Source organism: Lathamus discolor, chromosome 15 (assembly GCF_037157495.1).
Source record: "Lathamus discolor isolate bLatDis1 chromosome 15, bLatDis1.hap1, whole genome shotgun sequence".
Classification (NCBI taxonomy): domain Eukaryota; kingdom Metazoa; phylum Chordata; class Aves; order Psittaciformes; family Psittacidae; genus Lathamus; species Lathamus discolor.
Genome location: NC_088898.1, coordinates 3,846,427 through 4,952,747, shown reverse-complemented (window position 1 = coordinate 4,952,747; position 1,106,321 = coordinate 3,846,427). Strand labels below are relative to the sequence as shown.

Here is a 1,106,321-nt window from a genome sequence, read left to right as displayed (position 1 = left end):
ACACTGCTTTCTGCAGCACCCAGGATGGCCCCATTAGCCACAAACTCCTTTCTGGGGCTCAAAAGTTTCGCCCCAGTTAGGGACAATCATCTGCATGATTTTTAGTTAAGTATTTTTATTAAAGTGTTAATTAATATTGTCATTTCCAAGCTAGAAATTTAATACATTACGCAAAGCCTAAAGAAACAGGATGGTTCCTCCCTTTCACACCCGTGTACTGTGGAGGGTGCTGTCAGAGCAGGTGATGCTGCAGATGAAAGATGCGTGAACACAGCTGAAGCCTCTTATGTGTGTTTGGTCATCTGAAATAGAGACATAACCCGTTCCTGCCTTGGCATGGGGGGCTCCAGGCACAGGCATAGACACATCGGCTGCAGGGTAGGAGCAAGTGATGGTGTCACCCCAAAAGTCCCTGACTGATGTGCCTGTATCTGAGTACAGGGCTTGGTTTAAGGTGGTGCAGTGGACTCAGCATCCCCCCCCAGGCAGGCAGGGATGGGGTTACTTCATTCCCTGCTTCACTGGGACTCAGATCTCCATGTTCGTTCCCCAGGACACAAGAGTCAAAGCGGATTAAGGGTCTCTCGGCTGATCACAGTTATTTCATTATTTGAGTGAAATCCCTTGTAAATACCACCTCCCCCCTTTTCTCTTTATAAAAATAGAAGGCAAGGAAGAATTGGAGATTTAGGAAAAGTCAATCGCAGGAGTCACTTGAAAGCCATTAACCTCCTGCAGCCTGAGCAGGGCTGAGCAGCGCCTGAGCCGTGCTGTAGTGGGGACATGCTGAATGACCCAGTGCCAGTGGTTTCCCTAGCCTCCCAAAGCAGGGTTTTCCATGGAAAATCTTAGCAGGGGAGGCATCTCCGGCAGCATGGTGTTACAGCCACTTTGTTCACAGCTTGGCCATGATGAACTGCTAATTGTGGTGTTGGAACAAATTGGCTCAAGCATCCAGCAGAGTCCAGCAGAGTCCAGCACAGTCACGTCTCTGCAGCCGGGAAGCCCTGCGGCAAATGAGCGGGCTCAGGGCCATTGGAAATGCTGATGCTCTTCCCTTTACTGTATGGTTCCTCTGAGCCCCTCTGGAGGATGGGAACCTCGGCACTGCACAGGGATCTTTCCCAGTTTTCCTAACATTTCAGGCAAGTGGAGCTGGTTTCCACTCCCCAAAACCTGCTCTGTCCCCATCCCCATCCCCCCCATACACCCTTGCCACAAGACCCTCTCTGACTTTATCACTTCTCCCACAACCAGCAGCCTTGTGCAAGTCCATCGGTGCTGGAAAGTCAAGACCTGCAGCAAGTCATTAAAGTAAGAGCAATGGGAAGAGAAAAGCTGAGAGCTACAATGATGGATGTTCGCAAAACACTTGCCCAGAGACCAAAGTGCTCTGGGCATTGGGTGATGTTTGCTTCCAGCCAAGGAATAAACACGGTCAATGCGGTGGTGATTAAGGAAGCAGCCTCTGATATCTGGATGCACCCAGTGCAAGGATGCACACAGCACTGATGCTCTCTCCCCACCGGGATTTGCACCTTGGAGCTGCCAGTACTGGTTTGTCACGGTTTGCTTGCCCTGGCTGCAAGGGAAGGGGAGGGTTTATTTGCTTTAAATCCTAAACCTAAAGTTGTGTATTAATAGCATGGTAATGTGTGGCTTTTGTGTCCAGTGCAAGCCAGGGGTTATATAAAACACAGATTAATGGGAATCAGCAGAATAGAGGAGCACGTGGAGGGATGCAGTGAGGAAGTCTTGGGAGGGGAGGCAGGGGAGAGCTGGCAAGTCCAGAGAGGAGAGAAGGTGCCTGAGCAGATTCAGAGTGCTTCCTGGCAGGATTTGCTCTGGTTATTGTTCTGCAGTCCCCGATTCAGGACATTTCCTGAGCCAATGTTGCTGCGATTGGGGTCTTTTGACCCTGGGTGATCACAAGAAGGCAGAAATAGGGTCTGTGAATTTGACTAGAAATGGTTCATGGTTTTTTAGATGCCATACATCATTTCTGCACCTGCAAACCAGCAAACAAAGCACGGGCCAGAAGGTAAAGTAACAAGCCAAAGGCAAGGCACTTTTTTCACTAGGTTGTAAATAAACCCCCATCACCACCCAATGCAGCTTGTTTCTCCTCTCCTACCCCAAAAAGCATGGCTTAAGAAAGATGGGGGATTGCCAGAAACTCCTTCTCACTCTTGCTCCTCAGTGATCAATGGTTTCTAGGCCTCCATGCACAACCCACAACAGCATCGCTCCAGTTCTGGGCAGAAAAGTTCCCTCTTGCAAACACTCAGTATGTGCTGAAGGGGCAGTGGGGACACTAAACCAACCCCCTGGCCTTTGCAGAGCAGGGGAGATGAGCAAGAGAGGGAAAGCAACAGGTTTTTGGGCACTTGCCTCTGATGGTGACCTTCCCTGGGAGAGCACGACCAACTCAACCACACAGGAAGATGCTTCCCACCCCGGAGGAAGGCACAGCAGGATTCCAACCATCAATCACATCCCGCCGGGAGAGGCTTGTAAGGGTTGTGGGATTCCTGGTGGGATAGCTTTTTTTCAAAGCCTCCTGCAATAACAGCAACCATTGCTCAGCTTCCTTTCTAGATAACCTTCTTCCTGCTGCCCAGCATGCTTATCTGCTGCAGACAGACTGGCAAGATGAACCGGAAAGCTGATACCTTATCTCTCCCTCTCAAGGAGCTTATTTAAGTGTTGGAATGTGTTGCGATGGTAAATGATTGTTAAAAGCTAAGTGAGGTACATGGACCTAAGGACAGGTCCTGCTGGGAGGGAGCACCTAGTGAAAAAGGAGACTCGCAGCACTACAGCTTTTCCAGGCTTTTCCATCTTTTATCTGCCCAAAGATGCAGTGCCTAAACTGTGAACTGTTTGCTTAAAACCAAAAGGCATGGACTGGGTTTCTCATTAATCTATGGGCTAATGCTGCAGGCTGCCCGCAGCTCTGCAAGGTTCACTCTGTCCCCCCAGTATTGCTTTATCTGTGTTCAGTTTACTCATTGCAGGAAATATACTGCTGTGGGTGGGAAATATACTTGCGAGGGGTGCAGTGAGGGTTAACGGCGTGTGATATCACATAGCACATATTCCTCACTCACCCTTTAATCTGTACTGCTGCAGGAGGCAGTAAGATGCTAACACATCCATAAAGGTAAATAGGATTTGAGAGCTATTGGGCTAATTGAAATGAAAGGGGCTCACCTGCTCAGACAGCCTGATACAACGAAATGAGACCTCTCTGGGGACACAGGAGTTGAGCAGAGCTTCAGCACTTCACTGATTTCAGCCACTGCAAGTGGCAGCCACAGCAATAGCAATTGCAGACGCCAGTTTGAGCACTGTGGCAGCAGAGGAGCTAGGGAAAACCGGCATGGATGGGGTGATGTCCCTAACAGCTGCTGAGGAGGGGCAAGACAGGCTTATTTCGTCCTGTCCTGGGTGGAAAATAGATGTCGGAGCCAGTGCCAGCCTGGAGCATGCTGCCAGAAAAAGCAGGGGAGTTATCCCTTCCAATGGGCAACTGTGTTCCAGTGCATGGGGGATAGGATGAGGAAAAGGGGAGCAGGGAGCAGCCCCATGCCAGTGTGGCCCTAAAGAGCTCTAGTTGCAAGTGTCCAGATCCCAGTGAGTGATGGGAGCGAGGAGTCCCTGTCCTAACAGCACCACTGAGGGCCGGGCTCAGGCTTAGGGATGGCTCTTGCTGCTCCAGCTGCTGTTGCATGGTAGTTGCTAGAGAAACTGTACGTTGGCAACGCATGCTGCTACCACAGGCTGCTGCCCCTGAAAGTTAATCTGTTCCACATCACTGACTACTTTTCCATAGTGATGTATAAGGAATCACCATTCCAGAGCAGACCTCAGCCTGTGTGACGATGCCGAGTGCTTCAACGGAAATACATGTGGCAGCCAGGATGGGACAACATGCTTTCTGGGAGGTCTGATCCCATCCCACACTAGCTACAGCTGACCCATCCCTTGAGGCTTCTCATTCCCTACAGACCCCTTGGAATGATTTGATTATGCTGATGGGGAACAGGGCTAATGTAACTGCTATGTGCTGATCAATGCTGTATGTCCCTGCCCCAGCCCTTCTTGCTATATTCCTTTATGGCAGCTCTCGTATTCTGGGGATGTCACAGCTCCAGTCCTCGCCCTGCATGCCTGCTGGGTGCAGTGACCATCAGGTTGGGGCCATGCTGTCCTGCAGACAGAGCGATGTCCGAAGGCTCCCAGCTCTGGCTGCAGCCCCCACATAGCTTAGCAGTTGTCGCTGTCAATGTAAAAAGCAGGAATGGGGACATCCATCTGAGCTTCTTGGTGCCTGTGTCTTGTGATCCTGAAACCCAAGAGCCCCCCCTGACTCAGCAGGTTATTAATAACGCCCTGGCTGTGCTCCTGTCGCAGCTCCTGCCAGCCCTGGCATTGCTTGTGTCTCCTCCACGGCCAGGCGAGACACACACACACCCCAGGCAAGGACAGGGGCTCCTTCCCGATGGCCCCTGCTCCCCATCACCACTGATGGGGCTGGACAGAGGTGGCATGAGGCACATGGAGAGGTCTGAAGAGAGTCCTGAGGCCCACACACACAGGAGAGGTTCCTGGTGGTGCTGGATTGAGCTTCATCGCACCCTGGTCCCAGGTCCTCTTTCTTCTTGGGCCTAAAATTAGCCCTGGTGCAGGCTGCAGTGCAGGTGAGTTGGGTTTGCTGGGCTGTAGCATCAGCACTGCTGCCTGCCCATTCCCTGGGCTGGGACACACCGGGTGTCCCCAGTGCTGCAGACCCTGGCTTGGCTCCCCTGTGCATTTGGACAGCCGCTGGGTTTCCACCTCTGCTGAATCTACTCTTTCAGTTACAGCCTTTGCCCTTGCCCATACTGCTTCTCCCAGGACTGTGAGGTCAAAGCAGAGGAGACACAGATCCCTTGGAGACTCTTTAGGTACACATGGGACCTGCAGGGAGTGAACAGCACATTCAGCAAAACTCTGGCCATGATGCAGTCTGGGTTTGGGCTATTCCAGAGGGAGAACACAGGCTGCAGGCAGCCTTCTGGGGGTCTCTGAGCACTGGGGGTCACTGCAAGTCTGGGGCACACAGACCAGAGCTGCCCAGGTCTCCTCCTGCCTGGGGTGGGCTATAGCACACCCACACCCCTGTCACATCAGGCAAACCAGCCCATCCCCAGGGGGTTCAGCAAAGCTGCAGGTTGGTTTGGTGCGAGGGTGAGTCAGGCTGTGTTCACCACGGCTGGTGCTCGTTAGCCAGGTTCGTTAGCACTCCCTGGGCAGGTTTTAAATAGCAAAGTGGGAGCTGCCCCCCAGGTCTGGGGTAGCTCTGGCTGCAGGTTGGAGCACTGATTCCTTCCCCTTCTCAGTCCTCCCCTGCTCCCCCACCTCTTCTCACAGGCCTCCACATGCTGCACCACAGGGAGGTGAAGGCTTCACTCTCACCATTGTAAGCCTTCTGGCACAAGGAGTTGTGCCCCAAACCCACCTGACCTCCCCGTCTCTCCCGAAGGAGTCTGTGTCCTCTCCAGACCTGAGGTTCATGGGTAGAGCTGGAGCTCTTAGCTGAGCCCTGGGTAAACTCCCAGAGTCCTGACAGCTCCATCCGTGGTTTATTCCATTCCCAGCAATCCTGCTGAACCCAGCACACAGGTTTGTTCCTCTTGTGGTGGGGACCAGGGCTCTAGAAGGGGACTGGAGTCAGGGAAGGGGGCAGCATTAGTTTCCCCACCTGTACCCTTGGCTGCCCCAGCATCATGTTTCCACTTTATGTCCCAGGATGGAGCACTTGGGCTTCCCACCACTCATGTGGTTGTTTCCATCCCACAGTGCCCCATCACAGTGCCATGAGGATAGAAAAGGGAACTTCTTTGCAACATGGATTTATTTCATTAGTGTGACCCTTGCCTGTTCTCCTCACTGCCCTTTCATCCCTTTTTCCTTCCTCATTTCCTTTCCAGGGCTCTCCCCCTCTTTTCCCATCCCCTCCAACTTTCTCACCATGCGCTCATGCCCTCCCATATCTTGGCCTTGCAGCAGGTGAAGGGTTTCAGCCCACATCACCAACCAAAAACCCTCTCTCCCCTTGACGCCTTTGCCTCTTCTTTGCGCACCAGCGGTAGGTGTGGGACGACCATGCAGCGGTAAGCGGCGCTCCTACCGCAGCGCTCTCGCTGCGGGGAGGGATGCAGGGGATGCGGGATGCAGCCCCCGGGGCACCGAGCTCGCTGCGCTGGCTCCGGCCGCAGCGCGCCCGCCGCCGCTCCCAGGCTGGATTTGTCGCTCCCTCTAGTGGGAACCGGCGGGATGTCGCTGCTGCCCGGGATGCCGGCCCCGGGGGCCGCGGACAGCAGAGGGGAGTGGAAGTCCCGTGGGGAGTCACACCCCGCTCCTTGCACCTATTCCCCAAGGGCCTGTACGGACAGGACAAGGGGAATGGCTTTAACCTGCCCGAGGGGAGACTGAGATGAGCTCTTAGGCACAAGCTCTTCCCTGTGAGGGTGCTGAGGCGCTGGCACAGGGTGCCCAGAGAAGCTGTGGCTGCCCCATCCCTGGCAGTGCTCAAGGCCAGGTTGGACACAGGGGCTTGGAGCAAGCTGCTCCAGTGGAAGGGGTCCCTGCCCATGGCAGGGGTTGGAACAAGGTGATCTTAAATGTTCCTTCCACCCCTAATAGTTCTATGATCCCTACAGCAGGGCACAGTGAACACAGGGACTGCCTTCAGTGGCTGATCTTTTTGGGCTGAGGTGTTGTTCAGTTAGCACCCACTGAAATGGTCAGGAATTGTGTTAATAATTAAAGAAGAGACTGAGTTCAAGAGGGGCTTTGTGTGATCTCATGAGACAGAAGGGACAAACCCAGTCACCAGAAAAAAATCTCTCTAAAGCATAGCATTGTTTCATAAAGTCCCTAAGAAAAAGGCAATGCTGCAACTCTGGAGTTGTTCCAAACAATGGCCTTTGCTGGAAGTGAATCCAGCTGCAGCCGCTGTTCGTTGAAAGTTAACATTTCTGTCTCTGCATGTATGCACGATTCGCATGCTGGCCAGGCTGTGATCAACCCACTGCAGATCAAAGTCCTGCTTGTCAGGGACAGCGAGAGCCTGCTTGCTTATGGCAGGGATTGCAGCTCCACCAAAATCACTTACTCGCATCAGCTTCATCATGTTCAGAAGCAGCTGATGGCTCCCTTTGGCGGGGTGAAGCGAGATATTTTTGAGCTGTGAAACAACAGCTGCCTCGCAACACATGGAGCAGAGGAATGGGATGGTTGTGATTGAAGGTTGGAATTATGAACCCAAATGTGTCCATGAACTTATATTCCTGCTACATCTGTAGTTGTTAGGGGGGTTTCAAGGTAGGAAATAAAACTGTGTTGGTTTAGACTTAATTGTAAAATCAATTAATTTACCTTAAAACTCTTTTAATAAATTTGGGGTAAGTATGGCTTCACCTATCCTTGTTTTTTTGGGACGGTTTCCCCCTCCTTGTCAGTGCAGGTCTTGTGGCTAACTCCAGCAGCAAGTAATTTGTCTGAGTTTGTCTCTAGGCTGCATTTCCCATGACTGGATGTACTAGAGCGAATGCAATGGCATTTCAAGAGTGTGGGGTTTGTTGCTAAAATACCTGGATCAGCTCTGCTGAAGTTTGTCTCTAGTGTTTTGGACAAATGCACATCTCCAGATTTAGCATGAAATAAGACTGATGGATATTTGTGTAATCCAGTGATGTGCCTATGACTTGTAAAAAAAGTGGGATAGGTTGATCTAAGAAAGGCGTGTTGCCCTTCTCAGCAATACTTCTTGTTTTGAGATATGCCTTCTAGGACACCACATCAAATAACTGGATTCCCTTATTTATCTTTATTTCTTTTTCCTAAGCCCTTCAAAAGAGGGCCTTTAACAGAGCAAAGGTGCTAACTGCAAAAAGCAGATGCTCCTAGCAGTGTTTTTCTGTGTGTTCTGGAAGCAAGTGTTGCACTGAAAAAACAGATCTTTGCCTGGCAAAGGTTTGCTTCTTGCATCTCTATCCTTCTGTTTTCTCCTCTTTTCTGACTGTTCTAAATACTCAGCATTTCAACAGCAGTCTCCAGAGTCTTCTGAAGGACACAGACTGTCATGTTTCAGACAGACGGATGGTGCTGCTTAAGATTTTCTTGAACCTCTTGCTATTTAGGCAACCAAGGCTGTGTAAGGGCTTCCAAGTGGATGCAGTAAGAAAGAGTCTGGGCTTTAAAAGCTGCCTCACTAGCTTCTGAACAGCACAGCCAAAGGAAAAATCACCAAGCCAGGATGAGCAGAAGCCTTGGTTTGCAGTTATACACAAGGAAAAACTGAAGTCATGGCTAATGAAGTGTCTCCAAAATACTTGCAATATCAGGCAACTGGTATTTGGTTCTCATTGCAAGTAAAGCTCAGAGCTAAAGCCAGCTGAAAGCAATTCACTTCTCATTGGAAGAATAGTTTCTTCCTTTTAATCAGCTCTGTTTAAAATGATTTCCTTTTTTAGTGCCTTAAATAGTCATTTTGGTTTGTCCTTCAGGCAGCCAACATTTGCTCACGAAGAATGGTTTGGGTCTGCAGACTTTAAAAGGACAAACAATAGTCTGGCAAACAGAAATGCTTCAACGGCATTGCGTCTCTATATGGAGCCTACAACTCCCATGGGCTGCAAGGGAATAAAGAAAAGAAACAGCCTCCACCTGATCTAGCAGCTACAAGGAGCAATCCCTACGATACTAACTCCTTGAATCTGCTCTCATCTGGGAAATTGGGAGGAAGGGACAGAAATAGAAAGTAAGATCACAGCTGAGGGCACCTGGTGTCCTCTGAAGTAGGAAGGAACTGAAGTTGTTGGCTTCATCCTGCCTCAATGGTGAGATTTTGTGGAAACTGAGAGTAGGGACATCTTAACTCAAGCATGCTTTTTTGTACCCACCTGTAAAGTAAAACTTGGTACATATGATGGCTCAGCAATCCCAAGGCCAGAGATGGATTTGATACCCTGTGAACTGGTCAGCTATTCAATGAATGCTGGGGGGGGAGAAAAACTCTAAGAGACCCTAGAAACCAGCTCTGAAAGCAGAGCTATCATAACTGCATTGCAAGACACCAGATACTTAAAGCAGATGCACAGAGGGGACCATGACACAAGTTAGTGTGAGTTTGAGTGTAGTGTTGCAGACTTTGCTTTCCCTGATCACTTTCAACCTAGTTTGGAGCAAAGGCCAAGATTCCTGGGGTTTTACATTCTTTTTTCATTCCCAGCATTTCATACTCTATTTCAGTTTAGAGAGGTGAGAGGCTGCAGCTTCGTCTCCCATCAGAGCACTTCTTTGTTCTTCTTATAAACAAGTTTATGAAAGCATCTCTATTGATATTGGGCCTCCTAAGAAGGGGAGGGAAATAAACCTTTTATATTTGAGACCCAGTGTCCCTTTGTTCTGCTTGAGGTCTGTCTTTTCAAAGCATTTCCTCATATTTGGATAACACAGCATCATACATGGGATTACAGAGAACTGCCATTGCTCCCTATGTCTTCTCTCCCACCTCTCATATATGACAGCTCAACTCTACTGATGTTCTTGCTGACTGAGTTTTGGGTCCTAAGGCCCTGTTCACTTAGTTGCAGGCTTGAGTTTCCCGGTAGCTGTTTTGGATGAGCTAATGAAGTCAGTGCAGGCATGAGGCATTCTTGATTGACACAACTGAATTTGAAATGCGTTTTCATGCTGCAGGGCATAAACCATCTCCTACCTCATGGGATTAGAAAGCGTATCCTCCTATGGAAAGGTTACCCCACAACTGTCCACTGCCCATTTCCTCTGCAGCAGCTGGTGTTGGCTGCTGTCTGAGATGGATAGAAAAGCAGGACTGTGACCTGACCTGGTAAGGGTAAATGCATACTTAGTTTGTACTAAGGACCAGAGCAGGATCACTTTGTTTTTTCCACAGGGATTGTGGAGTTTTGTGAATGCAAGGGCAGTAAGGCCCTGTCTTATGCTCCACACTGCTATTTAGAGCTGAGCAAAGTGATACCAAAATGACACAGGAGCTTTCAGCCTTCAGTTAGCTCTGCTAGAAATTACCAAATCCCCCTACATGATGCAAGCCATGGTCAGGGATTTATAGATTCAGAGAAAATTTTTGTAGTAGCTGTAGAATATATAGGAATTGTTTCTAGGAAGCCTTAGACCACAAGACACTTCCGTAGACCCAAATTCTATACTAGGACTGTAAGCCTTCTGTAATGGTTATTTTCTAATTGACAGGATTCTTCATTAGCAGAAGGATGAAGCACACAGCAGGGTTTCTGCTCTCACTTATAATTAAACCTGGGAAGAGGGAGAAGGACTTTTCTTGCTGCAAGAGTGTTTGTCTCTCTCTGTCCAGGGGATAATTCGCGAAGTTCTTTGGAACAGGTCAAAAATCAGTGTGGGGGAGCAGTCCTTCCAGAATGGATCCTGCATAGAGCTGTGCAACGAACTTCATCTAAGCGAAACCTGCTCATCAGGCTCTGCCCAAATCTCTTCTCGCTATCAACACTCTGCCCTCACAGTTTATTGTGGGTCTAATCCCACCAGTTCTCTGCTTACATCAGTTGTTTTGGTTTATACACAGGCAGGTGAAAGATAAAGCAGGTCCTTTGAAGAGCAGTACAGGAACTTGTCACCTTGTGCCAAGGTCTGATGGTATCCCCATGGACCAGGAGGTAGTCGAGTCATGCTTTGCCCTGTGGTGGTAGGGACAGATGATGCCCTTTCACTATTCAGATCATGCCTAGCTGTGAGCAGCGAAGGGAAGAGAAGCTCAGCCCCGATGCAGCCCTGAGCCATAAGACTTGCAAAGATCCATGGAGTCGGCCTTGGCACACCACTGGGTGCAGGTGGAAAAGCCATTTGTTTCTCGGGGCTGCAGTGTACACACCTGGTAATGAACATAGAATGGTCTTTCATTTGTTTACTTTTGCCTTTTGAGCTCCACAACAGGTTGCATTAGTTTTTGCTTTAATTGCTGCATCTATTCCCTTGGCCTTGGGTTGTTGCCTTGGAGATGCACAAGAGCCCTTTGGAGAAGTGCTTATTTCAGCAGCATGTGTGCTTAATGCTGACCTGGGCAGGCCTCTGAGTCACCTCATGGTGCAGTGGTTGTAGGTGGCTGCATGAGTCACTGGAAGAGAGAGGATCCCACACTGCCCCATCTCCCCAAGGGAGATTAATGCCTTCGGTGTGCTTGTTGTTATTGTGCACATAGTACAAGATGGTTCACTCTCCTCTCCCTCCTCAGCTGATGCGGGGTGCGAAATAGCACGGTGCTGCAAAGTAGGGTGGCTGAATGTGGAAGGCAGCAGCCCAAACAAGAGGCACTCTGAAAGTGTGGCTGATTTCTCACGTGTAGCTCCTCTCACGGAGGACTGAGGTTTGTACGGGCAGGAAGTGAGTTAGAAGAGCTATTTGTGTGTGTGCGCATGTGTGTACTTGTCTGACTGATGGAGAAAGCAAAACTAAACACAGCAGACTAATGTCCCGGCCGCCTGGTGAGCGGGAGTGTGTTACTGTCAGGAAGGAGGGTGGGCTCCTCCATGCGAGAAGCTATAAGGAGAGAAGTGAAGGGCATTGGCCTGCTGTCTCTAGACAGGAAAAACAGGCTTCAGGAAAGATGAGACAAGACACCAAAGGGGCAGGAGTACACCGTGACACTTTGATATCCAGAAAAGGAAGGGGTCTGACAACCAGATGATGCTTTTCAGCAGTGCTGGTGTGTCTCTTGGTAGCTCAGTGCCTGGCAACTTCGATAGTGGTGCAGATCAACTGTAGGAACATCACATATGGTTCAGAAAGCTGTTCATGCATTTCTTCCCCTGCATTATTCTTGATGTCTGTCTGAGATCAGACACATCTCATGAGCAGCGATCAGGTGCCAGGCCCTGCACTGTTCCTGTAATGTGGGGAGAGGCAGGAGGCATTGCCTGCACGAGTGAAATGTGCTGTAAAATCCCTCTAAAGCCACCTTCTCTTCATGGGCAAGGACATGCAGGGTGACCGCACATGATGCTGACCCCTGAATGAGCTCATGGGCATGTCTGCAAGAGGCCAGCAACGGCCCAGGTGCTTGTCCCATATATATATGACACACACACATACATTCACATGCGTATACATGTGTGTGCATGCACCATTTCTGCATACAGCTGGACAGTCCCTAAGACATAAATGCAGGCACACCTGCAGTCTGGCCTTTCATCGCAACATGATATACCGATAGACACCCATGTGAGTTTGTGACAGGACAGGAAAGGAGAATTAAAGGGAAACCACATCTCCCGAGCCTTAAAATATCCCCTGGGCAGAGGAATCGCACTTCATAGCGACTTCTACATCATCTCCAGTGCCCATCGCTCCCCAGGAGCGCTGCTCTCACCGCGCTCTTTTGGCCTGATCAGGGACTGCGTCTGCCTCATGAGGCTACTCGCATTTTACAGCTTGGTAGACTCTTTTTGGGGGGTCAGGAGTGACCGTCTTACTCTACACCATCCATTTACATCGTCATTAACGAGAGAACAGATTCAAAGGTATTTCTGAAGTCTTCCAAGGGGCAGTTCCTCCGGGTTGCCTTTGAACCCGCTGCCCATGGAGCCAGGCAGGAGCACAGAGCGGCCTCCACTACCCCTGCTGCTGCCAGACATGAATCCCTAGGGCAGGCATCACCCCTCATCCCTCACCAGGGTCACCGCAGCCAGGAGGGATAAAAACCGCCCCTGTGGCCCCTCGCTTGCCCTGCCCCGGGTGCGTGGTTCGAGCCGGGGTGGCCGTCGGGGATGAACCGCACAGCCCGGTGCCTCAGGGCCTCACTGGAGTCGGGGTGTCCCCCCTCCTGCTGCCTTCCCGAGGGGCCGCGCACCCTGTAACGCCCGGCTCCATCCGCCCTGCTGGCTCTGAGGTGATATCTCCATTAGTGCCGGCCGGGCGCCTGACTCTGGGGAGAGGATACGGAGTGAGGGCCGGAGGCGGCCGCCGCAGCCGCGGCTCTGCCCCTTTCCCCTGCCCTCTCCCCTCAGCACCCCGCCTCCATGTTGGGCCGCCCCTGCGGTGCCGGCGGGGCCCTGCAGACGGCGCTGTGCGCAGGGCGGCGGCGCCCTCCCGCGCGGGATTGACAGGCCGGGCCGGGGGAGGAGGAGGAGGAGGAGGAGGAGGAGGAGGAGGGAGCGGCAGCGGAGAGCCCGTATCGCCCCGCAGCCCGCCGCCGCCGCCGCGCAATCCGCCGACATCCGCCGCGCCCGTCGCCCATCGCCCCTCCGCACCCGGCTCCCCAGGCGCTCCCGGCTCCCCACCACCACCACAGGTGGGTATCGGGGGCCGGCGGCGGCGGCGGCCGCGGATATTTGGGGCGGTGAGTGGGGCCGGGGAGGGGGGGAAGGAGGAGGAAGGGGAGGGAGAGGGAAGGTGGGACGAGGCAGCCCTAAAATGGAGCCGGAGCCAGCGGCTGCGGCACCCCGCGGCCTCCTGGCGCGGCCCGGTGGCGGCGGGGGGGAAGCGGCCGTACGGCCCAAGCGGGTTCCCCAGGCTGGGGTCTGGCTGTGGGGTTGCCCCCCTCCATCCTCGGGCTGTCGCAGCCGCCTGTGTTTGTTACGCGAACCCCCCCCCCCACCGCGGGGATGGCGGCGCCGGGGGCAGCCGCGGGGCCTGCCCCGGCCGCATCCCCGGTGAAGGGCCGCGGTGAGGCCCGGGGAGGCTGGCGGGCCCGTTGGCCGGGCTCCTGCACCCGCGGCGGGTGCCGGGGCCACCCCTGTGGGAGGCAGCCCGTGTTGGGGGTGAAGGAGGGCCGGGGTTGGGGGGGTCCCCGCTGCAGGGGCAGGTTGTTTTTCTTCATCGTCTGGAGTGTGACACAAAGATATTTTTGTCGCGCCGTGTGTGTGTGTGTGTCTCAGCAAAACAAGGGGGGGGGGTGGCATCCAGAAGGCTCGGTCGGTTTGTTATTGTGCCGGAGCCTACAAAAGGGTTGCTGAGGCCGAAAGCTGAAATGCGGTGTGGGGCGGGGGGCAGCTGCTCGGGGAGCGGGGATGGAGTTTGTGTGCGCTGGTGCTGAGTGAGCTCCGTAGGTAGGGCTGGAAAGATGGGGTTTGTCTGGTTTAAGAAGGAGTTTTTCATCTCCGTGGGGGAACAGATGTGGTGCAAGAGGGGGGAACCCCTATTGCAGGTCCTGGGACACATGTGCATCCTCACCCGGGGAGGTGGTTTGTTTAGTAGTGCTGGTTGTGAACTAGGAGGGTTTTTTCATTAAACAGGTGGTTACAAAACTGCCCTGGTCCCCATATTCAAAGCTGGCAAAAGAGGGTTGAATGAGCTGGGAGTTGTGGGGTTTGCTAGGAAAGTTGTTTTGTTTCTGTCTTCTGAACCTGCAGAGGATGGGATACTCTTCTAAGTATCAACTCCTCAAGTACTTGTATGTTGATGTACTGGTGTTTAGGGTGATAACATATAATAAACATAAATATGTAGGACTTTGGTAATTATGTTTCTTTCTAGGAGCTAAGTATAAGCACAGTGTCTGCATTATCAGCTGTAGCCTGCTTAGGGGAAGGCATCCTACCCCTTCCAGGACTGAATCAAGGTGTACGGTGGAAGGTTGGTTTGTGTTAAGCCTTGTCTTGCAGATGCACATGATGCCTCCACTGGAAGGGGCCCTTTCATGGTGGAAAAGTAGCTGATCTCTTTCATGGAGAGTCCAGATTTGGAGACTGGGTTCCTGAGGAGTAGATTACTCAAGATATAAACTGGCAGGGTTGTTACTTTTGGATATGGCTTTTCCACGTGCATTGTGGGATTTAGCTCAGGTGTCCTAAAAGCTAGTGGTGTGGGCCAGGGATTGGGAAGTAAAGTCACCTGGAAGAGAGGCGGAGGCTGAGGCCATATTCTGAAAGTAGAATTTGAAGAGAGGATGGAAAATGATGGTTTTGGGTTAATTTCTCTGAAAAGTTGAAGTAGCTCCCTGCATTTTTCACTCCAAATGAAGTATTGTGAATGGGGCTGGGTTTTATCCAGAGCACATCTGGGGTCATTGTGGGTTCATCATGGGCAGTGTTACTTCATTCAGGACTGTGGCCTAAGAGGTTCTTCCTAGGCAGCAAAGTCTATTTTGGGGCTATGGTAAACAAGACCTCTCCTTTATAACCTCTCTGAAAGGATCTACTCTTTTTACGGATAAAAAGTTCAGCTTAAAAATCCTATTCAGACAAATCACAAATTCTGTTTGAGATTGCAGGTGGAGGTTTGCTTGGTTATCATTAAAGAAGTCACACATTTTAGGACACTTTTAGCAGTCTTCACTGATAAGCAAATACGTTTCTACATGACTCGAATAGATACCTTTCCTTTAAAAAAAAAAAAGTAGCAAACCATGAGTTTTATATAGATTTCCCAAGTTGTCATTATATAATGTCTTGGTGACTTGTTCCTTCTAAATTCTGAGAATTTTAATTTGCTCTTACAGTGCATTTTTGGATGAACTGTGGGCTTTTTCTTCGTTTTCTGTGAATGCATGAGAGCTTATAAGTGAAACTCAGCCAACTGGCTGAAGCTGGAAAAGTAAGCAAATAGTCCATATGAATGCTGGAAAGGAGATGCAGGGTTTGAAAGTCTTTTAGTTTTAATAAATATGAATAATGTTCCTAAAGAATTTTGATTAAAATGCTTTAAGTTTATGGCCATATTTCAGTGAAGTCTTTTATTAAAGCTTTGTGTAAAACCAACCTTCAAAGGCCAATTTACTTGAACAACCTCTTCCTGAAAGCAGGGGTGGCATTAGAGTCTGCATTTGGCTTAGGCCTGACACAGCCGGCCTCGGTATCCGAGGGATGATACAAAGACGGGCAGCCCTCAGCCCGCATGTGTGTGGCACTGATGCTTCTGCATCCTCCTCCTCTTGCAGGGTATCCCATCTGAGGTGTAACTGGGAAAAAACAGGACTGTGGTTTCGGCATGTCTGGTAGTGCCTCCAGAGCCTGTTAGATTATCCATTACAGAATTATCTGCCTATTTAAGATTCAGAAGTGTTGGTTGCTCAAGGCCTTCATTGTGCTTACCTGAGCAATTGAAAGCATTTGAGGGTGAGCCTGGATAACTTTAAGTGCTGCTTTGTTGAAAATAATAGCAAGCCATTTTAGTTTTTCTTTTATGATGTTAGTCTGTACAAAGAGGTTTTGCTGTAGTGGTATTTCCACTTGTAATTGGGTGTTTTCTTGTAGAAGCAGTATGAACAGGAGAAACTGGATACATCATGGTAACTTCAGGGAGGGAAGAAGAGGATTTATTCCAAGGTCTAGACCTCTGTGGACATCCCTGCGCCTCTTTACTAGATTTCTCATTTATTCTGCAACTTGGCAATGAATAGGTTGTCTCAGTGTCAGGCCTTGCTTGCTCTTCAGCTGATCATGCCTTGTAAGTGGGTTTTGTTTTTCATGTGGCAGTGACTCATTCTCCTAATAGGTCGATAATTTCACAGCTCCTTATCACTAATTTGTCATTGGGAACAGAAGAAATACAACTGTGAGTCTGTCAGGTATCAGACAAGGTGGCGAAAACACACTGAGCAGGTAAGGGTTGGGGAGGTGCAGCTCTCTCCTTTGCAGAATATCTTTTTCTAACTGTTGAAATGAAGTGGCTTTGTTACAAGAATCATGTAACAAAGCACCTAGAAAGCACCTTCTGAAGGGGCTTTTGCAGATGTGTGCAAAACCCATGTGGTTTAGTTAACGGGTTGTTCTTTCTCACAGGAGAATATGGAACTAAAGCGGGAGATTGTGTTGTAATGTGAAGCCTCATTAAATGTAGCTTGGGCTCGTTTTTAGTGAGTAACTTTTGATATTTAGGATGTTGTCTGCGTGCATGTGTGCTTCCTGCATGGAAGTAACTGAGAAGTTGGAGCTTATGAGCTGTCTGTTTTGGAGCAAAGCTGCTGAGATGTGTATAGCCATAAATCCTGATCTCTTTTTGGTCTGGGAGCATTGAGACCATAATCAGAATGGATTGGAGGCTGATCTAGTAGCTGTGTATTTACCTGTGGCATTGGTAGGTTATGAAGCTGCTTGACTTGCAGTACTGTGGGGTCTGTGAGGACAGAAGGTGGTTTTGAGGTGTTAAAAGGTGTATGTGCAGTTCTGCAGGGGGCCATTGTATTTGCAGCCAAAATACCGTGTCTGTATTGGGGTTCTGAGCACTTAAATTTTCAGGAAGGTGCTGGTAGACTGGAAGGGACTTAAAAATACTACAGGTATTACTTTGTGGAGGACTGGTGAAAACAATCATACCTTGAATGAAAGGGATGAGGTAATGACCAGGTTTGAAGCATGAAAAAGTGAAAGAGGAGGTGAAGGTGAGCCAGGCCTAAGTGCAAAGAAATACAGGGAAAATATGAGGAGGAAGGCGAGGACTTGCTAAGAGCACCCTGGGATCTGGCCAAGAGGGCTACTCTGTTGGACTGTAGTACTTCAGATGTCCATAGAGCTTAAGTTAGTTGTTGGAAGCGTCCACAATAGCTTTTGAGCTATTTCAGGTGTGTAGCACTTAAGAGGAATAAACCATATAGTATTTGCAGAGTTAGCACTGGTGGAAGAGAGTTGGTGGAGGAATCCTTCCTGGGTAGCCACTGAGACAGTTAAGATGGGAATTGCAGTGGTGGCGCTGCAAGGAATGAGTACAGACAAGCTTGGAGAGCTTGCGCTGGGACTTTGCCTCCTCCCCCTTGTGTGGGAATATAGTGATTTTTTTGGAAGAGATCGGCCGTGGGGTAGGTTCTTCAGCTCTTCCTACCTGCATGTGGGCTGGGAGCCCGTACAAAAGCATTGAGTGCTCTTCTTCGGAGTTTGGAGTGGGTTGTGAAGCAGGCAGGGGGAGTAGGGACATGCTCAAGAAACACTTCTTCATTGCTGGAATAGTATGAAGTATGGTTTTTATCTTTTATTGAAATAACCAAAGAATCAAGCTCCCACCTAGAGATTGAAACTTCACGAGTCGTCACTCGGGAGCAGGTTCACAAGATCTGAGTACAACAGTCTCAGTGTTCTGTGCTGGAGCAAAATGTTGCCTTAAGTGATGCCTGTGGTCCTTTTGTAGTGAAAGCAGTGTATGGGGTGGTTTATTTAAGAGTTGTTCACAGCATTCCCCATGCCAGCATGCAGACCTGCTCCTCCAGAGCTCCTCTGGAGAAGGGCTTCATGCTGCAGCTGGCTGCACAGTGTTATGAAGGCAGTGTGATTCAGAGGGTGGTTTCCAGCCCCAGAAAGTGGGAGATGAAGGGTCTTCTTCGTGCTCTGGCACTCAGCATAGCTGCAGAGTTCCGTGGTGTCATTTTCCTATCTGGAAAATGAAGTGATGATGCTTACACACCTTGTCAGTTATGCATTGCAAATATCTGTGTAAATTAAAGCATCTGTGAAATGTTTTTACTTCCTGTCTGGCTTGGCATAGTTCAGATGCCCCGTGCATAGTGTTGAGTTGCTTAGCTCTCCAGAAAAGCTAAAGTTATCTAAAGATCCTTTCTCCAGAGTACTGCATCACACTGCATGTAACATGTTTTCTTACCACTTTGCAGCTGTGTCAGATTCCTGTCAGCATCCTTGGCAGTCATTTGTAGTGCAAATGGCTCCTATGAACAGGCTTCCTGTAAGAAGAATTGCTGTGCAATGCTGCATTGCCCTAGTGTCAGTAAAATCGGGGAACCTGGAGGAATACTTCCTTGGAAGCTTCAGCATCTGCAGTGGTTATGAACTGCAGGCTGCTCTGAACTGTTTGTGATCCTGTTAATGGTTTGAACTGGCTGCATCAGTCTTGATGGCTGTGGGAAACATAAAACAATCTGATAGAGAAATCTATTCAGCTCTTGCCAGGGTGGCTTTGTACCTTGCAGTTCTGGTACTGGCCCTGCTGGATGTGAAGGTGTCTGCCAGAGGAGCTCCCATGAGTGCCTCTGGGAGGAACAGGACTTGAGGGATCTGCTCAGCAGGGATGTACAGGAACCTCTGCCTTGTGTGTACAGTGAGGGATTGGTGCTTACTTCCTGCTGGTTGGTATCATTGGGTTTTATCTCTAGTCTTCATAAAGGTAACCTTTTGTACATAACCTGAGTGGGAGCTGAGGCCCTGAAGTTAGCAGACAGCCTGAGAGTGTGGAGAGGTGCAACCAAAGCTCAGGTCTGGTAGTGAGGCTCATCAGCACAAGGTAAACACCCGCCTCCCCATTCCAGTGTGATCCTTCCTGAGACTGCAGAGAAAACAGAGCTGTTTACTCAACAGCTGATGGCATTTCTTGTGTAAAGAGCTGTATCTGTTGCTGAAAAAATAACTGTTAACCCTAAGGACTGCCAGCTTTGCTCTGATTTCATCTCTTGGAGCCGTGACATCTCTGATTTTCTCTCTGCTTGTTTGCTTTAAAACCTGTGTTCACTGCCAAGAGATGGAGTAAGCTCCTGAGCTTGGGAGCAGGTGAAGGATTTGTGAGATGTTTGTGATTTCACTGGAAGAATTTCTCTGGTCACCCATCAGAATGCATCTCTTCCCTGGCAGCAGGTGATCCCAGTATTTCTGCTTGCCTTGGCTGTGGAGGGCGCTCTGAGGTGAGCTACATCTAAGGATTCCAAGAGGCTCTTGGGTTCTGGAGCTGGTAGCAGAGGTGTTTCACTGGTGCTGCTCTTGCTGTATCTTACCTGAGCTACATGGGTATCATCGCTGTGATGATTTTTAAAATTCTATGTGGCACAAGTGTCAGGACTAAGAGAATTTAACCACCTTGAAATGCAGTGCCAGGGGACAGTCCCTTCCACTTGGAAGGGGTTGCAGACATGGTAGATGCTGCTGCAGTGCTTTCCCTCCTTGTTTGACTCTTCTTAACAACTTGCTTGTAATCAAGAGCTGTGGGGTCTTGGCAGTGCAGGTTTAGGTGGCTGAGGCAGAAACCTGAGCTCTGGGATATTTAACACTGCCTATGGTCTTAGCTGTGCAAACTCTTTCTTTGCCTTGGTTACCCAGCCTGTAAAATAGGACTGATAACACCAGCTCTGTTACCCATCAGCAGATCCATACCAGCTGCTTGCAGTCTGTTGTTGCTCAGATACCTATATGCCCAGTTTACCTTACAATTCAGCTGAATGTTGCCAGGAGCTTTCTGAACAGGTTTGGCCAACAGAGCATTATGTCAGGGATTTGTTCTGTCTTTGGATTTAAATGGCTTGTTCTTGATCAGCTGCTTTGTTTTGGCATCGAGGGAACAGGATGTTGTATCTTATGTGTTCTCCCTGGATGTTGAGATCTCAGAGGAACCTGAGCAGGATGGAGTGGAAGGTGGAATCACTCTGGAGGCTGTAGGTAGTGTGCTTCAGCTCTGGGCCTTGGTTGTGAAGGAGCCAGAGTGTAAGTACAACTCAAAGGGTAAAGATTTTCGTTTAAATATGAGCCCTCCTTTGGGCGGGCAGCTCATGGAGCTTACTAGGTTGCTTCCCTTTCCTCTCATACTACAGTGGTTGAGGTCTGGATACGTAGAGGCTACAGGTGGTTCTTGCTGAACTGAGCTGCTCTGTCTTCTGTGGGGTTTGCCTCTTGAAATGTGAAACAGCAGAGAAATATGCTCCTCTATTTCTATTGTGTCTGGCTGCTGAAGTGCCTACAGGAGCTCACGGCTCCTAAGCCTGATGAGATTTATGGAGAGGTGCATCAGAGTCAGTTTGTGCTGGGTCTTGTCTCATTAAAAACATTTATGGCCTGGATGAGAGGGCAAGTGTGATGTTGGTAGTCGGTTCTTCCAGGTTGCTCCATGTGAGATACCTTGCTGCCTCCCTGCAGTAATTAGTTCTTGATTCTGAGGGGTATGAAAGCCCTGAAGTGCTTCCTCTGGGGTTCGAGATACAATTACTCTTTCCTTATAAGCTGGCACCAACAGGTGAGTTCCTTTTTCATGGTGTGGTGGGGCAGGTGGGCAGAAAACTGGCTCTGTTTCCCTGGAGGACTGTTGTAGACAAATGCTCCTTTTAAGGAAAGAATTAACTGCACACCTTGGGCTTGCTGCTGCTTGAAAAGGAGAGGGAGTTTTATGAGCACAGGATCTCACAAGCACTTTGTGGGCTGTGGCCCAGCTTTTTGACTGATTTTTTTATTTTTTCTTGCTCTGTGCCATAGTCTTGCATCCTCAGGATGAAGTATTCCTTATCCCTGTCTGCATCCTCAATTACCAGAGGTCAGGACTCCTTTCCAGGGTGTGGCATTGTCCAGCCCTTGCAGAAGGGACCACAGAACTTGTTAATGTTTTTGTGTAAACATAGTTGAGCTGTTCTTCAGAATCCAGTCTGCTTTATCTGTTTCACAGTAAGTTACAGATCCACCCTTTCTGGCTGCCTTTGCCTGTCTGCCTTCCTTCCCAGCACTGGGGAAAATTGTTTTGCAGAGATGTGAAGCTTCTGTATTTTACAGGCCAAAGCTGAGATTAGGAAGATCTATTTTCTTGAGAACTGTGCAGTGGCTCAGGAGCAGGAGCTGTGATTCCCAGCCTGATGGCTCATTTATAAGAGGGAACAGCAGGTGAGCTTGGTGAAGACAGAACTGAGAAAACGAGGTCGGGTCATCTTACAGGGCATGCCCTTTCTGCCCACTGTCATCATGTTTTATCTCAAGCCTGTAGAGCTCCACGCCGCACAGCTAATGATAGATGAGCTGTCCAGAAGGCTTCATGGTCCTGCTGCATGTCTCAAATCCAGGATGGTTTGGCTTAGAGAGTCCTGATGATGGGGCTGGCCAGTGGGCAGGTTTGGCAAACAGCCTCCAAGAGTATTACTCAGCTAACACCATACCTCTGCAATATATCATTGGAGATGTGATCTTGGTCTCCTATTCCCTGTTTTCACAGGGAGGCAAGATGCAGAACAAAGCTGGAATCGTGCAGAATTAAAAGAACTGGTACTGCCAAGTACACCTATTGAGCTAAGCAAGGAGGGTCTCCCCTTGTGAATCAGAAGCTTGGTTACAGGGTGTCCGTCTTTTCTCTGTACTGCAGACTGCTGACTTGCTTCTCCCTGTCTCAGGATCTGGTGCCACATTCAGGATCTAGATAGGCCCTTTTTTAGGTGTACCAGCAATTTTTGGCAGCTCCATCTGGAAACAATGCAATAGAGTGGCAGCAAGTGGTTTCCTGTGACCTAGACTCTTGATATCCTAACCCTCTGCCTGCTGCACTACTCTTCTGCATTGAACCTGTTGACTTTGTACTCAGATGCTGATGTTCTCCTGTTGCTCCCCTTACTAAACAGTCTCGGAATGCTTATCTGGTCCCTTTCCCACTAGACTAATGATGTCTGCCTTGCCCAAAGAGGGCTTCTACAGGATCTAAGTGGATCTGGCACGAAGCCCCTAGGGCAGTTGGTCATGCTGTTTCACCAAAGCTCTTCCGATGGCAACCAGTGGTGTCCTTCATCACTGAGGCAGGTGACTGTTTCACAAAAAGGTGATTCTGGGTGAGACATGGTCCAAAAGAAGTAGTGGTTATCTCCCTGCTGACAGGTAAATGTTTAGCTATGAAAAGAACCAGCAAAACTGACCATGTGTATTTTTAAAGAGAAGACAACATCCATAATCTTCTGTAAAACTATATTGTGCTTTTTAAAAGGTTTCACGTTACCAGTAGCGTGATAGAGCACAAAAGATTTTAGTTTAACATCACCTCCAAACACTTCTCTGAAAGTATAGTTCAGCTTCTGCAGCCTTTTCTGAACAATTTATAAAATTTCAGGTCAAATCTTCTGCTTCTGGAGAAAAGCCTTTTCACTGTGAATTTCCATCCTATTATGTTGGTTTGTGTTTGTGACTGCTGCTGTGCGTGAAGGAGTGAAGGTCTGCAGTGGTCTCTGGTCCTTTCCCTGGGTGATTGTGCTCAGGGTAGAGCCCAGTGGTGCATGAGTAGTTGAAGCGATTCCTTCTAGTGTGTGTGTGTGTGTTACCTTTCATACATCTGCTTGCCCTGTGTAATTAATGCTGGCTACCTTCCAGGTGTTCAAGCTCCATCGAAGTCTTGTGAATAAAACAGCAGCCCAGCCTACTTCATACATAGATTTACAAAGAGCTTTGCAGACAATCCTGTTTGTCAGGAGTCTCTCCCTTTGGCTGTATTTTCAGCTTGGGGGTTTCCAGTTGTTACCAGAGCCAGTACCTCAAGGTTTTCACATGGCTCTTTCTGCAGGATGGGCTCCCCATGCTCAGTAGATCCCTGCTGCAGCTCCAAGGCTTGCATGCTCTGGCACTTAAAATGTCATATTTGATCTCTGGATTAGAACATACCCCTTTAAAAAGCAGTTGGACAGGGTCAATACCCAAACATCAAATCCAGGGCAACATCATGTGGACATAAAGACTTATGGGTAACAGAGCTCTCTGCCCAGGAATTGACTCTGGTGCAGGTATTTGTACTCTGGAGTCTCTAATGTAACTGATCACACTGCAGTATTTTCTGATTCCTCTGAGACACTCTGTATTTTGCACTCCGGTGCTATCCCTGGATGTTACAGGAGGCATTGCTGGCCCTCCAACGGGAACAGCTAAACTCCATGCTAAAACTGATAGCGAGCCTTCCCCCAGGGAGCGTAATAAACCCAGAGAGAAACCTTGTGGGAATGCTGGTGATAGATATTTTTGATTTCTCTGTAACAGGGGATAATGCTTTCTTCAGGGTCAGCTCTTGGACACAGTGACCCTGAGCACCGTTCAGAAGCCTTGCCGAGACTGTCAGTTGTCAGCATTGACATGTGCCTTCTGGTTCTAGCTCTCCTAATAAGAAGCTTGCAGGCTGGCAGGTCAGTTCTTAATGAACTTGATGTTATCAGAAATGGCCTTCATTCTGGAAGGCCTTGATGATCCCTGCCAGGATTCCCTCCTTGACTCTGTGATGGGAAGATAGCCCAGTGTTGTGACAGCTGTGGCCAGTAATGCCCGTGAATAGCTCAGATCCTCTGTCAGGAGGGACAAGCGACAGCAAGGTCCTTCCTGCCTGCAGGATGGCTCCAACTGGGCTCAGCATCACTGCAGCCTCTTTGCACAGTGACCCCATGGAAATTGCCTTACCTCTCTATGGACTCATTTTCCCCTTTAGAGTGCACGCATAACACAGAAAGCTGTTTTCACCTTTTCAGTTTCAAAGCATTAGAGAAGTTCAAAGTAAATGTCACTTATCCAGACAGCAGTTGTGGCTGTCCCAGAAAGCTTGACAGGGGGCTTTAACCCAAAGTGTCCTCAGCCCCTCTTTTCTGAAGTGTTTGTTTATTCCTCCTGCATCCTTTTAATGATATAAGATGTAATCAAGAGGTAGCTGAGACCCAGTTACATAAGTGGTTGTCAGGGTTTCTCTTTGGCAGCATTCTGCTCCATGCTTTTCACGTGCTGGCTTTCTGGAACTTGGGGATTTTCTATGACCCTAAGTCCTGAACCTGATGTGGTAGCTCCTTTCATTTTTCCTGATGTTGACTTACTTTGTCTGGTTTGGGTTTTGTAAACCTCACGGTGAATTTTGTTGCTCAGGATTGTGCGAGACAGGTACAGGACTCACGTGGTGTGGAGAGACCCTGAGCGAGGCTCCCTCTGTGAACCTGTAGGAGCTGGTGGCTGTGCTCCTGCCAGCGCAGCTGCAGGCTGGCATGCAGCACCCACTGCTACTTGCTCTGATCCGGGGCTCCCCACAACTCTGCCAGCTCAAACAGGTCATTGTTCTCAGCCCAGCTTCTGTTTTCCTGCCAAGTCCATGCTAATCACTGGGTTTTTCTCCCTTTCTCTTTTATGTCTGTCCTACTAATAACATACAGTGGAAATGGGCAAGCGTGGGAGGAGCTGTTGTTTTCTTTGGCACGCAGTGACCATCTGAGCAAAGAGTGAAACAGATTGGAGCCAAGATCTGTTTGTTACTCTGCAGGAAAAGGTGCCTCAAGAACGCTGGCCAGCCCCGTTGCCTCTGCAAGCCTTTGTGCTATGGCCCTGCGTGGAGGTCCAACAAAGGTGGCTGTGAGAGGCTTCTTGTGGAGCCCGGTGTTTTTCCCCAAGCATCTTGTCGATGCTGTTATTGAGTGACAGAAAATGCTTTTCTTCCCTTATCCTTGACCACGCTGCTTAGTGTAGCACACAGAACCCACAGCTTCTTGCTCCTGCCAGGCCTGATATAAATCCTGCAATGCAAGAATGAACACTACATGGTGCCAGGTTTATTGGTCAGAAACTTGCCCCCTGGCAACAGTCTTTAGATAAGCTTTATTTGCCTATTTCCAGATAGCAGCACATTGTCAAAACTGGCTGTATCCAGCATGCTTGTGGTCTGTGCTTTATTTTGTACATAATGTGTGATGGGCTAATTCTCTTACCTGGAAATCAGTTTTGAGAAGGCATTGCTGGTAGAACTTGTAGCCTCTGGTCAGATACGCTTTCTTTCAGAGGGTGATTCTGACTGCATTTAAAACATGCTTTCAGCTGGATGAGTTTTAGAGAGGGTGAAGGGTGGGAAGGTCTGATACACATTGATATACATATATATAATTGTGTTACTCTAGCTGAAGTTGCAGCCTGAAGATGGGATCTAGCAGATGGTCTCTGACCTAACGTAATAGAACTGCCAGCAGTTCTAGGCTCAAAGTGGAAACATTGCAACAAGAAATCTGGAAGTCTAAATGATGTGTGAAAAGGTTAGATTGAGCCTCTAGATTTGAGAAAAACGAGAACGGAGAATCATGCTTGAGGAAAAATGAAAGATCCGTTGAGAGTAAGCAAAGTTTATTTTCTGACATAAAAGCTGACCTAGGGGGTGTGTGTTCCCAGTGTTTCAGCTTTGTCTCAGTCTAGGAGCCAAAAGCTGAAAGTAAAGATGCTGACAGCGTGAAGGGTGTTAATCACAGCATGTTGTGCCAGCAGAAAGATCAGAGTGAAAAATTAACAAACCACATCAATTGTGAAAAGTGTGTTTATAGCTAAAAAAGGTGTTGAAGGTGCCAGCAACAGAGATGTAATCTCTTTTTATCAAGTGTGTTCAGGATTCATTGTAGATCTGCTGAACCCACAGGTTCAAGAGGCTGAACCTGTTGAATTTGACAAGGGCTTTTGGACTCCTTCACTCTGTCTGATGGCCACCAGATGGGAAAAGGGAATTCGAAGAAATAATTCTGTTGCCTTCAGGTGGTGCTTTCAAAGCATTAATTGCTGGTATGAGTCACTAACTGTGGCCAGTGTGGAACCGTAATCCTGAATATTACAGACCTGGCTACCAGTGCTTTACTGGGAAACCCAATGATGAATTCCAGTATGGTGTAAGATCCAGTGCTTTCCTGTCACTTGTGTTTAGGAATCCTTGTGTGTAGCTGCTTATTGTCAGACTTCTTCTAAAGCAAGGACTATGTTGACCACCCTCTCTTGTATTCTCGTACTTCAGGAAGCTTACCTCTTTCAGCACTGGAGTGTCAGGGAAAAGAAGAGATGCTGTGAGAAGTGTGTTCCTGCAGTTCTTTTCAATGTAGGAATCTTAAATCCCACAAGCTTCTTGTGACTAAAGAGGGTTAAAACCTTGTACCTAAGTGTGTCTGCTCACTGGATATCTGCAGTTCTAGCAGTTATGTGTGTTTTACTTTTTACTTGCCTGAAGCTAAATAACCCATTTGGTGTTTCCCTGATTCTGTTTCATTAAAAGGCAGATCGGGAGCGGCGCAGAGCAATTTTCTTACTAGATGACATTTCATCGCAATGTCCGATCGTTTGGGGCAAATAACCAAGGGAAAGGATGGGAAAAGCAAGTACTCAACTCTCAGCCTGTTTGATAAGTATAAAGGAAAGTCAATAGAAGCTATCAGAACTACAGGTAAGAAATACCTTCAGAAAGCTCCTGTTCGTGGCTTCCAAGAGGGTTGTTGCAGAGCTAGTTCAGGCCCTGTGGGTAGGATGCCCAGTGGGAAGCAGCCGAGTTGCAGAGCTGTTTGCACTGGTGTTTGAGCCTGTGTTTCATTAGGGCGTCAGGGAAAACGTCTCTGGTTCTTTGTGCTGCTCCTATTGTAGAGGCATGGAGGAGGAATTACAGCAAAAGAGCTGGGGGACTGTAGGTCCTTTCGTTTAGCCTGTGTCTTTGCTGCAAAGTGATCAGGTTGCAAACTTGATTCAAAGCCTTACCAAGACAAGGCAGTTAAGCTGACTGAAGGGCCTTAAGTTGCCAGGCCTTTTGTGAGGTGAGAGTGGATGACTGAAGAGATCTGGGGAAGAATGTGAGTTAGATTTGTAGTGGAGACATGACCAAAAGTAGATCGTCAGGTCAAAATATGTAAACACTGTCTGGACTGGCTCTGGATTTAGTGTGGGAGTAGAAAACCAAAGAACATAAAATGCCATCTTAATAAATGTGATCTGGTGGCTAGAGTTAGAAAATGAAGACCTCAGAATTCCTGGGTTGGATTACCAGAGTCTGCCTGCCAAGAGGTGGACTTGGGTGGGTGTTACCCCAGGCTGTGAAAGGAAACTGCCACTTCTTGTTGGTGAAATGAAAGAGGAGTATTTTCGCAGGTAGCTGAAAGACTCTGGGAGCATTTTCTGTTTGGGAGAATTACTTCTCTCTCCCTCATGACTGTTCAGAGGCTGCCCGCTACTCAGCTGCTATGGCAGATGCTGCTTCGCCATGGTCCTGTGGGAGATGACCTGTATGTTCACGTGGCAGCAGTGGTGCTGTTTGCCATACAGTTCTGTTGGGACAACACCCAGCCACAGTGTCCTAATTAATGTTACTTATCTAGCAAGATATAGCCCTCTCTGAGCTGCCGTTGTTCCTTTCTCACTAGTTATTCCTAGACATGGCTTACAGAGTCTCGGGAAAGTTGCTGCTGCCCGGCGCATGCCACCTCCTGCAAACCTGCCTAGCTTGAAGTCAGAGAACAAAGGAAACGACCCCAACATCATTATAGTACCCAAGGACGGTACAGGATGGGCAAACAAGCAGGATCAGCCAGACCAAAAGAGGTGGGTAGAGCTATGTTTTGTCAGGCAAGCAGCAGCAGCTGTGCACTGATGTGCTATGTGTTGGACCTTAGAGTGATCAGTTCTCTGTTGTCTGTGCCAGTGTAGAGCCAAGGTTACCTTGATCTTTTAGCAGGTGCCATATTGCCAGAGTTGTCTGTCTGTCTTCTTGCCTTCCTTCCCCTTTGATCTCCTCTCTGCTGTCTCTCTGCAGTTCCAGTGTGACGGCTGCACAGCTGCAGGAGTCGCTGCCGCAGCAGGGTTTGCAGAAATCTGTCTCCAATTTACAGAAGCCGACACAGTCAATCAGTCAGGAGGTAGGTGCAGGCATTGTGACTGCCACTCTGCCTCCCCTGTCCCCACACAGCTTGAGGGTTGTCTTTAATTGTCTGTGTAAGAATCATCAGGCTGCAATTTGCACAGCAGCTTCTATATAATCAGTTCTTGTAGAATTGACTGTCTTGACTCCAAGTCATTGTGCCCCAGGAATGCTGTGCTGCAGTTAAAAGTATAATTCTGTGCAGGTTACTTCTGTACCTTTTCAAGCGTGTGCAGGAAGTCTAGCTTTAGTCTCGAAAGAATGGCTGGAATGTGGGATGGCTGGTTAGCACTTCTAAGCTATTTTACTTTGGGTCTAATTCCAGTGTTGCTTGGTGACAACAGATACAGCTCTTGTTCCCAGCCTGATGAGACTTGATAAGAAGAGATCTGGTCATATGAAAGAAGTAGCCAGTGTCAGGACCTGAAAAGGCTACTGGCAAGGGAAGAAGCTTCCCCAGAGAGTGCAGGGACTTGGCCCCTCTGTGCTGCAGATTTCGCACTTACAGTCTGAAAAAGTTCCCAGACCTCAAGGTTCAGGTAAATCAGGACAGGAGTTACATTTTGAAGAGGAGGAGAGTGGTTAATGCATGAGAAGGTAGAGTAGCCTTCAAGCTGAAGTGTAGCATGGAACAAATCTAGAATATTAAGAGGAACCATATGGCAAAATGCAAAAGAGCAGAGGGAAAGCTTGATTAAAGGGAAGAAATCAAGAAGAATGGTTTGAGGAAATAGTTGATGAAGATGTGAGAGGAAATGAGAAACAGTCATGAGACGTCACTGATCTGTGGATGTTGGGGTTTGTTTGTGTTTTGTTTTCAGAGTACAAATTCAGTGCCAGGTGGACCAAAGTCATGGGCACAGCTGAATGGAAAGCCAGCAGGACAAGAAGGTGGTGAGTATGATAAACAGAAATGGAGCTGGGTATTCCTTGCATCTCCCAGATAAGCATGAGATGGAGTGGACTCCATTTCTTTCTGCCTTCTCTGCCTGGACCAGTGTGGAATGATGACACAGCTGTTTTGGTTACAGTGCAGTGAGGCCTTGAGTCTTGTTTTCAATCTGTGTGGTGCACTGGCTGGAATGATGCAGCTACATCTGTTCAGGTCTGTCACTGCAAGGCATAGTTTGAACAGAGTGTGTTTATTCACCACTTTGAACCAGCATTATTCATGCACTTGGGAAGCAGCAGGGAGTTCTGGGAGGTGAAGGTTTTGGAGGAGAAGGGAAACACTTGCCCCTTCTTGAGCATCTTCCATCAGCCCAGAGCAGCATGTAGTAAAGGTGCAGAAAGCAGAGTGGAAGAGTGGAGGGGTTGGTTTAGAAGAAAAGGGGAGGACATTGCAGACTGGAAATACAGGCATCTCTGTGGTTAGCAGCACAGGGAGCTTCACCTAATTAGGTGGTTAAAGGTGAGGCTATAATGATAATGCTCAGGAAGGCTGCTCACAGCATCCCTGGTCCAGTGTCAGTGGGTGGAGGTGGTATTGGAGCTGTTGCAGTATTTACTTGCCTATGCCTTGGCTGAGACCTTTCTGTTAAATCTCCCTGGGTAACTGTGCTGCTAATGGGTTCTGTTTGACTCAGGATCCTAAAGCACTGTTAGCAGAAATTGAGAGTTTACTTGTCTTCACATGCATCCATTTCCACACAGGAGGTGATTTCCAGCTGCACTGAGTACTGCCATTAAAACTGTAGTGAGAATAACATCTCAGTTCCACTGGTTTAATGTGAACAGACCTGGCACCATTCAGTTGTTGAATGAAACTGCAGAGATTTGAAAGAATTGAGAGAGCTGCAGATTGCAGAATTGAAGGGGACAAGCTTCTCCTTAATGAGGGATAATGAAGAGACAAGTCCCTTAATGAGAAGGTGTTTCTGAAAGGCTAAATGTTAAAGCAGAGGCCTGTGCTTGCCTGAGGTTGGTGGCCAGTGCAAAGACTGTCTTGTTTGGTTAATTGGTACTTCTGAGACACTTGGCTGTGTCTGTACCTCCTACGGTTGTTTTGAAATCCCACCATGTAACAATGTTCTTAAAAGATTTTTTGAAAACTCATTCTAGGTCACACACATCAATATAGAGTTCTCAACCCAAGGAAAGAGTTGCATATGTGGCTAAGAGCAGCTTAATTGGAAGGTAATTGAATCACAGAAGCATCAGAAATCTGACTGAAAGGACTCTCTAGGCCATCCCATCTCCTCACACCTCGTCTCCAGTGGCATTGAAGAATTGCTTTTACCTTCTAAGCTAATATAGCAGTTTCTAATATTATTGACAAAGAGGAAAGTCCTTTGCTTTTTGCTCTCTTTTAGGTATTACTGCTGTAAAGTCTTTCTTGGAGGGTATATCCTGAAGAAGTGTGGTCTTGTAGATTAATCATGAACTGCTGCATGCCAGTGTTTTCTGTATAGGGGCATTTGGAGAAAAAGAAAGATGCACCAAAGTTTTACCAGTGTGATGCTACCATGGGTTAGAGTGCAAATTGTTAATGCCTGTGCATTAACAGTTGTTATATTGTGCGGCCTTACTTGTGGGTGGAAGCCTCACCTGAAGGGCACATTGTCAGTACTCTCATTGCTGTTCTATTTCTCTAGAATAATACAGTAGATATCAGAACTCCTGGCACATCTCAGATGTTTTGTGGTGTGTTTGAGAAATGTCATCTTTGTGTATGCTCATCTCTCTGAAATATTTGAAGATGTTACAGGCAGCAGTTCCAGTGTCTTCCCTGGAAATACTGAGATGGGAGCTCTTGTGCAGTGGGCAAGTTCCAGAAAGTGAAATGACTTCAAGAAGCCTTGATGTTTTAGGGCAAGAAGGGACAAAGGAATGAGCCTCTTCTGTCAGGTCTTCAGTACTCATTGCTGGTACTTCTAACCTGGCAATTCTGAAATGCCTTTTTTAGAAAGAGAATTAGCCAAGCAACACCAAGAAACAGTTCTCAGAAAAGGAGTTTTTTAAACCCTTAGTAGTGCAATAGTGATGACAATTTCCTTTTATTCGGTGTTACCTTGCCAACAGCTTTAGGAGAATTGCTGTGGTTTGTTTTCCAGGCACTGGCAGATCTTTAGCATTGACAGAAAGCTGTCATTCTGGGGTGGCTGATGACTCAGCAAGACACTTCGCCAGTGACTAGAAATGAAGCTGGTCTGATCTGGCCAGTGATCTGCATCTTAAAAATGCTGCAGCAGGGAAGAGTGGGATAGAGCACATAGCTGTCAGGCCTTATCTGTGGTCTTTCACTGAGTATGTCGCCAGAAATCTTAATAATAGCCTTCCCCTTAGAGTGAGATCAGAGCAGAAAGAGTCTGAAATGTCAAATACTTGGTAAGAGGTATCAGCTATAATGGATCTTGCAGAATTTATACCTCTGCCTCAGTCTGAATTTTGTACTTTAAAAGAACAATTGGACACTGAGAAAGTTCACTCTGACGTTGCTGAACGTGCGAATTTAAATGAAGCTCCCAAGTGAAAGAGTGTGGGAGTACTGGGTGAAGGCATGTGTTGTTGTGTTGGTGACAGTGTCTCAGAGTGTTTTGGATGTGAGCTGAGGTGCTGGTTTGATAGTAATTGGGGTTTAAAAATGATGGAGATTCACATTCTCTGGAAACAAGTTTCCAAGCTGATCTCGTAAGGGAATTGAAAAAGTGGAAGGATCTGCTCTGAGTCCCGCACTTACTTGTCTGACAGGTTCAAGGGCCTCAAGCCGACTGTTATCCTTCTCTCCCGAGGAATTTCCGACGCTGAAAGCAGCTGGCGAGCAGGACAAGGTTGGCAAAGAAAAGGGCGCCTTAGATCCGTCGTATGGGCCAGGACCAAGCCTCCGCCCCCAGAGTAAGTCAATGCTTGTGTCTTTCTGCCTTATCCTGGCTCATAACCCCAGAGACTGTTCTGGGCCGTGGGATGGCAGGTCAGGATAATATCAGATATTCACCTTTATCTTTTTATGAGCTCACATGTGTCCAGCTGCTTAGCAAATGACCCCAGATTCACTTGCAGTGCTGATGTTCTCTGCCTGAGTTCTGTGGTCCAGGCAGCGGCGTATGGAGTGTCATCTACTGCATTGTTTAATAAAAGTTGCTGAGTGTTGTTGCAAAGCAGGCCCTTTCCCCCTGGGCTGGGGGAGTCACAAGTGAAATGGGTGGGTGGTGTAATGTGGCTTCTCTTGGAGTGTTTGTGCATGATCTCATTGGCCTTCTGCAGGGTTAGGGATGGGGAGCAGGGTTGGTTGGAGTTCCGTCTTATTGACAAATAAGGACACCACTGGTGCAGCAGTTACTTGGTAACAGCTGATGCTGCTACACTTTGGAAAATTAACACTTTGAGACATTTTCCTTGGTCCCTGTTGTTCTTCTGCATTAGGGCTTGACCCAGAGTTTTTGAGCTTCCAAGACTTTCTGCTGGAGGAGTAACTCTCTGCGTTTACAAATGCTAACATAATTACCACCTCCCTTCCAGATGTCACCAGTTGGAGGGAGGGCGGTGGGAGGAATATAACCTCTGCCACATCTCTGACCGCCTCCCCTGCTGAGCTGGGCAGCAAGACCCCCAGCACCGGAGACGGAGCCCCCTCCTCAGTGAGTGCCAGCGATCCGAAGGAGCCGTCTCTCCGCCCAGCTCAGCCTGTCCGCAAAGGGGCTTCGCAGTTCATGGGGAATGTCTACCAGCCACCTACATACCATGATATGCTACCTGCTTTTGTAAGTTGTTCTTTCCCCACAGCTGCAATGTCCTTATTGAAATGTGTGTGTGGGTTGAGGAAGTTGCGATGTTCAGTTAGTTCAGTGGCTTGCTCAGGGATTCCCCTTGATCTGTTTTTAGCTTCCCCTGTTGCATACTTGTGCTTTCAAGCTGGAGTAGTGTAACACAGCCTTGCTCAGCCCAAGGAAAAGTTGCTGCTTTCCCTCCAGAGCTGGTGAGGGTAACCATTAGCATGTGGCATGTTAGGCAGCCAGATGTGAAATGTTTGGTTTCCTTTTGTGTGGATGCAGCTACCATGCTCAGGTTGTAACCTAATCTGGGAAAGCCTTCGTGTGACAAGGAGAAAAAACAGGCTAATCTGCTTTGCCTTGTTCCAGATGTGTCCGCAACAGCCGTCTGAGACCCCTGCATCGCTGGACCGAGGGTCTTTCCCTGTTCCTCAGCTTCGCCTTGAGCCCCGGGTACCTTTCAGACAGTACCAGATGAATGACCAGGATGGGTAAGGCTTCTGTGACCATCCCACTTCAGGGGCAGGTTCAGGGTGGTGACCTGAACCTTAAACTATGCAAGCGTTTGGGCCAAGGATTCAGTTGCGTAGGTGGAGAAGCAGACAGCCACAGATGAAGCCTGATTTTTTTGACTTAAAGAAGTAGTGCTTTGCTTCATCTGCTGTAGCACCTGAAATGTTGCAGTACTGTAGTTACTATGTGTCTGAAGAGCAGTGGACAAGAGAAGCAGTTGTGTATGATTCTGGACTGGAAGGGTGGCAGGTCTCACCTATCAGCCCTAGACTGTGGGTACCAGGTAGACAAGGGGAAAAAAACTTTGGACAGGGAGAGAAGGTTGGAGGTTGTTGTAAGTGTGTGGTAGAAAAGGACTGACTCACTGCTACAAACTTGACTCTACATTCTTTTCTTTACTGTTTCCTGTTTCTAACCATGTTCTTGCATTTCCCTGTAGAAAAGAGAATAGGCCCAGCCTGTCCCGCCCAACACGTCCGGTTCGGCAGCAAATGGAGAGAGCACCTCGGCCCACCATTATCAATGCAGAGAACCTAAAGGGGCTGGATGAACTAGACAATGATGCAGATGATGGATGGGCAGGTAAAGTGCTTCCGTTCTCCAGCTTCAGGCAACAACTTAGGAGGTGACGTAGTTACTCTTCCCTGAAGCATGAAATAACCAGGATGTGTATTTGGTGGCTGTTTCACTGCCACAGAAGGAGGGCAAGCAAAGAGTGGTATGTGTAGTTGTGAATTTGCTGTTGGTGTAAATGATGACACAATGGATCCTTCCGATCCTTTCCATCACACTGTGCTCAAGGAACTGGATCTGAAGACTCCTAAAAACTGAAAACACCAAACAGGAGGATAGCAGTATGGCTACATGGAAGAATAGTTAGTCCTACTTTTTCAGTCTGGCCGTTAAGTATCCATTTACTAGCAGTCTTGCTTGGTGACTGTCTCGTTTCCAGCCCCATTCCCAGACTGTTTGCTGCTCCTCTTCTGGGACCAGCTCAGCTCTTGAGCAGTGTGGGTCCACACTACTTGCATGATTTCCAGTGGTGGACGTTTGGCTTTCCAAGTAGCTTATGTCAAGCCTATGCCAGAGGGGGCATAAGCTTTATCAGGACAAAGAACCTGTTCCTTTTCTCTCATATATCCTTTCACCAATCCTGCTTTTGTAGGCATTCATGAAGAAGTGGATTACTCTGAGAAACTGAAGTTTAGTGAAGATGAGGAAGAGGAAGAACCTCTTGCTAAAGATGGACGACAGAAGTGGTAAGAAGAGGCTGTATTTGCATCTGTGGTTGTTTCAGTAAAAGTAAACAATACCAGGATCTTCTTAAATCTTGTTGTAAATGTTGAGGGTTGATCCTGTCTGATTCATACTGTAACTTCGTTGATTCCACTGGCCATCGTCATGAATGGGCTCCAAGGATGTGCATAGGTTTTGATGCTGAGTGTCAGGATGCCAGGTTTTTTTTCTCCTCCCAATAGTGGTATTACTCCTTATGCTCCTTAGGAGGAAAACCATATTGCTTGTTCTGGTGGCTTTTTGATCTTTCCTTTCTGCTACAGTCAGATGTCTTTGCCACTTTATAACAGTGGAAGTGCTTTTTGAGGCAAGTAACGAGTGTAACAGCAAAGCTGTTTATTACAGGAACAGCTGGGATCCCAGAAGGCAGCGACAGTTGTCCCTGAGCTCTGCAGACAGTGCAGATGTCAAACACACCTTGGAGGAAGGAAAGAATTGGAGTGACTCGGTTGGCTTGTCCCGGTCAGTCCGGAAAGGGCAGGATTTACAGCAGCCTCTGAGGAAGCTGAATGGCTGGAGCTCTTCATCTGAATACCAGGTAGCTTGAACTCCTGTGAGTGGATTTGTGCCACTGAATGTGACACATTGCTGCAGGGAGAATATGGAGCTATTAAGTAGAAATAACTCCCCCCACCAAAAGGGGGATTTGCATGCCTGAGAATAGGAGGGGAGTTCCTCGATGTGATGCAAAGCTGAAGGTACAGGAGAAGTTTGGGTCGTATTTACTGAGGAATGTTTTTCCTTTGGCAGAAACCCACAGTGGGAAATGTTCTCAGACAGCAGTCCCTCGAGGATAATAAAGAAGAAAAGGTGCCACTGAGACAAAAGTTTGTGCACTCTGAGATCTCTGAGGCTGTTGAGAGAGCCAGGAGGCGGCGGGAGGAGGAGGAGCGACGAGCCAGGGAAGAGCGTCTGGCAGCCTGTGCTGCGAAGCTGAAGCAACTTGATCAGAAGTGCAAACTGGCTCAGAAGAGTGGGGAGACCCAGAAACACCCAGAGAATGAAGACGTGAGACCAGCAAGCACAGAGAAAAATGCTGTGCAAGAGAACGGTCCTGCTTTCCGTAGAGGTACAGAAACATTGCTTGCCTCAACTTGTGAGACCCGCATTTTTTTGTTGTGCCAGTCTCTCACCTGAAGTGTCAGGGAGGTCCTGGGCGGGAGTGTTTGGAAGGTACCTCGTCAGCACTTGAGATCAGCTGCTTCATGTACTCTGCAGAGTATTTTGGATTGATGAAGGTTTATTTAAAAAGTCCAGTTAAAACAAGTGCAGGCTTCTTTGGTTGCCTCTATGTATGCTCTGTCAGCTGTGCTAGCAGAGATGTGGTCCTCTTGATCTTCTTGTGATTGGATGATGATATTGAGAACGTGCTTTTGGGCCCCAGGGCAGAAAATCTTTTATCAGTAAGTGCTTGCACGTTTACGGAATAAGAGGGGAAAGAGACTTGGTTTACCCCCCAACCCCACTACTTAAGCAGAAGGCTGATAAATCCTATTTATCACTAAAACAAGATGGACAAAGCCTTCAAGAGCTGTCAAAGCAAGTCAGAGAGATTGTGTGTAATGTGCTATATATGGTTGTAATAAAGTTCAACCAAATAATGCAGTTAGGACATGCCCTCACCCATGTATGTTGTGATGTGGTGCACTTGCAAGCCCTGGCATGAGCAGGGATCTTCAAGGTTTATTTTGTTCTCTGCAGCAACCCCTGAGTTTCACACGCAAGAGGCCCCTGTTGGCTATGTGGAAGAGGAGGCGCCTGCCCCAGCAGCAGCAGCAGCCCAAAGCAGCAGTGAGGAGGAGCTCAGAGAAGCTCCCTCTCCAGCACAGGAGTTCAGCAAATACCAGAAGTCTCTTCCCCCACGGTTCCAGAGGCAGCAGCAGCAGCAACAGCAGCAGGTAATAGATGTGACACTACCACCCCTCTTCCTTTGGACTCCCACCAAACCGTTGCATTTGTTTGATTCTCAGCACCATCAGGCCCAATTAACCAACTGTCTTTGGGCTGAGAGGTGATAAATGGGGTTCTTCTTCGGTACTTGAGATTACAGGTGCATCCTGTCTGATGGGTAAAAGGACTTTACATGGGTTATGTGAATTCTTCATGCACCCTTTCATGCTGGAGCTGTTGTAGTTATGGCTTTCTGTGGCTGGTGAGAGGCATGGGCAGGCCAGGTTTGTCACAGATTTGCCTGGGAGGAAAATAGTTGCTGCTGTCAGAAACGTTGACTTGTCTTACATGGTTGTCTGGGTGTCTCCTGACAGCATGAGATCTTAGGGACTAGGTGATTCGTAGCAGAGCTCTGGTTTGCAAATGTGTGTCTGCAGGAGAAGCTGGGGATATGGTCCCCTTCCCATATGGCTGTCTTGGATCTTGCTGTAGGCCTAATCCAGTGAAGTCTCGTGTCTTTGGTTGGTGGTGAACCTGGGGAGCATCTGTTCTTACTCCCCTGGCACAAGATGAGAGCCACTGTTCTTGACTGCTGCAGTGAGGAGGAGCTGAACATACAAATTCAGGGAAAGGAAGACCTTCGGGGATGAGCTGCTTCCGTTTCACTTTGCTCTTGCTGTGCCCTAACCCTGTTAGATATGAGGAGCCATTTGCTTGCCAGGGGCAAACTGTGCTCGGGTTGGCAGGAGTTTGGGCTGCTTGGGGACAGAATGTGAGCACAGTGAAGCAGCACATTCCCATTTTACCTCCTGCCTTGGCAGAGAGCTGGTAGTTTACATCTGCTCTCATTTTCCACCTACCCAAGTTTTATCTGTGAGGCTTTTTCAGATCTTTATTTTTGTTGCACCATGAATATGTTTGGTCTTGGCTGTTTCTTTTTTATTTCATTGAAAACTCCCTTCTGGGGCTCTGAGAGATCAGCCAGAACTGCTGTATATCTTGCATCTTACCTGGTCTTACAGTGCTGTATGGGCCATATGTGCTCTTCAGCTCTTTTTCCAGAGGCAGTGAGCCTCCTTAGTCAGACTAAGGGACAGAATATTCAGGCTTGAGATAGTGCATAGTTAATTGCCAGTCTTCATAGAATAACCACTTGAAATGTGATATAATCAATGCTGCTGCAAACCATAATGAGGAGCTCACATTTGGCTTTTGCTTGGGAGCTCAGTAATTGCTCTTTTATGGATGTTCCCCTGTGCTTGTTACTCGGCAGTTGACATTTTCATGATTCAAATGCACAGCAGCAAACGCTGCCGATGTTACTCTTTGAGATGCTTTTAAACTAAAAAGAATTGGATGTCTCTGCTGCCATGCTGGTAATTCCTCAGGTCATTGCTACTGGAAGAACATGAAATTTTCATTTTTATGTTCTCTTACTCTCTGTGGCATTAGTATGTATGAGGCAGTTTGTATTTTGGCTGGTTTGTATTGCTGCTTTGGTAGCAATGGTTCCATGATAAGAACAAAATAAATACTAGTATTGGTGTCATTAATGAAATATTTTCTCTAAGGTACTAGAGCACTGGATAACTCAGATATAATCTTTGCATTTATCTGAGTTTCCTGCTGTAATGATGTGTCAGGTTCAGATTTAAGGATGTCTCTCTGGCTCTGCAGTAGGGGATTGTCTTTCTTGAGCAGTTACAGTGTCTGACACTGCTGTAAGCTCAGTAAGAATTGATGGTGGAAAGTTCGACAGGTAAATAGATGTATTTCATGTTAATGGGAACCCTTTACCTTTCAAAAACTTTTGGACGCAAACCTCCCTTAAAATATAGGTGATTCTTGGACCTTTAGCAGTAGTTAAATGTCAAATCAGATTATGATCATGACAGTTGTCAGCCATGCAGGAGATGGGAAACAACCTTAAAAGTGTCAGCTTGTCTCTGGAGGATGCAGGGGAAATACTATAAATTATTAATAGCTCTTGATTGACTTGAGGTTGTTCTTATCTAATCTGTTTGGCTAACATGAGTAGCACTAACTAATACATGTGCACACTAAATAACTTACAATTGCATTTCCTCTAAAAAGGAGCATGTTCTGAAGTATTTGGTTCCAATTAGGAAGTTGTTTGACAGGAACCTGTCCTGTATGTCATAGAAACATTAATAAAGTGCAAACTCTGGGCTTGAAGCTGATCCCTTGCATTTGGCCACATTTTCTGGCCTATGGAGGTGTGATATTCTGGCTGCAACATATTTTGGCTGTTCTGGGTATTCAGAAAATAACAACTACTGCCACGTTCCCAGCTGGTAGAGTTGCCCTTTATCTTCTCTACCCTCCCATCTGATCTGTTTTTGAGACTCTAGTACATGGAATGTGTTTTTCTTTGCCTGGCTGTTTTTTAAATGCGATTCCTAGCACTGTGACCATTCTTGTCAAACAGCTCATCCTCTTCCCTGCAGGAGCAGCTGTACAAGATGCAGCACTGGCAGCAGCAGCAAATCTATCCTCCCCCATCCCATTCCCATCCCCAACGAACCTTCTATCCGCCGCACCCCCAGATGCTTGGCTTTGATCCTCGCTGGATGATGATGCCCTCTTACATGGACCCTCGCATGGCCCAGAGTCGCACCCCTGTGGATTTCTACCCTTCAGCCCTTCACCCATCAGGTGAGGTGTTTTCAGTGTTTTCCTTCATCGTGCTGTTGAGTTGATCCATGTCTGGAAGGTTGCTCTACTTCAGCCACCTTACCTTCATCCAGACTTTAAATTCTGGCTGGCTGTGGTTGACCTTCTATAGGGATGAGAAAGAGTTGGTTGCAGTGAGAGCTGGTTAAGGGGATGGAGGAGGTTGGGAGGGAGGACGCCTGCCTGTCCATCCTCTGCAGTGCAGTGGGAGATCTTCCCTAACAGCTATGGAGCCTTGGAGGTGTAAAAGCACATCTTACCCTTAGAGAAGGATCAGATAGGGAGTTACTGTAAACATGTGGAATCTTAATAGACCCTTTTTTGGGAACTGGGATCCTGTAGTTCCTGAGCTGTGTGCTTCTAGCACCTTCCTATGTTGTTATTGATCTTCAGAGGTGTGACTGTAAACATAAGGATGTATAAGCCATTTCCTTGAGTTTATGGTTTGTGTCCATACACCTGCTTGCTTCCAAGCCAGTGATGGTGTGTAGTGTTCTGAAAGCTATGTCACCTTTATCACTCCAGGTGTGTTTCCCAGCTGCGTATTTCCCAAGCACAGTCTCCCCTGTGTGAGAAAGGTTTCCATGGCTGCAGTCACCTGCTGGTGACCCTTCTGGAAGGGGAGTCAGGCTAGCTATGGATTGTTAATTCTTCTTGGCTTTGAGATCCTAGTGTTAATGGTGTGAATTCTGTCTTGACAGGAATTATGAAGCCCATGATTCAGCAGGACTCCATTGGTGGGAGCAGCTGTCGGTCTGAAGATCAGAACTGCCAGGCAGGGACAGCAGAAAGGAAAACTGCTCCCTTGGACCCTGTGCCAGTGTGGGGCCAGGAATGTTACGCATCCCTGCAGAGTAAAGGGTACTCCCTGTCACATCAAAAACAGGCTGACAGCATCACCATGGAGGGGCTGCATGTCAGGTGAGTGCAGAACACCCTTCTCCTTATGCATGCTGTGATGGGAGGTGATGCCGTAAGTCATCCCTTCTGAAAGGGGAGTGTAGAGTGGACCCAAAAGGTATTTCTGAGTAGGCCAAGGTACTCACCTGGTAGCATCCTTACACTCTTGAGTGTGTTATGTCGTGGAGGTGCTTTAAACTGAGCTGTTCAGAGTTTTTCTATCTAATGTCAGTCTAGGCTGACCAGCTTGGGAGTCTGTTCAGTAGGAAAAAGACTCGTCACCCACGTGGGTAATTACAGAAAACTGAGTTAAAAATTCTGATATTTGCTCGTTTGTCTCCAAATTCTCTGGGACTTTCTTGTTTTTGGATCTCCACATATGTTGGAGGCTGAATCTCCATTTATTTCTTAAGTTTGCCCATGCTAGGAACTGCTTTTTTCATCATCCATTGATTAGACAAACCAGGCAGTACAGCCTGGGGCCATAGCACATCTGCCCAGCATTCAGGTATTTATAGGCTTATTGCCTCATGATTTAGAACAAACACCAACTGATTTATTTGTTTCCACTTCTTGTGCCCAGCGTAGGCCCTTGGAGACATGTTGTGCTTTGCATTAGCTGACTCTTTTGTTTGCTGTTTGTTTCCTTCTCAGGAACGACAGCTACTCTGCTGCTCCTGGAAGGCAGGAGAGTCTAAGTACCCAGCGAGATCTCTTTGAGGACAGAGGGGAGGAGTACTTGAATGCTTTTGACAAGAAGGCCCAAGCAGACTTTGACGCCTGTCTGCCTTCTCAGAGAATAGGCCAAGATTTGTTGTTCCAGCATCAGGAGACAGCGCAGGAAACCTGTCCTGCTGGGAACCGCCATACAAACTTGAGGTGTTCACCCCTAGAGCCTGATTTCATCCAAGCAGAGAAGAAGCCTGAGTACAATGGCTGGGATATCAGCCACCATCAGAAACCTGCAGAGACTGCAGCAGAAGCTGCTGAAGAAGTGCCCAGGGATGAGCAGTCATTCAGTGCTGACCCATGGAAGAAAGAAGGAGCTAATATCAAACAGCCCGCAGAAGAGACAACAGAGTGGGCTCCTGAGAACCGCACCACCAGTGGTCAGCACCAGGAGCAAATGGGGAGGACGCGGCGATCGGGCCCAATTAAAAAACCAGTCCTGAAAGCCCTCAAGGTGGAGGAGAAGGAGAAGGAGATGGAGAAGGTTAAGCTTGAAGGAGAGGACACTTCACGCCCACTGAAGGAGAAGGCAGCTGTTCAGAAAGCAGAAAATGAGGCAGATGATTCTGCAGCCTTAGTGAACTCCACACGTTACGTGCTGGATGACAAAGTTTCTTCCCAAGCTACCCTTGCCCGAGAGGCTGAGAAATCCCAAGAGGAAGAGGAGGAAGAAGAAGAGGAAGAGAAGCCAGAAAGAACGTGGGAGAATAAAATATCCAGAGAATCCGGTGATCTCCCTCCGACCAAAAGAAACAACTGGATCTTCATTGATGAGGAACAAGCCTTTGGTGGGAGAGGTCAAGGACGTGGACGAGGGAGAGGCTTCAGAGAGTTCACTTTCCGAGGCCGAGGCACTGTAGTGGGCAGCCGGGGGGTCTATAACAACCAGCGGAGCAGCCGAGGGCGAGGGCTGCGGGAGTTCAACCAGGCAGAGGACTTCCCCAGGGGCAAGCCAAGGCGCCGCATTGCGAGCGAGACGCACAGCGAAGGGTCAGAGTATGAGGAGCTCCCCAAGCGTCGCCGGCAAAGGGGCTCAGAAAACAGCAATGAAGGCTCCGTGCTGGACCGGGAGGACAGTGATTTAAAAAAGGGAGACTTCAAAGAGTCGTGGAGGTCCAACAAAATCTATTCAGATGATCACAATAGTCTGGATCCGAAGATGAGGGCACCGAGAGCTTTTGGGAGATCACTGCCGCCAAGACTGAGTAACTCTGGCTATGGGAGAAGGGGGTTCATGGGTAAGGAGCCCACCCAGTGGCAAGGCAGGAGTGGGGGCGCGGGGTGGCAGGAGTACTGCCACACCTCTCCATCGGACACTTTTGGGAGCAGGCAGCAGGCTGACAGGGACTACATTCAGGATTCTTACAAACACGTGGATTCCTTCTCCAGCCGGGTTTTTGATGAGAGTCATCTGGATGACAAAAGGCACTTTTTCCAGGAGGATTACTCAGCAGATCAGGAGAACATAGAGAACAGGCCATTCAGGAGGCGGCGTCCCCCCCGCCAAGACAAGCCCCCGCGATTCAGGCGCCTCAGGCAAGAGAGGGAATCAGTTGGCCAGTGGAACCCTGAGGAAGGAGGCCCCAGCCTACTGCCCAGCCAGTGGCCTGGAAGACCCAAGCTGACCAGTGCAGAGAAGAGCAGCATTTCGGGCAGACGGTCTCCTGAGCTGTCCTACCAGAACTCATCAGACCATGCCAATGAGGAATGGGAGACAGCATCTGAAAGCAGTGACTTCAGTGAGCGGCGGGAGAGGCGAGAGGGAGTTTCAGAGAGTGAAGGCCAGCTGGAGGGTGGCCTCTGCAGTGGGAGCTTGGGAGAGAAGAGGGAGCTGGCAAAGAGGAGCTTCTCGAGCCAAAGGCCACTTGTGGACAGGCAGAGCCGCAAGGCCGAGCCGGCAGGGTTTGCAGAGCAGTCTGTCAGGACTGGTGTGGGAGCAGCTTCCAGATACGAGAGTCAGCAGAATGGGACGCTGATAAAAAGCAAAAGGTGAGGTTGCATTCTGATGTGCAGAGATCTGCCACCTGATACGTGGGTATCAGGGTTGGAGAAGGGCTGGACTTTGGGTGAGGAGCTATGGGCTGTGTTTCTTTCCATCTAGTGCAGGTGACTTCCACAAGTGTTTGTCCGACTTTGACATCCAAGGATTTCATCACTGTCTGTTTCACTATCAATCAGTGCCTTTGCTTCCATGCTGGGAATCCAGGTTTATGGAAGTTGCTGAGACACTGTGGTCATGTCTTGTGCTGCTGCTCTTCACCTTAGTTTCTGACCAAGGCAGCTCTCTGCTGTCTGGACTGCCTCTCACTAGATGACAAATAACAAAGGAAATCTTGGTCCTTAATTCCAGTTGTATTGCGTCTTTCCTCTCCTATCATGGATCCCCAGTGGAGTGTAGCGGAGAACAGGAGGGCTGGGTTTTCCTGGGACAGGTTACTCGTTAGTGAGTTGAACACTTGGGAATGATGTGTAGACGGTGGTCAAATAGGCACCAAAAAACATGGGAGAAATGGGAAAATTACGTGGGTTTTTTTTTTCCTTTCAATGTCATCAGCCTCTCCCCATCTCCCTTTCCTTCATGTTGATCCTTACCAAGAAAGGTGCGTTAATTGCAAAGGGGAGCTGTTAGAGCAGTGTCATAGGAGGGTGGGAGACCACAGAAGCACAGGGCCCTCCTCATAGAGGCAAGTGAGGGTATTTAGCTTTGTTGCAGGTGCAGCAAGTTTGACTCATGACTACAGGTATTCTGCTTCCATCCCACATCTCCAGTAACATCTTTGTAATGGGCTGCATGCTCAGAATTTTAACATCTGCCTCAGTTGGGCAAAGGCTGGGAAAGGATGAGGTGTGATTAGAAAACTGGTAAAGAAAATACAGCCCATGTGTTTTCCTCTTGGTACATTTGCTCATCTTGTAGGGACAAATCTAATTCCTTTCCCTTCTTTCCTTGTAGGTCACCAGAAGAAGGAGGGGGCCTTGGCAACACCAGTGGTGGGAGCAGTCACTCCATTTACAGCTTGGATAGGGCCTCCCATGCCAACTCAGAGTGTGCTGAGGGGCCAGGTAAAAAGCCAGAGAAGGAGCCCAAATCCACTGCGCAAAGAGCAAGTGAGAAGGGGGAGGCCTTGTCACAGTTTGAACTGAGTTATGGAAGTGAGTGTCTCTACTGATTTGTTTCTTTAAAGGGATACCACATTATGGCTGACTTCAAGACAGACTCATTCAATCCAGTGTAATTTCAAATATCAGGCTAGATTTTTTTCCACTTACTTACACTGACAGGAAAACTCCAGTGTATCTAAATAAGGAAAACATGGAAGACAAAAGATGGCTTTAAATTTTAAACCAAAACTTTTCAGCCCTGACAGTCTCTTTAATGTTTATTCTATAGAAAAGCAGGTTTTAGGGAGTATATTTCCATATTTCTATCCAAGATGTTAAATTGCAAGCTCAAAATACCTTTTGTAGTGCAAAGGAAATGAGCATCCAGAGTGGGGAATTTGAGCTCTGCAGTGCTGCTGGCTGAACTTGCTTACCTATAGCATGGATTCTATTTGAAATACACTCTTCAGTTTTAAAGCTTTATGTGCATGTACAAATGCACTGTTTTTTCCCTGTATGTGCTCTGTTCAGGTACCATCATTGATAGTCGGGTATCGAACACAGCAGAAGAGAATGAAGTAGGTTCTATGGCAGGTGAAGGCTTCATTGAGGTTCTTACTAAGAAGCAGCGTCGCTTGCTGGAAGAAGAGCGAAGGAAGAAGGAACAGGCTGCTCAGGTGAGGAGTTGGGGGCAGAAAAAGCTTAACCTGATACGTTGTTGGACTGCAGTCGGAGGAACAGGGCTCACAAAGTGTTTTGCTTTGTATCCCATTCCCCTACCTCCTCTCCCCCCAAAATCTCATGCTGCTGAAGGCAGCTTTTTTCACTGTCCTGTTATACTGGGAGAACCTCCCAGTAGCCACAGGGTCCATTTAAAAGAAAGAGGTTTGCATATCAGAATTACTTTGTGTATGGTTCTATTAGATGAGTTGGGGGCTTTTTGCATTGTAGCATTTAGAAATGCATGGTTTGAACTTCCCAGGAGCAAGCTGTGTTAGCTCAGTGCAGGAACAGGTCTTGCAGGCTGTGCCTTTTCTGTTTCAGGCACCAGCTAAGGCCCGTGTCCTTCAGTCTCGCATTCCTCCTCGGTTTGCCAAGAAGCAGAACAGCTTGTGCTTGGAGCAAGGTGATGTAGCAGTGTCTGGAAACAGCCTGGGCACAGAGATCTGGGAGAGCAACAGCCCAGGTAAGTTTAGGAAATGGAGTACTTCTGAAGTGTTCAAAAAGCTGGGTAATCCTTTGGTGTGTACAGGAAGGACAGGGTGTCTGTGCTTAAGAGAATGATGCTAGTGGGAGGGGAGGTAGCAGACATCGAGAGTAGCATCTGTTCATACTGTGCTATTCAGCCATCCACCTCCTGTTGTTGACCATGTCAGTCTCAATCTATTTCTTGAGTCATCATGTAACATTAAGAACATTAAGAGCATTTCCTAGCCTGTTGGGCTGCATCTTCTTCACCCATTTTCTTATTTTGTCTTTGTCTGTTTTCTCATTCTGTAACACTGAACAGCTGTTGCCTTCCTTGTTTCTGTCCCTGCCCTTTCTTCCTCTACTGTTTCCATGTTCCCTAAGAAATCTCTTCGCTCTCCATACCCTGTATTTGTGCTCCTTCATCTCAGCTGATCAGGCAACACTGGCATTCTGAGGCGGTGAAAGTATCTCGTGTCTAGAAATGGAACATTCATAGTCTAGCAGGCACAGTGTACGAGGTGTGCTCATAGTTGTGTTACAAACAGCTGAACCCTGCCCTCTCTTTTCTTCCAGCGCTTTCTGTTCAGTCTCCTGGCAGTGATTCCTGGAACAAACCTGTAAATACCTTTAATGGTACTGAGTCTAGCACCACTGAGGTAAGTAAGTGGCACCTGATGTGCCATTCAGGTATTTTGTGTGTAAAGTTAACGTAGGTGGCTTATGCTTCTCATTGCTCCATCTGTGCTTAGCAACTCTCAGCTCTGCTTTTGCAATTTTAAGCTGTCCCTTTGCAGTTCTAATTTGAGCTTGATGCTGCTCAAATCTTGACGTAGAGGTGTTTTGTGCGGGTGTAAATCTAGAGTAACCATCTGGTAAAGCTTTTCCAAGGTTATGCTCCTAGCTGGACAGAGTGTGGTGGAGTTTTGTAGATCATATCTGCGTGCCTCTGCCCGTGAGCAGTGTGTAGCTGTAACCTTAATGTAAGGAGGGTGGAGGAGGTTCCTTAATTCTTCACCTCTGGAGACCAGAGTTCAAATCTGGTTTGGGTCACAAGTGAAATGAGCTTGGCAATCTCAGCCTAGTTTCTATGTGGATCACTTCTTGCTTATTCTAAAGCCACAATCCATTTGGTGCATTGGTTTACCCTGTCTCAGGGTTGCGTAGAGCTGAAGCAGCAGCCAAGGGATGCCCAAATCCTTTGCAGTTAACTAAGAATGCGATTTGAAAAGGAACATGGTCTTGCTGTTTTCTGGGATTGTTTTTTTTCCCTCCTTTGTGGAGCTGGGTTGGAGTCTGGGGCTTTAACACATTTCGTGCTTTGCATAGCAGGGTTTTAAAGGCAGCCAGGGGGATAGTGGCATTGACTTGAGCGCAGAGTCTCGGGAATCCTCCGCTACCTCCTCTCAGCGCAGTTCTCCATATGGCACCCTCAAACCAGAGGAGATGAATGGGGCTGGCCTGGTGGACGCAAAGCCTGACTGCCAGAAGGAGCAAGTGCAGAAGCAATCTGATAAAAAGGTAATCTGGATTTGCAGCCAAGCCAGAGCTCATAGTGGGAGACCCTGTGAAGTGGTTTTGTTGTTCTTGATAGCATTTTTAAGGCTTGAGATTGGCTTATTCAGTCTTTGTGTCTCAGCCTCTCTGCTTTCCTGTTAAGGATTCAGATCAAGGCTCAGGACAGAACAAGGAACACAAGCCTGGACCAATCGGCAACGAACGCTCCCTGAAAAACAGAAAGGGTTCGGAGGGAACGGAACGGCTGGAAGGGAATATTCCCCCTGTTAACGGGGTAGAAATTCACGTGGATTCTGTACTTCCTGTGCCACCCATTGAATTTGGAGTAAATCCTAAAGTGAGGATTGAATTTAATTGTATCTTTTTGGTGATTTGAGCTCGTTGAAATAGGAAAGGCGGTTTGGGGCAGAAGGATGATTTGAAGGAAGCTTCCAGCTGTAGATTTGCCTTAGATTTCATTACTGACACAAACCAGGTACTCAAGATGTCTCGGCAGACATGTAATATCCACTTGGAAATACTGTCCCAAGGACCAGCTGGGGTGGTAACAGAGGTGAGGGACAAAATTACGGCCATCTAAGCCTTTGTGTGTGTCTGGGGGTTGCCTGCTGCTCAGTGTTGAGAAATGTCGTCTTGTTCTCTTCCAGCAAGGCTTACTGGAGAACAGTCTTTAGTGTCTAGTGTCGTGATTTAGGCTAGAGTCATTAACCATGAGAAGCAGATGGGTGGCCCTTGAACCTGGATTTGAATTTTGTATGTTTTGCTCTTTCAGGATTCTGATTTCAGCTTGCCACCTGGTTCTGCCTCTGGCACTGCAGCTAACCCTGTCACCAAATTGCAGGATGCCTTGGCCAGTAATGTAAGTATTTCTTTTGGCACTGGTTCACTGGAGATACTCCTTGGTTAAACCTTGCTCCAAAGAGAGCAGGTGTGTTTCTTTGCAGTTGATTTCCCACTTAATGCTTAGGCTGCACATGTGACTAAAATCCATAATGGAAATCTGTGCCCTCGAGGTACATTGGTAAGAGGAGCATTGCTCACTCAGAAGGGGTATGGGGAGCAACCGCATTATCACTGTGACTTGTGTAAAGCCAGAGGTATGTCTGAGGTCACCAGCTTCGTCCACTGAGACACAAGAGTGTTGGTAATGGAAATTATACAGATAGTGGTGTTTTTAGGTCTGGATTGCCCGCTTCCTCAGAAGGTCTCATCTACCACAGCAAGGCAGAGAAGTGTAACTTTAGTTAGGCCCTTTTGGAGGTTTCCCAGCTTATTCCAGACATCTGGGTATGTTATTATTATATATGAAAGAGTGAGCACACTGAAAGTCCAGCTTGTAGCTCAGCTGTGCACAGCAGTATGAGAAACTTGCAAAGCTTCTTTGGAAATGTCTTCGAGTTTGTTGTCTCTTTGATTTTGGAGATTTGTCTAAAAGGGTGTTTTTTCAGAAGTGCTTTTTCGAAAAGAGGTTTTGTCCAAAATTTAGGTGGATTCCAAATACAGGACAGGTGGAGGAACTCTTGTGCAAAATGAAGTTTACTGAGTCAGATGGATGCTTAAGTGGAAGCTGGTGTAACTTGACAGAGAGGGTGTCACTGCACATAACCAAAGCTTCATTTATTCCAACAGCAAAATGGATCACAGTTGATTGTGGTACTTAACTCCTGCAGTACCACTGAGGATTAAAGCCTTTGAGGTGTGCTTGAGTTGCTAGCTGGTAGATTATGACTTTCTCATGAGAGTTACAGAGTAGTCACCATTGACCCATCTCCCCTCAGGCAGGGTTAACGCAGTCCATTCCCATTCTGCGAAGAGATCATCACCTTCAGCGATGCATTGGCCTCAACCCAATGTCCTTCCCCACTGCAGATCTCACTCTTAAGGTAAGCAAGCTGGCATGTGTGGTTGTCCTGGGTGTGGATACCATGTTTCCATGGCCAGGGTATGTAGGATGGGAGAGATCTTTCCCAGAGTGTTTTATTAGGTACTGCTAAATCTTTAATTAGCTCCAGTAAAAGTGTGCATATGCTACTCAGTGTGGGTGGAAGCACATGTGTTTCAACAGTCCTGGATGCTGAAGTCCTTGCCACTTGTAGAAAAGTGCAACAGAGCTTTCCTGCTATTTCAGTAGCTGGGGAAGATGGTTGGTCAGGAATCCTAGGTGCCTGATGGCCTAAAGAAGGAAAAAAAACACCCAAACCCAAACAAAACAAACCACCCATCCCAAAAAACCTCAAACACAAACAGCATTAACAAAAAACCCTCAAAATAGACAAGAAACACCACTCTAAACCCAAAAAGCTCAGCAGATACCAAGTAGGGGTTGAGTGTTTGTGAAGAATGCTTTCCCATTGGAAATTGCTGTGAAGCCCCATGAACTGAGACCTGCCAGCTTTCCACTATGACTAGACTGAATTTGAGCTAACAGGTTGTAGATGAGGAACTCATGGCTTCGGTATTGTCCTCCCCATTTGAATTGTCTGTAGTTACTGTCCTTCGTTTCTGTAGATGGAGTCTGCTCGTAAAGCTTGGGAAAACTCTCCGAGTTTACCAGAACAGAACTCGCCAGGAGGTGCAGGCTCAGGCATCCAGCCTCCTTCCAGTGTTGGCGCTTCCAACGGTGTCAGCTACAGCTCTTTTGGTGGAGTTTCCATGCCTCCTATGCCTGTGGCATCTGTCGCACCTTCTGCATCTATTCCAGGTACCTGCAAACTGTGGCAGCAGTATTTGCATTGTCTGTTTGGTATTTAGGAATCATCTGATTCTAGTAGATGAGAGGCATGGTGAGAAGAGCTTGTGTATAAAGGTAACTGACTGGCTGGTATTTAATAGATTCTTAACAACAGTTCAGTCAAGACAGAAAGAGGGAAGTCTCCCCACTTCAAAGAATGTCACTTGAGTGTAACTGGTATAAATTTAGCACAAGGATGACATTCCTTGTGTAGGAGCATGTCTGATGTCTCAAGGTCTAGCTTACCCTTCACTGTGTGTTCAATAGAACAGGAGGGAAGTGAAGAAATGTGTGGCTGAAAGATTTCAACAGTCCCAATATCAACCATTCATTCCTCTGCTTATTTTGCTATTTAAGGCAGAGGTTCTGAGCACCTTGTGCTCTTTGTGTGTGATAACAACTTGCTTATAGTTTGCAGAGCTCTGGGAGGTGGGAGGGTGTTGCTGTCTTTGAGTTAGAAGCAAAGCTTAGGCTCAGTTGTGTTACATACTGTGTGTAATTAGGGAGAGCATCTAGGAAAAGGAAATGTACTTTGTTTCTCTGACTTCTGGGTCCCAACGGGCCTCTCATGCATGCACTATCCTCTTCATTCCTCTGCTCAAGAATAGAGGGGAATATGCTAAGCAGAAGTGATAGCGAGTGGACCACTCTAATGAGTCTGTTACTAGCTTCCGCTTGGAAAACAGATTGTTCCAAGTCAGGTTATTTCCTTCTCTGCTCACCCTAATTTTGCTTGTAAATCCTGTGGCTCAGATCCATACAGAGCCACAAGAGTGGCACCACACTTTCTAACTGGTGCCATCTTTGGGGTGAATAAGGCTTTAGATCTCTTGTGTGAAGGTCTCAACACCATATTGCTCTTTCTGTCCCTTCTAGCTGCAAAGATGAGATGATTGCAGAGCAGGTTTCTGGCATTTAGAAAGAGTTTGGAGTACAGTTCAACAATTCCTGGACTGTTACTGTTTCTGACTCTTTTGTGGAGGTGGGAAACCTGGGTTTACATTTAGCCTCTTACAGAAAGGTATGATTAATTCACAGCAAGAGAACTGCTGTAAGCAGGCTGCTGGCTTTGGTATGTGGATTTATGATCTTTATAGGCTCTTCTGAATGGGCACTATGTTTGTGTTGTCTTGCTGAGCTGGTTGCTGAGGGGTAGGAAATAATCTCGACCTGCAAGTCTCTGCAGTGCACTGTGTCTGTATCTGTACCTTGAATTTACACCCAGCCTTCTCATGTTTAGGTAACCATATTCCACCCTTGTATCTGGACGGCCATGTGTTTGCAAGTCAGCCCCGCTTGGTCCCTCAGACGATACCTCAGCAGCAAAGCTACCAACAGGTGAGGCAGAAATAACAAGGTAGTGGTTTCTCAAGGAGTCTTCAGGGTAGCATTTAAGAAACTAGGAGTCATTTATCTCTGATAGCCCAGAGGAGCTTAGATGTGGCTCGTTTAATATTCCTTGGATGCTGCTTCCCAGTGGATGTCACGGGTTAATGACACTGAAGGGAGGTAATTGAAGGGTTTTCCCTGTTTGTACCAGTGCCTTTTGGTTGTGTTTAACTGAAGCAGATGCCGAGGTGCCTGTGTGAAGTAAATTCCACAACCAATCAATACTGATGAGCAATTTCACTAGCGTTAGTAAATGAGAACCGGGATTGTCAGTGCGTGTTCCGTGTGTGAAGCACGTTGGTCCCTGTATGTGTCCATCAAATGCCTCTTGCAGGCATCAGTCTTCCCTCTTGGGTGCTCCTGCCAGTGTGCTGCTGTTCTGTAGAATGATGCAGGGGCTGGGTAAAGGCATAGTGTCATGGCAGATTGATTCATGGAGGAAACTGGTGGATTTTTTTAACAGCCTGGGAGGGTTTTTGGCTCCTCTTGTACCTCTCAATCATCTTAATCTCTTCTGCAGGCTGCTGCTGCTCAACAGATTCCCATTTCCCTCCACACATCCTTACAGGCCCAAGCTCAGCTTGGGCTGAGGGGTGGTCTGCCGGTTTCCCAGTCCCAGGAGATGTACAGTTCCATTCAGCCCTTCAGGTAACTGCTTCCAGTTTTTATTTCCTCATGGTTTGATTTCCTCTGTTCCTGATGCCAACGCACACTGATCAATAGTCTATACTCATCTTCTCTTCCCCCTTTGTTGATGTGCTCCTAGTAACACTGCCAGTGGGCATATGTTGCTTTGCAGGACATTGGGAAAGACTGTCCTTGGAAAGTTACTCAGTTGTACTGTCTACCCTCTTAAAGCGGGAGGCAAATCTTGGAAAAGATGCAGAAAGAGAAGTTTTGAGGGGTAGCAAGCAGGCTTGCTTAGTGAAGAACACAGAGCTTACAGCTTACTGTATTTGGTTTACAAGACAAAGAGTTTAATCAGATCTGAGTACCAGGATAATGAAATTAAATTACTTTCTTTATTAGGTACAAACTGACAAGAACAGGATAAGTGCCTGCACTTTGGACTAAAAATTGCTAGAGCTGTTTGAATCTTTAATTTCTGATTCTTTCCTGCTTTGTAAAACTGCTGTAGACTTCCAGTAACCTGAATCCTCCCTTAACTACTCATCCAGAGCTTATTGTGCAGGATATCAAACCATAAACCTTGTCATTCTGTTGAATATATCTGCAGCAAGAGGACATGGTTGTAAAGGCTTAAAAGTGGAAGTAAAAAAAGAAAAAACACCCTGTTACTAAAATGGAAGGTGGCATCACAGCTTATTTCTAAGCTGTCAGTTTAGGAGAATCTGAGAACTGATTGCAGGCCAGATACAGTTTGGCAGGAGGTGTGTGTGTGTACAGTCTCCAAAGGTTTTCTATGTAATGACTTGAGCATGTTTTTCTTCTCCAGGTCTCAGGTGTATATGCACCCCAGTCTGTCTCAACCCAGCACCATGGTCCTGACAGGAGGCACAGCTCTGAAGCCTCCGTATTCCGCCTTCCCAGGCATGCAGCCCTTAGAGGTGGTGAAAACCCAGTCTGGGTCCCCCTACCAGCCCATGAATGGAAGCCAGACACTGGTTTATGAAGGCCAGATAAACCAGGCGGCTGGCATGGGAGCCTCCCAGATGATGGACTCTCAGCTTACGCAGGTTAGGAGCAGGGCTCATGAGCCACTCCCAATGTACAGGCTTTTTCACAGCCACTTGTTTCTGAGGCTGGGTTAAACCTCCTATTTGTGCTGAGTTACGTGTTTGTGTGAACTAAGCTCTTTGTAAAGAGGCAAAAGGTTTTCCCAAGAGACTTTGTTCTGTTGAGCCATTGTTTCAAACATGCAGCACCTTATTTAATGAGATGCTTGCTAATTGTCTATCCCTGCTGAGATGTCATTTTCTAACTCTGAAGTCCTCGCCCTCAATATAGACACTTAATGCAGATCAAACCTTGCAGTGCTTCATGCGTAGGAAGCCATAAAGCAGTGGTTGTACTAAAAGTACCTCCTTCTGAGAGCCAAATCCCAACCGCCTCCAGATTTAACTCTGCTTCCAGGGTAACTAAAACCTTTTATTAAATGCTCATCTATCTTCTCAATTCATTTCTTATCCAGGTCTTATTTACAACTTCTGCTGATCTGTTTGGCAGCATCTTAACAAGAATTTCACTGTGTGAGAAAGCTTTTGTAAAGCGTGGTTCAGATAAAGACATTGAATCCTCCTGTGAGCATAGCTGTACTTGTGGACACATGTGTGATTCTCTGGAGAAGTTTGATACTTTTATTAAACTCATTTATTTTGTGCAACGTGTTAAGGTTTATTTGTTCTGTTTAACGAGGGATTTTTATGTTGTAACTGGTGTAGAGTTAATCCTGAAAGTAATCTAGCTGAGGAAAATGCGGAGAATACTGGCAAACCAAATATCTGAAGAAATGTTCTATCCATCATAAGCCAGCAGCTTGGTCTCTTGCCAGCCTTAGATTATTTATTAGTTGCTTTATTTATTTATTACAAAGTGTTGTCATAGAACCTCCCAATTCCAGCATTTGTGAGGACTGCCAGATGAATAAGAGGGAACATGAGTCCTGAGCTGTATGTTTTAAGATTTCTCTTAATTATTGCCATCACCAGTTTGAAGCTCAGTGCAGAACAGAGAGCTGAGGTTGCTGTCACTTTCTCTAGAGGTTCAGTCCTTGAAATGCTTTGGCTTGGAAGTGTAGCAGACTTCCTGGTCTGGGCATCAAAACTGCAAACAAAACGCTGAACACTGAACTGTCTGATGCTGCCATCATACCAAGAGAAAATAACCTCATGCAGCGACCATGAGGAAGACTGAAAAACTGGGAGAAGGCTTTAGGCAAGGAGGAAAGCCCTGTGTCTGAGTGCAGTTCTCTTAAATCAGTGCCGTGTTAAAAGCCCAGCTGAGAGGGTGTTGTCAGCACTGCCAGAACATGCATTTCAATGTGGAAGTCCCTCTGTTACGTTGATTTGCATTTATTCTGTGCCAGATTGCACGGTTTGTGAGCTTCCTTTTAGCAATGCTGTGTGTTCAGGGTATTAGGAGACAGAGTCTCAAACAGCAGCCTGTTAACACCATGAAGTTAACTACATGTCCTTATCACTCAGCTAACGATGCCTGTGCCTGGCTCTCAGCTTCCTCTGCCCCGCTATGGCTCTGGCCAGCAGCCCCTGATTCTACCACAGTCCATCCAGCTTCCTCAGGGGCAAAACCTGCCTGTAGGAGCTCCCCGAAGAATCCTCCCTCCTGGATCCCAGCCTTCTGTTCTTGCTACCAGCAGGGAGGTAAGGATCAACTCCTGCGTGCTCACCTTGGCATTGGTTACCCCATCCTGCATTGAAGTCTCACTCCTTGATACTGGTTGTTAAAGGGGAGACCGGCTTATTTGGATCCTTAAATAACAAAGCCAAGGATTGGTGTTCAAATGAAGGAACACTTTTGCCCTCATCTCCAAAGCGCAGGCCAGCAGTTTGTCAGGTTTTTCTGCTGGTCATCATTCTGTTTCCAGGGAGCCGCATCCTGCTTTGATCCAGTTTGGAGTCTCCAGTTTTATTACATGTTTACACAGGTTTCCCCAGAGTGCTTGAGGGGTGGTGAGCTCCAGACACAGTTGGAATACTGCCCAGATAATTCACACTGTTGTGAAGCTTGTCCATTTGAGTAGGTATATTCATGTCGTGTCTGCTTTGATGGATTCATATCATAAGTTTGTCTATTATAGGGGAGAGAAAGCACAGGTCCTGTGTTTTCTTGTGCTGCTGGCTTGTTGCTTTAATACAAGCAGATTATGTCACTTACAAGCCTTACTCTCTTCGCCTGAAAAATGTTTCTTCTTTTAATGGGCACAATGGGTAGAAGGGCAGAGATTTGCCTTAAGTGTTTATCTGAAGTAGTAAGTGATTTGTGGATGCAAAGATGATACTCTTGCTCATTTTCCTTTGTAGTCCTCCCAAATGGAAATGAAAGGGTTTCATTTCTCTGATGGTAAACAGAGTATGTCCTCTGGAGGGTCTGTACCATCACCACATACGTACAGGTAACACGTCTATGGAACTTAAACTCTCTGTAGTCTGAATGGGGAAGAAGTAGTGTTCCCCATTCAGTGACATGGTGCATGCATCATCCCTGTACAGGATACACTTGGGTTTTCATGTGTAGAATGTGCTCGCTATAGTCCAAATACGTGTATCAAAATGCATGATCATGGCTTTCAGTTTTGGGTGTGGACCAGTGTGTATCTGTCTTGGCCCTTTATGCCTGTGGGATGTGCATGAAGTTACTTGTTAACTGAGTCTTAAAGACAGCTTAGAACTGGTGTGTGCTTTTGTGTGTTCCTTGTTAAGGTGGAAAATTTGAGGCTCATTGAGTAGGCATTTTAATTTCCAGCATGGTGCTCTCAAGATGAGTGGTGCTCATGTCTAGACATACCAGACCTTCACGTCATTAAGCCTTTTTTCTCCTAACCAATCCATGTGCTGTCTTTTGGGCTGGGGAGCTCGCTGATGTGCACAGCAGACTCATTCCCTGTCAATTGCTGCTTTCTGCTGTCTGTTTTTTCTTTCACACATGAATAAGGTTCTCATTCCATTGTAGAATTTACTCCATGAATATTGTCGACTCTTCGATTTCCAGGCCTAGCTCTGCCAGCCCAAGTGGGAAGCCATCTGGACCAGCAGTTAGTATGGGCTCTGTGCAAGGACACTATGTACAGCAGGTAGCGTACATCAGTACTTTGACCCAACAGTGTCTGCTCTTATACACTGTCATGCTTATGCTTTGGACTTTCAAGAGTGTCAGAAAGGCTGGTGTAATTCGAGAGCTCTTAACTTTGCCTGAAGGGAGAGTGAGTGGGTAGGCAGCATTATAATGAGTCCGAGAGTAATGCTTGTGTGAGTTGAAAGTCAGGGGAGATTAGAGGATTACCTGTTTTACAGCGTCTGTGTTGTTTGTTGTTGAGGTTTTGTGGGTTATTTGCGTTGCGAGACGTGAAACACTTTGAGATCCTTATGTGGGATGTTTTAGGACAGCGGAGTGTGCCGGAAGAGAAGAAATACCTGGATTTTTGGAACAAATACGATGTCTTGCATGAATGATGGTCACAATTTGGTTTTTACATCCACCTAGAAGTGTCTGTGGTAGCTAATGCTTTGTTGTTGTATGTCAAAAGGCAAAGCAGCGGGTGGATGAGAATAAAGCCAACTTGGGAGCAGTAAAGCTGCAAGAAACAGCCTCCACAAACCAGATGAAGCCAGTGCGCACAGGAGCGATAAAACCTCAGGCAGTCAAAGTGGAGGAAAGCAAGGCCTAGGAGCACCTCTGATACCCGCCTGGTCCTGCTGCCTGAGAGGCCCTGCAGCTTAGACTGGACCCCACTGGATCTCCTGAAAATTGCCAGATCTACTCCCTGGCCCACATAGACTGACTACAGCAACATCATCCAAGCCTGTCTCCCAACAAAGCAGTTTGAAACAGTGGATATGACATTGACCTGCTTGCTTTAAAACCAACCTTGTGACTTTTAAGTGGCTCGAGCCATTTGTTTCTTATTTTTATTCCTCCCCTCCCCATGCCCCATCCACAGGTAGCTGTGATCGCTCACTTGGCAAATCCCATCCTTCTCCTTCCCTACTTCTGTCTCAGCAGAGTGGCAACTGGGGGAGAGGGGTTAGTTTGAGGTTTTTCATTTTAAAGGCAGCTGAGGTTTTTACAGAAATGCTGTATCTTTGTTTATAGCAGAACTTTTATATGTTCTCTCATTTCCCCTTCTTTCTGTTTTCCTCATTCCTTTCCAAAAAGAATTCCCTCCCACTCAAATTATGTTCCGACAAAACTCTGCTTCGTTTTATATATGGTTCTGTGCTATGTTGAGAATCATGACTCTTCTAAATTGAGTTTGCTTGGGTATATTTCCCCAGATGATTTAGCCTTTCAGGTTATTTGATTTTAAAAATACAGGACAGTTATGGCATTCAGTAATTTTTCAGTATCTTTGTTTTAAGCTAGAAGCAGTGCTTGCATTAAAAGTAAATGTGTACTAAAGGTATATAGTAGATCAGTGCATTAATATTGAGACTTGCACCATGTTAATTGTAGCTTTGGGGTGCTCGTGCACAACAAAAATGTGGCATTTTCATTTTAAGGAAAAAAAACTCCGAATTTCTGTTGCAAACTCATCTGGATCTAGGGGGATTTGGTTGGTTGGTGGTTTTGTGGGTTTGGGATTTTTTAGTGACTGCCAAACACACAACAAAATGTAAATCATAGATTTATGAAATGTAAAATCTCCTCACCACGCATCCGTTAGAAGAGTTGGCCAGAGCCAACGGGTCTGTATAGACTACTTTTTGTAGTTGTGATGCTCTCTTATGCTCCCTACCTTGGCCGCTCTAATTCTTCCTGTCTCCCAAGACTTGTTCTATCTTGTGTTCATCCCTTGGGGCTGCTCTCCTAAGCTTTGCTCTTCTCCTTTTTCCTTAAGTCTTGCTTTGTGTCCCTCTAACTCAACAGCCTTTTGTAAAATCAATGTAGAAACACATCGTGAAGGGAGCCCCTCTGCAAGGCAGCCTTTTTAGCACACTTGGAACCTCCTTTTTTTGTGTTGGAAATGCATGTTACAAAGGCAGTTTGGAATCATCCTTTTACTCGTCCTTCCCCAGATGAACAGCAAAGCATCAGTGCAGTTGCTTATAGTGCGTGTACAGTTACCGTCACCTCACACTTCCCCACCAGTGTTTGATCTATGGAAGGAAGGTCCCAGTGGGAAGGGGTTGGCTTTTATTTCTGTGGTTGTTTGGTTTTGATTTGTGTGTGTGTGTGTGCGTGTGTATGTAGATTTTTAGAATGGACTTCCAGGTTCTTGGAAGTGCATGGAGTCCTTTAGCTGACGGTAGTCTTAAGTAAACTCACTACTTTCAGCTACCTTGGTTTGTCTTGTTTAGCTCTTTCAAAATGTAAAGTGGGCTGGTCACTCTGAAGTGAGGGAAAGAAACCATTTCTGCAGGAGATGACAGCTTGCTAACTGGCTGTGCTGTCTGCCTCTGCTGGGTGGCAGCAGGTCATTTGGTGGTGGTTCCAAAGAAGATGCTTTGAACAAAGAATGTATTTGGGAAGGGATCTGAAAGGTGTTCTTGTTTCTCTGTTTGCTTTATTCCTCCCCTCCCTCCCCCCCCCCCCCCCCCCCCGTTTTGGGCAAGATCCTTCATAACTTTCTAGGGATGCATTTGAAGTTTTAAGCTAAGTATAAATGTTTTATACAGTAGCTTTAAAGAGCTTAGAAATGTAAACTAACTTAGGCATAGTAATGTCCCCTCTCCACAGGTGTCCCCATTGACTGTGTCAGAGAGAACCCAAAGGGAAAGGGATAGGATGGTACTTTAAGAAAAACAAAAGCCCTCTTTTCCCCTCATGTTTTGTGAATTTTTGACTTCAGAGCAGAGTGTGCCAGCATCTCTCTAGTACCCTCATCCAAGTATAGGGTTGGAGATGTAGCGAGAAATGCTTCCCCAGCCTTCAGCCGTCTCCCAGACCTGCATCCTCATCTGCTCATCCTGCTCCCAGTGTTTTCCAAAGATTGCTCCACCAGTAGGACGTCCCAGCCTCCTTTCTATTCTTCCTTGGAATTCATGAACAAGAGGATTGTCTGGGTTTCCTTTGTTTTTTTCATTATCATCCTTCTGCCCAGCTGGCCCTACCTAATATCAGCTCAGAATCTAACTGTAATGGCTAAAGAGACTTATCCAAGCCCCCCTTCACATCTCTTTCCTACCCTAGACACACTACGTAAGCTTTACAAAGACACTAACCTCTTTCCTCCTACCTGTATGACTTTAAAATGGTCAAATATGTTGGAGAAACTGGGTTATTGCTAGATACAAGTTCTTGCAGTCCCTCAGGTGTAAATGCCATCAGAACTACAATACTTCCTGTTGAAAAAGATCACCCTTCTCTTTTAACCCCTCCATTCCTTCCCCCAACAGAATAAAACACTAGAATTTATTTATACGTATTTGATGTTGTAGGTCTAGGTGAAAAAGTAATTGTTTCACTGCTCTATTTATATATTATGTCTGAATTATTCTGTGCAGGAAAGGCCAAGAAATGCATGTGAGCTTCGTTCCATTCCTCACCATTGCGTGACTGTCAGCTGCAGTTGGCAAGACTCTATTTCACTTAATGGAGTTTTGTGTGATGGAAAGCAGTTTTAGAGCCCAGATTTCTACAGTGCAATATCCTTCCTTTCTGGCATAGATTTTTTGTTTGTTTGTTTAAAGCTAGTGCAAGGTTAGTGCAATTTGTGGTGCTCTTGAGTCAAAAGGAAAGCCTCTGATCCTCGATGCAGAAATGCCAAGGGTGCTGGTATGCTGATAGGAATTCAGCTTGGGAAAGTGAAGAATGGAGATGCAGAGAGCGTGGATATGGTTTCTGAGGGGATATTTTGCTTGCTGTCTCCATTGCTGCAGGGTTGGGCCTTAATGATTTATTCCTTTGTGAGTTGCTTTTGCTTTGACTGGAAATCAGCTACCAAATTGCAGGCTCCTTCTGCTAGGAAAGGTGCAGTGGGAGGGAGAGGTGGAATCCATGCTTCCAGCAGCAGTGGGTGAAGCAGAACTATTCAGAGGCTGACTTCGGTGCTTTTTGTTCAGCTGAAGGTCTGAAGCACGTGTATAATTGGTTCTCATACGCAGTGATTCATGGCCAGCAGCTGCATTCAGTGCTGCTTTCCTCTCCAGCCCTCTTTTAGCTCTTAATTTAGAAAAAAATATACTAAAAAATAAAGGAGAAAAGGAAGTAAAAAAGAAAAAAAAAAAAGCTACTTTGTGTATTTCTAAGTAAGTGGAAGCAGCACAGTCACCAGTGAAACAGGTATGCTTGTTGATCTTCCATCCTGGCTCTGCCATGTGCCACTGTGCAGTCGTCAGTGACTCTGAATGTGTTTGCAGCCCATTGGACTCCCATGCGTGTTTGTGTTCATGCAGAGGCACTCCGTTTAACAGTCTCCTTGCAAGAATGCTGCAAAGCTACAAGCTGCCCTGTGGTTCCTGTGTATTTATAGGTATATATTAAAAACCCCAAGTCTAGCGTTTGAGCTCACCTTTTGGCAGGCAGCTCTTCGCTTCCAAGCACCACTGCATGCCAGGATCTCGTTCTGTTGCGTTTTAACCTTCTGTTTTGCTTCTGGCTGGTTCAGCACGGGTTAATCCCTTGTAGCACGGGTTATTTTTGACGTACAGCAGCCCAGTTTTCCTCGTCAGAAAGATGCATTTGTGAATGAGAGTTTACAACAGGCATCAGGATACACTTAGTTGTGGCCCATCAACGGAAAAGGTGCGTTTTGCCCAAGCAGTGGAACTGCTGACAAGAAACAGCAGCAATCCAACCCCTTTGTTCTTTATTTTAACCCAAAGACCACCAGCTATTCTTCGTGGCCACAGCCATTCCATTGGGGCAAATGCTTGTCCCCGGCTCCTCGGGATGTCTGCAGCCGCAACGCAGCCCCTTCCTTAGGGACTAGCAGCAGTGAGGCGCTCCCCCTTAGCATGTCTCGAGGCATTGTCCTTAGCTGGAATCCCTCTGGTTCTCTGTAAATCGTTGTTTTCTCAAGGGGATATTGTACTCCTTAAAGCTTTTAACCTCATGACCTGTATAGGACATTTTTTTTTTTTTGGCCTTTCCTCTCTTTGTCTATTCATGTAGACCAGATATTTGAAAGGGCAGACGATGGATAATTGTGTAACGTGCAACCTGTTTATATATATTTTTTGGGAACTTTTCCTTGGACCGGAACTCGAATCACGGCATCACCAGGCCAGTTGCGGCACACTCTTTATCGCCCCTTTTCTCCTCGTTTCAGTACCTATTGTTTCTCCTTTCAAATATGTGATTGTATTAGCTCTTTCCATATGAAAGAATTCTCCTTATTTAAATAAAAAAAAATAAAAAAAATAAAGCAGATTATGCTTTTCTCAAATTCCCATGTGCCTCGTCTGGTTCTTTTGGTAAATTGCTTGTGCGTGTATTCTTTTCTTTGACTTACTTTACTCTATTTGAGTGGAGGGCTGCACTGATCAGAGGTTGCAGCTCCTTCCCCACCGCCGCCATGGCGGGCAGGCCGCGGCTTTATCCCACACGGCCGTCGCCATAGCAACAGTGGATGCTCCGCCCTTTCCTACGCTGACGGCGCTGCGTGCGTCTGACGCCACATCCGGAGGCTTGGCGGGGAGCGGTGCTCCCCCCGCTGTCTCCTCAGGGCCGGGGTCCCGGGCCCGCCGCCTCCCCTCACGTCCGTAAGGCTCAAGGGGCGGTGGGGAGGCCTCATGGCGAGGTTAGTGGCGCTGTTGACCCCTGTCCTGAGCCTCAAGGTGGGGTGCGATGCCCGGGGGGTACTTCCTGAGGGGAGAACGGGAGGCTTGGTGTGGGTTAGGCGTCCTGAGCCGCCTCACAAAGCCGTCGAGGAGGGTCCAGGACTGGAGACGGGGTGGCTGTGGGGTCCTGCTCACCCCGTGAGCCTCAAGGGTGAGGCCGGGGTGTGAAGTGCTGCTGCTGCCCCCCATAGAGCCCAAAAGGGGATCCAGGGCCTGGTGGGGGTTAGTAGCCCTATCACCGCCTCGTAAGGCTCATGAAGGGGATGCAAAGCCCGACAGAGGATTGATGGTTCTTGAGGAGCCATGGGCAGGTTGTCCTGCGCTCCTGCCCCGGGGTTGAAGGCCTGCCTGTACTGTAGGGAGAAGCAGGATCCTCTCCATCAGGGGGTCCTTGGGGATCCCAGGGCCTGCGAGGCGATGGCGGAGCACAGGCAATGGGTGACCAGCCCTTGGGACAGTGTTGTGCTGTCCGCAGTGCTGGTGGAGGGCACGGCTTTGTGAGGGGCTTCTCAAAAACTCTGTTCCACACAGCACTTGTGTCTCGTAGGTAGTGATAAAGAAGGACGGTGGCACTGTGCTTAAAGGTGGTGATGTGCCGGCAGCTTGCTTTGTTCTCATCCGATCAAAGCCATGCAGATGGATTTATTCTGATAACTTTCAGTTGTGTTGAGGTGAGGAGATACAACACTGATTCCTTATTTTCTGACCTAACTTTTAGCAGTTCTGTGTGCAGTAGAGTTCAATCCTGCTTTCTGCAGTGCTCCCCCCTAGGCTGCGCTAGAGCCCTACAGCACCTACCCCTGCGCTCCAGGAGCGGCCTTTTAACACAGAGGATGTTTGTGGGTTCTGCCCCTGCCTCATCAACTCCAGAAGTAAACCAAGTTTGCAAGGAAATAACCTTTCTTGTTTGTTTTTAAAGCTACCTGAGCAGCCTGGTGCCTCAGCACGTGGTTTCCCTATCACTAGTGTCAGAATTTGGGCTGGGTGGTTTGCTTTGCGCAGAGCGGAATATAGGCTTGAATTAAGCTCTTCTGTTTCTGCAGAACCAGTGTAAGAATAAGCAAAGTTTTTAGCTTAGAATTTACAACAGCATAACACACGTAGAAGCATGATATACGTGTAGGGCAGATAAAATCTTCATTTTTCATTTTACTCCTGTAGGTACAGCAGAAAACACATAAATGTGGAAAGCGAGAGCACTTGGGAAGATTAGCTATCATTAGTTGCTAGAAGCAGAAAGTGGTGGATGCTTTCTGTTGTGTGACCTTCAGCAAGCTTTGAGCAAAAGGGTGACTGCTGCTCTTCTCTGTTTACTCCTGGAGGCTTGGACAGACCTTTGACAGGATGTTGGGATTTCTGAAGGAGCCGGTTGTCGTTACTGTGGAGATAAATATGAACGTCATGGTGTTGACTCTGATGGGATTAATAAGCCGACTCTGGGGGCTTTCCTACCCACGGGCTGTAGTGTGAGTAGAATAGTTTATTTTCTACTTGAATGACACAGACTTCTGGTTTTTAAACATTTGTGAGTGAGACTGCAGGAGCGGAAGAGCAGAGCTTGCCTGATGTCAGCCTCTGTAAATACAGAGATTGTGTTTCTCTCATAGAAACTCCTGAGGGGAAGGTAACGGGGCAAAGCTGCTGCACTTAGCTTCCTGCCTACAAATCAAGTGTTTTCTTTCTTAGTATCCCTGTAGCCTCCAGGATATTTCCAGTTAGATTTGATACATTTCTGCCTCTTGTGTTGCAGTTTTGATGAAGTTTATTATGGCCAGTTCGTTTCGCTCTACATGAAGAGGATCTTCTTTGTGGATGACAGTGGCCCACCTTTTGGCCATATGCTGCTAGCCTTGGGAGGTAGGGCTCTCCTGAAATTGAGAAGTGGCTGTTGCCTCTTACTGTGGAATAGAGAAGTGCTCATTAGAAATGAGTTGTCAGGTCCTATTACTGAGGAAAAGCACAAGGCAGATGAGAGATTCTGGTGTAGAAACAATTAGGATTTCCTTTAGTATCATTAGGGGGCTTTTGCATGAGTAGTGGGGAGGTGATGGAGCTGTGTTACCCAGTGCTTTGTAGGAAGAGAAAGGTAAATGAGAATTGCTAATGACTAGAAATAGTAGGCAACAAGCAGATTTTGTGAGTTCCTTTCTGAAGCTGCGATGTGCACAACATAGAAGTGTCTGTACGGGAAGGAGAGATTAAATATACATTTAACATTGTCACTGAGAAGCTGCTGTTCCCCATTTATATTCTTTGTGCCTCTGCACATTATCAAGCACTACTGTAGGCATGACAGTACAAAGGAGGACCTTTTGGGGAAAGAGGGCTTTCATGCATGGAAATGCTATGTGTATGGGAAATGGTTCCCGATTTAGCACTGGGTTTTATACTTGTTTTGAGGCTGGAAGTTCTGAATTGTTGCTTATGTTGTAGGTTACTTAGGAGGATTTGATGGCAACTTCTTATGGAACAGGATTGGAGCTGGTAAGAGCTGATTGTAACTGTCTCATTCTGTGAAAATAAGCAGTATTTCAGCAGTTGACAGATTTCCTTTTGACTAGTGGAAACAATGCTTTATCTGGCACCTTCACTTCTCCTCTTAAATAAGACTTCTGCACATCTGTAACAGAAGTTTAAGGTACTACGTTTCCATATCACTGATCTTTTAAGTCAGTTAGAACAGTTTAAGCAGACAAGACACAATAAATCGGTAAGAGTAGGAATTAGATTCAGCAACTTGCTGTAGTCATAAGGAGTTCTGCACTGATCTGTCTTCTCTGCAATTAAGTTTCCAAATTGGTACATCACTGTTGTCTCCTCCTTCAGAATACAGCATGAACGTTCCCGTTTGGTCCTTGCGACTCCTGCCAGCACTAGCTGGTGCTCTCTGTGTGCCTTTAGCTTACCAGATTCTGGTAGAACTGCAGTTCTCCCACTGTGCTGCACTCGGAGCTGCTCTTCTAATTCTCTTAGGTAAGATTATTCCCCTGGGCCTCATTCTTCATACGGGGGAGAAGGGTCCCTTTTCCCCTTGTGAATTTTTAGGGTGCCTAAGAGGCATCATCTCCCCACAGAATGCTATCAATACAGAATGCCCACTTGCAGGCCTGGCCTGTATCAGTTTCTGCTGGTTCCCTTGATCTTTACAGCTTTTCAGCAGGTTGCTGTTCAAGGCTGAAGCTTTATAAAGTTCATTATTAAGTGAAGTGGGCACTGCCTTGCAAAAAAAACATTTCTTGCATCCAAGGAGACTTGTACTCTCGCTGAGTTTTGCAGGATGAGTTATAACATACAGGACAACCCTACTTAGAGTCAGAGCTCATCAAATTTCTTCATCACCAAACTGCAGCAGACCAGCCTGTGTCCTTTAGCACCATGGTTTGACATTGTTCTGGTGTGTGTAACTCAATTGCTTGGTTTTTTTCTCTTGAGGGTCTGCTGGCAGCTGCCTGAAAGGGAAAGAGCCTCTCAACAGCCCTTTAACAGTCTGATAAGAGAAACTCTCCTAGCTACTGGCTGCTTTGATTCTGGCTCAGGGAATCCCGCACAAAGCAGCTCCTTGCAGCATCCTTTCTTTAAGATTTGTCATCATGCACTTGGCCTGCTGGGGTCACTGCCTGAACTCTCTTTGCCTTGAGAAACACCTCTCTGGATTTCCCAGCATTGATTTTCTTTGCCTTTGTAGGCAAGCACAGCACCTTCATTTGCCTCCTGCCAGACTTTATGACTTGCTCACCTCTTTGTCCTCGGAGACAGTTATGGCTATGTACTTTGCTCCTGCTGGGAGGTTTTTGTCCGTTTAAACCCAACACCTCCCTGTTGCAGCCAGTAAAATTGCAAATGAATTATCTGTCCTTAAAGGAACAGGTCCTTCTCTTGGGTAATGATGTGATTGTCTGAGGTATCACTTGCCTATAGATAAATTTCTCTAATTTTGTGTCTGTTTCTCTTTTTCAACAGAGAACTCTTTGATTACTCAGTCAAGGTTCATGCTCCTGGAATCAATATTGATTTTTTTTATCCTACTTGCAGTTTTGGCCTATCTGAAGTTCTACAATTTGCAAAAGCATAGGTAAAGCTGGATTGCCTCCCATCCTTTTGGATATTCTCGTGATCTATTTTTGTACAGCCTGTGTGGGTTTTTCTGTAAGTCACTTCACCATTCTGCAGCTCACTTCATCTGTCCGTAGAATCCTATGCTTTGACCTCTCATATGGCTGGCCCAGAAGCTTTCTCTTCTGAGCAATGTCAAAGATTGTTTTAAGTAGTAGCAAGGTTGTTTTTTGTATTTTACAATCAAAAGAACTCCCTTGGGTGTACTTCTTTGACCACACAACTATTTATTAGAAGGTTTCCTTCTGTGCACAGAAACACTGATGATAACAGGTCACTGAATGCTCCCTTGTTACTGTTTACAGGTACTGAGTATAGAGATCCATGTCTCTCTTCTTGTAACTTCACATGTTCTCTGATCCTTGCAGAGAATAAAGTAATCTTCATTAAAGTAAAATTATCTTTAAACTGAGCCCAGCAAGTGATGTAGTACATCTCTTTTATCTCTAGTATAAGAAAGCAGGTAGTGTTCAGTTCTGCTTCTTAGGATACAGAGAAATACATTTAAGAACACACTGTAGGTCAGGGCTGAGAGTTGGTAGCAAGGGATGTTCAGAATGAGAATAAGGAGTAGAATAAAGAATAGTGGAGTCCTGCAAGGTTGTTTTCAAGTTAAATTACCGGAATTCTAAGGATCCTAAGAAGGTGGCCAGGTCTCACCATAACATCCTTTTCTTTGTCCTTTTATTTAAGTTCCTTTTCTGGAAGCTGGTGGTTTTGGCTCCTGTTGACTGGAGTAGCTTGTTCTTGTGCAGTTGGGTAAGTGATGACATATACTTTGTTTTAGAAAGCTGACTGTCCCGCCTGCCATCGGAGTTATCAGTGGGCCTTTAGATTTTGAAGATTGATTCTTGGTGCCATTCTAGACAGACATCTCCATGACTTTTTGATTAGTTAGCTTGTTTCTATAGTGAGGATGTCAGTTCATCAATTCACAGTGGGCAAGAACAGGCATTAGAGGGTACTGTCCTGGGAAGAACAAAACATTTTTCTCAGAGACGGTTTTGTGTTACAAATCAGCATCTGCATTTCACCTCTCCCTCCTAGTTGCTTCAAGCTTCAGTAAGTCTGGATTTAGGGGCTCTGTGCTTTGTGATTTGCCACCTTGTCATCAGGAAGGTTCTCTGTCGCTGTGGTTATTTAATGTAATTGGCAAACAAACTATATTTTCTGCTGTCAAAGCCTTGAGGCTTATTTATGTTGTATGAAACTTGTCATGGATCTAAGTCCTTGGACTTTAATGCATCCTGCTCAAGAGAAAGTTTGAATGTTTATGTCTTACATTAGGTAATTATTAACTGTGTTCTTTTTTTATGCACTTTCTTGTCAGAGTGAAATATATGGGCCTCTTTACCTATATACTGCTGTTGACCATCGCAGGACTCCACTTCTGGCATGTGATAGGAGACCAGAACTTGTCAAATGTACGTAGTGCAATATGCGGAATATATTATGTGTATCTTTTCAGGCCAGGAGCCAGCCAGGAGCCTTGCAAACCCCCAGAAAACAGTGCTGTGTGTAGCTGGGTTTTGTACTGATATTCCTTGCCATAGTCTGCAAACCCTCTTGTCATAGAACAGTTTCCCAGCAGTTGCTGGGGAAGATAGAATGAAGTTTAAGAAAAACGTGTGTGTGACTGGCTTTTCTGCTCTTACCCATGTCTTGGTGATCTGCGGCTTGGCAGCTGTGCTGTTTCACATGCGTTCTGCTAGCTCCGGTTCAGATCTTTGGTGGAAGTTACCAAGCTGTCCATGAAATTACAGCTGAGTAAGGGTGGTTGGGGAAACTTAAACGCACCAAGTGCACTGGTATTTTAATATTTTTCATATCTGGAGCATGAAACCAGTGAGTTCTCTGTGTTGTTCTAGGTTTCCTTGATGTGCCATTTTCTAGCTAGGGTACTGGCCCTTGTCATCATCCCAGTGGCAATGTATGTGTCCTTCTTCTATGTTCACTTGACTTTGCTGTATCGCTCTGGGCCTCACGACCAGATTATGACAAGTGCTTTCCAAGCCAGCTTGGAGGTAAAGAAAATGTGGTCATGAAACTCATGCATTAGGGAAGAAGAGGGGAAATCTGTCTTATGTTCACTATTAGAAGGTGTGCAGTCTTGTTCCTTTGACCTGTGTATTGTCATCTTTTATGTCATTTAACTACTTTGCTGCTGTAGATGAAGCAATAATGACTGAAATCCTAATAACAGATGAAGAGCTTTTTCACAGTGAACCACAAACAGTATATTAACTCTTCTGCTAAAGATTTGTCTCCTCGTATAGGAAACTCCACAGCAGTAGATACAGTACTGAACTCTTGGGTGATGATGTATACTACAGGATGATAGTATGATTTTCTGTAGTAGAGTGCTTAGCCTGTCTTTTAGAACAGCATGGCTTTAGGGATATTCCCTAAGACTATGTAGTCTTCCAGGCATGGGTGTATTTGCTGTCTGCTGAGTATGGTGCTGCAAGACTTGATTTTTTATAGATACAGCCAAATGAGAAAGCATTGTGCTAAGATACTGCTAAGTTAAAGTGACAAGTGACTCTCTATAGAATTTAAACAGCCTCTGGGTTGTTTCTTTCCACTTACCCTGTCATTATACTTCCCAGGGTGGGCTGGCTCGAATCACTCAGGGTCAGCCCTTAGAGGTGGCCTACGGCTCTCAGATTACTCTGCGGAACGTGTTGGGCAAGCCCATGCAGTGTTGGCTCCATTCTCACACAAATACCTATCCCATCAGGTGAGGAATCAGGTTAGGTCTGCATTAGGGTGAAAGTTCTGATTTTTCACCTGCCAGTCCAACTGTCTCAGTTTGGGTCCTAGCAATCTCTTCCTTAATCCTTCAGAGCACACTGCAGATGCACAGATTCTCTGTGCTCTGTAGGAGTGGAGCCAGTGATCTGGTCCTGATTTGTATTGCTGTGGCTCGAGCACAGAAATGTTCCATAACACATCTGTGGGGTGTTTTTAACCTTCTGTACAGGTATGAGAATGGCCGAGGTAGTTCCCATCAACAGCAGGTGACCTGCTATCCCTTCAAGGATGTGAACAACTGGTGGATCGTCAAAGATCCTGGAATGTGAGTATGCAAGAGATTTAAATGCCAAGCTGCTGTCAGCATAGCTTCTCTATGCTTCCAAAACCTAATGAGGGCATAGCTTGGATTGGACATAACTATCCTATGAGGCCATGTGTGATCCTAAGCAAGTGATTTGAGCTGCAGAGTTGGTAAGGGAGGCTCTTTGCACATTCCTCCTCAGTATGCTAAAAGCATTATCGAGGACTCTGAAATTCTGTCTGAACTGCTTCTGCCAGAACATGGGCTGTGCTTTGCACAAGGGGAACTTTAAAGACTCACAAGACCAGTGGGAACTCTTCAGGTGCTTTCATGAAAGGGAAGTTCTGCCTTTTGAAGTGTGTGAGCCAGACATTAGAGTGCCTTGATGAGTTTTATCAAACTCGAATGGGTCTCAGTAGAGAGTAGAAATCACTTTTGCAGAATGAGTATTTCTTTGTATTTAAAGTGTGGGATGAGCTGTAGAATCTGCCATGTTGGGAGGGATTCCAAGTGGGTGCCTGTGCCTAAGAGGCCTGGTTTGTGCTGAAGTGTTTTGCCATTAGAACTGTCAGTGAAGAGCAGGACTCTTTGCCAATAAAAGCCCTTGTGTGCTATCATTTCATACTGATCAAAAAGTTGCTTTTGATGTTTTTTTATGTTGCTCTGGAAACTGTATAAAGAGTCCTATCAGAAGGACTGTGAGCTATTATAAATCACACCCACACTGGGAAAGTTTGTCCATAGTGCAAACCTTTCAGGCAGGAACTTTACCAAAACCACAGAAACACAGTACATCTTAGAATTCTTCAAACTCAAGACTCTTACAAGCCCTGGAGGATGTGGATTCCTTCTGTAGAATAGAGTACAGTAAAATACAGGCAGCAGTTAGCATTCTCACTTGCCAAAGGAAGCTTTAGACCTCCCCAGAAGCAAACAGAGAGTTTGGTCTTCACGGTGGAGATAGCCATTAATCTCTCTTACAGTTCTGCCAAAAGTAACATCAGTTGTAGTACAAACCTGTCAGACCTCACTGAAGCACTTACTCATTTCACAGAAGCCACCAAACAGCTGCTTAGTGGGAACAATCTGAACTTGCTTCTGACTGACCTGTATTCGGACCACTGACCTAATGGCTGGGGTGTTGGTATCCCATTACTGATCCTGAGGCATTCTTCCCTTAACTCACCTTTGCCTTGATGAGCTTTGGTTCCACCTGTAGATGGCTTTAAATTCTCATCTTACCACCCAAACATCTATCCCTGCCTGCAGCTTCTTAACCTAACAGTTTGGTCATGACAAGGTTGCCTTATATCTAAGGAAGTATGTAACCACTTCCTCTTGGGTGTCACTCCACACAGGCAGCAGCTGGTGGTGAGTAACCCACCCCGTCCCGTCAGGCACGGACACATCGTGCAGCTGGTCCATGGCATCACAACTCGGTACCTCAACACGTAAGTCCTTCCCTCACCCTCTGCTGAGTCTGCTGGCTAATTCTGCTGCTTGTCTCTCAGAATAACTGTTCGGGGCTTGAAACACTCTTGCATTCAGGTATATATAAACTGCCTGTTATTCATGGATTATATATGCATTTTATGTATTTATATATGCATTTTTTTATATATTTATATCTGCATTTTATATATTTATATATTTTATACACATATATTTTATACACATATATATAGAAAGAGGATAGGAGGGACCTCATGGTTAGTTGCATAAGCCATCCCTGTAACCCAGAGAAAGGATGCTGTATGCTTATTTATTTTTTGTAGTTAACTAGGCAGTGAGATTTGATACCAATCACGATACTGTTCAGTGGCTGCTAGCTGCTTCTGCTCTGTTCTGCTAATAGCCTTAGAGGGACTAGTGGTGGTTTCAGCTATGTTCACATCTCATGGTGGTTCTGCAGGTTCCTGAATACACAGGCCCCTTGGTGAGTCTTCATCCCTGCCCCTTCACTGCCTCTACTCCAAGCAGGTGCAGATATTTAGTATTTTGTGTGACTGTTAACCCAAAGTCAGCTCCACTTACTTTGATGGAGGAGCCTTTTATGTGAGAGATGTGCTCTGGAATTGAGGAAGATATGTTGAAGGATCCGGTGTGCTGTGGCTGATTGCCATGGCTTCTTGCCTGTTTTTTGGAGACTGCAGTATGAATTTGCCTCCTGACTGCTTCCTGAAGGGCGTCTGCATATACTCAAATATCAGATTAGGAAGGGGGTTGGGTTCTGAGCTTGGGTTTTTAAGAAGTCACTTCCAAACTTAATTTGTTCATTACTGGAAACCTCAGTGAACAGCATCTCTGTTTGCCACAATCAGTGCTTGTTTTTCAGCCTGGCATAGCAAGCATCTGTATTGGCTTCCTCTGGGGCTGTTGCTGGCAGCTCTTGTTAGTGGGGAGGGTTTTCCTTCAGAGAAAACAGTGCAATCTCTATAAATGTGTTACTTTCTGCTTTATTACTGAGTCTGGTCTAAGCCAATTCAATACCTTTATGAGTTTGCTTTCTATATGAATTTGGGAAATGGTGTTGGAGGATCATGCTTTGCTTGTCCTCTAGGCATGATGTTGCTGCCCCTCTTAGCCCCCACTCCCAAGAAGTTTCCTGCTATATTGATTATAACATCTCCATGCCAGCACAGAACCTCTGGAGAGTGGTGAGTGGTCAAAGGGAAGGGAGGAGCTCATTGTGTTGCAGCAGAAGTAGCTGATGCAACATGACAACCAAAAGACATCTTTCTGTTGTAGGAAATTGTAAATCGGGAGTCTGACACAGACGTGTGGAAGACAATTCTGTCAGAAGTGAGGTTTGTTCACGTGAACACCTCTGCAGTGCTAAAGGCAAGTGGATTTGTGTTTATTTGTCTGCTCCATGCAGTTCTTGTAATCTCATAAACTACTCATCTCTCTGCTCCAAAATGCCCAAACCACTAAAACAAACAAGTAAATAAACAAGAAACTTCCTCAGTGTGTTTGGCAGGGCTGTAAATTTACAGTCTTCTTTCACTTTCAGCTCAGTGGAGCATCTTTACCTGAGTGGGGATACCGGCAGCTGGAGGTGGTTGGTGAGAAGCTATCCAAAGGCTACCACCAGAGCATGGTGTGGAATGTGGAAGAGCACAGATATGGGAAAAGTACGTCTGAGCCATGTTCTCGAAGCAGATCTCTGTGAGTGAGGGATGCTTCATGTTGATGGGATGGGGGTATCATATGATAGAGCTCTGGCTCTATCATGGTGTCAAGATCCCCTTAAGAGGTCTGCATTTGGACTATGTATTGGAGACAGGCTGCAGGGACTGTGAGGAGCCAGGGATATATCCTGTGTACTTGCTCCCCTTTATAGCTTTCTGTCTGTTAGTGGTTATTTCTGAGCTATGCTATTTTCTTCCAGGCCTAGAGCAAAAAGAGAGGGAGGTGGAACTCCACTCTCCCACACAGATGGACATAAGTAAAAACCTCAGCTTCATGGCAAAGTTCACGGAATTGCAGGTGAGTGCCTTGTTACTCCCTTCATCTTGCCTTCTACTGCAGGGCAGGAACCTGAGCATTTTTGCAGGCTCTGAGCCTGAGGATTCATTGTTTATTCCTTGCTGATAGTTTGGCTTCCTCACTGGAAAAAAATCTTTCAGACTGCACTTAGAAGGGCATTAGAGATTTATGCTATTCAGTAATGAATACCCAAGTGATTGTGTAAAAAAAGAAGGGGAGGAAGGGCAGTTGGGCACCCAGAAGCTGTCTGAAACTGAACTGTAATGTGCTATATATGCAGTCAGTTCTGTTGATGCCCTTACTAACACTGTAGAAGTGCATTATATAAAAACAAAATAAACCCCCCATATTGGTTAGTATCCAGTATGAGATATGCAAAATTCCACTCCCAGGTTAGGAACTTCATATCTTACATCTGGAGCTGTTTACCCATGCCTGCTATCCCACTCATCGTTGCAATTCTAAAACCCTTCTGTTTTTTTTCCTAGTGGAAAATACTGACATTAAAAAATGAAGAAACAGAGCATAAGTACAGTTCCTCTGCTCTTGACTGGATCACAATGGACACAAATATTGCCTACTGGCTCCACCCAACTTCTAGTGTAAGTGTGAGAGGTAGAAGTAAATGGGTAAATAAGAGCCTGGTGAAGAAATCAGCCTTGGGTTCAGGTGTGAGCTCTGGGAGTGTGAGTGGGAGCAGGGCTGCAGTTCCAGCCAAGGAGTTGTGCCAGGATTAACTTGTCCTGTATTAAGAATATATTTTCCCTGAGGGCTGGGGTTGGTTTTGGCATGAGATCCAGCTTTGACAGTAGTTGCTTTTAATTAAATCATGTCATCTTGTTTTTGGTAAAGGAAAACTGCAGTTTAATAGTTTCCATTATTGATTCCATTTAGGAGATGAGTTCATTTCCAATAGCATCTTTTAAATGCCTTACATTACAAAAGAGTCTTAAAGCAGTGAAGTTTATCAGCCAGCTTTGTTCCAGGAAAGATCTGGTTCCCAGCCATGCACATCCTGACATTTAATTTAGCAAGTAGATGTAGGTAATATTTAAAGTTACCTAAAAGAACTGCAGCATGTTCCTACTTCTGGCTTTTATCCTTAAGGCCCAGATACACCTCCTTGGGAATGTTGTTACCTGGGCTTCAGCTAATGTTGCTGCTCTGGTCTACATGTGTCTGTCCCTGTGGTACTTGATACGACGCAGGAGAAAGATCTACGACATTCCTGAAGGTCTGATTCCATTGTGTATGTATGTGTCAAGGTTGGTCGGGGAGGGAGGATTGTTGCTTGTTCTGCTACACTCTAGTGGCCCCCAGAGCCATTTACAGCCACGTGCTTGGCTATCCCAGCACTCTTTCCTGCCTCCAAACCTGATACTTGTACTAGGAATACACAGACAGCTAGCGTAGCCCATGAAGAGGCTGATTATGGTTGTCCCATGAAGACCATCACCTCGTAAGACAATATAGTAGGCATCACAGTATTTGAGTCACTCCCTGGATCTAAGAAACATCCAGGCCTTTGCTTTGGATTCTACTGAGCCCTTTCATGATGATTTAAAATGGGTAGATACTGGCTGTGTGAGGAGGGGTTTATTCTAGATGTGTTTGTTCCTGCTGAGGTACCATCTCCTCTGTATGGCCATGCAGTTTAATGCTCATCTTTCCGACAGCATGTTTTGTTGTCACGCTGTGAAGCTGCTCCATGTGGGCACTAATCTGTCTTGATGGGTACTTACAATCTTGAGTGACAAAACATAATCATTTCCCTCAGCTGTATGTGGTTAAGTTAAAGGTTGTATTAGCACAAACTATAGAGAGTGGGAGGAAAACAAACCATGACAACAGGCAACCTCTTAGAGACTTTATGTTTCCATGGACTGTGCTTTGAGTTATCTCTCTCCTGCAGATGCATGGCAGCTCTGGGTATCAGCTGGGGGGATCTGTGTTGGAGGCTGGGCTGTGAATTACTTGCCTTTCTTTGGGATGGAGAAAACACTTTTCCTGTACCACTACCTGCCTGCCCTCACATTCCAGATTCTCCTGATTCCCATCATCTTACAGCACATCAGTGATCATCTCTGCAGGTATTTTATTTTAATGGATAGGTGGACAAGAGAAGAGACACTGTTCTCTTCTCCCAGGTTGGCACCTTGGCAGGCTGCTGCAGGGAAAGCAGGGCTTTTTTCCAGCAGTGGCCGTTCTGCATTTGAAGAAGACAGGCCATATGAAATCTTCCTTCTGGATGAAGTGTTTGACCAGCCTTGGTGTAACTGCTTTTTTCCCCTCCTCTCTCATGCCAGATCTGTGCTGCTCAAGAGCATGTTCACTGCATTGATCATAGCCTGGTTCTCTTCAGTTTACTTTGTCTATTGCACATTCAGCCCTGTGACCTATGGGGAGCCCTCCCTGTCTGTTACTGAACTGAAGGACTTGCGCTGGAAGGACAGCTGGAACATCCTGATCCGAAAACAGTGACAATTACCACCTCATTACAGGCAAAAAGAAACACCTTTTATGCAAAGCCAAGAATTTATTGTTAGTGTAACTGAAATCTTAACAGACTGATCAAATAACTGACAGTAGTCCAGCTCTAACTATTACAGGAAAAGAAAATAAAAGAACACTGTTACAGAAAAGTCTCAACAGTAATACAGTTTGTTATGAGCATAATTCCCAGTTTCTGCCCCCATTACGTTCGCCCTTCCACTGCTCCTCAGGGTTGCTGAATTCAGTCAACAGCATCCCAGCTACTTAGCAGGGAAGAGCGTGCTGCAAGGGTTTCTTGTTCTTGCCCTGGGAGTATGATGGTGATGGTTCATTACTTCTTGCACTACATTGCACTTAAGGCTATTTTACATGTTTCCTAGCACCTTGCTCTGCAATTCCATGTTACCAGTTACTATAAATGGCTTCTACTCTCCAACATATCAGATACTTTCCTCTGTTTTCTTTTTATTCCTAAAAACCGGGGTTTTCCAGCTCTAAAGCTTACATGTTTTTAACCTTCAGTAGTTGGCCCTGCAGCCTCCAGCATCATCCCATGACGGTATTCCTCAACAATGCATTCTTTGCCCCCACTTCCAATGCTCTGCTATCATCCCTATTTCATTACATTACAGCACTAAGCCAAGTTTATAAATAGTTCATTCTGCAGAGAGTAGACTTGATACTATTATCTATGTATAATCATTTGGCATAACCATATTTTTTTATGAAGCTAAGCAAAAATAAAACAGACGTTACAAAAATTGCTGTTACAGCTAAACAAGCTAAAACAAAGCTTCAGGCAGGCCAGGAAGTCAGCCAAAACCAGAAGAATCCTTTGGCCTTGTGGCATTCACATGAAGCCTGTGGCCCATTACTATCAATGGCAGGATCACAGTTACTGGGCTGCAGGTTTACACCTCAATCTCATAGGAAGAGGAACTCAAGTGAGAACTGATCATGCTGACAAGGAAACCTGCTCTAACTTGTACACGAGTTCAGGGTAAACCCATTTTAACTCAGCCTATGCCCTGGCCTGCACCAGCAGAGGAATTTAGAGTAGGATGTGCACGTGAAGGACTGGGATTGCTCAGTGGGGACACTGTAATAGTTCTGTACAGGTATTCAAAAAGGGTTACAGTACCTACACCACATCCGATTCATTGTCTTCATGTAGCTGCCACAGCAGGATCTGACAGTAGAGCTCAGAGCTGACCAAGAACAGGACTCCTAGCCTGACCAGGGTGCTCTTTATAGCATTCCTCACTGCTCTAACAAATGCTATTCAAGGCTGCTTTGGGCTCCCCCCGCCTCCAGAGGAAGGTATGATCAAACACCACAGTCATTCAGAGTAGGTTTTAGTGACTGTTTTGCTCCTACTTCAGTCAACCCCGATAGCTAATGCTTCAGTACAGTAGCTCATACTCTAAGTCTGTCACCCTGAGCTAAACAGCACCCAGCAGCAGTTAGGAGAAGAGCTTTCTCCTCAGCATTACAGAAGTGTACCTCTGAGCTGTGGGGATCACAGACAACAGACCTTTACTGATTTCCAGTGTTGAAAAGACTGTAAAGGATGAAAGTGCAGAGTGCACTTTATTTATTTTCCTCCAAAGCTTCAGCCATTACAGAACTAACACGAACAATTCTGACTTAAGGGGAAAGAGAACTGTCAAGTTTAAGAGCATCTCCAGACGTGTCCCTTCCTGTACCTTTGTGCTGCTGTAGTGCAAGAAGCACAGATACCTTTTATATAAAATGGTCATTTCTCATCACTGTTCATCTGCTCATCAGCCCAAGTCACACACCCCCCATCGAACACAGACAGACCCTGGGTTTAGAAAACTAACCAATATGACAAAGGTCCTCTCAATAATCTCCCTCCCCCTTACTCCTTAAAATGACACCGTAAATCCAGACTCAAGAAGCATATCACAAGGACACTTTCAAAGGCCAGCTTGTGCTTCATTTCATGTTGCTGCAGGGTCACTTATCTGGGGTAAACAATAGGAACTGGGATGTCACTGTTTACTTCCAGCCTCTTGTCTGCTCTATTTAGCAAACCAGACATTCTCGAGTTTAAACTGAGTGCAAGGGAAAGGCTCTGACCCTGCCAGAGGGTAGAAGCATGTCCAGGCAGCTCTTTGTGCCATCAGAAGGAGGTTCCTGCAATTGCTTTCAGCCTTGCTGATCTTACCACCCAGCTCAGAAGCTGATGGATTCCACCCAGCAGAATCTGCAACCAGCAGTACACAAATGCCCTAAAAGACACTAATAATGACAAGATCAGGTCTCTGTTTCCATGAGCAACTCAATCCAGTTGGAGCTCACACATTCACTAACTGGTAAAGACAACTTTTTGGGTACAAAAAATAATCATACAGTGTAGCAAAGTTTGGGGGCTTAGAAAGGAATAAATTAGGAACCAGAATCACCCAGCTTGGGCCTGTCCACTTGATGAACTGCAAGTTCCCATTTGTCCCAGACACTCCCTGTTTCTCTCTATCTCAGGGGAGAGATTCCTCTATAGATCAATCCTTCCATCCCCATGGGGTAAAAGGGAAGCTGGCCAGCAGGAAAGCAATGCCACAACCCAAGGTGGAGAAGTGAAGGCCTACACCTGCTTGTTAAAAATTAACAGGGTGTGAGCTAGTCCTGGCCAAGAGGCTGCTTTTTCTTTTGAGAAAACCAGGCAGATAAGATGATTGATAGATAATTTTCCTCTAAGGAAGATCACCATTAGGGAAATGGGGTCTCTTGCTAACCCCCAGGAGCACTTAATTTTCAGGGGAGCCTTCAGCATTAGATCTCATTTTGAAAACTCGGAAAAGGCAATGGCACCACCTCCAACCAGGTCATCAAGTAACAGCAGTGATCCAGGCATGGCAAGGAGAAGAGGGAGAGGTTTTGGAGGGGAGGGAGGCTGCAGGCCAACCCTTTTCTCTCCCCTCTGTGAGGCCTTTCACACCAGTACCCCTGCCACTGCCAGGATGATTTAAAGGGCACTTCACCAACCATTCTGTTGAAGTCCTTTCCCAAAGTTGTCTTCATCATTGGTCTGGCAAACCCTTCAGACACTGAGGGGTTAGTGTGGACGGCTGCTGGATTCCAGGTGGGAGCGCTTCCCGGCCGCGAGCACACTGCTGCTCTCTGTTTGCTCTGGGAATGGGCGCTTGTAGGTCCGACCGTGTCCGTTCATCGCCCCTCGCTGCCACTTGCAGATGTCTCCATTGAGGATGTCTTGAATGTGCTGCACTATGAGGTTTATAGCAACTGCAGAGAGGAATGGGAAACAGCACACGTAGGCTTTCTTGGCTGAGCTATCTAGAAACTGTGGAGCATCCAGCCCTGTTCCACTCAAGTTTTAGCAAGCCCTTAAATAAAACACTATCAGCCCTCTGCAGCAAGTCAGACCTCAACAGAAACAACTGCAAGACCAGTTTTAACACTGGTGTCCTGCTCTGCATCTGATAGCACACTGCTTTTTCCAGCCCTCAGCAGAGGCGCTCGAGCAGCTCCCTCCCCTACAGCCCTCCAGCAAAACACCTTTCCTTAGAAGCCTGCAAACAAGGCAGCTCTCCTCCCAACCCCAAAGGTGGGCTCCCCAAAGAAATCAGAGAACCCAACCCCCTTTTACCCATGTTGTCAACTCCTCGGGGGATGATCACGTCTGCATACTTCTTTGTCTGCAAAACACAAACAGAGACTTTTAATGGGAAAAAGTCAGGTTTAGTCTAGGAAGAAGCTGCTACCCAATACCAGAAAGCTGGGGGGCAAAGATGGGGAGGGTTCCATGCTCTGGGACTGCAAGGTTATGCTCTTGGTCATGGTAAACACCTGAATGAATTGAGAAGTCATTCTGGATTTAAGATCAGGGATTGTTCTTACTGCCCCTCTGCAGTGAAGCAGCAGGGAGAAGCAGTAGCTCAAGCCAGGAGCTTGTACACTCCTGAAGACTATGCTGCCTTCCAGCAGGTCATCCGCTTGAGGCCAAGGTCTGTTTGCTAAGAGCTGGTTCTCATCAGGATTTCACAGGGCACTGCTAAATCTCTGCCAAGCACCCAGGTATTCAACACGTATGTGAAATTCTTTCCTGCCTCTGATGACACTTTATTGATCTCCACCAGCACTCTCAAACAGGCTGGCAAACTCAGCGTTCCTAATGAGTGCTTTTACAGTCCCTGAATTACTTTGATCCAGAGCAAGAGCTGCCTGAGATTTCCATCGAGAGCTGCCTTTTCCATCTTCCTTAATTCACAAACAGGATTTTGTTCTCAAAAGGCTTTGTTACAAATTAATTTGATTACGTGAGCACTTAAACTGGCCCCACATTATATAGCATAGCAAGCAGATGCTATAAGGGTCTGCCCCAGGTATTCACCAGTGCTCCCTCTTGAGAGGGAGCCTGTAGGAAACCAAGACTTCCTGCAAGAGTAAAGAATAAATGCGGAGCGGGAGTGTTCCAGTCAGGGGGACCCATGTGCTAAAACTGCCTCCTGGGATTCCCATGGTGCTTTGCAAGCAGAATGGACCGACCACTTCAGCTCCTTAAACGAGCAGCTTGGAATGGTCAAACAGATGAGGAAGAGGGGAGAGTGTGAGAAGGGTGAAGTCTGAACACCAACAGCCACCACTGCTGCGTGTACAGCGCAGCTCATCCCCAGCTGACCCTGCTCCTTCTCTCCCCTCCCCAGAACCCCCACACATCAAAGGAGTGAAGCACTCAGTACCGGTAGGCAGAACTCCTCAAAGGCAGGCTTGACAAAGGTGGTGTACTGAGTGAGGATCTGCTCCAGGTCCCTCCCACGTTTCATGTCCCGCAGAACTGGGGTGGAAAGGTAAAACCATCGGTCTCATCACAACGAATAAGGCACATGAGGTACCGCTGCCTGTGCCGGCAGAGCATTACCTCTGCGGGACAGCCGGACATCAGAATCCGTGTCAACAAAGAGCCGGAGGTGGAACATGTCCCGAATGTCTTGATTGTAGAAAACCAGGATCCCCTCAAAGAGCACGACGTCGGCGGGATAGACGACTGTTGTCTCTGCCTGCCTGCAGGGAGAAACAGCCAGTGCAGGCTGTCGTCGGGCTTCACCCTCACAAACACCACCCCTTCACAACCCTCAAACCTACCTCGAATGCGTCACGAAGTCGTACGTTGGCACCTCAACTGTTTTGCCCTCAACAATGTTTTTCAGGGTTGTATGCATCAAGTCGTTGTCAAAAGCATCTGCAAGAGGAACGTTTAAAGAGGAACAACCGTAGATGCTGCTGCATCAGATGTTCTGCTCAGGTTGCCTAGACCTGAAGGAAAAACTCTGCCCAGTGATCCAGCAGGAAAAGAGAAACTTACAGCCTATTCTTTCCTACCAGCAGCAATCTAACGCTCCCTGCCCAAGTGGTAACTGCTGTGCTTGGTTACAGAGATAAGGAAGCCAGAACTTGCTGTTGATGAGCAACTACAACACAGTGAAATGAAGAGCCCAGACGCAAAGCTGCTAATTCATTGTGTAATTTCCCCAAACCGCTTGGTAATGGTGTGATTTGCACACAACGGTGGGTGTGCGACGCTTCTAACCTGTCGGCTAAGAGTAATTTAGAAAACCTCAGGCGTCTTCCACGCTTTCCATCATCCACCCTGGTGAGCCTATAGCAGGCACCAGGGCGGGCCGTGCTCCTGTTTGCAGTCCATAACGCCACCCTGAGCAAGGGGAGCAGCTGTTTATAGGGACAGGACCGGGGGTTTATTGGTGCCTCTCGGGAGCCGGGAATGAGAAGCCAGCGCCGGTACGAGCCGGGATGCTCCCCAGCATCGCGCCCTGCCTTACAACAGCAGCCGGCAGCAGCAGCAGGGCTGGTTCAGCGGGCACAGCGCGCCCACGGGGCGCGGGGGAAGCGGCGCTTCTGCCGCCCAGCACCGCCCGTCCGCTGCGGCCCCGCCGGTCTCAGCGCAGGCGGGGGGCTCGGCTCACCCGGGTGGTCGAAGTTGTACTGGCCCTTGAGCGCCTTGGCCTGCTGCTCGGCCGTCAGCACCTTGTAGAAGCTGTCCTGGCTCAGGATCAGCACCTTGCGCTGCCGCTGGTCCACCTCCTTCTGCCCCAGCAGCTCCATGATCTTCTCGCACACTGTGGACTGAGCGCAGCGGGGTCAGGCGCGGCCCGGCCGCGGGGCGCCCTCCCTCGCAGCGGGGCCCTGCAGCCGGTCCCGGCGGGCTCGCTGCCGGCTCTCACCTTGCCGCTGGCGGTGCCGCCGCTGACGCCGATGAGGAAGGGCCTGGGCCGCGGCCGGTCCGGGTCGGGGCCGCCGGCGGACGCCATAGCGAGGCTGCGGGGGTGCCGCGGGGCATCATGGGATTTGTAGTCCGGGCGGGGGGGGGGGGCGGGGCCACCGAGGGGGCGGGGCTACGGGCGCGGGGTGCGTTCGCTGTCAGCCCCGCGGACCCTGGGCGCCGTGCGCGTGCGGGCACGGCCCCGGGGCACCCTCCCAGGAGGGGCTTGTGCCTTGCGTCCAACGTGAACCTGCCCCGCTTCAGGTCGAGCCCGGCACCCCCTGCCCTGCCGCTGCAGGCCCTGGCGAAGGGTCCATCCACAGCAGCCCTATGGGCCCTTCAGGCACCGGGAGCCGCTCTGAGCTCCCCGCGCAGCCTCCTCCTCTCCCGGCGGAGCAGCCCCGTGTGTAACCGCCCCGGGCTGTCGAGGCTCCCCCGTCCCCCCCCTCGGTGCCAGCGCGGGCGCGGCCCCGGCGAGCAGCGCTCAATGATTAACCCGGCCTCTGCGGGGCCCTGCGGGGCGCGGGGACCGCGGCGGGGCCGGGGCCGAGCGGCCGCAGGTGGGACCCGAGGCGCGGGGCCGGGACCGGGGATCACAAAGGGAGGGAGTGGGGGGGGCTCCGCTCCTGCAGCCCGACCCTGCCCCGGGCCGGGGGGGACACGTCCGGACGCGCAGGGCCGGGGCTGAGCCCGTCTCACCCCCCCCCGTCCCCGCAGGCTTTCCCGTGCCATGGAGACCGCGGCGCCCGTCGGGTCCCGGGGAGCGGAGCGGGGCGGCGGCAGCGCCGGTCCCTGCGGGGAGCCCCCCGGGGCCGGGCCCGTGGTGGCGGCGGCGGCGGCAGCGACCAACGCGGCCTTCGCGGAGGACCCCCCCCCCTACAGCCCCCCGGACCCCAGGAGCGCGCATCTCCTGTGCCCGCCGCTCCCGGCGCTGCCAGGGCCGGGTCTGTCCCCGCCGGGGCCGTTCCTACCGCAGGGCCTCCCGCCCCGCACCTCCGTACGTCCCCCCCCGGCCCGCTGCCAGCCCTTGCCCCCCCTCCGGGGCCTGTGGGGTCTCAGGCTTTGGGGGGGGGCACACGGGGGTCGGGCGGCTCGAACACCCTGCCCTGTGTCACAGCGGGCACCGAGCACCGCGGCGCCCTCGGCCGCCGGCCACCGGCAGCCGCAGCCCAAGGACTACCTGGTGGAGTCGGTGCTGGTGACCGCGTTCTGCTGCCTCCTGACCGGGCTCGGCGCCCTCAGCTACTCGCAGGAGGTAAGGATGGTGCGGGCCCCGCGAGCACCAAACCCCGCTCCTGGCGCTGGGGGCCTCTGCTCACCTCCCGCTTTCCTCCCCCTGTGCCAGACCCGGGCTGCGCTCGGCCGCGGGGACATGGCCCAGGCGTACGCGGCATCCAGGAAGGCCCAGTGCCTCGTCCTCTTCAGCCTCCTCTTCGGGTTGTTCGCCTCCATCAGCTGGGTCATCTACGTCCTGGTGGCCCTGTACCTATAGCGGGGAGCCCAGGGCCCAGGGACGTGGCCCGGCCTTGGGGCACGCTGTGCAGCATCGCCAGCGCTGCCATGGGATAGGGCTGACCAGGAGGCGTTGCTGTGGCCGAGCAGCTGCTCCGGAGCCACGCGTGCCTTTGCCTGCCCGCTCTCAGCCCCGCACACCGTGGCGTGGGCAGGAGGAACCGGAGCGGTGCCGGTGCCTGCGGGAGCCGGCACTGAGCAAGCGGCCGTGTCGGAACGGCAGCACCGGCTGCGGGATGAGGCTCTGCTGCAGGATGTGGGACCCCTTCACCGCAGAGCATCCTGGAGGTGCCGACCAGGACCTGGTGCAGAGGCAGCATCCGGTAGGACTGGGGCTGGAGATGGAGCCAACGGCCAAAGGGTGACAGCGAAGCCAAAGCGCGTGTGTGCGAACCCTCCCCGGTAACGAACGGTGTGAGGAGAGGCCGAATCCCGTCTTTCAGCTGCTGCGGCGACTGCACGAGTAACTCGCACACAAACCGATCCCACGCGCAGAGGCTGCATCGCCACCTTCCTGCTGCTTCCTGCCTGAAATAAACCACGGCTGCAGCCAAAGCTGTTTCCTCCGCAAGGACCTTCCCCTCCATCCCGTGGCTTTTGCCCACCACCAAACCCGGGTGAATTCCCCTGCGATGGGTTAAATCCGGGTTTCCTCCAGACGCAGGACCCGGGCATGGGGAGCCCACACGGGGCTGCAGCAGCCCCAGGCCTGAGGGGGCTTGCAGGGAAGGGCAAGGGGAGGATGAGCTTCCAAAGGCCGCTCCGATGAGCTGAGCTGAGCTGAGCAGGACGTGCGTGTGTCCTGCACCCGGGATGTGACAGGCCCCATGGTCCCATCCAGCTCTGCCTCCCTGGTGGAACACAGCACCATGGTCCAGCCCTGGTGATGGGGGGCACATGCACGGGGTCAGTGTCTGCGCATCCTCCTGACGATGATTTCCAGAGGGATCCCGAACCCTGTCCAGGGCTGGAATAGCGCTGGAGCGCGTCCGGACCCCGCAGCGGTTATTTATAGCCCCTGGTGCCAGCACACGGCTGCTGCATGGGCCGGGCACGCACTCACCCACGTGTCCTGGGGAGCTGAACCCAGGGCACACCAGCGCCTGCAGGAAGGTGACAGGAGCGGAGATTCCCCTCCCAAGGGTGAGGCACGCACTGGGGCAAGGCCGCCCCTTTGGAGGTAGGGACGAGGTTTATGGGGAAAGAGAAAAGGGCCAAATGCGGAGGAAAAGCCCGAGGGGCACATGAGAAAACAGGAGGCCACACCAGCGCCAGGAGTGGATTCGATTGTCACTTTAATCCACAGACTGCTGCATGCACTGTAAACAGGACCGTGAGGCGGGTTCGTCACCGGTGTTTATTTGTCTGTAATATAAAAGTTACAGGTCTGAAATGTTCGCAGGAAGATGCCACCATCAGGACTGGGGTAGTGGTAAATACACAACACAACCGATGGGCTGCGGGGGGGAGCGGGGCAGGGGGCTGCTGATGGGGGCGTCGCTCCCCCTGCTCCCTGCCCAGTGCGGGGAGGGGATGGAGACCCCCTTTTCCCCCCCAAAAAGAGAGACGATGCCCTTGAGGATGCTGCTTCCAAGACACAAACACGCTCATGGCCAAGCAAAGGGCTCTGCTCTGCGCTCCCCGGGTGCTGCTCCTACAGAGGGGGGCTCTGAGTGAGCAAACCCTTCCTTAGGGTCCCTGTGAGCCTGAGGCTGGGGGGACAGCGGCAAAGGGGACAAAGGTGATGGAAAGCTGGGGGGAAGGGGCTCAGCCCCATGGTGCAGCTGAGCTGGTGGAGGGCAGGGAGCGAGACCCCCCCCACTGGTGGTATGAGAGCGATGGGGCTGTGGCTTTAGTGCCACCACCACACACGACACCCCTAGAAACAGGCTCTGTCACAGCACAGGGGCCCCGAGGAGGTGCTCGGTGCCGGCTGGGGCTCTGTTTGCTGTGTGGGGCTTGCTGTAAAACCTGATTGACAAAGGCAAGCACCGGCATCGCCTCCTGCGTGCGAGGCCGGGAAGCCTCTGGGGACTGCAAAGCCTCGGCTGGACACAAACGGCTCCGGTGCCCTCAGTGCCACGGAAGGAACCGTTCGGATGTGCGCTGGCTCAGAAGTCGCGTTTCAGCGCAGGAACATCCCCGCTCCTCCCGTCCTGGCCATGCACAGCAGGAGCTGGAGCTGGGCCCCACGCTCTCCTCACCTAGAAGATGCCCCCACAGGCAAACGGGGGTCTCCCTGTGCCTTGGCATTCGGCTGCTGGAAAATGATGGAGCTGGTGCAATCCCACGGACAGGGCAATGCTGCTGTCGGTCCAGGCAGAGCTGCCGTCCAGCTGAGACTTTGCAATCTGCAGAAGGAAGTGCTTGGGCCTCTGATTCACCCAGAGTAAACAAGAAACTTCAGCAAACACAGAGCTGCTGTTGAGAAGTAAGTTAAGGATGCTCTGAGAAGCACCCATCCGATGCTCTGAGAAGCACCCATCCGATGCTCTGAGAAGCACCCATCCGATGCTCTGTGAAACACCCCATCGATGCTCTGTGAAACACCCCATCGATGCTCTGTGAAGCACCCCACTGCCAGCTGCTGCCCTGAAGCCACAGGATTTTAAGACAGAACTCTAAAAACCAGACCACACGATGCTAAGAAAGGCTTCACAAGGCTGCTAAAACCTCCAGGGTACAGTTAAATCCACCATCCACGCTGTGAACCATGGGGTGAGGAGAGAGGAGGGGCGCGAAATGGCCTGACTGGAGAGGATAACCTGGGCGGGGGGACACAGAGAGGGGACAGAGGGGCTGAATAAGGCACACCAAACAGATTGGGGCTAACGCTGCGTGTGTGGGAAATGAGACCCCCCCCTTTGCTCTTCCATGCTGGGCTGGGGGTGATGGGGACCTGCTGGGGCTCCTGCCAAAGCGCTGAGAACAAAGCAGAGCACAAAGGGCAGACACACGTTTGGCAACAGTGAGAGGAGAGGAGCGGGGTGCAGGGGACGGGGCTCAGCCAGGCACAGGGCTCCTTCCCGCTTCCATTCCCAACCCCGGAACCATCCCGCTTGCCCCGATGCCTGGCTCCTGCACCCGCCCCGAGCCTCCTTTCTTCCAGCACTTGGAACAACGTTGTCACTGGTGGGGAGTTCTGTACATACTGGTTCGCACTTCTTTTTCCTATAAACTCGTCGGTATTCAGACATGCATCAAAAAGAAAAATCCCCAAAGGATTCTAAACACTAATATTTACAGTCTCGTATTCTACAGCGTTTACTGTGCAAAAGCTAGTACCATCGCTAGAAGGTACGGGTCCACGGGGGAGTGAACCGCAGTACCTCGGTAGTCCGTGTTTCCAGGGTTCGGAGGGGTCACCGTTGCTTAAATAACGAGATCTGAGAGGAGGAGGGGGATACGATGGCTGGAGATGGCCCATTTTCAGTGCCTCTTCCCTATCTACGACCGGTGCCTTCCTCCGATGAAGAAGGCGCCAGAGACCTGGGGTAAACCATAGACCCCTGTAAACACAAGCAGCTCTCTGAAAGCAGAGCTCCTCTGGCAGGCAGCGGGAGCCTCTTCCATCCTCATCTCCTATGGACGAACACCTTTCAAGGTGGTGGTGGTGCAGGGGAGACTCAAACCCTCAGCTTCCACCGCTGCTGACCCCACTCGGGAGACAAGTCTGTGGGTGCTGAGCTCTTGCCAACCCTCCTTTGTGGATGAAAACAAAAGCCTGGGTATTCCCGGATGCAATCAGCCAGCAAACCAGTAACACACCTGCATGGGACCCTCCTTCCACAAAGCTCTCTCCCCGGGTTTAAAGCTGATTCATGGCACAGAGGGACGGGAGGAGGAGGAGGAGGAGGGTGAGTGCAGCGAGCACCGGCTGATCCCTGCCCTGCGCGGCCCACGGCGCGCCCCGGTCACCTCTTGCCTGCTGCGAGCGCCCGACGTTCACCCCCCCAGCGGGGAGGGAGGGTGCATCATCCAGTAACAGGTACAAACATTGAACTCCAGTCTCGTAGCTGCCCTCGGGGCGCCTGCGGAGCAATTCTCCTCGCTCGCACAACCCCTCCTCCTAGGTTTTCTCTTCCCGGTCTGTTTTCCGCCTCGTGATGTTCCGAGGTTTGATTTTGAGGGACAGCTCCCACAGGGCCTCCTCAGCCAAGTGGTCGCTGAAGTCGTTGAAGAAGGACACGATGTCGTCGTTTCTTTTGATGTCGTAATGGCTGGAAAACCACAGAGGAGGGATGCAGTTAAACACGGGGCTGCCCAGGGGCCGCTCCCAGCTTCAGGCTCCCCTCACCCTGCCTTAGGGGCATCCAGCGCTGTGTGCTCAGTGCACAGCACTCCAAAGGGACACCAAACAAGGGAAGAGCCATCATGCCCATTGCTGAACTGGGGGAAAATCAGACCCCATCACACTGAAATGAGCAGTTAGATCTGCTGCCTCTGCTGCAAGACAGCACTGGGGAAAACCCTCCGTGGCCTAGAGAACATAGGAATCGTCAACCCGGAGGAAAAACTGGTGTCTGAAAGAGTAGTGGGAAAACTGCACTGGATCTCAGAACTAATACAGGAACAACGTCTTCATAGCCTTTAGTCATATTCAACACAGAGAGGGAAGATGAAAAAGAGAGAAAGATGGAAAACCCAGGTAAGGCATCAGAGCTACAGTGTTTGTACTGAGTCTTGTTGCTCTTTCCTACAAGCAGAACTGACTGAAATTCCTCCTCTTCCCAGCTCTTCCAGAGATTCCCCTTTTACTGGTTATTTTAAAACTGATCCATTTAGAACACACCGAGAACCTGCTCTTCCAACAAGAGGGTTCAGCACTAGAAGTGTCTCACTGGTCAGGGTAGGGGATTTCAGCTGCCATTAGATGAAGTTTAAAACCACATTTTCATAACTGCCAGATGTCCTTGTCGGTACTGAGGCTGTGACCAGAGCCCGGTCTTTCCCAGGTCTCCTTACACCTCCATCACAATGCTTTGGTTTCAGACTCCCTTCCCCTTGCACAGTGGCTCCCATGCCCCCGCCCCAGTCCCCACCATGGTGCTTTCAAAGCCAGTTCTGACCCCCACTGCTGCGGCACTTACACTTGTTGGAAGCACCTCATGCTGTCCAGGATGTTAAACTGCTGCCAGCGCTTGGAAAAGTTCACTTTGCTGTCAATGTAATCAGGGTTTCCCAGATGAACAAAGGTCAGGTCCTGCAGAATCAGGCCTCTGAAAGAGAGAAAGGGGCAGCAGGCCAGGGAGTAGGCAAACAAGTGGAGAGGTTAGTCACACAGGGGCAGGACGCCAGGCTAAGGGCAGCCAGATGCAATCTAACAGCCTCCTGCTGCTGCCACCGGCAGCACAGCAACTCTGAACCAGAGGGAAATGTTCCCCAGCAGCAGATCCAAAGGTGTTCAGGTGCAAGGTGCCCACCACACACAGCTGAGGGACCCCCAAGGCACCCATGGTCACGCTAAGGGTGCTGAGGTTGTTCTTTCACTCCCAGTGGAGAGAAGACCCAGCTGGAAGAAGGTTGCAATGGGAAGTTCCTGCCAGGGGCTAAACCTTCCCTCCAGTTTTAAGCAAGAGGGTTTCCCTGGCAAGGGGGTCTGTGCTCCCTTCCTCCTCCCGCCTCCCCTACTCTGCTAAGTCTCTGCAGGGTCCTGCTGTGGTCCCAGCCAGATGAGATGCTGTGTTCCTGTGCAGCCTCTCCCCACAGAACTCTTTCCATGGAAGAAAGCAAGACCAGGAGAAGTTTTACTGGTGCAAACCCAGAGCAAATCTGTTATCTAGATCAGAAGGCTCTTACAAAGAAGTGCAATGGCTTTAACCTTTCATCTAGAAACACCACAAAGTAGCATGTTTGACAAGGCAGACTCCTCATTTACCAGCTCTTGCAGTCAGCAGAACCAGAGCTGTTGCAGAACCTGGTATCTGCTGTGGGATCCATTGCAACTCCTGATAAAAATCTATCTTTCTGCACAAAGATCTCAAAGAAAATACATTTAAAAAGCATCACCTAAAGACCCAGGCACTTGATCCTGCCTTTGCCACAGTCAATTCACAAAAAGATAGCTGCCAGCCTGCCTTCCTATGCTACAGGACAAATTGCTCCAGAGAGGGCATGTGGGTTGATACGGCCCACTGCCATCTTATTGTAGGTGCAGGGCAAAAGGCAAGTGCCAAGCTGAGCAGAAGCTGCTGAGAAATCCTTGAAGGAACTCATTTAACAGGCAGATGTAATAGCAAAGGGAAGAAGAAACTCCCAACTCACAGGTAAGGTATGCAGGGAGGCTCCACATCAGCCAGAGCTGCTCGGTAGGCGCGGAAGGACGAGGAGCTGTCAATCAGCGTGCAGTACTCAGCCAGGCCCTGCAGGACACAAAGCCCACAGTGACACCACTACTGTAAGCCCATTTTCCTTGTAACCCCTCCCCAGGGCACCAGGGAGCTCATGCCATCCCTCAAACACCTCCAACTGATTTACTCAGCCTGACCCCAAGTATGTATGGACAGAGCCTCACTGCCTTCAACCTCGCCAAGCCTTCAATTTGCAGGGCGGAGGAGGCTGTTCTCACTCAGTCACACTTCAGGCTCCCAGCACATAGCATTATACCCACTGGAGAGCGGTTATCCACCATCCCTCCACCCCTTGTTGATGCTGAGCTGTTAAACCCACCCAGCTGTCATGCACTGTAAGTTCCCTCCTGGAGATAACAGCCCTCACTGCTGCTCACCTCTGAGGTTTGCTTCTGCCACTCCAGCCTTCGGATAGGTGCAGAATCCAGTGCAGAAAGAATGGCCAGATAGGAATTAAAATTATTCAGCTTTCGTAAGTGCTGTGAAGAAGGAGAATATTCCAGTTACTCTAGAGATCTGAAAACCCTTCTAGCATCAAGCAGCTCTACCAGCCCCAAGGTCCCACTCCCCTGCTCCTTTAAGAAGCAATGTGTGCGATTCACAGCAAGAACCAAGCCGATACCTTCATAATCTTTATAAATTTAAGGAGCAGCCTCTCTCGGTCTTGGGCTTTCTCTTGTAGCATAATTATTGACCGGACCCTGGAAGAACAGACAGAAAAGAACAGATAAACCCACATAAGCAGATCTCAGATTCCATCTTGTTTCATTTCATAAAACCTGGTAACTGATAAGCATGGGCCAACCACACAAAAAAGTTCATGGCACCTCCGAATTAAATGGAGCACTCTACTCACAACAAAGAGAAGAACTTTTAGGATGACCACAATAACCCTCTGCTGAGCACACTTACTTGCAAGGGCAATGTTTGTTTGAAGGGCTCAGTGGTACTGACAATAATGCCCCTGTGTTACACTGCCCTCCACAATCCTCCCGATTTTCTTTCTTGTGTGCTCTTGGGTCTTTGATGAGTGCCCTGAACTTATTTCTCTGCCAAAAATATATCTTATCCCAGCGGTAATAAGGGAACCCAGCTCTTCAAGGAATATTTTGAGTATTTATAGGGCCCTGGGGGTTAAGCACAGTTCAGTGCCACAGTTGTTCTGAGCTCCTTACCAGTAGGACATGTTATTAAAGTGCTCTGTGAACTGTGTGAGGTTGGGGCTCTTCTCTTCATTTTGCTCCTTCGCCCAAAGCAAAACTTCTGGGATCTGCCAAGGAAGAAGACAAGGGTGGGAAAATACCACACATTAAAATGGGATTTCTGCCTCAAGATTCCCAGTTGCAGTCTGTGTTCAGAGCCACTTGCTGACACAAGTCCAGCTGTCTCCTACAACCCAACAAGTGTGCTTGGGGAACAGGCAGAGAATACCAGAGATGGCAGAGGGTACATGTCTGGATCCCTCCCACCACCCTTACCCCATCCTCAGCTCTGTACCTCGATTTTATAGAAAAGTTCAGCATCTAGGAGGGTCAGCTGCTCAGCTATCTCATGACTGTGGAAATCATGCAGGGTCCCAGGCCTGTAGGAAACAAGGATGCAGTATAAAGGCTCAGCAAATGTGACCCGTTTTCTTCTCTTTCTTGTAGTTTCGACTGTGAAAACTTCTGTGTCTGCAGGAAAAGGGATACCCTGTCTCTCAAAGAACCAAGGTACGGTCACGTGCATCTTCCCTCACCTGGCTGCCACCCCACGGGCTGCAAGAGGTTTGATGGAATTGGTGTAGCTCAGCATTTTCTTCTGATCCACTTTATCCAGGATGTTTTTGCGCAGCACTCTGGCGAGGCTCAGCTCCCCATTGCACACCAGCCTGAAGACCAGGTCCATCAGCAGCTTGAGGATTTCTTCTGTCAACTCCACTAAGCTGAGAGAAAGATGGAAAACCCAGGTAAGGCATCAGAGCTACAGTGTTTGTACTGAGTCTTGTTGCTCTTTCCTACAAGCAGAACTGACTGAAATTCCTTCTCTTCCCAGCTCTTCCAGAGATTCCCCTTTTACTGGTTATTTTAAAACTGATCCATTTAGAACACACCGAGAACCTGCTCTTCCAACAAGAGGGTTCAGCACTAGAAGTGTCTCACTGGTCAGGGTAGGGGATTTCAGCTGCCATTAGATGAAGTTTAAAACCACATTTTCGTAACTGCCAGACGTCCTTGTCGGTACTGACCCCACATCTCCCACCCCGAAACAAAGAAGGCAACTCACCACAGCTCATCCACCACTCGCACCAGCACGAAGAAGGTGTTCTTACTGACTCGCTTCTTAAACGTGTCTGGGAAGTGGCAAAACTTCTCATATGTTGGTTGCAAATTAAAGAATCAACTTAATGTGGTGAAACCAGCATCAGTGCAGGTAACAGCTGCCTTGAGGAACATCAGAATAGCACTGTTCTGTCTCGACTGAAACTGGTGCTCACTTTCCAGAAGATAAGGGACACTGATGAGGCTATAATGAAGATGGCATTAAGCTGCCTCCAGCTGCAGGTAGCAGCTGTGTGAGGAGGTACCTACACCTCACAGAACCGATGCTAGAAGAGCAGATGTTCTCTGAAACTGTTCTCTCTAAGGTGGAATGTAATGAGCAGCACTCCTCTACTGAGATCTCCCCCACTGGTCTGTGACATCTGGTCCCAACAGAACTCAGATGTCACCTCTACCTTCCTTACTGCCCAATTTGCTGCAAGGAGAATGATGGCAGGGGAGACAGCACAGGTTGAAAAAGCTTCTGCCAGATGGACAAAGGGAAAAAGGTTATCAGTAAGTCAAGTATTGACAAGGGTCTGCAGGAATGCCCCAGACAGTATTTTCAGTGACAATTGCTCTGCAGTAAGGTTTGCTGTGTCCTTGGCCGTGCTGATCTGAGCAGGAGCACAGGGAGCAGCAGCTCTGCTGCAGATGGCAGTGATGAGCTGCAACACAGGACAGGGTGACGTCAGGCTCCCTTCGAGGTGTGACAGGACCAAAGCCCACGAGGCTCTTACACAGCATGAACCAGACACTGACCTGCTCAGCTGACAGTGAAGGGAGCCAAGGGAACAGAGCCGAGGTGAAGGAACTGCAGACAGGGTGCTCCACAAGAAGCTTTCTCCATACTCAGCCTGAAATGCTAATGCTCACCCTGCCACGTAGGAGCCTTTGCCTTGTTAGCAGTTACAAGCTCAGTTCAGAACTGGGAGGCCAAGAGGACATTCTCTTCTGTGCTGCATTTCTTGTAATAAGAGAGGGAACAGGTCTTGATCGTTCAGTCATCTCTACTATTGAACTACACCTGCCCAAGCGCACAATCCCCATGGCCCCTCTGGAAGGCAGAAAGCACCGTGATCCCCATCCAGAAAAAGATGTCCCAAACAAATGACCAAATTCCCAGTAATTACAGAAAATCTGACCTGCTCTTCTCCCCTGCCAGGGCCCTCAGGAGACTACTCTCAGGAACCCTGTCTGGACCTGCCCAGCAGCACCTCCCATTGAAGGAAGTCCTGCCTGGGATACCTCCAGAGCAAGCATATTACTGACCACATTCTCAGCAGGCTTTTGACCGAAAAGCCTGCCACTATCTCCCTCCACAATGACTTCAGCTTTGATGCCTGGTGCGGGTGAACTGCCACTCATTTAAAAGGATATCTGTACTGCAGCTTCTTGATGAGCTCTTCAGGGGTAATAAATGTCCTGTATGTAGTCAGGAAAGCTTCACAGTACAGCACCAGATCTACAGAGAAAGACAAGAAAGCCTCAGTCAAACCTGCTTTCAGGAAAAGGGAGCTTCTTTTAGGGTTGAATCCAATCTTACAGGAAGGAGACACGGACGCATTTTGACACAAATGGGCTTTGCAGAAATGTTGTGCTGTTGTTTCTTACCAGCAGATGGACCCTAAGGCACAACAGCCACAGTGAAGCTGTCCTGATCCCACCAGCCTGGCTCCCATTTACAGCACTCTGGGCTTGCTGCTTCGCTTATGTGACCACCAAAGGGGTCAGTGAAGGGCAGCTGCTTGTGGGACAGGCACGTTCAATAACGGTTCAAGGAAAAATGTGATTTAGACCTTGGGGATACTTTAAGGAGAAGATCTGATGGGGAGAGGTGGGGGCTTGTTCTCTGTCTTTACTGCTTACAAGGCCCTGCAGAAGGACATGGTCTCTCTTTCCTCCTGACCAGGAATGCACATGTTCAACACGATGATACAGTGCTGCAGACCCTCTGCTTTGCTATGTTACAGAAAATTATTGGCTGGGTTTAAACCATGACACTGCCCCAGGACAGTCTAATATGACATTAATTTCAGCCAAAAGAAGACTAAATTACGCTGCAAAAACTGATGTTACCGGGACCACAACCCTGCCACAACACAGACACTGACACAGTGCATGCAGTCAACTTCTGTTTATCAATCTGCAGCAGTGGGTGCTCCAGGCCCCTGAATCACAAAGGTTTTGGCCATTGTCACAGGCACAAAGGATGTGATTTGAAAAAGCAGGAACTGCAAATGGGAAAGAAGACTACAGATCAAGACTGCAGTACACGCTGTCCTGAGCAAGGCCTGGTCACTGTGTACAGCAGTAGTCAAAGTGGAAACTTATCATCCCCAGTATAAAACCCAGCAGCCCTGCAGGCAGCATGTGCAGAGGGATGGCACTGCCTCAGTGCACTGCAACCCTGGCAGAGCACTGTTAGTGCAGACAGGGAGAAAAGGCTTCTGCTGTGCCTGCCCAGGCTAGGCTGTGCAGGTAAAGCTTGTTTCAGCCAGGACAGGGATCACTCCACACCCACATGCTGTAACATCCATCCATTGCGCATGGAGGGTGGGAAAGAGCAGGGCATGGTGTGACGGTTGTGCCTCTCTACCTGCAGTGTTTCTCTTGGCAGGAGCCTCATGGAGACGTTGCTTCCTCCTGCTCTTAAATCAGAAAGCTCTGCTGCCTTTTGGTGAGAGACAATCAGACATAAGCTCTAAAGCCCGAGGCTGGGTGGTCATGGGAGGGGTGAGTCCCCAGCCTCATCCAGCTGTAATCCTGCATTCACAGCAAGCACGCGTGGCTGCGAGCACTTCAGTGACCATGGATTTTATTCCTAAAGACCACAAGTCTCTCTTTATCCCTTATTGCATTTAGCTTTTTTAGAAAATTCGAATGGACAAGAAGCATCATGCAACAGGGCGTGGAGTTACATTTATTCTGGGTTCCCATCTGCCCAAAAGGCAACGTGAGGTAATACAGCTGGTCTGCTCTGGCACTTGAAGCTGCCAAGAAATTCATCCTTAAAGGAAAGCCTCTTAACTATACCCCTCTGTGCCGTTTGGCTGATTGATTTACAAGCCCTGAATTCCTCTCATTGTAAGCTTAATTCATTAACCCTCTCAGTCACCCAAACACTGGGTTAGCATAGCACGAATTCCTTCATGCTCCATTCAGCTCAGCGGCTTGGCAGAGCCTGTGGGGCCAAGCTCTGTGACTATTCTGAGCTCCCTCCACCCAGCCACTCTCCCTGTCCTTGTTCTCCTTGTTCTGGAGAACAAGCAAGAATAAATCAAAGCTTCTCTATTCCAGTTTCAGCACTTTTATAAGGGGTATTCCCACCATCTCATTTAGACTGCTTTTAAAAAGACACCTATCTACCCTTCATGCAGTCAATTGCCTCCTCCTCTCTCGTATGTTCCTAACTTTGGTCCTTTCTGCTTGGATTCAATGCCTGATGTAAATAGGGAAAAATTACTGTCAGGGGAAGGATTTTCTTCCTAGCTGAATGGTGCTGGTAAGTAATTGCAAGCACCTTATGCTACAGTAAAAACCCTGCCATTTAAAAATGCACATGAAAGATATCTCCCCTTTGGCTATCAAACCTCTGAAATACGAGCGCTGAGTGGTTCAGTGGGTTCCTTGCATCCCAGGAGATAAGGAGATCAATTCTGGTTAAGGCCTCAGCACAAATGTGTTTGGCAGGGTCAAAATCACTCTCTGGAAAGACTGCAAAGGCTGCATTTGCCACAGGTCTTGGAAAGGAGCTGCTTTATGAGGGTGGTGACTGGGTTTGGAGAGATAAAGTGGGTTTTTTATCAATCTAGAGATAAGGGTTGCTAAACTCCCTTTTCTTCCCCCACATCTCCTTCCCTGTACTATGGATCCCCTCTCTGAACTGCTCTGGGTGGCTATCAGCATGCAAGTGGTAGAGAGTTGGACTAGGACATGTTAAGTTGAAAATAAGGGGTGTCAGAAGACCAGCACCTGAACAGCTTGCCCAGTGCCCATGGGTATTGAATTAAACCCAAACCAACATCTTCCTTTCCTACTTTGATACAACAGTTACTCCAGCACCTCCTACACCACCACTGCCCTGAAGTTCAAAGGGTAAGGAGCACTCTGAAAGCAGGATCCATACCACAACAGGCTGGTCACATTTGCTGTTGGAGAAGACAGTGGCCTACCTTGGCAGCTACAGAGACACCAACACAACACTGTCACCAGCTCCACTGGTGCGCCTCGCCTTTGTGGATCTGGGCAAGGGCTATGAGGAGTTAATACCATCCCTGCTGCTAAATGGAACAGGCGCTTATCCAGCTTACCTCCATTTCACCAGAGATAAGCACATCCCTCCCTTCCCTAGCTCACAAACCCAGTCCTCTCCACCCTGGCCCAGCCATAGCATGACTGCACATGCTGCAGAAGACAAGCAGCATAAGGCCACACCAGGCTGTGCTCCTCAGCCCTTTGGTGCACCCACTGTACCTTTCCTGTCGGTCTCTGTTGCATGCACCAACAAAATGTCTCCAGATCCACCACGAACATCTGGCCCATCATCTCCCTGCAATGAGAACAGGAACACGTTAGGCATGGCCCAAGCTCTGGTTTACCATCTCTGGGGTTCAAGCTCAGCAAAAACTGGCAGAGCATACAATGTTCCTGGCACTGCCTGCAGTGCAAGCTGGGGCATGGTCTTCAATGCTGGGCTAATCCTGGAATTTGAATAAAGCATATGGTGTCCCTATATGAGGATCTGGGCTGATCCTCACTCAAGTCTCTCAAGGCCAGGCTGTGAAGCTCAGTGAAAGCTGAACCTTCTGTCCACAGAAGAGTGAACAGAAATGTCCCAGACTCCCAAACGCTCCCAAAAGACCATTAACGGAGCAGTAACACCGTGTGAACTGTCTCAAAGTGCAGGATCACGTACCCCAGAGGCTGTGGGGTGAGGGGTCATGCATTCAACTTTCATGCTCCTGGAACATCAAAACCTAGCTAGTTAATTCCCTAATTTGGAACTATTTGGCTGGAGGTCACCTGAAGTGATCCAATAACCAGGAGCAGAAAACAGCCCTGATAATGGCTTGACCCCTGCCTTTCTGCTCTCTAAAAGCATCTTTCTTCTAGCTACTGTAATTCACAACTAAAATACGCGAAACTGATCTATCACTCAGCCAGCAGCTCCCACGCTGCAGGAAGCAGCTCGTGGTGGCAGTTCTATAGTGTTTCAAACATACAGACCATAAGGGAGAGAAAAAAAGAAGGGCTGACAGATCTGCTAGCCCAAATGTTCAGAAATCACTAATTTTTAATTGTTTTTTTTTTTAAAGGAAATATTTCTGCAGAGGAGATTGGAGTCGAGCCTGGCTTCCCTGAGCAATGTCTGTCATTTTAATAGGCAAAATACAAACCCCCTTGGATTACAGCCAAAGAGCAGCTACGTCTAAGATGTGATTTTTTCAGGTGACCCTCTGGCAAGATTCATGAAATACTACTTAAAGAATGAGTAATAGCTTCTCGCTCTCTCCTGCACACCTTGGCTGACCAAAGAACACTCCTAAAGTGCCAGTAAATGATACATTCTCTCTGTTTTTCAGCATAGCCCCTTGACAATCTGAAAGCTTCAAAAGCCTGCATATTCCCCTCGAGCTGCACGTCAAAGAGAGCTTGGTTCAAGAGCACAGTGAGCAAAGCTGCCGAGGAGTGCACCCAAGGCTAAACAAAGCCATTTCTCAAATACAGGAACAGTCACTTCAGCTGCTCTTCCACACCAGTAATATAACATCCTGCTCAGGAAATGTGCTAAACTTGCTTTCTTTCTGAAAGGCCAACACCATAAACCTGCACCTGGATTTATTGTGCTCAGCCTCCCAGGTGCTTCATTTCAGGCTGGCACAGGCTGAAGAGGTGGGAAAGAGCAGACTGGGAAAAGGGCACGAGATGCATTGGTTTTTAGAGAGACATCTCACATTTTGTTAAACCCCCATTCATTGCCGATGCTCCCTGCCTGCACCAGCATCTTATACTTTCACAACAGCTGCACACATAAAGCTGCATACCACTTCTGCTGTAACCTAGTTTTTCCTATCAAATAAAAGCTGATGCCTTGCTTGTGCTCACAGAGAATCAGGTTTCAATATAGCATAAACCAAAGAGTATGAACTCAAACCCTGAATGCACCTACCTCTTGCTTCAACGTTAACCTAGCCATAATTTCACTGTGGTCGATAAGGGATAGCTCATCTACCTCCTCCTCCAACTGTGATGATTCCAAAGCATCTGGTGACTGCTGCTGCCTGTAAAAAAGAGGGGGGAAGAGATGCTGGGTCCATTCGAGCTCTCAGTGTATAATCCTTCATTAAACGACAGTAAGTACACAGACAACCTGGAGGTAAACCTTCTGCAAACAAGCCCAAATTCCTAGCTCTAATACTGCTGCTTTGTGCATCTCTTGAAAAAGAGGAAGATGAACCTTTAGGACCTGAACACTTGTCTGCCTGTGCACTTCTGGAAGGCAAGATTTTACTATGCCCTGCATAAGTATACACTTCCATGTCTCCTTAATCGACCAGCTTTTTAGCGCACACAAATCTAAGCTCTTCCTCAAATGTATAGAGACTGAGCATACCCTGTACATATGTATCCTGGTCAGCTCATGATCCACTCACTGTGCTGCTATAAGGGGGGTGACAGGCTCTCTTTTTGCAGGAGAATACAGCAGAAAAGTCTGACCACTTTTTTGGGTACATCCACGACACTAATATTCCTACTTCCAAAGGCTGGTTCTTGTGCTGGTATTCCTAAACAACACAAAAGCATGCATACTCTTTATAGCTTTCCCCAGGCACAGGCTAAAATCCTGTGCACCAGTCTGTACTTTGAAGCAGATAGTGAGCTTTGCAGAGCACTCTTGTATTGTCTCCTTCACTGCAGGGATTAAAACCCCCAAACCAACTGCAGGAAAATGGGGGAGGGAAGTTGACTGTCACACACAAAACAATGCCATCCTCTATTTTTGCTTTAGAAATGCAATTGAAGAGCAATCTCAAGCAGCAGGGAAGCACTCCACTCCTCCTGAAGCCCATCTGTTACAGCCTGCACCTCTTCATTTACATAGACAAATGATAGCTAAGAGCATTAGAAGGGATATAAAGCCTCCTGCTTCGAGGCCCCAGCCAGCCTCTAACTAGCAGGGTTAGGAGGAAATTCCCCTCTGGAAGACTATTTCCCAGCAGTGAGATAGATAGACTTTTTTTCGCACGTTTCCCTGGAAGCAGAAGGGAGCAGCCAGTGTCAACGACAGCACTGCCAATTAGGTGGGCTTAGGAGGGCTAACACAGGCTGCATTAACCCCCACCGGCTCCCTGAGTTAAGTAACAATGTCTTGCCAGGATCCTCGTTCTTCAGCAGGATCCCACTGCTCACCACTGTGCGAAGACCCACGTGTGCTTAAGGTTTAGAGACAATTGAGGAGGTTGAGGGTGGAACAGGCAGCCCCAAAGACAGTTTGGTAAAGGGCAGGGCTAATGGGACATTGATAACTCTGCACCTTTTGAGGCTGGGGAGCAAGAGTACCAGGAGAGTCAGGCTCACCTTTCAGCACCATCTTTGCCTTCCTTCCCCATGGTACTGCTGTTCAAAGTGGAGTCTTTGGAGTGGCTGTCTTTGACAGAGGGAGATTCCTGCAAAGAGAAAGGAGGTTTTCGTTATTACAGGGGGTCCTACACCCCAGCTAGCCTTGCATTTACAGTCTGCCTGCCTCTAAATGGCCCTTTACTGGAAACTCCTACAGAGCAGTTAAAGACCGAGGCAAGTTAATGCCAAATGCCAGGAAAACACAGAAGTTAATCAGACAGGAAATTTGGGAGCATCTCTGGAGACTAGTGTAATTAGTACTGTTTGCTTTTAACATTGTGAAATGATGCTGAAAGTTACAACACAAGTCAGCTGTTGTCTTGGATTTTAACCCTCTCACAACTATTTCTCCCCTCCAGTCTTTACTGTTAAAATACACTTGCTTTCTGCTTTGATCAGAATGGCTACAGCCAGCTCTAAGCTCTCCAGTTTCAGTTCCCCTCTTGATCTCAGCCCCCAAAACACCAACTGGCCTTAGGGGGTGGATGCACACTGCTGATCCCACCTCCCTTCTCTTCCACCAGGAGAGCTTACACAATGATGCAACGTTTCCACTTCACAATTCATGGCTGTGGAAATGAGACTAATGGAAAAAAGCAGAACCAGCTGAACCTGCGGCACAGAACAGCAGGTAGAGAGCTCAAAGCAAAGATACAGCATTTTAAATTAGCCATTTATTAAGGAGACAAATAGCCATGAACGACAAATGGGAATATTAATCTAACAGTGCTGGAGCTCAGAATTATTTAATATCATGCAGACTGAGACTTGGAAATTCAACCTGTTGAACAGACAGGACTGAAACCATCTGCACACTATCCAATCAGCCTGGAAAACAGCACTGGTGAGCTTCAGGTTCTTGGTGTCTGCAGAGGTTTTCCAGACTCTATCTGTAAAGCCCTTTGCTTCAAAGCTGAGAACCAGATCACAGCTGCCCAAAAGGATGGGCCTGCCTGGATGTGTCTCTTGAAGGGAAATGATGGGAGCGCTATCTCTTGGCACATTTAACATCAGCATGGATAAAGGTCTTGGAGACATCCTGTAGATGTGCCTTCCAAGATGAGGGCAGGCAAAAGGATCGCCACAGATCTCTGCTGCTGTTTCCTATGACCCAACAGGAAGAGGGTACCTCCCTGCAGTGGAAAACGCCCTGTCTCCTCTAGGAAATAGCTCAGATACGAGGCTTGAGCAAAGGAAGAAACAGCGTGACATTACAACGCTAAATCAACCACTTATTTTGTATTCAAACGGTGAAGGAAAAAAGAAACGATTTAGAGCTCAAGGCTTTCTGTATTAAAATAGGGAAGCCAAAGCAGTTAGAAGAACAGAAACGGCCCCAGGGTGGTGCTGGTCAGGGTGCAGCTTTCTGGAAGGGAACCTCAAGCAAGCAGCTCCGAACAGCCAGCAAAGTGCAAACCAAACAGCGTGGCAGGAGAAGCTGTCCCTATCTCCTGCCAGGGCTCACCGTGACCCCAAAAGCATTGCCTGCTCTGCACCGGGCGCAGGAGGCCATCCAAGCCAGGAGTGGGCAAGCAGAGGGACCACCAGCAAGGGAGCCAGGGCAGCAGGATGGACACAGGAGCTCCACAGTGTGCAGAAGAGGCCGGTGCCAAGCGCGTCAGCCCCAGCGTGAACTCAGCATGCACCAGGCAGCCCCTTCCCGGTGTCCTCTCCAGGTTACTTACTCCTTCAGAGCGAGGGAGTTCCCCGTTGCTCTGGCCAGAGGAATACAGATTGACGTATTCACCCTCACCAGCCTCCTCACTGGCGTTTTCACTCTAAGGGAGACAGGATGAAAGGAAATACGTGATGGTGCTCCCCGCCAGCACAATGTTAGTGAGAGAACGTGCCCACGGGCTGGGAGGAGAAGCACTCTTGGCAGCTGCTGTCACCTAACTGGGAGCCCTTCCTTTGGCTCAATGGCCAACAAAGTACAGCCAAGGCTGTAGTTTACCAGGGGTTTTAAAGTACTATCCTGAAGGCTGCAGCAGGACAGCAGCAGGCACTGCTTTGCAAGAGCTGCCGTGGACTCCATGCGAGACTGCGAAGGTGTAATACGCACGTGCAGATGTCAAGATTACAGAAGCTGAACATCCAGAGCTTGACACCCAAGTGCCCGTCCTACCCGCGCTGTGGTCCTGCTCCTAACTGCAGATCAGCCCTGCAGCCCTGAGGGCATCAAATATACCTCTCAAACTGTGAAACAAGCACAAACTAAGGCCATCACACCAAGTTAAACCAAACTTGAGGGTTTCTGGGCTGTTACAAGGACCCAACACAAGGAAGATCAACTGCAAGGTCAGGTTCAAAGTGTAAAACCTGATCATTTACTCTGCAACCAGTGTTCCTCTTCCACACATTGTGAAGAGGCAGCACTACCATGCACTGTGCTGGCAGGAATCAACTCAAGGCTTTGCAGCAAACAAAAGAGGAGCTGCCTTGAGAACTGGGTGTTTAGAAGAGTAGCTGTAATAGACAAACCTGCTCACTGATCTGCAAGACTGATCTGGGACCTCAAACCAGTAGTGCTGCATCAGTGTGGGAACAGCGTTAGCTTAACTTCATCAACATGTGATGCTTTGCATCAATGTGCACTGCCACCAAGCACACAGATAAGGCTGCTGGGAACTGGGAAGAGCGGGAGCCTGGAGAGAGCAACAGGTTTATGCCCAGGAGGGACAGAGCTGGACTGGACCCGCTGCTCCTGGGGCTCACCACTGACTTAGGAGGGAGCAGCAATCACCCTGCAGAAACTGCAGGATGTGAACCACCTTTAGGAGCCCATGTTTAGAAACAACCAACCTCACAAAACACTCCATTGCCTTCCTCGGCTTTGTATTACAATTGCAGGAAGCTACAGCAACTTCTCCTCTCCCCTTCACCAGCATTTGACATTTTGTGTTTCCTACACATGTGCTAACGTTTTCTCAGACCTGCTGACGCTGTTCATTTGTTCCAGCCACCGTTTTTATATGAAATTACCTCTCTACAATTCACACACACATTTGCAAACCGGACTAGATCACATTTAGCATGTATTAATACAAGAGACATTTTCTTTTAACAAACAAATAAACGCAGCCTTGCGTTAAGATGCATTATCTCTATGGATAGTCTCACCGAAGGCGTCTGGAGAGAATCAGTGAAAGAGGTTTCAGAAGGAAGGCAGACAGGAGCATTCCCGTTAAAGCTGCTCTCCTGAGAAGAGGAGTTTGGCACATCCACAGTGCTGGGAGACTGGCTGGCTGCGGCGGGCACCGCTAGGTCAGAGCTCTGAGATGGATGGACGGGAGGAAAAGGTGGGGTGGAGCAGGAGGAGGAGGTAGAAGAGAGGAAAGGAGGTATGGAGACTTGGTTGTGAGGCACAAAGTCCTGGGAGTAGGACCTAAACACAGATTTGTACTATGGGATGCAGAGACGTACAACACAAAAACAAGGAAGATGGGGAAAGGAAAGAGACAGACAAAAGAAAAAGTAATTAGATTGGCAGCAGCGTAGCAGTGACAGCACAAGGCACAACCCCAACAGAGGCAGCTCTATTTTATCACCCACACACTACAGCAGGAATTGCTACCTGGGACACATCAGCCAGTTTTTTTCCAGAGACTTGCTCCTGCACAAACAGCAGCTCGGCTGCTCACCTCACAGAGAGGAAAGGGGCACCAGGGTGTTTACCTGCAGGTATCCAGCCTTCACTAGGCAGGGTTTGAAAGCCCAGGTATCTCAGTCCTTTAATGACAGTGACCCTGAAAATCACTTGAGTGGATGACAGGATGCGAAGGCAGGCAGAAACCACGGCTGTGAGCATGCTGGAAATATCTAGATAGAGAAAAGTACTCCGAGTGCTTACTGCTTCTCTGGGATTTTCCACAGCATCCAAATTTAAGATGCCTTTTGCTCCAGCCCTGCAATTTAACAGCTACTGTGTCAAGTCTGTTCCAGAATACACAGCTCCCAGAGAGGAGTGGCTGGATGCCGTCTTTCAACTTACGCTGAAGGATAAAGGAGCTTATGCTGTTACTCCTTCCCATTTGAGCAACACAGGGAGCAGAAATGGTAATTGCCCTCAGGAGCGATGAATTCCTTATCAAACTGATCCTTTAACGCAGTGCCTCGAAAAGTCAGCTGAAGAGATGAAAAGAGATCATCTGCGTAAAGCTTTATTTCACTATCTCTCCTAATCATCAGATTACTGCTCAGATAATATTAAACAGGGTGCAGTGGGAATATACTGTGCCAAGAAAAACAAGAGCAACCCTCTGTCTTTTAACATCTGGTGCTAGTAAGATTTACCATCAGGGTTAAGTCCAAAACAAAGCTGAAACCCAGCAAAAACCAAAAGAGACAATAATGCTAAACCTGCTGGTGAGGAGTTTATTTAGAAACCTGAAGAGCTCAGCCACTGGTGAGACCTGTGTTGTAGCCAAGTGGACCAAAGGAAGAATCACATCATCCAAAACAAAACCCACGGTGTAACTGAGCTGTGACACAGTTGCTCCTTCGTGTGATCTGCAGCAGAAGGATGGTGCATTACAGAGCTCTCCAGAAGCACAGACACAACTCACTCAAACCAGGCTGAAAAGTGACACTGTTGTGATGTAAAAAGGAGAAGGGACAACAAAGACAGGAGTCAGAGAATCCAGGCTACACTTTCCCAGGAGAGTTGAGCGTGCGACAAAAACCAAAGCTTAGTCTGTCACCTGAGCCCAGGCAGCAGCATCCAGTCCAGCAGTGGTATTTTTGTTTCTACCTAGGAAAGACATGAGCTTAAAAATCTAAACTGAGAACAGCCTCGGGCCAAAAACCTGGCCAAAAAAGGCTTCTCCACTACAAAGGAAAGGAAACATAAAGGTCAATGGCTACACTTTACCTTCCACCACCTTAATCCTCAGTGGTTGCCCTCCGCTGTGTGTGGAATCCTGCAGTGCTCTGGGTGTATTCTGCGGACCCCAAACAAATTGCAGGCCATAATACAGAGAAACAGAGGGAGATGCTTTGGAAAGAGAGCTTAAAAGACCACTGGAAAATAATTAAAATGCAAATCCCTACCACATGCCTGTGGGTAAAAGGAGACTGGCTCTAGGACAGGCTCCTCTCTCTTCCTGCCTGTTTCTTTCCGGATGAGCAGCCCTGGCTCCAGGGACACCGTCAGCTTTTGGTGCTGCCTCAGTAACAATGACAAGTCTAATCTCTGTATTTACTTTCTGCCCAGATAAATGCTCTACATTTATTCATTTTCACTTGCATGGCACAAAACACTAAATCCCTCGTAAGAAGCCAGGCTCATGACATCACCTTGGCTCAGCAGATCCATTGTGCCTGCCCATCTCCCTGGTATTTCATGATCTCACTGGCTCTAATATGCCAACTATTGCCCCAAGTCCCAGGCTAGACCCGCCCCCCCCCCAAAAAAAGAACAGGGGCAAAGTTGATGGAGAATGTACCCCACCAACCACTGCTGCAACGGTTCAAGAAGGCACTCAACAAAGTGCTGTCCTGATAACGAGATCCTCTGATCCAGTAAAGCAAATAATTTGTTCAAACAGAACCTATGTGCCAGCTCCCCTGGAGCTGGGCTTCCTGCACCCACATGAGACAGATGGCACATGCTGTCCTTCACTTTGTAGTTGATGGACATCTCTCATCAAGAAGTCCCAAGGTTTTTTGTCTCTGACCTGTTGAACCCAGGAGAAGAAGCCAAGCTTTTGGAAAGCAGTGGTAGAGCTCAAGCAGGGCAGGAGAGAAAGGAAATCACTGTCCTCAGTCAAGTCACTCTGGGACAGGCAGCACCCTGCAAAGCTGTCACGCTATGTGATGGAGCTGGCAGGGTTAGCTCAGGCCAAACACTGGCCGTGAGGCTCAGCAGCTCAGCTGCTGCCTGGTACACTGCCTGCAGGCTGAGCTAGCTGCTCAGGGACAGGAATTGCTGCTGCTGGAGCAGGAAAAAAATCACACAGCTTCTGCCTTGAACAGTTTCAGGGACATTAATCCCAATTTAAAGGCAATTCAGAGCTAAATATAACATAACATTGCATAAATCTTAAAAGTGTGATTGTGGATACGTTATTCCTGACAATCACTATACATTGATTTCTCCTTGGTCTCATCAATACACCTTTTGAAACAGTCTCTTGGCATAAGAAGTGTTGAAAATGCTGCTTTAAGGCCCAGGTGCCCAGGAAAACACATTCATCTTCATTATGTGATCCGTGAACAATCATTTAAGGATGCAGACATGCTCTCAGCGTGCTGTTAACAAAGGGAACAGTGCAGAGAAGCCTTTGGTGCACTGGCATTAATTAGCCAGGCTGCTCTCCGACTTCCAATCCTGTTGTAAAGTTGCATCTTGTGGAAAGCGAGCCAGGGAGCCCCCGCCTTCCTTTGGAGCCTGCAAGCAGCTCTGGAATTCCAGCTATGCAGCCGTGCTGGGACAAGAGCCAAGAATGAAGCATACTTTTAGAGGAAGAAAAAAAACACCCTGCGGTGGAGATGATGTCCATATGGCACCCATTCCTGCTGCTCCCCAGTCAGGCCCTGCCCAGCCCAGCCAGCAGCTGCAGCAGGAATTGTGGCAACAGCATCCATGGAGTTTGGGTGTTGTACATCTCTTGGAAGCCCTGTCATCCTTTCAAAGACATACCTTTTTGGGGAGAGGACAGTCCATTCAACAGAAATGTCACAAGCAAACCAGTCATCCTCTAGTCTGACCCCTAAGAAATCACAGCAATAGTTTATCCTGGAAACAGATCAGTGCTCGTTTTAATCTGCTTCTTAAGATGTTCCTTTCAGGGTCAGTAAGACCTCGGTTACGGCTGTGCTGACACAACCTCCTACCCCTTGGCTTTACTTTAAATGAAGTACTTCAAGATAATCTCTGGGAAAGCTAGAAAGAAGGATGCATCCGGATCCTGTGAGAAAGGATGCTTCCTCTATCCAAAGTCTGTCCATGCTGCCAGGCTCCCACCACAGGACCAGAAGATGGTCTGCCAGCATGAGTGATCCTGCAAACAGCCAACACAAGGAGAAGAGTTCCCTCTCCTCTCACCAGTAAAGTGGATCTTAGAAACACCTATGTGCCACTTGGGAAGTACTTCCACAAAGCATGGAAGCAACCTCGTCTCCTGGGAACAGCAGGAAGCCAACATGGCCAGCCTGAATGTTTTACCGCACACCGTGACATGCAGAGGTCTTCCAGAGATGGCCTCTTTCAATTTGCTGCCTTTGATTTTTTGCAATGGTCAATATTTTAGAAGAGCTTTCCATCATTAGCAGCAGTGTTACAGGATGTCCCTAAGGTCAACGACATTATGACCGTTTATTTGGATTAGATGGCAGGAGATAAGCACTCTAATAGAAAACTTATTTCAAGAGTGACACTGCTCTACATCCACTAGGCAGGGCTGACCACAAGTAACAGCGTGTTTCTATAAAGGGAGCCACTGATCCTGTGTTACAGCAGTCTCCATCCTAAATTCAAAGTTGAATTCAATTACATGGCTGACAGAGCATCCGCAGCATCAGCAGACACAGTCTTTACCTTTTAGGCACAACCTTCTCAATTACCCTATGGAATTCTTCTGCCAAATTAATCTGTGATCCTGTCAGGCACTCCCAGATCAAGTAAAGCACCAGAATTCCAAAACATGAAGCTATCAGAGGAAAGGATCAATCTTTTAGATCTCCCCTGCTAATGCTGTTGAAAGAATGACGTGGGCAACATGCCAGAACTGGATGCCCAGATTCTAACAGTACAGAACTATGTTCACAGACTACTGAGTGTTGCACAAAGCCGTTACACCCTGAGAACAGAACTGCATAGACAACTATTGGAAAAGACTTCCTATCTCATGACACAATGCTGGACTTCCAGGTACTTTTGCTAATGAGGAAGGAAATGCTCCTGCAATGAATGGCTGGAAACACAAGCTGCCAACAGAATGGCTTCAAGCACTGCCACAGGAAAGGCAGCAACTCCTCACACTTGAATGTTTCTCGGCAAAGCCTCTGACCCCGCTGCACAGCTGACCTCCCTGTTTTTAAGCAATGGTTAGCATAGCAGATGGATGGATGGGGCTTACTGTTCCCTTGGGAAAGGGTCTCCTGGCTTCCGCACAAGAAAACACAAAATCCAAACTTCTCCTGAAGTGGGAGGGATTTTGGAACATCTTTTCAACAAATCAAACAAGAGGGCAGCAGGGGAAGAAAACATTTGTAAGATATATTAACATATGTAGGAGCTATTATTAACCATGCTATCACACATCTCTCTTTTGGAACTATCAGGAGAATTCCATCTGATCACACCTACAGCGTCAACTCTTATTCAGCCTGTAGACAATACCACCATATCTAGCAAGCAGATCTTTAAAAGGCAGAGCCTGGAGACAAAGACAAGACTCCTAAAAACTCAGTCACATAAAAAACATGGGGTGTGTGTCCTATGGAGTCAATAGAGGGCTGGTTAAAGACCTACACAGAGCCATAGTGCTCCAACTGCAAGAAAAACATAAACCACTGCAGGAAGTGGTTTTCAGAAGCAGGAATTGGTGATCCAGCACACAACAGCACTATTAATGCCATTGTGCAGCCCTGCCGTGGGCAGTGGAAGTGAACACAGAAGGAACACTAAACAGGAAAGGCAAAACAATATCTAGGACTCAGAGGATAGTTAAATGGATGCAAATCTCTCCCTCCTCCTCAAATTAAGAAGCCAAAAACCTACTTATGAGAGAAATGAATTAACTCTCTATGATTTCCCAGTATTGGTTTGACCAAGGCTCCTACCATCAGACCACCATATGAATCAAACCAGCTCAGTCTCTGGTGAGGGCCAGAACTGTGGTATGTGCTGCAGGCTGGAAGTGAGCTACAGGAACAGGGACAAGGCGGGGAAAACATGTGAAGCACATGTCTGCATCGTGTGCATCTTTAAACACTTATCTGATCCTCCTTTTCCTGAACATACATTAGCACACAGACAAGAAAGAGAAACAGTTGCTGTGAATTTTCTGTGAGCTTACTCAATTTGCTCAGGAATGGTGGGAACAAGCGAGAACAGAAGCGCTGAACTGGAGCTTTCATAAGGAAATTGCTTGCGCCTTCTGCTGGAATCCTGACAGCCAATTTGGTTTCTGGAAAATTACTGGAAATGTTTCTTAATTAAAAAGAAAACATAAGAAAAACCAACATTTTGAGAAAGTTATTTCTCCATAGTGAAGGATGCAGCCAGATTTCCACTAATGGCATGTACATGCCTTGGAGAAACAAGTGTGGTTCTTGTTTCAGAGAGGAAAAGCTTCCTAGCTGTAACTGAATGCAAGGCCTTCTGCAGACTTTGGTGGAAAATATGTGGATGGATAGCAACTGAGCTTGTAACAGGCCTGATTTCCTCTGTCAGTGCAGAGCTCCCCAGCTGCCAGAGAGTAATGAGATTCCAAGATCTGCCATTCAGATACCTGCCCACCCATTCCCAGTCAAACAGCACATGGAGCTAATGAACCAAAGGACGGTATCTCTGTCTTCTGAGAAGGAGGGAGGGAGGTGATCAGCTAGAGAAAAACTACTGCCAGCAATCAATCACCGAGGAGGATGGTTTCTCACTGCATACCTCCTTTCCCATTGTTTAGCAACTCAAAGTACTTTCAAGAGATGGGAACCCCTAGACTTGTTCCTGACAGTACAATCCAGTTGTCCCCCTGACATTGGATTTAACATCTTATCTGTGCATGGGATGGGGAATGATGCTGCAGCTTCTTAAATATCAGCCCACACTACAAACAGGACCCTTGCTGGCACCGAGGCCAGACACGAATCAGACTCGGTTAAAAGCAAGCTCAACTTGCCAAACCTATGAGGTTTGATCCAGTTGCTCAAGCTCTGCCTCTCTCCAGTAAAAGCTATTACCTCTGACACAATTTCCTGCAAAGAAGGGAAAAGCGCGATTAGTGGGTTGAGAGAGCAGTGGTGGCTTCTGGATTGCAGCAGTGCCTGCAGTGCTGATGGCAAAGAAAAGAGTCAGGGTTCTAGAAAAGAAATTCATACATTAAAAGAGTAAAGATGCTCTGAGCAACTTAACCTCTTTTCTGCTTCAAAACACCATCTAAAAATAGTCTTTCTAAGCCCCGAAAAGCAGTAATAAGGCATTAGTCCTTCACCTGGCGTATTGAGCTAATGGGCTAACATGCAAAATATGGTGTAGTTTCAGCTTTGCTGCTGCTTGCACATGAACAGATGGGGACAGGGACAGGTTTTCCCCTGGGATTGACTCCTGCTGTCCACGTCACTCTCCAGGGAAGGAAAAAAGCACAGGGCACTTCCTGAAAACTGGCTATGCTTGGCAAACCTGCAATGCTCTGCTTGCCTTGGGTCAATGGACAGCCATTCCATTTACCAGTTCTGACTTCCTGGTATTGATCTAAGGAGGTTTTTGCTTCCTGTATAGAACGGATAACTATTTATGTAGGAGACATACAATTTTAAGAGATTCAGTAATCACCACTGATACCTGGGTGTGCAAGAGGCCAGCCCTCAGCTGGGTGGTATCTGAAAAGTGTGCTCTCCCCAGTATTAGCTCCCTTGCTGCAGTTGGTGCAAAGCTGATGCTTAACTTTAAGCAGGTTTATTGTTCCCCACAGTGCTCACTTGAGCGGCCTTTCTCTGGTGACATGAGAATAAGAGGACCAGAGCAATTTGCTTAAAGTGTTACTGGTGCAGCTTGTGGCATCCCTCACTTGAAACCACACACTCCCTTCCAGTCAATGCTCAGGAGCAGATTGCAAGAGGGGCTCTGGCCCTTCTTAGTGCTGAAATGCAGGGTGTTGCCCTGGGAATGATCCAAACCTTGACAGCTGTTTCATATCTCTGTCTTATTAGGGATAAGGAAATGGGATAAACCATGGTTATGGTATTACATGGGTCAGCTATGATGCATGTAAGGACATTGGTATTTTGCATCTCGGAGACAAAGAGACACTGTCATAGTGAAAAATCTCATTTTTCCCTGTGAAAAAAGAGACCAGCTACAGTCATGAGCAACTATGAGATTATCATAATTTAAAGGCATTAATGGAAAAATCACCATTTTAAATTCAGCTTATGTCCTTTATGCATTTGACGGCGCACTGTGTAATTGTTCCCCATTCTTCAGCCACTTATTTTCCCCTCACCAAATCCTTGTAAAAACAAGTCAGGATTTTTTAAATGAAGTTTTATCATTTCATAGAATAATATATTCACAAAAATGTAGCCCAAAGCAAGATGAGAACAGGTCAGAACAATTAAAAAGATAAGTAACCATTTAATCCAACCAGGACACTTTTTAAATGGAAGTGCCTGCATATTTTGAGAACATTATAGTATCATATTCATAGCCTCTCAATCAAAACAAAAATAGTCTATAGTGTTTTTACTTAAGTCTTACAGTTCTGTGCGTCGCTTGCAAGGATCACTATCAAACGAGAGCTGTACAAGTCAGAACTTTTGCATTACTTTGAATTTAGAACTGTTTACCACAGATTTCTGCAAGCTCTAGCCTTTCCACGCCTCAGCCTTCTCATCTGTGCAGCAAAACGATGATACTGTTCTCTCTCACACAAATGGAAGCCAAAAGCTTTAATTCCTTGCTTGTGAAGTAGCACTACTTGTGAAGTACTTGAATACTTTCTTCTTTGGACCAAAGATTACGGCTAATTTTTAGAGAATGAGTAAGTGTTGAAATGGGGAGACAGCAGTGGCACAGTGGGAGGATACCATTTTCAAACATTTAACATTAAACTAACTGAACACTTTCTGAATATTCTCAAATCTTGTCTGATAATTTCTGTTCCAGAAGAAGTCTAATTTAACTAAACATCGAGGCCACTGTTAAAAAATAGTCTATTCTCAGTTGTCATCACACAGCAATCAGAGCATAACCACATAGTTTTACATGCAAACGAGCCCCATACTGATGAGCTGGTGGAATCCCATGGTTAGATTTAATTTCATTATCTTAACACTTTGTTATTACTACCATTTAATTTAAGCAGCTAATCACAGATTTAAGCAGTGCTTGAAGATTAGTCTTATTTTGATTTGAATCATTCTCGGCTCCTCCTGCCTTTTTCTCTTCAGACTGCTCACAGTGCTGTAGGAGAGAAAGCCCTGCTCATCCATCAGCAAATCATACAAGGTTACTGAACTCGTCTGGGACCACGGAGACGTGAAGGGAAGCAGACAAGCAAATATTAGATAAAAGATCTGGTAGAGGCCATTTTCTAGGAAAAAAATTAAGGAGCTGCAGCCACTGTTCCGTAAGTTTGACTAGATCCATGTATTTTGGGGACAGCATCTTGTTATTTCTCTGAAGGCCAGACTCACACAGCAGCCTTTAATCAACTCATCCACATCGCTGACATTATGCAACTGAACAGAAAGACTTTGCAGCTCTGATGTGCAGCCTGGGGAACATGTAGGTCAAGGCAGTGTGCATGGCACACAGGCCAGCTCTCCTTCGTCAGTCCCTCACCACAAATGTCAATACTGCTGCTTATATAAAGCAAGCCACACCTCCCCTGTGCTTCATTCAGTAGGATTTACACAGTTTTTCTCACCTGGCTGACTGCTACATGAATTCAAAACCCCCCAAAAGAACCTTCAGCTTTACCTGCAACCGTGAGCATAAGCAGAGCTTGCACAGAAGAGTTTCATCAACACAAAAACCACACACGTGTTAAAGTGCAGAGAGCAACTCACCGAATGCACAGGAAAGGAGCTGTGCCGGTTGAGAAAGGAGTTAGAGACTGACATAGTGAGGCCCTGAGTGGCACCGCTGTCCTCGGGGGTGAAGGGCACTTTAGTTTGCTGGACACAGTAGGAGACAGGAGAGAGAGAAGAGGCAGCATAGGAGGCCTGCTGAAGAGGGAGAAGAAAGCAAGAGACAGAAGACACAAAGAAAGAGAGCACAGAAAAGGCTATGAATAAAAGGATAAGAAATGCTAACTGCAAAACAATGCATATAATGGCGTGCTAAACAAACAACTATTCATACGGTTCATCAGTCAGACACACCAATATGCCTTTCTTGAGCTCAAGAGGCACAGCAAAAATCACAGTTCAAATCTCCTTTGTTTCACAAATCCCTTAAAAATAAACTCCAGCCTCCCCCTTACAGTCCACCCATGGTCAACTGCTGCAGGAAGAGGCAACCTGCTCCTCGCTGCCCTATTTATCCCATGGCTTGTGGGGCAGATGCCCATAGGAGGAACTGGCTTTTGCTTCTGCTAAGCAGTCAGTTCTTGCAGACTCCTACTTTTTGTGGCAACCTGCACACTGGGAACTTGGTCTCTCCAGTGTGAGCTATGGGCCCTCACTGCCCCTGCTGAGCTACTGCTGAGAACAGTGATGTCCTGCCATTTTTCAGTCCAATCCAAAATCATATCTCATTTGCACAAGGGGAGATATTACACTGTAAGTAACAAATACTATTAAGGGATTTCTCCTGAATTCCACTATAGTAAGGAGTCTCAGGGAGGGTAAGGTGTATCTTGGCTTTCTCAGCTCTGACTTGTTGAATATAACCTGCAGTGCTTCATAAATAAGATGTGAAGCTCACACGACAGGACTCCCTAATTCTTATTTTATAAAGGAGTCCATCCAGCAAAACTTGCCTGCTGCTGGAGCAGCTGATGCCCATGTGACTTGTTATTTCAGAAACTCTCACGGAGCAGGAGCAGAGGAACAAGAGTCTGGTGGCTTTTACAGTGACTGCTGAATAAGCCATCATTTGCTTGCACCACTTTCCCAACAGAGAGAGGAAGGGAAGGGTGGGAGGCTGTGCTTGAAGGAACCTTTGCTTCAGGGAACTGCAAGCAACACCTTGATAGTAACAGCTTGCAAAACTACAGGAATGCGTAGCAGGCAAACCAGTGACATCTCGGCTACCCAGGTAACAAAGGGCAGCAAAGAAATGCTTTGCTTCAGCTGACAAATTCAGGAAAGGAGTAGAATTTTCCTTCAGCACAATGGCTACAGTAAATCTGTGTTGACAAACCCTCCCTCGTGACCATGTAGCCCCAATCACAACTGAAAACTATCACTAGAGTGTAGCCACTACTGGGAGAGAAGGTAGGGCAAGGGACTGCAAAGTGCAAGTGACAGTGCAAGGATCACTCCGATAAGGGAATCACAGACTCTGGAGAACTGCCTGATCCTTTAGAGAGGAGTTCTGTAGACACTGTAATGTCCCCGCAAAGCAGATGGGACACGGGCATTCCAGGTCTCACCCCCCCCCAAACAATAATGCATAATACTCAGTTTAGCTTAGCTGGAAATGTTAATTTATCTTCTTGGGACTCCTGCCCGCATCACAGGAATGCAGTTATGCAAATCCTAAACTTAGAGTTCTCCGTTGATTTCCCACTTGATTAAAAAGTATCACCCTGGGACAGTCAAACTTTAACATAGATAGCATGAAGAGATATTGCAACAGTCGCCCTCATGATGGTAAGACCATGGCTCTGTTCCCACATTTCCTCCTGTTTTGTTAAAGCCATGGCCAACTTAAGTCAGCTACATCAGCACCAAAAATGCCTTCATTTTGATAAAAAATAGAGCAAATCAAATAATTTATTTAATAAACCCCTCAGGGTTGGTATTAAAAATAGAGACAGGAAGACCCTGAAAAAGAAATAGGACAAAATCCCAGTTCCACTGAGGTTGGAAACAAAACTGCTGCTGCCATCACTGAGGCCAGGATTTCATCCCCCACATGGAAAATGGCACTTGCTGTACTGTTAAACCCACCACCAAAACACAAACACATGTGGATGTGCCTTTCTGTGTTGGCAGTCGGAGTAACAGGTAAAATGCTGAATCACACAAGGGGATTCATGAGAGGAAAACAAGCATGAGTTAAAGAATAGCTATACCAAAGTTCTGTGGCTCTGGCAAAGACTGAGCCATAAAAACAGTTATTAAGTTTAACCGTTATTATTAGTGGCATCCTTGACAACAGTTTCAAAACAGCATTGGGAACAACAGTGCACCAATCTCTTGAAAATCACATTGCTCAGCGTGTCAAAATCTTCAAAGCAGTTGTCGTTACACAAGCCTGCAGCCTGGCACAGATTCAGCCATGCCATGTGGAAGACTAATGTTTCATTTCAGGGCATTTCAGGACTTTCAAAGCCTTATGGGGAACGGTCTGAACATGGGGTTAGAAAGGAGCTCAAAGTAGATCATGCAAAATGCTTAAGAATGTGTTAACAAGATGACAATGAGCATGATGGGGTAACTCTAATAAGACATCCTCCCACCACTACAGCCCGTCAGAAGCAGAAGTATTAAGAACAGATCTGTCTCAGGGAGGCCGTGGAGGGCACAACGGATGTCACTCACCAGCTGCCTCTGCTTGGGTGGGAGAGCAGGAGGAGGTGCCAGATCTTGAGAGGGGTCTAAGCTGATAAAGGAGTCATTGAACCCATAGACTTCCATGAGATGCTTGTTCTTCTGCTGGTAGATGTGCTCATTCTGAGGGGTCTGGTAGAACATGGACGGCTGTGGCTCGGAGTAGTCTTCCACAAACTGCATGTATGCCATCACTGCAATGCAAAGAAAGGTCACACTCACTGCTCCTGGTCCACATGCTGCAGCTGCAACTGCAACAGCAGGCAGGATGCTTATTCTCAAAATGAAGTCAGAGTAAGGCCATGCTACTGTGAGCCGGGCTTTGCTGCAGGCTGGGAGCAGCAAGGCATCCGTGCTGTGTTCACAGCTCACACAGTCAGTTGCCATCTACATTGCAGGAAAGGATCTGAATACCTCATCCTGCAAGCCAGTGCAGAGCAAACATAATCACAGGCTACAAACACATCTGACAACAGTTTAAGGAAACCATGAGGTCTCCAAACAGCTACTTGAGAAGTTTGATTCACTAATGCTTAGCCCAAATTCCTTCCTCATGTAACTGAAGGCAATTTTGACAACAGTCCTCAACAGCTTATGCCCAAGGTCATAAAAAAATCAGAATAACTTCAGTCTGCTTTCTAGGAGGCAGAAATCATCTTGTACAAAGATGTAATCTTGACAATAAATCTATACTAATTCTTGTACATATAAGGACTCTCATATCTGTAGTCAGCAAAATTTCTAGAGCGAGGAGCCTTACGGCCTTTCTCCATTCCAGCAAGCTGATAAAACTGTTACTGGAGAACACCTACCTGTGAAACTGAGTGTACCTCCTCCTCAGCCATTGATATGCCACTGTTGATACAGGATACTTACCTTCTAAAAGCGCCACTGACCATGCCTTTGTGTCCTCTTTGCTCCAATCCAACACCTTTTCCCCCCATCCCTTTATAAAGCATCTTTATTTTAATGTTGAAGGGGGGGAATGACACTCAGTGTCATAGAAAGATCCCCCCTGAATTATTAAGGATCACAAATGTACTTAATAATATAAAATAAATACAGAACTCTCTTCTGCATACCTGAAAACACGAGCAACAGATGCATTTAAGTGCCATAAAAAGGACTAATAAAGGCCTTTTTGTAAATACGCTGTTGTGCACAAGATACGCTGTGATCATTCTTCCCTTCCTCCTGATAAACCAAGAGTTGCCAGGTTTTGAAAATCGGGTCATTAGGTGGCAATTATTAAGTTTCTGCTGGCATTTCAGCTGTACAGCTGAAATGAATGGGTGGCTTCAGTGAAAGCTATAAATACAATGCAGTACTTGCGCATCACGAAGCTGCTTCCCACACTAGCTGCAAGGCAAAGCCCTCTGTTCACCTGCCAATGCACATGGACGGGCCAGCCTATTTCAAACAGGATGCACTGTGCTAATGTGTCACTGTGCACCTGCCTTTTGCATCCTTTTTTTTCAGATTTCCTCTAATATTTAAAATTCCAGAGCTATCACAGCTGCCCCTTCCCACAGAATGGAATCCTTCTCTAAAACAGAATAAAGAAAGAAGGCCGAGGAGGAAACCTCAGCTGATGGATTTCAATCCCGACCGGCAACACCTGCTGTCCCCATCCTGTGACCCTACATGGACCTGCCAATGGACAACCTATTTGTGTCCAGCAGCACTGCCAGCTCCTGCAGAGCTCTGCCAAGGGTGCTGGAATTCTGACCCCCAGCATCCTCTGCTACCTCGGCCTTGCTCCTTTTCCTCCCCCAGCCACCCTCCTTCACAGGTATAAGTCACCACCCTTGCTGGTTCACACCTCTCCTCTTGAAGGAAGTGTGCCAGAGGTTTCAAACCGCACACACGTGAGTGTTGGTGTGTGCTTGTGCCTGCTCATCTGCTGGTTTTGGCACTCCTGTTAAAGCCAAGATCAAATTTGCTCATGCATGTGAATTGCAGCCCAACAGTGAAAAGAAGCATGCCCTGGCGATATTCTGTTATTTGAAATCAAGGTAAAGGAGTCTTGGTGCAGAAAATACAGAATTACTAAAATACTACTTTCGAATATCAGTGATTCAGTTGACTAAGGCACTTCTATTAATACCCGTGTCCTGAAAAATGCCTTGGTATCATACAACAGCTTTAGAGGGTAAGATCTAAAGAAGGCTTATGAAAGATATTTCTCTGGCAGCAAAAGTGAATTAAGGTTCACGACTCCTTGGAGAAGTGTAGAGGACAAAAGCTTGAGGGAAAAGACCACATTTTGAGAGCTCATCAACTGGGTGGGATAAAAGCCAAGAAGTCAGGCTTGGCAGTCCTGGTATAATGCAGCAGACATTGCTAAATTCAGACTAACCCTTCAAAAGCAATCCTTCACTTAACATCCAGATCTGAAGACAGCACTCAGGATTGACAGCTGGGTTCAGATGTTTGCATGACACTACAGCTCGGGAAGTGCTGGTGAAAAGGGTATCACATTAGACACTTGGGTAAAATTAAATTACTGTACCTCAAGGTAGCAAGCCTGAATGCTATTGAGAGCTTTAACTCAATCTGCAAGGGACTAATGAAGAGCTCTTTTATCTCGGCTCTTTATGAGGCTAATGCATCCCATCCTCACGGCAGCTCCCTGCCTTGCTTGTTACAACTAGTCCAGGGCAGGTGAGCATGTCTCTGCTTCTACTTTGCCTTCTTCTCTGTTTTTAGGTGAAGTGAAAAACAGTTGGGATGGTGAAATACAAACCTGGCTCAGCAGCAGAGACTGCAGAGCACAAATTAAAATGGCATCATTAAAATGCTGCCAATCTTGAACAGGAGAGCCAGGGAGCAGGGACACTCCTGAGACTGCTGTTTGCAAAGGTTCTTCTGCCCCCCTTCTTCCTCCATTTCTTCCCCTCTCTGCTGTGGTTTTGAACAAGGCAGAAATGTAAAACGCAGATGGGGAATTACATCACCAGCTCAGATCAGGCTGCACACCCTGCAGTGACTGTGCAGAGGGAGGGATGGAGGCTGTAACCTCCGCTGCAAGAAGCCGGGGTGGAGTGACACACTCTCAAGGCAGCACCCCAGGAGAGAAGGGAGGTGTAAGAGAGAAACCTCTCCCACCACATGCCCAGCTTATGTCAGCTCTGAACCCAGACAGAAAACCCTTGAAATAAAACCCCCATAAAATCTCGGACTGAGGCTAGGAACACCTTCCCAGCAATCTGCTTGCAGTGCCTTGGCTGTCATTCATGAAGGAGCTAAAGCTGCTCAGGGATTTCTAGCACACATCAGTTCTGCCCACATGGTAGAAGTCACAGGTATGGCTCGGAATGCACCAGCAGTGCCCCAGCCAGCTCGCTGTGCAGCCAGTGCTCTGCAGAAACGGAGAGCAAACGCTGGTCCTGGAAGCAGCACCCACATGCAGGAGAGGAGAGAAAGCAGCAAGTGACCTCCTGTCAGGAAAACACCCTTGGTGCAGTGGTTGTTGGGGGATTATCAGCAATAAGGCACATCTGCAGTATAGGTATGGCACAGTAGTATCCAATGCAAAGGACTCACTGAAGGCCTAGCCCAGCTCCTGGTGCAGTGCCAGCAGCCTGTGCTACAACTGGCCCTGCACAAGCACAAGAGATTTGTGTGCATAGGCAAGAGCCAAAATAATGGAAATTCTTAAGCTATACAGCACATCAACTCAGTGGAGAAGTCAAGGTCAAATAAGCCAGTCTGTGCTGTCGCCTCTGGGAGGAGAGCTGTTTTTCAGAGTTGGCATTATCCGCTGGCTAAGCCCAGACTGCCCTCAGCATGGTTCCTGCAGTTAAATACCAGCTGCTTACAGGGCATCAGGCTGCATTTTGTTCCCACTGACAGGGAGGGAAACATGAATAAGTGCCTCACTGCTAGTTTCCAAGCTGTTTGGGGGGAGGATCTTGCTATTTCTGACTCTGGACTCCTCACTGCAGCTCTCCATATCTGTGTCTTGTACATCAGGAGCATGATGCTGGTGCTCAAGCAGAAGTCTAGAGTAATTTGCCTTTAGCACAATAACGCAATAATTTATGTGAAGCTAAAAGGCTTACCAGTCCTCTGTTTAAATTATACAGAAGTCAACTCTTGGAGGTCCCTCTGAGCACAGCTCACAGCAATACACATGGTTAACTCAAGCAGGTTTTGCTGTATATTACCAATAAAAAGAACATCAAAGTATCCACTGCAACATTTCCTGCCAACTACCAAAAGATGACCCACAACAAAGGGACTACAACCAAGTCCCATCTGTGTGAGCTCTAGATCTTGTTAATAAATTCACACATCTCCTCTGGATCCCAGGAGTTTGCTGGTGTTGTGGAAGCAGCACTGCCTCACCTATGTGATTACACAAGAATATCTACATCCATCAACCTCCAGGCAAAAGAATCCTGGGTGCTACTATACAGCCTGAGTAATGTTTTACTGTCCTTTTAATGTTGAAAATAAAAGTAAAACTAACAACCACAGATCTGTAGTGTGATATACCGTGGAGTAAAGACAATCTAAAACAAGTTCTTGATGGCACGTGAGTGCAATTAAAAATCCACAGCAGTCAGGTATCAGCCCAAATACTACTACAAGCTTTGCAGCAAGGGTGCCTTATCAAACCATCAGAGCTGACAACACGTTAGGTAACAGCTTCTACCTTCCCTAACAGTCCAATCTGATCAATACTCCAAGAGCTTCTCATAATGCCAGATGACAGATGACAATAAACTCTTTTCTAACATCAAAGAAAATTCACATACAAGGCTGTGGTGTTGAGGTTAAAAGTGTGCACGGGAAATAATGGAGAAGATAGTTAAAAACAATTTTAAAAGCTAACTCCTTAAGATCTTATATGATAACAGAAAACAAAGACATGGGGCCTGAAGAGGAAAGCAAACAGCCCAGATCTCTCTTTCAACTGTCAAATTGCCTCTTACCCAAGATTTACCCAGGCATCTCCCCCTACTAAAGCTGCCTACGTGCACAGAGGTGCATCTCCTTGCATCCATCACAGTCTGCACGGTGTAAAACCACCTGGACCAGCCCTTGTTGTTAACACCCAGAGCCCAGAAGGACTTGTTCCTGCAGTAAGGAGGCTCTGCATCACATCCCTTTGCAGCTGGTACTGCAGGTGAGTATTCTGAACAGCGTGAGCCATAACAACCAGCCTTGGCTATGGCCTGCGCCAGTTCTTATATCCTTTCTGTTGCCTACAAACAAACACCTCAGCTCATTTTCAGTTGCCTTCAGTATAATTTTAATGTTTGCATCCCAAAGAGGGCAAAAGTGATTTCCTGTATACAGGGACACTAGCATAGGAACGGACAGAATACTGACCCCGCTGCACCACACGCTGATCTTGCCTCCACCTTCGTCTCAGTGAAGAGACTTATGAACTGCAGAAATGAGTCAGAAAGCCAACCCAGCACTTTCAGATCAGCTCTTCACTTGGGCTGCCAGCCACATAACATAACACTGTTGATCCAGATCTTGTATACACCACCTCGTCATGCAACATACAGTTGCAAAGCAAGCCAGTGACTAGTGAACTAACATCTGCTGGATCTCACTACATAGTCCACAGCCTTCCTTGGCAGATCAGTATGGCTGCTTGTCTGGCAAGAGGTTTCACATGTTTTCAACCATGAACATTAAGGAAGTCAGAATAAGGTTGTGAGCTGGAGTCACAGTCAGTACTGGTGTGCCAGGAGCCTGGCTGGGGCCAGCGAGCCTTTGCTTTAGAGACTGCTCATTTTAATGATGTGGGAAATTCTTAGGCATCCAAAGGAAATGAGATCCCATAGCAAAGCAGTATGACTGGACACTAGGTTAATAGTCTTGTCTTGCCCAGCTATGTGGGTGACTATGTTCCTATTCCCAAATAACTGCTCTGGCAATGCTTGGTTTTGGACAGAAAAGCAGCCCTTTCGCTGAGCTCTTGGAGAGTATCCAATTCTTTTCTGCAGTGGGAAAACATTCATAAAATGGGGACACCGGAACAGCAATGGACATAAACTGGGAGGATATACTTAGAAGATCTGCAGTCCAGAGTGCCTCAGAGACTCACACTCAGGTAAACAGAGAAGTAAAATGGTATCCCTATAGTAACGTCGATGCCATGTGGTGATCGCTTCCCTTGGGCCTGGATCATTCCTGGCTCCAAGTCACTCCCTGCCCACCATAGGAGTGACACATCCCTTCCATGTCTTTGACATGACTAACTGATTTTGACACAGCCTCACGTAAGCAAGAGCATTACCTTGGGGGTCGCCACTACTTAGTGGTCATCAGAAACACAACAACTGCAGGGAAGGAGAAACTCAAGTAAAGTACAACCCAAATACAAGAACTTGCTTACTGTGTTTGTTTTTCTTCTCTGGCAGAGGAGGTGGCTTCTCAGGGTCACTGTTAGAATCTGGAGCAGCAAAATCAGCAATGAATTCAACTGGTGCTGAAGAGTTTCCTTGCTGGAAAGGCAAAACAGCAGCAAACGGTGTGAAGGGAATTGATGGGACAGACACTGCATTCTGCATGTCATCCTCTGAGATGTTATCGTATTGGGAAGGGTGCCTTTCATAGGACACCCTGCAGCCTGAGTTATCTGAAGTCTGAGAGGTTGCACTCCTCCTCTTCTTTTCTGGTAAAGCTGGAGGAGTCTCTGTTGGCTGTGCTGCTCCTGAGAGGCTGCAGAATTCCAGTGGAGGAGAGCTGCCCTGCGGGAGCTGGAAAGCATGTCCATGGAAAGGGGAGCCAGACTCACCCAAAGACTCTGGCAATGGGCTGAGGATACCTGGAGCCTGCTGAGGTATCTGATCAGCATTGGAGAGGTCTTGCTGCAGGAATTCATAGTCGGGATCATAGTGATCTGATTGATCTGGTTAAACAGAGGTGACAGGAGAATGATGAATTAGTTTCTCTCTTCTACTGTTCAGCCCTTCTTAATTCTGCTCCTCCCATTCCATCAGTTAATTAATCAGTTCATTTAATCAGAGTGCTATTTCCTTGCAGCAGGGACCATCTTGCTACACCTTCTTAATAAAACTCTTCCCATTATTTCTTTACACTAGCAAACAAGTAACAAAAATTCAGCAGGTAGATCATTGCAGAGATTATTTATGTTTCACACCTATATTTTTATTTTCTTTCCTAGTATGTAGAAACAACATTGCTTTAGTCTACCAGGACTGTCATTTCTGCAGACAAGTCTGAAATCAACAAAACATTCCACTTGAGAGACAGCTGAATTGAGTTTGAACACAATCATCTATAGCTAGGGAAACACATTCCCCTGGGCTTTTTCCTATCCCACAGACTATAACTCTGCACAGAACCGCCTGCAGCAGCTACAAGATGACAGTTGCAAGCGCAATCCATTTACTTCTGCATCACAGCTATGACAGCTCCCAGACAAGAGTGAAGGGGGCTCCTCCAGCAACAGGAGGACAACCCTGGCCAGCTCTCTGCTTACCTAACGTTTCACAGCTTGTGTTGCGGGAGCACTGACCGCTGTCGCGGTCCAGAGAAGAGAGTTGCTCGTCAGACTTGCTGAGTTTGCCGATGCTACTGCATGGCGAGAGGCGAGGAGATTCCCCTCCATAGGAGTGGCTTCCACCTGACAACCTTCTCTGGGCATAGCAGTCCACATCAAAATCCTTAAGCAAAATAAACATCAAATTACTGTCATTCTTGGCAGCTCACTAATAAGGAAGATGCAGCTAGAGGAGCAAACACCTCACAGTTGTGTTAAGAAAACCAGGAGGGAAGGATCAGTGCTGCTAGCCCCCTCTAGTTAGACAAGCTGTGTGTGTGACCCACACTGAACTTCACAGAGGCTGAGAAGAGTCCCTCACTGCTTCACACATCTGATAACTGCTTGTCTGGACACTGATAGTAGGGAATTAGCCTGCAAGATTTCTCATTAAATAGCCTTTAGCAATTGGCTAGCTGAAGTGCATGCAGAGGAAAAATAAGCAATAGTGAGATATAACTTCCTGTGCCTGTATTTTCCATGTTACACATTTCTATTTTGGAAATTCCTCAAGCCCATCAACCTGCAAGTGAACTGCTCAAGCAATCCCATTTCAGCAAAACAACCTAAGTGTGACTGTACTAGGAACTGAAGAACTTCCACAGTTTCATCTGGGTCAGCCAAACGACTAAGCCAGAACTGAGGTTTTGGGGATGAGGACAAGATTTGATTTTGGTGCAATTTAATACAATTCAGATCCTCACTGCTGAGTTAGTAAGTTCCTAAATGTGTAGAGCAACTCAGCCACTTACCTCATAAACCCCAGTCTAGTACAAGCAATGGGGTAGGACCACCACACACAGTTCCCAGTATGTTCCCAAAGCACCAGCAGTGGTCAGAGCAGTTGTTCAAACTACTGCTTGTGTTAAAAGAGGTTTTAAATTGTGACTGGGTGGAGATATACTTAGCCTCTAAGTAAACCTTGGTGAGATCTTGGTAAGCTCAGTTCTGCACCTGATCTCCTCTACACAGCAACACTCAACCACTCACATCGTCACACTTTGCTACAGCTCAAGGCAACAAAGTTTGTAGCAATTTGTCAATTAAATCCAAACAACACTGTAAAAAAAATTAAGCTGTTCACATTATTTATTATCCTGATGTTCCTGCCACTAAAACTCCCTCTCCCGAGTTCAGGGCTGTTTGGGACAAGCAGAGGCGTGCAGGGAACTGCGTGGCTGCAGCTCACGGCATTTCTCTGAGCTTTTGCTGCAGTTCACAGCACGTTTCTTTGGCTTTCACAAAGGGATTACGCCATTACCTGTCTGTTGATTCCAACAGGTAAACTGGACCCACTGGTGGCTCGACTCATGGGGGCCACAACTGCCACTCTGGTCGGGGAAGGTGCCGACTGCCGCTTTTTAGGAGGTAATGCTGGTGGAGGGCTGCAAGACACAACAGGCATTGATGCTTCCATTACTATTCCAGCAAAAAGACTTTCAGAGGCTTCACGAGCTTGTTTTTCCAGAAAGTCTTTGACTTGCCAGGCTCAAAGCTCACAGGTACTTGTCCAAAGCTGGCCAGGAGCTATTCAGCAAAGTGTATGCACTAACAAATATCAGTTTAAGAATGCTCTCACAGGTAGGGTCCTGTGCAGTGATTTATTTTTAAGGTTGGAAAAGAGTTGGCATTTCTCAAACAGAAACAATTGCTGTTTTAAGAATTATTTTTAATGGAGCAAATTAGCAAGGCAATTATTTCTTAATAAACGTGGTGAAAATCCAAATTAAATGTATTGTTTGACCTCTTCCTCCCACCTTCCAGGTTTGAAAAATGTTCAGAGTTTCAGAAATCTACAGGACAGGACAATTCTTTTTCTGCCCTTTCACTCTCCTGATAAGCTTCAGGGTAACAAGATGGTCAGTGCTGCTCTCAACATGTGAGGGATCCATGCTCTGGCATGAATGTGTTTCAGATACACATATTAGCAGTAACTAGTGAGATTTCAACCACTGCACTTTTAGTATTTGCTTCTAATGGCGCCTAAATCTGGTAACCATCGAGCCTGTGAGATACCCAAGAGCATGTTCTGTTCCTGGAACATACCAGCAAATAGTTGTAACACCCATTAGAATTCATAAAATAGACAGAAATGTGATTCTTTTTGCCAACCACAGCCCTTGATGACACATTTTCATATTAGTACAACATGCATTTTTCACACCATCCATGAGCACCAGCGCTAGAGAAGAAAAACATCACACACAGAGACCAAAAACCTGTAAACTGGGGTTTTTCTCTTCCTTCTCAAAATAGGACATAGAAACTTTCATGTGGTTACTCGTAGATCAGGGTAAGAACTAGAGTAAAGATTTTTTTCACACACTAGTGGCTCCTTTCACTCTTAAGCAAATGCAGAACAACTTGGATATGCAGGACAGGCTGGTAACTGCCTGCTGACGTTAACAGAACATTTCCCACTGGATACAGAAGCCAGATGCTGTTGTACAGTGTGGTGTTCATATAGTTTTAAATAAGGTTCTTATGCCTTTACGTGATGCCTCTCATGTAGGGATGTCAGGGCATGGCATTACCCTCACATAAAAAGGAAAGGAAAACACAGATAATGAAGGGTATCGCTCAAAACAAGGCAGAGAGATCACAAAGTCACAAACAGAATCCAGGAGCAGGGAAGAATTACTCTGGAGGACTGGAAATTCAGAGTCATCACTAACCCTCCTTCCTTGTGACATTTCGTGTGCATATTTTGCAAGGTTGTTGAAAAACCAAGGAGCTGGTAAGAGCCACTGGTATTCTCTAGCCAGCTGGTTGCCAGTGTTACCTGTTTTCTGCCACACGAATGCTAGGCAGAGGAGGTTTGGGAGGTGCAACTTCTTCATCCATGGAGTCAGTCAGTAGCTCATTGGATTGAGTCATATTAGTTGTTTTGTTGAGGATCTCCATTTCTCGGTCTGTAAGGGGAAGTTCTGATGGGCTGCAAGAAGCACAATACTGATTATATACCATAGAACACAGCAGGAATGTGGCATGCTGGCAGGTTAATACATATGTTAAATCACACACAATATGAGACACTTACAGCATACCTATAGGTATCTTCCCTATCCTATCATAGCATATTCTTTTTAAGTGGTCCCACTGTAATGGATGAGGCTACATAAAGAACACTGTGCTACCCTCTGTGAAGAATAACTAAATGCTTTAATTCAACTACCAGTAACCAGAAATTATCCCTTCTATATTAGTCCTGCACACAGGAGAAAACCTGTCAGTGACCCACCTGTCAGATTTACATGCTGGTAAACTGGGTTTAACTGGGCTTGTGGGAGAGGGATGCTCCTGCTTTTCAATTGTGAGTCTGACCAGCTCCTGATGGATGGAGAGAAGAAAAAGAGAATCATCATTATTTGCTGAATGCTGCACTCAAACATCCTAGGTCAGAAAGGGATGTTGGCACAGTAAGCTCCCGGTTACCCACGTTATGGATTAATGATGGCATGGACACAGAGCTGAGGCGGGTGTTAAGTGTGGAACAGAGATATACAAATGATGCAGCACTGTTTCTAAAGAGCAGCCTGCACCTTTGGCTATATTTGAGTTAAGTTTATAAACCCTGGCCCTAAGGGGATTCTGCACAAACCCACATGTGTGTCTTTTTGCCATGCTTCCTCTTTCCTCTATTGTCACAAATGTGTTCCAGTCCCCACAGCACCCTAGGTAATGGCAAATTGCCTTTACATACATAAAATGTAAGTACAGAAGAGTCTTACACAGTGGAATACTTCATCTAGCTAGTGAAAAAATACAAATAACTGCTTTATATTTTATAAACAAGGATATATTTCTCTCAAAAAGCAAGTTTTGTGTAAGATGCTCAACAAGAAATTAAATCAAGAACACCTTTATTAACAGGCCTGCTTGCCCTGAAGCCATCTTTTAACATGTTAGCAACGGAAGTCTTAATCATTCAAGGAACTACTCTGGGTGTATCTGCTATAGGAAGATAAGGCTCTGGATAAAGAGCTAAGGGCATGATAATCCTGAAATATAAGTCTGCTGGCAGTCAGAACAACAATCAGTCGTGCTAGAAAGATGGAGAGAACATTTTATGGATGTCTGAGGCCAACAAATAGATCTACTGTTAACAGATACAAACACATGCCCTCTTAAGGGCAGGCTGGAAAACTGGCAGTGTTTCCTGACAGTATTGGCTTCCCAGCATATTATGCAAAGGAAACTATATGGGATCAATTTTTAATTTTAAAGCACCCTGTAGTACAATGTCATCATTTCAGTATCATCTTCATGTCCATGTCTGTTGAGCTTGGAAACAACTGTCATTGCTCTCTCAATGCAATAACTGCAACTGGAACGTTGTCATCATCCGCTTTCCAAGGAAAGGAAATATTCTAGTTCTCATGTTTTTATACAAGGCTCTGTTTAAAGCTGAGCATCCATGGGTCAACAGACACACAAGAGGAATAAAGTACTGCACTGGATGTGCAATGGACAATGAGAACAGTCCAAGTGTCCACCACAGCTGATTTTGGTTTCAATGCTCTACTTGCATTCTTGGTGTGACCTTGTGCTTAATAATGTACGCTGTGTCAACCAAAAGCACAGCAAAACACTCAGCTGGAAATGGAAATTCCCACAAGTGTGGATGGAAGAGCACAAACATAGCGTATACAGATGTCCATGTGGGTTAATGCTATGAAGATGTTCCTGTCTGAGACAGACAGACAAGAGCCCTTGTGAGGAACAGCATGTTCTAAGTGCCTTGATGAGGAAAAGCACAGCACCAAGCTGACCACAGCCAGCCAGCCTGGCTAGCTCCCACCTACGAGGGCCATGTCCCCAGTGGGGAAGTACTCTGCTACAAGGAGCAACAGGGCTTTTGACAATCTGATCAGGTCCACTGTGATAATGTACATTACATTGTATATAGAAAAGTAATATAAGTAAGCCTCTTCCATCACAGAAAACAGGATCACTTTTTCCTCTAAACTTTGACCAGTATCACTGGATTCCATGGACCCTGATTTTTAGTCTTCTCTACTAACCCCAAAATGAGAACTAGCATTTGAAAATCAAGCCAAGATCTTTAGTGTACACACAGAGGTAATCAGCACGCAATCGAGCCAGATGCGCATTATGCTATTCCTTATCAGCAAGTAAAGAGATTCCTGCAGCAGTAATTACAGATAATTAAAGCCTCTCTATAAACTTTTGCTACTTCAGCAAGCTGGAAATTCCAAAATGAGATGGATTTTTAAGAAGTTACGCAATCTAAACAAGGATATTTTTTTCCCTTCTATATACGGCTAGCAAGGCATCAAAACCTGAGATCAAAACACAAGTGACAGAAGCACACAAGTGACTCCGTTTTGTTTAACTCTGAAAACACAGGGGGAAGTAAGCACTGAAATGTGGAAGTGGATCTGATGTGATCTGCCAGAAAAACAAAAAGGGCTCTCCACAGCAGAGAAGTGTCCAACGTCTTAGTTCTGCTTCCAGACCTGAAAGCTGGCTTGGCCCTTCTAAAATAAACCTTGTTCCTCGCTATGCAGGAGAAGAGTACACGCTGCTTCCAAATGCTGACCTGGTGATGGGCAGACACATTCGCATCTACCCAGACGGCCGCACATCTGCTCGCTGACCAGACATACGCCAGCTCCAACTGGAAGGCCAAAATAACTTTTAGTCTAACAACAAAGAAGAGACTGATATAGCCATGCCACGCAGTGGGGCTTAACAGCTCAGGCTTAGCACTGTATGGACATGCCTGCATTGATTCCAGCAGCTCACAGCATGGGCAGAGCAGACATTCAAGACCTACCACCCATCCACACAAGCACACAACTTTGGCTGGAAGGCAACAGGTACTGGGGTTTAAATACTGAAGTGAATGGACAGTGGGTCTCCAAGTCTCCTGTGATGAGACTACACAACTCTATCCCTATTCCTATCTCTATTCCTGTTAGGGTGGTGAGACACTGGAATTGGTTGCCCAGGGAGGTTGTGAGTGCTCCATCACTGGCAGTGTTCAAGGCCAGGTTGGATGAAGCCTTGTGTTGGATGGTTTAGTGAGAGGTGTCCCTGTCCATGGCAGGGGGGTTGGAACTAGATGATCTTGAGGTCCTTTCCAACCCTGTTCTATGATTGTTCTATGATTGATCCCGGATATGTTGGAAACACAGCTCTCCATGGGATCGTGCAGCTCCATTAAGTGAAAACAGAGTGAACCCTCCCCCACTACTTGCTCGGATATTACAGCTCAGATACCACAGCACAGATTTTCACGTACTGCAAATTGCTACTAAATTCCAGCACCAACAGCAGATGAGGCTTCAGGCTAAACTCTTTGCCTATATCCTGCTGTGCAAATTTAAGATCGGCTTTTCTTTCCAAATCTGGACCTTAAATGGCATATTGTGGAAAATAATCCAGGAAAATCTGTCTTCTTTTAGTGATGGGAATGTTTTGTTTCAAAGATACTTATTTAAAAGGCTTGACAACAAAAAAATTTTACTATCTGTGTTTGAGTAACACGAAAGAGATATTCAGACTCCTAAAAACATGACAGCCAAAGCTTGGGAGATCCACATCATTTCTGCATTCAGCTCCAGTTTATAAAAACTAAGCTGAGTTTCAGCACAGTGAAAGATGTTTGTTCCTGATACACTAACCCAGGTGAAACACCTACTGCAGGTCTTAAAACTCCATCCCAACTTTCCCTCCGTACGTGATCTAAACATCCCCATTTAGATTCAGATCTGCTGTTGGAAGAGGCTCAACTTCCTCTACAGCTTTCAAAATTAGACTGCCAGGAGATACAACAGGCTCGCCACTGCTGCCCTAAGCCCAGGTCAAGCCAACTTTTAACTGCAGTGCTAGGACAGCTGAATGAACAGCCTCGGCAGCCATGGGCCCAGAGACAAGCCTAGGAAATAGAAACAGGGGGTACTAAAAGGCTTACCAGGAGAAAGAAGGAAAGCAAACAGCTTTCCCTAGGTGGGGTAGGGAGGGAATGCTGTAAGTAGGACCTCACAAAGGATACAAAGGTTTCTGTTTAACATTCCCATTAGTCATGTAAAATTAATCTCCAGAAAACTGAGCTGAGCTCATCACCTGTCCCACATCCTAATCCCACTGCTGAAAGTGGTGATGGATCACGGACAAATCCCTTAAAATTTATGTTAAAACACAGAGCTGGAGTCTGAGTCTCTGTGGGCATTGACAGGAAGCATTTCCATTATATTCCATTGTATTTTGCCTAGACAGAAAATATGCAAACTCTGTAATCTGCATGGGAGACTGGGAATGACTTGCTGAAATTTAATATGATGCTGAATAAAGATTTCAACCTCTTTCAACCAGATCTCTTCTAAAATCCATTATTATATACTTTATATAATGTACAAGATTTGTCTTATGTACCTTGACTCCATCCAGAACTGCTTTTATGACACCCTTCACTGTTGTCACCATCTCCTTGTCTTCTGAATTTATGCCTTCCAGCATCACTTGATCAGACCAGCGGATTAGATTGGCCAGACTCTGGTACACACGGCTATAGCAGGACGAGATGGCAGAGCTGGACAGTTGAGAAAGAACAAAATGAAGTTATGGAGATACTATCAAACGTAACGAGAGTGCTTGATTTAAAGCTCATTTCACACTGTTGAAGACGTCATTGTTCTTATTTTCTCTCTGACATCCACAATTTGTGTTGAGCAGGTGACAAAAGCCTGGGTTTCTCCTTTGATGCAGTTGCCCTCTTGTTCTCCAGCACCAAAGAGGATGACAGTAGGAAGGTACAAACAATCAGCAGTTCATTCTCAGTTAACAGAAAGAATTATCTGGGCTGCAGATTAACACAGCAGTGCTAAAAAGAATGTCCTTTCCATTTTAATTTACAGCTCCATCCCATGCCTTAACTTCAAAGGTAAATATTTAAGTGCTATATTTAAGTCTAAGTTACATTATTTCACTATTATCTTTGCTTTACTTCTTCCTTATTAACTCTCCCCAAAAGTGTCTTGGATAATTGAGAGCTGCCTGTATTCATTCCTTTACAAACCATTGCCTCAACTGTTTATAATGCCTGAAAACATGTAATTAAAACCTGCTTCTTTACAGAAATTGAACTGAATGAATCTCAGGTTTGGAAGAGGAAGGGTGTTGCTTTGTTTTGTTTTTAATGAGAAACAGAATTGAAGCTATTGTTCTGAAGGGGAAAAAAAAAAGAAGTTTGGAAGGATGACAACTCTAAATAAAAGTTAACTGTAACAACAGTGCTCACAGGCATTTCCCTGGCCATTCTGAAAACACTTCATTATTAAACAAGGTGTGTAACAGTACTGCTGATGGCAATGCTTCAACAATTCTTTGTAAAGCTAAACCAACTCCAAACTGCATCGAAACCATAAATAGATAAGAGAAGGCGTAATCTTGCAATCATTACTGATACAAGTCTTCCAAATCGCCCCATTTTTCTTCAGGATCCATTTTACACTGGCTTAATTCCAGTAATTTCATTATCTGTGAGAAGAGAATCGAGCCCACAAGCTTCAAGGAGATTATTTAGGTGAATGAGGTTTGCAGGACTGGAGAAAGAGCTATTGTCAAGTTACAACCAGGGAGATACAAACAAGGGGGAGTACTTTTTGTTTAGCTGTTTGTTTTTCTTTAAAGTATGCTGCTTGCCATTTGTTCTAATTTCAAATGAAATTAGCTTGGTAGGAGATATTTCCTAAATAGGGCCCACCCCCATCTCTTTCTAAGGCCTTGATTTCTTTGCCATTAATCTTCAGTGTGCTTCCTTCTAAGGAGGCAGTAATTGAAAGCCCATTTTGTGCTAGATTTAATTACTTTTTTCCTTGATGCAAATGCTTCCCCTAAAGCCAAAAGAAGTCCAGCAATGATTGTAGGCCTTTCTTCCACACTGACACAAGTCTGGCTCACTTTTCTTGAGGGGGATTTGCTATCAAAATCACCCCTTTGTCACTACTGGAAAGAAATGAAGTACATCGGTAGGCACGAAAGGACACAGCTTGTTGAGAAAGCCAGATCCCTTTTTTTTTACTGTGAGGCTAAACAAGGTACAACATATATCTGTGCCTTAATACATACTGTTTCCAGAAAGAGAGACTTATGTAGAGGACTCCACTACCTATTGACTATGAAAATTCTGCTTATATGGGTAAATACAGATATCCAACTGTCAAGGCTGCATTAGCTCATTACTAAGAGAAAGGCTAGAACTGTCTCAAACACTGCTGCTGCTGCTGCAGACCACTTAGTTGATATTTATTTCCAAATATATTCTCGAAAGGAAAGATCACCCAGCAAACACGCCCTGGATACAGAAATCAAAGCAAGCGGCTATAAAGATAATATGTGCTATCCTAAAAATATTTGCTGACATTTTACATGTTCTCCTGGTGTAAGGGGGAAGTTCCCTGTTTCTTTTATTAAGTGAGAGCAGGTGCTTGTCAGGAATTTAATGGCTGTGCGAAACCTGATAGCAACAGAAGAAACTTCCGCGCCACAACCCAGAAGCCTGATAATTGTTCCCATTCTAACAGCTATTGCTCTTTGTAGTTCTACAGATCCAACCTAAATTGGATCCCTCCTGTCCCAGCCACAGGTCTGATTCTCACCTATTGCTTCTTTCAATTCATACTGTAAGATACAATCCTGGTCTACGCATCAGGGCCAAACACAGCTAAGCATCTCTGCAAACTATTTGGCACCCTTGACCATACTATAAGCTTTTCTTGCACCAGAATGGAAATCAGCATCTTGAAACAAAAAAATCGAGGTATTTAATCAGAAAACAAATAGGAACAGTACAGAAACAGGCAGGATTTCAGGAACCAAACACCCGCATTTTTTTGCCTAGTTTTGTGCTTTTCTCTGTCTGTGCTAATCTTGCTCCTTCTACATTATCCAAGAATGTTTGCTTGTTTTGTGTAAATCAGCTCCAGCATCTATGGGATGAGCAGCAGCTATATCTCTATGGCTTGACAACTCCACAAATTCCTATAATCCATGTGGAGCTTCGCTTTGGCAAATTTCTATTACTTTCCTGGCTCCAAACTGGCTAAGATAATACACAGATAATAATAAAAGATAATACACATAATCTGTTAAAAGATAAATAATCTGTTGAGAGTACACAGGAATAAACTTGGATTGGTTAATCTACTGAAGTACATCTATTGACTTCTGTTCTGTGTCTGATCCAGTAAAATCCAAAAAAGCAGTTAAGACTGGAGGCTCAGGCTTCCCTAATATCAGGGTGGATAAACTGAATACAAAAAGGTATTACTCTGAAGATAACCTCTTTTTCAGGTAAAAGCTATGGGATTTGCTAGCTTTTAGGATACCACCACGGACTGCAGAAGCATTGTAGCACCTGAGGGGCATCTCCCGCTAGTAAATGATGCATTTCCAAATTTATGCTAAGAATCATCCCTTCTTCCTCTCTGAAACCATTCTGATTTGCTTTATCTTCCCACAGCATGGGCTTCCCCCCAGCAGGGAACTCGCTTTTAAGTTACGTTTGAAAACTGCCACATAATTAGTAAAAAAATAGCCATCACTTCATTAGCCACTGCAGCATTGCCTGTCTTCTGTGCAATGTGATTCTTTACATGCAAAGAGAGAAGCTGGGCGCCTGCTGCTCTGTCATAGTCCCAAAACTCAAGGACACTTACCTTTGCTGGATGCGTGGATCGGTTTGCACCAAGGGCAGGATGGCTTCCAGCACTTTACTTGCTGAGCCTGGCAGCATCTCTAACACCTTGTTATCAATTGCCATTTTGTCCACAATAGTCTTAAAGTAGCGCAGTGCACTGACGACCTCCTTCTCCTTTTCCTCTAGCCATGATACATTCTGAAGAGGAGGAAACAAAGGAGAGAGATGTTAAAACCTCAGCCTCCCTGATGTTACACAGTCTTCTCACCTCCTCTACCTAGGCACACCTTCTGCAGGCAGATTTGCTGCCTGTCCCTGCCCCTAAGTGCAGATAGTAACGATAATGCAAGAAACAAAGCAACAACTACTGGTTTTAATTGAGTTGCTCCTTTGATGCAAAGTCCTTAAGCACATCTCACTACCAAAAGGTGCTTTCAACCAGTAAATGCAGCAGATGAGCCAAAGGGAAAAAGAAAAGAGGACACCCCCCTGCCCTGAATCAGAAAAACTTACTTATGCCTCCATTTCTGTATCCATCCTCATAGTTTCAACAAAATATGTGCTGTTCACTCTTATAATTCTGATTAATTCTCCTGTCTCCAATATGCCTACTTGTTCGAAAGTGGGCTACAGTCTCGTTCCTCCATTCACAGATAAAAACGTCCATCCTGATCAGCTTCCAACCCAAATCATTTTGTGATGCTGCTGGAACAAGGGAACTCCCATGCTTTCCAGAGGGACAAACTGTGGAAGTTAAGTTTTGGCATCGGTGAATGAATGTTGCAGAAGGGAACAATTCATTGGAATAAAGCTGAGTTGCGGTCACCAACTTCCTTGCCATCACCAACGCTAGCAGAGGAAACTCACAAGTGATACATGATGCCTTATAGGCATTCTGGACAGGGATATTTTTAAGAAGTTTACCAGAGTATGCCTGGAGGACTTCTAATGCCACAAGCAGCTCCTAAGTGAGATTTAAATGAACTACTGAACACTGCTAGAAAAGGAGCAGAGAGCTTAGCAGAGTCAGGTTTCATCCATTATCTCCTCAGTAAATTCAGCTTCAAGAATTAATGACCTATGGGCATTGTGTGCTCCCCATACTCTTGTCAGCTGTTAAACTGCTGCTTTTCTGTGAAATCAGGCCAGCAGCCCAAAAGGTTTTAGGAAGAACAACTTATAGGCAACACTGGTTAGTAATTTGGGGCCAGTTGCATAAAAGGATTAGATTCCCAAGTCCCACAGAGCTCCAAGTGTAACATCCAATCTAGGACCTGCAAACTACCCTGTCATTTTCCATTTCATCTGGGAAGTGCCCAAACTCTACTGCTGCTTCCACTTTATGACCATACTGCTTGCACCTCAAGTTCTGACCGGCAGCCTACAGCACCCAAATTCCCTTGCTGAGGAGCATCCTGGCAACTCACTGATACAAAAAATGACATTTCTCATTTTTCAGGCATTTCACCACCACAGAATTTACTCCAGGAGATACGGAGAAGCTCAAACTCAGAAGGTTTGGCATATCATATAAAATGATCACACATTTCAGGGATGAAGAGCCCCTGTACACCCCCAAGCAAGTATGACCATGGCCCTCTGGTCAGAGCTCTCAAACAGAAGTGAAAAATTGTGGACTGCAGTTCCTGCTCTGATGGCTGTTTATGTATTTCACTCAACAACTGTTTCCTGCAGAAAGGCTTGTGACTTAATAGCTTAAACACTCTCCTGGAGCTTAGGAGGGATGGGCTTGATTCTGAGAGTTCAGGGCTGAGAATGACAAGTGGAAACACATATCCTTCCGTTCAGCACACCAAGGCAGGCAAATCCAGCCACCGGACACTATATGGGACACAGCCCTTCTTTTGCAACTTCCCTGCCAGCTCTTTGGGTGACATTCCCTAAGAGCACTTTTACTGAATCCCATTCTGAGGTCCAGAGGTACTGCATGTGTGTGTGTGTATACGTGTGCAAACATACACAGAGCAAGCCTGTACATCCTACATAGGATCACAGGTGCTGCTCAGAGCTCCCATACATCAATGTCAGCTGTTGCTCCGAGGCTGAAGTTTCTCGTGCTTAGTGCTTTACTCACTGTGGCCTGAGAACAACAGCAATAAATCTGGAGAAAGGAGCAATAATCTGGTGGGATGGATGGATATTAATATATCCCCGTGCCTGTATCTCACAAGACTAATGATACTAAGTTTTTCCACCAAACATCTCAGTGTGTTTCTAACGCCCAAGTAGGACTCTTCCCTTAAATAATCGTTCCAAATGCATCATGTATGAGACACAACTGATCCAGAAAGGGTTACAGCGAGCTGTACAGAACACACCCAATTACAAAAGCTGAACAGACCCTTTTTGCCTGCATTTTGGCAATGAAAAACCTATTGTAACTTTGCATATGTTGCTGAGGGACACTACTGTTCCTACGATACGCCCTATGGTAAGACCCAAAGAGAGGGTACAGGGGACAAAAGGAAGCTCAGAAAAACCTCCCTGTATGCTGCCAAATTTCTAAGTACAAAAGGGAAGAGGAGAGGTCTGCATGGGTGGAGCATAACCTTCAGGTTACTCATAGTGATTTCACGTAAATTTTTTGGTATTGCTGTTTCTGCTCTACAGTGATTATCTACTTAAGATGCTATTTTTATACTCTTGAAGTACTTAAGAGGGAGGAAAGGACGATATTTGGTTTATCAAGTGTGTCTTCTGTCAGAAAATCTCCTGTTTGTCAACTGATGTCTATATTCCAGTGAGAGAACCTGGCAACAGTCCAGGCATATCCTCTTCCCCACTCCCTCCACACAAAGCTAATGAGCTCACTACATCCAACTAATTGATTAGTTGGACAGGAGCTATTAAAATGCACAAGGAATGAGCCAGAAATCAACAATGTATCACAATATAAAACTGCATACAGCTTAAATAATCATGTATGGTAATAAAAACTCCTGCAAGTGTTTTGTTTTCCAATTAAAAAATCCCAATCTGCACATAAAGAAAAGTTTTACGTGTTCAGCATGCCTTATCAGTAAATCTTCTTGAATTGTTTCTAAGAGGAAAGAAAGAAAAGCAAAACCTTCACCGGTTATTAACATGCTAAGATATATTTGCTGTAGGACAGTATTTTGAAAAGGATTCTTCATTTCCAATTTATTTAATTTGTGGTCAATTTAAAGGAAGGCCTCTAAATTATTTCAACATCTTGAAACATCATTGGAATTAAAAGCCTTCAAGGAGTACTCTCAGATTATTCTTTCATTTTTCAATAGCAGTCAGCAACACAAGGTGCTCAGCTCAAGAAAGCACATCCATAGCCTCCTGGGGGAAAAAAAACCCTACAGCCTGGGAAATAAAAGCCTCATCATCTTCCACCTGATGGTGCAGAATAGGGCCAGGAACCCCTGCAGCGACTTCTCTGGGCGTTAAGCACATCACACAGTGTAAAGTAACTATCTTGCTGACTGCTTCCAATACCACTACAACAACCCTCAGCAGAGATAACCTAAAGAAGTTTGCACTCCTGGCACTGCACATTGGATGAGACTTTCAACAACAACTGGTAAAGACTGTGAATTATCATAAATAACCTCGATTGCTCTTAACTATTCGCTTAGATTTATACCTGAAAACTGACTGCAACAGTATTGTTACAGAGACAGTCTCCAGCCTACAAAATGAGGTCACAACAGCAGAGGAGATAACACTGTGATGGGTTTGTGCTGGGAAAGAGGGGTGACCTCAGCTCTTAGAGGACTTGGAGTATGTTGGGGCTGAGGAGCAGTGTGCTGGGATCAGCAGCTGCTTGAACACATCTGTTTGACTCTCCCTGCTGATGTCAGAGATTGAGCACATCTTTGGACCAACTTCATGGATTTGCTGGCCTGGGTTTTGGGGTTTCTGAAAGGATCCATCCCAAAACCAGGCAGTTATCTGGAAATTGTAAGCACAGCCATAGGGTGTGGAACATTGTGGAGAGGGATGTGTCATGCCATACACTACATTCCATAATGCGATAGTTAAATGCTTATGGAAGGAGGTCTCATCAGGCTCTCCGAAGGGAAGTACATGCCTTGGTTGCTCTTACTTTACACTACATAGTACAATTTATAACTGACCATAAAGCAACCCTGAGGATCCCTGGAAAATATGCAGAATTCTGCAGAGGACAAAGCCACACTGGATTTTGATAAAGTGAGTACCAGCAAGCAAAACAACAGCAAGACTAACAGAACAGGTCCTTCAACTGCTTACTTTGTTCACTGACTTCTCTGGTGTTTTCACTGTCAGTTCAACTTGCTTTCCTTTCTTTGAAGGGGTTCTCTTTATTTTTGGTGAATGAAACTTGCCCTTCAACTTCATAGTGAACGAGGAGAGATGGGAACGCTCAGAATCTGGAAAAACAAAGAAATACATTACTGGATTAGCGTAAAATTGTTGAAACCAGGGATATTGTGTTACAGCATTATCTGGAATATAATTGCACCATGTAAATTTATTGCAACCTTGTAAATTTGTTGAGTGGAACAGGATAAAAATACAATTGTGGCTCTCTATTAGGTTTCCAACTGCAGTATCACCATCATTTCCTGCTTCCCCTCGGAGGCAGCAACACTGTAGTGCAAAGGCAGGAACAGTGCCTAGCAGAGAAAAGGAAGAACACCTCTCTTAAAAGCACTTATCCCCAGCAGATCCCAAAGTACTTTACAAAGGAGGTAATCAACATTGCTCTTTTGCAGATGAGTCAAGGGGATGAAGTGACTTGTTCACAGACCTCTGGCAGAGCAGAGCTCCTGCCTGTGTCTTTGCTGGGGGTCAGGAGCCACCATGGGTGTGCAGGCAGGGTTCTGCCTGGTACCCAGGACTGGTGGCTGCACCAGATCCTTTCCAATGTTATGCCCTTCCCAGGCTGCTGATCTCTGCTCACTTGGTAGCATCACCTTCGGATGTAGCTCCATGGATAATGCAAACAAAAATGCCAGCCCTTGTCAATTACAATGGACGTCACTTCAAATGTACCAGAGAAATCAACAACCAGAGGAACCACTTCAATACCAGGGCATCCTTGAAGGGGCTTAAATACAAACAGCTCAATCCTTTTAACAATTGTATTTTCATAGTTTTTTGAGTATCTAAAAGCAGAAGTCTCAAAGGTTTGCAATCATGCCATATGCAGACTTACCGTTGAAATATATTTTTATCTGTTTAGCCACAAAGCTAAATAAAACTAACCTTCCTTGTAGAAAGCAATTCAGAATGTATTTCAAGCAAAGAGCACTTTAATAAATGAAGGTCTGAATTGCTCTCTAGTGACTCAGATAATTCAGCAGAAGTTACCCAACTTGTCTTTATATTAACAAGAAAAGTAAGCAGTTTTGCTGTATGTTCCATTTTTCTTTTAGATTACTTGGGAATTGACTGCCCTGGCTGTAATGAGCCCAAACAACACAGCCCCACGCATGCAGCACTGCACCACCTTGTTAGCATGCAGCCTGCAAACAGAAAAGGCTGCTGAGTCAAATCTAGCACCCAGAAGCTAAATACCACACTGCAGCACAAACACGGCTCCTCGTACTCAGAAATTACCTAACCACAACTCAAGGGAAGGAACCTGCGCTTGCCTCCCCAAAGGGCTGTCTCCGTTTAAACTCAGTTTCCTGAACTATGTTAAGACCCTGCTATTAACACCTTTACCAGAGCTAAACTTCTGGTTAGTTGTGTCCTCTAGAGCACAGTCTTGCAGGCATCCTATTAATGGAAGCTGCACCAGCACCAATTGTAATCTAGTGTGGCTGCAGACCTCCATTTACAGGAGTAAATGTATTTTCAAGTTTTCTTTGTATCATAAAATCCTGTTTAATGCTCTGAGCAGGGAGGAACTAAAGACCTTGGTCATTGCAGATAAATCCAGACATATCAGTTGGCCTCTGAAGAATCGCTTACAGCAGCTGGCACCTTAACTTAGCAACGATTTACGTCATTGCTTTACATCTACAAGGGGATCTCCAAACCTTTAAAACCCCTCCGGCTCCACAGGGTGCTGAAGGTCACCACTGAAAACAGTTCCTGGCTGCTGTGATAATGCTCTTGCACCAACCCCTCCAACAGTTCATAGTTATTTCATACACCATATGAGTATTTCTATACATGCATGTGTATGCACATATGCTTGCCAAGAAAAGTCATGGCTCTGAATTTATTTGTCAAGGACTGGCAAACGATTACAATAATTAATCTGCAGGGAAATAATAGTAGCAGCAACAAATTGTATCTGGCTCCTCCACGGGCTCCAGTGAGATCCAAACTGCTGGTCTGAGTAAGAGAATGTTCAATACCTACAGAACCCTCCATTGCCTATGGTGATAATTTTGCCTTCTGGGGAATAAGACATTTGGAAGGGAAAGATTTCAGAAGACTGCCATTTCCTTTTCTCCTTCCACCAGACATCTCTACCCACCTTTATGGGCAAGCACATGAACAGATAAATTAACGTGTGTGTATGGTGAGGAAGCTCCAAAATGAGATGTTCTGTCAGCAGACAAAGTTTCTCTTCTGCTAACAGCAGATCCCCATCACTACCACCACCCTAACCACTGCCCTTTGCTCTCTTTACCCTTCCATCACATCAAACACTGCATCATTTGCATGCCACACTCCAAGGGGACACAGACCAACAGAGTGAGGACAGAAGCGAGTGTCTGGAGCAGAATAGGAACTTCTTAAAATAGTACTAATGAAGTAAAGCAGCTGGCATTTGCAATAATAATAAACGTTACTGTTTGAACAGCCCTGCTAAGTCCTGCTTTGAAGATCACAAATTGATGCAGCTTTTTACTGCCATGTCTTTCCATCTACAACAAGCGTTTTCCAGATCTCATCTGCTCATAAGTCTCTGATGCATTTGCAGTTAAACAAATGAGTCACAAACCAATATTCTCCAACACTCAATTACGTGTAGCACTTAAAAATAGCACTTTTATTCTTCCAAGCACATTACAAACATCTTTTCCTCATCCTTAAACAGTTAGGTCTTAACCTTACTCTGCAGATGGGAAGCAGGCACAAAGGTGAAGCAACTTGCCTAAATAGAGCAGAGGGTGAGTCAGTGACTCCAGTAGAGCATCTCCATTCAACTGCAGGCCCCCATCCCTATCCCCATATTCACGAATCAAGCAATGAAGCTACTGTGATTATATTTAGTGAATGCCAACAGACATTATTCAGCATGATGGGCTTTACGCTTTTCAAGCATATACATCATTCAAGCATGATAAACAGAATTTGCATTTTAATGAATCAGGATGAAGTGGTACAAAGGAGAAGTCAGGAAGGTGTCCTGGTTCAAAGGCAGCAGTTACCTAAGCTTTTACAGACGAGGACTGAAACCCTCCTGCAAAAAGCAAAGCTGAGTGACTTCATAGAATGGTTACATAGCACTGGTCTGCTTTGAGAAAGTCACTTTCTTTACACTATATCCTAGTTTAAATATCTAACATGTCCTGTATCTGTCCAGTTAAAACATTCAACCAGCACAGCATGCCTTTACAGATCAATTAATTTGATAACGTACAGAGCGAAGCAGAAAACAGAGTCATGGCAGTGCTTAAACCACCTTCCTGCCTGTCTACAGTAACCAAACCCCTTAATGCAGCATTGAGGTTGTTCCTGAGCTTGGTAGCCTGCCCGCTGGAAACTGTTCTATCATATTACCCTCGACTCCTATTGATGAATAACCGGCAGTGTTTAACTGGAATCTCGGCACTGGCTTTCTCAACTTCTCTTTCTGCTTTTTGGCGTGCAGGAGGAGGGTACCCTGCACTTCTATGCAGTGTCCAAGTACTAATAAGATGAATGGGAAAAGACAAGGTCATAAACTTGATGGAGTTATATCAACTGAAAGGGGAAAAAATTAAGGCAGTGTTGTGTTGAAGCGCTTCTGTCTCAAAGGAACCACTTTCCATCCCCTTGTATTTCACCTGCCCAGATGCTCTGCTGTGAAAAAAACCCAATCCCTTCAAAACTACTTTACTCTGGATCCGAGTTTCTTGATTTCTGACTGGAAGGTTTAATACGTCACTCGTCTCACTGTTAATTCCATCCCCTGTTAATGAGGCTCCTGCTCCGTTGTGCTTGAACGCGCTCCAGCTGTTGAGTCACGGCCCCGCTCAGCTCTCGGGCTCCTCTCCCCCCGAATAGCGCGTGTCTGGGGTGCGACCACACACACAACAGGAGAAAGCTCACGTTATGCGCCTGCTCCAAGCAGCCCCGCTGCCAAGGGTGGCCAAGAGGGAAGCTTTGGTACCCCTTGAGCCCTACCGGGCTGTGGAGGCCACAGTCACCTCGTTCCCTGGCAGCTCCACCAGCCCCAGCAAAGCAGTGCTGCCTGCCAGTTTGCTGACAGAAAGCTAAATCTGGTGAGGAAAGAACTGCAGATTTTAAGCAACAGCAGATTAAGAAGCACAGGGGAAGGCAGATAAATCAGCTTACGTGCTTGCGGGTGAAGAAATTAGGCTGCTTAGGGAGAAAGCCAGCAAGTCAAAGCCCAGTGTCCACCGAAGCCATAGTCAAATGGTCACTTTCCACTTGGTTCAAATGAACTCCAGAAATTAAGTCAAAACCCACACATGCTGGTGAATTCCACCAACCTAACCCAACAGCACACTATTTACTTTAAAGTCAAAGTTCAGGGTTTTACAGAGCTCAGTCACAGCAGACTTTCCAGTTGTGGGGTAACCAGTACATGGGAGGCTTTGGAGATGGGAAATAACCCCTGTGTGCTTCTGGACCTCCTGGTGATGTTTTTGTCACTACAGCACAGCTCAACAGCAGGCAGGCTCCAGCAGCAGGGATGGGCAATTCCACTGTTCAACTTGTTTAGTGATCATATCAAACAGACTGAAAACAGGCTTGAAAAAAACTAAACCCAAAACTTTACAGTACCTTTTCTTTCCTTCACGTGAAAACCTAAACCTTCCATCTTCTCTCACTCTGGTCGTGTTCACACACCAAACGCCTGCAGCTTTAGAGGTGTCAAAGCCTTAAAAAGGGTTACAGTTCATTTTCCAGCTTGAACTGACTCTCGTGGCTTGTTGGAAAGAACAAAGTGGAGTCTAAAAATCTTATCCCACAAATGGTTCGCTTTTCAAAGGCCATTTGGGTCTCTGCTGGATGCACATATTTAAAAGCTATCAGATTAAAAATAACAGCAGACATCTCTCCCCATGTCATAATGAAGCTATTGTGCACATTTTTAATCAACCGCTCCTGCCATTTCTGCCACGAGCCCTTTGAAGGCAGAGGTGACTTATGTAATGAGTTACACAACGATGCCCATTAAAATGGCATTTGTTCCCTTGGGCTCAGCTCCATCATTTTCGGAAGACAAAAGGCAAGTTGCAAGGCTTCAGCTAAACCTTCGCTGACAGTGACTTTAAGAGTGCAGAAGCAAAAGGGAAAAAAAATAATGAGCTATAGCTCAAAATGATCTTTCTGTTGAGGGTGTCTGCCTGGTGTACTGCAATGCAGTACCCAGCGAGAGGCTACAGGGCTGGGACTGTGGATCTGGCTCCTCAAGCCCCAATTCTGCTGTCGAACACAGCAGAACAGGCGATTCAGGATGGGCAGATGGGCATATGAGAGCTTCCCACATGCCACAAAGAACAGATCCTTAAAGATTTTATATGACTATTGCTAGAATTCCCAACTGTCTTCCTTCCACCCTGAAGGCAAGGGCTGTATCTACTGCATACCTGTAAGCATGCACACACAGCTGTGGGGCCTCTGCCCTGGCTAAAGCTTTTGGGCTCTCCTGTAATGCAAACATTAAAATAATAGTGATTAACAGAAAATCGAGGCCTTTGAGCTTTGCAGAAAAGTTGCTCTAACCTAAAGCTCAAACAGCCTCCCCCAGCAGCTGAGAACCTCTACAGAAGCACTGGCAAAGCTGACACATTAAGGCACAATGTGAAGCTCACCAGTGAGCTGTGAGAGAAAACTACCAGGAAACTGAAAGCTGCCACAGAAACAGAAAGCTACCACTGGTAAAAGTAATGGTTAATAATTCTGTGGTGCAGGGCATCTCTTTCCTTGCAACAAAACAGTCAAGCCTGCCAGCGGGTAGCTATAAGGATGGAGAGGAAGAACTAGGCTTTCAAGGAGGGTTGAAGAAACAGATGAGGAGAACCCCAGATATGTTCTCAGCCCTTTCACACCTGCAATGTATAACTCTGCTCAACAGCCTCCTGCTACATTTCACGCCCTCTTTCTCCAGAAGTCCCGGGGATGTTTAGAAGTCTAAAAATGCTGATACGCAGTGCTTGTGCGGTGCTGGGTGTTCTCAAAGGGATGAACTGGGATCCTGAATATGGAAAAGGCAGAATGTGACAGAACAGAATTAAAATACCCCTCTTAAATGTATAAGCGTAGTACTGCTGCATGTTGGACACGGTACAGAAGCCTCAGGCCTACCACTTCCATCTCCATTAGTTTACTTTTCTCAACTTTGCCATTACCCCCAGAGACTGAAGCAAAAAGAATTTATTCAGAAACAAAAAAAGGACCTGGTTGAGGATCCAGAAAGGAAAAAAAAGGGAGGCTCCAGTGTCAATGAGGAAGTTTGCCCACCCTAACCTTTGTACCTTAGGTGGAGCTGTTTGTAAGCTGCTCCAAGTCCCTCTCCAGGGAAGCCGACTGCCAGGACAGCGGCCAGGTTTGAGAGGAAAACAGTGGAGGAAGGGCTGCTTGGGAATCAAACAATCGCTCTTGAGCACTAAAGAAACTTTTCCTTTAACATCACGTCACCTTCGAAGCAGCCTGCTTTGGGGAGCGGAAAGCCCGACTGCCCTTTTTCTCTTTTGGCAACATTACAGTGAATGAGCATAACCCAGCGAGCATTAATGATGCGCAATGACAGCACACAAACTCCTATGGAAAAGGGAGGCTCAGTTCCCTCTCAGCTGGCCAGGCAATGCTCACTGACTCACAGGCTTCATTATTTTTTACGCCACCCTCTGGGGCCTCCAGAGGAAGCAAAACATTTTGATTTGTCAGAGAGCGCATTTCTATTTTGATTTTTTTCTTCCTTGCAGCCATGAATGAGGCATCTCCAGCTGCAGCAACCTCGACTGGAAAGAGCTCACAGTGTTTGCAAGGGAAAGGGGAGGCACAGAGGGCAACTTATCAATTCAGCCACGTCTCCTGACTGCAGTGAAAAGGATGGGGGTCAGTTAACCCCATTCATTTTCCAGTGCACTAGTACTGCAGCTCCTCTTCCTTCCCGTTTCGTATTTAGAAGCAAATCTTCAGGTTGTGGGAAAGGAAGATGCACCAGACCAAGCAGCAAGTTCAAAGCAGCTGGCCAGGTTCCCTCCAAGTCCTCTTTTAGCCTTAAGGGCTTCAAAAAGAGAGAAATCTCCTTGCATGCAGACACATAAACCAGGAATCCTTCAGCTGCTGAAAACTGCGGTAATGCCACCCAACCGATTTACTGGGGGGAAGGAAAAAGGTACAACTAAATTGAACAAAAGGGCATTTAAGGGAGCAGAACTTTGCTGCCCAAACTCAGTTTCCTCCAGCACACCAAAGCTGGCTTTGACACTCCTTTCTGAAACAGATGCTGTAATGTATTGATAAGCAGCAGACAGGACTTCAGTTCTGTTGCATCTGAAAGAAAAACCACTGCTGCAGACTGGTCCTGTATCAACTCACAAGCAGAAAGGTTGCCATTTACCAAATCACTAGCAAACCTCTGTGCAGCATCTGGTGAGTCTCTGGTAATTTCCCATTTAAGTACTGATTTTGCACAGCCCTGCAAGCCCGAAAGAACTGATGAGATTACAACACTGGTAACATGACTCGTAACTCCCTCTGTGCCAGCACCAGTAAAACAACAAGAGAGTCAAGTAGCCTCCAACATCAACAGGACTGCTGTAGTCCATGCTCTTTGTTTACACATAAAACCCACCAAGGTTTTTAACATTTAATTTTAAAGGGAGAAAAATAATCCAGCTACAAGGCATAACCTCTGCATTACTGCAGCAAACTGCTTTGACATAGAAATTGCAGTGGTTGGGAGACAATCTACTGAATTTCTCTCTTCACCAAACACGACTTAATATGGGGTCCATGGGTATCCCCACTTGTCTAGTGGCTTTATGAGGATATGGTCCTGACAGTGATTCAGACATCTAAAAATAAAGCCCTGCAGGCACAAGTATGCATGCACACTACCTGAGTCACCCTGGGCTGTAGGGAGCATATGAGCCAAAGCCTATTTGTTTCATTCACACTACTGCCATGGCCAAGCAAAAAGCCTTGTCACTGAGCTCCACGTAAACTCCTTCTCCCCTCCTCTCATTTTACTCGAGCACATTTGGACTCCTTCCATGTTGAAAACCCTTTGTAGGCTTGGGTTTCAGTCATACGGCTGTCAGCTTTGAAAGTCAGACCTGAAAGATTATAACCTAATGTTGCTGAAGCTGTTTATCCATCTCCAAGGTGACAGAATGTCGTCACTGGCACTCTACAGGACTGCAAGCAGAAACACATTATTTCAGATGCTTTAGGGAAAAGCCTAATTGCTTGCAACCTGCCCACAGGTTCAACAGCTGAAAAACAAGGTTGTAAATGAGAGCCTTGCCTTTGCATCTGCCCCACTGCACCAGTTCTGAATGGGAAAAACTCAGCCCTCTTTCATCCTTGGAGAGTAACCTCAGCTCTCATTCATTAGGTGATGGAAAAAAAGAAGAGAAGCTGGCTCGGATCTGCCTGACACAATTTCCAGTTGCTTTGGACATTACTAATTATAGCCATCTTTATTTTTGACCTCTGATTACAGACTCTTTGCACATTCAGTCTGACTTGCAAAGCTAACATCTCTTTTCCAGCGGGCTTGGGAGGAACCTTATACCCTGCCCAAAAGCCACCACCCACACTCATATGAGCTGAGCACAAGAAATAAGATCAAAACATGGAAAGCATTTGCTTAAACATGCTCAATTCTATTTCCTTCTTTAGCAAGTGGCATAGATTAAGGGCAACAGTCCAGGTGAGAGTGTGATGTAAGCTCTTTTCCATGCATGTTAAGAGATGAGCTAACTGTTCTGTAAGGAAGCCTCATTTCTCACTGTTCTGACTAGCACTGTATCCTCAGGGTTCAGATGCTGAAAAGCAGATATTCGGTTCAGTAAGATTAAACATGTCTGCACAACTCCAGTGCACCGTGCTGGGGGCTCACATCTCTGCAAGAGAAAGGAAAATGAATTTGAGGAACCAGGCCAGCTCTATCTCCTAGAGGCACTGCAACAGCAGTGTAAACTTCCCTGATACTGCTTACTCAATAAAACAAGGCATCACAGGAGGGCTATGCAAATCTCTGAACTTTGAAGTACCACTGTGCTGTTGCCCCAAAGGGCCAGCTCTCTATCTCCACATACACAGGCAAGCATGTGTGCAAAGAGATACAGCAGCACTGCAGGTGTGAAATTTCTGATGTAATCAGGTCAGAAGCTGCTGTTACATGATTGTCGTGCTGCTTGCACAAAGGGTTAATGAGCTGTAGGCCATATCCTCAATTCCATACCCTATTCTGTACCTGATAGGATCTGCAACCAAACCACCAGTTTTATTGCCTGCCTACAGGCAGGAGGAAATTTTAGTCTCCTATAAGCACAATTTGAAACATCAGCGCCTCCAGCAAGGGGAAACCGAGATGTTAATTGAACTGAGCAGCCCAGGAGGGAGCTCCCTCTTTGTTAGCGGTAGGATTAGCACATCCCTAGACCATCATGGCAGGAAACATGAGGGAGCTTACAGAGTCTAAGTGGGATGTCTGCCTTTCATTCTACTGCATGTAAACATTAAAGGTTACTTTAGCAGTAAACAATTATTTGTGACGACTCTCTGTTTTATCCGGTCTTCTCACGCCTGAATGAAAATCTCCCGGTTACATTGCTCCTACACGCAACAGGTTCAAGGAGAAGGCAACTGCTACGAACACCCGCAGTTCTCCCCAGTCTTCTCAGCAAATCCTGACTTTAAAACAAATCTTTTAAAATCATATAGAAAAAAGAACTGCTACGGAAGAAAAACCCAGCAGATCTGTACAAGCATCAGCAGGAACACAGGGGGATTCTGAAGGAATGCAACAGCATCAGTAACACAACTGAGCCTAGCATGGAAACAGGCCCTAGAATTTGACTTGTTAATTTAATGCTGAAGAAAAAACAGCTATTCCTTGGCTATTTTGGAATATGATGTAGCCTAATGCAGTGGTAAGTTTGGAAACCCACTTACCAAGGGGATAGTGAAGCCTTCTTTCTTTGGAGCTTAATTCTTTGCCGCCATGCAATGTCATCTCTTGTATCACCAAGGCTGTCTGTATTTAAACAGGTAGCTATCTTTAATGGAAATTAACAAATGGGGGCCCTACTAACAATCAGTTCCTATTTTTAATGAGCTTCCACTCTGTTGAAGCTGGACTTCATTTCAAGAAGAAACACCTTCAACACTGACAAACAACAGTGGGGCAACAGCTAAAGGGAACTAAGCTGAGACTGTATTTTACCAGAAACAAAGTCAAACCTTATCTCAGCATCTCTTTACAGTCCTGCTGAAACAATTCTTTCATCACTGAATAAATCTTGGTGAATTAACAGCTACTTGAGTGTGGTTTTTACTTACGGTCCATTCCCTTATCATATCCCCTCCCATGCAGAGCATGCCATCAGGTTTCGGAAGTGAGATTCTGTCCAAGAGCCATATCTGCCAGAGAGGCACTGGGTGCCACATGAATCCATGAAAAAAAGCGTGTTTTAAAACCCAGTGCCCGGAGAAGCTGTGGCTGCCCCATCCCTGGCAGTATTCAAGGCCAGGTTGGACACAGGGGCTTGGAGCAACCTGCTCTAGTGGAAGGTGTCCACAAACTGGATGAGCTTTATGGCCCCTTCCAACCCAAACCATTCTATGATTCTGTAATTCTGTGGCAAAGAGACCTCAAGTTTCTATAAATAAGAAATCATTTTGTACAGCATTTATATTTAATTTGGTTTTGACAAAGCAGCAAAACCACAACCACCAAAGCTATTTAAGCCTCTGCAACACAATACACGATTGCACAGCGATCCTGCCATCCAGCTCTGAAAGGTGAATCAATACTCATTCCAGCTCATGGTGCACCGAGCAATACTTCGGGAGCTCAAGGGGTCCATGTGGAAAACAGCAGCTAGTCTGTAACGAGAAACTTCAGCTCCACAAGGCCTCAAGCTGCATGGTGCTGGTCTGGCAGCCCCAAGAGGGCTGAGGGTCAGGTCAGGGTATGCTCCATCACGTCCAGGGAGTGCTGCCTCCTCGCTCAGGCTAAGCCTGGTGCTTTGTCAAAGCTTCAGTGTGATTAACTTTATGCTCTGTGGAAAAACATTCAATAACCTACTGATTCGTGCAGCACATTCAGTATGTCACAGCAGTTGGGTTCAGGAAGATGTAAAGAGATGTTTATAAAAATACCTCTGGTACCATTATTAGGAGCGTAAACACCTCCCAGACCTTCTGTGCTTCGTATTAACAACTGGTAATGCACAACCACCCTGCACAACCTTCATCCCTGTCGGATTTTGAAGCATCAGCTGGGTGCAGCCAATGAGGCAAAAAATGACACCATAGTAAAGCAACGAGAAACACTATAAATCATCTTTCAACTAATCAAGAACCACCTATAATGTTGCAAACATAAAACTTTGTACGTATGATCTGCATTTATTATTTTGCAGTATAAGCTAGTACTAAGCTTTGTGTCAGCCTAGTTAAAAACTATAGCTTTGTAACTGCTAATATCGCAAGAGATTGTGTGTCTAAGACTTGGGAATAAGAAAAAAGTGGGGGCAGAGAGTAGTGCCAAAAATAGAAAAGCAGACTTTTCTATTTTATCTGCTCTTATCTGAAAACTCATGGGGGAGAGAAGGAAGGAGGAAATACAAGGAGGAAGAAGAGGAGCTGGGGTGCTGCTTGGCAAGAAATACCCTTGTGTGTTGTGGGAGGGGGTTGAGAGGAGTTGAACACTGCAGCCATTGACTGCTGGACCTGAGCAAACATCTGCTTCCCACAAGGAGCACAGCTCCCTGCACGACTTCACAACGAGATTTCCAAATTGAGCTTGGACTTCATTTATTTGAGCAGTGTTTTAGGGAAGCTTCATTTTCCTTTCTACCCTGTTTACAGATTTAATCAGCAACCTCACTTTGCCTCCCTCCCCAAACAAACAAATACTTTCTGCCTTTTTGATCCTCTGTGTGCTCATGGACTCGACTCTGAGCTCAGCAAATAAACTCTCCGCTACACCTACTTCTAAAGTGCTGATTCCTGTGGAAGAATGACAGATGGAAGATCTCTCTCCTGCTTCATTTTTGGCAACTCTGCAGTCAGGAAAGCACTCTAAATGCGCCCTCATTCTTCATTAACCTGAAAACCAGTTGTGTATCTATTGCTAAGAGTGCAAAACTAAAGATGTCTCAAACAAATCATGGAAAAGGCATTTGATTTGGGAAAACCTGCTTCATTAAATGTGTTGAGAGTCTCCAGTTCCTCTGCAGAAGGCTCGTACAGTCTGTACGACTTTAAACAATACCATTTCCATGTCTATCCTGATACTACACACAAGCCATAGGTACAAAACACCCGTAACGGTCTGAGTGCTGTTATTTGATAAAAAACCAACACTATATATAGCAGTCACAATGTTAAATTATGAAACTGAACCCATTCATATGGAAACTTTGACAGAGGCCTCTCAGAAGAAATTTTCAACAGGGATTCAAATCACTTATAAAAGAGAATTAAAAATATATAGAAAATACTTCAAGTACAATCAAGTTAATGTGATATTTGTTGGCTGAGAACAGACCAGGTAAAGAGCTGAGCTGGTTTTCTGGCAGCTGTACGAATCTATATAAGGGAGACTGCCTGAAACTATAATAAACTGGTATTTATCATGATAAAATGTACCAACATGCAAAGCCACAAGAACCCTACAGCTCAGAATTTACAATGAGGGCTGTTCCATCCATAAAAGTGAATTCAAATCAAGGTGAAGGCTGGAAACTCACACCCATTATTCCCAAAGAACTCCCTACACAGTTTTGCTTCGGGAATAAGACTGGCCAATTGCGAAGTGGACTCGGCAAATTAAAAGACAAATTGGAAATAAAGGACAATATTTAGGGATAATGTTAATACAGATGGGAAGCTGCTTCTCAAAGACAGAAGATGACAAACTCCTCAAAGGAGGTGACAAATCATCTTTTTCTCGTAGGAACTCTCCCTACAATCCAGTGGCCTGTTCTCAAAATGGTTTATGTCTTTCTTTTTTCCCAGTTGGTAGGAGTGATTTTATTTAGTCATTTTTGTTTATTTAAAGGACACTCCAAATGGAACCAGGACACTCACAATAGGGAACCAGGAAAACAGAGGAACTAAACCTGTTCCTCCAACATCTTTCATTGTAAAGCAGAAATTCCTGATTTGTGCTCTCCTGTTAAGAATTGGGTCTGCATTTGCAAAACAACTCAACAAAGAAGTGCCAGCTCCACTGAACTACTTTGTCATTCACAACCCTGTGGAAGGAAAGTCAACTGTAGGCCTAACGGCAAAGCTCTAGGCTTACATTCAGACAATAGTCTAAACAAAGGCTAACCTAGCACCAAACAGGCATCTAGTTTTTACAGGGGAATTTGCAGATGTTAATTTTGCCCCTTTAATATCAAAACTGCCATCTCTGTGGCTCTGAAATGACTGTGTAATGGGCTTTCCTTTTACACAGCCAGACATTCATGGCACAAATGGGTAAGAGGCGGGGATCCAGAGCAAGTGACACTTGCCATCAGTCACATGAAAATCTAATGCAGAACAGATGCAAAACCACGCCAATATTGGCAGAGGACCTACCTGGATGACAGCAGCACAATTCTTAATGTCACCGTGAGTGGCATTAAAGGACAAATGGACTAACTGTGATCCTGAAGCCACATAATATTCCTATAATCGGCTTAAAGCACACTGCCAGTCAACAGCCAGCAGATAGTAAACAGTTTGGCAAAGCTGTTCAAGCAATAATCAGGTTACTGGGAAAGAAATGACCAATATTCACAGCAAATGACCCGGCATAACCCATCTCACGATCCCTAACAAGCTCTCCAGATTTAACAGTACGGATGCTTACAGTTGCTTTCAGCATTTCAGACCAAAGAAACCACTGCCTCATAGTCTTAATTGCCTCCCTCAGCAAGGCAGAAGGCGATTTGGAGTCTCCATAAATTCTTACTAGTAAAGAAATCAGGCCATTAATTTTCTAACATTCAGGCTACCGGGCTTATTTTACACCATTACTAGCCAAACCAGAGTCCAATAATGAGATGATCTATTTGGAAATAATATTTTGCTTGGAGGAAAAAAAGAAACATCATTTTCATCTATAATACCCATAAATCACTTTATTTACGGACTACAGCCTGGGGACTCAGGGCCAGTCTAGTGATAGGATTTCTCTTCTATTTGCACCACGTCAGCATCTGCTCTCTTCATGAGAAAACAAAAAGCTGCCCAAAGACATTATAGCACTTTCACACCCTGAACCACCCATATCCCAAAGAGTCTGCCTAGTTCAGTTAGTTATAATCACACCACATTTTGCATATCCTAGCATTTTAGTATTGAAAGAGTTTAGGTAAATACATGACAACACTGACTGGCAGAGCAGCTCTTGTCCAACTTCAAACAAATATTACACACTTCTTTATTTGAAATGCTGAAATCAAACGCTCCAAGGCTTCGTTCACAGAGTGATCATGCAGCAAAATGATGGGTATACAAGGTGAGCACCAGTAAATACAGTCAAAAGTATCCTCCTCTCCCTAAACATGTTCTTCTCTTCAACTATACTATGGTAGATATGGTTTGTTACAGGATTTTCACACGCCTGAGGAGCCAAGTCTGGTAGGGATTTTTGTATTTTAAAGAAACATTTTACTCCTATATATTCATAGTGCTTTTAAAGAGAAGCTCTGATTGTGCTGAATTACTGTATCAAGAAACAACCCTCTCCAAGGTAAAAGGTAACAGAAAAATCACAACAGGAAGAAGAGAAATTATATTTCAGCTATGAGGGCAAACAACACTGCTTTTAAAGCCTGCTGGGGGCTATACAGAGCCCACTTACTGCAGATAAGAATTCAGATTGGATTTTGGAGGTCTAATCTGAAATAAAGTCATAATATTCCTGGGGGTAAACAGCTCCAGAGAGCATCAGTGTTATAGAAAGAGGCTGCTTTGACCAAATTACCATCACTCTTACTTGAAGTCACATCTTCTGGTTCTGTATTAACCCAATAATCTTGTATGATCTTCACCTCAGTCATTTTCCCTCCACAGCAGCACAGGCCAGAAAGGGGATTCCAGAGTTCAAGCCCATTCTCTTGCTGGATTATAAAAATCACAGCGTAACCATATCACACAAAAGCTCACCCATTGGGACCTGATGCAAAACAAGGAGAACCAACACAAGGAAAGCAAACAAGGAAAGCAAACAAACAAGGAAAATCCTTAAACAAAGAAGGAAAATCTTTGAAATCATCAGTCCATTCACTTTAGTGCTGTTAACTCACAATGATATTGATTCTTAGAGCACGTTCTAAATTTTCAACAAAATAAGTGTCATTTTATATGAAAAATACGACCTGCATTTGAATTTCTGAAGAGGAGCACAGATGTACACAACACTTTGCATATTAAATATGTGCTTTGAGAGTGGCTTCAATTTCACACGTGCCCATCTTTTCAATGGCAAATCTGTTCTGACATTGCTTATTGTACCAGGATCTAAAAAATTCGGAGCCACAGCGTTTTGATAGCAAACAGGCTGTCTACAGAGAGGCTCAACAGTGAGAGAAGGAAAAAAGAAGCTGCTGGGTCGTCAGTCAGACTCTTTTTAATCAGGTTGAAATGCTTAGCTGCAGAAAGGGGGGTTCAGTCTCTCCAATCCACATTGCCATCCCTCATGCTGCTTTCTTAATTAGCAGCAAGTGGACAACAGCTGTCAGTAGCCTGGAGGCCAGAAAGTTATCAGCAAAAGGGGCATGTGTAAAGGAGAGAGACACGGGGGCAGCCACAGAACAGGTCTGTTAAATGCATGAGTGGTCAATGCATGCAGGAGATTCGGCCCCAGCCGAAATGGCATAGTAGCACATGGCCTCGTACACTGACACGGAGAGGATGCTCTTCCTGCTGGCTTTAGTCTGGTTGTTTTAACATGCGACTAATAACAGGAAAATTTAAACTGAGAATAGAAGGAAATGGGAAGGCCACCCTAATGTCTCGATGGAAAAACATGGGGGTCAATTCAAAAGGCACAGCGTAATAAAGTCTTCAAGACTGTTCCTGAGGTTTTAAGCATAAAAGTTGAAGCATGAGAGAGAGGGGGGAGAAAAGATGTTTTACTTAAAACAGCAGAGAAACTCTGGCAGAAGGTATGAACTTAACCAGAGGCAACTAGAAGCCATAACCTCAAACAGTACAAAAGAAAACTACTCAGCCATCATTTCTGTATTAAATCCCACAAGCCCACGTCATTGGTTATGACCTTATTGCACCTCATATTAGACTAATATGGATCAAAAAGAAATGTCTGCCCTAAAAAGATGATACCCTCTGGTCAAGCCATGTGCTTATCTGGCAACACAACTCCCTGACCCCAGATGATCAAGGAATAAAGTAATTGCTTCCCTGCTGGATGCAGTGACTACTGTCATTTGTGGCAATGGGGAACTCAGTGCAAGTGTCAGCAATAAAATGCATTATTAAAATTTCCCACTACCTATTTGTTAATGAAAAATTGCCACAATCCTAACTTCAGCTCCTTCAGAAAAGCCAGGCTTTTGGATTTGCCTTTAACCTTCTCAGAAAGCAGAGATTTGGAGCAATTTTCTGAGGTCTGTCTGGCAGGCTGCAGTTCTGCCAGTTCTAAATATATACCAGCTTTCTGAGCATGAACCTCCACAAGGGAAGCTGGGCTGAAGATGGAAGCATTTCCCCGAGCTGCCAGTAGTCTAGCAACACATCTACAAACCCTCATCAAATTAAGTGCTTAATTACAACTCAGACTTTGAGACTCTGGAAATTAGGATAATCTTCTGGGAAATTTATTAGTCTCCCACAAAAGAAATTGCAACATACAAGCCAAAAAAAGCACAGAGCTTGGAGAGTGTTAGCCCATCAAATCACACCTTGTACTAGATTCCTCACCCTAATGCCCGGAGAATATGAGGCGAGATCCGCAACTCCATTTCACATTCTTGAGCCTCTGTGAAGGATTAGTATCAACATAACCAAGAGGTTAAACCATGAACAGCAGTCTCTTGTAAACAGTTGAGAAATGTTTGAGAAGAGGTGATGGAAAGCTAACTGTGCACAGACCTTCTCACACATTACTTGGGGAGTGTAATAGAGGCAGGGCTGCAAAGGGCACTGCTTGGAGAAGGTCTCAACACAGCCACTCATCACACACCACCTAAATTTTGCCAGCAAATCACGGCTACAGCCCTGCTCTGTTCCTCTAGGTGGCATGCTCTGTGCACACAATATAACCTGCATCTTCTCACAAATGGAGATGCCACCACTACACAGCACATCTTCCCTTCCTACTACCTAATGAGATCCGAAATGCCTTAAAAACATGAACAAACAACCCACTCACAGCATATACAGCTCCAGTGATAAACTGAAAAGCCCACAGAAGCTTATGGAGAAGTGGACATCATCTGACCAAAGTTCTATCACACCAGTAAATGAAACACAGGCAGAAGTTGTACTCACTATTCTCACCTCACTACAGACAGCACTCTCCATCACCACCCATCATGAAGTTACATGAACAGAATAAATGCTTGCACAATGCTCTTAAAAATGTAAACTCCAGATAAACACTAAGCATTACACATCTCCCTCTCTGATTCATGAAATCACTGCATCAAAGGAAATTCAATCTTGTTCTCAAAATAAGCCAGAACATCCCACATTTCCCATTGCTACCACTCTCGTAAGACATGACCTGAGGAGCACATTCAGCAGCAGGAGAAGCTCTACTGCATGGGCAAGATGTGTGTGTATGTTTCTTTGCTGTGACACATGCACCACTGTTGCTGGCACACCCCTATACATCTCCAGGACAACCCCACTGAATCAAAACCTTGTGACACAGGCTTAGACACGTGCATAACCATCAACACGAGTGCATGCGTCAAAAACCTGTAAACTAAGAGAAACAAAGGGCAGTGGAAGGTGACAAAGAAGAAATCACATTCTGGTATCAAGGACAACAAGGAACAATAGAAAATGAAAAGCGGTTCAAATACAGAGCTCAAATGCAGAGTGAAGGAAGGAACTGAACTTGGGCTGGAAGTATCTCAGAAGCTCAGCTAGGAAGCGATTACACTGGGTTTACTTGTACATCAACTACAGATGAAAGGGTTTCCCCTTCAGCAGCTCATCTCTGCCTACCCAGCTTCCAAGCAGGTTCACATTTGGAGCACAGTACTTCTCATTTACTCTTTTTCTTGAAGCTATGGAAATCTACATATGGGTTTTGACAGAAGTCAGCTCTGTGACTTAAAACAGAGGATACAACAAAAAGGTCCAAATTTTTACTGATGAGGACATGACTCCATTTCAGCTGTGTCCCCTGTCTAATACAGGGCTTGGCAGAAATCCAGCCTAAGTAACACTGGTGCTACAAGGCTAGGAAATGCTAAAAGCCATGAGAAGCCTACTTTCAGAGACACAAACTGCTACATTAACTCAACATGCGATAAATCAAATAAATTTGTATCCTGAAGCAAGAGTCTGGGGAGTGTCCAGACAAGCCCTTACAAATAGTACCTAGCCTGAAGTTAAATACTTCTCTGTAAACTATCCTACAGACTGTGATACCATAAGAACTAGAGACTTTTTCCAATATAGAATTCCATGCGAGTGAAACTCTGAAAGCAGTTCTTGACACAGCTTAACCACGCGTTGGTGCTGATCATTTAAGCCCGCACTGTTTCCTACTGATATTAAGGCTTTCACAGGATTTTTCATATGGCTTACTCATAATGAACAGCTGCTCTGGCAACTGCTGCAGTCAGCATGTACTTCCTGCCTTGAAAAAGAAGTCATCAATACATCTCCGTACAGAAAATTGTACTCTCTTTAAAACAATTCATGATAGGCTTTAGATATCAACTGGCTACATGCCACCGACACTCCCTTCAACAATGGTTACACCCTCTATACAGCTAAAAATGAAATAGTTGAAAAGGAAGACGTTTTATACAAGTTCCCAGGGTAAAACACATCTGAGAGGCACTGGTCTGGGACTCACATTGTTCTACTGAAAGAATAAATATCTGAGTCCAAATTGTACTTCCTTCACCACCTTCCCAGACTTGCACAAGAAGAAAATCCAGCTGAGCTTTCCTTTTACTTCTGGTGCTCTCCAATAGAACGAAATCCCAGCATTTTATAGAACTGTTAAATGAATAAGAAATGCTGCAGATTATGATTTACCCTTTTGTTAGCATTGCTTGTAGCACCAGTGATACTGCAGAGCTCTGAAACTCTTTCAGTGTTGACTTTATACTGAATACAAATGTTGAGTGATCTGCCCGTACAGTGAGTCCCCAACCACAGAGATCAACTCCCAGCAATGTTGCTTACAATGCCGCCAGTGAGACAGGGTGTCAAGACAAACATCATTGTATTAATTGCATCTGTTGATTAACCAGGCCAAGAACAGCCTTGCTTCAATCACAGGCTTTATAAGCCAGTACTGAAACGTTACTGTAAGTGTTGAGACGGATGAGTCAACAGATAAAATACAAAAGCCTTTGTAAAGAGACTCTTGCTGGAGTAATTTGATAAGCTGCACAGCTACACAAAATGATGGTCTTTATTGACATAGCTTGCTCATATAGTCCTTAACTTGGTTTTACGTTTCAGTCTTGTTTTTTGCAAGATTTCCAGTCAAAGCTAGGCAAACACACACATAGGTGAAAGAGTGCAAAGGTGAAAGATGGGTGAAGATGTATAACCCATATGAAAATAGTTTAAAAAGTTGTATTAGATACTAACCCTGCACACTTGGGGAGCTCACAATGGCTCTCGTCTCTACTTTGGATGCTTTCCTTGACCTTGTGGAGTGAAAGACCTTTCAAACCACCAGACATATATAATGCTGGAGGCTCAAGGGTCAAACCAAGGCAGGAAGCACTGGCCACACATCACGGACAAGCCTCTCCTTCCATTCTTACTCATCTGACATGATCCCTGCAATGCCACTTAAGGTCACCAGATTCAGGTTACTGAAAGCATGACATTTTAAACCTGACCCCTCTCTCATCCAAACCCATCTGCAATTCATCTTTTAAGGCTGAGATTATTCATTCTGGGGGAATTATCCACTAATCAGCTTTTATCTCCCAACTAGCTCCTCATGCTTGCAGCTAGCCAAGAGCTCAGTCTGGCAGGGGTTCTTGTTCCCTCTGCTCTTACTAGAGGCCACGGTAACACAAAATAGTCTCCCACAGGACATGCTTTCAAATACATTTGATGGCAACTCCATGGTAAGGAAACTGGCACCAATTTAGCAGCCAACACTTCATGTAGCCAGGGTACAGAGGCACAAGCAAAGCTTCAAGTTACGAATTGCTTTTCCTGGGCTGAGCACTAGTTCTTCACATCTTCTTGCAAAGGGAACTGCTCTGTGTGGTTTTGCCCCACCATGATTTTTTGAAGCAGGATGAAAATGAGGGAAAACCAGAATGCCCCACAGGAAAAGGAGGTAAGGACTCCAGTACATCCCCCAAAGTACACATGCACAGAAAGAGGTCAGCACTGCTTTTCGGCTCTTATGCACACTTGCTCACTAGCCTGGCTGCTATTCTGTGTTCAGTATTTGTCAGTCAAGTGTGAAACTCAAGAGAAGTATGTGGTCAAGTGAGTCAATACACTGGGTTCCTCAAGTTCTTCTCTCCTACTTATTATAGCTCATCCTTTGCGACAGCCCTGCCCCGTTCCAGGAAAGCATTTTGTATTGACTGCTCATTTGCTATGAAAATGGTTTGTTCCACTCACTCACACATAGTATGCACCAGCACAACATTCATTTACATCTCTATCTCCCACAGCAGATATCCCTATTCTGCAGGGGCATCACAGTAAGATGTGTCCTTCATTTGCAAGTATCATGCAAAAAAAAAACCCCAAATCCAGGCAGATAAATTCCCTCCTGTATCTCACCCAGAAGCCAAGGCAACTACTGCACAACTTCCAGTTTGCATCAGGAAACACAGCAAGGTAATGATTTTGGTTTATGCAATTTTCAACTCTGAGGACTGGGTAAAAACAAAACCAAACAGAACTCACCTGGATTCCTCCTGAGAAGCAAACTGCTGAACTGGCCAAAAATCCTATTTTACCCACTGCAAAAGAGAAATTCTGGAGATTCTTCAGCTGGTATAATTGAGGATAAAGGGCATTTTATGGATATACAGTGAGAGTATTTTGGGAAAGAGAGATGCTTTTAATTCCCTCTGGTTCATTTAATAAAATTTAAACATCATAGCTTAAAATAATCCTGGCAGGCAGAACAGGCCAGACCTTCAGATCCAATATCCAATCCATCAAAACTGTTCTCTACCCTCTCCTTGGGTAAAATAGCAGGGATGGAGAAAAAGAATCCATTTACGCAGAAGAGCAGAAACCTCTCTACCCAGACCCATTTGTTTTACTCTGCAAATATTGACAGATGAGTAATGCAAACTGCTGCAGACACCGGCTCCTCTTCAAGGCAGCATCAGTTACTAAACCACAACCACAGCTGCAAAAATATTAAGGAATTTAACTAAACGACTCCTTCAAGGGCACAGGATTGTAGGAGGAGCCAGTTTCTGTGCTTTGTTATCACCCCAAAGGTTAAGATTAACACAAAGCAGTGTTACTTTTCTGGATTGAAGAGCTTTAAATAACCATTACATGTGTCCAACCAAGCATTAATATTTCTAGCATGACTTTTTTCTCCAGTATAATAACATTTGAACCTTAGTGTCCTATCTTGCCAAAGCTTTTACACGTGAAGTACCTCATCTGAGAAGTATTACATGATAAAAGCAAATGAAAAGAATAGTAACAATTAAACCCACATCCTGTTAGCTCTCCCCACAGGACAAGCCACAGCACTGATAGCATTGCCAAGAATGGTGTTTTGCATGAGTTAGGAACTTTGGATGACAGACTCAGATCAGGACCTCGATCAACTGACATGTTAACAGCACGTGTGTGCTGGGAGTGACTTCGGAATCAGTTCTGCTTTCATTTGATGCGGGATATTTATTTTGGATATTGTATATTTGGAGCTCCAACAGACCAGATGGCCAATGGCTGTAACCTCAGATGCTATTATTTTTACCAGCCCTAAGTACTTACAGAACTTGAGAAGTATCGAAACAACGACATAAGCTAACAACAACCTTCCAGCATCCTTTTTGTTGTTACTAACACTCTTACACACCTTGTTGCCAGAGACTCACAGGATTTATAGATCAACTTATCTGCCCAGCTGCCAGAAATTATCCCTCAGATGTTTCCTTTGTTTTCCCTTCTCTATCATGTTAACAGAACACAAAGCATAAAATACACACTGAGGTGGTAACCCCGAGTGCAGACAACTGTGGTCAACATCCAGGTAAGCATTTTTAACTTATGCACATAGTAAAAAGCTGCAATAATCCCAACAACCCCAGGCAAAGACATGGGTTTCACCAAAGTCTGGTCCAAATGATGGTTTAGATCCCTTGGACCTTGGCACTCCCCAGGCTGCCAGCCAAATGGAAGCTCAAGAGTTCTCCTGTGTATCACTTGTGGTATTCCTGATGTCTCCAGGGAGCCCTAGAAGTGAAATGTACACCTCAGATTTGAGGTCTAATGAACAAGGCTGTAATTCAGGATAAAACCAAACAGTAAAAGCTGCCAATGCAGAATTTATACAAGTGTTTTCACCCAAGACAGACGTGAGCGAACCCATCTTTATTTAAAGACTACTTGGAAATGTACACAGACATAGTGAGAGCCAAATTCCCTCTTCGCATGGTTTTAAAGGGTTCATTTGCCCTGCCATTTTACCAGGATACTCTGGCTTTTAACAGCAACCCGCCCCTCCACTGGCTCCTCTCAGGTGTCCCCAAAAGGCACACATACTTGCTTGTTTTCCAAAGGATTTTGCTTTTCCTTGGCATTCCCCGTTCCTGGCCTAACCAGCTCACAATTCAAGGAGTCTTTGTTCTAGCAGCAAAGGAAAACATTATTTTTTTACCAGTGCTTTTACCTTTCAGCCTGATGCCAGATCATGGGCTGACGGAATGCAATACATCGCGTCTCCCTGGGCTGAGCAGCACAAGGGGAAGCAACATTAAAAGGTCTAGTATCTATTTCATCCCTGGGAACCAACAGCGAATTAGATAAAACATTACCAGCTCACAGACCCACCACCAGCATCAGGGTTAATATGAAGTGAGCTCCTGCAGGCATCCCCTTTGTGATACATAAGGTTCTTCCATTAATTCTCCCAGCAGTGACCGGCATGTGAGATGGGATTCTTCTGGAGGGAAGGGGTCTTCTTCTAACCCCAGTTTCCTCCCTCAAGAGTCATGTTGTCTGAGGGGTGCACACCATCGCCTAACAGCACGTTTGCTTTAGGGCTATGAGAAACAGGCATGCCAAAGTGAGGATGACAGTGAAGAAAAGCCTTCTGAGCTCTGCCTCAACCAAAGATGCAGTGAGCCCTTTGCTAAATCAATTCATTCCACTTCACGTAACTATAGTTTCAAGCAACATCTAAAATCTCAGTGAACAGCTTCCCAATAGGACAGAAAATTGCTCAAGGTTGCGATTCATCTCCCCAAACGTAGCTGGCTAAATGCAAGGTGTTAGGGCCCATGCTAGTCATAGCACAGGCTTTTCCTACAGTCTCTGGTGAAAGGTGAGCACTTCTAACCCAATATAACCAGTACTAAATCTGCCGGAACTAGGAATTATTAGAACGAAAATCACACATAAAAAAAATATCTCAAACTTGGTATACCCCAAATAGTACCTATTTCAGTATAGGTGCAATTTTGAGCCAGCTTCACAAAACTAATTCTGAGCAATTCTCAAATCACCATAAATCTCTCTTTCCTGAACTTATCTTACCTTCAGCACTACAACAGAGCAGACTGACAGAGCAGGAGACAGAAGTACCACTGTTTCCAATGCCAAAGAGCTAACAGCTATTCACGGAGGAAACAGAAAAACTAAGCTGAAAACAGAGAAAATCCCCACCTGTTTCTGTCAGTTAGGCTCTCCGAGGTATTGCTCATAAAGAGACAAGATGTGACTTTCAGATGCATAATGGTTTTGGTACAGCAGCCCTGGAGAAGCAATTCCAAGCAGCAGCAGAGTGAACTCAACCCCTGTACCACTCATACCATGCTCCATGAAAAATCTGGCATCAGACCTGACATATCATTTCATGTGACCTTTGTAGGGATATTTATACAGAGAAACCACCTCCTGCACAAACCAGTGCTCTGCATTTTCCTTTAAGTCCCTGTAAATTCATAGATGAGCTCTAACTAAATCTGTTGTAGTCTTCCATAGCTCCTTAAACTTATTATTTTTGTATATAATCCAGTTTAAAGCTTCTTCTAGTAAGAAAAGCAGAAAACATACGCTTCAAAAACATTAAGATGGAAACATACATGTAACCAGGGATATCTAATTTCGCTGTACACAAAAGCTGCAGCACACATCACTCCCAATAAAGAAATGCAAGGTTGCATTGTTAATCAGAAAGTGGATGCGAACCACCTGCACTTTATCCCCCATGTTCAAATTTACTAACTTAAGTTAATAGAGCACAAAATGAAAGGCCAATATATCACCCAAGGAAAAGTGTGTTTCAAACAGTATTGTCCTGCTAACTGAACCCCACTGCTGGATGGATTCACTGAGTGCTGCTATCTAGAATTGATTGGAATGTACTATACAACCAGAACAAAACCATTGATTTCCCTGGGTGCCCTTTACTGACGTTGGGTTTGTAAAGGAAACTTTCTAAATATGGAATTAATTCCTGAGGCAATTTTAGCACCTTGTTCAGTATGGACAGGACAGACTGGTGAACTGAGAAACACAACAAAAACATCAAAAGGAGGGGATAAAACAATGTATGCTGGACACTGTGAACATGCTCCTTTTGCTCCCATTTTAATTGTTAAAGACTACTTGCAAGCTACAGTGTAACAGCCACAGAACCACATATTCAGTCTCTTGGTAAAATTCTATCACGGTTTAACCAACCAACCAAGTTGCCGCATCTGCTTACTCCAACTTTACCAGCTATGAGTACCTATTATTTGATTTTAACCTCTACTGATTTTTATTTTCTTTCCAGAAGCCTAAAAAGAAAATTCTCATCTGTTTTCTTTCAAAACCCAAGATTTTTGTACATGTGAGGGATGAAATTAAAGATCTTGTTTAGAATATAAATAGGACTGGTTCAGTGAATGTTATATATGCATCAAAATGCATCCCCACGTGAAAGCTTGAGAGAGAAAGAATGAGAGCATGAGAATGCTCTCCCTCAGCAGAATGAATTACTATTTCCTTAGAGGCACTGATGGCCACACCGAGATGTATCACAAAATGCACAGTATTTTCATGACACCCGAAAAGCTCTACACAAAGCAGCAGAGACCATCACCCAGGTAACGTAACTAATGCAACACATGCATTTGCTTATTTCAAAGAACCTCAGCCCCATAATTGAGAAATTTCCTTCTTTGGGTGCCACCCAAATAACTCTATCAATGGTGTAAAAGGGGAACCAAGAAAAAAAAAAAAAAGAGAGAAATGTAAACCCAAAATGCTATCCAAGGCTTAGAATTGCCATACAGCTCTTGTCAATTCTCAAATCTCTTAGATTACTTTCCTAAATATGGTAAAATAGAAAGCAAGTACAGGAGAACCCATTTTTCCAAATCTTCACAACACTAAGTAAATGCTCTGATACAGATTGTCTTTTTCTTGTACTTGTTTCTATTGACTTTTTCCTTGCTCTCAACATGAAAACATCATCTTACAGACTCCAGAGAAAGTAAGCTACGATAGAAGCTAGAATAGCAAACAGATTTACCATCAAGAGACTGTTTCAAAGCTGAAGAGCTTTAACTGGAATATGCAACACAAATACCAATAATCTGACCCATCAGCTTTCTCAGGCTGCTTCACAGAATATGTGGGGACATCGTTTCTCTCCCACACAGACGAAATTGTTTGCTCTATCATGGTCACACACCATAAGAAGAGACTGGAAATGTATTTTTAAGAGTGGATGCTATGGGTCAGGTAATATAAATATAGCTGTGAATTTGTCAGGCTGCAGTAACGTGGATAGCAGAACTGCAGAACATTCCTTTGGCAGCACGTCCCAACCTGCAGGATTCCTGCAGCTTTTCCGGATTGCTGAAATTTATCTTCTGTCTCTTTGCCTTGGAACAGACCCTGTGAAAGCTGCCGGGAGCCTCCTCCTTGCCCACTTTCCCTTTCTGTTATCCGTCTGTCTTTTCCTCTCTGTCCTACTTGCCCACCATTCCCTTCTCTTCTAACATCTGTGGGCTGCACATCCTCTCATCTCCTTTCTGCCCTACCCAATCATTCCACCAACAGCTCCACTTGTGATGCCCCTTTTTCCTACTCTAGCCACCTTTTCATAGACCTTGGAATTCTGGGGCTGCAAGTTCACCCTTATGAAGGTAAATAAACCTAGCTTTCCTCCAACCAGCTCTCCCTTTTCCTTTAATCCCTACTAAAGCACTGAGAATAACACACGGTTCTCCATTACCATACCTCATCCCATTTTGTTTTGTTTGTTTTAGACAAAACTGACAAATAGTAAAGCTAATACTCTTGCAAAAGCTGTATGATTTTGATACTCCTTTCATATTGCTTTCATGACGATGGCTGAATCCTATAGTTTGCTAATGTTAATAAAGAAAAAAAGACAGATGTAACACCAAAGCAAAAATTCACAAAATATTGAGGCACTTACAGCACAATAAATTGCTTTCAGAGAGAAAAGCCTATTCTGTCACAAATTTGAGAAGCTGAAGGATCCTCCTCCATGCACATGTTGTTCTCCAGATATGTAAAGTCTCCACAGTATGAATATAGGCTGAAATGATTCATTTCACTGCCAAGCAAGAGTTCACAGAAGTCAATAGCCTTGCAAACTGGCAAAAGACCCCAAAACTCCAGGTCTCTAATTTCAGCAGAAAAATGCTGGGATGATTTGCCTTGGAAAATGGAACCAGTTATATCTTCTACATATACCCAAACCATGCAAAATGATGGGTGCAGTAAGAAGGAGAGAGGAAGGCAGCTATTATATTACCATACCTGCAGCTCTGACATGTAATTTGTTGGTTTTAATATACTACATAGCTTCTGGAGTTTTATCTGGCCCAAAGACAGGAGATGCTTTCTATCACCTTGTCTTTGCTGGGGTTCAAGAATCTTTCAAAACTGATGCTATGGTAACAAACAATTACAGCTATCAGCTCTCAGTAGCCCATCTGACAGCTACCTAGACATCTCCTGCAATACACATAATGATTGAGTGCTCAAATTGAATCTGATTAGCCATCAACACCCCTGCCAAGGAGGCAAGAGTTTCTTTAAAATAAGGTCTAGAAAGTTAACACTTCATGTTCCTCCACATGCAGTTAAGATGCTGTAAGCTTATGAACTGAATGCTCTCCTTTTGAAGGATTTCTAAGTCAACAGCAAGGCTCATTTTGTCAATTCCACTCAAAGGTTCCAACTTTGGAATAAATAAGGTGTTAATGTCTATATTTGTAAAAGACCCACACCTTTGCATCAGAGTCTACCTGAAAGCAGTTACAGATTGACTACCTTCCCTAGAAACAAACACCCAGGTTTCTTCTACTCATGCAACACAGGGCAACAGGTAAAAGCCATGCTGACAGCCTGCAGGTCCCTTACATATAAGAAATGTTCTCTGCAAGTGAAGCAGCAGACCTTTTTGAGGGACATCTGTGTATGATCTTGACTGACAGTGAACTTCCACTCATCTCTGCTTGCCAGGAGGTCAGCAAGAGCCAGTAAGAGTTACCACCACATAAAAATCCCACCAATAGATATATTTAGTCATTGCGGTTCAAGGAAAACGACTGCTTGCACTGAAAATAAATTTAGCAATTGTTTCCAGTTTCTGCTTCTTCACTGACTAAGGCACAGCCCAGCTGCTTCACATTCCAGAGGACTTCAGCTGTCTTTTTTCTCCACTCCTCATCCACTTCCTTCTTACAACTGCTCAGACCATCTCAATCTTGCAGCAGTTATCCTGCAGGCTACATTTCTGAACACTCCAATCCTGAAGCTGTGCAACAGAACACCTGCCAAGCCTACGATAACATACTAAAAATGCAAAATTCTGCTCTTTGTGCCATTTAGTGATCATCTTGTACCTGCATTTTGCCACTACACAAAATGAGACTGAACTGCTGATGCTTTTTAAACAGGTTAAAACAAAACACACATGCTGAGCGACATATACATGCAGTAGGTGCTAAAATCCCAAGGAAGACTTGGAACCGAACTGCCTTTACAGTTGTGAAGTGAGTCTTTAGAAGAGTTTAATTTTCATATTCCAAGACACTTCACCGACAATTTTTACTTCCCTTGAAAACCACCAGTAAAGCAGCACTTACACTAGTCAACTGCAAAACTTAACTGGAAAGCCCTCGCTTGTACTGGAGAACACAGTACAGTGGTGAATGAACAACTGAACTGAGAAAGAGCTCTGCCCAGTAACTCAGCTGAGCATAACTGACACAAAGGGAAACTGCAGAAAACTGTACAGGTGTAAAAAAAACTATGCAGGATAATTACCTTCCATAGAATGATCCAAGAGAGGATGACAGTTCAAAATATATCCTTTCCAAAAATGAGAACCCTGGGAAACTTGATGTTAATACAGACACATTCACAGATACATAATTCAAAATCATGTAAATTGATGCAGAGGGCTCTGGACAAACATAAAGTTCCTATAAAGATGGGAATAATCAGGCCTCCTGAATGATTTCTTCTATTTTTCCATTTTCCTTCAGAACAGAGCTCTCCTGGGATTAGATGCTTATACTACAGAATGAGACTTCAGAGGTGAATTTGCTTATCAGGCAAATGCTTATGAGTAAAAGGTGAAAACAACAGCATTTTGTGTCTGTTGGGAATAAATACATCCAGTTGAGTCCTGAGCAGAATAGAGATGACTGACTGCGTGCTAGGTAGCTAGCACTTACAACAGTTATCTCAAACAACCTTTAGCAGACAGCTATTGAAAAAGTGAGCTTACAAGACACATGAACACCCTGCAAGAAATTACAAGATTAAGATTGAAAACATCAAGTAGAATGAATCTTCAAAGTATGGCACAATATGTTCCTTGGTTTTAATAAAGGGTATTTTTGACTGGACCTGCTTCATGGAAGAGCTTGTTTTAGACCTGATGGTATCTAACTGCTCCCTTATTCTCCCTGAATGATGCAGAATAGTTCAATTCCCTGGAGCACGTAATCCATCAGGTAAATAAATAGAGGAATTCATGTATTGCCATGGCAACAGGAAACCCAAGCACCATATGTGACCTTCTCCACTCTTTCTTGGCATCCTTATTTGGGATTTTAGATCAAAACTATAAGACTAACTAGGGTGAGAACAAATATTTTCTGACAGTGAAGATGAAACATCACAGTTCTACAGTAAAGAAGAACCAGCACTGGATGCCATTCCCTCTCCCCAAGTCAGTAAGGGTTTTGCTTTGAAAAAGTGTTTAGAACTCTACTGGCTGGAGCCTAACATAGCAGGAGGCCCAATACTAGTGAAAACAAAATATACCATCTTATTCTACATGACCAGATGACTCCCCTGCACTCCAAAGCAGTGCTGTGAATTGCTGCTCTATGGTGACCTTTCTGTTGGTGAAACAGCAGTACTGAAAGGCTCCAGAGGGAGTCTTGTCTCCTCCTCCTTGGTGGACAGGATGGTAGCTGTTATCATTTATTCTTGTGTTTTATTAAATGCCAACAAGGTGTTTCATTTAAGGACTCAGGGAGCAGATGTATGTAAGATCTCAAGGGATCTAGCCCTACAGGGTAGCACTAGCAGCCTGACTGGCTAGATATGAGAGTCAAACCAAATCCAAGCCCATTCTGAAGTTTGTCAGAGTAGCTTGTTATCAGGCAAGAACCTATTTTATTTACCACATGATGGGGTTTGCCTGTATTTCCCTTCCCATAAGAAAAAGCCAAATTCAAATGTACAGAAATACACAGACCTTAGACCTCATCACATTTGTTTCATGACTCTGTATCCTTTGTTCTGCTACTGTACGCATTTTGACAACTATCCCAGAATTACTGTGGTATTACAGCCTGTGTTTATTTGGTGACACTATTAACCAAACTGTTTGTGTCAATCAGAAGTTCAAATACTCAGAACCAGTGATCAACACTGTACTGCACTGAAACTGCTGGCTTCCAGCCCTCCTTCCCTCTCCTTCCCAGTCTCCTCCAGTTTATATTTAGACTGGATTTTATTATTTTACTTTAAATGCCCTTCTAAAGAAACCAAAGCACAAGCAGTTGAAAGAGGACAATTTCCCAGACTTACAGTTTCTCTCGTTCAGCAAATTGTCACTGCAAGACACAAGTACTAGAAAGAATGCCTCCGCACGAAGGCTTCACCCACTGCATCCTCAACACTATGGTTACAGCACTGACCTGGGGATGGATCTTGCATGATGTCTTGAGTTCTTCAACGGGAGGTCAGTGTGTTGCAAGGTTGGGTCTCTAGGCTGCACAGTGTACGATTTTTGTATGGTATCTTTTGGCCTTTCTACTCTATTGTTTATGGAACCGTGCTGCGTTTGTGTGTGTCTACAGTCATTGTCCTGCTTTTGAACTCTTCACACTGTGTCTCTGGTTTGGAGTTATATTTACTCTTCTCACAGGGTTATTTACTGCACATGAATAAACAAAACCTGATCACTTACTTATACATCTGTAATTACTGTATACAGCACTATCAGCATTGACTAGAACTCCAAGCCAAATTCACCTCTAGCATAAACAAGTGGCAATTACTTTAGAGCTGGCCCCAGGTCTATATATGCTGCTGACACCTTCCTGACTCAGTTCTCTATTTCCCAAACAGTTGCAGCGATATACCAGTAAGCATTGAAAAGACATAGCCAGAATCCCAAAGCAAAGTGCTGTGTTGCGATCCTATGTAAGGGATCGTGCACCAGATTAACCTATGATATTTCTGGAATAACATTTGTCCCATGATGTGATGCACACTTGTGAGACAGTAACTTAGCACTAAGAACTGGAAACATGCCTATGTATTGCACTTAAAAACCGGCTGCTAGGCAGCCAGTCTGCTCATCCCTGGAGGCCGCTCCAGAACCTGTATCATGGGAGAACATATTTGTATACAGCACAGCACAGCACAGAAGCCAGAACAAACCAGGAATGAATGATCAAAACCACAGAGCACTGCTACCAACTTTACTCCTTTGAAACAGGAATCTTTCCTAAATCAGTGGCTGCTGTCCCGGAAAGCCTGAACGCTGCACTCACACATCCCAATTCAGGCTGCTACCCTACGTTTCCCAGTAGGAAACTGCCAAGCTATTCCTTACAATAAAAAATACAAACCAGCATTGATTTTTCTCTGCTAATTAAATGCAGCATAATTAAACTAAGTAACTCCGCGGCTTGATTCGCAAAACGCTAATTGAATCTTTAAAAATACTACTCCCGCTACACGGAAAAACGGGGGCATTCAACCGTCTAAAGTGACAACTGAGAACCAGGCACGACTCCAGCAGCACAGAGAGACAATACGAGCCGTGCTTGAGCGTTTCCTTGTGAGAGCAGCAGCAATCTCAGCAGCCTTTCCCCATCCCTGGCACCTCGAGCAGAGGGGAGAGCTTTGAAGGAGGGAGGAAAAAATGAGCAAGTTCCCTCCTGACATTTGCCCACGGACTCATCCCTCCTCATCCTGCACAAACAGCAGAAGAGGAAAGTTGGAGAAGTTGCTATTAATCATTGCGTGTAGGCCCCGAAGCGTTGCAGCGCCCCGGCTTTACTGATGCTTTGCTCCATGGAAAGGACCGCAGAGGTGCGGGGAAACCAGAGAGGAGGAATAAAGGGGTGAGGGAAACAAAAAGGACAAGGCGGAGGAGAAGACACAAAGCCTGACCCACACGGCACTCGGAGCCGCGCCGGCAGGAGCCGCCGGGCAGAGCATTCCCGGCCGCCCCGGGCCCAGCCGCGGCCCCGGGCCCTGACAGGCACCTCCGGCCAGCCCGGGGCCGCCGGTACCCCCCCAGAGCCCCACCGGGCCGCGCCAGGCCCACAGCCGGCAGCTCCGGCGGGCCGCGGCGGGGCGGCGCTGAGGGGAGGGCGGCGAGCGCGGCCGGCCCCGGCGGGCTCCCCGCGGCCCTCCCGGCCCCGCTCACCTGCTTTCTCGATCTTGCCGGACATGTCGGAGCCGGGCTCGGCGCTCAGGCCCTGCCGCGCAGGTAGCCGGCTGAGCGGCCCGCGGGGCTTTGCCAGCCGCCGCCGCCTCCCGCCTGCTACCGGCCGCGATCCGGGGCTCGGCGCTGCGGCGGCGGCGGGCTGCGGGGCTCGGCGGGGCTGTGGGGCTCCGGCGGCGGCAGCGCCCGCCCCCCGCCCGCTGCGCCGGGCCGCGAGGGGAAGAGGCGGCCCGGGGGCTCCCGCCGCACACGCGCCGCCCCGGGCCGCAGCGCCCCCTGCCGCCCGCCGCCACAGCGCGCCGGGCGGGGCCAGCAGCGGGCAGGGGCCGGGGCCGGGAGCGGCGGCGCCGGGCGCGCTGGCAGGGGCCGGGCAGCGCTCAGCGGGCAGCGCTCGGGACACGGGAGGCCGTGGAGCCCCGGGCCCCGAGGGCTGCTGCGGGCCCCGCTCCGCTCGCCGGGCCTCCGCTGAGGGGGTGGGGGAAACCTGAAGGAAGGAGGCGGCCCTGGGGGCGGTTTCCCCCTCAAAACGCGATGCCCTCAGCGGGGGCTTGGTCAGGGCAGGGAGCCGCCGGGCTGCGCGGCCCTTCGGGCACTCTCCAGGCCTCCAAGGCGCGCTGCGTTTATCCAAATAGGCTGTAACGGCAGAATGCTTCCCTTGGAACTAACCAAACACTAACCAAAGGGAAATGAAGGTGGGATTGCGCAAACCCTGACACAGTTATTGCCTCCAACGGGCACAGAGCATCCTCACAGCGTCCTGTCAAGCACCCCACACCCAGCAGCATTGGCCAATGTGATCCCAGGCTGCCCAGCTCCGCTGCTGGAATTCCCACAGGAGAGCATTGGGATTCAGCTTCCACACACCAACAGCTCCGTCCGGGCCCCCCTGACCTCGGCGGTCGGTTTAGTTTGAGCCTAGGAAGCAGTGGCAGCTCCCTGCGGAGAAGCGAGGGCCCTCCAGCAGGATGACGGCAGAGCCAGCGGGATGACCCTGGGCGACAGTAAATGGATTATGGGCCTATTAGAGAACTGACTCATTCCTATGACTTAATGAAGGACAAACTTCACAGTAATACCTTGACTTGCAGGTAATGCCCTGTGCTGTGGACCAATAAAACTCTGAAGCCTGGTGAGCCCTCAGCGGCTGTTTACTTCCTCCTGAACCAAATAAATCATTCACAAGGCTGCTATTTTTTGCAAGCTTTACACACAACTTTTAAACAAGCTGACTTGTTTAAACATCTCACACACCTGGGGCTGGGCACAAGCTGTAGGAGGAAGTCTCCAACAGGGAGAAGTATGCTCTCATTAATGGTGCTTTTCGAGAGGCTTGTGGAGAGCTCCTGAGTGTATTTTCTTAATAAATCTAAACCAAAAAAAAAAGAAGATTTCGGGGCAGATTTTCCTCTTGCTGACACAGATGTAAAGGGTGGCTGTCCCGAAGCCACGCTGAGCTGTGCTGACTCACTCGTATTAGGGAGTGATAGTAACTAGGAACCGTAGTGGGTGATGCTAATGCAAGCAGACCCGACTGCGAGTACACACAGGAAGCAGACAGATGAAGTAAGAAGCTGCTATTCTTACACCCTCCGCTTTCAGTCTTGGGCAAGGAAGAAGGAGCATGTGTGCAATAACGTGCGATATGAGCAGAACAGCTACTAAATTGGAAGGGCTTTTCATAGTCTCTGATATAAAAAGCCCCGTTCTGCCCATGCTGTATTATTGCCTCCGGGGGATGCTGGAGTTTCTCTTGCATTTTCTGCATTAACATATAACTCACACCGCCGGGAAAACCTGATGCTTCTAAATGTCCCATTGAGTTGACTGAGGAAAAACACCCCAGAGCTGACTATGTTGGCGTGAGTGTGCTGTTATGGACAGAGTTGGGACCAGGAGAGCTGTGTATGTCTTTCTATTGCCATTACAGAGCAGCACAAGGTGCTACGGAGACGTTGGAACTGGATGAACTTCAGGTCCTTTCCAACCCAAACTGTTCTATTATTCTATGATATTTCTTGCTGCAGGCTGGGGAGAGAGGGAAGAGGAGGACTGTAACTGTTACCTTCGAATGGGAGCAATACTGAAGCATCCTGCAATGAGCCAATTTTTCAGGTGCCGATGCTACATCAGCGGATTATGTTGTGTCTTTGTACCAGTGTGGACACCTGCTTTGATGAGAGTGCAGTGCTAAAGGTCATCTTGCAGCAAGAGGCAAGCAAGAGGGGTCCAACAAGTGGAGCCTCCTTCACTGGGAGAAACTACCTGCCCACAAACCTCTGCAGATGGTCGGTCTCCACATGCAAACCCCTCCGATGTAGTCTGCTTCATGCTTGTTCACCTATGCCGCCAGCAGCTAGGGAAAGGCCAACAGACAGAAACTGCAGCCCCTCAGGGTGATCTCCTGCACTGAGTCACTGGACTTTACAACTGACCCACTGAACGGGGAAATCGGGCAAGAAATGCCAACAGAGACGTGCGATTAGAGAAGAGCTCTCCTGCCCTCTAGTGCTCTTCCCCTCTCCGGGCAGCTTCTTCCCACCCCAGACCCTACTCTCCGGCTTATGGGGCCAGGGCTGCGGTGGGGCGGTGTCTGTCCCTGTAGAAATGCGAGGAGATAGCGGCTGTTCACCCCAAACACAGCTGTCCAAGTGCGTTTCAGTAGCAGGGAATACTGGGAGTACATGGGGAGATGCAATTTAGCCAACTGCCTTCTTGCACGGTGGCTTCTGAACCAGCGCTGGCCTTGATAACATTGCTGCTCAGTGTGGTTAAGACACAGCCAGCTCTCTGTGAAGACCTTATTCAATACTCACAAGGATCCTCAAGCAACAAATACACCACAGCGACCCAATGTGCTCCTGCTACCGCACACGCTCAGCCCTCAGGGTGGAAAGCTTTGCAACTGGGAAGAGGTGGGAAAGGAAAAAGATGGTGTGGAAGCAACTAAAGCAAAAGGGCAAGATTCTCACCTCCTATTAACGGATGCAACTCCTCCGAGGTCTTCAGTGGAGGCAAAAATAGTAGTGAGGTGCCAGTATGTGGAGGAGGAGAGGAATTGTTCAGGGAAGGAGATGTCATGGCTGCAGGGAACAGGCTCTGGGTGAGAGACTCAGAGGAGCAATGCAGAAGGGGACAGAGCTGGGAGCTGAAGTAGGTGAGGGCAGAGCTTCTGTATCAGTCCCCTGGGTAAAAAAAAAAATATATATATATATATATACGCACAATATGGGCTGCATCAAACTTCATATAAGCAAAAGAGCACAAATGGGAGACCTTGATCTTGGGTACATCCCCGCTTTTAACCTCCCCGAGGCAGCCCCCGCGTTTTGCAGGGTTTCTCATACCTGGCTGGTGGTCCCACTGTGGGCAGACCCCGTGTTCTTTGATTGGGCCGCGCTGACACATGATTGACAGGGCTTTATACCAGCTTTTTCCTTTAAAACAAGGAAGTTTGGGTGCTGACTCTAGAGGGCAGCATATGCCGGCACATGGGGCTGGGTGGGGGGGGCCGCCGAGCTGAACCCCCTCTCTGCGCCCAAGCAAAGTCTCCGGTGCAAGGAGAAAGTGAAAAATCCCGGCACTGGTTATCCAGAGGAAGCAGCCCTGAGGATGCTCCCTAAAGGCCACGCTGTTCTCTGAGCATCCGGGCACAGAAAAGGGGGATCAGGACACAGGGAGAGTGGATTTATCCCTGTCTGCAGGTGGGACATCCCAATCAGGAAAAACCTTGGAACCTCGGTCACCTCCCTGCTTGGCCAAAACTGAACATGGAAAAAGCAAATCCCCTCACACTGCTTAGCCCTATGAGCTAAGCCCCATGAGTCCCTGCCCCGGACTCATCTCTGGCCTCAAAGGCCAACAGATCCTTTGGCTGCTTGAAATGTGTCACTCATCGTTTCAGGGCTCCCCATCTGTAAAACATAGCAAGTCCCACAGGCAGGAGGGCAGAGACCCAAACAATGGCCAGGTCACTGGGGCCGGGTGGTTTAACAAAAGATAAAGTTGTACTTTCAGATGTGTTCAAGTTTTTTAGTGTCCTTCTCTTAGTCTTTTATGAAAGGAAGTAAATAGGAAAACATTTTTTGGCCTCACACTACTACAGGAGGATGAGATGGATGGAGAGGAAGGCTGAGAAGAACTCCAGGCCCTGGGATTATTAAAAAGAAAAACAGAGAGAGAGAGATTAACAGCTTTTGACAACTCCCTGTACATTTAAAGTAATTAGGAAGGCAAGTGTGGAAGGAGAAAAGGCTATTAAGGTTCTTTCTCTGGCCTAACCTTATCCCTCTACTGGGGGCTATATTTCACAGTGGAAAAATAAAGCATGTGAATCACCACAAAAATACACATTGGCTAACACCGAAGGGAGAGGCTAACAAGCTGTGGGGTGTGCCGAGGTGTTTCTGTCAGCACTTCCCCGCTGGCCTGACGTCCTCTCACCTCACCATGTGGAGTTTCACATCAATAGCTCACGAAGATCAGAGGAGCTTCACATCTAGACCTGCTTCGTTGCAGTGCAGCTCACATCCACCTCCGTGAAGAACCTCCTGGAAAGGGAGACAAGCCACCACGTAGCCTGAGGGGGTTCAGGAAAGATAGGATGGAGGCCCCCATTCAGAGCGCCAGAAGCAAACTCAGGCCATACAAAGTGCTCTTTAAAACCTTGCTTTTCTTCCAGGTTGTTTTCCATGGATAAGTGACCCTTCCTGCTTCACACTACAGAGCAAACAGGAGCTGAAGGTGACCCAAGTCACTCCCTACAGAAAAGAGTGAAACCAAAATGAACCCAAAAAGGAAATCAAAATCAATATTCCAAAGTCAAACAATAAAAATTGTGTTATGGAAACAGAGGTCACTCGGAGAATAACGTAATTGGATGTGACGTCCCAGATTTCCTCTCTCTGCTAATCCCAAGCGGGGAGACCTTGTGCCCAAGCCAGAGTGTCACCTGCCCATTTAACTAAAGGATCATACAGTTCATACAGCTCACAGCAGGCGCACATAACTGGAAGGATGTGGAAAGAGAAACCTGAGGGAGCTGGATGAAATGCAGAGGGTCATGGTTTGAAACAGTGAAGGCACAGAGAACATGCATGGGAGAGAGAAAACATGTTTTCTTGTGGAAAAGCATCACCTCCAGTGTAGAAAGCTATCGTGGGGTGGTCAGGCCTCTCTGTGCCTCAGTTTCCCCGTTTGTAGAAGGGCGCTTTCACCTTTGCAATTAGACAAGACAGACACAGACTCCTTTAGACCTCATTACAAGAACAGCAGCCAGCGTGAAGATGAAACAGTGATTCTCACCCAGCCCTTCTGAGGTCCCTGTGTGGGCTGATGAGCTGCAATGTCTCGTGCAAGTATCTAGTTTGGCTCTTCCATCCCTGAAGGAGGGACTGTCCCACCCCCATTCTGCTTCCATTACTCCTCTTGCATACACTGCAGACAGCATTGTAAATGTGGGGCACGTAGCTCTGATAATGAAGCGAACTTCAAACCATTATTTCTCAGCCCAGAGCGCTTCTCCTCGCTGTCAAGCCACTGCTGATGGGTTGTTTAGTGTAGTTTTTTCCTCCTACCTTTTTTCCTCTTTTTTTTCAAACTTGACCTCTTGATTCTGCCTGGGAATTTAGGTTGGATTCTTTTTATTATTGCTTTTTATTATTATTCTATTTTTGCACAAAGTTAGCAGCAGGGAGATAAAGCTTCCCATGAAGTCAATTTGCCAGCAACGCTTTCTTTAGCAGAACAGACAATAGAAAAGCAAAACTAATGCTCTGGCTGGACACACATTTCCAGCGCCATGGTGACCGTGGTGACCCCCCACTGCTGGCCCAAGGGTGACCTTGAGCTCCATGGAACACTGATTTCCTTGTCAGCTGTGTGCCTGCCTACCTGGGCTGAGGGGTCCCATGGCAGGAGCTGGAGCTTCTCCATTCTTTGGAAGCCCCATCTCAGCAATTGCCTCCTCAATGGCTGTTACCAGCTCGTTGTTTTGCTGCTTTTTGGTGCTTTTTTTGCTGCTGAGGTTCCCTGCAGGCTGGGGTGTTTGGGGGATGTCTCCTGTGTATTTAAATGTGGCTGGATTTAATGAAAGAATAAGGAGTGAAAGTAGGAAGTGTGGTGTGATGGAAGAGTCAGAGTCCTGCCTCCATTAACCAGGACACTCAGGAGAAGGCACAAAGCTCACAAAACTCAATTCTCTCCCCATCTGTCTCTGCACATCTAACTGGAGTGCCTCAAAGCAGCACAAGGAGCTGTGATCAGCCCCAGCCCCTGGGCTGGCCTGTGTCCCCTGGGCTGGCCTGTGTCCCGTGGGCTGGGGTATTGAGTGGTGGCGTGGTCCATCAGGGAGTTAATGGGTGGGTACAGCCAGCCTGGGTGCTCCTGCATCTCTTGCCTAGAAGAAGAGGCACAGATGAGCTCATCTGCTAGAACAGCCGCTGCACTACTGCAGGTCATTCAACCTCCGTTACTATTACCATGGGACCAAAGCCTATTTTCTCCCCAGCTAAAAGGTGGGCAGAGTTTAGCTCCATTTCTGATAAAACCCAGCTGTGGTCTGGATGGCATAAAACCCAGTTTGCAGCACATTTCAGGTGGACATTAAGACTCATTTCCTCGTGGCTGTGATAGGAAGAAAATAAACCTCTCATTAGCAGCCCCCCTCGGCAAGCTGGAAAAGCAGTAAAAGCCAAACTCCAACTTGAAGGAGACCCAAGGGATAAAATCAAGGAATCAGTCACCTTTCAATAACAAAACAAATTAATTGATTCAACTAAAAAAGAATCAGGGTGAGGAGGACAAGAGGGGACATCCTCTTGCCCTCCTAAGACACCCCAACAGCAGGACACACAGTGCAGGCAGTGGGGAGTGCTGCCTGTCACCCCCGGGGCTTGAAAGATCTCACAATGACCCAAAAATTGGGGTACCGAACCAGTTAAATGGGAGCCTATGCCCTGCCTTCATCCCTCCTTGTGGGTCCGGATTTTGCTGCTGAGGCTGTGGATGTGTTGGGAGAGAGCTGGAGCTCAGTGGAGATTGGGTGGGAGTAAGATGAGGAAGGGGAATATGATTGCTCCCTGTTATGCGGGGATGCTTCTAAGATACCATGCGGAGGAGCAGCATCACTTCAGTGTCCAGAGGGTCCAGTGAGGCTCTGGACTGCACAGCAGCAAAATCAGGGGGGGGAACACTTCAAAAATAGCTATCTGAGTGCCAGTGATGGCTGAGCAATGCAAAGGAGAACTCAAAAATAGAGCAGGGCAGCACGACTGCGGATCTCAACTACTGTGACAACTCCAATGCAAACACAAAGAGAAAAACACAGGTCTGGCTGGTGCATGGGGTTTGCTGTCAGGCAAGCAGGCTGGGTATCCCTGCAGGCAGATCCATGAGCATGCAATGCAGCAGGCAAAAGCAGCCCCTTCCCACAAACCAGCGGGTTTGGGCAATGCAGAGAGAGGTGGCAAACCTGCAGACATTGTTGTGACTTTATAAACTTCACCTTGAGCAGCAGTCCGCCCTCGTCACCCCATCATCTCAGCAAAGACAGAGCAGAAGTGGAAAAGATCCAAAGAAGTGCAACAAATAGTATCAATAATCCATGAGAAGAGATTAAAAAGATTTAGGGCTGTTTAATTTAAGAAGAGGAGGCATGGGATAGAGGTGAAGATAAAGAGGGCATGGCAGAGGCATGCAGAGCAATAGCTGATGTAGAGGAGGTGTCTGGCAGCACAAATTTGCCCCTGCAGCACCCGAACAGGAGATACTCAATGTGATTAGAGAACGATACCTTACAAACGAAGAAGAGGCAGAACTGCAGGACTCCCTGCCACGGGGTTTTGTGGGAATGTGATGTTCAGCAGGACCCACAATGCCAGTGGGCATAAACCACACTAACACTGGTGTTTGCCAGGATTCAATTGAATAAGAGAGAAACTGTTCTGTCCAGGATTTTGTTCCTTCAAGGTTTCCTGCACAGTCTCTACTGAAGGCAGGACAGTGAGGTGGGGAAATAAACTTGCAGGGGTAATTCCTACCCCTCCAAGAGCTTCATGTTAAATAGCCTGAGGACAGGCCCCAAGCTGCTGACTGGGAAACAGAAGCTGGATTTCAGCATCTGCCTGGAATAGATCCCATAAGCATCCTTGGAGGACTTGGCCGTGAGATGAGAGAAATACATTTGAGGACCTATATAAAAAGCAACAGTGAATAATAGTACTTGGCATCTACGGCGTGTGCCCTTCATCGCTGGATCTCAAAATGAGTGTCTGTGCCTTGAGAAACTGAGGCACGATGAAACACAGGCACATGAACAGCACGTCACCCAAGAGCCCACGGCTCCTGCACACGTGCAATGCACTGACAGCTTTGCCTCCCTAGAGCTGTACATCTACTTGGCAGCAAGGTATGTGAATGTGAGTGCTACAGAAAAAGGAAAACAGGTTATAAGTTGAGGGCCAGGATGGCTGCTCAAGGAGGGCTCAGGGATGGAGGAAAGGGTGCTGGCATGCTGGGGGCTCCCGCAGCATCAGCTGCATTGGCCTGCCCCGCTGCACTGCAGCCAACTGCATCCCCAGGGCAATGCTGGCAGTGGGGTCTGCAGCCAAAGCAGCTCAGACGCCTCCTGCATCAGAGGTGGAAGGTGGTACCAGTGGGAGAAGGAATAGGTCATGCCTGGATCGGGATGATGCGATAACAGCAGTGAGGACCACCTGCTCCACCTGGTCTATGCAGAGGGTTTTGCAGTAAGAGGCCAAGTAAAAGGATTAGACAGGAGCCTGTCAGGAGGCCAATGACATTTAGAAAGTATTAATCCCTGCAGCGTGCCTCTCACTAGTGTGTTTGATAGTGGCTCTGTGCTGGCTGCTGTGGTCTCTCACTTCTCTGCTGCTCAGGAGTGGTTTTGCTTCAGGGACTTGCTGCATATTGTTTTCCCCTAGTCTCTTTTTCTGTAGGAATTCCCCTCCTGTCCCACAGCCTGTCTCTCCTCCTGGATTCACCGTGTGGCTTGCTTTGATCATCTGCTCTCTCCCTCCTACCCCAGGTCCCCAACCTCTTTCCTCCCCAGCCACAATCCCCAGTGCCAACTCAGCCCTATTTCATCCTTAAACGAGGCTTAAAAGACTCTTTATGCGGGTAACGGGGGAGAAACAAACATTCTTCCTCCATACGGAGGCTGTCACCCTGTGCCAATTCCCCAACAGCCCAGCCCGGAGGCACACGGCTGTGCTAGGGCTCAGGGAGCATCACACAATGTGACACCCCTGTGACAACTTCTATTGCTCGGCCACCCTCAGGGAAGAGAAAATGAGCAACTGTAGCTTTAAACCAAAGATTAGATGCATTTTTCCCCCCCCTCCTCTCTCCCTCCCTTTCTCTCTCCTCTTTTAAAGGGAACTTGTCAAGGTTTCCATCAATAATAGATAATGGTGCATCACTCTGGCAGGTTACACCCTCCGGCTGTTTTGATATTTTCCAGAGAATTTGTCAGCAATCTTACAGCAAAGGAGGGCTGGGGGGGGGGGGGGGGGGGGAGAGGCCTCATTAATTTTTTGTCATTTGCATTCCCACTGTTAAATAATGTATTGATTGCTCTTTCTCTCCCTCTTTAATTCTCTCTCTCCTGCAGCATCTCGCAGCCGATGGCCCTCACTCTGTGACAGATGAGTTTGTCAGAGGCACCAGACAGCTCGAGCTCCCCAGGACAGGGCTGGGACAGCTCAATGTGACCCCGCTGCTGGCTCCAGCATCATCACCCAAGTCACAGCTACAGTGGCACCACCTCCTCATAGGGAGACACTAAGGTCTCCCTCAAACCAGTTGCTAAGACGTCCCAATCAGTGACTTAGTGATTCACCTCCATACCCAGCTCCTGCAGTCTGGGAGGTCAAGAGCAGTGCATATCATCATGGGTGTCATCAAAGGAGGAATTGCCAAGTTGGAGGAATGATAGTGATGCACAGCAAGAAGGAGCCACTACAAAAACCAACATGGGCAGCTCTTACCTTGGAAGGGCATGATTATGAAAATGCTGAAGGGATTTTGCTCCTTCTAACTTCATCAGGAATGTCCTTTCCTATCCTTTTGAGAGACCTGAGCCGAAGACCCTGAGAAACCAGATACCAGGTCTGTTGAATTGCAGCCGAGCTAAACAAGAATTTCACATGGTTAGGGCTTTGCTCAGCTTAATGCAGCTTGGCTTCCTTTTTAATTAATAAATACTTAATTATATAGTTAATATTTTAATATTTCCTTTTAAAAACATCTGATTTAATGGAGTTACTGCCAGCTATTTGTTTTGTATGACTTTTATGTTGATCTTCCTCTTTCATTTCTCCTTTTGCCCTCCACCCACTGCTCTAATCCCCGAAGCTCCCAGCTGATCTTTGCTAGCGGATACTGGCAGCCAGGCTTTCAGCTGAAATGGCATCTGGTCTTTGGTGCTGACATCCATCAGCCAGAGGTGCTAATGTGATTTACTAACACTTGGGTACTTCACTGCAAATATACCAATCCCTTGAGAGGTGAGATGATAGCACTGGAGGTGGGGAGGTGATGAGCAGGTACAGTGCTGGGGCTATCCCCAATGCCATCCCCAAAGATGTGGAGAGCCCTGAGCCTGTGTTTGCCTTCCAGCCAAACCCTACCCACATGCGCAGCCTGTCTCAGGAGCAGCACACCTGCAACAAGATGGAGATGGAGAAGGACCCCAAGCAGTGAGGGTGAAGAGAAGATGGATGTGACCTCTTAGAAGCTCCATACCTCCTCTCCTAAGCCTTTGGCTGTTGTTCCAGGGTGGTGCCCACCCTGCACACAGGTATGGGAATGCACTGAGCAAGGCACTGAATTTAAGCAGCTATGGCTTCCTATACCCATCTGCTTCCCAGGCAGCTTCAAAGCATCATTCCTATGGTGGGTGTGTGCTTCACCTGGGTGAGATATCTCCTCCAGCCTCTCCAGGGACTCATACAATGTTTTCACGGTAATCTCTATGAGCAGCCTGTTGGGATAATAAAACAAATAAACAGAAGAGTTATAGCCGAGGCACTCGGGGCACCATAAAACAGGCTAAAAGCAAATACAGCGTCGTTAATCCATCATAAAATAACAGCCTCTTACGATCCCGAATGCATCAAAATGAACAGGAGAGCATCAGGGTCGCAATTCAACCAGGGATGTGTTGAATGTGAAGTAGGGCTGTAAGCAGCGGGGTGGAAACAAACACCAACCTGCCGGGTACCAGGTAAATCAGGACTCCAGGAGCACAGACCTTCCTGCCCACTGGGGTTTAAACCCAGTAACACCAGCTTAGGCCAGGAAGAGAGGTGTGCTACATGCACCTTGGCGTCCCTGTTGTCTGAGAATTGGGAGATTCCCAGCAGGGATAGCGCTAACAGAGGCTGGACAACTCAGTACACATTTGCTGATGAGAAACATGAACACAGGCCTAACTGTAGGGCTGTAGACATCATTGGGGTCCCTTTGGTTAAGCAGAGGGTGACCCAAGTCACCAGCAGGACACGAGCACTGTGGTGCTGTGGGGATGCTGGGTCCTACATCCCTATGGCTGTGGCAGGGCCTCACTCTCTCTGCCAGCGAAGCCAGAGGAGACAGGGCAGCATGTCAGGAAAGGAGATGAAACAAGTCGGGATGGAAACTTAACAGGACTCTATAAAGTGCTCCGTCTTCGCCACTAATGAGGGCTTTGCATGTGCGAGGGCAGGAGAAGACAAGACGCCCTGTGCTAATAAAGCCCTGTGACTGGAGGCACCGGTACTAATGAATTCACCAGAGAGTTGGGATTCTTTTGGCAGGTCTAAGGAAACAACAATGAAAACATCAAATCCAGGCACCAGTGTGACATTCCTGGGTGCAGCCGATCCCTTTGGTTTGCCCATTGCTTAAAGGGCCTAGCTGGGCAATGCGAATGGGGATGGAAAGAGCTATTTGAGGGACAGGATGCTGAGGTGCCCCAAGGCCAGGCCCTCACTAGCGAAAACCTGAGCCCTGGGGCCACGAGAGATCAAATGCATGGAGAAGAGAGCAGCGACAGACAGACGGACAGACAACACGTTTGGTTTCAAAGCATTTCATATATGCCATATGCAGCTGACGCAGAGCCATCTTTGGAGAAAACACCCAGCAAGGGCTGGTTGATAACCCTGCAGGTTGAAGATTGTTTTCTGGAAGCAAACATATACAGACATATATTCAGCTATACACCTTAAATATATTAATATACTAGTATGCTTATATTTAACACATTAATATTTAAATAATAACCCTAAATATATCCCCCCCATCTATAATACAATCTATGGGGCTTAGTCTGGCACCGACAGCAGTGGCTTTGGCAGACGCTATTTTTGGAAGCCTCACAAATGCTCACTGGGCCCCCATTTCTCACTGCAGCATCTTTTATTTGAGCAGAGACATTAAGAAGGAGCTGCTTTGCTGCCTGGGAGCCGCTGGTGCCCACCTGTCCTCACTGTCACCTCGCTGGGCATTGAGGAGCGGATGGATGCCCCTCAGGGTCCTTTGGTGCCTCTTCTTAATTAGAAACCTCATCTCTAAGTCTTAGATGCCCTTCTGCAGCGTTAGTGGCTCTCACCTGCTTGATCCTGGGAGATTATTTTCTGGTCTCTTAAAAAATAACCTCACCACCTCAAACCCTTCAAGTCCTCTTTCAATTCTTTTCATTTCACCTCCTGTAATTCCTCACCAGCTTAATGACTTGGTAGTAATGAAGAAGATGAAAATTAGGGCTTAATAAGTGTTAAGGAAAAGACAGTTTTTCTTGCTGATGAATAAAATGCACTGGTGGGAAAGCAGAGGCTGGGGAGAGCACAGAGATAACCCCAAAGCTCTTCCCGACCTTGTGAAGGGTGATACCAACACGGGGTTGTAAGTGGTGAGTGACAGTGACAGGCTGCAGCAGGCACCAAAGACACATCAGTCCCAAGACAAGGATGCTGGAGGGAAGTGGAAGGGGATGAACATGAGGAGGGGCTGGCACAGGGGGCTGCTGGACGGGAGGTGACAGTGCCCAGCTCAGCACCCCAAACACCCCATTGCTTTCTGGCCAGGGCAGGGGCTGAGCCCAGCAAGACAGCACTAAATCCATCCCCATTTTACTGCTGTAACATCACCATGCAAGACACCGACCTGCCATCGAGTTTGCCTGCGTGAGGTAAAGCCTTGACTGGTCACCTCTGTGCTGGTGTTATGCTGGGATCAGAGTCTGGCCATAGACAGCATCAAACTGGTAGAAACACAATATTGCACCCACTGCTTCCTTTGCCAGGGAGGTGCCTGTGGGTGCTCCCTCTCTGATGCAGCACCCGTCTTCCCTAGGGCACAGCATGGTACCAGTGGGATGGTGCTGACTCAGCTGGAGTGAAGAACCTGCTGACTCAGCAGAGGCAGTGCTGACAGGAGCTGCTGCTGTATAACACTAGCAGGACCTGGAGCAGCCGATGGTTGCTGGTACCCGAGCCCAACATGCATGAGTGCAGTCAGTGGTGTGGGCTGTGCTGGCGAGGATGCCAGGATATGTCATCAGGTCAACCCTGGCCTCTACCACAAGCACAGCTAATGACAAGCCTGCCAGCCATTCACTCTACCTTAGCTGGCTCTGGATGTAGGCTCTAATTAATGATAATATTGGGACTGACAGATAGATCCAGGGAAAAAAGGTGCAGAACTAATTGACCTGCCAGGAAACGTGACCAACAAGATTCACAGCACCCTGCTGCACACCCAGCCCCGAAGATGAGGCAAACACCATTGGTGAGCCTGAGCACCAAGCACTGGCATGGCCACACCATGGGCTTCCTAATGGGCCCTGAGAGCTCCCCATCCCTGCTGCTGGGTGTGTTATTCGAGCCAGCAGCTCCTCAATCATCCCATTTGTGGGACCCCTCATCTGTGCCCTGCTCCCAATCTCTTTGGTGCCACCAGCACTTTTTCCTACCAGAGACTGGCGGCTTGCTCCTTCTGCTCCCAAGCACTGCCACTTCAGAGATGTTGGTCATTTTTGAAGTGCATTTCTTCTTCTTTCCATCCTTATTTTACTTCCCTTGGAGTAACTGGACATGAGTGAGAATACTGGGTCCAAGCCCCTGTTTACTCATCTGGACGGATCTGCAGAGAGCTCCGAGTGCAGCCTGGGTCCATCTGGGGCTGCTCCGGAGAGAGGATTTACAGCCCAAAGCAAAAGCTTCAATCTCAATACCTCTAATGAGCCCAAGGAGCCTGCTATGTGGCAATGCCGGCAATGGGGCTGAGGAATGAGTCCAGGTGGGCTGAGTGGGACTGTGCCAAGAAGGGTGCACCACCATGAGCCCATGGAGAAGCAGTTTTGGTTCAGTGCAGGAGCATTTCCCATGAAAGGACCAGGCTGGATGCACATCTGTACACCCACACTGGGACCAGGTGACATTGCACACATGCAACTTTAATTCCAGACATTCCAGATGCAACGAGACACTGCAAGCAGCGACTTCAAAGCATGAGCAGGGTTTGCAGGCAGCAGAGCTGCCCTCCCATCACCTCCTCCAGGTACAGAGGGGATGCTTCAGGCAACACAGTGGGATTTTAATTCCCTTTTCCCAGTACAAGAGCTAGGCATGGGTTTTCCCACTGGGGTCACCTGAGCAGCTGAAATCCTCAGCCAAGGGTGATGCAGGTGATAAGAAACCTCATGTAGGCTGAAGAGGAGAGTGGATGAGCAGCTCAAAATGATGGGGGCAAACTACACCAGGCTCAGGAAATTCCCTAAGCCAAAGCCAGTTGACTAAAAAAGCTATTGGAGGATTCAAACACACAGTATTATGGAGGATCAACCACCGTGGCCCATTCCTGCTCTCTCTTGTACATCTGTTTATAGCTTCAAGGGGAGACAGGAGACCTAAAAATCACTGAAAAAGCCACTGTTTTGTAGCAGGCACCTCCAGCAAATCTCACTGTGGATGAGCACTAGAGGGTAGGAAACTACACTATAGAAGAGGCCTTGCTACTCGACTTCGTGTCTGTGTAGCAGAGCCCATCCTGGAGCTCTTCCCACTGCTTGACACGCAGTGATGCAGACAGTGGTGGTGTGAAAGCTTCTGAAAGCTCCATGCTGGCGAAGGTACCCCTGTGGCAGGGAGAGCTGTGGCCTTGTTAATGGCTCAAAGAGGAGCAGGGAGGAGCTTTCCTCCTCTCCTGGGGTCTGGGTGCTGCAGCATCCTCATCCCCTCCACCTGGACCAGACCCAACCAACCCACTGCTGCCAGTGAGCTTTTATTTATGACCAGAAAGCAGCACTGGGACTCAAAAGGATGCTCCAAGCCCCAAACCCTCTTTGTCAATTTATATTTTAAATGTATTTTTTTTTAATTATAAGCCTTATAAATCTCCTCCAAGTCCAGCAAGTGGCTTCAAAGGGCCCCTCCACATTGAAATCAGATGCTGCTCCTGCAGAGCCCAAGATCAGGAAGACCTGCAGTGGGAATCAATTGCCCGATTAGGGAGAATTGATTGCCCTGGCCTCATTAGTATATCGTTAGTGCTGACCCCATGGCTGGCCCTGCTCAAGCAGGCTGTGACCTGGATGGATTAAAAGGTTCCATGCACCAAAGAGGGATGGGAAATCACTAAACAGGAGAGGGAGAGGCAAAACCCCTGTCAATAGCATCCACCTCATTACCCCTCTGAGGCTTCAAGTGCTCAACACCCTGGGAGCATCCCAGGGGATGCAGCTCCTGGGGCATGTGGCAGGATGCTCCCTGGGGACCCTGGAGGGTTTCTTCGGGAGCTCCAGCCCTTGTGAATGTTGACTAATGGGGTTTTTTTTAGTGCTGTGAGTCAGGAGCCCCATATAGGGCTTCCATCTGCGCTGCGTGAGGCCTCGCCAGACTGTGTTTTAGGCCCCCGTCCAAATAAAGCTGAAGAAGTGGTTGGGTTTGATTTGTTGGGGTTGTTTTTATCTTTCTCAGTTTTGCACACAAAAGAAGGGGAGAGGAGCCCGGGCTGTTCCCAAGGCCCCATGCAGCCTCAATCTGCCCAGGTCCCACTTTGGGAATGACTTACCCTAGGTCAGGAGGCAACCTTCAGCAGCGAGCCTGGTCCAGCCTGGTGCAAACAGCAGTGGGTCACACCGAGGGGATGGAAAGCTCCCAGAACCTGGCCTTGCAGAATCACCTTTGTCCTGAAGACTTAGGCTGCAGCACATCATGGCTTTGCTATCAGCATCTGCAGGGACACAGAAATCATTTCAGTGGGATCAAAGGACCAAACTCAGCCTCTGGGAGTGAATGGAGGAAGCGGCTTCATTCAGAGACCTGGGCTAGCTGCTGCCCAATGCCCCAGGGTGACATTCATCCCAAGGCAAACTCCAGCCCCATCCCTGGAAGCACCTTGGTCTCTTCTGGCACTTCCAGGCTCCTCCCTGGACCAATTGGCACAGGAGCCCCTGAGCATCCTCTGCTTTCAGGAAGAGGAGTGATTCCCAGCCCCAGGAAGGGCAGGAGCACCAGAAACACAAAGAAGCATGCAGCCTCGGCCCTAACATTTGACTGCAAGCTAATGAAATCCTGGCGTTGGGCAGGAGCAGACCAGGCATTTTTCCAAAGCCCCATTAAGCACCCAGGGCCATTCAGGAGGAATCGGTGCCAGCAGCAGGAGCCCCAGAGAGGTCGTGGACATGGAGCAGGGTTATAGGGAAAGTCTGTTCTCAGACTCCCTTTGAGCACCCAGGAGCAGTTCTCTCCTTTGTTTTGCTTTAAAAATCGGATGTGCAGTGAGAGTAATGAGGGAGCAAATGGGGTCCCCCTGCCCGTGCTGTGCTGGGGGCACGTGGGGATCCCACCTTAACCACCACGTCTTTCCAGGATGGAGATGCCCGTGTCTGACTGACAGCAGCACCATGGCCGTTGTTCAGATTTATGATGCCTTTGCAGAGTAAAACATGCGACCAGAAATTAAATCCTGGTTTTCCAAATAATCAGCACAGATTTGGCAAAAAAAAAAAAAAAACAGATTTCTTTGTTTCCTCACTGCTGTTTGGGACATTGCTGCAGCAAAGCTGCCGGCGCTCGCCTTGGATGCAGCGGTATTCCCGTATGGGATGCAGTCCTTCACATCGATGCTGTCCATCAGCTCTCATTACAGTTCATTTTCTATGCTGGGTGAATTATTGCAGGAGGCTCCTTGCGGGCAACCCGTGTTCAGCCCCTTGCCAGGTAGTGTAACACAGCCAATTAATTAGCAGCGATGTGATAACTACCCGCGAATCTCATAACTGGAATTGCACCGCAGCCAGGAGCATTTGATCTCCTATCGATTAATGGAACAGGCTTCCCCCTGTCACAAGTTGTCTCATTTCCCCCTGGATTTCGTGCCACCAATTCTGAAGAGGGATAACTTGAGCAAGGACAAGCACAGGAATAGCAGCTGCCTGTGGTATGGATGCAGCAGCTGGTGGTCATAGAACCACAGAATGGTTTGGGTTGGAAAGGACTTTAAGATCATCCAGCTCCAACCCCCCTGCCATGGGCAGAGACACCACACACTAAACTATGGCACCCAAAACTCCATCCAGCTTGGCCTTGAACACTGCCAGGGATGCATCACCCTGCTCGCAGCAGTGCTGGGCAGAATGATCCAGGGACCGCAGCATCCCACAGCATCTCCCATCTCCTACAGGAGCCCCAGGAAACACGGGACAGAGCCCTGCTCCCTCCTGGTTTTGGCTATGGAGGGGGCACCTCCAAGGCATCCTGGTCACGCAGCTGGCATGGAGGTAGTGCAGAGTGATTCTGTAGATACATCTCCAAGATGAGGTGCTTGCTTCAGTCCCTGCTCTGCTTCAACCCCTGCAGTTGCTCTGCTTCAACCCCTGCAGGTGCTCTGTTCTTCACCTGATCGACAAGGACCATGTTTCAAGCAGCTTTTCCTAAGAAAAAAGCCTTCTGGATCTTTCCCTGTTTTTCCAACTGGAAGAAAGGCAGATGCCACCGCTCCCTTCCAGCACTGGAGGAGCCTCGTCCCACTTGGCACTGGGCTCCGTCACCCCTGAAATGGAAATGAGTGAGCAGGATTCATCTGAATTACAGTGACCCTCCCAACCCCAGCGCTTTACAGGAATGATTACACATGGCGTGATGAATAAGTAATGTCTCACCACACACTTCCACCTCTTCTGAGCATCTCCCTGTGATCTCTGTGGCTTTCAGAAAGGGACCTGGAAACAGGCATCTATTTGCAGGCAGCAGAGATGTTTGAAGCCTCCTTCATGCTTTGTTTCAAGTGTTTATCTCCTCTCAGTGCAGCTGTGCCTCCTCCATGGCAGGCGGGTGCGAGGAGCAGATCAGGTTTGTGCTGCTGCGGGTCCAGCTCCTGGGCCAAAGGAAAAGTTGTCATGAGCATCATTAGAGCATCATTAAGAGAGATGCGAAACCCAGCGAAATTGGGCTGGCAGCTGGATCCCGGAGTCTGATTCATTTAGTAGCTGATTAACATCCATGTGTCCAACGTGGGTGGCTTCGGCATCGCTTTGCTCACTGGCAAGGGAAACCTGGGGTCTGCAGGAAGAGGATGCAGGCAGGGGATGCGGGACGGAGAAGCAGGACGGGGTGGCAGATGTGATCCCTGCACTGCAGAGGGCAAGGCAGAAAAACCCTCGTGCTCAGCATGGTGGAGATAACTTTGGTGTTGCTTAAAACATCTTCCTTCTCTATGCAACAGTCCATGATTTACATAGCAAATACTGACTTACTGTCCCTTACACCCACCTGGGCAAAGGCAGGGTTATACAAACTGCCCTGGCCTTTAGAAACAAACCAACCCATCACCCACCCCCCAGGCTCCCCCTTCCCTTGCCAAATAAGCAAATGAAAACAGTGAGGATGTTTCAGCACCAAGCCTAACGTCTCACGCTGCTGAGCTCTTCCCCCTCTTCATGACATTAGTGTTGGCTAAATTTAGTTATTTTCACATCATTTCAAAACAAAGAGTCAAGATACTCCGTTCTCTAAGCATTATGAAGAAACATTTTGACACGAAACCCAGCCCCCCATTCATCAACTCCTCGTCTAATTCAGCACAAGCTCATGAATAATTTCCATCAGCCTGAAACTGTTTTAGCATGGGTGAGACTTAGCCCAAAGTGATGTGGGCATCCTCTCCCCTTGCCCACCTGCAAACCCAGCTCCCCAGGAAGGGATCACACCGCAGGGCTTGGGGGTGACTTGAGGGGCAGGAAGGCAGAAAGCTCCCATCTCACCTCTCCTCTCCTCTCCATAGCAGGCTCCATAGGTGCCCGCTGCCCTCATGGGCTTTCAGATGGCTTCACATGCACCTCAGCAGTGCCGGGGCTGCCTCTTGTTCTCATTTGCCTGAATGAACCCTGTACAGAAAAGCCTTCTCTGCACCAGGTCCCATTACCATTAGTAGGTCCCCCTCATGTTCCTCCCTGCATTGCCTGCCTCTGCTATGGACCGGGCTGTAAACCGGTGCAGGAGTCTGAGCCCACAACTTCTGCCCGACTTGCAACAGGATATTTTGACCATTAATTTTGCCTTATATTATCTCTTGAACCACCTCTTCCCTTCCTGGGGTCTCCTGGAGCCAGCACGTGAAGATTCAGTGCGGTTTAACAGCATCCAGCTTCACAATGAGTGGGGTTAAGCTGGAAGCTCTTCTCCTTATGACACTGGCAGCTTTGCACAGTAGAATTGAGGCTGAGGGTTAAGGTCTAGCTGAGGTCCCAGCTAAGAGATGCTACCAGGTAACCTGGCAAACATTAAATGCTGGTTAAAGCTCCCATATGCTGCCGCAGGGGCAGCTTTGGCAGCCCAGGCTGGCCCATTGAGCAGAAACCAGAAGTTCCGGGGTCCAGCTCTCCAAGCATCACATCCCTGCCCCATTCCCAAGCACCACCAAGGACCGTTCCTCAGCCTCTTCTGAGCCTCCCCAGGCGTTTCTTGCCCACAGCCCCAACTACCCCCTCTCCCACCCTGGTTTTCCAAGGGGATCCGTGTGTTGCCCACTGGGAGCACATGGCAGCAGAGGAGCTGTGGTGAGGCAGAAACCAAGGGGTTATTCGGCCTCCCCTGAACTTCAGGGCTTGGAGCAGCTCAGGCTCTGCAGATGCCAGCAATCAGAGGGGGATCTGAAGTGTTCCATGGGTACCCATGAGCCAGGGATGGATGCCCTTGGGCAGAGGTTATACTTTTACCTAGCACTAAGACATCAGACCGTGCCCTGACTCAGACTGTGGAGCATCCAGTTGTGGTGGGACACTGCCTCTGCCATAGCCACCCACTGAGAGCTGCAGGAACAGAACAGGCCCATGAGGGGGAAGGAATTAGAAGAAAACAAAGGAAAAGAACAAGAAGATTAGAAATTATAAACAGGAACAACACCAAGATGCAGCTTTCCCCTCAAACTGTTCCTTTAGTCCCAACAGCGTCTGCTCCGCAGCGCTCGTGTCTCAGAATCCACAGCTGCTCAGAGAGCTCAGAAAGGCTCATGCATTATTTATCCCTGCTCAGATCAATCCTTCAGCGTGCTGTCAGCGAGGAATCAAAGCCCCAACAAGGCAGGCAGGGGAGGGAGCAGCTTCCACCCTCCCCAATGGCCGGTGGGTCCGCTGGTTTGCGTGAGGCACTTCGCCTGTTTCCCTCCCCATCCTGTCCCCATCCCGTCTCCATCCCTATCCCTCTTCCCATTCTCATCCCTGTCCCCGTGCAGCCGCAGTGTCCCCACACACGCCCCACTTGTGAGCTCCTTCCAAGATCCTGCCTATTAATAATTGATGGCAAAAGCTTATTTTAAGGCACGAAGTCACCTTGTTCCCAGAGAGGCTTCTTCCCCACGCCCCCAAATCCAGCCTCTTTCCACCAGCTCGGCAGTGCTCTATTCCCTTGCCCACAGTGACTCCATCTCCTGCCTGTAGCTCTTAAACTCCTGGACCTCCGGCTGCAGCCAGAACCTGCCCCCCCACGGCCTCTTTCCCCCTGCAAAGTGCCAGGGAAGTTAACGCAGAGGGATTGCAGCAGCCAAGGGAAGGACCAGCCCCAGCCCCCCCTGTTTCTTGAGTGCTCTGCAGGTGTCTTTCATGGAGCTGCAGATATGGAGGAGAGCAGAGGGCAGAGGCACTGCCTGTCCCCCCTGCCGGCTGTGGAACAGGCTTGGAGGTGGGATGAGAGGGAGGAAATGTTTCAGCTTATTCTTCTCTTTGCTTTTCAGAGCGAAAATCCAGCCCCGCACAGGGAAGGGAGATGTCCCTGCACGCAGGGATGCTCCAGGCTCTGAATCATGCCCAGGAGAGCTGCCAGGCTCTTCCCCCATCACACCACTGGGACGTTTCAGATCCCTACTGGGAGCAGCAGAGCTCAGCACAGGATCTGCCCCCGAACTGCTCCCTTTCCCACGAGCTCCCCAAACCAGCCTGACTTACTTGGGGGTCCCCAAGATGCTGCCCTATTCCCAGAGTGAGGTCCTCTCCTGAAAGCGCTGGGATCGGGCTCCGTCTTCCCCACCCCACCGTTGTGGTGACAGAGCTCTGCTTCAGCCTCCTCCCTACAGCATCTCTCCTCCCGGACCCTCTCCATTTCCCCAGGTGGGCGAGATGCTGCTTACTCAGTCCCTGCAAAGCGCTGGGTCCATCATTAACCACCTCCTGCTCTCAGTCCCCAGTGATGCTCCTGCAGCTCCGCTCTGCAAAGCCCATCCACAGCCGCGCACTCAGAGGGAAAGGCAGGCAAATGGAGGAGGTGGCTGCACCCAGCCCATACCATCCCTGGGGTCCTGCGTGAGTTTGTCACTGCCAAAACCCAGACAAACCCCGTATCCCACTGCCTCGGCCCACTGAGTGAGGGGCAGCGGGTGCACAGGGCTCTTCTCTTCTGCTGGTGCTGTCCCCAACATAGAATCACAGAATGGTTTGGGTTGGAAAGGACCTTAAGATCATCCAGTTCCATGGGCAGGGACACCTCACACTAAACCATGTCACCCAAGCCCCGTCCAACCTGGCCTTGAACACCGCCAGGGATGGAGCGTTTACTTCTCTAAGCAACCTATTCCAGTGCCTCCCCACCGCGGGATGCTCTGGGAAAGCCTCCAAGCGCAGCCCTGAATTCCAGCAGCACCTTCCCCGGTGCAAAGCCATTCATCACCACAGGAACAGCTCCCTCGCTAAAGGCCACGCCGTGACAAAATGCCAATAGGTGTATTTCCATTCAATATGTCCCGCTAACCTGGCCTTCAGAAAGCATCTGCTGAATCTGTCCCTTCGCGGGCATCACCCCCTTAATCAGCCTCTCGTTACTGATCGCAGATTGATTTCAGCTCCAGCAGACAATAGGTTTTCCTTCGGATTTTCAGCATCACGTTTAATTAAAGCGAGGTGGGGCCGACCCCGTCAAATCCGATCAGAGGCTGCCGGAACCTGCGTGAGTGAAAACACCGGCCGTAAATTGTTGATTAATCTCTGTTCGGATTCATCAATCACCGCCTCTCCCTGGGCAGCGCAAGGACGGAGCTCGCGAGGTGTTTGCCTTGTGGCCGCTGGTCTGGGGCTGCTCAGGGCACTGCGATGTCCCCAGGAGGGAGGCAGAGCAGCATCGCATCCCTCATCCCCTTCTCCAACAAATCCCAGCCCAGGGATGCGGCGCATGCAGGCTTAACCCTGTGGGGTGTTGCTGAGCTTCCAGACTTGCTTTCCGCTGGGGGAAGGATGCAAACCACAGTGAGAAGTGGGAGGAAATAATCCGTCTCTGCACAAAGCCCAGATAAAGGCCCTTGGGCTGGAAGAACAAGTGGGTTTTCCCATATGGGAGGCCCTGGAGCTGAAGGGTCGGTGGGAGCGATGCTCGCGGCAGGGAAACCCTGCTCAGCCACTGCCACAGGTTTCCAGGGACCACTGGGAAGCACCACACAGCTCGTGCCTGGGGGGGGTTTTGTGTCAGGAGGTGAGGACCAGCAAGAGGCGGCTGTGATGGGAGAGAGCACCCAGCAATGAAGGGAAGCGCTCAGCCACCAGCGCTGATGGGGTTTGCCCTGGGTGAGCAGCACCAGCCCCGAGCCGGGTGGGATTTGGGTTTGGGCATGAGCTGGAGCTCAGGAATGATGCAGGGATGCTGGAAAGCAGCAGAGCCTCAGAGCGCCCACAGCTCCTCCAGCACTGCAGCAACCCCAGTCCGGAGAGCAAACACGGGTTCAGATAATGAATAAAGATGGATCTGAGGTGCTCCCGCCGGCAGCCGGCATTCCAGCTGGAATACCAATGGCGGAGACCACTCAACAGCACATTTGGAGCCAGGTCTGGAAGTGGCAATGGGGCATTTGCACCATTCGGGGAGAGGGGAAAACAAGGGGGGTTGTTGGATCCAGGAAACTTCTGTTCTTGGAATAAACTTTGGATGCTGCCAAAGGCTGCGGGGGGTGAAGGGCTGGATAGAAATAGCTGGAGCCGACAGCATCGCAGCAGCTCGTGAGTCAGCAGCAGCAGCTCTCACCTCAACAAGCAACTGCAAATGGTGCAAATCTGCTCCTCACAGCTCCCCGAACCCGCTGAACGGCCTCGGCTTCGCGGCTCGGGTGCTCAGGCTCAGAAATGACCGAGTCAATGAGGAAGCGGAAGGGAGGGGGGGAATGAACACAAACAGTTGGGGTTTCGTGGGAAGGGATGGATGCAGCCGTCCTGCGTGGGGTTAACGCCATGGGGTGCTCAGGTGAGCTCCTCGCAATCACATCCCCACAAGCACACCTGGGACCAGCCCCGAGCTGGGCCTCCCTTTTACCTCCCTGTTTTCCCCCTGCTTGCTGCAGTTGCGGCCCCTCTCTGAAGCCTCTGCCGTGCAGGGGTGGGTGTCCTTTGATCAGGTAAAGATTTCCAATCCCCCTGCATTAAAACCCTCCCATCATCAAACGCCAGCAGGACAAGGGGATCAGAACAGGCGAGGAGGAGATGAAAGGGGCTGCGTGTTCCCCTCCCCTTGTAAAGGGGCGAGATCAATGCCATGTTTCCACCGGGATGAAAGAGCCGGCTCGGCTGTGGGGGAATTGCCTGGGAAGGAGGAGCAGGAGAGGGGGGAGCTGCTGGAAGGAGGCAGCCCAGGGTTTACCTTTAAAGCATTTTTAGCACCGAGATCAGGAGCAAAAGCTGCGACCGAACGGTTCAGAGCAGGGCAAGGAGAGGACGCGCGTGGTGGAGTTACCGTTAGGCTGCAGCGAGCTCGGCTGCTGCTTGTGCTGAGCTCCTCCAGAGCGTGTGAGAGGCTGAAAGCATCTCTTGGGGTCTCACCCTTTGGCTTCTAGATCCTGAAGAGGGAACCCCTCAGCTCTTCACGTGGGGCTGCGCGTGCGAAGGGACCTGTTGGCCCCGCGTGTTGAGATCTCGGTGCTCGCGCACCCAGGGGTGATGCTGTTGATGCTCTCCAGCATCTCGCGGTGCTGTGCCACCGTTTGTCCCTCCAATGCCATCCTCACCCCGACACTGAGCCCCCATCTCTCTCTGCTGGTTAATGCCAATTTATGCACCAGGGGCTTTTCCACAGGAGCAGGCAGTGTTTTCCCACAGGAAGTGGGAATGTCAAACCCATTACAACCCTTCATTCAAATGCTATTTGCTCTCTTTCCAGATAATGTCATCGTAATGTTCTCCAACTGCCTACTATTAATCTTGCACCATGGATGGACAGATCATTATGGATGGGGGAGAGGGGGATCTGTAGCAGAGCTTGATCAAGCACGTTGCAGAAAAGGGCTGTGATTTGTGTCTGTATCACACCACGTCTTCGGATGGGTCTATAAGCTGGTCCCTGAGCAAATACGAGTACATGCCCCCCCCCCCCCAGTGGCATTATGTGTTTAACCAGGTGTGTAAACCCAACGTGGAGGCTTTTAACGGGGTATTATTGAATCCTGGTGGGAGAAACAGCTTCATACAAACATAGCTGGAAAAGAGGCCAGCCCAGTACCCCCCTACCCTGTTCTGGGGAGCCGGCACCTCCCCAGCCCAGTGCTATCTATGGGGCAACGCAAGGTCTACTGCTCCCCCCAGTCCCTCCTCTCGAGGTCTGTACCCCCCCCCTTTCTCTTCTTCTACCCCGTCAATACCAGGCTTCGTTTCCTCTTCCCACACAATGCAGCTCTGGGAGGAGCATCAAACAGTTCATCCCTTCACATCCAGCATCCCCAGAGCCCATGGTCACCCCTTGGAGCACATCACCCCTCCAGCGTCCCCCAGGTCCCATGCGCTCCCCTTATGCCAGGTCACTGTCATGCAGCACATCCTGCACTCCTGCGGACAACATCCTTGGAGGAGTTATTGAATCCCCAGTGGGATCCAGGATCTTTGCCCAGACCCTTCTGCAACCTCTTACTGCTGCGGGGGCTCACAGATGCCAACCCAAAAGCTACCTCTGTTTTATTCAGCCTCATGAAGCATCCCAGGGCATCACCTCATGGGCTTTAACAGCTGCTGCGTTCCCTCGCTGAGATCGTTGCATTGCTGCACCCTGGGACCAGTCCGAGCTCTATGGAAGCCGATGGAAAACTCCCATTGACATCCGTCAATCCGAGATCGAAGGAGGGTTTGTGGAGCCCGTGGCACCTCGGGGATGCAAGGTGAAACCAGAGCTAGGTTTCAGAACTCACGTTTTAAAGAAAGCTGATTTTCTGTGCCCACTGAACCACCCCCAGCACCGCCTGTTGGGATGGAACCAGGAAACGGTCCCTGTCCTGCGGACACCGAGCGCAGGGCGAGGGCTGCTGAGATCTCAGCACAACCTTGGAGGATGGAGAGCAGCCAAAACCCAGCCCTGAGCTCACACCCAGCAGCGCCACGAGCCAGGATTCAGCCCCGATGGCCTTTGAGTGCAATAAGAAAGAACAGAAAATAAACTGAAATAAGAAGTAATGGAGGAAAAGGACAAACCACCAGGTACCCGGGTGCGGAAGTTACCTCTTTGGAATAAGGGCCTAAAAAGGAGCTCTATCCAAAGCCAAACAGGATGTAAATGGCATTAAAGCAGACCAAGAGCACGTGGCCCTGCGCTAACAGCCGGACAGGAGGAAGTCTTGGTTGGCAGCGCCAGTTTCAGGAGCAGTTTACAAATCAGTGACTTGGAGGTGGGGTTTTGCTTCTGGTTTTGTTTTATTTCAGTACTTTGCTTCCTGAGTGCCCTTTAAAAGCTTCGCCTTTGCCGTGCTTGCCTAGTGAGCAATATCCCCACAGTGCGCATGCAGAGCTCTGGAAGCGCCGTAACTGGGGAAGAAGGGAGTGACTCCAGGGCTGAAGGTGATGCTTTTTATCCATACCACCACTATTTAGTGACAAATACCCCCAGCGCTTCTGGTAACCTGGGTGAGGGTGCATCTATTCCCTACCTTGTGCTTTTGGCTTGCATTAAGGAAGAGACAACTCCGCTCCTTTCTAGTTTGGAGCCTGCTAGGAAAGGGCCCGTGCTTGGCGGCTGCTTAAGTCGTGGTGGAGCACTCCCATTGCCAAGAAAACCCTTTTAAAAGGCTCCGAGGTGAAAAAGAAATCCTGACTTTTCCGTTAGGTCGCTAACGCTGAAGAATTCAGAGCGAATAGGTTTGGGAACGTTTGCAAGTGGACAGGTTTGGATAACGAGGTGCCAAACGTGGGACTGGCCCCAAGCATCGGAGCTACGTGCGCGAACAGACCGAGCGGTTTGAAAGCCTTAGCGCAAGCGTGGGCATTTCTTCCTTGCAGAGGGCAATATCCGCCTGCAGACTGCAGGTACCAGGGGTAGTATCCAGGAGCTCGCCTCTCACTTCCCAACAGAGCCCACAGGCACCAGCAGGGATTGAGCGGGATTCTTCTTCCTTACGGATCACCCACTGCTCCACTGAGGGTGGGAAAACCTCATCTCACAATAGCTTTAAATGTTTCCTGGCGCAGCTCCTCTGCTCTCACACCAGCAGCTTTAACTCCATGGGTGTCTGTGGCTACGTGAGGACAGCAAAGGTGCAATGTGGAAACAGACAGGAAATGGGAAGAGCCGAGCAGCTGCGCCTTTTGTTGAACGCTCTCGGTTTAATTTCCTCATGGCTTTCAATGGAGAAAAGTAATACAAAGGATCCAATTCAACTGTAATCTTCCATGGCTGATGCCCCAAAACCACGTGCAGTGGTGGGGATGGGATTGAGCAGGAGGGCAAGATCCTGAGCGCATCCTACATCAGCATCAATCACTTCCCTCTGTAGCTATAGCGCTCCAGTGCCTGAGCAGAACAGATCTTTATGTGAAGGACTGGGATGGTTTCTCTCCCTCCTCTCACCTGGGGGCACATCTGAGGCAGAAAAGCGGGTCTGGGGGCATTTGGGAGGAGCGTTTTGGATGCTCATGTGCAGAGTCACCTCCTCAGGAGGAATCTGTCACAAGAGCAGGGTTTGTATGAGAGCTGGGTGCCAACTCAGGGAAAGACAAACATAACCAAGCCTCCTGTTAAGGTCCTGTTTTAGTGATCCAGCATTTGGGAGCTCAGCTCACCTGACGGCAGGGGCTGGGCTGCTCCTTCAGCCCCTGGGACCGTCTTTCCTCCTGCAGCAGGATGCGGGCAGCATCCAGCCCCTGGGCAGAGCATCCCCGAGCTGCCGCTCTCATCTGGACATTTCGCTTTCCTTCAGCTTCCCTGGGGGGTTCCAGCCCCTTCAGCCATAGGAACCGATGACCTTTCTCATCGGGAAGCAGGCAAGCAGTGTCCACCTCTCCCCATAGCTGCCCTATAGATTGCTGTGAGCCAAAGGGAAGCCACAGCCCTGTTGTCATCCCTGAGCTGGCGGGACATCAGGGCCTGTAACAACGAAAGGCTCCTGCTTTCTTAGCATTTTAAGGAGGGGTCATCAAGAGAAGTGAGGCTATAACGAAGAGGGCTAAAAATACCTTAATAAAACCCAAACGCATGCAGGAGGTGCAGATGGCGAGAGGCAAGGGCACAGCAGCGCTGCACGAGCACAGCCTGCTTCTCCCTGCTACCCACGTTATGTTTATACCAAGGCTGGGGGGAAACTTCCTGCCTGTACATCCTCACCTGGGGATGCCGAAGGAGCAGCTTCTTGTGAGAACTCCAGAGCTGAAGCGCTGATACCAGGGGTTAATTGTCCCCGGGCTCAGCAACGCCAGCCCGCGCTCCTGCTCCGGGTAACCCTCCCCATCACGCTCCGGATGCGGATATTCGCTCCCATGCATCCGAAGTGATTTCACCACCAAGGTTTTTCCACGTATTTGTTGTTTTCCAGAAATATTCCTCAGCTGATTCGCAGGAACTCCCTGGGGGCGCTGAGCAAGGACAGAGCAGGGTGCGGCGCTGCTTTAAACCCCAAATGCCAAATCTCAGCACCTGAATAACCAAGCGCCTCCATCCTTGAACCCAGCCCCTGGTTTTCAGAGCACCTCTCATCAGCACAGACCCTTCCAATACCAACTACAAGGACTCCCGTTTTGAACCAGCCTCCTTATCAAGATAAAGGCATAATTAAATGAGAAGCGCTCGGCTCTCCCTGGGTTATCACAATACAATAAAAGACCATTTCCATTCCTATGCGCTTTTTAATCCCCTTTCATTTTCACGACCCAAACCCGGTAATCAGGCATTAGTGCCCCTGTTGAACCTTACAGATGATGAAAACCCCCTCGTTGTTCCAGAGGCTCATGCTCTGACCTCCCGGAGGGTTCATGGCCCTCCTGGTGCTAACAAGGAGCACACGAGGAGTTGTCTCCTACTTTGATCACTTGGTTTTAAATGGGAAATAAAAGGGGTGACCGCAAAAGTTCTAACAAGCCCGTGACTCATCTTTTCCTGCACTCGGTCTTCATAGCAATTAATTGTCTGCTGTTGAAATCAGGGTCCCTCAGAGACCTCAAAGAGAGGCGACACAGACCCCAGTGACTTCAAGACAGCTTCGTTTCGGGGTTGTTGCTCACAGAACAGCCAATTCCACCTCCATCCCCCTGATCTGACCAAGAAATGTCCATGGGCAAAGCAGCCAACTTCTAATGGGAAGAAACCCCCCTGAAGCTGGCACTTCCCCCTTTTACTTGTCCTTCCGAGGGACACCAGGTGAGGTCAGAACAAACCCTGCCCGGCCACGCTGTGCTCATGATAAACCGAGGCACTCGGAGGCTTCGCCATGGGCTGTAAGGTTCAAACCTAATGGAGAAGCTGGTTCCAGTGGGTTAAGCTGCTGAACTCGGTGATGAAACCTGCATGAAGAGCCGGCTGGGAGGCTGCTCTGTCCCCTCTCACATGTACCTGCACTGAACCCATCACGTGAGCCTGCGCCCAGGTCACACTGGCAGAGGTGCGGGCGGCAATAGGAGTGTTTGAGGTTTCCATGCAGCGGTGGGTACAAGCTATTGAGTCACAGCCAAGCCTCTTGCTTACCCACCCTGCTGGGAGCGACATCTCCCACCTCCAGGCTCACTGGGACAGAGCAAGAAGCGACTGATTCCCAGCTAAACACTGGTAGAAACACAATGACAGGGCAGTCACAGAGGTGTAAAGACGCCTGGTCCTGGCTCTGCCTTTATGCAAACCCTCCATCGGCAGTGGCCCAGCTCCTTTGGGAGATTTTGCTTATCTTTGGCACTCACATGCCTTGGATCAGGCCAAGCATTGAAGCCAATGCTCAGAATTCAGCTACAATTCACCATTTGGGCTCTCACAGCTCAGTGCTACCTAAAGGACCAGCACCCAAGTCAGGAGTGCAGCGTCACTGCACAGTGCAGAGCTCTAAGGCTACCAATGAGAGACAAACATCCTGGTATTTAACCTGCATTTTTACCCTGAAAAGCCATTTGCAAACCCACAGAGCGGTGCTGACGAGCCTCACTGAGACCACATGCACTGAGTTTGCATGAAAGATGCTTTCACTCACCTGCCAGTCCTGGGATGCAGGTCAGATGAATTTCCTTTCACTGACCATCATGGCTTAAAGACGTCCTACAGGACAACCTGGGTCTCAGCTCTGCCTGCAGCAACACTTCAGGTTTCCAGAGCGCACAGGCAGTGGTGTGCAGGAGACCTGGTGAGGCTTTGATGGGTTCAGCTGAGAACACTCATTTGTGGTCCAAGAGCTTGCATAAGCACAGGCTGGTACCCAGAGCGCAAGGGCTGTAAGGTACGACCAGGGATGCTGTCCTGCTGTGGGGGCTGCTTCTCGGTAAAACTCAAGGATATTGGGAGAGACCAAAGGGAAAAGGCAAGCACCCCAAGTCCTCTTAAAGCCCTTCTCCAAAAGCTGGGGCAGGAACGACTGTGGCTTGAACCAGCACTTTCCCCTCTCTCCCCTTACATTTCCTGGGTTCGTATTTTACTGTGGATTGCGCTCGGTGGTGCAGAGCTCCCAATTAACCCAGGGACTAATTCCAAATATGTATTTGTTTCCAAGCAGGCATTAAAACCTTCTCGGGAAGGTAAATATACAAGAGAGGGAAGCAAACGGGAAGGCTTTGGTTAGAAAATTAAAGTTGTTTGCCATGGCTTGATGGCTTAATCAGTCGATCAATATTGCTCACAGGGCAGGCAGGGAGGGAGCCACGAGCCGTGATGAAAAATGCATGAGGGGACAACAGAGACCTGGGAGCAGAAAATTAAAAAGTCAGCCTGTTACATTTGTCCAATATTGGCAGAGAAATTAAAGTGGTTTTGGAGGGGGGGTGCTGGGAGCTGGCTGCAGCCTGCACTGCGTAGCTGCTGCCGGTTCCCTTCACCAGAGAAACTTTCACATTAATTAAGTTGCTTTCTTAGCAAAAAGATGGATTTTGTAACCTTTAGCACTCGCCGGCACCAGGAGCACAGGCGGTGGGGCTGGCACATGGGGGAATAAAACCAGCTCTCTTCACACCAGGGGTGCGACAGCAGAGCGCGCGCTGGGAGCGGGGCAAGTGATACCAAGGGGATGCTGAGCGGGGTGAGGCAATGCGCTTTTCCTGCACTGTTAGGTGAGATTAATGCATCATTGTAGTATAAAACAACAACGATGCTGCTCTGACATACAGAGCCTGAGCCGCTGGAAGCAGCACCATTGTTCCTGTGTGTAGGTTGGTTTCCTTTTCTCTCTCTTGTTAGATTTGGCTGCTACTGCTTTGGCAGCAGCTCTTGCCTTGCAGAGACAAGCATCAAGAGAAATGCAGTCTAGAATCATAGAATGGTTTGGGTTGGAAGGGACCTTAAAGATCATCCAGTTCCAACCCCCAGTAGGGGTTAGAAGATGCTCTAGAAGAGGTGAGAGACAAACACTCTTTATGGACCACAGCCCTCGCTGGCTGCCTCGAAGAGCAGAGCTGTTCTAAAAGCTGCAACAAACTCTGACGATTAAAAGCAGCAAGATTGCTCATCCTGCAACTGAACTGCTCTTTGTCACCCATCCCTGTTAACTAAGGGTGAAATAATAATGCCCGCTTCCCAAGCTACAAAGTGCAGGGAGAACACCACAATGCTGTGTGGTGGGAATGGCTTTTTTTGTTAGGAGCAATCTCCCACCTTCTATTCCTCACATTCTAAACTCAAAATGAGCCTCTGCTCAATTGGAAATCCCCATCTCAGCAATAACCCAGCACTGGCCACTGATCACTTGGACCTCAGGGCAGTGAGCAGAGCCAAGCACACGCTGCAGTTCATAAGCTTTAGATGAGTTCAGGGTTGAATTCTGCTCTCCAAGACAGAAATATCTCAACCTGTTGCACTCAAAGGCTTGCAGGGATGGAGATCAGTGTTTCTTCCAGGGCCTCTATGAGAGAGGTGATTCCCTCCTACTGCAGTTCCTGGGGGAAGGAAGGTGACCAACAGGTTTGCACGTCTCCAATTCAATTACTTTTGTGCTGAGGTACCAACAGTGGATTTTATGCCTTTCCATCAGGCTCGCCAATTACAGGTTTAAAATACCAGGCTCAATTAACACAGACCGGCTGATGCAGTTTCCTGCAGCTAATTAAAAGCACCAAGACATGATGCCACACACAATACTTTAGTGAATGTCAGGATTTGCTTTCTGCACCATTATTTCAGTATAAACAGGATGGAGCAGTGCCTAAAGCAGGCTGGATACCATATTATGACCTTTATATTAACAAGAAAAAGGCTTACACTATCAGAAGCCCAAAGCTTCTAATTAGCGCAGTAATGGGTCAGAGAGCAGGGATGCCTATCTACAAGGCACTCCCTCATCTAAGATGCACACGTTGCTCTGTCTTGGGTGATCTTTGTACCAAGAAAGCTACTTGGGTCAAACAATAGCAGGAAAAGCTGCCATTAGGTAATGCAACTGCAAGTGGATTTGAAATGCCCTTTATCCCATATGGCAATGGTTGTGTTTGGTGATTGGGAATAATTAAAAGTAAGAAGTTAAAAGGCATGAGATCTCACTTACCAACATCCTCAAACATGTATACGCTCACTCTTCTTCACTTGTGCCTCTGAAGGAAGTCACAAACATGCTTTTTCCTCTCTTTTATAGAGCCAGCCTTGCACAGATTCGTGTAACTAGAAAGCTGAAATTCCCACATCGCACAGTCCTTGCAGGAAGGAGATGCTGTCTTTGGGAGCTCAGTCTTTCATGTTACCAGCAACTACAGTTAATTTAGTACCGCACACGTACCGGGTGATACTGAAGTTACTTCATTTTTCAGTTTTCACAGCTATAAACCAGGATGTTTCACACATGCTGTAGGTTCAAATGATATTAAACAAGTGCTTTAAAGTCTCTGAGCATCTTATTTCAATTGGCTTCTTCCCGTTCCTGCCATGTTTTTGTGTCCTCTTCATCCCCTTCTTTTTCTTAAATGCGATAAACTTCACTCCGCACTCCTTGCTGAGAACCAAACCCAACTTTGCTACCACCAAACCCCCTGAGAAGGACATCTTTCTTTCTGCAGCAGCTTTTGTAAGCAGAAGAAACCTTATAACTCAGTCTGTAGCATAATACCTTAATGTCAATTTATCTGGAAATTAACAGAGTGACAAAGCTTCAGACCTCCCTTACCAGCTCCCAAAAGGAAGCTTATTACCAAAGCCTGTGTGGCTTGTAAAGGAAACAAGAGTGCACTAGTGGGAATCACAATGGAATTAATCAAAGTGGCTATCAGAAAACGACAGATGAAATGACTCCTGAGGAAAATCCCAGAGAAGACACAATCTGCTACAGTCCCAGTCACGACCAAGCACCTTCCCCATCTTTGGGTGAAGGAAAAATGGCTGAGGCTGGTCAGAGCTGAGCAGTCCAAACACAGTGATTACAGGGAGGGATCATACTCTTCCCTGGCATGTTGCAGGTAAATTTTAGATCCCATAGGAAACACGCTGTATGTGTCTGCACTGCAGAAGCTGTGCTTTAGGGATGAATTCTTTCACTACTTCCAGTCCTAAACCATGACAAACTGTCATTGCCCATCACACATATTACAACCACTTAATACATGCAAATTATGCTGATGTTTTTCATTACAGTCTTAGCAAAGGGAAACATCTGTTGCCCCCACCTTAGACAGTACATTGCATCTTCCAAGCTGCCACATGCCTTCGAAATTCCACGTTTGATCAACACCATAATCTCTTCCACAACCCCCCCTGCCCAGTATCAGCATTCAGATAAGCAGCCTTGCAACAACCACCCCCCATCCTATCTGCAGTATCTTTAAATGTTTCCAGTTTTTATAAAGAAAAGCGCAGCACTGAAAATTCCCCACCAAACCCAAGGATTCTGTTGATCAAATAAAAAAAAAATACACATCACAAATTCTGGAATATAAAATTTATTTCAAACTTGTAAAAGTCTTCAACATTGCAAATTCTGTCACAAAACACAAACTGTACACAGGTATTTTCACTAAGGTTTAGAGTAATGACTTATGACTGTCAGAGCCCCCCAGACATGTCATTTCACCTCAGAAGTATCAAGTGATCACACACAGCTTCTTACCATCTTATTCAGAAGCCTTTAGTCTCGCATGTGCCTTGCAGAGTGTTGGCTTTTAGAGTCAAATGTATTAGTGCAACCTGACTACTGAGTACAGGGTGAAAGGCTCAGAAACGCAATCACCTATCAAACCATCAGCTCTCTTCCAAGCCCCGCAGACTGTCCACTCCTCATGTTATCAGGGTCTGCGCTTCTACTGCCTGCAAGTGTCATGAAAAGCTTCAAGTGTTCGGAAATCCCTCCATGTGGGTGGCAGGCCATCCTGCAGAAACTTTCCGCAGCGCTGGCATGGAGCCTGGAACAGCTTTATGTAACTTCTTAACCAGGTCTGAAAGGAAAAGGGAGAGAAATTAAGAAAACTGGATAGATGTTCCCCTTTGTCATCATTCTTGTCAAGCAGCGATAGCAAGGACAGAGAATGTACTTTGGCGAGGCCCCAGCGAGGTATACAGTGATTTTATAAACAGAAACATGCCCAAGATTACAAGGTCACTGTATAGCTGAATTCCCACTTTATTAATCATGTTGTGCTTTTTTAGTCACTTAAGCAAATTTGTTAATAGAAATTCTTGCACTCTGAGCAGGAGGTATTTGTAGCTAGAGAAACTACATTGATGGAAGGCAAGTATTGTAATGTCCCTCGTATTTTTACTGGGATGTAATTGTTCCTGATGGGCACCTTCTTCAACCGAATATTGGTTTGTCTCTTCTTATGATCATCTATCACACCCCTGCTGCAATCATACTGCAGCAGTCTCAACTCTTCATAGCTGAAGATATAAGGACTTTCACAACAAGGTAGCTTCCTCTCTAATATGATTTTAAGATCAATATTCATCAGTCATAAAAATACTGTACCATTCTAAATCTGATTACACTGATAAATATATATATATAAAAGGCTAGTGCAGAACAACACAGTAAGTTTAGGTGTTCCTAGGTACAGTTCCTGCCTCTAGAACGGATTGTTTCCATCATCATACATAGCAATGAGCATTATGTAACTCAATTCTCAACTCAAGGAGGTACACAACTAAAAAGCAGCTAGGCCAGCAGATTTATACTGTGAAGAATGCACATGAATCTTGTCATTTAAAGTCCTACTGAATAGCATCGATAAGAGAAAACTGTTCTCTGAAGAAGAGGTCAGCTGAGTTTATTGAAACAAATCCTTCCATCTTCATCAGAGCCTTCTCTATAGCAACCAAACCATTGGACGTCAATAACTGTCCTCCAAGAGAACTAGATCTTCTCTGGGTTTAGCAGCGAATACAAGGACAAGGGCAACAGAACACTACAAGTAAATTGCTGTTATTTACTTGAGTTTGGATGGGCTTTGCTTGCAATACAGAGAAATCAAATTTTCTGAACCATAATACAAAAAATACATAAATGAAGTTAAATTGTGCACTTGAGACATCTGTTGACAGCAAGGAGAAAAAAAAAGGGTTCTTCATTCCCATCAGAAAATAAGGACATCATTTTATCCTGTCATGTGGATTGCACAACTGATGTGAAAGGACCAGCACTTCTGGTGTACATCTAGTTTTGCTGTCTTAAAAGTTTCAAGAGTTTTATCAAATTGAGAAGGCAGCTCCATGGCTTAACCAAAGGTGCTACTCATCCTATCAAATACTAGTTTTCAGAAGTGTGTTAAACATGAATTTGACCAGTAAGAGCTGCTTTGAAAAGCATTTCAAAATTAGATCAAGATGTACTTCAAGAGAAAAGACCTTTGCAAACCTCTCATCTTAGTGGCTGTTTTATGAAATAAAGAAACCAGCACAGCAGGTAAGGGAGCCTGACTGTTCTGAAATTACACAGCTGAAATTAAAGATGCAAAGATATAATAGAACCAATGCTACTGTAAACACCTAAGGATTGTGAACGGCAAAATAAGATGGTACCAACTGGGAATCTCCTCTTACCACAGAACTTCCAGCAGAGCAGACTTAACTACATTTAGAGCTCAACTTCTTGCACAGTATGAATAGCATGAAAGGGCTGGGCCATAACAAAGCATTTAGTTGAGTTTTTCCTAGTGTCTTTCTAGCTGGTCCTATCCAGACCAACTCCACAAACAGGAATCATCAAGCTAATATTGAGACCTGTGACAGAAGGACCATATACAGCTCAGTCTCCCAACACCAATTATAGCAGGGTAGTGAGAATGAGCTCTTCATTCAGGTATGAGAAACAAGAATTGCAATCTCTACTGTCTAACTTGTTTAAACAGGTGAAATTACAACTGTAACAGAACTGTTTCATGTCAATCACTGTAAGGGCGTTGAAGTCAGTCTGTATGAAAAATGTATTTTCCAATACACTTACCATGAAAGATCTGACTACCACATCTGGCATTTGAGGCAGCTGGTAGTGCAATAGAGCAGTGGTCGCATGATCTGTCACCTGTAACAGGCAAAAGGAAAACATACCCTTATTCATCTGTATTTTAGACAAAGCAGTGTCAATCTGCAGGAAAACAGTATAAATTCCATAAGGAAGTAGCAAACCAAGGACTCCAAGACATTCTCAAGGTAATTCTGGGTAGCTTTCGCCAGCGGCCTTCCATTCCCTTTGTCAGCTTCACACAGGCATCAGTTGAAGCAATCATGATAAATAACTGTATGCATGCAGTAAAATCAAGCACACCTTTGGAAGTTCATAAACATGATAAAACCTAACAGCATTGGTAAAAGAATCTGAACTGGTGGCTAATGTGAGCCAAGGGATGAGGAAGGCAACCAGCTCTGTGCCACATGGAACAACACTAAACTAACATGCTTTGGACTACCAGCCCAGCCATAAAAAGCTAAAAAAGCCCCAACAACCCTTTTGTACCAAATAAAAGCATCCATAGCAAAGAATCTGCCTACCTTTCACATACCTACAGCATAAGAGCAAAATCTATGCTCCTGTGACTGTCTTCTGTGAAATCATAAACAAGCAAAGTCACTAAACAAACCATGCCAGAAGAAAGCACTCTGGTTTCCTATTTGTATGTTTCCTTTGGTGAGTTTTTTTTACAGACAATATATTCTCTTAACCTGGACTGATTTGCTCAACAAACACACAAACCATTGTCAATGATGTAGCTAAATTCAATACTTCTGAAGACCAATTTATTAGAGGTTATGACTTCCAAAAAAAAACAACGCCCCAAGCTTTGGTATTGGCCTGTTTTACTAAAGAAAAACAAACAACAAAACACCAGGATAAAAGACCTCAATATTAAAATGCATTTTAACAGAAAAGATTGAGTATGCGCCTCTCCATTTTCTAATGGGGAAGAACTAAAATATTTAACTCTTGCAGTCTTGTTTCAGGTTGCTTACATTGAGCAAGCAGGAATCAAGCTCTCAGTTTCATTTCCTTTGAAACCAGGAATCAATTAATATGCTTATGGTTTATAAATACTTGCATTACTAAAGGATTTCTAATAGAAAGGTTTTTCATTTCCCAGACAGAGCCATAACAAGATCTTACATCTGGGAATTACAGCTAGGCACAGTACATTTAAATGTGCATGATTCTGTGTATAATAACAAAAATGATTACAGAAAAATCAAGAAAACCAATGCTTTGATAGGATTTAATTACCTTTTTAAATCACTGCCAATTTCTGCTTTTTCTGGAAGGAGGCAGTTTGACAGCTCTGATACAATTCACCCAAAGTAAACTCAGCCTGTCAGCTTCTGAAGTTATTAGCACAGCCAACAACTTGCTTATTCCCAGAAGTTCAAGGCTGAATGCAGAAAATATTGGCAAAATTCTTTAGGCTGGACTATTAAAGAACTCAACACAACCATGAGAGCTCTTTCACATCTTGTAACTTCTTCTAAATCTATTAATGGTCCCCACCAGTAATATCAAAGCATCCAACAAATGACACAATTGTTCAGTTAATGATTAAACTGTATTTTCTACTTCCAACATAGAGAAGTAGTGCTCTTCTCAAGGCTTGTCTATGTATTTCCCATGGTGCGTCTATATCCTATAGCAAATTTTGAGTAAGATGAAGAGTGAATAGAAAATACAACTGCTGTTCCAATCTAAACTCTATTTGTTCCCAATCTGCAGTTAGTCAAACTTTCTCTAAAGAAAGCTTGAAGCTATTCAGTAAAAGACATATTCCTGAATAAATCCATGTACAGACAAGCTCTAATTCACACCATACAAAACTTCCTCCACAAAACACTACATCAAATCAGTCTGTCCTATACCAGATCTAGTTTTAAGCTGTACTACAATTTTAGAAACAGATTCTGCTCCCCATCAGTCGTGCACAACTCGCTCCAAAAGCGGCTCCATTCAGCATGAATAGGGACATATGATTCTGACATTTAGAAGGGAAAACTTTGGGGATTGTGCACATTGCTGTTAGATCACAAAAACAAGTCACAAAATGGACCTCAACCTGCTTAAACCATTTGTATGTCACCATATTAAAGATAGTATTAGAAATCAGGTGATTAACAGTGCATAAATAGCACAGCAGAACTCCAATCAGTGCTTTCTTTTAAACACATCTCTGCGGTGTTCAAAAATGCCTGCAATTCAAGCCCTACTCGCTATATGAATTCTTTTAAGATGGTTCTTTTATAAGATAGTACCAGACATGTCAAAGAATAGAAAGTTCTGAAGGTATTTATGAGCAACCGCCCTCCTTCTGCTGTATTTCTACTTCTAACAAACTGCCTTTTCCTTTTTTTCCCTGAACAACAAAGTTGCTTTCTCTTGGCAGAAGAAAGTTGCTTAAAAAACATGCTGCTATTAACAAATTTAAATTGACTGGCCACTTTGGCACAGTCGCACATATGCTGTTCCTATTGTAATGTAAAGCTAATGAGATTCCACAGGGAGATAAAAGCCATCCCGGCATTGCTAGAACACTAATAATGTTTTCTGAGCAAAACAGAGCTGATTTCTACCATAGGCAAATGCTGATAAAATGCTTCTAAAAAAGACCAAAGTGGGTGTGAAAAGTGAGGAAGAGGAGTACAGGAATGACCCCCTCAACCCACCCAGCAAAGAATGATATCAAACAGAAAAGGGCTGGGCAAATGATACAATAGCCAGTGCATGGGAGGAAGAATTAAAGCCCTCCCAAGATAACAGAGATGATGACAGAAAGCACCCACTGACCAAGAGTAAAAAAAAAAAGATGGGGAAAAAGAAAAGGGGGGATAGAGGGGGAGTGAAGATCAATACCAGGCTTACTAATGGCAATACGATTTCACACCAGAGCAGAGCAAAGCAGAGCAAAATGCACAGGCACCAGCTCACTTAAGGGACATGCTTTTGCTTCCAGCTAAGGTTGAATCACAGACTAATTTGTTCTGGGTGCAGGATGACATTTTGTACATTTCAAGGTTTTATCTTATTAACTTCACTTTTACCTTACCTACTGCTATCTAAGTTATCAGTCACTTTCTAATTTCTCTACCTCTTTTTATATGGGCACATATTCAGATATGTGCATTGATTGGGATAGATGTTACTGTGGACCTTGGAATAGATTTTCAAGAGATCTTGCAGAAAAGCTCAGTATTTCACAAATCATATATTGAAAAGCGCCTGGAATTTTTGTCCGCAAAAAGGCAAGACAGGGCAATCTCCAGAAGCACAATTCTGCTAAATAAAATACCTATTGTTTAAATAAACGCTTGAGACAGAGCAAAACAGACTTCAGTTACATGGAGAAATGAAATTGGCACAGACTCAATCTGAACAAGAAAACTTCCCTTCTTGTTGTTAATTATATGGCCTGAAATTTTATTTCCTCTTCTCCTTTTTGCTTCCAAATTCAAGTTGACTATAACCATGTACTTCCTAAATGTATCTCTGCTCCCTTGTCTCGGGCACTGTGTACAGCAGGAATACAAAACAGACTGATACTGGATCAAATCTCATCTTCACTACGACTTTGTGCTAATTAAATCCCATGTACTTGTCACTTGGTGAACAGCCAAATCCCAGCAAATGAGCATGGGTGGTTGGGTGGCTGCAAGAAACAACCTGTGGAGTGGGGAGACGTGAACTCCTGGCTCCCCTTGTGCAGCCCCTGCTCAGTAAAGCAAGAAACAGCTCATGAGACTCGCACCAGCAATGAGCACAAAACAAAATCCCCATTACTTGTCCCTACCAAACCAACGGGAGTCATTTCTAGAGCATTTCTACCCACTGCTCTGCTGAAATGTGGTGACACATTCAAAAAATGGCATTATTGGGCCTTCATGACACTTGTTAGTCATACAGCACTCCCAAAGCTGAAATTCATTAAAACCCCAAAACATTGTGCAATTCACAGGTTGAGAAAGCTGAACAAGTACTTCCTCTAACTGGACTAAACAGTACAAAAGCAAAGACCTATGTTACAGCTTTGCTATACCTGGCATAAAACCTAAAGCATGACAGTACAAACATCACAGACTAAATTACTGAAGCTGTCTCTCTCACTGCCACTCAATGCGCTTTTCAAAAGGAGGCACAAAACTTCCTTTAAGATTCATAACTTTCCTTGCCACTCACTTATTGGTTTATTCCCTCAAGTACAGCACTGACAACTCCATCTAATATAAAGGGATTCTCTAACTCCCCTGAAAGGCTTTTTAATTTTTTTCTAAACCCTGCTAAGTTCACGGCCTTAACAGTAGCCTGTAACAATGAGTTCTGGAGGACGATCACAGCACTACAAGGGAAGAAAAAAAGGAAGTTATTTTATTAATGTTTAGACCTTTTATAGTGTGGAAAACCACACGAGTGCCTTTCTTCATTTCCAAGGATTCCCATTACTCAATCTGCTCTCCAGGAACACATTTGAGTCTCTCTAGAGGGAATCTGGTGCACAGAACCCAGTGCCTGAGAGGCGCTTGGAACGATGATAGATGGTGCCCCTATGAGCAGGCACAAATGCACTCCACACAAATCCCTTTATACACCCTTCCTCACTCCCAGTTCAGTAAAACACTACCAAACCTTTCTGAAGAGTAGGATTTATCACCTGTTTTCAGAGCTCACAGAGTGTTTAAGTTTTTATTTCATACGTTCTGCTTGTTTGGACTGGGTCATGGGGATTTTATTTTGCTCAAGGAGGTCTTTGAACAGAGCAAGTACTGATCACGCACCAGAGCAGTCACACAGGTGACCCTGGAACAGTCCATCTCCTCTCCTTGAACAGGCATCATCAATAGCCCAATATTTGCCTCATGCATGCATTCATCCTGCATGTGATTTTGTTCTGAGATTATTGACAAGAATACATCTTCATACATTACAATACTTATGTGCCCTTGTAGTGGTGAAAATTGTGCTCCCGAGTTCCATCACTTTGGGATCACGCAGCTGACAAACAGCTGGATAGGCACAATCAGCTTCTCATAGGTGAGGTGAAAACATGCTTGAGAAGAAAGTTTAATGTTTGGCATATCAAGCCAAAACAAAACCAGTTTGTGGCATGCTAAAACCGAGAGACCATCTAGGTGAAAATAAGAATGGGACTCTAAAATCAGAATGAAATATATGGAATGAAATACCTATGTATCAGAATTAAACAGCCACAATTATTACATTACACAGCAAAACAAGCTAGGCTGCTTTTAACTGAGCAGCTTGGTAAATGAAACAGTTAATGTTTGACACCATTTCCCATTGTGATCTACTCACAGCAGTTCACTATTCTGCATTTTCACCTATTTTTTGAATGTAAAGTTATGAATACTGCACCACTCTCTACAGTATGTATTTTTTTAATCCTCTAGAATTCTCCAGCCCTCATGTACACTCTTCTTCCCACCAAGATTTAAGCCCCCAAATATTTCTTTATTTCCTGTTTTGTTCCTCTAGCACTAGTGGATCATGAGATGCAGGGAAGTTTAAGATAAAATAAGGAGGTTTAAGATCAAAACAGCTGCAACTCCTGTGGAGTTTAAATGTCAGACCAACATGGAAGTCTGAAAAACCTTTTCTTAGCTCCTTGTGCTTTTGCCCTTTCAGCCTTCCCTCTCTTATTTCCCAGCTCCATTCTCTGAATCCAACCCTGCTGGTAGATTCAATGCCTATAAAGCTTATTCACCCCAGGACCAGATTCAAGGAATCTCCAGGGAACTTCGAAAATGACTGTACACTTTAACAGTAATGGCCCTCCAGGAGCCGTCCCCCATCAAATTACACACACTTGGGTATCCTGCCTAATAATAAGGAGAGAGAAAAAGCTTGCTGACACAGCCAACGTTTGCAAACAAAGAGTCAGGACAAATTTAGCATCGTTTGACAGGGTTGGATTGAAGATCAGAGGTCTCTGGTCCTTAACCTAGAAAGTCATGCAGCAACCCTGTGAGGGTTTTGACAGGCCTGCAGCTACCACAGACAGGTATCTTGTGAGCTCCAGATGTTGTTATATTGTCATTGAAGACAGAGTTTGAGAACTTGGTCCAGCTTTTAAAGAGAAACAGCCCTGCCCTTCAGAGGGATGACTGATTTTACAGTGTTGGAGGCAGCAGAGCTGAAAGGGCTGCCCAGCCTCCTCGGTGCAAGCAGTTAACCATCCATATTTTTCCTCCTCAGCACAGCCTTTCCACATTGTGTTACTGGTGACTGCCATGAGAAACACATTTCAAGAACTTTCGGATGTGCTCTGACACATTTACTGATGACTTTTTTAACAGCATGAAAACATTTGTTCTGAAGATCCTGCAGTATGGATCCTACACTAGCAACTGAGTAAAATAAAATAGTGCTAAAGAAACTATTAATTCCCTTCATTTTGCTCCTGCTAAATCACTAGTCCTGGGTATTCTAAATGGCTACAAGTTCAGAGAATGAAGAAAAAAAAAAATCAAACCAAGCACAGCACCAGAGAGAGAAAATTTACTAAGCTGAACCACGGCATTTTCTATCATCTGTTTGAAAACTTGACCTAGGTCCTAGCTTTAATTTCTTCAACTACTAGCTCAATAGTACAGAATCTATTGATTAGAAATACCATCACCTTGCATTTTTATCACATTTTTCATGCGAGAGTCAGAGAGCACTATGCAACCAATTCAGCAATAGCTCCTGTGAAGTCAGCAAGTATTACCCCAGCCTAAGGGAAGCAGAAAACTGATCCAAAGACAGGTTAAGGTGCCCAAGGTAACACAGTGACAGAGAGTGGAGCAAAATGCATAAAATCACTGTAAAAAAAAGCAGGGAGCAGTTCATCTGGCTTAGAGGCAACCCTTTCTCCTGCAGTATTTTCAAAACCTCACAGTTTATTATCATTTTGCACAAATTACGGCCATATGACTTAACCCTTGTCAGTTATTCTAAATCAAAACATCCAGGATCTTATGCCCAAATGAGTTTGCAACCACACACATGGGGAAATTGAAATGATGCACTTAATTATAGAACTTTACATTTATTGCATTGCAAAAATTACTTTAGAGCACACTGATAAACAGGTTACTGAGATGCGCACTGTTTTACTTCTTGCTGTATCACCCTACTTGACACTAAATATAATATTTTTGAGGAGCAAGGAAAAAAGGAAGAATATTTAATCCACTGATCTCTGGGGTAAAGAATCAACTGCAGCAAAATTCTGCTTTAATGCTAGGCAGAGAGGGAGAGCAACCAACCTCCCTACAAGCTGTCCTTTGATCTCTAGCAGGTTAATATCATAGGTCAAACGTCTTCCCTTCTGACTGCATCTGAAATCTTGGAAGGAAGATGCACAAATACAGCCAGTACGCCATTCTTTTGACCCCTGATTTTATGCCCTTTCAGGTCCCTAACCCCCATTTGTTATACAAACTACAGAAGCAGATGAAAGGAAGCTAGCACACTAGCTGGAGACTCAAGCTCCTTGAACTCTAGCTTGAAGGTAAGGAAACTGGAATTTAAAGCTGGATCAATCTGAACTTACAGCATTTTGACAAGAGGCCTTCAAAGAACTCTTCCCTGCCTGGAAAATAGCGAGATACAGATATTTCCAAAACACTTTAACCTTCTTAAGAGTTTTATACTTACTGCGCCCATTCTCTCATTGGTGTTTCCTTACTTTCTGGAACGGCATTCATTCCAGTAACTTACTCCTTTCGCTTACACCATCATGGGCAGAGAAGCAAGCAAAATATCATAATGGAAAAAATATCAGAACTCATTTTGAAAGGGACTTCTGTTAATCTATTAAACCCAAGCCCTCAGGAGAGGGGGAACAACCAAAATCAATGAAAACAACAAAACAAAATGAACCTGAAACAGTCCTTCCTCCCTCAAAAGATTCAAGCTCAAAACCAAGAGTGCCTGAAGATTCCTTGAGAAATTTCAACACAAGAGTAGTATAATCTCCGATTTCCTATTCCAAACCATAGACTGGATTTGTGATGGGAAATAAATCCGAATTAAATAGCAGTAGAAGTGATCTCCTTTTCCAGTCACAGTTTTTCACTATTACAGATTATTGTTTGTTATTTGCAAGTTATGATGACAATGGAATAACTCCTGAAATCTTTTACGTAAGGGCCTACATATTTAAAATAAACTCTGCATATCTCTCATATGCATTATGTAGAGAAATTATGTGCCTTACCTTCTGAAAAACTTGATAGTTGGATTTAGACCATATGTCAAGCTACAGCAGGAAAGAAAAAAAAGAAGAGTTATATATTACCACACATAAAGAAGAAGCTTTATGGAGAAAAAGAAGCTAAGCAGCTATTGAAATTAAAAGAGCAGGTAAAAGATTTATGGAGACATATTTTTTAGTTCACTATTTTGGCCCACTGCCTTTACCTGTTGCAATCCAAGAAAGGGAATTAATGATACAAGATTTGCTTTGTATTGCAATGAAGAATGAACATGGTTCATCCCAGTTTCAATTAAAATGATCTATACAAGACCTGTTGAATAAATGCGCTCTCTTTAAAACCAGCAAAATCTTCATTTGTACGGGGCTGTGGCTGATCTATGCAAATATTCATCAGCTTCAGTCTGTTTCTAAAATGAGGGCATTTTTACTCAGTTTATGCTTGTCTTGTGTCTGAATAAGTGATTCAGTTACAAACGACACAAAGAATGTTTAGCTGAATTAAGCCAAAGCACTGGTCTACTGGGGCTAAATAAAACATCCCTTAGGAAACATCATTTACATTTGCAGACAAAAATCACAATAAAACAGATTTAAGGTTGTAGATAATTACACACATCCATGACTTAAATGTGTTCCACTATCTACAAACTAAAAGGACTAAAACTGAAGTAAGTTTTATTAGCCCTGGAAAGCGAAAGGTAAGGCTGTCCTTGTTAAACAACTAAACGGCTCACAAGTCCACAAGCAGTGGTTCAGCCTGGCTTTGGACCCGAGCTTAAGTTACACCGTAATAATAGAGCTGTGCCTGTTGGGATGGAAGCACTGCATTTCCATATTAGAAAAATCTACATTTGCAAATAAAAATAATTAATGCATGTTTTTTTAAAAACTGTTTCATGTAATTTAAAGCTTTCTTTGACTGCAGACAGATTTGCTATAATTGGGATGTATATATGGTTTTGCTAATCTCTAGTGATCAAACCAAGTATGTGATCCTCTCTAGTTAAGACTCAGAAAAAGTCTGCTTCAGATGCTGCATTAAGATGAGTCCAGCAGGTTCTGCATGTTCATTATTTAGCAAAGATTGAAAAGCTGAAAAAATAATGAATGTCTGTCTCACAGACATGATGTTATCCAAGTTAAAGAAGAAAAAGCAACCAACCCCTCCAGCCACATGCATATATCCTAAATGACTGCCCACCTTTCCCTCTGCAACCGAGGATTAAGGCAGAGGCAGATTAAAGAATGCATCGTTATAGGTCTATTATTCTTCAACTTTTCACTTTCAATCAAGACACACATTTGTAACTAAAAAACTGCTGAAAGCACAATTTCAGGGCATCCTCTGCATGTGAATTAAACTGGGGCTTTTTTTCCCAGTGCCCCACTCTCCCAACCCACCCCCAGCATAAGTAACAAGAGGCCATTTTCTGAAGGTCGTCTGAACGATTTCAAAGGCGATAACAAATCAGAATGTTCCCTGCATCTAATATCAAACAGGTCCAGTGCCAACACTTATTAGAGAAATCGGATTCAACCCCCCCTTCACCCAAACACACACACATCCAGCTTTGAAGTGGAAAGAATGCAGGGATCAGAAATTACCCAAGAGACAGCTCTGCCTGTCTTTGAAGCTTTCCTTTGATACTACTATTTCTTTTCCTCTCTTACGCTAGGAGGCTAAAAGCTGCCTTTTCTTATTGATATGGGGTAATTAATGAAGCCATAGCATTAACATAACCTAAGTTCCTTAACATGATAATTCAACAGAGACACTTATGTTTCTTCAGTTAAGCCTCATGGATGCAGAAGTAGGAATCTGGCTAGGCACCGACGTTAAGTACCCACTCTAAATACGCCCTGCCAAGGTGGTTCTTGGTCTCTTCATCCAAAGAAAAGCAGGGTATTATTATGCCAAAAAATCCTGATATGTTTTTATTGGCAGACCAGAGCTACTAATGGCTCAGCTGACGATAAGCTTGCCTTGCAAAGGTGAGCTGCATGGCTTCATTTATTCAGGAATCGGGACAACACTAGTAATTAATTACTATCCATTGTTAAATTCCAGTGCAAAATGAGCACGTCAAAGATTGAGATGAAGGGTGGCACGGTGCCATCACTAGAACCATGAGGCTAATTAAAATGCATCAGTGTGTGGTGGACACAATGGGTTAGTACAGTAAGCAAGAGACTGCAGAGCAATCAGTGTAGAGAACCTACAATGTGTCACAGGCTGCCAGGTCTCACCTATTGTTTTTGCAAAGTGTCACCAAAAATGTCTAAGTTCTGCAGCTGGCAACTTGGCAAAGACATATTCTGCAGGGTTTATGAATAATTCAGGAGAGAAGTACACGGTGCACTTAAGAAATGCAACAATTCTTCGTCTGGATAAGCAAAGCTTGAAAATAAACCCCAGAATGTAGCGTCTTATTTTATTCACTGAAAGCTTAAGACTTCTATTTTTTTCACCCTGATTTTGAAAGTATCTAAATCTGTAAGAGGGAGTACCCAATTTAACTAGACTTCAGTAAAGCAGAAACCATGTGAAGCTTTCACAGAAGTACCTGTCAACCTACATAGCACAATGTACAAGCACACAGCAAGCTACAGCAACCTGGATAGTGCAATGTCAGCTTTCCTGTATAACTACTAGTTACACAGCTCCACAACTACAAGAAACACCCATATTTGTTTCTTTTTCTAGACTTGCCTGACTAATGGACCAGAAATTTATCAACACCTGTGCTGTTGGCATTCCTTTCTTCCCTTTTTCTTCCCAAAATCTGCTCGAAGAGTTGTACTTTCAGAGATAAATGATGACTCCCCTGATCTGCAAGCAAATTGTTGGCCTCTTCTGTGCGCAGTCCATTTTTCACTTACTATCAGAGTGATCATTCAGTCTCCTGATGACAGCCACCTCTTCTTTCACTGAATACTGCTGAATACATTTTGCTGCCCCTAACCCCAGCTCTACTTAAAGAACACTCCCCTATTGAATTTTACTTTCGTTACTTAAGGTACCTTCTGCCTGGTGCAGTTTGAAGGATGACTCAACAGACCTGCATTCAGCTATTTAAGTTAAAAGAAGCACAACGCCTTACTCAGTGTCCCTTCTTCAGCATGGCTTACAGAAAAGACAGGACCTTCAAGATTGCTGTATTGTATGATACCACCCCTACTTCATCTTCTTGCTGCTGTTTACAAATATTAAATGCTTCCTAGGAATACATAAGCTAACCCCCAAATCATTGCTGATTTGCTGTGTGAACTGCTCACTGGAAAAATGATCATCTCCTACTGTGATTCTGAGGGTTCTCTGTATTTTTGTTATTTAATAAAGATGACAGTGGCGATCTCTTTTTTTCATACCCTTCTGTGTCTCTTCTGAATGCTAGTGCATTTTTCCCCTCTATCAGGCTAGAAACTGTGAAAAGTGAAAAGCTCACTGGAGCACTTTCCCAGCAGCATCTGTTGTGACAAGAGAAAGAATTGGAATGGACTATGTTTGCAATTGACTGTAATCGCTCATTCCCGGCAGGCACAATAAGGAAAGCGGATCATTGCAAGAGCACAATCTTATTCTTAATTCTCCAATTACCAGTACAGTTAATTAGTGAAAAAAGAGGGAGATCACTGTTTGTCAATATGCGCTCCTGTTGGCAAAACTAGCAAGCTATGCAATTATTCAATCTCCCAAGCCAAATTTACTCATGATTTAAGCAGTTGCAACTCCAATTCTACTGAAGTCAAAGGAAATGTTCCTATTTATACCTGAAATGCAGACCTTCAGGTTTGCAAAAGCCCTGGGACGGCCCAAAGGAATAGCAAAGTGCCACGTAAAGGTCACAGGTTCATGCATCCTTGTGGGAGCAGTCACATAGCCAAGACTTTGGACACACAAAGCTAAATTGGTAGAAAACAGACTCCCCAACAGACTGGCTTAAAGCAAGAAAATAAGACAGGTGTTAGCAGTGATGCTCTGGAGAAGGTGAACTGCTCCCCACTGGCAGCAGACAAAGGTTAGTGCCCTGTGCCCAAAGCTGGCCTTGGCAAGTCCTATTTCCCTCTCGCAGCAAGTGATGACAGAGAAAAGGTACATGGTTCTCAGGAGAGTTAACCTTGAGCTAAACATAAGCCCAATGCCAGATGCTGAGTTTCAGAAAGGGATTCTTTTACTTAGCTTTTCAGCATATAGAGCATTATTGTATTTCAAGGGAGCTTCAAAGGAAGCTGGATTCATCAGAGAAAATGAGCACACCCAGATGAAGTGTGACACAGGAATCCATCAAGCACTCTCAGTGCTCTTTCGGCAGACTATCATTTCACTTCCGAGCAGAACTTGTGGTGAAGAGGGGCTGGTGCTGTAAGTCTGCATTTATATGCTAATATACAGGGAGTATAGTGCAGCTGCTTCTGCGGCAAAGTGATATTTAAACCTGCACATCTGAATAATGCAAATTAAAATGAGGCAATTTTTGTTTTACTGCTTCTTAGGCCAATCCCCAGCCCTTCGAGTGAGAATGTCTCACCTGGGAGACGCAGCTGTACTATCTCCTTCCGCGGATCAGCTCCTCGCCTTTTCTAGAGAACAGAGGTTCAAACTCAGAGCTGCTGAACTCTGGGTCAGTACACAACTTGCCTCTGTGCGCTAAAACACAGTTACCACTTTTGAAAGGAAAAAAAGTCTCACCTCATTATAACATGGCCTATGGGTGCCAAATACTCATCCTGATATAATGAACTTTTTATTTTAATAGGCTTCATAATCGGAAGAGAAAGCTCCAGAGAGAAAATGTGAAACATGGAGGTATTTAGTACTGTATAGGAGAGTCCTGGCGGATGTCTCTGTAAGAGAGACCATTCCACCCTGAAAACAGAAAGAGGCTAAGCTGAAGGCCGTCAGGTCCCGTTAACATAACCTTATGCACTAAAGAGAGCCATATGGAGTGTGTGCAGTCAGAAGAAATTTGAGGGTTCAAGCAGGGTGAATTGCTCATAAAACAAATCACTCATGGAAACAGGTAACACTTGCTCTAATAGCTGCTGTTCAGAAAGTGCTCATACCGACAAGCAAATTACTGAGGACTACCTACCCCTGATGCTCACAGCTGTGTCTATGAAGTTGAACATAAAACTAGCCCAAGGTTTCCCAAAGGCTCTCAGAAAAGAGAAATCGGAACCTTGGGCTACTGATGTGCTGGTACACTGAAAAAATGTTTTCTCAGCAGACACTATTAACGAGGCAACTGGGGTCTGAGGTGATAAATTAGAAATTCAAGCAAGGGCTTCAGAGCCTAGAAAGAAATCAGACATTTGGGTATGAAAAATCCAAGCAAAGCATGATAAATTTAAACCAGAGCATTCTGCAAAGCATCCGCAGATTCTTTTGACATTTTTATCTTTCTAGCGAGTTTGTGATAGGATTCCTGCTCTCTGTCATTTAAATACCAGGTCAAAATGGAATTGAGCATTGCTGGATATACAATAACCTACCTTGCCATCTTCGGTATAGACATTTTCATTGTACCCTTTTACTATGGTCCGGTCAATGAAGAGACTCCGCATCACCACTATCACTTTTAGCACTTTTCCTAAGGTAACCTGTCAAGAACAGAAGGACAAAACCAAGTTGAAGGACAGCTGATGGTGTCTGAAGACCATCAAGTTAACAGCTTAAGTTGGCACAATTTCAGTTTTCAGTATTTTATAGACAGACCAAAATAAAAGACTTAAACCCAGTGCATGTTATGAGGAAGAGACAGACTATAAAGTGCAGTACAAGCATTCATTTGCAACTAAAACTGTATCAATTCACAGTATTCCCTTGTGTAGACATGACACTGTCAAGTAACACTCTCGATTTTATTAACACAACTCAATAACTTGTCAAAAACAATGAGCAAATGTGATTATTTTTGATGCATTTGATATTCTCCAATATAAGCCCTCTTAGAGAAAAAGGATTTGAAAGAACTGGACTCTTCTAGTGCCAGCTTTTAAAAGCATGTCATGAGTTTAATGGAAAACATTTTAGGTCCAACAAAAACGTAAAATTATTTAAAAGGAAACTACTGCTAAAAAGTAAAAATGTTACATTTTCAAAGGTTTCATTTTCTTCTGTGCAAGTGGTAAAGTGTAAAGAATAAAACCAGTGTCATGGAAAATATATAGGGTCAGTCAGAGTATAACAACAGAAATAAGACTAAATTTCATTACTGACAAAAATGCAGTAACGAAGGCATTTTAACCTAAAAATCGATTTAAATTTCAAAGACGAACTTGCACTTCAATATTGTTGTGATGTCTAACAATAATTCTGTCTTTGTGTTTGGTTACACAGAGATTATTACAAAGCTTTTCCTCACCCATAAAAGCACAAAAGAGGTAAAAAAGGAAACAATTGGTTCATTTTAGTAATTCCCAACCAGCAGCAGATCGTTTTCTATGTCTGTGTTCCAACATTTCATTCAGTATAGATGAACACCCGCTACAACAATTGTGTTTTCATTGCTAGCCTCAGCAGACAAATCCAAACCTAAAACAATCAGTCAATACACATCTTTATTGATTTGTTACATGTTTTTCCTTTTCAACTTCTGCTAATGACTCTTATCTACCACCTTGTTTCAACACGAGTAGCCTCAACCGAATGCCGACTAACAGACTAAAGGGCAAATCAACTCTGAATAATGAGATGCTTTCCTCCCCTTGAAGGAAAAACTGGCACCAGTACTTCATCTCCAAGCTGATGCAAGGACCATGCTGGAGGAGAGGAGGAAGGGAAATGGTGGTAGGAATGGGGTGACAATACAGAACTTAGCAGAACAGTTACCTGAGCTACTGTAAAAATACCGATGTTTCATGGCCTGTATCATGGCCTGTATCATGCACATATCATGAATAGCTTTTTCTGATTCCTGCCTTCTTAAAATAGGTTGGGATTTTCTGAACAGGCATGCAACACCATAGCAGGTGCTGTGAATTTGGGTTTAAATGTCATATCTTGCTAGGATACACTGTAGTAAGACCCAGTTAGTCTGCACATAAAAGAAACTGGCAGTTATTTCAGCACCAACCACTGCATCAAGCAAGTTAAAAATAGACCCAGAGGTGCCTGATCTATGATGCTGGTCATCCACTGGAATCAGAAAGTTCTGTCATAACTGCTAAGATGCTGCTCTACCAACACCCAGATCCAGCTTTACGTATAATATTTTCCATCACCATTGCTTTCACACACTTCCCTGGATGCTCACTTCTTTCCTCTTCCCTTACATTCTGCATTCAAGTTACCTCACATTGCTGCCAGGTAGAAAAAAATAAACCACTGGATGAAGTTGATCTGAAGCCTGTGTGGGATGTTCCTGATTTTTCAAAGTGAACAGTGCAACATAACAAGCTGAAAAATCCCATGTTTGGCACTCCAGCTTGCTTGCATATACTTATTGTTGGCCTCAAATCTCCCCACAAGATTTACCTGCACAAATGTTTCAAAATGCTTCTGCATTAGCTCATTGCTTTTTCCCAGGTCATCTGTTTTCACACCCTTCCAATGATTCACTCTGCGCTTTCAGAATCCATCACAGCTACCCAGTTCCCAGCTAACATCCATCACGCAATACCAAAGGTCAAATTCTGCAGACTGGTCCAGGACAGTAGCCTAAATCACGCTCTTGCTTGAATGTCAAAACCAGCAGGGTTATGCTGTCTCCACATGCGTAAGGAGCTATATAAACCCATCCTCAGATGGGTGCCTAAGGCTATGAGCTGCCTGAGTAAGGCACTGTCGTTGCAATCTCACCTTGCCCAAGGGTTAGTGCAAGGGGGTCCTCTCCGGGAGTAGGGGCACCCATGTGTTGTGGTAATATGAATAAACCACTGAATACATTGCAACATTGCTGGGTTACTGCTAGGTTGTCTGAATTAGCTCTTACAGTGCTCTGCCACCAAAATAGAAAGCTTTCCTATCTTGTGCCGCTGTTTTGACATGGGATTCCTGCAGATTTTACACTGTCTGGAAGAGAGACAGGGACTTCGATGATTTTTGTAGGACTGTATCATTAGTTAAGTCTGACAGAAGCAGTAATTTTGTAAAACTAAGCATAGCTCAGAGAAATTATAGTTCATCATTTTAACAGCATTGAAAGAATGAGGCTAGTAGTACAAAGAATGAACAGCCTGTCACTAGACTAGAGGATGCTGTGTGATTTGGAAGCCAGAAGTATGCTCCATAGCTATTTTAAGGTTAAAGCACATTCGGTATTGTACACCATAAATGGGATACACTTTATTTTCTCCTCTACTAATCAGGTTTTCAGGACTTAACATTTTTGTTCACCTCAAATCATGTTCTCCAGCAAACCATTTTCTTCCAATGCCTGCTCAACTTAGCTAACTGGAGTCAATGGGCAGGAAAGATCTATGTATGGAATATAATTTACACCTATAATCATGCAACTGTGTCCCTGCAGATCACCTGAAAGAAGGTAATAAACTAATGGCTCTGGTATAAAAGCAATTTGGTGGTTCTTCTCTGAGCTCCAGTAGTGCGGGTCTCTCTGACAGTCAGGACTCACCCAGACGATCCCTACTAACAGGGCACTGAAATGTCCCTGCATTTCCACGGGTACCAACTGAAAGAAACTTCCTTCATTAGACAGCAAAGATACCTTTCAGTTGTGACAAAAAAGCAACAATTTCCTTTCTAAGCCAACTTTTCCTATTAAATCTCAACTTCTTCTGTCGATATCCTGTTAAGACAGCACTTGGCTTTATAATATTTTGCCTGAAGGATATATGCCAACTCGTCCTTGATGTAGAAAATTTTAATTCAAATCAATACATGTACAAGGTCACTTTAAAATTCAATTAATATGAATGAAAAAATATGCCCCACAGTTCTGTGAGCTGAAAATGGAACAGCTGCCAGTTAAATACTTCTGTAGCTTCTGTTTTGGTCTGTGTAATAACAACGGTCTTCTATCTTCCTCTTAACTAAAGTATACTAAATTCAGCCAGTTAAGTTATTCATAAACCCCCTGCTTCTTAAAATGGCAAGCTCCAGAAGAAGGTAGGCCAGGCAGCTGACTGAAAGCTGCAATATTATGCAGCTTTTCTGACAAAGATATATAAAATAAAAATCTTCTTGAAATATCCCAGTTTTAAAAATATTTTGTCTACCACCAAGCTAATTCTCAAGGAGCAGATGACAGCCAGAGCATGCCAAGGAAGGGGGAGGGGGAAACAGAATAATCACTGAGAATGGCTTTGATAATTTCTCCTAAGACTGCTAAAAAAGTTCCCATTTAACAACACTTACGATTGGAAAAGAAGAAAATCCCTCTCCAAATAAGTCAGAATCAGGGTGAAAATGAGTTTACAAAGTGAAAAGGATTAAAATTCATTTACCATAGCAGAATTCTGCCTGGAGGAAAGAGCTTGAAACCCCCCCCCCCTTTAATTCTGCCTCCTCGCTGAAACTAATACCAAGTGAAAAGCCCTTTTATAAACAATTTCAAACATGCATTAACTAAAGTTCTCTCTCAAAATGCATTTAAAAGTTTGCTATTAGGGAAACGTGGGCTGAAAACACCAAGTTCCAACTTTGCAAAGAACTCCCAAAGCTGCAGATTTCCTCTCAGCATTCCAGGGAATTTGCTGCTGATTTGAGCTGCAGATGCTCTGCAATGCAGAGCTAAAAGACAGACAACATTATTTTCAGTTAACATGGGGACCTCCCTGCTTGGATTGAAAGGAGCACAAGTTTGTACGTGTTCTTTATCCACCTTAGAAAAAAAAAGCACATTAGACTAGAGATGTAACCAGGCTGTACATCAGCGAAAGGCCAGGTGCCTGCTCCTTGCCATATAGCCAGCCACAAGCTTGTGCATCTATTTTATTACTCCCTACAATGCCTGGAAATTATATTTATTTATACTGAAAAATAAGGCTTCTTTATTAAAGAAAAAAAAAAAAAAAAAAAAAGAGAGAGAAAAGCAGCCCCAGACTTTCAACTCTATTTTTTCCCTGTGTCTCATCTGCTGCTGGTATGAATTCTGTGCTTTCCCTCACATGCTCATTATTCTTTAATGATGCCTATTTGTAAATAGCAAGATAAGATGCAATTAAGCCATTAGAGTCTAAATAAACAAACATACTAATTGGGTTCTTTACAAGGATTTCTTTTTTTCATGCCAGGGCTGGAATTTACCTTTCATTAATCCAACCTAATTGCAATAGTGCACGATAAAAACTCAACATAAATGAAGGGCTTTAAATGATTTTGCCATATTAAGGATGAGCTGGTGATCCTCTCCCTCAGTAACATGCCATATCCCCATAGTAAGGTGAATAAGCTGGCACAGGATATTGCTGAAAGGTTAAAAGAACAGATTTTGCCAGTGGCCAGTCGCACTTTCGGAAGGGTCACACTAGTCCAGCATCGCTACAGATGATCAAATGGATTCTGTATCTTTTTCCATTCTTAATTGTAGCAGACCAGGAATTTTACAGGGATGATACTGATGTCCAATTTTACACAATACAAATCTACAGGTAGACTCTTCCTCATCTTTTCCATTCTGGTATTAGACAAGCAGAGAATAATTCACAATGTACATGGCATCCCCTACTTTCAAAGTTTGGTGGCTCAACACATTCTTCTGCGTATATAACCTCAAACGCTGGCTTAATGCTTTTCAAATGCTGGTTCTCAAGAGAGTAACTGCGAAGCCTCCGCAGGCCCAACAGTCCCATTACAAGCTCAGAAGTGATTCCTCCTCATCCACCACACACAATGGGATCTTGAAACATCCCATTAGTTCCATTGAACACCAAAACCTAGCAAGTGTCTCCAAGAGAGTAAATCCCTAAATGAACTTCCATCCTATGTGCCGAAAATTAGATGCCTAAGCCACCAAAGGTGATCATCAGATCTATGTCCCCATCATGAACCCGCCTACCTGTACCCACACCTACTGTGCACTAGATTCCCAATGAACCACCAGGCTGGTGAGGAGGAATGCCTACACTGCTAAGCGTTTGGGAAAAAGAGGTGACTTTGAAAATAACAAATTAAATTGTTTCCAATCAAGTACAACATCAATAGCAGTTTCAAATCACTTCATAGATGTCTCCCTCTCCTCCCAGTTCTTCAACATCAGAGGCTCTTGAACACGCATCAGTTTGCTGGCCATTCTGAATGGATGAATAATACATTTCAGAATCCATTTTTACAACGAAAAATAATAATTTTATGCAAAACACTGAGAAACAAAAACAAGACACAAGAAATTACTCAGTTTTAGTGAACAGATGTCTAGCCTATTTGCAATTAATACAGCCCACTTCCATACAATCAGACTGTTTAAAACGCTTGGAACAAGATTTGAAAGTTCAAACGCAAATGTGCCTGATTTTCTGGAGAATGGATAAAACTGTATAAAAACATATTCCAAACTTTTATATGAGACCCATTTATACAGTTTATAAATTTATAAAATTAATTTACCATCAAAAAGTTATAGATAATATGAAAGGAAATTCTTTCTGCCATGAGCTTTGGTCGGGCAGAAACAATTCAATTTTTCGGATTGGCAGCTAGTTATATATGTCATTATGCTTTAGAAACAGCTCAAATTACAGATTATTATTCATTCATCTCTAAAAAACATTTACCCAGTTTTTATAACTTGCTGTAGCAGTGCTTTTTTATAGTTTTACAAACACTGGGGATACAGACAACTTTAAAGACAAGTCCCAGATGAAGACAAGAAAGTAAGTTTCTATACCACGACTAAGTAGGTGCATGACCCTGAGGAAGTCGTATTTATCACTGGAAAAGTGAGGCTAATTGCTACCATTTCCTAAATACTTTGTGATATTAATAAATTAATTGTACACAGCTATTGTTTCACATATACAAAACTACTCTGAATTTTGGTAAGAGAAACAAGGTGTGTGAAGTAATCATATAATGATCACAGCATCAAATTATGTTATTAGAAAAATAATGTATGCAGCTAATCATTTAAAAAAAGTAAAAATTTAGGCATTTTTCATTAATTAAAAATCAGATTATGTTTTCTTAACATACAAGATGAGGTTTATCCATTTACAATTCCTGGCATTTGACCAACAGAATCTCACAGAAACCTTAAGGACTCTGCAGTTCCCTCTGCTGCTGCTGGAAATTAATTCTACATAACACGGTTATTAAAGCAGAAATAATTCTATGTTTAGTCTTTTTTTATGCATAGTACGATTAAAAGACTAATTGAAAAATCACTAGTGAAGATTGGGATTAAACAGCACCTTGAAACGGCATAATAAACTGCTTTTAAAATCACCTGAGGATTTCACACGGCTCAGAAAGGTTTCAATTATTTATGTGTTTGGTCTGTGTAGCATAAATCTAGACTAATGAGGTACAATTGCTATGTATAAATCTAAAGCATGAAAAAACTCCTTATTGTCTGGAGAAAGCAGGAACCTCAGAGGACCAGGAGGTAGGAGCCTTTCAAGACACAGCATTCACACTCTCAGGAATAGTCTATTTTCCTTTTTGTTTACGTGAAAGCTGCACCCTGGTTAGGGAGAACCCAGCTTAACACAAAGGTTACTTGCCAGAAGTGTCTGACATAGCTGCTAATTATTCCTCTTGAAACACTGTATGAATGTTAGACTGTGAAAGACTCACCTCTACAGCTAAGGACATAAATTGATTTCCATGTGCACATGAAGTTGTAGGCTCCAGGGATGAAACATTCTTTATTAGGTCTTTTTTTCTAAAGATGATTTCTTTGGTGAAGTCTCCAGCTATTCTGAAGTTTCAAAGAACCTCAACAGCGCTCCTTTCCTCTCCTTCCCCATCTCCTTCCATTTGCACGTTCTTAAAATATGTATAAATGCTTACCAGTGCCTTTGAAGATAAAGGCTCTTTTTCTCTGGTAAATGGAATGATTGTGTTTAAAGATGTTTTAATGTAACAACAAGACCTCTGCGTCAAAGACCTTCGTAACAGCAGGTATGACATGAACAGTCCAAGGATGCAAATGGTTGAGATGATACAGTGAGTTAATTAACTCTGAGCAAACAGCACAGTTTGAAATATTTTTAAACTAAATAAGCATTATCCGTATTCTTTGGTATTGTGACAAACCAGGCTGCTGCAAGGGAGCAACTCCAGATCTAACTTGGGATAAGTTCAGAGTGAGAAATCACAAGTACTTAAGAAAGCTCCCTTCTTCTGGGGGAGGTGCTCTTCACACTGCCCATCCTGCAGCACCTTTCACTGAATGATTTGTGGCTGAAAACAGCAAAAGCTTTTGTAGCAGTCAGGGCCAGATGGAAAGTGCCATATTGGCAACATCAACTGAGACAGATGGGAAAGAGGGAAAACCTGCCTAAAAGAAAAAATTATAAACCCATCACACAATCACATACAAAAATACTTTAAAAACAATCTTTTTGATCTCTGATCCAAGGAAAATATGCATACCACTGGTTCAATATGGGCCTGCTAGCTTGTAGCAACATAATGTCCTTGATTCAGAGAACAACTGCAACATGGAATTCACTAAATTACTACTGCTTGTAAAAAGGGCTTCTTTTACAGTTACTACCCTTCCACCCTACCTTACTACTTATCAGTCAACATCCAAGATAACTAACCTTATTTCCTAATGGTGCCTGAATCTTGAAAAACATAATCTATTTTTGCCATCAACAAGTGGGAGGTACTTAATATATGCAAAGAGGAGCTGCTCTAAGAGAATGGAAAGGGTTTCAAGGTAAAGAAGTAAACCCAGACATTCTTCTATGGCAAAATAGTTAAATACAAAGTCAGCTTAAGAGGAAACACATAAGCTTCCAAGACTTATAGCTTCTTAAGACTGCACTGATGAATTTAATTCTTTTCTGGAATACATTGTTCCACTTGGAAAATTCACCAATTGCAGATTAAATTTTTAATGCCAGCTGTTTATTTTAACCTCTGACTGGGTTAATCTCTTGCAAATTTGGGGCTATTCAAAGAAAGTTAATAATGGGATGCCAGACAGTTGATTAACTAAAACTAACTATAATCACAGCTGTAGTTACAATAGAGAAATTAACAGAACCTTTGAAAAATACAGGCAAAGTTGTAACCATGACAGGATTTTAAAGTCAACAAACTCTAAAGCCAATATGAAAAGGAGCAATTCTACCGATGACTTATATTGAGGCAACAATTTTGTTTTGACAAAATACCCGATTTTCAGATTCGTTTTACTGTTTGCTTGGAAGCAAGAAATATACTCACATGTACGCTACACTCAAGCTTTTTGTAACAGCCTTTGAGAGAAACAAAAAAATAAGAGGAAGTACCATGAGAAACCTGAGGTGGAAAAGACTGATCTGGTCTCAGTTCTTCACCTGTGTATAGAATGTATTTTCTAGTTTTATTAAAGATGTGGCAAAAGCTGCGACTTCTGCCTTTCACCCTGTTCGAGGAAAAGCAGCATTCACCCACCATGCTGCAGACTCCACTTCCACGTTGCTGTTTTTAAAGATTTCTCTTGCTATAAGCACAACAGCTGCTTGTGAAAATTGATGTGAACAATAGGTTCTTCTGGAATGAAATCTTGCTTGGTCAGGCAGAAATGTAAGTTGAATGTATTGGGACTTGTTAATCTCTAATCCAGCCTTTACCGCTCATTTACTTCAAAGGCAAATTCTTGACTTCATCATGTAACAGAGATCCACTGATCCAAGACCAATTTGAACAAATTTAAATCATATTGGTTTCCTCCTTCTTTGCTTCCTCCCACCACCCTTTTCCTTCTTAATTATCATGATTAAGACTCACTCATTGCCAAGACTGCTGAAGATCACAGGGAATAGTTGAGCTTGCACTCGTATTTCTACAAACAGATTTAAAAGTGAAAACTAACAGTTCTTTCATTTAAAGGTGAAATTTATTCTATCACTCACCTGCCCAAGAGTAAGAAAGATCCCACATTGTTGTGGCGAATGAAGAACAGTATGTTTCTGAAAAAGTCTGGCTGTAATAACATGCATTTTAGGAACAGTAATTCAATCTGTCAAGAAATCCATCTTGAGGCATTAATGGTCCAACTTACCAGAAGCATTGCAGAGGTTCCGTTTGGCCGGGATAGCTGGATAGACATTTCGGGAAACATCCTATCAATCCGATTGATCACATCATCAACGTATCTACCAAATAATCCAAAACAACAGAATTATCACGCATGCTCCTTACCATCACTCCTTTTCAGCAACATCCACAGGACTCTCTGAATTAGTTTCTCTTTGATACCTGCATATTCCTCAAAAATGCATGCAAGTATAATTAAAAAGTTATTGATAAGAGGAAGCAAACCAAAGCCCTGTGTAAACTGTTGTAAAAATTAATTACTCTGCTCTTAAGAACTTATACTCTTCTAATTTTCGCCATAGTTTTTCTATACTCTTCCCTCAGGGGGTAAAAAGATACACTATCAGAATTACTCTTCCAGTGTAGGCATTCATAGGATGTCACCTCCTCACTCTTTCTTTGAGAAACTAAACAGATAGAGGTTTTATCAAAGTCTTCACACTATTTCTAGTTTGTTTGGAGGTTTTTTCCTGAATCTTTGCAATGTATTTCATGCATGGTGACTCTAAAATTGGCTTCTGCATTCCAGAAGTATCTCTGGAGTGATCAAACACAGGTAAAATAATACCCTTTCTGCTGGGTATAATCCCTCTACTTAGGCAGGCCAAAGCAAGGCAGTGTAGGGTCGTTTTGGTTCCCTGGTGCCTTATTAAGAGCTGACATCCACTAGCATTTAAAACTTCTTTCATAGACCTTTCTTTACAGAACACACCGCCCCATCCCATGGGCATGACATCCTTCAGCCATTCTTCTGGACATGTTAAAACACACAGTACTTGCTTTAGCAGAGTCTACATCATCTGCTCACTTATCTGTCCCCTGGTACCACTGTTGGGTCTCCTGAAGTACACAGAAGATAAGAGGAGCACTTCAGCCTTGTTACCATACACATCTACAAACTCTGCAACTTGGTCAGATCCATGAATGCATTTATTGATGAAACTGCTTTCATGCTGGTCCACAGATGCGCTCCGGAAAAAAAGATTTTGGAAAAAATCAGTTGCCCTGGTTAGATTTAGCATTAAAACTGAAAACCTAAATATTTCCTTTTAGCCTACTTAAATAAGGCCAAAAATGCTGAATTCTTGCTCTTCAAAGTTAAGTTCTAATGTTAGTTGCTAAACCTCTCCCCCTCAAAAAATAATGAGGTGCTATGCTCCAGTTGCTATTTTTACAAGGGATTAAAAATGAGAAAAAATAAAATAAAATCAAGAAAGCTACACTTCAATGGCTGGTGAAGTCAGCCCGCTTTGAAAAGTAACAAAAGAATGGAATTACTTATGACAACTCTGCACAAAAATCTTAATCCACACTTCTCCTTGCGTTGAAAAGTTTCCCATTCACTCAAACATTCATTAGCAGCTTCCTGATAAGCAAAGTCAAACATTCACAAGCCAAGAACTTCCTTAGGAGGGTGAAAGAGAAGACACTTAAGACACTGCTTCAGGGCGAGTAAGTTACACATTGACGCTACGTACCTAACTAATTTTAAACATTACCAAATCCCATGCTTTTGAGGGTTTATACAGGCTCTGAAAATAGCTATTACTTAGGTGTGATAATAGAGATGACCAATTGTGAAGCAGGAAAAGAGAGATTCTGGGTTGCTTGATGAGCACATGGTTAGGGACAGATATGACAGCCTTGCACACTAGGATGCATAACTTTTCTAGTTTTCCAGGTTCTGGGCAATAAGAAACTAGAACAAAACACAAAGTTGTATAAAACAAGGCACTGATACCGTCTATGTGCACTAAGGAAGGAAAATTCAACTAATTTAAAATCATACAAACAGTAGTTGGACTTGTACATTTAGTCTGGTCAGGTCCTTCTGAAAAACCCCAGCAGACACATACATTTATCCTTTGAAAATGCGATCCAGCTGGCTGGAGGGAATCAATTCCTCAACTCTTTCTTAGACATAACTGTTTTTTAAGTGTAAAACTTGTCTTGACCTAGTGCCTTAAAACTTGACTCAATCCCAACTGCCACCTTATACCTGACAGTAGAAGGCAGAACAGAGAACACAAAGAGAGCTAGTGAAGAGTCTTCCCTTTATACAATATAGAGCAAAACAGAAATCTTCCCCAATTTGTATTAACCAGCTTCTGAAAGAAGTTAACCAGTTACTGGGGTACTTCTGGCTTAGAAGCCTGTTAATTTTGTAGCACTCTTCACAGGTCAGCTGACAAAAAAAGAACATTAAATCACACACTTCAGAAAATATACCGTTTTACTTTGGCAAGGCTCAGCAACCCCATCAGGCCCATCCACACACATAACCTGCTCCCTCTCTTCTCAGTCAAGGGGATGTCAGAGAAAATCCAAAGACCAGGATGATAAAAGAGCATTGATGTATGTATGATCATTTTGCCCCTTCGCCTTTTTTCAAGAAGACATCAGGGTTTCCTGAGGACTCATCAGAACAGAAGGATTCTTCAAAGATGCATGTATAATTACTGAATTAGCCTGTCTATATGGCAGCCTCAAATATAAAATGACAAACAACCTAATCTAAGGCAAAATTCTTCTATAGATATGCCCTTCAGAGAGGACATCTAGTAAAACATCTTGCAAAGGGATGGATATGATAAATCAGATGCAGCAAAGTAATGCAAAAGTGTAACTGGTGACGACTCAGAGAACATATGATAAAGACAAGATAAAGTGCACTCCTGAGGCTGTCTGGAAAGAAGGTCAGAAAAAAAGCTGCTGTCTGGAATTCACTTTGTGGAATTGAAATACACTAATGCCAAAATAAGAAGAATCGTAATTTACACATCTCTGTCCAGTTTTAGGAGTTATGATATTTTTGAGCTATTTATGTTACAGAACTTCTTACGCAGCCAGAGAGAAGCGTAGCACTTAAGGATGGAAAAGTCTAATTTTACTCTGCCAATGAGCACTTCTAACATACTTACCACATCCCAGTTTTCTCCTACTTACAAAAGATGCTGGTTGGAACAAGCATTTACAAACCCAGAAGAAATAATGCAAAGCAGGGAAAAGCAAATGGAAATAGATCTGCTCAAACATTTACCATATCTTAATCTTAAGGAAGAAAAAAATCATGGAATTCTCAGAATTAAATACAAGCTGAAGTTATTTGATAGTAGCTTTCCTTATCCTAGAACAGCCATTGTTCCACGACTGACGAGCTGAACAGAGAGTCTAGACAAATTCCCTCCCCACAGCTTCTCTACCATGCAAACCATGTTCAAAAAGGTCTGAAAACAGACCACAAATGACTGCAAAAGATCATACCTAGTAACCCCCATATCCAATTATGCACAGTATTTAAACTCTGTTTAGACAGAATTTCATCCTAATTACTCTTCTAGGCCTCCAAAGACAATATACCAACACCTTGTAACTGCAACACCCTAAGTTAGCCCCATTCTAGTCAAAAAAGCTTCAAGTCACTTCACACGCTCTCCAAAGCTGCCAACACTCTGAATGGTTATTTTCATTTTAATGTAGTAGAATGTTTTTTCTACAGACATGCTCTATTGATACTGCTGTGTTTTGACTCCTGCAATCTACTTCACTAACATTAACAAAAACTGAAACTCATTCAAAATATTACACTCCAAATGAAGTCTTTTTCGAACATGCAGAAAAATCAACACTAGACTAAAGCAACAGATATTCCTTGAAGCACCTCTCTGACGTTTTGCCAATGAGCGTGTATATAAATCCTTTAGTCCGTATTAGAGGAACAATGCCTGAGACAGACCAAAGACAGTTTTGAAGCCTTTTAAGGGATAATTAGTTATGCAAAATATTAAACAAGAACTGCCTTATTGAAACATCAGGTTGAGAAAGCAGAAATAATTCAGGAACCATCTTTATAGATGCAGTCTCGTACCATCTCTTTGATTCACATTAAGTCCCTCCCCCAAAAGATAGTAATATAGAAAAGTAATTCATTAAGAATGCCTTTCAATTCCACACTGGACAGATGGCTTAGTTCTCTAACGTGACCTCTCTTTTTTTATTTATTTATTTTTACTGGATTAGATCCAGCAAGCCAATGTTAGTGTGATGTTTAACAGTTTCGACAAGATTTTAATAGCATTTATCCCACACAGTGTTTAACTTGCATGCTGTTCATTTTTTTTTCCACTCAATACAACAATTTAAAGATTAGAAATATAGGTGTTAATGCTAATTTTCGGAGAAGGTCTTTTGGAAGAAAGAAAACGTTGCTAAATGATCCTGGGGAGAGAGAGAGAAAAAGAGAGACAGAAAAAAAATACACATATAAGGGAGCATAATCTTCCATATGTACCCCAATGGAAAATACCACATATAAGATGAACAGAAACTCTGTAACTTTGTTCAGTCTGGATTCATGATACCCTGGACAGCAAGAGGGCAAACTCTCCACATGTTCTCTCACTAGCACAGTATTTACTTGCTCCAGAAATATTTTTGTTTGGCTTTCAATTACTATTTTCAACACAGCTAATAATTTCTTTTCACATGTCTGATATTTCAGCCACATGGGCCCTGCAGACTCCTGCAGCATATGTAGTGTTTGCTAATGACTGATCGGTGCAAAGAGCTTGCCTGCACTCTACCAAGACCTATGAACAGCTATTTTTTGCAGAACCAGACTCAAGGTATAACTTAAAGCTTTTAGTAATGACAGGATTTTAAATATTATGGGTTTTCTGAAGAGCCTAAACAGCTTTCAGGCAAGCTGATTAGAGAAATATTATATTTTAAAACATACGAGGCAGCCACAGTTCTCGTGTGATTTATTCATCAATGAATTAAAGTTTTAATTTGATTCCACTACCTGCTGAGCAAGTCTCTGCAGGTAGCAAATTCAAGCTGATAGAAGGCTTTTCAGAAGCATCAATTAACAATAGTTATTAAAACAGTGACCTCTGCCAGCTTTTGTGAGATGACACTTCCTGCTTAGATAGGCAGTGAAGAGTGTGAAAAGAAATTCAACAACTCTCATGCTGAGGAAGCTACTTCAAGTCTCAAGGCTAAATTAGACAGCTGGCACAATCTGTGACATCTGTACAGCAATCCTGCAAGGTTCTGCCTCTTTCGCCAAATTCCACAGGTTTTGTTGGTTTGGGGGGGGGGGGGGGGGGGGGGGGTGTTCTTAATTCAGGCTCTTGCTCTTTTCTTTTGTAGAATCTCTATAGAATTTCTCATGTTTCCCCGCTCCAGCACTAAAAACACTTGCTTGTTTTGACCAAGTTCTCCTCCAGTGCTAAGCTTCCTTGCCAGGCTGTCTTCTCTTACAGCTGTTAATGCTGTTGTCTTGTTCCTTCTGAACAAACTGCTTCAGTGACTTCCTCTCCTCCCTTAATTTCCAAGTTTCTGTTAGTGGAAGACTCCATACAGTCTCTTCCTGGCTTGTCTTGTTTCCTTCTCTTCCCATCTGCACCCTAATTCGGTCTCTGCTACTCCTGCAGAGTTGTGACTGACAAATTATAAAGGAAAAATGTTATCCCTTTCAAGTAATTGATTTTGAACGACAAGGAAGTAAGCTGAGGGCAGAAGGAGCAAACCTGAGTCTCTCCAGTTATGCATAATTCTTCAGTTTTGCGGCTACAACATATGATCAGCATTAGGGCGTTTCAGCACTGTGTCTTAGCAATATGAATCCACAAGCGTGGAAAGAAGCAAGCCAGAATGTGTGGCCTGTAAGGTACAAATGTGCTTAGAGACCTTGGACAAAGGTCCTAAGGAACAAATCTGCTGAGATGCATGACTCATCCCACTCTGCCCTGCAGGGGAGCAGTGGCACAACACATAGCTGAAAGTGCTGAAAGATTCAGCTCCAAACCTGAAAGAAGGCAGATTTCCATTCATTCTTGCAAGTCAGCTTGTTCTCAACTTTGCTATGGATGTTATTTCGGTCATAGAGGAATTACGTTTTATTATTGAGTGGATGTAAAAGATTAAGTTATGTGCCTAAATAGTCTAGAAATGTTTACATATAAACACAGGGTGGTCTGCCTCAAAAGCATATGCACATGTAGCTGTACCAAACACTTCACCATCTGCACTTCTCACTCCCAAAAGGCCAAACCTGGTATAGCACTTAAGGATGCATGTGAAGTCGTTTGGACAGTTCTCTAGAAGGCAAGACAGAGTGTTTAAGGGTTGGATCTACAAAGGCATTTAGAAACCCGAGGCTGTGATTCAACAATTTTCAGTCTTCAGCACCAATAGTGACATAAGGCACTGACACATCCCCTCCCGCATGCTGCAGCACACAGCCCCCTCAACTGTGCTGTGCTGAAAGAGCTGGATCACACAACTGAGCTGGCTTTAAAAGAAAATGAAAAAGAAGAAAAATGTATTAGATAAAATCTAAACTGGTTTCATGATTCAGCTCCCTCTGTGGCTGCACACATTGTGTGCCAGCACAATTCCTGCTGGGATCATGCATCATGGGGCTATGAATACTGTACACTGGGGTCATTCTATTACAACGATAAAATATTGTTTTATGGTAAAATGTGCTACTTACAGTGTTGTTTATACAACAAACACAATTCTGAATTCTTCAGTGCTACTGTGACTCCACTGATAAATTACACTGTGTAAACCTGCAAGGGATGTCCTCAAGGTACAAGCTGACAGTGATGCTACAAACACATGCAGGTTCTCATGCTGAATGCTTATGAAATGCAAACCTGCCCCTGCACCAGTCTGTAGACATCTGCACACTTACATTAAATATGAACACCTCTTTCATGCACTCTGAACACACATGTTGTCAGTGTATCATTTGGTTTTGTAAGACAGAGCAAAAGACATCTGTTCACAATACTGAATTCTAGTGCATCACCTTAAAAAGTGTAACTTTAATAAGGAAAACTTTAAGGTACAAATAGAGACCTTGCAGTCAAACCCCCGTAGATATTTTCTTATACTGTTGAAATTGCTTTCTTTGTATTTATTAGAATGCTCTTCAAAATGCCTTTAATTCACAGCAGTAATCAAGAGAGGAATATGGGTATTAGAATGTGTGAAAGCTGGTTAACAAAACAACCTGGCATCTACTTTACAGTCATCACCAGGATCCTGTCTGAGCCTGTTACTAGTTTGTGCTTTATGGAAAACATTAACTCCCTTATACATACCTCGAGAGGAAAAACAGCCCCCCCCTAACTATACACCATCAGTAGTAATAGAATTTCAGAAGCAATACTCCACATCCCACATGTATTGTTTATATTTCCACTTCTTCATGAAACTACATGTTGCTCCACAGCCCAACGACAAACGCTAACAGTAATTTTTAGGGGCCTGATTGAGAATCGAAATTACTACATCAGTGTTCAGCTACAAAAATGGTTCTTGAATTACTCCTAACTTGTCAAGCAATTTCTGCCCCACCTGTTAGCCTAAATTTGCACATGCACATACGTGTTCTCCACAGAGCAAAGATGTGCCAAAAGCCCTCAGGAGAAACTCAAGCCAAGAGCTCCAGACAGCCTTTTAAAACACAACAAAACAAGTTAAATGAGTGCACAAACTATGACAGTTCTATCCCAGGGGGTTTCGGAGATGGACAATTCTCACCCTACCCACCACCTACAGTTCAGCAGAGTTCATCTGAGGTTGCTTGGCTCTGCACCGTAAGGTGAATCCACCTCTCCTGCACTCACTAGTCAACCATGCAGCGAGGGAGAGGGGATTAAACTGTGACATGCTGATTGTGCTGATGTTCAGTAAACACCAGACGGTGCTTTGACAAAGGCCTCGAAATAATGCACCAAGTTCAGTCCTGCTTCTCAAAAAGACAATGGGCTGGGCTGGTTTTCAGCCCACCTGCCCAGCCAGGTCCCAGACAAAGGAAACCAGGCTCCTTGAAAATGGGAAGGTCCCATTGTACACACTGTCTGCCTGATGGGATCCCGATACTGCACATTATTCCATGCTGTCATCCTTGACTTCAGCCTTCTAAAGCTAGAATTCAGTATTTCATAACATGTTATTTTCAGCTCTGCTATTGAAGAATTACATCAATAGCAAGGTCTTCTCACTTTCTTTGTGCTTTATTTCTCCCTCGATAGAGCAGAAATTACAGTACTTACCTCCTTTTATGAAAGGAAACAGGTGATGCATGATGCCTATTATGTATTCTATACCTATGAAAAACAGTGAGATTCTACCTTTGGATGGAGAGTCTAATGAATAGGAAACACAGGATGTCATGCACAGTTAGATCTCTTCATACACTACACATGACCATATGACAAGCACTGTTGGAAGGAAGAGATCTTAGTGATCATTATATTAGGCACATTAAGTCCCAGAACTTACTGAAAGCAATGCAAATTCCAGGGGATGGGAGGAAGGGAGAATTAAGGATATAACCCTCTGGAGACAGGCTAATATCAAAACAGGTGAGCAGAGCACTTCATGAGACAGGTTTAGTTTGTGCCTATTAAGTTAACAAAGCCTTGGCATTTTCTGCTTTTAAAAATGTGTCCCCTACTTAAATCATGCTTTGATGCTTTGCAGGCAGTATCATGTTGGTTTAAAACATTCTTTAAATTTGCAATGGCTCAGTACTCTGAAAACCTGTCTTGCTGGAATTTCTCATCCTCACCATACATTTAACTTCAGCTAAAACCATTCAGCTTATTGTCTCTGCCATATCCACACTTACTGCAAGGAGTTAGACTAGATGACCTTTAAAGGTCCTTCCAAGCAAATCATTCTATGATTCTATAATGCAGGCACCAGCATGCACATGAGAGCTTCAGCCTTTCTTATTTAATGTATGTAGGGTGTGGTGTTTTGCTCAGTTACTGACTCTTTCACATCTAATGATTCATGCCCTGTTAGAAGGTACTGAGATGAAGGTACTCAGCTTTAATGCAAAACGGTTTCAGTGCTGTAGATTTGAGCTAAACTAGTGCTATTACCTTAGAATCTGCACGGGACTCTTGTTGTGTTTTGCAAGTAGACTTTTTGTAAGCATGCTAACATCTAACATACTTAGATAACAAGAGAAGTGTCTGAAGGAGCAAATTAGGCAAGGGAAAAAGCACAACCAAAAAGAGCCATCAAAGCCACGATGGCACATAAAATATGGCCTCCTTCATTTCATTCAAGTCCTCACAGTGATGTATCGTTACATTTCTAATTTCTTCCTTTAGAATTATGTTATTCTTCTAGAACAAGATGTTGGAATACACAGAACTAGGAAGCAAAGACTCAGATTTTATGCCTCATCAATAGATTTCAAGCAGCCACTCAAAAAGAGCATCCACTTCAAGACCTAGCGCTCTATTACAATTACAAACCATGGTAAAAATGGACAAGCCTTAATAGCACTAGTTCTAAGGGTACTTAGGATACTTGATATCGGCTTTTAAGGACACTTAAAATCAATGTGTTCTGTAATTAAGGGGGAAGTAAAGGTGAAGAAGAAAAAGAAAGAGAAGATAAGATGCTGTAATAAATGATCCCTTGCACAGCCCAACACAATTTATTACACAAGCTTCACCAAATACCCACCAACCGTTGTGATCACTGACTTTCAGTTTTCTTGGGAGCATTTCATAATTAGTCCTGCTTTATTCTCTTCAGAACTGTGCACTGACCAAGCATTTTGATCTGTCTGTGATACTGGAGAGACAAAAATCTCCCTTAAAACCCACAGGTTTATGAAAGGACTCCTTCAAGGTCAGCTTTACACTCCAGTACAAAACCCACATATAACAAGTACAATTAGGCACTTATAAACTCCAGATTCTTGCCAGTACAAACACTTGGGAGAGAAGCCCTTCAGAATATTGTTTTCTAGAAACTACACTTTATTCACTTCATCCTCCCAACATGACAAGCTGTTTCTTAGGTTGGGATTTTTTAATAGGGCTCATGGAAATTAACTGCGTGGCTTCAAGTGAAAGCCAACCAGGGGGAGGAGGGTTAATTCTTCTAAAGAAATTCTCCGGAAAAAAAACCTCTCTTTAAAACAACAGAGTTGGTTAAAGGAAAGGGCTTATCACGGCAGCTACTCTTGGGCTTGCCAAACACCACCCAGACACCTCAGCAAAGCAATGGCAGAAATTTACTGCACCTTTCCGGCCACTCGCCCACTCTCGTAAACAGGCTCTCCCCTCACACACGAGGATCAGAGATCGACTGAGCAGAGATCCCCCAAGCTTTATGTTCACTGGGGCTTTTGAAACACTGCAGGCTGCTTTGCCTGTGGTCCTCTACCATGTAGAACAGGCAGAGCAGAGCTTCAAGTACTTCACCAGGCTGAAACCTGGACTGAAGCTAAAAGAAGTACCACGGTAAGCAAACACAGTTCTGTTTGTAAGTATGTTCTTGTACCTGCATCACTTGACATTACCTGCAGAGCTTCCCTAAAAAATAAAACAGAAACCAGCTTTTATGCCAAATATATCTAAAGCAGAATAACCCCTTTAGAACTACTGTGTTTGGTTCTATCAGGGAGAAATGTTCAGCTTATTAAAAAATAATATATTTCTGTTTATGGAAGTAAGTATACTAACAGAGAAAACTGCCTATGTGAAAAACAAGGAATGAAGATCTCCTTCGGAAAATGCAAACAGGATTAACAACACTGCCTAGCTTTGTTTCTTGATGCATTTCTCCAACTCTGCGCATCTGCTTCATAAACATTGAGCTCAAAACTTATAAAAATCAAATTCCTTTAAGGTATGTCAATCATACCCAAATCAAAGAAATTCCAAATTGTCAGAAAATTTCCAATACTAAATAGGTACAAATTAAAAGACTCTATGCATTCAGAGCTCTCAATGAAAAACAGAAAGAAGACTGCTCACTGTAATGTGAATGAGGGGGATGAAATAACCCACCACCAGATGAGACTGTACATGGTCACAAGTGAGAACCTGGACTCAGCCAAATGGCATCTGAAAAGTTCTGATACAGAAGGGACAAGAAAAGATTCCTTACAGACTCTGAAGACAACTCCAGCCTGATCAACCTTTCCTCATCAGCTGCCAAATGTCTCGCCTATCTGTCCATGACAGTGTCTCTCAGCAGGGAGTGGTTTAGTAGCCCAAGAAGATGCTCTGATAAAGAGAGGGTCAGGTATAAATCACTAGCACAAGAAGATTTAATTAGATTTTCACACTGACTAAAGACATTCCGTACACATGGACAAAAATTTAAACACGGAGATAAATGACTGGTTTTTAAGGCAAGGTTGCTTTTGGGTCTTTTTTGTTTTAAACTTACTGTTCCTTTTGAGATGGCTGTTTAGAGTGACACTGTCCAAGCTTAAAAGTTGTTTATGAAAAGAGGGTTCAGTAATTTTTTGATTAAAAACTCTCTAGGCAAATCTTCTGAAGTATTCCACAAGACAGACATCAGTATTTTCATAGGAAAAGGTATGATGGCAGCATAAACATATATCCAATTAAAAAGAGAATAAAATCTCTGCTTCACAGAGCGAAAGCTACAGAATAGTTTGATGTTGAACACATGCAGAATATTAACAAATGTACTACTGCAGTATGGTGTTTTCATTTAAAATACACTGTAAAAATAAGAGAATGGGACTCACTATATTGACACATGCAGCTGTAAATTGTCTGTATTAGCAGACAGAACTTTCATCAAGAGATTCTTATATCAAACATCTCTCTAAAAGCAATCAGAGGAAAGTTGAAGACCACATGCAGGCCAGGGCTATTACAGCTATTGCGATGGTCAGGAAACCACTACCTCAAATTCATGCTGCGACCAGAATACAGGCTCACCTAGTAACATGACAGCAAATCATAGGATTAATTAGCTAACATGTAGCTACCCAGAGCAAACCAGTTGAAGCTGATGCCCTACAGAAACAGATAAAATATTACCAAATAGCATCTATCACCCTCAAAAGATCATCCTGCAGGTGTATTTCCAAACATCAGTGAATCTGCAGGTGTTTCAAGGGAGCTCTCCGTTCGTGCTCACTTTGCATTCACTACTCTGCACCGACACACATTTCTGTATTTGATTTTTGGTTAATCCTTGAATTATTCTTCACTTTTTGCCTAATTGTAATCATCACGTTTTTCCATTGATTCAAAACACAAACAATACACACTGTGCATTGATCTAATGTCAGACACATTCTTAAAAAAGGAGACAAAAATATTAGCTGTTGACTGTATTGGACAACTCTGGCAAAAGACACAAGACAAACATTGCACAACACCTCTGGAAAGGAAGCATGAAGATGGGAAAACAGAAAGAAAAATGTTCACTGAAAACAAAGCAAAAGGAGTTATAATTACATCCTCAGCTGCACTGCTGAGAGGTTCGCTGCTTTGACTGTCTTCGTGCAAGCCACACCATTATACTGAGAATAGACTTCTTCAGAAGATGCAACCAGTGAGAAGTCAGTAACAGCAAAAGTTACAAAATATGGACAAACAAAACAAAGGGCTCACTTACTCTGTAAAACAAAAATATCCCCAAACCCTAAACAATGAGCTTAAATACGTGTGTGTGCATGCATTTTCCAGTATCACAGGGCAGTCAAGGAGCACTTTCCTTTCCCACACATCGCACCACATCACATCCGTGCTGACACATCTGGAGAGGCTCTATGCTCAAATCAGAGCTGAACTTCTCTCAATATATTCTATCATACACCCTCAGGAGATGGAAATGAGCTACTTATTTAGGCTTTGAAAGCAAAGGGATTCAACTATTTGAACAGACTTCATGTGAGAGAGAAATCCTCTTTCTTGAAGTTCTCTGAAACAACCAACCAGAACAAGTTAACAGGTAAGGGAATATTTGAAACCACCTGAAAACTAAGGATTATCCAACAACCAGTTCTGTGTTGTTTGTTTGCACTCTCATTTTAGGATGTGTTTAGGACGTACAGAGGTGACAACCACCTGTTCCAACAGAAGGTGTCCCTGCCCATGACAGGGGAGTTGGAACTACATGATCTTTAAGGTCCCTTCCAACCAAAATCATTCCATGATTCTGCGGTTTCTGTTCAAGAAGATACCCAACAGATTTGCAAAACAGATATTTTTCAGATCCAGTATATACTGACACTTTGACAAAGCAATTAATAGCAACAGCAAACAGAGGTTTGCTTGCATAAGAGCTTGCTGCTGAAGGATGATGCCTAAGACACAACAAAAACAAAGTGGCTTAAATACATATGCATAGAAACAGACAATCCAATCATGGTACTGCAGACAGATGCAGGAGTACACAGCAGGAGAGGCAGAAAAATATTACAACACTTAGGCTTCAATATCAGAATTTCTATCGCCATTGATGACTTAATAAAAACCAGAGGGAAGACAGCAAGTGTGGAACAACCAAAACAAATTAGTAGCAGCAGATACTATTTTAGCTGTACTGTTAAAAATTATAATTGATTTTCTGTCTGCGGTGTTGAAGTTGCTCTCTTTGCACTGAAATGTTCATTTTAAAAGCATAATCACATGTTAAAATAGCTCTACCTGGTATCTTCTGCCAACGAGCTCATTTTACAAGTGGTATACAAGAGCCACCATCACTCTATCACAGCAAGAAATGCGTCTCACTTCCTCAGAAATACCTATGACAGCATTACACTTGCTCATCATCTATTATATTGTAAAATCACTGTTAAAGAAGTAACTCTATGTGTAAATGCAGAGCAACTTTCAAAGCAGAAAGGATCATGGAAGCATCAACATATGAACTGCTTTTAACCCATATTTCAGATTAAAAAAATTATACAAGTATTATTTTAAATCCCAAGCACTCCTCCTTGCAGTGCTCTTTTTTTAGTTAACTCATCAGCTTCTTACTGTGTTTTTTTTTTAAAGCAGGCTACTATAACCTGCATCTATAGCTATATACATATATAACCTGTACAACTACTCAGCTTCTCCAAAAATATCTGCTTTGCTCCCTCCATCAGCCACACAACCCCCCCTCAACCCCTCCCTAGAATGGGGTTATTTTCAAGATGTTTCAACAGGAACAGCACTAAGGGGACCTCTAGAAGCAGGTGAACTGCTTCAGTGATAACTACAAGTGTAGTTTTCCAACCCTGGAGGTTTTCAGCATTCAGTTAAGGCAACATCACAACTAATCTGATCCACTTGAGAAAAGAGACCATCTTTGAACAGGAGGGTGGAGTAGATGACCTCCCGAGGTCCCTTCCAGCTACAAATGAAAGAGGATTCAGATTTGAGACTGTGAAGCACCCACTGCCACAGCAGACTTTTCCATTGATGTCTTCTTGACTAGAAAACACAAAAAGCTGCAGCACACAGAGGGTTAGCAGAGGTGGTGGTACCTGAGGGATAAGCACACAAACACACAGTTGGAAGAATTACAACTACAGAATCTATTCAGCCTGCTCAGTGGGCACGTCGTGCTTCGGTAACTGAAACACCTAAGCCCATGATTATCAGCCAGGATTCATTTCCTAAACTTTCAAATCTATGTGTTACTTGCTAACAACACACCTCAGTCACATGTGGCTCATCAGCCTAGCACCCTCTTTTCTTAACTTACATTTAAAATTGAACCATAAAGTTAAAAAGCAATAAATGTTTAAACTTAGGTATTATTTGTTATAACAGTCAAGTACTGTTAGAGATGACTATGATTCTGCAAACTGCCATGTAGCTGATGAGACCCAAATTTAGATGCAAGTTTGATTTGCCTTTCAGTCCTTCACAAAAGGCTCTTTTCTAAGACCTGTCTACAAGGCGCATACAAATTTGTCATGAGCAAAAGCATCATCCCTGCTGAGCAGCTGTCAAAATGCAAAAGCCAAAATGAAAGAAGGTTCTGCATGTAAAATAGGGAAGTCTAAAAGTCTGGGTTTTGGCTTGAGGGGAGCTCGGGTTTATAGTGCTATTTTGGACATATATTAAATTCCAAGTTAAAATACATCAAAACAGTAGGGTGGTTTTTTGCCACTTCTAGAGCACATTTGATTTTAACACCAAACACTAAATGCAACAATCAGCAAGAGCTCAACAATTTAAAGATTCGAGAAGTCTAAGGGAGCTTGACACAGACTGACAGGCTCCAGCCAAGCTTGCTGTGTAATTATTTCATGTGTCTGCACTTTGTCTTCTAACACTGAAATGAACACCTAAAGGCGAGAACACAAAGGAGGCAGAATAATGCATCACCCCTCATTTATCAGGATGAACGCTGACAGTGGATAGCTAGAGCTTCCTATTAGGTCTCATAAGTAGGAATTATACGGTCATTCATTCCTCACAATGGGTCACTCCTGGACTTTGAATTCTGTAAAAACTTCACTGGTTTTGAAGAACTGATGAAAATCCAGACCCTTCCCTGGATGAAAGCATCTGCCTTACAGTTAATGCCTTCTCTTATCCCAGCTTTGTACAAATACTACTCGAGTTGCTCTCAGCACTCCTGTGCAGTTCCCAGATGATACAGTTCATAGTTCACATGAGGAAACCAAGGCATAGAACAACTTCACAAAACAGTGATTTGCCCTGCAATAACTTATTCAGGAATCTCTGTGTTGCCTTCAAACATACATGGCACAGAATGAAAAGGCCAAATACTACTCCACAATCAAGGATGGAAACAAAGTATTACAGCCAACAAGAGAGCGCAATGATCATACAAAGAATATTATCTTTGTTTCATTCCCAGGACAGTGTCCGGGTAAGCTCAGCAAAGGTTAAATAAGTGATTAACTACTCTACCACAATCTCTGTGCCAAACACTTTCCCAAACTAGAATTTGGAAGAACAATCCTGAGCAACACAAAAAGAAAAATTTAATTTCAATGCAAATACTGCTGCATGGAATTCTGGTTGCTAAAATTAGAAGATTTACTATACAATTCACTATAGGATTCCCCCAGCCATGACTCAGAGATAATAAAGAGACTGCCTGCAGTCAAAGAGAAAAATCAAAACTAGGTCTGCCAATGTTAACAAGGTCTTCCCTTGTCCAGACTGTTTTACTCCCTGTATTACCCATGCAAAGGTGAGAAACAGGAAAATAAACTAATAATGAGCCAAATGTATCTATGGCCAATTAGAAATGTGCGTTACACCATTAAAACACTTGTTTTCAAAATCACATACGCATACTACTGAGTAACATAACTGAAATTATAAAGACACTGTGACTCTTCATTAGTAAAACCTGCACAGCAAAGAGGAAGTACCTTGCAAAATCTAACCACTAGGAATGAAAATAATAGCATCTATAAAGAGATGCAAATCAAATCACCCAGTGAAGCTACCAATGGTTGCATTTTATTTATGTTTTCCATTGGCAATTGAGAAAACAGGACTAGCAAAATGATTGTACCAAAAGAGTTCAAATCATTACAAATGATGATAATGTTTAGAGGAAAACTCTATGAAGTCATCAGCTGGAATTTGCTACCCAAGCTTTTTTTTGTTTAACCCATCCATAGGGTACATCATAAATACACGAATAACCAGAGAATGCCCTAAAGTGAAATTAAAAAGTAATAACAGTTATTTTTAACATCAAGTAAAGAAAGCAGAGCAAAGCAGTTCTCAAACTCTGTGTCCTTTCTAGTTCTAAAGGGCATTTACCCGCCTTCCTCAAACTCAGAAGCCTGGTTGGCTGATGGGTGCTGAACGCAGCCGCTCGAGGCAGTGCTGCAGCATGGGCAGCCCACCACCACCCACCACAGTCCCCAGGGAAGGGAATGGCCCCATTAATCTCCAGGTAAATCCCCATCTGCAGTTCATTACCTTTTTGTTGAAACTACAGGGGACTTTAATTGCCTGCATTTTCAGGGTACAACTTCCAGATTTCACAGCTGTTTTTACAGTGATATACAGCTTCCTTCTCCTTAACACTACAGGTTTCACATTTCAAAGTGCTTTTATCCCCCTCATAGTACAGCTGTTTAGTTTTCCTCTCAAATGCGTAAAGGTTAATAAATATATTCTCAATACGTTCCAATTGCCATTCTTGCTACACCACCAAAATATAAAGACCTTCTCCCACCCAACTTATCATGGCTCAGCTCTTTCTGCTCGTCATCTTTGACAAGGGAATATACAGCCAGTGCAGATGGGAACACTTCCTGTAATGGGCTTCTTAATTTGGCAAGCCGCAGTTTTATTCTTTTCAGATTGTCTGCTGCAGTAATGCTGCCTCTAATCACCCTTCCCAAATAGTAAAGCTAAAAAAGAAAGGGGTTAAAGCAATCATATGATAAAAATCACAGCGTTAGAGAAAGCTTTGATATCATTAACTTCATACAAATTTCCTCTCTTATCTAACTTGTTCTTCACTGTCTAATTAGTTCAACCACTGGTAGTTTGTGTTCCTTTTTTTTGACACAGAAACAAGCAGTTAAATGAGTGTTTGAGTCTTTAATTACACATTAACATCTTCATCCTTAACTTTCTTTTTTACTGAAAGTACAGGGATTCCCTACAGTGCACTATTAGTGTTCTGCTCTAAATGCTGCAAGGGCATCTTCTAATGGTTGGGACTATGGAACAACTTTTAATTAATTGCCACCTTTTAATGGCACAGTTCTCACACAAACATTACCTCTAAGGCAAACATACATCAAAGAGCCTGAAATTTGCTCTTTTACAATAGAGCTGCAACCCCCAGTAACACTAATGTTCACTGAGGGCTACACACTGCTCTGAATCTGTGCCTATCGCAGAAAATGAACATGCAGATCAAGGCTGGTACACACCCCAAAGTTCCCAGAAAGAGACAGCTTTTTCACTTCCCAACAATGGAGTGTTACAGCTGATCTTCAGCAAAGTAGATGGGAATTATTTCAAATCACTGCTCAGTCACACAGGGCTGCACATCAGACTCTGTCAGTCCTATTTGTGGGATTAGTTTGAGGAATATGACACCAAAATATCAACAGGGATCAGCCCCAGGCCTCTTCCGGCTCATGTCTTCAAGACAGTACCGCTCATGCAGGTGTTCACAACAAGAACATTTGAGCTCAGGCTATCAATCCATAAAAGCTCACAGCACACTAGGAAGTGAAGCTCTATACACTGTAAAGAAACGCTGGTATCTTAATTACAGGCGGTCTCTTTCCATAGCAGTTGGTTAGAATATTTGTTGAAAAGTTAATTAATAGAACAGATTTTTCCTCTGTGTTAAAATACACTTGTTAAGTTTTACAACACAACTATTGCACATTTCAGTCATTTACTAGGGATAAAGCAGTATCCAAAATCCTTGTCTCTTGTACTTTTATGGACAGAAATCATTATCCTGCTAATGAATATCGTAAGGAACATTTAGTTTTGAGTTAAAATCTCTTCTTTCGACAATCTGTGTTGATCAATGAGTGTTGGATTTTTGTAGTTACTTTGTAAGAAGATATGCACCTGTACGGGACTCAATGAAATGAAATGAAATTCAGCATATAGCTGTAGCTAAAAACCCCACTGATCTAGCATAACAAAACAAAGGTTATTACAGAACCCCCTTTTGCCAGATATAGCAACACAGCAAGAGATTAGATCAGGATTAAAACTTCCACAGTTCCACAGTTCACATGGTAGATGACCCAAGCGAACAGAAGTGAAAACAAAGCTCTTCTCTTGATAAAACTCAGTTCACGAAAGTTTAATGAGACGTTATCACCTAAGAATTTTTCCCTCAAAATTTGCAACATATTATGGGTTCAACCATGGCAGATGCTTTTCCACGTTTGGGATCTAAGGGTCCTGGCTACCAAATCTGAAAAGAACCAGAGCAGCTCCAAGCCATCTATTAAACATTACCATTGAGGGTTAACTTAAATCAGAATTTCTAATACTGTGGTGGCAATGTACTTTGTAGTAAATCAGAGAACCAGATCCCTTAGTTTGCAGTGCTGGGGAAACACTGTTGGGAAGAAAATGAATACGCTGGGATAATTTAATTACAACTTTCCCTCCCATGTCCTAGAATCCAACTTTAATACTCACTGTATTTAAGGAAACCAGAAATACCCAAAGATCTCACTAAAACTAAAATGAAAGGTCGACTTTTTCTGTCACGAGGCCCAGTGCTGCTTCCATAAAACAACTTGTCTTAAAGCAACTGTTGTCATCCCTGCTTAGTAGGCAGACAGGAAACCTGAAGAAAAATCCCAAACAAATAACAACACTGCTGTATCTTAAAATAACTCAAAACTATCGTATTTTCAATAGCTGCTGAAATTCAATATGATCTGAATTCTTAGCACTTATTTTCCTGGAACAAAGCTGTCAAAACAGCGGTTTCCTGTTTGCTCATTGTTCTCTATTATATTCTACATGGTTTGAAAAATTCACTTGAGGATGTGCTATTCTCTGAAGCAGTGTTGTAGTCTGAACAGGTTCATGTTATTCTGTAGCTCTCCTTGAAAGAAACTAAACACTACACACATTTTGTGTATTCCCTTGAAAAATTCTAGAGGAATGGGCACCATTAAACTGCTATCATTACATCAAACCCCTCCACCACCACCACCACTGGAATACTAACCCCCAAAATGGATTTTATACATCCACAGCATGGATTTTATAATTGAAATAGATTTTCCTCTAGGGAATCGACAAACATGCACAAAACCACCTGTGTAATAAGCAAATCATTTTTACTAGAAGTTAGAAAGAACTTGCACTCTATACAGCTAGATTAGCTTTGGGAGTTAAAATGCCAGTATTGGGGGGGAAACCAGTATTTTGGACCTTCTGTGCAAAATTATGGAGCTTATTTAAAGGCAAAACAAAGAACTGACCACAGAACAGAGGGGTGGGGAAAAACATAAGAGGAAACAAACTGACCATGATTTTCTAAGGAAAAGTAAGAGCTTTTTCTTAAACTCTTAAAAGAGTAAGATGAAATACAAGTTAGGAACTTTTAAAGAGACTTTCTATTTAGTTGAACCAGCTGAAATATTAACAGACTTGAGTTATCAAAAGATGCTGCACCATATGCACATAGACTCTCAACGCTAAAATCAATATAGCAGATAGGGATAAATGCAATACCCTGCAACTTACACTAAAACAGCTTCCCAAAACATCTGCCACACAGGTGCTCATCGATTTGCTCCAAATCAAAAGAAAACACTACAACGGTACGATTCAAACTGTGCACATGATACCAAATACTAAAACTAATGTGCAATCTACCTGGTACATGGCTGCAAAGTAATTAAACCTATTCTTGTAAATATTGTCTTACAATATAAAGAACTAATTTTTAATCTTTTCTTTTCCATAGAAAAAGGGATTAATTTGTGGAGCAAAAGAGTCACATATTTCAGCAACATGTTCTTTTACAGTTCCTGTTGCACTGTCTTGCTGAAGTCAAGCTAACGGAATACCGAGAGAAACTTAGACATGAACAGGGATATTAAATGAGCTCCTAGTATTGAGAGTTATTGGAAACTGATCTCTTCCTTATTAATACAATTCCCCATCATGTACAAAAAGATATCTTCATGTTCCAGAATGCAAACAGAGTTTTAATCTTTAATTATATTCTCAACCCCAGCTCTTCTGGAAAGAAATATGGATGTGGGCCTGAGGATTACTGCTTTATTACATTATCATCTCTGTGGTATTTAATGAATATTGATACTTAATGCAGCTTTGCCAGGAGGGGGAAAGGAGAATTTCAGATCTGCACCAAGAACTTCTGACAACTTCTCTCAAAATGGAAGGCAGAGCCACACTCTTCCCTCTTCCGCTCCTGACTGCTTCTAAGAAGAGGCCCAATGCTAGAGGACAGCTTGTAACACAGAACAGGATTACTGCACCAACAACACTCCCGTGGTAAATACCCGCATTCCTCGCAGCCTCTAGACCAGGTGTCACAATTCACTGGGACATCGGAGTCCTGGTGCTGGAGCAGGAAACCCTACCTGGTATTTCAGACCTCTAAAACACAGTGAGGTTATACCAGCTGAGCAGAATTTAAACATGTGGTCTTCAAAAATCTAAAACCTACGAACATTTATTGGCTTAAGCATGCTTTGCCATTACCTTCAGAATAATCTGCCTCTTCCTTTCACAATGAAAATCCCTGAACTTGGGAAGCAATTAGATGCTGTTTATAAAATGGAATGCTGAGAAAACCCTTCCCTCCAAAATCTCTTGGCAAAGGGCTCATCAGGATTTTTCTTAATGTAAAACTGATAAATTACACAAGTGAAGTTCCAAATCATTTCTTCTGGCACATCTGATGACTGGGTGTACAGTTTATTTAAATATATATATATATACACACACCCCTTTCAGTTAGTTCATTGTTAAAAATATCAACTTTGTTTTGAATATTAAATCACTATTTTAAATCGAGTTCCTTCCTTGAAAGTCAGACTGTGTGTCCTGAAGAAAGTTCTTGAACAAATGCAACAGAATCTTACAGTATTACTTACATGACAGACCCATTAAAACTGATAGGGCATTAATACTATGAAAGAACAACACTTTGACTATGCTGGTACTCAATCAAGCTACAGTAAACACCAAATTTGAGAGAGCTATAAATTTTCCAAATCCAGATGATCAGATACCTGCTGAACCAGTAAATTAACTTTTAAAGGAGACCACTCACCAAAGAGCATCTTTTGCTAATGTAGCTCCAAAGGATGGAGCAAGTCTGGACTTCTTTTAAGCACATACATCTTCTCTAGAAGATCCAGATGGATTCTGAGTGTATAGGGCAGAATAGAGACCTCCTCCATCTCACCCAAAACAAGTGCCAGAAACAATCTGTCCCTCCTGAGACTCTGCCCAGCACTCTGTGCTCAAGCCCTTCTTATCTCATAAAAGTTATCTTCACAGTTTATTACTGCTCATTTATCTAGAGCAATATCATGGGCAGCACTTTGTTTTTTCAATAATGGAGAAGTAATTTTGCTGCTCTGTTTCTAGCAATAGAGTACAAATTCACAGAGATTTTTACTCAATCTATTACAATGCTTTCACTGTCAGGTTAGGGTATACATCAAGCCACAAGAGATTTACAAGACAAACTGAAGAGCCCTAAAACAAAAAAATTGGACTCTTTTACTCAAGCCTCTATGCCCATTGAGCCTGAAGTTGTCAAACAAGAAGCAGACTTCAGCTTGTTTATTGTTTATAGCCTGTTTATTTCCCCAAAACCACAAGTGTCACAACAAATGACCCTAAAAGGCACCACAAAGGGCAAGAGCCTTAGTACCTTTTGCGGTGAGCAAGTTCTTGTTCTCGCAATTTCCTGCCAGACAGAGAAGACAGATGATTAATCTGGGAGCACTGAGAAAGCCCTATACAACAGAGCTATCAAGTCACAAGGTTGTCAGACGAGACCCCTAAAATTTCCCATTAAAACTAACTGACCCTCTTGTGTGTGCCAATGAACACAACTGCAAGAGCCTGTCAACTTCCTGCACTTCCTCTTTGCTTTCTTCTGCCCCATCTCACAGCAACTCACTGCTGTCATTTTCCAGCTAGACAAGTGACATACCACAGTCTGCCGGGCTCACAGCAGAGTAGTCCACCAGCAGGGACTGCTTCCACGGGCTCACTGCTCCCAGCCACCCCAGACTCTTTGAGGCGCAGCATTCTGGTCCCACAGAGTCATAGAGACAGCTTTGGAACTAGGAATTTGCTTTTGAGATGTGGTGCCAAGCAAAATAGTACAAGATTAACTGTGTGAACCACTAAATTTCAAGAGAAGAGAAGAAAACCTAAGAGCTATGCTTTCTTATTGACTTCATTTCTCTCAAACCAGAAGATGACACTCTGGTTTTCAGAAGGATTGCATGTATCTGCTTTTCTAGTCACTTGGAAGGAGCTGACAGCTTTCAGCACTTCAGCAAACAGAAGGAAGGAACCAGCAGCCAGATGAGAAGCATGTGAGGGAACGCATCTATTAGCAAGTACAGGGAGATGTCTTGTTAATAGAAGACAGAAGGAGGGACAAAGCAGGGGGAGAAAGAAGCCAGCAGTTAGTCATTTTCTCATACAGATACATTTGACTAGAAAGGAGATGTATGCCAATCCAGTATTCCTTCCTGCACTTTCAGAGAACGTGAAAACCAACACAGAAAAGCCAAACTGAACACCAAAAGGCCTCTCTTCAAAAATGTTCAGAGCACTTGGAAGCTCTCAGATAAGGAAAACAGTGAGAAAATGGAAATTTTCCTGGTAATGGTTACAGGACTGAGACCTTCCATGTGTAAAAATACCTTTTTGATTCAAAATTGCTGCTGGTGGTTTGGTATCTACAGTGAAAAGCTAAGGCTTTTGGCCTCCAAACCAGAGGACATCTAAAGATGGCCTAGGGGTGGCAAGGGACCAATGAGTGGGCCCACCAAGAATAAGCTTTGCCATTTACAAAACCCTTTCTCTGGCTCCTTCTGTGAGCGTGCAGTTTCAAGAGATGTCCGAGCCTCCAAAACAGGCTGAGAAGGTTTTGGGTTTGTTTTTTAAAAAAGCCATTTTGGAGAGGAAAAGAAAAGAAAAAGCAGAGCAGGGAAAGAGAGGAAGGGCTCAAGTGAACAATGAGTTGACACAACAACCAAGTTTCGTATCACCACCTCTATGAGAAGAAACACCATTTGTCTCTGTTCAGCCTGCAGAATAAAACTGAAGTCTCACCATAGCAATAAAGATCAAAGATACAGATTAATAAGGTAATTCCTCATCTTGTGTCACTGCCACTAACATAATGTGCAATAGCAAAAGTGGCCCATGCAGTGTTTTTAAGGAACAGGAACATAAATAAATCCATCACGCTCTCTAATACTATCTTTAACTCAGATTAAGACACATAATATCAAACTATCCCTTATACAAAATCTGCATAAAAACAAAAGAGTTTTTAGAAGATTCGTTGTCCTGTCATCACCTATGGTACCTCCTGAACAACAGCATTCCTCGCATTCTTTTGCGGGCTGAAAAGGATTACTGCAGCATTGCTATTTGCTCCAATCTGCCATTCCAAAATGACATGTTGGCATATAGCCTGTTTGTACCACTTCTGTTTAGGAAAAGCTCTACATAATATAGCTGCTCTGAACAACATTTAATATATATTTGACTCACAGCACACAGGTACTCAGCCCAAATACTTCTCATTTAACTTAACAGCATACATCAAAGAAAAAAAAAAAAAAGAGAAATAAATAGTTTCCCCTTTCTTGACTAATCAATAAAGCCAAAAAACCCTGAACTCCCATGGGAAAAATCAGTATGCAGTATGCCATATATATATCAAGGAGATATGAAGTTCTGTACCTGATGCTTTCTTTTTTTGGATTTTATAAAGAACGAAGGGGAGGAAAAACCAAACTCACAGCATGATTCATCATTATTTGCATGAAACTCCAGCAAAATCAAGATATTAAAATCCACTTGCCACACTTTTTTTAATACTTTTCATAAGCCTATTTTCATAAGTCTTTTCATAATCCACTTCTGCTCTGTGTTGGGGACAAGATATTGAGCCCAACAAGTATTGGATTTGACTTAATATAACTATTATTCTCTTCTTAAAGACATACCAAGATAGCAAATAAGGACAAATAAGGAAAGGTCAAAGAGAAGCCAGAGAGAAGAAAATCAGTGACAGATGAAGGACCAGCTCAGCATAAACATATTTTCCTTGCGAATAATGCTGGAAGTGGTAACAAGATACTGAAACATAATTCAACTACTAGATCAAGCTTAATTACCACACTAAAATTATATTCTATCTGCAAATTCCAGGTAAATGCAAAATTGAATGAAAAACTCACCTGGAGATAGAGACATACTTTTTAATGTGTGTATTATATATCCGGTATTAAGATACCCTTTGATTCCTTCATCAACTAAGGCCTGACTCTGGTGACAATAGGGACTTTTGTTATTACAACTATGAAGTTTTTATAAGCAAAATGTTAATACACCAGTGATTTGTTCTGTGAAAAAAAAAAAGGCAGTTTCCACAAACCACAAGGATGCTCAGCACAATGAATAATTGCTCAGCACTTCATTTTCTCCATAATAATCATTTTCTTATATGTAACTAAATATTTTAAGCAGTTTATTAATTTATAAGCTTAGCTGTGGACATCTCTCTGTTTTTGGCATCAGTACACAGACTGCCTGAAGTGTTGATACTCTATGTCCTCAAACAGTTCCTAAGTGTCCTCATAATTGCTTGTCACCTGTAAAAGACATTTAGATCCAATGCAAAACTAACATATGGTGAACAGATGGACTCAGACAGATGTCTGTCGAGAAAGTACTCACACCAAAGACTTTTTGGCTTCAGCCTTTTAGGACCTTCAGAAAAGTCCTACTTGAAGCTTCAAGTCATACTACTCAGGGGAACATCATCCCTCAACGACAATCTCATGCTGCAAAAACTTTTATGACCTGCTACAAAGAAGAATCTTTTTAACTCCTCTGTTATCAAGTACCTCCACAAGCAGAAGAAACAAATTACTGTTTCTATAGGGTACCCCACCCCACCAACTAGAATAATTCATCTTGGAGTACTGTGTGCAGTTTTGGTGTCCTCAACATAAGAAGGACATGGAACTCTGGAACAAGTCCAGAGGAGGCCAGGAGGATGATCAGGGGACTGGAGCACCTCCTGTATGAAGATAGGCTGAGAAAGTTGGGCCTCATAGTGGCCTTCCAGTATCTGAAGGGGGCCTATAGGGATGCTGGGGAGGGACTCTTCATTAGGGACTGTAGCGATAGGACAAGGGGTAACGGGTTCAAGCTTAAACAGGGGAGGCTTAGATTGGCTATAAGGAAGAAATTCTTTCCTGTTAGGGTGGTGAGGTACTGGAATGGGTTGCCCAGGAAGGCTGTGAATGCTCCATCCCTGGCAGAGCTCAAGGCCAGGTTGGACGAAGCCTTAGGTGGCATGGTTTAGTGTGAGGTGTCCCTGCCCATGGTGGGGGGGTTGGAACTGGATGATCTTAAGGTCCTTTCCAATCCTAAATATTCTATGATTCTATCTTGTATGAAACAAAAATGCAAGCACAAGGCTGATATTTTAAGAATCTACCATTACAATTAAAAGTTTTAAGAAACTCTGCTTCCCACCATGCAAGCTCTTCAAAATACTCTATTACTTACTGAGGAGGTAGCACAAGAGTTGTTGGCTGGGCTTTTGGTCTGCGTTTTGCAGATACTCCCATCTGGTTGGCTGAACGTTTCAGAGATTGCTGATTCAAAAGGCCAGACGCCAGCCCGGCATGGTACTGCAACTGGATAATAAAACACATATATATTAAAATACATACCACTGCAGTATGCTGTCTATGTCAGACCTTTACTATCTGTACCACCTGATTCAAATTACAGCCAGTCAGTAAGTTAATGTATGGTATTTCATATACATATTGCTTGGATGGAAAATGATGCAAACAAAAGCATATTTATAGTCTACTGTGAAGTAAGTATCACAAGGAAGTTATGCTATAGGGCAAGTAAGATGATGAATCCAAGAGATCTTCTCAAGTCCTAACTCTCATGAAACTTGAGCTTGCTTTTAAATGTGAAGACTGTTTCTCCCCTCAAGGATCTCAAGGGATCAAGCATTCTTACTTTTTGGAAGAAAAGAGGAAGAAAGATGCATAAACCGGCTTTTTAGAAATAACACATCTTTTGTTCTTAAACATAAAACCACCAGTATTCACAAAGAAGCTTCTACCACTGTAAAGAAAAATCTACCTGCCAGCATCTCTCCATAGCATTTCAAGAAGATTCACATTCAGTAGCTTTCTCCTAAACTTTTATTTTACTTGCCAGTGAAAGACAAATTTAGGAAGGACACAACATGAATCTGCAAGATTTTGAGCACAATCCCAATGTTCAAAGATGTAGGAACAGCCACAGTGCTGTATCTGTCCTGAAACCAGTTTCAAGTGCAACAAGTTGCAAGCTTACCTCTAAAATCTCCCAGTTTACATTTAGTTCTTCACTTTTGGGAACGGAATTTAGTGTCAAACAAATGTAATTTCCTTCATCATTCTAGTCGCCACATCAATGTGTTCTTTAAACTGTCTAAAGATGTGATTTGAAAAGGTGAACTGCTTAACAACTCCAACCCCAATGGTGTGAATCTAAAAAAGGGTACAGTTAGGAAAATACAATTTATGTATGTTCAGAAAATAAAGTGGGCTTAGGCAAAGCTACTCTGCAGGGGACTGACTGAAAATGAACAAAACAAAGCTCGGTAAAGTGATCTACTTGAAAATGGCTATTAAAACGAGTGAAGCTATCCAGTGAGGCAATTTGACTCAAATGTCAATGCTCAGAGCATCCATAAGGCTTTTTAACAGGCTCCTGATATACTTGGCTGCTTTGCCACATGGTCTTGGCCGTGGCACAACATGAAGACACATTGCATTCCTAATGGGAAGAGAACCGTGCTCTGCAAGGGGAGGGGGGATTGTAGTGCCCCAACAGCTCAGCTTAGACCAATGAATTTTGCTCAAATTTGTTTTTCTCCGACAGATTTCTGAAATGAAAAAAAATCAATGAGAGCAATGGACAGCACGCATTTGAAAGGCAATGTTTCAAAGTGTCAGGGGCTTAGTTTTCAATCTTCACTCCCAGAATTTGCAGCGAATGCAATATGCAGGGAATTAAAGGAAAAGACAGCTCTGGCAGAAGACCCCTCCAATTCCAGGAACACGCTTTTCCCTTTTCTTCTTGCATCTTACTAACAGCAGCCCTCCTGTAGCCATTTTGTGTTGGTGACACCAGTCACTGTGCAGAAGGACACTGGCAGCTATTTCATGGATGTATCAATTGGACACTTGCTCAGAGATGGAGGCAACCAGCATAAAATAATGCTAAGCATAGATGCATTTTAAATGCAACCTTTTAAAGACATTTCATAGCCTCCCAGTCTGACATTTAGTGGTCAGGCGTTAAAAAATTCAAAATAAATATATTTTAACAATTTTATACATGAAGGCTGACCCCCAGTGATTAAACTATTTTTATTAATTATAGGTATTTCTTTATAATCTACCTTTGCTCCTAGGAATGCAGATCCAGCTGTCAAAATCTATAAGGGCCATTAAATATTTACCAACCATCCTTATAATGGGAGAAAAGGTCAAAGTTAATAAAACTGACAGGCAGCTTCTTTCCAACTTGATTTATACATTATTAAAGTATCACATACTGTATTCCACAGAATGCACTGCTTTTTGGGGCAAAGAGATGTTAACCGAAGAGACTGGGAAATTGTTTCTTAATCGCTTGTTCTGAGGAGCAGAAACAAGACAGAAAATAATACCAAAACAGTAACGCTAACATCAAAACTATAGCCTGAAGATTCAACTATCCTGATGGAAAATGTCCTTTTTCCCCTTGTAAAATAAACTCCTTTGTCTGCCAGCAGACATGACAGCAAATCTCAGCTAGAAACATACCAATGCCCTCAAAATTTGTAATTTCCAACAAGAGAATGCTATTTCCAAACATACTCTCTTCACCTTAGGGAACCCAATGGAATGTACTGTCAGAGGGTATGATGGGTGTTAAAAGGCTCACACAGGAAAACGAAGATGAGCTCAAGGGACACAAACCCACTGAGGGCTAATAAACACACAGAATACCTGAAGTCCCCGAGTTAGAGACTGCTGATGGCTGGAATAACACTGCAGAGAACAGCGTCTACCAGCTACTGCAGGAGATGAGATACAGAGCAACAGAAGCCTTTGGCTGGACCGGCAGAGCTGCTCTGCCAGTCAGTGTCTCCAAAGAGTGATCCGTGCAGGTCTAAGGGACCTTGTTACCCAACACAGCCAAAGTTAGGCACTTCTGTATGGTCACAACTGCCTTCTGTATTGTATTCCAAACAACCTTCCATCTCCTTTTGACAACCATGCTCATTTAAACCAGCAGAGTGGTAAACAGCAATAGCTTGATCCATGGAATACTCCAAACACCCACTGAGCTTGAGCGCTGGTGCAGCACTAGGTAGTACTGCAAAGCATTTCTTTGATCACCTGCTGAGGAATGTCCCATCATTCAGAGGCTTTATTACAGCAAGCATCCATGTCTTCCAGCTTTGGGGAATTCCAAATGGTTATGTAAAGTTAAGCTCTTTACTTCCTAATTAAATTCCTCCTTAAAATTTGAACAAGACTGATCTTTTTTTCTCCCAATACATGCAGATGAAACATAAAATCTATTTCACAAAACTAGCAAATAAAACCACCACCAACAAAATCAACTGATAACACTTCGCAGCAAGGACATACACCAGTGCCAACTTCCACCGTTTTAGGATGAGTCTCATGATACCTGATATTTTTCTTAGAAACTGTGTTTCCAAGTAGATGTGTGAATTCCACATTTAAAAATCAAGAGACTCTAGTTTTCAAGGATGTAAGAAAAGTACTTAAACTAATGCTTAGAGCTTTACCTGAAGGTAAACCAGAATTTGGATTGGTTTTAATTTTTATTATTTTTGAGATTCATCATTTCTCTATGTTAATGGCAACACAGCCTAGATTTTTTACAAGAAAAGATTATCACTAATGTTCTAGGCATAGTGCACTATGGCACTAGGTGCCATAACTCATATTTTCAGTGTTCTTGAGTATATGAAAGCTACATTCATGTACCGACAGCTCTTAACCTTCCCCACAAAGTGAAACATATCACAGAGATAGCACTTTGGAGCCACTTCCCCGACAGCTGTAATTGTAAAGAGAGCAATTTCTTCATTCATGTAAGATGTCTTTGGCTTTCACATGAACTATTAAAAAAGAGAAGGTGTATTAGAGAAATGCAGACTGGATTTCATTCCAAAAGCACTCATATTCTTTAAAAGTGAATCCCATAGTATTTGTTTATTCTGCCTCAGTGACTCTCTTCTTACCAGAAAGATAACGCACCCCCTAAAAAAGTCAAAACATACAAAGAAGAACCCATCTAACCCCCCCTGGAGATATCTGCTGCAGATGATGTTTAAGGTTTGAAGCAGACAGAGAACTTCTGCTACAGCCAAAGGGCTTAAATCAGAACAATGCAGTATGGCCCCTTTGTTCAACAGAAATGTCCTGACTGTATCATGACAGTTTATCTTTTGGCCTCCAGGCCTACACTACACTGTGTGTTACGAAACTACAAACATGGTCACAGTGCTAATTTAAAACTTTTAAAATTAAAGCTTCATCATTAGAATTGTGCTGGGTCTAAAGGTCTGTAGTTTACATAATTCATGGGCTGGGGATTTTGCATGTGCTGACTGCTGACCAAACAAGTCATTACACTCCACTTACTGACAAGGCCATTGAACTAGTCGGGTAGAAAGAAGGTAAGGGTGGGGGGGGAATCACTTGGAACCTTTACAACTGATCGTGTCAAATCACAGTTGCACATTAAATTTACATTTTACCATTATTTAAAGCTTCTTAAGCACCAATAGATGCTTTTTCTTTAAAGACTGCAATCAGAAGAATGACTTTTCTTTGTAATCACATTACCCTGTTGTGATATTTTTTTCCATTCTCATGTAAATACTTCCTGAGCCCAGACGTAAACTGAAAAGCACTTTCGCAGAAATAATAATAATTAAAAAAAGTTCATGCCCATTCCTCCAAGAAAGTGAGTTTTACAGAAGAGCCTGGCAGATACTGACCCATCAGGGACCGTTCACTGTAATACTGCTGAATACATGCACATTTTGCCTTCTTTTAAGATAGCCAGTATTTTGCCCCTCATCATTAAACTATTTCTCCCTTGCAGCTAACAAGGGATTTGTCTATTATGATAGAACTCTAGTCCTTCCTTTGAAAAGAGCAATGAGCAGGCAAGCAGGACACTCCCCCAGTTTCATCTCTGCAGACTAAACTAGGCAAGAGAGAAATTACACTACCTTAATTGAGATTTTTAAGCTTCTCTCAGATAATGAGGCTGGTTTGGAAATTCTCTTTTTCTCCAAACAACGTTTGATCATTTCAGGACAGCTGAATTCTTAACGTGGCCAAAACAGCATCAATAAACCAAAAGAGCCGTCTCAGATTTCTTTACTCATTGGTTTTCCTCTTGCGGAACTGGGCTGCAGGCTTTTCAATTAGTAAGAAAGCAAGACATTGTGTGTTTGCTCCAGTTTACAATTTAATTACAATGCTTTGTTCTGGGTTTTTTAAAAGCATTTTTCACCCCAAAACACATTCCAGTTGACAAGAATATTTAAGCAACAAATACCTATCCATGATGGGAACAAAGGCTACCCCTATTCTATACTTTTAAATCCCTTTTCCTAAACACCCTGATGTGACTAAACCGTGAAACTAATGAGCTCACACTTCTGTTACAAGCCTTTTGCACAGCACAGCTCTTATTTGCATTGCACTGAGACACACAGTGCCTGTGCCTCCCCCTGGTCAATAAACCAGGGGATATAGAACACTGAGAGGACATCTATCTGCACATGCCACCTTGCTTTTCTCTGAGGTCTCTCCTCCTTCCTCTCAAGACCAGGGAGCTGAAAAACAACCATAGACATTTTATATGTATATTCCTACAGTGGTACATATCTCTGTTTCTTCTAACATCTTGTCTTCACTACATTTTGTTATTCCATTGTCTTTGAATCCCTGTTTTTGCCGAGAGTGCCGTTTTAATTAGCGTCAGATTTCAGCCTTAAAGTGTGCTCTTCCCATACCTTTCTTTTGAAGACATTGAAGTTCTGCTGATGAACGACTGCAATGTTTCCTCACTGCAATACTGCTTGCAAGCCTTTGGCTTTTTACCATGCAGATAGCAAACCTGGCAGCACTTTCTTCAAGGAATTGGTCAAACCTTCAGCCTCTGCATCCTTGCTGCCAATAAAATTATACTGCGCTGTTCCAAGTGTCTGCAAAAGCCACTCCTCCTCCTCCTCCAGGTTTTGTTTTTTAAGTATTCTGGAATCCACTTAATAGTTACATTAATGAAATATTCTTGCTTTTTGAATAATGTCAGCACAAAGGGACACTACACAGACAACAGGCTCTGAGGTTTAAAGACATCAGGTATTGGAAATGGATAAAGAAGCAGAGTAATCATAATCTTGGGCTACTCACTATTTACCTCTTCAAAAGAGGAATAACTGTATTTTATACTTAGATGTTCATGAATACCTCGAGGTGCTCTGAAGGCCTTGAGTGTGTTTCCTGAAAGATAACTAAATGAACTGGCATTTCATTGGATACACAGCTACAACCTAGACACATAAAAGAATCACAAAAGCAGATTAAAATTATTACATTGTGTTCTGCATCTATGTCAAAAATAAAACCATGTGCAGTAACAAACAGTAGTATTTTCAAGTAATCCTGAGCTCAAGGGTAGTAGTTGGTACAAAGGTGATCCACTTACAGTCAAATGATCTCTATGAAATATATTCACAGTTGTGTGTTCACTTAATGGATTTCATTAAAGTCTAAAGACCCAAGAAGTGCATTTGACCAATAACTGATAGAAAATCCAAATTCCTTCTTTTGCCAAAAGTATTATCATTGCATAGGACAACTAATTTGCAGCAGGGACAAGTCATCGTTAAAACTCAAGACTGACTAAGGACACAATTAGTATCCTCCCCCAGTGCTGCTGTGCTCCCTTAAACAGCCACAGGATCTTTGAACTGAAGACATTGCTCTCCTACTAAGATTAATATTTTCTAAATCCCTAGACTAAATCTTTGGTGTCAGGGGCTCAGGTGGCAGCTATATCAGCATAAAGAATGGCCTGCTGCATCCGTGACTGGGGATGCTCAGGTGCTTAAAGCAGAAATGTGAAGATACTTTAAAACTGAGTGGTAGAATAAAGGAAACACTCCTCAGATTGTCTAACAGCATGCCATGATTTGCAGCACTGTGGTTGGGCTTTACCTCTACAGCCAGAGTACTTTTCAAACAAATAAAGAAATTAATACTCTTCTTCAACAAAATGCTTGTGTAAACCCAACTAGCCCAGTTGCAGCAGCAAAGAAGAAAAAGACAGTGGAAGAACAGATGAGAAAGAAGTCCATTAGCAGACAAACAATGTAACGGGAATGACCTTGGCTGCTGCTTGTGCTGTTCATTTCTTTTTTCCCCTAACTCATTAAATTTAATTATTTTAACTTCTGTTAAATGTCTTTCCTGAGCTTTGCTCACTCGCACAATAATTAAAGTGCACAAAATACTCAGACTAGCAAATCCCCATAACTGAGTATCAGACACCAGCTATTAGTCAAGGCACAGGTCTTTCTGCCAGCAAAGGGAACCCTGGTTTTACTGATCTCCCATGGCCTTCCTGAGGCCAAAAGCTGTACTCAAAGATAAGAACTTCAGCACACAGTTCATCCTGCCACACATATGCCATGGGCAGATGGATATGCTCTGCCAGGCTATACCAGATATCACCACTCTCTTCTATTACAGGTGATCACAGTCCCACGCCAGCAGGAGCTGCATGAATAGGGTTTAAACCGAGCTGAACTTGCCAAATTAGGAGAGAATTCTTCCTTAAATGGTTACTTTTCTAATAACCTAGCAGATGTCCCAAAGCAATGCTCTTGGGAATGCTAATCTGCAGCCTGCTAGCAAGGACAAACAATTTAAAGCCTGAAGCAGAACAGGCAGATCTGGAACATAATGTATGTGGCCTATTTCTCTATATGAACATCACTACTATAGCTTTAGAACATTCATGGATGGAAAAATTTATACTTCTGCCAATATAGTGTAGAAGTAACCCACAGAAAGCATTCCCACATTAAGTAACAGTAACTGATTAAGGTCACTTATGGAGCGGTGAAAGGGGTTTAAACTCTCACCCTTCCCTGTAACAACACCCATTTTTACACAGATAAACCCTAGACTCACCATAGGTGAAAGTTAAAAGATCAGCTACATTCTGGAGGATGACAAAAAGAAACACATCATTTTCCCCCTTGGAAACATATCACATTGAACTCTGAATGGACATGTCCACACTACTTCTTGGGAAAAAACATCACAACCACTGTACTTCCAAGCAGAATGCTGAAATATGATGGTCAAGAGAATCTGAAACTTCCCCCTCCTCCAATGCAATTAAAAAAAAAAAAAAAAAAAAAAAAAGAGCATTTCTGCCTCTACTCAAGTTTTCTGTATTCAAAAATTAATTACATATATCTGAATCCTGCCTGCAACCTGACACGGGCTCCAGGGAGACACAGCAATCCTGCTGATCACTCGCAGTCGGGCAAGCTCTTCCTTCTCCAAGAAGTGTTACTGAAGATCTTCTCCAACTAAACAATACTACATACTAACCAAGAACTCTACATTAAAACTCAACTACATTTTCCCAACCCCATCAGATCCGAAACAGAACACAAGAATTAAAAAACCAGCTCTGCATTTCATTAGGACACTGTATGAGCAGCTGGATAATCATAAATCTAAGATCCTTGTCATTTGTATACAAGGTAGAGAGATCCTCTTACTCCATACTGGTAGAGACCAAAATGTCTGTTCATACATCAGCCTGTGCAATGCACTATTGATAAGAGCAACATATGGCCGAGCTTTGTTTTAAAAGAAAAAATCTCTACCCTTAAGGATTTTTGAATATTTCTAATTTCAGATGACCAAAGCGTAATGCATGAAAAACCAGTTTAAAAGATATCTGCAGTTAGACATACAAAAAGAAGTAGACATTTAGTCAGATTATTTCTGTAGACTTCAAGGAGTTAAGTTATGAATGTTTTTAGGAATGTAAAAAGAATCCATCAGATTTGATTGATAAAAGTGTAACTTTTAACTAAGACTGAAAAAACTGAAGACTGGCAACATTTTTTTCCCAGAATAATATGCTTCCTTGGCTTTTTTTCAGCACTGTGCACATAAATCAAAGAAATGTTAAAGTAGCCCATACATCACATGTTGGCATTTCTAAACTATTTACAAAATCTGTAATAGTCAAGAGGATGGAAAACACAGAAGTGTGACCAGCAAAGTTACTGCAAGAAAATAAGGCAGTTCTACCATCCCAGCAGGTTAATTAAGGTTGGAAACAACTATTGATTGTAGAACTTAAAAACACTAAACCAAAACAATCCTCATAATGCAGGGTTACAAAAACCAAACAAGACATTGTATCAGCCAAAACAGAGAGAAGGTGGGTTTGAGGAACATGCTTGTTCCACAATTAAGGTGCATGGTTCTGAAAATACATTAAACAAATGCTCTAATACTTTTACAAGGGCGTGTAAGGCGAATGGCTTTAACCTGCCAGAGGGAGATTGAGATGAGTTCTTAGGCAGAAGTTCTTCCCTGTGAAGGTGCTGAGGCGCTGGCACAGGGTGCTCAGAGAAGCTGTGGCTGCCCCATTCCTGGCAGTGTTCAAGGCCAGGATGGACACAGGGGCTTGGAGCAACCTGCTGTAGTAGAAGGTGTCCCTGCCCATGGCAGGGGTCTGGAACAGGATGAGCTTTAAGCTCCCTTCCAACACAAATCATTCTGTGATTCTATGATAGTAAGTCTTGAAGTACATACAGAAGCAGGACTGACCTTACATCTGCAAAAAGACAGACCCAAAGTTATCAGTAACTCCAGTGCTTAGCTAGCTTCATCAAATTTTCACACTCCAACATCTAAGCATGCAACAGACTTATACAGCTCAGGTTTTCCCTCAACAACTTTTACAAACGAGAATCTCATCTCTTCTTCTGAAAGGAAAGACATGGATTATGGAAAGCTTATCTGTCCATCTGTTGAAGATGTCACACTCTTGACTAGAGAGTGCAAAAAGCAGAGAGATGTTTTACAACCAAATCCAAAACTTACTGTAGTCTGAACTGGTGTAAAAGCCATATGCTTTGCAAAAACACCTCTTATGCTACACATTTTTTTACCACAGCACAAAGAGTAACAGTTCGAAAGCTGCTGTAATCTTTATTTCTGAAAATAGATCACATATTCTTACTCTCATCTGCCACGCTCAGGGAAGCTAACTGATCAGAAACTGGAAAAAACAAGGAAATGCTATGGTGTGCAACGGAAGCTAAAAGAAGACATGCTCTGTTGCAAGAAGTTACCTGCAGTTTACAGGTAACACAGCAGCCTGGAGAGCCCGGGATCAGGACCAGCATAATGCACTGAGCAGAAGGGTTCAGTGGGATGGCACATAAAGCAGTTTTACAGTTTTCTCTGTCAGTGTTGAAGACTTGCAGTAGGAGTATTTCAGATGAAGCCAGGGGATTGGCTTTAGGAGCAAAACAAATGGAATACACTTCATACTATTTTCATGGGAGCTTATAATGGTATTATAATTAACTCAATTACACCACAAGATTAATAGCCTTTAAAATGCTCCCAGCCATTCATTACAGGCCTAATTAAAACTTTCTTTTGGTGCTGAGCCAGCAAGAAATATGAAACTACTTGTTAACTAACAATATAGAAGTATATATGGTATTATCTTTATCACGCTGTTCGTTTCCATGGTCACAATTCAGTGAGCAGTTTGCTTTGGGTTTAAAAAAAAATAATACGCAAGACAAGGGAAAAAGGACAAGATGCCACTAGAGAGGCTTCAACACCTGCAACAGCTCACTATAGCTAACCAGTTCATTCCTAGTTTTGCTGCTTCAGTTAAGGGCTTCTACAATAGCAGATGCCTTTCCTCCTACACATCAATTAATTTGCAAATGCACTCAGGTTGTAGAAATAATGAAGTGCTGAATGCTTTTCTATTGACAAGTTTTGCTGTCAGGAGGTGGGTGCTGTAGGCGAGCTGCTAAAATGCGCTGCTGCTATATGCATGCCAAAGGAGAGACATGCAACGAGAAACTTGGTCGACAGCTGACAGGGCACATCTATTATTTTATTTACCCCTCTGTCACTGGAACCAAAAGGAAGAAATCCTCTCCAAAAGTTTTTTGTTGTATCTATAACACTGTTTGCAGTGAGATTTGAACTCTTGTCTCGACCCCAGAAACATTTCATATTCAAGGAGAGCAACAGTGGCTTTCCATATATTGTTATATATGCTAAAAAAGTGACATTAAGGTTACAAATGAAGAATTCAATAACTAGGAACTGCTTGAATTCTTATTGTCTATGCAATCTAAATCCATCTGCTTATGCTAAGGATTCCAACTTTGATTATGTGCTTCTTTCCAAAAGACCTCAAATTACCAGTCTGCAGGATCCCATGGATGAAGAGGCAGTTATTCAGCACCATTTTCATGCACAGAATGTTATTTACAGTATTTCACACAATGCCCACACTTATCTTCTCAGATGTCTTCCATGATATTTTTCCTGCTTTATCTTGCTTCTTTACAAATACTGTTAAATTTACCTTCACAATTTTTATTCCACTCATGCTGGGTGTGGATCTGGGGAAACTCAGATTTTTTACTAAATGTTTTTACTACTTACTATAGTTGTAGTAGAGTTTCTATAGATACTAAGTGCAGTCAGGTGCTCAGCAAGTTTCAAAGCCACCAGAAAATGCTTTAAGCCAGGTCATGGCAAGGTTGGAATTCTCTACCCCTGCTTCTATCACTTGAAATAAAGGATTAGTTGGTAGCAGTTCAACATCACTTTCTGCCTTGATCAGCTACTAATTGGAAGTGAAGCACATGTTGCCAGCTGTTCTCTGAAAGTAAGATAAAAACTGAGATTCTGAACTTTCAAATTCAAATCTATTCTCTGGAGGACAGCACATTCACATGGATACAGATCCTTCTCATCCCGAGTCCTCAAGTTAGAATGCGTATAGCTAGTGACCACAAAACAGAGCACCCAGCTCTTGAGAGTCTGGATGACTGAAGTTGATCCTTTCCACAAGCTTCTTAAGAACTATTAAGTCAATCTGAAAAAACCGTGGTGAACATTCAGTCTTGCCTCTCACCTAATTCAAGTTACTTCTGTGTTTATAATTTAGCAAACATACTCAGAAAAAAACAGAATATGCATGTGCTTACTTTTTTGATGGAGAGGAATAGTCCCATACTATTCTCCAATTCTTTGTGTTTAATTACCACAAGTGTTTAAACTACGTACCTTAGCTGTAGTAGCTGTTAAATTTCTATTTTCATTACTAAATTTGTTTTGTCTTTGCTATTATGAAGAACCCTCTTATCCACTTTTTCCTCTTCAATAAAGATGGTGGTACAGAGTGAGTCATCCTCTTTTCTGAGTGAAATAAATGGAACTTTTTTGATCATACAGAAGCAGTACAGGAACCAAAATGCTTTTGATCAGTTGTCATGTCTCTCAACTAGAAAAATCACAAATTAACAGGCACCTAGGCAAATTGTAACTAAGTAGTTTTACAATTAAAATAATGCTTAAAACCATTTTAAAGTGTTAGTAACTGAAAATGTTATCAGTACAGGTACTAAGAGGTAAAGAAATTTGTTGTTAAAAAATAGATGATTTTCTGCTTCTTAAAATATGCAATTTTCAGGCTGACCTTGTCCCTTTTAAAGTTTTATAGCATCTTCAGTTCCAATTTGAGATTTTCATATGGGGTAGGCAAACCTTCTTATGTTCTATATTAAATGCAAGACACCTTCTTGGCATGATCTGCAACATTAATAATATAACAGTACCAATTTCAGGAGCAGCAGTGTGGCATCAACACACATACCTACATGAATAGAAATTTAACCGTGTATATCACAGAAATCTTTAATGTGTCTCGGGAAAAAAAAAGCAGGTTTAAGACAGCTCAAACAATTTGAGAATTCCTCTTTTGCCACATAAACACATGCCCTTGTCATGCTTCACAAAGTAACCCTGATGCAAGAAAACGTATGTTTCTCTTTACTGGACTCAAAATAGGAATAGAGGGGAAAGAGAACGATACTCAGGGCCGAACACAGGCTTCTGAAGACCAGACTTGCAGCTGTCACTGTATTTGGCATGAAATGTCCCTACCCACACAAGCCCTACAGTACTCCTATCACTAACTGCCATGCTTTTTGGAAGTGATAAACACTACAGAATCCTTATTTAGCTTATTAGGAATCTGTACTGATATTATCAGAGGAGTTTAAAGACTCTGAGACTGAGACACTTCTAAGTTGCTGTGGGACCCACCTAAAGCCACAAGAAAACCTAAATGATTAATTTTTATGGATTTCAAAGGAGACTGACGTACATTTAATTTTCCATGCATCATCCACCTTCCAGGCACTCTGCAATAACCCGATTACTACTTACATGTCTATTACCCAACTCAGACATTTCAGCTCCTCACCTAAATATGGACGTACCTTATTTCTGTACCTTGATAATCACAAAGACACTTACTGGATCAAAAACCAGCAGTTTCTCACTACCACAGTTTAAGGCACCAACTAAACAGACATTTCTCTCACTGCTTTGTGGACTTTATTATTAATGAAGTAAAAATTGCAGACATCAATCTATTGCTTGAGATGGTCACCATAAGGAAAATAAATAGCAAGGTAATGTGGCTGGCTACTGTGGCTTAGCAGGCATATTTACGGGAAGGAAAATTAAGAGCACTAACAACCACAGAGCTAGAAGCAAGGTAGCACTGGACTGGTAGAGAAAATTCTTCTATACAGCTTCATCTCGCCAAGAGCTGCGTTTCCTCCCTCAAATCGTAAGGCAAACTTCTATGATTGTTTCAACTATTTCACTCTTCTCTCTGAAGACCGCAACGCTTAGAAGCCCTATAGATATACTGGTCAGAACAAATGGACACTATTGACCTTCTCCTCTTTCTCCAGTGCTTCCCATTGCCAGCACCACCCTACTGTGAACAGGTATCCACCTCATTTTATCAACTGAATCCCACTGAATCACAACGCGTCTGATACACATGGTCTGTCACCCTCCGTAACTTGCCACTCCTGAACAGCCACAAAACGCTGTACCCTGTATCCTCACTTATTCATTCCTACCTTTCTCACCTCAAAACCCAAAGCAACCCCTTCTCCTCCAACAGTTTTTCACCTGCCCAGAAACACATACTTTGTGGAACTAAGCACACCACAATACCCAGCTCTGCAGCTGCAGTGGGTGCAGAACATCAGAGAACTGTTGGAAGTAACTAGTTTAGTCTGAACAGCAAATTGAGAATGTAAAAATATATTATACATAAAAGAAAAAAATCCCACAAACCTGCATCTTTTTGGTCTTAAAGACAGACAAGGAAATTGCATTAGAGAAAGTACACAATCATTACAATTAGGTTTCAAAACAGACAAAAGCTGATAAATTCAGTATTAAGTTTTCCAAAAGCATCCATAACTCTTCAGCAGCGCATGTACTTATACAGCCAAAAAGGATCTCTCTGTATGAGATCATACCACCAGCTACATGACAAACTGGTGTGTGTTTAAGGAAACTGGGGCAGCGGAGGAGCAAAACACAGCTTTTAGCAAACCATGACATTTTATCTTGTTTCTAGAGCTTCTCTAGCTAGGAAATCTTCTGTAAATGAGGACACTACCTACCTCCCGAAGTTTATCTTACCAGGCCAATAATTCAGCAACATATATGACCAACAACTCAACTATAGTTTTGCCTGAGGCATTAAGACATAAAAGAGCAAGGGAAAACTTACAAATGGTGCTGAAGAGCTGAAGACCTGCTGGCGGCACACTAAACAAACAAGAACAATTGAACCACAGAGCACTTAGTAATTTATACTACTGAGTCTAATGCTTGGACAGTAAGGAAAACAGATGGCTCTGCAATATGGAGATGGCTCAATCGGCACAGGGATGCTGCACTAACATAGTGGCAATAGTGTGCCTGGTTGCTGCAACAGCCACAGCAAACTGAACATTTCAGGCTATAAGACAAAACAAAAGTAAATGAGAGTAAAACAAAATAGAACTACTTATTCCAGTTAGCTTATACTCCTTGATAAAGCATGATCTGGAGTTTTTTGGACAGTCCCACACTGTTCTGAGCAAACCCACCTGGCACTAGCAACATTCCTCTTCCTGTCCTGTCCCCTTCCCAGTAATTCTGCATCCTACTGAACAGCTCTGAATGTCAGCTATTTAGTTCTACTTTTAGATCTGCTTTAAATAAAAGTGTGCTGAGTAAAAGCTGCATAACGAAGGCTCAAAACCATGGAGATGGCACAGACTGCCATTGGGCAGCACTACCAAGCTGGTGGGGGGGTGTTCATTTTCTGGTTTTCTTTCTAGCAGACTCATTCCATTTGTGGAACAAAACCAAGGGAATTTTCCAGTTACATGCTGAAGCAGATGAGCAGCTGGCTGGGCTCAAGTGAAGTCCTGTTTTGGACCTTGAGGACATACTCAGAGGCAATGGACTCACTGTACACATGCACATATAAACACATGAAGAACTGCTGAAGGACTTCGTGTCAAATGCATAAGTAGCTCCAACTAACTTGCTTTAAGTATTACATTTCAAGGCCATCATGACTAAAAAATAGCGCGGTCATGCAAAGACTTCTAATAATCTAAAAATCTAACCTGCAACTTTTCCTAAAAGCCAAATTATTATAAACTCTGACCACAGGAACTTTTTTTATATATATATATATATATATGTATGTATGTATGTATGTATGTATGTATGTATGTATGTATGTATGTACTCTCTTTAGGGAATCAGAGCACAAGTGAAAACCTAACTTTAAATCCAAGCACAAGATTCTTCTTCCTATGAAACTTTCCTATGATAAAGCAGGTTGTTTAAAGGGGAAAGTTGCCTTCTTTGCTCAAATACTTCTGATAATAAAGGGGTTTTCTTCCCCTCTAATGAGTATTTTACACTGGCAGCTGAAAAATCACTGTTTCCGTAAGTAGACTTTGACAACAGACATCATCATGGGTTAAAATAATAAAATAGATTTAAGTAACTTGCAAGAACAGATAAACCAAATTGGTCAGTAAATGCACTGTTTGACTTCAGCAGCCACTGGGAAAATCGCTAAGGATTTGCTGCTGCTCCCATTTGATCACGCGAGCCTCTGAAAACTTTGCCTGGGCCATTATTTATTTAAAGAAATATTCTTTCCATATTTACCATAAGTGTAGTGAACATGAGACATTAGTTTTCCAGACTTCACATTGCGGCTGACAAAGCAAAACGCATACTGACCTTAGGGGGCCATCAGAGCAAGACTCTCTAAAAGGCCACCTTAAATAAATGCATAAGAAATGTCTCCTCAGTCCACTCAAGCAGAGACTCCAGCCACTGCTGTATGTCAGTGTCTATTTTAAAAGCAGGTCATGGATGCTTACAGCAAAGCCACAGACCCTTCATTTCTATCCAGCTGGGAATTACTACATTTTGCAAGTTAGCACATATGAAAATGTACTCTGAGTTAATTTAGACTCCAGAAGTTCTACTACAAATGTCCTTTGAAAAGCATTCCTTACCACAGCTTTTTTGGGGGGAAAGTGACTCAAAGAATCATTTTGGTTCTTCCAAAAAATTAACAAGGACTTTATTCACCTCCGTACGCAAATATGGTTGTAACATGGAAACATGATTTTGAAACACAGCATTTACAAGACATAATAGTCCAGAGCTGCTTTGTTTCTATGGACATCTGTATTGTACCAAGCTGCTGCATAAAGCACTACTAATGAGATGCTCTTTCCATTTCTCACAAGCACCTGCCTCCACACATTAAGAGAGTTATGCCAACTCTTTCCCATCTGTGCTGCACTTTGAATAGACAACATCATCCCTTGGATGAAGCAACTCTAGCAACTGAATGGATCATCTAACAAGACAGCTAGACTGCAGCCTTCCTCACAGCCTTCCCCTGAAAGAGATTTGTTTCTTCCGTATCTGTAGAGTGTAGTGGACGACTGCTCCACCTCAGGCCTTCCAGAGAGAAGGTGTTGGCTTGCAGGAAATACAACTAACTACCTCCCTCATCGACAGCAGAAAGCAAGCACATTGACTTGTGCCCTTTATGTATTGATGCTCTAGCTGAGTAAATTAAGATGTACAAGGGAAAAGCAAAGAGCACCAGAAGTGGGTGTACAAACAAGAAAAGCATAGCAGCAATTTTATATCTTCTTCAATGTTCCTGAAATGTGATTACAGTTGACCTTTAAATCTAGTAGATCAACCAATCAATTCTGCTGGAACAACCCTGTGTATGTGATCTAAGGGCATACACATACTTAAAAATCTTCCAGAGGCTGCCTGGCACAGTCGTTTTATTTTGCTGTAAAAGTTACCAAGATTTGTCTCAATCGATTTTACTTGCAAGAAAAGCACAACACACAAACTGCAGCATCAGCAGACACTAAAGGTCTTAGCTTCTTGCAGGATGAATGCAATATCAATAGTTATTAGGATGTATTCATACGAGGTACGCAAGAGGGATGGAAAGAAGATGTTAGTAATCTCACTTAATCCTAACACAGCCCCAAGTCAGGTTCTTTAGACTGTGGGAAAAAATGATTACAAGGAGAACTATAAACACTCTGAAGTATTTGCCAGGCAAAACATTGACTGTGAAACTGAAAACATATTTAACAACACTTCAAGTAGTAAAGCTACTAAATCATGCTTTAACAAAATAACCCAAAAGGGGTTATTTTGGATGGCATTTGTCTATAGCAGGCTCAGAAGCAAGATCAGCAACCATTAGTGATCCTACTCGTATGCAGCATCGCTCTTAGGTTTCTGATTCTGTAGCACAATCTTCGTCATGGACAGGAAAACAAAGACATGACTTGTGAAACCCCTTCAAGCAAGCTATGGACAGAGGAAAGAAGAGGATGTGCAATTCCAGAGTCCCCCCAGTCCCATTATATACTTGGCAACACTGCCACTTCCCCATCCCCATCAGAAGTGTTCACACATGGTATCATACACTAGGTTCACACAGTCAACTTGACAGCAAGTTCTTTTATGCACAAAGTTATTAGCTTCACTCCATGTTATATACAAGGGTGTGCAGAAGAATCAGAAAACTGGAAATTAATTCTTTGCCTTATCAGGCACAAGAGAAATTACAGAATTTATCAGCTCCATGATTTACAAAATCTTCACAAACAGCTCTGGATGAAGCACGAAGCAGCCAATCCCTCCCTCCCTCCTCCCAACCCCCCCCCCCCAAAAAAAAAAAAAAAAAGATGGCAACGAGCAAACTGAAAATGCTACATTGAAAATTCTCAAAATACAAGATTTGACTCCAGAGTAAAACTGAACCATAAGGCAAGCCAGAGAACTTGTGAAGTCTGAGTGCAGAGACAACTGCAGAGAAAACTCTAAATAGAACCCATCTGAAAGCATATGGGTAGGGCAGGAACATCAGAATAAAAATCTAACTAATGGTAAAACACACAGTGATGCTTTTTTCTTAAAAGTCATGTAGGAAGAGAAACATATACCCAACCTCACTGAGAGATAACCTGGGGGGAGGAGGAAGTTATTATCCTTTTAACTGCAGCTTATTTGATACAAAAGTGACATTTTCTCTGAATGAAGAATTCCTTTAACATAAAGAAAAGCCAACTTCTGAAATGAGATAGAGCCCAGTAACACTGCAGTAGTTGAGAATGTCATGATTTCCATCAAAAAACTGTTTTGCAGAGATTAGGAACAGCTGTTTCAAACTGAATTAGACTAAAACTGGAAACAAGCTGTCAAGACCCAAAAAATATATATTTTATACATAAAAGGATTTGATTCAGCTGTTCTCTTGTGGTGGTCAGCCAAAAGAGAGAAATAAAGTAACATCCTGAGATTCCAGACGTTGTCGCAAAGATTCTCTCATTTTGAACACTCTTTATGTAGATTTATTCCTTTGAGCATTTGGAACAGGAAAAATGTCAAACAGCTCATATCACAGATTCTTGAATATTTTCAAACCACAGGCAGCTTAAAACAGTTTAAAGACACTTCAGGACTCTTTCTGCTCTAGTCCCCATTTTCTGCAACTTCTGTAGCGGTAACAGGATGTTGCAATAAGGAAAATACACCCAATCGCTGTTGACATGAGAAGATTAAAATAATACACTTTAACCCACCGCTTGAGTAACAGTACATGCACACAGCTCCTTTTTGTCATGCTTGCAGATCCTGGGAGGCTTTTAGTGGGTATTTTCAATATCGATTTCCACAGGAACTGCAGTTTCAGATAATGAGAAGTAAATACATCTATTTTTGAATATACTGTAAAATGTCACATTTAGATACAATTCTTTTGTGTCTAATGGCCCATGCAGTACACAGAGCACCTCCTATACTATGTGTAACTGCCAGTTACAGAAGCATAGAGAATCCAAATACAACCACCAAATTAATAGAGCCTGGTATCTGTTTTGAATAGAACTATTTGTTCCAAAGCACAGTTCTGAACATCAAAGACCCCTGTGATTTTATTACATTCTGTAAGATGTGGCCATTATACCCTGCTTTCCAACCAAATCTCAAGTAGTCTTGAAAATATCCTTAGCATTTCAATATGGTCATTACTTTTCATAATAATGATATATATTAATTCTACCCCATAAGTATCTTAGTTATTACTGTCAGCTTGTCTGTCAGTATATGCCCTTCTAAAGAAGTCCTATCTGGGAACAAGTCAATCTAACTTCAGATATTCTATGATTCTATATAAAAAAACCCACACATTCCAAATGCACATTTTTAACTAAGGCACCAAGAAAGCACACAACTGCAGTCATGTGCCATTTCACCTTTCAGATTACTCACACCATCCAGCAATAGGCATTTAACTCAAGTACTTAAGCTCTCAGGAAACTCAGTGGAGCACCACAGCATGACAGAACCCTTCACACTAACCCAGGAATATTACAAAAGAGCACAAGAAAACTGATGCTCAAGATACATAAACTCTTGATCTTTCTGTGAAAAGATCAAAAACGTGTTAGATTAGCACCTGGTAGAATCAATCACCTTTCATTATATCTTTTATTAATTCAGAGGACATCTTTTTCTAGGCATAGTGTACTGAACAAATGTCAGTGGATAAAAGATTTTATTGATGTTTTTGTTTCTTGTGCAAGTGGAAGCCTTGTACTCAGGCATTTAAAATTAGATAAAATGAACTACTGTACATGCTTGGGTTAATCTTGTATAGCAGAAAAAGTGATAACATGTACTGATACGTCACCTTTATCTCCAGGACTTCAGGATTTTACAACTCAAATAGATTTAAATGCTAGCTCACACCAAAGATGATATACCAACAAAAAATAGAGTTTGGAGTGAAGCAGCTCCAAGTGCAATGTTCATATTCTAGTCTCTATTCTCTCATCAACCCCAAACCTGCTCTACTATGCCACTCCTTAAACTTCTAGGAGAACTACATTATGCTTGTGCAACTACCAAACAATCCTGACAGCCATAATGTTACAAGAGCTACAATTCTAGTACCACATTTAGAATACTGCTTTTCCCCATTTCTACTCCCAGCTGACCCAAAGCAGAAGAATAAAATTACAGCAGGAAAGGGGTGAAGAAAAAAACCAAACCCAAGCCCATTTCTCAAGAGGCAGCACTTTACAACTATAGAAGAGTCATTCATCAGAACTCCTGCAGAAAGCAGAACACCAAATGCAAGTATCCCTAAAAGCTGGGTCCAATACCCAGCCAGACCTGAACCAAAGTCCACCTCCAAAACAAACGTTTTCAGAAGAACGCAAAATGAGCACATCTGCTGGAAAGATCTGACTTCCTTAATGGCCTTCTTGATGTTATTAGTGAAGTCTTACAACTTCAGGGGGGAACAGACAACTTGTTTCAAATTAGCAAGCAAAAATCTACTTTATTATCAGGAATATTTTGGAAAGAGCAAATTCACTCTGAAAGCTCATCTGAGATCAACCCCACATCTTTTTCAATACACCTCTATCTATATTAAAACCAAAACACAAGCACAGGTATCAACAGTAACGGTACTGGTGTTGCGGTATGCAATTTCTATTTCACATTCTTCAACTGTCACAGCCATCAGAGCCTCAAAACAACAACACTCCAGCAGGGCAGGATTATTCTTTCCTCCCAGAAAAATAAAACCCAGTATGCACTGACCTCAAGAGGGAAGAGATTTCAAGAATCGCCATAGACCTTTGGGTTACATGTCTTCAACATCAGCATCTAAGTATTAACTACTGCTGGATACAAAAGTGCTACCACATTTTTGCCAGATGTACCTTTCCATGCAGCTGTAACCAAGCCAGCAGTCTGAAGTGCACTTTTAATGACACCCAGCTCCTTACAGACTATTTTCAATTTTAGTAGCTTTTAGGTGATTTCCATGGTTCGTAGCCCAGTTAGACAGTATCTCATTAAGACAAAATGCAGAAGAATTGCTTATATGCAATTCAAACAATTACATCACTCTGTGAACTGTCTGTGGGAGGCAGCTTTAGTAACTCTGAAAGAGAACTCCAAGAAAGATTAAAGATGAGCGTACTTCTGCATTGAAAAAACACAAATAACAGTCACACAAAAAGACCTGACAACAACAATAGCAGAGAGCAACGCGGTGACATCATTAAATTTTCCTTTTTATTTGATTTCCTCTAGAAGCTGTAAAAAAAACCCAACCAAATCTTTTCTGTATAAAGAATATCAATGGAATGATTATCACCTGTATCAGTTATTTTATATTAGTGCTCATATTCCTTGAATGCCCTTCATATAAAGGTCCCCAAATGCTTTACAAACATCTTTAATGCGCCTCAAAGAAAGCGAGACACAACTTTGAATCTCTGAAAACGTCCTCTGTGCTTTCATGGTGGTCACCATCCGCTAGATGATAAATCAGTCAGTTGTGCCACCGAGAGCTGAGACAGTAGGCAAACACAAATTTCAAAGTAATGCTGGGTCCAAGGGTTTCTTACGATGCTCCTCTTGTTCTGCAGTCCTACATATTCTTCAATTAATCCCCAGACAATAGGGATTTCCAGTTATACTTCGTTGTATTTCTCAACTTTGTCCTTTTCTGACAATCTGATGTTTGTAGCATTACTTACTCATCTACATACTGCATTTCTGTGTCTGTGCATGGTTTAGTTTGCTTCAGTCTGTTACTAATACAAAGCAATGCAGTTTCAATCAATCTGTTTAGAAAAGGAAAGTGTTTGCTGACTTGCAAATCAGGTAATTCAGCCGTCCAGCATGAACACATGAAGAGTTCTTCCAGAGTTAAAAAAGGAGTTTAGGGGAGGAAGAACCAGGACCGGCCAGAAGTGTTTTGGTTAAAAGAGAGCAACATCAATCATTTCCATCCCAAAACAGGCTAACAGCTAGAACATTAATACTTATCAAAGAAACAGGGGGAAAAAAAAAAACATTCATTAGCAAACAAAGGTGTTGCAAAGCATTAAATAATTCCCACCAGCTGACAAGGGGGCTGTGATTTATAACAGTGTGTATTGATAGATCACTTCCCATAATTTGGAAAAGTGAGACTGGTACTGCTTACAGCATTATTTTGATCACAGCCTTGCAAAAATACTGTGAATAACAACAAACACCAGGAACAGCAATATACCAGATCATGCTCTGGGGCTGATTCAGATTTGAAATATTTTAATAAAATCCAGTAAGAAAGGAATAACGTGTTTGGACACATACAACCTTATTTCACAATAGCATCCTAATGTGAATTATTACTATTAAAAGTCTGGGAAGATCACAGATGTAAAACATTCAAACTACATAACAAATAAGCCAGAATCAAAGATCAATTATTTCTCAACAAAAATGAAGCAACAAGTTACTCATCAACACTGTTTTCTTTCTGAAGTAACAAACTAACCTCAGTCTACCAAAACGCCAAACTAGCCTGCACACTGGCACAAGGTGGCATATGTGGCAAATTCTCACTGCCACAGCATCTTTCCAGGAGTGCAAAGAAAAAAAAAAAAAAAGAAATGAGTAATTTTCATTTCCTTCTGTTCCAATTATTAGGTGTCAAGAACACTTTCATAGTTATACATGGTAACAGCAAAATAGTTAAGAAAGCCCTGGGTTGGATTTTTGTTAAAAACCAGCACAGGAATCAAAGGCAAAGAAACAAGTCCCGGAGCTGAAGATTCCAGGGATTCCCAACTGAGGAAAGAAGATGCATCCTTCAAAAAGAAGACTGATTTTATCCACAGCTGATTTTACCCATCCCAACACCCCAGATGCTACTTTAGGCAGGATCTCTCAAGAGAATAAAACCAATTCAACACACCACAGCCGCTGATTCTGCCTCTACTTTTACTGTTGCTATTATTATAACTTCCCATTTTCATTATGGTTTTCTCTATTTTCACTATTCTTCCATCTTCCATATTCACTGTTTTAAACTATCAATGCATAGCCCATAAATATTTAACATCCCATCATTTTCCTTCTCCAGTAAACTCTGCTTAGACTATTGTCACTCCTGCCCACCCACCCCGTTGTACATTCTGGGGCAAACACTTGTTTCTTTATCAAAGCTTTTCCAGTGCTTTACCCCCTCATCACTGTAATATCAAGGATAATTTTGTGACCACCCCTGCCATTGCTGGTCACTAAAATCAACCCTGCAAGAATAAAAGTCAATATTCTCCAGGCAGACAACTGAGGAATAATTAATAACTAGAGCAGCTGGAAGCAAAAAGGAAAACACCTGTTTTTCTAGTCGTATTAAAAAGAAAAGAGGTGGAAAAAAAGGAACATTAATGTAACTCTTAACAGCAAGGGCATTTCACCAGAACATTTGCCTAAATTCACACAAAATTAAAAGCCCATAAAGGGCATTCTTCCCAACTGCCAAGCAAACAACATTAGTCACTTGCTGTATGATACTTGGCATCTACGAAGCATTGCTGTCCAAAGAACCCAATGCATTTGAGACACATTTAGACTAGAAACTCTCCGGAGAAGTAGGCTAAGTATTATTGCCCTATTTTATCCCTAAGAAAAATGAGGCACAGAAAAAAAGTCATGCATCCTGTTCAAGGTTACAACAAAAATTAATAAGAAAAGCAAGAACAGAATGCAAGCCCAGCTCCTGTTTTGTGCCTGTGTACAAGAAAACACCAGTTCATGTATCATTCATTTCTCCAGTGACAGGAATATAAATTCCCATGACTTATCTGCACAGGAAACAACTCCACAGCCAGTAATCCCTAAGAGCCTTTCCACTCCACCTTCCTCTACAAAATACTGATTCTGCTGTTACAAAGCAGATTAAATGTGCTCTTCAGACTGCAACAGAGATATCCTTGTAGGGACTCATCACTTTGCTTCAATTCAAACCTTCTTTTACTTTTTTTTTTTTCATTTGTTCCCTTCTGTAAGCAAACCAAGGGATTTTAGTAATTTCAGATCTTTAAGTAACTTCTTCAGGGCTCCTGCTCACTAAGGATACCACTGTCTCAACTAGGATCACCAACCTTACCACTCTCACCCCTGCAAGCATACATGATCTTCAAAAGCCACCTCCAGAAGCACTGGGCAAACATGATCCACTTACCATGATAGAGTTTTCTTCAATACCACACATCTGTTACTGACTGATACTGCAGTACACCTGGGAAGAAAATGTTTCCCAATTTGATGGGATGAAATCTCAGCAGAATAAGCTGGATCTCCCTGACACAGCATGTCACAACATTATAATACTGCGTCTCTATAGAAAAAAAGTCCTGAAAGGACAAAATCTTGGCCTGAACTTCCAAAGAACTGCCAACATAATAATTCAGTTACATTGTCCATGCCACTGTAAAACTACATTAAATTCAAAATGTTTGAGCGCATCCAAAATCTAAAATTAATGTTCCTTGGAATGAACACTTTGTTTTACAATCCAGATGAACAACAACAAAAATCCCTTATTCCACAGTGGTTCTCTACTATTACAGTTAATATTTAATATCATTTATTGTCATTAAACTCAATATTTGTGTCTAATCAATACTAAGCTACCAAGGGCAGTCATAACAAGTCTGGACTTTCTCTACAGGCTCTATTGATTTCTTTTTTTGAGGCCTGCAACAAACACAATTTATACAAATAATTTATCAGGGAATACATCAAAATAATTTAATAAACAAAACCTATAAATTCCTTTTCTCTTCTGTCATATGACAGAAAATAATTTTAAATTAATTAATGGTAGTCTCAACAGTTCGATTTTAAATTTGTGTAAAACCAAGAGGAAGCTATGAAGTAACAAATAATTTAAATCCAAACACTTTGTAGTGTATTTCACCATGCAGATGAACAGTATTATTTTTTTCCATTTTGTATTTGCCAGTGTATTACTTTTAAATTAATTTATGACGAGTCCTGTCCAGCTTTGTTGCTGGAACATTTACAATGCACACGCAAGCTGCCATAACCTTCTTCTCATAGATGATGCAAATCCCACTTACACAAAGAGTCACAAAGTTGATTTTTTTACTTCCTGCTTGAGGTGGTGGGTAACAGCCTTCCCAAACACATGGTTATGATGATTTTTAAGTATCATCTCACAAAGATAAAACAATATAACCACCACCACCACTACTCACATACACCTACATGTATATAGGCTCAAACTATAGAAGTGTTGGAATTGGAGCAAATAGACACAGTTCTGAAACCAACAGAGTATACAACACTGCACTTCAGTCAAGTTACAATCATGTGTTCATGGTTACAACTGTTCTAAATTTTTCCACCTTCTACTGCTCTTAATGATATTGTTTGAAAGTCTGAGAAGAAACTCCTTGCTACAAAGGAAAAAAAAAGGGGACTTACAGAAGACAGCATTTTCACTTGGGCAAATAAACTCTGCTAGTACTGCTATCATTCTGCACCTCAGGGTATACTAAGACTTAGTTTGCTTCTATCCAACACCTCAAATGTTTCTTTAAGCCTGGTAGAAAGAGTAAATTCTATAGCATTGTCTTGGTAGTTGATCCATTTTGCATATCGCTTCACATACATAAAAGTAAATAATCAGAGTCTCTAGCAGTGACTAAAGCTCAAATGCTGAGCATGAACTACTTGACAACACCCCATTAAGAGAGAGAAACTTGCCCTATAAAAGCATTTGCCTTGCTCAGTGCACATAAAATATGCTGTATATTTTCTGCTTCACCGGAATCAATGGAAACACCTTAACAGACACTGCCTCGGGCATGCACAGGGCGAGGGTATACAAATGCTTTGCCAAGGGCAAAGAGGATTAACAGATACACACTACAGGCAATAACTAACCTCACTAAAGCAGCAGATGAAAAACAAAAGTTTATACCACTCAAAGAATGCATTCAAACTCCTGAACTCCCAAAACCTGCATCTGCTCTGACCACCAGCATTAACCTAACTGGATAAGGCAACGACACAAGCTTTACTAAACATTTTCTATATGGGTAAGTGTATAATATTGTCTTGATCACATTATCAGCAAGTATTTTCTCCCCCACAGAACACCTTTGTCACCCAGTACTGAGAAGAAATATCAAGAAACACCCAGTTGCTCTTATTCATCTAATGATGCTCTTATTCATGAGATCATGGTCTCATCTCCAGCAGAAAACAAGCAGCACCCAGGAACAAGGAAACACAGTATACAAGGTCTTGTTTTAGAATTGACCCAAAGATTTTAATCAGTATTTCAGTCTAGTAAGTGCCTTTAAAATTCCTTTCATCTAAACTTAGCACTGATGCATTCTCCCTACGGCAGTTTCCCTTGAAATCCAGAATAATGCAAGAAGCAAGCACCTGGTAACAAAAACCAAAACAGCAAAACTCAGCTCATCTAGTCCTGACTGTTCCAGGCCACACACACACAAAACAGAAAGCCTCTGACTGCTACTGTCATCTTAGATTTCATCTGCTCAGGCACAACAATCATTTTACAAAAAAATTCAACAGACAAGACGTAGATAGCTACTAGAACCAGAATTCAACTAGAGTTACTAAACACAGACAGTCCACAGGAAAAAAAAAACAACACAAAAACACAAAAAACTACAAACTTCCTAACTTACCAATAATACTTTATCTGCATTACCCACACAGAACGATAGCTCATTTTTATCTTATCTAATATTGTATCTTCAGTATTACATTAGAGGTCACATACACATCCTCTCAGGAAACAGCACTTCAACTGTAATGAAGAAAACCTCTTTTCTTAAATTCGAAAAGGAGGGGAGAAAAAATACCAAGTAGGCCTAAATATTGTTGCACAGCTGCTACATGCCTCCACACAGCAATCTACTTACATGACTTCTACTGATACATGAAGAAGCTAAAGCAAAGAAGAAAAAGCATTGTGCGCTTACTTGCAATAAGCTCAACTTAAACTTCCTGTGTTTTTCAGCTGTCCTTTGTGAGCTCTGTTAAACACCTGGAAAAGTAAAGTTCCTTTACAGCTGCATGTGTATGTAATTAATGCATTTGACAAGCTGTTGTGTTCCCAAACAGCTGCTTCCATTATACCAACAACTATACCATCTGCAAAACTATTTGGTAAACTACTGTAAGTAAATATCAGGATGGCAGGTGCTAATAAATAACAAGCACTGCCAAGATGACACACTTCTGTAGGGAAAGTTTTGAGTTTTCCCACCATACTTTTCTGCATTCCTGGAGCAGGCAAACTTAAGATACTCAACGACCTACTATTGTGATTCACAGCAAAAGTAAAATAAGGTTCTTGGCAAATATCTCTGAAATCACAATTGAGTGCAACTCATCTCTACTGCAGTAAGCCAAAGAGTTAGGTCAGTAAAGCTGCACCTAAAAGTGGGTCTTCTCGCAATATGTAATCAGCCACAGCTACAAGTATTAATTGTGGGAAGTAAAACAAGTTGAAAAGTGTCAGGTAAGTCTAATCTCCTATGTTAACATTTGTATCTTAGGGAATTTTCTGTTAAAGTCTGTATGACCTTCACTACGCTTTGCATCCAGAATAGCCATTTAACTGAAAAAGATTGTCCATGCATCCAAGACCAGATCAAAATTGGGCTTTTGCTTGACCCAGCATCAAAACAAAGCTGCAAGTATAAAGAAATAACCATTCTAATGTCCAGTATCTCATGAACCACAAAGAACGATGATTAATGCAACCTCATCTGAAATCTAAGAAAACTAAACTAAACAAGCTGTGCAACCAATTATGCAAGTAAGAGTCATATAGGTAGGTATGATCCGCCTCCAATTTACAAACCTGCTTAGGTTTTAGGTACAGTCATATATTGAAAAAAAAAACCACCCAACAAAATATATGCTGAGTAAGTACCATGGAAAGTACTATTCTGCTTGGAACTTAACACCCCCTTTGAAAAACAAGGGCATACCTCAGTATTGCAGAAAAGTCTCCTCTTTAATACACTATTTTTACCCTTGAAAATACATTTAGGTACGTATTATGCTCATCATAAAAAACTTGGTGTTTTTAACAGTCTCACACACTCAGAAGTCTACTGTATCACAAACCAAACATTCTGTAGAAATACACAACTAAAATACATGATGTATTCTCTTACCTTATTTGACCATTTATAGGCTTGAAGAAGTTGGCTGTAAAGAGGCGTTTTGTCCTGAACAGGATCTAGGCTCAGGAGCCCACTATTGTGCAGGGGGTGGTTCTCAGACGGTTTACCCACTAGGTTGCTCAGACGCTCCAGTTCACTGAAAGAAAACAGAATGGCATTTTTAAGTCAGATCTGCAGATACAGATATTTGAGATGTATACTCCTTAGTGCTAAGCCTGGACATGGTCCTGCAGTGTTTGCGATTACTCTAAGCAAGTATATGCATTCCAAGTTCTTAAGGCAAGGAAGCATCTTCTGATTTCCATGAGCAATTTATACATTTGTAGACGTGTAAAATACTCAACTAAAGCACAACAAGCACCAGTTTCCGATGGGGAAAAAAAAAAACCACACCTCATTGTGAATTTTTTGCTTAATTTCTCATTTGTCAAAAGACTACATTTAGTAATAACAAAATGTTAAAACAATTTTTAAAACTTGAATTCATCAACTGTAGAAGAAAGCCTGGCTACTTTGCACGGATATAAGATGTAGCTTTTCAAGTGACATGACTAGTCAGGTGCCTTTCCTTTTGACTTCTGAATGTTACACCCTACTCTGAACTGTAGACCTTCCGCTAAATTAAAAGCGGGATTCAAACCTTTCAAGAGGTGATTTCTGAAAAGCCTCTGTAAAGAAAAACCCCAACTACCTCAATTTGCATTTAGTAAAGGTTATGAAAATAAACACCAACAATCAGGGAACTGACAGTGACTTCCACACTTCACTACCACAAGATTCTCCTTCATTAATCATCTTTCCTCCCAGTTTCCATGGCCTACTTCTTTCTAAGCTTCTGGCATGGTGAAGACTCATGGATGTGCTTATTATTTCTTGATAAATTACAATAAACCAAATGTGAATGGACATAATAGCTAAGGCTTTGTTGAGCTGGGATACCCATCCATACTTCCATGATGTGAGCCAAAGTCCACTGATAACATTAACTTCAATACACCTTGGAGTATTCCCTTGCTACTTGAAATCTATGCTTCCCAAACATGTTAAGAGAATATGTAACACATATAAATTGCAATATTTGGGGGCAGCTGTGTTTCAAAAAAGAAATATCGAATATACTCCAAAATATTTTAAAGAGTTATCTTGCAAGGAATCAGGAAAGAAATGGTCATCAAAGCATTGATAAGCATCCACTAGTGAGGTGGGAGAGATGGTGAAACAGGAACTGGTGGACTTTGATGATGAAGACGCTACCAGGTATGGTAGTAAGGATTGCACAAGAACTTGACAGCACTGAAATCCTGGTTGATAAACTGCAAAGCAGCAGTAGGCAAACATGAAGCCTCCTCAACTTGAAAGCAATTAAAACCAAAGTGATACAACAGAAGACTGTAAATCTGTGTACAAGATCATTATTATCTACCACCTTTCCCAACAGAAGGAAACGAACAGGCAACAAATTACATTAACATTATTAGAACTGAAAATTGGCATAGTTAAAAGAAACAAATTCTTGTACACCAGATCCTGGAGACCCAGTCTCTGGAGGCCAGAATATGTGCTGGGAAGGGTGATTCCGTGCGCACCCTGCCCTTGGACACCTCATGGGCAGCACTGATGGCTCCCAGAAGGATATGAGGGAACCCAGAGGGAACCCAGCAGTCTCCAGCAGACCCACATGGAGCATCAGCCTCAACAGTTTGCCTCTGTCTGCACAAACACACCTCCTGGTACTAGACAGCAATACTTACATGTAGTGACTTTCCAGCATTACGAGTTTTGGTAATAAAATGGTCATTCTTGAACCACTTGGATACTACTACATATAGTCAGAGCCTAAAATGAGTGAGATGTTTGTTGGCTGTGGTTTTTTAATGTTAACACCTCAAAAAAACAGAGACGTATCTCCCTGCAACTAAAAGCATTCACCTCACCAGTGCAACCGCACTGACAGCTCCTTTGTTAAAACAAAACAAGGACCACAAACAAGTAAACAGGAGCAGTTTCATCCCTGTGGAGACTCCGGAACAAAACACCACAAAGGGGTAACACGCATGATGTTGGAAGGAATAAAACGGACCGTTTTCACATTTATTTGCCTAAAACTTTCCCAGGGACTGCGAACGGCACCACCGGGCACTTCCTAAGGGCCAGGCCCGGGGCTGGCGGGGAGGGACCCAGGGACCCCTCTCCCTCCCCAGGGCCCGGGGCCCTGCTACACCCCGAGGAGGAGGGAAGCCCCCTCGGGGCCGGCTGCTCACCCCAGGTCGCGGCTGACGGAGTGCAGGCTCTCCTGGAAGGCGGCCACGAAGCCTTTCTCTCGGCCCTCCAGGGTCTCCTTGTTCCGCATCCCATCCTTGAGGCAGTCGAAGACCCGCGTTACACTGGAGCGCAACGCCTGGATAGCGGCGATGGCTTGAGAGAAGGCCTCCAGGTTCACGCCGGGGCTCAGCACCCCATCCGCCATCTTACCCGGCGGGACCCGGCCTCTCCGCGTCGGGCCCTGAGGTGCGCGGCGAGGCCGCGGCTTCGCGGGGCACGCTGGGAAATGTAGTGCGGGGGCCGGACGGGAAGCGGCGCTCCCCTCAGGCGCTGCCCCGGGCGGGAGGGCAGGGCGGTCGGCACCGGGAGCCGCTTTTCAGCCTTTTATCCTCTTTTTTATTACATAAAGGATTTCTCCATCAAAAGCGGGGTTTCCCCGTGCGCCCGCCGCCTGTGACAGGAGCGGCCTGCCCACCTCAGACCCTAGGGCAGAAGGAATGAGCTGGGGCAGTGTTTCTCCTTCCTCAGAAATACGCTTTTTCCAGTCAAATATCCTCCTTTCTATTTCCCTGTGCTGTGCATCATTCTCTGCTTGCAATATAAGGGATATTCCCTCCTCTGTGGAAGCTGGAGGGTGTTTTCCAGGCATAGAGCCAGAAGTAACTGCATTTAAAATAGGGAGCAGTGGCCTGCGTCCTGCTGCAACAGCTGTGCTTAGCTTGAAGAAGGCAAAGTGCTTCTATAGGCCTTGAGCTCGTGGACAGACTGAAGCTTTGATGGTGTTACAGTTCACATCTCAGTCGTGATTACAGCTGAAATAACAAGGACCTTCATCATTGAGTATTTGAGGAGCAATGCGGAGTTCGAGAGGGCTATCAAAGCACCAAGCAGTAGTCGTTTGATTGTGTAGGAGCTGCTTATGCCTCCAATGCCACCACCAGCAAGTTTCACCCTTAGAGCGCAGCTAAAATAAATAGAGTTAAAACAAATGCAGCACTGCGCCATCCAACAGTCGCTCCGCACAGGCTGAATTGCAGCACAGGGCTGGGTTCTTTGGTTTCTCAACTTCTAAAGTAAATAACAACCTCTTTCATAAAGCTATTAATTAAATTCAGTGAGCGCCATCCACACAGCCTGATCCTTTAGTCAGGATGTGAAATGGAAATGAATGCGACAAGGAACAGCAGATGTGTCAGTGGCCAAGCGAAGCGAGGCTTTGCCTTCCACTCGGTGACACTTTTCTGTCTATCATACATCGGAGACTGAAAATCGCATCTAATCAATTAAACATTCTCAGACAATATTGATAAGTGAAACCCTATTACTTAGCATAAAGAATGAGAAAATGAAAAGGTTGCGGTTCTACCCCTTTGAGCATAGTAATGCTGCTGTATCTGAGCACTGGTGTAAAGCAAACCTGGAAGCAATGTAGGCTGAAGCAATGTAGTTCAGCCTACATAAATGGTGAAATATATAACGGTGTACTTCGACGAATCAGCAATGGACCGAGCACACTTACTAAGGCAAATGTGAACAAGTCAGGAACAGTTCTTTTTGTAAAAAAGCACTGAATCAAAGTATAGCAGCCCCAGGCAGAAAAGGACAGGACTATCTCAGCCAGACTGGCAACTTAAACTGGTTATGGAGCTGTAATATTAGTTATGTTAGACATAAAATACCTTTCTTTGAACTATAATAGATTGGCAAAGAAGGCAGTTTGTTATCATAAGGGAACACTTGGAGGCTGAAAGATCATTCCTGCATGGCTTTATTCTTTATTCCTCTCACTGCAAAGTTCTGGGTGCACATTGCAGATGTCTGTAACTTATTTTGTATGTTATTCCTTGGAAATGGGTGATTCTTTTCCATTTATTCCCCTCTGATGTAAGGTTTATTTTTAAATAGATATTTTCAGCTGTTAGCATCACATTTATTTTAACTATCTCTAAGATTCCCGTCATTATGGTGCCCACGTTCAAGGATTTATGATTTTACATCCTACCTGGAACAGTAAAAGGCCTTGACAGTTGTTTTAATATTTGTAACAAAACAGTGGCCTGACAACAAATCTATAAATGTATAAGGAACTATTTGGAACTTGCCCCTAAGGGACAAAAAACAAAGCATAGCTTTGGCTTAGAAACTCAAAGGCGGGCATTCACATTTCTTGCTCCAGGGATCTGTTTTTCCTTGCATAAATGAGGAACCAATCTCTCCTGAGCAGACAACAGGCAATGCAGAGCATTTTGAACTCCACTGGCTCTGTGGGGAGTTAAGGCAGAATTAGCTTCAATGCCTAAAGATAATGGCTTAAGAAGAGAACAGGAGGTCCCATTCCTCTAATTACTCCTCCTCCTGTTTTGCCACATCTGGAAGGAAAAGACTGCAGAATTTGATGTGCTCGTCTGTAGGGCATTGCCTTACCTAAGTTGCTCACTGCGTTTTTTTAAGCAATATTCCTTAAGTGGCAGCTTCCCCAGACCAAAGCAGTATGCTAATTTCATTTTCATTACAGGTATATTGTAAGTGGGCATAACAGATATAAAATACATGAAACCAGGATTTCTCCAAGGTACCGATAAAGATCTTTTTGCCCTAAAATCACTGGTGAAACATAAAAACAAGAATCCAGCTGATGTTCAAAACATCTAAAAATCTTGCTGTCTGACAGCTGTTGAGTGGGCTCCTGCAGAATTATTTGGGTAGCCCAGTATGGACACATATGCACGTCTCTGCAAGCATCAGAACTGACATCTTTTATCCTCTCCCCCAGAAGTTCAAGGACCTAATGTGCTCCCTACAAAAAAAAGGATCACATTTAAAGCATATGGATTATATCCACGTCACACAACACAGTGTCCTGTAGAGATGCAAACAGCAGCTGCAGTCCTGGAAGCAGCCTGCTCTGTTAGTTCAGCATTCTGACCAGACTAATAAACCCTGCCTCTCAGCATTGCTGATGAGCTCCGGCAGAGCACCGTGCTAACACGGTGACACTACAGCTAGCCCACTTATCTCCACACATTGCTGCACTGTGCCACGTAGATAGATGAAGAGATGGAATAGAGAAGACTGCAGTGAACTGCCAGTTCTGTATCTGTTCTGTGGCTAAAGAGAGAATTTCATTTTGGGTGCTGTCAGCCTCATAACATACATAAGCTCTGAATTCACTTGGAGAGGAAAGGTGGGGGGGGAAAGTAACAATCCAACCTGGCATCACGTGCAGCTTGACAAGAGAAGTACAGTTCTCTTCTCAAGCAGAAGCTTGGCTGGGGAGCCTGTAATTAACATGAACCTTTCACAGCAAAGTATGTTATGGCAATATTACTCAAATTGCAGCTACTGAGAACCAAGTGGGCTATAATTAATCAGCATCATCAAAGAAAAGGGATGATTTCAGAATCCTTGCAGAGGTACTGTAAACAATTTGTTAGGGAAGAGAGTGCCCAATTAGAAATGCATTCTCATTTAGGAGAAATTAATTTTGTTGTCAAGAGAGACAACTAATGGTGACTATTGGGTTTCATACCAAGTGCAGATAATCTCTCATGAAATGTCTGGACAGGACTCAACGTTTGGAATAACTCACGTCATAAGGAACTATCTTTATCTTCCTCTGAGATAGATAAATGCTGATATTTAGTCTGTGGCAAGCTGGACTGATATTCATCACCAGGGCCTCTTCATTTCTTCATACTTCATTGCTCCATTCTTGACAGCACTTCAGATAAATATAATAAAGAGATTAATTTTTGTTCTTGTTGTTCAAATAATTGTGACACTCAATGGTGTAATTGATAAGATATTCTTGCTATTTTTACTTTCCTTTTAATTTCTTCCAGGTATTCAGTCTTCAGTTAGCCGCAGAGCTTACTACATGATGCATTATTAAAACAGAAGAGAAGCTGGGGGGTTATCGACTCATGTTTGAAGTTTCTGCCAAGAGAAAGGAATGAGTCCTGCCTCTTAGACAAGGGGAATGGCAAGACATTTCAGATGTGGGGGAGCCTTGATCTTCAGTGCTGTTTCTTTCCTATTGTTGCCTGAATCAGAATCTCCCACTACATCCAACAATAGTGCATGAAAATCTTATCTCAACATTCATGCCAGTGAGATAATGAACTGAGCTGACAATGATGTAGTCCTCATCAGATTTCCTGTGGGATGAACAGAGTTAGCTTCATATTGTTTCAGGCTCTCAGGCGACCAGGCTCACATTCAAAAGCGTCTTCCCCCATATCACGGTATATGGAAAACAGACCTGGAGGCCTCCCGTTCCCCTTAGAGGGTCACTCTAACTGTAGGAACTACACTGCTTGGGTGGCTATTCAGGTCCTTGTCCAAAGTGTTTCAGTTCACAGTTATAAAGCATCCACATCACACCCAGAAAATCCAGTGTGTAACAGATTTGTCTGCAGAACCACTAACTGGATGGATTATGGCTCTTCAATTCCCTCTTGTCTGATGCAACTGCCACCCTTGATATCAATTTAAAGATAATTCAAAAAGATTTGCTGTTATGCTGGGCTGCTCCTGGAGTTTTGGTCCCTGGGGATGTCAACTCAACACCTTATCCCAGCCCTGAATTTACATCAGAAGTATAAAGCAAAATACAAAAAGTAAACCCTACCCAGTAAAACTCATGGTGTTATTTTATGCATGCAGAATTCTGTCCCAAAATATGTCAAATTTTACTTGCAAAAATAAAAGGCTGCTGTTTGATTCTGTATGTGTGCAATCTGCAGTGAAGTATACTCAGCCACTTCTTTCCTTTAAACATTCAGTGATCAAGTGTGGTATCCGATGTAAAACCAAATGGGGAGAAAGTATCATTATTTAAAGGCTACATAACTGCTTAAAATTAGAGCTGTGAAGGCATCAAAAAATACCAGAAATCACAGATGGTTTGCAGATAAATTCACATTGCATTTAGTCCACTCAACATCTAAAAAAAACCCCTATGCTTTTGCCTTGCTTTTCAGTCTATCTGTTGATGCCTGCTCACAACATACTTTCTTTAAATTGGGCTGAGTCGTGTTCTGTTGCCCTATACATTCAGTTCCTCATCACTTTGAAAGATCTGCACAAATACACATATTTTTAAATTATGTAGTTAAAATTTAATATATTTTGCACTTCTTAAACATGACAACTATCCTGAGCAGGTTAAATAAGGCATTAGCAGAGATGAAATAGTGAGAACAGACAAGCAGTTGTGCAATATGTAAGTGGCTGAGACAGTATGACCTGATTGCTTCTTCTTGACTATACTGATGATTCTGCAGTATTGGAGTCGGTTAAACGCATTGTTTTCCCTCTCCAAAGACTGCAGGATCAGGCTTTTACATAATTCTGGGATATTTGTATTATATTCTGCATATTTTGTTTCCTGATAGTCTGCAATTTAACTAGCTAAAGCCTATTTGCCTTTTTTAATGCCTGGGCTGTATTTTCAAATGTTCTGTTTTGTCTCTTGGGTTTTCTCTCCGACACTGGTTTGCTCTGGGGAAAATTCCACTTCCATTAGCATGAAAGACCAGGATTTGGCACAATCATTCCAGCCTCCCTGCCTAGCAGCAGTCAGCAGAATTTGTTGAATATATAATGCTTGAATTCTACTCCTTACCAGCTTCTTGCGGAGGTAGGATTTTGCAGCAGGCAAGAGGAAGCTTGAAACATAATGGTTATTCAATACATGGTTGAGCACATCCCCTAGCTATTGCTCTTCATTGAACAGGCGCATGAAAGTTTTAGATGGCAGTGTATCCACTGTTATGACAGTAAATATGATGGAGTTCATGGTACGATATATGGTATCTCTTCTTGCCAGGAGCAAACTCTAAACTGCAGCTTGGAAAAGCAGAGGTTGCTTTTCCCCAGGCTCTTTGAAAAACCTGGCAGAGTAACAATCACTGAGACAAGATCACGGAGTTCTGAAGTTCCTGATTAGTAAATATTATTTGAGACAAGTGTAACCTCAGGACAAGAATGCCTGACATGAACCAGATTCAGGCATGATTTTGGCAGTCTTTATTCCTTCTGCATGTAAATGCAGCATGCCAAGCAACCATCCTGCCTAAGTCCTGAGCTTAGCTTTCCACATTCCACCAGCCACTTGCCAAGAGTCATTTGTTCTAGTACTTCTTACAAAAGCCAAGCTACTTCTCATAACTCTCCATCCTAATTAAGCTACTCGCTGGCTTTTATAATCACCTCTCCATAAACCAGTCAATCTCAGCAGGATTTTTAACAGCTGAAACTGGGCTAATATCCCCTTAAAGCACCAGCCATCCTGAAACAGCAAGGTCTTATTCTTTACTCTTTAGCTTTTCTTGAGTGCCTTCTTTCATTTCTTTTCCAGCTGTAAAAGAGAAGGGCCAACAACAAAAATAAATATATGCTGAAGGCTGAATGAGGGCATGGAAACACGCAGTTTTCCAGACAGCTCAAGCACTTCTAGCAACTGCATAGATCGCTATTTTCTTTCAAGCTGTTTCACACTCAGTATTGTTCATCAATCCATTAAGGAGGAGAGACAACCATGCTTTTTAACAGAAACCTAGACAAAATGGGCAGAATAAATCAAAGTTCTGGGATATTCAGAACTTCAGCATCTCAGAAATCCAATACTTCATCTTGACCTTTATTCAGGAAAGCATCTGAACCAAACTTAGAGTACATACAAAGGGACTTTTAAATCAATAAACCTTTTTATACCACTGCTCCCTGCTTCAAGAGCCTATTTCTGGAAGTTTTCGGGCAGCTAAACTGAATTCATTTCAGAGTCCACAACCAGAAGAGCATTTCCTCTGGAGCAGGCTCAATGTGGAAAGCTAAAACTAAACAGAGCATCCTAGCACCCTGCACCACGCAGGTGGCATTGCTCAAATTGCCACCAGACTGGATTTACCTGGAAGCTTCTACTCCCACATACATTGCTATGGAAAATATCCTGTGTGAGTTAAAAAAAGTTAATCATTTGGTGTTGCCAAAGGCATTCTGGTGTGTTTCTTACTGTCTAATAATGTGGAATAAAAGGGACGTCAATACTTGGGGGTAGTGGAGGCATCATATAACACGGAAGTAAGATGGCTTCAAATAAATCCTACCTTCATTTCATCAGGACAGAAACAGGAGCACATGTACAGGCAGAGGGGCTGCATTGCTACCAGCATCCCCAGCTACAGTCTGCTTGGGTGTTGCTCCGCCAAGACCAGCAGACCCAAAAGTCACATGAAGGAGAATGCAGGCTAACAGCATCCATGGGATAGGGAGGAACCAGAGAGAGCCATGTGTGGCATGGTCTGCAGATGCTGAACAGATTGGATTGTTTCCAAAGGCTGTTATATGAAAAAGACTTTGCCTTATACTTGGGCCAATATGGTAAACTCTGTCCACTTAGCTCAGGGAAAGGTCAGAGATATTTTGAAGTAAAGAAAGGCCATCTGTGGCAGCTGTATCCAATTCAGAGAGATAAATTGTCCCCAGAGGAACATGAGGAAAAAAATCCTTATTTATTTTATTTCTGCACATTCGACTTACAGCTATCCTGGTGCATCCCTGATACGGAGTTGAGCGATGTTTTCAAGCAGAATCCAGCCAGTCTTTCCTAAAATGAGACAGAGATTGTCTAAACAGACGATCACTTCCCGGAATGTGCACATCTAATTCCATACTCCAGTATTTAAGCTCTCCAACAAAAGTGACATCCATCTTCCCTGCAAAAAAAAAGTAAAAGGAAAAGAAAGATTTTCCTTTTATCTAGAGATTATTTAGTGCTTTGTTATTGACACTGCTTCTGTTGAAAGATTTAAACATAAAAATGCAGTGTATTCAAGTAGTGATCATTTCTCATCGTCACTTAGTGACACTACAGCCTGTAGTTAGTTGCAGCAGATTTATCTTTTCTGCTATTGATCGTGTGCGGGGCCAAGCTCTTTGCAGGTACCTGGCTGTATTGCTTCTGAACTGCGGGAAGAAATGCACACGGAGTGCACAAAGGTAATGCCAAGCAGTCTTGATTTCATTCTAAAGCTGTGTAATTATTTCCTGATAAAGGGTGAGATAAGCTCCTAGAGGATAATTTGTTTGTGGACACAAGGCATTTCCTGCTCGATGAAAGGAATAGTGTGGAAATGCCATTTCCCTGTGTAGCTCAGCCTACATGGTGTCACAGAGAGCTGGGTTTAAGGCACTAGATGCAAACGAAAACTTAAGGTATTGAAGGATGGATGTTTTGTGAAAAGTAGGGGCTGCGAGTCAGGTCCGTAAAGCAAACCTCCCATGACCTCCTGTGGTGAAGATGCTCTCTCATGAGGTTTCTCATCACATCATGGAAAGAGTCCTTCTACTTCTTGAAGCCCACAGAGAATGGAAAACATTACCCCAAGGGTTTGGAGCCCTCCAGCTTCCAAAGCTCCATCAACAAGTTTTATACTTAAGACACAGGGATTAACTCCGGTCACCTTCTGAGTTTAGAGTGAAGCTGAAGGGAAAACAAAACAGAACATTTAGATGTGAGGTAGAACCTGCTTGTTCTCAAACAGTACAATATTGGATCCCACACTTTTGTCTCAAACACATCTACTATATTAAACAGAGGCAGACATCTATATATGCTCTTCTTCACTGAAGCCAAATACATCAGTAAGTGCTGATACAGAGGCTGTGAATTCGATGGCTGAATAATGCTTGTGGGAATCCTTAAGAGACCAAGAAAGCTTTCTCTTGAAGCTGTCATGCACCTCCCTGATGGATCACAGCTCACAATCCATAAATGCACTTAATGTGGGGGGCAGTCAGGACCAGATCTCCAGCTTCCCACAGCAGTTGCTCTGTTACAGAGCTAAAAGGTGCATTTGTGCTTGTTTCTCTTAGCAAGTACTAGCTGAAATGTGACCCAGACACCTTTAAAGTTTCTATATATCAGGTGTAAGCTTAAATGTTAGCTGGAAAAGAGGCATACAAAGATCTTCAATGAATGAACAGACTATGGCACCTCAGTGCTGTTTGCAGCTTTCTCATCCAAGTGAAGCCATTTATCCACAGCCCTCATTGTGACTTTGAGTCACTCCCTTTTTGGATATTGCATATTTGGATTAGAAAAGGGAAAGGCAGGCACTATCTGGACAAGGAGACGTGTTCTGTTTCTTCTGCCCCCTGCTTCTTCTCTCCACTCCTGATGGGGAGACTCTGGATTCAAAGAACAGCAAAAAGCCCACAACGTTGTAACTGCCTCTAGATGAAAAACACAGACTTTATTCTAAAGGCAGTGACTTAACCAAAACCAAGCAAGCTATACAAATAGAACACAGGTATGTAGGTTCACCCCAAGTATTAACTTTACAATGTTCTAGCTCTTACGTCCTTCCTTCTCAATCATGTGTTTGCGTTCATTTTCTGATCACTTTTACCAAATATATTCTTCTCCTACAGAGACCTAATCTTTTTTGCACTCCTCTGCAGCTCACTTTGACTCACTTGTCAATTCCTGATTCAAACCCTTTTGATTAATCATCTCTGAACAGGTTTGTCAATCTGTTCTGAAGCCTGAACACAGAAACATACATGTTCAGCAGATATTGCCTCTCTGAATTTCTCTGCTACACTATTTTGGAGAAGAGTTCCAAACTGTGCCAACTAACTCTTGCTATTTGCAGACTTGGGAGATGGGGTTCTAAACCGTGAGAATTTGCCAAGGTAGCTATACTAGCAAAAGCGTATTTCTCCTGCTGTAAAGCTCATTCCTGTTCTTCAAATAAACTGTACTAGTAGAAGGACTTCCACTGCCTCAGCAGAAAGCTTTTGTTGATAGGAATTCAGTTTCACCTCTTGCAAACCAATATAGCAATGGTAACACAGCTTTGGACCAGGACGGGTTGTTTTCTCCTCAGTATTCACAGCTGCCAAAAAAAGGAATATGATCACTGTCTCACAGAATAAAAAGTGGCTTAATTCTGTCCCCCAAAATAACCTGCACTTTTGATCCACTCTGAATTCTTTTTCCCGCAAGGCTTTCCTGCACAGATAACAATGTTAAGCAAATTAGAGAATTACTCTCGCTGCAAGAGCCAGGTCATATTTCACCATTAGAGAAGGAGTCTGATTTTCACTTGGGTGGAAACAGATCCACAATAACAGTATTTTCAATCATTCATGTCTCAACATTGCCCCTCAAAATAGTTTCATTTTGTTATATTTAATGCTTCGCCATTACATCTTATAAGTATGTCAATAATTACAAATCTCACTGCTTTATTTTAGGCGCTGTTCTCCCAGAGTGACAGAAGCACATGGGTTGAAAATGCTGCTGAAAAGATTGTTGGAAGATAGGGAAAACACATCTAAGCTTTGCCTAAGTGGCAAAAAGGAAAGAGGTGCTCTTTGGGCACAGTAGCAAGAACATAGGAAAGTTTCTAATGTTCATCGTTTGCTTAAAGCCCGAACAGGATTCTGTTATGGTAAACTAAAGCACTGCAGTATAGTGAGTTTAAGGTATAATATTTTGGCCACTGTGGTATGTTACACTGCAATATTGAAATGAAGGATCATACTCTGAAGTCTGCAATCTGATGCCCCTCTCTGGCTGTCATACCTGATTCTAGACGGAAAAAAAACCCATAAAACATATTGAGCAAACTCCATCTGATGTGTCAGGTAACAAGTAGCCCTTTGTATGCAAATAAACAATTATGCACACCAAAAAATTGCCCAAAACTTCCCCTCCTTCAAGGTATTAAAGCTCTTCCTGTTGCTATACGATGAGAATATTTTATAAGCTTTATAAGCTCTATCACTGACCTATTCATTTTCTAATACATGAAAAATTACTAATCTTCTCTTGCCCACCGAATAAAAAGCAAAGCCCTTTGCAAGCCTATTAAGACAACTATATTTACAACAAAGCACCAAGGAAAATATTCCCATTAAATTTTACAGCAATTTCCTTGGAAGACTCCTTTCCACTGAGAACAGCTGGACTTAATTGCAAATGAGCTGACTGAAGGAAGTACATCTGATTGCAGATATAATAAAATTCATGCTTGACACCTTAATTTTTTTAATATATATTGGCCACCATAAAATCACTGCATTTGCTGGTTTGCAGGCTAAATCTATCAAAATTCTGGCAGGAGAATAGACAGGGAACGGAAAAGCTTGTGGAGTCCTTCAAAGCTTGGTGCTTAAGACACAGCTTTTTAATGCTATTGATTCTGAACAATCAATATTTTCTTCAATAAGAAAGTCTCATATTACCCCCCTTCCCAACCACCCTTCACAATGAACTTAGTTAGGATGAAAAAGCGCTTAATGGCTTTCTTTTGAGTTCCTTTTTTTTCCTATGTTCATTGCAGTCTCTCTTCCTTACAAAGTTCACCTCCCTCAGCCCTGTTGGCTGATGCTACATGGCTGTGGAGTGGTTGGGCAGCCTTTCTCCAGTGTGACAACCTGCCATCAGGTTACCAGTTGACTCAGGAAAGATAATTTATTTGAAATTAATTAAATTGCAAACAAATCAACCTATTGCTTCTAAGGTTATTTACTTAGAATCTACCATAAAAAGCAAACACTTGTGCTTCCTCCTCATTCCTGTTGTATTTCTGTGAATAACTTAGCTCATTATAAGCTTCATGGGCAAGATTTTAAAGTACCTTTTTACTAGTAAATCTGAACCAAAGTAGTCATTTCTGGTGGGAGTCTTAAATCATGACTTTTCAAACAGTAGGGCTGGTCATCTCCTGTGGTAAATGCAGTCCTTTTGCATTGTGAGAAGATGAAAGTTTGCTTAGAACAGGGAGAGTAAGAACGGTGATTGCTGCCACCTAAGATTGCCTAAGAACTGGGTGTCATTGCTGACTAATTGCAGGCAAATTGCTTCTGCTGGAACGTATATTGAATGAACAGTAGCAACAGTGTTTGCCTGTAGAGCAATTAAGTTTAACAAGGATGAAATAAACAGTAAAGGCTGCCTGAATCTTCTTGCCGTGGAGGTATAAAATCCGCTGTCGTCTTCAGTCTGTGATATGGGTGAGCATTACTGCCTTCCTGTTCTCTATGTTACTCCATTTCCTGATGGAGAAAACATCGGAATAATCTCCCCGTGCTCTCCTGTCTCCTAGGATTATTCCTGGACAGATACACACATTTCTATGAAAGGAAAAGAGTTCTCTTTCATCAACATGTTGTGAGCAGAAACTAATGATCAGGGCTCGTTACAGAGGCTGCTTTTCCTTTCTTTATCTTTTTTTTTTTTTTTTGCAGAGTAACACTGCATGTGGCACCCCAACACTTTAAAAATAACCTGCTGCTCCACTGGCACCTAGCATGATGCTAATAAGAGCTTCGTCTAAGGGCTGTTGCAGAATCTGTAACAAGCAGCTTCATTTCTTTTAAAGGAATAGCATTGACTGCTTTCTTCTGTAAGTGGCTCTTTAACCAGGCCTACCAAACATTGCAGATGTACACACAAATGCATTTTAATCAACCACAAAAACACTCTGTAGCACAAATAGTTACGCAGCTACGCCCACAACAGCACAGGTAAGTAGGCTAGTAAATATTTAATAAACTATTGTTGCATGGGATAGTAAACATAAATATTTAGTATAATATTTATTTACATTTATATCCTATGTTTAGAATAATATGATGTCTAAAGACAAGTATAGATTCAAATGTTTGGTGTAGTAAAACTACTTAGAGTATTATTTAGAGACATTTAATACAGTGTCATGATGCAGGCAAGAGAATGAAAGGTTTAGTTTATAAGATACAGATACACACAACTATATACATATTTAGTTTTCTCTGTAGACCAATTGCACTATAAGAAAGAAATGCAATATAAATATCAGAGTCTCTTTGCAAGGTGGTATATGTTGGGCTTTTAGCATCCTACTGTCAGGTGGTAGGGAATGACCTTGGGGGGTTGCATTACAAAATGCTGGGCTGGCAGGAGGGCAGATTTTCTATGAACATAGGATGAAGTGCAAATATCACTCCCCCAAGGCATAGCCCCAAGCACAGACAGATTTCATGCCTTTCTTATAGAGTAAAATGGAGGGTTTGGTGATTCTTTAGAGAAATGCAGGATACAATCACTGCAAAGATAAAAATTCCTTACCCAAAGCCCTGGGAATGTACTTGCTCCTAGCAGGGCTGCAACTCATCTCTGCAGGACTGTTGCCTCCTTCCTGAAATAGAGGTGGTGTAGAGTTTGACACATTAATATTTATTACAGCTTGCAGTGCAGCAGTAGTCCTATATGAGGGCAGACTCTATTATAGAAAAGACCTGCATTATAGCAAGAGGTGGCCCTTTACAGGGATTTGGGTTTTCTGCCTGATAACACATTTTGGACTATCGAGTCTCTACATACATTGAAAATTTCCTTCTCCAGCTATGTTGCATTTATGGTGACAGACAGCCTTCATCTCCAGTTGAGGATCTTTCCAAAGAGTTCATTGAGTTCTAATTAATTTTTTTAGATTAATTAAATTACATTTCTTGCAAAATATGTATCTGTATGTATATGTGCAGGCTTGGCTACTGTTTAGCATCATTTATTTTGGACCCCTAACCAAAGTCACAATGTCAGTTTTGACTGCAGCTTGACTGCTGCTCCACTGGCACCTAGCATGATGCTGTTAAGAGCTTCATCATTTGGTGCCAAAGTAGAGAATTCATCTTTGGAGGACCAATAAAGCAGTAAAAAGCATTTAATCGCTAATTCATGGGTTTACACTGTTTTCACAACTGCTCCACAATGACCTCCATGTAGATGCAGCATGGCAGTGCGTCTGGTCTTAGAGGATGTAAGTTGTGTGTTGTACAAACAACACTGTCACTGCTGATATCTCTGCCAAAGATCTGTGTGCCGTGTTGGGGCTTTGTTGCTTTTTTTTCATGGCATGCACTGTCTTTTTAGCAATATGCCTGCTGAATATTAACCACCCTAATGATCCCAGCACAGCTCCATTGCACCACTGCTGCCTTTAGTCCTAGCAAAGTGATTTTCTGCCTTTATAGCAGCTTCAGTAGAGGGGCCAAGGACTGGTCTACAGGTGCTGAGCAGCCTTCCTCTTCTTCACAGACAGCTCACAGCCAGGCACTAGTGCTGATGTACAGGGTGGGAAGCTTTGGTTGCCATTTGACTTATCAATACTAACTCTGTAGTGCCTATTCATTTAGATCTAGGCTATGCTCTGTCATGCACCACACACAGGGCAAAGAGATACTCAGTCCTCTTAGAGTTCTCTCTGAGAATTAAGGACTTACTGGCATGATATCCTCTGGATGCAGTTGGGCTGGCTGATGTGGTGGCTATGTTTGTATACCCATCCCTGCAGGAGGCTGATGCTTTCCTTTCTGTCCATCAGCTTGCCTGGACTGTGAGGAGTGAGGGAAGGATGTTCTGGGTCATAGGGGCAGCATTTGCCGAGTAGGGATAGAATGAGAGGCAGAGGGTGGTGCTGCGTGAAGGATTAGCTCCAGTTGGAGTGTGGGAGAGAGGGAGTGCAGCACAAAGTAGAGAGGATATGAGGCATGATGGGCAGGAGCAGGAGAGAAAATGAGCAAGTAGAAGGGATTTGAAAGAGCATGAGGTGGTTTCTCAAACATCCATGGAGGAATTCTCCCATGAGGATATACTGGGAAGTCAGAGAAAGGGTGCAAAGGCAGGAAAACACTTCTACCAGCAGCTTCTATAAGAACACAGGAGGACAAGGCTTGCATCAGTCATAGCCAGGAGAAAGGATGTTGGTCTTACCAACACACAAGAATGCCAAACACAAGATTAAGTCTAACTTTCAATGACATGAAAGGGACCTTGTACAGGAAATGTACCAAAGAACCTAACCTAGAGCAAGAATGGGTTAGGAAAGTTGTCAAAGAATTTTAGAAGCCAAACCAAAAAAATACAGTCAAATTAATAGGCCATTTGAAGTGTCCTTTCCATGACCAGGAAACACTCAATCCATAACGGTCCTTGTGGAGATGAGCAATGAGAAGGAACCACTTTAGTCTGCGAGTTTTGGGGGCGAATTAGTTATTGCCAGGTAAGGAATGAAATCACAATACCTTCTGTCTTGAAAAGCAGCCAGATCTGGGAATATAAGAGGACGGCTGAGCACAGATGCGTTAACATAGGGTGTGTAAAGCTGCTGCTCAAATCCCAGCTGCACCTGGAAGAGTTAAGGAAAAGGAGAGGCAGGAGGTGCTAACCAACTTCCATGTGCTGTCAGCATTTTACCCTTTCAAGAGCTGCTGTTCCTTCCACCTTTGCTACCTGCAGCCAGGACATGCTGTACAATCCAGAGAACTAACTCATTGGAGTACCTCCTAAACAAAGTTCTCCTCATTCTGTCTGACTTGCCCCCAGCCTTCCCCCCACCAGGCACACTCCATGTTTTATTGACCGACCGGTAAGATTGTGCCTGACTTCATTGAGAGGCTTTTAAAATCTTAGTCTTTGCTATTAGTATTGATTAGCTTTGTCCTCTTAATGGGCTGGTTTTTTGTCTCCTGGCTTGTTGCATCATCAGGTTATATATTACTCTTCAGGATTCGTTAGATGGATTCATATATGTGAATACAGTTGGGGACCAGCTCTGAGGAGAGATGCTAATCTTTGTAACAACCCCCTGCCAAACCATCTTTCGGTGTTTAGGAGACCATTCACAATGAGAAAAGAGATGAACAATCTGGTCACTCCATTTTTCAATGGGGGAGAAAAAGAAAAGAGGAAAGAGGGAGAGCAAATTGCTCTTCCACAGGAGAAGTATGAGTACAGAGTAACTCAGTGAGCCAATGCACCAACTTCATCCCTGCAGCCATGGGTTCTCAGCTTAAAAATATGAAAGTAGTAATTAATCATTTACATTTATGTAGCTTTTTTTTTCCCGGATTAACCTCTCCACTGTAAGTTCACCTAAATCTAAATGCAGCCATTTCTAGAGTGGAAAATGGGGGTTTAATAATGCACAGCAACACCATGCAAGAGCTCAAATCAGGAATATCTTACAGAAATAAAAATGCAGGAGCAGGGTTCATAGAGAACTCAGCTGCTCTGGCTGGAATTGCTTCACACAGTCCAGCTAATAGCCTGCCTTACAAAGTTGTTGCTGAATTGTTAAAATATTACAAGCAGGCATTACAAGTACACTTCAGTTCCATATCTCATCTTACAGCTAGCGTCTCCTAGAGCGCGGTGCCTCCAACCCAATACCACTGCATTAATCCAATATTGATTCTAAGGAAAACAGAGCTTCTTAGCCACCCAAACAATGTTTTGCAGCACAGAAGATTTCCGTTGGGATCTGTCCTCAAGCCACTGACCCAGCAACCCTGGTAGTTTGTGAGAGTAGCAAATATCATGTTGCAAGGTGGTGCACATGCAGCCCACTTGATGGGCTCATCCTCTGGGAATGCATCTATTGCACAGTTTAGCTTGGATGTCAGAAATATTGCAGCAAGAGCACTGCCTCAGAAACAGATGATGGTTTTCCTGGTTTTTCTATTGCTAGAAAATGCCATTTGCCATTCCTGCTCCTCATTCAAAGTCCCCAGCCCTCAGCATTGTTTGGCACCGGTTGGTTGCCACAGAATGAGGACCAGGTGTCACTTTCAGCCCTCTTCCTCATGTGCTTGTGCCTGGGGTTTGACATTCAGTTGCCTCAATCAGATCAGCTCTGTGATACTCCCTGTGGGGTTTGAACAGTGGTGCCTGTTACTGCAGGCCATGAGCCTCCTGCAACACACACCTTGGTCCTTTTATTGTGGTGAAGATGTCCTGTGATGTCTGGAGCTGGAGATGTTGTTCACATACAGTGAGTTCAGCTCACAGAAGAGGAAGAAGATACTATTGAGGGGATGTGCACACTTTAGCTGATGCCAGGTATTCCTTGATTGAACTCTGCTTCCCTCCAAATTCTCTCTTGAAGGCTGAGCTCTAATCAAATGAATTTATCCATTGGCCAGTGAGGAGTAACAGTAAATCTGAAGTCCTGAAAGCTCATGGAAATTTGCCCACCTGAAGCATAAAATTTTTGAATATAAAGGAGAAAATGGATTTGCAAACTGGAAAAACAGGCTGAGCACAACAAAAGGGAGAAAAGAGTCCGGAGGATACTGCAACGCAGCCCCAATACAAGGGGTTGTCTGAGAAAAGCAGTTTCTTCTAATATTACTGGAAAAGCATTTTACTCTGAAACCGAAATCCAGACAGGATGTTACTGATGGTACACATCTTATTTTCACTAAATGATGAACCTTCATGTCCCACAAAATACAAAAGTAGAGAGCTGCATTCTATTATATTCAGCAAAGGTGTTTTTTCCCCCTTTTGTTTAAATACATTCATTATCAAAGGTATAGTGCCCTTGAGAAGCTGAGGCGGTTGCGTGTATTGCTGTGCAAGGAATTGAAGATACTTACTGAAGTTTTTATGAACAATGATGCAGAGATGTGTAGCAAGTCTTTCAAGACCCCCGATCCATCTATTCAGAGCTGACACTTCAGCTGTAAAGAGACATCCTTGTCAAACTACTTACATATTGCATATACAATGAGGTAGCTCTTCATTTCTAGCACAGTGGTTGCAGGAGATAGAATTTAAAGCAGAAGGGCTCTAGACTTCTTATTTCTGCCTCTTGTGGCTCCATGTGCAGAAATCACATTGGCGATAATGAAAGTTCAGCGTTTACATCGAATGCACGGTACGTGAGAGGGAGTGAAAATGTTGTGATGAAAAAGAGCCTGGCTAGACATCCTGTGCTTCAGAAATTGTTAGTGTGCTGTGAGTCGAGGGGGGGGTGAAGGGATGATACTTGTCTCAGATGCAGGTTGCCCCCATGCATCCTTTGTTCTTTGTCCTGCTGTTCAGCAGTGACACGAAGGGAAATACGTTTGTATGTACCATACAGATCTACAATACAAAAGAGGCTATTTCAGTGGCTGCTTTCTGAAAGTCCGTAAGAATAATAAGGTTCAGTTCAGCCTTTAGCTACGTAACCAATGTTTTCATCTTATGATGCCTTTTAACCTTGTAGACCTCCTACTTTTACTATGATTTTATTTTACTAACACTTTTCCTAACTTCTCCCCATCCTTTACACACACTGATTACTGTTCCATAGACTATTTTCATTTTAATGTATGTGACACCCTCACACATAGTTTACAAGCAGGAAGAATTATTTATCTTCTCAAAAAATAACAATGGTTGCTACTAACCAGATTTAGGTCTCTGATGCACAGTCAGGAAAGGGTGGCTCAGGTGTCTTCTATAGTTTATAACCCAGGAACTGAAGTAACTGGAAGTCGATGCCTAAGTTGACAGGAAGCTTTCTTCTATGAGTATGTATTTCAAAGGAAAGCGCAGGCACCAATCATGCTGGGTACTAGAAGAGCTCCATCTTCATGGCAGCTGTTGTCTATGACCATCTCGTCGTCAGCTGTATAAAATGATGTGAAAAACCTGAAAATGGATGTTCACAATTCATTGTTTAAGTTTGCTTGGTTAATATAACTTAAGGTTCACTAGTTAAGTAGTTCCTCCCTACAAGAAAAATCTCTGGGTAACATGAACATCACCTAAACCAACTCATTCCCTGCCAGGAACAGGCAAGATTTCTTAGAACAACAACAATCTAGGCAGCTTTTTTACAAATCAGCATAAAAAAGGGTTTTCTGAAGAAGAGCTCCCAGGTATAGCACAGCTGTTTTAGAGGCAAGCAGGAGTTTAAGATCTCCTTCTGCCTGCATGGGAGCAGTGCTGTTCCCCCAGCACCATTCAGAGCAGCAATAACACTGCACATCAGCTCACTCTTACACAGGCAGCCTCCAACAGCTACTTCAGCAGCTGGAAACCTTTAGAGGTGCTTTATAAATATGCCCACTCTTACAGCAGGTGCCTCGTCCTATTCCACCAGGGAATTTTCCTGCATCTGCTCCACAGAGCAATCCATGTGAGGCTGAAGGTCACAGCTCTGAGGAGTCCTTGCGTTAGGTGACCTCAGCTAGGATGTGGTCCCGGGTAATGTCTAATGGGTTTCACATGACTCAGGTTTTCCTCCTTTGTCCTTCACTCTCCTTCACCAGTATGCATTTTGCTAGTTAGTGGTTATACAGCAACAGCTGCAAAGTACCATTTTTAAGGCAAATTATTATTAATATCCCTTTGCCAAATTGCCGCAAACTATTGAACATCATTCTCCCAAGCAGCCTGGGCTCTGCAACGCTCTAAGGAGAGCAAGCATTTTAATCTTTCCATGCATTCTTATCCTAAAACAGCAGTGTATAAGGACAGAAGCAAGGAGCCGTGCCTGCCTGCTTGCCAACAGAGGCAAGAGCTGCTCCAAGCTCAGCCCAGGCTCCTGCTCACACACCGGGTGCAATTACGCTGCAAAAGTACAGAAGGCAAATTCTGCTGTAGTGAGCAATGCTTCTGCGATGTGGCAGTTCAGTAGGTGGCACAGGGAAGCTAATGCTCCGCTGCGATACTAGAGGGCACTCTGATCCTGGCAGTTTTGGCTTCCAAGAGGGCCGAAATGAAAACTGAAGGGTTTGCTATCTGCGGCCATTAAAGCTCTCCTGGCACTTAGTGCAAAAATTAGTGCTCACCCCTGGGTCTTGAACAAATTAATTGGTGGAATTACATTCTGCTGGTGTAGATCCCCCCCGCACCCTTAGGCTTAAAGTCCAGGATGCTTCTCAGTTGCCAAGCCCTGAGCTGCTGCATCCTGCTCTTGGAGGGGCTCTGCTTCCAGTAAAGGAGCAATTACAATGCTCGGAGGGAAGGGGAGCAAGAACCATTATGACAACTCGGGAACTGTTTTTTAAAGCTATCACTTAACAGTAATGTGTTCATTAATTGCCAGCCAGACCACTGCCTGGCTTCATTTAAATAACCCAATGGCTTCCTTTTATTGCGGCAGCATAAGGATTCATCCTGCCTTTCGGATACGCCAACATCAACTTTTTCTGTGTGCCTGCTGAAGGATACACACCTATCCAAGGGTAGAAGAATTCCTGCAGGTGCTAAAACAAAGCTGTTTTTAACAGAGTCTTTTCAAACATATTCAAAAATAGGAATATGCTGTTCTAATTTAAAACACTCTGATCGATGTGACCTATAGATTAAGAGGTTTCAGCGTCTGTCTCCTTAGATACTCCTCTGACACCCGTCACTGTAATTTATAATTCAGTATTCAACTTAAATTAGTAAGATGTAAACTGAAACAGCAACAGCCTGACAAGTAAACAAGACTTCCCGATTCAAATGTAAAATGTTTACCCTCTATGCAGAATCAAGCTTTCTGCTCTCACAATATCACCACCACATGAAATACACATAGAATGACAGCGAATAAGTGGAGAAGGGATCTTGAGAGGTCACCTAGTCCATCTCCTTCCCCCGGGGTAGGATCAACCCTACCTAAATCGGTCGTGACAGGAGTTGCTCTAACCTGTTCATCCCTGGAGGTTTTTAAGGAGATTCCGCAAGCTCCCATATGGTCTGTCAGCTATTCTTACAGATGGAACATTGCCCCCAAACTCTAACCCAAATTGCTGCTGTTTATCCCATTACTCTGTCCTACTCTGGTGAATGCAGGCAACAGTTTACTACTATCGTAGCATCTTTTACATTTGGGAGATTATTGCTGTGTTTTCATTAGCCTTGAGTAATCGATGGCAGTTCTTTCCTCTTTCCTTCTCGATAGGTTTGCTTCCTAGAATTCTGACCTTTCTTTCATTTTTCTGTATTTTTCTAGCAGAAACCTGACCAAATTTGCTCCTCCCCAACACTCCGTACAGATGGGAGCAGGTACCACGTTCTCTTTACACACAGTGACACCAGCTTTGATTTTCTCACACTAGGGTACCACAGTTGGTTCAGAGTTAATGCCTTCCCTGAGATATTACCCCTTTTGCTTAGAAATGCTTCCTGCACAAGCCATTTTCCAACACACATTTCAGTAGTTCTTGTACATTCTGCTTTGCTCTTGTGCTTTTCGAATGTCAATCTATTCTTTCCAGCCTGTTCCTTCAGTTTATTAAGATTTTTGAGTCTTTCTCCTCTTCTCTGAGAGCACTTGCAGCACCTCTCAGCTCAGTATTGTCAGCAGATGCAATAAGTCTGCTCCATATTCCATTACCCAAGTCACTAATGAAAACATTGAGCAACACCAGACCCTGCACAGACCCCTGCAGCACTGTCCTCAAGCCATCCTTTCAATTCGACAGTAAACAGCTGATAGCTTTTCAGTATGCTATCCCAGCTGGTTTGGTACCTTAGAGCATTTCTCCTCAACCATATTCCCCCATCTTGCTCCTGGGAACGCCATATGAAAGAGTCTCAAAAGTCTTAGTGCAGTCAAGACATATTCACATCTCCAGCTTCTCCCTCTCTGAGACTTGCTGCCCTGTCACAGGAAAATTAGATGGGTTTGACATGATTTATTCTTGACAAAACCACAGCTTGTGGGGCTACTGTATACCTTATGCCTTGCATTTGATCTAGTGAGTAAGGGACAAACTCCCAGCATCCAAGAAGGACTTTATCATGTCCACATCCCACCCAACACTCAGAAACAGTGGAAATCTAGTTGCATTAGTGCTCACTTGGGTCAGCAGTGGTTTATTTCCACTGGGAGCTGCAGCTGCAGAGCACAGAACAGAGTACAGGGATATCACACATGAGTTTGAGCTTCACACGCCCCAAGTACCACCACATTGTGTACACACAGCCCTCTTCCTCTCTGAAACTGCATTATCTGGTGCTACATCATTTCATTAGTATCCTTGGTGCAATGGGTCAGATTCAATATTGGTGGAAACAGGTATAATTTACACACTGAAGGGAGCTGGAAGGAGGTGTAAATTACTCAAGCACAGACTACCTCAGATTCACTTAAAATTCACTCAGAATTTGGCACCAGATATATAGGAGATAATCAAGTTTTCCTCTTTGAGAGCTTGTATATTTAAACCTGCTGTGTTTAATTTTTGCAGTCACAATAATGCTCATTCATAAATATTTCCTAATGTTTGATCCTATTAGTATGTGCAGTGCAGTGTTTGATTAATGGGCTAGAACAATGGGATCAAATATATTTTTACCTCCAGAATACCACTTTGTAATGCCTAATATTTGATATTACAGATAGGTTTGTCATCCAACTAGATGTGATTGCACTTGAATTCTGAGAACTCAGATACAGTCTTGGATAAGATGTGAATTTTGAGACCTAATTACACAATATACTGGACCAAACCTTGAGGTTTGCACATTTCCAGCACTGAGTTCCTCACAGCTCAGATGCAGATGCTGTTTCTTAGCCCTCTCTCTCAGGAATTCATAACATATTCATCAACTTGTCGTACTTAAGAGCCCTGTCCGACTGTATTTGGAAGACCTTAATTTGACTCCGGGAGGAGTTTAACAATATTAATAACTAATATTGAACTGGATTCCTGATGGGAATGCTAGGACAATACCCTTTGATCACAGCATTAATCTGGTGCAATTGTGTTTATATCAGCCTTGTTCATCCCATGTGTGCTTAGTGCCATCTTGGCATGAATATGAAATATGCAAATCTGGGGGATACACGTTAATAGTGGGTCCATCTGCTAGGATCTTTTATTAAAGAGAAGTGTGAATGCAGTTGCCATGCAATACACTTTTACACACAAAGACCATGAGTTACGAAAACAAGAGAAAACATCTCATGCTTTTTGCCTTATTGGTATTTCACATTCATCGTTTCTGCAGCCCATTTTCACTTTAATTTAGGAATTTTCACAAAAACGAAATTTGGGTGGAAAAGCTCAACAGTTAGCACTGACTGTGCGCATACACGCACGCACATCTCTTCCTCTCTAGTGACAGACAGGATATTACTTTTCCACTGCATATGAAATTAATACCAGAAGCACAAGAATGTAAATTCCAACCCTTAAATCCTGATCTGGATCTCGCTTCTACTACTAAAGACAGCTATAACCTAGAGGAAAGCTAGGTTCAAGTTAGGAAGAAGATAATCCAGAGCTGCTGAACAGAGTCAAGCGCAGGCTTCAGCTCAGCCTTGAACATGAAGTCATGGCTCAGCACCTGCACAGGATATGGATGAACTGCTGTGTGCTGCTGTTTCACTTTTACTGTCATAAACAACTCTTTAACTCTATCCAAATGAAAAGCTCCTATGGTTCATTGTTCCTGTTATCTGCTGTGTCCTTAGCTTGTCTCTCCCGTGAATGTGTGCCCTTCCATGCTAATAGTTTGGGGGGAGTATGCTATAATTTATTTAACAGTTGGCAGGTCAAACCTCTCTGCCCTAGGTATGCAAGTGCTGATTCGGATGTGGAATGGATGACGTATGTCCTGATGACATAAAGGCAAAGTATCCATCTTGATGAGCCTTCTTGTCCAGGAACTACCTTTTGCTCACCAGCCTAAAGGTATGGGGAGCTTTCAACAGCATAGCTAGTTCAGAGTCTCACACTGATCCAAGAAGGCTGGATGGAGCAATTGCTCCTTGGTTCAAGGGCACTGAGAGCTGAAGGGCAAAGAGGGCCCATATTATCCTCCTTGTTTCACAGATATTCGAGTAGGCAGCAGAGTAAGCAAGAAGAGGGTTTTTTTTTTTCTGTGTCTTCAATATGCAAATAGATTAGTGAGCTCAGCTCTCTATTCATTCCTTCCAACATACATGACACAGATGATGCTGTTCCCATTGTCAGACTAAAACTGGGGGCTTGAAAATTCACTGAGTTTCCATCTGCGTAAAGCTGAGATGGTGGCTGGGTAAGGAAAGTCACTGCGCTGGGATGTGTCAGCTCCACTGCCTACATCCACAGTTTATTAGCTGTGTTTGGGATCTGAAAAGCCAGTTACTCCTTGCACAACTGACTCCTAGTGCTACCTGGTGTGGGCTCATTTGTATCTACCCAGGGACTGGCACCTTTCTACCCTGTGTAGTCACAGCTACTGTCATTGGGCTAGAGCCAGGGAAGCTGCTGAAGTCATGATGCTGAGACCAGCACATGACTTAATAAAAAGTTAAGAGTTGAGATTGATTATTTAGGTATTTATGAAGTTCCGGTGATGGAAATAGCCTATCAGCATAACTGGGTCAATTATCTGGCAATCAGCACATGTGTGCCTGGGAGGGGAGCATGGGCATGTGCCTGCCGGTTTTGTGCTGCTGAACACATCACCTGCTTGGAAGAGAATAAACTGTTTATCCCAGTGCTAAGGGAAGAGAGAGGGAGAAAAAGGCACAAGTCAACCTTCCACAGCTCGCTGATTATGCATTTTCTGCATCAAATTGTCAGCATTTATTCAATTACTTCGCTCATTACGAGTGTGTTCTTCAACCAGTAACCTAAAAACCCTCCCTGCTGCTGTCAGCTCCAGTGCAAGTGACACGTTCCTTCCTCCGGTTAAAAAGCAGTTGTGGAAGGCATCTCCTCCCAGTGTGAGACTTAGGGCTGCCAAGGAGGCTCCGCTCCACATCACCCTGAGGGAGGCCATGGGGACAGCACTGGGGCTTCCCACAGGAATCGATCCATGGGTTGGGGTGAGCCCTCCGTGGGGTGTCAGGAGCTGGTTTTAAAGCACAGACGTGCTCTGAGGCAGGGATTAGAGGCATTCGCAGGGGTCTGTCAAGGATACGGAGGAAATCCCCAGAGCCAAAACCGTATACTCAGACACTTCCATTTTAATAGTAAGTTAAAAGGAAAGTTCCCCTTCTGAGGGGTTGTTAATTATAGATCCCTCCCTTTAAGCACTCCTCCTGTTTTTATCCATGCTTACTCCCCCACAGTTGGTAACGATAAGGAAAGCTCTACCTTCCCCAAAATCAAATCAATCTTAAATGCTTCCTGAGCTGATTCACTTGGCTAAGCTCTGATTTGATATATGAAACAAGAGACAAGGCAGAAGACAAGGCAACAGAAGGCAACATATTTTGCCTGTGTCAAGGTGAAGTACTACCCATCACCCAGCCCATCCCTGCTGGGGTTAACGTGCATCAATAATATTTAAATGATCAAAGTTTTCTCAGCAAAAACAGTAATAGGTTTCTTTTCTGACTTGTCATGCTTGTTTTCCTTAAGGAGGCAATGACCTGCCGTAGTTCAGGCTTGCAGCTTGGCACGCAGGAGCGTTCTGAGAGGCGTTATCTCCCTAACAGAACAGCAGCTTCATGTTTCCCTGCACAACAACCTTTCTTAGCCTAAAATGCTTTGCATCCCATTTCCTTGATCTGGCTAAGTGCTTGCATGCTGAAGATCCCACCCTCCCTCCAGCTGTCCTTCTGGCAGGAAAGAGACAGCATCTTCTCTCCGGAGAGTACAGTCACTGCTCCTTTGGTTATCTAATCAGGGAGGGCAAAATCCACCCAGGGCCCTCTAAAACCATCTGAGCTGCAGAAAATGCATCCGAGGGCTTGTGCAGAGGGTGCGAGGCAGGGAGCCGGGGGAAGCCTCCCCTCCCAGAGCAGATGCTCTCTGCCATCTCCACAGTAGCTTTCACAAAGGAAAAAAGGCTGTAGAGTACTCCAGGGACTGAAGCATCCAGCTCTTCCCTCTCCTGCTCGCAGCGGTGTGTATGTGTGTGCCTAACAGCAGGAGACCTGCGAGTCTGGTCCCTTGTGCAAGGGACGGCATGGAAATAAATAGCCCCCACCCACCCTGTGGACTGCGTGTACCATCGCTGGCTGTTGCTCCGTTTCTCAGGCTTTGTGTGGGTTTCCCAGCATTTCTGCTAACTACAAAATATTACTTCTCCCTTCCTTTTAGAACTCAGTGATTTGGTCTTTGCACCAAGCACAAGGAACTGGGAAGCACAGACCTGCCCATTCTGATCAAGCTTTCTTCACATTCAGCTTGCTAAGAACAAAAGGGCAGTGCAAGGGTGGTGAGATGAGACAAATCCCCTACCTGCTAACTGCAGGGTTCAAGCAGCTTTCCCTCCCATCATCCCAAACAAAGCACCTTTAGTCATTTCTTCCCTTTTCCCTGCAAACTTCATCCCTGAGGTCACGGCAGGCTGGAAAAAGCCCCTGCCAGAACAAGGGGTCCACGCTTGTCAAATACAACCCTTTGCAAAGGGGTCTCTCACCTGCTCCTGGGCTCGGAGCACAATTACGAGCTGTGTGTTTCCACCTAGTAAAATGCTTACTCACTTGCAGTCGGCACTTTGACATCCTTGGCCGCACATTGCTAGATAAGGACTATAAAAAGAACGCATTGCTATTATAGGTGATACAGCAACATGCATCCCCAAATGAAAGATCCTTTATAAGCCTGGTTATTATTCTGGCAGTAATCTTGGATCTCTCTCCACGGACTCAACTCAGCTCAAGTGTTAGCAAGCGCATCGCCACCGCGAACGGGGACTGCGAGGTGTCACGTTTACCTTCTGTTCTTTCAGTACATCCTCTATCATCCCAAGTCGGGAAAACACTTCCCTCTTCTTCTGCGCATGTCAAAAGCACCATTTGCCATTTAGATTTCGGGAGCTGAATACAGCCATCGTATAAACAGGTGCGAGCCCGCATATGTCAATAGAATTACACCTGCTTATAATGGGTTTACATTTGGCCCTGGAGCCCCGGGGATCCCTCTGGGAGTAGAGGCTGTATTAAATATTAAGGGCCTTATTCTCCACCCCTGCCTACGCTGTAGTAATTAAATCTCGGTGCAGACCCATTGATTTTCAACCACGCTCTCCTTGTGTGAGAAGGGAGCGCTCAGCACAAGCGAGGGGGCAGAGGTGTCCCCTCAAGGTAAAGCACATCCATCTCACTCCTCACAGCAGTTTCACCCAGATGGGAATGACACCCAGCAGTAAGCATTTGCAGAATGCACTGGGCAAAACAATGCAAATGGTCTAAAATTAAACATACGCTGCAACTCTTCCCCATCCCTTCCCACCCATGACAGCAGCACTGCCGGCTGCTTTGGATCACTTCCTTTGGGCTGTGAGTGCCACAGACCATCTCTCTCTAAAGACCCTGGGAGGCAAAGCTGTGGGTTCACCCCAAGAACAGGAGCAGGTTTCCCATCCTTGGAGCTTGTTCCTGGATCTCCTGAATCACTGCATAACCTTGGACAAGCCCTGCAGCTGCTGCCAGCCTCTCCGGGGTGTTACTCTTGATTAGTTAATTCTGGTGATTTGCCTGGAGCTAGCGCCTTTTACCTGTGTCTATTCAAGTCTTATTCCCAGCTTCTGATCTTTTGAGCTTGCAAGGCTGAGAAAAAACGACTTGGCTTTTGCTTTAAATGCCATGTAGTTTAGAAGTGTGACGACTCACACTGTGCTGTTATTCTTTCCAATTGAAACCTAATGATGCGTGCGTATCACTTAACTCTGATGTCAATAATCAGCACACCACTTGGTCTTTGCCGTGGCTATTAGAGGGAATGAAAATGAAATACCAACTCCTTTTTATCCCGTTACTTTGCCATAATAACTAATAAAGGAGTAATAAGTGAGACGTGGGGAATTTCCGGGGGGATCATTACTACGGAGAAGACCTAAAGGCACGAAGTGAAATCCAGGAATATTAGCCAGCCTTGAATTCCCAGCCACTGCTTCCCACTCAAGTAATACTACTGCCATAAAATAAGCGTTTACAGGGAAAGTTACCATGTAGAAAGTAACAGTCCATGCCCTGATCAGAGGAATGGAGATGGAGCCAGGATCAAAGACAGCCTTGCAGTAAAGACCACCCTGATCATCAGCGGAGCATTGAGGCTGGGCCACAGTCAAGATCTACACCAGCATTTCATAAATCTCACTTATGCTCCAATATATGGGGAACGTTTCCCAGAACAACTCTGAATTACCTCTGCCCTGTCACAGGATGGATTGTGCGTTTTCCAAGGCCTTGTCTATGGGAGAAGCCACACTGAGACCTCAGAGCAATGAGGAAAAGGAAATCATCTACCAAAATACTGAGCTGATGAGGTTGCAAAGCACACGCAGGTCGGGCAATGCACTTTCTGCCTGGAAGTCATTGAATTCTTGGTTAGGAAGGAACAGCCATTTTTTGGTGGTTGTGTACATAGGTGGCTATGGGGATTCTCTGGTTTCCCTCCCCATAAATGGACTGTCATTTATCCGTGTGCGTGAACACCGAAGAGTTGACTTAAGCAACACCTATAGCTTCTGCATCCCTGCTCTGGAAAGTGTTATCACACCTTACATCCCCTGCATTACCAAAGTAAAACCTGGTTTGGTTAAATCCCAAAGCACATTCCCACAGCATTTCCCAGCCATCTGATTTCCCCATCTCCGAATTCCTGCTTTGTTTATCCTATTAATTCCAACCACCCCCTCTTCCCCCAACACACAGGCACGCAGCCTCATTTACAGCATCTTCGCCAGCAGAAGCCTCCCCAAAATATTCAGGGCACACCAAGCAGGAACTTACACGTGTGGGGAAACCCTCGTGACTGGAGCTTTTCCCCCCCCTCGCGCAAACATGATCTCATGATTTTTATTTTTATGGTTTTTTTAAGCTTTTATAGGAAGAATTTTTAAACAAGACCCTTTCAGGAGCGGCATTCCCAGCCCTGCCATTCCCCAACACGAGGTAACCGGGACAGCACGGATGCTCCTGCCCCACCGGTACCCCCGGAGCCGGCGGTGCTGAAGGCTCCCACTCGCAGCCTCCTCTTCCTCGGGTGGTTTTTCCCCCTCCCCCTTTCCTCTTCCCCCCCCCCCCCCCGCCCCTTCCCCGCTCGCATTTCCTCCCTGCACCTTTAAGAAGCACATTGCTCGCCGGTGGGATGGTGTGTGCTAAAGCTGCACAGAGGAAGTTACGCAGCCGGGATCAGGCACGGAGATAAAAGCTCCGATTGTGATTGAAAGTGAGAGCGAGAGGGATTTCAGCCTCGGCATTAACTTGCGAGGGGAGCCGGGGATTGCACAAAGCTCCCCCGGCCATCTGCCCTTGGGGGCCGGCGGCGCAGCGGCAGCCCGCCGGGCTGGGGGGGGTCCGTGGGGTGTAAAGGGGGGGTCCCCCCAGCCCCGAAGTTCTCAGCTCCGCCGGGAGCCCCGCGCCGCAGAGCTCCCTCCGGTAAGGACCTGCAGCGCCGAGCACCGGGAAAAGGGGAGGAAAAGAGGGAGGGAAGGGGGGAACGGGGTGGGGGCAGCCCCATCTCCCAAACCCAGCGTGACCCCCGCGCCTCCAAAGTTGCTCCGAGGCTCTCCCGCTGTGCGTGCGATCCCGCGGGATCCCCACAACGGGATGGGGTTTATTTCCCCGTCTCCGGAGGGGACCGGGAGGCGAGGGATGGAGGCGGCGGGGCCGCGGTTGGGATGGGGGGGGGGGGGGGGGGGCAGACGGGGACTCGGCCCCTCCCGGAGCTCCCGGTGAGTCCTTCGGGATGAACCAACCGGGGGATGGAGCGGTTCGCCCGGAGCCGCGATCGCGCAGTGTGGAGAGGCTGAACGGGAGCGAAGCCCCACGGGGGTTCCGCGGGGAGCACTGTGCCCCCCAGGGCTATGCCGCGTTGTTTGTAGGGCACAGTCCCCCCTGGAACGCAGGGTGGTCCCCAGCTTTGGCTCAGTGCGAGGGGAAGGGATGCTCGGAATGGGAAAAAGAGGCAAACTCGCGCTCGGGCAGCGGGGGCTTGAGCGCGGTTGGCGTTCGTTTGGATGGCGACACTTGTGAAAGCAAATGGAAAACTCCTCCGTGGAGTTTACTTTCTCATCTTCATTCCAGAGCAGCTCAGTTGTTGCTCAGCTTCGTCCCTTTACTTCAATAGGGTGTTAATCCAATAATAATAACAATAAAAGAGGAGGAACCAGCTAAGCCAAGATGCAATCTAATTTCGTGGCTTTAATACTCTGGCTCTCAGTCCCCAGTGATTGCTGAGTACTCTTCAAAGAAAACAAAGAACATTGATTCTATTTGTTCCCGTGAACTGCCGGTTCTTAATAATACTGGGTGAAGATTTCTTAAGACCCAAACCAGATCAAGCAGGGCAAAACCTGGAACTGAGGGAGCCTCTCCTTCCCCCCCACCCCCGCCGTTTGCACTGTGCTGGCTTATTTCAGAGCAACTCTTTCTGCAAAGGGACAATGCTGGGGAGTGTTGCACCACAGACTTCGCAGGGGACCCGCACGCTTGGCAGCTTGACTGACAGTAAATACATTTTCCAGCGCATTTTTATTTCCCTGGGAATCTGTGACGTTTAGACAGCATAACAAGGCACTAATAGATATTATAGATCCTTTCTTCCCGGGTTTTTCCCTAACAGCCATTCAAGTGCAAAATATAATTGTTTAGGCTATGAAAATAGATCCATAAACTTAACACTGGGGTCCTCATTAAAACCACCCTGCCTGTTTCCTATACGATACCAGTCTCGCGCTCTCCGCTGTTATTAGGCACTTGGCTGTGCCCAATTTGATGTAATAATCAGGAACTGACTCGTTATAACTGAGAAGACAGCTCTGGTGTCAGTGGGACTTACAAACACTGTCACACCGGTTTATTGTTTTTACTACATCTACTCAGAATGTAAAAATAGCAGCCAGTCTATTCTTTCTTTGGGAGTTTATTCAGGTCCAACGCCACTGTAATAGGCTCTTCTTCGAGAGCTGGCGATGAAGCATGAGAGATAGCTTTCTGTTTTCTGAACTCATTCATCTCAATCAGCAATCTTTCAATCAAAAAGGGGGGGGAAAGGGAGGAGGTAGCACAGTGACACGAAGCGCCCCCCCCCCAGCATGAATCAATGCATCTATTAACCTGGAGCTGCTGAGTTTTAGTAACTGAGCTTTATGAGAAAGCAAATGCGAGAGGTGCTGTTGAAGCAGACGTCCCTATATTGTGGAAGAAAGTTGGGGAATTGACTAGAGAGGGAATTATCCAGGGCTGAATTTCTGTTCTGGACCCGTGCCTCCCACCTTCTTGTATGAGAGCTCCCCCCTGGCTCTGACACTGAGGCAGGGTTTGACTGGTTTTATTACTGCTTTTTTTTTCCCAGTTCTTTGTCATTTTGTTTTGCAATTACTGAAGATTTTTATAGCTCTGCTGGAAAGACAACAAAATTGCAGAAATGTTGCTCTGACCTGAAATGAACACTGGGAAGGTCGTTGCTCTTTGTATTAGGTGAACCTTCACAATGTTATTAGGACTTTAAATTGTTTTTTATTAAATGGTATTGTTCAGATAAATCTTGTGTGAGGATGCTGGACAATGTATCTGTCTCCCCAGCTGTCTTACTTATTTGCTTATCTTTTTAAGACCAGCCATTTGTCTGTCTGTCCCTGCTCTGTGTCTGCATATTCCCCATCTTCTAATGACCTAAAGCTGCTTCTGGATATTATTTGAAGACCCATTAGAGCTCATGTTGTCCAGCCGCTGTTACAAAGCAGATACCTCAAATGGGGCAGTGCTCCTTCCCATCTCCCACACAGCAGAAAAACCATAAGCATCGTATTATGGATTTCTTTTTATTAAAGTTGTATATCTCCCTCTTACAAACTCCTGGCTTGTGGCTTGGGAAGCCCAGCTGAGGGCTGCATCTCCTGGGGGACCCCTGTTCTTACGAGTCTTGTTGCTTCAAGTGTCCCCTTTTGCTCCCAGCTAATTTGTCTTCCAATTTGTTGCAGGTGCAGCCAGATAATGAACTCTCCCTTTGCCCTGACCATGAGAGAGAGGAAAGACCTCATGTAGCAGTGTGGCTTGCAGCTGAAGGCTTTGGGGAACTCGATGCTCAGTTGCCAAAAGGCAGAGTCAAACAAATCCCTGCCTGTGAGTGCCTCCCCACCACTGCAAGAGGCAGAGGGAGAAGCAGCACAACCAGCACTGCTCTTATGAACCCACTGAGCACCCAGACCCCTCGGACATCATCACCCAACGTGTTCATGTTGACACGGACACCCCTGGGAGAAAGGGATTTTAACTCCAAAGGGTCTCTCTTGTCACAGTTGTACTGATGACCAGATGCTATAGCTATGTATTAATCTTCAACCCCCCCCCCCCCAATAATACTTTAAGGCAGACCACAGTTTAAGGCAGACCACAGTTTAAGGCACTTTACACAGCGACGCATTTGTGGCAGACAAGAAGGCTGAGGAAAACCTGATCCAGCACCATCTCACGGCCTCTGCAATTTAATCCTATCAAATTTCATCAGCAACTCAGAACTTGATCTTTCTATTGATTGACTGGAGTCACCTCTAGATATTTTCATGCTGATTTGGAAGCCCTTTTGTACAATAAAAGGAGGAAAAAATGAGGCTAAGGGAGACTTTTGACCACTGATCAGCAACTCCAGCCAAAACTTTCCCAATCAAGTGAATTGCAAAGTTGGCTTCTGTGCCGAGAGGAAACTTTCCACATCCCAATACATCGTGCTGAGTGGGATCGTTCCTGTTATCATCTGGATCTCCCTTCGGCTGGATCATATTTAGATGAGCGGTTTCCATGCTGATCCCGAGAGCAACTCCTAGCTCAGTCGCTGCCTTCCTTGGGGCTCTCGGCGCTGCCCTCAACCAGGGATCCCGCACTTGGTTGCAGCTGCCATGCTCTACCTGGTTGCTCTCCTCTCGCACTGTCTCCCCTTGGCCATGGGACAGTATGACATTTGCAAGTCCTGGGTGACTACAGATGATGGACCGTCATGGGAGTTTTATGCTTGTCAACCCAAGGCCATGCGGATGAAGGATTATGTGACCGTACGGGTGGATCCAGCAGGAATCACTTGCGGGGACCCACCGGAGAGGTTCTGCACCCATGTAAGTGTTCTCTTTGTTTGGTGTGTTCTAACAGGCTTGGCTTGCAGGTGGCTAAAGGCAGTGCCCTGCTGAGATGCCATTATGAGGACATTTCAGTTCAGGGTGGCAAGGGGAGCTCTCAACCTGGGGTCTGCAAAGGCGAGAAGGCATCCTGCCCATCCCAGTGTTGTGATGATGAGGCCAGCCCTACAGCAGGGATGGTGCTGGCATGCAGGAGGGCAAGGAGGAGCCGGGAAGAGCTCAGCAAGTCATGGTCTGGGGTTTGGAAAAGCTCTGTCCCCAGAGAGCACACAACTTGAGCCACCCTTCTGCTTGCAAAAGTAAGCAGATGTGGGATGCGTGCACCAGTCCCATCCCAAAAGGCTGCACTGGCACCAGGGTTTTATCAAGATGGGTACAGCACGAGTGAGATCAAGGGGCAGGGTGGTAGAGGCCAGTGTGGCCCCCATGCACCGGCACCTCGGGCAGCTGGTGACAGGCACAGATTTCACTGAAGTCCCTGCAAATGTGTTCCTCCCTCTCTTCCAGCCTCCACATGAGAAACCTGTGGACAGACACTTGCCCTTGTAGTTAAAATCTTTAGCTTATTTTCTTTTAAATATTAATCATTGCATTTCATTCCGTGCACCACAAAGCTCAGCAGGAGCATTTGATTTATAATTCACAAGGCTTTACATTGTTAAAAAGAGTTCAGGGGTCAAAGCAAAGAGCAAAACACTATGGCTATGATGTCCCCTCCCAGATGTCCTCCAGCAGCGGTGCAAGCACATGTTTAAGGCACAGGGACCGAGCCAGCCCATGCAGACAGGGCTTCCACTGATTAAGGAGTGCCTTCTAAAAGTAGTATATTATTCTTTTACTGCCTATAATGAGAAGGGGAGTTCTATCTCTCAATAAGTGGACCCAGTCCCACTTTCTATTGCCAGCATTATCCAAACTTACATACCCCATGCCTCAGTTTGCCACCTAGAAAATGCACCAATACCTAGAAAATACCCCGATTCCAGCAAGCTCAGGGCATCTATTGAAATCCCAAGAGAAAAATGCTGCTTTGATACCAAGAGATGCCAAATGTTTACAACCATCAGAACATGCTGCCAGTTCCCTCCAGCCTAAGGGGTCTCATTAAGCACCAAGGAAGACATTTCCACTAATTCCAGATAAGTAGCAGCCTTTCCTTTTAAAAGACCATTAGAAAAGAAAGACTAAGTCAAAGGTTGCAAATAAAACTGATAACTATTGATGGGTCAGTCTGTATTTCCATTTATCTGACTGGCTGCAGAAGGATTACAAGGTGAACTCCGGATTGCGTTCCGCTACATTCACTGCAGGTATTCGCAAACTCTTTGTGTCTAAGGATGCTCCAGGCTTCAGCTCCGCTGACCTCCCAGGAAGCAAGAGACACAAACTGCAATCAGCTCTCTACATCTCTTGATTCAGTCAATACTGAGCTAAAATCCTTCTATTCTGGGCACCAGCAGCGTCTCCTTGTAGCGTACGCCTGCCATGTGCTCTAACACTTGCAAACACCGTGTACAGCCGCGAATGGGAGTTACACAAATGCAAAACATGGATTTGCCTCTTCCTGTCCCTGCCTCACCCCGGGTGCGTGCCTGGCCCAGCTCTTATCTCCCAAACCAGAAACCAGCACTCACAGCAGCATCCCCAAGTATCTCCCTGATGAAGACTCAAGCTAAAAACAGGAGCAATATATTGCATGTTGATTTTTGGGATAGGCTTATGAATCCCCACTGTATCCATGGCCCTTTCTGCCCCATCTTCTACCATCACTGTCCTCTCCAGAGGATTAGAGAGTTTTAAAACTGAAGCAGATGAAGAGCAGCCCTGCTGAGGTGAGCCCTTGGTACCCAGAGTAGGAGATGGCTGCAGGAGGGATCCAGGCTCCAGTTCATCCTGAAGACTGGAGTGGGGAGTGCTGGGAGGCCCTCAAGGTCCATTTTCACAGCCTCTGTCACAAAGACATGTGGCCATTTACTGCTGAGCATCCCCTTATGGTCGGTAGAAAGTGGAGTCAGCAAGAAACTGCCCTTCCATCGCCAGCCTTGGGTGGTGGCTTGACACCTATTGACATGCGGAGGGAGGCGAGCAGAGCCCGCAGAGGATGTGAGCAGAGCTTTGCTACCCCAGTGCAAGGAAGTGCTGGACAAAAATCAATGTCACTGCCCAGCCTTCATTCCATTCTCCAAGCCTCAGCCCTTGCTGTGAGAGGAGGGCAAGCAGCTCGCACAGACCCTGCGCAGCTCCTGCTCAGGTGCCTTTTGGTGTCTTGTTATCCTTTCTCTTCAGGTTTTAATTACTTCCCTGTAACAGGTGGGTTCTCGTAGGAGCCTGGCTCTCCAGCAGAGAGGTTCTCGTGGTCACTGTATTGCTTTCTTAGGTGTCTTTCAAACCAGCGGGGTACTGCCCGCGCAGTTAAACTGACGTTACTCGGGATTAAGCACAGCCTGGCAGGACGCCTGCGCTGCTCAGACAGCTGAAATCAAAGTCAAAGACACACACAAACATCCCTCTGTGCTTGAGGCAGCCACACAAGAGGGAGGAGGATGACATCCGCATGCAGGGCATCGCTGCGGGCAGGTAGAGGAGGAGAGTCCTGCTTCAAGTCAGGACCCTGTAACATAGCGAGTGTTTCCTTGAGGCTGTACCGGTCCTGAGCAGGCACTGCACAGCCTGCAGGATCACGCACTGTGATGGTTGTTAACAAGTTGGAGCAGCGCTGACAGCGAGTTCTGCAACAGGAAGCGCCTGGAGGACTGCAGGAGTTGTTTGGAGGATTGTCCTTTCTGTTTTACAGCAGTTCTAGTCACATCTGCCTGCTCCCTTCTGGTTGGGAAGAGTTTTGCTGCTTATTAAAGTCAGGGGTTTTGCCTTTTCCACAGTTTCTGAACCTTCTCCTATTCATGTCAAAGGCTTTCTAGCGGAGTCACCTGAAAAATGACTTGTACTCTCCCCCCTGGCAGGGCAGGGGGGAGTGGTGGGAGCAGGAGGACAAACTGATGAGTAGATAAAAGCCTGAATGAATCTAAACGTGTGACTGAAGACTAATAGCGAACAAACAGATCCTTTTAACCAGGGATGCTGAGGGCAGGGCGAGACTTCTATGAGAGCGAGAGTTCTGTGGTCAAAGATCTCACCCAGGGCATGGCACAGAGCAGCTAAAAGCAGATTTCGGATGAGTTCCTGTGAGCCAACAGTCGCCATGGAATGGTGTTGCTGCTCCCCGAGAGCTCCTGCACCCAACCAGTGGCACAGGAAGCCCAGCTTCCCACTGGGATCGGGGCCCTTTTTACCCCTCCCCGAGGTGTTGAGACAGTATTTCTTGTTCAGACAACACTCTTTGATGCAGGGCCGAGCTCTTAGCCTGTATTGATGGGTCAGGGGTATTTTTATTTGGCGTCAGCATTGTTTCATCAGCTAATAGAGCTTGTTGATTTTGGCACGGGTACATAAAAGGAAAAGGCTTTATTTATTCATTACACATGCAGCCAAATTTGATGTTTAGTTTAATTCTTAGCTAAACTTTCCTGAATGACATGTGGTTATAAGGCTCGTACTAAAGAGCTATTTCTCTTCGTAGACCGAGGGCTAAGATTGGGAAAAGCAGACAAACTTTTGGGCACAGAAACCCTTTTCCCTGCGTTCTTAGCCCATCTCATACATATCTACCCTACCATATCTTCATACCCCTCACAAAGCATTGTGAGTTTGGGAGGATTAGAACTAACGTCAAAGTTCTTAAAGTAAGAAAGAAAATGGATTTGTTTCAGGGATGCTCTCCCAAAAGTAAGACCTATTTAAAGGTCTCTATTATATAGACCTTTTTACAGACCTGTATGGTATTACGGACAATTACTTTGCTTTTATGCCAAAATTCAACAGCACAAGAAATCCACTCTCTGCTGTCAGATTGCCCATGGCATCTCAGTCAGGGTTGTAGGAATGGAAAGCCGCACCTTTTCCCATTTGCAAAGTGCTAACAGCCCTCTTTTCCCCTTGAATCCCCCAGTACATTAAATTAACACCTGGAAAATTCTCCCATTTCCTTTGAGAAGAGCCTGGAAAAGGCAACTGCTGCCATTTCCATTGGGATGAAGGCTTCCCTAATCCACCTTTTGCTCCCATCCTGGCATTGCTTTCGAGTGTGAGACAAAGGGCTGGGGCCTTTTGGTTTTTGTTCCCACCCTTAATCACTTCTCAGCACCAGGGTTGCTGCAGAGAGCACTGTTTGAAGTCAAGATCAACGGCTCCTTGCCCTTGGGGCCAGACCCTTGGATTGCACGTTATTAGCTGCTCAGCAAATTACACACCACTGCTCTCCCACCGCAGAGGCTACTCCGGAGTGCGGCAAGATCTTGGTATTACGGAAGCAGAGGCTTTACAGAAAATGAAAGAACACAATTCAGCTTTGAATTAGAGAGTGCTGAGCAAACAGGATTCCCCCCCAAAGTCTGTAGCAATTTCCTTAAATGCCCAGTTCGGGATTCATCTTGTTGTAAAGTGGGATGCTGCTCCCCTAACAAGGATCATTTCCAGCTGCTGATGGAAAAAGGCATGGCGATAAAAATCAAGCTGTCAAGTAGATTTAATTGGTACAGTGAGCAGAAAGTTTACCCCCACCTTGAGCGAGATGGGGAGGAATAAACTGCTTCTAAGAAAAGCTTTGCTTTTCAAAGGGAACAGCATCCAGATGGGAAAAGCTGGAGAGACCTGACTCCAAAGACTTGCTGGGGAGTGCAGCCAGAGCCAGGAGAGCAGCTCTTACACTCACTTGCACATCAGCTCCAGGTATCAGGTTTTTCCGTAAGCAACTTTTGAAGGTGAAGGGATTCAGGGGAGTCCTTCCTATTTATTCGTTTTAAGATCTGTATTGGATTCTACAGCACAGATAGGATTTCCCATTAAACTTTAAAAGGAATTCTCCCCTCCAGAAGAGATTGCCTGAGCAGGAAGGAGCTCTGCTCCTTCCACGCTCCGGTTTCCCTAAGTGAAAGTCCAGTTTTAACCTCAGTTGAGCCTGATCCCACACTGCAAACAACCTTTCCACCTTCAGGATGTTGAGGCTTTGGCTGACCCAACCCCACAACGCTGCCCGTCGTCCCACATGAGTGACAGCACATCCCTGCTCTTCCCACTGTAACAGCACTACAAGCTGCAGAGCCACAGTCAGAGCATACCATTGATCCATCTGAAAATCACCTCTGCAAAACCACCCAGACCACTTTGCTTTCTGCTTCTGCAGCTTGGCTGCAGCACTGCATGCCGAGTGCTTGGCTGCAATGCTGCATGCAGCAACAGCTGGGTCATCCGCAGCAGTGACAGGCAGCAAACTGCAGAAGTGGGGTTGTAAATCACATATGGCACTGGACGGGTGCTTCTCCTCCCATGGTTACTCTCTGGGACAGTGCAGTGATGAGCAAGCAACCCTGATGCCCTCAGGGCCTGATTCACCACATGGTTTTGGGAAGCCAAAATGGAAATGAGCCCAAGCAGTGACAAAACCCTTGTGAAGCACTGCTTCCATCTCCACCAGAGCCACAGGCTTCTGCAGCTTCACTGTTTCCTGCTGAGCTCAGCCTCACTTGCAAGACCCTGCATCCCTTCAGTGAGGGACACAGAGTGGTGGGGAGCCAGCGATTGCTCCATGCCCACCTCGTGCTGTCCCCTCTCAACCAGGCACAGAGCTTACAGCAATGCAGCAACAACCAGGGGGTCCCAAGGTGAATGAATGCCTCCTGACCTAGATGCTGAGCTCCATCAGGCAATGCTTGGCTAGCAGAGCCCGAATTCCTGACCTGCTGGAGCTCCTATGCACATGGGCTGTTGCTGACCTGCTTAGCGGGAGCTCTCCACCAACATGGTGTGAGCACCACTGCCATCGCCCTCTCCAAGGCATCCACCTCCCCAGGCACCCAGCCTGCAGTGCCAAGTACGCCCCGGGCGTTACTCCAGCAGTTCAATGCAGTACACATGTTCTTGTGCTGGAAGACACCAAAGAGGTTTTTCCCTCCATGGACCACGCAGCACTGCTCAGTGACCATGCAGGAGACGTCTCTGGGGAGAAGCCAATGCTTGCAAAGCCCTCGCTAAGACCCACTGGCAAACAGCAGTAAAGGCTTCCAGCCTTCACCCCAGGCACATGAGCCACCCACTGCAGCCTCAGATGTGTCCCATGAGGCTCCCAAAGTCCCCCAGTGTGCCAGGGCACATTTCAGGCTGACCGCAGCACAGTCCCAGCCTCCAACAGGCACCTACTGAATTGTTCCCCTAAAACAAAGCACAAAGCATCCAAACACTAAAGCAGAGTGCTTGGTGCGGCAGACACAGGAGCCCTGGTTGGAGGCAGGGGTATTCACCACCCAACCATGCTACCCCTGCAACGGCTTTGGGGGAGATCTACACCTCCATGTGAGGACCACAGCAAAGCCCCCTCTCCCTCCCCTTTCCCACCCTCAGCCTCCACATCCCAGCAAACTATCAGGGCCTCTCTTACAGGATAAAATATTAATAGCAGCGTAGCGAACCTCTCTGCAAAGGCTGCGTGTATTGAGCTTACACGGCACACAGGCTTTTAGAGAGCAGGACACTTTTCCTACTTCCTAAGCATTTTCTTAGTCCTGAATCAATAATGCACTCCGAGCCCGCACGCAGGTCGCTGCTGCTGCTGCTGGTAGGGGCTGCGGACAGGGGTCCATCTCCGTAGCAAGATGCAAGGGCTTAATAACCTGGCAGAGAAGGGATAGGGCAGGATCCAAGCAGCTTAATTTGTAGACAAGATTTAGGGAAGTGCCCTGGGAAGAGCAAAGCTTGCAGCTCCCGGGTACTCAAAGCCTAGGTCTGGACACGAGCTAAAAAGCAGTGAATGGGATTAAACGCCTGCATCTTTGAACGCGCGCCCGAGGCTGTGAGCTGAGGGGTGTCTGGTGCATCAGCTTCTGATCCCAGGCTCCAGGTCGCCCTGTAACCCAAACACCTGCCAAGGGAGCGGGTACAGCCTTGGCAGGGGGTGATCCCAGGGCAGCAGGAGGACGGGGTTAGAGCCGCTCACCAGGGGATTAGCAGCTGACAAAGAGCTGCTCAAACACGATTCCATGGGAGGCCGGGCTGCGGGCGATGTGCGTGTGTGCCCTGCGCAGATGAGATTATCTGCTTAGGAGTGGAATTTTACGGGCAGGGTTAACCCTTCAGTCACACACAGATCAGATGCAGAGCATCCTTCAGGGCAAGGTGCTGGGCACTGGGTCCAGCATGGTGCTGCCCGGCCATTCCGGAGCTTTGGGAATGGAAGCGCTGCCCCAAAGTCACTCGGTTAATGGAACACTCGAGGCCCTTCATGGAGAGGTCACCTGTGGATTGGGCTGATTTCAGTCTGGGGGTTAAAATTCATCAGGTAACCAGATTTTGTGACCGTTTCAGGCTGAGCCCGAGTGGGCGTGAAGGGATTTGTGTCTGTGCACGAGCACTTGGGTCATCCCTGTGCGTGAGTATCTCCCCTCAAATCCTCCCTTAGCAGAGGTGATGCTTCCTGCCTGGATGTCAGCCTCCTGCAGAGGTTGTATCACCGAAGGTGCGCAGATCAGGTCAGACCCTTTTCATGGAGGTACTAAGCAGATCATGGGGAGAGCTTCCAAGACAGCACAGGGTGAAGAGCAGAGGCTTCCTTGACCCTCGTGGTTTGCCTTGATTCTCACATCAAGCCTGAGTGAAGGAGCCACCACTTTGCTCAGCTGCAGGTGCCTGAGTGAGCTCATTCCCCAGAAAGATGAAGCCCCAACGCTCCTGGTGAAGCCTTAACCCGCTCCTGAAATCCCTCCCTGCCTCAGTTTCCGCACATGGAGATATGACATTGCACTGCCCCTGTCCGGCAGTGTGATGTCTCCCCATGGGTGGTGGAGAGAAGGGCATGGTGCTGGGTTAGGATGAAGTAGGAATGTGATGCTTCTCGAATGCAGAAGCAGGCTGGAGGGGGAAGGGGAAGAACAGCCGTGAGCAGGGGTTGAATCTCTTCTCCAGCGGAGAGACGGGCCCAAGGGAGCCCGAGAGCCTTGAGCGAGTGGCACATGGCTCAGTGAATGAGAACCTGCTCCAGGCCAAAGGGAAGAGGCAAAAAGCAAAGGGAAATGTCTCGCTGAGCGCATGTGCTCGCTCTGAGCCACACCGGGGCTGCTTTCTGCTGACTCACGCTCTCCCGAATCCCGCACACAGGCAAAGTGTGTCCTAACGCCCGTGCCAAGGGGTGACCTTGCGCTCGGACAACCTCGGATCCAGGAGGAAGGGGAAGGAAGCGGAGGAGCAATCAATCCCCCAAACCACAGCCGGGGGGGAGGCGGAGGGAGTGACATTCAGCTGAGCCAGAATTAGCAGCAGATCTGTGGAGGGACCCCATTTCCACCCTATTAATAATTCATCCCAGCTCTGCCTTTACCTGCTCACAAACAGCAAACAGCTTGTTAGCAAGGATGGTTTTCTCCCCTTTTGCTGTCTCTGCCCTAATAAGAGCCCTGTGCAAATGACTGGAGAGAGGAAAGAGGCAAGAGAAGGACGCACAAGCAAGCAAACCACCTCACCAGCTCACCCTGACCTTCTCCATCCCATTGCCACAAGGCTCCCTGCCCTGGACCCTGCTGCCCCCCATCCAGAGCTGCCCTTCCACTGCAGAGGTGAAACTGCAGAATAACCACAGATGCCTTCCCAGAACCTGCCAATGGGCCATTTGAAAGCATCTTTTTGGAGGGGTACCATGAAGAGGAGAGCGGTGCCTGCAGGGTGTGTGGACAAGGGGTTTGCTGGAGCATTCCCAAGCACCTGCACAGGCAGCCTCTGGGAAAACTGCATCTTCTACCATATGAGACTGCTTCAGGACTATCTAAAATATATAGAGCTTGACCAAAGTGCTATTTAAAAAGATAAACAAATAGAAGAAAACGTTGCATCTTGCAGAAAGCTATTAAGACATGGTTGTGAATAGGTGCATTTTGCACTGCCTCACTGGGGACCCCTCTCTGCACACCAACAGGCATCCCAAAGCGGCGCAGGCAAAGCTGTTCCTGATACGTTTGGCAGGTTTGAGACACATCCATGCTGCAGGGAAAGCCTGCTTGGGCATGGGAGGATGTGGCCTGCCCATATTCCCTGGAGCATCGAGCCAGGAAGGCACAGACCTTTACCCAGGCTCACAGGGAAGGGGCAGTGTGGGGCTGTTTGGCTCAAGAGGAGCCTTGTGTTTCTCCTGTTATTCCCCTGCTCCCAGCCATCCCTGCCAGTGAATTCTGCCACTTGCCAGCTGTTGGAAATAATCACTGTAAATTAATTACCATTGCTTCACCCCCTGATCCCTCCCAGCCCACAAATAGAGTGAAAATTAATTGCCAGAGAGTACTTGCAGTTCTCTCTGGGAGTCCCATCCCGGCCACCGGCAGGGTATGGTTTATGCCCTGAAGCATGAGATTTAATTACCCACAAATGTTGGTTTTGATCATAAAATCAACTTGTCTTTTCCTAAATCCGGATAGAGCGGTTGAACCCTCAGGTCAGAAGCAGCAAGAGTGAAAATACCCCCCCTAATGATGTCAGGATGAGCCTGTGTTTTCTCCCTGGTAAATGCAGTTGTTTAGGAAAGAGCATCCTGTGTGTCCTGGAGCAGTTATTGGATGGAAAACCAAGGAAGTTTCCCAAAATATGCATTGATCAGGGTGGCCCTTGTCAAAACCTTGTGCTGGAGAAAACAGTTATAACCCTATCAGTGGGGAGGCTGAAGGTGATGGAGCCAGGGATGGCATCTTCCCTGCTTAGTGGGTTATTTCCCAGTGCTGAATCATGGTGCTGACAGGAACCCACAGCCCAGCCAGGATAAGGACAGGGACAGAGATCCCTGAAAATCCCCAGCAGAGCCAGGGAAGCTCATGCCTGTCATGAACAGCAGCTGGGCATAAGGATGCAGGAAAGCAAACACACCGAGACAATTGGTTTGGCTTTATCCTGCAGCCTGATGAGCAAAGGGATGCAGTTTGGTACTGGACAGGGAAGAAATACAGCTTTCGGTTGTCCCCTGCTCCTGTCCACAAGATAGGGACCCTCGTATCTCCCATGGCCATCAGCCCTCCCCATGACAGATGGGTTGATCAGGGAAGGCGCAGCTGCAGGACACCCATGGTGGCACTGGTCCACATCGGGTACATGAGCAGGGCAAGAGGGATCAGGTGCACACAAGGATTTTGCTGATGAAGTTGTTTTGCAGGACCTGGAGGAAATCCGATACCAGTTTACGGGCTTTGTTGCTGTGTGAGGCAATGCAGACTTTGTGAGCCTCGTGAGATAACCTTTAACAGAAAAGGCAGCATCGTAGGTGCCCGGAGAGAAGCCGAAGGGCCTTGGGATGCAGCCGAGAGCTCCTTGAGCATCGTGGCTGGATGGGACAGATGCTAAGGAGGGAACTGTCCCCTCCTATTTGGTTCAGACCAGGGCTTTCTTGGCCATAAGCATTGCCAAGGAGTGAAGGTGGTTCCTGTGCCATAGCCTGCCCCACTGAAATTGCTCCAGCAAGCACCCGACTCACAGGCCAGCAAAACGCTGCTTCCCTGGAATTACTGCTGCTGCTTCCCCTGGGATCACTTGTGCCACTCAGCAAAACTGCATGAAAACCTACAAATGAGAGGGGCAGCACCAAGCAAACCCTTCTCAGCCACAGCCCCTCCGATTCCCCCGGCCAAGGCACCATTAAACAAATCACACTGGGTTAACAAGAGCCGTGACGAGCATCCTTAGCCGAGAAGCACAGACTTTCACACCATCTATTTATTTTTCCTTGCTCAAAACCTGTTTTTTTTCTCCTATTATTATTACTACTACTACTATTATTATTATTATTCATTGTGGAGCTAGTGGTTGCAATGCTTTCCAGCTTGCCTTTGGCATGGAGATCTCCTAAAGCTGCAGTTTTATTTCCATGCAGCTTTCACCATTCACAACAGATGTCTGGTTTGTTTAAAATATTCAACAGCCTAATGATTAATCAAGTAATTTCACCTACAAAAAATATAATTTTATGCTATGAAGCTTCGAAATGGCATTATCTGCTTGGGAGAAGAAAAGGAAACCGACTTTGTGTGCTCATTAAGAGCTCTAGAAACCAGCTGGGCTTCTATTGTGGCTGTTTCCCCCCATTTCCTCCCTTCCCAGCAAGGTGAGGAGCAGCTTTGCTGCAGCATCCTGGATTCCTATCATCATGCCTTGTCAGACCAATATCTTGTTTCTTAAATCTTCCTCAAGGAGCAAGTCCCTGCTGTCACCTTCAGAAAGTCTCTTTTGCAGCATTTCTGCCCAGCACCAACCCCAAGCACCAAGAGGAGGCATTTGCTACAATGAGAATAGTGGCACACTGGAATAGGTTGCCTGGAGAGGTTGTAGATGCCCTATCCCTGCAGACATTCAAGGTCAGGCTGGACAGGGCTTTGAGCAATCTAATCTGGTTGAAGATGTCCTCCTCACCGGAGGGGCGGATGCAGTAGAGGCCTTTTAAAGGTCTCTTCCAAGCCAAACCATTCTATGATCTGCCCCATGGAGGCACAATGTTGCTGTGATGCCCTTTGTTAGGACACCTTATCCTCAACAAGGCTCTTGCAGTTTGCCCCTTTGGGCTGAGCTGATGCTAAGGAACTTGCGGTGCTTTTTTGTACGCCCTCAAGAAATGAGCAACCAGAAGAACATGCCAGAGAGCTGGAAACCTGGGGTATCTAGTTACTGTGAGGACACTCACGACTGATTTAATGGCATACGACTCAAAGCGAACTGGTTTATTTTAAGCTCACTGAGACCAAGTTTGCCTGGCTAATGCATTCTGACTTTTAGATTGAAGACTTAAATATCTTGAGACTTTGGGCACATTCTTTGGAGGACACACGGTTTGGAGGAGGAAACCAGAGTCAAAAATAACACCTGGAATTGTTTCAGCAGTACTATAACTGATCTTACTAGGACCAACGGAGCAGCCAAAGCATGGCCATCTGCTTCCGCTCCCCCCTGCCCTCCCGGCTGACTTCAAACCACCCCACCAGCAGAAAATGCATTGAGCATCCTGCAGAGGAAGGACAATTCAATAAACCTGAAACCAAAAAGGAACACTTCATTTTAGCAGAGGAAGCTGTAGTGGTGTGACTCACTCCATGGCTTTGAGGCTCCCCCACACACACACCTTTCAGCACTGCCACTTAAAGGTTATTTTTGTGCTTGCCCTGTTACAACCACGCAGCTCTCAAGCCATGTACTGCTCCAGAGCATTGGGGTGGTTAAAGACAGCTTCGGTGCCTGCTGAGCTGTGCACACTTAAGGATTGGGATGTACAGGAGCCATCAGGGGTTGTGCATCCATTCCCTGGGACGAGCATATGGGAGACAGGCCGAGTTTTGGCTCCACTTCTTCCTGCTCTTGACCTGCCAAGTTCCCTGCCAGGGACATGCCTGGCCAGGCCTGTCCCTCCAGACGGGACACTGGGATTGGGATCATGCTTGTCAGACTCTGTTGCTCCTGGGAAACCAGTCCCACCCTGTACACCCTTTACTTGTCAGAGTAATGCTTTCTTGTTGTGGTCTGTCCTTCTCTGTGTAGTTTGGGCACTGCTTAAGGGAGCCTTTAAAGAAACCCTGACAGGAGCATCATCCATAGTCCTGAAGGTGAAGCTGGCCACTGCAGCCAGCTCAAGACGCAAATACTCAGTGGAGACTCATCTTACACCAGCCCAAGTGCTTTGGTAGCCCTAATGGCTGCCACACGCAAGGAAAGGAATCCACATGGCCAGGACATCTCTGTGCACAGACTCCTGCTCATACAGAGCCACTCTGAGAGGCAGAGCAGGTTTATCAGGGAGATTCCTGCTACCATCCCAATCCCATTCCCCTCCTGAGCCCACCGAGCCACTGCTCTACTGCACCCTCCTTGAGACAAGAGGTGGAAATGGACTTCCAGGATGGTCTTTTCAAGACCGTCCTATTAAGCCATCTGTATGACCACATTGGCAGTAGGACCATACTGCCACACAATATGTTGCCTCATATACACAGGAAACATACTCAGAGCCCCCGGTGCTTCAGCTGATGGGGATTTTTCTTCCTTCTCCATCAGCCACTGCTGTAAAGCTGTGCTAAGAGGCAGCTACATCCCCCAGCAGGAAGCTGTGTCTCATTAGCAGAGGTAAACAATTCCCCTGAACGTGACAAGTCAGGATTGCACATTAAATATGCCACAATCTTAGGGGTTTTTTAATCCCTGCTCCGGAGCAGGGTGTTGTGACAGGAGAGGACCCCCCCAGCGTGGCACAGAGCCCCACTGCACCCCAGCTGGCGTCTCCCCTTGCTTGGGGCATCCCCCCCTGTTCAGGAGGCAGGTGAGGTGCCCTCAGCCTCACTCACCTGAGCAAGCTTCAGCGCTCCCCGCTGATTTCCCTTGCTCAGTTGGCTCAGTTTCACACAAGGTAATAAGAACTATCCACCCATGTGCTTCTGAAACATCAGCCAAAGCACCCGTTCAGTCACCTCCCCACACCAGAGCTCAGCAGCTCCAGCTGCAGCCCTTCCAGCACACATGGAGATGGCAAAAGCCACAAGCTGCTCAAGTTAAGGCAGTAACAGGCGGAGCAAATCCCTGCACGGCACTTGCGGCTTTACCATTGGGTAGGTGCATGTGAGAGCAAGACAGTGCTGCAAACAGTATGAGTTCTGCCCTGTTTTATCAACTGGCTTCTGTTTTCCCTGGCAGCCTCATGCACACACACAACAGCACATACTTTATTTACAGGAGTCCCCTTTTCTCCCCAAGGCTGCCACCACATCCCCTGCAAAGGAGCCTGGTGCTCACGTACGGATCAGCTGCTCGCTGTTCGGTGTTATCCCCGCTGCTGGCGGAGCAGCCTCCTGCCTTATTTACAGCGTGCTACTCACACGCTGCTCAGAAGACAGAATTATTTATGTCCTCGCAAGCTTTTCCAGGCTCCTCGATGCTGCGGCCTCCACTCACTGTGCAAGCAGTTGCTCACATTCAGTGGGTGTCTCCGAGCTGCAGAGGGGCACCGAAGGCCCCTTTTACAGACACAGAGTGGAGAAGCTCTGAGTAGTTCCCAAGGAGGCAAAGCCCAGATTCTCCAAAGCACCTCATGTTACACAGCAGTTTCCATGTTCAAAGCAAAGCCCCACTTTGCACCTGAGAGCACCCATTTGTACAAGCCAGACCCCCTCCTTTGTTTTGCCTGGGGTATACGCAGGGCACCCTAAAAGCAGATCAGGAGCACTGAGACTCCAACTGTTTCCCAGGTCAAAGCAAGCCCATGGTGCAGGATCAGTCCCCAGTGCCATGGACACAGAAGCAGCCTCTTCCCATGCTTGCAGTAGGGCTCTCCCAGCCCTGGGACTCAACCAGCCTTCACAGACCACAGCTCTGCACCTCATTTCATTGAGCCCCAGGTACCAGCTTCACCCCCATGGCCCCAGTACACTGCTCCCTGTACACAGCTTCTCTCCATAGGATGCTGACCACACACAAAGCATTCACAAACCACAGCGCAAAACCCAGCTCAGTCTTACCTTGCAGGTCCATTGTGCTCAGGAGGGTCAGACCTCACACCCCAGCAAGCTCCTCACCTCCAGCCATCAGCTCTGAGCATCTCCAGCTGCTTTATCACCTCCTCCTCCTCCTCTGCCAGGTGGCACTGCCTCCCTGCCGAGGGTCCCACTGCAGCTGAGCCTGATGGTGAACCAATCCCTCCCTGATCCTCGGGACTTTGAGCCTGAGAGGGAGGTAAAGTGACTGCAAAGAGATGCTTCACATGCAGAAAAGATTTGCCTTGTGTTGCAGAGATTATTTTGCAGATAGTACCCACATTACAGCCCCGCATCATCCCCATCTGACCCACACTCCTGGAGGCAGGGGCTGTAGGGCAAGTGATAATGGGCTTTAACACACACACATGGGTAAGCAACAAACCCATTGGCACAGCTAACCCTGATGGCTGCCTCCAAAACGTCAACGTTTGGGGTGTGACCTTGACAATACGTTCAGCACATGTGGATTTGTATGTGTGTGTCTGCAAAACGTGCGAGCTCAGCCGTGCACTGTCACTTGTGGGCAGAGTAGGATGGCGGGACCTTCCCTCCCATTGCCCAGGCCTGCCTGATCCTTGCGCTGGAGCAGGGATGAACACAGCTTTCCATACACTTGTAACGCAGCCAAGTTTAAGTGAAGGTTCTCAGAGGCTGTCTCAGGGAAGGCGCTTTCTATGAAATTTGCCCCCGTGCCAAATTGAAAGGCCTTTTTCCAAAGGGCCTTTCAAAGGGAACAGTTCAGCCGTTCTTATAGCAAAGGCAAAGCCGCATCTGTCTTAAATTCATGCTCAGAAACAGCATCATCCAGGGCCAGACCCCCGGCATGCTCCGGTTCAGCCCTGCAATGCACATTTGACACAAGCAGCTAAAACCAGGGCGCGGTAACGGTGTGAGCTCAGCTGTGCGCACGCGATGCCCATGCGATGCGCAGGCGTTGCCTTGTCTCTGTGACCATTATTGTTGTTCCAGGAGAACCCATACCTGTGCAGTGACGAGTGCGACGCCTCCAACCCGGACCTGGCCCACCCGCCAAAACTCATGTTTGACAGCGAGGATGAAGGGCTGGCCACGTACTGGCAGAGCGTGACGTGGCGCCGGTACCCGGAGCCGCTGCTGGCCAACATCACGTTGTCCTGGAACAAGAGCATCGAGCTGACGGACGACATCGTGATAACCTTCGAGTACGGCCGCCCCACCATCATGATGCTGGAGAAGTCGCTGGACAACGGGAGGACTTGGCACCCGTACCAGTATTACGCAGATGACTGCATGGAGGCCTTCAGCATGCCAGCACGGAGGGTCCGGGACCTCTCCACCACCAGTGCCAACAGGGTCCTCTGCACAGAGGAGTATTCCCGCTGGGCGGGCTCCAAAAAGGAGAAGACCGTGCGGTTCGAGGTGCGGGACCGCTTTGCCATCTTCGCTGGCCCCGACCTCAAGAACATGGACAACTTGTACACCCGGCTGGAGAGCGCCAAAGGGCTCAAGGACTTCTTTACCGTGACCGACCTGCGGATGAGATTGCTGAGACCGGCCCTGGGAGGCACCTACGTGCAGAGGGAGAACTTGTACAAGTACTTCTATGCCGTCTCCAACATTGAAGTCACCGGCAGGTAACGGCTGCTGTGTTTCTTTGGGTGTCTCTTCTCCAAAGAGGGGTGAGAAGAGGGTTACTGCTATAAAACTGAGCCGTCAGTGCTCCTGTTGACTGATACGATTATCAGTGTTTCCCCCTCTAATATCCCTTCTCCCCAAGCAGGGCAGGATCAGTAATAAAACAGATTTGTCCTTGCAGGCAGCATCTGGGGCACCTCCAAGGCTGTGTCTGAGAGAAGGGCTGTGACCTCCCAGAGCTGGGACATGACTTGGATGGATGGATGGATGGATGGATGGGGTTCGATTCCCTCTGATATCCCATCCCCAGCTCTGCAAATATGGCCAGCCTCTGCCCAAGAATCCCAGGGGTGATGCTAGTGGATTTGAGAATGTGAGTGAGGAATGGGGCTCACGCCACTGAACCCCAGCTCACTGCCAGTACAAGCGGGATGGGTCACTGCGAGTCATTCCTACACCCCTGGAGCAGCCCCAGGCACCCCCTCTTTCTGTAGCACACCCCAACATACCCAGGGCAGGGGAAGGCAGAAGAGGGTTTGTTTCTCCTGGCTTTTGTTTTTCATTCCTCTGTACGGTGCCATATGTTACGTTATGACATCAACCAAAAAAGCAAAGTAAGGTGGAAAAATGCCGAGATGGCTGATTTCCCACCCAGCCTGTGCATTCAGCGTGTGTGAGACTTACAGGCAAGAGGGGGAAAAATCTCCCCATCACCCACCCCGTGCTAACAAGAATCACCACAGCGACAGAGGAGCCGTTTGTATCGGTTCCAAACCATCCCCTTCTGAGGCTTGCAAGCAAAACAGAACTGTTTTGTAGGTGCCACCGAGGCTGGCTTTGAATGGGCTCCAAGGGAAGGAAGCGAGGGATGGGAGAGCCCTTTCCTCCCACAGGGGCAGGCAGGAGGCAGTGGTGAGGGGATAGGCCTCGCTTGAGCATCCTATGGGATGAGCAGCCGTGGTTCTCGGCTGGGCTGGATGCCTGCCGTTGGGATTGCTTGGGGAGGAGCACTGGGGAGCTCAGGCACAGAGGAGGAGAGCATCTCTGCATGCATCAGCAAGTGCCCAGGTTTCCGTGCAATGTGCTTGTGTATAAATATGGGGTATTTTACACCTGCCCATAAGCATTGCTGGGGGTACTAAATAGCCACAGTCCTCAAACAGCTAGGGACAGGGCAAAATAGCAAAGTAAAGAGGGTAAAAGGGAGGGAAAGCAGGCAAAAGTGAGAGAAATAAGTGTGTTGTCTTCCCCTCCACCCTGACCACAGCCAGTCCTGTCCCTGCTCCATCTGCTATGGCTCCATTCCCCAGGCTGCCCACAGGGAAGCTTGATGTTACTGACAGCAGTGGCAAAGCCATAGGGATCAATTCCCAGTCAAAGGCCATGCTGACAGGGGTGGCTGGCAGGAAGGGTTGGAGCTGGTGTATTGATTTATCCAGGCTGGTTAGCCTCTGTATCAGGGACACGGAGTTTTCAGCTCAGAAAGTAGTAAATTAGGATTAAATGTTTGATGTCAGTGCAAATGGCCTTTGGCTTCCAAGCATGGAGATAACTGTGCAGATAACCAAGGACTTGTTACTGCGTTTGCAGCAGCGACAGGGTACTTGATGCTTTAAGGTACATGTTAAAATGCTCCTGGCGTCCTCAGAGCCCTTCACCTGTCTGCCTGCTGGTGAGAAGGCATCAGGCTGCGAACACCCAGTGGAAGCTGCAGTGCTGCTCTTTTGCTGGGGCCAGGATGAGATGGGTTGGGGTTTGTTGGCTGATTCCTGGTGGCCTCGGCCCTGGCGCTGGCACACTGCCTATGTGGATGGCTGCCTGCATGGACGGCTGCCCATGGCTGCTGCAGAGCAGCGGCTCCTGCTCGCTTCCCTCTTGGCTCCTGACTGCAGCTCCTCCAATGCAGCAGGGCCTTTGGGAGGAGAAGGCTTTTCCTTAGCCAGGGACAAAGAAAACTCTGAAATCTGCTTTTTCCAGCCCAAAGTCATGAGCTACAGCAATACCCAGCTTTGCGCTGCTCCAGCTCTCACTGTCTGTCCCCATTTGCTGGGTCACTCCCCAGGAGAGGGAGATGCTCGTGCTGATAGGGAAGAAGTCAATGTCTGTCCTGCGCTGACTCTTCCAGCTCTGATGGGCACAGGGCAGGGAAGGGTGTTTGGTTGAGGAGCTGTGGGTAAGTGCTGTATAAGGTGGAGAAGCTTCATGTGAATCAGCTCTGCTCCTGTGATTATTCCAGTCCCAGCAAGCAGGTTTTTGCACTGGAAAGCAATCTAATTCCAGCTGTAAGCAAAACCAGTTACAGTGCAGGGACTAAAACCAAATTAAATCTTGTGTATGGCTCAACAAGGGGTAGGTTATTGAGAGGAAGAGAGGAGAAATCAATGTGAGCCTGACAGGAGCACTGTGCAGTGAAGGGGGGAGGCAGGGCAGGCAGGGAGGGGGATGGATGCATGCTGCCTCTTCCAGGATGAGGGAATGACTGTGTTTGAGGAGGAAAGAGCGTGGATGAAATGGACTGATCCCCTCAGTCCTTGTGCTCCGGGGCCCCCATCCACGCACAGCAGAAAGAAGCAAAACAAAGGACACATGGGGAAGTAAGGGGAAGGGGTTTGCTGCCTTCTCTCCTTCTGCAGGCCAGATGGACCAGGGTGGTCAAGAGTTTGCCAGGATCTTTGGAGTATCTGATGGATCCTGAGAGTCACTGCTCCCTTCCTGGGTGCTGGTGCAACGGACTGGTACCGCACAGCCTCCTCTGCCCACCCCATCCGCATCTCCTCCTCCCACAACCTCAGCCAGGTCCATTTCTCTGTTCACGGCTGACAGTTTATTTTTACTTTCTTTCTTCTTGATATCTATTTCTCTTGTTTCTTTTATTTTCCCCTCTTCTGCCATCCGGTCCCTATTGATCTGCAGAGTAACTGGAGATGCAGAGGAGTCAAGACAGGAATAGACATGAGCAAGCCCTTGGCCTGTGTGCTCGGGTGTGTGCCAGGCAGGGTGGGGAAGGGAAGCGGAAAGACTTTTCCCCACAGATCTCTGTTCGCTGCTTGGTTTTCTCCTCGGTGCAGCAATGAGTTCAGTCATCTCAGGAATGGGTGAATGAGCTTTTCCCGGCTGCCGGCGCGATGAAAGCCGCCACTTCTCTTTCCATTACACACCGTGTCTCTTTGGAGTAATTCTTTCCCCTTCATAACGTCAGTCACCACAGTGCTCACGAGGGCGCGCTCCATCATGGAGACATTAATAAGCCATAATTGAAGTTAATGTGCCATGGCCAGGACATGTGGATCCAGTTAGGAGAAATCAGATTGAGCAGAAGTGAATCAATTTTAGGCTGATTATTCAGATTTTTCTCCTTTGTCCTCCCTTGCCCCGGTGCATGCTGTCTGTCTGTCTGTCCGTCCTGCCAGTGATGAGCAGTCCCCAGAGGAAGGCAGCAGGAGGGAGCACTACTCATCACCAAGCAGCCCCATTTAACGCTGCTTTGACCTGGGCTTCGCTTGGGCCAAACAGGCACTAACAAAAAGACGAGGTTTCCAGTTTTGTAACAGCACTTTCTTTCCTCTCTTCTCCAGTTGGCTTTTCTGAGGGTTTCCTTGGCTTCTCTTTTGCCTACGCAAAAGAACTGAAGGGAATGGACCTCTATGCTTCTCTGCTTCTGTCCCTGCCTTCCCCTTGTGCAGTTCTCAATGCCATGTGCTCAATGCTGTACTGCTGTTAAAGACAAAGCAGCTCCTGCCCAGCATGGTGGCTGCCTCCTGCTTCTATCCTCCAGGCCAGCACAATGGTAGCAGCTCAACACACGTCCCTAATGGCTGTAGCTCAGCCCAAGCCAGGGGTGCCAGTGCAAGTGCGTTCCAGGCTGCTGTGCACTGCTTGGACATTCCTCCTTCTGGCTCTGCTGGTGAAGTTGTTGGAGAGCCTCCAGCTGATCTTGACTTCTTCAACAAAGCTGTCTCTAACAGGGAGGAAAGAAGCAGGCTTGGTTGGCAGAACAGTCTCTTGTCAGGGGTTTTTGGTTTTGTGTAATGACTGGTGCCCCTCTGAGCATCTTTCTACGGGGAGCAAGGAGGGACCGGCCGGCTGCATCACCACAGCTTTGCAGAAGGGACCTGGGATAAAGGATCTGTGAGAGCATGGGGGTCCCAGCTGAGCTTGCCCAGCCCCAGTGCCAGAGCATCACCCACGAAGTAGCCATGGGCTCACCCAAACACCCCCCAAGAACCAGCCTGACAGCCCCGCAGCCCACAGCCAGCTTCTGCCTGGGCTCTGCAGCCTTGGGAGGACCACAAAAAACAGGGCAAGCACTGCCTGTGCCTGTTCCCACTTCTTCCCCTGCAGCTCCTGGCTGCCAGACTTTGGGTCCCAGGAGGTAACAGCATCCTCGTGTCAAGGACAGCCAAGTCTGCGCCAACATTGCACTGCGTTCCTCGGCCCGTCCTCCCCTCCGTGCTGGGCAGCCCCTGAGAGCTGGATAGCTGAATTTCCCTGGCATTCCTCCAGGCTGGAATGAGTTTGAGTTCAAGCAAAATCTTGCTCTTGGTCATACAGTTAATGCTCAGCAACTGTTTGCTTGGCTTTCCTTGAGTCTCTTAAAGGATTTTACTCCCACTGCAGCAAGATGGAGGGGAACATGCAGAGGGGGAGGGAGAAAACCAGAGAGCTCCTCCTTCTCCAAACACTCCTGACACTTTGTCAATAGCCAGAGACAGATGCCCAAGGTCCTATTACCTGCTCCTGGCTTTGGTTTGTGAAGGTTTTTATTTCCCCTCCGATTTTGTTGCCGAGTTGCGTCCGGCCCTGAGGAGATAATAGAATTTCATCGATAGACTGAGAAGGTGATGTATGTTAAAGCACTTAATATAAAGAGACTTCTACAGGAGCCCAAATTCAATTTGGCCAATGAACTCAATTGCAGGCATTATTGCATTCCAGGAGAAAGAACAGGAGCATTTATACACATTACTCTGCAAATATTTATGTTCACGTATCCGTGTGATGTCCTCTTCACCCATCCTCCCTTCTGTTGCCTGACCCCCTAATGGGGAAGTTTGGTTTTGTGTTTGCTTTTTAAGACAGCTTTGAATGTAAATAACGTTCCACCAGTCAGCAGGATCTTGACAGCTGGTGAGTGTCAACTCACTCACAATAAATAGGCTGTCGGATGGGAACAGCCAGCTATAGCCTGCTCTCCACTTTGGCATCTTTCAGATTGTCTCCTCTCTGTAACCCAAACCTCAAATCATTTCGAAGGGCAGCGAGGAGGGTTCTCCCTGCCGGGAGGACTCATCTCTCCCTACCACACAGCCAGAAGTGAAAACCCACACGGAAGACAAACACTCACAGCATGTCCCTCTGACCTAACCCAGAGGGGTTTATTCAGCTTTTTGGCTCTATGGAAAGCAGTGGAACCCAGAAGCCTCTCTCCATGGTTTGAGTGGAAAGAAACAATGCGTTTAAATGACTTTTTCTTCCTCTTCAGCCCCTGTACTGCAGGCTCAGTTATGCTCGCAGCCCTGCTCCTGGGATGAATGAGCTGCCATCACCTTCTTCATCCCTGCTTCAGTCTCTGGCAATAGCAAACCTCTGCCAAGCGATCTCCCAGCAAGGCAAATCCTAATATAACAGCTCCCCACAAAGGGACAGTGCTTCTTCCATGGCCCAGCCATTAGAAGCTATTTTTACCTGCTTCCACACGCACAGATGGGCCAGAAACAATCCAAACTCAGCACCCGTTATGCTTTGCCCAAAAGATTTGCTCCCTGGTTTTGCTGAGCTGCCAAAACAGTTGCAAAGGAGCAGGTAGAAAGGGGGCAAGCCATGGCCAGGCAGCTGCCGGAGCGTGCTGCGAGCAACGCTGGGGATGACAGTAGAGATGGAGAAGAGTTATTCATGTTTCCCTGAGAGCTGAGATCAGTTGAAACATCGTTTTCCTTGGGGATGGAGAGGAAAGAGCTCCCTTCAAACACATTGTCCCATGAGACTCATTAAAGGCTCATCAATTACAGTGAGAGCAAACAATTCAGGGGAAAGCTATCATAAGCCTTCCTTTGGATGGCAGTCATTAGCAGCTCTCTGCTGTGCTGCCTCTCCCCAACACCAGAAAGGGAGCAGGGGGAAAAGACAAGACAGTGGTGGTGGGGAAGCAGGAGCTGGATGGCCCAGGAGCAGGCTGGATGGGACCAGGTCACCACAGCATCCTTGGCCTTGCAGTAGCATCCTCATAGGAAGCACAGGGTGGAGATGAGTGTGCACACTGGACTGGAAGGAGACTTGGAGGGGAGGTGCTCCAGGACTGGCTGAGCCTTGCAGGAAGGACGAGGGATAAAGGGATACCCTTTGCCTTTCTCTGCCTTATTTCCTTGCTCTGAAGATGGGCTCATGGACAGAAAATTAGTTGTAAACCACAGAAGAATCCTTGGAAGGAAAGCAAAGGGCTGGGGTGGCTTTTAAAGATTGTTTCAAAGTCATTCTTAATGAAAGCTCAGGGACAGGGGCTGCTTTCCCACTCCCAGCATTGCTTCTGTAAGTTTGCAGCACTCACCTCTGTGCACGGGCATCTCGTGGCATCAGACGCCTCTCCAACCACTCGCTCCAGGATGCTGACCTGGAGAAACGCAGGGATGGCAAACTGCTCTTCATGGCTCTGAGAGAAGAAAAAGGAAAACAGAAAAAGAAAAGGACACTTTCCTGTAACTTCCCTTGGCGCTCCAAGCTCAGTGGCATTCCCTGATGGAGGCATTGGCAGCACCAGACCAGACAGCACCACCCTGAGGGAAGGCAGCAGCTCAACAACCTGCACTAAAATAAACTCATAGATACCCCGTCGAGCAAACTGTAATGGCTGGGGCCACACGTTGCTGCAGCCACTTCTGCTGGAAAGGGTGTGAGACAGCTTCTGTCTAATGCATAATGCAGTTGTGTTACCTATGAACAGCTCGGTGCAGGACCTGGGTGTCCCCGCGCCATGGAGGGTGCCAGTAGCTCCTGCTGCGTGTGTGCTGGGGCTGCTCCTCTCCAAGCCATGCACCTCCATGGCTGCATCCCGCATGCTCACTGAGAAACAGCACTGTCACCAATAGCTTTGAGCCATGAGATAAAGAAAAACGCTCCCAGCTCTTCAGATCTCTCCGGAGCCAAAGAGACCATATTGCCACCAGCACTTGGCTGGAGCAGCCCTGAGGCTGGAGCCGGGCCATCGCTGCCTTCTGTAGAGCACAGCGCAGGTGTCTGCCCCACTGGTGCTGTTTAAGCCTCATCACTAAGTAGCTCCTAACCTTTTCCTTCATCCTCTCTTTCCTGCGATGGCTGGCCGCCCGAGGAAGATGAGTGGAGGCAAGCACAACTAGCAGCATCTTCCCAGGGGAACAGGCTAATGCCATTTACTCCATTCTCTACCAGCTGGGTCTTGGCTGGGGAAAAAGACCATCAGTGAGCACACGTCCTTGGGCTGCAGACCCAAAGGAGGAGGCAGAGAAGCCTGAAGAAGGGATTGAAGCTGAGCCACTGAGCTCTAGCAGCAGGGAGGCCTGGATGCAGGAACCTGTGCACAAATGGGGTTGGCAGTCAGGGCTGGCTGGAGGCACTCGGCTGTTGGCCATTAAATAATGCAGCCTGATTGATTGGGCTGCAAAGTGCTGTGTTGCGGGGTCAGCTTGCTGGGGTTACAGTTCTCTGCTTAGATTGATGATCCTCAAAGGTCAAATTCAGAAAGCAATTCCTCGGTAAAATTGATCCTTTGGACAACAAAACTTCAGTACATTAGTGAATGGCCGAGCAGTGAGAAATAGAAGTGACCTGGGCACAGCAAGCAGGGTGACCAGCTGCCTCTGCTTTCTCTTTAATTTTCCTTGTTTACCCCAGTTAGGAAGTGAGAGCAGTGCTCCATCATCCTGCACTGATGCAGGATGGGGGACGCAGGGGCTCCGGATATCCATGAGCACCCATCCCATCCCCATCCCACTGGCAGGGGAGCATGGGTGCCTTCACAGGGCAGGAGATGGCTGGGGAATGTCCTGGGAGCTGGTGCTTGGCTCCACAGCAGCGAGTGGCATTTGTGTACCAGCAGGCACATCTGACTGCCTCCTGCACACAGCCGCGCATCACATTCCTGGTAGTGAGAAGATTGGGTCCCACAGCTTGGGGCGGGGGGGAGTTGTAGCTGGAGCCAAGTTAACGGTGAATGGGTTTCACCCCAAAACAGCTGCTTTGCCCTCAACAGGGGATGCCAGGAGCAAGGATGTGCTGCAGGCAGAGGAGGTGATTGAGGCTGCCCCAGGCTACCATGGGGGACCAGTCAGTGGTCACCCGCTGCTTACATTCCGCCTGTGAGACCAGCAGGGTCCAGGACAGGAACCAAGTGCTACCTGCCGCATCATCAGAGAAACCAGGGGGGATGCCAGGCCCTACCTTCCTTGCACCCCCTCCCCTGCAGCTCTTAAACACCCCCTCAGCTGGATTTTAGGAGCACACTATTACTGGCTCCCATCCTATTGCTCCCACCAAAGGTAGGAGGGAGAAGAGCTGCAGCTCTCAGAAGCTGTTGCTCTGATTCAGGCTGGGCCCAGAGCAGCAGTGGTGAAGCATTGACCTGCTTTAACCTGCTATCTCGCCTGCTTCCTTCTCGTCTGACTGTTCTGAAGTGAGAGAAGGAGGCCGTGCTGTGTGGATGCTGAATAATTCAGAGTCTGGCTCCGCAGCATCCCAGGGCTGGGCACCACCTCTGCCAAAAGGCTGGGATGGTTCGGCTCCTTATCAGAGGCAGAGGGGACACAGTGATACACAGCATCCCTCCTATGCAGGTATTGGCCAAAGGTGCTTTCTTCCCCTGGGTGCTCAGATCCATGGCTTGCTCCCAGAGCACTGAAGCTCAGAGGCTGTTAATGCTTTCAGACATGACGTGGCATCTCCAGCTCTTGCTAACACACAGATTCAAGTGGAGCATGCTGAGAGTGCCTGCCTCTGCTCCACGGACCACACTTTCTTCCTTCCTCCCTTTTAGAGACTGCAGCTCCTCTGCTTGATCAGAGACAGGGCAGGGTTGTAAGACAGGGAGAGACACTGCTCATCCAGCTTATGCTGAGCCTCTGAGCGGGGTTTGGTAGAATTAAGGACAGGGAGGGGAGGGAGAGGTAAAACAAATCATACATGAGGTCACTCATCCAGCCATGCGTGAGGAGCAGCAAAGGCGGCCTTGGCAGAGCAGGCAGGCGGCTGAGGAGCATCTTTAGGATTGCCAAGGAAGAGGAGAGAGACATCAGGAGCTGGTGGGCATGCATGGTGCTGGGAGGGACCTGACTTCCAGCTCCCAGCCTAATCCAGGTTGCTTATCCCAGTGCAGATTGAGCACAGGAACCAGCAGGCCATGTTTCCTTTGTCTTCTCTGCAAGCAGTTCATTCCCCTCAGCATTGCATCTCTTGTGCAATTAGCCCTCTAAAATGAAGCACTGCCTGGTCAGACTTCTCCACCCGTTCACATAAGGCACTATGGTTTTCTAATGGTTCTGCTTCTGAGAGTGTAAATTACTGCATGAAGCAGTAAAACCCCATTGGGCTGTGCTAAGGATCCAGAGCCTGGAATGAAATGAGAGGTTTTGGTCCCCAAAGTCTCTGTCTGATGGCCTGAGCTTGGGCCCAGGAGTCACCAGAGCCAAGCGTGAGTTATGGGCTCAGCCTCTGTGCTCTGCACAAGTCACCTCCGGAGCCTGAGCAACAGGAATGATTGTGCACAGAGATAATTATTCCCTGCATACTGCACTACAGCTCATTAAAAGTTTGTTAATGTTTGCAAATTGCTGAATAGTGCTTTTCGTTGTTGCCTTCTGTGATGAGGCGGGGACTAAAAGGCAGATTCTGGTGGTGACTTGCTCCCTGTGTTATTTTGGTCACAGCAGGCTGGGGCTGCGCTGCGTGTAAGGAGAAGGGTTTGCGTTGGGCAGCTTCACACCATGGGAGAAAACGCTCTTGACTTTAGCACACTGCATGGGGGCAAGGGGCTGAGTCCCGCCAGCGTGAGCCATGCTCCTCCATCTAAAGCACGAGGCTGTCCGCTCTGCCTCCAAGTAAAAGCCTCCATCTGAGCTCCCCACCCAGCTTTCTGTGACAGCCTGAAATGTGTGTGACTCCTTCCTGGAGGCTCAGCTGGAGGCGTTGACTCACCAGTAAATGGTCTGCGCAGTCAGATGGTGGGAGTAGAGAATCTCTCATCTTGGAACAGAGATTGCAGATCCATCTTGGGTGAGGAAGTGGACATTGGAACCCCAGCACCAGATACCTGGGCAAACCAGCTGAGTTCAGTGAGAAAGTCCTGCAGAAGGAATGGGGAAGGGGCAACCAGCACAGCTTCACCACTACGTTTGCACACACGCAGGCAGCACTACGCTAGGGGCAAGGAAGAGTGGCAGTAACACCCGACAGCTCTTCTCCTGCCTTCTTCTTCCAGGTGTAAATGCAACCTCCACGCTAACCTGTGCACCTTCAAAGAGGGCAGCCTTCAGTGCGAGTGCGAGCACAACACCACGGGGCAGGACTGCGGCAAGTGCAAGAAGAACTTTCGCTCCAGGTCCTGGCGAGCAGGATCCTACCTGCCTCTCCCCAATGGGTCCCCCAATGCATGTAAGTAACCTGCAGCGAGCCAGCCCTGCCTGCACTCCCACCCTCAGCTGCACAACACCCACAGATGCAAGGTGATTCTCATCTTGTCCTCCTCCATCTCAAATCAGTGCAGGATGTTTAGCTTTCAAAAGGGAAGTGGGTGTTTACCTGTGTCTTAATATGCAGAGAAACGACAGAGGATCTGCGTGGATGCAGAGGTGACTTGTTGATTACTGGTAGATGAGCGATGAGTTCAAATGATGGCCAAGAATAGGAAGGATGGCCTTGAGCCAAGATACGGGTCCATGGCTTTGTGGCAGTGCAAATCACTGTCCTTTGACGACATTATTTAGCCACAGCAAAGCACTGGCTGTCAAGTAGTCCACGGGCTGAGCGCTGGCACTGCTCAGCTGCGGGAGGGCAGGCTGCTTTCTGGATTGCTTTCTGGATCCTGTTCTGTGTTGGTATTTCAGGCAAGCTCCGCAAGCTGCGGTCCCTCTGCGCAGCTCCAGTCTCATCCAATTGCCTGCTGGAGCAAGGCAGTGACAGAAGCAAAGGCACGCAGATGAGATGAAGGCTGAATATCCACCATCATTCTTGAAGGGGAATTGGGGCAGGAAACATCACAGATGGGCCAGTTTCTCCTGGGTTTCTGTCCAGTCCACATTAGCAGACTCGTTTATATGTCACGGAGCCACAGTAGCCACTCCAGCCTTTCAAGCAGCAGCTTTGAGCATCACCAAAGAGAATCTTTTCCCTTCCTCCCCCCCAGATTTTTTGAAAGATTTATGTGCTTTAAGATGATCAAAGCTGAAACTCGAGCTCCGAAGGCTGTGACGGGAATGTTTTGTGTGTGCCAGGGCTGGTAGATGAGCAGGTTCTTTGAAAGGGAACGAGCTTGTCAGCTCCCACCAAGCGGCTGCATTGCTTCAAAGGAGCTTGGGAGAGTTTCTGGTGTTGACAGGCACAGACATGCTGTTCTCTCCCTTTCCCTCCCCTCCGTTCCTTGTGTCTCTTCCTATTTCTCTTTCTCCCCTGCTCTTTCTTCTCCCATTCATCTCTCTTCCCATCTGTCACTCAGTCTTCTCCCACCCTCCCAACTCTTATTGCTTCATCCTCCCCCTATCCTCTTCCTCTGCAACAGAGGCAGTTCTCTGAAGCCCTCTCCTCCTGGTGGTCTTACCTCTTCCATCACCAGTCCTGTGCTTTATGTTCATGCAAAGCTGAGACTTTCCATGATTCTTCCACTTGTTACAATGGGGAAGACCACAGCCATCAGTTTCCTGGGGGCTGAAAGCCAGAAGCTGGTCCTTGGGTGGCCCTCAACTGGTCGGTTCGAAGCCAGTGACTTTGCAGTGTCCTGTTGAGTGAGTGCTGCAGTGGGAATGGTGTTCAACCTTTCTTGCTCACCAAGAGCTGCCCCGGGTGCCACAGCACCTGGTTCAGCCCTTACAGCTTGTACTTAGCCCAGCGAACCTCAGAAGACGTGCTTGGCCTATAACATCAAGGAAATGGTGAACGGAAAAACCCATCATCAAGGACCATGCTGGTTTTTCTCCCCCAGGTGAAAGGCTTGAGATGCCAAGACCTCAGACAGCACTGTCTGGTTGCCTCTGTGGTTTGACAAAAGCAGCTTTTAAGCTGTTGCAGCAAACAGATATGCCTATGAGCAAGACCCCCGCTAATTCATTGATGTTCGGTCCCACGTCGTGACTCTGTGATCTTCTGCTGGTATCAGAGCCAATGGTGTCCTGCTTCCAGTAACTGGGCTTCTTCTTGTGTTTTCCAGGTGCAGCTGCAGGCTCAGCCTTTGGCAGTAAGTACAAACATAACTGAAATGCTGGCATTTAACACCTCGGTGCATGGGCCTTGTGGATGTCACTAGGAAAAAAAATGGTTGTTTTCTGTCCATTATCATTTTCCAGGCAATAATTCTTCCCTAATTGTGCTTCATTTTCCATCCTGTCAAAGAGTCTTGCATTTTCTTGCTTTGACTTCAGAAGCCTCATTTTGCCTCTTCCTCTGGCACGGTTTCCCCCCCTGAGGTTCGTTAGTATGGCAGCCGGAAAGGAAATAAAAAAGCCTCTTCAAACCCATCAGTGCCCGCTGTGAACTCCCCCCCCCCCCCCCCCCCCCGGCTCCAGTATTGCTGAATTCTGCTCTGAGAAGGAGCTGGGTTTGAATTATTTGGCATAGCATCCAGTCTGGGTTACCCTGGGCTGTCGTATCTAGAGCGTGTACATCCATATGTACATGTGTATGTATATAAACATACATCTATGAAGTGTTGGCAGCAAAGATAGAGCTCCGCTGGGATTGCTGCTGGAAGACTGATGGTCTGATAGGACTCCTTATTTAACAAAGCTGGAGGCCGTTTGATACCAAAGAGCCTTGAGGTTGGGGTAAGCAGAAACCTGGGTTTCTACTTTGTGGCTCAGAATTACCCTCAAGAAGAAACAAATCAGGGAGCTGAATGAATAATGACTTCTTTGGTCTGCAGGCGAGTGGAAAGAATCGGAGGAGAAACAGTTCCAGAGAGATGCAAATGCAGTTAGGAAAAAACGCACCTATTTGAAAAGCAGAGGATGGGTTTTCTGGGTAAATGAACCATATTTAGGTTTCAGGCAGTTAAATTGAAAGGGTTAAAAATTTCAAATAGAATTGAAAGCCTCCCTTAAGTAATTTAGGATTAAAAAACCCCAGTGTTTTAACAGTCAAAAACATTGTTTTTCTGATGAATATCATATTGATGGATCTTTTTCCCCCCTTAACAGAGCTTGGCAGCCTCGGTGCTACCTTTGTGTCACTGGAAAATGTTTCCCATCAAAATGTCCTGCTAGGAAAAAGCCGTGGGGATGCTGGGAGCGATGTGCAGGAGGTGGACAGGAGGGATTTGTGTCCAAGGCCAGTTAAGGAGAGATTATTTAGCCTGCATAGGAGACTAGAAGTGACCTAAATTAAGTATTTAAACTAGCTCAGGGCTATTATGAAATTAAGCATGATAATCTGCATGAAGCAGTGGGACAAGCAAGGACAGGAGGGCAGCAGGTGTAAGTTAAGTAGGAATTTGTGTTCCAGTGTTATTTTGGTTGAGGCTCTTGTATTGAGCGCGCTGGTGCAGGCGCTGCACCCGGGACTGCTCCTGCTCAGCTCCACGGGGGCTTGTGATGTTAAGCCATTAATTAATTTGCCAGTGGATATTAATACAGTGCCAATTGTACGGGTTGGTTTTGATGGTGCTGGGTAGTTTGGGTGGCGGAAGGAGATGGTGCTGTTCACGGAGCCAGGGCTCCATGAACATAGACATCAGGCAGCATAAGCACAGCACTGAAGCACAGCTCCTAGCAGGGTGGGCTGGGGGGGCTCCTCTGCTCCCCCCCCCCATGCTCATCACCCCATCTGTGCCACAGTGTGCTTCATTTCCCCTTTTCAGCTTAATTGGCAATTAGTTTATGATAGAGCTGTAAGTATTTAAGCCAATATCTGCACGAGCAGGGTAAGCTGATGCTGATACAGTCACAGCCTCCTGCATGCACACACACGCTCACTGCACCCAGCGTCATCGAGCCTTAATCCCCCCAGTGCCCCAGTTGTAACCACGCTGGGATATCGGTCACCAGTGCCGCAGCCTCATGGGCTGGCAAGGAAACCCTCCATCCCCCCCAGTAAGTGCTTCCACCTCTTCTCTTTGCTTGCTAGCGTATGAGCGACCGCAGCGGGTTACCACCCCAAAAACCACCACTGCAAAAACGACCACCACAACAGCGCCCACCACTACCACAACCTCAACAACCACCACCACCACCACAACCACCACCACCACCACCCTGCCTGCCACCACCACCCAGCCAGGTTGGTGCCACGCTCCCTGCCTCGCTCCAAGGGCCAGGACTTCACTGCTGGGCTCCTCTTTATAGCTGCTTCCCATCCCAGTGTCGGTGGCCCTGGCTATCCGCTCTGTAGGGTGATAAAGTGACATGGATAAAAATCACCCTGGGCAGACCTGCGCTGCTGTTCTCTCCATTCAGTCCAAGGGCACTTTGACGTGTAACATGAACTAGAAGCCTTTTCGTCCCTATAAGCAAGGAGCCAGCCACAACGGGTCCACCTCAAAGCCAACAACGGCACCATGGGTTGACATCCCCCCCTCACTGGGTGATCTCACTCTGCTGTCACTCTGTTATCATCAAAGCAGCAAGAAGTGAAGCCAGGACTGGATGCGGGGGAAGCAACACTTTTCCCTTTTTTTTTTTCTCAATTTTGATGGGGTTTTTTTCTAAAGAGAAAGGTTTTCAAACCCATCCCTCCTCGAGCCACTTGGCACCGTTGTTCTGCACAGGGCTGGCACGGCTGCAGGAGATGCTCTCTTACAGCTCCAGCACTAGCATGGCAGGAAGGCAATCAAGGCTTTACTGTCCCACTGTAAACTAAACCACGTACCCGGTCTTGCGTGGCTGGAAGGAGAGAGGAATCATACCCCATCCTGCTCCATCCCGACCTCCATCAACATTCCCCAGGCTGCTGTACAAGCATCCATGGAGCGCGCCGGGCTGGAGCTCACACACACGCCACCAACACCCTTTCTAACTACTTAAACCACCCCATGGAGGAAAACCTTTGTCCTTTTTCTGGGGGTTCCTCCTTCCCTCCGCCCCTGAACAAGGGGACAACGTTTTCGCTTTGTCGTTTGGAAACGGGCAGAGAGGACTTAACAGCAGGACCCTTTTTTAAGCTTCTCATGGGGGAATTAGACACGCATTCCTCCCCTCGCCACGCTTTCTGGGCCTGATATTTCCCAGGAGGACGTTTTACACCCACAGTGTGTTAGTAACAGTCTGTCTGGGGGAGCTGCCAGAAGCCAGTCAAAGGGATGAGGAAACTTGATTGCATGTTTATGCAAATATAGATATATTCGTGGAAGTGCCCCGCTTGAGTACTTCATCAGGAAGCAGAGAGTTTAGCTCCAACTTCCTTGGAGATGGAGGGACCCCAGGCAAAAGAATGCGGGTCTCTGGCCTGTTAAGAAGTGCTCCTTACCCAGGACCTCATTGGTATCCACCAGCCCTGCCTAGAGCTCACATGGCCCCACCAGTACCAGGGGATCACATCTATGTCTGCACCATGCGCTTAGGATCATTGATCTTTATCCATGCTCACCTGTAGCAATGCTTTTAGGTCTATTTCTTTTACAAGTGCTGTGTACGTGAGGGTGTGTGTTTAGTGTCTATACTGTTTGTGACTTGCAGTGCTCTGCTTCAGCTGGGGCGGGCAGGATAGCATCTGCGTGGGGTTGGGGGTGATGGGGATAGTCTCTCCTGCCAAATTTCTCCAAGGGAGATGCGATGCACCTTGGGGTTTATTCCTTCTCCGAAACTGATCCTGAGCAGGAAAATGTGTTCAGAATGCTTTCATTAACTGGTGGCAAGGGACAAAGCAAATGAGTAAATCACAGTCCAGCCACCACATCTCTGACTTGATAACGCCAGGCCTGAGCTTTGAGCTCCCCATCCAGACCCCCAGAATGCTGTGCCTGGGGATGCAGGCAGTCCCTGAAGGTGCTGGTTCAAATAAGAAGGTAGTCAGGGCCACCCAGCAGTTCAGGGATCTGCTCATGGGCTGCATGCTGGGTTTGAGGCCAAAGGTCCATTGTATGCCTTTGACGAGCAAGAGGGAATCAAGGCACAGCCTAATTCTGACCTGCTTTTGACCAGAGACATCCCTCCCCCTGCAAAATATAAAATAAAATAATACAAAATAAGATCACATAAAATAAAATAATATAAAATGTAAATAATATAAAATATAAATGCTTTCTTAAATACATGACATCCCCAAAGGGCTGTGGATCCAACTCGCCTGGACCTCAAGGGAAGCACCTTGTTAAAGAGATGTCCCTTGGAGCTCTCGGTAAGGAGATGCAATAAAACCCAAGCTGGGTCAGAGTCCCAGCGAGAGATATTCTGTTGTTATCTGCCTTAAGAATTTTAGAGCATTACACAAATCCCTCCTTGCTTTAGGACTCCTCAACCTGCCAGCTTTGAAAGTCCTTTCAGAGCCCTGCCCCATCCTCTGCTGTTTCACCCTCTAATTTACACACTGTCTTCTGCCCCTGAATTTCTGCTTCCCACCATAAGCAAGCATCCTCAGACCAGCCTCTGAGTTCGCTGCCTCTGTGCCCATGAGAGAAACAGAGAAAAAAACAGGTATTTAAAGCCAAATCGACGTGTTTTTCCCTTCTCCTTCATGCCTCCGCACAGTAGTGGGTAGCGGCAAGGCAGAAAGCAATGTAGCACGTAGGCTAGAGGAGTAGATTAGATTTGGGTTGTCTCTGGGTTGCATGGATCTGCTAGACATCTGCTTCCTTTGGCTGCTCGTGGTGTTTTCCGTGGTCAAGGTGGAGCTGTGGTCATGTTCGTAGGATGCTTTTGTGCCCGGTCGCCTGGCATGCGGTAAGAAGGGAGAGAAGAATGAGCTTTTGGGCACGGTCTGTGGTCTGAAGGCAGTCAAGGCTGCCAAAATGGGTAGAAGGAAGGGAAATTGCAGAGCTGCCCTAAGGAGGATGCATTAAGTGCTATTCCCATTTGCCTTCTGCGATTCTGTTATTTTGAAATCTTCCTTGAAGCCTGTCAGATTCCTCCTTGCCATTTGTTACAGTTCTCCCATGCTCAAAATAAGCAAAAAAAAAAAAAAAAACCTTTTTTTTTTTTATTTATTCGTTTCCATTTCCCCCCCTTCTGGTTCGCAGCGGTTTCCTCAGAGCCAGCTCACCTCCGAGACAAACAAACCCAACCTGCACCCTGCTTGGTGGTTAAGAGCTCCGACAGAAAGAGAGCACCCAAAGCCCTTTGCGCAGCTCCTGCAGAAAGGGAACCCTGTGTTTGTGCTTTGAGACGGACCTTCTCTGGGTCCTTCCCCACCGTTCCCGTGCTGTTTGCCCCAGTGTTTTGTGCTACAAAGTGTGATTTCCTGGTTCAAGCTATTCTACTTCCCTAGAAATCCACCAGGAACACCGATTTCCATCAGGGCTGATGCCAGCCCCTGGGACAGGAGCTGCCCGGAGTTTCCCGTTTGTATGAGCTGGGTCTGGGGGTGAGACGTGTCTCTCCCCCTCCCGGCGTGTAAAACTGTCCATTAATGTCCCAGAGCTACAAGGGAAAGGTTCTCGGGATAATGAGCATTAATAATTTCCCTGGCTCTGTAAATGCGATTGAGTGGAGGTGTATGCGAATGACTAAAAAGCAGAATGCCTCGAGGGCTGTTTTTTATTGTGACTCTAATTAAACCCTTGCCAATTTGCACGGGGCTTTTTTCGTATTCTCTTTAACACCGTATTAATATCAATTGGTTTCCACTTTCCAGCTGAAAAGGACAATGTCTATCACCTTCTCCTAGAAAAAGAGATGATTTTTTAATGACAAGCTCTATTTTATTCTGCATTGTTTATCATCCCCTTGTTTGAGGCTGGGAAATCACATTTCTCTCCTACTCGGGTTTGTCCTTTGAAACTTGGCAAGGATCAAGAGATGGGGTTTTTTTTCTCTCCTCCTCCTTATGTTACCCAACTGGAGCTTCAAATTAATAATATGGCTTTTAAATTTTTTATTCCTTAGTTTGTTTTCTAGCAAACCTGAGGATTGTTACCAGTACTGAGGGGACGGGACCGGGTATGGAGCAGGGAAATCAAACAAGTGATCTATAGATTTCCTGATGGCTTAACTGCGAATTCTTTAACTGGTATTTCGGAGGGATGAGGAGAGCCTGGAAGTTTGGGTTAGAAACCAGGACTTCGTGCCTCCACCCGTAGACACCCATGCTATCCCTCAGTTCCATTATTTCAAAGCAGAGGGGTGCAGATCCGTGGATGAGGTCCTTAAGCAGAGATGGGCAGAACACCTTGTGTTCAGCTGGGCTGAGATCAGGCAGCTCATCCCTGCCCGTGGCAGGGGATTGGAACTGGATGATCTTAAGGTCCCTTCCAACCCAAACCATTCTGTGATTCGATGATCACACCACTGCCATGCTGCTGTGTGCATCAGGGCAGGTCACCAGCTGGTTACCAGCTCCCCCAGCACACCCAATGACACTGCTTTCCCTTTGATCCCTACAAGACTACACCAGCTTGTCAGAGGCTGCCCCGCTGCAAGTGAGCTCTCCCCTGGCCAAGGATGGCCCCGGAGCAGAAGGTAGGAGACACGTGGCTGAGCTGGGTCCTGCCAGCGAGTACCAGCTCCCAGTGCTCAGCAAACGCTTTAGTTTCTAGATCCGTGTCTCTGTTTTCCATGCATCTCTCTCCTCCTCTCACCTGGGAGAAAGCTCAGGTCTTTGTCTGTGCCCTACACGCAGCTGGGAATCTGGTGAGGCTGGATTGAGCCTCGGGGTTTAGTCATATACATGAAAGATGAGGATGGAAAGTGGTAGAGGAGATTGTTCACGGCTTGCTGCTGGGGTGAACGGAGAGGATCATGGAAATCCTGTCGTCTCCCGAGGCTGGAGTCTGTTTGTAGAGCCGAGTACCTTTGTAAATAGATAGGCCTGTGTTCATAGCAGAGATGCCTTCTTGTGTATTTCCTTGCTTCAGGTCTCCTGCGTGACTGCCTAAGGTGAGATGCTCCTGGTGGGAGCCCTGGGAGGCTTCACGCTGGCTGTTCAGGCTGAAGCTTCTCCTCCGCAGCATTCCCACCAGCACACACGCTTCGGCAGTTGCCTGTTGGTGCTCAGCTCCCGTTTCCCATGTGAGATGCCTGTAGCTTGCTCCAGCTGCAGACATTAGCATCCCTTCCAGTGCAGGGCACAGTAACTGTTGAAGCTTGGTCCAGGACACAACCCAGTGCTTGGAAATACTCAACTGGGGAGGCTGGAAGTGCTGAAATTGAGGTTCTTTGGAATTGTTGTCGTTTTGGGTCTGCGTGTGGTCTCACAAACCATACTGGCCTACACAATGGGCATCAGTGCCAAGTGATGCTGACAGTCTGTGCTGAAAAAGAAGGGTTTCTGAGCCTTGACAGTGGTCTGCAGATGTAGCTTCTCTGCATGCTAGGGCAATGTAATGACCACGTGCCAACACTCATCCATCCAGCAGCTCCCACACTCTCCCCTTAGGAGTGCTTTTTGTCTCTCTTCACACTTGAGGACTCTAGTTTCCAGGAGACATTGTCTCCCATTCCTGCTTCAACCCTTCTGCAGTAAGATACAACTCCACCAACCCACCCTAGATACCTGCCTAGAGCTTCCAGTGTCCCTTTGCCACCTTTTTAAGCAAACAGGAGGAGGATGTGTATTAAATCTGATGTTCTCTCTAACTGATGCCACTGTAAGCTGTTCAGCTCCCACCAAACACAGCGGCACGTGGACCGAAGCCACCAGACCCTCCCAAGAACATGCGAGGTAAGGTCATGCCTGTCCAAGGCTAGAGATGCCACGTTAGTGGAGGAGGGTCTGGACACTGTGCCAGCCCACCATGGGATCAAGGGAAGCAATGGGGATCCAAGGAGGCCCCAGTGTCACAGCAGCCTCACAAATGGCATCAGAGGCAGGATCCCTGTGGGATCCCAGCATGGCTCAACCTTGCCCTCTATGGGGGTTACCAAGCACCAAACCCCATCAGCTTGAGTTGCAAGTGACGGCCTTTACCCCCAGCACCCCAATCGTTCAGTGTGGGAGGGGGTCTGGCTGGCAGCACAGCCCCAAGGAAGTTCCATCCTGGTCAGGGCAGCCCCTTACCCAGAGGGAATATCCCAGCCCAACCATGCTGGGCTGACCCTGGGAGCCCTGACCCCACCACAGCACTCAGATGTGTTTCATTGTCTGGTGCAGCAGCTCCGAAGAGCAAAGCAGGGCGCACAGCACACTCTGCAGGCAAGAGGCACGGCAAGAAGCCAGGTACGTGAGCAGCGCCTGCTCTGCAGGACCCTACAGCAAGCCCTGCCAGATACCACCTCCATAGCCTTTGCCCTCTTAGCAGCTTCTTGGTGCTAGTTGGCGTGAGCTCCATGAAACCGATGCCGTGACCAGTAGATGAGTTTTAAGCTTTTCAGACCTGTAGATCCTTACCCTGAACAGCCCAATTCCCACCACTGAACGTGCATGAAGGGGGGACGCGCGAGTAGCTCCTCCTGGCTCTGCACGTTGCAATAGTGCTGTGCATCGAGTTTTTCATGCGTCAAACTTTAAGAAGGGGAGAAAAGAAGGAGAAATTGGGCAGCTGCCAGCTGTCTGGTGCGGAAATAGCTGCCAGTTCTTGGCTCGGGTCAGCATTGTTCTCGTGGCAGAGCGGCTTGCAGTAGGGTAGGATGCGGAGCGGTGCTAAGCAGTGAGAAAACGTGTCTGGTTTCCCTTAAGCATCCTCAAAGAGCTCAAAACTCATCCGGCTCAAACAGGACTCTGGCTCAGTGGCGCCTATTGAAACGTATAAAGGTAAGAGGAGGGAGCGCGGTGCTCCAGGGCTCTCAGTCTTCGCCCAAGTGACGCGGTCCAGCAGCATCAGGCATGGAGAAGATGGGGAGGGTTTGCATATCCGAGCTGTGGTTAGCTGTATGTAGGAGCGCATCCCTAGGGTGAAACAATGCTTGGGCATTGTAGCAGCCAGAAGTGTCCGAGCTGAAATTCTTTAGACGCTGGTCAAAGAGGCAGAAGCTGTTTCACAGATCAAGATTACAACAGAATCTCAGCTCCTCCTCAGGCAGTTACGAACCACGGGGAAACCTCTGCCCTGCTCCATCTTCCCTGGCCATCATTTCATTGAGACGAGTCTCCTCCTGCAGTTGCATGTGCATGCCAACCCATACCGTTCCCTCCCATCCCTTCATCACTGAGTGGTTAATGTCAGAGCCTGGAACAAAACCCCAGCTCCCAGCCTCCTTTCCAAAGGCTGAGGAAGCTCAGACCTGGCTCACGCTGTTTCTGCTCACGTTATCGCCTGCCCGTGCTGGCTGGGACACCAGACCAGGACAGCAGGGCCACAAGGCAGCCAGGGTACCTCCTCTCCCTGTGTTATAAACTCCCAGCACCCGAACACTGCAAGGCAATCACCACCCCAAGTCATGGTAATGAAAGCAAACACAAGAAGCAGATAATCAGATCCCTCTGGCTATAAATTAAACCCGGCTGGTGGTTTCCTAGCATGTGCCCACAGCTGAAAGATGTAAGCCCTGGGGTGCTTGGACAAGCGATGGTGGCATCTCCCATCCCACCAGCAGCCTTTGCAGGCACCCCTGTGCTGTGCCAGGCAGCCCTGGTCCAAACCTTCATGCACTTGTCCACTGTTTCAAGGGACCCCACACAAGCCACACTTCCCTGAATAGACTCATTTTAAGCACTTAACCTGAGAGTCACCACACTTCACACCCAGCATTGCTTTGGGGTTACAACAGAAGGGACAGAGGGGAAGAAGCCATGAAGCAGTGAGGTTTTACCTGGACATCAGCAGCTCCAGCTCCACTTCAGCCTTGCCCAGGCCCTTCCCATCCCTGGAGGCACCGTTGCTGCACCCTCTGCGAGCCCCATCCATGGACCAATCCCCTCCCTGCCCCAGGGAGGCAGAGCACAGCCTTCACTGGGGCTCTGCCCCCCAGCCCAGCTCCCCCACAGGTCCTGCAGCTCCACCAGAGCCAATCCCAAGCACCAAGCTGAGCTCTGCTCATTAACAAGGCAGCTCTTTAATTAACACCTGATCCACTGCCTGCTGCCATCATTGTGCCTTTCCTTAAAGAGACCATGTCCTGGGACAGCCAGGGGCTGGCTCCTGCCTGACCTCACCCCAAGGGGACAGAGTCTCCCTCTCTGAGCAGTGACTTCCAGCCCAATCTCTCCATGGCAGCCCCTGTGTGCACTCATCCTGCCTAGCCCTGTGTCAGCAGTGGTCATGGCTCCCCTCCTGTACCCAGCATAAGGAAGGATGCTCCCAGCCCATCTCCCCAGCTCTCTCCTGCTCTCCGCAGACTGTGAGTGCTATGGGCACTCCAACCGCTGCAGCTACATCGACTTCCTGAACGTGGTGACCTGTGTGAGCTGCAAGCACAACACGAGGGGCCAGCACTGCCAGCACTGCCGCCTTGGCTTCTACCGCAACAGCTCGGCGGAGCTGGATGATGAGAATGTATGCATAGGTGAGCACTGCGGTGGCCTCGGGCAGCACTAGGACATGGGATGGCTCTTGTAGAACCTTCTCCTATGGGGTGGGCTTCAGTTCAGCCCCTCTCTGGAAAGAGGGGGGACCTGCATGCCCCCAGTCGTTGCAGTGTCTGCAGCCTGCCAAGGCATCTCTCTGCTGGGAACAAAGCCCAAATACTGTCTTTCCAACCTGATTCAGACGCATTGCTCTACCAGAAGGTGCTCAGCTCCAAAGAGCGGTGGTCTTGCACTCATGGCTGTTTGCACTCATGGGAACTTCTCAAGCAGCCACGCTCTCCCAGCCCCTTGGTGTCTAAGGTCCCTCCTGTAGCACGTAGCCAGGCTTTTCCCAAGTCACGGCATCTCCCTCGGGGCAATAACAGGGGCAAGGCAGGCACTGACAGCCCTGTCTTTGGCCAGAATGTAACTGCAACCAGATCGGCTCCATGCACGACCGCTGCAACGAGACCGGCTACTGTGAATGCAAGGAAGGTGCCACGGGGCCCAAGTGTGACGACTGCCTGCCCAACTACTACTGGAGACAGGGCTGCTTCCGTGAGTACCTGAGGCACAATGATGGGCTGGGGGTGAGATGGGTCCAAACTAGAGGGGGATGCTCAGCACTGCCTGCTCGGGTCCCCTGTGATGCTCAGAGTGAGCAAATTCCAGCCATTTCTCCCAAATCTGAAAATGACTTGATAGCTTTGCTCCTGGAGTTTGCAGTCCCCACTATGTTCCTCTGGCCGTGGGACTGCTCTAAGCGGTTGAATAATTCAAACCCTAGGAGCTAAAGAAGAAAGCCAAAAGCTTCTAATTTGTGCTGCAGTCAAAGGGTTTAAGATACCCTGGGTTAACGCTCAAATCCTTTCCTCCCTCTCACTTTATAGCCAACGTCTGCGATGACGAGCTCCTGCTCTGCCAGAATGGCGGCACGTGCTACCAGAACCAGCGCTGCATCTGCCCTGTGGGCTTCAAGGGGGTCCTGTGCCAGCAATCCAGGTGTGAAGCCGACAAAAAGGACTGCGATGGTGCCTCCAGCGCGCGCGGCAGCCTCGGCGCCGTCCTCCTTGGGGTGCTCGTCCTCCAGCTGCGCGGATGGGGGGACCTCTGAACCTGCAGGGGAAGGAGCTCAGCCCAGGCACATCACCCGAGGGGCTGGGGGAGACCAAGGTACCGGGTGGCTCTCCCCATCGTCTCCTCCGCCTTCCTTCACGCTAGGACTTGCACAACGTCTTTCAGTCCACTTCCCGAGCAGAGGGGTGCACAGAACACGAGGGGCTGACTCCTGCCCATGAACCCATCCTGGCAGCAGCCGGGATGGCCGCAGCATGGAGCCGGCTGCTGAGCAGCAGCACGGGGACTGCACCAGCCTGTGCCGGGCCGTGGTCCAGCAGCCCAGAGGGGACACAGACCCATCCTTTCCTCTGCACAGTGACTCTCCTTCCCTGCTCCACACAGGGCAATCTGGGGCCGGGGCCATGGGGCCCTGGTGAAATAGTGCCGCGATCCAAGGGGTATTTTTTTTATTATTACTTTCTTTACTTTGGTATAGGCTGGGGTGTTCTTTTTATTTTAACTCTTCTTAGTGTCCTGTATTGAAGGAGCCTGTCATGGCAACTCAACTCCAGAGACCCATAACACAACAGGCAGGGGAAAGGGGAGGGAGGGAAGGGGGGGGACTCTGGTCAATCATTGCTGCGTAGTCCCACGTCCCACCGCATACCGTTGCCTACAACTCTAGTTGCTGCATTGATTTTTGTATTTTCACTGCTGGGTTTTGTTTTCCTGCACTTACAGAGAAGGCAGGGCCATCAGGCACATGGTACGTGAGGAGTGCAGTGTCTTATCCACACACATCCGTAGAGTGTACGGTTCGAATACGTTTTTTGGGTAGAGACTTATTTTTTGTTTGGATTAAATGTGATACAAGAACCACAACTAAAGGGACGTTTTGCCATGAGCATTTGATTCTGGTGTATCCTCCTCCAGTAAAGCAACTATTAATGGCTGCTTGATCACTTTTCTTCTTGTGTGCACAGTTAATTACAGGTAAAGACTTATTTTTTTATTCATAATGTCCTCTTGTGTTTTCTAAGTCATTACCATGGTGCACCATATGGGGAGGGAGAGGGGAGGGAGAGAGGTATCCTCATTACTGAGCGCTGTTAATTATTTCTCCTAATTACTTTGCTGAACCTAGGTTAGAATACTAACTGTAGACAATGAACAGAGCCTGAGTGATGTATTAAGCACTGGTCTACTGTGGAAGGGCCATTTCCAATGAGGTTGCAGCAGAAGGCTGGGCAGTGCAAGGATGCTTCTCCAGGGGGACCTCTGCTCTCCAACCCCTCTGCAGCCCCCCCAGAGCTGCTGCCATGATGCAGCTTTGCAGAACAAGCTGTTTGAGTATTCTTAAGTGTGGGGCACATTCAGAGCAGCGTTTAACAACACAGGTCACAGGGCTTAGTTAACCCACCATAAAATAAATGGGGATTAAACTCACCCTTCTGAGATCTGATCTCCAAGAGTGGGCTGGTACAAGCATTGTCTCCCTTTCTTTAATGCAGTCGGTTGCTGTCTGTTGGTACTGACACTCGCTCTTTCTTTGTACTTTCTGACTGCAATAGATTTAAAATCCTCATATGTTACTGTTCGTACAAGTAATAGCATTGAAAATACTGTAACAAGATCAAGATCTTTAATGGCACTTCTGGAAGGTGAAGCAACGTTCCCCTTTCCCTGTGTTAGTGTTTTTCTCTAGAATATTAGATTGAGCAACAGAAAATTTACTACTTCATAAAGCTGTGTCCCAGACAAACTCTGCACCCAGCAGATTCCCTGCTAACACACTTTTATTGCGATGCAAGCAGGAATGTGCCAAGCAGCAGCACTGAATTCCTACAGAGAATAACCTCAGAAGGGCAAAACAAAGCTCAGAATGACCCAGGTATGAAAATGCTGAAGGGGGTAGACCACTGCACTGGACCTTTTTGGTTTGGGGGATTCTCTTTTGGTTGACTGGGTGCTGGTTGGTTGATTTGGGGGTTTTGTTCATCTCTTTTTAAGATAAAACATCACTGGCTTTCCAACTCAGCTCCAGAGATTGGACCAGCTCCCTGTGAACCCAGAATACCCATCATGTTCATTCCTGGACCTTCTTTAAAGCCACCTTTGAGCCTTCCTAGTTGTGCAAACCCCCTGTGTAATAGTAACTGCAAATGACAAACATGACACGCTTCATCTTGTGCAAGAAATGAAACCCTTTAGGCTGTGAGCAAGGGCAGGGCCCAAAGAGAGTTTCAAGACTTGCCTCCTGTGGCTCTGCCTGCAAACAGAGCACTACAGCTCATCTTTAGGCTCAGTGCAAAGCTAACCCTGTGTGCTGGAGAGCAGAGGATGGCGTTTTACCTGTCCAGCAGCGCTACAGAACTTGCAACCACACAGCACAAACCACTGCAAGACAGAAAAACAAACTCTCAAAAACTTAATCTTGGTATTTAAGAAAATAATTTAAAACTTCTGAAAGCTTCAGCACTGAAGATCCATTAACCTCAGACTTCCATCAGCACACAGCTGCCTCCACAAAGAGCGTCACTGAAATAACAGAGAGAAACCATCACAGCCAGTACCCACAGACCCAAAAGCTCATCTTCCTTAAGAGAGAGACATTTGTACATTGGTTAATGCATCCAAACGGGAGAAGTTGTCCAATGAGCTTGGTACTTTACTTGTGGAAAGGTTAACCAAAAGGTACTTCTTTATCTGAGAAAAGCCACTTGCGCTCTTTCAAGAGGTTTTCATGGGTATCCTGTCTCTGGCATTTGATTTGAGAAAGTTTCTAAATGATACTTGTCTGCAAAAAAGTGACCTCTTCAAACAGTACAAGTAGAGCTTCTGTTTTCCCTTGTTTACCTCAAAGCCTACTCTGGTTTTAACTATTTAGAGTAATAACTAAATAACCAAACGCCCCAAAGCAACACAAATCTGCCTGATGTGACAGACCACTACGGCCAGGCTGAGTCTACAGGAGTCAACAGCAGCCTGGTTTTATCCATGTTTGCTCACTCACCAGATAAAACATCAAGCTGATAGTCCCTGGTGCTGGAGACAGAAGGAGGGGGAAAAAATTCCCTTGGCACTTACCAGGTATGTCATGTGGCATTTTAAAGATGAGGGAGCAGAAATCTCATCTGCAGGAGTGATTCATAAGAAGCCTTGTGAGGGCTGGAGTAGTGAGAGAACCAACACTTCAGTGGTAATAAAATTAATGGTCTCACCACTCAACTCTGTTCAACAATTGGCTTTCACGGAAAGTCCTAAATGTAAATAAAACAAAGCTCCCTGAAAAGGAGATGAGCATTCCTGCTCAGAAATAAGAGCAGAGCTGGTGTTTGAAAAGCTTTGTATTGCCATCTCAGCCCTTCCAGCAGGGAGTCAGAGAGTTTGGCCGCTATCGCACAGAAACTGGCTAAAAATCACACTGATTTGAGATGCAGAGAAGAGCTTCAGTGTGTCCTAAAGGCTCCTTTACCATTTTCATTCTGCAGGTGTCATAACAAGTTTCACTGCAGGGTGAAACGTGGGAGGAAAGCCTAAAACCACCCATTTTTATCACATAACCACCTTCTCTCCTGGACAGCAATAATACTGGCTTCCAAACGCTCCATCCCAACCACGCTCTGCTATTTCAGAGATTAAAACAGAGGAGAAACCAATGGGATTTTTTGTAGCAAAGGGATTTCTTGCTTGATGCCACAGTGGAATCAGTGACAGAACTGGACAGCCACACCAGTGTAGGCTGTCAAGCTACAAAACAAGGTTTTCTACATCTTCACAATACCAAATGTAACATGCATTGAAACCACCTTCATTCTCATTTCTATCACTGGGAGTTGGTGGCAAATTAGTCAAGGCCTTAGAAGACAGATACGCATAGCTGGAAGGTCTCATGTGTCAGCGATATTCGATGTACAAAGCTGCTTAGCTTACATTTATTTGCACTAAAGAATAAGGCAGTGGGCTCCTTTCCAAACATCTTAAAAAGACAAGAAAGGAGACCTTATATATGGCTTGGGAATGGATCCGTTGTGGCAAGAGACTGCATTGTATCATTAACATTATAAATTCCATTTACAATACAGCAGCTATTTCATCCATCATTTATTCATGCAGACCAGAGAGAATGTCTGGCATTTTTAGGACCACGGTTCTGCTTATTCTTGGTATTGCTACAGTTGCTGGGCTGTGAATGAACAGCTCAGCTCCAGCTATTGGCTGCTCAGGTCTCCGTCTTCTACATTCAAAAGTAAACCCCAGCATCTCACCACACCTCAGTTAACTGCACGAATCCCAAAAGTCTCAACTCTGACATGACCAGGGTTCCATGTTACATGGGAACAGTTTACCCTCAATCAGTACATTTGGTCACTACAAGTCTTTTCTCACTCTAGAAGCATGTGCTGCTCCATATTTCCCTTGCACCAGTACTGCAGGGGCTACTTCCACTTTATGGACTGGCATGAGGAAGGGGTGAAAAGCCTTGCCAGTCTGCACACCTTGTACCACCTAGACTCCCAGCTCCTGTTAGACCCCTATTAGCTGCTCATTAATTACAGCACTCAGCTCACCTAGGAGGCAGTACTGTAAAAACTCATTGCCCCGCCAGTACTGCCAGCACTGGAAGCCTGAATGTAGATGAGACTGGGAGTAGAGGGTGAGTGTGGCCCAGCTCTTGTGATTACTACCCATAACCCAGATGCCTCACCAGCTCAGCACTCCTCAGCCCATCCAGATGGATGGCTGCATAAAGACCTGAATACAGCTTCTTCCAAAGTTTTGTGGCAAAACCTCCAATTAAACTCTTTTGCCTAACGTTGAGTGTTTTACTGATTTTTCACTTTAACACTCAGCAGAACAGAACAATCACTGAACAACCTCCTCCGGCTGTCACCGGTTCCAAGATGACACTAAATGAATAAAGCAAGTCTGCAGTCACAGCTTACCAACACTGACTGCCTGCCACTACTCAACATCTTGTTACATGGAATGTAAACAGCAGAGAAGTTATGAAAATTGTTTGTTCCCTAATGCAGGTTTTATTTGAAGCAATAAGAAGCAAGCTTTGGATTGGAGTTAGCTTGGTTTTCCATGTTATGGGTATAAAAGAGAAGGGAAGAGAAAGTTACTTAAAACTACAAACATACTCTGAGTGATATGAGAAAAGTGTTCTAAGAGCAATTAAAGCATACACCATTAATGATACAGTAGCAGTAAGCTACCACTGACAGAATAACTTAGGTCAGATAAACCTAGTATTAAATAACCAAAGTCTGAGCCGCTGACCATGCCTCAGAGATGATTTATGGAAAAACATAGGCATTACAGAGGACATGGCCTATTGCAGTGTACAAAACACAATAGAATTTAAATGGTAAAACAAAACTTCTTCCAGCATTGCAAGCATAGCTCTCAGAAGACCATGTTCTGAAATGTAGACTGAGGAAGAAAACTAGAAGTTAGAGAGAAACATTCTTCTGACAAAATTGCACTTAATGACCAGAAAAGCACTTCCTCATTCACACTGCTGCCAGCTTCACTTTATTTACATTGAAACAGTCTAAATGGCTTACACCCAATAGAGCCAAGAGGTTTCAAAGATAATAGAAAAGATCATAGAATATGACCATTTTTTAATATTCCTATGAACATAAAAGGAGACAACACATTGGGCATGGATTCTGGGATGTGGGGGTGACCAAGATGTCCAGTTCACAACAGTCTGATTCATTCCAGCAGCCTTCCTGCATGCAGAAGGTACATAACATCAAGGCAGAGTCACCGCAGTTTTAGAAGAGCATACACTGTTGACAAGAGGGGATCAGGGTTCATTAAAGCAATTATGATTGCAACAGAATGAATAAAGCTAAAGAATGCACATATACCCATTTCACTTCATAGGCATCTCAAAGATTCTCCCCTGGTATCTTAAAATGCTCTGTACCATGCAGCACAATGAGATGGATAGCCACAGACAGCAACTAAATGCCTGTCAACACACTTACAACACATGTTACCAGTAAAGCACGTTTGTTCTGGGCTTGGATGCATTAAGCTTTACTGGCAGCTACAGTCTGAATTGACGTTTTGTACAGTAAGGCACCTGTATTTCACTGGACCGGCTCACATGTACCTCTCAGGCAGTGGTTTAAAGGACAAAGCTAATACTAATCACTCCAATGAAAGTGTCAGGACAGAAAACATAACTAAGATGATGGCTAAATCCTGGCTAGAGGAATCCGGCAGCTCAGAAAGCCACTGCTGTGATGTTGGCTAAGTGTAAGTCAATTGTGGGGGGACAGAAGGTTCGTGCTTGCCTCAGAGCAGGCTGTACTTCACCACAGATGCATGGAGACAGCAACCCAGCCCACTCGCAGTACACCCGGCTTGTGCTAACACAGCGTGGAGCTGCATTCCCAGGCAGAAGCATGCTAAGGTACTACCATGCAAAACTGTGCACATGAAATGCTGCTCTTCACCTCCTTCACACACATTCTCCAGATGAAGTGATAATTCAGTCACCTCAAAGAATTATTAAGTAATTCCACTTTTATTGTGAAATGTTATAACAAGAGGAAGGTTTTCTTAAAAATCAAGTTCATTTTCCTGCACCACCCCATTTTACTGGCTATATATTCTTCATCAACACGGTGGAATGAATGCAGTAATAACACCCAGAATTAACTGCTTGCCCGTTTTAGCCCTCTAGATCTCCAAAATCTCTGTATAAAGAAAACTCAAGTGTCATTACCAAGAAGTGATACCTAGGTCTTTGACTAAGGTTCCACAGTGCTGTTGATTATTCCTCACATGGACTCACTGGGACCAAACAGACCTCATAGGCTTTAATCTGCAGTTTGTGTTGCCTCTGCAATAAGAAAAGAATTATAACTGATGAAGCAGCAGCAAGAGCAAAACTCAAGGCACGTGTGTATAAATGGAAGCTCCTCTGTTCTTATAAAAACAGGCCATAAAATATACAAATTAAGTAGAATTCTCTCCATTCGACCAATATACATCTGCCTTCAGTGTTTCCAGAGGCACTAGTGGAGCATGAGGAAGAATCGCTGCTACCACATTATAAGCATTCACTCTGCCATCAAATAAATTAGACTTATTAGTGCAAAAGGGAAACAAAGTATGGCTGTTTTCTGGACTTGGGGGGATTTTTGTTTGTTTTTTCTTTCTTTTCTTTCTGCTTTGCTCTGGTTCTTCATAAAAAAATACCTAAGAAATTAGCATTTGCACAAGGAAACAAGAAGCTACATATTTGCCAAATTAAATCTTAAAATAATTTTGTAGACTGTACAAATATACATCATTAAACATTTACAACCTTAACTTCCTAGAGGACTGCTCTTCCAAGCAATGCAGCTACCCAGCTTTTCTTTACAAACGCTCAAATCTATCAACTGTCAGGTATAAAGTCCCCTTCACAATTAGGGACGGTATGGGAAAAAGATGAACCTACTGATAGCAGTGGTACCAATACAAGGGAGTTCCAAGTATACTAAATAATTTAAAATACAGTCCTTGCTAGACAGAAATCTGGGAACAGATTTTCAGCAATGAGCCAATACTCAAGTCAGTGAAACGTCTTTCTTCGCTTGACACCATTTGATTCTGTGTTCACTGGTGACTCTTCTGATGTTCTTGTTAATGCATAATAGTCTTTGTTCTGCTTATTGATGCAACTTTCACCTCCTTCACTGTGGGATTTTGAACCACTTTTCAATGGAGGAGCTCTCTGGTCACCCTCGTGATGAGCCGTGGAAGGCAAATCACATTGTCCCAATGTTTGCTGGGGCTTCTTAAAAGTTTCTGTTCTGGTAATCTGATCCCTGGCAGCTGAGGACGCATCGAAGCCTTGCTGTGATGTTGATCCTGGATTGCTCTGGTCTGGCTGACTGCAGTCTTTTGAGGCCTGTTCCTTCCCTTTGGCTTCAGTTCTACTAGCCATACTTGCCAGCCTTGGATCCCGTGGTTTCTCCTGATCAGCAGGAAGCATCGCAGCCACCATGCGTGCAGGGGCACTGCCTCTCCTGGAGTCCACAGCCTGAGCACACTGTGGCTGCTGGGGCCCTTCACTTCCTTGTGGCACTGCACAGCCAGTGCCAGGAGGTAGCTCCTGAGGGCTGCTGGCCTCCCGTGGATTTGCAAGTGGTTTCTTGCCACTGGAAGACGACTGTGTTGGAGGAGGTTGCTTTGCTCCTGCACTGGCTGGCGGCTGTACTGGTGGCTTGAGCTTCAAGATCTTACCAGCATCTTTCCTGTAGCTTTTTCCTGATGTCTTGATAATGGCACCTCTTTTCTGAGCGTCCTGAATCAACTCATTCCAGTCTTTGTTTTCCTTTTAGAAAAAGGCAAAAGGACACAACCCAGAAAGAAAGGTTATTGGAAAGAAAGCCACACAAATGGACAGAGGTGTCAGAGGATACACAACTCCTTTAATTAAGGTACCTGACACAACTGTCATGGAAACCACTGTTACGTTCCTTCTGGAATGGAAGAATCTTATGTTTCACTTGCAGACCAGCAATAGGCACTCTGGCTGCTGTAACACAGGGAAGGTACTTTCAGCCATCAGTGAGCTACCACTTCAAATGACAATTTCTGTATTTATGAAGGCCAGGAAGAGTTTTCTTGCACAGACAGTGAAACAGGAACAAGGCTTTAATGCCCTCTTGTGGTATAGCTGTAGAACCCCACCCTTGGAAAAAATCAAGATCCAGTACTGTAAGACATCAAGCCTTTTCAAGAGCACTCCCTATACATTCATTGGGCCTTTGCAGTCCCTCAAATACGTAGTTTTGTTTAAGAAATACCTGTTTCAAAGAGTACAAGCAAAGCCTATGCTTAGAAATCACATGACTACATAAAGTACTATCAAACCCAATAATCTGAAGATCATGGGAATGTTTGGGGGTTGTCAGGCTTTTTACAATCATTTTCTTTGCTCAAGTATCCAGTGACAAATACAATAGCTGAAGGAACGGGAAGGATCAAGCAAGGAAGCATTTCTGCCATCACCCTATCTTACCAATAGAGAGAAGATTTTTCACAACCCCCACACTTGAATTGCAAAGCACTGTGTTACAATTTAGTTACTAAAAATATTGTGAGAGTAATTTCTAAATTTCCTTCTTGGAAGCAAGGAAAAGAGATTTTTAATTGTTCTGTTTTTTTAAAGAGCTTTGGCAGCTGACACAGCCAAAGCTTTCAAAGAGAACCTTTCAGAGGCCTGGATTGTACTGATTTATCAGAACACCACAGAAGGGTCCCCTTTTATAGACTGGAGCAGTCTAAGGATGGTTTTCACTTTCCCAACCCTGACTTGACCTAAAAGGGTGGATCACGGAAGTTCGTTTGATTAACACTGTACCTACCATGAGAGTTTTCAGTCTTCCAAGGATAAAGAGGCTGAATCTGGCTCGCGTAATGGTAACGTTCAGACGCTGGAGACTTGCCAGAAACCTAGGTGACAAGACAAAGCTTCGCTCCTAAACTACTCTTCCACAAGGTTTAAGTGTTAAAACAAAAAGTGGTAATACTCAACTTCAGTGAAATGGAGATAACAGAGGCAGTTATAACAGCAGCAGTAGCTCATGACCCACTCCCAGATCCCACTGATACAGCCCTGCCTTACATGAAGGGCTTTGCATTAATCGTGTTTTCTTTCTTTCACCACTCTAACTCCTTGCAGGGAATTCCAGTTCTTTCCAGTTCTTGCTGTTGATGTTTCCTTTCTTAGAGTAAATCCCCTCTTAATGCCAACCACTGCTTCCTTAAGTGTTCCTCAAAGTACAGAGGACATCAACCTCACTTCACCTATGAAGACTTTAAGCTTCTTTTTGACTTGAACTGAAATGGATTAATAATATTTGGCATGATTAATGGGAAAATATTCTACTGAAATACTGAATACTGGACACAAGTAGTTTACTTTAAAGGTGACCTGCACTGGAAGCACATGAAAAAAGACTTTTGCTTTGTCATGCTTCAAGAGTGAAATGTATATTCTTACAGAAGAAAGCCAGTATTTGCACTATGGAAATTGGTTATGCGGTATCACAAACGAAGGTACTGAAACCTAAACAAATGCTTAATGTACTCTTAAAGGTTGATTTCTATTAGAGTTTATTTACCAGCTCTCAAAAAAAGGTTTGTGAAAGTAATATAAATTATTTCTTCTCTAATGAAAAAGCTCAAAAAATGCACAGCTTATTCTATACTAAGAAAGTTTGCAAAACAAAGCCAAATCCCTGTAAAACTTAGCTTGAGCAGGTTCAACATCAACACCTGATACTGTGTGGTCACAGTGCTGAGACCTGCTCTTCAGCAAATTCCAAACTGCACAAGTTCCAGCACCGCCTCAGGAAATCTGGGCAGTACAGAAAACAAGAGACAGGCAGGAAGCAGACATGGGAAACAGATCCAGCACTACAGATTTTATAGTTCTTTAGGACTTAAGGAGAGCATCTTGAAAGACTACTAAATATTCCTAAAAGCTTTTAAAACTGATAAGCAACAAGACCATTTTCTCAGAGGGAGGCAGGGGGAAACAACAAACCAAACCAAAAACACTCTTTCCTTGGAGTTTTCTCCACCATTTGAAAGTTACTTTCAGAGTACATTTAATGCTGGATTAGCTACCTTGAAGACCAAATACTTTGCTCAGCTACAAGATCATAAAGGTGCCTCAAACTTTCCCATCACCCCTTGCCAATGACACCTGCCCCTGAAGCAGATGTCCAGCTCATCAGCATGTACTGCTTATACAGCATTGCACTGCCAAAGCTTCACCACAGTAAGCTGGAAAGTTCTCTTCCAAAAGAGCAGACAGAGGTTAAGTCCCATGTCAGCCAAAAGAACTGGCAGGTTCTAGCTGTCTTCAGTTTCCAAACTTAATCAACCAGATTAAGAGATGTCCAAAAATCACACTGTTGTTTTCTAGAAGATTTGGATTCTTTCTCTTCCCAAAGTAATGTTCAGCACAGTTAAAAGTCCTTTATCTAGCAATTAGAAAATTGGTATCAGTAAGTATGCAGAAACAAAGATTTTTGTTTATGCAGACAGAATTCCCACAGTTTAACTTCAAAGCCAACTTAAGGCAACATAATTCTATTACCATTTTTTAAACTAAGATGACCCATAAGTTACAGAAAGTTGATGACCCATAAGTTAGTTCCTTCTGCCTCAAACAGGAAACACCCATGTAAAATTACCAAACCTGCTATCTTGAATTGAGACTTCCTGCAAATCTCCTCACAACTCAGAAGATAAGCATATCCACCTAGAAGTCAAAGATCTAGCTCGTCTGCATCACATTCCTAGTGACATATGTAATTAGTTAACAATACTTCTACAGAGAGAATTTTATATTAATAGGATAATGAGTTTCAGAAACTGGATTTCATTTAAAGAAAGCAGCATTCAGAAAGTTACAATATAGATCAAAAGCTGCAAGAAAAATAACTGCTGCACTACTAATGCAAAGAGGCAAGTTCCCAAGACCAATCGTGCCAAACCAAGAAGGTGACAGGCTAAGGGAGGATGCAAATTCATCAGCACGAAACACAGAACGCAATACTTACTATTTCCATGTCCCTTTTGGTCAAACCAGTAACATTAACTCATGCATTAAGATACCCTTTAATTTGCTGGCTGTAGTGACTTGTTCTGGTCTTACATAACTGTCTGTCATATTGAAAAATATGACTATATCTATGACTATATCTAGTGTCCCTGGAAAGGGGACTTGCCAATCACTGAAGAGAAACATACCCAATTGACCCTTTCGTGCTGTTTGCCCGGACACACGTCACTATGATGCAATCTTTCTCTCGTCCCTGGAATGCATCTACTGTGTCCACTTCTGGGCTGTTAAAGAAAGAATTAGCAAGCTGTTCAGTACGTTAGTTGAATTTTTAAGCAACACACTAATGCAAATTGCTTAAATACTATCCTTATCCATCATCTGTCAAAATAACCCTAGGTAAACTTCTGCTTCAGTATAAGAATCTAAAGCTAAATTTACTTTTGAGGACAGCATCATTATTGAAAAGCTGTTCAGGTCCATATAGCTTGGAATTTTAGTTTTTCTTTTAAGTACACTTTATTCAGAACAGCAACAAAATCAGAGCACGTAGAAAAGTAATAACTAAGAAATGGTACAAAGAGGTCATGCCTGGTCTAAACAAAAGGCTTGCATGTCCCCTTTAAAGGCACGACTAAGTACAGATTTTAGTAGTACAGAAAAAGGTTTGAGAGTTTTTGCTATTATTTTAAGAGGAGAAACATGCAAGAGGCACACCCCATGCGAAAACTCATGGTTTCTTTACCTGTTATTCCTAAACACTCTGTCCAGCTGTTCTTGAATTTTTTTTTTCTGTGCACTGTAAGGCGTAATTATTCCAATGCGTCGAAGACCCGGATCCTTCTTTTTTTCTTTTATTATTCTAATTAATTCCATCACCAGCTTCACTTCCTGAGGGTTACTAAAAGAGCTGAACAAGACAGAACAGAAAAATTACAAAACCATGTTTGACAGTGCTTTCAAATTCAGCACTTCAGCCCAGTTTGCAAGGGGATTATGAGTCAAAGTTCCTGTCCTGAACTTTTGCAGTCTCCTTCACACAGACACTCAAAGAACTGTACAAGCAGGCCCTGATGAAGGGGTAACAACTAGAAGTATTAACAGCAAGAGGCTTATACTTCAGGTTCCTTACAACTATATAGGTTTGCTTTCTTTACAGAATAGGCAAAGGGGAGGACTGAGCCTGCCACCTTCTGGTACTATCACAGCATGCAGCTGTGAAAGGAAACTCGATAAATCAGGAACTCAAATTGTTACTACAGTTAAGAGATTGTAGGTATTCATGAGCAGCTAACACACAGCCAAATCAATATTAAAACCAGTTTCAGATATAAAAAAACAAATAAAAAAAAAGCCCTGAACATTTTATACCTGCTTTTTTGTGAAACTAAATCAAACAAAGTTGCAAATGCAGCCCTGGCTACTTTATGCATACTGGGAACAACAAAGGAGAGAAGGTAATTAATTCTCAGCAAATCTAAAGTTTGGCTGAGTAGGATGCAGGACTTACTCATTGTTTCGCTCCTCATGGCCATCTCCTACATCAAATATAAGGTAGGGCTGGAATGGCCACTCTGAAGAACATCTGTTCTCTTCTGTTGCTCTGTAAATAACATTTTTATCACTAGGTAACCATACAGGATTCTAAGAACTGATACTTCATTTATTTACACCATGGTTATCAAACACAAGCAACTTTCAGCTTTCCCCCCCTCAAAGTCCTTAAATTTCACTGTTACGTGCAGATACTGAGGTCTGAAAAGGAACTCTAAACAGTAACTATGCTCAGTTTTAAGTGATCTAGTTAACCTATGTATCACAGCCAGCACTAAAAAGGCGGAATGAGAGTTTTCTCTCATTAAGCATCTTCCCACACACAACCTCAGGAATTTTTAGACACAAAAGATTATCCTGGTATGATAAGATTTCTTTGAAATACCTCCTGCTTAGAAAGGAGAACAGTGTCACCCACCTATCAGTCTTTAGAGTCCTGCCATAAACATAATTGGATGGGAAGAGGCAGATGTCAGGGTGCATCCGGTATTGCACAGTCAGCTGCACAACTGGCAGGCTTGGTAAAATATTCTTGTGCACTTGCTCCTCCAGGTGCCTGTGCAGACGTGCCATCAAGGACTGATCGTAGCCATATTCCTGAGCTTTCTGCCAGGGGAGAAACATGGGACTGACTTCTGCGGAATGGGGTCCCAAATTAACGTCAGGAACTTGCGTTTTCAACTTAAAACTACTTGGTGTTTTCTTTTAAATTTCAAAATCACTGACAAAATGACAACGGCTTGCACTTCAATTTTCTATTTGTGTTAGTCTGTTTCAAGAAAGATCACCTGCATAAATCTCAATTTTTGTCAGTGTTGTCTTTAGCAAGACAGCTTTTCTTTGTGAGTCACAACACTGGGAAATTTTAACAACATCAACAATAATGAAAAGAAAGATCTTCCAGGTGGCATCTCCTTAAGCAAGCACACAGCCTCCGCACGATTTACCCTTCTAGAGAAGGCAGTCTGGTTTTCCTCCCTTTTTGCCAGACCTTACTGTCAGATACAGGAGCAATCCTGTATGTTTCGTCCTTGGAACACATCTACAGGGTCATGAAGTCCCCAGACAAACAGATAGTCTTCATCCCCCATTCCCTAAGGAAAGTGACACTGACTGAAGCTCACATAATGAAATAACAGAGCCTGCCACAACACAGTGCCCATCACAGACCAAGTGCAGAGCTGCACTGAAACTCCTATTGCCATAGCTATTATTAACAGTGCATGAAATCAAAATCAGTTCCAACCTACACCAGGAAAGGCTATAGAGGTTGTACTCTCCCATTTCCATCAGCTTTATCCACACATTCAAAGGCAGTATTGATACAGTCTCCACATAACAAGAGACTAAACTTGCAGGGCAAAAGTCATCATCATACACATGCTGATCTGACATTGCAGTGTCTTTTTTTCCTTTTACACATTCTCTAAATACTGTTCTTTACCTTGTATCCACTACACAGCACAAAAAAAAAATACAGTTTGAATACTTACCACTGATTTTACTGTAGGAGGGAGCTGTCTGGGATCTCCAACAAGGACAAGTTTATTACAGCGATGGATCAGTGGAATCAGTGTTTCAACCTCACAGGACTGCCCTGCCTTTTGTATATGCAAACAGGACAGAAAGTAGAAGTTGTAAGCAAAGGAGTGGAGGGAAGGATGTTCAGTTTCCTGTAACAGAGCCAGGATAACTCAAATGCCTTCTAAGCCTTCTAAAAAAAATTAAAAAATATAAAAAAATAAAAAGAAAAAAATCACCACAAACTCAAGAGAGGAAAAAAATAAGGATTTCTCCCTAATAAAAGACTACAAACAGATTTTTCTTTTATTATGAAATATGCAGAGCACTCTAAACAGATACAAATATAACCCAACCATCTGGACATCTCTGAAGAGATTTCAGAGCAGCAAGAACCACATTTCAGCCATGATTTTTAAGTAAAAGCCGTTTCCCATTAAAGCACCAAATAACTCAGAAAAAGCAGCAATTAAAAGGTACTCTTCTCAAGGCTCTACACAGCAGGACAGACCGGCTACCAGTTAAAAAGCAAAAATGAGGCACTTGACCCACAATACATCACACCAACAGCCAGTCAACCCACAGTGTATCACACCAGCAGCCAACCAACCACAATCCACCTAAGCAGAGAACAAGGCAGACCTTAGACATGGAACATGCTGTAGTTCCAGCAGCTTTACTGACCTCATCCACAATGACACAGCTGAAAGGATCAAGTCCTTGCCGAAAAAACACAGATTCCAGCAGGCATCCTCCACTTGTGCTCAGTGTGCAGCAGATGATGTCGGACTCCAAGATGATATCTGCCTGTACTTTCTGAGAGTGGCCCCGAACCTTCAAGTACAACAGGACACCATGTCTCCTTTCCTGTTTAGGCTTTCTTAGAACCATCCTAGAGCAACTTCTAACTGCCTCGACAATACTAACTGCCAAAGAGATCATGTATAATGCAACACCCCAGTGAAGTTATCTCCATTATTACAAATGAAAGGCATAAGTTGACTTTGCTAAGTGTTACTTCCACTTTAAATTACAGATCGATACCAATGAGGTGGCAAGCTGGATAGAAGTATCCTTTTATCTCTCAGCTATGCAATCTAGACACACTAACTGCGAGCAAAGCTTTGTTTGCCATCACGTTTGTTAAAACTAAGCCTCCAGGACCATTAAAGGGCAGCATATATTCATTAAAGATGAACCTTTTTTCATCACAAGGTTCATATTACTCAGCCTTAATTACTGGTTTTGCTGTCAGTGCCTATTTCCACTTTCTATCTCCACACACACAAAAAAAATTCTTCCAGTTGTTGTTTTACTTCAAAATATTTGTAAGTATCTCAGTTCCAGCAGGACTGTAAAGGAGCATGAAAGTGGTAATGAAGATACACCCTAGAACATAAGGACATGCACGCTTCTTTGCCAAATATGGCACACGTGTTTCAATTCCCCCTTAATTGTAAGGGTGAGTATTTCCATCCAGTTCTGAGGGGATAGCATCGGGGATTTCTGTTCGCTTTGGTGGTTTGTCTGAGGGTTTTTGCAATATGCAGCCAGAGTACACCTGTATTTCACACCAGGCAGTCCATATAACTATAACTTACACTTGGCTTATGACCTTTATTTACCTACTACTCTACAAACTCTTCCAGCCACAACAAAACCAAATCTCTATCCCAAAGAACATTAAGTATAGAAATATATTTGCTGAGGTTTATTAAAGAGGTGCCTCAAAGATAAATTCCTACCTCCTTTAGTTGAGAAGCAAGCTGTTGTCTCTCCTTTGAAAGTCTGCCAATTTCATCATCTAACATTTGACTCTAGATGGGAGAAAAAAAATAAAGAGAAACCACATATTCCATATACCTTTTTTCTTCCCTTACCCTAATTCATTTCTTAAACATTTAGATTTGTTCAGACTTTTAATATTAAATATGTCCGAAGAAACTCACCAGTTTCAGGAAGTTGTCAACATACTTAGACTTTGCAACACACAATGATACATTTTGCACTTCTATGCAGCTGAGAAAAAGGTTTACCATCAAAAATCTGTAATCTCAGCACAAATGCCAAATACATAGACAAAAAAAAATGGACAACTTCAAGCACAACACATATCCCAGAATCTCAGACCACTAGGTATATTACTATTTCCAGTATACATATATATTGAAGTATACAATCAAATTAAATCATCAAGATTTATAAATATGGTGACGGAACCAAATGAAGATTAGTGAGCACCAGAGCAAGAAGTGGCATGATCAACCAGTTGAAAATAAACCCTGACGGAAAGTTCTTCATACCCTTTTGCAGTGCTAACCAAATTTTCCATTAGTTGAAAAAGCAGGTGAAGAGACAGTTACTGCTCAGAGGTGGCATTAAACAGTAGAGTTCTTTACTCTCAAAAAATACAAGCAGGATTCAAAACACGACTATCTTACCACTTCCTTCTTCTCACATCTGTGCATGGCACGCTGACGAGACAGCATGTCCAGCTTTTGATCCAGAGCAGCTTTCTTCTTCTGAATATCCTGGTCACAGTCAGCTGGCTTTCGTTCTATAATAAAACAAAGGAAAACATATGTGAGAAACAGAAAGAACAAATTCCAATCACACTTGCTCTCACTCAAATGGACAAACTTCTTTGCTGCACTTTTCTGTTTTCTACTGAGTTCTTGTAAAGAAAAGATAATGAGACTTGGTTCCTACTGTAGCTCTCAAATGCTGCATAGCTGCATTGCTTAAAAATCATGGCTTTTACATATATGTACTGCAGTTTCTTCTAAAAAAAAAAAAAAAACCATAAAACCCAGTCTTGCTTATTTCTTTGTTTTGCTTAGATTTTAGGCCTTATGATAGCTGACACTTTCCCACCAAGACTGAACAACAATACTTCATGAAGCACAGTTGCAGAAAAATCTCTTACCAGCTCTTCCTTCTTAAAGAACACATAGCACTAAGTGCAAAACATCATCAAAGCTCAACAAAGACTGAAGAAAAGTCTGATTTGAATGTTACTTACTCATCCTATGTTCAACTTGCTTATCCAGACTAAATCCCCGGACTTCACTGTTGATTGCTTTTTCAGCACCAAGTCGCACTAATTTGATATCACCACAATTTCCTGTTTACAAAATCAGGGTTAAAATACTTTTAGATTGCTCTAATCATCTCTGCACGTTGGTATGAGAAAAACAAAAAAGTAAACATCACAGATATCAAACAAGGCTTTTCCTTTTCTGCTTTTCAGGGGGTTACAATAATTTATCTAAGCACAGCTACAAAAAATTCAGGAATTCCAAACTCTAAACAAACAAACACACACAAACAACAAAGATGATGTTGCCAATGTTTTAGTGCTGGCTAGCAGTTAAGAATATTCTTCTAAATTAACAGAACAACCTATTATTCTCAGGCTTATCGAAAACTTACAGAATTCCTAATTTAGAACTATGACCAAGTACCATCAGAAACACAGCTGGTAAGCCAAAAACAAACTAACATTTGGTTACTATAGAGGGTTGGGTTTTTTTTCCCCACCATACACCAGAGGCCTTGCTCAGACTTTATCTACTTTGTATTAGTTACAAACCAGGAGGAGAAAACAAAGCACAAGTGAGAGGCTCTGATGTAAAAATTTTCAGTCTGTTCAGCATGACCTAAGTCCAATTTCATTCAAAATCAAGGTAATAGTCTTGTGTTCAAATCTCTAAGGAGTAAAAACCAGTGAACTGAAACTAACACTATGAGGAAAGGGTCAGTGTCTATATAAAGACAAAGTGCCATCCATTAAAAAAACACCTTGTGGAAAAGCACACTGAAATTAGTAACAGTATAAGGATGTACGAATCTTGCTCTGCAAGATAAAAAAAGCTGCTTAAAGTAGCGTATACGTACTATATCTAATCAACTGCTCTAGCTTTTACTTCAGGTTTTGCCAACTTAACAGAATTTTAAGCAGAATTTTAAAGTAAACCATACCCAAAGGCTCCTGTCTGTTTTGGCATTTTTCCTTAAACGCAATGATGATCTTTTTCATGAGCTCATCAACAGCAGCATTTGATGGCGCACAAACAAGAAAACGGTTTGGCTTGATCTTGGAATTTGTTTTTTGAGTTTTCTCATTCCTGGTGTTCTGTGATTAATTAACAATAAACCAAAACATGCTCTTTAGATTGTTTTCATTTGTGATTTAAAAGCCAGACTGTATGCTCATCTTAACCAGCAGGCAGACTATGGGGACTCTCACACTTAAGTATCTCTTAAGGTATGTCTTACATTGACTAACAAGTCAAATGTATTAATACTACTTGCATAAATTCCCTTCAACAGTGATGTACTTGATGAATCTACTGGATGCTGTCAGGAAAATCATTAAATAGGACAGACAAATAATATTCTTTCATACATCAAAATGTTAAGTTTTTTAAAAAAACAAGTGGTTTTATGGCCAACTGTGCACATTTCCTTGATTTTACTCAAGTTTTGTAAAATAAATGTTTTTTCCAAGATGCCCAAAAGGTATTATTTCCACTTTCACACCCTATACTATATAGATGTAATAAAGTCAGCTTAATGAATTACACCCCCAGTAATTACTAATACTGTGCTCCCATTTAGCTTAAGTTCTTCCATTGACACCACCCTTGTGTCCATTCCATGCGTCACCAGCACCTGACAATCACATCGGGTTCACTTACTTCTCTCAAAACACGAGACAGAAGTCCAACAATAGTTTTTGATTTCCCTGTTCCAGGTGGTCCATGGATAAGGCAGATATTTGGAAGCTCCGGGTGCTGCTTTACCATGGCATAAGCTGTCTCAATGGCTCTCTTTTGGTCTTCATTGTACTCATTCACATTCCATGCCTGAATGAACAGACACGAGGAAAAATAATCTATTAATGTTGATCGACCTTTCCATGTTCATTTTCTGTATTTTCAGAATGTCTCCCACCCCTCTAACTACAACTCAAGAACTTGAAGGGCATGGAAGCTCTGAATTCTAGGTTTGCTCTAGATGCACATCCAATCCTGAGGCAAGCTGTAATGAAGGTTTCATTTACTCCACACACCCCCTTATTTTGCATTACCTTTTCCATACTATGCCTTATTTCCTGAACAGACACCTGTCTAGTGTGGAAAAACACCTGAAAACTGCTTGAAGTGCACTACTTGTATCTACATCAATGCACTATTCACACAGTCAGCCAACTTTGAAATGCAGTGACTCAGTGCTTCTGGAACTTATCTCAAGAAGCAGCATGCAAAACCAGCTTCACAAAACCACACATCCAAATGCCCGCTTTGTCATCCCTAATCACATTCAGCTGCATGACTTACAGTGCTTTCTGAAGCTACAGGCAAATCTCTGGGACAGAAATAATTGTAACTTGGATTTATGATGGGTTTAGCCAGGGGACTCCTGCTCAGTAGCAGCAGACCTTTGAATGTTCGGTGTGTGGTCACCAGGGAGCCAACCACCATACACTTCACTTGCTTATTTACGAAGAATGACAAATTGCCTCGAGTTCGCACAGAAAGATGACAGATGGTATGCTGTTCCTTTTGTCCTATTAAAAGAGGGGAGAAAAAAATCAAAACAAAACCACAAGCTGTTAATTCAAAGACTATCCAAACTGTTAAGTAGAACATATTCTAACAGGTCACTCGAAAGAATTCATCAGAACCATGCCTTCTATTAGGAAGCCAACAACTCATTCTTGCAAAAAACCCAAATGCCAAAACAAAAACCCCACACAAAACATATACAACAATGCTCTCTAACCCAACTCAGATTACCATTTTAATGAGGTGGCATTAATCCTGATAGTTGGTAATTCACAACTTCAGTTCCAGAAGATAGTGAAAATTTTAGTCAGTGAGACCACTGAAGTTCATGGCACTTCATATCTAACAGCAATGAACTCCTCAAGATGTATGCAGGGCATGGCACTTCATATCTCACAGCAATGAACTCCTCAAGATGTATGCAGGGCATGGCACTTCATATCTCACAGCAATGAGCTCCTCAAGATGTATGCAGAGCATTTAGTCATCATTAGTTTCTGTTCTTATGCAAAGTATTAACCTCTGTATTGTAGGAAGTGCCTACAAAAATGCATGGAAAGCACGTCTGCACATACAGTTCCTGGCTTTTTAAGAAGTTTCTTGCATGGAACAGACATGCTGCAGTGGAAAAACAATCCGATTTCCTCTGAGATAAGTTGTATAGTACAACTACCAGCAACCAGTGATGAAATAGCATTTTATGGTACCCAGAAGAATCCCATTTTTATTTCAACCCTATTAACTTACTAGTTGCACGGCCAGATGCACGAGAAAATCGTGTCACGAGACCAACTTCATTCACTATTTGGTCCTCCATCTCACTGTCTTCCCTAAAGGCATCTTTTTTCTTTTGGACCACCAAAAAGATTAAGTCATCTTCTTTTGGATGAAGCTGCTTTGCCAAATCACTTTCTCGCAGATGAGCTACCCAAAATACATTTTAAAATAATTAGAACATTAAAAGGAAAACAGTTACAATTACTCTCTGACTACAGAAGTACTACAATTAACATACTGAATACACTCACCTGTTAATTTTTAAAGCAATTAAAAGCTATAGCAAAAGACTATGAAGAGTTTTAACACCATCCTGCATCCTTAAGCCTGAACATAGCACTATAAAAATAAAGCAAGTCAAGGACTATTTTATTTACCAAAAGAAGCTAAAATAAAATCACGAATGAAATGGGAAGTTGAACAGATTTCAGCAGTAATCAAATAACTTTTTGTACTAACACATAAGCCACAGATTCCCTGCAAAATATGTATTCTTGTTATGTGCATTACGTAAAGCAGCAAATTCACATCTTTTCTGTAAAGCACAAATTCTATCTGTAAGTACTAGCTCATTATAACATATTGCTTACTTGAAAATGAGAAGACAGGTTTATTAAAACAAAAATGTAACAAAACCAAAAAACCCCCACAAAACAACCCCTTACCTGTAAAATCTGCTGTGTTCAAGTCAGCAGAAAAGCTCTGTAAGTTAAAGTAGTAACTCTTCTCTCTTACTCTCTGGTTTTCTATCCACTCTTGTGCCAGCTACATGTTGGAAAGTAATAGCTAAATAAAAATACTTTGAAGGGTTTAGTGTTTCAGAAAAATAGTGTATCATGACTCAAAGGGCAAACACTAAGCAGAAATACAAGCAAGCTAACAGACTGTCAGGTGCAGGTCAACAGTCCTACCTATTTCTCTAATGTATCTGGGCACATTACATAAACAGAGCAAATGAAAAGTGCTTCCTTCCCAACATGCTCTCATTTCTTACAAAGCTCTTCAAAACAAATGTGTGCTCCCCCCCCGACCACATTTGCACCTTAAAATACCACTATTATCCTGGTGCTGACTTCATTTTCTACCTTGTTTCTATGGAAGAAATGATGCAATGACTGAATTTGCAAGCACGCAACTTCCAATTGAAGGAATGTTGCATTTTCTCACTATTAAACTATAAACTATTAAAGTCCAGCTGCTTGGAAAAAAAATACTTTTCAGATTAACCCACCCTCTCACATAAGCTCTCAATATGAATCAAAACATTAAATCTTTTTAAACTGTCATTAGAAGATTTCCATGTTAAGCTTTATGTGCTATAAAGAAACAGGAACCACTTCCCTTTCCCCTCCTTTTGCATGCTATTGTGGATGCACACCCAATAAAATAGTGGTACTGAGGTAACACTGACAGTCCCCATCTTTAGCTTAACTCTCGTGGTATTTCCCCCTCATCATTCCTGCATTCAGACCTGTATCTGAACATTTTCAGAAGGCAAATATAAGGCATATAACAATTTTTAATCTCTTGGTAAAATCTACTAGGGATGATGAAAACAAACCAAGAGGCAGACAGCTACTTACTGTTTCAAAGGCATTTAGCATCATCAAAGGGAAAAAAGTATTGAAATAGTCATTGTATCCTTGAAAGTGGACAGGAACAGCAGCTGCTAAAGACTGTGTCAGATTACTTGGAGGTCCAAAGAGGCTGGAGTTTACAAACATTTCGTAAGTCCACCTTAGGACTTCAGTAATAAAAATACTGTAATCATGCTGCTTAACATAAAAAGGTGAAGAACATGCTTCTCGGACAGGCCTCCTGGAAATGTTTGAAGCATTGTCATTCTGTCTATTTTGTGACTGAAGAACATTATTAGGAATATTGGATTGAGGTACATTAATGAAACTTGGAGACTTGCACGTCTGATTTCTTATCGGTATAGACTTTGCATTTGGAGGCCTGACCACCACTGATTTTGCTGCATTCACTTTGGTTTTTGAAGCTGGTGGTAGCTTTTTAACATCTTCGAGATCCTTGCTGAAGGCTGCATTCCGTGAAGAACTTGCTGAGCTGAAAATTTTGGTAGTGGAAGGCTTTCTTGGTTTAGGTGGCAGGAGAGAAGGCTTAGCAAACAAGTGATCTGCTTCTGAGCTGGTAGCTGAATGCTTACTACAGTACTCTCCTGGTTTTTCTACTTTTTCATTACAGTCTTTGTACTTGCATTTCACTATAGTCAAGGATTCACTCTGCTGAAGGCTTTCAGGAGTATCCATTCCCTCTGGGTTTTTACTAGCTGTAGTGGTACCTTGAACACTTTCCTCCTCAGAACATAATTCCATATCCACTGGATCTAACTGAGTTAAAAACAGATCATCATCATCACTATTTTCATTTGATTTACAGCCATTTTCTTTTGTCTTCTCACACTCAGGCTGGACAATGCAATCATTTCCTGAAGGTTCATTTTTACCATCTCCAACCAATGCAGAGGAAGAGGGACTTGAATACACAGGTACAGGAGGAACCATTGTACCACTATCCTCTGATTTTATGTTACTGTCTGAAAAACTAGGCATTTCAGAGACACCAGGCTCCTCCTCCACAAAAAGGCTTTCAAATTCTCTCTCACCCGCAGAGGAAAAACCAGTACACACCCTTTTTCTCTCTCCCTGCTTTTCAACAGACGCCACTTCAAACCTTCCAGGCTTTTGTTTCATAAGTTTTGCATCCAGTTTGCTAGCTTTTTTGTTTCTACTCCCAGAACTTCCTGAAGGATTTCCCACTCCGACCCTTCTTTTGGGCCTTGTCTGCCTTAAATACTGAAGGTCTTGGCAGGCCAGCAATTTTTTATTATGTTTTACAGACAAACTCTGAGGAGCAATTAGTTTAATCTTCTGTTTCTGCGCAACCCCAATTCTCCCTGCAGCTTTACCATAGCTGCGCAGTTGAGCCAGACTCTCTAAAGAGCGCTGGGATAACTCAAATGCTCTGCGAGGCGCCTTCTTCAGACCAAGTTTTTCTACAGTTGATGCTGGCGCCGGACACTGCCGAACTTTCCTTGGAGGAACCACAGCAGGCATTGAACTGCCAGGATGGGAAGTTTTTGATGTACTTTGAAGTAGTTTTTTGTTTTGTGCTGATTTAAGGACAGGTTTTTTAGGGCTTTTTTGAACAGTTCTTGCTGCCTTAGAGTTTGCTATACTCTTCTGTGGGCTTGCACTATTTTTCTTAAGGGCCAGTTTTGAAGCTAATGAGATCTTAGATGTAGATACTCTTGGTTCAGTCAATTTTGAGTGCAGGGTGAAGTCTTCGACTGTGCCTTTGCCTGCAGAATTCTCCAGTTGATCTTTTGCATTTTCCTCACCAGCAGATTCTTGCAACGTTGAATCAGTTACTACTTTTGTATTATCAGCTTCTGTCTGATGAGAAAGATTTTCTGTCTTTCCTGTCAAGTTTGCTTCTTCCATGTTATCATCATTTACGTAATCCATATCATAACCCCATTCATTTGTGTGATCATCCAGTGATTCATCTGAATCACTACTCCCAACTGATGTTGAAACGTGACCTTGTTTATACTCTTGAGTTACTTCCATGCTGTAGTCTTGAGTATCTTGCCAAACCGAAAAGACATCAAGCTCTGTTTCAAATTCAAAGTACTGAGACTCACAGTCTTCCAGTGACAAGAGAGAGCTTGATACCTTTGATTCGGTTTTGATATCACTACCAGAAGCGCAGCTAGAAGTTGAAGGCTGCTCTGTTTCATTTTCATTTTTTTTTGTTTCTTTCTTGTCAGCCACAGAGATTTCTTCATCCGAAGAGTCTGAAATTATAATGACTTTATTGTTAAGGCAATCTGAACCACAGGGAGCGGTGGTACGCTGACCATCACTGGAAGATCTTACCACACCTTTCACTTTCCTTTTAATATCACACACATTATCATCTAGTGAACTCTCTTGGCTTGAATCAAAAGGAAAATTGACACCTTTGGCATAAGCAACTAAAGATAATTTACTGAGTTCTCTATCAACCTGGGAGTCTGTTAAAGTATTATCTTCAGAAACCGTCTTCATAAAACCCTCCTCTTTCTTCCCCACTGAATTGTTTTCTCTCTTGAAATACTTTGAAAATTCTAACAACCTGTCACTTGATCCACACTTCACTGACAGTGGCCTGATGCAAGAAGCAGGGCTGGATATATTGTTCTTGTTTTCAGAGCTAGACGGAACACGACCATTTGCTGAAGTTTTATCCGTAAAACAGGACTTTGAAAATTGATCTTCACAGTTATATTTAGCCAAGTCATTTAAATCAAGCTGTTTCGAGTCTGAAGCTTGCATGTCAGGTGCTTTCTTAATCTCAGATTTCAACAATGAACTTGATTTTAGTCCAGTCAATACTTTTTTCAGTAAGGTGCCACTGAACCCTGAACGCATAATCCCATCATCTTCATTCTCCTGCATACCAGGTTCACTTCTAAAGAAGCTAGAGCAATCTCTCCCTTCCTTTGATGAGACACCACACAGTGAACGGTCATCTCTGCTGTATACACTCATCTCGCATCCACCACCGTGGGCACTCTTCTCTTGCCTTACAGAAACAGCAGGTAAAGTTGTAGAGTTTGCATCGTTTCCTGCAGCCACAGAGGCATCCAATGCTCTGTTCTTTATACCTCTTATAACTTGCCTTAAACACACTTGTAATTCCTGAGTTTCTTGGGTGTTCAGCTGCCAACCTAAAGATAGATTTCCTCGTAGAAGAAGATTGAGTTTGTCTAGGTATTGCTTGCAAAGTGCATGCTGCCCAATTTGATAGCCTTCTCTAAGAAGGCTGCGTATCAATTGCACACAGGCATGCTGCACAGAGTTAGAAGCTTGTAAAGATACTGTCGATGAACCTCTCACACATTGTCCAGGTAGTTTTTCAGTGCACTGTGTAAATGCAATAGCTGGAAGCTTAGTACATTTCACTACTGCTTCCACCCATTCCTGGGAGCTAATCCATAACAAATGCAGGCACTTCTTCTTTCTGTGTAGTTCAATGATGGAGACCAAGATCAGGAGAAAAAATTCAGAGACTTTGTCACATTGCTGGATTCTTTCATTGAGAATACCTTTGATTTCTGAGCAGAGGTAGTGAATTACCTCTACTATATATGCTACACCCAAGTCTTTTAAATCCATAAGCGACTGAACAAAAGGGATGAACCACAAAAATGTGCTTTGATGGATACGTGTATCTCTACCAATAGCAGACTGAAGCATGTTAGCCAGTGCTTGCATATCTTCATACATGTTGGGGCAGTAGTCTGGACAAATGGCAGTCTTCCATCCAGTATCCTGAAAAATAATTTCACCACAAATCATCCTCATCATATACATCTGCAGAGTTTCATCTCCCAGGTGTTTTTCTTCTAGCCATAAAAGTTATTTTCTTTCAAATATATGTTCATTAAATGGTAACATCTCTTATATCCTAACGCAAGCCAAAAACTAAATTTTAAAAATGCAAAAAATAATCAAACGCACACGTGTATAAGTAACTCATTTCCTGAAATGCAACCTACGAAATAAGTGTGAAGTAGCATTTCCTTTAAAAATCATTGTGAACTTTCCAAAAGATATTATGCTGACATAATTTAACCTCAGATAATCAAATACACATTTAAAGCCTTCAAAGACATTTCTTAAATACAATGCATCAACATCAAGAGAACACATTCATAAATATTTATTCTGAATGTACCAACTGAGCAAGAAGTGATCAGACTGGCTATTATTTAAGGCACACAATAGTGACATACATCATTTAGTATTTTTTCTTTACATCCCTAGTAGAAACTGAGTAACTTCCCCTCATGTATTTTATAGATGGTTTAAACTGACAGTTTCATTCTGTGATCAGAGTTCAAAGAACAGGGAAATAAAATATTGGTTTAATACCTTTTGAGGCTTTTCTGTGTTATAACTATACACAATCTGACTGCAAGTAACCATGTCATCATCGTAGTCTGACTCCGGTTCAGTTTTTGTCCTGAAACGAAACAGAAACAGTTACAGACTCCACACAACTAACTTACACTATAAGAAAGCCAACTGACCAAGACACTGATTCCATTTTTCAGATACTGACCAGGTGACTATTAGAATTTGTACCTGTGAAAACACATCTTATTTAAAATTGCAGAGCTTGTTCTACCCTGCTGATAAGAGGCAGGAGAAGTGGCTGCCTCAGGAAAAAGCTTTCTACTAAACCACAGATTTGACTGTCTAGAACAAGCACCCAGAAGAACTCCATTTTCTTTGAATTTTCTGTGCATAAACACAGTTCACTGATGGCTACGCACTCCTCAACTTTGTATATAACTATCTGAACACAACACTCAAATAGCTTGTTTAACTGAGGAAAATCTCCTTAAATATGCCTTCCTCTTATGTATAACATTCCAGGTATCTATATCTGCAGCTATCTGTAAGATTATAAACTGTGCATGGATAAAAAATACTGAACATTTAAAACACTGTCACTCAAAATTGATTCAAACTTAACCACACAAAGTAAATGATTGGTACGGTTAGCCTATTTTACACCAGGTTTTTAAAATTAGGCACAATTTCAGTTTTCCAAAATAAGTGTTCCTGAAGTCTTTGGACCTGGATTCTTATAAATACCCTTACAAGGGACGGTGTGCCAAAAGATGGAGCTCAAGTTTAAGCAACAAAATTCTGCTCCCACAGAAGTTATTTCCAGGCTTCCTAGCACTGTGCTAATCAGCTACTTCTGTGCCAAAAATACACTTCACCTCATTAACTTTTTGCTTAATACTGACAATATTGTCCCTCAGAAATTAAAAAAATCCATTTTATCTTAGGATATAAGTATATGAAGACAAAACCTTTCAAAAGATTATCTGGTGCCTCCTATAAGTTTTAATGTGTTTCCTTTCAGCAGCTCACTATGTTATTATCCAAGCTACTGAAGAACTGTTCCATGATTCTCACTTTATTACCTTCCCTGAAAGGAATACATTTAGAAAAAGAATAAAAGTTTTAAAACTATACAGTACCATTAAGTAAATCGAATCTTGAGAAACAGTTAAAGCTTAACACGAGCTGAAAGTAAACTCAAATCAGTTGTCATCTGGAACTACAATCAAATCTAAAACTATGTAATGCATTGAAAATTCAGGAATCCCCACAGCTTTACAAAGAGTGTCAGGCATGGCAATCTCCATTAAACTTATGTGCCAGTTGGTTATAGCAGTAAGCATTCAACAGTTAGCAGCCTTCCTGATTCAGGAAAAAAACCTGAGCAGCATAACAGACATTTTAACAGTCAGAAAGAAATAAGTATGTATTTTTTAAGAACCTTACAATTTTATGGGACCTACTTATCTTTTCATTGCTTTTAGTTGCCAATATGTTTTGTTTATTTGTCATCTCCCTCCCCCAACACAAATTAAAGCAGCACTGACAAGAAAATCAAGACCAAAGTTACTACACCACCTGGTATTTAAATCATAAAACTGATCTAGTCTCCGAATAAAACTGACCTCTTAAAGCTACTGCGTATATTTTTTATCTCACTGTTGTAGCTCACACTGTTGATAATGGTTTGAAAGGCTTGGACTGGATCAATAAGCTGACCCCATACTTTAGATCCGAGCTGATCCAAAATAACCATGAAACAATGCAGCGCTGGCCAGAAGGGGTCAGTAGACTCATCTGAAACATAACAGTAACATTGGGGAGAGTTGAAATGCAAGAGGCCCGAACATCTTTAGACTAAGCTGAAGTTGAAAGCAGTTGTTTTTCATTGATTTTTCTTAAATACTAATATAAAGATACGCATTCTAGCGAGTTGTAACTATACTCTTTAACCTGGAAAAAGGATTAAAAACATCAACCTCACTTATCTGTACAGGCAAGACACTGCTTTCTTATGCAGTAACTTGGTAACAGTAACTAACATTTCCTACCTCAATGAATCCAATTCTCCCACACTGATTTTTGCAGTGGCGTTCTAAGAAGTGGGTGCAACTTACACAGCTATGACAATTTATACTTCAAATTCAAGCTAGAAGCAATTGGCTTTCCTTCAAGTATATTCTTTCCCCTTCATACAAGGTAACATCATACCCTCAATAAATATATTAAGCTCATAAAGACCTAGTAATTTGAGACACAGCCCTGATCTTGAGCTCATGTACCATTCCCAGGCTATGCCATGGCACGTGGCCTACAAGAATGGCCCAAGGGCTGCTAGCCTAAATTCCCAGCTGCAAAAGGGGTTCCCTCAAACAAATGGGTGGAAGAGTCAAGTATTAGGTAAGTTGCAGTAATTCAGAAGGTGTTTCTGCATTTTAGGACTGAAAAGTCAAACCATACCACAGTGAAATGCACATTCCCATACAACCTGTACATTAAATGCAAACAATATGGTAGAAGTTACAGATTGTCCTCTCAAAACCTCTAAGGCAGCCGTATGCAAGGCACTGCCATTCCTTTTCTATTTAAGAGTTTAAATGTAATTTTTCAATGTTTGTCAGTATTGCTCAAGTATTACACAATACTGACCATCTTCCAGAAGATAAATAAGCCTCAGCTGAAATCACCTGAGATACACTACTAAGAATTCACTAAGAACTTCAATAAGGAAGTTTGATAAAGATGAAAAATAGGCTATGAACTGCCTTAATCTCAGTATAAAAATTAATTACCAGCAGCTTCTTTCTCCATGGTGTGAAGTATAGACTGCATGAAGTCATTTTGTTTGTCTGGACCCAGTAACAAGGAATCCAAAGCTTGTTCTTCCAGCACTGTAAGCAACATACAAATCCCTAAAAGAAAAAAGAAAGATGCAATTTGACCACACATTTGCAGATGTTTGTTCTAATTTTCACCAAATCAAGGATGGTTCCAACACCATTATCAGTGTAACACCTGACCAAAGAGATCAGCAGCAACACGAAACACACTACTGTTGTGCAACATTCAATTTTCCCATTTGACGTGCCCCAAAATAAACAGCACCTATGAAACAGGAGAGCTCTGACTTGAAGCAAATGTTTACGAGAGACTACATGTACAAATTCATTCCAGATCATACTCACCTAGCCAATAGTTTTTGTAGTTGGCAGTATCATATAAGTGAGATGGCAGAAGGATGAGTTTGCCTTTTTCAACCACTAAAGATCTGTAAATATCCTGACTCTCAAAAAGCCCCAACTCAATAACTTTGAACAAGCAAGTCAGCACTTCCTGTAAGTCATAGTAATCATCTCTGTCAACCTTGCCTAAATTCCTTGCTGTTAGAATGGCCCATCGACGAATCTAAGGATTGAAACAAAAAAGTTTTATATTAAGAAAAAAGAACAAATAAAATCACAATGCTGTAAGACTAGGAAACATTGCTACTACAAACAGGACAAAAGTGTGTTTTTACTAAAGGAAGGTCTCATAACTGCAAGAGTGGGCAGCTGTATGAGGGAAAGGCTGAGAGCTGGGTTTGTTCAGCCTAGAGAAAAGGTAGCTCAGGGGAGACCTTATTTAAAAGGTGGCTACGGAGAAGACAAAGACTCCCTTTTTACAAGAAGTTGCACGGGAAAGATATGGGGTAATGGCCACAATTCCCGGAGAGATTCCAACTGAACACAAGAGGAAAAACTTTCACAATGAGAACAATCAGCCACTGGAATAATCTCCCCAGGAAGCAGTGGATTCCCCAGTGTTGTACACTTTTAAGATTCTGCCATTCTACTCTAGGTCATGCTTTGCCAAGAAAGGTGGGACTAGGAGATCCTTGAGGTCCCTTCCAACCTACTCCGTGAGTCTATGAAACAAAACTCTCTGGGATTTATGTGACAAAAAAGCAGCATCTGGTTTTGTACTTGCTTATATTACCTAAACATTGTTTTCCCAATTAGATAATTGTATACTGTAACAACAGGTGTTAAATTGTGCTGTCAGCGCAGGACACTTGTCCACTCTTACCTTGGTGGAATTATTCTCTGACCTACTGAGAAAACTTCAGAGTTTGAGCTAGTGTAGAGTAAAATACTATTAAATCTCTTACTGTTTCTTAGGACGTGAAATTCTGAACTCCATACTGGTGTTTAAATAAGCCAGCTGAACATCTGTAACTTCCACTGACTAAACGCAAACAGCGAAGTGATTCTAGAACACTTTCTTCAGCAAGAAAAACTATATTCCTACTGAAATCTCATTTTTCTATATATTGTGAAATACAGAAATCAAACACTTAAAATTCTGAATGCTACTATTTTCATGCTCTTGCCATTAAAAATAACAATCTATCCTGATGCCATTTAAAACTAAATTTTAGTGGAAAAGAAGGAACTTACCACTTCATTTGGGTGTACCAAAAAGAGATAAATTCCTGGATATTTCTCAAAGACCTGAAAGGAGCTGTGACTTCTTTCCATTCTATACAGCACTTCTACACACAGCTCACCTACAAGGATAAAAGACTTACATGCTCGCAAAGAAACCCAAGCGACAAAATAAATACAAAATACATATACACACACGTACACACTAGAACTTAAGTTTAACTACTACTTGTTATTTTCACCTCCTTCAGTAGAAATAATACCATTCCCCTCCAACTGTCCATGGTAAGATACATACTGACTCTCTCATGCAGCAGCAGATATGGATATTTCAGTACTTCTAGAAGGGGCACTCGCAGGTTATTCTCAAAGTCCGGGCCCACGTAACCAGATAGCTGTGTCTGTCCATTCTCATCAACCACAAACAACTCATCATCTTCACCAGCTTCTTCTTGCATGGATTTCTCAATGTGGGCAACAAGACGGGAGGTTTCCAACTCCCACAAGACCTATTCAGAAGGGAAAAACAATTACCCAAAGTGCATATGTGAAGAAAGCACTTAAGGACATTTATTATCACATGCAGAAACCTTAACTAGACTTTCAAAACTTAAAATTTCATTTAAAAAGTTTCTTTCCAAGCATGGTGTAAAATGATGAAGTCTTGAGGTAGAATTCAGATTGTGCGAATCACAAAACTCTCACTTCAGAGCTGGGATTATGAAGTATGGTGGGTTTATATTTTTGTCAAATATGCATCAACGATCTCAGTTGTTATTTCAGGCCAGAGATTAGTCACAAAACTTTGCTTCACTGGCCAATATAAAGAAGTACACAATACAGAAAACAGTCATATGTGGGAAGATGGAAAAAGCATTTTCTAAATCCTGCCTTCTCACATATTTTGTGATGTATTGGTGAATGAAGTTAATGTAAAGAATGCAAACAGACTGACTGACTTGCTAAGCATTTGCAGCAGATTCGACTCACTTAACATTACTCATCTAAAGTAAATTTCTCTCAGCTTCAATTAGAAACCAAGGTTATTTCCTACAGCTAATAGAACTTTCAGCAGTCCAATGACTCCACGTATTTCCAATCTATACTCAGATGAGATTGACCTGCAGAGAAATCTAATTTAAAGAGCAACCTTTTAGACATTTGTATTGTGAACAACTGGCTACAAATACTCATTTTACACATATCTATGTGAAAACAAGCTTTCCAAAATGTAAAACTGAGATACTAGTGAGGAAGAATTACAAAAGGCTTAAGATAACAATTTTTAAACTTTGACTGGTTTTAATTGCACAAGATTAGATCAGATCTTAAACTGAAGCACAGCAGAAAACTATGAATGAAAAGTGAAAGCTAACAAAGGGAGGAAGAAACGGAAGTGGAATAGATGCCTGAGGAACAAAAACACACTGAAGAGGGTGAGCTGTTAGTCTGTGTTCCAGAGTTCAGGGATTCCAGGCTGAGAGAAACAAAACACAATAGAAAAATCTCAGCTAGTTTACTAATAAAGGGAAAATATAGAGATAATAAAAGATACAGTAAAGGATATTTCTGATGTTTGGTTATCTTACCAACCCCAAAGACCACGTAATGATGATCAGGAAACCAGCTCCAAGAAACATCATCGCAGTGTGAGGTGACAGACTCAACCTTAGCGGGCGTCCCCATGCAGGCAATGTTGACCTAGGTGCTATGAGGTTCTGCCTCCCCGCATCGCATGAGGCTCAGGCTTTTATACTACCAAAAATGCACACTCATTCTGATGCAGGGGGCCAGCCTACATCAGAAGAAGTGGCCAGCTATACCTAGGAAAGTCTCCTAGGATCGGGACTTTTCTGAAGACCAGCCAAAGCGAGGCCTTCTGGGGAGGAGCCAAAGCAGGACTTTTCAGGGAGGAGCCACCACAAACAGTATGTTTGTATGTGTGTTTCACTACAGACCATTACCTACTCTCACTGACACAGCCTGGCAGGTGTTCTTTTTTTCAGATGGCAAACCACCATAGCATGAATAAAGTACAAACTATAACGTCTAGTCAGCAACTTTCCACAACTGCTTTAGTTCTTGCTAATTTAAATATATGCAAAACAAGATGGTGTTCTGGCTTTAGCTTTTTGCAACATAATATATAAAAAGCAGAACAGTTAAAAACCACATGACCTATTCCCCAACACCGATAAACACAACCCCTGCACAAAACTTCCCCCTACACTGAGGCTGGACCACAGAAACCTCGTTTGAATGAAACTTGCAGTCCAAGTCCTCCCTCTCTGGTTGGAGCCAAATCTCTTAATTACCTCATGTAACCCTGGCAGTTTTTCCTTGGCTTTGTGGTATTCAAGCACACACTCCAAGCAGTAACAGAGATCTTCATTGGATCCTTCAAGATCTTCCGGGGACAACCGTTTAGAAGCATAGCTCTTCAGGAACTCAGTGGCGTCGGGACCACTGGGTGTACACCATCGACACGTGCTCATTCTTTGCATGGAAAGAAGGAGGAATTAATGGAAGCTCAAAGGCTGAAAGCAGCAAAATATGCCCTTTTGGCCACAACAGTACCTAGCTTTCAATGTGATGAGTTTCAGGATTTACGCAACTCACTGACAGCATACATGCATATGTTCTTTGGTGACCTTATATTATACGGATACACAAAATTAAATAAAGCAATGCAGATTAAACCATTAAATTAAAATTACAGAAAAATGCCTCCTCAATGGCAAGCGTTAGAAGCACTCAAAATAAGTCAAATTACATCATTTGCAAACCATGACACAACATGTGAAAAGTGACTTTACATTGCAGAAGTAATCCCTCATCCACACTTAATTCACACTTTCCAGGACTGCAACGCTAGAGTTCATTATATTGCTTTACTGGTATCTGTGGAATTGAGGACTAATGCGTACAAAACGTAATTAGCTTTTTTTCTTAATCTCCTGCTAAAATTTAGGTCAACAAATCCCTGTTGCCAAAAGCAAAATATATCTGTGGAGAACTTTCCTGTCACAGCTCTTACTACAGCTAGAAAACATCATCAAATTCTCACCACAGATTGCTTCCCCTAAAAAGATCCTAACTAAGCAGCAATACAGCCATCTCAGATGATGACAGTATGAACAATTCAACTGAAGACTGGGAAAGCATGACGACTTGAGGAAAGTATATAAAAGGGAAGACAGTAATTACTGTGCTATTTAGCATAAGAAAGAATGAAAAAGGGAAATCTAGATAAAGCAAAACCATCGCTCCCTCATACACAGGTACAGGTGGTATTTACCTTTGGAAAAGGAAGCTATTTGCTGTGAGGGTGTGCTAGGTAACATGAAGACAAGTGTGCTACCCTGCAGCTGGGAAAGGGGGCTGACCCCTCCAGCCACACATGCCCTCGAGTATCTTCAGTAATCCATGCCCTGGAAACCGAGCCTTGGTGGCATTTCAGAGACCTAGGGGAAAAAAAGTAAGCATCAGAAATGGGTTACATTCACGCGTTATAGACTAAGAATGGCTCTGGCACTCAGATTAACGTGCTTTAAAGTAAACAGCCATCCACTGAAGAGCCAAGTGACTTGCACCTGAATCCCCTCCGGACGCCGAAGGCGGGCAGCAGATCACGCCCCCGCCTTTTCCTAACAAAAGGTGCGGAAACTTCATCCGCGCACGTTAAGCGAAGAAACCGCTCCCGTACCGCGGGCCGAGCCTGCCTAGCGGCGAGCAGCAACCTCCGCCCAGCACCGGCTCCTGCCCGAGGAGGCAGCGAAGCGGCGCTTTCGGTTTCCCGGTTCCCCCGCCCCAGCGCTCACGCACCGCTCCTCCGCCGGAGCCCCGGCTGCAGCCGGGAAACCCGAGGCGGCGGGAGGGGAGCGCGGCCTCCCCCGCGGCAGCGGCAGCGCGGTCACGGCGGGAGGCGCCGCCCGCTCCTCACCTCACCTCACGCACTCCCGCGCCTCTCGGCCCCGCCCGCCTGCTTCCGGCCGCGGCGGCCCGGGCCACCGCAGGAAGTGAGCTCCACCGGCGGGCGGGACCGCGAGCAAAGCCCGCCCCGCGGCGGGGCCTTAAAGGGGCAGTGAGGAGGGGAGGGTCTGTGAGGGGAAACTGAGGCACGGGCTGGGGAGAGGGGGGCTGGTAGCGCCTCAAGGAGGGGGTTATTGAGGTCCCACTCTAGCTCCACAATCGAGCCAAGCAGGGGGCTTCCCCCAACACTCTGAAGTGATAACCCCCCCCGGGGACGCCTCCTCAAAGCCTCTGAGGCAATAGAAGCCACGCCAAGCGCAGCTCTGCCTGCCACCCGGAACAGAAACAGGCAGGAAGGGCCATGAAGGCTCTTGGCTCAAGGGGCTGTGTCTCTGCCCCATTAGCGACTGCCCTTCCAGCCCCGGTGCGATGCTGTTCCTGAGGTGCTACAGACATACAGAGTGGCTGCCTTCCCTCAACTTCTTGTTCCAGGCTTTCTAGAAGAAATGGGTGAAGGCACCATTAACACTCCGTGACTTTGAAGGGCTTCGCTGCTGCAACCACAGCTCGTGGAACCTGGCTGGCTCTGGCTTTGATAATTCCACACAGCTGGGGCTTTTTTTGACTCCGTAACACCATTCAGGCCAAGGAAATGCTTGAAGCAACACATCTGCTTGCAGCACCTGAGTGTTAGGCGACATGCAGTGCTTTTTAGACTTGAAGGATCTGTCATGCTCTCATTGGTAATGCAGCCTGGTGTGTTACTGCCCTTGTCATTTTGGGGCCCGTTTATGTTTGTTTTTTTTTAAAACCCCTGCATGGCGTTTGCTCCGTTTTCACTAAAATTCAAATATTCACATTCAACAACAGCCTCCCTCTCGCTTTCTAAGATGATGGCAAAGGGAGACGCCCCTGACTCCCATACCAGGACTTGAAGGTGCCTCAGGTGGTTCTGAAGCCCAAAACTACAAGATAACGAAAGTACAGACCAAGATACCAGAGCTAAAATAGACATTGAACTTGATACTTCTGACTAGCAGATAGCTACTTTACCATAGAAATATCATCATCAGGATAAGCCCTATTCAAGCGCTTCCTGAATTAGAGCTGGACTGCATGCCTTACTAAGAGATCATGCCTTGCCTAAAATAGACAGATCCCTTACTCACATCAGATCCTAAGTGACTGAGAGCATGCTGAATGAATATTAATGAAAGGTTAATAATCCATATCACAATATTATTAAATTTGTATAGATAATTCTATTAAGCTGTTGGCCAAGTCCAAGACTAATATTGGGCGCAGCCACACATAATAAGCACCATCAGTTTAGAAAGCAAGTGGGTCCACTCTGAACCTCATGAAGTGGAAAGGTCTTCCTTACCCTTTGTATCTCGTGTCTCTCTCTTAATCATTCTAAATTGACTGTATTTTCCTTTATATGTTTCTTCCATGAAGTAATAAAGTAAACCTTGCCGTCAAACTGACTGATCCGGTTAAACTGTGTAAAATTCCATCAGATTTATTGAACTCTTGTCAAATTACTATTTTACCTCAATAAAACATATTGCTGCTTCTCTCTTTTGAGTGAGGTGCATTCCACTCACCCACAAGTTTCCCTTTAAAGCAAAGGATAAATCTTGTTATGCAGCTAGAAGTTTATTTCCATGAGATCTACTCTACAACTCTGTAACCACGGAAGAAGATTCAGAGGATCTCCATCTTCCAAGAAAAGAAGCATCTCGAAAAATACAAATTCTTACAAGGTTCTTCAGCTTTTAACCTTCAAACCTGTAAGGCAACTGACGCAAGTCAAAGACCTAAATTCAAGGGAGCTGGTATATGTTTCCTTCCTCCCACCCTGCCAGCCCCATTTCATTTCCTGTCTGGAAAACTTACCCTTCCACCAGTGGCTGATCTCCTGGGATGTCCTGCCTGTCTCACAAGAATCACACTGGTTTGTATCTTCAGAGAGACTAAAGGCAGGCACAGTTAAACATGGGAAGTTCTCAACATCCTTTGCTACAAGTCAATGATAATTATTAAAGAAGGAAATTCTCCCTTATCCAAATGACCATCAAAAAGCAGTATGCCAGAGACCAAGTTCTCCTGCCTTACTTTTTAATACAGCATACAGAAAATATAAACAAACTGTACAAATACTTTACAGGAAGACTTCTGGGTTGTGTGTTTTTTTTTTACATTCACTCAGTCAATGTACATATGATGATTCTAGGCAGACAGTTAAGACGTATCATACAAAGCCATGAATACAACCTTACCTTAACCCTCAATTTTCTTATTAAAATGTAGAAACTCTCCTTGGCACAATAAAAGTATAAAGTCTATATACACACACACTATTTTGTCTCTGTATTCCAAGTATTAACAAAAACATTTTAAATGCATTGTTCTGCTTTGCCTGAAATGAGATTATCTCTTATGAATAGTAATGGACAAAAATCCCTTCTCTCTACACGGCTGATAATAGCGTCAGTCTACATCGAAAATAAAAATCAGTTGCTTTTAAGAACAAGATACCTGTTAAAAAACAACCCCAAAACAACTCAAAGTCGTGCTGTTTCCATTAAAACAGACGATTAAGATTTGTTTATTACAGAGATTTAACAGCAAACTAAAAGTCCTTTCCCAAGTCACTGATATTTTAAAAAATTACTTAAAACGTATTAAAGTTCTGAAAACCAAGCTTATGCATAAAGGCTAAAGAACAGCTCCAACTCCACAGAAAAAGTAGTGGAAAAATACTGGTTTTGAGACATTCAGAAAGTTGAATGCTTAAACTGTATTTACCTGCCTTCAATATGAAACAAGGGAATCAGATATATGTATCTTTACTTTCTCCATTGCTAGATATCCTGTGTACCTGTAGTTGTTAGTCTGTGCCCACTTACAACCACATCCATTTTACAGTTCAATGTGCACACCAGGGACTGTCTTTAGGGCAGTCAATTAATCGCTGTCATCACTGGTGTCAAAAATCTCGCTGAGTAGGAAAGCATTCTTCCGTTGCTCAGGTTCTGAGTTGTCAGGACTAGGGTTTTTCCCCTTCTCTTTTTCAAGCTTTTCTTCAAATTCTGGAAGTTTCTTTTCATAAAGGTAATCAATAATTTCTTGGGGGGAGAAAAATAGAGAGAAAAGTAAATAAACTAAGTTCTACCTATAGGAGAAATGGATGCTATCAGGAAGAAGGATCCCACAGAAATTATTTTGTCAGTGTTAAATGCAAACAACAACAACAACAAAAAAAATACACTGCTCCAACACACACACACACACACAGACACACAAGAAACTAGAAAAGCAGTCACAAAACATTTAAAGCCAAGGGACAAAAAAAAAAAAAAAAAGGTTCATAATCATTGCATGAAGATATCACTGAAAGTAAACTTATTAAAAAAAAGGCATTCAGTAAAATAACTACAAAGCCTGAGATATCAGCTAATTTACTTGGGGGAAAGCTAACTAAGACACAGTTCAGATAGAATATGTATCCTCTTAGATTCAAGCGAAAACATTAAGGAGTATATACAAACAACTGGGATACTGACCAGAAAAAGTCTTTCTTCGCCATAAAGGGACATAGGAGACTTTTAGCTTATAAAATTTTGCTTGAATGTAGGCTTTAGGGACATCTCTGAAAAAATAAGAGTTGAAAGAATTAGTGCTGCAAGGAATTATTATGAAGTTTTGTTTTTACTGAGTTACCCATTCATGAGAGTGATGCCAGTCAAACAGTATCTTAGCTTTGAGTAGAAAGGACAGATTTCAAATCCTAATTAAAACAGTTTTTCAAGACAGCAATTCCCCTTGAAGGTAAAAAACCTAAAACATGCCATCATACATACGTATTACGTGTTTAGTGAAAAGAGAGAGTAAACGAAACAAAGTATGTGGAAAATGTCAAAAGCACTGTATAGCAACTACAGCATTCACAGCATTGGTAGCATTGGTAGTTTCATATTCAACACTTACTTTGTTTGGAAGAAAACCATTATATTGTATTACACATTCCTATAATTATCCCTTTTTCCAATATGTGGGGATGAACACCTGGAAAAATCTTTTATCAAAGACTTTAGCATAAACTATGTAACAGTTTTAAGCACAAATATGCTGGGAACACACTAAGGGTTACCTGAAGTGGTTACAAGTGGTTTCAGATCTTATAGGTATGCCATGCTACGCAAGGATGTATGTATATTGTATGTTACCAAGCTAAATGATGTTTTCTATAGTTGCAGAGGTCTAAAAAGTTTGATTCCTTTGGGGAACTTTTAAAACAGTCTGCTTCAACAACCCTTTGTATCCACAAAAAGTGGATAAACAAAAAAATAAAAGAAGGTTTACCCAATAATATCACTAAGGTCTCCCCAGTTTACTTCATTAGGATCCTCCACATTCAGTTGACGCAACCTGGGAATATAATACAGAAGCAGTCTGTAGGCAGAATTCAAGAAATAATTCAATAACACTCGCAACTCCCCCAGTCAGAAGTCACAGGACATTTTGTTCTAAATAAGAGCAGTTGTGAAACCTGTATGAAACTGCAGACACCCCATTCTCACCCTGCAAGCCTTCATAAACACAAACCAGAACAGTAAGAAACACAAAAATATTCCAGTACTTCTGAACGATACCTTTTAATAAGATTGATATTGACTTGTAATCCTTTGGTCCCCCTACATAAATGCTGTCCTTTGTTCAACTTGTTTGTCAAAATTGTACTCCTATGAAAACATAGAAAAAAAAAGTTCTTATCATTTCAAGAAATTCCAAGCACCAAAAGGAAGTGTCTTCAAGATGATACTGCTGCCACAAAGTGGCAGAAATCAGGCTTCACTGTCACAGCAAGAACAAAACTCAGCACAGCTAATGAAGTTACCTGTCTCAGGCATATTTATGATGCCTCTTCTGTAACCTACCACTTATTTCCTATCTTACCAAACAATCGTCATGGTACAAACAGTTTGGCAGAAGAGTTAAATACTCTCCAGAACACATTTTACTATCTCAATTCAGTATAGAAACTTACCATTTCTGTTTACATTGTCTCCAATATCGAGTTCCCACTTTAGTTTCAATCTCAGACCATGGTAATTTCTGGTACAGTTTCTCACGGTCAATTAAGATCTCTCTATTTGAATTTCCATCTTCCACTTCTATTCTTCTCCTAATCACCTCCTCCACTGCACGCATTAACTTCTGGATCTCTTCCTTTGACCAAGGGCCATAATTAATAGCTAAAATTGAAAAATAAGGTTAAGGCATAATTTATCATAAATGATTAGTGAAAAAAGGCAAAAGAGCACTTTTATAGAATCCTAGAATGATTTGGGTTGGAAAGGACCGTAAGATCATCTACTTCCAAACCCCTTGCCATGGGCAGGGACACCTCACATTAGACCATGTCTGTTCTTATTTACAGGACCAGCTTCTTAACATACTTCCTAGAAATCTCTACACACCAAATCTGAAAGCTCAGCCTAATCACCAAATCCAGTTGCCGAATTCTTCCCACCCTGGCCCCAAAAGCATCTGTTTAGACATCAGTTCCATTTAATAGAGTTGCATTTGTTGCATTTCTTTTCTCTTTTCCACCAGACTGTTCTTATCCCTTCCATATGCAAATGCAATAAGTGGTTTAGAAAAAAAGAACTACCACCACAGATTAATTTTAAAAAGAAAAAAAAAAATCCATTCCAGCGATTTTTTCCTAAAGTTTAGTGCACATACAACCTACAGTTAAAATAACTTCTGAAGTTGCAATACACATAATGAATTGCTTTCCTTAAAATTACACACCTGACCTGAGTTCAGAGTATTTCATAGCAACTGAGAGGGTAGAACGGGACATCATCTCAGAAATCTTCTTCCAATTATTGCCATACAGAGCATAATACTTCTTCAATTTTTCTTTTTCTTCATTAGTGTACCTGGTTGAGGAAATTGGCAAAGCTTCAGCTGCAAATTTAAACTATTCCAATATCTTAAAAGAGCTGTAATCGTTACAGATGTTTCATCACTACCATCTCATGTCACACTTTAGAACAGAAGAATTGATAAGGACTAGTCAGAAAAATGAACTGTCAATTAAGATGCAGCAACTGGCACAAATCAGAGATGATTTTCATTTGTATCCATTTTCTGTGGTCAAATAAACCTCAGAGACTGATATTAGTGTTCAGAAATGCTTTCAAGTTACTCACCTCCCTTTATAATTATTTGGGTCAAAGATCTTCCTTGCTCTATAATATACGAGCCTCCAGGGTCGTGGTATGCCCTCAGCTAGAACATAAAATGATTCATTTAAGTAACATTACTCACAGAGGTGAGGCCACTTTCAAAAAAAGCCAAAACTAAACAAAACAAAACTCCAACAACATGCATTTTTGTGACCATGCTATCAACGACAGATCCACTCCGGTCAAAAGAATGTACTGTACAACACTCCAGTAACTGCACAGGGAAGGAATGGTCTGAACAGAATCTCCTGAGGAGTTTCAAAGATGTAATTGTTATGACCGTGGCAAGATTGTGAATGCTGAGTGCTGGTAAATAATTGTGTACATGCCTGTGCACCTGTATGTCAATATTGAAAACTGAACTTTTAAACTCTCAAGCACAAACCTAGGTACAAATTGTATGGACTGGCTGTACATTTGATCCAAATGCAATTAAAATTTAGCTAACTCCCATTAATAGAGAGACATAATTTCTTTCTGTTTCTGCCATCACTTACTCCATCCTAAACCTGCCATCTATTTACGTGCTCTAAGAACAGTCAAGAATCAAAACACAGCACTCGATCAAACCTGCCATTAGTAAATCACTATGCTGAATTACAGCCTAGCAAATAATGCACTTTAAGCCACAAAGCCCAAAGGCAAATTTGGAAGTCTGTAAGTGCTGCTGGTCATGATGATATTTTAATCTCTAAACTCTGCAAACTCAAGAAAAGATAGCAAGAACAGTATGTGTAGTTGATAATCTACACAGCAATCTCAGCAGCACGCTGCTTTTTTGCCTAGTTTAGCAACATTAGTGCTTTGCTATATAGAAAATACACTGTGCTACCACCAGGTTGTGAAATGTAACATTCAGCCATTTGTACAAGGAACTTAAGTACTTACAAAGTTTTTCACAAAATAGATATTTTGCTTTTAAGCGATTGATGTTTTTTCTCTCTTCTGGATACCTCAAGGTAAACAGGACTTTCTCAGCACTATCTATCCCAGTCATTTCTAAGAACTCTTCAATATTTTTCCGGATTTGATTATTCTCCTTCTCGGAAAATCTGCCAAACTTGACAGCAATACCTAAAACATACAGAAAGTTTAATTAAATAAAAAAGAAATCTTCAAGTAACATCTCTTGTACATTTCAGGGTTTAACAAATACAACAAAAGATCAATTAACTCAAAAGGTGAAAGAAAAAAAACGAAAGACACCAAACAAGAGCTGGAAGCAGGGAATTTACACATATACTTCAGACTGTAATTCAGTAATGAATTGATGCTACCAAGCAGAGAAACAGAAAAGGTGTCTATTACAGTGAAGTGAACCAGACTCCATGGATGTGACAGACACGGTACAAAAACTATGTTCCCTCTGTCAAAGCATTAGCACAGCTGCACAGTCCTTCCTCACCGCTACAATATTTTGGAGAGCTCACCTTGTTTTTTAAACTGTTTAAACCTCACTAGGTCTCTTCCAGCCATCATCCTAACTGAATGGTCCGATATATTCCTCACATGAGGAACAAACTCTTCCAGTTCCTGTTTTGCAGTATCCAAATCCTTGAATAAACACATGGTAGAGTTCAGGTACTCTTCATCATCATCCTCCAGACTGCTGTCATCTGTGGTTACTGTTCTAGTAAAGGAACTATTCTGGTCCTCCCTTCTATTTGGTGCCAATGGTTCTGGTGTCCTGATATAAAGAAAAAAGAAAATAAAATACACCACCAGACCTCAAAACCATTAAAAGAATGAACATATTCCTTAAAGAATACTTCACACATCAACCACTTTGTATTCCCATCTTTCAACACAGATGTAATCTATTATCAGATTTCTAGTTACAATACTCAAAGAGCTTGAAGCTTTGAAAATTGCACCTTTCCCACGAAACTCTCACACATGGACATACAGATGAAACAGTCTCTCTTGCTACCACTGGCAACACAGAACTTTTTTATCTGTCTCTTACTAGTGGTCTAACTGTGGGTTCTACACACTGCAAAAGCACCAAGAGCTTGTTTGCTGTTTGGGTTGGAAGGGACTTTAAAGCTCATCCAACTACGACCCCCTGCCACAGGCAGGGACACCTTCCACTAGGGCAGGTTGATCCAAGCCCTGTCCAACCTGGCCTTGAAACTGACAGGGATGGGGCAGCCACAGCTTCTCTGGGCAACCTGTTTTAATGCCTCACCACCCTCACAGGGAAGATCATCTTCCATATAGCTAATCTAAATCTACCATCGCAGTTATAACAAAGCTCTTAATTAGGTCTCTGTAACGTCACAATATACTGTTAAGGGTTTTGGAGCCATTTTTAAAAACTCATACAGAATAGACTGAAGAAAAATCTGGGACCCAAATAATGTGACAGAAACATGGGGGAGAAGGGCTGTAAAAAAAAAAAAAAAAAAAAAAAACAAACACAAAGCCTACATACATTACATCAGAATCTGAAGAGCTTTCCTCTGTGATAAAAGCTCTGCTTTTTATCTTCTTAGAGCGCACTGGAGGATTTTGAGGAGGCCGATCATCTGCTTTAGTCGGCTTAGACAAATTAGCAGGTACAACCATAGAATCTTCTCTCCTGGCAGTAGAAGCATCACAGTCACCATCTTCATGCCATTGCTGGGACGATGCCACACCATCCGCTTCTGTAGCTAATGGAAGCTCTGTGCCTTCCCCTTGCCTGTTTTGCTCTACAGGTGACAACAGTGACTGGTCAACAGCTACATCTGCTTCTTCTTGTATATCTAGGGTACTGCTGCATGTTTTCTTCTTGCTTTTTGATCTTTTGCTGCCATTTTTGTCATGTGTTTCTGAGGTAGGCAGCTCGTGTACATCATCCTCTTCAGATAATTTCTCTTTTATTTCCTTCTTTACAGATGGTTCTAAATAAATGCATTCAGGCAGCTCACCTACTGCATCCTCTTTAGGTAATTTCTCTTTTCTTTTTTTCTTCTTTACAGGTAGTTCCAAATAAACAGATTCAGGCAACTCGCCCACCTCATCCTCTTCAGGTAATTTCTCTTTTCTTTCCTTCTTCTCTAAAGGTGGTTCTAAATAAATGCATTCAGGTATCTCGCATAACTCATCCTCTTCAGGTAATTTCTCTTTTCTTCCCTTCGTCTTTAAAGGTGGTTCTAAATAAGTGGATTCAGGCAGGTCACCTACCTCATCCTCTTCAGCTAATTTCTCTTTTCTTCCCTTCGTCTTTAAAGGTGGTTCTAAAGAAGAGGATTCAGGTAGGTCACCTACCTCATCCTCTTCAGCTAATTTCTCTTTTCTTCCCTTCGTCTCTAAAGGTGGTTCTAAAGAAGAGGATTCAGGTAGGTCACCTACCTCATCCTCTTCAGGTAATTTCTCTTCTCCTTCCTTCTTCTCTAAAGGTGGTTCTAAATAAGAGGATTCAGGCAGGTCACCTACCTCACCCTCTTCAGCTAATTTCTCTTTTCTTCCCTTCGTCTCTAAAGGTGGTTCCAAATAAGTGGATTCAGGCAGGTCACCCACCTCATCCTCTTTAGGCAATTTCTCTTTTCTTTTCTTCTTCTTTACAGGGGGTTCTAAATACGTGGATCCAGGCAGGTCACCTACCTCATCCTCTTTAGGTAATTTCTCTTTTCTTTCCTTCTTCTCTAAAGGTGGCTCTAAATAAGTGGACTCAGGCAGGTCACCCACCTCATCCTCTTTTGCTAATTTCTCTTTTCTTTTCTTCTTCTTTACAGGTGGTTCTAAAGAAGTGGATTCAGGTAGGTCACCTACCTCATCCTCTTTAGCTAATTTCTCTTTTCTTTCCTTGTTCTCTAAAGGTGGTTCTAAAGAAGTGGATTCAGGCAGGTCACCTACCACATCCTCTTTAGCTAATTTCTCTTTTCGTCTTTTCTTCTTCTCTAAATGTGGCTCTAAGTAAGTGGATTCAGGCAGGTCATCCACCTCATCCTCTTTAGGTAATTTCTCTTTTCTTTTCTTCTTCTTTACAGGTGGTTCTAAAGAAGTGGACTCAGGCAGGTCACCCACCTCATCCTCTTCAGCTAATTTCTCTTTTCTTTCATTCTTCTCTAAAGGTGGTTCTAAATAAGTGGATTCAGGCAGGTCACCCACCTCATCCTCTTTAGGTAATTTCTCTTTTCTTTTCTTCTTCTTTACAGGTGGTTGTAAAGAAGTGGATTCAGGTAGGTCACCTACCTCATCCTCTTTAGCTAATTTCTCTTTTCTTTCCTTCTTCTCTAAAGGTGGTTCTAAATAAGTGGATTCAGGCAGGTCACCTACCGCATCCTCTTTAGCTAATTTCTCTTTTCTTCTTTTCTTCTTCTCTAAATGTGGCTCTAAGTAAGTGAATTCAGGCAGGTCACCTACCTCATCCTCTTTAAGTAATTTCTCTTTTCTTTTCTTCTTCTTTACAGGTGGTTCTAAAGAAGTGGACTCAGGCAGGTCACCCACCTCATCCTCTTCGGCTAATTTCTCTTTTCTTTCATTCTTCTCTAAAGGTGGTTCTAAATAAGTGGATTCAGGTAGGTCACCCACCTCATTCTCTTTAGGTAATTTCTCTGTTCTTTTTTTCTTCTTTACAGGTAGTTCTAAAGAAGTGGATTCAGGCAGGTCACCTACCTCATCCTCTTTAGGTAATTTCTCTTTTCTTTTCTTCTTCTCTAAACGTGGCTCTAAGTAAGTGGATTCAGGTAGGTCACCTATCCCATCCTCTTCAGCTAATTTCTCTTTCCTTTTCTTCTTCTTTACAGGTGCTTCTAAAGAAGTGGACTCAGGCAGGTCACCTACCGCATCCTCTTTAGCTAATTTCTCTTTTCTTTTCTTCTTCTTTACAGGTGGTTCTAAAGAAGAGGATTCAGGTAGGTCACCTACCTCATCCTCTTTAGGCAATTTCTCTTTTCTTTGCTTCTTCTCTAAACGCGGCTCTAAGTAAGTGGATTCAGGCAGGTCACCTACCTCATCCTCTTTAGGTAATTTCTCCTTCCTTTTCTTCTTCTCTAAAGGTGATTCTAAAGAAGTGGATTCAGGCAGGTCACCCACCTCATGCTCTTTAGGTAATTTCTCTTTCCTTTTCTTCTTCTCTAAAGTTGGTTGTAAAGAAGTGGATTCAGGCAGGTCACCTACCGCATCCTCTTTAGGTAATTTCTCTTTCCTTTTCTTCTTCTCTAAAATTGGTTGTAAAGAAGTGGATTCAGGCAGGTCACCTACCTCATCCTCTTTAGGTAATTTCTCTTTTCTTTTCTTCTTCTCTAAAGGTGGCTCTAAATAAGTGGACTGAGGCAGGTCACCTACCGCATCCTCTTTAGGTAATTTCTCTTTCCTTTTCTTCTTCTCTAAAATTGGTTCTAAAGAAGTGGATTCAGGCAGGTCACCTACCTCATCCTCTTTAGGTAATTCCTCTTTTCTTTTCTTCTTCTCTAAAGGTGGTTCCAAATAAGTGGATTCAGGCAGGTCACCAACCTCATCCTCTTTAGGTAATTTGTCTTTTCTTTTCTTCGTCTTTACAGGCGGCTCTAAATAAATGGATTCAGGCAGCTCACCTATTTCATCCTCTTCAGGTAATTTTTGTTTTCTTTTTTTCTTCACAGGTAACTTTAAATAAATGTAATCAGCGTCAATCTCCTGACAAATATCAGAGCAACTCTGATTTACTGCGATACAAGATACAGCATTACTTTCCTCATCCGTATTATCATTATGCTTCCACTTCTTTTTCTTCTTTTTCTTTTGGGAAGCATCCACTCCAGTTTCATTACTAATGTCACTTTCCAGTTCTACACAAGAATTACCTAACAAAGACTGCTGCTTCTCCTGCTTCTTTTTTCTTTTCTTCTTTTTAAAGCCTTCACCACTCTGCGCTGCTTGATCTTCAAGCACAGGTGGAGAAGCAGAGCAAAGCTCTGCATCCTGTACGCTTTCTCTTTCGTCATTTTCATGTTCCTTATATTCTTTGCATTTTCTCTTTTTCTTCTTCTTCTTCTTCAGAAAATCCTGAACTTGAAAATCATCTGCACTTGCTTTTTCTGTCATCTTTTTTCTTACCTTAAATAAAAGATACAGGGTTTACTCAAGTATTATAATTAATGCATTGTTACACAGGTAAAAACAAACAGGAAAAAACAATACGTGAAGACAATAGGGCCCCTGCCCCCCAATATTAAAATACTATGGAACAATTCAACATTATCTTAGAAACATACAGTGAAGATACTTACTTTTCAATACAGCTAATTTTGCAGTGGGACTATGAAAATGTGATGTCTTCTTCATCAACAAATCTGCATCACAGCTGTATTCTGCTTTAAAATTGCCTTCCTATAACAAGGATACATTTCAATAACTTTACGTTGATTCTGAATACCTAAGCAACAACAGACTACTATATTCATAGCATCAACTAAATTGGAAAACTCTTGTAAGATCAGCAAGTCCAACCTTTACCCCACCACTAACCCATGGCACTGAGGGCATCTTCTACACCGTTTGTGAACGCTTCTAGGGACAGGACTGCACCACTGCCCTGGACAGCCTGTTCCAATGCTTGAGATTAGGCACTGTTCCTCATCTCCATCTAAACTTCCCCTGGCGTAGCTTAAGGACGTTTTCTCTTGTCCTATCACTCTGCTCCCAGCACCAAAACAACAGACTAAAACCAAACAACAAATATTAAGCTAATCAGCATTAAAACCAACTGCCCTAGTTAGAACCGTCTGACTGGCTTCATCCACGTGCCGACAGGCCCAAACCCAACCGGGACCGGCCAGCTCCCCCAGCACCTGTAACCAGCACCAACATGCACACACCGAGGCCGCGGCAGGCCTCACGGCGAGCTGTGGGGCACCCCCAGCGCACGGGCCGCTCCCCTCCGCCTCTTACCGGGAACTACCGAGGGCGAGGGCGGCACCCTGAACAACCACCACCGGCCTCCGCGGGGCACCGGGGTGAACCGGAGCGGGGGAACCGCAGCCCCCAAGCGCCCTAACAGGCTCCGCCCGCCAAATACCGATAACGAGATACCTCAGGGCCGCCAGCGCTCCCGGTAATCCCACCTTAACACTGCTCCCACTGCACCCTGCTGCCCGCCTCTCCGTTCCACCCTCCCCGCCTTCCCGCCTCAATAGAGGAAACGTTCCCAGCCGGACCTAGCAAAGTGACGGACCAGCAGCGTCGGACGGTGGTTGCTAGGAGACGGGGCACCGCCATTGCCCCCCCCCCCGTCAGCGCCGTCGGGCTGGAGCTGCAGATCCGCGGCTGAGCTCTCCCGGCTCCGCTGCCACAGCCACGGCCCTGACCAGTGCCACGGCCACGGCCACGCCGCCTGCATCAGCCCCGGCTCCCCCCACCACGGTGCGGGGCGACCCGGGCAGCGACATGTCGGGCGGCAAGGGGGCGGCCCCGCGGAGGCCGCTGACCCTGGCTGAGGTGAAGTCCGGCAGCGAGAACGAGCGGCTGGGGGTGGCCCGGGACAGCATGTTGTGCAACCCGCTCATCATCAAGGTGAGACACACGGTCCCTCCCCGCCGGCCCCGCTCTCTGCCCGGGTACTACACACACCTCGCCGGTAACGGCGGACGGGACCCAGGAGAATGGGGAGGGGTCACGGTCCCGCGGGCAGCCCCTTGCACCGCAGGCGAACAGCGCAAAAATTGCCTGCTAAAGCACGTGGGGAGTGACAGCAGCTGAAAACAGAGGTTTGCACCCTATTAATTTATATGGCAAGGAAGGAAAAACACGCTTCCTCGCGGCTCCTCCTCGAGCAGCTCCGTGGTTGATCACCGTTAAGCACCCGGCAGGCCCCGGCTGGAGACCGGCGGCAGCGTGGGGCGGGTTTTCAAACCCCGCTGTCACCCCCCTCCAGCGGAGGGGTTCCGGGGTGGGACACAAACCCTGACCCCTATATTGGGATTTACAGACCGGCTGCGGAGGTTACGGTCCGTTCATAAACCCCTGACACTTCTCACCTTACCAATCCCGCTGTACCCCGGTCCCGTGGATAGCCTGAGCTCTGGGCGGGACTTGGAAAGCTTCAGACATGTATTTCACTCCAAACCAACAACCACGGAAGGACCCGCTCTACCCCCGCCCGCTCTGGAGTCCCGCATCCCCTCCAGCCGCAGCTGAAGTACAGCTCCCGTCCCCTGGATGGCACTCGCAGAATGGCTTCGTGCCCCGACCGCTGCTTTCCCATCCCAGTCTCTCCCCCCGCGGCCACGCCGCCGGCCCGGTGAGGAGCCTCCCCCGCGATGCTCGGGGTTGTGATCGCGGCTCTGGGGCGGTGCTGCTCGAGAGGGACGACGGCTGCAGCCCCGCAGCTGGCACCGAGCGGTTCCACCGGCTGCGCTTTCCCTGTTGTCCGGGGGAGGGCAGCCAGCCTCGCTCAGAGCGCTGGTTTCCCATCGCTGCCAGCGGTGACGTTTAGACGCGGCTGTACAGTGGTACTTTTAACTCCAGTTCCCTTGCTAGCCCGGCAGCGGCAGGCTTGGAATTCAGCCGTAAGATTTCGGAATATCACAGAAAATTTGAGCCTTGCAATACTGATTTTTTTATTTTTATTTTTAGCTTGTGAAACTCTAAAATTTGAAATTTTATTGGGAAGGCAAAGAAAAAAGTAGGGCTTGCATCATAACCCAAAAGCAGCTTCACTTTTCAAATCCACAACTTGTACTTTCTTTTCCCTGGATGCTCTGATAGGAAATGGCAGGATCTTTGCTTGGAAGTGGGATCAGGGTGAGATTTCTTCACCTAACTGTGCAGTGTCCCCTGTTCCGCCAAAGAGCTGCTGCGGGCAGATGTGGTCAAACCTCCTCAGGTTGGATGAGGCAGCCCCACGTCTTCTCCAGCCCTCCAAACTGCTTCTTAGAAAAGTGTGCTAGTAAATACATCTTTAGGTGAGGCGTGAATATGAATCAGAAGAGTATACCAGTATATGGCATTTCAGGTATGTGAAGGCATAATTGCAGGAGTTGGGTTGATCCTGCTTATTTTCACCATGCATTTACATTCTCTAAGTTGAAATAGGCATAAACCACCCATCAGTGTGGTAAATCCCAGGTCTACAGATACAACACTGAGGTAATCCTACGAAGGGCAGCTCCTCTCCTGTAGTGTCTGTGTTGCAGGTAGATTATTTGTGGTCATTAAGATTGCATTGATTGATGTGGAAATTCTGCCCATCTGGATGGGAGCATTTGGTCTAGCACTCTCTGCCCCCAGCACTCAGCTGATGTCTTCTCCCCTCAGCTTGAGTTTTTTCTCAGTGTAACTCTTGCAGAGCATCCTGGTAGTAGGAATTCTGAGCAGTTATGTATCACAGGATGTTTTATTAAGACCCAATCTGGATTTCTATCTGGCCAAGTGACACTAAAGGTTGAGCAAGTTTTGAGAAAAAGTAGTGTTAAATTTTAGCATTCTGGACAACTTGTGTTCTCTCAGGGCTTCCTTGCAGGAGGTATCCTTCACTGTAAGCTAGCCTGGAGGGATGTAGAGAGATCTGTATCCACCTGGTGCAATACTTCAGCACAAAGTAACAGAGCTAATAACAGATGCTTTCACTCTTCAAACCAGGGGTAATTTCACCATATTGTAACTTAGGCTATAAAGTTTGTGGAGCAAACTCCACATCTCCTGCCAGCTGCCTTCCCCCAGTGCATTGTGCCCCACTGAATGTATCAGTGTGTCTTTCACTGCCAGGAGGTGACAGTGACAGGATGGCAGTTTACTGGATAAGCACTGACCCTCAGCCAGACCTACTCACTGGGACCCATAGTGGCATGCACACAGCATCAGCCCTCTGCCACATCTCCTCTTCATGCTTCCAGCTGCAGTCTGGGACCTCTTACCCACCCCAGGAGAGTCCTGGGGACCAGACATTTTTGGACAGAGTTGCCAAAGAAGATGGCCAGCAGGACCCAACCCTCACACTGTGCAATGCCACCTGAAAACCAGGGACACAAAGATGGTTTAGAAGAAACGGACAAAAGGTTTTGAGACAACTGCTGCTTGGACAAGTGCTTCTGGCAGCCATGGACAGGCACTGAGGAATGCACAGCTCCACCAGCTGTTGTGAAGGTTCACCAGACAGCAAATACACAAGAACCTGAGGCCCAGTAGTGATGGATGGGACACTTAGTCCCTGATCTTCCTTCCAACTGGCATTCAGTCCCCAAAACCCTAATGCAAGCATGACAGAGCTCCTACTTTGCAGCAGATAACGACAGGATCCCCTAAGTTCTCTCCCAGTTCTCTCACATATCTTCTAAATGAGGCATCACATGCAAACAGAGACCACTGCACAGACGACTGCCTGCATTTCTGGCTGACCCTCTTGCCTCAGCTCTGCCCAGCCCCATCATTCCACCAGGATGCGTTCGCACATGCCAGCTATCTTTTTCACATAAAGATTTCTAGGGACAAAAGCTCTGTTTTTCACTGGTAGAATGTGATATGATTAATCAAGGAATTAATTTAGTTTATCAATATATATTTGCTTGAAGGAAATACTGAAGAAATAAACTGGGGAAACTACTTTATCTACTGATGCCAGTAGAAATCTGAGCAAAGCATTTTTGGGTAGTTTGTTTTTACCAGTAAAGCCTTAGCCAAGCACTTTTCTCAGTACAAAGTTAAAACTGCTGCTTTACAAAACTAAGCCAGCTCTGCACAGGAAAATTCACCGCCCTTAGCCCCCAGCATGCCTGACAAACACTCCAGAAAAAGTGGCCAACACCAGTTTGATTTAATTTATATTAGCATTTTTTGGATAATGTGCCTTTATTAAGTTCAACATATCACTGCCAAAGTCATTGTGTCACCAGCCTGGAGCTGGACATAGCCCTGGTGTGTGAAGGTAACAATGCCAGACCCATGTGTCAAAGCATCCACTTACTGCCAAAGAGCAGCCAGGGGACATGCAGAACATAGGGAACTGCTCTCCATGTATCCCCTTCAAAGCCAAGGCACCAACTTGCCTGCAGAGCTCCAGCCACAGAACTCAACATTAAAAAGTTGTTTCAGAACTGGCAGTTCTGAGGAGGAGGAGGATGGTGATGGTGCTTTGCGGGCTATGAAAGGCTGCCACCAAGTCTCAATCCCAGTCACCCACGCTGCAGGAGAAACAGGTTTAACAAACCGAAGTTTACAGCACTACTGGAACATGTAATATCTGTTTTAGAAGCTTATTATTTACATGACAATTGATGCCAGGCTCTTTTTATTGGCCTGAATGCTAGGTCATTTAGTATTCATTTTTCCTAAGTTTTTCTCTCCAGCCCTGAGGGCTGGATGTTTTTCTTTTTTTCCCGAACAAGATTGGAAATAATAAAGCTACAGGACTGAGGCAATAAAAATTCAGCAGTTACAGTCTCCTGAAGAAGAATATACGATGAAAAACCTCAGAAAACCCAAAGGAATGGGCACACTGGTAGCCTCAGTTTTGGCAATCACAGCAAAGGAAGAATTAGCTAGGCCAGGGAGGATGAACTGCCCTTGTCAGTGGAGGAAGAGGACATACAGGAGAGCCTGCTCCATGCCCAGGGAGGGCAGCTCAGTGTGGGAGACCACAGGGCACCAGCTGGGTGGCCAGGCGACTCCACTAAGTACACAGGTATCAAGTGAATGCAGAAATCACTCATCAATTCCTCCTTTTTCCTTTCATGCCTATTGAACCTTATCATGAAGTGTTTCTGAGCTGTCAGACTTACCACTGAGCAAGGAGCTGCTTGGAGTTGTTGCAAAATCATTTTGGTTTCTGGAACGATCTGTAGGAAGGACAGTTAAGAAAAGCAAGTAGAGCCATTTTACCAAACTAAAATTGTGTCACATCATGAGAAAGCCCCGAAGCTCTATACAAGATAAACACGGGCAAATGTACTGTGTGAACAAAAATATTATAGCTCCTTTTGCAACAGTAATTACTGAAAGGGCAGGTTTTCCATCAGTGGACTTGGAGCTGTTATTAATAGACCTGCATTGTGGCTCTAATAAGGCTTTTACATTGAATGTTGTACCCAGTGTTTGAGCCTTTAACCCTCACCTTTCTTTATTTTCTTAAACCTTCCCTCCAAATTCATTCATCTTCTTTAGCACACCAAAAAGCCAAGGTAAACCTGGACTCATCCTCTCACCTCACCAAGCCCTCTCTCAGGGCAAAGCCAAGAGACACCACTCACCTTTGTAATCCTCATCCATCTTTCTGCAAGGACTGCTAACCTGCACAGGAAGGGAAGATGATAAAATAAAGGCTTCCTTATATACATACCCATCACTGAATGCTCAGACAGTGACTAGATATGAGCTATTGGAACCTCACAGGTGCAGTGTCTCTGTGACAGCTGGGACTGACAGAGAGCAAAATCATTCCTTCTGCATAGAGCACCTATGCTCTGAGTGTGCAGGTCCCTACAGTCTTCATTGTTGCTGCAGCACACCTCTGCTCCCCACGAGAGCTTTGTGGGTTCAGGCACAGCCTGAGATCCCACAGTCACTTTCATGTTGACCAAGAGCCCCGGTGTAGCAAGCTCCACTGACAGCATCACAGCCCTACAAGCAGCTTCTAAAGCATTGGGATAACTTCCTTCAGTTGTTAGCTTGTTGATTTAAATAACTCCACTCCCTCTCCTGATACCTGCTCTCAACTGTTTATAATCAATGCATCTACTAAAAACTTGACTGGGGACTAGATTTTAGACTGTCTGGCTCTAGTGAATAACCCGTGTAAGACAGAGCAGCATAGCCACAAGTACTGCGAGCTGTATTTGGAATAGGTTGTCTCTATTTGATATTAATTACACTGTTTACCTCAAATCACTCCATGCACTGAGCATCCTGCCTCCTGTGCTTGCTGCTTGGGGATGCTGAAGATTAATTAGTGTTTATGCAGCATTTTGGGTGCTTATTACTATTATTATTATATCACTACTACTATTATATTTTTGCAATCTAGGGCCAGTGTTGTGCTTTTAAAAACGTATTCTGAAATGTCTATACAGTACAACTCAATAATTCATTAGAGAAATAAGCTAATGAAGGGCTGGTTAGTCAAATAATCATTAGGCTTGGTTCTGAGCTTTGTTTTTCCAATGCTCTGACTTCTAAGGGTTTTCTTCTCAGCGTGAACTCATTTAAGATTTTAAATGAATTATTTGGTACACTAAAAATTAAACTCCTTATGAGCTTTAGTGCCCTCCCATATTTTGCACAGACACCACTAAATAAATAAGGCATTTCCAAGAGGCAAATAAACATTCTGCATGAATGAAAGTGTGTGTGTGTGTGGGGGGGGGTCTTCTGGTTATTTGAAGACAGGACTTAGGCTACGAGCTGCCAGCCGTGATTCAGCAGGCAGAGGAACAGCCCCAGCAGCACCGGGCATTGGAAGCTGCTCACCCCAATGATCAGCAGGCAGTACGTAAAAGCAAGCAAAAGGACATTTTGATCCTTTATGTGAACAAAACAATGCAAATTGGTGAGACTAATAAGCCCTGAAACATTACAAGGTGAATGCCTTTTATGTTGGAGAAAATCTTCTATGTTTATTTGTCTAATACAATGGAAATAAAGCTTCAAAGGCCCTTTGATTTAAAAGTGCATTATTGAAGTCAGCCAGCACAATGATAACCGTTAGACCAAATTGTTGCATTATGACCCTAATAGCAGCATTGTCATAGCAGAGAATCTGTACAGCCTCTTGCTTGAGTTGTTGGAGATGTAAAAGCAGAAATTCAGCCAAAGCACAAGAGAATGTAGACTGAAAAGGGAAAAAAAATAAAATGAATAAATGGGTCCATGCACTCACAGTGCATCCAGAGCTGCAGCAGGCTATAAATTTTTATGATGAACCTAAAACTCAGGCTTTATTGTCTAAAAGATTTAAGAAACTTTGGGAGAGAGCCAATACCAGTTTATGGCATTGGCCCCAAACCACGTTAATCCTAGAGATGATTTTCAGACTAATTCAAATCAAAGACACCATGCAGAAAGTCAGGGATATTCCAAATGCTGATACCTTTTGCCCTTATCCACAAACCCTTCTCTAGGGACACTGAATCCTGAGAGCACCAAAGACCCAGCTAAAACTTGTGAGAGCACAGGAATACCTCTGCCTTATTTCCTCTCTGTCCTTGTTTCTCACTCTACCAACAATAAACATCCTTTCTCCTCTGGAAAAGGCACAAGAAAATGTCCTGGCATAGAGGGAAAGCTGGTGGAGGCTCAGTAAGGGCTGTCCTGGACAGGAGGGCATTGGGCAGGCAACCAGTGGGCAGCTGCCCAAAGAAAAGGCAAAACGCTCTTTATTTTTAAACCTTTACCACAATATTTCCCTTCTTTCTGAGGGCTGTCCAGCAGAATATGAAGCAAATGAAGCACATTCACAGCAATCACAAGGACCAGTGTTTCCAGTTCCACAATTCTGCAAGTTTTCAGCCAGACTTTCTCCAAGGGCAGGTTGCTTTCCGTGCAAATTCTTAGAGATACTCTTATGCTTAATTATTGAATTTGTGAAGCCTTTGTCATCTTGCAGGGATTGCTTTGCTCTTGCTTGGCTGCTCACATTGTACAGATTAGACAGAACCTGCAATTCCGAGGATGTTTACTTTTTTAGCCATTATAAAATAAATTAACACTGACTTTTCTACTCACATTTATTTGAAGTAGCATGGATAAGGAGCCTATCACCAGATTTCCAAAACAGCCTTTAAGAAAAACTTCAATATCAAGGGAAATATCTCTAGTTTGTTTTTTTTTTTTAAGCAAATCAACGTGGGGATTGTGCCTAAATATCTTACAAGTGAAACCTGATTTCAAATAATAGTGTAACTCCCAGGCTGGAAGGTGGGCGGGGGGGCTGCAGAATCAGAAAAGCAAACACAGTGAACCTCATATTGCTTAGTGAAGAGTAAACTAGCCTGAAAAATGAAGATGGTTTTAATCACAAGCTTCGGGCTGCTCGCCAGGTAGAAGAGCCCCTTTGTTTGCTGCATGCTTTTCAACTTCCCAATGTCCCTTTACATTCCCTCTCTCTACCACCCTCCTGCTCACTGCCTGGGCGCTTCTGTAGTTCCCAGGAGATCCCAATCAGGAGGCGACTGTAACTACACTAATCACCATGTATTACAGTGTGTTAAAGCCCTGATACACGCCGAAACGTGGCTGCGTCCATCCCCACACTCTGCCCCTCTCCTCCCTCGCCGCGGTGCCACAGTGAGAGGCTCCCGCGCTACCTCTGCCACCATAAGCAGGGAGCTAAAATTGTTATCAGATTAGCCCCAGCAATGAAAAGCACAGTCCCAGATCACACTCGCAGTTAGTTAGCATTTAGATAGGCTGGGACAGGGGTCTATACAATAGGCATCAAAGCTGAACTCTTGGTGCAGCGAGAGGGATTAATTTCTTTAACCAACATGCCTGATCTGGCCTCTCTCATTACCCTGCCTTGTCAGTGTCGATGTTAGATTTGATTGAAGATTATACCATTTAGGCCTTTCCCCTGTTTTCCACAGAAATCAGGCCTATTGAATTGCACATTCTTCCATGGGCCCCTGTCAATACTCAGTGGCCTGAGCCTCTAATTCTGCTTCATTTAAACTTCATCAACTTTTCCAATCAAGTGGAAGGATCTGAAATAGGCTCCGTAAGCAGAAAGGCCCTTTTTCCTTTTGTCAGATAATTTATTCTGTTTTCTCTTTCTCTCCCCCTCGCTTCCCCACCTCTTTCTCTTTTTCTTCTTTTCGCTCCCTTTCCCTGATGCTGAAAATGAGATTACAGTATTTAAATGACTATGATAATCAATCGGGGGACCTTGAGCCGAGATTGAGGTTAATTTTTCTTAGCAGAACAAAGAAGCGTGATGCCATTGGGGATTTGAAGGTGCAATCTGTGTTTCATGCTTGTATTCCTCCCCCCCCAAATCCAAAAGTGCAGTTTTTAGGAGTCTTTTCTTGTTCCTAACTCTGCAGTTGTTGTGATTTTTAAGAGGCAACCCCTAGGAGAGAAGAAATGCAATTTTGGGCTGATAAACAGCTTAACAGCCTGCAATCAACAATTTTAAGGGGGGGGGAGGGAATAACTTACATGGTGTGACTGCAGATCTAATGAAAGTGCTATCATTACCTTATTTATTTTTAACTATACTCAGAATAATTTCCAGCAGTGCTATGAGTAGCTATGAGCAGTCCTTCCAACCTGCACAGCAGAGTTGTGAACTTTTAACTGAAAACCCCTTTCATCCAGCCACTCCGCTTCTACTTAGCGACTTTCTTGTTTGCCTGGAAAAAGTCAAGATTTTTGTCATGATTTTACTAATCACAAAAGGAATTGCTTACATTCATCGTAAAACCTGCATTGAAATGGCTTGTTAAGTCTTTAGAAGATGTATTTTTGGTTGTAACACGCCAGCATTCACTCACCTGGATGTTTCCTCTACTCTTCTCGGGAAGAGAGAAAGAGAAAAATATGCATTTCTTTGCTTCCATCCTAGCTGTCTTGTCAGTGCTGTTTTACATGCTGCCACCCAATGTTATCTTTTATTTGTGTCAGGAGAGAGGATTTGACAAGTTCAGTATACAATGTTCATTTGGCAAGGCAAATTTTTCATACCAATTTTGAGTAGAAAATGAAACCGTCTTTCAACACAACGAGCAACATCATTTTTGGACAGACTTATTATGAGAAGAAGAATTGAAAGAACTTTATTTCCCTGCATGAAAAAAAGAAAAAAACCCAAACGTGGAAATGAGACATTTAAACAAAAAAATAAATACATGTATGGATGTTTGAGGCCAGCAGTTTGTTTTGGAAATAAAAAATAACCGCCGGCTGCTGTCAGGTAGCTGTGGCCTCCTTTTTGTTAATCAGATGCTGCTGAATTTGGTTGCATCATAATGTAGCTTTGTTTCAAATCTTTTAAGCTGTCAGCAGATAGGGAAAGGCAGCCCGACTTCAGAAGTTTTGTCACTGTTCACCAAGCAAAGCAGTCATTAGTTAACAGCATATAGGCTGAGGCTTGCAAAGATGCCCAGAGCCCAAACAAGGGAGAGACTAGGGCATTTGAAAGGGCTCTGGATGCTTTGCCTCCATCCAGAATCCCAAATGTAACTTCTGCTGGTGCTAAATACTCTGAACAATGCAATTAATGGAAAAAATCTAGTTGTAAATTCTGACATCCCATGTGTATCAGGAGTTACACGGGGACAAGCAGGCTCCTTGGAGATAAGACTTTAGTTTTTGAGAGCCCACTACCACAATGGTCTTCTAGTCCTTGACAAGGACTAGTTAGTGCAACTGCGGTGTGAGGTCCCAGGCCAGGTAAATAAGTATCCTCTAAGGAAGACCATGCATTGAAAAAGGGCTGTCAAACCTTCACTGGGTGACAAGTCCATTTCAGCACTCCAGATTCCTGCAAGGTTGGGAGGTGAAACCTGAGGGCCATGTAGGGCTGTATGTCCTCCGTGTTCTGCACATTCACAGGAAACCTCAACCTGCGGTGGGAATCGGGATGCTCTCCAATACCCCAGCTACTTCCCTCTGTGAATTTTACCCCCAAGAAAAGAAGTAGCAGCCCAAAGATGCCAGTTCAACTCCTCAGGCTTGGTAGAAGCTGTGTTTCAGACAGTGGTTTGCTCTAACAGTCTTCTCTCCTTAAGCAAATGTTGACTCACTACAGGGAAATTAAAACTCCATTAGACATTGCCACATCGTAGAGCAGACCCCATTACAGCGGTCGAGTTACAATTAATTGGTTTCCTCAGATATTACTTAATTCTGGGAAAGCACAGAGAAATGGGAAGGACAAGGCTGATCTAAACAATAATTTCCTAAAATAACAATCTAAATAAACTAATGAAGTGATTACATAGTTATTAATCTAAATATAAAGAAGAGTCAAAAGAAAATATTGGGTACATAACAATTTAGAAATATCAGTAGAGTTAATACCATTCTGGTTAGACTCATCATGAGGCAATCAGCATTTGTGCTAAGGGGTGGATGCTGGTTTAGCAGATTAATTATATTTCATAATATATATATATCTTTTTTTTCATGCACCATTTCAAAGAGTCCCATCTTCTGCTTTTGTTTGGTCTGCTGTTCATGCTACTTAACTTTTCAGCACACAGATTGAAGGGGCCACTGCCTATGTTTTGGGGGTTGTTTTTTAACTAAGGTTGATTTTGGATTAGGAAATGTAGAGCAAAGTAACCATAAAAAGAAATTCTCTTGTATGAAGATGGAATAATTACTACTTTAGAAATATTCTGGCCCAGGCAGGGCCCTCTATGGGCAGTCCTCTGCAGAGAGGCAGCAGGGAGCTGCATCAGTGGCATGGAATGCCATGGGGCTCCCAAGAGCCAAGCAGCAGGCTAGGAGCATGCACACCCTGTCGCACCCCATACCCCCCGCCTGCTGCCAGTGCAGGGAGCAGATCCAGCCATCTCACATGTAGCTTTACTGTGCAAAGCTTATTTGCTTGCATTATCAGGGTGAGAAAGTATTTGGCTTCAGGAGAATAAATAACTAAGCTTTATAAGTCATTAAAAATGTATTACAAGAAAAATACAGTACGACTATAAATAGAAAACAAAGCAATTCTTCTATAAGCTTTCACAATGGCTGTTACTCAGACTATTTGTCACTGTCTGTTTTTTAAGTGAGTTTAGCAACCCTGATCTCCAGAGACCAACAACCCTTGAAGCTTTGGTTCTCCTGCTCAGGTCCTGGCAGGTCACTGGCATCTGTAAACCTCCCCCAGGTCTGGTGATGAGCATTTAGGGAGAGTAGCTCAGGTCTGTGACCTGCTCTGTCTATCTTTGTTTTACTTCCATAAAAGATATCACCTCTCTGTGTAAACTTCGACACAGATTTTGACTTCATATGAAATGAACTTTATGTAGCAATACATTAATCATTCAGTGATACATCATTACTGCCTTCCTTTTTGTTATTACTTTAACAGTAGTTCATGTAGATGAAATCAAGCTCATGGCATCATTTTTAAACCTTTTCTGAGAGAATATGCTCTTTTGCTTCTTAAGAAGCTAGTATTATTCTCCACATTCTGCTCAGTGCTCTCAACTGAAGCAAGCACAAGCCTGCTTTGAGGGAGAGGTGAACTGGACTTTGTGGACTTCAGTGCTAGCAGTTCTTGTCCTCTGGTCTGATCTTCTATATCTCATGTCAAGCAACAAAAGGGTAGATTTAGGTGTCTAATATACATTAGTGCAACTTGGCAGCCAGCAGCAAAGAAGTTATCTCAAACTTTCAGCTAGCTTCAGCTGTATATTAGAACTTTAAAAGATCAGATCCTGAGATGAAAACCCCATTGTAAAGTACTTGCAGCTCCTAAACTCCTGTGTGTATCTAACGGGTTGCTCCAAGGGAACGACTGGGTTGGCTTGGCTGGACAGTGATAAACAATTAGAGATCGCAGCACCCAGGTGTACTGAAGAGACCGTAGTTACATATTCAGGTCAGGAAAAGTAGGCCACAGATCTAAATGGGGAGTCCTAATAGTCTGAGTTGTGGTTTCTTGGTAAGGAGGACATTTTGTACCACTTACATCTTAATAAATGTGATGTTTTCATCACTATTCTGCTGGTTGCAAAAGAGGAAGCTGCTGCAGTGTGTTCCAGAATGAAAGTGTTCTGTTTGTTTGCATGACAACAGAATAGTCAGGAGCTGGAAGGCAACATTCAGATCTTCCCAAGCCCTGGGCTGCTTAGGATCCAGAGTCACACTGTCCTGTTTGTTTCCATTAATGTATCTGACTCAGGACCCTGCAAGAGGATGAGAGATCTTGGTCTTCATCTAATTCCTCATCGAAATGTAGTGACTTAGACTAGTTTCAGAACAAGCCTGTGCACTGCAGTGGGGCTGATTCACACATTACATGGGTGTGATGGAAAGCAAATCTGTTCTTCCGCACAGACACGCACTCTGGACTGCGCTCCCAGGTATATGGAGACTGCTGGCTAGAAACACTGGCTGACTGTTTCTTAACAGAACAGACCCATTAGGCTCATTTCTGTAAGAAATGTGAAACTCAGCAAGCAATGGGTGGAAAAAGCAATTTCCTTTTCATGAAGTGTGGGTGCCTGCTTTGTTTTCATCTTAAACTCACAAGAACCTCTTTCTAAAATGCTCCACACCAGCCTCCCCTGGTTGTGGTCTCATTGCTCACCCCCCTCTTGCAAGGCTGTTAGAGTGCAGCAGTGCCTTTAATTTGGGAATTTAACAAGTAATTCTAAATTGGGATGTTGGAAAACCTGTGATCCCATCTACCATGTCTATCCTATCAGATGCGATTCTGTGCGTTCACTGCCTTGAAAACAAAGGGGAAGAAAGTTGAACACATGGTATCCTCAACTAGAAAGGGCTTTGCTGTAAGAGGATATTGAGTTGTTTTGTAAAGCCCAATATTACGCTTGAATTATGCCTGAATAAGGAAAAAGCACATTGTTAAAGAGCCCTAAACATGAACCATAGTGGATCTTCTTTCTTGCAAACCCTTCAGCGGTGTTGTTTTTGGCTGCTAATGATTTGGTATTGTATTTATAAGCCGGCAGGGTAATCCACAGAGCAGCAGGAGGGGCAGTTGCCTTAAATAAAGCTTTACAATGCTGCTAATTAAAATGATCCTTCCTCTCCCTGTGATGACTAATGAGACAGAAAGAAGAACTGGGGAGGGTTAATGAAAATGTTGCCATGAGATTCCCTATTTTTAATTGGTCTTTTTAATGTTTTAATCTTCTTTATGGTGTGGGGGTGGAAATGGAGAACTTTTCTTTCAGCCTTTCTTGTACCATGCCCAATAGGTTGTAATGAGTGGCATGCAGAACACACATTTTTAGCTATATATTAAGAATCTGTAATCGAAAGTCTGAGACTGAGCATAGCCTTGAGATGGAAGAAGCAATTTTGGACTTAATCGAGAGCAGAATCAAGAAATGTGAAACCTGGTTTTACACTCAAGCTTCTAAAACTCCAAGGGAGCATTCGTACCCCGAGGACTGAGGCTAAGATCTATTGTGAAGGACTGGCGCTGATGCTCAATAGTATTTAGAGCTTTAGGTCATGATGCTCTGTTAAATGCAATATTTATCCCATGAGCATGTCACAGTTCACCTCAGATGTCAAGAATTCAATTAATATTCTATTTAATAGAACACACCATGACCTAACCTTTTAATACTCTTAGTGCGTCTGAGCGCTCCTTATTAGTGTCACTCTCTAACTTTCCTTCTCAGCTGACACATCTAACAACAACTGGGATGGGGAAATTGGGAGCAAGAAGATAAGGGAAGAGATTTAAATTACTTTTGGACCTCACTGTGAGGATTCAGCAGCTTTATCCCTTGTAAAACTCAGTTCACAGGGGGTTGGCACATCCCTTTTTTCCCATTTTTACAGGGTTGATATATTGCAAGTTTCAACTTTCTATGGATTCAAACCCACAAAAGGCATTGGCAAAATTTTCATGGTCAGTACCAGTCTAGTTTTCCTTTGGCACAGCATTGCCTCTGCCTCAAACTTCATTAGCAAACTTAGGTCCAGAGGAAACCATTCATATAACACCTGCAGGATTAAACCTTTGGCTTGAAATTTTGTCTGTGTACTTTGACGGTGGGTTAGAAATGCTCAGAGGTTTTGAAATGAGCGTTGCAGGAATTTCCCTGCTCTGCATCTGAAAAGTGTCTCCGAGATCCCCTGAAAGCATCCTGATTTTTCAGATAGGAGAATTACAGGATTCCTTCTGGCTTTAAGTCCATGAATAAGCAGTGCTGCCTTCTTCCCCCTCCCACTTAGCAGTAGTGGCACTTTACTGCTGAAATCAGAGGTGCAGAAGCAGCTTTTGCCATCCTTGCATCACCTCCAGTAGGCTACTAGGAGAAAGGCATAAAAACGCCAGTAAATTGTGTTTTTCAGATCATATGAAATAGGAGACAGGCTTAGTAACCTGATGGGAATTATATCTACCATTTTAAAAGAATAGAATTAATTTTTAAAGCTCCTAATTGGGATCTGTTTCAGCCCAGTACCTTTTCTGTGCAAGATCTGTGAAACAGATTAGAAATGGAAAGACACTGAAAGCAAATAACTGGTTTAAATTATTCTGTACTAAATAGCAAAAGCTTTCTTTAAGGCAGCATTCCCCTGACTTCAGGCAGGCGGGTAGGATGGGGTTAGCACTGCAGAGAACACCTACCTGCAGCTGGGAGGGGGAACGCACTATTACCACACCTGTGATTTCAGTAAGATTTGTTGGGAAGATCAACCAATAAATACAGAGTCTGTACCGCAGCTCCTTAGAGTGGGAGGAAGAACAGATATTGTGCCAGATATTTTCATGCAACTATATTCATTATTTATGCAGAAGAAGAGATATTTCAGGCAAACAGAGCTGAACCGTGAGTGACAAGGTATCTTTCCAGCACATAGGGTGCAGGAAAATTGCACTGAGGTTGACAGCTTTTTAATGTAGAGTCTCTATTTCACTGAATTACTGCATGTTGGCATTTCAAAAGTACCAGATGACCTATTTATTAGCTGTGAATCAAACAGAAATTACATGCTAGGAAATAAAAAAGTTGTATGTTTTCTTCCAGCTGGTAAGATGCTTATCCTACAGAAGTAATATTTACATAAAAGAAAACCTGCAAACAAAGGATCATCAATCACAGGGCACTAAATTTAATGTCATAGGACCTATATTCATTCTTGTGATATTGCAATCATATGTGCTTGTTCCCTTACATGTGATGTAATATTAAACGTATGTGTGTCATAATGCTCTAAAATTTCACTATCCTTGCTCTGCTTAAGCTCATATCATCCTCTTCCTTCCTGAAGGGGAAATACTGGGTTGGAAACTTAGCTTCAGCAGTAACATTTACCCCAAAGGAACACAAAATGGCTCACTGAGATCAAGCTTTGCATATTCCTAGCTGACCTCTTCAGGCATGTGCCCTCTCCATGTACAGAACGGGATCAGAGGTGCCCTCAATTTGGGGATGCCAGGCTATCGTGTCCTGCCTTCCAGTGCATACAACACTTTTTACCTGTCAAAAATCCTAGCTAAGCTTGAACAAAAGCAGCCCAACATCACCTGTAGTGCAGAATGCTAGGAAGTGAGAATATAATTGCTGTGACCAGCAGCAACAGACTGTTTTAAGCAGTGTGAAGGATTCATCTTGCTATACCAAATCCAGGCATCTTGGAAAACCCAGCCACAATTCAGTTATATAGAGGGTTTCCTACAACACATGGGAAGGGAAGGTGAACATCACTCAACCAGTGTCTCTCAGTCACACATGCATATGCTTCCATTGTCCATGTAATCAATGCACAACCCCCTGGAAATGCTATGTTCTTTTTCATTTGATAATGAAGCTGGATTTCATTAGTTCATAAGAGGTGGCACCACCCTATGGCTTTCAGGCAATACTTGCAGGCAGCAATAGCTATGAATCTCAGAGCTGCTGTCTTTCACAGTCCACCATTAGAAAGGCAGCTGTTGCTCAGAGGAAAGCATGCTGTTTATTGCTGCTTTAAAAACATAACAAGATAGAGCCAGCCCTGGGGCTTGTCTATGGTGTTGAAAATAGTAAGGGTTTACCCACTGATTCTAATACAAGGAAACCACAGGTTTCTGTTATGAAAAAGCTAAATATCAATATATCACAGAAACTAAGTACCACATATTAGGTACACATCTAAGCCTGGAAGGAAGTGTCCTCTCCTGGCCCCTCTTCACCTTCCTGCTTGTAAACAGGCAGTACCAGAACATCAGGAAGAAGGTAACCGGCTACCATACTAAATGCTAGGAACTGGTGGGCCATGCCAATGGAGCATTTCCCTGGGGAAAAGGCAAAAGTGGGAGGAAAAGCTGCCAAAAGAGCCCACGCAGTAGCCCTGCACTTTGCCAGAGCAGCAAATGCCACATCTGAAGGAAACACCCTTACAAAGCACAGCTTGTCATTTGAAGAAGAGACATTCAGCCTTCCTTGAGAACTTTGATACCTAGGATGTGAAAAAAAGCTCAGAAAGAAAAAGCTAAGATTGTTGGATTTGGCAACTGGCATTCAAATGAAGGTAGAACAAGTTCCTGCCTTCTCTTCCCTCACATTCTTACATAAACCATTTAAGTTGCAGAAGCAAATATCAAAGCCCAAACCTGGAGCAATGTTAAACATAGCTTTATAAATTTATTTCCATATACCTTTCAGCTCAGGAAGAATTTTATTTACTTTCCATTTTTCATTCCAAGTACCACAATCATCAATAAGAGTAATCCTCCCACAAAAAACCAAAAACCAGCCAATGCATGGAATACAAAAGGGTACAGAGAATCATTCAACATAGACACACACACACACAGTTGCTACAAGTATGCAAGAGTGTAGAAACAATAATCTGATGTACAGATTGATGCAAGCCACCAGCAGTCTGTAAGTACAAAAATCTGCAGTATCACAGCAAGCATGTGGCCTCATTTCCTTCCTTCATCAATCCCTCCCGTTCCTCCTCCCTCTGTAGCAAGAGCACAAAGTCTCGGTGTCTTACTGCGTGGCCTGGATGTTGTTTTCCTGATCAGAGCAGCAGGCTTTGTAGGGAAGATGAAATGATTGCTGACTCTTTTCTTCTCATTAAGTTTGTTTACACTGTGGACCATCGAGGTTTCACTGGCTTTGTCTCTCATGTACTCTGCTTTGAGAATCCGCAGCATTCATTAAAGTGAAGCCAGCTAAACCTGCACAGCTCTTACATTACTTTGCGAAGTCCAGTATGAACTTATCGCATATGTATCATTTTTCTTTTTAAAAAAATAAGCCCGAAAGCCACAAAATTGGCTGTATAGAAATAAAATTGCTGCCAGGTTTATCCTTAGATTTGGTGGTTGTACCTAACCACATTCTGGAACAGCAGCCCCCAGGATCAGAGCTCCATTATACCCCAGTGACTGTGGCCAAAAGCACTGAACTCATCCTGACTTTGCAATAACCTAACAGACATTTGACCCATCTCCTGAAGAGGGCAATGAGCAATAACCTCCCAGGACAATTATCATCTCTGTTAATCCATCCATGTGGTAGGGAAGGACAACACTAAAAACCGCTGGTCCAGCTGACTACCTCAGAAGGAAATGAAGAGAAGGAAAAGTATTACAAAATTCTTGGTGACTTATCTGAAACCCATTAACAGAGTCATGTGCCGAACTTTACAACTGTAATTTTTGCTCTGCCACTTTGCCATTTTGGGACTGCTAAGCAATGCCTTTCACCAGCCTTAAATTCTAATCTGCTTTCTAATTAATCAGCACCACTTGGATATATACGTTCTATCAATATCATTTTCAGACTCATCAGTATATTGTCTACTTCCTCACAACAGTTGGATAAAGCATATTTTTAAATATATATGCTGATCCAAGTGCATTTGCAATAGAAGCAGGGCAGTTATTTCAGCATTGCACATTCATTCCAAGTTAACACATAGGATTTTGGGGAGAAAAAAAAAAATCTATACATTAGAAATATTTAATTGACCACTTGATATTATTCCAATCCTTCAGTGTTGAATCCTGAATGGTAAAACTTAACACAACTCTTTTTTTGCTTGAATTATCCTCCTGCTCTTGCATATATGTAAGCTACGTGCTGCAATGCAAGACTCAAACATTCATCTTAGTAATTTATCTCATTTCCTTTGGAATGGTGTCCCTCAGTGGCTCAGAGAAAGTGGAGCGGTTGTTTTAATAGATTTGAGTTTTATCTGCCTCTCTATTTGCAGCAGGGCATAATAATAATAAATTATGATACTAATAAGTAGGTTGTGCAGAATGGACTACAGTGGTACCACTTCCCTCCCCCTCCAAAAAAGTAATTTATGGATACATTCTTGTGAGTTTAGGGGTGTAATAAATTATCAGGGTTCGTTTTTCCATCCAATTTGAGGCAGTGCAGCTGTGTTTTGCAAGCAATAAACTCTCTTGTTGTATTTCTTAGCTAAGCACTGAAAAACACAGTGTGATTTTTTTCCCCTCCCTTCCCAATTATTGTTGCAACGCCTGGTAGCTTCTCTGTAGTTAAGGGCTTGCCAGTGCTTGTATTATAAACCTGAATTTTCAGGGGCCTATAACTTTGCTCTTTTAAATCATAGAAGGCTAGAAACTGGTGTACATCTCTGTCAATCTACATGCTTTTTTAACTGAGGGGAAAAAAAGCAAATTTTTAAAGGAGTCCAGAACTGCCAATTTGGAGCCATGTGTGGAAGTCAGACACACATGGATTCATGTAGCTGGTAATGCCTGGATATCTCTTCAGCTCCTGAAAAGCCTTTGAGTGCCTCTTATTTTGGACACGTCTTGGGGCAGTATTTGGACTTCAATTGTATTTTTAACACAGTGGATGGGAAGGGTAGCACATTGTGTCAATTTGCTTCTGGAAGTTCGGGGATCAAGGATGAGGCTGCCATTTACAGAACCTCCCTCCTTGACGTGATGTCCTGCCACTGAGTGCTGACCCAGTGGCTCAGCGTGCTGAAGATACAGAAGGTGTAAAAGGAGCTGCAGCAGTTCACCCTCCCCAGGCATGCAGTCTTAGCCAGCCATATTGACCAAAACACTGCCACAGGGTCTCCAAGTTCAAGAAGAAGTTAAGAGTCTTTTGTGGACCTGGTTCCTATTTCCAATACCTGTCCTCTTTGAATTCAGCCAGACACAAACAAGTGTCAAAGAAGGAAGGAAGAAAATGAGATACATCACCACCACTAGAACTGCACAATCTCTCTACAGCAACCTCAGAGACCTGGGGCTGGGAAGTACAGTACAGATTCAGTTCTGCCAAGAATGGTGCAACCCTTCCTGTCTGCAAAATCTTACTGAATGGGGGAAAAAATCCCACCTGATTTTCTCATACCACTTGGTACAGGTACAATTACATCCTACTTGTATTCCTCAGGCACTGCTCTGCAATAGGGCACCAAATGCCTTGTAGCCCATGGGAGTAAACTAAGAGTGGAGTAAAAATTACTCTAAGTTCCCAGAGTGCTTTTAGGGGGAGCATCACAGAAGAGAAGGAGCAGCTCACAGCCCCTTTGTGCAGGCTGGTATTCCAGCTGCTCTCATATTGGGCCATACAGCACTGCCAGACTAGTGCTTAAAGCAACCTTCTACGTGATCAGCAATTAAGCTGTGAAGTCAGCCCCTTAATATTATGTTAACACAGTTCAGTATATTAAATGTAAAACAAGTCATAATTTTTAAAGGTACCTCAGCTTACTGAGTGTAAATGAAGGCAGCAGTAGGACTATCACAGCCACATGCAAATCACCTGCATTTTAAAGCTAACAATAGATTTTGCTTTATTGTTTTGGCATTTAACGAGTGGGAAAATAATAAATTAAGCCACATGGGGAATCCCTGGTGCTTTTACAAACTGAAGCAGTGCCCATTTGGAGAGAGAACATTCCCCATTTTTCTCCCTAGCTGCATTTCTCTTAACCCACCACCTTATTAAAGCTTATAGGGCAAAATTCTCTTCTCCTATTCCTCTGGCAGCTCTTAGTCCACATTCAGCTCTCCTTGCCTTCCTAGCTGTCTTTTATCCTGCGAGTGCTCTCTCTACAGACAGGAAACAGAAGAAGAGGAAAGACTGGTTGGGCCACAGGGAGTCAGAAGAAAGATGTTTTCATAGTTTTAAGAGGGTTACAATAGCTATTAGTGCACGGACAGCTTTTTCTGCCCGTTATAATAGGGGATGTAGTCAGCAGCTACCAGTGCAAGGTCTATGGAAGTGGCAGCTGTGTTAGGCTCTGGTCAGCAGTAAGCAGGATCCATGCAGTAAAAATAACAGGGCCTCTGCAGCTGCCTGGTGTGCCACCATGCCAGGTACCAGCTATGACACCAACACCAGACTTGTAACTCACTCAGCTCTTACAGATCAAAGCCCTGAGCCAGGTCAGGCTCAGCTGTGAAGATCACAGACTATCTTGAGGTGAAAAAACCCCGTAAGTATGATAAAGATCTTTGTCATCTCAGACTGATTGAACATGCAGGTGTTGATCTTGCAAATGATAATGTTTAGCTCTCTTTAGCTAAATATATTCAGTAGGCATGGATGTAACTGAAAAATAAATCACATCATGGCTGTTAAGTCATGGAAGCCATCCTAGATGTGCTGTCTCTAGGCCATGTTTTTACAAGTCACCAGAAGGAAAATACACTGCTTCATTGCCTACACTGCTTGTCTGTGTGAACAAGCACAGGCATTCCCTGAGCAGAGCAGGTACACAAGTGCATTCAACACATGCTTGCTTCCTGTCTTATCTGCAAGAAGTATCAATTATACATGTCCATGAACATATCCCTGCCACCTGCGCTCCCCCAGGAACACTTTAACCAACACCAAAGGATGTAACAGAAATCAGGAACCAAGGTAAACCAGCCAGCCTAAAGTTAACACAATGCTGCAGCATTAACTGGCAAATGAAAATTGCCAGGGAGACTGAAAATTTAAACAAGGCAAACTACAGGAATGTAGAGAAAATACTTTGAATGGAAAGCTGCAAACCTCAGACAAGTCTGGAACTTGCCTAGGGATAATTCTTCATCTTCCATCTCATGGCTGTGTACAGTCTCTCAGAAAAGCCCCTGTAGTCTTGCCACACGTCTCTTCCGTCAAATCTGCTGTTTGTCCTATTCAGTGCATTTCATCTGTTGTGTGTAACGTTTCCACTTACATGAGGAAACTGTAGATAGAAGGTTCATACAGCCCCTGAATATATGAAGTGCTCACAAGGATTATGGTTATTTTCATAGTAATTCTCCACCACTGCCTATGTTTGAAGTCAGAAATATCTGGTGGCGGAACCAGACAAGCAGAACACATGCAAAAGCCCAGTTAGTTTCTTATCACCAAAGCTCTTACAAACACTGATGTAATCATTGTAAAATGAAGAGAAGAGCATTGGTCTGTACCCTGGCTCAGTTCAGCCAGGATGTAACTTGACTGATGTGGAGAATTACATGATGAACCTTGTCCATTCATCCCCACTGTTCAGGAGGGGAAACAGAAAGGCAGAGCACCTCACTGGCTACCCTGATCTCAGCCTGCAATGTCCCTTTGTAAAACCTGACCAAGTCTCAGCTCAGGAATTAGGACATCCTAGGCTCAGGTCCAGCTGAACTTCAATCCTCCATGTGATGCTTTCTGTTACCCTGTTAGAAGATCTAGATGCTGCTTAAAATGTGGCAAGTCTAAAAATGACATGAGAATAGACAGGGAAGGACTAAACGGCAAAATAAGTGTTTGGCTCCGCAAGAGATGCACAAACACACAAAAACAAGCTGGCTCGAGGAAGAGCTTTTCAGATTACTTGAATGTCTAAAAAAAATGGATTAAAATACCAATTTCCCCCTATTATTTTTCAGTAATGTAGGTGCAGCACAGAACACCTCACTAGTGCCACAAACTACTTTTTCATTTCTGTTTTTGTTTCATGCTTCAATATCTTCTTCCAGCTGCTCATGTCTCCTTTTCCTTCTCCTCACTTTGATCTATTAGTTTTCCCCAGAAATGGGGTTTATAAATCATTGTAATGCAGCCTTGGGAAAGACGGTGCTTAGTGCAGGGAGAAATACATTGCAGCTAACAGCCACGGCAGGGAGGAAAACTCTCACCTCGTAGTGGGGCTTTGGCGACAGGTTACTGATGGCACTGGGTTATTTTATGTCTGCATTCGTACCATCAGGGGCAAGGCCACAGGGAGTGCTGCCCGTACCCCCTCCTTGCAATATTTCAAGCTTCCTTCTGCAGGCAAAAACAAACTGCTTGGGGGCTCGCAGGGGAAAGGGGCAAGGAAAAATTGCTAGAAGGAAAAAGGGAGGCAGGACAGGTGGGGATGGATCACTTAGTTTCTGCTTTTGCACGACAGCATCTTTTAAAAAGGGACTTTTGTCTCTAAAGCACCCTGAAAAGATGCAAATTTCATGCAAGTCCTATCTATTGGCAGCAGTGGCAGCATCCAGCTCGCCCATGGACATTTCCACCCCTTTGTGCCAAAGCTTTCATGTTCCCATTTTGCACCTGGGAAACTTCCCTGCTGGAGGCCTGTGGTCAAGGCTGAGCCTAGTGTCACTCCACATTGAAGCCACTGTGTACAGCAGGAGGAACCCCCTCAAGCGCTGCCCCATTTTGGCCCCCATAAAAGCAGATGCAGATGCATCTGCTTATGGTGTTCAAACCTCAATTTGATTTGAAGCCTAAGCTTTGGACTTCTTTATCTAGTCAGGTACTTGAAAGTTGGCTACTGCTACTAAAGTAATAATCTAAAAGACAAAGCTGGGAGCAGTGCAAGTTTGAGTACCAGGTCACTGAGCAATCTCAAAACAGCCATCCCAGGTCAAGTTGGTGCAATAGCTGCTGTAGTGTTTGTGGCATGACACTACAGCCAGTCTGGAGTGAAGGCTGAATGACCCCTCAGCAAGAAGAGGTCCCCTGAGTGCCCTCCTGGGAACAAGGGTTAGTCCTAAATGCAGAAACCCCAACATAGTCACAGAGCCAGAGAGACAAACCTCTGTCAGCAGAGGTTTAGGTACTTACCTCCTGCCCTAGAGTGCAGCATAAATTAGGGGAACCTATTGCCAGCCCTATTTAATTAGGGAGGAAATCTTCATATCCTCCTAAGAGCATCACAATCACACACAAGCTACAGGCTCTTAGAAGCACTTTCTATGTTTTTAGGATCACCAGCTCCCAATAAGACCACCCCAGGCAGACACACCATCCTTTAGTTTCAAAGCACACAAAAGAGACACCATGCTGGAATCTTACCTCTATCTTTAACAAAGCATTACCCCCTCCTCACCCTCTTCCTCATAATTGCCTTGTTATTGTCATTGGTGCCATTGTTCATTGGCTCGGCTGTAGAGAGGCCCGAGGGAGCAGTTCTGCCTTAGCTAAACCAATATCTCCTGCAATAACCCCCTGCAGTTTCCCCTTTGCTATCCCATGTTGAATAAATCCTCCATCTCTGTTTGCTGAATGATCATAAAGATATGATTGAAGTTTCAGATTTATGGTTTCCTTCGAATCAAGGAGCAACTCCAATAATGCCAGAGCCTGTTTGCTGACTGCTTTTGACAAGATACAAGTAAAGGGAGATTTGTAAGAGCAGCAACAGGAATGCGAAGATTAAAGCAAGGTATTTTCTAGACATGCAGCACACACATATGCAATCGTGTAGGGGTTGAATTCACACCCGCATTTCCAGAGCATCCTCCGTGCAAGGACCTCACAGCGATTCCCAAGCACGCTGGAAGGCAGCATGTGCACACAATATTTTACTCTAACAGCAAATCTGTCTCGAGTAACCACACAAGGGACCCACAAGAACTGGTTGCCTAGTAAAGGAGGATCCTAACTAAAGATCTCACAGAACTGTACTGGAAACTACTCTAAAGTGGTTGCTGAAGGCTGGGAGAGAGCTGTATATTAAAGTGGTCCTTACTGTCAGCTTCACTCTCCATATCCCATGAGTTGCCTCTGAACTGTGTTAATGCAATCCTCTAGGTGCCTAGGATGCTTTTTGGGGAGCTCAGAGAAACCCTCTTGCTCTTACAGGATAACATCCCAGCCATTTCCTCTGATCAAAGCACCAACACCCAAAAAAACAAACAAAGCAGCATCAGGCTTCCAGGCAAAAGCAGCTGCCTCCTGAAAGCACCCAGCTTGCTCCTTCCCTATTGAGACAACAGCTTCCAAAAGCAAACCCAGGGGATCTGGTGAATGACTGAGCTTCAGGCAGGGGATGTTTGTCACCTTCCCTGGTGCTTCTGTCTTGGCCTGAGCATCAAAACCTTCCTTTCCTCATCAGCCCAGCCCAGCAGCATTTAGTGAGCCATTTCCATCATAAAATCTGTATCCCAGGAATTGCATATCATGGAGCACATTGCTGTTCCGATTCAGGTCAATATTAATCTTTATGAACAAACCCCTACAAAGCTGCAGTGAAATCAAAGTTTGGGACTTTGGTGCCAAAATCTGAACAGAACCAAAAAAACATCCCCTCCAGCCTTGTGGCGGCAGCACATTTGCTATTCCCTGGTTCACAGCCATTTATGCTCATTCTCATTTCAACAAAAACCTATAAAACTCCTACAGCACGATGCAGTCCGAAATTAAATGCACTTTAACATCCCTATCCAACAAGGGAGTCTTTGCTCTTTTAAATTAATGCGTGTAGCCGAGAAGGGGACCTTTCCTGGAAAATTTATTCCACTTTATTTGGAGACAGAAAACCCCACCTTGTTCCACCTTCTCTGAGAGCAAAGATTATTTTGTGTGTTATAATGAAGAATTTGTAATAGCGAGGAGCATCGTGTGTTAGACTAACTACGAAGCGTACAACAGAAGACTTCTGTGAGCAGCACCGTTTGTGTGATGTATGGTAATATTTTTCCTCAGTGCATTACAAAAGAAAAAAGCAAGATAAAAATATCTTCCATTTTCTCCCTAATTTGTAGTTTTCTGGTGTTAGCAAGGCTTATAAGACACATGCTCCCAATTAGCTGCTCCTCTTAATTTAAATGCTTCATAAATTATCTCCTGCGCTTGTGGATTATCACTTCATAATGCGAGTTAGCATTTAAATAAATAGCTGCGATGTAGGAAATTAGAGAGGTTTACAGTCTGAGGCAGCAGCATAATGAAGGAAAATACCACAGCAGCTGAACAGGGGTTAGGAGAGATGTGATGAGGCAGAGAATTTTTTTCCCCTTTACCTTTTAGCAACCAAATTTGGACTGCTGCAGGGAAAATATGGGTCAGAACTCCAGCAGAGCAGGAGCCTTTTGTAATGGCTGAGCAGAAAATGGAACATTGAGAATTCTTAAGTGCCTAAAACGTCCGATTTAGCAAATATGATGCAATTATAAAGTGACTTCTTTGGGCCAACTCTTGGTTGCCTCACAAGGTAGCCTTTTTGCAAGAAATTGAGCTACTCTTGTATATTACCTTAGCAGAATCTGACCCCTCATGTTCTATCCTTTCAAAAAAATATAGGACTGGAGAGGAAAACAATAGAACAAAGCAGAGCTGAAATCGCATTGAGAAAATTTGGTGCGGAAAGCGATGAGGAGTCAGTAAGGTAGGATTATGGTGAATTTCAGAAAGAGTATCTTTTTTAAAGAGAACAAGCATTAATTTGTAAGCCAGGCAACTTCTGCCACATTTTTAGCACCATTAGTAAGATCAACCATGATAGTTTTTAACCATTGGCAGCAACTTCCCAGTGCTATTTCAGCCCAGTTTCACAATTATTGTCATAAATGTAGACCATTAGGAAGGCAGGGCAGGGAAAAACCTCACAGCTCCTTGGGGGACTAAGGCTCTCTCCGGTGCTTGCTGGTCTCGCCTTTGGTGTCACTGCTTCTTTTTCTGCCACAGGAAAAGTCTCTGGGCAAGATCCTGCCAGGAGTCAATCACACTTGACTGCTACTGACTTCTTTTGGAGCTGAAGACAGAGGCACTAGCAGGCTCAGGACCCTTTGGTGTTTGTCTTGCAGAGTGCCCAAGGTTGAGCACTGCAGCTCTCGGGGAAGTTCAGCTATTACAGCTCTCTGCTTGCTCACACAGAAGTCCCAACATGTCAAAATCATGGATGTATTTTCAAAACCACATGAAAATCATAGAAGCCTTGACAGCCTTGACCAAAGTCCAGCCTTAGGCAGGAATAAAGTTATTAGTTACCTTATTTCCCAAAGAAAGTCTGACACATTAGGATTTCACAGTAACTGGCTGTAACTGTAATGGGCAGGGTGTGATTTTGCTCGCTAGGTTTTGCGGTTAAATTTCAGCATATTGAATGAATTTTGCTGTAGGACAGAGGAAATTATTCGGGCAGATTCCTGATTTAGCACAAGACCCTCTGTGCTTAATGGGAGTTCTGTTTAACTGACAGCACAATTTGGATCTTCACTGTGTTTTATATGCTTCAAAAGCAAGGGTCAGATTGTCTCGTCTCATCATTTACATCCATACAACCATGTTAATCCCAGGAGAACTACAGGGTGGAAGCTCAGGACAACCTATAACTGACTCAAATTTTCTCTGCTTAGCATCATCCAGCTAATTTTTCTAGCAATGTGCCCAAAATGCTTGTGAATACAATTCCAGTTCTTCTCAAGTCAACAGGACATGGGCAACGACTGAAATCTGTTGGAAGAAGGTTTCTGCTGGACACCTCAGGACACACTGGTGGAGGTTCTAGCTATTGCTTGGGTAAGATGCATTTTACCCTGCGGTGAGTTAAAGTCAGCACAGCAGGAAACCTGTTCCATCCTATAATCTTCTATTCCAACACATAGTATTTAGAAAGTGAAAAAGGGACCCTTCTGACTCAAACCAACACCTGAAAGGTTACAAATGGCCACAAGTGCTACTGCCTTCTTCTGTGCTTAGAGCCTGAAATGCCTCTAATTTCCTGGAGTATGAGGACACAAACCAACTCTTCTGTCCCAAACGCAAGAGCTTTTAAGGTCTAAGAAAAACCTGGCAGAGGCGTTGGGTGCTGAATACAGGAGATAGGACTGGAAACCCTGGGACTCCATGCCTTCAGGGAGGTGGTGCCACTTTTTACAGAATCACTTTTTCTTCTAAATGGGTATTTTAAGTAATAAAATTGGAAGCTGCTGCATATATCTTCCCAACTGATCTACTAATCATATTTCTTCAAGTTTTATATCCCTGACCCTTGTAAAGGGATTGCAAGAAGGCATTTTTTAAGCTGCATTTTAATAAGTCAATATGAAAGCTCAAAATTATTTAAAGCTTCTTAAATAGGATTATATTTGATTTCTTGTGGGAATAGTGGGGGATAGTCTAGTAAAGATGTTCTGTCCTGCTGAGGTTTTATTACATTAAAGAAACAGCATCCTTTTTTAACAGCAAAAACTTTATCTATTCTCTAATGAAAACAGAGATTACTCTGTACATGAGGTGACTGAAGTTGATAAGTTCCTGCATCTGTGATCAGTTTCTCCTTGAGTGAAATCTGAGACATTCCTGAACCAGAGGTTTACCTAAATTTAACAAGTTGTCTATTAGCCTGAAATACTTGAATATTTTGTTCTAGGAGGTACCACAAGTGTATTGACTTCAGGAAAACTCTGCTGTGAAATAACAGGTAGCTCTCAAAGCAGCCAGTATCTGATTTGCAGTCAGGGATTCAATTTGGCCCGCAGAACCAGAAGTCTGGGCAACTGGAGAACTATTTTGCTATACAGGGAATGTGTCCATATTCAGTTTGTTCAAAAAGACCCACAGTTGAATTCTTACTTGCATTCAACTCCTTCAATATCATTGTGGCTCACATGGAGGCTATGCTGGCAACATTTCGCCTAACATGTTCTATAGTGCTCAAATAAATGCAGAAGGAAGAAATTAAAGCTACCTGCCTGGAGTTGAAGGAGCCAGCAGGAAGTTATACGCTGTAAAGAGCAGCTTCACTAAGTTAGGTTGTGCTAGATGTAATCTGGGACAGCATCTGGCTTTAAGATCATAAGGGGATTTTTCTTGAAGTAGCAGATGGGGAGGTTTGTAGAACAGATATTAGTAAGGATGAAACACAAAGTAAAGGTCATAACTGCTGGAAGGGGAAACTTTTTTTTTCAAGGAAGACATTGTGCAAACCCTTTAACATTTAGAGAATGTTCTCATCCTCAAATAACCCCCTTCCTGCTATCAGCTAAGCCTCAGTTCTCCCACTGAAGCCAACAGACACTGAGCAAAAGCATTCCCTGGCAGAATTTGACTGAAGGGTTTGCAACACAATGTGTGTCCCCAAAGGCTGCGATTCTCTGGGAAATGACAGCCCCACTACACCCTTTGCATCTACTTTCTAGAGGCCCTACATGTCCCTGGGGAGTCAAATGCAAAGATAGTAAAATGGCTTCTTTTTTGTCAAGGTGCTATGCACTATTCTGCCCACATTCTCCCCAAATCTCCCAGAACTGCTGCAACAACTGAATTATTCTGCTGATTTGCCACCCTGATCTGTCCATACACACTTCTATTTTTCCCCGATGTTACCTAGAGGAAGAGCAAAGAGACATCTCTCCGCGTTCAGCTGATCCACAGCCACCCGATGCTGTACCAAACCTCTCTACCATTGTGTCCCTATGCACCCTCAAATCTCTTCCAGGCTCATTCTGCCTCAGAGAGAAATGGTTGTTGTAGCTTAAGAAAGATCAGGAATAGTTAAGACTTCAGTCTAGCAGTAGCTGTAAAATGCACCCATCTTCATTTAGCCCAAAAAACACATTCTTCCTGCCAGCAGCTTTGTCTTAGAACCTTCTGTGCTGGCATGAAACCTTAACACAGGCACAAATTCATCTTAAAGTTAGGAGAAGATTTAATAGAGCAGGAGAAGGTCGTTTTCAATATTTCCATCTCAATTATAGTCAAACATACCAGTGAGCCTCAGCCTTTGGGGCTGTACTTGGGCTGCCTGCTCCCACTGTTGAGACTGTTGGCAGAATCAGCAGAAATAGCACAACTAGGGAAGGTTTTGGTGATTTATCAGTGCTGAAGTAATTCATACAGACACAGAGGCACTGAGGAGCTCAGGGTCCAGCAGGTGCCCCCAAAGACCCAAGAGTTATACAGTACCACATACTAACAGCAACAGACTTGGGAACTGGCTCCCTAGCAAAAAACATCCTTGTTTCTCCAAAACCACTTTCAAAGAGCAGAAACAGGAAGCCCTGTTATAGAGAAAGGTGATTTTAACAGTTGTGATACCTTATTGCTTAAATTGTCCCTTTAACAGCATATTATCTTCTAACTCAATAATGAGTGACCAGTATCCAGAGTCCAGATTTCTGGGCAAACACTATTTTTTTAATAGAAAGCTAGAAGGTGAATGTATTCATAAAGACAAATGGAAGTATTGTGCACGCAAATACTTTCATATCTGCCTGGCCCTTTAAAACCAAAATGATAGAGTTCATTTGCATTTAGATCTCTTTGGCTCCCTCTTTTCATCTAAAGACAAATCCTCACAAAGGCTGCTTAATTAGACCAAATTAGATTTCCACCTAGTGGCTTGTCATTCATTAGAAAACGCTGTTCTTTTTTTCTGTTTTGGTAATTATAGGCTGGTCTCGCAGTGTTCACTTCAGGCTCAAAGTATGACTTGCATTCATGATTTTGTGCAGATGAGAGGAAAATTATTCAGTTACATCAAGTCTGCCCATTTTACAAGTTGGATAAAGATCATCGATGGAGTCTTTTATGTAATGGGGTATACTCTTTCCTAAGTCTTTAATGATTAATTGTAATAGCATATCTCATGGCAATTTTCAAGACTAAAAGCTAAGTACAAACAGTTCGCACATGAAGCTACTGCATCAGATAGCGGGCGTCTTTCTGTGGACGTGGGTTTCTGTGCCAGGGACCTGTGTGCATGGCCCTCACTTCTTGGTGTTACAGCCCTGCTGTGAGCAGAGAAGATGGGACGGAGCAAGTTGGTGTCTGGGATTGGATAAGTAGAACCCTGGGCAGGAAGCACCGTTTGCCTTATCTAACCCAGTGAGGGGGACACCTGTGTCCCACCATTCTTGCAGTCCTCTGCTATTGGCATTACACAAAGAGTAGCTTCTAGAGGGAAGAATCTTCCAGGTTTAGACCCGACACTCAAAGGTTTGTATCTAAGTAAGGTTACAGCTCCCAGTGCAGGTCAGTCAGGAGAACAGGTTGGTGCAGACTGCATGTGTAGACATACTGTTAGCTGTGTCTCTAGCCTACCTGGAGTATTTGTAATGAAATGAGTTAAACTCACAGTAATATCCTTGCTCCTTGATATTCCTGGCTCTGAGATCACCAGTTTGCCCAGCCATCACTCTTTCTCTGGAAGATTCTCACACCGCTGCGGAACACTGTAATAATTTGTGAACACATTCTGAACACAGAGCGCTGGGAACAGTCCACTTCTCTCCATAATCCAAGCTCCATCCCTTTGCTGTCCTGCATGAACGCACTGATTCCCTGCCTCAGTTTCCCCACTAGTACTGTAGGATTAATGCTCAGTGGTGTGTTTTGATGCTTAATAAAGCAGGGACAGATTTTGTAGTCCTTCAGCAAGGAGAACTTCCTTTGACTTTGACCTTTACTGTTTATGAAAACATGAAAGATAACTGCCAACTTATTATTTATAATCTTCTTGGGAGTGGAAGTTACAAGCAGTTAGCAGCAGGCAGCCCAGCAGCTGCCAGCCCCTGCTAGGATCTCTTCAGCACTAACAAATCCAGATTTTCAGGTGTGGTTTTATCACATTCTTGTTTTCCCAACCATTTTCTGTGAGAGAGAAAGTTTTTTCCCTCCACCTTTAAAAAAAAAAAAAATCTCATCAAATTTGCCTTTCTCAAAACACTGAACATTCCCTTTCTCATCTACCTAAACCTGATGTTGAGTTACTGTCCCCCAGAGGCTTTCAGTAGCTCAGTTCTGATGTATCCCTGCACTTTGTAGCTCACTGCCTTCTTAGAGTGTAATCAAACATCAAGCTAAGTAGCAAATAAATCTCCCGATCTCATAAGCTGCACAGCAAGATCATGTAAATGCAAATGAAGGGCTTGATTTCAAGCTGTCGCGGGGGGAAGGAGGGAAAAATGCTGGGCCTTGTCACCGCAATCACTTCACTCTGAAAGTGCAGTAAATCTGCAATAATAATAGTAATGGCAACGTGACGGGAGGCTTTACTGTACAAGGGGGTGTAATGAAAAGTGGAACAGAAGGTAGGGAAGGAAGCAGAGCCTGGCAGGCTGGAAATGCACCGGCAGAGGGTTTGCAGGCATCCGCAGAGCAGAGCCATCCAGGAGGGGACAGGGCAGCCCCAGCTGGGTGGATTTGCCCAGCATCCCCTCCCAGTAAAGGGCTGCCTCAAATACAGGGATTAAATACCCATGCCTCCATCTCTCACTGTACCTCTCTCTGCACAGACACATCTCCTACCCCCTCTTGCAGTCTCAGTCCTCTCTAGAGCATTGGGCCATAAATACCAGCAGATGAAACATACAAGTCTTGCAACAATGCAACAAAACCTAGAATCCTTCAAGGTTTTGTACTTCTTACACCTTTGCAATGCATCCACCTCTCCGAGAACCATGTGCAAGACTTCCTCTTCCTTCACATCATTTTCCAGCACCATTAGACACTCAAATGCAAATCCAGGGCTCAAATTCAGGGCTGTAAAAGTCAGAAGCTACCTGGCAAAGGCCAGGGAGCTCTCCATGTACTCAATGCTGCTTGCTTCTCAGCCAACCAGGGTATTCCCACTGTTCAAACATCACCACCACTGCACTGCAGTCAGTCTGAGCATGGCATCCTCCAGACCCAGTTCAGGTACACCTGGATCAACCATGAAAATTATTGTGTCCAGGGGGAAAGAATTCATTAGCTGAGTCCTTAAAGACAGTTTGAGAGAGCAAACAAAGCCTCAGCACACGTCTCTCAGCTCTGGGAGGAGGTGATGATCTCTGCAGGATGCTCAGGGAATGCTTCAGGAAGAAGTCTAGAGTTGTCTTTTCCGAACAGGCAGGATAAACAGTATTTAAGATGCTGGATTTTCCACGCTGAGGTCATAAAGGGAGAAAACTTGCAGAAGGAACCCAGAGAAAATTAGGACCGCCTGGGATGCAGAGAGAGACGGTTTTAATTAGAGCCAAGAGGTGGGAAATAAGGCAGAGAAATGACATCTTAATGAGGTTTAATGAAGTTGTCTGCTGATGGGCACAGCTGTCAGACAGATCTGTATTCCAGCCAAGCAGCTTTGTGACAGGCTAAACCTGAACACAGGGAACAGTGCTGGAACTGGGGAAGAAAAAAAAGGACCTTCTGCATCAACTTTGGCTCACTCTCCTCACTACTCTACAACACAGCTCTCCTACAATGCCCCAGGACAAACAAATGAAATCAGCCCATGAGGCTGCAACAGCTTTTTGCTAATTTATGAATGAGAAAGTCCGTAATCTTGGATTACACTGAGCAAGAATCATTCCTGCTTCCTCCTTCTCCCCTTCTTTGCCTTTATGGGGAAAAGATGTTGGCAGGCAACCAGAGCCCTCTGAGTCTGTTGATTCTCTTCAGGCACAGGTTCTCTCCATGTTCAATTTATCAGACCAGATTCCTTTTCTTTAATTGTTACCTACCCAGCACCTTCAACTTTCTTTATTCAGTGCAAAGAGACTGTAAATGCCATCCAATCATAAAAGGAAACAGCATGCACTCATTTGGCAATGGACTAAACACCCAACTGTGCAATCTTTAAATTCCCTTATTTATTCTATTCTACAGAGCTCTGCATTCAAAGGTCTGGAAGCAGTTTTACCACAGGTTACAAGCCTCTCTCCTTACCTGCAGTTTCCTCCCATTTGCCACACCTTTCCCATCATAGCAGATTTCTGACCTCACGTATCTGATCCAGTATCAGAACATGATCCCTGAAAACAGCCTTTTCACAGGCATCTGAAGACCATAATACCATTTCCCTTGTATACTCACGACAAATAATCTACAAGCAAGCTGGCATACAAATGCCTGTAAATACCGAAGAAATAGATCAGCAATGAAAGCTACTTTATCATCCCTGACACCAGTTTCTATGCTTTGCACGAGCTCCCTAACTCACACACAGCATGCACATATGGTTTAGCACTGTCGTGTGGTATTTCAGTTATGGTAGCACTAAAAGCCTGCTCACTCTTATCATGCTCAGTGCTGGACACATTTGCAAGGGACTGTCTCTTCCTCTGCTAGAGGTTCACAGGAGGCAGCTAAGGGAATGCAACCATGTTATGCACAGATAGCCAAGCTGATTGCTTTCAAAAAGCTGTTTGCAACAAGGGATCCTTGCACAGGACAAGGAGCCTGGTGGGGGGGTTGAGCCTATCGAAGGATCTTAGCAAGTCCAGAAAACTCATTTTCTGGTGAACTTGTGCTCCTGAAAGTCATGAAAATACCACGCTGGCTTTATGGTGTAACAAGTGCACGGATTAAACAGGCTAAGGTGAGCCACCTCCCTGCCAGATCTGAGAAGCAAGACCTTGGGTTTACCTGAAAGCATCTCTGAACAAGTTTGCAGGGCCAATAATCCCAAACTGGCAAAGCTGACAGCCAGCTTGCCAGGATTTGCAAAGGGGCAGAGCTGTTGTCACAACACAGACAAGTCACTCAGGCAACCGGGCACGATCTCACCCCTGAGCACACCAGTGGGGAGTCAGTGACACAGCCCCTGTGTGCTTTTTATAGAGACAGGAGCTGAGAAACTCCAAACTGAATGCACAAAAAAAAATGGCTTCAGGCAAAAAAGTTTGAGGAATTACAAGCAAATTCTAGAGCCCTCAACAGAGAGCCCTCTGGGAAGGCACCTAGTTTGGGCAGGGGTTATTAACCTTTGCTCTCCAGGCAAAATTGGCTCAGCCTGCACCGAGGGTGACACGGAACAGCTCAAGCTGCTCAGCAGCATCATGCACACTTGGTGAGTACCCTTTTACAGCATGTTGGAAAGGGACGACCAGGCTGGCAGCATACAGCAATGAGGCCCTGGCCAGGGTTTGCACATTGCTGGCTGGAGCAGAATATAAATGTGGGTTTGGACGATGTTCCTATACAAGCAGCTACAGTAAGCTGTGTTCCTTGTCAGTCACTGTACAGCCTCAAACCGCCATAGTGGCAAGTTGGAGATGGCTCATTTTCAGTCTTACTCTTTCACTCGGTCCTTGCAGAAAGGGCTGCATTTGATTCAGCTTCTCCTGATCCAGAGAGTGTTCACTCTGGAGTGTAATAACAGCCATCTCAATGTTAATGTTCAATGATTCACCATAAGCAGCACAAAGTAGGATTTCAGCACTCCCAACGAGACCTGCAAACACCTACAACACCCTTCCCATGGAAAACAACCTGTCCCAAAGCACCCACACCATGCCTCAGGGTTCCAGAGGACCCTGCTCCAGCTTCCCCTAGCCAGAGCTCACAGACCCAGGCTGCCAGGCTCTCGCCCCTTCCCTCCTCCACCACCTCCCTTTCAAGAAGCAATAAGGTTTCAAGACACACACATCCTGCAGTGACTTCACCATGGAGATGGGAGGATAGAGACAAAGGGGTGAAGGGAGGTCAGTTAATCCCACAGACACCACCAGGCTGGGACACACATGGGCTGGGGAAGAGTTCATTTAAAAACTAAATAAAAATGAGGTCATTGAGCTCAAGTTCTCTTTTCTGTGCTATAAACCTCAGGCTCTGCTCCCCCTTCTTCATTCCCCTTATCCTCCCCCTGCAACATGCCTTGCGTCTTGATTATTCACAGGCAGGAGTGGCAATATGATTGTGCTTGGGGAAATTTACATTAGTTTTCTAGAAAGATGCACAACTTAGGAATAACTCAAAAGGAAAGCTAAGACTTGGTACGGTCTCCCCAGCAAAGACTACAGTGGGGCATCCCAGCCAGAGAGAGATTAGCCAGACAAGGAGACTTCAAGTCTGTGTATGTTGAGTCAGGATCCCTGTTTTCAGCAAAGCTAGGTACAAACTTGTGTGAATTCAGCTCTAGTGAAGCCTCATGTCTGCCATTTCTTTTGCACTGTGACGCTTGTGCAATGGGATTCAAATCCTGGTGCTTGTGGCCATGTTCGGTTACAAATTTATGTTTTCAGGGACTTAAGCTAATCAGGAAAAGTCTTTACATTTCTCCTTTAACTTCGCTCTTCCACAGGCAGAACTGGGGAAGCCCCAGAGAAACTGCTACACCCTGCCAGGCACAGATTTTGCATACGGGTTGTACACCAAGAGGACAGATGGAGGAGTCCCTGAAGGTACGACACCACCACTAAAATACAGACCTGCAACAAAATCCTAATGCTGGCAGGGAACCTCATCTCCTTCCCAGTGCTCTTTAATACTTCTCATCAAGCTGGGGGAGAAGAAATCCAACATTCCCCACTTTAATTAGCATCACCTGAAATTAACTATTTCACTCTGAAATCAGTCTTGCTGAGCAAGCCATTGTAAAGGGTGCAAAGACAAATGATTCAGATGGAAGATATCCCCATATGAAATGCAGTGGGATAAGATATGAAGTTCACTCCATGGTGAAGCCATGCAAAAGACATGCACACCATGCAAGGCCCTTGGACATGATGCACAAACATCAGCCTGGCTTCCCCAATAGAAGCTACCCAAGGTACCTGATCTTCTTCTCCTTGTCTCTCATGTTTCCTTCCATCTGCAGCAATAGGCCACTGGAACACCGTAAAACCCAGGACTCATTTAGTTCGGGAGATGCCCCGAGACTACATTGCCATGAACCGCAGTGCCCTGAAGGCCGGTTATACCACAGCCCGTGAATATAATTTGTACTACAAGGCAAAGGACATTCGGCGCAAGGATGATGAAAACAGTCGCTTCAATAAGTGTCCTCCTGAACTACCTGCAGACGTGACTTATGGCATCAAAACACAGTAAGGGGGAAGGCTTGGGTCCCTTCTCAGAATGAGACTATCCCTTCCTACCCTCACATGTACATCTCCAACACATCTCAGCTATCACAGTCCCCATAAAAGAGGTGTCCTGAACCTGGACATGCTGCAACTGAGTCACAGCATCACTTCCATGTCTGATTGCACCAGTGTGCCAGATAATCAACTACCTAAATCTAATCTAGATGCCACAATACATCAGCATTTCACCTGTGGCACTAAGAGCTTGGAGCCTTTTAAAAATACCTTCAGTGCAAATCCTTCAACTTAAAGGAACATGAAAAGTTGTAAGCCAGAATGATGGCTTCCCAGGGTCAGAAAACCAGAGCAACAGCATTTCTACTTGTTTGTATTGGTATTTCCACTGGTGCAGTTGAGGATGAATTGAAGTTCTTTATCCTTCCCTCTCCCACTGGGTAGTTCGCCTCCCTCATTGAGCAGAACGGAGGCAAATAAGCCCTTTCTTGCTTTCTTGGGCTCCCTCCCAAGAGCTGGCGCAGAGAGCCAGTACATGCGGCTCTCCCAGCAACCCTCTAGAAGGGCATAACCCTTGCAATGCAGCAGGTTGGTTAAAGCTTCACACTGAGTTAGGTCTTCTGCATCGCAGTATCTTCTGAAAGACTTTTACAAAGCATCCTGCATACACGAGTCCTACCTGAGTTTCAGATACAGCACTTAGAAGTGACCCATTTCACATCTCCCTTGCATACCAGCTCTCAGCTGCCTGCTGTGCTGCTTTCTCTTAGAGAAACTGGGAGTCTCCAGGGAGAACACTGGCACCTTAGACTCCCTTCTAGGTCCCTCCACCGCCTGTCCTCCACAGAAGCGTGAGGGAGGCTGGACAGCACAGCAGTGTGGAAGAGCCAGTGTGAGTCCAGCACAAACAAGTGCTCAATGCCCCTGAAAGGGGCTCCGAAGCAGCCTTGCTGCTGCTAGAGCAGTGTGTTTTCTTGCTCTGTGGAGGTCTGGATCAGACATTAGGTTTCATTTTAAGAGCTGGATAATAATCACTACAGAAAAATAACAGCAACAAATTCTAGAGAAGAGACATGATGAATGGCATTGTGTATTTTACATGATAGTAAATGGGCTTTGCATATGCAAATTGAATGGATTTTAAAATGGTATTTAATGACAATTTTCGTAGCAGACATTAACATTAATTGCATCAAAATGAAAATGTAGCATTAGCTTGCTGTTAGCTGCAAATGCCCCAGCTATAAAGCTTTATCTTTATCAGTATCAGCCCTCACCAATGTGACAGGGCTGCTCTGCAAATTGCAGGCAAAAGGGCTTTTATGTTGCAAAAGTATCCCCCAATGTAGACCAAAATCAACATCAATTTTGCTTTATTTCTTCATAAACGGAGGTTAAATGGCTGCCTCTAAGAAGTCTAGGCACGTTTCAAAAGTTTGAAGGAAAATCTGCAGACCCTACAATAGCAGAAGTAGTGGGAAAGGGCTTTTAATTTAAAGTTATTATTGTACAACTTGCCTGCTTCTTAATAGCTACCTTTTATGCCGACTGATTGTATTTATCCCTTTACTTTAAAAGCACGTTACAGACAAAATCAAATTACTGGGATTACCAAAGAGCTGTTACAGCCATTTCAGTAAAAGTGGGAATTTAACATACTTTTCCATGACTAGCAAGTTAAAGATACCAGCTTTGTTGAGCACTACCCAGCCCAAGCCTGTCCCTAATCACAGCCAACCAGGTTCCCCAAGACCTCCTCTGTTAAAAGTTATTTGGTTATCAGTGGATTTAAGTTGATTCTGCTTTCAGACTCTGAGTTCTGTACGGTTGCATTCTTAGTGCTAATTGGGAAGGCAATCACAACATGCTTGTCTAGGGCAGAAGAGAACAATGGCACACAGTCTTTTTCCCTGACTTCAAGCAGACTTCCTTGCCTTTAGAAATGCCCACCTTGATAAATGCACCAGGTGCAGTGATGTTTTTCAGCAAGAAAAGAGCCTGTGTGTCATTCCCCAATGTATACAGACAGTACAGCTGAGAAGGCCAGAGAGCAAAGGTTTCTTCCCATTGCATTTGAAGCGGCTGCAGCCACTCTGCCTGATGATGGCAATACTATGGGACAATCCCCAGAACACCAACACAAACGCTCCTAATCTGCACCCATAGCCCCATTGCAGCTGCTCTGCACAGCTGGAATTGCAGTTACTGCCAGCATGCAGCCCCAGGGCTGGGCTGCCTCCCCAGGAACAGCAGCACAGGGGGTTATAAAGGCCAAGCAACTCGGCAGCTGTCACAAGAATGGGTTTGTGGTCATGCAGCTGTCAGCAGATAATGTGCAGGCGCTTCTCAAGCCCTGACAACATATCCCCAGCCCCTGGCCTGCGCTGCTAAAGGCTTCTGTCTCCTAAAGACACCCAGGTCAGGGGTTCTCTGTAGGCTTAAGTACAAGAGCTCTCCTGGATCATCCCAAATAGTAATGAACACAAATGCTGTGGTTGCTATTAGTGCCTTATTAATCACACCCTGGCCCTGCTGCTCCTTCTAGCATGGAGGATTGCTTACGTCTCTGCTTTCCGTTCATAGCGGATGTGTGCCGCATGGAGCATTTCACAGGCAGTGTCAGACACTGGAGCGGGCTTTCTGAAGCTCCAAGGCTTCTTTCTTTTCCTGGGATATTTACCTTCAAAGGTCACCCATATCCCTCTATTAATTCCCCGTGGACATCTTCCAGGGGAGAGGAGCAGCTCTGCTTTTTTGCTGATTCCCCGCCATTCTCTCCCTCCCTTTTCCCAGAGAAATGTTTGCTACGAATCATGAGGCCAGCTTTGTTGTGAGAGTCATAAAAAGGACATTTTTCATCTCTCCTTTTTCCTGCTCTCGCTCCCTTCTCTCTTTCAGTATCAGACAGAGATTTATTCCCTCCCTGATGCCTGTGGCATTCAGAGCTGGGAGGGGTCAGGGGAGGCACTGATGGGACGATAATAGATAATACAGTGGTTCCCCAGGGTCTTGTCCAGCTCCGTAGCCGATCCATCAGCAGGCAGTGCTCGTGCCAAGGTCAGCAGTAACGAGGATGTGGTAGGGTCCCAGCCTCCCCCATGGGGCATCCTCCAGTCAGGCTCCCCCAGTTCATGCCTTGGCTTCTGATCTCTACAAGAGCTGCCTTGTGTAAGCTACAATTGCAAGAGAGCACATGTCCATTGAGCGTAACACTGGGGTAACAATCATGTTACAGTGCATGCATGCTCAGCTTCACTTGCCCCAGCTCTCATCCCCACTGCAAATAGGTCTACAGGTTTTCTTTCACAGAAAGTGCTCATCATAGGCAATACCCCTCCTCTAGGAGCTAAAACCATTCCCCATCCACGTGCTTTGTGAGTGCCGCATTACATAGCCATAAGATGTATGCAGATTTGGGTTGCTGTCACCCTGGACCCAAATCCCAGCTCCTTTCCTTTAAAAATAACCCCATGACAGTTCTACTAGCAGGTGTATTCACCCCTATACTCTTTGTGTAATTACCTTGTTTTATAAGAGGGAGGATGCAGGGCACTGAGTAGGCTGGGTGTTTTGATGATATTGGAGATCTAAAGACACAGAGTCTGAAGACCTCCGGAATTTTCACCAATGTTAACACAGCTTGTTACTCAAGGTGCATTTTGAAACTCCAATAGATGTCCAGACCCACATTTATCCCCCTAAACACCTTCTCTGATTGAAGTTCAACGTGCACTGAAATTAGCAGACACTAGTCATTTTTGGAACTAGAAGTAAGCACAGAGACGTGGATGCTGTCTACAGCTGGATTTCAGATCACATTGATTTGCACAAGGTCACACAAGGAGTTTGAAGCCAAGACACACCAGCACACAGTTGGTACCCCAAACACAAGTTTTCTCCCCAGGAGCTAGCAGTGCAGTGTGTATCCTCAGCACGAGCACACTCTCCAGCATTTCCAGGGCTGCTTTTAGAGAAAAGCTTTCATTTGCTTCTTAGTAGTGCAAGTTTCCTAATCCTGCATACTATGTCCCAGAACATATTCCTGGACTCAGGGACTGCACAGACATGTCATTCTCTGCCATTCTACACCTGAACCTCCTTCAAACCCTGCATGGCCATAACCCTGCCTCCAACATGCTGCCATCCACTTGGCAGTTGGCCTGTAGGTTGGGCTGACCTTGGGTGTGCTGGCAGGATTTCCCTGGCACTCTGTCATCCCTGTGTCTCCTGCCGGGTCCCCCCCTACTGTCTGCCTTCGCTTCAACCGTCCCTTTCCTGAATTTCACATCCCATTTTCCCTCTAACCATCCCCTCCTGCCATTCCACCTCCTATTCTCCAAAGCTGGTTTTAATCCTTTGGCAGCTGCTTTTACCATGTTCCTGCAGCAAACTCACCTCTCCAAAGCATTTGGTCATTGCAATCTTTCTTCTTCAAACTGTTACAATTGGCCAAGAGCATCAGTTATCCAGTACCTCCTCTTTTCTTTGTATCATGTGCAATTGTCCTATCGCTCTGTTGACAATTGTTTCACTGGCCTTTAGCAGCTCAGCTGTTACTTTGGCTATCCCTGCAGCTTCCTGGCATAACTGACTGCTCTGTCCTTATCTTTCACCTTCCCCGAGAAGGGAGGTTTCAATGCTCTTGCTTCTGCATTGCAAGTGGCCTTTCTACCCAAAGTGTCCATGTGTCTGCACAGCACCAAAGTTTAGAAAGCTGCCCAAAAGGTACAGAGATATTTCCAGCGTCCCTTTGGCACACACAGTGCCCTGGTGTGCTTATTTTGGGGACACTTAGAGAACATCTCAGGTCATTAATATATGGCCCTGGAAAGAAAAGCTAATCTAGCTATAGACCAGCTGCAAAGATATGCCAAAGAAACAATACTGAAGAGCAGAGGGTGTTCCTGGAAAGAACCCACCAGGAAGAGCTGGACAGGCACGAAGGATGAATATTCGAGCAAGCCCACATCTGAGCCATGATCACTAGAAACCAAACAAAAAAAGATACAGTAAAACCACAAAAAAAAACCCAAGATTGGAGCAAACAAATTCTAGAAAAGTAGTATCTGAGCTCTGACAAAACAACTTGTAAAAATGTAACACAGTGATTGGAATCGCTGTCAGGCTGAGGCACCAAAAAATGCAACCAAGTTAAAAAATATAGGACTCCCATCAGTTCAGATAATTGCATATCCTACTCAGTTCCACAGCAAAGGCACTTTGTGTTTCTGCCACCATTCTCACATTGCTAAGATAAGAATTTCTATTTCAGGAATAATTTCCTTCTACGGGAGATGCTCCAGGCTGGGTATGTGCTCCCATCGCTGTGTGTACATCAGCTACCGCAGAGCTCCCAGCCACATCTGCCTGGATCATGCTGCCTTGTGCCCGGGTGGCTGCATCTCATTGGGCAGAACTCTTTCCAAAAAGCACCCTGAGTGCACCATGGTACTGGGTCTCCTTCAGCGTAGTTACTGCAGTTTTAACAGGTTTTGACTGCTTCGGGCTTTCATCTTTAAAGAAAACAAGCAGCCAAGTCATGCTTTAGCATAAGGCTCGGGTCCTGCACATCAGCCACAGAGCTGGGAAAAAAAGAGATCTAAAGGAAGAGATTTAGATCCCTTATTACCAACGGCATTACACTGAATAGGAATGTAATTTACTCCCTCAGCTGGCTGTTGTTCATGGGTTTATCTCCATTGATTACAACTGGCTGAAGAATTTCTTCCAAGCTTTTACCATCTAAAACTTCTTCATGCCACAAGTGGACATTTTTTCCCCTGGAAAACTTCTTCTGCAGTCTGCACAATGAAAACCTGCATCAGGGTGAAATAACCACAGAATCTCTTTTGTGAAAGCAAAGCTTTCCAGCCCTCATTGTCATCTTTTCCTTTCAAATGAAGTAATGCTCCCACCCAGCCAGGGAGATTCAAGCATGGGATGGAGGTCAAGGGGAAGACCTTGCTCTTCGATTTGTTTTGCTCAGCATCGTGGGCTTTTTTTCCCCCTTGTTTTTTTTACTCATCAGGATGTTTTGCATTTGTTGATGGCTGCAGCCTGAGCACTGTTCACTCAGCCATGGATTGAGACCTCCAGGCAGAATAGCTGTCCTGTAATCACCTCCCACCTGACTTTCGGAGGGTAACAGAAGACAAATGTGTTGAAGACAAACTAAATCATCTTCAATTAAGTCAGCCAAAGGCTATCTGCAACCCAAAAATCAATGCTAATACACAAATTCCATCTTGTGAACCCAGTTATTTAATGGGCAAGAGCTTGCTTGGTATCTTCACTGCAAGATGTGTTCCGTGTGTGCATTTAGGACCGTTACAAGTATACATCTCACTCTTGGCCTGGGAGGGAATAGTAAAGCAAATTGGTGCTCTTGTAACCATGTGTACTCCTAAGTACAGCTATGAGTATCTGATAAATCTTTTAAAGTGCATGTTTACAATGGATTTTATTCTTTTTACTGTTCTATACGTATGAGCCCTCTGAGCAAAATAACACATCCTCTGACACTTACAAGAAGCCACTGCCTCATTGGCTGCCCACAGTGAAATACTTTATATTGTTATTTCCTCATCCAAATTACAAGGATTGTAAAGAAGCTTCAGAAAAATCAGAGTAATCAGTGCTTTGATGGCACAGATCCTGCAGCTGCCGTGTGGATTGAGGACCCACTATTTCAAGTGAGAGTTTTGCCAGCCCAAAAACTGCAAAAAAAATTGGTCCCCAAGTGTTTTCTACCAATTTTTCTCTTGTTATTTTCTTCAGTGGTTAATGGAAAGTGAGGACAAGTGGAGATCATTTAAAAATGATCTTTCAGGCCTCTCCATGGGTTTATTGCCAGGACCTATTTAGAGAACCATAAAGCTGTAACTTTACTGTATAGTCCACAAGCTTCTTAGGAAAATGGAGAGCTTTTACATTCATAGCCTGCTTGTTTTGCCATCTCTCCCTCTCCTCACAAACACACCCAATACACATATGTGCAGGGGCTGCCAGAGCTGCTAATTGAATTCACTGTTGTGAAAGCGTTAACAAATTGTAAGTGACCTTTTATACAAATTTCAAAGTCAAGAATTCACCACTAACTGCACATCCCTCTTCTGCCATTCACTGTTATGCAAAACCCACAAACAATTAAAAGAAATAATGAAGAGCCCAGCGGCCTCTTTCCTAATGAGCTGCAGGAGGCAATGCTTGGGAGTGTGGCTAAGTGCTTCAATTACCTCGGCCCTCCTCACTGCCCTTGTTAGACGAGACGGGTCCAACCGGCCAAAGGGGAACAATTAAGGCAAGGCAGAGCCAGGCAGTTTGCAGGGGGATACCAGGGCTGTGCCGGCTCTCACACAAGGGCCAGAGCTGTAATCATACCCAGATTCCTGCTGGAGACAAATTAATGGTAGATGGATTGCTAGCTCCAGTCCATTAGTAATGAGGAAGGAAGGGAGACAATATAGCACTACAAGGAAACTGTAATCAGAATTTTCCTGTGCTATCAGCCCCCTTTCAGGGCAGAAGGACCTGAGCATTAATGCCATACTGCCGCCTGCATTGGTGCCAAGCACCCAAGGCCCCAAGCAGAATCACAGACCCCAGCTTGTGCTTTACGTGCTAAAGATAAGCTGCACCAAGAAGCCACACACCCCAAAGATGCTGGAGACCAAACTGGTTCTGGATAAGAAACCAAATGGAATGGATTTGTCTGACCTGGCTTTGAGCGGGGAAAGATCTCTTTATGGACACTACTACCACAGGACAAACTCTTCCCATCCTGAAGTACACAAGAAAAGAACACAAAGGTGGTGCCCCCTATAGCTGTCTCCCCTCTGGACTGACAACCCCACAGACAGGTCCTTGCTGTGCAACAGAAGCATATCATTTCAGATGGAAGGACATCAACAAGGACTAAACCCCCCTGAAACCTCATTAATCTTTCAAGAAAGGGTTCAGCTTTCAGGATAGGCAGTGGTTTTGCAACACAGCTTTAATACCACAACTGTAAAATATTCTATTATATGATTATCTGTTGCATAAGCATCCACACAGGGACAGATCCTGCTGCCACTGAAATCAGAGCAGCAGTTTTGGTGCTGCCCAAACATCTGCACAGCCACCAGGGAGCCAGCACCTGTGCACATCCTCTGCTCCCTTACTCTGCTTCCCACTGGAGCCTGTCCTGACCAGCAGCAGGAACAGTGCAGCAGGAGCTGTGCAGCTCTCTGCCCTGGCTGGAGAGCTACCTGGAAAATCCAAGGGCTGAAGTTTGCACTCAAATATTTACAAACCCCTATGCTTTTGAATTATACAAGAAAAAGGCTATCGCAAGTCAAGTTTCATCATTTTACAGCACAACTTAGCAATTAAATTGATTGCACCTTTTAAGCTGGTATAAACCCCCTTCCTGAGCAAAGTCCTTTGTATCCACTTTTACCAAGTACCTTTCTTTTTTTCCTCCAGTTGATATATAAGCCTCTGAAAATAAGTTTGAGAGGAGACTGACAACCTTGAAACCTCAAGAGCAGCATGGCATTGACGGGTGCTGCTCCCAGAGCCGAGTATTATAGCTAGATTTTAATTTCATTTTAACAAAATAGCTGTCTCCAGTGGAAGAAGCATCAAGAGCTAAATGAGGACCCGTCTTGAGCTGAATCACGTTGAACAGACCTCGGCACTGTCATTGATTTTCTGGGAAGAAAAAAAACTGCCTCTGGCTACTAAACCAAATTAGTAGTCACTGATGACCAATTATTTTGCCCCACTGTGAACGGAGAGACGTACTAAAATTCCAGTTTGTCAGACCCAAGGCTCTCTTCTCAAACACCTTTCAACAAGCATGTACCAGAAGCCTCTCAGATGGTTCTGACGCCTTCCTGTTTTCGGCAACTTCTTCTCCAAAGTTTTAATGAGCTGCTGCTCTGAGGATGGCCTGCCAGAAAGTGAGCCCTTCCCAGCTCAATAGAACACTATTTGGCATGGCACAAATCACAGCTGTCAGAATTCATACACACATACACAAAAAAAATGTCAGCCTAATGTTTGCAAATTATAATTACCGTTTCTCTTGCATGTCCCTGGTGCCTTCATTTTAGATAAATCCCAGCTCTGAGGTATCAGCTGCAAAGCACTGAAGGCTCATATTGAATGGAATAGATTTAACTAGTTTGTAGCTCATTTAAGGCCTACACTGTTTTATTTTAATATTGTTAATACTTTATTATACTTTTTAGCATTGTTTTCACAGTAAAATAGCCTATTAGGAGGCTGCAGCTTCTTTTCTAGGAGATTTCTGGCAGACTTGCATACCACATTGCATAACCAAGCTCGCAGGTGCTTGTCATTTCAGTTGAAAATAGGTCTGTACCCTGACTCTTGAAAGTAAATTAGACAGAGAGTCTATTAAAGAGACAGGAACTGTTTCAGGGATAATAGTTTTGAAAATGTGCACAGATAAATCTTAAAATATTTAGGAAATGTCAGCATTAGAAGTGGCTCCAACTATTTGACTATAAAAGGAAGCATCTGATTATTTTTTTCCACAATTATAAATAATTTGTTACATCCTATCAGAACTTCTTTCCCTTTCCCGTCTGCGGCAGGGTGGTTGTGCCAAAACAAGGAGATCTGAGCTACTCTGAACAAGATGGATTTTAACCCACAATAATTGTTTTCAGTGGATGCTTCTCCTGCTCTCCCCTCAGCATCCACGGATGACAGCAAAATCCTCCCAGTTCAGAGGAGTGACATCTGGGCAGGGTGACAAAAGGTAACAGAACACACAAGCCATTTACTCCTGTCCTTAAGTAACACTAGGCAAGAGGACGTTTTCCCAAAGGCCAGCTACAAATGAGAAATCCTGTCACACTTCCAAGTGGCACTGATATCAAGGCCAAAATTCCCCATCCACTCCGATGAGATCAGTGTTTGACCTACAAAGAAAAAGCCATCTCGCTGAAATTTCTCCAGTAACTTCAGTCAAAGTGTGTTACCTGATATCCCCTGTTCTTCCCCGCTTCATCAGTATTTCTCTCACAAGAGTCAGGAAAAGACAGATGAAGCTTCATGTCCTACAGCCCCACCAGAGCTTACGTGCATAACTAAGCACACAAGTCATTCCCACCGATTTCAAAGAGGCAGTTCATGCGTGTATCATTCCAGGCATGATTCTATACTTTGCTGGATCAGGACTTAAATGCGATTAATCACACAGCAGGGAAGGATCTCTGAAGAGCATCAACCCAAATGTGTCCTTTCAAGCATTTACTTACAAGCCAGCTGTGGACTAATCAGTCACCAACTGGCTGGTCCAGTGGAGATGGTAAAAGTCACCTCCATAGAGATGTGAAAACACATTCAGCTACCACAAAAATCAATAATCAAACACTACACACAAAGGCTCAATGTTTTCCTATGTCCCTCCCCGCTACTTCTGCACACCAGGCAAGCTCCTGCCTTGGAGAGCAAAAGGACAGGCCAAGGAAACAAGCCCATGTGCAAAGCTCACCATATGCTTGTGCCAGAAATCCCAAGATTTACTCCATGCAATAATACTGGAGACCTACCCAGAAAACAAGACACTTGACCACAGGTTTGCCGTATCTTTCATCCTTTGCAAATATTTCGCCCTGCTCTGATCAGTAGGAAATGCCAAACTGGAAGGGAAGGAGAAGGGACAACAAAGGGTAAATGTTGGGTGTCACCTTTGGCACTGGGTGTCTCCAGATAACAATCTGGAGCAGCACAGCTGATTTGTAAGCAAAGCCTTGAAAAGCCCTGCAGCATGTGATGTATGAAACAGGAGGTCTGCAGAAGGATGTCTCCTCTGATATGAATGCCCCCTCGGGATGTATATTGCTGGATTGCACATCTAGTATCATTAGAAAACACGACCATAGATTAGGCTCTTTTGAAGCATGTGGTGTGCAATAATTAAGTAATAAAAGTCACCACAGGGGTGAAGGAACAAGAAACGGAAGAGTTACTATTTGCATATGCGCTGCTGGTGCCCTCTGTGATAGACAAAGATTCTCGAGACTGCTAAAAGCTGGCTGCTACTGATTTTTGACCTACTCCTGCCAAAAGCCATGAAGCACCAGCTCACCCTGTGGCACATGGGCTCTCTAAAGAAAATGACCTTCTGGTGGAGATGGTGGCTCAGAAGCAGCCCAGCAGTTAGTCCTATCCCTCAGTGTCTTCCAGTTGGTCTGAACAGGCAGGGAAAGCACTGCCTTTCTGTCACAGGAACTGCAGCTGAAGGAGCTGCAGGCTACAGGTGAGAGCAGAACTGGTGCTCCACAGTCCCCGGTTGCTGCTGAGATGGAAGAATCCCTCCCCAGCAAGGTGTGCAAGGACAAGGACCAACAAAACTTGAGGTTGGGGCCCTCCATCACCTTCAAGCATTTGCTTCTGGGGGAAAAGAATAGCAGCAGGACCACAGCAATAACTGATATGCTGTCCTCAAGGCAAGAACCCTGCTGCTGCCACTGCCAGTTCTGCCTCCCATGCTGATGAAGTATCCTCACTTGCAAGGACCAGGACTCAACCATTTCAGGCTGCAGCTCTGCCACAAGCTGGTCAGGTTAACACTGGCTCAGAGCAGCTGAACAGGACACTGGCCAGCAAGCAACTGCCTTTTACTTTTACTGAATCATGGTCATCTGTAGCACCTCTCTGCTGCTGTCTTATCCTGGCCAGGATGCTCCTTGGTATGCTGCTTCAAGGGGCAAATATATCTGTGCAGCTGAGGTACTAGATCAGGGCTTAGCATTCCAGCTCCCCTTTCTGCTGCTTTGAGTCAATTTTTATCTCTATTCAGACTGCTTAGGACAGCACTTACTCCTCTCACCCAATCAGTCATTCCATGTGTTTGTGGAGTTCGGCATACCACAGTAGTGAGATTTCAATAGCAAACCCAGTGTCACTTTAGCAAAACCTACTTTGCACCCAGTGGTTCTTCCACACAGCTGCTATGGCTGCATCAGCCTGGAGGGGACCCAGCCAGAGCTGCTCCTATGATCCCCAGGGTAGCAATGCGAAAGCCCAGTTCTCTGCCTCCAAACATTGCTCCATTCAGTGCTTTCATTACCCACCATCAGGTATCAGCTGGGAAATGTTCTCCTGGAGCCATAGCAGGGCCCAAAGTTGAGCCATAGTTGTGGTGCTTTGTGCATCCAGCACACTGGGGCTTGAGCAGAGGTGACAATATGGGCCCTGTAGAGGGTTGTGCAAAGACAGAAATTGTGCCAATTCTGGGAAACGCTCTAGCACAGTCATTCTACAGGTTATAACAAGGGCATGCAGGCTGTGGAATAGGAACTGAAAAAGCATCTGCATTCAAGGCTTTCTTGAGTAAGAGAAAGCCTTTTCCAACGTGAGTATAGCTGATTCTCACCAGTCACACTTTCCAAGAGCAGAGATATGAATCAGCATGGGGAGGTAAAGAGATATTAACACTGGGGATTATACTGTTGTGTTTTCAATGTTTTGCAGGTCTTGCACTCCCTTTTTTGACCTCCTCCACCACAGATACCAGCAGCTGTGGATGGAGCAGCAGAGAGCCCTGACAACAGCCGAGCGAGCAGAAAAGAAAAAGGTGATAATGCTCCAGCAGTGCTTACCCTTGCTGTGCATAGCACTGCTACCCCACAATGGATGGGCTTCCCTCAGCTGAGAAATCATCCTCACTGACTATTAAAAGGCTGGTGAAGCCTAACAAAGATGAGCTGCTTCCCAGATAAGATGGGCCTGGCTTCAGCCAGAGCATCCCCTGTAAGGGCAAACACCAGTTATGCAAGTCACAATGTGTGTGCTCAAGAGACAAAAGAGAAGGTGGTGTTTGTGGGGTGTGGGGTTAAGTATTTTTGTATCTGAAGCCATCCATGGGACCTGAGCAAGTTCTCCAGGGCAACAGTGCTTTGGCTAATGCCTTTCAACATCTTAGACACCTATCCCACAGAGATACTTTTCTACCTATCATCAAGCATCTGTCTGCATCAGTATGCCTCTAGGTACAGGTTGCCCAGCTAAATTCCCCATATCAATTAAAACAGAGGCTCTGGTTCTTTTTGCATTGCTACAATAGTAAAACACCCTGCTGTAACAAAGAATTAAGTTTCAAATTAGCTTTGGTGTTTATGTCATACTCATGCCAGAAGCTTTGCAGGCTATCCTTTGGACAGCATCAGCTCTGCTCAGGTTACCTGTGACAGTGGACAAAGCAATGGAATAATCAACAAATGGACCAACATCAGCTCTGATCCTGGCATGGTGTGGTTGATGCCAGCACCCAGAGCAGTTGTTAGAGTGCAATGCTGTGCTGTTAAACAAGCCAATACTGTAAGAACATTTAAAAGCAGCCAATGACTGTTTTATTAGTTAATGGCTCAAAGAAGAGTCGAGCTAATATGGTAATGACCAATTTCAATGGGTTTACTGCCACCACAAACTATGCTTTATAGTTGAAGTGCAAGAATAGTGTTCTTAATTAGCAGCTACTTTATGGATACACAAGCCTAGGGTGCTCAAAAGTGCATCCCTACCTTATCTATTAATGATAGATGATCAAGTTCCCAAAGACTGCAGCCACCAATTACTCAGTTAAAAAACCACATCCTAGACCAAATAGCAGACAGATTCACTAAGGTTTCACAGTGGCTAAAACATTCACCAGGTACCTGCACTGGCTCATGCGGGGACTATGAAGCACTGCAAGCTGCAATTAATCAGGAAAGCAACACACAGGACAGCCAGGAAACCCTCCTGTAGTGGGAGTGGCGGAAGTGACTTCCTCAGCTAGCGATGAGCCATTGCTCTAGCTCAGAGCACAGGCAGCAGTCATCTCACTGGGATGCCATTTAAAGCAGACACAGAGCTGGAAGCTGCTCATGTTTGGCTCATCAGTATGTTTTAGATATCAGTATTGGCTGTGTAGACATGAAAAACCACCCAGACCAGGCACTTGTGATCACCCATCCAAAGAGACTTTTAGTCTTGTTCATCTCTGTGTCATTACACTGCCTATATACCTTCTACATCATGACACTATCCTGATGTATATAGATCTGCAGCCATTTCAGCCCATTCTTGTTTACCTTTGGTTGCAGAAAGAGAAAGTACGTGAAACTCGCACCACATTCCTGCGAAAAAAGCCACTACCTCCAAAGGAGGAGTCCTTCTGGCACCTGCCCAGCTTGGAGAAGGTATGGAGCACTTGCCTGAACTCAGGGACACCTTCTAACCTAGCCCACATGCCCTGATAACACAGGGTCTGGATAGGAAACACCTTAGTATACAACGAAGGTAGACACAAGGCTCTTCCTCAGAGCTCCCAGAGATTCAGACCCTAAATGGTCCTGCACTGAATACCTTCAAACATCAGCCAGTTTTGGACTTCAGGGTGGGGTACATTTTTGCAGCCATAAGACCTGGAAGAGAGGCAGCAGACGCCCAGGTAAGGGTTTAATGACTTATTTTCTGACTTGCATGCACTTTCATGCCTTTTCACAAGATGAAAAGCATATTTTTATGTCCTACAGTTAGTACTGGGTTGGCCTTTGTTTTCTACTGGTATTCCCACAGCTATCCTACACAAGCAGAACAGCCAAACATATATTTTGGTAGCCTGCCATTTAACCACCTCCACGATAACCAATTTAAACCACATCAGAAGTTTCAAGGAGAATTTTTCACCCTAAGAAATAGCTTTCCAGAAAGCCTGCACTTTTGAAACCTCTCTAAACTACCTGATCGACAATATTCACCCTGAGACTGAGCAGAGGGTCTAGCCAGGTTACAGATGTGCGTGACACTTCCTTTAATTGATCCAAATAAGAGCCAAGGTGAAGATTTCTTGTTCTAGCAATGGGATCTAAACACCTCCCTGAATTCTTCTGTGCATCCTGCTATGCTCTGGGGTAGTTGTTTGTATTCTGTTAGCTATGTTTGTGGCGTAAATTACAGGGAAGCTTCAAGTGAAGAGCTACGGGGTATTTCAGGAAGGAAGGAAAAGAGCTGGACAAGCAGAATGGAAAGGAGACTCCAGGAAGTCTGAAAACACTGAAACCCTGCAGGGAGTTTACGTGGCCAAAATCATATCTGGCATTGATAGATACCACTGCAAAGAGCCTTTCAGCCCTCTGCCTCAGCCCTTGTTCAGATGGGGTAATTTTTTCTTGCCATTGCTGTTGATTTTTAACTGCAGCTTAAAACAACAAAGAAGGCTTGTGACTTCCTGAAGCTAATTTACTTGTGCAAGTTGGAGAGTTTCAACCAAGAAATGTGTTTTGCACCACCTTGATGTATTCCTCTTACGTCCTGTCTAAGACTGTCCGATTAGCATATGTCAGTAATCACTTATTCCCCACTGCCTGTCAGCACAGAGCTGCTGCTGCAGCTAGTGTCAGGGAAAGAACATGACCGATCGCTGTTAAACAGATTGTGTAAGTCACACGAGATACTGGGGCAAGCCTCCTCTTTAGAGCTCCTCTCACCCCAGACCTTTCCATCACTATTCATTTTTCAGCCTGTGTTTTTCTTCATGCTTTCCCTTTTGTTTCATCCATGACTGTGGTTGGGTTTCTCCCCCCAGACACAGCTCTCAAACCCCTGAGTCTTTGCTTCTCCTCTCTGCTTTTCTCCTTCCTCTCCTCTTCCCTTCCTTCCCAGAAGCAGCATCTGGGGAGGAGGGACAGCTCACTTTGCACAGCCCCTGCAGATTTCCTGTACTCCTCCTCTCTCATTATGTTAACCTAGAAGGTTTGCCTTTCCCCAGCTGCAGATCTAACAGGCACAGCCCATGTTAAATCTTGGATCAGGAAACTCATTATTCACTTGAGGTTCAGTGCATGGTTTCCTCCATAAAAAAATAACTTATCTTGAACATCCATAAATGTTTACTCAATTAGAAGCAATAACAACCCTCAAAAAGTTAATGATTCCAAAGACACTTGGTAGCCTCCAAACTGTGCTTTAACTACCTCTGTAAAGCTGGTGGTAGAACAGTCTTGAAAGACAAACTGGACCAACCTATCAACCAAACTCAGGGTCTTCAGGTGTTGCTATCAATTCTGCCTTTATGAGGGTGACAATAGAGAGCACTGCTCCAAAGAAGTGAAGGACCTTGTTCTTACAGTGTTTCTGTCCTCATGAAACCTTTTTCTCAAGCTTTTCTGTGGTTATGGATAACTACTTTATGGCTTTATTTCTTTTAAGAGCCAGTGCCCTGTGAAGGCCAGCAGTTGGCACTAACCACTGTAGGCAGTTTACCAAAATACTGTCTTTAATCCATATAACACCCTTGTCCTACTGCTCAAAAAGAGGTAGGAAGAGCAACCACAAAAATATCACTTCACAGAAAGCTTGTTAGCAGACTCCCACCTATTATTTGCAGCCTTCAATGACACTGACCTGCTCTGGCTATTACAGAAGGTGCTCATTACCTGAGAACAACTTCAAACTCTGGGCACATACATTCAGAGATTGCACATCCCTGACCAGAGCCCCACTTTAGACTATTTTTCCATGTGACCCGAGGCTGGTGCAAGGATGTGATATGTCCTCAAGCTACTCGCCCTTCTTGTCACTCAGTTACCCCTGTCATCTGGCATGATGCCTTTCAGCCTGGCCTGCTCTGGGCCTGGGGAAAGCACTGCAGAGCACCCAGCTGCTGAGATCATTGTAGCCCAAAGCAGGGGGTGGCAGGAAGATGAGGTTTTGCTCCTTTAGACCCATAAAAATCACCAATGAGGGTTTTTCTATTCCCATCCTGACCCCTTACAGAGAACTGCAGAAACTGGGCATGGATGTTAATACTGGCTGTTAATCTGGATTTTCCATTCAGTCCCTGCAGGACTATCTCCTGGCCCCATGCTAGAGCATGCAGAGGAAGTGGAAGACAAGAAAACAAAGGAGCTTTGCCATCCCACTAATTGCCTCTGCTTGCTCCCTGCATTGCCAGGGCTGCATGCCATTACATAGTCATTCGGTCAGTAAAGTATAGACAAATTGACTATATTTTCATTTGGATTTAGGTTTCAGCCCCACTGCTTTAGAATAATGACCCACACTGTTAAGCTAACCGGGTGATTTACAGGTTCTCCCACACTGGGTGATCACTCCTGCTCCACGTCTCGCTCTGGAGGACTGACCTGGCTTGTGGTCTCCTGGGCCCTCTGGCTCACTGAGACAAACAGGTCACAGGGAGACAGTCATGTCCTGATGGGCAGTTCATTAGGGAAAGTTGCTGAATTGGAGATTTCTTACACAAACCAAACGGAAGTTAACTCCTTGCTCACCTCAGCAAGATTCTCCACTGCCCTCCTCTTCCTCAAGTCGGCCCTCCCCAAGACAAACAGCCTCTGCCTTGCTCTGCCTGCAGTGACGTGATTCCTGAGCTCAGATTTCGCCAACATAGCTGGGACTATGGACCAAGACTTCATTTATTTGTAGATGTAGGACTACATTCCATGGTGTCTGTACCTCAGGCATGGACATAAGTATACCCCTGCGCCCGGTGTTCACGGGATGTACCCTATCCCTGTTATCACTCATCACTACTCACCATGCATCCAAGCAGAATGACATCAACCAGACTCTGGAGAGGATGTTGTTGCCTAAAATACAGCATCCCCACAGCCTTGCCTCTGCCAGTCCAGGGTGAGGCTCCAGCTACCTCCATCGGAATATCTGATAGTCACAATCCAAACCAGTGAGTCAGCACTAGCCATTCTGCAGTCGATTGCCAGCTTTCTGTCAAGTCAACCAGAAGGATTCAGGACACAACACCTCACGCAGCAGCAATGTAGGACACAATTCACCTGTGTGTCAAAATAGCTCCATGCATTGCATGTCACTGACACACACCAAGGTTTTTCCTTTGCTCATTAGAGGATTCCAGCTTGCACAGGGTGGCTTTTCAGGGAGAATAGTCTTGTTTACTTGACCAAACAGGGGAAGGAAAGAAAACGCAACAACTTTGGACAACATTTTTGTCAACACACACTGCCTTCCCCAGCAGATGAAACAGGCTGCACTCGATGCGCGATATGAATAAGCGATAAGCAATTGACGAGCAAACGTTCGGGTACCTTGGCAAAAGACTTAATTTGCAACCTGGCACTAAATCAAAGGCTCTGTCAACGGCTGAGCGGCTCTCCCGCATATGCCTTGCGTTACCTGGGAAAGCTCTGTCAGGTAAATTTCCACTGAAAGTAATTAGAAGAATCCCCACTGTATAAACTTTGCAGCAAAATTCTGGGCTCCAGAATTTGATTCTCACCAGGGATCCGATATCTGCTCACAGCCTGATCCTTCATCAGAATTAACAGTTGAAGTTTAACACATACACACAAAAATGTTCCACATTTCTTTTTAATGCCTTACCTCTATTTTTGTCTGAAGAGCTGAACTGACAAGCACAGCTCACGTAATCTTGCAACTGTTGTCTTGTAAGAAAAGCCATAGACTCTGTTTAAATAACCTGGGCTTAATGCACACAGTGGGTTGACTTTCTAGATATGGCATTTATCCTCCCCAGGTTTGAGGGCAACAAAATTTCATGGAGTTAAAGTGTTCCAAAACTTGTCTCCAGGGGCCTAAATAGTAGTTGAATAATACAGCAATGAGTTCAAGAGCTTTCTGTCACCATGGTGCAGATCAAACCTCCCTTCAGATGGGATTCTGGCTGACCAAGAAAAAAAGGAAATAATCAGAAAATCAGTGTCACCTGGCGGCTGTTCAATGGTCCAGCCTTTCTGGTATTCCTTTTGCACACATCCTGGACACTCAACTTCTTCATCACACCCTAATGCCATGCTCAGCACTTCTTTGTGCCTCCCTGAAAGACATAGTAACCCATCATTCCTCTGCCATTTTCATTGCTCTCAAACATCTCCCAGTTGACACAGGAAAACAACACCCCTGCACCATCTCCAGGCCAGGCTCCATCTACATCTAAGCCTGGGTGCCCAAAGACAGCACAAGCAACTATCAGCAACCAATGCCCATTGCTGTTACAGAGCATTCACACATGAAGGAACAGATCTGGAGTGCCTGCAGTAGGGTAAAACTACACACAGAGTGTTGAGTAACAGGTGAGCACCAGCCATCGCTTTCAGTGCTACCTACTGTTTCATACACAAATCTGCAGAAGTTTTTTAAATGGACTTGGGATTTCATTCATGGACCTATTCTGCCTTCTGTCAAGATGCTGTTTACCAACAGACAACTTAGTCTGAAGTAAAGCTTCTGCCTGGCATGAAAAAGCTCAGGACTCAAATCTCGAACACATGAGGTCAGTATGAAAACTGCCACTCTGGTCTGATACCAGGACATCTACCAAGAGGGGTACACATTAGGTTACAGCTCCAGTGGGTTAACTCTCCTTTACTCATCCTATTGTACATACCAAGTGACCGTGGAACTTCAGCAAACATCTGTGACCCTTATTTTCAGGCAGCAAAAAAACCTCCCAAATCTCTGTGGGGCATTAAATACAGCAGCCAAAAGAGCTATTTGGAACATTCCTGCATTTGAAGCAGATAAGGATCATTTAGCCCAGACTCCCTTGTCCTGCCTTTCCCTATGTTCTTAGAATTAGAAAGGTGGAGAGAGAAAAAACTAACCCCATTCATTAAACCAGTAAAGAGCACTACTGCCAGGAAAAGCCACAGTATTTGTAACCTTAATAATCCAACACACACCTCCAAGCACAGCTCATCTTGGACAAAATAACGTCTGTTTTAAAAGTACCTGCCTCTCTCTAACTTGTCATGGCATTTGTTGACAACCCTATTGAAAGCCTCTCTCAATGCAGCTGTGAAGGATCTTTCAGCACCTCTTTCTCTTTCCTAGACAGTTTTTGAAAGGAAAGGGAGGAAAAAAAAAAAAAGCCATCAATACAGGGGGAAAAAGGCATCAGCAGCCAACATCAGCTGATGAAGCGTCTCACCTGGGCCCCCAGCACACCGCCTCCAATTAAATCAAAATGGTTTGTTTTTAATGGTCTTTTACACTGACAAGTGGGCTATCATTCCAGGCCTAGAGAGCTGTCAGGGAGCCGAGGCAAATCCTCCGTTGATAATGCCCAATGCTTCCAATTAGGAGCCGAGGCCGCTCCTGGCGCACTAACGATTCCCCAGCCTCCCCCAAGGCCCCTTCGGCGCTGGCTGTTTCGTCTTCCCTCTTCCTCCACCACAAATTACTGACACAAAACGGAGGCGCCCCGGTGCCTCCTCACCACACCGGGCCCCGGCCCTGTTGGATTTAATGAGGCGATGGAAGTTTTTGCGGATCTTTCGCTAAATTCTTTTCTTGTTTGACAGCTGCTTGAGTGTTGACCTTATAAAAGATTTAGTGTTTCTCATTATTTTCTGTCAAGCTTTACAAGTGATAGCTTCACGGAAATCATTTGCATCTCGATGTGCGCGCACGTGGGGTTTTTGTCTGTACGGGGATGCTCGGCGCGGCGTGCGTCAGTGTGTACACCCTACCCCTCTTCACATTGTATTTTATTCCCCCCCACCACCCCCCCCCCCCCCCCGAAAAAATATCTACAAACATGGAACTGTTGGGTTTGGGAAGAAAGAGAAAAAGGAACACAAACAGGAAAGGACTTAAAAGGCCAAGGATTTGTTAGACTCCTGTAAATGAGGGAGGTTTTGAAAAAGGAGTAGAGATTGGTTTCCCATAAAGAGAGCTCAAGAAAGTGTTTTGTCACCCTGTAAAAGGATTCAGTCGAATGGATGATGGAAAAACAAGGCTGAGGCTAGGTGCTGCTTTGCTGTTAAAGTGAAAAATGGCACAAGGCTGGGAGGCTACCTCTGAGGAGCAGGCAGAGCCAGGCAGGTACTGGAAGAGGAATAGGTACAGCCACATCTCCCTGAAGCCAAGCATGGGTCCTACAAGGGCAGGAGGAGAGCCTGGTGCTGCTTGTTGCTTGCTTCAGCCCTTTTTACGGGCTCTTTCTCAACACCTCCCACAAATCATTACAAACCATTTAATCCAGGTACATTAATTAGCACTTCCACCCAGTAGCTAAGCTTACTGAGCACCCAAGGGTGCTCACAGTGCCCAGCACCTCCCGCACCAAGCCCACCATCAACAGCACCCACAAAGCTGTGGTTGGTCTCTGGAGTATGTGTTCTGCTGCTGTCAGGAGAGCTCTGCCTTCCCTGTACCAGCTTAGCTTTTCTGTCTCCCACATGCTATTTATTAGTCCTCCATTAGCATACGTGCTACTGCTTGCAACACATATGTGGTTGTACTAATGCTTGACAAGTGATCATTTACAGTCCTCAGATTCAAAACACTATCATAACTGAGAAACCCAAAAGAAAATAACAGCCAAATATATATTAAAGTTTTAGGAATGCTAAGGTGTTTTGGTATTGCCCCTTTAATTCTTTGAAGCAAGCACTGACATTACAACACCCCAGCTGCAAGGGTCCTGCAGGTTTTAATCTGTCAATGACAAATACAATGAACAACAGCAGAACATTGCATCTAATCAGCAGCTGAAAACCATTGCAGTTCCATCATCCTGCGAGGAAAACCACCAAGCTGCTGCCTACAAACTGTGTTCCTGTCCTGCTACAGCCAGTGCTCTAAATCCATGGTTTGGACAAAATCCTGGTGTAACAGCCCATGTCCACACCAGAGCAATGGTGAAGATCATCAGCTGTGTCTAGAGGAAGTGTCTTTGGGTTCATCATTTAGAATATGAATTAGAAGTATCAGAGATAAGGATCCATCACTGGCATTGACTTCTCAACACCAGTCTCTGTCATAGTAAGACCTTTGACCCAAGAACATCCTTATCTTGACTCTAATTTCTAGCCCTTGTTAGGAGAGGGTCTGTCATTTTTTAAGCTAGCACTTGTCCCCTGTCCCACACCTGGTGCTTCCCACTTACTCATGCTGAGGGCAGAAGCTGGCATCCCTCACAACTTTGTCAAGGCTCTGCTAACTTTAATTACTGACAGTTGTGGCTCAGTGTGACATTGTTCACCTGGGAGCTCTCCACCAAGACTGGAGTGAATGAACTGCTGTCTCCTCCCTGCAGCTTCAACCCAGTCCCATGCGGAAGTTCCCCTCTGCCCAGCTCCCAGCACTGGTGGGCAGGGAGCACAATGGGAAAGACAGAGGCACATTCCAGAGAAGCAGCTCAGCTGTCCCTACCTGCAGGCACTGGGTTTTAATAACAATCCCAGCTCCGAAGGAAGAACTCCTGCATCTTTAATAGGAGGCTGGAGCTGTCCCAGCTGGGGACTGTCCCAGATCCCAGGGACTACCCACCTATGTCAGCAGCCCTGGGTTCTGCCTCTCCCACCTTTCCTTCCTGGGGAGCGGTTATGTCACTGCTGCTACTTGTGAGAAAGCAAAAACATCCAGAAACAACTGTCTGAAGTTAGGCACTGAAATGCATATGTAAGTACCTGAGCGCCTTCCTCCAGAGAGGGGGAATAGCTAACTACGCTTTGTTTGTCTTGATTAATGAGATCACTAGCAAGCTTTCCAGGGCAAAGACGGCTGTGTATTTTTACATATGCAAAACCTGACATCCAGCCAGCCTGAGCAGGGTGGGGGAGGCAGGAGGCAGCTCCACACATCCACACAAGGCAGATGTACGGCACAAGGAATTGCGCTGGAGCAGACAAACCCGTTCCACCCCGTGGTAAAACCACTCCAGGCGCATCTCTGTAACGTTGCATTTACTGTTTAAGTCTGCTGCATGCAGTTGCGTGCAAGCAGCACCCCGAAGGGTGTTCACCCCAAAGGGCCCAGGGACCTTTCTCTTCCAGATGATTTCCCCTTTCTTTGTCTTGGGATTTGTTCACCCATTACCACCACACCAAAGGTGATCCCTGGGGAAAGGCTGCTTCTGTGTTTGTTGTCCAAGTCATGCAAGAGTCCCTGATAGGCTCTGGGCCCATCCTGGCCCCCCACTGAAGCACACAAGTTCCCTGTTGTAGAAAACCAGCCATATTTATTTCAGCGTTCACCTTAAGGTATGAGAGCATTTGGAAACATCACACAACCAACACAGCACAGTGAGACTGCAGTATCTTGTTACTAGGGCAGAATAAGCATCTCCTGAAGACAATCAGAAAACTAGCCCTCATTTCAAACAGGTTGTGTTTAACTTCAGCTGGAGCAGCACCTCCCAAACAGGCAAAACCCTTGTGCTAATCCAGTCTTTTCCCTGCTTGTGCCACAACCTCTTTTCTCTGGCTGCCTGCTCACTGTAACCAATTGTGTATCTGCTCCTTCTCTTACAGGTCAAGCCTCATCTCAGTACTCTTCCAGACCGTGAGGCTCGTCAAAAGGCATTCAGTGCCACCCATTGAGGGGTGTCTGTGGGACATGGGCCGCAGAAGAGCCGCACAACACTGTGCTGGACATCACAGCCCTTGGACCCTGTGACAGCCGTAGGCAATAGGCTTTCTGTCTTTGAAAGTATGCTAATGTAGATATAGCCAAATAAATCATCCATTTGAAAGGGAATGATTCTGTCTCAGCCTCTTCAATGCTTTGTATCAGTTGCACAACACCTTTACTCAGTCTGATCAGCACAATTCCCATCATGCTCAAAGTCACAGCACTCACACCAGCACAGCCTCAGAGGGAAAGCTGTTCATTCTGCACAATTATATTAAATGCAACCATATCCCAGTTGATATCAAGTCCATAATATCTCATAATCCATCAGTTCTTCCCATTTCTATGCCAAATAAGCTTCCCATCACTGCCTAATTCAGCAAAGCCTGTGTGAAGGCATCTAAACATCTGCTTTAAGCACTCTGCCAAAGGGAGGCCTCACCACAGAGCCATGCCTCCTCTTGAAGATGCCTCCAGCCTGTTCCACACCTGACCTCAAATAGCTGCTGGTGTCCCTCAGGGCTGAGCCACTTCAAGCAGTTGCTGCACAAACAGAAACTCCTCCAACACGAACTCACCAGCACTGCACCCAAACCCCAGCTCCAACCGACAGGGCATTTCACCTTCAGAAAAGGTCACTTGGTAACAACTGTGATTAACTGTGCACCTCCAAGACTGCTCAAGGAATAATTAGTTACTCTTATGTAATGTGCTTCTCGCATCTATTGCTATAGCTCAGGTTGTACCAGATAATATTTAAGTCAAATGGTAGCTTTGGGGTTTCACATTCGACAGCCTGTTAGCACTTGGAGCCAAACTTTTAAACCCAAACCTCAAAAAGCAGAGTCCTTCATAGCATTAAACTTCATTGCTCAAGGCACAATAACAAACCGAGCTGCAAGGGCAGCTTTCCTTACCTCTTTCAGGACAAGGAAGACTCCACAGCCACTTCTCTGGCATTTCCCATGCCCCCTTAGGGGCAGCTCGTGCCTCAATCTGCTCTTTATACAAGGAAGCAGTTGTAGCAAACTCTACCCTGCCCACACCTGAGCTGAGGGAGAAAGGAATCACCTGCTCCACACAGGGGAAACCCTGGTACCTGGGTCCTTCTATATAGTACAGGCCTCTAAATAGAACCCGTCTAACACAGCCAGGAGGATGACAGCACGGTTTGCTGGGCTGGCACGGCTGGGTTATAACTGGACACGTTTCCCACTCCCCGGGGAAGGGGAGCGGGGCCTTAAATGACTTGTCCTGCCAAAACTGACACAGTTAACGCGTGTGTGAGAAACGCGATCTGAGCATTGCCCCACTGCCCACCAGGAGCCACCTCCAGCCCTTGCTCCAGCCACAGCATCCGTGCCCGCCTGTACAAACTGCTCAGGTCGCTGGGGCTCACAGAGGGATGCAAACACCCCCGGGGAGTCCTGCACCCCTGGAAAAGGGCTGCCCACGGAGCCTGGTGCGAACCAACCCATGGAGACCTCCTGGCCTGGGGCAGCTCCAAGCCAGCAAAGACGCCGGAACGCGAAAAGCAGCGGCCGAGCCAAACAAAGCGCGCTCAGGAGGAGACGCGGCTCTGTGGGGCTTGGAGCTGACAGAGCCGCCCCGAACGGGCCCTCCCTCACCCTGCCCCAGCCGTGCCCGGTCCCGAGCCCCGGCCGGCACCAGCCGCTCCTTGTCCTGCAGTGACACCCACCGGCAAAGGGGGTTTCAGCGCTGCTGCGGGCTCCCCATCGCCAGGCCCTGCTCCTCCCTGCCACTGAGACCCCCGCTGTTCCCCCCCCCCCCCCCCCATTTCTATCGTCCCCCCACACCCCGAGCCGCTCTGCCCTCCGCTCTCTCACGAAGGTGCCTTCGCTTCCTCACCGGCGCACCCCAGCGAAGCCCGTCCCCTCTGAGCACCCCTCCCTGCGCCCGCCTGGGCACGGCCTCTGCGAGCACCCAGCTCGGCTCCCGGCTGAGATTCAGTAGAGCAGAGCCCCCGGGGAGTTTCCTCCCTCAGCCAGACCCTTTCGGATGCCGCTCTGGCACCACCACCAGATGCTTCTGGACTAACTCTTGCTGCGGTCATGGCCACAGCTCAGCAGCCCATTGCCCTCCAGACCATGGTCCAGCTCTGGGGGTGTCCCCCCAGCCCCATCAGAGCTCCCCCCGCGCCGCAGACCTCCGGGAACACTCGGGGTCAGCGCTGTTCTGTAGCCCCAGGACCAAACCTGCACTGGCGACTGGTGCCAGGAGAGCCTGACCGTGTCCATCCGCAGCACCCAGTGGGATGCTGTGCATCCTGGCAAAGCTGCCGGAGTGCTAAAGCCAACCTGGGGTGCGACTGGGGCTTGTGAGGAACTGGAAACCCAACTGACACCAGGGATCCCCTCTTGTCTGTTCCATGCCTGTGTATTTGGGAACTGGAACAGTCTAGAAAATGGGGTTTAAAGGCAGACACACACAGGGAAGGCAGGGGAAGCAGTGTACACCGTTCAGTGGTCTGTACACGGGATCTCCTATCTGTGCTGGGAGGCACAGACAAATCGTTGGAAGCCGGCTTATCCAGTGATGCAGGGGACACACCGCATATGGGCAGGATGAGGCGCGTCTCTGCCTTGGGGAATCAAGTTTTGAAAGAAAAAAAGAGAAGCAAAAACAAAAGCCACCTTAATAATAATAATAACAATAATAATTCATATTAATTCTTGTCAGTCCCGCTGACATTAGAACATGAGAAAAAAGTGCATCTGTAGCTCCAAGTATGGCCTAGGAGTGACAGTCTCTGTCCCCAGGGTCTTGGCCAAGGGTGGCACAATGTAGTGTCCACTCAGGGATGAGGACTGGACCCCACACACACCCCAAAACCTTGCCCAGTACCAGAGAGTGGGCCTGATCTGGAAACTTTCTTGTGGCTGTTTGAAGGCAGGTGCTTTATTCAAGGGAAGCAAATACAGCAGCAGACCCACCAGCCCAGCCCTGTCTCTGCATGGCTGATCCAAATCCTGATTGCAAACCCACTCCCAGCGCTGCTGCTGCCTTTGGTCCCATTCCTAACACAGACTCAGTGCTGGTCCTGATCCCATGCCAATCTCCATCCCAAATGGGTCTACTGGTTGCATAGGGAGGCAGCCAGTGCCAACACAGTCGCACTGCAAAGAGGTGGGAAACCCCTTTGGGGTCTCTTCTCATTCTCACTGGGAGCAGTTCCTGCACACCCATTGCTTTGGTCCTGCCCAGCGGATGCTGTAAAACCGCTCCCCGGCAGCTCAGAACCCTTCAGCCCGGTCCCTGGCACCGCCGTGAGAGGGGGAGAAAGACGGGGCCGAGCAGCAGCGGGGTCCCGGACAGGGGGCATAGACGGGCACCGGGCGGTGCCGATCTTGTCCCGGGGCTTATCCTCCTGCAAGGCTCTTTTGTTCCGCTGCCCCGATCCCAGCCGGCCCCGAGCCTGCAGGGCCGAGGGCAAGGAGGTGCTGGGGCCCTGCCTGCGCCGCTGCCCGACAGCTGGCAGCCGGGCTTCCCGGGGGGGGGGGGGGGTGGCTCTCCCCTTCTTGATCGCCTCCAAGCTGCCGCCCAAGGGCGGCTTTGGAAGAGGGACAAGATGCATCTGCCTGGCCGGGAAGGTGGGGAGCAGAGGAAACCGAGTCTTTGAGAAATAACCGGGGACGCCGCTTTCGAGTGGCGCAGCTTCACGCGCCCGGGCGTGGACATTTTGCTCGTCTCCACGGGAAGGGTCTACCCGCAGGAAAAGCCCCTAAATGAACCCGCGAGGAAGCAGGAGCCGCTGTGACCGGGAGAAGGTGGGAGTCCACACGGGGGAAACCAACAGCAGCAAAACCCCGCGACGTGGCGGGAGGGAGGAAACTTGGTGCCTCCGGGAGAAGAGGGAACGGGCGGGGAACGGGCAGGGAACGGGCAGGGAACGGGCAGGGAACGGGCAGGGCGGGCCGGGGCCACCGGGGGTTATTTCAAACGCGATGGACGTCAGGAGAAATCCGCCCTGAGCGCGGGCCCTTCCCAGCTGCACCGGTTGGCACCGCCGCTGGGCGCTGGGAGGGCGGGAGGAGCGGCCCCGGCTCCGGGAGGCGATGCCCGGTCCCCGGCTGCCCGCGCTCGAGGAGCATCCCGGTTCCTCGCAACGGGTTTTGAGGGGATTCAACGAAATTCGCAGCTCCGAGGCTCACCGCGGGCTGGGAGCTGCCGCCTCTGCGCTGGGGCTTTGAGGGGGCTTCGGTGCTTTCCCTTTTCTTTATTTCTTTTAGGGTTTTTATTTAATTTTTAGATTATATTTTAACGCCCAGAAAAACTTTCCCTGCTCGGGAGGGACCCTCAGACCGGTTAATTGCGGGGGGCGGCGAGCAGAGCGCAGCAACCCTTTGACAACCTCCCCTCTCTACCCCACATCTCCCCCCCGGAATCCCCCCGCAGCTAATCATCCCATTACGAGCCCCATCAGCGGAATAATGACAGCAAAAGAGGGCGGAAACCGCCCGGAAAGCGCCGGGACCAGGGCAGCAATTAATTCCCGTTAATGAACCTGCGAGGTGTCGCCGCCGGGGAGTGACACCCCCAAACACCCGGCGGCCAATGGGCGCGTTCTCCCGGGGGGGCCGGGGTCCCCCCTCTAACGGGGCAAAGCGCTTGGGGGTTCCTCCCCCTGGGCGCCCCCCCCGGGAGCGGTTCCTGCCGCTGTCCCAGGTGCTGAAGGCTCCGCCGGCCCCGCGGTGACTCCGGTTCCCCCCCACCTCGGGTGCTGTCCGAGGTGCTGGCGGGAAGGGGGGGCTCCGCGGCTGCCCGACGGCTGGCCACCCCCTCCGCCCTCCCCTCGCCCTTCCCCATCGATTTCTGGATCATTAAGCGGTTAAGGCGCTGCGAAGCATCACTATCGATCGCTGCCTCCCCACCTCCGGCTGGGAGCCCCCAGGCTGCCCCCCAGCCCCGCGCCTCCGCGGCCCCGGGCGAGGGTGGGGTGGCCGGGTAAGGGGCCGGGGCCCCGGGTGAGGTTGGGGTCCGTCCCCTCTCACCCCACCCCCTTCGCGGCCAAAGTTTGACGCTGCCTTCCTCTCCCCCCTTCTTCTGTCTGTCTGTCTGTGAGTGCAGCTGGGCGCGATGCTGAAGACGGAGCAGCCCTGGATCTAACGCGCGGCGCCTCGGAGAGCCTTGCAGCAATTGTGGCCCGGATCCCCGGCTGAACTTTGCGCTTTCATTTTCTTTTTACCCTTTTTTTAAATTATTTTTTTCCTTTTTTTTTATTAATTTTTTCAATTTTTCATTTTCCCTCCTGTTATTGTTAACTATCGTTACCAAACCGCTTCCGCCGCACCCTCCCTGCCAATGCCCGTGTGAGCGCCGGCACCTCGCGGGGGCCATGGAGGGCTCCACCGGGTTTGCGATCGATTCCATCCTCTCCCACCGAGCCGGCAGCCCGGCCGTGCCCAAGGGGGACCCGCTGGTGGGCGACGGCCGGTCCCCGCTAGAGCTGAGCCCCCGCTCGGAGGGCAGCAGCGGGTGCCCCTCGCCCCGCTCGCCGGGCCGCGAGTGCCTGGAGGCGGCGGTGCCGCGGCAGGGCCTGGATGCGCTCCTCCAGCCGGGGCAGGTCTCGGCCCCCTCCCAGTCCCGGACCGTCACCTCCTCCTTCCTCATCCGAGACATCCTGGCCGACTGCAAGCCCCTGGCCGCCTGCGCGCCTTACTCCAGCACCAATGGACCTCACGGCGGGCAGGAGCCGGCGGGCAGGGTCCCCACCAAGCCCGGCGAGGACTTTCGGGAGAAAATGGAGAAAAACACCAGCAGCTCCTCCTCGGACTCCGAGTACAAAGGTAAGAGCCGCGCACCCCGCCGGGCTCTGCACGGCGGCCTCCACCCGAAGCCTCCGGCGGCACCCGAGCTTCCCGGTGCGCCGGGAGCTCACTGCGGAGCCGGCTCGGCGAGCCCCGGTGATGGGGAACGGCGGCTCCGGTCGCCTCCGAAACGACCGCGGTGTCGGCACCAACTTGGGAAAACTTGGGGGGCTCGGTGGGGCTTGAGCCGGTGGAAGCGGCTGGGGCGATCGACACTTGGGTAAACGCGCCCGGAGGATGCGCCGGGAGGCTTTCCGCCGGGCAGATCCGGCTGTTCCGTTCCTTGTCGCGGGGAGAGAGGAGAAGCGGGGACGGAATTCTGATGGGAAAGGTGAAAAAAGGAAAAGAAAACAACAATAAAATAATCGCGGGGTTTCCGGGTATTTCCCCCTTCGAGGAGAAACGAAGAAGAAAGTCGGCGGGGTTTGATTCGATTTGTGTTGTTTACATTATTATCCCGAGATGGTTTAAAACCGAGCACGACAGACAGGGAGCCCCGGGCCGCATCCGCCGCGGACAGCACGGGGTGGGTTGGGGTCGGTCCTCGCTCCCCTCGAGCCCCCAGCACCCCTGCAGAAACTTTCACCCTGGAAAAGAGTTTCCTGAGTGCTTGGGAGGGGAAGGAGCGGGTCCCCACCGGGGGCAGACGGGGAGGTGATGGCCCCTTGCGGGACCGCTGGGTTTGAGGAGTGCTGATAGGAAATTGGCAGGATAGGCCGAGCCCCGTCCCGGCTGCAGACGCACCCGGGAGAAGGCTGGGATGGGCCCCGGCGCTTTACAGGGCCAGGGTTGAGAACAGCCGCGGCTCCGGTGATTTCGCCTCCTACGTCCCCTCCCCGACTTCCTTCAGCTTTTCCGTCCTTGCCCCAAATCGCAGAGAGGAGAAGGAAGAGAGGGAGGAGAAGAACCGCGGGGTCCTCGCGTCCCCCCGAGCCGGCAGAGCCCGGGCTGGGGGGATTCAGTTCGAGATGGGGACCGTTACCTCTCTGCTCCTCTCCTGCCCCTGTGACGGGGCAGCCACGGCCCCGGTGAAAAGACGGCTTAAATGGGGAAAAAACATCGCTTAAATAGGGGGGAAAAACACCCCTTAAGTGGGGGGAAAACACAGTTAAAATGGGGGGAAATGCCCCTTAAATGGGGAGAAACACCGCTTAAAACAAGGGGAAAACATCCCTTATATGGTGGGGAAAAAAACACACCTTTAAATGGGGGGTAGACAACACACTTTAAATTGGGCAAAACAACATCTTAAATGGGGAGGAAACCAGAGTTTAAATGAGGGCAAAACCACCTCGTAGACGAGGGTAAAGCCACCCTTTAGTGGGGCAGCCGGTGAAGGTCCCCGCTCCCGCACGATCCTTTTCTTGCTGCTTTGGAAATCGCTGTTCCTCGGGCAAATCGCCCCCGATTTACTCTGCAAAGGGGCTGCGGGGCTGGGCCTAACCCGCGGCGGCAGCGGCAGGATTTGACCCGTGCCAAAACGCAAAACCATAAAGCAATGTCTATGTGATTATACATAAAAGCATGATCCTAGCCAGGACCAGCGGAGGAAGATGCGGGGCCGCCACAGAGCTCAGCCCTTCGGCAGGCAGGGAGGTTTCGGAGCCGAGGGGTAGCCCCGGGGGCCGGGGCCGGGCCCCGCTTTCCTCCGCGGCAAACTCCGCACAAACTTGCGGGCCTTTCCCGTGGGGAGCGGGACCGGGACCCCCGGCCCGGCTCGGTCCGGATGCCCCTTTCCTCGGGAACCGGAGCCGGTCTCCGCGCTCCTCCCGAGCTGTGCCCGCTCGGCAGTTCTGGTTGAAGGGTTCCGCTCCCCGGCGGCTCAATTAACCGGATTATTGTCTTCCTACAGAGAGAAATCAGCCCGGCCCCGCCACCAGCGAATTTAACGTAAACCCCGTAAAAACCCCAACCGCTGCCGATTTGTACGACCCGAGCCCGTTCGCTCCATCCTCTCCTCCAGGAGCGTGGGCAAGGCGAGCACAAACGGGGCTTTATTTTTGCCCCTTCTTTTTGCTCCTGCTCGGAAATTTCCCCTTCCCCTGCTAACGTTTCCCGGCGTAAATTCCCTCCCCGCTCCGCCGGTGCCCATGCACCGACCGCGGTAACGAACCGCACCCGGCCCGCCTCAATCCGTGCTTTTAAAGGTAACTGACAGCCCGGGCGCAGGCTTGCGGAGCCTCTGCCCCCGTATTTCGTTGTGCGCCAGGGAGAAGGGAGGTTTGCTCCGGGCCCCGGCAGCATCCCCCGGGGTTCCTCCGCAGAGGGGAAGGAGCTGCACCACCAGGCAGCTTCCCCTCCAAAAATGGGGGCTCCTGATTCTCATTTTGGGGTGGGTTTGTTTGGGTTTGAAAAAATAATAAAAGGGAAAAAAATGAGGAAAAAAAAAAAAGAAGAAGAAACAAAAACGAGAGAAAAGGGAAAGGACAACAAAATACAACAATAACGCCCAAGCATCGAGAAAGCCGTTGGGTTTGGGGATACACCCCGAGGGTGTTGACCCGTGGAAACGCGGGGCGCAGGGTCCCGGGTAGGAGCGCGGCCGGGCCGGGGCTCCCCGCATCACCCGGGACCCTGGGACGGGGAAAGGCCGGGCCCGGCTCGGGAACCCCGCGGGCAGCCGGGGTTAACATCTATAAACGTGCCCTGAGCTCGGCTCCTCCGCCTCAGGGCTGCAGCGGGGACCCCCTCTTTTGAGGGTATTTCTCTTCCCTTCCTGCCCTGACCTGGCCTCTCTTCCTCCCCCTCGGCTCAGTGAAAGAAGAAGGGGACCGAGAGATCTCCAGCTCCCGGGACAGCCCCCCGGTGCGGCTGAAAAAGCCGCGCAAAGCCCGCACCGCCTTCACCGACCATCAGCTGGCCCAGCTGGAGCGCAGCTTCGAGCGGCAGAAGTACCTGAGCGTGCAGGACAGGATGGAGCTGGCCGCCTCCCTCAACCTCACCGACACGCAGGTGAAAACCTGGTACCAGAACAGAAGGTAAAAAAGCGCCGTTCCCTCCTGCTCACAGCGATGGGGTCACATCCTGCTCCCCTTTCCCGGCCCCACACCCCCAAACCAGGCAGGGCAACCCGCAAGCACCCCGCGGGACGTCCCTCCTGGCACCCGCAGGGGTGCGGTGTGTTGTCCTCCCCCCGGGGGCCTTTTATCCCAAAACAAGGAGGGAACCGAGGCCGAGGAGGGGCAGGTTTGGGGGTACAATCCGTGCCCCCAGCCCCGACAAGGCAGGGAGGCAGAACCGGGCTTTCCTGCTAAACACAACAGCATAACACATCGGCCCATTAATTATAGATACCAATTACTGCTTTGGGCATCAATAATTAACACCCTTTACAGTAATTACACAATTATTATTATGATGAACAATTTACTGGTGGAAATAGGTTTAGCGCTTCAGCGCCAAATCTGTGGAAGGGCTGGAGGTGAGGGATGGCTTCGCTGGATTTATCCGGACATCCCCAGCCCCATCGCTGCCACCTCCGCGAAAGGAGGGACCCCCGGCTGCACCACTCCCCCCCCCGGACCCTCCCTCACCCCGGGTTTTAGCACACCCCAAACCTCTCCCCCCCATTTCCAGCCCCTCTTCGCCACTGGCAAAGATCCGCGACTTATCAACACGCTGGGGGTTCGTGTACATGTACCTACAGACACATATACTTATATATGGCACAAACGAATACCCCCGCCACACTGCCCGACGCGTGTCCCCCGCCGGCCTCCCGCAGCCTCCAGGCCCGGCCCCGGTAGCCCCGTCCCGGATCGGCGGTCCCGGAGCCCCGGGCGGCGGAGCGGAGCTGCCGGGGCCTCCGGCCGGAGCATCGCGGCGGCGGCAGCAGCATCACCCGCGCCCGGCGGCGGGGGTACCGCGGGGGGATCCCGCGGGCCACACGCGGTCCGTAATTTGTAATCTGGAATTCACAGCCCCGGAAGGGACTCAAAAGCTGCTCGCGATTTGTACCGCGGGGGGGTACACCCCGACATCGCCTCCCCAGCGGGCTGTGGCTCCGGTGCCTCCGGAGGCCCTGTGGGCGCTCACGCCGGGCTGGCGCGGCGGGGACAGCAGCGAGAGGAGCCCCTCGCTCCGTTAGTGGGGGCTATGTCCCCCTGCAATGAACCGGTTCCACACATCGCATCCAATTGCATCCCATCTCATCCCTGCTGTCCGGGGGGGACTGGCCCCGGGAACCACCGGCGGGGAGAGGGAGGCGCAAGGAAAGTGGGTCTGCAAAGGGTAAAAAGAGCAGCTTTTGGAGCATCCTTCTTGACCCCTTCTCTCGACTTGTTCCCCCCCAGGACCAAGTGGAAAAGGCAGACGGCGGTGGGCCTGGAGCTGCTGGCCGAGGCTGGCAACTACTCTGCTCTCCAGAGGATGTTCCCCTCGCCCTACTTCTACCCGCAGAGTCTGGTCTCCAACCTGGACCCCGGCGCCGCTCTCTACCTGTACCGCGGACCCAGCGCGCCGCCCCCCGCCCTACAGAGACCCTTGGTGCCCCGCATCCTCATCCACGGACTGCAGGGCGGCAGCGAGCCCCCGCCGCCCCTGCCCCCGCTGCCCGGCGTCCTGCCCCGGGCCGCGCAGCCCCGGTGAGCCCCGGCCGCCCGGGCGGCCCCATCGGCACCCAGCCGGGCTGGAGGGACTCCCGCTCACCCCCCAGTATACACACACATATATATATATATATATATAAATGAGACCTCTCCCCCCTCCTTTTTTTAAGTATATATGTAAAGAACGCAAGAAGCAAGGACAGGTCCGGCAGGACGGAGAGCCGCAGACCTGCCCCCGTGTGCCCCCCGCCCGGAGCTCGGGCAGGGACCGGCTGCCCCGGGGGGGCTTTGCCTCTCCGCCTCTCCCCAGGGACCGCAGTGGGGACCGAGCTACCGGACGGCTCCGCCTCCCGCGGCTCCCCGATACCGAGGCACCGGTCCCGCCGCAGGGAAGGGCCGGGGAAGGGAGAGGGGAACCGGTGGCCGCACAGAGACTTTGGGACGTCCGTAACTGAAAAGAAAGACAAAAAGAAAGGGGGGGGGGGGGGGGGAAGCGGCAAAATGTAAATAAATTGCGCAAAATGTATATGAATTATTTATTTGTGAACCCTGCGGGCGTATTTGTGTAAGTGATCCTTGTCAGTCTGTATCCCGGGGCCGGGGCGGGGGGTCCCGGGGCGCCGCTCCCGCTCCCCCCTTTTTTAAATGTGGAAATAAAACTTCTTTACAAACAAACGGGTTTCGGCTCCGCGGCCCTTTCTTCCCCTCCCGTTTGTTTGCTCCGGCGGAGCAGCGGCCGCCGGGGGAAAGGGGAAAGCAAAGAGGAGTTTTCCCACTCCCGTCCCGGGGAGCATCCCCTCCCCGGGGCCCGGCCCCAGTGCCGGCATGCGGAGCTGGGGGGCAGCGGGGAGAAGGAGAAGGACGGGGTTGATGCTGCCTGGCGCGGTGGTAGCCGCTGCGCCGGTGCATTAATAACGCTAATCTTCAGTGTATAATTGCCTAAGTGCTTTAAATGATCGCTTTGGAAAATGGATTGTTTCCACCCTTTAAAAGTGTCGCTCATGCGGCCGCGGCCAGCGGGCCCGGCAGCTGGTCCCCGGGACAGCCGGGCAGCGGCTCGCGTCCCGGGGCGCCGGCAGATGGGCGGCGGGGTCCCCCCGGCCCTCTGCAGCCGGCGGCCCGGCTGTCTGCGGCCCCCCCGACCCCAACGATCCCCCTCCCCGGGGCCGGGTGCCAGCCCGAAGGCCCCGTCCCGAGAGCTCTGCCCCGGTTTCCCCCCACCCCGGTAGCCCCGGTCCCGCCGGGAGGGTCATTGTCGGCTCGGCCAAATGCACAGCCACGCCTGGAGGGGAGAGCCCCCGGCCTTTGTGGACCGCGCTGATCCTTTGCATGTGAATGGGGGAGTTTGGTAAATCCCCGGGCCTCGGCTGGGGCGAGGAGGAGGAGGATGAAGGGGGGGGGGTGTTGCTCCCAGCTCGGGGTTAATGAAGTGGGAAAGGAGTCTTTCAGAGAGGCCTGCAAACAACCCCCCTCCCCGGGCAACAACCCCCGTCCCAAATCCTACATGGATTGACTTAAACCCAGGGGATAAGTGCTTTAAATTAATCTCATTGAATAAGAATGAGGCCAAACAAAACTCTTTAAAATCATATTAAAAATCTATCAAAGGACAACTTGCAGTGGGTGTGCTTTTCATTTTGTGAGCGCAAAGGCAAGGAGCATACAGCAACCTTCCTCCCATTTACACAGCAGGAATGTGAATCAAAGACATTCTCTAATATTTAATTGTCCTTGTAGCCGCAGCAGATTCCTCCTCTGACATTAATGAAGTACAAGGCTTCGTTACACGTTTGTAATTGCAATATTTAAATTTGCCATTTCACATCTGGAAACTCCCCTGGAACGGCGGGGCTGAGCCTGTGCTACAGCACAGTGACAGGGTCCAGTTTGTGCCATGAGGATGGTGGGAGAGAGTGGGGCAGAGCCAGAAGAGAGGGGCTTCCCAAACCTCCCCTCCAGGAAGGGGGAACAGCCATGCCGAGCCTGGCTGAGGAGGAAGGATTGCAGAGGGGAGGCAACGGCTGGAGCCATCTCCTCCAGGTAGATCTCGAAGCAGAGTCAAGCAAGGCAAGCTCAAAATGAATCAGTTTAGGGAAGACACCACAGGCTTTAGGCTCTCATTAGAGAGCACTGCACTTGCCACATGAACAGCATCTTCTGCAGGAGGATCTCAGCAGCCTCAAAAGCTGCTGAAGGCCCAGCCTCACCTCCAGCTTGTGTGCAGGGACTGAGATGGGACCCCACTGTCCAACATCAGAACCCACCTGCATCTACAGCAGTTCCCGACCAGGCTGGAAACCCTACTCCGGATTTGTAGAGGTTGGTGCCAAGCAGGCGTTATCCTGGCAAGTCCTTGGGGTGGGACAGGCTGTGCTGAAATCAGGTGAAGCAGTGTAAATGGCAGAGCTGAGAAGGAGCACCGATCCCATTAAGGAAACCTTTGGAGTATTGCACCAGCTCCGACCCACCAATTTCTCTCGGGGCTCAGAGACTCCAACAGACAGGCTACGGGTGGCTGGTTTCAGCCCTGGGCTCTGGATCCAAGACACAAAGAGGTCAGTGCAGTGGGTTTGTCAGGACCAAGCACAGTCCTGGCTCTCAACCCCTTCTGGGCTTTTACCCAGCTTGAGGGCCATCTTCCTCTCCTGACACAGCTTTAACCAGGACCACCACCCTCAGACCAGAGAGAGAACAGAAGCTGTTCCATTGAACCACACACACAAATTCAGTGACATCAGCATGACTGTTCCTAACAGAGATATTTCATGGTTTCATCTGAACATCAAGCAAAATTAACCCAGGATGGAAAGGCCTGAACAGTCGGAGCTTCCCCTGCCCTCTCACCAGGCTTATGGAGAAAATAAGTTGCTGTGGACAGGGAGCTCTGTTGCTTTCTATCCTGCTTAGTTATAAGTGCTTCTCCACAGTGAGTACCAGCACTAAGGTTTACTGCGCTTGACCTAGACACTGAAAGTGGGTGTTCAAGTGTGACCTTTGTTCCAAGGGGACCTCCTTTTTGCTATCCCAAAACCCTGAAGAGTAAACTCAAGATGTTCCAGCTGCAGAGCAGGGGAGGACACGGGCTCCCATTGCTGGCAAAGGACAGCTGAGGAAAGGAGCAAGAGCATCTCCTGGGAGCAGCAGGACTCCAGGTGTGAGAGCAGGGAGTGGAGGAGCAGTGGGAAGGCAAACCCAGACTGAGTCCAGGTCTGACTCACAGGCAGCTTTACATAAAGCTCCACAGTGCCATCATTTCCAGACTGAACACAGAAAATTCAAGCTGCAGGGCAGCAGGGCCCCTGCCACTCGCTACAATCAAGACAAAAACAAGCCTGACCACAGCCAACAGAGGTGCACTGCCAAGAGCCCATCTCCACACCCATACAAGCCATGCAGGCAGCTCCCACCCAGCCATGACCCCTGCAACATACACCACATACCTCAGAGCAAGAGGGAATAAACTCAAGGGTGGTTCAGGGTGACATCCACCTGCTCCATGCCAGGGCTGTGCCAGGGGAGCCCACCGTGACTCCCAGCAGCTTGTCCAGCATTCAGATGCTTGGAAGACCTGGCTCCTACAGCGGCCAGTGGAGCTCTGCAGCTTGGCCACCCCTTCTCCAGGGCAGGTACCACCCCATGCCCTGCCGTGCTGATAAGGTGCTTTGAGTTGAGTACAAATTAACTTCAGACCTACCAGGTTCTACCTGAATTGAGTGATGCACTAGGACAGAGCCAGCACAGAGCCAAGCTAGAGCTACCAAAGTGTAAACAAGGGCAGACCTTGGTTCCTGCTGACTCAGCTACAATTCAAACACATTTTGCTTATTGGCCTTCAAGCTTATTAAGAGCAAACTCGGCTTAGCTTCAGGTGCCTGTGCATTCCTTCTAACACCTTCTCCTTCTTGTTTAACAATCCCCTCCTCTTCCTTTCCCTAATCCCACAAGTAATCCAGCACTACTTGCTAGAAGATGGTGAAGCTGGAAGAAAAAGGCATTCTATTTTTTTAATCACATTATTTATCACAACTATTTGTAATGTTACATTCCCAGTTTATACAGATGGCAACAAGATTTCCTGACATCTCTCACTCATCTGCTGTTGGCCTTTATTCCTACTATTATGAATTTGCCAACAGTCCCTATTAATTCATATGTGGCAGTCAGGAGAAGGTCATGTATTTTCTTCTCATGCACAAGCTCAGTTCTTCCCAAACTTATACTCTCTGCGTCACTCTCTCTGAGTCATTTTCATCCTCACAAGGTTTCTGTTAAAGCTGACATTTGCCTTAAGCCCAATTGCTCTTCCAAACAGTACTCAACAACAGAATCAGGTGGGCTTTGTTGTTATTTTCTCTTAATCTAGTAAATGCTGGTAACTTCATTATCTCTGCAAAAACATGGTTAATTTTATCCTAGTCTCCTTATAACATCTTCCTGAAGTGTTAAGTAAAAGCAGTGTGTTTGGTAACTGCCTGGGAGAAAAAAAAAATCATTTTGGTTCTCAAAAGTTACATTCATTTCAGAAATTAAATACTTTTGGGAAATTGCTTCCCTCCTACAATGCTTACTATGACTCATTACAGCCCTGAGCAAGTGCCCTCAATTCCGTAGTCATAAAGTGAGCATCATTTTCATCTGGTTATACTCCTTTTTCAGTACTTTTTTCCTTCTTGCATTTGAAATTGCTACTGGATTTTAGCGCTTTCTGGTCCTGCACTAAACAATGTGCCTGGCTTGGGTCATGGATGGGCTGCTCTTCCTCATGGCTTTCCTCGAGGAAGATGCACACAGGTATCAGGAAGTTTTGCACTGCTTACAAGTGTGTACTGCTTGGAGCTTGTGTTAGAGGAGGCCCTGGAAGAAGCACAGTGAGGCAGACAGGGAGAGGGAGGTGGGTGCTCACCTGCCAGTCCTGGGGGAGGTTGTAATTCACTCTCCTCCATCCCCCAACTCAAGGGGAGTTTGTCACTGACTCCACTAGAGCTCTGGTTCCATTTTGCACGCTGGGCAATGGTGCATGAGTGCTGGTCTCAACACCTTTAGGCCATATTGCATCTCTTTTTTTCAGTAATCCCAATTCTCCGATAAGCAAGAACAAGAAAAAAGGCAGATGTGAAAAGCAAGGAGTGAAATCCATAGCTTGGGGTGTACTCAATATCAGCCTAGCCAAAGCACATAGAACTCGGAAAGTTGGAGTTACTACTGGCAAGTGTTAGCAAGAGCCTGTAAAGGCTTTAATGTTCAAAGGCAAGACATTTCATATGTGCTCTGTGTTATACAATTAGGTGAGACCACATGCTGCAGGCAAAGAGGAGTCTGGAGATCATCTGATACCACACTGGCTCCTTCCCACATGATGTTCGCTCCCAAACTGAGGAGTTTTGACATGAAGTTTTGTGCCCATGAGCTCTGCCCCAAAGGGACCTTGTGTCACTACACTGAAGAGAGATCTCCACAATCCTACCACTTGCACTGAAATTGGGGATACTCTTTACAGGTGCCAAGATCTGACTAATGATCAGTGTCCAGGGACAGACAGCACACAAAGGGCAGGAGAGAAGGTAGCACCAACATGGCTATGTGATCCAAGACAGAAACAGAAGTGATGCCATGTATAATGACAGGGGAAAGGACAGCCTCCTCTTAAACATGGTCCTGGAACCTCCTCTGCCACCACTGTTTATCTGGTTAAAAATGAGCAAGCAAACAGATTGTGGAGTACTTCTACAGCTCTTTTAAACAGGAAAGTGCCTCCTATCTGAGTATACGTCTCACTTTCACGTTATAGACACATGACATTTTTCTGAAAAACATATTTAACCATTTTTATTTTTCTTGCAAAAAACCCCCCTTAGAAACGTGGTGCACCTCTATGAAGCCACATTCAACTGCAGCAGCGCAACAGGACACGCCTGGATTCGATTCCATTTGGACCTATGGAATGAAAGGGAGGAGGCCAAGAATACCAAGATCCCTCCCATATTTGCCTGATAAATTGAAACACTCGTGTGTTGATTTGGCAGGTCACTCTGACCCCCAGCAGAGGCACTCAAGCAGGTTCTGCATCCAACCACTAGAAGGTCCCGACTTATGCTGGAATCTGCTGGTTGCCAGGTTTTCTCTGTTTTTTCTTCTTCTTGACCTTGGATACACCCGTGTCCATCCCACTGGAATATTCAGATCGCAAGATCTCAGCAAGGCAATGTTTGCCACGGGTCTTCTTGAGAAGGTCAGGCCTGGGCAGAGGGAAGATAAGAGGAATTAGATTTCCTTCTCTCTGAAATGCTGCTAGGTGGGTTACTTATTTTACCGCCCTGGAAAGTGACATTTGCGCATTAGCAGAAGAGCAGCTTCCTTTTCTTAAGACTTGATTTGAAATTCTGTCTCATGCAAAATTAGATATTGTTGTGACAGGTTTTCACAAAGGTGGCAAAATATCATGCCGTTTTTAAAAGCAAGCCTTTGTTCTGTACAAATGCTCTTGCAGGGGTGGCGGGGAGCAGGAGGAAGGTTGTGTGCTGAAGGCTGATGAATTAGGTGACACAGCAGTTTGAAAATTAGAATAATAATAATAAAAAAAAAAACCCTAACAGCCTTAAGACACTGAGCAATGGAAACGTTTTATAAACAAAAGTGATTCCCAGAGCTTGAAAACACAAAACCTCCACACAAACAAGCATAAAAAAGTCTGGAGTCCAAACCCAACAGACTTTTCTTGCAGTGTCCTGCAGACATCACATGCACCTTACAGCCTCCCTCCCCAGAGACCAGCTTTCGCAGAGGTAGCTGCATTCTGCCCAGCCACTAAACTCCAGCGTGGATCTCCCTGTAGCCCTAAACTGCCAGCTATAAATATAAAAACCCGCTCAGCATTTTTCCACCACAAGTTCTGCCCCTGCTCTATAACCTTGGCCAAATCTCATCCTCAGTGCTGCTATCACCCTCACTCATTTTAGCTGCAGGACCTATCATTCCCTACCACGTTCCCATAGTCCTGGGCAGAAGAAGTATCCACAGCTCTTGGTGTCTGCACATCCCACTCTCCTCTTTATAATACAGACCAGTAACAGAACTCAAAACTTCCAAGAGTGAAAAGAAATCTATCTGTCCCTCTAAATATGAGGAAACAGAAGAGAAGCCCCCCATTCATGCCAGTGCGCATTTACAACAACACACGGACCGCAGCAGTCCTGGAGATTGACACCATATAGTACTGTCTTGCATAGCTCTTCTAGGTGTCCAGAACCATGCTGTGGATCACAGGAGAAGGAAGCATATTGACTGCAGCAACAGATCAACCCATTCATTAGGCCAAACACACAAAGAAGACAAGGGAAACAAACTTGGCTATCCGGGGTATTTGCTTGCCCCTTTCCCACAGCTTGTTTTCCATCTCTGTGTAGGTTTGATGACTGGAGTGGGTTTGGAAGAATGGATCAGAATGATAAAAAGGATGGTGTGATGATTACCACTGACAGTTTTCCCTAGAAGAGAAAGCCTGGAATACACAGGCAAGAAGACTCTGCTACCTTCAGTGTAGCTTCCATTCTCTCACTAATTAAATGTTCAAGCAGAAGGACCAGAGACCAGACATACCAGAGAAGTAAGACACACAGCTATCACCCAGCCTGAACCCACAGAAATGAGACAAAAAGACAGAATGAACTCAAAAGCAACCATAGAGCTAACGAAGCAAATGTGCTGCTGGTAGAGCTGTACCTGCAGCACCTCCACAACAGATGTGCCTTGTCCAACTGCCTTCCTGAATGCACAAACCCCAGCAGCACAGAGGGGTGTCTGTGGGTGGCAGGCCAAGGTGTGCCCTCAACCAGCCCAGCTCTGCTGCAAGAACTTCATAATGCAGCTGTATCCTCTGCTCAGCCCCCTCCATCACTTGATAAAGTTTCTGTTTGACACTTTCATTGTGTCTCCAAGCATTTACTACAGTAATTTGAGGGTTACCAAGCAACAGATCAGTTTACTTAACAACAGGGAACTATCTGCTGCAAAGGGCAAGTAATCCACCAGTAGCTGCCAGGCTGAGTTTCAGCTCAGCAGGGAGGATGTCCAACACTTTATTATCAATCAGGTGAAATCACTGCCCAATTAGTAAATCAATACCCCCTGCTGTGGTGATCAGCTGTACACAGAAAAGCCAGGATGCAGGGAAAAGGGAGGTTTCTCCCTCTAACCAGGGCCACAAAAATCAATGGAGCTGTGCTGTGGAACCTGTGCTGATTGCTGAGGGAAGAAAAGCAGCTGTCAAGGCCCTGCATAACCATGAGATGGAAGAGCCACCAGCAATAGCAAGAGTCTGCAGTGACAGTACATCAGGAAAAATGCCCCAGGTCAGGATCCTTGGCTGGATTCTGATTCCTGTTGTAAACCTGTAAATTCCTCTCTCTGCTCAATTGGTGAAAGTCTCTGGGGCTCTGCCAAAGCAGCCAAGATAACATCAGTGAGGAAAGGTGCCCTGTGGTTATGAGACAAAGCCCAAGAGAACAGAGCAAGACCTTGACACTCACCCCCTGAGCATCCTTGTGCAAAGTATTTAATCTCTTTGGCCTTTATGTCCATCCTCCCATCCCATAACCTGGGACAGCTGCATTTTCCCTGTTGCCAAAGGCTTGTGTGATGTTGATTTAAGAGAGTTATGTGGTGATACTATGGCAAAAAGCTTCACAGAAAGGCTGTGAATTTAAGATGCAATTGCAACACAGACAGAATCCATGTTCCCATCACTGGATAAACACCTGGATTGTCAGCATCTCTTTCTGTGATCTCATGTCTAGATATCACACTATATTGAGCCCTAATGAGAACACATCACGTTGATAACGGACAGAGAAATCCCCAGCCCTTTAAGTTCCTCCCTCCAAACCCAGTCAGTATTAGGTGGGAAATACAAAACAGTGCAGCTAAAAGGAACTTGCAGGGGAAAAAAAAAAATAAAAAATATCACTAATGACTGACCTATCCCAATGTGCTACAGTGCCAAGACTTCAGCAAGGCTTAAAGGAGAAAGGAATGATCAAACAGATGAGAAAATAGCTACTTTTATTAGCTGGGGGGAAATGAGATAGGAAGAGAGAAGTCACAACTCAGAAAAGAAAGCAGCCCCAACATATGAGTTAGGAAGAACCGGTCCCTGAACACAAGTGATCTGACTTCCCTGTGTTACTGTCCAGCACACTGGGTGTTGAGTGCTGTGACATATTGGATGACAGGCAGAAACACCACTGGACTACTACTCTTTTATGCCAGAGCCAGGATATCAGGACTCCCATCAAAGACAGATAGGAATTGGTAAGTAGTCAAGAGCAGCCAGCAGAGATGAGTAAGCACCACCTTCTAACTTCAAGTGGGGGACACATCGCCCCTTCATCTGCAAGGCTTAACCCCAGACCAACCACTGCTTTGGGCTTTATGTTTGAGGTACAGGGCAAAAGCCATGTCACTCTAAGATCTACCTGCCTCATTATCAAGGGGAGAGAAAGGTGCTTTGCACAGTGAGGAATGGAAGGCAGAAAGCCTAGTAATTGCTTGGGATGGTCTAAGAAACCTCCTCTCCTCCTAATGGAGACAGCAGAAGGAATAAAAGACCTGGGTTTACAGCTATCTGTGCACATCTGTAATTAAGCTGCAACCTCACAGAAACTGGTACTCAGAGCCTCAGCAGAGAGACAATAAGGAAACAGAGAAACTGTCCCCAAATGACTTTGTTATATCCTTAAAGTCTGGGAAAGACCAGGCCAGAAAGAAACTTTCAAAGACATTAAAGCTCTGTCCTCCTTCAGAAAACTGGAATAATTGTACTCACTCATTAAACATGAGAAACTTGTGAATCTTACTAAATGCATCCCTGAATGATGAAAAGGCAGGAGAGGAGCATCTGGAAGAAAGAAGAGCCAAAAAGTGTCCAGGGGAGGAAAGAGAATAAAATCTTTTCCCTCTGCTTCAGTTTCCTTCTACCTCCACCTACAGAGCCACTTCCAGCACACTGCTCCCTTTCCCCACCTCACTCAGGAGCCACAGTGCTGCCCAACTCAGTGAACTCAAGTGAGGCTGGTGCTGCACAACCTCAGAGGAAACCTCAATGACTTGGACCGGTCTCCTTTTCTCGCCACTTGACTCCCAACTCTTTGCTTTGCTCAGGAGTATCAGAAAAGATTCAAGGCAATACTCGCAGCACAGGTGATTAGCCTGAAATCCTCTCTGTTGTTTCCAGCTTTGTCTTCTGCTCTCACCACAGAAGTTTCACCTAGCTTACATAAAACACACTTTCAACGCACCCAGTTTGTGACTTCCACACACCCTGGGTGACAGATAGCTTTGCGAGCTCTGAAGACACCATCCACTGAATTCCACAATCACTAGCAACAAGATGGTAGAGTAACTAGGACTATAATACTATGGCAAAAAACACCCCCAAGACAAGGACACTGAACTAAGCTTTGAGGATCCCATGGACAGCTCCAAGTCACAAACAGAAGAAAAGCATACACAAGCTGTTATGTTTCTATGTAACATCCCACACATTATTGGTAAGACTGCAAGAACTATTTAGTTTCACCAGCTGATTTCATCAGACTGAATTCATTACAATATGCAAACCATCATCCTGGATTTGAGACTCTCAAACACTGGGGTGTGAAAGGACCAACTGGCAGCAGTAAAACAATGAAAGAGTATGACACCATTTTGCATTTTCAAAATTCTGTTTTTCATTGACACACCTGCTTTGTCAAGAGACCTGAATCACAAACTGATCTCCAAGCCAAAAAATCCTACATGCCAGAATAGTGGTCCACATATATGTGTGGTTTCTTTGGTATCTTTCGATGGCTTAGAAGATGCCTCTGCTAGCCTTATTACCCAAATGGTGGGCAAGGTTGTTCTCAGAGATGTCTCCTTCAACTTGGTTGGCATTACTGTCTGTTCCTTTGTCTTGAGCTGTGTGAAATGCTGGTGCAACACAGAGCAGCAAATACAGTGATCTTTAACCAACACGCAGCATCTGCAGCAACCAAAGGTTCCCAAATTTCTCCAGCTGAAGAAGGAGGAGTATTAAGTTCTGACACATAGTCCCAGAACTCATGGTGTGTCTTTGGAGCAGACAAGAGTAGGCTGTTTCATTTATCAGAAAACATTTCAACATGGATCGCACTATCAATCTGCCTGACAGCATTTCCAACAGCTCTTTGAAGTTGTGCCAGCAGCAGAGCTGGGTTACCTCTGGTCCAAGGCTGCTGCAACACCTGCTTTTTCTACTTATAGCATTGGATGAACCATCTGCAGCCAATGCAACCCTGTTTGGGTTTGGATTTTCTGCTGCTGTTTTTTTTGTGGGGTGGGGGCAAGAAATTTATCAGCAATCCTACACTGCTCTCGACAAGTCAACAGATGGCCTAGGTACTCTGTATCAGCTCATGCAAACCCTAGCTTGAGAAGTTCAAGGAAAATTATTACCTAGTCAGAATTGAGCATCAAGTGCTGTTCCAGAACCATCAAAGCAGACTTCATACTAAGATGTGCTAAACAGTAAAGCCCACCTTACCCCTACTGAACTGTACTTCAGCTACACATAAGGCGACAAAACCCCCTCGCTTCATTACCATCCCCTGGTCTTCACCCTGCAGGGAAAGGACAAAAGCACCTCTGGAAGGCTGGGAACCTCACAGGATTCTTGCTTCTGTCAGGCTCTCTCCTGTGCTAAAGGACAGTATATATTTCAATTAGAGAGAGCTGATCATTTTTTGGCGTGTACCAAACAGCACAGAAGTTTTCCAGCTCCATGCGCAAGCCCTACTATTTCGCTCAAAGATGGAGCAAAGGCTCTGTGCTGAAGGCATGGTGAAAAGGACACTAATAAAAGGTATTGCTGTACGCAGGTATCAATCAGATGGATTTTACAATTACAAACCCTCATGATAGGTTTTTTTTTATAACATCATGATGTGGTAAGCAGGACTCATCTGTTTCCCTGAACTGCCTTAACGAAGTCTGATGGTGGTGTTTCCTTTCACAACAGCCATGGCTCTTACTCTAATTTTTGGGTCCATTTGCACTCCAGTCCATGAATACACGCTCTTACCTGAGCTCCAGTCTGGCTTTCTAGAGCAGACTGCCCAAACCAAGGGAAATTCCCAGTAGGCAGAATTCCAAACTTGCATTTTGACTAATTAAATGATATTAGGAAAGCTATAAATGGCACACAAAAACTGGCAGGGAAACTGCTTCTAATGATTATACAATTGCTGTGCAGGGAGACCCAGCTGCAGCCTTGATTCGCACGCCTTGTCAATAGAAGCATTAGTCTTTCCAAAATTGTCAGTGCCAAGGTGTTCAAAAGTGGAATCAAATATACGAGGTAAGACAGAAGGTAAGAGGCTACTAGCTTTCACCCAAAGGAGACTGCTGCCCTACCATACAAAGGAGGACACACAGGGTTACAAGATACATTTCCCAGCAGGAGTCTAATTCTATCTGACCACTAAATGCTGAAGAAAGAATTAGTACAATAATCTTGCAGCCAAAACCTCTGGGGCATGATGATATCCATATTCAGAGCAATAGCAGTGTATTAATGATGTAAATAAATTCCTTCAAATGGAAGCATCCTGGACACCTTTTCTTGATCCCATTTTAATTAAGGGTTGGACTTAAATTCTGAAGCATGAGGGGATTTTCCCCTTAATTTTTATACTCTCTTTTTGCACATGCTATAGCAACTATGAATATACGTGATACTCACATGTATATTCAATCTTTCTGAGCATTTCTGGCATCAGAGAAATCCTGTAGCAATGAGTTCAACAGAATCTATTGAACTTAAAGATTTATTTCTTTCTTTGTAAGGGCCTGAATTCACAAACAGAGCAAATTAAGTTGCAACTCCTCACCACAACAAAACCCTTTGGGGACATACACCAGCCTTCCAGAGTTCAAAAGGAGAAAAGAGACCATCAGTCACCACAGAATTTCATAAAACCCCACTGACCCAAAATGCAAAAGACTGAGTAGCACAGGGATGCTTGGTGGAATGGCAATAGGTCTTTGGCATCTGCATTGTGAATGAGTCAAAACCCATGTCTATCTGGCATGTCAGCTACTTCCTGTGCATGCTGCTTCTCTGCAGTGAACGAAAGACAGTTAATCCCTCAATGGAAGTGGGATCAGCTTCCTTACGTCTACCCCTCAGTATAAGCATGAGCGCAGACACTTACTAAGCTGATGTACCACTGTAACTTAATACACAGTATCTGGTTCATGCGCTCACCTCTTACAATGCAGCATTTTGACTTTCAAAAAAAAATCGTGAGCAATTATTTACTATCTTCAGATGGGGTTTTGCAAGAACCACCACAGCTGAGGGGACAGTTGGCTTGCACAAAGAGATCTAAAAAAATACATGAAAATTGTACATGCTCATTCAGAAGGAGAGGGCTGCTTCCACATTTCAGCACTGAACCATCACACACCTGGCTCTCTGTCTTCCTGCCTCACCTTCCCCAAGCAGGCTCTCTAAGGAGGCGCTAAGCACAAAAGGAGACTTCAAAAGAAATGAAGAGTTTTCTTTGTCCTCTTAAGGAAACATTTAATGATTGCCTTTACCCCACTTTCAACCTGGACTGCCTTTTCTTTATTCTCTGGGCAGGTGCTGAGAGATGAGGCTTTAGTGAGCAGACTGATTAAAAACAAGTATCGGATGTCTGGAGACAATGTGTAATACGACAACCATCACTCACAGTATCACATAGGAAATATAATTAAAAAGATTGCTCTCTGACTATGCTATTATAATTTCGAGCCTTGCATTTTACAATTAAACGCCATTTGGCTTCTAAATGGCAGGCTAAATTCTGAGTGTAAAATCAAAAGCATTCCTCTGTAAGTTAACAGAACTATCTTGAATTTATGCTAGTGGAGACCGAATTTGAATCTACATTCACTTTTTCTAAACTATCCTATAAATACTAATGTATCTTCTCTCCATTTTGGGGTGTTTTTTTTTTAAGCACACACAGAGAAAGTTGATTAGAAACAAGGTTCACAGGCAAGAACAATTGTTGCACGTCACAAGTTTGGCTATTCCTGCAGGGTCTTAACTTTCCAGATGCTCCTGGATTGGAAGTCTGGTGCTTGAGCCGTGACAAACCTGTGCAAAGTCTGCCCACTTTCCCTGAGCTGCAATTATTTGATCCACGTGCAAATGAGCTTTCAAATCACTCTGACCATTTGTTCTAACACCTCCACATCCCCCAACCCTACACGTCCTGTGCATAAACTACCTACTGTATATTGAGCTTGTCTGTACTATAATAGGATGAAGACTTGGGGAGGAGGAACTCTGTCTAAAAGAGGTTCATAACAAGGGAAAAAGTAGCTCTAACAGAGTAGCAACATCATAGGAACAGAGAGAGGCATTGTAGTAGGCCAAGTAATCCTATGACACGCTACTGTCAGTCATAGCTTGACACCCTGCTGGGCCAGCAAGACATCAAAGCCCACCCCATACCATCTTACATGCTCTTTATCGGCTAATCAGGCTATTCTTCCTGAAATAAAGCTCCGTTAAATCCCCTGCTCACAGGGGCATTCCCATCCTGTTGCCCATCTGCTGGTGAGGGTCAGCTGAAGCAGGAGGCAGATCAGTGGCCTGTCCCTGGTGGCTTCTCAAAGCAGGACAATGTGGTCTCCAACTTTTTATTTTAAAATCCCTTCTCCTTCTCTTCCCCCCCCCCCCAAGATATGTACATGTGCGAGAGATGTCACCAGCCCAGGAACAATTATGTGGATTAGTGCGTTAATAGCTAACGGTTGCTAACGGAGTTTGCAGCAACAATTACACATAAGGAGTCACAACTGGTACTGATAAAAGGATTTTCCTCCTTTGAATTATTGCAGTGATTCTCCTGGCAAGCCAGAGGTTTGTATCCTGCCGCTGTGCTAAGGAAGGCAGCAAGCCCTTAATGTTGTAATCTCAAAAGGGAGGATTATCCATCCTGTGGAACCAACTCAAAGTAACACGGATCGGATGTACTGAGCACCTTTAGCTCCGTTTCAAGTGGAGAAGAGGATTCAGGACTCTGCTCCTCCAGAAGCATCAGGGAGCCTCAAATTCCTAACACAAGAAAGGAGTACTCCGAACAGCCCTGTCCACACACCAAAGAGGACAGAGCTGTAACTCTAGGTTTGCTACAGACTCTTCTTGGAGAGATCCCACAGGATTTTGCAAAAATGCTTTTGGCAGACCTACTTAAATCCACAGGCAGCAGTGACCAAGTTTGTAGGAGGATCATTTCTACCAACAGATATGCCTTCTGATTTGGGCTTGTACTTACAGAACTAGTCACTCATACAATTAATAACAAAATAAAATACACTGCAGTCTTCCCCTTTCTCTCAGGCACTAAGCTAATGTCTTCATAGGGAGAAGAACAAGCAGTCCAACTTGCAGCTGAACATTGTGAGAGGAGGGACACATTTGTCCCATTGCAAATCTGACAGCCAGGAAACCTTTGGTGAAAGTGCAGGAGAAAAGCTACAAAAGACTGGCTGTCTAGTGTAAGAAAAGGTGATAAAAAAAGCCATAGGAGGCCACAGAAGGCCTTTAAAGACAGTAAAACACACATTTTGCTTCTGATGCAGTGGTATTTGTCAAGGCTGGGAAGGAAGAAACCATCTTGTGAGATAAATCAGCTCTTACACAGCCTTGCTCATCATGTGCAGGACAGTCAACTTCAAATTAGAGAAGTGAAAATACTAATTTTTCTGCTATTTCCTTGATGCTTTCGTCATCCCATGCCCTACACCAACAGCAAGTACTTAGAAGCACAACTGTATCTGTGAGAGCCTTTCCCTAGAGAGGGATGAGGACAAAGAGTTGCTGTGCAGTTGATCCTGAGCCAGGGATCATAGCTCTCCATAGGAGCATGCGACTGGCAGTGGGCATATGAATGGAAAAAAATCTGGCAGTTCCTACTATGGAGGTGCTTGGCCTTGACAACAGAACTGCTGCTGGAGCTCTAGCTACCATGACCTGTGCAAGAAAGAGAATCAATATACAGGAAGTCTCATTCTTTGCTCTGGAATATTGCCTGTACCCTTCCTCATCCTTCAAGGCAGCTCTTCAGTGAAGTATAAATAAATAAAAACTAGGCTGTTCCTGCTCGTAAGACTCACAGGAGATGTTACTTTTCAAGTGATCAGACAATAGAAAAGCTACAGCAAAACCCAGGGTAGTTTGTGTAGGGGCACCTCCACACCTAGCAGCTTCCTCCAAAAAAAAGCATCTGAATTCCCACTCAAATATTCAACCAAGTTGGTTTAATAAATGTCAATTTTAGGCTCTCTAAAGCTATTAGAAAAAGGGGAATGAAACAATAACTTAGAGAGCAATGCAACCTAAACCAACAGGTCAACATCATTTAGCCTCTCTGGAACAGTCAGACATGACCTGCTCATGACAGCAGCATTGGATTAAATGGTCTTGAAAGGTCACTTCCAACTCTAACCACTCTGGGATTCCTGCAGCAAGCACAATCACCTTGAGGAGCAAAGCACACCACAGTTTGTCATGTGGTGTTCCTCAGCTCAGAAACATCAATGTGGCCTACCTTTTTGGTCTTGGTTTGGCTTTCTTCTTTGAGCCTGCAGCTGGAAAAGCAGTCAAGTTCTGGGGGGCATCTCTCAGGCCAAAGCTCTTGGCCAAATGACCCAGGTGGAGAGATCTGATGTGGAAGATGTGCTTGAGGTTCCTGGGATAGGTGGTATAGGCACAAAGGAAAGACTGCAGTGCTGAGGGGAGGAAAATAAAAAAAAAAAAAGAGTGAATTCTGTTTGCTACTGCATTTTTATATATATACATATATATATACTTAAAGATTCAGCTGTTCCAGCTGAAATGACATTGGTCTTGTCCTTTGGGACACCTTCTGGTCAGCAGCTGGTAGAAAAGGTTGGTATGTTAAAAATGTGTGAAGGTTGTACAGTACTCATACAATCCTGAAAGGAGAAGGTAGGTGGTGGAGAAGTGTTAGGAACTGAAACAAAGCTACATTAAGTTGCATTAGGTTTGCCTCTTGCAAGGATGCCTCTTCTGCCAGAAAGGGTGATATCTGCAGTACATCTCACAGGAACAGTCATTGACATCAGTGGTAGCAGATAAGGGGAGAGAAGGAATGGAGAGACAGGGATGAAGAGAGGGAAAAAGAAGCATGGAGATGGCACAGGAAGAGTCCTCTGATATTACAGTCCCAGTAGTCCACACATTTTTCACCAGTTACTAGCTAGTCCCTTATAATATCTGAGAGCCAGCTGGATTTCCTGACTCATCATCACGCTGAGAACAGAGCTCACCTTCTCAAAAGGAAAAAAAAGAGTAATAGAATTGTATGCAAATTTTGCTTCACATCCTTATATTCCTGTAATGCCCTTCCCTCAGGACTCATTGCTCTAAAGTCGATCATCCACTAATATGAACACTACCACCGCTCTTCACATACCCAGAACATTAACTACACCCAGGCTGTCCTCTCTGCTATGGGGAATAGAGGGACTTTTAGCAGGGAAACTCTACAGCTCAGAAAATACCTCCCCCTTCAATCCTCTACTGCCCTTCTGCTTGCTAAACCTCCTGTGTCCCCCCCAGCACTCACTCCATCCACCACCTACATCATTCTCTCCCTCTCAACCCCTGACAGCAGCGAGCTCTAAACTCTAACCTCTCCTGCCCTTGCCTGTTGAGCCACTGGACCAGCAAGTTTGCCCACAGCTTATGTCTAATCTCTTGGCAGCAGCCAGAGATTGGAGTTTATGAACAGTAATAAAAATGTCATTTTAGCAGATCAGCTCCTGGAAGGACCCAGGGAATCCATCAAAGCTCTGTTTACTGAGTAAAGTGAACTCCTTTTCCCAATCGATGAGAAGAAAAGATTGAGTTTTTTGCACCTTCTTACCAATTTCACAATGTTACTCTTAGAGGCACCTCAGCAGCAAGAGACCCATGTTTTCCCAAAAAGAGAATGCTAAATTCCAGATACTTCATCTCCGTGCCTAATCTAAAGGTCATGCTTCTGAGGGCTTATAAACCAGCTCAAATGCTCTCAAAAACTCTATTCTGCTGCTGCTTTTTTTTTTTTTCATAAAGTTATTGGTCCAATTCACCTGCTATGAGAAGGTGTAACTCTTCAAAAGAAACAATACGAACTTGCTCCCGCTCTGACTCTGGTCCCGTTGGAGCCAATATAGCTGTCTTTCTCACAGCATTCGAAATGGTTGATACCAAAGATCCTGTTATTATGAAGGCTGAGCTCACCTCCACAGTTCTTTGGGCAGGAAAGGCTGCTGGTACTAACTCCCCTGATCAGAGTTAGAGAATCAAAGTGTCAAAGGCCCCACTCTTCCCAAAGTCCTGACAGACAACAGTCAGATCCAGTCCTGAGTCAGAGCATGTAAAGCCAGAGCAAGCTGCAGGACACTAACCCAAAGCTGAGCTAACACCCCTGCCATACCTGCAGGTCAAAACCTCAGCTCCTGCAACTGTCTGACCTCTGAGGAGCTCAGAGCTGCTAATGTTCACCACAGCACCATGAGATTCAAATGAAGATCTCTGTAGGTGTGATTCTTTTTTTAAATCTTTACTATTAGGTCTTCAGACCCCTCAGTGTTGCCAGAGTCATGTTTTACAGCTTTTATGTGCAATTTTAGCTTTTTTAAGTTGAAATTCTTTCATAATTTTACAATCAGGGAGATAGAGCTTTATGAAAACTAACTCAGAAAGACTGGAAACAGTGTTGGTCACACCATAACTCACATAAAGGGTACCTCATCTTAATGCCACAGAAGCAAACTGCCTGAGCTGTTACTGGTTTTGCCATGCCAATATGAGTCTAAGGCAATGTATACTGGCCTGTGGTGGGATTCAGACTTGCATGCACGTAAGCGAGTGGATTTAGGTTGGTCCTTTCTACCCATGCATCCCCACCTTCCTATAGGAAATCTAAGTGTGGAAAGTCAAAGTTAAAATAAAAGCACACTACATCTAATGGAGGTTAGATAGGTTGGAGTGTTGTTTTAAACAGGGGACAAGAGGGTAATGAGATATGAAAGTGAGACAGGTGACATAACCTGTTCACCATGCTCTCAGCTGGCAGCCAGTTCCCAGCACTGGCCCTGGAGTGCAGCCTCAGCCACGCAGCTGGATAAACTGGTGGAGGCATTTTGCCAGTGCACAAGTGTCCTGGGTTGAGCAGCAGCGGTCATTTTTCTCCTTCTTAGGAGCTAGTACAGTGCTGTGTTTTGATCTTTTGGCCTTGGAACAGTGCTGATAACGCCGATGTTTTCAGTTGCTGCTCGAATGTTTGGTCTGGCCAAGGACTTTCTGAGCCTCATGCTCTGCCAGGGAGGAGGGGAAGCTGGGAGGAAGCAGAGACAGGACACCTGACCCAAACTAGCCAAAGAGGTATTCCATACCACAGCACGTCATGCCCAGGATGTAACTTGGAGTTACCCGGAAGGGTTGGGACTGCAGGGTTGGAGGAGGTATCGGTCGGTGCTTGGCTGGGGGGAGTGGGGTGAGTTATTGGTCGGCTGGTGTTGAGGTGTTGTATTCTTTCCTCTTGTTATTTCCTTTAGCACTATTATTATTGGTGGTAGCAGTAGTGATTTGTGTTATACCTTAGTTACTGGGCTGTTCTTATCTCAACCCGTGGAAGTTGCATTCTTTTTGATTCTCCTCTCCGTCCCTCCAGGAGCAGGGGGGGGGAGTGAGTGGATGAGGTTTGTGGTTGGGTTTAAACCACGACAACAAGGCATGTGGGAACAGGGAGGAAGCATGCACCAAAACTGCTATGGATTCAAGCATTGTGCCACAGTAGTGCGCTCCTGTAACTCTGCCGTCCCTGTAAACACACAGGGGCTGAGACCTGAAAAAATGAGGCAGAATACTCAACTAGTGGCTATAAAATGGGGAAACATGCAGGAGACAAGCAATCACAGAATGGTTTGGGTTGGAAAGGACCTTAAAGCTCATCCAGTTCCAACCTCCCTGTCACCTTCCACTAGACCAGGTTGCTCCAAGCCTCATTCAACCTGGCCTTGAACACTAAATGATAAGGCATCCACAGCTCCTCTGGACAACCTGTTCTAGTGTCTCACTACCCTTACAGTGAAGAACTTCTAATACTTAATCTAAATCTACCATCTTCCCGTTTAAAACCATTCCCCCTTCTCCTGTCACTTACTGTAACTCCAGTGGCATGAAGGATCAGAGTCTCCTGAGCTCTACCTGTCCCTCGACTCCAAAATGGAGTACCTGTCACCATGCAACTCCTCAAATAGTCCTCTATTTCCCAAAAGGGGCTCCACGCTTCATGAGATTTGTCCTTCAGGTAGCAAGGCCCAGCCATACCCCTCCTCCCACCCATCTCACTGCTGATCGTCAATCAAGTTTGAAGGGCAGCACCTTCAGTGAACCATTTGATTTGAGTTTGGAAAATATGGGGCTGAGAGGCAGAAGGGGTGAGCAGGCAGGGAGCCACTCGCCTTTTGAAAGCAGGCTGCAGTGAAAACACTGCTTATTAACATTGACTAGGTCAGAAAACAGGGAAAAAGAGAAAAAGAGAGAGAAACAAATGCATCTCTGGCACAGCTTCCAATTGATTGTCTGCCATGAAAGCAAAAGCCAGCTGCCATGTTAATTATTCATGATGCCTGGCGCAGAGGGGAGGAAGAGGGGGCTTATGGAAGCCACTCAGCAGTGTAAAATTTGCATATGTAGATAGAAGAGTAGGAAAAAGAGGTGGAGTGCTCTTGTACAAGATAAATGGGATGCACAACATTTCAGCATTTCCTGATCTGTTTTCTGCACTTCTTGTCCACGGCTAAAGAAGTCTTAGCACTGAGGTCAGCAACAAGTGTGTGTGGATGTGTGTGCACAGTGACATAGGCTCTACAGAGAAACCACAGAGGTTTTCCAAGGGTGAGCAGAGCCATTTGGTTGTTCTACACCAGCCAGTTTAGGTTAGAAGCTTGCATGGGGTATAAGGATCCCAGGGGAGAAACAAGAAGCACATCCATGCAGAATCAAGGATTATGATCATATTAGTCACATGCTTTGAGACTGAGGACTTAAAAGTGCAGCTGTAAAAGTAATTACACCAGTCAAGTAGCACAACACAACCTGAAAATGGGTGCAAGCCACTCGTGTTGCAGCTTCTAACACTTTCACTGTAGGAGAAAGGTACTACAAAGCTCTGAGGAAAAAATATCAGCTCTGCAACTATCGGAGTGTGTGTGTATGCAAGAATCAGTACAGTGACATGCAGTGGCAGGGGGTAGAGCAGAGCGAAACAGTAGGATTTCAAGTATATCAGTACAACCATGCTCCATTAAAAGCATGCAGAATAGTCTGGGGTAAGCAGGTAGAATGAGCATTAGTCCTTCTGCTGTGTTATCACCTAACAAGTTAGTACAACCTTCAGAAAAAACCCAGCACCTTTGACCTCTTGAACGATCACTTCTCAGGATTCCAAACAGTTTTAATATTTACCTTCACTTCTATCTTGAGAACAGCCTTCCCTTATCCAGTTTCTATAATGACACTGCGCATCTTCTCAAAGGCCAATTTCCCCATTTGGTTTTGGACCCCTTAGTATGCAATTTATGCAGTTTAGCACATATGGGACACTTGTGCGCACACACATACAGCAGGGTAAACAAAAATGATGTAGACCATTAAAATTCATCACAACAGGACCCCTCTCACCCAAACCTAAGTGGAAATGCTGCAGAAGAGAAAACAACAGGAGCTGTATACAAGCACAGCAGGATTTGACACGGATCAATGTGATCTTCATGTACCTGGAACATTAACTACACCTAGGTTAGCCTTACTGGGCAACAGAACAGTACACAGAAGAGGGGTGCTTAAGCTGCACCACTTTTTTGGCTCCTCTCAGGAGAGTGCTTAGTGTTTGTTTTCCTACAACATTCCCAGCAAGTTTGTCATCTTTCCCCCAAATCTGCTTTCCTCTAGATTGTCCAAATTGAGAAGCAGAAGAGAAGTTCCTTGTACTGCTAAGTGACAAGTGCTTGCCAAAGGTGGGAAATCAAATCCCAGAACCCCAGATTTGCACCTGGCTAGTTATTAAATCCATCCCCGTTTTTCTCCTTCCTGCCTTTCTGAGTAGTTCCCCATTCTGATTTTTCTCCCATTCCACACAAAAAACTCCAGTTTAAGATCTATGCCTGTTAAGAGCTGCTCCCAAGGCATCCTGTCTTACAGGCTTCAAATTCATCCCTGGTGTAAACTGAAAGCATCTAAGGAGTATTGGACCAGGATATGGTTAAGCAAGTCACCCATGACCTCCTCAGCATAACACAATCTATTCGCTCGTGCAATCAGGTCAGAGCCCTTGGATGTGAATCCTACTGAAAACCAAGATTAAACCTCATTTGCACGTAAAATGGGAATGCAAGAAATTTACATTTAATATCATCACAAAGCCTTCTGGGCTCATCTCAACCCCCTACAGAGCCCAATGGCCCCAAAATGTTTCTTCCAGGCCTTTCCCCTGAAGCTCTCCCCCAGAAGAAAACCTTGGCAGCTCTTGTAAGCCCTTCTGGATTAAGCTGAACAGAAACACACTGACCTTTCTTTGCCCACCGGACAGTCCCCTCGCTGGAGTGAACGTGGTCTTCAAATTTAGTCTGCAAGACCGTGGCCCGCTCCCGGACTTCCTGAGGGTCTGTGCTACAGGATTGCTGCAAGGGCGGTGGGAGGATTAGAGGAAAGAGAGAATTTGAGTCGGGAATAATGAAGCAGTTTACAATAGATTTAATAACAGTAAAATCACACAGTAACCACCGAGGGGCCAACAAAGGTAATCCTCTCAATATTACTAGAGGAAAAAAACTGATAAAGATGTTAAAGTCAAAGCAGCCTGCGCGGAGAGGAGAGCAAATCAGTTTTAATTTTGTGTTTTCTAACATCTATCATGTATCTTTTTCCCCCACTCCCACCCCCTTCCCGATTCAACAGGCCAGATACCACTGCTAGTTTCCATTGCAGTTACGTTGAATAACTCCCCGCAGACTCTAAATTAACAGTTTCAGACTGATGTTGCAAGTTCTTCCTTGGGCAGAACATGTATGTCCACCCTCAGGCTCCAGAGAATGGACCAAATTCCGTACCTGTGAACAAAGCCATAGTATGAACTGCTCACTATCAATGCCCACAGGAGGTTTTCTCACTGTCAACAAGTCATACTTCACTGTAACTGCCATCAGGTGGTTCTTCTAGAGTAAGAGAAGCCCCTTGCACCAACGGCAGGACAGAATAAGCTTCCTCAAACCAAAAGGGCAATTTTGCATGTGCCCAAGCTTTGCCAGGCTCAGACTGTAGGATGCAGTTCAGGAAATGGAAAACAAACATTCCTGAGAACAAGCTGTTACTGGGAGGAGAGAAGAGGCTGTATCTCTTTCTCTCAATTACCCAGGCAGAGAAAGGAAATGTGGACAAGGAACAGGGGAATTTTTGATGGGAAGCTGACAGCAAAGTGCAAAACCAAGCATCCATGGATGTGAACCTCCCCCAAGAAATGGCCACAGTTCTTAAAAGCTACTCAGACACAAACCAGCACCCAGGACTAACAGTGCTGGGTCCAAGGCAGCAACTTCATACTAGTCAATCCCCTATTCTGACAAGGGCTGACTGAAAACAAACATCCACCTCCCACACTTCTGTACTAGGCCTGTGCCAAGGCAACAATCCTGTTGTTCCTTCCGGGCAGATATGCATGCTAATGCTGCAAACCCCTCCTTCCCTCACAGCTGTGAGCTCACCTCTGCACTGCTGCTAGCCCAGAACTGTATCACACTGACACTGCGAACCTCAGCGATTGTGGAAGCCAGGTAATGCTGCTGGCATCCTACACAAAACGTTTTGCTGACCCAGATCTAGCACTCTACAGCCGAACAGCAAACCTGCCCAGAGACAGACCTCAAATGTAGCCTAAAACCTCCTGCGCAGTGCCCTCCTTTGAACTCAAGATCCCACAGCTTCCACCACTGGGTTCAATGAAACAAACACGTGGGGACTAGAGTTCCTGCTCACTCACTACCTGGACTAACTGTCCATCAGCATGTCCAAAGACAACCGTGGGTACATTAAGGCTACATTAAGTTTCCCAGGTTCCTGGCCTCTGCTATCTGTCTCCCAAACCACTTGAGAAAGACTCACCACACAGCTTGTTTCACAGACACCTTTTAGTTTGACTTCATGTGTGCCTATTAATCGGTTGAGACAGCCTCCAGCCGAGGGGCCTCCGTAAAGGTTTAATAAACTCCAAGTGGTGCTGCCTCCCGAAGTGGACACTCACTGTTGTGACTAAGAAGTTTCCATTGATGTGAAACATAAAACTTTCTCGCCCCGCCTGCTCCTCCTAGCCCCCATCACTTTTCTTTTGTTAAGCCTCTTGGCAGCACAAAGTGTCACCTTCCCAGCGTTTTTTAATATGAATGTGAAATTAGTGAGGTTTGCCCTTTCCCCTGGCGGACAGAATCCTCTGTTATTAAAAAGTAAAGCACTTTAATAATGAAAACTTTTTCTCTTTTTCCTGTGTTTTAACTGTTTAAAATTAATGAGAAGGGCATAACGGTTGTCAAAGCGATATTGAAAGCCGGGTAGCCAGGACCGAATAAGCACGAAAATCCCTCCAGAGTGTTAAATAAACAGTGCTTCAGCCCCCTCTGAATCCCTCTGTTGGTTATTGTATACATTCTGTAACAGCACTCAGAATAGATCTGAGCACCGGGGAGGCAGAAAGGTTTCAGAATTCCAATAAAGGCCTCAAATTAAAGACAGCCTGGTGCGAATTCCAGGAGAAAATTAAAGAGACCTCAAGCTTAAGTGACAGGTGACTTGCTTCTGTGTCACAACTGTCAGGGGATTTAGTGATAATATGGCAATATATTACAAAGGACTTTTCTTATTCCCCCCTTTAGGTTTCAAAATGAGGCATCTCTTCTTCCTGGTGCTGGGGGGAGAAAAAAAAAAAGTAAGACAAAAATGAGGGATAAAAAACTAGGTGCATAATTTCCAAAGTGTGAGGTCAGTCCAAGAGAAATAAATGAAAAAAAAGCAAACGGCAGGAAACATAATGTACTCGGAAAACAGCTTCTCCCCTCCTCCCATCTCCACCTTGTCTTTTATCCCCCTTCAGCCCCTTGAGACAGATCTCATTTTAAAATTGCCCCCTAATGGGAATGAACCCCCCGTGTTTGATTCCTGCCTTCCAGGGAGGTTCATCTAAAAAAATAAAAAACGAGCCAACAATAATAAAAACCCATAAATCTAAATTTAAAACTGACTCGGACCCAAACTGGGAAAATAAAACCTGACACCGTGTCTGGGCAGATCAAATAAAACAGTGCTACTGGAAGTACACTGGAAGCCATCCTGGATGCTTTGCTCACACAGGCAAGCTTTAATCCTGCTTATATCCTGGTCTGGATGAACAGGACAATTAATTTGAGACCTTACACGTTTCTCCAAGACCCAAAAGATAAAAGCCTACCCCAGAGGTTTGTGTGATCTACTCTCCATCTAGATGAATTTGTTGCATCTGTTAAGTAAGAAGTGTTATTGCCATTATGGAGAAATAGTGGCATAGGAGAACTTTTTCCACCTTGTGTTTGCTTAAAAGCCTGTTCTGACAGATCCCTAACCACCAGTACGATAACTGCGGTCAATACCAGTATCTGTGAGCTAAAAGAAGAAATGGACCTGGATGCAAAGTTATTTAACTGGTTCAAGATATCTGGGGGACTCCCCCAGATGCCAACTGCACTAGGAAAAGACACTTCTTTTAGAAGAAGGAAACTTCTTATTATAAAGACTGCAGCTTTTAGGTTTGAGAAGTTGGGACAAGTACTGAAAGCTTCTGATTTCATTAAGAGAGTATGTTAATGGGAGAAAGAACTGAAATATAATACAACTACACTAAGGCAGAAAAGTTCTTTTTTAAAACAGCAAAAAAAAAAAGGGGGGGGGGGGTGGGGAAAAAAGCACCAAAATGCCAGGCTGTAACATCTCCTGCTTCCATTATCCTTCAAAACAAAATGAAGGATTTTGTTTTAATAACAACTTTTTACTAACCTCTGCACACCTTCCCTAGAACTCACCAAGTCCCCCTGCCCCCTCCATAAAAGTTGAAAGATCAAATTTATTCTCTTTGTAGGCAGGTGAACATTCACACACCCAGACATAGCCACATATATATTTTATATACCTAAATATAAAATATACATTTTACAGGCACTTCAGCTTGCTCCCTGGCTGCACACAGAAGTCCAAAATATACACGTTCCAACGTGGTACTTGTAATGGACTTTAGTTGAGGCAATGAGAACCGAGGAGCATTATAATGAGGTTCCTGTGTGCACGACTATAATATATACATGACTCAATGCACAGAGAGCTGGTAAGCAAAGCTAACGCTCTCTTGAATGGCAACATCGCAAACAGATCAGGTTCAGCTCCTCATAACAAGTCCTCAATCACTCTCTGTCCTGTGCAAAGTCCCACTACATTCCCAGCTCACTGCATTGTCTTTACTGCAAATGTACAGAATTTAAGAGAGATTAACCCTCCTGAAAACTTGGAAACGTGCCCCTGCAGCTTCTGAGAAAGCACTGCAGACCACTCACAGAGCCTCTGATAGCAATAAAATACAACGCTAACAAACAGAACGAAGCTTTGACTGCATTTAATACATTTTTTCAAGTAATTCCTGAAGAAGTCTATTTGATCTTGACAGAACTATTGTAATTTCATCCCCGTTAAATGATACACTTTTTTTTTTTCCATAAGAAGAAACTCTGTTTCTCAGTACTGATCCTTTCAGTCTGAGCCACACAAAAATAGGTTATTCTGGTTTTGTAAATCCCTGCAGCAGAGTCAGACCACCCTAAGCCCAGGGTGGATATATCTCAGCTCCAGTGAAGTCAACAGCAAAATCCCATTCCCTTTGATGGCAGAGGGAAGAGGAATTCAATCCCACCTTTGACTGCCAGTGAAAGGAACCAGCTCCTTCTGTATGTAGGCTCATGTGCCTGGCATGGCAGCGCATGCCCAGGCAGCACTGCTGAGCAAAAACCAGAGCAACTGCTGCTTTCAAACATGGTTTGATTTGATATTTTTGTGAATTAAAGGGAGAAAAACAAGAGAAGAGTATTTAGAATATTCTGTGCTTAGATGTCTAGAGGATTTTACAATTTAAAAGCATGGGAGAAATACCTATTTGATGAGTCCTGATAGTAAAAAGTCTTGTTAGCTTTTTATTGCTGTTCCTTTGGAACAAGGAACATAAAGGCACTGACATGTTTCGGTGCATTTCTGCAATGATTCAACAATTCTGAACCTCTGCATGTACTGGGCTCTGACATTCAGCAGGTTTTTTCTCTTGCCACTTTTCAAAAGCCACATCGTAATTTCCTAGAAAAAAACATGTTCTCTTCTTTTGCCCAGTTTCCAAGAAATAACATTTGTCCTCAAGCCCAGAACAAATAATATTCTGTCCCACGTCAGCAACGGATTTAAAGTGCAGTTTCTGCATAAATGTATCTGTGGAAAAACTCTCCAAAAGAAGCCCAAAGTTACCTGCCTATAAGCACATTTGGGAGCAAAGTATTTCTACACAGAATTACTTCAAATAATTTTTGAATTAACAAAGCACAACTAAACTTTTACGTATTTGTTCAATGAGTTAAGAGGTCATATCCTAGGCCTGATCCAGACATTCGAAATACAGGTATTACAGACTGCTTTCAGGGCAAAAACATGCAGTGATGAGAAACAGCTTTAAACAGAGCTGTATCTCAGAGGAGCCACAGATCTGGCTTTCTGTGAAATATAAGGTGTGTAGGAAAACTGAACATCTTTCAAAAGCATGTTTACCCAGAACACCACAGTTCATAACAGTCATCTGCAGGAAACAAGGCGGCTCATACATGGTGTAACAGAAAGAACGAGCAGGCAAAACAGCAACAAGAGAAAAAAGAGCATGCTGCATCACGCTTGACACATTCTTGACTTCCATTCAAAATGAGGGTTCTTGGAGGATTTAATTTGCCAGAATGCAGGAACGCCTGAGACGTCAATTGCAAATGACTGAATTCTGTGAATTAGCAACTTGCAGGCAGACCCAAACCTTGCTGAAGTCAATAAAAAGATGCCTGTCAACCCAGTGTGCTTTAGTTTAGGTTCCAAGTAAATATACATAATAAAACCCCGTATGTGACACATCACCAAATCTTATTTCTTAGAGAAGTTTTGTGTCTTTTGTGATCTCCAGCAGCACTTTAGTGCCAAAAATCCAAGAACAGAAACACAACGGGGAAAATACCCTAAGCTTTTGCAGCCAGAAACCTTTACTGTTACAAAAATACTTGCTGAAGAGTTAAAAACGATGCTTTTTGGGGACAACACTTTAATGATTGGACAGTTGTGATATAAGGCAGTTGTATAATTATTTGCATTGCCCAACACCGTGGATATGTCAACCCTCGCATGGTAAAGACAGAAGCTAAGGGAAGAATACTCATGATGTTTAACTGGTAAATGAAAACTGGAACAATTCCAAATCAGCAGAATAACTCACCTTTCTTCTTGGTCTGTGCAACTTAAAGCGATCATCTTTCATCAGGCTGGATAATACTTTCTCCATCTTTATCTCTGAAACACTGAAGCAACAAAGCCAAAAAAATTACCATTTCTCCAAATTTTCAGATATAGCACATAATGAACCACAGGCTGACAATGGAAAGCAAAAAGATCGAGATTTACATGTTCAACTTGAGAATTTATCCCTGGAATGTCAGGTCTTGCTCCAGACACTTACTCAGAAACCCTAAAAGAGTAACTATCATAAAATCTTGGCCCCAGCTAAACTGGTGCTTTCACTGGAAGAGACACAATTTTACCCACAATCTTGTTGCTCTTACAAGTCACCAACACACACTCCAATTCTAACGGAGCATCATAACTGAGGGTGGACTTTCAGTTCTCTGGGATTCTCCTTGGTTCTTAACCAGAGTAAATAATTCAAGAAAAAAGTTAGGTCTTGAATTATATTTTCGTTGTTTTAATGATATTTCTTTTCTTGAATTGGGAAGCACCAAGACAAGTGGGAACCATCTGATTACATTTTCTACTAAGAGAAACTCAAACCAGAGTTGAAGCAGCTCAGAACATTAAACGCTTCTTGCAGATTTACTTTATAACAGTAAGATTTGTAACCTCCACTTTGAACCCAGAGCATGTCAAACATTTTATCGTGCATTAGATGCCATGGAAAGGGAGCAGTTCTCTTACATCTTGTCTCCCCCAGTTTACTTTCCAGATTCCCTGGAATCAGAGACAGTGCTCAATCCTCAAAGGAACAAACTGCTTTGATGTTTACACACGTTTGTTTCCATCCGTGCTAGCGACCATGCTCCTAAAACTAAAGCTGTGTAAAGACAAAGCTCATGCCTGTCATAGGGACTCAAGCTCAGAGGGTAAAAACAGGATCCCAAGGAACATTTCCTACCAAACCAACTCTTCTGAAGCTTCCTTCCCTCTGGTCACGTTATTATTCTTTCCCACAAGATCTTACATGATTTGAACTTCTTGCTACATCGCCTGGGTCTTCCTGATGGACACACACCCCCTCCAACTCACTTATAGCTTCAAAAGCCACCTCTGACACCAAATACACCGTTTGATTTCCTTCCCTATTCTTAGAACTCACCTTCCCTCTCATTTGAAGTGCAAAGCCAAAGCCCAGCACAGTAGGGACCCTACAGCATCTTTTTTAAATACAGGAGACTCAGTCAGCTGTCCTAGCCAGGCTTCACACTGGGCATTTATTTTCATTCTGTCGACTCACATTCCTCCTGTAGAGTCAACCAGATGATTTATTCTCCAGTCCTGCTTGCAAGACACTGCTGGGTACTCTTATGGCTCAGATACTGGAAAGGCTTACAAACCTGCTTCATTTTGAAGTGCGTGGTCCTACTTAGAGGTGCATTTACAGGAGACGAGAAATTCTTCATCGTCTTTAACACTGTCTTGTGGGGCACACATACACCAGGTGATAATACAGGAACAGCTGTGCAGCTCCAGGCCATTAATATTACAGCTGCATCCAAACTGGGTCCCATTTCCAAGGGAATTACCCAGATGATAAAAGCTGGAGTTTGTGGGCCCAAATTTTCAGCAACGGGCAAAGGTCATCTCTAGAAAACAGATGCTTTTCCTTTTTATACCAGAATAGATCATAAATACTGCATGGAAGCCAAGGAGTTCATTTGGGGTTACATCAGTCTAAAGAAGAAAGAAATCTTGGGGGTCCACCAGTTCTCTGAGGCTCCTGAATGTCAGATGAATAGAAAGATGTATGCGGTTTCCAAAAGGAAGCATTGCTGATACTCTTTGATTTGTAAATTACAGAAAGACATACTAACAACAAGGATATTCCCCTTCTTTCACTCAAAGATCTCTAAACACCTGGCTAGGAAGAATGGATGAATCACTGCCATACTGTGTAAAAGGATACCACAATCCTTGCCTGTTCCCCAGTCCTTCCCAGTTAAAGTGACAAATACCTTTTACTTTTGCAATCTGCCTTTTCAGCCTCAGTCAGCTCACCACCACAATACAAAGAAAGGAAAAAAGGTGGTCCAGAGAAACAGCCATCCAGCCTGGAAGGTACAGGGTAGCCCCAAGATATCCTATATGGAAGACAAGCAGCTGGGACTCACGATGTAGCAGATTCCTCTGCATAGGATGCAGAGAAAGGCGGGGGAATGATGGGGGAGAAAGGGAAATGGAGCATAAAAAGACAACTGAGGGTTTCTCTGTTTGGTTTTGAGAGTATAACAGCAAATTAAAACATAAATGGCAATCACTTAAGCAAGAGAAAAGCATCCCCCATCGCCCCCCCCAACCCCAAAGGTTGCTTTGACACCGCCTTGAATGAAAACGTCAAACCTTTGACATTGATTTGTGTGGGATGTCACCCCCTCTCCGATCCTCCTCTTGCCTGGCGCGCCGCCAGCTCGCAGCCTAACAGCTATGTGAACCGGGTTCACAGCGGGGAGCGCCGTGTGAGGGGGGCGAGCACAGCCCTCCAGAAGGGAGAGAAATGACTCGTGCCTTCACGGCGAGGCGCTTCCCTTTATAAATTAGTTAGGCCGCTGTTAGGAGATAAAGAAATTATCTGATAGCTGTCGAGGCAGGCGCTGCTAGATTGCAGTTGAAGGAGGTAAAAGAGACATAAGGGAACAAAACCCGAAGTGAACCTCACTGACTTTCTTCTGCTTCTTGCCTCTTTCCTTTGAAGGAAAATCTGTTAGTTACACTGAGAGCTGAGACAGAACATTTTGGAGTCTAACCTTTAAAATAAAAGAAGAAAGAAAGAAAGAGGAAATGTAAACATGAGTGTGCATGTGCATGCACGCAGCTACAGTTAGGTAGAGGAACCACAACTTCAAGCCACACAAAGACTGAAAGGAAAGTTGCAGAGAGATGCATGCAGCTTTCTTGAGCCCCATCGGGAATTACTGATCTCAGCAGAGCCAAAGTGAGATCGTTTTGGCAAAGGCTAATGCTGCTTTTCCACAGTGGAAGCCAAGGAGAGGCTTCAGGTACCGATGAAAATTAATTGCAAGCGATTTCCAATTTCAAAGGCAGTCATCCCTAATTCCGAAGTGGATTTTCATCCAGGAACAAAGCCACGTCTGCTCTCATTACTTCCGACTCTCAACATTTCTGGACTTAGTCCCATGCATGCTGGGGTGGGTGGAGGGGCTTAAGAAGAACTCTGGGTCAGATCCTCATCTACTGCAAAGCAGCACGGCACGTCTCATTTACACCAGCTGAAGGCTGCGGGGACCCATCTCATGCTTTGTCTTCGCAGAAATACATATTTTATGAAGTATTTACATTTCAATAAACCCAGCAGGAATTTCATTTAAAAAAAGAAAAAAACAAATTAAAAAAGAAATTCACAACACACGCTCGCCCTCCACAAACCCCAAAGATTGAAAAATTAAGCAAAGAATAAAAAAATGCAAACTCCAGAAACTTGTGCAGTCCAAGTCAAAAGCCACGAGGACTTAGGGTAAAGAAACAAAAACTACCAGTGCTTAACAGGATCAGTGACAGTCCAACACATGCTGTCTTTCGCCCTTGCACTGAATTAAATTGTCAGGATTATCACCATAATGCTCTGTTTATGAAGGGTAACGGCAATTTGTGCTGATGGCACTTGCTGCCTCTTGCTTCAAGCTGCCTTCCTGCATCTTCTCTGTAATTCATCAGCTCTTTTCTATCCCGTTGCCCCTTCTCACACCATGCGCTACTGTATAGGAAGAGCGGAGGACACAAGACTGCAAAGAGGCCGACTCGCCCACCCATGCCAATTAGACACTCATCTTCTTCCATCTGAAGACGGGGGTCAAGGAAGGCAAATTGCACTCCTTTTTGGCAAGCTCCTCACCTGCAGAGCAGCACATTTTATGAAGAACATAAAACAAACAAACAAGAAAAGACAATTCCCACAGTTGTTTGGCTCTGCTGATTTGAGAAGTGGAGCAAAAAACGAGCATTCAAAGAAACCTCCCTCTGCTCATTCAGCACAGCCTTCTACAGATCTGTGAAGAACATGGTAAGCTCAACAACAGGTCTCCTTAGCAGATATAATTACCAACGTGAGTGACATTGCTCCTTAAACTTGTTAAGAATCGACAAAATGGGATAAAAACATTAACATTTAAAACAAAAAAGGAGGGAAATTTCCCCCTCCTGCTTCCAACACCTCCAAAATATTATAAAATAGAAAACTAGAACTTTCCACTTGGAGTTAAAAATTCACAATTATGTGGGATTTCACCTTTACATGTCAGTGCTGTTTGTTACATGAAAAAAAATCCTGTCAGCTTAGCCCTCCATGTCTTGCTGGTGTCTGCTTAATAGATAGTTATCTGGGATGATGGATGGCTCTTTGTTAGACCACTAAATGGCTCACAGCCTAGAATAAGCCTGTATTTACTGCCAATATTTGTTTGTTTCAAGGATGCAAACCCAAATACGACTCCAAGCAGCTCCACCCGACATAAACACAAGAAATAAGAGAGAACTAATTTGTGCATGGGTTTACAGGGCTCCATCAACAATAGTACAGGAGTGAAGAGACTATACTCAGCTGATGTTCTGAAACACTGAGAGACAGCAGAGCAGGGAGCAAGGGGAGTCACACACACCCAGCTAACTGCTGAGGAGGCTTGAGACCTAATGGCACTCCCGACTAGCAATGCTGAGCAGAGACTTGTGGGGTTTCTCCACAAAAGGACCATTGCACGAGCAAGCTAGGCTAAAATCTCATCACGGGTTGGCCATCAGGTAGCTGACTGCACACTGGGCTGGTTCCTTACCCACCCTTCCATGCTCCCCTTACTGCCTACTCCCAAGTCTCAGCTAGAGATGGTGAAGGAGAAGCTTTCTCAGCTAGCTTGGAAGCACACCCCACTTTTGGTCTGCAGAGTCCATCCTCCTTATTACCTTTCAGGACCACACTAGGCACTCACTACTTGCAAAAGGCCCTACTATTCCTGTTACAAGCCATTTGCACAACTCATCTTAGCCAATTACCTGCCAGGTATGACCCACAGCTCCCTTGCTATTTCCCTGCCGGATCTCTCCTGAAGAGAAATCACAGTCTCTGACAATATGGTGCTATGCAGGCAGATGGCCAGTTAGCATTTGACAGGCTCATTTGACTTGTGATCTCCACATAACCACAATTTGAACCCAGGGCCAGAGAGATAACAATGAAGTGCAAAGGATCTCCGACTATCATCTCCTCTCTGCCCCTTACCACACACACTCACTCACACACAATCTGCCAGGCTGATGATTTTCACACACTTTCCTTTCTCCTTTTGCTAGTCTGGGGCCGGTCCTGGATCACAAGAATTAATAAATTCTTATTAAAACCTGCACGAGACACAGTCCCGCTGCAAGTGCCATGGAAGGTTAATTAGCAAGGATGAGCTGAAACTTTTGTTCGCGTTTCTGACTCACTTAATCTTGTGAGAAGCCAGCAAGCTGACATATTCTGCCTCCGAAGGCGCCAGGACAAGCAGGCTGTTCCCGTGACAGCCAATGCGAGCCGTCCTCCCGATCCGGTGGATGTATTCCGCAGGTGAAGCCGGAGCATTATACTTCAAAAAGGGAACATGAGAAGGGAAAAGAGGAATTAACAGAACACGGCGTGTTAATTATAAATGAGACAGCCCGCTCATCTGAAACAAAAGGGATCTCAGCAAACCCCACATGCTGCACCTCCCTTGGAATTGGCCTGTTTATAAAGAGCCCGTCGGGCTCATCCCTGTACCCATCACTCAGCCCCCTCATCCCCCATCATGACATGTGAATGTGACACATTGGCCAACTTTCAGATAATAGGACAGTTTCCCTATCTCAGTGTCTCTCTTTGCCTTTTACATTTTATTTCTATACAGGCACATCAGGAACCTGTTTGCTTCCCTTAAAAAATAAAATAAAATAATCTCAGAGAGACCTCAAACCAAACAGCCCCCAGGAGTACCCCTATGGCACAGGAAGCTGCCTGCTCTGTGTCATCAAATAGAAGATGACAGATTCAAATTTGGACTTGGGCTAAATTGCTTTGTTTTGATTAAAGCAAATCATAGCTGGTTACTGGAGAGAAGAAATCTAAGAGAGACGAGGGAGTAAGTGCTTTCAGCAGCATAAAATGCAGGTAACAACTCTCTTCCCATGTGCAACTATCAGGCAGTACGAAAATGTTGCTTAAAGTCACTCCTAATATAGTGGTGCCTCTCATTTACTTCACTGAGAATCAAAACTGCCCAGCTATTTGCAAGATCTGATAAAGGGTGACATATTTCCCTCCCTATAACCTCCCCTTATTTTTTCCCCCTCCTCTCTTTCCCGGAAAAATGAACATGCACAGAGATACTGCTCAGAAATGAGCCCTCAGCAGTTTAACTGGAAAAAACCCAACCACCAAAGCCCACTATAGTGTTTATACCTGTGCCCTCTGGCAAAGTTTCTACTGGCTAGAGGTGTGAGTAAGATGCTGTGAGCAATCTAATTGCTCCCTGCAGGTCCTTGCTCTTGGACACAGCTCTCAGGACAGCTGAGATTTCGCCTTCTGGACACACAGAAGTCTCCCAGGGCTTTAGGTAATTTGCACTGCGTTCTAACACTGGCAACTATATCTTTGGTTAAATTATATTAATATACAGATCTGGGAATTACAGACTTCACTTCCCCAGCCTTCTCCAGCTAGCTACCTGCTGCAAAACCTTTCTTTTTTAAAAACATAAAATTAAAATTAAATTTGTTACCTGAAGGGATGAGGCAGAAATTAAAAAGCTTTGTTGAGGCTCTGTGCCCTGTTCTTTTTACCCAGGTGTCGTTTGATTCTTGAGAATCTCTGGATCAGTTTTTCCTCAATTCAACTAACCTTTTCTTAATTATTAATCTTCTATAAAACTGAAATCTACTTCATGCTCTCAAGCTTCCTCTTTGATATCACAGGCTGCTATTTTTAAGGTTCAATCCAGCTCCCCTAGTTTCCCTTTTTTCTTCCAAGACAATATTTCTGTCAACAGCAATGCAGCAGTGGGGTTTTTTTGTTGTTTGGTTGTTGTTTTTTCCCAGGGAAAATCTGTACTATGCAGTTCTACTGAAAGCTGAACGCTTACAGTTCCAACCCAACACAGCCTCACTGGCAACATTCAGGTCACTGCACAGACACTATTGGGCTACTCAATGTTTAACATTAGGATCACACTTAAACTCCTAACAGAACTGTCTCCCCAGCAAGCTGAGAAACATAGAAACACAAAACTGCAATAGAGATGGTCAGTACTTCACAAGATTTGGCTTCCTGTAGGGGGAAATGAAGGGCATTTCCTCCCAGCCTGTGGAATATTTTCATACAGCTGGTAACACTGGAGTCATTGAAGAGGAAAACAGACTATCAAAACCAAAGGTATGATAACAGTGCTGTATCCTAGCAAAATTCTTAGTCCCTATCCTGCAGTCAGGAACATGTCAGCCTTTCACACCTGTACGCATCAGCACAAAGACTAGCAAACTGCAGAAAGAGGGACTGGACAAGAAAGGGATTTCATCTGAGCAACACTGTACTTCATATACAAGTACACACATACACACACTGCAAGCCTACCTGCACGATCCATGTCACTTGAGGCAGGTCTAGTCCACGTGCTGCAACATCCTTTAAAATTAATAAGGAAATTACTTTAGTAAAAATGCTTTCAAGATATCAGCAAAGAATGAGCTCTTCCAGGAGGGCAATTATGCCAGGAAACAACTAGCTATGCAAGTAGGAATTTTATGTGCCTTGTTTGGGGAGAGATGTACCAAAGGTCAGAAATAATGTTGAAGGTTTAAAGCACAAGGAGTATTATTAACATGCTAATACAACAGAAATAATCCACTACTGTGGCCCAAAGCCTGGACGATATTAAACCACTTGTTGGAGAGTGGTGTTGAGTTACAGCAGTCTGTTACAGTCCCTTTATATTATATCTGAGAGAATCAATTGTCTTAACGGTAGTGATACCTTTGGTTCTTCAGTTTGTTTCATTGATGAAAACAGATCTGCTCATCAGCTCAGTGAGAGAGGCAGAAGGAAATCTCTGGAAGGCAACACTATGTCTGAGAACACCTTTCTTCACAGAAAGCCTAAGAATTAAAACATGGCTGTTTATGATGAAGAGGAAAATGGACATACAGCCAATGGTCAAGGATACTAGGCCTTGAGTGGAATGTCCAAGGATGCCCTGATCTCCACCTACAAATCATTAGCTGTTTCCTAGGTGATGGGCTGAAGTTGAGGAGCAGGTGACTTGCAGATCACTTGGCCCTATAATAAAAGGTCCACAAACAATTTAGCAGAACCTGCAGAAAGCTGGAGTACAGCTCGAGGAGGGAGGACTTCAGCTACCCCTGAGATTTTCACCAGTCTTGTTTTGATTTGGAGAAGCAGAACTCAACCCTGAAGAAACAAGTCTGAAGCTGCTGTCAGGACTGCTATTTGATATGCCAGCTGGTGAGAAAACCCATCAACTTGGAGAAGAACTTGAATGAGACCCTTTAGTTATCCACAGCCATTACAGCTCAAAAAAACATACCCTTTCAAAGAGAAAAGTGAGTATAAATACTGTTCAAAATGGAGAGAGTAAACATGTTTCAATCTCCCTTCTTGATTTTCTGTTCATTAGTAATGTCCTCACATACTCCTTGGATTTTGCATTCACCACGCACAATAGCAGAGCAGGTGTGCAGATTTAACTCTGTTAGGAAATGTTTTGGAACACATGTATCTTTTAGCTGGTTGCAAAATAGAATATATTAAGAACGTAAGCAGGAGCTTAATGTACTAAAAATGTGTCAGCCACCCACTGAAGTGTTTTCATGCAACTCCCACACACGTTAAAAGACTCAGAAGCTGATGTTTTGGCAGCAAAGGCCTTCCCATAAGCACTAGCCAGGTTGTTTTGTGGCTCCAAATGCAGTAAAAGAGGAGACACTTTCCACAGCGCCCACTCTGAAATAACACACACTTTCGCTCCAACATGCTCATTAAGCAGTGGCTTGTTCCCAGAGACAGAATGAACAGATGTACAAAAAGCCATTTAAAGGAGGTTGGAGGAAATAAATCAAGAGAAGTTGGGGAACGTGTACAGCAGTTACCAGGATAACAAGATTATAAAGTCTACAGCACAATCAGACAGGAGTGCTGACGCCTGATTCCGCTCAGGTTGGCCCTCATATATTTCCATGCTGACGTGCCTTTGGTCTTTTCCTATACTGTGCTCCTTCTCATACCCAGTAGTCTAGGAAAGGCTGTGTTCGACAGGAGGGCTCTGACCTTGGGGCAGGGTCAGCTCACCCAAAATAAAGATAGCCAAGCTGCCCCTGTGGTCAGGAGCAGGCACCTCCAACAGGGGGAAGAGAAGGAGACAGCAGAGGCAGGAGCCATCGCTCTCATCCATCAGGATTTTTCTCTCCTCTTCTAAGATACCTTTTCTCAACACCTCTGGCTGGAAAACTACTACTGCAGATAGTCTTGTTCTTGTGTACATTAGCTAAAGCATGCAGAGAAGTTGAACAGTTAACCAAAAGCCTAATAAATAGCCAGAGACAACATTTTAGGAGGCTTTCTCCCATCATCAGCCTTGAATTCACTACTGCTTTCACAATCACACCAACTCCACTCAGCTGTTACTGACACATATCAGCAGCTATCCTCCCGGGGTTTAACTTGGCTTTCTTTCAGAAGTGTCTTGGGATTTACTGGTAATTGGAGTGTTTTGCAAACTCTCAAAGATTCCTCAGTATCAGTCCACCTGCGTCTCCTGTAGCTCCTTTTCCTCAAAGACCTTAGCAGACAGCAGCAAGGTAGAATTAGGATAAAAAGTTTTGAGTTGATTTGCTTTCCTCTGCTAGCAGAGCCCATGAGCTTCCTGCTTCTCAGATCTTTAGAAAGTATTTGTGGGTCACCATACAAGGAAAGAATACAACTCAAACAATAGTTCTCCAGTTTTGCTAGCACTACATTTATTCCACACACAGAATCACTAACCTGCTGCCAGTGGTCTTTCAAGAAGCACAATATATTTCTAATGTACTACTTTTCCACTGCCCCAGAGAGTATTGCCCTTTCCATGCATGACCTCACACCACTATTTCTTAATAACAAGGAAATCTAGAATATGAACTGATTCTTTTCAATGGACAACTGAAGGGAGAATTAAGTGACCACCTCATAGGAGAAAGGAGAAACAACCTACATCAATGCAATTTTAAAGAAAACCCAGATACCAAGCAAACATGATGACCTGAACCCTCAACCATATCACTGCCCTGATCCCAACTGCAAGACACAGAATGGCACAGTATCAAGGTACAATCCACCTGAGAACCCCCAGAAATGCTGAAATTTCTGCTTCTAACAATTCATGTTACCAGCCTAAGCTTGTGGTGGTGGGGTACACAGGGGTGGGTGCAAGGGAACAGAGGGCAGAAAGGTCACACGTAAAGCAAGGCACTGACGAAGATCCAACAGATACAGTCACAGAAGTTTTGCAAGGGCCTTGGTTTGCTCAGTCCCTCTCACACAATCTAATTAGGGCAAAGGAAATTGCTAAAGTTGCTTTTGAAAGACACTCAATGGTGAGGTCTTGAAGGCCCTGAGCTTGACAATTGGCTGCCTACATGAGGCCTAGAAGTACAGATGGAAGGCAGCTTGCTCAGGTGCCAGGCTGTCAGTTGGATTAAAATGACTCATTTATTTACCAAAGAACCTCACAAAGTGCTTTAGCTAACAGGCAGAAAGGGCCTAACGGCTCTCCAAGCTGGGGAAGAAGCTCTCTCGCCTTCCCGGCCTGCCAAAAGTCATTACTGCCGAGTGTGGAAAGCCATCAGCAGGGTAGAGACCCCCGTCGGCAGGGTGACAGATTGGGCTGCGTAATCAGAGGAGGAAGGGGAGAGCACAGAAGCTGTCAGAGGCGAAAGCTCTTGGCTGGGGCCGCCAGAAAACTGGCAAGATGAGTTAGCGTGACTGAGTAAACAGCAAACAATCTCCAAATGATCTTTCCTCTCTCCCTGGAAGAGATGAACTTGTTTAAAAGGCACATCCCAAAGGAAGCTGCAAAGAACTTCAGTGAAGGAGAGAGAAATAAATCTGGATGAGACCCTCTGAGATACACGGCCCTTCTTTATTTTCTTGTCTGCCAGCTTATATTGTCTGGCAAAAATATTTTATGGAATATATTAATATACATATGACATACAGCAAATTAATAAAAGGAACAGCAGGTCCCATTGCTTACTAGAGCGGAAAGATGGGTGGAGAACATGGCATAAGGGACAAGGGAAGGACGGCAACATTATTTGTGTTGCTCTTTTGTGAGCCAGGTTTCAAGACTTCATGAGCACAAAACACGATTTTTGCAGTTAAAAAGAACAGAACCTTCTTTCCGCAAAACGTTTTTGCTGATATGAGAAAAGTGTCAGAAAAGGCAATGCCCTCAGAGGCAGGAGGTGGTCACAGTGCCTGGCTGCCCTTTGGACATCTGCGTTGGGGAGGCACCTGTAATGTGGGACTAGTGCAAAGTGTATCTCTATATTAAGGTGTCCATATGGTCCCCATTACTGTGGTAACAGGCCACCTCCTGGTTTCAATGCATTTGTCCTCCCAACATCTCTGTAAGATAGAAAAGTGCTACTATCCCCATTTTACAGATGGGGAGCTGAAGCACAGAGAGATTTTGGACTCAGACACAACTTACTGTGCTTAACGTGCTAACCATGTGCCAGCTGAGCCACAGTAACCATAACTGTCAGGATTTGCATCCCTGCCTTGCAGTAAATGCAAAGTAGCTTAGATGGAAACGAAGGAGGGTTATGATAAATGCGTTACTTTACACTACCTTCTTCATGGCAATCTAGGTTAATTCATATTACCTCCCATTCATGACAGGTCAGGAGCAAACACACAACTATTGCTGCTCAGATGACATGTGGCTACTTGCCTTGTCATCACAATTCCATATTCACTTGCACAGAGTCTGTGGCATGGTAGGAAATCAAACCACATCTCCAGCGTCTCAAGATGGGGATCCCACCCACTCTATTTCTTTATCCAACTTATTCTTCCTCCTACCTTGTCAACAGCTGTACATTTCCTGGCAGATTCTTCCTGTCACAGGCTGCATTTCCCTTTTGAACAGTCTCACCCAGGAACTGATATCCCAGTGACTGAAATGATTCCATTTTCTCTTTGTCTAAAATTGAGCATTCACTGTCTTTCCAAACGCGTAAATGAAATTTCAGTTTAACAAGACATGTCCCTGAAATTTCTCAGTTATAGACCGCATGTACATGAAGCATAACAAAGTATTATTTAGAATTTACCAAACACTTTTTATCTTCAAAACACTTAAGCTACACCACTGAGTGATTTAACCTTTGCTATCCTCCTCAGCTAAGACACTACATATTACCTCTGTACACAAGTAAACCAAGCTATAGATACACATTGCAAAGACGCATTTTGACCTTGATCACATCACTGAAAGGCTGCACACACAAGCAGGGCAAAGACTAGCACGTAACAAACACAATTTTACAGGTGATACAGCACATAATTTGGCAACACTAAATCGAACACTCCTACACACATGGCAGCCCTAGTTTGAACTTGGCTATTAAGCAGATGAAATTCAGCCCCCACTCTCTGAAAAAAAAAAATGCCAACTAGTTTCCTTTAAGAATAATCTGCTGCAAGAAGAGGAGTCATTTCAGAGCTGGAGAGGGTTTCTCAGCTCTAATTACTCCCGATCGCTGTAATTTACAAGTTTGCGGTGGGCAGAAATCGCCAAGATTCACACATTTTCAGATCAACAGCTGCCACTATTAGAGAGCAAATCGTGCAGCCTTCTGCACCACTGCAGCAGGCTAGCTGTGGCACCGACAGGTCAGAAACGAGAAGAGGAAGGTGCCACCACAGCACAAGGGTGCCAGCAAACTTCAGTAGAGGACAAGAATTTCTCCCTCAGCACCCTTGAAGGAAGCTTGAAGGGCAAAGCATGGAGAGCAGTGGAGCATGTGCATTTCTAGCGACACCATTCTCAGGTTGGGCTTCCCTTTCATCCCTGCAGGTTTTTGTTTTTAACCTTGGGGTAGTCATTAAGATGGGAAATATCACATTACATCCAATTTACCTGGCAGTTCTGGGGCATACTACAAATTAGGATTGCATTCTACTGACTCTATGTAGAGGGCAAGGTTCCAGCTCCAAATGATCAGATTTTTCCAGACATAAGACCATGCAAAATACTTAGAGGCCCCTTGTAACAGACATACACTTTTTCTGTATGTGGTACCTTGCAGCAAAAGATCATGTAAATGTCTGCAAAGAGGGCACCGGTCCTTATTTAACATGTGAGATGCAGAAAAAGGAGATGACTTTCCTCAAGGTCAGACAGCGAGCTGGAATTAGAGCTCAGTGCCAAATCCTCTGCTCTACCATTAGGTATCAGACAGGCCCATTAGCGTGGAGCTGCAAAGGGACTCCGAGTTACTTACAGTGCAAAGCAAGATGCCGGTCTTGGATTTTAGGAACTCCTGGAAGACCTCTGTTCTTTCCTAGAGAATTGATACAGAAAAATGAAAGACTGTTTATGCACATTACAATCAAACATAAAGCAAATTAGTTAATGTAACAATTTAACAACTATGCCTTGTTCACTAGATCATGTACAGCTTCAAAAGCAATTGACTACACTAGTTCCAGTCAGACTATTTCTGCAAATGGAAAAAAAATATATCTATGGCATAGAGGTGTGCTCCTGCATAGGAAGGCAAAGCATCTGGGGCAAGCCTGAATGCCTTTATTCAAATCAAAGCAGCCAACACCTCCAGGGTTTGCACAGAAGCATGGCCTATGTATGTTAGAAAGCAGTAACTGTTTTACATGGAGAGGGGATCCACAAAAGATTAGGCAGCAGCAACAGAAGCACTGGCATACTTTATGGGCAGCACATGCTTTTGTGAATGCAAGAAAAAGCTGGACATCTTGTCTGTCCAGTCACAAGATGGGCAGGATAAACCCATTTGGTTGACACAGTGATATAATCACATCATAAGAGATCAGCTTCATCATGTGCCCAATGAGGCATGCAGACAGTCACTGGACTGACTGAGTAATTATTAAGTATCGGGGATGCTCAGCTGCACAGTTCCTCACATGAAGGACTTCCCTGTTGTGGGATAAGTCTTCAAAGTAACAGGGCAGGAGGGAGGAGATCTTGGCTAGAAACCCCTGCCCAACGGGGCAGGGAAGCAGGACTCCTGGGCCCTGCAGGCAGCTGCCACAGAGCTCCCAGGACACGCTACCATGGCCTTCCCACAGGAAATGACCTCATGCTGGCTGGGGCCACCAGTGGTGCTGCTGACACGGGGATGAAGGCTGTTCCTTACATCACATTACATCACGATATTTGCTATCGGACAAGACAATCTCTGAGCACTAATAACTCAGTGGCATGTAGTCTTTATCTGGCAGTACCACCTATCCACCTACACTCCCTCTCCTTAGCTATGAGAGATAACAACACACACACACACACACACACACATTCCTTTGATCCAATCCCATTTACTCTTTTCCTTTTCAGAGCTCAAGCTGTCTCTGGCCTCAGAAACACCATACCCATTTCCTTCCTATGCCTTTTGCTTCCTCCTTCTAAAGTATCCTTGTTCCCAAGCTTCAAAAGCCTTCCACCTCAGAGTTCTAGAGATCAAGTGAATGTCCTGTTATGTTGATGATATAGAACGAACCTTACATATTTGACTCCCAGCTAGGGGTACTGTTCCAGGAAGGAAGAGAAACTTGGGCCTTGCTGACACACTGAATCCTCTGCTGACAAAAATTAAAGAAGAGAGCACGCTGTATCTTGTTGACAATGACAGCAGCCGTGCTCAGCAGTACCATATGGGATCCACAATTTAGCTCCATTAATGCTCTTAATTTGAAGACATCGAGCACTAATTACACACTGGGTACTAAAAAGGCAAAACCCTTCCCCTGGTGCCAGCTACTTAGTGGTGTTCTGTTGGCTTAACAGCTGGTCAGGGTAGAGTTGGGCCAGACCAGGCCTGCTCACTTGCTCAGGCAGGCAGGTTGAGGAAAGGCCAGACTGCAGGGACAGCAAAGCACATGTTTCTGGTCTCCACAGGATGGGAATGAGTGAGAAAAAACAATGGCTCTTCACCTCTTGCTTCATCAGAATTGCTCTATTCATTTGTGATCTCTGCTGTGCAGCTCATAGTAGAGCAGTAAGTCTCTCCATCACAGATCAAGGACAGGATTAGGGCCTGAACTTTCACGGGAGGTCCCTCAGCTACTGAAATGCTGCAGCACCAGTTCATTTGATACTCTTCCTGGCCTTTCAGCTGTCTGTAGCAAGCTCGAATCTCATCACACAAGTCTATCCAGCCGAAACCTAGACTTATTTTGGGGTAATTGCTGTTAATTGCTATTATTTCATCACAGTGAAGAGCAGTGTGTCAAGCACATCAAAATGAAGGCCAAACTGCTCCATCCTCATCTAATGGGGCAACTTATTCAGTAGTAATGTTTCAGAGCTTGGATGAGGTTTTCCTTTGGCATTAAAAGCCTGTCTTGACTGCACAAGAGAGAACCATGGATACATAAACGGTTTAGTGCACCCACTGGGAATACAGAATGGCTGTCTCAGCCTGCTGAAATAACACCTCTTGCCTCTTCAGCTGTGTTTTTCAGATATAGCTACCAAGCTACTTTCCGGAAGCGGGACAATATTCTTATTAGCAGATGGAAGAGTGAGGCCCCTAGAGGTGAAATGACTCTCTGTCCTCTCTTCTGCCCTCCTCCACAAAATAATAAATCAAAGGGAATAAGGAATAAAACAGTGTATCCTGACATTCTGAAAATGCTTACTTCCTGTTCCATATTGCCATGCAGTCGCAGAAACCGTAAGTGTGCAGAAGAGAGAGATGAATGTTCAGGTTGTTCTGACTCCAGCCCTCCTGAAAGGACCTTTAAGAGGAGCTCATAGTAGAATTCCACTTGTTCACAGCTGGAGAAAAAGATGATCATCTTGTGGTGTTTTTCAAACTGTGAGAAAAACAAGAAAATTGCACATAACCATTTCTATAGGTCTCTCTCAATTCCACGATCACTGTAAGATCTAGGCGACTTCCACTTCCAGAGATACGATTATCCATGAAAGGATAACAGAGGTTGACACCAAATACTGAGCCCACAAAAGGAGTACGAGTACATGCTGCACAAGTATCTCACTTGGCAGCATGAAAGACACAACAGCACCTCAGCTCTCTCGTGGCTGCCTGTACACTGGATGTACTTCAAAGCCCTAGATCTATCCTTGACAGAGTAACAGATAAAGGAGTTGGAAAGGGCAAAGGGCTACTTAGTAATATAAATGCAAACAGAGACTCACCTTGCATTTCTCAAGGATAAAAGCTGCTAACGTGACAAGCCTCAATTTGCTGGGGACCACCATGACATACTGCTTGAGCTTCTCTGGAACAGCAAAGTTTTCCTGTTCCACGCGGTTTGATGAACTACTGGCTTGTCCATCCATTTGTGATGCTGGTCTGATCTGGGTTTCATCTGCTATGGAAATGCTGATGGGATCATTCAAACTGATATCAGCCAGTCGTGTTACTCCTAAATCATAGAAGATGAAAACCACATGAGGGCCAGTCTGGGGTGCTGCTGGGAAGGGTGATGAAACAGTCACATAAAAAAACAGCCAACACAATTTCAAGCGAAAAGCAGCAAAGACCAAGAAGCTAATGAGCCTCAGACACTGACAGAACACCCCTGCAAACTTCAGACTTTCCAGGACTTAGCCAGGCTTAGCTGCTGTGGACTCCACCAAAAGCACCGCGAGCTGCAACTTCTGCCAACTGGGCTATTTTACATTATGTAAAGGTCTTGACCAGATAGAGAGTGTTTGGCAGTCCTGTTTTCTAACACTGTGTGTGGAAAAAAAAAACAAAACACATTCACACTATCAGAAGTACAGGAGCCAGGAGGCCTGGCTCATTTCCTGCCTCAGCAACTGACTTCTTGTATGACACTGAGCAAATCACACTTGGCTGTCCTGTCGTCAGCTTTTTGCCTTAATTCTATCTTTGTAAAGCAAACAAACAAACCAGTGCTTCCCAGGTTCATGGTGAATTTGATCCGGAATTTCAGACATGTATGAGGACCATGTAAGTATATATACATTGACAAAAATTCCACTAACAAAGGACAAGTGTCATAAGCCCAAAGAAATCAGTAGCCATTATTCCAGTTCTGCAAAGCGCATCAGACTGGGCTGTAATATCATCAGACTGAATCAACTGTTTTGTAGTTTCCTCTGCATTATTGAGCTAAAAGAGACACCATCTACCTATACCCTACCTTCCGTGAGGGTGGCTGAGAGCAGAACATTCTGACGTGTCTCCCTCTCGGCATTTAAAGCATTGAGTATCACAGTTACATCCTTCTCAAAGCCCAGGTCCAGGATCCTACAAAACCAGCAGAGGTGATGAAAGATGTTGTTGGAAGGAATGAGGGGAAAGTCTTCATACTACATGTGCCGATTAGGAAGACAGGAAGTACTAGAACCGATCAGATCCTTGGCCCATCTAGTTTCCTGTTCCATCTTCAACTTTTGCCAGGGTCAGAAGACACTGAATCTCTGCAATGAATAACTGTACAATAATCTCTCCAAAGGGGACATTTCTTCATAATCCCAGCCATCTGGTGCTTGGCTGAGGCCACTGAGCATGAACGGTTTAAGATCTCTCATTATTATTTTTTGTTTATATTTAGTGAGTTATGATGCAGAGGGTACCACAGTTATCTTCCACACCTAAACCCTTGGAAGTTTACCTGTCTGCTTCATCAATAATCAGCCACTGAGTGCAACGGAAATGAATACATTCTGTGGACTTGATGTGATCAACCAGGCGACCAGGAGTTGAAATGAGGATATTTATTCCTTTCCGTAATCTGTTTAGATTAAAAAAAAATTAAAAATAAAACCGACACACACAAAACCCCAAACAAAACACCAAAACAAAACAGAAAACACCCCAAAAAATAAAAAGAAACAAGAAACAAGAAAAAAGAAAGGAAAACATACAGGTTAGCAGTAATTCTGGAACAGGAACCTAGAGTGAGGAACTGGAACCTACAGAGGAAAACGTTACGGCCATAGCATCAAATTAGCAGGGATGGTACATTCTCACTGATTAAAACTGAAATTCATTGCACAGCTAAATCCTATCCTTGATCATCATCAATACTCAGAGGCATACTGAGGACAGGGTAGAAAGAAATACTAATACTACTAAAAAATCCAAACCACCCAAGCTAGGTTTTCTTTTCTAATTGAGTACTGTTCTTACTGTCAAGAGTAAACTTCTTTTAATGTCAAGAGTAAACTTCTTTTTGTGTATGGTTATACACAGAGAAATTAAAATTCCATTTTGGATTACCAGCTTACACTTCAATTCTTTAAAAGGGAAAAAAGAGAGATTTTTAACACCAGGAAATCTCTTTTCCAGAAAGCAATTTCCCCCATAACAAATACTGTAGACAGCACTCGGTGGTAAGCAAATACAGGTGTTTGTCAGAACAGGAAAAAAAATACTGTCACAAGAGATCATCTTCTCAGAAGGCTCATCAACATTTTAGAAATAGATCTAACTGTGGGAAGTGAATACTTCCTGCTGACCCAGTCACTGTGTCTGTGTAAGATCCAGGGGGATCACAGCTTGATCCAAACTCACAATCCTCTCTCCCAGTAAGACAAGCACTCTAAAGAAGAGCATCAGATAAAACACTGTAGAGCAGAAGAACTCAAAAAACAATTTAAGAACTTGGCTTCCTACCTGGCTTTTTCCGATTTTCTCTTTTCTCCCCCCATTAGCACTCCAGGCACAATCCAGGCAAATGGCTACAAAAAAGAAAACCCAAGACCAATATAGATTCTTCTTAATAAAGGGACAGAGCCTAATCCAAAAAAATGATGTTTCTCAGCAAAAAGAGAAAGGACTAGGGCTGACTGCAGTGTGCGCCTCGTTTGATCTAACACAGCCCACATGCACTCTCTCACCCACAGCTACATATCAATGGCACCTTTAGTTCTAGCCATGTAACTTGCTTCCCACATCGTCTAGGATGACAGAAATGCAATCACTTTTGCACCACTTCCAATCACATAATAAATTTCTTTTCCTTCTCCCCATGTTGTCTAAATGTTCAAAGACAAGCTACAAGGCTATTTCTTCATCTTGCCTTTAAGCAGTATCTTCCTGTGGCCAAGAAAAATCTCAGGAAAACACAGGACATATGAAGTTTACATACGCACACACACCTACCCGCACACAGTCACCATGTCTGTGGACATTAAATATCAGTCTTATTGATATTGGCAGGAGTTTTTGCCACTTATTTTAATGAGGTCCAATCCTTCATTGAATCCAATATCGCCCAATATTTACAGGGGAGATAATCAAAGCACAGTACTGCCACTGCCACACTCGAGAAGAAGCGTAGGACAGAAGCAGAGCACAGCTTGTAAAGATCACACAAATGCATGACTGGTAAATAGGCTTAAGTTTGCACAGGTCACTGCTTGCCAGAAATGCTCCAACAAAACAGTTACTATAAAAAGAGTTTCTTTTAAGGCTTAAAATAAGGAAGATGTCTACGCAAGATCCAGGCAGTTGGCATTAAACTAATAGTGCCAGCAGCAGCCCAATCGATCTTTTTCTCTCTCAGTAATTACATGATCATACTAAACCCTCCAGTCATCCAGCCCTTCCAAGGTCCAGTCAGACCACAGTCTAAATCTTCTGCTTTGGGTCACTATGGCAGTTTACACTGGACTCAATGGTCACTACACGTTATATGTAACAAAGAAAAATCAAACGGGGTCAGTCCAGACTTCATGCTTTGAAAGACATCATAACAACTTCTAATTACTATGGAAGACGACTGAAATACTTTAAACTTTAGCATGATACAACAAAATCATACTTGGTAATTCCAGCACTAGAAAAACGCTTTGGAAACTGCCTTATTATTTCAAGGAAAAAAAAGGAGAGAGACTGGGAATATGGATCAGATAAACGATCTGGATACCTTCTAACTTCATGGTAAGACACTCTGCCTCAATTAAAAGGAAAGCACTATCATTTAATAGCCTTCTAATTTCTCTAGCCATTCAACTGGCAAAGCTGTTCACCAAGTTCTCCCCATCTGAAACCCATCTGTCTAGTACTAGTTTCAGTAAAACAGTGCATGTCATTGTGAAAGTTTCATTCATAACTCAGACTGAAACAATGATGGGTACTTCTAAAAACAAAACGCCATGAAAATCAACTACACGTTTATGGAAACATGTGCAACAAAGGTGCTATAATTAAGCACTTAATTCTTCATGTAACAGTTTCATACACGCCACAGGGAAATCACACACTAACAAACAGATTTATCTTTAAGGACCACATTATCTTGCCAGATGCTGAATTTCCTTATCCATTCAGTTGAATTCACAGGAACCGAAGTTGCTTTGCAACTCACGGTAAGACGCTCAAGAAGAAGAAAACAGAGCACTGAGTTCTTACCTTAAGTAGCTTCTGCATTGTGTCAAAACTCTGGAGTGCAAGCTATGGAAATCAAGAAGAGAAAGAGAGCTCTGAAAAAGTTTCTGGACTACAGACCCTTTTGGCTCAGAATTCTGTAAACTCTATGTATATCATCAGAATTCTAAAGATGTCCTTAATTTTTCCTTTAGAAGCTCCTTATTATTTTATTCTCTTGCACAATCCTTCTCGTATCATATTTGGACTTGTTCAAAAACCTTGCTGTTGGTTCAGCTCCAAAAGCCTGCTCTCAGGACAAGAGAGACTTCTGCGGGCTCTGTGAATGCCCCAGGGAGAAAATAAGCTGAAGCCACACAAGATTTTGCCCCACAGGAAGAGTAAAAGGGAAAATGGCACTATTTCTGGAAGAAAACCACTATGAAAAGGAAATGCACCTGACCCACACAGTGATCACCTCTGTATCTTCCTATCTCTCAGTTTCCCAGTCAGCAGAACAGAGAGGCTGTGCAAAAAACTTGCACATCTAATGTCCGGTCACTAGGACGCATTTAGCTTGGGTTTCATGTGCTGTCTGACAACCATTTCTGCTGTGGCAGTGAAGACTGAGAAAGACAATAATGCCTCCCCGCCTCATTCACAGACTTGAGTATGTGATCAGGGCTTAGTTATGGAAGTAAAACTATTTTAAATATGTAAAATATTTTAAATATATAAAACTTTTAAAATAAATAAATGCTCTGACTACACATGCTACATATTATATTGGCCAAGCTCTCAAGAAAGGCCATTGCTTTCAATAAAAAAATAACGTAATACCAACTGTAATTACAAATTATCTTCATTAAGTACTCTCCAGCACCCCTTTAAACAAGCTCAGGAACAGTTTCCCCACGCTTAGCATTCACACAGCATCCTAGAGAGGCAGTAAGTTTGCCGCTGTAAAAATTTAAATAGCTTCAGAGCTTTCTCCTTTCACAGAACTGAGCTGAGATATTGCACTGCAGGCTGCATAAAATATTGTGCCCCAAACCAGACAACTGCAATCAATCCTCCGCATGGAAGTTATTATCATCTGACATACCAAAAAAAATAAATAAAAGGTTGATACCCTCCACTGAAATTGCCTTTGTGATTGCAAATAATATAAATCAAACAGAAGAGTTCAGTGGAGAAACCAACTCTGGGAAGCCTCATCTTCAGCATTCACTTATGGATTTGAAAAGGGCTTTAAAAATGAAACCTTTGTATAAACCTACACATTCACAAAGCTGACTTAATTGGTTTTGCTTGCTCCCCTTGCGTGAGCCAGGCAAGCTTCTCCCTGCCTTGCACTGAGCTAGAATGTTTCTCCAGGACTCAATATTATTTCCAGCTGCATAAGGAAAACTCGGAGATTCCTTCTTTCTTTGGTACATCACTGAACAAAAATGACAATATGCATGCAGAGAGCAAGTGCTCTTTCTGTGAGGGCAAGACCTGTGCAAAAGGACAGACAACATTTCCTAAGAAAGCCGCTGGTGGGCCCACATCTACACACTAAATATCAGTGTTCAAACACTCTGATACAGACAAAATCAGAAAGAAAGGTCACATACCTCTCTGGTTGGGACTAATATGAGTGCGTAAGGCCCATCACTGCGCTGCAAACAGAGAATATGAGGTCCACTAAGAAGAATGTAGCACTGAAAAACAGAGCGCTTCCACACCTAACTGCTGTTAGCCAACAAAATGACTTTTGAAGGGGTTTAGTACAAGTCTGTACACAGCAGTTTCGGGTACTCCCCCCTCCCAGCTTTTAAAGAAATCAACAGTCTTTCAAACACTGATACTGCACAGCCTTCTCTTCCCTGCTTGGAAACATGCTCACGGTCATACCCAACATTTTATTACATACACATATTGTTTCACTCTTATATTTCTGAGTTGCATAAGTACTCCCATGTTTGATGCACAGCAATAATCTGTAGGTTGAAGCTGTAGAAAGCAACAGTCCAGGATGGGTTGGAAACTTTTTATTCCGTGAGGAAACTCAGAATCTCTTTCCATAAAATGTACAGGAGATGGCATATCTGCAGCAGCCTTTTCTGGTCAACCAGATGATCCAAATTGGAAGCAATTATTCTGTTTCACCTACCTGTATTTTGGATTCCATTCCTTGCAGAGACTGTACAAGTGGAATTCCATAGGCAAGAGTTTTACCTTTTTAAAAGGGAGAAATGTGGAAGATTTTTCTTCAATAGAACTTGTGTAAACTACAGCAAATTAAAGTACCATTCACCCTACTATTCTTAAACCGAGGTCAGAGTCTGGAAGAACTGTAATTAAGTATAAAATTCCCAGAAGATTAACAGGCAGCTCACCAAAGGGTCAAATTAAAAAACAGAGAGGTGGTAGTACCCCACTAAGATTTATCTAAATAAAACCCCCCACCCACCCAAGCAAATGAGACATCCAGGCATAGCTTGCTGCACAGCAAGCACCTAAGCCTGCATGGTGAGAGTGTGCACTGTTTAGCTCTGCTGTTTCCTGGCTCTGTGTCTCCAGCATGAGCCTTGGAACAGGCGCCTGTACAATGGATGGCAGCTGCACAACAACAGTCAGTCCCAGCACTGTGCTGATACAGAAGTTTGCACAGCATCTGTCTGTGTCCCAGCAGTCCCACACCAGGCTGCCCAGCCTGTCACTTATATGAACTGTACTGGGAATGTGAGGGTTTGGTTCTGTATTTGGGATCCAGTTTAATATGCCTTATGGGAGGAGACTGACAATTAAATACTGACCTGAACCAGTCTGAGATCTCACTAGAGCATCTTTGCCTTGCAGGAGAACAGGAATTGTTTGCTTCTGAACACTGCATCAAACAAAACAGGTTAGGAAATGTGAATGCAACACAAGTCTATTTCAAAACTGTTTACCCCAAATTCCATGCATTCATCTCTGCTGTGTAGCTACATCAGTAGAGGTAATTTCTAAGGAAAGCCACTAGGTAGGCATCAGGTATGACAAACTGAAAAAAGATGATTTTATGATTCAAGTGCCAAATTCAAAGGCAGGACTCAAAGCTTCCATCTTCAGCTGTGACAACTCACTTGCTGTGTAACTTACAAGTTATTTCTCATCCCAGATTTTAAAAGCAACAAACCCTATGGTAAGTGGCACAGCACAGCTACTTCACAAACCAGTGACAAATAACAAAACAATCACAAATGACTGGCTTTATGGAGCAGTGAAGTGCAAAGTTTTTATATGAATTTGCTTACCTGGTCATGCTACTTATCTTTAGGACAGTGTTTATTGTGGAGATCTAGAGAGATAATAAAGAGCAGTAAACAGTTTTCATTGTCAAACTATTCCTTTTGTTACTTTCTGTACTACAAGACAGATCAGAAGACTGATGCTGATTCTCAATATACTGGTCCAAGGGCAACTGGATGAAAAAGTTCCCATGATCTCCAAATACTGCTTAGTTAATCAGAATTACGCCATTGCTGGTACATCATGAAATATCAGACTTGTTAAAATACTGCACTCCCAGATAGTTTTCTGTAGGTTTTTTGGTATTATAACTGCAGAAAGTGAAGGGTGGGACAGTGTCTTTGGGGATGGGTCAGGACACTGGGGAGCATAATGACCTAAGAGAACACAATGAAATCAGGCAAAGTTCTGGCAAGCCTGTCCAAGCCACCATGAATAAAGGTGCATCTCCCAGCTCTCTAACCTGCTCCCCACCCAAAAAAGGATGTTTCAAGACACACAGCTTTGCTGTCACTCACCAGATGTGGATGGAGGTCCAACTGGCTGAAAGAATCTGTAGTGAAAACATTTTCTTGCACCTGCTGCACTGCTTTTCTGTGTTACGGGACACAAACAAAAACAAAACAAAGCACATCACGTGGTTAAAAACTATACAACAGTAGTCTGTGTAGTAATTTGCCCAAGTAAGGGCAAGAATTCAAGACACTGAAAAGGGTTTTTTCCTCCTATTTATCTAAATATAACTAAAATACCTGTGAATTTTTGGGATATCAGGGTTGTTTCTAAATAGGCTGGATGTCTTAATGAAAGGTTTGCTTTTCTGGCTTTCGTTTTGGTTGTCAGTCAAGTGCTTCTTAGGAATAGATTTCTGTGATGAACTTCCCTTCTGCCTGATGTCAGCCTCTATAGCAGGTTTCTTGAAGGTGTTTATTGATGGCTTACGCTTACGTTTCAAAGGTGGGTTTCCATTTGGTGACTGGAGCTTTCTCTTCAGAGCGCCAGACTGCTTTAATGTTAACAAGCCAGATAGAAAGAATTCATTAACGACTGAGAATTAACAATGTGGTATCAAGATGAACACAAACATTAGCCCACAGGTAGATCCCGGCCCCATAACTGAAGAAAGTAAGATTGATTTTTGCAGCTAGACAGTTCCTACTCTACCAGATTCACCAGCATGCCTGAGACTTCTGAACATCATTGAAATACAAAGACAAATCTTAAGTCATATATAGTGCTCATCTCCATAAAGGATTTTATCTAGCTTCTCCAAAACACACTTGAAAAATCTCTCTCAAAAGTTCTGCAAATCTCCTGATTACATTAAAGCCATGCTGCAAACTTCCTTCACTCTGTGGCCAGGAGGGATGGCCTGTGCTCCACTCCAACTTATGCTTCTGCCAACTCCCAGCACTTCTGAGCACTTGAATTCTTCTTCTGCAGCAATGAGTTTATTTTGCTGATCTGCCAATCATATTAAAAACAACTTTTGCTCTCCCTATATCCCTCCAGGAACAATAAAGAAGAAAATAAACTTCCTTTGGTCCCCAATGCTGTTCAATGTCCTCAAGCCCTTCTTCAATGAACTTCCCCCCCCCCCCGACACTATTGCAGAACTCCTGAAATGTGTGAAATATCAGCACAATCCTGCCCTACATTTTTCTCTCGTCTCCGCTCCTAGTTGCACACGCTGATTTTCTCCTATACTGTTTCACTTGTTTCTTCGCATTTTTGGCAACCAACCAAACCCCAACCTCCTTCCTCCAACATTCACCATCACAAAAATGATGGTGGTGGTGCCCTACCTCCAAGTGCCTAATATAACCAGGGTAAGTCCTGGTAATCACTTAACTCTTACATACTTTTGTGCAGTGTTTTAAGAACGATTTAAAAACTCAGAATAACAACCAAAACCAACCCAGAATCACTGTAACAATAACTTTAAAATGGAAATACCTACATAACCCATTCTTGCTCATCTTTCTCCAAACTGATGAGAGTAAAGCACCTATTCCTGCAGTTCACAGCATTCCCACAATTAGGAGTTTACTCTGAAATACGATTTCCCCTCCCCGGCAGCATTTCAAAAAGCGTTACCCACAGCTTCAGCAGCCACCATACGAGTTCGAAGCCCCTGGCAAGGCAAGGGAACGGCAGGGCAGCGCCGCTGAAGGGATCAGAGAAGCTCGTACCTCGTGTTTCCCACCACCACTACCCAGGGCCGGCCCGTCTCCGTGCCCAGCAAACCGGCCCCTCTGCAGACACCAACCCCGCCTCTGACGGGAAAGCCAAAACCCCGATTTAACAACTTCTTAGACTCCTTCCCCCCTGCCCCACTGACCGCGGCTCCCCGGGCCAGCCCCCGCCGGGGCCCCCAGCTCCACTCCTGACGAGAGCCACGGCCTCGGCCGGCAGCAGCCCCCCCGGACCCGGTAAAGGGATGGCCGTGAGAGTGCGCCCGTCCCGGGCCGGGTCCCCGACCTGCCCTGCCAGCACCTACCCGGCTGCGGCCCCGCGGCGCCGGGCCGAGGTTGAGGAGCAGCGTCCCGCCCGCCGCCATGGCCGGGCCCTGCCCACGGGCGGAGGGTCCCCAGCGGGAGCGGAACTGGCGCTGGGCGCCCCTGCCTCAGCCGCCCGCCTGCCGGGGCCCAGCGGTGCACGGCCCGTCTCTGCCGCCCGCGAAGCGGTGCAGGCGACGGTGGGGCAGCCCCAGCCGGGCCGGCCGGGGGCTTCGGCAGCGGCGGTGGCGCATGCGCCCAGCAGGCCGAGCGGCGGCGGTAAGATGGCGGCGGCAGAGCGTGGGGGCAGCCCCTCGCTGTCGGCCGGGGAGGAGGAGCCGCCGCTGGGGCTCGACTCGCTGGTCGAGGAGGCGGCGGCGGCGGCTCCGAGCGCCGGGTTCCGGCTGACGGCGGTGCGGCGGGAGCCCGCGGTGCGGCTGCAGCATGGCGTCAGCGGGCTGGAGCCGCTGGCCTGGTCGGAGGACCACCGTGTGTCGGTGAGCACGGCCCGCAGCATCGCCGTGCTGGAGCAGCTCAGCGACGTCCACAGCGGCGGGCAGGAGATGGTCATCCACCGCACGGCCGTGCCCGCGCCCTCCGCCGCCTGTCTGCTCAAGGTGAGCCGCCGCGGCGGGCACCGGCCGCCTCCCGGGGATGCTCCTGCCCCGCGCGCAACTCGCAGCGGTACACGCAGCATCTCATGCGCTTGTGCGATTTAAAAGCATAGGGGCATAAAACCGCCACATATAAACTGGGAACGTGAAGGTGAAATGGAGCCGGTACCAAGTGGATTTCAGGGATTCTTTTCTAACTTGAGCTCCAGCACTTTGCTGACAAGCACAATTTTAAGTAGAAATCTTCCTCGGTTTGCTAAGCTGAAAGACTTCTGCAGCAGAGCTTCAAGGGGGACTTCAGACACTCCGTAGCACAGAGAGGTAGCAAGTCTGGGTGCATTATCTTATTACAGAATAAGTCTGTTGTCTTGGATCTTTAAATACACACTTAAGAAATATAAAGCAGGCTCTTTGATTCAGCAGACAAAGATTCAATAGTTGAGAGTCAGAGCTATACAAATTCAGGCCAAAAAATGAAGCTTAAGTCTTTAAAACTGACATTAATTAACCGTTGGAACAGTGTAGTGTATGTTGTGACAGAGGATGCTCTGTTTCAAGTGGGTATTAATTCCAGGAAAGTCTGCCTTCTGCAACCGTTCTTAGAAGTTCTTTTTGTTATCTTCTAGGTTGGTCCAAAAAAGGAGGTAGCCGAATGCAAGGACAAGTTTGCAAATTCCATTGATCCAACGGTTAGTCAAACTTTTATGCTGGATCGAGTATTCAATCCCGAGGGGAAGTCTTTGCCACCCATGCGAGGATTCAAGTATTCCAGCTGGTCGCCACTGGGCTGTGACGCCAACGGGAGGTGCCTGCTTGCAGCTTTAACCATGGACAATCGATTGACCATCCACGCAAACCTCAACAGGCTGCAGTGGGTACAGCTGGTGGATCTGACAGAAATCTATGGGGAGCGTTTGTATGAAGCCACTTACAAACTTTGCAAGGCTGACACTCCCAGGGGGGAGTTAGGAGACTTCCCTGAATTTCAGCGCCGGCACAGCATGCAGACTCCAGTGCGCATGGAGTGGTCGGGCATCTGCACCACTCAGCAGGTCAAGCACAACAACGAATGCCGGGATGTCGGCAGTGTGCTTTTAGCAGTACTCTTTGAAAATGGTAACATTGCAGTTTGGCAATTTCAGCTTCCATTTCTGGGTAAGGAATCAATTACTTCTTGCAATACGATAGAGTCTGGAATATGTTCCCCAAGTGTGTTGTCTTGGTGGGAATATGAACATAACAACCGAAAGATGAGCGGACTTATTGTAGGGAGTGCTTTTGGACCGGTTAAGATCCTTCCTGTCAATCTAAAAGCAGTCAAAGGCTACTTTACACTGAGACAACCTGTAGTCTTATGGCAAGAAATGGACCAGTTACCAGTGCATAGTATCAAATGTATTCCTCTCTACCACCCATACCAGAAATGTAGTTGTAGCTTGGTGGTGGCCGCAAGAGGAGCTTATGTGTTTTGGTGTCTCCTGCTGATATCCAAAGCAGGTCTGAATGTCCATAATTCCCATGTGACAGGGCTTCATTCTTTGCCAATTGTATCCATGACCGCAGACAAACAGAATGGCACGGTGTATACATGCTCCAGTGATGGAAAGGTAAGGCAGCTCATTCCGATATTCACAGATGTTGCTTTAAAGTTTGAGCACCAGCTGATTAAACTCTCGGAAGTGTTTGGCTCTGTCAGGACTCATGGAATAGCTGTTAGCCCGTGTGGGGCATACTTGGCAGTTATTACAACAGAGGGCATGACTAACGGTCTGCACCCAGTTAACAAAAATTACCGAGTCCAGTTTGTCACCCTTAAGACTTTTGAGGAGGCAGCTGCGCAGCTCTTGGAATCTTCTGTTCAGAACCTTTTCCGGCAAGTGGACTTGACAGACCTCGTACGCTGGAAAATCTTGAAGGATAAGCATATTCCTCAATTCTTACAGGAAGCACTGGATAAAAAGATTGAGAGCTGTGGTTCCACCTACTTCTGGCGGCTTAAGCTATTTCTCCTAAGGATTTTGTACCAGTCAATGCAGAAAGCTCCCTCAGAGGTCATGTGGAGACCTTCACATGAGGACACAAAAATCTTGATATCTGATTCCCCTGGGATGGGCAGCACTGAAGATGATCAGGAGGAAGGAACTTCCAAACAAGCCAGCAGGCAGAGCCTATGTGACACTGGCAAAGGTATGGACATAGATGACACTGCAGATGATTCTCTTCCTCAGTCAAGTGACATAGGAGGCCGTGAGCCAATGGAAGAAAAGCTTCTTGAAATACAGGCACAGATTGAGGCAGTAGAAATGCACTTGACACGAGAACACATGAAACGGGTGTTGGGAGAAGTGTATCTACACACATGGATTACAGAAAACACCAGTATTCCCACCAGAGGAGTCTGTGACTTCTTAATGTCCGATGCTGGCTATGATGACAGAACAGCACGAGTAAGTGCACCTCTATGCTCTGGGGGTTTGGTTTTAAAAGTTACTTCTTTCTCCCCCCTCCATATCCTTAATTTAAATTACAACTTTGAGGTGGGAAAGAGAACTGTAATCACGTCATCCTTGCCAGTCAGCGTAAGTTGTCATTCCCTGAAATTGTGGAGTATGAGGGAATGTAAATACAGATGGTGGAATTTGGATCAGGTACAGTAAAGAATAAGCATGCCTGAGTTTTTGCGGAGTGAAGAGGGCTGTGGTTATTGTGCTCCTGTTGGTGTGTTACAAACATGTACTGATTGAGAAGGATATTGTTTTCATGGCTAAGCTTATTTAATCACTCATATATCAAAACTAAACTTGGGAGCTATTTCTTCCTGCCAGTTACATCTGCAGTTCTAATTTGAAGAGTTGCAGTAATGCTTTATAATTGAAAATACTGTGATTGTTCAGGTGGTACTTCAGGTCTTGTCGTTGCTCCATGAGCCTTCAGTGAAAAGATCAGTTAAAGGGGTTCAGAAAGTGATTGTGTTCTGTGAGTTAAACCCATTGATTCAGAACTTTGTGCAGGACTTCCAGTTAACCAAACTGACTGAAGGTCTTTGTTACAGCAGACATGGCCTGAACCTTCAGGCATCCTTGCATTTATTGGAACTACAATAAATGAGCATAACTGAATGCTTGGACATGATAGGAAGTCCTCCCAAACTTGCAATACTCCCTGCCAAAATAGAAGCATAACTGCAGGGACAGTATCCTGACTATTGCAGTGTGTAGAGTAAGCATTTGTGGCAGAAAATAAGTGATGAGTGAACCTTGCACCGGGCAATGAAGTTTTCTGAATATAGGCATTAGACAAAGGAAGCTTCAGTGGGAACACTGCCATCAGCCTCCTGGCTCTTGAGACTTGATGACAGGAATGTCTCAGATATCTCTGTACCTCTTCTAATGAGGAGAGAACATTTCAGTACTTAAGTCCTTAAATCACTTGAAGTCTAAATATCAACCCTTACATTGCGTCCAGAAAGACAGAGGAAGTGAGCACATTCCCACTACTGATGTGGCGTGGTGGTCTTTCTGCTGGACCTAAAAGCAAGCAGGCCACAGTGTGGCTCTCAGTAATTCACTAGGAAAGTATCCTGGCAGAACTGTGCTTTTCTAGCATCCAGTTACTGTGAACTGAAGGTTTGAGAGGTTGCTTTTCTTATCCCATAAACAAGATTTTTCTTTTTTATAGTGATTAAAAAGCTGACTTACAAATTTTATTTTAGCTATTCAGTTTGCTGTCACATTTTAAAGGTCCTTGGAACACTGTTTGTAGCTATTGAAATGTCAGAGACAAATTCCATCACATACATGTACTACTATAAATTACTTATACTCTAAGATGACTACTGAAGATATGCATCCAGGTAATTTTTGAACAGGATCTTTTTAGTACATCCATTGTGATAATCATGAGAAAAAGCATTGCTGTAATGATCAGTGGCATCCCCTAAAGTGGTGCCAGTACTTGTAAAATTTGCAAGTAGGTTAACGTAACACTATTGCTCTTAAATATTCGTTTACTGTGGGACAGAGATCTTTAGGAGATAACAATAAAATGAGAATAAATTGATACTTACCAATGCGTTCTATTTCTAGTGCTTTTATTCCCTTGAATACAGTGAAGTGCATAGATCTTTGCATCCTGTACCATATTCTAAAATGACAGTATCCTGAGAGATATTTCCACCTTTCAGTAGACAGCTTTGCTGTATACAATGCTGACTGCTCTCTATTCCAGGTGCTGATTGGGCATATCTTAAAGAAAATGAACAAACAGACTTTTCCAGAGCACTGCAGCTTGTGTAAAGAGATCCTGCCATTCACCGATCGCAAACAGGCAGTCTGCTCCAATGGACATATTTGGCTCAGGTAATTGGTTCTTAAAGAGTTTTTGCCCTCCTCTGCATAATTTAAGCATACTTAAATAGCTAACCTGAAGTACTTCTTAGTGCTGGAGTAAAAAGTCATGAAGCTTGTTATCCATGCTGCAGTTAATTGCAGTTTTTGCTGGCTGTTATCTGTCGTCTCCTGAGAGAAGGGAGGGCATTGTAGACTGGATTTAGTTCTTTTATCAGTGTACCATATTTAAAACAAATGCTTTTGATCATGAACTTCTTAATTCAAGCAGAGGGAGGATGGGGGCAGGGAGACAGTAGGAGAGGGAAACTGAAGCACAAGTCATCCTTTGGAACAGCACATGAAGGAGGGTTTGTTCCAGCTACTTCAGCATTTGAAAACAAAATTACTTAACAAAAAGAAAAAGATTGGAAACAGCCACATTGAAAAGTCAGACAAGTTCTGGAACATACAGGAAAGAAAACCTTCCAATATAGATGTATCAGGTACATAGTGCTTGTCCGTGGAGACTTGGCAAGTTAGTAGTCTGTCACAAAGGAAGACATTTGTCTAACAGATTTTATGTGTTAATTTGGCTAAATAGTCATTGCCTTAAAGACACCATGGGTCCTCCCCTGTGCAGTAACCCTCAAGCTTTTTACCTTTTCTACTGCATTGCTAAAATTTTTTGGCCAGTGATGAAACTTTTTTCAATGGCATATTGATTTTTGGCCTTTTTCACGTTGGTGGCCACATGTAATTGGGTACAGTTGTGAAGTTTCATGTATCGGAATTGATAAATCATTAATTTTTGTGTTTAATGGGGCTCCCTTACTCTGAGAAAGCAAGGTCTATTCGGAACAGAACCCAGCTTAAAGGGTTAAAGGAGCAGGTCACAAAAACATAATAAACCCCCAAACCTCTTGATAAAACTCCTTCTCCTTTCACAGGTGCTTTCTAACTTACCAGTCCTGCCAGAGTTTGGTGTACAGGAGGTGTTTACTTCACGACAGCATTGCACGGCATCCAACCCCAGAAGGTAAACCCTTTCTGTGGCCCAAAGGGGCAAGATTACATATTCCTAAATTCTTACCTGCAAAACAACCTGAATTAGTTTCACTGGTTTTTCTCTTTGAGGCAGTTACTATGTGAAGTATTAGGACTCTGCATTTCATAGTATCCCATTGTTGCCCATGCATTAGCAGCATATGTTAATTACAAAATAGTGTCTGCAGAAGTCGATTCATAAATACTACATTTTAATGAGAGCTGGGCAAACACATAATCTGTGCTGGAGCGCTACAACAGTTAGTTTATATTCAAGTTGAATATATTAGCATCTAGTTCTGCAAGAGTAGAGGGTCTTTGACATTCTACATCAGTGCAAGCTGTGTTGGTCCAGCACAGGTTAAGAAATAGTTAGCACCTTTTGGCTTAGGTCCCAAACCTGCCATAAGTGAAGCATTCAGAGACAATAATGAGCCAGTCAGCCTTTTGGCTTGGCATTTTCAGAGTCTGAGCAAGGACAGACTGTGCAAGAAAACGGTTTTCTTCCCGACTAAAAATATTAAAATTAAAAATATTAAAATGAAAAAATAATAAATAAAAAAATTAAATAAATCATGGTGTACTCTAACAGGTTGTCTTAAAGTGTAGGCGATACTTTTCTCTGCCTGTAATAGGTGGGTATTCCAGTCAGCACTAAGGATCAACTACAGAAAAACTTCTATAGAGAGGCTGTAAAGTTAATTACCCTATGTCTGAGAGGGATCAGGAACCAGGGACTGCATTATATGAAGGATCTAATTTCATTTAAGAAACTGAGAACACTACATTAGTATGTAGTATGCAATGATATAGCATGGAATTTCACCTTGATTTTTTTTCCTCTACTAAAGAGGAATTGAAACTGGCATTACATGAAATTTCAAGACAGAAATGGAGTTGGATTCCCCTTAACTCTCAGTCCTGCATGGTAACTATATACTAACTGTTTCAGGATTACTACTTAGTTTGTTCAACTCGGGCATCATTCCTGCGTTCATCTCCACCTCCAGCTTTAAACAACTTGTGTTCTTACTTGCAGATCCTGAATGGATCAAGAGGTTATTGCAAGGACCTTGCACATTCTGCGATTCTCCTGTTTTCTAGAGAAAAGCTATGTAAAGATTGAAAGTACTTTCTCTACTGCATAAGCTCCCTTCAGTCTCAAAGGATATAGAGCACAGGAATCAGATCTTACTGAAGGGGAAAGACATTGTCCATATCCCTGTAAATAGAACATCATTAGTTCTAGAAACACCTTGAGTCCAGAGCCCATTCCATGCTCCAGAAACAGGAATACATCTGGAAGAGCGAGTTTATGAAGTGGTTTGGAAATGCACTCCCCCACTGAAACATCAGCATTTGGACACGCTTCTTTTTGCTGAAAAGGAACCAAAGTCAAGCACGCAGCATGAACTGTCCTTTCTGCCTGACAAGTGTGACTTCCCAAAAGCCAGGACGGGAACAGTGGAGCTGCCTCTTGAATGCTCTTGGTGGGTAGAGAAGGCTTCAGCTTGTAGTGCTCTCACGTGCTTTTTAGCAAGCACTAGCACTTGCTGCAGAATATTAAACTATCAAAATAATTTGTGGTTCTAATTTCTTGCAGAGTGAAGTGTATGCCGTTACAGCCATATGAAATAAATTGGCCGTTACATTAGTTTTACTTACAGTCTAGAAGAGTAACTGCCTCTTAACTGTTATAACAGTATTACAGTCAGAAGGATAACACTGGCTGGCTGGGTCAAATATGGATGAGCAAGAATAATTTTTAAATGTAATAATTATTAAACTAATTGCAATTAGATTAAACACTAATATATATATACACATTATTTCCAATGCTTCTAAGTTTCTTGCCCCGCTTTCTTTTCCTGGACTAAATTCTAACTACTTCCTAACTTTTTGCCAACATATATGCCTTTTGTTTCACTTAACCCTCAACCAACAGGAATGATCTTTTCCAGTGTAACTCAGTTACTAAAACCATTACCAATTTATGTTAGTTTTAGTTAAATTGAGAGTCTCCCTCACACAGTAATAGAGTTTTACGGAAGTATGACACACAAGTAATCACTCTCAGTTGACGGTCTCTCTTTTCCTAATAAAGCAGTAAAAAACCCACAAACCAACAAAACACCCCAAACCCACCCCCCACCACTGCGGCTGACACATAATAGGTAAGGTTTCAGTGGGTGGTCATGGAATCTGTTGAAGCTATTCTTGTATAATCCTGACCTTCTCATCAAGAGCTTCATAAATAACACCAGTGATGTAGCATGGCTGAGCCCAGAAACTTACTCTGCTTCTTAACTGTCCTATCAGAAAAAAAACCCATCTTTCTCTTTTTATATCTCATTCCTGTGGGGGGCAGGAGAATAATTTTCAACTTCCTATGCAGCGTTAAGAGGAAGAATACCTCAAAAATGTGTACAGTGATTTGGTACAGTTTACCTTGTTAACTCCATATTGTCAAATATTCTAAAGTTTATGTATTGCATTCTTTAGAGTACCAGCCTGGACGCTCGGATGTGTTGTCCTGTCTGTGGTTCTCATGACACTTCTAATTGTGTGTGAAGTGCTCTGTAGCTATTTGAGAAATCAAGGAACTGTCTGACAGTATCAGACTCCAGCAGTGCATGTGTGGATAGGTACTTAGATTTCCTTGAGTCAGTGACTATGCATATCTTCTTAATGTTCCTTCACCTTCAGTAGGAGCAAATCTTTTTCAGCTAACATTAACCCAGGTCCTTACTATTCTGTGTTTCATGCATTAAGCATGATAGTGCTTTGACTGCAAATAATTAATATAGTAGCCTAGAACAGCAGAAGCACATTCATCTGTAAAATAGCCTTGTTTGTAAATATCCTTGGAGGTGATACCATAACTGTATTAAAGAAATGTTTAGTTTTTTATTGCTGTGCATTGAAAATTGAAATTACTTCAGTGTGTCTGCAAAGAAGGAAAATGTAGATTGTGATAGCACCTAGTAAAACGAAGAGTAACTTCAATACCCAGCGTGTGCGCAGTTTTGGGGCTAGGTGCTGTACCTGGCACAGTGTGTACCTCTTCCCAGCACTGATGGGGTTTGGGGGGAACAGAACATCAGTTGCCAATATAAGCTGAGCAGAGGGTTGATTCACGGTGGCAGAGAAAACATTTTAGATGGAAGTGGCAAGTCCTTGTCCAGGCAGTCTTGGCCAGTTCATCAGTGAGTACTGTTCCAATTCAGAAATTCACCTGACTGTGGAAGACGTGAGAGAACTCTCCAGAACCTTGTATATCAAAGACCATTTCTTTGATACTGGCTTAGAAACCATAATAATATTCTGATCTGCTGAAGTGTTTATGTCTGGCTGACCAATAGGTTCAGCATGATACTATTAGGTTAATTCCTGGTGGTTACTTACAGCAGTTCTCTTGACTTTCCTGGACTGAGTTTTTGATGCTTTAGACACGTAGAAACTCTAGTACACGAAGCATTAATGTTGCAGCTTTAATGTTTATTTTCCTTGTCTTTCAAGGCAGTAGATACTCAGTATACCATTGCCAGTTTATTTAGCCTAGGATTCTATGATTGCTGGAAGAATGGAATTTTAAAGCCAATGATGTCAAGCTTTGTCTGCATGCCAGTGGAGATCCTTTAGCACAAAGCTTTCACTCCTCATCCTGACCCATTCACCAGAGGTGAATGAAATGGGTCTCCATGGAGGTACCTGCTAGTTTACATTTCTGCTGGGAAACACCAGGTTAGGAAGCTCCTTTTTCCCCCAGCCATGTAAGTAAACAAGGATAACTTGAGCTTGGCTGTAGTTGTCTGGAGCCCTGTCCCATCTGCCAAAGGTGCCAGGGATCTTAACAAGACGGAGCTGAGCCTTGAAAGTCTCAGTCCAAGGTAGTTTTTCACAGCTTGAAGAGGTTGGTGTTTGTGCATAGCAATGTCCACAGAGCTCAAATTCACACTTCTAATGGAGGAGGGCCTTCCATACATACTCTCACTTAAATTTCTGTCTGTGCTAATCTTTGGCTGTACTCAGTTCTAACTCATACCTTACACTGGAGATGTTCCCAGATGCTTGGTGTCAGGTGGAATATTCTCATTCTGTCACTATTTTTTAATGCTAACTCAGTTTTTAGCACTCGAAAGACCTGGAGCTCTTGCTGCTCTGTCATGATTCGGGTGGTGACCTCAGAAATGTCACAGTGGCTGGTGGATGATTGCTGTCACTGTTGCAATGCTGCCAGAACATGGGGCACTTGGTAGCATTAGCTATGCTACACTGGGGGGCTGAAAGTGGAATAATTCCCTGTGCTGTCCTAGGCCATGGCTGAATCAACCCAAATGCGAATCCTTGGAGCACTTTATCACGGGAGGATTCATGTGCTGCTGAGAGCCTGCGGCAGGAGTCACAGGACTGCACCAGCCCCACAGCGTTCTTACTGAACACGAAACCAGGAGACCAGGCTTGCGATGGAAAAACCCAAGAGCCATCCACATGGAACTGTTCAGAGGAGAGCTTAATTTAATTACTCTGCTAATCTAGTTGATCTCTTCATGCTACTTTAATTCCATTCTGGGGTGCGAGTTTGTGGCTGCCAGACCATGCGGTCACCAGGCTGACCAAAATGCAAAGTTGAGTTTTAATCCTCAGTTTCTGTATTTTTCCTTTGAAGTTCAAGTTCACAGGAGGGTGTGACAAGGTTGCTATGAATATCAATGCTGTGTATATAGCACACTTCGTAAACGTGAAGCAAACCTGAATGAATGTTTTGTATACCACCACAGTACCACTGTAATCCTGCTCCTTTTTTTTACTCTAAATAAATAAATAAAGAGCTTGTTTGTAATGCCTGTCTTTTAAGGGACTGAATTACTGCAAGGGACATGGGGTGCTAAGAGCTGAGACTGGCAAGACAGAGCAGTGTAGCTGAACACTCAGACCTTCAGCACAAAGCTTCACACTTACTTAAAAAAGGTGTAATAAAAAGCTCACTGTGGCCACTGTCACAGAACAGAGGTGGTAAAACCTGGAGGAGGACCCAGATCAGACACTGCCCCTCAGCCACACAGTAAGTCCCTTCCTATCGTCAGCACAGGGTCAGCCCCTCTTTTCCCTGGTTTCCCAAACTGCCACCTGCAGTGCTCCAAGTCTGAAGAACAATGCTGCTAATGAACCAACCTTCTTTGATGAAAGGAGCCTGACACCACATTGTGTTTTCTTTCATAGAATCAAACAATTCTTGTTGCAGAGAAAGGAGAAAGACCCCAGAGAGGCTTCTCATAGAGGGGAAAGACAATTTTCTGTATGAAGCATGTGTGACAAGGGAAAATTCACCTGTCAGGTTCAGTTCTGACAACGACACAGTTACAGGTCAGTCGCTCCTACTGCAGATCTGCTCTGCTACAGCTGCCCCTTTGGGAAACAGAGCTGAGGCACAGGGAGGTACCGAGCCTGTCCTTGTTCTACCCCAGCCCTTGGGGACCAGTATGAAGGCCTGGCTGGCCCATCCCTCACTGCAGTCCCACAGCTTCTACAGCACCTTGTAAATGGGTGGTGGCAAAACCAGTAACACTGGAAGTTTTTGTCCTAGCATCATCACACTAGCAGCACCTGAGCCTTAGAGAAAGGTGAGAAACCAAAGGAGGAGGAAATCCTTCATGGGCTCACAGGAGCCCTGCAGAGACGTGCTGGAGGATCTGGCCTCTGCCTGGGGGTGTTCAAGAGTCCTTTTACCATGGTACACTGAGGGAACTATTGTTTGGAACAGGTGGACACTAAAGTTTGTGGAACACTTGGACGCTGAACTGTGTAATTAACAGCATAACATATAGGGTATGGCACAACCTCTGAGCAGCCCTCTCCACAAAGCATCTTCGGGAGGCAGAATAATAAACAACGTCCATTTCAGGACCAGGCAAGCTGTGCTATAAGTAACGTCTGATCCCTGCTGTGTTCTTACCGCCTCCTCTTTACCTTGTTTTTCTCATTGCTCAACATTTGTTTTGCCAGAATAAGATGCTAATAAAATCAAGTGTAGTTACCAAATTGGTTTTCAAGTGTTGCATTCCAATTATAAAAGCCTAATTCCTCCTTCCACTCACTGAACCTTTTTGGTATTAACAGGCTTTACTATGCAAAGTCATGCAGGGGCTGTTTCGTTTACAGTAATTAAATGAATGTCAATTGTTTTAGTTGTTTCCGAGGGAGAGTTCTACATGAGTATTAGCATGTTCTGCTAACCCTTACGTTCTGCACTTCAGGCCTGCTGCAAGCCCTTGGGGGTTGACCATTGACCTGAGACTCCGTACCCAGACATGCCAAGCGCATCTCAATGAGACGAGCTCTTTTTCTCAGTTTCTGTGGAACCAGCAGAGCGGAACTAATATAGCATCCGCATATAGATGAAAGAATGAAGAGGAAAAAGGGCTTTACAGCTAAATTAATTAAGCAGATGTACCTGTCTAATTAAAGATGCTCTGTCCCTTTTGTACCCTAGCTGCAGTACAAACAGTATTTAAATACACTCTCTATCCATTTCATCTATCAAAATATTTAGTTGGAACACTCAGATGAAGGTAATATTAGCAAGATGAGCTTCCCATGTATTATTAATAGAAGGGCTCCCAATTATGCATGAACGCTACAGCATATCTTTATAGCAACAGCATAAAAAACAGCTGCCCAAGTAGGTTATCGACCAGCACATTTGTAACAGGTAGGACTGTTATCAATGCCCTTGTCCAGCTTTACACAAGGGTTTGCGGTTGGGCCCTGTGCTGTGGGAGCAGCCTCTGCCTCAGCCTCATGCTATGAGCTGGAGTTTCTCAGTGCAAGAGGCACAGAGAAATCAGCTTGCATTGCTGGTGCCGAAGGATTTGGGTTTCTTTGATTTCAAAGATATTTATGCTAAGATTCTTAAAGCTGCCCTCAGGGCTGTAAAGTTTAATTCCCATTCACCAACTCCCCCCACCAAAGGTATTGAAAATTCTGACCTGAAGCTCTCCCAGCACAATGCAATATCCCCATAGCCATCTGGATAACCAGGGTCTTTCCATCTGAATTTACAGGCGCGAGAAGGAAATTTGGCACATACATCTCTACAGCACTCTGCACAGACCAAGGCAAACAAAATCAGAGACAGCAACAAAGACCCAAACTTATTCACAGCAAAAGGACCAGAGAAGTCATCTAAAACCAAAAGGCTTCTCCAAGAGCGGGAGATGAGTGCCTCTTGCACCTTTCTAGGTACAGAGGTTTCCAGGAGAAAGTTAAGGCTGCTCCTCATCCCCTGCTCAAGGGAATTCACATGCATATGCAAAGAGAAATAGAGGGAGACATAATAGAGGCATCAAACTCAGTGCTCCTCTGAATCACAACAAACCATTTCCACAGCCAGAGCCTGAGCTAGCCAACAGAGGGCTGTGCTTTTCATCAAGGATCTTCCAGTTCAAAAAAAGGCTTACCTGAACATTTACTGCAGCCAGATTCAGTCAGAGCAAAAAATCCTGGGCACCAACCTGCCCCAGCCACAGCTCAGTCAGGGAAACCACAGGCTGGGAGCCTTGCTTCCTGAGGAACAATTTAGTAACCTACCTGCTCCTGCAGCTCGTTATGTCCTTAACTGGGTTCTGAAAGGGATGAACCTGCAACCAGTTTTCTATGGCTCTGAATACTTTCTCCAGTTCCAAGCCTTTCTGCTCAGCCACAGGATTGGAATGCAGAACAGGGTGAAGGCGACAGCCAGGGCTGCAGCAGAGTGTTGTGTCAGAACTTTGAAGTGATCTGAATTAGCAAGGGAATAAAAACCTCTGCACCCTGGTCTCAAACCACTTCAGAGCTGTAAACTTCATTTTCCATCTGCTTTCATGTTTGCTTGCAGCAGAGTGTGACAGTGAGGTAGCCAAGTACTGCCTGTGTAGTTTTGGGGGAGAGCAGTGAGTGAATTAAGACACAAAACGCATCTAATAGCTTTCACACTCCAGTTGGCTTTGTGTATATTACACAATTAAAACAAAACTACTATTCACTGAATTACAGAACTGGAAAAATATATTTGACTTAAACACAGGAACTTCCCTCCCCACAGTGCTTCATACCTTGGATCACAAAGTAGAAGCCAAAAAAGTTTCCCCTAAAGCACAATTTCTTACTTTCTGTACTTAACTCAGCCTTGGTGAGCTTCATATTCAACATGGCTTGGCTGCCTTCCTCTCTTGCTTGTGATAATGCGCCACTTCAGTGACCAGACTGCAAACGTTACAGGGAAAAGTTTAAAATCAACAGTTCAAGCCATCATCCATGTTAATTATGAGCTTTTAAATTTTTTGCATGGAAGGGGCTTAATGATACAGCTTTCTACAAACTCAAAGACAGCAAAAGGGTCTTGGTCAGCATTGACATAAAAGGTATCTTCATAAAAATCTTCCAGTTCTTTGATATTCCTGTAATAGCTTTCCACGCACATCTCAATATTTTCTTCCTTGTCTCGAGGGTTCTGCCTGAGGCGGGCTTGGATCTCTGGTGTGGGTGCTGGTCTGAATGTAGTGTGGTATCTGGAGATGAGATACAAATATCACTTCAGAGCTCAGGCTGAGGACAGAGCAGCCATTTCCTAAAATACTCCATGTTTTTGCTTATCACAATTCCTTGGAAGCGACTCTACATACTCTAGGTTGGGGGTTTAAAGCAAGTAGTCTGTTGCTCCTGCTCTAAAGAATCCTGGGTACTCAAAAGCTGAGAGTTTTTCTTTAGGTGACACAGAGATAGTGCTGCTGGTGTTTATATACTTCACACAAGGTGCAAAGTTGCATGCCCAATGCTCTGTGTTCCAGATCTAATCCCAAGGTAACATGTTTTACTTGTAATCTTTGATTCCTATCCTAAAAAAGGCACCTAAACCTTAGCATTAGTTAAAAACCTTTGCTGTGGTTTACTGTCTTCTGTGCCCTAACACAAAACCATTTTATCCTTCTTCCTGTACAGCCAACTTTTCTGAAACTATTGGAATAGATGCAAAAACCGAGGAGAGAAGCAGAGTCTCTGTGATTGCACAGAACTGTGTTACAGCTCCTGTTGGTACAATGATGTGGACACAGAGCACATCATTATTATTTAGAGCACAGCTGAAGTCCACCCTCTTCACTGCACTGAAGCCAGCAGTGCAGATTTAACATAATGCCAAGGATTAGATATAGTATCTAAAACAATTCAATTCACAATGAATTCGGAAGGAATAAAACCCAGAGTTTGGAAGAAGGAAGCGTGTTAACTGGAGCAGACATTGAACAGGCTAATCCTAATGATAAGAAATGCAAAGATGTGTGAATGATTTGCTTCATAGTGTTCATTTCTTCGGAACAACTGCATCACTTATTACTAAGCCAAAGAGAACAGTTACAGCAAATCACTGTTGCTGTCATAAGTTAATGTTGCACCTCAAGTGAGATGTCTGAATAATCATGTATCACTCTGGGACAAATCCAGTACTTATGGCCTTAATCTCTGAGGGTTTGGTATTTGTCTTTGATGCAATAGGATGCATTTAACCATTAGAAAAGTAAAATAGTGATTTAAAATTTAAGTGTTGGGAATCATAAAACCAGCACAAGTGAAGTTGCAAATCCATAGCAATTCCAGCAGGATATTTCATTGTTACTTGTTTCTCCCGAAAAAAAGGGTGGAGAAGACCTGAAGGTCATTGGTGAAGTGAGATGATGTAACCGCCCGAGAGAGGAACAGCCACCTCTGAGAATCCAATCTTACAGTGACTCAGTGACTCAAGATTGCTTGCTTTACTGAGCAGGAAACATATTAATATCTCACAGCAGACAGAACCATCACAGCAGCTGGGGGAAGTAAAATGCAGCAAGTTTTCAATTTTTCCCCAGCTGGGAAGCCTTCAAAATTCCCATGGGAATGTCTGAAAACCACCTGCATTTAGGCTAGGTTTCAGACATCTTCCCTCAGCATTATTTTACCAACCAATTTAGTTACCATCAAAATATCAGACCTGAGCTACTTGCTACGGCAGATTTCAGGCTCCACGGTTTTAAAATGTCCTCTTCTGAGAACAGAAGCAGGCAGGTGGGTTGGTTCTGGAGTAGCTATGAAAGTTTAAACTTTTCTTTTAAGGAATCCCTTAGCAAGAGTACAACATTCCTGAGCTTCCTTAGATTTCTATGAAGTCTATCTGGTGCTTTCATCTCACTGGCAGTCTTGCAAAATGTTAAACATCAGACAGGAGTGCTAACCTTTCCCCAGTGACAGGATCAATCCTCCGCTGAGACAGTCGTTCCACAATGGATTCATAGGGGAGATTAAAGAAAAATACCCTATGGAGAACATAACAATTAAGTGCATTAACATCCTGAGAACATCACTTGTGACCTTCAGAGTATGAGTTAATCCTTACCCAAATAAACGGCACACACACAGGTGTGGAAGTGACAGTACCACTCAAAACCGCAGCATCAGAAAAGATTAGCATATGCACAGGGCCTCTCTCCTCTGGTTCTTCTCCTCACATCTGTTTAGTCTCCAAACCTCATCAGGGCAGAAGCTCTTTGACACACAGTCTGTGTGTTGATGTGTGCATTGACAGGCTTTAATTGACAATATCATGTGGACACTAGTGACTGAATTACAGCTGTAATATACAGTGTACACAGCTGATGATCCCAGTCACATTACACTGTGGCATATAAACTGTTGTGCCCCTCTCACACTGACTCCTTGGCGTTTTGATTCATTATCATGGTCCTGTTAATTTCATGTTGTAGTTTAAAACTCTTCAGCAGAAAATTCTTGACAAACTGCTGAGAATGAGCCCCTGTCCCCCAGCTACTGAAGACTAAAGCAGATCTGGATGAAGATCACATTCAATGGTTAATTCAGAGCAAAATGAAAAATAAAGCTTCTTATGAAAATAAACTTTTACCAACTGAGCACGGCCTGAAGGCTGTAAAAACATCTCTCTTTATATTACACCTTCTCCTGCTGCTGCCTTCAAGGCTAGGCTTCCTATTTTCGTTTCTGTCTGCCTCTCACGAGCGATACTGTATGCTTTAGACGTTCACCAAAGGAGCATTTTACACTGACAGGGTGGGATCAGACCAGATGAAAGGCTGAGCTTTACCTTGGCATGCACATAGCAGATTACTAGAATCCTTTGTAGGATTTAAAGTTATGAAAATCATCTCTCTCTTCAAATGTTTACAGATAATGACTTCTATTCACACTGTGGTAACAAAATAACAGCTGGGAATAAAACATTCAAGATCTTGGAGATTCCAAAGACAGGAAAAGAACAACAGTTTCAACACTCTTTTATCCCTTACACTCTTAACATTTTGTTTTTCTTTTTTTCTGTTGCCCAACAATGGCACAAAAATGTGATTGTCAGAACAGGTAACATCTGATGATATGTCTCAAGATGAATATTCTAGTAGAGAGGAACAACATTTATACAGTCATGATAATTGATACGGCTTCCTATTATATTCTGAAATAAACAAACCCACTAAAGGATTATAACCTGGCATATCAAGAAAGCTTGTCGTAACTCATAGTTACTAACACAAAAAAGTATTATGGTATTTGAAACAGAAGAGCCGAAAAAAACTCCACTTAAAAAGCTGCCAACAAAATGAACTCTGAAAGCCTTGTCTGAGCTTCCCTTCTTTTTTATACAAGATGCTTCTTATTATCTAGTCTGGTGTCACCATTAAAGAAGAGTGTAGGGAGAAGATGTGGGAGAGTATAGACATCCCTGCTAATACAGATATTTATTCTTTTTCCCCACATGCATTGTATAATGGCACACAGAATATACTACACAACAGCACCAACTCCTAATCCAATGGTCCTCTTCCAGTGAAGGTGGGATGCCTCACCTTGCCGTACTACAGGGTATGGCAGGGTACAGATAAGAGAAAACAACACTCCTCAGGACTGTCAGTTTAAAGTTGTTCAGAAACAGGGAAAAAAGATGAAGGGGAAAAACACTGACAGAACTACTGTCTAGACTTCAAATACTTCCAATTAGAAAGCTTTATTATCATTTTGAAGGAGAAACATACCACACACAGTCTATTATGCAGCCCCAGGAGGCTTACTCACATGAGTAAAGCCTATTTACATGCATGCACTTTCAGCAAAGTGGTAGTCTTGGGTATATGATACATTTGCTTCAGCTTCTCTCAAGGTATTTCTGAGCAAAGTTTTGCCTGTGTCCCTGTCTCAGGCTACTATGACTCTGATCACATAACAAACTTGACCCTCAAAATGTCCAGATAGCATTTACAGCAATAGCTGGAAGAATGCCCTGCAAGTACTGGATTCACGTCCAAGCAGAGCTTGGCCCCTTTCATATACCAACTGTAATTCTTTTTTCACATAAATGCATCCTCTGTAAAGCTTGCTTTAGGAATCAGCCAGGCTTTGTATGTTGTAATGTGTCACAACTTCTATCAAGGGGAAATATGAAACAGATGTCATCAGAATTGGTAGACAGGAAGGCAAGGAAACACAGCCTCGTATCAAAGTATACTACATTATACTGCTAGATTAGCATCCAGCACAGCTTCCCTTTCAGAGCTGGCAAGCTGTTCGTTCAGCTCTGCAACAGGTGAGTAATGTCAATCAGTAGCAACATGAGGTGTGCATAGGGAGGGCTGGGCAGAGATGCACCAAGAAACCTCACTCCTGCATCACAGGCTCAGCATCTACCTAAAATCATTGGCAGTCAGTTACAAACTGGTGCTCTGTGGGGTACAGCTCAGTAGAGCCTCCCAGCACAGGACTCTGAGGACAAACTAACTACCACTGAGTGGCAACACTGCTGTTAGATGCAGGACTGAAGCCAAATGGTTTGTAAGTAAAGCTGTGTCCTCTCTCCTTTGCTCTCCTCTCCCAGGAGAAGCGTGTGAGAGAAGGTCCACTCCTGTCAGCAAGCTTTCATGGATAACAAAACCATGAACACAAATGTTAAAAGGGAAAAAAAATATGTTAGAATCCTGCCTCTTCCTCACTGTACTTGACATCACTTACCTGACCTGTCACTGCTTTCGGATATATTAGAGAAATTAAACTCCAGCAGATTCATAATGTTGATGACACCTTCACTGTGTACCTAGTCAAATGAGAACTAGTGGCCTTTGGATGGCAATGAAATATATAAGGCCTCTACCAGCTGGAATATAATGTTGTTTTACTACCAGCCATCTGGCATTCCAAAAGGGTATTCCAATTGCTTTTGGCTTCTGAGTATTCAGACAGTGTTGTCTAAGATCCTAGAAGTCACCAGGGCATCCTGATGGCTTCCCTTCGCAGACAGAGGAGAAAGTAAAAGTATGGGTGGCAGAAGTTTTGTTTCATGCCTGATCATGAGACAGCATTTCTGGAAAAATGTGTCACAACCATCCAATGAGTGAAGAAAGGTTTTTTGACCTACAGAAAGGCATTCAACTAATTGTGAACTGCATTTGTTCCAGATGGCAACCAACCTAGTTAATCCAAGTGATTAACAATTGACAGCACACAGAGTTGTCCTCAGGAGAATTTTTTTGGTGGTAGTTTTCCTGTTTTGTGGACATAGTCACCAAATTAAAACACCTATAATGGAAAAATTATGAATGTTTCTATAAGACAAGCAAGTGCTGCATGCCTGAATTCTTCTATCCCTGAGCTAGGGATTAAGGCAAGCTCCTCCTGTGCACTGACATTCCCTGTCCAGGATGGCTCCACTGCCTTGCCAGCTGCCTTCACATCTCCAGAGAACTAAAGCTCTGCCTGTAAGCCACGGCCTTCCACCACTTTTGATCCTGTAATTTAAACATAGCTGTTTGATGAAGCTGACCTACATAGATGAGATGTTGACTGCTCTAGACCTGAGCTATTTACTTAGGTCAGATCCCCATCCTTGTCATTTCCCACTTCCAGGAGTTGCTCTGGACGGACACTGGGGGACAGGAGCCCAAAGCCAAGCTCTTTCTGTAAAATTATCATCTGAAAAATTTGACCTATACTGTTAAATCCAATTGAATTCATACCTTGCTTTCATTTAAGGATGAAAAGACAGTGCAACATGATATCTAAGACAGAATCCTGACTCTCTTGCTGGCTTTTAATAGAAGAGACTACTGACTTGCTTGTGGCTCTACCAGGGCCAGATCAAGCCTTGCAGTCAAGTTATGATGCTTGAATTAAAAAAAATACAGCATGAAACAACACTAGGCCACTTCTAATGTAGCATTTAAACTTTTGAGTTGAAACTGCAACCTTAAAAATAGCAAGCTATTAATCTTTCTCTTACATTCTTAACTCCTACAGATCTTCTCCCTCACAGGCAGGTACCAGCTGCCATATTTCCATTCTTCACGCTCTGCACTCTGCAAAAAAAAAAGAGGCCCCTGCTGGCCAATTCTTGTTTAAAATTGTGCATAATTGATAGTGGCAAATCTACCCCAGCTGTGTCTAAAGCCTCTCCAGGGGCAAGAAAAACACTCTCTGTGACTGTCATTAACTACTAAATTAGCAAGTGCTCCTGGCAGTTTACAACGTACCACATCAGTCTGCTTAAAAAAAAAAAAGGAGGATGTAAAGATCAGATGCCTGTGTGGTCTCAAAGTTACAGCAAACTTCGCTGGCAGAACTCTGACAGAACCTCAGCTAAAGAGAAGGGGAAAGAGAGAGCAAGAGAGAGGGAGAGTGAAAGAACGAGGAAGGAGGGAATGAGAGGAAGGGACACAAAGTTACACTCTTTTTTCAGGCAGACAAATAGAAAATGTCAAATTCAAGGGTAGAAAATTGAGCCTTTCAAAGGCACAGTACATCCTACTCAATATGGAGAAATCAATGCAGTGGTATGTGATTCTATGGCACAATTCCCCATGGAAAGTAACTCTCCTTGAGGACTTGGTTCTGGCAATGCAATAGTTACAATTTTTGTAATAGAGTTATAAAGCTGAAAAAGAGATGAGGCTGTTGAAGTGCATGGATGCAGTAGGTCTCTAAAACGCTAGCACAGGTAAAAATGCTTATGTGATCACTGGTACAAATGCAAGCTCCTCCCCTTGGTTCATAAAACAGCCAAAGCAGGCGGAGAAGGAAATAACATAGCTCTTGCAAAAGGACAGAAAAGCCTTGGGGGGCACCATGGAATCAACTGGCAGAGAGACAAGGAACATCTCCAGCAACTGCCCTAAATTTGGCTAAACTCTAAAGCCCATTATTAAAATTCACCACAATTTTGTTTTAAAAGTTTCCAAAAAATGCATACAACTGTACAGACTTCTGGATCATACAGGCACCACAAGCCAGAGAGGAACGGGATGACAGGCTTGGCCAAGATACAAGAAAAATCTGCATTGCAGAAAGGTTTTTTTCTTGGGTAGCGCCATTGAATTATCACAGTAATACAGCAAATCAAGTTAGTGGTTCAAGCTGACAGGTACAAGGAAATTCAGGTTTCAATCCAAGTGACTAACCCCAGCTAAAACCCAGGTAATTTTGTCTTTATAGACTTCCTAGCCAGAGATACCTGACTTGGATCAATCAGGTCCCCTAAAGAATGTTCCCTTTCCTTCAATATAAAGACACCTTGAACCTGAAACCTTGGTCAAGCCTCTTGTCAAACACTAGGGGCCCAGCCACAGGATCCTGAGCACGTTACATTTCCATAATTACATTCTGCAGCCCCATATCCTCTCTTAAAAGTTAAAGAGGTTACATAGATCCCATCTACCTTTTCCTCATTCTTGCTCAGATTTCTCTCAATGCTCAGTTTCTCTTTTTTTCTCAATAAACCAGGCATTTTGCCCATGGGTAACCAGACTACAAAGGATCTTCTGAAGCTGTACTATAGACTGGACATGGATCTTAGTTTACATCTTACTCTACTCCTTCTGCATGTCTCTGCAATGGATGAAATGATCCTTATCTCTTATTTATAGAAGGAGCTGTTGGGAGGTTTTATTCAATGATGTCTTTCAAATTCTGGGATATGTTCGGATGAATGATGCTTGATTCTATTTTGGGAAGTAATTTCACCCTCTAGATTTGACCATAAGGGAAAACACATTGCATAAATACTAAAACACAGGTTAATCGGCACAAGTGTTTTGCTCATTGAGTTCCTATACGGATTCACGTGATGACAAGCTGCTCCCAGACACTGGATCTTTCTTTTCAAATGGATGCGTTTCTGTCCAATAACCACAACAGGCAGCTAAGTGGGGCACTATTCCCAGGACATGGCTTCTGGCCAGGGGAGCGAGATGAACAGCATCCTTCGTAGCTGCAGATGTTCCTTGCTTCACCAGCAGTGCAGAGTAGTGACTATTAGATGTTTTCCACCCACCAGTTAGATATGCCCAGCCCCCAACAGTCCAGACAGCTGAGGTGGCAGGGTCCCTGCTGCATCCCACCCCACCAGCCTGGTATCTCAACAGCATCTCAGTGGGTGCCACACCAGCTTAAGCAGGGGGAAAAGGCACAGCCCTGCTAGGTAGCACTGTCTTTCTGCTTTACAGAACAATGGGCTGGAGCTTGAGCTGGGATAAAGCAAAGTCACTCCACTGGCATTACACAGACTTACACCAGTGAAAAACCCCAGGCCTTCTGGCAGTTAAGAGCCATTTCATGTGGAAGAACTCCCACCTCCATAAACGTTCCATCAGCACAGCAAAAGGCACGCATACACAGAGCAAGTGTTTTCATACTAGAGGCTTTACCAGAATCTTCAAGCTTCTTTTGTGAAGGCAGTATTAACTCTTGCCGTATGTAATAAATGGTTTGGATGCATTGGTACCTCCATTCAAAACTGGATTACATTTCTATCCTCATTTTTATTCTTTGCCTCCTTCTTACTTTCAGCTGTTATTCCAGCATCTCTGCATTCCCCCTGGAGTTCATTCCAGTGGGGCTTTGTGAATGACAGAGTAAGATGGCAGCCAGCACTGCTTAGAGTAACGTGGCTGGCACGATTTCCACTCTCTACAAGGTTAATCAAATTCAGTCTCAGATAATCGAAAGCCTCTGCAGCCCCAGAGACCTGAGGTCAGGAACCTGAACCCACTTCCCCAGATGCAGTCCTGTTTCCTCAGATGCTTGCAACCCTCCCCTGCAATAATTAGATTCTGCAAAGCAAGTCTTGAGTGAAGCAAGAACTCCAGAGTTAAGGACTAGCAAACTCTTATCAGAACTGATGCCTTTCCTACCTGTCTGCAGCCTTTCTGTACACCTCCTGGTCCTAACAAGGATCCCATACTTTTCTTATTAAATAAATGGAATCAAATTTATAGTGAATGACACATTAACCTCCCCACACACACACACACACACACTCATCACTTAAACACTAACTTTTGTTGTTGGTAGGATATTTGGGACATAAAATAAAATAAATAAAAGAATTTACACCGAAAAATTGTATGATTCAGGGGCAAGGGGAGGGAATAAAAGAATGGATTATAATGTGTCATTTTATATATGTGTCAAAGGAAACCAATTTCATAATAGGGAATAAAAATTCCCTGTTTAAATACTGTCAAATAAATCCTCAAATGTAATAGGGTTCACTTCTGGGGAAAAGAAAACTAAATCTGATTAAATATTAATGTGCCGTAGTATTAATTAAGAGAGAAAAAAGTCCATCAAGAGAACCCCAATATGTTTACTGTGTCCCCAGGAAGCTGGAAAATTTCACAATCAAGTGTGTAAATGTTCTAAAAAAGGGTCCTGAATATTTTATGAATATTTGTCATAAAACAGAAATAATAACCACTGTGCAGAGCTATTAGAATTAATATTTATGCTGCCTGCCATGAAATATTCATGGGGACGGAGAAAGGGGGGCCCGTAAGACAAGAATTAATTTACATTGGGCTTGGTTTACCCGCTGGCTTGATGTTTAAAGACGGGTTGACAAGCCTCCATATGAATCCGTCAGTCACTTGCAGCAGTAGGTGGGGTGAAGGCAGGGGGAGGCGGGGGGAAACGGGTCCAAGCTGCTGACAGCACACAGATTGAGTTTCTGACAGCCCTTAAAAAATCTAAACGGCCCCCCACCTTTTTTTCCTTCTTCCATTGCCCAAGGCGCTCTGTACTGCCACCGTTCATCCGATCTCCCCTTCCATCTGCTGAAATTAAGGAATTAATGAGCGCTATACACTTTACAGCGGGCCCCAGGAATGTTTACTGGTGATTAAATTATAATGCAGCCAAGCTGTATAATTCATGAACCAATTAAAGGAAGTGTTAGTTGATTTGATGGGATGAGGACGTACAAAAAGCATTTAACTAATAGGGAACCGTGGGCTGCCGGTCGCTTTGGCTTTCTCGGATTACGCGGCTAATTGCTCTGCTTTATAGGGCTGTCACAGATAGCCATACATATTTCATTGTTCTCAAATACTTCAATTGTTTGCTTTCGTGTTGCTGCTGTAATATGTAGAAGCTCAGCCAAACTTCAGTGTAGTTAAAGCACTACTCTGCAAAAGCAGGTTGCTTTGGGAGGAGGGAGGAATGAGAGGGGCAGGAGGAGAAGGCTGGCTGACAAAGGAGTAACTTAAAGCCTCAGAGTTAAATGTCACTCAGCAATTACATGATTAAAAGGTGCAACATATGATAGTCTTTTGTTTTACAACTTTTTGGACACTAATATTCTATGCTGACTTCACTGAAGAGAAAATATTGGCATGCTAAGCTGCATTTCTTTTTTAATACTGTGGAGCAAAAGAAGGTGGAGAGCGAAGTAGATTTCAAAAACTCCAGCAGGGAGGAGCTAGATTGCTGCAGTTATCAAGAATAACACATCATGGTTTAACTTCCATGGATCAATATTCTAAAATACATGAGAGATGAAGGAGGTTGATTTCCCATTGGGAGAATGCTTAGTGTCTAATTCTGTGAGCTGCTGAGCTGTGCTAGCTAGTCATGCCAACAACTTCAGTTTATTACACAAGGAATGGGGGAATTTACCATTTCTGCTGTTTTCAAAAGTACTCCCCCACAGCTGACAGGCCACAGGATTTTATGAAATGGATTCTCTTGCTTTGAACTGGCTTATCAGTCAAGTTACTTCTGTCCTCACATTCTAGCAATGAAATCCCCAATCCATACACAGAAGTACACGTACTGCTGAAGGAATTAGGTGTTATCAGATAAACATCACAAACATGTGCACTAATTTGTGGTTAGACCCTGAAATCTATTGAATAAAGAACAAGCTGGGTAACTACACTGTTTCTGCAGCTCAGTGATGGAGACTGCAAACTTCTGTGGGTCTCTAATGAGGTGTACTGCCACCCACCTGAGGAACACCATGGTAAATCTTCACCTCCTGTCTAATTTAGAGCTTTACATTTCAAAGTGTTGTACAAACACCAACTGAATAACTTTCAAGATATCCTATTATGTAAAGCTCATAATCTGGTTCATCCTTTTCCTTACACCCACTCCCTCCAGGACTTGGCTTTGGAAAGCAGTCCCTGTGGAGTGTCCCCACTGACGCTCCAGTGGGCTTCTGCTCTACAGCACAGAGCACGAAATCCCCTCGCCAAATCTGCCCACACCAGTGAAGCCAAGAGGGGATGCTGGCCTGCCAGAAGCAAAACTCTGTGCAAAACCACACCCGTTTTAAGAAAGATTGTGTTAGGCAGGGACAGCCAACAGCTGGGCCTCAGAAAAGCTCTTCAAAACATGCCAGGTTCACTTTGACATTCCAGTTATGAACCATCTCCCAGCCAAGCGCCACAACACTAAGCTAAGAAAATCCATCCCCGCTCTCCTGTCTGAATTGTTCTGTTTTGTATAAAGAATTACATCAAACCAGAAAAGCAGAAGATCTCTGCAGTTCAATGCAGGTGCTCACCAGGGAAGCAAGACACATTCAGTGAATACTTGTTTTCTTTTACAAAGCAGAGCAAGCTTAAGAAGCCTCAGAAGGGAGGTAAACATCCCATCTCCTATGACAGCGCTCAGATTAGCAGGCTAGGGGTTGTTCAGGTGGAGAGATAGGTGGGAAATAAAAATCTTGGGATATTAAAGGAAAAACCATTTCTCATATAGGTTGACCCTGATGTTAAAAAATAGTATGCAAATAGTATGCAAAAAAAAAAAAAAAAATTCCCTTTATTCATAAGTACTATATATTGTTAGTTTGTACCTAGCTTCTGGGTTAAGTAATACAAAACTTTGGCTTAAGACATTAGTTTAATAGGTAGTCTCTAAAATATGGGATAATGACACCGGCAGGAAAACTTGTCATTAACCCACAGTGTGGTTGAGTAAAATGGAAATTGGATTGCCTGTTCTAGAAAATAGAAAGGTTAAGCTGTCTGGGAGATAAAGTTGATCCTCAACCCACCTAAGTGGGCAGTGCCTGGGATCTGAAATATCACTAGCCAGATAATCATCTGGTCACTTACACACACAGTTGAAAGCCAACATGTGACCTTGGTAGGCTTTGAACTATACCATTCTTGGATTAAAGACATCTGAAATTTGGTAAAAACCATTGAATATGCCTGGGATAACAACAAAAAGTGCGTATGATTGTGTAGACAAACTAAATAATCTCACACACTGGTCCCAGAATCAGTGAGCTGCACCAATGTGGGCCTTACATGGGGAAAAAGCAGAGGTGGGACTCAGACCCAGGAACCACTTTCTGACAATGACTGCTAACAGGAAACATTAGAACTTTCCAATGTCAAGAAATCAAAGGCACTGCAGAAAGTATTTTCTTTGTTGCCTTTTAAGTGCCCTGGATATAATCAATCACACAAAAAAACCCACTCCTATATTTTGGTTCAATGTGGAAAGGGCTATTTGCATTTCAATATGTTCAACTTATACTGCCAATAAAAACATGGAATCATGAAGAAGAGATCAGGCCACTGGAGTGAAAAACAAGAGATGACACGCTGCAGACCTTTCAGATAAAACAACTCCTTGTAACATTTCTGTTGACGTCCCAGTATTTCTGAATGATTGGGTTTTCAAATGAGATCAGTCAGCATGCAAATGAGGAAACAGGATCAAGACATCGCCCATAGCTGATTGGATAGAGAAATTATCAAAAGACCCTTTTTTCATATCAAATTTCCATCACAAAAGGTCAAACTTTCAACTCCCATTACTTTTGCTAACTGCATTTCACTGTGCCTGCCAGCTCATTGCTGCTGCTGTTTCCAGAGGAAAAAAGAGAGAAGTAACAAATGATTACATCTTCCCCCACATCTGTCACACAGGATGGACAAACATTTTCTAATCTTATACTATTTTTTTCTCTACAGCCCTCAAAATCCTTGCAGCCAAAACATCACTTCTAACCTAATTGGCTATTCCCAGGTTGTTTTTATTTTTCTTGCAGGTTTCTTTCTTATTTTCTAGCCTACAGACAGACAAGAGCATCAGCTCTGTTGCCAGAATGTTTTGTTCTACAGTTTGGCTATTTAAAATACTTTTTCGATGTGTGCTTTTATATATTTCCTTGTGTTGTCTGGCTGGAGTGATGCCTAAATACTCACACAATGGATGTTCCAGAAAAACAAGAGACAAAGAAAGAGCATCATTTCCCCTGAAATCCTCACATAGTTGTATTTTCTCCTGCAGTCCATCCCTGACAACAAACATTGCTTGGCCTTCTGTAGATTTTGATCCATTCCTCTGGTGAACATCTGATCATGGCCTGAGACTCCAAGGCTTTGCCCTGCCTCCTCAAAACATTGAGCTCGTGCAAATTCAGAGGACTTACTTACACCCTTGTGTCCAAGCAGAGGAGCAGCACAGCACCCCAAGGTCTCATTCACTGCTTTCCCAGGTTTAAAGCTGAATTTTGGAGCAGCAGAGATAGCAAGTGGGGCAAGCACAAGAAGATGAAGACATTAGTTAAAAGTACAGGACTCAATGTATTTGTTGCTACTCCACCCATAAAAATTCTCTCTCAACATTCTTATCATTGCAACATATATAACCCATCAGATTAGTACCTAGAGATTTCTGCTCTTCTGATTTTCTTTCTGTTGTTCTTATTACTCAACAGCTAAATGTTTCACAAAGCCATTTCCTACAGAAATATTTATGTTCCCAAATGTTTATTGCCCCCTCTATCATGATCAAGCTTTTATGAGCACTCTATACAGAACTCTGAATTAAATACATAATTTCTGATCTATCAGATCTTGGCTTGATGCTGTGTTTGTCTGTTTTATGTGGCAAGGCATTGTAGTGAACTACAGAATACCTTACAGAAAAACTAATTTATACAGTAAAGATATTTCCATCCAACATTGTGTGCGTTGGTGATTACAGAAAGTTAATGAGGACCAGGAGGATGTAGGGTTTAGATTCCAGCAAAGGCATTTATTCATTGTGCTAGATTTTCTGAACAACCTTTTTAGGTAATTCCTACACAGCTGCGGACATTAGGCTTTGTACCAAGCCAGATAAGCCTAGGTACAGAGCCAACAGAACTAGAAGGAGATGGAGGATGATCCTTGTAAGTGCTACACAAATGCATCTCCCTCGCTTGCTCCACATCACACAGGTATCCACAGCTGCACAGAGTAATTCACTCTGCAGTGGACTCTATTTCTGCTGGTGGCTGTGAGCCATAACCAGTAAACAGACCACACTGTTAGCTGGCTCCAGGATTACTCCTTCATCTTTGATTTTTCCTTTCTCTTCTCCTTCTAACCAAAAGTGCCTGTGGCAACTTGTGAATGTCTGTATGCACTCAGTAAACTAAACTTTTGGCCTCTTTATCATATCAGATCAAGGCAAAGTTGAGCTCCTTTGTACTCAACAAGTGCTAGTCATAGAACGCAGGAAGACTGTGCATATAAGTTCTCCAGTGGCAAAATAATGGTGATTGTATTTTATCTATAGGTCTTTACTCTTCACAAATTCATTACTATTGAAACACTAATCTTCAGGCCACCTAAATGGATAAAAAGACATTCTCTGAGAGGTTAACATTTGTAGTATTCTCTTTTTTTCCTGGGACAGGTTTGGTCAAAGGCTGTCCAAGATAAACTGGGGATCTCAATCACTAGATAATGTCTGGAGTTCCCATGATTTAATAATGGGCTCTTCAATGTAGCTGAAAAAAATCTAGGAAGATCTATGAACTGGAAGCTGTATTTGATGTTCAGAACTGAGGAGTGGGCTTCCAACGAGTAACTGTGTAGCAAGTTAGTCTTGGATTGACTGCACAGGCAACTTTTAAACAGAGTGAGGGTTTTGTTTCATCTAAAAGGTACTATAGTTCAAACAAGACTCTGAATCTGTTGTGAATTACAATGTGTTTGGAATTAACCAAACAGAACCTGGCATCTAATAAAAAATAAAAAGATGGATTTTTATTCTTAGAACTGTTTCAGATAAAAAAGATTCCTGTTCCTTAAAATGCCTAACAACTTTGCATGACTATTTGTATTCAGAAATAAATTGAAGGTAGGGGCACTCACCTTCACTTGCAGTTTGTACACACAAGGAAATGTGAAAAGCTGACTGTTTATAGTAATTTTCTCCCATATACAACATAGAATCCTCCCTAAGATCTGAATGGGAAAAGCCTGTTTACAAAATCAAGTCCTCTGGCTCTTCCAAGGGCAAAACTTCCAGGTTACATAACAATGCAGGATTTTCAGACCATGCTGTTCATACAGCCACACAAATCCACTGGCACAGAGCTGCTTCATGCACCATGTGAGAATCGGGCATATTCACAAATATCAGACCTTCACAGCATGTTTTTACAAGGGCAGGGAGGAACCAGAACAGGTTTTTGTGTAGGCTTCCAATAAAGAGCTTACACCGCCATTAACATCAATCAGCCCCAAATATCAGCAGTGATATAGCATCTTTCATTAAAACAATACTGCCACTTCTTTCAGAAGAGCTGCCACTTGCCATTTCTTTTAGGTAATCAGATAGCTGTTAATTAATAAACCTGTCAGGTGAATCGTCCTGCTCCGGTCATCATTATCCATTCTGTAACAGAATCCTGCTATCATCACTGCTATCCACCCCATAGCTTCCAGCTCAATTAACTTAATGCTATGCAAATGAGAGGCTCTCCTCATCATTAGCTTATAGACCACAAATGTTAATAACATAATTGGGCCTTCAACAGGGTAATTAGACACGATTTCTTCCATTAGTCTTACAAGGCTAATTATTGTTGATAGGAGAGAGGGGATGAGTCCCAGTGCTGCATGCAAAGAGGGGCAGCTGGTTAAAGCAAATATAGACAAAACATCAACAAGGTAAAACAACAGTTGAGATCTATAGCAGGGTCAGGTAAGGGTAAGGGAAGGACTGTGGCATGACGAGAAACTTAGGAACCACCTGAGAAATTCTGTACAAGTCAGGAACTAAAACCAAATATTCAGCCTGAATATGGAACCCCCCTTCACTTTGCAGTAAATCAACATGATGCTTAAGAAATCAGAGGAAGCCACTCAAGATTTTGCAAACAGGACAATGTGGAAACTACTGAACAAACTTCCTAGGTTTGCAATGCAAATACACAGCTATGGAAGAGACCTTAAGAATTGCATCTGATCCCACATCTCCCCCTGTCATTACATCCAAGCTTCTCTCCTGCCATCAGTGGTTTTGCTGCATTTTGTTGGATTTTTCTGAGTAACAGCTACTTGCTTTAATAATTACAGAATTGGAATATAAGGAATTCTTTAATAATCACAATGCAAAATGCATTTCAGCAGTTTAGTCACAGTTAATAAAAGCCTGGATTCAGTACAATGGAGTGGCTGTAACAGTTTTAGCAAAAGAAAAAAAATGGCAGCAAATTTCCAAGCTAAGATTATAATTTGAATGGTGCAATGAAAGGTAAGGGCTTGCTGCTGCACCAGTTAATCCTATGCAGTCTCCTCCATGGAGGTTAGAAATGTACAACTGGAGAGAGACTTCTGTGAAGGAACTGTACTTTTAAAAAGAGAAAGTGAACTTTACAGAAATATGGCAAGTTCACCACATCCTTTGCTTTGACAGTTCAGTGTTTTACTGCAAACACTGCTAAGAAAAATACGGCAATCTGAAGAGCCCACAAGACTCAAGGGGTTGAGAAACCAGATGATTATTTTATTTCTATTTTCTTTAACATTGAGGCACATTCAGAGCCAGTACAAATCCTTCGATTTCACTAGAAGTATCTGAGGATGAACTGCTCTTTCTGTATACTTAGCCTGAAAATCAGCATAAATTATGCTCACAAAGTAGCAGCATTTTCTAGAAGGTTAAATAAAACAATCACTTTGTAAGTGGCTGCACCTTGATCTTGGGTCAGTTATATGAAAAGAGCAATAGAATTAGAAACCGTGCATCTGTCAGACATAAGGGATCATTCCTACATCTTTCCCACAGAATAAGCTATGACAGTTTTCAGTTCTGCTCTTTAAATTGCCCTGTACTTGCTAAATTTACTTGCTAGAAAATTCTGAGCAAATATCTTGTTCCAAGGCAAACAGCAGTAAATCCACTGACGCTTTAATGAAGATTACACTTTCTAATCCTCATGGTAATGACAAACTAGTCTCCATTCAATATGCAATATTACTTGACAATTTTAATCACCCAAGCCGTATTATATTTGCTACAGACTGATGCACTTGTCTTCCCAGATCTTCAGCTTGGAGAATCTAAGCAAAAGAAGCATAATGCCTGTTCTGCCTGTGGTTTTCAGTATGGGCCAATTTTGCCAGACACACTAGCTCTGAGTAATGGCTTACTCTGGGATTAGTCTCAGGCCTAAAGAGACTACTAAATCAGAGCATGGCTGGCACAATCTTAAGTTTTAACTCCAGAATTCCTGAATTTTAGTAATCATGGAGTTCAAAGGTAATGTGCATTTGTAATACAGTTTCTCAGTATCAGACAGCAATTACAGTAACAGACTTTCACAAATTCAGTTTTAACCTGTACAGATGTAATGGTGATGCTTTCCACTACACCAGGTTGCTCCAATCACCACCCAGCCTGGCTTTGAACACTACCAGGGATGGGGCAGCCATAGCTTCCCTGGGCAACCTGCGCCAGTACCTCACCACCCTCACAGGGAAGAGCTCCTGCCTAAGAGCTCATCTCAATCTCCCCTCTTTCAGTTTAAAGCCATTCCCCTTGTCCTATCTCTACATGCCCTTGTAAAAAGTCCCTCTCCAGATTCCTTGTAGGCCTCCTTAAGGTATCAGAAGGCTGCTATAAGGTCTCCCCAGAGCCTTCTATTCTCCAGGCTGAACCACCCCAACTCTCTCAGCCTGGATGTTATCTACTGTTTTTACAGTTTTCCCTCTCTCTCCAGTTAGGTACTGAGTTCAGGCAGTCTTGATACCAGTGGCATCTTCTGAGAAAAATGGTTTCAATCTATAGGCGACAGCAGTCTTCAGGTCTCCTAATGTCTCCTCATTTGTTTGAGAGAGCTACTGCAGAAAAATAACCCTCCTTTCAGCAGCAAAAAGAATGGCAGGATTTTGCATGTGGCTTTGGGTGCTTAAAATACAAAAATAAAAATATTGACGTAGAAGTAGAAGCTTTTCTCCTTTCTCTTCCTGGAGACTTAGGAAGCTTGTTGAAATCAGAGATCTCCTTAATTGCTGTATCCAGGATTTCACCCCACAAACTCCATCAAAAGGATCTTGTATGAGGTAACTTCTAAAAATAATACCTGCCTCCCACAGCTGATGCCAAATATACTTTCTATTCTTGTTGGATCAGAATAAACTTCTGAGAGCAAATGCAGCATCCTACTGAAAGCCAAAGGAAGAATTTTAAAACTGCATTTGAGGTTTTGCTATTGTTGGCTCAAGATACATGTTAAGCCCTTTCCCCAGGACAGAAAGGCTCCTCTGGTACTAATACAGGACAGGTAGAATGTGCAGAAATGATAATTTTTTACTGTAATCATCCAATCTGCTTAAGGAGCTGCTTCCATTAGTTTTGTGTAGGGCAAGAGCCTGTGTGCGCGCAGCTTTTGCACTACCTGTGGAGAATTAGTTGTCACTATTTAGTAGCCCATGGGTGTGACTGCTTAACAGAGCCTTCATGCCAGAGCAATTACACCTTTCTATGCACAGCTGTTACACATAAGGTAACTGGAGCTTCCCTGATATATTTTGCCCATTACAGAGTGCTCAGTGATGCCTTTTGCAATAGAGGCAGACCAGGAAACAAAGGTAATGGACTTAATTAAAATCTTGTCAATGAACAGGGTAAGTCTCAAAACACTTGCATCAGGAGATAACACAATGGCTGAAATGTTGTAGCTTGGAAAAGGCTACAAGGGTAGCAATTATGGTTTAAACTGGTTCTACTCAGTGAAGCTGGTGGATCATTCACCAATCCAGGTGAGAAGAAGATTCATTAAATTTGCCCAGTAAGCACAATCTGTAATGGATTTTGTTTGGGAAGAAAAACTTTGTGATGAAGAATTCATCACCTAAAACACACTTTCCAAACTACATTTCTATTTCATAAACACAGCACTGACCTCAAGAAGATCCTGCCCCTTTAGTTTCCAGTGTCTCGCCCCTTAGTTTTTACCAAACCAGTCACTCTGCCTTTGAACATGCCAGAGAGAAGGAAGAGACTATTTGAGATGGGAGAACTGATATCCAAAGTGATAATAAAAAGGCAACCAATTAGCATGAGTGAAGACAATAGTCAGTAAACCAGCAACTATATATTGGCTCTGGTAAGAGTGAGCTGCTTTCTAATCAGAAGAGACAAAAAGTGAGAATGACTGCAACAGAATTCATCTGGCTATTATTTTTACTACACTTTCTGTAAATGAAGCAAAATCCTACATAAGGCACTTGGACTTTTCCTATTGTTTCTCTCCCTCCCTGGTGCAGGCACATTTACTTCTACTGATTTAGTACCTTGATTACCACATTATTTTTCTGGTTGTTTTTTTTTCCTCCCTGAAAATGAGGAGAAAATAAGATATAATTATAGTATTTCTTCTTTGTTCTTCATCAGATTTTTGTATGCCATCAATTAAAAACACATCTATTATAAATACACAATATCCATCATTTAAATTAGGCCAAAGTTTTAGAAATGCCCTGTAAGATTTTTCCATGTCAGAATAATTCAATCACTATTATGTTTCCTTGATGCAACTATTTTGGGACTTAGCTTGTTCCTTGATAGGATTTTAATTGAGTTATTTACATTTAATTTCCAAATATGTAGCTGTTACAGGAAGCAGCAAGGAAATGAAAAGCCAAAAAGAAACCTGAAGAGAGCCAATCTTTAACAAAAATATTTCTGATATAAAAATGAATCTGAGGAATACATATTCAGTGATAAGTATTCCAGTCCATGTCTGGTAAACTCTCATATAATGGCAGCATGGTAGGGTCACGGGGGTTCTATTAGCTCAATTAATGAGGAGTAAGATAAGGCTAACACCTAGCTCTTCAAACGGCTAAAAAATAGAGCTGATAGTAATGGAGTTATTAACCTTCGCCAGCCATTGAATTTTGCTGCTGATTCAAACTCCATTTCCTAGTTCAGGCCTCCATTAATAGGCTGTTTATTATCCCTAATCCACATTGGGATCAGCTGCAGAAATATGAAAGCCCCATGTAAAGACCAACTAGTTAAAATAAAAATATTCTTTTCCATTCTGATTTTTCCCTTTTCAACGTATTCACAGATTCTGCCTTAGAAATTAGGAGCTTCGTTATCCTGTACTGTTTGAATACAGATTCTTAGTAGTGTGATAAAAAAGAAGCTTTAAATATATTATGTAAAAAGATGACATAATCAGGGATACAGCCACACCATTTTGAAGACCAAATAAAACACTGCTGGAAAACTTGCACCAGAGAAGCAAGTGCTGTTTATTTTCTCTATGGGGAAAGAGAAAACTATGATATTGGAAAAATGGATATTTGAGATATTATATATGTATTGTTTGATCAATCCTCAAGTTCATCCCTCCCCTGACCAGCTTTGTCCTTCCACTTGTACTGTTTGTAGATTCAACTATAATATAATTAGGCAATAATACTGAAATGTAAAACAGTTGACCCTGGATTCAGATCAGATGGAAAAAAACAAAGGAAATGATGGAATAGGGGAACTGAGAATCCCAGGACACACTTAGCAGCAGAGCCCATCAGCCCAGATGCTTTATCAGCTTGAGGAGAACTCTAACATGAACCAGGCTACAACTTTAACTACAGAGATCTTGAGTTAAAGGGTTTTTAGGCTCCTCACAGAGTCTGTACACACTCAGTTGAGATTTGTGACACTTTGTGATTTACCAGTATGTTTTCAATGAAAGCAACACTGTATTCTTCAATAGTCTACACACACGAGATATTCCAACAAATATCACAATATCGTCCAGCAGAGTATCAGCAATTAGGAGTAATGGAGTTAAGATCAAACTAAAAAAAGATTATTCTAACATATATACATCCAGTGTTACCCTCCAAACTGAATGAAGTTCTCACTGTCCCATCAAATCAAAAGAATTTAGAAAAGGTAGAGAACAGGGAGACAGGATGACCAGAATAGTGAAATGACTTTTAGGAAAATAAAGGATAAACAGACCCAAGTTCTTTGCCTGGGAAAGAGATGACTGAACAGTCATACACAAGCAGCTTATAAAATCAGGAGTGTTAGGAGACACAAACAGGGAATGCTTATACCTGTTTCTCAGTAGAAGAAAGGAACCCAGAAAAAACATTGTGAAGTTTTTTCATATGACAGTGAAAAAGTGAAACTCCTTTCCATATGATATATGGTGAAGGCCAAAAGGACAGTGTTGAAAAAGAGACTGTAAAGTCAAGCAAAATGGGCTATTAGACAGTTGTCCAGATGACCCTCTAGCTCAGGGAGTTCTTAAACTACTGATTGCCTTCAACTGGCCTGGAACCAGCACACAGCTGGTCAAAAACTAGCTGAAGGTAATGACAAGAGATATTGAACAGATGATACTGCCGCTGCTGAGTCTTATTTTAACTGTAAGTTTGGGAGAGAGCAGAAGGGGTAAGAAATATTTTGGTAGATACCAAATAGAGCTTTTCAGTATATTAGAACTATCTATGGTTTTACTATATATTTCTTATTGTCGCTCAAGCATCGACAATTAAAAAAGCTAAAATACCTATTCACATGCATTTGTATGTGGAACTGAATTCAGTCCTTTGCAATAGTAGTTCTGAGCTTCAGATGCCAACCTGTAATTGGATTTGGATTCCCACTTACCGTAGGCACTAAGTGGTTAATGGTGTTCTTTTACCAGATAGCTGAGAGTCCACTAATAGATTCAGCTTCTTATTTGCCCTAAAGGCTGCCACAGTTCAATGCGATTAGGATCCTGTCCACTTAAGCAGTAACTGCTTCATAGGGAGGAACGCAGAAAGCAATACATGTCTTCTCTGAGTACAGAAAGAGCAGTCTTTTAGTAGACAGGTTTTGTCTGATAAGGCAGGTTTTCCTGCATCAGGGTCTAAGCAAACCTTTGCTCTACTGCAAGTCCTAATTTAAAGAAACCCCTGTACCTTACTTTTTCAGTGGAAAAATGAATTATTTTCCTTTTTGTTCCAGGGTAGTTCTTTGGGTGCAGTGGCTGATGCTGTGTGAGTTTTTTTATTATTACATTTTAACAAACTTTATAGCCCATTTTGTTTGTTTTCAAATAACTTTATTTTCCTTCTTTTCTACCATCAATTACTAGGTTTGTTTTTCTTTCCATAAGATGGAGGAGTCAGGAGACTGATCCTGCTCAGTGCTGTATAATTTAGTATTATGTGTACTAGCTTTATGAGGTGGAAGTCAGATAAAACATAGTATTTGAACACTAACCATTTATTAGCTCTAAGGAATAGATTTGTGACTTGACAAGCAGACAATAACTCTGGGTTCTGATCAGCCAAAGAGGTCTACTTTGAGTTCAAAACATGGAGTAACATACTTTTTCACAAATAATTTTGTTTACTGATGTGACTAGATTTTAATAATAAACTTGATATATATGTAAATTTATTTTAATCTAATTTCATCAACAGAGCCCTCCTAAAAATGAGACTTTGTAGATTGCTGTGTCTGATTTATAGATTTCTGCATCCTATTCCCAGATTGATTTCAAGGCTATAATTCTATCAGGTTTTTCTCCTGATGTCAGAAACACCACCTCTGCAGATAGTGTTTTATAACTAGCATCACAACTGAAACTGAATTACTGCCCTGCTATCCTACGCTGCAATATGTCCTTTTGTTTATAATCACCCTCTCTCCCTTACATACCTACTACTTCAGTTGCCTGGAAAATACCAGCTCCAAAATCAATCAGATAGCATGATGTCTATTTTTGTCCCTTACTTCAACCCCTGTATAAAATTGGAGAGGCCAAATTCTTAACTCATATGGGTATGCAGAGCTCTTTAAAGAAAACAGAAGCTGAGCAACCGGTTCAGTGCCTAATTTCTACACACACAATTTTATGAGTTGTTCTTCCTCACTTGATGAAGTCTTGATCCTGTAAAAGAGCACCTGGCACTCATTTGAGTATTCACAGTGCTCTCAGATACTCTGATACATGTTCAGGACCTACCTTCTGAATGCACATGAGGAATAATCCATGGGAAATGTTACTTAACTGTTAAGTAACATTTCAAGATTCCTTTTTCCTTTTTTCATTAAATGGATTCTTGCTTAAGATATGTACAGTCTTACTTTTAATAAAGCAAGCCACTGCTGTTTTCACATACTTTCATTTCGAAAACTTGATACCATGACTGCTGCTAACTCCCTCCCTTTTCACTCCCTTCTCCCTCCAACTCAGTCTTACCCTTTTACATCTTTCGACTATGCCCTGTACAGGGGAGGGGACTGAGGGCACCCAAACAAAAGACACAGGGAGAGTAACTTTGCCAATTTAAACATCTATGTAGGTAATACACCTTTTCCACTATGAATTTTTAAATAAGAATAACTTTCTGGAAGCATAAAAGACTACAGATTTCCAATGTATGCCCTTGGAATGGCCACTGTGTCAGCCAGTGGTATAGACTGAACCAGGAACCATTGGGAGGGGAATGGAAAAGCCTGTCAGCTTTGATGAGTACACCAGCATCTCAAAACCTCACCACCTTTGGACCAGTTGTAAAAAGTAACCCTATTTTATTTGCCTGACAGTCACATAACAGTTCTCTTTTGATGCTCATTTCTCTTGTATTACATTTCTGAACACTTCATTATAGCTCAAATAAAATATAATTCTCATGTTGTTTTTAATTATTTCACAAAACCCAAATGTCTCATAATGAGCTCCTTACAATACTAATATATTTCTATGACATTATGCCAACGCTAAAGAAAGAAGATGTAGATCCCCCTCCTTCTGCAAATAAAATACACCTTCTGATATAATCCAAACTTTAATCCATTTCTTATGCTTTGCCTTTAGAGGCAACTCAAACAAATAACCAGAATAACAAACCTCTTCTCTCTCCCACAGTTTGGCCATCTGGAGGATTTGTAAGGCCAGTGCTCCATTTCCTACTCTCCAGGAGCAAGACCCCTTTTCTAGCTAAGGAAGTAATAAATAAGATGCAACAGCTTATACAATGCCAGTAAAGATCAGTATCTTTCTCATAAACAAATTTTTCATATACGTAATGTCGTGATTACTAAATGTACATCTTACCTGTTTGGAACAAAATGAGATTCTTGCAGTTGCTCTCCCTGTTCCACATCTCTTGGGAAGCCATAAAGCACCCATCCATTGGTCATGCAGTCTAGCGCACTTAGGCGTTCTGTCAGGATCTTCATCACAAGCTTGTCTGGGACTGCAAAGAATTCAAAAGATGATGTTTATTTTGTATGCTGAGTCTGCAGTTAAGGAAGATACATGCAACTTTTTCTGGTTAGACTGCTACAGGAACTAAACCACAAAGAGTTATTCCCATTTATGATTGATAGATTTTGGAGAGAGGAGTTACCGTTGACTTTTGCATCTTTACAGTGCTCCCATGGAACCCCCAAACTCGTAAAGAACTGCAGGACTAAAGCAAAGTATTTGGTAAAAACTGATGCCTACAAAATTCTGCAATGTAGTTTTTCCTCTCAGCCCTACTGGGTTGATGTCATAGTGAAGTATGTGACACAGTCTTATCAAAATGCAAAAATAACGACCTGACTTGTGAAAAAGAAACCCTAAGACAGGAAAGAAATTTCTGTAGCATTCTGTATTTAACTTCACAGATGACAATGGCTCTGCCACGGCAGCCTGGGTGCAATACTTCTTCCATTTGCCCAAAGGCTTGAAGCTTTTACAACTGAAAATAGATTTCTGAAATGTATTTCAAGTAGTTTAATTACTGCATTGATGGCTCCTAATTTTAGAGATAAAAGTTTTCTTTCCTCTATTATTATTTTTCTTTAGGGCAGGAGAGATCATCCGCAAGATGCTGACTGGGGTTACAATTACTATGCAGCTTTTAAAACACTGTTTAATGGGACATAATGGTAAGGAGGCATCCTGCATATTTGCACTGAAATATTTCAATCAGACACTTAAACTTATGTATCTTGTAATCTAATTTTATTTTTTTACAGAAGAATTAAATGTTCCAGTTCACCAAGAGTGACTGTAAAATTTCCAAGGACTCTTGCAATGTGCTGGGCTTAGTGTTAAATAACCCCAAAGAAAGGTCAGCAAAATCACCTCAAGCTACTTCCCAAAGAAGCAGACTAAACAATTTTCAAGCAGCAACAAGAGTCCCTTCTCTTTATTTGTACAGTATGTCTTATACACTGTTGCCTCTACTGGAAACAAGTGATAAAAAATGCTACATAAATCCACATCATGGAATGTTGATGTTTTGATACTCACTCTGCCATCACATCTGCATACAAAAATACAACAACAATTGCTTGTAGGGAGTAAAAGTGTCAGATTTCTAACAATGCAATTCGCTTTAGGACTAGCTGACAGGATGTGCCTGTATTTTAGTAGAGTATATTATTAGCAGTGCACATTTATACCCTGAGTACAAGCAGGTTTTAAACCACAATGATAGAATCCACTTGCTTCCTGAAATTTAACATTTCCTAATGACTTACACCTCTAGCATGAAATTCATTACTTCTCCTTTAAATAATCGAATTACTGAGTTTACAGAATTGTGCTCAGGATTCAATGTACCAGCAAAAAGGGAGGAAAACCGCAGGGAATTAATTAGAAAACAGATTAGTGTATTAATTGAGGATATCTACTTCACATGATAAAAAAAAAAAACAGGTTAAGGGGATGAATATTCGCCATCTGCTTAAAGAAAAAAGGGATGGAATAAAACCAGACACTTGGCAGAAAGCAAAATGACAATGCAAAACTAGGCATTCCATTAAAAATAGGATTCATAAAATTAACTATACAATAGCGCAGCAGCAGGCAGAAACGTTATTAGACAGATGATACTTATCTAAGACCTGAGCTGCAGGCAGGCATAGAGGGGGTAACAGGAGAATTTCAGTGCTCTTTACAGGGCAGTTGTTCTCCCCCCACCCTCCAGGTTACAAGAACTAATTCAAATCCAAGACATCCCAGTAGGAAAAAATAAAATCCCACCTTCTCTTTCCCCAAGATGTATTCCATACGAAGACCAGCGCAATATTCCTGTACTCCTGAATCTCTGGCTGCAGCACTAAACTTTCTGTATTGCTGCATGCTATTTTATCATGATTCCTACTGGAATCATTAACGTGGATTTACAAGGATGCCAAATTACACGTTTGTTTTGGGTTGTTTGGGTTTTTTTTTTTTTTCTGGAAACATTTTCAGAATGCTTAAAACAGTTTTGCAATGGATTGGGATAAACCCTACAAACCCCTGAGTGAAACTGCACTAAAGTGGTATTCTGCCAGAGCCGACATCCTTCTGAGCTGAACAGAGAATCAGAGGCAGAGGCTGAAAGCCCCAGGAATGGCACAGAGAAATATGGGGGTAGGCTGGGCTGTTGAGCTTCCAGCAGATCATAGGAGATTCTCCAGTTCCAGGGGCCAAATTGCTTCAATCCTGCACATGGGAAGTAGAAACATTACAGCCTACAAGAAAATTAAAAAGGAATTGTGATGGAAACCAGGCAGCATCCTCTCTATGTGATCACTTCCCACAGGCCTTCTGTGACTCCTTATGATCAAAATCCTCCAATTTGGTCACTGTTTTTGAGCAAAACTGAAGCAATCACAAGAGGGGAAGAAAACAATCAAGATGAAGTGGCAATGAATTAGTAGTTTATCTAATGATATGTCAGGTCTGGGGTATCTTGAGTAACACTGGGTACGTGTTCTAACCCTGACACCCTGCTAATTTCAGTGATGACTGACTAGAAGATACCAGCAATACACTTTAGATTGTTTGTATGCTCATGTACGTATATACATCACTGAATAATATAGATGCTTACATATTTTCTGTGCCTCCCTCTAAAGCTTGATGGTGAGAAATAAAACATAAACAAGTCAGACAGCAAGCTCTGCTCTCCTCTTGATTAGCAAACATACCTATCACTTCAACACAATAGGGGAACATAGCTTGTTGGCTGTTCAATGGCATTACAAAGTACATCAGCTGCCCTTGAACAGGAATAGTCACACTTAAAACAGCTGCATTAAAACTGTAAAACATCTTCCACAGACCAGAGGGGGATAAAAAAAGGAAGCAAAAAGGAAGAAAGAAATCAGTATTATTCTTATTTTGCTGCAGTACAGAGTAGGTAATGAAGAACTCTGCAGTATGGTATTCCTTTTCACTCATGTGGAACTGTCTCTTGAATGTAAGGCAAATTAATAACCTGTAATTGGAGGGGCACACGGTCTGTAAGTAACTAGCCAGAGGTCTCCTGGCCTTAAGCACATGACCCAGTGGGCTATATAGCAAAGTAAAATTTAGAGCTTTTCTGATGAGACAGTCAATCTACATGTTTTAAGTAGATTATGAAGCACAAGAGCTTTGAATAATCAATTCCTTTTCAACATAAGCTTGTGTGAGTTTCCAACTCTGGAAGTTGGGGGAATGAGACTCTAGAGAGATTTTACTTTATCATTAGAGAAGTCCAGAGATAAGTTTCCTGTAAAAAATACAATGTGCTGCAAAGAGATATCCAGATTAGGTAATGTGGAAGCACATCTCTATTAAGGCGAGAAATGAAGGTGCAGGAGTGAAATTCACCCCTCAGACATAATGCTGCAGAGCTACTGAGCTGCAGCGATGCCCTGTGCTGACAGCACCATACAGAACCGTGGACGGTTATGGTGAACCTCAGAAATGGTGTATGTGGCAGAATGAGGGCAGCTCCATATAGAAATGCGATTCATTCATGCATACATCCTTGCCTAACACAGATACCACATACCAAACCTCCTTTATCTCCTGGTCTGTCTCAACCATGTTAATGGTCTAGACTACACAGCTGAATTAGCAGCTGTGGACCTAAGAAGTGATCTAATCAATTCATGGCTATGATCAGGCAGGGGACAGGCAACAGAGGCTTAAAGTGCTGCTGTTCATGCTGGAACTGCTGTGTGGACACACAGAGATTTTCTATCCCCAGGGCTGTCAATCATCAGACCATTTAAAAAATAAATTTACTTTCCAGAGCTTCAAAGGTTTTCAGAGGTAGAAGGTACTCCTTAGGAAAAGCAATTCCTCATGAAACTCATAGGAGTGTGGCCCATTAGCTGTTACCCAACCGATAGATCTGCAGGACTAATAGAAAACTGAATCAGGCAATCAGTTACAAAATCATGCCATCTGCTCCAGACAAAAGTAACAGAACGTTAAAGGCACATACTTGGGAGATTACAGGGCACTATTCTCCAATAGCTTCAGTGCTGTCAGTGCTCCAAGCTATACGATTATCATATTTAAATTGATTCCTCCTCCATATATTATCCCTTAAAACAGACTTCTGAAGGGCACTGACTCACTTCTCCAAACCTATAAAAGCTCAATTTTAAGTCCAGCATAAATGCATCTGCATTTCCAGCTTTGTGCTGCAAAAAGTTTCAGGTCCTTTAGACAATATTGCCCATTTATCCTTTACCCTTCTCTTGAAGAATTTTTTTAGGCTCGGTCTGCAGACTTTCACACTTAATTCAGATGCCTGAGGCTTGATTCCAGAACTTGACAGTTAACATCTTGCCCTGAGTATACACTACCGCCAAAGGCTACTTCCCTGGATTGTCCTGTCAATCCTAAATTTAGCAAAGCATGAGATTTGCTTATTTTATTGCTCTATAAACTCTGGGTTACCCACAACAGGTCATTTTATTTAGGTCTTTTAGAGAAGTATTCTATTTTCTCACCCACATTAAGGTCCTGAGAGACGGTAACAACTATCAATTGGGTTTTAATGTGTTGGAAAATGATTCAGCAGTGATCTACCATCCCATAGGTCAACTGGTATTTGAATTTAACCCTGCCAACACGAGAGATTCGTGACAACAGGCTGCTGGCCCGTTCCACAGCGCACAGCCTGCTGTAGGCAATAAACCCTCACGCCGGTATCTCTCGCTTTGGGTGGGCACAGGCCGGTTTATACCTCCAAGCACCGAGGCGCGGGGGGAGCCCCGCCCGGCCGGCCCAGCTCCCTTGTTCTCTACCGCCACCTCCCGGGGGCGGCGGGCAACGCGGGGCGGCGGCACCCGGTACCGGGGCTGTGAACGGCCGAAGCCTCGGCATGATTCATTCACGGACATGATTTCAGCTCTCTGTAACTACCGTAAGTAAGACCCCGCGCCCCTCGCTGCTGCTCTGGGTCCCGAAGCCAGCTCGGAGCCGGCAGTTGAAGAGGCGGCGTGGAAAACCCCTCCAGTAACGCGGCGTTTGCAAGGAACAGTAAAACCCGGTCGGTCACCTCATCAAAGTGCAAATTTACACTGAGATGTAATGCCACTAATTTTACATCTACAGCACTGCCGAGAATGGGTCCCTGCAGGAACTGGAATGATTATTTTAACACACTAAAATAAATAGTATGGTAAAATATTTTGTTTCTACATTTTATATTTTTTGTCTTCAACTATACCAGAACCTCTTATTTTATGGAGTTTTTTAGTAATTTAAAATAGGAATTAGCTGCATTAAAGAGGAAGTGATAACATTTTTGCAACAGGTACCATTCAAATCATAGATCAGATGATAGGTGATAAATGAAGACCTTCAGAAACGCCCATGAAAGGAGCACATTTTGCTTTCTCCCCCAGTTATTAAGTCAGAAATCCAGGAATCTACACCTGATCCCATTCAGTGACTAGGTAAGATTCCAGCCCCTTACGCCTGTTAGTAGCATCTTTAGATTTAGCAATGGAAATTCAGCCCAAATTGGTTAGTCAGCATACAAACACAAAAAGCATTTTTCCCCCCACTAAAAGTCCTCTGGGATGTTTTCAGTGTCTGTGGATAGTCGCCTAATGCTCAGGTACCAGTGACACAGGAATGGTGCAGGGATTAACACCAGGGTCAGGCTCCACACACCCAGGTTCCTGTCCACCCTCACTCACCTATCACGATGCAGCTCAAGTTCAACTGGGTTTCTGCCTCAGTTTACCCACCCGCAAGACAACAGCTACTCTGAATTACCTCACAGGGATGCTTCCAACCTGGAAGTTTCTAAAAGTAGTAACAAAACCTGTATGTGCACTACTTCTTTTTACTACTCCAGCTTCTGCAGGGAAAATACCACTAGACACAAGATAGCAACCACGGTTCTAACCCATGTAACACATCATCTCCATTATCAACCATGTTTCCCATTTTCCTCCTTATTTCTAACCCAGTTCAGCCCTACTGAAGAACACAGGCCTTCTGACAGGCAGAATTTGGCCTACAAACCCCCTTTTAACAGTGATAAGTTTACAAAAAAGAATAAATTTGGTCTGGTAACATGGTGAAACCCATCTTGGCATTCCCCATATGGTGAGAAGGGAGGGTGAGGAGGGATTTGTTGTCCTCAGTAGCAAGGCCTGGGGGCAGGACGTGCTCTGGATCCCCAGTACTGGGAGTCTCCCCTTGCTCTTCCTCCTGACACCTACCAGCCACATTAATAGGACATTCAAATATGTAAAGTGACACCCAAGAGTTACTAAATGTTTTGCTTGTCATTAAAAAAGTCTGTTTCTTGCAAGAGCCTGATTCTGTGCATATGATACCCAAAGTAGAGCCAAAGCCACGGTGAGCATTCAAGACCTTTTAACTTACAACCTGTTATACCCACTTCCTTACACAAACCCCATATCTCAGCAGCATTGTATAGTACAATGGATGCCTAATATTGGACTAATGATACTCCAGTAAAGAAACAGTAAATAGAGCTGCAAAACCAGAAGACTGGCAAAATCTATATAAGGAGGACAATACCCACTGGCTGAATTCTTGTCACAGTTGCTCCAGGAAACAATTGCACTAGACTCTTAAATAAAATCACATTGATTTTGTCTGCTCTGGCTTCCAGGGTTGGCTTTTTGGGGTGTGAGGTTTTTTTGCTGTTTCGTTTTTACTCTTAAATGAGATGGCCCATTTAAGGCTCTAAAAAAGCTTTGTAGACTGAGCCCCCCAAGACTTGCTTCAGCCTTGAATATCTGCCAGCCAGACATGCCAATCTTGATTGTTGTATGGTGTGTAAAGAAAAATGTATTCTAGATTTTCAAATAAAGGAAAAGGGAATCTAATTTATTATATTTAGTGATTCAACATACACAGAAAAGTAAAATTCAGGAAAGAAGATGACAACTTACTCCCTCTCTGCCTTCATGTAAAACTTCCTATTCTACAACCTTGCATCTTTTATTAAAACAGGAAAAAAAAATTAAATTTTATTTTGTTCTCTTGACCACCAATTTTCTCCTAGTAGGAAAAAAGACTGCTACCTATTTTCCATAAGAAAACCTTTGTAGCAGTCCCAGAGGAAAAGTCAAAAGTTTGACTTGAAAAACGGAGCTACTTCAAAAGCATTGTCAAACAGAGGTGAAGGTTTCTTAAAAATCATATATTATAGTGCATTCATAAATATCTCCATTACTTTACACAGTATATTCGTGATTGAGGTGTACATATAGCTGAACATATAGCATCGTTATAAGACTAAAATAAAGTAGAAAATCAATTTGTTTATTAGCTACTGTTTGGGCTCTGTGTGTGTGTGTGTGCATGTGTGTGAAAAATGAAAGAAAAATGGAGAGTTTTTTTCAATAATAAAAAGGGAGTTGCACTGCAGGGCCCCTAAAGCTTGTGAAAAATTAAACTCGACGGATTCAAACTGTCCTATTTCCACTTCAAAAGAGAAGAGGCACTGAGCTCTTCCCAACTTATCTTCAAACGCCCAGCACCCTAGAAAGTTTCTTTAAAAAAAATAAAGTCTCTAGTTCCCCCAAGCACTGTACCCGTTACTGGAGCTGCTGTCTCTCCCTCTTCTAATTATACCCATGTGAGTCTATTAATCAACTTGTAAATTATTTAGAGAGCCATGCGCTGTCTTCAGCTAGTACAAACACACTGCATGCAAAGACTTGCTGAAAACCAATGGAGCTCCCAAAGGGTCTCTCTCCAATGTTCAGACAGCTTGCAGCTCGCCAGTACAGCGCTGTTAAAAACAAGAAATAACACTAAGCTTACCTCCTCAGATATAAAGATTTACTCAGCCTTTCAACTCTGAAACTCTTTGCAAGTTTTTAACAAAGACAAAGCTGCTCTATTGTCAAATCTGTACTTCACACTGAGTGACGAGAATATTAATTTGATGTAAAAAAACCCAACAACCCCAAGTGCTTTCAGTGAGACTGTGATCACAATCACCAGGGGACCCCAACTTTCAGAGGCTCCACCAAAAAGCACCCCTTTAAAACCATTCCAATTTAAAATAATGGGGAAAAATAATCTACATTTGTACAGTAATAGTTTTCATTAGAAAATAGGAGAAATTAGGGAATTCCAGATTTTACCCCCTACATACAAGCTGCCATTGGGGACCACTTCAGATATTACTACTTTAAAAATAGAAAAAGAAAGGGGAAAAAACAACACAGATTGTTTATGTTCAGCTCTAACAGGCTGCAAGCAGTGCAATGTTCTCTGTCTTCCACGAATCAGCTCTCTTTACCACCTGAATCTTCATTTTGGTGGAAAAAACAGTTACCCAAACTAATAGCAGTTCTCCCAGCTGAAAAGCAGAATCTTACTGGTTTGGAAGTGGGGTTGTTTCCTCTCACCCCACTCTTCATGCTGTTTTCCTGTCGTCTCATTTTTCTTGGCTCCATTTATTGCAGCCTTGCAAACAGATATATTAATTAGTGATCATTCCATGCTATTGCAGCATGGGAACACAGCAAATTGAACAGTGGCATACAAATTCCTTTTCAACTAACTGATGACCATTCCTATTTTTGTGATGCCCCCAACACCAAAAAGCTTCTGCTTCTATTTTCATTAATCAAATGCAAACATCTCAAGGGGCAAACACCAGGGATATTTAGGGGGATATGCTTTCTGCATTTTTTTTCCTCTCTCAGGGTATCAAATTCTGACAGACACCTTTAAAATGGTGAACAGAGATCCTGCAGATGGAACCTTGAATTAATGCGTGCCCATGTTTTCAAGGAGACAGGTAGAGAAGGCCATCTAGCCCTCCTCAGAACTACAGCAACCTGGGGACATGAATACTGCATCAAGGTCTTCATCATGACCGTGAGGTCTATGACAGGTTATCTACATATTCATCATTTGTCCATAGCCTGAATTACTAGAAGGGGAGGATCAGGCTCTTCACAACATTTCAGAAGGAGTCAAACTGAATGGATTCAAGTTATTTTGCTGCCTATGGAAGTGTTCTGGCCACTACACTCACCTCTTACTCCAGATGGAACTCTTCCTTGGCTGACCAAATGGCCCATGCTAAATTTCTGATCAAGGTTTAAACAAACTGAAGTTAGTGACCAGTAGACTGGTCTCAGACTGTGTAATTTTCTGCCCAGAGTATAGTTAGGAATAATTGCCCAGCATTCAGTGCAAACCACAATACCCTAAAGAAAAAGGATGTGCATTTCAGACTGGTTGTCCAAAGAACAGCTCTATGTTTATGACAGACAGAAAGCAGTCAGGTTGCTGAACTTCCCACTGAAAAAAGACTTTTCAGTATTCAGTGTGCACCAACTGTAGACTAGAATGTACTGGCAATTACAAAATTAATGGGCTCAAATATAACTCTGCTACCTTCATTAAGCAAAGTAAATCACCATATACAAAACTGAAAGTTTGATAAAGCAGGAGATAAGGTCTTTATGAGATAGCAAACACTAGAAAATACAGAAAATAGGAATGCACTGAGTAGTCTTCTGGGGTAAATAATATAATTGTCTGGGCTCTTGAATTACATGTTGTACACATGAATAGCCATACAGGAAAAACAACACAAAGAATGTCTGTGAATCCTAAACCCAAGAAGAGATCTGAGTTAGTCAACCAGAACTAGAATAGAATAGACAGTGGGCAGCCTCAATAATTCAATAATGAGTTAGCTTTGAATAAGCTGGGTTTTGAGTCTTTTTATGACACCACAACATACCCTGCTGGCATATCTTAAATGACTAATTGTATGCAATCAATTGTGTCCACAAGAAGGAAAACCACACTGAAATCAGTCCCTAGGGCAAGCATTTTAAGAACATGAGGCATGCCCTCAAGATTTTATGGCACTAGTTTCATTTTGACTACTAATGATTTGAATACAGCATTGCTCCCGGTCTGCCTTTGGTTCCAGGATATTCCGTGATAATGCCACTTGCATGATTGCTTGTCCAAAGAACAACTAAGTTTACTTAATACCTAACTAGAAATGCAATGAAAATGTTGAAGTTCTAAATGCTATTCCAGCTATAACACTGTCTGCTACTGATTAAACAAACTCTTCTTAAATGTGAATGTCTTGAAACTGAATGTAGTCAATCACAGTGTGAGAATCCTTCCTCTGCATTAACCTGTTTGTACCTCTGTAGCAAGACTGCAAGAATCCTTTGCCCATCTTTCCTCTTCAATACACTATGTTACTTCATTTTCTCCAAACCTCTTGCGAGGGTAGTAATGAATTCTTGTTAGTGTTTACTAATGTAAATTCATTCTTTGTTATCCCTGGGAGAGGAGGATTATCAAAACGACAGAACTTATTATTTCTGGTATTGCTATATAATATTTATTTTTATTCAGCCCTTAATTAATTTATTTAATTTTGAAATAAAATATATGTGCACACAAGCAAAGAGGGATTGTTTTTAGCAGAATGCACAGAAATACAGTTATTATTCCCATTAACATTCAGAAGCATTGTACAGCTTTATCCTTACCTCCTACATTAAAAAAAATAAATCTGAAACTGAAATAATTTCAAATTTGGAGGGAGAAAGGAATTACAAATTAAATTTAATTTTCCTGAAACAGCTCCCTTGCACTAAGAACGTGTGTATTTTAAGGAGTGGCTAAAAATTATAACCTGTGCTGTTATTTTACACTACTGGGAATGTTTTTGGTATCTCCTTTAATGCACCTTAATGGTTAAGATGAAGTTTCTAAAATACACAAAAAGCATTTTAGTAAAGAAAGCTCTTAAAGGACCTATCTTTGAATAAATAGATCATCCAAACTCCCATCTCAGCTACAACTGAAATTAAAGGAGTGAGGTATTTAGAGTGACTGTCCTGTGCTTCACAAAGACATGAAATTACAGTATACGCTTAAGATTCTGAAATTAAGGGATATCATGAAAAAACATGAGCCCAGAGCTTAAGATGATCTCCACATGTGAGTTAAACTGCACAAGCAGCCACTTTCATATCAATCACACTATACACATAAAGTTATTTCCATACATGAAGACCTAGGATAGATTGCAATTAGTATACACTAAGATCTCTTGCTTTTGAGTTAAATGGCCATCCTGATTAGCAGCGTCTCTAAATCAGAAAATCCTCTACTGGATCTCTGAGCCCATGTTCCAGAGGACTCAGCTTCCCTTTCAGGCTGTAGAGATTCATGCTTTCCATTCCCATGGTTCCCACGTAAGCTCCTAGTCCCAGTGATATGGTGACTGACACAGAAAATTAATGCACTGAACTCGCAGAGTTACAAATAAATGCAATCCGTTCACTAGAGATGAAGTTTAGAGTTAAAATGTATTACCTCATGGCTTGATAAAGTGCGTGACAGAGGGATAGAATACCCAAAGCTGCAGGCTGCCAAAGGTCTTTTTGAAATGCTTAGAAAAGTACTGAATCTCTTGCTATGGTATCAAGGGAACCTCAGTTAATTTTATAGGCTCATGTTTCAGATCTGAGTAATTCAGTCTCAGAATTAAGCTATTGTGCAAAAAAAGGGGACTTTCAAGCTTTCCACCTCACCAAATGACTTTCCTTGCTAAAACTAAAAGACAATGAAGATTTTTCTTTGCTCAGGGGGGTTTGCTCAAAATTCCATTAATACTGAAGCTTAACCAAGATTTCTCAATCTTAAACAAGATTGTCTCCTTTTAGTTGTATCGTTGGCAACCCTTTGGCCTGTTGCCAGAAACGGGACTGAAAGTTCCTCTTCCAGGCCATTGTAATTTGGAAAAACAAAACATTTTCACATGCTACTGAAATACAACTTATCCTTTAGAACTACAGCTCTTGTCTGATTTTTAATACCCACCACATCGAGACAGCTATCCTTGTGCAAGACAACTAACAAATGCCTAAGTTTAATCTGCTGCCCTAAGGAGCTTACAGTATTCATCACTTATCTGAAATCACCACAGAGCCTTGCTTAGATATTCTTTGTGGTAGCCCCTTCCTATGACCAAAAATGCTGATAGAAATGAAATGCAAATAAACTTTAAAATATTTTCATTAAAGTAATCTACTGTAGCATACTAAAAGTCATTAAAAAAAAAAGCATAGTCTTTATTACAGCCCACTTGAAATAAAAATGAAACACAATACTGTGCTTTAAGTGATAGTTTAAACATTTTAAAATTATATATCTAGATCAGAACTCTGATTTTGATTTAGAGATAAAAACATGGAATTCAAATTTTGGAATGCGTAGAAGAAACCTGAATTTCATTGGAACAGTGAACTATTTGGTTTGAAGATATCAAAGAGCTCAGAAATCTAACTTCTGTTATGCAGTGTTACAAATCACATGTAAGGAATGGAATTAGTCAACTTCCAGATTACTCTGGTGTAACTTGGGTTAGAATCTAACCAAGAAAAATTCACTCACAATTTATTTTTTTTGTCACAAATTTTTAACTACAGTGTAATGAGACAACAATGTGCCCTACCTGGGTATCCACTGTCAATGTAAGTCTTAACGAGTTCCCCAAGTTTTGTCTTGCCTGCAACAATTTCCTTTAGCAGTTGCCCACAGCAAACTAACAGGAAGGCAGAACAAAAAAGACACAAGGTTAAATTTTAAAAAGGAAGCAACAAAGAAGAGAAATAAAACCCAGAAGCTGCATACTGGAATAAGGTCACTGAATAAAATAAAAGTTGTAGGGTTTGGGGGCTGGTTGTTAGGATCTGTTTTTTTTCTGGCCAAGCAGACCTAAAAGCAAAGAGACTGAGCAAGGGAGAATACTGAATAAAAAGGAATACATTTGGCAAAGAACATATTAAAAATAGACATAAAGATATTAATCAAATATGTTTCTGAAATAACAAGTCAAGGATTGCTCGTGGTTTTCACTTTTTATAAACTTGTAAATACTGAATAAAGTTACACCTGCTGAACAGCATCTCAGTGGCTCAGCTGGAGGTACGGGAAAATCTGCAGTTCAAGGGAGTGACTCCCTGGATCATTTAATGATCATGTAAGAATTATATTTAAAAAACTGTGCTAATGCAGTATTATATTTGACTTCTAATACACAGAACACCAGAAGGTGCGGATTTAAAATTTTAGTCAGGACACTGGTACGTGAAATACTGCCTTTCTGACCGGAGTTACTGAGTCTCACTGCCACACAGAAGCTCAATGCAACATTCCTGACTTATTTCACAGGGAGGGAATCAAGGCATGGAGAGGTTATACAACATCCCAAGTCCTAGTTTCAACTCCGTTTTGGTTAGTATTAGATAAAAATCACTCTGTACATTATTGCATGACCTTTCAATTAATAACTAGAAGTTAATTCTACCTTTTCTGAAATCAAGAGCACCAACATCTACAGCTGCACTGACTTTAATGGCAAGAGCAGCAAGCCCTTTCATCTGCTTTATTGCCATTAATGAGCCTGTTTGGCAAACAAGAGGAAAAATACTCCACAGCAACATCTCTTGGATAAAGCTGATGGAATTTAATGTTTAAGCAACAAGGGATGAGCACAGATTTTAACAGTTACTAGTTGTCTTGAAGAAGAAAATTTGTGTCAACACATGGTGTGAATAAATGGTGTGAAAACGTAACAGAAACTCAATTCATAGACCCCGGTTTAAGAGAACTAATATATATATATATATATATATATATATATAAACTTAAACTCAATCCAATTCATGAGACTATGGTCTATTAATTAAATACTTAATTCTTCTAATATTTGGTTTACAGTATACTAAAATTCAGGTAAAGCAGTGGCAATGGTATTTAGTAAGAGCAGCTGCAGCAGTCTCATCCAGTAGTTACTTTAGAAATAGATGCAAATTTTGACCTAGATGAAAACACTATCAAATTTGCAGTTTTAAAAATAAAGTCAAAAAACATTAAATACATTCAGAAACATGAGGACAAGTTTTTTTTAACACATTTAAACATGGTTTATTTTTCATTAAGCCAATGACACCATTATTAAAAATACAGCTTTAAATAAAGCTACATTTACTTTTAATATGAAATTATAATCCACAGCAATATTAAAATAACTGATAGCACAGTCTATCAGTTTTATCTGTACTTTTCAGTATTGTAATATAGATTTTTAAATAATTTAAATTTACCCTTTTCAAGTTCACCAGGTATCATTTTAGTTACAGTTATGTATGGTTTTTAAAACACTAAAATAATAGTAAAGATTGCAAATAGAAAAATGCTAAACCTAGGACCCTGAACTGACAGGTAGACAGTTCATAGCTGTTTCTGTGCCTGTAATGGAACTGCACAAACCTATGATCTAGGCATTAGCACGCTAACCATGAACGAGCACCACCTACAATTTTCTGGGCCTCCTGTACCAAAGAAAGAGAATGCACTTTTAAATAATCACTTATTTTCTACTACATTACTTCAGATGCACAGAACCTGAGTCTTCATTAAAGTTCAGAGTAAACTCTCTTTTAAAAGAGCCCCAGTTTTGGTCAGACAGCTGAAACTACAAGGACATTATTCATGATCCACTGATCCACAGAAGAATTCAGAGCACTACAGGAACTAACACATGGAAAAATACTGATGTAATGGGTACAAAAAATCATGTCTAAATAATGTTATAGCTGGTTTGGCACAATATATGCTCTACTGGTTTATACTACTTCACTTCCTTCAAAAACTTGACATCCATAGCAATGGACAAACAGAAATTTTATGAGCAAGTAGGAAAGACAGACAGCAAAAGATAAATGATCAGAAACAGAGAAAAGGGGAACTGAGCAAAGTACATATTTACTGAGAACTTACTGTTGACAACACCATATTTCTGAGCTAATAGCGCTGCCTGAAGGCTCTTCCCACTGCCTGGGGGTCCAAAAAAGACAATCCGTGGTGTAAAGGGGGCAGCTGATCGGTGCCGTGTTTGGACATAGGTAAGGACTAGAACATGAAGCAAGAAAGAGAGTTTACATCCTATTTCTTTTTTTTTTTTAAATAATATAAATATTAGCTTCTCTCAAAATAAAATTAAATTATGTTGATGATCATTTATTTTAACACTGAAACTTTCAGATACTCCAACCAAAAACGGGACACTGGTATGTCATGTCAGCAACTTACACCAGGAGGCACTTCAGAAATTTTACCATCATCACATTCCCTATACTTCCTTTCATCAGTAAATGTCAAACCATTTTAAGGAGTAGATTCAATTAACAGCTGCTCTTTTACCATGCTGTTTTTAGCATAAGTAATTTTTGCTTGATAGGTACAATTTTACCATGCAAAATATAGAGGGATATAATAATTACATTTAATACTTTCTGCAGTTTCTGAACAAATATTTAAGTGTAAAAACTCAGGATGTTAAATTAATATGACATTTAACCAGCTCTTTGTGTGTGGTTAACAGACTCCTAATAACAGTATTATAAACTTGTAGCATAGGATGTCATGACACAACATGGCACTGACAACGCACAACCCAGTATGGTTTTATTCTCATGTCCATCATTTTTGCCTTGAGTTTCTCTGTCCCATTCTACTGTTTGCTGGACATTACTCTTCCACATTTCGTATTGTGTAGGAAATACTACATTCAGGTCGATCTACAGATAAGAGCTTTGGAAAGACCACAGGACATATGAAGCGTCATCATGTAATGTATTATAGAGATCTGAACTCTATTACAATTTCAAAAGAGAACCTGATAGATAACCAAGAAGCTAAAAGAAAATATGGCTTGGCAGTGAAGACAAATTAGGATTGTATTTGGACGCAGCCAAAGACTCTTACTCCCTGTGCCCTTTTTATGACTAATAAACAGGACAAGCTTAGACATTAACGTTTGTAAGAATCATAAGCCCATCCTAAAAACCCCAAAACAAACAGAACAAACAAAACCACAAAAGGATAAAAGAATGGAGGGCACCATGAGGATCAGTATTTTAACTACCATTGTCAACACACTGCTGAATACTAACAAATTTTCTTAGGACTCTCTGTTAGACACTTTGGTTTCATTCTAAAGTACATTTGTAAGCCGGAAGCATCTCCAGCAAACTCCAGCCCTGGTATTTCTAGGCAGTGAACCTACAGAACTGAGAAACTAACTCAAACTGCAACCACACAGGATTGTGTACATCTCCTCTCCAGTGCCACAAGCTGTACTGGGACACTACACCATACAAACTGAATTTGATGTCACGCATCCCAGCATATGTGAGCAATAATTGCATTACGGTTTAAAAATTTACAGAATTTTGTAACTGTATGAAACAATCCATAATAATACTAATATTGATAGAGATCTCCTCTTTCTTTTTTTACACTGTACCTATAGCAATAAAGAAGCTTAACAAAAACCCTGGAAAATCCTAACAGCAAATGTGTGTTTTGCTGCAGAACTTTCTAAACCCCAAGTATCAGCTACCCAAGGAGTGCTCCAGTTATTCTGAACATTTGCCATAACCCAGTGTATTGAAAAGCACAAACATTACAGGCAAAGCACCCTGCTTACAAATGATGCTTAATTTGCAGTAAATAACCAAGTTAATTAGGAGTAATGATCCCCCAGACAGTCTCCACAGCTAATTATTCTTTAAAAAAAGCCTCTGACTGCTTGAGATGCTGCAGAAAAAAAGATCTAGAGAGGATTTTTTCATTCCAGTTTTCAATTTATCTCACTACATTATTAATTAATAATAATTAATATTCAGGCACTCACATTTTTATTTACAATTCAAGGCATGAATTCTTTATGAATGATGATATGAACTTTTAAATTTAATTAAGTAATTTAGAGGTAATTAATCTGTAAATTCAGAATATAAACTTCCTCCTTGTTTATCTTAAAAGTGCAGCACTTGTTATTAAAAAAAAGACCTTTTTGAGATGCAAAATTACTGGGATATAACAGATCATCTACAGACTGACAGCTACAAAGTACATTATCAATTGGTCTTTTCTGGCAGTTTCCTTGTTCTCTTCTTGAAGAATCAACATTAAAAGTCAAATTGCATTACAGTCAAGCAAAGGCAAACAAGAACTGTTGAACAGAAAAGCTACCAGCAAGAACAGCTTTTAAATAATGAAATGTTACTGGCTTTGAACTACTCCTACTTCTTGTTACCAGACTTGTGGAAGGTACCAGCCCTTTGGGAGATTAACAACTGAGCCACAATGCAGCCTTTTAGAAGAGACTCTTGCAGAAATAACCATGACATTTGCTCTGACTCAGCTGCTCCTTGGCAGGACTGCGGTGCTAAGACTTTCCAGTTACCTGCACTTTAGTCCTGTAAAATAATTACCAGGAAGAGCCCAAATGTTGTACTAGAAGGAACATAACTCATCTGGGAGCTATCTGTGTTGACTAATCCTAATCCTACAAACTGTCTCTAACAGCTAGGAACTACCTTTCAAACGTATATATAAAGCATTTTATCAACTATCAGATTTGCCATAAAGATGCATATTTACCCTGTGAGAGGACATCCATAGAAGGCTGGTCTGCATTGATTGATTTCAGAACTTTTTGGTAGATCTGGAAAATCCCAGGGAAGTTTCTGTGATATTCCAGCAGTTTCTTTGACATCTCCTGTTCAGATAGATCTTCTGGTTTCACCAAACGTTCCTGTATCAGCATATCGCGTGGCCAGTCAAAGGTCGTATGGTACACCTCTGGAAGTTAGACACTGATTAGGAACTAAGAGGGTTATTTAATAGGTCTTGCTCAGCTCCAAAAGGTTTCCTAACAAACAAAATCATGATCTTTAAGCTTTAGACTTTGAGGCGAGCAATAACCTATGCACTTCCCTTCCTACCTGTACTGAAAGCTATTACTCCACACATGCACAGACAGGAAGTAGCCAGGTTGGGGATACCTCTCCAGATTCTTAGAATGAGCCTTAAGCAAGTCCTTTGATAAGCAAATCTCCCTTACAACAAATAAAAGCCGTTTTTTAGTTAAGAACATCCCTCCTAATTGCACTCTTCCAGCATTCAGTATGATTTTTTTATTGATCACTGTCAGGATTTTATGTAATGGATGACTGGTACACAACAAACAATACAGAAGTAAGTCTATTTGACAGTCATTTAAAAGAAGATACCGAAAGGCATACCTGCACATCAGGAAAAAAAAAATAATCCCAGACTCTAGCAAAGATGCACAGCAAAATGTAAGCTCATATAGGCAGACATAACCTTCAGACATTCTCTGCTATAGCCGTAGTCTACTGTTTGCAGTCTCAATACTGAGCTTTGCATTTTCCATATTTTATTGGCACAGAAAATAATGCAACATCAACAAATACTTTTTCCAAACAGATGAATTTATAATTATAAATTCCTACTAGTTCTTAAAGGGATACCATTTAAGTTTGAATCCTATTGGTTTTAGAATGGTTCTGAGCAACTCTCCAGTTTCTAAGGGAGATCAGGAGCAAACACGTACTGCACCTTCTGTGTTGGGATCAATCCTTTTCCCACTGTTCCTCTCAATCAGCACAGCATCTGGAGCATAAAGCACAACTAGGCACGAAAAAAACAAAACAAAATAAAATGAAGGAAAAAAGTGTAGCTCTTGTTAGTTAATTGCTTTATTTCCTTTAACTGTTCAAATGTGTCCTAATACTAAAAATGGATTAATGCATTTTAAGCACATCTGCCTCAATCTCCTTTTCCAGTATTCTACCTGCAAATACTCACTTTCAATCAGAATTTTGCTCCACCTCCAAAACAGTATAGTAGGACAAAACACACATTAACATATATGTATCCAGTCCAATAACCATGAGTACACAGGCTGTCCCCATCATCCAACTCCCGTTAACAAGTTTACCCAGGTACTTTGGTAGTGAGACCAGTGAAACTTATTTTCTGATAACCTCACAGAAAAGTGTTCAAACTTGATTAGAAAGCATCAAAAGATGAAGAATCTGTCAGGTCCCTAGGTCGCTTTTGGCTCATCATCCTCACAGTTAAACATTGGAATTTAATTACTACTTTCAGTGCATATGATTACAGATTTAAAAAAAGTTCTTCTTATTACTCTCTCCTCCATATCAAATGGCTCTTCCAGATACCTTTTCTCCCTATTAAGGTACTCACATACCATAAATCTCTTCTCACTCTTCTTTTTGATTAGCTAGACAGACTGAGCTTTAAGATTCTCATTCAGGTCTTGGTGGCACAGATATAATTGTGAGCAAAACTCCACTTCAGATGTTATTAGGTATATTAAAAATACATGCAAGTACTAGACATTAAACATTTTTTCCTAATTCTATTGCAGTGATTTCTGAATTCTTCATTCACAGTTAAATCTCCTGCAAATCAAATCCAAAGTGACAATTCATCAAGTTCACTAACGTTCTTTTCACTATCCACCACCAAGCTCTACACTTTGCATTTACACTGTATTCCACACAACCACAACAATTCTTTACATTCTAAGAAGGTGCTCTAGCCATACTAATTTGGGACAACTGGATTCTTCTAGATGGCAAGGGCAACTGTCAACGTCTTGGATATCAGCACTTCGCCAGTAAACAGATTCCTCTCAAATGAAGTAAGAATCCACCCATAATCTGAAAGGTCAAGCTTAAAACCGTGATGTTTCCACTTCACTTGGTGGAGTAAAGTTTGCATTCTTTAATTCAACAGAAGGATGAGTTTGTATTTAGGACACAAGGAATTGTTTTGGTCTGAGGATAAAGTTTAATTTCTAGAGATGGAAGGCAGAGACAACTGAGACCCACCCCTAGAACAGAAGCACAGCTGCATCTACCTGCTCAGACATACTTGCTGGGATTTTCCTGAATATACAGAAATCTAATGTGCAAGAAGAAAAGGGTTCATGTGTGAAAGACAGGGTTTAAAGTCTCACAGGTTACCTCAAATTCTTGAATGAATCTAAGCCATATTGACGAATTTTGCTGTGTGGTGACTCTGGTGTCGTCAGTATCAAATTTATTGAGGATTTTTGGGGAGAAACACTTCTAGTCTTTCCTACTGGATGCAATCACATAAACCTTGTACTGCTTACCAACATGCCTAGGAATGATGCCAGATGACTGCAGTATCCATGCCTGTTCCTGATTTTCAGGGAAGCCTTCCAAAATCCATCCCTATTGAACAAAAACATGAAACAGTTATTGATCCTGGAAGAGAAAAAACAAAAAAACAGGACTAAATATCAGTGCTGCCTGAACAAAAACTACCTTACTCTGATCCCCCAACAGTACAGTGTTTGTTATAGATGTTTGTGAGAGAAGAAAACAAACGTGGAACACTGCTATTTTTGTGAAATGGCATGCACTAATACACACACAGTGCCACAGAGCAATGGGAACTTATGTATTGTAGCAATGACTGGTTGTTTTTTTTCATGTTTCAATCTTAAACCCAAAATTTCTACCTTGAATAAAAACAACCCAAAACAATTTCTACAGTTTTGAAATATTCAAAAGTATAACAGCCCACACTGTGTATAAAAAAGAAGCTAAACAAATCTAAAGGCAGATTTAATGCCAAGAACACTGAGGAAAATATGCATGCTTTCATTATTTTCTTAAATTATACAGGAAAACTCACAGTAATGGAACCAGCGTTCCCAAAGCTAATGAAGCAACAGAGCAAAAGTAAGAGAAAAGAAAAAAGAGCCTTTTGCTCCCTAAAGTCCTTGTTATAGCCAGCTAAGTGTTGGATTGAGCATCTTTAAAAAAACATTTACAGATCTGTGAAATACCATAGGAGAGCTGCTGCCTCGGTTTGTGTGATGCAGTTTCTGAAATCTAATCCACTTCCCAGTCTCAAGTCTGAATCTCCTGTACTTTCTCTGATTTATCTGTTAGTTGCTCAACCACACGTGTCCTTAGCACTATTTCTTATGCTTCAGAATAACTTTGTGATACCACCATAAATCTGGAAACCATATTTGCACTGAATTGAAGATATTTTAATATTGCATTAGCTGGCAATCATTCTCATCACCCACATAAATTTGAAGATCCGTCAGTTTGGGGTCCAAAGGTTTTAGAAGTATTTCAGGGAAACGTATCTCCATGACTTCTGTAGGAGGAAATGGGACATTCCAATTATACAAGAAAACAGACTATTTAAAATTCCTTAATTAGCCTGGTTTCAGGAACATGTCATCCTGCTGATAGCTGAAGGAAATAAGAGACTCAAGGAACTGAAAAAGCCTTTTTTGCCACTCCCAGTGTTTGCTCTGTCGAATTAGAATGAACCACTGTCTAAGGTCACCCAGGTGCTGAGAAATCAATTTATCCCTTGGGACCTGGAGTAGGCAAAGCTGCACAATATTTTTAGTGATATGCTAGGAACTTCAGCACTAGCTCTGAATATATTGTGCCTCTAGAACAAACATATAGGCCCAGATCCTCTTCTAGGAAGGGATGGCATCAGAGGTCTGAAGCCAAAAAATCTCTGTCAATTTACGCAGGCTACAAATCTGGTTCATTTATTCCACTCCAAGTGCAACACTTGTGGAAACTAAAACGAAATGAATGGGAAACAACCCCAACACAAACCTATGGCTTCTGGTGTCACTACAGCTTATTGCTCAAAAACACACCCTGAGCAACAGGCAGCAAAACACAACATCGTATTTTTAACAAACTTCAAGAGGTTTATATACAAACTTCAAAAGTCCTTAAAATGGACAATAAACAATTTTATAGCTAAAAGTTTTTTCAATGTAAGAAAATATAGCTCAATAAATAGCTTCTTGCAACAAATAGGTTTTAAGGCATTAAACAAATGCAAAATAAACACACACTACAAAAATAGTTAACATTTTGGATCTGATTTCCAAAGGTCTCCAAGTTGCGGGGTATCAGTCAGTCCCTAATTAGAATACATTATCCATCTACTTGACACTTCAGTGAAATGTCTATTCCACCACAGAGCTGCAGCTTTGTTCAGAACAGGTTTATTGATATTCTGCTGCATTCCCTCTCCATACCCCCAGTGGCTTGGTTCTGTTTTATCACACATCAAAAAGGCCTTATGCTCAGGGCACCCCATGCACGGCTCAGAGCTGGAGGTCTGAACAGCTGCAAGTGGTATGGGATCACAGGAGGGACAAGCTCCAAGCAGATGTCACAGATAAAAAAAAATAGGGAAAAAAAGAAAGAGGAGTAAAAAGCGATTGTGGCTTGGGAACGAAGCGAGAGGAAGCGAGACACAGCAGAGCAAGACCTGACTTAAAAATATGCCTATCATGCTTTATGCAAACACTGGTCTTTTTTGCCCTCCTGACTATCATGAAAGTGTAATTAGTAACGTCACATGGCAAATTTGTTTTTTTAAGAAATCATGTATTTTTTGTTCTTGATAGCAGTAACCTTACATCCATGCATGGATCGCACCTTATCACATCAAGGGTGGAACAAAGGCTAAAAGTGAGTAATTCCATAGTGCCTTTACTCTGTGGTCACTGTTCCTCTATTTCAGCTGGAAACCTCAATGCTTCCCCAGAAGAAGACTGCTGTAAATACAGCATTCTGCTGTTGCTTTAATGCCAGGTGAAGTGCTCCTTGGAGACCCATGCCATGCTGAAAATCAGCAACAAGGAAGTACTTTCAAAGCCATCACTTTTCTCTCTGGACTTAAGGAACCTGGAAATGCTCAAGGTCATTCCCAAATGTAAATCTCAGTCCTTTGCTGCACTACTCTCAACTATAACACCAAGCCTACACACTTTCACACTTTCCACCCCAATAATAATGACTTGGGTATTCAACATCTCTCTGGTTATTTAACCTGTACATCCTCAATAATTATTTTTTTAATTACAAAATCCAGAATTGACACTGCTTTAGAACAATGAAAAGGAACAGCATAGAGAAATTACGCTGAATTATTTGGCACATCTGAAACTTCGGTCGCAAGCACAGACAAAGGTCATGAACATGCTGCCTTTAGGAAAACAAGGCAGCTTCTCCATATCATCACTCAGTAGTTTTGAAAAGGTATCACGTGCTTTTTAGTCCCACCTGTGAAAGGCGAGAGAAAATAATGCCAAAAAATAGTATCGGTAATACATTTGCCAGTATGGATCTAAAATTCCTGAGATTTTCAGAAAGCAGCAGACTTAGCAGTAGGAATAGTCAACTCTGCACTCCATCAACACCAGTAATATGGAAAACTTTTATAATTTGCCATTAGAAAGAAACCTTTCATTCCCCGCATTATTTCTGTAGGTTGAATAAGCTGCAAAGCTTTTTTAAAAAGCCACATTCTTCTTGGGGAAAAAACCCCATGGTGAATAGGCACACACTCGCCCCAGATAAATCACTATTCTCACATGGATTTTCAGAGACAACATGATGCTCTTGATCTGCTAAGGTAAACCCAAAAAGAACCAGTAACCACTGATATGTTTGCCTCCCCTTTCAAGGATAGCCACTACCATTTGGAATTGTTTCATAGCAATCAAAAGGAATTCTGCCACTCATGAATCACTGCCCTAAGCTTAGCTTCTAAATAGTCCTAAGCCATCAGTAAATTTTTCAGCTGACTCCCTCACAAATTCATTATATAGCAGTCTCTTCACCAGCCTTCTCCAGTTCTATATATTCATTCCCTCCACAGCACCAGCAGTCAGAGGTGCCACAGACAACATGTACTAACCCTGTAAGATGAAAAGTCTTTGTTTCAGCTGCACAAGCACCAGGTTCTAACATAATACCTGCAATAAGTTTTCTGCCTATGCTGAAAGACCTACCCATCTGATCCCTTGCAGTCCTAACTACATTTGTGTTAGAAGAACACATAACACAGAGCCTCAGCAGAGCTGTTGATCAATAAAAATGTTCTCCTTAGAGAATGCCTGTGACATCTATAAACCTGTGAGTGTCAAAACAATGGCACAAAAATTCTGTGTTCCTACTGTCGGTGGGATGAAAGCTGTACAATTAATGCCAAGCCAATGACACCACAAGGAGAAATAAAACAAAGAGCTGTGGTACTATGGTCCAACACACTGCTCCTCATCTATTAACATTTTCAGTAAAAACATGCTGACTCATGTTTTGAAAGGAATAGCATAAATCTGTTCAACCATGTAAAAAAATCCACAGTATTAATTCTATTTCCAATCACACAAGGAAAATGCTGCAATTAAAATGCATAGATCCCTTTCCATATAGAAGACGTGTAATGTGACCATAAATTACTGTCTAGTAATTAAAAGATTTTTAATAACCATCACAACTTTGCAAAGTCAATTATGTGCTTTTTTCCTAAAACCAGCTGAATCTTTACCTAGATCACTAACACCCTCTCCATTCTTGACGAATTTCAGGGAAGCATTATAAAGGTGTTTTTTTCCCCCATAGCTCTGCAAGACATCCAGCACTGATTCAGGGTTGCAGGTGCTAACAACAGGAACATAAAATGCAGGCAGGACACCATACAGCTGTTGGCATTTTAACCATCTTGTCACCTTACTCAGAGTTTAGATGACCTAATACTTAAAATAACAGTCACTTAGAGATCCTTCCCTCGCTGTTAAAAGGAGAACTAGAATCATGCCAACAATTATAGAAAGCCTGGGACAAAAATAGCATAGGGTGGATGCAGCCTTTGGAGAGCAATGGATTTTCCTTATACAGTGATGGTTGGTAAAACTCACCTTTTCACAACAAACACTGGAAAAATCAGGTGTTGAAAACAAACATACCTTTTTTTCATCAGGCAAATACTAGTAGCACAACCAGAGAAGCTGTTAGTGTTAAGCTGAAAAGGACTATGTTTGGGGTCTGAAACCAGCCTAAAGACCAGCAGCCAGCAGCCAGAAGAGCAGCTTCTCTCTTGAGTTTATCATCCTTCTAATTCACTTCCACTTCTACAGGTTTAAATATATTTTAAACATACTAGAGAAGTTTCACTTGAGACAGATGTTCCACATCTTGCCACAAAGACAAGGTAGTAAATCATATAGTCACCTGACTTGCCGTATATCCATGATACATCCTTGCACTGCTTACATAAAAAATGTTGACATTCAGAGCCTTTTTTTTGCTGCTCGTTTGCTCATATATCTAGAACTGACAATTTTGGTTTCTCAAGTGCTCCTCAGCTACACTCTTTAATTCAAAATGCCACAAAAATTAACAAGATGATACCCCACATGTGTGTTTTGAAACAGGTTCTCCTGCCAGTTGAAAAGCCCAAGAAATCCATTTGAGAAAGAAAGGGCAGGGTGTGTGTCATACCCTTACACATAATAAACTAGAAAATTCTTCAACAGTGTTCCCAAGCCTCGATCACACCAGTGTACAAAGCAAATGCAGAGAGAAACAATAGCTAGGTTTAGGAAGAAAGTAAGAGCTTGAACTAACAGTAGTGTGCATTTTGCCTAAACACGTCTTACCTGCATGGCAAAGTAGATTTTATTAATTGACATAAAGTGGAAAGAAGGCAGGAGTGGGGGAATCAAAAAAATCCGCACTTTGCAGTTTAGAACTGCCAGTACATTTTAAAATCCTAACATCTTGGCAATTCCCCACACAAGGAAATACTAGTGCAGTTTAAAAGTCCTGTAGTGTCATTTGTAAATAGGTACGGGAGCCAACAATGCATCCCAATGTTCTGCTAAAGTAAGCCTCTTGTTAAAGCTGGATTTAGCTACAAATGCAATGAAATGTTCAAAAATCACCCACATAAAAATTATGATAACAGGATAGGTTGAAGTTCAGCTATTGCTAGTTCCAAGCTACTGCTTCAAGACCAGCTTACTGCCTATTTTGCTACAGTTATGTACTCACAACAGAAACATGACACAGACAGATGTCCTCTAGCAAACCCCTCAGGCAGGAACATTTTAAGAGATTGTGTCTCAAGCTATTCATTACTATCCTGATCAAGTTATCCTTTCCACAGCTCATACATGTAATTGATGATCTGATCTAGATTACACAAGGCAGGTCCATTGAAAGCCGCTTCTTTGGCAATCATTCACATTATCCGAGTTCTAAAAGCTGAAACCTTCAATCAGGGGCAGAATATTTTTTTCAGTTGTTCTTGCTAGCTTTGTTGATGCTTCTCTGCACCTATAGACACCTCTGCATTAAGGAATTACCATCTTAAAAACTATGAGGCAGTAGCACAGCCCCCATGATGATTTTGTTTTACATGGAGGAAAGGATCTGGTCTGCAGACTGCACCAAAAGTCAGACAGAGAAAGAAGTACAAGACATAAGGTTTTCAGTGCCTAATGCCAAGAAGCTTTAGGAAGCAATTTTTATACCTGAACGAAATGTTGATTACCAGCCCTGGTAATTCGACCAACAAGGTAGAGGATGATGGTGTTGAGAAGCAACAGATTTGAACAAAGCTATGAGCCTCTGTGAGGCCACGAAGTTCTAGTTATCCCCTGACCCAAAGCGTGAGAGAGACCGTGATTGCTCTGAAAACACATACCATTTATCTGAAAAAAGCTGTTTAGCCCTTCATGAACATAACACCTACTTTGGACCAGACTTTTCCCTCTCAAGATATGCATCAAATAATGGGGAGTTCAGATTGTGGCACTGTTTAGAAACAGGGTTTTATCCATTAGATTAGTATGTCTCTTACAAATAATTCCTCATAATTGGTTGATTATGGACTCAATAAACCATCACAATATCTGAGATTTTAAAGGAATCACATAAAAAAAGATTTCGCTTTCATTGATTCCAGACCAATATATAATCTACTTAAGTTCTCTTTTGGTGTTATGTTAAAAGTCTCTACTTACATTAAGGCTAAGTACACAGAGAAAAAAAAGAAAAGCCACATATGTGTGAATAGAGCTAAACCTATTCAGTTGCCTATTTGTGTAAACTAACAGTGAACATTATTATTATTACCCAGAATATATTCAAAGGCAGTTTTTCCCAACACAGGAATTAAAAAAAAAAATAAATAAACCAACAATGAGAAATAAAGAAAAATGAAATTATTAATATTAAACTCTTCCCTCCCTCCTTTCCTCAATAAGAGTTAAAAATCTTAACATATTGATTTTTATATATTTCCTGTTTATCTGTTTTGTCCACTATATCTCTGCCAGTTGCCCCAGGCAATCAACAAAGCTATGCTTGTTCAGCCTTTGATCATCTCTGTGCTAGAAGATTAGCATATGCATACTCTCATCCTCCCCTTTATCCTGTTAATAAAGCTCCAAACTCCCTCTGCTGATGTTCAAGAAAGCAATCGGCTCCACAGCCCCCAATGATTTGCCCCCATTCCCTTCTCTACTCAGGACTCAGAATGCTAACTACTATGCACGAGTTGTGTAAGTGCTTATCCACCGGCCCTCTGAGGAGCAATTCTTACTTGTTTGATGCAGTCCACGTTTGACAGACGTTCCTGGATCAGATTGGCCCAAAGCGCGTTGGGAATTTTCTAAAGAAAGAACAAAAAAAGGCTGAATATTCACAATTGAGTTCAAAAGGAATTTTACCATGCAGGCACAGCCCGGTTAAAGGTGAAGTGAGATGTCTTCTTAAAAATAAATAAATAAATCTCTGCAAGTTCCAAGCCATTAACATAATATATCAGACAGTTAATAAGGGCACAAAAATCAGTGCTAAAGGTAAGCTGAACACAAAGCCTACATCCATGTATTTTGCACAGTAACATGGAAGCAATGCCAAGTTTTGCACACTAACACACACACTGGACAACAAACCTGCAAAGGGATCCATAAGATCACCACAAGCACAAGCAGTTTTTTCTACCACAAGTATCTGACCCAGTACTGCCCCATGTGCCAGTGGACTCAGCATTAGTGATCTTAACAGTTATAATGTGAGAGAAGCAGCAACTCAAACACAGAGCAAAGAACAGAGTCTGACTTTCAGGAGCTTTGTTTCATAATTTCAGGCAACTCTGTCTCTTGCATCATCCAAAAAGTTTATTTAAAATACATTTTATGGTTCAAGTTAATTTTAATGTTAAAGTTAGCTTATTTTTAAACTCAGGACTGTGAAACAGGATTGAAGCTGCGTGTGCCAATCTTTTCAGGAGCACTGTTTCTTTCCGTCACTATTACTTTGTCCATACTTAGTGATGGTTTGTAAGACAGCATTTGCTATCTGAGAGAAGAGCAAATTTCTTCTACAGATTTAGCATCTTTCTAATACTCTTTGTTATTGTATTAGATTTCCTGAATAGAAATTAACAATCCTTTCTTTCCTTCTTGTAAGAATTTTCTTGACTATCTTGTTAATTTATGCCTTCATTCTATGCTGAACATGGTTAAACAAATTCTACATTAGCCAGTTTAATCTGATGAAGTCTAAACTTTTGGCCATGCCAGCCATTAAGCATGTGACTAAATGCCTTGTATCAGTCTCATTCATTTAGTCATTACTGGTAAAATGAACACTCAGAGAATATCCTGCAGGTTAGACTCTCTACTTCCCAACTCAAAAAAAAACATCTTTCACCTAATGATGTGAGCTAAAAGACTAAAAAAAGACTATTTCTGCAGGCATATGTTATACTAAATGACGTAGATTGATATAATGAAAATGTGACTATGTGTAAAGATTTCATCACAATCTTCTTCATTAGATCATGAAACAACTTCACCAGGAGTGGAGGAAGTGCTACCGCACAAGTCACTTTTATAGTAGAGTGGACCAAGCACTCCAGGATACACAAAAGCAACCAGTCTTCATCTGGCTGTGGAACAAGTTGGCCCAGTCAGGCAGTGGGTTTTGTTCTGTTTCTCTGCTGTCCTCAGTTCTCAGTGCCTTTCCTAGTATCAGCCATTCATAAGGCAGCATTCAAGCTGGTAAAAGAGAATAACGGAAAGAAATTGCCATGTCTCTTGAAAATCAGCAGGTCCCACAGGGTGGTGTGTCAAAGCCTCCTGCAGCCTGGTGCTGCTGGAGCCTGGGTCTGAGGCTTTGAGTCTGTCACCTTCCAAAGGTGCATCATGCTGCTATCAGAAACAGCTAGTGTCTCGCTTACTTCTTTGATGTGTCACGTCAAGACAGGCTAGTGACTGCTGGGGGTCCACTCTGCTAAGCCTTGCCAAACCCATTTAAACCAAAATTACACTAACTTCTTCCAGTGCAGTGGTATTCTCAGTCTTCTCCTTTGAGCAGGGTTTATTGCACAAAAACAAGGACACACATGCTGTATTTCACTGGTTTGGTTCCTTCTGCTCTCTGTGGCTCAATTCCAGTCTCATTTCCTGGTCAGTTTTCCTCCTACTGAGCAGTAGCCTATGAAATCATTTTCAATAGGTTGCTTGCAGAATGCCTAATTATTCAACTAGAAATCATTAAATCTGATACATAGCAGAGAGCATATTTACAGCTTCTCTCTCATAAATACTCACAATAAATATATCATAAGCCTGGTAGATGGGGCTGCACCTCCCAGACATCTGCAATAATGGACAAGGAAACACATACATTTCGGTTACTGCAGAACCATAACCTACCTAAGGCACTCTGAGCCTGTCCAACATTCAATTTAGCTACTGAGTAAGACCTGCTGCTACAGTATTTTTCTTATGTTCAGACTTTTCTATATACACTGGTTTAATCACTATTTCTATACCGCTGTAAAGCTGTACTCATTCATGATTCATTTTAAATATTCCATGTTATTCCAGGGATATCAGCCATCAAGTTACATGCCTATCTAATCTATGCACAGGTATATTTTAATGATGTTTTCAGAAAACTGCTACACTTTTTTTTTTTTTTTTTTTTTTTGCAGGGAGCACTCTCCAGATATTTTTATTGGAAGTTTTGGATAAATTTGTTCTGAAAACAGCAACAGATAAGAACTTCTGACTTCTCCAGGTTTGCAGCTTCCAGACAAGAAGCACTAAATTTTGAAGAAATTTGGTTCAGTTTGGTTACATTGAGCTTGTTCAGATAACACACATGAAAGGCCAGTCCTTTTTATGTACACGCAAGACTGGAACCATTCCTACTTGTTCTTTCATAGTGACCTGGAATAGATTAGAATGCTGACCATGATAAGGACACCTCAGGTTTTTCTTTCTTCTACTGTATTTCTTCTTCAAAAGCACAGGGATATGACGCATCTCTAGAGCGGTTTTAAGCCATTAAGTCGTATACAAACACCTTAACTGCAATTTAGTACAGTGTTAAGAGTACACCCATCCCACCAGCCCACAGTTACCACAGTTGGCTCAACTTCTTATTTTATCCAGTTAACAGGAAAAGTGAAATATGCAATAGCTCATCATTAGACTTCACTATAGGAAAAACCTGAAGATGCTTACTGTTAACATTATAAAACTAGAGATGAGGGAATAATTTGCAATGATTTTTCCAAAACTGTAGCCTCTTTTTCTGTTTGCGGAATATTTATTGCTAGCTTGTGGTTCTGCAAATTTATTGAATATTCAAAAATATCTGACTTGATTTTTACATGCCGAATGATAATTTTGCTTTGAACAGTCACTATTTAAAGTTCAGTACCTAAGCTGTGCTCATTAGAGAATGGCCAGGTGTGTGTCATTGAATGACTGCATGTCCAACTTGAAAAATGGAGCTTCGAAGAATCATCACGTATTTTAAATATGCCTTGAATTCCACAAATTCTTGCGCCAGGAAAACTCAAGTGCTTTAATGTTCACTGGGAACAAACACAAAAGAGATGAAAGCTTGGCTAAAGGTAAGTAAAATATCTGAACAAACATTTGTGGACCTTTTTGTAGCATTTGCTCAGATCTAGTAACATTGGCCCACTGACCTAAAAATGAACGACCTTTGGCACTGGGGTTAATTTAGCCACAGTAACTTTATCTGCATGAAATGTTCGTCTAACAACATTAATTTGTGTTATATGATCTTCACACCAGACTTTCAAAACAACAATCAATTCCTGCTTTGTCTCTTTCCATTTATTAAATTGCTTTGGCCACAACTATACCTTTCTAATGCCCTGGTTGTATCAAAGATAGTATAAACAGCTATTGTTCTGTTCCTGAACAGACATTCAAACCCTATTAGTGCTAATGGATGTTGTGTGTGCTACAGGAGTCAAGTTTATCACTTGCTTCCGCAGAACCAGGGGTCAGTTACAGCACCAGTAGATTTAGCCAGCAGACAGGAATCAGTAAGGGAAAACACAGCTCTTGGCTATATTGTTATAGCTATATTCTTTTAGAGCTATACTGTCATCTCATAGAGATGATTTAGCTACGTTTTAAGTCATTGTAAATCTTGCATTGATTTAGGGGAAGCAAGAAGTTCCCCCCTAGTTTTAGAGTTACATTTGAAGATCAAACTCATAAAAACCCAAGAGAAATGATTGAGCAAAAACGTTTTTCTAGGCTCTAACATCTCAAAACCAAAGGCAAGCTGCACAGTACTAAACCACCACTAGCTTTTGCTCTTTGGGCACTCCTTACTACCTGATTAGCCTTGACATTTTTGACTTTCATCTTCCACACTACCCATCTTTTTTAATCAAATAAGCCCAAAAGGACACCCTTGAAAGTGCATCTGTATAGTCTGAAATATGTTAATAATTACAGTAATTAAACCAAAGGGAATTTTTGTTTTAAATTCTTCCCCTCCAAGTCGAAATTTATGAACCCAGCAAAACAATCTTTAATAATTAGAAGGAAGATTTCAAAGTACATATTCTTGATAAGAATTATTTTATATCATCCCAGCCAAAAGCAAATCTTTTTACCAGTAAGTTCAGTGAGTTCAATGTGCTCTTTCCTCTCAGATCTTTATTACTCAAGTTAACTCCAAGCTTCATTCAGTAATTCAGTATAATAAACTCTACCCTATTTTCAGTCTTATTTTGTAAGGAAAAAAAAAGTTAATCTGTGTGTCACAACATCTACCATCTCAGCAAATTATGAATCTGTGGGCCTATTCCAATCCAATTTAGCAGGGGTATAGAATTGTCATGGATATGAAATTACTTCAGTTTTTTATGCAAATAAGTGATGAGGGAAAAAAAGATAAACTCAAGCTAGTGGACTTGCTAGAGTCACAGAAAACTGGACTTCTTCCATTCTGTTACTCACAGAATACTTTGACATATGGAGAAAGGAATCAGCTGAAAAGATCAGGAATGAGAAGCAGAGATGCTTCTCTGGCTTCAGGATATTCTTTCAACATATTTTTCTGATCTACTGGTCACTATCCTTTAATAACAAGACAGTTACATTGCTGACCAAATGATCCTGGGAGTCAGGACATCGGGAAAAAATGTTCTCTGGACCAGCTTTTTTGAACATTTGTTAGGAAGCTCACAATGAAGCAGGAATAGATTTAAAAACCTGTCTGGAGCAAAGCAGATACTCAGAATTGGGTAGAGCACATCACCCCAAGAACTGAACTATCTTCTGAATATAAGGTTAATGTTTTCAAGAACTTCATCACTTTACACTGTCTTCCTCTCCTGTCCCTATCCTATGTCTTGACACCTTTTATCTTTGTCATACCTTCTTATCTAGCAGAGGTGTTCCTTCTTCTCTGAAAGGCCCTGTATCCACATATCCATATATACAAACCAATGTACAAACCACCATAGATACAATAATATTTACTCTGACCTGCTCAACTCATAGCAGTTGAAATCATGGGAATGCCATATAATTCTTCTTCTGTGACGTGAGAACTACCACTGCTCTATCCACTTACACACCTCTTTCCTTTCTTTATATGCCCTTGCTTCCTCTGTCAGCGCTAATGCTTCTTTGAATAACAAAGTCTCCTGAGAGATACGTATGGCATCCAAACGTTTACAAAGCCACAGTGCCTGAGGGAAGAAGAAACAAAAAAACACAGGTTGAAATATTTGGAAAGAAAATGAAGCATGTTTTTTAGAAGGCTACAGAAAGACAGAGTGTGTTTTCCAGCCTTCCATTTAAGTAATACAGACTATATGTGTAAATTTAAGCAGTTTCTTATAAAGTTGTTCAAGAGTGTACAGCTTTGAGTAAAGTCTTTTTCATCTACTGTACTACAGCAGAGACTTTAAAGAAGAAAGCATCCTTCCTGGCATGCACACCCCACCATCATCTGTAGTTTCTGCGGTCAGCTTTCTCTGTGGTTCAAACACAACTTTGATGTTTTCAATTAAGTGGTACCACTGGGCATGCCAGACAATAAGCCATGTAAATGGAGCAATCCGTAATATGGGAATACCAAAAACGTGTAACTATGGTTCTCTCCCAGGCTAGTCAGTCCTGCTAAAAAGCTGGAAAAACAAGGCAGGAGAAGTTATGTTGCAATGCATCAGTATCACTACCACTAGTGATAGCGAGTTCTCGCAGAGCTCACTTGAATATTTCCATATAACCTGTAGTGTAATATAGAGGTGTACCCTTTAAGAATTCCACCCTTCAAGTTGCTTTGTGCTCTCCATCACTTACATTAGTCTGAAAATTATTTAATCACATTAAAATTTTCACAAGTGCTCAGCTCAGGAGAAAGCAAAAAAGTGAACAGCATTATCTGACTGAAGGTAGGACACTTACTACTGTCGTTTTCCCAGAAGCAGGTGGACCAAGTACACAAATTCTTGGAGCTATCAAACAAGAACAGATGAATGTTAAGCTGCAGAACAGCAAAAATACCAACCAATTTCCCACTATGGCATTGCAGAACATAAATGTAGTCACAGCAAAACAATTATTTCAGTTGGAAACCTGCCTGAACAGAGACTTCACAATTGGGCTCCACTTGAGGGGAAAAAGTCGAAAAGTCAGTGCTTGCTGGGTCCTCCTTTAATCTTCATGGTCAATGAGATTAATACTCTGATTGAGCATTCAACTTCGTGATATACGTATATAAATTTAAACACATGGATAGGTCAATAGATAAACCAGAGTATGAAACAAACATGTTCTTATCCAAATTTAACTTTTGTTCTGAACACATTGATCTAGACCTAACACATTTTGTGATGAAAAAGTAGTTTAACTTGTACACGCAGGACAGGACTATCTCAAAGTGACTATTATCATAAACATAAAATGGTTGAGATTGAATGGGACTTCTTAAGATTGTTTTTTATTTCCCTTACACAGTATGGTGGTAAATACACTTCTTATTTCAGCAGAGCTTTTGGCTCTCATCCAAAAATGCAATTTCACTTTTTAGTTTCATCTAAATAGGTTGTGTCAGGGTTCAGAGAAGATTTAGATATTGCAAAATTAAGTATGTTTTCTCTACCCTTTTTGACAGGTCCTTCAATTTTTCTAGTCATCAGTAAAAGTAATATTCTTCATCTCTATATCTTGAGTTTCTCTACTGCATGTCCCTCTCCTTTCCCTGAGGAGGGCAAGGTGGGAAAAATGCATCCCAGTTCTGAGGAATCCTTCACCTAATGCTTACAGACAATACAATAGGCATTACCATTGTAAGCTTCATTAGGAATGAATTACAGGCAAGACAAACATGGGCAAATGGAGTAGCCCTTAGGAAAGTATTTGGGACTTTTTCCACAAACACACCTTAAGCTGCAATCCCTTGAGCTGTCATTTTATATTAATATCTTTGAAGATTTTCTCCTATACCTTGGGAGGAATAAAAGCCAAACCAAACCAGACTATACACAGAAGGGACCAATGAGTATTTCTGGGAGTAACACAGGTCAAAACAGGGGCGGGATCTACTCACCCAAAACCCTCTTCAGCTCTTGATAACCAAAGGAGATAACAGTGCCTGATGCCAGCAGACAGGGAAGGATGTGAAATGTATTTTTATGAGGCCTTCCATGCACTTAACAGTTATTGGGCAGGTGCAATTTTTAAACAGACATGAAACCCAAATTACAGATTCATCTTTACAAAGTTATCTGACTTGGAAGGTTTAAGAAAAACTCCCCCCTTATTGGTTCTTGCAAGTGCAACAGAACTAGTACACAATGTAGAAAAATACTTTAAAAGGATACATCAGCTGTTTTTATCACCTAATTTCTTTCAAATGTAATGTGATTAAATCCTAGGGTTTTTTTTTTTTTCTAAATCTAACACCTTGAAACTCCAGCCTGGTACTTAGGAATTATTTATAAACAGCGTCATAAAAGAGTGCTCGGGTGCCAACACTAATCAACTTCTTCAAACCACTTCAAAGAAAATCAAAAAACCTTTCCATCCCCAGATCCTTTTGAGGTTTAACTAGGAGCATGATTTAAAATTCACAAGAAAGCCCTTAGGTATTGAAGCTTTAATACACAGCTTTCTTGGACAAACGTTTGATAAAAAACGAAACATACCATTATATACACCACATCATGCTTTAATATTGCCCAGGGCTACTGTAAATGCTCACTTTGTACTAAATCTGCTTTTCTCTCTGCTTAGTGGCTGGCAGCAGATGGGGCAGTGTAATTCACTGATTTACTCATTTGCACACTTGTAAGACTCCTCTAAAGCATTCTCCCTAAACATATGACACAAGGGCACAACCAGGACACTGCTGGATATAATGCTTAATCCCCTCCAATCAGCAAATAGTCAGTATTTAATGCTGGAGGTCAGAACCACCAGCTAAATGAAGACAGAGAAATCTAGAAAATGCCTTTTGCTTCAGTAACAAATCATATTTTATTCCATGTTTACTCTTCCAAGTAAAATCAGTTTTAACATTCACCTATTATTTTAGTAATAAAATTAATCCTGGAATAACACACACACACACAAAAGCTGGACTCACTGAGTTCCATTTAAGTCTGAGAGATTCCATGATTAATATTAATGTGGCAAAATTTGCTTAACTTGTAAGAGAAATCCTTTGTCAAACAGGAAAAGCACATAGCACACGATGAACATTCTTGCAGAACTTTTTTACATCTCTTCAGAGGTTTGACTGTAAAGGAAGAACTCACAGAAATGCCACTTGGATCCCAAAAGCTTTTTTCATGAGTACAAACCAAGACACAGTGTAGAAAATGAGCATCTTGTATATGAAAGAACTCTCAGGCTTCATCTGGTTCTTTAAGCCTTTTAGAAGGAACACATGAAAGAACAATAGTACAGAGCCTCAAGCACAAACACTTAGCCACACATTTGACCTAGGAGATTTTCAAGACAGTTGTAAGCTATAATGATCATTAGACTTGTTTATATTTTTAAGAGTACTTTAGATGTTATTATTAATTAAAAAGGTTTCCTAACTTCACACCTGGGATAGACTCAATGCTGCTTTTCCACACATCTCTGTTTGAAATTTTCTCTAGGGCTAAAACTGTCTAGCAAGGCAAGATCATGAAAATTCATCACTTTCCTGATGGCTTTAATAAGGTTTTTTCTTCTAAATAGTCAGCACCTTCCGCCATGATCAAAAAGTAAAAGCAACTCTGCTACAGATTCCTGTTACATTATTTTCCATATAATTTATTCTTAAAACAACATTTAGGCTTTAATTTTAATTGGAGTTCCTTTCCTTTCTTAATAGCTTTCCTTTTTTTCCAGACCAAAAGCAGACAGCATTTTTCCTTTGACAAACAACTGCTGTAGTTCTATCTTTAGCCTTCAAGTACTGAAGTAATGAAATGGAAAGCTGCCTAATTCTGTTCAAATAATACTGTGGGGCTTGAGGACAAATGTTAGCTCAATGTGCAGAAATTTTACCAGCATTCTATCAAGCCACATGAAATTCTTCCACATTTTTTCCACAGGTCTATAAAGCAGATTGATTACTCATGCTGCCTGCATCAGAAAAGGATGGACACAATTTGCAGGATTTGATTTTTATTTTTAGTATATATTTAGCAGCATTTCAATCAACATCCATCTGATCCCCACCACTAAGAGCTCCTGGCACCTCTAGTGAGAATGATTTCATTGATGCTGCAGCAGAACTTTCATAATGGTTTACTCTGGTTTTAAAGAAACATCGAAGCAACATGACACCAGCTACCCCTGACAGCTCATGCAGAACAAAAATTATAGTTCAGTTGTGCATATCCAAATATAATCTGCCTAAGGGTGAACAGTTTGTAAATCAAATAATTTGATTGAGAGAACATGCTTTTATTGTGCAGAATACAGATCTCCTATTCAATTTACCAGGTTTTGTTACACATAGAAGTAGGCATGCTCACTGTTCCTTCAGCTGAGATGCCACTGAGCAGTGGAACTCATTAACAGCAGCTAGTAACTAACTAATCAAAACCACAAAGAATCTGCCAGCCCAGGTAGAATAGGAACCCAAATTTACACCTGACAAAAGGAGTAATTAGTGAGCTTAAAGACAACAGGAAATATTAGATGGGGCACAGAACACATTAATAATTGATACACTAGAACTCTTTGTTATTTCCTTAGAGGGTTTCATTGTTGTAACTGTTAAAGTGCATTTTTTATTAGATTACCCACTAAAAAGAGATATTAAAAGCATCTTACCTATAACTATTCCAAAATGCTCACCTCCCCCCCCCCCCCCGCCCCAGACACAGCCTGAAAAGTTTTATCCATCATCTGCCAACTGAAGCACAGCTTTCTAACAGCTGTTTACAAACAAGGAGTTGAACTATTTATGGTGTCTCAATTTTCACTTACCATCATCATTGTTTAGCTTTAAATGGTTTATCATAAACTGAATGGGATCATCTGGCTGATGAATTATTAGTTCTTCAAGCATGTTCTGCAAATAAATAGGGCAAAGTCAGAGGAAAATTTACCATATCTAGGCAGTCACAATGTATTGCATTTTTACAGCAATATTACAATAGGGATCTTAAAGAGTTTATAAATGCTTCTTTATTTTCTTAAGGCCCCTTTCACAGACAAAATTGAAACTATGAAACCATGAAGCATAGTGAGATAATTGAAACAAAAATAACTCCATTGCTTTGGCTTATTTATGATACATATGGGCACCAGGCACTGCTTGAGCCTGGTGTCGATAACAGTTGAATCAGCATTGACATAAAAACCATACAAGGAGTTTCAAAACCAGAGTCAACTTAAATCAGTATATCTGCAGGGCAAGTTAAACCTCCTTCTCAAGCACATTCCTGCAAGCTTCTCACTAGCCTAGAGGACTGCAGAAAAAATACAAGCTGCAGAAAACCCAAAACCAACAGCCAAAGCCTCAAAAGCAGCACATCTCTTTTTCTTAATCATACTAGTTTTTCTCCTACATGAAAAGTAAGGGGGGGGGGGGGGGGCGGGGGGGAGGAAGTCGTAGAGCATTTCCTTGAATGTCTACTTTGGAGCTCATTTTCATCTTAAATGCTTAAAGTTACACAGGGCTTTGCTTCAGCTCCCACTGACAGCAGTGGGGATGTTCCACTAATTTCAGTGAGGATTGCAGCTTTCCAGGCAGAGAAAAAGTAACATCGACAAACACAAACTCTGTAGATCTCCTTATAAGACATTTCAGCACAGCCAAGAATTCTGTAATTAACACTCAACATCAACCAGCAGCTAACTGTCTGACTTTCATTACCTACTGCAATGCCCATACCGGAATAGAACATCTTTTACTAAAAATCAGTCATAACATTTTAATATTCACAAGTAAATACCATAAAGTCTGTGTATTCCATAAAATGTTTTATTTTAATGATTGTCTTTTATTGGAGTGACCCATTTTCCTTTTCGACTTCATCCACTTAATTAGAATAATTAAAACACTCTATTTCATTTACAAACTCTTTCACATGCAAGATCTGATGCTTCAAGGTCTGGGCAGCAGAGAGCACACAGTATAAAATATGTATTTTTATTGGAAGTTCGTTTAAAATCATTACTTTCCAGCAACATTCATTTAAACCAAGAAATCTGAATCTGGCACCACCATTATCAGCAGCTATCAAAATAAAAGAACTAAGAAAATCTGACCTTACTACAATTCAAACCTATTCAGACTGAAAATGATTCATCCTTCCACTGTGTGACCATCCTTCCACATTTGTGACCAATTCCTACGTGCACTTACATGCATGCTTCATTTTATTCACTTGTATTAATCCCAGTTTAATTTTACATGAGTTCTGTGAATCTCAGGGGGGTTTCATGTTTTGGGACTCCTGTTTTAGGTTCGATAATTTGGGTTTTGTAAATGTTTAACGTTTAAAGTCTAGGACAATAATCTCAAGCTGTGTTTGTTTGTACCATTACTTTGCTACAATACAATTGAAGCACAAAAAGAAAACAAATCCCGCAATTGTTTGATTTAATGCAAGGTCCTGCAGCTGCATTCAATACCTCATGGCATGCAAAACAGAGTATTTCTATTAAAAACCCCACAAATGTTGTGCTAAACTGGTCATAGTAATTAGACTTAGGTTACATGACTAAAAAAGAAAAGAAAAAAGAAAAATAAGCATTTGTGTGTTTTCCATGGAGATATTAATAAAAAGGCCTTAAAACAGAGCTGTGAGGGGAGCCTCTCTTACCAAGTTCTGGCCTCAGAGCCGCAGCACACAAACCTCCCCACGCACGACAGAAGGGCTTTTCCCGGACTTACAAAACAAGACATACCTTTCTGTAAGGCAGGGAAAGCTCTCTCGCTATTTAGTGAAACCACAACGATGCTAGAAGTTCACTTCTTTTTATTTTTGACACACATCTCCACAGAAAAGCCGCGACAGCCGCAGCAACGCGCCGAGAAACACATTGGGCCGGGCGGTGGTGAAGGGCAGGCGGCCGCGGGTTACCTCAGCACCTCTGGGGTTACCTCAGCACCTCTGGGGCTACCTCAGCACCTCTGGGGTTACCTCAGCACCTCTGGGGCTACCTCAGCACCTCTGCGGGGCAAACCCCCTCACCCCGGCTTTTCCCGCACTTTGTTGCCGCCTCCCCTCTCGTTTCCTCCATAGACAACCATTTTCTTCCTCAAAACATGACGTGTACGATCCCCCGCAATTACGAGTATTAAGTCAATTAATTAATTTAGTTAATTAATTAATTAATTGAGCCCTCGGCCGATGCACCTGCCCCCCACAGCGGGCCACCGACTGCGAGCTCCCTCCGGAGTCCGGTACCGACGGCTGGGGACAATGGCCGCGGCGCTGCGCCCCAGACGGACTGCCTCAGCGGCCCCACCAGGCAGCACCACCGGTAGAGACGGTGAGGAAGCCGGGCCCCCCGCCCCGCGTCAGGCCGGCGCTGGCGTGTGCCCCTCACCATCCCCCGGGCCCTCCGGGCCGCCCCTAAGCTCCGGAGGGGACGGTGTGGAGCCCCCGCGGTGCCCCAGCGCAGACGCGGCCCGTTCACCTGCAGGAGCCGGAACAGCTCCCGCTCCTCCGCGTAGGCGCCCACCGGCGGCGGCCACGGCCCAGCCAGTTCGGCCATGGCCGCCCCTAGCAACCCGCCCTGCCGCGCTGCTGCGTTGCTAAGGAGTGCGTCATCACCCCGCGACGCACAAAAGCCGCTCCCTGCTTCGGGTAACAGCGACAGGGCAGAACGTCATCCATCCCCGACGCGCCCCGCCCCGGGTGAGGTGATGCGCGACGTCGGCGCGGTTGCCAGGGAGACAGCGGCGCGTTGCCGGGGCGACGGCAGCGCCGCGGGAGATGCCGGAGAGCCCCGCGGAGCCCGGTTCGCCGCTATCGCTGCAGGCGGGGTCGCCGCTGGCCGGTGGGGACCCGCAGGGCCCGTAGGGACCCGCAGGGCCCGCTGAGCTGCCCCGGGGCACGGGAGGCCAGGGCAGCGCGGTCCGGAGGGCGGTGGGGGGCTGCAGGGAGGAAACAGCCCCCTCGGGGCGGACAGGGCGGTGCGGGCCGGGGCGTTCCAGCCTCCTTCGGCTTCATGTAACGCCAGAGCGTTTGAGGCGCTCGGGCTGCAGCTGTGCCGAGTGAGAGAAGCCGCCACCCTGCGTTCGGCGCTCCGCAGCCGTGTCTTTGGCACATCACCACGTTAGCTTATGATAGACCCACTGGGGTTTATGGTGTCTGGCTGTCGGGGTCCCCTCTGGGTTCTCTGCCTCTGTTTGCAGCATCATTATGAACTCACTGACTTCCCGTGTGCGGCTGTGGGAATGCAGAGCTGTGACACATCTCCTCTTTCATGCTTCTTTTTTTAAAAAGTTTTCCATTAGCCTACACAATTCAGGTGAAAGATAAAACTACACGTATAGAATTGCATCATGGCTAAAAAGGAGCTTCCTCTCTCTCCTTCTCTCCTCAAATCCAGGAAGGAGAAAACATGAATGAGGTAAAGGACGCCCTCAGAAGCATAGAGCAGAACTACAAGCTCTTCCTTCAGCAGCAGTTCACGTTTATCGGAGCACTGCAACACACCCGAGAGAACGCTCATGACATGATCAGACCTGTGGCAAGCATCAGCCAGGTACAAAGGATGCAGCACAAAGTTCTCTGACGATGAGAACGGGGACCAGCACGGTGCTGTCACACACTTGGGTCTAGTTCAGGGATAAATAAATGTTTTTACTAAGGGAAGATGCACAAAACCTCTCAGCAACATTTCTGTACAACTCTGCAATCCAATAGCAAAAGTAGGTGAGAGAAATACCTGTGTTAGATCTTCCCATTTACAGAGAAGGAATTTTACTGGTGAGCATCACTTTATGATTTAGTTTAACGCTCTCATTTCACTGCTGAGGCATGGCCAGAAATCCAGGGTACAAGAAAACAAACCAATGCTCTTTCCCCAGCCACACATGGAATGTGTAATCCTTAACTCGCAGTAACCAGCACGCCTGCCTCTTCCCCCTGGTATTGGTGCTGCTGTAGCTTTCTATAGCCCTTATTAAAAATAATGGCTGTGTTACAGAGGTAGGATGATGGATTGAGGGCTGGAAGTCCCAAGCGGGCTACAGGTTTTCTGGGCTGGTAAGTGAATTGTCTTGGAATTTTTATAACATGGGATGTTTTAAGTAGTGGAAAGAACTTAGACCACCTGCAGACAGAGGGGGAAGAAAAGTCTAAATCAAATTAGAATTGTGGGATTTGACACAGCAGAACCCAGGCACAAAACCCAGATGGATGCCAAAGCCAGAGTGAAAGCCAAGCTGTTATTAGGATTGGGACACGGGAGTCAGCTGGCTGTCCTTTCTAAGGGCTGACTCTCTCTATTATAAGGGTTTTGCTCGTAATACTGAAGAGGATAATGACAATCATTCCACTCCATTCTTTCCAAAAGTAGGGATTGAGATTTTGTGTAACATTATGCTGTATTTAAAAGTGCCAACGTTTCAGTGGTTTTAAGCCAGCTTGGACTCTGCTTCTTAGCAGAAGTGGAAGGGCTGTTTGTTGTAGGGAAGAAATCTTACAGGCAACGACTTCAGCAATTACACTGATCCATGGCACTGTGCTACAGTAACATGTGAACTTAGTGGTGGCAAACTCTACTGCCCAGACAGCTCTGAGGGTACAACCCAGGGTGAGGATGAGAAAGGGAAAAGAGCAAATTACCAGGAAGAACAGGGAGCAAGGGCTGAGCACAGATTGGTGATGCACTGGGCAGGAACTGAACCACCACCAAAGCTCAGTGTGGCAAAACCAGACATTAAGTTTATTTCCCTACCATTCTTCTGCATCAGCCCAAGCTCATCTTTAATTTTGCCTGGGATGGCACAAGAAGATAAGCAACAAATGCAGAAACATGTGTGGTCTCAGCATACAGCTGACTTGACTGCCAGCTTTCTTTGCATGTAAGCACAGACACTACATTAAAAAAAAATTATGATAGTGTACTTGAATACAGCTGCATTTCTAATCCCTGAAAGCTGTATGTGGGAGCATTTTTGGTGTTGAGTGATGATGTTTTTCTGACAGAGCACAGTGAAGTGGAAAGGTCAAAGAACACACCACTGCTAGGCAATGGCAAGAACTCCTTAAAGACTTCTACATAGAGTAGTATATAAAGTCAAATCCCAAGCTGTTCTGTGAGACAAGCTCCTCAGTCATTGCTTCAGACCACCCAGTGACCCCAGCAGAGCCTGGCTGTGGTCATGACATCAGCCCAGTGTAGAGGCCATCCATGATCTTCCCTTGCTGCATCTCAGCAGCAGATGGCTAATGCAAAGCTTGGTAGTTCCTGTAGTCCTGGTCCCCATCCTGGTTACTCAGGTGCATTACCTCTGTTATTGATGTGGACAAAAGGAAGTCCAGTTATCCCATCGGTGAACATCCAGGCTAAAATGCTATTCTCTTTAGGAGAGAATACAGCAGCAATAAAATCTGCTCACAGCAAGCAATAAAAAATCCTGCCACTCACAAGGACAGGATGCTCAGTGAGCAAGGAGGAATCTGGAGTGGAAATGGACACTTAGGGCCCATTTTTTATTTTTCTTACAAACCCACTGAGAATTTTCCTGAGCACATAATGGCTTTTCTGTATGCAGGAACTGTGCCAGTGTTGGAGCAGCTACTTGGATCTTGTCTTGAAATGCTACAGAAAGCTCTGAAGGTGTCAGAGCCCAGCTATGACTGCCAACCAGCCACTCAGTCTTTTATATTCTGACCACTCATGTCTAAAGTATCTGTAATTTCTTTGGAGGAAATACTTAAATCTCTTGGCATAATGTTTCATCATGCTATGCCATTCTCTCCGATTAACAAAAATGCTCAAGGCAAATAGGGAATATCATTGCTGTGACAGTTTAGTAAGGACAATTTAGGTTAAGTGAGTTTAGTTTGCAGTCACATCTAGTGGTGACAAAGAACAAAGTGAAGAATGCACATGACTCCAAACCATTCCCAGCTTGGTCACAGCCCTCACCTCACACCTAGCTCTGCTCAGGCAGTTGTTGCAGTGCCTGAGGATGCCCTGCTTGAAGCAGAGAGAGAACTCTGCTCATGCTCAGCCTGTTTATGCAGGGCTTGCAGTAGAGCTGTGGTTTGGCCACAGTTCTCCTATACTGCTTCAAAGACGGAGGAAGGCTCACTGGTGTGCCGAGGAGCAGATCTGTTACCCCATTCTTTAGTCATGATGAAGGACAAGCAAACATCTTGGACATGCTCTAGAAATCTCACTGCCTGCCACAGTGCTGTGCTTTCCCTAGTGGCTCACGCCTGCAGTCACAAAAGAAAGCAGCTTCCCCTCACTAACTTCAGCACCTTTACAGCATTAAGTCACATGTAATTTAACATGCACAACTCTGTCTTTCCCTCATACAGGTACAGTCCTACATGGACCATCACTGTAATAATTCCACTGACAGGCATATCCTCAACATGTTCCTAAACATCTGCAATGACCTAAGCAAGCTCTGCCAGAAGCTGGAAAGCGTGCAGCCTCGTAACAGCACAACCAATGACATTCTGGGGAGGTGCAAGGTGCTCCTCAGCCACAGCAATGACCTGAGCAGCATCCGAGCCAAGTAGGTATCTCCACCAGCTTTGTTTCTTTGAGGCGACTGTCAATGCTGGGGAACTGTCACAGGAATTCATATTCCCACCTGACTTTTCTATCAGTTCTGCTACAACACCCTTCTTGCTTTAATGAGGGTACAAGATAATACCCAGTTTACCATTCCAGCTGGTGGGAAAAGCAGCCTTTGATCACAAAAAGGGAGTTGGTTTCTTTATTCATTCTTTTTACTGGTACTTGGAAGGCAGGTTAGCACCCTGAAATCCCATGCAACACTCAGGCAGTTTACCTCCTCCCTCCTCCTAGTCCTGCTCTGCAGGAATAATTTCCATGGGGCAAGTGTTCGTACACACTCTTCAAGTCTTCCAGCTCCAGTCCAACAGCCGAGATGGTGTGTTTGACAGGCCTCATTTCTCAGGATGCAGTCCTATCTGTGCCTTTTTGTTCTGGGGAGATGAATGGCTGCATTTCTGCTCTTCCCAGGGTGTCTCAGGGACGCACTGTGGGCTCACTGTGGTTACACTGCTGAGACTAGCCTGCCACTTACTTCCTTCTGTCCCACAGATACCCCCATGATGTTGTGAATCACCTGAGCTGTCATGAAGCAAAGAATCATTTTGGAGGGGTGGTGAGCCTCATCCCCATTGTTCTAGACTGCATAAAAGAGTGGATAACCCACACTGAGAAGCTGTCACGGGAGGTGCTGCAAAATGTGAGTGGTGGAAATGCCATCTCTGAGAAGTCAGCACCCCAAGGTGCACCAGACAGGGCAATCATTTCCCAGACAGCACCTTCTGTGCACCTTGAAGTTCAGACCTCAGCTAATAAGAAAGACAATGTACAAATGCAGGGGAATAAGCATGTCTGGAAGAAGCACCTCAATGACACAAAAAGTCACAGTGGGAAACGTAAAAGTCCCTGGAAGCCTCCAGGTAGACATGCCTTTTAAAGAATTAAAGTTCACCCATCTCATACTTACCACTTTTCATGAGGTGGTTGAAGACAGTGAAATGATTACTAGAGATCCTGCCTTCCAAGTCCACTTTCTGAATAGTTAGCCCTCTAACCCAGCCTTGGGCAGGTACACACTCTCACCCTTGCTGGTATTTCTAGCTGTATCCTTACCAGCAGTAGGTGTAGCATTAGAGCTTATACCTTTGACCAGCACTGCTGTGAGAGCAGGGAACAGTCAGGAGTAATCAGGTTCTAACCTTTCAGCCACGAATCTTGGGCATGTTTCTTGAAAATGGGATTTTACACTTTCTCAGGCTTCTGAGGAACACCCACTCAGTCACCAAAGACAGAGGTGTGAAGAACCTGCATGTCTGAAGAACGTGATGCAGAGCAGCAAAGCTGGATTCAGACACTTGTCTGGGATTCAGGCATGTCCCTGAAGTTCCCTCACCCCCACTGACATTTTTTTGGTTATTTAGAGCACAGAATCAATGTTTATTTACAGGACACTAATGATGTTTCCCTTACGTGCCACTGGCTACCAAAAAGGTCAGTGTGTTTTAGCTGCACTGACTGTGCTCTGCTGCATCCTTCCTGCAGGCTCTCACACCATGGCCAGCACACACCCCTTCAAGTATCTTCCCTTACACCTTTTTAACTCCTTGCTGTCAGAGCTAGAGATGGAAAAGAGAACAAATGTCATTTGCACTTAGTTTGGTGTACTGATAATATCCAAACTTGGATAAAACCCTAACACATGTCATCCCCAGAGCTCTGCAAAACTAACAAAGTCATTCCCAATGTGATTCGTGAGAATCTGGTGGGAGCAGAGAGAGTGAGAAAGCTGTGGCCATTTTCAGATGGTTCCTTTTCAAATTGTAAGTTAAAATGCCTGTGCTTTCCCTTTTTCGAGATGAGAATCCAGCTTGCCTAGCTTTCAAAGATGTTGTGAGGCTTAATATTCATTAAAATTGCAAGGCATTTGAAATAGTCTCATGCTGCTTTTATACCAACACTTTACAATTCCAGCACAGTGACTTCATACCAGTGCTGGAAACAACTTTCATTCCAGCCTGCTCAGGGAGGGTCAGCAGAGCCACAGGCTCTCCCCATTCTCTGGAGCTGATACACATTCCTGGTGATGCTTTTACTCAAGCACAGTTAACTACAAACTTAAGATCTCATTAATATGGTGCATTCCCTGTATGTGACTGCTCTTTTCCCCTCCCACAGGGAAGTTAGCTCCTGTTCTTTGCTTCGTGCTAGAAGACACTCCTGAATAAACAATTTCCCCTTGCATTCCTGGCTCAGTTTGCTAAAGTTGTGAGAAAACTTTTAGTTTAATGTGACCAGATTTTGGCAACCAGAAGCCAAAACAGGGAGAAGAATTAATGCAGAGGAGGGAGCATAGGAAGGAATGATAGCTCAGATGAAATGGCAAGTATTTTCAGGAATATTTTGATTCCTCACATAACCCCACCTTCTTTTGCACTTTTCCCCCCTTCCCCTATCCACTTATTCTGCAACACAATATATCTGTCCACACTGGAGTAGAAGCCTATTTTTAGGAGACGACATGATCCAACTGCATTGAATCTTGGTGAACTCAAGTGAGTAATAAAGCTTGCCAGGGTCCCAGAAAGGCTCCCAGGCACTGCTGGGGATGCAGCCAGCAGGATAAGCCTGTTACACTCTCAGCCTCTACTTGAGATCCCTTTTGCAGAGGCAGCTTCAGGCAGAAAAATCAGTGTTGCTCACAGCTGCCCTATTGTGTTTCACATGGCAAAGACAAGTGTCCGATGACAGTTGCTGTCTTGGAAAGTTTTTCAGTACAAGCACACGCTACATGGACTAAAAGAAGACAAGTGTTGGGGACACAAGAGATGCTGCTTCCAGATCTTGTTTCCAACCTTCCTCACCCTGTCACATAGTTTAAATTTGAACAGTCAGGCTCTGATGAGCCCCACTCTGGCCCCACTGTTCACAATGCCAATGCAGTTGTCCACTTGTGCTTGACCAAGGTCACCATACACACCAGAAAATCTCTAAACAAATTCCTAAACCTTACCAATAATTTCTAGCCTAGCGCTATCCTTTCAGTCTTATGCAGCCAAATTGTATGACACAAGCAGAAAAATGAGTGCATAAAACCTGCAGTCTGAGGCTTGGTAATGACATGACCAGGATCTGCTGGAAGACTGCAAAGTTAAGACTCACAAAAACATCTAGACAAATTACTTAATTTCCATACAAGTTCTCCTCTTCCAGGGTGGATGGACACTTCAAAAGACAAAAAGATACAGCAAGAATTGTTTTTCTCTACTACAAATCAAGCTGTTTGAAGAATCTGCATAAACAGGATGTAAATGCCAAACACAGAAGTGCAATAAAGTTTAACTTTAGCCTCTGTGAGCATAAAATTGCAATTTACACACTGAGAAACCCTGCAGGGTCCCAGAGTGACTTACCCAGAGATCTGTCACTTAGTCCAGGAAATAAATGCTGCTTTTTCATTCAAATACTGTGTAAGAGCTATGGGCTGGTAGAGGTTGATCTCAACAGAATCCTGGCCTCTGCAGACTATAAATATCCTCTGTGCTCCCCTCAATTCAGCCATGGGTCAAACAAGGCTTTTCTCAACCTGTAATTGGGTCAAAACATCCTGTAAGTGAAACACCCAGTCCCAGCACCTCACCTGCAGAGGGGATGGGGTCAGGCCCCATGAGGTAAGGACCAAGCACTGGGGTGGGCTTCTGAAGGCAGGAGAGGGGTGATTCGAAGGAGAGGGGGAACTCAGCATTTCCGAAACAGTATCAGAGCTGGCAGCGCGAAGTGACAAGCTTGGCAGGGCCTCTAGTGGCTGCAGCTGGGAGGGTGTGCTTGCACTGAAAGGGACGTCAAGAAAATCAGGTTTAGCCAAAGTAGAGCTGAGGGACACAGGATTCTTGCAGCCACCCGCCAAAATAAAGTTCTGTCTGAAAAGAAAAGCCTGGGTGAACAGTAACTAAACTTTTCTTGTGAAGTTCCTGTGTGTATGAATGTATGAAGAAACTTAACTCCTGCTGATTCTCTAAATTCTTTTGTAACCTCTTTTAAAAATCTACCACTGCTCCAGCAGCTAAGCAGTTCCAATAAATCAAGATCAATCAGCAAAGAATCTTCAGATTCTTTCTTTCCCTAATGTCTACTCCATGTTTATTACCTTTGTTGTAAACCACCAAACACACTACTTAACACTAATGAGAAAGGAAGGTACTTTAGTTTTCTCTTTTTGTTCCCCAGTGGATGTACTTCTGTGGGTAATATATATCTAATTCTTTTTTTTTATTTAAACTGGCAAGTACAGCTTTCCAAGGCTAAGCTTGTTAAGGAATATGCAAATGGTTTAAAATAAGGTAAAAGCAAGTTAAATTCACTTTCTGGTTTGTATTCATTTCACTTACCCCACGCTGCAGAACTCATGGAACCCCACTCAAAAGGGGCAGAACCACTTACCAGCTCTGCTCTGTGCTATGCAGCTCCTGGAAGATGTTTCAATACTGAACTTGTTTCTGCATGTTTTGTCTCAGCATGGCTTGGTCCCAAAGAAGTCAGCTTGGAGGGAATTTAACACAGAGTAGTGCAAAACAATACATTTTATTTGTTCACAGTTAAACACAAGCAACTGCCTTGACATTTTAGAACATTCTAATAAGGACAGCAAAACCTCCTTTTGGTTTAAGTTCTCTTTAGCTTACGATTGTACCATTTCCTCGTATTTCATATTTATGGCATTTAATGTGGATTGTTTAACATGCTTACAAAGAGCGAGGCAGGGAACAGATTAACTTGACAAAGACAGCAATTTTAGATTTAACTAAAAGCAGTCAGTTAAAAAAATCTGTTTCCACTTCACTGATGGGACCCCTTCAAACAAACTGCAAGTTAACTACATACAGCAGATCCATGATTTTTAGACTTAGAAAAAAAAAAAAGTAATTGCAAAATTTGTTCCTCCATAATCTTTGTGGTCCATAAACAAACCTAAAGTGGTTTCCACTACTATCCCGGTGCTAAAATCCTTTTTAAAAGAAGAAAAAAGTCACCTTATCACTGAGCTTGCGTTACCGCCAGGGCACTTCTGTAACCGACAACAAAGACCACCTCTCCGCACAGCAAGTGACCTCATCCTGCAAGACACTCTCCTGGGCTCGGCAAAACAGAAGGACGGGTCAATGAACTCCTCCAACAAAACAACATCCAGTGGCCGAGCCCCCTTCAAGGTCAGTGTGCAAACCGTTCACTCCTGGGGCTGGCACCCGCTGGGGTAAGGGGCAGGAAACCTCCAAATCTGACCAAAACATATGCTACCACGTTTGCTACCACTAAGTCTTAGAAAGCCTATAAACATGTCGACAAAACCAGTCTGTCACTTACAACCAACTCTCTATTTTCTATTCCATGCAGATTCAAGCTTGGACAAAACCACTGAAGTTCACCTTTACTTTCAGAGTTAGGACTGACCAACCGAAAGGACACTGAGAATAATTTAGACAGGCAGAAATGTATTTAGACCCTAGGTGTTATGGAAGAAGCAGAAAGGTGAGGAAAAGTACTGTCAGGAACAAGTTAGCATATTGCCAGCTGCTCTTAGAGAGTCTTGTTCCTATTCAGGTTAAGAAGGGATTTGAACTACAAGTGCAAGTGTACTTGGACTTGATTTATATGTGAGACAGTTTTCAAACAGCAGCTGCCACCCACAGAACATTTAAGAAAAGAGGCCATGTGTGATGCAGAGTAACTGTGAAGCCTGATATGTCTAAGTACACCTGGACCCAGACATATCTAACATTTAAAACAAGCACACTGCCTTCCTAACAGCAGGCTCTGCTCTGTCACGAAGGAGATTGAGTCTGACCACTGACAAGCCCTGATCCCACAATCCTCCTTCACAGAAGGCTCATCATTGACTTAAAAATACGATTAACACAGGAAGGCTTCACACAGAATTCTGATCCACAGTCTGAGCAGGCTTCCTCCTTGGCCTTGTCCTCTAAAGAAACAGGATGAGGACAAAGGGGAGATACCTAGAGCCAAATTGACATCGGTGAGCTGAAAAATGTGCTGCAGTCTGAACACAACAGCACTGAAAGGAAACCATATTCTCCAAGTCAAGTCTGAAAACGTATTCCCAGGAAGAATGAAGCCAATTTCTTGGACTCAGAATAGAGTGACCTGGCTCAGAACAGGAACAAAGACCAGAATTACAAAGGAGAGTCAGGCAGCACAAGCATTTCCCTGATGAGAGAAACAAATGCTCCTCTGCGAATCTTCGTAACTTTGCAATTCTACATACGTGTTCTGCATGCTCTCCCTACTCGAGTGAAGCTTCATCTTCCCTCTTCTCCCACCCCAACCACTTTCCCATATGAACCAGTCTGAGATCAGTACCACTCTTGTCAGGCAAACACTTAAAATACCAAGAAGATCAGAAGCTAGTGTTTTACCAAGTCTCCAGCATACGTGGTCTCTTCTGCATTACAAGCTCCAGTTCCTCATTAAGTGTCTGTTCAAATGTAACTTTCCAGGAAATGTTAAGGACAATATAAACAATGATCATGAATTAGGGTGAATGAATCATTTTGCAGAGGTACACTGTTCTTTAAACATTTAGATATTCAATCAGAGTCCAACTTAATGAAGACTGGGCTCTGAGGGACACGGGACAGTGGACAGGCAAAATAGAGACCTTTAGATGAATGCACTAGAAATTCTAGTGCTGCTTTTTTCCAGGATGAAAGCAACTGGAGTCACCTGGACAGCCAGCACAATTAACTGCTCTAAATTGGAAGCTTGCAAGGAAATACAAAGCATTCATAGTAGACTCACAAATGTTAATTTGGCCTCATATTGCACTCGAGTTCATAAACGCAGCCACTCAACTGGGGACAGGGAAAAAGGGAAAAAATACTTGCAATTGCTAACAGTTGTCCCTTCAAATTAGTACACGCTGCTAAGGACTGAATTTGAGAAAGAAGCAGGAGTTAGGCTGGGTGATTCAATTCCAGACCCAAAAATCCACTTTGCATTCATTCAGCAGCCTTCTTCTGTTTCTGGACATCAATCCTATTCCGCTGCATGAGCTAGCTGCTCAGACCAAAGAAACATAAAAGCTTTTAGTTAAACTTGCATTCACGCCTCCTGTTCTATGCCAAGAATATGAAAATGACACTGATTGACTATCTTCCTTTTTAACTGTGGTCATGATGAGTTTCATTGTAGTCCATGATATGAAGCTGTCCAACACTGCTTTCCTGGATCTTAGGCGAGAGGCTAAGGTTATCAGGGCTTGGAGGGGCCTTTGTCTCCATGCTTGGATCTTTACATAGTTCAGTCTTTAGCGCATCAGAAAGCCTGTTGATGGTTACACCCTCCTCATCACACTGGCTCTCACTCTTGTTGCGAAATAATTCTCGTGCCTTCATTCCAAGGAAGCTCTTGGAGCTGGGGAGTGAACCTACAGTCAGTGGGACAGTAGACGAGGGCTCCAGCAACATGGATGTCTCCCAGCGACTGCTGAATCTCTGGTTCTGGGGTTTTTCTGGGGTGGAGAGCTCACCACTGCTGCCACCCCTGCTGCTACTACTACCTCGAGTGCTGGGAGGTTTGGTCTCTCCATTTCTACCAATTGTTTCTTCACTGTATCCTACCACACTATCTTCATTACCACAATCCAGCCTGGTTGGAAAAAAGAAAGAGCATACAGTGACAAGGAAATGATAGCAACTGTTTACAATGAACAGGGAAACACTGGGAAAGGCAGGTTATTTTGATCACTTTCTGTTTTCCCTTTCACAGTTTTGTAGCAAAGCAGAAGGGACAGAGGGTATCCAGAAAAGTGCCACACTCAGCTTTGCAACACACAGTATTTAAATCCAAAGCTGACAATAGTCCCAAAGCAGAATGGAACTGAACTAGCTCCTGATCTGTTCAGGTAAAGGAGGAGACCATTCTTGGATTGTAGGTCTTTTAACTAACCCCAGCACAGGCGATCACCACAAATCTGTTGGCAGTGCAAGAAATTATCCTGATGCTGTAGCAGAATTTGGTGTATAAAACACCAAGTATGACCAGAGGGAGAGTACAGCACTACCTTGATGCTTTAGGTAGACATATGTAAAACAACTACTTAAAAAGTGTAACAATTTGTAGATTAAAGGGACTGGGCTTTGACACAAACCAGAGCTTTCTCTCAAGCTTTGAGTAACAGTTCAGCTATCTGAGGATTACTTCATAAGCACTTCCAGTTTTGTCAATGACTCTGAGCAAAATCCCAAAATAGATTCAGTCTGCAAAATGGGGAGTAACAGAAATAATTTGAGATGATGCACCCAAATGCTAGGAATTCCACAAGGATATATCAACTTCCAATGAGCTGGTCATGAGCCAAGCATATTTTACATCATCACCCTTACCTTTCTTCTGCTGCTTCAGCTGCTTCTGTTTTATCATCTTCAAGTTTTTTCAGTAGGCTGCTCTTCTCCAGACGGCCAAACAGATCCAAAATCTCCAGCTCAAATGCCTGAGTGATTCTTTTTTGGGCCTTGTACCTACTTTCTACGGCTTGCAGCTGACCTCTGAACAGAAAAAGACACCAAAATCCATCAGGTCCAGTGTTTCTAGATTCTGCCTCAACTATGATAGTGCATCTGTCAATGCACAGCTCCAGTTTCAGATAGGACACCCCTACCTTGCTTGGATTTTAACATCTTCCAGGTATTTCTTTTGCTCCAGGAAGAGGTGGTCCTTTTTAGCAAGCTGAGATTCCAGTTCAGCTATCCGTTTCTGGGAAGCATCAAGCCTTTGGCTTTGCTGTTGAACACACAATTTTGCTTTCTCCAGTTCTTTCCGAAAAGCAGCATGCAACATTTCAACCTCCTCAAAGGAAAGAACACAGTGTTAAAGTATAATTTGATCGTGTGTTATTTTCATTAGTATTTAGACATGTCTCAGATGCTATAAATAGGTACATTTTTAAGCAAGATGGAATAAAAGAAGTATTTCTAGAAACATATACAGAAAATTAGATACTCTGAGGATGTGCACCATTAAGTTACTATAACTATACATCACTGGAATTTATTAACACATTAATGTTCCTTATGAAAAGCTCTTTTCAGCAAAGTAAACTTGTCACTTCTGCACTGGCTTAGAACAGACAAACTTCATTTTAAAACCATTTTGCAATATGACTTCCATTAAATACCACTAAAATACTTTTTCTCTGTTTGCCTTATTATTCACCTCCTTTAATTACTTGCTCTCACGCAGGAGCAGTTACATTGTTGTGTAATTTACTTGCTTCTAATTAAAAAAAGGTTTCTTTGAAGTCAGGAAGTAAAACCATATGAACCACAGAAGTTTTAGTAAAGTTAATACTAACTCTTAACAGGAAAATGACTGAGTGAGAATAAGACTACTTGTTTTAAAACAGCACCTCACTAAAACACAAAATCCTGGTTAAGATCTTTCTACGTATTCTAGTACTACTACCCTGCATTATACACTTTCACAAACATAATAGCCAATGTTATTTCACCAGCAACAGTCTCCTGCCAATTATATTAAGAGAACATTAAGAGTCTTGGCCTTTAGCAAGAAAAAAATTACTAATAGCTTACATCAAGTGGCCAAAACTGACTTCAGGCGTACCCTAACATCTCCTTCTCAGCTTTCAGACAGAGGACACTGAAGATATTCCATAAACTTGCAGCAAAAAATATCTGAACAGAAGATCAAATATTAAATCCAATCCCTGAAAATCGACTGCAAAGTATCTGTTAAATTACAAGGCTTTTTCTCCATTCTCATCACAAGGCTGAGAACAGCTTGATGATGACCTCAAGGGAAGTATTCCTCAAAAGGCTTCCTCTGCAACCATACCTTTGTAGTGTCTGTGTGCTTGTGCTGCAGCTGCTCCAGGTACAACTCATTGACCTCTCCAAGAACCAGAAGTTGCCTGTTCAAGAACTCCATCTGCTGTTGCACTGATTCACTGTTGGAAAGCTTTAAAGAGAAATTGAACAGAATGAAAAATTGAACAGTTCAGTGGGAGAGTCACATCTGACAGGCATTGTGTTCACAGGGTATTTTATAAAGGAGGGAGACAAAGACAAGAATCCAATGCATCATAGGTAATAAGTGTTAAATAAATCAGTTTTGAGAAAACCGGTGACAGTCCATACAGAATTTCACCAAACAGGCATTGCTCCGCTTAAGATAACCATGTTTCCACTTACACAAGAATGCCACTTCTGGTAGGAATTCCTACTGTGGAAAAAGCAGCCAAAATGAGCAGTTTCAGAAGCCTCTGAACTGAATTAAAAGTTTTTTCCCCAAAATACATCTCTGTGTTGGTTTTATGCAATTAATATTAGATTCTATGCAACTAAGCATAGGCTTCTTTCAGAACAAGAAAGAAAAAGCATCTGATAAAAGCTATCAGAAAAAAGAAACATCCAAACAAACAGGAAGACACAATGGGACACTAGGAAGAGTGACTTTTCTTACCTTTTGAGAAACTTGGCTAAGCAGCAGTTCAGTGTGACACACCTTGTTGTTAGCCTTCTTTAGTTCTAACCTCAGATCTGCAATCATATTTCGGCAGTCTTCCAGCTTGGTCTGTTCAAACGAAGAAACCAACTCACTCAGGGTTCTGAAGCTTTAATAAGGACTAGCAACAGCAGATGGCTGGAGGGTTGTAACCCTGTAACCCCTGGCACTATAAATTAAGATATGCTGAGCACTTTTGAAAGCCCCAAATCCAGCTATGAAACTGCACTTTCCTATTTCGAAACTGAGAACAAGACAGAACTATAAAAAGATGATGATTTAAGGCATTTCCAATTATGCATTGTCATATACTGAATTAGAACAATTTCTCTAACAGAGATATGTAACTTTCTCTCAGGTATTTCATGCCATATTATTAGGAAGGTTATTTTTACAACCAGTAAGTAGATAACACAATTTTGTTCAGTGTCGTGCTTCATACCTGCAATTCCTGGCTCTGGTTGTAGAATTCCTCCCGGTCATGTTGCAGCTGTCTGATCTGGCTGTGAAGCTGAGACACTATATTTTCATGTTCCTCCTGAAACTGGTGGTACCTTGCCTGTTCTTTCTGCAGACTCAGTTTCAACGCCTGGATTTCTTTCTCCTGTAGTTTCAGCTGATCTTTCTGTTAAAAACCCCATACAAAGCATCAGATAGGACACCTGCTTTGAGTTGGAACATCTATCTTAAGTCACTACATAAGTAAAGCTATCAATAGCATGCAGGCGTAACACTTTTCCATAGATACAATATTCTACATAGAACATGTTCTTAAAGTTTTGGGGGTTTGGTTTGGTTTTTGGCTGAAGAATAGATCAAACAGTGATAGAGTAGACAGACTGAAAACTCCAAGGCATATCCAAAGGCACAGTAAGCAACAGCAGATTCTTCCACTGCCATCTCACACTTTCAACAGGGATTTGGGCTTCACAGCAGAAGCAACAATTGATCTTTCAAATCCTATTTGGAAGGCTATTTTTGGCTCCTCCACTGACACCACTGACTTATCAAGTATTAAGTATTAAGTATTATTATTATTAATGGTTATTAAGTAACCATTCCACTAAGTGTGAAGCCAAGCCTTTAATATTATCCAAAGGTAAGTGCTTGCAGGGGTCATGCATGCAGGCCTCTACTGATTCAGTTGCCTATGGTTAAACAGAAACTCCTGGCTTTAATAATCACAGTGCACAAAACTCATCCACAAGTTATTCCACAAACACTGACTTTAATAAGGGGAGAAATGAGGCTTCTTTTTTAATTGAGTGGTACTGAAATATACTGGCCACACCAATTAATACGTGTTCTAAGAGCAGCATGTTTAAATCACTGCTAGAGCTGTGCCCCTGCTCACCATGGCAGCATTACGTTCCTCCAGAGCTGTTGCTTTAATCACTTTTCGCAGGAGCCGACGGTTCCGAAGGGCATGTTGCTGTCTTTTGAAGCGTTCATACAGTAACTGGTTGTGCAGCAGAAGCAATTGGTTACGCAGGGTGTGAATCTCATCTGAAGGGGGAGAACCTGGAGGTGGAGTTAAAAGACAGAAGGTGGTACTGAATCGTCCCTGTTCCAGCTACAGGAAATATTTTCTAAAATAAGCAAACTAGATTTATTTGAAATTAAAACTTAAAAATTCTGTCTGCTCCCCTTGTCTCCAACATGAACTTAAAGTTTTAAACAGTTAAAGTTTTGAAGTATTTTCCCAGAATAACATGTATATGCTTCCAACAGATTGATCCTTCTGTTTAGGAAAAAAAGGCAAGCTCACCATCACCACAGATGCCTAAGAGCACAAAACCATGGGACACATGTGAAGCAGCAAGAAAAACAATCATCATTTGAGTTTTTAACTCAAACAGTATTGCAAAGGTGGAAGGATCTATTAAATGATCAGCATCACTGGAGGTTAGCAGATCTTCAATGGTCAAAAGCAGAAATGTCTAGAATTGTGGGGAAAGCAGTTTTCACTTTTCAAAGATGAAAAAAAGTAGCTCATCTCACTGGTGCACAGAAGTACATCTGCTGAGCAGATAAACCAGGACTTAATGGAGGGCACCATCTTTCTGCAGCATTAGTTAAAAAAATGAAATAAAAATAGGTTGCAGGTCATTTTTAAGCCAGTCTAATAATAGAGGAACAGATTGTCAAAACACGTGAGAAACCTCCTCACCTCCAAAGTGAGTCCAGTCAGCAGATTTGCTCGGCAGAGACAGTCTGAAAAATGAAAATGCAGCATAAACCAGTAAGTTTAAACATAAAAACACTCTGCAAGTCACTTGAAAGTGGAAAGCCCACCTCAAAAGTGCTTAATAAAAGTACAGCCTAATAAAAGTTCAATTACAGTCAGTCAATAGGAGAAGAATAAGGAGGAACTGCGCTAGCAGCAGGTTGCAGAGCATGGACAGCATAAGCCTCAACATTTGCTTTTAAGTACCTTGTGCATGACTTACACCTGATTAACAAACCTCACAGTGGTACCAAAACCTGCTTCGCCATCCCAAGCTCTGTTAGTACAGTAAGAGCACAGCAGTCCCAGTCCCTTTGTATCAAAGCAAACATGTTACCACTGCAAATACAGAAATCCTCCACCCCAGAAACCAAAAGACAGTTTCATTATAGATTTCCAGATACAGCTGCTTTCTAGTCACAGCTATTAAAACAAAGCCAGCACAAATAGGAGTAACAAGAAAGTCTGCAAAGATTTTCAGTCACCTACTTGTTCAGCTCCTTAGTGTGCGCATCTGCTCCTTGCTGTATCAGTCTGTCCAGAACTTCCACAGGAGAAGCAGAGGACATACAGTCATCATCCTGCGTTCCCTTGGCTTTCTTTAGCAGCTCCTCAGTCTTCTTGCCAACAAAGAGGTAGGCAGTCTTTGGTAATGCAACCTCAAAAAGGTGCTCATACAGGGGAGGCTGCCCACTCCAAAACACCCCTCTTCTTTGTGCTGGTACTTTGTAAGGGCTGGTCTCCCCAGAGGTTCCTGCCCTGTTACCAGCAGGGCTTTCACCAGAGCCTCCACAGGGCTTGTCTATGGGAGTAAATGTTTGTTTGGGTGTTTCCCGTGTGCTCTCAGGCCCAGACTTGTCCAGAGAAGACGTCAAAGGCTCAGAGGTCTGACTGTTTCCCTGAACACTAGAGACTACTGAATGGGTCTTCTTCTGAGAGCCTGATAGACTTTCATTTGTGCGGTAAAATGGAGAGTCAAATCCTCCTCTAGGCACCATGTGCTCAGCATCAGTTGTGATCTCGGAGATCTCTTTAGATATTGCATCTGAGAAGGATGGGAGGGGGAAGCATAATTACATATCTTGTATTTTGACATTACAAACATTTCCTTAGCCAAGATGAATGTAAGGATGATGAGTAATTACCTTCCTCTCTATCCTTTTCAGCACTATCTTCAAAAGACAAACCACCTAAAAACTCTGCAAGATCACTTAAGGTTACTGAACTTTTACTACCAGATGCGTCTGTAAAAAAAAAAAAAAAAAAAGAAAAAAAAAGTTAGTTTTACAGATGCTGTTTTCTTCAGCCTTAGCACAGCACAAAACAGAAGTCCTTTACTGCTGTAAGGTCCTTAGAATAAACTTGTTGCTCCTTCAGATGCTTCCTCAAAGGAGGAGGTCCATTCCGTGTAGGAACTAGTTCAGAGATCAGTCACTGATCAGTCCTGATCCCAAAATGTACTTTGTAAACTTAATATTTGCTACTGCACAACAAGTGTAGTCAACCACCTCTATGAATAAGGATGTGGTTGTTTGCAATTTAACCCATTAAATAAAGTGGCTTAAGTGTAATGTGACCACCATACTTTCACACTAGCATTAAAGTCCCTTTCAGCTTCTGATCTGGCTACACAAGGACATAATACTTATGGAAAAAAAGGAAGTTTAGCAAACAGATGTAATACAGACTTGACAGTATGTGGCTACTGATCAAAACTCCCAGACACAGAAGCATGCAGGATAGAAACCTCTTGCTCAAAGCTCAGTCACAGATTAGGAGACCACTGAAAAGCCTTGCCTGTTCCTAACATGTAGTTGAGGAACTACAGTGTTGCTATATGACTTCACCAAGGAAAAACAGCTATAAATTTCATTATCATCTCTCCACTTTGAGGACTGTAAAGATTCACAGCACAGAAGGCTCAAATACAGTGCCAAAATCCTTTTCTACATCTGTAGATGACACAGAAGGGAAAATGGAATCTAGATATACCTAGTAGAAGCTGAGCTCCTCAACCATCCACTGTTGATTTCAGTAATCCACAGGACTTTAAAAAAGTTTCAAGTACAGCAATGCAATTGTAGATGGAAAACAATTTGTCCCAAAAGCCTTTAAAAGGGAGCCTCATATCGATCCTTATGTGCAGCCTTACAGTTTGATCCAAACATGTGACACAAAACTTGGAAGTAAGACTTCATATACGACTTGCCGCTTTTCATAAAAACAAAAAGCTGATTCTTTGAGGGTCATTCTTTCTTTAAAAAAATATGTAATTTTCAGCCTTCAGTGTAGATCTGAGCATTTAAACATGCACAAGAATGCATGAGGGCCAGTTAAAAAAAAATAACCTGTAAGCTATTTCTGAGGGTGAATAGTGAAAACGAAATCAAATGATCACAAGAAGGTTTTAAGTTGACTCATAGGTTAAGGCAGGATCCTGGAACTACGAACAACTCAGGAGTGGAAAGAAGGGAAAAAGAAAAACCTGTGGAAAAGTGTTTGGCAATTGGAACGTGTCAATACAAACAGGATTTGTTTACAACAGGTTACTGAAATGGGGAGAGGAAAACAGTTTTACCCAGTGATTTATCGCTGTTTATGACATTTTGCTGTCGGTACAGTAAAGGCCTCCCAGAATCTGGTTTGTCCTCCTGAAAAAAACACAACAAAACAAAACCCAAAATAGATTCTTTGCATCAGACATCTCTTGGAAACAAACCTCTTGACAGTATCAAAGAAAGGAAATTCCAGCAAACAGACGGCTTAAACAGAAAACCAATACAAGCAGTCTTAAAACTGTGCAACTGGAAGTGGCAATAGTTGTCTTAACTTCGAAGAAAATGAACTTTTGCAATGAAATGCAACATTTTTTGTAGATCAGTTACTCTGATTTTGGTAGTGTTTTCCTTCTCAGTTATGGTCACTGCATGTATGGCAAGTCAATGAAAAAAATATCAGATTTGTTTGGCAGAAGAATTTTGTTATACCTTTTTAGGAGGCGTGGCAGCAGCTGAAGGGAGTGAAACATGCACAAAGTCATCTGAAGTGCAGGGTGGAGGAGGAGATGTGGCTGGCGTTCCCAAAGGTGTTCCTTTCCCCCCTGCTGAAAAGGAGGAGCAAACGTTTTCTCAGCAGGCTCCCACTGCCTCCCTTCAGCTGAATATTGTATGTGAAGAATTGTCCGTTTAAACACTATCTCAAGCATTTACTTCTTAAATGTCTTTCAACTATTTACCAACATAAAAGTGCACAGTTTCCAAAAGACCTGCTTCAGACTTTGGCACTTAACTCACTGTAAGTTATTTCCTATCTCAATGCTTGCATTAGCACTGCTACATATGACCAGGTACTCACTTAACAGAAGTAATGACGTAAGCCTATCAAATAGCATGGTGGGGGCATTCCCATTTAAGAAGCTGACAGCAAAATTCATAGCCAGAATTTCTATTTTAATTAACTTTGAAGGCCTAATTCCAAAATTCAGCACGTACCAGGTGTGCCAAATGCTTTGCTGTAAGGTTGTGATGCAGATTGGGATGAATCTGATGGGACAACTCCAGGGGAAGTTGGTGGAGTGGTCATACCACAAACTGCAGAAGGACTCCAGATGGTAACCTATGGAAAAGCAATACACAACAAACACAGATCAGGGAAGCTCAGAAAAGGAATACACGAAGCATCTGCATCCAGGTTCTGACACAGGAAATCAAGTGGGGATTAAATATGAAATGTACACTACGTTCTGAAGAACTCACGCTACATCTCAGAAACATAAATTTTTTAAGACTGTCAGGAGAAACTATGAAAGTAGCACAGAGCATTATAAGTGTGCTGTGCTTTGTCTTCTGCTTTACCTGCTGTGGCTCAGTTGACAGCCGTATTGACTGAGAGCTCAGGATCTGAGGTAGCTGCCCTGGCATTTGTGATAGTGTTAGCCGAGGAGTAGAATATGGGGTAGAAGTCCCTGAAAGTTAAAAAAAAAAAAAATTGAAAAATTAGAAGTATCCAACACATCAAATACAAGTCAATGATTTTTCTGGCTTGTATGTAAAGGCTTTTAACCAAAGCATTTCAAATCCATTCAACATACACATTTGAGGCTAGCAAACAAGAGACTTTTCTTCCAGCCCAAGAAAACACCCACTGAATATATCACAGAAATTACAGCTTCTGTTGTTTTTGGTTGTTTTGGGGTGGTGGGAAGGCAACTTTGTGAGCATACTGTATGTCTGCATGACCAGAACATGCGTCTATATATATTTATTTTTTTAAATTATGGTTTATTTTCTGGTGCCTAAGAATTGGACTTTAAGTGGGATAAACTATTAAGATGTCTTTTTGCTATAGGAACAGTTTTCCTCCAGAAGTTGGGCATTCATTAGCTGTCAGGCAGGTCTTACCATAGCTGCTCTGTGTGTCAACATAATAGCTGGCACTGGGGTCAGTTTGATGATGTTTTAAACTTGTGCAGAGCTTCCGAGACACAGAGTAATAGCCATCTTCATATGAGGCTTCTGCAGGGTCCAGGGAGATTTTGGCACATTCTATCACAACATCGTGAGTTTCTAGTCTTTTCCACCTGCAGACAGTTTTTGGATCCAAAAGAGTAAGTTAGTCAATTATTGTTACAAACAAGAGTTCCTGGAGATATGAGGAATTGGCTTGCAGGATGGCTCATTTGTTCCAGACAGCTTTGCATGCTCCCACCCAAAACTGGAACAAGGCACCAGACAAATTGCAAAGGAGACTTGTAAGGGGGGGTCTCAAATAGGAGACAAACAGCTTTGACACAGAGATCCATAAAGGTCTGCCATGGAGCACTCTGGAAATGAGGAACAGCATACGAAGACTTGGTTGATTCTGAGCTTCAGCAGCTGTAGAAATCAGCTCAACTAGACTCAGATGTTGGTAGTCAAAATTTAGACATGCCAGCAATGAGGAAATCCTAGATTATTTAAGCAAACACCATCTGCAATGCCAAGTTTCAGGTCTGTGTTTTATCTCCAGTGTTCTAGAATGTGGGGGTTTTTTTATTACTATTTCCTTCATTCTGAAAACTTTTTGTCACTAAATCAAGCAGCCAGATTAGATCACCTGCTATTTCAGGGGATGGAAATTCACTGTAAAGAAAGCTGTCTGGCTGAAGGCTGTCTACTAAAGGCTGAGTTGCTTTAGAATGTAAGATATTATGTGCAAGATACCAAATCAGAAGGCTTCAACTGGTAGCTCTGTGCCAACTGTACTCCTTAGTGGTGCCACCCTCCCCCCTGTCTGGCAGAAGCCTGCAAAATTGAGCCTTGTGATAGTCAATAGGTTCCCATTTAGTAGTGTTTTCCTAGTGGCTCTGAAAAGCAGGGCAAGAGCACTACTGTGCAGCAACAAGAGTCAATTTCTCCTCTTCAGTGGCTGGGCCTGTGGAGACAAGAGAAAAGCAGCAAGTGGTGCTGCTGCAGGCAAATGAGCCTATTTCTAAAGAAAACTAATACAGCTGATAATGTTAAGACATACCTGTTAAAAGAATTGATCTGTTAACTGAACCAATATCTAGGTACCAAAACAAGACACACTGAAGCCATTTTAAACACTTAAATCCTACCAAGTACTTCAACAAATCAAAAAAGTAAGACCCAAACCATAAATCAATGAAGTGGTAGTTTATTCAGTATAAGCAAACTCTTCTGGAACTTGATGAGAATGTTTAATCTTTTAAGTTATAAAATTAAGGCAAAGTCAACCGTTAAATGGAAGAGAGATTCTACTCCTGACACAAGATTAATTTTAGAACCCCAGTGTTCTTAATGGCCTTTCACAACAGTCTTTTCTTACTCATCCAGCTCTAGGCTTGGATGAAGAAAGTCTAAACATTTACCTGGTGTACTTATGAATATGGGTGGCAAAACACCACTGGCACACACTGTTGCTGACAGAAAAGGTTTTGCTGTAGGCCTTGTGAAATAACCCCTCTAAGAGCTGCTTATTTATAGACCTTCCTAATAGCAGAGTGAATGTATATACCTTCGTGGGTCCAGTTCATGGTCCTTAGATCCAGTCACTAATTCTGGATGAATTCGCACATGTTCCATCATTGGCTGAATGAGCAAGAGCAAGGAGAAGAATGTATTATGAGTACAGCATCTTTTGACTGCACTGAACTACACAAAGCTGATGAGGCATCTACTGATCCCAATAGTTCAGAAAGTTACATTTAACAGATAAAAAAGCTAATGCACATCATCACAGCTTCAAGAGGTGATCTTGCTGCCAACTGAGATTTCAGTCTTCCAATAGGCAGTTTTTATTCTGTTTCGTTGAGCAGCCCTCAGTTAAACCCATGTAAATGTATTAAATTGGCAAATACCTGCCTTTATACAGCTATGAACTCCTTGTCTCAGATAATATAGAAATAAGCAGCATTTTACCTTGACTACCTCTTCAAATGTCTCCAAGTTTTCCTTCATACTGTAGTGAGAACGCAGAAAGGAGACAAAATTGCAAGGATACATTCCATAAAGACGATGGAAGAGAGCATAAACACTGGCATGAAGATGGACAAGATAAATCTCTGCCACATGACCTGGAAAAAGTAATTAAAATATTTTTCATTACACTGGAGAAAAGAACAAAGCTTCCAAGAATGCAAGAAAAGTACTTTAAAATTTGAAATGTTAACTGGGACAAGTCTTCTGAGATAAAAACAGTCCCCAGAGAAACTGTGAAATCTGAAAGAACAGGTAACACCTATTCATCAGTTCACAGCAAAACCAAGTATTAAGATATGGACCATTAATTCCAACCAGTATTCTGTCATTCTTGAAGCACAACATTTATCGTTTTACTCAAGCTAAACCCTGACACACCTCTGAACAGTGAGCCAGAGTCTGCAGGGCTGAATGGTTAAAAAAGAAGGTTTGCTTCTTTTCAAAAGGAAAAACTAATGGCCTCTATCCACACAAAGCAATTACAACAGACTTGAATCTTACCAGCTGCCTTGTAAGTTCCAATCCTATTTGCAACCAAAATGGCCCTCTAAATAGCATCTCTATGTGCTGAACGCAGCACTTGTTCACACAGCCATAAGACACATACGTAGGTAACAGCAGTGTTAGATATCAGACACCTTACAACAAATTCAATAAAACCAACATTACAAGTGAGAGGACTGCTTTTACCAACACTTTCATGACTACTATTAGCTGCACATTAACAGAAACTCTTTACATGTTGCTTCTTCCCCCTCCCCATCCATTCCAGGGAATCTCAGCTTCCCAAGTATCTGCCTCAAATGTTAGCATTTTCCCTTATCCATCAAGATCAATCTCTCCTTTTCACTGTCATCAGGGTAGCATTTCAGCCCAGTGAAACTTCATTGAAGTTTCCATGGAGCACCACATGGAAGAATCTCAGAGACTTCTGAATTTTAAGCAAAGCAGCACTCCCCGATGATAGCTATCGAAAATACTTTGTGGGCTTAATACATAATTTTCTGCATTTAAATAATCTCAGACCAGAAGGAGTCTCCAAAAAGAAGGCGCTTAGCAACTGAATACAACAAGGATACTACTAAACCATAACTGCATGCAACAAAGTTGAATTCTCACCTGGATTCTGCAAGCACCAGGCTGAGAGACGCCCAAAGATACCAAAGAAATCATGAAGGTACTGTTTGCCAGATTGAGGAATCATTGGCAACATGGTTATTAGCACTAGGACACCTGTGGTGAGTACTACTACATCTGTGTCAGTCTGCAAGAAGGGAAAAAACCTGCATTAGTCAGTTAAAAGTGTTGAACTTGATTTTTTCCAAGGATGAAATGAACACTGAATCATCATCATGGAAAAAGTCCTCTAGAACAGTCCCTCTGAAATCTATCATAACTTCATGGACCAAGATTCTTCTCTCTTTCATCCACAACTCTAAGAAAAAAGATTCGGGATTCTGGCTCCTATTCTACTGCTGCTTCACTGTATGAAGATTTTACCTAGATAAATAGAGAATATCACCACAGTTCCACAACAACTAAGTAGAAAATAAAACATCAGTGGTATGTAAAGCACCTCATATGTACCACCTTGCTTCTTTCCCAGAGCTAAGAACACACTGCATTCAAAGCCTAGGAAACTGCAAATCTGATCAGGGTGTTCAAAGATGTCGACCCATTACCAGTGCAAGTGTCAAAAGCTTTTCTATTAAAGCTGCTTGACAACTCTGGCTGCTAAGATTTCAGAAAGTAGTGATTTAAACAATAACTAGAACCCCTTGGCTTATACCAAGTGAAAGGGATGTGGCAGTAAAAATCTTTAGCTAGATAAAACAGTAACAAATAATCAGATTTTAGGACAGGACACAGATGATGTTCAAACTGTTTCCTAGCTTAATGCACATTTTCCTTGGCTCCTCTGCTTTGTGAGGACTGGGGGCAAACAGCACTAGTAAGCATGCAGGCAGGAGCCACCAAATTGGTCTTAGTATCTCCCAAGAGCCATTTGGGCTGATCAGACATATTTAGTGTTATGGATTTTTCTTCCTGTGTGTAATGTACCGCCTCTGTTGTCCTTCAGTCTGATAAAACCTTTCACAGCACATTTCATGCCCATCCCCACCCCTCTGACACATCCCTAGCACTTTGCATCTCTGATCTGCTCCCACCAGCTTTCTCACACATTTCACTCCTCTCACAGTCAGATAAGACGCACACTGAGAAGGATAACAGAACTCACCAGGCACATCAGGAGTCCAAGTAACAGCACCTGTAGCTTCTTTTTTGGCACTGTATTTTTGTTTTGAAGCACACTGGCACTTGACTACATCATGCATTTTAATGTGACTTTAATGACTAATATGAATTCTTCACTATCATATTAAATCATATTACTGACAACACATCCTAGGTCTCAAAACACTTTCTGTTCTTTATTCACTGTTACAATATTGTACAGGATTGTAACAGCTAAATTTGCAGAGGGAAAAAGAAAAATGCAAAGCATGGGGAAACAGCTACCTCCTTATCTGCAGCTAGTAAAGGAAAGTCTGCTAATTCCAAGGTAACTGCACCATGAAATAACATCTTGCATGACCCATCTACACTGCAAGTAAAGTATATTACCTTACATGCACAAGTTTCAGAACGCACTAATGGGAAGTTATTGCATTCCTCATTAAGTTCACCCTCAAGATATCCATCAGCTTCACCGATGGTCCTCTTACCCTTAAGTTCCTTTTAGGAAAGTTGCAGTAAACTTTCCTAACTCAAAGTTATGCAGTGACAGTGGCTTTTAGGAAAATATTGTCAGTAATAACAGGATCAGCACAGAGTAGTTATTATAATTGCCTCAGTATTTTAATCAACATTTTACATTCTCTCACAGCTTAACTAAATGACATCAAATCAGAAAATAATTGCCTTGCATTACAAGTATGTCTATTTACATCAGGTATACAACGATTTTAAGGACAACACTGACAGTTCTTACCTTGAGACATTTAAGTAATGAGAGTAGGAGAGGTGCTTGAGAAAGTTTATGTTTCCAAGATGGTTGTCGTCTTATCACGTGTCCCAGCAGAGAGAGAGTGGGTAAACGGGTAGCAGCTTTGCCCATATATTCATTAATTTTATCCAGTAGATGCTGATAGAGGATTTTGCAGAGAATGGTAAAAAAAGGCATTTATTTTTAACTGGCACATATTCTTTTTCACCAATTTATAACAAGCAGTTTGCCACTACCAATTATGGAAACTATGGACATTTTACAAATATACAGGATCTAAGAGCAAATAAAACCCAGCAATAACTTTAAGCCTGCTGGTAGTGAAATGTTTCAGTCCAGAAGCTGCCACTGCACTTCAAAATGTTTATCATAAATAAATAAAAATCTGGTTAGGAGAAGTAAAGCGACTTGTAGTGCTATTCTCTCAAGCTATCTAAAAATCTATACTTACTCTCAAAAATACCCCATTCATTTTAGGCTAACACATCCAGCACTGCACAAGCATCAGTAAAACTGTGAAGACAACATTAATCCCCAGAAAAGCTTTCATTTATAGGGGTTCTTTGCTTAATTGGGTCAGTTTAAGAAACCCAAGAAACAGAGAACTTTGAAGCTTTTTTAAAACTTAACTACTCTTACTACAAAGATACTACATCTCTACAACAAGGTAATTCTATACTGCAATGGAAAAACAGAAGTCTAACAGATGCTATTTAAAGGCTGCTTCAATACCAGGCTAAAAATTTGCCATACAAAACAAGACTTCTTCACCTTGTCATGAGGCTCTTGCAGTGTGGACAATATATGCAGTGCCTGCTGAGAATTGGTTTCCAAGTAATAGTCCACCAGGCTGTTCACAAGCATAGGTCCACGGTCTGTCATTTGTTTACAGCAAGAAAAACACACACATATAGTCTCAGTACACCAAAAACAAAGCATCTGTTACAGGGACATTACACAACTTCATAGAAAATATTACACAATTTATAACATAAACCAGTACTTGGTGTTTACAAGACATTTGGGAAAATTAGACCTCTCAACTCCACTTTCTAGTTCTTAACCATTCATGCAGTTGCATTTGGCTTGGGGAAGGTAACTGGGGCTTTTTAATAACTAAAAAGTACTGTCTGATCTTCAGTGGGGTATTTTATTAATGCTTACTTTTTGAATTAACAGAATCCTATTAGTTCCCATAACGTGGATACCTAATTCTTTCTAGATACACTTCACAAAGTTTCATCAGCTCACAGCTTGAGGTTATGCCCTAGGAAAAGCTAGTCATTTTATAATAGCATTTTAACAATTATGTAACAGACTTTCCAAGAGACATGCCATTAAGCAAAATGGACTGAAGGGAAGCCTCAATCCTTAAAGCAATTTCAAACCCAAATATCAAGAGTTTCTTTCAAGTTACATTTGCAAAGACTATGTTTGATAAAAAAAAAAAAAAAACCACGTTACCTCTACTAGTGTAAAAGCACAACCCTTCCTTGAATTACGTCAAAAGATACATACCACAAATGAGATTATCTTTGAAGGCAGCTGTTATATCTTCCAGGACACCCAGAATTGGAGAATCCAGCATTGAGAGGAGCTCACCAACGTTTCCTTGCTGTGCCATGATGCATGTACTGACATGAATGTGGAGGTTAAAATTTCAGGAGTTCCTCACTGGTGTCTCTTACCAGACTAGAAGAAAAGAGAGAGCAAATGAATGAACTTTCCCTTTTCCCTTTCCATTCTGCATATCCCATCTTTTCCCTATTTCTTTTCTGCAGTATTGCCCATTTAATACTGAAAGGATTCATGGAGTTTACACACCTGCAATAAAAGCTATAAGAGAAGTTTCCAAAGAAGCCAGTGAGTCACGAGCAAGGTTTTCTTCATAATTTTGAGACACTAATCTGTTCTGCAGAAGGCACTGGCTAGCACATATTCACCGCTGGAGCATTCCATTACCATACTGGTTTTAATCTGCTCTCCAGGTCAGTCAACTAAGACTAAAGTTTTGAATAAAATGCAGACAGCTCCCTGGAATAACTCCATTCTCACTTTCTTACAGCAATTCCTCCTCAACCAAAATTGGAAGTCCTCTGTATAGTGGTCTACACTCTGGAGACAACATGGATCTCAAGAGCCCTCTCCACTGCTGTGGCTAGATTAGAAATTCACTGCCCTCAGCTTTGCATTATTGCTTACTAATAGATTTGTGCTTTAAGATTTGCAACATGGCCAAGCTGCAGCTGTTAGGAAAATCAGTTAGGATTACTACAGCTGCTGTTCTCTGGCCAACCTGTGCATACTAAATCACTAACTTAGCAGCACAAAATACCTTGTTTGCACATATTTAGTGCATGTAATTTAGTGCATATAATTTAGTTTGCACATAATTAGTGCATAATATATTAAAAACTCTGCAGTCAAACCCTGTAAAGATTACTAAATGCAACAGTGTGCAAACAACATGACTGGTCAGCTTCACAGTACTAAGCAGGAATAAATCTAGGCCATTCCAGCTTGTAAGATAACTTTCTCCCATGTACCAGCAATGGAGGGATTCAGGTATCACATCTATCTATCAATCACAAAATGAACAGTTTTTTTTACCCATAAGAATTCCATACTGAACCTCTCCCAAGGGCAGAGATAATCTGGCTTCACACCACACCTAATTCTACTAGCAAAGGTTTCTTCTTTCCTCCTGCTTCAAGTCAGCACACATTTTTCACTTCCTTTATGGAAGGCAAGACTGACACATACCAAGTTTACACACAATTTTTCTTACTGCAATTGTGTATACAGCACCTGTTCTGTGGGCAAGCTGAGCTTCTCTCTGCAGTGCTGATAGCCACACACCTTTCATGATCACTAGTAAAGAAAAAGCATGAAGAGGTTAACAAAAAGAACCATTTATTTCTTCCTTATCAAACCTTGGATATCCAGAACAGCATTAAGTCCTTTAGTAAGAACAGCAGAGCTATGAACCTCCTGCATGAGGAAAGTTAGCCCCTAGTTTGAAAAACACCAAAAAGTTTTGCAGTTCCCTTTCCAGAATTGTCCACAGGTTAAGCTATGCAATAGCCTCAAACAAGGCTGCTTTCCCAACAGTGTAGTTTTGTACTGTGAACTTTCAAAAGCTGCTAGTTTTATTTATGGTAGGTGAAATATTACACACAAAGAAGTCTCCTTTTATCCTACCAAATTCTGAACCTAGAGTAATTACTGTAACAGTTTAAGTCTTTAGATTCTAGTCAAAACATTGCCAATTTTAAATAATAATGATTAACTGCTTATATACACTACTTTCTTGAAAACTTGTGTATAACAATGTTTCTGGACAGCAGGAGTTAACCTGTCTACCAGTAAACTTTGTCATTTGCAACATATCACTCTGTAGTTGCAGAACTGCTCAAGGTCACTTTTATTAGGGCCACAAGACATCAGCTTACTTAATCTGGCACTGATTACAAACTCAAAGGTGATAATATAGCACCACACTCAAAACACGCATTTCCGTAGCAACAAACTTTTTTAAGTGTTACAGTAATCACTGCTTTAGAAAACAAAATTCTACACCCCCCCCTTCTCAATAGTCACAGCTGTACAGTCCAAACAACATTTCAGTTCATCTGAAGCAGCCAACAGAGTCTCTAAACCAAGCACTTCAGATTGAAATGCTATTTCTTTGTAAGTCCCATGCTGGCAAGACATTACAACTGCACACTTTAAACTGGCTGGTAGTGTAAGCAAGACTTGCAACTAAAGCTAATAAAAGATCAACTTGGGGTGGAAGAAAGGAGTTGCTTTTTTACTCAGACCAGAATGGATCTCTATTTCCAAAAATATTAGAGCTGGGATTTGTTGTGGTTTGGGGTTCTCAGGTTTTGTTAGGTATTTTTTCCTCTACATTGTGCAGACTTCCAAGCTTCCACTTGTTCCTCAAAGAGCTTGCTGTTTAGAAGGCAAGCAATGTTCAAAGAGTGACACCATCCTTTCAAACAGTTTAAAGCCACTCATCCGTGCAACCTAAGTAGTCAACCCTCCGCTCTGCTACTCATTTTCAGGAGTCAACTGTTTTTTAGTTTCTAGCAACAGCTGTAATATTTCATTTACTAAATTACAGCTACACTGAGATACCAGAGAAAATCATAGAACTACATACGGAGAAATACTTTACTACCATGAATCTATTCTTTTCTTTCTGAGAACACTATCTCTGAGACTGTAAAGGTGCCCCAATTTCTACCAGGACAGAGGCTCAGCTATGGTTAAGCAATAGATTCACCAGCTTCCTAAGCAACATGAATTAGTTGTTTAAAGTCTTGTTAACAAAAGAGATGCATGAACACACCCCCAAACCAGCTGCAAGCAAAACCTGTTTGGAGAATTAAAGCAGCATACATGCTAGTCTCTCCTTTTTTACTGCATGAAGACCTTGACAACTCTCTTTTCTCTGTTTCCCCACCCCCCACCAGAATGAAAAGAATTATTTCTATATCTTATTTCCCCCTAGTAATACCAGATCTTCTCCAGTAAAGACCTCAACAGCAGATTTCACTAATTCTAATAGGAAAAGCTATAGCACTGTAAAGTCAACATGCCTTTACAGACACTCCAGGTGGGCTGTGGACATCAGGTTCAACAATACACTTGCAGACAGATGGGAAATCACTGGTTTAAATGTTCAGTAGGTAAGAGGATTTCAAACTTCATGCTATTGGCCTGATGGCTCACATAGACATGACAATCAGATAGCAAGGTTCATAAGGCAAGCTTAGTTGCAGATAACTATTCACATAGGTAACAAATAATTTCCCTAACTCCCTAAACTGAAACAGATGCCTCTGGTGACCTTACGCCAATAAATTAAGCATGGTTTAAACAAACTTGTCGATCAGTTGATTGTGCACTGAAGTACATGATGTAAACTGGAACAAGCTCCACTCCAAAAGCCTGTATTCATGATATTAATAGAAGTATTTCAAACCCCATCTAAAAATGGGACAATATTACACACAGGTAGTTCAGTAGGTGGGTAGTTTACCTGCTGAAGTTTATAAACACTAGTACAATGTTGTCACCCTATACACAAATAGCCACATTTTACAAAAAGCAAATCACAGCTTTCTCAATGCAGGATCTCTTGTAAATTTGTGAGGAACAGATCTGAAGTCCTGAGTCAGACAGAGATCCTCTAATCATATTGGGTCCATGATGCCCAACACAAATGAACAAACCAGGAAATTCCAGCAACAGCCTTAAATCATGTCACACTTTTTTTTAAGCAAAGACAGCTGAATAACTACTTTCCAGCAACAGGCTTTTAACTTCAATCAGAAACACTGTGTTCTGGTAGATGAAGTACAGTTCCCAGGGCCCACAGTGTCAGCATGATTTATGACCAGTCCCACCAGTAATTTGTGATGTGATTTTCACACCTTGTAGATTAGGATTGCAATCATTCCCCTACTAGTAGAATTTCCACATCCCTGAAGCCTCACTTGGAACAGACAGGGTTAAAACAAAGTCAGCAACTCTTACATATAGTTTGAGTCACTGGTTTTCACTAACTTTTAAAATGAGTTTTATATAATAGATCCAAGGCACTAGAAACTAAAGAGTGAAAAGACCCCTCATTAAATGCATTTTAAAATGCAACATTTTAATCTCACTGGAAGATAGCAAGTAGCAAACTTCTTATATTCAAGAGCTTTCATAAAGACAAATTTTAGTGAGAAGTGTTAATTTTAAGTACCAATACAACTTTGGAGATGAAAAAAAAAAGGAGACAAGCCAAGAACCAATTTGTTTTAACAATTCTTTTTAAATTAGTAGCTAATTTAACCGCAACACAATACAGTTAAGCTACAATCTTGAGACAAAGGAAAAGGCTGTAAAAATATTCATTGGAAAAGGCTAAATAGAGAAAGAGATAGCTGAGTATTTCAAAAGATTATGACTTCTGGAAGTATTTCTGTCAAGAGAAGATGTTCTTCTGTTCAGTGTATTTTTATCTCAAGCCAAATGAAAAAGCAGCTGGTAGTGCCAGTTATGCTTCTCTGAAGGGTGGGGAGGAGGGGGACACTCAACGTAAATGTACGCTCCTCCCAGAATGCCCTCAGCATTTGGAACAACATAGAAATTGAGCCGCTTATTCTGAGGGGTGCTCTGTGTGGGGATGAACATCACAGTTAAATTTGGGGCACAACAGTCAATTGTTATTCACTCCCCTCCAAAGGAAAAGGGGGATTTTCAACAATGTAAGTCCACTGCTGACAGCAATGAAGTGATACCAGACCTCAAGACTTAACACTTTTCTACCTGATTTTGGTCATCAAGTACTGCTTTGGAGAGGCCATGAATGAGGACAGAAGTATTTTACAGCAATCACTGCTTTCAATAACAAAAAAAACCCAGATTGACAATAAAGCAGCTCTTCTCACTCAAATCTTTGAAGCTTTTATCATGACAGGATTAGCCTTACTCCCTTCCCCGGATACACAAAAATCCCAGCCTGCTTTTATATTTTCCAACAACACTCATTTTTATATTGTCTTCACATGTAAACCAAACTCTGCATTACAGAAGTGACATTAGAAATGAATGAAAAGTGACAGCAGGGAGAAAATCCACTGGTGGCAATAAGAAAATAAGCAGCTGATCATTCCCTTTTTAACCACACAGAAATAACAACTCCATAAACACTTTAAACCTCAGTTCAAACTGATCGTTGGCAGTACAATTTATTTATTCATTTTTAAACACTGAAGGTGTCTGGCCTCTAGTAGCCCACATTTTTCTGGTTATTTTAAGCTCTGATACAAGATTCCATCCGTGAACTCAATAATTATAATTCAGTATTATAGAAGTTCTTCTGTATTTTGTTACAGGTACTTAATTCATGCAAGAACAGGAAGATCACAGAAAACACCAATAACCCAGAACAAAGAGAGAGAACTATATTCAGCAACTTTTAAGATTCTTTTGAAACTCCACTGTCCTGATACACAGTGCTAATTGCTACCCATCAAATTCCTGTCAGGGGGAAAACTGTTTAAAAGCAATGTATGTTGAAAAAAGCCCAAACATGGTAAGGCTGACACTTCACCCTTTGGCAGCAGCCATGCTAACAAGCATGAAAGGGAATTATTTCAATTCCTTACATACAACTGCATATATTAATAGCAAATAAATAAGAACAAGCCCTGGTTTTCAATGCCAATTTAATTAACAATACACAAGGAAAATAAACTCTATTAAGAAATCTTTGTAAAGCTATGAACAGGTAAACAGAAAGCTCTGGATTTCACAGTAACACAAGGAGGAAGACTCTTAAATCTGTGCGGGAGATTTTTTTTTGCCACCAAGAGAAACATTTAAACATATTTAGAGAGTTCAGTACATCTTGAAACCTCTGCACTAGTGTGCTCATCTGAGGCGTTTTAAGTACCCCAAGAATTAAAGTCTGCATTAAACAAAACAATACCAAATGATGTGTAACTTCTTATATAAAACCAAAAAATAATAATACCCTGCAAAGTGACAGCAGTTCACCACTGCAAGAAGTTTGTTCTGTATCATAATGTGCTACCCAAAGAAATGCTAACTCTAACAAAGGAAGTATTATTACTTGTCCTCATTATGTTTATTAAGCTACATGAAAATACTGCAGTTAGAGCTCAGACCAAGACCCTAAACTGTAACATTATCACAAAAAATATATACCTGTCTGCAACATGCTATAAAATCTGGTACCCCTCCCCTGCCTCCACCATTACAGAATCATAGAATCTTAAAGTGCTTTGGTTATTTGCTTATTACAGAAGGTATCTTTTCCAAAAATATCTGTCTATATATAGACATCTATCAATATATATGGATATATATGAACATGTGCACATGTGTTACTGTCTATTCAGTTCTTACAGAGACTGACCAGCAAGCACATCACCAGCTCATCTCAGAGCTAATAAGAAGGTGTCTGGCAGTAGGAATTCCAGGAACTGATATAAGTCAACACGGCAGCAGTTCAGCTCTAAGTAGGGCCAGCATTCATTTTAAACTACAAATAGTTACTCAAGTCAAATACTTGTTCAAATAACAAAACATATGTAATTGGACAGTATCTCTTGGGGGGCATCACTTTAATAATGCTACTTTTTATCAGTTACCATAAAACTAAGTTCCGAACGAACAATGAGTTAAGAAGCCAGGATTAAATACAGACGGAGATAAAGTACTTTTAAATAAAGCTCATCTCATTAAACATTACATATTCTGACTGTATTTTCATCTGAGTAAACCCATGCAACTCCCCACAAAGACAATTTAGTACTGGGTTGACTGGGCTGTTAAAAAAAAACCACCCAATCGAACCAAACAAACCCCAAAACATTACACAGCCCAGAACAAATGAACAAACCAAAAAAAGTGTTTTATTGAGGAAAGGATCTTAAGCCCATGATTTTCTTTTAAGCTTAAATGTGGCATAGCTGGTTTTGATAAGCAGAGTACCTGACTGCTGCTTAGCAAAGCAAAGCCAACTACAGACAGCAGCATGTATTCCCAGTGCTTGCACTGATCCTTAAAACTTCCTGAGCTTCCAAAGATTCAGTTTCTAGTTGTTCCTACATGTAAACTGAAGAGGAATTCTTCCACCTAATGGGATCACTTCAGTATTAGTGCTTCGATTATGACAGATTTCTAACAACCTGCCACAGAAATCAGTGTCAGGAAACTACAGGATCAAACCAGACAAAGAATGAAAACCTTTGGTATAAGCACCTACTGGGAGGTTCTCTGGAAAGAGCAGTTCTGGTAACAGTTCTGCACATGAAACCTGACCCCAGTTTCTGTGTAATTTCTATAGGTTTTGAATCATATACTCCTTTAAGGCATGTTCTTTCTTCCACTCATTGCCTTGTAAAAGGCTCATTAAAAATACTCCAAACAGGAGAAGCCCTGACCAAACTGATAAAATAATGATAGAGGCTGCATCCACAGCAAACAAAGAATGAAAACTTCAGAACTGCAGCCTTCCAAGTTCTTTGTGATAACAGGAAGCAAAATATTTTCTTGTAGAAGTAAACAACATCCTGTAAAACATTACATACCCACGAGCAAGGAAATAAGCCTTCTCCACCAAGGGGACTGCTTTACAACTGCTTTAATGCCTAACCTCGGACGAGGGAACCTCCTCATCAAGTAACTGAGGAGGCGGAGGTCTGGCAATCTCTACTCAGCATTTGAAACGGAGATGCTGAACCTTTTTCGATACAGTATAGAATTAAAGGGGCGCGTTGGCTGGGGCGGGGACACGACACCCTGCGACCTCAGCCCCCCGGGCAGGCCCATCGCGGCGGGGGTGGGGAGCGACCAGGGGCAAGTTTGGCTCAGGAGAAGGAAAGGGGACGGAGGGGAAACATCTCCCCCCAACAGGCTTTACCCTCGCCTTCCCCATCCCCCCGGCCCCTTTCCTTTCTCCTGCTGCCTCCTCCCCGAGCCCTTTCTCCCTGCCTCCCGCCTCATCTCGTTTCCCTGCCTCCTTCTCTCTGTTCCCCCCATCTGCCCCCGTTCTCGCCCCGCTGGGGGAGGAAGGAGGAGGTCCAGAGCACTCACCTCTCCTTCTCCTCCCCTCAGCTGTTTACCACTCAGGGCTCCTCTAGCCCACAGGGCGCCGCCATCTTGGCCCTGCCTCCCCCTCCCATTCACAGGCCGCTTTCCCCCTCGAATCCCTCCGCCGCACAAACTAGTCCCACTTCTCCGCCTCATCGCCCCCTCGCCCGAGGCCGCGCGGCTCCCTCACCGCTCCGCTCGCCCCTTCCCCGTCACGGGCCTTCCTCCACGGGGGGCAGCGGGACTGCCGCGACAGCGACCCCGCTCACCCGGTCTCCCGCGGCGGAGGTATCTCAGCGCGGGGAGCGCTGCGGCCCCCGAAGAGGTCGCGTGATTCTGGGGGCGGTGCCGCGAGGAGCCCCGGGCGGTGCATACGTCACGCGGGGCGGGGCCGGGCGGGGGCCGGTAAACAAGGCCCTACCGGAGGGAACGGTGGCGGCGCCCGAGGGCAGCGAGCGCCCGGCGGGGACGCGCCGGTGTTTGTCCCGCGGCACGCAGAGGCGCGGATCGGGGCCTGCGGTGTGCGGGGGCTTTGGCCGCTCAGGGCAGGAGGGGCCGCGGGCCACGCCGTGAGCCCGGTGTTAAGCTGCGGCCTGGAAGCGGTTTTTACTATGCGTGAATATGCTGAAAGGGAATAATAAACTCCCTGAAGCGCCTCTGTGCGTGAGTGATGTTAACTGGGCAGCCGTGTGTGCTGGACTGCAGGAGTCCTAGAAAGACATCTCAGGGGCAGGCACCCAAAATGCGATGCCTTTCTGCTTGGTGAATGTGCAAAGCTCATGTCATTCGTCCTCTTTTGGACCCCTGAGTGCTGCTTCATCCAAACTGTGGATGAAGATTATTTTCTTGCTGAAATGCAGCAACCACACAACACAAAATAGTCCATCCTTCCTTGTAAATAAAGGTTATTTTTCCCTGTGGAAAATGCTGAATAGGAAAGAACAGAAATTACCTTGGAGAATGTTGTCCAGCTTTTAGTCAGGTGTGCCATAGCCAGCAGGTTTTTGGCTCAGTGTGTCAATCTCCAGGTCTTGGTGTTCCCCATTCTCCGAGGACGGTTCCATGGGGATGCACCAAGGGTGGAGCTGCTGATCTGACTCCTCAATCCATTTGAATTATCCTCAGATGCCAGTAGGAGTCACAGATACTAAATTTGCAAGGTGGAAACTAGGTGTAAGAAAAATAAAAGCAGATCAGAACCACATCTGAGAGCATTAGTTCATGTTTAACTTTGGTTGCGTTAGTTGTGTTTCACAGCTCTCATCCCTTCCCAATACACCTGCAGTAGGTCATCCTGCTTCTGGATGAGATAGAGTTGCTGGGAGCCAGCGTGTTTTTAATCTAGTCCTGCCTTGTACATGGCAATTAATATTTATTACAGTCTGGAATGAGTGATGGTATTTCTTTTCCTGCTGTGCAGAAGACATGTTTATTTAATCTGCCACAGAAAAGAGTGGAAATTAGGAAGAGCGTCAGAAAAGAGCTGGAAGCAATTAGTCCTGTTATTTTACTGTGACTTAATTGCTGTAGCATTCAAATTGACAAAGAAAACATGGATGCTAGAGGAGGGGTTTGTTGCTACATTTGAAAGGGAAAATGACTGCATTAGAATGGACACAATGTTTTATAATTAACCTGTTTATTATTACTGAGTTATGCAGTTAATAATCTATTTACTCAGGATGCACTGGAGCACATGGCATGCAGGAAGAACTCACAGCAATACACAAAAGCAAACTGTCCTCGGATAGAAGCGGAACTCACTGTAGATGCACCGTGGCCCATGTGGGTCAGGGCCAGGACAAGCCTATGTGAGCCCAGATAAGCCCTCTGCGGCTCTACGCTCTCTGATGACCCTGAAATAAGAAGAGAACAGGGAAATTTATCTCAACAGGAAGAACATAAAATAAGAATGACCACACGGGGTCAGCTCAAAGGTCCTTCAAGACCAAAATGCATCTCTGGCACTCTGCTTTTTAATTCCGCTTGTATAAAATGCCTTTTGATGGTGGTTTCAATGGAGAGAAGAGCTGATAAGTTTAACAGAAGCCATAAACAGAAATCTAGGGAAGAGTAAGAACACAACAAGCCAAGGCAAGAGCTGACTGCTCTTCCATCCTGCAACTGTTTTCTCTATAATAAATACCCTGAAACAAAATAAATATCCTGAAATAAAATAAAGGGAGAAGGAGTGGGTGAGAGCTGAACTGGACACAGCAGTGTCCCCATCCCTCTTCAGGCAATCTAGCACAGTGATAATAGTCATAAAAGAGGGTATCTGCTCATTATCTCCAGCATCAGTTTGTATGCAATTATAACTGGTCTTTGTGAGACAATGGCTACTTTGAGAAGCAAAACATCTGATACAGATGTTTTATTTACAGCTGCTCTACACAAGTTTGCAGACACTGGGAGGTGTGTTCATCATCCTCCTTCTCCAAAGGACTGTGCCAGTGTTCTTTGGTTTTACTGAACATTCTATTTGTTTTTTTCCATAACTGGTGTTTTGGGTTTTTTTCACTTGCTTTTACTATCTCTGGTTTTAAGAGCCACATTCTGCAGCCATTTGCACTTTATGTCAGCAGAAAGCCTGTGCTCAGGGGTGCTGGCACAAGCCAGCTCCAATGTTTCATAAAATAACGTCTTGATCCTTTCAGCAGCTTGTAATTTTCTTGTTTTGATTAATTCCTGTAACTGTCTTCATATGAAACCCTGAAGTTGCAATGTACATTTCGGGTTTCTGTTACAATGCTTGTTTTTGTAGCGGGAAATGTAATCTCTCACATGTCTGTGTTTAAGGCAATGCAAATCAGTGTGCTAGTGCAATGCCTTGGGAATGTTTCTTTCATGCAAAACCCAGCTAGATAAATAAGGAGGGGAGGAGGGAGAGGGAAAAGGGATTGTTTGCTTCTATAAACAAGAGGAATTAATTATGTTCAGTAAATGACAGATGGGTTAAGATCAAAATCAGAATCTTTCTCAATGTGGGTGAAATCTACACTCCTATCTCCGCGTTGCATCAAACCCCATTGCACAGCCTGTCCAGTGCCATGGGGCAATGACAGCCGCGATGACAAAGGCTGTGACTTGTGGCTGTCCCAGCAGAGAGCGCTAGGGCCATCGGACCTGACCACTGCCTGCCACGGCGGGATGCAAAATACCTCCGTGGTGAATCTGAAGCGTCTCTGGACCGCATCTGCTCCATCAGGGAAATGCCAGCCTGCTGCCGACCCTGTTGCAGGGCAGTAAAAAAGTTATTATTGATTCCTGGTGCTTTCACCGCCTTGAGCTGTGGTAGGAAAAGGGACCTGACTGAGTCACGGTTTAATACAACTGACTGTAGAAAACAGTGTTTGAAAGCTCACACAGAGCAGAAAAACTCCATGCTCTAAAGGTATTTCTCTGCTGGTGATGTCCCTTGGCACTCAACAGCTGCTTGTGTGCTTATATATGTCTTAGATTATAAACTTCTCAGAAGGCGTCTTTGCTGTCCCAGTTCCAGCCATGCAAAAAGTGTGCTGTAAGCACAGGGGATACTGAAGGCACATAGAATTCATGACACTGGATGCTTGCACAGTCGGGAAAACTGTGGCAGAGAAGAGGTGAAATCAAGGAATTACACACACACCCCCCAGCATTTGGGGAGATCAGCTCTCAAGTTTGTCCCTAAATAAGAGTCATGACCAAGGATTCTGAAAAGATCACTGCTCTGCAGCTCCTATTCCTACCTCTGCTAGAGAACAACCAGGTGATCTAAGAAAAGGCATTGCCTCTGCTTCATTCTCCCTCCTTCCACCCTGCCCTTACAGAGGGGTTGGCAGTCAATTATTTTACTTTTGCAAACCCATTCTCAAACCTTTTTTTGAAAGCAAGTGTTAGAAGTGCAAATTCTTATTACTGCTCTTGAAGAGCTTTTTGCAAAGATGCTTGTTAATGAGCTTGCTTAATGAGCTTTCTTAAATCTATATTTATAGCTTCTATACAGCTGTATATAGATAGAGCAATGCCTCAAATATGTACGTATTGCACACACATATGCCTAGAAAAATGAAGGCTGATTAACACACATCTTTTTCAGTTATTACCGTGCAAGTATTTATTCCTTTTTCCTTGGAAATGGGAGAGATAACAGATCCATTTTCGGATAAAATCATTTTGTGCATATGTGCTAGATGGCTTTGTTTATGAGCCTGAAGTATGTGAGTGTGTGTATGCGAGACAGATGGTGTGCCTGTTTGTGAAAGACACGATGCGTGGATGAATGTGTGCAAAAATACAGGTTTCTTAAGAGCTTGTTTTTTTTTTAAGACAAAATAACAAATGTCTGCTTGGTACCTTATTTCACCATGTCATGCTCTGTGTCAATAAGGAGTATTCCTGCAGAAGGCGAAGCTGCCCCAGGGAGTGAAGGGTGCTGCTGCCAGGGTTTCGAGCTGGGCATCGTGAATTCTCTTCAAGTTTTCAAAGTCCTGGAAAGTTTTGATAAGCAAATACTGTCTGGGCTCTGCTTCTCTATTGGTTGTTTCTTCACCGCCAGATTTTGACACAAATAATCTGATTGAAAAATCAGGGAGGGGAACAGGGGCAAAAAACAGAGAGAGAAAAAAGGAGAAGTATCTATTTCAGCAGCCTGCGACTAAGTGAAAAAGTGGAAGAAGAGTCCAGAGAGAAGACGACATCTCGCTTGTCTGGGGAGATTTCAAGGCGAACCCAGTAAAGCAAAGTCCCCCAAAGAGGTGATTGATTTATTCTTTTAAACACTTAATTTAATTGTTTTTCTCATTTCTCTGATATGTTTTTCTGAGCTTTTTCTTCTTCTTTGCTTGTGTTTGCAAATATATAACATATTCCACTGCTTAAATCACTTGTCCTGAGGATTCCTTTATGATAATGGTTCACTTCATTCAAACGAATTAAGCCTTTTAAAGTTATACCAGATACTTATTTAATATACTTACTTCAGTATATGCTATATACTTACTTCACTCTCACATATGAAAATAATAGAACAAAATAGAAAAGATGCGACAATGGTCTCATACACCTGTGTCCCAGCAAGCTCCATGCAGCAGGAATAGCCTCTATATGTAGACTTTGATACTTAAACATTGAGGAGATGGTGTGCTATATTTTTCCTTTTAATTGCTCTTTTACAGGGCCAGACTTTTAAACTCAGAAACCAGCACACCTCTGCTGACATCAGTTCATCTGTGCCAGTTGTGTTTTATGCAAATTCAGTCTCTTCTGTTTAGGATTTTTGCTTCAAATCTCTTATTTTCTTATTTTTCCATCCTTCCCAAGGATGATACGCTGATTAGGGTAACAATTTCTAGCATATGGAATTAGCTATTTATAGAAGCTCCTCATATACCACCAGATTGATTCAATACATTAAAGCAGGAAAGCAAAAGATCTGCAAGTTCACACAGTAAGTGCATCTCTACGTTAAGGGGATGTGGAATTTGTTAGATCACATTATATATTTATCCATGGAAGCCTAAGGCAAAGTTTGGTAAAACCAGTGGCATTCCCAACATCACTAGGAGCTAAATGAAGTTTCTAAAGAACAAATGCTGTAGTTATATTCTAAACATTTTTCTATACATTACAGATGTACAAGGATTTCCATTCATCTTGGACAAATTTTCTATCATAATTTACTCTCCCTGCCAGAATGTCCATTTGCTCAGTTTTACCACAGGAATTCCAGATGTTCTGCTCATTTTTCCAGAAAAAACTCCCTCATTCAAATATCTTGCCCCAAGTACATTTGATTTTGCAAGGATGGATGAGTGATACATGCTTAATTTTGTTGTAAAGAATTGAAATGCTTTTAAATATGACTTTATATTTAAAGAATCAGGAATCCATAAAACCTCTTCTTTTATTTGGGCTCTTAAAAATTTCAGAAACAGGTTGTGTTCTGGTTTTGTGATTTTTTTTCTTCAGAAATGTCTTCTGAAAGACAAACTATTCTTTATCTTTGGAAACTTCACCTTTGCCAGAAAGAACAGAAAACAGCAATAATAAGATTTAAATATAAATTAAGCAATGGGAATGAAATGAACCTCTTCTAGCCTAAAACATTGTACACTCATCAACTCACATGAAGAGATATATAAATTGCAAGTTAAAATTAAGTATTTCCACTGAGTGTAGCAGAAAGAAGGGTTTGATCTCTACAGTTAACCTTGAAAATTTGAGAACAGGATTACCTGAATTTAGAGGGAAATGGAAGTCAGCTTTAGAATGGAACTTATGCTGCAAAGGGGGTTCCTGATTCAGTGTGGCACAATCCCGCAAACACCTGCTCCCAGTAGAGTGTTTTGTATTATAAATTTACCCACTGAAGGAACCAGACAGAACAGCTTCCCAATCCAATTCAGTGAGAATATGAATGTCTTCTGAATTATATCAAAGGGCACAATCCTGTATTTTTGGATACTCCAAGATGCTGTGCAGTGAAGTGGGAGTTAGGGCTTCACCAGGGATCAAGTGAAATTCATATCCTGAAGTCAGAAACCACTCCCTAAAAAAATCCCTTTTAATTTGGGGTTTGGGGTTGAGGCTTTTTTTCATAATCTCCAGTGTTCCAGTATTACAGTACAGTTTTACATGTGATACTCTGCAAAGTCACCAGAGAGCATCACTGAGGATTAAGGAACTTTGAGTTTGAACATAGGAGGGGAACACACAAATGCTGGGTCTCCTTTGAGGTCTGATATTTATAACCAGTAAAAGAAGCCCTTCTAAGGTACTTCTTTTCACTAAAATAGTGAAACAGTTTTTTTTTCCCTTGGGTCCTTTTGGCTGTCTTCCCCTCAAGGGTAACTACTACAACACTACTGTACAGCTACATGAATGGCAACAAGTAAGAGTGTCAGTTCTAGGAAGCTACTGCTTTTATATCCTGCATTGAATCCAAAGGTGCCGTGACATTTCCATTTTCAGTAGGCACTCCTGCCCAAGCAATGAGCTCCCTTGTGTGTTTGCCAGTCAAGGTAGAAACTGCTGCCACAGGGGCTGGCAAGAACAGACTCCATAAAAATAGAGTTTAATTTTTAGCAAAAGGTTGAAGCTAAATTCTGCCAGAAGCTTCAATGACTTTAAGACATAGCAGGGCCTGTTGTCCATAGCACTACTTTCCCTGTTAAATATAGTTAGCCATTTGTAGCAGCTGATCACTTGCTACAGATAATCTTTAGTTTCAAGGACAGAGTATTTTTTCTCTCACAATCTGTGCTTCTAGCTTTTCTCTAAGCTGGTTGCCTGAATCACAAAGACGGCCCAATGCAGTTGTTAATTAACTATGCTTCGGGCTCCCAGTTCCTGTTTTCTCTGTAAAATGGGGTGGGGGAAGGTAACTTCCTTTTGTAACGCTCAGTAGTCCATTAAAGATCGTTGTGCTCAGTAGAGGCCCTTATCAGCAGTCAAGATACTGGACCAAATTTGACTTTCACATATGCTGGTGCAAACACATTCAGAAAAATCTCGTTGATTCATATGCATCTACTTCAAACCATCATCAGAAAAGAGAGGTTGCACTTAGTGCCTTTGTGTAGTTAGCATATGGGTACTATCGTAAAGCACTGCAAGACTGCTTATGCACCCATCTCCAATTCTGGGTAATTTACATGGCTAGAGCTGTCCAGCTAATGCCATAAGGTCCTTCAGCCAGTGGGCAGGAAGAGGAACTCTTCTAACAGACACTGCTAGGCACAGGCTTTCACCCTACATTCAGTTACCTGCTGCCAGAGTGTCTTCCTCCACTAAGAAGCTCTGGGAAATTAACTGGTTCATTCAGGCAGAAATATACAATGTCTAAAGCTTACTGGCATGAATACCCTCCATTGTGGACACAGCCTGCCCCACCACATGGGAAAATCCCTTTGCTATGAGTGGAAATTCCATGTAGAAAAGGTTTGTGGTAGAACTTCAGCTTGGGGCACATCTGTGATGCAGACTGCAGCTCCATGCACTTGGGACTAACCAAGAGCAGCAAGACCCTCTATGCTAAGCCCTTCTGGTAGGACATGAGGTGCACAGGCTTAGCAGAGCACACTGATGCAGGGTTATACCCACTGCAGAACAGTTGTGTTTGTTCCAAGCTGGAGGTGTTTCTGTGCCTGCAGCTTTTCACCAGGCAGAGACACACGTTACAAATCTTTGAAGTAAGCTCATTAGAGAGTTAGGGGAGAGCAAATACAGCAAATACAGCAATGTACTTCAGTGTCCCTTCCATCAAGGGCATACTTATGGTTCATTCTCAGCACTGTTTTGTCCTCTTTCTAAAATTAAATTAACAAATCTACTCTTGGCCTCTGTTTTCTCTTACTCATCTCGAGTTACATGCAAATTTCTTGGAAAAAGATGAAGAAAAACAGGTGAGTCATTTCATAAGGAAAAAAAATAATGGTTAAGAGACACCAAGAGTTATCCCTGAAGTCATAGAAGAAGCAGTGGGAACCTTGGACCGTATTTTAAAAGGCAGCTATAACTGCTTCCAAAGGCAGCTGTGCTGGTGAGCACCTGACTCTCACCAACCACAGCAGGTTTGGCAATCCATTTGTCCACAGCAGACCTCACTGTGTGAATTCCACAGCACTTGCAGCCATAGGCAGCAGCGTAAATGTGGCTCTTGGACCTTTAAACAAAACATCACTGGGCTGTGTGACTGTATTCAGCATGTAGAGGTAATGTGGGCACTTCAGAACCGTGCGGGGTGGACTTTTTCCATCCCTGGCTGTTTGGGATTCCAGGAGCCTACACTGCTTTGTGCCAGTTTACACAGATGTTTCAGGTCATTCCTACTTAAGAGGAGCAAACTGTTCTTTGGTTTTTAGTAAATAAGTAGGCTGCATTTCAGCTGCTCCACGAAAAGAAACTTAATGCACTTTCCGGTCAACAGAAAGCCAGATTTGCTGCTGACTTTTCATATGAAATACAGCAAGATTTGCTTTTAGTGCTACTATCCTGAACAATTATAAGGGAAAATGCAAATACATATGCAAATAAGGTGCCAGCTGATATTGCCACACACAGCATTGAGCCTGTTGTCATATTGCCTCCATGAGAACAGTTACTAGCCCTGGGGAGCGGGCACAGGGCGGGCTGGGTTCTGGGTAGTAAAGATAACAGATGTATTGCAAGAGAATTTTGTATGATTAAATTTCAGCATTTTATGTTTGTTCCTAACCCAGCATTTCAACGGTCTGTGATACTTGAGTCAGACCCAAAAAGTTACCTCTGTTAATCAGCACTTCTGCTCTGCCTCTGCTTGACTGCTGTTTGTCAGCCAGAACACAAAATACTCCAGCTTTGACCAGCAAGGAGGAAACTTGCTACACAATGTGGCTGTGGGGATTTTCCACTTTGTCTCTCCTATTATTGATGTTGTTTCTATAATTATTTTCGTAGCAATCTTACAAATGGCTCAGGACTGTGCTCTTCAAGGTGCAGTACAAATACTAAGACCCTTTCTCAAAGGGGTGATCTTCAACCTTCAAACCAGTGTTTCTCAGGGAGGGTAAATTCAGATGCACTGCATCTTGTAGCCACAGCAGAGAGCCACCACATAGGCATTCTGGATTCAAATGTGTCTTTGCCACAGAACTCAATTTAAACATGCCTCTGTTTCACCATCTATAATATAAAGATAGCAGTAATCCTTTGCCTCAAACTAGGGGTAGATTGTGGAGTGCAGTTTTTACAGAGAATACTGTAATCTGCAATCTGATTTCAATCTGCCATCCGATTTCTACATGCAGTGGCAGAGAAGATTTTTCACTTAGCCCACTCCACAGCTCTGTGTTTTCCCCGGAGCTGAGATCCACCAAGCACCTAAACACATGCAGCATTCCCTTCAGCTGGGTGGACGGACCTTTGAGATGAACTCTCTGTCTCCCTAGTAGAAGAGTTTTAATACTTGTCACTGCTGCATGTGCTGGGGGAATACATGAGAAATTACCCCCCAAACCACAGAGATTCACCTGCCATTTTTCTGTCTTTCTGCCCAGGCAGTGAATGGAAAATGCCACGTTCCTTTTTGGTGAAGAGCAAAAAGGCTCATACCTACCATCAGCACCGCTTCGTGGAAGATGACCTGCCTATACTAACTTGGGATCCAGTAACCTCTCCTTTCACTGGTGAGTCAATCCATCCACTGGGCTTTTACAAGCAAGGCAGATCAATAATTGATAGCAAACTAAGGGAGTAGGATGAGTGAGGTAGAGAGCAACTACGGGCTTTACACAGGGATGTTAGTCTAAGGACAGACTGATCCCCTGCTGTGTGCCCTTTTTCTTTAGGCCGCATTCACACTGTCCCACTGAAACTAAATTTAGATTGTTGCTATGTTCATTGCACACATTCTCTCAGGACCTACACCTTCTCTACCTCAGTGTTACCACCTCCTCCCGATGATTTGCAAGGAAAGTTACAGCTAGAGAGAGAAAATACTAGTGATACCCTAACGCTGACTGTGAAAGGAGTCCTGCACACTCACAGGTGAAGGGCCAGCTGCTATATACTGTACTAACACCAACCAACACTGCTTCTGCCTAGGCCTGCTGTTCTCCCTCTGCTCCTGCTCCTGCTCTCCCACAGCAGTGTCAGGGCTGGGGGAATTACTCTCTTCCTTCAGGCACCATTCAAATTTTCTTTATTCAAATCCAGGATCAATGTACCCTTTGTTCTAGCCCTGGCTATCATATCAAAGTCCAGCCCTACGATAAGTCTGATAAAAAAGAAAGGTGACATTTAATTTAAGTTGCTGCCATCATCCTTTGACCATTTGTTGTGTGACCCTCACAAGAGGGTTTGGATGCCAGATGTCAGCCAAACTGGATCTCTGTCCATTTCATATTATTATAAAGTCTACTTCTTACAAGTGCTGGTTGATCCCTTTAGGGGCTGGGAGAAATGGGAGTGCGGGCAGGAGACAAAGCTGCGTAAGCAGTTACCTCCCCTCTCTGCTTCCCTACTTTGCTGACCATAAATTCAGGTTAACAATAATGAACTCTCTTAGCAGAGGGGTGGGGAGGTTAATAAATCAGTGATTGTTAGTTACCCACACAAATGAAAATAGTTTTAAATAGGGAAATAATTGTTACAGATTGTGGCCTTGTAGGGTTTTCTCTAACTATAAAGCATATCAAGTGTTCTATCATTTCTTCCTGCTCCCCTCTACCTTACCTATCTCATCCTGCTTGGAATTTCCCTTTCTCAGCAATGGGTAGACCTTGATTGCTATGCTGATTGTGCCACTCTGCACTTATTCAGGGAATTGAGCACGGACTCATGTATCCAAGAGTGAGCTCATACATAGGTACAAAACCTACCTTAATAAACTCTTAACATCCAGAATAAACTGACACTACTATGTGATTACAGACATAGGAGACAAGACACTGGAGGACATAAAGAATCAGGACCTAGAATGTGTGGTTCCAAAACAAGAAAATGACCCATCTGAACTGAAAGAAGAAAGTGTCCCTGTCCAGTACCCGAGCAGGATGCCACCGGGCCCTTCAGCTCAAGGTCTGCTACCCAAGACCACAATTGCAAATGAGGTCAGGGGTGGGCTGACTTATGGAGACCCTACAGCTGGGTCCAGATTTTCAGTAAATAGCAGCTCTTACTTTGACATCCGTGGTCAAACTCGGCCTAGGCAGAGCTCATCAAGAGGATTCTGTATTTCCCTTTATGATTCTGGTCTAGATCAGCATTTCCCTGAAGGATGATGCTGATTCCCAAAGAGCGAGCCTCCAAATCTCAAGGACTAATGTAGCTATATGGGTCAAGGCAGGTGTTCTCATGATATTTGTTCAAACACTGTATGAAGCAGAGCTAGTAAAGAGGTTAATATTCCCTTAGCATTCTCTCTCCCATAAAATTTCCTCAGATTGAAATCAAAGTCAGAATAGGAGCTTTGTATGAGAATAAGGATTTGAGTGAAAGAAGGAGGAGTTACCAATTGCAGCTCCCAAGGTCAGGCAATACATCAAATGGGGGAGGAGTGGTACCTGTGGAACATTTTGACTGGTGCCCAGCTGCAGGCATGACACTCACTTCTCCTTCTCCTTTGCAAACTCAGAGATGGCCATCCCAAGTCTGCAGATCAAAGACTGCACTAACATGACAAGCACCCCTTCGTTCTACAAAACAGGCTTTACTTGGGAAGCATTCCATTTGCCATACAGCTACCGACAGATGTCTCCCACCATGCAGTCAGCCATTCTGGAGCACCCAGTTAGCCTGTATGGAAGCCAGCTCCTGCCAAGCACTGAGCCCCCTCTGGATTACAGCATGCATTATTCCTCAGACATGGAAACCTACCATTGTGTGAAGTGCAACAAGGTGCGTGTCAGACAAGAACCTCAGGGATGGGGAGCACCTGGAGTGATTTTCATTGCATACATCAGTGTTTCACTGGGTTACAACACAGTGCAATGCATGCAGCTCAAAATGGGTAACTACTTGTTCTCCTGACTAGAGCACTAGGAATTATGCAGTTCACATGGCCCATGAGAGGGAAGAATCAAATAAAAAGAAGGGATTTAAAACAGAGATGGAGGCAGCCACCTCATTTAAAAAAATCACTGACATTTTATTTTGCAGGTATTCTCCACTCCCCATGGACTAGAGGTCCATGTCCGAAGGTCTCATAGTGGGACACGTCCCTTCGCTTGTGAAGTATGTGGCAAAACCTTTGGACACGCTGTAAGCCTGGAACAGCATACCAATATTCACTCCCAGGTGGGTAGTATGTTTCCAGAGAACCAGTTCTCCAGAGCTCAGGAGTGCTTGGACCTTAGCTATTGCTTTCTCCATCATAAGGGAAGTGACATTTCCAAGGTTACAAATGAGGTGGCTTTCCTGTAGCACTCAATGACAATGGTAGGAGCTCTGAAGACCATAGATCATGGTCTCACAAATCAGAGACTGCCCTTGAGAATTCCTTGGATGGGAGCAGAGGATTGTTGCTACCTGTTTTCTTCTGTGCCTCATCTCCTCGTAAAGGGCACAGGACTTTGGATCACAAGGCATAATCCATTTCCATAAGTATCCCTCCCACATTCTCTTTGTACTGCACCTCGCATATCAGTCCATGAGCCAAAGAGATTTGCTTAGCAAATCTACTACTCTCAACACTTGTAACACTCCTCAAGCTCTGTCACATGTCTTGCAGCCACAGACATTCCCGTGATTTTCATTCTGTAACAGGAAAGAAGTTTTGAGTGCAAGATGTGTGGGAAGACATTCAAACGTTCCTCCACCCTCTCCACTCATCTGCTGATCCATTCAGACACACGGCCCTATCCCTGCCAATACTGTGGCAAGCGCTTCCACCAGAAGTCGGATATGAAGAAACACACTTACATCCATACTGGTGAGAAACAAAATAGTCCCAGTAAGCAAATGCAAATTAGAGTCCATCATGTTGATACACATACATAGACCCCAGACACAGAGATACTGGACTGCAGATAGGTGCCCAAAGGCACTGGGCTGTCATTCTTCCCTGAGCAGTAAGAAAGCAGAAGGTCTAAGCATCACTGAGATGCATGTCCTCCTGTGTGACAAGGAGGTGGTTATTGACCAGCTTCTGGTACTTGTCATGATTGTACCTAGCCCTGGATGCAGACAGGGCATGGGTCAGTTCTTTTCACCCTCTGGTGCTAGATCAGAGCACAGGACAGCTGGGCTGGCAGCACCCTGGCACCCAAGCATAGCCAGTCAGGTCTGCATTTGCCAAAGGGCATTTCTACCTCCCTTCTCTCATCTGTGGAAGTGTTTCTTAATATTTTCTCTGCCCTGCAGGGGAGAAGCCCCACAAATGCCAGGTATGTGGTAAAGCCTTCAGCCAGAGCTCCAACCTCATCACTCACAGCCGCAAGCACACCGGCTTCAAGCCCTTCAGCTGTGAGCTCTGTGCTAAGGGCTTCCAGCGCAAAGTGGATCTACGGAGGCACCGAGAGACCCAACACAGTCTCAAGTGAGGGATGGCTCCCAGTCTTTGCTGGAGCTTCCACTCCAGGGAAGAAGGCTTTCCCCAGCATCTCCATCCACCGTGGGGCTGCCTACCCTGTGAAGCCCATATAGTGCCCTGTGTTCCCCTGAGGACTGGCAAAGTCATGTCATTGGCTTTGGAGTACTGGCACACCAGGGCCTTGCACATCCCAGTAGGTGACAAAGAAACCTGCAGGAGCTCTCACTTTTCAATTACAACAGGTATCAGCCCATATCTGACATCACCCGCTCAAGTGCAAAGCCAGAGGAGTTCCTCCAAGGTCACTATTACTCTGGTTTTACACCATGTGCAGGATTTGGTTCATCAGACTGAACCAGCAGTGAGATGGGAACTCCTGGGCTAGTGGCAGCTACAGTCTGTGCCAAGTTAGTGCTGTAACCATGTTCTGCTTTGATGGTTAGGAAGATAAGGCCAGGGCATGCAAATAGACTGTATTCAGTGAGCTGTGTTCAACCTGGACAAGGCTTCTGCAGAGACTTGCCCAGGTCATAAATTCTGGCAACAGGCACCTAATTTTCTTTCAGCAGAACATTTACTGTGATCAAATGACAAGTTAACTGTGTTGTATTTTTAGCTTGGAGTGGGAGGAAAACACTGAGAAAACAGCTCCTTATCCCTAGCTGATAACAGGGGTCTCTAAATGCATTCCCCATATGCACCGTGCTGCAAAGATCCCTGGGTTAGTGGTAACCAAGCAAGCTCCAGAGAGAGCCATGCCACAGCATGAGGCATAAGCTAATAAGACCCATGTCTCAGTACCACACAAGAGAGACTGGCTGCTCTTGGAATCCAGGCTGGTATGTCCCACAGTATTTCACTGCATGCTAGACATACCAACTTAGAGGTGTTCTGGGCAATCCTATGTCACTTGCATGGTCAGGAATGGCCCTTGGATATCAATGTCAAGGGCCAGAGTTCTGCTTTCCAGCCACTCTCTTAAAGGAGGAAGTGACCCAGCCTGTACACTTTGGCAGAGTATGCAAGTACCTTACAAATATTGTACAAACAGCTGTGGTATTTCCTTCTTCTTCCAGGTCTAGGGATAAAAGCAAAGCACTGGAACGAGTAAAGAGCTAGTTCCCCTCCAAGCTGTGCTATGTTCTCACTATATAACCTTTGGCAAGTCACTGCACTGCGCTTTTATTTCTCCACCCCTCCTGGTGATGTGGAGTTATTCACTCAGGTTTATAGAATCCCTCCAGTTCTTGACAGGAAGGACAAAGTATTATTAAGAAGACAAGTGCTTTCAGTTAAGCAGGGCATTGTAGCAGCACACAGCCCACTCCATAACTACATCACTGAACACATGGCCTTGGACAATGACACCAGTGGGAAGTAGCCTGGAGAATGGGCCATCATGGGCAAAGAAGAAACGGTCCAAGTGGAAAACTCATTTATCGCCAGGAGAGAATAAGTCTGCCCTGCCTTCAATTACACTGCTGTAAATCCAGTTATTCTCCTAAGACCTAAAATGTACTTGCCCCTTTTTTATGTGCCTAAGCTGTTAGTCATTAATATTCATTCTGGAAGCTCAAGAGTCTGTACTCCTGGCTTTACTTGTACACTGTAAATATGTATTTATACTTATTCTAATGTATATTTTTATTGCATTATACCAGACAGTGACAACATGTACAGGCCTGCTGGGATTTATCTGATAAATCTGTTCCCTCTTGGTAACTGGGCTAACATAGTGTATTCCATGTTAAAAATACCCATTTCAAGAAAAGCTCACACTTGATTCTGGAGGTGCAGGCAGTGAGGATGGAGGGGAAAAGGAGAAGGGAGAAAGTACAGCATTTTCTCATATGGTTCAAGTGGAAATAAAGGTGGAAGTTCACATGCAGAACAAGGCTCCAAAACTTACACTTGGAAGAAATCAAATTCAGGGAGCAGGGGCCTATTGGCTAAAGAACAGCCACAAACAGTGCTCAAAGCCTGGGATAAGAAACATTCATTCTCAGAGACAAATTGGTGGAGAGTCCCACACAGGCAGCAAGTCAGCTCTGCAGAGCAAGAGGGCTGTGTAGCTGTAATCACAGATGACATGGGACTGTGTGCCCAGCAGACAGTGTTACTAAACCCCCCGTTTTTTTGTTACCAGAACTGCTGTCCTTTCCTGGGTCATGCCAGAACCTGGTCAGGTTCTCTGGTCAGAGACTCCAGGGGAGGTGTATGATCTCTGACAGAACTGGGGTAAAGGAACTGGTCCCCCAGGTCCTCACTGTAACACCTGAACACTCTCACATATGCACAAGCCTTGCTCAAAGTAAAGTCATTTCAGCTTATTGAAACTGCTGCCAAAAATGCAAACCCTGTTTATCCTCCGCAAATCTGCAAACAGAAATATTTAAAGTGCATGTCAGCATCTGAACTGCTCAGCAGTAAATAACCTCCAGCCGCAAAACACACAGGCACAACAGCACAGACTTCCCTGCCTGTGTCCTGGCACAGTAGGTGTGTCTGACTCCTCTGAAGCTACACACTTAGGGCCATTCTGGAGGGAAGTGCTGGCACATACAGACTGGCACTGTGGCAAGACTGCCTGTAAAACCACTCATAAAAGCAAATCAGGCAGCTGGTTCTCCTGAGTCTGCTGAATAAGGGCTACTCTAGCCATTAGATTTCCATTCCTATCTTTGATTTCTGTGATACAGAGGAGGTATAACCTTCAATGGGCAGCTGTGGTCTTCACTCCTAAGGTTGTTCTGCAGCTTGCTTCTCCCTCCTAACCAAGCAAGATTACCCCAGTCCTGTCTTTTATTTGCCCAAGACTCTAGGGCAGGCAGATGCTTTCACCATTATTGTGCCTACTGAAGAGGAGCTAGTTACACTAGAGGAGGCAGTGTCAGCCATACCCGTACATTTATGAGGAGACCGGCGGGCACATCCCCAGGAGATGTAAGGACTTCTTTAGATGGATGGGCAGTGTGTAGAGAACACTGGGATGGCTTTAGGCAGCATGCTGCTGCAGAGCTGTGCTCAGGAAAACGTCTGTGGCCAAAGCAGCCCAGGGGGCCAGGGTGACCCACTCCCACCAGGACTGGGAGTATATCTCTAGGAACACAGAATGTGGATGGAGGCCAGCTGGCAAAGGTAGAGTGAGACAGTAGGGCCAGAGTCAGGACCTGCAAAGGGAGGGGGAGAAGGAATTAACTTGCAGAGTTTTCCACTAAGTCACTACAGTTTCTCCCTCTTAAGTAACAAAGTGGCACTTTCAGACCACTGTGTAATACCCTGCTTCCTTCAGGACTATGATGCTAGCAGCACAAAGGAAACCCCTGGGCTTTCATCTGCACCCCCTGAAGCTCTGGAAATGCAGGCGAAGGAGTAAGGGAGAAAACAGATCTGGCATTACCCAAATCTCACCACACCAGGTTGGGGGACAGCATTCCACTCCCAACACAGCACCAGCCAAGGGCAGGCCTGCTGTATGGAGCGGACAAAGTGCTTCCATGATCCTTGGTACCCAAGAATGCTCAGAACCTGTCAGGATCAGGCCATGGCTGTCACTAGCTCCAAACACACCTGCCCTTGTTCTCCAAACATGCAAATCCTCCCCAGTTCTGACCACTCTGAAAACAACCCCTTTCCCGCCATATCCCCTTGCATCAAAAACATTCTGGTCAGCCAATCAAGGAAACAGATAACAAAAAGCAAAATCTCAACTAATCTTCATAGCTGAAGAAAGAGCTGATTGTTTTGCCTCCCTCCAAGCCCGACCCGCATCCTGCCCTTCCCCAGTCCTCTTCACACCTTCTTCCCTTTATTGCCAGAGAAAGAAAATCCTGGTCTTTGGGCTGTTTTGTTTAGCAAATGAGGGATATGCAAAGCAATAACCCCGGGCATTTGTCAGAAGGAGAGAGGTGCCTCTGTGTCTTCCAGACACCCTTTAGGCACTGAGAACAGCAGCCCAGAAATACTATGATCAAGGGTGGATTTAAGTGCGGGCACATGATGCATCTTCCTAATGAAGACAGAGCCACAGGACACCTGCAGGAAGCAGAGCTATCATGCCATTATGCTGGAACTTACGTTCAGGTTGTATTAACCTCCACAGAGTGGAATCCTAAGGAAGGAAAACCCTGAAGTTTTTACATTGTGTTGGCAATGGTTAGGGAAGGCCTAAAAGGAACTGACAGAAAGGACAGGGGAGAATTAGGCTTCATTTAGGTACAGGTTGTATTTGGGAGGGGGAAAGGGGGGAAGTAAACTAAAACTTGCTGAGTCCAGTTGCTTCCCACCCAAACTTCAGAGAAAGCCTTCAGTGTAAAAAGTGATAAGAGCGAGTCCCTTGTCCCCACAGCAGGTCATTCCCACAGGGCCACGCAGTGTAGGTGATGGGGACACACAAGCAGGTTAGTTCCAGCCCATCAGCATGGTACACAAGGGGAAACCTGAAAACATTAGACAATCTCCCAGAAAGAGCTGCACGCACACATTTCCTTGCATAGGGAAAACATTCCTGCTCACAAAGCAGAGAATTTTTCCCACTTCTCCCCTGGAATAGCACATCCACACAGAAGAGACAACCCAGAACAGCCACACCAAAATTATTGAAGGATAATAAATCTATCAGTTGCATCTCAGCTGAATGAGAGCCAAGAAAACACATATCCCTGCAGAGCTCTGACAAACCATCTCACAACTAACAGTCACCACAGACACACTGATGTTAAGGCTGCAACCCTGAACTGAGACTTGAGATCTACCACATGCTTCCTGCATGACCTAGGGCAAGACATGAGCTCTGTATTTCTGAAGTTGTTCAGCTCACTATGAGACTCACAGAAAGCTTCACCCATCTGTGAGAAGAGGATAATAATTCCCCCTCTCCCCTTCATTTCACTTGTTTATTTCAACGGTAAGATAGTCAGGAATGGACCTGCCCCTCCTTATCTTCTACATACAGCACCTTCACAATGAAGCCTTGATCTCGGCTTGGAACGCCCAAGTGCCATATTAATAACAAGTGATAGAAACTTAATTCAGCAAAGCAACCTAGTTCTGCAACTGGCTTAGAAAGAAATCCTCCAAGCACAGCAAGACCCCTACATTAAAACCACTAAACTGCCAACTGAGAGGAGAAACAGGGCAAGCAGAAACACAGGATAAATCAGACATGAGCAGCATTTTCACCAGTGAATAATATTCCAGAGAGAGACAGAACTGGATATAGATGCTACAAACACCTCACTTGATATCCTCATTTTAAAAGGTGTTACTTCAATACAAGCATTTTTCAATCTGGTCCTTGGGCTGATTTTGACCTCTTGGCCCCAGGGTGATCTTGTTCACCATACCAGATGGACAGACAGGCAGAGAGCAAAGAGTCCCCAAGAATGGGGAAATCTGAGGCTGGGGAGGAGCTGAGTGTGCACTGGGCTCAGCTTTGCTCTGATAAGTTTATCAAGCACTGCCGGCTGCTAACTGTCAGCAGGCAAAGTGGGCCTGTTAGGGAGGAGGAACAGCTCCCAGGGCAAGATAGGACAGCCCATGCCTTATCAGAGTGCCTGAGCCAAAGAGGGAACTGGAGAGTGGGCACTTTCCAACCACTTCATCTGAACAACAGACAGATTGGCAGGAAAGGCCTGTCAGCCCTTTGCTTCTGCCACCCAGGCATCAACAGGGAGCCCCCATCCACACAAATAACCTTGGTAAGTGCAGTATGAGAACTGCAAACGTGAACATAAGGGCCTAAGGGAATGCAGGGGGTAGGCTTTCTTAGGAACATTGCACAGCAGGGAGAGTCAGATTTACAGCAAACAATTCAGATGTTTACTGAGCAAGCTGATCCCGTTCAGTGCTCAGAGCAGCACTTCTCCCCCACACTGCCTTCCCTAGGTCTGGGAGAGGAATCTAGCACTTCAGAATAACACTAGTCACTAAGTTTTGGCGTATAGTTAATTGCTTTGTTTTCCCTTTACTGTTTCTGGAAAAAAAGCCCCAAACAACCCAAACAGTAAAAACACCCAAGTGAACAGAAGAGGAAAAACCTGACCATTCCCATTTGAGCTGCAAGAGTATGGGCCAACCAATGACCATTCACACTACTCCTAGGGCAGCAATAACCAAATCAGTACAGCTCAAGATCATAGCAGATAGACTCTCCTACATTTGGATGAGCTCCCCTGGACCTGTGCAAACTCCCTGTCCAGATACCTCAGTTGTGACAGAGAGGGTAACAAGAGATTCCCACATGGCACATCCTTGTTTTTTGTGCTGAGAAGAGGCTGTGCAGCATCGAACCATTGTCAGATCAGCAGCTTCAGCACTCTGCATTACTTCAGCCTGTCACACCACGCTGTTACCAGGTCACTGTGCAGTTAGACCATATGGACCGCTGTCATCCTGCCTTCCACCACCGCTGGGTCTCTGGCTGGGTTCAAGCTGGTGACTTTGGTCCTGCCTGTATCAGGCGATTTTACTTAGAGCTAGCCCCAGTGTAAGCCCTGACCTGTGCTGGGAGGATGTGTTCAGACTTGGCTGCCTGGGTGCAAGTGATGCTCCAAGCCCTCCATGGGATACAAGGCAGAAAACCCTCTGCAGCAGGAAAGTAGGCCAGGATATCTCCAGTGTGAGCTAGTCACTTAAAGGCTCCCTTTCTGGCAAGTAACATATCTAGGAATCAATTTAGCTCCTCCTAAAGCACCTATCTAGAGTAGGACAGAAGTCATGCCTTCAACGCACCTACTTTTCTCCCTGAAGAGAAAAGGAGCCTCATTTCTCCTGTAACTTTAGATGTCTGCAGATAAGTCACACCCCTGTGGTTTCTGCACCACTCTCAAGCCAAGTTTCTCACAGCTGTTTCTGTTCCAATCCATAATCTACTATTCTCCAGGCCATGAACAACCTCTAAGCCGTTTAATTCTTCTGTGCATTGAGGGCTCCTAAGTCAAGTTCTAAGCACAACAGCCACATTCAGCACTGGCCGACACAACTCTGAGGTTCAAGGCTTTCTCATGAAGAATAAGGAGTTAAAAATAACTCTACCCCATTGAATCTGCCTTCCTCTTGAATAATTTTAAAGCAATGAGACTTTATCTTACATCCCAGACCCTTCTATATTAGGAGCTTTGGTGGGATTTTTGGCAGTGGTCAAGTCTACTGGTTTCTTTTCTTTATAAAATAAAAATTATCTCTTGTCTCAGTTGAGGAAGGGGAAGTCAGAAATGATGGAGCATTCCTGTTCTTGAAAGGGCTCCATCCTGAGAGTGTGAACATGGTGAGCCAGTGTGTCAGTCACACATCCCTACCCAGCTCCTTATTTAGATCCAGCGTGGAGTAGCTTAACTGTAAATCCATCAGGCTCGGTGGACACCCAGCTGTGAGAGCACCTGGGGAAGGCAGTCCAGAAACTGATACTGTAGCATCATGGAGAACACCACATAGGAGACTCAAAACTCAAAGAAGAAGGATTGCATTCCTGGTTTTGACACTGTCAGCTGATCTGAACCAGCCACTATCCCTCCCCATGTCTCAGGTTTCCCATTTGCAAAGTGAAGATAATGACACAGACGTGCTTTGAGATCTATGGATAACAGCAAGGCAGAATTGCTGCACCAGCACAGTAACCTTATATTGGAGTGGCATTGTGAAAGCATCGCACAGAACATGCAGAAAGCATCAAAGGGAGGTCTGCATTGTCATCTGCCATCCTGCATTTGTCTCTTTAAAATACTTGCCCAAATTTGAATAGGACAACTAGAAATCGAACTCAGATCACCTGGACTTCCAGTGTTGTTTGTTAACCAACTTTCTATTTTACATCCTTGAAGTACAACTAATTAGAACATCCCAAGTTAAAACTCTGTTCTTAGGAGAAGTATCATGTACTATTGGTAAGATTATAGTTCTGAAAGATACTTACAAAATTATGCACAAAACTTACTTTCTAGTACCTGCCATTAAAGGCAGAGCTGACAGAGAAGAAAGCCTTTGGTTTCAGAGTGAATGTACATGGAACAGCTGAGGTCTCCTATCTTAACTGCATCTTAGGGAAACAACTATCTAGAAAGTCAGAGAGCTGTGTCCACATGCCAGCCACATAATGCCACAGCAGTGGTGCTGCAGACTCAGAAATACTAATGATACTTTGCCTTTGAATAGCACATACTGTCTAAGGATTTCAGAATGCTCCACAAAGATGGAACACCTTATCCCTGTTTTACTGCAAGGAAACTAAGGGCCAGGGAGAGATAAAGTACCTAGAGGATGTAGAGAGGGTGAGTAAAAGACCTAAAAAATGAACCAAAGCATTTTAGCTCCCAGTTCTTATTTCAGTCATTAGGTAGTGGACAAAGTTCAGTCCTGTTGCAATATAAATGGCTTAATAAGTTATACCAGTGGAATCTGGTGTGTTCTCTCCAAATATGCAGGCAGATGACTGCCTTGGAGCTCTGGCACACCTTTACTCATACGATACCTAGCTACTACAAGTCTGGAAGCAGGCACTACATACTGTGACCTATTTCAAGCCAAACTCCTATTTTCTTAGCCATGTGTTCCCACTGAAATGAACACAACATACAACAGTCAGCAGGATTTAGCTCCTAGCCAGCAAGTTTTCTCACAGCATCACTATAAATTTTGCAGGATATACAACACAAACCTTGTGGTTTTCAGATCAATAATTTATATTTTGGGGGCACCATCTCCTCAGCCTCACTTCCTCAATCCCAAAGTCCTCAGCAATCTTAGCTCGGAAGGGAATGTGACTCAGGCCTTCAACTGAATGGCTGTCATCTGCAAACCCTGAAGACTGGATGTGGCCGTGGTTTTATCACTGGCCACCAGCTGCCTGTAGAGCTCCTGCCTCCTCCCCAATGATTCAGCAAATCTTCTCCAAGAAGAAAAACAAGCACATAAATGAACAAATCACAATGTCAGATTACAAAAATGAGCGGGGAAAAGCTGTGGCTCCAAGGAGGGAGAAAAAAACTGGTGAAGCTGCATGATCCAAGGCCTGGCAAAGAGAGGGGAGCAATAATAATGTAGAAAGAGGGTTATAATTTGGATTCTTTACACTGTGAAACACTGCGAACAAAAAATAACACAACGTGGAAGGAAATGAAGCACATTCTGCCTTCTGCTATCTGGGCACTGCACAGGGCTGATGTGGATTTTTACTGGTATAGATGAGAACTGAATAGTCAATTCTCGTTTACTCTGGAACAAAGTTCCACTAAGCAAACTATTTTCAGGAGTTTCTGCTGCCTGTACCCAAGACTTTCAATAGTTTGGAAGCCCACTGTCAAGCACTTCCAATGTCACTGTGCCTGAAATAAAAGTTCTGTAAGTAATTTTACCCAAAGCATGGCAGAAAGCAGTTAGAATGGATGTTTTAACTTCTGACAGTTTTGGCCACTGTACCACATTTATATATTATAGGTCTTTCCCATAATCAGCTTTGTTTCCTGCTGTAACCAGTCCTGAGTGAAATACAGTATGAACTTTAAGTCTACAGAATAGAAAGTAAAGATGAAACTTCAGCCATACTATAGTTAGGAGATGGAATATTTCCCCTAATGGCATCCAGCCCTGACACTCCAGAGCCCAGCGTTCCAAGAATGCCATGAAATCCTAAAGAAAATGAGAGAGAATTATAGTTTTTAGGATCAATAGGGGAGACCATGTCACCATGTTTGAGTATTTAAAGGGTGGCTACAAAGAACACAAAGACACCCATTTAAAAAGAGGTCACGTGGCAAAAAATGTTGAGAGGTAATGGCACAAGTTTTCCCAATGAGAACAATCATCCACTGGAATAATCTCCCTAGGGAAGTGGTGGATTCCCCAACGTTGGACACTTTTAAGACTTGGCTGGACAGTGTGCTGAGCTGTCTTGTCTAGACCATGTTTTTGCCAAGAAAGGTTGGATGAGATGATCTGTAAGGTCCCTTCCAAGATGGGATTCTATGATTCTATGAAAACGTGGTACTACTGCACTCTACAGGCTGAAAACAGTGAATAGATAATTCAGTTTTTTTAATCACAATTTCTAAGCCACACTCATCTCTTTGGGGAGGGAGACTGGCTCATGGCTCCTGGGTATTCGGGGCTGGTGGTCCTGCTTCTGCCCCATCCCAGAGTTTTCACAGAATTAACACACTCATTGCCCACCCTGCTGAGACGACCAGGAGGAACAACAGTGGCTGTAACACTAACATGCAAACACAGACATGCCACCAACCCTGACTCAAGGACTCAGGTTATTCAGGGCTCAATGATCCCATAGTTTTTTGGTGCTAGGTGGGAATGTCTGCAGCCATACCAAGGATCTTGTCTGCACAATTCCAATTGAGCACTTCCTTACTTCTCTTACAGGCTCATTGCACAGATCTGTCTGGTGTGTCTTGTGTCCGAGCAGTTTACAGATGGCCTTCTCTTGCAGTGGCAATCCAGAATGTGTCAGCACCACTGCTGAGCTGTTTTCCGGAGCTGCTTCTTCTCTGCATCCTTTTGGCCTTAGGTCTTAGGGCCTGGCTTCTCATGCATCCATCATCACAGTTGCAGCTGTATCCTTTTGTAACAGGCCATGGCAGCTGTAGATTCTTCCTCATGCTCCCCCCCGCCCATGTCTTCTCACTAAAGGCTCCTTCTCTCTGGGAGTAATTATTGCTGGGAGTGTTATTATGTCTCTGGGTGGAATCATTTGTCTTGTTTGTGTGTGGTGTCAGTTTGCATGTGTCAGAGTTGGAGCTGCTCAGCAGGGACATGAGACAGGAACAACAGGAAGCAGTCAGGAACTATCCCCCGACCTTTAAAGTGGTCAAACGCAAAGGATGGAAAAGCTTGAGCCACTGGGATGCTTTCTGGGACAGAGGCAGAATATTTCTGCCTGGCTCGAGTGGGAAAAGGGCAAAGAAAGGTGCGCCCTATACGCCCAGTGAGGAGTTACCGTCCTGGGATGGTACAAACTGGGCTGGGAGCGCGGCCGTTGCTCGGAACACGATCGTTGCGGTGGTGCTGCCGCCCGGTGACGAGCAGTCGGTGCCGCAGCCCATCCTCTCACTTTCCACGGGCGGAAGGGGTGTCAGGGGGACCATCTGCCACTGTGCTACTCAGCGCACTGTCACCAGAAGCGTGCCTCTCAACCATACAGAGCCAGTAGACTACCCACCAACGCCAGCTCCCCAGCCTTGTCACCCCCAAGTCCATTTATGCTTTTGAACCAAGTGGAACCCTAGTCTTTCCTCTATAGCGAGAGCGGCACAGAAACTGCCACAGCACCCGGTATTTGCAGCCTAACCTTCGGCTGTGTCCAGCTAAGACACGGTGAAAACACTGCCTCTAAAACCTCCAGACACTGGAGGGACTGAGCTAAGGCGAAGCTGACCCTGGCTGGACCAAGGACAGCTGACACACAGTGCCGCGCCCTCCCCGCCGCCGGCGCCGCGGACCCGCGGGCTCTAGGACCCGGGTCTCAGCGGCCTGCCCCCTGGTCCGCTGCCGAGGGCCCCGCGGCTGCCGAGGCGCCGCCGCAGCGGAGGGGGCGAAGGGGCGGGAGCTCAGCCGCGCACCCCCGGCCCGGTGCGTCAGCGGGGGAGCGCCGAAACCGACGGCAGCGTTGGGGGTGCCGCGGCGGGAGCGCGTCCCGATGCCCTTCTCAGGGGCGCCGGGCAGCTTCCCCGCCAGCTGCTGCTGGTGCCCGGCGCCTCTGGGAGTCCTCTGGTAACTACCCGGCTCGGCAGCGACCGAGAGGAGCGGGCGCTCGGCCGGCTGGGTGCCGCCGGGAGCGCGGGCGGGCCGCGGGCGTGGCGGGGCCGGGCGGCCCCTCGCTGGGCTTCGGCGGGGCGGCGGGGTCGAAGCCGGCGGCCTGGCAGGGGCAGGTGAGGTGGACGTGCTGCTCCTGTGGCAGCGGCCTGCCCGACCTGATGGTGACCCTGCAGCATTACAAAACTGAGGAGAAGCCTTCAGGGATTTGCCTTGAATAAACCAGCAAACACGGTCTCTGAGGAACTCCTCCGAATGAGGTCTGGGTGAAGCTCCAACCCTCGATAAAGCTGCGTTTCCTTTTATTGATACGTGTGTTCTATATGTATTCAACTGCACTTATGTCTTTGCGTATACGTATGGATGGGCACGTGCGTATCCTCAGTGACATAAGAAAGTCTTGCCCATGGGAAAAGAAATTCTGGTCCTTTGACTTAAAAGTCGCTCAAATCTGTACCAAGAACTGCACAGTTGAATTGTTCTGTTGGGAAATTCATAATTTTTAAAAAGTAAGGAGTTCTGTTGCTTTCTTAAAAATTGGTATTTTTTTCTTCATCAGCTGTTTCGATAAGCTGTTCTAATTACTGAGAATAATTGTTTTAATGGAAATGGCTCAACCAGTTACCTGCAGAAGTAGCTAGAGTTCAGTTAATCTTGTGAAGTTCCCAGTGTGTTTTAGAAGATAATTTCTTCTAGCTATGTAATATACCTTATTTTTTTCCCTCTAGAAGAAATACAGTTTAATGGTCGTGTGGGGCTTTTCCTAAGTTACACATTTTGTGCATTAGCCTTCTTAAAAATACTCATTGAACTTTTATCCCCATGTTGGAGTTGCCCTTGGTGGTTGGTTTTTTCCTAACAGACACTATTCTGGTTTGGGATTCATTTGCTTTACTGTATTTGATTTGGATTTTGACCCCTCTCTGCATCAGCTGTGTCACTGCAAGAACTTTTCCCCCTGTTTCTAGTAAACCAGAACTGTCATTCATGTACCAGATTCTCCACTGAGGTTATGCCTGTCTGCTTGGTGTCAAATGTGATGCTGACTACACTTAAGAGAATGCTATTGCAGTGCTTCTAGTTTCACTACAATTCCATTGCTTTCCATCTGGCAGGCAAATCGCCACATGCACCCATAATTTTAGTTGCATAGTGCAAATGGAAGTTATGCTTGTGTGACATCTTGAGAGCAGCATTCCACAGTAAATCTGACTAACCTACCTGCTTGGCTGGTTTGGAACTGCCTGGTTTCTGCTACTTGCAGGCAGACAGAACAGGTTTACTTTCCCCAGAAAACTCCCTGCAGATGGCTGAAATTATGTTCTACTTTTACAATCCATTAAATGATCAGTGTGCTGCAGGCTAGCAAGAAGTAGCTGAGGGGCTGCTCTTTCTGGGGCTCTTGCCTTGCTAGTACTGTAGGTTTTTCTGGAAATCTTTAAGCATAAACTATTTTCCTACTTTCTCTGTGCCAGTCATTGTAATTTTGAAGGTCTTGGTCCATTTTTTTAACAAGTAAAAATATATATTTAGCTAGTTTGAGAGTTTACATGAAGTACATTGCCTCTCATTCTGTATGATTGTTTTGCAAGCAGGCTGCACTTTGGCCTTGTGAAAGCATTCGGAGATGGCAGGTATGCTACACTGAATGTAGAATCTCAAACTTGACCAGGCAGTGGCCAACCTATGCCACATTGGTATCAAGAAATATACTGGGGTTTTTTTTTCTTTTGGGGGAAGTAAGGAACTTGACATAGAATCAGCAATAATTAGAAATAAAGTTCAGGAGTTCTACTGTTTGTGTCTCTGCCAGACTGACTGCAGACACATGCTGTATCCTGCAACAGGGTACTAGAAACATCTCATTGCTAAAAGCTGCCAACAGGATTAGCTAGACAGCATCAAAGCCAATGCATTTGCAGAATACCTCTTTAGATACTCTCTTTTCTTACTAATTTGCTATGACCTTTCTAATTTTCATCTTTGTGTGCTTCTTGTTTGAGAAAATGGGAAAATAATTGCAGGCAGCATGTTATAAAGGGAGGCAGACCTTTGTGTAAAGAATTTTATGGGTTTTATTGTGTTCAAGATTTATTGCAGCATTGAAATTATATTAAGTGCTACAGAAATGCTGTTTTGTTTTTCTTCCCCAAACATTTTAAAATCCCCAAAGTTCAAATTTAAATTATTTTGTGGCTATTTTCATGCAGAGGGTCTGTGCTTGCGTTCCACTCTGTGTGGAATTTTAGCAGCTGCTAGACTTATACAGCCTAAGACCAGCCCAGAACTTTTGGGGGATTTCTATTTCAGGAGGTGTACTTAGAAAGAAACTGGCTGAGAAAAGGCTGTTGTTGCAATTGGGAGGATCTATGCAGAATCAGTCTGTTTCTTTGCTGTTTGAAAGAGTGGTTGTGTTTTAAAAGTTGGTACTCTCCAGGGTGGCAGAGGGGCACCACAGAACCAATACTTCGGTTTGAATGGGTGTATGTGTTCATATCAACTGTATTATACCTAGTGCATGGAAGGGAGGAGGAATAGGGTAAATGAAAACTGCATTAAATTGGAAATTAAGTACTTTCAGTGGAAGAACTAGGTTTTTCTGAAGGAACCAGAGAAGTGAGACTGCATTTTTGGCAGTCTTGTAAAGCAATCCAGATATTTAGAAAGAAAGTTATGGTTCACTGCAAACTACTGAGTAGGCATTATTATTGGTATTTCTTTCAATAAAGAGTTTTGTTTCTTTAGTATGGAAGTTCTTTTGAAGTTATTTTACTGGGTTTGCATGCTTAGTCTGTTATGGTATTTCTTGATGCATAAGCAGTCAGCTTTGAGTTTATGGTGTTACTAGCTGAAATGTAGTTTCAAGTGGCATAGGGTTAGATTTGTGTTCGGACAATGAAGTTACGATTATTTCTAGGTAGATAAACTATGGAATGCTACAGTTACCTGTATGAGGGAAAAGGCAGTATGCAAGAGAAATCATAAAGAGATGTTACTCCAAGTATGCCCCTTGCATGGAATTCTCACTGTATTAGCTTTTGCTGAGAGGCTGCATATGCTCACAAGTTTTTGATTTGGACCTGAGGTGCCATCTGCCAAACTGAGCAGCTGTGGGCCATGTAACTTGTAAGTAGTCCTGTATGTTGATGTGAGGTTCAGAGTAATAGTATGCTGGGATAAAATAATGCATTTTATCATTATTCATGCTTGCACTTTGCTCAAATCAGCCTATCATTAAACTCACAGTCCAACTGTGAGCCCAGCTGTGAATCCAACAATTCCCTGGCTAACCAAAATGTCTCTCCCTACCATTTTTTAAGACTTGTTTTATGACTTTTTAATTTTAACCCCAAGTTACTTAATTGAGCAGCTGCTAAGTGTTACACCTCAAACACCATGGCAGAATTGACATCAAAGGTTGATGCTGTGGCATAGAATCATAGAGAAGGAGGAGTTAAGTAGCTAGTATAAGGTGCAGACTCACAGACAGAATTGCTGTCAGAGGCTCCATTGTGAAGCTATCCCAGGTGTCAGTATGTTGGAAACTGCTTATTGAAGATCCAAATGGGTCCTAACTCTAATAAGCTTTAGGTTCTACATTGTCTGAATTCTTTAAGGTAAGGCTATTGCTTAACAAAATTCCTCAGCAGTACATCACCAGCTGAATCCAGCTGGGATCAGCATTAATTCAAAGTTACTCTTTGGTAGCTTCTACTGCATAATGGGTGTCCTTTGCCCCCTTGTGTCACTGTTCATTGAATTGAATTGTCTTTTAACACTAGGGAAGCTTTTAATGAAATTCAAACCTCAAAGTAGAGTCTTAGTATATTACCTGAAGTTACTATTTTGTAATAATTGCTGTGAAGAAAGGTAAGATTATATACCAAATCACATTATGTAGTAACCTGTTACAGTTTACTACATAGGTGGCTGCAGTACTTAGTAATACACAGTATCACAATACAGTTTATTACAAAATGTAAAAGCAATTGAAAATACTTAAAAAATTTGTCTAAACAGCAGTCATCTAACATATAGTTGTAAAGTTGTTACTCTAGCAAAACATTATAGAATCATAGAATCCCAGACTGGTTTGTGTTGGAAGGAACCTTAAAGCTCATTCAGTTCCAGCCCCTGCCACGGGCAGGGACCCCTTCCACTGGAGCAGCTTGCTCCAAGCCCCTGTGTCCAACCTGGCCTTGAACACTGCCAGGGATGGGGCAGCCACAGCTTCTCTGTGCAACCTGTTCTAATGCCTCACCACACTCACAGGGAAGCTATTCACTGGTTCATCTTTAGCCATAATACTTGACTGTAATACTGGTTTCAGCTCCTACTGAAAAGTTTTAAAGGCAGTCCTCACATAGTAAGAATACTTTCGGTCACTGTGCCATGGTTTGATTCCCAATGTGGGGGTTCAAACCCTACTCCAGGGTTTGTGTCTCAGGGCAAGCATGGACTATGTTTACTTTCTGAAGAGGCAGAGAACAGTAGTGTGTACCTGTGTAAAAGGAGAAGGCAGAGGGCAGAGCTTCACACACTTGAAGGTGCTGCTGGTTTGTTCTGTGTTGAAGTCATACAGGTGGCGATGGTGTAGGGCCAAGTTGTGATGAAGCAGGCTGGTGCTGGCTCACAGGCCAAGGGCCCTGCTCTGTGCGGCCTGCCATGTCTACTTCATCAGAGCAGGAATACTGAGCTGAGCTCTTACCTCTTACCCGGTGAGTCTTCACCGTCCTGGCCAGCTGCTGTTAAACATGGCAGACCCCATCAGGCTGTGAGGTGACTGACTGAACATAGGAGAGCCCCTCAGTCTGAGGTGGCTGTGATTGAACATAGCAGAGCCCCTCAGGCTGTGAGCTGACTACAGCTGAACATAGCAGAGCCCATCAGGCTGTGAGCTGATTACAGCTGAACATAGCAGAGCCCATCAGGCTGTGAGCTGATTACAGCTGAACATGGCAGAGCCCATCAGGCTGTGAGGTGACTGCGATTGAACATGGCAGAGCTCATCAGGCTATGAGGTGACTGCGATTGAACATGGCAGAGCTCATCAGTCTGTGAGGTGATTGCGCTTCTAAAGCTTCTGGGCTGAGTGGGGCAGGTTGAGGGTACGTTCTGTGAGCCTTTCCTGCCGCAGCGGCCTGAAGCCCGACTGCCAGCGCAGAGCCCGCACACGGACGCGGAGCTGGCGAACGGGTTCGCCGCCGTCACCCAGCTCCCGGGACTACAGCTCCCGGCGGGCGCTGCCGCGGCGGCGCATGAGTGGCTGACGGGCCGGGGCGGGTGCGCGGCGGCCGTGTGGCGGGATGTGCGCGCGGAGCTCCCGCCGCTGCTCCCGCGCGGGCCGAAGCCGCGTACCCGTACGCTGGAGGCGTGAGGCCTGCGGCTGGGTGTCCGCATGGAGCTGAGCGGCGCGGAGGCGGCCTCCACACGGTTCCTCGGCCTCACGCAGCGGTAACCGGAGCGGTGGGGGGGAGGAGGTCGGGGCGCGATGCGGTGCGGGTCCCCGCTGTCGATGGCGGAAAGGCGGCGCTGGGCTGGCGGCGCTGAGGTAGCGGAGCAGCGGGAGCCCCGGCTCCCCTCAGCGGCTGCCGCAGGTGGCGTGGGCGGGGCCAGGCGGGCGCCCTCAGGGGCTTGTTCAGCGTTAGCGTCGCTGAGGGAAGGGGAACGGCGGGTCTCTCCTCAGTGACAGTCACAGGATGGTTGGGGTCGGAAGGGACCTTAAAGCTCGTCCAGCTCCAACCCCTGCCCCGGGCAGGGACCCCTTCCACTGGAGCAGCTTGCTCCAAGCCCCTGTGTCCAACCTGGCCTTGAGCACTGCCAGGGATGGGGCAGCCACAGCTTCTCTGGGCACCCTGTGCCAGCGCCTCAGCACCCTCACAGGGAAGAGCTTCTAATAGCTAACCTAAATCTGCCTTCTGTCGGCTTGAATCCATTTCCCCTCGTCCTGTTGCTACATGAATAAAGGTTTATCTGTATTAAACCACTTTGCAATATAAGTAAATTATAAATTACTACACCAAACTAATATGAACCACTGGTAAACCTAAGTATTTCAGTGCTGGTGGTTCTTAATATGATGAAAACTGGTTTAAAACTGGCATACTGGAGAAGCAGTGTTTTCTGATGTATATCAGATAGGGACTGAGGAAGGATGTAACCCGGTGAAGAAAATAAAAGTCAATATTAATCACACCATATTTCTTTAAATTAAATGATGTCATATGTCAGAGAACTGAGTGCAACTGTTGGTGGTAACAGAACAGAGAGCCAAAGAGGTGTGCAGGCTGGAATTCATTGGGGAATATGTGCACTAATGCAAATAGCCTGAAAATGTAAATCATACCTATGCATAAAGAGATGCTAAGATGCTTAACTTTCACGAGGTTCTCTGTGTAGCATTTATGTTGGTGTGTGGTTTTGCTGCAAGTGCTTGATGTGAAGCAGATGACAAGTATGATATGAAGCAGAAGTGTGACATGAAGTAGTTAGGTTGAGAAGAAGCAGAGGCGAGCTATTTAGTATAATTCCGATTTTTAAAAGGACTGCTGTTGTATTTGAAAGTTTAGTATGTTTCAGGTACTTTGAATTGGGACACAAATGGATAAGAATATTAGTATTAAACTGCTCTTGTTTTAATGAACATTTTCCTGCTTTTTAAACAGCGAGAGCAGTGTTGGAAAAATACTAATGGCTGTCATGTCATGTTCTCCTTTAACTCAGTAGTCCATATTATGTTACATTACTGTATTCATATGTTGTACACCTGTATCTGTTTCTTAGTTATACAATGTTTGGTTTTGAGTATTCTCCAGATTTCATTTTGTAAAGCTTTTTGTTAGCTACTGATTTTGTTATTCCTGCAGCATTAGTATGCTCAGATCTCAGTATGCTTTTCCTGATGGAGTTTGACTTTCAGCTGAAATGTCACCAAATTAAGGTACAGGACTTAGTTTGTGTTTATGCAGTAGTTTAAAATGCTTTTGGAACTCACTGGGTTTACCATGCAGGTGTTTCATAAGATGGCATTTTCCTCTGGTTTCATGCATTTTGAGGTTTTTCATCAAACCAAAAGTAGTTCAGTTTTGTAAACCTCAGCTTGCTTCTTCTCCTGCTTTGTGAAGCCATCACATAACTGATTAATGTCTTTAAAAATTATCCAGGCAGAGATGGTTCTGTTCAAATTACAGTAGGCCAGATGCTCTTTGTGGTGACTTTCTAACTTGTTTTATGTTTGTGTGTGGTGCTGTCCAGATACAGACACACAGAACAGTGACCTGGCTTTCCCAAGGCTTGAGGAGATTTGTTGTGCTAGTGACTGTTGTTGGATTATTAAATTTTGATTTTTTTTCTTTCACACTCCTTAAATTGTCATCTTACATACATTTCTTCATTTGATCAAAGGCTGAATTTCAGACATCATCATCAGCAGTATCTCTCTTGACTGCTGTTTCCATAGCATTCTGCCAGCCAGTACTGAGGGTGACAAGTGTTCATTGATTGGAATTGCATATACAGTGGTTTCTAAGGTAACTAGCACACCTACCCATAAGGATGAATTTTGTGGGACAAAAGTAGCACATAGAAAAAAAGCTGGCACTACCACAATTACTTGGTTTTCCTGTAAGAGTTAAAAAAGAATAGAAAACCTACAATGCCACAACTGCGCAACACCGTGGCATGATTACATGGTAATGTTCACTCAAAGGCCCAGCAGCAGTAGTGGCTGGTGTACAGAAATATTGGACATGAAGACCTCATGGTGTGTGATCACTTAAAGATTTGAACCTGCTTCTGGATGCTCAGACTTCCTGACTTCAGAACAGTTTCTTCCATTGGTCTCTGTTAAGATTGTTTTATCCAATTGATAAGGCTCTGAAAATCCTCAGTGTCACAAATGTGAAAAGACAGATAGAGATGTGCTGCCACAAACTTTGAAAATTCCATCTTTGGGGCATGCTGTTTTTCAGGGAGCAACCTGAAGTAGCCTTACTCATGGGAACTGACTGGTAATTTTTAATTTATGTATCTCTAAGTTTTTAATCCTGTTTCTCTTCTCATTTTGTTTCTGTTAAATTGTTTCTGTTAAATTTGCATCTGAATCTTTATATAGCTTGTAGTTGTAACACATATATGCCCATTGCAAAGGCAGGAGGCTTAGTGTTTATAGTTAGAGGAGGTGTTTGCTATCTGTTTTGACCTTATGAAGTGATGTGCTTAATGTCATGTGAAGGTATGAGATTGTATGTGATAATGCATGTAGATTTTGAACTTCACATGGTAGGGTTACTTTTACTTGCTGACAGTTTTATCTTTGTTAAGGTTGGTGGGGGAAACCTATGAAATGCTTTTCTTATGCTTTTGAATTAAAGTAGTTGTGTAGTTTATCTTTGTGTGTAGTCCAAAAAATACTCTGAAAAAAACCAGTAGCAAGGTACTAAGCATGGGGTTATTGAGCACAGTGCAGTTGTCCTGTTTGAGGCATTAAGTTTATTATTGGTTCTGCTTCCCTTAGATTAAATGCAGATTTCAAATGTGGTTATAAGCCACCATCTGCTTTGGAACTCTGATCAAATTATGACTAAATATTGAATTTAATCTTGGCTTTTTCCTCCAGTCAGGACAGACATTTCTTTTCTTTTGGGGATAATATGAAAGCCAGACTGCAATGGCTGCTGGAGATTGTGCACATTGTAAGGAGTGCTCCCTGCAGTAATGAGTTCATGCACTGCAAACCTTGTTCTGCAGGAATGGTATTTGTTAATGGCAGGGTATAGCGTTGCAGGAGATGGAAGGCAAGTTACTTGTGTACACTGATGAACTGTTTCTATTCCAGCTCTGTCTCTGAAGATCTGGGTTGCAGACGTGGAGAGTTTAGCAGAAAGCATTACGGATCTGTGGAGCTTGTAAGTTTATACAGCTTGTCCTTTGATTTTAGCAGCTTATAATGCAGAGCTCGGATCCTTTTCATTTCCAGGTAAAAAATTGGATCTAGTTCAGAAAAATGTGCTTTCTAAGCTGGACTTGAAAGTTAGAGGGTAATAAAAGGAAGCTTCAGTATAGATATATTGACCTGCGCTAGGAAATCTTTTTACTACCTTGTTCATGAATATTTCATCATAATGGGACAGGAAGCATTATATAAACATTGTGCTTACCTCCATATTGAGCTTTTTTTCCTCTTATGAGCTGAAGATGGCAAAATATTAGGCTAGTATTTTATGAAGTACTTGCAATTACATGGGTTAAAAACTGTGCATGCTTGTGCGTGTACATACGTATGTATGTGATTTTCTGTGTATGTGCCTTAGAACAGTGGGAGAAGGTTTAAAATTAAAAGGAAGTAGTCAGAATAAGGATATGGAGAGCTGTTCCCTAGAATCTATCACTTACTCTATATTTTCTTCAAATTTAAAGATTAAGTTGGCCCTTCATTTTTTTAATACCTAAATTTCTCCTCTACTGTGAAAGTAGCAGTATATCAGCAGTTAAAATAATGTCACTCTAATGAAGTTAGACAAGGCTCTAACGAAAATACATAAACTTACTGTAGGAAAACAGAATTGGGGAGAGGTAAAGAAGCTAAACTCCAGCTGTCTTACCTGATTAGAGTTACAATTGAGTCATGCCAAATCTGTAGTCAAATTGGTAATAGCGGTGCCGATCCCTTCTGTGGGTAGTCATCTGGTGCTTTGGAGAAAAAGTAACTGTGGTAAGCTTTGACTGCTGATCATATGGCTATTTTTGGAACTAGAACCTCTATCTTAAACTCTCTTACAGCTTATATCTAGCGATGCTGATGGAGCCATTCAAAGAGCTGGACGGTTCCGTGTGGAAAATGGCTCCTCTGGTGAAGTAAGTGGTTAAAGATACTTACAGAAAGCTGAAAAAATGGTTCAGCTTCAGCATTTGATCTAACATTCTCCCAATTCTATTTCAGAATACAGACTACACTCCTGGCACATGGCACAGAACGGATGTGCATTTGGAAAACCCAGAATATCATACAAGATGGTATTTCAAATATTTTTTAGGGAAAGGTAATTATTTTTTCATGAATGGATTGAAGTTTTGATCAATGAAAATGTGATGTAGCTTTGAATTGCTATTACTTAATTCTGGGGAAAAAAAATATTATTAAATTGGTATCCATTTTTCAGGCTGTACAGAAAACAATTTCTTGTTTCATGTATTTTTTACATGAAGACAGAGGGTTTCTGGAAGTGGCAGAATCCCTGTTACCAAAAAGGGATGTTTTGAAACCCTTGGCCTTTAAAGCTGTACATACCTCTTGGGGTTTTATACATCTCTATATAAATACATAGTTATTTAGGTAGATGAGTATATATTTTTACATCTGAATACATATATTTACACATCTGTACACGTCTGTGTGTGCGAGCGGGTGTGTCTTCTTTATGGTTGATAATGCTTCTTGGTTTTCCCTAACAGTTCATCAAAATTACGTAGGTACAGATGCAGAGAAGAACCCTTTCTTTCTGTCTGTTGTACTGTCTGACCAAAATAATCAGCGTGTTCCTCAATACCATGCAATACTTTGGAGAAAAACTGTGAGAAACCAATATTTAACTGTTGCTCTGGCTTTATATTGGTTTGCTTGCTTGTTTTGGATACATTTATCATGCACTTTCTGCTTTCTTCAGAATGTCAGTGTTTATTAAATATTTTTCATTTATATGAAAAATTCTACCATAGTAGATAAAACTAAACTAGTTTTGTAGATAGCATTATACTAAAATTTCTGACAGAAATCTGTAATGTCAAATATTTTTTAATTTTTCTTACCTTCAACTCTGTTATTTTTAGAATGTTGCCTAACTTGTTCTTGATTATGTCCTGTGATCAATTTAGGCAATAATTTTACACTGCTTTTAGGATTTTCTTATGCAATGTTAAGAAAGTAGGCAGGTGTGATACTGGATTCACTAATATTGTTTAATTAAATATGTTTCCACTTAACATTCCATAAGAGCCCTTTATACAAGCAATTGATTTTAAAATTATGCCGTATGCTGTATGCATGCATGGTTCATAGTTTGTAATGTTTCCTAGTTTCAGCAGTCCTTATACTTAGTTTTGACTACCTTAGCATGTGGTGAAAAGTAATTTTGCACAGTCCATGGCTTTTTACATTCAGTTTGTGGCTTTTTGTTTGCTTGTTTTTCCAAACTAGTAAGTAAAATGAGCACAGTTTTGGTGTTCTTTTTTTTTTTTCTTAATTGTTTTATTAATATTCCTATTTAAATATACAGAACAAGTCAGTATGTCTCGTAGTAGCTCCTAGTTTTTTTTTTCTTTATAGGGTACTCAGAAAATATGTCTCCCTTATAGTCCCACAAAAACATTATCAGTGAAATCTATATTAAGGTATGTATTTACAAATAAGTTACCAGTTAAGATATTTGTCTGTATGCCTTTTCCTGTAATTCAGAGCTTGTGTTGTATGGTCTTCATGATAGATTTATAAAATCAGTAAAAAAACAGGCTTACAAATCTTAGTCATTAAAGCAGCAAAAAGTGGTTTTAAAGCCTGTTTTGGAATAGACGAAGTGACAACTTAAAACAGAAAAATTCTTAGTACTATTTTCAATGGACTATTTTCAAGTTAATTGGAAATCGGGTACTAAGTGGAACTGCAGTGGTTGTGAGGATATACCTTTTTAAATTAAATAGGCAATTTACAGACCTAAGGAACCACAGACTTTGACTAGAGAGGTGGTGGTTACGTGACCCTAACAGGAAGAAGCAAACAGGGAAAAAAAGAATAAATATTTCTTCAGTTGATTTTTCTCCATGTAAGTCTTGCTATGGGTGTGTTATACACAGTGAAACCAAGAAAATTCCTTCTGGTCAGTGTGTATGGGCATGCTTCTAGTCTGTCCTGCCTCTTGTGGCAGAAGAGAATATAAATTGAGCAAGCCTGACACCAGTATGTAAGAGGCTCTTTGAACAATTCCTTTTGTAACCAGTTATAACTGCAACCAGTGAGTGGTTTAATGTTGAAATGCATACTTGCCCATCTCTAAAGCACTATTTCATTTGCATTTCAGTGCTATGTGTCTTGACAAATTTGAGAGGAGCCCAAGGGAAATCTTTCATCCTGAGATACAAAAGGTAGGAGGTAACTACTTTTTTTTTTTGGTTGGTTGGTTCTTTTTCTTGATTATTTTCTGGAAAAACAAGTCATTAACTATAAATGCTACTGGTTTGTTTCAGTAGCAGGATAAGAATGATGAGTAAGGTTACATGATATTCAACTGTCTTTATCAGCTGAACTAGACACTTCAAAACAAAACTTAAGTGTACAAGGATGTTACTTTTTAATTTGTGTTATCTTTAATACCAATGTGCTAAAGATACTGTTTTGCTTACAGGACTTACTGGTTCTTGAAGAGCAAGAGGTAAATGTAAACTTACCACTCGTGGCTCATGACCTATTCAACAAAAATAGCTTTCTATTGAAACTATATGCACTGACATGCTTGTGACAACTTAGAAATCAATTGCTATTGCAGTAAAAAAATATAATATTTCTTTGCAACATAAGATCAAAAATAATTTTAAGCTCCAACTTAATAGATCATAACTAGAACACCGACTTGGTATATCACAAAATTCATAATCTGTGATCAAAGATAAATTACTCGATTTCTGCTACTTCAGCATGGAGTTGGAATGAATTGTATATTCACATGTATACAAAGGTATGTGTATAAAAGTCCTTAGAGAAAACATGATTTTATATCTTCTAGTTTCCTATTTATCATACAATATTTGGTTTTATTTCTCAGGGATCTGTAAATTTTAAATTTGGAATCCTTTATGCTAAGGATGGGCAGCTTACAGATGATGAAATGTTCAGCAATGGTGAGCTTTTTTCTTTCACCCTTTTAGTAATTGTTCTATTAATCTGAATCTGAATATTCCTGTATCTTGATTATTTTTTTTATAGCTGTTCTATTACAGCGTGTGCTTTTCTGTTGTAACATTTCTCCCTTCCACATCTAGAAATGGGAAGTGAAAGCTTTCAAAGATTTTTGCATCTCTTGGGTGACACAGTTACTTTGAAAGGCTGGACAGGCTACAGAGGAGGACTGGACACTAAAAGTAAGAATTCATCTGAAGCAAAAAAGTTGGGGGGGGCTGCAGTATAAATGCTTTTGTTTATTGCATATACATATTGTATATATTACAGAAATATGTGGATGATAAATGCTTTGCTTCACCAGGAAAAAGTCAGGTTAACTTAAATGACTGTTGTGGAATGTAGTTGAAGAAAAGTGTTTATAGGACCTGTATTTTCAAGGTGAATGGTTTCATTTTATATTGGAAGGGGTTGAAGAATACCTGACATGTTACTTGTTTCATGATAGTAAGGCATCGTAGGTTAGGTGAAGGACATCACAGGTTTTAAGCGTGTGTGTGAATGTGCAGATCAAGTTGCAAACTTGGGTTTGGACCCCTGTAGAACATGCAGTGTGAACATTTTATAGAATGGATCAGAAAAAAAGATGACTAAAGAAGGTTTGGTAGAAAGATCTGAAATATCTTTTGATCTTTAGAAAACTTAAAGTTCATATCCCTGCTGAGAATGTTGGTTTCCCTTGCAGATGATACAACAGGAATCTTTTCCATCTATACGGTTTTTCAAGGGCATGAAATCATGTTCCATGTTTCAACCATGCTACCATATTCTAGAGAGAACAAACAGCAGGTACGTGGTTCTCTCTTTGTTTATTTCTTCCTTTTTTTTTTTTTTTTTTAAATCACAAACTCCAGAACTTCAGAAGAAAATAAGGGAATTCTTGCCTATTAATACTTTAGAAATTTAAGCGTTAAAGCTTCTGCTATATTTTTTCTTCAGTATTATAACAATAATTATAATGCTGAAAATGTAATGATGTTTGTTAGAAGATAATGCAGCATATCAACTCTATTAAGGTACAAAAGGCAGTTGTGAAGGTCAAAATTGACTGTGTGAGAAGTGATTGAGTAATCTGTTATTCAGATGACCTGTAGAGCTTCACTGCTGCAATTATCATTACCTCAAAGAATTCAAGAAGGCTGGAAATTAAGAGTTGTGTGTGAGTTGTCAGATTACATATGTAACACACAACTCATACTCAAGTAGCAATTCCTGTAGCTTGAAAGAAATTTCACGTTTGGGCATGTTAATGGTAAGCTTTGTGCGTTTACCCTAAAGCACTGCTCCTGCCCTTTCATAGATTGATTAGGTGAGTTCTTGGGTGCTTTTTCAAATGTGCCATTGTCCATTGCTTGAACCTTTCTATGTATTATATGATGGCAAAAAATACTTCATAAGCACATGCATTTACCTCTGCATCACACATCCATGATTTACCTAAAATTACTCATAATTGCCTTACTAATTTCTTACTTAAGCTATAGTTATGTATTATAATAATATAATTAGATTATATAATTATATTGCTGGTTTTTTATTTCCATGCCAGTTTTCTCATGCTTTTGCCTTGGACTGATGACAGACAGGATCACAGCAAAAACCAGAAGCCAATCAGGACATTAATTATTTTTAAACAGTAACTCAGCATTAGGGTGTTTTCCTTTTATTTCAAGTGGTGGATTTGCTTATTTGAAATATGGGGTGTTCATGCCCGATTTGTGAATATTAAATATGGAAATTATGGAAAATATGAGTGCTTTGCTAACTTAATATGCAATAGCTGCTGGTTTAGCAGCTGGCACTGCTATAATTTATACTGGCTTCAGACATAATTTTCATATCACAATTATTCTGTTTGCAGTTTAGGACCATTATTTTACCATTCTCTCACAGAACTGTTAAGGTATTTAGATACGTTTTTTAATTCATTATGTCTGTTTCTCCTCCCTACCCCCTTTATTTTTTATTTTTCCTTTTTTTTTTTTTTTTTTTTTTTTTTTCTCCAGGTAGAAAGGAAGCGACACATTGGGAATGACATTGTCACTATCGTGTTTCAGGAAGGTGAAGAGTCTTCTCCAGCATTCAAGCCATCCATGATTCGCTCTCATTTTACACGTATCTTTTTCCTTACGTTTTCTAGTGACTTATTTATTTATTTATTTATGAGATTTTATTACTTTTAATTCTACCCAAAGTCCCTCCTGCATGCTGGTTATGGGCACGAAAGCTGTTTTAGAAAGAAAGTTGCGTCCTTGCATTCTTTATCTTCAGCTGCTTGACTAGGGGTCTCTGAGTCTGCCTCAGGACTATATGGTATTGTTAGGTAATTTTAAGTAATCCACAGCTGGTCAGTGGAGTCCTGAGTTACCCAGGTAGAGGCATCCAGCACCAATTTAGATATCCCAGCATATCTGACATGCTTGTACAGGTCTGGTAGAGATGACACAGGGCCTACAAGAGATCTGTGTCCCTTTTGGAATAGCAACTGGAGACTAGGAGATACACTCTTAAGCATCCTAAATTGCACTGGATGCTTACATTGAAATAACTGATTCCCATTATAAGTCTGTTTTATTGTGCAGTCCCTCATAGTGCTGATCACAGCTGCTGGCAAAGGTCTCTTCATTCTATCTGGAACAAACCCATACAGCCAATGAAGTTATTCAGACTTATGTTTTCTTTGACATGGTTTATGAGGACTGAAAACTTACAGGCTGTGTTATAATTTTGTATGGGACCTCCTTTATAAACAGTAGAATGTGTATAGTCTAGAATATTTTATATATTTACATTGATTAATATAATTTACCTTTAGTAAATCTGTAATCTGCTGTAGGAAAAAAAAGCTGTATTAAAATCCATGTGAGTCATTAGTACTGGATTAACTTCCTTAACTGCATGGCAGATATTTTTGCCTTAGTGAGATACAATAAGCAGAATGATAGTTACAGGTAGGTGCTGATTGTAAACCACAACAGTAACAAGTAACTTCACACTTAATTTCTAATGGTATAGAAATAAAGTAAAAACATTTTGTATTGTCTTTATGCCAAAGGAAGCTAAATGAACTTCAGAAGTTAAAGGGCAATATGGACCTGGATGTGGGTGGCTGTAAACTGGCTCTGAATAGCTGTTTGTTTCCATCAGAAAAATGAAATTCTGAAACAGACATAAGCTAAGGGTCAAAACAAAACTGCTTTTTAGATGAAATGTAACAAAATGGTGGAAGATATGCCTGGAATATTCTGACCTGGTGAGGTCAATGACATGGTGAACTACATGTGTGATGTGATAATGAGAATAATTAGATGTGATGTGATAGCCATGGACTGCAGATCCTTTTACAGGTCTGGGTTTGGTTGTAGCTAAGCAAACCAGTTAATTTTTAGGATCTTCATAGAGTACTAGTACAGTTGGACACCACATACTTAAAACCTACTGGAATTTTGCTGGTAGACAATGTGGTGTTCATCTGTTTTTCAGTTAGCCTTGGGACCCTCACTCTTGGAGGGACATGCTGTCCAGGTCTGAGTCTGTTAGGTCTCATCAGAATCTGAAAAGCAAGTATTTCTGCAGCGTTGTGCCTAGGCTTTAATGAGCAAAGTGGCTTTAACCAGATAAGCTCATAGTCAGTAGATGGGCTGTCCATGGTAAACACATTTACATTTTACACTGCTGTTTATTTGGGAAGGAGTAGCAGTAAATAAGATAAATTTACCTCTCTTGCTGTGAATAACTGACTGCTTTTACTAGAGGAGTCCATCTTACTCCTTAGTTACTTCATTCTGCCAGTCTTGACACATTTTCCCATAGTGCATACCACACAAGATCCATGCTGGGTTCCTTATGGATCAAAAGAACTCAGCAGGTCCAGCTGGCATGGAAGTGATTCTGACTCTGTTCCTCAGTGAAAATGAATCTGTTATTCCCAAGATGCATATTCAGCTGTAGTACGGCATTATTATTCATAAGGAAACAAGTAGTTCATGTACTTGCTGAGTGCACAGGTAAAGCAGAAATCTATTAGGACAACATGTTTTGTAGGTGAAGAACTGTTTTACAGCTTTTTTTGGAAAAGGACCAGATTTTGCTAGTGTCATTAAAAGCACTGTTCTACGGGTAGAACTGCAAAGTTCTGCTTCACTTGTTAGTAACAAACTCCGTATGAGTTTGTGTAAAGGAAGCAGAATTTTGCTCTACTGAATAATTCCAAGTGAATGGTTTTTGTTAGCCCCATGGGAGTTGTTATCTAAGACATACCCAGATAACAGTTTGCAGTTCTTCTATTTTGAACAGTGTCTGTAAAAAAAGGTGCATTTTGATTGTGACTTTCAATATAAAGATTTGTTCTTTCAATAGGCTGAAAATATTTTCAGAAGAAAGTGTTCCTCTTTTTGGGCCTCCCCTTCCATCCCCACCTGTGTTTACAAATCACCAGGAATTCAGGGATTTTTTGTTAGTGAAATGTAAGTCAGTTTTTCTTTTGCTAAAAAAAAAATGCTTTAAATGAATGATGCTTAAAATGTAAATACATTTTCCTAGTATGCTCTTGTTCTGTATACAGTTGTTTTCAAGTCTGTAGCATCGGTGGGATGTCAGTTCCACCAAACAGTTCCAGTCAGATTAACAAAAAAAATTGATTTCTATGCAATTATGATTCTCAGGCTGCTAGACAGAATCTGACTTTCTCATCTGCAGAATGTGCAGCCATATTTAGCTTTGCATTTTCTTAAAGCACTTGTAGATCTGAAGGCATTTGTAATGCTGTTTGATATTTAGGAATAGAAGCTGTTAGTTTGGCAGCCTTGGGAACCTGAAAGTATAAACTTTCCTGAATGCATTCTGCATAGGTGCCTTTCAGCACCTTTAAAAACTTTTCAGTTCTGTTATGAGCCAGTTCTGTTATGATTCAGTTCCTGTTTTCATTGACCCTGACTTGCCTGCTAAATCAGCGAGAACAAAATCTTTCGGTATTGTGATGATTACAGTTAATGCTTAGCTGACAAGAACTTGACTAATAACTGATTTCACAGATTTAAATTGGTTTAGTACTTAAATTGATCAGCAGTTTGTCTTTCTTTTTTCCTTTGTTTTTTCTATTATTAGTTAGGTGGTTATTGTAGAATTCTCCTATTGCTATTTTTCCCTTTTAAACTTAAGGGGTCATTATTCACTAAAAAAAAGGCAACTCTAAATTACTAAGGGTAGAACAGGTATTTTTATGCAGAGGCAAACTACAGTCAGTGGGAGTTGTCACCCTTCATTTAGGTAATGTATATTCTTTTCCATAATATTTTAGTAATAAATGGGGAAAAAGCCACCTTGGAAACCCCAACATTTTCTCAGAAACGTCAGCGCACTCTGGACATGCTGATCCGCTCTTTATACCAAGACCTGATGCCTGATCTACACAAGGTAAATGTAAGTAGTTTCATCCCTCATATGTGCTTTCCTGTTCTCACTACTAAATGCAATGTTCTGTTGCTTTAAAAGACTGTAATCCTAATGAGCACTGAATTGCATACACTGGACTAAATGCCAGTTGTCATATAACTTGTTTTAAAGTTACATGGAAGTTGTCAGACAGTAATTTTAAGATAGGACTTTTCATGCATTTGTTTATCCAGATGTGAGGAGAAGCATAACAATGTCATACTTTGTGTAAGCTTGCCTGCAGCAGGCAGGAAATTTAGGCTCTGCAAATACAGACATCAGTCTCCTCACCATAAAAACTGCACTTACTCATCCTGTTGTGTGTAAATTTGAATCATTTTTACCCTTGGGTTACAATGAGATAACTTCATTTTAGATTATGAAGACATTATTAAGGTGATTCTTAAATACTTAAAAGAAGTTTAGTACTTCTAAAATTAGCAAGGTGCTATCTTCCCCCCCCCCCCCCCCCCCAGTTTATTTCTCCTGGCTAAATAGATCTGCTTGAACTTTTCTGTCCATATATTCATGTCCGAGGTCTTTCTTATGATTATACAGAATGTGACAGTGACAAACTATGAGAAGTTGTAAAGTAAAGCAGTCAAGGATTGAAAGAATTGCACTATCTGTTCTCTGAAAACCTCTACAGTTAGATTCATCATTACAGGAAAACATCCAGAAGAAGAAAATTCAAGTGATACCACACTAACTCAAACTAAAAGATCATGAAAACTTGTGGTTTAGTTAAAAATGTTTTCTGGTTTAGAACATGCTCAACAGAAGATCCTTCAGTGATGTGTTACCAGAGTCACCAAAATCAACACGGAAGAAAGAGGAAGCCCGGCAAGCAGAGTTTGTCCGACTTGGTCAGGTAGGATCAGTTTAGGAGGTATGCACCTATGTTTACAAAGGCTGCATCACTGCTTTTGTTAGAATTTGGTTAGCTTGCAGGGTTATGTCAGAATTTAATGCAGTTCTCTGTGGTCAGAAATAGTTTTATAGTATTGTGTTATTTGTTTAAGCTACATTCAGGTAAATATGAATAGAAGTATTTATCTGTAACTCCTGAGGTACACAACATGATTACAAATACTTACAAAATACATAAGCTAAAGAAAGTTTGAAAAATCATACCTTAGGATCAAACCTAAAAGGTGTTTCTGTATTTTGTGCAGCAGATGCTTTCTGCCTCCAAGCAGCTCTGTCTTTTTCTGTGCTTTGGAGAAGCGTAACGTTTCATGGATTTCCTCTATGTATTCTATTAAGGTTGAATTTCTTAGAAATTATTTGCTCTACTTCAGCCAGGAAGAAGTTTCAACAGTCTTTTTGCTAAGTCAGAGGTTACCACACAGCTTTGAATTTACCTGATGCTGGCTCCAGTCTTCCATGGGCTTACTGACTTTCTGACTCAGTGAGGAGTAAAACTTCATGATGATTTATTCTGGTTTAATCTGATGGCTCACTTGCAGCAGAAAGAAAGACAGTGTCTACTCTCATCAGTTCCCCTGTCCTTTCCCACTTGTCTCTTCTTGATCCTGGACTGATGACATGATTCTGCTGCTTATCTTAAGGATACTCAGCAGGAGTTAGCAGGAAACCAAAACAGAATAAATGAAACAAAACAAACAAAAAAACCCCACACCATCACCAAAACCCAAGCCTCCTCCTTTCCCTCCCATTTTTGTAATCTGTGTTAGTAAGCTAAAGAGTGGGAAGAATCTGACAGGTTCCAGATCCGGGTAATGGCACCACATGGTTGAGAGCTGGTACAAAGGAAATCTCGGTCCACTCTGTGCTTTGCTCACCCTTTCCCCAACTGGTCACTCCTGGCAGGTGTAGGAAAAAAACCTGAAGTAACCAGTAATTTATTCCCCAAGTTTACTAATTACTTCACAGAAGTTAAAAACAAACCCCAAACCAAAACCCAACCAATGTGTATTTTGGCTGAAAGGTATCTAGCAGCCCTCTAGTATTTCATATAGACTTTTTTCAGGGTATACAGAATTCTGTTTCTTCCCCAATTACTTGAAATGTGACAAGAATTTCAAACTGAAGCTACTTTGTGGTCCCAAACTGTCCTTTCTTTATAGTATTTAGCTTGGGTATTGCTGACAGAAACTCAATTTAAATAAAACATCTGTTTGCATTAGGCATTGAAATTGAAAACCACTGTGAAAGGGGATGCGACAGCTAACTTGGCAACCACAAGCTTTTGTAAAAAGGAGGTGAGTGAACCTGTCTGTCTGAAAAGAGTTATGAAAAGATTAAACACTGTCAAGTATGGCACTGCATACTTGCATCTGTATATTTACTTTTGTAATAAGTGCTGTAGCACCAAAGATATGTGTAGTGTCAGAGTGATTCTGCAGCCAATACCAAATTAATAAAGGATGAACCTAGAGGCAGAAGCACTTCCCAAATTAAAGCAAGTGTGGATATTGTTATATCTGAGAATATTTGATGAAAGTACCATTTTCCATATGCAGTAATCTTTTAGTTCAACTTCTGCATCAAATTTAAAACAAAATTCAGTTGTGTTTTTATTTCCTGTAGTCCCAGATTTTGTTCAAGGGCATTAGGGAGTCAGAGGTGTAAACCACTCTCTTCTGCATGCATCTTATATACAGAAGCTTCAGAAGCACTTCTAGAATCTCGGAGACGTCAGCTAATATTTAAATTGGGGGAGGAGGGGCTCTGTACTGGGATGTAAGTACAGAGAACATGATGAAAGAACAGTCTGGCAGAAAGTTTTAACTGTACCATGTGCTAGTGAATAAACATCACAAACTGAGCCATAAAATGTAAGCAAATTGCATATGCATGGTGGTACCTACTTTTTAAGTATATAGATTTTTGTTTAAGTAAAATGCATACTGGATATTTCCAGGGTTGCACTGAGTATCAGCTGCATGTGTTGTAATTCCAGTGTTTCAGGAACATGTCTTACACTTACTAGTCTCCAGATACGATAAGTACAGAAATTATTTCCTCTGCAAGAAAATTAAGTTTGATATTTCAAATTTAGAAAAACAGACTGCTGTAAATGCTTTTGGCAGGATACATTTCTGTTACTACTTGCCATTGTCCATCACATTCTGTGTCTGTATGATCTGTATTTCCTAGTGTACTTAATATGTATCCCTTGTGTTACTTCATAGCCTTGGGAATCTCAATCTTTCTGCAGTAATTTTCCTCATGAGGTTGTCTGTGCAGATTCTTGGGGCCAGTCCTTGCTGGTTTCTACAGATGCTGGCATCTTGTTAATAGATGGTTAGTAAATGATCCAGTGTTTTTGTGCCAATTTTTATGTATCTATCTGTCCACTTTCTTGAAAATGTATGTTCATAAAAAGTGTTCAGGTGTTGGTAGGTCTTCACCTATGGGGACAGTTCCCAATCCAAGTAAATTTATTGCATTTGAGTAAACTAGTTGCAAAAATCCTCGCTGCACCAGAATCAAGCCATATTGAGCAGTCAGTGTTAATGCAGATTGCTGAATCCTTTGTTATTTCAGATGTTGTTTTCTTGACCATCTGAAAAGACTCATGAAGTCACATCCAAGCTCAAGGAGTATTTAAATGGCTTATCTGGATTTCTTAGCCCTTGATAATAGCAAGCGTGAAACCAAAGGCTTATGTGACAAAGAAAGCCTGCTTTTTCCATAGTGATGATATTGCTAGTTTGACCCCTTGTCTTCTGTGTGTCACATAAAGGCAGCAGTACCAAAAGAATGATGTTAGTTCTTGGTGATAATTCTCAAGCCTTCCAAAGGAAGGTCCCTTTTGGCCTTCAGTTGCATAATCTGATCCATAAGATGACAAAAACTCTCGCATGAGCAAGTGCTGGCTATGATGCTATGGTATATGTAGCAGCTTTTTCATTAAAAAAAACCCTGAGGCTTGCATTACAAGAAATAAATAAGTCAGAACCAATGACTTGCAAATTCTAGCAGGTTTCTGAATACATGTATATGTTTCATTTTTAGACGGTCAACCATCAGTGCAAGTATTTGATAAAACTCTCCAAGTAAAGCAGATGCATGTGCTGGAAACTCTGGATCTTTTGGTTGCTCGAACAGACAAAGGTAGGAGAGGTGCCTGTTCTTTGATTCTGTTCTCATTTGAATGTGGCTAGTGCTGGCTATGGATGTCTCATGAGGCAGTTGTGTTAGATGCCTCATTTAGAATAGGGGAGCATATACAGCAACTGCTGTTATTTTCCTAACAGGCTGGGAGGGAGAATCCCTGAATGCTCATTCATACTTCCTTCAAGGCAAACCTGAAACGGGTCATGTGGTCTTCTGGTCTTCCTTCAGCCATTGTTGGAACTTGACACTCTTTGGAAATCTCTTTGACTGAATTATGTTTATTCAGTTGTGCAAACATGTAGGGGAAATGACTTAATGCTGTTGAAGAAGGCACCAATGCAGCAGGTATCAAAGATGCCACAAACTTGTTAGGGACTTTAGATTGACAAAAACTACCAATTGCTAGGCAGCAACCACAGCCATCCATTATAATTTGCACTTTCCAAGAGCTGGCAAAAAGCTGTAAGACTTTCTGAGCAGGTATCTCATAATCCCAAGTAACTGTTACAAAGGTTGACAGGACTAGGACTCAGTTAACAGAAAACTCTCATATTCTCTATAAACTCTGTTTGGGAGGTGCTGCTTCTCTTTGGAAGTATTAATTTCAAACTACCATCATATTTTTTTAACTTGCTGTGTCCTGTCTGTCTTCATCCTTCAGGCAAAGACTCTCGTCTCCTTGTCTTCAGACTCAGTGCTGTTCAAAAGGATATAGAAACAAAGCAGATCATAAGAAGCAAGTATGACTGCAGAGAAAATAAACTGGAGAGGACAAAAGGTGATTATTTTCTCTTGTATTAAAAATATCCACTGTGGTATGATGCTTGTAGTTGCCAGGGACTTACTAGCTCCTTTGAGGCAATTGTAGGTGTTCACCTTTATATTTTTCTCTGGACAGTCAGTTCAAACTTCGTTAAGCTTAGATGTCAAAGTAAGTCTGGTGTAGTCCAACATGACATTTTAGAACTGTATGAAAATGCCATGGTATTTGGCAATCACTGCTGATGAAAAACTCTATAGAGAAAAATAGATACGTTGCTTTCAGGATTGAGGGACAGGAGAAGAATTATGTGAGACTTGAGTGTTTTAAGGTGGAAGAACACTGACAAATCTCCATTAAATAGTGCTTAGATTACTTGGATGTCACCTATTATATTAGTAGACACAGGCATTTTCTGGTCTTCAGAAGCAAGTTGCTTTGGAAATCTGGAGCCTGCAGAATTTGCTTTTTGTCTTTTTCTAGAAGTTAATGTTATCGTCTTGGGAGGTTTTTAATTGTGTTGCTAAGTCATATATCAGAGCCCTGTTGTACTAATCATTATACAGATAAACAGACACTACCCCAGAGACTTCTGATCTAGCGCATGTTTTCCTCAGGCTGCCATTTGTATGCCATTAATACTCACCATGGCAGTGAACTGAGGATTGTCGTGGCTATTCGGAGCAAACTGCTTCTCGTCACAAAGAAATACAATCCATGCAACAGTTTAACTAGCAGCTCTCTGCTGTTCTCATCTGAATCTCCAGTAGAGGAGTTCCAGTACATCCGGGTATGTGTGATCTAATCACTAATTACCTTAACAGACTGGGCAGCCTTTGGGGGGAGGGAAGCCAAAGAACATGGGGTTTATCTTCTGAACCTTCAGACAAATAAAAGTGATAAGCTGACGGATGGAATTCCATCATGTGTATGCCAAAGAGATCTTTCACTTTTTTTTTTTTAATGAAGTTTCTGCTTCATATTTCTGCTCTTAGAGCACATCCCTTTAAATTCACGGAGTACCTGCAGCACCAACAGTAGAAGCCTGAAAAAGAGAATAATTCTATTATTTACATCATAGGAAATATGCCTTTCTGACCCTCCAGTGGTTATGACCCTGGTGGATGGACCTACTGGAGACAGTGACAATATGATCTGTGTAGCATATCGGCATCAGTTTGATTTAGTTAATGAGAGCACTGGGGAGTCCTATAGACTGCATCACGTTGAAACAAACAAGGTAAGTTTTCAGCATTGAGACTATTTTCTTGTAGAACCACACTGAACATAATTTCTTGCAGACTCAGTGCATCCTGTGCTGACTTCCTGGAAGGGTAATTTATGGACATCCTCATGTCTCTTCACTTTGTCACCTCTGGTTTAGGGCACTCTGAGATATTTGTTCCTTTTGGAATACATGATAATAATCACTCTTAAGTGAGGCAGTTAGAGTCTCTCTTTTCATTTGATGGTTCTTGTGAATAGGTTATCTCAGTATCCTCTGCCTGTTTATTAACCTTTCACATTATCTTTGCAGGTTAATTTTGTTGCAGCTATTGATGTATATGAAGATGGTGAAGCTGGTTTACTGTTGTGTTACAACTGTAAGTATTTAGGGAAGGTTGAAAATGATAATTCCTTAATCTGTATGTGTAAATCTTTTTTAATTGGAGTCTAGATCTGTCTTTTTAAGTAAGTGTCAGTGTTTCATGGGAAGTTTTTCAATATACATGCTTTTGAATTTAGATGTGTATTAGACTAGAAATTGAAGTATTATTTTATTTCAGGGTATGCTGAATGTAGACATACTAGCTGTTAGGTTTTAATTTCAGGTATATGGATGGGTGTGTATATATTTATATATGTTACCACCTTAATCGTAAAAGTCCTATTTCTTCACATCTAGCTCATTCTTTAAGTAGTTACACACTTCTAGGTTTTTGCCAGACACGTACAATTTAGCATTCCAACCCTTTTCCCCCTGTGTGTTACCCCATTCTTTGTGCTTTTCCTTCAGCCTGCCTCTTGGCACTGCTGGTATTATTTCACTGTAATTCTCTGAATCTCCTTTTATAAAATGGGACAGAGAATTTGGCAGTGGCTTAAGTTTGTATTTAGAAAAAGACCTATAATACATTTCTGGACATGAACTTTGATTTAGTAGTCTAAGAACAGCAATTACAGGAAAAAAATCCAGTTTTGCCTAAAAATAGAAAAGAGCTGGAAACAGCATGTATTTGAGAAGGTCACAAATGTTTACCTGGAGCCTCCAGTACACTCATAAAATCACAGACTGATTTGGGTTGGAAAGAACCTTAAGATCATCTAGTTCCAACCCCCTGCCATAGGCAGGGACACCTCACACTAGACTATGTTGCCCAAGGCTCCGTTCAGCCGTGCCTTGAACACTGCCAGGGATGGAGCATTTACCACTTCTTTGGGTAGCCTGTGCCAGGGCCTCACCACCCTCACAGAATATGTGAGTAAAGAAGTAAAGAATGTGACAACTTACTAAAATGTAGGCCTTTCACTTCGATCTTTCAAATGTTTTGTTCACAGAGGAAGCACACTTCCCTTATTTGTTTAGATAAAGGGACTTCTACATAAATGCTTGATGACGCATATAATGCCCACACGTATGGAAAATATGCCTATAAGATTGGTGTTTGTCATGTGCAGTGTAAGGTGATGGATGCTCCTTTTCTCTTTATGTTACAGATGTTTGCCAGTACAGAAAGGTACATCCTTTCAATGGAGGTTCTCCACTGATCCAGCCATCAGCTTATGACTTCCATTTCAGCTGGAATCAAGTTCCTTATGCTGTTGGTAAGAAAAGATCTCTTTTTACTAGATGGTTGTTTAGATTTGCACTTGGCTTTTAGTGGAATTACAGTATGTGTGCTAAGAATAAGCATGTTGCATTCATGATGCCACTTTAGCTAAGTTTCTGCATATGGTAATTTTGAAAAGTGGAGTCTTGGTGCCAAGTTCTTTCTTTGCTGAACTTTTTTTCCTTTCTCTTTTTTTCTGTTTTTCATTTTCCACTCAGTCTGCGTTCTGCCAGGCATGGAGAGTGACGTTTTCTTCAGGCTTGATGTAGCTCAGTGTCCATCAGTATGTTAGACAACCCTTTTCATAGGAAAGGGAGATGCCCGAAGAGGTCAGATACTCAAGAACAGTTTTGATGGAGCATCCAACAAACATTTCCATTAACCATTTTTCCTTGCCAAATAATTTTTGTTTCATTGCAGTCTGTGCTTTCCCTTATATCCTTGCCTTCACTACTGATTCCATTGAGATCCGATTAGTGGTGAACGGGAACTTAGTCCACACAGCAGTTGTGCCTGAGCTTCAACTTGTAGCATCAAAGGTAAGACACAGGAAAATCATGTTTGTCCATTTCTGTGAACACAGAACACAGTGGACAAACATTTGAGCTCTTACTCAGAAGGTAAAGCCTCGCTGTACTAATGATGAGTTATTTGTCATTTCAGTCAGATATTTATTTTAAAGCTACTGCTGCAGTAAGTGGATCATGTGACAGCAGCGCTAAGGAAATGAGTTCAAGGAGCTCTCCTCAAACACCGACAGCTTATGAAATGCCAGAAAGTCCTCTTTCTTCTCTAGAAGGTAACATGGTTTCTAAGCAGCTTGAATAACCATCTCTGATCATTCCAACAGCTATCACATCTGATCTTTAGTAAGATGAAATCAATTAGGTGGAAGATTTTGGCTTCCTGGTTGAGAGTCTGGAAGAGAGATTTTTCAGTTTCTCCACAGACATAAAGCACCTGGCTGAGCTTTTGCTCCATAGTATCTCCGTTCGGACTGTGTGGTAGCACTGTTGCTAAACTGCCACTGGATGGTTAAAGCTCCTTTGAGAACCTAAAGAAGGAAGTTAAGAACTTCTAGTCTTGAAACAGTTTACACAGTCAATGTAGTGTAACATGATCTGTGAACAATCAGTCTGTAGGGGAACAATAACGGAGAAACAAGGGATCATCAAGTAGGTAATGCAAGAAAGATCTTTGTTATTTGGGTTAAAAAGCACCCAGCACAATGAGTGTAGTAACCTTTTGTTTGGAAGTATCAAGAATTGATTCTGTTGTGAAAATGTAACATCCTTTTTTCCTTTCCTGTTGCAGGTGAAGTTCCATGCAAAAACCTGTACAAAATTCCTCTCAGTAACCTGGTTGGGCGAAGCATTGAACGACCTCTGAAGTCACCTTTGGCTCCCAAGGTCATCACTACTACAACCTCCAGTGGCACTCCCTCTATGCCAGTTACTCACTCACTATCCTTATCTCGTATGGAAATTAAAGAAATTGCAAGCAGAACACGTAAAGAATTGCTGGGTAAATGCTCCTCATTCTTCAGTGCACATAGCAATTGCTAAGTACAGAACTTCTGATATTTGGGCCATCACAGTCAGATTTGTAACATGCAACCAGTATTCATAACTAAGTAGTATGAACAAACAAATGAAACTCTTGAGAATTTGCAAGCAGTCTAGCCAGCTTCTGATCAGATTATATTCTAAGCCAGGTAGAAGCTCTTTAGTTAATAGAAACCAGCAACAGATACTTTTAACATTTTCCTGGATACTTTCTTTTCTGTTAAGAGTATCTTTTATTCCCTTATTAAGGCCTCTTGGATGAGCCTATACCCAAGACAGAAACTGCACAGAAGCAAAAAAAGGCTCCTCGAAGACAGTCAGACCCCAAGCAGGGAGCAGTAAGATCAACCAGTAGTGACAGGTAAATACTGTCTTTAGAAAAGAACCCAAATTGGACTGTAAATGCTTTCAGAATTGATTGTTCAGGCTTGCCTTGGTATGGTGCTGAGACCTTTGTACGCTGATGTGAGTTTCATGCTAATGTGTTTGAGAGTATCTGAATGCTCTTAAGTAATGAAACAATTCCACTGATTGCTAAGGACATGTTAATGACCAAAGCAGCACTAAATGGGATTTTCTGGGGACCTGCTGTAGTTGAGCCTGTAATGTGATTTCAACTGCTAGATCTGTGCTGTGCAGGTCACTTGCTGTTTTCTTTGTATGCTCTTGTGTTGCTATTTCCAGAATGTATTCTCCAAAGAAATACCACAGCATTGGTGGGTCTGGCTCTGCTTACCTGACCCCACTGCCATTCTCTTATTTCCATTGGCTTGTAACCTGTGTTCATGTAGAGCAGTGACAGAATTTAGCCAAGATACAACAGACTGAGATGAATAAAACAAAATTGCTGCAATGTAAAATCATGTTTGATTGATTATGCTATTTGGAAATTATTTGGGCAGGGACTTCATGAACAATTGCCTTTTGGTGATACTGAGCAGAGTAAACCAGAGAAACTCAGTTTTAATGGTCTGTCTCTGTCTTTAAGATAATTTGATTAAATCTACAAATAGCCAGTGATCCTACTTGCCCTGATCTGTGTATTTTAGTGACTTTTGTCTTCCTTTCTGCAGGATAATCTCAAGCTCTTTTGAAAGCTGTTCTGAAGGACGTCATCCTTCCACTAGTTCAGATCCAGATACCTTGGCCAACAGGGAGGAGAGCTCACCATCTAGCTGTCCCTTTCAGCCCATTTCTTTATATGATGAAGACATCATTGACTTGAAGTGAAGACAGTCTTAAAACCTTTCCTCCTTACTTCACATTTTCTTACAACTCTTGTGAGCTCTGTGGGAATGTCACAAACACTGCTTCTAGTGGTGAAATGTGGCTGGAAGTATTGGTGATTAATCTTTATAGAACCCATGTTGTTCTGGATAGTTCAGCCTGATTTGGTGATGCTTATATCTTTGACATAGGTATGTTTTGTTTTCTCAGTTAATGAACCATTACTTTTTGTGGAATTCTAACAGTAGGTAATTAATGAGAGATTTAGGCTGAAAATGAATAAAAAGTATTACTTGTTCTGAGCTTCTTGTAATTTGAAGTACCTGAGTGACAAGAGCTAAGTTAATACTGTCATTACTATCTTGAGTTGTTTTACAACAGTGTGTGTCATAAGGGAAGAGGAATTTTATGACATAAATCACTCCTTTTGGTTTTCAAGCCTTTAAAAAAACAAACAAACCAAACCAAAGGCTTGCAGGCAAGGTCTTTCCAACCAGTCAGTCTGTCCTCCAAATGATGGAGCTGTGGTATGTTCAGTGAAGAATCAAGGATGTTCTATAAAGATCAGGTAAGACAAGAAGATGCTGCTTCCTTTGCTCTGGCCTGTCCGTACGTATTTTTTAGAGAAACTTGAAAACTGTTTTGGTGTCGAGAATCCTTGAACTGAGACTTTTTATAGAAAACACAAACTCTCAAAATACTGTTTTAAGAATTGGAAGTTAAAAAAACCCAAAACAACAACAACAAAAACCCAACACCAAGCAAAAAAACCCAAACCAAGTGCATTTCTCCATTTCCTGGAACACTGCATTAGCTGTTGTCTGCTCTTGCACCAACAGTGTAAGTCATTATTCCAGATAACTGCGTTTTTCTAACTGGATCCAGATGGAAACTGCACTGCTAAGAAGCCAGTTTTCTACGATGAAACAATCATCTTAAAGATTTTGTTACGTTAAAGGACAGGGTTTCATTTTTAAAGCTTATTATTTTTCAGCCCTTTATGCCAATAGTTTTATTTTAAACCATATTTTGAAAGGGTTTGGGTTTGTTTGGGCGGGTTTTGTTTTGCTTGTTTTGTTTTTCCATGAAAGAGTGATGCTTCCACGCTTTTAATATGTATAGAAAGATTTAGCTTTACTAGCAGGTATTTCTTGTTCTATATGTAGAAATACTTCTGTATCCTTGACTTTAATTTATAATACCATTCCCGTGTCATGATTTCACTTTCTTTCCAAGCATGACCATCTGGAGATGTGTGCCTTTTGCTTCAGTCTGTCTGAATGTAAAACTGTCTTTGCAAAGATTTTTTTGCCCAGATTATTGTGTATAATGGTTTAATTGCTCCACCTAAGAAAATACACAATGCCTTATCTGAAAGGATCATTTCTTACTCTCAGCTGGAGTGGCTGATAAGGAAAGAAGCAATATTTTAAGCAGTAACTAATCTAGGAGCAGAAACGGTATTAACCAGTGGCTACTATGATCTTAGTATTTTTGCACCCATAAATGTATGGGGTGAACCTTAATAAGCATCTAAAAGGAAGTGCCAGCTCCAAGTCTTTACAAGACCTTGTAACTCTTTGTGAGAATGTTATTTCCAGAGACTGTGCCTCATCAGACGCCCATGAGTTCTGTGCCTCTTGATGTGATGAATTGGCATCCTCTGAACTAGCTTCTAACCACTGTTTCGCTCAAAACATTGTCTTAAATACGTACCATTGACTACTAATTCCAATTAAAAAAAGCCAGCGGGTGGTACTGATACATAAGCTCTTGTGCACCATTTATAAAGGGCAAGGTTTTTATGCATCTATGCAACCTCTCCTGCTTCAGACTGGTGTTAGATGACAAGGCTTTCTGGAAGGCTGCTGGTGTGCACAGCTATATTGTTGTTCACTCCAGCCTTAGAGCCATGTTGTTTCCCTTCTGCTTTTCCAGCATGTGCATGCCTCTGCTCATTAGAACTTAGGAAATAGTTGTGGGCACAAATTGTAGCTGTGTCCACCCTAAGCACAACCTTTCCTATTTTCATGTCTGTTAAAGCTGCCTTTAGCCTGCATTCTTGACGCTGGCTGACCAGCTCATGGATGGGAAGGCAGATAACCTTTAATTTACAGCTGTGTAAGATGGGTGTTGCTCTAATAGAGGGGAATACTGAAAAATCTTGCTACAGATGGATGGAAGAAATCCTTTCCATAAAGGAAGAATTGTTACCAAGTTGGACACTTGCGGTCAGGCTCATCTGAAGGCCCATTCTCTTGTAACAGATAAATTTCTTCAAGAAATGTTTACTATCCCAACATGCTGGATTTGTTGGGGGAGGCAGGGCTCTTAACCTCTTCTGGCTAATGGGATTGTCACCACTTCAGCACTGTGCCTTAGTCTGACTAAACTATAGGAATGTCATTTACTTTGGTGCAAGCATTAGACTGTACAGGCAGTTTATAGTGTGTACTCATGCCTCCTTCCCAGCATGGGTAGTGACTCATGGAATCACAGAACAGTTGAGGTTAGAAGGGATCCCTGCAGATCATCTAGTCCAGAACCCACACCTGTGCCCCTAGGCTGAATGGATGAAGTTTCCCAGTTTGCAAGGAACAAGTAGAGCCTGTTTGGATTACAGATCTGCCCTGGTTTGGGGCTAGGGTTGCTGTTTTCAGTTTGGTTTCTTGGGCTGTTGGTGGATGGCTTTGTTTGATGTTTGGGTTTTACTAGGCCAGTCAACTGAATCAATACTTAAACAGTTCTTAATAGAGCAGGACAGTAGCACCCATGGGAAGTGTAACACTGCTACATAACCAGTTGCATAGGGTCCAGGGTGCTGCTCCTGCCATTTACTTTCTGTTGGTCTGTGTCTCTCTGACCAAGCCACGGATACAAACTCCTGCATGTTTTCCTAAAGGTGTGGGTCTCTAATTTGAGCAGCAGCTTTCCCAGAGCTGTTGGCTTAGTCTGCATTTGAGATACAGTAAAAACGAAATCCAAAGGATTATATATATATACTTGTGTGTATATTTATAATTTTTACCACAAGTTTTAAGAGATTAAAAGTCCTAAGCATATATAGGAATACAAGTAATGTGATCTTATCACATCTGCAAGCGATAAGGTATTTGAGAATAATTTTTGTTGCCTTCTGTGTATGAAAATGAGTACCACACTATTGTCATTATTACCAGTTTGATGGCATGGTTCATACACACAAAGCTTGCTAATTCGGTCGAAGCAGTGTTCTCTCAGATAGGCTTAGCCTGATTTTGTGGGGGGATAAACTGTACTAACAGTACAGGGAAGCCCATGTGACAGAATGCAGCAAACATCTGTACTTGCATGCGGGTTAGAAAGTATTTGTACTAGTTGAGCACAGCAGCTTCACCAGCCTGTAAACTGCCTACCTGCTTCACTTGCTGCTGACCTGCAGCTGACTCCTGTTTGCTACTGGAAATCATGACATCAGCACACGAGTTAAAGAGCAAATTTAAGAGATTATTTTCTGCACATTGGTTTCTAGCTCTATTAGGTATTCATCTGGTTGAATGGAAAATGTTGTGTCTCTAAAGGTTTATGCAAGCAGTGTTATCAACCTGGAATGTCAGTTTTAACTCAGTCTTTGAATGTCAGCAGACTGCTTTGTAATTTAGTAACTGCCTATTGTTAAGACTGTTGCTGCATTTGTGACACAATCTCTTTACCTACCACTTGTCTTAACTGCTGCTGTATTACCATTGGTTTTAATGTCATGTGACAGCGTGTACAGTTTGTGTTTCCAAATAGAAACAGTCCTATCACAGCTGGAACGGTTTGAAGTGCCATTAATCACCTTTTTGAAGGAGTAGCAGATTTATTCCTTCATATATAATGAATCATAAATGTGACCTCCCTTTTTTTCACACATGCAGAACTAATGACTATTCTGAATTTGGTTTATCAGACAAGACATTAAACAGGCAGGAGGTAGAGCTATTGCAGACAGCTCTGCATTACTATTTCCATTTGAGTTCTCTAGAAATTGTGTTTCAGAGATGTCATTCATTTAAGTGCTTTATCATACCTGTGGGATTGGTGTTTGTGTCTTAAGCATTACCCATCCTAGATTGGATATAAGGAGGAAATTCTTTCCTGTGAGGGTGGTGAGGCACTGGAATGGGTTGCCCAGGGAGGTTGTGAGTGCTCCATCCCTGGCGGTGTTCAAGGCCAGGTTGGATGAAGCCTTGGGTGGGATGGTTTAGTGTGAGGTGTCCCTGCCCATGGCAGGGGGGTTGGAACTGGATGATCTTAAGGTCCTTTCCAACCCTAACTATTCTATGATTCTATGACAAGAACTATAATCAAGCACTGGTTTGTGCTTCCAGGCATCTTTTAGACTTTCAGAGACCTCCTCCAGTGGGAGATCTTTACCCCTTAAAATTAAAGTTTTTTCTCCTTTTCTGGCTAAAAGTATATTCTCACTGATTCCAATATATTGTAATTCCTTTTGAAAAAGAAATGCTCTTTCTTTAATTCTATAATACATTATTCCTAAGAGCTACACCCCTTGTGATTTTGATGCATTCCTGGCCAGCTTGACAGCAATATGAAAAAATAAGGTCAACTTGACACTAACACTCATGAAATCCAAGTACTCATCTCCTGTTGGGACCAAGACTTATTCCATGGTCAGGCATCCCAGAAACAGTAGCAGCACCACAAAGGTAAAGTACTGCAGGCTGAACTTAACATGAGCCAGGCTATGTAATTCATTTCTTCACTGTAAGCTGTGCCATGAGGGAAAGGTAAAGTGCAGCAAGCAAACTAAATCTATTTATTTATAAAATTAGATTTTAATTAACATCTCAGAATCAAATAAAAAGAGTATGTGCAACACCCGCAGAGAGAGACTTGGGCAGGGACTACGCAGAAGTGTATGCACGTGCCCAGAGACAGTGTTTAAAAAACCAGAATTCGTATTTATCAGAATTCATTCCAATGATTTGCTAGCCAGTTCAGAAACTGAGCTGTCTGCCATGTGATGCAGCTACCTTCAAGTGCTGCACCGGAACTCATGATATAAATGTTTCGTATCAATATAAAAAGCCTTACACTCAAGATCTTCTGAAGTAGGCCTCGATTTGCTCCAGGGTCTGTCCTTTTGTTTCAGGAACATAAAAGGCTGTAAAAGCTATGTTGAGGCAGCAGAAGGCAGAGAAGAGCCAGAACGTGCCATAGGATGTTAAGAAACCCTGAAGGAGAGAAAACAAAACCCGCGTTATTAAGAGCTCACTACTGTACAACTGCGGTTCTGTATGGCCAGAAAAGACTGGCCCAAGGCTCTCTCAGGAGCATCTTTAAAGAATAATTCCCAATGCTTACTATTAAATCATTGAATTCTTTGGTTACCAGGAAGGCCATAGCCCAGTTTGTCAATACACAAGCACCACTTGATATGCCTCTAGCTTTAAGGGGGAAGATTTCCGATGTCACCAGCCATGGAATAGGACCCCAGCCAAGGGCAAAACCTGCAATTACAATCAGAAGAGAATAAATACACGTTAAATATACATTAAAGGGCTGACTGAATGATGCCCAAGTTAGTCAAGCAAGGGGGATGCAATTTTCACTCTAGATTCTTGGATGATTCCAATAACCCAGTACCTCTGCCCAAAGGAAAGAGAGCAGGTTATTTTAGGGCAGCATGATAAATCCCAGTGTATTTTACAGCAAATTAATGACAAGTATCCTTAACAAGAGAGGCTTCTTGCCATGAAGTCACTGATAAGCTTAAAATCCAACCTTGTTTCTTACGGCTGCTGCTTTGTGCCATCACAGTGTGGCTCAGACACTAACAAAGCCTTTTGTCCATAAACAGTAAAGCAATTTAACCTGAGCAATCACTACTCACTGTTAGCACAAGGAGGTATAAATTCCTTTTTCAGGGAATTGGCTTAACTAAGCTCCTAGCTCTTCCCACCATGGTTCTGAATGCTCAGCTCAACTTTGCATTATACCCTGAAAAAGTCTGTCAAAGACACAAGTCATTCCCGTTAATCAGTAATGTGACAAAATGGAACAAAACTGTCGCATTCAGCAGAAAGTTTGAGTCTGGTGTACTGGCTACTTAGATGCCTGTTCCACTTACCAGCAACAAAGCAGCCCAGGCTCACCACTGCAAGCCAGGATATGCTGCTTTCCGTTCCTGGCGATGCTGAATTTACAGTGGCCCATACATCAGGATTCGATGAGTTGTTTGGATTTGGCAGGACCATTTTAAAGTAAAGCCCAAACAATGCAGTGCTGAGAGCCATGATTATCCCTGAAAAGTAAGCAATAGCCAAGTTGTCACTAGTTACCACTTGGGTGTTCTCCGAGACAGAACACAGTTGGTCAGCCAAACAGAAGATGTGCTGCCCCTCACAAAGTGTTTCTTGAAAGACACCGTTAGCACAAATAAACACTGGCCTTGACAGGAGGGAAAGGTGCCAGACAAGCACTCTAAACACCGGCCACACAATACAGTTGTCATGGTTTACCCCCAGCCAGCAGCTAAGTACCACACAGCCATCCCCCCTCAATAGGATGGGGAAGAGAATCATAAAAAGGTAAAACCCATGGGTTGGGGTAAGAACAGATTCACAATTGAAGTAAAGTATACTACTCCTACTGCTACTACTACTAATAGTAATGAAGAGGGAAACAACAAAAAGAGAAGGAATAAATCCCAAGAAACACAAGTGATGCACAACACAGTTGCTCACCACCTGCTGACTGATGCTCAGCCAGTCCCGGAGCAGCGATCAGTCCCTTCTTCCCCCCAGTTCCTATACTGGACACGTGCTGTGGTATGGGATATCCCTTTGGTTAGTTCAGGTAAGATGTCCTGTCTCTGTCCCCTCCCAGTTTCTTGTGCCCCTCCTCACTGGCAGAGCATGAGAGACTGAAAGTCCTTGACTTAGGGTAAGCTCTGCTTAGCACCAACAGAAACATCCGTGGTAAGAAGACAAAAAGACGTATGTAATTTCCAGGGGTTCCACCTACAATATATATAGAATTATGATAGTTTCCTCTTGCGAGTTCAAATCTATAGCTATACCAAGTTATAAATAGAAAAGCAAACCGCTTAATAATGCATAAATTGCAAGACTTCATTCCCCCAACAGCTGAGACTTTTTTTGATAATCTAGGTAGTAATTTTCCTTGCTGAACAACATGCAGCAAGATGTTTTACCAGATACGTAGAGCAGCACTTTCCGTCCAGTTTTATCTATGATAAGTGCAGCCACAGCAGTGAAACACACTTGAATGGAACCCACAACAACAGAGGCCAGTCTGCTGTCCTGAAAGAAAGTAAGAGGGAAGGAGAATTTACTCTTTCAGGCTGGCAAGAGGATCACTTATCGAGCGTTACAAATGCATTTGTTACTTCAATCTGAAAGAAGACAAACTATGCCAAAGAAGTTAATGGTGGGAGGAGAAAACAGGGGACAGGGGGAAATAACCCCAAACAAAACCCCATCCCCAGTTAATACAACATACAATCCTCTTAATAAAGTTTAAAATAAGCCACAACTTCTTCCTATAGCTTCACTGTCTCTGAAACATTGCGTCCGCAACTCCAATTAAAAAATATATATAGGAAGATGACTATAATACGGATTCCTATCAGTACCAAAGTTTCAGACCAGCAAACAACACACTTCCCCAACACACCACCCCAGCAGCAGGATCATTATCAGGTCATTTGTTGTGTGTTTTAGACTCCTTACAGCACTGACTAAGCTGAAACTATTACAGACATTTGTCAGTTTAGAAGCAGACCCCAGTTACCTTGAAGTTTGCATCTTCAAAGATAGTTTCTGCATAAAACATGACTGCGTTAATGCCTGTGAGTTGCTGGAAGAACATTAGAGCCACACCAATAAGAAGTGGCCTGTAGATTGAGGGGTTCTTGAATTCAGACACATTCAGCCCCTGTTAGAAAGATGAAGCAACGATTTGGTCAAAAACTTCATCGTTTCAAAGAACAAAACCAACAAAAAGCCTCCTCATAACATTTCTATCTGTTCAAACTCAGTGTTTTACACCCCCCTTTAGCAAACCTAAGTGCCTTAGCAGCAAAAACGTTTACATCTGGAGTATGAGAACTCCAGAAAAGCATTTTTCCCCTTTTCTGAGGTTCTAGGGACAGAAATTAATAGTACTTTGCAGAGAAAGTTAACGTGAATCCACAGCTTGCAGAAACTGAACGTCAATGCCTATTTAGCATTCATCTCGCAACAGGGTCAGTAATGCAATCAGAGATACAAGAGAAAATGCATTCTTGCAACACAAGCAAGAGGACACTAGTGCCAGAGGTGTGCAGCAAGCCTACAAATTGCTAAATGAAGCAAAAAAGTAAATAGCTGTCATACCAAGATCACGAGCCTGATGGCTACTCATGTGCACTGATGGCAGCCAACAGTGACAGCTGAAAGGCAGAGGAAAAAGACTCAAAGAATCTCACTTGCTTCTTGCGTATCATTTGTCTGAGAGAACAGGCCTGGCCACCGCCTACAGAAAAGTCTATTAAGTAAGCTTTGATAACCCCAGCTGTTACACCCCTACGGAAAGGTGTTTTCAAGAGTAAATGAGATTCTCATCACCTCTTCCTGAACGCCAGCCTCAATCTGCTCACACTCCCACTCATGGTCCGCATGCGGCCCCCGCAGAAAGCGCAGAGCAGCTACAGCCTCCGAGCGCCTGCTCCGGCTCAGCAGGAACCTCGGTGTTTCAGGCATGAAGGACATGAACAAGAGCATTATGCAGGATGGAAAGGAGCACAGCACTGCCAGCCAGCGCCATGGTAGCGCTATTCCTTGGTAATAAAAAGGAAAGAAAGAGGACTGTGAGCATCAGCGAGTTGTACAAGCAAGTTAACGTTTACTTTCTTCAGTGCGGTGCTTTCATTGCATGCACTGATTCTTGTTTGTAACCTAGAGCCCTAAGCCCGGTACCTGCAATGTAGGCTCCCAGTATGCCAGTCACCACCATCAGCTGCACACAGGAGCCAAGCATACCACGGACTTTAGGATGAGATATTTCGGATATATACACCTAAAGCAGAGGGAAAAACATCAAACAACAACTTGTAGCCAAGTCGGGATCGAGGACTTGAGAAGTAATTTCTGGAACACCCCTCCCCCACCCCAAGAAAAAAATAAAATAAATAAAATGCACCCAAACCCCACCCTGGAGGGAAAAAAAAAAAAAAAAGCCTTAAAAAAAAAAAAATCCAAACGAAAACCAGGGGAAAGAAAAGGGGGGGAGGGGCACAAACAACCCCCCCTCCAAAAAAACCACCACAACCCCGGGGGGGGGTGGAAAGAGGGGGTGCAAAACCAAAAACAAAAAGGGGGGGGGGGGAGGGGCAGAAGAAGGAGCACAAAAAAAAAAAGAGCGGGGGGGGGGAACCAAAAAAACCCCAAACAAAGCTGGGGGGGGGGAGGGGGGGGGAAGTTGGGGGGGAGGGGGCAGAAAAAAAAACCCCAACACACCCAACAAAACACAAACCTCACAACAACCCCCCCCCAAAACCTTGCAGCTCCATTTCCCTCCCTCTTCAAAGAGGGCCTCAGTAACAGGGCGCAGGCAGAAAGGTGCCACCTCACTAAGGGGTAACTGCGTTACAGAAAGTGCTGTAGGAAAGGGAGGAGCTAAGCCAGGAGCTCCTGACGCTGCGCCCCTTCCAAAACGCGAATGAACTGGTGTTAGGAAGAGCTGCTTCACATCACGAAGCAGAGCTTAGAGCAATCCCTGCAGGAACGTGCAGCCCAACTGCCTGCAGGGAAAGTTTCACATTTCTAATTCATTTATACATATATATATACTTATATTATACTTATTCATTCATATACATTTGTACTAAGAGTACAAATGATTTCATTCGCTGAAGTTCTACGCTGACAGCTCATCTCAGCACAGACCATGAGCAGCATCCAACGCTGGGATCAACTTGAACTTTTCAGCTATCTTTTAATATACTGACCCCAAGTCAACAGCTACAGTTTAGTTGTACGCATAAAAAAAGAAATTCTTCGTATTTTTTATACATATTTATTTCATACAATTCTTTCTAAAGTCACGTTCTTACTTCTTCTGGGAAGACAATAAATAACCCTTATTTCAAGAATAGAGCTACAAATACTTGGTGTTACAGATGACACTGCCCCCTCATCACTGCAGTCACATTGAAGGGAGCTGCAGAGATATTACTCTACTAGAACATAAACAGAAGCAATCCAGAAAAGCACTACTACCAGATCACATCACTGTGCCAGGAATGCACAGTACAGAAGTGCCGCTAGAAGAAACTAAATTTGTTTTATTTTGGATTTCTTCATGATTAAAACCAAGCAAAATCTGATTCTATAGAAATCAGTTTCTTCTAAAGCCACAACTTGCCTTGGGCACAGTTACTCGGTTCCTTCACCCAAGCCACCTATAATGCTGCTATGGAAAAAGAAACAAAAAGCCCCACAAACACACACAAAAGCAGCCAGGGATGCACAGAGCCCAGCAAAACTCCTTACCGGCACAACAAGTGAGGTAACTCCGCTGGCTAAGCCTGTCAGCATTCGTCCAAGATAAAGCATCCAAACATTCTGAGCAGATACAATAATTGTAAATCCAAAAACGTATGGCACCGAGCACAGCATTAGACTCAGCTTTCTCCCCACTTTATCCACCAGATAGCCTCCTAGTATTCCTCCAGCAGCAGCTCCTAATGTTACTACTGACTTCAAAAATAAGTAAAAAAGAAATATTGTTATACATATGTATAAATAAATATAAAAATAACAGCAATTGCTTTTAACACGCTGAAAAGTACCAGCAGCTTCTACAAACTGTGCAAGAATATGCAGGTGTTTTGAAAATCAAAACAGACATTAACTTCTTAATCAAAACCTAGTCCAGCAGCGCCTCTCACCACAGTGAACAGCGAGTGCATTGCACATCACATACAAAGCTCTTTCAATTAAGAAAAAAACCCAGAAGCAGCAGAAATTGATTGTTAATCCATCCACAAAGCCGTCCTTCCCAAACAGGCCTTTCAAACTGATTTAAAGTCCTGAGGAATTCATTACCTTGACTAACCTGGAGTCCGCAAATATTCCCCATGTTAATGGACGGCACTAATTTATTAACAAGTTTATTTCCTGTGGTCTCGTAACAGGTTCAAGTGAGAAACACGAGAACAGTTACAGGGCATTTAAGTCCAAATAACAAGGATATGTATTAACAGAAACACAGAATCAACTAGACTGGAAAAGCCCTTTAAGATCATCAAGTCCAAGCACTCCCCAGCACTGCCAAGGCTATCACTAGGTCACTGAGTACACGGTGTGTGAATGCTTGCAGGGATGGTGACTCCAGCACTGCCTTGGGCAGCCTGTTCCAATGCCTGAGCACCCTTTGGGGAAGGAGTTGTGCTGAGGAAGTTGGGGCTGTTCAGCCTGGAGAAGAGAAGGCTGCGTGGAGACCTAATAGCAGCCTTCCAGTACCTGAAGGGGGCCTATAGGGATGCTGGGGAGGGACTCTTCCTAAGGGACTGTAGTGACAGGACAAGGGGTAACGGGTTAAGACTTAAACAGGGGAAGTTTAGATTGGATATAAGGAGGAAATTCTTTCCTGTTAGGGTGGTGAGGCACTGGAATGGGTTGCCCAGGGAGGTTGTGAGTGCTCCATCCCTGGCAGAGCTCAAGGCCAGGTTGGATGAAGCCTTGGGTGGGATGGTTTAGTGTGAGGTGTCCCTGCCCATGGCGGGGGGGTTGGAACTGGCTGATCTTGAGGTCCTTTCCAACCCTAACTATTCTATGATTCTATTCTATGATTCTAATATCCAATCTAAACCTCCCCTGGTGCAGCTTGAGGCCGTTTCCTCTTGTCCCATGCCCTGTTCCCTGGGAGCAGAGACCAGCCCTCCCCTGGCTCCATTCCCCATTCTCTTCCCAGGTGGTTGTAGAGAGTGATAAGGTCCCCCTGAGCCTTCTCTCCTCCAGGCTGAACCCCCTCGCTCCCTTAGGCTCCTGTCATCAGTCCTGTGCTCTAACACACATGCCAACAGAGCACAACCGTTCCTCCGGGAAAATTCGAACCAGTCACCGAGATTAGAAAACACAAGCCAGATTTCATCAGGATCCACATTTACCCTCATTCTTAAGCGTAAGCCCCCACCGTATAAGCAGCATCTTCCTGACCCATGCCTCCAAGCGAACTCACATCACCATACAGAGACTCACCCCGAACCACGAGGCCTGATCGCTGTCCAGCCTTAACTTCGGGTCGTCGATTTTCCTCAGCTCTGGGATAACCGGTGAGCTATAGCCTAGCACGAAGCCAAAGCTAAGCGGTCCCAGGACGGCAGCGAAGGCGGCCAGGTACAGCTTCTTGTTCCGCACTCTGAGGCAGGAGAGGCCCACAAGGATCACGCCGCTCCCACCTCCCGCTTCGGCCCCATCCCCAGCCCCTCAGGAGGGCCCGGCACCGCTCGCCCCATGGCCGCCAGCGCTCACCTCGGGTCAGGGTCCGGAGCGGGGTGACCCAGCAGGGAGCGGGTCTCCTCTGCCGCCATGGCCGGCGCCGGCCGCTGCTGCAGGGGCAGCCGGTAGGAGCCAGGGGCCCGGCGCGGCGCCGCAGGCCTCCAGCCCGGCCGGAAGCGGATGGAGAGCGGCAGCGGGGAGCGATGACGACGCCGCGGTGCGCCGGAAGCTGCCGCGCACGGAGCGCCGCGGGTCCCGGGCAGCGCCGTCGCTCAGGTACCGGCCGGTGCCCCCGGAGCGGGCCCGTCTCGCCCTTGCCGCGGCGCCAGCGCCGTCCGGGAGCGCCCCCTCACCCCGCAGCGAGCGGTGCGGGCCCCGCCCGGCTGAGGGAGCGATGGCCGCGGGGAAGCCCCAGCCCATACCGGGCTCGGGGGCGCCGTGGCGGCTGCCGCCTGCTGAAGGACGCCCCGCTCCTGGCCGGTACCTGAGGTGAGCGCCGCGGCCCGCGGGGCTCGGGGCGGGGCAGCTGCCGGCACCCGCCTCGGCCGAGGGTTTGCGTGCGGAGGTGCCCGGGAGCGGGCGGGGGCAGCGGAACGGGCACCGAGGGACGAGCCCTGCGCACGGAGCTCAGCACCGGGGCTGCACCGCAGCTCAGTGTTGGCGTCCCTCGTTGCGCACAGCAGACCCTCAGAGCTCACCTACGTTTTGTTCGTAGCGAGCCCGGTAGAAATCTGTGTGCGTTTTAAAGCGAGCCCATGCCCCTTAGCGCAGCCGGTCTGCTCTGTGCCCTGGGTGCTGAGCACAGCCGGTGAGTGCTGTGGGCTGCAGGAGCTACTGTAAGAACTTGCGACCTGCTAGAAGCGGCTCTTTCAGTGCGTTTCACCCGCAGCACCTTCCTGTGCGTTTATCGGCAGTGCGTGTCCTGTGCAGCCGTGCATAGCAAAGGCTGCACTTTCTGTTCTACTGTGCCACGTTAAGAGGTGCACTCTAAGATCTCACTCTGTGAAGGTAAAAAGTCTGTATAGAAATAGACGCAACACAGACTCCCATTCAGATTCCTCAGTTCTTTGGGTTTGGGAGCCTCTATGAATTAAATTCAGCCAGTCTAATGAACAGAAGTAGATCTCCCAGGGAAAAGAAATAACTATGGTTTTGTAACTTGCCTGATGTTTGTCTTGTCCAAGCTTATTGTAGGAACTCCAATAGTGCAAATGCAAACAGATTGTGTAGGTCAGGAGGTGGTATTTCAGACCTTCAGCTTCAAAGTTAATTCTTTTCATTAAAAATAACCTGGTAAAATAGGTTAAAAACCCCAACAGAACAGGAATTAAAAGAAATAAAAGTGTTTTAAGTCAAAGAGTTGCAACATGTCAAAAGTAATCTTAGACCGGCATAATCTGTAGTCTTTACACAAAGCAACTAGGAAGATGGCCAACATATCCTTCAACACAGTCTTTCAGACATCTCTCTGTATCTATTCTACAACTTCATTTTAAACACAAAGTTACCTGCTTTGTGTTTAAAATAGTTCAGGACAGAGGTATGAATAAGTTCTGTCAGCAGCTAGCTCATCGCTCTGCTTATAATGCTTTGGTTTCTTCCATTTACCAGTAGTATGCATTGGTAAACCGTAAGACGGTGTTTGTTATGGGCAGTGTCCCTGCCCATGGCAGGGGGGTTGGAACTAGATGATCTTAAGGCCCTTTCCAACCTTAACTATTCTATGATTCTATTTGTTTTAATAGGTTTAAAACTAACCCTTACCTTATTGGATTCTAGACTTGAAAGTGTTAACCTAGAACGAGAAAGTTGTTATCATTCATAATGAACACCAGCATTCACTAGCTCCATACAGTTCACTTCTAGGTCTGATGTGGGACAAATGATAGTTGAGAGTGCATACAAATGGTTAGTCCTGGTCTAATGTATATCTTAAAATGTGTTTGGTAACTTCTGCCTGTGTGTTAACATGCCATTTGGAATACTGATGTACCAGTAATAAAGATGTGATGCTTACCTTGTTTTCTGAACAGAACTAATACAGTATTTTGATGTATCACAGGTAAATTTTTCCATAACCTTATGGAGAAAAAGGACTTTGAAGCATGGCTTGATAACATTTCTATTACATTTCTTTCTCTGACGGACTTGCAGAAAAATGAAACTCTGGATCACCTGATTAGCTTGAGTGGAGCAGTCCAGCTCAGGCACCTCTCCAATAATCTAGAGATTCTCCTCAAGAGGGACTTCCTCAAACTTCTTCCATTGGAGCTTAGTTTTTATCTGTTAAAATGGCTTGATCCTCAGACTTTACTCACATGTTGCCTCGTCTCTAAGCAGTGGAACAAGGTTATAAGTGCCTGTACAGAGGTGTGGCAGACTGCATGTAAGAATTTGGGTTGGCAAATAGATGACTCTGTTCAGGATCCTCTACACTGGAAGAAGGTTTACCTAAAGGCTATTTTAAGGATGAAGCAACTGAAGGACCACGAAGCCTTTGAGACATCCTCTTTAATTGGACACAGTGCCAGAGTATATGCACTTTACTATAAGGATGGACTTCTGTGTACAGGTAGGAAGGACAGAAAACTTGGAGTCTTACATTTGTCACCTCCTCACATATGATTAATGACAATTTGCTTTTCCTTTACCAGATTATTTCCATAGTGCCAACACAGGTTAAGATGATGCAACATTTCTTCTTCTTTTTTTTTTCCTGGTTTCTGTAATCCCTGGCACATCAGTAGACCTAGTAGTTAACTTTAATAGAAAAAAAAGGAAACCGATTTCTTTATTGGCTCAAAAGCCAGTAGCAGCAGGTTTCGTGCTTCAGATTTCAGAAGTAAAGATACATTAGTTCTCTTAGAGGGTAACTTCCAGTTAAAGGAACCTTGTTTGGGCTATGTGATCACTGCAGTTTCCTAAGGTGTGGCAGGAAAAGGCTGTTTTCTTCCTTGAAACAAGACAGTTTTCTCTGATACAGTCTGTGAGCACTTGCAGTTTTTAACACAAGAGCTTGTATGAAGAGCTGGAAACTTTATTTAAACTTGCTACTAGACTGACTTGTAATGATTATTTCAGCTTCCACCCTGAAGACTGCAGACTTCAAGATTTCAGTTTGAACTTAAAAATACGGCCAGAACAAATTCAAAACCTTCAGTATGGAAGACTAGTAACTAAGTTATGCTGCCAGAGCATATTCAGAAAAGAAAATAAACTTTGGGGACAGGAAACTCCATGGCACCAGTATATGCTGGGGGCCACCCAGCTGCAAAGCAGCTTGGCAGAAAAGGACTTGGGGGTCCTGATGGATACAAAGTTGAGCCACCAATGTGCCCTTGCTGCAAAGGCTAACAGTATCCTGGGCTGCTTTAGGAGTAGTGTTGGCAGCAGGTTGAAGCGGGTGCTCCTTCCCCTCCACTCAGACTAGTGAGGCTACACCTGGAGTACTGTGTCCAGTTCTGGGCTAGAAAAGAGACACGGCCACACTGGAGAGTCCAGCAAAGAGCCATGAAGGCAAAGAAGGGACTGGAGCATCTTTCATATGAAAAAAGGCTGAGAGGGCTGGGACTTTTTCTCCTAAAGAGAGGGCTCAGAGAGGATCTTATCAATGTACATAAATACATGAAGTCAGGGTGCAGAGAAGGAGGAGTCAGGCTCTTTTCAGTGGTGCCCAGTGAGGGGACAAGAAGCAGTGGACACAAACTGAAACACAAGAGGTTCCCTTTAAAATGCTTTTTTTTACTGTGATAATGATTGAGCACAGGTTGCCCAGGGAGATGGTGGAGCATCCATCCTTAGACATATTCAAAAGCCATCTACTTATGGTCCTGGGCAACCAGTTTGGTAGGGGGGTTTGGAAGAGTTGACCTTCAGGGGTCCCTTCTTGTCATAACCATTCTGTGATTCCATGAAAATTTGAGACATATGTAGAAGATGAGTAAAGAATTGGAAATACTATTTACTCTTTGCTTCCAGTTACCCTGTTCTTTTATATTCTAGGATCAGATGACTTGTCTGCAAAACTGTGGGATGTAAGCACAGGACAGTGCATATACGGTATCCAGACACACACTTGTGCTGCAGTGAAGTTTGATGAACAAAAGCTTGTAACAGGATCTTTTGATAACACAGTAGCCTGTTGGGAATGGAGCTCTGGGGCAAAGACACAGCATTTTAGAGGACATACTGGTGCAGGTATGTTGAGCTTTTCAAGTTGTAATTTTACCAGTCAAGTAACACACATCATCATCAAACAAATTATAATGTAAGTTAGCTCTTTGCACAATACCTTTTTCTTTTAGGCTCTGTCCCAAGTCTTACTTGCATTTCCCTCATAATTAACTTCTCTGTCCTCTACTGCAAATTGCCTTCAACTCAGCTGTAGGTCTGTTCCCTGTGAGTAATGAGGTGTATCAAATGTACTAATCCCACTGGAATTGATTTACTAGAACTCTTAAAATAGGAGCTATCTTAAACTATGCTTTGCCATAATCCAACCATAAAGGAACCACTGATGTACATACTCTTAATTTGGACAAAAATCAGTCATTTTGTGATGTAAACTTAGGAATCCAGAGCAACCATTCATGTCTACAGTTGAAGAACAAGAGTTAAAGCTGCAGTAGCAGATGAATTTAGAGGCTACTAAATTCATATAGAGGCTACTAGTTAATGTCTCACAAAAAACCATGGGCACAGAGACTGGTCTTCCTCATCAGTACCCTCTTTGCTTGTAGTTTTTAGTGTGGATTACAATGATGAACTTGATATTCTGGTCAGTGGCTCTGCAGACTTCACTGTGAAAGTATGGGCCTTATCAACAGGAACGTGCCTGAATACCCTCACTGGACACACAGAATGGGTCACTAAGGTGGGAATAATGATTTTCAATTAATCTTGCAAAACACTTGCAATAAGCTTGTAACATGTTCCAAGTTTCTGTTTCCTAATCCTAACCCTGCACGTAGGTGTAGAATCTCTAGAATTCAGGAAATACTGCAAAATACAGCAGAAAAACCACAGAAAGAAGTTGTAATTAAACCTTTCAGACCACTGAAGATACTTCTAATTCAAAGCAGGTGGAATAACATTAGGAATCAGTTCTTGGTTCAAAGACCGAATAAGAAAAATGGGTCTGAAAGAAATCTACTTTAAAAATAATGTAGAAAAACTAAATTATAGTGATAGCCAAAATCTGAGCATGAAAAGTGTTGTGAAGTAAAGAAACAGTATTTTAGTTCAGAGTATTTCAGAACTGGAAGATGGGGGGGGTCGTTCTAGAGGTGAATTACATATGTTTGCTTATTAATAAAGTTGTCACTAGTTGGAACAAGAAGAGTGTAAACTGTAGGTTCCCTTCAGTAGTTAAAAGTATTGTAATTGCCTTTATACAAGAGTACAGAATGCAGGTTGTCAGTTAAATGAAAAATGAAAGTTTGGTTATTTAACAGCATCAACATAAATCATTACATCCTTCAATTACAGGTAGTTTTGCAGAAGTGCAAAGTCAAATCTCTTATGCATAGTCCTGGGGATTATATTCTTCTAAGTGCAGATAAGTATGAAATCAAGGTGTGTACCGTATCTCATACATACATAATTTCAGTACCGAGAGAAATGGCTTGAGTGCTTTGCTGGAGTTTACAAATAATATAAAGCTTTATTTTCTCCTGCATTCCCTGCTTGTAAAGTTGTGTACAAGACATGCAGCTCTTTGGAAGCTAACCTTTCAATGCTTTCCTTCACATTTAGATTTAAATCATAGCTCTACATGAATGGTAATGCAAAAAACAAGTGCTTCAGTGCATGCTTAATGTGCTATCTTGACAGCAAAGCACTTAACTGCAAGTACTGTTACGGCTGGGGACTTTTGGGTGGGAGAGTGCTGTAGTTTGTGGCTGTGGATGTGCTTTACAACTGAAACACATTTTTGTCCAATTGGAGGGTTGATTTGTTCTTTAAAGTGCCCATTTTCACTGGGTTTTTTTTAGGCTAGAAACATCCCATATTGCAACACCACCGTAGGATGAGTCACAGAACTGATGTTCCTCCCTAAAGGAAATAAGTACTTCTGAGGAAACATGCATACATTTAGCTGATGCTTAAAAAGAGATTGTGAGGCTTGCTCTGTGTAACTGTTTATAACAGGAATGTTTTATGGCCTTAAACTCTGTTTTAATTGTAGATTTGGCCTATCGGAAGGGAAATAAACTGCAAATGCTTAAAAACACTGTCTGTTTCTGAGGATCGCAGCATCTCCCTACAGCCCAGGCTGCACTTCGATGGCAAATACATAGTGTGCAGTTCAGCCCTAGGATTATACCAGTGGGACTTTGCCAGCTATGATATTCTCAGGTAAGTCTTTGTTTAAGACTTAGTCGTCTTTAAATAAGAAGTAGAATATATATTTATTTAATATTTCTATTTAAATAAATGAGAAGTGGAACATACTAGTTTTAATAATTTTAGATATAGGCTGAATATTGGTGAAAATTGTGTAAACCTCTTTCTCTACACATATTGCCAGGTTTAATTCTAATTTACCATCTGTTAATACAATGTTGTCTTGTCTTCTAGGGTTATCAAGCCTCCTGATTTCTCAAATGTTTCCTTGCTGGGCTTTGGAGAGATATTTGCTCTACTGTTTGATAACAGATACCTGTATATAATGGACTTGCGGACAGAAAAACTGATAAGCCGCTGGCCTCTACCAGAGTACAGAAAATCTAAGAGAGGCTCAAGCTTTTTGGCTGGTGAAATGTCTTGGTTAAATGGACTTAATGGACAAAATGACATGGGCTTGGTTTTTGCCACCAGTATGCCAGACCATAGTATCCATTTGGTGTTATGGAAAGAACATGGCTGAGACACTCATGCGCAGCATCTTCAGGAATCTATGGACTATCAGCAGCGTGTCCATAAAATGAGACTTTGCATGAACCAAAGTTGCACACCTAATGGTATCATCATGCAATGCACAATCATTTACTTTTATTTGGGCATTTGGGAATGGGTTGTTTTGGACATAATGCAATACAGCATGCCAACAGTATTCACCACAAAATTCTGTCTGTACTCATGTTTAAACATACCTATTTTGGCTCTGGAGCATAGCTTGTAACATTTAAACCATTCAAATCCACCATCGAGACTGAAATGAAGTAGTGCTTGACCTGACTTCTGATCTATTTTTTTGACGCTGAAACAGGAGGTGAAGCTACTATTTTAGAACCATAGGCTTGTGTACATGTAACAGCAAATACTGGTTACAGCACATGGCTGCTCACTGCAAGTGGGAAGACAGCAAACCCTTTCTCTCTCCAGCATCCTTCTCTTCAAAATGTTTTTTCCTAATGATAGCTTTAAATACTTAGCCTTTGAAATAAAGGAATCAAGTGAGTCCTTTAACTAGGATCAGATGCTAACTATAATAATTTAAGTTTGGGAACATGTCAATATGAACTCTCCGCAGTGAGAATGAACCACCTTTTCATCTGTCTGATAGAGCTTGCCATTGCAATTAACCTTAGAGAACCTCTGAGTATTCATCATATTTGCTGATGGTAACTCAGAATGGCTTGACCAGTATTTTATAGGCCACATTTCCTATAGTTTGTGTGAGAACATAATTTAGTTCACAGGGAGGTAGAAATCTGATGAATGGGAAGATGATGTTCAATCTCTACCGCATCACTCTCTTATACTAAATGATATCTAGCAGCCATTCATTCTTTCCAGACATTACATTTAAGATAATCCTGCACTTCCAAGTAGTTGCTACATCTAGGTTTGGAAAGTGGGGGCAAATAACAGTGAGAATGCCACATCTCGGGGGGGAAAATAAGAAGTAAAAGTCTGAAGAAAAGCATAGGAGCAGGAAAAGGTCTTTTGCTTTGATCATCATAGGAGACCTGATGTACACACCAGTTAACTATTGAGTAGCAAATGCCTGTCCACATACTTTTGTGGTATTTGACATGTACTTAAAAGCTGTATCTATGACAACATCTGGTTTAGAAATGCTTTAGGTTGGTTTCCCCTCCTCCCTTACAATAAAACGTCCCCTTAATGTCTTTCTTTGTTTTCACAACTTGAAAACATGAGTTTTCATGAAGATTGGCTCAAATCCTTGAAAAGCTGAAGCTGCCTGAACTGCCTGGCATTACTGTTGTTAGTGTGATTTCTTTTTTTTCTTCCCACTATCCAAGGAAACCTAATTCCATACTTAGCACTGAACAAAGGCCAATGTTCCCAAATGTATACAGTATAAATTACACCAATGAAAGGGAAATTCTTACATGCAAGAGTAAGCATTTGGGTGATGCGGTTGGAATTGTATGAAGTCACAGTGGAGCAGTGTCTCTTGAATACAGTGCTAGTCTCAAGTAACTGTTTTCCACCTTTATTCACATGATCTTACTTTTCAAATGTGTTTGTAGTCAAGGATTTTACCAACTGGAAGCCAAATTCACAGCCTTCACTGACTGGGGCACAAATGAGCTTTTGTTTTCTCAGTCAAAAGTGAAAGCTCACATGAAACAGGTTCAAAAACTTCCCTTGAAACTCAGTTCTCATTCTTAATGTGGGTGTAACTTTACTGTATATGATGGGGGCTGTAACTCAGTTAACTCTAAAGGAGCCATGTGATGATGGGTCACCTGTAAAACATTGCAAACCACTTACTGGAAGCGTTCTTTAGGGGCTAGAACTGATTAATTTAATAGTGACCTTTATGATGCAGTCTCTCAGCGAGTTCCCAACAATACTGATTTATTTGGAGGGGAAGGGGAAACCATGGGAAGGGCAAGCAATCAATATGCAAGAGAACAGGGAATCCTAATTCTGAGCTTCTCAACAAACTGGACAAGTAGGCTGACAGACATCTCAGGAAGTTTAGGCAAAGCAACTCCTTCACCCGAGACACAGTCATCCCACACAACAGGCAGGTTGGAGCCAACTAAGTGGAAACCAGCTTTACAGGAAAGGACCCGAGAATGCTATTACACAACAAATTTAGCAATATGCTCTTGTGACAAAGGTGGCCAACTACACTGAGCTGTACTAACACGCAGATAGCTAGATGCCAAAGAGAAGGGATTCTTCACCTCTGTTCTGTGCTCAAAGCCACATCCAAGTCCAGTGTTGAGTTCCCCAGCACAAAACACTGACACACACAAGCAAGTCCCACAAGAGGCAGAGCACAAAGCATCTGAGAGCTGAATTCAACTTTCCAGAGAGAATGGTGGGAAGGGAAAGTGGTGGTAGGCATAGGGGGGGAAGCTTGTATCCAGAGGATACAAGCAGAAAACCATGATGAGAAGCATTCAGTACACACAACATTGCTCTTCTACCCCTTTAGCTTTACAAATGAAGTTGTAGCCTGTTACATAGCAGCTGATGATTCTTATAAACACAACTGACACACAGTTATTTACAGATTGTCTCTTGAAGACTTCCAAGTGAAAGTTCCACTGGACATTTGCAAGCTAATGATACTAACACACTAATGACAGCTCAAACCAAATGAAAACATGACATTGGTGTGGAAATTAAACCAAGCATAGCTGCTCTCACACACACTTCTCTGTCACATACCAATAGCAGACTACAACTGCCCCCAGATGTCCACTCATAGCAATGTTCTAATACATTACGCCACCAGTACAATGCACATAGCATTTAAAAAGCAGAAACTGAAATTATGAAACTACAGTGAGCAAAGGGGTTTTGTTCGCTTTTCTTTCCTTCTGACCCTTTGGCAGAACTTAGTAACTACTTGGCACTGTTTTTAAATAGGGGTTGTAAAAGATGCAGCTTCTGTACCCTTACACCTACATAAGGAAACAATATAATTTAACTTACCCACCACGTGAAGGTCTAAAATCCAGCTGGTGTCTAATTTTCATGAAGAAGCAGTTTGTTAGGAGGCTTCAAGGTCACAGGAAAACAACTGTTACATACCATAAGTAATTGCTCATCCATCCGTCTTTCCACCTGGAAACAGCCACCTTTTCAGTTCAGTTTCTTCAACATCAATCTGTAGCCCGTGCCTCTGTTTTAAAGCTTTCCAACACAACTCAGCACTTACTGCATAAGTAATTCACAACAGCTGTGGGCAACAAGAGGGATCACCATTCTTCTTAAAATCATATGTGTCAAAGCCCCAGCTGAGCAGCCATTCGGACTGGCAAAACTGCAACAGCTATGCTTAGTGTTATGATACATCACCACTTGAACAAACACTAGTTCCAAGAATATAAAAGGTTCTTTTTTTTTTTACAATTGAAACTGATAGATTGTGCTCAATTATTTTCACAATTTATTAGTTTGCCTTTTACTCAACTTGGCACATAGAAATTCTGTACCCAAACAGTGACATACAAACTGCAAGAATTAAACAACATTAATACTAAAGACCATAGTTGTTATTTTTTGTACATTGGTTGAAAAATTTGCACAGCCTTTTGCATTATTTGAATCAGTTGAGAAATACTGATTTTTATTTTTTCTTAGTTGGAAGTAACCTCATTTTACATTTTCCAGAAGGAATACCATCTGCATTGATGCTTGGTATCATTAAATGACTGATGGCTCTGCTATGAATTCTCATTTCCCTTAAGAAGAAATACCTCTAACAAGTGACAGCTCCAGTGCTATAGGTGGTGGGTTTGCTTACCCTGCCTTTGCGATTATAACGGGTTAGAGTGTTCATGCTCTTCATCTGGGAGATGCTGTCCCAAGTATCTTTTAAAAAGCACCATTAAACAGAGCTGTATGCTGTTAACCACCAAGTCCTTCAAGAGAAAAAAAGCCAAAACCCAATTAATTCCTTCTTCAGGAAGTTTACAGGCTCATTGTACAAGTTTAAAAGCATGAGGATAGGAACAGGAAGAGAGAGCAAGCTGGAAATTCGTAAATTAAATTTCAAATTTCTGCATGGACACTTCCTATGGCTGCAATAATGCCCTTTCACAGTTATAGGCATGTAAAAGAGCTATCCTCTCACTATGCCTCATCTCTCACATCTTACAAGGCTGCAGTAGAGACTTTACCTGAGGAACTCAATCATTAGTCAGCATTTGATCACTGTGGACTCTTACAAGGTACCATGCCGCAGTTCACAAATCAAATGCATTTACCTTCCTACAACACATTAAAAGGCTGTTAGTCTAAATCTCTGTAAGATTTAAACTTCACATGGAAGTGATTTCTATTTTGTGATTTCCTCTGCCTGCCCCCGACACAGGCAGCTCTTCACATTCCCTCCTTATAACTGAGGTTTCACTTTTGAGCTTACAGTACAGTTTGATGTAGAACCTTATTAACATTCATAATTAATGATGAGTTGTATCTCCACAGTGTTGTATCCCTGATGAGGGATTCCCTGGGAAGGTCTGCTTGAAGGGGCTTCCGACAGTGATAAATGAGGGCAACATCCATGGGAACATTCACACTGTTCCCATAAGCGTGGAGGACAGAGTGGACTGAAGTCTGAATCACTTTTCGTGGATCAACTATCATTTTCTTAGGATTTATTACATTTTTCCTGTCAGGCTCCCTGTGAACATGGTTTAATATATTAACACCTGGCACAGTATTCCAGGATGAGATGTTGAACATGGGAGTGGAGACGGATTCTGGGAAGATATGGTTCTCAAAGAGGAAAACAGCAGTCCCTGGGTTCTGTTCCTGTAGGCTGCTCATCATGGTTTTCCAGTCTGGGTGCTTAAGGGGAAGAATTATTTCATCAGCATCAGTAAGAACCACATACTTGCTCCTCTGCATATTACGGTATATACAGTCATTTAGAGCTGTGATTTGTCCATAGTAGCCAATGTGTGTACCATCATGCATGAAGTGCCATTCAGAAGAAACCTTGAGGTGTGAGTTTATTGGCCAGGGAATTATCTCTACAGTTCCTTCTTCCATATATAACCTCAAGACTTTCTCCATCAAGTGGCTGCAGTTGTTCTTATAGATCACCACTTTCTGTACCCCAAGAATCTTGTACATCTCCATGCTCTGTATAAACTGCAAAACATTGTTGTAGTGGCCAAACATGGCAGAGATGCACACAGTGAAGTCAACAGGGAAGGGCTCAGCCTGGCGGTTTTTGATCTCAAAGCTTGGCAGCTGGTCAATATTTCCAAGTGGAGACTGGTGAATGGATACATGCGTTGGGTCGCAGTTTTCAGGTTCCAAACAAACTATATCTGTTGCACCGTAAGGGAACCCAAATCTGTCTGAGTGAACATCGATTGTTGCTTTTGATACATAGATCTTTCCATCGGGCTGACAGCAGAACCAGCAGAACAATTCTTTTACATCTTCATGGTGAACAATCCCGATCACACGAGTGACTTTGCCTTCTCTGTTGTCAAAGTATGGGGATATAATAAAAGTTCTGTTATCTGTTAATGGTGTTATTGTGCTATTGGTAATTTCCCCTCTACATTTGCTAACTTCATAAATTATTTTTGGCAGGTGAGAAGGTCTCTGTAACCTAAGATAAGAAAGTGTGATCATTGAAGTTAGAGTAACAATGCACACAGTAGCAGCAAAGTAAGATTTTCTCCCACCACACAACATTCTCAATGTAACTAAATGTGGATGCACATTTCTTTTTCTTCGCACTTTATGCTGCCGCATCTGTAGGAAAGAAAATAGGTAGTATGAGATCATATGGACTCGTGATCATTGCTCAAATACTCCACAACAAGACGTGGGGCAAATCTCTAGCATTGTGCGCTGACTTCATCAGAGACCCAGCTACAGGGCTTTCATGAAAATCAATCCCAGAACACACCTTCAGTGGGTTGCACAATAGCGTACGTAACACTGAACGCCTCTGTATATTGATGTGTGGAACAGTTTCTGTATGTGGAAGTGTATGCAAAAGAGTATGATTCAGGTCTGTATACAGGAGAACAAGGAGGCATTATTCATTATTTTCTATAATCCACATTTTAGAATATGCAGTTAAACAATTAAGCAGTAATGTTTAAACAGAACAAAAGCTTTCTCCCTCCCCCTCCCTCCCCATGGTGTACATGTAAATTATACAGGAAAAAAACCCCTAAATCAGACTTCTCACAGACAAGTTAGGGGCAGACTCAAAAATTAAATGTATACAGAATTAGTTGAGTTCCTTAAAAACAAAGCAACTGGAGATTGCACATGATGGTCCAGATACAATCGCTAATGCATAAATTCCCCAATTTGCAGCTCACCACAGATGAGACACTACATACAGAGGAAGGTCAATTCATACAATTCAGCAGGAGACAGGTGAAACCTATGCAGGTGTAAGTCTTCTTAGTTATTAGCTCTACCCTACTCCCCACTGTACAAGGCAGGGAAATGTCACCTCATATTGTGCTTGCTAGAAATCAGGGCCTCCTCACACTGCATTAGTGCTGGCTCAGATCCTGGCATAGCTTGAGGGTCAGGTTTTAAACTCTTGCTGCTGCAGGAACAGACAACCCCAAGTACTGGATGCCTCCCAGAAACTGGCCAAAGCCTTTAGGAGCACTCATCCTACCAAGCGTTGATGCCTGACAGGGACCTCTTGGCAATTTCAAGCAGTCACTTGTGTAAATGCAGCCCGAATTGAAGTTTCCCCTACAAATTAATCTTTAGGCACCCACATATCATCCATAAGGTGACAGCACGTCTCTTTAAAGGCCTGCTTGTACCACAGAGATTCTTGCAAGAAGAATGCCCCAGATTAATCAGATGCATGTTAGATCAGAAAACTGGACTGGTAGAAAAGAGTAGCCCAGACAGCCAGCAAGAAATGTAGGATAAAATGCCAAGATGCAATAAACTGATTCGACTGCACAAGATGAGGGAAATGTTTCTAATAGACATATCATTACTGTGTAATGCCAGCTTCTGAGAAAAAGATAAATCATAAAAAGGCCCAGATTTCTAGGTTTATATTTTATAGCTAGAACAGGTAGTAATGTCATAGGTGAGGCAGATATTGGAAGTTTCACATATTTCTTGTCCTTTCACTTGAGAATTAATAAAATCACTTGCTTAAGTACTTATTAATCTAAGTATCTTCACATGCACATGATAAATATCTTTACCTGCACATGATAAATATCTAACAATGTTTTTTAGTCTATTCTAAAATAATAACTAAATCTGATCATTCCCCCCCCCCCCCCATTTCACACATTGTGTAAAGCTCTGTTAAGAGCCTCTGTCTCAATACAGTTTTGCGATGGAACAGGAAACTAGCATTTTCGAAGACAGGTACAAAACTAGAAATAACCTCAACCCATAGTTATGATCCAGATATCATACTTGGCAGCTTCATAACTTTGGAGGTACCTGAATTCCTTGGCAACTTCACTACTTGGGTTGAAAAGTTCTCCTGGAGTCTCGTGTTCTGCTTAAACACAGTTTTTTCCAACCAGTAAAACCTTGCTTCTGAAGACAGCAATCTAGCTTCTGAATCTCAACTGAATTTAGGCAAAAAATAACAGTTCATGCTTTCAGAAAACTGTGCAGTATTTTCACAACTGCTCTTTCCTGAAAAAGTAAGGAGAACTATTGTCACAACATACTTGCTAAAATGCCCCATTTGCCAAAGCTGATGCGATTTATAGCAGGCTTTCCCAGCCACCAAGCAATTGCTTTACAACAGAAATCTCACTACATCGCACTAGACACAAAGCAGAACTGCCAGCACTGACTCTTCTAAGTACCCCCCCGCAATAAGTCCTTACAATTTACAGCAGAACTGCAGATACAGGGTTAAGAGCCTGACATTGTCACACAACTTTCTGCTTGAGATTTGTGACTGAGAACAACTTAAATTTTCTAAGTCCTTTCATTAAACATGAATGGTCTCATTAAACAAAATGTTTCCCTTGAACATTCTCCTTCCCACCATTCTTACAAAATAGAGTAGGTCATATTCAACATTTTTATCTCGGTCTTATCTATTTATGATTTAAAATATTGTTCAGTCTCGTAAATAGTTTCTACTAGAGAATTATCATTATCAACATCAAATAACACAATTTCATTTATTACCTGTTGTTTCTTCTGCTTTTGCTAGCTATAAATAACAAACAATTAAAATCATATCTTTTCAACAGCGTTTTGAGCAGTGAACATCAGAATGGAAAAAGTACCTTTTAAAGCAGATAGACGAGTGAAGCTCTGTTCAGTCCTCCGTTTATTTTTTGCTAAGGTATGATCTATAGATTGCTTATTGTAACCAGGCAAAAACGTCAATGTTTTTAAGAGAAATTGCAAGAGTTATTCAATTCAGAACAACACTGAAGCAAAAACTGCTGGTACGATACCTTGCCGACACATTTCATTTCCATGCTTGGTGTTCTTTAGTATCAGTAACAGCGGCCACACCTACCAGAAAAACAAGTTTTCCTTCTCTTGGGTAAAGCACAGTTGCCTCCCATTAACTTATAAATTACAAACTTGAGTGTGGGGTTGTTGAAGCAAATCAAACCTAAGCACTCGGGGGACTTTTTGTCAGGCTACTTAATTTCCTTCTGGAATTGAATGCTGCCTGTTGACATAGCCACAGCTCACACACATACTTCAAGAGAACTAGAAAAATGTACTATATATCAGCGCTTCTTGGGCAACCATTTCTTTAGTAACATACTATATAGGCCTAATTAAAATAAGTAGATATAGATGAGTAAGTATGAGAGATATCTGAAACAACAGAAGATTCTAGAAGCAGAAAGAGCAAAATACAGAACTCAAGACACACCAGGACACAGAATCTTAAAGAAGTATGTAATTCTTTGAGTGAAATTAATGGTTTTCCCAACATGTGACCCACGAATTTTGTCCCTTGAAATTAATAGCACAGATGTGTAGTCAGATATAAAGTCAGATTAATTAGGAACATTACATTTGGGTTTCCCCACTATAGAGAGTACTTGGCAAGTTTTAACTTCAGAAATATGTTTCCAGCATATTTAGAAGGGTTTATTTTATAATGAGAATAACAATAATTCTTTCTGGTTTTGTGTCTTTTAATTCCAATTACTATTCAGACAGAACATGATCTAAATTACAGAGCTTTGCTTTAATACTGAATTTAGCTAATGGCATCAATGGCTACCTGGCACCAGTTTGTTCTTTTTCAGTATTCCCTTTAATAGTAAAGAGCCTTTCTTCCTCCCCAGTGCATTTACGGACTGCAGTCAGATCACCTCCTACTTTTCCATTAAATGAGACAGGCTGTTCTAACACCGTTTCCTAAGAACCACTCTTTGCACAGCTGCTTCTGCGCTGTTGGCCTGGTTTCAATTAACCTCTAGCACAGGAGACCAGAGATCTCTGCTCCTTGTCCATTTGTATGTGACAGTGACAAGCCCTTATCATTGCTGGAAACATTATTTCTCAACACATGCTAGGACTTTATTTTTTGCAGATGCATCACACTGCACAGACAGATGTAATCTTGTCATCAGCCAAGGATTAACACATCTAGCCAGTCTTTCAGCTGGGTGCAGTTACACAATGTGTTTTCTTCATTGGCAAGGTCATACTAATAAAGATCTCTTGCCCCAGTTAGAATCACAGCGTCACAGAATGGTTTGGGTTGGACAGGACCTTCAAAGATCAGCTAGCTCCAGCCCCTGATGTGCGCAGGGACACCTTTCAGTAGATCAGGTTGCTCAGATTAATCACACTTCTCATTTCTTTTGCCATAGTCCTTCTAAAACCCACTCCACAACCTTGTGTGTGACCACGACCGTACTTACAAACTTGCATATATTTAAATCATGGGGTTTTCCCCTCCCTAAACCAAGGAACCGCTCATCCTTTCTTTTGCCACATTGCACCACTATGCTCATGAAAGTTTATTAAACACCCATTATAGGTTCTTTAATAGCTTGTGTGTCTTAGAATTTTGGAATGGAAATTATTCGTTATCACCTTCCAACTGGAATACTGTTTTTACCTCTGCTGTACAACTTCTATTTTCAAACTTCCGTTTCCATCATCTTGCCTTAACCATCCACAATTAGAACTGTCCTTAAGAAAAGGTAGAACAAAGTGCTAATTTAGCTCAAGAGCCACTCCAAGGTCTAATCTCCCTCACATGCTCTCTGCATTGTGGCTTCCTTTGTCATCTGCTTTCTTTGCACTGAAGCAGCTGAAGACCTTCTATGCTGCTCATTTCAGTATCTTTGCAATGCCTACTTTGATTTTTGGTATGTCTCAGCTTACTACATTATCTCCCTACCTAGGGTGAGGATGGGGGACAACTGAGAGGATGTGATTGCAAAGTTTCAGTCCCTAATATCTAGTATTAGATTCAAGAGTATACAAAGAAGAAACAGCCTAATCCTTGGTTTATCCAGGGCATAACTAAAAAGTCACCATTAACAAATAGCCTTATTAATTTCTTATTTTTGGAAACAAGTTATTCTCTATCCTCTGGTTTATGCTTTTTCACCAACAAACCGGTACCTAAATAAGAAATTCCAAAGACTAACAATCATTTACCATCTTTATCTAGATTGTCTGTTGCTAACCTTTTGAAAGCTGATCTTTTTTTCAGGAACACTCTTTGTAACACCAGTGTCCTTCCTCTCTCATACAACCCAAAGTCAGACGCTATTATGCTGAGTGCAGTTATTATCCCACTATTCCTAAAATATTGCCCTAAAAAAGTTTAAGCTGACCATTTCTATCCCGAACACAAGGAGGAAAGCCAGACCCTGTTGCCATCTACTTAATTTGTGCCATTGGAACTGACAAACCACACGTTTTCCTGTACAGTCATAAACTTCTCCACTATAATCTGCTGTACATCCCTAAGGCAAGTTTCTGCTACTGTAAACAATCAGACATTGTGTCCTTTGAGGAGCAACTGCTCAGGCATGATGTTTAAGATTGTTCTTTCAGGTGTGTGTCTTTCACATTGCACTTGTTTTAGCTGGGACACAGCTAATTTTCTTATCAGCTTGTAAGGGGCTGTGTTTTAGATTTGTGACCAAATTTTGAACACACTGATGTTTGAGCTGAGGTTGAACAGTGCTTACACTGTCAAGGCCACCTCTGTTTCTCATGCTGCTCCCTCCTCCCTTTCCCAGGTGTAAAAAGCAGCACAAGTCTGCAGGGGACACAGCTGGGACTGCTGAACCAGCCTAACTAAAGGCCTGTTCCAGATGCTGTCACAGCAGTTAAAGCTGGGGGAAGAAGGAGGAAGGGAGAGATACACAGCATTATGGCATCTGTCTTCCCAAATCATTGTTCTGTGATGGAGCTCTGCTTTCCTGGAAATGGCTAAAACCCTACCGATGGGAAGCAGTAAATCCCTTATCTTGCTTTGCTTGTGCATGCAGCTTTGCTTTACCTCTGGAATTACGTCAACCCACAGCTTGTCTCACTTCTGCCCTTCCGACGTTCTTCCCCAACCTGCTGGGGGAGGAGGACGGAGGCAGTGAGTGAGCAGCTGTGTGATGCTTCGCTGCCTACAACACAGGCTGAAACCGCTCTTGAGAGGAAGTACACATTCTTTAAAATTAAACTCCAGGTTTGGAGAGTGAAACTTAAACTTTGTGCTGTGCAATTAACGTACACCTTTAACTTACCGTTAAGCATCAGTACCCAAAAACAATGCTACAGCTGAGCACCGTCTGATTTGTTACTTCTTCAGTGGAAACAAGGTCCCGAACCTGTTTTTGCAAGCGATGCCGGTCACGAGATCCTGAGCAGGAGCCGCAGCCCGACACCCTCCGCGGTGCGACCAGACGGATGTGCCTCATGTCCCGCTGCTCCCCGCGTCCTCCATCCTGCGGGACCGGCGCGGGGTGTGGGGGGGACAATGGGGTACCCCCCACCCCATGCTGTGCCAGCCCCCCTGACCCCGCGGCGCGGCTGCGCGGGGGCATTCAGCCCCTGCGGGACCCGCCCCTACCGGGGCGGGACTGCCGCTTGCGCACCGAGGCGCGGCGCGTACCGTGCGGGGCAGCGCAGCCCCGAGGCCGGTCGTTCTGGCCGCCGTCGAGGGTTCCCTGATGCGTTTATAGGGGAGGCCTCGCTCAAAACCGGGAGCTGGAGCAATGCGGCGGCCGGTGCCGGGAGCGCCGTGGACCGCCCCGCATAGGATGAACAGCACAGGGAGCGCGAGTGCGCAGGGAGAGGCTGTGCCTCGGAGCAGGAGGAGGGCTCCGGTCACTCGCCTCATTAACTTATGTGAAATGCAAAAACTGAAGCGAGCTCCAGATGGAAATCACTTTTAAAAAGGGAAAGGAAAATTTGATAGTTGAAGGTGATAAACCCAGTTGTTGACACCGGTACTTTTACTTTTTAGAGACAGCAATTGGTGGTTGAATCATTCCTACAACAAAATACATTCATACGAGACCCTGTATGAGGATGGGATCTTTTCTGGTGGTGGCCATATGTTACAGAGCTTTCTTCCTGTGAGTAATCGATCATCTTAAATACACAGTGCATTTATTGTTGGGGAGAACAGGTCATTAAATGCCTATTGCAACACCTTTAAATTCCATTGCTGCACAAGTTGCAGCAACCCAACACAGTTTAAGTTTCAGAGCCAAAGATGTGTATCTCCAGAAGGATGTATCCCTGCTAAGACATATGTCACACTGATGGAACAACAATATTATCAGGCCCTTCCCAACCATATGCAAACATCCCCACAAAACTGGACTGAAAAGTAGTGGGCTGAGGCCTCAACCATCCTTGGATCAAATGATTTTTTCACTTTTGAACATCTCTTCCCTGGATACCTTGATTCAGTTCACAAATCAAAAGCATTTACCTTTGCATAGTACGTAGCAGGGATGTTCTCTTAAACCTCTGTAAGATCTAAACTTCACGTGGAACTGAATTTCCTTTTATGATTTTCAAATGATCTCCTCTGCCTGCCCCCGACACAGGCAGCTCTTCACGTTCCCTCCTTATAACTGAGGTTTCACTTTTGAGCTTACAGTACAGTTTGATGTAGAACCTTATTAACATTCATAATTAATGATGAGTTGTATCTCCACAGTGTTGTATCCCTGATGAGGGATTCCCTGGGAAGGTCTGCTTGAAGGGGCTTCCGGCAGTGATAAATGAGGGCAACATCCATGGGAACATTCACACTGTTCCCATAAGCGTGGAGGACAGAGTGGACTGAAGTCTGAATCACTTTTCGTGGATCAACTATCATTTTCCTGGGATTGAAAACTTCTTTCCTGTCAGGCTCCCTGTGAACATGGTTTAATATATTAACACCTGGCACAGTATTCCAGGATGAGATGTTGAACATGGGAGTGGAGACGGATTCTGGGAAGATATGGTTCTCAAAGAGGAAAACAGCAGTCCCTGGGTTCTGTTCCTGTAGGCTGCTCATCATGGTTTTCCAGTCTGGGTGCTTAAGGGGAAGAATTATTTCATCAGCATCAGTAAGAACCACAAACTTGCTCCTCTGCATATTACGGTATATACAGTCATTTAGAGCTGTGATTTGTCCATAGTAGCCAATGTGTGTACCATCATGCATGAAGTGCCATTCAGAAGAAACCTTGAGGTGTGAGTTTATTGGCCAGGGAATTATCTCTACAGTTCCTTCTTCCGTATATAACCTCAAGACTTTCTCCATCAAGTGGCTGCAGTTGTTCTTATAGATCACCACTTTCTGTACCCCAAGAATCTTGTACATCTCCATGCTCTGTATAAACTGCAAAACATTGTTGTAGTGGCCAAACATGGCAGAGATGCAGACAGTGAAGTCAACAGGGAAGGGCTCAGCCTGGCGGTTTTTGATCTCAAAGCTTGGCAGCTGGTCAATATTTCCAAGTGGAGACTGGTGAATGGATACATGCGTTGGGTCGCAGTTTTCAGGTTCCAAACAAACTATATCTGTTGCACCGTAAGGGAACCCAAATCTGTCTGAGTGAACATCGATTGTTGCTTTTGATACATAGATCTTTCCATCGGGCTGACAGCAGAACCAGCAGAACAGTTCTTTTACATCTTCATGGTGAACAATCCCGATCACACGAGTGACTTTGCCTTCTCTGTTGTCAAAGTATGGGGATATAATAAAAGTTCTGTTATCTGTTAATGGTGTTATAACATCTTGAGCAGGTTTACCCCTACAAAGCTGGCCTGCTGGACTGGCTGTTGTTGCCTGGGGGAAGATTTTTCTGGCTATGTTATTTTGTAGCTGAGGATCTTTCCAGTAGGAGATCAAAGCAGTTGCAAAAATAAGAATACACGTGGCAACAGCACAAGTACGTTTCTTTCCACAGTGTATCATTGCTGAATTTTATGTTTTGGAACTTCACAGGTCTTTACACTCAGTTTTCTGTTCACCTTCTCTAAAACAAAACAAACACACAAACCCCCCACATTTTCAGTATTTTGCCAAAAAGAAGAAATGTTTTGTATTCAACTGTATTTTCTTAAACACAATAGTTACTGTTTTGATACTTCGGACTTTAGTATGAAAGCCTGGCTTTTCATACAGGTTTGGAATGCACTCCAAACGTTATTATATTTTACTCTACAATTGAGCCCAGTGCAACAGTTTCAGCTGGTTTAGTAAACAGTAATGGTAATACAGTGTAATTTGAATCACTTTAAGGCCTGGAAGAAATTTTATGTTAGTGAAAACCAAAAATTCCTATCTTTTGGTATTCCAATAAGCTTGTGAAACTGTAGAGTTATCCTTTCCCATTATCCTTCTAAATAAAGGTGCTGTGAACAGAAATTCAAATTGCCTTTTCTTGTATTGTCACAGTCTCTCCATTTCCTGATTGTCAAATCACAAAGAAAATGTTTTCAGAGCCTAGTAGGATCTTCTGGTAGTCAAAGTTACCTAGGAAAAGAGGTTTGAAATGAATCTTTTCACTCGTTCAGGGGGTGAGATTACCTTAAATGTAAGCTGCTTTTGCCACTAAAGATGCTCAGACCACAGTTCTAAATCCACCATTGTTTTCAGCATGACTCAAAGTGACTGAAGAAGGTAGAGATAATCACAGAATCCTGACAGAAACTTTTCTGGGAGAAATAATTTACTGCATAAGAGATGGGACAAATTTATGAAATGGTGAGATGAAAAGCACTAATAAAGTTCCTCATCATTAATGCCTGTCACTTTTATTTACAGAAATACAGCATTCAGTTGTTTGGGTTTTTTTTGATACAGATGCTAACTGCAAAAACCATTACATTGTTTTGGTGAAAAATGTTTTCCACTGACAGTCTTACACCAGGCAGAAATGCACCTCAAAATCTTCCTGTTAAATCAGGCTTGGGAAATTTACATAAAATGGCATTTTTAAGATTTAAGGAATGTTAGAAAACCAGTATTCTCTTCCTGCAATAAAGACCTAATGTTAAAATCCTCCCATGGCAAGCACTGCTTTCTAGCCAATATAAAAAGAGAGCAATTCCTTTAAATTCATCTGCACAGAAGTCTCCATCTTAGTTTTATATGTAAGTTACATAAGGCAGGAAGTTCACTCAAATGTTCCCTTGCATCTCAAGTCTTACATGTTAAACAATTTGTTTCAACTATGTGCAAACAACCTTTTGATATTGTTTCTCTTAATGAATTTTGTATGCATGTGTTTCCCAATTTGGACAATGCAAATTCATCCTAATAGCTTACTTTTAGACTAACAACGAGTAGTTTTAGCATGTCAAAAGCATTATGAAGCATTTGATCTGGAAAAAAGTAAACTAGCATTCCTATTGGAAACCAGAGGCCTCCTAGGGCATGAATGATGACTGTGAGTAAAACTTTACAGACAGTTACTATAAAGAAACAAGTCCCTTTTACTTAAAGTAGCCTATAAAAACGACACAAGCACAGAGAGATCTATGTACTCTCTTTAAATAATTTAGTGTTTTCTCCCCAAAGAGAGGCATGTGTGGAAACCTCCAGTGGTTGCTAACTTTCATCCATTTCTGTTTTTCACCTTGACCTGCTCAAAGGGAAGTACGCTGATTTTCCAAGAAAGGGCATCACTTCCCAAATATGAAATATGATTTTGGGTTCAGGCTTGTGCCACTTCTTTTGGAATCCACATGCTGCAACCACTACCTGATGTCCACTTAACTAGGGGACTAAAATGCTGTTTCTATAGTTCATTTAAAAAAATGCAGCATTTCAACTATTTTCAAAGCAATAATGTCTAAGCAGAATTATCCACTGTCATTCTGATAAAGGATTATACTTGTGAAGTTTTTTAAGAGGTACTTATTGTACTGCTTTGTACTGTTCTCTGTTCAAATGAACATATGTTGGCAAAACCTCACTTCATGTAAAATAATATTCCAAAGCTGAGCAAATGACCACTGTTTCCCTATGTCTGATATCACTGTGGTCTCTGCTACTAAATGAAATATTTGTGTGCTCTCAAACAGAAAACTATATTTCCTCTTTAAAAGAAGAGTTTGAAAATACTTCAGCAACTCTGGACCTTCTCTGCCTGTTCAGGTTAATACCACTTGCAGGACAGAGAAGAAACTGGAAGACAACTTTTTACTGCAAGGTATGTTATATCAACACAGTTCAAGAAACTTACACGAAAAAATAAAAGCCTTGCTTTTAATATCTTGCTCTTACTGAAACATTATAAATCTGACACCCGTTTTGCCTGGAATAGTTAAGTAACACCTCAACATTTTTCAGTTGTTACGTAAAGAGAAAACAATGGAGTTCATGTTTTCTGTGTGCAATCTTGGTATTTCAAATGCATAAAATTGTGCCCTCCTTAACATAAGAGGAATCAAACGATAGTGCGTTTACTCACAGTTTCAAGCCTCTTCATCTAGCACTTCATGCTTTCCAGTGGCCCAGTTATGCTTTATGCTTCCACTGAAATGAGAGACCTTGGAACTTTGCTCATTCCCCAGCATCTGCTTCCTCTACAATTCTATTAGTACTTTTGTTAGCCTGTGGGGAAATCCCACAACTTTGTTAGCTTCCTGTATACAGCAAATCAATTTGCTTTCTGTTCTGTTATTTTCTCACATAAGCAACTTTAATTACTACACATTTCAGCTGATGTTTATACAAGCTCAGCCTCTCTATTAACTCAGAGAATGACAGATGACAATTTTTGGGCGTTTTCGGGTAAGCTTCCTCTGTTAAAATTCTCTCTTTCACTTTCTAGTGACGCAAAATCAACAGAGCAATTGTGTGCACAGTTGTGAAACAAAAAACCCCCAACCTAGTATTTCATCACATCAACCTTAAATCTACCACAAAAGGTTTCTGAAACAGTAGGTGGATGTAGAATTATAGAATGGTTCAGGTTGGAAAGGACCTTAAAGCTCACCCAGTTCCAACACCCTGCCACGGGCAGGGACACCTTCCACTAGAGCAGGTTGCTCCAAGCCCTGTCCAGCCTGGTCTTGAACACTGCCAGGGATGGGGCAGCCACAGCTTCTCTGGGCACCCTGTGCCAGCGCCTCAGCACCCTCACAGGGAAGAACTTCCTCATTATAGGCAAACTAAATCTCCCCTCTGTCAGTTTAGAGCCATTCTGCCTTGTCCTGTCACTCCATGCTCTTGTAAAAAGTTCCTCCCCAGATGGCTGGTAGGCCTACCTTTATGTAATAGAAGGCTGTTACATAATTTGAGTCAACACTTGATTGGCTGGTGGGGCTGTATTAATAGCTAACACAAACAGTAGCTTAAAAGGAAGTAGACATGAAGAGGAATAGAATGATTTATTTTGGGGAAAAACCTGGATTTGCTTACTTTACTAGCTGTTCAGAGAGGAAAAAAAAAACTTCCTTCTTTTAGTAAGAGTGCTTGCAATTTTTATTTTAAATAACTTTGATTTCTATGCAAAGATACACATCTTCAGCTGTCTTAGATGGGAAAAGGGAAATTGCAGCAGTAGCTTGATTACAGCTGAAATATTTTAAAGGGGAAATTCAAACTGTAGCCATTACTCAGCAGTGGTAATTCATGACTGAGGAACGATCTGGCATGGAGGGCAAGAAGGCCTAACTGTCAGTTGGGTAATCTGTGTGGGAGCGGGGACCAGAAATAAAATGACTCCATCTAAGCGAGAAACTCCCTTGCCAGTAAGAAATGCTGCAGTAACTGTCACATCATGTGTGTGCCAGCACCCACAAGATCAGTCCTCACACAAATGCACATCCAAACATGGCTCACGCTGTACCTTTGCAGACTCCTCATAGAACCGTTTATGGTGCTGGAATGTCCAATGCACTGTTCATTAAATCTCTCTATAATTAAGCACAACTGTACTTAATTCACCTCAAGAGGAACAATAAACATTCCCCAGCAATTTCTACTGTTATTTATATTTACTTGTTTATCTACCATCCTGTGTCAGCACAGTTATGGCAAAATAAATAGATAAATATAAATCAACAGAATAAAGATGCGGTTTTCAACAGCCTTAGAAGTTCTTTAACATTGCCTGGGAATAAGACAACCAGAAAGAAGTGTCCACCTCAGCTCCTGTCTGAAGCGTAGCTGCCTGTGTAACGTAGTTGTGCCCTTTAGGTAACATTGCCATGCAATTGCAATGGCAATGTTAACAAGTCTTTATACACATGGTCTTTTTTTTCAAGTAAAACAAGGTTAACAACTAAGCTAGCCTCAGGAATCCATCAGTAACTTTGATACTAAGCAAAACTGTTTATTACATGACTAGTAGCCATTTCCCTTTGCCACAGTTCAATATTAGAAATTTTGATCCCTTTGGAGCCTATTTTGTCAGCAGAACCACTAGGACAACATTTTCAAACATGTATGTTGTTACATTTCCTTGAATTCTAAAACATATTATTATTATTATTTATCAAGTCCTTACAGGAACTATTTGCAAAAGGAGTCTGAATTTTCGCTTGCCTTCCACTTCAGAAGAAGTCAGCTGGGGGGCAAGGGAGGGGAAGGAGTAACCAGCAAATCACCTTGCTGACTTGCTTATCTCTTCTCGTAACACTCGTCATACTGATGTCACACGGAAGAACAACTGCTGCTTCACTTTTCTCAGAAAGAAGAGAGCTCTGACCTGGATCATACCTTTCATTACAAAAGTTTCTCAAAGGCTGAAGAAGTTTGCCAGTAACTTATAACTGCAGGGAGTGTTATAAAAGTGGCATTTCATGATTTGCCTAGTTAGTGCTTCTGAGAGAGAAGCCTGTACACGCTACTCAGTGCACATTACTCAAAGTGCAATACACACTACTCAATACTCAGTGGGGCTGAGGCTGTCATTCTGGTCCCAGAGATTGTTCAGGTGCTAGGTACACAGACTGGAATAGGGCAGTTTTAAAGTGGCCTATGCATGTGAGTTCATGGAACCAATTTGCTAATTCCTGGGAAAAGTGGTGGACTTATAGTGTGTAGTTAGCAGTGCAGTCAAATCTCCCCTGTATTCATCCTGTTAATGCTCAGCAGTATAAGGAACAAATGTCAGTATGAAACAATCATGATCTGTGAAATTCTCATTTACAGAAAGCAATGGTTTCGAAACCACAGTAATAAATAACTCCCATCACTAAATGCAAAGGTTTTAAGAGCTTTAGGTAAGGTTTTGAATTTCTGTATGTTTGTTTTAAAAAGTTTAGAGTGAACAGTTCTACAGCTACCTAATATTAATTATACTCTTCAGTTGACTAGTATCAAAAGGGAACCTGCCCTAAAAGCACTACAGTCTTGTTTTTCTCAAGTAGGTTCAGGTTGTGAAGCACTTGAGCAGCAACAGCTGCAGTGCACACCCAGTCACTTCTGAAGAACTTTCAGGTAAACACTTGTAGCCACTGGACTGGAAATCTTAAAATCTTATTTCTTGGTTTTAGTGTGAGAACTAGAAAAGTCTGTGTACTAAGACGATTTTAACTAGGTGTCTGCAGCTTTTCTATGCGCAAGAGAGATTCATACTAAACAGAATTTTGTCAGTTTTGGCTGTCAACTGTGTTTTCCTAATACTCAAGTTTTATTTAAATATTCACTTCTCTATGCTAGTAATTCACATATGCTAATAATTCACATTTCCATTATTGAAAAGGAAATTAAATACTTGGAACTCTTATCCACTCTGTTGTGTTTTATACCATCTTGTACTTACGTTTTGTTTAACTGTAGTGTAAGTTCTTTAGGTAATAATGACAATGCAATTTGTAACACTAGTGGCACACTCTTCTTTGGTGACTGCAACCAATAAGCATAAACTAAAGAGGGAAACTTGGCAGAAACAAAAGTGAAATTAGTTTACGCCTGTACCGTACAAAATTACCTAGAGGAATGAAGTAGCACAGCCAGGCAGCAGCTTTGTTTTTATCTTTTTTTATGGTATTCTTTTTGCCTTTTATTCAAACAATTTTTCTTGCTAAATAACCCATTTCAGATAGTTAAGCAACCATTCTGTCATAGTTTCCTCTTCCTGAACGTAACAACAGCCTACTCTTTCCTCATCCTATCTTCTCTACACATCTGTTCTTGCAAAATCCACCTATGCCTCTCTGCAATTTCAGGTACATTTCATATTTTTGCTACAGACACACATTTCTGCTTCCCTCCTCCTCATTTTGTTTTTTTTCCCTCTACAGAAAAGACATAAACTAGGCCTAGAATCCAGCTCGGCTGTGGATGTCTTCATGTCTCAGCATTCAGCCCATCACACAGAATGTGTCAGAGCAGCAAGGGCTGGTGGCTCTGAAAGCAACAAGTGTTTGGGACTGCCAGTTACTTAAAAAAACCTGACCAAAAACTAATACAAACCCCCACCAACACCATGATAAAAAAAGGCATTATTAGGAAACAGAAATAAGTCCTTCACCTTTAAGACTTCGCATTTACTTTCACAGAGCTGTAGCACAACACCAGAGCTGCAGCAGTTTGTGCTGGGCACTCTGGATTTTCCAAAGGGCTTGTGCTCATGCCTGGAGTCCTTTTCTAAAGGAACTGTGTCACGTTGTAGATGGAGGTGGCTCCAAACATCTAAACTAACCTTTGACTTCCAGTTTCTTCAGTGAAATCTCCATTCTAGGTCTCCTCTCATGGTCCCTATTAGGATGTCAGGAGATTATTAAGCTGAAGGAAGAGTGGGGGTCAGCAAGAGGCATCTCTCAGTCTGATTCGTTGTGACTTTATGCAAATCCCCAAAGGAAGGAAGCAGGACACTGTCAGTTGGACTTCGTACTGATGTGTCCCTCTTTCCTGGCAGAGCTTTTCTTGGTGGCTACGTTAATTGTTAATTAACTAGAGAGAGAGGAGAATGTTTGAACATGTTAAAAACCATCCTGAAATACACTGACAAGTTTCTGTATTTCTGCGGAAACAGAAAGTTCACTGAGCATTTCTGTTTATTCTGCCTGGTGAAAGGTAAGAGAGAAAACAGTGAACTTTGAGACAGGTAAGAAGGGAGACTAAAGGGTTCACTCAGACAGAAAGGACTCACCTGGCCCATTTACCTTAAAGCAAAAGTGAAGTAGCTCCTGAGAAAGAAATACTAAAAACCCATGCACCTCCTCCTTCAGGCCCTTTCTTCTCTTTACCTTTACTCAGTTCCACAAATTTAGAAAAGCTTTAGACTCACCACTTGGTGATCTCTTTAGGTCTGATAGAGCCCTGTGCTCCTCATAGTGCATTCCAAGGTTAGCAGTGTGGGGTAAGCCCAAGTGTGAATTCTACTCCCTGTGTGTGCCGCACCTCACCTCTCCTTTTCTGAAAATACACACAGGGGAATTAAACCTTTTTAGCTCTTTATAAATTAGTTACACCTGAACTATCATGCAAACTTCCTTACTTGTACTGCTGCTAAGACCTAGGAAGCCCTCTCTGTGGACAGGTTCAGCACATGTGAAGTTTCTGTAGAAAACAATTTATGCAAAACAATAGGTTGTATTAACTCCCATATACAACATACAAGGTGCTCGGCTTCACACAGTGATCCGAAAACATGGCTGCAAAAATGGTGTTTTTAATGAGTAAGTAACTTTCATAACTTAGTAGCTGTGCAAACACGTGCTTTTACTCTCCCACCTGCATTCACCCTTATGATCTGATGATCCATGTCTCCTCAGCAACCCTCTTTGAGGCTGATAAGCAAAAGAGAAACTGTTCCCTCCCCACTCCCAACTGTCGAAAGAATGAAAAAAATTGTGCTACTAAACAATGCAGGCAGGACTAGTTGGACTTCTGAGTATGCTGTACCTGAAAGCAGCAAAGAACATCTTGTAATTGAAAAGAAAATAAGGGTTTTTTTTGTTGGTTTTTTTTTCTTTGATCTTCACCTACTCATTCCTGCACCAGCTGGCTGCCCCTTACCTTGCTTTTCCATTTCCTTGCTTTTGCCCCATGACGTTACCCTCTAAAAGACAATGCATACATTCATTGTGTTCGTGTCAAACAGATTCACATAACCAGTTTTGTATTATTGCAAGCAACGGTAACCATTTTGCTACAACTACTTTCCAGTGTTTCCAGGGTTCTACAGTGTTCCTATGTGTTCAAAAAGTCATTTTATTTAGTGCTATCAATCAACAAATCAGATGTAAAATAATTTATCTAGCTGCTTACTTACTTCTTCTATTCTGCAGAATTGGATAGACTTTCTCTATATGTACACTACAACAAATGGATTTGCTTTCTGACCTTGCTTACTTTTTGCTTGCAAACCCAAAGCAGGGACCATCAGAAGCAAGTAATCACTTGGAACACAATCTACTCTTCCTTAAATCTGAAAAGCTGATTTCTGGCAGTAAGAGCATGGCTACAGACAAAGGCCAGAAATAAAAAGGATACTTCCTCCAATTCATTACTGTCCGCATTTTCTTATGCACAACTGTGTTTTAGATGACGCAAAATGGGTGTTTTCATCCTTCCTAACATGCTTATCTGAGTTACTTTCACATCTGAAGTCTGCTGAGACATTTGAACTTTGACTTCTTTTTTCTTTACACTCCCCCTAAGCAAAGAGAATTTCAGAATTCAGTAAATAAATGTTCACAGTAGTAGATCACAGCTATGGAAATACAACAACCATCACTGATTTCAGAACAAAAAAAATCAATGCAATTTACCAGTGCCCTCACTCACATACCCAGGACAGCCTGGCATCTAAAGTAGGAACAAACTTATTAAAGATTTCATTTTGGTTTTTCTTCCCCGGGTTACAAATAAAAGGCTTGGACATCAGGAGCATTTAATGCGCTCTTCAGTACTCATCTTTGGGTGTTTTATCACAAAAACATATTCCCTTACAGTGAAATACTGAAATGCAGAAAGCAGTCCTTTTTTTCACCTGTAATTTGCCATTATTATTGTTACAGAGGCAATCTGGCATATAGAGATTGTCGCCTTTCCTTCCTAATGCCTCACTTTGTTTATTTTCTGTCCTGTTGTCTATGGGGAGGAAAGGAATTCCAAAGAATTTTAGCATTTAAACTGATGCTATCAGTGCAAAGAACGATTTGATAGACCTAAGAGAAGCTTACTGATGCTTCCCTTAAAAATATTTACAGCAAAACACTGGACATGACCCTGGAGAAAAGCTGTACAGATCTAAGTGATTTCCAGGACTACAAAGCAATTAAAAAAACCCTCAAACCAGTCTTCCTGTTTCGGGAGGATAACAGGAAAAGGAGTCCATTTCAGGAAGGGGATATGTGCTTTCTTTTTCAGCTCTAAAAGTAGCTATTTTGTATGAGCTGATTTTGGTCTTGCCTTCATAGTAGGTTACAATGTATCTCTCAAGCAACTGCTCATTAAATTATGTTTCTGCAGAAATTAAAGCACCTTCTTTGCCAGTCATAACATGGACCTTATTTGCCTTGAATGGGGAATTACAGCATGGTTTGGGTTGAAGGGACCTTAAAGCCCATCTAGTTCCAACCACCCGCCAATGGGCAGGGACACCTTCTACTAGGGCAGGTTGCTCCGAGCCCCGTCCAACCTGGCCTTGAACACTGCCAGGGATGGAGCAACCCGCTCCAATGTTTCATGAAACAAAAATACATTTCTTAGGAAAAGAGCAGGATAGGTTTGTCTCCACTTCTTTGGACTTTCCAAATCCCACTTAAAAAAAAGGCAAATTTGGAAGGTTTTTCAATTTTCTGTTACAAATTTGGATTCTGTTGTATTAATACTATGAAATGGCTATACATTGTGCACTATAAAGTCTCTTCAACTCTATTACCACTGATTCACAAATAAAACATGCTTGCTGCCTTTAAGCTCACATGTTCCTTCTATACCTTTACTAGTCTTTTTCAGAATATTTTATTGTTAACAGCATATACAGTCTGCACATTTTTCAGCTTACAACCAAATGCAATTTGCTGCTGAAGTAAACAAACTTTTTCTTTTTTTTTTTACATTATTTAATTAGTGAAACAATCATTATCAATGTAACAAACTGAAAAATACAGCAACTCGATACAAGACTGAGGTAACAAAATACTTTGCCAAAAACCTAGATTCCAACGCCAGGGTTATTATGGGTGAGACAGTTCACAAGGGTTAAAGAAAGAGTCCTTACACAAATGGCATGCAGTGGACTGCTGGAAAATACAGCCAAAAATAGTGCAACAGTTTTCACACAAAACAAACCCAAATGTTGAAATCGGTTTACATTGTAATGTGACAAATAAGTTGCCATTTGAAAACTACTTTATTTGCCTCGTTTTAGTGCTATTTAGAAAAACATACATTTTGGCACTGAATGACATAAAAATTGCACATTAATAAATTAATAATATTGCCTACATACATTTTCTATCTTCACAATTCTGACAATGTTTATTTGTATCCAGCTATTGCAGTTATTCTCTTGGATGGATGAGAACTTGTATGGTCTGTGATATTTTTGTGAAAATGCTGTATTAATCAGGACTAATATGCAATAATTTGTATTTCAATAGCAGCTTTTAATTCACATTAAAAGTACCATATGACAGCAAATAGTACCAAATGACAGCATAAAAACTCAAATTGGCAGCTACAAACTGCTTAATACTTAAAAACCCACTTAAAATTGTTTTAAGATATTTAAGTAATATCCTTATACTGCCATAATGCTAATTTTTTGTCATATTGTGCAGCAATTTCACAATTGTGCTATACTGAAAAGATGTTTACCTGACTATCATGTAAAACTATTAACTGCTATGTTCATCTTTATTCTAGACAACATTTTTACATTCAAATAATAGTGTGATGGCATTAAAGGGGAGTTTTTTGGACATATCTCCAAATTCCAAGGTTTTGAGTAGGATTTGAGTTTGAGGCTTGAGCAGGATTGAAGGTTTTCATTTCTCCACAGGTCCAGCTTCTGTCAGTGACAGATGACTGGGTATAAGAATCATTCATAAATACTGCCTTTCATTCATGCCACACACTTCTGGGGACCATGGTGGTTTCTGGCAAAGATGCATCCTTTCTAGTTGGGAATTTGTTTTACCACCAATCGCAAATGGACCTTTTTGTAACTTCTCCAACAGGCTCTAGGTATGGCTTGTGATTTTGAGTAAAAGTGTATTTTTGAATGCTAGCACACTCTACCTCTTGTATACAGAATAACGTGTAACACTTAGAGACCCTTAAATTCTAGAAGCAATTAAATTCTGAGTGTGTACAGGCTCATTTATTGCTACTGAATCAGTCAGCAGCTATTCTTCTTTCCAAGGAAGACTTGTTAAACATAACTGAAAGTTGTTACAACATCCGTTAGTTTATCTCATTTGCAATATGCCAGAAAACGTGTCACAAGCCCTCACTAGTGTTCACTTCCACTACATCACACTAGAAATGAGTATTTACATGCTTCCTTTAAATTTAGCTTATATCTAAGACAGATCAGGTGGTTATCTTTTAAGAGGAAAGGGCTACTAATAAAGTAACTTTAAAAAAAAACCCTCTTACCTTAACCAGTTGTGTTTTAGGCAGTGTGTCATCATTTTGGTCACTGTTCTGCACATGGTTCAAGCCCTAATGCTAGTAACACACAATACACATGGTCATAGGAGGCACATTCACTAAAATGACAGTTCACTTATTATTTGCATCCTCATGAATAACCTCACTGATAACTAATCACAAAAGTCCACAGGTGCAGAATAGTATTATATCATAGTCTAAAAGTATGAAGTAATTTACTGGTGACAGGATTTTACCACATTCAAAAGCTTCTACACTGTCTCTAATGGCATGAGACCCTCTGCGCTTGCAGATATCGATGTTTTTTCCTAGTTCAAAGTTGTCAATCTAGCAAAAAAGGAGAAAAAAGTATGAATATATTTTGCATTACCACTCTTCACACAACTCCTGAGCTGTCAAAGAAACTCTGTCAGCTTTACATACACTTTGACATGTCCCAGGATCTAAGTGCAGTTGTCAGGAACTTGAAAAGCTGGTACGTTAGGCTTCATTCTCAGGATTGCAACATGGACACTTAAAATAACACAAAAGTTAAAGGTGACCTACATTTAAAAATACAGTTTGTTTTGTTGTTGTTAGAGAAGTTTCAAAACCAAAATTTAGAAAATCATTCAAGTCCACAGAATAAATACCCCCAGTGCCAGGGAGCTTGTTCTAATAGAGGCTCTGCTCAGTTAAACTGACTTCCATTTTTTTATCGTTTGTAAGCTAGAGGTTGGCTTGCAAATTTCTCCTCTGTGCAACCTCAGGAAGCTCAGAAGAGGTTTTCTAGTGAGTGATGAAGTCTGGATACTGATGCCTTATGGTCCAAGAGTTACAAACTGAAAAAGTGCTCAACTTAGCATTGGAACAGAGAAAAACTCTGACCGTAAGAGTGCTAGGGCACAGCAGATACAGCTACTGATGCAGAAAGTTCTTTCAGAGAAGGTGGCTCAGGTACATTCTTTTTTGGTGGGTCTGGGTTTTTTTTTTGGACACTGGTTTGGAGGCTTCTGTTAGTTTTCCCTACCTTTTACTGCCATCCTGATTTTGTAATAGCAGTACCATGTGCCAGTACTATATGTCATAAAGGTGCATCATGTACTGGAATTGAGTGGAGCCAAGTCATCCACAGAAAGACAGAACAGAAACGATGATATGGAATCATTCTGAGAAGCCATGGCCATGTGATACATACATCTCATTACTTGCTTCCCTGTACCAAGGGACTTAAGATGAACAACATTCAGACTGAAGAAAAAACCTCAAACTTGTATGCAGCTATGCCACTAGGAAGAAGATGAAAGACAACCTGCAGCATAGCAAATTTAAACTGCCTTAAATCCACTGTCAGGGCATTCCTGAGTAACATAACTGAATGGAAAGAAAACCAACTGTCCTGTGCCAAAATACATGTTTTCCCAAATAGCTCAAATGTGAACAGCAGAATTGTCCAGAGATTTGATACAAAATCTGAGGCAGCCACATTGCCAAGCAGCTCAGTGCACTTAGATTATAAAAATGTTGTTCCACCATTTTCTATTCTAATTGACACTTTACAGCAAGTTAACACTGTCAATCATTCTGTGCATTAGAAAGAATTGAAACCCAACATGGGCCAAATATTTTTCAGTCACACAAAGCAGCTTAACAATAAAAAGAACTGTTTAAAAAAGAATAGGCAGAAGATGTATGTTCAGTTTGTGGTCAGACATCAGTTCATGGCAGTCTCTGACCACAAGAAGTTGAGGGCTCTAGAATCCTGCAGGAGTCAGGATTAATCTTCTGTCCATCTAACTTGTCAGCTTTCACTCAGTGCATGAGACTGTATCAGGTCCTAAGGACAACATTCACTTTCTGCTTTTAAAAGCTGTGTCAGAGTCACTTTCAAGTTACATAGGAAAGTGCTGTAATATTTGTGGCTGGCTCATGTCAGGAAAATCATTCTCCTCTTCCTCCTTACAGAACAACAGCCCATTTCTTCAGTTTGGCACTTGAAGTCGCACCAGGTAGGAGAGCAAATTATTCAAATGACATTAGATTAGCAGGTACCTGGAAAAGAATACAAATTGTTCAGCAGTATAATGCTCCTGAGGCTTGGGAAACCTCAAGGTTACAAAATAAAGTTGGCCAATCATTTCTTATCCAATGTGAAAAGTGTAATCAGTCCACAGCAGGCCCAAAAGAGGGCTAACCCCATAACTGAAAGATAAATACTCAAATGATTTTTCTATTCATGGACCAAATCCAACAGAAGTATTCTAAGAAATCATCAGTATATGTGGGGGGGATGTGTGTGTGCTTTAAGAAGTTTCTTGAGCTGCACCCTGGTTTAGGTCCTATATCAATCAGCACCCTATTAATATAAACGTTTGGAAACCCTTTTAAGAATGAACATTTTCCTCAAGAGAAGAATGAGGCTGCTATATAAAGAACAAACATGGTGTTTTACAGGGCACTCTCTTCAATGTCACTTACAGACCCAGGCACTGCAGTGAATGCTAGCATGCTTTCTTTGTCCATGAGAAAGCCCCTTCTGAAGGGGAGCTTCAACCTCACTTGAAGCAGTTAATTGTAGATGTTACATGCTGTTTAGGTAATCAAACCTATAGCTAGACCTGCACAATTCCCGATTTGGTGAGAATTAAGTAGTTTTAGATATTTTTAATTCCTCCTACTGAAAAATTGGACCAATATGCAAAATGAGGAATTCTGTCTGTCCCCACAGGACAGTGCGTGCACACAGACTGAAAAGAGGCATTTTTCAAGTAAGGATTTTCTGGAAAATATGACAAAGTTGGTAGAAATAAGTTTTAAAACATTACCTGAGGCTTGTGGCTTTTACATGCATCATCCAAGTGTTTATGCCATAATATTGCATGAAACCTTGAACCAGTCTGGAACTTGTAAATATTGCCTACAAAAAAACAGAAAATCAAAGGCTCTACATTTGCACAGACATGGAGTTTTGAAGGGATTCTGATTTCTGTGCTGGAGCCAATGTCCTGAAGTAAACTGAAAAACTAATTTGCTCATATATTACAGCCAGTGTGAGGCATGTTATCCAACAGTCCCTGAGCAAAGGGAGTATGAGAACATGTGTGGCCTGCAAAGCTAAGAGGAACGCATAGGCAGAGAGGCCAAATACAGCCATAGAAAAGATCACTTAGGTCACATCTAATCTACTCCTGGCTTTCTTCTCATTGACTGTTGTGGTTACTGCCAAACTTGTTTTGAATGTTCCTGATATCTCTGAACTTAGTTTTCATCAAAGTCCTATTGTGAGTTTCCTCTATGCCTGGTTATTTTGTAAATACTTTACAATCAAACACTTTGTGCATTTTAGTCAACATCCAAAAGGTGCATTTTGTACAGTAGATACAAATCCATGGTCAGCACCAAAGCTGAAAATGTGAAAAGTGAAGGAACCCTCAAAATAACTCCAAGGGCTTTCAGGTCTTAAGAATTTCTGAAGTTTAACCAAGGTGGTAGAGTTACAGCACTTCAAAATTATTTATTAAAAATAATTAATAATTACTTCAAAGGCTTTTAAAAAAATAAATGGTTTAATGTTTGGAGAATTTTCATGGTATTTTAATTGGCCTCACTGTAAGCCAAATTTTGGTATTGACCGATTTTAAGAAAGCTATGCGGAAGCAGACAACAGGGTAAGTGGGCACATGGACATGCAGCAATCTCATATTGGTTGGGCAATTTCTCTAAAACTGTAACTGTTAAGATACAGCAATACCTCTGTAGGCACCACAGGAGCACAACAGCATAGTGTAGAAATTTGTTCAATTTCATTTGTACCCTCCTCCCTTGAAAATTCTGTACTGAAAATCTCCCTCCTCAGTCTTTTTAACTTGCCACTGCAAGTTCTGTAACCTGCAAACTCATTAACAGATCAGTCTACTTTCTGTCATGGAAATATAATGCAGACAACATCCATCCTGCAACACCTACCTTTGTCAGGATTATTTAGCTGGAAAATATCAGGATGCTCAGGGTCATCGGGAAGTGCCACCATCCAGCCCACTATGGAGACTTTTTTACCAGGTGTAGACTTATACTGGAAAAGAAGACAAGTCAATCACAGCTGAGGCAGTAGTGATTAACTTTTGGCTGTAAAAGTTGTGCAGACATACGGCTTAGCCTGGAACAGCAAGTACGCTTCAACCACCCATCCAGGTTGGCTTATGAATATGCAATTTTTGGGTTTAGAATAAATTTAAAGCTTACATGTTTTCTTTCAGTGCCTCTTAAAGATTTTGCTCCAAAGTACAGAAGAGTTGATCCTGAAAGCATAACCCAGTATCTCGTCCATGAGGAGAGCTGGATCAGAAAGGAAAAAAATGAGGAAAAACTCTGCATATCTCTAACATTTCAAAAGTCTATTCACAAGCAAGTCCAAGTGCCACCAAAATTAATTTCAGAAGCAAGGAATGGAGAGTTAGATAAAAAATGTCTCCTGGTGTAAATCAGCCCAGCTACCTACATTCGGGTGGCTGGCTGTGAATACAATCCATTTTACTCAGGTATCTCCTAAAAATACCAGGATTGCTTCACAGCAAAATAGTGTGCTGCCTTCTACTGGCCAGATCTTAAGACTTCTGCATTTGATTGTTAAAAATTACTGAGGTGACATCTCTGCAATTCTTCAAACCTTTTGGCACTAAGCACTAGGGTTGCAGATAGAAAATATCAATGAACTCTACAGAAAACAAATTTCCAAATGAACAGTACTAGAACCACGTGAAACCTGTGAATTTAGGTTAAGTGTGAATTACCATGACTTTGGTGCTATGGGTAGATGCCCTGCAGCACTTCCATTTCACCACCATACTAAATTTCAGCCCTTACAGGTATGCATACTGATTTATAAAGTGGCTTTACTCTTGCTCTCCTGTCACAACTCAAGACATTACTTGCAAATGCAGGGAGAAGGAAAGCTGCTGTAGAACAAATGACATACAAAGGCTCCAACATTGTTTTAACCTAGCTAAAACTGTGAACAGAAAATGATTTTATAATTGATAATAACAAAGAGCATCATTTTGTGTGGTGTCAAACTGCAGGTTTAATCTGGAAATTAAAACCACCACTACTGAATTAGAATCACAGAAGACATTAGAATTACTTACAGTAGGTTTCTTGCCTTCTTTGAGCAATGTTTTTCTTCTTAATGGCCCTTCCATGGTAATGACTCCTAGGGAACTACCTAATGTGCAGCTGCAGGCCCCTGTTGGGCTGGAGAGACAAAACACTGCCATATGTATTTGATCAGACAAGTAAGGACAAGAAGCAGGCAGTATAATTTAGCTCTAAATACATTTTTCCTGCATTGCCTTACCTATATTGTATCATCTGATGCTTGACTCTATATATTTTCAAGACCCAGATATCAAGTAGGAACAAGGATCTTTGAAAAACAGCAAGTCATCAAAGGGAAAACAGGAAATTTTCTATTTTATTCTGGCAAATTACAGAAATTATTTGGATTTCTGGAAATTTATTGCTTACAATTTTTCAATAAGAGTGCTCATGAATGTAGTTTTATCTTAAACTTTAGCTACTAAAAAATGAATGTAGAAAACTACCTTGGCTAACTGGAAGAAGGCTGGGAAAACTATGTAAAACTACCAAATAATTTATTGTGATTGAAATATTTTTTGCTTTTCCAGGATAAACACAGAGCTTCCCCACATACCATAGTGAGAAAGCACTACAGCTGAAAGAATCCAAGCACAGGCTAAGTTAGAGATGTAAACAGCCATTGAGAACATAACAACCAAAGACTGACTGGCAGGTGTTGATCTGCTAGAATTAGCTGCTGCTAATCTCTTCTCATTGCCAAGTGATCACAGCCCTGATGTTCTTATGAGGGCCAGTGAAGTTTACCAGAGCCACCAAATTCTAATGTCTAATAACAAATATAAGGAAAAGGACGTGTACAATCTACCATTCAGTTGTGAAAGGAACACTCTTCTGTCTGTGAACAAGTATGATCATCTCATATAAACACACGCTGGTGAAAGTGATACACACAGCAACACCACTGGCAAGTGCATCTCCTTGGATTAAATGGAATTGCCTTGTCTGTGCTGATGTGTATCTTGCCAATTCCAGTCTTTTGATAAAAGCAGTAGAAGATTCCAGAAAAGGAAGAATGAATGCAAGCATGTGAATTACCTGATGGTGGCTAAACATCAGAAATGCATTTTAGGGAGTAATTCTTCTTTGTGGTTTTAATAGGCTTTTCACATTTTTGTCCTCCTACATTTTATATTTCTAGCTTGCATACCTTTATGAAACAAATCTACCATGGGCAAGGTGAGTATTTTCTAGAAGCAGGTGTAATAGAAGAAACACTGTTCCAAAACATATTCCTTTACTTAGAATCACAGAATAGAATAGACTCATAGAATAGTTAGGGTTGGAAAGGACCTCAAGATCATCCAGTTCCAACTCCCTCGCCATGGGCAAGGACACCTCACACTAAACCATCCCACCCAAGGCTTCATCCAATCTGGCCTTGAACACTGCCAGGGATGGAGCACTCACAACCTCCCTGGGCAACCCATTCCAGTGTCTCACCACCCTCACAGGAAAGAATTTCCTCCTTAGATCCAATCTAAACCTCCCCTGTTTAAGTTTTAACCCGTTACCCCTTGTCCTGTCACTACAGTCCCTGATGAAGAGGCCCTCCCCAGCATCCCTATAGGCCCCCTTCAGATACTGGAAGGCTGCTATTAGGTCCCCACGCAGCCTTCTCTTCTCCAGGCTGAATAGCCCCAACTTTCTCAGCCTGCCTTCATACAGGAGGTGCTCCAGTCCCCTGATCATCTCCTCGTGGCCTCCTCTGGACTTGTTCCAACAGTTCCATGTCCTTTTTATGTTGAGGACACCAGAACTGCACACAATGCTCCAGGTGAGGTCTCACAAGAGCAGAGTAGAGGGGCAGGATCACCTCTTTCGACCTCTTTCGAAAAGGATCACGCTCCTTTTGATGCTGCCCAGGATACGGTTGGCTTTCTGGGCTGCGAGCGCACACTGTCGGCTCATGTTCATTTTCTCATCGACCAGCACCCCCAAGTCCTTCTCCGCAGGCCGCTCTGAATCTCTTCTTTGCCCAGTCTGTAGCTGTGCCTGGGATTGCTCCGACCCAGGTGTAGGAGCTTGCACTTGGCATGGTTGAACTTCATAAGGTTGGCATCAGCCCACCTCACAAGCGTGTCAAGGTCCCTCTGGATGGCATCCCTTCCCTCCAGCGTATCAACCGCACCACACAGCTTGGTGTCATCGGCAAACTAGCTGAGAGCGCTCTCAATCCCACTGTCCATGTCAGCGACGAAGATGTTAAACAAGACCAGTCCCAACACCGATCCCTGAGGGACACCACTCGTTACTGGTCTCCAGCCTGACATTGAGCCATTGACCACAACTCTTTGTGTGCGGCCATCCAGCCAGTTCTTTATCCACCGAGTGGTCCATCCATCAAATTGGTATCTCTCCAATTTAGAGACAAGGATGTTGTGTGGGACAGTGTCAAATGCTTTGGACAAGTCCAGGTAGATGACGTCAACTGCTCTACCCCTGTCCATCAGTTCTGTAGCCCCATCATAAAAGGCCACCAAATTGGTCAGGCAGGATTTCCCCTTAGTGAAGCCATGCTGGCTGTCACCAAGCACCTTGTTGTTTTTCATGTGCCTTAGCATGCCTCCCAGGAGAATGTGCTCCAAGATTTTGCCAGGCACAGAGGTGAGACTGACTGGTCTGTAATTCCCCGGGTCTTCCATTTTCCCCTTCTTGAAAATGGGGGTTATATTTCCCTTTTTCCAGTCGTTGGGAACTTCACCTGACTGCCATGATTTTTCAAATATGATGGCCAGTGGCTTAGCAACTTCATTCGCCAGCTCCTTCAGGACCCGCGGATGGATTTCGTCAGGTCCCATGGACTTGTGCACGTTCAAGTTCTTAAGATGGTCTCAAACCAGATCCTCTCCTACAGTGGGCCCAAGGTCTTCATTCTTACAGTCCCTGCGTCTACCTTCTAAGACTTGGGTGGTGAGGTCAGAGCTTTTGCCAGTGAAGACAGAGGCAAAGAAGTCATTCAGAACCTCAGCCTTCTCCAAATCCTGTGTAGCCAGTTCTCCCGAGAGCTTCCTCGGGGGGCCTATGTTTTCCCTAGTCTTATATTTGCTACGTACCTGTACAATCCCTTCCTGTTATCGTTAACATCCCTAGCCAATTTTAATTCCAACTGGGCCTTAGCCTTCCTAACCTGGTCCCTAGCTTCCCTGACAACATCCCTGTACTCTTCCCAGGCAGTCCGTCCTTGCTTCCACTTTTTATAAGCCTCTATTTTCATTTGAATTTTCCTCAGCAGCTCCTTATCCACCCAAGGAGGTCTCCTGGCCCTCCTGCTGCACTTCCTTCTAGTTGGGATGCAGCACTCCTGAGCTTGTAGCAGGTGATCCTTGAGTATCAACCAAGAGTCTTGGGCCCCCCTGCCCTCCAGGGCTATATCCCATGGAACCTTACTAAGCAGGTTCCTGAAGAGGCCAAAGTCTGCTCTTTTGAAGTCCAGGGCAGTGAGCTTGCTGCACGCTCTTCTCACTGTCCTGGGGATCTCAAATTCGACTATCTCGTGATTGCTGCATCCAAGGCTGCCCTGGAACATCACATTCTCAACAAGCCCTTCCCTGTTGGTGAGCACAAGGTCAAGCACGGCACCTTTCCTTGTTGGCTCCTCTGTTACTTGCAGAAGGAAGTTGTCTTCCACACAATCAAGGAACCTCCCGGATTGCTTGTGCCATGCAGTACTGTCATTCCAACAGATGTCAGGGTGGTTGAAGTCCCCCATGACAACAAGGGCCTGTGAGCATGAGGCTTTTCCTATCTGTCTATAGAGTGCTTCATCTGCAGGTTACTTACTTATGGTGTATGCGCTTTTATTACTAACTTCTAATTTGTGCTGCTATCAGATGTTGCTAGCTCAAGCAAAATGACTGTACTTACATTTGCACATTATACCAACAATTCTACAACAGCTGAAGCAAACTAATTTATACAAAATAAAAACTGGCTGGATTTAAACTCCAACTAAATTTCACTATTTCCACAATACTGTTTAAGGGGCCTGTTTTCTTTACTGTTCATATATACTTCTTCACTTCCCACTACCACAGGATTTATGAAGTCCAGGTACAATGGACATGGATACAATGAATGATTCTTATCCCTCTAACTATATAGAGTTTTCCATGTCACCTCTCTTTGGCATGTAAATGGATTATCTGTTTCTGAAACGTTCATGTCTCGGTGACAAGCAACACTGGGAGTGCCTGCTACATATGGCATTGCATATGCACTCTCTTACTTGGGGTCCAAGGTAACACCTCTTTATTGCACAAAATCAGCACATCATACTATAGCTCTCTGACACAAACAGATGTTACGGGTAGCTGTCCTGCAAAGCAGGAAATAAATTGTGAGAAAGGATCAAGAAGGTATCCTTCTAACATCATTATTTGTCACAGGAGGTAAAGATGGCCTTTATGACAAACCTACTCCTGTAATGTCACAAACCCCGAAGTAAACGTTGAGTTTTCTGCAATACAGAAGCCAAATATAACTGGTTAAATCAACAACTAAACTCAATTTTCATCTGAATGGGCCATTCCCTTGCTTCAGCATTAATAGGAATTGTTACAAGCAGGAGATGAGGACTCCCATGAATTGATATGGTCATACAAGGATACTTTTGGACACAAAATACATTACGCTAGAAAAGCGTAGAGACCCAAGTGGAAGTTTAGCACCATACACTAAGCGAGGTAGACCCTGAACTGTACCTGTAGACACAGCTTCGACTCCTAGGAGAATTCCGCATCGGTACCCTCCAGTTAGGCCCCAGCGTGGCATATAAACGACCCCTGTTTGTGAATGCAAATATCTGATGAGGAAAATTCTAGTCTGAGACTTCAACAGTTCAGGGGTTTGGTAAATGTGACAAAGAGAGTTCCCAATCTTTTCAGGTCCATGGGAAGGAAAACACAGTAACTTTACAGTGCTTTAAATCGAAAAATTTGGTGGGTATTTTTGCCCCTAACTAATCAATGATTTGGTAATAGTAACTATTGATTTAGGGCTTACCTATATTAGGGATCATTTATGAATTTCTTAGCTAAGTTTGTAGAGTGCTGAGTGTACATGAAGATTGACTCACCTTTCAAGCCCTGATGGCAGCTCCTCGCTGAATTCTGAGCTTTCACTGCTATCTAGAAAAAGAGTAGTAAAGAGAAGGAGTAAGAAAATCACTCAAGGGAAAATACAAAGCCAATGTATGTGTATCACCAGAATAATTGTATCTAGTACTGTGGAAACTGCTAACTCAAATCACATTTCAAAGTTGATGTCTTTGGAGCTTGTGGTAAAATCTAAAATTGGAAGAAGCTTACATGAGCCTTCCCATCTATAATGAGAATACAGTATCTCACTGATGAACAAAGTAACTGTTACTGCTGTGTTTAAACGTCAGACATCTACATGTTACTTTAATTTTCATTATTGCTTTTCCTTCAACAGCTGAGCACTTCAGGAACACAAAATCCACTTACTTTATAAGACAATATTTCTGCCACATCTGTTAAGGCAATTAAAGTTATTAGACATGATATCATTGTTCAACAAGCAAGCACACCTGTAACAGAGGAGTTGCCAACTATATGCTCCTGCTAGAAGCCATAACAAATCAGTATGATTGTACTCACAGCAACAGTTCCTATTTCTCCTCCAAGCACACGACCAATTCGTCCCTCCTTCCCTGGCACAGCTATTCAGCTCACAGTTTTAATTTGCCCAGGACTGCTCAGTGTAACACTGAGCTGTGCATGTGTTTTCAGAAGATCAAAGATCATCTGTGCTGAACTCTTCTTCATCAAGTTACCTGCTATCCTTCAGAGTCTATTTCCTATTCTAGAAAGAGCCCAAGCCACTTAAAAGGTGCCTTTCTCCTTAGAACTTAAGATTCTTGGTCACTTTTTTATGATGATTATTTTATTAATCATAATACCATAATTTTAATCATCCTCTTTCACAAGTTCCTTTTCTGTTTCTTTTGAAGTCTCAGCACAGCTGAACTGTTCTCCAATATCCTAAAACCTACTGTTAATTTTTATTTTGTAAAAAGGGAGCACTCAAAATCTAAATCCACTTTTCAGTAGCCCTTTTTTTTTTCCCCTGCTGAAAGCTGACAAACACTGTGTCAGATACAGAGCATACACAAAGAAAATCTTCCTTCGTGTCTCTTTGAATAGGCATCCTGATCTACTTTCATTAAAGGGAACAGTCTTTGAACAGGAGCTAATGATATTCCTAATTTCCTACTTCTGGGTATCTCTCTGAGTTTCCAGAGCTCTGGGACAGAAAAGCAGGAATGTCATTCCCCCCCCCCCACCTCTACCTATAGACAGGCCGTTGGTGAAATGCGAGTTGGGTGCGTGGCCGCGGGCTGGGCTGTGGGACTCCAGGACGCTGTCATCCAGGAGGTGCCGCGGCTTCTCCGTCGGGAAGGTGGCGCTTTTGCTCTCCACTACACTGAACTGACACATCATGCTGGAAAATTGGAAAGAGAAAAATTCAAAATCCCTCTTATGTCATCTAACAGCAGCTCTTGGATCCTGATACTTCCACTCAGACTGTGCCTTATCAACAGGCTATGAAGTAGCAGGCAATTAAATGTACCGCTCACACTTCTCTGCTGTACATTTGCTCCTTGACCACCATAACAAGTTTCAGATTTTAGTGGTCTTCGTAAATAACAATTATGAAATCTCTGCAGATGGGTAAGTTTTAAGTCTTCTGACTCCTCTCCATATAAAACCTGAACACCCTGGGTGAGGGCAAAGGTAGAAAACCAGGAAAAAGCAGACCCCAGATAGGCCACTGTTTAGTGGTCTTTCACACTAAGCTGAGCTAACACATCAACACTCTGTGACCTTGGACAAGTCACAGGAACTTCTTTTTCCCTAACCCATTAATTATGAAATTTGGTAGATGCAGAAACCTTAACTGGGGAGGCAGTGCTCTTACTGAGCTGGGTACCTGGTAGAGAAAAATGTTTCTAATCCAGATTACCCAGGTAAAACAGTACAAAAGGTCACAACTTTCCTGAAGAAGTGTGCAAAGGAGCTAGTAGGATTCCCTAGATGTATTAGCCAGATGTTTGAACAAAAGAAAAAAACCAAACAGTTATGCACACCAGGGATCCACAGACAAAGTGGATACACAGCTTTCAAGTAGCGCCGATGTCTGGCACTAGCAGAGAACAGAGTCAGTAAAAATAACGAAGTGTCAAGAGAAAACCTAGAGAATACCCAGTAAAGCCTGAAGCACTCTCGAAATACATGAAATGGAAGAGACAAATATCAGAGTGTTCTCAAACACTGCTGCTAGCTTAAACCCTTGTGATGCACGCAATGGCATGAGCATGAGCCAGCCCAGAGTACCCACTTGTTTCCCAGGCTGTGGCTCTTCCTGTGCCTTGGTACAGGAGGTGTAGGTAGACTTGCTGACACTGAAGCATCAGGACACGTGGGTCTCCTGCCGAATTTCATAATTGCTGACACATCAGATGGACCTAGAAGACACCACTTAACACTGAACAGATGCAAACCCCAGAAATCTCATGGGCTGGTGTGTTCAGCTACTGATTAAAATGAATTGTTACAGATAACCAGAAGGCACCATTTCTGAACTGTTTGTTGCACATTAGGGTTACACCATCCATTTCTTGTATGAATTCATCTCTATAATCTTGAGCTCTCTGGAAGTAATTTTTAAAACAGCTTTGCACATACTTTTAACAATGAACTCCTACAAAAAGACTTGGCACCCTTACAACAGCTGGATGTGCCAAAATGTAATATGCAGAGCCATAAAGTCAGTTTGTACTTCGGGTGTGAGCAGGAATGCTCACACATGTTTTGAATTTTGTTCACAACTCCATGTTGTGAATAAACTGTAAACAATCTGCTCATACTGACTCACAGCTTGAGCATGTAAGAGAAAGCAGGGGCTTTTCATGTATCTAAGGGCCAGACAGATGCATTACTTCTCAATCATCTCTGAGCTCTAGAGATGTCTCACTGCAATTATTCTTCCTCTCATTTTACAGACTTTATGAGGCCTCACGGAAAACACGGACAAGCTGTTCCCTGTTCCAGTTCCTTGACGCTGTTTGCAAAAGGCTGGCAGTGAATGTTGCAGTATAGTGAAGAACAACATGGCCTATCATCCTCAGTGAATGCAAGGCTATTCTTAGCTTCACAATAAACAGCTGAGACTTCACTTTTAAACATTTAGTTGTGGCACTGGTGCTTGTGAAAGAAGTGGGAATAACGGTCATGAACTGGCCATTTGCCCCGTATCTGTTTCCAAACTTGGTACAGCTCAGGTAGCAGGAAAACAGATTTCCCCCTGTGTTACAGGAACCGCGTCTTGGAGGCTCCAGTGACCTCAGCTTAGTCAGCTTCTGGCCTCTAACCTAAAACCACCCATTAAGAGGTCAACACAGACAGGAACTTTGTGATCTGAAAAACCACATACAACTATCATCAAAATCCTTACAAAATGTCTGGCCTCAAATCAGGCCACCTGGTTCTGAGAGGGTGGTTGGTCACTGGAACAGGCTCCCCAGGGAAGTGGTCATGGCATAAAGTGTGTCAGAGTATAAAGAGCATCTGGACAACACTCTTAGTAATAGAATTTACTTTTAGGTAGTCCTGCAAGAAGCAGGGAGTTGGATTCAATGATCCTTATGAGTTCCTTCCAACTGGAGATACTCTCTAATTCTATCTGTTATATAGGCCATGCCATCTCTCCCCAAGCACAGAAGTTATTAATCTACTTATTCTGTCTTGAACTGAGGATTCATGATACACAAAAGAAATGGAAGAACCAGCAATGAGTTTGCCCTAATAAGAGGCAAAAAATAATACAAACTTAGATCAAGTTGCATGAAACACCAGACTTAATTCCACATTACTTCTATTTTTGTTTCCTCACAGCCTAGACTCAGGAATTCCACTATGAACTGGGTCATTACTATGAAGAACTGCAAAGGTTTTTCCCTAGCAGGAAGGAGAAAAATCTCATCCACACAGTGTTCTACAGATTTGAGCAAATCATTCATTGTGCTGTTTAATTAACAATGAAAGGAGCCTCAAGACAAGCAGCAAGAGTAAAATGCTTCTAGCAACAGAGAGGGAAAATGGGTTCATTAGAGGAACCTCCAGTAATATCATACGTAAGATCATCAATTTAGTGGGAGAACAATAGTTTGTAATCCTGTTTTCTACCTTATTCCTATATCCCATCTTATACAGGACAGCATTTTTGCCTGACTGTCTTTGCTGCCATCACACAGTTGAGAATTTGTGAAACATGACAGCAGTAGCATGAGTCACTGGCATATGTGGCTGCGGAGAAGGTCTTATGCTTAAAGGCCAAATGCAGTTTAAAATCATTACTTGGTCCAGAGACTCAATCAGAACCATACGCCTGGCAGTTTGGAAGCGGGCTGAGTACAGTTCTCTGCTTCATTTTCAAACCCTGAAATTTGGTTGGATTTGGGCTGTAAGATAATACTGGAAGCCTTTTCTCAAAAGAAAATAGGGTTCACCTTCCTCTTCTGCTGTGGAGGCAAAGCACAAGTTAGAATATAAAAAGTAGTGCCTTTCCATCAGATATGTTTTAACTTGCAAACAGTAAAATACTTAGGACTACTGAGGTGTTTACTACCTGCTAAGAAGCTTAAAATATATTGGAACTGAGACCCAGGATGAAGATAGTGGCAGCTGAAACAGTTTTCCTGAAAATTATGAGCATGTATCAGCAAGAGTTTAGTCTGAAATTCAGCTTAAAATTCAGTGTTAATGTGGCCACTTTAAAGTTACCATCACACCTTGCAACACATTAAATCACTGCTTGTCCCTTAATTTGGCTGCAAGATTTGTTCAGTTTTCTATTGCTTCCTGTTGTGTCATTCAGCTCTGTCTCTCCGGTGCCAGTATTAAATCCTGATTTATATTAAGTTCTTCTAAGTGGATGACATAGTTCACAGAGAGCTACTGAAACATTATGTTTAACAAACTGTTGAAAGTACAGCCTGTGAAAGAGCAGCAATCTCAAGGCATAGCCCTAAATGAGTACCAGTATGGTGCAGTGCTTTTTCACACAGACATGCCACATGTAAAAATAACTGTTAAATTTTCTAATACATAATAGTTTAAAGGTTTGTCACTGTGGAGAGTCACAGAGCTGAAAGCAGTAGGACTGTTCAATTAATTTGATGTCTACCAAAAAAAGCATATCTGTGTATCTCGGAAAGTAAGATTACAGATTCAGATTTCAGGTTAAAATTCTGCCTGGCTAAAGTGACACGCGTCAAGGCTGACGGAATTTGTGGAAATAGGTACTGGAGCCTTAAAACTTAAGCCAACGGTTCCAGCCTGGCTTTCTTGTGATACATCATGATTACAATTGCTTGCATCAGTCCTGTGAAAGAAGGTAATGGACTTATTCTAATTCCTAGTTACATGTCTTTAATGAAGATAACAACAGTAGGAAACAGAATGCTTTGTGGGATAAGATAAAGACAGAAATATCAGCGATGCTGGTATTACTCTGTCTGGAGTGGCCATTTTGTATGTAGGTCAGTATCTTCCACATCTCCAAGGCAAGAGAACGGAATATGTACAGTTTGGCTCTGTTAACCCAGTGCTAGTTTGGCTCTGTTAAGCCTGTACTAAGGGAAAAGGAATCTGAGCTTAGAACCTTTACAAAGTCTTTGCATCTGCACTGTTGTCAGATGTCCATGAAGAACTGTGAAGTTCAGAGTTCTCATTAGACAGGACCTGTGCTACAGGGCACACTCAGTTCAGCAAGAAGCCTGGGGTGCAGAGGGTGTCAGCATGAGTTATGGGGCTCAGGGGAGATGACCTAATTTCTGTAAAGGGGTAAGAGATAAGAGAGCCTGTGCCAAGAAGGATGCCAAAGAGGGTAAGTGGTGAGATACTTATGGACATACCAGACTGCTGAGCAATTAGCTGGGGAAGCTATGCTTGATACTTGCTGATAACAAAATTCCAATATTTAAATTCATTTGAGATTGAGTTATTTTGCCCCTTTTTTTCCAATAAGTGAAGTCATCTGCTACTGCTAACTCTCCTCTTTACTCTCCTGGCTCCACTCCTAGTGCATACTGTTACCATGATTGCTATTCTGTTATTTTGCCTTTCATGGAGACAAAGCACTCTTAGCAGGATTTTCCAGTCAGCTGGCATGAACAAGGGTTAGTTTGGTTTTCATTATTTCTCAGCATCATTTTCAAGACTATGCTGACATGCACAAAAATAATGTATAAAAATATTAAAACATTATTAAAGATTTGTTTGCGTTACGGAACGTGAGACAACTTCATCAGAGCGAGCTGAGTGCTGTTCAGAGATCTGTGGCAGGAACATTTGGAAAAGTTTACACATATCCCAAAGGATCTCACTGTTTTTTCCTTTGCATAATTTTTCCATGAATAATCCTTCAAATGTTATAAATGAATGTTACTTTTGCAATCCTCCAGTTGAACATGTGAACATTTACAGTCTCCAGAGCTTTTATAAAAAGCAACAGGGTGAAGGAGTTACAGTTCACAATTTTTCTCCACTAAAACCTATCAATAAACCAATACAAGGCACCCAAAGAAAAAACTGAGCATGAGATGCATAGTATATGCTGAAAAACAGAGTGATTTTTCAGGAAGGTAAAACAGTCTCAAGTTTTTACTATTTTTTGGTGAGCAGCTAAGAAGTAAAACTGATACTTACCAGCTCTGTTTCTAAAACTTAATAAAGGCATTCCAAGCCACAGACTCTCTAGTTAAATCTTCGCTGTAAAGTTTTACTGTTCTGTTGCCATTGTAACCAAAGTCAGTGGGTGATAATTAAAACTTTCAAACAGAAAGACCTACTTACAAAACACACAATAAAGAACTTACCAAGAATTTTGTGCACAGAATCAAGAATTATGCAAAACAAATAAATCTGGAATGATGGCTATTGTAAAAGCATAGTTTAATGTTCAGAGTACTGCTTTACAATTCAACTAAAGCCTATGAATGCATACAAAATGCAAGCACATATTTGTTCTGGATGCTTCTCAGACAAGGGCAAACTAAGAACAAGAATCAGAGTCTTTGGCTGCACCTCCCCATGCTCCCCCAAGTCGTCCAGAAGTCAACCCCCTACTCCCCTCAAGAAAAGAAAAGAAAGGTGTGTTTTGCTCAGCAAAATTGGAGCCTGCCTGCTCTCTTTGGGAGCAGTATGCAAAAGCCTTTTGCTGCAGAGGTCAGGACCAGGATTTTGGTTATTCAGTGAAAGTGCTCTTTTTAAATTATTATTATTATTATTATTATTTGTTTGTTTCAAAAGGACCATGAACTATTTCTCATACTCTGCCCCGGGGAGGAAGGGGAACATAAATAGGGTTTTGTGTTTCTGCTACATGACCTCTGTTGTTGTAATTAACTGTCCTATTCTAATCTCCGCCTCTACGCTATGTAACAGCAAAAGGTATAGATACATTTATAAAAAGCAATTTGGAAACCTTATTTTGCAGTGCATTATTGTTTTTTACCCTAAGGACAATCCTTGGTATAGAATACTAGTCTGTCTACTTCGTCAATCAAGAATTTCTAATTCTAGAAATACCATGAGAAGAAAAAGTTTAATTCACTGTTTCATTTCCGACTTCATATTTTTAACCTTCCATAAATCCTTATTCTCTTTTCAATTCTGCATCTAAGAAGAGTACATTAAATCTAGGAAAACATTCAGAAGACTTCAGAATCTGTCTGGCTTTGCTGCACTGTCCTTTCCTGCTCTGTTTTTCTTTCACTGACAGTGCAGATGAACCACAATTTTTCCAAGTGCCTTCTACTTCTGTGTAAAGAACATCCTGCTGTTTACATTTTTCTTCAAATCATTCTCCGTTTAATTTCTATCTTCCACTTAACCAGCTACAGCTTGTTCTGTTTCCTCAATTCCCTTCTACTTCTTAATGGTCTTTCCTTTATTAAAGCATTTAGGGGATTATCAGGTGAAATGTGCAGGTTTGCTTTTTTAAACAAGCAGCTTAAAGAAGCCTAATAACAAACTTCTTTATTTAATAATCCAAAAAAGTCATGGCATGGACATTTCTTTCCTTCCTCAAACTTAATTGATATTTCTTGTGCAAGTGACCTCCCATCCCAAAGTTCTTAAACAAGTGAACAAAAAATGAGAGATTGAGCGAGACCTGCAGGACGCTGTATTCTCTTGCTTTGCTTTACTGCCAGGTTCTAATTTTTAGAACCTATTTTATATTTACAAGACTCCAGAAAACACTTATTAGGCAATTTTTTTAGATGATATTCCTTTACAGACCTTACTGTCTCTGTATATATCCTCAAATCTGTAACAACAACAGTTTGTTTGAGGCCCCAGTGTGATCCTCCTTTGACGCAGTCTTTGCTTTATGTTCAAATTTGGATTAACAAAATATACTAATTTAAAGGTTAATTCCAAAAGCCTGTTTTGCAGTGAGGGAATAAACAGTGACGTGCATCAGTCGTTGTTGTTATTGAAAGACATTACACATTACGAGAAAGAGAACTATCAATTACATGAGCATATGAACTTGTATTTTTTATTCCCTTTTATGGATTTATGGAATCTCTAATTGCCAGCATTTGTGTTACTGATACTGCACCAGTGGAATGTTCAAAACCCTGACTTACACTTCAGCTAAAATTGGATTTCTTGCAGCTGGATCTGCAGGGTAGTGCATGAGCCTGGATGACATTCACATTGGCAGTGAAGACATACCCATTGGGAGAGCATAGCTGCGAAGAAAATGCTCAAGTTTGGCTTCAACAAAATACATTACCCAACCATCAAAAAAATAGATTTTTGCAAAAATTATTTCAGGTGACTGCTCTTAAGAAAGAGACAATTCCCTGCACTCCCCCCAAAAAACCCCAACAAACCACAGAGCAGGAAAGCCTCTTGTCCTCAGGCAGTTTTATACATTTTTAACGTTCTGAGGGAGTTAATAGCCTCATAGTTAAAGTAAGCATCAGTAAACTAGGACATTAGAGAGACTTGTTTGGTAAGGAAGTCACAGAAAATAACGGAGAGTGATAAAATGAAAAACTGAGCACAATCATTCTCTTCTTGAAAACTTTGACAAAATGTTCTACAGTTTTTGTGAGGCTGTCCTGGGTTTGTTAATCAAAAAACCCCCACAGCACACTAATTCTGGCTGGATTTAGTGGTTGATAACAACATGTGAATCCCACACGGTTGTCTGGTATTAATTTCTTTTAAAAATACCCAATGGAGTTGTAAAAATCTGTAGAGAAAGTATCACAGAGGAAGAGATTGGGAAAGAGTGCAAGTTTGAAACTAAAGAGCAAAGTTTTCTGGATGGGCTGTAAACTTTTGTGAAGAAAACTCATGTTCTTCCATTTCTACCTTAAGTGCAGTGTAAGAAAAGCAGACACTATGCACACAAAGCAATAAGCAAGCACTTGCAGAAGGATTAGACAATTCTCATTTCCACAGACTGATTGGCTGCTAAAGCACTTAGCACAAACTATTTATTAGTTGCCAAAGCAACCACTAAAACAAACGGCAAAACTAAATGTCAGACTTGGTGTTTACATGGAAAATGACGGTGCAGGGCTTTTTTTTATATTCTGAAATGCTGGGACTGCTGTACAGATGTCACTGGTGTACGATACCTGCTTTCAAGGGTTACAGATGTGCAAACACCTTCCTTCTGCTTCCACATTTTCTCCATTTGTAACTCCTACATATCATATACTTTACATCTGATGTATCGATTGCTTCTAAGTAATGAACATATATGTTGGAAGTTCTTTAGCAGCTCTCAAAGCTGAAGGGACTCAGCACAATGGGCTGGATTTTGCCCCAACAACAAAACAGAGAATACACCTGTTTCAGATTAATTACCAGACTCCTGGTAAGGTGGCAACATAAAACCTCTGGGCTCATTATTCTCCTCTCAAGAATTACACCAGGACCTACTTGGGGGGAAAAAAGAAAAAAACCAGGAGGGGGTGAAGGTCCGTCCCTGACTATTGCAGAACAACCACCACAAAATAAGGCTGCCCACAGCTGAGGCCTGGCTGCTAAAAATGACTGCTAAATGCTAACTGTAATGAAGGGGTTCATTAAAAATCACAGAATCATAAAGACCAGTCTTTGAGTCACTCAGTATTAGATATAATTTTCTGGATATGGTAATGATTTTAGCATTATTGAATCTTTTTATATTGCTTTCCAAGGCAGGATAAACATGGTATATTTCAAAGAACAAGTAACTGTTTTCTATACTCTGATCAGCACCAAGCCTTGAACTTTGCTAAACAACATTAAGATGGTAAAGAACACACATAAATTTTTCTGTACTGAGCTAGACCTAGCTAGTTGCTTAGAAGGTTAACTTATTTACCATATAGAACATTAAATCTTTTCCTTTGTTCTGGGAAAATGTATTGAGTTATACCTTCCAAAACAATCTGCTTAATAGCTGTACCATAAATGCTGGGCACCTTCTAGCCAACACCGCAGGAACACAGATGTCTTTTACAGCTAATTCAACTGGAAACTGTGAACAGTTAGCATACTATAAGCTCTCCAGCTACATTCTCCCTCTCCCTCTCAAACCATAGCAAGGCAGAATGAACAGACTTAAGCTGCTGCCAAGGAAGTTGTGTGAATCACCCAGTTCCTGAAAGCATTCAATGAAACTGCTTAAAGCTCCATTTTAAAGGCTGCTTGCAAGAGACAAGAATCTCTGCAGCGTTATGGAAGGCATGAAATCTCCCTTTGAAAGCACTATTCACAATTATATATGCAATCGGTAATTAAAGGAGACCATCTTAGCCACTAATATACAAAACATAGCTTGTTGTGAGACACTCATTTTAATCAGATGTCTGCCTCCTGTTTGAATTTACTGGAAAACCAGTTGGCAACCAAAGTGGAAAATGGACACATGGTTTTCTCCAGTACTTTGCAAATAGAAATATTGAAGGATTTAACTGTTCTTATTGAGCCTCACATTCATAAAGATACTTCAAGGGGGGAAAAAAAAAGAAACCTATAATGTCCCTGGATAAAGTAAACTGTTAATCATCTTCTGAAAGAGAGAAAACTGAAGCTGGGTAGAAAATAAAGTCACACAGCTGGGAAGAAAAAATCATTTCCATCATCAACATAAGTAGTTATACTTTAAGACATGAAAAAGACACTATTCCCTGCACTTGAGTCCATTATGGCTTTTGGAATTATTACCAGTGATATCAAGCTTTTTCTCCGTATTTGGAAACACATGACTACCTATAGAAGGTAGTACGTCACACGCTGAACTCAACTAGACGCTACACTGCCATTAGTAACCTAATAACTTTTTGACTGTCGGGAGAACTGAACTGGTGACTGCCCTTCTGAGCCAAGAACCTTTATTTTACCTTAAGATCATTATATTGAGACTCATATGCCTTAAACTGTTGAGTGGAACATTAAACTACTGCCTAAATTATTTTGAGATCATCTCTTACCATTATAGCTCACTGACTGCAAAGGATTTACTGCTGGTACATAATGGCTAAAGTGGAAATAAATAATCTCAGACTCTAACTTGAATCCAAATAAAGTTGACTCACCCTGGTTTTAATTCTGCACAGTCAAGTATCTCATTACTGATAGTTGGGCATTTTAGCTCAGAATTATTCAAGACTAACATACGTCTATATTTCTTTTTATTAATGCTGTGAAATAAACAATAAATTATTGCCTTCATGCTTAGTTAAACTTCAATCTGAATTCATGCTAACTTAGTTTAACTGAACTTCTCCAGGAATTGTTTTTTTCAGTGAAGTACACTGGATTCCCTTTAGTTGCATTTTTGCAACCACACAGGTGCAAGTCACTGAAACATTCCCATGGGTATTACAAAATGCTGGTGGCATTCACTGCCCAACTGGCAGTATGTGAGAACTCCCTAGCTGAGCAAGAAGTACATCAGTTCAGAAGAGTGTCAAGCTTTCAAAGGAAGCACTAATAGATGGACGGAGCAAGAAGGATGACTCAAGACTTGGTTTCTAGTCATCATATTAATTCTCACTCTGAATAAAGCAGCCTTATGGAGCATACAGGGGCACTGCGGATTCAGAGGGGAAAGTTCATCCTCTCCTAATACTGCCAGATACCATATGACCACAGAGTCAACTGAGTAGGTACCACAGAACATTGGGCTGATCAGTATTTGTGTACACCAGCTGAGCTCACTGCAGTATAAAGCCAGAAGAGTTTCACAGTTCTTGTTTCCAACTTTGGAACTGTGTTTCTAGTTGCCTTCCATTACAGCTCTAATAATGTCTGAGCACTCGACTAAGAATTACAGAGTACTGGTGATTATCACATACTATGCTGCTACAACCAATATTAGAATTTCCACCATCATCCTAATGAAATGTTAACACCAAAACCCTAGTGTAAAGAATTTAAACATGAGCAATATGAAGTGAAAGCCAGAAAACAGAAAAGTCCACTCGTATGCTTTACATATGGAAAATAAAATCATATGAGAAGCAATGACTTAGTTTTAAGTTTCAAGTATGAAAAAGCAAATCCTCACAAGAGCAAAATCAAACATTACATGATGTGGTGTGTTGATCTGACTGGCTTCCACATACCCACCAAGCTGCACCATCACTCCCCCTCCTCTGCATGATGGGGGAAGAAAACAAGATTAAAAAACCCCTTGTGGATTGACATAAAGGCAGTTTAATAAAGAAAAGCAAAAGCTGCAAATGGAAACAAAGGAAAACAAAAAGAATTTATCCTCCTCTTCCCATCAGCAGATAATGTCCAACCACTGGCTGGAATGAAGGACCTCAGCACTCGAGTGGTTCATGTGGAAGACAAATGCCTTAATATTGAATGCCCCCCCTGCAACCCTCAGTTCTCTTAGCTTTTATTGCTGTGCACATCATATAGTATGGAACACCTCTTTGGCCAGCCTGGGTCAGCTGTCCTGACTGTCCCCTCTTAACCTCTTGCCCACCCCCAGCCTTCTGGCCTTTTGCGGGGGGACTGGTTTTGGAGAGACAGCCTCGATGCTGCGAGCACTGCTCAGCAGTAGCCAACACACTGGTGCCTTATCAGCACCTTTCTAGCCACAGATACAACTTAACTCCATCCCAGCTGGACCCAATACACATGTCTGTACAAAGAAAGTGTTAATTAGAACTCCTTTTGAACTTACCTAGTTAAAAAACGTTTCCTCCTGTGAACCACTTCCTTGTATTTTACGCAGCAATTAATAACATTGAGCATTGAGGGGGAAGGGAAGAGTGCCTTCCTGAAGATATGTTTTCTTCCAAATTCTTATTTCTATAGATTTTATTCCTTTTTCCTTAGAACTTGATTTCTTTCTCCTTACTCATTTTCCCTAGGTTTCTAATCTCAGCAGAGCAAAGTCCAATACATTTTTATGCTACCTATTAAAAATGTGAAAGCTAACAATAAATCATCTTAAAACCACTCCTCTTTGCCATCCAGGTAAACCCGTTCTCCAGAAAGACAAATAACAATATATCCCTCCTCTACAAAGTCTGCAAATTAAACTACTTGTAACTGATTCATTCCTCCAAAATCCCTCTGACATAAAACGGGATTACCCATATACTTCAGTGAAGGATTTCTGTAATGAAAAAAATCTAAGTTTCAAATGAAGTTCCCTACCTGCAAGATCTTCTTTGGAAGAAACGAGTCGAGGAGAGCTGTTACCTGGCTCAATTCTTAATGACAATCTGGAAAAGAATATAATTAGAAGAAAGTTATAATATTATAAGCTACCCTGCTTCACTGTGTTTTTTATGATGCACTCATTGTTGCCTTCTCAGCACTCCAACACATCTTGATCTTGCAGTGCATATGACTTCTGCCACCTCTCAAGTTTACACACTCTTAACTTGACATTTATAGGTTCTTTGTTCTGTACCAGTTTGACAAAAAAAAAAATGTGTAGAGCCACAATGTTAAGTAAACTTTAATGGAATAGGCTTAAACCCAAAGGAAATAAGTGCTGTCATTGCACAGCATTACACACGCAGAGTTGTGAAGGTTTCAAGCCACAGACTGCAGTACTCTGCTGGATAAAAACACCAGTGAAAGGCTTTTGTACTAAAGACATGCACAGGAGTGGGATGGGATGGATGACAACAGATGACAACAACCTGAGACAGCATTTCAAAACCAAAGTCCTTATGCAAAACAGAACACTCATTTCAACTTGTTTCATGTAACAGTTGTTCTCTAACCAGCAGCAAACAACCCTTCTCCCGTGAGCCTGTCACTGCTCCACAAATGCTTATTTCTTTCTTTTATTTCTGTCTGTACAAGGGAGCTGTTACTTATCCTTCCCCACATGTGATAACTGCATGTTTCAGTTTCTGCCAGCTTTGAGGAACTCATCTCTGATGTTCTTTCCTTATGTTGTTATCAAAGACATTACTCAGTTTTACTAGTCCCCTGTGGCAACAGCCACAATTTATTTGGTCACTGTGGAAACATTTGTCTAATAAGCCCACTGCAAAAAGATACAACTGCAATTCAGTCAATGTAAGCAAATAGCTTCTCCCTTTTACAGTGATGTGGTTTGCAATGCACTCCTCCAAAACTGCAATCTAGCTATTCAACATAAGAAAACACAGGATGTGTTAAAAGAAATAAATATGAGCCTAAATTTGAATGCTGTTAAATATAAAATACTCATGGTGACACATTTAACAAAATATTGACAATAAACTGTGAGAAAAGGGAATATATTCTGACAAGGAGATGTCACTCCTCGACCACCTTCTCTCCTGTTCACTCTCACACCCAGAAGGCTGGAAAAAATAGAAAACATTTTTATTCCAAAGAGATACTGATAGTCAGTACAGTCTCAACCAGCCTTGGCTTGTTTGCCACCACCCAAATTCATTTTTGCAATTCCTCTGACACTGCATTTTCCATTGAGCAGCACAGGTTCCATGCATGTACACTCATGCTCTGCTCTCACCTCACCCCATACGCAGAAAATGAAATACGTAGCCAGTCTTTAACACAGTTCTATTTCATGGAAGCATTCTCTGCAGCATAGGATGGAACTACTTCTAGGACAGTAAAGCTACTTTTACATAATTCTCCTAATATTAGGCAAGTAAAAGAAGACAGGGAATAGCCTTACATGAAGAAGAAATTTAGCTGCTCCATGAGGAGGCTGAACAAAGCTTTTTTGTCTTTCTTGAGACAAGACTTAAGTTGCAGTAAAGCAGTTCAAGCCTCAAAGCTGTCACTCATAGCATTTCTGACCAGCATTTGTGTATGAAGCAGAATGGGTCTGATGTATCTCGAGCATTTTGAGCTGCCTATGTAGCACTTAAACAGTAGGTCCAACAGCTTCTGGAAGCTTCACTGTCCCCAAGAATGAACTGTGGAAGAGCAGCCAAGTCACAACTACTGATCAATACCTCTAGTGTGAGGCGTCCCTGCCCATGGCAGGGGGGTTGGAACTTGATGATCTTAAGGTCCTTTCCAACCCAAACCATTCTATGAATCTATGATCCGTATGGCTGCTGGAACACTAGAAATCTCAGGCTAACACAGTGCTGTCTAGCTAAGGGGAAAACTGCACACCTAAGGACAAGCACTGTCTTACACCCCTGAAGGAGGAAGAAGATCCTGCAGCAGCTGCATCTGGTACCTCTGAAAGATACCTCTGCATCTGGTACCAGTAACGCCCTGAGATAACAAAGATTAGCAATACATTTTGGGTATAACTGGAAGCAATCTTGATGCTTTAGGTCCTGTTTTTGCCCCCTTAGTCTTGCAACCAGCAAAAGTTGTAATTTCTCAGCTTCTGCAGAGAACAGCTTATAGGCTGAGCAAAAAAGACCTATTATTTTTAGGTTACGACATCATTGTCAGGGGTTTTCTGGAGTGTTCCTACTTGCTGACAAGCACAAACCTAAAGCGAGCAATTGGACTGGCACAAAAATGGTGGAGAAGAGCTTTGTTTATATAAAGTGGCTGCCAAATTTCCCTTTTCAGTGCAACTGAGGTTCTCATTTGGCAAAATGTGTGTTGGGATCCTGCCAATACATTTTAGGGCAACTATCTAAGCTTCTCTCCCTGACAGCCTGGTACTGAGATAGTTCTGTTCTCTCTGCCAAAGGTCAAGCATCCATCTCTTCAGAGTACACTAATGCTGTCCCTGGCTCAAAAAGAGTGGTCACTGGAAAGAGAAAGAAAGAGGAGATTCTTTTCCACTACAAGAACTTAGAAGTCTTTGCCTTTTTAAGGCTTACAGTTTCTTCTGGCATGGGACCAGAAAATACTATGAAACTGAAGATCTATAAGGGAAAACTGAGAGGAAAATGTGAAATCAAATATTCAAAACAAAATTCAAAAACTTCTTCACAAATACAAAGATGGAAGAGGAATCAGAGTTCTCCTTCAGGGTAGTTGTGTGCAGCTTTGATGAACAGACTTTAATTTAAAGCTTTATTCTGATGAAACAAAGATGGCAGAAAAAGGTCAAACTTCTCTAATGTACATAAACCGCAGCAACTTCACTATGCCAAGAATCAAATATTTCCCTCTTTTTAACATCTCTTGTGAGATCAGTCCAGATTTTCCTTGCCATAGTAAAGCCTAGAAAGAAAACTCCTAAATTTGACTGAAATAGTCTCAGAAATAACTAAAGCAAAAGAAGTTGTACTAAATCTTTAAGATACACCAAATACCTTCCAGCATTATCAGCAAGGCTGCAGCTAAAGTTAAAATGATTTTCAGATTTAAGCTGGAATTACTCATGACTTGTACTTTTTCAAAGTATTCTGTTACAGTATCATATACTCACAGAAACCACTTGTTTAATCTATTTTTCTTAAGATATTACAGTTCATGAAAGCTGTTGTATATATAGTGTTAACATTGATGCATCATCAGGAAACTCCATCTAAAAACCACATTAAGCAACATGACCAGTTTCTTGAATCCAATCCAAGGGCTGTAAAGCCTGTACTAACCACAGTTCTTCACCATCACTACTATAGCTTTTCTGTATGTTCATGATTTTAATGAAGCATAGAATTTTGTGGGAAATTAGTAAATAATGACCATTTGTTAAATATTAATACTGAGATTTAAATCTCAGACTACTTTTAACGAAGTCGTAGATTGCCTGAGCTTTTCAAAAAGCTGTGTATGATGCTAATGTTCAATACGCATCTGTTGCACAATACATCTCTATTTGTGAACACATACTATGTCTGGAGACTAAGAAAAGGAAGAACATACGTATTCTATCATTGGTACTCTGGCAGGAATTCCAATTCCATGAAGCAGATGAATTTTGCTATGAAAAAAAATCAAACACATTTTTTTTCCCAAATAATTTTCTTACAGAAACATCACTATGCTCAGTATCTGTGATCAACCAGCCACAAAAGCACAAACCATAGTCAAGCACGATCTTTCACAGTGAACTACCTTCAGCCAATGACTTTCTGTTCCACTTTAAATCAAACTAATAGCCAAGTGATCTTTCCATTGAATTCCACAAAATCTGAAGAAAAGAACAGTACTTACTTATAATTGTCATCTTCTACAAACTTCTGAAGTTCTTCAATGTAACGAACAGACTTCAAATACTTTTGCACATGGGGCAGTGTTGTAAGATGATCTGTGGAGTGTTCAAAGAGAAGATGAACATTAATGTCATCCAAAATTCCCCATTCTTTCACGTTGGGTTTTTTTGTTTTGGGTTTTTTTGTTTTCCCTAGTTCTTATGGTTATCTTAATGGAAACTGAGATTTTAAACATTCCTAAACAATAAATCAGGCAGAAACACAAAGAGACTTAAAAATTAGAATGCTGAATACCAAGAAACAAAGACACTAAGTTCAGAATGACAGAAAAATCCCTTGACATCTAGTCAGGAACTAGGACAGGAACACGCCTTGTAGTATCTAACACATCCTCTCCGAAAGACAACTCTTTTAAACGGCACCTACTATTCCAGAATATTATTTCTTCAAGGCCATGCTTTAATTTTCATTCTCATTTCAACAAAAGCACTAAAAATTAATGTACAGCAATACAGAAAGCCACCAAAACTGTAAAAAGGAAGGATTAGTCACATAATGAGGTTTCTTTGTCCAAGTATTCAAAGACAAAATGAAACGCATAATAAGAACATGATAGCTGAATAATCAAGCTATTCAGAATCATGCGCTATTATGGCTAGTCCCTTTGAACACTATAACACCCAAGCCGACAACAAAGGACAAGAACTGAATACTTAAGCATACACAAGTGATTTCTCATCTCCTTTTTTCACAATCTAAATTCTTTTTTCCTATTCAAAACTCTCCAAAATTGTAGCATTTAAATGTTCTGAACTTGCTCAATTCTGCAGCTGCTCTCAATATTTTCCAACTTATTTCATGTTTAAGCTAAGTATAGTTATGCTAAGTCACCAACAGCACTCTGAGTTTTCACCAACAGCCCCAAACCAGCACATTTCTTGACACAAGGCTTCACTAACAGGCTAGAATTACAGAAACGAATTTAAGAGTAAAATGCTGTTAACAAAAAGGAACAGCCCCTCAAGATCCTCACTTCATCAACAAGTGAGGTATGTGGAAAAGCTTAACACACAATTTTACAACTGTTATGTAGACAGCAGTATTTGTATTTCATTTTGTAAACGTATCAGTATGCTAACAATAAAACAATGACATTAAGACATTCTATGCTCCAAAGACATCATATCTACTGCAAAGGAAAGATGTTAAGATGTTCCTGACTGCCTCTGATGGGAACAGAATATAACCCAAATGCAATAGCTGTACTTGAAAATATGTCATTTGTAGTCTACACGTTGCAGTAAACTCTGCACAACTTTTGTCGTAGCTCTTACAATTAAGAGTAAATGCGTATTTGCTTAATTTATTGGTAAGACTGAAACTGCACAGAAGTAGAAGCTACATTACTTACTAGTGTTCAACTCTACCAACGTTAGCCCCTTGTGTTGCCTTTACACAGGGCTGAAACCACACAATATTGTACTACAGAATTTTTAGTTAAGCCATGACAGATACAACAAAATTTACCAACCATAGTTACAGGAGACTTGCAGATCAGCTATTATTCGGAGAATATTGTTCATTTGATTGGATCTTTGTTCATTCTCCATAATGCTGCCTGAAGCGGGATATGCAGAATCAATGTAGATTAAATCCAGGAGATAAATTCCTGAAACAAACAAACCAATCAACCAATTGGTCAAATGTTTCAACCAGAAATAATTGCATCATTTTTCATGAATAGAACAGCCAGCGACTATTCACCCCCACTGTGGTCTGGACCCATCACACAAAGGAGAGCTTGGCACTTGCATGGTGAAAAAACTTCAGAATCAGTGCTTGAGTTCTATGACACCTCTTGAAAAGATTTTGCAATTCTATAGGCTAACGTCTGCTATGAGTACTTTGCAGGACCATACCAAGGACACTAAGAAGAGTGACAGCTGCAATGGACTGCTAATGACAGTACAGGCAGCACTCATGAAGCTGACAGTGAGCACAACAGCCTCTGGCCACGCTGACTAGAGTTTAGGCTTCACTGCCACTATTTACCATATGAAGATATTAGTGCATGTTTTGGCTGAGGCTCTAGGCTGCATTTGCTGGAGCAACTGCTCAAGGAGATCATATTTAGCTTTTGATTATGTGATGGTTTAAAAAAGCAGAAAGAAAAGGAGTTTATTTATTAATTTCTTAATTGAAAGAATGGCAGTTATTTGCCTAGGCCCAGGTTTCTCGGTAATACAGAAAGACGCAAAGATGCTAATTGTTCTTACTTGTGTTGCATTTTTCCAAAGCACTAGTTGATGAGACAAAATGTGATGTCTGGTTGGTAAGGAAGCCTATTATAGACACAGAAGTCATGCGTAGCAAGAGTCAGGTATCTTCATCACCATAAATATACCTACACCCAGAGTCTGTATGCTGTATGGTACTTCTACCTTTACACATCATGAGAAAAAGGCAGACTTAAGGCTGAAATGAATGCCTGATAAAGTATAACATCTTTTACATAGTACCCATCTGCTTTTTATCAACACATGCCATTGAGTTTCACACAAACTATTTTGATTTTTAGTGGGCTTCTTTTACAGCCCTAGAACAGTCAGACAGCAATCACAAATGAAGGGGAAAATACTAACTGGGAAGTATATACAATATACAATCATCAAGTTTGAGAAAACTGGATCTTCACTGTGATTACATAAAAAGTTTTAGGTTTCAGCTCTGGAAAACTGGAAGATAATTCTACAACACAGCCTTGAAAAACTCATGAAAGCAACTATGAAAGCATAATGCAAGGCTCATCTATTTACTTCAGCAACTAATGGAATGAGTTTAAATGAAGATAAGGAAGATTACCATTCTTGCCTTTTGTGAGGATACTTTCATCAGTTTCAGTATTTCAATTGTATGAGTGCAGCTAAGGACTACAGAGGCTCTGAATGTGCATGTAAAATCAATTTGGTTTAGAACTTCCAGCTATGCTCTCTGTTGATCAGGCCTTGAGTGCAATCATAGGAAGGAACAAAGTTGTAATGCACAGTACTTTGTGGCTCAAGGAAGTGAAGTAGCCTGCTGAGGTAGAGTTATAACAATACACTTCATCATCTTCAGTGTGTCCTTGGCCACATGGGCACTTTGTGCCAAAGACGCCCTCAGTAAGTGAGGGCATTCACTGTATAAAGGGGACTTGCTGCTCTTTTGCCTCTTCATGGAGCCATGCAACAGTCAGACATACCCAAACTAGACAATACAAGAAAGAAATTGCTGCTTCAGCCATTCTTAACATAGGTTTTGCTTTTCCAAATTTAAAAAAATCCCATAACTGCACAATCTGCAGGAAATATGAAGTACTTATATTTATAATCACATAACTTTGAACACAAGTTTGCAAACAGTTTATGCCAAACTTACACAAACATAAAGCCATTGCCTGTAGTGATAAAGAATAATGAAGTGGATGCAACCCGAATACTGTAATACAATTGACAGTAGAAATCTTTTCTATACAGTCTTTGATATTTTGACTTCTACTGACAAAATGAGGTGCAGATCAGATTCTGCTGGATGTGCAATTCTAAGAGGAAATCACAGTTTACACAGTGAACTTACAGCAAAATATAACTAAATTCTAGCACGACTAGAACAGTCTTTTTGCATCTCTAAACTTAATGATTCTGTATAAATTAAACAACCCAGAATAACCTGTACATGATGATTTGTGTCACTCTGCACTCCATAAAGCATGAAAGCTCAACCAATGGAGGCAGCTCAAAGCAGAAGAAAGAAACCAAACTGATGGATGCCAAAAAAATTAGACTTAACATAATATGCTGGAATGCAGCAAAACATATTCTTTGTAAATTCACATCAAGCTCACACCTTTTCAGGAGTGTTCTTCTCCTGCCTCCTTTCAAAGCAAAAAGGATGAATAGTTTTTACTGTTTTTTTTCTTAGTGTTACCAGCCTTCACCTGGGCAGTGGCATTCTGAACTCTTCCATATATATGATGCAATAATAGGAATAGATGAGAATACATTTTGCTCAGAGAAATACAAATTCTTCCCTTCAGCAAGACTTTAAGACCTGCTTCTAAAAGGAAAGGCTTGGGGTTGCCATATGCCAAAGAAAACATACAGTACTAGTTTTTTAAACCTTGGCTTACATTTGTGCTACTGTGCACTGAAAAAGCTCTCTAAGATGTGAAGCCATCAGGACATTTTCCAGAGGGTGAGCTCATGGGCAGCTGCTTCCACAGACAAAACATTTTCCAGTGATACTGACTTTTCTCCATTGTTACTAGAACTAATTTTGCAGCTGGATATTGTGTGCAGACAACACAGTATTTGTTACATTATGGCATCACGGAAATAACAACACAGACTAGGAAAAGCATGGCCAAATAATCCAAAACTAAATTTATCAATGAAGTCTCACTGTATGAAGGCAACTGATTATTTTTAAATTGGCAAAAAGAACTCTAATACCCAGCTCTTAATTTTGTATTTCAGAGTTCAAAGTAAGCAGTAATAGTACTGACAGTTTCAAGACAGGGAAACTGAAGTACAACAACAAAGTGACCCTGAAATCTCAGTCAACACCACCCAGATGATACAGTTTGAGGGCTCCATCCTCCAGATAACAACTTCCAAGGCTAAATTTTTACTGAAAAAAGTATTTATGAAGAAGTGCAGCATTCAGAAGGATGCAAATCTAAGTCTCTATATTTGTGCCTTCACTCATAGCTAAGCTGCTTTTATTACTTCTTTATTCAATACTCATGGCTTCTGAAAAAGGAAATAGTACTGAGGCAGATAATAAATAAGCACACTTTGGAGCTGATGGGTACTAACAACATACTCCTAAGAAAAATAATCTCAAGCCTTCCGAAATCAGTAGTCAGCTTCACTCAATTCTGATGAACCTCAGTGCAAGCATATAAAATTTTCATGAATAGCTATGGTGTGCGATTTCTTCCTCATTGAGACAGACTGGCATAACATGCTATGAAAGACAGAATACTTTCAGTCAAGTAAATCACATGTACAGAGTTAAACCAGAGGGAAAAGCTGGATGGTACTACTTTAAACCACAGTGATATCTGCCTTAAATTTGGGCTCAGGTTTTCTGTTCTGTCATAGATTTCTTTGACCTGGGCAAGTTATTGTTATCCTCTACTTCCCACAAGTTCAGGGAGGGAGATAGCACTGCTCTGTCAGAAAGACGTCAGGAAAATAAACATTATGATCTGGAAAACTTAATAAAAGTGGATTAAATTATAGAAAATACATAATTATGTGCAGCTATGAAGGAGCAGCACCATGTATTAACAATTCAGAAGTTCAAATATCTTTGGGGGAGGGCTGTGCAAGCAGAACGTGTAATCCAAAACTTACAGTACCTAAAACTGTCTCACAAGCATACACTGTTACAAAACTGATCATAAAAACCCCTGCAGATACAGAGTGAAAATTCTTATCATTCTCAGCTGTGTCCTTTTTTTGTCTTTTATTTTTTAGAATGGATCTAAAACTATCCTGTGAAATAGTAGGGCTAACAACCCCAAAATTAAGGGGTTAAAGCACACCCCTACTGTATACGTGACATATACTTTAGTGCATAGCACTCTGCAGTGCAATTCTGCAAATGCAAGTTAGGAAACACTGCTCTATGGTATTTTTGTTAGTCAGACATTCACTGCTTTGCAACACAGAATTAGCTGATGTGGAAGTATTTCACATTAGCCTCAGGACTTCCAATCTGTTATTCTTACTTAACATTTATAACAGTCTTCCACACTTGGTTGGTAAATCGTACTGTTACTGTGACAACCACAAACACATTCTGTAAGAGGATAAAAAAAAAAAAAAAAAGTTAAATGTTTTAATGAACAAATTTAGTTCCCTACTGTTCATCGCATACACTTTCTGAAGATATTCACAACCCAGAAGCCCCTGAATGCACAGATGCTGCAGTCTAACGTGGATGTCTGGGTATTAATAGAGCATTATTTCAGTGCAGGAAGCACTGTCTACAAGACACGCAGCAACTGCCATGCATAACAGAAGGAAACCTATGGAAAGTAATTATTTTCCCTTCTTTCTCCCCAAAAGTTAAATAATGACACTGGTTTGATAGGAAAACCAGAAGAGACAAAAATATGTTTCAAATTTGTAGTCAGCTATATTTATGAAAGCCTTTTCCCACATACAGCAGAGTGTTTGTATCATACTAAATAAAGGGCAGCAAGAAAGCAACTTATCAATTAACTAAGCGGTAAAAACTCCAAATCACTGCAGTCAGCAGTCTGTAAAACCAAAGACACCATTCTTAGGAGATTAGCTCATAGTCAGCAACGCCAGCAGTTTTGTGGTATCACTGGTTTCAAGAAGACTGGATATTTTCCATGGACTAAGGGCTGGAAAATTTTTCTACAAACCCAAATGTATATACTGGTTAACCTTGGTAGGACTTAGCGTACTCTGGAAACAACTGAAGACAAATCTCTGCCAAGGCGACAACATGTGATTTGTAAAATATATTGCTGACGCAGTGGCCAAGTGAATGGGATCACTCACAGGGAAGTAAAGGTGGGATTACAACCAGGTTTATCACTTCCATGGGATGTCAGGTAGCCAGAGCATAGTGTCAGTATCACACACATGCACAAATGGAGAGCTATAATGAGGCTGAGTCAAAAAGATGAAAAGCTTTCTCAATTAAAAAGGTCTGTATCATTTTTACTTATACAGTTCCAAATTCCCCAACAGGCATTCTTGCCATCCTCTGGCATCTTCCCCCGGCTTATCATCAGCTCATGAGAGTGCAAATACTCACAAGACCATAAAAGTCTTCTTAAAACACAGGTAAAAGCAATGCCTGTAACGATGTTGCCATTAAGTTACTAAGGGGAAATAGCTCCTATGACTGCTTTCTCAACATTATTTCTTCAATACGAGGATGAAATCAAAGATAAGTTTTCTGTATTTCTGTATTCTGGTTCCAGAACCAGAAAACAGTACTTGAGCGCCACGTTACCACTCTGGGCTTGTCTATACCTGGAAAGCATAGACAAACTATTTTGGAATATTTACTCTGGAACACAGAGTCTATTACAGGCCCAGCATTCCTCAAGTATGATCACACACAAATTGAGACATTCACTGGAAGAACTACTTCAGTAAGTTTTCAGTGTAAACACCATTCACTCGAATAAAACTTAGAGATCATTCACGCAAATTCAGGGTTCAAAAGCTGTGTCAGTGCATAGTTACCTATGCATAGCATAACTAATACACAGTAACTCCACCTCCACTAATCAAACACAAACCCCCAAATTATTCACAAACTGAAGTGAACATTCTGAAAATTATTTTACTTCAGAGACACCAACTAAATGTCACTGCAAACAACAAATGGTATGCTGTACAATTAGTTAAAATAGTTATAATGTTACCTCTGTCAGAACACAAGCAAAGATCAGTATATATTTTTAGAGAGACAATACTTCAAGCATTGAAAGACTGACAATTACAGTAACGGCAAATACCTCTTTTTTTTCAAAGGGTAACATTACTAATGGAAACTACACTGCCATTATTATAATACGTGCATGAGTCCAAAAGTAGTTCCACTCAAGCAACAGTTTCAACGGGATATAATGAGCAACTACATTATTCCTAAACAAGTACGCTGAAAGGCCTGAGAATCTTTAAACTCAAGCATTCATTCAAAAAAATAAAAACAAAACCCCAGCCCCGATGCAACTTTTAATTCCACCCTCTGTCAAGAGCATCTCCTACACTGCCCTATAGTGCCCTTTTTCTTCTGGCCCCTTCTTTCCTAAAACAGAAATAATCATCACCAGAAAAAGGGAAAGGGTTCAGATCCCACTGTCTTCTCAGAAGCTGCAGCACTTACTTCAGCCTTAGCTGCTAGCTTGAATACATGAACTGTTTAAATATCCCTGCTCTGACCTACAAGGAGTAAAGTAACTCCCGAACCATCTGTGATTTTTAAGAAAGCAACAATGCAAATTTAACTTTATTGTTAAGGTAGATTATAACATGCAGTTTGCATGAAATGTTGCCTGCAATAGAAGGCAATGTTACTACATGCACAGAGGCAGCAACCAAACAGAATACTGTTCGTTTTCAAAAAGGGATTAAAGACAAGTGTTTTAGATCTCCTTGGCAGCAGTGAGACAACATCTGGAATAGTGCATTACAGTCCTGGTACACCTCTGTACAGGACAGACGTCAGAATGGAGAGAGGCTGGCACAGGACTACTGAACTTGCCTGAGAGCAAGAGCACTTAACAGTTGAGGACAGACCTAAGGCACTGGACTTGTGCAGCCTTGTTCACTCCATCCCAAAACCCTGCATACACCTGTACATCCTGAAATGCAGACCTTTAATTATTTTGAGGCATTCAAAAGTATATTACACAACGTGCTATACTGCAGTGCTGATATGTTAAAAATGAAATAAACAGGAGAAATTAAGCATAATTTTACAAGGCAGGTTACTCAAGATTCACTGGACATATAAACCAGAAAAAAATTACTTATTTTCCCTGGGAAAGTCGTAAATGGAAAGCTGTGGGCATTTGGGTGAGTTTAGAAAGAATCAGTCTTCTCCCTGGTCCCAGTGTATGACAACTGCCAGTTCCCTATTATAGCTCTACCCACAAACATTACTGTATAATGCTTACATTTTTCTTTCTCAGTCATACCTATTTGTGTCCCAACTACTAAGAACAAAGATTACGAACAAAGTCAAAACAGCTTCATTTGCTAATCAGAAGAATCGTAATTTACTTCTTTAATGAAAAGCTCAGCAATGAAACATTTACCTCAGGCAGAGCACTCAAAAACCATTAAATTGCATTTCATTTTTCATATTTAACATTGTTCTGTACAGTTGGCTTTTTTTTCTAGAAATAAAGGAAAAGAATTAGTTTTTCTGTGAAAGAAAATACATCACAAATAAAAGTGCCAATGCTTTTAACTGCAGTGCTATGGCTTCTGTAAGTGTTACAGATGTAGACCAGCCTTTCCAAACTTCACTAACTTTCCCATGGTTTCTCAGGTCTACCATGACACATTATTAGTAGAGACTTTAAACTGAACTAATGGTTAACATCAGTCCTGTTAGGAATACAAAGAATATAACAGTGAGTCAGTATGACAAGCGTTTTCTACTAATGCTTGGCAGAGATGGATGGAAATACTAGTTCTTCTACAGAGACACTTCAGCATGCTTAAAAATTCTCAAGTTTTCAAGGAAATGAAAGTAACACCATTTCAGTGAACTGATTTTTCAATTTGACAGCTGATTTCAAGTGCTTCAGAGAAAACAAAACATTCATAACAGACACTCCGTCTTCCCTTCTGATGTATCAAATCCTCAACTGAGCAGCTTACGATCCTGTTGTGCCTCATGCAAAATAAGACTGTTGCTGATCTATATAAAGTTTTGTTCTTCTTTACTCAAGCACAATGGTGACCTCAAAAGAGAACTTTCCAGAAGCAAGGATTCTAATCCAAAAGGTCACTCCAAAGAGTCTGAACATCTAAGACTTCTCAGAAAGTCACTGGAACACCAAAGAAACCTGTTTAACTCAACTAACTCACTTCCAGCCATCCCTCTCATCTGTGTTTAATGAACGAGATAAAGTAATATCAATGCTTCATCCTTAGCCATGCCAAAACTAAAAGAAGAAAACAATCCCATGGTGTTTCCTGAATACCCTCACTCTAATGGATCACTGGAATTCATAATTCCACCTTTGTCACTGTAGCAATAAAGCCTAACACAGAAAAACAGACAAATAAGTGAAGCATAAACCAAGTAACTTTCAAAGTAAGATACCAGTGTGTGAAAGAAAAAATGTTACCACTAATTCAGCTGGAACTATTTTCAGGAATTTATGACCAAAATCACCTCCAAGTGGTGCAAATCAATCTCTTATCCACTGAAACAGTCTAAAAAATTCTGAAGCTACCTGAAGCTTCCTAGAAAAGCTTTTCCTCTGAACACATCACATTTTCTCAAAAGTACCATTTTCTTTTCTCCTAATGCTTTTCTCATCAAGAAAAAAATCCAGAAGATTAAATATTATAATAATGATTCATGCAAACATTCCCAAACATAACCAGTGTCAGAAAGAAGACAGTGCTTAGAAAAGGAATATAGGAAAAAGGCAAAGGTACAATAGTTGTTTTCCAGATGTAGCTTCCTGTCAGCAGTGAGCTGTGGTTTAGGGACTTCCTGAGATAGATCTTGGATAAACACTTTAGTGGTTAAGTCTGGGTGGTACTTTTTTTTCTTTGTATTTCTTCTTTGAGTTTGCCTGTTCGCTCTTTCTTTTTCCTGCTATTCCTACACACACAGGTTTTGGTTTTAACTTTTGGTTTCAAGTGATCTTCTAGCAAATGAATTTGGCAACTGAACTGCACTGCCTGAAAAAGACTAATCAGCTTGATTGCTCAAAGTCTGCCTTTTTAAGATTGGCACATTCTTATCTATTTTGTTTACCCTGAGCTTCCGATCACTGACTCAAAGTTAACTTCTATGACCATCTGTTTTACAGTATTTTCACTAGTTCTCAAAGCCAAGTCTAACATTGGACCACTCCTTGGTGACTGAATTACTCTGGTGAAGACAACTGTCAGCTTTCACAGCCAGAAATAACTGGCTATTAGTACACTACTATTAGCAGGATCTGTTATTCCCCAATCATGGATTTAAATACAAGCTGATGTCTGAGATTCTCAGTATGAAAAGCAAATGGAATAACTATGAAATGCTTTGAAAATCACATAATTCAGACTAAAGCCTTTAACAAAAGCAATGAACTCCACAGCATTACAGATCTAAGGAAAAAGCATTCCCAGTTGGTCCCAGCAGAACGCCAATTCCATTTTTCTCTCCAATCTTTTCCAAAAGGGCAAACACCTCATGTTACCCAAACAACTCTGATATCCAACACTGGCACATCCACTGAAGCTCCCTGTCACCTATCAAGCTGGCACAACTTTATTTTTCCCAATAGACAAAATTGCAACAGTCTGAAGAAATCAGGCAGCTCTGTCATACACAATTTGGCATGACCAATATATAAAAGTTTCCAGGAACAAGCCATTTAGACAGCTTTAAAAAAGACAGAAAGGTGCTCAGCACCTCATCAGGAGGTTGATCTGTGTAATAATATGTTGTTTCCTATTCAGAAAAGAGGACTATAATAAAGACATAGGGTTTGGCTACTTTTGATCTTCCAAATACTTTTATTTTTAATGCAATTATCTGTAAGAGAACATTAATGACTAAAAAACTCACCACAAGGGAAGTCTCTATTTAGTCTCTTTCAATAGGTAAAGTTTTTAGGCATTTAACTGCACTTAAGTAAGTGCCCTAAAATCAATGGCGCTTAAGTATGTATTAAAGAGCTCAAAAGTGGTTATGGGCAATTTATAAATATGGTCCTAAATAACCAACTTTATCCTTGGGAAATCCTGTATTTCCAAGAACCTTGGTGCTCCGGGGCATTACAGCAAGTTAAAAAAACTCTTATTTTTCCACAAAAGCAGAGAACCTGAAAATGTTCATTCTTAAATACCAATTAAATACTCAAGTAGGAATATAAGTATGGAATTGCCTTCCTAGTCTGGAAATAGTCAGGAATTTGGGGAAACCAGCCACACTCATGACAACCCACTCCCTTGGAAGAAAATGTAACAGCCCTACTGCTAAGTCTGTCAAAAATTAATGGTTTATCCCTTTCTGGTTCAGTTAAACCAGCCTTTTCAGTACAGAACTAGTGCATCGGAAAAGCTTTGGATTATGTCACGAGTTTACCTGAATTTGAACAACTTTATTTCTGGAAACATGCCATTTCTTGATAACATCTACCTATGAATGGAGAAAACACGGGGAATATTGGCGCTTCTCTACATAAAGCTGCCTTGCCTTCCTTCTCTGAGCATCACGGAGGAGCAGCCGGTAAAACCGAGCAGCGACCTCTGTGTCTGTACCTCATCTCTCCACACCACCGAGCACACGGTGAGGAGATGCCCGAGCAGGACGCGGCCCTCCCTGCCCCCGACATGTTGGGGCCGAGCCCTCCGCAGTTACACACTCTACCAGACCCCCCCGCTCCTCAGCCGCGGCCTGCGGAACGTGAAGCGGTGCCACGCTGCCCGTTCCCTCCGTGACAGACGGAGGCGTTTCGCTCTGGAGCACCGGGGGCCGCGGAGCACACAGCCGCGCACCCGGCCCGCGGCCCGGCCCCTCAGCCCCCTCAGCCCAGCTCCCGCCCCGCGCTGAGGTCATGCCTGCGGCGGGGCCCGGGGCCGTCTGTCGCGGGTGGGTCCCGGCGCTGGTGGGAGGAGGGAGGACGCGCGCCCAACCGGAGCCGGGCGGCTCGCCGCAGGATCGCCTTTCCCCCTCTCTTTTTTTTTTCCTCCTCTTTTTCCCGGCCCGGACGCAATCCTGCCACAAAGGAGCTCAAGTTCACCTCGGGCTGCCCCAACCTCTCGCCTGACGCCACGGACCGCGGACTCCAGAGCCCGGCCGTGCCCCACAGCAGCGCGGATGGGCGGCTGAGCCTGGGCTGCCGCGGAGTGAAGTACCCTCAGGGAGAAGAAAGGAGAACAAGAGAAGAAAGGATGGTGAGAGCCGCCGGTTACTGCCTCGTCGCCGTGCCGCTGCCTCCGCTCCCTGACACAGCCGAGTGAGATGTCACAGCCGCTGCGGCCGAGGTGCGCTGAGACCCTCGGGTGAGGCACGCCACGGGCCGAGGAGAGCAGCCGAGAGAGACGGGTAAGAGCGGGCATGAGGCGGGGGGATGCGAGGTGTGCGGCCGGGGCCCAGGCACTGGGCGGCAGCGGGACCACGGCACCAGTGAGGGTTACCTTGTCAAAGACGGCACTGCTCCAGTGTAAAGCACAAGCCTCTTTTTGCCTTAAAACAAAAAGAAGCCCCCAAACACGACTAACTGATAGTTGAGACATGTTATGATGCCAGGCAGTGAAAAGCCTTCTTGCCACTATTTTCAGAAATACAGAATCTTTTTATAATCTTACTTAATGCTGCATGTAACTTCGAGCTTCCTCAGACTTGCTCTAAACAGATGCACCTTTCAACAAACCTCCTAGGAGAACTTTTCTAAAGGATTACCTGTGTGAGAAACTATGAAATCTCCACTCAATCATACGCTCCTGTCCGATTAAAGAGATACAGAAGTTCCTGTAATAGAATCTATACAAAGTATGAGAGATGTTGCAAAAGTTTGAATTAAAAAAAAAAGAACCTAACATTTGTGAATACCTTTGTGTAAGTATCAAATACTTACTGTATGATCTAACTACTATTTTCATGGGCAAAAGGAGTCACATTTATCAAAATGTGAGTGTGTTTAAGGGCTATTACAGACAGCGTGTGTGCACACACACAGGAGCACAGTATGAGCACTTTTTGGTAGTGATTGGATTAAGTGAAAATAAGGTGAGGCCGCTGTTAAGGGAAGCAACAACAAAAGCAGTGCTCTTTCAATAATTACATTCCACATCTATGACAGAACTTCACTAAAGCACAAAGAACAATCCACAATCAACATGACTAAAATTCCTGGTAATCCAGAAAGAAAGCTTGTACTTGGTGTAACTGAAAAGCAGCTCATTTTTTTTCCAAAACTTGGAAAAACGTTCCACAGCAGCAAAGGATACATCAGCTTTTGAAGCTCCTTGCAGCGCTTGATAGTATTTCAAAACGAAAGTTCTCCAGGAGCCAATTAAGACACATTCATTCTGCAGTGTTGCTTTAGTCATCCATTCTGCCCAGTGAAAAGAATATTTCCTTTTAAGAACTAGCGCTTGAACCAAAATTTCACCCCAATTTTAAGTGGACATAAAAGCTCAGTATCGAATGCATTACAATAAAAGCAATGAATTGGTTTCTGTCTGTGTGGCACTGCTTACAATGGAATCCAGCACCTAGTGGCAAGAAAAAACCCCAAACAACCCCAAAATCATTCCCCCCATAAGTTTGGAGTTATTTTTTTCAACTTAGTTTTACATCATGCTTGTGTAACAGAAACTGCATGCTCTTATGTGTCAGCTCTTCCCTATCCCCTATTATATTTACTTTAAAACTTCAAGCAAAACTTTAAAGCTTTTCCTAATACGTGTGGCACGCACGCTACTGTGCTGTGTTTCCACTGTGAATTGCTGTTTCATTTTATGAAACTGAAAAAATAATCAGTGTTGAGGTTTTTCACAGAAGCACCCTTCATCTGACAACCAAACCACATGATGTTAATTCTAAAAAGACCCAAACTGTACCAGTGATAGTCACTCTCCTTATATAAGAGCAAAAATTAACAAATCACATTAAAAATTAAGGCTACCTGGAAGATTGACAGGATGGATTAACATCATTCCTTGCAAGAGGATGTTTGGGAGAAGGAGTAGGAACAGAGCATGAGCTCTGAGAAAAGGGGTAGGGAGTAAGAAAGAAAGCAGCTTCAGAAAATCCATGCTTATCTATCTTATCACAATGGTGTTGTGAAATCCAGATCATATTACTGGCCTGGTGCCTGGAACATGCCAGCTAACTGTAAGTCCACAAACACTGACTATCAAAGGACTCTGCAGAAGCAAAATCTAATGTCTGTTAACAAAACCCAAACTCTCTGATCTTTTTATAGTAGGATTTTACATTTTCAACACCCTTGCTCCATTTGCTTTTATCAATTAAAATGTAAAACTGCACTAACCTATAAATCCCTTTTGATACCAAAGACACCAGTATTAAAGAAACAGTGAAGGTCTGTTGCTAGTTTTTTATGTTTCTTCTTTAGCATGAACTAAGTTATCAAACTGTGAATTCACAATCAAACAAAATAGTTTATCTTTTCAAGAAGAAATGATGTAACAGCTAACACTATTCCTTCTGTGAACATGCCTCCATTTATGCCTAAATGCTTGAGGAATCAGCACACAAGGTACCACAACATGGGAGATACGTAGGAAAAGCCCCTCAGATGAGTGCTATCCTTGTTATATTGAATATGACCAGCACACAAGAACTGAATTTTGTAAGAGCAATTTAGTGTAGCAAAATGAACTCATCTGTATGGAGAATCTCACTGCTTTTTTTTTTTTCTTTTCGTGTCAAAACAACCATATAGGGAGATGTCAGAATGACAGATGTATCTCATCCCTCATTATACACGTGGGGTTTTTTTTTCCATCTATCTGGATATTCCTAAAAGCCTCTGTATTACCGGTTTAATTATGGCACATTCAATTTTGGCATGTTAGAACTGCACATACTCTGAACAGTCCAGCCTCTATACTTTTAAGTGTGTGAGTCAGAGCAATTTACAAGGATAGGAACAAACTGTGAGCCTATCCATTCTTTAATGAAATGAAAGTCACCTACGGGCAATAAAATTAAAATGACACATAAATAGAACTATATACAGAAAACAGAGTTAAATAATAAAAAATACCACCCCAAATTCTGGAAGTAATTATGGATGTAACATTCTGGGAGCCTCCTGCTTAAGGATATGAAGTGCCATAGGAAACCCACCTTGTTTAAAATAATTATTATAACTGAAGCCCAATAAACTAAAAAATGTCTCCTTACTTCCTGAGCTTTGACATGCAAGCCCACCAAAATTCCACTCTTAACTTTTTGAAGTGAGAATTGCTGCTGTCTTCATCACACACCAGGCTCTGATTAATTAGCTCCTCAAAACCTATTGGTAAAGGGTTTTCTTAGTTAGATTATCTTTGCAATAAGTACAATGCCAGTGCAATTCAACTACTTACTGAAGTAAGATGTCACTCATGTAACATCTTAAGTTTTAGCACAGAAAATTGCCTTCTCTGTAAGGCAGTCTCCAAGGGTAAACACAGTGTCACGTATCACTTGTACAAAAGCTGCATTTATATAGCCCAGTGCATCACTTTCTTAGCTGCAGTCCTCTGGCTTATTAGGGGTTTACTATATATAGAAAAACAAGAGCAGCAGCAAGAAGCAATTCTGCTGCTTTGAACTACTGGGTTCTTTAATGTTCCGCATCTGTAAGAGTAACCCATACCAATGCAACTTAAGATACAAAATTTATGTGCTGGTATGAAATCCAAACAGTTATTTTCCATATTTGTCTTAGTTAAGGTTTTCCACACAAGATTTACATAGGTCATTATTTTGCCTTTGTACTTCTCCAAACTGCTGTAGTACAGGTGATATCTTCCTTACATGTCAAAACATTTCCTCCTTGAAATGACTTGTAATCCACAGTAAAGCATAATAAAATTCAGTGCCCAACCACCATCCAGTGGCCTTCCTACTGTTTCATTCAGCTTTTTTTTTTTTTTTTTTTGCAAAACACTGAGAAGTGTAGGCATAAAAAGAACACAGTATAACTCCCAGAGACAAGACACCAATCTGTCAGTGGTTAAAAGACTCAGCATTGCAAACCACTTTAGATCTAGATGCAACTGTGTTGACAATATATATTCAGGCTTTTATAAACACCTTTCTTTCTAAAGTAGTACTGCAGATGTCTAGCTTACGAACAAAATTTCATCCAGCAAAAATCAGCCATAACACTGAAAGGCTACTGGCAGTACTTTCAAATAAGCTTAATGATTAGTTGTTACATTATTACAAGTCATATTTTTATCTGACAGAGGCATACCTTTGTTCTCCTGGGCACAAAAATCCCAGGGAGAACTCTCAGGATTTATAAAAATACTTTAGTCTATTTTGTAAAAATTAGATCCTCTGAAACATGTCATCATAAAGTACAGATTATGAAAAAGATATACATGTTGGAATATTCACAATGGAACGTGTATTTTGTTATAAGCAGGTTAGAAAGCAGGCCACAGTGCTGACATTGCTACCTTTGATGCTATACTGCTTGAGGCAAGCTCGTTAAAATAAAGTGAACACTTGCCAAACAGTAGTACTTTGCATGTCGAAATATTTTTACCTTTATCATTTCAGGATCATGACACTGACTAAACTACAGGATGTGAAGCACCTGTGTAATTTGATATGGTAAAATACTCGAATCTTGTTGAAATATCACATATAAGTTTCAAGATATTGGTAACAATCAAAAGGTAATATATTTTAAGGAACCGAAAGTCCCATATAAGCATGACAGCATAGGACACACAGATGTTTCAAAGCAAAGCCAGAGAAAGACTGTATTTACTTTTTCCCTTTAAGTGACAGGAAAAAACAACTAAATGCTGAAACATCTGATAGCCCTTTCAGAAAGTTTATTTCCTCTTTTTTCACCAGATCATGGGAACATCCTCAGTTGGACAAACAATGAAGGAGCAAACAAACTAACTTATAATTACCTACTTCCAGTTATATGGAAGATAGGCTAACATTTGTTCTACAGAGTGAAATGTTAACCAAAATACTTATGCTGGTTAGGAGCATGAAAAATATTATGATTCTAACCCACGCAACAATGCTGCCAAAAGGTTTCATACAGATGCAGTTACACTGGCAAAAGACAATATTCTGCCTGAATAAAATACTACATACTGCTGAGTAAACATGCACAAAACTGGGTTTAGGTGCATCTGCACTAGAGCAAGTTACCAGCTTAACTCCTATGAAAAGTGCTTTTACAAGCACACAAGTCTTGAACAGCAGAATCCAGAAAGGAAATTGCTTCAAACTTCCATATTTTTTCTACTTAGAAGTTCTATTTTTCTTATTAAAATGATACAAACAAAAGAGAGGTGAAAGAAGCACACTTAAAAAGGATGTATGTTTGCTTGTTGAAGGTTTCTCAGTGTGCATGAGGACAGATGACAGACCTGATATATTTTCAGTAATTAAGAAAAGCTGCACCAAACATGCTGTTAAAGAACGCAGTGTTGTGCAATGGCAAGGCTGAAAATTCTACAGCTACCTGAGTGGAATTTTGCACTGGGGACAAATGTGGCCGCAGTAATACAGTCCCCTCCTAGTTGACTGCAGAAGAGCTACTGGGAGAGACGAAGAGCAGGCCTGAGCCAGAGAAACAGTAAAAGCCAAGTGATCAACAAGCAACAGCACTAGCAAAGTACAAAGAGTATGAGCAATTACTTGGCATAAGTGCAAAAGAAGAAAACTGAAAGCTAGTGTGCTGGACATCAAGTAAATTAGATCTTCCTCTCCCATGGGAAGGAATTCTGATGTCCTAAAATCTGATGTTCTCCTACTCGAAGAGGAAGATATTAAAAAGCATTGAATACTTTAAAATTGATTCCCGGCTTCCCTCCCCACTTCCTCTGGAAGCTTCTTCCTCTGTGAAAGATTAATCACTGAGAGTTGTTTGAACAAGCATGTTGCTTGTGAACTTCAGTGGAATCCAACTGCAGAAAGGGAGAAATGCCATTTATGTTATGTAGTTCCCCACAATATGCAACAAATAGGCCTCATGCTGAGTGTTTTTTTTAACTTAACCAGTAGATAATAAAAGACTGAAGAGATCACTTCATAAATAGGAAGACAAACATCTGAAGATAACATGGTTCTTGTTGCTATTTGTACAGGAGCATTCTCTTACCAATGTACTTTTCCTTCTAGTGTTTTTTTCTTGTAGGAAGGACACCTTAGAAAAGGTGACATACAGGCAAGCTCGTGAGAATGAAGTATTTCAGTATCGTTTAATTATGCTGATGTTATTCACTGATGGCAAACGGTGGTCGAACACTGAACAGGCTTCCTTGAGAGGTGGTCAATGCCCCAAGCCTGTCACTGTTTAAGAGACATTTGGACAATGCCCTTAATAAATAACATGCTTTAACTTGGTCAGCCCTGAATTGGTCAGGCAGTTGGACTAGATGATCACTGTAGGTCCCTTCTAACTGAAACAGTCTATTCTAGTTTGAAAGATGTTTGAACTGACACATTAAGAAGCTGATGACCTCTGTTGTTTTTCTTATAGAAGTCATAAAAAAACCTGAAGAATAAAAATCAAATTTTTATATGTTGCTCTTTCTTCAGCCTGGAAAAGAATGTGTGCCCTAAATCCTGTCCTCAATTAAAGACATGAGTTGCTGTAACAAAGACACACATGAAGACTGAGAAAAATCTCAGTTTCTTTTCAGCGGTTACAGTAATTACAGGTTTTGAGTGGGCAGGGGAAAGATACTTCAACTCACACTGTGAAATAAAATCCATTTTATACCTATACATGAGACACATTGCAAAACACTCCATCTGTGCAGAAATATGAGGCCTGGAAAACTGCCAGGGTTTCCAAGTGTGACCTGCTGTGCAAATGCTGATTATGCAAGTTAAAGCTGTCTGGGGTAAGTTTACGTTCCCTGTTTTCTAGGGCTCCAGATAACATTCCACTACTTACAGAATCCATGTCAAACTCCAAACTTTTATCTGACAAGTTTTCAAGATTCTTGGCAGGTGCTGTAAAGCACAATCCCTTGCCATTTGCAAAATTAGTTTATTCCAAATAAAAAACGGAGGCAAAAGTGTATATCTAGAACGTTTAAGAAAGATCAAGTCCTGGTCACTTTTTGTGAATCATTTGCAGAAACATTTATGGTTTATTTCAAAACAACAGAAAAATGAATGACTGACACCATCTCTTCTCAGTATAATTATTTCAGCATGCATGTCCATCATTATATTGAAATCCTAATAAAAAAACCAAAAATCTCTTATAAGTCAGCAGCTGCCTGGTTTCCCAGATTCAATCCCAGAACAATTCAGATCAGATAGGACCTCACCTTCATCTCACAAAGCAAGGCTAATTTCAATACTAGATTACGTTGTTCAAAGCCTTGCCTGAATCAGAACTTTACCTATGTCCAGGAATAGGGTTTCCACCACCTCTTTCAGGACTGTCCTTGGACAGACTCACTGGGAAATTCTTTTACCCAAAATAAATTTTTCCTGGGACAATTTGTATGCATTGACCATTATACTTTCACTGTGCACTTCCAAAAAAAATCCATCTTCTCTACAAACACCCCTTAAGTAGTTGAAGACAGCAGTAAGATGTCTCCTCCACCTTCTCTTCTGGAGGCTAAACAAGCCCAGCTCTTTCTGCTGCTCCTCATACATAATGTCTGCCAGCCTCTAGCTATCCACGTTGGTCACACTCAGCTGGATACATTCCAGTTTCTCACAGCTGCTACTATCATCATTTCATGTAATTTAAGAAAGATTGCTGTACTAAAGATGACCAAGCAGTAAGGTGACAGTTATTTAAACACTGAATGGTTATTCCATGTGAAATGTTTTACAAGCAAAGAAAAATGTGATGGGAAACACCACCCTGCTTTTAAAAAGTATCAAGCAGGCTTTATACACTGAAAAAGCTCCATACAGCACTTCTGCCCCATTTTATTTATTTTAAGAAAACTAGGTTATATATACACGTCTATTAAAGCTGTTAGAAATACATGATACCAAAGTGCTGTTGAAGCAGCTGATAAAAGAATCATCTGTAACAAGGCATTCCTGTCAATGGTGACAGTGCCAAGCTCGTGTTTTCAAGAAGACTGTTGCCTATAAAGTGCTGGTATTGACTTATTTTTGAAGAAAAAGCAATGGCCTCAAATTTCCACCTTGAATATGAATCTGCTCCAAGAACTAAGTATAATTTCACCAAAATTTAATATTTTTTGTTTCATATGTTTTTCTGTTTCATATGTCAGTAAACACTACTAGCTAATTTTAACAGCTGGGGGGTCATCTTTGTCCACCATGCATATACGCCCATGGCTTTCCCTTCCAAGAAAGGACTATGAAGTGAAATGAGCAGGCTGAGTGTAGAGATGGTCTCCGTAACAATAAATATTTTAGTTGCAAATTCTACCAGACAGATTTTACTGCCTGTAATTTTTGGGCAGTAGAGATTTTAATGATAATGAGTTATTTGATATTTTTAGAACTTTTAACAGCAGGTATTAAGTTGTGCATACCTTTAACATTTATATTTTTAACTAAGAAATGAAAATGTAATTCGTATTTAAATGAAAACACCAATCTTGGAAACTTCTGTGGTACTTGCCTGGGAAAAGGACTCTTCAAATCCTGGTATTTATTACTTAGTTTCCTGTGGTTGGTGGCAGGCTTTAGATAAGCTTATAACTATTAACTACAGTTCCGGCCACAGAATGATACAACCATTTCCCATGATGTCCCCCTTAGCCAACCGAAGTTTATGCTGGACAAGGAAAGTCTTTCATTTGTAGACAGCCATACTAGTTACTATGCAATACTTTGCAAGTTTTAGTACGGATTACCACTTGTTTTGTAAATCTGCATCGATTTCCTATTTGTTACTTACTCCCAAATTTATTTTAAAACAGATTAAGAAGTTCATTGCAGAAGAATACTTGACCAGAATAAGAGGATCATGATGACAACAAGATTCACCTGCTTAATGCTAATAGCTGTTGTGGGAGCTACTGCAAGTGAGACACAGGAACTGGAAGGCAATGACGAGGAAACAGAACAGGAATTCATTTATATGAACAGATATAAGCGTTCCAGTGACACACAGGACAAATGCACTTACACCTTTATTGTACCTCAACAGAGAGTGACAGGTGCTATTTGTGTCAACTCTAAGGAGCCTGAAGTTCTACTTGAAAACAGGGTAAATAAACAAGAATTACAGTTACTTAACAATGAACTTATTAAACAAAAGAGACAAATAGAAACTCTCCAGCAACTGGTGGAAGTGGATGGTGGGATTGTTAACGAGGTCAAACTCTTAAGAAAAGAGAGCAGAAACATGAATTCTCGTGTCACACAACTCTACATGCAGTTACTACATGAAATTATACGAAAACGCGACAATGCCTTAGAACTTTCTCAACTTGAGAATAAGATTTTGAACCAAACTGCAGATATGCTACAACTCGCAAACAAATACAAAGACTTAGAGCACAAGTACCAACATTTGATGTCGATTGCCAATAATCAGTCAGTAATAATTGCCCAACTGGAAGAACACTGTCAGAAAATGCCGTCCGTAAAGCCACTGCCACAAACTCCACAGCCACCAAACAAAGTGTACCAGCCTCCTACTTACAATCGCATTATCAACCAGATATCTACGAATGAGATTCAGAGTGATCAGAACTTAAAGGTCCTGCCACCTACCTTACCAACTATGCCTGCAGTTACTAGTATTCCAACTTCAACTGATAAACCATCTGGTAAGTAATACTATCAATACGTCTACTTTAGTTTATGCTAATATGCAGTGGGTAACATTGTAATTGTAATATCAAAAATGCAGACAATTTATTTAACAAAATAAATGCAAAAGAATTATTTTGAACTGCACTAATTTCTTAGATCTAATCTTGTCTGGGTATCTACTTTGTATATTTTTAATATACATGTTGTAGTACAAGCACAGAATGAAAGCAAAAAAAAAAAATCTGACTAACAGATACAGACACACTAGCCCCACAGATCTTTCTCTTGTTAATGTGCCAGGACAAACCCATTATCTATGTTGCATGTATGAGATAAAAAAGAGCTGCAGAAAAATCTCAGTCACCAGCAGTCAATCATCTAAATTTTCTTTACCTATGCCTATAATTCATGACATCTGAAGGGGCTTGACGGTTTCTGTGTAAACATTTATGAAGTTAGTTATTACAAGCCTGTTGATGTAGCATGTGGTAAATTTTGTGCTTATGTAACTCAAAAAGTGATACGTTAACTGTTCCACACCTCATGCATTGCACTTGCACTCTAAGGCAGGAGCGAAGGGAAGCAAGTGGTAGAATACTAAGGGATATTATACAGCCCTCATTAAGAGTCTTAAGAGTTCTGCCATAAGCAAGATTACAGGCCTCTGAAATCACATTAGAGATGAGTTGATCTACATGATAAAGAAGTAACAGGTAAAAAATCCAGTTTCACCTAGAGAACAGTTCAAGTATTAGGTGTCTCACACAAGAGACTTCTGTGCTGCAGTGTGGCAACATGTACTTCAGAAAAAAGACAGAGAACCTATAGCCAACTGAAAGACTTGAAACACAATAATGCACATGAACTGCACTCAATATATTTCAAGGCTATTTGCAACATATTCCAAATGACATCAGCAAACTCTTTAGAATTATCAAACAATGCAACTACCCCATTAAACCAAAACAACCAACCAAAAAACCCCAGAACAATTTATTTCTCCAGGGAAATATCCACAATGAGAGAACCTTGAGCAGGCATTTCAGTCTAAAGCCTACAGGACTGCCTCTTAAAAAACTACACTGTGACTCTGATCTCAAGCTAGGTTCAAGCTAAGTACAGTGTTTTCCTACCTTTCTGTAAGTGAAGTATCTTTCAAGCATTCCTTTAAGACCTTTTTCTTTCCTGTTACACTCTTTTGAAAACTTATTAATCAGTGCACATCCTCCTTGTGCTTTTAAAGTACCCAGATTGGAGCTGAGGCTGCACCATCACACAGCAGAATAGAAGAGTTACTTCACATGAATAGTAGTTTTGTTGATCTATCCTTATACAGCATTTTCCTTTCTTGCAAAGTAAAACCTTGATTCCTGACTACCTTGCAACCCTGTAGAATCTCTAGATTCTCACCTGAGGAAGTGCTGCTTATCCAGCTATTTTTCATGTCCATCTCCAGATGTCCCTTCCAACGTCAAAGAATCATAGAATAGTTAGGGTTGGAAAGGACCTTAAGATCATCTAGTTCCAACTCCCCTGCCATGGGCAGGGACACCTCACACTAAATACTAATACATGATACTAAGATAAGATTTGACATCTCCTACTTCAGAACAAATCATTATTATGATTATGATCTAAAACAAGAGTTACTTAGAAGTATTTCTCTGTCACATTTGAAATGTCTTTCCCTACCTGCTATTATACTTTACTGTGTAGTGTGATTTAAATGTATATTTACTTAATATTTTCTCCATACTCACAAAGGTAAGCCAGAACAAGCCAAGTAACCCAAAATAATGTGCCTGATTTGAGGGGCAAGGTTTAGAACAGTGTCTTGTTAAAAATGCGTTAGAAATGTTTGAAGTGTTGCATATTTCAGAGGCATTACAGACTAAGATGACTGCACAATAACACATTGGCAGTAAATCATAAAAACATGATGTAAATTGATTAAAGAATCCCAGTCTCATAGCAAAATGCTCTAGAGAAAAGAAACTGAAAGAATGCAATATAAAATGTGGGCATCATCATTGGATATGAAGGAATTTTAGAGATACATACTTTAGAATAGGAAAATTAATTTCTCTGCAAGGACTGGTGTCACGCTTTCAGCCACACATTTCTCAAAGTCTCATTTTATGAGGCATAAAACCACCCCAGTGTTCCTGTTGCTGGTTCTTTGCAAAAATAAAGGAAACAGTAAAAACAACCCCAAAAAAAAACAAAAACCACTTGATTTTTATTCTGTGTGGAAGAATCTGCAATTTTATCCATAAATCATTTATTTCAAGTTCTTATTTGTGAATTCTTGTTTCCCACTCATGCCCAAAAGAACAAGTTGCGTAAGTTTAATTCTGTCTGCAAAATACTGAGCATGTACACAACACTGAAATGCTACAGAAAAATAATCAGTCAATAGTCAGTAAGTCATCTAATGTCTACACCAGAGATTCTTCAAAATAACTACAGTTGTATTTCATTCCCTTATAACTAAGCAAAATATAAATTCCAAGTGAAATTTCTGTAGTTCTATTTAGGAACACTGCCCCTTAGACTTGCCTGAAAGGGCTAAAAACCTAATAGAAGACTTCAGAATAAAATACTTTAGCTGATACACTAACTGCTCCTCCTTTCTGGGAGTTATTACCCAGGGGTTTGGGGTGGGATGACACACCAAACCCCAACAACTCTGCATGTGCTAATGCCCAACAATTACAACTTTTATTATGCCAGTGCAAAGAGCAGACGTGGTTTATCTACAGTGAGTTTTAGTTTATAACATCAGAAAGGCCCCCAGGGTCAATAATTCAAGTAAATGTGAAACAGCAGTTTACCAGAGTGTAGAATTCTACACGCAACAGGACAAATACTATTATGTGAAGCTCCACTACATCTTCTGTATAAAACAGACTTACATGAATAGCTTACCAAAATACTGCTTTGTATAAATTTGCCAGTGCAACCTTGGAAGATGACGAGACCCAAAATAAATGAAAGCTGAACTGGAAAACTAAATAGATTTGATACATCATCCTCACCCAAAAAAATCAACAAACCTTTTTCTGGGAACAAAACATTTAGTCATCAGTTGTATCACTTACGAAATGCATGTTTTCTTGTGCAATTGCTACACAAGTCATTATTCCTAGAAAAACATGCACACAAAACAGTTGATTATACTTTGCCAGATAAAATTTGCAGGTTAACATTTTAAGCCCATGATGCATTATAAAAAAATAAACAGTTAAATAATAAACAGCAAACGTAATGCTAAGGTTAATACAATATTAACATATGGTTTATGTTAATGTTATATGGTCACACACTATTTCAAAAGAGGCATTAGCGCACAAAAATAAACATACGTAATAAGAGATTCATTATAAAGTCATACTGATAATAATGGCTTAATGAAGCAGATGCTTTAAACTGATATATCCTGCAGGTTAAAAAGATATACTCAGAGAAATTAAGGCAAGAGCAGAAAATCTAAATTAATTTTGATATGAGTATTCACTGAGGGGACGCTTTGTGTTCCTGTGCTGAGCTAGTGGCAAGGAGGATATTCTGCAGGATTTACCTCAAAACTGAAATGTTGATAGACACGTTATAAAACCAACAAAAGAAATGAATACTAACAAACTGCAAGGAGTAGAGCACATCCACAAGAGTTCTAAAGGAAACGGAATACAAAACAATTAACTCAGTGCCTATGCTGATGGAGTCCTAGCTGCCATACAGTGTGTATGAATTTCCAGACAGCACTGAGCAGGTTTCCTACTCAATGTGTTTAAATTAAGCTGCTACAAAGTACAAGGAAAGAACTTCACATAAACAAACGATAAAAATCCCTTAATTAAGTTTTGGTTTTATTTTTCTTCCATGAGGCAGAGTTAATTGTGGTGTCTGACAGAGATCTGTGCTGGGGCCTGCTGTCATCAGCAAGTTCCCCTTTCACTTCTGATTTCAAATGATAAATACCAGACTACACACCTCAGTCAAAGTTCTGGAAAGTCAGTATCTGACAAGAACACACCTGTCATGGAAAAACAGCAGCAAACTCTGCTTTGAAGTATTTATAATAGTTTATCTTCACCTTAAAGCACGTAGAGAGAAAAGATTCATGTGCAGTAAAGCACTGTTGCCATGTGGCCTAGAAGGAAACTGCAAGATTAGAAAGCTGTAAATGCCACACTGTACACTGCTATATGTTTATTTTAATGAATACGATCAAAGATCTGTGGTTGACTATTTTAGGAGTTTCTTTAACAATGACTTTGAACTGACATGCTCTTTTATTTGTTTTTATCATTTATCAAGGTGATAACAGCAACCTTACATTCTCTATGTTGCCAGTTCCACTGTTAATGTCTGTGTCAATGCCAGTTTGCGGGATCCAAAAGCTAAGTTTCTCCAGGACTAAAAGAAAGTCAAACTTGCTATTTTGTTTTCTAAACAAAATTACTAATACTTATATATGAGGTCCTTCACACTGAGTTTCTTCAAAGATATAATCAAACCTTATAGGTGCAGCTGCTTTAAAGAAAAACCAACGTCTGCCTTTATCAGTAATTCATTGTGAAATGCTCTAGAAATAAAGTTACAACAAATCCACCTGTTTGAAAACATTTAGTGGACACTGTACCTTCAATAAGAGGAAAAGCAAATGCACTACTCAGAAGAAGAAAATGTACTGTAAAAAGCTCCCAATTCAAACACCACCCTGGATTAAAAATATGCTCAACAGCACTTTGATGCAGAGTCCTTCTGTTTTGACACAGGGCCCTGGAGAGACTGTCTACAAGCACTAGAAGATGGCCACGACACAAGCTCCATCTACCTTGTAAAGCCAGAAAACACAAACCAGCTTATGCAGGTCTGGTGTGATCAACGGCATGACCCTGGTGGCTGGACAGTCATTCAGAGACGGCTGGATGGGTCTGTCAACTTTTTCAGGAACTGGGAGACATACAAGGTTAGGACAAGTGAGCAGTTTAATATTTTCTACCCTCTAAAAAATATTGGTAAAGTTAATTTAAAGAGGGATTTTACAGTCTGGCCAACACCTTACTTGAAAAGGAACTTGTGTGTTTACCTTTCCAGAAGAGGAAGTCTCTATAAAATAAGTTACTGTGGTTTTCTACTTAAGAATACACTCAGATTTACCGTTAAACCAGATGCATATTATTAACATGCTTCTCCTGCTTCCTTTACAGCAAGGATTTGGTAATATAGATGGAGAATACTGGCTCGGACTAGAAAATATTTATTGGTTAACAAATCAAGGCAACTACAAACTGCTCATAACAATGGAAGACTGGTCAGGTCGAAAAGTATTTGCTGAGTACGCCAGCTTCAGACTGGAGCCAGAAAGTGAATACTACAAGTTGAGATTGGGACGCTACAACGGCAATGCAGGAGATTCCTTTACTTGGCACAACGGCAAACAGTTCACCACACTGGACCGGGATCACGATGTATACACAGGTACAAGGTCCCTTTCCACTGCCCTGGGATTTTTGTTTCCTGTAAGGTTTTTCATTTACTCACAAGACTGAACTGGAGCTTTCTTTTACAGGTAACTGTGCTCACTACCAGAAGGGAGGATGGTGGTACAATGCATGTGCTCATTCAAATCTCAACGGAGTCTGGTATCGTGGAGGACACTACCGCAGTCGGTATCAGGATGGTGTTTATTGGGCTGAATTCCGGGGGGGATCATACTCACTAAAGAAAGTTGTTATGATGATAAGACCTAACCCTAACACGTTCCACTGAAATAATTCTTCTCTTGGTTTGCTTTCTTGTTCTAAAAAAAAAAATCACATAAAGCTATGATGTTATTACCTGAAATTATCTTTTCAGAAGTGAGGAATGTAAGATATTGTACATTTATTGCTAAGATATGAGGGTTTGTATATTGTATTTTCAAGAATCACTCCAGGAAAAAAACAGCTGAAGAAAAAAAAGGAACTGAAATGATGTAACATTCCGAACACCTCTCGGTACTAAATGTAGTTACATTCAGCCTTTTATAACTGGCAGTTTAGATGGACTGTAGATAAACTATCTGGTGTTTATTCCCTGTAAATTAATTTTGGACGGTAAGAATACTGCCACAACATTTAAATATTTTTGTATGTTATATTATGTATAAATATTCTCAAATATAGAACTGTACAGCAAGAGTTTTATTATTATTATGAGAAATCATTTGACACAGGAAATCATATCCTTTGAACTGTGTAGCTGGTATATGTAAATTAGTGTGATTATTCTGATTTAATCTTTGTTAACTGCCATGAATAAAGTTAGTACTATATAACTTGACTTGGAGAGCAGATTGTAACAAATCCAGTCTTTCCCATCAATTTGAGCATTTTAATAATCTGCTCCTATAAATCAGAATTCACATTTGAGTCAGATTATAGATTAAAAACACTAATGATGTGTCTTACCAAAATGAAGTTGCTACTTGCATATGGAAATAAATCCAGATTTACAATGGATAGAAGGTGCTATATAGCCAACATGTTATACTACACAACAACTGTCACAGGATTTTGTACCTGACTTCAGTCATTACCTGCTGTGTAGCCTCTGTAATCAGAAATGGCTGGATATAAATTAAAGGGACTATCCAACTTTGCAGGCAAATGATGGATACCAATATATAAGCTATTTAATATCCTTAGCCAGTAGCTGAAAATTATATAAAGAAGTTACCTGTAGCCAAGAGAAGTTATATTTATCATATTTCACAACTATATTACTGTCAAATTATTAGAGATTTACTCATCCATGTAGTGGTCAGTCACAACTATGAAATACGGACAGGGATGATTTTAATACTGTTCTGAGGTAGGTTTCTAGAGCAGATTGCTGTAACACACTACTACAAAAAACAGAAGTTAAAGACTGCATATGAGAGGGAGAGCAAAAGCCCTTGGAAGTTCAATGTATTTTCCAGTAAGATACTGTGCATTCGTGTGCATGTGCACACTTTTTCCCCTTATTACCTCACCACTTCTTTCCAACAGTCTGATGTACATTAAACTGATGTGTGATGTAGCATGTGTTGTATATAACTGAAAGTAGGGTTTTTAATATATGACCCCTGTAATACTGTAATCCTTTAATAAAGCAACGTTATTTTGACATGTTCAGATTTTCTCCTGGTTTAGTTCAATTATTCATAGGAAAAGAACAGATAATTACTTAATTCCACACCACTCTGCCTCAAATCAGTTGTGTATCAACTTTTATATGCAACTACTGTTACCATGTAAGAAGCGTACAAATATAGCAACATCAAAACCAAAGCATTTTTCAGCTGAGAAAAATACTAAATTTCCACAGATCCCAAAGAGGAAGAACATTTTGTAGGTCATATGAAAACCCTGAATTTTCAAACAGTATTGAAGCTTTATCTGTCACTGGTTTATGTAATGGACTCTGGGAAACAAGTTTCAGGTATGAAATACTTAATGTAAGCGTGAAAAGCTTTATTTTAAAAGAGCAGTAACACTGCTTAGTCCTTGCAATCACCAGGGAAAGGCTCTCTGATGTATGAAACCTGAGGTACAATATATGCAGGGTTCATGTAGCTAAAACACAAGGCAGAATGATGTTAGATGAGGAAAAAGGTTGCATTTACAAGTGGAGTTTAGGGTTATACCAATACTTTAAAATGTTTAAGACAACTCTTTATGGTGTATTCTGTTGGTTACAACTTTGTCAAATATTAGTGACTTGTGCTGAATATGATGGGAATTCCAGACTTTGTTTTTTTTTTTTTTAATACATTCTTTCTGGAAGTCATATTTAAAGAATGTTCAAAACAATTACTTCAACAGGACCATGCTCTGTATACGTGGACTGATATACAAAAAGCACCGCATATGTCTCTTCTTGGTCACTGAAAATAACTGCAATAAATTATCTTAAAGTTTACAATATTGCTTCCAGAAGACATGGTTGAATACTTCTTAAATTAACTCTTCCTTTTAAAAATCTCATCACTAGAAAGACATTCAAGCATCTGAATGGCCATGTTTTAACAGGAACCTGGGTTTTGCAGTGCTACTCAGGAATGCTAGCACAGTTCAGCAATGAGCAGGAACTGCAAGTTAGAGCCACTGGGGAAATAATGACACAGTGCGCCTACATGAATAATACACGGGAATACTGAAAAGATAAGTCAATCGATTGAACCAACTGTTCAGTTTTTCTCTCTTTTCGAAGTATTTCCAAGAAACTGACACAAACCAAAAACTATGGGTTGGAGATGCCAAGTTATGAGGAATCTGAGAAAATAGTACAGCAAAAACGACAGCTACAGAAACAAGGTCTTAAATCATGCTGCAATGAAAGACACTTCTGAAATGCAGTGCTCTTGTAAATGCTGTCCTCTTGATGCCTTCAGGAAAGACACACTTATATTTTCAGATGTCAGTAATGCACAAAAATTCTGCAAGTCAGAGATCCTAGAGAGTGTATAGCTTAAAAACCTTAATCAGATCAATTTTTTTAAAATATGAAATTAAGTGAACCATACCTTCTCTCTACAGTGTTCTGCAGGTGCACAACATGCTACATTAGTGCTTGGCAGTCAGAAGGAACTCCAGATAAATAAAGTAATTGCTCACACTCACCTAAATATGGAATAGTAGGAACCATTTTTAAGCTTCTAATATACTCTCGTGTCCTTTTATAATTATCTTCCTTAGAGAGTAGATAGTCTAACTTCTCAAAGGTGGTCTTGTCTTTACGATTCAAAAGCTACAGAGAAAAAAAATGAAAGAGAGCATAAAATTTTAAGATGAATCCACACAAAAGAAAACAAATAATAAAATTTGTTGAATCACACACAGTAAATGAAAGCACAGTCAAATTAGGATTAAATTCATCATTATTAATGCTTTGTATTTGTAATAGGTCTTTATTCTTCCTTTCTGGCAATGTATTAATGTTTATTAATAGAAACACAATTATTTGGATAATGGGATACTGATACACACCCTGTAAGAGGGTCTTCTAAGATCACTTATGAAGTTCTCTCAAGTATGTAAACAGTGGCTTCTAGACCAGACAGGAAATATTAATGTATTTTGGTACCGGAAAACCAGGACTATAAAGAATCTTCCAAAAATGCAATCTGACAATTCATAAGAACTCAGAACCCAAACAGGACCAAAAAGACAATGGTCAAGGAATAACTTACGGCCCAGGTTTTGGTCAGTCTGAAGATGGGTGCACTTTGCAGTGCTGACACCACAGACATAAGAGAATGAAGGTTATTCAGTTCCAGAAGCTTCTGAAAAAAGGGAATAATAGCTTTTAGCACATAAAAAGGGGAAGCAGGATTGATTAATCTCAAAATTGCATTAATAAAATATGAAGTTTTACTCAATGACTGCAGACAACACTAAGCAAAGGTACAAGATTAATTACATGGAACTGGGCAGTTTTATTTAATCAAGTAAAACCGATAGATGTCATATCTCTATCTCATTCTTGTGGTACAACATACCAATTATGCTAAAAAAAGAACATTAGCCTTTGTAATCCAACAACAGCTCACAGGAGCAGTGCAGAAACAAACAAAAAGGAAGTAGGATTTTGAATGATAGTACAAGAAATTTGCACTTACTTTAGCTATTTTCACAAAATGGCTCAGTATTTCTGCCCTTATTTTTAAGGTCTGTGCTGTTAATATTTCTCGTACAACCCAAAAGCTGACCTATAAAGTAAACACATACAACAAAAATATGCTTACGTTTTAATTCATAGTTGTTCTATTTAACTTTATACTAGAAGACAACTGTCAAACAGTACCTGTTCATCACAGTAATCAAGTCATTTACCTGGTTAAACCTCCTAGTAAAGGCAACGACATTTGGCGCAAGGATATGTTTTTCTTTCTTATTCCATCCACAGCTTGCTAGTTCCTAGGAAACACATTTAAAAACTGCCTTACAAATCCATAATGTTTAAAAACATTTTTTAGTGAAAAAACTGATACACGACAGAAACAGCTATCAGAGGATTAGTAAAACCACTTTCATGACTAGTCTAAGCAAACACTTCTGTGTTTTCCTGATGTATATAAATGACGTGATTTGTGTGTTCCCTGATACTAGAAAAAATAGACATTAATATGCAGATACAGAAAGCCTCAGCAAACAGCCACAACTGATGGCTCTGAAGTTTCATTCTGTATTGAGTATTTCAGTCCAGGGTTCCCTCATATGAGCAACTCAGCAGACACAGGAGTAAAGGCTTTGTTAGTTCTTCACCTTACCTGGTTCAAAACTGAAGCTACAGCTAAACATATCAATAAGCAAAATTAGCAGTAGTTAAAGAGTACAAAATTCAGCAGTGCAACTAGAGGCAGCAACCTAGCTATTGTTCCTGAATGTCATCTTCATTATTACACTTAGTAGAACTTGCATGCATACACTACAGCCAGAAAGAAAACGTCAATTTTCCAACAGCTATTTCAGGCAGTTGCAAATATATTTAGACAGCCTGGCTCTTTTTAACTACAGATTCAAGTTACCACCTGTCTATACAGTCTTTATATTCAAATGTAAGAAGAGAGATACATGCGTACTGGAAATGAGTTCTCCTTAACACCAGTTCTAAGTCACTCTTCCGTTTTTAGAACCACAAATTTCAGTTTTAATCAAAATGTTCAACTTTCCAAATGTATGCTATTTACTTTAGATGCCTTCACATGAAAAGGCAGAGACAGCCAAAGAGAACTCTGCCTCTGAAAAGCACTTTGTACATTCTGATAAACAGAACACACTCTTAAGATGGGGAGGTCTGCATGTTCCCATGTGAGCACCACGAAAAGCATTTCCCGTTCCAAATGTATTTTGTATCCCAATGTTCCAGCATTTAAGCCTTCTGCAGATAAAAATGCCAATTCACATCTGTCAAGACGCAGATCCTCCACGTGATCTCGTCTTAGGAGTCTGGAAATCACATGCTGATGTGGAAAAATCTCAGTCACTCTAATAGGGACAGCAGAATTTACATTTATCAGAAAAATGAAGAGGTCAGTAACCTAAGGATATTAAGCAGTTGCTAAAGAGCTAGTGAGCAACAATGGAAAATCCTGTGCATGGTAAAATCATTTGACTAGGTTGAAAATTTGGACTGAACAGGAAGATTGATAAGAGTAAGTGATCCAACATGCCCCTGCTGAATTTTTTCTAATACTGCTAAAATGTACTGTGTTCTAGAATTACACTTCATCTTTTTATATGGAAGGATGCAGGCAATTTCCTCGATGCACACAGCCATAAGAACCTTTCTGATCAAGCGTGCAAGAAAACCCTGAAATTTGTGGAGTCTGCAGTTTACAGAACTTTGAAATAACAAAACCAAACAGAACAAACCCTAAAAGTTTCCTAGAAACGTAAGCATAGTTATTTCTGCTGGCGAACAAAGAGTTGTTAATCTTATCAAACTCTTGGAAAGGAACATGCAGATGTGTTTTTTAGTAAAAGCTCAATCAAGAAGCAGAAAAGCACCTCAGTTACATCTAGGTTTAAAGGATGTTTGTGTGAAGTAAGTCTTGGCAACCAGAACTCCAAAATCTTAAGTCTTTCCATCCATGCATAAGCTCACATTAAAGACTAAAACCTGAAGAAAGACAATATAATGTTCTTCCTCCAGACACAATATTCAACAACACGTTAAAGCAGACAGCCTAATGGTTGCTGACTAATGAGCTTCTTCCACACAATACAGGAAGGAAAACTGAGAAGATAGAGTTCTGGTGTAAAATGGCAGACAACCATATGCCCATGAACAATGCAAGAGACACCAGTTACCTACATGAAACCCTGCAGGCCTCAGTGAGGTAGTTTATTAAAGGGTATCCACACTTACAGACACAGAAGAATGAGTACCTCAACTTGATTTAAAAGGCTACAAGGCCTCAAACAAATGCAGACAGTTACAGACTATAAATAAATATTTGATCTGAAGAGAAAATTTTAACCTTCTTAGTTTAATAGTTTACCTAATAACAAGAGGCAGGGAGATGACAAATACACAGACTGTATCCTGCTTTAAAACCTAGTCTTACAGTTGGCAGAACTTCACAATAGAAACAGATGTTTATTTTTGGCAAACAAACAATTAAGTTGCATTGGTAACTGCAGTAACACAAAAGACAACTAAAAACTAATAGTTTATAGCAACTTCTACTTAGTCACAGACCTGTATTCTAGCAGAAGCTGAAAATACAACGTTGGGTTTTTTCTGACTATTTCTCACTAAATTACATCTACCTGCCAACCAGAGTAGCCCTTCAGGAAATTTCAGTCCCAGAAAGCAAAATGAAGCAATGACAAATGGAAAGAAGAACAGCAAATCAGTATTTTGTTTTGCTATGAAATTTTATGGCACAGTTATTTCATAGCAGTTAAAGCAAATGCAAATCCTACCTCAGGTTGTATAGCTTTAAATACTGGCATATCCATCAATGTAATCTGGCTCTGCAATAAAGATAAGTAATGTAATATGAAGAGCTAATAATCATGTATTTACATCTGTCTTTTAGTAATTACACACTACAGATTCTCATTTTCTCCACAGACCAGAACTGACCAGACCCGAATTTGGCTTCCCCTGTCCAGGCTGACACATCACAGCAGAAACTCCACCATCCTGAGTGGCTACATGTCATTACATTCTCTTATATCTACCAGCTGTAACTAAGTGAAGGCTTGCAGTACCTGCAGCAGTCTAAGAGGTAAAACTTAAGTTTGAAAGTCTTTTTGTTACGTAATAAAGGGCCCAAACACTAATGGCAGGAAGGTTTATTTCATTTCACACAGAAAGCATCATACATTTTAAATTCACTAGGCTGGAAGACAATAAAGCATTATGATGTGTTAATTAGTTATGACTGGAATATGCTTTAAAGGGGTCATACACACATTTTCAGTCACCGATGAGCTCGTCCTGATGAGACAATGTAATGCTTTTTCAAAGCAAATGACTTTGAAAATACAGCATTTACAGAACATTTTTAGCATCAGAGTGATAAAATATTTGAATTGCTTCAGTGACTGAATGACATTGTGTATTTGGAAGTTAAGTTTATGTTTAACCAATAGGTTAGACTGTGAGTGTATAAACCTACATAGCTTTTACCTTTGCAATTTACATGATTTAATATGTAAAAGAAACTGGCAAAAAACACTTATTTGGATCTTTCCTCAGCAAAGCTACTCTAATGCCCATTCTGTTAGGCTAAACCCAAAATAGCAAAAACTTGCTAATCCCCTCTCAAACTGGACCTTTGATCCCAATGATTAAGAATTATAACTATTTAAATGTAATTTTAATAAGATTCAATCAAAATCACCAAAAAGGCAAAAGCAAAATTCAGTAGCAGTGACCAGCCAATGGTCCTTCTGTTGTATATGTGATTACCACCAGGGAATTTCTCCTCTGCTCCTTCTAAATTTTATAAAGGAGCACAACACACTAAATTTGGAAATGACCTTAACTTGGCACCAATCCCTTCCCTAAATATTTATATTCAATACAGAGATCCCATCTTCGATAGCTCTCTGTCCTGATGTCCAGTGACTGTACTAACTACAGTAAACCTAGACCAGTGGCTATTTTCTTTCTCCCCAAATGAACTGCTTCAAGTTATCTGAAGCATTCAGACTACTAGAGTCTTGAGCAACAAGAAATGATATGTGGAATTCACTGGCTGCTATTATTTATTGAAAACAGAAATGATCTGTTGCTCTGTGTGGAACAGAAGCAGTAAACATCACTTGAGCTGTCAACAAAAAAGAATCACAGCAAACCAAGTAAATGGTTTTAATACAACACAGGGAAAACAGCTACTCTGGCTAAGAAAGCCTTGGTGTTAAAAGTTCATGTGCCCATGTTAAAGTCAACATCACTTTTTTTGTGAACAGGTATTACATAAACTTACACCAAATGAAAGAAACATTGCTTTGATGCCCAGAATATTAACAAAAACACTGAACAAATTTCAGTAGCTTTCATCCTCACTCCTCCATGCTACTAAGCAAGTTAACCTATAACTTAAAAACAAAGGGGCAAGCACAAGGAGGGTACTGGACTTCTGCCATATGTGCAGTTCTGCTTTGGGTTTAGTGCTGAAACTTTGTTATTAAGGAATACAAATTGTTTCCTCTCTACAAGCTTCTTTCCTGCTTTTAAGAAACCAATTTTTCTGAGAAACTGATGTTTCAGCACTAAAGATGAGCATTTGTGGTTTCAATTTTATAGATAGATATATTTGTAAATATATATGTGTAAAAAAGGAATCAGGCTGTGGATAACTAACATCTTTAAACCTACGCTAAGGTCTTCAAATACACTAGAAAGAAATTAAATGGCTTTATACAGAAAAACAAATATGTCTGGTCAGGCCAGTACTGAATTATTAAATTCTAATACATGCTTATTCTGTTGAAGTTCATACAATCAGAAACTGGTTTTCAAGAACTGTGGAAGATCATTTAAAAGATTTTTATTTTAAGAAAAAAGTTTCATGCATTTTTTAATATCCTGCGAGCCCTGAATATATAAATATATAATAAATAAATGCAAAAACCATTTCTACTTACTGCAAACTCCTCAGGAGTTACTTTCAACACATCAAATACAACTGCATCATAGCTTTTATTGGCATAGTCTGAACTCCGCCCTTCCAGAGAATCTGAGCTGCTACTACCCTACAAAGAGAAAGTATTTGGCTTATCTGCAGAATAATAAATTTCATGTCAAATTCAGAAAATAAATACATGTAAAAATATTAAGAAATGACAAGCAAGTAAGAACTTCAAAAAGCTTCAGGCACTGAGTTATAAAATTTAGTTTACATGGTTCATCAATGTTTCCAACTCATCTTCCCCTGCAAAAACAACAGTGGCATTCAATTTAAATAAGTTTTCAGTTTTAGAAAGCCATTTTTAAAATCATGAACTAGATAAAAAGCGTTGTCACACAGAAGGAAACATGTTGGAATCTTGAAGATTCATATTGAATAGAAATTGTAAAATTAAATATGCAAGGTAAAGAGTGGCTAGATCCCAGTCATGCTGCTCTAACCATAACATAATGAAAAACAAAAAACATGTCACACCCTGAAATTTAACCCAGTGTAAGCTGCAGACTACTTTAGAATAGTTCTGTGTGTGTCTTGCCTTAAAAATTAGTGCCTTGCATTCCTTTTGAAACTTCTTTCCTTGGGCTCCAATGCAGGCACTTGAGGCTCATTCTCCTTTCTTCAAGGATAATGTGATTTAATAATAATAGCATTATTTTTCTCTTTTTTATCTGCCCTGGGTTCAGCAGCAAGTAATTTTTTGTCCATTTTAGTAGCTGGCACAGCGCTGCGTTGTTGACTTTCGGCCTGGGAACAGGGCTGATAACACCGATGTTTTTAATTACTGCTCAAATGTTTGGTCTGGCCAAGGACTTTCTGAGCTTCATGCTCTGCTAGGGAGGAGGGAAAACCAGGAGGAAGCAGAGACAGGACACCTGACCCAAAGTGCCCAAAGAAGTATTCCATACCACAGCACGTCATGCCCAGGGATGTAACAGAGAGTTACCCTGAAGGGCTAGGACACTGCGGAGGTGGACTAGGTATCGGTTGGTGCTCGTTCGGGCTGGGGGGGGGGAATTATCAGTTGGTGGGTGGTGAGGTGTTGTATTCTCTTCCTTTGTTATTTCCTTTATCATTATTACTATTGGTGGTAGCAGTAGTGATTTGTGTTATACCTTAGTTACTAAACTGTTCTTATCTCAACCTGTGGGAGTTGCATTCTTTTGATTCTCCTCCCCATCCCTCCAGGAGCAGGGGGAGGGCAAGGGGTGGGGGGGGGTGAGAGAGAAACAGCTTGGCTGACTTGCCAGCAGGGTTTAAACCATGACATTATCTTAAAACTACATACTGAATAAAAACTTAGGCATGTAAAGTCTTAAGCCCTTACACCTCACTGAGGTTATTTGTGTGCTAGAAGAACATTGTTTTCAAAACAAGGTGTTTTGGAATCCTAACTAATTGTGACTTGTAATTCTCACTTAAAACTGACTTGGTAGCAAAGAAATATAAGGTGATAAATGAGATCTGATTATTTTTCTTTCCCTACAAAGTATCTGGGGAACTACTGATTAGGAAGCCTGACATTTGTACTTGGCAAAACCAAGAAGAGAATAAAGGGGAGCTGGATTCAAAATGTGATCTTGAGAGAATGAAAACCTGTTTCTGTTAGCCTGAGGGCATTTATACTATGCTTGAGAAAATAATCCTCTGCAAAGCACAGCTGTATTATGTACTTTTTATTTTGCTAGAAGACTTTTAAAGATCAGCTCACTACTGAAGCAGCTGATTTGTTTCACGAAAATCAGGACAACTGCTTTGACAGGATTAAGTTCTGTGTGCAAAAGGCATAACTACCATGGAAAAACTTGCTTCACACAGCTCTTCAGCTGTCTGAAGAGATGAAAGGTTTCAAGCAGGGAAGAATTTCAACAAAATGTTACCTTTTTTAAAAAGCAAAAAGTGCCTTCAATCATACATGTGCTTTACTGGGCAAGTTTTACTGTAGCTGATTTATAGTATTTCATCATAATATTACATGAAAGAGAGAAACCAGAAAAACTCAGCAGAGAAACTAATTTTGAACAGTCTTCAATTGGCTGTCAGCTGTGCACAGCAGCTCAACATCAAATTAGATAACTTTTAGAAGCAGCACAACAGAGCTGCCTGGTCTTCAAAAAACAAACCGACTGGAATATTTCTGACTGGCTCTGTTTAGATGGTATATTACATTGCTCCTAACATATTAGTAATAAAAGGCTGCTGTAAGTTACAGAGTAACAGGTCAAAAATCCTATTTCAGACTAACCTAAATGAGTAACCATCATCAACAACAATAAAACAAATTAGTTGTGAACATTGAGAACCATGGAGTGGTGTCAAAAACTACACCCATTGCAAGAAAAAGGACTAACATGACTAGTAGTGGAAGGGGCTTCTGTGAAAAGTTGAAGCAAGTCAAAATGTTCATTTTGATACAGGAGCTGACAAGATTAAGAAAGGAACCGTACCTCTGGAGTGGCGGAGGTGACCATCACACTGGCCATGAGCTCATTCCTTTTATACATGCTCTCCCCAAGATGCAGGAAGTTTCAGCTCAGCCCGCACTGGTGAGACAACATGATGAAGACAGAATTCCTGCAAAGCAAATACATTTATGAGGATAAATTAATAAAATTTCAGAACACTTAACAAAACAAGATATTTCATCATCCTTTCTCAGAGAAAAGGACTTCAGACATAAGACTATCTCAGGAGCTAGAATCCCTTTTATCTTTCAGGTACGAACTGTGAAAGAGTGGAACTATTAACTTACTGAAAATACTGGTGCTTCCTCACTTTTTCCTGTTCATCACTTGAATTAGTCTCAAAACCGGGGATTTGAGTCCCAGTATACCTTCCTAATGTGCAAATCCTAGTTGCAGCTGCTTAGACCTCAACTAATATCTATACAGACAGATGCACCTGAAAAAGCATTTTATATCAGGCCCCAAGGAACAGTTTTACAGAGAAGAGAACTGGCTAACATCATCCTTCTTAGCTGGAAGGATGAATCTCAACGATCTCTGCTAATCCAGCAACAGCACTGTCTGAAGTGAGACTTTTTCCAAACCGGATTAAGCAGACAGAGGCAGTTCCAAATTGGCTTCAAGTATGTGATGTACCTTAAGCTTCCTCCAGAAACCAAAAGACTGGCCTGCAAAAAATTTGAGTATGTGGCACCATGAAAAAGCTGCCTCTATCCACTTGGATCAAATAACCTGTTCCAGAATCTCTAAGTATTTAATGAACACACAGAAATATAAAGTGTTTAATGAAAACTACTGTTGATTACAACAGTAATACTCACATCTGAAAGAACCATTCAATCTTGAAATAAAGCACAAGTAATTCTGAGACAGTGTATTCCTGACTATTGAACAAAGGGAAGCATTAAGTATTTCTAAGTATTTATCTCCTTGCTATCAGGAAATCAGTTTTCACCATCTTGGATACATGTCATTATACACTAAACGATATACACTGTACGGACACAGGCGGATATATATTAGCAAACCTATGTTGCATCTCATTCAGAAAAAATAGAATTTGTATACAAATAGGGAAAACTAATATGAGAAAAACTATTATTATAGACTTAATGCAGATAGAAATGGTACTCATAAAAGAATTACACATTTTTAAATAAAATCACTTAACTAGTGACAACAGATACTTCCAGAACACTGTCACCCAATGACAACTGCAACAGTCCTTTTGGTCAAAATTTTACATAAGGGGAAGTAAAGGAACCCTGAGCAATTTTATTTTCAAATATACACAAAGAAAAATTTGACCATAAGACTGGTGAAAATTTACAGCTAATAAATTATAATGATGTAGCAGAAATTTTTCAGATACAGCATGTGCATTTCTGCATGTGTACAAGCGTGTACATGCAAAATCTAACAAATGCTTATAGAACTACCAAGTCAGCTCAAGCTCTAATTCATTTTAAATTGAGAAAACAAACAGCGTATATGGTTGCTGCATCATTCCCCACAGCACACATGGAAGGACCTTGAGGCAACCACTGCCACAGACTCCCAGGTACTCTTCCAGCAAAATCTGCAGGTCCTCAAATAAGCAACTTGGGATTCTGCCACATCTCCCTTTGCATCCTCACCCTTTCCCACAACCCTCTGATCACACAAACAGGAAAATGCTAGGAAAGTAAGCAGCTGAGAATAAAAATAACCTCCTATTTTACTTCCTCGATAAAGATGAGGTCTTCACCCTACCTGTCACCTCCACAAGGCCTTACATGACAAAACAACTCTCCCCGCAACCTCATGGGCATACATGAAACAGACTAGTAACTCTATTTCAAATACTGCCAGAATCTCCTCAGTTAAACTTGTCAAGAAGCAATTTCCTTTATCTTGTGTCTTGATAAGATTAACTCATATTTTGAGTACTAACAGACTGCAAAGTATTTCTAAGGTCTGGAGTTGCTCCCATTAATCCCCTTAGAGATACTGAAGTGGAAAGTAATTTTCATGATGTAACTTCTTTAAAACGTGGCATTTACATCAAGGCCACAAAAATATACTCGTCTCCTCCTTCTCCGCCTTTCTGACTCGGCTTTCCAGAGTGCGGGGGCTCAAAAATGCTCTGAAAGGGGAAAGAAAAATCCCATATGTGATCTTGTATCCTGACCAAGCTCAGTTTTACTCCAAGTTTTAACATTCAATAAACCAGAGAGACAGAAGTGCTTTAATCTCTGAAACAAAAAGCACTAACATACTTTTTTACCTTTCAACACCCAGTACATACAAAAAACTGCAAGACACTTTCATTCAAAATGGACCAAAATAGATACTTTTCCCCCCCCCAAAAAAATGTTTCAAATATAACACAAGCATTAAAAATGCACTGCTTTATCCTGTGTGCATGGCTTCTCCAAGATTCACATCTCCTGTGGAAAAAAGTTCCTTGTTTTGCTACCTTGATGAAAGTCACAGGGAGCAATTATGCTTTTAACTTAAGTCCAAGAGGTTTTTATTCTACTGAAATCACCCAGTCATTTGAAGTATTTCTGCACTTGCTATCACAGAAGGTATTACTCTGCAAATGATGTACCAGTGAAGCTATTACTAAGCATGTTGTAACAAAAGGCTGTCAGACTTTATGCAGAAAGATATTAAAAATAATACCAAAGCTACTCCCCCATACTGACTTGTTGGCAATTAAAGGTAAAAAGTCAGAAAAATGACATGATTTCTTTTCATTGCTTTTGCAACTTGCTCTTTCAAGTTGATCAGGTTAATCATTAAAATCATGCCTTATACAAATAGTGCTAAGAAAAAAAATATCAAAACAAAGAAAACTCCTTATCTGTTTGTAGGGAAGGTTCACAGGTACATTGCAGTAGATCTCATTCATAGATTGCCAGAAGCAAAGTGGATAAATCACGATGCAAACATACATACCACCAGAGGTTGCCTGTTCTTCTTTGCCAGTTTAACAAACCCATTTAGATATGTAGTTCTCACTGAAGCAAGAGTGAAGACAGTGCAAAAACAACTGAAAAGAAAAACAAAACAGAAACCACTACCATCAAAACTGAACACAAAAGTAATTCCTGTAGCCATTATTTTACCAGCATTTGTCAAATTTTGGTATTTATGGCACATAAGTGACATTCTTTGAAAGCGGAAATGCAATTTTACATTTCTGTTAGTAATGTGCATGTAATCCAGTTACAATGACCTAAGTTCATTCTCATTTCCAGTTACCCAACTCACAAGAAAGTCACTAAAAGGCTCTTAAGCACAAACACCACCTCTGGCCAAGGAAGTCCCTGTGCCCTAACACCTGAAAGCTAGCAGAGCTACCTGAGGAAGTCACTAACTGTTCACGCTGCTCTCAGCAAATATGAGAATAACCATGTAAGCACCCACCGATAACTAGTGTTCTTACTAATTTTCTTGCAGAAGGAAAAAATACTGAGCTAGACGGCTTTCAATCAGACCTGGTACTGCTCCTCAGAGGACATGCTTTCCAGAATGTGGTATCAGAATGATTGTCAGACTGTCAGATTGTCAGCAACCAAGATAAGAGAATAAGGAATACTGGAAGAACGTTGCTTTTTACCTCCAGCAAGATCAACAATACACTATCCCACTTCACTAACAGTTGCCACAACCTAAGGACACATTTACAATAGACCATACAGAGCTCCATATCAATTCTGAATTGTTCTTCACCGTTAGACTTATTTTCCTCTTTCTTCATTCCAAAACTATTTCTCCAGATGTTTACCATTAAAACATTTCTTTCCTTAATGAACCATGGACAAAGTCCATATTCAGATGCTGTGGGCGTAGAGTACAGATGAGAATGTTAGCACAGTTAACATACTGGAAGAGGAAAATGGGGTTGTATTATGAAAACAGGATGAAAGAATAATGTGGCTACACTTATGCCCCCCTCTGCTTGCATTCAGCCACTGATGTGAAACTTGTATCTACATCACATCCAGCTTCAGCCCAGAGGCTCATAAGGGTGAACAAGTCCCAGTTTTTTGTGTTACTGCTAAATAAAAAGACAATTAGCATCAAGGTATCCAAAACTATGCATTGCTTGTTCTCCATATTCCACTAAGTTTATTTGGTTTAATATTATCATTTTAATATTTAAAATAGAAGAAAAAATAAATTTTCAAAATCCTTCTGAGTCTGAGACATTACAGCTGTTTTGTCATTGCACCAACAGAGCAAGTCACTGGAAAGATTTCTAGAAGATAATTTCTTTAAATCTTTCAAAGCAGCAGCTGCTACGTGTTATGTGGGTACTTGATAACCCAGAGAAAAGTTGATGTACAAATGTCAAAAGCTCTGAGCAACACCAGTATAAAACCATTGTACTCCTGACAGCATCCCCTCACAAAAGCTTAGTACATTCAAACATTACATCATACCTTCACTTTCCTCAGTGCCCCTGCCCGGTCAAGTATCACCTCTCAAACCCCATTTCTCATCCCTCACGTGTGATTTGTGCAAAGTGGAGGAAAAAGACCACATCTCCTATAGCAAAGGCAGAAATGATCTGTGTGAACCCCACTTCCTTCAGAAAATAGCAATGTTCATCTGCCATTCTGAGTCCTTTCATGAAAACACTGCATGCACAAAGGCATATGTGAGATTGGACAGTCAAGTTGCCTAAACAGTCACAACACTTTCTGTGAAAAGGCTCTTTTCATTTCAAAAGTCCTTTTGAAGTACTTCGACATTAGACCTTGGTGGCCATTTTGTACAACAGGAAAACACTGAAATCTTCAAAAGCCTGGATTTAAATAGTAATTGCCAACAGTTTAGTAAGAAAAAAGCAATTAGGCTGTAGAAGATTAAAAAGCCATTACATTTATACAACTAAATATCCTTCTGAACAAAAACTGTCTTGCATATTTTCAGTATCCATTTCACCAGAAATTGCCTAATACATTTCATTATGCTTTAGGCAACAGTACCACCTATAGATAAAATAGGCCATGACCAGTTTAATAGTTTCACACACATTCCTTTCTGAGAAACTTTTTACTATCCTGAATGAATAATAATGAAAATGTAATGGAATAACTTATTATTTTCTATATAAAGCCCTATAAAGGGGTGTGACAACATCCAATGACAATACACCTTTTGAAGGGAAACAGAACTCCAAAGTTCAGTGCAGCAGCTTGTACCATTCTCTGTTACACTACCAGCACAGACAGAAGTTGAACAGCACTAACAAAGTTAGTGTGTCCCAGACTTACGATCATTAGACCTCTCAATCTTCAGTGGACTGAAATAGGATTTTAACCAAAACTATAACAAGTATTATTAAGGGGCTGTGGCTTAACTACATGTTAACCCCGAAAATTTAACCACCCACAAAATGAAATCACCAAAATAAATATTCTTCAATTAAATGCATCCCTCCTGAGCAAACAGGCTGAAAACCTGATTCTTGCAGCAATAAGCTGCCAATCAATCAAGTCTTACTCACAAAAAAAGCAGATTCAAGGTCTCACAGGCCTGTGTGTGCAATCCATAATGAAAAGGCTCTTCATAGTCCTCCTAAACTGTCAAAATCTATTTCAAAATTATTAAATACCTCACAGGATCCTGAGTTGTTAAAACCATGGAAGAGCAGGAGGTTGACAATGCAGGTTTGAATGTGATCTACTTTTATCCCAATTATGTCCCATACATTTACTATACCCACTAACAACTGAGTTCACCCTAATGACCGTTTATTACATTTACAAGTTAACTAATAAGTGTTCTCTCCTCATCTCCCTAGTCAGCTACTTCTACCATAATTTACTGTATTAACAAGTTATGATACAATCAACACTAGTTGCGTAAGGAAAAGAAACATAGTAAAGTGCCATTTACGTAGTTTTAGAACACGGTTCCAGCGTTCCACTAGGTGGCAGCGACTCTTAACTTACTACAGGCTTGTTCTCAAAATGTCTTAAATCCTTTGTTTTAACATGTATACATACCTCAGAAAAGAACAGGTATTCATCTTTGATAGATTAAGAAATTAAACTGGAAAAAAGTGCTTTCTAGGTCTTAGGGGTTTATGCAGTTACTCTGAGAGTCTATTTTACAGCATCTCTTAGAAAAAGAATGTTGCTTTTTTTTCCTCCAGTGAGGAAGAAAAAAATAAAAAGACAAGACAAAAATAAAGAATGCCTTAATTGAAGACAAACAGATGAAAAAAACCTCCCTTTTCCTTCCCTTCCGATTTTTTCATTGAACTAATGCTGAGCACTGTGGTGGCAGAAGTTGATTTACAATAGTCCAGAAATTGGGAAACCAAAGCAAAAGCTTTGATGATTATTCATTTCACCCAACAAAATAATTGTTGCTATCCAGAACTAACCAGTTCTTCAGGTCTGAATCCTTCAGGTCAGTAGCTAGAAAACTGATGAGTGATGGACTTTTGAGCACTTGATGAAGCCTATTTTGAACATCCTTGATGAAGGAGGCAAATTCAAAGAAACTGAAAGATTAATATATAAAATGAGGGAGAAAGCACTGCTGCATAACACCAGAGGGAATAAAGTGAAAAATATTTCTAGGTTCACAACAGTAACAAAGCAATAATTGTCCCTAAGAAAGAACAAATAATAAAATAACCTCAAAGAAACAAACCCACAAGTTAAGAGCCTCCTCTCCAGCATAAATCCTACCTCATAAGTCATTACCCTTCTAACCTATGCTGATTACATAGGTTAGAAGGACAAGACATATGCTTAGCAGAGTTACACTTTAGTGGAATCTCAATAAAACAGTCACAGGAAAAGAAATGTCTATCTGCTGTATTACAGTAAAATACAATACTATCATGACTCTAATGGGTCTCTAGATTCTCTGAGCAGAAAAAAACTGACAGACACTTCTGTAATCTGTGGTATCAAACAAGTGAAAATAGGAGAATATTTGAGACTTTAATTACAGTTGCATACTTACAGTGGAATAAGGTGGCTCTGCACTCACTCAACCCATTTTGCTGCACACCTCCATTAGTTGGTTGTTGGGTCTAGTTCTGGCTATTCAGTAGGTTTCTTTCCTGTTTAAAAGCATGACATTCCTGTAAATTAATAGGAAACAGGATTGTAGTGACCTTTATTATATAACTTCGTTCTTCCCAAACTGTGTATTCTTTAGCTGAAATACGCACCCTGCTATTTTTGTTCATAGATCTCCCTCCCAGGTTTGATAGACAGCTCCCCATTCTAGTTTCGCTGGTATGTGATAAATCCCCAAACTCAAAACTAAACACATCACAGAGGGAAAAGCAACATACGAAGAATTTCATAATTAAATATTCTCCAAATATGTACCTGTAACTCTTCCTCACTCTGCCACTCAACATCCAAGCTAATATGGGTTTGCTTACTGGTTTTAGTAATTTCTTTCAAGATGCTTTATGAATGGTAAATGCTACTCATTCTCACTTCATTTTCCTCAAGACTTAACTAAACAAAGCAGAATGGACACAAAACCAAACACAATCATTCCTCATTTTCTGTATCAGCGAGTTAAGCCACAGCTCTTCACTAAACATGGTCAGCCACAAACCTGAGAAAATACTGTTTAGATAACTTAAGTGGTGATATTTAGACGGAGCCCTTCCCTTTTCTCCTTTTGCTTATATCAACTTTTACAACAGCTGCTTAAGAAAAGTATACATCAAATGAGAAGAAACTCGAAGACAGACACTTTCATGTGGAAGCTGACATGAAAATCCCATTAAAGCCCATGTTGTTTTGATAAAGCTAAAAATCACCGAGGATCACATGGTGTTACTACTGTGCCTCTACTGCAGTCTCTGTTCTCCTTCTACTGTTAAGGAGCCTTCACTTACAAAAATGTGTATCTTCTAGTCTTTAAATACATATAATTCTTACTGGCATCAGAGAAAGCTATCTTTTGCTAGAAAAGCAGCATCCACACACTGAAAACTTATCCAAACTGTGAGTATGCATACAGCTGGCACTCCCTGCATAAGAAAGGATCCTAGTTCATAAAAGAATCCAAATAACAAGTTACACGTGTTAGCATCCACTTCAGTATTTCAAGCAAAATTACACACACCATGTACGTTCACCTCCCATCTCAGCTTTGTCAGTCAGACTTGTTCCCTGGCAATTCAGTTTTTGCTTTGTGTCTGCCTGTGAGCATGCTCCATTCTATCTACTTCTTTCACTCTCAATGGCTTTAAAAACTAACTTTTCAAGTAAAAATTTGATACATCTGGAAAAAAAATTGCCTTTGCAAACTCTGTGATGGCAATGTCCAGTGTATCCAAACTTTTCTACCAGGCAGCATTAATTCTTCCTGTTTCTCCACCTCCCCCCATGCTGTTGATAAGTCAAAGGTCATTTGGTATTGAAGACAGACATCAATGAGGCAGATGAAAAGCATTTATCAGAAGCAGATACACACCCCCACCTCCTGATGTCAGCAAACAGAAGCTCATGAAAACATTAACAAACAGGGAAGAAAACAGCCTCTTGTTGGGAAAAAAAAGATGCATCAGTATTTGGAATCCTGCATTAAACACAACTGCTGCACCTTCCCACAGATTAACTGAGCAACTTTTAAAGAGACAACATTCATTCAAGTTGAAGCATGTGTTTCACAAACAAACACAGTAAAAATTATTTTTTATAATAATACAGTTATCTGCTATAGCTGACAAAAAGCTTTGAGCTATGGAGAATACCAAGGACAACCTACAGACAACATAGTGTGAGGTGTCCCTGCCCATGGCAGGGGGTCAAACTAGATGAGCTTAAGGTCCTTTCCAATGCAACTCATTCTATGATTCTGATTCTATATATAAAGGAATGACAGGAATCAGGAAAAAAAACCACTATAAAAATGAGGTAATTCCAAACCATATCTTAGACAACTGTAAAATAGTATAAAATCCCTATGTTTCATATTACTTGCTAAAGGAACTTTTAAAGCTTCCATTAACCTTCCATTTTCTTCAACTTCTTTGTTGCAACATGTTCTATAAACACTTATTTTGGAGAAATTTATGCAAAACAGGTAACTGTCTTCAGATCCAAACATAAGAAAACACATACTTTTTAAACTAGTCTCCTTTCTTACAAATTCTTGTACTTAAAGAGATGTGATACTTCCAAATATCTGACTGCTTATGAAATCAAGAGATGTAGTCAAAACAGAAAGTCATTTAAAGCAGCATAATTTAACTATGTCAAACAGTTTTTTTCTTTGGCAAAGGACAAAACTGGAATCTACATTCACATACCAGTTGCAGAATTAAACATTTAAAATGTGAGCGCACTAATTGGCGTAAACTCCACACCTAAACCTTCTTCACCTTCTGTCACTTCAAGATGACATGAGATAAACTCGGAACTTTTACTTTCCTTTTTCAAATGAGGATATGAAAAATGTGCATTATAATCAAGTATCACTTTCACCAAACGCTTTAGAACTTAAAATCTTCCCCATTCTGTCCACTATTTCCTTGTCTATTTATTTATAGAATTAAGCCTTTTTTTCCTGTAACACTGCACTGAGAGTTCATAATATAAACAAAGGTCACATGCAACAAAAAAGCAAAGCTCGTAACTATGGCCCCTCTTGATTCCTAGATATTGCCCTTTTACTAAAATAAGGTAAATGAACAGAAAAATAATAAAAGAACTTGGTTATAATAGGAGTTTTCTGTTTGTTGGGGGTTTTTGTTGTTGTTGTTTTGTTTTTCTCTTCAAACTGGTGCCACACCATGCGGGATAGGCAACACAGAAAACTAGTAAACAAGTGCACATAGTTCTATCCTTATTACACACACTTCCTGTCCTTCTCACACATGAAGAATGACTACTAGGCACAGCATGAATGCTCAGTGTGAAAACAGATCTGACTTTAAAAGCACCTGTTGGCCATAAAGGGCAGATTGCTACATTCAACTGCAATGTCTTTAAGGCAAGGAATATCTTTCCACATCGTAAAAGAGACCAACCCAGACTTAATTTTAAATTAAATTTTTATAAGGAGGCCTACCAGAAATCTGGAGAAGGACTTCTTAACAAGGGCATGCAGGGACAAGACAAGGGGTAATGGCTTTAAACTGACAGAGGGGAAACTGAGATGAGACCTTAGGCAGAAGTTCTTCCCTGTGAGGGTGGTGAGGTGTTGGCACAGGGTGCCCAGGGAAGCTGCGGCTGCCCCATCCCTGGCAGTGTTCAAGGCCAGGTTGGCTGGGGCTTGGAGCAGCCTGGTCTAGGGAAAGGTGTCCCTGCCAGTGGCAGGGTGAGCTTTAAGGTCTCTTCTGATGCAACCAATTCTGTGATTCTGTAATTTTTTTTTTCCAATAATAAGCCAGGTAAGAGATTATGTTCAATATTTTCAGGTACAGAACAACAGACAAAAGGCATGCTGCGGTTCTACAGCTGAAAAGTTCAGCAACAGTTCCTTCTCCAGTGTATGCCAAAACCTTTGACACGCTGAAGCCAGCCCAAAAATTATCTGAAGCGCTTTAAAAACAGATCTCAGCCAAAGTTCTTTAACAGGACTTGCACAGCATCCCTCACATGACATGCAAATGGTTTTCAGATTTATTCTGAAATCCCAGTGGAGGATGTGGCCAAACCCAGCAGGTTTCCACCTGCTCCCCCCACTACCCTGCTCGACAAACACATCCTCTAGAAGGGCTCCTCCCACTGCCCACCAAGCCTCGGGCAGCACAACACCGGGCGTCCCAGAGCGAAACACCGCAGCCCGCTGGGGAAATACCTGCGCGGGGCCGCAACAGCTCGCAGCAGTGGTGCGCAGGGCTGGCGCAGGCCGGGGCACGCAGCGCGGGCAGGGACCGCACCTTGGGCCCAGCGGCCATTCCCGAGGGGCCGCCGCTCTGCAAGGCCGCGCGGGCACCCGCCGACGCCCCTCAGTCAGAGCCCGGCGCGGCGCGGCCCAGAGCGGCGCTCACAAGGCGGGGCCTCGCGCCGGAGGCCGCGGCGAGCGGCGTTGATCCTCCCCCAGCGCACCTGCCCGCGGGCCGCGCCACCGCCGCCCGCAGAGACGGGCTGCGCCCCGCACCGCGCTCACCGCCCCTCCACAGGGCCAGGAGCCCTTAGAGCCGCGCGTCCTTGGAGGGCGGGCTCCGGCCAGGCCCGCCGGCGCAGAGCTCCGGCCACGGCACACGCCCGAAGCGGAGACCGCGACGGGCAAGCGGGCCGGGGGGGGGCTGCGGCGGACGAGCCTACAGCGGGGCGGGGCTGGGCGAGAGCAGCCGCCCCGCGCGGAGGTGAAGAGCCGGGGCCGGGTCCCACCTGTCCCGCTGGGCTTGTCCGCGTCTCACCTGCCCGGGAGCGGCTGCGCCCAGCGTCGCCTGCGAGCCTCCTCGGCGCGGGGACCCCGCCGGCAGCGGGCCCGGGGTGGGCCGCCTCAGGCCGCCCGCCGAACCGAGCCCCCCACCCGCTGCTGCCGCGGCGGACAAGGCCCGAGCCGGCTGAGGGGGGGCGAGGGGCGGGAACGGGGAGCACTGGAGTGACGGGCCGGACAGCCAATCGCCGCTGCGCATGGGAGCGCTAGCCAATCGGCTGCCGGGCTGGCGCTGCGCAGGAGGCGCCACCGCCGCCTGCAGGTGCGCTGCGAGTGCTGGGCTGCGGCCCCGCCCGCCCGCCCGCCCGCCCGCCGGCGGGCCCGGTCCGGCCGCTCGCAGGAGGAGCCCTCAGCGGACGGGCCCGCAGCGACACAGGGCGGCCCCGCGGGCCGCAGCCCGGGCTCTGGGCGCCGGTGTTGCCCCGCAGGACGGTGTGCCCGTGGTCGGTCCCGCCCGCAGCCTGGCAGCGGGCGGCGGGGCGGGTTCAGGCGCTCCCTGAGGGAACGCGGCCCGTCGTACGCGCAGAGGTGGCAAACGGGCTGTCTCCAGCCACTCACCCTGGCCGCGGTGCGGGTAGGAGCTCCTCTTCTGCGGTACATGGAAGAACATCTCGACCCCCAAACCGAGAGCGGGTTCGGGTTCACAGCCCAGCGACGGTGCGGGAGACGCCCGGCAGTGAGGCAACGCGTTCTCCCACAGCAACAGGCAGGGCTTTGCGGCCTCCTGAGCATACTTAGAAGAGAGAACCTTCCCACCGTGCATGACTTACCACATGCTAAACGCTTCACCTCTCGGCAGTGGTGCAGGACAGTGCTCGAAGCTACATGGCAAAAGCAAGGTGCATCTTTCTTTGAATTACAGCTTCTCCACAAGCAGTGGTCAGCGGGTAGGTGGTCTGCAAGCAGCACTGAAGGGAAAACATTTGCCCTGTGTGGTATTAGCTACATGCAGGATTGCTTTCCAGTGTATCAAATTGAACTGTGGTGTTAACACATGACAGAACAAAACCCTAGTGAGGGTACTCAGAGGCCGTTTGAGAGATACTATGATGTCCAGAACACGTAACTTGTCTCTCTTGTGGTTTAAGCCCAGCCAGTAACTCAGCACCATGCATCCGCTCACTTACATTCCCCTTTCCCCCTCTCTGGGTGGGATGGAGAAGAGAATCAAAAGAATGTAAACAACATGGGTTGAGATAAGAACAGTCCAATAACTGAAGTATAATACAGAACTACTACTACTAATAATAATAATGGTAAGGAAAGTAACAAGGCAAGAGAATATAAAACTAAAGGGGGAAAAGAAAATAAACACAACTGATGCACAATGCAATTGCTCACCACCCGCCAACCAATACCCAGCCTGACCCAAACAGCAATGGGTCCATTCCAGGTGACTTCCCTCAGTTTCTATACTGGGCACGATGTGCTGTGGTATGGAAAACCCCTTTGGCTAGTCTGGGTCAGGTGTCCTGTCTCTGCTTCCTCCTGGCTTCCCGTGCCCCTCCTCACTGGCAGAGCATGAGACTGAAAAGTCCTTGATCAGAGTAAGCATTACTGAGCAACAACTAAACCATGCTGTGTTATCAGCACTGTTCTCAGACTAAAGCCAAAACAGCACTGCACCAGCAAAGGAAGGAGAAAAAAGTAACTGTTACAGCTGAAACCAGGTCTCTCTCCAATCTCCCAGTTACTAAAGGAGACTAGAAGTAACTAGTAACTAGTTACTTCAATGACTATCAAGTCCAGAGAAGATTAAACACCTTCAGACATCCCAATTAAACGTGTGAGCTCTTTCCAAAGCAGAAAGATTCTATTTGAAAATACACTATAAAAATAAACATAGATTTGGGATCTGCTTGTGAATACTGATGCTCACAACTCCAATATCCAAATCAAAACCAAATGCACTATATGGAAAGGTATTTTCCCTGCACACTATACCACCAGAATAGCTGAAGAATTTAAACTACTTTTGTATGGATCTCCAGTCAGCTCGTAGGCATATGCAGAGTTGATCCTGTTGGTACTACTAAGCTACATGCGCTTTCCTCTAAAACTTCTAGCATCAGCTTCCACTAGAGAAAGAGTACAAGATCGTCTTGGGAAAATGTTTTCCACTCTGTCCTGTATCACAATGCCAGGACATTAAAACAGGAGTTCATGGGCTACAGTCCTCTTAAAATAACAATAATAATATATATAATTACGTATATTATAATATATATATATAGCTACTGGTATTTCTAAAGGATTCAGAAAAAAAAATCTGAAAGGTAGTTACTTCCTATCCTAATAATTATGAGATTCTGAGATTCCAAACTGATGCTTAAAGTACTGCAAAGTGATGTCTACTGCCACTGCCCAAATAGGTCTTGTGCATTACAGCAGGACATCCTCTGAAATCCTGGATATAAACACTGCCCTGCTAAGAATGGGATTACTTGGCAGCTGCTCCTGTTGAGGGTACTATAATAAACAGAGGTTGGAAACCTTTTTTTAGTTCCCGTTTCAGGTTTCTCCTATGCGCTGCACCTTAAATGATCCCTACGTAATTTATACTTTCAAAAACTGGCCAGCACCCTCTGGTGGAAAAAAATGCATAGGCAAGATTTAGGGTTGTACTGACCTGAGTTACTTGAAAAGGTTGGCAAAGTAGCCAGCCACATAATGTCACTTTGGACAATGCCATTAGCCAGGTAATTTCCCAAGATTTTAATATAGTGTTTCTGTCTATAGTTCAACTGACATTTGATTGAATTTTCTCCTAAATCCATGCGCAATACAATAGAAAGTAAGAAAAATGAACCAAATGAAAGTAGATCAAGAACTTGTTTGTTATTTAAGATTATAAAATATCAGTTTCAATAACTAAACTTTTTCCTGTGTGCATTTGTCTGTCAGCATTGCTTGAAGCTGATTTAGAGAAAACTTTTTCAAGCTTTACCAAATTCATGCTTTGGAAATAAGTTACTTTAGTTAAGCCAATACAATTCTCTTATTGGCTATCTGTGCTGAAGTAGCCTAAAGTATTTTCCAACTTATTAGGGACAAACTCTAACCAAGCAGATAAGTTGAAGTTTAACCACCCATACTGTACTATGGTACTGTAATTATTGCCATGGACTGCAACTTTAAACAAATATGAGCTACCCAAGGTCAGTGGTGTATCTCTAGATAGAACTAGATGAAGTTTGATTTCTATGCAGCAAAAATACATTGAAAAAAGGTTTACTAGACAAAAAGGAAGTCAAAGAAAAACCTGAAAAAATTGTAAGTGCTAAGTGCAAAGAATATCAGAATTATTCTGCTGGTCTAGAGACATCTTTTAAATCTTAAAATAATGTACACCACCACAGTTTCTCTTATTTCCACATCTTTGTGTGGACAACATGGAAAAAGAAGGGGTCCTTTAAAGGTACGAGCCAGTTTACACAGGTAGTTGACTTGTGTCATCTTGTATCTGAGCCCAGTGGAACTCCATGTCTCATATCAGAGGACTTCTGTCTATAGAAGGAGAGAAATCAATCTTAAGAGACTATTCAAATACTACAGTCTTCTGATGTAGTATGAATGACTCTTGAAGAGACAGACACTGTGCTTTACACTGTGTGAAATTTGATTGTAACATCATCACTTCAGCTTTGACTAGCATGACAAGTTTTGACCCATTAAACCTCCAAATACAGTTATCTAATCTTGTTGCTTTGGTCATATCCCTTAATTGTTTTCACAAGTTTTCTCTTCCAAAAGCAATTGTGTATCTTCACTTTTAAGGGCTTTTCCATTAATTCTCAATATATCTATTTTCTTATCATCACATTTCACTTATATCTAGCCAGAGTCATTATCCTTTACCTGCTTACTATGTTTTCAAACAAGCACCTTAGTACTGCCCCTGACACTGCTTTTTACTGATGAATTATCCATCAACCTTGCAAAACTGCCTCAAAAAATCATTCTTCATAGAAGGATGGGCATTTGTTTGGTCAAGGGCATTTCTCTAATGCCAGGTAGCTCCAAGCCCCATCCAGCCTGACTTTGTACACTGCCAAGGATGGGGCAGCCACAGTTTCTCTGAGCCATGTGCATCAGTGCCTCACCACCCTCACAGGGAAGAACTTCTGCCTAAGATCTCAATCTCCCCTCTGCCAATTTAAAGCTGTTCCTTCTTGTCCTGTCACTACAGACCCTTATCAGAAGCCCCTCTCCAGATTCCATGTGAAAGAAATTCTTAGAAACTTGCCCTTCCCCCATCACTCCCAAAAAGTTTAGTATCCTTATGAACAGTATCCAGTCTAAAGGGTAAATTTATCTGGAACTCCGTAACTTAAATTGCACTTGCATAGCACAAACAAAATCCAGCATGTTTGTTTTGCTTGACTAAAGCCAGTCAGCCATATCAAGGAGGAAACTTTCCACTTGCCTTCAAACAGGAATAACCACGAGATACCGGGGCATGTTAGTGATGCTGTGGTGCAGCCCCTTCTGTACACTTGCAAGCTAAAGCAATTTCCACAAGGTGCCCAGTGCTTTGTGACATCTGTGCCACATTCCCTTTGGGGACTATCTGCTGTAAACAAGTCTGTGACATTTATAATGCAGTTGTGGAGGATCATGTCAGCTCACATGGTTCTCAACTCACAAGTCTGCACAGGAAAGAGCTAAAGCTGCCTGTATGACTGCTTTGTGGACAGAAACCTATCATGAAGGAAACACAGCAAGTATTTCCTGAAAGAACTGATGAGCAGCTTGGCTCTAAAAGCTGTGTCAAGTTCCATGGATGCAACCTTGCTGCATCTGATTTCTAACTTGGATGGCTGCCTGACAAGATGGAACAATTCTACCAGCTCAAGCAAAACAAACCAAACCAGATAAGGAGGGGGATGCAAGAAGCAAGTTATATTCTGTTTCCCTGCTCTCCCGGTCAAGCCAACATTACATTTATTCCTCTCCTAGCAGTCATGTCTTCTTTACCCCATTCTACATCATGTTTTCAGTCCATATAAGTAAGGGGATTTGAGCAGATGTTTTGCTGAAATGGTTTATCTTCCTCAGTCTGCCCATACCAACCAACCTCCCACGCCCCAAAACCCCAAGGCCAGTAAAGATAGCTACATCCTTCAGCTGCATTAGCATTAGACAAACACACCCTTTTGCCACCACATGAGTTTAAAACCTATTTAAATTTAATTCAGCTTTATTAGAGAACAAAATCTTTGCTGGCATACATCTCTCACAATAAAATACTAGCAATGGTGACGGTAAATTTTAACCAAATTTAATAGTATCAGCTGTGTTTTCATGAATATAAAGCAAAAATTCCTTCTGCAAAATTCCAGTTCTCCCAGGAAGGGTAAGTCTGTCTCAGCAAATCACTGGTAGTATACAACTTGGTTGAGGATATATTAACTCCTCCAAGAAGCTTCTTGTTACAAAGGCACTTAAAGAGCTGTCAGCAGCCAGCTGCCATGAAGCAAGTTAAGGCTGGGCTATCAGCAGAAAGTAGCTTCAGTTCAAGATCGTGGGCTAGGAGGAGCTGTACCCTTATGCTTGCTGAGGACAGAATTAGCTCTACTCTTACATATGGCATAACATAAAATGCAAATGCTGCTGTCAAAAAGAAACATGACCCCCAGCCCAAGTGACTTGCCTTTGGCTCAGTGCAAGGCAGACTGCCATCACCCAGCCAGGGTTTTGTTTTGCTCTGAGGGCTGGACAAGGGTTTGGAGCACAAAACTCCATCTGTTCAGGACTAAACCAGCAATGCTGGCAAAAAGGAGAAACTTCAGGAGTAGTTTGTCTCTCAGGAGTTGTGATTACTTGTTGGTACATGAGTATTAAACCACAGCTTCTTGTAACACTTCAGGAAAAGCATCTAAAATGCAAGTTCCTTAGTAATTAAATACCTAAATGTAGACACTGACACCATAGATTTGCTCTAGAAGCATTTTAATTTACAAACAGCAATTCCCATTGACTTTATACCATAAAAAAAGCAATTTACAAGCAAGAAACAAATTCATCAGAACAAAATAAAGCAGCACTGAAATATTCATGTCACAAATCTAAAACCAAAGTGAATACAAGAGTAAAATATCATTTGAATAAATATTTTAAAATTCATGCTATAAAATAATCCTTAATGGCAAGTTATTTATTGTTACAGCATCAGCTTAGCTAGCTTCATTTACTTCATATGGTGATGAAGTGTGGAGTTGTGAGGTTACCGGTTTATATTGCAAGATAATGACACCAAGTCAAGTCATTCAAACTGTTCAATTATTTCTCATGAAAAACAACCATACAAATAAAAGTTATTTAAAAATACCATTTTTCAGTCAGAAACAAACACTGTTAAATCGTGCAAGAGCTCTACCTCTAACCAGATACATAACCAGAGGCTTGCAATACAAGCCCAGACGCTGACTTCATGGTGTATATGAATGGGAGAAGACAGCAGTTTCTTGTAGCCACCAGAGCAGGAGTTTCATGAACTAGAAGTGAACCTGCTCTGTTCCTGACACTCAGCTTCACACCCCCTGAAGAAACACAGGACACGGCTCTCAGGCTTACTTGTTTGTTTAGCATTTCTTTTAAAAAATGTAAACTCTCGTAAGTTAATGCTGTCACAGGGATGTGCAAGTAGTTTTATATCTACAATATTAAATACAACTATCCTGGCACTTGTTAAAATATATGTAAAATGCACACAGATTATATAAACTTTGAACATTTTGAATGACTTTACTAAACTTCCGATTCAATCACTGAGTATTATGAAATTTACAATTCATGAAATAAACAGATTCATATAAAGAATTTACATAATTCCCGAAATACTTTCAAATATAAAATTTAATAAATAACCCTGACCAGTCAAAAAGCACCATTCAAGGGAAAAATTCCCTTGGAAAATAGATTAGGTGTTGCATATTTGAGTCCCTTTCAATGGTTTCATGTGAAACCTGTTTAGAAAAATGACAATAAAAGAATCACAGTAAACTAATACAAAAATTCAAATAAGATATATATATATTTAAAGGTAAAGCTCATTCGATCTTTTCCCAGCCCTTGATTTTATTCCTGCTGTTCTTCCCATAAACATATTAAGAGGCCTCATTGTTTCGTCAGAAAGTAAACCAAAGGCTTCAGCATAAAACATGAATTTATGCTTGGGAAGACTGCATTAAGAACTATCAATTTAGGCCTACAGTATATTCTGCTGAACAGTGAACTGACAGTATCCTTTATGCTATTAAAAGATTTCTCACTAAAATAGCTGAGCCAATCTTGAGGCCTTAGTGACCAAACTGAACTTTTAATATACTGTATTTACAAAGCTGTTTTCTAAATGTATTTACAAGTTTAAAAGAAACAATATGGAAGATAACTGATTTAAGAAAACTAAAATAGCTGTTTAAAACCACAAACATTAGCAAAGGTATAAAATCCTTTATTTTCACAGTTTGTCATAATAGGTTAAACATCTAGAGGAAAGGACACTGTCACTGTTTTCACATTTTTCTGTAATTAAAAAGGTAGATTAAGAAGAGACTCAATTATGAACCAGCCTATATAATTTCATGATTTATTTTGCTGTCAAATATTTCTTCACATATTTTTTTGACTTCTGCATTTATTGTAAATGAAATGTGTAACAGCTCTGTGCTAACTTAAAACTGTACAGACACATGACACTGTACAGTACTTCCATCATTTGCTTAAAATAACACAGCATACTCTGTTTTGGTGGACTTGTGAAATGAACTTCAATTACATAATGCTTCATGTTCCATGACAATGTTCATCCTGGCATACCACTATGTGACAAGGCACAATTTAATTGATGTTGCCAGGTTTGAAGTTCGTTTTCTACCAGAGTTACACACTTGGTAAGTGTCAATGTAAATGCTGGATAATGTTTTATGCTCACCTACGTATGCATCCTTTGAAGCACTGCTGGACTTTACAGTACTGTGTTATGGCTTGATAATTATTAACACTGCTAGCAGTGGAAAGGGTAAATGGCGCATCCACAAGAACAGGAGCAAGCAGAACTTGCACTGCTAAATCATGAGTTTGTAGAAAAAGTGATCATTTCCTGCCCCTTAACAGTCCTGTTACAATGTTTTGAACCTGAACCTGTACAATCAAAGTGATGTTGGATTTTTTTTTTGTTTGTTTTTTTTTTTTTTTTTTGTCAGAGACAATTTTGGATAAGTCACTCTTTGGTAAACTCAAACCATTTTAATACATTTACAAATACAAAGAACTAGATTTAAATAATGTTCAGATTGTGACATGGAGAAATTCAAGAAATATAAAATTAGTACCCACATCCTGCTATCCTCAACTCATACTTCCATGGAAAAAGGTCACACCAAAGGCACCACCGCACAGGTCCAAGATAAAGGGTAAAGAATAACTGTACATTTCTTGGATTTTGCATGTCTCAAACTTCATTTGTCAAAACACTTTTTTTTTTTTTTTTTTTTTTTTGCATTTAATTACTTAAAACAAACATTCAGGAAAAAAAAAAAACAGTATCAGAAACACCAACATGTTTTTAAGTGGGTAAACACATAGACTACCTTCCCTAGACACAGACATAGATTTTCCCTTACTGGAAACAAAAGTTCTATTGTTGCTTCAAAGAGAGAAACATCTCCCCACCCTCTGCCTCTGTAGTGAGGCAGATTTTAGGACAAAAGAGGCAAATCCTGTACTCAAATTAAGTGCTCCAGTGGAGCAGGTGGGGCTTAGACTGTAAATCCATATTGAGTGAAATTACTTCTTATTGCAGACTGTCACAATATTAAGAACTAGTGTATTTAATAAAGCTACTGCACAAATATGCCCCAACTTCACAGGAGCCAGAAAGGCTTGACAAGGTAGCAAACCTACCTTTTTGCTTTCCTGTGATTTAGGAATGAGCTTTTCTTTTCTGAATTTCAGGAGTTAAACAGCATGTTCACAGATGGATTTTCAATATTTGCTAAACAAACATTAAGGCCCAATTATACAAAACCTGTATTTTAAAGAAGCACGTGATTAATTCTGTTCATCAGGTAGACTTTTACACAGTAGTGTTTGCCAGTTCATGCTTTTGAGGTCTCTTAGGCTATTACTGTTTTTTTTGTTGGGCTTGTTTGGGGTGGGGATTTTCTGGTTGGTTTGGTGGTGGATTTGGGTATTTTTTTTTCTTTTTTTTTTATTTTTTTCTTTTGTTTAACTGTTACCATTATGCTTCACATTTTATATATTATACTGACCTAAATGACAAAGTTAGCACCATATTAATAAAACACATTTGGTGAAACAAAAAGATTTAGAGTATATTAAAAGTTGTTGGTAGTTCCTTTATGCAGAAAACAACCATGGAAAATAGTAGGGAAGCCATAGCAACTCTGTAATACTCACACATGAAATAACAGACATATTGCTTGAAATTCCCGTAGCGTATTTGTTTTTTTATACAAAAAAAAGTACAAATTCCAAGTGACGACATATCACTTGGAGCTTTAAGTAGGAAGTCAATGTGCACCTGAAAACAGCTCTCTGTGAAGAGACCTATTAAAACACTGCTTGGAAATACTGTAGTTAACAACATCGCTCTCAGGTTTTAACCAACCACAAAGAGTGATGAAGTTAAATTTAGTTACCTGGTATGGTTCTACAGTACGAAATGAAGGTAGATTCTGAGGCCAGTAAAAACACATTTAAAACCACAATGCTACTTTTAGGTTTGCTAATATTTTTTTAAGATATATATATATATAGATATATCTATCTCTATATATATAAAAAGGTCAGCACCACAGGTTGTCCAGCTTGCATTCTAGACAACTAACATAACCCCTCAACAATTTAACCATAATTTAATAGATTTATGGCATTTGGTTTATATATGTTATAAAGCAAAGCTATTAAACCAAGGTAATTCGCTTTGCTCACTTTTGCACACAAAGTAATAGTTGAATAAAATGAAAACCAAACATTCTTTTAAAACCAAAACCATCCTCCCAAAGTCCGAAGTTCTAAATCCTAAGCAGAGAGAAGACCTAGCAGTTGTAAGAGTGGTACATGGTATAAACCTTGACATACTTTTACATTCACCTCAACCAGAATAGGAAAAGTGAAAGCATTTTATATATATAAAGCAAATTTATATATATAAACAGACTAACTACCAAAAACAGTTAGTAAAAGCAAACAGATTTCATCCTGACACACGGAAGGAACCAAAGCTGTAATACTCTCTTCTCTCCCCACTGCTGTGTAACACATTACCAGCAACAGGGCTTTAGAAATAAAATAAGGGAAGATTACAGCTTCTTGGTGTATCCAGCAGAGCTGCCAATCTTTTTCTAATATCTTTCTCCACTGGAATTTGTGTCTTGCCAGATCAACCAGTAGGGACACTTTAGCAGACTCTTTCTATGCTTTCCCCAGCACACTGTCTTTTAGATTTCGAGCATCTTCAAAAGTAAAACAAAACAAAAACAACACCCCCCCCCCCCAACAAAACAACAACCAACCCAGCCTCCTTCAAAAACAAAGAATACTTATGTAGTCTTCTCCAGAAACCATTTCGAACTGATTTCCAGAAGGTCAGGAAAATTAAACGGCTGTTATACTTGTACTGAAGATTACTAAAAGAATAATATATTTTAAAAATACATTAGTAATGTGCTTGTTTGTGTTGCACTAAGAATGTAGTATTTTAATCAGATGCGTTAGACATTGCATGAATTTCCATACTAGAATCCATAGCTTCAGAAGCTGAAGCATCATTATCTACTTTCTGTTCCGCAAATGCTTCTGTTCTGTCTGGAGACTCTACCCTGGTTCTTACTTCTGTTACGCCAGGGTGATTTTTTCGCAAGTGCTGGTTGAGTGTACCCTGGAAAGGAAAACATTTTCCACAGATCTCACAGCGAAAGGGCTTGTCATCTGTGTGACCACGAATATGATACTCAAGTTGGTCCTTGCGGGTGTATTTCTTCCCACAGAACTTGCACACGAAAGGAGTTATTCCCATGTGCAATCGCATGTGTCGATCAAGGCTCCCTTTCTGGTTGAAAGACTTTCCACAGTAGATACAGATCAGCCTCTCATTGTATGGATACCAATGACCTCTTGCGTTTCTTTCCCGTGGACTGTTTTCATATCCTGGGTTACTCACCATGGATTCACTGTCAGCCCCTTGCACCAAGCCCTGAACATCACTGTGCAAGTGACCAGTGGATACCCGTTTCTGGCGTGCGCGACCCCCTCTGAAACAGCTCAGCATTGACCTGGAAGGACTCGTATTGCTCAGGCTTCCGAAGGTTTCCGACATACCTGTAGCCTGTGATGAGGCATGGGAAAACGAATAAACATGTTGTAAGACAGACCCATAGGAACCAACATTTACGGCTACCACTTGCTCTCCATCCACCATTTCAGTATGATATCCATCATCACCAAGCGAAGAGCTATCAGAGCAGCTTGGCCTGTCAGACTTCTCCATTTTTACTTTCACCTCTGCAATCTGACTTTCCCTTACTATCAGGTCTCCTTGCTCATGATCACCTTCAATCTGAATCTCATATTCAGAGATACTCCCACTGCTTCCTCGATCTGAATGCCCTTCTTCTTGCAGACGACTACGTAGAGTTTTGCCTGGAGTAGTTTCCATCCGAAGATCGCTGCCTGCTGTTGACTGTCGCACCTGAGAGCAATAGGGGGGAGATATCTCAATGGGATTGGCAAAGTAACTGCTGTCCTTAACTCCATTGCGATTTTCAGGATTTTCTTCAGCACCAACAGTGACAGAGTCAACATCACCAACACTGATCTTTGAATGAATACTCTCCAGTATCTGTGTGCATTTATCAATGACGCACTGCATCTGTAGAAAGCTAGCTGCAGTTAGAAAACTAACAACATCCTTCAGCTGTAAGGACATCCTTCCAGTGTAACAAAAAGAAAGCAACTGTTCAAAAACATTGGGGTTTTTAATAACTGATATTGATAAGCCACTCATGGTGCTCAGCGCTGAATGGTCACGGAAATACGGAGAACTAGCAGCTAAGACAGCTTTATGGGCTCGAAATGGCTGACCCTGAATATGCACAATTATGTCACATAGCTTCCCTTGCAGGCGGAGCTCGTTTAACTGGCTCAGAACAGTGTTGCTGTACTCGGGCACATCAAACTGAATGAAACTGCTGCTGTCCATTTCTACTGATGTAAAGAGTAATCTGAAAGAAAAATGAGAAGATTTGCAGCTGAAAATGAATGCAGAGTTTTCCATTTAAAAAATAAATGCTTGCACATTTTAAAGTTAAATCACCACATTGATCTCTTTAAGGTGCATTGCAACAAAACAGTTGGTATAAACACTTGTTATAATACAAAAAGTAAGTCTTAATCTACCCGTTTCTTGTATTTCTATAATTTGAATTATCCCTCTGCAACATTCACAATTCAATGCTCATAATCCATCCCAGGCTCCCTGGGACAGTCTATGTCCTCAAAGGAACTCTGTGATTTCACTCTGATTTAACTCCAGGCAAGTGATTTAACTCTAGGCAAGAAGCTTTAGGAGGTGTTCAAGTCAGACACTACATTGACATTTGCATTGTTGAACTGCCCAAGAATGATCTTTGGGAGGTACTTTATGAGGTTTGAAAAACCGGCTAAAGAAAAGCAACAGGGACGTGTGTGTGGGCACGCACACACACAAATACGTTTTAAAAACATTTAAGTCTAGATATGTCAAGGTTATCTCAGAGACGATGAATACACGGCACAGGGACATTTCTGTTTAAACATTTACCTCCTTAGAAATGAAACTGCACAACTACTTAAAAAAGTAAAAATCAATCTTTCAATACACACATCACAAGCCAAGGAAATCCTGGTAAAAGGAAACATTTAAGTATGGACTCAGTTCCAAACTATTTACCCAGTGTGTCAGAGGTTCCCAGATAATACTGCATTTGGGTCAGTCTGCAAGGCAGCATTTGAAGGGAAGGCGCTGGAGCCACCCAGGGACTCTCAACCTTTTTAAATCTCCTTTTGTGATTTTTTTAGACCAACCATGATGTGAATGTTGAAGCTCATCTGACACAGAAGCGATTTCCTAGCTACAATCATCTGACATTTGATCTCTAACCTAGCTCGGAAGCCATGGGTACTCAAACTTGCCTGATACACTGGGAAAGGATGTTCCCAGAGGCTGTAGGGAGATGTATACATTTCAAAACAAGATCTAAAGGATGTTACTAATTTTTCATGGAGTATTATCACAAAAAGGACACACATGCTTGTCCCTCTGAGTGTGTCTCACTGTAGCAGACACCACCCTACATTTCCAAGATTGGACCCCTAATCCAGTGCCCCAAAAATCTTCAGGCTTTTATTGCTATTCTCATTCTTACTAATGCAGAAGTCTAAACACATAATATTGCCATCATACCTGTTTTTCCAACTGCATAAACAGATCTCAACATCATCCATTGACTTCTGACGCAGGAAGCATGTCCAATGTATCACAACATACTAGTGGATATTTTTTTCTATTTATGTCTTATGTTACATGCTGTAATGGGACATATGAACAATTTAAATCAAATGATGAAAATTCAGACACTCTAAGAACAAAATCAATGGATATGAATATGGTAAAAAGCCTAAAAGGAAGAGCTGGAGCTGTATCAGCTACTGTCACTTAAAACTAACATTCATAATCTCCACAAATGGAACTTCTTTTTAAGCAGAGAAACAAGACAGCCAGCTTCCTGACTTAACATTATGTCTGACTTAGAAACAGCCTAAAACTCTCATAGAGCATTCAAAATCAGGTTGTCAGAGTTGCTGAACATATTCTGTAAGATACCAGTGGATCAGAGATTAAAATGGGTAAACCAGACGTCATTTGAGTTTTTACAGTTGTTACGTGAAAGCAGGACAACAGACGATTTGTGTGCTCTTTCATCTGCTGAAGGAAATAAGGACTAGAAGGTGGTTAGCAGAAGCGGTATAATCATAGCTATCTGTACAAAAATACCTTTGGCAGGGCAACAAAGCCACAAAATGATTCAGAGCTTGTGAGCTGATGCAAGTCAGACACAGGTCAGAAATCAAACATTACAACAAACAAACCCCGGCCTAACAGAGGTGTAGTTAAACAGCAACCTCAACTGTGCTCCTGAGCATCCCTGTACATGGTGCAGGGAGCCACGCTCGAGTCCCTACCAGATGCACCCATGCCACTGGGAAGACAAGTTTCAGAAGTCAGGATACACCTTTGTCAAGTTGTTGCTCACCTGACAGGGCAGCAGGCTTCCATATAAACCCAACACAGGCCACTACCTTTAGGTGTGGGGCTTATGAGCTCTGCACAGATGGGACACCAGGACATTCCTGATTAAGTTTCTCTTTCCTAAGCTTGTACATTCATATACTTTTCATATACAGAAAGTGGCCTTCCTCTTTGCCTTATACTCCCCTATGGGCTCTTACTCAGCAAAATGGAGAACAACTTAGTCCTACATAAAATATTAAAATACAAATTGTCACCACTTCCACCAGTCCAGACAGAAGGAATGAATGAAGGACTGGTACCTCAGTAGAAGGCAAATGGACATTTTATGCCTTACCATTGAGAAAAAAAGAAATGTTCTTTTGATAATGGCTTCTTAGTATCTCTAAATGAATTCACGTTCCCGAGGACATGGCCACACACTGAAAATGGACTGTGACCACATCCCAGAGAATGCATGAGAAGCAGAAGAGAGGGACATAAAGAAGAAAGGGATTCATAGTGATCCTTGCATATCACAACTCTTCTAGAACACCCAATTATGTCCATAGGCAGATATATCCACAAGTAATTCTACATCCTTGTTCTCAGATTTGTTTAGTCTTTCTTTTGGGAAACAAAGCAGCTTATTTTCCTTAAAATGTTAGGAGTAAACAGCACAAATCCTGGTAGTGAGTGGGGAAAATGATGGAGCTAAAAGTGTGCAAGTGTGGCTGTCAATGTAAGCAGTAAAAAAACAGAAATAGAGATCAAGGGAATGTACAGTATTGCTCTGAAAGCAAATGGATCAAGTACAGAAAACACAGTCCAAAAAGCAGTGGATAATGAGTTTCTCTACCCCATCTGCTCTTGAAAAAAGAAAGCAAACAAGCCACAGCATGCACTTGTGACTACTTTTCCACCTTAATCTCCTTGGAAGACACATCCTTCCTGTGACCTTGAAAACATCTGTAGAAAGCTGGGGTTAAATGACAAGAATTTAAAACAGCAGCAGCACCTGGCAGAAGAGAAACCCCTTCCTCACTTCCAGCCAGACTCTGAAATCTCTAGTTGAAGCAGTCCAGGAGCTGACAAGGATGCCAGTGAACCCCGCATTCAGGGTTCATTCAGGCAGGATTGCAGCAGGAACAGCGCTGTGATTTTGCTGGGATATTCCAACTTCATTGTATCAATTTGGGAAGGCAAGACCTGAGGAAAAAATCTGGCATTACACATGCCAGAGCAGGCACCACTTACAGTGTTCTATTGACGGATAATAGTTAGAAGAATGATCTTATTTATTCCTCCAATTTTTTAACAGCTTCCTCCAAGTTGAAATGTCTCCCTAAGCTCTTCTCTTGGGGTGAGGAGAGTAGCAGAAAGATACTCTAAAGCACAAATTAGCTTTGGACATATCAGAAGTTCAGAATGAAGACAATTTTATTTGTATTATGCAAATTCAAGCATTTGAAGGGTAGTGAGAACTAAGATAAGTCATAGCAATGTCAGATACTCTCATGGTTAAAAAGTAATGCATTTTGTCTTGCTTTAGCTTCCACCCCTGCCTGCGGCAGAGTGCAAAGTTAGGTTAAAGCCCTGTGAAATGTAAGTCCACCTCTGGGCACTGAGCTATGAACAGGTCCTCTCTCAACCTTCCTGCACAAGCAGATCAAAGTATTTGAGGTTTTTATAGATGTTATATATCCAAGAAATTGGCTAAAGGCTTTCTTGTTTTAAAGCACAGGCCAAAGCTGGACACCAAGTTCACTAAGTCTTAGCAGGGCTCGGTGTTGAGCCTCCTGTCTATTTCTGTAGGAGATGATCCAGTCACACCCAAAAGAATCATATCAATTCTCTTCACGCCTGCATTACATTTATTCATCAGGGTCTGACACAGTAAACATAGACCATAGTATGAATTTACTGGTAGTGGATTGCTGCCCTGTGTCTTCAAACAACAGTGTTCATTGTGGTAACCTGTGAACATGAGAGTGATATGACACACGTTTAACATTTCACATTAGATTTCAAAAGAAACTCACTTTAAAAATTATGTTCTAGAAAAGCTCGTTTCACTTAAAAATCCAAGAATAGATGGTGACAAAATACATTCAGCATTTTAATTTTACTGACATCATACAGTAGCAGCAGGGAAGCATCATATAACTACAACACGAAGCTGTGTGTCTGCCAACGCCGTATTAGTTTCTGCTTCTAATTCTGCACCTGTTTAATTTCATTCACCACTGATGTATGATTTGCTGTTATCATGGACAGGTGAATAATACGAATTCTGCTCATCTGAACTCACACAAAGGTGTGAGAAAAGATCCCCTGCATTTTCTTTAGTTAGCTCAGCAACATCGGTTCCTTGGGGAAAAAACAGACATTACAAGTCACAGCTGTGTCTGAAAACTGAAATACATAGAAAAGTTGAGGATCATAACAAAAATTAAGACTAAAACAAGAAAAGTGCTCCACGACACCAAGAATGGAAACTCCATGCATTACTGCTCAGTATACAGAGAAAAAGCAAGGAAAGAAACAACCATTTGTACAAATCACTACACTCCTCGCTTGCATTTTGGAGCATTGAGTGTTTACTACACCAGCTGTGAAAAGATGTCATTGCAAAAATGTATTCAAGAGAATCTTGACCTAGCAATGTAACTCTTTTGTCTGTGATCAGGAAAGATTTATAGCAAAAATCTTCATCACCCTCACTCCTTTCTGTTTAAATTTGCATTTCAAATTTGCCTTTGTTTTCAGATTACAGCAGCCACAATAATTAACGCTGTACCAAAGGAAAACTACAATCAGGTACTTCACAGTCTAGGGGCATTCTTAAGAGTCCTCTTTAAATAATCTTTGAAATCAGGAAAGAAACTGATCATAGGGCCTTTTGCAAGTTTATACTCATAACAGTGAAGTAGTATATCCTCTTTGAAAAGCCAACATATAGCAGAGTGCCCTTGCATGGCCTTAATGCAGTGTGACACACAGCGCTGCTGCCTTACTGAAAATCTGGCTCTGAAGCACGGTCAGCTTCCCTACAGTGAGGAGACAGATTTTAGTATCACAGGCATTAATAAACAAACAGATAAATAATGTAAAAAGGCAAGCTACTCTCCCAACAACTGAGACAATTTTGTGCAGAACTACAGCATACTTATAATAATACAATATACGCAGTACTATGTAAATATGTAGCATTGGGTTTTGCATAAATTCTTCCTAAATTCAAGCAGCCATTTTCTTCAGAACTCTCCAGCCTTTAGAGATCATGAAGGAAACTAAATTATAGTTATCTCAGGTGAGATGATCAGATTCTGCTATTTTCTATAGATTTAAAAATCAATTGCACTAAAGGTTCTTCCAGAAACACACACGATTATTACTACAAATAGAGCCTTGTGTATTCCCAGCCCATCCATGCAGTCTATTTTGTGCTCTGTACAACACACTGCCAGAGGCATCCTCCTGGTGACAGAAAATATACCTAATGACACACTTCTCAGTGTAATCTATGCACTAAAATCAGAGCCATGCATAGACATCTATATAAAATTAGAACGACTCCTTCCAACCACAGAAAGAATGACTGGGGGAATGTTTCCACTTGGCACTTAAGGGAACACTTGGAGCTTAATGGAAGAGACCTATAAAATAAGTCTTTGTGTACTAACTAGATTTTTCTAAACTTTGACTGCACTACATAGAACTAACATTTAAAAGCTCTTTAACATATTATTTATCAGCTAAGTCATAGCATTCTGGCAAGGAAAAAGCTGTTGAAACCTTACTCTGTCTGAATTTGGTCATCTAGATGTTACCTGATAGCAGTAATTCACAAGCACATGGCTATTAACTAAAACCAAAGAAAACACAAAGCAATAGGCTTTAGGACTGGTGATAAAATTGCAAGTATCTGCCTGACCACATAAAGTAATAGCTTCATCCATTTTCTTTCAAAGCTTCCCTCGAATGGAACATTAAATAAGTACATACTTAGTGCTCAAATCTTTGTCATGTCAAACAACACAGTCTCCTAAATCACTCTTGTTTATACTCTTCTTTTGTGAAGAAGAGTTTTCAGGGAAATCCAAAGCTGAATTTTAGAAGCATTATCAGCCATAGAGGAATAAATCAAACAAGAGTCTTTGCTTAGGTTGATTTGCATTCCTTGTTTTTAAACTCAAATACATTTAAACTTAGACACATTGAAGAGATTGCTACATATAGACATGAAAGTTTGATACCTCAGTATAAGTAAGTGACAATCATGGACTCAGATGGAAGTTTAACAAAGGTGATACGGAGATCCTAAGAGATGCTACAGCACAACAGAACATTCTGTTAACATTTCTGTTGCAGCATGAAACTTCATTTTGTTTGCAGCATCTCCAGTAGGATAACATGCACTTTATTTATGGCATCTTTTATAACTCCAGTGATCTGAAACCCCTTTCCAGCTCAGTTCAACACATTCTGTTAGATTCACCTCTAACAGGTAAATAAAACTGCCAGGATGGTTAAAACCAGCTTGCACAAGCCTGTGTTTCTACATAAACTCCCTGCCCACACTTTTGTTAAGCTCAGCACTATTCTAAAAGGTCTACAGTAAATTCCTGATGCAAAAGCCATACCCCCCCAAAAACCCTACATGAGAACTACGCTACCTTTCTAGTAGTCCAATATCAGAGCAATACACAAGTTGTGGAAATGACCACAATAAATGGCTATGGAAGCAATTAGTTCCTTTCTTAACAAAACAGGATTCAAATCCTCATTCCTCCACTTGTAAACCATTTGCAAATCACTACAATTTTGATTCACAAAGTGTATTATGTTTGGGGAAGTCTGAATTCAGCAAAAAAAAAAGTGGCTGTTGGAATCGAAGGAAATACAGACAGTTCAGCCAACACTTGATATAGTGAATTACCTGTAGTAAGCATACAATAAAAGGTGCATATGTCTTATTATTCATCAGCAACCAGCTTTGAAATGAGTCTGCTTCACTTCTATTTTAGACTAAAATACAGAACCTGTAGCGGAGACTACAGGACAATTTAAAGCCTCAATAAATTCCCTCATAAAAATGCAGGAAACCCCCAGTTTCCTCAGAAACTGAAGCCAGTCAGTACAGGCTGAAATGTAGCTACTAGAAAACTTTGTTCTTGCACAATTTTATCAGTAGGTATCTGAACAATAACAGTGAAAGTCAATGTCATCATCCCTCCTCTGCAGACACAGAGGCAACACTCAAAGTACCAAACATCCGCAGTGAAACCAAGGGTAAAAGTCCTGCGTGCCAGGCAAGGAGCATGGCAGGACGCAGTCCCATCACTTACAGGGGTGAGCAGCACATCAAACCCCTCCACTCCGGGCAGGGGTATTTTTACTAATTCAGCCTTTTGCCTAATAACAACTGAAAAGCGTTAATTTTTACCTCACCAACATTCACAATGTGATGAACAGAAAGCCACTTGAAGGAGGGGGTGATTTTAACAACCAAATGAAAACCAATTAATTTATGTGTGTATATATACACACACGCTAATAATAATGCTACAAACCTAAGCTCAATGCTTAGCATGGTGCAACAGGGGAAATTATTGGAAGTGCAAATTTAGCATTTCATAGAAAGAAAAAAAACCAAACCACTCAAAGCAAAACAAATAAACCAGGAGCCTCTTGTTTGAGCAAATATCCAAAGAAAGCGGTTGTGAAACTGAAGTCCAACCTTCGTCCCTTATTCTCAAATTGTCTTCCTCACAATTGCCTGTATGGAAGTGATTAAAAGAGTAAAAAATGAAACAACTACTGATGCATAAACAAAGCTTCACCCAACAACTGCAACCTCAGTGCAGATCACCTCTACATTTTGGCTCTGGAAGTTACCACAGAAGTGATGTGACAAGACCCTACAAGTGACCATCACAAACTTATTTTGTGCATCAGTTTCATTAGGTACACGTTATATAAAGCTAAACAGCTCCTGTCCACGCTTTGTGAGTACTGACAGCTCTGAGCTGCGGGCTTCCAGAAGTCACTGTCAGTAGGAAGGAACCTCTTTAGCTGACAGCATGAGACTCGAAATACATACACACCCCCAGACCTTTAAGTGGGGTGGGAGAGGTGAGGGGTTTTTTATCTTCCACTATTGCAATAAGTTACGTGCTACCGATGTAATACTTGGTTACTATTATGCATTTAAATCTATCTACTCGTTCTTTTATTTCACCCTGTCCCTCTTCCTTAGACCACAGCTGTCAGGCACCGATGTTTCTTTTAGTCCAGGAAGTACCTGCATTCTCTAGCTACCAGCAGCGTTTTCTGCAGCAGATGTAAAGCAGCTCTGGCAAACACGTTTCATGGTGCTGTCCCAGCCCGTTGCTTCTGACAGGCTCAACACTGTGCAGCTCTCCCCGACCAGGCAACGAGGCACCGGCACATCCCAAGCCCACACGCCGGGAGCTGCCCCAAGCTGCGGTGCAGCTAATCCTGTGCCGTTCCCTTCTGGCAGCCCGGCTCTCCCGTATCAGTGTCTCCCGGACCGCTCGGGCTCCTTCCAAGCTCACGCTCGGCTTCGGTTTACGCTAAAATCAACGCAACTCTGCGCGCACCTGCCGGGGTTTTGACGGGCGCTGACAGGGACCGGGGCTTCCCCCACCGACCAGCGGCGGCCGGGGCGGACGCCGGCCCCGGCCCGCCCCGCTGACAAGAGAGCGCGCCGGAGACACGGACTCGGGTTACGCGGCGCCGGCTCCGGGCGAGGCGAGGCCGGGAGCAGCGCAGCCCCCGCTGACACCGCTCCCAGACGGGCCCCTCGCCGCGCCCCGGCCGCCCGTCCCGCAGCCGCCGCCCCTACGGGGCCTGTCAGTGCGCCGGGACACCCCCCCCAGCACAGCGGCTGCGCCCCACACGGGAGCGCCGCGCCGCGCCGGCCCGCCCGCCGCTCACCCGGAGCTGTCAGCGCCTCTCACATGGCGGGGCCCGGCCCGGCTCCGGCCCGCTGCCACCGCCGCTTCCCGCCCGCTCCCGCAGCTCCTCGCACCCGGAACTGATTCCGCTGGCAGCGCTTCCGCTTCCTGGCGGCGTGCGGCGGGCGGAGCCGCCGGTGTGCGGCCGGGGGAGCGCTTGTGCTGTGAGCGCGGCCGTGCGGGGCAGAGCCCGTCCCGGCGCAGGGGTTGGGGCCGCGAGGGGGGAATGGCAGGAGATGAAAGCGGTGCAGGTCACCGCGGGCGGCTGGGCGCGCCCTGGAAGCGCGCACGGGCTGGAACTGCGCCCCGGAGTGGGGTCTGCGCTCGGGCGAAGCCGGCTGTGTGCGTGCAGAGGGGAGCCGGCACCCGCGGTGAGCTGGTGCCTGCACGGGGCAGCGCAAGGAGTTCGCCTGTGTCCCCCAGCCGCACCCCTCACTCATTGGCGTCCTGCGCGTGGTGGTGGATTCAGTGCTGCACCACACAGCTCATGGTCAGGAGCCTGGTGCCAGGGGGTACCGCCAGAGCACCCACATGGTCCGGCCTTGGCCATCACCTCCGAGGGGTGTCTTTCCCTAGTTACAGAACGGATGGAAGAGGTGTTGATGTGTTACCAGATAAAGGAGCAGACTGGGAGAGCATCCTGACCCGGGGGCACAACAGGCACGGGAATGGCAACTACCTCAGCACCAAAGAAATGTGCCCGATCATCCACTCGCTGTGTTAGGAGAATCAGGTTTTCGTGTTCTCTTCAGCCAGGCTGGCATGTTCTCAGCGTTTCAAGAAGACACGTTGCTAGACACACTTTTTCTTTATATATTTAATAAAGTTATATATCAACAACTTTTGGATCTGTACTTTTGTTTGAGCACTTATTGTTTTGGCAAAAGTGAAATATTAAATACTAGTACTAGACATGCATTCCTTTCATTCAAGCTTAAGAAAACATTTACAAAGTTGACAGGTAACATTTATTAAAACATGTTATACAAAAAAGGGGCATGGGACTCTTCTATAAGAAGAAAATATTGAACAGTAACATTAAATTAAAACCATGCTGTACAATTAGGACAGCAATATTTATAGACAAAACTATCCAACCTCTGCAATACAGGCATAACATCTCACAAAATATCAAGATATGCAAATTTACTATTATAAATGACTTGTTTAGAATAAAAACTTATAGCTCATTAAGGAAGATTCACTTGACTTGCATAAACAGTTACATTTCTGGAAGAAATATGGAATCCCATGAATAATAAAACAAAGGAGCAGCAATTGACAGACACAGGCTTCAAGCAAAAATCGGAACTTACAATTTAATCACATTAAAATATATCACCATTTTGTTTTCCAGCATCTTCCCCATGGGCACCGGCAGTTTACAGCTAAAGAAGCCTAGCGAGCCAATGAAGCATTTAAATGACAAAAAAAACCCCCAACTTTCCTATGCTGTTTTGAGAAAGGTTCTGATTCCATTAAAGCAAAACACTCAGTGCTGTAGGATCTCATAACTCAGAGACAGGTCTCCTTCCTGGTACCAACACCATGAGATTACAAGACATGAGGTACCTCCATTCTTTCAGGCTCAATAATACAGGGATAGCAAGTATTCTTTTCGCACCAAGAAACCCAATACATCAGCCTTTGATCATCTCGCTTCTGATACAGGACAAAGTTTCTCAACCCCAGGAACACTTCGGATGAACAAAAGCTAAGACCAAAACTTGTCCTGACTGCGTTCCAGAGTCTACCTGCTCACCCATACGGAAAGGCCGTGTTTAAAACCCAGAACAACAAAAATCCCCAACAGTGGTGTGTGAAATAGGAACCTCCTCCCTTAAAGTCAGATATGCACCTAAGCAGAGATCTTAATGCTGTTAACAGTTGAATTTTTCATACTCTTACACAGTTTTTTATGATCAGCTACAAAGATTCCATGGTAATTAACATCTTAGTTACAAATTGGAATGCAAAGGAACTTCGCTGTAGTATCATTTTCTTACCACTGATAGGACAATGAATGGCTTCATGGTAGCAGGGAATTCTGAAAGCCTCCTGCGTGTACAATGACTGTTTTCCAGAAGACATTCACCTCACTGCAGTCAACAGCAAGCAATATAAAAATGCACAGATGTTACTAAGCTGTATCATTAAAGATGATGAAGCTCAAGGGAAGACTAATGAAATTCACCATACACATATGCATTCCTATTATCTATTTATAGGGATTGCTTCCTTCCTCCCTACAAACAAGAAGTAATTTCTTGTGTGTTGAACAAGACCACTCCATTAGCAAAGATCAAGAGCGTGACAGAAGCTGCATCTGCAGGTCTTGGTTTACTCTGTACAACTGTATCGGCCATAAACTGCAGGGTTTCAGCAGCAGGGGGCTGCAAGGCTGACAGAGGATCTCCAGTTGGAAGGGACCCATAAAGATCAGAGTCCAACTTCCTGCTCCTCGCAGGACTACCTAAAACTATATGACTAAAAGCGTTGTCTGGACACTCCCTGACATACAGCAAGAGGTTATAAACTGCCCTGTGCTGGTCACAACAGGTCCTAGCCTGCACTGAAGTGCATGCAAACAACACACTGCATGCCAGAACTCCAGCCAGAGATGCGCACAGTGCCTCTGCTCAAACATGTTTAAGGAAGAGTGGCAGCTGCTAGCAAGAGGTGCAAGGAGACACATAAGGAGAAGATACTCCCAGGGAAACAAACACATGTGTAAACATGGATAAACTGAAGAGCTGCCCTTGGGAAACACGTGGAGAAGACACTGAGGACGTGTATAGACCCACACAGCAGGACACACTCCATGCCTGGGATATTCACTTCTGAAGGGACTTTGGCCTGTAGCTAAGCCATGCCAGAGCAGGTACACGTCTGAAGCCTCCACGAGAGCCAAGCTGGAACAGACACATCCCTGATGGAACTATGTGGTGCCATGGTGATCAGTGACAACAACCAGCCCAGAGCAGCAGAGGACACCCACTGAGATGAAAAGTGGCAAGACAAGCCAGTGTGCCAATGAGCCCAAACCTCCTGAGTGATCTGTCACCTCACTACAAGAGCTGGCACGGGCTGAATGCGGCTCTCAATGAAAGCAAGGGACATAGGAGACTACAAAGGCAAGGAGGAAAGGTGTGAGCCTTAAGCTGAGACTGGGGAAGGGGAAGGACAGAGGTTTCCTTAAGTGTTTAAGTAATTTCTTGTTATCTTTCCCCCCCCCAATACCTGAATCAGTGATCAGAGGTTTGTCAAAGGGCAATATAGTAAATTCATGGAAATTAACACAAGTCAATTGTTTTGCCTGTGATGAGCAAAAGTAAGGATTTTAGACATGTTATCTCAAGCTTTCCTTACACCATCAATCCTCTCAACCTCATGACAATCGTATCTGTATTTTCCTGCAATTGTCTGGTTTCATGTAAATTAACATCAAAAAGCCAAGTGCTACAGAATCAGTGGAGCAACATTTGCTGGGACTTTCAGGACAATGTCATAAAATGGGGTAAAATAGTAATAAGAAATACTATAAAGTTACTATTCATGCTAAGTCATTAAAAGAGGACATGGTTCTATAATATGATCTACTGGACCTGTTATAAAACCTTTAAAGTGTCTCTCGCAGTACATTTTATTTTAAAGCTTTATTTCAAAGTAGTCTAACTGCAAATAGGAGTAACGCTTAACTTTGACGTGTCCTATATAAAAGTCATTCCAAGCTGGTAAAAGAAACAGTTTTGCTGGCAGCTCTGTAGGATAGTCTGGGTTTAACAGAAAGAGGTGTTTTGCTTGACCGTGTTTTGCAGCCTGGTGTCTCTGACCAGCCTTTTTGATGGTTAAATGGGAAGAGGCACCCTTAACCTTTGTATGCAACACTGAAGTGACAATTTGAAAGGGGTTGAGAACTAACGTAATACACAAGATTATTCCTGAAATGAGTATGAGAATACCTTCCTCTCGAGTGTGATGATGGTACCTGCAGAAATGGCACCCTGTATGTAGTAAGGCCTTGCTGAATGGAAAAATAGGGCCACTGAGTGCAAGAACCTTCTTTCTTCTACACTCATGTAAACAGGCAAGCATTATAATTATTTTTTTCAATATTACAAAAGACAGTATTAGCAGTGTGGAAACAAACCATAAAGGGAATATATTTCTAAGTTTAAAAAACATACTTATAAAGTCTTATGTGGTTTTTTTTTGCTTTTCTTTTTAAATACAAAGTGCTTCTATACATTAAGCAGGTTACAGTGTTAGTGAGCAAATCCCTGTTTAGTTACCTTGATTACAAGGGTTATATACGGCCACCATGATATACTGTAGAGTTCAATTAAGTGCTAAGAATAGGAACTCTGTGGTGCTGACCATTTATGCCCATTGCCAGCAACGGGTTCATCCTATTTGGGAATATCTGTTTTAACAAAATTCCATATGAAAAATATCTGAAGCATTAGAAGACTAAGAGCCTCTCAAGAAAATTAAAGTTTAAGTAGAATGTCAGAAAAGAAGCTACAGTCATTACAGCCCACTGAGTAGGAAAACCCCAGCTTGTACCAGACATTCACATTCAAGATACAGTTTGGTTGCATCTTAAGACAATTTGTAACTGGGAGTTAAAAAAAAGCATCTAAATAGTAACGATCTTTGTGTGGTTTTGCTTCACCATACAGGGTTATCTGTTATGTATGTATCTGTTAAGTATGTTATCCTGCATACCACAGTATCTAATACATAAATTTGGGCCAGACAGGCTTAGGCCTTTGGTGCTGGGTAACTTTCCCCCCTCATGTTACCAGCACTGTACCTGGACATCAACTCTTTGTGTCATAGCCTGTGTATGCTCTGAAGGCTCTTTCCTTTTTATGTTTCAGTAAACTACAAAAAGGGTTAACTGCTTTTGCACAGGACTGCATTAAGCTTTCAACCCCAAAATCCTGTTGCCACCTTTAAAATTGATGCATTCACTCTACCTGCAGAGCTGGCAGCATCTCTCGGAACTACAAACGCTCCTCCATCTATCACCAGGAATGAGAGCCCAGCACATAGATCCTCATCCTAACAAATTAGGAGCACCACTTCCCCAGCAAACCCCCAGACTTCGGACATGAGCACGGTACCGTGTTCTCAGTACCAATAATAGATCCAAATACCATAATTCCTACTTTTTTTTTTTCCACAAGCAACTTCATCTGCAGAGGTAATCAACTTCGGCTGCTTGTGATCACATGTACAGTCACAGTAGTTCAGTACCAAGAATTTGTATTATAGTTCTTCCTATTCAAAGAGTAAAAGAATTAAAAGTATAAATACCTATCAATGACTAAATAATTTTCCTAAAGCAGGTTTCTAAAATTAGATAGAAGTTCTCAAAGAAGTTTTTGTACCAATAAAAAGTCAATTTGGGAATCCACAGAGTTTGGTACTTGCTACTGTAGTAAAGCACAAAAATCTGACCAGAAAACTGAATGTTTGATTATTTTGGATAAGTTCCAAATATTCCTTTTTTTTGACTGACAGAACATTTATTACACACCCTTCTAGAAGCTCTCACGGTGTAGCAATCAAAATCAAGTCAAGCCAAGAGTCATATGGCATTAGGCCCTAGAGGAGTAGAGACAAATTATCCTTAATGCAGACTGATGTTTATATAGTGCTCAACTATATTTAAATGCATTACAGACACCAAATAGAAATCAGCACAGAATTAGACAACATTTGTTTTACTGGAGATGGATAATAAAATGGAAGACAGATAAAGGAAAGCCAAACCATATTTAACACAGCCTTTCATTAAGCAATACAGCAAAGGCTATTTAACAATGTAAACTATCTAATGATGCACATTGAGTATGTTGGCAGTCTCCAGTCTGAGGTGGAATTCCAACTTTTTGTCATTAAAATGTGAATCATATCATCATGAGGGTGCTGAGGCGCTGGCACAGGGTGCCCAGAGAAGCTGTGGCTGCCCCATCCCTGGCAGTGTTCAAGGCCAGGTTGGACACAGGGGCTTGGAGCAAGCTGCTCCAGTGGAAGGTGTCCCTGCTTGTGGCAGGGGGTTGGAACTGGATGAGCTTTAAGGTCCCTTCCACCCCAAACCATTCTGTGGTTCTGTGATACACACCCTGGTTTTGTCGTTCTAGTTCTCTTCCTCATTAAGTAGGGTTACTTTAATTCTTGCTTCATCTAAGCATTTGTAGGATTTGGGTCAATGCTGAGCTTTAAATTTAGAAGACTTAGGAAAATCAACAGGGGTTCTAAATACTGCTGCGCTTACAATAAACGTCACAGAGACCTTACAGACCTCACTTTACAAGCACCTTTCAGATTAACCGTTCGCACTTTGAACACCTGCAGTAATACTGTGGAAAGTAAAATAATTAAGTTTGGTCTGTTTATACCAGCATAATCATTACAGCTTGGAGGGTGGGGAAAAGATTGAGAATTTACAATAGCAAGTACCAGACATGATTTGCATAATTAATTTGCTTACTTTAATAAACAAACGTAAGCACTGATGCCTTAGTTCATCTCAGTAGTACTCTGCTCAGCTTTAGAAGCTTGGTATGACTTGGTACAGGAGGTCACATGCCGATGGAAACTGTCCCGCCACATAAACCTTTTCCCACAGATGTTACACTCATACGGTTTTATGCCTGTATGAATTTTCATATGGCCTACGAGATGGTGTTTCATTTTGAACTTCTTACCACAGACACCACAGCCATAAGGTCGGAGGCCAAGGTGCATACTCATATGGCGATCTCTTTGACTTTTGTGTGTAAAGCTTTTTCCACACTGACAGGGATACAGCTTATCAGCATGCGAGAATCCAGTGAGGGACGTTTCTTCTTTAATTCCTGTAGCCATTTCAATGCCTTCACTATAACCTGCTGCCATCATAAGATCCTGTCTGTGAGCATTTATATTTCCATCTGCCCTTTCGCCAGAAAATTCTTCCATAGAAGAGCCATAGAAGTCAACTTGTTCATCGTAATTACTTTCATCTGCCTGCTCATCAAATTCTGTTTCCATCTTTTTGTCACCTATATGAAAGTCTTCAACACCTGAAGACTGGATTGAATGATCTGCCTGAACGGCATTCATGGATTCAGACACCTGGTGTTCATCGTAAGGATTATCAACACCTTCACAGTCTTGTTCAAATCTTTCTGGTTTCACATGGATCCATCGCTTATGAGACATGATGCTGGGTTTGCTATACATAGGCCTGGTATACTGATACTCCGCACTATCACTAGTTCCTTCTTCACCATCCTGACTTGTCATTCCAGTGCTAAGTCTATCGTGTTCTGTTGAAGAATTACTGGGAAGGTACTCGTGTTCCGTCAGTTGACATGACAGTTCATCTTTAGAGCTCTCTTCTTCGTTTTCGCCATCTCTTAGCTCCTGCCCTTTATGGAATTCTGGCTGTCCTCCAGAGCCAAGTTCAAAGGTTTCAACCAGGCCATTGTAACTGCTGCTGCTCGGGGACTGATGATCACTGCCATGATTCATCTTCTGACACAGAACTGTTGGGTTCCCCTCTAGCACTTCAGTGCATTTATCCACCACATGCCACATCTGAAGGAAACTTGCTGCTGTCAAATAACTAACAATTTCAGGTGCAGGCATTACCAGACGACCTGTATAGGTAGACAGAAGAATGTTTTCAAATACCCTGGGATTCATCACATCAGGCAGGACTATTCTTCTGCTGTTTTTTAGGAGAACCTGATCACAGAAGTAAGGTGAACTGGCTGCAAGAACAGCTTTATGGGCTCTGAAGAGATGGCCCTGAACTACAATGGACACATCACATAGTTGTCCTTGCTGGCGCTGCTGGTTTAACTTTTGCAAAATGGTGCTAGAAAAATCTGGAAATTCCACTCGAAAAGAGCTTGACCCAGACTCCATTTCATTACAAATTTAGTGTTGTGCTGCAAGGAAAAGGAAAAATAAAATCAAAAATTCTGATAGTAAAGTACTGACCTCCCCATTTCCTTCTACACTTTTTCTGTTTTCTTTAACAAATAACACTCAAGCAGACTCATATGGAATCAACCCAGCATTTTCTGGAACCTGTGTCACTGCTGCACTTCTATTCTCCTACCCCATCACATTTCTGTCATTTCTGGAAGTTGTACCTAGGCCACAAATTGCTCTGCAGCATATTTTGTTGTGTTTCTTAACTATCCAAAAGGACTCATCAACAGGAACTACAAGAAGCATGGTACCCAGTTGAGATAGATTAAGCACTTCAGGCATGAGTTTAAGATAACAAAAACAGTTTTTTAATGAAATTCTAGGAGTAAAGTTCTAACTCCAGGTTGTCCCAGTTTATAACAGCAAATGAGAGATTCTGCTAACATCTCATCGACCCCAAATAAAGACTGGTAGTACTCTTACGAAATATTCCACTTTAAATGAAGTTTTCAATACCCAGGATATTGATTCATACAATGGCAAACGCAGCACAGACAGAACCCAAGTGAGAATGAGGCTTACGACTCTTCTAGTGACAATTTCTTGTCATTTTACCAACTGAAAGGTGTGCTGGCAACATCTTGCACAGCTGCAGGACTACAATCCAGTCGTGTAATTCCAATCTTTTTCAGATGTTATTGTAGCATTTCTTACCTTAAGAAAAACCGTATGAATCTAAAATGTTAACCAGGAAAAGGATATCTCTACTGTACAGAATTTTATCTGCAGGTACCTTGTATTTGTAACAGTGCAACAATCATATACTAGAAGCTCAGCTAATAGCTTAGTTTTTAATGTCTTTATTCCCACGTGATCCAGATGTCTTACTACAAAGGTAACAGTCTTTTAAGCAGTAATTATTTAAAATGTCTACTTTAAATTTTAAATTTGAGATAAATTTACATGTTGTTACCATTAGAAATGATGACAGAAATTTAAATGCAGCGATGAACGACCAACATTAACTGCCTGAATAAGTTCAACTTGTGCAATTTTTCAACCTGATAATGTATAAATGGAATACAGTGGAATTCTAAAAGAGCCATGGGGTAGCAAGCAGATTTCTCTGACATTCATCTGTTTCTCATCAGTGAGAATGTGCCAAAGTTTTAACAGACACACCTGAGAGATAATACGTAGTAAACTAGCAGACAGTGTATACATACAGAACGTAAAGCATGTAGTTAATATGGTGTAAATCCAGAATTTGCATTACAAACAGTTGGAGGACTCTAAAATGAAAGTGCTTCTATGGAAATACAGAATCAAGAAGATAAGATTATGAATCCCTGCTACAGAGAGCCTGCACAACAACCGCAGGGCTTTGCACACAGTTATGTAACCAGCAATAGAAAACTGTTCTTTTGGTGCACTTTTGTGTTAAAACACTGGCACGTTGGCACAAACGTGTGAGTGCTGAGTGCAGAAGGAGCAGCAGAGCTTGCTGCCAAGACGCAGACAGCACAGGAGGAATTATGTAGCTCACTCAATGTTTAATCAACAGCTCATGGTTGCATAATCCCTTCCTTACCATTCTCATCCGTTCTCCAAATCATATTCTTGACAGTTCTCTCCCACTCCCGAAAAACCCTCAGTGCCCATCTCCAAAGGTTCAGAGCTAGAGAAGGATCCCAAGCATATGGAGCACAGACTATTCACTGTTACCTTAAATAAAGGTGACCAGGCTTTCCATAGCAAAGAGCATGGGAGTCAGAAAGCCATCGAGACTTCAATAAATATAGGCCCAAGCTCCTCATAAAACTGGCATCTTTTTGCAGTATCATGAACGCTGTGCTTTTAAGATTCCTTTTCATTTTTCACTAAAAGCATAGTATCAAACTGACTTTTATGAATGTCTCTGAAGAAAACAGACTGCGAAGAATAACCTGTCATTTATGAAAGCCATTTGTAACTATAAATAATCGCAGCAACAGTCCAACAAAAAAAAGCACCTTTTTTGACCATTTTCCTTCTTCCTACACTCATTCCCAATGCTGGGTAATAGGAGGAATAGAAGGACTAAACATTTTGTAGTCGAACATCATAACTTGCAGTAAAGTCACGTTCACTTTACATTTTCACAAATCATTATTGTTTTACTGGCTGAAACAATTTAACTTCAGAGGTGTTTACCAACTACCTCAGATTTGACACGAGGATCAGTCATTTTAGTGGGGGTTTTTAAACACGTGGTGGCACACGGCAGTTTTCCTACAAATACCAACTCACATAAATCACAGGTAAACAGTTACATTCTGCTGAGACACAAACCAACATGCATCAACTGAGGAAACAGCTTAAAGCTTGCAGGTTTAGCACATCACTATTCTCAAGTGTTTTGACTAACAGTGTTATGAAAGAGGAAAGCCCTTTACATCACAAACTACTACTCCCCCTTCAGACAGTCCTCCCCTTCAGCCCGTACAACTTGCTTTAAGTATTTAATACTAGAAATAGATTTTGAAATTACTTCTTTGGAAAAGGAAGCTCTGAAAAGCTTGCAGGTCATCTGACCTTCAAGTCGTTACCTACGTAACAGTAGAACACCACCTTTAAACTTACTGTCTTCAGCACCCTTCACTTGTACTCTTGGAAGCATCAGCCCTGCTGCGTACCCACAGAGCCAACCCACTTCAGGAGACCCCATCAGCCACTTCAGGAGACCCCATCAGCTACTGGCGTTTCTCCAAAGAGCAACAGAACACCACGCCCGTCAGTTCAATTGTTATTACCACTTTGCTTACAACAACTTGACAATGTTACTTAAGCATTTTTAACAGTTGCCTTATACCTTGTAAGCATTACAAAATACCTATTTTATTCTTATCAAACAACTTTCTTATGCAGATGCAGTTCTTTACCTCCTTTCAGAAGGCAGATTTAAGACTGGTAGATTTTCCCAGATTTAAGACTATTTTTCAACACTTGCCTGCAAAAGATAAACCTTCAGGACACACTCAATGGAAAACTGAAGAGACGTACTTACAGACCTTATCTCGTTACTGCTAATCTACACTGGCAGCTTTCAGCCAGCACTCACGAGGCCACCACACAAACACGGAAGCAAACTTTCATATATTTTAAATTTTCATGTAAAAGAAACCAATCAAAATGTAAATAAGGTAATTCTTATTAATAAAGCCACGCATCAAGAAAACTTCACTTTTACTTCCTCCTGCTCTGTCTGCATCTTCTTTACCGCAACTCTTTTAAGCAGTTAAAACCCCACAGCCTCCGTGCCGCACCGAGTGACACAAACAAGGCAGATACTACCCAAGAACAAAGCTCCTCTCAGAAGCGCCTGTAACTCAGCAGCAGTTACTTCACCTCCCCGTACGCAGAGCTACCGGAGAACCAACTTCTTTACCCGCTACAGCGGCGGCCGCGCACTGGGGCCCCGTCCCGGAGGCTGCAGGCCCAGCCGAGCCCCTGCAGCCCCGCAGCTGACGAACAGGGCCCAGCGCCCGCTCCCGCCGGCAGAGCCTCCCGGCCGGGGAGCGACGCGCACCTCCCGGCGCGGCGGGGAAGGCCTCACTCACCTCACCTCACCTCACCTCACCTCACCTCACCTCACCGCACCTCACCGCACCTCACCGCACCTCACCGCACCGCACCGCACTGCACCGCGCCGCGCCAGCCCCCCGCTACCCCCCGGCGCAGGGCCCGCACGTCCCGTGCGGCGGCAGCGCGGGCCGCGCCTCACCTGCGGACCCCGGAGTCTGTCGCATAGCGGGGATGGCCCCGGCCCAGCGCGCCGAGCGCCCGCACTGCCTCCGCGCACAGCCCGGCCGACGCCGGAAGTACCCCCCCCCCGCTTCCTGTGCAGCGCTTCCGCGTACCGCACACGTGACGGCTTGGGTCAGACCTTGTGCTTCCGGCCTGGCACCGCGTCTTCCCTGCGCCCCCCCCCTCCCCCGTGGCGGCGCCCCCTGGTGGCCAGGCGCATGCGCGGCGCCCGGAGGCCGGGGAGGCCGCGGTGCTGAGGGGCCCCCCGCGGTGCCCCGCTCTTCGGCCGCGTGCGGAGCCGAGCGGGGGTCCCTGCGAGGGGACAGGCAGAATGCACTAGGCTGGGGTGCGCTGTGTGTAATCCTTGCTAGCCGGTACCTACTGGGTGTAATCCTGCTTGAAAACGGTGCTAATGGCAGGGATCAGTTTCCGCAGGTGACTTGTACCTGCATTTACTTCAGAAAGCAAATCTAACGCAAAATCGAGCACAGGGAAACGGAGCAGCGACGTCACCAACATCACACGTAGTACACTGAAGAGATGCATTTGCCCCTCGGGGATTGTGATAATGTGTAATTGCTGGGAAGATGATTTACTTTCCATGGGCTGGTTTGGGAGTTGATGTGGTTTCTAATACAAGCAGTCAATAAGAATAACATCGTCACCGCATAATTTCCCTGAGGAGTTCTCCTGTTGCTCCGCTGATGTTCTCCATGGCAGTGCTTCCAGCTCTGCCAGAGGGGCCCACCGCTGAGCAGTGCCTCGTTCCACTGCCTCTGCCTTGCGTCCTTCATCTGTTAAGGACAGACACTGACCCACTGTGTGACAAGGGCTGTTCTGTGGTCGGACCATGAGCTGGGCAATGAGCACGTACATGAGCTTTTCAAAGCTGAGATTCCACAAGGGCGATTGATGGGATGAAAATAGATCAACAACTTTGAGCTCTCCACACAACCCCGTGGCCTTCATAACAGTGTTATTGTGCTTGGATATGAAGAGAATTCGTAACTCTGCAGGTAGTTGTTCTATTTCTATCGGGAATCAAGCCTCTAAACAAAACGTTAACACGGTTTTGGACAATCTCTTCAGCTAGGAAGAGGGGTGACTGAGTAACAGGCATTTTTTATAAAGTAAACGACAGAATTTGTGACTCTTGCTCTAAGGAAAAGCTGGAGCTGTTTGGTCTCGTGGCATTAGGTACGGCATCCTCTTGCTGAGACTGCAGCGGAAGACCTGCGTTGCCTCGCAGTAAGCAGCTGGTGAGCTAAGCAAGGATGCTGCCGCTCAAGTTTGGCTTCACAAGTTTCTCCTTCAGTTCAATTAGAAAGAAAACACGATGGACTCTTCTTCACAAACTCACGTTGCTATCCGGCACACGCAGTGACTCCCTCCACTTCCCGTCTGGCAATTCCATCTGGGAGTCACGGCTCCCGTTTCAGCTGCACACGCGTACTTGGCGTTCCTTGCTCTTCAAGGAAAACCAGTTGTGACCCTGCGCCTGCAGCGCGCTGTGCCGGGCAGCAGCACCAACGGCGTTTCTGTCGCCAGCTCCCGGGCCCTGGATGCCGCGGAGGGAGCCGGCAGGCCCGGCCATGGCCTCTGCCGCCCCAGGGCCGCCCCCACCTCCGCACCCCGCCATGGTTCCGCGTCCCGCCTGCTCCAGCAGGTGGCGCCCCAGGCCGGGCGCGCGCCGTTACCTCAGGACTAAACGGACCCGGGTTAGTGCCGCTGGCGCTCCATCGTGAGGATGGAGCTTCTAGTTCATCCCAGAGACCTCGGCTGGATTCGACTCCTCGCCGGACCGCAGCCGTATGGAGAAATGTGGCCCCGAAACGTTTGTAACGGGCCGTGAGGGAACCCGTTCCCAATGCCAAAGCTGTAACCCAAAAGCCTGCCCTGCCGTGAGGCAAAGAGGCACCGGCAGACCGAGGCCGAGGTGCGGCGGTGAGCACACGGCGGGTGTGGGTCATTCGTAGGCTGCAGATGTCTCATCCTGCCTCTCCTTAACGTGTCACCCAGGCTGGAGCAACAAAGAGTTACCTTGAACAAGAATCCAGACTGGTTCGTGTTGAAGGGACCTTAAAGCTCACCCAGTCCCAACCCCTGCCACCATAAGGGACCCCTTCCACTAGAGCAGGTTGCTCCAAGCCCTGTCCAGCCTGGCCTTGAGCACTGTTCCACAGGGCTGAATTCCTCGAGATGGAATCCGTACCCGTTTTATCAGGTATTATATCTGAACATTTGGTCTGTGCATGTCTTTTCAGGTTTAATGGTGCACTTTCACGGGTTTTAAGTCCATATACTTCCTACATTAGTAGAAACCCTAATAAGAACTTTAATACAAGCACAAGAAAAGGGAAAGCTGATTTTTAATACAACACAATTACCTCCCTGTCTTTTGTAGTCATTATCAGAATACTTTAGCAAATTAAGCAATATATGAGAATGATAAGCGGTAAAGCAAGGAAGTTTGGAATGGCGAAAGACGTATTTTTAGCTGAAATTCAGAAAGAAAACAATTACATTATTGCAGCTGCTGCAGAAGAACCCATAACAATGACAGGGTCTGTGTCTTTCTCTTCTAAAAACTTATTCTCCTTTGCTGAGAACCAGCTCCTGTGAACAGAAACTTATGGTGCTTTCAGCTGGCTGAGGACCTGCCTAAGCATATGCTTTTGAGAGCTGTGACATCTCTTCCTCAGCAATGTCAGGGCAGGCTCTAATCGATACTTGAATTGTGTCTCTTGGTGGTAGAAGTCTATGTACAACCTACGTGTTAGCAGCAGCCAATACAAGATGCTCACTACATTAGACTTCTACAGTTAACCTTATCTAATGCTAACAGATAAGGCTCGAAAAGCCATAGAAATGTCTCAAAAAAGAGTTGCTGGTTCACAGTTAGCCTCTGAAGAGTTACCAGGGAGATGGGCATTTTTCCTCACTTGGCATTTTAACCACTGGAGACACAAGGCTAAGACACTGTGACCCTACCACTATACTTCAAGTTTTATTGTCATTGGATTTGTCTAACACAAGGTTGGTCCACGGGGAGTCTTACAGTCCCCTTCCAATTTATGCAGGATTTATAGTATTTCTAAAAATCAGAAAGTAAGTATAAAGAAGCCTTAAAAGCCTTCAAATTTATACAGTGTGTTCAGCTGATGCCCCAAATAGACCATAAGTATGTATCATGCCTGTCCCCATTTGGTTTGGTTTTTCTTTTGTTCAGGTTTTGGTTTGAGGTGGTTTTGGGATGGGCAGTCTCATGGACCAAACCTTCATGCTAACAGTAGATGAGAGGTTTGGGGCCAGGGGCCGAGTGCTGCTGCATGTTCAGCGGATTAGCTGGTTTTGCTTAACATTTTGTATGCCAGAGAGAAAATTCCCATCAAGAAAGCAGGCCCTTGTGTGATTAGGAAAGGGTTCTTCCGCCTTTGACAGGCTATCAAGCTATTGATGTATTTTAAATGGCTTTTAATCAAGGTTTTCTATCTTTGCTTGTAATCTCTTCTGAAAGTTGTCTTGGTTATTTGCTGTACTGTTTGCTTGACCAAAAATTCTTCCTGATCAAACTACCAGGGATGATTATCTCAAGACATCACATCTTATGGTTTTGCAGAGCAGGTAGTGAATCAGCTGTTCTGGACCAAATTCCAGATGTTGGTTGCAGATGCCAACACTTTCAGCTCTGAGTCAAAGAGGAAAGAAAAAAGGGATTAGTTTATTGGAAAGGGCTTTTATATGTGCTTCTGAAACAAGCGGTGCCAGGTACTGTTCTGCGGCTCATGCCACCCATCAAGAATTCTTTTGATGCTCTTTGCTTTCAGCCAGGATGTCAGAAGCAAAGACTTCTTTCCTTATTTACAGTCACAAAGCACTTAATTTGTTAAAGAGCAAGCTTATGCAACCTTCCATAGTTGTTTTTTTTAGATGACAAATAAACTGTAGTTGAGAGATGAAGTGGCAGACAGCTAACTGAAGCCTATATTTTGGCCTGTGTGGAGGACACTGTGATCCCACAGTTGCAAGCAGTGTTGCAAAAATTGAATAATGATGATGCATAGAGCAGATGAGAAACTCACAACAGAAAAGAACTCAGCCCAACCTTTAGCAGCACAGAGAGCAGCAGAGGCTTCCTTGCCTGTCCTGGCAGTCCTTGTTGTGTGTTCACCACGCGGTCAAGAGGAGAGAGAGGATTCAGTTTGCTCTTGGTATGGGAGTCAAGCACTCTCTACTGGTAGGCAAGGATATTCAGGTACAACTTCAGGGTGTTACCTCAAGGGTAATCTAATTTCCACTCTAACTGATTGCACAAACCACTTTTGCACAGGTGTATTGTGGAATTTCTCTCTAGACTACCACAGTATTAAATCTGCATCTTGCTTGGCTTGGCAGGTAGCTTTGCGAAGCTTTTGGGTAGGAAAACAACCATGTAATCCACTTTTTAAATGACAAATTTCTGTAAAGAGTCAACAACTCAAATGCAACTGCTACCATACTCAACCAGCTCCATCCTCTAGTTACAACAGCAGGAAGCCCACACCACCAAATCTTAAGGTTCAGAAGATAGCCTCTGTAGTTCCAGGTTTATACTGCACACTGGGGCCTCAGTGAGTCTCTTAAAATCTCCTGCTGCTTTCTCTGCTGAATTAGTCAGATGCTGATGATTATTCACCTGCCAGACCCCCATCTTTGCCTTGAAACAGATTCTGACTCTGCATTGTATAATCGAAGCCAGCTGGAGTGGGATACATACCTGGTACAGCTCTGAACTGTGGAGTAGAATTCATGGTGATGAATATCAGATCAAACCCTCTTTTTCTCCCTCATAATTCTGGAAGTTACTAAACTGTTTTCTTTAGATGGATAATTTTAATCTCTTTTTTTTTTACATTTCTGTGTCCCACCTGATTCTATGCCACTAAGAAAGTCTTGCATTTTCTTGCAGTTTAAATAATTTATTCTACATGGCTCTTTTGCATACCACTGTCAGCAAAAGATCTGGAATATTATATTGGCTCAGCATTTATACTGAATTAGCACTGTCAGTCCCTGTTAGATTTAGAATCCCGTAAGTGCCGAGTAATGAGTACATGAAGGATGTTCCTTCCCAAATATTTGTTGAAAAAGGGATGCAAGCCTTGGCAGCAGGCTGCAGGGCACTCAGTGAATGGAATAAGTGGGAGAAGGGCATGGTTGTATCAGAAATATATGAAATACAGAGAAAATAATTCAGTATAGTTAACAGACAGGTAGCACTCACTTCTTGTGTTAGTATCAGAGCTGCTGTGCTGTGAACTCCTGCAGCGATTTACTTTGTAGGATTTAGGGAATTAACAGCTACTTTTGCTAGTTTCTGCTTTCCTGCTCCTGCATTTCCTTCAGAAAAAAAAACCCTGTTTTCAAACATAAAATCTTCCTGCAATGCCTGTTATAATTAACCATGAGCATGGCCCAGAAAGCATTTTGGATTTCCTTCATGTAACCAGTTCTGCAGTTACTGTGTAATCACACTGACTCCAGGAGTAGAGCTGCAGGGTCAAGCCTATCTTATTAAATCAGAAATTCTGTTTTACAAAGGAAGGAAATGGAAACAACATTAACTATTTCTTGTACGTTTTACTTTCTCCTGAGGTTATCAAAGTTTGAATCAGGCTCCTGAATGGAAGTAAGTATATTGCATTTTTGGCACTTTCTGGTGTTCCAGACACCTGTAAATAGTGAAGCTTCAGTTTGGGATCTGTGGCCATAGCGAAAATATAAAAGCCTCGAGGATACCAAACCAAACGTTAGAATTTTATTGTCTATTAGTGGCATGTCCAAGTTTACTTTGCATTTCAATTGCAGCACAAATAAGGGCCCTAGGACTGATGGTTGTTATAAACCAGTGGTTCTTATGACCAAAATTAAAATGGGAATAAAAGAATTGTAACATATTACACAAAAATGCAGCTTCAATTAGTGAGATCCTTGCGTTAAGAGGTCCAGCTGAAGAGATTTGCTCATAGCTTGAGGCACTGAAACTTGCGTATTTGACAGCACACATTTGGCCTCCCTCCTCCTGATTTGGGTGGATGCAGTGCTAGTACTGTTCATGTCCTTCAGAAGCTGGATGCTTGATAAACGTGTCAGATTCCCATCATGGTTGTTTTTGTTGTGGTTGGTTTTGATAGCTGTTTTTTTTTTTTCTCTGGTGCTTACTAAATGAAGGCACTGAGAAGGCAAGAAGCAGAACGTTAACTAAAAAGCTGCTTGGCAGCTCGGCTGGCCTTTTTCTGTTATCCGTGATCTTCTGCAGAGACAAAATAACTGGCCCAGCTTACAGACTGATTGATTATTCCTTGGATATCAGTTACATGGAGGCTGCAGGTGGTTCATAAGCTTATCTCTCTTCATGCTTTTTTTTAAGAAGAATGCTCTTACTTTAAAAGAATATTTGCCTGTTGGCTGTTCTGCTGGTTGCAGCCCTTGGGGATGGTGCCTGGTTGCTGCTCATGTGCTGAGTCCTGTTGGTCACATATGTCTCCAGGGACCATTGAGGTCAGCAGGAAACCACAGATAGTGTCATTCCCAGAGCTTTGGCTGCACCATCCCAGAAGCTTGTGCTGTTGAGGGGACCCGTATTTATTCTCACGTGGCACCATCTGGCCACTCTTGACATTGAATTGAACAGTTGGAAATTTTTTCTTTTGCCTACTTTTAAACCATCTAAAAATAATATAAAGCATTTCCTTTTCCTGCTGGAGAACAGAAACGCCATATCTATACAAAAGACATTATTTTGAAGTGTGATGCTTGTGATCTGCAAAGCCAAATACTTGAAATAGTGCTTTTGTGTAATAGCACTGCCAGCTGCTTAGTGCTTTAGAGGAAATACTTATTAAATGTTCTCATTGTGGAGCAAATCCTTTGTAAGTGTTTCTTAAAACTAACAATAATTTAAAAAAAGTCATCCCCACCCCAATTAATTTCCCCAGAAGGGAAGTCTGATTAAAACTTGTAGTTACTTGGCATAGATGGATGCACTAAGTTGGACTCTCTGAATTATGAGCTAAGGCTTCGTGTCCTGTCATGCAGTTACACTGATGTTATTTTACACTGCTGAGAGAGAATAGTGGTGCTAAAAATCACTGTTACCTCCATCTTTTGGTAATGGAATTTAGACCCATGGCTGAACTCCAGGTAAGGAAAAATCATGTGTTACTATGAAGCTGTGTCCTCTGGTGAGAGGTGCCAGTAATTATGGACAGTTCTTCATCTCATAGGATCCATTTCTTGTCAGGCTGAGGAAATTCATGTACAATTACAGAATGAAAAGGAGGACATCTACATTGTATTTTGTTAGGGGCATAGAAGGTTTAATTTCTATGGCCTGAAAATCCCCTGCTGAAAACACTATAGCTAACAAAATGTTTTGCTATACCTCTTGTATGCCATACAAAAGCTTTGACACAGGCACCGGGGCTGGGCAAAGAGATTTGGGATGCTGGATACTCCCCAAGTGCCACAGGAGGCTCCTTCATTCCCCTGTGGGGTCACAGAGAAGTCCTGAGAGCTTTGACTCAACTCTGTAACAGACTTCTAGTACAAGTCTTGTTCTTCAGAGGCAATTTTACCTGAAAAGGGAACAGAAACAGCTGCACCCTGCATTTGGTACTCATCACATCTCTAGTGGGAAAACCTTTGAGAAATCTGAGTTTGAACTAGCACAGTGGAGAAGACAAAAGCTTTTATGCCTGCAGGACTTTTGTAACTTTTATAGACCAGTCTGCAATGGTACTCGAGTATATGGTGTACAATTGTAGCCAGACCTACTCCATAGCATTCTGGGCCCTGTGCTGGCAGTCAGTCTGTCCTTGGAGGAGAGTGGAAGAATCATCCTTGGAAGGAAACCGAACTCTGGAGCCTCTGCCCTGGGGAGATGGTGTGTCCAGCTTGGAATGTTTAAGACAGCAATTCCAAAGCACTCTTCATTCTTTAGCAGGTCCCTCTCTTTCCCACAGTGCATCAGCTGTGGGACAAAATGCATTTATCAGTTATTATGCTTTTAAAATTTTCTTAAGTTGTAAAAAAATCTTTGTATTGTCAAGGTTTAGGTTTGATTGCTCTGTTTTATTTGCTTCCTCAGGCAAGCCTGTGAGACGTTCTGACAGGACGCACACTCCCGGATCTGGGTCTGAATCACTGCTGTCCTGCAAGGTACGTAGGTGTCAGTACATGTACAGATCCAGTGTGACTCAGTGTTTTTCCAGTGTTGTATCTGCTTTCAATAAACAAAAAATTACTTGGAAAGGAGAAAAGCAATTAGGTCTGATGCTTCTGATACGAAACCCCCTAACATTTAGCCACCGAAGTCACAAACATGAAGAAATATACAGATTGCACATCCTGAAATGTCAAATGCCAAAGGAAAATTCTACCATTAGATTTTGGCAGGAAGCAGAAGGCTGCAATTATTTTAGAAAGGGTTTAGCCCTCACATACCAAGCTCTGAGTGCTTGATGTGGATGGTATCTAGGAATAGGTTTCAAATCACCAGTAATTTGGGAACAGAAGTCTGAGGTGAGTCCATTGCTCTCATTCTTTTCTTCTTTTTTTCCCCACTCACATCTTGATCATTCTAAGCTTAGAAACCACCATTTTTCTCCCTTGAATGCTCTTCTATAATAGTGTGGGTTTTTATCTCCTCTGTGTTCCCTACTATGATTCATTTAAATGATTTATTTGTAAGGTGGGAGGTTTCACACTTTTTCTCTTAGAAAGGGAAATACAATGTTCTAACAAGTCAACCAAAAGCTTGAAAACTGAATTCTTCCTTGACATTTGATGGGCTGACATAAGTGTCTTCCCAAAGCATACTTATTTTGATTTTGAGACAGAGATATTCTGCATCACCTTCTGTTGGTTAACAAAACACCTTTATTTATCATTCTTACAGTAAACCCAATGGCTTTAGCTGCACAGTGATGGTGAAAAGAGGTGTTTAGGTCTGTCCCACAGTGTTCAGGTACTCTGAAAAGTTTGTATCCTCTAATCTAGTAAGATGACAGTAGTTTGTACCTTGATGTATGAGTCAGACTTTAACTAGCAAACTTTAAAGTGTAACTTTTGGAACCTGTGGATTCTATGTAGGTGCATAGAAAAGTTTCCTTTGCCAGGAAACTTGGGGTTTGATGCCACACTCCCTGCTCAGATAAATATCTTGTTCAGTGCTGGAGAACATGTCCTAGAGACTGGAGATAGGTCTGTAATTTTACAGGGCAGTTCATTTGCATGTTGTTAAATTTGTGGTTTACATGTGTATGAAACCTTGTATTTCATCAGACAGGCACTGTCACTAAATCCATTGCGGCACTATTAGTCAGAAATACACTAAGCCATTAATCTCCACGTTATCTCATATCGTTGCAGAATTCAAAAAATATTCTGATCATTGATGGAAGTCTAGGAAATATTATGTATGTATCAAATATTTATTGTTTGCTCGTAACAAAGGGAATGCCACAATGATAAGATAGATAACACTTTACAGTGTAACAAACAATTGTATGTAAAATTTTATAGCGCTAATCAAGAACTGGAAAGTATTGAGTTCCACAACACCTTTAAATTTTAAACAGACACACATTGCAAAAACCCTTGAGCAAAACTTAAATAATACATTATAAAGATATAAATTTCATTCTGCTTCTCCCAAAAAGGGAAGGCTGTGTGCTGAGAAGACCAACCTGTGTTGAAAACAGACTCCAACAAGGATGCTTACAGAAAACAAACCAACCAAACAAAACCCCATTTATGATTCAGCTATAGACTCGTCTTTATTGTACTTATAAAATATATATAGCCTTTTATTGAATTGCCTGCTGTTGAAATCTGCAAGAATTTTATTGCTTTTTACTGTCCTGGAGAGGAATAAAGCAGCAGCCTCTGTGTAATTTCATAAGAAGCAAGGACAGTAAATCTAATTTTGCTGGATATGGGATCGATGATAAAAAATCATGCAATGACCAAAATTCAGAAGTTTTGGAATACACAGTATCTGTATGTTTCTCCTCATTCGTATTTTAAAAACATCTTTTTATGTTTCTATCTGAGCACATTTCACATTGCAGTGCACTGCATGAGCTATTTTAAGCTTTGTATTTATATATTCCCATGATAAGTACATTAGCCTGTTCCAACATTAAATCAGGGTTGGAGTCTGTGCACTTTACAGCAGTATCTCCTTTCTTTCACTTTGAAATGGGATGTAGTTGACTCTGCAGTATGATGGGAATGAGGGGGACTTGGCCATTTAACAAAATTCTTTCCTTGCCTTTTGTTTCCTTTCCTCCGAACTGAATGAGGGATCAAAGCATGACACCCCCAAACTGTCTCCAGAGAAGCCAATATCCTGGAGTTTGAAAATTGCAGTATAATTTTAAACTAAAGTGTGTAGCTTAGGAACTTTTCAGCAAGATGTACAGTATGCTGCTGTTGGCTTTGTTTCTAACCCTGGGAACCCTCTGAGTCTTTCCCAAATTTCCTGGCTATCCAAGGGAATAGTGGGGCCAATACATGACTAGTTGCTTGTCACATCCTTTCAGGAATAAAATAAAGCTCTGAAAAAATTATTTGACCTCCTATATGCCAAATTCTGATGTTCAGCAACAAAATCAGTTTAGCAGTTCAAGGAAAGAGTGGGAAGAAAAAGTTCTTTTCCGTTGTAAGTTCTGTAGTTTTGTGTGAGGAAAGGACATTCAAGAGCTGATGTTATCAGATATGGTCTATCTGTTCTGATTCTGGAGGATCGCAAAGCACTTCACAGCTTAAAAGTCCAGTGTAGATCAGACTGATTCTTGCAAGTTTGATCAGTGGGAACTGAGGCTGTACAGAATCATACTGTGAAATTAATAACACTTCAGGACAGAGAGTCAAGGAGAAACAATAATCCCACTGAAAGTCTTGAATGCCAGGGGATATGAAAGGAGAAAATGTGAAGAAGGAATAGTGTAACGCAGAGATGGCTGAGGAAAGCAAATACAAATATCCTTAGCACAAGACGTACAAGTAGGAGACGATCTGTTGCTACCAGAAAACTACAGCACCTCTACCTCAGTCACAATAAAGTATGGAATGGTCTGGGAGCAAGATTTTCTTGCACCATAAGCTGAAAAGCCCTTCAGTCATAATAAGAGCTGACTGTGAGTCATAAACTTGTTGCTATCTGGAGTGCTGAAAATACTGACTCATCTTTTTATCCAAATTATGTTTGGAAAGGCCATCAAATGTTAAATTTTGTAGAGGAAAAATACCATGCAGATCTTAAATGGCTGAAAGATGCTACTCTGTGATAAGCAGAAGCCCTGCAAATCCAAAGGTTTACAGTCTGAAATGTGAAAAAAAGATCAGATTGATTTAACCAGGGAAACAGAATTCTAAGGTGCCAGCAAGTCAGCACTTGTTTGGCATTTTGAAATGGGATCCAGAAGAGCTCCTGTTTTCCCCTGAGGCCCACTTAGAGCCATGGGGAGTGCACAGGGCAGCTCTCACCAGCAAGGTGCTCTCCTGGTAACCAGCAGGTTCACTTTTAGCACGGAGTAGAGGAATGAGACAGGGCTAATATGCAGCTAATGGGGAGCAGCTCTCTTTCAATTCATGGCAGAGCTATCATTGTCCATGTATAGATTCCATGTTAAGAGGTTATGTGAAAAACAGCTGAAGAGTTTTTAGTGGAGCACTTGGAGTCTGGCACTCCTTCCCTTGAACCAAATCCTTGAATGATGAAAGTTTGGCTCCAGGAATATTACTGAGAAGCTGAAAATGTGTTTCGTTTTCATGATGGACTCAGTCTGCCATAGCCTTCTACCACACAGAAGCTGAGGCAGCTCAGATGCTCACACAGAATAGCCCTCTTGTAAAACATGGCTATTTTAAATGAGTTTCATTGAAACCTATCCAGAAACAGGCCAGTCTGTTGAGTGTTGCCTTTGAGGAACTGACATTACTGCTGACCTTTCTTCAAACAACTGAAGCTGAAAATCCCTACATTGTTGTTTCTAGATTTCCAAGTTTTCCTATTCTACCAGCATCAACTTTAGTCTCTTTTGGAGGAAATTTTGTGTGGTTGCATGATCACTCTGGGGCTGTGTGTTGGTTTGCCTAAGCAACTGGTGTAGTTCAGTGTGTTTTCAAATGGGTAAGAAATTTCAACTGTGTGGCAGGGATTTTAGTCTTGCCCAAGAGGTCATTCACACTCATTTCTTTGTTTACAAGAAGACAGAAATGATATTATAATGACGCTGGGGCTACACATGAAATAGATGAAATCTTCCTGGAAGAATTTGGTCTAATTAATTGTCTTGCTTTAATTTCTGTATCTCTGGCTTTTGGAGAGGAGCGTTCTGAGGGGAGCATTCTGAGGTTACATTCATTTATTCCTGTGTAAGAAAGTTGAAGTGCTTTTGGTCACTAAAAAATTTTACAAGTATATGTTCTCACATTTGCTGCAATTTGCTTCCTGTTTTTCTTGGAAAAAAAATTACTGTCATGTAAAATGGTTGCTTTGTAAAACACAAACAAACCCAGCAACTTTGGCAACTGTTTAGTAGGGTTTTATGTAAAATTAGAGAATTTTATCCTTGGGAGAAACCTGCACACAGTTCCCAAGGAAATAGTTGGTTTTCATTTGAGTAAATAGAATAAATTCTCCCTTGGGTGAATTTGAGGATCCTCACAAAATTCTGTAAAAAGAAGTTAGTGTCTGTATGGGAAAATCTATTAAAAGAATCTATAAAGTAGAAAAACATTTTAGCTCAGCTTTAATACACCAGTTAGAGGGCCATGCATCTTTGTTGTTGCGATGGTGTCTTTGGCAAATACATTGTTGCCCTGCCTGTCCCTGGTGATGGACAGGACTAATGTCTCAAGCAGGCAGCAAACCCAACTGCCCCGTGCGCCTGTGGGATTCCAAGGGGTGGCTGAGGGGCTGCAGGAGGCGCTTTCTCACCCTGCACAAGTAGCAAGTGAGAGGCATGTGCATGGAAACTGTAAATGTGTCTGGAAGCTCTTTGAAATTCACTTCTAAATCCTGGTTGTTGTTACAGAGATTTTTTGAGGGAGGAGGGGAGAAACTTCTGTGTCCTGTGTCTCAAGAAATGTGCCTTATTCTCAGACATTTCTTCTTTACACAAGGTGTTTGCTTCCTATCAAAATTTCTTTTGTTGCTCTTTTTGAGCTGCACAGGCACTGGGGAGCAGAGGCTTATCTGGAGCACAATGGACAAAAAGAATGTTAAAAAATTATTTGGCATCACATGCCATATCCTGGTATTTTCAAGAAGCAGCTTGATGCTGAATGCCTGCAAGTAAATATGTGTTTAGGAATAAACCGATATCAGGCTCCTGCAAGAATTGTTTCTTATCCGATGCTGGCTCTTTAAAGCTCTCAGATACTGGATACCTGCAAAAATTCAATTCATTCTTTCTTGTGAAACAAATCTTATTTTAAGTGTTTTGCTGTCTAAATTCTGTCATGAGGCCAGGAATGAGACATAGAGCATTGTATTAATACTGATGCTGTCTCTCTTCTTTTAGCAGTCTTGATGAAAAAGGAATTGTGAGGAACACAAATAGAACTTAAAAGTCTAGTCACTGAAGGAAAAAAAGCCATATTAACCTTTCCTTAGATACATAGCCCTGAAAGTTACTAGTGTTCAGGGGGTTGAAAGTTTCGGCATGGCACTAGCAATGAGGGTCAGAAAGGGTCTGTTCTGCAAAAATCAAATAATCACCCATATGAGTGTATCCTTTGAAACTTCGATTCTTAAAAGCACATCTCTGCAGACTTACACAGGCTGCAGAATACATGGGGAGCTGCTTATGCAGGGCTGCTCTTTACATTTCTGTTCTGCCTTCCTGGACCTTAGTGGCTGTGCAGTGGAATCAGCTAAACACCCAGGTCTGAGGGTGAGCACACCTGAGTCCTACAACACCAGTAGATGTGGTGCTGGGGAAATGCAGAAGCAGGTTGCTCACAAGGCTAAACAGCTACAGAAGCCAATGTGTCAGCCATTCAGCACCAGAACTGCATTTTTAAAATACTTATTTTTATACATATATACACATATATATTAGTTTTTCTAGAATGTGAAATACTGCCTTTAAACCCAGTCTGTTTGCATAGTGGTGATGGCATAATTTTTGCTTTTGTGAGACTTATACATGGCCTACAACTGTCCTCCAGTTGGGGAGTTTTTCTAGCCATGGCTGTGTGCTGAGCAGGGCAGCATACAGCCCCTGCTAACCGCAGTAACTTCACTGATTAACTCAATAGATCACCCTCACTGTGCTGGAATCAATGACAGTGGTTAAAGGTCTGTCCAATTGCTGTTTTTCCAGTAATGAGTTTGTAACAAAGGTGCCACCAAATAGTTTAGTGTCATGTGTTTTCTCCTTTATTGATTTCAATAAAAAAGGCTAATTTGGAGATATGCTGGATTGTCATTTCTGGGTGGAGGGTAGTTAATATAACTAATGGCTTTGCTGCAGCACAATGGAAACATCAACCCTGCCTCATTCACAGACAACAGAGTTTAGCAGACAAAGGAGGATGTTCCAGATGCTCATCCTAGGCTGGACAGGATGTGGCAGCTGCTGGGATGCGTGTTGACTGAACTGCACATGAATAGCACAGCCAAATCCAGCAGCATCTTGGTGTCCTTGGTTCTGGAAAGCCAGTGCCTTTCTCCAGACCTTCTTTCCATATCTCTGCTGTGTACATGGCAAGCCTGCAGGCCACTGTCATCCTCAAGCGCAACATCAAGGGTCTGGATCACGCAGGCTGCCTTGGTGAGGCAGTGACAGGCAGATGGATCTAGCCTTTCTGGTGTGTCAGGGTTTTGGCTGGTGTAGAGCTGAACAGTGGCTGTGCCTGGCACTCTGCTGTGGCACTGGTGCGCAGTGAGTGTGGCACGCATGCCCAGCAAGTGCTGTGTCAAGGTGCTCTGTGCGCAGGACCCTGCTGGAATATGGATCTTTCAGATCAAAACTGCTCCTCTCCCTGCTCCTAGACCAAGGCAGCAGTAGCTGGATGAAGCAGGCTCCCTGCAGAGAAAACTGCTTAATCCTCTGAGCCAGGAAATCGGAGAGAGCCCCTGAGTGCAGCTGGGGTGATTCCTTCACCTTTGCTTGCTGCTGGCATTCAAAGGGATTATTTCTTCCTGGGCTCACATTTCCTTGGGTTTAGATCCCAATCTGTTCACTGCATCCTCTCATGAATGTTAGGGTTACAGATTCTTACCCTTCTCAGACTGCCATGACCAGCGCTTAGGAAAAGGCTGCCATAGCAGGAGTTGATGCAAGAATTGCCACAATAGTATAAGAACACACAACTTGCATAGAGTAAAAACAGTTTTAACGTCAGACTTTGTGGTATGTGGCTGTGAGCCATTTGAAATTGTGCCCTTAGCTTTTTACAGAATTCTGGCTTTGGAAATATTAGCCTAAGCAGTTCTGAGTAATATTTCGGGAAAGTATTATATTGGCTTTAGCTACTATAAGTCCAGCATTAGTAACAAAACTCCAGTTAAATACCTGATGAAAATAAAGCCGTTCTCAAAAGACTGGATCTGTTTAGAACCAGCATCCACTTTGGCTGTATTGAAAGTTCCCTTATTTCAAAAGAAAAGGATTAAACAGATTTCTATTTTTTTTTTTAACCAAACCAAACTAAATATAGTTTGACAGTGAAGGAAACCTGCTTAGCTATGATCTTGTACAAATACTAAGCTTCATGCAGTGCAACATAATGGGAGCTTGCAGCCGTCTGCTAGGGGCTCTGTGGTTTGCACCCTGGGTCTTTCTGTGTGATGTTGAAAGGTGAATTAGTCTCAGTACCAGCTACCTGAGCAAGGGTTGCTCCCCAGGCTGACAGCCCTTCATAACCTCCTTTACTTGTGGGTAGAACAGAGGGCAGGTCCCTGACTGACTGTCACCTCCAGGAGAAAAGCCATCAGTGGACAAATAGCATAATAAAGGTGCTTGCTCCAGGCAGCACTGAAAATGTACCTTCCCCGCTCTGACACTGGGGCAGGGTTCGAATTTCCAGCCTTAGTACAATGTACCCTGGGCACTAGTAAGAAATGGTTTTAAGGGTTGCTTACTGGTAGTCCAGCGCTGTGATCTGTGTTTTCCAAAGATGAAATGAGAACATGGAGCTGAGACAAAAATTTGGATGGGGTTGTGGCTTTCTTGTCTTGTATCATCAGAACAGGAAGAATTTCACTGTGACTGAACATATAAAGGGGGATGGAGCTTAGGGATACATGAAGGTTCTTCATATCCAGGTTTTTACAAGAGCTGTATCTAAATCGCTGATAAAGATGCTGGTGGAAGTTGTACCTTTAAATAGTGGGGAGCATGGGATTTAATATGGATCAAGAAATATATGACGTCTTTCCTGTCTGTTATCACAGAGCTCCTGCACTTCCTCCTAAACAGGTAGTCCTGGTCCCTTGGATATATATAGACTGGATCCAGCCTCATAATGTCTGAGATTGCGTGGTACTAAAAGAGCCTCTCCTACAGCGTGCCCAGCTTTGTTTTCAAGCAAGAGTATATCCAGTTGCACTAGTCTGTAGCTTTTGCTTGTGTTTTAGTCTGTCATGACCATCAGATGCTACTACGATGTGTTTGCTGAATGTTTTGCTTTTGTATGTTCACTCAAGAACATACTAACTGCTTGGAAACCAGCACATGTGTGATACACCTTTGTGCAAATCTGCATATGTGTGGTGCTGTACTTATGTGTATATAAAGATGAGCAACACATGGAGCTTTCTCATTTCACCTCGTTTTACTGTCACGCAAGTGGCCACAAGCACACAGGTGCATATCTCCAGCTTACATGGTCTGATAGGAGAGTTCTTATGTTTTCATCTCTGCTTATAAATGAAATTGGTCACATCACTGTGGTTTAAGATAGAAAAACACAACAAAAGCTGCTTAGCTGAATGATTTTTGGCACAATATGAAGAAAAAAATAGATGCTGGCTTCTCTTTCAAATAAGTGCTGTGCTCTGCAGAGCAAAGATCAAGCCAAAGTTCACGTTATCAGCTCCCGTACCTCACCTGGGGCTCTGTTATTGATAGGTCTGTCATCCTCCCTAATATTGGAGGGGTAATAGCAGCTGATGATTAGGCCACTCTCAAGCTATTAACTACATTTCTTATCCCTTTTATAAGAGCTTCTTAGTCAGCTGGGAAACAAAGGCTGCCTTCAGCGAACAAGAGCCCAAATTGTGGGCCTGCATCCTGCAACCTGAAAGACACAACTGTTGCACTTAGAGGAGCCTCCGAAGGCAGAGAGGGGGTGGATGTCAAAGGTTACCCCGTGGTGTTATCTGAAATGAGCGGGCTCTGGCTGCCTCTCGTGCTGACAGAAGCTTGCAGAGAAATTACAGAAAATTGCCTGTTTTGTCAACATTTTCTCGGGAGGTTTAGGGAAAAAAAAAGGATTCTGGTTTCAGAGAGTTAAAGGGGCTCAGTCAGCCTAGAAGTGACTGACAAACACTCTATTATTCATTTATGTAAAAAAGTGATATTTTATATCATTTCTTTGAGTGATTGTTAAGTGACTGGATAGTGACATTGACATGCAAGATAATCCCAGTAATATTTCCAGTTCTTGTTTGAAGGCAGACTTGCACATTTGTCAGCATTGACAATAGATATTCAAAAACCACTGGTGATGAAGAGCCAGCTCCCAACATAAACCCGAAACACTGGGAGGGATCTGCACCCTCAGACCTTAGCACAGGGTGGATTGGAAGTGGACTATACTGTGGTGGAATAAAACAGACAGGCAGCCTCCTTCACCAATCATTTCACCTTGGGTGAAACTACAGACAAACAAGACTTCTGCCACTGTGACAGAGGCTTGGGACTGCCATGTTTCCTTCAGCCTTTTGCATTAAGCAGAGCAGATGTTAGAGGTGACTTTCTGAGGCCTGTAAAGGCTATTTACAGCTTAGCTACAACTCATAAGACCATCAATAGGTTGTTGGATTTGCAATGTCACTGCTGGTCAGTAGATGTCAAATTGCCAGATAAAATGTTACAGAGCAACTGAACTAAAGAAGCAATTTAGAATAAAAGCACATGAACTTCCTGAGGGACACTATTTGGGATCAAGTATGAATTTTACAATAAATGTGGCTTTAAAGTGTTCTACTGACATGATTTTTGAGAAAACAGAACTTTACTTTGGTGATAAGGTGCCTTTGGCATTGTTGCTGCTGGTACAGAAGGTTTACAGTGAAGGAAATAGGTGCAAAAGCACAACAGGGAGTTGTTGTTGAGAGCAGGATTAGCCTCTTGCAGTGCTCCCCAAATGTCGGTGGCGTTCAAGTAAGTCTGCAGAGACAGTGCAAAGTAAAATCCCTGGAAGCGTGATAGTGTGGATGCAGGGTGCCCAGGTGCCCTCAGACTTACACTGAAGTGAGAACATATTTTGGCTGCTGGCAAGAAGGAGAGCAGATGGTTTGGGAGAGCAAATTCTGCAGAGAAAGTGCACCCCTGAGTCAAAGAATAGTGGTAAATAAAAACCAGGCAAACAAACTAAAACCTTTTATAATTGTATTACTCAGATCCAAGCTCTAGGACTACTCTGTCCACTTCTCATTCGTCAAATGATACAGTACAAAGACCAGTGAGTCCAGACACAAGCAACAAAAAGGGTTCAATTTTCCTATACATAACTTGGTTTTGTTGAAAGAAGAGATGAAAAAGAGTGAATGTAATAATGATAAGTCAAAAGAGTCCACAGAAAATCATGCTCCACATTTATCCTTTCTCATAATGTAAGAACAAATGCAGCTGAGGGCTTTTCTCCCTGGTTATCCTGTGGAATTCACAGGATGCTTAGCAGGTACTTAGCAGATTTTAAACAGTGAAAGAAATAACATCCACTGATTCTTTCACATCTTAGAGATATTAAAAACTGTTGCTTCTGGTAGAACAAGCACTAAGCAGTGTGTTTAGGAAGAAGCTGGCACTGCAGAGGAAATTCAGATGAGACCCATGGAGTGTCTGACTGCCAGAATCATATGGAACAGAAGGTTTCACCTCCCCTTGCTCTGTTCTCTCCAACTTGAACTTCTCTCTTCTGTTAGTTTCATAGATATTGCTTCTCTCTTGCTGCCAGTTTTGCCAGGCAAAATGTGTAGATGTATAGAAGAATTAAACAAAAAGGTGGGAGAAATTGTGTGAATGTCTTTGTCTCAGTCAGTTAGTCATTGTCTGCACCTTGCAGAGACTCGTGATTCACTCATATTGAGCATATTGCTTTAAAAATGTTTGGCTTTCAAATCTCTTCAGAACCCGGGAATTTGTTGGAAGAATACTGTATGTTTAACCACTGCATTCAAAGGGAACTGCTATTACGACCCATTTATAACAGTGGTGATGTGTATATGACAAGATGTCAAGAATATGCTCAGAAATGTGATACTCTGTACATGAAATCTCCTGGTTCATTTTATTCGGGGACTGCGCAACTCACCTTGTGACCTCTGCAGTAACATTCTTGGCTCTTTCGGAGCACCAGATGTCAGTTCAGTAGTTAACCATTTTGCTTCTCCTTGTAGCAAGGCAGTTCTCAGCCACACAGAATGTTCTTTAGAGAGGGCAAGCAAAAGAAAGTTTCAATAATGCCTAATCATTTAATCTTTTACTTTTGTCGGTACCAGCATTTTGCTCTTAGTCCATAGGAGCTGACATCAGCTGTCAGAGATCTAGATCTTGGATGCCAGTGCTGCAGCACTGTATAACCATTGCCAACAATGTTTGGTTATAAAACTATAAACCCAGATGTTTGGCCACCTCTTATACAATAAGCATTTAGTAATCACTGTCATAAAGGTCAAATCAGATAAAGTTTCTTGCATAACAGGATTAGCATGGCAAACCTTAAATTTTCTCCCTTAGGTAACCTGTATGTTAATACTTTCTTTCACATTTGTTTGTTGCCTGACACATTTTGGGTTCTGGGATAATGAATAATAATAATAACAGCTCTAATGGCAACAATACAAGCTGTTAGTCTTTGTTCATCTTTGCAGAGGATGTTTTAGTTATTAAAATATATATCACACCAAAGTCTGCAGATTGAAAGGCTGCAGAGTAAGACTTCCCACACATCTGGGCTTTTACAACTTGTCTTCAGAGTTGTTTCCATCACACGGAGGAGTTCGTGTGTGCTTTTACAAAAGTTCTCTCTGTTAGTGTTTTACATCAGAAAGTCTGGATGACACAAGATTAAATAAAACTGGCTTCTGATGGTGACCTCTTTTGGGTGAGATCAGTTCATGTAAATAACTTCAGAACCCTGACCACAGACTGCAGCAAAAGGACCCAGGTTACATGTGATTTTTCCTCAGTTTGCTTCTGGCTTCAAAAAAAAAAAGAGACAAGATGGGCACTTGGCATTCTGGGGAAGAGGAGAAGACACACGGTCTAAGGTGCTCCTCTCACCGTCTGCCTCACCAGGCACTGAAGATCACCTGTTTCTAAACCAGCTACACCATCCTTTCTACAGTGGGAGTTTCATCTTTTTCAGAGGTCTGAGGAATCCTTTCTGCTGGATGGATGGACAAACAGCACTTGCACGCCCTCATGTGAGACAGGAGTGTTTTTATGGTGCTGCACTTTAATCTCTCCACCAAGAGTATGGGTTTCCCTGCACACTTTCAGCTCTGTTAGCTTCAGTGGCTAATGGAGGATGTGGTAACAAATCCTCGTAATCTTCAAACACAAGAATATGTGTAATGCATCCACAGCTGCCTCATGTTTCCCACAACAGTTGAGAGATGGGAAAGTAGTTAGACTATTACTCATTTTGTAATGGCCACTGATTTATTCCTGAAGTGGATTTTGCTTCCAGCACTTCTCTAAGTGCATCTCATTCCCTCCCTGGTTCCTCTGGGCATACTGAGAGACCTACTGACTGATACTTCCCAGCTTTGCTCCTGTCTCATATCCTGCTCACATTTTCTATCCTGAGAAAGGCAGCAACAGTATCTGCAGTAGGAATAGCCGTGAAGTCCAACACTGGAAGACCCATCAAGGATTATTCTATTTTCTCCTGCATGTACTGTGCAGATCAGGATTTGTGATCATTGCAGACTTTTACTACAAATGTTAGAACTTGTATTAGCATCTAAAATAATTCAGCTTGCATCAGCCGCTGCCAAACCCCAGGAAGATCCAGACATCTTAGGTTAGAATCAGCAGCAAAGAGGAAGATGATTTAGGCATTGATGGTCTGTGGGAAAATCATTGTTAATATCCTACGGCTACCACAGCCTCCCAGAGAAATGCCAGCCAAACTGGTTAGTAGTGAGACAGAAATGGTTCACCTCTGTCTCTTTCTGAAGTGCAGCAGTTGTTAGATTGCTACTCCTTAGCTAAACCTGGAGCTAGGAGCAGTTTGTGTCAGGATAAAATGGGTGGAAGTAACACTGCAGTTTTTGGGTAGCCTCTGAGAGGTACCAAGTTGCAATTACCCAATTCAATCACAATCTGAATTTAGCTCTATTTACTGATAATGAGTTTGATTTATAGGTGCTTTTGGAGGAGCTGATGTTTTCAGTGCTGTGCAGAAGGACCATCACACCAGCAAATGTTTGCCCAAGAAAGTACACAGCAGAGTAAAGGAAACACAGGCAGCAGAGTTGCTGGCCAGTGAATCATGTTTCCTGATCACCAGTTTATAGGGGTTGTAAAGGGACCAACAGCTCCAACCTCCCACAGAAAATAAGACATGGGAATTCAGAAAGTCATGACATTGGAAATGAAGAGTTCATTTTAGTAAGAACACATAATCTCCATAGAAAAAAAAGTGCTAGTAGGGAAAGTCACTACAAGTCTCAGTAAGTTACTTGGCTTTCCTCACAGTAAAAGGGAAAAAAAGTCCAAAACCCAACAATGACATATTTTTAGCCTGAATTTACACAGTTTCAGCTCATTTCTACAGCCGTGCCTACTAGGCAGTAGTCCTGTTAACAAACACATTCTGACATTATCTATGAACCATGTTCAGTCCACCTTACGTGTTGCATATTCTTTTGCTTCAAGGTGTTTTGGGTTTCTAAATTAAAATCTTGTCCTATAACAAATCAGTTATTGTAGAGAAGCCTCCTTCAGCAGCACTTGTATCAATCTTAGTAATCCATGTGGAAAATGAGGGATTTAGTCTCAGAATTATGCTCCATAAATTTAACTTTGCTGGCACTGATTCCAAGTCTACCTTTCCACCACTGTCAAAAGTAAGTGAAACTGACAACTGGTTTTACTGGCTTACAAACCCTTGCACTACTTCATATACACTTTCTCAACAAAAGTTATTTATCTTCCAGACTGCCAAATGTTCAAAGGCCTCTTGAAAGAATTAGAATTGAAAGTTCAAGTCAATCTTTACTTATTTCTTCTTGAATGCTTGGATGCAAATGATTTGGATTTGCTGATTTAAAAGTGTCTGACTTTGATTATTGTTCTTTAGTAACCTTCAGACTCACTCTGATGAAATTTGTTTCATCACCTTCCATCAATATAACCATTTTTGGTGAATATTTGTCACATTTGGGCTGGAAATATATGTTGAACGCAGACAGTTTACCATTGCCATTGGAAACAGTAAAATCTTCAGAACTCTGTAGTCTTGCTACATACAACTCCCCCATCAGTGTCCCAATTACACAGATATGTGACAAATTCTGAGCAACAGGGAAGAGCAAACCATTACCCTGTGGAACCACAGAAGTTCAGAATTCAGCATTCTGCCAATTGACAATAGTCAGTGACATGTTTTGTTTGTGTTAGACTCTTTCCTTCTCTCTCTTAGCTTATGGAATACTTGCAACCTTATATGAAGCTGAATTGTACCTTCTGCTGTGGTACCTTTAGAAATTTTCATATGTAGAAAGAATTTACATTTAGAAATGATATACACATGACTGATGTTCACTGGCACCTGTATTACTGTGTATGATTTTATCAACAGAACAAGGTTCCTTAACGCAACATGAAAGAGGCCAGTAGCATTCTCAGTAACCACAAAGTCATGTGCATAGTCAAATCCTGACACTCTCTTGAAGGCTGAGCTTCCCTTCTTTAACTTCTCAGCAAGGGTAGTTCAGATCTACCTGCTACAGAGAACTGGGGGGGGGGGGGTGCCTCTGCAAAAATATCTAATTTTTTAAAAATAGAAGCTTTAAAGTGCTCTAAACCCCCTTTCTAACTCGAGTTTTCTCTCAGTATTATTAATTTTTTTATTACAGATCTTGTTATTTTCAGGGTTCCCAAAGGACCTATTAACAGCAGACTTTTATGGAAAAGAAGCATGGTTAAACTGGTGAAAATAACTGTGCACAAGTCATAAGTAAGTAATATAAGCTGCAGCAAGGATACTGTGTGTTGTTTTAATTTCCAAAATAGCAACAGTTCAGACATTTAATTGCATTTTTTATGACTTTTTTTCATAGCTGCCTAGTGTAAAATATGTTGCCAGTATTATATAACTGCTAACAACTTTTAAGTTTCTTAAGCTGGCATTAGATTTCTTATCCTATTGGAAAGGAAGGTCACTTAATGTACTCTTCATCCTTATGAGGAAAAAAATGTGGACGCTGAATGTATATCTCTGGGTTTATGTTCTTACAAAGTCAGTTTTACCTGAAATCTTTTCTACAGCAAGAAAGATACAGGACAGTGAATTATTTATGTCTTCTTACAGTCTTAGCTGTGTAAAGGGAGCTTTTCCACCAAAGGGATATTATGAGGAGCCAGCTTAGCTTTGTTTTGTAATAACTGACTTCTAGTGCCATGGACATGCAGAATCTTTGGTCCCTGTGCCCCTGTTCCTGTGCAGTGATGGTGCACTGTGGCACTGGTGTGTCCCCTGCAAGGCTGGTGAAGCACTGCATAGACAGATGAATGTTCTGTGCCCTTGTGGTGTGATGCAAAGGTGGATGGAGGATTTTGGAGTAGTGTTAGAAGCCTGTTCTAAACAGAGGTAAGGAAATTTGCCTCTTCTCGTGCATAATTGCGGCTTGGAGTATCTTTTGTATGAATTATTTAGCCCGCTTGGCTTGCTTCAAGGATGGAATTAACTGGCTAACTAGAAAGGAGCCTAAGTATGAAGTATGGATTATGTAGACACCAGGGTCTAAAATAAATAGGGAGCAAGCAGACTGGTAGATGAGCCACACAGAGGACTAAGTCCCATACCTAGAAACAGTCTGAGCATTTAATTTAATTTCCTTCCTTCTCTGCTTCACATCTTCAGTCTTAATGCCATTAAAGACATACACAAATTCTCTAAACTGATAGCAAGGCATTTGCATCAGCTAACCATACATCTTGCCACTCTCTCTTCCTCTTTGTCTTCCATCCACCGACTCCTTTCTAAATCACTCACAGTGTGCTAGGGAGTCCTTGTATTTATTAGTATCCAGCAGCACATTACACGTTCTTGCATGTGATGCACTTCTAATTATTCCCTTGGGGATTATTCATGCAATCCTGACACTGGGAATATACATTACGACTGTTCAGGTTAATGGCCCAGTGATTCATTAGACAAGACATTCTTGGAAAGTAACTGATTGCATTAATTGTTTCACAGAGCAGTGTGAACCACAGCTGCTCCATGGCCTTCCAGCACTGGCCCAGAGCTTCTGCCTGGCAGCATCAGTGGGGCAAGCTGCTGCCGGCTGTCATGCTAGAGGTGCAGTGGGTCTTGCTTTCCTTTGCCCGAGGCTGTTCTCTGCTGCCGTTGTCACTCTGACTCTCTAATTCCTTCAGGAGATCTGTGATGTTGTCTCATAGTAGAATAGGTGTTGGGGCATGGGGAAGGACATTTTGCAGGCACTGACCAGTGTTAGGCTACTGAATAGTTTTACTCAGTGAGGCTGGAAAAAAAGACATTTTGCAAAACTTTATTGCACTCAAATGACTTGGTGAAAGTCATATTGCTCAGAGTGAAAGCAGCTATGGTTTAGATGGCTCTCACAGTTGCAATGGAGGTGAAGACTTAAATGGCCTGCAATAGTGAGAGATAAAGGAGAATGACAGGGACTGGTATGACCATCTCTTACATCAGCTACCCCATTTCTCACATGTCTGACCTAAGGAATACAAACAATATCAGTACAGGTCCTACTATACCTGGGATTTAAAGCAGCATCTTGGGCCATGCAAGCTGTTAGTTTTCTTACCCTTCCCTACATCCGCTGTGCTGTGCAGCTTGAGGTGAGACACCTGCCTTTGGGAGTTTGGCTTTAGGGCTAACACTAGTAAAGGCAACAGCAGAAACTTGAAGCCTGTGAATGCCTGGATTAGTTACTGCAGGATCTTCCCGTTTGTGGTTCTAGCTGTCTCTGATGAGAGATTTATAGCTGCCCCCTTCTTAGTCTGGCAGCACAAAAGCTGACATTTGCATGACTCTAATTCCCCTCTGGGGGTGACTCATCCAAAGAACTTCTGCAGGACCCTGTGCATCTCTGAGGGCCGAAACTAACAGTATGTGTGTGACACTGTGTGGAAAGATGGGCTTTAGCGACATGGGGAATTGCTACATCCAAGTGACAAAGAGAAGGTTTCTTTTTGGAATTAGCACACTGTAGCACACCTTGTCCCAGCTTGAAGAGCAGGAACCCTCCTACTTAGGGAGCAAAAATTGGTGCTTTGTTCTACGCAGATTGTATGGCCTGGGCCAGGAACAGCTGTGCTTACAAGCAACCTTTCTGAGATGGCATCACACAGCATGGCACAGCTCTGTGTAGTGTCCCTGATATGTAAAGGGCACATATCACACAAAAAGAGAGGATGTTACGGAGGCTCAGAAGTACTCCTGAGGACCAATGCAGCCAGCACCATTCTCTATTTGCAAGAGGAAGATGTGCAACAACAAAATAAATACTTACTGAAGTAAACACAATGCAAGCCATGGCTGCAAACCTTTATGTCATTTCTGCCTCTCTGCTTATTACACCACCTGTATGGTGGTGGTGTTTCTGATCCTTACAGCACCTGGCCTTACAAAACATAGAAGGTATAATCAGGCAACCTAATTTCTGATCATTTTAGGGGTCATACCAGAGAAATTTGGCAATTTGTAAGACAAATGTAGCCCAGGAGGCTATAAATTAAGGTTACAAATTGTCGGAGACTTGGTGATAAGGAATACACAGTTGAAAATGTCATAGATAGTAACCTTTTGTAATTATAGTTTGCTTAAATACTCCCTTAGAGACTCCATCATTATAATTTACTCTTGCTCAGAACGTTATCTTTGAGAGGAGTCATGGTGATTGATTACTTGGTGACTACCTGAGCAGTCAAATATGGAATAGTTGGGTAACTTCTAATGGAGAGGGAAGCAGAATCCCTAAATCCTGCAAATTCCTTGTCAGGACAAGGACAGTCCTCTAGATATTGTGTACCTGATCCAACCACTTTACCTGGTATATAAATAACATTGCTAAATTTATTAATGAAACCTGCACATCTTCCAGATAACATTGCCCACACTTTTTAACTCTGCTCAGCTACACACGTAAGGAAAGCACTATTGAAAAAACGGAACAAACCCAAACTGGACAACATTTTTGAATTTAAAGCTGCAGTTTCTGAAATGCCTCATTATGGACCTTTTTCTTCATGAAAATCGATATGAAACTGTTTCTTGCTAACGGAAGAAACAGTTTCATTTGTCTTTTAGGACTACTGGTTAGAGAACTGCCTGGAAGCCAGGCGTTAATGACCACTGGTGTTCCCAGCTATACTGGATTGGACCAAAAGTCTGTGGGCTTGTTTCTGATAGTGGCTGTCATGGATGGTGTGGAGAGACCGTAAAGCCAGAATGTACAAACAGCAGTTCTTCCCAAGGTGTACCATAGACTCCAGAGACAGTGGTCTGGGAACATCCCAAGCTAGGAGCAATCAGCACAGGTCCTGTTGTCCAGGGTCCCCATTAGCCACTGGGAGCTGTTCAGGGTGTGGAGGAACTGAACTCTTCTTTGATGCAGAGTGAATATATGTTTGTATGTATGTATAAAAACTCCATATATTTGTCTGTGGGACATGTAGAGTGAAGTAGTCTTTCAGAGAGATGTCATAAGACTGACTTCAGAGAGAAGTCAAATAATAACCTCAGTTAGTCTGAATTTGGAAAACAGAATATGTGTTTGTTGTATGAAAATGGAACATCACTGTCAAGAAGCAAATACCACAAAGATCATACCATTATTTTTTGGTCACTGAAGAAAGTTATTTGGTACTTTGGAATAAATAAATCTGTCTTAAATGATGCAGCCCAAGGCAATCCTAACTAATAATTGTTTAAAAAGGTATATAAAATTCAACAAAAAGCTTTAAAGAGAGATATCTTAGACACAATACCAATGACAGGGGAGAGTAAAATCGTCTTTGAACTTCTTGCCAACTGCTAGTCACTTACTGAAGTTTTATAGCATTAGCTTAGTAGTGGCAGCTTTCTGTATCTGTCACATCTTGTTTTATTTGCGTCAGAGGCTATAATTATATTCATACAAACTTTACCTCATTTTAAAAGCTGAAAGCAGCCCCTGATTTATGCTCCCTACAAGGCAATTCTTTCTTTTCTGGATGTAATATGTCACAAAAAAGTGAAGCTGCAGCATTGCTGCTATCCCCCTGCCTCCTCCATGCATGCCTTCAGGATACTGCAGATACATTAAACAGTGACAGCAAGCCCTGGCTTCTTTCCCCTCTCGTGCAATGCTGACACTCAGGGGTTGCTTGAGCCTTTGCAGTAGAATTTGTAAGTGATGACTTCTCAGAAATGCTAAAACATGTTCCTGAGAACCCATACATACTTAGTCCTCTGCGCTCACAGAAAACCCCCTAGGGGTACAGCAAGGCCTACTAGGGTAACCATTTGTTCCATCTCATTAGCAGAAAGGTGAAGAAAATGAACAAACACAAGCAGAAGCACAGAATAAAGGCCAAGTGAAATGGTGTGCTTGACTGATCTGGGGACATTTACCTCTCTGTATGTGTGGATGCAAACTAATGGTATGGTGAGGACTGATGGTATGGTGAGGACTGATGGGAGGGCTGTGAAAGAGCCCTGGTGGAGGCTGGGGACAGTGCTGTGATTACAATGAGGCTGCAAGTGTAAATTTTAAGGTATGAGGAATGGGGAGGGCTTGGGGCCACTGCAAACTCTTCTGTCCATACCCTGTCTGCTTTTGGCTAAAGCAATGACATCCTTGTTTGATCTGTAACTTCACTCATAAAACCTCTAAAATAAATTGTGGGCAATAAAGCTTTTCTCAGCGTGCAGATGCACAACACCATTGCTCCCCTTTCAGAGGTGCTGATGTGAAGAATTTTGCCTCTAAACTACTGAATCTTCCTGCAGTATCCCTTACTTCTCTTTTACAGAAATTCAGCTGAACACCCTGTCAAAATGCCATTAGCTGACTAAAAAGGTATGGCTTTTAGCTAAAAGATTAAAATGAAGATTTATGGCCCATGATGCTTCTCCCTAGGGTCATTGCCCAAACTTCCATGCACAAGTGGGGTGACACTCTCTCTTTTCCACATGTATGTTTTAACAACTTCTTCAAGCTTGCTGCTTAAAACTCCTTTAAAAACAACTTTCTGAAACCATTTAGTGATGTCAGTAAACATGAAGATGGCTTCCAGTTGCTGAGCAAGGACTTGTCTGAGGTTGGCTGGTATATAAGAAACAAATATTCAAATAGGAAAGAAAAAAGAACCTCTACAAAGAAATCTGAGCTGAATAGTCACAGAATATATTTCCTATGCATAAATATTGCATAGCTTGAAGTTTCTAAATGAATCAGGTTGTTACATTTCTGTAGAAACAACCAGAAAAAGAAAACCCAACCTTAGAAACTATCCCAGTTAGCTACAACACATGGAAACGCCAGGCTTTGTGACTTCTTTCTTCTTTTTATTTTACATTGTTAACATGGATTAATGGCCTAATCACCTCTCAGAATACACAAGTAGCAATCATAATAAACAAAGAATTCAAGGGCCCTGACCAAGAAAGGGTCCTTGGATGTTTGTGACATGGGAATAGAAGGCAGTCCCTTGTCCTGAGGCGCACAGCTGAATAGATAAGACAAGGAGTGAGAGTACAACTGGTGTTGCTTGACTGAACAGGAACCAAGGATCACAGAGTTTAAGGGCTTGAGACAAAGTTAACTGCAAGCAGGGTCAAACCCAGACAATTTCTTTCAAATGTGAATGACACCTGAAGTGATCGACCCAGCACTATGGAGAGGGGTGTTATTGGCCCCACAGCAGAACTCTTAGGTGTCTCCCCTGTTCAGCGCTTCTACCACAGAATGAGCCACGGTGTGTGCATGTGTGTGTGTATTTACTCGAAAATAGATCTTTTCCAAGTGTGGAGGTAACTGGGAGGAAATTTCCAGCTTCATTTTGAAGACAGAATCTCACATGCTGCCTTCCAAGACCTCAGTAACTGGCATCTCCAAACTGTACAGCTCATTGGCTTGATCTGTATTTAAGAAGCTTCTGCCTTCTTTCTTCCTTAGCTGATATCCCTGTTTGGCATCTAAAGGACAGCAATTTCCTTGCTTTATATATTAGAATTAGAAACATCCCAAGCACCTGTCTTGTGACACTCAATGGCATTTTGGAGTGCAGCATCACTTCTCTGCTGCTGATAACGTTCTTTCTCACAAGAGTACATCCACATAAGCAATGTCTGCAGCAGTAGCATAGAGTTGAAATTCACCGAGTGATTCAGGAAACCTTAGAAGGATTAAACAGCAGAGAGTTTGCCGAATGTTCTGAAAAACTTGGGAACAGTTGTTAAATCTGCATGATTCATCCTGTGCATCAGCTTTCCCTGCCTGTATTTCCTATTTAATGTGACAAGCCTGATAAGGGCATGATTTTATCTGTGATTTCGGTGCATGTACAGAAGTGAACATATGGTTTCTTGTGGGTACACATAGGGGTTAGTTAAACATTTACAAAGAAAAGGTGCTCACTGGGGAGAGTGCGGTGTTAGCAAACACCCCAGGCTGGGCAGCAAGCCTGTGGGGCTGGGCCTGCACACTCCTATGTTACATTTACCCGTGCTCTTTGCATGTCACTTGAATGTGCGAGAAGCATGGTCAGAACAGCAATGATTAGATCCATTTGGCAGGTTTCTTCTGAGGTCATGACAGATACCTTCAGAAAGGGAGCAGCACTGGCTGTGCATCAAACCCCTTGCATTTCTGAGCTACCACTTGACCCCTAATTCTCCAGCATCTCCCCAGGCAGAAAGGTTCCCTTCTGAAATCCCCATTCCTGCTTGCAGTATATCATTTCCCAGCAGCTTCGCAGACCCTCCGTGGTCGTGGTGAGGTTTCTGAGGAAACATAGGTCACGCAGAGCTGCAAGGGGAGCAGGCCTCCAGAGCCGATGCCCAGCGAGTGGGGCTGAGGAATTTACAGCCCTTCTAATGCTTACACTTTATTTCTCTCCGCAGTTGTTATTGTGCAGCCATGTGAGCCTTCTGTGTTGTGTCAGCCAGAGACCTCGGACACGGGAGGAGAGCACTTTCCAGTGCCTTGTTCATTGCTATTATTCTGAGTTCCCCATCTCTGAACTCGGGGAATATTTCAGCTCCCTCGCAGGGTGTATTGATGTCACGAGTTCAAGTGTTGTGGCTGCAGTGAGCGGGGGGCTTGTTCCGGGGGGGTGAAGGTGTGTGCGGCTGCCATCCATCCTGCAGGGAGGCATAAACCAGAGCCAACCACCTCTGCAGCCTGTGCTTTCCTGCTCACTGCTGACCTCGGGCCAGGGGGAGGGGGACTGACAGCCCTTTGCTGTTTGCCTCCATCGTCTTAAGACAATATGCATTTCTGCATTGCTCATAAACAAATGTATCTAAAACACCACACTTTATATCCACTTACAATTCTGAATACCTTTCCATTTATCTAAAGCTTGCTGAGGTGAGTTCCTATAAGGGAAGACTTATTTCATTTCCATGAAATGTTTTTATTTTCTGGGAAGTTTCTCTCTCACCTCTTTAAATTTTACTGCAGTTGGCATGCAGCCTGCAGCAGGGTCCTCCCAAGGAAGCTGGTGAGGCAGGGAGGTTCAAGAGGGACTATAAATTTCAAACTCTCTGGGTTAGAATAATTTAAGTGCACCAAGTTCTTAACCTTAAAGGATCAATACTGAGTTAGTTTTTTTCTTGTAGTGCTGTAAAATTTGAGCTAAGTTAAAAAAATATCAGAAAAAAAAAAAAAAAAATCTCAAACTAAACCCACCCCCCCAAAAAAACCCCCAAACCCAAAGTAAATAAAGATTGGACATGAACAGGGGATTGATCCTGAACTCTGATTCTGGAGTTTCAAATTATATTGTCAGAAGGATGTCTGTTTTGGCTGTTCCTGAGAATAACCATCTCGGGAAGGTTTTCTTTACAAAACAATATAAAGACCCGTGACCCAGTACTCATCCTTGCAAAATGGATGTAGTTCTCTTTCTGCGTCTAATTTCTTTGTTTAAAGCCCAGAAGGGACTTGGCCCTTTCAGCACTGATTTTTGGAGTGGATTAGGGCTGGCAGATATGATATGTCCCCATGGGTGATGGGGCTGTGGCTATACGACCACTTTTCCACATTTCACCCTGCTGCAATTACATTTTCTGACTAGCTTGCTGAGTATCCAACTTAGTATCAAGCACATATATGCAGGTTTTATGTCTTCTGTCCTCTCATATGGCATTTGTATTAAAGAAGGCACTGACTAACCTGTTTTCTTCTCAGAATATTAATGACTTGCCTCTGAAATCTCCAGCAATATATTCAGGCATCCATATTTATTTTGGGGAGAAAACCCAATACCTTCAAATGTGGCTTTACACAAAGCATCCCCATGCAGTATAAAATCTCAGATGTTGTTTACCCAACAGACATGTAAGGTAAAAGCATCTTAAAAGAAAGATTTAAATACCACATCCTGTTTACTATTTCAGCCAGAACCTGGGGTTAGAATTTTCCATATATTTACTGGTGAAATCAGAGGCACCTAAACCAGCTTTTAAAATCTTATTTCAGCAGAATGTGTGAGATCATCAATCTAATATGGGAAATATAGGACCCTGAGGTCAATATCTGACAAGTCAGTACGGGAGAAGCTATTTTATAAAATACAAATTCATGTTTAACCTCTAACCCTACATACAAGCTCCAATAATAATTTTCAGTCTGAAACAGTTGGGTCCCATGGCACTCCCCCAGCCTCCAAAAAATCACACCCATCTTTTATACTCGCCAAATGCAAAGATTCTTCACTGCAGATATTATTAGACACCACAACATCAGCTATGTTGCAGACTGAGTGTAGTGCTTGGTACCTGCAGCTGCCTCTGGGGAGGATGGTGCTGAGTCCTCCTTTCCCCAGGGAAACGTGGCAGGGGTGCCAATTGGCAAGTGCCAATACAGGCTACATTCACGGCAGTATTTAAACACTTCATGGTGCTGGAATTCATTCATACCTATCCTTGAAGTGTTCCTTCTTATCTGCTCCTGTCTAGCATGGCTACTCCAACCCAAATGGGTCTTTGCTTGCTTTCCTATCTGGCACCACTGGAAAGCCCTTGATCAACCAGTCTTCCCAGTGGAAAGTTGCCTGACATGAGAGATACTACTGTGAGTCTGACACAGTGGACCGAACTTGTACTGTGGTGCTAAGTGGCTTACCCTCTTGTTCCTCACAGCCTGCCCCACGATAAAAAGGGAGACCTAAATAAAAAAGAGCAGACCAGAGTCACAGGGGGTGTTTTGGGTCTCTCCAGGAGCAGCCCTGTAGAGAAAATTCCTAAATTAATCTTCTGGATGCCCTCACTTGATCTGGGATTAGAGAGATGAAGGTCATTTTGGCATTTTACCTAGAATCTCCATTTGTAGACGCCAAGAACTGCTCACAAGAAATAAAGGATACCTTGTGTGGTAGTGACAAGGCTTTCTCTATAGAATAAAGTATCATCTTTACGAAGTAGATCAGTAGCACAAAACCACCCAGTATGCACTCCACTGGGCATTTCACATAGTCTGCAGATCCACCTGCCTGGCTGCTGCTTTGTCTGGCAGCACTCAATGCTGTACCCAGGGAAGGTAGAAGGAATGCACCACCTCTCTGGCATGCTGGGCTGCAGGTGTGCAGTGATGATAGCTGCTGACCCTGCTTCCACTGCTGTCAGTCTCTGGAGGCTCTGGGCAGCCAGAAACACCATCTCAGAAAGGCACTTTATTTTCCATTACAGTCCTGGCTTTGCCAGGCTTTAAGAAGCATAACTGAATGCAATCCAATCTCTGTAAAAGGCTGGGAACAAACTGTACTGACACCTCCATCTTCTAAGCGCTTGGAATACAGGGTAGAAGTGGCAGCGTTTCTCCTGATAGAAACATTTAAATTGGAAGAATTCAGCCAGTGCTGAAAAGGGACAAAAGAAGCTAGTGTATTAGATTTAGCTATTATCTAGTAATCCTATTCTGTATATTTTCTGCCAATTTTTTCTGGCATAGTTTGTAACTCCCAGAATCATCTCTGGGCAGTGAGATAAACTTTAAATTCATACTCAGAATCCCCCCTTGACCTCTGAATGGACTTTCTGAGGAGCCAAAAAATAGCAGAGGTAGAGCAGACTCAGTCTTTGTGGTGCTTCTGGTCATGTCAGTTTCAGGTGAGATTGGTCTTACCTGTCATCGGCCAGAAACCAATACTGAAACCAACAGGGACTATTTACCAGCAGTAGGATCCTCAGCTGGCTCCCCAGTGCATGTGCAGTCACTGCTTGTATGTTTTATCCATAAAAAATACCCCAGACATGGTCTAGCTGAGCATATTCTATGATCCTGCATTCAAGCCTGCCACAGCCTTTCCAATAGCTGACTGACAGCATGGCAGGGCAAAGGTTTGCAAAACTGCAGCCTGCTGTTCTGCAGGAGCATGGCAGGAGCCAAAGCAGAGATCCATGCTAATGTAATTTGTCCTCCCATAGCTTTCAAGATAAGAAGGGAAATGTGGTATTGATTTACCTAGTAAAAGTTACACCCCCAACATGCGGAATCCATCCCTGCTTGTCACTCAGTGCTGCTCTGCCTTTTTGGACAAGACCGCTTGTATGTGTGAAGCTATTAAGCAGAAACACATTGGCCAGCCTGACTATCTGAGCCAGCTTCATCAAGGGCAGGTATCACACCAGTTCAAAGAGCATGTGAAAGTCCAAATGGCACTTGGCAGTAAGCTGCAAATCAGGCTGCAGGAATGTATACAGACACCTGAATCTAAAGAGACGTATTTCTATTCCTGGACATAAATCCCATAAGATGGTTTAATTAATGATTAATTCAAGCTGTTTCTAATCCATGGTGTTTTTTTTTTATCCAGCAAAGCTAAGGAGTGGTATGCTTATGAGCTTATACTATGGAGAAACCTTTACAGAAGAAAAAGCTTAGGATGTCTATCCACAGCTATGTCTGTGAATGTACCAGGAAGCAATGCAAGGAGGCTGCAGCTTGCTCAGGCTGAATAGCCACAGTAGGCTCTGTAGGGAAGTATCTGAAGGTAGAAGCTAGTAAGCTCTATGATAACACACTGAAAGTAATAAATATGTGGGATTAGTGAGATAATTTATAGGCCTGTGAGACTGACAATGGTCACAGGAATGATCTACATCGGCTGATATGAGATTCAAACAATAGGAAGGCAAAAGACAAAGCTGTTATTAATGCCGATCGCCTGGGTTATGAAAAATAATGTTTGTCAACTGTCTGTGATTTTTTATTTTTATTATGAGAAAACATGGAAATCCATAATTGACAGTTGATGTGAAATGGGGATTTATCCTGGGGAAGGCTGGTCCATATATTTCCCCTTAGTATTTGCTGGTGATCATGGCTGGGCAGGGGATGACAGAACAGCAAGAGTTGTAGTCTGCAGTAGTGATATAGGCAGAACAAACTCCAGTACATCATCTGCTTTGGTACCATCTGCCATTTTGTTCAGGAAAGCAGAATGTCATAAACGTGCACAACACAGCAGATATTATACGTGGAATCTGAAGTGGAAACAAGGAGTTTTTACTTTTCTTTTGTTTGGCATTGTAGCTGAGGCTGGATACCTTATTCCTGTGTCTTGGTTCAAAGAAAATACATGAAAGAGAAACAGAGAAAATCACCCAGCTATGGTAGTGTTCTGAAAAGTGTGTCTTGAGCTTTTGCACACCAGTGCAATCCTCTTGCTGCCTTCCCTGCCTACAGGGTTTGCCTCTGGCGTGGCCAGCCCTTGGGGGCTCAGCCTTTGGGCCAGGTCCTCTTGCAGAGCTCCACAGCAGCGAAGTCCCTCTGCAGGGTAAGCTCCTTTGTCAATAGGATTTACCTGATGTTCTACAATTAAGCATAGTATTGGTGAAGAGACTTAAGATGGGACTTGTTTCTCTTGCAGCTGCCATCTCCTGACATTCTTGTCATCTTAACCATGCAAAACTACAGTGAGAAAACTATTTGAAATCCTTTCTGTAAAAGAGATTTTCTAGGACAGTTAACAAAGGTGCTACTTGCAGAGGCCTTGCTTACATGAATGCCTCTAAGTGAGAAGGAAAAAAGAAAGGGACACAAAGGAAATACTACTGGGAGCACAGTTATTCCTAAGCTGAATGGTTTTCACAGTTACTGGGGGTCCAAGGATCATAGATGAGCAACAGCTTAAATTTTCTTGCACACAACTTACTCTAAATAGCAAAAATTTCCTTTGTAGTGGCAAATAATGCGAGCTCCAGAGCAAGATGCAGAGTGTTCTCTCAGCTTACCTCTGCTGTGTGATCTAGCATAGCAGAATGGGCAATGCAAACAATAAATAATGACAGAATCAAAAAGCATGGAAGCCCTTTTCCTGTAACAATATATATCTTTTAGTGAAACACTCTGATCTCACAGAAGTAATGCACCATTATGCCCCTGAGGCCACTCCTCTGATTCCACATTTTATGGACTAGCTCTTTATTCCTGAATTCAGCAGATGCATGGCTTATAGCTGGTCCCAGCATGGAATGCATCACAAGCAGCTTGTCTATTACAAGTGACCTGCAAAAGAGAAGAATTAGTGTTTTTATCCTCTGTAGCATTTTTAAGGCTGAAAAAGAAGACTTGGAAGATTTTTATTTTTTTTCTGGATCCCTCATATTGCTCAATATTAAGTATCTGGAATATAAAAAACCCTGAAGACCCATCATTCATTTATTTTTCTGTTGGAGGGGTGGAAACAGAGGATGATAGTGGAAATCCTTGGGAAGGACTCTGCTTGAACAGTAAGACAACTAGAAATTATCTACAACTGCTCTCTGGGATTTTGGCTGAATAATCCTTCTCACATGGAATTTTAAAGGCTTTACTAACAGTATGATTTTAAAAATAATCTGCTTAAATTTCTGTGGAAAGTTTTATAGGTTTTTTTTTCCCATGATTTCTGTTCAAACAATCCTCAGTCTTTGCCTTTATAATATGAGATTATTGTATTGCTTGTTATTATAGCATAATATACATTAAGTAACCACAGGAGCCTTCTTATGTCCTTGAAAGTGGTCTATTGTACAGCTGTCCTGTTTTGGAGTACATGGTCTACATAATGGTCAGAAATGCAAGCATTCCAGACCAAGGGAAACTAAAGGCTCTCACTGTCCAAGAGGCTTTTCTTGTCTTGACTGACAAGTGTCTGTCTCCCATGGAAATGAGTAAATGAACACAAGTTAGTTTTTTGTTGCTTCTGGGTTGTGTTTCTGATAGTGACTTGGCCATGAGCAGCAAAGCTAGTCTCCTGTATGCAAGGTCAAATTGCTTTTTGGCAGGTAATACTGAACTGGCCACTGCCAGAAGCATAATAAACTCCAAGAGGACCTAAGCAGCATTACTTCAGCATCTTTCCACTTCCAATGTTTTTCATGTTGTTCCAATCCCAGAATCCTGCATCTTAGCCATAACAATATAGGTTGCTTTAATGGCTTTCTCCAAATTTTCTTCATCAACCCCTTGTCCATTTCTTTCCCAGAGCTTATTTACAGCTCAGCTTTCTCAGGGCTTTTGGACAAGTATTTCAAACAAGCATTCTGGGCCTGGTCAAGCAGACACTGATGTGTGAGGGGGATGCTGAATGAAAAAGAATCCATGTATGCATATGCCCCAGTTAAACACCACCTGCATACTGTGTCATGTCTCAGCTGTGGCATTGTATGGGGACTCTGATTTCCACTGTAGACTGACTATTCTGTAACAAGACACCAAAGCATATGGCACAAAGTAGAGCTAATATTTTCTTTGTCTCTTGTTTTCCTTCTGCTGGCTCCAGCAGCCTTCTCTGGCCTACCCACAAAAGCCAGCTTTGTACATGAAGACACAGCAGTCCAGTGGTTTGCCTCTATAATTCCTGCATGGAGATAAAATAAAAGGAGAAACAGTGGGAAGCTGTGAATTAAGGAAGACATTATACTGTGGTATATTTACTGAATGAACGTGTGCACCCTAATCAGGTGTATTCAGGTTTGATAGAAGACAGGCATAATAGAGAACTGGTAGTTTTGATTCCTTCACGGGGAAGACTGAAGCTGTAGTTAAGAAGTACTGTGGCACGAATATTTAAAGAATGGACTTGTACTTTTTGAAGTAAAGTTTCTTAATTCCCATGTCCTTATGGAGAAGTCAAACCATTCTAAAAAGCTCTGTATTACCAGATTGCCCAATTTGCTCAGAGTGCTACTAATATCAAAGAGAGTCTGAAATTCTCTCTTTATGAGTGTTTGTTGCAGAGTGTGTACTGCAGTTGACAAAACAATACTGTTTAAGAAAGTTAACATGATGGGGAAGGGAGAAGGTGGTGAAAGAACTGGTTCCCAGGTTATGGAAGAGTCTGATCTTGGTTACCTGAAACCATATGGGCATCCAAACACAACAGAACTGCAGCAGGAAAAGGGAGGGGGAGCTCGTTTCTTCCCTGGAATGGAATGACATGTCTCAAACTAACACTTGGCCAAGAATCTTTATTATTGTTGGTGTGATTTCAGAGTTATAAGGAAAGAGTTCTGAGTGCTGATGGGGAGGACTTGCACTCTTGCTTCGTGGTGCTTAAAATTTGAAACTAATCCCTTGAAAGAAGAGCACAATTGGAATCACGGTTCAATGTGTTGATTCTTCTCCCTGCAAAGTCTACAGAGAGCCTTACTAAAAGGGGGAAAATCGTCTGTGTGGCCTTGAAACCTTATATAATGTTTCTGTGTTGGGCCAATAAAAAATATCCTCACCGTTATTTTGTCTGAGCTCAAGTCTTGAAGGAAACATTGGGCTGCGTAGGAAAAAAGTTCTACGGTTACAGCTCTTATAATTCTCAGAGCTTTCCCCCAAATACCCCCTACTTCCAAGCCCTGTCTCCAAACACTCAAACTGTGGAAGTGATAACCTGCAGACTTGGCAGTGTACATGACATTTTACTAAGGGAGCTTACACAAATATTATCTCAAGTGAAATGAGGGTTTAATTCTATTATCTGTGGCTTTTCTTTCCCTGGGGTCAAAAGTACAGAAAGTGGTCATGTTGTCTTTATAGCCCAAGAAACAAAAGACCTGTTTTTAAACCAAATAATTAGTCATCCAGAACTAATGTCCCACAGCACTAACCACTAAGGGGGTTTTAGAGTGATCTGAACCAGTTTGCAGTTCTCCAGACACATCATTTCAGAAGTGCTGGTAAGAATGCATTGCAGGGGATTCTCTGGAGATGGCTGACACTATAGTCAGGGAAACAAGGAGCAGGGACTCTGCAGGTACTGTGCAGAAACCCTACAATAGCCTGTTTTCTGTGACAGACAGAATGCTGTTCCTTACGTTACACTGAAAAATTCCATTCGCTCTTGCTTTGTCTTTATACTGTGCAGGTTGGTGTGCGGCTGTACGTGGCACACCAGTCCAGCTCAGATGTGAATAGTGTGTGGTCTGGCTTTCTACACGGCATCTTAAATTCTGCAACTGTGATCAGAGCTGTTTGGAAGAAGAAACCTTCCACTCTAGCACCCAGAATGGGGATTGGCATAGATCTTGCTCTTTGATTTTGACTAGTCACTTGCTTGTAGCAGTTCTTGTGCAACGCAAAAGGAGTCCAGAATCAGTTATCTGCCTTTTAAACTGCTTGTGATCCAGATTTGGAAATTCTGGAATTTGCAAAAGACTGCAAAGCACCAAGGAAGATTTTTTAGCTATGGAGTCCACACACTGATTATTATTGCTTAGAAGAATGACTCAAATATAGCCAAAGCTTTCCTAATGCATCCGTCTCAGATATACATTGCAAGGCTAAGAGCTGGATCTTCTTGTTCACTGTAGGTTCTCAAGGAAGAGGTGCTTAGTTAGTTTCAAATTGCTTACTACTTTCTCTTAGAAATCCCTATTTTATTCCTAGCATCCACTATGACTGCATACGATTGATCAACAAATTTTACAACTATGTTCTTGTACTGGGTTGGCTAGGATGGAGTTACTATTCTTATAGCTGCTGGTATGGTGCTGTGTTTTGGATTTGTGACCAAAGCAGCCTTGATAAGCTCATGTTGCAGTTATTGTTGAGCAGCTTTTACACAGCATCAAGGCCTGTTCTGTTAATCTGTCTATCTCAACCTATGAGTTTTTGCACTTTTACCCACCCCATTCTCTTCCCCATCCCACTGGGGTGGAGCTGTGAGTGGCTGTGTGCAGTTTAGCTGCCTACCAGGGATAACCAACAATACTTATATGGCAACAACTGAGACTTTCAAATCATATCACTTGTCAGGTACAAACTGCAGTCCTCTCTCGGAGCTCAAGAGATACTCTCTCCTACTCCCAAAGTCATCTCAGACCCAAAGCCATCTCAGAGCTTTCTTTCAGATTGTTTTTATCTCAACACTGCATTGGGAGCTCTGAATGAATGCAAAAAAATCTGTTTTAATGACAAAGAAACTGTAAAATATGTTTTGTTGACAGCATGTGCTAGAATAATGAGATCCAATGCTACTGCTATGGCAGTTACAAGTGAAATAGACCTTCACCCTAAAAGATATTATGCAGACTGTTTGTTCAGATGGCACACTGTCCTTTTGGTCTAAAGCTATTACTTAAATTTTCCACATAACAACTTCCCAAAGATGCCTTTGAAAATTTCTAAAGACAACATGTACTTAATACTTTAATATAAGCAGGTTTGATTCAATACAGATTGTTCAGAAGCACCAAATATCTGTGGATGTATCTTAGGTTGTATCTAAATCTGTACTTCCGTGCATAGTTTTGTGTCTGAAAGCAATCCCAAGCCACATGGTCTGTGAAACAGCACAATGAGCTTAGTAGAAATACGAACCATGTGAACTATGATGCCACTAAACCACAGATCTTCCTTTTGTCTGTTTTGATAGCCCTTGATCCTCCAAGGACGTGGAAGTATTTTTCAGTCCAGCAACTGAAAAATAAGGCCACTTTGGATTCTGGAAAGAAAAACATTCTGTTTAAATCCATCCCTCTATACTTTTGTTTTCAGACACTGTCTGTCAGTCTAGCCTTTGAAATTAGCACAAATACCCATGAGAAATATAATCCTGCTCAAGGCTCTGAATCAAATACATTGCAGCCGATAAATAGTTGCCCTTTGACTTCCAAATGATGTTTAATCTCTGAAGCAGGTACAGTAACCTTGGATAATCTGCTCATCAGTTTTCTAGGTTAAATAAATGGATATATTAGTTTCCTCTAGATTTCATTGTTCTGTAATAGCAATGGGAACATAAGATCAGCACCACAAAAAAGAACCAAGGATTGTCTGCTATGCTTTGTGGAGTCCGATAATGAGCCTCAGAAAAAAGGATCTTTATCACCCATAAAGTGACTTTGTGATGCTTAGTGAGACAGTAGGCATTTCTGGGGTGAAGAAACTGCTATAGGAGTGTTATATCTGCCTTGATCAGATTTAACTGGCTAGCAGAGTTGTTGACTGTTAGACTGAAATACCATGTGCGTAGTCTAGGGCCACAGGAGAAACTGAGGCTGACATCTTTACTCTGCTTGAGGTGGAAATGGTATCACTAATTTCTCTTTTCAGGGTTTGCCTGTTCATTGTCTCTATGCTGATATCCCTGACTTTGCACAGTAACTTGCTGGAGACTAATTTACATGAAAGAAACCACAGAAAAAGAACACTATCACTTCGGATGTTTAAAGAAACATTATAAAGAATATTCATTAAAAGACACTTTTACATAACATTGGGCATGCTCAGTAAGAACTTCTTAGTCAATCAAAATAATGTGAGCATATTTAGATGAGAATACTTTGAAGACTCAGATTCAGTTCAGAATGAACTGCGTGGTTGGCAGAACCCGTTATACAGTCTGTCGTATCCACACAGCACCTGATTTTAATGTTGGTAAGATTCTTAATTTTTATCAAAGAAAATCAAGAAACACAAATGAAGCTCATCTAGTACAAAGTGTTCTTAATGAACCTTAAGGACACAGAAGTCCCAAACTGTGAGCCTTTGTGTTCCTGAGATGGTGTCCTACTGAATTATCTATTGGTATGACACTGTAACATATTGCTTTGAATGCAAGTGACAATAACCAGCTTGGCTTCCTTGTCATGCAAGTCATCAGGACAATTGGAGCATGTGCAATTACCTGCCTGAAATCCATACTTATGTAGGACAGTCAATGGGGAAACTGTGTAAAATTCTTTGTTTAATGCAATTTACAGATCATTTGGAGAGATGATTTATGGAATTATAAAGGTCTGACATTTGCTGACCACTGAATTACCCTTTAAATTATTCAGTACTTTGGAGATTATTTGCTGACCTGCTGTGACCTAACTTGAGTTGACTATTGCAGCAATGAAGAGCATTGTGGGCTGCTGCAGTGCAGGCAGGTCGCATGCAGATTTTACACCCTGTTGGTAGTAAAAACAATTCATTAAGTCCAAACTGGTTTTGCAATATAAAGCTATAAAAAAGGCATTAAAGTCAAGGTCATATCAGGTCAAGAGTCCCCAAATCCTCTTCCAAAAAGAGAGCAAGCTGCCCAAACCTCTATTTTGTTGAAGCTGAAACCAGGTTAGTCCCTGTTTGCCAAATACAACAACAAAAAAAATCAGCCATTTTTCAAAAGGCAGTAGAGGTGCACCATGCTTCTATCAGCCTGAGCAGGCAGTAATCACCTTAACCTGACTATTAAGGAGGTTTTGTGAGAAGGAAAGCAGATGGGACATGCTTAGTGGCAGTAACAATGGCACCAGCTCTCTGCGCCAGAAGCATGTGCTTGCTACAGAAATAGGTAGCTTGGCACCTTTAAGTTCTTGGTTGACAAGTAGGTCTCTGAAGCCAAAGAAGAAAGCAACAGGAAAGTCTGAGCTGTTTTTGTCAGTGTGATACTCAGACATGAAATAGTCTTTCTATATTTATAGAAAAAGAAATTTGAAAGCTTTGTAATCGATTTCAGACTCTGTTAAAATGAAAGCACTTCCCTGATACATTGTGTTAAATAAGGAGGTTGATGGAGTTTTGCTTTTCAGAGACCCACTGAAACTGTTAGAAAATGAACAGACATTTAGAAAGATCCATGCAGGAGTGACTGGTCCTGATACAACCTGTCCACAACTCACACCAACAGGGAGAAGTTAATTGGAGAGTAATGTCTATGAAAAGATGACAAGCTAAAGCAGGTCTGGGCATATGGGTGGCAAAAGGCTATCGTGTAAGAAGCAAGTGAAGAATCCCCCACAGCTATACTAGTGACGTTTACACACATTGGAAGCTTGACCAGAGGTAGACTTGCCCAGTTAGCATATGGAGAAGAACTATTACTTTGCTGAATACTTGTGAGGAACTGTAAAATAAATTCCTTCCTAGATAAGTTAGAAGAATGTGCTTTTTAGATTGTCTATTGCTGCCTATGCCACACTCTCCCTGTGTTTGAAACGGACTCTCATTTTAAATATCTTGATGTGCATTATACTTACTCAGTTACAGCCTTGCAAGTCCTCCAAACTCATGATCTACAGGTATTTGGATTTCACAAAAGCAAAATACTCTTTCCTTCTCATCTCTTTCTGTCCTTCTGTGCACAGTCTGCAGGGGAAATCGCTAACACTGTGAACAACAGTAAGGACTACAGAGTTCTTGGTCTATGCTTGGGATGTTACAAGTAAACCCAGCCACAGCAGCAAAAGGGCTGGAAGCATTTGGGACAGCATGCTTTCTAGTCATTATTTGTAATGACAGGCAGCTATTGCAAGAGCTTCTCAAGCTGCTGTGCTAACCCAGCACTGAGAGGCAGAGCAGGCTCCTAGTTTGTGACAGAGTGATCTGTGGCACTCAGGTACCAGTTACCCAGGGACCCAAAGCAGTATATGGGATTAGACTGGCTTAGCTCCTGAGTTCCCCTTAGCTGCCTATGTGATGATACAGTGAAGGTACCAGTTGCTTAACACAAATCAGGTACAGGGAAATGAGGGACTGGTAACATTTTCTATGAAAAGCCACCCTGATCGATAGTCTTACCTTGAGAAAGGATGAGGTGTTAGAAAGCTTGTTACGACACTTTGGAGAGTATGGATGCTTATTTTCAATTTAAAGTTCCTTGGGGCAAGAACAGGATCTCACTAGGCATGCATACAGCATTTAGCAAGAGGAGCCTGCCTGATCCTGCCCGACCTGTAACAGCTTACTTAACCACATGTAGGTGGGTGGGTGTAAATGGGCTTTGACACTTGTAAGTACTGCATCTTGCTAAAAGCAAGCTTTTAAATCAGTTTATTCTGCTGTAACCTATGGATGGAGGAAAACAATGAAATGCAAATTTCTGCAGTGCCAGATCAGTTCTGATTGAAGGAACGAGAACTAGAGACCTCAGAGGTCTGCTTACAGACCCAAAGCAAGGACTTCTAAACTTCTGGCTTCTACCAACCATTAATCACTTTGGGCCAGAGTTCCACATTCTGTCCTTAGCTATTCTGTAAAGTGAATGCTCTTTCTTTACCTCACAGATTTGTACAGTTTGTATGCAGAAATGTCAATCTGTCATAATGCAATATGTATATTTTGTTCTTTCATACTCAGTGACTTCAGTTACCGCCACTCTGATACGGACTGCTAAAACCTGGGCTGAGGGCTAAAATTTCCCTCTCTTTAATGATGTCTGATGCTGTTACACAGTCTGAATTTGAAACACTTATGTTTCCTCACTGCTCCTAGCCTAAATGTATGTATCATAGACACTTGCATGCACACTCATTTCATCCATAGTTCGAAATACAGCTGCATTTACTATAGAATGTTATTATTTTTACTCCCTCTCTTCCTTCAGTTTTAGGGAAGTGTGTAAAACAGACTTCTGCTAACTTCCTTCACGTTGATTATTTGATTTAAATTGTCACAGCTGTCATACACAATTGGGATATTTTTTTTTTCAAGTATGCAGCTGTAGAAGATTCTAAAAAACCTAAGATATATATACATATCATCATTACAGTTGAATTAAATTAAAAATATTAAATAAATCTTATATTTACTGAACAATATTTTTCAAATCAAGTATTATTTGAATAATAAATCCAGTTTTTATTTGTTTAAATATTGACTTTGTCCAACTTCACAGCCTGTCTTTGGTGGTTACCACATAGTCTATGTGCCCTTTCCCTCTCTCCACTTGCATCTGATGAAGTGGGCACTGAGAAGCCAGGGTTGTACATGGAGCTGTTACAGAGAGGTTTATTTCACAAAGTATCTTAGCCAGCATCTGTAGTTGTGTTTTCTTATTTTTAAAACAACATATTGCAGTTCTGGTTTGCTTGTACAGATTCCAGACTATACTCAGGGCTTTTTATTCTCCTGCACTCGAATAACTTGGTTTCTAAGAAACTAAGTTTAATTTAACATACAGTTGGCATAAAACACTCTTTGCTTTATTTTCTTTCTTAAGATCAGTTGGGGGCAGGGGCTGAGGGGTTTGAGTGTGATATGAGGTCAATCTTGCCAATGTTTGGGATTAGGAATTGACAGCTCAAACTCAACTGAACAGTTCAATTCTGTGTCTGTCTCTGTAGTATCAGTGTTGGTATCATCACTAGCCAAGTGCAGGAAGAAAAAGCCAAGGGCTCCAAGTCACCGTTAGGTGGTGCCCCTGCCTTTTGGGAAAAAGGAAACATAAAGGCAGGACACAACAGACTCTGCTCTCCTCATTTCAATTATGCAAATAGGAGCAGCTCTAAGAAAGAACCTGTAAGGGAAGATTAAGTTCTAATGTGTGAATAAATGAAATATATATAAATATAGTTTTAATGGGAGATATTTTGGCTGCTAAATGGTTGGTAGAAAAGAGTTGCTTCTTGACTTCAGCTCGGCTATGAAGCTCTCTGCCAGACCCAGGATAAGTGTTGCCCTGTTGGCTTTGCACTCACCCTCACCAGGGCCCTTGTCCAGAGCGTTTATCTCACACCTCACCTTTCCCACTGCAGTTCATGCCAGTTGCAGAACTCCAGCATCCAGGAGGGTGTCTCTCTGACCCACAGAGAGTCATTTTACACACCAAAGTGTGTTTTCTTCTGCATCATCACCTAAGCTTATATATTAGTCTGTATTATTTTGGGGTTCACCAATTTACCTGTTATAAATCCTGTTGGAGTGACTTGCCCTATAACCTGCTGATAGGAATGCCACGCAATAAAATGACTTCTTTACATTTATCTCTTACTGATGGATTTTAATGTTGTTATTGCCTGCCCCCTTGCCTGGTGGTGACAGGATATGCCTGTTATTCAGCAGACCAAATCAAGCCAGTGATGCAATTTCTCTAGTTGTTAGCAACCCACACAGTTCAACGTGATGTCTTTTTGCATGTCATCTGCAGACAGCTGGCACTGTTTGCTTTATTCTGAGGCTCAGCTCCTGGGATGAAGTAAATGAGCCAAATACTGAACCTTTGCTAGTGACCACCAGTGGAATGAAACTCAGAGCTGATGGCCACCTGAGCACCTCTTTAATCCCAGTCCAGCCAAGGCACCTGAACAGCTGCATGAGTTGGAAGTATTTTGGCTGCAACCAGGGAAGGTTTTAAGAAAATTGTTTTTCTCTGACTTAGCAATTTTTGTTCCAGCCGCTTCCTAGATAAATTCTACTGTATAGGTGAGAAGATGGCAGGTCAGAGTAGTGGTACTGCCGAAGATATTTCACCCTGGTTTGGTTTTAGGCCTTATTTTGCCTTTCTGAACCTTTGTTTCCTGTGTATGCATCCAGGACATTCTGCCCAGCTTCGCAAGAGCAGCTGGCAAGAGCAAAGACTTGAGGAGGTGCCCGGTACTCCTGGGTTCCAGAGCAACTCCAGCAAAATCAACAGCTTCATTTGTGCACATCAGCTTTTCCATTAGCATAATTGAGAATAATGAACTGAACCAACAACCCCAAGGTTGACTAATAACTACAGCTTCTCTGGTGATGAAAAGCATTCCATATCCTATTATTAGCAGATCAATGGGAATAACTGGCAGACATACAACAAAAGCTACTGGTTGCAGAAATTTCATTATGGTTTTCAAGTAAAATTTCAGCAGCTCCAACTTTATGATTTAAATATCATCTCTCTGATTTAATCTCTTGAAACATTCAAAATTACTAGTATTTTTATAATTTGCTTTCCTACAATTACAGAAATCAGGACCTTGTACGTGTCCTATCTTCTTCTTTCTTACACTTGCATTACTCTCACTATCCCTGTGCCTGCTGCTACAGAACCTACATGCCCACACAGTCACTCTGATACCAGTATCAGCACAAGCAGCAGCTGCTGCCCCTGTGTGCTCCTTATCTGAGTGAATTACCCACCGTGCTGCTCATACTCTCTTGGAGCCTGTACTCAGATTTAACCAGTAATTTCTTTAGTAAGAGAGATTTTCTGCAGTTTTTCTGGCCTCACTGTTGGGGAAAACTATTTTCCTTCCTGCATGTCTGCTGAGCATAAAGCTGCAGTATTCAGCTGGAGTGAAGGAACAAAACAACTGTCATTTTCTTTTTGAAATAGATATTCAGTCACCTGCAAAACTCAGAGAAGCTGACATTGGAGACTGGTGCTTCCTCCACTTAGCAGGTTGTTGGAGATTGTACCTGGATGAATGGGCAGTTCCTCTGCTTCACCTCACACCTTCGCTCTCAGCAGATCCAGGGGTTTTGAACGGGCTTTGTGGGGAGAGCTGCACAGGGAGGGAGGGCAGGCTTGCTCCTTCTGGGACTGCACAAATTGCTGCTGCAGATGGTGTGTGTTGTGGTAGTCTCGGGACTGGGAAGACGATGTGAGTTTGGATGGGGCTGGTAAGGCACATGCACAGCACACTTAGCACTGTGCTGAGCAACAGGACTCATGAAGTTCTCATGCTGGAAATTAATCGTTTCAGCCCCCTCGAGCTCTGGCAAAGGTGGTACCTAAAGGCATGAGTGAGGAGGAGTGGGAAGAAGTATTCACTCTGAGACACTATCACTTTTATCCCTCTACTTGTCCCTCCAAGCTTTGCAGGATCTGAGACAGCATTTTACATGCAGTTCAAGCTGGCCATTCTCCCAGTCCTCACCCTGATTGGAGTGGGGTGAGGGCTGAGTAGGATGTGATCAGCACTATTTATTCTTCATCAGTTCCATTTATTCTTTGTAATTTATTTATCCTGTGCTTAATTTTTAAAATACAGCCTGCTCATTTTGGGGGTTATTTCTTTTTTCCCTTTCTTTAGGTTCCCAAAATTAGTGTAACTAATATGGAAAGTACCTTGCACTAGGGAATTTGCAGGTGCAGATGAAAGTATGTCTCTGGTGTAAGTCACCTGAACCTGACCCTGACCTGTGTAATGACCCTGGATCTGCCTCATTGCCATGGACTTGCCTGATGATCTGGACTCTGCTGACTCCAGCTGCCATCCTGGGCTTGTCCTGCTCTGTCCACCCTGCTCAGGTACTCCAGGACAACCCATGGCTAAAAAAACCTCTAAGCTGGCAGCCATGATGTCACGCTTGGCTCCCATCCCTTAGCAAGCATCTGGCTGTCATTGCTTCTTGACACCTGCCACATTTCTAATCTGCATCATGTCTCCAGCTGTGTGTAGCTGATTCTATCTCTGGCTTCTAAGTCTGCAGGGATATTTTTAAACAAGCTGCTCTGAACTTCCAAAACCTAGATTTGAAGTTTCTGTGGGCCTCTCGTGCCTTCTATTTGAGAATTTCCTGGGAATTCTAACTCATTTTTTGCCCCAGGAAGTTTGCTGTGCTGATGCTATGGTGAGTGGCTGCCGTGCCTTAGCAGCCTGGTAAGACTGTCCCTTTGTTCCCTGACTCTGGTGGAAACAATACTCAGGAATGTGGTTTGCACCTGTGTCCTTTCTCGCATGTCATCTTTGGAGATGAACTTCTAGGCTGTGTCAAACACAAACAAAAGCTGTAGTCATTGCTGTAGGATTTTCTTTCTTGAACCTTTTCCAAACTCACTAGCTTGCATGTTACTTCATCTGCAGGTGAACAAGAACATTCTCTGGGGCAATAGTATGCTCCAAAGACAGCAGCAGTTGCGTTGTTACTGCATGTCTTTAACATGAGGATGTGAACCCGCCCTGATGCCAAGTGAGACAAGAAAGGTGCTGTGACAGGAGGACTCTAGGAGTTTGCTGTCAGTATTAATCTCAGCAGTGCAGCTCCAGATTTAACCAGAGCTCCTCACTGTGGATGGGGAGAGATCCAACTCAGCAGATACTTCACTTCTCTGGAATACCAGGTTTCTACTAACCTGGTTTCAGGGACTGTAGTGACAGGACGAGGGGTAACGGGTTAAAACTTAAACAGGGGAGGTTTAGATTGGATATAAGGAGGAAATTCTTTCCTGCTAGGGTGGTGAGACACTGGAATGGGTTGCCCAGGGAGGTTGTGAGTGCTCCATCCCTGGCAGTGTTCAAGGCCAGGTTGGATGAAGCCTTGGGTGGGATGGTTTAGTGTGAGGTGTCCCTGCCCATGGCAGGGGGGTTGGAACTAGATGATCTTGAGGTCCTTTCCAACCCTAACTATTCTATGATTCTATGATTCTAAATGAGGGCACAGGGGTAGCTGAAAGGAAAACAAACTACTTTTCAATAAGTATGGTGCAGTTAACATCCAGCCTGTGGTCCTTTGAGCACAGTTCATTGAAGTCTGTTGTTTTCTTTTGTTGAGCCTAATTGAGAACAAGTTCTGAAATTTTTAAGTCAAAATTGCCTTCAGCTTCTGTGAAGATGGGCATTTATGTCTCCTGTTCCTTACCTTGTTTGTAACTTTTTTTCCTCATTAATAGTTTCTTTGGCCTAAGTGAAAAGCTGAGCTTGTACAGTATGACTGCCTTGCCATCTCAATTTAATCTGGTGCTGGAGGCACCTGGTCGAGCTATTCATAGAGATGCTAATCTGCACTACAGACCCCTTAGCACCTATGTGCCCTGGGCAGGGAGGAGAGAAGGCCCTGGAGAAAGCTGGTGGTGCTGCTCCTACTGTACAGCCTCCAGATAAACTCGCAAGTGTGTGTATTAAGCTCTGAGTATCTCACCTAGACTTTGTGTCTAGAGCTTTCCGCAAAACAGTGCATGGATATTTGGTTATTAAAATCTAAACTGTGGCTGTCAGGCCAAGTGTATGGAATCTGCTTCTGAAGTCACATAGGCAATCAGTTTGCACCCGTAAATCAGCCCAGCCAGGTGTTTCCTCAGTGCATTCAGTTTTTTCACAATTCATAGGGCTGGCACAAGTTACAAAGTCTTTGACTTATGAACAACCACATTCTGGTGGTGGGTTGAAGGTGGGGGAAGTGAGGAGAGTTTCTGCCAACAAGATCCTGAGGGCCTCTGGGTCCCAGGAATGACCTGCTGAGTGCTCAGGAGTGCTGATGCTGGGGGGCAGAGAGACTGAACACAAAGAACTCTCCAGTGGGGAAGGACTGCTGTGGCCAGTGGACCAGAAAGCCTCTCAAAGGCTGTCTAACACCAATAATCCTGGGCTGAAAGGCATGGGCTTGTTGAAAAGTGTCCAGAGGGATGATGGTAAGAGAGAAAGCTACATTGCCTTTCAAACAAAACTTCCCAGGGCACAAGAATACTTGAACTCTAGTCTTTGCCCAGTGGGCTGCATGTCTAGAAGGCAGCAAGGAAGCCTTTACCTGTTTAGAGTAACCTTAATGCCATCCTTGGCGTGTTGGAGAAAGGTGACATTGGAGCATGGCTTTCATTGATCTGGCTCCAGAGATACTAATGATCTTTATAGAAAACTGGTCTGAATGGGGCAGGAATGTCTCAGGTTCCCCATGTTTCCATCAAACCCCACAAAGCCTCAGGGCTGGGCTACCTTCTCTGAAATGGGTGTTCTACCCGTTCCTCCCTTGCTTGCTTACTTGTTTCTGAGGCTGTGATAATGATCCAGTGAAGTAGATGAACTTTTCTATGATTTTTAAAGTCATTCAAGACAGTTGCTATTTTCTGCTAAGTAAGACAATAACTCCTTGCAGTTGAAAAACAGAAAAATAAGGTTTCATCAGAATCACCTTTTTGACAAAAAGCCTTGTTATAACAAAATCTTTCCTAAGCAGCATCACTGAAGAGGCTCCTAGCCCTGTGTTTGCAGCTGTGTCTTCTGTTACTGAAGGCCTTGGCAGGAGAGGAGACAATTTATACCAAATCTTGGCTTACTGTAGGCTGACTGCGCTGCAGGTTGACTTGATGGAGTAGGAAAAAATCCACCTCTTGTGGAAATTTTTAACGTTCAGACATAATATATTGAAATGTAAAATGCATTCAAATTAGAGACTAGGTGTAACAGCGTTAGTGGCTTACCGCAGCTGGAATTCAGTGCTGAGCAAGGGAACCCAGCGCAAGCCTGCTCTAATTTGGATCAGATGGCATGCCAGAACATGTGTGCTAAATCTGGAAGGTTTTCTGTGGGTATGGTAGGGGGTAGTCTACACCACAATAGCAGCATAGATCTGCAGTGGCCAGCTCTGCTCTCTTCCATGAGACCGATGTATTCAATAGGTGGGTCAGCACTCAGCAGGTTGGCCTAGGTAAATGTGTGTAAATAAACAGGGGGTGTAAAATACCTTCTCACTTTGCCAAGGAAACCTGGGCTCTCCCAGCATGGGGTTGGCAGGGTGTCACTGAGGAGGTACAGGCAGGATGGCGGCTGTGTTCTTCAGCATCAAAGGCTGTTAGAGGGAGGTGTCTTTGGCAAGGGAGTGAGCCAGGTCATGCTGGTTTACACCATTATGGGCATCTGAGTGTTTCCCAAGACATGTCCCCACGATGCTTCAGTAGCTGTGGCAGCTCAGGTCTTGCACACGTTTTGCTCACTGCTCATGCTGCCCTGCTGCAGACTGAGGGAATCTTGACCAAAGCCTCACGCTACTCTCCAGCAGCTCAGGCTGCTGGGCACAGCTGTGTTTTAGAAATACCCTGTATTTCTGCAGAAGAGCAGCTGCCCATCCTGCCAGGGTGCAGCACAGGGTGCTTGCCACTCTCCCAGATGTTTTGCCCAACTCTGAATCCTGCTGAATATCCAGCACGTGATTTCCATCCAAAAAAGTCAAATAGTGCTTTGAATTGCCAGAACATAGCGGGGGAATTCTTCGGCGTCACTCACAAAATGTTGTAACAGATCTGATGTATATGAGTTCACAGCAGTTGCTGTTTCACTGGTCTCTGTGTAGAGATACAACAATTAGGCAGTGTTGGGCTGGGCAAGGCAGCAAGATTAGATTTGGGGGTCTCAGGGAAGGCAAAGCGTTCTGGGTCTTTTGTTTTGCTGCGAAGTACAAAGTGAGTCTCAGCACCTTTCCTTCTGTATGGCTCAGAGCTTTTGTTGCTGTTGTTTCTCTTTGATTTTCAGTGCTGTGTGTGACTTCCATCAAGGACCATCTGTACTGTGCTGCCGGGAATCAGAGCTGGTTTCGGTACGCTCCCAGCACAGCTCCTGACACAGACTGTGAGGCAGCACAGCAGGAGCTGTGCACTGACCTGCGATCAAAGGGAGATGCTGCTCTGCTGGCCCTAGTGCCAAGTGATCGTGTTTTAACTTAAGAATGTCAAAATAATATGGAATAAAATACGTGAGGAATGATCTCCCATTGCTCGTGGAGGGGAGGAGGGATTCCTTCTTGCCTTCCTGCAGAGGCCTGTCAGAGCGGAGTCCTGCTGTGGGAAGGTGGAGAAGGAAAAGGCAGGAGAGAAGAGGAAGGGCAGGGAGGAGTCAGATGAAGGGGCGGTGATCTGCAAAGGAAACGCTGCCAGTGGTGAAGCACAACTGCAGAGGAACCGTTTTTGGAGGGAATTGCCCTTCTCCTAGCTCCTGGAAGGCTGCAGGAGTTGAGAGTAGGTTCTCAGCAGTCAGGAGGATTATGTTTAGTTGCTACTGACAAATATCACACCTTCTTCCCTGCTGTTGTGGGGGAGGATGGCCCTTCTGACCGTGTATTTTAAAGTGCAGCCCATTCACTGACCCTGGCATGTGAGGCTGGTGGAGTGGTGCTGATTTTATCTGTGCTTATGTGTTAGTGCAATACTGATGACCAGTGGTGCAGGTTCACAGCCCAGCTCCGTTGCAGGTACACTCAGGTGCCATCAGGACTCCCTCCACCACTATCTCCCACCAGTATTTTGTGCAGGAAACAGAAGAAAGTTGGTCCACATTTTCCAATGGCCTCCAAGAAGACATAAAACTCAACCTGTAGGAACAGCTTTTTAAACACAGGCCTGCTTAACCTAGCCACAGCAGACAACTTCCTCCTTGATTCTGACAGTTCTTGAGTTCAGTCTTCAGCTCCATCTTTATGTGTTTTGGAAATGTTCTTTCACACAAAAGAAAGAAAACTGCAGTTGTTTTCTGGCTTCCTTGTCAGGCCATTTGGGCAGAGAATGAAATAATTTGTTATGGGATCACATTATCTGCTATTGCTCTCTCTGCTGAGAGGTGCTGCGGGACACATACTTCTGAAAGGTTACTAGCTCTTGCTAATTGCAGCTCATGCCCCAGCTGAAGCAAGCAACAAAATTATCATTTCTTGTTAGGTGAACTTCATTAGGCAATTCTTTACTTCTGTGCAGAAGTGTTGAGCAGTGCTAGAATTGTAATGGTGCATATATGCAGTAAAGGCGAAGAGTTTTAATGTAGAGAGTAACCAATCAGAACATCAAGTGAAAAATTATTTTTGACCCCCTGGTAGTGCTTTGACACAATTGTTGAGCTTGGTTGGACAATTGGGCTTTAGTGCTCTCTGTAGGTTTTTCTCAAGAAGCTAAGAAATGCCCTGACATGGGGGCAGTGAAGGAAACTCATCTGACTAAATTTCATCTAGTGCTCCATGAAATGGCCAAGTGCAGATCTGAAAGCTGCATGTATGTGTGAAATGGGAGAGATCTGACCACTGTCCCTACCCACAGTGCAATAAACCTCTCCCACTAGCAGAGTACAAGACTTTTATGCTTTAATAGCTAATTACAGGCAGGAGATTCATTCAACACTATTGATAACATATTACTACCTCCACTTGATACTTGTCAAGAAAATATTGCACCTGTCTTGGAAAGGAATTTTACCACATCCACTGAAGTGGGAGAATTGTAAAGTACCCCCATGGTAAATGAACACTGGTATCAGAACCTGAACTAAGCATTTTAATTTATCTTTTTTTGCATTTTGTGCCTGCTTTCTTTACCTAATATGAGGACTCCGGGGATTAATTTTCAGCAAATAATTTCTATGACAAATTTATTCTCATTTTCTGCCTGTGAAATACCATGAATGTACTGTGCTTTCTAAAAGACTAACTCAAATGCTCTTCCATCTTTTGTGCTAATGATTATGAATATTTGGAACTCAAGTTCTGCTGCTTAACAGCAAGTGATCAGGCAGCTTCTGTGGTGCTCCTAGGTTTTCGTTCTCATATAGATAGAGTTAAGAAATCTGGTGCAAAGACTTTTAACATATGGAAGTTCACTTCCATGTGAGATCCCACTTTTGAGACCCTACTTGAAGTTCTGTTTTGCAGTTCTGGTGTCCTAACATAAGAAAGACATGGAGCTGTTGGAGCAAGTCCAGAGGAGGCAATGAAGATGATAAGGGGGCTTGAGCACCTCCCAAATGAAGACAGTCTGAGAAAGCTGGACAGAACCCCAGGTAACAAGGTCTAGTGTGAGGCATCCCTTCCCATAGCAGGGAGGTTGGAACTAGATAATCTTAAGGTCCTTTCCAACCCAACCCATCATATGATTCTCTGATTTTATGCAAAGAATGTGTCTGATGGTCCAATGTGTGGTTGCATCTTGGGAGAAGAAAGAGTAAAAATCACTAAAGTTTCAGCAAATTGGTTTACTTGGAGTTTAACTCCTCCTTGCCTTGATCTAGGATCCCTGCTAGCTGTTAGTATAACCACAGCTGATGCCTGTGGTAGACTCACTGACTCTGCCTTTCTTGATCTCAAGTATCCCCTGTAACTTCACCTTTATTCTGCTAAATAATACAGCCCTTTGTCTGCAGTTCCCCTCAAGACATTTCAAGCAGTTCTTAGTGTCAGCTGTAATTCTGTCAGTAACTCAATCCAGGATGGGCTCTCACTGTTTAGCAATGCTCTTGAACTCTGTAGCTCCTTGAAAGCAGTTGCTAAATTAATGTAAACAATGCCCTTGGGATAATAGACCGTATGACTTTTTTATTTTTTATCTGTAAATAAAATAAGACTCATTTCCAATGGGAATGCAACTGGGCTGGTAACGTGATCCCAGCCTGGGCTAGCTTCAAAGTCCATGTTTCTTTATCAGAGGAGGAGTCAGTCCTCGATATGAACCTGATCAGGATTCCACGCTTGGAAAGAACAGCAGCTGGGATAAAATATGGGAATAAAAATATGGAATGAGATGTCATATTTTCTTTTCTTGAGAGGCCGAATTGTGATCAATAGATGGTTTCAAGAAAACGAAGCATGTGGAGAGCTGCCAGCGCTTCTGTGTCAGCTGCTGAGCAGTATTCCTGCTCACCCAATTCTTGATAGATTTGACAGCCTGGATCAGCAGCTACAGAAGAACCATCCTCCCAACAGCTTTCTGTGCGGAGGTGAGCGGCCCCTTCCCTGATCAGGCTGAGAAGGAATAAGGTGCACCCACACAGAAAATGTGACTACCTGGGTAACTGTGTTATGCAGCACAGCAATAATTCAGTGCCAAGATATAGGTAGCATTCCTGTAGGATATATCTGTGCTGATGAGGAAATCATGCTTGCAGGCATAGATCTGTATGAAGATCAGCAAATAATAATACCTATGGAAGAGATGTATCTTCTCTTAACCTGAGCAAACATATGTTAATCCCATCGGCTTTAGCGAATTACTCACTCCAAAGCTATCAGACTTGGCTTCCATTTGCTCTGAGAAGGTACTACTGCATCCTGGCTAAACAAAGTTTTGAGGCAGTCTAATCCCCCTCTTCCCTTTTGTCTGAAAAAGCAGACATGGAGTTTCAACTGTGACACAAATACTTGTCTGAAATGTCATCTTTGTATATGAAATTTACTCTGCAGCTCATCAGTGTGACACCTGGAACCTACCTTAGCTTAAATGGATAGGCAGTAGCAAAGGCTGTTGTAGGATCTTCAAAATAGTTCTGTTTCCAGGGTACACAAAGCTGTTCTGGGGCAGGAGGGGAGAATCTCGGGGAATATAGCTGACACTAAGAGGTCTTATCTTTGGCAAAGGTACTTGTGTTAGCATAAGTAATACCCTGACACCTCTGCCATGCATCCTGGTTCTCAAATGCTGGAAAACACAATGCCTAAGCATGCTCAGTACAGTGCGTGCACACTTACCGAAAGCGGATTAGGAAGATTCTTTATAACTTCCTGAGAAATTGCTCTCCCCTTCAGTAAGTTTTTACAAGTGTCTTGGATGGAATTTTTAGGATTTTTCAGGGTTCTTGAGACTGTTAATAATACTGCACAGGGCCTCAGGGAATGAACAAGATGATCTAACAGGTTGTTTCCATCTCTTATTTCTGTGTCTCTTTGATTTAAGGATTTTCTGCATTTATTGGCTGCTGCTTCTCTTGGCCACTTTATACACTGTGCAGTGATTTTACCAATCATAGGTAATGGCAGAGGCTACTTGAAACACCACGTTGCCATAGAAACACAATAGCATCTAGTTGGGTCTAACCTCTCGCTCGCCTATATCAGCCCCCATGGGAAGCAGAAATTCAGCCCTTAAAAATTAATCAATTTGATGTTAAGTTTTAGAAGTGATTTTCTTTTGGTTGCCTGGGTTTCCTGCTGGACCTTCTCCTGCAGATTTAATTATTTACGCTACTAATGCTATATTAAAATTACAGCAGCTAATTATTAGCACCAGTAACACCATAGTTACCAGAACCATCATAACTCTTATTACTTCTATTGTTGTTATTATTGTTTGTTTGCTCAAAAGGCTAACTGGATTCCAGTTTCAGTCATCTACTGATGCAGCCATAGAGGAAAACTTTCAGGATAATCTAGGAGATGTGAGCCCAGGGAGACCTGGACAAGTCCTTGGGGGATGAGTAAGGCTCATTCCTGTGCTGGAATGTGCCTCAGCCAGGGGCCTGATACACCAGTGCCTGCTTGGTCTGTTACCCTGAATCACATTTCTTGTGCTTGCAGATGCTGGTCATAACTGCTTCCCGGCCTCCTGCAACCTCTGCTTAGCACACAGTACTGCAGCCTCATCTTTGGAGATGTATGATTTAAGACTGGTTTTCCCCCTTTTACTGAGGATTTTCAGATTCTTGTTCCTTTTTGGGGGAAGTGCTAGCCATCGCATGGACTGCAGCCTGACACTGGCCCTGTATGAGCACCTTGTCATGATTCAGTGATCACTTTATCTTCTCCTCTTACTCCCACTTAAGAATGGGAATATTTGCAGGTCACAAGGGAGTGAAAGCACCTTTATAATAAAAGTGCTGGGGATCACTGTTCCTACAGTACTTGTATCAGACAGGCAATATGATTTCATAATTGGGTGCATAGAGAACAGTAATTTCAGGTAATATTTAATAATTTGCAGCTTCAAGGAATCCATGGGAACCAGAGCTTTTTGCTGTATTCAGTCCTTGTGAGTTGTGATGTTTGGATCAGTTTACTGACATTGCACACCCTAGTGAGCACATACTCTGGCATCAAAGAGCAGGCTAGTGCTGTGATACTTCAAACAGGGTGGGAAAAAACCATGCAGCTATTGTTTTAAATTGCCATTACTGATTACAAAGAGATACCAAAGGTCTCTGCTGGGTGAGTTCTGCATCATTAAGAGCTGAGTAGATCCAGGCCCGTGGAAGATTCTGTACTAGGAAAGGTACATTACTAGAACTCCTGCTTCTTCCAGTTGCTTTTCTACAGCAACTGCTGCTGCCAGAGGAGGCTGGAGAAGAAAACAAATTATAAAGGATTTGCAACATGAATGGCTTCTGGCAAACAAATACTGTGTCTCAGCTCACTCAGTGATGACATCAGGTCTTGCAACCCCTCTCTTGTCCTGAGCTATTGGAATAGGAAGTCTTTAGGAATTTTACCTAAGAGTAAATTCTGAGTAATAGGTAATTCTGGCTTTTACAGAATTTGTTTAAACTCTAGGCCAGTAGTTCCTCATGGTGAGAACAGTGACAAACTTATCTCTTGTTAAATAAAGGAATTCCATGAGGGATAGGCCTCTAAAGAATGGTTTATGCTGCAAAAGCTTAGTCTTGCCAGGACTGGATTAGGAAATCACAGATGTGACTGTAGGGCCCCTGTCTCCTGTGCTCATGATTAGATCAGACTGTAACCTTTCAATACAAAAAGTGGAATCAGAGTGCATCTCTGAAGCATTAGAAGACAACTTCAGAATACCAATGGAATACAATCAGCTGCCTCAAAGTATAGAGACAGCTGCCTGTGTTTGAGGAGAGTCTTAGGCAGTGATTTTGATATTGCAAGAACTCTTCATGTATTTCCAAGGAGCATTTAGCTCAAGACCAACAGCTCACAGAGGATACCTGTTCCTTTCTAGCACGGAGTATGCACAGCCAGTAGGAAGAGTGCTGATGGCTTGGACATGATCAGAAGCTAATTGATCATGCTGCCTGCTTAGTGGAAATGCTGGGAACATGCTACTGTTTCTGCAATGGCACAGAGCCCAGGGCCCTACCATGACATGTTGGTGCTGAGCTTTGCTGACAGTCTCATTTCTGTAACAGAAATTTATATGTTTTCCTTTTGTAAAAAGCAACAGCATTGATGTCCTTGGTGTTGTTAAACTGAATTTTATCTCTGTAAAATCTGTATGTAGCTCTTCTGGAGCTTGCAGTTCATCTGCCCGCTCTGTATTTGTGCGTTTCTTTGAGAGCTCCTATTACTTTACCCTTCCCTCTCCAGGCTAAAGTGTTTCTGATCTGTACCAGCCCGTATAAAAACCCAGCAAGGAGAAACACTCTCTGCTCTCTTTCCATAAACTGGTAAACCTCTTCCTGAGACTTCACAACCATTTGGAAGCACACAAAGTACATTTCATACTTTCCAGGTACGGCGCATGAAAATTCTGCTAAGTAAACACTATAAAGTAGGTTTTGAGAAAATATTAGTCACCATTATGCAATTCCAAAACCAAAAACCACAAATAAAGTGCTAGTATATTTTGTTTTATTGGTTGTGACTGCAAATACTGTGTACACAAAGGAAACCTTTGAAAACCAACCAGCTTACAATTGTATGCATTTTACTCTTACAAGGCAATTTGTCTAGTAATCTTAGTGTTAATTTTTTTCATCTGGTTGATCCACCGGACAGCGATTTCTGTAACACATCTGAAAAACCCACAGAAGAACCCACATAAGATGATTTATTGGGGATTTTTTTTGCTTAGCTCATTCTCCTTTTTTTATTATTAAATAATCTTACCTGCCCTTCTTTTTCATCTTTGCTATTAAATATAGTGAAAATGATGTTTTCATACACTGTCTTTTCAAAGCTTTCAAAGTAGATACAAGCAATGTGCGCTCCATTAGAAAAGAAAAAAAAATGCACCAAGTACCTAAATCCTAATTTTTGGGGCCTGCCAGAGCTGCATCTGTTTAAACATGTTACTTATGTGCATGTGTACAGTACAGGAAGCTGGAGTGCTTCTCAGAACTGCCTCGAGTTGTATCTTTTTTATTCTTCTCTTTCTCAAAACAATTTTAAATCTACAAGAAAGGTCAGGGGAGGTCACGATTCCTGACCCAATGCTGAACTGAGGTTGCCTGTACCGTCTTTTTGATGCTCCGACCAGGGTCACTGAACTGGGGGTTATTATTGGCTCCCTGCGTCTATGAGGCACAGCCTATCCCAAACAATTTTTAAATTACCACTGGCATGAGACTGTCAGGAAGGATAGTAGCTGGGAATGTCTAGACACTGCCGCCAAGACAAGCTCCCCTATAGTGGAGACACCGTGCACCAAGGGGGGTCAGAGAGAGGGGCCGGGAAACTGCCCTCGAGCCCCCAGGCTGAAAGACAAAACTCCCACCATGCGCCCCGCAATTTGCTCCAGGGGTTTAGCCAAAGAATTTCAGATAAGGAAATCTATAGGCCTTACAACTGGGAGAATTTTTAACTGCTTTATTGCTTTCCATAGATTCTAAAGCCAGCTGTCTGCTTTTATGAGCTCTTTAAATCACGCATCACGGTATCTCTTTGCTTCAGTCACACTAAACTGTCTCTGAATTTATACTGATTCTTCTTGACTTTATTCTTCAGAAATGAACATTGAGCTATGATTTTAAGGTTGTAGTAAAGAATTTGTGTCCTTCTGCAAAGCTACAGCACTTTCCAGCACAGGTCAGCTGTGTTTTCCGGTGTGTAAGACACAGAGAGGTCACGGGAGATTTTAAAGGGCCTTTTTCCTGTTCATCACCCTGCTTAAATAGAGCTGATAGGGAAAAGAGAGATTAAATCCACTTCCTAACCTTTCCAGCTCAGTGTCTGTGGTTTTTTACCTTGGGTTTCACTGGTTTATTTTTTGTTTTTTGGGGTCTTTTTTTAAGGAAATTTAATCTAAAATGTGCTGACAACTTATTTAATAATGTTATTTCCAAATTTATTAATAATCATAAGTCACACATTAATAAACACCATATTATTTATAACAACAGTACTGTTATTTTGAACTTTATACTGAAGGATATTTTTAACAGAAAGATGCCCTTATCAGTCAGGTTAGAGTGTATCTATTACTAAACTTTCACCCCATTTGAAACAAATCTGAAACAATATTTTTAAAAAGAAATTAATTTTAATTGAGAAATTATTGCTTATTTGTAAAAGCTCTGCCTTCTGACAGATATTTAAGAGATGTGGTGTCTGCAATACCTAATTTAGCTGCAGTGAGCAGAGGTATCTGCCATAATGCTGCAGTTAAAGAAGAGTTGATAAAAGCTCTCGGATTTGTGGCTGCATTTAGGATGCAGCTGATGTGACCCTATACACAAGCACTTTAGACTTTTCTCATACTTATCTATAACGAATAAGAAATGTTGCACAAGTGAATATACCTTAATCTGTCACTTGCAACTTAGTTTGGGTTAGAAGGGACCTTAAAGCTCATCCAGTTCCAACCCCCTGCCACAGGCAGAGACACCTTCCACTAGAGCAGGTTGCTCCAAGCCCCTGTGTCCAACCTGGCCTTTAACACTGCCAGGGATGGGGCAGCCACAGCTTCTCTGGGCACCCTGTGCCAGCGCCTCAGCACCCTCAAAGAGAAGAACTTCTGCCTAAGAGTTCACCTCAATCTCCCCTCTGCCATCTTAAAGCCACTTCCCCTGGTCCTGTCACTACAGGTCCTTGCAAAAAGTCCCCTTCCAGATTTCTTGTAATCTCCTTTCAGAATTGGAAGACAGCTCTATGGAATACTTCTCTTCTGCAAGCTGAACAACCCCAGCTCTCTCAGCCTGCCTTCATAGCAGAGCTGCTCCAGCCCTTGGAGCATCTTCATGGCCCTGCTCTGAACTCACTCCAACAGCTCCACATCCCCCTTGTGCTGGGGGCCACAGAGGTAATCTACATGCCAGTGGGTATAAGACTTTCCATTCACATTTGATTTCTTAACCACACATTTACTTATATTTATACTGTGAAAGATTCAACACAAAGCACCTAACACAGCAGAACTCCAGTTCCCTGTTACCTTAGGCACATTGTAGTTAAGCACACAGCAGACTTTAACACAGAGCAATAAGGACATCAGTTTGCTTAAAATGGAGCAGTAACTTTGTTTAGCACACCTGCTACAAAGTGCACTCTCTCAGCAACTGAGACATCAATGCTCTTTGTTGCCAAGTAGAAAACAGCCTAATACAGTCAAAGCCAAATTTGCAGCATAAATTAATTCACATTTCAGTCATTAGCTTATGTGGAATTTAATAAACAAAAAAAAAAATAACCCAAAAAGATAATACTACACATGCTAATAAACTTTTTAAAAAATCAGTGGCATTAGGAAGTGACAGTTCTTACCTTGCTCCCAGCAGTAATCTTTCAGTTAAGCAATTATCACATCCATGCCTAAGCCACAGACTAAGGACTGCATATGAATGTATGGGATGAAAGGAGAGATACTTCCACTCACCTACTGCTGCCTTTGAGCCCACCAGAGCATCACTGAGGGTGTACTGCAGGACAATGGTTTACAGTCACTAAGCTTGTCACAGTCCTCAAAGGTCACAGGTAAAACTCTGCTTTTGAGGTGGCATTTTGACAAAAAGGAGTAGCTCTGATGTGACTGTTCCATATCCTGCTGATACCCCAGGGGCTTTTCCTACTGCCAGCTGCCCAGATCTGGGATAGCACTGGTAGGAGCAGCCAGAAATACAGCCTGCTGTAGGCTCTTGATGACTGGGGAAAGAAGAGCTGTCACACAAAGTCTGAGGACAATTTTTACCTCTTCCTTTTGCTGAACTATACTGGGAAATTAATGCATAGCAAGTAATGCACTTCAAATTCCCCACATTAAGATTAGCTCATTCTATGGACACGAATATCTTTAACAAGACAGCCTTCTTCCTCTGTTACTTTAGTCCATTTTTTAAATGGTCTCTTAGCTGTTGAGGAAAAAACATGCTTTTGTGCCCTCAAAGGGAGTTAATCAAGAATAGTTGAAGCAAGTTCTTTACCCTGTCTGGCTTCAGGAGTTTGCCTTCATGTGCTGGGATTTTCAGCCCAGGTAGGACTACAGGTCAGTGTATCTTGCATCTCTTCTTCTTACATCCTATAATAATGATGTAATAAATGAACTTTTCTCTAAAGTTGCATTTGGCTGTGAACAATCCTATTTCAAACCAAGCCTCTTTATCATAAACTCAAGTACAGCTTTGTGTGACAACAGATCCCATTTCAGAGGACGCAAGAAAAATCAGACTGCTTCCCTTAAGGCAAATGTTTGCAGAGAAGTATGTTGCTTAGCTATGACCTGCCTCTTACTGCTTCAACCTGTTAAGCTCAGGATGTAAGTGCACATGGTAATAAGGAGTCTTTTGTGACTGCCTTCCCTGCTCACCCTGACAGCTCCTCTCTGGTCCATCATATTAGAGCTGGGCCAGAGGTTGTCTACTGCTTGCACTGCAGGCTAGCCACCAGGTCACCTCTGACTTCCCTGAATCCTATGGATAAACCAAGTGACAAACTGTAGTGGGTCAAATTGGCCCGACCTACAGTTTCTTTTCTAATTCCCCACCCATTATCTTCCCTATACAAAAACTTCCCTTTGACATGTATTGCCCTCAGAAGGATTGATTCTTTCCAGGACTAAACATTTTCTCCCTTCCAAAGAACACAGGAAAACATTTGAAACAAAAGCACAGGAACTGTTACTCTCTGCAGCATACAGATACTTCCAGTTTCAAAAGAAGAATAACTTTCCCCAACAGAACTGTTTCAACTTTTGAACTGATTTACTTAACAACCAGGCCCTCACCTTGCAAAAAAACCCCTCACCAGTACTGTAGCACTGTGCTCATCTGAAAGCATTTCCCTGTGAGTCACAGCTCAGGTAACAGTAGCTTCTGCCAATATTTCTAATGAGACTAGAGAGCAAATAGTTCTTCCATCCATGAGTAACAGCACTATAGTGAGCCTTTTGCACTGTAAAAGCCAGAGATAGACTCCTTGGCTAGCTCAGCCCACAATATTGTTTGCTGCCTCTGCCCTTCCTTCTGGAAGGGCCTTTGCTCTGAAGAATTTCATTTATAGCCAGCAACATAACCCCAAAATAAAAAGAAGTATCACAAACCACCATGAAGAAACTCACCAAGCAAAAGCCCAGACTATAACAAACCAATCTCTTACATCCCAGCTGTGGCAGGCATGAAGTATTTATATTGAAAAAACCTGGTGCACAAAACCTGAAAAGAGGCACCATTGGTAGGTAATTCTTACCTTAATAAGGGAATTGCTCTCAGGTGTGTGTGGGGTGGGAGGTAACATTGGGTTTTCCCCAGTGCTGTTAAGATGCTAGGAGTGATCTGCCTGTTGGGTTTTGCTCTAGTATACTGGTGGGATCTGTGGTATGGTTGCTGTGCTCTTCCTGTGGGTAAGTTCATGAAGAATTTGTAGGGTGTTAAATATTTTTCTTGGTTCTATCTCCTCTTGTTTTTTCCCCCAGATACTTGCATGAGGTGTAAGAGTAAGTTATTTGTGTAGATGCAGAGAGAAGCCTGTGTTCTGCTTTGTAGGAGCCTCATCTGAGGCAGAGATGTGATATCAGGAGCCTGGGGTGGGCAGTGGGGTTGCTCAGAGGCAAAAGAGGCAGGGATGACTGGGGTGGTCTGTGGAGAAATATCTTTATTTTCCTCATGTGTTCAGATTTGCTGAAATTAAAGGTAAGAAATCTGAGTAAAAGGGGCTTCCTTTAGAAAGCTGTATTGTTAACCTATGAACTTAGTATCCTAGAAAATCGTGGTATTGTTTCAGGAGTCAGAGGAAGTTTTGAAAGGTGTGTGGGTAACTAGAACATCCAGAACACCAGAGGAGATGTTGCACTTCTCCCCTGGGCCATGTGCTAGTCTATGCTGGGAGCTGGGAAGAGGTTTCTCTGTGGGTCAGTGTTAGGTCTTCTCTGTACTGGCTGTGATGCCCACAGTTAAAGGGAGCAACCACCACTGGCCCTGTTTTATCTGGCAATTTTTTCTACTTGTGGCAGAGACCAAACCTCAATTGTAAGGTGAAGTCTTTGTGCTGCTAAGAAAAAATTCACGTTAGTTATATTCTTCAGTTACAAAGCACCCATATCTGTAACAGAGGTTATAAAGGAGCTTGTGAAGAACCATCCCAGAGCTTTTCCCTGCCCAGGGAGCTGTGGGACTGTCTTATCGGCAGGTTCTTTCCTTCTCTTTATTTATTCTTTTCCCCTCTTTTTTCTTCCCTAGGTTTCCATATTCTTGTTTAGGCATAGGTTTACTGTGTCTCTGATTTGATGCATGAATAATACACTTGATGGGGTGGAAGTGTGTATGTTCTTTTTTCCTCAGAGGCTGTATTTTGCCCTCATTGGTGTTCTCTCCTGGGCAAATATCTTAGTGTTATGGACAGCTTAAAAAAATCACATGGAAATTGCAAAGTAATTGTAGCAAGAGAGTGAAATACAGCAAGTAAGAAAAAACGAACATTTTTCTGTAGGTTTCTCAGTCACAGAAACCCCATGCTTTTAGTGAAGAAATACACAGCAAGAAGCAGAAAGTAGCAGGGTTTTTTTGTGGTTTGGTTTGTTGGGGTTTTTTTGTGTGTTGTGTTTTGCAGGTTTAAGTGTTTTAAAGTTAAAAGAAATCCTTATAATGAATGTACGGAGTAAAATGAGAATAGTTTATGTAAGAACAGTTGTCCATTAACATTGACTTTTGGAAAGACTTTCACAATTACATCACAGTTTGTATATGAAATCGCTTGCACACCTGAATGCAGATCAAGTCTTAGAACATGTTGAGGTTTTTTTTCCTTATGTGGTCTGAAAATGTCCAGTGAAAAAAACCTTAAAAAATGACCACACTTGAATGGTGCCAAACTGTTCCAATCTAGGTCCCTTGATTTCAAGCTGCAACATTTAGTCTGTTGTTTTCGTGTTTGTTTTGTTCTGATTTCTGCTGTATTGATTACTGTTAGCTCACAGTAAGCTAAAGCTGAATGCAAGTGTGTACAACAAGTTTTGTCTCCCTTCACAGGCTGCAAAGTAAAGACATTTTTTTGCCTAATCAGATCAACCCCAAAGCATTCTTATTACGGTGATAATTCAAAACCAGTATCTTTTCGTGGAAGTATTGTACTGTATAACACTGCCATAGTGTAATTTCACCTATTTTTGTTGGACTTCTGTATTCTGATTTTTACTTTTTAAAGTACTTCAGCATATGATAATATTCATATTTTATGCAGGGGAAGAAAAGGCTTCAAATAACTAATTTTCATTCTTTAAATCACAAGAGCAATTTCTGTTATAATACAGCAGTTAGAATTGGCTATAAATCAAATCCATGCTAATTATATTGGGTGTGATTTAAGGAATGTAATTCCTATTATTATCATGCTTAATAAAAAACCCCTCTGAATTCTTCCTGTGCATGACTATCAGATCTATCTGCTCTGAAGATTTTAGTTTCAAGTCTAACACACATTTCAAAATAATTAGTATTTTATTGATCTTCATAGTAAGCTGTATTCAGTTTGAAGCTTAACTTGGGTGATAAATTTTAAAACGAGGTGACAAGAGTCTTATTAGATCAAATGCAGACTAAATGCTCCTAAATGGGACAATTCCCCTAAATCATTAGGGATAGTGAATGTCAGTCTCTTGCCCTCTCACCTCCCTTCAAACTTGGAGGATGGCTGATTCCAGCATGTACTAGGAAAAATTAATTCAAAAAGCCTATGGAACTGGATATGCAGTTTGACACTAGTCATTCAAAAGCAAGAATTCCTAATGTAAAATTAGGGCAGTAAAGTGGCTTTGTCACAGTTTCTTGTCATGCTGATACTCCAAACAAACACACTGCATAGTACAGAGAAAAGGCTTTTAAAAAACCCTTCTTTCCCTTAACTTCTTGTCACTGATCGGCTATGACTGTGTGCTTCTACCTATATGACTCAAATTATACTTCTTTTACTCAGATTTTAAACTCTAACAAGGTGAATTTTATCAAACATGTTTTTGAAAATGATACAAACAAAATGATACTCTAAGAATGTTAATATTTGAGAATGGTTTCTTCCCTTTAAATATTTTTTCTTTTCACACATCTTTTTCAGATACATTCAAATGTAATTTGAATTAAAGCAGATTCTGTGATGAATTGCTTTCATTAGATAATACAGAGTAAACTTCAGCAGGCTATTTTAGCATTTTTATCTCTATCAGTGCTGTAGTTCAGGACATAAATTAGCATCAGATCAGACAATTCTCAAAGCATTCAGTTTCTAAAATCAGCATTCTAAACCAGCTACATTATTTTTATTTTTAGACATTAAATGTTAATCTTGTACATTAATTTATTGGGGGAAGCAATAATATAAACATTGTTTCAGCCGCACAGATTTTTACATTATACTTTAGGATTTCACACAAGGTATATAAAGTGTCTATTTTGTCTCTCTGTGTTCAGTCTGAATTTAATATTAATTCCTATTGAATCAAATTCTTCAAAGTCTGTAATAAGCTGATTCTTTGTTGTTAATTTTAATGTGGGTGAACTTAATTTTTCAGTGGACAAAGAAGCTTATGATAAGTAGTTGTGAAGTTAAATAGAAAACCCAGGGAGCAATATTTATGAAGAAGGGTGGCCAAATGCATTTAAAATGCAGACTATTTAAGACATTGCGAACCAGTAAATCCTTTCTATTCTCTGGTTAGCTACAGCAGCAGCTGGTGATTTTTCAGTTTACAGGTACAGTATCAGTAGCATAGCATTTATTTTGTGACAAAGGAATATAAGTTGCCTTGGAGATTTTTAATTAACTCTTCTCCTGTAGCTCTGCCTGCTTATCATTTCAGTAGTTATTTAAGCTTCACATCAGATTTTGGATGTTGTTCTTCAGAAATGTCTTCTTAATCTCCCCAAATTAGCATTTCAGCAAAACAATGTTTCCATAATGCACCATTCATTCCACCTTTTTTTTAAAGGTACAGTTAGCATTTACAATCATTAATTCAGCCTTGAAAAGTAGAGGAATCCTAAACAGGGGAACCTGTATGAATTCTGCAGCTCAAACAAATGACTATTCTTATTCTGAAGAAGAGAAATCATGGTGATTACTTTCCTACCATTAATCAGACTAAGATACTTCTTAATCAGTCTTTCTGATTTGTTCTTGTCAATAAATTCAGGTGGTTAAATAATTTTTTGAGGAATTAGGATTGCTCAGACTATTTAATGCTGTATTATCAAAGAAATTTACCTTGCAGAATCTTCACTTGCTTATTGCCATTTTGGAAAGGCTAATTCTCTCAACCAAGTGGGTAAAAAGATGCATCTTTTTATATACATAAAAATAAACAAGAATAAAGCTGGAAGAGACAGAAAGCACTGCTTATGACAGTCACATACCCAGATGTAGAAATTTTTTCCCTATACTGTTCTTTCTAAAAGTATGAAATTTACTATCATCAGACCTGTTAATGTCATTCAACTAGCAGCTGGGCTTTAGGGGCTTCTGGTTTTTTTTCAGCTGAATTATAAATGTCATAAATGCTTCCAAGAATATAGAATCGGAAGCCTTTTCTACCCTGAAAATGGAGGGATGAGTTTAAGCAAATATGATTTACAGATACAGGGTTAATGCCATAAGCTAGAGGGAGCTCCACCACAACGAAATACAAAGATTCAGCTTCATTTATCAATGTGCTCTCCTGGCTTTGTCTGCTTCTGAACATAAAAGACCCAGTTTTATTGCAGATATTATCTACACCATTCTGTGATATGAATGTTATTGTTTAAACTGTTGCTGAGACATAAAACAGCTGAAACCCTCTACCAGCACCATATTTATGCCAAGCCTTTTGATAAATACACAGTTCTTTTTGTTCACCATCACTGTCTTTGTCTTCATCTTAATATTCAGCCATCTTTAATGAAAATGCATCCTCTATAAATCCAGGGCACAGATATGCTTCAGGAACTGATCTTGTACCTTTAATTGTGTGAGTTAATGTCCATCAGTGGTGCAAAAATTCTGGGCAAGCCCCAAGCTCAGTGTCTGCAGATCCTAATACCCTCCTGTTTCCATTATTTCACAGTGCTCTTTCCAAAGTAATTTACACCACAAATTCACACTACTGACAATCTCTTTTATTCCAAAAGCCTGGACTTTTAAGGAATGATCAGCAAAATGAGGTTAGAGTGGCCTCCTTTTAAATGAACTGTGGCTATAACAATAATAACCTGTTTTCTTCTATTGAGCATCTTGGAGACAAAGTAATCCATTAATAGTCCCACTAATTTTCTAGTAAGCTTGTTACCTGTTCCATAGTATTGGCTGAAGGACAGTATTTGTTCATTATTAATTTTAGACACAATTTCAGTGGAAGAATTATTTGTATTTTATTTGCATCTCTGCCTCACCTCTGCACTGAAATTTCCTAGCCTACATTTGAGGTCCTTCCTTCTCACTTCCTGGTCCTTGATCTAAGCAGATGGTATTGCTCTAGTCATAGAGATAATAAGAAAGCACCTAATATCTTCTCATTGATTTTTGTTAATGAAATACCACTTCACAGAGAAAGCAACAGCTGAAACCATCAAGGCTGGGTTGTGGCTGTGTGAATGAACTTCATTTTTGTCTATATTGGGTGTGTAACTCATAGTGAATCATTTATTAAATGAATTTGGCGTCTTTCCTGTTTGTGGAATACCCACAAGCAAATTATGACCTTATTTCACTTTTTTGGAACCCATATTATTGTTTTCTTCTGTGAATTTTAAAAACTTTCAGCTGTAATTGACCGACTCTGTCCTCCTTCTCCATAAGCACAATGAAATGTGTTTGTTGGGCACAGTGTTGTTCTATTGGAAAATAGGAATAAGCTCTCCAAACAACATTGCTGCAAATGTTTTCTTGGTATAAATTTAAAATTGCCTAATGAAAACCCTTGTGTTTATCTAGCTGCTAGTTAGCTCCTTGTACCTGTAAACCAAGTAACTGCAATCTTAATATGTAGGCGTTAATCTTAAATGTGATTTGTTTTCTATGTTTAATGTTTCTTTTTCAACTTCTGAAGAATGCCTGAATGTTAAAGGCAGGATACCTTTGTCTCCTATATCTTACGGGAGACATGGACTTATTTCTGCTCTTTTTAGAAGTTGTGGCAAATTTACTGAGTTGTCCCTTACCCATAGCTATATAATCGTGCAGTATTTTTTATGTCTGTGTGTTTTCAAAAATCAGTGTAAGAAGAAAATGTGGCAAAAGCCTAAAGTGAGCATATGAAGCCTGAGTTATGAAAGTTCTTTGAGAAACTGACAAAAAATGGAAACTTCTCCAAAACGCTTAAAAAAAGAACATTAAATGATAATTCACTTTTGGATTGAGGCTTTCATGGTGGAGGTACCACCTCTACACCAGCTGTTTGTAGAGTGGAAATTCAAGTGTTGTGTTGCACTGATGCATTTTCCAGCTTCCTGCAGTGGCTGTGGTTGCGAGATCAGCACAGTCGTTTATGACTACAGAAAGAAAAGTAACCTCCATTCAGCATGGGAAGGGTGCTCCCCATTACTGAGGATGTGTGTTTTCTGAGGATCCTCAGTAAGACTAGTTGTCTCACATGAATGGATCAAAATCTTTTAGAAAGCCTATAATTTAGGAAGTTTATGCGGAGAACTCTAATAACACAATTGTCATCACCATCAGATGCTGTCCCTCTGCAATTACTTAGGATTACACTGCATAATGAAATAACAGTTCTGCTTTGCAGTGTTTTCAGGAAAGAGGCATTTGAGGCCAGATCAGTAAGTTACATATAGCAGATCCATTTTGTGTAACAGGTTTACAGTATTTGTAGAGAAAAGAAATAAAAGACCTACCATGGCTTGTCAGGAATATCAGCTCAGGAACTGAGGCACAAGTACAATACAGCATTAGAATTAGAGGCTTTTCTGTCTCTTTATAGGTTTTTAAACTTTATTTATCAATAGAAGTCTCTTTTTTTCCCAGGGGAATTTCCTTCTGCATTGCCACCAAGTCAATCACCTGGAAGCAAAAAGGCACACTCGTGTTCTGCCTTGTTACCACCCTGGCCATACACCTGAATATCTGCAGTACAGCACCAGTTTTGCTGAGGAGATGGCAGTGGTGAGTAAACTCCTAGAAATTTCTGTATGTCCTACTTCTTACATGACACTTAAAGGAGAGCTGCATGCTTCATTTGCAGTTCTTGGGTAACCTGTTGTCTTATATTCACTGCCACACCCGGTTACTTTGATAAGCAAAGTAATACCCTTTACCATGTTAGGGAAGCTTAGATGAACCATCATTTCAGATGGGCTCCTGTATGTGAAAGTAACTGAGATTCTAAGAGTTACAGATTTGATATACTGATACGAAGACCCTTTCATTTCTAATTGAAAACACAAACTGAATAAAATGTTGTTTTAGTTGGGCATCTTGTTCTAATCTGAACTGATAAGAGTATTCAGACTTAAGTAGCTTAGGCTGCTATCAAAACTGATCAAATGGATTTGCCAATCTAACCAACATCTATTCATTCTGAAACTCCCTGAATTCACCTGATGCTTCCTTCAGAAAACATTGTTGCCTGCAATTAGCACTGTAGATTTTGTGATGCTGAATTTCCCCTTGCTTCTTTGTATCTTTTGAGCTTTAAGTATTTGCTAAATACTAGGAAAAAAGCCTGATCAGAGCACTGCAGGTGGAGGGAAATTGCTTTACAGAAAGCAGTTATTTTGGTACCTGGCATGGATAACATTGCTGTCCTTGCCCATTTCTCATTAATAACCTGTAAAGGGCAGAGACTAAGCCAGGTCCTGATCTATTGGAGAGTCGGTCTTTTTCTTAACTTTAAATTCATTAACAAAAGCCACAGTTCAGCAGGGTGTAATCTAAACCTTAAAACAATAGGAGAAGAACAATAATGCCTTTCCTTGTCTTTGGATCCCCATTGGTAGTCTCAGCAGAGAAAACATTATGTTTGACCTCACTTGCAGCACTGTCAGATCAGAATAGCAGGGCTGAGCTTGATTCAGACCTCTGCTGACACTGTTGATTATGCTGTGGTATGACAATGATTCTAAATTAGATCTGACTTGGATGCCAAGGAACAAACAGACAAAAGGCTAAACCAGTTTCTGTAGCTGTCAGAATATAAGGAGAGCTTAGACTGCCCTTTTCCGGTCTCTTACTCTCCCTACCAGCTCAGGGGAAATAAGTAACCCATAGTCTGGCAAAGCCCTCACAAACCCTTAGCGTTTCACCTTGGAGGTAACAAGAACCTCACGAGGCATCTCAGAGCGATGCTTCAGCCCAGGACAGTGACTGCTTTGCTAAAAGAGGGTGGTAATTTTGGCTGCTGAAGAGCTTTAGGATAACCCCTTACTCGGGTGAAGCCCAGAAGGTTTCTTGACCAGAGTTCAAGCCAATGAAAAACATTAAATGCCTGCTTAGTGCGCTATGTGTTAGGAGGAGGTGAAAAGGATATAAGGCTCATGGCATTAGTTCCTGAATTGTTTGGTGATCCTGAGTACAAATACTAGGGAGTAACATGTAATTCTTCTGGATTTATATTATATTTGCTATCCAATTGCAAAGTAGATATGATGCTAAATGGATATGTAGATATGATGCATAATAAAATGATATCCTGTTTTGGAAGCCTTGCACAGTGGAACCTGAACAGTTAGAAAAAAAACCATATGCAAGTCAATTCTTTTGTTGTTGAGTGAGAAGGAATAAAAACCTACAATATGCTTTCATTTGGGAGCAGCCCTGCTTTCTTTTACTTGTCAGTACCATGGAAGGTGTAAAGCTTCTGTTGCGATACCCTCACTGCATGCTATTTTTCTGTGATGTGATACGACAGCTCCTGTCCCAGGAAAGAATAGAAATATCCATGTATGGTTGATGTTGAACCAAAGACAGGGAACACTCCCTGCCTCCATAACCGTAGTGCAGTTGTGTGCTGGTTTGGATTTCTACCTTTGTTTTCAGCCACCTGGGAAAGAAGTGGTGTGTCCATGTTCCAAGTATGTGAAAAGTTTGCTACTCGGTGGGGAAGTAAAGGTCAGCATATTCCCAAACATCAGCTGTTCTGGAAAAGATAGACTTTTTTACAGGGAAGGTCAGATCTTGCCTACCTTATTCATTACTGATTCTGAGTGGGAGTCTTGGCTTAGTAAATAGCACAGGGTCAGGGTCTGCTCACAGATGGGACCTTCTGAATGCTGAGCAGTACAGTTCTGATAATGGGGGAAGGTGCTGAAAGTTTTAGCAGTGATGTTAGTGACTGCAGGGCCAGTCTTTATAGTTGCCTGCATATGGGTCAGATCTTCACCTTGGGGGGGGGGGGGGGGGGCGTTAATGGAAAGACTATTATCTGCTTCAGTGGGCTCTGGAGCAGGCTCTGGATGAGTGGCAGATCCTTCTCAATAAGTATGCAAGAAATGTTTATCCTTCTGAGAACTCTGACTACAGAAGTGGTGTTAACTTGCAGGTCAGGACATTTGTTTCCAGCAAAATGCCTGAACTTGTTTCTTAAAGGACTCTAATTTCTGTAACACAAAGGCAAAATACTTAATTTGTAAGCATCCTCAAGGATCTCACAAGAAAACAGGCTTCTTAAAGTATTTTTTCTTCTCTCAATTTGAAATAAACTTTCCAGGGTAAGTGTTCTAAGAAAAATATTTTTGGGGTAACAAGTAGCAAAATAAAATTGATGTTTTCCCAACAAGTCAGGGCTACCCACAGAAATGTTTACTAACATCTGACTTGAGACTTTGTAATTGTTCTTCTGTATAGCCTTAAACGTGTAGTAGAAAGGAGAATTTCTCAGTTCTGTGCCTTTGATAATCACTAAAGTCTTTTATCTGAAGAATTCTCTCTTGAAAATGTTTTGTCATTTTATTTGCTATTTAATATTAAATATTTCAATATTAAGTTATTACTGGTTTTATAAACAAATGTGCAAGAAGCAAATCTTAGAATATGTTACCAAAGCCCAGGAGCTAGCTGTCATTTTGGTGTCACAGTAAAGAATGGCTGGAGGAAGCAATGCGGCCTGAAAGGCTTTCTAAAAGGTAATTTAGAGGTACCTGTTTGACAACCTTCAGTTTGTTTTCTGAGTTTGCTGAATAGTCCTGCTCAAAGCCTTTGTGAGCTGCCTTAAAACAGTATTAGAAGCTTTTAAACTGTGTTTGTTTCTTTGGCATATATGATACTGCCTTTGCCTTCTGATACAACCACTTGGGATGCAGCCTCATAATGCAGGTTTCCTGTCATACTGGCACCTAGCAGGTTGCCATAGTGACAGACATAAGAAACATTACTTCAGAAATGTTGCTTTATTACAGTTAAAGTGCATTTTGAAGAGGGATCAGATTTCAAGTTACTCCCTGTGTTTTATATAGGAATAAGCAGAATTACTGGCTTCTACTAATTAGAATTAGTTTGAACCTGCACATCTCCCAACATACATTCAAAAGTACGTTGCAACGTTCTGTATGTGCTTTCCACCACTTTTAAGTAAAATAGGCCAGTATTCCTCTCTTTCTCTGTCTTAGCACACGCACAAATGCACTTTGCTGCTTTGCTACATTCAAAACTGCCTCCTTTTTCCAACAGTCTGAGAAGTGTTAAGTCATTGCTGCCTTTGACATGCTCTGTCTTTTATTTATAAATAGCATCTTCAGACTCCATCGATTTTGTTCACATTAATGTAGAAAAGACACAGAGGGGGACATCTGGGGAGATTTCTGAAGTATTCCTGGCTATGTTGTGTTCCAGCAAATTAATCAAATAACAAGCATTTTGTAAGCAGCAGAGCTGCCTAGCAGCCCTGTGCTGAGCAATCTCTCAGATCTAAGATGGGCTTCCCCATGTGAACACGAAGCCCATGGAGATTCAAGCTGAAAAGCTCATCAGCCGTCCTCTCCCCCCGCAGTGCTGCTCCATCACACAGCTGGGGCAGCCCTGGGGCTATCAGCATCCCACCTCTCCACTGATTAAACCTATCCCCACCATTTTGCCTAATAAATAAGATGAAAGGGTGCTCTGGTGAGGGGGAGGAGCTGGGGCACAGCTTAGAAACAGGTGAATTGAAGGTTTGCAGCAGGAATGTTCAGCCCCCCGAGAGCTCTCTGCCATGGGCTCCCCTTCCCCACAAGGCAGATGACTGAGATGTTCCAGCAACATTACCTGCCAGCTAGTGAACAGCACTCTGCTCTGAAGCACCACTGAGAGGCCTGAAGTACTTCCTTTTAGGTATTTGGAAGCGTTCATTTAAGTGGATGTACAGTGCTGTACAGGATGGGGCTCTGCTCATCCCTCTGAGAAGCAGTTGCATTGCAGTGCACCTTGTGCAAGTAAGCATGAGTGCAGAGAAACGTTAAATCTACACCTTCTTGAAAGTTGCACCTTTCCATTCCCTCTTAATCAGTGCATTTCTGTACACAAGTGGTTAAGCAGTCAAACCAGTTTGAAAGTAACACTCATACCTCATGACCATTGCTGACTATGCATTTAAAAACTTACACCACAAAAACCGCCCATGTTACTCCCATGTCTGATAGTTGTCCTGTCCAGAAATTCCTTCATAGAAGAGTTGGCAATTGTTAGTACCATTGCGATTAGCTGATTGACTTCCTAACATAAGAGGGATACAGGGCAGAAAGATCCTACTACTTTTTGAAAGAAAGCTTTGTTCTTTTGACATCTTTTACTTTCTGTTTCAAAAATTCATAGGCAGAAGTTACTTCTTTTGTAGTAGATAGCAAAGGCTAGAGGCCATATTCAAATCCTATGCCCTTGTGCATCTAGTTATAATTATGCTGATAGTTCATACTAACAGTATAGTCAAAAAGTAAAATGTTGATTTCGAGCCTATCCAGCACACTCCTTCCAAAACATACTGTCCAAGTCAGATTCCTTCATAAGAGAATAGCCTTACTGTTCTAACAGCTCCTTCCTTCCCGACTGCTGTGACCCCTTGTTCCCTGGGTTGGGAACTCTAATGAGTTACTCTAAAACTCCCCCAGTGCACCCCATGCCGTGAATGTTAATGGTGTTCCTATTACAGAGATTAGACTTCTTATTTTACTTCTTGCTCATTCCTCATCTTTCTACTTAAGCAGACATGACCCTATTTCCATTTATTTAACACGGGTCTTCAATTACTGAGACAAGCAACAAGCATTAGCATTGGATGAATTCTTGTCTTGCATAATTTTGTTTTCCTGCCCATCAGTTAGTAACCGGGCAAAGAGGTAGATTAAAGTGTAATGTTCCAGGTGTGCTATGACACTAGAAAACAGTAAAAATTAACACAGAGGAAGGCATCTCTATTTTCTCATCTCAAAAATATTGAACCTCTCTTCTATTGAAACTTTAATAGTAAAAATAAGAGCAGAAACCTGGCATGGAGAGCTGGAGACCACAGCTTCAGTTTCCACAGGCATAGTGGTCATAGTGGGATGTGTCCACAGCTGTGATTGTAGGCAACCATCAGTGGTTCCTCTGAAGGGTGGTCCATGATTTGAACCTTTTTGTGAATAAGGTGGACCCAGAGGCAAAGGGAATAATTTACTGCAGCTCGTAACAAAGCCTGCAGAAAACCTGTATCAGAAGGAGTTACAGCATCAGCTTGCCACAAAGAGCAAAGGGTTTGGCATTAGGAGGGATGAGGCGGTGCCCTGGCTTTTCTCAGGTGTAGGAAGTGGGCTGAAAGGAAGCAAAATGTGACAGACTTTATCTGATGGTATTCTCTATACCCTCATGCAAACATTGTCTTTTCTTCCCTTATATCCCTGTATGAAACCACACACTTGTGGTTTGCTGTGTAATTAGTTTTGGTGCCGAGAGAAGACAAGAGAACTTCTTGTTAGATGGATTAAAGGGATCTGTGCTCTCCACGGTTTGAGTGACAAGAACCATGTCAGACCAGTCTGCTGTCAAGTGAAAAAAAAGTGACAGCGCAGTCTGGGCAAGACAAGTTCTCCCACTCTGTGAGTGGCAAGAGGCAGGCATAAACTAGCCCTGTCAAAGAGCAGCCACAGGTGACTGGGTCAAAACAACTGGGGCAGAGCAGATAGAAGTCAGTTCTGAAAACAAACAGCATGATTCCTGCTTGGCTTAGTTAGAGCTCTCCTGCTGAGACTTGTGTCTTCCTATGAGGAAAATCAGAAAATGCTTTCAGGTCAAAAAGGAAGAAGGGGAGGAGGTTGGCACCAGCTTTGGACAAATATTTTCTAGGCTGCAGCCACCAGTTTAGAACAGTGTTTACATGTAATAATAGTAATTCTTGTGTAGTAAAAGAGCATGGAAGGTAAAACATTTTGAGAAACACAGAGTTCCCTTTGATTGTGGTGCAGCACCAATGTGTCTGAAATCCACTGTACTGGGTTCAGCAGTAGCAGTCATTTTTTCCCTTTCTTAGTAGCTGGTGCAGCGCTGTGTTTGTTGACTTTCGGCCTGGGAACAGGGCTGATAACACCGATGTTTTTAGTTGCTGCTCAAATGTTTGGTCTGACCAAGGACTTTCTGAGCCTCATGCTCTGCCAGGGAGGAGGGGAAACTGGGAAGAAGCAGAGACAGGACACCTGACTCAAACTAGCCAAAGAGGTATTCCATACCACAGCACGTCATGCCCGGGATGTAACTGGGAGTTACCCAGGAGGGCACTCTCTGCTTGGTTGGGCTCGGTCAGCGGGTGGTATTGTACTCTCTTCCCTTGTTATTTCCCCTATCATTATTACTATTGGTGGTAGCAGTAGTGATTTGTGTTATACCTTAGTTACTAAACTGTTCTTATCTCAGCCTGTGAGAGTTACATTCTTTTGATTCTCCCCTCCACCTCTCTGGGAGCCAAGGAGGAGGGAAGAAAGTGTGTGTGTGGGGGGAGAGTAAACTGCGTGGCTGACTTGCCAGCAGGGTTTAAACCACGACATCCACCCTCCAAGTCCATGAACAGCTGAAGCCAGAATAAAAGAGGGGAATAAGTGAGAGATTCCCTTTTATTTTTCAGTTCCTGAGAGTTCTGCTAAAAACAAATGTTGGTTTCTTAATCAAGCTTATTGAAAGGGTATTGTCCAGGATAGTTAGTTCCCAGCTTCACAGACCAACAGCATGCCAGGAGTGTCACAGTTATTCAATATCTATATCCTTCAGGTGCTGCAGAAGTAAGCTGATGAGGAATGAATGCTCCAGATTTGGATTAATAGAATTAATTCTGTGCTGAAAAAAACCTTCCTCTTCTATGGAATTCTACCTTAGTTCTGAAACTAACAAACAAATCTTCCTTTTCCATCTCTAACCTGTATAAACATATATACAGTTCAATGCAAATTTTACCACGCATGAAAATCAGTTCATTGCAATTACAGGGTAAAGAACAGCTATGAAACAACTGGTGTTTGTTTAACAGTTTCATTCCAAAGGATTGGAAAAGGGACATAGAAGCTCTTGCTAGTGCAAAGCATGTGCCCACCTGAGAGCCTTTCCATTTACTTTACAAAGCACTAACACAGCAGCTTTCCCACAGCCCGAGGAGTGTGCCCAGCTCTCTGCAGGGCAGCTCCTTGTGTTCTTCCCATACACATGTGCAACTACAGGCACAGACAACTATATCAAATATGCATCTGTAGCTATAAAAGCATCAATAGTGCTTGGGCTGCAGATGTGCTGTGACTATATCTGACCATGTGGACCAGCATATTCTCATTGTTACCTTACGTTCTGCAGATCTTTGTGATCTTTACCTGTTGTGAATCATATTATACCCAGACTGTCAGCTCTTCAGGGCAGCTAATAATGATGGCAACATCAGTTTAGATGGGCTCATATGTAGCTGAAAGATGTGTGCCAAAGCAACTGTTGTGAAATGTATAAGGAGTAATAGGGCAAGAAGGGCAAAGAAAGAGATTTAAATGCTTTACAGAAGAATGAACAGCTGTGTAATACTAACGCAGGAGATGAGGAAATAAATCATTTGGTGATGATCAGCAAAATAATGGCATGAAAATAACCAGCGGAGTGACCACAAAACCAGACATGTGCTGAGGGTGAGGCTCAACATAGCAGCATCACAGCCATTTGATCAATGGTAAAAGTGTTGAAGTTGAGAATTGCATGCAGAGCTGTCAGGGCACATATAAGCCATAAAATCTACAGTCTCTGGTTAAAAAGTGACAATTGTCTTTTTTCTTTCTTTCTTTTTTTGCACCTTAATCTGACTCTAAAATGTGGACAAGTTCATACAAGAACATCAGAGGACCTAGAAATCATTAATCAACAATACCTCCAAGCTATTATGCTTAAAAGTGTCAAGACAAAAATCATGAGTAATGATTTTCTGCAATATATTTTCACAAATTGTTATAAAAAAAATACTTAGATCATCTCTTCTGGACTGCAGTTCTTTCCTGCCTGAAAGAAAGTAATATATTAAATAACAGTGATATCTTAATGCACAGATAAAAAATGCAAAAAAGGGATGGAAGATCTAGGAATAAGAGCTTGTCTGTAGTGACTCGGAGCTCAACAGCAGCAAGGAGCCAGTCTGGCACGTTGACAATGACTTTCACATGTTAGTTACAAACCAGAGGAGGGCTTTTGCATTCATTTGCCATGTTGTGAAGTAGCCTAAATATCAAGAATCAGGCTTTTAAACTGTCTTGCAACTCACAGAAGCCTTTGAAAAACTGAGATTCGTGATGGACAAGTGCCACTAGAAGATCTTCATGAACTCTTAGTGTGTTGGGTTGTCTACAATTTAAGAACATCTTTCAGCTTTTCTGGCCAGGAACTTTAACTGAAAACATGCAGGTATCTGGTATTTTCCTGTCGCCTAGGGTATTTGCAATATGGTGATGAACATTCAATGCTTTGCATAAATCCTGCTTCTGTTGCCTCCTTTTTATCATCAGAAAATAGAAGTTCTTATTAAAATTTTCCTCACTAGGAATTCCTTCATTGCATTTGAGATAAACAACTCGGGAGAAATAGTATCATTGGGAAAGGTCAGAGTGGTTGCTCTGGAAAACATCTTAAAAATATCTTAAAAAATATATTGGGATAGGTCAGACAAACTTTTCAGAACTCAAATAACTAGGCAGTTGTCAGCCTGTGTCAATTAAATGATTTTACATTTATGTTATCACCTGAAATAACACTCAGTTATTAGTATTCTGTGTGTTTTAAAGCCTGCAGTTTCTACTCTTAAAACATAGCGCTAGGAAGGAAATGGGGCAGCTAAGAAGCTGTATCTGGATGTAGCCTTTCATGAAGACCTGACTGCATGAGGACAGTGGGTTTGGAGATGGGGTAGTAACTGTCTGCTGCTGGTCCCATCCTGGCCAATGCTGCCATCCCCAGTGGTGCGGGCACTGCCGTGACAGTGGCCCAGGCACAGACTGGCAGCCACAGCCTGATGTGCTGCACCCCTGGGGAAGCAGATGTGTGTGCACAGTGCACACAGCCATGCCTGTGGGAAGCAGCCAGGTCCCCCCTATGGGATAAGCCCTTCACCGGTGAGCACCCTGAGGGCTCCTCCTGAACGTTCCTCTCTGTGAAATGTCACTCCTTCACACCATACTGCAGTCAAGGAACCCACGTCCTTATCTTGACATTAAAGAAATAGATTTAATTGTCAGTCCTCTTAAACAAGCGTTTAATTCCATTCTGGGGGAATAAAGACACTCTTAAATAATTGAGCGGCTGAGAGATTGGTTATTTCTGTTTTCATTGCCCGTATTGATTTAAGTGTAGTTAATCCTTTCAAATACCCATGTCACACGGGGCCTGATGGCTCTCTTTAGGGCAATATTGTTCCTCTGGCTAGATTATTTGACATCAAGCATTGTAATGTCACAATAAATCCTTCATGTGGGCTGTTCTTTTCAAAGAGAAGTACCAGATGGGGACTTTGCCTCTTACATTAAGCTCTTGGTTTTACTAGTCAGAAGTTGGGCTTGTGAATAATTTTCATTAAATTTTCTTTTGTGCCTCATAAAAGCTACCTCTGCAGCACTGACATTAAATAATCAGAAGCCCAATTAAACAGGCATGTGGACATAAAACAAACCAAGGTGTTCCCCTCACTGCAAATTAAATATAGTTGTGTGTAAAATAATCTCATTTGGGATATAACCCAATATAGAGCTTGTGGAATGGATTTTACAGACAGAAGTGGGGATGGCTGAAGCCAAGATCCAACAGACATGTTTTACAAGTCTTTGTGACTTTTCATACTTCTAGTTAAGTCCTACATCTGTCTGTCTACCTTAAGCTCCATTCAATCAGTTGACTGATACTCCACTTGTTACTTACAAATGGATCCAAATGGACCCAATAAATATCTGTTCTCTGAAACTTCCCTTGGTTGGTGCAATCATCTAAAGCACACCTTTACTGTGCTTTTCATCACCATGGAGCCTTTAGAATAACTGTGGCATTAGCTGACTGAGGAAAAGGAAAAAGCAGAGTAATGTATGAATTACCCTTGAAGCAGATCTCATCTTTGCTCACGTTGCTCACAGGGGTAACTGCTGTATGAAAGAGTTTTTAACTTTTTTGCTTTGCTTGTCTGATCCTCCCTTGGGTATCAATTGTATTCTCTGCATTCCTTCTTTGGTTTAGACTTCTTTTGAGAATATTTAATGATCAACTGGTAAAAAGCCTACATGGTGTTTCTTTGGCTCTGTCTCCAAAGAGTTTACTCTCTAACTACTGAAAATAACAGCAGGAATCATAGAATCACACAACACTGAGGTTAGAAGCACCTCCAGAGATCATCTAGGCACCTCACGGCTCAAGCAAGACCAGCTAGAGCAGGTTGTTTGGGACTGTGTCTAACTGGGTTTTGATTATCTCCAAGGATGGAGACTCTGCCACCTCTCTGGGCAGCCTCTGCCAGTGCTTAACCAGTCTTACCATAAAAAAGTATTTTGTTATGTTTAAATGGAATTTCCTATATTTCCTGGGTGTATTCCTCCAGGGGCACAATTGCAGAGAGATCATTCTCCAGGGTCTCCATTTACATTCACCAGTCTGTAGCACTTGTTTCTATTGCATAATAGTCACTTAGAACATTAAAAATCCTTTTTTATTTACCTGAGTACTAATGTACTCCATGAGCTCCAGCAGGAGCTCTGAAAGTTCATTGACAGCCTTTCTGCTTCGAGCGTAATTTGCATCCATGTTAGCTAGTTCTGAGCCACCCTTGTTCTCTGGCTACGGCCCATATCTTAAGCTTTTCCACCCACGAACAGGCTGGGCTGTTGAGATGCAAGAATAGCTGCAAGTAGGTGAGCTCAACAGCAGGCAAGAAGATTTATGGTATTTTCCTTCCTGTGGTAATTTCGTGTGAGCTGCATTGTGCAGGTAAGAAGCAACAGCATGAGAACTCGGAGAGGTGCAGCCATTATGTACCTTTTCCATGCCACAAACAGACGGCATTCAGTTATCAGTGTAGAGTATATCCTAGTATCAAGGATCTTAATGCTACCTGCACCAGCAACCTTTATATCAACCAAGGAAAAGTGGTTATTTATTATACGAACTTCTGCTTTTATTATGGCTTTTTAGTGATCAGGTGTGTATTTGAATTCCCTGAATTTTATGCATCACCTGGATGCACCTCATTGTATAACCTTTACTGACAAAAAATAGTTTGGAAGGAAAGGAAACAGGGAATCACTGGTAGCATTCAGAACACTCTAGAGCCTGTTGGATTGTCCTGAAAGACTGCCCTAAGCAAATCCAAAGCAGAGGGGAGCTAGTAGCCATGCATGACGCTGGAGTTCCTTCCTGACCCCAGTTCAGGCAGAATGCTGTTTTTCTACATCTCTGAGCAGTGAATTTTCACTTGGATTCAGGAGGTAGAAATGTTTCTACATCTGGAATTAGAAGCCACTGGTAAAACCTGAAGGAACAATGAGCTCACATTTCTATGGACACCTACCAAAACATAACTTGGTTTTCCACTTGAAGATGAAAGGAAATTTTCACAGTTAAAATGCAGCTACTATGTATTTGTAGCTGCAGATGGACATCCTTTTCCTTTATCCTCACAACAGCGAGTGTTGAGCAGTAGGAAAACTCTTGCCTGGTGTTTTTGATGGTTTTGATGTATCCGAGCCTGTCATTGGTGCACAACCTCCATGTAAAAGGTCCCCTCCCTTTTCTGCCCTTTGAATGATGTTTCCCTTCAGGGGTATTCTCTAAAAAGTCAAAATATGTGTTCCGTGTGGTGCAGCGTACAATAAATGCTGTGAACTCCTCCCCTTGAGCAAGCTGAACAATCCCTGCAGACCTGTGCAGGCATCACCAGCCCATTCTTAATATTCCAGAAGTGACTTTTACAATTGGTCTGGTTACATGGTATGCTGTGTGATGGCATTCTTCATCTGAGGCAAGAATGTACTGCTGAGCAGTCAGACAGCATGTGCATAGGAAAAATCACTATCACTGGCAAAGCACAGCATGTTGGTTTGATTGCACTGAATTCACTAACGTCAGAACAGGCATGGGAAAAAGCTGCTGGGTTTGTTCAGTGCCCTAAATTAACATGCTGAATGGGACAGTGAGCAGAGACGTACCTTGAAGATGATGCAGTGTTGAGATAGTCAGGAGCTTCACCTTGTCTGGAAATCTTCTCAGGATGGATAAAGTTACCACACGCATATCACACCAGATTCCTGCTTTTCTTCCACAGTATTGCTAAGGCATACAATTTTACAGAATCTAGAACATTACAGGGATGATCCTTTTGCCATAGCACTGCATTTTCATTCCCAGCTGCACAGGACAGACAACATCTTTCGTTCCCAGTTTTACTCTGTTACTTTGAGGGCTGAGGATGACTTTCAGGATTATCTTCAGATGCAGGATTAAGACAGACTTCAGATTTCAAAGGTATAAAATGGTCTCCAGAAATACACTGAGGTCTTCAGGGAAGAGAGATTCAGGAAAGGGAGGATGTTTCATATAGTATTAAGCAATATCTTTTCACTGACTACTTTGACAGTGGATCTAGTTCCTAAGAGTTCCACAGCAAATACAGTTTTCCTTATATTGACTCTTTCTGCATGGAAAGTGGACACTTGGGCCTGAACGCACAAAGTATTACAACCCCAACTTTTCACACCTAACTCGGTGGTGAACGTACAGAACACTGCCAGCAACAGAAATGTGTAAATTCCTGGCATGTGTGAGTGTACAAGCTGGACTGTGAAGCTCAGCACAGCCCACTGCTTTGTCCTTGTCATCCTTCTCTTAGCATCTCTGCATTAGCTTTCCCTTCCCTCTTGTCACACAGGCTGCTGGTCTACTTGGAAAGTTGTCCTCACGCTACCAATCTAACAATAAAAATATGTTCTCCTTCTTCAGCAGGAGCAGCTTCCATTGTCCATACATTAAATGAGGTTAAAATCTGTTCCTTCTAGATTGATAGATGTCTCTCATGGCTGCCCTTCTTACTAAGTAGGAAAATAATGTCCAAGAGCAAAAATGTGTTAGAACAGACAGACAAGGAAGCTCTGCAAACCCAAATAAGTTTGTGGTTTAGGCTTTGGTTTTGTGTGCGAGGTTACAGGTACTCATTACACTTGTGGGTTATGCCAAATCAGTTCACTTCTGTTCACTGAACAGATTACATAAAGAATTGACATCTGTTGCTTGGGGTATTTACAGCAGAGTGATATGCACAAAACCTTTTTTTCTTTACCTATTGATTGCTATCCTTCCATTATCTTGCCACATTGCTGCCCTAAGCTCTTTCTGGGTGGTCATAACAGATCTGGGATCTGCAGCGTGGCACGGATAAATGTACAGTTCAGCTCTGTCTTTCTAACGTACATTTGATCACTGGTTTTCCCACTTAATTTTAAGAAATACATGTTACTGTCAAATCCTGTCCTTATTAAGTAAGAGTTTACATATTTGATGCATTTTAAAATGACATTTTTAAGAAGTTTTCTTAAGATTATAATGGAGACAGTCTGTCAAGAATGCAGTGAGCAGCAGCAGAGGGGAGCATTCCAATGGCATTACCAAGGCCCTGTGCAGCCGCACACCCAGCACGCAGGCTTGGCTTCGTTATGCCTAGAGGTGTAAGAATAGCTGTGAACAGCTAATAAGAATCAATGCTATTGGAGACATCTGTTTCAGTTTTCATTTTTCAGTGTTATTAGTGCTTATTGGTACAAGGCTCAGGAATGCAGCCAATCCCTTTGAAGTGAAGTGTATTGTAAGGCTAGAGGCATTGTGAGCCTTGTTGATGACCCTGTGCGTAACCTTTCAATTAAACATCCGTAATGCACGGAATGAAAAAAGACCTCCTTAAAAGAGAAGAGTGGGATACTGAAAATCAGATTGCTGGCATTTTAGTATTCATTTTGGGGTTTAGAAAGTAATCTCCAAACAAATAACAGGTTCTTTAATTTTTCAGGATTCTTTAGTTTAAAAAAGAAAATCTGTGTCTCCATTTCTGTTAATATGGCACTGTTTTTTTAGTTATTAATGTGTAATAAAAGTCCTTAATCTGTGCCCAGTACAAGCAACCAGAGAAACCAGAGAAAAGGTCTGTTTGCCCTAAACCTAGAAAATAAGATAGAGACCAACCAGAGCTGGAGTCAGCTGCCAGTTATATCCTGTTTCCGTCAAAAACCAGCCTTCCTCACATGATGTTCAAGCAGCATGATGCAGCTCTGGTACCTGGCGTGTTTTAGTTAATGAGACCTAGTGCTGACTGAATGCAATATTGACAAGTAAACGCAGGTGAACAGAAGCAGAAACAGCCTTAGGGCATGAGGAAAAGCAGAACGGTAGGTGAACAGTGGCAGTGGTACCTTCGTCACTGTTCTCTGCTTCCCATTAGCAGTGGGAAGAATCAGCTAGGAGTTTTCAACAATTGGTGTGAAGTCTGAACTCATTAACTTGTGTTTTTTTCATAGAGTGATTAATACAATTACTTAATTGTACTTACATGGAAAGAGTTACAAATACTACCAAAAATCAAAATGTAATAAAAATGGGCCAAGAGGGAGATGAGAAAAGTGGCAGAGGTTAGTTGGCCTCAGAGATGAGACGTTACAGCCTACACGTAAGTGGGAGAGGAATTACTTAGGATCGTAAAAGCAAGAATGATGGAAGGAATGAATAATTGCAAACCTTGGGCTGGCAGTGAGCTCTGCTGTGCTGTGAGAAAGTCTCATAAGCAGAGGGTGGAGTACGTCACTAAGGACATTTAAATCAACTAGAACAAGGTAGAGTAGAAAATGTCTCCTGAACAAAATACATATCTTACTCCTTTGGGATGAGATACAAGATGTTACAGTGCCAGTAAGTTCACTGTGTGTTTTACAATAGGCCACCAACATTGCTGCTGGGATGTAGTTTGGCCTCAGCTGTAAAGAGGACAAGAAGAGTGGCTTCAGGGCTGCCAAGCAAGAGTCCTGACAAAGCCTGCTCCTGAAACCTCCTGTGAGACTCTGATGGTCTCCCGTGGTGCAGCAGCATATGTATGTGTGTAGAGAAGCATCATCTGGGTGTAAAGTCTTTTTGGCTGTCTAAATAGGGCCTTCAGGGAAAAATTTACAAGGGGAAGTACATGACTAGAGTGGAGGCTCAGCAGTGGTACCCCTGGCTCTGCTGTGGTGCCCTGGAGGCTAGCATCCTCTGGGCTCGTGCCTGTGCTGTCATAGCTCATATTTTCTGCAACGTTTACTGACTCTGAGAACATGTGAGCAGTGATGGATCAGTTCTCTGCCCACAGCTCTACCCAAGAAACGTCTTTTCTGATGCCTGAAGTTTCCCTGGGACATGACACCGTGCAGCATCCACCTGCATCGTGTTTTATTCGTGCTATTCAAGATGGACATAGGCACTTTCATTGTGTAAAACACCATTTTCTGCCCCCGTTATGTGCGCAGCCTCCTTCTGAGGCCAGGCTCTTCATCCCAGCCCATAAAACCCCCTGGTAGATGCCTGCACAATGCTATGCAGGGACAGCTTTGGTGAGCATCAGTAGTGTAAACTTAAATGCATCCTCTGGTTTCTGTCAGAAAAGTGACAGACACTATGGGAAACTAATACGCGTTTTAAAGACCTTGTTTTCACAAGGGCATTACTTCACTGAATAAAATCATGTATTTGCACAGTATTGTTAGACCCTCGCCCACCCTTGTTTAAAATCAGAGAATCAAGGTCAATGCTTACATAAATCCATTAACTTCATCAAATTCATGGAAGTGGAAATGGAAAAAGTTAAAAATTGCTTTTAGCAACTCCTTATGGGTTTTAGATGGGAAGATTTTCAGCACCATTTAAGGCTATGCTTGCAAAACTCAATGTGTTTGCTTCCCGTATGTATGTGTGTGTTCTAGAAAATGCCAGCTGTTACCTGCTGGTTAGAGATACGCAACAACACAGAATGCATTTCTATTATGCTGCAGATAGAGATTTAGTTAAAAGCTGTCCCTGTTCAATGTGTGTTTGCAAGCACCCTTGAATAGCAACAAATCAAGTAAAGCTACCAGAGAAATTTTTCTTCATATGGAAGGAGGAATCTATGATATTTTTAATGTTTTAGACACTGCTGAATTGCAATTTCCGAGTACAGATAGTGAGGACATGTTTTAAGCCAGGGATGCTTTCTCTCTGATAATCCATATAGGAATGCACTTACATTTTCATCACCTGATGACTTGTTGCAAAGCAACACAGTGGCACATTGGGAGAGTGGATAGAAATGTGGAACAAAGAAAACTAGCCCACCATGAAAGTGGAAATAAGAAAACTGCACATTCCTATGCCTGGGGCTTCTTCGCACCTCAGTATCCTTAATTATGTTCCAGGGTATTTTGGCGTTCCTTCTATTTGCGTTTAGATCTTTCATCAGGAAGTTAATGTTCTCAGAGCAAGTAAGATCTCAAACCCCATAAATCCTAATGTTTAATACGTTAACGATATAGAGATAAGTATTTAATTTTGCTTTATGCATGACAGAGAAGCCAATGACAAATAGCACTGAGTAATATTTATGAGTTCCATGCCTGGAGGAATAATAAGCACCTTAAATTATTGTAAATTCTGACAAGGCACATACATTGAAGACTTTATAAAACTTTCTGCATGTAAGTACAACACTGCTGTTTTCTCTGCCACAGTTCAGCTCCTGCTACTTCCAGCTGCTGTGATCACAAAGCAGTATCTTCCCAAGCCAGAGAAATTTGTGGGAATGTCTCTGACTGTCCTGCTTGACGTTGTTCTGCCCTGCAGAGCCCAGCTATATTCTGAAACGTGCCATTAAAAGGGCAATAAGGAAATCTGTTTGAGTGCTAAGGAAATCACTTAAGGTTACGTATATCCGTCATGGCTAGAAACAAAATAGTGTTCTTCTTTCCTTCTTTTCTTTCAGTATTTGTGTATTAATATTACATGTGCAACATCTCCCCCTCTGGAATACAGGTTGCAGTGCCTTCCCACTTATAACACTGAGGCAGGCTTCTTTACCAGTGAGCCAGTGGTATCTTCTAGAAGCATCAGGAAGCATCTAGCACCTAGTTTCAGGAAAATCCAAATTCCTATACATTTCAAACAAAGAACTGGTAAAGCTTTTGTATGCATTGCTAACTGTTCAACTTCACAAGTTTCTCAACGTTTAGCTGCAGTCAGCAGCAATTCTTGAGAAAATGGGACAACTGTGCCAGCCAACAAATATTTCATAGGCATAGAATGTTTGCTTGCTGAATGACAGCTGGAGGAAGAAACCTTACACATCCATGAGCACAGCTGTAATTTCTGTAAGCATTTTAGAACAGTTCAGCAATGAAAAATCAAGAGCTATAGGAACAGAAGATTAACTAGCAAAGGAAATCTCTAGGAAGCCACCTAATTTCTTTTGGATTTACAACTGGATCTTACAATTGGATTCAAAAGAAATCACAAATGTACGTGAAGGTATCAATCTGTCTGGCTGTATGTGTTTCCTAATGGAGGCAAACTGAATCTGCCTTGGTAAACAGAGAAATGTGTATAGATACTAACAAAAGAGGATGACAACCTTGTGTAAAATGACACAGTTGTCAGTTACTATCATTAATGCTAACTGTACACTGCAACAACTGAAAGAAGTTTTCCAATGTACAATTTTAAGAGCATTGTAGTCAGGAATAGCTGCCAGAATGAATGGCAAGTAACCTGTGCAGGAATAAAAATTGGGTTTTCTTCTCTTCTAAAGAACAAAAAGGAAAAAGAGAAAGGGAACAACAGAGAACTGGCTACTTTAACTCAAATAGTTTTTCTTTGAAATACATATGTAGAGCAGAGGCAGTGATTGGCATGTAAATGGGCATAATTGTGTGACTGGGTTTCATGACATCATTTAACCAAGCATGATGAAATGACGCAGGGTAGGAGGTGGGAATTTTCCTGTCTGGAATCATGTTTAGACTAGTAGAGAGGTAGTTCCCCCATTTCTAAATACCGTGTCATACCACTGACCTACTGCACTACATCAGTGTGAACCCCATGCAGCCCATAGACTCTGCACAGGAGATGAACAAGACGTATACACCAGGATATTCAAATCCACTTGCAGAAGTGTTGTGCTGGCAGAAAATGTAGTAGTAGAACCAGTGTCCCAGTCCTGCTTGGCAGGACTCCCTCTTCTCCTCCCTCATAGTAAAATCAAACTGTTTGTTCAAAAAAACAGTAATAAAACAAACCTTAACAAAACCCCACAACAATTCCCCAGAGCAAGCATCCCTTTTCCTCTTTTCCTTAAGGGCAATTTATGCAACCTATACCTTGGATGGGACCTCTTCCAACAGAAGCTGAGTTTTGTTTTTACTCCGTTAATCAGGCGTGGCAGGAAACTGTTACCAGTTGTGCACAATGCATCTAGTTTCTTCCCTTCTCTGTTCCAAATGTGCTTGGACTTATTAAGGTACAGAAGACTTTGAGAAATGTGATGTTGTGGGCTTGCCAAAATAAACCACAAGCAATGATGAAGCAATAATGTATTTAACAAAGTGTCATAGAAAAGACAAGCTGCAGAATGTATTTGCTGGGCTGCTATCTGCACTTTACTGTCTGCAGCTGCATAAAATAGGATCCTTGTATTTACTGAGTATGTTATACACACAGGACTGGCCCATGAATTTACCCAAGTTCAGGTGCTTCACCCAGACCCTGATTTGGTTATAGTTCTTTAAATTCTGATACTAGCTGTTGAAAATATGTTGGATAGAGAAATATTTGCTCACGTCCATCCTTTGATAACAGCAACAGATTATTCTTGCCAGTATTATTAGAAGAGGATGTGAGCTAGATGTGGCCATGGAAAGAAGAAAACCCCCTCAGTTCAAGTGCCATTTCACTTATGCCAGGACTCAAGGCCGTAAACTGCCACTTGCAATAGAATCCTAGGATAAGGCATTTAATTCTCCTTTTGATTTCCTGTATGGTTTTTGTGGCTATTTGTTCCAAAGGAAGATACTGACCTTTGCCAAGGGGCAACCTCATTGCTCTCTAGAGCTTCCTGAGGAGGGGACATGGAGAGGGAGGTGCTGAGCTCTTCTCCCTGGGATGCAGGGACAGGACATATGGGAATGGTTCAAAGCTGCATGTCAGGGAAGGTTCAGACTAGATATTAGAAAACATTTCTTTACCTAAAAGGGTGGTCAAACCCTGGAACAGGCTTCCCATAGAGGTGGTTGATGCCCATACATATCAGTGCTCAAGATGCATTTGGACAATGCTGTTAATAACAAGATTTAACTTATTCATGCTGAAGAGGTCAGATGGTGGGACTAGATAATTGTTGTAGGTCCATTCCAACTGAACTATAATACTGTCTTCCATTCTGTTCTGTTCTATCCATCTGCCCACACTGCAGTGGACCATCCTGCTGTGTGTAAAGCTGTGTTGAGGGGACACAGGGGAGAGGTGATTTCACAACTAGCCATAAGGCTGCAGGTGGTACCAGGGCTCCAGACCATATTGCACACAATGTTGTTGGTGATGTCTAGAAATTATGACCGCGTCTAATCAGTGAAAGGCAATTGTGCCTGCTATCTGATTCCTGGGGCAAATCCTTCACCTCCTGCTGTCATGTCACTGCATCCACATGTGTGAGTGCCCTGCTGCTAGTGCTGGTAATGCCATACCAGTGCTGGAACCCAGGAACCAGGTTTCTAGAGGGAGATGTTGATGTCCAGGTCATGGTGCACAGGTCCTTGTAGTGCTGATGCACAGAGGCACAGTGAGACACGATTCACCACTTGCTTTTGATATTGCAGTGAGATGAATGGTGCAGCAGGGGTTTGAGGGAATGGGCTGAGGAAAGCAAGAAGGACATGCTACTGAGAGTATTTAATGTTTCAGTGTGCTGGCTGCTCAGCTGACACAGCAGCATACACAGCCTCCCCTCTCTGTTTGTTGATTTGTTTCCACATTTGGTGTCTTCCCATTCAAGACCGGTTTCCTAAAAATCAGATAGAAATAAATGTATCTAATTCTAAGAATGTATTTTTTAGTACAGTGGAGACTGGCTGTCTCTTGCCAGCTCTTGCTATGTTTTGCATTTTGGGTGAGAGATGTACATAAAGGGTCTTGAACAAATAGTAGCATTCTGTTGCATTCAGTGCCCATCTGTAACTCATTTTCAGCTCATTCGAAGGCTTGAACTAATGAGTGTGCTGAGGACACTCAGAGCAAAAATAAAACAAAATACAGAAAGTTGGTGAAATGCTGTTTTTCTTGGCAACAGGAGGGAGCAGTGACTACCACAGGGAGATGCCTGGTGAGCAAGGGAATCATCCTTCCATCACTGGTGGATGAGCACCAGTGTGGGAGTGGGACTGAGAAGTGGGTGAACCCCATCTCAGCCCTGTGCTGGAGGAATATGCTGCCAGCTACGTGTCATGTGTTGTGTGGGGACATGCTGCCCCTGGGTGCCCTCTCCCACTCTATTCAGCCCATAAGTAACATGTATTCTAATGCTTTCCTTCCATTAACATATAATCAATACAGACAGTAACACTGCTTTCCTGAATCTAATGATGCTGCAATATTCTGCTGGGTTATTGTTTACAATACTAGGCCTTATAACTCTTGCCCTCTTCTTGTTTAGCAAAATCAGTTCACAGTAGCGTGCTGCTTCTGAGTTATTGGCATCACTGAACAGTCCATGAGCAGTGGAAATCACAGGGTATATTTTTTCCTGTATTTTTGTTTTTTTGTGATGAGTTTTTCTTCAGTGTAGTATTTTCCAACTGTGAGCAACTAAGTGGAGGGTTTGGGATCAAAGAGCTATTGAAAAAGGAAAGATTTTCATGGAAAAATTCAAAGCAGAATTGTGAGGAAATGGATGATGGAACAAACAATGATATTTTCGAGGATAAGCAATGGTGATTGCACTTCTCAGCAGTGGTTCAATCAAACTGATAATGATCAGACATGTGTCTGATAAGACGCAGGTTGTTGGAGAAGATTGCAACGAGTAGGAGCCACTCAGATTCTCTATCCCTGCACAGCACCAGCCCACATTGCTGGAACATCTCCTTCCCCTTGAGATAGCTGTGGGTGGGAGCTGCTGGGGTGTGCTGGTCAAGGTCAAGCACCTCAGAAACAGCCAACTTCTCTGTGGTTGTCTGAGGCTGAACATGGGGACTCATTGGGTGGTGGTAGTCATAGGGTTGGTATCGAGCAACAAATCCACTTTTGGGTCAGGTCCAGGCCATGGCTCAGAATGTTTTTGCTAGAATCCATTTAATTTAAGAAAAATTAATAACAAAACATAAAACATTTGGTTTGTCAGAAGTGTTGCAAAAACATTTTTAAAAGCATATTTCAAAGCTTTGCTAAAGGAGGATGTGTGGTGCTCTTGCCTTTCCTCAGTGGTTTGACAGGATGCATTGAGGATGCTGTCCCTCTCCAGCCTCTGCTAGAATGCTAGAGTTACCTGAATGGGTAGTAGGAGTTTTAAAGCCTTCAAATTAGGGGCAGGCTGGTGACCAAGCAAGGTTTACTAGGCTGTATTTTTCTACTCTCCAAACTAATGAAAGTATTTCTTTGCAAAGAGAATTTCCCTGCACTCCCAAACAAGTGTTGCAAGAGAATATTTAAAATATTGCTGTTGCTGCCTTCTAGCACTAAACCTAATTAACTTTCTTTCATGTCTTGGAGGACTGCACATGCTTGTTTTCAGGAGGGTGGCAACACACTGGCACTGCCAGGAGATCTGTGTCAATGTGTGAGGTACCTCTGCAGTAAAAAGTAAATGACGGTCAGAAGTTGGTAGCTGGTGCTTATAATATAGACCCAAGAAGCTAAGATTGACATTTGCTGGCAGCAGGTTTGTTGTGGTTAAATATCTTTTTTCTTTAGCCAAGGAAAAATACTCGCACAAAAATTACTTGATCCACAGCAGAAGAATAGGATTAGCATCAGGAAGGGGTGTCTGGTGGCAGGCCCCCATGGCACAAGCCTCCGTCCCTGAATGGGATTCATTCTTCCCCAGCTGAGCCGGTGGGAAGGTCTTGCTCTTACAGGAAAGTGCACAGACTGCTGCAGTGGTGTTGTTTTTGCTCTCATGTTATGCCCTTTTGCAGGGGTCAAGAGTTCTTCCATAAAACTCACTCCAGGCTATAGGTCCTAACATAAGTAGCCTATGTTGCCTGTCCTCCCAGAAGGGATTTTATAGACGGGGTGCTGGAGCCCTCATGAAATGCTTGTCAACCCAGCACTGTTTGCTTATTCCAGGTTCACTGGAAGGAGACCTCACTTCACTCTTCAGCCTGTCGTGGCGCAGGTCTTTTTTCACACATTCTCTCTGTCCTTTTTTTTTCCATAGCCATCTCTCAGTGAGATCTCTCCAGCATCCAGCACTGCCAACCAGCTCTTCCAGGCTGTGCAGTCTGGCACAGAGAGAGACAAAGCCAGACTGAGTCATTTACAAAAACAGGGCGCCGCCCATTATTTGAGCAGGCTGGAGTGGACTGCTGCTGGGAGATCTCGAGTGCCAAACAATAAATGAATCCTCTCCGGTTAATCGTCACCCTGCCAATGAGACGGAGGTTGGTCGCTCTTGCAATGAAGGACAAAAGTCTTTTCTTCTGCTCTTTGTTGTCTGTAACAAAGCTGGTTGGATGCAGCTGGGATCAGGCCCACAGCTGATCCTCCTCTCCCCCGCCCCTGGGCCATTCCTTTCAGCTCAGCTGGGGTAGCCTGGACAATAGGGAAGCTGTGTTTGCTGCATCTCAGGATGTTAGGTCTATAGTTTGGACAGCCCAAGAATATGTGTGTATTCTCCCCATTGATGTTCAGGGGCTTGATACCTCTTTGTTTAGTTTGCTTTATTGAAAGGTAAAACAGAAGAAGGGATAATGCCCCTGCTTAGAAATATAGATGCATGGTGACATAAAAGGGATGAGAAGGGAACATTTCAGAGATGAGACCTGAATCCACACTCCTTGGAGTGGGGAGCAGTACAGGAGGGAAGCAGTTCTACCAGCTGTGCTGCCCCACTGCAAGGTTTCCTCAGGCAGGATCCTGGTCCATGTTCAGATAACAGGCTGTGCTGGTGTAAGATGTCGAGATAATCTGCCAGTTCCTCCTGGCCCCTGGCAGGTAGCTCTCCATGCAAGAGTGAACAGGCCAGTCTGACTCAGCTGCAAACGCACAAGCCATCAGAAAATGATGATCAGAAAATAGTGCTCTCCATTTTCCGGTGTTGGAAGCTTGCTGCCCTGTTGTGTTTGATGTAGGTGCATTCAAAGTACAGGATAATTTTTTCCAGTCTCTGTTTCTGTATTTTTGTGGTTACCTTTCTCCCAGCTTGGGAGCCAGCAGGCAGATCCTAGCATGTCCATTTTCTACCCGCTAGTGCCTCAGCAAGAGATAGAGGTAGCTGGGCAAGCTATGCCTGTCTCGTTAGGACCTAGCCTTGTTACCTGCTTCCCTACATTTCAACATGCTGGGCCTTACAGGAAATCACCACACAGTAATTTATTTCCATAAAGCATACTACTACAAAAAGCATCCCAGCATCTAGCTACCTTTCCCACAGTTTGTCATACATGGTGGCTAAACTTCATTTATTCTGCATACCAATCAAAGAAACTGTGTTCACATGAACACTTAGGGTAGAATGCCCAGTGCTGTGGGTTTTAAATAAAATATGCCATTTTCCAGATCATACCCAGGTAGCTGAAGAAGGGTCAGACCTGCAGTGCTCTCCTTCACCCTTCTCTCTGTTGCTGAATAACTGTTTTCATGCCTTCTGTGCAAAGCATAGCAGAGACTGATAAGCATCTCTAAAAACATCATTTAAGTTGTATTTACCTATGCACACAAATAAAACTTGAGACTACACAGGCAACATCACATTCTCTGGCATCTAATGTTAAGCATATGAATGGCTCTTAGTCCATTTACTATTTTGGAAGAATGTATTTCCTGGTTTTCCAGGTGTCATTGGAGTATTGATAGTTATTGTGTTCTATCTGCATATCAATGCTTGTACTCCCTCGCCAGAAGATGCTCACCTAGAAGCCTGTGGAAATCGAATACATATTCAGGACTCAAAACAGTTCTTGCCTGATGTATTCAAACACAGCAGCAGAATTTCATCACCTACCTCACCACCAAATTCTTTTCAGATCTTATCTTTTCCAGTCATAAGCTAAAAAAGATGCATGATACAATATCCTACCAGTGCTGCAGGGGATGTGACTCCATAGGTAATTTGTGAGATAGATGTTGGGAGTGTCCCTAACTAAAATTGTTTGAGGATAAAATTACTGAGCACAGTGCTGAAATGGTGGATCACCCACTGGCCTGGTCTAGGATTTCTAGAGGGCTTCTAGGATCTATGTGCCAAACTACTACTGAATATCAATTAAAGCCATGTTTCTAATTCAGTTCTCTGAAACTCAACTAATCCTTCCCATAACATTTCTTTAAGGTTTTGGATGGTTGATTGCATTAAAAATCCTATAGACTCTGATCATAACAGATGACTTTGCTTTAGCAACCGAAGTACCAAACACTGGTAACTGGGCTGACCTGTTTGCCACCAACAGTGGCAAACCTGCTGTGCAGAGGGTAACTAGGTCCAGAGGAAAGTCTTGTGCCTCTGTGCCTAGTCAGCTCACACTATGTGGATGCTCAGTAGAAAGCAGAAAAGGGAACATGTCAGGCCACAGGCCATTTTATTTCCCATATGGTGTTCTTCTGTGGTTCTGCTCTGAGGATTGATTGGCAAGAGAGGAGGGGAGGTTTGGAGATAGAGCTTGTGGCTGTAATCTCAGTTTTCACTGGAGCACTGAACAGGCGGTTGTTTTAAGAACCAATCTGTTCTTAGGGTGTGCTTTTTCACTGTCTGAATAATGCTAGTTCTCCCCTAGCTTTGCACTGAATTCACAGATAACTAGGACTGAAAACCATTCAAAGTTTCGCCAGAATCCAGGGAAGAAAGAGTCCATGGAAGTATCACAAGAAAGGAAATATTTTCTGTATGGGAGAAAAAGGTTGTGCTGGGTTTCGCAGCAAGCTCGATTAAGTGCCACATTTGAAAGGTCCATTTATTTTCAGGTTCAATGGAACATTATATTTTTTCAGATTCAAGGTGTTCCCATGGCTCAGCTCCTTACCTGTATGTTGTCCCCTGTTTGTTTGCCAGCCACGTAGCAAATGTTTTTTGAGCTCTTTATCCTCTTTATCTTCCAAGTGAGATCACACACAAAAGCAGGATATAGTTAGTACAATGGCAGTGTGCTTTATTAGGATTCCGTATGTGCATAAAAAATTCACTGTGGTTGATTATAACATAGTGCTTTATAGTTCTTTATTGCAACTTAAAACTTTATTCAAAAGACACTTTTGAAAGGGAGAGAGATTATAGCTACTGTCTATGGCATCATCTAGTAACACTTTATTACTAGTGGATTATATACAATTCTTCATAGAAAGTTATTAAAGAATAAATTGCTCTTTAATAGGGAGTTATTAAACCACACAAACCAGAACCTTAATGGGATATTTTTGCAAATTAATATTTCAAATAAATATTTGAACTATATACTATATACATGCTACTGCACCTTTTTTAATGGAGGCAACATTTCTGAAGTTTAGACTCCTTTAAACCATTGAATTACTTTTTTGCTATCTCAGTGCCATGTAAAATAACATGTTGCAGGATCGAGACCATTTCTCTGACTTCCTTAGGGATACTCCACTGTCCCTACGATTTCCCTTCAGCTTTGTGAGGTGTTGGAGAATCCACGTGGCTCAGCTTCATGGGCTCAGGTGCTGCTGGCAGCAGAGCCACTCCTGAGTGGAACAGGGCACAGTCCAACTATGCATTTAATAACCAGCTTTGTAAAGGGCATTGCAGTCCACACAGAGCCACAGGCACTGCTTGCACGTGTATCCAGGCTAACAACTAATAACAAGTCAAGAGACAGAATACAAAAGTGCCGTATTTGCAGATGTAAGTGATGGCGGAGAATACTGACATGGCAGTTTAGGTGGCAGCCCAATACTTCCTGAAAAATTAGGTACTTCACATGTACTTCACTTTTAATGCAGATTGTTCATCTAGGAGCAGTCATCATAGATTAGATCACTAATGATATAATGTGAGTCTTTCTATTCCATCCTCAGAGTGCCAAGAAACTCCTACATGCTATTACAGTGAACACCAACAAAAGTAGTGATGTCACAGTTCGACACTGCTGTAACACAGGACTTGAAGTCAGAGCTCCCAGATGGCAGCAGAGATATTATGTAGGGGTCTGGTATATCCCTGGAAAGGGCAATAGGTTAAAGTGAGATGTCACCTCAGTCACCTCCTTGGAACAACTTGTCCTTGTGTGTGACATGCCGCATCTCCTTCTGGCCTGGAGGATGCAAGTCCTGAGTGCTTTCCAAAGCATGTGGGATGCCTGGACATCTGCATAGCATGGTGAGCCAGCCTGTGGGCATGGCTGCAGGCACCCCACAGGCATCATCCAGGAGCAAAAATGATGCCATCAGCAGGTATAGCAGTTTGCTTGCTGCTACACATACTGTAATCCTTTGGGAAGAAACGCAGTAAAAGTTATGATAGTGAGGGACTGGAGGTTAGCTTATCTGTTTACAAAAAAGTTTCCCTTCACTAATTGCAGCTGAGAGTATTCTGGACAGCCACACAAATACCCAGTCTCTTCTCAGATTTTGAGATGTTTTGGCCTCAACTGCATCACATTTTAATGATCCAAAGTTTGAAAGAAGCAAAAAACTAACCTACTTTGATAACAGAGAGCATTATCTTCTTAGCACATGTGAAGAGGATGGGCAGGTAGTATGTGTTTAGTCTCTATGCCAGTTTAGAATGAATAAATCTAAAATTTCTTGACAACAAGCACTGCAGTGCAACAGAAAATACAAATATTTATGTGGGAACTTTGTGGAGAGAGTATGGACACTTAGACATGGACATTCCCTGTTTTCCCCTGTCTTACTCATGGAGACTGAGTATATGGAAACAGAAATCTTATTCATGGCTCTGACTGACACAAGGTGTTTGAAGCGTGTATGATGTGTTTGATATGGTTGAACAACAACTTTGTTCATCAGAATTGCATTTCTAGAGACATCACAGGCAGCAGCTTCTGAGGCAGGATGCATATTGTCTGATTGATGAGTGATTACAACAGATCCTGGAACAGCAACAATCAATCAGCCGTGTTACATGGTACATGCACTTGCATTTCTGACCTCAGATCAAAAACTAATGCAATAGTGGATAAGTTGTGTGAAGAACATAGATAGGGTCTGATCAGGGGTGGGATTTTGGGAGCCACCCTTTGTCAGAGGTACTCCATCCAGCAGAGAAGCCAAAGGCCGCTTTCTTACCAACAACATTGCAATACTAACACGAACAACTTCATCAGATGTTGTTAAGTATGTGGAGAGCTTAATGACCATACATACAGCAAGTCAGAACATCTATTTTGAGGCATGATTCTGATGCCCCCAAGATGAATTATCCTGGAGACATGCTGTTTTCTGATGTTTGAACAAGAGCCAGGCTTACCTGTATTTGCTTTGATGCGTTAGAGCTTTGATACCCACATCAACATGAACTCAAATTACAAGAAAAATTTGGAGATTCTTATCAGCTTATTATGGCAGCTATTCATAAAAATCTCTGATAGAAAGAAGTGCATATGTGATGTTTATAGACATTCACAGAAGCACAGGCGAGGGGATGACAAAGGTCTGATGCAAAATCGAGTTGTTGATGACAAAAACCCGAGCACTACCATACCTGCATGTAGGAATGATAGAAATCATGACACTTGTGAATCCCTGCTCCAGATCTGACTGCTGCTCTGGGAATTGCCATCTCTCTCTTGCCACCACAGATGACAATGTGAGTCTTTTTAACACAGAGGCAGGAAATGCAGGTTGGTTTCCTGCCAGAGCATCACCAACATTGATTGTGAGCTTGGGACCTGTTCAGTTATGGTTGCTTACAGAAGGACAAGATCTCTGGTGAAGATTTACTTTCTGAGTGTAGGTATGCTGAGGGAACACCCAAGCCCAAACCCTCTGGTTTCTTTGTGATACTGATAAGAGGCAAAAGTTACCATCTGAAATTACCTGCAGAAAACATTTGCCTGAATTTGAGTTTTCCAGCATCAGTAAGGACAACAGAGCTGTTAGGCCAAGAAATGCTGAAGAACAGATCAGTAATACCCCTTCTCCAAAAAGACACATGAAAGGAAAGCTAAAGAACAGTGTGAGAGGGAAAAGAGCCACTGAATAAAGGGAAAGGATGTTCGCAGGCTGAAGAGTGATACCGGAAGTGACCATAAAGTGAGCTAGTTGAGTCCAGCAGTGGTGTCCCTACTACCAGCTTGGCTCTCCAAATTTTGTTTTCTACGTTAAACAAAACCCTCCTTACAAATTCTCCCATCGTTGCTCTTCCTGTGGTTACTTCAGTGAGCAGGTCTGGACTGAAGGGACCATGCTTGCTAGAGAAGGAGCCTGCTTGCTGCCATAAATATGCTTCTCATTGCTGCATCAGGAGGGAAAGGACTTGCCCTGAATTCTTCCAAGCTAATTATCTGGAGAATGAACTCACACAAAAGCCAAGCTGTGCAAGAACAGGAATGTGCCAATGATCCTTACTTTGTAGGACTGAAGCGCTGGAGAGAAGACTGTGGAACACAGTCTTGCCCTCCATCAGCATCCACAGAATCGACCATAGGGTCTTTGAAGGCATTTTGCATAACTGGAGGGCAAGGTTTTCCTTCTGCTGGCCACAGTGTTTGTACAAGAAAGACCTGCATGTCTGATTGAGAAGAAGAGAATATTTGTACCTCATATATTGGAGAGATTGTTCAAGCACAGTTAATCCTTGTGAAAATCTTGCTCTGAAATGCTGCCAAGAGCAGTGGCTGTGTTGTTATCTGCCATGTCAATGCCAGTCTGTGAGCAACAGCTTCTGGCCGCATAGCATGTAACTTGGGCATCTGGCAAAAATAGCGGGAGGTTTTTATTCCAGAGGGACACAGCGGATCCTGCCGTTAGTGCTGCCTGTTCCCCGTTCATCTCCACCACAGGCATTCTCTGATACATGGTGTGTAGCTGTGGACATGCTGGTTTCGCGGTGTCCTACAGGTGGAGCACATGGGGCACTGTTTTCAAGTTTGCCTTACCTGGAAAACCCTTTCACACTGGATCAGCATATGCATACCCTGTGCATCTATTTTATCTCACTCATCATTTTGTTGATTCCAGTGTGCATCCTATATTCATAATCCACTGTATTCTACATAGTTCCAAACCAGGTCCTCCTCAGCCTGCTGCTACCAGATGGGATGCGCTGGTAAACTCTGCACACCGCAGTGACTATGCTCATCACTTAACCTTTATGATTCATTTGTCATGCTTTTAAAAGCCATAACAGGTCTGAAATGTAAATGATGTGCAGGCTTAAGTATAGGTGGGAAGATGTTTGATTCTCCTGCAAAATTGGAATAGAAATGCCACAAACACCTTTTCATTTTCACATATATAAGGCATCGTTCACATTACAGCCATGCCAGGCTCAGAAAGATAAAACATGCTGTTTTCTTTTTAAACTGGTGCTTCCATCCCCCCCTCCACTAGCCACCCATACAGTCCTTACATATAAACTTAATTTCAACAAATGAATATTTTTAATTCATTAAACATTTCCCTGCCCTTTCTATCTGATTGGAATAACCACCTATGCTCTTTGGCAGCCTTTCTGAAAATAAATGCTATTCCCTGAATCATGGTGCCTGTAAATGCCTCCTCTGATGGGAGCCCATCACACATTGGGCAGACAAGACTTCTCTGGCAGTTGCTGCAGGACTTAACTCCTTACAGAGGCTCAAGGGGAATATATTAAGGATTTTTTCTCTAATTCTTTCTATATCTAATTTACAGCAGAAGTCTAAATACTTGTGTGTTTAGATTCAAGTTCTTGTACAGTGTATTAGATGGGTTGTTCATAGTTCCTATTTTTAGGGCCCATTTTAGGGTGCTGTCCTGTTTGCCTGGGGCTTCGTGACTCAGCTCTGCTCTTTCTCCTGGTCCTGAGCTGATTTCGTCTTCTAGGAGGAAAAGCCTGGCCAGGGCACAGGGAGAGTGGCCTGGAACCACCTGGAACCATGTGCCTGGTACCAAGGGAAAGCTCGGGTACCAGTGCCATGAGGGCATCCTGTTAAAGGCCATCACTGTGGCACCAGTGTGTCACTGAATAGCCAAATGAGTAAGGGAAAGCTGACTCTTACTGTTTCCTGGGAAGCTCTATACTAGCTCCAGCCTCCATGCTGCCCCAGATAATGATCTAGGTCAGACTTTGATTTGGCAGAATAAGAGATGGATATCTTTTCTTTTGGAGGAAATGAAGTATAAGAAATCCTCAGGTTGTCAGAGTGAAGCGAGGAGAGAGCTTTTTATATGGCTGCAAGGCAGAAAAGAGACAGGAAAATCAGGACAGGTATCTGGAACATACCACGGTTTGGCAAGAGTGGTTTTTGGGGAAAACAGGGCTTATTCACATATTCTTAATCTTATTTCAGAAATAATAAAATGATTACATAAAAATGTCATGTCAGGGAAAAATTAGATTTAATTTTAAATTATGCTAAAATATTAATGTTACCATTATATTTTTATTAGTAAAAGCTTTAATCACTCATATATGCATTGGGTTCAAAACTAGCCATTTAAGACTTTTTTCCCAACCTGTGCAAAGTTAGCTTTGCATTCCAGTCTCTCAGGTTTTTCACTAGAATAAGAAACCCATTTTCCTCCAGTGTTATAAGATAAAGTTGGCAAATCAAAATAATGCTGATAGATAAAATATTATTCCATTGCTTTGAGTAAACCTGTTTGGTCTTTATCTACTTAGTCTGTGGAGGTTTGTTTTTCTTCCTGTGGTGTAACTGTTGCCTTTGGTACAGAAACACAAATATTCCAGACTTGCACATACCAGCTCCAGCTTTCAGAAACTCCTGTCTGACAGCTAATTGAGGCATTGCCTTGTTAGTAGTACTAGCAGGAGTAGCACAGTCTTCCTCACCTCTGCGGAATGGTTCCTTTTGGAGCAGGTAAATTAATGTAGGGAAAAGCAGTACTCAATGAAAACAAGGACTGAATTTAGATGGGCTTGTCACAAGGCATAGCAGTTCTGAACTGTTAAGTCCTGGCTGGCTGGAGGTGGGTTTGGATGTCCTGGCTCTTCAGTGGTGCCCCTTCAAACATCTGAATGCTTCTGCATGTTTTGAGCAGATTAGGAAAGAAAAACGTACAGCATTCTTTAATGGAAGCTGAAAATTGCTGAAAGCAGTAATAAGTTTGGTGTGCAAGTTTGAATAATAGTTTGAGCATGTGAATTAAGGTCCAGAAATTTACTGTGATGCCCTCAGGGGCATGTCTTTGCAGTAGCTCTATGTAGAGATAAGCAAGGTACCATGAGAATGAATTCGTGCTTTTTTGTAGGTATGGTAATTTGGGCTAATTAGGGCAGGCTGAGCACCACCCTGGTGCAGAACAGAAAGCTGTGCAGAAATTCAAAGGAACTAAGCTGTCAACTTCAGTGAGTTCTTCATCCAAAAGACCTCACTCACAGTCAACCATGGAAAAAAGCGACTTGCACAGGCAGGCCATCCTGAAAGCATCCAGATCCACGAGAAACTATTTCAGTTCTGAAGAAGGTGAGATGTTTAGAGCTTCCTGCCAGAACTCCCCGTTGATGCTTGCAGGGTATGCTGGCTGCTGACAAGCCCCACAGTAGAAGAACTGCTGCCCAGTGGACACCCCAGAGCCTTGCAGTCCCCAGAATGGCTGTCTTGTCCCAATGGAGACAGAGAGAAATGGAGTTCACTTCTCATCTGTTCTGTCCAGCAGTGCTTGGCCGTGCTTCCAGCAGTACCTGAAAGATGAAAGGCGAAGATCTGCCCTTGGTTGCGACACTTTCCTCCACCCCAGCCCAGCACAGACATCAGTAATGCCCCCTGGGGCTGCCTGAATCATCGCTGCAGCACCAGTATCTGACACTTTGCTTTGCAAAGCATTTGCTGTTTAATGCCTGTCTCTGCTCCAGTTCCCACTTTGTTGAAATGATGAAACCCTGCACAACATCAGCCTGACACGGCTCCTTTCTCCTGGAGAGGATTCATTTACTGTATTGACAAAGTTGCCAGGTATGTGGAAGGGGAAGGGCTAGGGCTGTGCTCACATGCTCCAAAAGCAGTTGAGAAACCTGAAAACACAGCACAATCTGATGTAAACAAACAAGTTCTGCATATTCTCCTTTCCCAAATATTCAGAAGTCTTAAAAGAATTGGGCGTGTAATTGAAAGTAGCCAAAGGCAGCTTTATCCTGTGCTACCAGCACTTACGCAGCCGATCACCCAAAGTTTCACTTGGCAGGTTGACAGGGTTATGCATTTTCACATGGGTGAACAGGTCTCTAACAAAGCATTGCAGTGTGAACACCACAAAAAACCACATGGTCTTGTTCCACTGATCCTTATTTCAACAGGCTGGGAGAGAGAATTTCATTCTTTCTTTGCCTTCACTTACCATCAGGCCCCTGATAAAACATCCTTCCAGCACCAGAAACCTATTTTCATTTACCTCTTGCATCTCACATTTTCCTTGAGAGACAATAGGAATGGTCTTTCCTGTGTAAAGTCCCTTGTGCTATTTTCTGTGTTCCTGATGTCATGGGATCCCACTGCCAGGAAAGGATCCAGAACCAGCAGCATTGTGGAATTTGGAAGATAATTTATCCAAAAATTTGGCACTTGAAGGGGATGCAATGGTTCTGAGAAACGAGGAGCATTTCCCTGCAAACCAAAGCACTCTCGGAGCTACTGCTCCAGGGAATGGTGCTGGCACTGGTGCCAGAATACCAGGTCGGCTTCCCTGCATGCTAAGACCTGCACTTTTTTCTCTTATGGGACAGAGAAGAAAATCATCGCGTGAAAGGAAAACTCAGTAGGCAACACATTACTGAACAAACCAGTGAAGAAGAGGGTATGATGAACCTCTTCTAGTTCTGCATTGAGAAAAAGGAGAAACTGGAACCCTTCTACCGTGAGAATTCAATACCTTTCAAAAATCAGTGCATTTCCCATCTTTTGAGAAAAATTCTCACTTCTGATTACTTTGTTCCGTGCTAAAAGTATTTTTTTTAACTGAAATGTGGCAAGATAAACAGAAAAGTCCGTATTATGGCCACATACTACATGATACTAAAATCTGACACATTTTTCCACCAGTGTCACCATTTTAATTCAATTGTCTGCTGTTTCCTTTGTACTCTGCGTAACTTAGAAATACCTGAAAGCAGAAGAGTGGGTGAATGTCCTGAGAGCTACATCCTAGAGAAACCATGGTTTCTAGAGGTGCTGAGCTCAGGCAGGAAGAGTAATTCACCTGATTAAATTCCTATTAAACCATCATTTAAAAAAGAAAAAAAAAAACAGGAAAAAAGAAAGAAAACAGAAATCACCTGTGGGAAAAGCCTTTTTATTTGGAGGGGGAAAAAAGTGCTTTCTCTCAGTCATTGCTTTTGTGAGAGACAGAAAAGTCCACCTACAATACAAATCATATCTCTTACCAACACTAGGAATGAGTGCATTTCTGGTTCCTTCTGCGGCAAGCTTTGACGTCGAGTGGCATTCCCAGCATGGAGACAAATTTATTTATTCATTAATTTAATATATTCAATAAACCAACCAGCACACAGACTTATTCTTTACAAGTAATTAGAATGTATTACAAGCATACAAATGTGCCTAAGATTGAGAACTTGGGTTATAATCTAATGAAAATATTGTCGCTGAATTAATTTCCTATGTGGTGCCAGAGCCATGGAATAAAAAGTATATTGAAAGTCTTCAGAGACCTACTGTCAACAGCCTAGCGCTACCTCTATTTTAAGCTGGAGAAGATTAGATTTCAAAAGCCTGTTCTTTTTCATGCATGTTCTAGTTGTCTTACAGGAATCTTCTGTGCTTGAAAGGTTTCACCAGAGTTTCAGAGACTGAGAAAGTGAAGAAACAGGCAATTTCTGCTACCAATGTCATTCAAATGCATTCGTCTCATAAAAATGCAGCTCAAATGCAAACTTACCAGGAACTTGAAGCAGTTAGTCCTCTATGTGCCAAGCTGTAGTCTTGTGAGCTGCAGATTGCATCATTGCAGCAATGGAGAGCTGTACTACTTCTGGCTGCAGACCCGTGCTCCTTCTATCACCTCTGCAGCAGCAGAGTGCACCAGCAGCATACAAGAAGTCACTGCTGCTTCAGTTCTGCTAAAGATAATCAGATTTCTTACTTTCCTACCATTTTCATTTCCTAAGCGTTTTTCAAACTCAGTGAGAAAAGGAATATTTTAAAGAATGGGACAAAACACTTGGAGAGAACTGGGACACAGACATGGGCTACATTTGCTGGTGTTCTCAGGAGAATCGCTCCAAGCAGAAGGAAGAAGCATTCATGGAATACAGCTGTTGAGACTCATTCTTTGACTTGCTGTTGGAAGTTAGGCAGATGAACCACAACTAGGATATTGGTTCCATCATTCTCTTTCAGTCAGCTCACACAGAGAGTAAGAAACCAGGCAGAAATGCCCTGGCTGGGGCATGGTTTCAGACACAAGCTGCATCACTGCATGTGCAGCCACATCTTTGGTGCATCCCTGGAGCTGCCAGCCTATTAGCAACCTTCCTTCCCACATACTTCTTTCTTTCCACCTAGTGTACAGATCTTGGGACTTCTCCCTCTCTATAGTAATGCAAAAAAAAAAGAGAGATTAGGTTATCCAGGTCTTTTGGATTATTATTTTTAGTCACCTATATTTTGCCTGCTTCACTAAGCAGCAGGTTTCCATTGCTTTATCCTGCATGAAAGACTACTGCCACCGGGAGTCTAATTACTTGGTTCCTCCTCTCAGTCCTAAAGCAAAAGGTTTTCACATAGCACAAAGGTGTAAAGAAAGATCAAGGGAATGCACTCGGCTCACTGGGAGCACTTCTGTGAAACGCTTATCAGTAGCTCCTTATCGATGTTAATCTGACAACACAGGTGTGAGGGAATGCCCCAGCTGGGACAGATCACTGGTAATCTGATCAGAAGTAACCCATTGTGTTCTGCTGGACACCAGTTTACTTGTTACCAGTTGAACAAAGGAACAAATTAAGCAAGCCTGATTAAGTCGTGTTGGTAACGAGGGAGGTGTGGTGGAGGGAGCTGCATGTCTTGGCTGTCTGTGGGTGTGCAGCTAATAACCATTACACAACACCCACAGACACGCTCCCTCGGGGTGGGGGGGGGGTGAGGGCATAGTAATTATAGAAAGGGTGTTTAGAAGGAAAAGGCATTTCATATTCCATGTTCCTCATTTTAATAACACATATGGCTGCATTGGGAAACACCTTCCTTAGAAAAGCATTAAATGCTGTGACCCACGTCCTCACTGCAGCAGCCACCACAGCACTTGAGCCAGCGCTGCAGTGAGCACCTTCACAACATCCCTTGGGGACAGCCCAACCTGCCTGGTGAGCAGGGCTCATCTCCAGTATCTGGCTGGAGCCAGGGTAGAAAAGCAGAAGGGTGTTCTTCCTGAAACACCTTGTACAGAGGTGGACACTTATGCACTGTAGATATGCTTCTCTGCAAGCCTCTGTCAGCCTCCTCATCCTCATTTCAGCTCCTACGGGGGTCCTGCATGTGCCCCCCAGGCCCCACCACCTGAGGGAAAAGAGGATGTACACTGGGCATGTAAGAGATGCAAGCTCCATCCTCCTCCTGCTGTGGTTCTGCCTTCTGCAGGCAGCTGCCTGGGGTCTCCTTCCCCCTTTGCTTTTGGTCAGAGCAGTTGCTGCCCACCAGTATGGGCTGCTGGGCACCTGAAGGAATGCTGCTGCTCCACAGAGGCCTCGCTGGATGTAGGAAGGGGTGAACAGGCTACATGCACCGTCTCTTTAGCAATTACACAAAACTGAAGTGCATTTCTGACTGTGGGAAGGAGGGAACACAAAGCCCCTGGAGCCACTGTCAGTCCTGTCTCAGAGGACCAGAAGGCATCTTCACTGTGTGAAGAAAATAGCTTTAAAACTCCATCATCCTGATCACTGTCATCTTCCCTGTGACTCTGTGTCTTTTGGCCACTACCATTACCTAACTGCTCAACTTCGTTTTGTCACCTCTGTCTCTTCACAGTTCCCAAAACAATGTCCTGAACGCTGAACTAAAGCAGCAGAAGAGCTAAAAGTATTTTAGCTAAAGTATTTTTGGGTAGAGCTGTGTTGAGGTTGTCATAGTCCTGATGCTGCAAAAGGAAGTTAATTGTTTATGCAGGAAATAATATTTCAGGTAGAAAGCTGTAAGAAATCCTTCAGTGCCTTACCCTTTTCTACAGTAATTTGTATGGAAAAATGGCTCAGCTCTGACAAAAGCACTAGAATTCTGAATAAGCCTTTTTAGAAGTAAAATATTGCAGAATATAGAAAGACTTTTTGGGAAGGGGAGGGACAATGAGAAAAACCTGTGTGTCACTGACAAGACAACATGAGTGGTTTGAGCAATGGATCCAGGCTTCTGGGCTCTGCTCACAGCACCAGCCTGTCATTCTTGGTGTCAACTATTAAATACTTGTCATAAGAGCAGTGCTTTTAGCTGCCAAAATCCTTTTTGCTTCGGACATCATCTATGCTAGGGCCTAATCAAACCTGCTGCTGCTAGGGAAGGATCATACCAGCTGATCAATGGGTAGGCTGGCACAAGTGGTGGGCAGGAAGGTTTCTGAGTGAGCATATGTAGTGTAAGTCCCCTGCATAGTTCCTTGTGAAAACAGCAGCCCAAAAGCCCCCAAAATATCACTCTGTTTCCTAAAAAAGAATGCAGTGCCCTCTTATTAACTAAAGGTCAAAAGATTATCAGTTAATGTAAATCCAGATGGTAGAGAAGAGCAAAAGGGTAAATCTGGAGGGTAGAGAAGAGCAAATACTCTATCAAGACTCAGTAAAATGTGCATTGCTCATTGCTCTAATTCATGTTGTGTTTTACATAATTCTCCACTCAGTATTGTTTTCTTTCCTCTGTATTTTGGGGGCAGCTTTGGTCATGTATAATATCATGTCTTGCTCAGAGTGTGATACTAAAGAGCCAGTGGTGTGCAGAAGCTGCTCTCAGCCCTGAGCAGTGAGTCCCACCCCAGCCACCATCCCACAGAGTGGGAACAGTCAGACCCAAGTGAGGAACTGTGGGGCCAAGGAGATGAACATATACAGATCACTTCTGAATTTAAGGTCTTCCACACACACGACTGACCCTGTGCTTTCATTTTAGAGTAATTCATATTTAGTTCTCAAAGAAAGAGAAAAAACAGTTTGAGAATGCAAATGGTGGCTGTTGCTTTGATAAATACTACAAGCCAAATTCATTAGTGGGCTTTCAAAGAGAATTGTTTTGTTTTCCCATCATAAGTAAGCAAAGAAATAGCATTCTCTATCATTGCTCTCATTTCAGAATGTAGCTGCTGGTTCTAGTGCTAATTACCACGTTCCTTCTGTGATGGAAAATAGCCCCACAGCATCTTAACTGCAGAATTTGGTTTTCAGGAAAAGAACAGTTTTCTGAGAACGTAAAAATGTGTCTTACAGAGTAATCAGTTTATATTTGAATATAAATGAGAGGTAAGGTTGCAATTTATTTATTTAATAGCATTTAATATACAATCATTTATACAGTGGGGCCATACTTATAGTGGTTTTTTATGTTATTAAAAATATTGATAAAACACTAGACATTCATTAGTTACACCATTTCCAAGTGCACAGAAGGATGAACAAATGTGTTTTCATTATAAGAGGTAATAATAATTAAGAGTGACAGCACCTTATCCTCGGGATCTGCCTCCCAGCAGCAGTTTGGCTGATAAAAAAACAGAAGTTAAGATAAGGCAGCAATTATTAAGACAAATCTTTTGAAGGGCTGTTTGAACTCCTGTGTCCAGCAGATAATCTGATTTTACAAGGTGCTCCAAGGGGGGGTAGACTGCATGGGAAGCAGTACCCAGGTGCAGGCCTTTAGCCCTTTGCACCGGCATTTTTACCTCTAGCCATTTCCCTGGTCGCTTCTTCTTTTGTTTGCTACAGCTGTGGCATATAAATCAGTCTTCATTCTGTCTCACTGACACCAAAGAGAAACACAGCACAAACAATGCAGAACACCAAGCCCCAAATGTATTAATCATCTTTTTTTCTTTTCTTTTTTTTTTTTTTTTCTGATCCCTTTCACCTATCTTTTTGGGGAGATTCAGAAATGGCTATGGGCAACTCAGTAATTCTTCCTTCATAAATATTAGATGCACAGAGAGCATGAATATTTGAGTAGCTAACTCTGACTTAGGTGAAGCCAATTGCTAATGGCAATTCATTTTTCCTCTGTGACACTCCACCAATAACAAGCATGAGGGGGGACAGGATGATGCAGTTTGGAGCTGGACATCAAAAGGGAAAGAAGGTGCTGACTGGGAACAAAGATGTTTTATTGATCAGGCCTTCAGATGTATCCCCCCTTACCTTGGAGAGAGTTTTAGTAGAGAGGTCCCTGCTCAGCAGTTATGTGTTTTAGGAACTAAATATTGGGAAAAAGTTCTAAACATAACTGATTTTGGTTATGTCACTGAGCTGCCATGTTGTGACGTGCTCTGCTGGGTGTGATGTTGCACACATGATGCGCAAACTGCAGTGGAAAAGAGCAGCCATTTCTTTAACATCCTCCACCGGGGTGCCCCACATTCCCACTGCTAAAACCGGGGCTTGCCATGGGAAAGGGCAGTTGGGATTCCTACAGCCCAGCCTCAGCTCCCCAGTGCATGGCCTTTCTCTCATTGACTCTTGCAGTCCTGTGCTTAGAGCACAAGTCAGATTAAGCAGCTCTTCCAGGGGAAAAATGCTCTCATTTTGGTCCTTAATGGAGTGTTTTTCAAGCCAGATGAACTCACCCTGCTGCAGAAGGGCTTCAAAGGATCTGCTGAAATGGTGTGACTGGAAGAAACAGGGCTTTCCCTTTTGGTGCTACCAGCTTAGCCGTAAAACTGTATGGTTTGATTTTTAATGAAAAATAGAAATTGTGAATTTATGCCTGAGGCACAGAAATGTAGTGTGTCTGGACCTGGGGAATGGCAATGAGTGAGTAATCAGATGTGACCAGATCAAACCTCAGCTGAAGTTCATGTTCATGTTTACATGGCCCAAGAGACACCAGCATGCATCTATCATTTTATATTGGTCTCAAATTTGCCATTACTAGATGAGTCCTTTATAATCTATTGGTAATACTTACACACATTTGTCTGTTTTAGCACACAGCTCCCTTTGCATGTGTTTTGCCTCAGGAAAGACCCTGTTAGGTCACTGAAATCACTTGAGCCTTTTTGCCAGGGCTTCTGCCAGTTCAGGGCAGCACTGGTGGTAGTTTGAACAGAATAGATGCTCTGGGCTTGCAGCAAGGCCTGTGGCTGCCTGTGCTGCTCTGTGCTCCTGCTCTCCATCATGGTGAGCCCCCAACCACATGATCCTGCCGACCATGCAGGACAACCTGGGGACTCAGAGGGATGTGCTGCTTGGACAGGGCTGTAAGGCAGGACAGCTTGGTCCCTGTGTGCTGCCTGTACATACCATAACAACTGCCAGCAGAGAGGACTTTCTGAGCCCAAGCACAGGGGATACTAGTACTCTGTTTTCCAGTATGAACCCTCTGTGGCAGGGACCAGCAGAGCAGCGCAGTTCCTCTGCCAAGGCAGGCTGTTTGGGTTGGCTCCCTGTCCCCAGGCACAGCTGCCTGAGGAGCCAGCCCAGCTCAGCAGCAGGATGGACCATTGGGCTTTCTCATTCCCCTGCAGCTCTGCATGTCTCTTCTTGTGCTGCTGCTTCAAGTCAGCAATACCACTGGCTTTTCACTTAAGGATGAATAGCATTGGTTAAGGTAATAAAAGAATAGCCATGACCACTTCTCTGTCACTTCAGCAGAGAAAAAGTGGTCAAACCCCTTGGCCCAGCTTATCTGGCTGCCTAGTCCTGGAGCTGGTTCACTTTCCACACCTGCATTTGCTTTGCTTTGCTTTGCTTTGCTTTGCTTTGCTTTGCTTTGCTTTGCTTCCCTTTAAAGAAAATCTTGCAGAATGCATTCTTTTCTCACTGTGTCTGTTGAAAACCTAGCAGGTTTTGGTCAGAAATTTTCCATTTGAGATATTTTACTTCTTTAAAAGAAATCAGAATTTTTGCTGGAAAACTAAGCATATGTTTTCTGTAGCTGAAAAGCAGCTTTTAGCTGAAAATCAGAATTCTCAGCTTAAAATAGTTTAAATGGCAAATTTTCAAGGGAGCCTAATAACAGTGTCCTACTTGCCTTACCATGAAACTGGATCAATAGGACCAGTCCATGTCTCACACGGTGAGGAGAGGCTCAAGGCAGCCTTTCCTTGCCGGACCACTGAGTGCTGGCAAACAACAGGAATGTTGAAGGCTGCACCAGAGCACCGCTGTTAACAGCAGCAAACAGCCTTTAACTCTGCAAGCTCATCTGGCTCTTGGACATCACCACTGCAGGTGGTGGCAGTGAGCACTGTTGTCTTGCCCTAAAGCAGTTCACACAAAAACACTGCTCATTCTCCAGACCTCTGCTACAGTGAGTTGCTGTTCATGGTATACGCTGTTTTCTGTAATGAACAGGTATTTCCTTGGTTTCTTCTATAGCTGTGCCTGTGCCCAGTGGCAGAGGAGTGGTGCACTCAGACTTGTCATGGCCCCAGGTATGCCCAAAATGCCACTGGGCTTATTGCAGTTGACTAGTCACATCCACGTGCTTCAGAATGAGCCTTCCTGGCACTGCCAGGAACAAGAAGTGCCTGCTCCACACCTATCTTGCTCCTGACAGAGCTCTGAGTGCCTGGGCTGGTTGCACCACCTCTAATTTCTACAGACTTTTCCTGTCCTAAACTAGGCCATGCAAAAATGGCAGAGGATTGTGATAGCATGGTTTGGGTTGGAAGGGACCTTAAAGCTCATCCAGGTCCAACCCCCTGCCACAGGCAGGGGGGTATAAGAGAACGCGCTTTCAGTCTGCAAAAGCAAAGGAAGAACTGCACACTGAAAGAAAATCCTGCTTTGTTTACAGGTTGCTTTTATTTACAAATATACTGAAGTGTCATCTCTCTCTTTTTTTTTTTCTTTTTCTGGTTTTGTTTAGAGAGTGTGTGTGTGTGTGCGCACGCACGTGCACGTGGGAAGGAGCATAATGTATGAGAAACTCGTGTATCTTAGCTGCCAGGCAATGGTGGCAGGAAAAAAAAATGCAGTGAATTGAAATTTAAAAACGCTAATAAATAATTTAACAATGACAAGTAATTAAATTAAAAAAAAAAAAAACATAATAAGAATCCGATCTACATACATTATGGTGGTTTGTTACCAGCACAGAGGGAAAAGAGCAGAGAGTCTATGGTGGAAGGCGGCTGGTTAAGTATGAGAGAGCATAGTCATATTTTTTTACAAGTTAAACAAATTGTAACAGACAGCTACAAAATACTACATTTCGATAACATAAATACAGAATATATAAATATACAAGTAATACAGCCATACACAGCTAAAAAATAGGGTGTTCACTTAAAAACAGAGTTCCCAATGCAAAGGAGCTGGCAGTCCCTTCACAGTCACTGCTGAGCAGAAACAGGGTGTGCAGAACCAAGGGGACCTGGCTGCATCCTTGTGGAGGGCAAATAGCTGTCAGTTTATTCAGATAGGCCTCAAATGAGCAAGACTGTGCTTAAATCCCATCAAAGCCGAAAGACTTCAGGTACCTGCCAAGAGGTAACAAGTCCCAGGTTCCCCCCTAACCAAGAGGAGAGATGCCTGAAGCCCTGGCCACGCTGCTGTGGCTGCAGCACCCATTGTCCCATGCCACTGGGCTGGTGATGGACCCACACACAGAGGGAGCATCTGCTGTTCAGAAACACATGACATGGTTTGGGCATGGGGCTGGGTAAAGCACTATCCTGAGCACTTGAGACCGCGTACTGTGGCTCCAGCTCCCATGGCTTTGATGTGCCTCAGTAGCCTCTCTGTCCTTTCATTGTTGTGACCAAGCTCCAGGCTTGTGAGAACCCTTCCCTTCCTCCTGGGTTCTGCTGTTAATTTCTAGTGGCTTTTAGGGACAACCAGAGTTATTATGACATGGTTCAAAGAGGAGCTCTCGCAAACCCCGGCTTGCAGCATCCCTAGCAGCTCACACAGCTGGGTTCCCTGGGGCACCTGTGGCAGTGGCTTGCGATATACTTCTGATCCTTAAGGAAACTGGAAGGGAGTCCTGAGCACAGTAGGAAGAGGTAAGTGGGTTCACATCATCCCTGGAAGGTTTGCCAGCATGGAGGACCTTCCCCATGCAGTGACAGCACAATGAGGTGGCTGAGTTGCTGCTGACAATGACCCCCTCAAAAGACCTGGTAACACTCATCTGATTTGTGCAGGGTGGCTTTCAAAGATCCACTCAGCAGCCATCATAAGGACTAACTTGAGTCACATCTCAGGCATGGTTAGCAGCAACTGAGCCAAGTGATTAGGATGTTATTCATGACAGAGTTTAAAGAAGAAAAGGAGATAAAAATGCCTAGAATAGTGTTTGAGCCATAGTGATTGCAACCACCAGTCCTTACTTGCAGTAATTTAACTGTCTTCCATGTTGTGACTGTGATACAGGTTTACCACCAGCCCCTAACTGCTTATGATACAGGGTTTAATCTGCAGTGCTGTGGTAAACAGGGGCTGAGAACAGCAGTGCACGGTAGGAATTGTCCTCTCAACAGTCAGCTGTGCAATGGAAAGGTGCTGCTGGTCAGGCAAGAGCCCAGTGGTGGGATCAAGGACCACACTGCTCAGCAACCATTCCTGAATGCCAGCAAATCTCTCATGTGCCACTGTTACCACCTGGTAACTGCACACTAAGGACCTTTGAGGAAGCTGGTGCTTGGTATATTCATTCTGATCTCACAACCATGTTTTTTAAACGTTACTGAGCAAACACTGAAACCTAATCAATCATCTTTTACTTAATTGCATCTTGTCACCACTTAAGCTTAACATGTATTCCTTGCTTAGCCAAAACAACATGATTGAAACACCGTCAAGAGCTCACTTGATGCATTTATATTAGAGAGGGGTTAATTTCCTAGGGAAAATGATCACTGTAAGGTGCATGTAATAAACTGCTGTCATGACCTCTAGCCTTCAAGCTCCCTTATGTGCAATCATTGTTTGTGGTTTCCGTGGAAGTGCCAGATGCTAAGAATTTTTGGCAAGACTTTATCAATTTGACTCAGTGTAAGATATTACTGTGATATGGCCCATTAAACATTTTACTTTCACCTGATCAGTGAAATTCCCTTGACAATGGAAGAGTAAAGCAGAAATCAAAAAGGTCAGAGGTTGCTCTATAATCTTTTACTGCAGGTCCCAGGTTAAAACCACAATGATCACACTCCAGTAGGGTAATTCATTCCACAAAAAAAAAGTGACATTTATTTTGCTTTAATGAACTTTGGCCTTTGCCAGATATAACGGGTCCATTGGAAATCGTTGGCTATGCATTCCTTCCCTTGACCAGCAGCAACCCACAGTGGCATGGGAAATGTTACGCATGCCAGAGGGCTCGACTGAATATGGGGGAACAAACAGCTAAGGCATCATCATCCAACACAAGAAGAGAAGCAGGGATGGTATGTACAAGCAATGAAAAGAAAGAGAAAAGGAAAAAAAGGGTAGCAGTCATCCAAAAAAAAAAAATCACCAAAAGATTATGGTTACTTCAGCTATAAAATGGAGTATCTGATTCTTTCCTTGGAAATGGATTGTTATTTCAACATCCAGCCCACAAGCAGAGGTAGAGTTGGGACAAGGCAGTTCTCCAAACTGTAGGTCACATTATAGTTCTCATATAAGTCCCTGTAAACACCAAAAATGCCATTTTGATCCTGCCAGTAATGAGGGATGAAGTAAGGTTGTGCCTATGTGTAGAGGCTATAAACCCAGTATGTTTGAGATGGTGAAGATGCTTTTCTATGATTCTAAAGTAGCACAGCAGAAGGGTGGGGAGGAAAACTTAATGAATCCATTGAGATTGGTGGTGATAAATGCTTAAAATGTGACGTATGAAATCTGCTTGCCTTCTACCCTGCAAGCAGTGAGGATCACCTGAGTTCTTTATAGATGTTTGCGGTCATGCAGAGAGAAAGGAAATTGTTATTTATTTTGATACACAGGGAAAGGGAGAAATAATTGAAGGGGATGGGTAAGAAAAGAAAATTCTTCCAATTTCAAAACATATCCAGGGGCTCACAACCTTCAACTGAAAATCCACATCCCTGTCAGAAAGCGAGCAGTGGTCGCTAGCAAAAGCACAGGGGCGCAATGGCCCCTTTTCCCTGGGCATGGCAGCCTGCAGATAGGGCTGCCACCACAGAGGGTGGAGATGGGAACCAACAGGGAGGGGAGTGTCACCCCAAATCCTCACTGAGACATTGGCTTCTTCGCTTAGGAAGAGCTGTGTGTGTGGCAGACAGCAGAGGGAGGGTTTGCCTGGGGTCTGCACTTGGCTGTCCTGCAGTGCACACACAGTTTCCTCCCTGGTGCTTTCCTCACCTCCACAGAGTGAAAACACATGCACGTTTTGCTTTTGCAACCTCTAACATGCTTGGTCCATGTTTCCATGCTTAGGTAGGGAATGTGATCTTATTTACTCCATTAGACTTATCATCTGATCCTTGCTATCCACCCCTCTGGGACACAAGGAGAACCTTCTTCCATCAGTGAAGGGGGGAGCAACTCTCTGAGAGGCTCCCCAGCAGGACCCCCCTCTGCCAAGGCCATAGGTTCTCCGTGCTCAGTGGATTTGCTTTCTTCCCAGTGGCACCCCCCACCCCAATGGGAGTCCCTGAGAATCCACACAGAAGGCGCTGAGTCCCATGGGAGACTCTGCAGCGCTGGCCTGGTACCAGTCCTCAGCGTGGAGAAATCGGATTAGCCAATGCTTTGGACTTGTTTTCAGCTATTATGGTCAATATATTAAAGGTATTTATTTAAGAAAGTGCCTATCCTGCCAATCTTTCCCCATGAGCTCTATTTTGAACACACCCTATAATTACTGATATTACCCTGGCAAATTTTCCCCATGAAGTTTTCTCCACTAAGAGCCATGACCGTACTTGTCTGCCTCTCCACATTATAATTATCACCAGGCAATATTTATAACTATACTATTATTATTTATGTTATTTTATGCCCTACGAAAACCTATATGACATATGCTCAAACTTCAGCATCTGAGACATTCAGACTTCAGCTGGGACATTACCTTCAATTTGTGTACTTGTTCATCTTACATTTGCACTAACAGGTTACTTGAGTATTTATTGTAAATACAGGAGTCCTGTCAGCATGAAACCTGCAGGACTCGGCTTAGACTTCAGCTCAACATACCTAAACCTCCCATTGTGATCTCTTTCATACTGTTTTTTCTCCAGTTAGAGCACATTTCAGGACTTCTGATGGTTCAGGCTAGAACTGTGTATCATAGATTCTTGCTGAGGCGAGATAATTAACTAAAGGAGTGCTTAATTATTCCAGATGGACAATGGAGCACATTTATGCCTCATGCAAAACATAAATAAACAGAACAGAATGAACAACACATGTTTGCCAGTCATGGTCTAGACTTGAATTTGGCACTGCAGTACTTCCAAACAAATGTAAATGGTTTATTCTTACACTTCAAAAAAAGAGAATTAAATAAAACTCTGTCTTGTAAGCACCTTTAGTTTTAATTATTTAAGATCAATACTAACCTAAATGCCTCTGTCCCTAACATGCATCTCCTCTCCAGGGTCATAGACCTTTCTTATTATGAAATCACTGGCTTTCTCCACAAATATTACTGTTAACCAGTTTCCTCAGTATCATATGCATAAGGGCTATAAACTAATGAGCAGATCTAGGTTATGTAGAAAAAGTGTAGAAAGGAAACAAATGTTGAACGTCACATTTACATTAACTTCTCACAGTTCAAATGGCAATTTATCCACAACATAGTATGAATCATGCAGTAAGAAAAGGGAGGAATCTCCAGTTTCCTTGATTTATTTGTCATATGGTCGACTGATGTCAGTATCAGTGGCTTTAAAAAAAACCAAACAAAACAAACAAAGCTTAAACATCCAAAAGAAAGGAAGAGAGAAAGGAGGAAAAGGTCTAGCTTTCCGCAAAATCCGTTTCCTGTACAACGATGAGCTCAAACCAAACCAAAGGCTTCTGACGAGCAGGGTCTTCTGTTCCTTCCGTGCTTGTCTCGTGGTCTGGTGCAAGCTGGGAATCAAGGGGATGGGACTGGTGGATGCGTTTTGCTTATATATATATATGTATGTATGTAGGTAGGTATTAATATATATGTACATACATACACATATATGCACACAGATACAGTCTTCCTAAAAATGCTCTTTGCAGTCCAGAGGCAGCAGGAGTCACTGTGAAGGAAGAGCTGGGCAACATATGGCTGTAGAGTCTGCACTGGAAAAAGTCACTGGCTAAATATACGCCGGCGGTTTGTTTTCTTTTATTTTCATGAGGCGAAATAGGAGCTCTGCATAGAGTACAGCCTGTCAATGGGATTTCCTACCCTAGCCTGCATGGAGTTAACTTCGGAAGAGGCAAGAAAACAGTCGCTCAAGCTAGTTAAAGAGGTATCACTGTCGATATCATGAAAAATGGAGTCGTTTCCTGCAAATGAAACGTATATGTTAAGCTGGATTCTGTGCAGGCAGAGGAGGACACAGTACACACGATGCTCACATGTTGCACGCTGCACCAAAAGGGAACGCTCCTGGTTTTGTTTTTACACGTTACCCTAATTTTGCATTAAGGGTCTGACCTACAAAGAGGAAGGCCAGCAACCAATCTGCAGAGTTCAGCTGGCAGCAGTGCCACTCGGAACTGCCAGGATTTAATTTATACTGCAGTCAGCAGCACAAAAGAGAGTCTTGGCTGACGATGGGAGCAAACAGTGCTGGGGAGGAGGAGCAAGTCCCTGGCTCCCTCTGAGTTGGGATCTGGCATTTGCAGGGGCACCAAGGCCCCAAGGAAGGTGGGACCAGACACTGAGTGCCCGTGATGGGAAAAGTGGTCTGAGAACCATAACCAGTAATGATCTTCATTTACACACAAGGTAAAAGACAGAACTACAAATGCAATGGGACTCAGGAGGAGACACCCAGCTTCCCTGGCCTCAAGTTAGCTACAGTTGTAAACATGCTTTCATTTAAGAAAATTCCACAATTCTGGGGCTGGTTTGGAACAGCACCTTTTATTTCCCTTAGCAAATAAGATTTCAACTTACTTCAACTCTGAAGGTACCAGAAAGAGCTGTAGCTCAAATCCTGTGAGCATTAAGAAAGTGTTAGTCTGGCTCTTTTTCCTCATGCGCCCATTTGAAATGGCTTTGTGCTCTCCCCTCTACAGTAAAGCGAAGTGCTCCTGGTCAGCAGAAACAAGTCTGACATAGCAGACCCTTGTGGCTTACAGCAAGGCCAATAACCACAGTCCAAGAAATCCTCTTAAATTTTATTTAAATGCCACACTGCAGTTGTCCAGAATCAATTATTAGGCATTTAACGCTTGTGATGCATTTACGGTACCTATCCACTTGAAAGTGTGTGGTCAGGAAATCACGAAAGCAAACCATCATCTTGATTTTGGGCAGCAAATAAAATTACACAGGAAAAAATGTGCTGTGGTGACACATCTCTTAGCAGCTTAAAAACCTGTTTTTAACAAATCCACACATCCAATCTGAGGGATCCTACAGGGGTGTTTATTCATTTTGGAATGAATAGATTGCTTCTTTTTATTGAAGGCACTTTTCCCCCAAAGCTTCTATGAAAAAGGAAAAACTTGTGAGGGAGCTAGAATTTGGTACTGTTTATTTTTCAGTGTCTTGGATATTCGTTTAAAAGAGTGGAGCTGGAGAGGTGATGTTGCTTGGTTTATCATTTCTCAGAATTACACTGTGAAATAGTTCTGAAGGGTGTCCAGAGCCTTGGATGAGCTCTCTTCTACCCCTTTATGTGTACATGAAAATATACACATATACAAAACTGACTGATAAAAATTCCCTGGTACAAATCCAGAAAACAATACTATAAAAGCAAGTAACTCTACTGAACGTGTGGGGTGTGAACCGGCATACGAACCCTGCTATTTCTGATGCGGCAGAATGATGCATGCCTTACCATAAGGGTTCATGTGGTCGCCTGGCATTTGTGGAGGGGTAAGACCCTGCTGAAATGGGTCTGTGCCATAACTGCTTTGATCCATTGCTACAATCTGCTGCTGTGGTGGTGCAAGTGGCGTGTAAGATGTCATCATCCCTTCCATTCGGTTGGACATTACTTCTGCAAAGCAAACAGGAGGGCACAGTCACTACTGAGGCAGCAGACAGTAGCATCAGCAGCAATACAGAACCCGAGCACAGAGGGGATGTAGATCAGTGTGTTCTGTCATTCAGGACACATTCACTTCCACATTTTGTCTGAGAGTACAACCCTGAGCAGTAAGTTGAAAGACTTGTAATTTCTGACTAAATAATTTCTGGAATTATTATTTAACTCTAGGTGTGGAGTTAAATAATACTGCAGGACCATATCTTCCCAAAGGCTGTCCCATGTGTGACACAGCCCTATTATTCTCTAACTTCTGTTGGTACCAGTTTTTCTGGCTCTTTGCAAAGGAGGATTTGAGGCTGCAAGACCTTGGGAGGTGGAGATGCTCAAGAGCATCCATGGAGCAGCAGGGTAAGCCCTGGTGCCTCTGTGGAGCTCCCTCTGCCTCGGCTGTGGCAGTGATGCTGATGATACCTTTGCAAGCAGCCTGCAGGACTCCTTTCTCAGTATCTACCTGGAGTGAGCCTCCTGGAGGTTTCCACCAATGAAAGCATCTCTGTACTGCAGATTTATTCTAGAAAAAAGGTAACAGCTTCTGTGTAAGCACCTCCAGGGCCCGGCCGCATGGAAGAACTCTGGGATAACCTGGGGTGGGCACTCGGACAGAGCACTGATGGTGGCACACATTATCCACAGCCTCATGCGTGCTCTGTGGGATTGTACTTAAGGCATTATGTGGGAATGGCACTTCAGGAAACGTGGTGGATTCTTTATCCATTTCTTTGCCTTCATCACAGATGCCCTACCTTGCCCTAGTCGCTGCGAGTTTTGTTGCTCCTGCTGCTGCTGATGCCTTCGTGCTAGTTTTTTCATCTGATAAAAGAGAAAGAACAGAACAATCTCATGGCTCCAAATGCAACAATTTTGTTTCCTTACAAAACTCTCTACAAATATAAAATCTATTAAAGCAGACCACTTATATTCATGCTCACACCACTGTGGGTTCAGTTTCATTTCTAAGCTTAAACATTTTAGTTTCTACTTCATATTTGCATGCAAAATTTACCCCCAGCTTCATGTTGCTTTGAACACATGAACTTAATATCTGTGTTTGAAAGTTGCCTTTCCTGTAGGATGCAGACAGCAGTGCATGCAAAATATGTACAGTTCAGTCCCTGGGATCCCTGTGGTATGTACTACATCTAGGTGGAGGGGGAAACTTGTGTTGGAGGACAATTTGTGCTTTACTTTTGAGAACTTGACAACCAACCTACCTTTGCTCTTTGGTTTTGAAACCAGACCTGGACAACTCGCACGCTGAGTCCTGTTTCAGCTGCTAGTGTTTCTCTGACCTACAGGAGGAAAAGTTTAACAATGTCAATTTTAATATATTTAGAAAAGCTAATCAGTTATGTACAGAGGATTATGCCTGTACTTACACTAAAAACTGCATGTACAGAATTACTTCTAAAAGTTCCTCATGTTTTTGCATAGTTCGCTCAAGTTCTGCCCTTCACGTCACCACCAGTTTCATAAGTACTGAACAAATAGTCTGAGCTGTGTAAAATGACACAGTCAAACTCAGGAGGAAACAGTGAGCTGGGTTGCTTTTTGCCACCTTCATCAGTGAAAAAATACATTCTGACTTTCCCTAGCTGCTATAAACAAGATCAACAGAAGGGTTAAGTTTCATAGAAAAGCAAGACTGGAACGAAAATAGTTGGTCCAAAGCTGAGCACCCTCTCACTAGGTAGTGATTCCCTCTGTAGTGGGAAAAAGAAGGGCAAAACCCACTTGTTTACCTGGGCTCTGATAGTCAAGGTCTATTTCATGTTCTATAACAGTCAAGTATTGTTGTTCAGCAGAAATCAGTCATGGAGCTGTTCTGCATGCTGTGAATACCAGGGGACAGCAATGAGCTGGTTGGTCCTGAGCTGCTAGTTGCTCCAGGTGGAGATGGCATTTGGGTGAGTATTACCGTATGCTGGCATGGTCCCTGGAGTCACCCCAAGGTACCTGCTGCTGTCCCAAGAAAGGGCAGGGAGCTGTGGCCTGACCCTGTCATCCCTGCGGCCTGGTGTTAGAGCTGACTTCTGGTCCCTGATGAAGCACTTACCTTCCTACAGGGCTTGGAAGACACTTCAAAGGATGCTTTGAATGCTCGTCTCTGCTGCGTAGTAAGTATTGTCCTTGGTCGTTTAGGTCTTCTTGGGTCCTTCCCATCATCACTTCCTTTTCCTTGTGTTACTTGTCCTTTGGTGGGCTTAACATCTCCATCTTCATCATCACTTTTAACTGGTGAAAAATAAACAGGATATGAAATCATACTTGTTCCACCAAGATTTAGTTGGGTTAGTGTGGGGTGTCCCTGCCCATGGCGGGGGGGGGTGGAATGATCTTAAGGTCCTTTCCAACTCTAACTATTCTATGAGTCTATGATTCTAAGATAACAGGGTGTTTGAGAACTGCTCTTCAGCTGCCCAGGTTCAACATTATCCCATGTTTCTCTGAATACTTGAAGCAACTGCAGGAAGGAAGAGACTGTCTTACATTTGTGTGCACTGCCTAAATCAAATGCCGTAAAAACATAAAAATGTGTCTGATTTTTAATTCAGGGCTTCGAAGTTTAGAACACGCTTCAATATTTCCAGGAATCAGGCACATAGAGACTTTGTCCCCTTCTGACATCGCTTGGTGCCCCATGTGCTCACCTCCTGCAACCACACCAACTGATGCACACCCTTTTCTTCACAGCAGAGCCACATCTGCTCCAGAAGCATTAGCTGCAGACAGGTACTACTGCCTGCACCACTATGGCAGCAAAACTGTGTAAGTGCAAATACCACAAAAATATCTCAAGCTAGTGTAGATTCCAGCTGTGGATTTGAACATTTTTAAGCTCTGGAGATAATATTCAATATAATCTTTGCCATCTCTTTCATGTTTCCCACAGAAAACATCAGAGTTCTTTCTCTATGTGCTATAGTGTGTCTATATGTGCATGCAGAAATCTCTCTTTCTTGGTAAATACATACAAATAAGTATGTGCTTGTGTAGACCAAATGGATTATTTGTTAAACTTTGAATATTCATACAGTCTGATGATACAATGTTTGTTAGCGTGTTGTAATAGAAAATACCAATTGCAATGGCAAAGTGTGAAGAGTTAAGTACAAATTTTGTTCTGAAAAACAACTTTTCAACTCAGCGTATTTTATTTCACCAGATTACTGATTTTTCTTCCAGAAAATGTTAGTATACTCTTATAGGGACTTCAGCATGAAGAAACACTCTGCAATTTTTATATACTCAAAGATCATGTTTGGGGAATTAACAAATTAGACTTTAATTCATTTTAGGGCCTGATTATTATGCACCTAGCAATCTAATCACCTTTTACTTTAATAAGCATCTTTGGCCTAATGATTAAAGAGAACTTCAGTCATTTTAATAACCATGACATTATTAACTTTCCAGCATGCCATTTCTGAGGAAAGGTTTGTGAGGATTAACACTGCTCATTGGAGAGTTACTTTTGTGTCCAGTGGATAAATATTTGATTGGAGAAGGACACATTCTCAGCCAGGGCTATGTGAAATCATTTGCTCTCACACAGGCATCTGGGAGATCTGCGTTTTCTATGTATTAGACAACGGGAGACAACACATCCCATTTAATTTGTCAACTTGTTTTTCAGGTTTGGGTTTGGCTAACAGAGAATAATGAGGGGGGGAAAAGAAGCATCTCCAGGAGTAAGAAACTACCCCTTGTGCCAAGGGGAAATGGAATTGAAACCAAGGTTGTTTTGTCCCACTGTGGTAACTTGCTGATCAACACAAAATAGAAAATGTGTCCTGAAGGAGAGCCCAAAGCACATCTCCAATGCAGCTACCAGTGCAGCATGATGAGGGAGGAAGGCAAGGGAGAAGGATCCCCATCCCATTGCTGCAGCACGGGGACAACCCAGTACGTGCAGCTTCTCAAAGGGGCTTTGTCTGAACACAGATAGGCTGACAGTGGGATGCTGAGGCTGGTGATGAGAACGACACGCTGAAGGACAAGTAGGAAACTCACAGGCCTGGGGCAAATTCACAGACCTTGTGACGTGAGATTTACAGAGCAGAGCACTCAAGGCCCTGCAAATGCAGTATGGCAATAAATAACATGCTCCTCCAAGAAAGACCCCAGTCCCGTGTGTCCTGCCGAGTTAGCAGTGACCTTTGTCTTGCAGCATTCCTGACATCAAAATACAAATTTCAGTAATGTGGAGAATATGGCTCTCAGATTAGAGATTAAGATAATTACTGCTCTTACCTAAATTAGAATAATGCATTTTCCCATCAACCAGAGGCAAACATTCATGTCATTTGTTCACTTAATGGAATGGTAATTGTTGATTTTCTTAGACATTTTCTTGGGAAACAAGTGCACAGTTATGATGGCTGGCAGCAATTTGTGTACACACTGTCTCCAGGTTGGGGATCAGCCAGGGCACACTGGCAGCAGTTTTCCAATCTCTTTGATCATATACGGCACGGAAAGGAGGCATCCCACGTCTCCTCGAACGGGCTGTGATCTGAAAGCCAGTCCTCACTGTAACCCCTGCTAAGTCCCTGGGATTTGGACTGGAGAACCTGAGCCCAGTGTGTGAACTATCTGTCCTGTGCACTACTGTGTTCTTAACCCTGGATAGACAGCAAATGGATTTTGCTCACACTCTCTTAAAACTTTCCCTAGGAAACAGGTGGAGGAAAGGAAGCATCTGTCTCTCCATCACTGTGAAGAACTTGGGGAAGACACCCATCATCTGCTATCAGGTATGAGGGCTCCGCTGTCTTTTTTAGGAGGAGGTAAAAGCTCTGGTCACAGTATGGTGACACTTGCCTTAGCCAAGCGTGCAGACTCTTGCAATCACACCATTCAAAGCCCAGGTTCCTCTGAAGAGAGGGATCACTCTGGAGATTCATAGTAGATCATTTTACTAAGATATCAAGCCTGACGTCCCTTGATCCTAAACAGTTTGCATTCATCAGGAGCAGTGCAGGACCGCCAGGAAACTCTGGAGATCTATAGCAGGCAAACTTTGTTTTATTACTGCTTTTATTTCTCTTCTAGGTGAGCCCACTTACCTGCCTTAACAGAAGCACATTTGCAGGCAGCCTCACCAAGCCTGCAGCTGCCCTGGCTTCCTGCACTACACATACTATTGCTGCAGCACAAACCCACTTCTCAGTTTCATTCAGATTCTCCCAGTACTTCTGTGTTGTACCTGAAGTTACTGTCTGTGCTTAGCAGAAAGAATACACTTGAAAATTCTGTTACTACTTTGTCCACTTTCCTAGCTCAGTGCCAACAGTGGATGTGCAGAAGATCCCCTGAAAAATATGTTAAGTGGATAGAAGAATGCCTGTGGAAAGCAGTACATTTGAATGAGGCCTTGGGTAACTGAAGTCAGGCTGATTCACATTTTGGGATCTTACAGAATACTACATTGACAAAACCTAAACGTTTTTGTCCTTTACTAAGCAGCAAGTTCAGGGAGGGAATCAAGCTAGGGAGAGCAGAGTGCAAGTAGGGATTTCTTTTAGCTGTGCTGCTAATTTGCATGTGTATATAAATAAAGTAGATGTGCAAATGGATATACGTTCCTATAAGAAAGCTCTACAAACCCTTGCGGCTTTTCCAGTCGGAGCAGGTGTGGGAAAAGCTCACCTGAGTCTGAGTCGTCTGGGCTGACCGAGCTCAACAAGTCTTTCTCTTTTTCATAGTCACTTTTGCAGAGCAATTGCCCTTCCTTGAGAACAAACTCGTCCCCTTTCCTCAGCTGTCTTTCGCAGACACAGCAGCAGAAGCAGCTTAAGTGGTAAACACACTCCAGGGCTCTCATCACGAATTCTGTTGGGGCGATCTTTTCCATGCAGCCACTGCACTTGGCAGCAAACAGCCTGTAATAAAGAGAGGCAGCAAAGTCAAAGGGAACGTCAGAGCATACACTGCATGAATTCAAACACAGCAAATTCTCTAATTTAACTGCAGATCTGTTTGGCTCATGCTTTTTCACACTGCAAGACTTGCATCCATAGACTTGGAAACATCACATGCACACACTTTATTCAAATCCCAATCCCTCTGGTCTCAAGATTCCCAAATCACCTTTGCTGGGAAAAAAAAAAAAATACTAAGATTTGCTGTTATCTCACTGTTTTGTTCCTCTTCAAAATGAGAAACAAAAAGGAGCTCTCAGAGTATAGATACCTTGTTCAAAACCAAATTTACTTTAATGCACCTTATAGAAGAAGGACCAATTCACACTTTGCTTTACACAGGCTCCCTGGTTTCAGCACTTAAACCCTATTCTGAGCAGATTTCATGACTTTCCATTTTTGGTATTGTCTGTCTCTGAGGAGGCTGACAAATGAACACAGAAACAGGCACAAAACCTCAGCGCAATTGCTGAGAAGACGATGCGCACACATGTGCGATCGCACACATGCAATTGATAAAGTCAGGAGTGAAATAACATGGCTTTTCCTTGGATGTTGAGTTATTCCAGAACAACCTGTCTCTGAAGGGAGTACTGTGCATTTTAAATGGTGTGAAACATCCTTTGGCAGAGATAGGCAGTGATACAATCTGCTAAATTACCACTATAATCACAGGCTCTAGAATATACACTACTCAAGACTAGTTCTTATTAAACCTTTAAAAATCCCCTTTCCTCCATCATTAATTTTCTAAGATAAAGTTAGGATGATTCAGATTAATTTTATTTTGCTTTTCTAATGGCAACTGGGAATCTCCCTGAGTGAGCTTTTAGGAAGAGAGCTGCTTCAAAGAAAGATGAATAGCCAAGTTACGTCCCTGTATCACGCAGTGGGCTTGATGATTTGAAATTCAGTGTCTTTTATAGCAATATATCAAAGTGCAAGGTGCATTAACATTTACATTTTGGCAATGAAATTAACACAACTGCACCCATGTGCTCATAGGGGGGAAAAAAGGAGATTCTGCCTTTTGGGATGGGGTATGCTGATGGTTGTTTCGGCCTCAAAATTATCACCTTTTATAAAAAAGGGCAATTATCTTCAATTTTAGAAGGCACAAGCTGTGGTAGTTCCTGATTCCTCCAAAGCCTCCATTTTGTCTGAGCTCAGTAGTACAGCAAAATGGCAGTCACTAGCTCCTCAGCAAGCGATGGAGTCACAGAACGGGTAGGAGGGAAAGGAAAATGTAAATCCATTTACACATGGCATCTAAAGGAAGGCTCAGAGCCCAGTAACTTGTGGCATTTCCCCATCTGTATCTTCTGATCTAATAAAAGAGATCTACACTATTAACCTTGCAGGCTCGGTGCGTACCTCTGCATGGCCACAGCCACGAGGTAACAGCTGAGCACTGTATGAGCCACGCAAGGTGGACTGAGCAGCTCTTATTTGGCTACGTAATGAATTAAATCTATTAAAGGGACACTGATGCTACACAGGACCCACGGGCACTGCTAGTAAATAGGCCATCTTATTTCATACGGGCTTGTCTGCAAGGTTTTCTTACAATGCTTTAGCTAGCAAATTCCCAAGCAGGAAATATTTTTATCTAGACACAGTAACATATCTGAAAGGATTAAAGGACAAAGGAGAAAGGGAAAAAAAAAAAGAGCAAACAGATTTTAAGCACTTTAAAAAGTTGTTTCTATTTAACTGCTTAAACCGATTTGACTCAGTTTAATTAAGCTTGTATCTTTTGTCTGAAGCCTGTTGTTATGATGGAGCGCGCTTAAGCACTCCGCAGATTAGCAGATGTGGTGTGAAGGCAGCGGCTCATCCACACCGCTGCGCCGGGTGACACCCGCTCGCTGCCGGCACGGACGGGACGGACCCGACGTGCGGGTTCCGGTTCGGGGGCCGCGGCCGGGGGAAGCTGCGGCGCTTCAGATCGGTGCTGCTCGTCTGAGCCATCGGGAAAAGGAAACTGCGGATTCTGTCGCGACAGCGCTGCGATGGGACCAAACCGCTGCGCGCCGGGGTCTGCCTCCAGAGGGGTACCGCGGGCGCGCAGGGCACCGAGGGCGCACCGGAGACCCGCTCCCCCAGCCTGGCAGCAGCAGGTTCCCACCTCCCCTCCGCAGAGAGGAGAGAACGGGGGGGCTTTCCCTGGGATGAGGCTGGCGCCTGAGGGGCCGGTGCGCGGCCCGAAGCGAGCGGGAGCGGCGCTGCGGTGATGGGCGCATCCCCCCGACCAGGGCTGCGGCGGCCGCCGGGCTTCTTCCACGCAAACCGCAAAATACATGCAGTGAAAGTGAAAACACGAACGTCACACGGGTTACACTTAATTCCAAATAGGAAAGCATATCCACCCTTCACAGTCCTCCTAACTGGGACGCAAAACCAGCCTCCTCTCTTCTCAGCCTTGTGCATGTTCCTCACCTGAGGAGCCCCCTCACTGTCACACTGCTTTACTGAGTGGTTTTTTCTCACCCTTTTTCTTCAAAATAAGATGTCTAAAGCATAAATAGAAATATTTTATGTTACTTATTTGCGACTGACTATTGTCACGGAGATGGGGCTTTCAGCACCGTTTCCAAAGGCAGTCTTTTAGTTACAACGAAATACATTGTTGCCAATGTAGTATTAACTCGTTCAAATTACCATTAAATTGGCCTGACAATACTGCACGAACTTTCTATCTTTAACTTGTCTGTTGTCAACGTAAGAAAATTCCTTGCTCTGTATTCAGATGATACTCCCCGCATTATAACACACACACAAATACACTGCACCGCATTGGATTGGATTCTAAGATTATAAAATCTTCATTAACTTTATCTTATAAAGTGTTTATGGGCATTTTTTCAGCTCCCAGAGAGTAACCCAAGGTTATGCACTTTTTTTTTGCACGAGGCAATCTCACAACAGGAAACTAATCTTGACAAATGACCAGACTTTGATATCTGTGATCTAAAACACTGCTCATTAGACTGTTCATTTTATAAACGAAAGGTAATAAACCTGTTGAGAAGTGTAGGATAGCAGGAATACTTTACAGATCACCCCTTTGCAAGGTTTCAATCGCAGCCATAAATTTGAAGGGGAGCATGCAGATATTCTGTGCTGAGACAAAGCCTCTGTCCCACACCAACCACATTTAAAGCACGAGTTCTTTTGCTTTCTATACATTTTACAAATAATTTGCATAACTCTGGCTTTTTACCCCCATGGCTGATTATCTCCAGCTCTCTTAAGTTAATGTCAAACCTCAAAATCCTTGGACTTGTTAAAGTATGTGGAGAGTGGAAATCAAATGCCTTTATTAGAAGCCCCAGGAAATCTCCGACTCCTAAGCACAACGAAAACATTCCAAAGAAAATTGTTCAAAGAGGACAAAGGAGAAAAGCAGAACAAGAAAACCTTGTTTTGAATCAACGATTGCAAGAGTTTTATAAATAAATTCTGTTGCCTGGACAATTCTGAAAGACAACTCAATAGGTTTAGGAGTTTTTAAGTATGTTTGCCTCTATGCCTGGAACACTTGGGGATTCAGCTGAGCTAAAGCTTGGAACAATGGCCTGCCTGTCCATCTGAGTATTGGTAATAAATGCTGTAAAGCAACTTTACAGTACTAGAGAGTCAAAAACTCTTCACCAGCTAAAACTGGGTGAACTCAACAAATTAATTTTGCATAGATATCAGGGGCAATGAAAACGCTAGGACATGTGGTCCCGTCTTTAAACAGTAGATGAAAATGTTCACCAGCGGAAGAGGCCATAAAGATTTTATTTGTTAGGATATCCCTGTGAAGTCAGGCTGAATCAGTAATCCTTAGAAACAACCACAGTTACATGATCCACCGTGCCTTCCTGCATGGGCACAACCATCTGGTGTTTAATACGTACTACTGATTTATTATCTCTCGCGTAGTTATCTTGCAGTAAGTTTGACCCTGCTCTGCTCCAGAGAATCACGGCTCTGCTGTTGACTCTTCTGATGTCCTGACAACCCACCCTTACCTTCCTATTGCTCACCCAGGTCCTTCATTTCCTCCTGTCTGTGGGCAAATAGATTTTAATTGTTTTATTATAACTAATTTAATCTGTGCTGAGAGATCTCCATGTGCAGCACGAAATTTGCTGTTCATATTAAGTGTGGTTCAAGAGGTTTGTTATACAGGACTGAGGTATAAAAATAGACTAATTCAGTCAGGTTGTTTATTTACTGGACCTCTGCCGTGAAGCAGTAAATAGGAAGTTATTAAGCTGTGTTTGATATATGCAAGAGGACAGATGCTGCTGTCTACCTATCAGAGACATTAAATCATTTTCCCTTCTGTGTTATCCTGACGTTACGTGTTGCAAGAAACCGCAGCAGATACCTGGCTCTTCTTTATTTAATAAATATGCAAAGATGGTGGTCACAAGCTTTTGTAAATATTGTAGGTATAGTCTGTAGCTCTGCTGCTTTTCTTCCTGATAATACCCTGCATATAACATCCCTATCATCATATAGCCAGCTGGGAATTCACTTTGTACTTCTATAGTACAAAATATGCCGGAGCTGAAGTAAAATGTATTATGCTTTTCAAACAACTGAGTGTTATTAAAAGAAGAAATTAAATTATTAATGAATGACTCTTTCTTAGGGAAAATTTTCTATCCTTCTCTCTCTTTAGCTGACATAGAAGGGGAAAAACACTGCACGGGGTTTAGCCAGCACAGGACTTGGACGTTTTTGTAGTGTCATACAGCTCATGGGCGCTTATAAAAAAGAAAAACTGTTGCTTGGTTACACTGAATTCTGAGCATTCAAAACATCTCGAGTGCACTAAAGCAAAACAGAAATATTATAATTGTATGATCTGAAAAAAAAAAGAACCCTAAAAAAAGAAACAATCCATTTCAAACATTTTCCCTGCAGAAAAAAAAATAATTACATAGTTTATTAAAGCTGATTTCACAGCTGAAACTTCAGTAAAAGGAAGCTAATTCCCTTTCACTGAGTGCTAATAAAGCATGTGCAAAAATTAAAAGTTTCTGAAAGAAAAAATTTAATATTTGGAGAGAAACTAAAACAAAGAAACCTTTTTCTTCTTCAGGGAGAACTGAAGAAAGTATTTATTAACCCTCTATCCACAGGTGCTGTAGTAAGCACACCAACTACTGGTGAAAGCTTGTGTTTAAAGCTGTGCTTCACAATGTGGATCTGGATTCACAGGTTAAAACATAGCTGATCTGGGTACTGAGATACTTTTTCTGCCTGCGCACATTTCACAGGTATTCTCACAAGTGCCACACAAAGGCAACCTAAAGGATAAAATGATGATAGAGACCACATGTTATCCCATGCTAAGCGAAGTCTTGCTCTGAGGCTGGTGGGAATTTGACCAGAGACGTAGTCAGAGCCACAAGCTCACATAACTGCTCTGCACACCAAAAACGGACCCACCACACATGGGGCCCAGGCAGTATCACAGGGTGGTCATACCTGGATGATGGCTTGAGTCACAACCACATCCATAAGAATACTACCCTTCATTTGAATTCCTTCCCAATGGAGTAAGAGGGAAAAGTCCCATTTGCCTCAATAGGAGCAGGATTTGGTTCATTCATTTTAGACCCTGCAGCAGGGACAGCGGTGCTGTGTGTACCTCTGTGCCACCATCACCAGCCTCTACCGCAACAGCCAAATGATAGCTGACAAAAGCCTCCTGCCCTGTGTTCATCTTCTCTCTTTAACAAAGGAAAGAAGCAGTCCGTGGTCAGCGAGCTGGTGTCCCTTCATTGAGCAGAGCTCAGGGCCTCGCAAGGGCTGCTCCAGAAGGAACCTCGTGCAGACCAGCCATTCCCAGCTCCCTCCCAGCACACCAGGACACTCTCAGATGCCGCCTGCTCTGACGGGAGATCTTTGGCAGGGGAATGCACTGGCACAGCTGCCCCTCACGTGGTCATGAAATGTCACCTTCTGGAGAGGTCCTCAGGCCATCAGGCACACGACTCCCACTGCCCAGTCCCCAGTCCCAGCTCCTGCAGCTGAGGCATCCCAAAATCCCATCCAAGGGTGGGCCAAGCATTCGCTGGCTGCACCAAAGCTCTGCACAATGGCAGTTCTGGGGTCAGGACAGTGATGCCGAGACAAATGGAAAAGACCCACAAACGGATTCACCAACATGCATTAAGACACACAGTTCAAAGCTGCCATCCTAACCTAACTTGCTCAAGTAGGGCCAGAATGACCTGAAAAGTTACATCTTCCTTAACTATAAAGTAAAACATAAAATGTAAAGTGCAGAGGAGTTTCTCGCTTCGAGCAAAATGTGACAGAACGGATTCTTCTCTTTGCTTAATTTTCACCCCCTAATTGACCCCTTTGTTCAACTGTCTTCCATCACTGCCATGCAATTCTATTTTATAGCATTTTTCCTTACAACACTTTGATGGAAAAATTTATGAAGAATCGAATTATTGCTGTTAGAAGGGAATTAAAACAATTTTTCATTTACAAAGTCACTGATATTGCTCTACTGTGCTCCACCTTTGGGAATCCAATTGCTCTTCTCAGCTACTCCCATTCCTCTTTATAGCACGGCAATTGCACTGTACAGATTATGGCTGCAATTTTCTCCTAATCTGTTCTGTAGAATAGAAACTGTTATAAAAGTTAAGGGCGCCAATTGAATTGATGAAGCCAGGGCTGCAATTAAGAAGCCTAATGGATTAACAAAATATGAAGATTTCGTTAGAATTATATTTTTAGGCAGTGCAGACATTTGGGAAACAATGTTATTTTTGTCTAAGAGTTTAAAAAAGGCTGGAGAGGCTTTTGCTGTTGTGCTTTTTGTACTGCTTCAAAGGATACTGAAGCGCTACAAAAGCACAGTACGTGTTGGGGAGTTTGTACTTCTGCTGCAGCTCTGCTGAGCGAGGTCATTACCAAAAACCAGGGTTTTCTTCATTTTTCTTCCTGGAGTTTTATTCAGTTATTTACACATATTAAACCAAATCCATCTTTATTTCCTACCTGTACAACCTGACTGACTTCCACTGGGTGAAATGGCTTGTGCCCAGCGCGGAGCTGGGCCTTATTTCATCACCCAGCTCAGTGCAAGGACCTCCTGTCTCCAGCGTGCTGGATATGCACTGGACTGGTCAGATGTCTTATCCTTCTTGTTCACTAAGTGGCACACTGAATTTACAGTTGCCTTTGAATTTACATCACCAACAACACAGGGAAATTCTTCTAATATAATTTTTATATGAAAATTCACCCTAAAGGCCCTCTAAAGCAGGGAAATTGCACTGTCGGTGATTCACTGCCCCGGCCTTCACTTCTACAGGAAAAAATAATCGTGTGTCAAAGCCATTCAAATGTAATTTCTAAGTTATTTCTCGGCTGGCAAGAATGTCTTAGGGAAAGAATTTACACAGGGCCTTTCCTCTCAACTAAGAACATTAAGAGGAAGAAACGTTATTTGCCAGCATAAAACAAAATAACTTCCTGTGCCTGCTGCACTGATGCTGTACAAGAGCTTGTGCCCAAACCCATCAGCACAGCCAATTTAGCAACTGATTTGCAAGGGAAAGATACCTTAGTCCTGTGGTGTTAATGTCTTTACAGTGGGGGGTCTATTGCCAGCTTCTCCAAACTCATCAACACAATCTATTATTAATACCCAGAAAGGCTTTATAGTATCTTTATAGCACAAGGCAATGAAAGCTCTGTGGTGTAATCTGTTATCTATATTGCAAAAACATGTGAAATAAAACAAAACACAGACACTTCATAAACAAAATGTTTCATCTGTTACATCTCTCTGCCTCTCCTATATATAAAGCAGTAGGGTGCAGGAAAGGCATTCAGAGAGATTTGCTGTTAGATGTGGGACCGGCTTCTTTTTAGATCTTATTTGTAATGTGACAAACTTTAAACAATGAAAATTTCTGCTTCTTTCAGAGATGAAAATGCTCAAGGTCTTTGCAAAATCAGGCTGCATTTGAACAGCAGAGCAAAGGGCTCTCAAAGCAAAATACAGCACCTAAACATCCTAAAGGTACACGATGAGCTGGTCAACACAGCGCAGGGACACAGCCCCTGCTCCCACAGCACCCAGGCAGAGGCAGGTACTTACGGTAGGGGCATTGCCATGGTAAGAGCTCAAGAATTTGCCTCCAGTAAGCAGCAGCAAAAGCAAGAGCCCACTGGCATCGTCCTGGAAGCAGTTATTTGTTTGGAAAACATTCAAGAACAGAGTTTGAGCAGCTGGATTTTTTCTTCTGTTATTGATCTACATGTCAATATTTTGTATGAAAAGCCCAGAATTGCCCCAGACTTCGTCCCTAGGAACAGACACAATCAGAAATATCATTTATCAGCAAATAAGTACACACACAGTTTAAAACCCAGGAAGATTTTGTTTGGAATAAACAGACTGTGGTAAAGGTGGAGGTGAGAAGGGGGTATGGAGGAAGTTTTGTATACTCCATGCATATATGTTTGCAATACAGTAAAGAACCAAAAAAGCCCTCAACACAGGCCTGTGTCTTATTTCCCAGATGCCCTTTTATGTTCTTTGCCTGCTGAAAATAAATTGTTCTTTTGTAGTGTTTCTCTTTTCAGTCCGACTGTCAGCTATTATTTTTCTATTTCCTCTTTTTGTCACTTTGCATTATTTTTGGTGCTGTAATTCCCATTTGTTCCCACTCCTATCTTCCTGTCTCCCATTGTTCCATTTTTTAATCCCCAGTTTTACTCTTCTTCGGCTCTTTTTTGGCCCATTCTCAGTAGGGTTTGAGAGAATACCCAGGCGTGACTCCCTGCTATAGCAACCACACCTCCCCAGGAAAGCCACAACAATCTCTTCGGGAGGAGGAAAGTCTTTCACAAGCTGGCAGCAAAAGTAAATCCTTCTTCAAGGAACAAGGAGGATTAGCAGAGAGCAGTGGGCTGCAGACTTAACCCTACCCCTCATTTCTTTAGAGCACCAGTCACTCAGAACCCTGCTGGGATGTACAATTAAATAGAACCCAAAAAAATCCTGAATGACACAAGAGCCGGATTGTGTAAAGGTTTAATTCCACTTTAATACCTTTCCAAGTTCAGAACTCAAAGATAGCAATTTAACCCAAGAATCCCCATCTGAGCATGAAAAGTTGCTGCTTGTCTTACAAAAGTCCTGCTATATTCTGCTCTAAATCGTGCTCTATTAGCCTGACCTTTAATGGATGATTTTTCCCCCCCCATCATCTAACATGGTTTCTCTTTACTGTCCTTCTTTCACCATCTTTGTTCTTGTGACAAGACACTGAGGGAAACTGTAAAAAGGACCACTGGAAAAGGAAAAGGAGCACTACAGAAAGGACAAAGTCCCAAAACTCAGGCAACTAAAGGTGTGTCCTGCAACGTCTAAGGATAATTTATTCTTGTCATGTCAAGTCACTCTTATTAACATCATGTCAATTGCTTATTATTATTAATACTATGATGGAAAATAAATAGCTCTCTTAATATAGGCTTTTTTAAAAACTCCAAACACCTGATTCATCTTTTACATTAGTGAACAGACCAGCCGGGTTACTCTAGTATGGGCAGTTACTGCAGTTGCTCCATGAACTGAATTTTTAGATTAACAGAAAACTACCAAAATTCCCTAGCTTCTCTAAGGCCAAATATGGTTGTTAGAGTCTTAAAGACTTAGCTATCAGCATCTGTGTTTGTATTCAGGCTTTGGTAAACTAGACCCTCTAAACCCATACAAAAAGATTTAGCAAGGCCCTGTAGCATGTCCAGACCCTCCTTTTCCTGGAACGTTAGCACAGGTTTTAAGTTATTCCAGCAGTTAAACATATATCATGCAGGACACTTCCACATGTGTGAAAATGAAATCCCATTAGACACCAACAACATTATTAGGCATGCAAAGAGGATTATTTCCTTAAGCTCACAGGACTGAAAGGTTTGTCTAAACATTTTATTAACTTTTTCAGGACTTTTTTCTTTTTAATTAAATGAAAACTTGTAAGTCAGTCAAAGCTGGAAAATACTTCACTTTTGTGGATGTATATTACGCACACACATGCATACAGGGAGGAAAAAACAGAGATGCCTGTTAGAAAGTGTACAAAATCCCCACTACATCATATCAGCATAGCATTCCTTTCTTCTGGTGAGAAAATTTGTATGGCTTAGAATTGTTCTCTAAAAGCACAGAAATATCCCATGGTATTCCTGAGGGTTCCATAAATCTTTCCAAAAATTAGGTGCTTTGCTGAATATCGGGCTGGGAAATAATCCTGCTCTGACTGTACTGTCCTTTGTACAAAGTTGACAAAGCACGTTTCAACCGCAATATGTGCTGAAATGGGATGCTGTTTCCTCACCCGTAATTCTGAGGTTCTTAACATCATCTGCTAAAGATAAACAGGAGGAGAAGCTGCGCCATTTTTTGCTTCAAGTAAGTGATATGAAGAACTTCAGTGACACCATCAGGTCCTCATTTACAGGCAAGAGACTTTAAAACACTCAGCTCCATTGAGAGTTTGGTCCTAAATCTATCTTCTACTACTCCCTTACAGAGCCCCCAGCTTTGGCATTAAAGTTGTTAGCAGTGTCTCAATTTGCTGTTGGAAGGAAAATGATTCCTTTTTCTGGATCTCACACCAGCACATCACACTTCACCAAAGAGCTTGCGCTGGAAATCCTGGGAATGCCATCGGCGACACTGCCGCACAGGCTCGTATATGCTACCTGCCAGTCGCGAGGGACACGTCAGATGGCCGCAGCCGACCTGCTCATTCCTCTTGTTCTCATTTCACTGACAATAGGCATTAAAATATTTAAGATTTGCTTCTAGCGCTGCACGAAGCAGGCAGGAAATGTAGAAGCTTGGGTGTACAAGTTAATGAAATATGGTTGGGTGAACATAAGCTCTTCATTTAGACAATAACAGTTACCGCTGCAGTTTCTTTGTACCCGCTTTATGAAAGTCATAAACTCTCCAAAGAAAAGCATGAGCTATTTTACCCTGATGGTCTTTGACTCCCTCTCACTACCTGCTGGCGCAGTTAGAAAGTATGAACTGCCTTTGAACAGATTAGGACCAAGTTAAAGTGTGACAACATCTTAAGCTTTCTCCACATGTTGCCAATGATTTCCAACTAAAGATGTTACCCTCATCACTTCTGCCACAATGATAAGAATCTATAGCCCACTCACTTGAGGAGATAAAAGCAGTTTAGCTGGAAGTATAAAGTACTCTGACTTGCTAAGCCGAGTGGCTGGCTGTCCCAACCTAGCTGATTTTTTTCCCTCTACAAAGCACAAAATCCTTATCATTAGGGACTTAAGCTGCTTTTTATTTTGAGACAAAAAGAATACTGTTTATTGGCATCCAACTCAAACCAGCTGTAAACAGTTGCTTTGATGAAGAAGCAGCTACAACTTCACTATGCCTGAAGGCACATAGCCACTGAGTGTCAATCATTAAAGGAAGAATGTAAGGTGTATGCAGGGTCAAAAGAAGGCCAAGGGACATTTAAGACCTCGGGGATCCTGGATAGCCCAGCTTCCATTTAGAACCAAAAGAGGATTTTAAGCTATTCTGCTGCATGACCTTTATCTCCAGAGGCAGCTCTGTGGCCGGGCTCAGCCCTGAGAAGACTTGTAAAGTCAGGCTTCTCTTCCCAATGTGCTGTGGAAGCAACAAGGTGAATTTTGATTTGACAGAGCCTAAATGGCTCCAGAATGCACATCATGACAAGCTCAGAAGACTTGGACAGCAGAATCCTGCTGGTGTCTATAGATGTTTGGAGTCACAGATGTGCAAGGTACTCTAGGTAATTTTAATTCCTGTACTGACCCTTTTGTAACTTATTTCTTTCATCAAAAATCACTTTATTGACTGCAAAATTTAAGTTAGAGATGCCCATCAACCATTTTGGTGTGAGAAGTATCAAGCTGTTACAGAATTCAAGATGAAATGGAAGGAAGATCAGAAATTTGAGTTTGAGAACCAACAGCAATAGCTCTGTCATGAAACGTGTCTCTACACTTATGAATCCTCTTGTAATCAGATACATACCAGCAAAAACCTAAACCTCAGGACAAAAGTCTCAAAGAGTGCCCAGGCAATTCACAGATTCTGCTTGGAAAACAGTTGTTCTTGGATGTGGGATTGGAAAGAGTTCATAGCCATCAGAAGAAAGCAAACTAGTCCCATTGTTGTCATACAGTTCACTCTGAAAGTGCCAGCTCTTCTATGTGTGCTGGAGGGAATCAGCCCAGTTACTACTGTCATCAGACTTAGATTAGGTCTCAAGCAAAGAAACACACAAATGGTGTGGGTTTCTTACACCTGCTTGTTCACACTACACTTGAACACCTTTCTGTGGGTGGCAGTACCTACGAAACACTTTTAAACACAGAAAAATGCAAATACTGGCCCAATAAATGTAAAATTAAGAGAGAGATCATGGTTGGAGAGGTGAAACGGCTCCGTTGTTGCCAGGCCCCTGATTTCTCAGTTGCGAAGTTCAACACTAGCTGGAAAAAAATCCCACTTCTTGCAGATCCCCTGTACTGAAGTTCATGCTGTCTCCATTCACACCATTCCCTGATACAGACAATTAGAAGAGGGTAATTGAAGGGGCAGATCCATCCCCTGGCATCCCCCAGGTCAACCTCAGCAAGGCACCATGCACGAGAAGCACATCCCATTCCAGTAGGGAATAAAGGACTGAAGAAATGTGCAGGTGATGCTGGCGAACGGCATACCATAGCATCACTGAGTGGTGACTCCTGGGGAGGGTCTGCAGAGTCCTGGGGACTGATCTCTTGCAAGACTCCAAACCAGGCGGATCTTGAGCACAGACAAACCCAGCACACCCAGTGCAGGGCTGCTGCTCAGCTCTGTGCCCTTGGCACCGTGGCAGGGCATAGGTGGGACAGACTGCACTTCAGGCAGTTGGTGCCTCATTCCTGCATCCCTGCATCACCCAAGTCCCCTGATGTGGCTCCATTTGCAACACTGCTCATCTTGTGCTGCTGCCTGCAGCCTCCAGTGCTCATCAGCTCCTCCCTGCAGGAGCTGCATAAACGTCTGCAGCCTGCACAGTTGGAAGAGACCCAGCCCATGGCCCACATCTGCACGCACCAGTCTCATGGCCAAGACTTGCCTCCCATAGCTAAGAAATAGAGACCCCAAGGCCAGTCCTAAGCTCCACCATCAGTCTTCTGCCAGTGGGAGGAAAGCGGAGTGCCTGTCCTATGGTGTGCTGGAGAGAACAGCCCTTGGAAACACCAGGGGCATGGACGTAGATGCTCCCTTGTCAGGGGAGCAAAGACATTCTGGGGAAGCTACAGCTTTGTGCTGCACCCAGACTGACAGAGACCCTTGAGGGAGGCCCCTCCGGTCACCTTTCCTCCTCATCACACCTTCTGCCTGATGGATGCTGATGTCTGAGAGTTGGCCCAGGCTTCCTCAGCTCCCCATCTCCAGCACAGCAAAATAAGCAGCAATACGAAGGGCTTCAGCACCGAACTGCAGTGCTTGGTCATGGGGTTGCAGAGTTTATGCTCTCTTAAAAGACCAGAGCAACTGTTTCAGTGTGAATTAACGTAGCTATCAGGTGGGCCAGGCTAACCAGATCTTATTCATGCCACATGAGCTGGAACAACTACGTATTTTATAGGAAAGTGTTATTTCTATATAGAAGGTCCTGGTGCCACCAGAGACGTGGCTCCTCCACGCGCAGACTCAGCACCTCCTCCTCCCACAGCTGGGAAGATACACACCAGTTTCACCAGTTCCTGTGGCAGACACCGGGTGCATCTCTCTGCCCACATCCTCACAGACACCACACACAGATACCCTTGTTTTGGGGCTTCAGTTCAAATTCGCTTCCTCAGGCTCAGAGCCCTCTCCTGGGCTCTTGCCAACCTCACAGCCTCTCCCTGACCAAACCAGTACCCACAGCAGCATCCTCCCACTGCCAACACCAAACTGGGAGCCAGGCTTCCCACTGCTGCTCACCACCACCCCTTCACAGACCACATCCAGAGAAACATCCCCAGCCCCTGCTATGCTGGTACCTGCCTTCCATTCAGCTTCTGCCATCACTCCACACAGCCATTCCCTCCCAGGTACACCTCACATGGCTGGAATTGCACTCATTATTTTGGGCTCGCATGACAGGCAAAAGACAGGAGGAAGTTTGTGGCACTGTTAGATTGTACAGCATCACTTACAGGGTATAAAGAAAAAGAAGTCTTTGCAATTTATTCTGATAAGAAATTTTCCTGCAGAAAACCTCATAAAATCTGTTTTAAAAGGGACAGTAGCTCATCTTTATCGTCACGTTGATATCTTTATAAACTTACTCCAGTGATCTATAGGAAAAGCAAACCAGACAGCTCGGTATTTATGGGCATATTTTAAAAGGCTCTTATATTTAACAACTGCATTTAGCTGCGTTAACTGCAAGTTGCAGTAATAAAGGCTCTGTGCACTTTGATGCTAAATTAAAAAAAGTTCTGCTCTTCAATAATACATAGATGCTGCTTTTTTCATTACTCTTTAATATCATTTCCATTTAGTTTATAAATAATTGTAGCTAGCTAATGAAACGAAATAAAACCTGCCTCCAACCCATTCCCTAGAGCAAAGTAAACTCCTCTTTTTAAAGCTTCTTAATCACCGCCCAGTTCTTACAAAATTAGCATAGTAATGGGCTTTAAATTGAGCCTCTTTGTTTTTTAATTAAGCTCCCAGCAGGTAAAAATAAAACAGATTATTGAAGAATATGCCAACTCTAATAGCCTGAAACTCTTTTGACAATTAAAAAGATCCCATGTTAACCCTTTTGAGGAATCCTGCATGCTAATTAGTCACTCTGAGGCCCAAATCCATCAATATTCCATCTAGACACCTTGTAAAGTTGAGATGGTGAAACCTGTGTCAATACCGGATAACATTTCCAAAAGGAAGGTGAGGCCCAAGCTCCCTGTGGCAGCAGAACTGTGCAGTTATGGATCCACATGCCACTGCCACAGTGGCTGGTGCTGGACACATGCGGGGCAGTGGCCACAGGGGCTGGGACTGGGAAGCCATGGGATGATGCATGTTTTGATGGCATCCACTGGATGCCCATGGCTGGCTGGGCTTGCCAATGGGCAGCAGCAGAACAGAACAAGGGGGGACACACAGTGGCCACAGATGAGGGGAGGATGGCACAGGTACCGCTGGAGCTGCTCCTCTCCAGACCAGGCTCCAGGTCCACTCTGTATCCCAGCTCCACACCAGCAGCATCCCAGCCCCGGGGCCTCTGCTTCCAGCTCCTGGCTGCCTCAACAGCTCACTCTGGTGCCCTGAGAGCCCCTCTCCACTCTTCACTCACTGTTTGGCGATGCCTCCTTGGAGCCTCTGCTGCATTTTGTACAAAAACATTAACTGGATGCCAGAGGTAGCAGCAGCCCTGGTCGGCATTTCAGCCCCGGAGGCTTATTTGAAGTGTCTGCCTAGCAGCAAGTGCCCCAAACATGCCGGAGACACAACCACTCTTCTTTTGCTTAGCAACATCAAGCTGCCCTCGAGGCAAAGGTAAATCTTGAGCAGAACAACGGGGGGTTAAGAAAGAGCAATGTTGAAGCCATGTCGCGGACAGCAGTGATTCTCTGGGAAAATTTAGTAGATATTGCTGGCAGCCAAGAGAAAGGAGCAGCACAAAGTTCCTCTGGTAGCTCTCTGTCAAATATTTGGAAAGCTCTTTCTGAGTCCCACGCTTTATTTTCAGGGTCTGATTCAAGCGTCAGAGTGTGAAGTGCTGGCTGCACTCTGCTCGCATCCAGCCAGGACTATTAATCCCTCGCTTTCAGGAGTGCTTGTGTCCATCCCCAGAAATGAAATCAACCACATGAAAAGCCCATTCATTCCCAAGAACGCTGATCACTCTGCATCCTTCAGAGACTCGCAATAAATGGTACCGAATGCTCTTGTGTACTCAGTAAAACCCTGTCAGGTCTTAGGCAGCTGCAGTAACTACTGTCAGTAGCTGCTTTATATTATACCTTATACCGCAAGGGTCACCGTGATGGAATTAGGGGCCGACAGAGAATGTGATCAGATTTAAGGGCAGACTCCAGCTATGAATATACGCTGCCTTCTTTCACTGAAGCATTTGGGAGCTGCTGACACATGTCCTAACATTTCATTTTCAAAGACAAATGACATTTCTTGTGTCTCTTAACTGATACCAGATAATTTGGAGAAAGAAGGATGCATTTGGCTTATAATGGAATATAAATTCATTAGGTTAAGACCTTCATTTACCTTCTGCGCAGGGACAAGCACTACAAACTTCACTGGACATCTCTGGACCATGCCCTGTCACAAATAAATATCACCAGCAGAATCATTTAAAACAACGTAAATCCATCACAACTGAATTAACTTCCCCTGAACTACCCTGGAGTAGATCACATAACTCATATAAGAGCCAGAGAGGCTGGACTGATGACTTAGAGTTTCTTAGATAGGATCCTCAGTCCCACAACCGCAGCTCCTCACTGCCTCTGCTGGACCTGATGAAGAGACAGCTTGAGCATACAGAAATGCTAATTCCTCCTGGGAGCATTTCAATTATGGGGACCTTTCCAGGAATATATTTTCTTTAAAGCAAAAAGCTGCAATGTTGAGAATAAGCTTGCAATGTTTTCAGCACATCTGGTTGAGAACAGCTGGAGAGGCAATATGCTGTACTAATGTCTGTATCCTTGTGCTTGGGGTTTGTCAGCTATTGGTGGGGCTCCAGGGTGGATGGAAAAGAGAGCAGCAACTTGTAAGTGAGGTATATCTCATATTCCCACAGAACCCACTGCAGCAAACAACTGAACTCCAACCATTTCACACTGAAAACAGCCCAGCAAACTGAGGGTAACAATTCCCTGCGCCTACAACGGTCATGCTGTAGGTGCCAAGCTGGAAAGCGTGCATACGTACATTTTACATTACGTACCTTGTGCCATGTCACATTAAACAAGCTCTTGTATGAAACTGTGCTGGCATAACCATTTTGAAGCCACACATTTGTCCCTGTGCATTTCAAGAACATGGAAATACAAGAGGAGCTCAGCACAATGGTGCATTAAAAACCACTTCTGCCTTCTTTTGACAGTTTTACCAGGCCCAGAGACATTCCTGACTGTATGAATAATCCCTCTCCCACCACAGAATCAGCCAAAATGGAAGAAACTTTCTTTCCACGTCTAATCCCGATTGGTTTTCAGCTGCGGCTGCAGATGGGACTACCAAGAACCTACCAGCTTCTGCTCTGTGTGCGCAGGCTGTTATCTCCACCAGCGTCTGACCTTTTGCAAACGTGATCCAAGGTGACCTTTTACTATTATTGCAGCAGTAAATGCAGTTTTTCAGGGAATTCTCACTGGAGCATGTTTTACATTAGTAGTTGGTATGCATCAGAAAATCCAACTTCTCTGCTATGCCGGGTTTATTAACACAGCTATCTCTGTAGAGGGGTACAATTTTATATGAACCTCATATGAAACCAGCATTACTATCACCAAGCCACTATCAAGCAGCACCTTTCAATGGGCACTGCAGCTGTCCAAACAGTGCCTGTTGTACCTGGCAGCATATAGGTACTTGTTTACTCTCCTCCAGCAGAATACACAGAGGTAATTCTTCTGGATTTCATCACTGTCCCTTGTTTTATGCTTTATATTCAACCTCTCAGGAAATCAGAGAAAGGTATTATTTCCCAACAAATATATCTGTCATCTGATCGTGGCTGGCAGCTTCAGCCTCCCCCCAGCCCCCCAAATGAGTGCTTTTGTTTAATGTCTCCTTGGCGGGAGTGTGTTTTATACTGCAAAGTGTAATACGGTTTCTTTTGGATAAAGAATATCCAGCCATTGCTTGGTGAAAGCTCACACCATCCTTTGTCTCAGAACGAAGCCGGACTTACGGGCTGCTCAATAGGGAAAAGAGGCTATGCAGGATTTTTTGGTTGAATTTAAGACTCACAACAGATCTAAATGTCAGCCCAGAACCAATTCTGCTGATCAAGCAAAAGGCTCTCATAACTCAGAAGCACATTCAGAAGTTACCAAACCCAAATAACGACAATAAAATGCTAAGAACGGTGTTTGGTTCCTAATGGTCTAAGAGCTCAGGTATGGGGTAAAGCATACCTGCAAGAGACCAGGTTCAGAAATGGACAGCAGCGCCACAGACTTCAACTGTTCACTCACCCTCCTTTCTGCACCCATCTGGTTCACTAAAACAATCGCACAGCCCCGTCCATGCTAATCGGAAATGGGCAGAGTTTATTCCTGCATGGCACACGTTTTAATCACTTCCAAACAGCGCCTGCGAAGCCTGTGGGACCCCAGAAGTCCTCACACAGCTTTGCTCCACTCCTGCTCCACCAATGTACAGAGCTCCCGGGTCCTCAGCACCCTGCAAAACCTCAGTGGTTCTGCAGAGGTGCCCGTGGGCTCACCGGGGCTCTGCAGATCTGCTGTCGGTGAGCAGGGATGATCCCAGTCCTGTGCCTCTGTCATTAATTGTTCACAGAACGCATTTAAGGATCATCTGGCACACCCGCAAAGGTGGGACTTCCATTTCCTGCTGTTTATTCAGAAGAAATCTTTAACTCCTTTATCACCACATCACACTGTCTCACCCCACCATTGCATTCCCTCCACCTGTGCCCACCCCACAATGGGACTCCAATGCAGTATTCACCTCCCTTTCACTGCACGCTCTTTGCCTGGCTTTTCCATGTATACTCTGAAGTTCTCTCTGACAGCAGCGTTCCTGTGCTGTACGGTGCTGAGCACAGCCAGCAAGGATCGCTTCTGTAATAACCGTGACTGACAGCTCTGATGTAACCCAGCAGTGAGTATGGGAATGCCAGGGCTGGGGAAGGGCTGGAGGAGCCTGTTTCGGGGCACAGGGCCAGCTCCCTCCTCCCACTGATCCACACTGTGTCCTGGTGGCAGAGGGTTATGGCTCCTGTATTCCTCTTGCTTATAATATAAGCTGACTTTGGTCATCAGCTGCCAAATGGCAGAAAAGGAACAGGATAAATGTACCTGGAGCTGAGCACCAAGCCCACAAGTGCCATTTAGCCCCATGGTTGCTTTTGCTCCCACACACACTTCAGTATTTGACATTTCACAGAATGTATCAATCAAAGCTATCACCTAATTGCAGTAATGATCTCTTGGTTAAGAGCGAACTCTTGGCAAAGCTTCAAGCCCTGATCATTTCAACTGAATCCAACTGCAAGAAAACAACTACCTTTAAAGCTGTCATGTCTTATAGCACGACCGTTCCTGCCACCCCATGAAGCGTACATGCCACATCCTCTAAGTCCATCCTCTAGCTGACCCACGTCAGCCCACAGAATTCCAGTGGGTTTGTGATTCCCATTAAAAAGACCAAACTCTGGACAGTTTCATGCATAAGGCAGACTTCTACCTGGCAGTAACTCAGCAAACAATTTTGTAAATCTGAAAAAACTGAATTAAAGAAAAAGCAGCAAACTCTGTCTCTGCACTCAAAACACCGTCTTCAAGTTTTCTCTCCTATTTTTGAAGCAATATTTTCCAATGTATTTTTGTCTATCTTAAATTACCTGAAAGCGAGATGAACAATCCATGAATATTTTATCAGACTTGACATTATGCAAATTAAAGAAGTTTGGACTTCACCATAAATTAGCTCTCAGCCCCCCCAGTGATTTCCCACCTACCAAACACTGACCCTCAGCATTCTTCTGCTCTGGAGGAGCTGAATGCAATTCCTGATTGACCCTGCAGAGACAGAGAGACTGAGATAGGTTGGGGCTTTAAAAGGCAGCCTGGAAAGCAGACCTCCTCTGGCTGTCGATGGAAGTGTAATTATTTTTATAAACCTTTCAATGTGAGTGACATACAGAACAGAGGCATGAGCACTCCATGATTTCCACACTGAAACAGTGATTTTGATAGGGCTCATAGCACTGCAGTGGTTTCCTTCAGCAATTCTGCCCACTCATCTCGCAAAATAACAGGGAAATACATAATTAAAGGCAGATTCCAATGCTGAACTCCAAGCCTTCTGACTTGGCTGTTCCTCCCCTGCAATGTACGAGCAGGAATTAGAGCACCTAAGCGCAAATACAGCCCTGCAGGAACCATCTACGTACGGCTCCTGATCCAAAAGGGAAAGAAACAAAAAGGCATTTCTTAGGAAACTATTAAAATGACTGCTACTTACAGCACACAGTTTATTTGCAACCCCCAAACTCCACAGGCTGGATGAATCTCCAAGCTCTTCTTTTCGTTACCCACCAGAATTAGAAGTATGATATGCTTAATTTAAACCATGTTTCTCAAACCTCTAAGTGGTTTAGCAGAGCTGAAAACTTGTCACCCTGTAGAAACGATTTTATGTCATTTTTCGATCAAATATTCACAAAAGCTACTATCACACTGAGAACATAAATTACAAATGCGTTCTTCCCAACACACGTATTCTCCCTTTAACACACGTTTTCTTGAGCTCATGGCAGACTTTCTATACAAGCACATTACGGCATAGCGAGATGCATTTGCTACAGGTATGTAACTTAAAACTGTTTGTAAGAAACATCCTAAACATGTCCCTTGCTATAAATGTGACATCTTTACAGCATATGCTTAGTAAATGAAAGCCCTGGGAAAAGGAGGAAAGTCAGGATACCTCCCATATAACTGATTGTAAATTCTTGGGCACCAGGTTTATATTCTTAATAACCTACTAGTTAGACTTAGTGTGTCTGTTCCATCTAAGTCAATTTAAATGAGGTGTACCAGATACAGTACATAAAGTGTTTCATACTTGTGGAGATATGTTTAACTATTGTTTCTTTAGGAAAATCTAATAGCTAGCTCCATTTAATCACTGTCAGATGTTCTACATGTTGCAAGTGGTAACTTCCTTGACACAAACTGCTTTTAATCAGGAATCTCCAACATATCTTGCATACATCTCAAGACTGACTTTTGTGATACATTAAAAAGTTTTTATAGTATGTATTTTTTGGTTTACTTTTTGCTTTACTGGGTACTTGGGAAAAACCCCACAAGGTAACTTCTTCTTTCTCTGGAAAAGGCCATGAATTCCATGGGGTTTCATAAAAATTAAACCACAACTGCAACACCCCCCACCTCCCTCTCTTCGCAAGCTCTCATTGCACTTACATGGAGCCTGGGTTAATACAATCAGTTCTGTCAAACCCAGCCTGGGCCCAGTGCAGCGTTACTGTTCTCCCTGATCTCCGCTGCTGTTTGTAAACACATCCTGGGCTGAGAGCACGCGGATGGAGCGCCGATAATAAGAGCCTTCAAACTGCGTTCTTTAACTTCTCTGCCTCCAAAAAGGCAATCAAAGCCACCCCCCAATGTGTGATTAAATATACGCAGGGGATAATCTCGCCTCCGAAAAGCTGCAGAAAAGGTGGTGTCGAGACGGGTTTGAAGTGGCCTCCTTAAGAGAAAAGGACGGTCCCTTTCTGTGTACATCATGATTTGCTTTGGGATTTCTGTTGTGCCCCGTAAGCCTACAGGATATTACAGCAGCTTTTGTGTCGCTGGTGACCCAGCTGTTCATTATTGAAAAATTCCACTGCTTGATGCTGAGGGCAGGAAGGCTGACCCCTCATCTTATGGACGTTACTATCTTTCAAAAGATACAGGATTAAAGGGCCGAGCAAAATCTGGAGGAAAGCTATGTCTGGTTTTCTGTGTTTTCATTGTCTTTCGCTATATTGGCCCAGAGAGGGATGTTTGTACAGGATTTAATTAGTTGGAATCGGGCTGAGATTATTGTTGAGACTATTTACTCAGCAAATCTCCAGTCTGAGCCGGAGCTCGAAATGAGTCTGAATAAGAAAATGCAGGAGTGTTCAGTCTTACCGCTCATATTCTGTAACAAGCAGCAAGACACGGATGTGAAGAGTCTGATCATGTGAGGTGCTGAGTGCCCTTCGTTCCCACTGGGATCAATATAGCATGAGGGGAACTATCATTATACCACATGATTAAGCCTTAATCAGCTATAAATAGCAAGTGAGAAGATCACAAAAGCCCCTGAGGTTCAAGGAGAGCTTTTAGTGCATTCTCTCAGGGAGCATGGCTATAATACCAGCGTGTGATACAGCACAAGAAGCAATAAAAGGCATGTTGTTATCACTCCTACAGTTGTGGGGATCCAGTCATTCCACAGAGTTCAACTTCCTATAACAAAAAATGTTAGTAATATATATTTAACATATTTTTTTCTAAATTAAAGTATCAAGGTTTGGATATGAGATCCTGGACATGTCAGCTTCAATGGGAAAGAATACACAGCATCTCCTAGATACAAGGTAGGCAGCTGGAAGCAGAAGCTGGAGGGGAAACCAACATGGGAGAAAGCAAGGGATGTTGTTCTGCAGTCGGAGACGAGCATCTCTGAGAACACAGCACATTCACTGTCGGGCCTCCCCTGGTTCAGGGAGGGAGGAGATTCTGGCAGGAGATTCCCTGGGAGTCACCTATTAAACTCCTCAGTAATTCAAGGCTCTGAGCTCTCTGCATTTCAAGGGGAGAGTAGTCACTGTTAGGAAAGGTTTGTAGAGATCAATAAGCTGCTGTTCATACTTTGTACAATAACACGGGTGATTCAGTCACCATGTGCAAACACAGAGATACTGGAGGGGGCAGAAGCAGTCCCTCCACCCACCCTTCCAACAGGGCTCCACGGTGCAAGCACTCAGGTGGAAAGCCACTGCAATACACAGTTATTGGACTACATTTCCTTGTAGAATGACCTCTACCAAATTGAATAGCTGGCTTGGAGATGCAAGTGGTCATTATCCAGTGTATTAGATGAGGTATTAAGATTGCCAGAGGTGAGAAAAACATGTGGACTCAGCTCCCTTTAGCCAGGCATAAACCTCATCAAGAAATCACTCCCTGAGATTTATTAGGCTTTAATGATGACCCACACCTAGCTGCCAGGACCTCATGTCTTGAGCACTAAGCAAGCCCAACAGTATTACTGCAGCAGCATCCCATCCTGAGATGAGAGTACACAGAAACCAAGAAACTTCTACCATGTAGAAGGATGTTTAAGGTAAGGAGGCTGTTGCTTTGGTTGCGCTGGTTACTGTGGCATAAACCTGGTCCTGCTTGTGAGGGACAGGGAGCTCTGCAGGCACATTGGTCCGTGGATGTTCCCATTCATGGAGCTGCTCTCCACAGAAGGGAAAAACCCTTCCCGGAGGCACAAGGCCCCTTGTTGCTTGGCTGCGTTAGTTCAGTCCAAATAATATTGTTCTAAAGTCACACTTGCCAGACTGAAGAGTAACAGACACCAAGAAAGCAAACACAGGAACTCCAGCAGATCCTCACCCAGTCAGACACCAGTGACCGCCCGCTTCAAAAGACAAAGGCAGGCTCTGACCCACGCCTTAAAGCAGAAGGCATACTGAGCATCTCCTCAACTACTGGAACACTGAAATAAAGCAAGGAAGTAGAGGAAAACTCAGCACTGCTCTCAGATCCCAGCTCTGACTTCTTACCAGTTTTGAGTGAATTTTTGGCACTGGCTCAAAAGGCTTTTTGTGAGCAAGCATGTTGTCAGCATTTTTCCTTTAAAGACATATAACCTAAAGTAAAAGAATAAAGCCAGACTGAGATTTATGTTGCAGCTTTCTTTCACTACTCCCCTCTACCCCCTTTTGGTAAAGTACTGATGTTGATGTATTAGTGAGCTCTGCAAGCTGTGGGCATGTGACTTCAAAGGCAGAGGTTTAGCCTGCCAGGAAAGACGACAGGATGGACCTCTCCAGTGCTGGGGGTGTGGATCCTGCAGCTGAGCAAGGCAGAAAGGCATCTTATCTGTAGCTGCTGTGTAGCACCGGGAACTTCCCGACCTTTGCCAACTGTTCTCAACATGCCTGACGGATCACAGGGCCTAAGGAAATCATTGCCATGTTTATATTACATGGCTATATTATCTGCTTGCAGAAACCATAGCCCCCCCTTGTGCACTCAGACTCTTCTCCCTAAAGAAAGGGAGAGAATCTGAATAGAACAGAGTCTGAGCAGAAGCGAGATGCAACAGACAATGAACAGAAAAACCGCTTTCAAATATTATTGCCAGTGGTGCTGTATGCAATGGCAGGTATGCCTTGCTCCCTGAAATGCGCTGCGAGCTCCCAGAAACAAAGATTCTTCTGAAAGTTAAGATTTTCTATAGATCAGAGTATGGAGGAATTGCTGCATGGCTCAGCTCAGCTCGCAGACACGAACCCCAGGGCACCACGCAGAGCTCTGTGGTTGGAGCGGGTCATGCTGCTGCTCAGGCTTCAGGGGAGGGATGGCTTGGCTGAATGGCTTCCCATTCTCAGCCATTCCTGGACATGCTCTATGTGTCTTGTAAAACTGGGTAAACGGTTTATCTCCTCCCAGGAAAATGGTATCTATTTGCTGAATTATTAGTTAAGAAATTAAACATGAATGTTTCTTTTTATAAGTAGTCAGGAAAAAATAATGATTTTAAACAAGGTAAAGGACTGGCTCATTTAAAATAGCCACGCCACAGAGGTTTAGCTGTGTCCAAGCTGAAGTGAGACTCAAAGCCTTCTGTTTTAAAACACTGAAGCACAAAGGAACACCTCAGTAACACAGCATGGACTGTGAGCATGTCAGTTCCACTGTGAATGAACTGAGAGCAGGTTTTGGGATGGAATAGATGTGGGACATGGGGTTTTGGGTATGCTGTGGCAGATACAGGTAGATGGTGGACACACAGCAGCACCCCAAGGGCAAACCATTTGAATACTTTATTACTGATGCAAACAAAGACACCACTGTGTATCCATGATGTTGAAAGATGTGGAGATGAGCTACATCTCCAGCTACAGGCCAACAGGGCATCAGACCTTCACAACCTTTCTGACAGGTGAATCACTGCACGGCACTGGCAGCATCAGGACCCTTGGTAGTTTCAGGACCTCCTGCCCTGACAAGGTGGGTTCCCTGTGCACACCAGCACCAAATAAAGGGGCTCTGTGAAGGGGAGGAAGGGCTGTGAGGGCAGCCATGTCTCACGCACCAGCACGGGCAGGAGGGACCCTACACAGTGCCAGCACCCACATTTGGTGCAGCATCCACCCAGGATGCTGCAGCAGTGTGGATGCAGTGGTGGAAAGCACAGGCTGCAAATTCAGCGCTGTGGCTGCATGGTTATTCATCAGATGACCGAAAAGCACTGCAGCAAACGCTCATTTGTCTGGCTGTGAAGCCACACTTGCTCCTTTGTTGAGCTGACACACACAGGAACAGGGCATAAAATGACAGCGCTCAGGCTGCCAGTGCCACGCACTGTGTGCTGCGGTCACCAGCAGAAAACCCTTCCCCATCTTTTTTCCTCCCTCTCTCCCCTTTCTCCCCCTTTTCACAAAGAGCAAATGGATGTTTAAAAACCCCTGATCTGATCGCTCCGTCCAAGCTGCGTTGCACCTTGAGAGAATCGACATCCAAGCTGTTGACAGCGTGATTTCCCTTATCAGCTCATCCTCCCATGGAGAGCGACCAGGGCCAACGCTCCTGGTGATTTATAAAGAAAACTGTTTTCACAGACAGAACATGAAAGACACAAGCTCTAGATTACCACCGAGATTAGCATGCAAAAATGTATTTGAATTTCTGATCAGCAGGAGGCTTCAAAGGGGACCAAGTGCAGATTAGCAGGTGTTACGTGAAAAAAGGAGAGAGGGCTTTTGTGCTACAAAGTTGCACGAGCAAAACAAATATGTCTTTCACTTTGAAGAGCTGGGGAGGAATTTGTTGGCCATTGCCATGGAAACTCAACAGGCCTTAACGCTGCAAAGCCAGATTTTGGAGACAGAACTGCTGTTATGGCTCTATGCTGCTGAATACAGCGTGTCTTTATCAGAAGACCGGTGGGGAAAAGTTAAATGACAACGTGACACCATTATGACACCTTTGTTTGCATCAGCTGAGTTTCCATTATCTGAAAAGAGAAAGGGCACAGCAGGCACTTGCTTTCGATAACGGACACCCGGAAATTACACTGATTTGGAGAAAAATATAAAGGGCCTTGATTATCATAGAATCATAGAATGGCTTGGGTTGGAAAGGACCTTAAGATCATCCAGTTCCAACCCCCCTGCCATAGGCAGGGATGCCTCACCCTAAACCATGTCCCTTATCATTAACACCTAGCTAAGTTTTGTGGCCAGTATGGTCTTACCCAAACATTGTGTAGGGTTGGTCTTTGGCTATATGTTTTTTAATTCTTTTTCCTCTTTTCTTTGCAGTCATCCCATCTCTGCATTGTAACTGACCGACACTCATGTGAATCACTGAGTCCTGATTAGCTTGCAATGGTCTTCAAACAAACCAGTTGTCTGGAGACCACCATGATGCTGTTTTCAATCAGTGACCATGCTTGAGCTGTTACAAGTCCACATCCTTGGGCCCTGCAAATGGTGCTTTGCTCTGGTGCGGGCTGCTGCAGCAGCCTATTGATGGTGTCTGCAATCACCCACTGAGGGTGCAGCAACAGCAGGACAGCAGGCTCAAGCTGCAGAGCTTCTGCCTACGTGCCTCTGCCTTTGGCTGCCCAGCGTACCCAGCCCTGGTTACGGGTATTGTTTTATAAACAGAACACATCCACAATTAACCAGTTAGTCCACCACCAACTCATCACCATCAGCATTCTTGAAACACACAATTAATTAACTGATGCCAAGATATTAAGCTTAAAGGTCACCGTATCTCACAGCTTCCTCTACACCGTTCAGTCTGTGCTTATCAAGCAGCCCAGCAGGACTGATCACAGGTCTTGTGTGACTTGGGAGCTTGCAAATCCCTGCTGCTGGGGCAAGACCAGTTCTGAGGCCGTACCTCCATCAATATGACCCCTCCATGCAAAGAGCCACTGCAGACACTAGACACCACTATGCAAGGTCTCCTGCTTGCTCCCACCAAGGTCTGGCTGGATACTGCTTCCCAGAGGGAGCAACATCAATGCACTGGATGCAGGGCATTGGGGCACCTCCCCAGAGAGGCTGGGGGCAGCTGGGGGCCAAGCAGGCAGCAGGAAGGAGGCATGGGCAAGGGACAATAGCTGGCATTGGCTAGTGCCCTTGAGAAAGGTGCTGTGCCTCCTGCCAGCCACCCCCAGCCCTGGCAAGGGGCACTGTGTCAGAGAAGCCAGTGCTCTGCTGTGGATCCTATATACATAAAAAAGGACTATTTTCTTAGTGAAAACATGCCCCTCAGTGTGGCTGAGGTCCACAGTGGATGGCAGCAGAGCCATCGGCACTGGGGCCACAGGGCATCCTTCCCCAGAGGGCACACAGCTATAAAGCCCTGCAACCACAGAGCAGGTCACTTCATGCTCACTGGAAAATAAGGAGGCAGTAAAGGCAGAAGCTGTTGATTTTCCACTGGTTTGGATCCCTCCACGGGGAGGCTGCTGATGCTGCTGCCTGTAACTACCCTTACCAGTGAGGAACGAGTGCTCAGGGCACCCGGGAGCTCCTCACATGGGGTACAAAACAGAAAGGAAACAAAAATCATGGAAGACCTGAAAAGGCAGGATTCAGAAACCCCTCCGGGGCCGGGGTCAGCGGGGGACCACGCAGCGCTCTGCTGTGCTTGTGTTTCCACAGGCAGGATCCTGCCTCCAGGCACCTCTCTGAAGTGTGTTCAAGATTCTGTGCAATCCCTTCAGAGGATGTTGCACTTCACAAGCTCCCTGGGGAACCTCTGGCTCTTGGGGGCTTGAGGAGAAGTGGGTTAAAAGCAATAATTAGTTTTGCTCCACTTACAACTGGCCTTGCTAGAAAACCATGGGAAGAGGGAGCCGGCACCACGTCAGACACGAGGCCAGTTTGGAATGCCCTGGTAACAGAGGGAATCTGCTTTCTTAGCTCTCAGCAGCATCAGAGGACACTTCTTAGGCACACTGGGGTTTAGTTTGTTCCTGTTTAAGATCAGAATTGTTATTTAAAACAACATGATCTACTGGTGCTTGAGTGAGAGCGAGCCTCACAAAACACCTTAAGATGCCCTGTAACGTAATGCACTACACTACATTAAGCACATATTCTGTATGAGGCAGAAGCAGCAGCACTGTCCAGACATTAGATATCAACTACCCGTGAAAAGAAATGAGTGCAACAATAGTCAGTGGGAGTGCTTGAAACCCAGTATACTTGCTTGAACATGTATCCCCTGCCTTAGATCTCATTTTTAACTTCCACAGCTACTTGCATAAGAATACTGACTTCCTTTCCAGCTTGACTTACCTTAGCCTACTTCATTCATATTTGCAAGTATGCATTTTGCCCCCGAGAAATCTGGCAGAAAACGAAAGTGCTGTCCTCTTCTACTTGTTGGCTACTTATGAAAAGACTCACAGTATTAAAAGCTAAAGAACTGGTTCCACAGAATTCCACAGAGATAAAGCACACAATTTGTTGCAGATACTGACTGAATTTCAGTAGCATTTACATTCAAGCTAAGAGGGAGCAAAAACTTTTGTTTTTAATCACTGACGAGTCACACGCCTGTTTAGACAAAGTAAAGGGCAAATAACACTCGCATGTGGAAAAAAAGAAGCATGCTTTAAAATAATAATCCTTGAAGCATATTTCATATGGGACAGGCACTTTTAAACTAATTAGGTACATCCAGATATTTTTTGAAAGCTTGGAAGGGAATATTTAGATCTTTCTCCATGCCATGGGTTTCTGAAAAACTACTGCTTCAAGTGTAAGCACACAAGAAATATGGAAACGCATCATTTATCTAAGAAATAAAAAATGCAGTCCTTACGTTTATAGCCCGTTTACCTTTCTAGTAAAAGAATACTCAAATTCATACGTAATTCTAAGATAGATGTGACACGACAATCGATTCAAACCCAACGAATGTCGTTGCAAAGTGCGGGTTGGAAATACCCAAAGATTATTCTGAAAAAATGAAGCGAGAAAGAGATTTTATGATATGGATCTAAGAAGTTGCGAGAATAACTTACAGTCAAATGCCAAGGTTTTACACTGTCAGTTATGTAAAACAGCATAAGACAAGGCAGCTGAATTTGTACCTCACAAAGCCCTGACAAGTGTGGTCAACCTCCTGAAAGCAATAATTTATTATCAGAAATGTCACGCCTACACAATAGCCTTATTGTTGATTCATTAGGTAATTTCCCTTGAAGACCAGCTGTTTCTAGTGTGGTAGGATGAATAATGAGGAAGATATTCAATGTTCAGGGTACAAATGACAGACATAAGGAGGTTCTAACACCACCAGCGTCCCACCGCCTACGGCACCGGCTCTGTTCCAGGGGGTAAAGGTCCTACACCTCCCACTTGCACAGAAAACCTCCCAGGTGTCAGATTTGCTCAGAGGGCAGGTTGCTGTGCAATACCTTCAATAGAATCAGGAGACCCATGTGATATGGCCAAGCAGGCCTTGGGCTCATTGTCACCTTCTATTTCCATTGACGTGCCCCGAGGGTAGATACTTTCTCCTCCCAGCAGACTCAATTTATTCCCAGGTGCTCCAGTGAATGTCTCGCCACCAGTATAGCTTGCAAAAGACAGTACCGATGGCTGCGCTCCAGGCAAGCCTTTATCCTATTTTCCAGAAGTGCCTCTTTTTTAACCTTAAGCCAAATGCTATCTAGATAATAATTATTAAACTATAATTTACTACAGCTAGTAGTACTATCCGCTACTTGTTCGTTTTGTGGTTGGTTGTTTCTGTGTATTTTTTTCTCTTAATTTTACACAAATACATTATTCGCCCCTCAAATGATCCCTCTGAGGGCTACATCTCCATCACGTTAAGTAACACTGCAATTAAAGTGAGTTAAATTCACCAATAAGCAGACAAGCACCATGTGCTGTATGGTTGGTGTTCATTATGCTCAGTACATTAATGCTAACAGTTTGTCAAGTCTTTTCATGCTACAGCCACCTAAACTACATTAACCAGAAAAGAAAAAAGGGAAGAAGAAAAACTTGTCTAAAGGCCTTTAAAGTGAACCTGGAATACAAAACTCAGGTGGACCCATTCCTTTGCCTTTCAGAATGTATTTATTTGGAAACATAAATGTATGCTGAGCAGCATGTGAAAACACAAATGCATGCTACAGGCAGAAGCACGAACACAAGCTGCACAGAGCAAGATCTGATTAGAATCGCCCCTGCTTTTGTTGTGCTCCTGAAGGCTGCAGCAGGATGGAAGTCTGGATGTTGACAGCCACCTCTATAGGAGATTCAATGAATATAACCGGTGTGTTGACAGAATGCACACAATTTTAGGTGAAATTTTAAAAGAAAAAGAAAATAAAGCCTCTCTCTACCTTGCCTAGTGACAGCTTAAGCTTTGAGACGATGGAAGAATAATTCAATTTCTAAAGGCCTGTCATTTGCAAGTGTCCCTATTCCTGCTACATTGTCCTTTGAGTTGCAGTTATATTAACACTTTCAATTATACATGGCTTTACTAAAGCCAAAAGGAACCCCAGCCAGTAAGCGTTTCTGCTTTAAGTTGCACCTACATGGTACTGTACTAATGGTACATAAAACACAATTGTTTTTTCAGTGAAAGTGCTGTGTAAGATAAATAATTTAGTAAATATCTTTGTCTGAAATCTTACTTGTGCTGCAGCCAAGATCAAAATCAAGCCATTGTCCTTACCTACCGGGGAAAGGGGTGTAATAAACCCCTGGATTTACTGTTAATCAGATCTGCTGACTTCGTGACTTCCGTGTGTGTTTTAGTACTGCACCATAGGTGCATAACTGCATCCTTAGTCACCAGAATAGGTCCTCTCTTTCACCACAACTACACTGCAGTAATTTTGTTGCTTTTAAAACCGTACCTTTTTATGCTTCGACTGAATACAAAACAGTATTTTTAATATCAGAAGAAAATGTGTGAGAAAATACATGTGAAGACTTTGTTGGTGTCCCCCCCGTCCCCCCCCCCAGCAAGGGGGAACACTAGTCCCTGTTGCAAGCTCCCCACTCCCCAGCTCTCCATCCCATCCCATGGAAAGGCAGCCCATCGCTTTGGGTGTTCTGGCCTCACTTGGCAAGCTTTAAGAAACCTCCCTACACGTTTGAAACCTCCAGATTTTAAGAGTTTCCAATGGTCAGTAAAACATTTGAGTAATTCATGGCCTGATCCTATTCTCCATAGCAGGAGTCGCTCCTGGTCTACATTTCTTTGGGATTTACATTTAAAACACAAATTCAAATCCTGTTTTGCTGAAGTCATAGGGAAAAATCACAGCTACTAGGGTGGCACTGCAGCTCCTGTGTGCCCCTCAGGCTTGTATCCTCCACCACCTTACCCTGGGGAAGGTGGGAACATGGTCCTCCAGAAACATCCTGTAGCAAGAGCTGCTGACATCAGTCACTAGCTGAAGCTGCAGTCAAAGTAAAACCTCACTGCAATTGGGATTTAACCATATCCTCCTTGCTATCAGCAAAAGCACAGCACTGACAATTGTGACTATCAAAAATCCAGCCTTAGGGACTGTTTGCACTTCTCAAAAGCTTCCCACAGTAGGAGCATCTCTCTATCTTGCTACAAGACTCCTTTCCATGCATTAGAGAGTATATTGCGTTAATATTAGTAGACTTTAAGTACAACCAAGACTTGGAGAACTCCTCCCTGGTCACCCAACTCAGCAGTCTACTGAGACAGCAGCAGTGCCACTGACTCCTGTGAGACTTCACAGTGTTTCAGAAGGAGGGGATCTCTTTTCCTACTGTTTTTACCTATTCAAGTCAAAACATGGAGATGTGCTCAGGACAATTTCTCCATGCAGATATTCATACACTGTGACCCACTACAAAGAGTTCGGTCAGCAGAAGTGGGTTTGCAATTAACAAAATCTTGTCCATGGCTCTGTTTTAGAACCTGATTATTGTTCTACATTTATCTTAAGCAAAGTGGCTGACAAATAACTGCAAAATAATGTGATAAAAACCATTTATAATGCCAGCTTATTCCAGGTCTTTCTCCCTAACTAGTTATGACAAGGTAATAATGCTGGTTATGCATTTGTCTGACTTTAAATTGGTTACTTATAGCCATGATGGATGAGGGGAAAGATCGCCTTATTCTGAAAAGCAGCTCTTGATTTCTGATCTCATTTCTGCAGGTAATGAATTATATCTAATTAGCAGGTTCCAAATCTAATCAAGAGGTTGAGATGTTGACCCAAAGACAGCAAAACAGGGTGAGGAGGCCTCCTTTTATGTTTTTTTTTTTTTTGCTTATCTTAAATAAAGAATGCTCCATATATAGTCTTCAGGAGAGCACTGACTACACTGGCTAAAGATGGAATCAATTTTAAAAGTCACTGTTTCAGTTAACAGTTTAATGAAACTCATCTCCACAGATGTACTCTTTCCATTGGGAATGTAAACTCCTTATTCACCATAACAGTCTATTTAGTTTATTATCTAGGAAACGTACAAGAAATTGTGGTTGTTGTTGTAACCAAATCGGGCTCCAAATGAAAGAAATTCCTTTTGATGAAAGAATTTTGTGAGTTAAGAAAAAATTCCATCAGAAATAAGCAACTGAAAAAAATATCAAGGACCTGAAGTGCAAAAAATAGCACAACGATGGGTAGATGGAGAGATAGATAGATAGATAGTAAAATGTCCACAGTTTTACATCATAGTAGCCATAAAACAAAAAAGCTACATTTCTAATAACATTTTGCTCTTATAACTGCAATTTTTCCCACCACAGCCAGCAAAGTAAACTGAATCTATTAGTACAAAACCTACCCCAAAAGACAATCAGTTGTCTACTCCTGTGTTATTCTTTGGTTTTCACACTAGACCCAAACCCACTGTTTTACACCTTAAAAGTTTCAAATGTATCTTTGCAATGTTAATACGTGTGCATCAGTGAATCATCTCCCTCGAAGACTGCCCTGCACCTCCCACAATTAGACTGCTGGAGCTTTGACAACCGCTGTATTAAGCCCTGAAACACCAGTGTACAGCATGTAGAGCTTTCTTCACACCTTCCCTCTCACCTTCCCTTTACGATTATTTGTAAGTCTATGCTAAGATCTTTTAAGAAGAATTAGCTATTAAAATAAAAAGGGCATTTAAAAGACGAATATCTTATGAATTAATAATGAGGACCTATGCTGCAAAGTTTATGTTCATAAAAAAAGACTATATTATACAAGTTCTTCAGATACTGTCGCTAAAGCTAGAATAAATCCCTTTAACAAAGTCCTACATAGACCTATATTTCTCCTAAATATTCCTAAAATATTGATCATCTGTCTACCTAAAACTTGCACAGCTCCTAAGTCCAGCAAAATAGCTTAGTTTATAAAGGACAAAATCCTAACCCCTTATTTACAACTTGTGGATCTATCCTTGCCAGAAAGCTCTATCTGAACATAGTTACAGAGCACCAAGTTCTGCAAACAAGAGTTCTGCCCCTCGCAGCCCATAGGGCACAGAGGCAAAGGTGCTTGGCAATGAAGTCTGCAAGGGGGAAAGTGAACAAAGCTGGTGGGAGGAAGTAAATCCCAGAAAGTGCAATGGCATCAGGAAAATTGGGAAAATCAGGAAAAACCCCACTGAGTGTTCAGCTCAGCCTGATGCTTTAACACAATCTGTTCTGTAGGGAAGATGCAATCTCTGTGCTCAGGCTGGGCATCCCTTGCCCCTGCTCCCAGGACATGCTGGTACCAGCATCCCAGAGAAAGCCTGACTTCAGCTTGGTCAAGACTTTCTTGCTTCTCCAAGTGCCTTTTGCTGGATAAAACTCTTCCCCAGAGGTGGATTTTGAGTGCAGCAGCTACAGTTCCCCAAGTCTGAGGCAAGGTGAGAGAGATAAAAAGGGCTAAACACAAATTGCAACTCAAACACACAGGTTTTGCTGTACCTGCAGTGAATGCTTTGGGGTAATAAGCCATCAGCTTTCAGAGCTTGCAGGGATCAGAGGATGCAAGACTAGAAAGCTGAGGCAATATACTTCTGATTCATTACAGCTAAACTTTTCCACAGCAGAACACAGATGTACTCGGAGGCCTTAAAGCATACCGGGGTGATCTAAATTCCTGCTTTTGTGTGGTGACACTGTGGGCATGTGGAAGCTCAGAGGACACAGACTCCCTGTGTGACCTGTGCAGGCTGCATGCACCAGCCTGAAAACTGCTGAGCCATCTCTGCTTTCCCAGGAGCAAGCAGAGTTTTATGTGATCTATTAAAAGTCAAGTAATCATCAGTCTTCTGGTATTTTTTACCTGCCAAAGTCTCTACATAACCCTTATTTCTTGTTTTGATCATAATTTGAGATTCTTTTCAGTGCTTGGCACACAGCGTCCAGATCACCACCCCTTCCAAGATTGTTCTGACAAGCCACAATCCAGCTTCATGCAGTCAAACTCAACACAACAAGACACTCAAAACCCCTAACGACTGCAGAGGGAGTGTTGGACTGAATAAACCGGAGCCATCCGGTGTTCCGCTTATGCTTAACATTGCTAAGATGATGCTGCCTCTTGATTAGTATATTACTGAAAGGAACAGTACTTTGCTTTTTATATTGGAGCACCCTGAAAACTCCTGGTACTTTGCTTGGATTTGCCAAGTGTAAAAAGAGAGAAAATGCTGTTCTAAAATACATTGGTAAGACATCTGGATCAGGAGGTCCAGGGGCCACATAATTACTGAAAGGGAGACATTATTCCATGTTGTACTCACTTGTACTCACTTCATTACATGCCTGTCCTGCTCTTAAGCTCTTCCTGATCCTGCTGTCAAGCACTTTAGATCCTACAGTAGAAAAATGTAATGAAGGAACACTGTTATAATTTATAAGCACATATTGTACAGCAATAGCAGCCAAGGTGTTGCTCAGTGTAATTCCTTAACTAAAGGAATGGCTTAACAGACCATTGCAGTGTTACAGATAAAGCAACAGCAGCTCTCCTGTTACGAACCTTAATTTTACATGATTTATAACTGGGCTGCAAAGCTATTATTGATTTAAATCCACCTATGCAAAGTCTCAGCATGGAAACTTTATCAAACATCTGAGGAATATGGAAAGATAGCCATAACAAGCTCTGTTAGGTTAAACTGGACATTTAAAACGAGGATTCAGCCATCCTTTCAGTTCTGTTTCTGACACCAGGTTTATTCTGTTTCAAAAGAAACACCTTTTTCTAGGAAAGCCTACTTCCTTCTCCTGCCTTAATGTGTTAAACCGTGCTTAAGAGCCCTGTGCAAGAATGGCAGTTTTGGTCTCAAAGCTTCTGCAGGTAGGCAGATTTCATCTCTATGTGCTCCAGGCAGCTTGCTACCCCAGTGCCCAGAGGTGTCCTGCACAGGCTGTGATGTGCACACTCATCTGCCCGACAAAAGTCTCCTAATCCTTAGCTTTTGTAGCCTGAAGTCAGTTCTAAGAGAAGTATTTGATCCGCTGAAGCAAGTGAATAAGAGAAGGATAATCTTAGGGGATGCACCGCTGCTTCCTGACTCACTGCCCCGAGCCTACGGGGCTGCTTTGGTATGAGCCAAGGCATGGCTCTTCCCTGGACCCCCTGACCAGCAATGCTCCTGGCCATCAATCCAAATACTGCTGCTTCAAAGAAACCTGCTCGTCTCTGAGCACGTCCACTTAGAGTGAAACTCTGCACTACCTCCTGCTGTTTTGTGATCACCAAAAACAGGCTTGTAAACTGTGTGGGTAACAGCAGTGGACTCTTTCGGCAACAAGCAGGAAGATTCTGAACTCCCTGACTTCACATGGGTAAATGAATGTGTGTAAAAGGCATTCAGCACTGTCACTGCGAAGGATTTTAAAACAACTAAAACAAAGAAGCATCAAGACAAAGGAATTCCCATTATACTGTAGGGAACACTGAGGTTTTTATTTTAAAGGAAAAGAGGTATGCGTTAAAAATCTGTCAAGCTATTCATGCTTATTTTCCAGAAATACTCAGAAGAGTTCCCAATATTTAACTCTTGGAACCCAACCACCATGGAAGGGCTGGCCCTGTGCTCCCAGGTATTAAGTTTGCGCAGCTCACCTTGTTACGGGGCACTGCAAACATGTACCGTGCAATACCTGTTTAGGACGAGTACCATTTGCTTGCCAGGCAGACTAGTAAAACGATGGATTCATAGAACTGTGTCTTTCATCTGAAGAGGTTAAGTGACCAATTCCAACTATGCCTGTTTCTCAGGCAATACCAGTTTTAAGAGCTCATTTTTAAAGCCAGACAACTCTATTTTGTGTATTTATCTATTTATTTATGCATTTCCAAAGATCACCACAATATTTACTCTGTTATTAAACTCCATGTGTCAGGCACTAATGGCCTGTAATTATCTTTGAAACTGGATTTGATGTTGCAAAGTTACATAGTGTAGACAAGTGTCTTAATGATGAATGTCAGTGTCAGGGCTGCTTGTTAGGGTTTCATCATGAAAAACACTGTTCTGCTTCTGCAATTTACTTAGAAAACACACCTGCCATGCAGAGCATATGAAAACAGATCAACAAGAAGCCTTGCTTAAAAACTAAAACCAAATCTCAAACACCCTAAACCTGGATGTCAATCAATTTCATTATAGCGTGGAAAAGAAAACCTACAGTTACCAATGCTCATAGCCTGCAGCTCATACCCAACTGCACAGACTAACATAATACTACTTGTCTTATTCAACGGAATAGTTCACAACATAATTCCACAAAATTAGCATAAAATCAAATGTTTGTGAGCAGTATTTCCTTTGTTCCCCCTCGAGTCTGGCCAAACCAGCATGTTCTGTGTCATTCTTTTTGTGAACAAATGGCTGAGAGCTATCCCTGCCAATTCCCCATTATGTCCCTTTGCCCTCACTCATTCTGTCTTCATAGAGAACAGAAACCCCCCAGCAGCAGGAACACACTGCCATTAATTCAGTTACCCAGGGAATTTCACACCTTTGCCAGGCCCTTTACGGTTCTCATTTTAGTGCAACCTAATCTCAAATGGATGCAGAAAGCTGTGAAGAAGGGCAGCTCAAGCTGAAGGCAGCAATTAAATGATAATTAGGGCTTTACTTCATCTTGTGATTGATAGAGGCTTACTGGGCCCAAACTGCATCTTGTCATCTACTAATAGGCTAGGCAAGATACTCCACTAGAGTCTGAAGGATTTTGTCTTATCTCAAGAGAGATAATCTACTCAACAAGTAATCTCCTGCCTGTGGTAAAGTGCCACTGTATATTTACCAGGCCAGTACTCTTCATGGTTCAGCTCTAAACAAGCCTTAGGACTTCTTTAGGAGCAAGAAAGCTGGGGCTTTTCTTCCCCATATTCAGGCTTTTGTGTGCCTCTCAGCTCAACTGGGAAATGGGAACTGGCTGCTCCACCTCCCCTCCAGCCCAGACCCCTGCAAGAGCCACCACCCTGGAATCTCAGCAATGGAAAGCTTTCAGACTGGTTTTAATCTTCACTATTCCTGAGAAAGTGAATTGCAGTGCAAAGATCAGCCCCAGCATCAGCTCCAAGCCAAACACAAGCTGGGCAGTTGGGAAGCAGGAGCCAAAGCACATGAGCTGGGGCATTTGAAGTTCCTGTGCCTCTACGCTTGTGTACTCATCTGTGTCATTTGGGCCTTAGTAGACCCAATTACTTATTATAAACAATTCAGTTTATCTTTATCAGAATCATTATCTAAATTGGCTACATGACACATACTGTTTTCCTAACTGCACTCCTGGGAAAATCTGCTATAAAATCTGTGATTTTGTACTTTGTAATTATCCCTCTATGGGCTATAAAACATTACACTTGTGTTTAAAATAGGTATAAGCTAGCATTTTCCACTGCTCAAAATGGAACATTCATTCTACCTCAGAAAATAAAATGCAGCAACATATTTGGTGCAATCGACACACACAGAGTTTCTGCAGCAGCCATGTTGTGGCTGCTGATCTGATTCCAAAGGCACAGGAGTTTCTTATGATGCACTCCATTTTTATTATAGAGTTTCGATCTACTGCTTGATGTTTCTTTTTCTTTGGGCAAGGTAAAGATGGCCTAAGTTAGTGTCAAGTGAAACATGGCCTTAGCTGGCATTTTAGATGGGAAATGATGAGGTGTCAACAATAACAGCTAACAGGATCATACTCCCAGTGTCATTAATTTTTCTCTTTTCAGTATCCTCCACATTTCCTGTTGTAAAAATGCTGGCCAATTCTTCCCTGTTGCTGACTTTTGTTTTCCTTACTGTTTTGAGAAATTCCTCCTTCCTCAGGATTTAGAAATCCATTTCACACAGTGCCAAGCCAGCAGCTCTCCCCATGATTAAAACAAAACACTTTAGTTCTAAAGAGCAAAGACCTAACCTCCCATCTCGCACAACATGAGGTGTCCCCAGCCTCCCTTTTTAGCTGATTCTGCTTGCTTGACGTACTTTCAGAAGTTCAGTAACTAGCAGTGGAGGGGTCATGTTTGCCCTCAAGTTGCTGCTTTTCATGCTTGACATGTTTTTCTACTGTCCGGTCCCTTAGCTGCAGCAGGGTCATGAGGATGGAGAAAAGGGTGGGGGTTACAGAAAGGGTATTGTATTACACAAACCCCAAAAGGTTTCGGTTACAGAATGTATATTGTCCATGCCTATTGGGCTTGTGGAGAAGTATCAAGTTCACCACATTCTCATTTGAGGACTTTGATCCTTTCAGTTAAAAAGAAGCTGCTTAGAATTACTCTGCAGAGCAAAGAAATGAATCAGTTGTACTCACTCACCCAGCACTGAGGAATGCCAATATTTCTGTTAGCCAGCCCAATCCTAGGGAGATTTACCCAGCTGCAGAGAGGCTGGAAGGGGCTTAAGTCTATCAACACAACCACAGGCTCCCCCCTCCTTTCAGAAAGGCCCAAGCACCTTTTATGTTGCCTGACTTTCAAGGATGTGGAGCCTCTTTACACTTCTAGAGAAGTGTGTGTAGTGTCACACTGGGTTTGGGTATTTTCATGTTCCTTTCAAACTGGAGTATTTTTATGCTCCTTCTGTAACCAAAGCAGCAATGTGAACTACAGCCAGGCATCTTACCTCCTCTCCTCTTTCTCTAGGTTATCCATGATCTACCACATATTCCTGCTTAGGTAGTTTATCAGATAAAAATACACATGGTTAATGTGATAGCGCAGTCAGCTCCCAATCCAAAGGACACCGATTTTGCCAACCCAACATAAACCTACGTCATCTACCATGAAGTGTATTTCTGCTTCAGCTGCAGATTCTTCTCTTACTGCTGTAGCTCAGGTGGTTCCCTTAGCACCAACTAAATGGCCAAATAACACCCACAGGGAGAACATGCTGATGAACTGCTCTCAGCCCCCATGCATTCCTCCTTCAGTAGCAGCAGGCAAGGGGAACAAAAGCAACACCAAAGATCCCTCAGTCCTCTGGCTTCCCCCTGACCAGGACACTAGACTGAGCTTTGCTGGAAAGTTGCAATCCCCAATGTGATGCTTTGTTGAGTGATCGGAAGAGGAAGAAAGCACATAACACTAGGGAGGCAGCAGCAGACACCCAAGCAGCTCCTCTGATCTGCAACTGTTCTGTGGGAAGCAATGCTCTTGTGAATGGGGTCAAAAGGGACCCAGAAAGGCATAATGAAGCGTTAGCTGATTTTTCAAGGGGCTCTGTTTTGTTGCGTTAGCAATTTTCTACAGCATTAAGCAGTTTCATGGTACATTGTACTGTGTTGCGTGAAATGGCACACAGACTATTTTCAGCCCAGAAGCTGGAGGATATGAGACTTGAACATGGTACTAACATCACAAGGAGACTAAGAACAGCCACGACACACCAAAGCTTTCTACTGCAACAAAACTGATCCTCCTTCCAGCAGCCCCATCAGGAGTCCTCCTCCAGCCTTCCAATGAACCGCATCAGTGCCTGAAGAACCTGCATCTTTATTAATCACTACCTATGTGTAATCTGTACTCTCTCTTTGTTCCAACCCTCCATCCTTTCCCTCTTTCTTCCTTTCTCACCTTTTCTCCTTAAACAGACTTCCTTCTTATTCTTTTCTCAGTGAAATTGTCCAGAGATAATAGTAAAAGAACAGTTTTACTATGGGGCCAACTCTTCATATAACAGATGCAATATATATACTTCAATCACTATTTTCAGTTAAATTCAGATCTATACCTGTCCATTCTAGTTACACAAGGAAAACAGCAAGTTATTGGCATGTCCACAGTGAGCAAGGCTGTCACACAAGTGTCTTGGGATGATCTCATGCTGATATTCAGAAAGAAGTCTGGACTCAGAGCAAAAAGCAAGGTTTCAAAAGGGCTAGAAGATGTATCACCTATAGGCTGTAAGCAGCATGCTTGACTAAGAAACAACCTAGACCACATCAGTCATGGCATTTTAAAAACACCACACTCAAGACTAGAAAGTGATATCAAATGATGTGGTACAATATGCACAACATGTCTGTACTCCACTAAATGGTCTATTGCAAAGGGTCATGTCAGCGCACAGGAGCTGCACTGCTCCTGGCTGAGCCTCTTCATATAGGACATGGAGAAGAATTTGGGAGTATCTGCAGCTTGAAGGGAGATGAGGAATCCATGTGGCTGTTGGGGTCTTTATTCTTTAAGATCTTGCCTTTCAGACCCATGCAACACTTCTAATAACAGTAATATTTTTTTATTGCTGCTTGATTTGCAGTATTTGAATCAGGCTGGAATCAATGTCTTTGGCAAGGAAGAATTCCGTACAGTCTTATCCAATCTCTTCTTTTTATTTACAACTATAATCCTAAAATCATAGTTGCCTCACACTGAAAGAGTAAAGGAGCAAAATGTTCTAGACACAGCCTGGTGAAAGGAGAGCTCTCATCTGTTACAGGGAGCTCTTAAAATTTCATGAACACTATTAGAAATTATGATGTTACATTTGTCACTAGAATATTTCTCAACTATTAAACTTCATAGATCAAACTACAAAACAAACCCCCAAAATAGAGCCCCACCAAGATGCTCAGCACCCTTTGCACATGCTGCTGAGGGATCTGCCCCGTGTCCTCCCTTGTCAGCCAAACTCAGACTGGCTTCAGCTCAGGGAGACCTTCCTGGTAATCACAGGATAGGTCCCTTTGGATTACAGCAAGAGAGAGAGGGATCTCTTTGTGGAGCACTCAACGGTCACAGCCAGCGTGGCTGCTCTGTGTGCAGTCACTTCATGAGCCTCAAATCACACAGACACCACCACAGGGTCTCCAGGACCCCATCCTGCCTGACATCCATGCTGAGATGCTCCTTCACACAAAAGTACCTCTATAATCTTGTGGATAACAAGCATTCTGACGCTACCCTGCCACAAATTGGGAACCATGAAACAAAAATGGCCTGGAGGTCTGGATCTGTTTCCAAGACTTCTCACTAACCTTGTGCCTCCCCCCCAGAGCCGTGACTCCCGGCTCCCAGTGCTCAGGTGGAGCAATGCTTGTGGAGAGAAGGTCACTGCCTGGCTCCAACAGCACAGAACACAGATGGAGGGGAGGCTGGGAGGAGAGCAGAGCAGGACCCGGGTGACTCCTGCCTGTCCTCCTCAGACATGCACTCAAAAAAGGCATTATCTATTTGAAGAATGAGACTGTGCATGCCAGAGAACCAGAGGAACATCTGTGCTCCAGTGCAGTGCAGGAGAGGGAGGAACCATGTCACAGTGTCAGTGAACTGCTGATCCATGTAAAATGCCAGGCATGGTATCAAGCACTGTGTAGAAAGCACCGCCCTTGAAAGCTGTGCCTACATGGTGGGATGGCAAGCTCCACTGGGCCTCTGTGGAACTGCGCCTTGACTGTCTCCTAGCTGTTTACTGGGATGAGACCTGGAAATAACACATCCTTCTCTGCACCCTGATCCCCTTTGGAAAAGCGCCCAGACATAGCGAGTGGCAGCCTGGTTGCTCCAGGTGGGGCATCACCAATCCCAGCCACGCGGGGAGGGTGCAGCAGCACTGCATACAAGAGGTTTCCCATCAAGCCTGCATGGGAGTAACCAAGCACAGAAGCTGGCCTGGCACCATCAAGTCATTAAGGGTATGTTCTGGTCAGGACTGAGCTGTACAAACATTTCTGCTTCGGAGTGTTGTTTTCTGCTGAAGCCTTGACTTAATCCTCTAGGTGCACTTTCTCCAGCCTCAACATCCATCCTGCAAACCTCTATTATAATGCTGAGGAAGTCAAGGTGCTTACACAGCTGATTGCCTTCTCACAGCAAACTGCTGTGCATTCAATTGCATCTGCTAATATCCTCTGTAATCTAAACTATGCGGGTGAAGGCAATCACCAAGGCTCAGATTAAAAGGCAACAAAGCTTGGTGCTGTTGTTGGGCTGTACCGTCCTAAGTATTTACTCCAAACGGCACTTCACTTAACATTCATTGTGCTTTTCTCCCAAGAAGTAGAATCTTTCTGTACTGAAAGACAGCAAGTTCTGGTTTTTGTCACCTTCTAGACAGCAACTTGACTAAATGGAATTAACCAAAACCAAACTCTCATTGCAGAGAACCAGAAGGCTGCCTTTTTTTTGCTAATCTACATCAATTCTTACTGAAGGGACATTTTTTAACAGGCAACCTATGCTTCTCAGCAATAAAGATCGAATAAAGGAACACATTAAAAGGAATATGAAAGTGTGTATGAAGAGCTGCTCACTGGAAACAGCCACAGATAAAAATCCCTGGAAATGTCATCTTGCACCGTTTGTAGATACAGCTGTACCCGTATCTCTAAATTACAAATGATAATGAGGTGTAAAGATTTTATCAGATACCTAGCCTGCTTGAAAGGCCTTTGTGTGTTGGCTGGTGTAGTCTCATATTAGGTGGTAGGAATTTTGTTTTCTTTTCTAAGTGGAACATCAGATTACACAGGTCTTATTTCACTGCTGATTGCAGTCGTCCACTTAACATCTTGACAGATATTCAAGAACGGAGCAAGGCTGGTGGCGCTGCCGAGTGAGGTGCACATTCATCCATCATCTGCTAACAGATCACTTGGAGGGCCAGGCCTTATGTCATTAGCCTGCTGCACTCCACAACTCGGTGGCTTTTTTTCCTTTTTAATTCCTGCTAACTAGGTTTCTGAACAATTCTGTGACAGCCTGTTAGCTTTCGTTCCTACAAACAAAAACGCCAACTGAAAACATCTTAAGCCAGAGCTTGAATAATACAGTATGGGGCTTGATGGATTTGCTGCAGATAACAGAGCTGTGTGATGCTTTGGCCTATTTCCAGTGAGGATTGCCACTGTACAGCCTCTGTATGGTCAGGGATTCTTCAAACACTTTGTTTTTCCCAGCAGCAGGACTGTGATTGCCTGCTGTGCCATCTCCTGCACTCCCATCCCAGCCCCTTCTACAGAGAAGACTGGCTCCCAGTTGAGCCTGTGATTCTGCCATCTAAGGGTCAGTCAGAAAGCAAGAAGGGTCACTGCTGTCCAAACAGATGATGGACACTGGCTCAAATATAGGAATAACTAACCAGGATCCAAATGCATCACCAAGCCCCAGGCACTGCACCATGGGGGGCTGGCAGCAGAGCAAGCCCTAGGAAGGACAGCATGCTCAGCACTGCCAACACCCTGCCAAAGCCCTGTGCTGCTCTTGCCTGTGCTTCAACTCAGCCAAAGGTAAAGATGCCCCAAGGACATTCTCTGCCCACGATCCCCAACTGGTCTTCCTGAAAAGCAGTTTTCCAGAGGGTCTGGCAGAGCATTTCCCTGATTCCAGATGACCTCTATACTACCTCTGCTGTCACAACCACACCAAGTGCCCAACCTCCCTGGACCCATCAGCACTGTGCAACAGTATGGGAATCTGTTGATTGGTATGAACCTCATCCTGAAAGCAAACCGGTCCATCAGTCCAACATGAAATGTTTAGTGAAACACAAAGCTGATTGTTCTATACCCATTTATTAGCGCTTTTGGCGCCTCATTCAGCTTCCTTTGTGACTTCTTATTTTTGTCGGCTTTTCTACCTGGTTACATTAAAAGAGGAACTCTCTTGAACCTCTTTAATGTTCTTAAGCTCTTAAACCACAAAGCATGTACTATTTGTGGCAGCCTGTAAGATTTATTACACAGACTGGCCTTGTGTTCACACCTCTGTTGAAAGACAGAAACAAACTCTTCAGCATTCAACAAAGAGAATTGTTGCTTGTCAACGTGCCGCTGCACAGTTTGGCTTCACTGGACATATGAGGAGAGTAAGGTTTCTCTCTAACGCTGTTGTCTGTGAAATAGCCCTGAACATGAAGCAATGAATACAGAAAGTTGAAGCTACCTATGTGTGCGACATAGTTATCATCCTGCTTTTGTCTAGCACTCAGCGGGAAAATACATTTGCTCCTATTTGGGAAACACTCAGTAAAATCATTAAAAGCCATGGATGAAACCCTATAAAATAGATTTGTGTTTCCTTGTCCCAGCACACTCGACATAACAAAGGGCATATACTCCTTCATGTAAATAGATCACACTTGCACAACACTATTCTAAATAAATCTGGGGCTAATGTAGTTTATGAGATACACTGAGGAGGTTAAATTGTTTCTGACTAGGTGGTTAATTAAAGGATTTATTTTGCAATTGCAGAGGACCCATAACTCATGAGTTACTGCACAATAAAAGTGTTGTAGATGTGTAAAGTAACACCACGATTAACTCCCCCAAGCCACCTAGCCCCATGCGGCTTTGTGTGCCCCTTTTCCTTGTGCCAATGGCCCCAGACCAAAACTCAAGACCTTCTACCAAACTGTGGCTTGGGGTTGGGTTTTTGTTGTTGTTGTTGAGTTTGGGGGTTTGGTTTGGTTTTTCCCTAGTGAAATAGATGCATCTGATGTAGTGGTGCTCAAGGCTTCTGCCAGCTACATCAGAGGAAGGAAAAACACATACAGAGGATTAATTATCAAGCAAAAGTGGTCTGGAACAGAAGAGAGAAACAGCCCAGTAAGACGTTTTAATAGACAGTTCTTATTCTGTTTCTCTCTCAAAAGACTCCTGAGGAGCTTTGAGCCGTAGCAGTGAAGCCACCATCAGAAGACACACTGCATTTGTATTTCGTTTGGCAAGGTCTAGCGTTTGTTTTACCATTTCCTCAAAGTAATCTTAATGTTTAATGAAAAGTGACAAAGAGGAAGTGTGAAAAAAATAGAGCATGGTTTTCCTTTTAGTTAAAACTCTGATTGTTTTGGTCCATATTAAAAAAAAAAATGATTTTCCTATATATTTAAGCCCTCTAAAATCCATGCCATTCGGCTACCAGCATTAATGACGTTAGGGTGAATTATAAAGAGAAATCAAATTTTCCATAGCATTTGAACGCCATTAAAATGCCAAACAATAAACTACCAGACTGCAAATTAGATCAGTGGAAATATCAAACACATTGCGGTATAAAATCCATAATTGCATTTAGCGCTTCGCCTCCCAGGGGACAGGCTGCTAAAGATCATCACCGTGCCACATATGAGAAGCTATTGACAGAACGATAAAAATCGACAGGCTAACCAAATAAACACTGCAGGCTTCATTAAATATTCAGCAACTGAAATTTGACTATCATGTGCCTTTTTTCTCCCCCCACTAGATGTGTCCTGCTGCAGCGCTCAGGGTTTTCCCTGTGACAGCAATATGGGCCGCTGTGCCCTGCAGGCCTGCGCAGCGCCGAGCGGCGGCAGGACACGGGCAGCACCGTCAGGTACCGGCGCCATCAATAAACACGCTGCAGCTCAGACAGGGTTATTATTCTTCTGAATACATTATTAGCCTTGGCCCCAGGAATATCTGGCTCCAAAGGCTTTAATTAGAGGAAGCGCAATATTTACCAAAGTTTAACACTTCTCCTGTGAGGATAGGGACATCTTGTCCCTAACAAGGTGCTCTTTTAAGGAGCTGAGCACTAAATTACCTCCTTTCTCGCCCTCCTTCTGCATGGTGGGGTGATGCTGTGACTGGATGGTCCTGCACACCCTAAGAAGAGAGGATCAGGATGTTACAGGCTAGCCAATGCCAAATGGCCACCTCCATTTAAGGGGCTTGTGGTTGCCTCAAACAGCTCTCCACTAAGCCCAGAGAGTGCCTGCTGGCTTGGGTGCTGGGGTGCTCATCACTGTATGGCTCCGATCTACGGAAGGGTAGTTTGCTTTTCATAGCTGTAAAAGGGACACAAAGGGAATGTGCATCCCTGGCAGAAGATGGGATGGTGCTAATTTTAAGTTTTATCAACCACTTATTTCTTGTTTCTCTCTACCTGCTTCCAGGAAAAGCCATGCCTGTGGCTTACACAGCCAGTCTTCCTGCTCACAGAGAGATAAATAGAGCTACAGGAGAGCCTGGTACAGGCAGAGGGCAAGGAGCATTGCTACATGCTTGTGGAAGAAAAAGGCACCTAAGAAAAGCCAGTTCTGCAAGCAGAACAACACTTGCTGCTTATGGACCTGGCCCAATCAAAAGGGTGAGAAATTGAGACCTGGGACACAGCTTGAGTACCAATGTGCATAAAATGCTTAAAATATACTGGCATATTACTTAAAATTACACTGAACATTTCAAGCCCCACTATCCTGTCAAGATCCATTTTAGCCTGCTTGCACGATCGTGTGTGCCGAGGGACACGCTCACTGCTGCAATAGAAAAACCACGAAAAGCCTGCATGTTTCCTCTCTGTTCCTACAGGCCTTGGAGTCTGAAATTAGAACAAATAAAATGTATAATGCATGCTCTGGAAGCACCCAATAGGGTTATAAGCAGCCATTCCCTCTTCATGGAGAAAAAGTTTATGTAAATGACTGATGACAGTGTTATTGTGTGAGGAATATCAATGGAGTAATTACAGTTACATAGCTTGCTGCTGCACTGCTGCTCTAAGCCTGTGTTAATTTTTCACACCACTCCCTTGGGAAAGATCGCAGTGTGCTCCTAAGAGCAGAGCTAATAATCGGAGCTCTGAGCCACTGCCGCTGAAACTAGCCCCAAGGTCTTTCTGAGCAGACTGCTAAACACTGACTGTCTCCCCAGAGAGAAGAGAACAGAGATAAAATGATTAAAAACTGCCAAATTGGACTGGCAATCACTTGGCTGTACTGTCAGCCCAAGACAAGACAAATCTCAGTTATTTTTTCTTTTGTGAGCTGGAGAACTAGGAGAGCACAAAGCAGCGTGGCTGCAAACAGAGCAGCGGACTTGCCACATTTCAGCTCTTCGCAAGTACTGTGTCAACATCTGCAGACACAAATGATGTGTCAGTGATTGTATTTAACACCAACACAAATCAAGAATCTGAGAAAACCAATTTCTATTTAGGCCTACTGGGACCCTTATTATTATGAGTCAATTCCACTTGTTTGATCCCAGGAATAATTTCAGGATGGAGCAGATCACAGACTCAATAACTACATCTTACTCTGTATGAGCAGTTCCCTAGGTTAGATACTGCTGATACTATTTGTCCTAAGATTTTAAACAAATGACATGCGCTGGTCAGTTCTGCATAGTGAAAGGCAGTGAAAGGATTAAGTGACAGAACACATCTTAAACTTTGTACCTCTGCACCTCAGAAGGGCAAGCACTGTGAGAGGATCACGAGCCACATCTGATGACCAGTAAAACAAGGTTGGAAGAAATACTGGGTTGGAAGAAATAACCCATATCAAGAGAGGTAAGTGTACCACAATTAACCTAGCAGCTAGAAAACAACCGCCCACAGCAAAACAAGCACGCAGTACTGCCATAAACCACTTCAGAAAGGGATGTCAGCCTTTCCTGGTGATGGGATGCAGAAGAACAGCCTGAAACAGCTGTGGGTAATCCCACTGACCTAACACGTTGGTGGTCAGCAGCCCATGTGAGCTGCATGCCCTGTGTGTATCATGCCAAAATCAGTTGACGTAGCCCCATCACTGTAAAGAGGCAAAAGCGTGACAGCTGTGGACCTCTCCTACCTTCCAGTCACAACTCTTGGAGCTTGAATTAACTGCATGAATTCGTAAGTGCAAGTGTAAGCATTCATGCAACCACCTACCCAGGCCCTTTACTGGAGTCAAACTGTCAAGTGGCTCGTGTATAATAAGGGAAAAGTTACCCCAGTCTGGAACCGGGGCCCACTGGCTCCCTCCTTTCTACACACAGAAAAAGAGATGATACAGGGATTTTCCTCCCCTGCCCTGCAAATTTCTCAAGCATTTGTTTGTGATTAAAAATACTTCTAGCCTGTTCCCTTCTGAAGCAAGGGGAAGAAATCTGGCAACACTGAACACCGGCAGCTGGCTGGGGTAACGTTGGGCTACAGGAGGCAACTTCCGTTGATAAATTCTCAAACATTTCCAGTTTACCCCAAACCACCCGTTGCCATGTCTGTTCCTCAAATACCTAATTTACAGGACAATTACCGGAAGCTTCTGATAGAGTTTCACAGGGATGATGATGATGCCTCAGCTCTGGTTTTTTTCTTTCCAGGGCTGTGCCAACACCAATGCCCTTTACAGGGCTGCCTGGGGACTGCAGGCCCCTGCTACCTACATAGGACTCACATCTGCTGCAGTAATGGAGGGTAGCCTGCATGTGGACCTCCACCAGCCCCTAAAACCTTGCCCAGAACCCTGCCTGACATCAGCTTCTTGTATGAGCAATGGGCAAGAGAAGAGGTTTGGTCCATCTGATCCTAACAGAGAACTGCATTTTGGAAACAGGGTACATTTGAAAGCCTGCACATGAAGGAGGGAAGGAAGCAAAGCAATTCTAACACAGAAATTATTTTGTTTCCATCTCCGAACAGCCCTGTTTAATGTTTTTGCTCTAGCTCAGCATCACATGAAATGAATAGAAGGGGGATTCACGACAAGCCAAGGGATTTGCAAGGTCTGCAGGACATCCTCCTCTCTTCCTCCCAGAGAGGGAAGTGCAACAACATGAGGTGAGAGTTGTGCCCCGAGGACTGCCCCGAGGTGAGGGGCACACAGGGACACTTTGGGGCCTGGGGCTGAAACACATCCCCATGGGACATCAGCAGGCGCTGCTGAACTCCCAAGAGCAGCCTTTTTCACAGGAAAGCTGCGTGCCAGGGCTGGGCTCACGATTGCTGAACTAAAACCACATCTAAGGCTGAGTATACTGCAGCTATTAAATAAGTTTTAGTTTATTTCATTGACAGCTCATTTTTACCTGATTCTTTTTGATCTGTCTCAGTGCCTTGTCTGACGCGTCCTGCAGGTCCACCCCGACTCGCTCTGGCTGCGTTGAAAAGAACTATCCCCTCCCTTTAAACCCTATGTCTTTTCCTTTACATGACAGTAAGACAAGCAGAGCCCTTTCCACCTATTCTAAAACTGGTCTTGCGCAGAGAAACAGCAGAACTATGACACAGAGCTCTGCAAAGTTCCTTTTATTACCTCCATGTTATCAAACAGTTAAAGCCAATGTTTCCTGCCTGTAAAAGCAGCTGTTAGGGTGAGCCTCTAAAATAAATCCAGGAATTATATGGCCACATCTACAACCCCTTCCCACTCAGCTACACACACTGACGGATTCACGCACAAACTACTCAATTAAAAGAGTCTAAATGGGCATATACCTGCAGCCTGGGAATGGTTAAGCTACTGGAGCCCTCTCTGTAGGGCATCTGTGGAGTGGAAATGCTTTAGGCTGCTGCAGATTCAGTCTGGTCTGTGTGGATGTGACACAGGCCTGCTGGACAGCCCTCCCCTCCTGTCTTCAACATAACACAGTCATCTTGCCAGCTGACAGACCTTCTGCAGTGGAAACAACATGGGTTTCCTTACTGTGCTTGTTTTCTCATTCACAGTCTTCAAAAACAAACCACTACAAATCTTAACCTTCATACACAAAAATATACCTTTTCACAAACTAAATATATAGGCTACAACATGCAAGATGCGCACTTACCATGCACTTAAAGAACGCTATTATGAGCAGAAGGTCATATTGTAAACAGAAAAACAACTTTCTACCTCAGCTGCTAGAGATCCAGATGCTTTCTCTGCTCTGCAACACTCCAGACACATATGATTAAAAAGAACATACCAGGTATTACAACTATTAAACTGTTAGATACAATTTACAATGGCAATAACCCCCTTGTCGTTGGTCTTTGCTAAAGTTAACCAGAAGTTTGTCAGATATTTAACAGCCCATGGAGTGAGTCCAGTTTGTGACTCGTTTCACAGAAGTTTGTTCAGTTGCATCTTACAACCACCAGCTTTTGTTTTAACTCTGTTTGCTCAAGTTCAGAAAAATGTGAGGCTGACTGGTGCAGGGTTTCTTATTTTGGGTCCATTTATACACAGTGTTCCATTTCATTTGTACCCAGAGAAGCTGAGAGCTGATTTCCTCCTGTGTACTTGCCAAGAGCTGGGCACTAACAGTGCAGGCTGGCAAACCACACTGGCGCAGCATGAGCCAGGCAAACACCTGGAGGACTTGGCTCTGTGCAAAATGACCACTGAGCCTTAAGGGCAGAGGCTGCTGACATGCATCTGGGCACCAGCCTGGCCCCTCTGGACCATGCAGCCCCATGTGCCACCACAGCTGGGGAAGGTCATCTTGGTGGCCCTCCTGGGAATGCTTGATAGCATCCCAAGGGATCAGTTCTGAGGCAGAGGGATGGCAGGGTAAGACACCAGGCTGGCCTGTCTGATGCACCTCCCTGGCCCTCCAACAGCACTGGCAGATGCAGTGCATCGATGCCGGCACAGACTTACATGGACAAGGGTGGTAGGACTGGCCAGAAAACAAGAGGGGATTGAGCATCCAGCAGAGTCCTCCCTTCATGGGGAATTTTATTACCTTTGGTAGGGATGCATGAACCAGGAAAGCTGCCGGCGCTCATTCACTGAGAGTAATGAGGTTTGACAAGATTTTTCTCTGGGCTTACGGGATACAGGCTCCCCGCGTCCTCAGAAGCAAGATGTTGCCTGGGTGACATCCATCTTCCCCACAAAATCTGAGCAATTTAAACATGTGAGAGAATGTACAAATCACAACAAACTTACTCTGTGTCCCCACCGGGACGAGCACCACAAACTCAAACCAGCCTCAGAGTGCCCACCAGCAAGATGCAGCACTGCAAAGGAGCAGTAAGAGCTGAAGATGAAACAATGCCCAAATGAACATTATCTCACTCCAAGTCTTTCAGCTCACTGCCTGCCACCTCTGGCTAAATCCACACAGAATTTAGCCCCAAACTTCCCTGGATTTTTTGCTTAACAAAGCATCCCTGGGCTTAGCAGTTCTACCAGATGATAAGACCTCCAGTTTACAGAAATGTCTTAACTTTCCATATTTATTTCTGGAGAGCTGGTAATTTAGGGCCTGACACCACGTGCAAGTCTTGCCTGAGCAGGAACCCTGCATGGTGTAATCGTTTCCTGCTGCGAGGGCACGGTGTCTGGATCAAGGCTCGCAGCCGACACGCTGCTGCCTGACATCAGGCTGGATCAGCTGCTTCTCCGTGCCATCAGCACCATCCTGCAACCATTCCTCACCCGCCAACTTTCTCTTTCAGTGGCACAAGTGTTGTCAGTGTATGAGCTGCCTTCCACCCCCCCGCTTTTGCTTCAGTTCTCAGAGGCATGAACTGGGAGGTGCAGATTTTATTACGCTAACGAAATAAGAACACAACAGCCCTCTGAAGCATGCAAGCCAGAGTCTAGGGGCAGCGCTCAAAACTTCTCCCACAGGAAAAACAGATACAAGGCTGGCTTTGAAAAGTGGGCGTCTTCTACACTAACCACCGCATTGTCAGCAAACCACAGCTGTCCACCACATGAGCAAGCTCCAAGTGGAATTGCGCCGGGGCGTGCTGACAGTATAGTGCCCACAGTGCAGTGCACCCCCAGGGTGCACCCCCACAAGCAGGGGCAGCTCCTCCAGCTTCACTGCTCCATGCTGATGGCCCCACAGGCCGGAATGTGAAAGAAGTAACAGGGCACAGCCCACAGCAGGCACCAAGTCAAACTGTGCCAGACCGAGCTTTCCTGTTTGTCTTTGCAAAGGTGAGGTGCAGGAGAGGATCCTCTGGGTGTTTCTAACATAGGAAGTCCTCACACACACACTTCTTTTCGACTCTTGTACGCGAGACAATGCTTATCGGTGTCTATCTTGCAATGCAACACCAATATCAGAAATCTTCAGCTAAGAACCTGCATGGTTGCTGCTGGATGTCTGATCTTATCACATGCTGTGCATTACACCCCTCTGCACCAGCTGTTTGCCCTGTCGTGCTTTTACAGTACACACAGAACAGCTCAGATCTTCCAGAAGAAAGGCAAAAAACCCCCAACAGGCCATTATTAAAATGAGTTTAGTAAACAATAATCATAGGAATATAGTTAATAAGCACAGCCTTTCTGTGTTAAGCAGGAAATTAGATCCGCTGCCCCATTACTATTTTGAGTGAGAAAGCAATGATGCCTTTAATTATGCATAGTCTGCTTTATTTGAACTGTGTTGGCTGTTGTGAGGGAAATAATCAATGTAAACGCCTCCTGAGGTCGCTCCTGAGGCAGACGTGAAATGAACTAAGTGAGCAGAGCAGTGTGTATAATCATATCAAGCAAATCCCCAGGTACTAGCCTGAGAATCACACATACATATGATTTATACACTCTCAACAACTCAACACTGACACCCCGAGCCATTTTAACAGCAGAGCTCGCATATTGCTTTGAATTCTCATCTACACATGACAAGTTGAATTTCTGAAGTTGGAATTAATTCTGTGCCTTTTAAAATGAATACAGCCTACATCGAGTTCAGTGCAAAGCCTGCCTGATTACAGGTCAGGGAACAAAACTCCTTTGTAAAGCAGCATTTATGCTTTTCGAAGTTTGTATTCTAGGGGGTTTTTAAGCAGGGCCACCCAAAGAATTTCTTCAGAGTAAAGATAATCTTCAGTAGAAGCTCGACATGAGAACAGTTTTGAACCAAACTGCTCTAGTAAGAGATGCAAGAATCAATCTGGAGGTAATACCTTTTAATCTCTATATTGCTATAGTATTTATCCAATAACAAACTTTGATCTGATTTTGTTTCAAGGCCACTCAGGTTTTTTTGTTATTTTTCAAGTTTTTGAGTTCAAGCAAGTAGTTTAAATAGGAATACCTCTTTTTAGTGGGGATTGGCAGCATGTGTGTAAAAACAGTGAAGGAGAGAATACAACACTAGAACAAGACTTTAACAAGACAAGGGTCAGATTCTGTTACCAGTCATCTCTTAATAACCCAGACATCATGGCAGTGCCACAGCTCACACCTTTGCAGGCACAATTTACTGCTGTAAGAAGCCTTCACCTAGAAGCAGAGTTAAAAACACAGGAATTGTGCTGTGATTCAAAGAATCTATTTGGCTGCTACAACTGGTAGGAAAAACTGCACTGTACAAAACATAGTCCTGGAACAGCCACTAAAGCTTCTTCCAGCTCTGCTGGGAAGGAATTCGCTCCAGAATTCCTCAGAGCCTGACATTCCCTCCCCAGCAGCACAATCACTGCCACTGCTCCCGGCTGTGGGGCTTCCCTCTCTCATACCCACTGCACTGCTGAAGAACAGCACTGATGGCTCAGAGAAGGATGAATCCTGACTGATTTACACCCATGTGAACCTAATGGCTTCAGTTTGCACCCTGTAAATCACACCCGACAGTGAAATGATCCTGCCACTCCCTCGCACACCGCCCAAGCCTGTGATGGATTTGGCAACAGGACTCAGGTATCACAAGTCCCAGGTCAACACATCCATCATTTATTGGAGATGTCACAGAAGTCCTACGCTAAAACCATTTTTCACAGCTGCTTGCTGTAAGAACTCTTCTTGGTTAACCCTGATGAGCTTGTTTTCTCCAGCCCATCTGCTGCAGCTAAGAAAACATGATGCTGCACCTGTGACATCACCTCCATTGCCATGGCAACAGGCATGTCCTCAGCATCCCAGGCCCGCCTTACAATGCAGATTTCTGTAGAGCAGGAGCACACACCACTCCTCTGCACACAGCTAATGGGAACAGAACCAGGTCCTGTGGCCCCAGACACATTATCCTCACCAGGAAAATGCCATTTCAGAGAGCTAGGCCAGCCCAGCCTACCATAAGCAGCAGGCAGCTCGGAGAGGGTGATGCTCAACTGACTAGCAGGTCTGCAGAGCAGGAAGCTTTCTGCCTTGTTAGATGTTTTCCTTCTGTGGCAACTGCATCCTCACACAGCTCAGAAACTGTGCTGAACTGTGAAATTTGTGTCATTTTTTCCCCCCAAGAATAAAGTTTCTGTCTCATGCAAAACCTTCTACTCTGAAGAACACACCCAAAAGATCTTCTGCTCACTGCTGAACTGCCATAGCATTTACTCAATACAGCTTTCTACCATGTCCTCACTGCCAGTGAAGGAACCATATCACAGTTACAAAGAAATGTCTTGGCACACATTTGGATGTTTGTGCATAGACATCTGCTCTCCACTCCGAATGCAAGATTTCTGCAGGTCCCTTATCCATGTGTTAACGGGAGTTTGATCTTTCACAGAGACATGCACTGGCGTGAACTTCACCCTAAGGAGTTAAATCAGCTTTTGCTATGGAAACTCTCATGATAAAAATAGATCCTCCTGCTCTAAGGGATTTGTACTGTGCATGATTTAAGGGGGCTTATTGAACTATCCTGTGCAGTTGGGTTTGTGGCACAGAATCATCTTTGTCAAAAATGTCTTTCTTTCACCAAGATTGTTTGACTAGGTTCCACTGTACTGGCCATATTGTGGGAAAATACTGGCATGTCCTTTTCAAATGGAAAAGGCAAGCTTATGCTTCCTAGTATTTTGGCTAGAAATAGAAGTTTTACAGAGTAAGAGCATGTGGTGGTCTATTATTATTATACATAATCCTCCAACCTATCCCTTAGCATGTTACCATAAATCTTTAACAGTAAGTCTGAATAGATGTATCCAGGATCACTAAGAAGTAGTATTTTGTGTGACTGAAGACTTTTCAAGTCTACAAGCAAAACAGCTATTTCCAAAATATGCTAAAAAACATCCAGCAAGAGACTACAAGCTATTATTTGTGTTCTTTGCTGGATTTGACTATCTAACGCTCTAAAATTGAAACACTACAATGGTGATTCTCGAAAATTACATTCAGACCAGTTTTTCATGAGAGTTGCACAGACACAGAGTTGGGTATCAGGAGGTTAAGATTATTTGAATGCAGAAATTACTGCTTGATTTTAGTTTTATTTTTTATGACTGCTGTTCTGGGCACCCAGAAATAAACCACGTAGGCAAAGGCACATCCAGTCACCAGGCAGGCCTGAAACAAAGTGACTGGCATGAGCTTCAAGTAAGGCACAAGGCAACTGCCCAAAGAACTATCACCTTACTACCTGCCTAGGTAGCGCAACGCACTGAGAATGTGATCATTTGAGTAAGTGGTATAGTATTGCTAATCCCAGCTTCTCACTTTACCCCTATATAGCATGTACAAGACACGAAAGTATTTTCTCAACAGTTTATGGACTGCGAGCATCAGTGAGACAATGCATGTCGGCACTGCGATGCTTTAGCATGGCTGCCAGAAGAACTGTAACAATGGGCTTTGTCAGTGCACGCAACCACAGAACGTGGAGATGCTCCAGGAGCGTTGAATAGGCTCCTATGCCACACACACAGCTGGAATGACCTGAAATTCCTGTCCCCTCTCTTGAAATACTATGGGCAGAAGCAAACAAGGTTTCCAGAATGGAGAGGCCAGCCTGTCTGTGGGACGGTGTGTCACAGACAGCAGCAGCCCTCCTCCACCTGCAGGTCTGCGCTGCCCAACGCAGAGCAACGATTCCCAAGGGGTTATCCTTCAGGCAGAGCTTGGGGGATCACACAGCCGTACACACATGTGCACACAAACACATCTGCACACACTCACATTTTCCAGCCCCTTAAAGAAAATAAATTGCATGAACGTCATGCATATTTTAAACTGATACCCTGGGGGATTTTCAGACCAAAAATGCCTTAACCAGAAAACTTTGTATTTTCCTTGCTCTGAAAAACTCAGAAGAATTCATATACAAACGATGACAAATACTTCATTCAAAGAGACAGTTACTCCCAGAGCAGAGGGAATAGGGCCAGCTCAAGTAGTTAGAATGGCTGCATGCAGCTAGCCCCTTCGCTTCAAGACCACAGGAATTGTTTATCACTGAGACTCTCCCAGGCTAATTGAAACCAGCCCTGACTTTTGAACCTGCCAGCACTAAAGAAACTTTAAGTGTTTTCTCCTACTGAGATTTGGCCTATGGGGACTGCTCATTGCTCACCCCTCAGTCATTTTCAGTTCACTTTATTTCCACCTTGAATGAATCCTTACTCTAAAAGATGCTTTAGTAATTCTGTGGGAAAAAAACTTCACTTACAGGACAACAAAGTTTTGAGACTGTGTTGCTCATGTTGCATCCTTCTAAGAACACTAAGTAAGCTTGAGCCTGTACATTAAGGACCCCCATTATAAGACAGTTTCAACAGTATCTTTGCGATTTACATTTTACAACTGTAACTTACATCTGCAGTGTGCATCATGCTCTCACTTATGATTTCCACAAGCTCACTGTAGCAGGAATTTGCACAGGGATTGGAAAGAGAGCCCAGTCAACCTGGAGCTGGTTTAACATTTGCTAAAACCAGCCTGAAAGACATGACCAGCTAAAGGTGAACTTCCCCAGTGGTACATGCTACAGTAGTCAGGTATGCTGCCTGACCTACACACCGATGGGGAATGAAGTTTTTTCCAGTCCATACATTCATTCGGATGCAGTGATAACAGAACATGGATGTAAAATGCCTTCCTACACAAAAAACATGTTGGAAAGCTTTGCCACCATGACGCTCTACTGCTAACATGCAATTCACAGCCTTATCATTGATAGAGAAACCGATACAGGTCACAGCACCAGGTCCTGGCAGCTTGACATCCCAAGCTCTCTTCCAGCTCTCCTAATCCCCCCAGGACACTGCTCAGCGCATCACAGATTAAGTCAGGACAAGCAGGCAGGCAGCAGCACATTTATCTTCTCTGCAAACATCAGTTCCAAGAGAGATTCCACAGATAAGACAAGTTCATTCAAATTCATTCATCTGAGAATAGAAACCTGAGCCAAAACTAACATGCGTTTTATGCTTATTTACAGACCACCAGAGACTAAAGGATTCACCAAGAAATTCACAGGTACCTTCTCTGCAACTGCAGTGAAATGCCACAGACTTGTCCTCCTGGGAGGTTTCACTGCACTCCAGCCTGAGGTTCAGCTCCTTCCCAGGGCTCTTCTTCTTCGGTCCTGCTCCCATCCTCAGTCATGCTGTGGAATTGACCTTTGCCCATTCAGCAGCAAGGAGGACACTCTATGCCTGTTGCTGTCTGGACAGACAATCCATCTCATTACCACAAGAGCTACAGAAACCCACAGGCCCCAAGAAACCCTTGCAACTAGATCACAAAAATAACTTCTCTGCACTCTTAGTTAAGCACATGCATCTGTTCAGAACCTTGGAGCACCCTGAAGAGCAGCCCTACCCTTGTGCTGCAGCCACTCTAGTCCTACAGCCCAGCACATCAATTAGGAAACAGACCTGTGGTCAAGTCAGCATTTTCAAGCTCCTGAAGAGCTTGGCAGCATGTGAAGGTAATGAAGGGGAGCTACAGGCCTCACCTGTGCCTCTTGGGAGAAAAGGAGCAAAGTCTCAGGGAAGAGTAATAAAATGGTTTAGATCTTTGTCTCCAGGATGATTCCAATACACAGTGACCACACTCTGCTAGATCCTTTGTTTAAAGTCCCTGCAAAAATCAGCTCTTCCTCTGACATCTTCTCTATATGGTGCATGCAGCTATTAGTTGCCTCTGGATACGGAATACAATTAATAGCTTAGAAACAAAGAGGCCAGTTAAGTTGAAACGTTCATGCATGTTGTGTCCAGAGGAACCCATGTTATCAGTTCATAAACAGTAGCCAGGTCATGTCATACATGAATAAGACAGCAGGGATGTCAATGAACAAGAGAGAGGGAAGAAAACTTTCTCAGTGAACCTATGTCACGATCTCCTGCATAATAAAGGACAAACCCAACCTTCTTTTTCTCATTATACACCTTTTACCAGCTTTGCCTCTTTTGAGTGTGTAGCCAGCAGTCTGAGAACCTGATCAAGAGAGGGCACAGCCATATGTCTCCTTGTGGGAATGACATGGGAGAGCAAACAGCATGTGACAGAGGTTAGTCACATAGCTAGATGACGCCTGGGTCTGGAGACTCTAGCTGCTGAAACATCTCACTGTGAAAATCAGGAGGGTGAGAGGACTATGTGCCTTGGAGCTCTATATGCCCTGAGCCTCAGTCACTGCAGCAGTGAGTACTAGAGCAAGGGCTGGGGAAATAAAACCGGGGCTCCAGTGGAAAGGGGCACACAGATCCAGCTGAACTGTGCCCACATCCAGGGTCCTGCTCACTGCTCTCACTGACACCAGTAACCATGAGGCTGATGGCTGTCCCCTGGTCACCTCACTAAGCAGCTGCTGGCTATGCTGATGTGCATCATGAGGAGTAACAACTTCCAGGAACTCTGCAGGCCACAGCACCAGTATTTTCCACACATGCCAATACTTTTGAACTGTGGGTACTCCCCCTTGACAGGAATGCTTGGGGGCTTTGGATTAGCTCCTGGATCTGGAACAGCCATGTCAGCACGGCACTGTGCCCAGGCTGAGAAAACTGGGGGCGTAAGAGTGAAGTTCACCTGGAAGTGGGACAGGGGGTAAAACAGCTTGGGAAATGCTGACAGAGGCTGGTTGACACTCAGCCTGTCCTGAGGAAGCCTCAGGAATGCCTTCGTGCTCGGTATCGAGCGGGGATCAGCCTGGCAGGCTTACACGTGCACACCGCTTGTTTCCCCTGGGACTGGAGCAGCAGCAGCAACATCCCGTCACCCCACACATGGGAGCAATCCCAGTGCAAGTGTTGAGGCAAGCGGAGAGTCACCCGCAGCTTGATCACCTCTTCATGTCCTCAGCCCCCACGAAGGGAAGAGCTTTATACCATGCTGCTGTTCCTTCTCCACAGTGGGTATTTGTGCCCAAGCCTGTGAACATGTGCATATACCATCTCACAACACAGCAAATCAACACCTCCTCTACCAAGATGATGTCGCCTTTGACAACAGTGCAAATGGACTCTGCTCGTGTGCTCTGTGCGCTCCCAGTTGCCATATACAGCCCAGATGCCCAGAACAAACCATGCAGAGCAACTTTGCTGGTGGAGCATGAAGATGTCCTTGCAGGTGCTGAGGCTTCCTTTGTGGGACACATTAACATGTGTCAGCCTACAACAGTGCAAAAAGTAACTAGGACTTAACTGTATGGTACTATGGAGAAGCCTTCACCTTTAGGCTGCAAAAATGAGATTGTGGGCTGCAAGTTTGTGTGTTAAGGAAGTGGGAGATGTCAGTTCAATCCTCCCCACCCCTTGAGGGGGTCCACACCTTTCACCACCCTAGAGAACACCCTCACCTGCAAGCTACAAGGTATCTGGGCCAGGTCCCATCTCCACCCTCCTGCAGATCGCTCGACCATGCACAGAAGGGTGAGCATCCTGGGTGCAATGTGTGCACACGAGTGGTGAGGGCACTCACCCAGGGGTGCCGATCCCCACCTAGGGCTGCCCACCGCTCTTTCCAGGGCGCAGGCTCCCGTGAGCACTCCAGGCTGTTGCAGGAAGGAAGGGAGCGGGAGAAGCAGCACCACCGGCTCCTCCTCTGGCAGCGCTTTCAGAGGAGGTTTTGGCTGCCGCTGCATTCTGTACGAAACCTGATCTTGGCAGCGTGCGGTGCGCTCTCGGCATGCCTCCCACAGCGAGCCCCGCAGGGCCGGGCGCTGGGTGCAAGCAGCTGGGTGCGAGCCAAAGCCTCTGGAGGGAACGGGGCACCCCAGCACCAGCACTCAGCACCCGCGCCACGACAACTGCAGGCAGCGGGTATGGGATCGAGGACAGGCAGCCGCCCACCTCACATGTGTCCGCCCCACAGCACGCTGCTTCTGAGACCTCCGCATTGGTATGAATTGGGACAAACCGTCACCCCCACCAGAGCCGGGGCTGCAGTGGCTCTGCTGGGTTCTTCCCTCCACAAGCAGCGCACGGGATGACAAGGTTTATTTAGCCATCGCCCCACCACCACCAGCATAAACTGCGTTTGAGGCGTCTGCAGGAATAGGACCAGGTTCACTGGACTGCCCCAGTAAGTGCAGTGCCTTGCAACACAGCTCACACTGCCCCATGGCATCACCACTGCCAAAACCATCCCAGCCCCTCAGTCCTGTGCTAAAGCAACAGAGTAACACCCAGGGACATCATTTATAACAACTGTAGACATACCCTGACTGTTGCCTGCATGCACATCCTTCACGAGAGTGAGATGAAAACAAAGATTTGAACCCAACCTTTAGAATAAATACTTAAATATTAAAGCTGTACAGTCCAAAGCTTCTAAAGAGTCAATCCCTCACCTTGGAAGTCTCCAAGTCACAAATCTGCTAAGGCTGAGAGAGGTTGTGGGGCAGCATCCCCCCTCAACCATCCTGTCACTGACCCCCACAACCACTCACACTTCTTATGTTCTTCAAGTAAATTCCCTGCCTACAAAATGGAAACACAAAACCAGTTTCTATTCATTTAAAACAACCACACACGTTAATTACAGCTATTAGAAGCTACTCTGTATTTATACTTAATAACAGCAACTTTATTGGGGGCTTCAGAGTTCACACTCCTCTGACAGCCCTTTTCTGGAAGGGCTGAGCTAGATAAAGTTGCATAAACTTCACACTCGCTTTGCCGTGCTTCGGTGAAAGGGTTGTAGATTTACACTGCTGTGAGACAAAAATCTGGCTCCAAACCCGTGAAATCACAAATCCAGCCTCTACAGCACAACACAAACTGAATTCAAATGCAGGCACAAAATATTTTCTTTTAAAAATTCTTGTGTTTTTAAGCAGGAATTCGTTCCAGCCCATGTGACTGTAGCTGGCAGCCAGCTTAGCACTGCTCCCTACTGTCAGTACTAAAACAAACAGAAATTTACTGCCTCTCCTCCATTCAACACTGTCACAGAGCAAGTCACTAAAAGCAAGCAGCGTACCTGTTGATTACACCCCTTCTGCAGGTCAGAGGGTTCTCTATTCATTAAAAATGGGTAAGCAGAGTAAACATCCCCCTTTGTAAGCTCTCTTCCTTATCAGAATTACTCTTGATCTTTTTTTGCCCATTTTCCATATTCTAACCCCAGCATTTGTACTCTATTATCCACCATAAGTCACAGCATACTGCATCCACACATTGCCTTGGACAGCTTCTGTTCCCCACCAGCATGGCCTTACTAAATGCACATTATGAGATTCATTTTGAAGATTAAGCAAGACTCTATTTGTTTTGTTTTTCACAAACACATGTACAAACGGAGCTTAATTGCCAGAGCAATGTGTTTCAGAAAGGGTATGGAAAAGCATATTGAAAACAACAGCTTTAAAATAAAAAGCTAAAGGATGTGTGGGATGGGTCTTTGAGCAACCTGGTTTAGTGGAAGGTATCCCTGCTTGAGGGCTGGAACTGGATGAGCTTTAACGTCCCTTCCAACCCAAACCACTCTGATTCTATGATTCCATGTTTCTCACCCTTCCCTGCTCACATGACACAGCAAGTGCTGTCCTAACATCAGTCGGGGGGGGAATCAGGGTAACATCCCTGCCTCTGGTCACTTGCTTTCTTAAGCTGCAAGTCTTTGACTTGTCTCAAGAGTGGAGACTGAGAAAAAGAGAGAAAACTGCAGCAAAGGGGATGCAGAATGGGCAGAAAAGTATGCTCACATCTGCCTGCTGAGCCTCAGTAATAGAGAAGATGCACAGAGATTCACTCCAAGAGGAAGATTCAACTATTTCCCACTTCTTAGTACAGCAACTGGCTAAATGTGGCACTGCCCTGTGCCTACTTCTGCATATCAGCTAACAGAAATGATGCACCTTTAGATGGGAAATGTAGGATCAAGATTTGTTTATCTTCTCCTTTTCCTCCACAGCACCCCAATTCGGGTGTTTCAACAGCGCCTCAGGCCCATTCTCCTGTCCAGTGTAGCAGGAGTGCATAGCTACAACACAAGACAGCACTGATCCTGAGCCTGACTGACCCATGCTTGATAGCCCCATTTTTTTCATGGGGTATTAGTTCATTAAAGATTCTGCAGATCCACCTAAAGCTCCTTCCTCTCCGAATTTCTTCATGATGCAATCCATTGAAGTTTCAGGATGGATGGCCTTTATTACAGCATATGCTGAGGCTTCAAATGTAAAGCAACATTTTGTAAAGGCAGCATCTGTCTCTGCAGGCAGGAAAACCCTTTTGTTACCATATTGAGCTGCTACACATAGCAAGGGATGCAGTTCAAGCAGTAAACTCTTGATCTTCACTCGAAAGTCTCTACTTTCACTTATCAGCCTGACATCTCACAGTGGGGCCACCTGACCAGACTGTGGGGTTGGCTCCAGGGCTTGCAGACTGGAACCAGACCTCCGAGGGAACCGGGGCGGACGGAGGTGGCCAGCTCCCTGGGACCCTCCAACACAGTTCAAAGTGACATGTTTCAAACAGTCCTTCCCTCCGTACCCCATCGCCTTCAAAGCACAAACAGCTTTATAGCCTGGAGCATGTAAAGGATTCACTCGGGGATGCACGGCAGTTGCTTTTAGGAGGAAGGAGTGCGGCTCTGCAGAGACATCCTTGTCCTGTGCGCTCCCAGGACTTTTTCTAAAGGAGTTTAAAGCTGAATCCGTTCTTTTGATTTCTGCCACCCCATTTCTGCCAAATCCTTGCAGTTCTCTGTCAGAGCTCACACACAAAGAATCTGAAGCAGAAAGACAGCAACCTCCAAAAAAAGAAATCATTTTTAGAAAAAGAAATAAAAGCTCCCCAGCAATTGGGCTCCGAAGCTCAAGACAAAACTTCTCTGAAGTCGAAAACGAGTTAACACATAATTAGGGGTTTTCCCAAAGAGACTGAATAATTTATGGAAAGTTACTGACATGTTCCTGACATGTTTAGTCCAGTTACGCCTTTGTACAATATTGGGCTGTGACATCACAGCGCCAAAAGACAATGTTTTCAAAAGAAAAATCAGTTCTTGTGAAGCCAAGAGAGCAGAAGCTCCAGAAAGTGCTAAACTTAGAGCATTCTCCTAAATTGCTATTTTATAAAAGGAAAAGGAAAACATTCCTGGCTGCGTGCAATGTGTGCTGAAGTCACAGGATCCCACTTGTAACAACTTTCCTTCCCCTTGTCACAGCTTAAATTAACTGCGCTCAGGAGGCAAATGAACAGAACCAGAGCGCTCTGCCCAAGTCGTTCAGCAATTTGTTACCAGAATCGTTCCTGGAGCAAAGACCTACCCACCACTGGTCAGGGAGAGTCACTCTAAATCTGAATGGGCAACTTTTCCACTTTGATAAATGGACTAATGGAGCACATATTTTGCAGAGAGCTGCAGGAGAGCAACTGTCCTTAGACAAAGAGAGGGTGCTTCTTTCTGTGTGAAGATACAGACACTGTTTATCTAATGGTTGGAAAGTTTACAAGAAAACAGCAAACTTCGTGCTGTGGTTGTTGAACTGAAGTAGTACTTTACTAGAACCAGGTTTTTTCGGTAATTTTGCGGTTGTAACAACTATTTTCTTTACATACTGCTATAGAAAAGGGACTCTTTTTAACTTAATTGAAGACACTATCAAGAGTAAATATACTGGGGCTTTTAATAAAAACAGTATGAGCAGAACATTCAAAGCTAAATAATCAGAAGCAATTTGTGTTCATGAGCAGAATGATGTGTCATTTTTTTCCCTTGCAACGCTCTGTACTGGATCAGTTTTGAGACTGTGGCAAACTTTAAACCTATCTTAAAATAATGAACAGCAGTGAGGGTTGAAGATAGTTTGAAAAATACGCTGGAAAGAGAAAACATATGCCACAGAGTGTGGTGCAAAAGTCATATTTCATGCATGACTTTAGAGAATGTTAATAAGGATTAGAACCATACTTCAGCAGAATAACAATCAGTCAAAGAAGTGTAATTAATTTTTCTTTAGATCTCTGTTAGACAAAAATACAGGAGAGATAGCATTGTTGCCTATAGATTTTGCTCCAGCTAAGAAATATAGCCCTTAAATACATGTTGTAATTGTACACTATAACTGGAGTGTAGTACATGACTCATTTGCTTTATAGTTGCTGGTTTTATAATATTATGAATCCAAAAATATTTTAAACTTCAATTTTTTTGCTTTGGCCAATAAATATGATTAAGATAATACATCCAAAAACATATGTAAGCTGTGTATGTGGGACATATGGAAAGCAGATGTGTTCTTAATTTACATATGACCTAAAAAAATCAGCTGATTACCAGAGATGGTACTTTGTGAAGCTGTTTTGGACTCAGAAGCATTGTTGCTAGCTCAGCACCATTTAGGCACTTTGCTTCTCTTGCGCCTGAAACCCCAAACGCAGTGCTGCAGAAAGACTCCATCCCTGGAACAGCGAACACTTGGCTCCACGAAGAACAGCCCAGAAATGGAAAACCAAGATCATTTGTTTCTAAACACAATTGTTATTGAAAACCTCTCTGTAATATTTTAAGTGTATGTTCCAGCATATGCTTACAAAACTTCAGTTGTGCCCTTAATAAATGCTCTTTCAACCAGAATGATAATAAAGAGTGTGCTCGGTTTCCATTATAAGCCTGACTATGAATGCCGAAAGGCAAAGCCGTGTCCATCCCGCTGGTGAGAAATCACAGCGAGTCACCTTCATCCACATCACAAACTCACTTTGTTCACAATCACAACAGATCAGGGAAGCAGTTTCTTAATTATAACCCCTCGTGATAGAGGCGCTCTGGGGACCATGTTCTGGTTTTTGGTTTTTAGCCATACCCAAGAAGAAAACAGTAACTTACCACCAGACACAAAAGGCAGGGAAAAGCTTCACTTATGAGGCTCTCGGCAGCACATACAGCCAGGAAGGAACATCCCCATGGCAGATCACATCGGAAGGAGTCAAAGCTGCAAACTGGGGCACCAGAAATACAGGGTTCCTAAACCTTTTTAAAGCAAAACATTTTTGAGCCTTTTTCTGAGAAGAGGTGGTTCAAATCGCGGGGGACGAGACAGCTTTTCCAAAACACAGCCTAATTGAACGCACCACTGGTAAATAAAGACACATTTTTTCAAGCAGGCATTTGTCACAGTTAGGAAATTCTCGCTCTTCTGCCAGGCTCCAGCTTGGCAGCATCCACGGGAATGGCTCCAGCCAGAGTCCCCCTTGCAGAGGTGCCAAGATGCAAACCCGCCTCTCCCTGATGCTCCACAGCCGTGCCCAGAGCCCCAGCGAGGGGCTGGGCAGGCTGAGGGGCTCAAGCCTCGCACCAAGGGCGATAGCTCCATCCCCTTCCTCACCCTGTCTTGCAGCAGCATAGGGAGGTAGCCTCCTCCCAGCGAGGCAGACGCCGGGAAGGCCTCGCATGGCCTCTGCACTCCCTTAAGCCAACAGACAATATTATTCTCTCTTTTTTTTTAAGCAAACAATATTTCAAAATCTGTCTCCTCTCTCCTCCCTGCCGACGTGTAATCCGGGATGTGCCAGGGCAGCAGTGGCTGCAGCAGACCCGGGGAAGCAAGTCCATGCCCAGCTCCATTGCTATGAATGCAGCACAGAACAGGGGTTTTCTGCACAGCTTTGGGGAGTCCACCCCCCCACACCCCCCCCAGGAAACAGTACCCACTGCTGCTTCCACAGTGGGGACTGCCTGCGAGGGCAAGAGAGGTTTGCAGGATGCACCAGCCTTGGTGCCGCAACACAGTCCACAGGGCATCTTCCCACTGCCCTTCCCACCTGGAGCAGAGGCCGCAGCCCCATGCCAGGACACATCCTTATGCCTCACATGACCCCAAGGACCAGAGCCCAGCACTGGGGCTTTGCTATGGGCAGGGCTTTGTCTAGCAGAGATCCCATCATGAACCCATCCACAGCAGGACTGCTGTTTGCTGCTTCTCATGCATTAAGCTTTAAACCAGATACAACGGGGAGTTGTTTCCCCAGCTTGGGTTCAGCCTATGCTGTTCTCCTGTTGTTCAAGTATACATTATGTATATAACACCAGTATACTCTCTCACAGCAGAGCCGAAGTCTAAAATTTGTATGACACTCTAGCCCAGCAGCCATGATGCTGAGAGATGCTTTGCCCTGGCTGCAGGACGAGTTCACATCCACATGCCAAGGGCTGGGTCTCAGAGCTCCCAGCCACAGGGTTCATTGCTGCCCCACATCTTCACTCCTCCAAGTGCAGGGACACTGAGATCAACAAGCAGGGACCAGGCAGTGTGAGCTGGTGTGGTGAGCAGACAATGTCACAGGCACCCGACAGACCTGCTGCTGATTTAGGATCCTGAATGATTTCTCCTCCTTCTCCCCTCTGCCAGTATTTTTCTTCCCTTGTCCCAGAATCTGTCCTCCTTCCAGGAAGTCTCTGTTTATATCAGACAAGGCAATGGGACATGTAGTTATTGTTGGACTCTTGTCCAAAAAACTATTGCTCCTCTGGCTCTGCTCCTCTGCAGACAACCCCGCTCCAAAGGCTGCTGCCAGGACTGGCAGCACGCACAGCCCAGCCCCATCACCACCACTCTCAGTGCCCCTGACACCTATGAGACAGCACTGGAAACAGACTCTCCCAAGAGAAATTAAAACCCCACCCTGCTTGTCAAGGGTACTTAACACAACAAGCACAGAGATTCCCCCATGATAAACCCTAAAAACTTAATCCTGAGAGACACGGCATCACTATGGCAAGGAAAAGAAAAAAAGGGCTGTAGAGAAGAACCCAGGCTGCTGGGGGCATTTTCTCATCATCATCAGAGACCTCCTGATCTGAAACATCTGCACTGTCTTACACTGGTCATCAAGACCCACTGTCCCTCTGAACTCCAAATGTTTCCCTTCTTCGCTGTTCGATGCCTCCCTGGGTCACGGGCCCTCGCACACAAATCATTTCAGCCCTCAGAGGGGGCTGAGAGGAAGGCAGGGAGGCTCTGAAATTCAATCCCCAAAGGTTTTTTTCTTTCCTTTTTTTTTCCTTTTTGGTCCAAACAAAAGTTATTTTTCTTTCAATGAGAATGCTTTAGCATCAAGTGCTGCTAACACAGAACCACCGCCCGGGACTCGCGGTGGGTGGATGGCTATTTCTCCTGTCTACTGATTGTCTTGCTCAGAGAAAGGCAGGACACGTCCAGAGAAGCTGCTGTGTAAAGCTTCAGGGCACACAGTGAGGGTTTGGTTCCCTCTGGAAGATGCAGAACATTGCTAGTTCCTGCAGGATACCCTATGCAGGCAACACGATGACAAGAGTTGCTGCCTTATACCAACCAGCCATATCAGTGAAGATCCCTACAGTTTAAACCCATGAAATTAATGGGATTCTAGTTTGCTTTCTGAAGTCACCTCTTCTGAAACACGCACAGCCTCATTCTACACTGCTTTGGTTTGCGTTCAACATTTCCAACGTGTTAGAATATTCCTGTTCTTGCATTTCGGTGAGGCTTTCTCTGGATGTTTTGACGCTCGTTTAGTTTTACTGAGCCTTCTCCCCGAGCACACCCTGACATTACGCTGTCTGCTGCAATTCACCTCTTAGTTAACTGACCTTAAAAGTTTACAGACATTTTATGGACTCCTTTGCCAGCCTCACCGATTAGCTGGGTATTTAACATGGTTTTTAGCACACCACCTCCAGCCCTGTCCTTGCTGCAGAGACTGCTGCCAAAGTGATACCTGGTAACTGATACTGAGATCTGAGCAATGCTGTGCGTTTAAAGCAAATATGTTCTGCTAAAGGAAAAGCTTCTACCCTGTACGTTCCTGTTTAGTTTTAAAATCAAGCAGTGGGTCTGTTGCCTTCTTTGTAGGGTATGGCTGCAGCCAGCAACCGCTTAAGGTGGAAAAACAAATCCAGACGAAGCAGCAGCAAACTGCTCCACACAGCCCAGACATGAGAACTTTCCCATCCCGACTGCCGGTGCAGCCCAGTCCTCAGAAGACATGGGAAGAAACAGTGTGTCCCAGGGATGAGCGCGCCCAGGACAGGCCCCAGCCTGCAGGAACCCTGGGCAGGTCGCTTTGCAAAGGACTTTGATATCTGCTGGAGGAAAGCGCCATGAGAGATGCAAGCATCTCTGGAGAGGAGATGTGTGCTTAAACTGGGGAGCATGAGGTCGCCAGGAGACGGGGCGGGGGGGGGGACAGAGGGAGAAAGGGGAATTCCTGAAAGATAATTTCTGGAAAGGTTTAATTAACATTGACTTTTAACATCTAAAATTACTTTAGAAATGTGCATAGAGATGAAAAATACAGAGGAGCTGGACACGCCTTCTAAAACAAGGACTGGTGAGTAGTGCCGACGGAACCAGCTTGGAGTAGATTAGCTGAAGGAAGTTTCAGGCAGTATCTCCCTACTAGTGGTGCCAGCCTGGATGAAAGGGAATAAAACCTTAAGACTTTCCCATTCGCTTGCTTTTGATTACAGCTTGAAAAAGCACTTAACACAAGGAAAAAACCCAATTAATCTATGCCCCAGAATGCAGCATTCTGTTAAAATTTCCCAGACTTCTGTTTCAAAAATTACAGCAACCGGTACAAACCTCACAAATCCACTGAGGAGGCAACTCTTCAAATACCTGTGGTTTCCCACATTTTCCAAGGAAAACAAAAAGATTTATAGTTTCTCATGTTAAATCTGAGAGGCTAAACTTTGGGAGACATACTTGCCCACCTGCTGCATGTGTATTAGTTCTAGCTGAAGAGAAGTCAATAAAAATAGAGAAGGAAGAATTTGCAGAGCTGGTTAAAGTAATAAGATTTGTTTCAGAGCATCTGATCTTTAGACTAACAGACTTCCAAACAGTTGGACAAGTAAATAAAGCACCACAGGGAACCGCTAGTTGAAATGGGTTACCGCAGGGATACGCACAAAGGAATTCCTACAACTAAGAAAGGGCCGGAGCTATGAAACTTATAATACCAGTGATTGGGATGAATTGCTGACTTCTACGACACTTAGGAGTGAATTCTGAAGGTACCCAGGGTTTGAGGAGGACATGAAACTCTGTTCTGATCTTCGGGAAATATTACGCTCAGTAACAATAACCAGTGAGCAAAAACAGTATTTTGCACTTTGTGTTGCTTCTGAAAAGGCAGGGTTTTAGTTCCACTTACTCTTTTTTTCTGGATGAAAGGTTTAAAGAAGCTTAGTGAGACATTTCACTACATGGTCGTACACACACGACGCAAAAGGAAATATTTCCTTTCAAGGCCTAACTTTCTTTAGAGACATAAAAAGAAAATCCCAACAAAAGAAGTTACCCTGCGGATCCTCCTACCATCTCCCTGGGATTTTTCTGCAGCACATACACGGCTTCCCCTGGACGGAAGCAGGACAGCAGACACAGGGCAGAACAAGACGGGACACGTGAAAGCCATGCAGCATCCCCAGCTCCCAGGAACTGGGGCTGTGCAGTACAGCAGGCAGCAGCCCCGCTCTGACAGCGAACAAAGCAGGAGATGTCCCGTGTCCGTCCAGCGACGAGGGGGTGGAGGTGACACTGTTGTAAGGTGCCATCTGATCAGGACTTCTTTTCTGTGCTTGACATGAATAAGGGGATTAGGATGGCAAGTTTCCGTGAGCTCACTCTATCGGACAAAAGGCCCTGAGGTTTAGTGTCACACTGCCTGATAAAAGTACAGGAGGCTGTCAATCAAGGGCTCCTAGGTACTTGTGTCGGTGACATAATCTTGTTAGAAGATAAACCAGTGAAATCCTTTTCATGATGAAAAGTTACATTTAATTGCTGCTTTGCTTTTCTCCTCTTTCCCTTGTTCATTTAACTTTGTTAATGTTAGCTATTACAAGAACATAACGGCCCAAAGATGCAAGCCATCTACACTACAGCCATGCTCATAATAAATGAACAGCTAAGGATCCTGAAGAATGGCAGTGTCTGTGCTGAAACAGCATCACTTGTGATCTTTTAAACAGAAGGTCAAAAGAGCTACTGAATTAATTAGCATGAGTGCTCATGCACAAGCATAAAGTTAAATGTTATGTCAGTTGCTTTAATACCAAAGTAAGCTGACAAAAAGACTTCAAAATGGTAAAGCTCAGCTTCCGTGAAACAAACTAAAGGAGACTTTTAATATCCTCTCATGGGAGCAAATCCACGTTAGCCTCAGTAAGGTGAGTGTTTCACTTTCGGCCAATTTCAGGTTCTTTTTGGTTTCACAAACAGGCAGCTGATGCTGATAGCATGAATCACCGCACACTGCTGGGAATGAATCAGGAGAAACTTCACCAGAGCCCGGAGGGGCAAGTCGGGAGCGTCAGCGTCTGCATCCCCTGTGTGCCTGCCAGGAGCTCACCTGGGATCAGGTCAGGATCCAGCCTGTGTTGCAGGCCAGGGTGACCAGAGGAGCCCTGGCAGTACGTAAGTTCTGTTGTGCCCAAGAGGAAGGCTGGAGAGGGCACACATGAGGTGTGCGTGGGTCTCTTTTCTGTGAATAAGGGAAGGGCACGATGCTCTGCCTGATCAGAAGACCCTGAACCCTGGTGCAGAAGAGATGGATTTGATACCCTGACCATTGTGCTCGCAGCTGGGAGACAGCCTATGTGCATGTCTGCAGCCTGGTACTCTGGCAAGGAAAGGAAAGAGGATGAGCTGCCCTTGCTGCCATCACTGCTGAGCAGTCCCTGTTCTCTGCCCACAGCCACGAACTTGGGGCCATCAGCCACCACTGAGCAGCAGCGGAACTATTTGGTCTGACCTGAACTCCCCAGCAGTGCCAGAAGCAGCAGAGTAGCAGGAAGCCATGCAAAGTTTTAAAGCTACTTTCCAAATATTTTCAGTTTGGGAAAGAGAGCTTGGACGTGATCTTGGTTTAAACAGGACTAATCCAGCAAAGGCTAAACTGGAAGGTCAAGAAGTCTGTCCTGTAAAAATCAGAATGGACACAAAGATTAGCCAAGCCTTTGCTGCTGCAGAAGAGGAAAGAGTTGCTCAGGTTACTGTGGCCCAGATTACCCCAGAAAATGCCCCTGGGAAGTCAGTGAGCATTTACCATGCAGTTTAGTCACCCTACGGTCCCTGGTCCTTCAACTAGTTTGCACTGAACTTTACCTTGTAAATAGCTACTGAGTAAAATTAACCTCCTTAATAATGCAGGAATACAGCTCAAGCTAGAAGCTATGCTTCTCAAAATATATATATTTTTAAAGCATCATATAATTGTCACAATTAATAAACCACAAATATATTCTTATAATGTCACGAGCCATTTAGTGCCACAGGGTCCTACTAAAGTGAATTTTACACAAAGCACCTGAGTGTGCATATTATCCCAATAATGTAGCTCCACAAATGTGAAATGTTTAAAGAAAAAATGAATTCCATTCATTTCACACATACTGTTCCTTATTTTATGCATGTGCCTGTCTAACTGAGAACAAACTAGCACTTCCAGCTGAAATGCTTTGAGAAATTAAATGTGTAATTCCCTCCCATAACTCAGTTGATCTTAAAAAAACTAAGTCCTCCAGAGTTCTTCAAGAAAACCACATTTTCGTTTAACGACTAACAAAAAAACTCTGACAAATGTCTTAATACTTTGCTTTCTTAGTAAAAGTACACATGAAACATCGTAAGAGAGGAGGATCAGAGTGGTTGATGGCAGAACAAAAGCAGCTGAAAAATGTGATTTAACTTTGGTTAAATCAGTGGTAGTTGGTGATTTAGTGAAAAGACAATTGTTACAATTACTGGGCTGCTGATCACATGTCACTGGCATTCCACAAACGCTTTGCCAGTGGAAATCTAACTCTAGCTTTTGGGAAGGCAATTTCGAAACAGCACAATGTCTTATTAATTAATTACCTGAGTTACAAGTTTCTCTCAAGCCAACAGTTTCTATATTATGCATATTGACAAAATCCTTTATTGCTCTTTCAAATATTTAATCCCACGTATTTCCTACCTACCAGTTCCGTGTTAGACTCTAGCGACTCCAATTACTAAATTGATAAAGCCTATCAAAAACAATTGCATACAAGTTAATTGCTATGCACCCAGATTCCTCTCACGTTTTGTTCTGAAATCAACCCAAGATGTGGAAGGAGACCAGCCCCTGCTCAGGTCCAGCAGGTAGTTGTCCTGGTCATCCCCATTTGAAATGGTGCAGGGCATGGGCTAATCAATGAAACCAAACTCCTACAAATGAATGTTGAAATGCTTCCAGAGCAGCAAAGAGGAAAGAACAATGGGTGAGCTAAGAGGAGAAATTTATTTTTACTGATAAAACTTAAGCAAATCCAAGGAACCATTAGGAAGTGCTGTCAACTAAAGCTTGAAATCTAAGAAAGTAGCCATTCAAAGCACAGTAGGCCCTTATAAACAGTTAATCCACGCAGCTGCAGTAGTTAAAGCAAACACACTACCCTTCACTGCGCCATCAATTACACCTTCCCAGAAAAAATTACACAAACTTTGTAGGATTTTTCAGAGAGAAGATGGATTCTTTTGGAGACTTGAGGTCAAGACTGGGCTGTTTAAAGTATATTATTAACAAATAAACATTTATTGCAAAAAAACCCTATAGGCCTTTGGGGAGGAAAATTGTGTTATTTTTGGCATCAAATGACACAAGCCATTTATGACATGAATGGCTATCACCAACAGACTGATGAAATGGCAAATGTCTCCCACTTAACTTCCCCTGGCTTCCTGAATAAACTTTTTCAAACACTTTTTTCCTTCTGAAATGGCAATAAACTCCATGTAATTTTGGTTTTCTCTCTGTTCTAGCTGTTTCAAGATCCGTAGCTGGAAAGGGTTGAAGGTACTTCCAGATGGAAGCTGAAGACTCCCCAAAGACTGGTAAGGCGATGAAAATCACATTGTTAGGATCCGGGGCTATGTACTGCCCTTGTTTATATGTATTCTTGCTTGAGTGACAACTTGCAATTGGCTTTCAGATGGCTGGGTGAAAAAGCTGAGGTTTAATTGTGGCATCCAACAAATTGAATGTTATAGCTCTTGTCATTGAATGTATCCGCTACGCGCTCAGACAAACCCCTGCCAAAATATGAACTGAATTTTTAAGTAAGAAAAAAAAGCCACAAATGGAACAGGCTTCAATTATGCTAGACAACCAATATTCATAGGACATGTATGAAATGAAGACAGCTTGCTTGCCTTGGGCTTGTTTTCCAACCTTTCTGTAAGACATGGATCAACACAGTGAGTTCTACTTCTGCCTGGAGCTCAGTCCCACCACCCTGGGCCCAGTATGGACCACGGACCACCCTGCTCCGGCCTCTGCCATGAGGGATGATGCAGGGAGTGGGCACGGCTGGAGTGCTGGTGCTGCCTCATGGAGCCCTTCCGTCTCCTCCACGGAAGCAGCGGCTGGATGGGGAGGACGCCACGCTGGGCAAAGCTGCTTTCCCTGTAATTGCCCTGGAATCTCTGGGGATTCTCCCACATAAAATTAATGCAGGCGCCATCAAGGCTAATTTATTCCACACCCACAAAACCATGCTGGGGAACTGGCCCGGGCATGGGTAGCAAGGCCAAGGCAGCATGACTTCAAGGACCACACTAGCAGGAGCTGTGTACCCCAGAGACACAGGGTACCCTGGAGCTCAGGGGCCCCACGAAGGCCACGTGTCCCTCCAGCCCCCAGTACAGGACATGATGGAAAACTGCTCCTGAAGCACACACTGCCTCCTCCGTGCAGCTCCTGTCAGGGCATCCACAGCCCTGAGCAACCGGGGGCACAGCGGCTGCAGTGGGGGATCCCCCCAGCAGTGGGATTCCGCTGGTTCCTCCATTAACAAAGTAGCTGTCGGCTGTAACGCTTTCTGCTTCCATCAGCTGAATCACTTGTTTGTTGCAGCTCCAACCACCAAGCCTGGCAGGTTCAAACCAATGATACCAAGTAGAGATAGTATCACTGCAGCATTTCACATGCCATTTATTCCCTCAAATAGTTTTACTCCAGTTGTACTTCTGCAACGTTTCGTAAACTGCTCTTAACAATAACCTGTCTTTCATACTACAGGTACTTCCATCACTGCGTCTCATCTGTAAAAACCCCAGTGATGGCTTTACACAACACACACACAAACCAAAAGGTGCAGGACACTGTAGTATCTGCTGTGAGCATCAGCACTCATACAAACGTCACAATGAACACCAACAGCACGCGGCTACAACACTGTTACTGTCACCCATTCACAACTCTCCCTGGAATACGTGTGCACAGCTTCCCTGCAGCTTGGGAACGTGTTGGTAAGTGAAGTAATGACGTAAATAATTTCTCGTATGTGTGCGTAAATAAATAGAAGTGAGAAAGTACCCAGATATCGCAAAGCTTCAGCATGTTTGGCTGACAAGAAAGGGAATCCTTACAAGAGCAGCATTGCCCCTGGCACAAAGCGATGCCCAGAACACGGGAATTCTTCCTCCCTAGACCTCAAACAGGTTATGAAAATCCAGGTGGCTGAGGCTGCAGTACTGCCTGCCCCAGCCCCGGGCGGGCAGAGGCACCAGCACAGCAGCAAGGCTTCCCAACCAGCTCCCAGCACCGGTGGGTGATGGCACCAGAGCCCGTGCTTGTTGGCTGTGTACCTCCAACCACAGGGCAGACCCTCGCCAAGCCGGAGCCTGCGGATGCAGGGCAGGATCCGCCCGACGCCAGGCAGCACAATGTGAGCCTCTGGCTCCTTTCCTCCTTTTGGCAAAGGGAGGGCTGGAAAGGGGCACAATGGCAGTGGCAGGGCTCAGATCTGCTTCGTGTCACCCAGACAGACTGCACAGGACATCAAAACACAGCACTCCACTCCTTTCATGGCAGCCTGTGCTGGGGACATCCACCTACAGCCACCACCAAGCTCCAGCAGTGCAGGAGGGTACCAGGTTCCCTGCTGCCCACCATAGCAGGGTCTGCACCTTGAGCCACCGCACTTCTCCCTGCCCAAGCGCAAATGCAAAATCTGTTGGCAAGATAACTTGGGGGGCTTCCTCTGTACAGCTTTGGTCACCTCAATTTCAGTGAGCCTCAGTCACCTCTGTGGCTGTTACCAAGTCGAGATGCTGAGTATGTGTCTGCATGTAATAAAAACCAGACTGACACATAAGAATATTAGCATCAATAGAATTGCTTTGGAAAAACATTTTCTCGTAAGATTTCAAGAGAGAGGCACACAATACGCAAAATTTGTTCATTGGGACTTAGGGCAAACTGACTTTGCATTGACCTCTGCAGAAAGGTAGGTTTCTTTCTCTTCCCTCTTCCTTCCTCTCTCTGGACTCTAGTTATTAATGACCAGAAGGTGACTGGGAAGCACTTGAAATACAGTATTTGCACTTCCCCTGCGCAGTCACAAGCAGAGGACCACAGAGCCACCGGAGCAGTGAGGACTACATGCTCGTCTTTGTCAGAACGCTTAATGAAGGAAAAGGGTTTCTAAAGCCTCACTGCTAGTACTAACGTTCATATGGGGCCCCACCACACTTTCTTCATCAACTCTGGTGTGAGTGAGAACTGACCCATAGGGTCATGCTCCACATGTGAAACTTTTCTTGTCATCAGATGAAGCCCATGCCAAGATCCAACTGCGAAGACAACTCACAGCGTTACACTGCAACTTCTATTTAGGGTGGGTTTTGCCTAAGAAGAGCTCCATCTCCAAAACCCTTAGCGAGCGGCTCCACCGAGCTCCCTCTAGACACTTGCTGTCAGGTAAGTAAATTGACCTTGCATGACACTGCAAGCTGCTGCATGCCAGGGCAATTGGCTTCAATGGCATTACTCATGGGAGCCCTGCGAGTGGGGATTTGCTGGCTCAGGCCCCTGCTGGGGCCCATGAACTGGCAGCGTCAGCCCCTCCGTACAGGGAGTGTTCCCAGCACTGGTGACTGCTGCAGGAGGAATGCGCTGCCAACCTCCACGAGCACCCCCAGCCCGCTGCACACCCCGGTAATCTGAAGAGAGCGCTCTAAAAGTATAACAGATAGGTACTGACTCAAGCCTGCGTGTACATACAAACCTCTGTGGAGTGGGTATTCAGTCTGAAAACCACCATTATTAATAGCAGGGGGTGGGGAGGGAGGATCAGCTCCTTCTCCCCTGAAAAGCCAGAAATGCCAGCCTCCCCATGCCCAGGAATGACCTGAATGGGAACTGCCTGACCCCATCCCACACACACAGGGAACCCCACAGCCAGGAAGGGCCAACCCATGGCTTTTGATCCGTGTGAGCTCATGTGCAGTTCCAGCACAGGTCCAATATCCTGAACACGTCATTTGACTGGTAAGGAGGGCAGACCAGATAACCTGGATCCCCAGCTGCTGGAAGAGGTAACTGAGGTGGAAATGGGGCAGTGTGCCTCACTCCCCTCCGCTCACCACCTTCCCAGAGCTCCCTGCAGCACCTCGTACCTCTCCTGTGGCTCCTCACCACCTGAAAAGCTCACGACGAAGCTCATGAGCTAGGCAGGTTGGCCTGCCCCCAGCCAAGATCTGCCACACAACCGAGGGCACAGCACCACCAAAGTAAATAGCGGAGGCACTGCTGCACTAGAGGTGGTTTAGCACAGATCATCAACTGCAAGGAAACGCCTGCAGAAAATCCCAAACATTCATGAATAGTGCTGGGGCTGCAGACTGTCATGTACAGCTGGACTTTATCACACCAAAGCTTTGCCCTAACTGAAGGTAGCTCACCATTTCTGTGGTCATTTCAGTGTTTGTTTTGCATTTTTTGTCTTAGTTTCACAATTTTCTACTTTACTGTGAGTTGCTAATAAATCTCTTTGTACCATACAGAATGAAATACTTGCCTCACACGCATTACCAAAAGTAGCCTCAGCAAGCACACCCATATCCCCTCCCCACGAAACTGGATTAAAGCTGTGACATGAGAGAATAAAATCAGAAACCAGAGAAGTTGCTTCCATTGGGAAGCTGCAGGAATAGCTCTATCAGGATAGAAAAATGCTAGCTGTAGGCAAGCTGACTATATAAAGGATAGGATCGCACAGGTTGAAAACAACTGTTCTGCCGAATGAGAACTGTAACCTTTCTCACTAACAAGTTTTGGCAGGTATTGTGCTGTAGCCCAAAGGTCCAGTCCCATGGAGCTCTTGGTGACCCTAACTCCAGCTGTGACAGGCAACGGTGCCCATCTCTGTGCCCACCTCTGAAGAGCAAACACTGTCCCTGCTCATACTGTCCTCATCCACACAATGCACCCAACGTGCTTGCTCACTAACACACAAGGAATGCACCAGTGCTCGACTGGTCTGAGAGAACAAGGAGTAAGCACCAGCTGTAATTAGAAATGCTTTAAAACAATATTCAGGATTTCTTCTGCAAATTCAAATTTGCTTGCTTCCTATCATAATAATAACCTATGGTAAAAGTAACAACTGCAAAAGAAAATATTATTGATGCAGACTATTATTGGTTTTTCTGGTTTTGTTTTGTAATCAGTGAATGGTGATTCAGGTTACAAACACATGAAAGTAAACTTCCCAACAGCTACCAAGAGGATTTAGTCCTCAGCATGTGCACATAAATTCCATTAGCTCTTACTGGGAGGGTGCACGTGCACTCTTGTACATTATAAAGAATACACTGATTGCAGTAAAATCAAGAGCCAAATTCTATCCTTTGATGAGCGAGGATGGCTCTCATTGAAGTCAATAGGGATTGCATGTTCACAAGTTCATGTCAACATTTGCAAAGGAAAATTCTGTGCATATTAAAAAGACATATTATGTTTTGGAAGCAAAGCAAATGACCTCCACGACAAGTGTTCTCTGTAAATGTATTGCCTCGTTACAGGAGCATCAGGTTATAAACCCTTATAAAATTCCCAAGAAATACGTTATTCCTTGTTTATTTTGGTATTAAGGGCACTTATCAATTTGTGCCCTCGCAGTTCTGCTGTATCTATAAAGAAGATCACTATAAAACTGTAAAACCAGCAAAATAGCACACTGGAATTAATCACATTAATGATTCCTTTACTGTAATACAATCTCACAAATGTCTACTTGTTCAGTTGCCCACGGGCAAACAGTTTTTGAAAGGCGAGTAAAATACCCCAGTTCTGCGTGAGCATCGCGATAGGAAGCACACAGGTAGGTTTGGCTGGGCTGAGATTTCCACCTCGGACACAATAGTTGGTGTAACAGACCCTGAGTTCCTCTGATAATACTGATCTGAACGTTTTAGCTTCCCAAGACAGTCTGAATCCACAATGTTGCATGCAAGACACTTGATTTTAAGGGGTTTGTTTCTACATAATCTTCATTAAAATCTCGTCATACGCCACATGGTGCTTTCTACTTACAAGGTACATTTAGCATCCAATAAAGGGCAATGGCAACACATATATTCTGTGTATGTGCGGGTCATACAAAAGGAGAAAATATTTGTTATTAGTAATCTGCTTTGCAAAATGGCTGGTTTGAGAACTGCCTGTTCAGGAACAGGGGACAGAAGTCCCCAGCCCCTCCTCAAGCCCCCCTCACAGCAATAACCTGCCCTCACCAACCACAGAGCCCGTGGACACCAGGGGCTGGCTCTGGTCTCGGCGACTGCATTACACACAGCACGTGGACGAGTTTGCAAAGGTCCGTTCAAAGCAATTGCAGACATACCAAGAAGTAAAACAAGAGTAAGACAGTGTTTCACTTGAGGAGTATTGCTCTGGACAAAGCAAGAACGGAAAGCAAATGTAAGGTTAGCATTTAAAAAAATAAATAAAGACAAAAAAAGTCAAATGTCTGCCTCAATTTTATGTTGAATTTAAAGAGGCATCTAGAAACAGTGAATAATTTGCCTGAACAAAGCATGCAAGATTTAGATCTATATTAGAACGCGTGTTATAAACACCAAAGAGCATTACATTTAAAACCAAAAGGCAGCTCATTTTAACTCACAAGTATTGTCATCTCTTTCTCTCTTACGGCCTCTACTCTCAAACCCAGAAGCCCACCTTTACTTTCATCGTTCATTTTAAATTAGATAAGAAGTTGTACACATATTTTTGTTTACTTGTTACTAATGGAGAAAAGTGGTGTCTGGTTCCCTGAACATCACCGGTGCTGTTCAAGCTCCCACTGCTGCAAAATAATCTTCTCTCCCCGTTTCATTTTTAAAACTATCTTGACACAGAAAACACCTCTGCTTTCTAAAACAAAACTTCTCATACTTTTTTATCAAACAAAAATCAGTCTAAATTCATAGCTTTAGCTAAAGCCTACCACAACTGCAAGGTGTGTATTCGCTAGACATTCCCTGCCCACTTCACATATCCATTCCAATTCACTTAAAAGAAGGAAATTTCTGTTCTTAATTGCACCCATCTGAATCCAAAGCAACTCCTCTAATGTCACTCTTTGGCTGCTGGAGACTCGGCTGTCGAGGTTCACGTCACATTGTTACGAATAACCTTATTCTTTGTTTCAGAACAAATCTGGAGTTTTCATATTTTGCAATGAACAAGAAACTGTCATTTCATTATGAGTCAATCTCTGCCTCCTGAGTAATGCAATCATCCCCAAATCATGCCAAAAAACCCTTCTACCACACTAACTCGTCCAAGAGCAATACCCAGCTTGTTTACCTTTACTGGAGATTACTGTACCATTCACTTCACAGTTTTATTTATTTACTTGCTTGCTTTCTTACCTCATTGAGCAATAACATGACATATCATGCGGGCAAAAAAAGACGTAGGCAAAAAGAAGCATTTATCCCTGTTTTTTCTGCAAGTACGTTGCTTGACCTAGTGCGCCCTTTATAGAGGACACTGTAATGGTCTTTCTCCATCTTGCTGAGGTTGAAAATTCACCGCCTTTTGGGGAATCTGCATTTTATGCAACTCATGATGCAGTTTAAGCCAGCCCAAGCAGTAGAAAACCCCTTCCTAATATTCTCATGAAATATTGCTGTGATATTTACACACAATTTTCTGCCACAAGAACTGAACAATGCAAGGAGTACTGTGCAAACCAAACAGAAAATGTACTTGCCTACTCCTAGCCTAGCAATGGTAAGAAGAATGAAGTATTTTACTAACTCTTTCCCCCCCAGATCACCCCATGAGCACACCAGCAAACGTCCGTGGGCCTGTCTGGGTCCGTGTGTTGGTAGGAGGTGCACACGCATTTGCCCCAGCACAGAGCAGCCAGCACGGTGGCTCCCGGCGCCTGTTTCCTTACACCCAAGGAGGCCCCCGTCCGCTTTCTGGTGTACTGAAACCTCCTGCTGACCTGCACACCGAGCACACAGGGAGCTCAAGCAATCCTCTAGCAATTTACTATATCCTACTCCATTCCAGGAGAAGGAGAATGAAATCAATTCCTATTACAACAAGAAATACCAGATTTAGTGCAAAGTCGAATTTTGACTGGAATGAAAAATAAAAATCACAGCTACACTGTGAAAAGCATACTCCTGGATATTCCTTCACAACTGACTGTATCAACCAGCCTCTACTCGTTATTAAATATGCAAGAGCTCACTACGACGTACAACTTTATAGGTTGCTCCACAATGGAAGCAAGCAAAAGGGGTATATATTTACAACTGAAATACACTAATGACATAATTAGTCTAAGGAGAGAGACATTATAATCCAGCTATTTAAACATGATATATTATTGATGGTTGAAAATGTATGATGTATGCCTTTGAACTAGTTCAAAAGTTTAGGCCAAAAACTAAGACATGATTTCCAAACAGAATACAAAATCTTCCTGTTTCTTATATACAGCAGTGAAGACATTTTTGCAATGAATTTTGTATTTGTTAGCTATTTTTTCCGAGGTTGGTAGTTAAGCATTATAAATTATCCTCTTATTAATCTAATTGCATACTGCCTGTATTACAAAAAGATCCCCCTATCATTTTCTACCATGGATTAGTGCAAATTACCTACCACCATTGCAATTATTTTGTCCAATAAGGTTACCATGATTTCAGCAGAAAACCAAAATGTCTCCCCAAATTCTTAAAACACCATCCATTCCAGATCTCCTGTTTTAAGTATTTCTTAAGGCTAACCTGGAACCACCTCTGGGCTCCAGTGCCGATATCTGCCCTATGTGCTACAGTATAAATTCCTGCCGGCACAGGGGGGACCTGTGGGGGCTCAGCCCGACTACGGCGACTCTGCTGACGTCAGAAATAACAGCTACGTTTCCTCAGCATTCCCGCTTTCGGGATTGTGCCGAGGTGCTTACGGAAACCTGAGGTACTGAGGGTTTTGAACCAGGCTGATGTGGCTGAGAGCACAGGGCTGGTTGGATTGTCAGCAAAAATGCCAGTGTTTCAGCGACTTTTAAAAGCATTTTTAGTGCATGACATAACTTTAATCATTACTCCATGTCCTGGGCATGTGCTTAGGTTACTCCTCACCTCTAAGTTTCACTCTGTTTTTATGCCATTTCCTAATAACACAAGGACAAGCACCAGCCTGACACGAGAGGCAAATGACACTGGTGGGGGGGGGGGGGGGGCACCAGTGCCCTGCACAATTCTGCTGAGTTCCCATGTGGAGCAATTGCACCAATGAATGTAACAACACGTCTGGTTCTCCTTGGTTTAAAAAATGAAAAGCAAGTACAACTGAAGACAAATAAAACCTTTCTGTTTGCAAATGGTTATTGTCCATTCTGCATGTAGCAGAATCTGGGAGCTCAAGCCACCTCCTGCACCGCGGATCCTGCCTACATTCCTCAGCCCGCGCTCCCCACAGACATGCGCGCGCTCTCTCTGGATGAAAAATAACAGTCACGAAAATAAGAGACATTTACTAATAGGAAGCTTTTGTCTTACTGCGATATAAAACGCAACTGAACTGGGAAACATCAGCCTCGGTATTATGCTCATATGAAAGAGTTTCCAAAGTGTGGAGAGGGGGAACATTCCCCTACAGCAACGGGGCTTTGCAGCGTTTTCTTTCCTTCCTGCGAGGTACATGCTGCTCCGTGCTGACTGCACATAAAAAATAAGCCCAGTCACTGACAAGAAAGGACTTACAGATGAAGAACAGTATAAAGACGTACCAGAAATACACAGCAAGGCTTTTTTAACAGCACCCAATAATGATGCTAAAACAATGCCTCACGTATCTGGAAGAATCTAACAAAAACCTGACTATTTCTCTAAGCAAAAGATAGAATGCATTAACGTAAAATTATGAATTAGCAACTGTGATTGTTTGCTCTCCTACCTCCTGAATAACTGACCTCCTCTACAGCCTTTCTTTCCAAAGCTAGAATAGGAATATGGATCTTTCTAGAAATTATATGCATTTCTTACATATGAAATATGTAACCCGAAACGGTTATTTTTCATAGCATATCTTTTTGTTTAATGTCAGCAATAACTAGGGTATATCGTTACATAGTGCTGGATAGTGAGATAAAAACAAACCAGAAAAGCACAATCGCAAAACAAATGAAAATATACAAATGGGAAAGAAATGTAATATTTATAATTACTAATGTTTTATAGCAGGAAGCACTGTTACGAGCGGTACAATAAATAAATTCATTTAAGCCACGAACCAGAACGTAACTACCACAAACCCCTTGTTTTTGATAAATATTCCTTCTGAAGGTTTCAGTTTGTCAGAAAGAAAACTCCTTTTAAAGGAAAAAGTGTAAGGGTAAGGTTCCAAGTGTGCAACACTCCCCCTGCCATTTGGCAAAGCTCTCTTTAAAATCACAGAGATTCTGTTTGACTCGGGTTTGCAAGAGCCAGCCTCCCTGGTGCCACTGGACTGCTCTGGGTTTTTTCCCCTTACAAAAAGCTTGCAATCACACATACCTGTGACCCTCAAAATCTTACATTTTAGCAAAGTAAGTGCTCTGATTGAATTAAATCAAAAGATCAGGATGTGCTCATGCAAAAAAATTGTTGAATCTCTTGTATAGACCCGATGTAAAACGCATGCACAGCTTGTCCCACCAGTCCCACTGATGTACCGATGATATTTTGTGATAAATTACACCTATCAGGCACCTCTGACTACCTCAAACTGTGCCTGGGCCACTAATCCATCTCCCCCGGGATTTGTTCTAACATTCCAAGCATAGGGGCAGCTTCAAACAGGCAATATTTTTATAAAAAAAAAAAAAAAAAAAGGAAAAAGAAAAAAGTTTTCACCCTTCCCCCTAATGTGAAATGCCCGCATCCGAGGATGGGCAGGAATCATTCCTGACCCAGTGAAAGGTTTAAGGTCTGATATCTGACCCATCAGAAGCTTGCTTTCATTAGAAAGACGAGACACCAGTTTTCCAAAGATATACACACAGCACTTGATTATAGTCCTGGGAGTTCTGGAGAAATCTGACCTTTAAATTACATTACTATTTACAGAAAAACCTATTTAAAGCAAATTTCAGTAACTAAGATATTTAAGTAATCTTTATTCTCCTTTTTTTCTTTTTTTCCCTTTTCCTCCCCCCCCCAGAGATCAGTAAATAGGACTCAGGATAACAAAAATCATCTGCCTTTGCTGATACCAGTCTTCCTCTGCACTGATACCATTTCATCTCGCTACCCCAAAGCACGCTTTCTTAGTGCAGAGGCATTTTCCACCCCGGAATGCTACAGCCCAGGACGATGGTTGTTCCCGCACTTTGGAGACGACTTGCACAATTTGCTCATGGCTCCACTCCTCCCTCCACTCCCTTACTGATCAAACCGATTGCCTGCACCGCACAGCCCAGAACCGCTTTCCATGTACGAGCAGCTACTTTTATCCTTCAGCTACCAGAAAAGGGTATTTCCCCAGGTCTAAAAGGCAGCAGGCAGGGGAAACACACAAACAGCATCAGCGCAGTTTCACGTGTTTGCTTTTTTGGACTAATAAAATTTCATGGAAAACAAATTTGGATTTACGGTGGCTGCCCTCCCCTTTCCACGAGCCGCTGCTGCTGTCAGTCCGGAGGGGCACACACAGCAGGTGACCATGTCATGTCACGCGAGGTGCTGGGATTCAACAAAGGCCAACATGTTGATATCTTTTTATTGCTCGTCAGCCTGGTTACCCCATTTCCCCCCTATACAATTGGACACCTTTGATAACACGGAAAGTTCTGAAGCGGTGACATTTCCATTTTCAGTCAGGAAAGTGGTTTTGCATTTACAAAGGAGCAGCCTGTGATCTTGCTTTTTAAAGTCACAAAGCACAATCCTCTATTTCACAGAAACTAAAGATGGGACTCAGAGGGTACATGGGTGTGTAATTAATGTAAATATCTACATGGCAAAATCATGCTTTTATTGGTAGCCTAAAGACTATTCTAAACCCTTCGCGAATTAACCAAAATACCGAAGTAGTACTACCTACAGAGGCAGAGGTTTCATTGATCTACAACTACAGCTCTCACAGGGTGGTTTATTTTGTATAGAAGTAAAAGATAAAGTCTGTGGATCTGCTCCCTGCACGGGGGTATGAGAAAACCCAGCCAGCGCCAAGCCCTGGCCCAGGGAGGGTGGCTGCGGCAGCGAGCTTTGAGCTTTTCTCATGTGAAGAACCCGGGCCCATGGAAGAGTCTCTGGTGAGGGCTGCAGCATGAAATAACACATTTTGTTGTAATTCCTAAACAGGGGGACATTTATCTGGGCCGTTTATACAAGAGTTATAACCCTAACAATATTTATACCCAGCATGTCATGTTAGCATTTACTACCAGTTTCCATGGAGATGGATTTTCATGCTGTAGCTATGAAATGCACATTGTTGCCACTAAGCCACTTCAGGCCTTTCTGGAAGCCTGCTGAATGCCTGACAAAAGTTGATGCAAACCAATAGTTGTTGTTCTTTGTTTGTTGCCAGACTTCTAGCAGAGCCATATTATGTCCCAGTGATTGAAGTGCCCATGTTCGCCCCCCTCCCGGCACAAAAAGGATCCTCAATTTCGGTGACAAGCATGAAGTGGGCTTCTGCAGGGGAGGACAAGCGCGGCGCGGGCAGGGCTCTGTCTCCGCGCAGGGACGCGGCGCGGCGGGGGGCGGCCGCCCGACAAAGCCTGACATTTGGGGATAAAGCCTAAATCACAGAAAGCGCCCGGGCCGGGCGGGCCGGGGCCAGCGCCGGGCTCCTCCTGCCGCGCCCGGCCGCGGAGCCTCGACCGGCGCCAGACCCCGCGGCTGGGCCCCGCGGCCGCCCGCGCACCCTGCGCGCCCGGCGGCGGCTCGGCTCGGCGGGGCGGCTCTGCGGGGATAGCCCGCGGCAGCGCACAGACGGCCCCGCCGCCGGGCAGCCCGCACCGACCGCTCCGCTCCACGGATGTCCTGGAGCTGCGGGCGGTGGTGGGACGGAGCTCGTCCCGGGAAGAAGGGGCCTGCGGGGCTGTTCCGAGAGCGGCGCTGCCTGAGCTGTCCGGGAGGAGCTGGGCCGGGCCGAAACGGGCCGCCCCGCTGCCGGACCGCTCCGACGGCGCCGCAGGGTCCCGGACCGCGGCGGAGCCGGGGGACAGGCGGCAGCTCCATGCTTAGGAAGGGCGCAATGGCTCGAAGTCTCTCCGGTCCCGCCCGCTGCCGGGGTCCCCTTTTCCCGGGGCCGCCACCCGCAGCCGCGGGCCTGAGCCGGTGATTCCCCGCTCCGCAAGGCTCGGGACGGCGGCCCGCTCTGAAACACGCTCCGAGCCCGCGGCGCGACGCCGTGCCGTGCCGGGCTGCCAGTGCTCCCCGCCGGCGGCGGCACCGCGCCGGGCCCCGCTGAGCCCCGCCGCGCTCTTACTGTTGGTAGTCCTGCTTGCAGTAGAGCTTTCGGTCCCGGAAGTAGCAGCTGGTGGTGAGGGCTTGCTGACACGCCGCGCACTGCAGGCACTCCTCGTGCCAGGAGGACTCGTTCACCCGCATCAGAAACCGGTCCGAGATGGGCCGCTGGCAGCCCTCGCAGACGGCCTGGTGCTGGCAGTCCGACCCTGCGAACGGCAGACAGCGGCGTGAAGCGCCTGTCCCGGCCCCCATCCCCTGTCCCGGCCCCAATCCCCTGTCCCGGCCCCACTCCCCCGGTCCCGCTTCCCGGCCCCGGGACAGCCAGCGGACAGCGGAAGCCCGGCCCCGGCCCCGGGAACTCAGCGGCACTGAGCCTGACGGCCGCTGCCGAACCCGCACCCCGCAAACGTCGGTGAGACGATTCTGCTCCCGGCTGCAGCCCGAGGCGAGGCGGCCGCAGCAGTCCGGCCGGGCCCCGCCGGCGCCGGGCACCGCGAAGCTCCGGGGCCGCTTTAGGCGCAGACGAGAAGCGAACGGCAACTCACCCAGCAGCACTCCTAACGTGGCCGGACCCGAGCGCAGAGGGTGGTCTTCCATTTTAATACCGTCCAGCATCTTTGAGCAGTCCGACTGGCCCCGCGTAAAGCACCTTTCCAAGGACTCGGGACCTGTTGCGATATCCATGGGGCGGGCGGCGGCGGGGAGAGGCGCTCCGGGCGGCGGGGAGAGGCGCTGCCGGGCGGCGGGGCCGGCTCAGCCCCGCGTCTGGCCGATCGCGGGGGCACTCTGCGGCCGGGAGGAGGGAGTCGCTTTTATTTTTATCTGGGAGACATGAGGAGCGTTTCCTGCCTGCACTTCCAGAGACGGGGGGCAGAGGAAGGAGCCGGCGCCGCTGCCCATGGGGGCAGCCCGCGCTAAGCGGGCGCGCACATGCCGCGCACACGGCGCAGGACAGCCCGCGGTGTCACCTGCTCGCCGGCAGCGCCGGAGCCCCACGCCCTCCGCGGAGGGCCCTCCCGGGGCCGGGCCGGGCGGAGCGGCGGGGCCGGGCGGGGCGGCGGGGCTTCCCCGGCGCTCCGCAGCCCATGTGCCATGCGGCGTCCCGAGGAGCCGCGCCGTTTAGAGCAGGGGCCGCGGCGGAGGAACACACCCCCCGGTGCCTCACCCCTCCTCAAACTTGCTGACATTTGAACTCCATTGGTGCGCGCCATATCGCTGCGCCGCGGTGATTCGTCTCCTCGACGTCAAATAGTGCCCTGGCCCCGCCGGGCCCCCGCGGCCCCTGAAGCGCGGCGGCGCCCGGGGCGCGGGGCTGGCGGGCTCCGCGCACCCCGGCGCAGCGAGCGGCAAAAGGGGCTGGGACCGGGACTGGAGCGGGCCGGGGCCGGGGTCGGGAGGCAGAGCGAGCGCGGCCGCCGAGGATCGCGGCGGAGCTGGGACCCGGCTGCTCCGCTTCCCTCCCCGCTACCGGCCCGACGGCGGCTCCTGGCTCCTGCCCTGTCGGGGTAGGTAGCAACGCGCGTCGCCCGCCGGGCCGTGGGCAGGTGGCGGCGGGACCGTCCATCAGGGCGGCCGGGCCAGGCGGCGACGTGGGTCTGTCCCGCGGGCGGTGGCTGCGCGACCGGTCCCGGAGGGAAAGCGGGACGGGTTGCAGGGATGGGGGAATTGTTGCCGGGCAGCCCCGCGTAGGAGTGGCGGAGCTGCCCACGAGTGGCCCCGGAGAAGCGTCCGGCGGCACCGCTCCTGCCCGCAGCGGCCTGAGAGCTGCGGAACCCTCCCGCGGAGACGGCGGCCCGGGTGAGATCGTGGCGTTCCCGGACCGGCGTTCACCGGGAGCGGTACCGCTAAGCTCCGTGCGTGCGGTATCGCGTGTTAGTGCGTGCGGTGCGGGAGTCCGCGGACAACGCGCAGAAGGAACCGAACCATAACGCACTTCGTTCTGCTCCCCGTCTGGGACCGCAACGGCCGGGAAAGACTATCCCCTTCGGCTGCCGTGCAGTGGGGGAGCGCGGCTGCGCGACCCCGGCTTCCCGTTCCTTTCGGTTTTGTTGTTGGGAGTTTTCTCCTGCCGATACCGTTAAAAATCTAAATCCGAGGAAATGAAAATCCGGGCGGGATTCCGCGCGGGGTTTCTTAATGTGACCCGCGATATGCCGTGACCCCGCCGAGGGAAGGGAGTTTGTTTTGTAACGCTCCCAAAATATTGATACTTAATATGCGGGACAAGTGTTAACTTGAATTGCTTAATGCTTTTTTTCCCCGGGTCTTAAGATAAAGCCTTTTTGTACAGAAACATCTCTTAAAGAAATTCTTGTTTAAGTTTTAGTTAAATATTTTGGAAAGGAGTTTCGGTAATGGAACATATTTGGTTTTTGTTCTGGACAGTACAAATCTGAAAACCTTTGTAACTAATGCTGAAAAAATAATATATGATTATTTAATTCTGAGATCAAGATAAAAGCTGCTTAGATTTCAGAGTTCAATCGGTGGAGAGAAAAGCTTCTCGTTCACATTAATTTTTTATGTTCCCTTCCTATTTTCCGGGACGGATTCCGTGTTCTCCATCACACGGGGCTTCCCTCAAACTATCTCCTACATTGCGAGGAAAATTAGAGCTCCTCTTTCTACAGCAGTTTTCGTAACTTCTTAATTTAAAAAAGAAGAAGGAAAAAAAACCCCAACCAAAAGCGAAGGGCAGAGCTGTGCGGCGGGGCCGTGGAGAGCAGAGCGGGAACCCTCCCAAATCTCACCCACAGCAATAATTCCATCTTTGTTCGCAGGCTTTTACTCGCAAATATCACACCAAAGATTTGTTGTTTCTTGCTGTGTGTGTGTGTACGAACGCTGCACCGGATAATTGTTATCCCTGCCTCTTCCCCGAGAACAATTCGATGAGGTGTTATATTCGGTTTATATAGTGCTTTTAACGAAAAACAAAATACAATTAAAACACCCACGCTCAAAACCATCACAGAAATAAAACCAAACCAAGACTAACGCAACCCCACCTCCCCGTGGCTTCATTCTAATTCTCCCTTGATTTGCAAGGCAAATCTTTTTGTTTTGAGGTGTTTTGGTTTAATTTTGAGACTCGAGCGAGGATCGCAGCCAGACACAACTCCGCATCTCCTAAACGAGGCAGGGGAGAACGGAGCACCGGGATAAGTACTAGATAGCTGAGCCTCCGGGAGCCGACAGCCGGTGCCGCTGAGTGCTGCCGCCCAAGCTCAGCTGCGCCCGGTGCCGCTCCGGCGGGACAGGGCGTCCCGTCCCCTCATCCCGCCCGTTGCATCCATGCGTGTGCCAGAGCCCCGGGGAGAGCTGCGGGCTCTCAGCTGAGGGTTCTCGGGGAAAGCCCCCCTACTTTGTGGGTCTGCAGATGTGTGCGTGACAGAACCGCCTCTCTGTGCTCGGGACAGCGCGGGGCCGGGGGAGGCTCGACAGCAGGAACAGAGGAAGTCTCTGTGTCTCTGTGTGAGCATGCCGGCCCCGGTGCAGAGACCCCGGCTCCGTGGGCATTCCCTGCTCCCTGCTTGCGGGCAGCCCCGCCGGGCACAGCTCGGGCTCCCCGTGGTACTGATCTCACCGCCCGCTGCCCTTGTGGGACCACGGGTGTTGCGCTGAGGCTGCGTCCTGCGGGGAGCTCCGGAGGCTGCGCTGTTTGCCGCGCCGGCGATGGCCGGGCCAGCCGTGCAGCCCGTGGGTGCGCTGCCTGATCCGCGGGTGCGGATGCACCCGGTCGGGGGGGGGCAGTGGACGGCCCGGCCTGGCCCGGCCCGGCCCGGCCCGACTGACCCCGGCCCGGCTGCCCGGTGCGGCGGGGCCTCGGGCGCAGCCTGCCCCCTGCCGGCGTGCGGCGGCACGGCCGGGGCTCCCGCGGGCGCGGCGGGGCTGGGCCGGGAGCAGGGCCGGGGTCAGCCGGGGCGAGCAGAGCCCGCGGGGCCGTGCGTCCCGGTAGCTGCACCGGCCACAAGCCGGCAGCGCTGCTCGCCCCACGACGAGGTGGACCTGCCGCTCACTGTTGCGCGGCCGCCGGTCTCCGACGCTGTCCGCGGCACCCCGACGACGGGTTGCGGGGTGAGAACGGCAGGGCAGCCACGGTGGGGGTGTCCCTGCTCACTTTGTCCTATTTTTTTCACTCACAGCTGGACTCTGCACCTTCCCCGCCTGCCAACGGCCTACTGCGAAACACTGCTGCCCGGGAGCCCGCCGTAGCGCTCAGTGCTCGGAGAACGCGGGGACACTGGGCCGACCGCACGGTGAACAGAGGCTGAGCTCGCGGCCGGTGCAACAACAGGGATGGAGACCCCCGAGTTTCCCCCCTACCGGGCGCTGCCAACAACGGCTCTGCAGCCCGCGGCTCCGACCGAGCCCCCGGGGGCTCCCCTCCGACGGCCTCGGGCCCCGGAGCCGCCACCGCCGGGAAGAGCGGCCGGCGGCTGTGCTCGGCGGTGACTGATTCAGCCGCTCTCCCTGCTTCGGAAGGACAAATGTAAGCGAGCTGCAAAGTGTAGTTACTAATAACAATAACAATAAATTATCGGGCTGTTGCTCAGTAGCGCAAACAAACGCTCGCCGTGAACCACGCAGAGTCCCCTCGGGGATCAGCCAGTCCGCCAGACCGGCTGCGCCTTGGGCCAGTGAGGGTCCCGCTCGCCCGGCAGCCTTACGGAGCCGGTGACTGGGCCCGGGCCGGGGCCGCCGAAGTGCCCATTGAAAAGCGGCCGGTGGATGGCGAGGGTGGGTTGGGCGCAGCGGGTGCTTTCAAACGCCTCAACCCCCGCCCGGGGAGCCGGGAACCCTCGCACAATCCCGGGGGGAGAGGAGCCGGCACTGAGCGGTCGGAGGCCGCGCCGCGTAGAAGGCGGCGAACACGGAGCCGGTATTTTAATTAAGCAGGGTCTCTTTGATATAGGCAGGCTGATGCTATCTCTGCGCGCTGTTCCCTTCACGGCAGCTTTTGGGTAGGAAAATTGCTGAGAGAGCGGGATCTCACGGGGCGCCGGGGCCGCGCCAGACGCCCCGGGGTGGCGGCGGGTGCGGGTGCGCGGCGCGCTGGGAGTTCCAGCTCTGCTGTGGTGCGGTGCATTTTCGGGGGGCCTGGAGGAACTAGAGTCAATTTACCATGATTAAAGGCACAAGCAAGGAGGCGCCACACATTTGCATGCGCCTTCATCTTTCTGAAGCGGATTTTTGAGGGCAGCTCGGCAGACAGACTTCGGGCTCCGCGTCCCGCTCCGCCGCGGGAGCGCCTCACCGAGCGGCTGCGGGAACGGGAGGTCTCGGACCCCTCGCCCGAGGGAGCCGCGGATCTGGCCTCGGCACCTGGGCCCCATAGCGTCCGTTCCGCCGCCCGGTGCGTCCTGCAGCGACATGCGCGGCTCTGCGCTGTCCTTCCTCTCGCCGTGGGCCATGGCTCGCCCGGCGCCGGGCTCGACGCGCAGGAGCCGCGCCCGCGGAGAAGGGCTGCGCTGGCGGCGTTCACCGGGCGCCCTGTCGCCCGCTCCCAGCTCGCACGGCGCAGCCCTTGCCCACGGCCTCGCTTTCCGGCGCGTTCCCGGTGGCCGGCGCAATCCCATCCCTCGCCCGGTAGCGCTGCGGAGGCCTGGAAAAGCAGCGAGGACATCGGGACCGGGTCCGGCTCGGGCCTAAGAGCAGCGCTACCGATGCCGACGAGCCCCCTCCCTCTCCGGGGGCTCCGTGACAGCCAGGCGCGGGCCGGGCCCCCACAGGGCGGCCGGGGCAGGCCGGGCCCGGCTGGCAGTGGCGTGGTGCGCACATGTGCCCCCGCGGCGGCCGGTGCCAGGTGCAGGGCTGGGGGCAGGGTTTACCACCAGGCCCTGACGGCTCCGCGGGTTCCCCAGCCTGGGGGCTGGGGGGGCTTTTCCCAGTTCAGGGCAAATACCTTCGTTTCACTGGGAAATTTAACCTCTCCTTGGAGCTGGATCCATTATACGGGTTTAATATCCGCTCTTTTACAGCTCAGTGTTGTAAAGGCAGCAGCCAGGTCTGTGAACTCTGACATGTGCACCCGCTGGGGGGGGAAGGACGGGGGACGAGACCTGCGGCGCGGGACGCGCCTCCGAGCGCCGCCTTTCATCTTGCGGGGACGCCGCACCGGCCCCGCCGGCCGACAGCGGGAGGGGGGCGGCGGCGCTCCCCACCCGTGCCCCCCGGGACCCCCGCCGAAGCCCCAAGATTCCGCGGCCCCGAGCCGGTCCCGGTGCCCCGGCAGGTGTCCCAGGGGCTCGGGCCGGCACTGGGAGCCCCGGCCGGCCGCTCCCGGAGCTGTCCCTGGCCCGGCGAACGTGCTCCCGCAGAGACCCGCTCCGGAGAGCCGCCTCTCCCGCACGGGCGTGACCGGGGCGGTGCATCGCAGGGACGGGAAGGGACGCGGCGACCCCGAACCTTCGCGTTTTCTCCCGCGAATTGGCAGGTGCGTGGGGCGGCCCGGGCGGGAGCACCGGGCCTGCGCTGACCGCGGTCCAAGCTCGGGCCTCGCTAACCGGCACGAGGGACCGGCGGTAGCGGCCCAGCCCCGAGGGGCACGGCGGAGCGCTCAGCCCGGCACTGTGCTGTGGAGCCCCGGCGGGAGCCTGCTCTGTCCGTGCGGACGGCCGCGCCAGGCTGCCCGGCAGGCTCCCGGTGCGCCTGCGGCGGCGGGGCGCGGGTCCCGTTGGAGGGGCCCACAGGGGAGCTCCTCTGCTTAACAAACGCGCCGCGGGATCAGTCCTATCCATTTAAACGAGAAATCGAAAAACGACTCGATTTTCAGGAAAATAAAAATCTCCAAATTCCAACAACGAGAACTCGTTTCCTCCTGGGGCTGGGCAGTCCCTCGGTCACGCCTAACGTTACCCTCGCCGCGCCGACGACAGCGTGGACGGTCTGAGCCTCCCTTCTCCCTCCCCACCGTGCCGGGGCCCATCGAAACTAGCTTCATTGGCCTCCATGGCGCCGCACATTCGAGCTCCCTACGCGCCCAGCGGCCGCTTCTCCCCTCCCCGATCACCTAGAGTCCCGTACGGATGCGTGGCCCAGGCAGGACAGCGTTCCGGGCCGTGCAAAGCCGCCGGCCCTACCCGGGAGCCGCGCAGATGACCGGCCCTGATCGGTCAGCCGGCGGGCCCCTTCCGCGCCCGCACAGGGCAGGCTGCTGCCAGGACCCTCCACCGGGGCAGCGTCCTCCAGATCGGCGCTGGTCCGGCTCCCCTGTTCTGCCACGCCGTCCCGGAGAGACCGGTGCTATCCCCTCGCCCCCACTGGAGCATCCCCTCTGGTCCTGTCCCAGGGGCGGCCGCGGTAGCCGGGATGGACCGGTTCCCGCTCCCCCCTGCGCGGCTGCTCCACCCGGTGCTTCTGAAAGGAGAAACGGAAACCAGAGAATTCGGAGGGGAAGAGAAGAGGGCTTTGCCTGCAAGACGGTTCAGCTTTCTACGTAAAGATATTAATAGCTGGCAGAAAACGCCGTCGGTGGGTGATGGTGTTACATTATCCGATTGGGCTTTTCTGCGGCGTTCTCCTGAACCGCCTTTGTAAACAGACAACGATCGCGTCAAGTGGGGACACATCAGAAGCTGCGAATGAGCCGCGCTGTAACCGCTCCTGCCTGGGTTGTGTCAGTGGTTATCTCACGGGCTTTGGGGACTGCGGAGCTAGAAGTGTCCGCTTCGGGACTCTGAGCACATGCGAGCAAGAAGGCAGCAAAACGCTGAGGCGCAATAAGGTTCGACGAACGCTGAGAATACCCAAGGGGAGAAGAGCCTGGGAGCGGAGGTGGGGGGGCCCGGGGAGAGCCCCACCCCGCCGCCCCGGAGCCGCTCCTGCCTCTCCCCACTTCAGCCCCATCTTGCTTACAGGCTCCTGTCCCCAGCTCCTCGCACACATGCCCGGCAGCTTGTCCTGCAGGGTGGCTGCGTGATGTAATTCCCCGGCGTGACATGTTCTCACCTGATGCCAGCTGATCACCCTGAAGATGCACACTCGGCTGCGGGCCCTTCTGGCAGCATTTCCTTGTCCCCTCTCCCTCTCGCATGTCTGTGTTCTGATCTGACACGCCGGGTGCTGGCAAGACGAGACCGGAGCCGCCCTTGGAGGTCCCAGGGACTCGGGGGCTGCGCTCTCCCGACCAAAGCGGCCTTCGGCGCTTTCCCCTCGGCTGCCCTGGGCCATGCCCCGTTCTGGGACACCGTCGGGAACGGAAGAGCGCGGTGATTTATTTCTCCCATGATCAATAGGCACAAAGCTTGCTATTTCTAGTTATCTCGGGACGTGAGTTTACATAAACTGAGCTGTGGCATCGGGCTGAGGAGGAATCCCTTCTAAAGGTGTTTTCCTAAAAGAAATCCTCTGATCCCGGGCTCAAAGGTTATCACGAACAATAAACACTTTCGCCCTCAGCCTTATTTAGACAATGACAGATGAGCCAATTTGACACCCCTCTCCGCACTACAGATTTGCTCCTCTAATTATTTTAGCGTTTCCATTTTGGATCAGAATGAGCGATCCGTGGCATTTTCTCTGGGTTTACCTCGGTTGCATATTTGAGTGCACGGGGAAAACGGGGAAGAACAGCCGGAGGGCAAGGGAGCTCGTCCCTCTCTCCCAGCCCCAGCCCCGGTTCTGCTCTTCCCATAGAGACTCCCTGGGTATTCTCGAGGTTCAGCGTCTGCACAATACACGGGGAAAGGTGTTTCCCCGAAAGCAGCCGGTCACCGGTAAGCTTGTGCCGAAGCAGTGATACGTAGCACCCCTCAGCCTAGGTGAGGAGCGGCTGTGGAGCCGGTAACGGGAACGGCCGGTGCACAACCCCGACCCCTGATTTTCGATGGGATCTTGCGAAAGGGAACGCGTTCAGACGCAGCCCCGTTCCCCGAAAGTTCAGGGGGTGACGTGTCACCCCCGGCCGGAGGTGCCGGGCTTTTGAAGCAGAGAGCTTCAAAGCATAAATTCTGATTTATGTGCTCAGTCCCTTCTCCACACAAAGCGAGTTTAAAGTCTTGTTTAACCAGTGGCATTGTTTAAGCCCGATTTAAAACAAAACAAAACCTAGAATACACACACACACACAAATACCCACACAACGCCAAGCGAGCCGTCGTATCAACTAATCGATAAATGCATTTGCGTTTCTGATTTTAGCTGCAGCGGTGGGATCAGAGCGCAGAGCTGTAACAGCGGAGCCGAGGTTCAGCTTCGCACCTCCCGAACCCCGCTCGGTACCCCCCAACCGCCGGGCTCGGAACGGCGAGAGGAGGAAGAGGAGGAGAGGCAAGAAAGCTCCGGCTGCCCCCGTTCCCTGCAGGCTCTGCAGTTCCCCAGCGGAGAGGGCAGCCCCGGTCGGTTGGGCTGGACCCCGGCCTCAGCACCTCGACGGCTGCGGAGCTGGGCTCTGCCGGGGCAGGCACCCAGGCTGGGCACAGATTCTTAAACACCGACAGCATACGAGCGCCCGGGTCTTAATTTTTACTGGTGTCAAGGAATAAACCCATTGCTCATAAAACCGAGGGAAGACTGAGTACGTTGATGTTTTTTATATGACAGGTTATAAGATTACTCGGGAGGCCAATACAGCACGTTAAAGGGGCTCCCACGTCCCGTTTTCCTCAGCTGTGAAAGCTGGTGTGGTGATAGGATTAGGGGTCACACACATTTAGGTTCCCTTTATCACATGGAGAAATTTCACAGCAGTACACAGGCAAAGCAGGAAACCCCAACTCGATGATCTCAAAGCTATCACCAGACAGCATGCAGTATATTTTACATTTTGTTTTGGACACTTTTTATGCTTGAGATTCTTTTCCCTGTCTTTGTGTGGGAAGAAAGAGTTTGCAATCAAAGATGCTCAGAAACAGTGTGGTTAATTAGGAAAATGTGATATTAAAATATTAGTAAGATATATTAAACTACTGATATTTAAATGTTGGAAAATCTCTTTAAATGGGAAAGTACAGTTGTGAAGCCCGCAAGACTAAATTTTAAACCTCAGTTAGCCGAAGAACGAGAAACGCTGCACAGCGCTAATGTTTCGTAGTGAAATCCTCTCTGCTGCCGGAGCAGCCTCTGTTCACTGAAGGAACCGATCCCCCGGCTCTATCCCTCGAGGACAAGCAGGAGAGCTCCGGGAGACCCTGCCCATCACTGCCCACTATCCTTGGTGCAGCCCCGTCAAAGGCAGCTTCCTGCGAAGAGGCAGACAAATGCAGGAGAAAGCTGGGCTGGAAAGGCTAGGAAGGGCAAACGGCAGGGTCCATGAAGGGCAAAACGTGGTAAAGACGAATAGGGATTTTCAGGGAACATTTTGTTTCTGTTTGGCAGGTGAATGACGCACAACACAGTTGTTACTGGTGGCTAAAGAGAGTTCTGAGTGCTCCGAGATACAGAGCTGAGCACATCCTATGTCCACCAGCAAGAATGTATGCTTCTAAAATATAATTACCTCGGAAAAAAAAAAAAGTCACATTTTAATTTCAATTACAATTGTTCTATGAGAGACAGATGTGAGCTGCTAAAATGTTTATAACGTGGCTTAACAGTAAAAAACGCCAAATATTAATGAAATGTGTTTCACTGATGGGATTTGATTGGCATGCTGTATTAATTACAGGCCTTTCACCCCTGAAACTGCAGTTCCAATCCTGTCAGTGCCCAGGGAAAACAATATAAAGCTTGTTTATATATTCTAAAATGATATAGAATCATGTCGGCATTTAAGAAAAAAAAAGGAAGGAGAATGAATTTCAGCCTTGGTTTCACTGCAGTGAAATACTTGAAAACGAACATCTGCAAATGTATACATTCTGGTCACCATCCTATGAGCTCGAAACACCTAGAATATTTACAGACACTACTATGTGCAAATAATATCTACCGGTTCCATAATTTGGAATGAAAATTAAAACGTTAAGTGAATGTTCTCCAGCATGACGCAGCCGAGACCTGTGGGTCTCCAGCAGGTGGAGACAAGAAAACTGGTTTCCTTTATTTAAATGATAATAAAATAATCAATGGAGGGCAGCTGATTTCAGTATCACTAAACCAAGGTGTTTTCAAAATCCAACATTTAGCATTAAAAAGAGCTTAAACCGTCCTCTATTTTATTCCTAGTGGCTAAAGCAGAGGGTACTTTCTGGTCACGTTTGTAAGTTTTTCTGTGCAGCCAGAAGAAAGAACTTCCTTAACCCCAGGGGTAAAGCATTGCTTGGGATGTGCCAAACTTCTCTCCACTGAGCATCCCATGTGGATTCAGTACAGATCGAGAGGAGAGCACGGAGCCAGAACTGAGGTTAAGACGGGGCAGCTTCTCCCTGTGCCAGCCAGAGACCTTCTGGAGTGCTTAGGGCCACTGTCCCCTTCCAGCCTTGGGCACCCCCTGTGCCTGCGCACCCACAACAGGAAGGCACCAGGGTCCTCTCCTTTGTGTGCCAGTAAGAGTATCTGCTGCTCTGGCAGGCTCTGCATGGCAGAGGGGAAGGCAGCTGGAGGAGTCTCTACCAAAGGGAGAGTGTTTTAACCCTTTCCATAAGTAGAAAAGTAAATCAAGAGAGGATAAGCCATTTATTTAGGGCTCAGAGACATCAAGTGCTTCCACCAAGCTAATGTTAAGGTACCCCATGCACAAGAAACAGCAGAATTTACCAACCAGCACTTCCAATGCACAGGGATAAAAGGCAGCACAAGCAGCCTAAATCCTGCAGTAACCCACTCCAAGACCTCATCCTTCTCCCTGCTTGTGCTGGGGGTTGCATCCCATGTAACTCAGACCTTCACAGGTGACACGGAGAGCAGACATACCATCCACTGCTTGCTGAATAAACCCATGTGGGCAGCATAACCCATGTACTGATTTAGGTGAACAAAGATACTTAGATTGCAAAGACAAGGATGTGTTTTTCTCTGTAGGAAAACCACTAACATTCAAAGCACCATAATACAGTAACCAACTACATTGTGTGTCAAATGGAAATAGGAAGAAAAAAACCCCATAATAGGATAATATTTTGAGTGGGAAACCCCATTTTAGTTTACTCTACATGCTCTATGGCAGGGCACTTTATGTGATTTGGATACAATTCCACCAGCACATTAAAGTTTATTGGCCTTGAAAAAAATGGATGCATCACTGATGATAGAAGACTTGGTGTTATGCTGTCAATGCATATTTTATTTTATCTGTGTCTTAAATACAACTCAGACCTTTGGACTCCATACAGAGTTGGACTTTAGCCTTTTCCTGTAATTATTTGGTGTCTTGTTAACATTTTATGAGCATGTCTGTTTAAATAAACTTATTTGATGCACATTTGTTTTGGCTGTAGCCTGCTGTATAGGATGGATGTGCTTTCCTCTATGTCTTTCAAAAGAACTCAAAATAAAGCTGAACAATGGCACTGCCAGGGGAATAAATTTAAATATAGTGTTTGCTTCATTTAAAAACAATACCATCAAAATCAAATAGATCTGACAACATTATTTATGAGGATTTAATATTTATAAGCTAAGTGGAGAGCATTTGGGTAATTACAACTGTAAAGCATCGGTTTGTTTGCCAGTTGCATTGACTGACTTACATTTGAGCACTACAGGCACTATTTGTTTGAGTAATGGACTGTAAAAAAGGCTGGAGTTTTGGAGAGCTTTTTAAAACCACCATTCTATCCTCTTTTTATTCACCTTCTGAATACTTGCAGAGTAAAAGAATGCCCGTGGATTTTTTTACCTTTTTGCTTGAAAAGAAAAAACTTACTCATTTCTGTCTCTGCGATGCTGGTGTGCAGAGAAGAGGCATGGAATGATGCTGGCCTTGTTACAACCAACCCAGTCTCAAGAAGAGAGGAAGACAGGTAATAGCAGAGGAAGCTTGGAATAACATTAAGCTATTTTTCTCTATAGCTTTACAATCAATGTATTCCCTATGCTGAAAATAAAACAAATGCAGAAACAAAAAGAACCGCACTAAATTACCTCTTGCCTTTCTTTATCACCTTTCACCACCTGACATTCCAGAGAACTTGCAAAGACAGAGAGATGTGTTTGCTGACCACTAGAATGCAGCAACTTCCAAAATAAACATCATCTGCATAGAGCAACATTCAGCAAGAGCTGAATATAATTAAAGACCTTAAACAAAGAAATATTCTCAGTTTCTTTGAATTGCAGAGAGGGTTCAATACTATCTCCTTTGTTCTTTGCTATTTCCAGTCCAGCAGCAGTCCCTTAAACTGCCGTGGGCTGCTTGGAGGTGAGGAGGTACGATGGTTGATGGTCATCTCCTCCAACCTCACCCTACTCACTTTTGCTTTGGGGTCCCCACAGCTTGTGCAAGCGCAGGACAGAGGATGAACTTCACTTCCCGTGTGCCTCCTGCTATCACTGCCAAGCAGACGGCTTGGGAAGCTCTGTGACAGCGGGCGATGTCACTGATGCTGCCCCTACTCTCTGAATCTGCTTCCCAGGCAGTAACAGCATCAAGAGTTCCTCCTCAGAGATGCTGAGGATAACTAACACCCATCTGAGAAACCTTCCAGGGCTCACTGAAGAATGAATATTTCAGTCCTTAAAACCCTATTGCCACCCTCACAGATTATTCTCCTTATCTCTCATTTCCCAGAAAAATAACACAACTATCCTCTTTCCCTTCCCCTGTATACTTCATCCCTCAGGCTAAACTGCCTCCAAGTCTTTACTTTTCCAAAAGTCACTGTTTTCCACTGGGTATCGTGCTGGCACAGCTACACATAACTATTCCCTATATTACTTTCAAAGCATCAGGAACTGAATGAGAGATTTTTTTCCTAATGGGGTCAAATCAAGAGCTAAACCTGCACCGTGGGAGAAACACTCAAATCTTTCTTTTCTCCCTTAGCTCCATCTACTGATACTACAGTAAATTGCACATAGTTGCAGAGCTGTGCTGCACATACCAGACATGCTCTGTCTTCCATCAATAACAATTTTAAGGTTAATTCTTCAAGAGATTAGGAAAAAACCTGCTATCAAGCCAAAGACAAGTGCTTGTGTATGTTTACCCCGCGGGGTTTTTACATCAGAAGTGTGAAGTGAATTACAGGGTACGATAACCCAGTGGAAAGTTAGCTGCTTCTTGGTGAAAAGCATTTTGGAGCCAGTTTAATAACCCACCATGAGACCACACATCAGAATTGTATTTATTTAGGGAGCTAATTGAAATGGAGCCTGTAAGGAGGAGCCGACATCAGAAGCAAGACGCTGTTAAGATCTGAGGAAAGGCGGTGTTTGTGGGCAGAGTGTATGTGAGGCCAAACCTGGTAGCCCTCACCCAGGCAGAGTTCCCACTGAATGGGATGGGCTGAAGTCGCCAGGTGGTTTGCCAGCGAAAGGCTTGTTAGCTCAAGCCTCTGGGTGATTTTCCTGGGCTGTGGTGCAGGTCTGCTCTCACAAGTGCTGGCACTCTCCCTGCCTCTTGGCTCTTCCGAATCCTATCTCCATTTTGCCAAGAATCCAACCGCGGAGCCAAACCGTGTCCTCCTCCCAGTGCGAACTGATCAGATGAGCGATTCCGTTTCACATTTGGTTTAGTGGTATTGTTTGGTTGCCATTATTTTGCTAATTTCTGCTGCAGGATGTTCTAAGCTTGTTTTTAGCAAAGGAAAAAAAACAGGAATGTCAGATTGGAAAAGCTTGTCACCGTTGAAACTTGAACAAGCATTCTGGGGAGAAATGCTGAACTCCTTGTTCAGAAAACAGCTTGAAAATCAGGCTCTTAAAATCCACCCAGGTGACTTAAAACCATTAAGATCAATAACGAATGACTGAGTTTGCCTCCTGCCCTCAGAGTACCATGAGTCACACTGTCAGCTCTTAGCAGAAGACTAAAATTGCACATTTTAAAGTAAGCACAAGGAGTCCCATATAGACCAAGGCATCCTGGAGCTGGGGCTTTAAAGGCAATGCTGAATCCCATGACACCTATGATAAAACCCCAATATTGTATATAGGGGGGTCATAGTCCCTCATTTAAGAAAAGGCTGAATAGAAGTGTGGTGGGATCACAAATAGCTGCATTTTGCCTTAAATTTTCACTTTGGAACAGCACTTTGAGGGCTTATTTTGCAGAATTTAGTTAGAAAAACCATAGTCGGTTTTGGGGCAAACAGCTTCAAGGAGAAGTAGATATTGCCAACCATTTCCCTCCACTGTGGTCCGCTCCTCCTAACACTGGGCATACACTCCAAGGTAGAACGTGCTCTACTTATGTTAAACTGATAGTGTAAGTAGTGAAGTCTTTTCCCTTTTGGTTTAAATGAATCCTTGCCACTTAAGTTCATGTTTATTTTTATAATATGGACTCTCTGTCGTTTATTGCTCCCAAAGGGACTCCAAATACCATGATGGTTATGAGTGAACCTGGGAATACACTTCTGAATTGCTTGTGATTTATCCTGTTTCTGATGCACATAATAACAGAGCTCTTCCAAAGCCCGTTCAAGGCTTTTAATTATTAATTTCTGTACTTTGTGTGGCACCACGTGACAGTTATTGCTACTGTGGGTGGGAATTACTGTGTCTGTGCTTTCTGGTAGCAGCACTGTCATTGGGAATTTCATATTTTAGACTAACTGCTGAATAGCTTTGGAACAGCTTGAACCTATCCCTGGGATGAATGTCAGTTAAAACCCAGCCCTTTGCAGCACCAGGACACTGAGGAGAGGCAAAAGATGAGACCAACAGGAACTATGAAGATACACGGCTGGAGCAGAAGGGTGCCTCGCTCTGTACACACACAGCACACCTTCAGAGCTGACCGAGGATTCACTATACCTCTTGCTAAAGATAATCAGGAATAGGATTACTTCACATATAAGCAAATGTTTACTTCTCAGTGCCAGTTGCCAACAAGTCTACTAACCCTACATAACTGAAAACCCAACAGATCCTATACCCATCCACTCTGCTGAGGCAGACCTCAAACACCATGGATAACCAGCTCACACAGGTAAGCACTCGTCCTCCTGAGCAGCACAGAATTCATTCTATTGCACAGTCTGCATTGCCGTGTGGTAAAATGGGTCCATGGCTTTTTCCAGCTCCAGGCTCCCTGCTCTGCCTTCTGCACTTGGCTTGTCTTAGGAGAGGTGGAGATTTTACCACGCCAGAGACGCACCAGGTGCTACACGCAGGGCTGGACCCTTACACCGAGGAGGCTGCAGAACAGAGTCCATGCAGAAGACCTTCAGCAGAGACCAGAAGAGAAGCCCTCCCTCCCCCCCTTCCTCTTCAGTTACTAAATCTGTTTAAACTATGGGAGAGGGGTGAGGAAGTGAGACCTTTTGGAGAAGCCACATAGCTGTTTGTTTTCCTTGGGGGTTTATATCAACACTGGTCTTGACATTTTGCCTCTTATTATGTGTGGCTCTTTAAAGGGTGAAATAATATTTTCTTTTGCTTGAGAAAAGGACAAAGTTCAGACAAAGCGTTCAACCCAAAATCATTTTCTTCTTTCCCAACAGTTTACACATTGTCTACACTATGGCTCTGTGTAAAGCACCACTCTGCAAACACAGGAGACTGGCAGGGAGACGCTGCTGCCCAGGCCCACCCAGCCCCATATGGACCCACACTGCTCACGTCCCTGCCTGCTCCATAGGAGGAGAGCACACCACAAACCCACTCTGGTACACTTCCAAGAGACCAACTTTAATAGGTTTCATAACTGGCAAAGTGTGCTTTGAAGTTTTTCTCTCTTCCAGTCTAATATCCCTTCCTCTGGCAAAAGCCCATTTCCACCACAAGCTGCTCATCTGTGCACCCACAGTGCTAAGGAAATCCCCAGTCGAAGTGTTTAGTAGCAATCTGGTGGCATCTTTTCCAAGATGCCCAGAAACAGCATCCTATACTTTTTCCAGCTACAACCTCTAGCCACACAGCTCTGGAGGGGAAACAGAGCAGGACAGGGAAGGGTCAGGCATGAAGTTACTGCCTCTAAGCAGAAATTACAGGATCGGTAGGCACCTTAACCCATACTGATGCTTAATTAGAGACAATCTAGCTCCTGTGACTCTTCACCTTAATGCCAAAGGCAGCCAGAGAAGGCTGACAAGTCAGTGCAGAAATGTGGTCACTCCCTCTGCACCATGGAAGCATGACGGAAGGAGCTGAGGATCAAAATTAATTTGATGGAGGAATTCATAAGACAAAGCTGCAAGGACCTAAGTCAGAGGAAAGCAAGTTTGGGAAGAAGGAGTCTGCTGGGCCTCAGACTTTGGGTATCACCACGGGTCAGTGGGGTGGGACAGAGTGGAGGTGCAAGCAAGAGGGGTGTGGGGAGGAGACTGGGCCAGGGTGAAATGGTCTGTGACTGATGATGCAGGCGGGAAGACAGAGACAAAAGAAACCTCATCTTTGCCACAGCTTCCTCTGAACACATGTCACACCACAGCAGATTTATCTGTCAGGGCACACTGCCTCTCACATGCTCAAAACCTAATTAATGCCCTTTTGGGCATTATAATAACTCCTATTGCCTTTTGTAGACAGATTCTACTTTGTGAAAGATGCTGGAGTCCTCCTGTTTGATTACATTCATTATAAAGCTAAATATAATGCTTCAACTGTAATATACTAATAGCTATAGATACAGAGCATCACGTTATAAACATGATACATCACTTATTTGCAGAATAATTTTACCCCACCATTTAATTGTAACCTAATAAAATCTGCATAGTGTGAAATCAAGTGAAAACAGACTCAAATAATATTCTGCAAACCTCTGGTAGTAAAATAGGATTTTTCTGCAACTCATGCATTTTTATTTCAGACATATTTTTTTTATTCAGTGTTCTCTTTAGGAATGTATTACACAGACAGTCTGAGCAATACAAGCCCATAAAACACATATCAACAGAAAGTTAGCCAATGTTTTATAGAGTCACATAACTAGTTGTGATAAGAAATAAACACAGGGCCTACACTGTGCTCTCTCGGTGGGATGGAAGGGGTTGCCCTACTAAGTTTCCTTGCCACGATGTAACCCACCCAAGCAACTCTATTACCTCAAAACAGCTGTTCAAATGCTGTAGGACATGCAGCGGACCTCTGACCCACAGGTGAAGAGGGAATGAATGCAAATCATAATTCCCCAATTATTTGGGGGCAAAATGTGACACTGGAGTTAGTGCTCACCAATCAGGTTAACAAGTTAGCTGAAACTTTATCTTTCTGTACTTAAATTACTGGGAAATCATCTCACAGCCCTGATTGAAGAGATATCGATCATCCCTTGTTTACAGAAGGGCCGCAGGGGTCGGATGCTGTCCCTACAGCATCCCTGGCCCCACAGCACTGCTGGGCTATGGCTGTCCTGGGCATGGCCCTGGCTGCCCTCATCCCCCCAGCTTAGTCACTGTATCCCACACTCCGCAACCAGGAAGCATGATGCCTTGCACATGTGGGAGCTGGAGCAAGGATCGCAACACATCTCTGGTATTGAAGCCAGAGTGAGCCAAGTGGTCAAGTTCATTAGGCATTTATCTACAGACAACAAGAGTAGCTCGCTGCAAATGAGAAGCTAGTGAGAAACTCAGCACTCTATGCCTCCAACACATCCACGGTCTCCAGCCTTGTTTGGGAATGGGCAGGCAAGACTGGGAACAGATCCTAAGCACTCAGATGTAGCCACAGCCCTGCTGGGGAACCAAAGGCTCCTACACAATAGCGCCTGGATGGAGCAGCACCACACACACAAGGACCATGGGCACACCCCAGTAACCACAGAGCAAACCTCTCCTCCCCCAACAACTGCACAGTAATTCAAGGCCCCGTTACAGCAGCAATGGTATTCTGGGTGAAGGCTGATGCTTCTTTGAGTTTAACAGCTTATGGTAAATATGGTGTATGTTGTCAGGGTAAGATTTATCCTTTCCTTTCATTCTACCAGCTGTCAAATGTGTTTGATTTTTCTCAAGCTTTGAGTGTAGCAGGAATTTAGCCAATAAATACAACTGATGATGATTTTCACTTCGGTTTCAAGCATCTGCCATTCATAACAAAGCCTGATTAAAAATGTAAGAAGATTATTTTTAGTTTTAGAATGTGGCAGAGCCTTGCTGCAAAACATGGTGTGAGGCATGAATAATTAACTTGGAAAAAATCAAGGTATATCCAGCCCCATAAAGCAAATGAACGAATCCTCCCCGGAGCGCTGCCTGTGTCCTGTGTGTAGCGCAGGGTAGCAGACGTGCCTCCTGCACAACAGCCTGCTCCTCAGCTCTCACTGAAATCTGTGCTTTTTCTCTGCCTGACTGGCAGCAAGTTGCAAGTCAGTGACTCCCTGCCCTGTGAACAACTTAAGTTTGGGTTTAGAGCCTATGAATCCTTTGGAAAGAGGAGGGGGAAATGCAAGAGCCGCTCTCCAGGTGGTGGCAGAAGCAGACAGGGCTGCTGGAATTCAGTTTTTCTCTCCATAGGGCTTGATGGCTTTGTATAGAGAGTCTCCCCTCTCTGTCTTTCCCTACTTTCACAGGATGGATGTTAAAAAGAGCTTTTCCCAGAAACTGTGCAGCAGGTAGGAAGCTTGTGGCACAGAGCACGGACTGTGTGAGGAGCCAGTGGGCAATCCCATGGCAGGATGCAGGAAATGCTGGGAGAAGACAAAGGACAGTGACAGGGCTGCAGCCCTGACTCTGGTGGTGGCTGCTTTCATGCCTGTCATACTGTTTACTCCCAAATGTTGAGTATATGAAGAGGTAAATAATGAGGGTTGGTTGTTTTAGGGATTCACTTACTTTTACTCATGTTACAAAACCACCTCTTGTCTCTTGGAAGGAATTGACATTGACAGGACTGAATTGTCTGATAATAAATTTATCAAGATGTTAATGATCATCAGCTTCTCTGTGTACTACTTGGCAAAATCACTACAGGTCTTCCTATTAGCTGGAGCTGCTACCCATTTAGGGCTTGCTTTGAAATTTTATCTTTCCATCTTGTTTTCTGTTTCCTCTTCTTTTTTTTCCTTTTTCAGAGACCTCATCTGTTTGCCAGCATTCTCTGATCAACATCTCTCATGTGTTTCCTATTAAGGCTATGATGTGTCTAGCCATTTTACTTCTCCTGCCCTTTTAAGTGGTGTCAGTCTTTTTGCTTTGCTACTAGTTGCCTTTTATCTCTGCAGTCTCCAATTCTCAGCGCACATCATTACCTAACTCTTGAACTATCTTTCTCTTACTCACTATGACAAATCTCAGAGGCCTGTGGCAAACCCTTGCCAGGATGTAGCTAACGATGCTTGACCGGCCATCAGGAGAGGTGGCTTCCCATTAAGAGTCAGAAACTCCATGATTTTGTGACTTCAGCTGTGGATGCGGGTGTCTGCCAGGCATCTCTGGTGCTGGGCATCATCTGAGCAGGGGATCTTTGCCAAATTTCAGCAAATGTCTATTGGGACCACAGCACAAAAACCTATATTCCTCCTGCCAGTGTGAGCTGCTGGTGGATGCGGCACTGAGGATGGCAGCTCTGCAAACCCATGGGTGCTCGATCCTGTCCTCAGTTCCCCAGACTCCAGGGTGTCAGGGTCTGCTCCATAGCAGGGTAGCACACTCAGCTAGCTTGGGAACCCGAGATGCACCCGAAGGCTGGAGCCCCCAGAGACCTTGCTTAAAAAGGGAAAACCCCATCAAACATTATCCAGGATTGATCAGGGGGTTCCTTATGGCCCCGTGAGCTCTCAGAATGTGAGAATTGAGGTGTCTATTTTAGTCTCTATGCTTTCATGATTACTGTTCTTGCAGGCTTTTTCTCACTGCTTTCCTGCATGGTGCACAGTGTACAATCACCTTAACATCTGGCTCATTTATTTGTATTTCACACTGCATTTAATTCAAAAGTGGTTGTCACTAATGATCCACAGACATCACCACAGAGCATCACATAACCTCAATCTGTAACTGACTATGGATAGTGTTATCCTACACCGTTACTAAGAATAGCCTTTAACTATAATAACCAAACCCCAGACTCCAGGGCCTCCCCCATCTCCAGTTACTGGTAATCTTTCCATCCCAGCTGTCACAGCCCTTCTAGTGGCATTAGGCTCTGACACTCTGCCAGGGACTATCCCTGAGTTTGCGGGTGTTACCTGGTATCCACATGGACAGGATTATTACAGGGCTCATCTGCAGGCAGGGGACATACGTTACCAGCCGCTGTCTCTGCAAGTCCATGGGACATTGCCAGAGAAATCAGACACTGGCATTCCCTGACTCCCAAAGCAATGCAAGGCTGGGAACTCAGCTGGTAAGCACACAGCAGTAGAACAGGCAAGAGGCCACATGGCTCCTCATGAGGCTGCTGGTGATGGACCCAAGGTCACCTTTCACAGGCTGGCAGAAGGCTCAAAATCATGATTTGGAGTTAATACAGCAGCTTTTCCCATGCCCTTTGAAAAGCAGGGCTCTTTCCTGAGCAGGACAGTGTTTTATAGCCAAGGTGCTGGATAGCGCTTACAATCAGCTAAAATTCAGTCAAAACATGGGGGGTTTTTTTTCAATTTTGAATTGAGAAGAAATGATGAAGAAAATCTTCATTAAGATAATTTCAGCATAACCCTATTTGTTTTTCTCACACTAAATTATAAATTATAAAGGTATCTAAAATCCAAATGCAACAATTTTAGAGCTTTATTTCTGAATGAAATCATAAAACTCCAATCAGAACTGACATTTTCCACTATGAAATTAGTTTTAAAAAATCTTTTGCAAAAACCTACTTCTGGCATTACTTGATTTCTAACAGCTCTGTTACAAATGTGATGCCCAGTTCAGAAAATTAAGAGAAAGCATTCTGTGAACAAGCCCCTGTCATGCTTACCCTGGTACTTCCCTCCCATTGACATGAGCCAGCACTTTCTAAGCAGCCCTGTGCGAATGACAACTGATGGATCTCCTGCTGCAGTGTCCCAGTAGGGACGCACATAGAATCATGCTGCTGGTTCATGAGTTCAGAGCCGGTTGCTGCTGTGAGAAGCTGCAGGAGAACCCCAAAGGTAGCTGCCTGACAGCAGCAAAAAGCTTGTGTTGCTCTGGGTTGGTAACAGCTTATTTGCACGCTTAATTCTGAAAGCAAAAACCTTCCCCTCTGTCCGTAGCTGTACTGGAATCCTGCCCCCATAACTCGGTCACCGGTGAGGCTGTCACCACTTGTCCCGCAGCAGCTCAGGGCCATGCTACACCCATGGGAGCCATTGCTGCAGTGTTAGCGCACATAACTCTCAGCAATCCCCTGCTGCTCCTGGAAAGGGCTTCTGTTCCCTGCACAGCTACACTGCAAGGGGATGAGCCTGCAAAGCCCCATTACCCTTGGTCAGGGCTGACCACACAACAGCACCTTGCTTGCCATGGGGACCAGATGTGAGCCAGGCCTGCTCAATGCACCCCTGCCTCTGCTCCCCATGTAGCCCCAAGGAGAGGGCTCCTGGATGGGTCTGCAATTACATCTTCTGCGCTGGCGCTGGCATTCCCAGCTTCAGGAGCCTGGAAACCTCCTTTGAGAATACCCAGCACACCACAACAATGTGCCATTTCACCTGGCACCCTACACTGCCTGCTCCCTTCTTATGAGCTTGCCAAGCTTGTGCTTGAAGGATTCACAGATACTAAAGTGGTAATTGGAGTAAAAGCACAGAGCTGCTTTTGCTCTAGTTGGAATAAAATCCACTCATTACTCCTTGGAAAAAAAAACCAAAGCTTTCTATTTTTTTAGGAATAGGAGTAAGTGAAGTAGAAGGCAGCAGATAGCCTCTTTGCATGGCTCTGTCTTTAGTGGGCAAGTGCCCTTAGTTTCACCATGCACCTGGGTGTGCAAAGCCTCTGGCATTTCTCACAATGCCACAGGAAGGGCTGCACAGTGACACCGAGGACGCTGAGAAATCACAAGACAGTCCTCATTTCTCAAGTGCAAAGTGAGTGATAACTGTTTCAGAATTCAGCCCCATAAGCTGAACCAGAAAGGTGTTCCAGCTCAGTTTTCCAGGGGGTATGAAAAGGATTTCCTGCAGTGTGGTTCATTCAACTCACTTTTCATAAGCTAGTTTTCAACAACATCATCCAAAAGCCATTAGTTTCATTGTATGTATCATGCAGGGTTATTTAGTAGGTCAGAAGGAAAATTTAAATGGACAGGTGCTTTAAATTACAAGATGGTGGAGGTGGTTAATAAAAAAATACTAGAAAACATTGGTAACCTTATTTGGGGCTTGAAGTGGGTTCTGTAACTGATGGGCAAATGGCTTGGAGAAACACCGAGATCTGTCAGAAGTGGTAGGTTCAAAATGCATGCAGGAAATCAAGCTGCTCCCCAGAGATCGGAGCGCACTGCGTGCTTCCCAGACTTCACGCACCTTTAAAACTATTTATTTCCTCTTGGATATTTGCACCGTGGGGACAATTAATTACATGACGCAAATGTCCTTCATGTGTGACACAGAGAGAAACCTCAAAACACTTGTATTTCTTGTCACGACCTGAAAGGTGTGAGAACGGTGGTGGGCTGCTTCCAGGTATGCTGCAGCTGAGATGGGGGGACCAAACCCATCTCTGCACTTGTGTCTTGGCTGCACAGATGCAAGGAATGAAGAGGAGACTGTCCCAGACTCAGGGTGCTGCAGCCCATAACCCACCTGCATCCTGCTCAGAGTATCCAGCTTGTACCAAGACTGTGTAGCAGGTTCTACCATCTAACAAGAATGAAGCGAAGGGTTTCTTGCAGCTGAGCATCTGTGGTGTGCACTGGCCACCAGCGTTACCGAAAACCCAGCAAACAACCTCAGCAACAGCACATGGATATGGCACATACGCAAAGGCAGAGCAGGCCCATGATACAAGGACACAGGCACACACATGTGCCACTGTACACACAAGGGATGTAACCATTCAGAAATCCAACCAGTATCAGTGAGACAGTTCAAGATGAGAGGTACTCACACAAAGGAGGAAAACACAGGAAGGATTTAACTGGGAGATGATTTAATTATTATATACATTGGAGGCTGATTATGGAGATGTCTACTGAAAGATCGGTGCTTGTAACTCGCTTATGTATACAGCATGAAAGAAGGGAGAGTCTGGTTTGTATAAGCATTCCCCAACATCACCACATCTTATCTGATTCCTTTGGCTCAGAGATCAGGCTGGAAACCTAATGGGAGTCAACTGCTTTCCAAGATGCTTAATATTTCCTAATTATTCCAGGTTGGAAACATGTCAACAGTTAGAGCAGAGATGCTTCAGTATCTATTAATTCCTGGCCAGATTCAGGCTGTTCCTCTGTTTTGAAACTCAGGGCACAGGAGGAAGGATGAAAGCAATTAAGTTGTAGGAAAAACAGTGCAGCAGGCAGTGATAGAAATGGGCAAATCACTGAAGGCATGACCAGCAGCCAGGACAGCAAAAGGTTTGGGCTGCCCCTCTGTTGCTTTCCACCCTGACCAGGACAGCTCAGGACCAGGTAATCCACTGAACAGGGTTAAAGGCTCACAAAACCCTTCCACACATGTGCTCTGCTGGAAGCTCTCCAGCTTCAAATGCTATTCTCTTCATCTTTATTTGTCTACAGTTTGTCTTGTGGGACTTCAGGGAGGTTAGCATTTTTAACTAGTTCTGTTGCTCCAACCTAACTGCCCTTCAGCCAGCCTAAACCTCGTTAGGATCTAACCTTGAGGCTGTGCAGAGAGGAAGTCATGAACAGCAAGAAATAAAAGGAACAAACCCCAGTATTTATCTGCCTTGGATACTCTGGTGATGTAGCCTCAGATGATAATGTGCAGCCAGTGTTTTGGTTAAAGGAGAGGATTACTGTATGAGCCCCGGAAAGCGAGGCTGCGTGCTCTGTGCTTCATTAGACCACTCATCCTGTGAGACATGCTCTGGACTGCATGACACGCAGTCACTGGAAATTCCAGCTTTCTTCTTTTGCCTCTGCATCTTCCCCCTGTGTGCATAGTTTGCATGCCAGGGGATGAGCTCTCTTGACTGCATGCTTTCCCGATTGTTTGGTTTGTGGACATGAAAAGATGGAACAACCTGTGCCAAGGCTCCATGAAAACTTCTGAACTAATGCTGCAGGAGAACATGATGTTTTGGGCTTTGGTCTGGAAAAGACACATGCATGCATATTATGATACGGTATAGCATGCCTAGTGTCATCTCCTTTCTAGCGAGAAAGGATGGAAGAATCTATAGGATGCTTTCGTTTCATGCAGTGCAATATATATGTCATTATACAGACAACACATACTTTAGAAATGGATACTGCATGCTGTCAAAACAACAAACACATTCTGTATCCAAGAAAGCAGCAGTTTAGTCTGCCGTGGTGGGCCAAATCCCTCTGCTGCCTGGTTATTTGGGTTCTGACGGCATTGGTGAATTGATCTGAATTTTGAACATACAGTCTAGTTGTGAGATGCTAAATCCAGACGTCAATCTTACCGAGATGCATCACAGTAAGATGAGAGGGAAAGTATTATGCCATTGAGGATAGTATGGTTTTGTGTAGTAAATATGCTGTAGAAGCCAAACTTTGCTTATTTTATCCCTTCTAGAAACCTATTGAAAAAACTGTGATACTATAAATAGTTGAGAAAGGCAGAATTTGGCCTGGAATCTGGATTTCATATCTGAGGTTTTTAAAATCAAAGGAACAGATACAGTAAAATAAAAGCAGCCTTTTAAAAGGAAGGAATAACACACACAATTTTCTAGTGAGCTCCTCTCAACACTGATTCTGACTTCCACTCTTATTGCAGGAAAAACAGCTTTATTATTGCAATGGAACTGGTCACTGTTGCCAGAAACAAACTGCAATCTACCTTAGAACTATGTATGTTCCTAATGAAGCTTGAAAATAACATTTCCTTCCTAACTACTTAACTCTGGGGATAACTTTCCCACCTTCAGATTTTAAACATCCTGAATATAACTCCTACTTTTGCTTTCACATCTAAATGTACTAGCATGTGTCAGATCTGCAGATATCATCTACTTTACATCAGTAATTCAGTGCCACTGTGAATACCGAAAACTTTCAGCTGCCTATGAAAAAGCAGGCAGTATGCTGGAGTTTTAATGCTGTTTTAGTGTTGGGTGTAACCTGAAGGGCTAATTCCTTTCTATGAGGTCTCACACAGCTGATTTCAGCACAGGACAAATTCTGACTCTGTCTCTAGGGATGCTGTGTGGGCTGTGAAATGCTGGCTGCTCCTCACCAGTGCTCATCCTGCCTGTCCCACGGACTCAGGAAGCACATTTCTCTGTGCTGGGAGCACCCAGGATGCCCCAGCAGCAGCCCTATGGCTCAACCACTGCTTTGCCCACCTCAAAGCTGCACCGTGGGAGTGTCCTCTGCTGTCTCAATCCCTTTTTCCCCTCATCAGATTTACACAATCACACTAGATGTTCCTACTCTGATCAAAGAGCTCGAGCTGCTCTCATGAGAGCGGTAAATGAGGCATCATGAACATGACCAATTATCATGAAATTGGCAACGCTGTTGGGCAAACTCCAGCATCTGCAGCTGATGAACAAGCAAAGATGGAATGAAAAGGAAAGGCAGGGTACCCGCAGGGCTGCCCCATGCTGTGGGTGCCACTATGGCGCAGGGGGGAAAAAGGGTGGCCCCTAAGGACAAAGCCAATGGTGAGATCTGCTCCCAGTCCTCACCTATCACCCCAGTCATGCCACAGCAGAAGTAGCCATCACCCTGAGCATGAGCCCATCTGCCTGGCCTCAGGGCATAGAGATTTCACAAGGTTTTCATTAAACTTAGTTTGCAGGAGTAAAACCCAAGCAGATTACACGTAGGCACAGATACTGCCCTGAGCAGCATCCTGACATGTTTCAAAGTGAGCCTAAACTAACACGGGATCATACATGTGTTTTGAATGTTTCTGGCATTTCTGTAGCATGCTCACAGTGTTTGTACTACTGAACTACAGCTTCCTTCTTTGGGGAAAATAAGAACATCAGATATTCCTCCGACCTAACACAAGCAGAAAAACAAGTCAGATGCATTTTGCATCCTAATGGTATTTAACTGAAAGGCTCAAGCTATCAGGAAAATGCAGGTTTGGGTCTGCTCACTGCAACCACACAGCATGGATTCGTGGCTGAAAAGGGACCTGTTCTCTGGTCACACTGCACCACCACGGCAGCAGGGCAGCTGCTGTGAGCTGAGAGACAAGGGATGTTAGGAACCATCCTGTCTGATAAGAAAGAGGGTTTTAAACTATTTCAGTTGGAGTTCAAACATGAACAAGGAAGCTAAGTCTATGAAGTTTCACGAGTTAAAATATGACATGGGAACTTTAGTGTGCAGAAGAGAAGAGGAAAAAACCCTCAGTCTCTATATTTTCCTATGTTTTATCCTCAGAAAATGATTTGGAAAATCTAGCTTCAGCTTTCACTGATTTCTGCACTGATTTGGATAAGTAACACTTGTGTTAAGGTGAACCTGTGCCTCATCTAGACTTGAAACTACCACAGAAAGCAGTGTTTGCCCTGTCTTTTGTTATCGGTAGAAAAGCTTTGTTACTCTTACTACTACTACTAAGTTTTGTCTTATTTCATTGCATTCGGTGTGTTTGGTCTCCTTGCTCTGCATGCCAGGTAAAAGTTGTTGAAACTTTGGTTGAACAGTTCTTTTTCCTTTTCTTTGTTGTTGCTGTTGAAACACTGCATCATTACCTTAGGCTTCCCAAGAGAAAACATCCCGATTTTCACAAAACATTACCCTGAAATGAACAACCAGCACTGCTCAAAGTGCTGCATTTACATTTTGCATTGTCATGCATCCAGTCAAATAGCCTTAAACAAAAGAAAATGGGTGCAAGAATAGCTGCTATTTTTCTGATTTTTAAAAGCAAACAGCAAAAAAATTACTTCCTCTCACAGTTTTCCTCATGGAAAATGTAAAGAAATGAGACAGTTCTCCTTCCATTTCCTTTCTGTAAGTTTCTTTTCCCCACTAAGTATCCAAAAGGAGAAAACAAGTAAAAGTACAGTAAAAATGATTTAAAAAATTAGAGATTAATCCTTAATACAAATTTTATAGTAATAAAGCCCTATGACAAAATTTATATTCCTACACAAGAATTAATTGAATGTAACAGGATGCTCTTAAAAAAACCAATTTTGTTTGTTATGGCAAATGATTAGATGGGGGGGTTTGTCTGAACAATCATCTGAGGTGGTTTTATTCCAAACGTAAAGCATCCTCTGCTTTCAAGCATCCTCTCCTGTCTGGGTGCCTATGACCTGAGTGGCCTGAACCCTGCCACCCTCTCCACATCCCACTGTGGTCCTTCAAGTCCTTAGCACTGGAGGACAATCCCATGCCTGTGTCATGGGATGGAAGGAGGGTAAAAGGCGATTTAGAAGCAGCGAACCAGCATACAAATCCCAGACAAGAACAGCAACTATCCTGCCAATAGCACTAGATGGACACCTTTATTGCACAAGAAAGCATCTTGTGTATAAGAAACCTTGTCTCTCTTATTCCAGTAGTATTGCAACTGTAAAAATCACACCTATGAAATTTTATATTACATGGATTAAGAGGAATTCACTTCAGTAGAACTTGATGAGAATAAATCTTGCAGTTTTATGGTGTTTATATGTGAATTTTCTGTTCTCTTGATGACTGTTTTCTTGCAACCAGAGCTCAAACTTGCACTGAGCTGGCACATGACAGTGACTAAGTACGTCACCAGCCTGTTGTGACTTAAGGCAGAAGCCAACCCCAGGGCAGCTTAAGCTAGCAAAGTTCATCCAAGGAGGAACAGCCTCACATGAATGGTTTTCAATCTGCCTCATTCAAAAAGGCCCCCAGACAGTGAAATCCAGAGCCCTCAGACTTGGTTTTATGTATCAAGCTAAAAATAAACCCTAAAATTGCAACGAAGGATCAGGTGAAATCAGTGAATTTTGCCTGGTTTCCATCCAAAACCTCAAAGCCACTCAGGTCACACCAAAACTCACACAGGTTCACCAAGAGCTCACCTGGTTTCCAGTTTCAGTGCTAAAGTTCTGCATAGCTTCACAGGAATCCCAATTAAATCCTGAGTGAATCCCTTGTGAAGCCCTAAGTATAATACTGCTATATTCTGCCTTTTTCAGATGCCTATACCCAAATTACTGCCAAATCAAGGCATCTATAAGGATTGGAAACACTTCAATTATTTAAGAGTACATGCACAGTGGAGAGTCAATTAAAATCACTGACGTGGGTTTTTTTTTGTGTTGTAAGTGTTTCCATTTGGAAGCAATTCAACTTGAATTCTAGCAAAGCCCTTCCGAGCATATTGAACTGATTTAAGGAGTTTGCATCCAAAAAATCTGAAATTTAAACAATGAAAAAAAAAAGAGGTTAAAAGGCACATTAATGGTTGTTTATAAATCATGCCCTCAAATGTTAAGAAAACACACTACCTTCCTTAGGAGAATAAAAGAACATACAGTAGATGCACAGATGTGGGCAGGGGATTAGGTGAGGCCACTGTGTCCTCACTTCTCCCTATGGGGACAGCCAGAAGCACGGCCATGCCATCAACCTGCTGGGACCCATTTTTGGGGGATACTTTAAACTCGCATCACTTCTGCTATTCTAACATCTCATTTCCAGACCAGTTGAAAGCAAGCTCCACCAAGACAGAGCCTGAATCCAAGGGGATAATATTAGCACACCTGAACAGTGATTTTCTTTCTTCCCTTTGCGTGCACTCGTGGAAAATGAAAAGGATCTGCTTTCATCTGCCTGAAAACAACAATTTCCTATGAAAGATCTTTAGCCCTGAGGGTGCTGTGAGTATCTCTGCCCCTCCCCATCAATATTCCTTTGCCTGCACAAATGCAAAAAATTGGGGCAGCCCCGAGGCTATTAATACTTCTCCAAAGGTTTCTCTCAGAACAAAAAACAAAAGCATAAAGAACGCCCCTAGTGACTGCTGCAGATTATGTATGGAAAACCCAGAGACTTCCCAGAATTGCTCCAAATTCAACCCCCCCTGGGGAAACAGGCCTTGTTTTATAACTAGCACTGGAGCTGGTGACTCTGAAAGGGGTGGAGGCACACAAGCAAAGAGACACAGGAAGAGATGGAATTGAGGGAATTCACCCACAGGCTGTGAAGGGGAGGGAGAAAAGCAGGGACACGGGGCATGATCACAGACCTGCTCCGGAGCTCATAGCAAGTGATATCTGTGCCTTTTCTCACATCTCTTCCCCATGGGCACCATCCCTACTACTCCCAGAGCTGTACCAGCACGCTGCCAAAGGGACTGGGCAGGCAGGAGGTCAGCATCTGCTCTGACAGAGCAGGACAGAGGTGGATGCCAAGGGCTGCCCCTGCTCTTTTGACCGGGAGTGTTTGCTGTTTCCAACAACTGTCTTGGTGCTGCTGGCACCATTGGAAATTAAGGACCAAGACTTCTGGGGTCCCAAAATTAGAGACAGCTTGGAAAATGTGCCTGTGGTTATGTAAATGACTCCCATGGCAAGCACAGCAAAGCCTCTGTCTCCCACCTATGCCCCTCATGCAAACACAGTTTTTGTTTACACACATCTTAGGCTGATGCTAAGCATTCTGCTGACACCTTTGTGTCTATTTGTGCATCCTGCAGAGCTGCATAATTACCTTTCTAACAAGAAAACACTGATGGAAGCTTGAGGACAACTCAATGCTTGTTTTGTTCAGTTCTCTCTGTAAATACATTTCATTACACATGAGGACAGACGCACAGGGAATCACCCCTGCACTGGGAAAAGGAGCCCTGTTCCCTGTGCATCCAGCTGCTCCCCTCCTGTTAGGCAGCTCTATCTTGGTCCTACCTGCTAGCATTGTAGCAGGCAGGTCACCATGCTCCCCAAACCCCTTGCATCAGTAAGAACCATGGTACCTCCACAGACATGTGCTTCTAGTGTTAACAAAACAGCTGCTGAGACCTCCAAATGCCTCCTGCATGGAGAATGGCATTACCAGAGCAGTCAGGAGAGCTCAGCTCCTTCTCTCTGGCTACAGCACTCCTCTTCCTCTCCATTGTGTTTCTCCACTGTCTCTGTGCTTTTCTCACAGCTTGGTGAGTGGAGGAGTGACTTCCTTTAAGGGTATCCTGAATAGACCAAAGCTGCAATTCCCACCCTATTTCTTTGCTCCCATTTTCTCCCATCCCTTACCTTTCTATTTATCATCAAAAGAGGGACATTTCTCCCCAAAAGAACAAAACAGCAATCTGCAAACAGATCGTTTGCAAATCATCATTGCAAACGATGGTGTACTGGGCTACCAGCACCAGCAGACCCTCAGAGCTCCAAAGGTCTTGGCAGTGAGATGTTCTGCCTTGTGATATCCCAAACTGGGCTAACTAGGATTTAACACATGCAAGATGGAGTTCCCCATGGTTTCAGTGCTTCAGGCACGTGGTTACTCTTGAGACCAGGCTCACCAACAGCTTATCAACAGCTCTGCTTACACAGCAGTTGTTTCATAGCTGGGATCAGAAAACTCACTTTGTGGTGGATTTCCTGGGAAAACCCCATGGTTTCTGAACAGGAGATGCCTAAGCCAAGCCCTGAACCCCCCTGTGATTTGGCATGACAAACAGTGACAGCTACAGCACTGGATGATGCTTCTGCGTGTGCATGACCCTTACCAAGACACCGGGGCCATCCTGCTGCGCAAGAGCCGTGAGCAAACATCATGCCTGTGCTGAGTCTAGCACAGCTCAGACCTCGGCTCTTTAATCTGCTCCCCTCCTCCTCGCTGTTATTTATAACTGTTTAAAGCACCTATTGAGCCCTGTCTGTAAAAGGCCTGGGTGCTTTTTGATCATGCCATGAATCTTTTCCTCGCAGACTTCTCCTGGACCTACGCCGTTTCCCTGCAGAGCTGCACACACTTCTGTTCTTTTCAGAGAAGGAGTCCCAGGCGAGGATTACGGAGCTATAAAAGCGGAAGCGGACTGCTTGGCAGAGCATTCCTTGAGATTTGCCAGCCTAAGCGCACAGATGTTTCTCAGATGGGTGAATTTGGAAATGAAGATCTACGTGGCATCTGTCAAAGGGCTGGTGTTTCTGATCTGTGACAAACACTGCACAGGATCCTGTCTGTCCTGCCAGGCTAAGGCTGCACACAGCAGATCTGCCCTTCGCTGGAGCTAATCTCAAGTAATTTATTAATCTTCTTGTGCACACTCGTTTGTACCTCATAATTCTCTTGTCCATAATGAAAAATTATCTCTTGTTGCAGTTGTCCTTCCAGAGCCAAGGAGACCTGCAACAAAGGCACCCAAATGCTTTTTGGATGACAGACCACCCCTTAACTACATGTTTGTCTGTACAGTAATCCTCCCTGTGCCTCCAGGTCCTTGGAGGGAGGTGTTTCTGAACTGCAGCTGCAGTAACTTTCTCAAGGAGTTTCTCACAGAGGAGATGAGCTGCTGTTCTGTCAGACCCCAGCATGGGAATGAATGCTGCAGCACTCCCAGTGCCTGCTACTGCAGGAGAGGGAGCTTTTGGGTCTCCAATCGGTCCCACGTTCACCCCTCCCAATGGCCTGTGCCTCAGTGAGAACAAGACATTCACCCTAAGCTACTCAGGTGGTGACTCAAGGTTGAACCACTGCTCAGGGCTGATACAGTGTTTAGGGTCTAGGGCAAAATGGGTACAACTGAGGAAGCCCTGTGCTGCACCCACTATAGGGCTTCCCCTTGATCCCCCCACTGCTGAGGGTCCTGTGGGTCCTGTCCAGCATGCTGGGATGCGCATGGAGCTTCCATGCATGCCCAGAGCTGGTTTGCTCAGGGAGAGGGCAGCGCCTCCTGCTTCACCTCTCACAAGCACAACGAGAAAGCTGCTTCCGTAGGTTCCCTGCTCTGAGCTATAGACAGGGGCACAGCAGATGAAAAGGATGTACAAACACCAGAACACATTTGCTCATTGCGAATCCCGAACCATAATTCTTCTCTTTGGAGTACGCAATAAAAACCCAACTGCAAAGTGCTTACAGTTGTTGTAATATTCTGTAAATCACAAAAGAAAGAGAAAAGAATTAGGCTACAGGTTTCTGAAGAGTTATGAATAATGGATTGTCAGCCTCAGTTCAGGCCCATGCTAAAAGTCTTTTTAACTAATGCATTAACTCTTTCACTGCTCCTGCAGATGAAAGCGTTAGGGTCACAAGATGTTACAACTTCAACATCCTGCTCCATTTCATGCAGATATATTGTAGATGCCTGCTGGACCCAACTCCCCTTTCTGCAGAGTGAGATTTCACATTCGGAGCTGCTGAGTGTTAATTAATCATTAGAGTATTGCAGAAAACCAGAGGGAACTCAAGTGCCTACATAAAAGTCTGCCAAAACTCATCAAATGAAGCAACCATGAAAAAGGGAAAAGGACTACTGGTAATCCCTCGTAATGATACTCCGCCTGCAACATGCAGTGCTTGCACAGAGGCTAAAATATTAATAAATAATTATCTGTAACTGTTATCCAATGCTTTGTCCTCAAACAGTGCTGCTGAAGGGCTCCTGTGATATACTTCAGGATGGCTTTAGACCTGCTGCTGAGACAAATGCCCACAATCAAGAGAATTCCAGTCCTGCCTATGCCCTACCCTCATGAGCTCTGGTGTAGCCTAGCACCATGGGCTGTAGGGGCAGTGGACATGTCTCTGCCTTTGCTGGACTAAAAAGCTTGAATAGATCCCCTGCCTTGAGAGCCCAGTCCTGTGCCCTTGGCTGCAGTGAGGAAATGGGTGACTTCCAGCAGCAGGTGAGGAGATGAGTGCTTCCTAAGGTGACCTTGCCTGGCTGCTTGTTTCTACTGCTGGAAACCCCATCAGGTTCCTGGAGTCCCCGAATGCTGCTGTCCTGCACTGCAGAACCTGCCTGTTCCCTTCAGGAAGCCAAGAGGCAGCCATGCAAGCAAGGGTGAGCAGGGGCCTGCTGCCAGGCAAGCATACCAGACAGCACGTCTGACCTCAGCAGTACTGATTAACATGGACATGACTGCAGAACGTCTAGCAAAGAGCAGTGCTGAATTTCATTCATAAACACTTTTTAAAAGGCATAAATCCATCTGTGAGCCTACCAAGACTCACGCTGTGTTCACCGCCCTCCTTCCCCACCAGTCAGCCTGAGCACTGGGCAGGTGCCAGTAGCAGAAGTGATGTCTGCTTGGTACCACTTCCTTCCAATCACCCAGCAACCCACATGTGCCTTCAGCAGTGCCAGTAAATACATTAAATATTAAAGTAGTATAATGGCAATAGTAATTAGTGTTTTGACCTCACACAGTCTTTGATAGGGGGATAACAAACATTTACAAACAGGATTTAGTGAGGAACAGACCCTTCAGTGTCAAGTGCCTCTGCTCTAGACCACACTCTCACAGCTGAAGAAACCCACAATACGTTTTTATTTCTCTTATATCTTTATATCTTTGACCTGCCAGAGCTCATTCTGCAAGTGTTACAAAGGACTACAGTTAACGACAGATGTGGCTAACAGAGAGAGAAGCTCAGAGCCCCATGCAATGGAAGATGGAGAGCTTGGAAAGGCCACCCCAGCTTATAGGTCACAAAGGATGCAGCTGCAGGATGAAGTGATAACTCCAGCTGAACAACTGTCCCTGGTACTAATTATAAAGTAATTCCTGATTTTGAAGAGTACTTGCACTGCTATTGTAAAGGCAGCTTGAGAAGCAGCTGTTTGGGCTGTCATTAAGGGCTCGATCACTGAGGCTTGGTAACTTGGTACCTCTCGCCTGTATCCTCCAGCTGACAGCATCACCTGTCCTTGCACGTTTGGGAAAGGAGCAAAACTCCCCAGCCTCTGGCTCACCGATAGAAACGGGGATCCCGGCACATGGATACACTCATAACCGAGAGACAGACCCAGACTTGTGCCACGACTGCTTTCAGGTGGCTTTTTCCATCAGAGCAGCATCAGCGCGGCTCCGCGGGGCGCTCGGGCAGTTCACCGGACAGGCGGTCAGAGAACGCCTCCAGAGCCCTGCCGAGCAGACTGCAGAGGAACGCGCGGGTACCAGATCGCCGTGGCGCGCTGCATTCGTTACTGGGGGCTATCGCAACACTCGGGGCTCCTCCCGAGGACCCCACCGGGCCGGGGCTGTGCAATGGGAGCGGGTGTCCGGTGTCCCTCCCCGCATCCTCCTCGCCCATCACCGCACTTCGCGGCTCCTCCTCTCCCGCAGCACCTCCCCGGCCCCGCCGCAGCTGTCCCGCCTCTGCCACCTAGCGGCCGGTCCGCGACATGCACCGAGCCGGAGCTGTCACCGCTCCCCTGTCGTGCGGAACCGGGTCCCTACCGACAGCCACTCCACACGGCCGCCAGCACAGGAGGATGCGGGAAGAGCAGCGGGTAACCCCCGCCCTGCCCTTAGCTCCCATGGGAAGGCGAATGGAAGTTCTACCCACATCTTCCCCCCCGCACACTTTGGGATGAGTAGGGGCTGTGGCGAGTTATGAGCAGCACAAAACTATTCCCCCACATCACAGGTAAGAAAATCATAGTAAAACAAAGACAAAACTAAGACCACCCAAACCAAAGGTGTATGGAAAATGTTCCGTTCATTTGTGTTTAAGTTGCAGTTCCCTTCCCTGGCAGCTTTACAGGTTATGATATACGACTGGCACACAGGGAGATTTATGCATATCCAAATCTTGCCTCTCCTCCTCCCTTCACAGCTCTCGCGGCCTCAGAAGAGGCCCTCTGATGAACTGCAAGATGTGTGTTATCACATTGAGAATCACCCTGTATCGTGTTAGGAGTCAGCTCACAATCTATAGGATGGCTTTAGGCTCTTGCAAGTCTCACATTGGCCTGGCTGTGGTTAGTGCTAGAGAACTGGCTCGATGCAGAAGATCCACTGACGGATACACCAAGCAGCATGGAGGTCCCAGCCCACTGGGGCCAGGAGGGATGTATGCCCTGTGCTGGGGGCTGAAATGTCTGTCTCCTAAAGGCTGCTGGGCTACAGAGCCTGCACCCAAACAGCTCTTCTTGGTAAGCAGCTGCCCTTGAGAAGCATGTCCTGCTGGACTACATATCAGCCTTAGCACCCTGACTCACTGAAGGGTCCCAGATCACCTCTCACCACAAATGAAAATATTTTTGAGATGGACAATTTGAAATTCCTCTCAAAACTGAGATTCAAGATGGAATTTTGAGATTCCTCTCTTGGGATGGACAGAGGAATGAGAACAATGAAGTACCCTGCATTCAGCACAGCTGCCAAGACCTTGATCCCTGGCCATGGGGCTGCCTGGAAATCGGTGACACAGATGGGAGCACCAGTATGCAGCTATTGAGGGTCATGTTATTCTTTCATGCCTCACTTCCCACCCAGAGGTTGGTGAGCACTGGACATAGGAGTTGAGGGGACCCAACACACCTTTCTCTGGTCCCTGCTCTTCAACACTGGCCCTTAGCTTTAGTTATCATGGACAAAGTTAGACACAAACCAAGTCTCTTCCTCTTCTCATCCACAAAAGCACAAGTGTTAGTGTCCTTC

General features: G+C 43.7%; 27 protein-coding genes and 8 long non-coding RNA genes across 113 annotated transcripts; 13 read left to right on the top strand and 22 right to left on the bottom strand.

Annotated features, from left to right (window-relative positions):
• The first annotated feature begins 13,192 nt into the window (after window positions 1–13,192).
• PRRC2B (proline rich coiled-coil 2B) lies at window positions 13,193–57,449 on the top strand. 8 transcript variants are annotated; one of them, XM_065696022.1, is made up of 32 exons: window positions 13,193–13,354; window positions 26,705–26,868; window positions 27,833–28,010; window positions 28,222–28,324; window positions 29,148–29,220; window positions 32,017–32,160; window positions 32,785–33,026; window positions 33,405–33,526; window positions 33,988–34,130; window positions 34,714–34,807; window positions 35,190–35,382; window positions 35,595–35,913; window positions 36,546–36,742; window positions 39,203–39,410; window positions 40,130–40,349; window positions 40,983–43,046; window positions 44,011–44,210; window positions 44,691–44,836; window positions 45,204–45,345; window positions 45,924–46,006; window positions 46,677–46,868; window positions 47,008–47,202; window positions 47,638–47,724; window positions 48,644–48,748; window positions 49,374–49,566; window positions 50,837–50,934; window positions 51,506–51,633; window positions 52,442–52,682; window positions 54,150–54,326; window positions 54,987–55,078; window positions 55,636–55,756; window positions 56,210–57,449. In XM_065696022.1, the coding sequence occupies exons 2-32, from the start codon at window positions 26,754–26,756 to the stop codon at window positions 56,348–56,350; spliced, it is 6,756 nt and encodes a 2,251-aa protein (XP_065552094.1). In that variant the 5' UTR covers window positions 13,193–13,354; window positions 26,705–26,753; the 3' UTR covers window positions 56,351–57,449. The 8 variants fall into 8 exon arrangements, with proteins under 8 accessions (XP_065552094.1, XP_065552097.1, XP_065552095.1 ...); XM_065696025.1 differs by having other exon boundaries at window positions 26,701–26,868; window positions 46,680–46,868; window positions 55,675–55,756; XM_065696023.1 differs by having other exon boundaries at window positions 26,701–26,868; window positions 46,680–46,868.
• Window positions 57,450–61,236: 3,787 nt separating this feature from the next.
• Window positions 61,237–74,705, top strand: POMT1 (protein O-mannosyltransferase 1). Its single transcript, XM_065695733.1, has 20 exons — window positions 61,237–61,363; window positions 62,726–62,869; window positions 63,154–63,260; window positions 63,837–63,887; window positions 64,230–64,376; window positions 65,364–65,475; window positions 66,210–66,275; window positions 66,847–66,940; window positions 67,385–67,540; window positions 68,126–68,256; window positions 68,500–68,595; window positions 69,933–70,025; window positions 71,135–71,231; window positions 71,323–71,415; window positions 71,588–71,708; window positions 71,966–72,063; window positions 72,552–72,665; window positions 73,171–73,297; window positions 73,976–74,153; window positions 74,370–74,705. Exons 1-20 carry the CDS (start codon window positions 61,356–61,358, stop codon window positions 74,542–74,544), a joined length of 2,208 nt encoding a protein of 735 aa, XP_065551805.1. The 5' UTR covers window positions 61,237–61,355; the 3' UTR covers window positions 74,545–74,705.
• Window positions 74,580–80,908, bottom strand: UCK1 (uridine-cytidine kinase 1). Its single transcript, XM_065695730.1, has 7 exons — window positions 80,781–80,908; window positions 80,523–80,682; window positions 79,684–79,780; window positions 79,460–79,602; window positions 79,281–79,375; window positions 78,188–78,236; window positions 74,580–77,823 (listed from the first exon to the last, which is right to left on the bottom strand). The coding sequence occupies exons 1-7, from the start codon at window positions 80,865–80,867 to the stop codon at window positions 77,636–77,638; spliced, it is 819 nt and encodes a 272-aa protein (XP_065551802.1). The 5' UTR covers window positions 80,868–80,908; the 3' UTR covers window positions 74,580–77,635.
• A 42-nt stretch (window positions 80,909–80,950) lies between these two features.
• PRRT1B (proline rich transmembrane protein 1B) lies at window positions 80,951–82,885 on the top strand. 2 transcript variants are annotated; one of them, XM_065695732.1, is made up of 4 exons: window positions 80,951–81,378; window positions 81,536–81,815; window positions 81,936–82,073; window positions 82,164–82,885. In XM_065695732.1, exons 2-4 carry the CDS (start codon window positions 81,549–81,551, stop codon window positions 82,308–82,310), a joined length of 552 nt encoding a protein of 183 aa, XP_065551804.1. In that variant the 5' UTR covers window positions 80,951–81,378; window positions 81,536–81,548; the 3' UTR covers window positions 82,311–82,885. The 2 variants fall into 2 exon arrangements, with proteins under 2 accessions (XP_065551804.1, XP_065551803.1); XM_065695731.1 differs by having other exon boundaries at window positions 80,954–81,378; window positions 81,536–82,073.
• A 723-nt stretch (window positions 82,886–83,608) lies between these two features.
• On the bottom strand, window positions 83,609–84,819 carry LOC136022450 (uncharacterized). Its single transcript, XR_010616170.1, has 2 exons — window positions 84,535–84,819; window positions 83,609–83,695 (listed from the first exon to the last, which is right to left on the bottom strand). It is a non-coding gene; the product is annotated as an uncharacterized LOC136022450 (long non-coding RNA).
• Window positions 84,820–85,569: 750 nt separating this feature from the next.
• On the bottom strand, window positions 85,570–169,047 carry RAPGEF1 (Rap guanine nucleotide exchange factor 1). 3 transcript variants are annotated; one of them, XM_065695727.1, is made up of 26 exons: window positions 168,858–169,047; window positions 136,448–136,587; window positions 132,204–132,382; window positions 128,920–129,076; window positions 124,760–124,848; window positions 124,301–124,453; window positions 122,780–122,903; window positions 121,459–121,642; window positions 120,349–120,864; window positions 113,979–114,181; window positions 111,336–111,494; window positions 101,724–102,005; window positions 100,289–100,381; window positions 98,562–98,650; window positions 97,153–97,264; window positions 95,457–95,532; window positions 92,361–92,445; window positions 90,946–91,038; window positions 90,419–90,604; window positions 90,178–90,262; window positions 89,856–89,950; window positions 89,303–89,381; window positions 89,058–89,159; window positions 88,595–88,692; window positions 87,421–87,549; window positions 85,570–86,550 (listed from the first exon to the last, which is right to left on the bottom strand). In XM_065695727.1, the coding sequence occupies exons 1-26, from the start codon at window positions 168,880–168,882 to the stop codon at window positions 86,400–86,402; spliced, it is 3,684 nt and encodes a 1,227-aa protein (XP_065551799.1). In that variant the 5' UTR covers window positions 168,883–169,047; the 3' UTR covers window positions 85,570–86,399. The 3 variants fall into 3 exon arrangements, with proteins under 3 accessions (XP_065551799.1, XP_065551800.1, XP_065551801.1); XM_065695728.1 differs by lacking the exons at window positions 101,724–102,005; window positions 111,336–111,494; XM_065695729.1 differs by lacking the exons at window positions 100,289–100,381; window positions 101,724–102,005; window positions 111,336–111,494.
• Window positions 169,048–202,625: 33,578 nt separating this feature from the next.
• Window positions 202,626–285,561, bottom strand: MED27 (mediator complex subunit 27). The gene is made up of 8 exons (XM_065695562.1): window positions 285,214–285,561; window positions 282,944–283,088; window positions 254,608–254,738; window positions 228,501–228,594; window positions 218,872–218,979; window positions 213,379–213,420; window positions 205,137–205,214; window positions 202,626–203,133 (listed from the first exon to the last, which is right to left on the bottom strand). Exons 1-8 carry the CDS (start codon window positions 285,417–285,419, stop codon window positions 202,999–203,001), a joined length of 939 nt encoding a protein of 312 aa, XP_065551634.1. The 5' UTR covers window positions 285,420–285,561; the 3' UTR covers window positions 202,626–202,998.
• Window positions 285,562–302,232: 16,671 nt separating this feature from the next.
• On the bottom strand, window positions 302,233–304,188 carry LOC136022344 (uncharacterized). Its single transcript, XR_010616139.1, has 3 exons — window positions 304,117–304,188; window positions 303,446–303,689; window positions 302,233–303,137 (listed from the first exon to the last, which is right to left on the bottom strand). It is a non-coding gene; the product is annotated as an uncharacterized LOC136022344 (long non-coding RNA).
• A 9,862-nt stretch (window positions 304,189–314,050) lies between these two features.
• Window positions 314,051–358,965, top strand: NTNG2 (netrin G2). Its single transcript, XM_065695563.1, has 8 exons — window positions 314,051–314,304; window positions 316,851–317,978; window positions 333,554–334,197; window positions 344,640–344,812; window positions 346,581–346,607; window positions 356,728–356,895; window positions 357,320–357,454; window positions 357,787–358,965. The coding sequence occupies exons 2-8, from the start codon at window positions 317,766–317,768 to the stop codon at window positions 358,008–358,010; spliced, it is 1,584 nt and encodes a 527-aa protein (XP_065551635.1). The 5' UTR covers window positions 314,051–314,304; window positions 316,851–317,765; the 3' UTR covers window positions 358,011–358,965.
• LOC136022387 (uncharacterized) lies at window positions 350,998–356,403 on the bottom strand. Its single transcript, XR_010616147.1, has 2 exons — window positions 356,203–356,403; window positions 350,998–351,230 (listed from the first exon to the last, which is right to left on the bottom strand). It is a non-coding gene; the product is annotated as an uncharacterized LOC136022387 (long non-coding RNA).
• Window positions 358,966–363,473: 4,508 nt separating the features above from the next.
• LOC136022314 (uncharacterized) lies at window positions 363,474–364,790 on the bottom strand. Its single transcript, XR_010616123.1, has 2 exons — window positions 364,707–364,790; window positions 363,474–363,759 (listed from the first exon to the last, which is right to left on the bottom strand). It is a non-coding gene; the product is annotated as an uncharacterized LOC136022314 (long non-coding RNA).
• Window positions 364,791–364,817: 27 nt separating this feature from the next.
• SETX (senataxin) lies at window positions 364,818–393,318 on the bottom strand. 2 transcript variants are annotated; one of them, XM_065695438.1, is made up of 26 exons: window positions 393,276–393,311; window positions 392,626–392,791; window positions 391,643–391,823; window positions 389,626–389,836; window positions 389,340–389,449; window positions 388,089–388,308; window positions 387,696–387,815; window positions 386,529–386,700; window positions 384,919–385,009; window positions 380,557–384,315; window positions 379,639–379,738; window positions 378,944–379,120; window positions 377,969–378,198; window positions 377,327–377,494; window positions 376,608–376,761; window positions 375,649–375,750; window positions 375,068–375,183; window positions 374,372–374,443; window positions 373,311–373,460; window positions 372,599–372,706; window positions 371,524–371,711; window positions 371,062–371,154; window positions 370,297–370,461; window positions 369,740–369,835; window positions 367,342–367,429; window positions 364,818–366,305 (listed from the first exon to the last, which is right to left on the bottom strand). In XM_065695438.1, exons 3-26 carry the CDS (start codon window positions 391,820–391,822, stop codon window positions 365,541–365,543), a joined length of 7,635 nt encoding a protein of 2,544 aa, XP_065551510.1. In that variant the 5' UTR covers window position 391,823; window positions 392,626–392,791; window positions 393,276–393,311; the 3' UTR covers window positions 364,818–365,540. The 2 variants fall into 2 exon arrangements, with proteins under 2 accessions (XP_065551510.1, XP_065551511.1); XM_065695439.1 differs by lacking the exons at window positions 364,818–366,305; window positions 367,342–367,429; window positions 369,740–369,835; window positions 371,524–371,711 and having other exon boundaries at window positions 370,372–370,461; window positions 393,276–393,318.
• A 2,073-nt stretch (window positions 393,319–395,391) lies between these two features.
• Window positions 395,392–406,656, bottom strand: TTF1 (transcription termination factor 1). Of its 5 annotated transcripts, none has more exons than XM_065695359.1 (12): window positions 406,594–406,656; window positions 405,760–405,859; window positions 401,997–405,586; window positions 400,993–401,249; window positions 400,451–400,636; window positions 399,527–399,605; window positions 399,123–399,253; window positions 398,353–398,560; window positions 397,958–398,047; window positions 397,668–397,733; window positions 396,869–396,954; window positions 395,392–396,430 (listed from the first exon to the last, which is right to left on the bottom strand). In XM_065695359.1, exons 3-12 carry the CDS (start codon window positions 405,572–405,574, stop codon window positions 396,270–396,272), a joined length of 4,842 nt encoding a protein of 1,613 aa, XP_065551431.1. In that variant the 5' UTR covers window positions 405,575–405,586; window positions 405,760–405,859; window positions 406,594–406,656; the 3' UTR covers window positions 395,392–396,269. The 5 variants fall into 5 exon arrangements, with proteins under 5 accessions (XP_065551431.1, XP_065551429.1, XP_065551430.1 ...); XM_065695357.1 differs by having other exon boundaries at window positions 406,562–406,639; XM_065695358.1 differs by lacking the exon at window positions 406,594–406,656 and adding an exon at window positions 406,421–406,554.
• Window positions 406,657–406,735: 79 nt separating this feature from the next.
• Window positions 406,736–466,515, top strand: CFAP77 (cilia and flagella associated protein 77). The gene is made up of 6 exons (XM_065695363.1): window positions 406,736–407,041; window positions 442,304–442,403; window positions 442,820–443,048; window positions 455,538–455,640; window positions 457,151–457,246; window positions 466,322–466,515. Exons 1-6 carry the CDS (start codon window positions 406,916–406,918, stop codon window positions 466,388–466,390), a joined length of 723 nt encoding a protein of 240 aa, XP_065551435.1. The 5' UTR covers window positions 406,736–406,915; the 3' UTR covers window positions 466,391–466,515.
• Window positions 466,516–471,777: 5,262 nt separating this feature from the next.
• Window positions 471,778–476,836, top strand: BARHL1 (BarH like homeobox 1). Its single transcript, XM_065695735.1, has 3 exons — window positions 471,778–472,228; window positions 475,005–475,227; window positions 476,542–476,836. The coding sequence occupies exons 1-3, from the start codon at window positions 471,778–471,780 to the stop codon at window positions 476,834–476,836; spliced, it is 969 nt and encodes a 322-aa protein (XP_065551807.1).
• Window positions 476,837–482,594: 5,758 nt separating this feature from the next.
• DDX31 (DEAD-box helicase 31) lies at window positions 482,595–532,098 on the bottom strand. 4 transcript variants are annotated; one of them, XM_065695926.1, is made up of 20 exons: window positions 531,858–532,098; window positions 530,110–530,363; window positions 529,876–529,951; window positions 529,363–529,406; window positions 528,883–528,953; window positions 528,237–528,301; window positions 527,698–527,742; window positions 526,124–526,165; window positions 524,384–524,448; window positions 523,380–523,499; window positions 522,906–523,012; window positions 521,932–522,161; window positions 521,409–521,585; window positions 519,014–519,073; window positions 513,084–513,134; window positions 510,926–511,065; window positions 505,461–505,542; window positions 499,452–499,563; window positions 493,416–493,596; window positions 482,595–483,032 (listed from the first exon to the last, which is right to left on the bottom strand). In XM_065695926.1, the coding sequence occupies exons 1-20, from the start codon at window positions 531,915–531,917 to the stop codon at window positions 482,885–482,887; spliced, it is 2,130 nt and encodes a 709-aa protein (XP_065551998.1). In that variant the 5' UTR covers window positions 531,918–532,098; the 3' UTR covers window positions 482,595–482,884. The 4 variants fall into 4 exon arrangements, with proteins under 4 accessions (XP_065551998.1, XP_065551999.1, XP_065552001.1 ...); XM_065695927.1 differs by having other exon boundaries at window positions 530,110–530,360; XM_065695929.1 differs by having other exon boundaries at window positions 530,306–530,360; window positions 531,858–531,883.
• On the top strand, window positions 531,884–542,679 carry GTF3C4 (general transcription factor IIIC subunit 4). Of its 4 annotated transcripts, none has more exons than XR_010616190.1 (6): window positions 531,884–532,472; window positions 533,096–534,916; window positions 536,697–536,827; window positions 537,745–537,833; window positions 538,881–539,331; window positions 542,158–542,679. XR_010616190.1 is itself a non-coding variant. In XM_065695924.1 (5 exons), exons 1-5 carry the CDS (start codon window positions 532,140–532,142, stop codon window positions 538,943–538,945), a joined length of 2,439 nt encoding a protein of 812 aa, XP_065551996.1. In that variant the 5' UTR covers window positions 531,884–532,139; the 3' UTR covers window positions 538,946–542,679. The 4 variants fall into 4 exon arrangements, 1 of the variants encoding a protein (XP_065551996.1); XR_010616188.1 differs by having other exon boundaries at window positions 539,445–542,679; XR_010616189.1 differs by having other exon boundaries at window positions 538,881–539,612.
• LOC136022510 (uncharacterized) lies at window positions 537,344–545,384 on the bottom strand. Its single transcript, XR_010616191.1, has 3 exons — window positions 545,302–545,384; window positions 544,831–544,945; window positions 537,344–537,887 (listed from the first exon to the last, which is right to left on the bottom strand). It is a non-coding gene; the product is annotated as an uncharacterized LOC136022510 (long non-coding RNA).
• Window positions 545,385–545,803: 419 nt separating this feature from the next.
• AK8 (adenylate kinase 8) lies at window positions 545,804–611,089 on the bottom strand. 6 transcript variants are annotated; one of them, XM_065696081.1, is made up of 14 exons: window positions 610,918–611,088; window positions 608,254–608,338; window positions 604,225–604,274; window positions 603,390–603,503; window positions 598,062–598,130; window positions 590,758–590,839; window positions 589,170–589,241; window positions 588,189–588,389; window positions 585,519–585,650; window positions 583,189–583,278; window positions 570,528–570,669; window positions 559,596–559,669; window positions 548,089–548,169; window positions 545,804–546,390 (listed from the first exon to the last, which is right to left on the bottom strand). In XM_065696081.1, the coding sequence occupies exons 1-14, from the start codon at window positions 610,993–610,995 to the stop codon at window positions 546,194–546,196; spliced, it is 1,467 nt and encodes a 488-aa protein (XP_065552153.1). In that variant the 5' UTR covers window positions 610,996–611,088; the 3' UTR covers window positions 545,804–546,193. The 6 variants fall into 6 exon arrangements, 5 of the variants coding, with proteins under 5 accessions (XP_065552153.1, XP_065552155.1, XP_065552152.1 ...); XR_010616210.1 differs by having other exon boundaries at window positions 546,318–546,390; window positions 559,600–559,669; window positions 610,918–611,089; XM_065696083.1 differs by lacking the exon at window positions 583,189–583,278 and having other exon boundaries at window positions 610,918–611,089.
• Window positions 611,090–611,091: 2 nt separating this feature from the next.
• Window positions 611,092–619,114, top strand: SPACA9 (sperm acrosome associated 9). Of its 3 annotated transcripts, XM_065696088.1 has the most exons (5): window positions 611,127–611,280; window positions 611,836–611,991; window positions 614,784–614,986; window positions 615,541–615,688; window positions 617,164–619,114. In XM_065696088.1, exons 2-5 carry the CDS (start codon window positions 611,848–611,850, stop codon window positions 617,170–617,172), a joined length of 504 nt encoding a protein of 167 aa, XP_065552160.1. In that variant the 5' UTR covers window positions 611,127–611,280; window positions 611,836–611,847; the 3' UTR covers window positions 617,173–619,114. The 3 variants fall into 3 exon arrangements, with proteins under 3 accessions (XP_065552159.1, XP_065552160.1, XP_065552158.1); XM_065696087.1 differs by having other exon boundaries at window positions 611,092–611,138; window positions 615,541–619,110; XM_065696086.1 differs by having other exon boundaries at window positions 615,541–619,110.
• A 433-nt stretch (window positions 619,115–619,547) lies between these two features.
• TSC1 (TSC complex subunit 1) lies at window positions 619,548–647,140 on the bottom strand. 7 transcript variants are annotated; one of them, XM_065696075.1, is made up of 23 exons: window positions 647,122–647,140; window positions 640,043–640,105; window positions 638,753–638,926; window positions 638,006–638,109; window positions 637,220–637,372; window positions 635,347–635,491; window positions 634,168–634,322; window positions 633,764–633,837; window positions 632,149–632,327; window positions 631,603–631,712; window positions 631,240–631,363; window positions 630,736–630,851; window positions 630,327–630,399; window positions 628,894–628,992; window positions 628,238–628,793; window positions 627,692–627,735; window positions 626,876–627,042; window positions 625,964–626,146; window positions 625,480–625,590; window positions 624,853–624,975; window positions 623,660–623,847; window positions 623,385–623,546; window positions 619,548–622,647 (listed from the first exon to the last, which is right to left on the bottom strand). In XM_065696075.1, exons 3-23 carry the CDS (start codon window positions 638,856–638,858, stop codon window positions 622,161–622,163), a joined length of 3,459 nt encoding a protein of 1,152 aa, XP_065552147.1. In that variant the 5' UTR covers window positions 638,859–638,926; window positions 640,043–640,105; window positions 647,122–647,140; the 3' UTR covers window positions 619,548–622,160. The 7 variants fall into 7 exon arrangements, with proteins under 7 accessions (XP_065552147.1, XP_065552146.1, XP_065552145.1 ...); XM_065696074.1 differs by having other exon boundaries at window positions 647,043–647,132; XM_065696073.1 differs by lacking the exon at window positions 647,122–647,140 and adding an exon at window positions 646,856–646,938.
• A 4,289-nt stretch (window positions 647,141–651,429) lies between these two features.
• GFI1B (growth factor independent 1B transcriptional repressor) lies at window positions 651,430–671,466 on the top strand. Of its 4 annotated transcripts, none has more exons than XM_065695672.1 (7): window positions 651,430–651,588; window positions 656,869–656,997; window positions 658,244–658,390; window positions 658,947–659,209; window positions 659,471–659,608; window positions 660,077–660,242; window positions 671,211–671,466. In XM_065695672.1, the coding sequence occupies exons 2-7, from the start codon at window positions 656,883–656,885 to the stop codon at window positions 671,360–671,362; spliced, it is 981 nt and encodes a 326-aa protein (XP_065551744.1). In that variant the 5' UTR covers window positions 651,430–651,588; window positions 656,869–656,882; the 3' UTR covers window positions 671,363–671,466. The 4 variants fall into 4 exon arrangements, with proteins under 4 accessions (XP_065551744.1, XP_065551743.1, XP_065551745.1 ...); XM_065695671.1 differs by lacking the exon at window positions 671,211–671,466 and adding an exon at window positions 660,674–662,564; XM_065695673.1 differs by lacking the exons at window positions 658,244–658,390; window positions 671,211–671,466 and adding an exon at window positions 660,674–662,564.
• An 880-nt stretch (window positions 671,467–672,346) lies between these two features.
• Window positions 672,347–705,244, top strand: GARNL3 (GTPase activating Rap/RanGAP domain like 3). 6 transcript variants are annotated; one of them, XM_065695624.1, is made up of 29 exons: window positions 672,347–672,557; window positions 681,436–681,505; window positions 682,380–682,454; window positions 682,540–682,639; window positions 683,052–683,170; window positions 683,923–683,987; window positions 684,671–684,734; window positions 684,995–685,021; window positions 685,412–685,487; window positions 685,629–685,727; window positions 686,231–686,334; window positions 687,552–687,660; window positions 688,451–688,496; window positions 689,905–690,011; window positions 690,845–690,960; window positions 691,745–691,849; window positions 693,129–693,203; window positions 694,137–694,248; window positions 694,963–695,061; window positions 695,726–695,842; window positions 696,442–696,614; window positions 696,906–697,064; window positions 697,362–697,428; window positions 698,543–698,650; window positions 699,076–699,194; window positions 699,319–699,454; window positions 699,970–700,179; window positions 700,470–700,581; window positions 701,294–705,244. In XM_065695624.1, exons 1-29 carry the CDS (start codon window positions 672,484–672,486, stop codon window positions 701,448–701,450), a joined length of 3,000 nt encoding a protein of 999 aa, XP_065551696.1. In that variant the 5' UTR covers window positions 672,347–672,483; the 3' UTR covers window positions 701,451–705,244. The 6 variants fall into 6 exon arrangements, with proteins under 6 accessions (XP_065551696.1, XP_065551695.1, XP_065551699.1 ...); XM_065695623.1 differs by having other exon boundaries at window positions 672,348–672,557; window positions 690,845–690,966; XM_065695627.1 differs by lacking the exon at window positions 672,347–672,557 and adding an exon at window positions 672,694–672,859 and having other exon boundaries at window positions 690,845–690,966.
• Window positions 691,700–714,365, bottom strand: SLC2A8 (solute carrier family 2 member 8). 7 transcript variants are annotated; one of them, XR_010616162.1, is made up of 12 exons: window positions 713,972–714,365; window positions 713,699–713,858; window positions 711,989–712,195; window positions 710,414–710,513; window positions 710,063–710,274; window positions 709,248–709,391; window positions 708,649–708,757; window positions 707,563–707,736; window positions 706,797–706,942; window positions 706,527–706,666; window positions 696,641–696,869; window positions 691,700–692,440 (listed from the first exon to the last, which is right to left on the bottom strand). XR_010616162.1 is itself a non-coding variant. In XM_065695647.1 (11 exons), exons 1-10 carry the CDS (start codon window positions 714,028–714,030, stop codon window positions 706,529–706,531), a joined length of 1,449 nt encoding a protein of 482 aa, XP_065551719.1. In that variant the 5' UTR covers window positions 714,031–714,365; the 3' UTR covers window positions 691,700–692,440; window positions 706,527–706,528. The 7 variants fall into 7 exon arrangements, 3 of the variants coding, with proteins under 3 accessions (XP_065551719.1, XP_065551718.1, XP_065551720.1); XR_010616160.1 differs by lacking the exon at window positions 691,700–692,440 and adding an exon at window positions 698,337–699,226 and having other exon boundaries at window positions 693,494–696,869; XR_010616161.1 differs by lacking the exon at window positions 691,700–692,440 and adding an exon at window positions 693,494–696,078.
• FBXW2 (F-box and WD repeat domain containing 2) lies at window positions 714,145–722,013 on the top strand. Its single transcript, XM_065695662.1, has 7 exons — window positions 714,145–714,427; window positions 716,001–716,510; window positions 717,941–718,135; window positions 718,678–718,811; window positions 719,426–719,512; window positions 720,126–720,295; window positions 720,518–722,013. Exons 2-7 carry the CDS (start codon window positions 716,021–716,023, stop codon window positions 720,804–720,806), a joined length of 1,365 nt encoding a protein of 454 aa, XP_065551734.1. The 5' UTR covers window positions 714,145–714,427; window positions 716,001–716,020; the 3' UTR covers window positions 720,807–722,013.
• Window positions 722,014–724,242: 2,229 nt separating this feature from the next.
• On the bottom strand, window positions 724,243–733,135 carry LOC136022420 (uncharacterized). Of its 11 annotated transcripts, XM_065695657.1 has the most exons (5): window positions 732,541–733,135; window positions 729,091–729,325; window positions 728,282–728,482; window positions 726,747–726,853; window positions 724,243–726,589 (listed from the first exon to the last, which is right to left on the bottom strand). In XM_065695657.1, exon 5 carries the CDS (start codon window positions 726,587–726,589, stop codon window positions 725,234–725,236), a length of 1,356 nt encoding a protein of 451 aa, XP_065551729.1. In that variant the 5' UTR covers window positions 726,747–726,853; window positions 728,282–728,482; window positions 729,091–729,325; window positions 732,541–733,135; the 3' UTR covers window positions 724,243–725,233. The 11 variants fall into 11 exon arrangements, with proteins under 11 accessions (XP_065551729.1, XP_065551721.1, XP_065551728.1 ...); XM_065695649.1 differs by having other exon boundaries at window positions 724,243–726,853; XM_065695656.1 differs by lacking the exon at window positions 726,747–726,853.
• A 256-nt stretch (window positions 733,136–733,391) lies between these two features.
• Window positions 733,392–742,115, bottom strand: LOC136022422 (uncharacterized). Of its 6 annotated transcripts, none has more exons than XM_065695663.1 (3): window positions 741,910–742,115; window positions 737,725–737,867; window positions 733,392–735,282 (listed from the first exon to the last, which is right to left on the bottom strand). In XM_065695663.1, exon 3 carries the CDS (start codon window positions 735,219–735,221, stop codon window positions 733,902–733,904), a length of 1,320 nt encoding a protein of 439 aa, XP_065551735.1. In that variant the 5' UTR covers window positions 735,222–735,282; window positions 737,725–737,867; window positions 741,910–742,115; the 3' UTR covers window positions 733,392–733,901. The 6 variants fall into 6 exon arrangements, with proteins under 6 accessions (XP_065551735.1, XP_065551736.1, XP_065551739.1 ...); XM_065695664.1 differs by lacking the exon at window positions 741,910–742,115 and adding an exon at window positions 741,739–741,885; XM_065695667.1 differs by lacking the exon at window positions 741,910–742,115 and adding an exon at window positions 735,837–735,981 and having other exon boundaries at window positions 737,725–738,221.
• A 3,692-nt stretch (window positions 742,116–745,807) lies between these two features.
• On the bottom strand, window positions 745,808–846,629 carry RALGPS1 (Ral GEF with PH domain and SH3 binding motif 1). Of its 11 annotated transcripts, none has more exons than XM_065695637.1 (22): window positions 846,572–846,629; window positions 820,918–821,017; window positions 816,883–816,976; window positions 813,922–814,048; window positions 811,434–811,541; window positions 809,259–809,309; window positions 806,661–806,744; window positions 806,447–806,536; window positions 806,018–806,110; window positions 805,449–805,575; window positions 776,114–776,251; window positions 774,584–774,677; window positions 770,690–770,757; window positions 759,333–759,459; window positions 758,284–758,435; window positions 757,048–757,099; window positions 756,674–756,754; window positions 751,961–752,066; window positions 751,059–751,151; window positions 750,783–750,888; window positions 749,642–749,733; window positions 745,808–748,868 (listed from the first exon to the last, which is right to left on the bottom strand). In XM_065695637.1, the coding sequence occupies exons 4-22, from the start codon at window positions 813,976–813,978 to the stop codon at window positions 748,839–748,841; spliced, it is 1,749 nt and encodes a 582-aa protein (XP_065551709.1). In that variant the 5' UTR covers window positions 813,979–814,048; window positions 816,883–816,976; window positions 820,918–821,017; window positions 846,572–846,629; the 3' UTR covers window positions 745,808–748,838. The 11 variants fall into 11 exon arrangements, with proteins under 11 accessions (XP_065551709.1, XP_065551708.1, XP_065551712.1 ...); XM_065695636.1 differs by lacking the exon at window positions 846,572–846,629 and adding an exon at window positions 825,874–826,009 and having other exon boundaries at window positions 820,918–821,038; XM_065695640.1 differs by lacking the exon at window positions 846,572–846,629 and adding an exon at window positions 825,874–826,009.
• ANGPTL2 (angiopoietin like 2) lies at window positions 787,286–803,960 on the top strand. Its single transcript, XM_065695645.1, has 5 exons — window positions 787,286–787,407; window positions 795,954–796,808; window positions 801,576–801,769; window positions 802,011–802,281; window positions 802,373–803,960. The coding sequence occupies exons 2-5, from the start codon at window positions 796,001–796,003 to the stop codon at window positions 802,570–802,572; spliced, it is 1,473 nt and encodes a 490-aa protein (XP_065551717.1). The 5' UTR covers window positions 787,286–787,407; window positions 795,954–796,000; the 3' UTR covers window positions 802,573–803,960.
• ZBTB34 (zinc finger and BTB domain containing 34) lies at window positions 830,483–846,660 on the bottom strand. 4 transcript variants are annotated; one of them, XM_065695641.1, is made up of 3 exons: window positions 846,572–846,660; window positions 838,784–838,906; window positions 830,483–837,563 (listed from the first exon to the last, which is right to left on the bottom strand). In XM_065695641.1, exons 2-3 carry the CDS (start codon window positions 838,822–838,824, stop codon window positions 836,042–836,044), a joined length of 1,563 nt encoding a protein of 520 aa, XP_065551713.1. In that variant the 5' UTR covers window positions 838,825–838,906; window positions 846,572–846,660; the 3' UTR covers window positions 830,483–836,041. The 4 variants fall into 4 exon arrangements, with proteins under 4 accessions (XP_065551713.1, XP_065551715.1, XP_065551716.1 ...); XM_065695643.1 differs by lacking the exon at window positions 846,572–846,660 and adding an exon at window positions 840,866–840,876; XM_065695644.1 differs by lacking the exon at window positions 838,784–838,906.
• A 730-nt stretch (window positions 846,661–847,390) lies between these two features.
• ZBTB43 (zinc finger and BTB domain containing 43) lies at window positions 847,391–858,415 on the bottom strand. The gene is made up of 2 exons (XM_065695599.1): window positions 858,290–858,415; window positions 847,391–854,540 (listed from the first exon to the last, which is right to left on the bottom strand). The coding sequence occupies exon 2, from the start codon at window positions 854,515–854,517 to the stop codon at window positions 853,123–853,125; it is 1,395 nt and encodes a 464-aa protein (XP_065551671.1). The 5' UTR covers window positions 854,518–854,540; window positions 858,290–858,415; the 3' UTR covers window positions 847,391–853,122.
• A 58,821-nt stretch (window positions 858,416–917,236) lies between these two features.
• On the bottom strand, window positions 917,237–920,718 carry LOC136022356 (uncharacterized). The gene is made up of 3 exons (XR_010616142.1): window positions 920,632–920,718; window positions 920,088–920,130; window positions 917,237–917,289 (listed from the first exon to the last, which is right to left on the bottom strand). It is a non-coding gene; the product is annotated as an uncharacterized LOC136022356 (long non-coding RNA).
• Window positions 920,719–921,977: 1,259 nt separating this feature from the next.
• On the top strand, window positions 921,978–947,808 carry LOC136022409 (uncharacterized). Its single transcript, XR_010616157.1, has 3 exons — window positions 921,978–922,046; window positions 928,649–928,786; window positions 947,446–947,808. It is a non-coding gene; the product is annotated as an uncharacterized LOC136022409 (long non-coding RNA).
• Window positions 947,809–970,375: 22,567 nt separating this feature from the next.
• On the bottom strand, window positions 970,376–1,070,800 carry LMX1B (LIM homeobox transcription factor 1 beta). Of its 3 annotated transcripts, none has more exons than XM_065695611.1 (8): window positions 1,070,301–1,070,800; window positions 1,069,775–1,069,961; window positions 983,408–983,640; window positions 979,812–979,990; window positions 978,970–979,047; window positions 978,502–978,568; window positions 977,546–977,707; window positions 970,376–976,037 (listed from the first exon to the last, which is right to left on the bottom strand). In XM_065695611.1, exons 1-8 carry the CDS (start codon window positions 1,070,437–1,070,439, stop codon window positions 975,880–975,882), a joined length of 1,203 nt encoding a protein of 400 aa, XP_065551683.1. In that variant the 5' UTR covers window positions 1,070,440–1,070,800; the 3' UTR covers window positions 970,376–975,879. The 3 variants fall into 3 exon arrangements, with proteins under 3 accessions (XP_065551683.1, XP_065551684.1, XP_065551685.1); XM_065695612.1 differs by having other exon boundaries at window positions 977,546–977,704; XM_065695613.1 differs by having other exon boundaries at window positions 1,070,328–1,070,800.
• LOC136022408 (uncharacterized) lies at window positions 1,007,273–1,041,411 on the bottom strand. The gene is made up of 3 exons (XR_010616156.1): window positions 1,041,052–1,041,411; window positions 1,018,519–1,018,580; window positions 1,007,273–1,007,372 (listed from the first exon to the last, which is right to left on the bottom strand). It is a non-coding gene; the product is annotated as an uncharacterized LOC136022408 (long non-coding RNA).
• Window positions 1,070,801–1,106,321: the final 35,521 nt, after the last annotated feature.

Coding starts and splice junctions, on each gene's coding strand:
- TTF1 (XM_065695359.1), bottom strand. CDS start 405,574: ATGACAGAAAAAGCAAGTGCAGATGATTTTCAAGTTCAGGATTTTCTG. Junction 401,250..401,996: donor TCTTCAGATTCTGATGTAAT/GTATGTAGGCTT, acceptor TCTTTATATCAG/GACACCAGAACCATTGGCAC. Junction 396,955..397,667: donor GACCTTAGTGATATTATTGG/GTAAACCTTCTT, acceptor TTATTTTTTCAG/AGATGTCCCTAAAGCCTACA.
- FBXW2 (XM_065695662.1), top strand. CDS start 716,021: ATGGAGAAAAAGGACTTTGAAGCATGGCTTGATAACATTTCTATTACA. Junction 716,511..717,940: donor GGATGGACTTCTGTGTACAG/GTAGGAAGGACA, acceptor TTTATATTCTAG/GATCAGATGACTTGTCTGCA. Junction 718,812..719,425: donor ACACAGAATGGGTCACTAAG/GTGGGAATAATG, acceptor CTTCAATTACAG/GTAGTTTTGCAGAAGTGCAA.
- PRRC2B (XM_065696022.1), top strand. CDS start 26,754: ATGTCCGATCGTTTGGGGCAAATAACCAAGGGAAAGGATGGGAAAAGC. Junction 29,221..32,016: donor GCCAGCAGGACAAGAAGGTG/GTGAGTATGATA, acceptor CTTGTCTGACAG/GTTCAAGGGCCTCAAGCCGA. Junction 32,161..32,784: donor ACCAAGCCTCCGCCCCCAGA/GTAAGTCAATGC, acceptor CCTCCCTTCCAG/ATGTCACCAGTTGGAGGGAG.
- TSC1 (XM_065696075.1), bottom strand. CDS start 638,858: ATGGCACAGCAAGGAAACGTTGGTGAGCTCCTCTCAATGCTGGATTCT. Junction 628,794..628,893: donor TGAAAAGGATAGAGAGGAAG/GTAATTACTCAT, acceptor CATCCTTCTCAG/ATGCAATATCTAAAGAGATC. Junction 627,736..628,237: donor CACACTAAGGAGCTGAACAA/GTAGGTGACTGA, acceptor TTCATTTTTCAG/ACTGTCTCTGCCGAGCAAAT.
- DDX31 (XM_065695926.1), bottom strand. CDS start 531,917: ATGGCGGCGGGCGGGACGCTGCTCCTCAACCTCGGCCCGGCGCCGCGG. Junction 530,364..531,857: donor CGCCGCGGGGCCGCAGCCGG/GTAGGTGCTGGC, acceptor TTAACATTAAAG/CAGTCTGGCGCTCTGAAGAG. Junction 526,166..527,697: donor TATTAGTCCCAACCAGAGAG/GTATGTGACCTT, acceptor TGATTTCCATAG/CTTGCACTCCAGAGTTTTGA.
- POMT1 (XM_065695733.1), top strand. Junction 66,276..66,846: donor GCTTGTTCTTGTGCAGTTGG/GTAAGTGATGAC, acceptor CTTTCTTGTCAG/AGTGAAATATATGGGCCTCT. Junction 72,666..73,170: donor GGCTCCACCCAACTTCTAGT/GTAAGTGTGAGA, acceptor TTTATCCTTAAG/GCCCAGATACACCTCCTTGG.
- LOC136022422 (XM_065695663.1), bottom strand. CDS start 735,221: ATGATACACTGTGGAAAGAAACGTACTTGTGCTGTTGCCACGTGTATT.
- ANGPTL2 (XM_065695645.1), top strand. CDS start 796,001: ATGATGACAACAAGATTCACCTGCTTAATGCTAATAGCTGTTGTGGGA. Junction 801,770..802,010: donor GGAACTGGGAGACATACAAG/GTTAGGACAAGT, acceptor CTTCCTTTACAG/CAAGGATTTGGTAATATAGA. Junction 802,282..802,372: donor GGATCACGATGTATACACAG/GTACAAGGTCCC, acceptor TTTCTTTTACAG/GTAACTGTGCTCACTACCAG.
- NTNG2 (XM_065695563.1), top strand. CDS start 317,766: ATGCTCTACCTGGTTGCTCTCCTCTCGCACTGTCTCCCCTTGGCCATG. Junction 317,979..333,553: donor CGGAGAGGTTCTGCACCCAT/GTAAGTGTTCTC, acceptor TTGTTGTTCCAG/GAGAACCCATACCTGTGCAG. Junction 346,608..356,727: donor TGCAGGCTCAGCCTTTGGCA/GTAAGTACAAAC, acceptor TGCTCTCCGCAG/ACTGTGAGTGCTATGGGCAC.
- ZBTB34 (XM_065695641.1), bottom strand. CDS start 838,824: ATGGATGATGTTGAGATCTGTTTATGCAGTTGGAAAAACAG. Junction 837,564..838,783: donor TTATGCAGTTGGAAAAACAG/GTATGATGGCAA, acceptor TTTTTCTTTCAG/ATTACTCTTTACATCAGTAG.
- SETX (XM_065695438.1), bottom strand. CDS start 391,822: ATGAGCACGTGTCGATGGTGTACACCCAGTGGTCCCGACGCCACTGAG. Junction 388,309..389,339: donor TGGTACACCCAAATGAAGTG/GTAAGTTCCTTC, acceptor TTCAATCCTTAG/ATTCGTCGATGGGCCATTCT. Junction 375,751..376,607: donor AAACAGACAGGAGCCTTTGG/GTATGGTTTACT, acceptor TTTTGTAAACAG/GAAATTGTGGTGATATCAAA.
- GARNL3 (XM_065695623.1), top strand. CDS start 672,484: ATGCCCTTCTCAGGGGCGCCGGGCAGCTTCCCCGCCAGCTGCTGCTGG. Junction 683,171..683,922: donor CAATACTTTGGAGAAAAACT/GTGAGAAACCAA, acceptor TTTTCTTTATAG/GGTACTCAGAAAATATGTCT. Junction 699,195..699,318: donor TTCAACTTGTAGCATCAAAG/GTAAGACACAGG, acceptor TTGTCATTTCAG/TCAGATATTTATTTTAAAGC.
- GTF3C4 (XM_065695924.1), top strand. CDS start 532,140: ATGGCGGCGGCAGAGCGTGGGGGCAGCCCCTCGCTGTCGGCCGGGGAG. Junction 534,917..536,696: donor ATGATGACAGAACAGCACGA/GTAAGTGCACCT, acceptor TCTCTATTCCAG/GTGCTGATTGGGCATATCTT. Junction 537,834..538,880: donor ACGGCATCCAACCCCAGAAG/GTAAACCCTTTC, acceptor TCTTACTTGCAG/ATCCTGAATGGATCAAGAGG.
- ZBTB43 (XM_065695599.1), bottom strand. CDS start 854,517: ATGGAGTCTGGGTCAAGCTCTTTTCGAGTGGAATTTCCAGATTTTTCT.
- SPACA9 (XM_065696087.1), top strand. CDS start 611,848: ATGAATGAGGTAAAGGACGCCCTCAGAAGCATAGAGCAGAACTACAAG. Junction 611,992..614,783: donor CTGTGGCAAGCATCAGCCAG/GTACAAAGGATG, acceptor TCCCTCATACAG/GTACAGTCCTACATGGACCA. Junction 614,987..615,540: donor CTGAGCAGCATCCGAGCCAA/GTAGGTATCTCC, acceptor TCTGTCCCACAG/ATACCCCCATGATGTTGTGA.
- SLC2A8 (XM_065695647.1), bottom strand. CDS start 714,030: ATGGCGGCAGAGGAGACCCGCTCCCTGCTGGGTCACCCCGCTCCGGAC. Junction 707,737..708,648: donor AGTGCTGCTCTACGTATCTG/GTAAAACATCTT, acceptor CTTACTTTTCAG/GGATAATCATGGCTCTCAGC. Junction 706,943..707,562: donor CCTGGGCTGCTTTGTTGCTG/GTAAGTGGAACA, acceptor TTGTAATTGCAG/GTTTTGCCCTTGGCTGGGGT.
- RALGPS1 (XM_065695637.1), bottom strand. CDS start 813,978: ATGTATAAAAGGAATGAGCTCATGGCCAGTGTGATGGTCACCTCCGCC. Junction 805,576..806,017: donor GACTGACCAAAACCTGGGCC/GTAAGTTATTCC, acceptor TTTTCTCTGTAG/CTTTTGAATCGTAAAGACAA. Junction 752,067..756,673: donor AGTCGAAGCTGTGTCTACAG/GTACAGTTCAGG, acceptor TTGTCTCTCCAG/CCCAACAGGGGCCTGCAGCT.
- PRRT1B (XM_065695731.1), top strand. CDS start 81,549: ATGGAGACCGCGGCGCCCGTCGGGTCCCGGGGAGCGGAGCGGGGCGGC. Junction 82,074..82,163: donor CCCTCAGCTACTCGCAGGAG/GTAAGGATGGTG, acceptor CCCCTGTGCCAG/ACCCGGGCTGCGCTCGGCCG.
- UCK1 (XM_065695730.1), bottom strand. CDS start 80,867: ATGGCGTCCGCCGGCGGCCCCGACCCGGACCGGCCGCGGCCCAGGCCC. Junction 79,781..80,522: donor GTACAACTTCGACCACCCGG/GTGAGCCGAGCC, acceptor TTCCTCTTGCAG/ATGCTTTTGACAACGACTTG. Junction 79,376..79,459: donor TGTCCGGCTGTCCCGCAGAG/GTAATGCTCTGC, acceptor TTTCCACCCCAG/TTCTGCGGGACATGAAACGT.
- AK8 (XM_065696081.1), bottom strand. CDS start 610,995: ATGGCCGAACTGGCTGGGCCGTGGCCGCCGCCGGTGGGCGCCTACGCG. Junction 590,840..598,061: donor ACGTGGACTGCATCAAACAA/GTAAGAATTGCT, acceptor TTTGTTCAATAG/GGATGGATTTTGGAAGGCTT. Junction 548,170..559,595: donor GCTTGGACACAAGGGTGTAA/GTAAGTCCTCTG, acceptor TGTTCTCCATAG/GGTATTTTTCTTTAATCTCC.
- CFAP77 (XM_065695363.1), top strand. CDS start 406,916: ATGTCGGGCGGCAAGGGGGCGGCCCCGCGGAGGCCGCTGACCCTGGCT. Junction 407,042..442,303: donor GCAACCCGCTCATCATCAAG/GTGAGACACACG, acceptor GCTCTTCCACAG/GCAGAACTGGGGAAGCCCCA. Junction 457,247..466,321: donor ACCTGCCCAGCTTGGAGAAG/GTATGGAGCACT, acceptor CTTCTCTTACAG/GTCAAGCCTCATCTCAGTAC.
- GFI1B (XM_065695669.1), top strand. CDS start 656,808: ATGAGAAATTACCCCCCAAACCACAGAGATTCACCTGCCATTTTTCTG. Junction 658,391..658,946: donor ACCGGGCCCTTCAGCTCAAG/GTCTGCTACCCA, acceptor TTGCAAACTCAG/AGATGGCCATCCCAAGTCTG. Junction 660,243..660,673: donor ACACACTTACATCCATACTG/GTGAGAAACAAA, acceptor TCTGCCCTGCAG/GGGAGAAGCCCCACAAATGC.
- BARHL1 (XM_065695735.1), top strand. CDS start 471,778: ATGGAGGGCTCCACCGGGTTTGCGATCGATTCCATCCTCTCCCACCGA. Junction 472,229..475,004: donor CTCGGACTCCGAGTACAAAG/GTAAGAGCCGCG, acceptor CCCTCGGCTCAG/TGAAAGAAGAAGGGGACCGA. Junction 475,228..476,541: donor ACCTGGTACCAGAACAGAAG/GTAAAAAAGCGC, acceptor GTTCCCCCCCAG/GACCAAGTGGAAAAGGCAGA.
- LOC136022420 (XM_065695649.1), bottom strand. CDS start 726,622: ATGATCTCATACTACCTATTTTCTTTCCTACAGATGCGGCAGCATAAA.
- LMX1B (XM_065695611.1), bottom strand. CDS start 1,070,439: ATGGATATCGCAACAGGTCCCGAGTCCTTGGAAAGGTGCTTTACGCGG. Junction 979,991..983,407: donor CCCAGACGACTCAGACTCAG/GTGAGCTTTTCC, acceptor ATTTTTCACCAG/TTAAAAGTGATGATGAAGAT. Junction 978,569..978,969: donor TTCAAAACCAAAGAGCAAAG/GTAGGTTGGTTG, acceptor CTCTTTTATCAG/ATGAAAAAACTAGCACGAAG.
- MED27 (XM_065695562.1), bottom strand. CDS start 285,419: ATGGCGGATGGGGTGCTGAGCCCCGGCGTGAACCTGGAGGCCTTCTCT. Junction 254,739..282,943: donor CCTATAAATGGTCAAATAAG/GTAAGAGAATAC, acceptor TTTATTATCCAG/TTGCAGTACCATGCCGGGCT. Junction 218,980..228,500: donor GAACCTCTGCAATGCTTCTG/GTAAGTTGGACC, acceptor TGTTCTTGACAG/GTTACCTTAGGAAAAGTGCT.
- RAPGEF1 (XM_065695727.1), bottom strand. CDS start 168,882: ATGTCCGGCAAGATCGAGAAAGCAG. Junction 124,849..128,919: donor CAGTTCTGGATGGAGTCAAG/GTACATAAGACA, acceptor TCCATCCATCAG/GAGCTGGTCAGACTCACAAT. Junction 87,550..88,594: donor CCTCCCTGCATACCTTACCT/GTGAGTTGGGAG, acceptor TCTCTCTTTCAG/AGGCCTGATTCTGCAGGACC.